The sequence below is a fragment of the Dryobates pubescens genome, chromosome 19 (genome assembly GCF_014839835.1).
Source record: "Dryobates pubescens isolate bDryPub1 chromosome 19, bDryPub1.pri, whole genome shotgun sequence".
NCBI lineage: Eukaryota > Metazoa > Chordata > Aves > Piciformes > Picidae > Dryobates > Dryobates pubescens.
In genome coordinates this window covers 10,079,867-11,082,785 of record NC_071630.1, presented here as the reverse complement: position 1 = coordinate 11,082,785, position 1,002,919 = coordinate 10,079,867, and the positions used below count along the sequence as shown (strand labels likewise).

The window sequence follows — 1,002,919 nt, the reverse complement described above, 5'->3', positions numbered from 1 at the left end:
ATTACATTAAACCAGCACACACTCATCCTCTTAAACTCAAACCAGGCAAGAAAGCAAAAAAAGTTTGGGTTTAGCATATGTTAGACCAAAATTTTAAGAGCAGACTGAGTAATGTGCTGGGAAAGAGTCCTGACAGAAATGGAAGGACAGATGAAAAGAAGGTATGGAACTTGTTATTGGCCCTCAGCTGCCTGCTCTGCTCCCCTGGTAAGTGCTGCCTCCCCAGAAAACCACCTCTGAAACTGCTTGCAGATCACTCAGTTTTCTTCTCAGCAGATTAACAGAAACAGAAAGTCGCTGAACAAGATAAACAGCAAGAACACACAAAGCCTTCACTTGACCTGGAGGCACAGAATGGAGCAGCAGCCAGTGCCTGTGGAGCCTGCTAGGGAGATATTGGTTACACTCTTGCTGTGGACACCATGAAGTAGGAGCCTTCAGTCAAGGAAGGAGAGCACAATGCTTTAAAATTGAAGTGAAGGCAGTGAAATGTATGCTCAAGTTTCTGCCTTTTCCATTTAGGCATTTAAACTGCTCCCTGCAAGTCAATCTCCTTGCAGAATGAATCTATTTACCACTCCCTTGTGCAGCCTCCTAGGAAGGGGGAGGAGGCTGCTCTCTAGTTATTTTGCACAATAAATCCTGCAAAAACATTAGATCAAATCTTAAATTAAGGTCAGAAGAGTCCTGTTAGGCCAAATAGCAATTAATTGCTGTCCTATTAATGCAACTGTCCCCAATATTAATGCAGAATCTACAGCTTTTCATTCTTGCATGAATATTTTTTGGGGCAAATTTAAAAATCCAGTTAGTGAGGAGAGCCTACATTCTGTGTTCACCAGCTTGCAAACACCCAGCACTGGCCAAAATTCTCCTGGGGTTTAGCTTTAGTGGAAATGTAAATGACAACAACAAAACAGCTTTCACTGTAAACTTCCTTTCCAAGCCTAACTGTTCCCAAGGTTGCTCCCTGGTGACACTTCTGTGCCACTCTGCAATTCCTCTCTTTTGTTTGGTTGCAAGTTGTAAAACTGATCTGCAAGTGTGATCCAGCACTTACAAGCAGCTTGTCAGAGTTACTACCCAGTTACAAGTTATCTCCTCAAACACACACAAATAATTCCTCTGAATTCACATTTTACTACATTATTTCTACCAACAGATGTTCAGACAAGAACATGCTTGAGTCCTTAGTGAAAACTGGTACTAATTTCTGTCAGGGAATGCATTTTCTTAATGAAAAACATGTAGAGGCAAGGATGTTTTCAAAGCAGCTGTTTCTGGCACATTACACTTTCAAACTACAGTTATGTTGCCCTTTTTATTTTCCCTCCCCTTCCCCCTCCCCCCCCCCCCCCCCCCCTTTTTTTTTTTTCCCCTAAAAGGATTCCATAAGATTCACAGATATTTGGGAAAACAAAAGATCTCCTTGTATGTGTGTGAAAATTGACCCATTGCTGGATGGAGAAACCCAAGCTACCAAACAACTCCACATGGCGATAGATCATCTGGGGACTTCCTTACAATGTAGGTTCTTGGACCATTCATAGCAGTGATTTTTGACATTCTTTGCTTTTGAAAGGTTCTTTGTGAGGGCCATGTGGTTTAGATTGAATCAGGGATATGGGAGCTGGAACAGGAACAGAGTCCACTTTCTCACTAGACTACTCACCATGTAACGAGCATGACAGAGCAATACAAATCACGGATAGGACTGAAATTCAGAGTCTGAATCCACAGCCAGATCTGAGCTTCCGCTCTGTTTCAAGGGAAGGGAGAAAGACACATCCACAGCTTATGTTTGAATCCACTTCAGAAATCATTGAACACTAAGCAGGGATCAGTGAGCTCCTGCTCCAGCAGCCTGGTGTCAGAGATGGATTGCTGCATGAGAGGGATGCTGGATAAACCTTCATGGAGTCCTGAAAAATTCCTGAGGGACCTGAAAGTACTCAGACTCTCCCAGGGACCTCCAGTATTTTTGTTCATTGGAATGAGCTGACCAGGGAGGTGGTGGAGGTGTTTAGGAAGAGATTGGATGGGGCGCTTGCTGCCATGGTTTAGTTGATTAGATGGTGTTGGGTGATAGGTTGGACTTGATGATCTCAAAGGTCTTTTCCAACCTGGTTAATTCTATTCTATTCTATTCTATTCTATTCTATTCTATTCTATTCTATTCTATTCTATTCTATTCTATTCTATTCCATTCCTTTCCATTCCACTCCATTCCATTCTATTCTATTCTATTCCATTCCATTCCGTTCCATTCCGTTCCATTCCATTCCATTCTCCAAGACAGAACAAGTGAACAGAATCTATCTCCTCACACACTTAGGCTTGGACACCCTGTAAGATGTTGCAGAGATTAACTAACATGCTTCCACTATTCCTTTGTGTAAGTCAGTTACAGCAATGTCTTCTGTCATCTGATACAAGCTCTACTGGTTGCCCCATAGTTGAAATTGTACCTCACTCTCCTCTGTTGTACAGAACAACGATCTTTTTCTCTTTACCAGGCTTTCCGGTCTAGATTAGGTTTCAAGAGCTGCAAACTTGGTGTGGTAAAAGCATCACCAAAGAAAACATCTTATAAATAGTAATAGGGTGCTGTGTTACCCTCTCACTCTGCCAGAGAGAAAGCTGATGCTGATTTCAGCAATGAAGTACAGAAGAAATTATAGAAACCTTTGGTTACAGGTCATCTCGCCCTTCTCTCTGCTCCTGTGGATCAAGTGGAAAGGACAAGGACAGGCTCAGAACTGATTTGTTCTTAATTGTGCATTCAAGTTTTTATGTTGGATCCAACTACATGAATTATTACTGAGCTACATCTGTCAGAGAACACTGTCCAGGTAAAAACAGCATCTTCTGGCTCCTGCTCAGCTGAAGTCAATAGGCTTTTTGCCATCAATTTTTACAGGACTAGGTACAGAGATATTGCTGGAATGTGCGAGGGTAAAAAATTTGGACAGGCAGACAGGTACCACGTGCCTGTGTAAACTGAGGCCAAAGCTTTTCAGCCTCAAGCAAGACTGAGTACAAAAACCAGAAGGATAATTCAATTCAGAAATAATATCATCTTCCCTCTACCTCCTCTCACACCATAAAGTACCTTTGGTTTTCCCCTAATAAATCGATGGCACAGAGAAACAAGCACACATCTGTGATGCTGCAGAGCTTCCCCACTCTGCTGGTTAAAACCAAGCTCTGATTCATCTAGAGCACAGGAGCAGGTGTCCTGAACTAGTTTTCAAGCAGAGAGTGCTACAGAAAAGATAGCTGGAGGTTGAGCACCATGCTGGGTATCTATTAAATTTAAATGGTGTTTCTCAGCAAGATCACCAAGCCAAGATGTTCTACTTGATGACTTCAGGAAGGAGCAATCACTAAGAAGAATGTATTAGACTGCCCTGACTTTGACAGCTTCATCGCTGCAGCGTGGTTGCATTTGCATGCCTTCCTTTCAGTGACAGCTTCACACTGACTTCAGGAGCAGCTTAATATTGACAATGGGTCATCTCCACTGGTGGGATCTCTCTAGTAGCTGTAATCACCTCTTTGATGTAGTTTCTTGAGAAGTGTCCTACTCAGCAGAGCAGTTTTTCAGGATAACTTAGGAATGTACAGATGTGCCTGGACATCACAGGTCATCACAGGACAAATGATGGCATAGACTGGATCACTTTCCTGTCTAGTTCTTACTTCCTGTAGCACAGATGGATCAGGGTCAGAGGTAGCTAAATTCAGAGGACATAATCAGAGCCTCTAAATTAGGATTTAGTTTTTGTCTCACTTCAGTGCTTGGGATAATCTGGACATTGACACAGCTAGGGTGTCAGGTAGAGATAGGACTAGGGGGAATGGATCCAAGCTAGAGGAGGGTTGCTTTAGTCTGGATGCCAGGAAGAAGTTCTTCACCATAAGGGTGCTGAGACACTGAAACAGATTGCCCAGGGAGGTGGTAGAAGCCTCATCCCTGGAGGTTTTTAAGGCCAGGCTGGATGTGGCTCTGAGCAACCTGATCTAGTGTGAGGTGTCCCTGCCTGTGGCAGGGGGGTTGGAACTAGATGATGCTTGAGGTCCCTTCCAACCCTAACAATTCTATGAATTTCCACAAACTGTTGGAAACACATGTGAAAACCAAAGCTCTCAACCCAGTCCATTGAAATGACACAATCATTCCCTTCAGAAGCAGTTTTATCAGAGGCTTGAATTATCTCCTGTCCCAAATTCCAGACTAACTTTGAGCAATTGGAAGGGATTGGTTAGTGGCAATTTACTCAGTGGTTCTATTCAGTTGTTCTCTCCCTTCATAACACAAGACCAGTGAGAAAACAATACAGTATCATCTGTACAGCCACAGGTCAAAACAGCAAACCAAACTCCTGGAAGCACACCCTCTTCGACATCAATACAGTAAACAAGCTTTGCCCTGAGACTCCAGCTGCCCAGTATATGCAGACATTTCTACCAGCTCACCTTGAATATCTTCCAAGTGCCAAGGCAGGAATTCAATCATTACTATGACACATATCTACAGCAGCACAGGTTTAAACTTCCATGCAGCACTGAAGGAAGCCTGTGGCTTCATAATCAGAAATTTGTCTCTAGGTGTTTGTATCTGACCTCTTATACTGTAAATCAGATTGTTAGGATTAGTCTGAGTGGAGTGGGCCTAGGGCTAGACTGCTAACTGGGGGTTAGATCACAAATTCCTTGCTGGAGGGACTGCTTCTTTACAGCCTCATTCATGAGTGGGCTTTGAGATGCTTCCCCAACTGATACATGTTTTCAGTGGAACACAAAGCAATGGTTACATGGGAGCCAGCCTGACAAAGGAGTGAAATGTGTTCAGAAAAAAAGAACTGACCCCAAAAGCATCACTAAAAATGATCAAGTAGAAGATAAAGGGAAGGTTGCTTTCAAAGAGAAAAATCTTCAGAAGGCTTTTGGAAACAGAGAAGAGTAGAGAAGACTTTTTGGAGTTGACTAGAATAGTTTTAGTGAGAAATTTAATTCAATAGCTACAATTCTCTCCGTGTCCAACACTCTAGGAAATTTCACATTAACATTTACGAGCAGGCATGCACTTTCCCCCCCATTAAAGCATTTTCCCTCTTCTATTTTCAGAGCACTCTGGAGTGCTCAGATAACCCAACTCTGTAACTCAATCCCAGCAGGAGACAATTTAATAAGAATCTTTAAAAGAATTTTTCTTTTTCTTTTTTTTTTTTTCCTACAAAGGTGGAAATAATGCAATACCCTACAGCCCTTTTCAAAAGAAACAGCATCAGAGAAGTTAAATGTGGAAAAACTCTTTTTGATCAGCCTAGTCCCTCTCCCATTACTGAGGGATACAGGACTCCAGACTATCTGCCCGGAACACAAGTGACAGAGGTGCAGCTGTGGTGTGTGATATATGATCATGGCAATCACTGAGACTCATCTGGAGGCCCCTGCATTTCATTATTCTGTTCCACATCATTGCCACTGACCCTGTAATGTCCTTGCACCCATTCACAACTCTCTGAGGGTGGTTTCAATGTATTTTGGTTGGTAAAGGGCCACAACAAGAGCTGGGGGCTGTGCTACAGCTATTATGTTTGCCTTCCTGCACCTCTTCATGGCAACAGCAAGGATAAGTAACAGAGGAACCTGCTTTGCTCCAGTTGAACAGGAAACCCTCTCCACTGGTGCATCCTTATGTGCTCAAATGTCTCTTGAGTGGGCCTGACTGTAATACAATTTGCCAGTCTGACACATGAGTTCAGTTTATTCCTGGTTCCTGAAAAGTCCCCAGGTTGAGGGCCGTGGCTTGCTCTTGCAGAATCAGATGTTTAATTTTGCTCAACTACAGACATACTAAAAAACCTGCTTTGGTTTTTATTCCCCTTACAAGTGGAATTGCACAAGGAATCCTGCAAGCTGTTGTTTGCCTTTTGTGATGTGCTTTGCTCTTCCCTTTCAACCAGTTGAAAAACAATTTGAGAGCTTGGTCCTCCCAGCTTTTGGTGTGTCAGGCAGTCACCTTTACTCATGCGCTCAGGAAATCATCTAATGTCTTTATCTTCAGACACTAGGCACTTCCTTGGCTGTTAAGAAGTTTCCAGTTCCACCCAGTGCTGAAAAATCAGGGCAAAGAATGTTACAGGTCTGCAGGAAATAAAAGCCTGGACGTTTTGCACTGTCCACTTAGCTAAAAATGATGCAGAGCCTTGTCAGAAGGGTAAGAAGGCTATTTTGGCTTAAAGTTTTCTGCAGGGGACAATGAGGCCAAGTGACATTTTTTGTGTCTCTAAAGTGATCTGCACTGATGAACTGCTGCTGAGAAAAGAGTGGCTCCCTGAAAGATGTCAATGATGAGGGAGGGCAAAGATAGTGAAGGAGTGCTGGGCAGGGAGAATGTGAGAGAGAAACTAAACCCCATGGATTTGGGAAGTGAGACGCTGCCAGTGCTGGGCTGTCCCTCACCCTGCTTTTTTCCATTTTTGGTGTGATCTGTATTAGCCAGTTTCTTTTTAAGATGATACTTCACAAAAAGAAGTCAAAACCCAAATCAACACAATTCGCTTCCTCGACACCACAACATCCTGCCTTCCCCAACCCTGCTGTTACGGTTGACTGACCTCTGTGCTTATCCTTTTCCAGCTCAACTTCCTGATGTGATGCTGTGCTGTGGTGTGAGAGAAGATGGTCACAAGCTAGGGGGCAAAAAAAAGGGAAATTGTGATCAAAACTAAGGGGAAAAAAAATGTTCATGAGGAGAATGGTGAAGCATTGGAACAGGGATGCAGAGAGGCTCTGAAACCGCAGCTTGTGCAGAAGGTCCTCCACAACCTGCTCCAACTCAGAAACCAGCTCCGCTTTGAGGATGAGCTTGGACCACAAGGCCTCCAGAGCTCCCTTCTAACTTCAGTTTTTCTATAGGGCTCAAATTTGAAATTTGTTTTGCTCCAACTGGAGAGGAGGAGAGGAGGAGAGGAGGAGGGGAGGAGGGGAGGAGGGGAAGTAGGAGGAGAGGAGGAGGGGAGGAGGGGAGGAGGGGAGGAGGGGAGGAGGGGAGGAGGGGAGGAGAGGGGAGGAGAGGGGAGGAGGAGGAGAGGAGGAGGAGAGGAAGAGGAGGGGAGGAGAGGAAGAGGAGGGGAGGAGGGGAGGAGAGGAGGAGAGGAAGAGAGGAGGAGCGGAAGAGAGGAGGAGAGGAGGAGGAGAGGAGGAGAGGAAGACAGGAGGAGAGGAGGAGGAGAGGAGCAGAGGAAGAGAGGAGGAGGGGAGGAGGAGAGGAGGAGAGGCAAAATATTGTGATGGTTCTATTAAAGCAAAAACTATTATTTTTTTTGACACAACCACAGGATTTTGTGTTGATTTTGATACATCTGTGTATGTGTAATGAGCCATAAAAGTTGTCTTAACAGTGACATTTCTTGTACTGCTATGGAATCAAAAAAGAATAAATAACTTTTTTATTTTAATAAACAATTCCATTTAGCCTCCTTTCCCCCCTCCCCCTTGGTGTTAAATTGAACTGACTCATTGCTGGGGAAGGTTTTATAGTTTTGCAAAACCAGCATGTTCCAAGGAATTTTTGTCCCATGGGAACATTTTTATCTACTTGCATCCGGTAATTGTTCTCTCTTCCCCCCCGACTTTGAAAAGGCCTCAGTTTGATCACTTCAGCTTTCCTATTCTGGTTTACATTTATTTCCAGCAGGAAGACATATCTGTCAACAACTGAGTATTCTCCTAGTAATTGGAAATGCAATCCAACATGCAATAGCTTTTTCTTTTTCCAGCACACTCCAAGGATGAAGAAAGGGCATTTGGGACAATCTGGAGGTGTTAATGTGAACGTGTTTCACACACAAGTCATTGCTGAATTGCCATGGCAATTATCTCCATGGAGATTTCCAAAATATTAATGCCTGGGTACAGGGGTAGATGTTTCCACTATTGATCAGAGATTCATCTGGAGACCCCCAAATTATTTGGTACTTGGTGCATCTTAGGGGTTCTGGGTTTCAAAGGAGGTAGGCTTGTCTCGGATGCAATTTTGACTCTAAATTCCTGAGCTATTGTAGGAGCTCTTCAAAGTTCACTTTATTTCACTTTCACAGTTTCCATACAGCATGAAAATGTCATTTATTCCATTTACCTTAGTCCAAAAAAGGTGACAAGAAATGGGGTGACCCAGAAATTCTGCAGCTGTCAGTTCTAGGTGTAAATATAAAAACCCAACAACACCACCCAACAGCAACAAACCCAATAAAAACTGAAGACCAAGAGTGTATAAACAGTCTTATAAAACACAGGCTTTCAAACTGTAATTTGCAGGCACCTGGGATTCTGAGAACTCCTTCCAAAGGATTTGTGAAACATTACTAAGGAAAACAATCTTATGTTCATTAGGCTTAAATGCACTATTCAGGGACAGGGTGGAGGTCATGAGGCTGGGGCTGGGCTCTTGTCAGTGGTGCCCAGTGAGAGAACAAGGGGCAATGGGTGCAAACTAGAACACAAGGGATTTCACTTCTCCTTAAGGGGAAAATTCTTTACTTTGAGGGCCCTGGAGCAGGCTGCCCAGAGAGGTTGTGGAGTCTCCTTCCCTGGAGACTTTCAAAACCCATCTGGACACATTCCTGTGCAACCTGCCTTAGGTATACCTGCATTTATCAAGGGGGGTTGGACTAGATGATTTCCAGAGGTCCCTTCCAACCTTTACCATTCTATGACCACACACCTGACAAAAAAACTACAGCTCAGCAAATAGCTGAAAACCTCTGCATGGAATAGGTTTGTAGCTGCACATGTGAGTAGTTTGTGTCTCATTTCTGTGAACGATGATTTATTGCACCACAATCAGTCAGGGAGGGAGTGAGATCCTGTCACATCAATGTGGGAAGAGGCAGGCTCTGATTCTATTTTTACTGCTGCCACCAAGCTATTGTCTGACTTGGGGCATGTTGCTTCCCCTCTCTGTGCCTGTGTGCCTCCCCAGCCTCTCAGAGTCTTGCCTCTCAGAATGTAGCATCTCCAGGCTAGGGGTTGCATCTCATTATGCATTTATATAAGGCTGAGCACAGCAGAGCCTCACTCCTGACTAGAATTTTAAGCACTTGAATGTTTCTGTAATCCTCCCTGTCATAACAATGTTATCCATTTGTCTCACTTAAAAACACCCAGATCTTGACTGTGAGTATTTTACACTCCCAGGTATCATTCTCCCTGTTCTTCTGCCTCACTGACTTTGCTGTAGTGCCTGTAATCTGTCCATTCTGCCAGTTTTATGGACTCCAAGAAACTGAACTAGCAGCCTTCCTTGCACATTCTGTTTACTTTTGGAGGTGTATTTTTTCTCATGAAGAAGGAGACATCAATAATAACGATCTGCCTGGAGACCTTGCCTCGCAGCGGAACAAAGCACCCTGCGTGGTTCAGAGCACTGGTGCCATGGCACAGGAAAGACTCATCTCTGGAGCTCTCCCTCGTGGGTTGCTGTAGTGGCTAAGGCCTTGGGGATGTGCTATCTTGTGTGCTCTGTACACAAACTATGTGAGAAAACAATGAGCATTGTCACTAATGAATTAATTACCATTTGTCCCTTTCATCACAGGTTGCATTTAACAGCTATAAAGAGAGAACAGCTGTGCTGAAGGATGAGTAGCACTATGGTTCGGGAAGGACTCTGTCCCTAAAAACATCAGCTAAAGCCTTCAGATGTGTAGACACTGCAAACATCCATGTTGTGACCGTTTGACACTGTGCCTTTGAGAACAAACACTGCTGGAACACACTGGCTAAATGTTTTCGGTACTAGGACCAAAACATTCTGATATTCTAAACGAATTTCATTGGTGGATAGACAAAAATGCAGCTTTAGATTGTGGAGCAGTTGGAATTTTTTTTTTCCTCAGTTCAGTTTGGTTGGGGAGTTGGGGGGAGTTTCAGCCTGTTCTCCCTGCCTGCTTCTCTGCGAACTGCTGGAGTTGGCCTTCAGATAAGCAAACACTAATCCTGCATGGGCTTTTGAAGCTTACTAACAATTCTTTTCCTTAGTAACTTGCCTTTCTCTCTCTCTAACCCCTTTTTGGGGAAAAAGGGAGGTAGGGGGGGAGAGAGGGGGTTCCAAGGAGGGGATGCCTCCCTCGGGGAGGGATTTCTGTTGTGTTATTTCTCTTTGCTGTGTATTTCTGTGTATATATTGTAAATACCTGTATATATTGTGTTATATATAACCTGCTTTCCATATATGCTTGTAAATATATAGCTTGCTCTTCGACTGGGCTAGTTGTGGTTTCTTACTCTGTGGAGAAGGGAGAGCTAAGCCCTCTCTCAACCTACCACACATGTTCACTCTCCAGGAGGAATGACCTGCAGGGATGCTACAGTACAAGACTTCAATTCTCTGAGGCTCACTGTGAGCTACACTTTCTGGGAAGCCTCTCCCTTGTTTACTGCAATTTCTTGTTTTTTTGGAAGAGACTACAGGATTGTTCTGGCTACTGTGAATGTGACCTCAGACATCTCAGCTATTGTTTCTGTCACCAGAAGGACTTAACAGCATGGTCAAGGACCACAAAGCAAGGTTCCCAGTCAGTGTGAAACGTTCACATGGCACCTGTGTGGCACAGTGAATTTAGTCCTTGAGCCAAAGTGCCCAAGTGGAAAGGGTTATCAAAACTTCATTGCACAATAACATGTCTCACAGAGAAAAGGTGTCTTGTTGAAATACTGAGAGAAAATTCACACATGGATCTGAGGCAGAAAAATTCAAGTACATTTTCAATCAGGGATCAGTTATTTGCTTGCTATATACTTGCTTTACATACTTGCTTTACATGAAAGCATAATTTATTTCCTGAAAATTAGATGCTATTAGCCAAAAGACTTTATTAAATGAATCACCTTGATTTGATAAGCTTCTTCTTGCTATAACAAAATACCTGGACTTCAGCCATTTACTACCACAAAAAAAAATCCTGAGCACTTCAGTCATTTACTACCAGAAAATGTTTGGCAGGGGCCAGCTTAAGAAATGTTCATGTGCTGGACTGGGGAAGAACAGCTCTCTGCTCCAGCCACAGCTGGAATATCTCACATCTTCTTTTGCATTTGGAAACATCTTAAGTCTCTGCAATGCTTAAGGAAGAATTCCTCGCAGTGGTTTGCCTGTGCAGCTTTGCCTACTTCCCTCACAAAAGGACCAGGAGAAACTGTTACCCTGATCTTCTCTGCCTCTGAAAAATCACTGATTATTTCATGTGTGTGTGTGTGTGTGTGTGTCTTCCCACACTTCTGGACTAAGGCCCTGGTTCTGTGATCATTAATACCAGACTTCTGCACTGCTGACCTGCCAGAAGTACACATCTGATGTGGATCCAACATCAGCTCATGATCTGTTTTCTGGTGACGTAGCTGGAGTGCAGAGCATCGTGTTTATGCTATTTTCCCCCTGCCTAGAAGGCAATGGACAATTTCTGACAGAGTAAAATTATTGGAGGAGTCACTGCAGAAGATGCCTGTAACAGAAGTTTGCAATATTTTTTTCATACAGGCAAGGCTGCTTGCTCTGGATCAGTGCTCTCCGTGCTGTGATTCTGTGTCACGACTTTTCTGATCCAACACAAGGAGCCCTTAAGCTGGATTTATTTGTATTGTTGAATCATGACCCCAGGGATTTGTAAGAGAAATGAGCTGCAGCCAAGTGCCAAAGATTTTAAGGCAATTGGCAAGTGGAATCTTGGCCATACTGAAGTCAACAGAAGAACTCTGTATTCTTTTGGGGGCCAAAACCATTTGGTTGCTGAAACATGAGCTTTCTGTAGGAACATATGGTCTAGGTTCAGTGTGGCTTGAATTTCTGGCCTGAGCCTCTGAGGACAGGAATAATTATTCTCTGAGTGACAGAAAGCCCATCCCACCCTTCATCTGGGAAGGGGCTGGAACAGACTCATACTGGGATGGATCCTGAGCATCCTAAACACTTTCCCACCCGCCTTCTTCCCTGACAAAGACATTTTGCAGTATTTCTGCCCCACCATTGCAATTTATAGCTCCCTGATTCAAGCATTAGCTAGGAAACACTAAAATGATCTTTGTGTTGGAGAAGGTGTTTCAGCCTCCTGTATCTCTCACAGGTGTACTTCCAGCCAATTACTAAGTTGCCTGAGCTGGATAAAACCCTTTTCTCTCATCTCTCCCTCAGATTCTTTTCCTAGACATTTCTGAAAGGCCCAAGAGCCATTCTACTACAGAATGGAAGTACTTTGGAAAAGGATATATATATAACTACAGGATGCAGAGAGCAACCCCATTCAGATCCCATCAAAGCTTTCATAAACATCCTTGGCAAATTTCCCATTGCCAGATTTTCAGAACCAGTAAACCAGATGAGGCAGTTTTTAATGTGACTTTGATTAAAACTTGAGTTTTCTTTCAACCAATAAATGCTCTAAGCTAGAAAATTATTTGCATTTCTGGAGTGTACTGGTTGACTCAAAGACAAGTTAATTACAGAATACAATGAGAATAAAACCTTTGCCTACTTGAAGGAGATTGCTACAAAAGGAATTTAAAAAAATAAATGTTCTCTCTTTTTAAACTAAATTGCCTGTTAGAGGGGATGGTACTTTGTTCAGCATGAATCAGAGCTCAGATGAAGTGAGGAAGGAAAAGAGAAAACAAGACTGAAAAGGCAGTGGGAGAATAGAAGAAAACAACGTACTAAAATTAAAAGGCTGGAGGAAAGGATGAGTGTTTTTTCTCCAAAGGTTCTGGGGAGGACTATTGTAACACTGAGAGATGCAAGAATGAAGAGGGCAGAATGGAATTGCTCTGGTTTAAGGGGATTTCTGCTATAGTCGCAGCGACTAAGTCAGAGCTGGGCTCCGATTTGTACCCAGAAAAGGAAGGTCTTAGCCATAACAATTTCTGTGCAGCTACCACAGACTCCCTTGTAATTGTGCTGGGGAGGAAGGCAAAACCAAGGCCCCAGCCTGCACAGACTAGGCTGAGTCTTGCTTTCAACTCAGAAAATTGCCATGCAGAACATATAATTTCAAAACCTAGCTTTAAACACTAGGCTGATATAGTTCTGCCCTGTGTTGATTCCTTCCAGATTATACATGGGGATATAAATTATGTAAATAAATTTATCATGGATGCAGTTAATTACATTAATTACACCTGGCCATGAATATAAACACATGTGCCATGCCATAGGCCAGAGAGAAGCCCTGCTGAAACTGAGAACAAGAGCTTCTGGTCCCATTTTAGTATGAGAGCAGCCTCTTTGATAAGATCTCTGGAGAAGACTTTCTCTGGAGTCAAGCTACTTCTTCCAGCATGGGACCATTCAGAATTGGAAAGTATCCTCAAGCTGGACCTTTCAAGTCCAAAAACCACCATGCCACTAAAGGAATTCACCCAGAGAAGATAAAAATTGCAAAATAACTTTTCCATAGCCTTGTGTGCGCTTCATGCTTGCAAAGAATCCAGTCGTTTTCAGGCTCATTCTCTGTAATTTCAGTGTACAATCCACCTCAAAATCACTATAGGAGCTGAGCAAATCTGTGCATGAATTCAGACCAATGTAATAACTACCAGGTTCTCCTCTGTTTCCTGACATTGCTTGTGCAGAAGAGAAAATGATAACATCAGAGTTATAAAAGCATTGGATATAGTGAGCTAGCTGGATACCTGCACTTCACTCTCTTACTGCTCTTCCCTCATTTAACTTTTCATTTACCCAATATCTGGAATTGGATATGAATATGAACCACACACCACTTCACATCTCTCATTCCTCCAAAGCTTTGTTTAGTTTGATTCATTTTAAACTACACCTTCAGCTCTAGGTCAGACAAACTGTGGTAGCGACAGCTTTTTAGAGTCATTTCAGCATCTCTCATGAAAAGGGGTTTAAGTCCCTGCTTCTCACAGTGCATCAATTTTATTGTTTGTGTGGCAGGTTTGGACATGTCTGAATTCTCTGCCTAGCAGCCAGCTCTGCTCTAAAACACTATTGGATCATAATTCAAAAAGGAAACCATTCCTGTAAATATCTGGAGATTTATGGAGGTCTAAGAGTGCAATGGACTTTTTCATTCACAGTGAATCAGTACCCAGTTTATGGTCTAACCACCACACAGGCAACACTTTTAAAGCCTTTCCAAGCTACAGGCATTTAAGACATTGGGATTGTCCTGTGTTTGGTAAGAGAACTACTGAACACTGATTTCCATGGCTGTAAAAGATTAATATATAATCCTATAAATAAAGTGATGGGCAACATCTGTAGATGCATTTGCCTATTTAAGCTTCACAAATCAGGAATGTCTTCATAATTAAATCTCTGAAAACAATAAAATGCTTCAATGGTGTCATTAAAGACATAATTTAATCCCATGAACCTTCATTACAACATAAAATCCAGCTTGCCTCAGAAATTACTGTCAATTTGCACCTGAGTCTAGACTTCCCTCATGTCTGTGCTGGTGAAGTAAGTGCAGGCTTGAGGCAAGCTGGAGGTTCCCTGGTGGGAAAGGGCAGGCCTGTGCTCTGCACTAATGCACATCCAAGGGGGCTTTTATTTGTCTCAGTTGCAATGGTACTGCAGGACATCAGGCTGTTTCTAAAAGGACCATGACATGTCCCACAAGGATAGGAGGAGCTTTTAGATACATAAATCTTGAGAAGCTGTAGAGCAAAATGTATTAATTATTATTATTGTTTTTAAGATCCAGCTTAGTCTAATGGAATTCTGAACAAGAGCAAAATACCCAGCATATATGGACTCTGACTGAAGGCAGGGAGGCTCCTCACCCAAACAGTGCTTAACATCTGAGAGCTGACTTACAAGAAAAGAATCCAAGAGCTGGTGACAGAATAGGGCTTTCAAACCAGACTGGTGCCTTGTTGGGATGTGCTGTGAGGCCAGACATAAAACAAACCATGCCTTAACTGGTGCCAGTGTTCACATCAGTGTGTAGGATATTAGGGTGGATATAACGCCTGCTATGTTTACTCACTGCCTTCACCTGTCACTGCCTAGCATTGTCTAATTAGCAGCTTTACAGAAGGCCTGTGGGGTATTCTTATATCTGAGCAGTGACACAGAAAAGCAGTGTTGGGTAGATCTCCTAAAGCATCAAAGCCAGAGTAGAAGGGAGGAAACAAAGCACTTTAACCCTAAACTGACACATGATTAAAATAAAAAGGGACAGGAAAAAAAGCATTCTTGGGAAAGGGGACAGCAATCAGTCTTTTTTGCCCCACAACCTGCCAACAGTAAATTAGCATTCAGTGTTCTCTGGAGCAGGAATGCTTTTCTTCTGCTGTACCACTTCAAAAATGGTTCTTCAGAAAGTTTTTCTAAGCATGCAGGGAAGAGTTGCAGATCTTGAAAGGACAGACCACATTCAAACCAGCACTTGGCTCTTGCAAAGACTTTAGCTTTCTATGACCCCAGCCCTTCTATTCTTCTATAACTACCATCCAAAAAGAAATATTTTTCTCCAACTGCCCTCCTCCATAACAAAACAAGCCACAATCTTTGTAAGAGGTAGTGTTAATCTGAAAACTGGGCACTTCTCTGTGATTCTGGAGCTCCTAGCTCTAATGTAGTGCTTCGTGTGACATTTATTCCCAGCATATTGATACTGGCAAGCCACAGAAGGGTTGTAACAAGCCTGGCTCTGGCCAGGGCAAAGCAGGCAGTTACCAAGGAGAGGCACGAACTCGCTGCCCTGGTATGAAGGACTCAAATGGACACTGCAAAGGGCTGGAGAGAGAGTGGTTTTCTCTGCACCAGCTATTGCCAGACACCACTGTCCTGCTGGCAATAAAGCCATGAGACTGCTCCCCACAGAGCTCAGCTTTTCATATAGTTCTGTCCTCTCTCTCTTCTGCCCTTTCACCAGACAAGGGCATCCACCCCTCGATCATATTCAGAGTGATGCAATACACTCCTAGAATCCTTGGACAGATCCAAGTTCCAACTCATTTCCATTGCTTTGATTTAGCTTGACATCAGGTCTTTAATTCACCTTAAACTGTGAGTTCTTTGACAAAATCACATCATTTACTTATCTGTTACTGGTCATTTTCTTACTTTCCTTCCTTAGGAGATTAAGTGAGATAGGATCTATAAGCACTTTGAAGATGTAAAAGTGCTTATTACTGCACTTGGAGAGTCAACAGAATCATAATGTTACAGCTTACAAGTACTTCTAAACACCTCAGACATCACCTCCTTCCTCACCAGCACTGCTGAATCCTTCTGACCCTGAATTATGTGTCACTGTTTATCACACCCCATAGGCAGCACCAGTTCTTCAGGTGGGGACAAGAAGTGGCAGCATCTAATTCAGGATCTCAGTTTATTCCTAAAGAGATCCCCTCTGAGATCCAAAACTTTATTTCCTCTGAAGCAGAAAGTGAATTTTACATCACCAGTTTCTGCCCTTGCATACATCAGTCAACAGCTCTGGTTTCATGACTTGAATACTGTGGCCTGCTAATTACAGCATGATTCAGGATGCTGCTTCATATGCCGTTCATCTGTCCCTTCTGTGAGACTATTAATTGCTGGGAAGTACACAGGGCAGACTGCTGGCACTTGGTACTTCAGTTTAATCTGTTAGTGCCTGAGAGTCAACACCCAGAGGGAATGGGAAGGAGGTGTGATGTGCAGTCTTTCCAAATTCAGGTCAGGAGGAGTCATAAGGACACAAGGCATCCAACAGATGGATTTCCCTGTTCTGTGGTGAGAGAAGAATTATTGGGCAATTAGTGACAAAATAATATAGAGCAGAAACTAGATTCAGGGTAGATATTAAAACTGGGGAGGGGATACTGAAGGTGGTGAAAAAGGTCTACAGTAAGAGTGCTTGATTTATGTCCTCCTGTCTCCTGGACATAATCAGTCTTGGGGGAAGAAATATTCTCTGGAACAGAGGACTTGTTTTCACTCAGCAGTTTCTTGAGGCAGGCCTTCGAGGGGGTCCTCAGTCACCTAAGCTGTAATGACCTCCTTGTGCATTTCTTACAGGTCTCCCTGTTGGCTTTTCCAGAGCATCTCTTTATCTTGAAAAGGTCTCAGTCAAACCAACCATAAAAAGAAAGAAGTCTGAGCAGAATTCTTTTTCATTGCTCATATGTGATGTGTCTTGCTGACCTTTGAGGGAATATGTTAACCCTGGTCATTTCAATTTCCTCAAACCACAAGGAGAAATTAACGACCAAAGGGCCTGAGCTGCAAAGCCTTCCAGTGCTGTGCAACAAGGCTGAGCTAGATTATGTATCTCTGTGAGCTACTGGAGTGCAAGGTCCATTCCCCTAATCCACATTTCAGCAGCATCCAGGATGGATCACTTCACCTCCAAACTCAGTAAGACAACATACATTTAAGTTGTAGAAGCTAACAAGTACCAGCTGCCTTTACTAAACCTCAGAGAAGTGCAGGGAATACAGCAAAGAAACAGTACCATCTGCAGAGCTTTGATACAGCTATCTTGCACCTTCTTTACAAAGCTTATAGAGCTTTTCTAGGGTATTAGCTGTCTCCAGAGTGTTTTGTGCTTCTCTGCCACAAACCCAAGTCTGTTCAGCTAATGCTTTTACACAGCACTTGAAATCAGGTTTTGAAAGTGATCTTGCAAATGAGCCATCTGAACTGATAAGAATGTGAAAAATTAACTCAAGTGCATTTCAGAGAAATACCCTGACAGTCAGTTGCTGATGTGGAAGAAACAACTGTGCAGAGCCTAGAACAGGAAGCACCAAGATCTCTTTAGCCTCCCCCCCACCCCAGCTTTTTTCAGTCTAAACAGGAAGTTGTGTGAGCATGGTTTAAGGAACAAAGTGGAGAGCTCTGAGACCTGAACTCTGTTCAACCCCAGAGATGGTGGCACTGAGTTTGCATTCTTGATATTCAGCAACTCTGAAGAGTACACATGAAACAGACTGATCACAGATCTTGAACACAAGGATGTGACCGGCAATTCAGCACCTTGTCCATATGCAACAGAAGCAAAAAGAATCAAACAAGCCTAGAAAAGGTGTCAATGTTAATTCTAGATCAATGACAAGGAATAAAGGAAACAAAGATTTGAATGTGCTGTCTCTATGGTGACTAACAAGGCACTCACTACGTGCTTGTGCTCACTGCTTTTTGCCTTGCACAGGAAACATGCCTACATCTTATGTATGAACTCCAACTCAATGTTGATCTTATTGTCTAATCACACAAAAGAGCTGCAAAAAATGGGACCAAATTATCTCATTTCTGACATCAGATTCAGAGCTAGACAGCACACTGCCCCCCCATAATTGTTTTAACTAAGCAGCTTTTTATTAGTGGGAAGGCAATGAGTGGGAGGGAAATATTCCTTCCAGGGAAAAAGTCTTGACCTTTGTGGGCAGAAGAAATCCTCTCTTTTTTTTTCAGTCTGTGCCTGAGTTGTGTCTGCTTTCTCTTTCTATGCCCACTGTGTCTCAGACATGGTTGTAAGTATGTGTAGATTTTTGTGTCTCTGAACAATAATTTAATCCTTACAACATACAAAAGCTTTTTGCTAGATCTGTCTGCAGCTTACTGGTAGGGTCAACTACATGGTATGAGTGCATGGTGTGCTAGGACCACATGACAAACTTTAAGGGAGCAGATGGGAGAGTCATCCTTTCAAGCCATCTCCTTTGAGAGACACAAACCATGAGGCAATTATTCACATTTGGGGATTCACTGGATCTTTTTGAAATTCATGGGACTCATCTGGACTACATAGTCTTTAAACCTGGCCCTAGGGGAAAGTTTTTAATCTGGAGATACATCAGCTTCTCAGCACTTCAGGTCTTTTTCCTGAGTGTGGTATTTCACATCACTTCAGAGTGACAAGGATGGAAGGAGAGGGTGAGAGTAAAACTATAGATAAAAGCAGTGATAGAGACAGGCATCTGTAAGGATGAAAGGAAGGAAATGGCTCAGGATGATGAGAAGCTCCTTGGCTGCGTCTAAATTCCGGTGACACAGTATATGGCCTGGGGTATCTCCAGAATGACCAGGAAGATCTGTTCAACCTAAAACCTTGGTATTTTCTTGTTCTGTAAATGTCAGGCAATTTGCTGTGGATTAAAGCACGCCCCAGCATGTACAAAGCCTCACCATATAAAAAGATCATTTTTTTCCTGTGAGGTAAGCTGAGGTAGACACTGAGAGACTCCAGTTCCATTAACTATTCTCCCTATAGTTATCTACTCCAGGGTAGTGCTATGCAGTTTAATAGTTAACATGTGTGTGATGTGCTTTGAGCACATCAGAGATACAAGGCTGGAGAAAGACAGTGTCATTGTGGTCATGGCTGTTATCATCAACCATGTAATGAACATGTAGTTCTGAAAATGATTCTGTGAATGTTTTCTTCTGTACCACACTCAGCAGTGGCAGTAACACAAATACATGGCTTTTGACCATGGTTGTTATATGCCACTTCCCATTAAAAATCTCTCTTCTTCCTCAGTTCCCCTCAGAAATTGTTGCCTATCTCAGGCTGCTTGTGTGCTTGTGTCATTTCAGGTCTGTGCTTACACAGAGAAAGGGGCTTGATGCAACATGTATCCTGGAAGACCAAATGTCTTCTCTCTCTAAAGCTTCCAAGACTAGAACATAATTGTAGCCCTAAACCAACAGTGAAAAAGAATGGAAAATTATGTTAAAACCCAGAGGTAGTTCAAGGCAGATTCATTTGCAAGGGGTTTCCCTACTTGTCTTTACAGTGAAGTACAAGGAAATAAAAGAACAGTGAATCTGCTTAACTTTCTCACATATACACCAGTAACAAAAACATTTTGGAAGCAAGGTGGAAGCAATTGTCTAATCTCTTCTTTGTTCCCATAACAACTCAGGAAAACATTCCAGTGGGCTCTGCTCTGGGTTCAGACACTTAGAATGGCTACAGCAACACAGGACACTAACTACCAAGTCCTCTCCAAAATCCCAGGAGTGTTTTGTCCAAGACACTAAGCTATAGACTGCAATCATTCCTGTGCTTATTGCAAGTGGGTTTAAGTATATGATGTCCTTATTTCAAGGAATCAGTAGCTTCAGCTGGCTCCAGCATTCATAACTCAGACTTCCAGATAAGTATATGTGCTTTTAAAAGATACTGGGTCAAGTTCATCCATGTTTAATGCATCAGGGAATGATCTGGCCCATTTTGTGCATCTCAGTTTGTCTGGCTGTTTAAACTAGGAGCTGTGCCTGTATCTGAGCAAAGAACAAGACTTACACAGTCAAACACATATAATTCATGGGTTTTACTGCACAAATGAGAAAGCAATGGCTTTGTGTTGGAAGAGCTTTGCTTTGTAGCTGTGACCTGACATAAACCAAAGTGTTTTTACTGTGAATGGCTGCAGCTCACTGTAGGTGTTACTTTGAAAGGAGTGAGAGTAGGAATGTCAGCATGGCTTGGCCCTGATCAGACCGGATTTTTGCTGCCTTCCTCTTGGCAGGGGCTTTGTGCTATTTCCTGTTTCTAGTCCCAGGTCCTGTTCTTTCTACTCATGGCTCTATCCTCAATGCATTCCTTTTACCCACTGACACTCCACCTTTCCACTTTCCGCCACACAGCTTTTTCATGCTCTACTGCTATGTCCTGTAACAGCTTTTCTCTTCCTCTTCAGCCACCTTCCTACTTCCTGTCCCATCCTTCTTCAAATCTGGGGATTTGACACCAGTTTCTTCTCTGAGACCTTCCTACATATATTTCTTGGTTTCCTGTACTTATCCCTGAACTGTTGGTCCCACTTTGCTGTTTTCCTGTACTTGCCTGACTGGTGAAGGGAGCTTGTTTAGATATGTGCCAGAAGCTCAGGGTATATGAGAGCTCTACCAAACCACAGCACGTGAATAAGTGCAGGTAAGGTCCAAACACTAGCTGAAGGATGAAGAGGTACAGTAAAATGACCTTGATAAAGGCACAAACCCCTAAAACTAACAGCACAACACTGACAGTGAGGGTGTACTTCACACTCAGAGCAGACTGGAATATAGACAGCAACGAAAGTCCAGTAAATGTTGGTTCAGCTGATATCCTCAGGGTGATCCACTAGATCTGCTTTATACTTTTGCATCTTAGAATTTCCATTAAAACAAACAAACCAACCAACCACCCCAAACAAATAAACCCCAAACACTCCCTCACAAAAAAACCAAACAAATAAACAAACAAACCCCAAAAAACCCAAACCCAAGCAGGGTTCACCTGTAAGTATGTTTTAGTCTGTGCTCTGTGTGTTGGTCTCTGCTGAGCCTAACTGAAGCACATGTAGTCCCAGGAGCCACTGGGTGTGTTGCAGGTACTGACTGACCAGCTGGAATTGGAAATCTGAATTTCCAGGACTGCCTATTAAAGTGCCTACAATGACCACGTCACAGAGCATGTATGTGATGGTACAGTACTGTTTGATCTGATATAGATCAACACAGACATTTTGAAGCAGATGCTACAAAATGTAAATGAAATTTACTAATTCCTCTCCTCCCCTTATCCCCGCAAAGAGATTTAGTCTCTAAATATGCCATAACATAGCCAAGACAGGCTGTACATCCAGCTAACACAGATGAAACACAGAAAGTCTTAGAGTACACACGGCAGCAACTGCTCACTTAAGAGTATCAGATCAAGAATAGTATTCATTTGAAACACCAAGAAGAATTTAGGTCAGGAGAACATAATTACTCAAGTTGGAGTTTGTCCAGGTTACCTGGATTACTACTGCTGAAAAAAGCAGAATGGGACCATCAGCGAGCGCCAGTGATTAGGATCTGTGTTCAGCAACAGCTTTTAAAGGTACTGATGTGAATTAAGTACAACCAAATCTGGGTACAAGTTATGCATTTTGTTAAAATCTTCCCTTTAGGGCACTCAGCTGCTGCTTTCTGGCTAGACACAGCAGCAAGTGAAATCGACTTTTCCCTAAAGTTCAAATGCAAAAAATGACTTAGCATTGAGATCTTCCACAGTATGTAAACTAAAAAAGGATTAAAAGATGAACAACTGATGGGTAGACTTTTATGTGGTTTGGTTTTGGGGCTCTGTGTGGTCTCAGTTCTGCAAGGAACCTCCAGACTGAAATGGAGGTTCCAGACTTTCCTTCCTGTGAGCCCTAAATTGGTATCTTCAGCTCTAAACCTGTTAGAAAGTCAATCAGTTCCCCCAAACCTACTGCAATATGCATCTGTAAAGCATGATATATTTCCAAATGTAGGTTAAGAGGGCAAACTGTAGAAGTCTTTGCACTAGGGGTGATTTGGTAGAACAGCTCCTCTCTGTGCTCATGCCAACTCTGAGAGGCTGACCTGCTTTATTGTAATCTGTCATAAACCAGTGCTTCTCTTTGCCTTCTGTGCACTAAGCTTTCAAAGAAATCAAACATAACCAACATCTCATTCCCAGAACAATAGCTACAGCTACGGGAAAGCGAGGTAGACCTGGACATGTTCAGGGGATGAAGATTTCCTGACAGTTTTCCTTTCTGTGCTGGCCTGTCCCTTGCAGACCTATTTGCTGATTTGCTGACTCACAAATCCTTCCATGTGGCAGATTTAAAAGACTCTATTATAAATACACTAATAATTTAAGCTGTCGCTGCTGCTAGCTGCTAAGCTGCTGCTCGGGGCACTGGTAGTAAGGAGTTCATGTATTCCTTGATTTTCCACGAGGGAGAGCTAAACTGAATGGATTTCTTATCAGGCATCTACCCTTAGGATTCTGCAGCTACTTATTCCTACTGCCACTTTCTGGGGGAGGGATGGATTGCCTTGGTTATTTTGCTTGCAGACAGAATAAAAGCAAGCAACTAATACTCTCTCCTTTGTCTGTGTGAATTGTGTTACTCAGCAAGAACTGTTGCAGTTATTCATTCTGGAAGGCTGTTGTACTTAACAAGAGGGCCCAGGGAACATATATCTGTGACCCTGCAGCTTGTCAAGAAGCAGAGCAGTCATTTCTCTGTGACTTTTACCATGAGCAAGGAGAACGGGACTGTACAAGCTGCCTTGTGTCTTGGAGAGAGATTATGGCTTCAGGAAAGAGGCTGTGACTGGAGCTGTGCCATGAACAGGAGAAAAGGAAGTCATGCTAAGCCTCCAGCTAGCAAAAGTTCATTACCAACTGTTATATCCACAAGGCTTCACTGCCCACCCTTCAGCCTTTCTCTGCTCTTTCCAGCTCCTCACCCTCGAGGCTGGCAGAGGAGAATAGCTCTCTCATTCATATTTTTATTCTGTGATGCTAATCAAGCAGGTTAATTGTGCATATGCCAGGGCTGACATTGGCAGGAATCATGAAATTAGAACCGCCTCCCACCCCCTCACACTTCTGTTCAGACCCTGAGTAGTATTAATCCCCTAACACCAATTCAGTGTAATGCTGTTCTTCTAGTCATGGCAAACACATGTGAAAATTAAGATTCTTACTCTTAATTTGCACATGCACCTAAGCTGTGAACATTAGGCCTCTAGAGATTCCTTTAGGAAAATGGGTCAAAATGCAGTGACAAAGTATTCTGCTGCTACAAAGGACTTCCTGCAAAACCTCTGCTTTTCTTTGAGAACATGTTGATTTTCATGTGCTGGCATGTCCAAAAGTCCCCAAATCATGAAATACTTCCATATGGTTAAATGACTTTTTTCTTTGGCTTTATGTCCAGGAAATATTTAGGGGTTTTGTACATGCAGTTCTTTTGTGCATTTTAATTCAGAAGCAATGGGATTGATACTACAATTATTGCCTGATTGCCATGCCTTGCAAACATTGTTGTGTTGTATGCTTGAGAGAGTGGGGGGGGTAATCACTCATGCTGCACCAGTCATTTCATGTGCACTGTAGCTTATTCATTGTCAGAAATATCACTTGAGAGACTAGTGGCATCAAAAAAAACCCCAGCAAACCGAGATCTTCCCACAGTAGGCACCATGGGCACTACTAAGCCAACCACACTATTTAACAAACATATGCATAAGCCACAACCATACAAGGTTGTATGATTAAATACTGTACATTCTGTTCTTTACAGCTCAGAGAGCACAAATATAACCTCTCACGTCGCCTGTAGTAAATTAGCAGTTCCTCAGATTGTTGCTATTCACTTTTGGCCATGCTGATCTGCTACTTTGGTTTTAAAATAGAGGAAGCAATAGGATGTCTCTCTTCTCCTTATGTCTGTTCCTATATCTTTAACTCAAGTAAGTAAGAAACAATCAAAGACAGATTTGCCTGGAAGCTCACAGAGGCAAGTTCTTTAGAGGACTGAAAAAGTCTTTTTGGCTGAGTTTTTCCTATTTCCTGTTTCATCTCCTATGATGCAGGAAATCCACCCCCCCTTACAGCTGGTTCCCCTTTCAGCCAAAGGATGCAAGCACAAATGTGCTGTTCTGTAAGTTGTGCACACCACAGCTGTTTGTGTAAAACCTGGGATGGATTCTTAGCAAATGGTCAGAATCCACTTTCTGTCACTTGCTAATCTTGTCATAAATTCTGGGCAGGCAGCAAAAGGGTGAGCTGCGTAACCACTGATAACATCCAACGTGACTCAGAGTAGATAAAGGAGAAGTTTTCCTCAGAAACAGAGAAAAGTATTACCTGTATAGGAATTACTCCTCCCCAGAAGGGACAAGGATCTGAAGGTCAGTGGGTTGAACGGAAATGCTTTTCACATTTCAGTTTGAGAAGGGAAGATGGTTCTGAAGTACATAGTACACACAGAGCATTAAGTATGACGAGAGATCTCCCTGAGCTATTCTGCTATGCTGTGGACAAGCAAAGGAATTGCCCCCACCCCCTGTTTATCTCAAAGCTCATCCTATGGACAGAGCTTTGTGTAAACCTACTATTTGCAGAATAGGAGGGATAAGGATAGAAAAATTATGCCATGGTAGACAGGTGTCCAAGATGGGACTAAGCAAGCAGCTAGATAGAGGAAAAATCACCACAATCCAAGAGGCAGCCAAATAAAGTCACATCCATGGAAGCCCACAGTACTCTTCTAAGCTGAAGCCAGAGGTGTGGATATAGTGTCAGTGAGAAGTTCTGCAATCAAGTTCATAACATTTCAGAGCAGGGTGTAATGAGTAAATGAGGCAATGATCTCTTACACCACTCCTACAAGGCCTGACAGAACTCACCTCCCAGGGACCAAAAGTTTTGGCACACAGAAAATGCACCAGTGCTTTTCTGGCTGTAGTAAGGGAGAGTCTTTCCAAACAGCAGTGCAAGACCAGCACTTATAAATCTCACCACACCAAGATATTCTGGGGCTGAAAAGAGCCACTGGACTGGGTGATCTCATTGCAAGGATCCTGCTGATCCAAGTAACTGGAAAACAAACACCTGATATTCCCATTGACTCCAAGAGCAGCTGCATTTGCTCAGCCTTGTAAAGCCAGGGAACAAAGGGCTCCTAGTACACAAAGAGTCCGTGATAAAGCTGCTACAGTCCCATCTGCTCAGAAGCAATTTCTGTGATGGGAGAAAATACGAAAGAGGAAGAGAGAAAAGCCCTTAAAGTGTGGGCCCTTCTGGGTTTGAGCATGACTCCTTCACAGTTTGTGACTGGAGTTGCCATAGCAATCCTAAGCCTTTCTAAACAAAGGTAGATCTAAAGCAACATACAAGTGGGCAGTGTTTGTGCCCACTCTGGTGTTTGCACACATTCAGGGCAGCCCTCCTATAGCCTGGGCACCTGCAGCTGCCAATCTCACCAAGCACATGCCTTTATCACAGACTTTGGGTAAGGATAAGTACAATTAATCATCATAACTGAAAAGTGCCCTTTAAACAGAAATTCTTATTTCAAAGCCTGTTCCCTAGGCATGATAAACCAACTTCAGAGAAGGACAGGGGTTTCTGGGCACAAACTCTCAAAGCTGGGTCTTTAGAGCAAGTTTTCAGGGTCTTACAGTGCATGGTCTGACTGGGGAGATTTAGGAGGCAGCAAAGATATGATATAGATCCCCTCCTTCCCTCAGTGAAATCAGTGAAAGTATGAACTTACCTTCAGACAGCAGGACTAAATCTTGGATGAGGGGAGCAACAAAGAAAGACCCTAAACTGCCCCCTTCTGCCCCACAACACACCAAGGTGCAGAACACAACCAGCACCCATTTAGTTGCTAGAGCACACCTGCAATCCCAAAAGGGTCTTTTAGCTCCCAGTACAGGTGGAGGGTAAGCACTTACTCCTGCAGGCAGTTTCTCTTGGGTCATATGCAAAACAAAGCCTGAACTGTTATAAACTAGAAAGAAATCCCACAGCAACTTTCATTCTGCATTCTTCAAACAAACTTCTACAGCAGGGAGGAGGAAGGCTCAGGAGGCGGGTGTAAAACCACAGCCATGACACATCTCTCTCCAGGGTATTTGTGTTTTGCTCTCATTTATTGGCTCCTGGTTTCATTGCTATTTGTGTGGGAGCTGAAGGCAACACTTCTGCAAGTCTTTCTGATCACTAGAGAAGGCACTGGCAGATACAGTTCCAGCTCAACAGCAAAGAGAAGTTAAAAATATAGGCCAGAAACAAAAAAAAGTCAAAGATCCAGCTCCACAGAGCTGTGAGGCCCCCTGGGATTAGGAGGAAATATTTGCAAGGGAGTTGCTGTAGACCCATTCTTCTCAGGCAGATTCTTTACTAGACAGAGACCTGGAATTTGTTAACACAGCTTTACATGTCCCAGGGGTTACCCACTCACTATGAAAAGGTGAGATGGGGATGAAGGAAGTAATCAGGTTATCCTGATGCCTTTGGAGAACTTTGCAATGCAGCTGGTTTTGGTGCCTAGGTTAATTTGTGTTAATGGGCTAGGGAGGCAAATGCATTGATTTGTTTCTTCTCTAACAGGGTTTTTTGCATTGAACTTAAACAGTCTGTTTTAAGTTGGGGCTCTCAACTCAGTGCTGTTTGGAGAGGTTTTCCAGAGAACACATTTCTGAAGATATTCTGAGGAACTCCTGGAATTTATTGACACTGCAATACCATTAAGATACCAGGTAACACATCTGTAAGAGACAACTGTGCATAATAGGGGCTGTTCAGTCTGGAGAAGGGAAGGCTCCGAGGTGACCTAATTGTGGCCTTCCAGTATCTGAAGGGGACCTACAAGAAGGCTGGGGAGGGACTTCTCAGGATATCAGGTAGTGATAGGACTAGGGGGAATGGAATGAAGCTGGAGGTGGGGAGACTCAGGCTGGATGTGAGGAGGAAGTTCTTCACCGTGAGAGTGGTGAAGCCCTGAAATGAGTTGTCCAGGGAGGTGGTTGGGGCGCCGTCCCTGGAGGTGTTTAAGACCAGGCTGGATGAGGCTCTGGCCAGCCTGATCTAGTGTGGGGTGTCCCTGCCCATGGCAGGGGGGGTTGGAACTAGATGATCCTTGTGGTTCCTTCCAACACTGACTGATACTATGATCTACAGCCATCTCTTCTGTTGTGCCAGAAGCAGCATATATCCAGCTGCTTGGATAAGTCAAATGAAGGAAAAGAGCAAGTGATATCACAGGGGTAAAGAACCAAACAAAACCAAACCACACAACCAAATTATTATTATTAAAAACCCAAACAAACAAACAAAAAACCCCCACAACTTTTCAGCCTCAGTAGTTCCACAGTTCAGGACACTGGATAGTCAGCCAGAGAGTTGCATAAGCTGGCATTGCCATTAAGACAAAAAAAACCAAACAAAAAACAAATCCAGATACCAAACTTCTTCTCTGGCCTTTGGCTAGTTATTAAACCCTTGACCCATCAGAAGTCATGACAGGCCTCATGAAGGATGAAATCCACAGCCTTTCTTCAGGCTTTGGTACTCAATTTGTGTAAGAGCAACAGGATCTGCTCTGGGACAGCAGTGTTACAAGAGGCAGATTCCGATTGCTGTGAAAACTCAGTGCAGCTGGGACTGGATTTTGTTTCTTTGTCCAGCAAAGACTTGGGAAGTCAGGTTCTCAGTGAACATGCCAGAACTTTTCATGATGCGAGGAAGGGGAAAGTGTTCACCTTCATTAGCCAAAGAAAACCCACAGTAATCTTGTGAAGAAGTCAGTACAGTGTGGCCATACAGGGGGGTGCAAAACAATGAAGCTGGGCTCTTGAACTTCTCCTAACACTTGAGACAATGTCAGTCAATTCTTTGAACTGAAGAATGATTCTTTCTATAGACACATGTATTTTTGTTCTGTTTACCCACTTCTGACTCAAAATCCAAGTAGCCTGTGTTGCTAGACCTGCGGCTACATCAAGCACAGCATTTTTAACAGAGCTTTTGTTTAATGTTAACTATGATATAGTTTCTTTTTCATAACCTCCTAGCTTCAGTGTTGCTGCATGCTCTGGAAGGGCAGTTATTGTGCACATTATAGTGGGTACTGCATTAAACATCTGCTGTGTGAAATCAGCAAACTCTCCAGCTGAGTAAATTGCTGGGTGTTGTTGGGATTGTGCTTAGTGCTGTGGTCATTTGCTTGACTGGAAAAAAAAAATCCACCTCTCATGCAAGCCTTAACAAGGGACTCCCGTGTGTGCCAGCTGTCAGGATGGGAAAAGCACTGTAATTGGAGTGATTAAAGCTCACAATGGCAGCAGACATGCTTCTCCATTTAAGGTGGAGGGAAATTGTCTTACAATAGTCACATAGCTGCTGTTGTAAAGCCTGCAAAACTGTCACTCATCTCTGAACCAGTGTTTTACATTCTGCAACACTCACCCCCAAAAATGACACCTACATAAACAACTGCAGTAAATAGTGGGGAACTGAACCATGAAGGGGTCTGGAGAACGCCAAGATGTACTATGAATCTTAATCCTAACCCAAAATCCTAACCCTAACCCCTACACCTAAGCCAAAACTGAATGCTAAATTTATGTGGTGCCTGCTACTAGGAAGACCCAGAGGTCCTGGGCCATGAAGATACTAGTTTTAGAGTGAACTCCTATGAAATTATCATGAATTTCAGATGCAGTGCACAAGAGGAGGCTATGAGGTCCAGGCTTAATCTGGCTTTTCTCATATGTAGTGGTTCATGACAGAATTTTTGTCTCATCAGTCATGTAGCAACCTCAAGAAAGAAAATAGCAAAACCAATTTGTTCTTTTTGATAGCAGCAAACTATTCTAAGTGGTTGTCTTTCTCCTTTGTGAAAATCTCACACACAGGAGCAATGTGTTTGGAAATAGACTAGACTAGACTAGACTAGACTAGACTAGACTAGAATAGACCAGGTTGGAAGAGATCTTCAAGATCATCATGTCCAACCCATCAACCAATCCAACACCACCTAATCAACTAACCCACGGCACCAAGCACCCCATCAAGTCTCCTCCTGAACACCTCCAATGATGATGACTCCACCACCTCCCCAGGCAGCCCGTTCCAATGGGCAATCACTCTCTCTATATAAAACTTCTTCCTAACATCCAACCTAAACCTCCCCTGGTGCAGCCTGAGACTGTGTCCTCTTGTTCTGGTACTGGCTGCCTGGGAGAAGAGACCAACATCCGCCTGGCTACAACCTCCCTTCAGATAGTTGTAGAGAGCAATAAGGTCACCCCTGAGTCTCCTCCTCTCCAGGCTAAGCAACCCCAGCTCCCTCAGTCTCTCCTCATAGGGCTTGTGTTCCAAATGCCTCACCGACTTCGTTGCCCTTCTCTGGACTCGTACCAGCAACATCCTTCCTAAACTGAGTGGCCCAGAACTGGACACAGTACTTGAGGTGCAGCCTAACCAGTGCAGTGTACAGGGGCAGAATGAAAATCAAACATCATCTTGTTTTGGAGACAAGTCAGGGTTACAGGCAAAGGTGTTTCAGTGAGAGCCCACCACAGAATGCTAGAGTCAAAATGAACTCTCTGTGCCGCTGCAGCCATCGCTGGTACCACACTCCTGCTTTCATGTGGATCTACAGAGTTATATCTAGTGGTACAACTTGATGGAGTAAAATGTTCCTAGTTGCACAAGACAAACACAAAATGTTGAGAAAAATCTATGCTGAAAACCCCCTACACGATTCCCTTCTGGTTGGCACAGGTATGCAGGAACAACTGTGGCAGCAAATGAAATACAATGGGAAGATGCCTCATTTCCTTAGACCCTAACAAACCTGTGACGATTTGACTTGATTTCAAAACCCACAGAATATTCTTTTTTTTTTTTTTTTTCTAATCCTCCAGGCAACAACTACTGCTCACTGAGTTGCTTCCCAGAAATATTTTACACTGCAGTAAAATATTAAAATGATTTTAAGCAAGAAAAGGTCATCACTTAACATTATGTTCAGCAGAGCACAGGAAAAGTTGATTAATTCAAATGAGAGGAAATCTATGTCTTTTTAAAGACTGCATGTCCCATTATGTAACTGGTTTAATGAATAGGAACTCTGGTCTAAAACCAAACCAGCCACAAAAAGTTCTTCATAAGTTAACAACAAAAAAAAAACCCCTGTGATTTATTTATATATGCAAAATCCTAACTATTTCATGCACCACTGTTCAAAGGTATCTTTCTGTGATCCAAGTCTTGTTTTAACAGAATAAGCCAGACTATTTACAGTTCCTCCTGCTCTAGAAGAGGATTTTAAAGCCTTGTGTCCCAACCAGCCACACTGTATTTTCCCACATTTAATTAGAAAATAGATGAGATCAGTTTATTTAACATGGTACTTGAAGTAAGCAATTAAGTTCTTCACCTAATAGGACTATGTGCTGTAAATCTGGTGTTTCATTACATGCACAGTCCCTAGCACAATAGGTTTCTAGCACCAGACAGAGGCTTGCAGGCACTGCTTTAATAAAAATATGCTATTTAAGAATATTATGATGTATTCCCACTGTCTCTGGGGGACTTGCACAAGTACAGCCTATTATCTGTCCTTATTACACAGAACTAAGTATACAATTAATTGGCAATCTGAAGTGGATTATGGAAGCATTCCAGATGGATGAGGGTTTATCACAGTCTTTTTCAGCAGCAGCTCCTGTAATTTCCTAAGTTTGGGACACTTATTTCACCAGAATTTATTTCTTTGTCAGGTTGGCCTTCCGAGTGAGAACTTCCATTTCCTTTTACATCAGAGGCAACAGCACAAGATGTAGCACAAAGCATCTGTGAGATAACACAATATTGCTACAGCAGATGTGTCTTTGTGATCAGACAGACAATGTGATGTGTGGGCTGAATGCTCTCTCAAGAAATGAAAATGCAATCAATTGACTTAGTTAATATTTTGCTCTGTGGGAAAAACTCCATCAGACAGTCTGGAGTTTCATTAATCCACAGCATTGCATGAGCTGCAGCAGCCTAAGAAAAAGAAAGCTGCCTCGTGTTTTATTGTCCCCAGTGCCAACCCTTCTTAGTAATTTTGGGGGCAGGAGGGAGTTGTTAACCTTTCTAGCCTTGCCCTCTAGTGCCACTGTGGTTAGCTAATGCAGAATAAAACTGGGATGATATATTTGGAGCTGTGTCTGTGTCACAGATGGCTCTGCTCTCACTGGGGCCTGCAGCCATCAGGAGGGAAAGCTCTCCTGGATCCTGAATCCAGACAACATCCAGAGGAGGCCATCAGAGCTTGGCAATACATCACAGACTAGGACAGGGGTTTTGAACACGCCACTCTCTCAGGAGCTGTTCTTTAAAACATTCAAATAAGACATAATCAGTGTGCACAAAGCTTGTCAATGTAGTCTTTTCCCTTCGGGAGATAGAAATGTACAGAGGGCTCCTTCTGCTCTTGATTTCTTTGGCCATTTTGAACCTACCAGAACACAGGCTCCTGTTCTGACGCATGGTGTCTATGCAGCAAACAGAGGGAGAGGCCATAGAAATAGCTCCTCCCACTGTATCACCTTTTGAAGCAAATTTGTGTTGTAGTATAGATGTTTTAAGCACTCAGAGCAATGCTTCCAGGATGAGATGTAAGCAGGCAAAGACGTTTATTACCTTATACAGCAAAGTTATATAGTCTATCAGAGGGCACATGTGTCACCTCTCAATTGGTCATTTTCTACTGGCATACATGTAATTAAGGCATACAATAGATAAAAATAACAAAACAATATTTTAACACATCCAACCAGATTCTACCTAGCTTCTCTCCTTCAGTTACAAGGTGTTTACATTACTCTCAAAGACAAAACATAGCTTTCTCTAACTTGAGCAAAGGCAAATCTTCCCTATAGCCTTCTAAAGTTATCCAAAACCAACCCTCTTCCCACAAATTCATACAGTTCCTACTAGGCAGTGGCAGTAAGCATCTTTGTTCATTATACTACCTAGGCTGGCGTAGATAAAAAGACACCTTCTTCAAGTAGCACTCATGTTGTTCTCTGGTCTCAAGACTTCCATTTTCTCCTCTCAGCATAAAGACACAAGCAAACTGCTAAGATGCATGGATGAGAGTTCTATCCTTGTTTGCCTAGGTATCCAGTTCCCTAGTACTGAACAGCTTTCTGCTTTCACTACACACTCAGCAAGTATCAGGATTCTTGTAAAGGTTTATAAATGTGTATTTGCATAGACCACAGTTCAGCCAAGTAACCTAACACTTGTGTGAACTACATGCCCTGCTTTAGGAATATTCACTTTAATGTAACTGAAGATATGCACCTAAGTGCAAAATAAAATCTTTTTCCAGCCAAGCCTAACTCTTTTGCTGATATCCCCTCCTCTTTGGTGCTTTCCACTCTCATTTATTTTCAGAGTGATAATTGCCCCCTTCACAATTCCATCAGCAGGCACCTCCCCCCCCCCCCCCCCCCCCAATCCAGTGAATCTCCAAATTGCTCTTGCCATGTGTTAGCATTAATAATTAATGAAAACAGCTGATTGCTCCAAGTGACCCACTATCATGTCAGGGCAGAGATGAACCAGAGAGAAGATAGGATTCATTTTTGAATCTCCCATTTCGGTATCAAAGTTCAAAATCAAAACACCATCAACCATATAAATCCATTTCTCTCAAGAGATCTGGGTGGGTTTTTTTTGTCCTTCCCTGAGAGGTAGCCTGAGAAGCAGATACTACCATGCTCAGGGCATTTTAAGCATAAACTATTGCATTCTCCTCCAGTATGTGACATTTCTCAGGGCTTTTTTGACATTTAAATATCAGCCAGGCATTTAATAATAATCAAGAAGAGAAAACGAATGGGAAAGGGAAACATACATTTGCATGAAAGATTAAGGGGAATGAATATGTATGGGACACAGAAAAGAACAAAATGCTGGTACACAATGGGATGCCACAGACCAGAGTGGGAGGGCTTCTGTTCATTAAGTGTTGATATAAGGGATTTAAATAAAATCAAATCAAAGCCAATTTAAATGCCAGAATAAAAAAGCTGGAACGACCAGCTAGGGAACAGAATGGGTTTCTGCCTCTCAGAGGTCAGGCCAATGGTTGACCGACAACAGCTGCAGATGGTCTGACAGCAGAAGCCTGCACAAATAAAAAATTACAGGGTTAGATCAAGTCTGCTGCTTCTTTTCAACCCCATTCTTTGCTCTCCTTCTAACAAAAGACTTATCCTCTGGCACAAAAAAAATGTCCCTGCCACCGATGCCTTTATCAGAGTTGGTATCTTATTAATTTTTGTCATTTCTCCAATTATGCTAGCTTCTCTGGGTGTAATCCTAAACCACTACTATTCAATTTTACAAGAGTAATTGATATTTCATCAACCAGACAGCAAATTCTCCCACTGAGAAAAAGCAAACAAATAAATAAATGACAGCTCATATATGTATTCCAAGTCATGAGAAAAGCCTTACTGGAGACAGCACTGCAGAGCTTATTATCAGCCTGCTGTTAATGTAGGGCTCCCTGCTTTAAGATTATTTAAGGATGACTAACTCATGTTACATTTATTTCCTCTAAACTTGCCCTGGGCTATGGGAAAAGGAGAAATCAGTTAACTGCAGAGAGTGCCACAAACAAGATTTAGAAATCCAACACAAAACTTCGTTGGTGTGCAATGTCACACGAGGTTGTACAAGATGAAGACAAACCCAAGCAGGTAAAAATCATGCCTTTCCCACTGCCCTGGGTTATAAAACCACAAAAGTGTTCTTAGTGTGATTACAGTTTAGAGCAGGAAAAGTTGATATCTGAAAAGTTAAAAGTGCAACATGCATCTGCATAGGATCCACTGTTTTCTGTTGTCTTCTTTCTATGTCCTTGCTTTAGTCAGAGCAAAACCTCCTCACTCACCACTCATCATCAGCCTCACAGAATGCAAGAGCTTTGTTTAGAGTCATCCTACTGCCACAGGATCAGTACATTTTCCAGCAGATGACTCACTTTTTGAAGCCCCTACATGTAGCAATAAGGCAGAGAGATCCTGTGTGTTTATATTGTTTCTGGCTGGCTGTGCAGCTAGGAATTGTACTGCTATGACTTCATTCCCACCAAGGGACTCGCTGTCACGGCAAGCTGATCATCATGTTTTAGTCATGACAAAACCTGTGCATGGGTACTTAAAGGAATCACTAAATCACTTTTGTGCTGTGTCTGATATTGATTTGCTCTTAACTGTGCTTAGCTTTCAGCAATGCTTGTGTACACTTAGCACTCTCCTGCTGTGAGATGCATGAGGTATTGCATGGTAGGGGCTGCATGTTCTTTGGTTAGCATTCAAAGATTTGCCCCTAAGCTAAATGGCAGATATGGTCTTTCTTTGCACAGGTTACAATTCCGTGGAGAAAACATGCCTAAATGAGATATTCCTGCAGTCTGTCTTAAAGGAGAATACCTAACCTACACTTGGATCTGCTACTCCAAAAGATGGGCTGGAAAATCCAGGATTAAATAGGGAGCAACCCTATGCTAGTTGAAAGAACAGGTAGATGATTTATCATGCTGTTCCCACCTGATATACAAATGGGAATATAGTGCCCTAATACAGTAATACCTTAGACATTATGGTTCCATGAATCTTTTTCTTGCATAAATTAAGAACGCTTTGGCAAGCAAAAGACAAATATTTCATCTGCAGCTTTAGTGGACTGTACATTTGAAGGTACTTATGACCCACAGAGATGTAGGCACATCAAGAAGATTCTTTGCAGGGTAAAGGAACCAAGACTTTCTCCAGGGATTTTCTGAGGAGTTTGCAAACTCCACCTCTTTATCACTTTAGAACAGCAGTTACTAAACCACTTTGACCATGGAGTACCAGCAGCTGTCTATCTTCATTTTTCCTGGAAATGTTAAAAGTGCCAAAACCCACTAGAAATATCCTTGCAAAGCAGCTGTGGATTATTTGCTGTGCCTTTACTACTCACAGTCTCAACTGCTCTGTTTCACACTGAAGGAATAAGGTTGACCTGTGAATGATCTATGGAAGAGACAGTCCTAGCAGTCCATTACTGAAAATGAGATCTATTGAGGCGGGGGGGAAAATAAATCGTGAGAGTCTGTTTTAAAGAATAAAGCTCATTCAGTACCAATTCATCTATAAAGTTACAATATGAACAAGCTGACTAAATCCTCTTTGATTATTGTCCTGTGTGCCAACACAATGTTATTCAGGATTCCTGGATCAGTTCAAGTACGTCACAGTGTGGGGTATGCCTACATTTTCTGGTGTTACACACACACTTAATGTTCTGTGCACTAAAAATCTGACTCAGGCTTGTGCTAGGTTTATGGTGCCATTCTCAAGCATTTCTCAGTCAAAGAACTGGTTGAAGTTCCTGGTTTCAGGCTTGCAGATTTTTCTTCAAGACAATCATTATGCTTGCCCATTGTACTGTTCCTGGACGAGGACAGCAACTGTTTCCCACCCAAGATGAAGCAAAGGGAAGAAATAGCCTCAAAAATCAGACCTGTTGTCATGGAAACCAGAAGAAGGATTTTCGAGGCCAAACGGGATGCATTTATAAAGCAGAGAGGAGGCAAATCCTACCCACTTATACCAACACATTAAGTGGAAAAGATATTTATTATAGGATGTTAGATATTTACTACCTCAACAAATGCTGCAATGTAAAGCTGCACACAAGTAACTATTTTCTGTAATACAAAACGATCTCACCAGGAGTGATGGTACATGTGCCTGAGAGAGAGGCAGTAGTAGTCATAGAAACAGCCTGCTCTTCCTGAGCAGCATAAGGTATTCTGTAACACATGGGTTTGGTGGTGGCCTCAGGCTCCTGCCAGCTGTGTGGCTGCTTTTCAGTGCAAGGGCGGGGGGGGGGGGAGGGGTTAGGGGTGGGGGGTGGTGTTGGTGCACCTCAAGCCACTGGAACAAGCATGTTTCATTCTGCACAACTCCACAGCTTGGCAGGCACTCCGGCTCTGAAAGATGGGACCTTAGGGAGGGGGCCTCCTTCTGCAGGATGAGAACAAAAGGTAGTTACAGGGGTACTTTTAACAGCAATGCTACTTTTAGCTTGTGTTGATAGAAAGCATATTGCTACTGCACACCAGTAAAATCAGAGCCATTATGCCCTGCAGTCTTTCAATACTTCTGCAGACAATCTTCGCCACAGCATGCCTGCAGCGTGATTCCGAGTACCAGCGAACAACTGACCTGCCTGAGGCCATAGAGCAAGACAAGGACAGACCTTGAAAACAAGTGGGTTTTCATTTGTCACTCAGTTTTTCCCACCTCTTAGCTCAGGAGCTTGTTTTCCTTCACCAGTGAATCATAACAATTCACACAGAGCATTTCACTGTTTCACTTCTTTCCCCATACCCTGAATCTCCTTTTCCCCATGTCAGCTGTCAGCAGAGGGCCCAGTCTAAAGACCTGGCAGAGCTGGTCTCTGATGTGTCACATCTCTCCTGTTTAATGCTAGAAATCACCACTTTAAACTGCAACTTGAGCTCTGCCTGGAGACACACGCTCTGAGTCACCTCTAGCAGCAGAGGATTTGCACAGCAGCCCTTCAAAGCTATCACAGCTCTGTGATGATCTTGATCTCACTGGTTCCTTACTTGGTATAAAAGCACGTTATCTTCTTGCTTGTGTAATGCATAATAGGGCCCAAGCTGCAAAAGGCCAGACTGACCCTCAAGACAGCTCATTATACTGTGGAGAATAGCTGGGTTTACAGTACAAGACTGTTTGTTGTTAATGATGGTTTCAAGCTAATGCAATAAAGTACAACTTGAAAACAGAAAATAAAGGGCATATAAATGGTATGTTGTGCTCTGGAAAGTATCTATGAGAGACATATCTACCATATTGTTTTGTGGAGGTACTGGCATAAACACAGAGATGGAAGCAATGTACTGCCTTACTTTCCTCCCAGACCTTGTGGCTCCAATAGGGAGAACAACTGGACCACACAGGAAGCTGCTCCAGAACCAGGCTTTTATAGCCCAAAGTTTTGCAAAAGAACAAACAACCTCAACAAAACCCAAACCTGTAACAGATTGGAGTAATCTAGGGATGCTTAATATGGCTGCCATACCACTGCTGCAGCCATGGAGGAGAAACCCCTGGGGAAGGCACGATGCAGGAACAGCTTCACCTCTCACACTTTAAACCTGTGTCTCACCCGCTGAGCAGTCAGCAACAACTGGGTGCTCCCATAATCTGTTCTGGTTAGACAAGTATTGCTTTGGGCAATAACCATCCCATCATGGGCACTTGTTTGCTGTGGGAAAGGTAGGCCAAGGACTTCAGACTCAGACACACTCTATCTAACCTGGACAGAAATAGGCAAGCAGACAGAAATATGGGAAGTAGACAAAAAAATGAGCTATGGTGAAAAGTAAACTGCACTGCACACACACACACACACACACATATTATTAAGAGGTAAAATCCAGCCCAGGTGGTAGGGAAGAAGGTATGATATGGCAAAAGAAACTGCAGGTAACAATTAAATTGTTGCAATGCTAGTTGCACAAACACCTTAAAATTGCAAGTAATGTATTCTTTTACTTAATGGCTCTTACAAATCACACAAGCTCTGCTCATCACTTCTTTCAACAACCATCACTTCTTTCCAAAACCATATGAGTTGACCATACAGCAGATGACAAAACACTGGTTTCTTGTTACATGGTGGGTGTAAATACTGTACAGTGCCAAGAAACACAGCTGTCCTGCTGAAAAAGACTTCCTTCAGCAGTAACTACAAATACAAGATATTTGTCAGAGCGTTTCTCCCACTGTCTGGAGAAAAAGAGAGCATCTGTATGCATCAAAGAGGTGAACAAGGGTGAAAATGAGTTCAGGAATGTTAGTGAGATTTTCCCATCTCCTACTCAAACACTTTTTTGTTACAATGCACTTAAAGTGTTTGATTTATTTTTTTTTTCCATGCTATTTCCACCTCATTGTCTTTGCTGGTGTTAACACTTCCAGGGTTTTGGATGGATAGACCAAACAGTCTGGCCACAAGAACACAACTGTGACAGCACACTGTGAGAATATCTATGTTCACATCCAACTCAGAAAATCTGGGCCACAGTGCTACTGGGAGTATCACAGTATCACAGTATCACTAAGGTTGGAAGAGACCTCGAGGATCATCGAGTCCAACCTGTCACCCAACACCATCTAATCAACTAAACCATGGCACCAAGCACCCCATCAAGTCTCTTTCTAAACACCTCCAGTGATGGTGACTCCACCACCTCCCCAGGCAGCACATTCCAATGGCCAATCACTCCCTCTATGAAAAATTTCTTCCTAACATCCAGCCTAAACCTCCCCTGGCACAGCTTGAGACTATGTCCTCTTTTTCTGGTGCTGGTTGCCTGGGAGAAGAGGCCAATCCCCACCTGGCTACAACCTCCCTTCAGGTAGTTGTAGACAGCAATAAGGTCTCCCCTCAGCCTCCTCTTCTCCAGGCTAAGCAACCCCAGCTCCCTCAGCCTCTCCTCACAGGGCTTGTGCTCTAGTTTATATGAAGACTATAGCAGACAGTTTCTGAAAGTAAAAGAACTCCTACTCCAACCAGGGCCATAATCCTTGTTAGGCAATAACTTATAGCTCTGTGCATTAAACTACCTTAAAAGCATGCTAAAATGGCCAACTTAAGCAGCCCAAAGTATCCCACAAGCATTTCAAAACTGGACAAACCCTGAGCTCAGGACACCTTGTCAGCTAGCCTTATCTAGATTCAGACTGGATGTGAGGAAGAAGTTCTTCACCATGAGAGTGGTGAAGCCCTGGAATGGGTTGTACAGGGAGGTGGTCGAGGCCCCATTCCTGGGGGTGTTTAAGACCAGGCTGGATGAGGCTCTGGCCAGCCTGATCTAGTGTGAGGTGTCCCTGCCCATGGCAGGGGGGTTGGAACTAGATGATCCTTGTGGTCCCTTCCAACCCTGACTGATTCTATGATTCCATGATCCCTGGATGAACCAGGAACTCTCCTTCTTAGTTTCAACAGGTACAGCTCCAGAGCAGCACAAGCCTGACACCTGGGGCACAAGATGGCTTTATATTTTCTGCACAGCGTGCAGAAGTGGAGACGATTTCAGATGTGTAGCCTGCCTAAATTCTCTCTACCAAATGAATATCCTTCAGTCTGAAGTAGATGGGTATTCTTCCAGTTTGATGCACAATCATATTTCTCAGTTGCATGAACAATCTCAATTGGCTTCACAGCAGGAGCAGCCACACAAACAGCCAGACTGCTTTCCCCCATATCTTGTGAGCATCTGACCCAAACTATATTCTCTCATATTTCAGCTGCCCTGCACTTCCTATATTAAATAATCTGAAAGCAAGCTGACTAGTTAAAGATATTTGCATCAGCTTTTTCTTTATGTAAACCTCTTCTAAGAACAAAGTCAGCCCTGCTTCAGCATTTTTGATTGTTAAACTATATCTGTATTTAGGATAACTGATAATTTGCAGTGATTTTGTAAAGAAAATGCAGACAACACAAGAGTCTTCCTCCAAATCCTCATTCCAGAGAGTTAATTTTTCATTTCAGTTAGTTCTGTGAAGTATAGAAATCAGCATGGTCAACATCTCCTATCTTCATTAGTGTTCTCTACATAAGACCTAGAATGCTACTGTGCATAAATCATCCCACATTTCAAGTAATCATCAAGTAAGACAGGATGGAAAGGATCTTTGGATCTAACCCCCACTCAAACTCCCTACTACAGTATTTCAAGGAAGATAAGGCCAGTGCAGCCTAGCAGAACTTCATATTATCCCATGACTATGGGTCATGCATTTCGAGTCCACAGCCCAGAGTAATCTTTATGGTCTATGCAGATGCAAGACATACTACAATTTAATTTAGTAAAGTTAGGCATTGTGGTTTTGCTGTAGACATAGAAGCTGCATCTTGGCAACAGCATTTCCTCTCAGTTAATGGGCTGTGACAGGAGGCTTTTATCCCACCTGTAAGTACATTTTCTCACATATCACAGATTGCCATCTTTACCCATAATCAGATTCACCTCTTCACTGCACCCTTTTATTCTCCTTTTATAGAAGGCAGTTGGTTAGGAGCAGGCAGAGATTTCTGTAAAGGGAAGTGCAAAGACTTGCAAAACCCAGCACTTCCTTTGTGACTACCTAAGGCAGCAGTTCTGCTTGCAGTCAGAGGCTTTTAGCCAAATATGGCAATTCCATGAGACCCAGAAGACAAATCAGGTAAGGCACTGAGAGGTTGTGGCTGTCACAGCAGCCAGTCAAATGCAGAGCTGAATAATACATATATAAAAGGGCATCGGTGTGTAGGTTTGGACTATCCCTTTTAAAGGCAAAAGAATTTTGTGCTGAGGTCACACTGTTGCAAGACAATCAGTGGGCTGAGCCTACTAATCTCATCAAACAACAACACTTCTGCGAGGAGTTCACTTACTCTGACTGTAGACGTAAAAATTCAAGGCTACATCAAAAGACGGAGCCTAGTGGCATTAAAAAGAAGTCAAATGACTTTCTCATCACTCAAACCCAAAACATGAACAGGGATCTCTTGTAATTTAACTCCACTGTTTTCGAGAAGTCAAGTTTGACCTCTTTTGCAAAGGCTCTGCAATATAAGGCAACAAAAATGCTGAGTAACAATTGCGAAGTTAAAAGTATCAAATGTGTTTCCTTCATGCGACTTAAAATGCTGCTTATCTAGACTACAGGAGGAGAGACTGGAAGCTCATTTTCGTGTTTGGAAGTACAGTCCCAATCTCCCTTTCCCAAAAGGGGAGGATACCCCAAAAACACCCTGCTGAAAGGTGCCACTGATGTGATACCCCCCATTCTCTGGAGATCTCAAAATTCTCTCTGGTGCCTGTGGTTTAGGAAGGCTGGTTTTCTGCTCGATGCATGTGTGAATGCAGCTCTTTGGAACGGAAACCATCTGCAGCTCTCTGTCTGCATAGTGAAGTCCCATCCTCAGCTGGCTTTTAATAAGAACACCATGGAAGGGATGTATCATAAAAACAAGCCTAACTCATTTTATGCAACTTAAAAGCATACAGTACTTTAAATAAAATATTTGGGGATTGGAGACTTTGTTTTTTGACTCTGCAAACAAAATTATGCACTGTTGTTTTCAGAAGCCTCTTGTGTCTTCTTCCTCTTTTTTTATATACCAGAGTGACTTGAGACACCTAACTAGCTCAGCTAGAGCATTGGAAAATACACATTAGGAAGTGACTAGTCATTTAAAGAATGTTGTAATCCTTTATGGACCAGGATTCTGGCTTGACTATAAACACTCTCAGTGAAAAAGGCTATGAAAGGGTGCTAGCCTGTGACTTGGAGCATAATCTGTGTGATTCAGTGTTAGCATCTTGTGGCTTTAAGAGTATGCCTACCCTCCAGGTTACAGCCTAAGTGGCAAAATGCCATTCAGTAGCATCAGGAAGCAATTTAGATTAACAAGCATGGCAAATAAACCCACAGTTCATAGTCACCCTCACTACAAATAGGCAAGACTTGAACAAAAGAAGGCAGAGCAGGAAAAAAACAAAACATCTTCTTTGCAAAAGCAGCTGCTTGGAGATAAGGAAGGCCATGTAGCTTTTGGCTGGTTCTGACCTCAACAGTTAGAGAAAAAGAGGTCATGAAGGCACAAGCTCTATGAGGAGAGGCTGAGGGAGCTGGGGTTGCTTAGCCTGGAGAAGGCTCAGAGGAGACCTTATTACTGTCTACAACTACCTGAAGGGAGGTTGTAGCCAGGTGGGGGTTGGTCTCTTCTCCCAGGCAACCAGCAACAGAACAAGAGGACACAGTCTCAAGCTGTGCCAGGGGAGGTTTAGGCTGGATGTTAGGAAGAAGTCCTTCACAGAAAGAGTGATTAGCCATTGGAATGGGCTGCCCGGGGAGGTGGTGGAGTCACCGTCACTGGAGGTTTTTAGGAAGAGACTTGATGGGGTGCTTGGTGCCATGGTTTAGTTGATTAGATGGTGTTGGATGATAGGTTGGACTTGATAATCTCGAAGATCTGTTCGAACCTGGTTAATTCTATTCTATTCTATTCTATTCTATTCTATTCTATTCTATTCTATTCTATTCTATTCTACTCTACTCTACTCTATTCTTTCCAACCTGGTTCATTCTGTATTCTGTATTCTATTCTATTCTAATGTTTGTGAAGATGATACTGGTCATTCAGTCTGCCAGTCAGTCTTAGTAGAAGGTCAGTTAGACCACAATCTCTAGTACTGTATTTCCAGAATGAAAAGGCCCCATAGAGAGAGCTAAAGTATGAAAACATGACCCTTAAGAATAAAAAAACCCAACAGTCATGCAACAAACCACACGAAAACCCCACCCTCATCTAATTGCATGTGGAACACTCCATCCACAGAAACACTAGCCTTTCAAAATAAAGACAAAAAGCTAAGTTGAACCCCAAAGCTTTGATTTTCTTATTCTGCATGTTTCATTTCTCTCCTTAGGCATCAACTGGAAATTCACTAATACTGATAACAAAGCAAACCATCATGGCAGACTTTTACCAGCACCTGCTTATGTAGCCCAGGGAGGGAGCTTCTCCAGGAACAGAGTTTTGTCTTTATGGTCCATATTAGGCTTGCAAAGTCAATGGGACAGAGATAAAAATAATTTCTTATAGAAGCTTTAACTTCAGTCTATAAAGGTGGGAATCTAACCACACCTCCAGCAGTGTTGAAGCACCCGGGGTGTAGGCTACTCAGCTGACTTTCTAAACACACCGTGCCACCGTGTGGACAAACGCATCTGAAGCAGTTTCCAGCTGAGCTTTGCCTAATTTGTGCTCACACTACAGGAGCTTGCCATTCATTTCCTTAAGTTTTACTTGCTGTGTGCTGCTCCTGCTGATACAAACTGGTTCGTTTCCGTGGCTCTAGTGATAGCCAGAACAAACCTGAATCAGTGCCCGTCTTGGAGTTCCGGTCAATGTGCTTCCAGCTCTGAGCTGGCAACAAGAACATTCTGCAGGCTTTCAGGAAGTTTTGCATACCATGAAGATTTTATTTCTTTAAAAGGGTAGTTTTGGGACTTTATCAGGATTTTTACTTCGTGAAAAAAATGAACCAAAAAATGGGAGCTCTGTCAAGGCTCCTACATATTTTCTTTCTTTTATAAGCATAAAGGATCATTGATGGTTTCTGTTGAAAACACATTGATCTAACTGTAAGTGCCGAAAAGGCTGCCCTGGCAGTTGGTTGCAGGAATGCAAACAACACCAGCTTTATGGAAATCTGCACATCATCCCCCTGGCTGGAAGGAGGGGGCTGAGCTCTGGCTGCAAACAAACCGCCCAGAGTCAGATAAGCCATGGACAAAGGAGGTGTCACCGCTATGAAGCTAAAGGCCTTGGTGTGTTTATTGCAGGAACCAAACCTTTGGGCTGAAAGTGCAAGAGAGGCACTGCTGAAGTAATGTAACTGAGATGGAAAAGTTATTGATCTGAAAAAAAAAAAAAAAGAAAAAAGAGAGTTCTGGGATGTTTTACAACCACTGAGGCTATTTTTTCCCGGTAAGTATTCTCATACTGTGAAGGCATGGCTGACCCCTAAGCACCGTGCCTATAACCTCAGCCCTTGCAAAGCCTTTTTACTTCTCAGCCTGCAGACTGGCTTGGTGTTGCCAGCTGCAGGACAGAAGTTCAGTCATTGAGAGGTTCTTGTGGAAATCTACCAGAGCCTGGCTGTATGCCTTGAAAATAACACGTCTTCTTCCTAACGAAAAGTCATACACGTATTTCCTCCACTACCACCCCCAAAAGCCACACAAATATTTTTCATCACCAAAAGCCAAGATTTTCCAGCACAGATGGGGGCCAGCAGCTTCTTCGAGTACAGACCCTCCTGGGACCCTCCCTGGCTCTTTTCATAACCGTTTCAGCCCGGACCCTCAGGCACTTCAGCTGACAGCGGCTGCCGGGGCTGGTGGGTTTGCCGTAGCTATAACTATGAAGTTTCACCTTCTTGTTGAACTACGTTTTAGGGGCAAGGGGCCTCAGGGAGACGTGACCCCTCAGGGACGAAGGTCCCCTCAGGAAGAAAAGCTGCCTCAGACAGCACGTATCGCCGCCACCTCTCCCATCTCTACCGCCCCAGCCCGCCACTCCTCCACCTTCCACAGCCCGCTCCAATACCTCCCGCCGGGCGTCACGGGGCCGGCAGCGACGGGGCCGGCAGCGACGGGGCCTCCCAGCCGGTGCCTCCCGATGGGCGGTCCCGTGCCCGCCCCTGCCGCACTCCGCCCCTGCAGGGCGGCCTGCGGCCGCCGGACGGCACCGGAGCCGGCTGCCGCTGTGTGTGTAAAAGTCCATGGGCCGATCCGGGGGGGCGGAGAGGGCTGGGGGTTCTTTGCCGGTAAGCGGGGGGGGGCGGGCAGCCGTGCCGCCCCGCACCTGAGGAGGGGGCCCTTACCTCACGCCCATTGCCGGGACTGGTGGGGACACCCCAGGGCTGTTGACAGCCGGGCAGGGAGGGATGGGCGGGCGATGCATACCGGGAAATAAACCGGCAAAATGGCAAACCGCGAAGCCTTTTGCCGGCCCTGTCCCGATCCAGCCTTGGCGGCGGTGCGGCGAGAGCGGGGTGCGAGGGCCGGGCCTCGGTGACAGCACCTCCGGGCGGCCCTGCCGGCCCTGCTCCCGCGGGAGCGTTCCGTGTGCTCCCCCGGGCTGCGGCAGAGCTTAAACTCCTTCCTCCAGCGGTTAAATTAATAATGCCTTGACGGTTTGTCTTCCAGGTTCCTTTGTTTACCTCATGACTGACATCGTCCGCACAGGCAAATGAGGTTTGTAGGCCTGTACAGTTCAGTGAAGCCACAGTCCAGCCTCCTGTGTACAGTTGTGGATCAAAGTCAGCATCAGTTAGCAACAGAAAGATTGGTTTAGGCTAAACAGAGTCCTGAGGGTGTTGCAAGGCTGTGATCAGATTGTCTGCAAAAAGACTTCTGTGGAAGGGGAATCCTGAATCAAAAGTCCAAGTGCCAGAAAGAATGTGAAGTCTGTGGAAACAAAACCACAAGATTGTTTTTACCTGCTCCTTGTCTCTTTTATATTGTCACCCCAGGAGTGTGTCTACCTCAGAGAGATGGGAAGGCCATTTACAGTGGTGACTATTGTGGTCATGGAGGAATTTGGGATTTCAGGCCCTCCTGCAGCACTGTTAGGTCTGTGCTGTGCTGCCCCAGGGAGGAAGCCAGAGTATATTGCTCAGACACACTAATTAGTCTCCGTAATGCAGATGTATCCTGGGACAATGAGAGAAGTCATAGCTGTACCATTACATGTGCCAAACAAAAACCAAACCCCAAACCAACCCAACTCACCCTGCCAACCTGAATTCTGTGGATACCAGCTCTCAGCAATTTATTGACTTTGCATGAAGCTGTGTTTCTTTTCTGAGTCCTAAGTAATCTTTCTAAATGCTTTTGCTGCAGTGTTTCTTGACATCTTTTTGAATTAATTTTGTATTGCATCCTTAGGAAAAAAATTCCTTATGTCACCTTCAGAGACTTTACAGTGATGGGTTTTAATGCCACATATTATTGGCAGACTTAGCATCAGTCCATTAATGCATCAGAAAGATGTAGCATAATCTGTCATAAATAATCCATAATAATGCTATTCCTTTCATGTTACTGATTTATTCCAGCTGACAAACTCATGGTCACTTTGTACAAGCTAATTTAATCACTAAATCATATTGGTTTTTCCATTTGATAAGACTTAAATGAGGTTTGAATTGATGGACAGGGTGGTCTTAGCAAAGAGCTGCCAGACTGTCATTTTTTAAAGCAGTGCTACTGTCCATGGATGTTCTCCAAGTTCATTAAGTCTCAGTGTCAACAGAATCTAAACAGTAAGAGTTTCTTAGAAGGCTGGTAATTTACTCCTCCTGTAAGACTTGCACTGGTATGTTCGTCTGTTTGGTGTGTGTTTCATGGCCATTGTGATGCTTTTCTGTGTTTATTGGGGTTTTTTTTGTTTGTTAGTTTGCTTGCTTGCTTTTTAGTTCCTTTTCCTTTGCTTCAGGTTGAAAAGATGGGAAATGCAGAAAGCAATGCCTACCGGAATCACCTTTCCAGATTTCTTCCTGAGGAGCAGTCTGACATTGATGGAGTATTTGATACTTTATCAGGATCAAGTGGCTCAGCTGGAGCAAAAAATGGCAAAGCCTCAAAGAAAACTGTGACTCTAGCAGCACTACAGGCAAGACAACCTATTTATTCCTGAGCTATCTGGGATGTTAGTGTGTTGAACATAATTCCAGAAAGAGGTACAGGTGTGGCAATAGTTACTTTTTAAGGATTGTTTGTGTTAATTTATTCTATTCTATGATGTTTTGGGACAGGATGGCTATTTAACTTTTTCTTACAGTTAACACAGGTGGTGACTTTCAGGTTTGTATTCATCTCATACATTGCACTATTGGGGCAGTTTGAGGCTTTCCTCATTCTGAAGCAAGATGTGATGCATGAAATTTTTTTTACAGAAACCTGGAAATTGGGAAGCATATGCTTCCCCCCTGGATCTGTAGTGTGTGGTTATTTACAGTTTGTCCTGAGAAGCTGTCACTGAGTCAGTTTGAATTTAGGTATCTTTTTCTCCCTCAGCTGCTTCACCATCTCTAATCTTTTCACTTAGATTAAAAGGAGAGAATTCAATTTCACTTCATTAAGATGTGGCTCCTGTTTTAACTAATTAACATACATTATACTTTCTGATTAACTTTGCATTCATTTTCTAATCAAGAGAGAAGAGGAAAATGATTTGTTGCAATAACTTGATCACTTCAGTTAGGCAGCAGCCAAGTGGCCAAATGAATGTAGTATTAAACGTGTGGTTTTATGTATGTTACACAGTTAATGGAATCAAATTAAAACTCAACGAAAGCAGGAGGCTATTTTAAGGTATTTAGCAATGCATCTGCATGGAGACCAGCTTTAGCTTCCCTCCAGCCTGGCTGTTCATGAGCTGTCACCAGTTTGGAAACCGTTGCTGCTGCTCAGCTATTAGCTTGTACTGGGTTTGTGTGGCAGGGGTTTGGTAGCAGGGGAACCAGAGGGATGGCTTCTATGAGAAGCTGCTAGATAGAGCCAATACCAGCTGACTTCGAGACAGCCCTGCTGCTAGCTAAGGCCAAGATCATCAGTGATGGTCATAGTGCCTCTGAGAGAACATTTACAAAGGAGGAAAATGTTACTGCACAAGTGCAATTGCAAATGGAAAGAGGAGTGAGAATATGTGAGAAAAACAACTCTACAGAGACCAAGATCAGTGAAGGAGGAGGTTGCTACATCAGATTCCCCTGCAGCCTGTGATGATGACCATGGTGATGCAGGCTGCCCACCTGCAGCCCTTGGAGGGTGACAGTGGAGCATCTGTTTAGTGCTCTACCTGTAAACTCTGGTGGAACAAATACTGACTTTGCAGCCTATGGAGGATCCCATGCTGGGGCAGGTGGACGCCCGAAGGAGGCTGTGACCCCATAGAGGGCCTGTGCTGGAGCAGGCTCCTGGTAGGACCTGTGAACCCGTGGAGAGAGAAGCTCACACCTTCTAGCTTTACCCCTGCCTGCATCAGTGTGATAGTTGATGAACATTTGCTTTTCCCTTCCTGCCTTTTTGTTTGCCAGCTTAAAATCTTTGGAAGACTGCCTGTAGGTGTCTCATTCCTTAGGACTGTTGCAATGGCAAACCTACCTTGTAGGTGTCTGTGCTCGTGCCTGGATTGATAACATGGCAGATTTGATCCAACAACAGTCTGATAACATTGACAGGTCTGGCTTCTGGATCAGAGCAGGCTGCACTGCATAGCTTGGAAAGCAGGTTGAGCAAGTATCTCTAGATACTGTCTTGAAGCCATTTAAGACAAGGGTTTTAAGCTGTTAAGAGGTGTGAGTTTGTTAGATGTTTGTTAAAGAGTCTCATTTTACAGTCCTTTTTCACTCCCCAGGTCTACTCACTGGAATAGCTATAAGCATAACAAAACAGTGCAACCAAGTTAGAGGTGGGTGGGAAAGGGTAGTGTGAAGTAAAAAGCCCTTGAGTATGGTTATGTTCTGTGCTGCTTGTCTTGCTCCAGGCTCATGCAGCCCTTTCAGAAAGCCTCTTAAAGGCAGCTGTACCCCCTGTGACTATCCCTGCTAATTCTGCTTCTCCTGTAATCAATAGGAATTTTATCACTGACGTCAACAAAAGCAGAGTACCACTTGGCATATTGGATCTCACCCTATATGCACATTAACATCAAAATGGAACAGCCATGGTGGCTTCAACGGCAGTGGTATTGAGCCAGCAATAGACTGGTAATAGCAGCTCCACTGAATGGTGCACTAGAGCTTTCACGCAGGTGGAGCTCCATTGACTTTGTCAGTACCCACTGGGCTCCACCCCTGCATGCAAGAGTCAAGTTGTGTTCCGTGTGTTGGCGCAGCGCTTTGTGCTGTGAAGGCACTGTGTGATCATGTCCTGGTGCCTGGGTCCATTTTAGATCATTTATTTTTAAACTATGTAATTATCTTGAACACCATGAAAAGTGCCTGGAATCCAGGGTCAGCTCCTGCCTGCCACATGGTGGTATGGTGTATGCCAGTTAGATTTCAGTTTGGAGGGCCAGTCAGTTCAGATGATTTAAGTTTTGATTTCAAATGTCTTTACATCAGGACTGCCTTATAAAAATGAAATTGTACTGGTTTTGGTTCATGCTTGAATGGGAAGTTGCTATTTAGAGGGAAGCTTCTCAGCCTTGTTTGTATGTGTGCATGTAGGGTTAAACATTCTGCCTGCATTGTCTTGAGGCCAAAACTGAGATACAGGGAAAAAAACCCTTTACTTTCTCTTTGTTTTCAATTATGATTTTAATTTCAGTTTTTTAAATTATGTGTTTTAATATCTGAGCTCCATTATCCAAAGCACAGTTAAACCACAGTTTTAAATGCTTGTTGGGCAGAGTTCTAAACCTTTGCAATAAAGCTATCATATAGAAATCCTTTGCTAATACTCTGGTAACACTTGACAGTGTGTTGTGGTGGGTTTTTTCTTAAGTCCATGGTACTTGTAGGAAAACAGTGCCAAATCACTAAATAGTATTGGAATGGAGATACTGTGAAAATAGAGATTATGTTTTATGTTTTCCTCTCAGAAAACCAGTCATTTAACAAGGGTTTGTTGCTGAGAAGAGATAGTTGGTAATGATATCCTTCATTCATAGTGGTATATCTCAGCATGGATTAGCTGGAGTCACTTACTCTTCATTTGTAAAATGAGTTCTTTGCTCTTTTTCCCATCACAGGCCTATACACAGGAGCCATTGCCAGGGCAAATGACTGTTCGGTTGTACAATGGAATGAAAAGTATTGACCTGACTGGGAAATCCTCGGGGCTGACTGAACAGATTGCTAAGGAGCAGTTTGTGATTTTTATGTCAAACCTCTTAAAAGGGAATGCAGATGAGAAGATTACCATAATAATGAGAATGATCTCCAAGGTGGAAGGGCCTGTGAAGGGCAAACAAATCCAAGAGGTAAGCAGGCAGTTAAATGTGTGTTGGGGGATAGTAAGAGAACAGAAAGGGGTAGGTAATTTGAAGGTGACCTTTAGAGCACAAGATTCAGAACAGAGATTCCTGACTTGCATTTTTATAACCTCTTTGTCACCAACTTGCTGAACTGGGGCAAACAATGCGGGCAAACCAGTTTATATGATGTCACTCCTTCAGCTGTGATCTTTTCCAATGCTGCCATGCCTACTCTGAGAGCCCAGATCTGGAGCTTGTGGAGCACACTGACTGTTTTATCTGATGGGCTCGCAGGCTTACTCTGAAGGGTGCAGAGACTGCCTCTATTTAAGAGCCAGCAAGTGTTGTGGTGTGGATGGTGCTTCTGGGAACTGAGCAAAATACTTTCTACAGCTATAATTGTAGGACAGAGTGTGAATCAAACGTGAAGCTTGCAAGGTGGAAGAGTGAGATGTCACAGAATTCCCTAAGAGTTCCTACTACTGCAGAATGTGGACTTCCCCTCTCACTTTCATGCTGTGTTTGATGGAGATGCTTTGGGAAGTACTTACAAAGTGTCATGGAAAAGGATACTTTTCAAGGCCTATGACACTGCAATAGCATTTCTGTAATTTCTTAACTCATCATGGGAAGAGCAGTTTCTGCCATTGGGATTAGAGCATCAGTACGACTTTTGTCATACTGAAGTCCTTTGAAGCTGTTGGCAATTTTATGTAAGAAATGCCAAAATGGTGATAGAATAGAATAGAATAGAATTAACCAGGTTGGAAAAGGCCTTTGAGATCGAGTCCAACCTATCACCCAATGCTATCTAATCAATAAACCATGGCACCAAGTGCCCCGTTAAGTCTCTTCCTAAACACCTCCAGTGATGGTGGCTCCACCACCTCACTGGGCAGCACATTCCAATGGCAAATCACTCTTTCTGTGAAGAACTTCTTCCTAACATCCAGTCTAAACTTCCCCTGGTGCAGCTTGAAACTGTGTCCTCTTATTCTGGTGCTGGTTGCCTGGGAGAAGAGACCAACCTCCATCTGGCTTTTAACCTTTTAAGTTCACAGAGGATCTGATCACTTCTGTAGTCCACGTACTGAGCTACAGGAATGAACTGAAAGGCTGGAATTTGGAGAACACTAGGGATTCTGCCAGTGGAGTAAAGGCTCTGGCATCTCAGCTGCTCTCAGAACTGAAGGTGGCAGGTAAGCAGCACTACTGTAGTATTCCCAGAAAGGCACACACCTTGTGTAGTCCCAGATCTCACAAGAATTTTTCTCTTCTGGCCACATCTCTGAATTGAAATGGTGGGAGCAGTATTTCAAGCCTAGTGCTTTGGGGATGTTATTTATTTTACCTTACCATCTTTGCTTGATTCAGAAGAGGTCTGGTTTGTAGTCCCAGTTTAAGTGGACATGCAAAACTATTTGTCATGAAACATGTCTGTGTTACAAGTGCTTGACTTGTAGATGATGGGCATTCAGATGCACTTGCATGGCAGTGTGTCCTTTTATCAAGCAGAGGTTTATTTTTGTGCTGTTGTAATCATAGATTTTGTTGTCTTGCAAAGAACATCCCCTAAGTTGTAACTAGGAGTCATATTTCTTAATCAGCCCAACCACTGGATGTCACAGGCAAATGTTTCTCAGCTTCTTGGATGCATCTGCTAAATGTAGTTGACACTTCACTGTCCCTGGCTCCTTTCATAGGTGGTTTCATGTCTGTTGAAGTAATTAAATACTGTGTTCACACTTAAAAATCAAATTTACTACTGTCCCTGTGTGTCTTATTATTTAGGTGGAACAAAACCTCTGGGTCCTCAGCTGATGGAGACAGATTTTGATCAAAGTGTCATTGAGGATTGGGTGTACCGAGTGCCACAGATCTCAATTTTCCTGAGTGCTGTTATTAGGCAAGGCCTCCATGTTCTGCATTCTCTCCCAGACCAAACCAAAGACATAGTCAACCTGGTTCCAAGCTGCAAAGGCATCAAAGGAAGAGGACTTGTCAGTCTTTTTGACATCCCATCCATCATATACATCAACTCCCACCTGCCTGCAGAGCTACAGCACAAGTGGCAGCTCTTATTTTCTTCTAGGCTTCATGGAGAAAGCTTTTCACAGCTCTGTGGGCATATAGTGAAGAAAGGTCCTTGTATAGTTATCTTAAAGGACTTAGATGGTTATATCTTTGGTGGGTTTGCATCTCACTCCTGGGAGGTGAAGCCACAGTTTCAAGGTAAAACTCTTCTTCTTCTGGGATCTCATGGCTCTGGTGAACATTGCCTACTTGGTATAGGTACAAGGATCTTGTCCACTTAATGAATTTCAGTCTCATGACACATTATATTTCTTACACTTCCAACTGTATTTTCCTGTGGCAAAAATAAGAGTAATTTTGGAAAAATACAAAATACATGTGAAGTTATTCTTGCTTTGTACCCAGTCAGGCACACTACTGATTCATGTTTATAGTTTGATAAGACTTTTAGAATTGCAGGGCTAATTGATCATGGACCCAATTTTCTATTCAGTGACATCTACCAAGCCCTGTACACAGGTTGAAAACGGAGGAAATGTAACTGCACAGGTTGAAAATGTAGAGGAGGACTTAGAAACCAAATAAGGTGTCCAGCAGATGGCAGTCTTCCATCTCTGATCAGCCTAGCCAAAAGCCAGGTTGAGCCTCCTGTTGCCATTTGTGCAGTATTTGTTTCCCTCTTAAAATCCAGCAGCGAAAAGGTCTTCTGGGCACACTAAACGTTTTGTTAGCTTGAAACGTCTGGGGAGAAGAGAGAAGTTTTTTGTTACTCTTCGGAAAGAACTTTTGCAGTGGCTTTCTGGAATAAAAAGAGGTGGACTCTGGGTAATCTGTCCTGCTGGGAATCCTCACTTTTGCTATGCTAAAAACTAAATTTCTGTACTTAATTAGTATTTGATAATTACCACTTCAGTCAATTAATATAAAGTTATGTTGCAATTTACACATCACCTCCCATTTTCATGCTAGAATAACACCTGTAACATACTAGGCAATCAAACCAGGGGTCCCTTCTGAATACCAGACTGGGCATAATGGAAATTGTGCTCTAAATCAGCTGATTTGTGTATCAGTATAGTCAGATCTAAGGATGTCTGCACTCAGTTTGTTTGGATCAAGTGGTTGGCCAGTTTCAGGCGATACAATGCAAACTTGTGACAGGTGTACCCTTACACAGTAATGTAACGTACCAGTCATGCCTCTGACTCTGCCCTTGGTCACAGCCATATAATCACATTGATTCCTGTGACCCTGCACAGAGTTAACTGAGACTAAACAATAGCTCTAAATCTTGATCAGAGACAGGCATTGGCTTTCTGAGATTGCAGCTACTGTCTTTGATTTATTGAGCTGCATTTCCTCAGTATTTTTCTCCTGCCCTGTTTGTAGGCAAGTTATTGCTTGTCCAGTTGTTTAACTTCAGATGCTTTTCTGTTTCCAGGTGACAACAGATGCTTTCTGTTTTCTGTTTTGCCCTCTCTTGCTGTGTACACATGCACAGGGTACAATGACCACTACATGTATTTGAACCATGGCCAACAAACAATGCCAAATGGACTTGTAAGTATTAAGAAATGACAGTTTGGAAATTGGTTTCATGGGTTTCGCTTCTGTTACTATGAGCAGATTTGTGTCACTTGTTATTTTCCAAGGAAGTTTTCATCCCTTCTCTGTGCTATTGGTGCCACACTTATAGTAGGAGGGTTGTTGGGTTTTAGGGTTTTTTTTGAGTTTTCTTGTGTTAAAGCATCAGTATAAAGTGTGAATTAGGATAATGATGGAGAGCTGCTTACACTGCTGATAGTCTGTACTTTGCTTTTACAGTTGATATGTGTAATGAAGTACTGAATCAGCTAAGAATTGATTTGTCTCTGGCCCAAGTATTGGACTTTAAGTGGGTTAGATTTATTTGGCTTCTGGGAAGAAATCTTTTTGCCAGGCTTGGTTGTGACTGAAGCCCTTCTAGCAGCCCTTTGTGTGGTCTGGAGGAAGCGACTGCTTGTATCCATATCACGGAAGCAGCACAAACTAGGGTCCTTCCATTGACTGTTCTCACTCTCTCACTAACTGCTTTTGAAATTATGGAAGTGTGAGAAAGCTGAGCAGAATTAGAGTGCAAGAGTTGCCTGTAGGCTGCTACTGTTGTGTAATTACTGTGGCAGAAGCTCCTTTTACTCAAGTTCAGGCGTGAGCTCTCCAGATGCAGCTGATTTTCTAACAGAGCTGCAAACATCACCTGCTTTGAAATATTTCTTGCAGTTTTGTGGCATTATGTGCCCATAACTTTGACAACTGCAGCAGCCTGGAGTAAATTTACTCTACAGGAAGCAAACAACATCAGATTAAATTTGCTTCTGTAGATACTTTTTGAGATGGAAAAGAGGCAGAAAAACTGAGGCCTTCTAAACTGTTTAAATGGGACTTCTTAGTCAATAAACAGTGAGCTAAACTTCTGGCACAAGACACAGCTGAAGTGCTTGCGGATACTGGCATTCTGTCAACCACAGAGGGAGGGCAGTGCCACTCAGGTAAGTCTGTGATTCAGGAACGCTGCTACAGAAGCCCAGGTTCACTCAGAATACCTTTTTTCAGCCATCCATAGAAGTGTGGCCTGAAGACTGAAACCAGCAATTTATACTCTGAGTTTCATAACTGAAACTTGTCTGGTTTTCACACGAGCAGTGTTTTTAATGTGCTGCTTTGGTTCACAGGGCATGGGTGGGCAACATGGCTACTTCGGACTCTGGCTGGACAGCGACTATGGGAAGGGACACAGTAAAGCAAAACCACGATGCACCACCTACAACAGTCCCCAGCTGTCAGCCAAAGAGGATTTTACGCTGGATGTCATGGAGGTTTGGGCAGTGGGAGACCTCCCTGAGAGCACAGGGGTAGGTGAACCTGTCAGATTGTGTCCCGATGGGAATGGGAGATGCGAGTGCAAAGCTTGCATACTCTCTCTCCATTGCAGTCTTTTCTTTAGCTGTCCCCACGGTGCCATGTATTCTGTAGCAAGCAAATGGCAGAACAGTAGTGGAATTATTGAGGGTGCTAAGAAGAAAGAACATCAGGACCCATGAGGTGATAGAGTCAGGACAGCTGTACTGTATTCTTTCAGAAGTCCTTTCTGATACTGGGGAGTGGTCTCCAGGAGGAACCTCCCTGAAGAGGTGCAATAAAACCTCATGTTTGTGGAACAGAAAGCAAGCACTGGAAGCTCACAAGTAAAGCCTTATCTACACAGCTCAGAAAGAGAGCCCAAGAGATTCTCTCAGTAATTATACATTTATTATTGTTTTACAACAAATTGTGAATAGGTTTATGTTAGTCTCTCTGCACTTGGTGTATTTCTGGGAATGAGTGGGAGCCGTCTCTTCTGTCCTTGTAATTTATTCTCTTTTGTAAACTATCTGAACACTTTGGTGGTGTTTTTTGTTACATTTTATTTTTCATACTAAATTCATGTGCCCTGCCTGTTGACTGGACACACAGCTCTAAATAGAAGCAGAACAAATTGTTTACAGGAACTGAATTGTGCTTGAATTGCTTTAGAAAAAAAAGTTCCCATCTGCACTTCAAACTGAGGTCACATTAGCCAGGATGTTCTGGCTGGCTTGTAACCTGTCTAAACTTGAAATAGTTCCCTGTCATCTTAGGAAAAGTTTGAGACTGTTTTATGTAACTGCAGCAATAAAAATCATTTGATGTGTCCCAGTGAATCTTCCAGGCTTTACTGGGAAGGTGCCTGTGCTTCATTGTGCCGAGCTTGCAAACCAGATTACTTGTGGACCTTTGAGCACGGCTCTTTCTTGCAGACTGATAGGGATTCATTTGCAGCAACATTTTAGACTGACTGTATTTTATTTTGCTTTGAAGGCTAAAGGTAAGAAGAGTATCCTGGATGTAGATCCTGAGGCTCAGGCATTTCTGGAAATGGCTGGGAGATCTCGTCAGAGCGAAGGGCTACGAGAACCCATTGAAGAGGATGATGATTATGATAATTAAAAGAATTACAGTAACATGAAAATCCTTTTTACTTATATTTTTTTTTTGCTCCTGAATGTTAATGTTCCTTGAACAGAATATTCTTTTTCCCCTCACATTTACCTAATCATCTGGGACAAAGCCTAAGCCTCGTACTTACACAATATTTAGGTCCAATCCAATGTACTGCCTGACAGGTTTGGTGTGGGGAGGGCAGCAAAATTCAGTAGGTGCTTAATCATTAGATATCTCTAAGTATGACAGCTCAGTTTGAATTTATTAGCATGCTTGATAGATCCTGTCTGCATACAGACTTAAAAACAAAGAAGTTATTGACAGTATTGCTTACTGACCTGGAGAGTTGATACCCATCTATATAAAGACTGGTCAAGACACTGATTAAGGCTATTATACTTCAGCTGCCCATACTTATTTGCATGCAATGAAATTAGTCAGTGAAGCTTGCAGATTGTAATGATATCTTACAGAGGTAAAGACAGAATAATCCATGTGGTTCCATATGAAGGATGCTATTAATTTGCAGTGCTCCAGTTAAAGCATTACATTTCATGCTCTCTGGGCTGCAGGGTGTACAGAAAGCTAAAATACAGCATCCAGTTTTGAAGTGCTGCATTAGACTTCAGTGCTTTTCACTTGTTTCTGCAGAAATTTCCCTGTTGCTTTTTAAACTTGGTAGAACAGAGCCACTGGGAGTCCTTCAGCCATGTTAGTCCTAAGAATGTGCCATACCTCCTGCAGAAATTCCACAAGGGAGCTACCTTCTTCCATTACCTCACTGGAGACTGGAGTAAAAGATCAGGTTGAAAAGGGATTAAGCAAGAAACATTCAAGAAGCATTCTCAGTTAATTGGAAATACTGTCTCAGGTACCTTGTTAAAAAACAATTGGGGTTCTGACTGTAACATATTGAAAGCTGTCTGCTGTACACATAAGGGTTGGAAGGAACCTCTAATGGTCATCTAATCCAAGCCCCTTGCAGTGAGCAGGGACATCTTCCACTAGATCAGGTTGTTCAGAGTCTTGTCGAGCCTAACCTTGGCCATCTCCAGGGATGGGACCTTACTACTTCTCTGGGTAACCTGTTCCAGTGTTCCACCATCCTCATGGTAAAGAACTTGTTCCTAACATCCCATCTAAAGCTACTCTAATTTCAAACCATTGCCCTTCATCCTATCACTGCAGGCCTTTGTAAACAGTTCTTCTGCAGCCTTCTTGTAGACACCTTTCAAGTACTGGAAGGCTGGTATCAGACCTTTCTGGAGCCTTCTCTTCTCCAGGCTGAACAACCCCAGCTCCCACAGGAGAGGTGTTCCAGCCCTCTGATCATTTTCATGGCCATCCCCTGGACCTGCCCTATGAGGTCCATGTCCTTCCCTGTGTTGATTCTTCTGAAAAAAAAAGCCCACAGTGTGAAATGTTACTGGGGGGGAGGGTTGCTCTGTTTTCTTGGCTGTTTATCAGTCAGCATCAGTTTTGTCAGGTTTCTGACACTCAGGGCTTTTTTACTTGAATCCATTCACAACTATTGGCAATTACTTGTTTGACCTAATCTTTGTGCAGTTGACCTAATTCTGTGTGCAATTAACTTGTCAAAGAAATGCTAATTCCTACCAGAGACTGCCATTTCCAGATTAGCAAATTGTTTGGTTATCAGTATATATGATTGTCAATCTTTCTCCTCCTTCCTAAGGAGAACTGTGTAAAGTCCCCTTTGTCCTAGCATGAGTTTGTCTTCTGTGCAGTTTAGAGCAACAAATGTGCTGGAGGAATCTATAAAGTTACTGCAATACTTGAATTCTTGTGTGTGGCCTTCCTTCACATTCCTTCCTTTGGTGTTTCCTTCTATGTGGTCTTTTTTTTTTCATTTTCTTTCCACCTGATGTTTTTCAGAAGGAGCCAGATTAGAATATTCTGAATAATCTGCACTTGTGCCTTAATGGAGATCCCATAAAAAAAAACCCAACAACAACCATTAAAGAATACAAAATTAGCCATGAAGAAATCACTCCTGCCAGATGCCTGACAACTCAGCTGTGCTACCTGAACTAATGCTTGGGGCATATGTGCTATTGTTCCAGTACAGGGTATGCTCTGAAAGGCCTGAGATAATGTTTTGGGGTTTTTTTATCTTGTATTTGCTGAAATAAACCAAATAGTCTCCCAAGTTGATAGACAATTGCTCTGATAGTGCTGTATAATTTTCTTCTCTGGTACAAAGTAGGGAGTGCTATACAGACAGCAAGTAAGTACAGCATGCTCTCTGTAAGAGTGGTGATGCTGGCTTTTGTTTCAATATTCTCAAGCTCCCACCACACCTCTCAGAGGTATTCTTCACTTAGACACAGGCATCAGTGCTGGGCCCCATCCCCTTTAATATCTTCATTGATGATCTGGATGAGGGGATTGAGTCAGTCATCAGCAAATTTGCAGATGACATCAAGTTAGGAGCAGATGTTGGTCAGTTAGAGAGTGAAAGGCTCTGCAGAGGGACCTCGACCGACTGGACAGAGGAGTGGAGTCCACCAGGATGGCATTCAACAAATCCAAGTGCCAGGTGCTGCACTTTGGCCACAACAACCCCATGCAGAGCTACAGGCTGGGGTCAGAGTGTCTGGAGAGCTGCCAGAGAGGGACCTGGGGGTGCTGATTGACAGCTGCCTAAACATGAGCCAGCAGTGTGCCCAGGTGGCCAGGAGGGCCAACAACATCCTGGCCTGCATTAGGAATAGTGTGGCCAGCAGGAGCAGGGAAGTCATTGTGCCCCTGTGCTCTGCACTGGTTAGGCCACACCTTGAGTCCTGTGTCCAGTTCTGGGCCCCTCAGTTTAAGAAGGACATTGAGACACTTGAACGTGTCCAGAGAAGGGCAACAAGGCTGGGGAGAGGCCTTGAGCACAAGCCCTATGAGGAGAGGGTGAGGCAGCTGGGGTTGTTTAGCCTGAAGAAGAAGAGGCTCAGGGGTGACCTCATTGCTCTCTACAACTACCTGCAAGGTGGTTGTAGTCAGGAAGGGGTTGGTCTCTTCTCCCAGGCAACCAGCATCAGAACAAGGGGACACAGTCCCAAGCTGCACCAGGGGAAGTTTAGGCTCGAGGTGAGGAGAAAGTTCTTCACTGAGAGAGTCATTCGTCATTGGAATGTGCTGCCCAGGCAGGTGGTGGAGTCACCGTCCCTGGAGGTGTTCAAGAGGGGATTGGACATGGCACTTGGTGCCATGGTTTAGTAGTCATGAGGTGTTGGGTGGCAGGTTGGACTCGATGATCTTTGAGGTCTCTTCCAACCTTAGTGATACTAAATATACTAAATACCAAAGTGGGGGGCATAGAGGAGTGAGACGGAGTTGGATTTCTGCAGTTGCACATAAAATGAACAACTAGACTTTCTTTTCCTTCCATTACAAGGCAGACATTTTGATCTGAGGACTAAACCCATTTGTAAGGATTTTAAACCAGCCTGCATCTGGGGAGGGTGAATTGCACAAAGCTGCTCTTCTCAAAAAGTATTTCTGTGGCAAGTTTTTCATTTAAAATAAGTATCAGCACAGCTGACTCTTTTCTAGGCTATGAATCCAAAATGTAATCCTGTTTAAACATCACCTTGTGAAGATCGACACAATTTTGACCTCTGAAACTGTGGGTTTGGACAAATTTGTGTCTGAGACTCTTCATCTTAACTTTGAAGTGAAAGCATTAAGCTGGGGCACTATGGCACTTCAGCAGATCTATCAGTGGAGTGTTATTTATTAGGACACTACTGATCCAACCAGCAGATGAGATTCTCCAAATCAGTTGCTTGAATGTAAAAGATTGACTCAACCTAATGACTGAGCAGTCTGTGCTTCATGTTCATGCATCTCAACATCTCCAGAAAGCATTTGTCAGCAGCAGACTTCACTATGATCTAAACATCTCTCAATCACTTTTATGCAGCTGTTAATCCAACTGCAAAGCTTAACATCCCTGCTTATGTGTGTGAGTCATCTTTAGTCTCATGGGCTAGTGAAAGTCAGTCCCCTCCCCATGAAATCCCTCCACTACTGTGCATCAGATCCCATCAGCCGCCTGCTTTGTTCCTATTAGTCACATAGGTAACAAAAACTTGCTGCAGTGTCTGGCAGAAGCTGACAGCTGAGGGCTGGCACTTCAGCTCTCTATTCTGGCAGCTCCCTACCCTTTCCTTGAGAGTCTTGCTGAATATCTGGGAATCTAGAAACACTGTAGACTGGTTATAGGAAAAGGAGACAGATCTTTCCCACTCCTGTAGTTCAATGTAAAAGGGCAGGTCTAAATCAAGAGTCTCATTCAGCTGCTTGTCAGAAACATTTTAAAACAGATTTTATTAATAAAAATCATTTATGATGTAAATAAATAAAATGGCATTCTATGCACAATAGCTTTGTCTGTACAAGTGTGACACTCATCTTGTCTGGGTCTCTCAGACCATACTTGAGATGTAGATCAACATTATAAAAATATACCTGCTCTTGGTTTAAAACAGGAGCCACTCTGGAGGTTGCTGTAGACAGCTCAAACAGCTTAGGTGGAGCAAGTAGAAGGAGCAGACTCTGGCACAGGGAGGGCTGCTGGTACAGGTTCACTGGAGTATCCTCAGAAACATGTGCAGCTTCAGAAAATGGAGCCTTTGAGCTATCCAGCATCACAGCTCCAAGCCAAGTACATCTTCAGAGGGAGTCTGCCTCAGGATGTCTGCCTCAGACATCCCTTTGTGTGCTTGGGTGGACAGCAGTGTTTTTCACAGAGTTTGACAAGCTCAGAAACAATGAAAACTGAGGAAGCCAGTCCGGTGAGAAACAGGAGGTCTGCAGAGAGGGGACAGGGCAGCAGTGAGGTGGGTGTGGTGCTGGGCAGGAGCCCCAGCCAAGGGCCTTCCTGCAGTGGATATCTGTGCTGGTGTAACTCTATAGATGGGTGGCCCAGCCATGCTTTGCTAGCTGTAGAATTAGAGAAGTCACTGTGGTACAGAAGGAATAGCTGGGGTAGGAGTCCAGTTAGTACTGGGTCCAGTTCTGGGCTCCCCAGTTCAAGAGAGACAGGGAACTACTGGAGAGTCCAGTGGAAGCTATGAAGACACTGAGGGGACTGGAGCATCTCCAAGGAGGAAAGGCTGAGAGACCTGAGAGTATTTAGCCTAGAGAAGACAGAGATCTTCTCAATGCTGATCAGTACCTAAAGGGTGGGGTGCAAGAGGATAGGGCCAGGTTCTTTTCAGTGGTACCCAGTGACAGAACCAGGGGCAACAGGTACAAATGGGACCTCAGGAGGTTCCACCTAAACATGAGGAGAAGCTTTGCTGTGAGGGTGCTGGAGCCCAGGAGCATGCTGCCCAGAGAGTTTGTGGAGTCTCCATCTCTGGAGAGATTGCAAACCCACCTGGACACTGTGATCCTGGGCAACATGATCTGAGGGGGTTTTGGACTAGATAATCTCCAGAGGTCCCTTCCAATCCCCACCATGCTGGAGTTCTACGTGAAACCTGTAGGTTAATCCTTTGTGATCACCGAACCCTGCTTCTAACACGCCTTGTGCACTATGTACTATGGCAGAGCTTGCTTAGGCTGATTCAAATAGTAAAATATACATTGCACTTCAGCTGGGAAACATTCACCCTGCCCTTCCAGAATGCAATGACTGCATAATGATCCTGGGTAGATTTATGTGGAGAAATACCATCATACAGAGCTCATGGAAAACCTTGGCATGCCTCCATTTACATGTGTTTATGTGCAGTAAATCAAAACTCCAAACCTAGGATGGGATGAGATCATTAAATGCTATCACTACTTGTGTATAGCTGTGTCTGGGTATAGGTGTAGGAGCTTTGATTGATTTCACCTCCCAGCAATCTGTTGGGAGCTGTCGCGTAACGGCTTGGCAATCACAAAAGCTACTTTTTTGAAGTAGCTTTAGTGTAGAAAAATAAAAAACCACCCCACATTATTCATCTTGCAACTTACCTAGTGCTCCTAAATTCTCTGTCTGGAAGATCTTCTGTAGTGGAGGGATGTATATAACAGCCAGCTGGCCCAAAAAGGACCCAAGCACAGAATACAAGAACATGCGGTTTCGGAAGAAGCCTATTTCAAATATCAACTTTGTCTAGAGAAGGAGGGGGGGAAAAAAAATAAAGAGATAAAAAAGAGAGAAAAGCAACATTTCCCAATCTCCTGCTGGTACTTGAATGTCACATTTTCTTTCCATGTAAACTTGATTGCTTTTTCAAGCGGCATGAATGCTGTCTTAGGCAGATGTACATCGCTGAAAGTGTGATTGCTGTTGAACTATGATGGATAATTCTACTTAGAAAGATGATTAAAAACTGTGCTGCTTTAAATGACATTAAAAACCTCCCAACCTTCCCACTTGAAACACCGGTGTTCTGGTTCTGTCAGCGGTTTGCTGACAGAGCGGTCTCACCTGAGAGCGGCAGGTCAGGGCGTTGAAGAGGTCAAAAAACACAAAACAGGTGAAAGTCATGGTGGTGGTTCGAGGAGTTATGCCACTGCTGGGATTCTGAAAGCACATGTGAGAATTCAGGGGTTAGTTAAGCCTTGCAAAATATGTCAGTTCAACAGATCAATTAAACAGAATCATAGAATCAATGAGGTTGGAAAAGACCTCAGAGATCATCAAGTCCAACCTGTCACCACAGACCTCATGACTACAAAACCATGGCTCCGAGTGCCATGTCCAATCCCTTTTTGAACACCTCCAGGGATGGGGACTCCACCACCTCCCTGGGCAGCACATTCCAATGGCAAATCACTCTCTCAGTGAAGAACTTTCTCCTCACCTCAAGCCTAAACTTCCCCTGGTGCAGCTTGAGACTGTGTCCTCTTGTTCCAGTGCTGGTTGCCTGGGAGAAGAGACCAACCCTCACCTGGCTACAACCTCCCTTCAGGTGGTTGTAGAGGGCAATGAGGTCTCCCCTGAGCCTCCTCTTCTCCAGGCTAAACAACCCCAGCTGCATCACCCTCTCCTCATAGGGCTTGTGCTCAAGGCCTCTCCCCAGCCTTGTTGCCCATCTCTGGACACGTTCAAGGGTCTCAATATCCTTCTTAAACTGAGGGGCCCAGAACTGGACACAGTACTCAAGGTATGGCCTAACCAGTGCTAAGTAGTCCCTAACCAGACTAAATAGTCCCTTTAACGACCCCAGTCAAATCAAAGCTTACTCAAATGAAGGAATAAATCTCATTCTAGCTATTATAGGCAGTATTAATTTCTCTCTGCTACCTGAGTTTAAGATTCTATCAACCGAGTTATAAATTCTTAAACTGATTTGAAGTTTAACTAAAGAATATTCTAAACTAAATTACTTCAACAGTTGTAGTAGAAGTCACTACTTACCAGCAGCAATCCATACTACTAAGGTACTTGGAATTTTCTACTTACATGGAATGCTAGAGGTGCAAAACACTGATTTCATATGAAATAACAGTTTTCCCATTCCAGATAGGAACCTCCACATTAGAAGCAACACAGGAAGGCAGAAGCAGAGCTAGGAGCTGACCCAGGTTCCTTAACCCCCACCCATACTAATCCTTCCCCACTGGATGTATTTCAAAATGTCCTTCAGAAACTGCCCTTTACTTTGCTCTCTACCCTGATGAAAACAAGATATGATGTCAGATTTTCCTCACCTCTTTCCAGAAGACAAAGAGAGTTCCACTGATGATGATAATAGCTGACATGAAGATTTTCAGGATCAGTGATTTGCTGAGGATAGTATCTGTGATACAGCGGGGTGGCTGCTTGATTGTATCTCTGTCAACAGGCTCAACTCCCAAGCTGCCTCAGAAAGAAGCAAAGGGATGTGTTAATGCAGACTGTTCCAACATAGCAGTGCTGATAAAACAAGATGGATCTGCAGGATGCTGTTCTTTGAAACACATCATGAGCATTCTGGCAGGGTTATGTCTGCAACACCAACACCATACTGAGCTGCTAAAATGACATATTAGACCAAGGCAGTGCATCACATCAGTGTCTCATCCCAGAGGGACAGCTAGCTGGGAGATTGTGGCCAACATCTCTTCCATGTTGTGGAAATGGTAATTAGCAGTAGCTGTAATTAGCAGTTAAATGAGGTTCCTAAATGGTGTGATTTTGGTAGATATAACCCTGTATGTACCCTTGCCAGCCAGATCTGCAGGGCTACTAGCAAGTCATGCACTCAGGACAACAGACCATTGTTAGTCAAAAGGTGGAATAGCTGCTAAGTGATTCCTCCACAGAACACAAAGGCACAGAGATGTAGTTGCTAAAGGACATCATCTTAGCACCAGAGTTAGATAATGTTTGGACTAGATGATCTTAAAGGTCTTCTGCAACCAAAACGATTCTATAAATCCTCAAGTAACCTGAAGCAAATACTTCTGGAGGGACCACTTACCTTATCTAACCACCAAATGATTGGCACACACATAAGAAATCACAGCAGCTTGTGTTCCCAAAGCCAAATTCAGGCATGTTAAACCAGGAATATTTTGCTCATTTGGCTTTTCCATACCTCTGGGCTGGAGGCCCATCCATGATGATGTTGATCCATAAGATCTGCATAGCATTGAGTGGATTTGGTAGGTTGAGCACTGTTGACAGAGTAATCAGACTCAAAGCTGAAATGCTCCTGCAGAGTAAAGAAGAACATTTTCCAGTGTGGCCTCAGCCAAAGGCAGCTTTCACTGGAGCTGAAGCAAAAAGGACTTACGTGCTCAGCTGGAAACGGACAAAATTTTTTATGTTGTAAAAGATTCCCTTTCCCTCTTCTATTGCATTCCTGGGAGAGAGAGGAGAGTATATTAATTAACCATTACTCACATTGTTTTACATTAAACTCCCCTTGACACTCAATTAAGTTGCTTTCTCTAGCACGTGTTTCAGGTCAAATTCAGTGTCTCAGCTAAAATGACTTTCTCGAGATCAGCAGATCTGAAAACCCTGATTCATGTGGTCAGGTCTTGGTGCATAAAGCAGGTGTGTGATCTGTTTATATCCTCTTTCTACTCTGCCTGCTCTCTCTGTGGTTCAGAAAGAGCAGAGCACTGCAAATGATGGTTTTCCTCTGATCTTTCTGGATGAAGCAGAGAGTACAAGTTGTGATCCACCCAGACTTCTAGGCAATTTCAAATCCCCAGTTAGCCACAGCAATGAGAGAGCAGGGCTTTCAAATGGGAGGTAGCTGTGTTACTACCACTTGAAACAAAAAAGCCATTGCTGTCAGTGCAACTGAAAATGAGCCAGACCCACGTGGATTATCTCCCTTTACTGTCCATTGGCTTACACGTCCTGTGTCTTGCATAATTTCCAGGGGTAGTCACACAACAGACTTGTTGCAATAGATAGGCAGAAAGTATCTGAAGGAAGAGTCTGAAAGTAAGAAAGTCACTAGACCTACATTACTTTTGAGAAGTCATCATCCACAAGAATCATGTTGGCAGCCTCCTTGCTGACATCTGTGCCAGCCTGTCCCATCGCAATCCCAATATCAGCAGACTTGAGGGCCACGGCGTCGTTAACACCATCTCCTGTCATTGCCACAATGGCACCAGCCCTCTGCAGAGCCTGTGAGAGTGGACAGATGAGAAGCTCTGGAGCCAGGAGAAGACAAGTAAGTCCTGTTGGCAGTCACAGGATTTGCAGGTAACATTGAAAGAGCAGAAGCACTACGTGACTCTGAGGGTAAAGCATGCTCAGCTGCCCACTGAGGGCAAAACTCAGACCAAGAATTAAGTGACTGGATTTTCAGGAGTATGGAGAATCTCACAACTCCAGCTGGAATAAACCAAACCTTCAAAACCATAGAATCATTAAGGCTAGAAAAGACCTCTAGGATCATCAAATTTAGCTATCAACCCAACACCACCATGGCCACAAAGCCATGTCCCAAAGTGCCACATCTACATGGTTTTTGAACACCTTCAGGAGTCCACCACCTCCGTGAACAGCTTGTTCCAATTCTCCTATAAGATCTCACTAGCACCATTCAAATGACCCAAGCCAGATCTGCAAGAGAAATGTTAATACATTCAGTGCAAACAGTGTCAATTCTCTAGCTTGGGCTTTATGGTCCTTTAGCTTGAGGTGCCCCTGCCTTGGTAGAACTGCGACTTCCCCACCTTACATCTTGGTTTTGTAAAGCAGACAAAGTATTTGAGAGGCTTTTAGTACCTTTATGATTTTTAGTTTGTGCTTTGGGGTTGTTCTGAAGAAAATGGAAACCTGGAAAACAAAAAAATGCAATCTTGTATTAGGTGGAGACAACTGGAAAGAGACCTTTGTTTTCCAGTCAAAACTCTTACATTTCTGATGGTGGAGGACAGCTCTGCCTCTGCCAATTGGTCCAGCTCTTCTCCAGACATGGCTTTCAGCTTCCCATTGCAAAGACCAATATTCTGTCCTGCAAAGGAAAGCCTAAAAGTGAGATCTGCCCATCAGCTCTGGAAAAGGCCAATTATTTCCTGACTCACAAAACGGAGGCAGCAACTAAAGAATTTACCAGGAAATATATCTGAACCTGGGGCATCTATAGGGCACACAGCTCTTTGACTCCAGGCTGGGCTTGTCACCCTGTCCTACTCAACTGGAGTTAATGGAAGCCATACAATACCCAGAACTGGAGCCAATACTAAATCTGTCACTGTCTTCTCTGCTGCTTGCTCTGTGTATTTTTAATGGGAAAATGGGAAACATAGGGATGTTCACACTCTGAACATTAGTGGAGTCCATGATCCCACCATTGCCATCTGTCTCATTTTAGGGTCTTAGACTAAATATTGGAGGTTACTGGAATTTGGCCCATAGTTCAAAGCTGCTCTAATTACTACATTAAATATGATTTGTTTCAATGGGAAAGAGAGAGCTCAGTGGCATTTAAAACTTCTGTTAGCACACACACACACACACACAAATAAAGCTGATTATTATGGAAAATGTGACTGATCTTATAGACATAATATAGACCCACAGGAAAGAAGGTAAGTTTGCTACCTATAGCCACAGCAGTCTCCAGGGCATCTCCAGTTATCATCTTTACTGATACACCAGACTCAAGAAGGACTTGAACAGCTTGTCTCACGCCAGCCCTTGGTGGATCGATTATTCCAACCAGACCTAAAAAGGTTAGTTTGCCAAGTTCTGGACCTGAAGCCAAAGCAAGTACTGGAAATAGAGGAGTGGGAAGGGGAAGAGACAAGACTGAGTTAGTAATAGTATGTTTCTATAAGTTAAAAAAACAACAAAACCAACCAAACCAAAACCAACCCCCCCCAAACATTTACAGGAGACATTAAATTGCCAGATTTCCAGCAGGAAAGGAAAAAAAAATCATTAAAAGCAAACATTTAGCCATTATATTCAGATCTTGTGCAAACATTTGGTCCACTCAAATAACACCAGTTTATCTGAATTAGAGCATTTCTGTTCCACAAGTTTCCCTGAGGATTTATTCCCTTCTGATTTAAAGCTGTCCACCAAGTCTTCCCTAAAACCAGATGGATTAAGCTGGGGTAGTGCAGTGTTAGACCAGACACCAGGAAACTAATATGCTAACATAGTGCTCCTGCAGAAATGTGAACTTTATCTTTAATCTAAAACTATGACATGCAAATTCAGTTAAACCAGTGAAACTTTCATCTTGTAAACATCAAGGCACTGATCATTTTGTTTCTGTTCTCAGCACCTAAGCATATAACTCAATCAGTCTTAAATCACTCAAGTATGTTTTGCCAGGGGTTCATGTCAGTGTTGCTTTGATGATGGAATCATAAGCTTGCAGCAGCTGCCTGAGCTAATCACTTTTCTTCAGTGCAGTAATTTGCCATTCACAACAGCAGATGATTCAGATATTGTAAAGCAAGCTCAGTACACGGGTTACTAACCACAAAACAGGGCTGGAGAATATGTACATTAACTACCCCATCTTCCAAACCCAGCTGCTGAGGCTTGTTCTCATCTGCTTTTGAGCTGGGAACATACACAGGAGATGGGGGCTTCATTATTGCATGAAAGCCTGAGACATTTCTGTAGGGATCTTTCTACAGATGAAGTCAATGACATGTGTATAAAAACTTCTGTGGGCTGTGCACTGACATGCAGTCAGGATCAAAAGGAGATCATTAGGTTTGATCCTAATCACAAATTAAATCAAACTTCAAGTGAAAAAATATCTTGGTGCCCAGATTCATGTTTTGAATCCTTTTCAAAGTTGCTTTTTGCTGCTCTTGGAACAGCTACTCCAAAAGCAAAACTTGGCAGAGGAGCACTTAAGATTGGGTTCAGCACAAAGCTTTTCAAAATCACGCTCAAACCACATTCCAGGCAATCACAACTCTCCACAGGAGAAAGATGTCCACCATTTCCAGTGCTTTTTCCTGCTCCTTTCAATCTCCAGAAATTTAGACCCAGAAAAAAAAAGATTTGTGAAAAGGAAGCAGCCAGCAGCCCCAAGGTGTGGGACTTGTCAAGCTGACAAATATTAGGAAGGCACTTGAACATGTCCAGAGAAGGGCAACGAGGCTGGGGAGAGGCCTTGAGCACAAGCCCTACGAGGAGAGGCTGAGGGAGCTGGGGTTGTTTAGCCTAGAGAAGAGGAGGCTCAGGGGAGACCTTATTGCTCTCTACAACTACCTGAAAGGAGGTTGTAGCCAGGAGCAGGTTGGTCTCTTCTCCCAGGCAACCAGCACCAGAACAAGAGGACACAGTCTCAAGCTGTGCCAGGGGAGGTTTAGGCTCAAGGTGAGGAGAAAGTTCTTCACTGAGAGAGTGATTTTCCATTGGAATGTGCTACCCAGGGAGGTGGTGGAGTCTCCATCCCTGGAGGTGTTCAAGAGGGAATTGGACATGGCACTCGGTGCCATGGTTTAGTCATGAGGTCTGTGGACAGGTTGGACTTGATGATCTTTGAGGTCTCTTCCAACCTTAGTAATTCTGTCATTCTGTGATCTAAGTTATGCCAAGGACTAAGCCTCTGTCCATCCTCACCAAGAGAGATCTGGACAGTGTTAGGGCATGAAAATCTGTAAGCTTAAGGGAATAGACATGAATGACTGACCCCGTAGACCTGAGGAGCCCATTCGTTTCTCTTCCTGCTGGTAGAAGGCTTTCTGCTGGGGTGTAATGGATAATGAGATGCCACTGCTGTTATACAGAGTGCAGTGCTGAATAACTTCTTCAAATGCTCCTTTCATGAAGTAAATATCCTCCTGATCCTTTAAAGTAAGGAGATATAATTGATCAGACAAAGAGAAAAGAGCATGTTTTTAAAACTGCAGATGCACAGGGCTTTACATGCTAGGTTAAAAACCAAAAAAAGACCTTTTGTTTGCTCTCTTACCTGTAAATGCCCAGATGCATATATTATTTATAAGGTGTGATATTTTTGCTCTGGCCATTTTTCATGTTCAGACAGAATGGTAATGAAAAGGTTGGTGAGTTTTAAAAGGGGAGCACAGCAGCAGTCAAAATGAGCTCTTTAACCCTCTAAGGGAAAACAGGCCAACATTCCCCTCCAAACATCATCTCTTTCTTCCCCTCTCAGTGATCTCTGCAAAGCTTTTGTTTTGCTGCTCAAACCACTGTATGAAAAGCATTATCTTCTCCCATTCAAACGCAGCTTTATGAACTACAATTACACCCAAGCTAGGAATTTTGAGGCTTGCTCCCTTTTCTCCTGACATGGTTAACTCCTGAAACCAGTATTTGCTAAAGAGATACCATTTCATGCCCATTGTTGAGGTGCACAATCAGAAACATGAAACCAGCCAACGCCACTGTTTGCTTTACCTGAGTTTTCAGCGTGCATTTCACAGCCATCCACTTCTGTTCAGAGCTGAATGGGATTTCCTTCTTTCTTACATAGATATCTTTTATGTCAGCTAAATCCATCTAAAGTAAAACAGAAAGAGCAATGCAGTGCTGAGCAATGCCAAAGCTGGTATGTTATTTTCCATATTGCATTCATTGACTGTTGTCCAGGTACTTCCAAGCAGTCCTATACCACAGAACACAAGAGAAAGCACGGGAAGAGTAAAATCCATACTTCAAACCCATCTTTTCCTTTTGGAGTAAGTTAAATTGGAGTTTGAGGCTTGTTAGTTTTATAAAAACTAGGCAGCTGCTGTCTTGCTGGGGGTTCAGGTCACAGGAGGCTCAGGTCCTTTCCCTAAACCTGCAGCAAAGTGATGGACAGAGGAGATTTCTCCCAGTCCAAGCTCAAGCTCCCCTCTCTACTTTGGTTTTGCTCCCAGCCACCTTTCTTGGGAGGAGAAAACAAAAAAAAGGAAGATTGCAAACAAAAGACTGGTCAGTTGTGGATGTGGTTTCAGATCATTTGATGGTGAATTAAACTCAAGAAGCAACTCTCCACAAGAAGAGCTTTCAGCTATAAAGTACAACAGCCCAAATGGATACATGCCTGCATTAGCAGCACATGCAGCTGCTCTGGGTGACGTGGTAGGGGTCAGAAGTAGCTTCCAGTCTCTCTGTCCCCAAGCTCCCACAAAACTAAGAAGTTAAAATAGAAGAGACAACCTCCCTTCTATTCTGCTGTTGCTCAGCTACAGGATGGTGGAGCAAAAGGAAGATTTCATTTAGCATGTAGGGAAACAGGATGTCATTGTTCTACAAAACCAAAGGTACAGGCTCAAAAAACTAGGAGGCCAGAACAGATGTTTGTAGCTGCATCATTTCATCAGGTACCTTCTGTGCTTTACAACACACCCGAGGTCTGTGAACCACAGGCTGCATAACACCAATTAGATGATACCTTGAGGCGTTTTACAGCCCCTTGCCTATGAGCATGGATGCAATATTCCTTTAAAGAAATCTTGCTTTACATGATCATGACTAGAAAAAAGTAAAAGCTAGAAGATGACCCCAATCGAGGGTGACCTTCTGCTCCTGCTCATTTTTCACTCTCTTCTGTTTGTCCTGAACTCTTAATTGGCATGTGCAGAAAATATAAGAAAGGCAGTCTGGTCTGAGCCATTATGCATCTTAATTGCACAGAGATTAACTAAGCAAAACAATTATTGCTCTTAGCACAGAAGCTCAGGGAATGTGTTTGCCCATGACAAGAGGCTTACATGGGAGAGGTGTACACTTATGACCTTGTGGAGAAGAGAAAAAGAAAGATTAGAATCATAGAATAATAGAATCAATAAGGTTGGAAAAGACCTCAGAAATCATCAAGTCCAGCCTGTCACCCAACACCTCATGACTACTAAACCATGGCTTCAAGTACCATATCCAATCCCTTTATGAACACCTCCAGGGACCGTGACTCCACCACCTCCCTGGGCAGCACATTCCAATGGCCAATCACTCTGTGAAGAACTTTCTCTTCACCTCAAGCCTAAACTTCCCCTGGTGCAGCTTGAGACTATGTCCTCTTGTTCTGGTGCTGGTTGCCTGGGAGTAGAGACTAACCCCCACCTGGCTACAACCTCCCTTCAGGTAGTTGTAGAGAGCAATAAGGTCTCCTCCGAGCTTCCTCTTCTCCACGCTAAACAATCCCAGCTCCTTCAGCCTCTCCTCATAGGGCTTGTGCTCGAGACCTCTCCCCAGCCTTGTTGCCCTTCTTTGGACACGTTCAAGAGTCTCAATGTCCTTCTTAAATTGAGGCGCCCAGAACTGGACACAGTACTCAAGGTACAGCCTAACCAGTGCTGAGTACAGGGGCACAATGACTTCCCTGCTCCTGCTGGCCACACTATTTCTGATGCAACCAGATTAAAACCAGTCTGGGGACTTTACAGAACTCTGATCACTGTTGTCAGCTCTAACAATTCTAGCTCTTACCACTCCTTTTTTATTTTTTTTTAATGTTTGGAAAATTTTGGGTCTTAACCATCTCACCTTCATTGCAAGAGCAACAAGAGCTCCTTCGGTGGGCTGTCCTATCACGCTGTTTTTCCTGATGATGGCATTATTGACCACACAGCCAGCCTGGAGAAAGGGACAGAATTACATGGTTTATTTTTTTTCCCCATAACTAAACTCAAACTCTTCTAATCTCTTTAAAGGAAATAATGAAAGGCTGGAGAATGAAAGCAGTCATATGCCAAAAGATGAACTATCCCCCACAGCAGCATCTCTTGAGAGTTCTTGCGCATCAAGTAAAACATCCTATATGATCTAAGGAGCCTGAGAAATCATGAGAATGAAAGCTTGGTCCCTCCTCCTACTTCTAACAAAGAATATAGCTAAAAGAAAATGTAATTCAGTTTGAGATTACAGCTTAGATAAACTCACTACCAAACACTTCAGTCTACAGCTAAGTGTACAAGGTGTTACTTAATGCTAACAACAAAACCCAGAGACCATGCCAGTACTTTTATAAATTGATCATGTAGATAAAGTCTAGAATCTGCCTACATGAAAAACCTAAAAAACGATAAAATTAATCAGTCTCTCTTCTGCCAGAATAGCATTTTTATCCCAAATGTCATTAACACTTGTGACTGATGACTCTGCTCTCTCCCTGCATGCCTTTTGATTGCTACTTTTCACCCATAAGTTTCAGGTACTGTATCACAGGTACTCAGAATTCCAACAAGACATTCAGGGTTTAGGGTTACAAAAGTGGCTTTTTTGGCCCCACCCATTACCCAAAGCAATCTGTGCACTGGAAAACTAATGTAAATATGACCAGTGGGTTCATAATTTATGCTTACCTCCACTAGTTTTCCAACTGAGATGTTAGAGAATTCTTTAAGAACCTCCTTTGATGGCAGAAGATAAACATTTCCATCTCCATTGTAGCCCACCCCACTGACCTGAGGAAGGGAGAGACAGACAGAAGAGTTTTCCCAGTGCCAGACAGGACTACACTATGAGCTGCACTTAAGCAAGTTTCTGATTTTTAAGGTGTGCTGGGATTAATCTTTCTCGCTCAAAGCAGCACTTACAGGAAAGGCTGGCAGAGAAAGCACAACATCAAAATAGCTGGATGTGAACAAAAAGAACCAGAACTTCTTCACCACAAGTTCAGAAGTCTCTTGCAGCTCAGCTGAGAGATTCAGCCCTTCATGAGCAGTGAGCTCACTGGTTTTACCCTACTGATTACTGGCCTGTCTCTTCACTGCCTGACATTCTGCATGCTCACATTTTTCATCCACTTTGCACACAGGTAAATGAACCAAGCAGGAGGAGCAGGTCACTCATATGATAAATATTTCTACAGAAGATGAGTCCTCAAGGGTCAGTGGCAGGTTTCAGTATTTTCAGTAATTGCAGAGAAAGGCAAATAGTGGCAATGAACACCTTTATGACATCTCAGCAGCTTTTGTACAGCCAGCCCCACCTCCACCAGTCACCAGCACTGCAAAAGCCCTTTTCTTGGACACAACCAGTGATATGCAAGAAATTGCTTGGTCTAGGACTGACTCCTTCACCTGGGCCAAACTGAACTGAAAGCAAATCAACCTATTTGAGCTTGAGCAGGAAGGTCCATATTACCACCTTGGCCATACCTCTGCCTGGAACCCATCTGAGGTCACCAGTCGAGTCACTGTCATCTCGTTGGCTGTCAGAGTGCCTGTCTTGTCTGAGCAGATGACGTTGCAGCAACCTGATGTGGGAAAGTTTGGGGTAAATAATAAATGAGATTCAGGGTTCCAGAAGTGAGAGAACATGTTTCTCTAACGGTCCTCAAACAAAACCAGTGAGAAAAGAGAAAACTCCAAGAAATGACAAATTTCCTAACAGGGTGTTGTATGGAAAGGATCTGAGGGCACATTATTTGGGTGTGAGCTGTGGTCAGAGACATCAAATTGTATCAGTGGAGGTTTAGGTTGGATAATTGGAAAAATTCCTTTACTGAAAGGGTGGTCAGGCATTGGAACAGGCTGCCCAAGAAGGTGGTGGAGTCACCATCCCTAGAGGTGTTTAAAAAACAACCACGTAGACACGGCACTCTGGGACATGGTTTAGTGGGACTGCTGGTGTTGGTATCATGATTGAACTTGATTATCCAAGAGGTATTTTCCAAGTGAAACAATTCTGTGATTCTGTGAGGAGGGCCACAGTGTCTGGAGGATCACATGGCAGGCAGTTAGAGAGGGCACTGATCTTCAGGAAGCTGATCAATGCTCCTGAGCTGTACTCTCACACAACAGAACAGCTGTTGTATTCCAAAAGGACATATCAAATTCCCACTCTGCCACATGCTTCCTCAGGTGGGCCATTTAACCCTTGCTATCCTAAATCAGGAATAAAAGCCTTTCCCAGCCCCTCCAAGGGACTATGAGGGTAAAGATGTGGTAAAGACTGTTACCAAAAAAAAAATTAAACAGACCCCAAACTTAATTCACAACTAATAACAGCAGCTGCCCAACATATGCTCTGCTCTGTGGCACTCCTACTGCACTGAAGCACATCTCTTCCAAGGCCCATTTACACCACAATGCAGCAAAGGAGTCAGTTAGCAGAGTCACCACATTCAGTGATTTCCACTCCCTAGGAGGGGAAAAAATACTTAAATGCAAAAAAAGATCAGATGCCAGCTCCCTTCCATCTTCCCTGGTGATAACCACACAGCTTGGGCACAGATTTGATGAGCACCAGGTAAAAGCCTGGAGCAAACAAATCTGATTGGAGTGTGACTACACGGATTACTTCTGAAGGAATGGCCATCACATTGACTGTTTTCAGTTACTGACAATTAAAGAACCAAATAAGAAAAGAAGGATTCTTTTCTTCCTTTGCAGAAGTTTAACAGACATGGCACAGTTAATGTGCAGGAAAGGGCAGGTTTTGCTGCGCTTAGGCTGTCTTGCAGAGCACCCAGGCATCTGGCAGTTACGCCTGTTTGGGCACAGCCCTACCAGAACAGAATTCTTCATGAGATAAAGCCGTTTCAGATGTCCTGGGTCAGGGCAGATATAATAAAATAAGGGTGATAAGATTACTTAGCTGCAGAACAAACAAGGGCAGCTCAAACAATAGCAGCATTACCAAAGAAGAGATTTCAGCTGAAGGATCCATCTGTGCAGCAGATATTTGCAGCTGCACAGGCCAGGTTTGGCATTTACTGTGCTTTTTAATGAGTGGGACTAAGTGCACAACACAGCTTCTCCTTCATACAGTGGCCAGACTGACCAAGGTCAGTGTTGCAAAGCCTGGAATACAGTAACCTAGGGATGAAGACCAATTTAAAGGCAGATGAAAGCAGAAGAATTATTTCCTAGCAGTTCATTCTGCCTTGCTGCTGTAAGGCTAGGCTGGACACCTTCTCGAGGTCCTCCTGTTTTCCATGAGTCTCTGGATATCTGGGAGATGGCCACACAGGCTACAGAAGGACAGATGGTTTTGTTTATGCCACCAGGCTTGACTTGAGGGGCTGCAACATTTTTTTAGGTAGACACTGAAGAAGTGGACTGGATGGACTTGCAGGATGACTCCACAGAACGAGGCAGAAGTAGAAACCAACCTTCAAGCTGAGCAGGGCACATATGACTACAGAGCAGGGGCTCTGTTTCCCATGACCCAATGCTATGGCTTGGGTTGCACCATTCCTAGTGGCTGCTTGTGTTAATATCACTAAAAAAAGGAAAAAGGGGTGAGAAATACAGGGTAAAAAGTATACTTATGTCTAAGGGGGTTGCTCTGGCCTAGTAAGCACCAAATTTATTCATTTTTTAACCAGAGACTTGGCCAGCCCATTGCCATTCAATTAACAGATTTTGAAGCCTGGGAGATGCCCAGGCTGTGTCACCCTTTTGCAGCCTTACCTAAGGTTTCTACTATGGGCAGCTTCTTCACAATCACCCTTTTCTTGGCCATCCGGAGAACGCCCAGCACCAGCGTTACGGTGACCACGATGGGAAGGCCCTCTGGGATGGCAGCCACCGCCAGGCTGGGGACAGCAGAGGCACAACAGCTTCAACACAGGGCTCAAACCACAAGTACCAACCAAAACATGCCAAAGGGACGTTTCCATGGGGTGAGTTTTCCTGCTTGTACATATCTGTGCATATTGTACATATCCGAATGGCAGGATGCAGTGCTCACTGCTGGGACTCTCGGCACACTCCAAACTAAAGTAGAGCATTTATCCAACCCTTCACCCCTTCTCTGGATGATTTTTGACAGAGCAATTGCTTCTCTTCTTTACATTGCCAAAGAGCATTAATTTCTGCCTAAGCAGGGATTTAGGGGGTTGGATTTCATTTCATTTATTTAACATGCTGAGGATGGAAGTTGAATATTCCTTGGGCACCACGGCTGTCACGTTAGCTACTGGCTCCTGGCCACACACAGCCCCTCATCTTCTCTCTTACATGTGGGTACAAGCTATGGTGGGACAGAAACATCTTCCCAGATGCCCCCATGCTTCACACACTGAATCAGAGCAACTTGAAAACCTGCAACACCTGACATGCCAGAAAAATCCAGACACAGTGTGTATCTGTTCTTCAGTTATTCCTTGGGTAAGTCTTCCAGGTACATGCAACAAGATATCAAGGAGGTTTTCCAAAACCAGAGGCTGCTCTCCAAGGCTCAGGTCAAACCACTTTCCTTTACCACCACATCCCCCCCCCCACACTCAGCAGATAGGAGGGTAGGTGCTGAGCCACTTTGGCTTCTCTGTGGTCTCCTCATCTCCTCCTTTTGGTCTTGTTTCCATAGAAATCTTTCTTCATTCTCCTGTTCTGCTTTTTTTTCCTTTTCCTTTTAAGGATTGACTTTAGAGCCATGACAACACCAAGCTTTTATGGGTACCAGTGAAAACACGTGGTTTATTATGTTTGGTTAGGAGGTTGACCATGCTTTTTTATGCTGCATAAAGTGTGCATTCCTATCTTGAGACGTACATGCAGTATGAAGAGCAAAGAGTACTATTTGCTGTTGCTACACTCCCTCTAATTTCACAGCGTAGATAGGAAAGGGCATTCACAACAGGACAGGGTAGAAATGACAGTAAAGATTTTCAGAAGACTCATTTCCAAGCCAAAATTAAATAAACCCTCAAAGCTGTTTTTCTTCTTTCCCCCCTGCTAATCTCTGTTGTAAAACTCACACTAACGTCACCAGTGCAGCAATAATGTGCATTTATGAAGGGTCTTGCTCAGCTTCTCTTTTGTGATATGACCATTGTTTGGAACAGGGAATTCCCTGGGATGTGTTTCATTAGAAATCAAAGAGAAAGATGCCCCCCAAGCCCCCAGCCTCACCTGACGCCAATTGTAAACATGCTGAGGAGATGCTTCCCTTGTAACCAGCCAATGAGCATGATTAAACCTGGAGGGGGAAACCATTTGATTAAATATCTCCAAGACATTCACAAGTCTTTAACCTGCTTTAGCTGTTGTTGGGGACTCAACCCTTCTATGAATTCCCCACATTTCTCTCTGAGATATCTCAAGCTGCGCCAGGGGAAGTTTAGGCTCAAGGTGAGGAGAAATTTTTTCACAGAGAGAGTTGTTGGCTGTTGGAATGTGCTGCCCATGAAGGTGGTGGAGTCAATGTCCCTGGAGGTGTTCAAGAGGGGACTGGACGTGGCACTTGAAACCATGGTTTAGTAGTCATAAGGTGTGGGGTGACAAGTTGGACTTGAAGTCTTTTCCAACCTTATTGATTCTATGATTCTATGCTTGAACCCTAAAAGTCCAAGTAACTCACCAGCTCCTTTTGCAAGAAGTGGCCCTGGAGCAGGGAGGGTGCTCACAGCTGACCATGCAAGCACAAGCATTGTGTTCAACTCACCGATTATGCCAAAGGAGAAAAGAGTGAGTTGTTTCCCCAGTCTGTCCATGCTTTTCTGGAGAGGTGTTTTGGGAGTCTGGAAACAGTAGAGAATGTCTGGGTTTCTTTACTTGATATTTGAGATGAGAAGATGTTGGTCAGCCCAGAATGACAGACCCACACTGCCCTAGTTATCATTACTGTGGTCCCTACAGCTGACTGATACATCTCAGTGTTTACCTACCCCAGACCCCCAGTGGCATCTGATAGGTGCAGACTGTCCCACAGGGAGGGTGTCTCTGCCTCAGTGCAGTTAAGACAGGATAAAAGTGGGAGAAAGAAGAATCCTATTCAGTTATAGCTTGGATGCCAAGGCAGAGGGAGGCTTAGGGCTAAGTTGAAAAACCTTAGCAATTGAATCCAGGAGTGGATAACATGTGTGCAAAGCTTCTGAGAGAGAGGTACAAAGTCTGGACCTCCATCCATGTCCTAGAGACTATGCACACATTACCCAGAAGCATCTATTTATGCTTTGCTGTCATTTCTTATATCAATGGATCAAGAGTTAATTGGTGCCCCCATCTGTCTTTGCTCTGGGCTCTGGCCCATGAAATTTTGGCTTGTATCGAAATAAAATTTTATATACATAATGCAAAGTGGGCAGAGGGGGAGAAGAAAACAGTGTTTGGGTGACTACCAAGTTAGACACAAGCCAAGCATCACAACTCTGGATTTAGAAGCTTAAATCCTGCTCAGAACTGAATCTTTTTTTCTGGATACAGCACTTCTGAACCTTTTTTCCTGGCTACAGCACTTTGGTGTCCCTCAATCACACAGATGTTTTGTAGCAGAAGCAGAAATGAACCCAGTGCACAAACTCTTGGAACTACTGCTTCTCACAAACTTTCAGCCAGAACATCCACCACTTCCAGAAAGACACAGAGACTTCTTTACCTCTTCAGCTTGCATCATTTTGAACACCTCTCCAAACTGTGAATTTTCACCTGTCCCAATCACTATGCCCTGAAAAGAAGAGGGGGGGGGGAGGGGGGGAAGTGATGAAAATGAAAATGAAAATGTAGACATTCTGTAATTAATGGTGAGGAGAAGACTGAAGCTGCCAGGACTCACTTTCCCCTTCCCATATCGCACCAGTGTCCCCATGAAAACAATATTGCTCAGCGTGGTTATGTCTCTGGCTTCCAGTAAGACACTGTCAGTCTTGTTGCAAGGCTCAGCTTCTCCAGTGAAACTGGATTCATCCACCAGCAGATCTGTAACCTAGTTAAAAAGTCATGTTTCTGGCACTGTTAAGACAAGACATTTCCAGAACAGGCTCCTGTACAGGCAGCTGTATTTACCTCTATCAGCCTGAGGTCTGCAGGAACTCTGTCGCCCACAGACAGGTATATGATATCTCCAGGCACAAGCTCTCGTGCTAGAAGGTGCTGCAGTTTTCCTTCCCTCAGGCTACATGAGACAAATGGAAAAAGAAGAAAGGAAAGCAGGCTGTGAGGTTTATATTTCTTCTGCAGCTTTGGGAATGTGGCTGGCAAGAAAGCAACACTTCCCTGTCCCAAACAGCTTCCAATGTAAATAAGAACACGATCATCTCTCCTCATCATTCTCAAGACTTTTATGGTCACTTTGGGCTCAGTTTTAACTCACAAAGAGATGGGTGGGTTACAGAAGACTTTCATTCCAGCAATAAGTGACTTCAACAGGGCTTAAACAGTAGATAAGAGTAACCAGGTATGCCTTCCTGTGGCTCATGCTTTCGATAACGAAATACAGATACTTTAACCTAAAACAAACAGAAATATTCTAATTTTTAAAGCCAGAATTACTGCTGGCATTTCACTATTGTATTAAAAGTACAGCCTGGGCTGTTTAGATGCTTATGGTGTTATACCATAAATAAATTAAGAGCAAACAGTGGTGTCTGTAAGATCCAAACCTGGGTGAACTTTGGACCAGATGAAAACCCCACGCTGCTTCTGCAGTGCAAAGTTTCTCTGAGCCTCACAGGTTATTTGTGTTGGCCACAACAAAAGTGATTTGCCAAGCCATAAATAGGAAAAGTGTTTCCTGTGCTCTAAAGTGCTGATAGGAACATCAAAGCAGCCAGGGAAGCGGGATCTGATACACCCCACAGCCGCTCCACAGGCGGTGCTGTGGCTGCGCTCACATGCAGCCAATCTGCATCAAAACCCCTGGCGGGCTCAAGCCCAGCACCCTCACAGCAACTGGTGTGTGGGGCTGAGGAGATCCTGCTCACTTGCACTCTGCTCACAAACCATTTGGTGTCAATGTCACAGGGGTAAAAACACCCTAAAGCCAAAAAAGGTTATGCAAGTCAAGTTTTTCGTGCAGTAGCTTCAGGGCTGCAACTCTTCCGTTGCAAGGAGAGATTAAGAGAGGCAGCGCTGTTCAGCCTGGAGAAAGCTCTGGGGAAACCTTCCTGTGGGTTTTTGGTACTTAAAGAGGCCGATAAGAAAGCTAGGGAGAGAAAATTTAGCAGGGCCTGCTGCAACAGGACAAGGAGTGATGGTTTAAAACCAAAAGAGACAGATTTAGACTAGATATAAGTGAGAATTTTTTTGCGAGCTGAGGGTGGTGAGACACTGGCCCAGGTTACCCAGAGAGGTGGTAGATGCCCTATGCATAGAACCGTGCCAGGAGAGGTTGGGTGGGGCTCTGAGCAACTTGCTCTAGTTGCAAATGTCCCTGCTGACTGCAGGGGGTTGCACTAGGTGACCTTTAAAGGTTTCTTCCAACCCAACCCAATCCATTCTATGAATGTATGACACACAAGAAGCTGCAGGAATCCTTATGTGGTGTGTGAAGCAGGATGTTCTGGGACCTTCCTGTTTCAGCATTTAATTCCTCATGGTGGGGGCTACTTTCAAAATCCAGTTATTTCATCCCCTTTCACTGTGCCTTACAGCTGCACCCACACACCATGCCACCCATGTAAATGTAAAGCAATTTTCTTCTCAGGTTGGTTCTGCCCCCACATCCTAAACCCTGCTAAAGCAAGCAGGCATGCCTCACCAGTTGCATTCAGGGGGCACCAGCTTGTTCAGCTCCTCCAGAGATTTCTCTGAGCGATATTCCTTTGAAATGAGAAAGGAGAGGAAAGCCAAGTTACATGTGAGGGGATTTGCTCCTGACAGCCCTGGCCATGGAGCTGAGCTCTGGGGGACATACCTGGATGAAGGCCACGGTGACCACGATGAGCACTGCCTGCAAACAGAGAGGCATCACAGGTGTGGGCACAACGGCTTCAGGGAGCGGGGAGGAGGTGGGTTGCTGGAGGGGTACCACCTACCATGGTGATGCTTGCAGCGTCCTCATACTCTTTTGTGATGACACTCACCAAGGCAGACGCCAGCAGCAGGAGGATGAGGGGATTTTTAAACTGAGAAAAGAAAACCAAATTGCAATAGGAAATTAAACATGGAGCTGTGGAAGCTGAGCTGGCCCCGGATCTCATCGGAAAGGACTGGCCAAGGGGTTTTGCTGCATGGACCCTCCTTGCTTGTGACAGCAGCATTCCACTGCCTGGACACAGGTGGTTCAGCACTTGTGGTCAGGCTGATACCAAATTCTGCACCTGTACAGGAGATGGACAGCATCAGGGACCAGCAGGACAAGGTCACACCAAGAGGTGTGGACTTTCTCTCTTTTCTCCTGCTTACACAGGCCCGGCACACCTTTGCAGGCATTCAGCACAGGGATGACTCTGAAAGCTCCTTGGAAGCACGAAAGGTACAAACAAAATATTGATTGTCTTCTTAGAATTTGAAGCCAGAATTTGAAACCAGAAAACCTTTCCTTTCTTCTTTTCCTTTATAAATCTGCTAAACTCTGCACTGGACCCTGTGCTGTGAGAGTCAGGGCCTCAATGTTTTCATTTTTAACCACAGAAGGATCTTTTTCTTACCTGAGCTAATTACAGTTCTGTTTAGTTGATGTGGGAATTGATGAAAGGGAATTAAGTAAAGACCAGACTGCCTAGGTTGGGTAGCAGGGGCATGGTGATGCACAGTAGGAAAACCAAAGTTTAAATTTGTTCCTAGCTAAAGGTGAAAGTCTCCTTTGTCTCTGGAGAGACTGGGCTGAAGGGGAGATGTTACAAAAAAATAGCAGCCTGAAGGATCCACATGAAGTGGCTGAGGCACAGTGCTCAAGTGCAGAGCTGTGGATGGTGTGGGACTGCAGGCAGCGACTCCAGAGACAGTGACAGGTTGCAGAAGAATCAGAGATGCACTGAAGAGTTTGGTGTCGCCATAGGAGCCACAGCTTGTTGAAGATGAGCAAAAAAAAAGAGCACCATCTCACTTTGTTATGAGTAAAAGAGTCTTTGTAATCATCACAAAGTGATTTGGGAGTGCTAAAAGACTATTGATCACCTAGGAAAAAAAGGGATGGCCCATGAAATCAAGTCTTTCAAAGCATGTAAAATCTTCATGATCCAGCTAAGCAAGAAGAAAATCAATCAAATTGCTAGTTGGAAAATAAAAATACTTCCCTTGTTTAATTCAAAGCCATAAAGATGGGTGAAAGATGCATTAAGTACTGATGAGGACCAGTCAACAAAAGCAAAGCTCAAGAAAAAACTCAGCTGGGGGGGGGGGGAGGGGGGGAAGATAGGAAACACCACCTTCTACCCAGCATTTTGGGGCAGCTGGCTTGAAACTGTAGCTCCTCATAGCACCTGTCAACATACATGGATCTGCCTGTTACTGACTGAGACACTAACACCCACCCCAGCTCTACAACTGCCTCTGCCTTTGCTGGAGGTTTGGGGTTTTCCTTCCCTGGGTTAACTGGAATCAGAGTGGCTTTCAGCTACTATTGGTTTTTGCTCGAGCCTTTCATGATTTTATCACTTGCTTTAGAGGGAATAAATATGCTGCAGAAATCAGGTCACTGATCTAGGCTTTTGATTTGTGGACTGTGTGGAGATAAAAGGGTTTATTTTTATTTTCAGATGTTATCTTCACAGGAATTGACCCCCACATCTCAATCTCACAATAGCTTTCCCCAGGGAATGGACATGTTGTGTCCAGGACACAGCCTGTTCCAAGGCTGAATCTGTGGATGTAGAAACTCTGAATATTTTGATGCATAGACACACTCAGGCCAACCCAGGCAGGGGGGGTTTCACCAGTAAATGAGAGTCTATGCAGAAGATCCTACCTGGTCAAGGTATTTCTTCCATATGGGTTCTGTATTCTCTACTGAAAATTCATTCCAGCCATGTTTTGACCTGCGCTGTAGCACAGAAAACTCAGCAAGTCCACTCTGCAAATCAACCTAGAGGGAAATGAAAAAATCCAGTGTTACATACTGTTGAATAGTTACACAAAGCTTCTGTTGAATAGCTACAGAAAGCTTCTGCAAGATATTCATAGTTTGGCCCTCCACTAGAATAGAATAGAATAGAATAGAATAGAATAGAATAGAATAGAATAGAATAGAATAGACCAGACCAGGTTGGAAGAGACCTTCAAGATTATCATGTCCAACCCATCAACCAATCCAACCCACCTAAACAACTAAACCATGGCACCAAGCACCCCATCCAGTCTCCTCTTAAACACCCCCAGCGATGGTGACTCCACCATCTCCCTGGGCAGCACATTCCAATGGGCAATCACTCTCTCTATGAAGAATTTTTTCCCAACATCCAGCCTAAACCTCCCCTGGCACAGCTTGAGACTGTGTCCTCTTGTTCTGGTGGTGGTTGCCTGGGAGAAGAGACCAGCCCTCACCTGGCTACAACCTCCCTTCAGGTAATTGTAGAGAGCAATAAGGTCTCCCCTGAGCCTCCTCTTCTCCAGGCTAAGCAACCCCAGCTCCCTCAGCCTCTCCTCACAGGGCTGTGTTCCAAACCCCTCACCAACTTTGTTGCCCTTCTCTGGACTCGTTCCAGCAAGTCAACCTCCTTCCTAAACTGAGGGGCCCAGAACTGGACGCGGGACTCAAAGTGTGGCCCAACCAGTGCAGTGTACAGGGGCAGAATGACCTCCCTGCTCCTGCTGGCCACACTGTTCCTGATACAGACCAGGATGCCATTGGCCTTCTTGGCTGCCTGGCCACACTGCAGGCTCATGTTCAGCCTACTGTGAACCAGTACCCCCAGGTCCCTCTCTGCCTGGCTGCTCTCCAGCCACACTCACCCCAGCCTGTAGCACCGCACGGGGTTGCTGTGGCCAATGTGCAGAACCCGGCACTTGGATCTTTTAAATCTGATACCGTTGGATTCTGCCCATCTGTCCAGCCTGTCGAGGTCCCTCTGCAGAGCCCTTCTACCCTCTAACATAATAAATCTACCTTCTGTTTTTCTGTTGAGGTATGTTAAACTGCAAAACTTTATCATCACAGAAATCCATAATGTAAGCACAAGTTAATAAAAAAACCCCAAAACCAAAACACAACACCCTAGAACATATTCCCACAAGTGAGAACCTGCATAATAGATGACAAATAAGAAATCTAAAGTAGTAAAGAATTGATTTCTGGTTTCACTGTGCAGTTAAAGAAAAGATAAGAATACCCTGACAACATTCAAAGAGAACAAATGGAGAAGGAATGAAATCTATTTTGCCTGGATTAAAAACCCCCAACAAGGTCAGATCTATTGCTGATTTATTAGTTAGCAAATAATAATCCTTAGCAAAATATCCTGGGGCTCCTCTGACAGCTTTGGCAGAGCACTGGAGAGCTTCTTTACCAGGCTGGACAATGGAATTCTTTCAGCTGCAGCTGAAAGATCCACCCACTCCAGTGAAATCCAGCCCCAGGACAAAATGAAACACAAATGCCCAATGCTGAGCCTCCAACACAGCCAACACAAGGATTCATCCCACACGAAGGCAGAGGAATTGGGCACTTTAGGAGTTTGCATGTGAAACCTAAGGCAATTTTGCTGCTTGGTCTCCCCACAGTCAGATGATAAAACCACATGCTGTGTTCACAAACACCTCTAAACCCCTTACCTTTAAAGCTTTTGCCAAGTCTTCTTTATGGCATTTACATGCCTCTTTGGGGGGCAGAACTGTCACCTCCTTCTCCTGCTCAATTATTTTCAGCTCACAATCCTCATGGGTCTGAGTAAATAAGATAAAGCAATTGTTAGGTGGGAGCACAGTTAATGAAAGCATTTAATCATCTCTTTGCTGCTTCCCTTAATCCCATTCCGGTCCCTCACCTTGCCAGGTGTGACCTCACTGTTAGCTCAAACACTCCCTAAATCACAGCCCTTCATGCCACTCACTAATTAATCCTCATTATAGCCTCAAAGACAGGTGCACATCCCTGCCTTGGAAGAAAGGTTGTTAGGAGCTGGGTTACCAAAAAGAGAAGCTAATTGCATGACTGTGGTCAGAACAGTGTGCCAGGTCTGCTGCTTGCTGATATCATGCCCAAGATGAGCATTCTTCTGTGCCAGTGTCTCACAGCCCACCCCATGCTCAAAGCTCAGAGTAAGTTAAAACCTTTGCCCTTGTTAAAAACATGATAAATGAACAGAAAATGTGAGATAGAAAGATTTTTGAGCCAGTGGGAGAAAGCAAAAGCCTCCTTTCTCATCTCCACATCTGTTTCCCTGCAAGACAGTTCTACAAACACTTCTGAGAGGAGCAAATGGTTTTTCTTTCTCCATCCAGGCAATTCAAGGCCTGAACCAAATGACTTAGCACCCCCACTTCTTTTCCCTGTGGAAATCCCTCATCTCCTTTTCCAAAGCATTCTTCCCAGAGCAGCAGCATCCTCTGAAATCTCAGTCAGGCACAGGACAGAGGCAGTGTGATCACTATTGCATGGAGAGGGAGAAACCTCACCCTTCCCAAGGGACAAACCTCACCTTTCCCAAGGGACAAGAAAATCCATTCCCATTCACCTTCATTCATGAAGCACAAGGGTGGGTGCTCATTATGAGAAGGATCCTGATAGAGCCTGGTGCTCAGCCCCATGGCCAGCTCTCACTCAGCAGAGGGGGAGGAATTTGGCACTGGTTCTCCCACACCAACACCTGGAGGTCAGATCTGGCTCATCAGCACCTGAGCAGGGGTTTGGAGGACTTTAGGGCTGCCAGAAGTGGTATATGAAAAATGAGCCCTTCTATTAGTATTCACAGAGGCTTCTGAGGAGCATCCAATGTTTTGCAATGCAAAGTTCAGGACGAATGCGGAGAATCCATGAATGATGATTCCAGAGAAACCACCAAAACACCAACAAACTTTGGCCACTTCCATGTGTTGCAGCCTCCTTTTTTATCACTGGTCCCTGTCCCACAGGATATCTTGCTAACACATGAGATACCGACCTGCTCCTGGAGTACACACAGGAGTTTGCTGTGATCCCTTGGTCTCTGCAGTGATCATTTCTTGGTCTCTGCAGTGATCATTTAGAAACCATTTTGCCCTAGGCACAACCTGACTTTTCCACACCCCCAGAAATTTGCCCAAGATGTTCAAGGCTTTTCCTGCTGCTCTGTTTCCCTTATGCTGGCAACCATATTTTGCCCAAAGAAGCTGCAGGATCTCTCTGCTGTTTCAAGGTGTACTACCAACAGACATGACCCTTATTTCAGTATTTCCTTATCAGACATCCCTACAAGGGACAGAAAAATTCTTCCACCTTTAAAAGTGGTTTGTTGCTGCTTGTGCAAATTCATGAGTCTCCTGCAACTTTGATGACAGCCAGATCCTAAAGCCACCCAGGCATCTAAGGAGATGGAAGGACTTGCTGGGGAAAAACACCATGACTGTTATAGACACATACCTTGAGTTCATTACTGTGCTGATTTAATTAACACAGTTTCTACAAGCTCTTATGTGCTGCTGGTGACACATGCAAGTATCAAGGAAGAAGTTCTGTACTGTGAGGGTGGTGGAACACTGGAACAGGTTGCCCAGGGAGGTGGTGGAGGCTTCATCCCTGGAGACATTCCAGGTCAGGTTGTATGGGCCACTGAACAACCTGCTCTAGTTGCACACGTCCCTGATAACTGCAGGGGGGGTTGGACTAGATGACCTTTAAAGATCTCTTCTAACACACCACATTCAATGACTCTAAGGTACAGCCTTGCCTCAAAAGAGTTTCAATTTTAGTTAAAGGAGCTGGAGGACAGAAGAAGATCCAGGCACAGAGGTGAACATGCCTCCAGTTGCCCAGAGCCGGCGAGGGAAGGCAGGACCCAGCTCTGTCACTAATATTTACCTTCAAAAAGGTGTGGAGGAAATGAACAAGAAAAGCACTTGGATGTGCTTGAGCTGTGCACAGCCAGATCGATGGAACTGCTGCCAGCTCCACGCTCCTTACAGCCAGGGGCTGCTGTGAAATGAACAACTTTATAGGGATGAATTAATTTGCCTTGATTAGCTTATACCTGTAAGTGGTTTCCCCTGGATGAATGCAGTGCAGCATTTCCTACCAGTGATGCACAAGCTGCAAATGTGCCAGTGAACCCCCATCTCCCTCCTCCTCTGTCATGTGCTGCTGGTGTGGAGACCCCTTAGCCCCCAGATGCATCCCACACCACATCTACTGGGCACCAGGCAGGGGCCTGAGCAAACCCCTTCACAAAACTTAAAATCATAGAATCATTTCAGTTGCAAAAGACCTCTGAGATCATGGAATCCAACCCTTATCTAACTCTACCAAATCTGGTGCCAAACCATGTCTCTCAGCACCACATCTCTGCATCTTTGAAGCACCTCAAGGGATGGTGATTCAACCATCTCTGCAGGCAGACTGTTCTGGTTCTCAATAACTCTTTCAGTGAAAGAGTTTCTTCTGATATCCAACCTGAGCCTCTACTGGTGCAACTTGAGGCCATGTCCTTTCATTTCATCTCTTGTTACCAGGGAGAAGAGACCAACTCCCCTCAGCCTCCTTTTCTGCAGGATGAACAACCCCAGTTCCCTCATACACTCCTAAGATTTGTTCTCCAGATCCTTCACCACCTTCATTGCCCTTCTGTGAACACACACCAGCACATTAGTGTCTGTCCTGTAGTGAGGGTCCCAAAATTAAGCCCAGTACTCAAGGTGTGGCCTCACCAGTGCCAAGCACAGAGGGACATTCATTTCCCTGGTCCTACCGGACACCTTAATCCTGCTAAAGGCCAGGATGCTGTTGACCTGGTTGGCCACCAGAGCACACTGCTGGCTCATCAGCCAGCTATTGACCAGCATCTTGAGATCTTTCAAGTCACTCTCCTCCAAGCCTGGAGTGTTCATGGGGTTGTTGTGACCCCACGCACAAGACCTGGCACTTGGCTTTGTTAAACCTCATGCAACTAACCTTGGCTGATCAATCCAGCCTGCCCAGGTCCCTCTGAAGAGCGTTTCCTACCCTCAATCAGATCAACATTCCCTCCCAACTTAGTGTCATCTGGGAAGTTACTCTTACCCACATCACTCATAAGGATATTAAACAAGACTGGTCCCAAACCTAAGCCCTGGGGAACACCACTTGTGACCATCTGACAACCGGATTTAACTCCACCACAACTCTTGCTGTGCATTAATTCCTTTTCTATTTCCACTGCAAGGCAAATGTGGGCTCTCAACACCATCCATTTACATTCTCAACCTTTTTCTTCTAGGCATGACTCACGCACAAGAGTGCACAGCTTCACACAGCTGAAAAGTAAATTAAAAAAGAATAAAAAATTATTATTTTTTAAAATAATAATAATAATAATAATCAAAAAAGTGTTTCTGTTCCATTGCAAGATTAGGAAATAGTGGAGGCTGAGCAGAGCAGCTGTCCCAGCACAGCTCAGAGCACGCCTGGCACTGCTGGTACCTGCACTGCTGCCTCCGCATCCCTCATCCCGAAACAATCCATCACTTGTTGTGCCAAGCAGCCCGTGTGGGAAGGAGGAAGGTGTGGAGCTTTCTGCAGAGTGCAAAGTCCTTTCTGTATACCCTGGCAAACAGCCCAAAAGATCAGTTCTCAGAATTCTCCCCACCTCTGCCTTTACTGAAGTTTTGCATATTCTTTTCCTCCTGTCTTGGATAACTTCGGACAAGCCAACCTATGTGAGCCAGCCAGAAGTGGGCTGGGCTACTTAGTCTTACCAGAAGCTCTTTAAGACTAAGGTTAGCAACAAAAAAATATTTTCTTGCATGTTCTTCATCCTTACTCAAAGAAATAAATGCCCCATTCCCTCAAAACCCCTTCACACTGCTCATCCTGGTGCACACAGCAGGCAGAGAGTGGTGTTTCAGGGCTGCAGCCAGCATGAAACCAGCCCGGAGCAAACCAGTGCTCTGCAAGCAAGGGGCTGCCTTGCTGGGCTTCCTTACCCAAGTCCTCAGCCATGTCCCACCAACTGCTGCTCCTCATGCACAGAGTTTCTTGCTCCATCCCACACCTATTGCAGAATTTCAGACTTTCTACTGGAAATAAATCTTCTGCTCTCCCAGCTTGCAGATGTAAGGCTCAAAATAGACATTTTGACTGTTCAAAAAGTCTTCCAGAAAACTGCTTTAAAATGATTCCCTGATTGTGAGTTGCTCTTGGGGATATGAGAGGGTAGACCCAGGCTGGGTGGGCAGTCCCCAAATCATGGGCTCATTGCCCCCCATCTACTCATCTCCCTCCCCCCACTCCTCTGCTCTCTTGCTCCTGATTAAACCTGATTGATTTTTCTTTTTAATTAAAAAAAAGAAATTAATCTCCCTTTATTCTGGAGCAAAGCCCCTTGAGCTGAAAGGTAGTATTGGCATTGCTGCAGGAAAGCCCAACCACTGCAGCTCCACAGCTCCCAGTTAAGGGGCTTCCTCTCTGTGTAAACCAGTCCCTCCCACGCCCAAGAGAAACCAAACTCCAAGGCTTTAAGGCTACTTCCTATATAAAGTCTCCTGGGAGGGAGGTGCTGCAGCCCTAAGCCCAGAAACCTGTGGGAGCTGGAAGGAGACAGTGAAGGAGTTAACTCCCTGCCTGCTGCCAGCTTTTCAGAACTGAGAAGTTGAGCTTGACACCTGTAAGGGGCTGAAAACACTCAAGTGTAATGAAGTAAATTCTGTGTTGTGGCTGTGCCAAAGCAATCCCATGGTCTCCCTTTCTTTCTCTGGGAGGAAAGCTGCTCTACTCAGTTTATGCTGAGGCCATATTGAAAGAAAAAGGTTGTAGTATCACAGTAGTAATAGTATCAGTCAGGGTTGGAAGGGACCACAAGGATCATGTAGTTCCAACCCCCCTGCCATGGGCAGGGACACCCCACACTAGATCAGGCTGGCCAGAGCCTCGTCCTGCATGATAATAAAACCATTCTGATAAGGATGCTTTGCATACCCAGAAGAATATGGCGTGTGTGAAATTCTCCAGCAGATGAATGTTCATTGGTGTGAAACCCAAAATGGAAACAAAAGCCTCAGCCCAAAATGGAATATGATTTAGCCCTGAGTATAGGACAGGGCTAGGAAATATCTGTACTCCACCTCATGGCTAGAGAGTCTTGAATGGATCAGGTGTTGGGGGGACTTGGTAAGGAGAAATGAAGTGACTGCAAAGGAAAATTCCTAGCAGCTCTGAAGAAACTCTGAAGATGCACTAAACTCTCTAACCTGGATGTGCCTGGGGTAGGAGCCAGGTCATTCTAAAGCTAACAGGAGAAAAAGCCCCTTCAGCAGCAGGTCCCCATGGGCTGGCAGTAGATCCCGATGAATTCTTCTCCCACCTGCGCAAATGGAAGCCACCCCATGAAGTGAAGACAGAAAGATTGCCCTGAATGGTGTTACAAAATCCACCCAACTCATCAGGGTAAAAACTATTTGGAGTGGAGGACTGCAGTCCCTCAGTATGTCTGCCCTGGACTGTATGAACTGGGGTCGCTGGGTGCTATGGGGATGGCCCTAGTGCACGGCTAAAGAGAAGAGGTTATGTGACTCATTCAGGGCATGGCTTTTTCTCCCAATTTCAAACACACATACACTCACAGGTATGTGTGCTCACACGTGTGCACACACACACATGCTTGGATGCTCAGAAGAAAAGTCTTTGGACTCTTACAGGAAAAACACAGTTCTTATAAAACACAAATCACACCACAAACACTCCCTGTGATTCTGAATGGGCCACTGCAGAAAAAGAGCTTCAATGTAGAAGTTTACTGTTCTGCCCTGTCCAGGTAACACCAGAGCCTGTGAGCTGGCCACCACTTCACAGCTACCAGTGCTGAGACTTTTCCTGGGAGAGTTTTGGGGTTTACCGTGACTTAAGTCCCATCAGGTCACCTGGATTCACATCTCTATGGCTCTTTGACCAAAATACTTAAGATCTATAAGACTGAGAGTACTCTGCAGCTATTTTCAAGAGGCAAAATATAATTCCTAGTGGCAATGCGAGTCATTTACCAGCCTAAGTCAGAACCTGAGAATATACCCTTGCTTCCTATGCTTGTGTCAGAATGCTGGTCAATCCCCTGTCCTGTTATAAATGTATCACATTCTGCACAGGCTGGAGCTAAAATACAGGAAGGTTTAAATCTGGAGGCGAGGATGTATCATTATTTATTTTGGCACAACAGGAATGGTACTGCCAAAAACCAAACCAGACTGATTGCTGGTGGCCTCCTGCCTACTTATGATCAGAGCTTTCTCAGCTTCCCATCAAAGCAAGATACAGACACTTTGTGTAACCTCATCCAGCTCTTCCTTCCCTGGGATTTTGGGCTACATTAAAACAGTGTAGAGCAGCGTTGCACCATGCAATGCATGGGGTAAGAGTTCAGTGTCTCATTTACTTTGCCTTGTAGCACTGACCAACCCCCATACTGGAAAGCTGAGACTCAGAGGAGAGCAGAGGATTAGCTGAAAGGACACCTGAGAACAGACCTCAGTCAGACAGCTGTGGAAAAGAACGTGAATATCTTGAAGTGTATGGATAGTGTTTGCTGGCTAACACAGCCTGCTGAAGGGATTAGAGAAATCAGGTTTACCTGGGAGGACACCCAGCTGATCTTCATGTGGGAGAAGAAAATGGGGCTTGAGCAATGGAAACCCCTGTGCTGAGCAGATGTGACAGTAGGATAATCTCAGACCTGAAGGGTTTGTGGTCAAAAAACAAGGAGAACAGCAAATGTGTCACCTAAACCACCACTGGCCACTCTTGAGAAGAGGCAGTGAAGGGAGGATGGAGAAAAAAACATCAATGTTCATACCCCAGCATTGTTCAAGAAAAGAAAGCCTTATTTCAGAGTGGATTCTGCAGGCTGAGTGAAAGCTCTCCTTGGCCATTTGCTGACAGTATGACTGCAACAGTCCGAGGGGCTCACAGCCTATGCACCAGCAGTGACACCATGGGACAGGGTTAGCATGGCTCTTCCTTTACCCTTCTGCTGAGGCAGCATTTGCATTTTGTGCAAGCACTGGAGAAAGCCTCAGGCCGGCAGCGCCTATGGCCCACGCGGCAGCTGCTCTCGCACGCATTTCGTTCATTCCCAATCTCCCCCCTGCAGAGAACAACGCTCCTGGCCAGGACTTTGGCCTGAGCTATAGGTCTGGGGAGCACTGCACAGAAACAAGTCTCCCCATCTCAGCCTGCTGCCTGGCAAACATCATTGATCTCGGCCCCTGCTGCACTGGGAAAGACTGGAGCAGAGAGAGGAGAGCGCAGAGCACCGTGGCGACAGTACCAAGTGGGACAGAGCAGGCAAAGCAGCCGAAATTAACCCAAATCGCACAAACTATTTCAGCAGGTCCAAGCAAGAGGCACAGGCAATCCTCACCTCCTCTTCCGGCTCACCGCTTCCAAGGGGCTGATATTTCTGTGCAAAGCGGAAAAACGACCTTTTCTGGAAGAGTTTGGCGAAACCTCCTTCTACCATCTTCGCTGCGCAGCGGTGGGAAGCGCCCCGGGGGCCACCTGGCCGGGGCCACCCGCAGCCGCTGCCGGCAGCGCTGAGTGGAACTGCCCTGCGAGCGCGGGGCCGCGGCGACAGGCGGGGACAGGCAGCGCTTACCTGTCGCCAAGTCACGCCTTCGGCCGCAGGTACTGGAGGGAGCTAAGGAGGGAGGTGGCGCAAGGTGCTTCGCCCACAAAACCCTGCCAGGAGAAGCTTGTCTGTGTTTAAGACTGTGGCTGATAGAAGGGTGAGGTGGCACCTACGTGTGTGCGTGGCTGGCACCTGAAGAGCAGGTTGAGGGCTTGCAGCTCTGGGTTGGCCCCCGCCCTCTGAAAGCCGGTTGCGGGAGGAGCATCGGCAGGTGCCACATCTCGGGCAGGCAGAGAGGGAGGTTGCCGAGACAAGACCGGTTACACACACGGCCCAGCCTCTCTGAACTTCCAGGCTGGGGAAATCCTCCTTGAGATACGCTCCATTCGGCATAAGGCTGAGATTTGGAAGTATTTCCGTCAGGGAGAGGACATAAATGGGTGATGTGTGAATTTGTGATGGTCATTTGTTAAAAAAAATAAAATAAACAACCAACACAGGCTTCCCTGTCCTTTCATGCTGGATCTCAACATATGGCTAACCTTCAGCTGGTACATCTGTTCTGAAGATTTATAGCCACCTGTCAGGGAGTAAGGTACTCTGCTTTGCTCCAGGACACCTACATTCTCCCTCAGGCATCATGGCTACATGGTTCACTTAGGCTTAAATCATCCCTAAGGTGTAAACGATGAGATTAACATCCTCCTTTGACAGTAAAAGCTGCTCCGAGGGAATAAGTGTCATTCCCAGTCAGGGAAAAACTCATGTGCAATTTCCTGCAGAATAGATCCCAGCTTCACAGCTCTGGAACATCAGAAGTGCTGACACCTGGACCATGATGGGGCCAAGACCCCAGACTCTCACCTGTGTGACAGCTTATGGTACTCAAAACCTGGCCAGCTTCAATCAAACTGGTGCTTACCCATGGAGCATTTCAGTGTTTCTTATTTGCATCCATCTCCCAGGTCCCACCAGCTCCAGCAAAAGATGATAAGCCCCATGGGAAGCCCCATCAACATGATTTAGCCAGCAGGTACAGCTAAGACATCGTGTCCCAGTGAAGTGGTGTGGAGGGAGGGCTGCTCTCAAGAGAGAAGACAAAACAAAGCCATTTGAAAACACCCTGCACATAGCTAGATGCTTGTAAAACACAGCTGGGCTTCTTAACTCCCTTGGCCCCTGACTGAGAAATGCTTTCTTAATGACCTGAACTGGCTGCATCAGACAGATGAATGAAGTTCCTGCATTGCTGCAACAGCCCTCCTTCCCATGGGAAAACATCCAGGGATAATGCTGGGCACTTGTGCACATTCAGGCCCTGCCCAAGGTTTATGTAAGGTGCTTAGCCAGGGCTTGAAGGCAGCCCAGGATCCCAGGGGTAGAGAGAGTTTCAGACCTTATGAAACATGGGAAACAGGTAGCAAAACGTCTTTGAGCTTGCGCACACTTTAAAGCTGGTTCCCTCCTTCTGTAGCCATTGTAAGGAGCTGGAGCACACCCAGCTGGCTCTGTCATGGTCCTGATATGGTAAAGCAGGCAGTACCTGGCAAGGAAACACATTCTTTTCTTCATCTGAGTGTGTTTGTAGTAGTCACAGCCTTGGGATCACATTGAGTTGTCTCTGACAGAAAAGTGGTGAAAAACTTCTCTAGGCAATTAGGAAAATAATTTCCTTGGCTTTGTTCTTGCTTCCAGAACCTCACCCATCATCTATGAGGTTGGCATACAGCAAGGGGAGCTGCTACCTGCAAGGACCCTGAGTATTCTTCTGGGGTTCTGCTGCATGCAACGTGTCCATGGACCATGGCTGTGCCATCCTGAGAGGGCTGTCGTTAGCTGAGCATTGATGACAACACTGATTGAGCAGCAGGCTCTTGCTGATGGTTTCCTCATGTAACTTCTTCCCCCTTGCAAAAACCTGCTGCTTGTGGAAACAAAAATCTTCTGGAGAAGAAGAGGCTGAGAGAAAACCTTATTGCTCTTTACAACTAGATGAAAGGAGGTGGTAATGAGGTGAGGGTCTGTCTCTTCTCTCTAGTACCAAATAATAGAACAAGAGGAAATGGCCTCAAGTTGTGCCAGGGTAGGTTTAGTTCAGCTATTAGGAACAATTTCTTTACTGAAAGAGTGGTCAGGCACTGGAACAGGCTGCCCAGGGAGGTGGTGGAGTCACCATCCCTGGAGGCATTCAAACAACATCTTAGACATAGCACTTCGGAGCATGGTTTGATGTCCGTGGTTGTAGGAGAAAGGTGTTTTCGGATAGCTTTGGAAGGCTATGGGGAAGATTTGCCTTTGCTGGTGTTAGGTCAATAGTTGGACTTGATCTTAGAGGTCTTTTCCAACCAAAATGATTCTGTGATCTGTGTAATGTGGATGTGGGCCAAGAGGCCACATCCTAGGCTGCCATGGAGGCAATCCTGGCAGAGTGAGAGGTACAACAAAAGCACCATGACAATCAGGACATAGAAAAGAAGAAACACCAGCTGATGAGCATAACAATCCACCATAATAATTGGTGTGTTGTGGTTTATTATCCAGCAGATCTGCAGCCTGTGAAGAACAGCATTGTCTGGGCTCAGGACCATGGCTCTTGCTGTCATCTTTATGTTCATTCAGTCCCCTAATGTGAAATCACATTTTAGTGGCAATGAAATGGAATAAATGCAGAAAGAAAATGTAGTTGTTGATGAGCATCTGTCATGCATCCTGCCCCACCGCTGAGTAGGCTGGAGTTTCATTTTCTTGCTGCTTTGGATTTCTGTCTGTTAGGAAATCTAGTGGAAAACCTCATGTATTTTGCCATCTTGTGGCTCAGAAAATGATGGAACAAACTGAATCAAGCCTATAATGTAAAGAGCACAACACTAATTCAAGCTGTGTTTCTTCATTCTGATAATATTTCCCCACTACAAAACCGTAACACACAGCCCAATTACAGTGCCTCTCCAGTATTTCCTATTTAATTGGATGATAAAGCTCAGGGCCAGTCTCCACTTCTAAAGAGGTTATTTGAGAAGCCTTTTATTAGAACATACCTATTATGAAGAGCCAAACACCTCAGCAGCTGTAATCATCTCTGATTACGTGAGCCTGAAAGGTTGCTGCTCTTTCACCTGCTTCCCTCACTGTAACCAAAGCTTGTCACTCTCTTGTTCCTATTGTGCCACCTTGAGGGGAAAAGCCTTCGCTGCATGAGAAGAATTTACAGTTTGAAATCCAAATACTCTGCTTTCAGCTTGGGTTTTACCCAGGCCCCTGGGTAGAACATCCACTGGTCTTGATTATAAAAGCTAAGAACAGTGTTTTGAGCCATGATTCCTTTCTGTCTTAGAATACTAGAAACATGCAATGGTAGGGGACCTCAGGAGATCATCATCTAGTATAACCCCCCTGCTAACACAGGTGTGTCTAGAGCAGGTTGCACGGGAACACCTCCAGGTGGGATTTGAAAATCTCCAGAGAAGGAGTCTCCACAACCTCTCTGGGCAGCCTGATGCAGTGCTCTGTCACCCTCAAAGTAAAGAAGTTTTTACTTAAATTCAAGTGAAACCTCTTATGTTCTGGTTTGTAACTCTTGCCCCTTGTCCTAGCACTGACCACCACTGAGTCAATGCTACCGATACAGGCCAGGGAAAATCCTTAGGGAAGTCACCATGAAGAAAGGGGGAATTATATTTCTTGCTTTGTTTGTACAGCTCCCACTGTTTGATTTAGCAGATTCATCTGGTGGGGCATCTCAGGCTGGGTGAAATGAGCCCCACCAGCCACACCTATGTCTTGAAAACAGTCAGAGGGTCTTTTTATTTTGCACAGCTTCTCCCATGGTTCTTGCTAGTTTGCCTACATAGAAATATATGGAGAAAATAATGGGAAGAGGACTTTCCTCTGTAGACTCACCATTAAAAGCTGTCTTTTTTTAACCTACTTCCAAAGGAAGCTAAATTATGCTGTAAATCCTTTTGCCAGAGAAAGGCAATCAATGCTCACCTGACAAGACCTCCAGACAAAAATCTAGCCTGTGTAGACAGTGTGAGGTGGGAGAAGTAAACCTCCTCTGTGAACATGCAGTGGGCAGAGAAACTCAGTCTCCAAAGAACCTTCTGTGGACTGTCTCAACCTCATAAGCTTCTTCAGTGCTCATGAAACAGCTTCCTGAAGGTAACCAAACACTTCTGCACCATGATGTTTACTGGAGCTCTGAACTAGGTATGTCCAGCACTTCTGGACATCTGCAATGTCCCTTCCTCAGTGATTCTTTCTGTGGAGAAGTGTGACTGGATTTCCAAGCCAGCTTGAACTCCCCCCGCCCCAATCTGCATTTACCACCATGAAACAGAACCACAATGCAGAAGATGCAGTCTTTTCCTGTCTGTTCTTTATGAACTTTGTCTTGTGATTCATAAGAAGCAATTCTCACTTTCCAACCTGCCCCTCTTCCTGAAGGCTTCCTCTTCAGAGTTGGTTGATAAGGGAATGCATTTTCCAGAGATGCTTTATTGCTTTTTTCCCCTCTTTTCAGAAGTAAGGTAGGAAAGGAAGCAATGAGGGAGAAGAAATGGTCTATAAATGAGGCACAAGAGCAGAGGTTTATTGAACGATGAGAGCAGACTCAAGGGGGCTCCAGGTAAAAACAGAGTCATTAGCATAACATCATCTGACTAAACAGCTCCTGCTCCACCACCACCAGTTTTGCACCCAGCCCAGAGCCAGGGGCAAGACCCTCACCAGCCAAGATGCCACACAGAGGAGCTCAGCCCCAGTAAGGAGACCCAGCCAGCACCCGTGGATGATACTGGAGGAAAAGTCAATGTTCTTCCTACCTAACCGGGGGGCCACCAGGCCCCCCGGCCTTTGTTGTCACCACCACCATCACCCAGTGTGCACCATGGACACTCACCAGTGATGAGAGGAGGATCCCTCAGCCCAGATGGGCTCAGCTAGGGGCTTCTGCCTCTCCTGGGGGAGATTAAAAAGGGGAGTGGGTGGGGATGGCCAAGTGGCCACACCTGGGGTGGGAGGAGACTCCAACAGAGCTCAGGTGTGCTGGGATTTGAGGGGAAAAGGGGGGAAAATGGGGCAGGTGAAGGACTTTTAGGGTGTCAGGTAATGATAAGACTAGGGGAAATGGGAAAAAAATGAAAATAGGTAGATTCAGATTGGATGTTAGGAAGAAATTCTTCACCATGAGGGCATTGAGACACTGGAATGGTTTGCCCAGGGAGGTGGTAGAAGCCTCATGCCTGGTGGTTTTTAAGGCCAGGCTGGATGTGTCCCTGCCCATGGCAGGGCACTTGGAACTGGATGATCCTTGAGGTCCCCTCCAACCCCAACAATTCTATGATTCTATGATTCTAAAACAATTTTGCAGTTTAGGCTGGATGTTAGGAAGAAGTTCTTCACAGAAAGAGAGATTGGCCATTGGAATGGGCTGCCCAGGGAGGTGGTGGAGTCACTGTCCCTGGAAGTGTTTAAAATGAGACTGGATGAGGCACTTTGTACCACGGTTTAGTTGATTAGATGGTGTTGGGTGATAGATTGGACTTGATGATCTTGAAGGTCTTTTCCAACCTGGTTAATTCTGTGATTCTGTAATTCTGTAACTCTGCAGATGATGCCTGAGGTGCCACATTTCTTTCAGAGACTGTTAGCCAGCTACATCAACAGAAAATATATTAGCCTGGATTAACATGGAAAGAAGTGGCAATAAAACCATAATTTTGTGGTGTTCACCAAACAGATTGTTCACTCGAAAGCCAAGGTATTCAGCCCACCTCACACTTCACAGTGGGAGTTATGTACACACATCCCATAATCTCCCATAAAAACAGGCCACATGGCCATTGCCATGAGAAGTTCCTAATCCCAAGCATAACTTCACTGCCAGATTAAAGAGCTACCCTGACACCTAGTGTGAGCCAAGGTCTTCTCAAACCCCACAGGAATCATTTCCAAAGCAATGAAACCCACTGCTAATCCCTCCTTGGCTAAACTACAGGCAGTTTCTCTTTCTGTGACTCCTCTGTTATAGTTTCAGGAGAGAAAGGAAGCAATGCTCACTTCTGCTCACCCCGATGAGCCAGTGGAGCAAGGCTGGCGTGGGTGAGCTGGTGGATGGTGCAGTCTTGCCTGCTCTGGGAAACACAATGCTCAGCAGCCCAGCCTCTCAGCAATAGGCTCCTCTTTCAGCTCTGGTATCCAGGCCACAACTGGCCTCTGTCTTGGTTTACTTTTCCACCCTTGGAGCAAGCCTTGGCCTCCTGCAGAGCTGTCTGAGCAGCTGCTTGTGCAGTGCAAACCACTGAGCTGGCAACTGAAATCCATCCACCGGCAAACCACAGCTCTGAATCAACAAGGAAAATGCCTGGTCAAATACAAGGGTCAGCTTCCATCACTATCACCTTTACAGTGCTGACGATCAGCTCCTCTTTGGGCAATAGAAATGAAGGTGCCAAGAACAGAGAGCATCTGACCCACAAGGGAGGCCCCTCTGAAAAGGGACACTGGTGGTAGATGTGTTTTGGAGGTCAGTCACCTCTCTTGCAGCAGACAAAATTACTTTTGTCTCTCTGCCTTTCTTCTGAGCTCTCCCAACAACTACAATTTAAAAGATTTGCCCTTTTGTTTGTATCTGAAGCCAAGTGTATGTCAGGAACACACAACTGAAACCAGGCAGAGTTGAAAAATATACTGGTCACTTTTTATTGAGCACCAAAGAGGCAGAACCTGCACATGTCTCAGCACCAGAGGCACCAGCCGGGGAGGCTCTGCCTGGGGCTGCTCTGCAGGGCAGAGCAGCTCCACTAGCAGCACCAGCAACACCCAAGGATCTGGAAGGCCACAAGCATTGCTAGCACACAGTGATGCATGTGAAATTTATTATAGCACCAAACATGCTCTGAAGTGTACAAGGAAACATTAAAAACAACCCGCGTTAGTGATTTCCTGCTGTGCTTCATGAGACTGTAAAACCATTTGTCTTTGGAGAGAAGACAAGCTTAGGACAACTCATTTGGTCTGTGTTTTCCTTTCAATTTTGATGGATGTCACCATTGAAAACTCAGCATGGAGACAAGTCTCTCCTGTGTTTTTTTGTTTCTGAGTTTGACAACTGATAACTTGAAAAGAATTAGCTTGGGGAAAAAAAAAACCCCAAACCAACCCCCAAGCACTCTAGCACCATGAGGAAGGGTAATGCCCTTGATAACACCCAGTAAACAGAAATGCATCAATGAATTAGTCATTTGTTAATTTTCTCTTTAAAAAAATTCCTCTTGCAAGTAGAAAAATATCTTCAGCAGCTCATCCAGCGAGCTGGTTAGGGGTGTCGCTCCAACAAAAGTGGCCACTGAAGTGAATGTGTCCACTCAGATGAAATATTTCTTTTCTTCTATGCTTTGCAAGACTAGATTGAGATCTGAGCTTTCAATCTTGCAAATCTGTAAGCTGTCAACACAAGTGTTCCAACCAGATCCTCACAGATTTTTAGGTGCTGAATTTTACATCCTGAAATGGAACAATTTGTCATTCGCTCTTTGGGGCTTAGTAGTAACCACGGGAGGGCTTTGCTCATTTCATCAGAATTTGACTTTTCTGCAAAGAGGATAATGCTGAAAAGAATCAGTCCATTGCACTGAGCAGCTCCTAGGAGCAAGGTTTCATTAAGACTTACATTAGGAGCTGTGTTGCCTTAAGTTGTCATGTAGTGTCAGTGGCAAAGCTGCAAGTGTCTGGCCTAGACTCAAACTGAAACAATAAAATATGGACTGGCAGGAGTTAAGGTATCATTGTACAAAGCCCTGTATGATAAAGTTCTAGAAACAGATCTGTCCAAATATGGTGTTGCATTTAACACCTACAGCTTGGGGAAAAAAAGGCACAAAGGGAATGGAGTTCAACAAATGAAGGTATTTAGGAAAGTGCAGAGCCCTTCATCTCTTCCTCTGCTCTTTAAAGCCTGGAGGAGCACGCCTGTTCATGATAGGAAACAGAAGAGCAGTTTGGCATCTTTCATCTTTCCAGCTGCAAATGTCACATGTGAAGTATCAAGTGTTTTACAGGCATCTTAGCTTTGGCTTAATCCATCTGGTGAGTGAAAAAAAAAACACAACACACAAAAATCCCATAGTTTGTGTCTGGAAGCAGGCACTTGGATTTGTGAACTGGGTATTTTTATACACTGCTGCTGCTCTGCACTTCAAAATGCTAATGGTATGCATACAGATGTACTAAACAAAGGAGCAAAGTTGGCTTCTTTTGCCTAGCAATTCTGGCAGATGTGTCAAACTGCAATGCAACTATCCCTTTAAGAATGCCACAGAAAAGGAAAACATTCAAAGAAAATGTGCTTTCCATCTCATAATGCTCAACAGCTAGAAGAAGCTGTAAGGCCCAAATACAAATGAGGATGTTAAGGATTTGTGGAAGTCAACATAAAGGTACAGGACTACTACAGAGCAGTTGCCCAGCTGCCAGACAAACCTTTTAAACACAAATATTTATCCTGGGTTTGCTTTTCTAATACATGCAAGAAATAATCCAGATTTCAGCCCTCTTGCTGTGGTTTTGCAGGTACAAAAATGTAAGTTGCACATGTGAATATTAACTGTGCTGGCTGAAAACAATTCCAAAAGACTGGCACACATGTGTCTGCTTAGATACTGTAGAGAGAAATCTGTTGTGTCATTAGGTCTTGGTCTGCAGCTCACCAGACTGAGAAGCTAAAGAAAAGTAACTTTAAAAACCCATAAAACCTGTTTTGCTCCTAGCTCAGAGTTCCTCAAATTCTTAAGATTTCAGGTTCAGGCTTGTTGACTGAGTGTTAAACCTGGTGAATCCTGGGTAGAAATAAAACCAGCAGAAACCTGCAGATTTCTTCATATCTTCAGCCTATGAAAAGTCTTACCTAAAGTAGCTGTTAGGATAGGCAGGCACCGGATTTGATCCAGAAAGCCCCTTCAGTTTTACAGTCTTGCCTATTTTAACCCAACTTAGATGTGATATTTAGGAACAATTCTGACATCACTTCACTTTTATAACACTGAGCTGTGTTCTGAGTCCTGACATCTGAACTGGTCACATAAGACGCACATAAAGGGCAGGCTCTGTTGCAGCAGCCTGATTATGGTGCTGTGGCTTACAGGAATCTGCTTGAAGGTGTTTGCCTTTCATCAGTAGAAGGGCAGCTCATAAACGGTGTGGTTTCTTTCAGGGGGATCACGTTTCTCCTGCCAGGCTTAAGATCTAGGCTCGCTCATCCTGTTCCTTGAATGGCAAAGTGTTTTAATCGCTGATGGGCAGGGGTCGGGGTAACGCTGGCGATGTGCTCGTGGAGGTTTGGGACCAGAGTTCTTCCAAAACAGAAAACTGTTGGGTAAAGCATTCCTTGAGAGCTGCTTAACAGAGTGGTCCAGCTGGGTGAAAATCAAACAACAAAAAAAGGAATTAAAATATTTATCCTTCCTGGGATGTTTGCACAGAACTTGTCCTTATGTAGCTGTGTAATCTTAACAGCCAGCCTGACGTAGGTACATAGAAGACACACTGAACTGCTTTGTTTTCTTAACTGCCAGTTAAGCTCAAGTTAGTTTTAAAGAGAAGCTGAAAGTGTTGAGAAAACTATCTTGGGACAGAACCTTCAGTATAATAAATATTTACATTCTTGCCTAATTCAAAGCCTGATAAAACAATTGGAGCTTTTTGAGTTGCCTTCTCTCTGGCTAAGTACATGTATGTTTACTCACACGAGTGGGTCACACTGCTCAAGTGTTCACACACATGAAGTTATCCCACAAAAATCACCCATATGCCCAAGGGCTTGCAAGACTGACCCTTATTGCAATCAGTCCAGCATAGAGAGCTTGTTAATTTGTCTGGCAGGAGCAGTTATACCTGTAGGAGAAGAAGCAGCTGAAGAGAAATTTAAACTCTTAAAGCATTTTGTTTTCATCCTGAGAATCACCTCATCCTCTAAACAGCCACAAAGCAAAAGTTCTTCAGAGAAATCAGGGGCATCTTGTGAAATTAGAATTAAAAGTGGGAGGGGGATAGTTGAAGTTGGGAACACACAATCCCCAATGCCTCAGGTTCTCAGGATGTTTTTACAGCGTTGAGTTTGTTGGTGTAAGTGTTTCATGGAGCCTGAGGTATGCAACTGTACCTAGTTTTAGGCTGCTCCCCTTACACTGGTGTTTTGAGGTAATTTCCCCCTCGAACAACAGTTTCTTTGAATAATTGCATACTGAGCACCAACTATTTTCACCCACCTTTCCCTTTATTCACAGGACACTTACCCAGGCACACCTTTGATTAGCCTAAATGCTTCTGCTGGTTTTTCACATAGCCGACCACATTGTTGGAATTGCTCCCTGTAAACCAAAGAGTGGCAAAGTTAGTTTTCAAGTTAGTCTGTGGCAAAAGCGTGCTCAAGATTCTTTAAACAGTATGGTTTTACTGGCCTCATTATATAGCAGTTCTCTGGGGGAGCTGCAATAGCTTGCTGGACAGAGGAAAGGGAATCCTTTCATAGTTTTGTCAGCTAAGCTGCCTAAATTTGGCTGTTCATAAATCTTATCCTATGAAAGGTATTGTCTAGTTATATCTGAATATCACTTCCAGTCTGATTGATCTGCCTGTCTCCCTCTAGATCCTCTGCTTAGCAGAAACCAGGAGCTTTGAAGCCATGAGAGAAGAGATCTTCTGGAAGGTCCTCCTGCTTTCTTCAAGACATGTATCAATCAATTTGTGCAAGGGCCTGACACCTCTTTTGGTTGCAGATAGCAACAAGGAACTGATTCATGGGGCTCCAGTCATCTCCCATCACATATCACAGTACGAACTTGGCAAAAGGCCCTCTTTTTGACAGAGCTCTATGTGCATCTGCAAGGAGTCCTTGTCCACCATGAGCAAAGCCCAAAAAAATATATTTCCAAATAACAAAAGGTTGTTAGATTCCTCACCTTTTGGATGGGAACCTCTGGCAGAAGGCTGCTCCATTTAAGATGCTGTGCCATGGCCTGAGACACTGATTCCCAAGAGTGCCCAGTCAGGCCATTGCAGATCTCAACATATTTTTTGACCAAAACACAGAGAGTTGAGGTTGAAAATTCTCCTTTTGCTGTGTGCAAACCCTCATTTCATAACCAGCAAATTCCTTGTAAGCACAACAGTAAGCATAGGCAGCAGCTTACCAAAATACTCCTTGTAATACTTGTGCCTCAGGTTGCGTCCGTCTGAAAGAGAAGGTAGGTAATGAGAACACATACAGCCAGCCTTCATTCCTTGTGTTAAACTCCAGCCTTCTGTGTACAGCACAGAGAAATTATAGCTCTGGAAATTATAACCTCACAAACAGGATAATAAAAGACCCCAGTAGCTGAAGTAGTATAGGCTGCTATAAACCTCTTGTTCAGGTTATTGAACCGTGTGGACACAACTCACTTTCCCTGAGAGTGGTTAACTGCTGGCCACTAGCTTATTATGTTCTTTTCAGTAGCACTGAGGCAAGGAATCACAGCCTTTCTCAAATGAGAGAAAATCTGGGTCAAATTTCAGACCATCTCATAGTGTTTTACACGACTGAAGCTCCAGCTAGGTTTTTCTGTTCACCATTTCTATAGTTACATAAGTTCATGTCTAAAAGCCATACAGCTATATGTTATACTAATTAGTATGGCTGTTATTGAAGTTACAGAAGAATAAAAGACGTGATCAAAAAGCTCTGGAAAACATCTTGGTCTTCCACAGAGGAAGTTCAGAGGTTTGGGTTGATGATTCCTCTGGCTTTTACAGTGACCAAATGGCAAAACTGCTGTCTCATGTTTCTCCACTGAGATGATTTGTAGGCCAGTGCTCACATACATATCCTGCTATTTAATGATGTTACACATATGTAGGCATGTTATGAGCAGCTCTCTTGGCAAATAGGTTGGCCTGTGTAAGTTCTTTCATTGGACAAATGTGTCAGCATAATAAAGGGAACAATGCTTTAGATGCAGAAAGCAAAGTCAGAAGTCAAAACTGGAATTTGAAGCTCATCCTCTTTGGTTAAATGTGTAGTAATACTCAATGTTACTTTTTGTGCTGTGTAATAGTGGCACATGCAGCTTACTACCTGCTCTGCTTACACAATCCCAGAGGATGCTGGCACACAGAGCCAAAAAGTATGTCCTCTGCTTTGAGGATTTCACAGAAATCAGCCAACATCAACAGCAACTGAGAATTGAGATTGCTGTAGGCTGGTGTCTGTGTCCCAGCCCAGCTGTCACACACTGCCTTGGGGCCTTGGGCTGCCCAGAAAACCCAGGAAGCCTGTGAGAACAGATGTATCTCCAGACTCCCTTCAAAGCCAATGAGAGAATGCACTGTCCCTTACTGGGTTTGCATGACAGAACAAGAAAGGATGGGAGATTTCCAGTCAACTGACCTGGATTTCCACGGAGCTTGATGCACTGGCCTCGGTTGGGGATTCCTTCAGCTGTGTTACCTGGGTTGATGATGTGGCATTCATAGCCTGTGGGGCAATGCAGAGGCTCATCTCCATCCTCAGTGGTACTGCAGGCTTCAGCTGCAAAATAAGCCCACAGGTCATAAATCACGACCGTAATATCCACAGGTAACCAAAATATGTCCTCCCAGATGAGCTCTCAGACCATTTTTCATGCAAGGGTACCAGGGGCTAACATCTCCAAAGAAGCCTGGCAGAGCAGGTGATCCAATTCACAGCTTACACAGAGCCTGATATGTCTATACATGACCAGGGAATCAGGGAAATCAGGGAAACATGAGCAGGAAACTGGCAGTTTGCTGATTTGTTCTTGGCTCCACACCCATTAACTCAGTGATGAATTTGAGTTTCAGATGTGACTCACTATGGAATGAGGCAGTACTGTGCTTGGTACAGGCAGGCTTTAACCACCTTGACCTGGGCTGTCCAGCAAGTGCAGAGCAGAGTAAGAAAGCAAAGCAGGATTCAGAGGCAGTGTTTGTGTCCATTAAAAGTACAGATTATGCAGGGACACTCCACCCTTTCATTTGCAAGGACTTTAATTTCAAGGAGCTCTGCTGTAATCCTCAAGCCGTGACTGATGGTTCTTATTTCACTAATTACTGCCTCAAGCTGAGATGAAGGTGTTAAGATAAGAACAAATAATATAAGCATGACAAGGATGGATGAGGAAGAACCTATTTTATCTTATTTCTGGCAGTGTAACTCCAATGAACTAGAGGCAGAATTCTCCCTTGAAGAACTAGCATTGTCCATAATAGATGAGAGTCAAAGTTTGGTGAGTTTGAGAACATCTGTGCAAGACCAAAGAGGATAATTCATTGACACTGCCTGTGCCTGACTGAAGCTGATCAAAAGCTGGAACAGCCTTTTCATGAAGAAATTAAGAACTTCAGGAATGCATACATCTGGGAATGTCTTGTAGGAGAAAACTTTGTTTCCCATTTTCCTCCTCTCTCCTTGTTTCAATTTGAGATATTGGCAATACTTAATTAAAAGGCCTTTTCCTATGGAATTAACTTGAGATGCATGATCTCATTAGCAGTCCCCAAGTTTAGATGCTCCCAGTCAGCTCCATGCCAGCTTGGCACAACTCTGCAGGAGTTTGCCAGGGCTTTTGTTCGAAGCAGCCTTCAGACTCAGCAGCCACATCCCCAGCCCAAGGCATCTCTGCAATGTAGCAATTTGGGATTAAAGGATCTCCTAATCCAAGTCTGCCTGCAGTCTATCAGGAAGCTGGCAGAAAACATGCATGCTGACAAGAACAAGATATATTTCTGCTTATTTCAAGACTGGATACAAATCCAGTTCCCTGGAATATTCCTAGTGCTCTGCTGGATAAGCCACATCCATAAAAAGCAACTGATTTACTGCACTAGAAACTAACCCCAAGCACCACAAAGCATTATTCCTGAGGAAACAAAGAGCAGCAGCCCCAGTATCCCAACACCTGTGGCAAGCCCTATTTATGATGAATGCTTTATTTAGTGCTTTTGTATAATTGCTGATATCAGAGAAGACAGTAAAACATACTGTACCTTGTAAGACTTCCTCTGGGCCATCCAAAAGCCACCCGTTTCCTCCCAGCCAGCGGGGTTTGGGCTGAACCAACCAGTCTAAAACTGTAAAAGACAGAAACAAGAACCCAGAGAGTCAAGGTGGAGAAGCCATAGGGCACATGGCTATGGAGATGTCACAGATTTCCTCTAACACCCAATGATGAGGCTGACAGACTTCTGAAGAAGAGTTTTGAGTTTTCAGCAAGGTAGTGCTAGTCATGCTCTTGTTATCCTAGTGGCAAGAGAGCTATGGATGCTATCTATGCCCACAAGAACCTGGTGCCATAAAGGCCAAAGCAGCTATGGTTTCCCATCCTCCACCCCCATGGCACGGATCAGATGAGATAGCTCCTTGCTTCTGTGAGCACTAATTCAGGTTGGGAATGCTTCTTTTTCTGAATGCATAACCCCAGGAAAAGAACTGGCCTCAAATGATTTGTACCATTTGTGCTGGTGGGAACTGCACCCCACCAGCTGGCCTTGGATCATTTTTCCATTCAGCAGTCACCCCAGAAGTCGGAAGCGTGCAACGGAAGCCTTGTCCTCAACTCATGCTCAAACCGTATGCCCCACCTGAGACCAAATCACTTGGTAGTGATGCCCATCGTTTCTGCATGCTTCTCTAGCAGTTTGACTGCTTGGGTCCACTCTACCTGGGGGTGGCTGCACGGACTCCAGGCAGGCATAGATGCAGCCGTTGTAGCAGCAGCGCTTGTGCCGCTCGCACTCAGAGTCCGAGCGGCAGCTGGGCACCTCGCAGGCTCGCTCGGGCAGAGTCTGGGGGGGCGGGGGGCAGCGGTCGTTCTTCTGGTAGTGGGAACTGTGAGAATGAAGAGGGTACTCATAATCCTTCCAAAGAAAAGAAAAGGAAACAAAGGTTTGGCATAAGGCGAGTACCAAACATCCCAGCACTTGAAACAGAAGAAGGATTTTCAAAGTGGTTTTTAAGTTTTGAAGTAGGAGAGAGGAGAATTCAGCTCCCCCAGCCCCATCCTCAGCACAATGAAGAGAGAGCTGCATGATGACCTTAGCACAGTGCTTTGGAAACACCAATCAAATCTATTGTGTGGAACCCATTTTATAATGAAGGTTATTGTAATGACACTGAGGAAGTAAAAAAAACATAAGCCCTTGAAGTCTTTTATACTGGGCTGGGAAAGAGACAGGCATCCTCATGACAGTCCCACCAAAACACTTTGATAGGAAAGCAGAAGAGATGACCACACTGTATTGTTTTGAGGTTATGTTTCCAAATAAGATCTGGAACTAATGTCCCAGGTAGTCCCTTTCTGCTCAGTAGACTCCTCCTACCTTCATCACCTTCTCCTGGACCTGAACTTATAAGGGAGTCTTTTATTCTTATCCATTGTGGGGTCCTGGGTTGTTTAAATTAGAAGCTGTTTCTCAAACCTGAGATGATGTGGGTGAGACCTGAGTGGGTAGTGTCAGTGTAACCCCACAGAAAATGAGGCTGTGTTTGACTACAGCAGAAAGGAGCCCAGCTGCTCATTGTACACCAAAAGGACAAGGGAGATTTAAAGTGGATTAACAGGCACAGGGGTTTACCAGAAACATTTATAAGAGGCAGCATTCAGATATTATTCATGCTGGTGGCATTTTAGCAAGAGGTCAGCTCCCTCCAACCGAGAGGCGAATCACCTAACCACTCCTTTCTCACCTGTGGCTAAACTACTCATCTTGGGGCTTGAGCTCAGCTCCCCAGAGCAGCATGAAGTGCTCAGAAAGGACAATCATTTCTCAGATGTATTAACAGGCATGAATAAGCTCTAATTAAATGATGGGGTTTGGATTTGCACTTTGAAAAGCCAGAGGGCTGAAGTGAGCACTGCCATGCACTTGCCAGCAGGCTGTTGAGTTCTGAAGTTCTATATATACTTGGACTGATCACTGCTGGGTTACGACATCAGAGACGAGCAACTGGGGCTGCTTTTCCAAGAAACAGCATGGTGCAACTGTCCCTGAGGGGGTCTCTAGGAAGTTTCACCATCAGGCTATGGAGAAATGTGAGGTGAGACTAACATCCTTCTTGATCTACATGCTGCTACATCCTCATTGTTGGAACCTGCCAAGGGCTTCTGTGAACCATGTGTGCTGTGCTTTTGCGAAACAGCGTGTCCTCATATGTACTGCCCAAAAAATGTCTTGGGACAGGCCCCAGGAGGTCCACTGCCCTGGGGACTGACTGCTGGCTCACGTGGCCTCTGCTGCTACATGTGACTGAGCAGCAATCAGTTACCATATGGTGAAACCAGCACAGTTTTCCCTACCTTGGAATAACTCCTAATGTAGAAAATTAAGGCAATCCCAAATGAAGGCAATCCCAAGAACTACCCAAAGAAATAATGATGCATGTTGCTTTGTGGTGCTGATGTGAGAAAGTTTACTTCCATGTTGCACATAGTGTAGAATGGTAAGGATAAGGTGGTGGTTTTTACACCAAAGCTGACCTCTGTTCATCGGGCCACAGCCAGAGAGAAACACAGAGGAGCCAAGTTTCTCTGCTGCCTGGTTGCACAGTGATTGAGTGTCAGCCAGTGCAGAAGTATAAAGAGAAGTCAGGATGATTAGAAGTTTTAATTTCTGTTATAAGGTGTATATTAGAGAAAATCCATATCCTGGTTATATCTAGAACTGGTTAAATAATATGTGTGTGAGAGAGACAGAGAATTCCTAATATTTCCACAAATGACAGCCTCCTGCCCTGTTCCCACTATCAATATACAATTTTCTTCTCTATTTTCCTTAGCTGTTTCCATTCAGTGAACAGGAAACTGCTCAAAACCTCTTCTGTAAGGTAGTTTTTCCATGAACTGATAGCCTGTTTGAACCACAAAACAGGTCTGAAACAAAATGTTTCCAAATGTTGATGATATTTTTGATGTTAAAGTGTAATCCAAGGTGTAAGGCATCACATCATCCGTTCCTTAACAGCTGGAAACACCTCAGCTTTGAAATAATGTGCTTGGGAACTGAAGATGTTGCAAGTACATTTTTTGGGTGGGGGCTGTTGCTGGATTTTAAACAGACAAAATGCTTGAAGCAAGGAGATTTTTTTTTACTCCTGGGATATAATAGAGCATTTAACAGTAAATCTAAGCAGTTCCAAACACTGAGCAGGTCTCCTTTTTGGAGGGAGCACTTATCCTGGAAGGTCAGAGTTTACTAATCCATTATTTGAAATGTCAGCTGCAGGCTGAAATGTGACCAAAATAACGCTGGAAAATAATGGATACGTGGAAAAGAACCCAACAACCCAAAGCCCTAACAATTACTGCAGTTGCTTCACAGATGATTCAGAAACCAAGCAGCCAAAATTGCAATGAGCAGTTGGTTCAAAGAATGAGATTTCCCTTTGAGAACAATATAACACTTTTAGCCAAATAACTTTGTGCCTCATGACCTCCCTGCCCATGGTGTCTGTTCACCTCCTGCTCTGAACTCCTTTCTTTCAAAACTTTGTGGTCAACAAAATTTTGTTTGCACATTTGATGTAATAAAACCATTGCCACTGGTTTGTGTAGGCATAAACCATCCCAGTAGGAAACAGGATTCCCTCATTCCCAAAATAGCCTGGTTAAGGTTGTCTCTAGGTACAGGTTACAAGGTCTTTTAAAAAGCTCTCCCAGGGTTCACATAGCTCAGATTTATTGTTTTTACAGATTGTGACAACAGTCAGAATTTCTTCCTTTCAGAATATTTTTTCAATGCAGGAGGCAAATTGCTTTTCCCCACGGAGACTTCTTAAATCATTGTAATGACAATATCTGCTTTAGAGATGTCCAGAAACAAAGTAAGGGGAAAAGTTCAGAGTTCAGCTGCGGAACTCTGGTCAGTAAAGATGGGAAAACCTGAATGAAATCACTCATTCTCACCCCGTATTTTCAGTTGTAACTGTGGGATGCAGTCTGCCTCCAAAAAATCCAAGATACGATCTATTATTTGTGCCTGAAACTGGACCCTGGGCTTGTACCAAGGCACAGTTCCCTGCTGATTCATATTCTGCATGGTCACCCCCAAGATAACATGTGAGATTTATTCCTATTCTCTGGTCACCAGTTCTGCCAGTAGCAGGTATTTCCAAACACTGGCCATTAAACACCTTTTCTCTGACACAACACACAGTCGGCAGGAGTTTAGAGCCCTCCAATATTTCTGTCAGAGACCTGGAAACCCACAGATCATCAGTGACCAAAATAGGCTGAAGGAGGGTTAGATGACCCTCCTTGTTATTTGGTCTTGTAAAAGACCAAAGCAATAGGATTAATGATCTTCTTCAATTGGCTCAGGATTTGGTGTCTGGTTTAGGGTGTTTGCAGTACTGGAATATTGTTACAAAATGATGATGGGCTCCAAGAAGATAGACAATAGTGATGAGAGGACTGGAAAGCACAGGATACAGATCAAGACTTGGGTGTTTGCAGGGAGGCTAAGAGCTCCTCTGCTCACAGCATACTCTGAAGGATATGCAGGAAGGAATCTCATGGGAGGTGTGCTAATGTGGAAGATGAAGAGGGTTTCTCAGTGCTGATTTATGACAGCTAGCAGGAGGGTAAATGAAGTGTTGGAAGAACATTACAGCAGCTGCAAGGAATTCTTTGTTTCTGGAAATCTTTAAAAGAAGGTTGGAATTTTTTCTAAAGCTCTTGATAGAGTTGACACTGGAATAAGACTAAGACTGCCCCAGGTTTTCCCAATAGACATGTCTTGATAATGAATTGAAGCCCACTCCCAGGTAGCTCCCACCCTTTGTCTTTAGGGAACAGTCCACAGACCGTGCAGGGGCTGCAGAACACCAGCTGCAAACCACTACACTTGACAAGTGTCCCTCTGGCTGTAAAACAACATGGATTTGCTAAAAGCTGGAAGACCAGCTCCTCTGTCCCACCATGGCTGCTAGTTTTTTCCTCTCCCTGCATTCTCTTTACTGTTTTTCCATTCTCTGTTCCCATTTGATCCCTCCTTGCCAACCACCATCCTCTCCCTGACACATTAATGAAAAACTCCTGGGCAGACCTCAAGCCAGCTCCTCATCCTAACACCTGCTCATTATTCTGTGGCCAGCAGTTGGGTGGATGCATTCCTTCTGCTGTAGACTCAGATAACATCTCAGTCAACTCCCTACCCCTCCTGACCTTGCCCATATACTTCTGAGGGTCCCACAGGGGTGTATATGGCCCATCTCCTGTATTTTCCTGTAAGAACCTCCATCTGTTATCCCTCTATCCATGTGACTCACAAATCAGCAGTTCCACCCACAACCTCTGATTTTTGAACTGTAGAGAACATACAGCACATAGTAGAAAAGAAAGGATCTCTGAGAAAGAAGAGGGGCTGCCAAAACAGTCCCTTTTGTGTATGAGAGGATGAAGAGTGCATGCTTTCCTCCTTGCATGGCTTTAAGGAGAAAGAAAAAGAGAAGCATTTTCTGTTTTCCCTAGATAAGCTGTTTCTGTCAGTATGAGCAATTCTTGCCAGATCAGTAGCACCTGGATTTGTGACTGCCAGAAAAAACAGTCCTTTGAAGAACTGTAGGCTGAGAGAAAAGGATATGTCTTCAGGGGAGCAGGCTCTGTGCCTTTAGAGAGCACATTATCTGAAGATCAACATGTAAATTCCTGTTCCACTCCTGTCCTATCTCTCTGGGTCACTTACTTCATAGCTCCTATTGAATTTGAGCTTCACATTGAAACACCACAGAACAGCGCACGAGGAAATACAATTTCCAGTGAGAGGCTGTTCAGGAAATACAGTTCCTCGCATCACCATTCTGCAACTGAAGTGCAAACCAGGTGATAACCTGTCCTGGGGGAGACTACAATGAAGAAAATATCTTATGGTAAAATACTGGGATGTCTTTCAAATATTAACACAAACTTCTCTGCAAAACTTCAAGGAGACAAGAGCACTATATTGCAGTTCATTCAGCGTGGACACAAGACCTGTGTCACACAACCCAAATGTACCTGTCCCCAAAAAGCCCTCTAGATGTCAGGGGCAAGCTCTATTCTTTTAAATGAAAAAGCTTTTATATGTGGATGCAGAAAATAGGTGGAGGAATCCCTATGCAACACCAAGGAGCTGTCTATGTACACACAGTGGCTGGAAGACGGAATCAGACCTGAGCATGAGTAGACTCACTGGCTAGGGCTTCCAGCTGAGTGATTGAGGGGCAGATACCCCAGGTCAGTCCTGGCTTCTGAGGGCACTTTGATGAAGAAAGTCAAAATGTTAAACTAATTTTTATTTCTTTCTAAACAGGAGGTCCTGAAAGTCACACTATCTTTTCCATTTTTTTCCCTCCAAAGTATTCCCCCCACCCCAGTTTCCTCCCTGACATTTCTAAGTCTTTTGGCCCAGAAATACCAGAACAAGACCCATCACCTCTGTTTTCTCTGCTCACAGTACCTTGTTGCTGCTTCAGTTTCAATTCCAGCACTACTGCTCTTATGTACCAGCACAGATTTGGAACAGGAGGATGAGCTCCATAGCCCATGCAAGTCTGCCCAAAGTGGGCAAATACCAGAACAAGACCCATCACCTCTGTTTTCTCTGCTCACAGTACCTTGTTGCTGCTTCAGTTTCAATTCCAGCACTTCTGCTCTTATGTACCAGCACAGATTTGGAACAGGAGGATGAGCTCCATAGCCCATGCAAGTCTGCCCAAAGTGGGCATGGACAGCTGGTACACAGATGCCAGGATGTGAGGGAAGCTTGTCGACAGGCCAGGCAAGGCTTCTGATCAGTTCCTTATACCCATTAAGGTCCTCAATACATTACTGACACTGGATCTAGAAGTCTCTGTGCTCCAGTGGTTTACAGAATCCTAGATAATGCCACCATCCTTCTAGCCCACATTAGCACTATGAGATGAAGGCATTTACCCAAAGATACCCCAAAAGGCAGTGGAGGAACTGGGTAGGGAACCATCCTCCCTGCTCTAAGCAGTAAATGAAGCAATAAATCACATCCTCTGCTATTCACTAAATCTATCCCGGTCATGCAGATCCTATATTCTCCTTCTCCCCATTCATACTTCCCTTGAAGTTCTAGGAGAACCATGAAGTTTCAGGAGAAGCAGTGATGGCTGCTGTACCAGTGTCTGCTCCCAGTTCCAGTCACACTTTGCTAGTTCCCCGTGGCAGCAGCTAGGTGGCAAAAGTTTCGTACAGCCTGGGAAACTTAATGTAACCCTTTTATAATGAGGCAGCCTGCAGATTCAAATGTTTCTTATTCTTATATGATACACACACCTAAAGAAAAGTCCCTTTCCCGGTGAGCACACCCAGCTCCCCCCAAAATCAGTTCACCCCACTTTACTCACGTCGTATTTCTCTGTCATTTTCAGATGTAGAGCACGCTTCCAGAGAGTCCTCGCACAGCCTGAATCCGGCAGCAGCACTAAGACACACAAGGCTGCGGTGAAGAGCTTTTTACAGAAATGTATCTCTGACAGCATCCTGGAATCCATTCTCCCAAGGAGAGATCTAATAAGGAGACTGGCTTCTGGGATCCAGACGATTCAGGTTTGGCGAGGAGGGATGGAGGGAGCCAGGGAGGGAGGGAGGGAGGGAAAGCGAGGGGCTGATGGCTGGTGAGAGCCGCTGCTCGCTGTTCCCCGCGCAGCTTCTGGGAAGGGAAAAGGGAGGGGAAAGAAAAAAAAAAAGAAAAGCCCACAAGCAGAAGCCAGGAGCTGCTGTTGAACTTCTTTCCTCAAAGTTAGATCAGGTTCTCAGCTCACATGTCCACACAAAGCACATGCTCTCTTTGAGTGATAGATGGGAAGATTATTTGGAAAGATTATTTTTAGACCTTTGTTCCCAACATCTGGCATCCTCAGAGAGCCCCATTCAAAGCCAGAGCGTGGGATCAGATGACAGCTGCCGCAGGGGGAAATAAAGGTCTTGGAGGGGTGGGCTCTGGCAGCTTCTAGCAAACAGCTCACCCAAACTTTCCAAATTACTCGGCTCACCCTTTGTGTGCTCCCCACTGTGCTCTGAGCTGTGCTTTTGGATCATGTTTTGACAAAGTGATAACTGCATGTGAAGATTGCTCGAAGGAAATGATTTAAGGTCATGATAAATGTGCAGGGACTTTAATTAAACCAAGTTGATGTTATCTTTCTGCAAATGATTTCAAAGAAGGGGAAGATATGGCCATTGAGGAAAAAGTGCCTGGGTGGGGAATAGGGAAGGAAGGCGGTTTAAAAATGACATCAACAAATGGAAAGTGAGGAAGGGGACATGAGTCAGCCTGTGCCTGACAATGGGAGTGACGGGGAGACTGGATGTGAGGTATTAGACACCTACATGGACATTCAGGAGCCCAAGTGCCTGAAGGACAAGAATAGACTATGAAATCAGGTTGAAAGCATCTCAGCATCCTGCCTGGGATGGGAACAGAAGCAGGTGTCAAAGTAAGAGATCAGGGCAGCTGTTACACAGACATGAGCAGAGATACGTGTACGTGCATATGCAAGTGCCTGAACCACTATCTCTGGAATCAGGTGCTTAGTGACATGGTTTAGAGGTGGACTTCATCACTACTTGATCCACAGGTTGCTCCTGCGTAACATGATGATTGCTCCCTAAGGCATGATCAGGGTTTTGGGAAGCTGTCAGGATTTGGAAGGGGGACAACACAATTGTTTCAGGCACAGATGGAGACAGGGAGTACACATTTGGGCTGGAGAGCCTCCCATGGCACAGAGGTTTCATCACCCTCCATTAGGTTGCTAAGACTTTCTCAGCAAAAAGCAGGGCTCCAGGTTCCTGACACTTGCTTTGCACCATCCTGCGAGTTCTCCTCTCTCCCAGAGCTGTAGTCACCCATTTAAAACAATATTTATCCCAGTTTTCCTCTAAAAAGGTTATTTCCCTCTTCTGCATTTAATGGCAACAGTGGACAACTCATCTCCACAGCTCAGTCTAGGGTTACACTAAGTGACTGAAGTCTTACCTTCAGATGAAGCAGAGTTCAGCACTGACAGGTCGCTGTCTTCTCCACCAAATGTCACCTGAAATTAGCTGGAGATAGCGAGAGGCACACTCAGACAGTTTCAGTAAATCCAGAGAGGAATATATCACTGCCATAAGAATTCAACTTGTGCTTTTATTTTTCATTACTCAGGGAAGTTTGTCTGACAGCACAGGATGCCTCTAATTTCTTTTAAAAACAAATCTCCCTCATTAGTTGCAATCTTAATATCTGCATCTTGATAAAGCACCTTTGGGGCCCAACCAGGAGTTCCCACAAATGTCCTGACTCCTGTGTTGTAAGGTGACAAATGACATGGCTGATTGCACAGAATAAACAAGATCTTTTCTTAGAGTATTGCTACCTAAATTATGTCTTTATGCTGATATTTTACTTGTCTGTACTTTTGCTGCAACCCAGAGCAGTGTGAAACAACAACTGTTCAGGATAAATCTCCCTACTTTAATTTCATTTTTATTGTTTGTTTCACATACTTCCAACCTGGACTTGGAGCAACTAATTCTAAGGATTAATAGCTACTTCAGACACCATTTACTGGCCTTTTATTTGGCAGATCTACAGCTTTGACATTTACCCAGGAGAAACTAGTGTCTGCACATTACAGTTCCTGGATTGTATACCAAAGAAGTGAGAATTCTCCTGCAAGACCAAACTTCCACAGCTGATCGTGGGCTTCACGTAAAAATGATCGTTGAAACTGCAACACTTTGGCCTCCTGCAAGCAGCCATTTCACCTTGACTTCCCAAAGTACTCCATGCAACACCTGAGCTTGATTATTCCTATGATCAGCTGGGGAAACTGAGGCATGGAGTGGGTGATTTCCTGAAATTAGACCTTCTTCCATCTGTGACCAAACTGCTAGAGTTATAACAGCTCAGCCCAGGCCAGGGCTCTGTGCTTCAGTGCTCTATACTCGTGTCCATTAGGGAATGCTTCATGCCACCTATTTCCAATCCTCACATGCTTCTACCTCCAGTGTGTCTTGGAAACCAGGCAAAAGGTTCTACTTTTTGTATGGAATTAAGAAAAACTTCTTTAGCTGGCAACACTGCAAAGAAAGTATTTCTCACCTTTTCCAGATAGTGTCCTTGATGCAGCTCTGTCATCACAGGATGACTGCGGGACATCTGCAGCCCATTTCACATCCACATTGCCCTCCTGTTTGGAACCCAATACACACCTAAACCAAGAGAGACTTTAGTGCACCTCACTTCCACTACCAAGCAATTTGTGTCTTATCAAGTTCACTTTAGAATGACTCACTCAGGAAAAAAAGTGAGAGGAAAAAAAGAAGCAGCCTTGACTTTCTGAAGAACATCTTGTTCAACAAAGAAGTTCTTGGCAAATTTGTGGCTCCAACTATTAGCATAAAGCATTCTTAGCAGCCTGTGAAATAATTACAGGAATCAGGCACAAATCTTTAGCAAACACAGCCACTGGTGATAATTAGAAATTTCTAATTTACTGCTAAGCAGATTTCTGAGTTGTGCTACTTTAGACCCCAGGTACTCAATGATGCATGATGTTTTAAAAACTATCATTGCAAGAAAGAAAGAAAATTAGCTGCTCTCTCTTAAACTACATCTCATCTACACACAAGAACTGGGCAACAGCCATTTGCTCTAAGTGGACCAGCTCCCTCTGGAGCTGGTTACATCCATACAAAGCTGCTGTCTGGCTGCCCTAATCAGAGGGGAATAAGCAATGCTGCTACAATACATCTTTGCATTGTTATAACGTTCTGGCTAGATTTGGCTTCTGCTTGCCTAAAATCTTGGGCATTCAGCAGCTAGACTGACAGCTGGAGAAAAGTGACAAGTATAGCACCATATATACTTGAGCAATCAGCCCAGGGAAAGCATTGAAGTGAAAAGCCAAAAGCCTAAGCAGCACATCTGGCCAGGTGCAAAGTGTGTGAACCAAGCAGAAAGCAAGTATTTTACTAGTGAAAGTTTACAGTGTGCTCAGTGTGCTTGGGTGTGCCATTGACAATAAAATGATTCCCCCCCCCCAGCTAATATGCTTGTTCAGGGAATCTGTAGAACACCACTAAGTCAAGATCTCTCTGCTTCAAGGTTTGCGGTGCAGTTCCTCACACAAAGTTCCTGCTATCAAGGCTGTTAAGAGGGATGACTCCATACATCATCACTAGGCAAAGAGTCATCTTCTGTGCTTGAACCTGTGTGAATTTCCATTTCACAAATGGTTTCAATAAGGCAAATTCTGCAGTAACATAAATTGCTGTCAGATAGTGGGGGAACATGGCTGAGACTTGAGCAGCTCCCCAGGACCTGTGAAAAGTCCAGCACCATTTGTTACAGCGGGGAAGATGTATCTGAATAGAAGGACAGGCATTTTATCAGGCTAGGAGAACAAAATGACTTTTGGAACCAGGATTCATGCTGCCTCATTAGAATGAGTAAAATAATGTGGGTTTTTTTCAAATGTTCTCAGGGAGGTCCTGAGTATAAGTCAGGGTGTGTTTGTGCAGCCAAGGAAAAATGTCTTTCTCCAGCCAAAAGCAAGTGAGGTGGATCAGCCTAAGCCAAGACTTCCCTTTTCCCAGAGGAAAGATCTGACTTTTAAGGAAAGATTATGTCAAAGAGAGAGTTTCCTCAGAGTGCACAACTCCAACAGCACGAGGTGACTCATTTTAGCTTGATACAATCACAGTACCTTCATGCCAGGAGCTGCTTTTTCCTCACTAACTCTGTAGAGCCTCTGCTGCCAATAGCAAAGGGCAATGGCTTTCTGGGAATTAGGCAGGTTGGAGACTGTTGATATTGCCTGATCTATTGGGAAGGCAAGCTTACAGCTGCTCTGCCTCCCCCACCTTCTGCACACCCAGCTGCTGGTGGCCAGCCTATGGAGTCCTGGCTGATAGGGTTTGTGACCTGGAGAAGACCTACAGGTGTGTGCTGGGATCAGCAAAGGATTGTAGAGCACTTTTTGGGGCTTCTTATGGGTCAGATAGATGAGGAGAACTGATCACAGTACAAAACCCCAAGGTAACACTTCTCCCTGGTTGCCCTGTGAAGGCTCAGCCCTGGCTCATCACACTTCTACTCAGCTTTAGGGAATGAGCAAAAACAAGTGAATTCAGAGTGCTTTTGTTGTGATTATGAGTACAGAAGCAGCTCAGCCCTGATCCAGCTTCCCTAAGTTAAACCTGCCATGGGAAATTCAGTGAAACCCACAGGAAGTGCTGGGCTCCTCAGCAACAATAGATCATAAAATCATTAAGGTTGGGAAGGACCTCTAAGATCATCAAGTCCAACCATCAGTCCACCACCACCAGGCCTACTAACCTGTGTCCAGAAGATAATTTTTATCTCTATGGTCACCCCTCCAGCCTGTGCTTTGTGTAAGATACCTTAAAGCAGCAATATTTTAATTGCTACCTTTTTTTAGGGGGGCAAATAAAATAAACTGCACCATCTCTTGAGGGGTGTCACAAAATGCAGATGATGCAGCCCCTCACCCAGGGTACTGTTTTATGGCCAGCTCTACAGGACACCAAATCTGGATTTCCAGTATGGATTCATTCCTTCTCTAAGCAGGAAAAAAACTGGCTATTGTGTCTGTGCCAGATGTTTACTACCAGTCATCTCCACTGGGAGTTTATAGGATGAAATAAAAGATCAAAAGTAATTCAAAGCACAGACAGGTGACTCTCTTTAAGCATCTGGCCTCAAGCCCTTGCAAAGCCTGGCAGAGGTCAATGTTAAGTGGCCCCTGACCATTTGGAGAGGCCAATAAACAAGAATATAAAATGTCTCTAGTTTAAACTAGCTTTATTGGATGTGAGATATAAATTAAGCAGATGAATGCTGTTAGCTAAGTGCTCTCATGAGTGCTGCATCCCACTAACAAAATGAGCAGGAAGTCTTCAAATACATGATCAAAACAGCTTATTAATTTTGAATGGAAAGGTAATTAGTCTTGGGGAGAGGCTTGCCTTTGGGGTGCAGTATATGGCCATGCCTCTGCTGTGATGCCAAGTGCCCTGGGGAGATCACTGTGTATCCCAAACAATTCCTCAGGGTGGGACCACCAGAGCTGTGGTTCTTGCCCACACTCTCCCTTGTGCCAGTTCCCTCTGGGGCATTCTTGTCTTTTGTCTCCTTTCTGCCTCACAGAGAGGCAGCAGAGGAGGCTGGGAGGGCTGGGTGGGAGCAGGGACCCTTTCCTTCTCAGGTCAATGGGGACTGCTGCATGTTTTGGGTGGGGGACATGCCCTGTAGCTCTCACATTGTGACTAGAAAGAGAAGCCGAATGACAGATTGGAAAACTCAGAGAACCTCCTTGGAGGACAGATTTCACCCTAAAATGAAGACATGGGCATTTAGATTGTCTGCAGATTCACATGGATTTTACAGCAAATCCTCAGCCTTTTACCATGCTCTGCTCAGCAGCCAGACTGAATTCCCTGAGGATAACAAGACTGCACATAGTGGGGCATGGCCCTAAAGCAGCAGAGCTGTGCTCTGGGGGCTCCAAAGAAGCATGAGGCACATCATACCCTGCTTGGACCACAATGAGGCACAAGTCAGAGCCAGGGACCACGCAGTCATGTCAGCATGGACACTAAAACCCATTTAAAAGGCACGTGCCATTGGCAAATCCACAATTTCACACATGACATTGAAACACCCTGCAGTGACCCACAAAGATTTGGCCAAGGCAAAGCAGTTTGGTTTGGGGGCTGCATCTCTCTGAGTGTGAAACTTGCCTTCCTGTAGCCCCAGGAAGCAAAAAAGCCCCATAGCAAAAAAGCCCCATAGCAAAAAAGTCCTGACTACATCCAAAAATAGCAACTTTATCTAATAGATAAAGTGCCTGTCAGTGGCACCTGCAAACACTGAACAAGGTGGATGAAAGGCCAGATATCTATCAGCATTGTGCTTGCATATGATTTCCTTTATGAAACCTTTAACCTCTGCATCCCACACATGTGAACTCCCTTGCTCTTTGCTGTGGCTGCTTCAAGGCAGAGTACTTTGGCAAGGACACTAAGTGATTTCCCAGGTCCAGCCACAAAGCAAGTGTCTTAAGAGCTCTGAAAAAACCCACAGCTCCTTGCATCAGCTCTGAGGATGTCAGTGCTCTCCATAACAGCAGCTGGTGTGCACCTTGAGCTGTACTTCCACTACAGCACATCTTCAGCACTCTGCAGGAACCAGCAGTTGTGTGGGGACATGGTGGGTAGGGAGTGTCATGGTTTAGTTTAGTATCATGGAGCATCTCTGCAGCTCATCAGCCACAGAGGGATATGATTAGAAGAGATATTAAAAGAGATCCAAGGATTTGGGAGTAGAAGAGTCAAATTCTCTGTATCATGCCCTTGCTCTTAAGGAGTTTGCTAGGAGAAGGCAGATAGTTTTTCTTGTTTTCTCTTATCTGAGGAGCAGGCTTAAACAAGCCGCAGAACATTCCACTTGCCTTTGACCTTTTGATAAAAGTCTTATCTAAAGCTTGTTGAAGATAGACAGCAGTGTTTTGAACTCTTGCAGACTGGGTTTATCTGGGAGTGTTCCTTTCTATGTCCTTCAGCAGAGTGTCTGGAAGTCAGTACATATGTTTCTATCATCCACCTGGTCTGAAGGGGACATGCAGGCTTTCTTCTATCTAGCAGCTCTTCGAAGTGGGCTGGATCTTATTCATCACTGACTACTGACACCCAGATAGAGCCCAGACTCTGGCTTCCATCCTTCATCCTCTCTAGGTATTGCTTTGCATCTTTCTTGGCTTAAGCATTAAATATAATTAGATGTAATTTCGAAACTAGAAATCAAGAGATGCAAAACTGGCATTGCACAGTGAAAACGTCCTTCAAGGAAGTTCCACAAGCTGCTTGTTGACATCCACACACGCCCCTGAACACCTGGGGTTGAGCTCTGTTCAAAAGCCCTCTGAGCACATAGCTTTTTCAAGCTTTGGTGTGCTGGAAAACACAAAAGACCTCAGCTACTGTCCTTTTTTGATGTATGTATCCTTAATTAAGAGGATGCATCTTCTAATTTGGCCAATTTAATTCCTCATCTCAGCAAGGGACTTTCTCAGCAGTCAGACACAGCTTAATTTTTCAAGGTGCTGGAAATAAAAGGATTTTCCTCCCCTTGTTTCTCCCTGTGAGGTCCTGAACAGCAAGGTTTAGTATTCCAGTTGAATTCCTTCTGAACCATTCACCAGGCTGGGGGAGACACATGGAGAGTTTCCACCTTTTATCTCAGCACAAAACTTTCCACTGAATAGTCTCTTTAATGGGAAAGATATTGTCCTCCAGTGAGTCACTTATTTTCAGGATGACATTAACTTGCATTTTACCACAGATGTTGCCTATTACCATGTTTCTCATTCCTTACATAAAGGGGAAACATGAAGGTGCTTTGGACGTGCTGTGTCTCAGCTGCAGTCAATCCTGCTTTGCATTTGCTGCCACATTCAGCTTGCTTCCACGCTCCACACTCGTGCAGCTGCAGTAAACCATTTGGACAAAGCAGAGAAGGCAGACCAGAGAAAGTTGTTTACATTATGGGAGAACAACAGCTTAAGAAATCATCTTGAACGTTGCATGGAGACCTCAGCAGTGGGCGTCCCTGCTTCTGCAGCAAACCAGACTGCATGTTGCTAGCTAAGTACAAGGCAAAAGCTCTCTAAGTACCCTGTTAGCACTAGGTAGAGATGAAAACCAGAGCTAAAATCCAGACTGTGTCACAGACCTGGGTTCTGTCACTACTTATTGCTGACTGAAGATGGTTGCATATTCAACTTCCATGAGAGTACACACTCAGCAATGCATGACACAGCTGCTTTTGCCATGAACTGTGTGCTGGAAAATGTTTGTTGCACTTTTGGTTCAATACTCTAGTTAAATAGCAAACATTATGTAAGTATATATGTTATAGAAAGATAAATTGCATATCTATCTATATAATACAAACTTTAATCTCCAGGACGTTTCTTGTTTGTTCATGCCCCCAAGCCTAGCTCCTCAAAAAATAATGGGGCAACACCACCAAATTTCTCTGTTTTGGTACATTACAGCTCTGCCTAATAGAGGCTACTTAGTACCTACTGAGTGGGTACAGGGCTTGAATTCAGATTTATTCTGAAGTTTTCTCTTACTTGGAAACCTTTTTACTACTTTAGAGTTCATTTGTCTGAGATTTCTAGTGCAATTCTGAACACCTTCCGGTGCAAATGATGTCTACAGAGCAATCTTGAAACATGCCAGCCTAAGTCCTCTGTGAATAGGTATTTAATTAGTAGGAGCAGGAAAACATTCTCAAAGTCTTGTAGAGACCACTGAGTACATTAGTCCCTTGGACAATTAGGCTCTAGTGGACATTATGCTGTGGTTTTTCTTTCAGTGGAATTATAAATATTTTACTGGTCTATATTACAGGGTCCAACATAGGCATCAAGAAGAAGGGCCTGCCCCCTGCATCAAGATATGAGACATGTCTATACATGGAGTCATATGCCAACTGGAAGTGTGCATTGCATAAATGTGCTTTGATCAAGTCCAAGAAATGCACTTTGTGTCAAGCCAACTGTCACCATCGTGAGGTGATTGCTGTGAGCGTCCCTGGCATGATAGAAGCTCTTTGGCATAAGGTCTTAACTTCACTCAGCAAGGACTCACTTCATTGGCACATCTTTAATGTCTCCTGTCTTAGTCTTAGACCCAAAGTGAAGCACTGAGCCTGGGACAATGTGAAGGTATTGAGTTTTCAGAAGGGGAGAGGTTCTTAGTGCTCAGTGATGGAACAGGTTGCCCAGGGAGCTAGTTCAGCCTCCATCCCTGGAGACATTCAAGGTGAGGCTGGACAGGACTCTGGGCAATCTGATTAGTGGAGGCCATGCCTACTGACTGCAGGAGGGTTGGGCTAGATGACCTTTGGAGGTCCCTTCCAAACTATTCTAGAAGTCAAAGTAACACTCAAACCTCACTGTTCATTCAGGGGTCAGACAGGCCAAAGACTCAGCTTCCTCCTTGTTTTCTGAAGATCCCACTGTTGTGCCTCAAAATGCAGAGCAAGAGAGAATGCTGTGTCCGAGGCAAAAGAGGGGCAAAAATTAAGACACTCCATATTATTATCAGGACACTCCAGAAGTGTCCAGGCCCAACTTAGAACATCTAGTTTGTTTGGATCATTCTTTTAGCACATTTTCACAGTGTATGACAAACATTTTCAGTTGATGTGGCACAAGTTGCAGATCCTCTTCCAAGTCTACCTGTCTTTCAAAGCCAGTAACCTGTTCTTGAGTGTATCCAGCCCTAATAAATCCTTTTGTTTTTTCTGCTTAGTCTTCCCAAAGTAGCTGCATTATTTCATCATTCATATTTTCTGCATTTTGAGAGTGTCAAGGGAACTGGAGAAAATGAACAGTTGAATATTCAAATACTTTCCCCCCAATATCTCTCCATCTTCTCTTTAAAGTCTTGAATCTGATTTTTCTCTCAACTTACATCCAGCAAGCTCTTTGGCAAGAGAAAGTTCAGATGAGGCTTTACTCCTTAATTACATTATTGGCAGACTGTGGCATTCCTTTGTTGCTTTCTTGATCTAATTCCCCCAAAGAGCTGCAAAAAGGAGAATAGTGGATTAATTTAATCATAGCTTCTTGTGTGGTTAAATACTAACTCCTTTGTTGTCCACATACATTTGGATGCTCTGAACTTCATCTCTTCCACCATACAGTTTTTACCTTCAGACTTTATGTCAAAGAAGTGATGCAGACTGAAGTCCATGTGTTCAGAGTATGTGGAGACTCAGTAGCTGAAGTAGAGGATTCAAAGCATTTCTTATCCCATCAAAGACTTCAGAGACAAAACGGCAAGTCTGACTCAGTTCATGGCTGAAGAATACCTCCCATGGCTCCCTGGACCAGCTGTATGCAGAGGAAGGGTCCTTGTAAGGAGGGTGCTTCACAGTGTAAAAAGTCAGCGTTGGTACAATGCATCTGCTTGAGGTTTGAGGGGCACAGAGGTTTGCAAGTCCCAAATTCATGTTTTGCTGAGCATGTACATGTATGTAGAGGGAAAATCCACCTCATGGCAAGGTAATGGAGACAAATGCTGTAAACTTTCTTTCACCCAGGGCTTCATTTCAGCAGAACCGTAGTTATTACAAACCTTCTGTCTCAATTAACTCAACACTTCTGCCAGAGAAATCTGGGACATGCAGTTTGTAACAGGGCAGATTTACTTTTCTGTGCAGACTTAAACAGCTGTTTCAGACTGTGACTGAAGAGGTACGGCATTTGCAGCTGAGCTTTTCCAGACTCCTCACTGAAATGTAATAGTGCAAATCTTAGTTGTGTCTCTTCATCTCTGGATGCATGTCCCTCAGGAAGGCCTTCTTTGTCTCAAGGGGTGGAATCACACTTCTCCCTCATCAGCTTTGTAGAAAACCCATTTAGCTCATCTAGGTTCTCATTCCTCTAGCTCCTTCTTTTGGGAGCTTTCTGCCAGCACTAAGTCCAAGACAGCCTTTGCAGATCAAAATATCATTTACTTTGAACATTAGGCTCTAAAAGCTGTGTAACAGTTATCACCCTCTATTTATTGGATGATTACTACCTGCTTCTAGAAACTGCAAGGCAGCTCTCCACTGCCTTCAAGCATCTTGCCAGCAACTGCTGCAGCAGAGGACCTTCATTCTCCATACTCAGCTTTGTGTTAATGCTGACAAAGCTTCAAAACTGGGCTAAAATAGATTCTTCCCAACTAATAGCTTACGATTCACTACTAGCCACTGCAAGCAGAGGTCTTGGAGCTGTAGTCTTGAGTTCCCACACAGGCAGTTTTCCACACTGCTATTGTTAACCTAAACTGGCATATTTAAACATCTCCATAATCAGCTTATTCACAATAATTGTGAGTTGCTACAAAGGAATTCCTCATCCTCAAATAAACGATCAAGGAAATCAGATTTAAAGGTTTGAATCAATAGCAGGAAGTTACTCAAATTAAAGGAGAATGAAGACTAATAAACCACTCCTGCAATCCATGCTATTGGAAGGCACAAAAATATCCATGAGAAAGCATTGGAATTTGGGTCAGAAATTCCATAACTTACACACAGGTCACACATGACCTGGCACAGCAGCCAGGCTCCTACAGTCTTTCTCTCTCTCTTAGGAAGAAAATGCACTGCTCTCCTTCATCTACACCAGCTTAGATTTACTATTACTTGTAAGAGGGTATCATCCTGTTTGCTTTGCAAGTAATTGTTTGCTAAGAGATTAGAGCAGATAATGACTGACAGTATAAGCAACTTCCTGCAAGTGGATGTTTGCAAGATCAGCCTGTTACTGAGAGCTGCAAATGGCTGCTGGGACAAAAGTGAAGTCTCAGGAATGCATAAGCATCAGACACAATACATCCACTGGAGCATTAAACAAAGCAGCTTCTGGAAACGTGGAAAAAACATGCTCAGCACAGGAATAACTAATGGCTTTTCCCCTCAAAAAGGGAGCAATTATTCTAAGTTGTCACAACTTCTAAAATGACCACTTAAATCTGTATGCTTTAGGTCATCAGACTCACTCTTGACAAATCTCTTTCTGCCAGTTATATCAGAAACCCAAATGTTGATATATTTCATCAGTTTCCAAATTTATGGGAAAAAAACAGCTATTCCTATGGGGTTCAACTCGGTTTGCCTGGACTGGGAAATTCAAATAGAAAGGCTGGAAGTGTGTGGACCAGTTTCATCAAGAGATGTTTCATTTTAGCTGGTTTCACCTTCTCCTCTTCATATACTAGCACAAAGTGGTTTAAATTTCCATACTCAGTGGAGAACAGATGTAGAGAATAAATTTTGGTTTCTCTGAAACATGAGCAGCATATTTTTGATTCAGGGCTTTGTAAAGTAGCTCCTTACAGATCAGAGGCTTGGGGCCACCATGCAAAGAGGGGCTCGCTGATCAGAGATTAGCAAATGCCCTCATGTCTTGCCCAGAAGACGAGGGGTTACTGGCATAGCCACTGAGATATGGAAAGGGCCCCATGGAGCCCCACTGAGCCTGCAGATCCACAAGAAATCTTGGCCTTAGCCCTGCATAACTTGGGACATGAGTAATGTCTGCACTTCTGCTGCTGCTCTGGTCTAACAAATGCCAGGCTAAATGGCTAGATCATTACCCTTCCCAGTATGGGACTGATCCAGCTCCCACTGGAGCCAGCTGGAGCCTTTCCATTCAGCAGAGTGGGGGTGGATCAGCCCCACTGCTGCTGCAGTTTGTCCTTGTACGGTGCACGCTGCCTCTCTTCCACCACGCCAGGAGGCAGTGGGAGACCAAGGTCAGGAGATGAGGGCAAATATTGGAATCCACAAATATTCCTCAGAGGGTATGGAACTCCTATTTAAGGAAAGGAGAAAAACTGAGAGAGGCTTTTACGACTAGGTTTGGAATGAAGCAAGGAAAAACATTCATGTGAACAGTTCAAATAAAAGCAGACAGTCTTTATGTTTCAGTCAGTGTGGACTTTGAGAAATAAGGGATGGCAGTGCCATGGTACACCCCAAAACGTGTCCCTTTCAAAAGGTTGTATCTGCTGGCATTACAAGTATGACCATAATACTGGGGAGGTCTCATCACAGAGGAGAGCTTGGGTTCCAGCTACTATACAAAATGACACTGCAATGAACTGCAATTGTCCTGGGTTCCCTCCTCTGCAAGCTTGGACTCTCACTGGGGTCACTGACCGGCAGAAAGGGACTAGTGAAAGGCCAGAAGAGAAGTGATGGTTGACAGCAGAGCAGTGTTGACAGCAGATGAGTGTTTCCAAGAGGCAGGGATGAGCAGGGGTTGTTGTTTATGGGCTTTGAGGCTTCTCAGGGTCAAGGCACTCTGCAATGTAATGTGATCCCACTCCACCCAGCACAGGGAGTATGGGTTTACAGTGGAGAATGGGTGAAATTCTAGTTTAGAGAAGTTGGCTTCTTAGCCTTCATCAGAGGGCTCCACATATATGCATCTGTGCTTGGCCTCCCTCTTTGTACATGGGGAATATTTTGGGATAGATTTTCATTTATGACTGCCTGTCCCTGCTGTTTGGGTTCATGCTGTAGAAAACAATAGAGAGAAGAAAACCTCATATCCTATAAAGTCAGAGTGTGGGGAGTATAAAGTCAGACAACTGACAGCAGGGACAGAAGAACCTGTAAATCTTTCTAATTCAGTTTTTCAAGTGGCATGGTTTCAAGTTGTGTCCCTCCTGCTTTAAATTTCCCACTTAGCAGCAGACCCTCAGGTGGAGTAAACTGCTCTGAGACCATTGTATTTTAGGACTAAATCCTGTTCCCATTGCAAGTGAAATTGCTATCAATTTTCATAGCACAGAGATTGCCGCATCAGTGCTGAAATCTGTGGGTTTCACACTCTGCAGGGGGGGCCAATACTAGCTTCAGATCCAGTTTTCATTGAGGATTTTATGCAAGGAAATGCTTCAGTTGTTCAAAGGCTGCATTAAACAAAGTGCTGACTCTGCAACATTTTTAATTTGGGGCCAAATTTAAGTTAATACTTACCTTTTCCCCATGTCAGAATCAGCAATATAGGGGGAAAAAAGGCAAAAAGATTTCTTACTAAAATCTGAGAAGTGAGGCCACAAGGTTAAGGAGCTCTGGAAAACAGAAATCCTTAAGATGCATGTCTGGTTGGTTTTGCATGAATGGGAAAGCTTCTTTGTTTGAGGCTTTTAAGTGACAGGGTTTGCAGAATGAAAGCAATGGCTGCTGATAGAAATGAAGAAAAGCCCCACTTCTGAAACAAAAATGGAACTGAGACTCCACCTCAGGGCAGCAGAGAGAGTGAGAGCCTTTTGTTTTGGAGGAGCTGACCCCTAGGGATTTGAAAGTCAGATGCTTGAACCCAAAGAACAAACATAAAGATGCTATTTTTTAAATTACTGCAAATAGAAGGACCACACATAAAGATGCAGAGTCACGTGGCCTTCTTGATGAGGAGACAGGGAAGGCTGCCTACTGATGCTCTGCAAAAACCTCTGATAGGTGGTTCATTGTCATGCCAACACATGCAGGGAACTGGAGTAAAAATGTTTCAAAATACAGAGGAGTAAGAGAAAATACCTTGCCTCTCTCTGCAGGGTGATGCAATTACCTCCAAGACTGTCTCCAGCACTGCGTCCTTTTCCCAACATTTTGCTTTATTCTTCTGCTTTTTTTGTCACTCTTTCTCTATTGCCCTGAAAAAAACCCACAACCAGCTTTCTATATCACAGAATCATAGATTCAAAGAATTGTTTTGGTTGGAAGAGACCTCTTAAAATCATCAAGGCCAACTGTGGACCTAACACCACCATGGCCAATAAACCATGTCCCTGAAGTGCCATGTCTGCATGTTTTCTGGACACCTCCAGGGATGGTGACTCCATCACCTCCCTGGGCAGCCTGCTCCAATGCCTGACCACCCTGCCAGTAAATAATTTTCTTTTCTAACATCCAATCTAAATCTCCCTTGGTACAGTTTGAAGCCACCTTCACAGCCGTGGGTGATTCAAATTGCTTGTGCATCAGGATGGATAAAGATGTGCCAGTTCTGAGAACTTTAAAGGAATTAGCCCCTGGGGTGCTGACTCTGCAAAGACTCCAGCAATGGTTCACCAGCTGTGATATGGAGCTGGTGCAACAAACTCTTACATAGACAGGGGACAAAAGTTTGCAGCTTTTTTCTTTTAAAGAATGGAATAGGATTAACCAGGTCCGAAAAGACCTTTGAGATTATTGAGTCCAACCTATCACCCTTCCTGGAGAAGAGGAGGCTCAGGGGAGACCTTATTGCTCTCTACAACTGCCTGAAGGGAGGTTGTAGCTAGGTGGGGGCTGGTCTCTTCTCCCAGGCAACCAGCACCAGAACAAGAGGACACAGTCTCAAGCTGTGCCAGGGGAGGTTTAGGCTGGATGTTAGGAAGAGTTCTTCATAGAAAGAGTGATTGGCCATTGGAATGTGCTGCCCAGGGAGTCACCATGACTAGAGTTGTTTAAGAAGAGACTGGATGGGGTGCTTGGTGCCATGGTTTAGTTGATTAGATAGGGTGAGATGATAGGTTGGACTCAGTGGTCTCAAAGGTCTCTTCCAACCTGGTCTATTCTATTCTATTCTATTCTATTCTATTCTATTCTATTCTATTCTATTCTATTCTATTCTATCACCTAACACCATGTAATCAACTAACCATGGCACGAAGCACCCCATCCAGTCTCTTCTTAAACACCTCCAGTGATGGTGACTCCACCACATCCCTGGGCAGCCCATTCCAATGGCCAATCACTCTTTCTGTGAAGAACTTCTTCCTAACATCCAGCCTAAACCTCCCCTGGTGCAGCTTGAGACTGTGTCCTCTTGTTCTGGGGCTGGTTGCCCAATGTGCATTCCTCTTGGACTGCAAATTAAAATATCTTTTGAGAAAAACAGGCATCACTTGTTCTTACTTTCCCTAGGATATGTTGTGTAGGAGTATAATAGGAGCAGAATTATGTTAAATCAAACATAGGCTATGAAGGAAACAGATGCTTATTTCTTTTAGAGATTAGACAACCTTGCAGGCTGCCCAGTAGGAAACAGAGTAGAAAGCAGGCAATATATCTCATAAGCCTCAAGCAAATTAGAACACTGCCCAGGAAGTAAGTAGATTTTATGGCTGATAGAAAAAAAAAAAGGCTATACTTTCTCAATGCAAGCTACAGCAAAATACCATTCATTTTCAAGCTGCCAGCTCTCTAGCAATTGTATTTATGTGTTTTTTTCATAGATTCATAGAATACCAGGTTGGAAGGGTCCTCAAGGATCATCTACTCCAACCTTTCAGGGGAAGAATATTGCTTAAATTAAGCTTGGCTTTGAAACTGTCTAATGTAGGGGCAGCTGTTTTGTCTAGCTACAACTTCTAGTTCTGCCTGGTGGTTTGAAATAGGAGAAAAATGTTTTGCTGATTGTTTGGGTTTGGTCTTTCTTCCCCTGAAACTACCCACAGCATCTCTACTACAACAATCAGCAGTCTTTCCTGAACTTGCCATTCAGGATTTCTGAGTTCAGGACTTTTCAAGAGCTGCTCATCATCACTTGCATTGACTTCAAAGCCTAAGTACCTGTAAGGACCTGGGCTGCTCCCCAGACTGGATCAGTCCTGAAAGTAGTGTTTTTGCTTTCAGAGCTGACTGTCTGTCATGAGACCAGCTTAGGAGAGGTGGGAAACTTGAAGCATCCTTCTGGCCTCTGCTTAGTGGAGATTTTCTGGTTCATTAAAGCCTTGATGCATTAATGACCTGTGCGTGATTTCAGAGACTGGTGTGCTGAACTCCTGCAGTTCATGCCTGGAGCTTGTTAGTGTAATTTTCTAAAGATTAGCAAGCATTGATTCCACTGGGAAGCCTTGGGGAAATGCTGTTAATCTCTTCTGACTGCTGTGCCGGTGTGTGTTTATGGAGGGTGCCTGCTGGGGCTCCCACTGCAGCCTGGGAGATGTGATTCTCAAGGAAAATGTTCCCTTTAGAAGACCTGCCCCAACTGCAATCGAGAACCATTAGCTAATGGTAGCTCCATTCACACAGGCTCTTCATTTTGCTTCTCTCAGGTTGGTTGAGCCCTGGAGGCCTTCCACAGAAGATAAGATACTGACTCAATTCTGGCTTCAGTTTCATGAGCATAACTCCTCTTACCCTCAACGAGCTCAGACAGGTATGAAATAGGTGGAATTTTACCTGCTGCAAGGACAGCACATATATTTTAACACAGAAGAGTTGGGTATTATTACACAGTGGAAAAGGAAAAGCAACCAGGATAATTCACTTTCCTAGCCAAAAGGTGGAAAGTACTAAAATTAAGCAGAGGAGGTAATTCAATTTTCTGGTTACAAAACAGAACACTCTTGGTAGAATTAATGAATGAATGCTGAGTCCCTGGCAATGTTTACACATCAAATCTCGCAGTACACAGGTGGGAGAGGACAATAAAAATGCTCATAATTCTAAATTAGGGCCACCAAAGGAGAAGATTGGAAGCTGGCTTATATTTTTAATAACTTATTACCAACTCTGTATGAGCCATGGAATTAGGGATGTGCACACTGCCCTTCAGTACCCTGTCTGGAATGCAGAATGATTTTCACTGATTTCTACTTCTTTATTTTTATTTTTTCTTTATACTGGTGTAAAGCTCTGCAGATCTTTACACCAGTGTAAAAAAAAAGCCCTGCAGAGCTTTACACCAGGAAAAGTATTAACAGCTCTACGTCAGCAGTGTCCGAAACAGGGAAACAGTGAAACCTAGAAAGAGAAAAGCAAAGTGCCTAAAGGAAGACAAATTGTTTGGATGGTCCAGACGTTGTGTTCTGATCTTTAGCTAAGCTGGGGAAGTAGATTAGTTGGTCCTGACAAAAAAAGCCCTTTGTACATTGTAGGAGAAGGAGACCCTGGGGGCTGGAGAACAATAGGCTTCCTCTGACACAGGGATTGATTACCTTCAGGAAGTACATGTGGATTGCTCAGAGTGATTGAATTCCAGTATTTCTTTTTCAGGGTCATCTAATTATATTACAGAGTCTATCATGGTCCTTTAAATGGCCACAATCTCTTTTACTACCGTAATGAAATAACCACTGCTTAAAATGATGATATTTTCTTAAAAATGGGCTTAGCAGCCATCACCAGAGCATTTTGCTCCTTGATAGCCAAGAGGGCTGCAGGGATGTGTTGCAACATCCCCACAGGCACTGTGGTGTGGATCTGTCCCTTCAGTTTCCGTGCTTCTGAGCTGGCTGAACATGTTTGCAGGAGTCAGTGGGAGTCAGAGAGCTCTGTGTTGTCCCTTGCTGCTCGCAGCCAGTGGTGCTGTGGTTGCTGACAGACATACAAGAATGAAGCAGTGCTGAGGACCAGTTGCACCAGCAGTTGTGTGGGCTTTGGGGACATTATGGTCATTCAGAGATGAAGGAGGCATAAGTAGCTTAAAACTTTTGGTAGTGAGGCCAGATACTAGTGGCACACAGGGAGCCCCATGCTCCCTCAGCTGGCCTGTGGTGCTTTACAGAGCAATGCAAACCTCTTGAAGGACAACAAAACATCACACTCACTTCTCATCCTCACAAGCCAGCTTCTTGTAGACTCCAGGATTCTTTCTCAACCAAGGTGGTTTAGGAAAGTTTCCCATTTCCCTTTTCCTCACAGTAATTATTTTTTTCAGGAGACACCTACTTGCCCTGTAGCTGTGGTGCTCATGGAAGACTTTGAACAGGGGCATGCTCTCTTGCTGGAGGGCTGCTACACAGCAGCTACCAGGCATGCTGCATGACCAGGCTCTTGTGAAGAACAAAGAGATTAATGGCCGTTTGCTTACAAACCTCTAAAAGCACAGCTTATTTATGGGAGATTTCCCTTTCCTGTCATCAGTGCTAGACTTGAAGGAAAGCTCTGAGCCTCTTTCTGCAGTTATAGAGGCTTATGTGTGCACAGCCCCTCAATGCTGAGCTACCATGGACATGTTTCCTGCACAGATGCTGGGTTGGTTTATTATTTTATTTTTTTTTTGCTGAAAGTGACGAATTCCAGGGATCACAGGAGCTACAAAACTGTCAGCAAAGAGCTTGTGTCTCAAGGAAATAAAAGGCAGCTGCTGGGAGCACCTCTCCCTGTGGGATTCTGCCATGACCTACACCTCAGGCTGGGGATCATTGAGGAAGGATGGTATTTTAGCCTAGGAGCTAGCTCCCACATGGACATCACTGAAAACAATGGTAGAGGTGTTTGGGGCTGAGGAGTGCTCCCCAAATTTTAAAGGTTTATGAATCAAGACTGCAGGAGTAGTTTACAAATGACGCTTTACTAAAAAGGACTCAAATGGCCAGAAATTCCTCCCTGCCATTGCCTCCTTGATATCATAGCAATATGCCACAATCTAATTAAGGCCATTTTTGTGTTCTGATTTGGTGCAAAAAAACAATGTGTGGTTTACAGCCTGAGGGGCTTGGCCAGCTCTCCTGTGAGAGCAGATGAGATCTGTGCGTAAATCACTCCGCCCTTCAAGCCGACCTTTTGCTAGGGTGGATTAAACTCTCCACTGTATTTACAAACATCAGCTTACTGAATAAGCTATTGAGGGCTGTAGCTGTTGATCGATATTAAGGCCATCTGAAACATCAAAGCAAAGGCTATTTATGAGGAAGGGTTGGAAAAACATGGCAGCCTGCCTCCCTTCCTTTCTAGCTATGTGCAGCAGCAATATCTCAATCAGGTCAGCTTCTGTGAGGGTATTTTGAAATTATGGGTTGCAACTTTTATGGGCTAAAGATTAAACACCAATGTAGTCTTGACAGCAGCAAGCACAAATCTCCCTATTCCTCAGAGCCACAGTGCCATTTACCTTTGTGCAGTGCAAAAATATGGCAGTGCGGGCACAGGAGACGATGAGGAGGTTTGAAGCATCAGGGTTGGATCGATGTTGAAGGCATTGTGTTAGCACAGCCCTCTGGGCTGTCTCGCTCCAACAATTAAACCCACTAGCACAAGAAGTCAAAATGGCTTCATCAATATCATCAAAATGATGTAAAATCCCTGCTCATTCCTAACTTTATGGTAGTGGAGAGATGCCTTGATCTGCTCAGCTTTAGGACCTAAATCAAAGATGTCCCCTTGAGATGGTCTTCCTCAGCTTTCCCAGGATGCAGTCAGGATTTTCCCCCCCATCAGTTTAGTTTTTCCTCAGTACCATTTGAATCAGAAATGAATCTGTTGCTTTTGATTTCCTCTTTCTTTTTCTTCTTTCTTTCTTTCTTCCTTCCTTCCTTTCTTCCTTCCTTCCTTCCTTCCTTCCTTCCTTCCTTTCTTTCTTTCTTTCTTTCTTTCTTTCTTTCTTTCTTTCTTTCTTTCTTTCTTTCTTTCCTTCTTTCTTTCTTTCTTTCTTTCTTTCTTTCTTTCTTTCTTTCTTTCTTTCTTTCTTTCTTTCTTTCTTTCTTTCTTTCTTTCTTTCTTTCTTTCTTTCTTTCTTTCTTTCTTTCTTTCTTTCTTTCTCTCTTTCTTTCTTTCTCTCTTTCTTTCCTTCTCTCTTTCTTTCTTTCTTTCTTTCTCTCTTTCTTTCTTCTTTGGTTTGTTTTTTTTTTTCCCCCCCTCGGCAGGTTGAGAGGATTAAAAGGAGCAATTCATTTTCAGCTAAGTATTTCACCAAACACCCCCTAGTCAAGAATTTGGACTTGTAATAGATTTTAGATTCACACAAGCAACTGCTTTCTATTTTTCTTGCAAAAAAAAATCAAATAAATATGCAAATCAAAGCTCTCAGTGGCTTAGATAATCATCAGAAACCACAAACAAGCATGCAGTTTATTCAGAGGAAATACATTTTGAATAAACTTTCAGCTTTCAAAAAGACTTCAAAACAGAGCAAAAGAAGAGGGGAACTAAGCAGTTTCCTCCTGCTCCAACTCCTTTCAGAGTATTTTACCTTGACATTTGTCATTTGCCAGATAAATCATTTGCACCACAATTGGAATATTTCCATTGATGAGAAAGGATGTGCACAGAGCAGAAGAATACTTCTGAGAGTGGTTCCTTACTGTGTTTGGCTGCTGACTTCACAAGACTATTTTCAACTGTGGATGACACTCAAATATAGCTTGCAGGATATGCTTGGTTAAATATAGCATCCCAAAGCAAAAAGGGCATTTTTATACAAAGGTACCAAGACATCACTTTCACCAGGCATTACTTGCATCAGCCTTGCAACTTTGCAATCAAGCAAAAGTCTAGACAAATGAGCTGCCAAACATATTCTTATGATGTTGACCACTGGATGGTAATGTTGCATGGTTTCTTCAGTTCTTTTCACTGCCATGTGGGCAAATAACTCAGATCTGGAAGAGAACACTGTATTTCTGTTCTTAATCATGGAAGAGAGCTGAGCATAGCAGACCTAGAGTGGGTTCAAAGCCTTTAACTTTGCCAAAAGTTGGGTTTGTGGTAAAGTTGCTTCCTAAAACCTGAAGATAGAATAGAGTAGAATAGAAAAGAAAAGAATAGAATAGAATAGAATAGAATAGAATAGAATAGAATAGAATAGAATAGACCAGGTTGGAAGAGACCTCCAAGATCATCACGTCCAACCCATCAACCAATCCAACCCTGAAATAGATATTCCTCAATTACTGTTGGGAAAAGCAGTCTGTTTTGCTTGCAACATCCAGTCCCATGTCACTTTAAACCTTGGTAATATCCTCCCTCAAGTCCTCACACTTTCCTGTACCTCAGGGCCCTCTCTTGGCTGCATATCTTCCATAGGCTGAGCCATGGAAAGAGAAAATGAACCTCACGGAGCCAGAGAGGAGACATTCTGCCACACACAATTTCTCACAACTTTCTTAAAACCTCTTAGCTATGTCCAGTTTGCCTTTTGAACTAATGTCCTACCTTAGGTCCTTGTATATCACACACAAATGTCTCCATGTGAATGCTGCAGGCACTTTTCACTTTTCTAATGCAGTCTCAATAAAAAGAAATCAAATCCAAGGCCAGAGCATTTCAGTAACCTTCAGGTGAAGGTCACTCCTAAGTGTATAAATCAGAATGTTGTTTGCATGAGGCTTTAATCTTAAATGAGTAAGACTCATGGAAGGAGGGCTCGCTTGCTTAAAATTAGAGATGGGCTTTAGGGTTTTGTTGGTTTTGGATCTTGGACCACAAAGCACACAAAAGAGATCTGCCAGGCCTCAGATGAACCACAAGGGCAAATTTAATCTCCTTAGAAATGCACAGCTGACTTGATACAGATTTTCTGGAGCACAGATCAAAGGAAGAGTTGTATGCTGGGCTAGTGTGTGTCTCCATGTCCTAAGTAGACAGAGAAAACAATGAATGGGGTTTCACTCCATGAAAGAGTCCTTACGTTTGGCAAAGAGAATCTGTTGGCTGGCAGTGAGGTTTGGGGAATGCAGGAATTTTGCTGCTGTCTTGTTACTAACCCCCACTTCCCCTCCCAAACTGCTACAGCTACTGGCCTGAGAAGTTTGCTACCAACTTATTTCACCTCCTTGGAGAAAAGGTTTTTTTTTTAGCCTCCTGGGAGAAACAGTTAGGCAGAAGTGATTCCAGATGGGAGATGATAGGATGAATTTTGTATTTACAAACAGCTGTACAGCATATATGGCACAGGACAGTCCAAAGGGCTTAGGTGACAAGTTGTATGGCTCTCTGAGGTTGCTGTTGAAATCAAAGAACAAAGGAAAAAGCTGGCTTTGAGGCTTCTGATCTGTTTGTAGTGTCTCTGCTGTAGGCAGATGACATGCTTTGCACAAAGGAGTCACAAATACACACTTCAGATGACACAGCACAACTAGCAAGATGTTTCCATCAGCCTCTCTTCTTGTCCCAGAGGAGGTGGGTATAACTTTGTGCCTACCTGGAGCACTTGCTCTGGGGAACAGAGTAACTGTTTGTGGGAGAATTTAAGTGGCAAAATCGAAATATGCTTGGAGCAAGAATGTGAAGGTTCGATGTCTCTGTGAGCTGTCATAAAGCAGGATTCTGTATCCTTACCCAGACAGGACCTTGACAGCAATCAATAACTAGAGAAATGAAGCCAATTGTTGGCAGCAGGATTTAATATATCTTCAATATGGTACTCTGTTTTTAGTTCTGTGTCTGGCTGTCATCTGCTGGGACAAGATCTGGGAGAATGAAACAAAATCCAATTTTTGATGCATCTTCTGCAGTAGGAGCAAGTCTGTTCTGCAGCAATAGATGAGATTGTAAACTCACATAATAACTGCTCTGTCCTCTCTTTGTCCCCCATCCCCAAATTCCTCTAAAAGGTTAAATATAGTTCTGCTCTGACCTGGAAAACAAGATATGTCTAACGGATTTTTAAGGATTAACTTTTCCAAGGTACATTATTTAACTCATTATTTCAGTGCTCAGCTGAACTGTCAGATTTGGCCTCTGTTGTGACACTTGGAATAATCTCCAATTAGACACAACAGATTGTGCTGGGAGACCGGACATGAATCAGGTAGTGCCGAGCCCCGGCGCTAAGTGGGCAGACTGAGCAAAACACACTCAAGGGTCTCCTGCCACTCTGCATGACTAGACATGATGAGATTTGCTGGGAGGTATGTGACGTGGGCCAGCAGTGAAGAGTAGGTGTCAAATTCTTGGCACACTTGCCTTGCAATTTGAGGAGACACCAAGCAAATTCTTCAGCTTTGTGCAAAGGCAGGGACTGTCTTAAGGACAGACACCAGTGGTGAGCGGCTTTCTGCTGCCTCCTTCTGCAGTCACAACAATCTCCTTGACTCAGTGAGATCCTGGCATTATCAGTACTAGATGGCAACAAGTGGCACATAAGCATCTGCTTGTTCAAAGCAGAACAAGATCTGAGAGTCAGCAGCTCCTCTGCACAGAAATGATACTGTGAATTATTCTGGCTGCAAAGAGCCTTCAAAGCAGAGCTTACTGCACGTAGGGAGGAGTGAGGCATCCAAAGTTGAGGCTGGTTTATGGAGCTGTGCAGGACCTTTCTGTTCTGAGTGTTTAATGGGAAAATCCCTGCTTAATCCCAGACTGCTGTGATTTTGAGGTCGTTTATTCTGAGACTTCCAGGGCTTCACACTACAGCATTTATTTATTTACTCCTGTAATTTTGTATCCAGCTATCACTGTAGGAATAAGTAATAGATTACTTGCCTTACAGCACTGGGCAATCCCAGATATCATCCCACTCAGTCCAGTAGTATGTTGAGGTCTCTTCTCACAGCACAAGTAAGCAGCAGAGTAAGTAAGCGCATGCTTGTCCAACATCTTGTGCTGGAGGTACAGGATTTATTCCTCTGACTAGCTTTAAATGTGAGTCCTCACCTTAAAATGAATATTATTTGCTATTCTCAAAGTAGTCCTGCTACTGCAGACACAAATACTAATCAGTGCCTCTGGTCCTCAGCAGAATCAGCAACAGCTTTAAGTAGAATTCAGAAAGGTGCTAAACAGATATTTTCATGTTTCATTTACAAACCCTCCCCTCAACAGGAAAATTTATGTTTGGTAAATACCTTTGATGACATGAAGCACTTTTTATTGTTTGAGTTAAATTAATGTCACAGAGTTAATCAGTTACACATTTCCCCAAGAGGAAATGGGAAGCCATTAAAACTACTGCATTAAAATATCCCTCAATTACTGCTTCTGTGTGCAGATGATTTCAATTTTGGTCATCTTCCTTTTCTTGTGCAGTGGTTTCAGCAGAGCTGTTTGAGGAGCAGCACAGTGCTGTTTGCAGCTCCTGCTGTACCACCATACATGCCCATGTGACAGCATTGAATCCTTCCCATCCTGGCCTTTCTGATATCACTCCTTCCTAAAGGGACTGTCACTCCATACTCTTTCCATCCCTTCTTGCTTATCAGTCTGGCACTTTCACTCTGTATCTCTGTTCCCCAGTCCTGTGCTCCCTAACTCACTCTGAAGAAATGGGGCAGAGTGGCTGGAAAGCTGCCTGGCAGAGAAGGACCTGGGAGTGTTGATCAACAACCAGCTAAAGATGAGCCAGTGTGGGACCAGTTGGCCAAGGCAGCCAACATTGGGGTGCTGCAGCCGATCCAAAGAACGGCATCCAAACCACTGAAAGGTCTGGAGAACAAGTCTTCTGAGGAGCAGCTTGGGGAACTGGGGTTGTTCAGTCTGGAGAAAAGGAGGCTGAGGTGAGACATTCTGGCTCTCTACACCTCCCAGAAAGAAGGTTGTAGTGAGGCAGGGATTGATTTCCCTAGTAAGAAGTGATGAGAGGAAATGATCTCCTGTTGCACCAGGGGAGGTTTAGGTTAAATATTAGAAGACACTTCTTCACTGAAAGGGTTCTCAAACACCGAAACAGGCAGCTTAGGGTGGTGGTTGAATCCCCATTCCTGGAGGTCTTTGAAAGATGAAGAGATGTGATGCTGAGAGGGATGGTTTAGCACCAGGCTTGGCAGTTAGCTAGCAGTTGGACTTGATGATCTTAAAGGTGTTTTCCAGCTGAAATTATTCTGTTTCTATGGTTCTGATCTGTACCATTCTTCTGTCTCCAGAAACCCATACCTATTTTCAAACCCCCTATCCACTGGAGAACTCATGGGCACACAGTCCTGTGATTCTGGTCTGCTGTGCTGGAGATTCCCTTTCACCCACAACTCAACAAGGTTAACATTCAGCCTTTCAACTGACAGCATTGTTTCCATAACAAGAAAAAGCAAAGAAATATAAAAGGCATGAAGATAGGGGATGAGCAGACAGAAAGCCTTTTAATTTACATGATTTCAAAGCAATGTGCTCAGAGGATAATGAGTATGATGTACTGCTCATTTCAGTTCAGGGCCACGTTGAAATAAGCTGAGCCATTTAACTAATGAATATACTTAAAACAAGGAATAGAGGGATAAAAATCACTGAGAGGTTCAATTAGTTCGACAGATGCTGCAAATAAGGTCCCTTAATTCCTTGTGGACGGGTTGTGATGAGCTAATTGCTAAGCAGTGATTCCACAAACAGGTTCTTTTGGGGGGATTCTTTTCCTTGATTATAAGAGCTAGAACTTGTCCTTCACTGGGACTTCATTCAAGGACCTCTGAGACCTCATCAAGAGCTGAAAAATGTTGTATTATACCATAAGATATAAAACAGGGCAAGAATTACTTGCCTCAGTTCGGATTAGTGAGCTCAGACAGGTTCTTAGCATCAGACTCTGTTTGCTTGAACTCCCAATTGTATTGCTGTTGGACACATGCAAGGCACATCTATACAGACACAAGTGTGGCCCACACCACCCCAGGGATCCCACGGTACCATGATGCAGCAAATGAACAAGGGGAAGGCCTTGTGTATCCTCATTAGTCCAAGGTGATAAATCAAAGTCTTTAACTGTGCCACTGCAGACTGAGAACAGCACATCTGGAGAACTGAATTCTTCCTCAAAACAATTATCTGTGATTTATGTCATCTCTAATTTTGAATCCTTTCCATAAGTCAAACCACCTATTCTCCTCTTTTTGTTTCCCCAGAGTACTCTAGATTGCCAGACAAAGTTCAGAATAAACCCTTATATTCCCTGGAATCCACTTCCTTGATAAATTTGCCATTTGAACATGAACTTAGAGGGAACTGTTCATTTTGAGTGAGGTCTGATTTTGTTTGCAAATTAAGTCTATTTCCACAAGCACTCTGCAGCTTAACAGCTCTGGTTAAATGCCTTGTAGCCCCACACAGCATTATCACACCTCTGTAAGTAAGGTACTGAAAGCTGCAAAGTCACATTTTCTAATGTCAGAAACTTGTTTACTTTCTCACTGAATAGCATCCTTTCTTTTCTGAGGCATCATTTCTCCCATTTCCAGTTACAATTGACTCTTCCATTACTTCAGGGCTATCAAATCACGCAAGAGATGAATTATGTGGAAATAGATATTTGGTACTTTGTTAATACTACTCAGCAATAACAATCCAGAAAGCATTTTAAAGACTCTAAAAGCCACTCAGGAAAGAGATTACATCCATTTAATTTATTTTAGTGATGCTGTTAGTGTCATCCTCGAATGTCACAGCATTTTCTCTTCTTTTAAAGGCAGTTGAGGATCTGACTGCAATTCTGTTGGCCATTTTGCTACAACTGTTGATTTAACTTGAAAGGATGAGTGTTTTTATTGTATAGAAAATGTCACAGTAGAAACAGCTGCTGCAAAATGCAAGGATCCTCCACCTTCTGAAATAATGACACTGCAAACTGGAACTAGCCTGGGGGCTCAGACCCACTTTAGAATTAGACTGGGAGATGTCTTTGCTGAGACATTTGACTGTCTCAATAGTTTACTTAGTCCCAAAGTAAAACATTTTTTGAAATGAAGATACTTTGATGTTTCAAATGGAAATCTTTCAATTTTTGATAGGTGAAAGAAGATGCACAGTCTTTGCTGATACAGTTGTCCACATAATGACTTGTGAAAACATCTGGACTTGCAAGCTGAGATTAAGGAGCTATCTGAGAACCCTTACTTCCAAATGATATTTGATACATAAAGACCCACGGCGTGGAGAGTGTCCCCTCAGCAATGTCTTCGCCACAGCTCAGTTCTACAGATTGGTTCCTGTTCTGATGCACCACTTCACAGTATCACAGAATCACCAAGGCTGGAAGAGACCTCAAAGATCATCGAGTCCAACCTGTCACCACAGACCTCAGGACTAGACCATGGCACCAAGTGTCATGTCCAGTCCCCTCTTGAACACCTTCAGGGATGGTGACTCCACCACCTCCCTGGACAGCACATTCCAATGATGAATGACTCTCTCAGTGAAGAACTTTCTCCTCACCTCGAGCCTAAACTTCCCCTGGCACAGCTTGAGACTGTGTCCTCTTGTTCTGGTGCTGGTTGCTAGAGAGAAGAGACCAACCCCTTCCTGGCTACAACCACCTTTCAGGTAGTTGTAGAGAGCAATGAGTCTCCCCTGAGCCTCCTCCTCTCCAGGCTAAACAATCCCAGCTCCCTCAGCCTCCCCTCATAGGGCTTGTGCTCAAGGCCTCTCCCCAGCCTTGTTGCCCTTCTCTGGACACGTTCAAGTGTCTCAATGTCCTTCTTAAACTGAGGAGCCCAGAACTGGACACAGTACTCAAGGTGTGGCCTAACCAATGCAGAGTACAGGGGCACACTTGCTAGTAAAGACACTGTGAGGTACCTGTGACATCTATTTTTCTACCTTTAACAGCAATGAATAATGTCAGCTAAGAGTTTTGCACTGACTTTCACATCCCATTGACAATCTCTGACTCAGATTTGTCTCTACAGACATATACTGCATCTTCTGCAGAAGAAAATGGGACAGATGAAAAGCAGTGGGATTTTTTGTTTGATTGCACACCTGCTCTTCTAAATGTATAGCCTGATATTGATGTACTGTCATCTTTACTACTGAATATCCATCTGAGAACAGCAGATGCTAGACAGAGATTAGGAGATCTCCTAACATCAGTTGGATATACAAACAGCTTAAGGCAAAGGACTTTCTCCCAGAAACTTGTATGGCCTCCCCTACATTAAAGGAAACATCTACCCATAGTTCAGTGATAACCTGAAGCAGTACACCCATGGCAGTTAACAGTTACTGCATTAACACTATATCTGCAAAAACAACTCTGAAAAAATTCTGTGGCAGCCATTACCCTTCCTCACAAAGCAGTCGCACTGCAGCTGAATTGAAAGGACCATTCTTGCAAAGATCATGCAGTGATTTTCCACAGTTGAGGGTTTCAGGAATCATCATGTTAGGCAATATTTCTCCACAGATATCTCATCAGCACCAATAAAAGGAAAGTCCTGAACAGGGTTTGTTATTAGCCAAACTAAACCTACAGGTTAAGAGCATGCAAAGCCCTTCTGCTGGTGGTTGAAACAAACAATTACATTTAAAGCATAATCAGAAAAAAAAATGTGATGCATGCTAAGTAAAGGAAAAACACTTCAGAAAGAGCTTGCATGAAACAAAATATTTACTAAGTCTCAGAGAAACCTACTGGTGGGACATGTCTGACTTCCACCACCAAGGAAATACCCTCTTACAAGCTCCTTGGAGCTGGCTGGGACTTTCCAAGAATATTTTTAAAGTCAGCCCTAGATCAACACACTTGCTTTTCAAACTCATGCTCCTCTGCTTTTCCCAGGTTCCCTCATCGCTCTACACAGCAAGGAGACTCTGTCCAAGACCTTCATGTCAGAGTACAACATGGGAGCAGCTGGTAGGGACACACTGAAGCCTGCATACAAAAACCCCAATAAAAGCAGCAAATACACTGCGGTGCCACGAAAGAGACCTGATTATAGCCTTTTTCATCTGTAATTAACCTTGCAGATGAAACAAGAAGGTATCTGATCTGAAAGTGCTGATGAAAGAGAAAAGCAAAACACAGCTAGAGAAATCTCTTTGGTTGCAGTGCATGAGCAAAGAAGAAAATCAAGAAACCAATTTTGATATGGTCTGCATCTGCCCTATTAGCTTGAGACATCATGAGAGTTGTCACTAATGGAAAATTCAGTTTATACCAACAGGCAGCATTAAAGCAAAGTTTTAGCAGTTTAGGAGAAAGAGAAATAAAAATAAGTGGGAAATATGTTGCTTTAGAAGCTGAGCATTTATAGTTTGTAACAAAGTGCAGAAATAAAAAACTTCTTGTAGATACTGCCCTCATGCTGCCTTTTAATTGAACTACATAGATCAAGGAGTGCTGCGGGGAAGACAAAAAGAAACCAATGAGGAATTTCAATGAGTTTTAGGAAGGAATTAGGAAAGTCACAATCAAACCAGGAGACAGCTGTGAATATTACAGATCTGAGCACAACAATATAATGGATTTCCACATATGCTGCTTGCAGCAGCTCTTTGAAGTGCTTGTGCAGATCAGCTCCTTCAAGGCAGACCTCACACACTTTACTCCTTTCTCCTCTGTGTTATGGATGTTATTACAGACCCTCCTTGCATGAGTCCCAGCTACTGTCACAACATCGCTGTGTGTGGACAACACCTAGACATGAGTCTCCAGCCAGGATTGCCCAGGATGTGTGGCATTCATATGAATCACCAAGACCTTCTCATATGGGAGTGATAATTCTTCTAGATTCCAACACACATTTTTGAAAGACTCTGTCTGCAAAGAGGTCTGGCTGCCCCAGGAAGAAATCATTTGGTCATAGGCAGGCACTTCTGAACATTTTGCCCACGGTGAAAGGAAAGGACTATGGTATGTTCTCTAGTAAACTATTCACTAACTTTGTTAGTGTCAGGGTCCGCTCCCCCTTGCCACCTTGCCTAGCTGTTTCAATCAGGAGCTTCTTCTGCTTGTCACAGTGAGTGTAATGATCCAAAAACCAAACAGCCTGTTTACTTACCCAGTGTTACAAGGCCTGAGCTTTAGCTGGAGATCCCAGATGCTGCAAGATAATAAATTATTGTCTTCAGAAAACAACCAAAACTCAAAAAAGCAAAATTTGTGTTCCAGTGAAGTCAACAGGAGTGTTGCCAGAAACTCCAATGCTGGCAGGATTTCATCCAACATTTCTTTCACATTAGATTTAATTAGTGGTCAGTAATGAGACACTCTTTAAATTCTCCACACCTGGGGAAAGAGAAACATGATTAGAGTGTACAGTTATAATTCACAAATTGGATTGTTAGAACTAGTTTTCCTCTGCTTTTTTTCCCCTTCCTTGCCAGGAATAACACAATTAAACTCAGCGTCTCCACACATAATTCAGTCAGGAATGACTCAAGTACAGCAGTGGAGAAGAAACCTGCTGCAGACTACGAAATGGAGGCCTGATTTAGGGTCCTCATTTCAGATTCAAGGAAAGTCAGATTAATTCACATACGGTGCTCTACAGAAGATTACAAATTAACCCCAAGTTACCCAAAAACATGCTTTCAGATGGAAAACAAATCAAGAGGAAATCAGTGGAAAAAGTAAACATCTCCTTTCTTCCATTTTCCTTGCCCACAGTGTCCCCAGCCGAATCAAATGAGATTTTGCCCCTAGGAAATGAGTGCCCTCAGAAAATCTCAGTTGTGAGTACAACATAAATGCATCTCCAGCCTTAAGACAGGACCTGCAGATGTCAAGGTGGTGACACACAATCTGTAATACTATGTCACACCACTGCCTGCTCAGTTCAAGTCACGGACTGGCTTAGCCCTAGTAGCGAGGCTAGTTGAGCCTCATGTTAATTTATGACAACATTGAATGACCATTTGATTTACTGAGCCTGCCAGAACTCTCCTCTGAGGACTTTTAGGCATTAGAAACTGAATAGAGGACAGCATCTCACCAATTTTCTGTCACTGAGCTGCAATAAAAGTGTATGAATACACACCAGTAGATGTTGCATTGGTTGTTCCAGGAATGGGGTTGTGGTGAGGATACACCTTGTGGCTTTGCAGCTCCATTTAAGGACATCCATGCACTGGAGAAGGAATAAGTAACAGCAGAGCAAGGTGGCATGGCTGGTACAAAAGATGTTCATGGGATAACCCCAAGAAGGAGGTTGCACAGATTTGAAGAAGAGGGAAAGTAGGATGGTAATCAGAGGAAGTTCAGAAATCTGGCACATCATTTTCATGTTTCTTGGGAAGAAAACACAAACAAACCAAGTTAATCTATATCTGAGGATTTCATCAGAAGCTGCTTCTTTGATTTCCTAAGCATGAATTTTCTTGGTCATGTCATACTCCTATAATATTCCTGAACAAAGACTGGAAGCTGATCTCAATATAATACAGTGACATAAAGACCAAGTCAGACACTAGCTGGAATAATGGCTGGAAATGTGGATTTTATTTCCATTTGCTTTCCTAAGTAAGTGCTCCCTGGTTTTCATTAACATTTGGAAGAAATCATGCTGACTCCAAACCGATTAGAAGGGGAAGCCAGTAAATGTAACATGGATTATGGGATCATTGTCTGGATTAAGCTGACCAGAGAAAGGCTACAACCTTCACTTTCACAAAATGCCATAGCTTCCATTTGTGAATGTAAATGGGTGAGCAGCATAGTCATAGCTATATTGTTTTATCCAGCACTAGTTTCTCTTTCACCTCCCAGAGGAATATAGAATAATAAGCAATGAAACCCCCCACAGTGCAGTAATCTGGATGGATTTACTCCAACCTGCTTTAAAACAGTGAACGTTCATGACCCCCTGGTTACAAATGACAGAGAGAATGGGTCATGGCCAGAAGTCTGCAGCACTCCATGCAAGGAGAGACACTCACAGACTTCCACACTCACAGGATGCAGAAGGATGACTGCATAAGGCAACAGGAACAAGAACACAGGAAGTTCCAAGAAAACATAAGGAAAAAATTCTTTCCTGTGAGGGTGTGCCAGAGCCCTGGACAAGGCTGGGGCAAGGTTGTGGAGTCTTCTTTGGAGAGATTCCAAACCTATCTAGACATGATCCCCGGGCAACCTGCTCTGGGTGACCCTGCTTTAGCTGGGAGGTCTCTTTCAACTCGCACCATGCTGGAATTAAATGATTTAGTGTGATTCCTCAGTGAAAATACATGTTTTAAGTTATTTCCCTGCCCTTCAAACATACTTTTGGTATCTGTGGGGAGAAGGAAAGGTGAGATTTGTTTCACTATACAGCCTGGAACTTGCTTTTGCTCAGTTCAAACCAAAATGAGCAATGACATTCAGCATAAGTGTGAGATCAAATGTCATAAATAGCCCAGTGCCTTAATTCTGCCCTGAAGGTATCATATTTTCATCCTCATCAAGGTATAATTGAACATATCTACCAATGTCACATCCATGGGGAAAAAAAGTCAGCTTTGCATTTTATACACCATCTGAGATGCTGTCAGCATGCTAAAGAAAACTTCTGTCACCGTGTAGGTTATTTAACACAATCAGGCTCCCATACAATTTACATGAGATTGCTACTGGCATCAGCTGAAAGCTCACTGAAACCACAGAACCTTGGTTGACCTTGCATGAGCCTTTTTTCTGCTTAGGAATTACTTATTAAGAGTAAGTTTGCAATGAAAAGACTCAGCTTACTTCTCCAAAATGCTCCTGGAAACATACAACCTTCAAAAAACAAGGTGATACTTTATGCTCTGAGACTGATGAGCAGTTAAGCAATATCACTCTAATATTTCATGTTGCTGCTCCAGGCACTCTGGCTTGCAGACTTCCTTGAGTTCTTGATAGCAATGGTAAATTTGAGGGACTCGATCCTCAGACACACCACAAATCACATCCTGCTGTTCAGGACAAACAGAAACATACTTCTGAGAAAGCTCCCCTCATATAACAATCTTCTCCCTGTATAAAACTGATACATACTGATAAAGCTTAATCCATGCACCAGGGGAATGTTGACTAAAGCCTCTATGTTTTACAGCCTTTCTATTTCCCAGAACCTAGAGCATCCCAAGAAGCTAATTTTACTGATTTGATAACATTATATTATAGAGCTGGACTGTGACACTGTCTGACCAGGCTGTATGATCCAGAGGGGACTTGCTGCAGGGCCTATTGGTTGTGCTTGGTTGGTCTCTTCTCCCAGGCAACTAGCACCAGAACAAGGGGACACAGTCTCAAGCTGTGCCAGGGGAAGTTTAGGCTCGAGGTGAGGAGAAAGTTCTTCACCGAGAGAGTATTGGTCATTGGAATGGGCTGCCCCTGGGTGGTGGAGTCACCATCCCTGGAGGTGTTCAAGAGGGGATTGGACGTGGCACTTGGTGCCATGGTCCAGTCATGAGGTCTGTGGCGACAGGTTGGACTTGATGATCGTTGAGGTCTCTCCCAACCTTAGTGATACTGTGATACTATTTCTGTTCCAAGCAGAGGAACAGAGCTGTTAAAAATTAGGTGCTGGGGGTATAACAGCCTTTCCTCAGAATCCAGGTCTGAGAACAAAGATGTTCCCCTCCAGCAGCAGGGAGCTGGAAACTTGAACAATTGCTTCTTTTTTTTTTCTGCAGGACTTTTTCACTCCAGTATAAAAGCAAGTCTCTCTTTCCAATTCTTTTTACCTCACCTCTTTTAACTGAAGGATGCCAAAACTCCTGGGAGCACAAGCATGGCCCCAAAGAATATAAATCCTTCTCCCACTTTCTCTCTTAAGCTCCACTAAATCCCCTTATATTACGCTGAATTAGATAACAGGGAGGACATTAATATTTCTGCAGATAAGAAATAAGCTGCCCTCAGTTAAACAGCCCCTATTATTTATATGCATGTGAGCAACAATTATGGTTCAGAAGATGCTGACTTCCCTGGCTTTTTGTCTTTTATTTGTTCTGTAAGGGTTTGTGGGGTGGTTTTTTTTTGGTGAACCATTTGCATATTTCAAATAAACTTGCAAAGCTGGGGACAGAAGTTATTAAAGTAATGGGAAAAGCCTGATGGAACAAAGCTAATCCAGAACATGGATTGAGGAATATTATATAACTATAAAATATTCCCCAAAAGCAAGTGAATAGTGCCCTGAATCTGCGGAGATGACATCACTGCCTCCTAAGAACTTAATTCCCACAGATCCATTGTATCTTATTATTATTTACAGGGAGAGCACTGAGTGAGATTGTCTCCAAATCGCACCCAGCATGCAGCCTTTAGGCTTAGGAAGGGCACCTGCCTTTTGTGGCTCCAGAACGTGGGTTTGCAGGCTTTTCTTCTGTTCCTGGTGCTGCTGAGATGTGGACCCCCTTCAAACCCACCTGCTTCTGCAGTGGGGGAATTGACTGTTGTTGATAGCTGAGGGGTTTTGAGCTGTTAGGAGGGGGCGAGTATCTGAAAGAAAATGCAAAAGGGTCTTTGAGTGTTTTGTCCAAACAATACAGGGGAGCATTAAAAAACAAATTAGAGAACTATGGTTTTTATTCTCACTCGAACTGAAAGGTTAGTCTGAACTGTAGGTATGGAAGACAACCCCAGGTAAAAAAAAAACAATCATGTGGCAATTCAGCAGGAACTGCTGATGAGACAATTACCAAACAAACTGCCTGAATCTGCATTTCTGAGGTACAAGTTTGATTGTCTAGAAGCTAAATTAATGGCCACTTGAAAGCTCAGTGCTCAAATGATTGAAGAGAATGCTCAATTGCCATCAGTAAACATACAACAGGAGTTAGATGAGAAATTCCTTGTACCTATTGACATTAGCAAGACTGGGCAAACTAGGTGTAACCATTTCCTGGAGGAGTGAAACTCTTCCTCCTTGGCAGAGAGCATGCCTTGTAATTTTGATGAATGTGCTTGTTATTTGAAATTGTTTGTTCTATCATTGTCTCAGCAAATGATGGGAAAGAGATTGTTAGGAAATAAATACTTGTGATTATTCAATCTGTATGTTTAGCCACAAAAAGTACACAATTTTCTGCTCCTGAACAGAGAATAGGAATCTATTCTTCCCCTGCAATATTTGCTAAGTGTTTTCTTGCAAAACAGAGCACTTCTGCAAATGATAAAGAAGAAACAGTAACAAGCAGAACAAGGGTTTCCCAGTCAGATTACGGCATACTTCTATTTCTGTTCAACTAGCCACTACACCAGGTAGTCCTGCTGAGATATTTCATTTCAAACTATAAATTACATCCACTACTCTCACATAATCAGATTCTTCTTCCCCTCAGTTATCCTCATGGCCAAAGAAATGAACCTGCAAACTCCTCATTACCCTGCAATTTCAATGCACTCATAATAAATCCAGCTGCAAAGATTTCACAGCATCAGGCAGGGAGATCGTGTTAATAATTTACATGTACAGTGTTTAAGCCATATAAATCTCTGCAGGACTGATTATGTGCTCAGCTCTTCTCAAACACTGCTAGGCAAGAGAGCAGAAAATCAAATGAGCAGAGGGAAGGTGTCTCTCCTCTCTTTCTCCCAAACACTGCCCTCTCAACTCCCTGGCAATACAATTGTGGTTTGTTTTTTTTTTTTTGTCTGAGCCCTGGAGAAGCTTTTCCTGTAGTCAAGTGAAGAAATAGCCTGACAGACTGCTCCCTGTGCCTAATCCTGCAAATCAGCACCAATAATCGTCTTAACTGTTCAGCAGATCTATTTTTAATGAGGACCACCCACTATCTGACTTTTGGCTCCTGATTCCAGATGTGAAGCTCTTGGCTGTTGGCTAATACTGGACTTGCACTGGGACCGTATAATCCATCAGGATTATTCAGTGAGATGCTTCCCTCCTTGCATAACCAAGGAGACCTTTCTTATTTATTACCGGAATGGAGCGTTTTCTAACTTCAGGCCAGAAAACCTGCTCTCTATCCTCTGTGCACTGATATTTATCCATTTAGAAATGCAATATTCTGAACTTGAATAATTGGCTACTAATTTGGGGGCTTTCAGCTTTTCAGCAATTGCTGGAATTAATTCTTAGATGATGACATATTTAAGTTCTTCCCTGAAGAAAAAAATACCCCAACACAACACACACCTCAAATTTTAATCATAGCCTAAACCTTATATAACTCCTCGGGCTGTGATTCACAGCACAGTTGCATCGGATGACAACTGCATTTTGAAAGATACACATAGACATTGATGTTGTCTGCCAGAATATCAATTTTATTGGAAACAGATAAACTCACACTGCCTTCCTTTGAGTGAAGGAAGAAATCTGTCAGTGTTTTTTAAAGTTCAGTCTGAAATACCGCCTTGGCGACAAGAACTGAGTGGGAAGATTTTTTTCCTGTTCCCTGAAGAAGTGTAAGATGTTGGGAATGCATCATGTTGTGCATCAGGACACTCCATCAACACTTTGAAAATCTTCAAGGAGCAGAAATCAGCTTTCCTGTCATTGGTTCTGTGCAGCTGAAAAGTTTCTTTCCTATAACTTGAAAACATTTTGTTTCCATTTGAAGCATTTGCCTTTTTTTTCCTGTTTTTTTTTTGAGATGGAACTACTACCTAAAGCACTGAGATGAAAAAATGTCTTCTACAAAAGCAGCAACTTTCTTGTTTTGAAAATTATTTTTAAATCACTACAAATGGAGCCAAGAAATGTCTTTGAATACTTATCATTTACCGAAGGAAAAATTCTGTTCTTTCCAGGAAATATCTTCTCAGGGTGATTATTTCTTCAGGAATCTATAGGTCTCTGGACACAGTTACCAGCATTATAATGTCTGAAATAGCCAACTTAAATAAGAGCAATTATTGTAGCTTGGCCTTGTGCTGCCCCTGCAAGATCCAGGGGAAGACAGGGAACAGTGAAGGCAGCTGCTGTGCTATCTGTTTAATGAAGCAGCCATATGTTTCTACCCAGGAATCTTGCAAACACTAAATATTCCTTTTATTTTAATTAAGGAAAACACTGTGACATGATTTTATTTTAAGGGAATTGGAAGTTTTCAGAGACAAAAGCTATCCCCATTTTGACTGTAAGGGTTTTGGCTTGTCCTGTTACTCTCTACAATCTCAATCTAAAAAGGTGGGATCTTTTCTTGCCAATCTCTCTAAAAGAAAATGCATTCTTTTTTAAACAGCCACTCAATAGATAGTCAGACGTGTAAGAACCAAGGGAATTAATGAAATTAGAATAGAACAGAACAGACTAGACTAGACTAGACTAGACTAGACTAGAATTAACCAGATTGGAAGAGACCTTTGAGATCATCGAGTCCAACCTATCACTCAACACCATCTAATCAACTAAACCGTGGCACCAAGCACCCCATCCAGCCTCATCCTAAACACCTCCAGTGATGGTGACTCTACCACCTCCCTGGGCAGCCCATTCCAATACATGTATCTGGGTTTCACTTTTGGGATTGAAACCAGAAAGAATTCCTATGATTTCTTGCCTTCACCTCTGCTCTCTTTCCTTCACACAACACTTCCTCTTCTGTCCTACCAAATACTTCTGCAGCGACCTGCACACTGCTGAAGCCAGCCACAGAACAGCCTACAGATGTTCAGCACATGCCCTGTTGCTGTGAAAGCTTTGTGCCCCACTTGGTGGGTTCACTCAGCCAGCCAGGGGACACAGGCAGACTGGTTGATTCCAGTTTTGTGTTACCTAGGAAACCAGAAAATCCTGGAAAGGCGATATCGCCTGATGAAAACAGTTCCTTCAGTGATTTAACTGCTTTCTCTGGATTTAATTTGGTCCCAATGACAAGTTTCTTTTTTTTTTTTTAATTTTGGCTAAGTAGAAAAAAAAAATCTCATTTTACTTGCATCCATGTTTTTAAATGGCCAGCTTATAGGAGTTGGGCAAAGATACAATGAAGACTGTTGGCAGGACTGAAGATCGACCTTTGGTCTCTTGACCTTCAAGATCAGTGCTTCAAGCTTTCTTTAGATGATTAATTGGTGTTGTGTTGAAGGTTCAGACTTGGAGGTTATCATTTGACTCCAAGGGATTTCAAACCTATAGCATGTAGGTACCAGCTACCACAGACTAGTCCCACAGCTAAATGCCATGGGATTGCTCTGTCCTTGACTGCCTCTACATTACAGAGCTGGAGATTTTTTCTCATGCATTTTTAAAAACATTAGATTAATTTTGAAAGGTCGAGTAAAACGTTTCCCCATGCCTTGCATTTGCTGCCATTTGAACAAAGGCTGGAACAAACAATTATGAGATGCAGCAAGAGATTGTGGGTGTGCAACCAGTGCCTGCATAGCAAGGCTGTCTTGGGAAGAGCTGACAGCAGACACTTGGACTCTTGTTGTTAGGGTGCTGTCTGAACAAGCTATCACATGCAATAACCTTTGTTACTTGAGGACAATCCATAATGGACTGAATTGCTACATCACTGTAATCTGATTTAAAATGAGAAACAGCCATAAACATCTGCTACATCACCATCTAGTTTGGCTTTACTAAACTAGATGTATTTATAATGAAGAAGCCACCAGCTATTGCCAGGGTCTTGCCCTTTCCATTTTCTGTGCCACTATTAACAACCTCCAAGAGCAAGAAAATCCATAGAAGGACTTGGAGGTGGGGCAGGACTCAGACAAGAGCTCAGTGGAAGATGTCATGTTGCATGGTAGGTCAAAACATCCATGTAGTCACTCACAGCAGCCCACGTACTCCCACACGAATAAATGAGTGTACTTGGAGAAACTCTGGCTGTGGAGTCATTCCACAAACATCTGTGCTAGTTGCTACACTTCCTCCTCCAAAGGATCATGGTGATATGGGTCGTATTTGTAGGAAGCTAACTGACTTTCCTGAGCTAAGAGGAGGATGAGAAAAGATTGAGAATACATACTATGGAATAGGAATAAAAGCAACCCCAGTAGCTGTATATAGAAGTATGTTCATGTCATCTTCTTCTATGAAAGAAAATGACCTAAAAGACATCCATCAGTAGCACTACTGACTGCCACCAGCTATGCTGTTTTAAAGTATCATGGCTTTGGAGAATGCATAACATTTCCTGACCTTCGCAGTCAGGTGCTAGCCCCAGTGAAATTTATAGGAGAGAGCAGTAAGTAGCAACACAGATCACCTTTGGGGTTATGGTTATGGAAGACCCTTTGCCCTGACTGGCCAAAGATTTTTCCCCAGTGCCGCAAACATTCATTCTGGATCCCAGTGTTTTAGTTTTCCAGCAACTTTTGCCAATGAGACTTCAAAAAGCAATCAGGGGCATTACAATCCAGAGAAACTCCATGGCAAATTGTCTTTTAAAAACCCCAATATCTATACATTGAATGAAAAGTACAACATATGCATGATAGAAAGAGAAAGGAACAACACATACGTCTTTGCTGTTTGGCCTCTTGTGTACTGGCTGTGTAGGTACATCAGTTAACCCCCCTAACAACATTTCACTCTCACAGACCTCAGAATTTCAGCAGGCAGTTCTCACACAGTTGTTTCAGTCTTAAACTCTCTCTGCTAAGTACATGTATGTAATCCAGTGACAGATTGGACTCTTACTGTGTAGACAGAAGAAATAATCAAGTACAGGACAGAAAATCCCAGACATCCATACAACTACTGCCACAGAAACCAGTCAGTTTCTTAAATTACATAGAAGATGTCAACAAATAACAATAATGAAGTGAACTATGGCATGGAATGGCTTGACCTCTATTCTAAAACAGGGCTTGGCTTGTCCAGCTTGGGTCTAATCTTTCATCTTTATGGTTAGTTTAAAAGGAAATGCAAAGTTGGCAGAAGTCTTGCAGTAAGATTTGGGGACAACAGAGATGTGTTCGACGTCTGTTTCATCTCTTTTGTATCTCTTTAGAAGTTATGTGAGATCAATTGTGGAGGGAAGACATTTTTCCCTCTAATCTTTCAGAGGCTGGTCCTTTTTAAAATAAGGAGTGCTTACTTGTGTTACAGCTCCCTGACCTGTGACACACAAGTTAGCACATCCACAGCACAGGCAAGGGCAGCAGCTCCATGCTAGGAAAGGCACCTCCTTCCCACTGAGGAAGTCATGGAGATGAGACTTGGCTCCCTGCTATATGCTTTCTCTTAATTAGAGTGAAACTCAGATCACATTTATGTTTCAAATGTCACCTTACAGAAATCCTCCCTATGTTAGCTAGCACAGGCTCCCCAAACCCCCCAAACCCTCTGGAAGACATCTGTCACGTGGAGATGAGGAAATACAGGAATGGTAATGTGCTATTCAACTCCCTTCTTCACAGAAGTCAAGGACCACCCTTGTAGAAGCTGCCTCTCTTCCCAACTGTGCATACAAAAAGTGAAGCTGATCTTAGCAGACCAGATCATGATCAGCATTTCAGCCCAAGACTCTGAAGTCTAAACTGCTGAGATAAGTAACAAAGCTCTCAGAACTTAAAGGAGCCAAGTCTCATCCCAGGTCACTGCTTTCTGAGTTCAGGGCTACTACATTTGCCATGCTTGCAAACAAGAGACAGCTTCCCACAGATAAAACACACAGGCACTAGAGCAAACAGGCTGGATGTACCTATCATAGAATCATGTACAAGAACACCTAGGTGAGCAGATACTTCTGCTGCTCGCATTTACGAACACACTGGCATTCCTTACCTTATCCTCCTTGCCTCGATAGTCACCGCTCTGAGGGAAGCACATTCATCAGTATAAAGCCTCCAGCAGTTTTGTATGGATGAGAAAAAAAACAACCAAAAGGCAACCAATCTTTGCCACAAGGCCTTGGGACGTGCTGATACAGCTGGAATACAATCATGGGCTCCAACTGTCCTGCAGGAAATAAGAGGGATGTCAGTGCTTGTGCAGCAGATGCTTGCCACCTGGATAACACTGTTTCCTAAAGAAATGAATGGAAAATGTTTTCTTCTGGTGACCACTGACTTGGTGCTAGCATCTAACTTCTTCCCCTGCCTGCTTTATGGATTTTATTTTGTATTGTTGCCTTGTTGTAGCTGGGTTATTTAGCATAATGTGACAGAATTAACTTTTCAGCTAAGAAATAGCAAATATTTTAACAGATTTTGTTTCTCTGCTCTTGTTTTTTATTCCCTGATCAGTAGCACCTTGCTTAGTGCCTCATGGAAAAGTTGTTGCAGAAAGGTAACTGCATCCTTCAGACACTTTCAATGCTCTTCCTCCTCCCTCATTTTTCTCTATCCCATGTGATCTCGGACCCCCCTCCCCCCCCCCTTCTTCTCATCTTACTGTTTCCATTGATTTTCTGTTTTCTTTATCTTTATCCTTTGTCTTGAGCTGCAGGTGCCCTGCAATACCCCCAATCCTTCCAGCTGCTCTTGTTTTTCAAATTCCTGCAGCTGTAGCTGGGAAAAAAAATGCAGGAGTGAGTCCTGTGGTCATGTCCTGGGAAGTGAGAAATCCAGCGGTGGGCAGTCTGACCAAGGACCGTGAGGGATAAGAGCCTTGAGAAACAAACACACTGTGAATATAACTTGAAGATGCAGCTAAAAAATTTTAACCAGAGAAACTGAGGGGGCTGAGGGTGAAAACTTCCATCTAATTTCAGTGCCTCCTGGATTCCTCAATCCCTTAAGATCTTTTCAATTCAAGTTAAATTTTGTGGTCCTCAGAGAGGCAGCTTTCCCACTGACCATAATTATCCCACTCATCCACCTCCTGAAGGGTGCACCAGGCCCTATTTCCACAATGGAAAAATTATTTATTCCAAAGTGACACACCAGATGGACATACAGAACCCCAAAGATGTTAATTCCAACACTGGTCCTCTCGTTTGTTTGAGGCAACCACAGTAATGAAAATAATTGCCCCAGGCCTGACAGAAAGCAGGCGTTTGATTATTAACAGCTAGTTCTTCAGCCAAAAGTGGTAGCAAATTAAACAGCCATCTGAGATGTTAAATAATAAACCCATGCATTCTGGCAGAAATTACCATCTGTGGCTTGCTCACTGAGGGCTTGGTCTTCAAAGGCACTGAACGCCTTAGCCCGGATCCAGCAGAGCATGAGAGTGAGTGCTTAGAAACATACAGTAGCAGCAAAGCCCAAGAAACAACTCACAGAATGAACATTAAGCCTGCATTCAACTACTTTTCTACAACAAAGGCAGAAAAGTCAATAGAACATTTAATTTCTATATTAACATTTAATATATATGTGAACAAGCACCTCCTTAAGTAAGGCAAGTGATGAGTCACTTGAAATTTGCACAATTAGGAATACTATCCCACAATAGATAAAGGCAACCTGGATTACTTTAGAACAGTTAATATTTTAACCTGAAGCAATAAAGTTATGGTAATGCAGAGAAAAGACTGGACATGAATTTCTAATGTGATTATTTTAGCAGGCCCCACAAGCAATGTTTCTTGTAAGGATTGAATTTGTGTTTCTGAGGTTCACAAGCTCCTGGGCACAGCAACGTAGTTGAAGAAATGTCACTTTTGAAATATAAAACCCCATTTCTTGAGGTCTCACAGGTTACTACCCAGGTGTTCAAGCTCTCTCCACAGAGGCAGCTTTGTATGGAAATGTTTCTCTAAAAGCCATTGCTGCTAAATGAGGGAAAATGCCAAAAATTGCCATTTCCACAAGTGTAAGCTGCCTGCCCAGGCTCCAAGTAACATTTCCATCACAGCATCATTGTACAGAATACATGCTTCAATGTTTCACAGCAGCAATGCACAAGATTAAGGCCATGTAGACAGCATCCAGAATTTTTATTTTCCACTCTTTGATGCTTTCCCTTCTAAGTTTTAGGTCCAGCAGGCTGGTGGTTCTGAGAATTTTAGCCCATAGGAAAAATAAAATAAAACAAATTCATTCAATGCTAGGACTTCATGGTTGCAACGAGAAGATTAAGAATATACCCTAAATATGCTTTTCAGAACCAAAGAGGAGGTACAAGTAAGAGAATATCTTCATTTTTCTAAAGCAGTAATAATTTAGGAAGCTTAATTTATGATCTAATGGGAGGCATTGACCATGCTACTGTTAAGCACCTGCTCCATCCATCCAAAACACTGTTGGCTCCTTTGACCTGATGACTTAAATTTAAGTACATAAACAGGTATGCTCCTAAACAAGAGATGCTGGCAGGAAGTATCCCAGCAAGACTGAACTTTAAGGTAATGATCTCCAAACTTCTCTAACTGCTCTACTTGCCTACATAGTCAAATGAAAACAAATTCTATACTAGAAAGAGAAGCAATTGTAGATGATTTTAATCATTGCCTCAAGCACTGAATTATAAACAACTTAAATGGTTTCAATAGTGAAAACCTTTGGTTGTTCTTTATATTGACAGTGTGGTCATTCCATATGTAAAATTAAGTGCTCTCTAGCTTGTGAGAGGGCAAACATGGTATTGCACAGACATGCAAGGGAGTAACAACTTTGTCCAGGAAGAGCCCATGGCAGATGCTCAGTTCCCCAGGAAACTGTGACATGAAGTGAGACAGGACAAAGGACTCTGTTGATCACTCACTGTGTGACCGTGTGCGCTCCTGCAACACACTGGGTCTACTGAAGCTGCAATTAATGAAGAATTATTAGTCATCTTGCTGCTGTACCCACTTCTGCCATCTGGACTTTGCACTTGCATTAAACAGCACCTTATTCTGAGACCTCCCTTTCTGCCACTTTTCCAAATGAAGCACAGACTCAATAATGCTTGAGGAATGTGTTTTGTGGTAAGTTTACACGTGTTGCCTGCTCCTTCATTCCTCACCGAAGATCTGCTCTAGAGTCCTTAAGCAGAGAGTTCCATATTTGCAGACCTCCATTTCTGATCCAGCTCAGGGACTGCTGATTCACAGTATCACAGTATCACAGTATAATTGAGGTTGGAAGAGACCCCAAGGATCATCAATTCCACCCAGGGACAGCTGATTCCAGGGGACCTAGGCAGAGGACTGGCAGCTGAACTATCAAGTCATGGACACATGAAATCTTGACTACTAGGAGAAGCCAAAGTCCCCTTAGCGCTCTGATAAATCCATATGAAATACAGAACTGTCTTATGCTTCGGAACATCTTTGGGGCTCCTTTGTACCAGTTAATACCAATTAATGATAAAATACATTTATAGTGCTTTCATTATAAAGATTTGGACAACCTGACCTGTTTGTATATAACATAAGTTTTACTTCAGTTAATTTAAGTCACTCAAGTTGCTTTCACTAACTTTCTCCACTCATCAGTCTCTTGCCTTATGCTACTTTATGGCATCATTACAAAAACTAGGAAAACCTGCCAACTTTGATGTCACCCCCTCTGGCTTTATATTTAGTTCCCCTAGAATTAAATATAATGTTTAATTTCTTCAAAATGTTGAGACTATGCCTCAAGGCAAGCAATGGGACAAAAATATTCTTTGTTAGAAAACAATACTACAGTGACTATGCTGCATGTTTATCATATCACCAGGCAGATAGATGATACCAGGAAATGCTGGTCCTGCTGTTTCTTGCAATTCCATGGTGAGGGCACTCAGCACAACTTTATTTTTTCAGTGTTGTTGCGTTAATTTTTTTTAATAGCTGGCCACCACTTCCAGATGTCTATAAAAATTGCACCATCTGAGTAATTCAGTACTCCCAAGTACTAGCATGGTGTAAGCAGAACAGATGGTCAGTCCTACAGCCTTGGATGTACATTCTCCTGACGTGTGAGATGGAAATTACAGTGCAGGAGAAGTGAGGTATTGGGCTTTTTATTAGTTTTATTGGGTGACTGACATTCTGCTGGAAGACAGTCAAGCTATTTCTGGTTGCCATGTGTGCTGCTGCTCATACCTAAAATGGAGAAGAAATTGTGGAAAGATGCGAGAACTGTCATGATGCAGCAAGCACCAGAAGGATGAAAGTCACTGGTCTAGATAGATTATGATAGAATCACATATTTTTGATTTCATATTGAAGGACATCACCATGAGTGGAAATATTCTACTATGACAAAATAACCAGTTGGCTGTATACAAAGAAGTGGTTTTATACAAGTAGAAACAAATGCTAGTGAATATTTACAGAGATGTTATGGACTTCTTGCATCTAAACGTCTAGATGAAAAGTCAAAGATAAGTATAAAGAAATAACATCTGGACAGGCAAACAGCTGTCTTGGTATATCTCATTAAGTACAGCCCTAGAGTAAAAGCTTCTCCTGTCACATTATTGAAATAAAAATGACAGAAAATTAAATTCAGCCCTGCCTTAGCTTTGTGATTTAGCATCTCTGATCAGTAACAGGTTTTTCCACAAAACCCTTCAAAAGCTCTGCAGGAAGGATACCTAAAATTGTGGCTGCACTGCTTTATTCCACAGAAGCCTGAACGAGTTGGATGTGCTCCTGCTCACTGTAGGGTGATTGAACAAGATGACCTTTGAGGTTCCCTTCCAACTCAATGCAATCTGTGAGTCTGTAAGTAGAAATGTTTCTATTTCCAACATAGCTTTATAACAAGAATAATCTGTTCTCTGATATATTTCTAGAAGCACACAAATCTGCATCATTTTCACATCCTAAGCTTTACAAGAATCAAATAAAAATTTGCCTACAGGATATTGGGATCTCTGTCCACATGGCAGGGTCAGCTGGGATCTCACAAAGACACTGAGCTGCACCAGTAAAAGCACCCATCCCGTGAGGTGGCTCAACTTCACACAGCAGGACTGTGCTCTCTGTTTTGATGCTCCCCATTGCTGCCTTTCACCTTGCACTTAACTCACATCCTTGCTTTCTCTGGGAAACCAGGTCACAGTCTACATGTGGCCTGGTCATACCATGTACTGCTCGAGGCAGTACAATGTTTAAATGTGGAAAAAGCAAACGTTTGGGGCTTTTCCTGCAAATGACAAAGGCATTATGATATTTATCTTATTCTTCAAAAATATGTTGCATTGATAATATAAAACTACTGCAGCAGAGCAACCCAGTAGTTCTGTATTAACATTCCTACCTGGCATCATGGTAGCACAGTTGCCTTTAATAATCTAACAGGACTAAAATGTGCATTGTCACCTTGAGGCAGAGTGACATCTGCACAAGTTATTTGCTCAAAACTCTGGTTTCTAATTTGTGAAATCTTCTGCTGGTTTTAACTCAAATTTGCCCTAAAAACTGTACACATCAAATGAAAAGCTCTAGAAATGAAATTCTTCTGCTACACAGCCAGAAAGGATGACTTTAAATCTTGCTCCAGTGCTTACATTAAAGTTGTGTTGACACATGAAACGAATGAATGATGCTTTATATTGTCTTTTATATACAATACTTGGCAACAATATGCAGATTAATGTCTTCAAGTCTGGGAGGTGAGAAGTAAGAGTACCCCTGAGAGTACTTCCAGATACAGTCATAACATAGATTCTCAATAGGATGAGGGTCAGTTAATTTTATAAAGATAATTTACAATCCAGGCATTTCCCTGCCAGCTATTCTGTGTTAAGAAATGATTACATCTATTCCTAACTGCAAGAACACATTATGCAAACTGGTCCCTGCTTTGAAGACTCAGCATATTACTGGGTTGCCTGAACTGTTGCAAACACTATGCAAAACAACCTCAAAAGTTGGATCCTTTCCCAAATGGGTAGCAAAATTTCCTTGATTCCCGAAATAGCAGGATAAAGCTTTGCCTTCTGTGGTTGTGGGCCCCCAGTCTAACTGCTAGGCAAGGTGCTGCCCAGTACCACGAGCTCCCTTTTTTACAGTCTGAGCTATTTTGGTATCTGCAGCTCAGGGGTGTAAAGAATATTACAGCATGTCTCTTGAAATAAGAGCAATAAAGCTGATGGGAGAGCTGGAAAACATCACCTTCAGGGAAAGAGTGGAACTGGGAATGTTTAGTCCAGACACTAAAAGAAGTTATAACAGCCTTAAAATGCATGAGATTATTTTGCTGACTGTGCTTCTCTTTGCAGTTTACACTGGTGATGGGCAAGAAAGAGCAGGTTTGAATGGCAGAATGGAGTCTAAAAGCTAGGGGAAAACACCCAAGTGTGTTTTTGCTGTTAGACAGAATTCAGCCCTGGCAGCACAGGAATGGATCAACATTAGATGTTCTCAATTTGTCATATTGGCAAGAGAGGGAGAAAGAACAGCAAAGGGGGTCAAATTAGGGAAGTTACAAGTTAGGGAAGTATCTGTTAGGAATGCAACAGAAACAGCTGAACTCTGCTTTAGAATCAGGTTTATGTGACCCCGAGAAATTTTCCCTCCCTGTTTCTTATTACTGTAAGTATAGCTGGAAGAGTTCTGCAGTCCCTCTGGACATATAGATGATTCTGTGACTGCTCAAAGGCAACAGTATTTGTCCCAAGGAGAGTCTCAGCCAGCAACAGGGGATAGTATAGGATCACAGAGGACTACAGGATGTTAGGAGCTGGAGGGCACCTCCAGACATCATTGTGTTCAACCTTCCCTGATTGAGCAGGACCATAGAATCTAGTGCAGGTCACACTGGAATGCATCCAGATGGGTCTTGAAAACCTCCAGAGAAGGAGACTCCACAACCTCTCTGGGGAGCCCATTCCAGTGCTATGTGATGCTCACAGTGAAGTAGCTCCTTCTCATGCTGAGGTGCGACCTCTTGTGCTGTAGTTGATATCCATTGCTGCACCAGGGCTGTGTTAAATATTCCTGTGTTCCTCAGGAAGTAATTCATGTAAAGTGCAGCATTAAGTACCTCCTCCCTCAGTTTCTTAACAAAAAAGGTTCTGGTAGAAGCCAACTGTTGTTAGGTACTCAGAGGACAGTCTAAAAATGAAATGCTTTACAAAACTACTTACTTCCTACTTGTTCCAATCCACAAATAATTTTCAGTCCCACCTGATGTTTACAAACCTCCACAGTCACGGTGTTCTCCATCCTAATGAAAACAACTATGGTACATGCACATTTTTTCCCCAGAATGCATATATTCAGCCCTGGAATGTATATATTAAGCCAGTAGCTTATGATCTGGGTACTTGCCAGTCTGCTGGTGTCTTAAAATTAATCATAGTCACCTTGTTCTGTCCCTTTGAGGCACTTGCTCTAGGCTGAAATTATAATCCAGGTATTCCATTTTGCTTCATGATGTCACTTGCTTTATGAAGACATCTAAAGGAGTTGGAAAAAAAAATCAACTACTAGGTTTTATTCGGAGCAGGTCACTGTAACAGACAATGCACTCTTGACCTATCTGTTTCTTCCTTTCTGTTTTACAATTTCATTATTCACTCTGGATTTAACATACTAATAAATACAACTAAATCCAGTGGGATGTGATAAAACTAACCACTGAGCAACCTGCAGTGGAAGGAATGAATACTTTGGGTGGCCACAAGCTTGTGGGACTGACACAGGACTGGTGAATTATATTTTATGACCCTGTTACAGAGATTGGAAGAGATGCTCTAGGTCCATTTGGTTATAACAAACTCAGGTATTGAAACCTTTTACATTTAAATCTTTTACATTTAATTATTGCAGAGAACTGTCAGAAGCGCACAACAGACACAGGGAAATGTAAGAATTATTTCTTTTTACTTAATGAGCACTCTGTTGCCAGTGTCAGGTATACAGAGAACAGGTCTAGAGATCAGCTCCACATATAAAACAGGTCAGCAGAAGTTAACAAGTAACCTGAAGACAGCTCCCTGCCCTGTAAAGACAGGCTGTAACTGAGCTGGCTTTGTACTTAACAGTGGTTATCTTGGTTGCTGCTTACATAGCTAGAATTTGATTGTACATCTGCTTTTCCTTTTTCTATTACAGATCTCCTTCCACATATTTTGGGAAGCAGGGTGAGAAATGGCAGGAACACAAACAAAGTGAGACCAGGCCCTGGTCAACAAAAGCCATCCAAGAAGCATGACAAAGTCACCTCCAGTTTCCCAGGGATTCTGAAGTCAGTAAAAGTTTTCTGTTGGCTTTACTTGGCCTTAAAAATTACCTGTATTTGTGACATATGTGACATTTACATTGTCACATCATCTTACGCACTAAGGCTTGCATGACTAAAACTCCTTTAACATCACTTGATAGTATAAGTTCTAAAAATGTGATTATTTTGTTAAGCAAGTCTGTAGCTGCTGGACCCAAGCTCATGACAATCTGAGAGATGGGCAGAAGTACTTGTTCCTTTTCATTCTTTTCAGACTCAAATATAATCCTGAAGATATTAAAATATTAATGATACTAAATATTTAAATCCTTCTACCCTGCTGGCCTGGATACTTCTACATTCCCCCCCAAAAAAAAGAGAGGGGGGAAAAAAAAGGAAAAAAGAAAATAGAGTTCTAACACATGCAAAAAGCATATAAAAAGCTAAGCAGAGAACAAAAATGTGTGTTCAGCAAACAGAGGAAAGTGCTTGGGAAATAACAGCTTTAGTAGAATGGTGATAAAGCATTCCTTGTGAAATACATATTAATATATTATAAAGGCACAACAATGAGAAATCTTTCTCCCTGTTTGGTGGCACACAGAGAACTAAAGGTGAAGGTCAGCTCGTTCTACAAACGTTAAGGGTTAGATTTGAAATTCAGACCCAGATTTGATTCTGGAGCTCTTCAAACTTCAGGGTCAGATAGCCACATGCCAGAGGCTTGCTGTATTTTATTAGCAACACGTACTTTGCTTTCTTGGAATACCCAAATGTGGAGATGGAAGGCATTAGTTGAACTGGCAATGTGGGCCAGCCATGTTTGGTATTGACTAGAGAGCAGACCGATTGAAGATCCAAAACTACAGACCCCAAGATGAGATTGTTTTCCCTTTTCTCTAACAGCTTACCAGCTTATTCTCAGAAAGTAGAGAGAGGCATTAAAACCAGAGACTACCAAAGAATCCAGATACAGAAAACCCTCCTAGGAGGGAATTTCAAGCCAGGCACTGGTTACTGCTATGTTCTTGCTCATGAAGGGAACTGCCCCTCTCTCAGCCAAATATATTCTCAAGTCTTGATGGGTGACCTTTGAACATGGAACATTCAATTTATCAAATTTGGTTTAAGAATTACTAGATTGAATCAAAAATTACCTCTTCATTTTTGACACTTATAAACTGAGACATCCAGATCCCTTCCCACACTTGCTTTTTACTGGTCAGCCTTTATGTTTTCCAGAAAGAGGTGAACCAGAAATCCACAAATCCATGAAAGATGTTGATGTCAGTGTGCTGACTATAGAAAACACACGAGCAAACATCTTCCAGGTATGTTATTAAAACTAAAGTAATAAAGTTTTTCTGACTCTGGCAACACAAAGACACAAAAAATTCCAGCAAATAAAATGCAAATGCAAACCCAAAGCATTCAAAACAAATGGAGCATTTCTTTCATTTCCAGCCATGTGGATTAATAGATAGGTCACATTTGAAAGGTTTTGCATCAGGTCTTTGAATACAATTTCTTCTGGTCCTCATTTCCTTCTCCCATTCTCTGTTCTATAATCCTGGGGTATATAAGGTACTTTAATCCTTTAGATCTTCCAAATTTTATTCACCTTGATACAAGTGCAATCACTCCATTACAATACCAAAAATCTGCACTATTCCTCATTACTCTGTGATTAACATCAAGAATTCAGAGCTCATAAAGAAGACTTAATTAAGAGCAAGTAGTTTGCTAGAATGGTTTAGAAGTATAATTAGAATTTGAACTCACTTGAGGGCAAATCGCCCTAAATTATGTGATTTCAGAGATCATCTTTCTCATTTATTTTATTTTATATGAACCCTTGGAATACTCTCTACAGACTTTTAAATCTAAACATTTAGGAATTAACAAACCCCACATATTTTTTGAAATGTGTAGAGTATGAAGTGTACACAACATTATAAACTATCTATACAGACACTTCAAATAACACGTTGGGTTTGTTTCTTTGCACAATCCTATGCTCCACATGCTTCACATTTACATCCATAAAGCTTCAGAGTATGTACCCAGTGTGAGCAAGGAGCTGTGATGAGGAAGGAGGCCTGACCTTTGCACTAGAGTGAACCTTGGTCAAGCCTTCATGACACGAAGCTTTTTGTTCTTTTGCTTAACTTGGTCTATTGGAACTGATTTTGCTCTGACCAGTAGGGCGTAGGCAGAAAATCAGCTTTGGCAAACAACAGACTGATCTTTGGAAAAACTGATGGGATAAGTAGTATCCTGAAAAGCAGCTCTCATTGTGGCAGGCAGCCACATGTTCAGCTCTGACCCTACTGAAACAGCAAGGCACGAACCTGAACCACTGGAAGTGGCTTTGTTTCTTAACACAGCCAGTTAGCACAAACAGCAACACAAAAAAGAAGTTATTCTCACCCTTTGCACAAAAAATATGATGCTCACCCTTACAGTTTGTGATGAGTTTGAACTGAATGGTTCATGTGCAGATTTTGCAATAAGAAATGCTCTGTAGAGAGGCATGTGGAAGGTGAATCTCATTTCTGGGTCCTTGTTGGAACTGGGCATAAGGTGGTGAAGCAGAAACAAAGCATGGGGCTCCTCAGAGGACTTAAGAGCACAAGTAGCTCCAAATGAGGTTGGAAACGGTGTGGGGCTTTAGCATTGCAATTCCATCATCTACCATCTGTCAGTCTCATTTTCAATATCAATATCATTCTCTCTTACCCTGGCTTTGCTGCTACCCATCAGGAGCACATCTATATTGCTTGATGCAGGTATTCCCTCTGGTTGCACTGCAGCAAGATCTGGCAGTGGGCACCACACCACTTGAGGAAGAAAACTTGCATGTGCAGTACACAGGATTTGTGGTCTGGATAGGGAAGGGATGAAGACTATGCAAATCACCACAGGTCACTCCAGTAGGCTAGGAAAAGTGCAGCCTCAGTACCTCAAAATGAAAAAAATGGGGATAAGAATTCCTAACCCCTTCTGAGATTGCAAAGGTACTTCATTAAAGCTGGCAAGATAGTCAGATCCTGCAGTAGCTGACACATACAAGCAACTCAGACTGGAAGAATGCCATTTCTAGACAGCAATCTCTCTTTATGTCCTGTTCCATCAAAGATAAACTTAAGCTTTTATACAGTCAGTTCATTCACAAGGATTTTCTACACAATTTTCTAAAACTGTACTCCAGAGACACTTAGCAGAACAAAGCAAAAGGGGCGAGGAGCCATGTTACACAACTCTCTTTGCTCACCTTAGGCAAAATGCTTAATATGAGCACAATCTGCCAGTGTCACCCACATGACAGCGCTCTGCATCTGTGTGGCCATCTGATTGCTTAATCTGCCTGTTTCATAAGATAATTACTGAATGAGACATTAATTTAGCCATAAGCCACAGCCTCACAATTGCAGTGGCTGGTGTTTTGCTAGCACATCAAGTTCAGACATAATTTTGCAAGGAACTTTGCACTCTTCATTTAGCATGTAAGTTGAAAGGGCAAAATTAGGACTGAGCCTGAAATCTACTATGTGTGAGCTGCAAGCTCAGTCAGTACAAATTTGTTAGCACCAGACAAGCTGGTGTGAATAATCCATCAGCCATTTAAATAACTTCCCCTTGATTTCTTTAGCTAACAAAAGAGCATTAACTCTCTCCAAATAATTGTATTGAAATAGAAAGTGTTCTGGAGTATATTAAATCTCTTTACAGGAAATTATAACACTGAAATGTTATGCAGAAAACTGTTTGTGTCTTTTGCTAATCAGTCCTACAGAACTCTTAAAGAGAAAACTCACTCCTGCCTAGTGAGAGCTCAAAGATTTCTTAAAGTAGCCAAAGCAGCACATTTGCCTGCTGCATTTCTCAGAATCAGGTCTGATATATCATTCATCATTTGTGACATGTCTCTATCCTACAGTGGGTAGCAAATATGTGTATTAATTTACCCAGAGAAATATGTTTGACTTGAATAATAATAATTAAGAAAATCAAGTCATGCAGAGTTACACAGTGGAGGCAAACAGCAATTCTTATAAAAGATGCATGAAAGTGATCCATACAAAAATGGCTGTGAGGAAATGTTCTTGGTACATCATCTTCTGCATACACACTGCATGAAAATAAAGAGCTTTTGAAATTACATAATTGTGAGTGTTTGTCATATTCCTCTCTAAGTAAATAACTGATCCTTGCCAATGCAGGAAAAACACTTCAATCCCTATCAAAATGCTACTTTACATGTTTTCTTCGGATATATCCTGTGACTGTTACCTAACCCCGGTACTGCAAGCCGAGCAGCTGTGATCTGACACCTTGAGATGCTCCTGCACTGACAGGGTGTGAAGGAAACCCCAGCCTCAGGTTTCAGCATTGTCAGGGGGCATAAAGGCAGGCAGCAGGTATGAAAGGGCAAGGCAGAAGACCAAGACCATCTGCTAGACAAATAACACCAAAAAGGCCGATTCCAAAACAAACATGATACCACTGAAGAGATGGGCTCATTGATGACAGGCTTCCTCTCCTGGAATGACTCTTACCATGACAGAGTGGCTAGTTTTAATGATGATCTCTCACTGCTTGTGACCCAAAAGGAGACCTGAGTCAAACCACTGCTGTGTGATTAAACCATTAATAAGACATTTGACAGCAGCAGGACTCTATATTAAAAAGGAAAGACAGCCTTGGGGAAGAGAGGAGTTTTCCTTCATTAAATGTCAGAGGAGAACAGTTCCAGAAACTGAGCAAAATCGAAATTTGCCAATGAAGGAAACTATTCCTGCCATGGTAGTTCTATTGATTCCAAATAAAAGTGACAAATTCACAGAACAGGATGTTTTAACAAGTGTCTGAGGTGACCTCAGATTTCTGACTATGCTTTGAGTTGTTTGCCAAAGAGAAGAGGGCTCTTGCCAGAGATGGTACCTCTCCACTGCTGCCATAACCCAGGTGTGGAGGGCTGGTGTGGCTCAGTGACTGATTAATTTCCCAGTTCTTTGGAAATAATCTCACTTGGTTCCTTCTGGATAACTCACTGGTTTAGGTCACTGTAGGAGCTCAATTTTCCTCCTCTGAAAGAGTGGAGTGTCTGTCATGGGTCAAAATGACCCATAATCAATTCTAATAATAGGCAAACAGTAAGACAGCAACAGTGGAACCAAACTGCAAAGGGATGAAGCAATGAATAATATTAAGATTGACAGCAGAATCCTCTTCAGATGCTAGCAATGAGAGCAGTGAAGGCAAAAATACAGACAATAAAGGTTTTGCAATAGCATTATTTTGCACAAGTGAACGGTTTTGAAAAGAACATTAAATACACAGTTTAATCAAAATGTGTCAATCCAACAAATACATTTCAACATCCCAGCCTGATTTTCTACTCACTTAAATCTCTCTTAGCTGGTGTGATCCCATAGAATATAACAACTTTGTTCTTAGGGGGATAAAAATCAGATGAAGAAATGCAGTTGCAACTGGAAATTACTATGAAAAGTCAGAACGTAGCTTGTTCTCCTGTGCAAGGCATCAGGCAAAGGCAGAAACTGGCAGAAATCATGTGTCTGTATTTCTGTTTAGGTAAGAAAACAAATGAATAGGCAAAAATTAAAGGTCATGTCAATCAGCATACAGAAATAGTCCCAGAGAGAAATGACCAAGAAGTTAATAAGTAAAATTCCGAAATACCCAACCAAATGGTTCACTGTCCTTCAGCGTGTGCTCTCATTGTAGTTCTGTGTGGGGCAGGCACTCCAGACTTCACAAACTTCAAAAGCAGGAGTGGGCTTACTCTTTACTCACATTCAGGCATTTATGGCCCTCAAAAACTAAATTCTGAATGCCAGGATGTCAAAGACACAGTGGGTTTATGCAGTGAAGCAGGCTGAGAAAAAACCCCAGAAAACATTACTATCCCTAGCATTTCCACATCCAGCATTATTACAACACAAAAACTGATCAGGAAGAACAATACCGAATGCAAGTTCAAGGAAGAGATACCAGGACCCCAGAAAAATCACTTTTTTGCATGATCTGTGAGCCTGGCTTTCGTAAAAGAATACTAACTGTCACTGTGCAGCTAGTTTGCAAGAGAACCCAGCCTCTGATCAGACTGCAGTTCATGCAAAGTGAACTCCTTCAAATAAGCATGCTACCCAGAGAAGGGGAAAATTCAGCAGTGAACACTAGTGTAAAACCCAAATACTGGTGTCACTAACGTAAACCCAGTATTTCCTGCTCCACTATGGGAGAAGATTGATGTGGGAGAAGGCGCAACTTACACAATAAAACAGTGTTGGACTGCAGGGTGAGTGGTTCTGGGCCAAAATGGATTATTCATTTTTCTATATATACCAAAAGACAACTTCCCTAATACCTCATTGCTTTAGGTTTGGATCAGAGTCACAGTATATTGCGTTAATTGGTTTACTGTACTGCTGTCTTGGACAAGTGCAGAGACACCAAGTCCCTCCTCATTTAATAAATATTACAGTTTCTAACAAAACTTACTTTCTTACTATTTATTTGTTGAGGAGTTCCTAGTTTCCTAGCAGAACTAGATCCTCACATACTAGGTCTTGTTCGGACATATTAAGTGATAGATCACCTCCCAAAGGCTTAAAATCTACAGAGAAAAGAAACATCATCACTCTGTAGATGGGAAACCAAACCACAAAGGTTCAGATGTTCCTTTAATTGTGTGCCTGGAGGATCAGAAGCCTCAGGAGGCAAAAATGAGGTTAAACCCAAACATGGTATTTGATATCCTCAGGTAACAACAGAAAACTATGCCACAGATCAAAAACTAAAGGATTAAAATCAGGCTTCCCTGAACCCATCCAAAAGCACAAATAAACAGCAGAGCAGTTAACTGCTTTAAGAAGATGAAACAATGTCACTTACTCTCAATGCTAATCTATCCACCAATAAATTAGCTTTTTTCCACCCCACCCCCCCCTTGTCTTTATTGGAAACGAATTATACAAGAAATAGCAATAAAATAATTTTCCCTGTCGATTATGCAATGGACTGTGAGACAACTAACTAAAGAGGTTATGGTTTCTGCACAAAAATAATCAAATACAATCACAACAAAAACTGCTTTGATTTTTTTTTTTTATGAGTAATGTCACAGAAATGTTAATAATAAGCCAACTGGCACTTCTGAGGCTTTCTCATGAATACAGCATTTCAAACAAGTTAGTCACGAGGCTGTTTTTGAAGAGCCCACACTCATACAATGATACAACTCTTAGTAAAATCAAAATGATAGATAGGTTCTATTTTTGTCTTTAAGTCAGTCTAAATAAACTCAAGCACAGCTGACTCTATCTGGAGGAAAGAAGGAAAAGATTTGCTGATATTGTGACATGTCCCCCACAGGTTTTTGCCTGTGAAGGGCGTGATGTAGGATGACCTTGAATTGAGGAACAGGAAGGGCAGTGGTTAAGATGGTCACAAGCACTGTGCTCTGCCAGCAATACTAATAAGAACCATCAGTAAACCAGCATTCTGTGTTCTGGACCTGCTTGGGATTAGTAAATAAAAATTTCTTTGTAAAAGCTTGAATTTAATGGAAATACAAAGATATGGGAATGCCTGTATCTTCATGTTGCATTTCCAACCAGCAGAGTCTCCCCTTAAAACAAATTCACTCCAGCTTCTGTATATTGGCACATAAAATCAAACCACGTATTGAACAAAGTCTGTGTTGCACATAACTTTTTATTAGGAGTTGTAAATGTAATGAAATTAAAATCTTTTTAAAACAAGGTATTTTGAAGTCTACTGAATCTTTTATTAAAGTGTATGGTTTCTGACTACATAATCTGCTCTTGCTCTAAAGATACCCTAGGAGAGAAACGTGGTGTGAATCTAACAGGACAAAGCTTCAGAAAAGCAAAGAATTATCACTGAAATTTATTATTAAAGGATGGAGTTCAAACATATAACCATTAGCCAATTAAGTCCACTGTAAATAGCTCCTGGAAAGGACTACAATTCAAAGGACTCATTAGCTTAAGAAGTGCTAATACCAGGCAAAGACTCCTTTACTGCCTGCAGCAAATTTGAAGTTGAAGATATGAATTATCTTCTCCTCTGCAGACTTTTCTGCAGATGATCTGCAGCTCACTGGAGTCTAAAACATTCAGCTTTGGCCTTGGCCTGAAAACATATGGTCCTCCTTTCTCTCAAGCAAGTGCTGACAGATTTTGTTTGTCATGTCCATATGAACATTTTCTACTTGCAATTAACAGGACAGCATCCAGTATGACTGAAATGAACAGAATAATCCTAGGACAGATGCAAACAGGATTTGGCCCTTAAATGATTTGTATCAGGCTCTTGGCCAGTTAATGACAGTTATGGGAATTCACTCCAGAGTCTTCCAGTGAAACCAGAGACCAAATTTTTGCCCTGAAAATGGTAAATGTTTTCTTACCACACTGAAGTCCAAATAAACCCACAGTGCCTGGCTTAATCTGTTACATCTATTTCAAGGGCAAGCTTCTCAAGACAACAGCCATCTGTTTGTCCTATGTTTATACCAAACAAGAGGGTGTTCAAGTCTATTCCTTGGATTCTTAAGCACTGCTGCAACACCACTAATGACCAAGCAATAGCAAACACAATCTTGTCTCAGATACCAGAGAGCCAGCATTGGTTTATAGACAATATTTGTAAGAGAATACAATAGGTTTTGATGGAAAACAGAGAGTCATAATATAGCAAAAAGATCACAGAAAATGCATGGCAAGGTTGATGTGCTACAGAGGTGGTTGTACTCTAGTACCCTGAAACACTTGTTCCTTTGAAATGGAATATAAATTATAAGATAGTATCAGTTTCTACAAAAAGAATAACTTCTGTAACAGCAAAATAATTATGAGCACAATCAGAATGTGACTCTGGAATCTACTAGTGCTTCCAAAGCCCTGCAGCAGGCCAAAATATGTTCAAATACAAAGCTTCACAAAGCTGTTTCTTAATTTAAGATCTCATCCTAAACCCAGGAAAAAAATTATGCCAGTTCTGGGTTTTTTTTCAACCAGCTTTAGATCTTTCCTTCCCATATCCTCAGTAATTAAGAACTTACAGTTCAACCTATGTGCTCTGTGCCCTCAGGTCCCTTTTAGCTGTCACTCATCCCTGAACTCTGCCTGAACTTAGTCACCAGTTCTGTTGACAATGCACAAAAAGGAAGATGATTTAGCTGCTGTTCTGCTAGCAGGATTGACTTCCCCAAAGCTGGAGGAGAACAGCATTGTCAGTACCAGCAGCAGTTCCACCTCTGAGTTCAAGAAGGGAATCAGAAGTGCAGAGTAAAGCAGTACAATTCTTTCTTTAGTCATTGTTCAGAGTAGACCATGCTTTCAACTGCAGCTGATGTCCTCTGATAATCTTCTGCTCAGATCGCATCACCTCAAGCACTCTCCCTGGTGATATCTGCTGATGCATTTACAGATGAACAAAGGAAGCATCTGCATTGATTTTACAAGTTTTTGCAGTAGCATGTGATCAGCAGGGCTCAGAGGAGAAGACAAGCAATAATACACTACACTCTCCTAATGAATTAAAAGATGCATTATATTGCCTGGTTCTATCAACATGGACTGACACACCAAGACTCCTGAGAGGACACAGGCGGGTAAAGTTCCTCTGAAAAGGACAGTTAGTGCAGTAGTAGTACAAAATGGCAGCACCAACAAACCAGAGCAGCAATCAGAAAAATCATTAGGCATATGATTAGGAATCAGGGATTTGGATGAGCCCATCAAAAATTATATGAGGGAAAGCTTTCTGGCACTTCTTCTGCCTTACTAACTTTATAAGCTTGTAACAGTTTGGGTTATTTCACTCTAATGAAAATATTTTCCTATTTCTAATCTCTTCAGCAGATTAAATATTGTTAGAAGGAAAATCGACACCACACACAAAGCCTGGACTTGTCCATTGAGGTATCTATTTGAGGTCACCCAGGTTGAAAGACAGTCTCTTTTGGCCAGCTATGTACTCAGAAGGACAAGCAACAGGACAAAGTCAGCCTTTCTAGATCTCTGTCATCCTCTAAGCAGTTTCTTGTTTTCTGCTATCCAGATAAATAGTCTACAATGAATACATTTCTAATTACTCTCCCTTGTTAAGTGAGATGGATCTATGCCAAGTGCTGGCATTTACTGAAGTCCTTCATGACACTGTTAAAAAAAGAAGTTCTAAACAGCAACAGAATTTGTTCTGGGCACAGACTGGAATAAAACCTATACAGTGATGTGATGTCTAAACCAAGGAATTTTTGCTGTAGGTAGAAACACTTCAACTACATATGATGGTAATTTCTTCTTACCTCAAGAAAAGGGGTGAATGGTGACATGTTTATTGTGCTTTTCCACATGAAATAGTTACAATGATCTACAAGAGTTCTGACTTCAATACACGGAGAAATATTACAGCCACAATGAGCCTTCAAATTCTCTTTTCTTTCTGGCTTGCTGTCATATATTTATATGTAACACAACTGCCTGGTTATTTCCCAAGCAAGCAATAAGAGACCAAGTGGTAATTAAGTTACCTCAGTCAAACGTCAGGTGTATTTTGAGCCACAGTAATATCTCAGCATCTCACATACCTTTCATGTCCTGCTGTTTAATTATCAAAGGAGCAATGAAAAGGAGCATGGGAATGAGGTGTAGATGAATATGAATTATTGAAAGAGACTAGGAAGAAAGTGCTGCAGAAGCAGGAGTATCTGTCATTTAAGCTCCACATAAGAGGTTTCAAAGCACAAATGAGAGCAGTGAACGTGAAAATGCTCTGACTGGTGTTTGTACTGCTTAACAGAGAGTAGGGGGGGTTGAGTTCCCACACAACTTATCTCTCAGCAGCATGGGGAGATCCAATACTGGGGGGGAACACCCAACAAATACTCTACATGTGCAGCCAACTCCACACAGTTGCCTTCTCTTGTCAGAGCTTCTGGAGGCACCTCAGTGAAGGACTGGGGAATACTGGCATTTTCCAATGTCTCCCCTCTGACTGGCCCTTCAAGACCATCACTTTTACAGTTTACTGAAGTGTATCTTGCCCTTACTTGACTCCAGGGTAAAACTCACACTCTCAAAAATTCTCCCTTGCTCACACCAAGGGCTTGCACTCATCCAGACCAGCTGTTGGCTGCTAACACTCAACAGGATGGAACTTCTGGGTAGAAGAGCAGCTTCACCAGTAAAGGTCCCCTCCCTTCAGAATACTAAGTGACCTTTTTATCTAAGACATTTTCAACTGTCTAGTATAAGCATCCAGACTGAATTTTTGTATCTTTACCTAAATCATTCACAGCAGTATTTCCTTTCACTTCATGTTAACACCTACTCAGCAGCTCTGGATAGTTGTCATGTCACTGATAATCTCTTAAAGCCTTGTCTTTTCTTTTTGGCCTTTTTTCAGTGTCTTTAAATGACTGCCAGCCCTTCTCCTTTCAAATTCTGCAAATCTTTTTTCAGACAATGAAGTCCAAAGCCACAGGAACTGAAGACTTAACGCTACTTCTATTTAATCCATGACTCACAGCACCATCTTTTTAATTATCTCTACAAGTATCTTCTAAGTTTAGTGGATGGACTACATGAAGGGAGTAATTTTGTATTTTGCTTTATGCTATCTCATCAGATTATAAAACCAAACTGCATTTCTTCTTTCCAGACACTTGCTTTTCATTGCATTCATCTCTCCTCCTACTTTATGGCTGTTTTGCTTCAGAATAGTCCCCCATAGTGAACATATTAGTCTGATTTTCCTCAGGTTCAGCCTAATTTTATCAATACCTACCATTTTCTCTGTTATTTTTCTAGCTCCACCTCTGTCTTTCTATCCTGCCACACATTTGCCTTGGTTTAATCATTAATAAATGCATCTTTGTGGTGTTTACAACAAAAGCTGTGTTACAAATGTGAAATACATAGCTAGTCATCACCCAGCCCCTCAGTCACACCTTTTCCAAAGCAGTGTGCTGATAATTTTAAGATTATAGTGAATGAAATACTTTCTGATTAGTTTTCCCCTCCAGTGTTTCAGCACTTGCAGCTGATAAGTCCTCCTGACATTGCAGGATAGGAGGAGGTAAGGAATACAGATTGTGAACAGAGTGATCAGTTTGCAAAAGGTAATGGCCCAGAACGTCAGCTTTGGGCAGAGAAGCTCACAAGAAGCATTTATACCTTCCTAATCCTTGTGCTGTTGCATGCCAAGCCAGATCTCTAGTGTACCTCAAAGCAATTCAAAAGTTCCTCTACATGAAGGGCTGATAAAGCAGCCAGAGATCAGAGGAAAATGGAAAAGACTTATCTGTTGACAGCAGGACAGGAACTTGAGAAGTCCTTTAGCTTTTGCAGTATTGCAGCTTTTCCCTGATGAAGCTTTGCAGCCCTGTGTGCTGAGAGGAGTCTGTCCCTCAGACAGACGCATTCCCTAATGTGAATTGCCAAACAAATGGGGAAAGAATTTTCAGGGAGGAAAGTGCAAACCAAGGGCTTACTTTTGAAAAAGTTTCTGCAGCTCTTAATTCAATTTTGAGACATGAACCTGCAAAGAGTAGGGGTTGTCAGATGGATTGGAAGATGGTCTGATGAGGGGGTTCGACGGAAGAGCTTGGTTTCTCACTGAATGATGAGCTTCTAAAAAATATTTGGTGTTGGCCTAATAAAGTTATTCTCAGAGCTGATAGTAGAACTCCCAGAACCAGCACAGGGAGGACAAATTCTCACCTTTCCCCTCAATGGGAAAAGTGAAACAGTTATTCAGAGCTCAGTGTAGGGGAATGCTCCCAAAGGGTTTACAGAGACTCTATTGCAAGCACATGGCCTCTTTCTGCTAGTTTCATACTTCTGTGATGAAAACATAAAATATCTTTGCATTTTAGACTGAATAAGACTTACCTTTCATTGATTACAATAGCTACAGGTCTCAATGAGGAGTTGGCTAAGTTATTAGGAAGAACATAAGGGTACAGGGTGGTACTATATGCACACCAGCAATGCTTTTTAACACAAGGGCTCATGTCTTGGGAATAAATATAATTGGAATGATTTAAATTTTTTCAATCATGCAATGAATCATAAATGGAGAACTGGATTTATATGGTAATCCATTTGAAGAGTATGGCATTAGAAAGAATAAGATGAAGTAATCAATCTCACCAGTAACAACTATAAAAAAAAAATATCTCCAGTCTTCCTTTGCTAGTTTTTCAAGAAACAAATCCTGACAAGTGAGGGGGGTGGAAAAAAATAATCAACCACATTCAGTATTCAAACCCACTTCACCTGCTTAGCAATTCTAATCTGGCAGTTTGTCACAGTAGCTAAGGTAATTTGGATACTGCTTTTCCTTTCTGTTTGAAAATTGGAAGCATTGCCGTACTTTATTCTTGAGCTACACAACTTTAGATAATCAGTCTTACTAGCAACTTAGTCACCTATTAAAAAATAGTCTTCAGTTAGTTGTAGATCAACTTTTTAATACCTCCCATCCTTCTCCCCGAATGGGAGCTTGCTGTCATACCTTAGCATTATAAACACAGTTCTTAGAAGACCACAGTACTCATATATATTTTTTTTTCTTTATAACTAGGAAAGCAAGGCACAGAGATACTAAATGATATGCCAGGGAAATATTTTTTACAATGGCATGAGAGAAATAAAGAATTTCTGGATTGTAACCATGGTTCTACTTTTTCTCTCTCAATACTGCATCACCCATGCATACATGTTAGTGTGCTCAGTAAGTCAGATGTGTATCTGTGCAGTAAGGAGGGAATTATTCTCCAGATCAGGTTAGGAAAGGTGTGAGATCGTCATTCTCTAAAGCATGACTCTGGGCATCTCTCACTTAATCAACCTCTTGCTATGCAGAGAGATGACAGCATTCAGCTCTAAACTATGGCATTCACCTCTCTGTTTCCTCTGCCCGTGCCACACACTTTAATCCTCTAAGCCTTTAAACTTCAGTGATTCAGTCCTTGAGCAAATTCACTGGGGTTGACATTGGAATTTTATCCATTTGAAATTAATTTCCTTGAGTACTGCCCATTAACTAATACAGTTTTCTAGAGGGTCCAGAGGAAATGAGCACAGAAATCTTGGAGAAACTGCACCTGAAGCTAACTCCTGGGTTCAGTCTTCATGCGTGGAGAAGAGTGAAAAGACACAGAAATGTGTGTGTTACATATCATAAACCTTACTTTACACTTATATAGCAAGGGAATGGCTCTAAATAATTCATTTGATTCAGCAGCGTTTCACCTGTTGAAAAAGTGGCCCTGTTTGGATTTCATCAAACTCGACAGAGAAAAAAGAAACAACCTTTACAGACACGGTTGGAGATAAATCACTGCCAACAACCTGACTCACTCGTCTAAGACACCTAGTGGCACAGCAGGAGAATGGATCAGGACGGGTTTCCAAGGGCTGGGATGGACTAGTAATACATTATAAAAGTACTTAACAAATCAGGAGTGCCCCTGGCTTGATTTACCACAGATTCCTGGGCAATTACAGCATTATTCTGCTGGAATCAATAGTGCCACAGCTCGGTAAGACTTGAATAATGAAGAGCTGAATCCAGCCCTTTACTGTCAATTTAATTATCCATACAAAGTAGGCATTTGGCAGGAAAGGGTATTTCTATTGCTCCACAGAGGCAAATTATGAGGAAATAAAGAGGAACATGAAGCTGAAGTTGTTGGACTGAATAAAATGTTAGCATAAATCCTGAAAGTTTACCTTGCAATATACAATGTCATAATTAAACCACGAAAGCTAAGCTACTCTTTATGCCCAATGAGTAACATAAGGATCTGAAAAGATGTTGAATTTCCATGCAAGAAGGCTGTCTAAATCCAATTACTTCCAGAAGTATTAACCACCTGTGAACACAATGGAAGTATTTAATCTAATTTTTTTCAAGTGTTAAAGTGCTCCTTTCAATCCTCTGTCAATTATTTTGCAAATAAATATAAAATGCTTTTATTTATCATAAGAGTTCACATTGCACAAACATAAAGACCCTGTGAGGGGTGAGGTACATTGGCAGACACTTAGAGAAAAATCATCCCTCACTAAGAGATTATGCTCAAAAGAAACAGCACCCAATAATTTTGTGATGAAATTGCATCAACTGAAAGCTTCAGCATTGGGCTAATTTCTATGCCGATGAATGCAGGTAGCCCAGGTTTTAAAACTTAATTTATTTCATTCTTATCTTTATTCTCCTTTTCTGTGCATTCATATTTCCTTAAATAATTATTTTGATTTAGACTTTTGTTTCCTCTCTGACTTTAAAAGCCTGAAATGCATTTTCTGTTATAGATGCCAGGCAAAGTAATTACCTTTGCATTATGTTTGAGCGTCACAAAAGGCCCAGTTGGGAAGGAAGATTGACAACAGTGTTTTTACTAAATTATATGCCTGCTCCCTGCAGAATGATTGGAAGGCCTGCAAGCACACACCATTTCAGAGTGTACCATCTACCCCTCTGTGAGATTGCCCATTATATATAGACAGCATTAGTCGTGAATATATATACATACACATACATATATAATGAGACTTTTGTCTTCAGCTCTTTTTTGCTGCTCTGACAGAGAAAACTGTCAAGTCAGTAGTGCACGATCAACCCATAAATGTAGAACCAACCTAGTAGTGCCTAGGCCACCCTCCTTGGATTTCTCAGCATAAGAATATCTCCATGGGGTCACACTAGGGTCTGTGCAGCCCCCATGTAAATCATGTATCAAAAATCTAGGTAAAACCAGAACAGGCAGCATATACATTGCGGTGTTTCCACTAAAGTATCTCCCTGCTGCCCAGCAGTATGTGGGTTACTGACTTTCTGTGCCAGATGTTGGATCTATGTGGTGGACATTCCTTGCATAAATCTGCTCAGTCCTTTTCTGATTACCTTAAGCTTTTTGGGCATCATGATATCACCTGTCAATAAATTGCACAGTTTTACTATGTGGTCAGTGCAAAAAAGTGCTTGCTGCTTCTGTGTATCTACATTCTGTATGTATCTGCTGCTTGATAAAGGACCTTGGCATAATTGCAGAGAACAAACACAGGAGATTGAATCATAAGTAAGCAAGCTATTAAAGCCAGCCACATTCACTGGTTTCTCCATTTTCCACACCATGTAACTATTCTCAATATCCAAATACTACCTCTGAAAATGATTTCATTATTGGACTATCTAAGGAAAAACATTCACCATAACGGATGTCTCTTACCAGATTCTCCGCTGCGTGTCACAGGGATCTGATAACTACACTGCCATACCTACGTGGTTTCCAGCCAGCCTAGTAGATGTCTGATGCATTTGCATTTGATTTCAGTAAGAGTTACACCATCAATTACCACACACCCTAGACTGAGGATATAATCTTGGTTGACATGGAGTTAGGCTTAGCTGAGAGAGTTTTCATCCATTTATAGAATAAACCAGGTTGGAAGAGACCTTCGAGATCATCATGTCCAACCTATCATCCAACACTACCCAATCAACTAAACCATGCAACCAAGCATCCTGTCAAGCCTCGCCCTGAACACCCCCAGCGACGGCGACCCCACCACCTCCCAACAGTGTGCAATTGCTCCAACCCTGGAGCCATCTGGGTAAGAACTACATCTTCTGCTCAGCTGTCTTCTCAGCGGTAGCTTCTTGTCCTACAAAGTGGATGCAAGAGGTAAGTCTAATCCAAATTACACAACAAAAGAGGGGAATCAACAGGGAGGAGACAGGAATGCCGTTTGTGTCAATAAATAAATGAAGCATATGGAAACTGCATTTAAAACATAAAGGGCATGTAAAAGAAGTTATGACCAGATGGCTAAGGAACAGAGAGAGTTCCAGAAACTCTAAGGGAAAGACAAAACAAGAAGAGAATAAAGATTGTGAACTATGTGCTGAATAGGGCAAATTCAAAGGGAATTTACCTGGAAGATTACAGCAGGAGCTAGGAAAAGCAAACAAACAAGCAAAAGTGGAAAAACCAAATCATCAGAACCTCCAGCTGAGGCAGGAAATATGCCTTCCCCACCTGGGGAGAGATTTCAATTTGTGGTATCAGCACTGATAGTTTTGGACACTTCACTACTAAGGAGGATCTCATACAGATCGGGTGGTAAGGTCCAGGCAGAGACTGGCCAGGTTGGAAGGACAGCTCTGGGAGTAAGTTGCATGTTTACAATATTCAGAGAGGGTCAGACACTGGCTTCTTCAGATCAAAATATTATTTGCCTTCATGGTCTGTTAGTAATACTAAGATAAAAAAATATTTCTATCCTTAGTCTCATTCATGAAGACATATGACTTTTATGGACTGCCTGACAGATACTTGTACAGTTCCAGCTGGCAATGAGGTTCTGATCTAGCTACAGGCTCTGCTGCAGAGCCCAGTAAAGCAAATATTAGGGAACCTAGTATTGAAAGTAAATTCTTTAACAATTGAATATATGTATTTATTGATAAATAAGTGTAACACTGAAATTTCTCAAGTATGTGCAATATCTACTCATTGCTTTGGATTCATTCACCTTCTCATCAGCCTGTTTCAGAAACATAACCTCTAACACCACCACACAAAGGCTTCACAAGGTAAGAAGGACTTGCTAATTGGTTTTATCCTTTTGTGGAACAATCCATCCAAAGTTAATTAGGAAAGGTTTGCTTTTTCTTTGCAAAAACAATCTGTAGGAAAGACTGATCGGCAGAATAAACTGCATTGTGCACAAAGCCGGTAGGATTTAAGTGGTTTTGAGCTGTGCTCCCAGAACTCAGTTGCCTTCAGGCATCTAGTTGGTCTTTCTCTGTGGACGGCATAATTAGGACTTCAGTGAAAACCCCAGTGGTGGAGCCTGATAAGAGGTTAATCTTCTGGGCTCTATGTGGGCCAAGAGAGGTGTACCAATTAGCAAAGGCTCCAGTCCTGGGTTATGCCATAGCTTTGCTCAGCACTGATAAATAGCTGCAGCATCCACTTCTGAGGTGCATCAGCTCCTCAGTGCCCAAGTCCCACAGATATCACATGGGAACATAGCAAAGGGCACCTTTTACCCCCCATGCAAATGGCAGAAGGGCAGAAAAGTCAAGCTCATAAACACTTCTCCACATGACACTCACACTGGGACATATAAATCCTACAGTTCTTGGTTGTTGGAAAAGCACAGCAGGTCTGGCAAAGTGAGTGCCCCAAACCTGTTCTTTTCTTTTACAGGGTGAAAATACTTCCCTCATAGCCAGGCCCAGTATCCAAGGACCTAACAAACTCTCATCTCCATCTGGAGACATTTAAGAGCAAGTCCCAGTTTCAGAAGGGATGCAGGGCATGGAAACTGCTCCTGAGGAATTTGACTGGTTTGTCCAGAGGAAGCAGCTGTGGTATGACTACAACAGAAGAAGTTAATAGGAAGGAGTTAATAGACATCAAAATTGTTTTATTAAGGAGGTTTGCCAGAATTTACTTCTTATTAAACCTCATTAGCCAGAGACTGTACTTGTACTCCCTGTTCTTACCCAGTTGCTGCTGCTGCTTGCTGAATAGACCAAGCGATGCTGGAGAGATTATTTCTAAGCCCTTCCCCCTTTCCCTCTCCCCTCCTCTTCTAGGACCACACTGACAGTCCCAAGGGAAACAAGAGAAGAGAGAGGGAGAGGGCAGGATCCACGAGCTCTCACTCAGCATACTCACCAGGAAGCCCCAGGAGTCCAGAAGAAGAGCTGCCACTTAGGACACTGTCTCCTCTGAAAAGGATCAATTAGTGCAACATACGTTACATGAACACATATGAGTATTTTCCTCTCCCAGGAAAGAAGAGATAAAGAGGAGAGAGACTGCGATCTCCAGAGTGCTACAGTGATTTTTTATGTAATCAATACCGCAAAGTACCCCCAGGTCTTTCTGCCGGATTGTACCTCCGAGGAGAGCTGATCCGTTTGCAGCATGTGCACCTCACCTGCGGAGACGCCAGGCACCTGGCAGCAGCCCGTGGCGCAGAGGTAAGGAACTTCGGGGAAGTTTCCTTGCAATTTTTGCAGCTCACTGACTTGTGGTAATAAATGTCTTTGAATGCTTAGCAATTATGAACAAACCCAGGGTTCTTTTCCTGAAAGGGGGAAGCGAGGCGGGGGAGTGTCTTTCAATTGCTTCCCACTCTGCCCCCTGCCCGGTGCTGATAAAATACTTCGCTTTCTGTCTGTCTAACAAAGTTTTCTCCTGGGTGGGCAAACGTTCCCGACATCCCCAGAGCATTTTGCAGCGACACGAGACCAGGTTGATAAGAATAATCATCACTGATACAGCACTTTGCCTCTTAAGGCATTTTACAAACACCTCCTAGCTAATCCTTGCATTACGCCTGACGGGCAGGCAGAACGGGCGGGCAGTGAAAGAGAGGAATGGCAATGAGCGCTCAACTTCAAGCAATTAGGAACTTTGCATGCAGCTGACAGCAGGTAATTGATCACTCTAATAACAGTTAAGCAGCTCAGTTGAGTGTGTGTTTAAGGGTTTATAGAAACTAAAGCGACCACCACCGGACAGCACAAAGATCTAGCGACGGCCGAGATCTGCTGAGAGATGAGAGCGATCTGTTCACATTTGGATTCGCAGGCACCCGACCCTTCGTGAGAATTATGAATGAGGCTGTAGCTCTCTGCTGTGTCTCTGTTGCCAGACAACCAATGAGGCTGCAAAGCAAAGCACGTTCACAGGCTGCAGAATTCAGGAAGCAGCATCGAGCAGACTTTTATTTACAAAAGAGGCACTTACTAATTTTGTGATTTAGGAAAGTAGCAGGAAACTTTTCTCTTGCAATAACCTCTGTTATGTTTTCTCCTCCTTCCTATATCTTTCGGCTGACAGATAACCCTGCTCTGATGCCATTTCGGATGTCCCAGTGAGAACTCTTAGAGATGCCTATTCTCTCCAGAGGCAGTGACCAAGACTATAGTAACATTAGCTACAATTCTTGTAATTCCTTGAGCCACTTCTTTCCTGTCTCCGTTGAAACTCCTCCTGTCAAAGGGGTCCATTACCAAAGAGCCAGGAGGATTTATCACCCTGATCAAGTCTCTGCAGTCGATGTAAAGACAGAGGTCATGATAAATGTTGGAGGCATCAAGTACCTGCTACCTTGGAGTACTTTAGATGAATTTCCCCTGACCAGACTGAGCAAACTAAAGTTTTGCAGCAGCTATGAAGAAATAATTCAGCTGTGTGACGACTATGATGAAGACACCCATGAGTTCTTCTTTGACAGGAACCCCAACGCTTTTGGGATGATTGTTAGCTTTCTAGCAGCAGGGAAGCTGATGCTCTTAAGAGACATGTGTGCCTTGTCTTTTCAGGAGGAGCTGAGATACTGGGGGATTGAGGAATCCAACCTGGAGAACTGCTGCTTTCGGAAACTATTTCAAAAACTGCAGGAGTTGGCTGAGATACGCAAAGAAGAGGACCTCCGGAGGAGCAAAGAAGCTGCATGTGTCTTGGATGAGAAAACCAAATTTGGACAGTTTATGAACAGACTCAGAGATATGGTAGAAAATCCCCAGTCAGGACTCCCAGGAAAAGTCTTTGCTTGTCTCTCCATCCTCTTTGTGGCCACCACAGCTGTAAGCCTTTGTGTTAGCACAATGCCAGACTTAAGAGCTGAAGAAGACAGGGTAAGTCAGTCCTTTTTAACTGGTCTAACTACAGGATTAAAAGAAATGTATCTGACTTGCTAGGCACACCTCATTTAAAAGACAACAGAGATACACAAAATACATAGCCATGAAGTTCAAAACTGTCACTGGTAATGAGACAGTCTATAAAAGGAAATGCATCAATGGCTTAAATTAGATCTAACATTTTCAAAGTGATATTCAATTAAGAATAATGTGGACATTGTTAGCTACAATACAGGAAGGTGCTTCTGGACAGAAAAGATGTTGCAGCTCTCTAAAACAGCATTGTGTTTCCTCCTCAAGAAGCAGTTGCTAGTCTAGTGTAAGTTAACTTGTTTGCACTGGGACTCTGTAGTGCTGAGACTGACACTGGAGTTTTCAGCATGCTTTACAGTCTAGTTAGAAGCAATTTCTCATTTGGGCATGTTGCCTAAAGAAAGGTTTTCCTCTGACATCTTTACTTTTAAAACAGCTGAGTATCTTCTTTTGTGAAAATACAGTCAGATCTTTCGGGAGGAAGAGATAGTCATTAATTTCTATAATGTTAAATTCCAATAGTTGTGTATAGATTAAAGGATGAGAGACAGATGAAGTATTTTTGCAGATACTGAGACTTCAAAGCTGAGCCTCCAAAAATGGTATTTCCATGCTAATAGAATTCTGTATTTGCCCACATATATATGTATATATTGTGGGAGTAATGCCAAATACTAGCTGAGCTGCTCTCTGTATTTAAACCCTTCTCAAGTAAGTCCCCCACACTAATTCAGGGCAAATAAATCAAGTCTCAATCATATACAAAGGATTTTCTCTCTAACACGGTTGCATTTCAGCTTTTAAAAGATTTGCTATTCTAACAATAAAACAGAGGAAAATAACAATCCAAAGTTACTTTGGACATAGTAATGTCCACATTCACCAAATAACCTTGACCAATCCTGCACTTCATTTGCAAACTGCCCTTCAAAAGTGTTGAGGAAATCCTGGTCAAATACACTCCCTGTCCCAACCACTGCTACAAGACAAGCCACTCCTCAGAGTATTGTGTATTCAGAATAAAGTCATTTTTACATTTACAGCTCAGCACGGTGTGCACAATATGAAAATCTGTACATATTTTACTGCCCAAGCACTAAATCAAAGCAGCACACCCATGGTGAAACTATGTCATGATACAACTGATGTCTCAATAAAACTAAGGACAGCAGAGAAGGCTGAAATTTAAGATCATTTCCTGTTCCATTTAACCCCTCAAATATTAACTCACATTTGCATAGGATGACTATTATCTGTCAGCAATAAGTCTGGTGCTCTTGCAGCCTTCCCCAGCTATTACTTTTGGCAGGAAAAACTGTAACACGGTTCCAATCCTTCTTCCAAGGAAGTGCTTTAAATATAGAACATCCTTCTTGCAGCTAGATGCAAAACCACTACAAACTGCTCTAGCAAGTGCTTCCCACTAACTTTGTTAATGGAAGTAGCCTGATGCATTTCATCTTAATTTCCCAACCACTGCAGAAGAAGCTTTTATATACACTTGTTGTGTAAAAGAAAAAGCACATAATGTTTCAGAGCTCAGATCGATGTAACATGTTATGTGTTTCAAAAATAATTAACCATATGTTAGCAAGGGAAGCAAGTTGAGGGTTATAAGTACATTGGTAGCTGCAATGTAAGCTGCTGTTCCTGGATTTCCTGTAAAACACCTATGACATTGCTACTTAGAGATTTGCACATAGATAACTACTTTAAAACAAGCTCAAAATATGGAATATTGAAAGTGAAGAGAAAGGGGTGAAGGATAAACTTAGGCAAAAGACCACATTTGTCCAAGTATTTGGAAACACTCCATTATTTGCACTAACAGCACCAGTCCAATGCACTCTGTAACTGCCCCAGAAGCAAAAAAACAGAGTATTGAAAATTCTATTTGAGCCATCTAAAAATATGTCAGAGAAAACACAGGGGAATACAAGAGACAAAATCCTCATGCTTTGTGGAAAAGTAGAGAATATGAACTACTAAATGGTAGTCAATTAAAAACCCCTCTAAATTTCCATCCCTAAATTCTTAGCTTGCAACACCTGAAAATGTCTCTCTAGGATCTCAAAAGAGCATATTAGCCAGAAGCAGACAGATAACTCAGAGAACATAACTGACTAAATGTACTGCTTCTTGGTTGCAGCTGAGTCATACCCACGCAAACTGCAACTCTGTGTTGATTTGTAACTCAAAACTGTTCACTGGCTGACCTCTGAAAGCGGTTCCAAAATTTGCCAGTAACCTGGGACAGGCATGCAGAATTAGAAATGTTGGCTTTTGGGGCTGAGCATAAAGATCTCACAATCTCTGTTTTCTCAGGGACACCAAACAGTCAAATTCCTCCAGTAAAGTCCCTGAACAACCTGTTAATTCCACACTTTAATTCGAAGATGCCCTATCCTGAGGTTTATTCATTTCCATGTCAAAGCCTGGCAAAACCTCTGTGGTAAATGTGCTTACAAGTACTGCAAGGATACGATCACCAATATCACAAACACTGGAAAGTGAGTTCATTCTGAAATACAAATAAAAAAGGCTTTACCTCTGCTGCATATGTACCACTCTAGGGTCCTTTTTCTCATCATCTCAGCCACATTGAGTGAGAACTGGCTGGCCTCCAGCTCAAGCAGAAGGATCAGAGTCAAAAAAAGAGAGAGAGAGAGATAAAGAATGCAAGGTGACTTCTATTTCACTCAGAAGCTTGGCTGGTCCCACCCCTCAGGCACACGCAATCACTTATCCTTGTAGCAGTTCCTAAACCAGGTCTGCTTAGGGAGAATAGCTGCCTGGACAGGCAGAAGAGCAAACATGAGTCCTCACCATCCGAGGGAAAGTGAAAACTCCAGTCCCCGGGAGACGGATGGCAAGCAGCCAAGGCAAGAGCATCTGCATCAGGGAAGCCCAGTCACCCTGGCAACCAGAGGGGAGGAAGGCAGCCATCTCCACAGGCTGCAGAAAAGGGAGGGGAGGGTTAGCTTAAAGACAGGAAAAGAGCTGAAAGTAAAATCAAGAATGGGCTAGTATAAACGATCCCATGCACAAAGTTTAGAATATGCCAAATGATACTTAGGAAACTCTGCACTAGATATATGAAAGAAAACCACAAATACACAGGCAAACAATTCTGTAGCTATGTTTCACATAAGCATCTGCCATGAATCCCAACTCAGAGTGAACAACCCCAGACAAAAGAGGCCAAAATCTCAGGAAAACTCTAGAGCAGTAAATGCATAGCTGTAGTGACCTCAAGTTGAAGTCTGACCATGAAATAGATATGTAAAGGGATTTATCATACATGGTGCTAAGGAAAGAGGACTCATTAGTAATAAATCATGTTATTTGGCCATAAACCACATTTTCCAGTGGCAAAACAGCCTTACCTAAGATATTTACATCTGTTCTTTAGACCAGTGCATCTTCAGTAAGGAAGCAAATGCAATATTATCAAAATGTAGAAATCAAGGCATATGTGTATGTGGAGACAATTTTAAAAACCCAAACATATTTGGAGGTCAGGAACTCTATTATTGATGGGAGCTGGTAGCTTGAGACAATTACAAATCTGAAACAGACACCATGCATATAGGATAAGATAGCTGAAGCAACACAATCTACCAGCTTTTCCCTCAAAGGAACTAAGATCATTTCACTAGAGACAAGGCAAAAGTCCCATTAAAGTCCCCCAGAAGACCCAGTCCCACATGAGAGTTACAATCAGCATGTAACTGGAATATACTACTCAGCACATCTAACCCTAAGGAAGAAACCTCATTACACCAGAGAACTACAGAATAGAACTACCACAGAAGAGCTTGGACAGGGGGACCGCTTTGAAGCACTCTTGGGATTTTTCCTAGGAAGAGAAATTTCTTATAATGAGTACTTAAAATTGGCATCCTCTAGAGAAATGACTCAGCAGAATGGATACAGCAAGGTCTTTTCTTCAGGCCAGCAAGCAAATTAAGGTCAGGAGGAGAAAAGGGAAAGAAAGAAACCCCATTTCCATTCCCAGTCCTTCAGCACCAGTAACAACCAAACCATTCTCCTCCAGCGTAGATGGCTCCCCACAAATCACACTTCCAAGATGTTGTACGTAAGTGTGCTTTAAGAGAGAAGAAAAGGACTGTTTTCTTCCTCTCTTCTCTGGTGATCAGTGAGTGGTCAGCCCTTGTTACTACTACTTTCTCTATTCACTCTTAACTGACCTTGAGTAGGTTGTAATTAGTTGATGAATTGCATATCTGACATAAGCTGCAAGCAGCATTGTCAGATCTGATGATTTTATCTTGAGAGTCAGAATATTTATTTTTAAAACCCTCTATTTATGAGGCCATTTAATTATGTGAAAATCTAATTCCTTTTATAAGAGTAACATTTTAGTCTTTGAGCACACTGAGAATCCAGACAAGAAGAAAAGACTAGCACCCAGTACCTAAAACATAGAACCATTATTCTGGGGCAATGGTTTTAAACTAGAGCTTGGTAGACTTAGGTTAGCTATTAGGAGGAAATTCTTCACAGTGAGGGCAGTGAAATACTCTAACAGGTTATCCAGAGATGTGGCGAAAGCCCCACACCTGGAGACATTCAAGGTCAAATTTGATGGGGCCCTGAGCAACCTGCTTTAGTTAGAGATGTCCCTGCTCATTGCAGGGGGCTTGGACAAGATGACCTACGAGGTTTCTTCCAACCTGACGCATTCCATGACACTATAATTCTGAATGCTCTGACATGTTTTTCAGTGTTTGATGTCCCTGTTATTTTCTGTATGATACTAAACCCAGTATATTTGGCTTGTACACTAGAGGAAACACATTTTCTTTAAAAGTGGAAGAATTTTACTTTATGGGGGAAAAACAATTTAATGGTCTTATTGTGAAGAGAAGGAAAATCAAACCAGATGTTTGTTTCATCAGGGTTAGCGCTGCCACAGCTATAATATTAATTATAAGAACACACATTGACTTGTAACTCAGTTCAGTATGTGAAGATCTGCATGCACAAGGTCTATCCTCAGTACTCAAGCCATTAAATCCATTACAAAAGCATTAGAATGTAAAGCTTCAACCCTGCCCACAACCTGCAGGTAAGATTAAATATCTCTAGTATGCTTATTAAAGGAAAACCTGGAGATCTTGGGAGGGACTGGAGGAGATAATAACCCACCTGAAGAGCGCCAGTGAGAAGAGTATAACTTAAGTTATGCTGCTCATGTAATCTGCAAAGATAAGTCTTTTCATCAAAGTAATTTGGAAAACTGCTAGAAGAAATCACCTTTGGTGGATTCAATATAACAGCCAGATTTTGGCTGACACTGCTGCCTACCACTGATAGAGCTTTTAAATAAGGGGGTATAAATATTGATCTAAAACTACTTTTCTAGCTGATTAGCCAGGGCAAAATGATTCCTGCTGAAAAAAATATCTTTTTTTCAATGACTAGGACAGAGTACTACTATTGAAGTGAGACACTGTTCAGAATATACCTTAAAAGCAGGACTATTTCACTGTAACTTGGTGCTCAAACTTGACCTGCTAACATAAGCAAACATCACAAAAAGCACAGCCCAGAATGAGTTCCTGTGTTGCAAAGACATTAATGAAATCTTGACTTTCAGAAACACTTCTAATGCTCATTTAAAAGTGTAAGACTACAAAGGGCTGTGTGTGGGGGGGGTGTGTGTGTTCATGCCTATCTATAAATACGGTGGCATATACATATGACTTGAAACTACTTGGAACAAAATTAAGCTGGATGTGCTTCAGTACATTTTCTGGGTTCTTCTTAGGACACTTAACAATGGACACTCATTCTCCTGAATGATCTGTTCATCTTGTGCAATGCTGATTTCTTCTAACCATGTTGACTAGTAATGAAAGTACTGCAGTATTTTAAAGTAGGAAAACACGCTTCACTGAAGCACCAAAATGCTCTCAGTCTACAAGGAGTACTGGGCACAGTAGAATCCAGCTAATTTCTTTGCTTCATGGACTGAATTAGTTAAATTAATAACAGTTTAAGAAATTTATTAAATAAGAAGCCACAGAGCAACAGAAATCAGAATATTCAAGCCTGGGACTTTGATATACATATATAAATTATTGCTTTATGGGATCTGCCTTTTTTGAGCTCTCCTGCTCAAAAATTTGCAGCTAGCTTTAAAGGCACAGCCTAAAACTGTCACCTTTGCACATCTGTTCAGAAACATCAAGAACTTTGACCTTGAGACAGCACCATTATGTTAAGACTCTGATTTCATAGTTCCATATTCTAAGTAACTTCTTCCCAAGGATCTGCAAGCGGAATTGAATATTTTAGCATTAAATCTAATATGTACAACATTGATGAAGTTCACATTACTTAAGCTGTGCTCTAGATAACTCAAAAGGGGCACCAGTGGCTGGTAAAAGCTGCTGAACATCTGTGTCTCAGCTTACCCTTGCTGTCAGAGAGAACTATTTTCTTTAGGAAGTCTGCACACTCAATGAGTAAACGGATTCTGCATGGTTTTCCAAAGCTGGCTCTGCCAGTACAAGGTCCAGTGTTTGGAAAGCACAATCAGACATTATTGGTTTGCCTTATGTTCATCCAATCTTGGCTGGATCCCAGCAGCACTAAGTCTCCAGGCTTCGCACGCTATCCTGGGGAGACACCCAGCTGTTCCAGCTGCTGTGTGATGGGCAGCTGATCCACTGCTGTCCGATGTGACAACACATGTGCTCCTCACTGGGAAATAGGCTTCCTTCTCCCCTTCGCTGCTTTCAAGTTCAGAATACCTACAATAAGGTAAAAATCCTGTTCACTGTCCTCACTTGATTAATCTCAAGGGACTCATCACAGACGATTACTTACTGAATGCCTTTTGTGATTTTTTGAAGGTGGGGATCTCCTCTGAGTGAGGCAATCTATCTTTGGAAAACACTATCCCAAATCAATGCATCCACCAAGTTCTTAGCAATAATGCAACAAGTAGTAAAAATAAATAACCACTTGAATTCCTATGTGTTTTAGAAATTCCTCTTTGCAGATGATGGAAATCCCTGAGGACTCTTCAGTTTACTGCTGCAGTCAAATTCACAATCAGGTCTTCTAATTCTGAGCAAATCCATTTGCTAGTTTCATTGCAGCATGTTCATGCAGCAAGTGTGGGGTTTGCCATAGTGTCAGTACCTCCTACTACTTGTATCAGATAAAGCCACATTTGGGACACTGCTGTACACCCTATGCTACACAGGTAAAATAACATGTAGTTCCTGCTCCAAAGAACTTACAGTGCAGTGAGGAAAAAAAGTGGAAAAGAAAGGGTAACAAAGCAAATGATTTGACCAGCAGAAAAACTGTAAATTGAAGGTCATCCTCCCATACCCTGTAGTTCTGACTATATTGTTCCTTACTGTTACAACATGAAATCTCTTAAACTTCTTACTAGAAAAACAAGACAATATTTCCACATCTTTCTCCTAACACAAACACTGGGGTCACAAATTCTATTAAATCAAACTTATATTCTTCTGGCTGATTCTCAAAGTGCTTGCAGAATAAGGATCCAAGCTTAAAAGTTAATTGAAATGTTTTATTTTAGTTACACTTTTGCCCCAGCTGAGATAATTATGTGTGGGTACAGAGATAATAATTTCCTTTATGTTCTTTCTAATGTCCACATTAATAAAATCCCAATATTAGTTTAGCTTCCTCAAATGCACTAGTTGCAGTAATTGTTTTCCTAAGGCCAGGCTCCTTTCCCATAAAGCAAAGTGAGAGGGAAATGGCTCTGTGTTCAGAGTATGCAGCACTTCTTTAACAAGCTCATCGTTCTGGAAATCAGGTTACAGCCTCTTTCTCAGCAGGCTGTAAACCTTTTGATTATATTGTACCAGCCTGTAACCATAAATCCCAGTACTGAAGTGATCCATAACAGAGGGTTTCCAAGTTCTCCCTAACCATCATTTGATTCAGCAGAGCATGGTTTAATTATTCAAATGACAGCAGCAATGCGGTCGCAGTGATTCAGCAGTACCTGCAGCACTGCAGCTGGATCCCACAGCTCCAGGTAGGCAGAGAGCACAGACTGGCACACTACTTCCTAACTGAGTCATCATTTTGCAACCAAAAGGGATTTCTTCCCTGCATCTGTTCACTTTCTGCTGTGGACTGGGATAAGAACAGCTGGCATCTGGTTAGGTATCTTGGTTCCCTACAATGAGGTCATGTTCTGCCTCTGCTCCTGCCTAATCACTCTCCAGACTTGCAACCTCACCCTGTAGATGCATCACCTTGGATGTGTGAACAGGCAAGAGCAAGAATCAAAGCTTGTTTCCCTACTATTACATTAGCTTGTAGGAAGAAGCTGTAGAATAGGATACACTGGCTGGTTATAAACTTGAGAAGTACAAAAGGCTGGAAAGCAGCACCCTGCCCAGGAAATGGCAGCCTTGGGCTTACAGAATCATAGAATGCATTGAGTTGGAAGGGACCTTTAAAGGACATCTAGTCCAAACCCCTCTGCAGGAAGCAGGGATATTTGCAACTAGATCAGGTTGCTCAGAACCCCATCAAGACAGAGAGGAGAAATCCTGTAAGTTTTGCTTCTAAGTCCTCCTGACAGAGGGATGAATGGTTTTACTCTGCATGGGCCAAAAGGCCAGACTGCAAGAAGAGCAATCTTGCTGAGATAAGCCTCTCTAAATGTTAGATACCACAAGCAGGCAGAAGGCAGGTTGATAGCCACAATACAGGCTGATCCCATCTGGACACTGGCCTTTGTCCACAAAATAGTGTGGAGCAGTCGGAAGGATCTGAACAGTAACTGGCTGCAGCTGAATGTGCCAAACAAAATCTGGACTTGCCAGGGAAGGTTTAGCAGATGTGACCTTCCATCAGCCACAAAGCCAGACATATTTCTGGCATGAAAGATGATGTTCTGGCAGTCTGTCCTTTGACTTCAGAATGTTAAGCAGGTCTGGGTCCTGTATTTAAGGAAACTCTACTTTAGGACTCTGGTAGGATTCTGAACCAAGAAGAGTCAAGCGTATTGCTTTGTCAGTTACTTCCTTACTACATTTTGAGACTATTTATTAAGGGTGACTGAACACCAAACCAGCCTTTATTTGGAAGAAATCACTGCTGCTTTTGGGGTGGATCTAGCTGGGAGGAGGTGTCAGATCCTTACTTCCACTCTAAAGCCTTGAAAATACTCTGTAGGGATGATGTGATTCTGAAATAATCCATACCCTGATCAAGCAGTACTCATTAGCAAGGTGTTCTACAAATAATGGTGAAAGTTTGGCCATTTAACTAGGAAACAGATTATTTGACACATGAAACACTTAAACCCATGAACATCATTAAGAACAGAATTAAGTGGTGAGCATAGAAAGGAGATGATGTGAAATGTGGCAGGTTTGCCTGTTTTACATCCTAGACTTCTACTCACAGATTTTGTGAAATCCCAAATTACACACCACAGAAAACATGTTCAGATGGCTGCCAAAGACACTTAGAGACTGTCACACCAAGGGCAGAAAGTTGGTACTTCTCCAATTCCTATTCCAATACAGCACTATACAACCAATGTAAAAGGAAGAGCAGATTTTCTTCATGTTAAGAGAAACTTATCAAGCCTCCTTTTGATATTTTCAGATAGTTCTGTTCCCCCTTTTTACACTCCAGAATTTGCTTACTGAGGATTTGTTTGGGTTTTGTCTTGTTTTCAAGAATCTGTTTCAGTTGATACTGGTGAGGGGACCAGAAGTAAAAGGTCTGTTTATTCAATAAGTGAGCAACACAGCCTTCAGCTGCTAACAGGCCAGGCAGACTCAGGTTCAAATGCAGAGAATCCTTGAACAGTTTTGTAAGAGGATGTCCTGGTTTCAGTTAAACCACAACAGAGAAACACACTGAAGTGCATGAGTTGCAGAATAACAGATGATCACTCTGCTTTGTGTTTGCTTCAGCATTTATGGAAAAACACTTCAAAATGAACCAAAGGGCAAATATCCACAGCAAAATGCACTAGGGTAAATCTTTGGCAGTAGGAAATTAACTGGCAGATCAGGTCATGAATCAGAACAACTTTCCAGACCTTAGCAACTAGGCAGGACACAAACGGTCAGCACTGAGCAGACCATGAAGGCATAAGAATATTTCCTTGGTTCTCATCCAGTTATGTATAAATAAACATTTTTAACTTGTCTAGAAAATGTAACTAGTGATGTGCATCTGACAGCCATGGTGGATAGACAAGATATGTATTCCACAGGGGAAATGATGATTCAGTCTCCCTGGACATTGCTACAATTATTGATGCATGTAAAGATATTATTTTGACTAGACGAGACTTATATTTCTTGTGAGATAGGTTAATGCAGCGTAACTCCGAGATCTGATTTTGTTTATTATCCTAGATGCCATTACACTTGGACTAATGCTTCATGGTAAACTAAGTGGGCACTTGACCAGGAAATTTATCTTGTAATTGGCACAAATCTCAAGTTCATTTAGCTTGAATTCGGAATTAGTGAATGAATTTCTTTTCTGTAAACTCCCCTCTGCAACTGAGGTCTGCTGCACATTACCCTGGCCAGTCCTGGACCTTGAAGGTGCAGAACTCCTGAACCTCAGATCCTTTGGAAAAACATACTCCAAGAAAGCTGCAGGAACACTTCCCAGAGTCACAAAATTTCTATTAGAAATATGGTATTCTAAGCATTGTCCCTACGTAGATCCAACTTGCTTAAGCGATTAAAAGCACAACAGAAAAAGCACAATTTATTGACTTCTTGATCATAAACGGGATATAAATTTGATTATATAACCTACAGCTCATCTACACTTTAAAACTGCAGTCTCAGTCCCTTCCATCTCAGTAAGAAAAACAGCCAGAGAAAGGCAACAAGGATGGAATAACTTCATGCAAGGACTAAGGCAGGTAGAATTCTGCAGGACGGGAACAAACTATGCTAGTGGCTGCAAAAGAGGCCTAGAAAATTGCAAATAACAGGGAATGAGTAAGTGTCAATCAAGTAGCCCTTCCAGTGACATAGTTAGGGGTTCCAGATGAAACTAACAGGGACTAGTTCAAAGTAAAAATCAGGTTAGTCTCCATGCAATAGGCAGAAAACAAAAGAAAGACCAAAATTCATAGAAGAGCAATTCAGGTTGCTTACACAAACACCACCTTCAGCTCAGGAAGCTTTTGGAGGAGAAAATGGAAGCTGGGAGACTTGTCTGGGGAGCCTCTTCTCTCATGCAGTGGGAATAGGACACTGGGCTAACTGGCCTCAGTACTGCCATTCTTATATTTTATTATGAACCTGTTTTTTTCATATCTAAAGAGAATTTAATAGAAGTATCCTAAAATGAGCAATTTTACTGTAACACCATAAACACTCTAAGAGAATCCAGAAAATGAGACATTGCCTTACATGGCAGAAAGCAATAAAGAAAAGGAAGCACGAATTGCTTATTATCTCTGGTTGTACAGAAGTTTGAAACAGCCACTTTGCTTCTTTGAGGTGCTTTATAAATTTTAGAAATCACTCAATATTTCAGGCATCAGGTTCAGTATATATCTTTTACATAAAAAATATTGTTTCCTTCATTGCCGAGCCAACTGTTCTTCTCCTATGTAAGATCAATACCAGACACTCATTTTCTTACTTTTATATCATACATTGTAGAATTTCAGCTAGAGACAAGTTTCATAAATCCTTATAAAGTCTTCCATTGTTCAGGAGTGAATCTGCAGGATGAATAAAGTATAAAGTTAGATACTCACTCACCACTGGCTTTGTGATAACTGTTCTCCTGTCATGGTCAATGATAGTTTGAGTACTGATTGATGCTATGATAGTGTAAAATGCATCAAAGTGTTGTGTTGATAAAGCTCAACCAAAATATGCTGTAGCCATAAATAAAGCCTCATCTTCTCATGCTCACAGTCATACCACACTATCTTGAAGCTTTTATATGTTCCAGAATACCATTGTACTTTGGGTGCAAAAAGGCAGACAGGGGGAGAAAGAAGCCAGTAAAAAAAATTGACTCAAAAGGTCTGAAAATAAAATCTCAGAATTCTGCTGCAGTTAAGGATGAGAAAGTTTGGTGTGTTCTGTGTTGGCAGCACTGATCACTAGATTTTTCCCAAATCTGTTTCTTTTGTTCAGAAAAAGGAAATATGTAGCAGTGGTTGTGGCACCGAAATTCCATTATTGACCACTTCTGCAAAAATATCTTTCATGCATCAGAGTATGTGGGCCATAATTTGTCAGTTTAATGAAATTAACAAACATCCATCAGGAATTGGGTGACAACAGCAAGTTTGAAATCTACCACTGACATAAAGGCATCTGTATTTTGGTAAGAACATAGTATTTGAAGTCAGTATGTTATTCTACCTGCTCTGTGGACAACAGTTCTAAGTGAGACATAATACACACTGAGGTAAAAAAATCATCAAAAGTAGTGGAAGAAACAGAAATTTGCTTTGGTGCTTAATATTTCCTTTAACCACCCTGCCTCTCCCCTTCATTCCATTATTCAGTGCTTTTGAAGAAGTTGTTCAAAAAGGATCAAGAATTCTCCAAGAGACTGACTGACATTATAGGGGATACCCTATATGAACAGTACCACATAAGATACACAAATATTCCTAACACATAAACTATTCACATACAAACTCACTGGATGAAATCTATTCCCCAATGTGAATTAAAATTAAATATTATAGAGCCACATTCTCTTTTCAGACACTGTCAACAGAGGAATGAAGACTGGCAAGGAAAGACGCTTGGGACTCTCTGGCAGATCTTGTATATAGACTGACTAAATCATGGCATGTCTACGCTAGGTAATGGAGTGAAATAGTCCTTCTGCCAGATGGTAACCCAGCTGCAGTATTTCTAGGCTTGAGTTAGTCACCTCCACACAGAACTACTGTGCTGCATGGATAAATCAGTTCCCTCTGACAGAAATGGGGCTGGCTTTGCTGCATGCCTTCATATAGTGCAGGTATGTCTGAAGCAAACACATCCTTTTTTTTTCTGTCTCCTGAAAAAAGGTGAAACAGAGAATTCTCTGCATTAGTCACAGTGTCAGAGACTGATATTGTCACTCTTGTGTTTGCTGCAGCAGAAAAAGGGGTTTGAATCATATGCAAACATTTCTGAAACATCTTTTGTAAAATACATAAAAAAAGACAAAGTGTGCAACAAGGGAGAACTCATCATCCCTTACATCCACAACTATGCATGAAGAGAAAGAAAACACACAATAACATTTCTGAAAAGTCTGATTTGAAGGATGGTCTTCTGCAAAATGAAATACACATTTTGGAAGCTGACTGCACAATTGCTTTTCCAAAATATACATGACTTTCCACAGAGAACAGTGAGACAACCGAGGATGGTGAGAAGAAAATCTCTCAGTCAGTCCTGACAATGCTATACCTTGCTATTTCACACTCAATTCAAGAGACACCATAGATCTTGATGGTTAAAACCTTCAGCAAACCAAGTATCTTTGCTTGTATTTTCCAAGGAAGGAATAGCGAAAACTACATGAAGATCTGGCAGCAATGCCACCTGTAAATGTATACAGGTAAATAAGTAATAGATGTACTGGAAATTTAGTCTAGTTAACAAAAAAATAAAATCAATCTGGATGGGAACAATGAATAATTCACAGGCCACATCACTAGAATGACCACAGGCAGGTCTGTGCAGGGTCCAGGCTGCACTGTACAAATAATTTACGACTCAGAAAAAGTGAACACTGCATAACACAAGTGCTGATTGCAAGCAATCTCATCAAGCCAAGTCAGCAGCTCTGCAAACATCAATACACTCTAGGCACTGCCATGGCAATTACTTCACATGGGGCTATAACCTGATCTTGTACTCATTAACTCCGCCAGGGCCAAGTCTCATCACTTTCTGTGGTGTTTATTTTAAGAGATAAATTTTGATCTCGACAGTCTACTGTGTAGTGAGAGGAAAAATCCCCAAACAGTGCTACAGAGCTACATTGTTCTGAGGGTTAGACAGAATAAAACCTACACATAAGGGATATGTTACTGATTTACATGGGGAACCTCGGACAACCAATGATCATTACATGTGATGACCACAGAGTGACTGGATATAAACACTGAACAAAACCACTTGTTACCCCTGAGAGCAGCAGTCATTTTATCACATGACACACTTAAAAGCCCCAACATCATAATGCAGTGCAGAGGAGAACTGAACATCAGTAGTAAGTTATGTGCTTCCCATGGGGTATTTAATCAATTTTGCTCATGAAATTTGGCTGGGAATGGATAATGTTGTGTCAGGAACTGCTTCTCTGAATTGTTTCACTTCAGAGACAGGCTACCATGAAAGATGCATACAGAAGGCCTGACTTCATTCTACAGAGGTTACAAAAAGCCTTTCATGAACCAAGGGTCTGAAGTGATTCCTGAATAACACATGGACACTCTGCTCTCCCAAAAGGACATTCTTTCTCTGTATTAAATCCCTCTTCATAGTCCCTAATTCTGCTTGACCTGCTGCACTTGTGAAAATTTCAGAGATGCAAGTCCCTGTTCAGCATGAATATAAGGAGAATGTAAAGACTCTTTAACCTTGCTAAGCCTACCAAAGTTGGACCTGGAAAAAGCTATTTGATAAATGGAATTACCTGCTTGGGTTTTCTGGAACATGGGGTCATATTCTGGACCCACATTCTGAGTCCAGTATGGACTTTGAAAGGGTTGTGACTCTAGGAAACCTCCTTCTCTGGTTCCCAGTTAGAGCTGACATTTCCCAACTTTACCAAAAATCCCAACCCCATACACTTCAGTGTTTTGATAATGTGCTCAGCAAAGAAAAGCACAAAAAGGTGCTTCAAAGTCAGCCAAAGTCCATGAAAGTCTCCAGTTCACTTGAAGTGAGTTTGGATTAGAACTGTAATCCAAATATTTGCACCAATGCAAGAGCTTAATGTAAATATCAGCTTGTCACTGGGAAAATGTCACACAAGTACCTGCTAGGTGGCATTCTTCAATAAACTTAATCACAATGCTTAAAACCCAAAACCCAGCAGTAGTCCAATCACATGACCAGGTTTCTTAAGAACATATTAATTCTCTGTACAGGAATGTTTTTATCTAAGGATGGATAGGGTGTGTAAGAAAGCAGTGACATCAGTATTCAATGCCAGTATGCTCTTTTCAGGGGCAGGTGTCCAGCTGCTAAGCAGTACATGCTGCTTTTGTTGCTATTTCTTATCTTGTATAGGGAAAAAAATGGTGGCAGGATCTGGTCTGATTTTTGATGGTTGGAATCAGTGAGCAGACACTGTACATATGAAAGAGGCACTGTGTGCACCACAGTCCCTGTAACTGATGTTCTCTTTGGATGGATGCTAACCTAGTGGATGCCCATCAGTAGAGGATAAGTCTCTTTCTTACCTAAATAATTACATGTTCACTTAACATTTGCCTCTTTGTTTCACCAGAACAGCCCAAATAAGGTTTCATATTTTTAAGCTCATCTCAGGAAAATACAAAATATGAATCTAGAATTTGGCAATTTCTTAGATAACACACCCGAGAAAATGCTGCTTGTATCATGTGGCCTCTGTACTGGGAGGGGATTCTTCCAGGCAAGTTTCACCTAGTGGGTGGATATTAACTTTCCTTTAGATTAAAACATTTACCTGTGCAGATAGAAACAAGATCTGTATATAGCATAACTGAGCTAAAGATTTAGATGACTTGATGAATATCTCTGAACTACTTTTAATTGCACTGAGTGCACAGCACTTATGGAAGCACCATGCATTGAACAGCACCAGAAGTTTACAGAGACACTCAAACATTAATCTTTCTTTGAAGAGAAACCAATTTCTGTGTAGGCTTATAAACCAGTCAAGTTTCAATTAATTTCTCTTCAAGAGCAGAAAGCGGGGACTTACAGGCTGCATGCCAAGATTTTATGCAGAGACAAGTTTCTTTCCTTTGTACTTGAAGGAGCAACACAATAAAAATAGGCAGGTAGATATATCTATTCATTAAGGTATTTCATATGCTCACAATAACTTATATACCACTGAAAGATGGCTGCCATATGACTACCTGCTAGCTGGGAGCTGATCATTTCTGATACCAATGACTCAAGCAGATACATATTGCTTCTTCCTTAGTGTTTTTTGGATATTGGTTCACAGGCTGTTCTTTTATTTCATTCTCTTTTTGTTTTGTGTCAGGGTGAGTGTTCCCAGAAGTGCTATTACATCTTCGTCATAGAGACCATCTGTGTGGCTTGGTTTTCCCTGGAGTTCTGCCTCCGATTCATTCAGGCAAGGAGCAAGTGTCAGTTCTTCAAAGGACCCCTAAATATCATTGACTTCTTGGCTATTTCACCCTATTATGTTTCGCTCATCTTCTCAGAGGATGACTCAAATGAGGAGGATGACAGACCAAGCAGCAACACATATTTGGAGAAGGTTGGTTTGGTGCTACGGGTTTTACGTGCCTTGAGGATCTTGTACGTAATGCGCCTTGCCCGACACTCCTTGGGCTTGCAGACTTTGGGCCTCACAGTTCGGAGATGCACACGGGAATTTGGCCTGCTTTTACTCTTCCTATGTGTGGCTGTCACTCTCTTTTCTCCTTTGGTCTATCTCGCTGAGAATGAGTCTGGGAAGGTGCTTGAATTCACAAGCATACCTGCTTCTTACTGGTGGGCTATCATTTCAATGACCACTGTAGGGTATGGAGATATGGTACCACGGAGTGTCCCAGGCCAGATGGTGGCTCTCAGCAGCATCCTCAGTGGCATTCTCATCATGTCTTTTCCTGCAACATCAATATTCCACACTTTCTCCCATTCCTATTCGGAGCTGAGAAAGGAACAGGAACGATTGCAGTCCCGGCTCAACAGAGTGAAAAATGCCAATCGCTCTGGTGAAAGTGACACCTTCAATGAGACAGACAGCTTGATCCTGGAGGATCAAGCATCACCCATCAAATACATTTACACAGGGAACTAAGCTTGGTTGCAAAACATTCCCAAGAAAGGAATAGAAAGATACACATATGTACATGACTACGATACACAAAGCAAAGCAACAACATAGGTTATGATGCCAGCATAGGTATAATAAGCAGTCAAACCAACTCAGCTTGCTCCGACTCCTCATTATAAAGCTGGAGGTTTTGAGAATGTCAAAAGTCAGAGTTTATTCAACAATAAATATTCATTCCTCTCTGTGATTAATAAGAATAAACTTTGATTCTGCCAGTCATGTATCGTGCTGTATACCTAATATTGAACTAGTAACAGAACAGCTTCTGCTGGCACAAGCACACTTGTTATTTTATTTGCCTTTGAGTTTCCAACTTTCTTGCAACATCTTGAGCCAAGCATTAGAATGGATTCTTTCAGGGCTACACACCAGTGTTTAAACAATGCTCATCTACCAGGCACAGAAGCGGCAGCCTCAATACAAATGTGAGTTCTGTATCTAAAGCCACTAATAAGCTTAAAATTAAAGCACTATATGTGAAAGCTTTCAAAGTTTGCCTGTAGCCAGATGATCAACCTATAAATAACAAATTGCACTGCTTTTGTATAAAATACATTGTGCTTGCAAGAGAATTTGCTTGAAAGGCAGTTGTTGTCTACAAACCATGAATGTTTCTTACTAGGCAGCAAAAGCTTTCAAACTTCTTTTTCATATACTGATTTAAAGTAATAATGAGGAATAAAAAAATCCCAAGCTTACTGACCATATCAAAAAGAGTTGGTGTTATCTTTTTCACTGAATGGTGATGGCTTTTCTGGAAGAAAGGTAAAAAACAAGAGTTATTGAAAAATAAGATGATGTCTCAGAAATATCCATAGGTAGAACAGTATAGTGAATGATTGCCAGAGAGGCAGTGGGGGCCCTGAGAATCTGGGAAGGCTGCAACCCTGGAATTATTCAAAGCTGTGCTGCATGTGGCCTTTAGCAACCTGGTCTAGTAGGAGGTGTCTCTGTGGTGGAACGAGATGATCTTTAAGGTCCCTTCCAACACAAACCCTTCTATGATTTCCTAATGCAAGCTAACTTCTGAACTACCCAGAAATCAGCAATGTTACTCCACAGGACATTGTAGGTGATCTTTTACAATTCATTCTTTCAGACACTGTGAGTGCAGCTGGTGAAACTGACACCAAGATGCAAAGACCAGGTCTGTGCAAACCCCTGTATGCAAGGGTGTGTCAACTCACAGGTCCTCAGTTTGTAGCAGTGCTGTTGATACCCACAGCGCTTTGACATGCTGAATGCTGGACATGTATTTAAGTGAGATGAATCAAGGCCTACATTATTTTTTAATCAGATTTTCAGCTTTCACTATTCCACATCTTGAATCCTCCCAAAGTTCCCATGATCTTGTGATGGAGCAAAGCTCAGCAAAATGACCATTCAGTTCCATTTTTCAGGCACCGATTGGAGCCTGGGGGTACTTCCAGGGGTTGTGATCTATCCCCCACATGGACATGCAAACACAGGCACTTGCAGACTTACACAATTTCATGCAGGCTGGGGGGGTGGGGGGTGGGGGTGCCAGTTTTCAGATGCTATCCCCATTGCACTGCACAGCTTAAGAACAGAAAAGCACAGCTGTCTGCACAGTTGGGATCACATGACTCAAATTAATCTCTTGGATTTATCTTGCTATTGACCTTATGATTTATACCAGGCAAACTGCAGCAGATTGTAGATGGGATGTTCCAACACAACTGGGACGAGTCAGCACTAGATGACAGGCATTTATATTTGCCACAAAAAGGGTGGAATTCCTGCTGGTTTATGCATAGGCCAATCTCACCTTTAACTTTTTTTGCAATTAGCATTTATTTTATTACTATCAATTCTCTACAGTAGATTTATTTAGATAGTGACCCAGAAAAAAATCAATCCCAATCTGGACCCAGACCTCTCCTGGGTCCCATGCATGGTGATGCCAGCCTGATTTCTCTGGGACAGTCTGTATTTCTTTACAAATTTTCCATTTTCTTAGGAAAAGCAATTGCACACTGTCACAATACCCAGCACAGTCCACTACTGCTGCTCTGGTCTGGCAGAGCCAAAGACAGTGCTTGCTCCCTGCTGACTGATGATGGCTAGGACACAGAAGTGGAATACCACTTCCAGACAGGTTGGACTTGATGATCTTTGAGGTCTCTTCCAACCTTGGTGATTCTGTGATTCTGTGACACATTTCCTGATACAAAAGACCCACATCTTGTGAAAGCTGTTTCTCTCCACTAACACAGCCAAGCATTTAAGCTTGTGTAAGTTGTCCCAAAACACAAGACAAGAACGTGCTGCAATATGGAGGTAAAAAACCCCAAACAAATCTCTAATGTTTAACAATAAAGTAAAAGCTTGTATTTTCAGACGAATCAGAGCCATAACATATATTTCTGTTTTTAATTCAACCTCCTACTATAGATGGCTCTGGGCTGCACCAGCTTTCAAAGAGAACGTCCTTCATGATTCATTGAGTTACTAGGGAGGGAAAAAATATGTTGAGAGGAACATTTAGTTCCAGTGTAACTCAACTGAGTAACAAATTCAGAACAAGCAGTTACAATTAGCAGATATTGTTGTTGCCAAGATCATATAATTTTATAACCAGACTTAATTAAAAGAGCAGTTTAGGTGCCCAGCATGCAGCTTCTCTTAGTTCAAAGCCTTTTCACAGAATCTAAATCCTGGAAGGAGCAGAGGAGAAGCACCCATTGGCCAGGGGAAACCACATTGCTCAGCCCTCATCAATGCATCATATATCTTGTTAAGCTTCCGATTGCCACTCTGACACAGAAACAATTCCTACTGTAAAATGAAGTGACCCACAAAACTCAACACCCTGCTGCTTTGACAGATATCCTGCTCTGCAAACCATCTAGAGACACCAGAAAGTGTGACTGAGTCACATGAAAATGTAGTACAGGACTCTTGCCATTATTGATCTGACTTGTAAGCTAAACATGGGGCATGGGGTTCAATCATGGCCTAAATGCAAATTTCCTATGACACTGAAATTGCACCGAGGAGATAAGACCTTTGCTTTGACCTAGCTCTCATTTCTTCAGGGATCATGCAGATTGTTTCAAATTCTCACTGCAGCCCTTGTACCTCCGGCCATTCTCCATCTGTTTCTCCTCTTTGACTTTCATTAGCTCCTCTGGTAGAGAAGCATTACATAAAATGGACATATCATTATTTAAATAATGAACTCCCATTAATTTCATAGGTTCAGTATTTTATTATTTCCACCTACTATGAGATCTCCTGAAACTTCCTTTTCATCTCACTCTGGCAATCTGAAGTTTGAATCCAATCATTAGTATTCATAATACAATTACTATCAGGTTTATTGTTTAAGTCACATATATTCATTGGAGGGAACAAGACATTATTTTAGGGGTAAATTGCAAAAGAATTCACTAAAGGTACTGCACATCCTATGCAGACATTATAGCAAAAGCTATTTAAAAATTGTGTTGGTCAACATTTTTGTTTCAAAGATATCCAACCAGTATTCTGCAGTTATTTTTAACAATTAAGCACCTCTTCTGATAGGCATTACACTCAGCATATCCCCTCTGATTTTATTCCTAAGGAAAGATTTTTCTTCCTGCTTCTTTTTCTTTTTTTTCCCTTTGTTCAGAAAATTATTTTAATACATCACAGTAATCTATAAATAATGAAGAAAACCAAGAAGGCCAAGGAAATGAAAAGTGCAGCACAGTCCCTGAAGGAGCATTAGAAAGTTTTCACTTCTATTAGCAATACATTATTAGCTACATGTTAAAGTTAAAACTGATAAAAGGCTGATACAAGACTCATGCTTTCTAAATGGAATCGGTTTTCTGCACAGTAAAAAGCTGCACATTTTACTGAAAGCATTAAAATCCTTCTTTTGAATGATTTTGCTTCTGCAGCAATGGCTTATCTGAGCTAAACAGGGCTCTCACCAAGCTGCTGAGTCCCAGTCATGGCGTAAGTCCTAAGACATGGAACAAGGTTGTGCATATATCCAGTTTAAAGCAGAGAGACCGAGCTGAGTCTTACTCTTTCCTTCCAAGACACCAGCATCCAGCTCAGCTGAGATCTGCAAAACCCTTGACTAGTTTGGGCAAACTGGCTGTGGTATATGGGGTGCAGATCTTGTAGGTAGCTTCAGTTTCTAATTTGAAGTCTTAGGATGACATCAAATACTCTATGTTACTCTTCTATTTATTTTTCCCCCTTCTGATGGTCCCAGATTACTAACATGAGACTCACAAGGAAAAGAAGATAAAGAACCCAGGTGTCTTCCTTCCCCATGTGCTCCTGTCTTTACCATTTTACTTCTGATAAAAGCTAGCTCTCAAAAACTAATTTTCCCCCCAAACTTAGTATTCCTGTAATTCCATCTTGCCAGTATCTGATTACCACAAAAAGCTCACACAGAGGTGAAAATAATCTGTCCCAAAGCTACTTCACCATTAAGAGAGGTCTGCATTCAGAATAGCACCAAGCAAACAACTCATATAAATTGTAGGCTTGGAGCATCAGCACCAAGTATTTAAGGAGCACCTCAGCAGAATATTACAGTAGATTCAGCAAAAGGGATAAAAGTCCAGCTTGGATTTCATTATTCCCACATTTGGTTCCTGATATAACTGTTCCAGTTGCAGAAATCAAGCACATGTGTAAAAGAGAATGGCTGTAGAAGACCCTCTGGGTGTTTTCTCTTCTGAAAGTTATAGTCTGTTATATCACCAGTAACAAGTCCCATAAGTAAGTAATAAAACCTAATCATCCTGAAACAACACTTCAAATTTTAAATCCTAAATGAAAAGGTCTACTGCTTCATACCTGACAATTTTGTTTCAAAACATCCTTTAAGACTTAATGAATTGATGTGGAACTCCACACATGCATATAATGAAGTCATCACATCTTCCTGCTTGCCAGTTCTAGCATTCAGCCAAATATTAATCAGTCAGACACTAACTACAAGCTTTTAGCTCATCTTCTTCAAAATAATTTATTTTCATCAGCTTCAAGAAACTATGACTATTCTCAGTAAGGACAAATGGAGTGATACAGAATGCTGCTTCTGCCTAAAGTTAAGCAGATGAGGGACCATTTATATTGACCTTGCAGGGCCATGGAGACATCACAAGACTCTATGAGAATCCAGTCATGTTTCACTTCATTTCAGACAAAACAGGATGATCATTCCACATGTGCTTTTAACTCTGCATCCAGGTCCACATCACTTCCCACACAAAAAGGATGCAGACCAAGTACCTTCCTGGTTTCATTGCTTCTTTTGTTTTTGCCTGCCCACTTTGGAACCTCACATCTTGCATTGTTCCTTTGCTATACAAAAATCCATCTCCTTAAAGAATTTCCTTATTAAAATTCATAACCTTAAAGGAACAGTGTGACAAATACTGAAGATAATTGCATTGTACTCATAAACAGAGAATACTAATATAACAAAGGAAATGCTTTTATGTCCTTCAGTCACCAGGTCTTGTGCTGTCCTTTAAATGTCTTACACGGTCTTTTAAGGAAACATATGCTAAATTTTTCTAATTAAAAATTCACTTGCTTATCACTGTTCTTCAAATATCTTCACCAGAACAACAAAGCAGTTATCAATCATAAAACTTTATGCCTTGAGGATCTGCTTCTCCAAATTATGTAAGGTTTAATTAGTCTGGTGTATTGCCATTACCTACCTATCCTGAAGCTTTCCAAATTGCCCAGTTCCATCCAAATTAGTCAGAGATGTTGTACCTCTGAGGGACTTTTATATGAGAGTTTGACAAAAATCACCTCAGCTCAAAGGCAACAAAGTCCAGGAAATTTCAAAGCTTCAGGTAGATGAAAGAGATATGAGCTGCTCATCACAGTATCACAGTATCACAGTGTCACCAAAGTTGGAAGAGACCTCAAAGATCATCAAGTCCAACCTATCACCCAACACCTCATGACTAGACCATGGCACCAAGTGCCACGTCCAATCCCCTCTTGAACACATCCAGGGATGGTGACTCCACCACCTCCCTGGACAGCACATTCCAATGGTGAATGACTCTCTTGGTGAAGAACTTTCTCCTCACCTTGAGCCTAAACTTCCCCTGGTGCAGCTTGAGACTGTGTCCTCTTGTTCTGGTGCTGGTTGGCTGGGAGAAGAGACCAACCCCCTCCTGGCTACAACCACCCTTCAGGTAGTTGTAGAGGGCAATGAGGTCTCCCCTGAGCCTCCTCTTCTCCTGGCTAAATAACCCCAACTCCCTCAGCCTCTCCTCGTAGGGCTTGTGCTCAAGGCCTCTCCCCAGCCTCATTGCCCTTCTCTGGACACGCTCAAGTGTCTTGATGTCCTTCTTAAACTGAGGGGCCCAGAACTGGCCACAGTTATGATTAAATTAAAAAAAATAATTTCACAGCTCAGGAAAGACACATGAGTAGCCTCATACAGCACAATTACAATGATTTTTCACTCTTAGGAAATAGGTTGAAAACAGCTCTATCTGTAATTCCGGAGGCATAGGTTCATGCCTTGAATGGTGCTTGCCAGACTTGGTACAGTCATTTCCAGAGTTCATAATGTTATCAGCTCATTAAGGCGTGAATATGTGTGCTTAATGAAGCTAATTTCATACTGATAGAAAGATACCTAAGGGAAACTGAAGGTCAAATTGATTTATGCCCTAAGTTATTCTGAGACTGTGGAACTGTTCTAACAGAAATACTGCATTTTGCCTACAGAATTTTGCATTTCTGAATAAAACTGTAGCCAAGGGTCCATTCCTCAGAGGACCATAAGAAACAATTTCTCCAAAAAGAAATGTATTTCAATAGAAGGAATATTGGAGGCAACACTACACAGAACAAGATAAATCCATTTTAAATTATCTCCCAAAAGAGCAAAGTATGTCCACAGCATAGGTTTGCTGGTCTTTAATCAGTGTTTGTTGAAATAACAGAAAATCTAAGTCCTGGTTGTTTGCAGGTTGTTGGGTAATTCCTGAGAGCTCTTAAGTGCTTCTGGCTTTGTGAATGTCTGGAGAGCTTGAATCACCCAGTATGCTGACAACTCTAAAAAGTGCAACTAAATATTACGAGGGGGTAGTTAAATTTTATACCTGACTACACTTTATTTCATTACAGTAATACAGGTTCTGACTGGCGTTAGAAAAGCCCTCTATGTTTCATACTGCCTGCTTCTGTACCTCAGTGTGGAAGAGAAAAAGCAAAGCAGCCCAGATGTGGTGTAAATCAGTATCGCTCTTAAAATCCATAGACTTAATCCAACTTACTGCAGTGGAGAACAAGGCTGTAAGCATATACACTGCTGCAATATGTTCACTGTCATTCTTTTCCTTCACCAAATGATTCTGAAATGTAAGAGAAGGCAGTCAGAAAGTTGAAGAAAAAGAGCAACCTTCCTTTTCCCACCGTGATTAACACTCCAGGCTTCACAAGTTTTGCTGCACTGTGATTCCTGCACCCTGTTGACAAGAGCTGCAAACCTAGACACAAACACAAGCTTCTGTACCTCAATTCTTATTTACCTGCCACTCTGCATGCTCTAGTTTTATATATACATTGATTTTCCTAAAGCCACTGACCATGCACTCTCTGAAACAGTTTACACTGAACACTCATCAAGAAATGCATTTCCAAAAGGGAGGGAGTTCCACAAGAACTTCAGAGATTTCCAGCGTGGTTGGTTCTGGGTGGGAAACCAGAAGAAAAGGGATGTCATTCTCTTTTCATCTCATTTCCAACAAAAAGGGGCCACCAAAGGGTCTCTAATATCAGGGAATATCCCAACCTGTAAACCACTATTAGAAAATGGTTTCATTCCTGGGCATGAGAGAGAACACAGTCCAGTTATGACTATTAGGAGGTCCTGAACCTGGTTCCCAAGGGCAAGCTCATTTGAGAGAAAAGTTGGCACAGTCAGAACTGCTTGCTCAACTCTGGCTAAAAAGTGGCATTGAGGACTGCCAATATTTATGTGATTCTCTCATTTTATTCAGAGAGCAAGAACAACCAGCCAAAAAGTCTTGGAGCACCCTGAATGTAACAAGAGAGCAATAGCACTCATCACTGCTGCTTTTCTGCCGGATATTCAAGCTTATATTAGTTTGGGAAGTTTCCCTTTTCCAAGATGTGGTGAGTAAGTCAAGTGGCTTCTGAGCTGAAGGCTGCACAGATCTTAACCCTGCTACTTAACTTGATACCGGTGGCTCATAAAGATGCCTCCAGCCTATGAAACCCCATAACAGACTATAAGCCACTGAATGTTGCTTTTTTCAAGCCAAATCATCAGTTCATTTATAATTAGCATCATCATATAGCATACTAAGACAATTACTTCATCATACAAAGCTTGCATCATACAAAGACAATTCAGCATTAACTAAGCCTCCACTCCCCAAATAAACGTTGTGATAGTTAAGATCCCACCTCAAAAAGGCTCTGCATTGAATCCTGGTCTCCCATGGATGCTCTCCCAGAGGTCCCCACACTTTCTGTATGACAGCCATCTAGTGGTACCTGCACTACGTAGCAAGGTAAAGGAGCAGCTAACTCACTGCTCAGACACCTCTCCTGTTAAAACCAGAAGCTCTTTGGGGAAGACAGAATTTATACTATGCACCCATGACACTTTATTTATTTGCCAGTATGCTAGAAAAATTACCACGTATTTCTATACATAAAACACATCACCACTATGCAGTTCGTGGCTGTCAGTTTTTTATGGCTGCTGACTGCATTCTCTGATGCATCCTGCCTCTGGGGTGAGACAAGATAACAGGGCTAGCACTGCCTCTTCCTTCATACAAATGTTGGTGGGAGAGCTCCCTCCCTTCTGCAGTCAGGACTCTCTTCCCCTTCAGGGGGAAGCTAAGCATGGGGTGCTCCTGCTTTTTTTCTGCACTGCTGCCCAATGAATGACTGCTCCAGGACACAGACAAGCTATACAAGTGTTTCAAGCACAGACACAGATACCGAAGGTACCACTCTAGCCTCTCTAAAAGTGTTGCTGAAAGGTTTTCATTATGAAACACATATGGCAGTGATTATTACAGCTGCCCTTAGATGCTGCATACCTCTCCTTGGTGCCCCTTTTATCCCTCCCCTGCTTTCAAGCATACATCTTGTGCAATTTAATTAAAAGTTGTCTGATTGAGACTAAGCTTCTTGCTGCAGTCATTCCCTGCTGACCCTAAGGACTTCCTGCCCACTGTAATAAATAAAACCTGAGCTTTTCTAATTTCTTCCTCAGCTACCAGTTTCATCCTTTTGTATCTCAAATGTTCAGATATACACCTGCCCAGAATCACCTAGAGAACTTTGTCTTGCTTTTGTCTTCATATAGCCCCTTCCACAATCTCGCTTTACCTGAGCCTTGGTCTGCATTGTCCCCATCTGAAGCAATAAGAACTGGAATAAGGTGACAAGATATTTTGCATGACAAAGTAACATAAGCCCCATATAGTGCTGAGCACATTTCTAAGCTCAGTAGACCATTGCACTCATTCCTAACCATAGACATCATTCACTAGTTTTGAGACTTTGCAGGTGCTGCATTGCCTTGAGGTTCTGAGAACTGTGAAATTAACAGTAAAATATCTTGGGTAGCTTAGCATGAAGGCAAGAAGATTGCAAATTAATGTTAAGCTTTAGTCAGGTTTAGCCAGAAGGCAGAAATGTATTGTAGTGTTAAGGGGAGAAAAAAAGAAAAAAGAAGATTTAAAAGAATCAGCAGCATGAGTGTTTAGAGCCAGGTGTGATTATTCCACATATTACAAGCAACACAAAGAAAATTAACTGCCTCCAGTGTTTGCCTTTAGCTGTATGTGTAAGGGTTAATTCACAGTAGGTGGATCGACACAGTTCAGAGGAACACCTCATTGTCAAAATCATTATTTGACCCCAGAATACTGTAGTGCATCAATCTACTATCTGAGTGGCATCAGGCAGATTACTCAGCCTAGGGATCCTGCTACAAATGTTGTAAACAGAATTTGAAGGAACGAGAGTTCTGGTCAGCTATGCAGCTAAAGATATTGGCAGATCTCAGCACACAGAACTTCAGGTTTGCTTTTCCTTTATCCTCGATATAGTCAAGCTCCAACTTAATAAAACCCCTCAGCTTATCTCAGTAGCGATAACTTGTACATAACTTGTATGCATTGCTTTCCTTCAGCACTCAGAAGGGATACACAAAACCTTACAAACAATGAATAATGAAAGAGAAACTACTTCTAACTTTAAATATTAACAGAGAAACCCCCCCTTATTTCCTCCAGCCTAAACTCTCTATAGAAAAGAGGATAGTCCTTCTGTCTGCCAGCATGCTCACTACTCAACCCCAGGTGTCCGAACTCCCCATGCTGCCTCTAGAAATTTGTACTGACCCCTGAGGCCATTACTCCCCAGCCCGATCCATTAACACCGGGATGTTTCTTCACTTCCTGTGGCTCTGCATCCCTTTGTCAAGTCCTGTAAGCAACCGAAAACAGAAAGGGAAAAGCGCTCATCTGAAAATTTGTCTTCACATGGAAGATAATTTCCGTAGGGACGAAAACTGATACAAGTTTCCCAGTTTCAGTGGTGCAGCAAAAGAATGCTGTGTTGTGCATTCTCTGCAAAATTTACTTTCAGCTTTTTTACCTCTGCAAAACAGGGAGCAGGTTTTGTCACAAACTTTAGACTAGTGCCTTTCACAGTCCAGAGGCATCAGTCACAGAGAGGTCTCAGGACTGGCACTCCTTCGCAACGAATCCCTACTGAAAGACATACATAGAAATGATTACTGATGTGTACCTTTCCAGAATGGAAGCTCCAACTAATAGCTCAAAAGCTACCTGGGAGCTCCTGGTGAAACAAATCACTTCTCTTTTTTTAATATTATCAGAGCAAGCAAATAACAGAAGTATTGAAACCAGGCTAGGCTTTTGTCATTTACACATCCAAATACAATGTGTGCAAGCATACAAAAAGGCAAGTAAATTACTCCCTATCCCTCTGAAACTTGAAGAAGTGGGTGGGTAGAAAACATAACAAATGAATTGATCTTTAGACCTTAACCTTTTCTCTGTAGATAAATCTCTGTTGGAATTAAACACAAGTAAATGAGATTAAAAAACAAATAAATCTAACCTCAAAACCAAAGTTAGTTCATGTTAGAGCAATAGAGAATATTGAAAATGAACTCACACCTTTATACTGGCAATAGATTAAATGTCATGTTTTAAAGATTTCATCTCCTTCATGTTCTGATAGGGCATTAAATTTAGTTAATTTGCAATTATCATATTTTTAGCAATGGCTTGTTTCTACAGTGAGTAGTCTGATATCCACTGTACTTCTACTTGAAGTAGAGCATAAAATCCTTAGAACAACTGTTCTTGAAGACAGTGGTTATTACTGTACTATATTACATTGACAAGCACCTACAAACGTCATCCCATTAAACTGAACCACAAAACCATTGCTTGATCATCCAATGTGGCCTACAGACTTTTCCCTTCACATTAAGCCATGGAAATGACTGAATCTGAGTCTGATTCATCATTAATTGTAGGCCCAGCAATATTGCATACTGGTTGTACTACCTGCAGAGAGAATTAAGGTATCTCCTCAAAAGACGATGCAAAAGTTAAAGGAGGGAGAGTGATTTATTATGAACATTTTCCATGTGCCTTAGTGGTTGTTCCACATTTTTATGCAGTGTTCTTATTTCCACCCATCTATTTTTAACTCATCTCAGAAGGATGTGCTAGTCAGTGAGTCAGTGGGAAGATCTGAAGGAGGCAGATTAAAAAGAGAAAAATGAAGCACAGTGGACAAGGTCAAGAAGGCTGGTCCTTACCCAGGAAACTAGGCTGAAACATGTACTTTGTAGGAGTGCTGTCTCACTGCCATAAAAGCACACTCTGAAATGTGGCTTAAATTGTGGTCACAAAGCTTGCCAGTCCCAGGTCTCACTGATCCTCACTGTCCTACTGGCTTTTCTGTGATGGACTATCAAGCCTGCATTTTGGGTGGCATGCACCCAACAACAAAAATGTCACCACTTCATGCACATGACAGCAGTAAATAGGCAGTAAGGTTAACAGCAGAAGCAGCATGGTCATTAGTATGACTTTACAAGTAGATTTTTCCCACTTCCAGAACAGTGCAAAATTTGTAATTATGTTATGAGAACATGTGAAGATTTGAAACCTGGAAGAGCAGCACACAAGATTTTCACAAATTCCAGCTGAAAATCAGAGCTGACACCTGGCCTAAAGCTACAAAGCTCAGTCCTGACCAAATTCTCTACTTCTGTGCCCCTTACACATTAACATACTGAAAAAGTCCCCCAGGTATCACACACTAAGCATGAAGCAGCACAGCAGGTCCCTGAGGAGTAGCTTGAAGTTTACATCTCAGCCTGTCCAGACATTTTGCTGTTGGAGTGATAGATATTAAACATATTTGAAGCTATCTTTTACACCAGCTTGTGTAATTGCTGCTGTGGAACCAAGAGCTTTAGGATGTTTTTTTAATGCAGAAAATAAGCAGAAAGTGGCAGATTAGGAATACATAATTTTTCAACTAACATAATGCTGCTGAAATGTCTTTAAGAGAAATTGTTGATATGACATTTTGGACTCAAATTCTGCTTTTTTATTTAATTCTCATATCAGAGGTTTTCCATTTACAGATTTTTTTGCTTTTACCAAACATCTGTTTTTCTCTCAAGACAGTTAAAATTGTTGATTTATACAAAGGCTGATCAGGTCTTTTGACATAAACACCACCTGCAATTCCTACTTGTTTACTGCTGAAGCAGAAGGGTGGACCTTTGGTTTGCTTTCAAAAGACTATAAAATGAAACCCAGTAAGAAGGGGCCATCTCTGATGAGGATGCCTGAAATAACATGAGAATACTGTGATCAGTTTACTGATTGAAAAAAACAAACCCATAGAGAAGAAACTAAACCCACATTTCATTTTTTTCCCCTGTATGTCAAGCAGAAAACTTGACATAAGCTATCAGCTGGCAGCAGCAAAACATGAATTGTTTCTGAGGCTGAACTATCGTTACATGTTTCATAAGGATTAACTAGTGTATTGTTATTAGAGTAGTCAGTGATTCAGTATGCCAGAAGATTGGAAGATTAAAGAAAAGCTAATCTCTAGAAAAGTAGGACAAAATCCTTTGTTTCTTTTTCAGGAAAAAGAATTCACAGCTTGCAGGTTCTCAAAAGCTGGCTTCCCACTCTGTCTCGGTAAGAGAAAGTTTTTCTCAACAGCAATACTTTCCTATCCATCTTACCCAGAACAATGCAGCTTCCAACAACTGTGTATTAGAGAACATTAGGTGTGTATTAAAGGACATTAGGAATCAGGAAGCACCACTGATATTATTTTTTTGACAGCTTAGCACTAATAACAATTTTTTCTCTAAATCAGGCAACTCTTTTGTTGCACTGGTCGATACAACCGGAAAAGGCAGCTGCTAAGTTCAAAGAGGCATTCAGCAAGCCACTGACAAATAAAATGTTGTGAGAAGTGTTTATGTGTATCCTAAAGAAAAGTGCTGTCAGATTCAACTTTTAACTTGAATGCAGAGTGTAAAGCATATTTTAAGTTCCTGTCACTGGCTTATCAGCAGTGGGATCCATCTTCTAAGAGAACAAGATCAGTTTGACATGTCATGTTTTACCAAAAGTCTCTTACTACAAAGGACATTGTCACTCACATAACCATGATGCCAACCTTCAACTATTTGGAATGAAAGATATCAATCTAAGTTTTGGGTGCAAAACATGAAATCAGATTATTCTGGGTTACAAGCAATGATTCTTTATTCTTTTCCTGTGTTTCTGTGATGGCCTGTAAATCTAGCCCAAACTAGATGCACGTTCAAGCCTTAGATTTTGGGGTTCTGTTTCAAAATGTAGGAACAAAGTACTACTGACACGTTGATGGAAAAGGATATAGCCAGGTTTACACTAGGCAGCAATGTCGTATTCCTTGAAAGAACAAGAAGACAGACAGTGTTTCATTTAGAATGATATTTAACTAATGCCAATGTTTTTATAGGAGAAAGATGGTGAATTCAGAGCCAACTTCCTAAAGCAATTCTGCATCAGGTTTTCCTTTTATATTTTTATATTTTTATATATATTACATTTTCAGCATCAACTCTCAGCAAGGTCTCTAATAGAAATATCAGTGCTATCCAGGACTCTGATAAAAGGTAAAAGACAGTAAGGATAGTTCTTGGTAAGACAAGACACAGAACAATTGATATGCCTTTAACACCTTTTCCATGGTGGCTTAGGTTCTGAACAGTTGAAAAAGATTTTTAGTATTTACAGGACCTTTGACAGATGTCAACAAAAAATCCAGAAGTTTAGCATTCAACTCATGCAGAAAATTATCAAAGTGGTGTAGAACAACTTTTGAAGTGTCTAAATACCTTCAGTAGCTCTGTAAAATATTTAGTAACATGCTGTATGACAGAGAAATGCTACATATTAAGTATATCACTTATTACTCCTATGAAATATTCTTCCCATCCAAGTGCAGGAGACTGGCCAGGCACATAAGTAACACAAATACTGCAGTACTTGGGAGGATTTATCCAGGGCAGAGTGAAGCTTTAAAACATTTGCAATTCATACCTGAGTGATCTCTTCCTTTCCTTCAGGCATCCTCTGTAGTGATGTTCTGCTTAGAGTCCCAATTAAACAGATGTAGCTGCTAAAATTAGTCAGCTTAACAGTGATGCATCGGTTCATGCCTCTCCTTGGAATCAAAGACACCTCACTGGGAGTGACACTGAGAGCTGGAGAGGTCACCTAGGAAGTGCCTGCTCGTCTGCTGTGGTGTCAGACCTTTCCTGTGGCAAGGTCTGGACCCAGCAATTAGTAGGGGGTGCTTTCTGCCTTCAAGGAAGTTCTGACATGGATGCAGTGATCTGCTAAGAAATTGGCAGCAGCAGGACTGGGATCTTCAGTCTGCATAGTACATTCCCTTCAGCTGGACTATATAGGAAGATGTAAGAACTAATTTTGACTTTATGAATTAATTAATTGTACTATTTCTTGTCAGTCTTGGTGCACACAACTGTCTATCCTTTGAGACTGAAGCTCAGCATAGACTGACAAGCCATAGACAGGGGTAATCCACAGGAGAAATGTATTAAGGCTATTGATCAGAAGTACATGAAATGCTCATCTCAACAGGATTAGGCAAATCACAGCAAGCTTAGAAGTCCTTGTTCCTTTAATCTCTATTTTGCTTTGCTCTCCTATGCATCCTGTTTATGGTGCCTGACTTAATGCGTCCTTGTACCTCTTCTCCACAAACACGAACCAAATCAATGCTCAGGAAGCATGTGGGAGCCCTCTTACTGACTTGCAGTTTCAGCAAGGTCCACATGTTAAGCCTCATTGCACAAACAAGTTTGAGTCTGAGTTAGCTTTAAAGCCAAGGTACTGAAGGCTAAGGGCTAGTATGGAATGTTTATTAATCAGATCACAGCTTGTTCTATTCCCCAAAGTGTCCATATCCAGTCCCTTAAAATCAGAGTAACCATTCCTCAGTAATGAATAAAGTTTCCAGAGTTTCAGATCTCCCAATAAAAAATTAACTGTGACCAGAGTTACAATATTTAGCATCTGCTGCAAGTCACTCATGGCTACTTATCAGCAATTCTGTGGCTCCCTACTGCTTTTCTTGGAAAGGGAGAGGCAAGGATGATCTACAGTCGAGCCACAGTGAGATGATTTAGCTCATGCTGGCTGGCAGATCTGGCAAATGTTTCTCTTGAGTGACATTTCTGATGGACATTGCTGTAGTGACACTTGCCAGAGCAGCATCTGTAAAAGAGTGTGGGATGAGCACATCTATCCCCATGTTCCATGCAGGCCAGCTGAAAAAAGCCGTAAGAAAGGACTTAGCAGGACGTTGCAGGATTCATAGCTCCTGTAGCCTGAATAAAATGGCAGAGTTGGTCTTTTTTCCCCTCTGGAAAATAACTTTTCTAACAGGCCCAAAATCCAATGGCTGGTCTCTTCAGTTTTATGTGCATCATTCTAATCTCAGTGAATGTTCCACTTTGAGATCAAAGGTACGAACAGCAGCATTTCCAGGGTAGTTTTGCGCAACTACACCTACATATATTTGATCGATAGAGTCTAGAGTCCCTGCACACACAACATACCTCAAAAGACACAGTCTCAAATTGTTATTCATTCACATGTGTGTACTCCCAAAATGCTGCATGTGCAGTGACTTGTGGAAAATACAAGGAAATAGCCATCATATCCTCAGCTGATCTAAAACACAGAATTTCATTGAAATAAAGCCTGGAGCTTCTACCAGGATCACCTAATGATTTCTGAAATAAATGATGTGAGGCTGCCTCCGTGCAGTTCATTTCTCTGGGACAAGAAAGATCATAGAAGCATGATTGGGTTGGAAAAGTTATTTAGCCCTACCCCCCTGCAGTACGCGGGGACATCTTTAACAAGATCAGGTGACACAACGAAGTCTCATTGTGTCACCTGATCTAGTTAAATGATGTCTCATTGTTAACAGGCTACAAAACAAGCCTAAAACACCTACTGAAATTATTAATCAGTGATGACTTCCCAGCAGCTGACCTTATTCTGTGATTCAGATATGGTTACCTGCCTACCTCACTACTTAAATTCTTATTGAATAATCATTTTGGTTGACATTGGTTTCATCATATTTTATTCTTCTAGGTTCACCATTCACTTGAATAAAGAAGCTGAAAATTTGACTATTAGTGTAAGGATATATGGAGTAATGTAACTAAGTGTTTTGTTACATAAATACACATCAAGTTGTGAATGATGGTGACAATTTTTAGTTTTCCTGAGACAGATGGAAATTAAAACAATGCAGAGCCTGAAAAATTGTGTGAGTGTTTTACTAAACACCAAATTAGGCATGAAAAGTCATTTTCTACATACTCATTTACAGTTACCTGAAAATTCAGACTTAAAAATGGGGACAGTTCTTTCAGAGACATGCTAATTGTTCTTTCTTAAATCAGCTTGTTTCCCCATGCATTAACAGTTACTTGGTGGGCAGTTGCTTACCCTGAAAACATTGCTGATTTGTAATCTTCTTTTGTATTTCCATACAGCTCAGTGCCACAAGAAAGTTTTTCTGTTTACATGCAAATTTGCAGTGACTGGTTGGGACCTTAATTCACACAGCAGGACAGCTGTCTGTCAGGAACACCTAGCATACCACGGCGAAGTGGGAAAAAGCCAGTAACACATCCCTTCCCCAAAATTAAACACACATCTTTCACAGCTGTAGCTTTTTAGAGTAGATTTGACCAGTGAGAGAAATCTCACCATTATGCCATATCCACATGGAAGGAAATGGTGAAACTGCAGGATGCCTTATCCAGCTAGGTCACTGGGGTCCAAAATTATCGTCAGTTTCATTGATATTTTATATCCTTGGTGTTAGAAAAGCTGAACTGTTGACTGTTTTGACAGGATGAGGTGCATTAATAAGGCTCAGAGTGAAAGGGCATTAGACATCTAGAAACCTGACTTTCACTCTTTGCATTTGTCAGAAGTCCTAACTACAGGGTTATTTTGTACGCAGTCTACTAAATGAACACAAAAACAATTACAGTTCCCTCGTTGTGAATGATTGATTACTCTCCTTGATTTTTAATTTGGCCTTAGTAAATATTTCAGGTTCTGGTACTGAGGTTCTAAAATAAATCATAACATAATTATGCTTTGCCAGTGTTTCAGAGGGGGAAAAAACAGGGCATGAATTTATTATTTCTGATAAGCAGTCTTCTAATAACAGAAGCCTGCGGTTTACCAGCAAGACAAACAAATCAACTTCTTCTATCTGTGCATTTCATTACAGATTAAAATGGCTAAATTTGGAATTTTAAAGCAACCTACTTCCTTCTGGAGTAAAAGCAGGGTAGTGCTTATAGACAAGGACCACACAGCAGAACAAGCACTTGTATGTTTGCAGGGCAGCCACTTTCAAGCTATAAAATGCATCAAGCCAAACAGTGTGCACTGAAACATTGCATCTACTGTCAATGGATGTAAATTGCTTTATTTTACCTAGTGAAAATGGAATTTGTGAAGCCAGAGTTTGGAACTCCAGACTGTAAATTAGTGTTGTAAACTAGCTGATTTTTGGCTGTCAGGCTAAAATCCTGTCTGGAGAGCATGGAAATCAAAGGCTGAGATTCACTCAAATTTCAGAGCAAGACTGCCATAGCAGATTGGATGCATGTGACTGAAGAGAACACTTAATGTAATTGAGAGTGTAATTTCCATGTAGCCTCACCACTGTCCAGCTCCAGAGATGCCTGCCTCTTCCTTTTTTTTTTTTCCTTTAGGCACATAGGTAATAACTCTCTTCTGGTGCATAAACAGGAGTTGGCCTCAGTCGGTGCACAGAAGCAGAAAAATGCAAATTGCAACGGGTGAATTAGCTCAAACACTTGATTTATCCAAGCAAGATCAGAAAAACGTGGTTCTGAATTTATCCTCAGATGCAAGAGGCTGACACTTCTCTTGGACACTTTCCTAACCAACCTGTTGCTAGAAAAAACAGGCCTTATTCAACAGCCGTGATGGATAATAATCCAGCTATCTGAGTTAATGCATACTCACTCAGCCAGAACAGGACTCTGCCTGGCAGTAATCATGACCCAGACCCGTAATAGCACTTAATGTCACCACTCATCTAAATTTACTGTGATAAATGGAATATTTCAGTGGATCTCTAATGATTTCTGTTATGAGAGTATAAAAGGCAGAGACCCAAAAAACCTAAATCACACATCTCATTGCTACTTGAATGATAATAACCCTGCTGTTTGCCTGGCAGGCAGGGTGAGCTGCAGAGAGCTCTCACTCCTTTCTTTTCTCTAGCCTGTTTTTATCAAGCAACACTTGATCTGGGAGACACCTGACATATAAAACAAAAGCAAAGGGAACTGCAGCTTGAAGAAGCTGGAGTCCATGCTTGCTCTGGACAGCAGGTAGTCTCTCAGTAGGGATTACTTCCAGCCTTTTAAACTTTTGTCCTTTTTTTTGAGAAGTTCTGAGTAATCCATCAATCCTTTTTATTTTTTTTTTTTTTCAGCAATGGAACCTCATTTTAACCACTGTGCTTCCTAATCTCATTGCAATTGTAGCATTCAAGAATGAAAGGGTCTCAAATTGCGCTCATCAGGAAACACTCTGGGGAATGCTATGTTCTAAACACCAGATAGCAACCAGAGCCATAAATTCAGAACCACAGCCTGTACTAACTAGATAAGGAAAGGACAGTTCATTTCAAATTACCTGATTTTAAAAAGACTTTTCCCATAATCACCAGACATTCTTCAAGGACTCAGCTCTGTTAAGGCATGTCATCTTCCTAGTGTCATCCCTGCTGTACTTTGTTTCTTGCTCATTACAAAGACACAGGATTGTTATAGCAGCTTTGTGAGCTTTTTATTACCTACCATAGATGCTTCAAGATATGCTAGAATGCTTCAAGGTATGCTAGAAACCAGGGGTATGGTGCCCACATGCTTCACAAACATAAGACTGCCTACTATCTCAATGCCAGGCAGGGGCACGTTGGCATGATGATTGTGGGCCAGAGGGTGAACTCTTGCTTTTGTGCTGCAGGGAGTCTAATTTCTAGCTGCACTTAGAACTTATCAGAAGACATCACCTGAAGCGAGCAAAATCAAGAAGATCATGCTGATCATGACCACAGATCTCGCTCTGCATTGGCATTAGCTCAACTGAAAAGTCTTGGAAGGAAGACAAACATTTAGGAAAAAGAAGACCTCCCCAAAATACAGGATACAAATATATTCAGAGCTCTAAAAATGAAGTCTAATGTCTGTTGCACAAGCATCTAAATTTGGATATAAAATAATGTGTTTGGCCAAATCCAGATATCTGGTGAAAACACTCCAGAGTTTTTTGTGTCTGAGGCTGCATCCAGTTTGAAAATGTAAATACTGAAAAACAAAAAGAAAAAAAAAATCCCCCAAAATACTAATTTTGGATGCAACACATTTCAAAGAAATTTCCCAGTCACATACTGGGAGACAGACTCACAGTGGTTTGAAAAGAGAACCTAGGAAGGACACTGATGAAGCAGAGCTTCATTACAAATCCTTGCTCAAGGCTGAATTTCTCTCTGAATGTCTAGTTCACTGTAGTGCACTCCAAAAAATTCCTACTCATCCAAGGCTTTTAAAACCCAAATGATCTCTGCAACTGGTGACTGGCCTCCACACTTAAATTATTCCCCAAATTGCAACTGAATTCTCTCCTGTTTGCTTCGAAACTTCCTGTTTTGACAGAGACTGCCAGTTCCACAGCACCAACCATGACGTAGTGATTGTCACAATCCATAAATAGAAGTACTCAGGTGGTGCTCAGACGGCTACAGTCATTCTGGATTAGAAGACTGATTGATTATGGGTATCTATTACATACATTAACGTTCTGTATCTACACAGATTTAAAGCTAAGTGGTGACTGATGTGTTAATGGGTTTAACCTGAGGTTAACATTAAATGAAAGCCAAAGGCAAATGACGTGGCATTTGAACGGACAGTAATGCCAAGAAATAAAAGTTTATTACACAGAGATGGAATTTTAGAACACAATTGTGTACTAAAAAGCTATCCAAGGACATTTTTAAAAAGCTTTCATATGAGCTACTGCTAGGTAATGTAATTTTGTAGAGAAACTACTGTAAAAGGAAAGAGTTCATATTGTGGTCAGTGGAAGATTGAAATAAGGAAATGTTGACGATCAAGATACTTTGAAGCATGTGACTGAGATCCCATTATTTGGTTCCTCATCTGATATTAGCGAGTAAAGTAGCTAAGAACATTTCAGAAGTGGATTAGTTGTTGTGAATACGGACCTCAATGGCTGTGAAAAAAGGCTGAGATGTGGAAATCCACTCCTAAGTCTTCAGCAAGTCAGAAGGCTGAAAACAACATAGTTGGAGAGACACTGAACTCTTACATGCATCGAAGGACGTGGAATAGATTAAGATCTCTGATGATTTCCTTAATGGTCTCCTCAGAATTTGACATCCCATAAAAGCACCAGAACCCATGAGGATGAGGATAACTCTTTATCAATAGCCATCCATAAAAGCATGTGGAATAAATAATAAATGTTAGATCCTCAAAGCAATCAGACATTCAGAAGCCTCATTCTCCCTTATGGGAATTATTAACATGACAAAAAAAATCACAGTGGCATTACACAAACAGCCTTTTGCAAACACACCTGCTACAGAGACCAGTCCTACTGACTGCAGAGGATTCCCAAGGCAATACAAAAATGTTCTTCTCCCCACATCAGTATTTGTGAACACTCTGGTGATCAAATACCTTCATAGTAGATGAATCTGAGCCTATGATACTCAGCATAAATTATGCTATTGAACAAAGGCTCCTTCTACAGAATATCCCATTGAAGAGAAAGATGTTGCCCCTAACTGATGACTTTATTGCCATGGAAAACATTATTTTAGTAACAAGAAAGAGATTTTATGACAACAGGTTCACAAGCCAGCCTGCTCAAGTGCTAGAGAAATGATCTCTCTGCTAATTCCTTCTGTACACTCAGTGTTTATGAGAAAGCTGAATCATGACTCAAATATTGAGAAAAGGGTACTTCGTGACCTATGCTGTCTTGAAAGAGGAACTTTGAGACATCATCTCATCCTTCTTGCTTTGTCATGTTCTTCTTGCTTTGCTAGTAAACACCAACGTAAACTCTACCATACTAGTCACTTTATTTAGCTTGGTATTTCAGATAAGACATACATAGAATACATAGAATACATAGAATAAACCAGGTTGGAAGAGACCTTCAAGATCATCGCGTCCAACCCATCAACCAATCCAACTCCGCCCAAGCAACTAACCCACAGCACCAAGTACCCCGTCAAGTCTTCTCCTAAAAACCTCCAGTGATGGTGACTCCACCACCTCCCCAGGCAGCCCATTCCATTTACTGACTTGGCATCTCATTTCCATACCTGTGGATAGCATTGACAAAATATCTTCCTTTTTAATGCACATGCTAAGTCTGCAGGGAGCAGTATTGATCATTCTACTATCACACTGTTAGGCTTAATTTCCTCTTCATCTTTCAAACTCCATCTCAGAGACATCAATAGTGGTGGCATCACCCTAATTGATGACCCTGGCCTTTGGCAGGCATGCCTGCTGCAGGTATATTTTAGCCTTTGTGTTACCCCAGAACAACTGAGCTCTCCCAAACTATTCAAAGAATCACAGTAGCAGGTTCTTTGTGATCTTTAAGCACTCTGATGTGATGTTGTAACAAGCAATTAATTGATGCAGCCAGACAGTTTGACAAAGCACTAGAAACCTCTGCTCAGGGTAGTGCTGCTGGGCTCAGGAAGCAGAAGGAATGGAGTGTGGAAAGCCAGAGACAGTCATGCCATATTCTCCATTCTGAATAAGTGATGGTAGAGCCAGACATTAAAGACAAATTAAGTATCTCACACATCCTTCTAGAGCAAAGGAGCTTTTGGAAAGGCACATCCTTCGAGTTCCTCCTTAGAGTAGAAGTTTATTTCCTGATTAAACCAATGTTTGCTATTGGTTTTGATTTAAAAGATGAAAGGGCTTTCCTCTTCCTTCTCCTTCCCTTCACCAAACCACCAGCACTTGCTTCATCCATTGCCAAAGTGTGCCATTGTGCCCTGGCCCCAGCAGTTAAATTACTGAACATAGGGGATATTGGGATTTTAAAAAATGCCAGTTGGGGAAAAAAAAAATCTGAGCAGTCCATCTTTTCTGATACCTAAAGATCCTTCAAACATTTGGCATTTCCAGATCAATTCAGGATGTTATCAGCAATTCATTTCCGTACTTTACCAACATAGTATCTTGCAAACAGTCCTACATGCCAGCAGTCCATAGATAAGCAACTCTGCAAGCAGAGCAGAAACTGAACAGTAGGTCAGAAACACAATCTGGTGACCCTTTCTCTTGTTGCTTCTTGAAGCTTTTGCCCCCTAACATCTATCTGTCTTGACAAAGGCCCAGAGCAGTAGTAGCTGGTTTCCCACAGGACAGGTATTACCCATAGATGCTGCTTTCAAAGCTCTGTTTAAATCTGCAAGTCCATCAACCAGCTCCAAAAAGAATATTCCACAAGATCCTTGCCACCACAGCAGAACCCTCAATTGCAGACTGTAATGAAGAAATAAGCTATTTTTAATTGTCATCAGTTTTTAACATTTTTAGAATGTTTTAACCCATTTTCTTAACACATTGGCACCTGGTAATTAGTCCCTGGAAAAATGCAAACTGCTAACAGGACTTCATCCATCATTCACCACCCTAAGTGCATCTCTTCAGTGCCTGCCTGTTCTTTATCTGACCTATCTCCATCCCATACACAGAAGTTACAGAAGCATTTGAGAAAATTAATTAACAAGGGAAGTTCTGCTCTATTTTTTCTCTGGCAAGGTCAATGTAGTAATTTGCAGTAATAATTACAGGTGCTCTGGGTCTACTACTGGGTGTGTTCCCCAGACACTAGTGGCCAAGATCTGAACAGAAATGATAATGAAAACAGCCAGCATCCCTTATTAACTCTAGTTAATGCACTAGTTTCATTTCAACAGCCACTGATTTAGGAAAGGGCAGTAAAATAACCACTAGCTTTAGGTGTTTTATTCATGGCTGGCTGAAAAACAAAACTGCAAGGTGCACAAGTAACATGCTCACAAGTATTGGTTCACAAGTATTTAGCACACTGTTTCTAGGATGGTTTTCCAGTTCCAATTTCAAATGTGCCACCGCTCAGGTTCCATCTTTCTCTTACTTACACGACTATGTGTTGCTGCCCCTGCTCAAGGTATGTATTTTTCACATCTTAAAGTAGGAAACTTAAGGGTATATATCTTTACCTCTACCCTGGCAGTCACACAGGCACACACAATTTTTAAAACAATGCCTTTAAGTTTTTCAGCCCATGTAACCTTACAGCAGGGAGATGAAAGATGATGACCTCTACAACAAAACAAGAGGACACAGTCTCAAGCTGTGCCAGGGGAGGTTTAGGCTGGATGTTAGGAAGAAGTTCTTCCCAGCAAGAGTGATTGGCCATTGGAATGGGCTGTCCAAGGAGGTGGTGGAGTCGCCATCACTGGAGGTGTTTAGGAAGAGACTGGATGAGGCACTTGGTGTCACGGTTTAGTTGATTAGATGGTGTTGGGTGATAGGTTGGACTCGATCTCAAAGGTCTTTTCCAACCTAGTTAATTCTATTCTATTCTAGTCCAGTCTAGTCCAGTCTAGTCTATTCTGTTCTGTTCTGTTCTATTCGTGTCCCTTTGGGGCTATGCTTCAAATGGATTTCTTCTATAGATTAACATACAGTAAAAGTGTTTCTAAGATAATGTTACCAGAATCACAACAGCTGAATTTTACTGCCATGCAATTAGGGTTGGTTCATCCAAATGGACTATGATTATGCAATCCTTTCAACACCATTCTGCTTGGCATTGGCTTCATATTTTTGCACATAGACAAAACTATGTGCATGCAACAGGAGATTATAGCTGCATACACTTCTATAGCTTGATATTGTTATGTATTTTACTGCATAAATAAACTCACTATTGACTGTCAAAAGAAATGTATGGAAATTTATTGCATCCACTAACTGAAAATCAAATAGTAGACTAAAACCAGGCAGTGTTTTGAGACCAAACAACGGGTATGTTCTCTCACATGCAGACAAGTGTAACTCTCATTTGCCACATGGCTCTGAACATCTTCATACAGTTTATACCAAAAAGAATGAAGTAATTTTTGGTATTAGCCACTCATATTGCCAATATAAGGGGAAAAGAGATGAAGATGGTCCTCATCATATCTGGCAAGGAAATAGCTCTGTAACATATTCCTGGCACTGTGTCCCATGTAACACCCCACAGAATCCAGCATGAAGAACACAGCTTCCCATAAGTAGACATTTTTTCACAGCCCTGCATTAACCACTTTCCCCTTGCTAAGTCTTATTTTCTTAGCAAGTCAAATGTTAGGACTGATTTGTTAACTTCACACGAGGATACCTTGCTGCATGGTGAATAGGAACAGCATTAATACAATCTGAGGTGTGGTAGCATAAAAGACTAATCCTTGAATGTATGTGTATGGGACTCAAAACTAGGAGTAAGGAAGTTATTCTAAGCACAGCTGAGCAGACTGGAGGACTGGTAGTCACTTTTGAAAAGTCACTGTTGCATGGCAACAAGAGGTGAACATTTTGGGTCCAACTTGTGTTCTCAAAGGAACAGACTTAAAGGAACATATATGACAACTCCAATCTTCCCTACAGACCTTCCTCTATCATCTGACCCAATATATGGATTGTCACAGTCTGGCTCAGGAAAACAGTGAAAAGTTTTCATACCTCCTGTACGTGAAGGGAAGTGACACAAAAAATTAGACAATCTAGGAATATTATGCTGATTGAGATATCATCTATAATTAAAGCAGGTTGCTTTCCCTTTGCAGCAGTTCATCTGACATGCTTGAAGAAGAGCTCATTTTTCACTAGTGGTAATTTCTAGTTTGTCTGTGATAATAATGTTCTGTATTTTTTCCACTAAAGATACTTGAAGCTTTCCCTGAAGGAAGAGAAGGGACTAAAACAAACTATGTTTTTTTCCCACAGTATCAGAAGAAATAAAACCAAGCAATCTCCTTTATGCTGTTGGGTTTTGCTATGTGGTAGAACAAATGATACATTTACAACTTGAGGAAATCTAAATCTCTAGGCTTAAATTTTTCAGTACCATTTTGCCGCTTTTACAAAACACACAATCTTCCCTTCCTGTGGCTAAGGCAAGAGGACACTTGTCTTTTGCACTCCACCCCTTAACCTCTGACTGTAGAGATGAAAAAAATAAATCAGTCTCTGACACTGAGGCAACTGATATGGTTACTGCCTAGCACCAGCAGCTTGATGACTCAAAAATCCACAGAACCTGTGTGATGGCCCCCAAACAAGACACATTTTACTAAACAAAAGTGATGCTCATATCCACAAATGCATTGTGTCTTTAATAGGATCCATGTGTACCCCAAATCCCATAAGTGTTATTGAAGAGACCCCTCACACTTCAGTGTTTTCTGGTGTGGATTCCTGTGAGCAAACTGCCTTTTCCTTTGCTGGTTCCTACTCATTCTCTCCCCAAGATAATCTGTGCATGCCTATGCATGCCAAGGGTGGAGAGTGCACTACCACTAAATGAGGAGGATCTTGCCATCACTTTAGTGATGTCTCCCTTGTCAGTGCTAAGGACAGACTGGGAGAAGATGATCACATTATCAAAAGATCTATTCCTTAAAGAGATAAGTCCTGTGAGTTTGTTTACATCAGATGTAGCAACTGAATTTCACTTGACATGTCACAAACATCCAGTCTGCTGGCTACAGAATAAAGTGAATAATTTAGCAGGAAACTGCTGCATGCCAAGCAAACAGGTTGTAAAACAGTTCTGCACAAAATCTGGGGAACCAGCTGTCTAGATCTGAGGCACAGAATAGTATTTATTGCCTATGCATCATGCTGAATTGCTAACAACATGGCTCAAAATCAGGAAAAGGATGATGAACATGGAGGAATTATATTTTGTTGTCCATCATCAAAAAATCTACTAGCAAATGGACAGCCAAAGGAGGTGCAGGCATTTCTTTTAAGGTTGCTAACATTAAAAGACGTGGAGTAAAGCATATATATTCATGCTGCAGACAGGGGAATAACAGAGTCTACCTGCAACAGATGAGACAAGTGCAGATTTTCATGTGATGAGAACACTGGTGCACATTTTGGGGAGGAAATGAAGAAATCATTCTAATGTGTACTTTGGGAAGCCTAATGTAGATCTGTGTTTGCCTGGATGGTGCAGTTAGAAAACCTTCCCTTTCCTATCTTGATAATGAACAAACAAATGCTGGTTTTATTCGTTGCTCAGTGGGTGGATTTTGCAAAAGAGCTCAGCATGGACCTAATTGCCGTGATGCTGGAATCAACAGGAATTTAATGCCAGATTCAGCAGTCAGAGCAGGAGTTGGCTACCACTGCCCCAAGATGTCCAGTGTTATAGATTTACACATTCTTCAAAGCCTGTATAATTACCCCATTATTCAGAGCATCCACACAACCATGTAATTGCTCCCTTTTTTGGTTTGGACTCCCTGCTGCCTTCCATGGTAGTCCATTTGTTTTCCGGGTGGCACTTCTGTCCATTTACAAACGCTGCTTTTCTCCTGGTTTTAGAGAGCTGCAATTGGAAGGAAACATTTCAAATTTCAATGAGAAAAAAATTATGATTCTTCTTAATTTCAGTGTAGGCTATGTGGCTGCAAATCATGATTGACTGATCGATTTGTCAAACTTCTTCTAACTCAGTAAAAGAGAGAAAAAGCATTTTAGTGGAGCAGACACTGAGAATAATTACCTGTTCTCTTCTACACATGAAGTATTTATAATTAAATACATACAGCTTTGTCTATTCAAAAGCAGCAGAAATACCAATGAATTCTTTAATCAATATTCAAGAAAATGTCACCTTTTAAACTTTCAGTTGAATCTGGGTAGATTGTTATCATTTAAAAGGTGAGACACATCCAAACTTAACTGTTCATCCAGAAGAAGGCAAGAAATAAAAGAATTATTATGCATAAAACCCTAAAACTGGGAAATCAATCATATTTGTGGAAAGAAATGAAGACTTCAGCAAGCAAGTTGTACATGGAGATACATTAAACAGAGACAACAGCTGTAATACAAAGAAAAATGTAAAATCATTAGAGCAGAGAAGCTCTTATAATAGAATGACAAATATAATGAATGGAGTTTAGCAGACACAAGAGCAACAGTATTGATGTCTCTCAGAAAACTCAAACCTTTAACAGTGACAACCATTTTTTCTCACAACAACAACAACAACAAAAGGTGAAATAATCTTATGTAGTTGTAGCCATTGTTTGGAGACAGTTTAGAGCACTCAGGCCTCAACAATCATTGGACGGAGACTCCTCCCTCACCCCACTGGAGTCTCTAACCTCCAGAGCACTTCTCTTCCCATACCCCACACAGGATTTTCACACAGCAGTAGTACAAAAAAATTTGTGTCCTCTCTTGATGTTGCTGTTATAGCTTTGTACTAAATTTGGGATTTACTCTTCAAACTTTTCAGCTGAGATTAAATATTATTTCTCCAAGAATCTCTGAGAGAACTTTTAGTATTTAAGCCAGAAATTGGCCAATGTTTGAACTGTCTCTGGCACACTTTATAACCTACAATGTCTTCCCCAAGGAAATAACTAGTTTTACAGGCTCTGGTTTTGCCATCTTGTGTGTGGCAATGATTTAGACCTTCAGAACAAACAAGGTTCAGTCCTGCAATGTCCTGAGATACCTGTGATTCCATGTGACAGCTGTAGATAATCAGTAATGTGCAGAATCAGACTCAGAAAATGTTCGTTCTTTTGACAAAGAAGTAGACAGGGCTATTAACAGGATGAAACTGTACAGGCAGAGCCTTATCTAAACCATAAAATAACTTTGTTGAAATATACCTTTGTGAACTTCCAAGTCATTCTCTTGCTTGATTGATTAGGCTTGAAATACAGAGACTGCAAAACCAGTTTAAAGCTGCCAGTCAACCAGCCTGCTGCCTAAGTGCAGTTCCAGTTCCTCTAGTTCAGAGAAACTATGGCAGCACTAAATGCATTATGCAGCACTTCGTGCTTAGTTTGGGAGCATGGACAGCAAGATTGCATGTGCAAAGTCGATTTCAGAATGGTTTGCCTACATCATGAAAATCAACAGTGTTTAATTGAAGGGTCGGATGTGAGTTTGACCTCCACCTTTGAGTGCTTGGCAGCAATACTAATATGAACCCAAGGTCTGCAGATAAAGCACTGAAATGTCTCTTGAGGCATGTGTGTTTCTTTGAGGTTAAAAGAGAGTTCTTCTCCCTGCAGTACAATCTATGAAACAGTTTGATCCATTTCTGCTCACCAGGAAATTCCAGACAAAGGAGTATCCCTTCCAAATGATCCTGGACCCAAGTTTCATATCTCACTGTGACTTTGCAACTCCTAGCTTAGAATCTGACAATGAATTCTGAGAGCAGCACATCAGTGACTTTAACAGAGGTAGTTATCTGTGCCAAAACCCACCAAGAACAACTACGTGCACAACCAGACTCAGCAAGGTACAAAACATTCCACTGCCATCCGTACCTGGACAAGAAATTGAATCTCCATTAAGAACTTCTCTCTTTCTGTATTGCAAATCTCCTTTTCCTGCAGAGTGTTTCAGCCAATGATGCTATTAATTACTTGATTGAAAAATCCAGTCACTTACATTTAATTAGCATGACAAAATTAATCCTTCTATCTGTGACATGCTTGCTTTTTTTCAGGAACTTTAATGAGATGCCCTCTGGAATGTTTATAATTGAAGGAGAAAATGGACTTTAAGTTTCTTAAAATGAAGGTCTTCAGGCACTGTAGGTCATAAACGTCAATGTAAGTGAAAAGATAATGTTTCATCTTGGGGTCCACACTGCACTGAGCTACAGTGAGAGATTCTTATCTCTGCATTAACATTTTACCTCTAAGTTGCTGGGCATCCACAGAGCTCATTCCACTGAAGTTGGACCCTGTGATTCATCACAGAAAATTCAGCTGGTATTTTGTGCTGAGAGCCAAAAAGTCAGGGATGGACCTGAAATGGGCAGTGAAAGAGAAAGGCATCAGGGAAAGGCATTATATCTTACCTTGCTAACCTTCCTCTCACCTGACCTCCTAAACTGAAATAGGTCAACTCCTAATGAATCTCTGCTTGTCTTTCTCTTCCCTCACATGGCTCAAAAGACCTGGAGCACCTAGGGAAGTATTCCTTGGTTAGTTCAGGCAACAGAAAGCTCATAAAAGTCTCAAAATACAAAAGTCAGGATAAATTACCAGAGCAGAATACCTACAGCAAAAATAATTTCATTCTGTAACAGGAGTTAACTTCAGGTGCAAACCACTCACACAAAAGCTATTTGTTTTAGCTGCTGAAGAACAGTCTGAAAAAGCACAATGAGTTGTTTCTGGTTTAATACAAATCACTTTCACATTTATTCTAGACCTCATTTTGCTGTTTCCATAACTTGTACTTTAGCTGGTTAAATATTCACATGAGTCATGATACTGAACATTTATTTTTCCCTCGACAGTGGCTCTCTAAGTACAGTTCTCTGCTTAATATGTCCTGACTTCATGTATATTTGACAGTCTTGAAGGAGCATTATTCCTCTGGAAATAATAAATGAATTCTATTTGTTATAATTTTATATTTTCCCTAGAATTTCTGCCATGAGCAACTCAGGCTGCAATTGAGATATTAAAATTTCATTCTCAAGATTTCTTTGTAAGTCTCTGGCTTGAATACCAGAACTCTGTCTGTGATTTTATCTGCAGAGTATCATAAACTCAGCACACTCAAATGAGGGAGCAGGCAAGAACAGTTCCAGTAGTTTGAGAACTATCACAGTTATCTGGAAGTCATCAGAAAGCCCACATGTGAGCCAACAGTCAAAGCAATTAAAGTATAGTTGCTGTTTATTGCCTCACAGAATACGCAGACATAATAATATAATCTTTTCCTAACAGTGTAGAAATGAGCTAATGCACTGGAATTCTACCAGATCCTCTGGAAGAGCTGCTGTTTAAAAACAATGTAAATGTAGGGTCACAACTCTGAGTCACTACAGAATCAACAACAGTGGGGTTGGTAAGAACAGGGTCTTCTTCAAAAGCAGCTGTCTTTGCAGAAATTGCCTTTGGGAAATGTTATTCTGCCTTTTTCAACTTTAAACTTATGGTTCATTATGTAACCTTGTGTTAGGGAAGGGGTTGGACTGGGTGATCTCCAGAGGTCCCTTCCAACCCCTGCCATTCTGTGATTCTGTGATTAGATGCCTCCCAGTCCTTGTGTTAGGGTTACTGGAAAGAAGGCCTAACAACAAATAGACAATTAATTCTGCAACTTTAATAATTTAAGGTGATTTTGGCATTAACTGACACAAAAACTAAGCTGCTGAATTAACTGCCTTTTTATTCAAGCTGAGCTCTAATCCTACACTACCAAAGGAAAGGAGGAACTGAACCAGACCTATAGACACCAGTATAAAAAATCTGTCATGTTTCCACAAATTTAAAGTTCACTTTGAGTTCTCTGAAAACTGAAAAGATGCCTGCTTTTGTGCAAAGCCTGATCATGACATGAGGAACAATCACTCTGCATCAGAACTACACATCCCTGCATTTTAAAGGAGTTGCATTAACTTTTCAATTTTATCTTTGCAAATTTCCCTTGATTTAAGGAAAACAACAGGCTCTTTGTAAATTTTAAAGGTCCTTTAAATTAAGACTTTGTCAGTAAAAGGCTAGCAAAAGACTTCAGCCTTCAACAGCTCCATTCATTTTAGTAATCTCTGAACATTATTGTTAAAGGATCATTAATCCTACCAACCCTCTTTGCATTGCATTTTCTTTCAGTCCAGTCTCAAAAAGGAGACAGAACCCCACAAATTTTAAGTCAGTCATTGTTTAACTACGTCACGCTAGGAAGCAAATGAATAACAAAAATGTTTTATTCTGACATGAAAAGAAATTCCTAAAGTTATGAGAACAGGCATGAAGCCATTTGACAATTACTAGAAAACTTAATTGATGAGGAATCATCTTCTTAGTCAGATCTGGCTCCCTGCATAACAAGGACTGTTATGCCAGCTTACCACTAAGCACATTTAAGTGACATGTCAAAACCATGTAGGCCTTTACCATACCCTAAAATGGAACATGGCATTGGGACATCTGTGCTAAAAGAGGCTGAACCTATAAAATACTTTATTTAAAGTTGCCACAGTTGGTAACAAGATGGTCACAAAGTGGTGAAGTCAATTCAGTAATGGCTCAGTCTCAAGGTCAAGCTGCACCAAAACCATCTACAAGTAAGCTGGACAATCAGGCCAGTCCATATTTTGTTCTTGTTAAATGATGAAGAACCAATAAAGGCATGTACATTGTCAGTTGCTGAAACCTGAAGCACTGCTACAGGGAGAGGGCTTTGGACTGTATGTCTTTCCCTGGCAAGCACCTAGCCTATGGGCTGTTGCCTTGATACTGTGGTCATGAGGCTAGAAGAGACAGAAATAGTCTCCAATAACCTGGCAGCATGCCAAGCAGTCTCCTGAGAACTTTCTCCTTTTCTACACTACTTAAGAATAGCAAATGCAAAGAAGGCGCTGAGACACAGCACTTTAGTTTTAGCAGATGAACACCTACCGTAACAGAGACCTCCCTCAGCCTGGAGTGACAAGGTACAAGCACACACATCAGACCTCTCCTGCTCTGTGCATGTCTCTCCCCACTGCATTTGCGGCTGCTAGACTCAGAAACCCACAACTGCCTGACAGAGTAACACATAGTGCGCAGGGCAGAGAGCCCACACGGTGAGCACTACGTTGTCTCCCCGTGCAGTGGTATGTTCAAAAGCATACCATGAAAGATGTGGTCCCCAGGCTGACCCTGCTATGCCATATACATGGGGTCTGGAGTGGTGAGCAGCAGCCAAGGCCGAGCCTGTAAGCACCAGTGTCTGCCATGAGACTCACGTCAGCATTTGGGGAACAGAGGGATCTGTGCTTGGATGTGCACCAAGAGACCAGATATGACAACCCTTTCAAAACAATAGGTTATCTGATTCAAACTGCAGTCATAAAAACACCTCCCTTTCATAAACACATCAAGCAAATAAACGTGAGTTCATTTCTTAGCACTTTTCGGAACTAGAAGCCATATTTACTTTTAAACAAACAACAAAATTTCCCCAAAGTGGCACTAAGTAGGTTTTTTTATTACCACTGCAGTGCACCAAAAGGCACATTGATAATGCAAACACCCCACATCTCACATTTGTTACTGGTTATAGAACGAAGCAGAGCACGTCAGCACGTTGGCTTGGCTTCCAGGTGAAATGAGACATTGGAGAATCATCTGCCACTAAAGGGACACATTCTTCATTCTCAAATTCATATTCAATGTTTCTATTGCTTTCATTTTAGCTCTTATCTCAGTATACATTAACCAGGCTGTGTAAACATCAACTCACTTCACAAATGAAATGTGAGCAGTGGGTAGTTTTGGTCTAAAAAAAGCTTATAGCTTTCACTTAGGAAATGCTTATCCTGATTTTATCCCCACCACAAAAATCCAGTCTATGAAGCTTCTCAGTATCTTAAAGACCATGTCACTAATCTGTGGCAGTCAAGAATTTAACCTCATGCCCGAAACATTATTTGTCCATTCTTTCATGAAGACAATATACCACAATATGTTCCCTCTAATCATTAATCCACTTACACAACATTCCTGCCTTGCAGCACTAATCTGTCATGCTGCTCTCCCCCCATTGAGCCCCTCTCTGAAGCCAGATTACCTGCAAATGTTCGCTGGTTTAACTGCTGATAGATAAAAAGGGGGAAAGCCTCCTCAGGCAGCACTGTTTCTTGGACTAGGAAAACATACTTGTAATCTCTTCAACTTGTAAAAGTATTTTTTAAGAGCATGGGCAAAACTATTAAATCTCCATGTAGGGAAAGCTTTTATTCTATGATTAAATGTCATCTTAATGCTCAGGGGTGGGGGTAGATGTTTTAACACCTTCTCCTCACATACTGCTGTGTGCTAGTACTGTTTATTAGACACTTTGCTGAGTAGCAGGCTGAGAGGGGCACTGTGGTGCCTCAATTTCACATCCCAGAGGAGACCAACAATGAAGGTGGGAACAGGCTGCCCACGGAGATGCTGAGTGACCATCCCAAAGCTGTTCAAAATCCACGCAGACATGGCGCCTCGGGCCGTGGTTTACTGGGCATGGTGGTGTTGGGTTGGTGTTGTTCCCAAATCTAACGATCCTATGATTCTACGAGTCTAAGGTGTCAGATGGTAAGGGGCCTGCGGGGAGGCTTCCTGCAGCCCAGGGACCACAGCACCAACCGGGGTGCGCAGCCTAGCAGCGTTTGAGCAGGGTCCCGCACCTTACCAAGGGGACACCCTCCCTGCCACATGGGCGGGTGTGGCGGGCAGCCGGTGCCGGGACTGCCACTGGAGAATCCCTGCCGACACCTAGAAGCTCCGCGCCAGGCCCCGTTCCCGCCAGGCCCCCTTCCCCTCAGGCCCCGGGGCACGCGGACTGCACTTCCCAGAGCGCCCCGCGGCCGCCGCTTCCCGCGTGAGCCGGCGGCGGAAGTGAGCGGGGCGCGGCTCGGAAGCGTCATTTCCGTGGAGCCGGGACCTGAGCAGAGACCATGGCCGAGACCGACCCGAAGACTGTGCAAGAGCTCACCGCCGTGGTGAGACCGCTGGGCCTCGGCCTGCCTCCTGGCCCGTAGCGCCGAGAGGGCGGCGTGTAGCCGCCCTGAGGAGAGGCCCCGGCAGAGCGGGTGGGAAGACGCCGGCCTCGCCCCGATCGCGGGCCCTGGCGTTACCTCCTGAGGCCCGGCGCGGCCGAGCTGGGGTGACCTGTGTCTGCTGCTGTGGAGGAGGCTGCTGGGTTTGAGATACTACCTGGGCCTTTTTTTTCCGGGTGTTTTATAGGCCGCTTCCACTGCAGAGCTGTTTGTGCCGCGTTCCCCTGGAACGGCGCAGGGCAGCTCTGATCCACCGCTGAAGCCGCTAGGGTGTTGTGCTGGTGCCGCTTCTCGGGCTGGCTGTGCTGCCGGCCGGGACAGCCGGGACCTCTTGGCATGAGGAGCCGTGTCTGGTAGGGATAGGGTTAGGAGCAGGGAGTTCGGCAGTGTGGAGAGAAAGGCTCTTATTCAGATACGGAAAACCTGTCATGTGATTCACATAGGACGATGGAAGCAGCTGTTGTGGGTTTAGTCCTGCTAGTGGAATGCAGGCATTTTCTACAATGTTCTTAAAGTGTACTGTAAGCCTTAGTTCTCCTGTGTGTCCATTCATATGTATATATACATATATATATTTAAAAAAAAAAAAGATAAATTATACAGCAAATTTGTGCATAGTTGAGCTCAGCAATGAAAGAAAACAATATAGTTACAATATTTGTGATTACATCTTATGTGAGATTAAACAGTGTAAAAGTCTTTTCAATGAAAACAAACTAGGTTTCTGTTTTTTTTCCTTTCTGTTAGGTGCAGACATTGCTTCAGCAGATGCAGGACAAATTTCAAACCATGTCTGACCAGATAATTGGAAGAAATATCCTTTATTTGAAGTCAGGTGGGATTTGTAAGATAAATTGGAAGTGGCCAGAAGAGCTTGAGCAAAGCTGGGAAAGAAAACACCAACCAAACTAAAAAAAACCAAACAACCTAACCAGTACTGGGTTGCAGTCATAGTCCTTAACTCCAGGAACTTGATGACATGAGCTGTCGCATAGATGACCTGGAGAAGAACATAGCAGACCTCATGACGCAGGCGGGAGTGGAAGAATTGGAAGGCGAGAACAAGACCCCTGCTACTAACAAGAGTTAAAAGTGAGTCAGTTGCTTGCTAGACTTGAAACAAATCCTTGGGGCAGTTGAAATGACTGACTTCAAAGTATATTGAGTTTTTCTTTTGATTTGTAAGGTAGTTAGGAATTCATGCAGAGCAGAATTATATAAAGGGAATTGTACTACACAGAGAGAGAGTCATATATTCAGTATAGAATACCAGAGGCCTTAAGCAGGCTTGTGCTAGCCTCTTCACAGGGAATGTTTTCCTACTCAAGACTGGGAGGAGAGTTTTGGGGTTTTGTGTCTAGTTAGTTTTGAGGAGGTGTTCGTTCTCTGAGTGAGATCTGAAATAATGACTCTTTGCAAGAGGGAAGGAGAAGAGATGAGAAAAATAAGTAACAAACTAAGCTGTTCTTTTTTGTTGTTGTTTTTTCTTAGCTTATGTAATTTCTTACTTGATAATATGCTCCTTGCATAACACTAAAACATTGGAGAAGTAGGTGCTTCATCTACTTGGAAGCAGCAGTTCCAAGTCTAGTACAAAAACATGTAAGTAAGTTCAGGTTGTCAGGTAGCAGTACAGACAGCATTGACCACTGCTAATAAAGGCATCTCAGAATTTAGGAGAGCCAAAGCTTTCAGCATTAAAAAAGATGTGTGTGTCGTTTAATACATGAGCACCAAGATTTCACTTCAGTTTATGTAGAGCTTGATTTTGTAATCCATGGAGAGCAACTGGTTGAAGTCCTGGATGTATCATAGTAGATTAGTATGTCTCAGCCTCTCTTAGACTTGAAATCGAGGTCACGTCTAGAATACTGTGCAGCCTGTGTGTAAAGCAGGTATGATGTCTTGCCTGTTAAGGTACCTATATTGTGTGATAATTTGGCAGAAATACAAATTGCTATGGGCTTTGTGGCCCTCAGTGACAGCTCCTTTAGGGTCAGCCCCACAAATGGAAAAATTCTGATGAGCATGATTCTTTTAATCCTTCTCAGTAATACATTTTTAATTATTGTTTTATCCCAACAGGCTGCCAGTAACTTAAGAGGAATCCTGGAAGACATCTTTGTCTTTTTCTACAAGTCCTTGGAATTACAGAAGAGCTTTTTGCAACTACCGTGTGCAAAAGCATTTTTATATTGTTACAGAGCTTGCATTCCTAATGTATATTGTATAGTCAGGGATAGGTTAGTTTATCTTTTGATTTGTGTACTGTAATTTCACTTTTGGAAATCTTGTTATGAGGATCAATTAGTTGTGTTATTAAAACACAGATCTTATGGATCTCAACTACTGGGTGATGTCACTTCTTTCACTTTCTTACACTTTTTCTAGATGTTTCATTTTTGATAGCTAAACATCTGGTGACTCCCATCACATGGAAATCTTAATGTGTCCTATGTAACTTTGTGGAGTGAAGCACAAGACTAAAACATAGCACTAATCTTAGCTCTGAGCATCAGTGACTCAACTAGTTGAGGACTATGTGTTGTTTTCTCATAGATATAATAAGGTGATTTTGGAAACAAGGCACTGAACATCACAGTCGTGTCTCGTGCTCCTGGTATTACCTTACCTGTGTGTCCCTAGAGCAGAAACCAGAAACAGAGGTGTAACATTAGAGGCATTTGTACACAGCTGAGCAACCACTGCCATACAAATCTGTTCTATTTAGACAGACAAGGAACTGTTAACTATGAAATCTCTCACTATGGGATTTAAGGTTTTTAACACTGAAACTCTTACTTTGAAACTCGCCATATGTCATTTGGCATCACCTTAGAACAGTAACTAGTGACACTGGACTGAACAGGGATGGGATTGCAGGAGTGTCTGTACGTAGTCTTTCAGTTTAAATCTGTGGGTGGTTGTACAAAAGAGTTTGCTGACAAAGCAAGGATATGCTGAGCAACAGAAAAGGAGAGAATTATGAAGCCTTGCTTCTCTGAGTAACAACTAACTGGAGCTGTTCAAAGTGCTTGGTGCAGGAAGGTGTTTGTTTTTATAATGATATCCACATTTATAGGCCTGGAGTTTAATGGATTACATTAGAGTATTTTGCCAATAAGAAGTCTGTACTATGTCACTTGTGAAGAAAAATGACCAATGTCTGACATACTGACAATCATTGCAGTGCTCCTCCAGCTCTAAATATAAATCTAAGGAAGCACTAGTGGCAGACAGCAGTTACATGTGCACTGCACTTCAGGCTGCTCTTTGAATGCCACCAAATCAGCACCTGTGTCTTGTGGAAGCAACATGACAGGTCATTTTTCAAAACTGAGGGGAAATTGTAATGAAAGTTAATAACAGGGGAATTTTGTGAATATAAGAAATGTATCAATATGCCTTGTAACAGCCTTGGGCTCTTTGTAATGTCATTTAAAAAAATCTAATAAACTATTATGTGGTAACAAAGAGTCAGGTCATATATATTAAAACAAAATTGAGCAAAAGTCTGTCATAACTTGTGAGGCTATCTTTAGTTATAGAAAGACTTTAGCAGAGCTGCTGTTCATAGCATATAGTCTAGAATACTGCTACTTACCCGGGTAGCACACGTTTGGATTTTATCAATGAAGCATTTGCTTCCTACAGTTTATTTTCACAAACAGGTGCAGATAAATGCACTCTACCAGAATTCTGGTATCCTTAAGAGGATTTTTCATTTAATCTCTGTCATAACAACAGTGTATTGTAAATAACATTGGACACAGTTCTTCAATGCCAACTGGTCCATGCACTAAATGAAGCTGGTTGTAGGTCAGAGAAACAGAAAAATATGACACTGTCTGCACCAGCTACATTTGGAATCCTTTCCATGAGTTGAACCCAGGGCTCACTGCTGGCTCCTTTGGGATGGAGCTCATAGGAAATTACTTGGTCCTCATCTTGTGGTTCTCCCAATCTTATTGCTGGCAGGGGGACAGTGAAGGAACATTTGTGCAAATCTATGTTATCTAACCTCATCTGGACTTAACATTCCCAAGAGAGGACCATTGGTTCCTTGCCTTAGATGAGTAAGTCATGGGGAATTGGTTGGTTTGAGATCAGTCAAGAGACCCGATCTGCCTGTCCTCCAAACCTTGGGGGAGTGCTGAAGTCAGTGGCTTATGAAGTTCATTCCCTCATACTGTAAATACATTTGGCACGTCAAAAATAAAATAATTTTGATTCCAGATGGTATTGCTGTAAAAAACCTGTAGCCGAGGCCAGAGACAGTGTCCATCCTCTCTAAAATCACACCCAATTGATTTTGCTGGAGGAGGTATTGACATGGAATTACTTAACGAAGCTCTTTGCTTTCCCTCCAGATAACTTCCTAGCAGATGGTGCCGTCTAGTGGGCACACTCCAGCTCACAGAAGGAACACTGCTCAGATTAATTACTTAGTTACCTTTAATGTACAAGTTCCAACGTTAGGACTTTAATGAGCCACATGCTGTTTTGAAATGTGGTTATTACCCAAGACACTGAGGCTTTGTTTACAATTAAGAAAATTAATAGGATACACAAATCCCTTCCTGAGATTGAAGCCTTACTGTGTTGAAAAGAGCTAGTGCTCACTGAGATTTTTTTTCTCCTGACTCCAATGTAAAGTTAATGAAATTAGGTCATTAGGAAAATAAAGCACGGGAAAAGAAACTTTACATCTTATAAATATGCTGAGATAAGAAAGGTTAAACAGGAATTGTCTCTGAAAAATGCACATGCATTAATAGAAAGTGTTCTTTTGTGTTGTGCTACAGACCTGACATTTTATTTATAAAGCCCTCTTAGATGCTGATGGGTAACTTTCCTCAGTTTACAAAGCCATGCAATGTACAATCCTGGCTCAAGAGATTTATTCCTGCTTGAAACAGCAACTGGAGAAGAGATGGAGTGAAGTGTTTCTCAAGTTTTAGATTGATAGGTGTTCATATACATACATAGAGTAAACCAGGTTGGAAGAGACTTTCAAGATCATCGCGTCCAACCCATCAACCAATCCAACACCACCTAAACAACTAGCCCACGGCACCAAGCACCCCATCAAGTCTTCTCCTGAAAACCTCCAATGATGGCGACTCCACCACCTCCCCAGGCAGCCCATTCCAATGGGCAATCACTCTCTCTGTATAGAACTTTTCCCTAACATCCAGCCTGAACCTCCCCTGGCGCAGCCTGAGACTGTGTCCTCTTGTTCTGGTACTGGCTGCCTGGGAGAAGCGACCAGCCCCCACCTGGCTACAACCTCCCTTCAGGTAGTTGTAGAGAGTAATAAGGTCACCCCTGAGTCTCCTCTTCTCCAGGCTAAGCAACCCCAGCTCCCTCAGCCTCTCCTCGTAGGGCTTGTACTCCAAACCCCTCACCAACTTTGTTGCTCTTCTCTGGACTCGTTCCAGCAAGTCAACCTCCTTCCTAAACTGAGGGGCCCAGAACTGGACACAGTACTCGAGGTGTGGCCTAACCAGTTCATGTGACAAGGGAAGACTTGTGACCCTTTTGTGCAAGCTCCCATCCAGATATGCAACATATAGCACAATAATCTCTCCTTTTAGGGGAAAAATGGGAGAAAGTAGGCAGAGGACTACCTGAAAACTGGAGGTAAAAGAAATTAGAAAATTTACTTAAGGTTTCACAGCAGATCAGTGTCTGAGACAGGCCTTACCTTTGAATCTTCCTTAAGCAACCTGCAAAAATCACGAGACAGACAAGGTAGCACTTGCCTGTCTGCCAAAACAGGTAGGCAAGCAAGTGTACTCACAAAATAAGGATCTGCTCCTGCACATCCACTGGAAGATGAGTTTAGATCCTCCTTCTCTAAGAATTTGAATTTTCTGACAGATACAAGTTTCTGATGCAGCTCACTTCTTTCTGTGACATGTTTTGTTTTGAAGACCAGATTCCTGTCTCTTTAAACCACATTAGGGAAGCTTTTTGCTATGCTATATACACTAACACAGAAATATCAGTTCCTTAGGAGCAACACAGAGAGGCTTCCAGGGAGTATTTTGTTTATTCCTTTATTTTTACATGCACTTTGAGAAGTCAGAAGGCCAAGGATATCTAGGACACACATTGTGGAGTTTGGGAAACTTAAAACAACTGGTTACACAGAGGAGAAAGAGACAAATTTTAGGATGTGAGTTGCTACTTTCTAGACATTTAAGACCCCATGTGTGAAGCCTTTGTGAAGTGTCCATCAAGGTCTGAGCTCTGACATACGACACATCCCAGTGGCAATATCAAAGGAGCATTCATTGGCTTCCCAAGAGGCTGTTCAAAAGTAGTATATCAATTAATTTAGTTTGCCATCTGCTCTAAAACAGGGGAAGTTTTATATCATACAACAGGTGCCCAATTCAGTTAGACTGTAAGAGGCTGAACCTCAGCCAAATGTACTCTTCAAACCATGTTCACTCTATAAAGAATTCTTTAAAGTGCAGCAATTAAAAAATCAAAAAGTGCTGCACTAGTTACATATCTAAGACCCAACAGTGCAAATGTTATTGATCTTTGCAAATAGATTGATTCTGCAAGGATTTTGTTAACTCTTGAAGTACCAGGAGGAAGATCCCTTAAGGCTCATCACCAGATCTTTTAGGAAAGTTCGTCAATTTGTTCCTGGCTCTACAGAGCAGTACATTTTTAATGCAAATGTCAGATCACCAAAGACAAAACAACCTGAGTGTTTAACTGACTAAATTCATGCTGAGAAACACAACTACAGGACCTCAGTCACAGTGTTATCTCTTTTAAAAGCACCTAGTTCTGCCAACTAGGCAAGAGTGATTGGTCAAGGAATGCTCATGCGATGTAAGTGTGTCAAAGACCAGCTCAAACCCCCACATAGCTTTTGGAGAAGCTCCTCCTGCTATTGTCTAAACATACTGTAAACCAAACCAAATCTTCAACAATTAATGGGACTGCAAATGTTAAAATTAATGACAAATGGAGTCGACATTTATTGGAAGGGACATCATTAGGATCTCAAACAAGTCAGGCAAAAAAATTTAATCAGGTTCTTATCAGAGGGTTACAAATAGATGTGTCATTCTAATAAATTTGACAAGTGTACCATGCAGCTGAGAACTGTGTGCTTCTTAAAAGACAATTAACCACAGATCTTGAACAGGATTCACTGCTCTGGAAATTCTTTGCAAGTCTTTTTTTCCAAATTATTAATATTAGCCTGTCATAGAGGAGGTAGAGAATTGCTTTCTTCTTCATGAGTAGCCCAAGTTTAAATGAACATATAACAAAATGTACAGAAACCATTAGCAGCACCTCTTTGAGTGTTGCAGGTGGCAGTGCAGGAGAATATGGGGGTGCCTTTGATAATCTGGTTTAAAATGTTCTTAATTTTACTTTTATGCAAGGTCTTCACACATTTGTTTTCTTTCAGGTGTTAGGACTTTACTACTGAGCAACCGTGGAAATGAGTATGACCATGAAGTTTTAATTTCTTCACAGAGATCCCAGACATGATCAAGCCCCTCCCTTCCTGCATCCCCACTGAAGATGCACTCTGGGATTCAAGGTGATTGATGAGTCAGATAATTAGTGCCACTCATCAGCAAGACATGCAGTAAATTGAAACTTTTGAAGGAAAGGTCTGTCACTTCTGCAATAAAACTCCTGTTTAAATTCACAATGTCCCACCATGGTGAGGGTTGGAAGGGACCTCTGGAGATCATCTAGTCCAACCCCTTTGCTAAAGGGTTGTCCTCAGCAGGTTGACCAGGATTGCAATGTCCAGGTGGGTTTGGAATCTCTCTAGAGAAGGAGAATCCACAATCTCTCTGGACAGTCTGCTGCAATGCTCTGCCACCCTAAAAGTAAAGAAGTTTGTCCTTATGCTTAAGCAGAAAATTCAATTTTGAGCACTTCTAAACCAACAGGCAACAGTAAACAATATTTGAGAGAACAACACCATCTGCTTTCTTTTTTTCTTTTCCTTTTATATTTTTTTAATCATCTTTCCAGTGTTGTAAGAAAGGATCTGGATACAAATACTGACAATTGGCACTATAAATTATGATTTTCTGCTTACTGAATAGTGAGGAGCAAAACCAAATAAAATGCTGATTTAATCTCAGTTCTCACACATTGAGCTTGTGAGATGTGTTTTCAGATTAACCTGCTCCTGCCTGATGTTGGTGGCAGGGGATATGGAGACTGCTGAAGCACATTTACTGACGTTTGTAAATAGTTCTGCACTTGCTTGCACCACCTGGAACTGGGGATAGGGTTCTGCTTTATGGAGATCATGACAAGATGAATGGCTGAAGGAGTGGAGCAAGACAAACCAGTCACCTTTGCATCTTTACTTGGAGGCCCTTTATGTCCCAGTCCTGTTCCTTCTAAAGCTTGGACTAGCAGAAGTGTTCTGTGGAGTCACCGTCTCCTGGAGGTGTTCAAGAGGGAATTGGACGTGGCACTTGGTGCCGTGGTTTAGTCATGAGGTCTGTGGTGACAGGTTGGACTTGATGATCTTTGAGGTCTCTTCCAACCTTGGTGATTCTGTGATTCTTCCAAATACTGTGAAATTTATAGGAGCTCTGTGTTCTTCCAGTGATACAAGACAACAAACAGAACAGAAATTTCTACTGTCTTTACACATTTGTAGGCCCATTGATCCAGAGTGTTTTAGGAAATCCCATTCCACCCCTCCGAAACAATCTCTGAACAAAATCACTGCTTCACACATCACACAAAATTAAAAGCAGATTTATTGAACCTGAGGCATATTTAAAAATCCAGAGGCTTTTCATGCCATAAATTATTTTAAAACATCTTTGAAACTACCCCATAGACAGAAGTTAAACAATGAAAATGCATAATCACATTTAAAAAGCAGCACCAAAACTGTAAGTCATTTTGTCACAGACACTGCTCCAGCATGGTTTGATTATTTAACGTCATGCTCTAAAACCAATTTATACCCTATACCCTTGATCTCTATTTCAATTTCAGGATGTTAATGCATGCACCATTGCTGTATTAGCTGATAGGGCAGAACAAATACTTCAGGAAAAGTCATGATTAGAATTTCAAATCTCTCTCAGCCATGTTTAATACCCAAATGTACTCACCTCACTGGCTCTTCCTGCTTGTTTTCCCTGCTGGAACCCCATGTTTTATACTGGGAAGAATGATTATGTAACATCAGTGACAGGTGAACACAGAGCTCTCCAGGGAGCATATAGGTGCAGTCATGCCTGCCACGAATTCTAAAATTATCAGGCATCAACTAAATCTTTTCAAATTGAACACATACAGACACAGACACACACAGAGAGTCTGTCCCTCTTGGCAGGGAGAGCAAGCAGTCACCATGTACCATGCTACAGAAATCTTAGAATCCAGACAGCTGAGTCTGAAGATGCCAGAGGCTATTTGCTCATTTATGGTTAGACTTTGTGATCTCAAAGGTCTTTTCTAACCTAAATGATTCCATGATTTTTACGGTTTTCTGCACCTCCACTTTCTGCAAACTTTCCTCTATTCTTGGTGTTGACTTTGTTTTACTCTGTACAACCTTGCAACCAGAAGATATTAGGGGTTTGGATCACTGAAGCACACAGCATGCTTTGAAGCCTCCAACATGACCTTGAGTTCTGTTCACTCCTTGCTAAAGGAAACAACATGCCAGATAAACAGCGAGACAGAAGCCCTGTTGCAGGATAAATGATGTTGTATTCTGAACACTGGCAAAGAAATGAGTGAAATTTGAGGAGCAGCTTAGCGACGGGAGTTTAGCCGGCAGGCAACGTTAACACAGGGGCTACCATTCCCTATATCATTAATGCCTTATTAGTTGCGTGCATACAGCCAGTAATGTGATTCATTACCTTTTCTTCTTCAAGACATATTGTGTTTAAATATAGCATGCTATTGGAATATGCATTCCCAAGCATCTCAGACTAACTGCCTGTCTAGCAAGATGTAACATGTACTTGCACTCTTGCAGAAGGCAGGTGGGGGCAACAGTTCACATCCTCCCTGAATTCCTCCAGGATTGCTTGAAAGGCATGGGGTGGTGGAGGCATGGGTATCCATGTCTCAGAAACCAGCTGGCACAGAAGGAAATCTTTGTCCCTTCAAATGAAGGGATAGATATGATTCAGGGCCAGCTACCCACAGGCCAGCTGTCATTTCAGGGAGAAGAGACCCTTGCACTGGAACTGGGATTTACAAGGCTGGTGCCTGCCTTGAAGAAGGCAGAAATGGAGTGTAGTGCTTCATAGTGGCACAGCAAAGACTGCAGCAACCTTTTATATGTCTGCAACAGTACTGTTCTCAAAAACCCTGCTAAATAAACCTGATTCCTATAAAAAGGAGCAGGCAATGTGAAGGAGGCAGCTTTGCCAAGAACTAAGTGAACAGTTATTTTCACTGCATACTCCAAATTTCACTCTTAAGGATCTGCCTGAGTTTTGTGCGATGAATCCTCATTCTTGAACAGAAAGGATTCATTTTTGAGATCAGTTAGTATTTTTCTTACCATTTTATAGCTTGTCTCAGAAAAGGATGGAAATTTCTCCCCATAGCAGCCTCTTCAAACCCACAGAAACAAGTGGATCTTTCCTGAAAGCAACACCCCTCTATTTTCCAAGGGTGGTTTACTGAGCAAAGGGACTGTTCCACTTTGCAAAAGTTCTGCAGTTTCTCTTGTACAAGACAGGAAGAGATGGTAAAAGTAGAGTTTTGTCCTTCAAGTGCCCTTGCCTAAACAAAATGAACAGCTTGAGTGCCTATCATTAGCAGGCAGAAAACCTCTGCAGGAGGCACACGGCTTGAAACCCAGAGAATTCTGCATGATTACAGCTAAGTAACTCCACAAAAAATCAAGCAGAAACTTTTCCGGAGGGAATTTATCTATGAAAAAATATGTTTACACTAAGGTTAGCATGTATTAATTGAGTCTGAGTAGAAAATTTGTTACTTGGAGATAAACAGGGAATTCCATCTCTCAGAGGAAGAAAGGGTCGAGGGCACATGCCCTCACTGCAAGGACGCAGATGATGTATGCTTCACCTCAGGGTACTGCCAACAGTATCTGCAGCTCCAAGGTGATGGGTGAACACATACTCACAGCACAGCATACATATACAATTACTGGAAACTTTCTTTAAAGGTGGGAAAAGTAACATGCCATGCAATGCAAGTCTGCTTGAAAACTGCTTCTGTGAAATGAGAAATTGGAACTTTGGACCACAATCAGGCCACATTAAAGTTTTCTTGATCTGTTTTCTAAGATTCTGTCTTTAAAATCATCCCAAGGTGGAAGACCAGAACCAGTGAGAACAGGTCAAGCAGGTCAAGTTTTTTATGACAAAGCTCTTATAGTTCTATAGGAGGAGATCCTACAGGTTAAACTTTATCACAAACTAAATACACAAAGTATAATTCCTCAGAATTATTGCACAAATGATACTAGATTTTTTTGTTTAACTCAGGAATTTGGATCCATGACTAAAAACCCTCTAATCTTCACCCAAATATCTATTGCTGTTTAAACATCAGCCCATCTTACTTGGTGCAATGACAGTTTGTTAAATCCTGGTCCTAATGCCAAGTTAACTGATTAGATTCCTGCTGTTCTCTAATGCATAGATCTGAATTGTCACCTGAGTGACAAAACCCTTGCTAGCAGAGGAAATAATTCTATAGATTCAGTGGTAGAAATATGTTTTCTGAGCAGACACCTGACTGGTGCTACATTTCTATTGCAGGAGATTATTACAGCTGGTTTTGCTTCAGTATGAAATTAGTCTGGGTTTTTGAGAGTCAGTATATGCTGGCTAGCATGGAAAATACAAAAATTATCTACCTTAGCCACTGCTTTGATTTTACAAATTACCACTTGTAGTAATTGGAAATTACTAGCTACTGAAGAGATTCCATCAGTGAGCAGACACATAGGCCAGACTCAACCTAGCCCCTGAATTTGGAAAGGCTCAGAGCCAAACTTCCTCATCTTTAGTGAGATAGTTCAACAACTCACAAATCTGCAGTTATTACACTGGAGTCAGAGCCTCATGATGACAGGAAGAGCAATCCCTTGATTTCTCTTGTTCCACAGAGCAGGAACAGATTTATTGCCTGAAGGGAAAGAGTGAAGCAGCACTAAAGCATTTACAACTGTCAAACCTAGAGCTTGTGGGGTAAGCAAACCTCCCAGGTTACATGAAAAGAGTAAATCACATCCATTTCCCCTTTAGGTGACAGGTATGTACAGCCTTTAAAGACAGCCAGGACAGGACTATTTAATTAATTAACTATAGAAAACCTCACTGTTTGAGTTAAGAATCAATCTCCATTTACTGTAGGATTCTGGCCCACCATATTCCCTTCCTCTTTTAGAACAGCCATGGTCTGTGTATATTTGTCAGTGTAACTGGGAAGCTGTTGAGTAAGTGACATACACAATAACTGTTCACAAACAGCTAAGAATTCAAGAGCTATCCAGCTGCAAAAGAGCCTAAAAGCTGATGGAGTTGCATGTGATTTGGAAAAAGATAAGACTTTTTCTATAAAACCTGTCACAGTCTTCAAAATGACACAAAACTATACAGAAAAGTGGTTGGAATAATGTGATTTCGAAATCATTCCGTTCTCCTGATGCTAAGTCACGGCCCATTATTTATCCTTAGAGTATTTATCTCTAGACGGAACACACAGGAGGACTCAGACTGAAGTGAAGGAGCAGAGAGTGCTGTCTTAAATGAACAGTCAGCAGAGAGCACGAGGATAAATCAATAAATGTACAAGATCATTTCACAGTTTGGAGGAAGGCACAAACCCATGTTGTGAGCTTGCTTCAGTAGATGGCACTGCACACTCTGTGTTGAAGCCATGCTTCTGCACAGCGCTGAGGGGAGAATCAGGCTCTGGAAGAGAAGTACAGCTGAGATCCTTACTCCTTGTAGTCATTAGATGCTCAGATACCATGGCAGTAAGTGCCACTGATAGGCCTTAACAGATGGCAAGATCCAGGGTGCTTTTCAACTCCAGGCTTGATAGCCCAGTGACCCAGTTGTAGATTGGGTATTGACAATCTGCCTCCCAAAATTCCTATGAAGTTTAAATTGGACATAATGGCATCATTCATTTCCTGTCCTAAACAGCTCGGTCATTTCAGTGCCACTTCCCAAACCAGCAGGGATTTTTATTACAGGCTGTGCTGGATGATTTCTGGATGTGTCAATATAGCACTTGGGGAATGAAGAAGCATCTTGAAAGATGCCAAGCTTAGGCTTAGAGGAGGCACTTTACAAGTTACATAATTAAGCAGATGAAGACATAGTCCTTCAGTTTTTCAAACCAGACTCCTTCATTGTGTGCTTCCCCTTTTTCAGACCTTTATTTTTTTGCCAAGGGAAGACATTTTCTGGCCTCAGTCTGAAAAAGAGATACATTTCAACAGTAACACCTTTGTGAATGTGACCTCTTGTTGCAATACAGGGTCAGACTACAACCAAATTCCCCATGGTGTTAAAACCAGACAGAATGGTATCACTCATGTCTTCAGTCACTGCTGACAGCAGTATTCCAACCCAGTACACAGACTGCATATCAGCTATGGATAAAAAGATACATGTGTAGCATTTAGGGGTATAATGGGGGTGGGAAGGTACTGCAGGACTGAACACAGGTAGTACAACAACCATAAATTTGCTGACTGAAAAAATAAATAGGTCAGAAACTTGGCAAAGAGATGTGTGTTAGTGACCAAATAGGAAGCAGCACTTTTGACCTACTTTGTCCTACAAAAACACAGATACACATCTCAAACTCCTTTCCAAGCAAAGAAACAATCTGCAGCACCTCTGCATTCCTCTGCAAGAATCCTATTGTCTTTTATTATCCCAACACAAATCAGAAACAATTCATTTCAATGAGGCAAATCAGAATGGTGTGAGGAAAGAAATCTTTTTGTTTGAGAGAGCTGTCAGCATGAATGAGGTGGGATGGATGGGTGCCTTACCGATGCCCTCCTCCTCCTCCCAACTTGGGTGACAATGTGGAATATTGAAGTCCCATACTCTAGGGATGGTGAGGCAGGGAATCCACAGATGAAAGCCACAGATCACACTGTTATTTCACTTTTGGAGGAAAATAACAACCTTCTGAGTCAAATTTATGTTGCACTTCTATGCCTGCACTGTGCCACTCTCATAAGAGAATACACAGTCAAGAGAGATGATGTTCCACCCGTCATGCTGCTCCCATCTCCCCAAGAAAAAAGAAGAGAAAATGGCAGATTCAGCATTCTTCTGCTAAGAATTTATCCCTAGCCCTCAGTGATTTGGGGGTTTCAGGACAGAAAATGAAAGAAAGAAAGAAACAAAAAAACAAAAACCAAACCACAGGCCTGCACTTTAGTTTTGAATAGTGATTTTCCAAACTGAACTCATTCTGCCATAGTTCTTCTCATGCTACTTTCCAGGTTTTTTCCACATCAGCAACTTTCTAATAGCAGCAGAGAAGGAAAGAAGAGCTCCATAAAATAGTATTAAACAAGGAAGCTCATTGGTAATTAAAGTGGGAATGGAGATAAAGAAACACTGGGTAAAGCCTGCTGGAATGCCTCTTTGGGATATTTCTAACAGCTTTTTGAAATAACATTTCTGTCTTCCTGGAGCTAATTATACATTTGCTGCACACTAAGCAGAAGGCTAAATTAATTGGAAGAACAAAGGTAATTTGTTGCGGGTTGGAATGAGGCCGTGGATGCTTGTTTCCCCTGTGGGAGAAGAACTGATGACCTATCTTAGGTCTGCCATCAACAAAAGATGGGATGCAGTACCAGAACGTGCATCCTACCAGCTCATCATGTAGCCGTATTCTCCAGCCTCCTCATCATCCCTAGCTGTGCCAGCTACTGTGACTACTGACTGGGGAGCAGCAGGTGGAAAGTCCCTCTGCCTTTCCTTCCAGCCTTTTCTTCATTCCTTCACCATCTGGCAGTAGACTACTTCAGTAAGAGCTGCCAAATTCAACATGTCAATATTAATAACCAAAGTCACAATGGAGTATTTGTGAGGCCCATACTCACGTTCTGCCTGTCAAATAGATCATCTCTTTTGCACTGGTTCTTCATAAACAGCTGGAGATTTTTAAACATCTTATTAAAATAGAATAGATCAGCAGCAGCTGGAGCATTTCAAAGATGAATGGGCTTTGTGCCAGTAAATATGGTACTTGCCAAAAAAACAGGTGGCAACTATAACTGCAAGGCTTTACAAGACTGCTGCCTTTTCTGCTGTACATATTGAAGTGGACAGGCTTTGCCATGTGGGACAGGTATTGAGCACCTACCTCCTTTTCCCCGGTTGTCAAGAGCTGCAAATACAAAACACGTATTATCAGACTTCCAGAATGTCCACTTCAATGTGAAGCAATTCAGTTGTTCATTTTTCCAGTGGAGAAAAAAAATAATAAATGAAAAATTAGAATTATCTTCCAAAAAAATCTGCTGAGCAGTTGCAGAAAATCAGTTTCCCTAGGGTACAAGAGAGCCTGTGTTGCCACACTTGGAAGCCGTGTAAAAATACACATTTCAGATGGAGGTGTTGGTGCTTTTATGGCAAAACATACACATGGAGTTAGTGTCTTTAAACTCAATTTTATTCCCCTGTGAGAAGGGTTTAATTGGCTGCTTCCAATGAGAAATCACAGTTTTACATAGTAGAATTTTTCTCTTGCTACCCGAGAACCCATGTCACATATTTAAATTACAAGTAAAATACCGACTAATGAGCTAATGTTTTGCAAACACTCTCAGAAATATTTGAACTGAACCATTTTCCTTTTAAATAGGACATGGTGTGAAGAGGGAAGGAGCTTTCTTGGGAAACTATGGTGCTGGTGAGAGAACAGGGCTGTTAAATAGAATTGTGGCCCTTCATTTCACTTCCAGCATTTCCCTCTAATCCACTGTGTAACGTCGAGAAAGACACTTAACCTCTACGCGCCTCAGTTCACCCGTCTGTAAAATAGTAGATAAGTCACCTAATTCATGGGGATGTTATGGAGATTAATTAACCAATGTCTGGAAAATGTCTCAAGATCCTTCTGTGAAAGGCATTATAAGGGCAAGGGATAGTGGTATAACCATATGCAAAAGGTTTTATCACTTGGCACAAGACAGTTTGGTTTTATCCTCTTTCCTTCTGCAACATCACTGAGTGTTTTTACAGGGATCATTGACTAAGAGCAGACTCGTAGAGCTTTGCAGAGTACCGTTACCTTAAGTCAAAGGACAAGTTCTTTCAACCTGAGTAAAATTGTATTTAGTCAGCTCCTGATACTGCTTCAAGATCCCCAATGAGATCAGAGCCCTGGCAGGCTAGATGCTGTACACACAGTCCTTGAAAATCAGTCCTTGAATATGTAAGAAATCTGCATCTACTTAACCCAAGAGATGTTTTTAAGCTAATTTAATTGAACTGACAAATGTGCTATGCAGGTTCTCTCTAGCAGTGGTGTATTTTCAGGGCAAGCTCTAGGCAGAGGCAAAGCAGGTGCTTACGCTGAGCAGCAGGATGCTGTAAGTAACAAAATGGCCATGGGCTTTCTGCCAACTTTGCCTGTTGCCATGAAAAGTCTGAGTGGCTATTGCTGCTTCCTGAAAAAAGAAAAGTTGGGATGTGGTGGGGTATTAGTTATTATGCCTTCCTACCTCCTAAATCAGTGGCAGCAGGCTCCCACACCTGCCCTTGCTTTTCATTTGCCTTTCTGAATACGCTGCTTCACCCAACTGAAAGAACAGATTGCAGCCCTCTGACTTGAGCTGGAGTTAATCAGTTGGTCTGAAGTCAGAACTTACATCAGTCCAGTTCTACAGTACTCACAGTCGTTGCTCTTCAGTGCTTGGCACATGAATAGGGGAAAAAGAGAAAGGAGGAGGGGTAAAAAAAAAAAAAGGTGAAGCAAAACAGAGCCAAAGTGGAGAAATTATATTTCTGACTTCAGCAGCAGTCAGAAATAATTCCCAGAGTCCCTCATGCCTAGTGTCCTAACTCCCTGATGTAGCTGGTTTCTAATAGATAGTAGTGACTTGTCTTGGTCTACCTGCTTTTTCATCAACACTTTCTTGTAGTCCCCAATAGAGCTTTTCCCCAGGAAACTGAATTCCACCATGTCATCTTCTCCACTGAGCTCCACATGCAGCTTGACATGCTCCACTCCCCTTCACTTATTACCTGCCCTAAGATCCAATTTTAAAATAGGAAAGTATCTGTCACAAGCATGTTGCTTTCAACTGAGGCACAGCATGGTGCAGTAAATTTTTGTATTAGGAAGAGAACTAGAAAACTTCATTTTCAAGTGGCTGTTTATCTTCTTGAGCTATTCAGTTTCCTCTTCGAACAGCAGATCCAGAAGGGCAAAGGAATGGGGAGAAAGAAAGGTTTGGTCCCAATTTAGAGTCATTTGTCCCTGTCAGAATTTATATGAGCTAAATCTCAAGCCTGGACAAGCCTTAATAACTATCATATTTAAAGTTCAGCATTACAGGGGAAGACTGTGTGGCCCAAGGGGATAAGTAATAGAATATAGAATAGTTCACCTTTCGTATGCCCATTCGTACCCAATCCAGCAAGAACGGCTGGTGCTGGCCTTTCAGAGGCATACATGACAAGAATTTAGCAGTCTCTAGCTAATCCCATTGGACTAAACTACTGCTAATTGGTGTCCTTGCTGGATAAAGTCACTCAGTCACACTGACAAAGTCAAAGTCCTGTGCTGGAGGGATGGGAGTCTCTACTTTCTTGTGATAAACTGACCCGCACAAAGAGTTTTTAATGTTTCTATAAATGCTTTATCTTTACAGTCACTCAAGGTTTGTTTTAAGACAGTGCACCCTACTGAGAGAGTAATCTAAAGATGAGGAAAAGCAATGTGAGCAGACAGGTTTTCTATGAAGTGAGGTGCACTGAGGATAGCATCAACAAGAAAGAGCCAAAGATTTCCTCCACTGAGGTGTCACAGGTCACAAATGCAGACATCCTCACAGAAAACTCAGGAATGGCTTTAGCATATTTTTAACCAGTGTAGACTTCTAAGAAGTGAGTGATGGCACAGCAAAGCAATAATCTGCTAATTATCTCTTCAGAAATTGGCCATAAACGGAGATGTGTCTGCTATTATTGGCCTCTTTCAAGTTCAGCACTTCCCTCCTCAAGTTTATAACATTATATGTTCTCATTCCAGAACAGAGGAAAACTAAAAGCCTTCACCAGAAATGTTCCTATTTTCCTAGCTTTCTGTGTGGATGGTCCCAGAGATGGTCCTTGCTGACCTCTTGTTGTAAGGCTTACAATCACAAGGAGTGAACACTAGTGCTAAAAAGTCTCCCTTGCTGAAATGACTTCTGGCCCTAAAGCAAGACTCAAAGCTAGTGTGTTCAGCTGTAATCTGCTTCTTTTTAGTTGTTCAGTCACACAGATATCCACAACAGCAGACAGCATTCCCCATGGAGCTTAATGCAAGAGGTAGCTGGTACAGACAGGTGTCTTTTCAAGAAGCGAATGAGGTAGAGTGGAAGAGAGAAAAGGAGGGGAAAAAATAGGAATAAGTTCACCTGAGCAACAGACATGGTGGGAATGTGGATGAATGCTAATATTCTGGTGTGAAGATCAGCCCAATAGCCTTTTGTAGTATCTCTCTGGAGCAAGACAACTCATTAAAGACTAGATCTGAGAGAAAGACCAATCTGGTGATAAACAAGAGCAAGAGGATTGTCCCAAAACAGCTGTAGCTAGAGAAGATATATTTCTCCAGCACTAGAACCTGACAGTTTTCTTCAGCACTAAATTTGTTTTGGCAAAAGAACACACACAAAGCAAAGGTCTGACATTCTGCATCGAGTCGTTAACCTCTCTCCCCTGTCTTCAGCTTTTGCAGGTCAGGAGGTACAGAAATAGATCACACAAATGCCGGTCTTGTAAATAGGTGAATCCTGACAGTAGCCTCTACACACAGGTTCACCTCTCCTCACCATACTTTGGACACAGCCAAGCGCCCAGAAGTGCAAAGGCTTGTTGTTTCTTATTGATGATCAGAGATGTCCCTGTTCATCAGTGCTGCCAACCATCTCTGTTGAGGGACAGCAGCCAAGTCTTGTGCCTGATGACCACTGGACCTTGTTATTCATTACAGTCATGAGGCAACCATGAGTTATCAGTCACACCAAAACTTGTCTCTTGTTTTACTCTACTGATTGGAATCCTTACCTCCCCATATAATACCCTCCAGGTTGAAGCTGAGATCCTGCGAGGAGCTTTGAATTATAATGTGCTTACTATTAGTGGGAGTCCACAGTGAAGAATGTGTGTGCATGGAAGATAATGTAGGGGGAAAGAGTATTTCCTTATTTTTTTTTAGATAAATATCTTCATTTGTTTCAAATTCTCTAAGCTGGAGCTAAGGCAAACTTACAATTGGTAACACCAGGTTTGCATGGAAGGGAAAGAAACAGCTCTAAAATTAGAAGACTAAATAAACTCGGTGCTTAAAAGCATCACAAATGCTGGTCTTGTAAACACTCTCATCAAGAGAAACACAAGTATGCTTGCCATGTAATTGCCTATTCAAAAATTATGGAGAGAACGTTTTGTAAAGAAATGCAAATTTAGCACTCAGGAAAGGTCCTGCCTGGACAGCCTACAGAATGCAGCTGCTCTGCTGACTCACCAAGGTGATAGTAAGGCAGCTCAGCCTCCCTTCAGTGCCGCTCATGATGGAACAAAATCAGCACCAACAGCCCCTCACTTCCACTTGCTGTTTGTGTAGCTCACCCTTCTTGCTCCTGAGGTTTCCAGTTTTTCTTTACACCATCACACAAAGCAGATCTGTAAGGATACAAGTTCACTGATGGTCCTTAGCCATTTTGCCTCAAGAGATAACATGTCAGTGAAAGACAGGAAACTGCCATAACTTAATCTCCATAGACCTCCAGGCTACGTAGCTATTCAGACAAAAATCTTTGTTATGCTTCTCTTCTACTGGTAACTCCATGTTTTTCCAAATGCTTTTCACGCTGAAGAAAGGTGAATAGGGATAGGGAAAGATATTTCAGGATGTAGAAACAAAAAGGGTTAAAGTAACCTCAAATTTCAAACACTTTAGGGGGTTGGTGTAGGCTAAATCTGTCTCCAGATATCTCTAAGGGCTTCTGGATCCAAATATGAATGCAAGTAACAGTCACTGCTGTCTCTTCAAACTGGAATACATTTCAATTATTATGCAACTGTGATCTAAATCTAGACAATCCTACTGGTGGGTGCTCAACCTTCAGATGCAAATGCTGCAGATTAGAATTATCTTCTCCCCCCCCCCCCCCCCCCCCCATTTCTATATAATGTTGAGTAGGGCATAGATATAAAGAACTGAACAGTGGCATAAGAGGAGGTTTCTCAGGAAACTATACCCTGCAGCTTCAATGTCTCAAAAGGGCATTTGCTAAAATAAACCAAACCATCACTATTTTAAACCTCTGCTTGTGCCTTTCACAGAGGTCTAAGATGGGCACAGAGCTAGCAGATGGTGGTATATGCAGTTGCTGAGCTGAAACTCAGGGACCAGACCAAATTGGCTTAGAAAGCAATGGAAGAAAAACCCTGTATTTGGTGTAAATAATGGATTTGCAGCTCCTGCAGCATATTCACAGAGAGATATGTTGTTCAAATAAAATCTAAATCTCTGCTGTAATCAAAGGATATTGAGCAGTACATTACACAGCTTAAAAATAGACCCAGAAAATGGTTGCAGCAGTTTCTGTAACTTTAATCTGCAAGAAACTTTTTTTTTACTGAGGCATAAGTAGTGCCTGTCAAGAGCACAATACAAATCCTATCTAGTAAACCTTAGCATTTACATCCCTTTTGAATATATGACCTCATTTACAGTGTGTAAAACCCAAAGCAAGTCCTGCTGAACAATGTTTTCCACGCTAAACTTAAGCAGTATTCTTCCAGACTCATTCCAGTGAAATACTGCAAAATCAAGGGAAACTCCAAAAAGGGCATGCATGACATTCCTATTGACTTTATTCAGGTACTTTGGTGGCTGCATTTTTAGTAAGAGAAAGGCGGAGGCAGGGTGGAAAGCAGTATGCTTTGGATATGCACTTTGAAAATACTTCAGTGGACACTTGGTAATGACATTCATGTCATAAGATCTCTTGTCACTGTCTCTCCAGATTGGTCAGAAGCAATGGGGAGTGATAATGGCAGCAGTGGGGATCTCCAAGGGTTTTCAAAAGGAATTCTTCATTTTACTGCTTCCCATGTGGTATTATGTGTTTGTTTTAATGCCCAAAGACTTCAAAAACAGCTGCCTTCAGGGTCTGCCATGCTAAATTCTCTAGATTTACCTAGGATGAGATGCACCCTGAAAAATTCATTCTTTCTTAGCCATGCTGGTACAACATAAGAGTATCTGTACTGGGAATGGTAACACAGGGTGAATGGGGATTTTACTGGCATGACTACGAGTTGACCATCTCTTTGAATGAAGCAGCAAGGTTATATGTAGCGGAGAGAGTCTAGCAGAATCTACCACAATTAATCAGGGAGTGAAGAAGGGGCATTTTCCTGCCTCTGGTAGAGGTTAACACCATCTAGTTATGACAGAGTGCATCCTGGCAAGTTCAGCCACCTCACCCTTAAGGCTCTCCCATTCAGATAAGTAAAACAAGCTTCCTGTTCTGCAGGACAGAGAATTGAAGCAAAATTTATGACTGATGTTTAGCCAGAGTGTTTCCTTTGCACTAACAACTAATGTGCTTACATCCTAGCTCAGACCTAATGTAGCACAGAGTATATGCACTCCCTCTGAGGATTAATCATCAAAATAGGGCTGGAACAGAACCTCAAAGGTCACTCAGTCTATCCTCCTGCCTAAGGGAGGTTCAGCTACACAAACTGTTCTTGACAGACGTTTCTCTAATCTGTTCTTGAAAGCCTCTAAGGAAAAGGACTTCACCACCCCCAAGGAAATCTCTTCCATACTTAAACACCCTTGCAATTCCAAAGTTTCTCCTAGTAAATAAAATCTCCCCTGGTTTAAGTGACTCAATAGCAAACAGTGAAAATGAGGTCAGAGAGACCTTCTTGTCTCCATCTTGCACATTACATTGAATGATTTTATTTTTTTTTCAAACCAGACCACCTTGCCACAACATATCTGATAGATTCCTGTGACTTATCTATCCAAGACACCAGCCAAGTGATAGGATTGTCATGGTGATCTTCTTGCTTGTTGTGGCTTTACCTTTCAAGTTGTAATCATAAAATTGTTAGGGTTGGGAGGGACCTCAAGGATCATCCAGTTCTAACCTCCCTGCCATGGTCAGGGACACCTCACACTAGATCAGGTTGCTCAGAGCCACATCCAGCCTGGCCTTAAAAACCTCCAGGGATGGGGCTTCTACCATCTCCCTGGGCAACCTGTTCCAGTGTCTCACTACCCTCATGGTGAGGAACTTCTTCCTAACATCCAATCTGAATCTCCCCATCTCTATTTTTTTTTCCACTCCCCCTAGTCCTATGACTCCCTGACACCCTAAAAAGTCCCTCACCAGGTTTCTTGTAGGCCCCCTTAAGATACTGGAAGGCTACAACTAGGTCTTCTTGAAGCCTTCTCTTCTCCAGACTGAACAGCCCCAACTCCCTCAGTCTGTCCTCACAGGAGAGGTGCTCCAGCCCTCTGATCATCCTTGTGGCCCTTCTCTGGAATAACAGAAAAAACCCAAGTTTAAAGTAGTGCCTGTAAAAAGAGTGTATCTATGAACTGAACATGAATTGGAACATTTTCTTAATCTATGTGTTAACTGGGCCCTTTTCACAGTTAAAGAATTCACTTTCTTTCCACATGTTTTTTTTCTGTTGACACAGACAGAAGAGAACATTGATTCAGAAGAGATTCTTTTGGCAACCATGCTTATATGCACTCCGTTTTTAAAGGTTTCCTTTTGACTAGAACCAGCATGAATTCCACCCACAAATTTCAAGTCAATGATATAATCTCATACTGGACCAAAATGAGATCCTTAAGACTATTTCTTCTGTGGATGTTCAGAGTCTTTCAGAGACACTTGACATTTGGTCATGATACACAGATGTTAATGGTCGGAGAGCAGCCCAGAGGAGTTAAATTAAGGTCACACCAATTAAGTTAGACCCTGGAAAAGATAATTCACTGCAACGATACAACAAGCAGCAGTATCATACAGAGAAGTACCCAAAGCCAGCCAAGAAATCCAAGGATTTGTGAAGATCCTCCCCAGCTCTGCCCCTAATGAACAGGTCAGAAGGCCACACCTGCAAAAGTGAGTGAACAATATCCAAAGAGAGTTTTCACATTTGCTAAATTGAAAATGACAGCAAGCCCACCCAGCAGGCACAGCTTTGCAAGCTCTCACTTCTCTGCAGCAAGCTTTCCCTTCCAGCAGAATTTCATTGCACCGCAGCTCTCCCAGAAACGGAGATCTGACATCCAGGAGATGGTGCTCTTGGGCAAAGCACAACTTCAGGACAAGCAGTTTCTTTACATTCCCCTGACTTCCATGTTATACATAGCAAGGATTCCTGCACATTTCGTTCTCAATTCACAGAGCAAGCCGCTGTAATAATCACCGGGCAGCAGAAAGGAAGGCACAAGAAAACAGTCAGATAATGGCAATAGCACTGTACCATTGAGAAATGCCCCTCACCCCTTGCAAGTGCATACACACAAACCAGAAAATGGCAAAACCAATTTTGCCAGCAGTTTGATCAAGATCTCTTCAGGATGAAGGAGCTACTTGGAATATTCCTCTAAAAGCTGCGCCAGGGGAGGTTTAGACTCGAGGTGAGGAGAAAGTTCTTCACTGAGAGAGTAATTTGTCATTGGAATGTGCTGCCCAGGGAGGTGGTGGAGTCACCATCCCTGGATGTGTTCAAGAGGAGATTGGACGTGGCACTTGGTGCCATGGTCTAGTCATGAGGTCTGTGGTGACAGGTTGGACTCGATGATCCTCGAGGTCTCTTCCAACCTTGCTGATACTGTGATACTGTGAAAACTCAGAGCGTCAAATATAGTAGAAATTGCGTGGTGAAGGTAAACAAGTAAAACATGAAGACCATGCCTAGTAATTCCCTCAGTCATCACATGGTTGTTCCTGGAATTCACCAGGGTGTGCAGAGAGCACCACCTCCAACTATTCCCCACAGAGGAGGAGGGATTACTCCTAAGAAATCAGAAAAGAAAGCAGAGGCAGCTGCATTATAAAGCCTCATGAATCAGTATTATTTAGCCAGTGGTTCATTTTTAAATGCATCTAATCAAATAAACATTTTCTCTCAAGGATCTCCAAGTATTTTACATAAGAAAATAAATATAATTATCTACATGCCAGAGATTGAATTGGGATTATTTTCACTGCCAAGGAAATCTGTTTTTCTTCCCTTTTAAAAGAGCAAAACAACTATTGTACTGTGGACATGATGCATTGGAGTAAGCTACACATGCTTTGTTCCTAGATTTCAATACAATACATGCAGGCTCCAGAAAGAAAAGACAATATATGTTTATGTAGATAAGATATCTGAAAGCTTGATTTGCAGGAGATGTAGCTGCACTTGCATCTGAGGCAGAGTGAAAACAAAAGCAGACAGAAGATGGATATTAAGGCGAGCTTCAAGGGTCTTTCAGGGCAGGAGACTGAACCTGCTACAGCACCAAGGGTAGGACATCTCTCACATTCAACTGAACCCCCACTGCCACCTTCTTTAAGCCCTTTGTTTCCAAAAAAGGCCACCACTTCAGCCAGCCTAATCACGGCATGCAATGAAGTCCAAGCTCCCTGTTTGCTAGAACTAGACTGCCCATGAGATGCTGAAAGCAGAGTTTCCCTTTCCATTAATTGAAAAAGGAGTTAATAACTCTCATCTTTTTTATTTCTTTCTTTGTCTATTTTGGTGGTGTTAGGTTTTGGAGGTTTTGAGTTTGCTTTTTTAAAAAGAATAACCTTGTACCTCAGTCCTGGAAATAAAAATGAAAATAATTTAAGACCAGACCAGCAGGCTCAGAAACCTCTATTCCCCAAACCAAGAGTCAATTAGTTATAATCAATTAAATAAAATTAAGGAAAGCAAAGTCACATGGGCCTGGGAAAGGAAAAATGATAAATGAACCACTATTGAATCATTGGGGGGGGGGGAGGGGGGGGAGGGGAAGGGGAAATGTCACTGTCAAGGAGAGGAAAAAAAATGGAAGCAATTAAAAAAGTTAAAGACTTTCTTTATTGCAGGGAGATGAGGGAATGTGCTGACCCCCCAAGGTTTTCATCAAGACTTTTCAATTCATTTAATTTTTGTCTCTGTGCTGACAGTTTCTGGTGGGCTGTGGGAAGTACTTAAGCCATGGGGCCCAGAGCCCTGCAGAGTGCCCTACTTTGCAACCCCAAGTGTAGCTGCCATTACTTGTGCTAACACAGGCCAGATGCTTGCAACCCATTTCAAACCAAATGTTTTGTCCCCAATACATTTTAAGAATGTATTGCATGGGCAAAGAATAGCCCTAGAGTCTAAATAACTGTCAGCTTGAGAAAATGGATATTGACAGCCAGAAAAATGACTAATTAGACTCTATAACTGCTCTATGAGCAGCATTTAACAGACTCCAGATAAGATCTGGAGAGAAAATAGTTCAGATAAGACATGCAGATTAGAGTAAAAACAAACTTGGGAGAGTCTGAGTGTCCCTGGACATAGGGCATCTTCTTGATGGCACCATTGAAGCTTGCACTGTCTGGATTTGAGTCCAGACAAATCTGACAAGTCTAGTATTAATACATCTCACCTTTAACATAGATGGAGCTTCCATGACACGCTGCCAACAAGAATGTCAATGAATAGCAGCCTTGGTGGTAGGTTTCAAAATCAATATAATCAGTGCAGTGTTCTATTCACAGCTTATAAATTGCTGTCACAGTGGCTAACTTCACAGTGCTATCAGTTCCAGAAGCCTTGTTAAAACTGCCTGTGAAGTTTGCTGGACACAGTTTTGTCAAAAGATATTCTGCCTGCAGCGTAACACAGCCACACTATTCAGTCTTGGCTCAGAAACTCCCCACCTGGTAATAGCAGAGAGGCCACAAAAGAGAAAGAAAACATGCTGACAAAGTTTCAAGAGATAAAGTAGAAAGTGAAGTAGCGTATTTAGAAACAAAAGTTGTTTTCCTCGCCCCCCCCCAAAGAGGCATTCTTAAAGACCATGGATTTGAGAAGCTACACACAGAAGCAAAACGTAGAAAAATAAAGCACATATCATGTAGTGTTTTCTAATTCAACCATTCACATTAACACCACAGACTTCCAGACATCTAAAGGCACAAGAAGGCTGAAACAGGCTATTTTTCACCACAGGACAATCCTACGCCACAAGGCATATATCCTTTCAACACGAATTCGCATCAGCAGCAGCCAACTAATTTAGTCTTTCACTTATCAGGTACTTAGGTGAAGATCTCAACATCCACTTCCAGTAAGCTCAAACAGTATTTTCAGGATTCCTGTGCTACGTGCCTTGGATCTGAATTTTTCTATATTTCCTAATCTTTCAAATTCAAGCAATTTGAATAAATATTATTTTTTTGGGTATAGATCCCTTGATTTCAGTTGAGTTACACCTTTCTGTTTCAAACTTGCCAATACATTCACTGTATCACAGAATCACCAAGGTTGGAAGAGACCTCAAAGATCGTCAAGTCCAACCTGTCACCACAGACCTCAGGACTAGACCAATGCACCAAGTGCCATGTCCAGTCCCCTCTTGAACACCTCCAGGGATGGTGACTCTACCACTTCCCTGGGCAGCACATTCCAATGACGAATAACTCTCTCAGTGAAGAACTTTCTCCTCACCTCAAGCCTAAACTTCCCCTGGCACAGCTTGAGACTGTGTCCCCTTGTTCTGGGGTTGGTTGCTTGGGAGAAGAGACGTACCCCTTCCTGGCTACGACCACCTTTCAGGTAGTTGCAGAGAGCAATGAGGTCTCCCCTGAGCCTCCTCTTCTCCAGGCTAAACAATCCCAGCTCCCTCAGCCTCTCCTCAGAGGGCTTGTGCTCAAGACCTCTCCCCAGCCTTGTCGCCCTTCTCTGGACACGTTCAAGTGTCTCGATGTCCTTCTTAAACTGAGGGGCCCAGAACTGGACACAGGACTCAAGATGTGGCCTAACCAATGCAGAGTACAGGAGCACAATGACTTCCCTGCTCCTGCTGGCCACGTTATTCCTGATGCAGGCCAGGATGCCGTTGGTCTTCTTGGACACCTGGGCACACTGCTGGCTCATGTTTAGGCAGCTGTCAATCAGCACCCCCAGGTCCCTCTCTGTTTGGCAGCTCTTCAGCCACTCTGACCCCAGCCTGTAGCTCTGCATGGGGTTGTTGTGGCCAAAGTGCAGCAACCGGCACTTGGATTTGTTGAATGCCATCCTGTTGGACTCTGCCCATCTGTCCAGTCGGTCGAACAAAGTGCAGCTCCTCCCTGAGCAAGTCTCTTAAGGCCATAAGGGTTCATCATGGCTCCTAGTGGTGAAGTGTCATTTATTAAAATATTTTTCCCTCTATTGTATGCTTTATCCTGCTACTGTTAAGATCTTCAGAAATCAAACCAGCACAGAAATAAGGTGGAAAAGTACCATTGCAAATCTACAGAGAGGGAAATAGACACAGCCGTTAAGTGATTTGCCTGAGACAGTTGAAGAAAACTGTATCAGGGCTGGGAAATGAAGTGATGCCCCTTGGCCCTTCATTCAGTACTTTATTCTTGGCATCATTCTTATCTTTCTCAGCTTCAGTAGCCTGGAAAGACAACATTTAAGTGCCTTGGGTGGTGTCATCATCTTTCCTACAGCAATGACAAGCTCAGAAAGCATGAGTCACTTTCACAGACAAAGTAAGTTTTGCTTTTTAACAAGAATACTTGCCTCAGTAATAAATTTTAGCTCCTTTCCTTCCAAATGATTTCAGGACTTTTAAACCACAGGGATTAATCCATTATTCTCTGGATTTTATCTTTTCTTCACAGTGTTTTTGAAAAACAGATTCAATCTGTTGCTGTCAAACTCACGATATAAAAACACCAAACCGCTACAGCTATGAACCCTGTTAGGTAACTTGGTGCTTCTGCTGGAAGAGATTGAGCATACAGGAAGTATTCAGTGTATATATATATTAAAAAAAATATTCAATCAAATATTTATAAAATATGGTATATATAAAAAACATCAATGTAGTTTAGATTCTTAGTATATCAATTTGAAAATGAGCTGCCTTTTCTCCATTTCTAGAGATAGAAATCCTCAGAGAAGTTGTATAGAAGTGCAAAGGCAGCTTGCAGGAAAAAAGGAATCACAGATCACTATCACCTGTCTGTCATCTTTCCTTCCCTAAAGGACTCTAAACATACACAGTACGTAGTGGTGATATTCTACTCTAAATGCAGGAACATGTCCTCACTTTCTTTTCCCCCTGCTGATTTGTTTATGGGCATCTCTCACCTGTAGGAGATGGACAAATACTACTCCTTTTGTACTTAACTAAGTGGAAAGATAGAAAGTATCTGCCATACAACCTGACTAGAAAGCTGAAAAACTTGCTTCCCATTTTCATCTCTTTCATCTCACTTCTGCACTATCTCTTATCTACTGTGATTTTCTTGTATGCATCTGCCTGAATTTTCTAAATTCTTTTCTGGAATATTTTGCTGCATTCAGAATGGGAGACACAAGGGTACACTTCACTCACACTTCTGTGTCTACTATCTATCTAGCCTGGAGAAGAGGAAGCTCAGGGGAGACCTTATTGCTGTCTACAACTACCTAAAGGGTGGTTGTAGTCAGGAGGGAGTTGGTCTCTTCTCTCAAGCAACCAGCACCAGAATAAGAGTACACAGTCTCAAGCTGTGCCAGGGGAAGTTTAGGCTCAAGGTGAGGAGAAAGTTCTTCACTGAGAAAATTGTTCACCATTGGAATGTGCTGCCCAGGGAGGTGGTGGAGTCACCATCCCTGGAGGTGTTCAAGAGGGGATTGGACATGGCACTTGGTGCCATGGTTTAGTCATGGGGTCTGTGGTGACAGGTTGGGCTTGATGATTGTTGAGGTCTCTTCCAACCTTGGTGATTCTATGATTCTGTGATTCTGTGATCTGATGTAACATCACAAACGTTAGTGATAGACTCAACACAAATGCTTTTAAACATCTTCTGTCACTGCCAATAATAGTAAATAGTATAAAAAATCAGATCTTGCTAGATTTTTAGCACTCCTTTTCTATACTATCTCCCCACCTTGTTCAGGTATCTATAGCAAAATCTCCACAATTCATGCTACAGTAACCCCTCCCTTCCCAAAGCCTACAAGTTCTCACTACTTCAGCTGCATTATTGCTCATTTTCAGTATGCTGGAAATATCTGCTGTTGAGGTCCTTCAAACAGGCTTGGTTTAATATGGGTGAAAAGATGTCTACATTTTAGCCTTACATCATCTCTGCACTCCCTGTACAGGTAGAGTTGAAGGCCTCTTTCACAGAAAGACCATATCGTTTCAACAACAATGTAGGACATTTTCCCCCTCTATTGTCAACCTTGCTGAGCTGCTCACACCATCTAGCTACAGATAATGAACTTTAAGTGTACCATATTGCATGTCTAAACTCAAAGCCCTGGCCTTCTGAAAAAAAGACTTCAGACTCCTGTGGGCAGTGATGGATGCTGCTTGCACAGCGTCAACAGGGATCAGACTTTGCAGTGAGGTGGAGCTGTCAGCTGCTGCTTTTCAGTCATGTGGGGTCCAGACTTGCTGACAATGAAAAGCTCTGCTTTCATCTAAGTCATCAACTTCCAGCATCCTTGTGAGCATGCATCCATATAGTCTTGCTCATTAAAAAGAGCTACTAAAGTATCTGCTTCTCCTACAGTGTACACCTCCAAGGAATCTTAGGAGCGTTCTCAGAAGGGATGACAGGTAGGCATGAGACTGAAATATTTGAAAGCTCAGTGGAATTCAATTCTACCTTAAATATTGGCTTGATTAACTTACTGGGATCCTGTTTTCACCATTGACTTCACAAAGAGTATGAACACCTTCAATATCTCCTTGGTGTGAGATTCAGCTTATCTACTCCACTCATTTGAGCTGGGTGTTGAGCCTAAGCTAGTCCTCTGCACAGCCTCACAGCAAGACATAGAGAGGCCTCCAAGGAGCAAGTAATAAACTATCTTAGTATAATCACCTGCTGGGCATGCCCACCTTCCCATTTGCCTATAGACAGTTCAAAGAAGCACCTATCTGAGGACACAAAGTTAGCTGAGCAACTCCATTCTGGACTTCACTTCCACAGAACATCCCATATATAGTTCACTGCAGAACTGAACACAGGATACTCTATCCTGACACAGTGTGAAGATCTGGTTATCCAGGGGAGTAACTGAGGTAAAACAAAAATCTGTGCTCATTGCCTGGCTTTTGCCACTGATTATGTATGTTACCCTGGGTATGTCACCATATTTCTCTTAGCCAAGTTATTTTGTCAAGTGTTTGATGTAAGTGAAAGTAATAAGAGTGCCTCTCAACAGCAGTGCCCAGTGTAAAATTAGTGTCTACAGAGAACATTCAGTCCTCCCATGAAAGAGGCAGGTTCAAGACAAGGCATCAGTTACATGGGCATTTTCAAAGATGCAAAGACTGTAATGTTTCTTATTCCATTTGACAGGAATCACAGATTCGGCTGAAGTTATTGAGGATTCCAGCAGAGAACTTTTCTGTGATTATGTAAATTACTCTGGTTACAACCTCTGGATATATTCACATAAATGACCCTTATTTTTCAGAAATGCCTCTTTATTTCAGGTGTAATTTTGAATGCACAATAAACTGTGGATTTTGGAGAATGACTTTAAGCATCTAAATATCAGACTGTGCCTACAAATTGTTTAGACAGAGATTTTAATACTGTAATTTGTCAGGGCAATTACTTAAGTAGGGAAGACTGTGTGCAAGGAGGCAGTAAATAATTAAGACCACCAAACTGCAGCCTAGGGCACTGTTTAAAACTCTTTTATCTAACGTCTAAATTCAGCAAGTGGAGAGAAAAGGTGCTTAAAGAGAACACACATAGACAACCGGCACATAAGCATCCCATTGCACCACACAATCTCGTTTCACTTATTGCTGAAGATTATTTTTGAATGCTCTGATTCTAAAGTTATCAAAATTGGCTATTGTAAGTAGTTGATGCTGCTTGGCTTTTCAAAGCCTCATCAAGTTTTTAAAAACACAGATGGCTGTTCCACAATAAAAAAGATTCTACCTGCAGTGATGCATTTTCACCAGAATAATCAGGCTGTAACAAGAGAAAGAATAAGCCATATATTCAATATGGAAAGCTACATCCATGAACTCGAGTGCTGTCAGTATAAACAGGTGTGATGCTGAAAAGGTAAAGCCTCATTAATGCACATTTAATAAAATGCCCCATTTTCTTACATTCCGGCTCTCTACATCTTCCATAAAGATTTGCTTTTCTAAGTTACTCATCTCAATCCAATGATGTGGTAGATCCTGAATCTCTCAGCAATGGTTGTGACTACAGCAGTTGACAACATAAAAGGCCATACAAAAGAAATACTAAAACCTTTATGTGTGTGATTAAGGCTACTCGGAACGCTCCATCTAGAGCCATGGAAATAAAAAACGCCTTGCTGCTTGAAAATGTTGCTCCAGCAACATTTTAACTCAACGATGTTGTAGCAAAAACAAGAGACAAAAAGCCTTCAACAATCCCCCTTGCAGAAAACCCATTAAACACAACAAATTTCACAATGTCAAATCAGGAGCTTGCAGCTTTTCCACAGGCTCAGTATTTGTAGTGAGGAAACTGTCCAAGCCAACAGAGCATGGTATGAAAGGGACAGAAAAACCTCACAGAATCAATGCAAGAGAAATCCTGGAGCCAAAGAAAATGAGAGGCAGTGGGGTGGAGATAAAACCACCGTTTGGAAAGTCATTTCTCTGCAGCCAGCAGAGAAATCTCTTTAGAGGCAGAAAGCTGAGAAAAAAAAGTCTTCTCCAGCCAGAGGAGATGGGCAGTGTGATCTCTGCCTGTTTATGGGCAGACTGTCAGCCTTTGGACAACAGGAGGAAAAAGAATCAAAACAAAAGGAGGGGTGAGGGAGAGTGGACACACTGCAGAAAGATAGAATGTGCTTGAGGGAGGAGGAATAATAAAACAACAACAACAACAAAAGCCCCAAACAAACAAACAAAACCAACCAAACACACCCCCAAAACCAACCAACAAACAAACAACCAACACTCTGGAAGAGCTTTAGAGGCTCTATAAGTATATGTGAGAAATTATCTTTTTGCTTTTGGTGTGGTTTTGTTGGTTTGGGGTGGGTTTTTTTGCTAGACAATCCACAAAGAGTTTGTATCTCTGTTCCACCGTGTAAGAATTGCTTCAGTCTTAAAGCACAAGAAATGCTTCACACCATTATCTCTGCAGGGACTTTCTGTCATGTCAGTACTGACTGAAAAGGGAAAGCGAAGCAAGTACGTGCTATGCAAAACCCATTACTCCAGATAAACCTGCAATTCTGCTTTAGTGTGAACCATTCATATTTTTCAAATAGAAGTCTCCTTAAAAATGAGGCTGTTAAAAACAGATAGCTGGCGTACATTTGGATTCAGAGTGTGACATTTCTTGGCAAACTTCAGCACAGAGATAATTTTTACCTTTTAGCTGAAGTATGTGGGGATGAGGGGTAGGCAATGAAGTGTCCTTAACACTGATAAATCTTTCAAGTAACAGGAACTTGAGCAGAGCTTCAGACAGGCTTCAGCACGACGACAAGAGGCACAACCAGAACCATTCTCGCTAAAGCACTGTCTTTGATAATGACTATTAAAAGCAAATAAAACAAAGACCACAAGGAAGGTTAATGGCCCCTTTGCTAGCATTTTCCTGAAGCTTATTCTTTTGTGCACAAATGCTCAAATCATGCTGAATGCTATTTTTACTTTAAATATAATCAGGCTGAATGAGAAATTAATATTCTCAAGCTGCAATTATGAAAGAAAGCATGTAACATTTTAGGTGCTCCATTTAAGGAACACTCCAGGTTAATGACGTGATTTTTCTAATGAAGATATTTCCATGAATACTGAGGATTGTTGCATTTGTCTTATTTGGTAATGAATAGATTGATACGCAGATGAGTTCTGCATTTCATTAAAACTGCTCTGAATAAATGCTGATATTCATTCAAGTGAATTGAGAATGCTAGTTCCAATTATGCTGCTTCCCAAGTTTAATTAATAAGTTGTATTGTTACAATTAATCATACTCAGATGGTTATGAAAAGTGAATTTTTATGACCCAAACGCTTTTTAAATGCACACTGTGATACAACTATATCATTCCAGTCCACATGCAGTAACTCAAGCAATAGTTACAATGGTATTTAAGTACCTAACAGACATGAGGCTGCTATGGAAACTCTGTGTGTTGATCTATAAACTAACCTGCTTTTTGGAGCAGCTTTAGCTAGATGCCCACATTAATGATGTCACTTACTATAATAGGAAGTTGTGTGTAAAACAAGCAGGACTTGGCCCCCAGGGTCATCTTCTGCCCAGAGCAGGATCACAGAAAACAAGAGTGCAACATTTGAAGGATCAGCAGTTAGAGCAACTGAATGGATTTTGTAGTGGGTTACAGAATCTGGCCATATCCACATGGGCAGTGAGGAGAGGAACAACAGAAGAGGACAACTTAAGTATCTTTCTTGAGCCTGCTCCTCTCTGGGCTATGAGAGGAGGGTGGTCAGGCCATGATCCACGTGAATCAGCAGTGGAGATTCTCACCAGTCACACGTAAAACAGTGTCAGTACATTTGTGTGGCCATGCCCTGCACCTCATCACAGCAAACACTCCTGTCTTTTGTTCAGCCCCATTTCCATTTATTTTCCTGGGCGAGGTGCTCTCAAACCTGTGCACGTATGGAAGCTTAAGTGGCAGCCCTTGAAGATGAGGCCATGGGTCATATAGGTCCATGTGCTTCAGGTACCAGCAACTGGAGAGACTAGACACTGTGTGGGTGTGCACATTGTGTTTGTATTTGCTAGTGAGCCTCAAGCTACATAAACCAGTAAGAAACTTGAAAGCCAAGTATTGGAGTGGCCATAGGTCTGGGTTGGATACAAGAGAAAACAGGTGACCTAAGAGTAACCAGTGACATGCATTTACATATTTTTGTGTGTTTCTACCTCTGCATGGGGCAACAGGGAAATCAGAGGGTCCAGGGAGTAGCTACTGGATAGACTAAGACCAGCTTCTGACACGATCAGTACCATACATTGATTTATATTTTCCACTAAAAGGCTTTCATCCTCATCAGCACTTGTGTTGCTCAAGGGTGGCCAGCAACACACATGTGCTTTGTTTGCATGCATGTCTAGTGGGAAAATAGGCTCAATGTCACTCCTAGCTGGACCTGGGGACACAGAGCCCCTATTAGGCCACTGCATTTGGCAACTCCTAACACCAATTATTTCAGCTGATGTTATTTTCAACTCAAAACAGATCTAACAGTGTCTAGGGGGTAATATGGATACTATTAGCTGAAGGAAACTAAGAACTCTTCCCTACAGGTTTCTTTTCTATTATTTTCTCCATGTGCATGAGGAAGCAGGGAATTTGCAATCTCCTCCCAGCATCTGCTACAAATCCTGCCTGGCTAACCAACCATGTACACAGCTTGGCCATTTCCAGGCACCTCCACAACTGCTGCTTCTAGCTTTTGCTCTTTCTTAAAACCATGTCTTCTCACTCTTTCTTACCCGTCTGATTTTCCACCTCCCTTTAATTTATGTCATTGTCATAAGAGTAAAGGAGCACTTCAGAAAACAGTTTACACTGACACCCATTACTTTCCTTGAACTGCAGTAGTAAAAGTCTTACTGTCACTCTCAGTTGAGGGCTTATTTCTAACTCTAAAATGAGAGACCTTCTTTTGACCTGCTAAGAAAGCATTTGGTTTTCTGCTTTACCTGGCCATTGTGCAGCTCTCTAACCTTTCATCTTTTATAGTATATTAAAAGGAAACCTCCTCTTGACACTGCATCCAAAAATGAGTTTCAAGAACTTTTTGCTGATAACAAAACAAGGACTTGATCTAAGGGCCAGAGATGTTAATAGAAAGACTTCCATTTGTCCATTTAGACCACAACTCTGGTTTACCAATAGGGGTTTTTAATTCTTTCTAGGTGTACTTCTGTCACAGTTCAGCATAACTGAGGGACTTGCACAGTGAAGAGAGAGCATCATCCAAATCAAAAGCAAACATTTGTCAACTTCCTTTTCTTAAGAGCTGAATTCTCAAGAGTCATACAATTGAAAGGGATTAAGACCAGGCTGGATGAGGCTCTGGCCAGCCTGATCTGGTGTGGGATGTCCCTGCCCATGGCAGGGGGGTTGGAACTAGATGATCCTTGTGGTCCCTTCCAACCCTGACTGATACTATAATACTACTATTTCAGATTATTTTCCTTTTAAAAAATTATTTATTTATTTTAAAATTTCCAATTACAATTATCCATTACTCACCATAAAGGTGGTGAGACACTGGAACAGGTTGCCCAGAAAACTTGTCTTCAACCCTGGAAGTGTTCAAAACCAGGTTGGATGGGGCCTTGAGCAACCTAGTCTAGTAGGAGGCATCCCTGTCCATGGCATGGCAGTTTGAACTAGATGATCCTTAAAGCCCCTTCCAACCCAAACCATTCTATGATTTACTAACAGGGAACCATGGGCTTTTCTAAGACAATCGAAGATAAATTGCTTTCATAGGATTCCGACTGGATGAATACAAAAGGTATGTTTACTCATACCTTTACCAGCAAATAACAGCAAGGTTTCATTTCTATCTCAGTGATACACAGTTTTCTAACAACGCTCCTTGAAATGATGCAGTTTGTTCATCATTTCAAAAATACCATAATTTTGGAGCTGCTGGTCCTGTAATTTCTTGAAGGATGATCTGTTAGCAAAGTATTGTCTTGACATGCTATTTATTTTGAAGCAGACATGGGAAAGCAAATAACTAATCCTAAATAACTATTTGATAATGATTTTTGCTTGAAGGTTTAAGTCAAATTAACTTACCCTGCTGTGATTTATTTCTGGATGCCATGGTTGCTCTATGGACATTTTTACAAACAATTATTTGTTGATTAAAAATATCTATTTTCCAGCAATCAGACTTCTCTTTAGCAACTTTTCATTCTGGTCAGAAGTGACCTGATAGATGTAATTTAAAGAGTATTAACTTGTGCCTCAAACCTAACTGTTGAAAAAAGAAACGGAGGCCATAGAAGTGTTGCTGTTTTCACAATTGTGAAAATAAAATAGTTACATTGGAAAAATACAGATTCTTTTATGCAAAAAATTTAAAGACGAGGAAGAGAAGGAAAAAAACCACAAGCTTTCCCCACCCTTTCCCCACGCTTGGTTGGATATAGGCATTTCATCTACCTTCTCGCTAACCTGCTCAAGTTGAGATTTTTGACCTATGTATCATGACTCCTGACGATGCTTTGAAAACCACCTTCTTAAGATCTCTGCTGAAATGCTGCCCAGCTAACTGGTGTGCAAAGCAAGATTTTTAGTCTTGCAGTCCTCACACTTCACTTTGATCTCTTCTGGAATCCTCACATCGGACAAGTTAAAAGTGACTTGGCTGAAGCAAGGCTTTGCTGCCTGATGCTACTCCAGTCCTGCATTACTTCTACAGTCCTTTAGAAGTAATTGCTTACTTTAAAGTTCTTAGCATATAATTTAAGTTCCCATTATCAGATTTGCTACTTGAACACCCCTAATAGGTATCTGCTTTTGCTATCTCATACACATGTATGCTGAAGGTCAAACCCAGAATATTTTAGAACAACTTCATTGTATTCCAAAGATCTGAGTGTACAAGAATTTCTTGCCTAAATTAATCCCTACCAGGATCTCTAGATTCAAATGCTCATCCACCAGAGATTCTAGATGCAGCACTACGTAAGGGTTGAGCTGTGATTCTATGATGGAACTTCAATAAGAGCTCAATTTAAACCACCATTCAATCATAAAAATACAAGGAAGGAACAATAAGGACTTTGCTTCTAGGAGGCATCTTTTAAGACAGTTGGGAAACAAGTGTTCTGCAGAATACACACCACGCTCAGTCTTGCCTAGGTGCATTTTTAGGTACATAAGGTATAGGTAGTCTGGCTACAACACAATCTTGCTTTAAATATTTTTCATCCACAGGAAGGGAGCTTGACAGTAGAAAGTTTGGTGGCATTGCCTCACTCAAGAAATATTGTTTCTTCTCCCTAATATGCAAGAGGAATACAGCAGCCCCATTGGCTAAGATGACTCTTCTTTAATGGCCACTTCTCTATGTTTTATACTAGGTATTGGTGACCTAAGATGCCCAGTCAAGTTCCAGAAACATTCAATCAAGTCTAGGAAACTAAGCACCTCGCTCACAGATAAAAGCTAAGAATTTACTTTCTCCAGGAGTTCCTGCAGGTCATTTCTGCTAAAACACATTCCAACCCATTAGTATGGTGAGAGGAGACCTACATTTCTGGGAAGCTCCATTATAAAAAATAATAATAAAAAGGGATAGTTTTTGTGATGGCTCTCCACATTAATTGGTTGATGTGGAAAAGGATGTGCAATCAAACCACATCACTGCACTATGGTTTTTTAATTAAACAATAAATTAACAGCGTGGAGATCAATACTCAATTCCATTTGAAAATGCCAGATGGGTCCAAACTTGGAAAAGGTCACACACGTTGTAGATTAGCTCTCCTGAAATAATTAGTAAAATAAGATGCAGTCTAGTCTCTTAATTTGGAGGGCATTTTGAAAAATGTGACTAATTACTTATTTTCAGGATTAGGAAATTAATACAAAGATTATTGAAAGGTTGGAAATTTTACAACAGCTTGAAAAATGCGAGCTGAGGGTTGTGAGATGGATGCCACAGTTAAAGGAAAAGTTTAAAGCTAGCTGAGCAGAAGTGGGAGAGGGCTGAGGTGCTTACGTTTTTGTTCTGATCTCCTTTGAAAGAGCTGTCCAGCACAGGCATGCAATTTCAAGCCCTGCAAGAACTTTTGAGTTTATGTTCAGAAATGAATACCCAAAAAGCAAGACTACCTATTTGAGCAAAAGAATAGGCAAATATAAAAATGGCAGAAAGGAAGCTAAATGAAATGGTAAACAAACACCACCCAAGGGACCTCACTCAAGCAATCTGGCTACCTTATTTTTATAAATATTGAGAATGCAATTCTTTCCAATGCTACAGTGTTTGCTACAGTATGTTTTACTGCATACATAATGGCTACAAGGAAAATCATACTACTAACATCAGTTTTCTCATCTACCTGTGTGATCAGCATTCTAACAAAGCTGAAATCCAAACTAAAGAGAATTTGATCCAGAGATGCCAAAAAGCACCAAGGGAAACTGTACCAGAGAAGAATTTACTTGGTTATCTTCTGGCCATCAAACCTGTGTGTGGCACTGTGCAGCTTGGACTGATTTTTGGTTGATTGTTGGCAGCTAAGCCTACTTCTTCCTGAAACAGGCCAAGCAATCCAAAGCCCTGCAGGAATGCTCTTTGGGAGGTTAGGATTGGCTGCAGCAGTAGGCAGATACAGCACTCAGGCAGCGCTACAGGGAAGAAACAGATGAGCATCCATCCCATGCCACTCCAACCTACATAGTGAGTTTCCCCTTGTTCAACAGCCAGTTCTTGTCTACAAAATCCTGAGCTAATCACTAGGTCACTCTTTTAAAGGGGGCAAAAGGGAAAGACCCAAACCATTTACCCCAAATACCCAGGTCTGGGTTCCAGTTCCCTGGAAGAGAGGTAGGCTCCTGTATTAGGCATTTCATAGCATGAGTAAACTTCAGAGTCCTGCTCTATTTATCATATTAGGAGATTAGTTTCTCTAAGCTCCTAATATATATTACTAAAATTAGGCAGTACTAATCTCTCTGCCTTTCCCCTTTCTCCTAACTTTCCCCTGCTAAGGTCTCATATTACTTAAGCCTCATGGATTACAGACAAGAAAGAGAGTCTCATCCTAGTGAAAAGTTCCCTGGCATAAATGACAGAAAAAGAGATGCCTAATTATTTGAAGCAGCTCTATTAATGGGACTACACTCCAGGATACAGGCAGGCTTCTGAAGCTCAAGCTAACCTGGGAGGACTTCAATTTACTAATATTAAGAACCTAGCTCAGAAGTGCTGAACATAGATTAGTTTTTGTTACTTGAGATCCCTTATGTTATTAATGAAGAAGGCACTATATTCTTCCATAGAGCTTAATAATGGTAATAAATGGAAATGGACATCCTGTAGAGAATTTCTTGTGTTTCAACAAGCTAGAAATATACCTTTGACCTCTCAAGTATGAAAATGAGTATGAGCCTGAATTTGTTATGAAACAGTCCCTGGAGGTAATTAGAGAAAGATCAAGCTGGAATCATTCCTTGAAACGGGAATAGCTAACTTAGCAATAACTCCATCATTAGTGCCCTGGTAGCCACAGGTCCTAATTACACCTAATATTTTGTAGTCTATTAACTCTCTGATGCAGTGTTGAAAGAAGAGTGCAAAGAAGGACACTTGAAGCCACTGAGCAAACAGACAGATGAAGCATGTCCCTTACGAGAGGTTTTTTTCCTTACTCTTTACAAAGCAAACTCTGTTCTACAACAGATTGGAAGATTGATTTCACGCAGCAGCTGATGCTTTTTTGTCTGTCTGACACCTTTGGCAGAATAAGTACTTTTGCTCTCTCTTGTACTCTTTAATGGCCTGAAAACTCCCCTCTCAGGTGGGAGAACTAGAAGGAAAAAGCATGGACTCACTTCAAAAGAACACAGACATCAGTCTGAAATAAAAAGTGCACTAAAATTCCAGTTCTTTAATTTGTACTGGTATAAGCAGGGCTTTAAAGAAAACACTTTTCTATGGGGCATCTTATCACAGCATATGAAGGAGCTGAAACTTTCTTGAATATAATTAGCATTTAGGAAAAAATAGCAGAAATCCTTGGATTCAAGTCTGAACAAACTCTCTAGACACTCCTCTGTCAACTACATAAAAGACAGGCTTTTCCCTCATCTCCATTATATTACTTCAATGGTATTTAATGGAAAAATCTATCTGTGGATATTGATGTACCTTCAGCAACAATAATAATCATTTTAAAAAAATTAAGCAGTTGAGCAAGCAGGAATGTCTGGGGAGAGGCAGAAGGAAGCTGGGTCTCACTCAGGCTAGTAACACCAACCAGGCCAAATAAGAACTGAAACAGGCTATGTCAGATGTTACATTTCAGCTCAAGCCCTTGAAAGGCCAGCTTTCTCTTACAATACTGTTTCTAGGTAACTAAACCCCTGTTGTGCACAGCTTTCTGTATTCTCACAGAGGACACTGACACAAGCAGCACGGAGAACACTGCTATCAATAGGTAATGCTGGATCTTTACATTTTTATATAATGTCACCAAAATGTAGCATTACATTGTCACCTGTGACTGGGGATGGAATGAAGCTGAGGCCAGGCTGCGTATGTTTGAATGCTTGTGTGTGAGCTGCAGCAAACCACCACATGCCTGAAAAGTACTTCACAGGGCTGGGAGGCAGCAACCTCAAGATCTGCAAAAGCATTCTCAGTTGAGGAGAATGGTGCTGTCACAAGGATTAGCTGGAAAGCTGTGAATACCTGGCAGACTTTGAGCTGTTGCCATCAGCAGAATGAATGGAATGATGAGTGTGGTGGTTTAGGCTGGGTGCTGGCCCAGATGCCACTGCGCAGGCCACACCTGGGAGGTCCCAAGGGGTGGGCCCAGCCCAGGGGGTGGTCACAAGGACCAGGTATTCCATTCCCATAATGCCCTGCACCCCTATAAAAAGGCCATGCGGGGTCTTCACTTCCTCTTTCATCCCCTGCTGCTACCTAGGTAACATGGCGTGAGCCGCCTCCCTTGGGCCTGCTCAGGCCCAAGGCTGGGTGGGGGGGGGGAAGAAAGAGCCCTGGGGGGGTTTGGGTGTACCCCCAGGTGGGGATGGGATGTTCTTGGGTATGTTCTGGGATCTCTCTCTCTTTGTCATGGTGCTTGTGGGTCTCTGTAAAACTTTCATTGTTGTTTGTTATTGTTCTCCTATTTAAACTTTCCATCACTTTTTTGCAATCCGTTTGCCTGAGTCGTTATTTCTGCCTGTGGTGGGGAGGGGACCTGCCCCAACCCATTACATTTTGGCGTCCCAACGTGGGGCCAACTGCGGCTCGGATTGCAAAAGATGGAGAGTTTAAATTTAGTTCTGGGCGTCGGTTTGGGTTTGGGAAGTTGGGGCTCAGGTTTTGTGCTACCGGGGCGACTGTGTGAACTCCTGTGAGCTGCAGAAGGATAGCTGGTGCGTGGTCGATGGCATGGAAGGCCCTGCTGTTGCTTGGGAACAGCGAGGGGTGGCTCTTTCTGTGACTTTCTGCCCAGGGTAGCTTAAGAGTGCTCGAGTAGCCTAAGAAGGCGAGACCTGCCTTCTCCTCGTTCCCTGCGGAGCGGCGGGGAGCGGAGGAGGGGCAGCGGCAAGCAGAGCGTGGACCTGCCCCAACCCATTACAATGAGAAAGCAGCTCTGAAGCTTGTCTTGTAGTAGGAGCTTTCTAGAAGGGATGACAGTTCTTCCAGACAGTTACCCAAAACCAGAGTAGCATAAGGACTAGCCCATAAACAGCAGATAAGGCAAGTCAAGAGGAGGAGAGCTAATCATGGGGCTTGGGGGGCTGGCTGATGCAATCCAATAGTGTGCAGAGAGCAGCATCACTTCAGTGATAACACAGCAGAGTTTGCTGCATCAAATATGAGGCTGCCCCTGCAGCAAAGGGCTATGACAAACTAGTGTGAAAGGCAAGCAAGCAGCTGGGATCCCTCCCAGCATGCTGATAGAGGAAGAAGAGAACATTGCCAAGAAATTCCTTGTGAGCAGCAGAAGCAGACACAAAGTGGAAGGGAATGAAGATGAGTAACACACTGATTGCAAGTGTGATGTTTGTGCAGCTCAAAGCAAGCCATTGGCAATATGATAGTCCTCCAGCTTCTGTGCTCATGCCACTGCCCACCCTCTCCCCTCAGGTGCCTTTAAAGATTAATTCCAAGCCCAGCAGAAATACTCATGTCAGATACAATACTATTTTAGAAAGGTTTTTCCTTGAGGCATCTTGTGTTCTCCATAGAGGCCTCAGGACCAACAGTATCAGCAGTTGATAAGCCTCATTTAAAAGCCCAAAATATTATTAAGAGTTGAAATCCCATTGTGGATAAAGGGAAGATGTACACAAACTATCTGCATTTTTAAGAGTTACAGCAAGCTACTTTCCTACTTTTACTAACATCTTTTAAGCCTAAAAGGAAAATAGCTGTCAGAAAGAACTGCATTTCAACCACGAGGGAGTGCCAGAAGGTATTCTATCATTTGATTGCTTTCATCTACGCAACCTCAACAAACTCTCTAAGTGTTCAACACAAGGCAGTTCCTCTCCTGCTCTCAAAGTAGTATCCCCTTTAATATTATTTTCTCAGAGAGAAGCATCAAGGCAGAAAGTAGTAAAATAATAAGCTCAAGATGAAAATATTCAGTCAGAGCCTGAACCAAATATTTAAGTCCTGCTTTCTGGCAAGTGACAGAAGACTAAAGGTAGTAAGTTCCATTAAACATCTGAAACATACAACCAGTGAATATTCCTAGCAAAGAAGTACATTTGGGAAGAATCACCAATGCTTATGCCCTTCTTACAAAATTATTCCTCATGTGTAGATCCTCACAAGCTCTTAACCTCAGTATCAAAGACTTCATTGCACTATATACAACCTGCAGATTTCATAAGCTTAAGGTAAATGTTTGCTGAAAAACTTCAATGCCTTAAAAAATGCATCAGAGCTGGGGCAAAAAAATTGCAATGATTTATTGATGAAAATTATGTCCATCTAATACCAATTACTTTGCACTCAAGTCTACATAAAATGCCCAGGAAGCCATGCCTGTTTTGCAAAATCAGGTGGCTAGATCTATTTTTAAACACAGACAATAAAAGGAAATTAATAGATCTTAAAGTTTTTGACATCAACTTTAAAGTTTTGAGGCTCCATCAGTAACAAAATCTTAGCTTCTCTCACCAGTGATGCCCTCTCTCTCCTATGAATTGCACCAAATGTTTGATTGTTAGCATACCAGATGATGGCTGAAAAACGCTGAGAAGTGGGGTGGCATTTCAGCCCAAGTGGAATAGACAGATTGGCTGGAATAATAAAACTGCCAAGCAAAATACAGGCTTTGAAGAAGTCCTCAGCTTTAGTCTAGTCCTGCTATCAGTGCTCACTGCTGTTGCATGTCCTAAGAGGTCTAGATGAAAGACAGCAGGGGATGAAAACATCTAACACAAAGGAAAGGAATTTGACAGGCAATGCGATGACTGATCACTGTATTATTCCGCTAGTAACCCTTAAAGGTATTAAGCTGCAAACAGGTTGTGTGGAGTGACAACAGCACAGCTATGACAAAATTCAGAGTCAAGACAGACTGTGAAACCTGCTGCCATTTTGGTTAAGCTCTGAGACAGCCAACTTTAAAATGCTTCTGTGCTGCAGACACCTCACTGCTCTCTGGGCCCTGTCACCAGTACGTGAACCCGTTCATTTGCAACCATTTTGTCCTGCAGTCTCCCATTCCTACTGGAGAACATTAACACTACAACAAGGTGACAAGTTTTTCAGCTTTTTTTTCTTGCTGCAAGTTATACAATTTAACAACTCAACGCCTTTTAAAGCTATTAGAAGAGTGAAAAGTGCCTTTAAAGTGCTCTTGTAGTGAGAGCCTGGATTAGGTTCTTGAATTTTCAGCTCAGACACAGCCTGTCAGCATGTTTCTATCTCTTCTAGTAAATGTTTTATTGCTGAAGTTTGTATTTGTCTGTTTTGCTCTTTTAACTACAGCAACCAATGTGATAATTAAATAAAGTTTCCAACAATAAACAACTACATTCTCAGTCCAGAGAGATTATTTATTGGAAAACAAAGGTGAATTCAAAATGGTATCAACTCCTCAAAGCCAATCCATACACTACTGTGAACATTAAATGCACAGAGTATAGGAGATTTATTGTTTGCAATTTGTGTTTTCCAGCTCCAGGGTTTAATGTGATGTTCTGTAGGTATCACTATAAATGAAATGACCATGTTTTCAGTCATGTAAACTCAAGGCATGGAAGCTGCTCTGGCAACCACAGAAGCCATTTCTCTGCTTCTGCTAACAAATACAACATCGAAAGCAAACCATTTCCCATGGGTTGCCCATGACCTCTCACTCCATATTAAACAGAGTTTTACACCGAAAAGATTCAAACCATACCTGTGTTTCTTTCACTCCTGAGCAGGATTTACACAGGTAAAACACAATTATGTATCATTGGTATATGTCATGTAAAAAAATTGGTGAGGAAAGGTGCAAGAGCAACATGTGAGGCTACTTATATAACAGCATGTCACATGCTTCATGTGTAGAAAGAGATTTTATGAAAGGACTTTCCTGCCATGGTGATGTCAGGTCTTCTATTTGAAAACTGGGTTCTAGATGGTATTAGCAGCACTTGACTGTTCTTAATCCTCAAACTCTGAAGCCGTAAAAAGTGTATATATTTTAAGCATCATGTTAAGTTGGGAAGTGTTTTCTGCTGAAACTATGGAATCATTCCACCAGCTTTCCTTATTCAGCTCTACAGTGACTGCTATTACACTCATGCCATTTTGTCAATTGCCCTTTCATCTGGTGTGAGTTGTTTTTTTTTTTCCTCTGTAACATGGACCCATTTTTAAACCTATCATCAGTTTTACGACACAGTACTTTAATGTGTCATTTATACTCTTTCCACTTGAGTTTCAGCCTTTGTACAAGACTCCAAAGCTACATGATAGGCTGTTCAATCCTAGAGCAAAGCAAATTAATCCTATTTCATTTACACAGGAGCAACCCATTTTACTTTGAAATGTAAATAATTCTAAGTGTTAGAGAAATGTGGAAAAAAAAAATCCCTACACAAATTTCCTATTTAATAGCCTACAAAAGAAAGTCCTGTCCTACTGCCACTGAACTCTAAACATTCTGACTGCAGTTTAGCAGTGTGGATAAAACACATTTAGCCTGGAGAAGAGAAGGCTCAGGGGTGACCTCATTGCCCTCTACAACTACCTGAAAGGTGGTTGTAGCCAGGAAGGGGTTGGTCTCTTCTCCCAGGCAACCAGCACCAGAACAAGGGGACACAGTCTCAAGCTGCACCAGGGGAGGTTTAGACTCCAGGTGAGGAGAAAGTTCTTCACCGAGAGAGTCATTCGGCATTGGAATGTGCTGCCCAGGGAGCTGGTGGAGTCACTATCCCTGGAGGTGTTCAAGAGGAGATTGGACGTGGCACTTGGTGCCATGGTCTAGTCATGAGGTCTGTGGTGACAGGTTGGACTCGATGATCCTTGAGGTCTCTTCCAAACTTTGTGATACTGTAAATCCTGCTGATGAATATGGGACTTGACGTGCTTTGTCAGATCAAGATCTATGCACATAAAGAGTTATTGGTACCTCTCTATGCCTCACATTAAAAATAAATCTGTAATTCCAGCCCATACACAAGCATACAAATAACTAGCACCCAGACAACTCTAGAGCACACACACTTGTACATGAAATCATTCCCATGAGCCAGTATTTGGTGGATTGGTGGGGCTTTGTGGTATGCTGTAGCAACAGCAGGGCAAAGTCATTCATTTCATCAAATAGCAACAAATGTGCTTACAGCTAGCTGTAATTATCCTTGGGGAGCTGCAGAAGCCCCAACTTATCTCAATGAAACGAGCATCAATTCAGAAGAACTCAAATGAATCCAGGCTGTAAGTGGAGATGGCATTTAGTCATTTTGATATGGGCAATGCATTAATAAAACTCACAACATTCTTCCTAAGTTCATACATTCATAACATTTCAGAACAGTTTTTGACAAAAGAAAAAGCTGGTTTATCACATATTTGTTCTAAAAACAGTTTCAGTTAGAGCTAGAAAAATTAACAGTTTAAGATGATTCCAACATGTTCTGAAAAGCCAGTCAAGTGTGATGGTATTAATAAAACAAATGTTAGTGTTATTCTGGAAACACCACAAAGTAGTTTGGAGAGCCTTTATTTTCCCACAACATATTTTTGCTTTTAGTCCCAATCACTATTTACTGTTGCTGGCACTCAGGTATGGAAACACAAGCCTAGCAGAGATTATTTTACAGAAAAATCAGAGCAGGCACCACATTATTTCTCCAGGCACCCAGTTCTGGGTTATGTACAGAATACATTCAGAAAATGTCTTCACTATAAAGTAAGTTGAATGCTCTTTAAAATCAAGTCAGATTATTGGCTAGAAAGGGTTTTATTCTTGCTCCTATGCAGGGAAATATTAGGACATTTTACTGCTTTTTCAACAGCTGAAGAAGGCCCTGCTCCCTCTGCACTTTCTGGTGCAGTATTTTTCAGATTTTATGAGGCGTTTCATTATATGAATTATGGGTGGTAGATCTGACCTTGTTGCAGTTTAAATTGACCAGTCATGGGTCAACATTTGCAAGAAATGCTGAGCATCTGAAGTCTATATAAATTTTTGAAGCAAGTTATAAAATAATAAAATTAGTCAGGAACAGCAGCATTTGTTAATTCAGGTTGAAAGAAAGATAAAGTGGAAAATATATCAAGATTGGTGCTGCTGAACCTAATAACATTTTAATTTCGTCTCTCCACATGCATCACATTTTGTTTAACTTTCAATCAGTTGCTAAGTTCATGCACAACTCCATGGATATGCAATTACACTACCTGATCTGAAAAAAAAAGCTCAAAGCTTATTGTATGTGGGACAAATCAGCAAACTGGAGACTGTTCTTTATAACAGTAGTATCACAGTATCACAGTATAACTAAGGTTGGAAGAGACCTCGAGGATCATTGAGTCCAACCTGTCTCCACAGACCTCATGACAACACACCCATAAACAATATATTTATATTTTACTTATCAAAAACCAACTAAAAATGCTCTGGTACATATTCAGAACTTAAAGCCCTGACATTTTAGATCAAACCTCATGCATTCATTTGTCCATCTGTACGAGGATGTATCTGCCACATCATTACAAACGGGGGCTACTCTAATGCAATATTCCACCTTCCCACCCCTGCTTACTTCCCTCCACACAAGCAAGCACCACTATTACACAGATCTAATCCAGAGCCAGCTAAGATAGTAGATATTTCAATTATTTTGATAGGCTTTAGATCAGAATTGTGTATGCACATTCATGCCAGTAAACACTTCTATTACAGGATTTATGAATAAACACTATTCTATTTGTAGAGAAAGGCATGAGAAATGAAAAGAAGGCAGTCAAAAGATGGTTTCAAGAACCTTTAAAATAAGATATTTTCCTACTCCTGATCTCTGTTCTTTTATTACTGATTACTCTATAGCTGAAAACAACTTGCTTAGCATTTTTTATTTTTTTTTTTTTAACACACTATCATTGTTTGATTCAGCAGCAGGATCTCTTAGAAAAGATCAATTTTATAAACTACTAAACTTGTTTCAGTGGATACTCTGATACCAAATAAAACCCCCTACTGAAACAGTTAGTGCTTACGAGCTCATTACACAAGACATTAAGGTCCACTGATCAATAAGGTTGTCAAGTGGGTGATTATCATCATAGAAAAGCTTCACATCTCCAGGCAGCCAGCCAGAGGCTGGGGCAAAAACAGACCCCAATTTTCCAGAAACTTCTCCGTGATACCAGTTTAATATTTCTTCTCCGCCAACCTATAATCTGTAGTAGTGAAGGTAAACTTTCTACAGACACCCACTGGGAGCTGTTCACATAGTAAGTACAACTCTAGAGGCTAAATAAAACAGGGATTTTTTTTTAGCCATCCCTTCCCTGGAAAGGATGTGATGTGTTCCTAACTCCTAGGAAGACAAATTATCAGAATAGAAAAAAAGGCAAAAGCCATCCCGGCTGTGTCTGAATATTCTTTTATTTACACCACAGATAAGAGGAATAAAAAAAAAGAAAAGTAGAGAACTTTGTCACATGAACCTATTACCCAGGATAACTTTAACAGTAAAGGAAATTATTTTTTTTATAATAATTATTTCTCCCAGACTTTATTATCATTGAAATGAAGCATAAAAGGTCATCACAGGTTTCATCTCTGCTGCTTAAATTCAAAACCAGCTAATCTCTACCCTAAAACAAGGGCAATCACTTCTGGCACACTTTACCATCATTGTCAAATTCAGCTCTAAAAGTCTTTTATGAAATATCAGGTCAAAACCTTGATAAGCTTTTCAATTCTAAAACCCCAAATATTAGTTCTCAGTAAAGTGAGCATTGAGAAAGTATCTTCATTTTACAGATGAGAGAACACTTCTTAGTCACCAAGATAACACAGAGAATGAAAGCTCCCAAATGCTGCTGAAGGTAATGTTTCAAGTATAGCAGGCTTATGCTCAGACCACCAAGCAGCATCTTTTCATGGAAAGTGAAAAATTCTGGAATGAATGTAATCTAATTCATTAATAACAACTCCTCTGTCATTTGGCACCAATGTGACTCTTGCAGTCGTTGCTCTTACCAGGCAAATGACGCAACACTACTTAGAGAAATGTTCCATGAGAAACATGCCCTGTAAAAAAGTATTGCACCTCCAGGTAACGCAGAAAATTAATGCTCAGAGCACTATGATGCCACCATCACTAAAGAAGTTTTCCTCTGACATTTATTTTAATGTGCATGGCAGAAGGTCAGCTGAAGAAAAATGCCTACTTAAATTATAAAGCACTTAGGACAAAAGAACAAATTTGTAGGTCATATCTTTGCAAAACAAAAGCGCTGCTGGTTTTTATTAAAGCTTTACTCTTGCATAAGTGAAAAATCTCTAAAAAAACCCTAAGGAGCTGAATAAAAGAACTGTTTTGGGTTTTTTTTTAAATAATTTTTTTTTCCACTATGGAATATTCTTAAACTTATTATTATGCTAAATCACAGTGGGTGGCTGAACATTTAACAACGTTGTGTCATTTGGATGCGAGTTTGTGAAATTACCTTTGAACTTTTCATAATCACACAAACAGGGAAGAAAAATACTCGAGACACAGGTCAGCCTATTAACATTGAATATTTTCCAGAGAAAATATTCATCTGGTTTTAGCACTACATTACAGCTATATTTCCTTCAGTCTGACTCTGCTACTGAGTCGGGGTCACATTGGGAATTCTGCCATTCTGCCTGAGCCATCTTGTCTGTGGGGTGTTGATATTCATCTAGAAATAGCTATGAGATTCAGCCATATGTACCGACCACATCTGAGTCTAACAATAACCTAACAGAATAATAACCGAATTACAAAATAGAGGGAACTGACTTTGAAAGTTGCAGTTTGTTTAAATTATCATCATCCATAAGCTAAGTTTGGCAAGTCCAACTATTTTTTTTTTAAAACTTCATAAAAGCCAACTAATTAACCATAGATTTATTTACATATGAAACATGATTGCTCCTTACCGTGAAGGTAGTGGAGCAGGTTGCATGGGGAGATAATTGAGGCCCCATCCCTGGAGATATTCAAGGAGAGGCTTGACAGGGCTCTGGGCAATCTGATCTAGTTGAGAATGCCCCTGCCAACTGCAGAGTAGGGTTGGACTAGATGGCCTTTGGAGGTTTCTTTCAACCCAGAACATTCTATGATTCTTTGAATGAGAAGAGAAGGCAGAACCAGGGAGGAAGTTTACAGCTACAGAGTGGGGTTTAATACCCTCATTTTCCCCCATATGCAGAGAAGAGTGCAATACACCGATGCAAAATGTACACAGAAAAGCAGATTTAAACTGGCAGAATAGTGCTATGCAGCCAAATGACAAATCTCATCATTACTACAATGTGAGGGTCTAAACATCTGTACAGTGCAATATGATGTTCCTTAGATTCAGACAGTAGGAATATGGCTACTTTAAGGCTTGGTAATCCACAGGACCCAAGTTGTTTGAAAGGTTTTCCCGTTCCTTAAGGCAGTAAGTGTAAAATGGTGCTTCAATACAGTTCAAAACTTATTGCTGGCATAAATAAGACACTGAGGAGAAGGCAGATGGAAAATTCCATCATGTTTGAGGGGAGGTGGGACAAAACATCTTCAAGCTGGGAAAACTTAACAGCAAGACAGGAAAAAAAACAAACCCCACATCTTAAATAAGAAAAATAGCTTATTTGCTCATTCAGAGCTCTTTTAGGCCAGCCCTCTTGCAAAGAGCTGCCTTTCTTCTATAGATGCATGGGGACATCACCACAGAATTAGGAGGCCTAGGTCAGTTCTGTCTCCTGTTGTTTCTTCCATCCTTCAAGGAAGTCTTACAGTCACTCTCCAGTTCTTAACTAAGCCTCCTCCCAAAAGACCCCAAAATTTGGAAGGGAGAAGGGAAAGAAAGTCTGTATAGGAAGGAAATGGCATTTCTGAAAGTGAGGAGAAAGCCAAAGTACCTTTAGTATCCAAAATGCCAAAACATTTGGGACCACACCTCAATTACAAGCTTTCATATCTCCAATCTCAATCACAGGAAAAGCTTTCATCAGAATGTAAGTGACATCAACATCTTGGGGGACATACTCCTCCAAAAAGGTCTCCAAACTGTAACTGGAGTTAGATCAAGGAGAGAAACTCTTTTCCTTAAAACTGGAGGAGTTACTTGTGGCAGAGGAGTCAAGGGTAAATATTAAACCAAGCTTCTTTCTTATCTGGGCAGTATAGCTTTTTTGCTATGTTCACTGCCAGGCCTGCAACCCCAAAATAGACAAGTTTAGGGGTAAATAAAAGTGAGTAAATGGCCACTTCCTAGCCTCACTGAGCCTGTAAGAATGATCTAGTATATCACATTTCAAAGTATCATCAAATAAATACTAAATGCTTAAGCACCATTTCCTGGCTATGCTGGAATTCAGAATAACCATTAATAATTGTACTTTTTAGCCATTGCCATAGGACTCAGGGAGTTTGCTGTAAGTAAACCTCTTAAAAACCCAATTATTATGAAGCTGATCCAGGAATAAAAACATCTTGTCTTCCCCATAACAATTCTGGGTGAAAGGTCAAAAAATTGCCAAGTGAAAGCTCCATCCATGTTGAGTTTCCAAGAAATTATTTCCCTTATGTCTATCAGATTCAATATCTATTCTTGTTTTAAAAACTGGGAAAACGAGACCCTGTACAACTCTGAAACAATAAATAAAGGATATCAATGAGGAAAACCTTTGGAGAGCACATGTTGCTCTTGCACCTTCTCTAACTGAAAAATTGGAAGAAATCCAAACCAAACAAATACAGATGGAATGTTATCTGCAGCATAACAATTTCAAGTAATTCATAAACCTAGAGATTAGCCCAGATATTAATTACAAATTGCACTGATCAGGAGAAGAAACATGATGAAACAGATGCAAATATGTGAGTAGCAAATGTGTGGTGAAGAGCAGCCTTCAAAATAGTTTATTGTGGCTCAGTGAAGCTGGAGGCTGATAGAAACAAGTCCTCATTTGGAAAATGGGCAACTTTTAGCTTTGAAACCCAAGATTCTCCACTGAGATAAGAAAATGGTTCTCTTATTCCCCTTACTGTGCACTGAATGATGCCTCTGAAGCGTTGTGCTCGGAGTTCAACAAGCTGTAGTTTATCTCCCCAAACACTGACACTGTGCAAATTTCTGTTTAAAACTCTCTCAAAAGTTGCTTTGGAAAAACAGAAAATACCAGCCACTTGTACTCTGAAATACATATTTTTATCCTTGAATGAGGACCAGTAGGTTAACAAACAAGACCTTATTTTCACTATGCACATTTCCTTGTTTTCTGTTTGTTTTCTGTTGTTTGCTTGTTTGTTTATATCTGTACCTCCAAAAGGACAAAATGTATGTCTGAAATACCAACTAGGCATATTACAGTTGAATCACAATTAGCTTTTCTCACATTCACCTTCTGCAGTGACTTTGGAGTTGAGACCAAAATATGCCCTGGTGCCATTTGATTGTTATAACACCTCTACCAGGATTTCTGAATTTAAGGTAAGTCCATAGAAAACAGGGGAAACTTACCATTACACTTTGGAGATACATAGAATACACAGAATACACAGAATAAACCAGGTTCAAAGAGACCTTCAAGATCATCACATCCAACGCATCTACCAATCCAATACACCTAATCAACTAAACCATGGCATCAAGTCTCCTCCTGAACACCTCCAATGATGGTGACTCCACCACCTCCCCACGCAGCCCATTCCAATGGGCAATCACTCTCTCTGTATAGAACTTCTTCCTAACATCCAACCTAAACCTCCCCTGGTGCAGCCTGAGACTGTGTCCTCTTGTTCTGGTACTGGCTGCCTGGGACAAGAGACCAACATCCACCTGTCTGCCTTCAGGTAGTTGTAGAGAGCAATAAGGTCATCCCTGAGTCTCCTCTTCTCCAGGCTAAGCAACCCCAGCTCCCTCAGTCTCTCCTCATAGGGCTTGTGTTCCAAACCCCTCACCAACTTTGTTGCCCTTCTCTGGACTCATTCCAGCAAGTCAACAAGCCAAAAGACATCAAACAACAAAAAAATGCCAAAGAGAACTTTTATGCTCAGGTGACAGAGTGGGGCACTTAGCTGTGTTCAGAAATAAACTGATAGTGGAGCATCACATTATTCAACTGCTAAATGATAATGCAAAAAGAAAGTGTTTACAAGTGAGTCCTCCAGTTTTAAATGAGTAGTACGATATGTACTAACCTGGCAATGAACTCTGGTATTTATGGGTAATTGCTCTGTGAAAAAAATCAAAGCATATTTGCATCGATCGTGGGTGCTGTATCGGGAAAACAATTAATTTCAAGAGATAACAGCAGTAAGTAGCTGGAAAGAAGAATTTCAGTCTGCTCCAGTGCGAAAAGAACAAATAACTACAAGTAGCAGAGTGATGCAGTAAACGATTTGCAAATGCCTTTATGATGAAGTACTGCAAATTAATTCTTTCTACACTTACATTGGTAATGTCTGTTTAAATATTTTCTAATAGATGCTGGTTTGTTTGAAAACATTTATGAACACTGAAGCTGCAAGAATGATACTCAATTTTAAATACATTTCAAAAATGAGCTTTTCAACTTCCAGATCTCTTTCAAAAAGGCACAGCAAGCCAAAATATAAAACAAAGATCTTTTGAACTCAGCAACAAATCACACAGAAGTGTGGCACCCAAAATGGACAGCTTGGCCAAAAGTCTGCAATTTATCTGCAAATGCTGTCAATTAATTAGAAATATTAATTATTACTTCCAGATTTCCCCTTCCTTATGAATGGGAATGTGGAAGACTTGCAAGATTAATGACTAAATTAAGAATGATTTTATTATGCAATATGATCTTTACTTGTCTTGCTCTAACACTAGTAAAATCCTTACAGAGGACACATCACTTTAACCCTCTCACTGGTTAAAGAGCAGCAGGAACAGAGACGAGGGGAAAATTTATAGAATGACAGCAGCTTGACCTGAAATGACTACGGACACATGGCTCCCACAAATTGGAAACAATTCTAATACCAGCTAGTAAGGCTCCCAAAGTTCATTTCCCTCCTGCATAAACCAGCATTAAAATCTGTCAAACACCTCACACAGCAGGGTTCAGACCACCAAACCTCAGAAGCCCAGCTAGCAAGAAAACTGGATGTTTGAGAGTCCTGAATAGAAAAAGTTTGCAAACCTTGACCCCATAACTCAAGTTTATATCCAAATCACTGGCTTAAAATCCAGCAGGATTTCAGCAGTGCACAGATCTCCCCGTGTTGGTAAAAAAAAATGTAATCGTTGACCTTGTGCTCACGCATTAAGGTTTTGCTGTGTGGTTTAAAACTGGCACATTCTCACTTGAGTAATCTTGGTTTGGCAATCTCAGCATCCTCCAAAGCTTTCATTAGCCTGAAGAGTCAGTTCAAACCCTGTGCACTAAAGACAGATTAATCTGTGTGGTGTTTTGGGGGCTGCACTAGATGACCTTTAAAGGTCCTCTTCCCATCCAAGCTATACTACAACACAGGTGTTTTCTTTTTAAAACAACTAGAGCAGCACATGCAAGTCTTGGAATGCCAGCCAAGAACAGGAAATTGAGTCCTTGGTAAAAAGTACTGTAGCAAGGGTCCTAGCATTCATGCTAAGTTAGCGTTAAAAACCATTCTTTTTGTCTTTTTTTTTGTTCCCCACCCCCCTATCTTGAAGCCTACTGAGGATGGTAACAGCAAAGTACTTCTTCAAGTCAGCTTTCTGCTGTCACAGCTGATGGGAGAGGTTTCATCGTTCTATTAACTAAAATATTTGTTCAGAGGCTTTAGCCATTTGCAGTCATTGACCCACTCACGAAGGCTACTGAGAGCAGGAACACTGACTCTCCAATTGCATACCAGTCAAGAAACAGCAGCATATCCTTTATTCCAATGCAATTACCATAAAAGTGGTGGTGTGTGTTTGTTTGTTTTCCCCTAACATTCTGAATAGTTTTGATTAAATGACATTTACTAACTAAGCACTTTCTCACTGGGTTGTGGCAGGTTTTCAGTGCTGCTACATCTGTGGAACGTTTTCAAGTTGTTCTCTTTAGTAAATATAAGACTATAAAATGTAAATATAAACATAACAGTTCTATAAGAGTAAAAGCATAATTTGAATAAAGAGGGAAGCTAATGAAACACCATTACATGTAGCAGACTATCATCTCTCTCTATGCACTATGCAGTGAACCTGCAACTGCAAATGTAGAAATAAAATAATTCATTTTGCTCAATCTTTTGATTTTTATGAGTCACAAAAAAATTTGTTCCTATACATTAGGCATTAAAGTTACCTTACAATTTTCTTATTGTTATTGCCTTCTCAGCCTTGAGTTACCGATTAAGAGCAAATATAGGAAGTGAACCATTTATCTGTAAACTAACAATCAGGAGAGTGGAAACAAGTAATCACTAATCCAAACTGCAAGATCAGTACAAAGGTAGCAAATTATTTTTCAAAGTTGAACAGTGACTCCATTCTTCACTATTGTCAAATATTATTGTGACTTATTATTGAATGTATGAAGGGAATCTACAGACAGGCTGGGGAGGGACTGTTTAGAAGGGCTTGTAGTAATAGGACAAGGGGCAATTGTTTGAAACTAGAATAGGGTAGACTTAGGACGGATATTGGGAGGAAATTCTTCACAATGAGGGGAGTGAAATACTGGAAGAGGTTGTCCAGAGATGTGGTGGAGGCCCCATTCCTGGAGACATTCAAGGTCAAACTTGATGGAGCCCTGAGAAGTCTGATCTAGTTAAAGATGTCCCTGCCCAGTGCAGGGGGGTTGGACAAGATGACCTTCGAGGGTTCCTTCCAACCCAATGCATTCTATGATTATCTATCATTGACAGAGCAGCTTTGCAAAAATGTAAAAGTAACAATGTCTGGCATAAAGAGTAAAGCCACATACATATCCTTATTTTTTTAATAAGCAATCATTTCAGTATCATTATGTGTCTGGATCTATACTGACACTGATTGGACAGCAACAGCTCCATTTGTGATAGATCCTTTAACACATAAAAAACATGAGCTTTAATTCTGAGCCAAAATTTCTTTTGAGCCTTCCTCTCTTAACAAAAAAAAAAAAATCAGCTTTGTCTACTATATATTTAAGCCTTTAGCTATAGTTGTCTAGTTACAAACAGAACTGAAAAGTGACATCTGCAAACCCATACAACATTACAAATTATATCTCTGATAATTCTCTTATTCTTCAGTCCTAAGATCAGTCTGGTCTAGGGTTTTGATACTTTGTGTTTTCCTAGATAGAAAACTCATTCACAGTGCAGTAAAAGTGCATTGGAATATTCTCTTTACAAGAAATAACAAAGACGTGAAAAGAGAGCATTAAGACATTTCACTTTAATACATTTTGTGTTACCATCTTTTGATTCTGCTTACAAAGTGGTGGAAATCTACTGTTAGGGGGGCACTGGGGAAAAACCAACCAACCAAGCAACCAAGCAACCAACCAACCAAAAACTAAAAACCAAAAAAACCCTAACTGAACAAAAAACATCAGCAGCAAACCCACCAAAACACACACAACAACCAACCACAAAACCCCCAACCCCCACAGCACCAATCAGAAACTGCAACTTTCAGTTTCATTAAGAAACTTAAATTGCAGTTAGATTAAGAAACTTAAATGTGTAGAAATAATTAGACATGAAGAACTAAATATAACTATTTCTGCTACAGTTTTGATAGCTTTTATCACAGTGATGAATTTGAAGAGAGGTAAGTGTAGTCAAATGTGATTTTTAAGTGTAACTGTGATTGTCAATTAAAGAAGAGATTATACTGTCAACAAAAGACAACTGAGTCTTTTAAATGGCAGTTTGCATATGTTTACCTAGAGTGCTGAAGAATCTGAGACTAGATTTTCCTCATTCGGGTACTTTACTGTTAAACCAGAATGTAAATTCTAATATGTACTTACCATTTCTTTCTCTTGCTTTAGTTTCAAGACAGAACCATTCTCCACTCACATCCTTTTTGCTTCCCTTTTTACTGTCTTAGATAATTCCACCCTCCCTTTAAGCACAGGCATACATACACACATAAGAAAACCTCAGGAAAGGAAAATGTATTGTGCTGCCTGAAGTCATCTATCACATAACTACTATAAAATGTATTGCTCTAAAAGGTAATAAATGTAGCTTTGCTTTACAAAGCAATAGTGAAGAAAAACCAGGAACTATAAAACAGTGGAATCTCTGCTACCTCATTCTCTTCTCAGCCTTGATACATTAAGACAAATTTAAAGATACTGCTTTATTACTGAATTCTCAAATGTGAAATGTTTGGTGTGTAAAACAGGGAAAGGGCCTTAACTTTCTGAAAAGGAGAAGAACAAATCAAACCTAAGAACGATCACCTTTACTCTGCACTGAGACATAAAAATGTTTCCAAAATAGGAGAGCCTGGGCCTGTGCTGTTGCAAAAGTTGAAATGCTCATATATGGTGCTGCACAGAAAATCTGAGTTCCACAACTCAGGATTTCAAGTTGCAGACCCAGAATCTGCAATTGTACTGAGGTTCTTACCCACCTACCAGCTACAATCCCATGGACTCTTATAGATACCCAACAACCATAAAATGGTCTACTGACATATTAGGAGCACCTTTTACCACTAACCTGAGAGTGGCTGCTCCAGTGAGGAGGGAAACTTGGAGGCAGCAACCTATTTGGTCATTGCAACTGCAATATGTCTGCTCTTAGGAACTGCTCCTGTAGGTCCTTAAGAGCCAGGTCAGAAGTAGGCTTTCAGACAGACTAAGGAAAACATACAAAACACTCATCAAGGAAAAAGTACAAATCACTCATCAACATGAGCACAAGTTCAAAACTGCTACTGTCCTCTTGCTGGCTATATTGTGAGGAAGAAAGGTTTGCCTTCCTCCACCTCAGTTAGAACAGGAAGGTTTCCATTCCATGGACTTCAATGCATGTGTGTTTTCCTACCAAGTAAAAGTATTCCTGCCTGCTCTGAGAACTCAGTAGAAGCTGCAAGTTACCTTCAAGTTAGTTAAGTAACCTTTCTCAAATCTATATTATGTCTAAAATGAAAAAGGATTCAGAGAAGTCAGTGCTAATGCACCATAGTACTTTGTGAAAATACAGCTTTCGTTGTGTGGATTTGTTTAGTAGTCCTACAGTTTCTCAGCAGAAATTTTATTAAACAATAGTGATAAACTGGCAGGATTTTTTTTTTATTGCCTTTCTGTGGATTAAATGAAGATGCCATGGGTTCCAAGAAACACAGTCATAAGAAATAGTAGAAACCTCTCCTATTTCTTCACAAACTTCTGATGATTGTTCATAGACACCACATCAATAGAGGGGATACTTGTGTTTGGTTTTGTCTTGTTTTTTCATCTGGAGCAGTTCAAGGTGTTTCCCAGGGTGGCACAGACAACAAACACAGACATATTTTTAGCCTGGAAGATCCATTCTATTAAGTCAAACTATTCAGACATGTTTGTGAAAACCAGAAGTGCCCATCCACAACTTAGTGGTGCCTTTTAGAGACAGCCGAAAGAAAAGATGGGTGTAAACTTCTTAACAACATTCACAGACTGACAGCAAAGAAGAAGAGTGGGACATTATGTATGGATTCCAAAAAAACATTGCTTTCAACTTTTGAGTGAAAGCACCAACTTTCTTTTTGAAGAGTCCTGAATACTTGTTCAGAGAACACAAACTGTAGCCAATGCACTTCCCACTGGCTGGGAAGCAAGGAAATCTGCAAGACTGGTAGCTATATTTTTCATATGAACACAATTGCTGTAACAGTTGTTTCTCCTCTTATGCTTAGGTGACAAAAGTGGATTATTTAGTGGTTGGGGTTTTTTTTTTGCTAGCTTAGTACCACTATTTCTACCCATTGTATCTTCTTTTGTTACAAGATTACTATCCTCTGCGGGGAGAAATTATAATTCTCTTAGCCCGGTACTAAAACACTTTATGTAAATTGAATACAAGACAGCTTTTGTAGTAGGTACAGCACTTTCTACAAAATTAGAGCAATCATGAGGCAAGCCTTTTATAACTCACTTGGCTTCACTTCCCTAGCCCTCTCAGGGATATTATTATTTTTATTTGTTTTTTAATCTCCTGAACATTATGATCATTTGCTCTCCAAAACTCTTAGAACCCAGCCCTTTTGGAGAAGGGTCTCTTGAACATTGCAAATGACTCTAAATCAAAGGGTAGCTTGTTCCCTTAAATTCCTAATCTCCATAAGAAACTTAACTGTATCTGCATTTATGCTGCTTGCTCCTTTTGAATTTTAAAGACTAATGGGATGTAAGTGTGCAGTGGAAACACGATTTTATGACTGAATCAGACCTGTCTTAAGAAAATTTCACTTTTCCCCAAAGAGGTCAGCTACACTTCAGCTGGAAAATGTTGTGATTTACTAAAATTAATTTTCCATGTTATTCCTCCACCACCCCTCCCCACCCCCTCCCCAGGTTAGAAGCAGTTCCTGACCTGAATTCTAGCAGAACAACCATCATTTACTGCCAGTTCATGATTCTTTGAGCCTAAGAATTGAAGAATAACCAGATCATGATAGTTCAAACAAACTGAAATTATAGTTCTGGATACATGACCATCATTTTACTAAAAAATTAAAATAATCAGTTAACTTTGATGTTGGCTATTTAAAAATAAAAGGAAAAAATATTGTTGTGGGGTTTTGTTTGTTTTTTTCCATTGGTGATGATTTTGTTTCAGGAGGTTCACTCAGCTCTGCTTTTCTTGAGAAAGTCTTGCTTGAACTGGAGATTGTTCTTTTTGTGCAGCCACATCCAAACTGAATCGATAGTCAATGAGAAAAATGTATACACCAGTTCATATTTCCCCATCATTTCCAATAGCAGAGTGTGCTTTTTCAGCCAGAAGCAATTCTACCTCAGTGTTATCTCATTTCAGTTGAACACTGAGGATGTACATATATAGAGAGAAATATAATTTTTTATCCAAACTTCACATTAGAAACTTAAAGAACTGGGAATTCACCTGATGAATACAGTAGCTCATGGTGCAGATTGGCAGTGTTTTCACCTGATCTTTCTTGTCCTTTTTTTATTATATGCAAAATAATTTGCTTTACAAAACAAAGGTGCACACAAAAGAAGGTATGTGAAACAAAAAGGATTTTTTTGCCAGCATTTTCTATGCTACGTTTATGCTACATTTAGGAGGAAGTTCTACACGGAGAGAGTGATTGCCCGTTGGAATGGGCTGCCCGGGGAGGTGGTGGAGTCACCATCATTGGAGGTGTTCAGGAGGAGACTCGATAGGGTGCTTGGCTGCATGGTTTAGTTGATTAGGTGGTGTGGGATGATAGATTGGACGTGATGATCTTCAAGGTCTCTTCCAATGTAGTTTATTCTATTCTATTCTATTCTGTTGGTAAAGCCTAATCTGAAGAAGATGTCTTGATGAAACAGCACCAATGCACATTCTTCTCTACAATCTGTAAGCAAACTCAGGTTTAAGGTAAACCTGAAAGCATTACAGCCATTTTGGTGCTTAACATAGTTGGCCACATAAGAGCTATTCCCTTGCTGGTGTGATTAGCACTGCATTAACGGCAAGAGTTACATCAAGTACAGAGAGAGAAGCTTTAGCAGTCATACGTGAAAAGGCCACAAGGGACTTCTGACTTCACCCAGCCTGGCTTTTTTTCATAATGCTTAATATCTCATTGTAGTATGCACTTAATTGACTTGAGATGTACTAAATGTTCACTGGCAACGATTGTCACAAATCTGGCAATCCATGCTTAAAGCTTTAACCTGATGACACAGCAAGATATGAGCTCATCTTTTTATTAGGTCAAGAAAAAGATATTTCACAGAGACTTTAAAAATCAAAAAGATATAGTTTAGTATTAGTTTTGTATTCAATGATTTTAAAATATTAAGCACTTAAGTACATGGTGTTAAACACCATGATAAAGTGTTCAGGCTTGGGCTTTAGAAGTGAGAAAGCCTTCAAAACAGAGACAGAAGACTAAAGACAGAATAAGCAATGCCTTTCTGACACTGATGTCAGATTTGCTAAGTGTTCTTTATCTCCCATCATTGGTTATTCCAGCCACCCTTTTCATCTTTTCACTCCAGCCTTACTTTAGTTGTCCTGCATGCCCTGTTTTATCCTTTCAACCTTAATCTGTGTAGCAATATGTCACTTGATCTTTTTCAGCTTTTACCTTTGCATACATCCAAGATGCGAAATTCACCCCAAAACAGCACTAACACCTGAGGAGACTGAATAAAACTGTAAGAAATTCTGCTCAAAAGCATCAAAAAATTCCATTGTGAAAGCAGTTTTCATCTCAGTTCTCCTCTAAATTTGCCACTTAGTTTCCTATAAAAATAACACCTTAGACACTTCAAGAAAAACATTTTATTTCAGTATTTATATTTTACAATATGTAATATAAAAATTAACACACTTGGAAAAATCCTGGAAGTTATCTTTCAGAAATGTTTTGACAATCATGGACATGACTCATTTTGTCGTTACTGAAATGACGCAGTTGTGACTTCTTTTTCCCAGCTTCATTTTACTGAAGTTTGTATGGATTTGTGGAAAGCTTCCATTTTGAAAAAGCTGTTTTCTTGTGAGAAAAATGTGCTGTTGAGAAGGTTTTGAGTAGTGACAATTGCACTCTACATGCCACTTTTCCCCCCTGCTCCTTGAGCTACCTATTTAGTTTCCCAGCTCTGAAGCAGCTATTGCTTGCTTTTGCAACTAAAGTGCCCCAAGCCTCATTGAGGATCCTAATGACTATGCTGGCAAACACATGTCCATTTAATAATCATGTAAGACTATGATGGTAGGAAAACAGGCATTGCACAAATCTAGAGCAATATCTTCTTTCCCCAATGTAACATCTGAACTAGAAGTGCATGAATACATACATCCATAATTTTGCTGACATAGTCTCCAGTTTCATCTTTGTGTTTCAAATACAAGGGATTAGAGCTGGAACTGCTCATTCAAGCTTAGCTATTTGAGTGTTTGAAGCATGTAAAGCTTCAGGAAGTACTTAACTAGAAGTATTAGTTTCAAAAACTGCTTAGCAAGTTCTGAGTTTCCATGTCTCTATAAGAACAGCTTATGAACAATATGTTGTCTTCATTATATGTTATTAATAGAGACCATATATGCAATTAGCAAGTGAGGTAGCCTTTTGCTTTAAAAGAATAGTATCATAGGATTAAAATGCAAAAACAAAGAGCAAGAAGAAATTACTTGTTTGCTTCTTTGCTTATTTTGAAAACACAGTATTTTTTCCCATTTTTAGATCAATAGTTATCTCTTAATCTAATAAAAAAACTTCTGTGGATAAGTGTGTTTATCCCATCATAAAAATAGCCGTCTGCAATGCACCACAGTATCTCTGAGCTCCCAAATGCCAACATGTAATAAAGAAGCAACATTTTTACAGGAACTAATGCCTACCACAGCAAGAAGGATTTTGCACTAGATTTACATTTTTCAGAAAGTTCCCTTCCTGCAACTCTGTTGAGAAGATTCTTACTTTATATTGTTATTAAGATGTATTAACTGGAGGAGTTACATCTTTCCTCAGCTATGATGCTAACAATCTCAAACTTCCTCTCTACAGACACCAGCTTAGTAAAGCTGCTGCATACTATCTTCTCCTGCTCTTCCAAAATCCTACAAAGAGCTAAAACGCCAAATCACAATGCAGCAGGAACACATTAGCCAACAGAAGAGTTACAGCAGATACTTTAACAACCATATTACTTCCTGGATACATTCAATGTCCTGAGGCCACTGTCTTGATTATCAAGGCCTCTGGCCTATGGTCAGTGTGTCAAGCCTATGGATGCTTGTGCTATTACAGCAGAGGGGATGTTGTTCTGTACCAGGGCTTCTTTAGGTCTTTGGCATCACTAATCACTGTGCACCACTTACAGAAGCAACAGAAAAAAACACTAGTAAATGAAGTCCAGAACCTCTGTTCAGTTTTGCTTCAAGTACTTTTTTCAGTGCCCCACAGTTATGCCATTTCTGCCTTGTATTTCCAGTTGTAACTCTAATACTATTCTAAAATGAGTTTTATAGAATCACATGTTTGTAGTTGTTCTTCACATCATTTGGCACAGATTCTATTTGTACATAATACATAACCTGGACATCATCTGGAAAGATGATGGAGATTTCAAATTAGCCTACACAGGCCTTTCATCTCTGAAATAGCCTTTGGCCTCTGCTCATCAATTTCTTTGGAAAGGGATGAAATCAGAATCTTCTGGATTTTGACTGGTTTTGAAGTGGAACAATTTTAAGTTTTGACAAGAAAGGGGGAAAAAAAATGTCCTTTAAAGTAATAATTCTGTACTTCATAAGGATTAAACTCTTAAGATTCCTGCCTGAAACAGGGAGGAACACCATAGGAAAGAATTGTGGTAATGAACATTTCTGTCACTCACCTTACAAACTCATTTTTCTTCTACATTTTATTAGATGCTGCCTTGCTTTCCTCCTTAAATACAAATGACAGATTATATTAGATGCATAAATTATATGGATTATATTTCTGTCACCAGTAAATTAGCTGTTAAATTTAGTTTTCGTGATGCTATTGACAGGTCCTCGATTTAAGAACTTTTTTCTTTTGAGTCCTGTTTTCCCACCTTTTCTTCTTTCTTCTTTTGTCAACATCTCCCTCACATGATGGAAGACATCAGTAAAATTTGCAAATACGTGTCAAAAACTTACAAGGACAGAAAGGTTATGTTTCTCTTAGGAAAAGATGGCTTATAAGTGAATATACAAATACAGTAAATATTCCATAATTATACTGGTGAATAAATGCAACTTTTAATGCAGGTAAGTATCACAGTATCACAGTATCACCAAGGTTGGAAGAGACCTCAAAGATCATCGAGTCCAACCTGACACCACAGACCTCATGACTAGACCATGGCACCAAGTGCCACGTCCAATCCCCTCTTGAACCCCTCCAGGGATGGTGACTCCACCACCTCCCTGGGCAGCCCATTCCAATGACGAACGACTCGCTCAGTGAAGAACTTTCTCCTCACCTCGAGCCTAAACTTCCCCTGGCGCAGCTTGAGACTGCGTCTCAGTAGATTTATTTTTCTTATTTTTTGTCCAAATTTTCATTGCCTAACACAGTTTTCTGCTCCAAGTAGGAATCAGACAACCTCTGATACATTTAAAGACTTGCTGAGATACACGCTTTATTGTTGGCTCTTCAATTTGATTTCATTTTCAGATCTCAGGAAACAATCCCTCTACTCTAAAACCATTTTGAGACATCATGGGCAGCTGAAAAGCTACAGCACAGCTCATTCAAGCTCTATAGATGCAAAATCCCGCTGTGTGAAATTCAAGCATGACACGTTAGCTTGAGCAAAATGACGTGTGGTCCAGAGTAATTTTTGCTGGCGCTTGAACTTTCAATTTCATCAAATAAGTACTCATTGTGACCCATAATGGTCACAAGTACAATAAATACTTTTTGAGAGACCTAGTGATTTGTGTACCACTTCTCAATTCATTGTGGTTCACAAAGAATTTTAAGAAGGACAGCCAGAATGTCCCACCCAAAATTACAGGAACACTGCTCTGTCATCATCCCTGCCCAATTGCACAGCATGGCTATGCCTCAAGTTGTCATTTTAATAACTCATTGAGAAGGAGACAAGTTCCCATCTGAAGTAATGATCAGTCTGCTCAAGTCCAGCAACTTCCAGTAACACATTGTTCAAAAATTTACAGATTCTGCTCACTCTGCAGTATTTTCATGCCAAATCCTCAAATCACCTCCCCTTTAATTATATTGCTGTTGTGGAATCCCCAGGAAGTTATTGGCATCATCAAGCTTTTCTGCTGCTATTGTATTAGTGAACTAATAGAGTTTCTATACACACAAAATTATAACAAAAAGATCAGTCTGAGGAGGAACAGTTTCTCCTGGGGTTTACTTTATGAAATTTTTTAAGCATTCAATCTCAGCAAATTGAATCAATTGACAAATAGACATTCCATACAGCCCTTCTTTACTTGTAGAGAAATATTCATTCTTTCAGGATGGGTTCCTGCATTATTACAATGCCTTAAGGCCACTGTGATCTACAAGTTGCATGAATAAATAGGTATTTTAATGCCTAAGTTGAACTCTGGCTCCAATGTGCAATAATAATCTTCAAGCTACTTCACAAGAGGGCTACTACTAAAAACAATCTCATATTGCCATGATGCTGGTGTTCTCAACAACAAGAGTGATCAACTACTCATTTATTTCTGAATGATATTTAGAACCACAGGTTGCCTTTGTTTATCTAAGAAGGGAGGTTTTGTGGCATGGCACGGCAAGAAAGCAACCAAAGAACTCCCTTAGTAATGCAATGTTACACGAACTGGAGCTTTACTTTCAGAATCATGATGAAGAATCTGCTCTAGGGCTCTTTTTGCAGGAAAGGTTAAAAATGCATTATGAAGCAGTTAACTAAAATAAACACTGGAGACTGAAAGGGAGTCTGTTTATAAAAGCTTTTAAATAGCCAAATCAAGGAATCTGTCCCAAAGATTTACTCAAGATGTATTGATTACAAAATGCTTTGCAATTGAAACCTTAAGTGTGTTTTTAGCAAAACAAAAATGTCCATAAGTGCAGTAAAAATTTAAAGCAAAATAGCCCAAGTACCATTGAGGACACAGTCTCAGGCTGTGCCAGGGGAGGTTCAGGCTGGATGTTAGGAAAAAGTTCTACACAGAGAGAGTGATTGCCCATTGGAATGGGCTGCCTGGGGAGGTGGTGGAGTTGCTGTCATTGGAGGTTTTCAGGAGAAGACTTGATGGGGTGCTTGGTGCCATGGGTTAGTTGTTTAGGTGGTGCTGGATTGGTTGATGGGTTGGACGCGATGATCTTGAAGGTCTCTTCCAACCTGGTTTATTCTATGTATTCTATGTATTGTTTTGTCCTTGCTTCCCCAGCTATAAGGATTCTAAAGATGATGTGATGCTTGGCATGCTCAACTTTGTAACAATCATCTCAACACTCTTTCAGCTTGTATATTTCCCTTTTTATATTGCCCCTGCACTTTTTTTAATCATCAGGAGTTCTGCTTGAACTCTGAACCAGCCAATAAATTGTTTTGTGCCTGAACAGAGAAACAGGGGTAAAGCAGAGATAATAAGTGCTAATTAAGATTCTCCCCTCATTTAGCTTCCTGCTCCTTTGACATGCTTTCAGTATAAGTAGAAACCACCATACTCTAGTAACCTCCCAAAGAATCACTAGCATTTAACCCCTGTAGAGCAACAACAACCATCCTACTAGTGATATGTACCCCCTTCAGAGCTGTGGATTTCTTTAGGGCTGCTTAGATTTTGTTTAGGAGCAGTTAACAAGCAGAAGCAAATAATATTTAACAGAGTCAATTACAATTCTCAAAACAGGCATATAGACAGAAATGTCTTAAACCTCCCAGATTTCCACACTGGCTTTAATCTTCTTACAGTAGAACTTTATATGAGGGTTAAAAATAAAATATACATAAATATGTCTTTTGATTCAGACTCGATTTTTTGCCTTCCTCATTCACACATAGATTCTATGGGGATCTACCTACTGGGGCATGAGAAAGGAAGCACTCAAGATTTCAGCCCTAACAGTTAATCTCAAGTACCATAAATTAAAGAGGAAAGCCAAAAGAGAAGAAAAACGATGTTTCTTTCTTCTATACCTACCTGGTTTACAATGGGCAGAAGCAAGCTCACAAGCAAGGGTTTCAATTTGCTAAAATCCATGAGACACTTCCCTCCTTTCAGGGCCTGTTACAAATTCTCATCTTTTAGGATTTAAAAAGTAAGTTTTAATCCTGGCTCTGCCAATAATCTTCTGGATGACCTTGAGCGAATCACTTAGCCTCTGTTCTTTCAGCCTAGCTGTAAAGCTGGATTAATTCTTACCCACTCATACTGGTGTAAAATAAATGATTGTCGTGAAGAATTCTGAAACACCACAACATGCAAGAGATAAGGAAGACACACACCAGGCTTTGCATGAACTTTCCAAAGATAAGCTTAGAAACAGCTGTTTGCAGGGAAACTATCAATATTCTTATGCAAAGAGCTTTTCATTTTACATTCCAAATCAATCCTACCATTTTTGTTGAAAGCATTTAAGACAATAAAATTTTTTTCCTCTTCCTTTCATGATACAAGGCTCTAGACATAACTAGAAGTATGCATGGCTTCAAACTTGTTCCAGTAGCATCCAAAAGTCCTAACAAATTGTCGAAATAGCTCAATTTTGCAAGAGTGGTCATGCAAAATCTAGCCACCTGTAGCATGGTAAGACACCAAATAGTGCAGGATGATGGTCCAAATGCCAACCAATTTCAGTCATTTTTCTGGCCAGTAACCAATTAATTTATATTTTGAATCATAGTCACACACTTGTTTTGCAAAATATTCCTCTTAAATGCAAAGCTATATTACCTAGTGTTCCCAATAAGAATTTTAATTAAACTGTCACCTATTTGAAGCCAGAGTTATCTAAAGCCTATTCTTCTTACTGGCCTCTTATTACAGATGGATTTTGTTTTCATTAGTTTCTTTCTTGTGGTGGCTTTATTCTCTGCTCTCATTACAGCAAAGATTCATAGATCAAAATGACACTTTTGCAGGAAACTCCCAATTCAGCCAACACCGTGTTTGCTCATAAAAGATACAAACCTGCTTATCAGGAACATATTTCCTCTGCATAAATGAATACACAAGAATCACAACGACCTACAGCAGTGAAATTGTTGTCAATCGTTTGCATGGGCAGAGAAAAATTGTTCCAAAGGATCATAGGGCCTTATCCTTCAAGTACTTATCCAGGGGAATAATGTCCATGCCCATAGAGATGATTGCAGGAACGCAGCTTTTCATGACTTTAAGGTAATTATCTTCTGGCTCAGCTATTTGTTTGCTTCTAATTAGAAAAACAATTTCAATGTATACCAACCCCAAATTTCCTACATGAAATTTCTCTTGGCAGACAGAAGTGCTCACATGCTAGAAATTCCAACTCCAATAATAAAGGAACTATCATTTGATTAGAAATGCTCCCTTAGCAAGCCTTCATTCTCATTGCTTAACTGCCTCTGACTATCTACTGTCTTAACATACTGATAGTATATTCATGGCAAACAAATGATTCCTTTAAATGTAAAGTTTTGTAGCACAGGGACTAGCTTGCCTGCAGCCCAGTGCTGGTTTCCTTATGTGTAGCAGAAAAGCTCAAGCTTGTAGCAATAATTATGCATTTATTCCCCAGTGAAGCCAAACACTACTGCACTTCAGTCAGTGACTAAGAGGAACAGCACTGAAAGATGTCAGAGTACATTCTATCAACCTGACAAGTTATCTAGTGCCTACACAGACAAAAAAAACACCCAACAAAACAAAAACCCCCAAAACACACAAACACACACAAACCCCACAACAACCATGGGAAAAATGCAAATTCTACCACAAACAAGAGAGGTCAAAATAAGTATAAGGACATCAGACCATAGTCTCATGGGATACCCACATGAAGTTAAGTATATACTTGTCAGAAACAGACCTACATTCAGAATTGCCAATTTTATTTCTGCCCTCTCACAACATCCTGTTATTAAAAACCAACTTAACTATGCTTATCACAACCTGATTATGACAAGGGTTTATATAGTTGATTGTATAAGCAGAAAAAGTTGTTTCTTGTCACACCAGTTGTTTCTGGTCACATGCACAGCATTAATTGTTTTTAAATAAAGGATTTTGGTGAAAAGGTGTTTTCAATGAAGATAACAATAGGAGATGAAATGCATAGTATGCAAAAGGGAAGTTTTAGTTGTTCATTTAACTTAAAGCTGCCAGAAATTCATCAGTTTTATTTATAAAACCCTTTTACACAACACCATTAAGAAGCATACAAAAGTTTGCTTAAACACTTGTCACTCTTTAACAGTATAGGCTGTCTTCAGAGAAACAGTTTTTCAGACTCTGAAGGAGTAAATTAATATGAAAAGTATATAATTTAAATGCAATTACAGTAACTCAAGCAATATCTGATAAAGTCAGCCTACACTAATACGAATGTTAGAGTTGTCACTCCATGTGTTCTCCACAATAGTTTTGCTTTATGAATTTAAACTGTACACAAGAAAATCAATTAAATGTCAAAGACAACATAAAGAAGGTTAGAAGTGCAATAGAATTTTAAAGTTATGGTATTAACAACTACAAAATAACAGAAGGGCAAATAGTTACACAATTGAGGGGCTAAATGTCAAAGTTTCGGGGCTGGGAGATATACCAGCTCTATATTTAGACATCACTTGGGCTGCAAAACAACAATTTCAGAGTCAGGAAATTCAGCTAGATATTTCACGTGGACATTCTTCAGAGGTGATAATTCGAACAATTAATCCTTGAAATGATGAAAGTCAGAGAGAGATTTAGTGTGCTTTTCATAACTATAAAGAAGAAGTAATTTTTTTTCCCCCACCTCTGTATTTGCCTTTATTCTGTAGAGTGCAATAAAAAAGAAGTCATTTTCAGTTCAAAAAGGTTACAAACGTATAAAGGAGTGACACTGGAGGCTTCATTATTGCAGAACACTGGAACAAGAAGGTGGTTTCTAAAGGCACCAAACGACAGGATGATAATAAAACTTTATTGATTTGCTTCTTCAGAAGGGAAGCTGAACTCTGTTTTAGTAAATTAAATGACTGTGGGCAGAAGAGGAAGTTCTGTATTAATTCTTGGCCCCAACTCAATGCTGGGCTCATGTGGGAAGATGAATCAGACAACAGTAAAATGTCAGACTGGGATTTAGGTCTGCACTGTTCTCAGCTATCTGTTTTCTGCTTAATTGTACTTTGAATTAACTGGCATTTCTAAAGCATTGTTTACTTAAGGTCAATGTCATGATAACTGTGAAAGTCACTAGAAATCTGAGTATACTATCAGTACATGTGGCCTCTCACAAGAACTATTAAAAAAACTATTAAAACTAAACACAAAACCCCAACCCTATTACTTTCCTGTTTAAAGGTTATCTGTAGTAAGCTGCCAAAGACAATGACAGATTTGTAATGATCATTAGTGTCTAGAAGTAATTTGACCTGAATTCAGTGCATTTTGAAATAAACATTTTAGGAAGGTGACCACTATCATTTCACTTGATGGCACAGACATGCATTAATCCCTAAGCAGTGTCCTAGAAGACCTCAAAAGTATGAAAAAATGGATTTCTGACATATTCTGTGTATAACTGTCTTTATGGTGCCCCTCCAGTGCAAGCATCATAAACCACTGAGTATCTAACAAATCATTTATAGCTAATAAAGGTAAGTGTTGACCCAAACTGTAGCTGAAATCTCCTTTGTATCCAAGTGCATGCTGAAAGAGTGCTAAAAGTGCTGAAAATAAATAAATAATTTTAATATGAGTGACTTCACAACTTTCATACAAGGAGATCTGGATTTTTTCAGGTGTATGAGCTCGCTCTGAAGAAAGAATGTATTTTACTTCTTTCTTTGTTGTTGCTCTTCAGGTGTGTCCTTAGGCTTGAGTGAAAAAAATAGTGTGTGTCAGCGAGTTACTTACAATACCATCATTTTTTTATATTAATGTGTTTAATGGTCCCTGGCAGAGTAAAAAGAATGAAAAAACAAGGTACACATTTGTGAATTGATCTTTCCTGTATGGCATCTAGACCATCTTAACACTTTTCAGCCTGGGCCACTTCATATCTCAAGCGCAGCTCTCCTTGAGGCCACTTTCCATAGTAACCATCGAAGTGTCAAGGAAAATTACATATCATCATCCCACACTCTCTAAGTGAAAGAAATACTTCTGTTGTTGTTACTGTGATCTGATATATGGCTAGAATGAACATCAACACTAATAAAATATTTAACAGCCTAGATTTAACTTGGCTTGCTATAGGGTGCAATGAAGCTTTTGACTTGATTAAATATTCCACTTCAGTGGGGAATGCAGGTTTAGCATTTTTTAATTCTTCCCCAGAGCACCATGCCAGATTTTCATATAATTAAGTGGGTACACTCCAGACTGCTCACAACTGGGATCCCTGATGAGACTACTGTCTGAAAACTTTATGTTCTTTCCAAAACTACATATAGGCTGTCAGGTTCCGTAATAATTTCCCTTGTAGTGGCTGTTTCAGAGATTTTTAAGCAATTTATTATGAAGGAAATCAAACAGAAGCTCTCCTCTCTCTCTCAATTTTTGTTATTATTTTCTTTTACTTTCTTATTTTATTCTCTGCTGTGGGGTTATGGGTCTTAATTACAGGAGTAATTGAGAAAAAGCTGAAACAACTAGCTTAATTTGAAGCATAGAAATGAGCCCATTTACAATATATTAATTTGTAGAATAATTAAAAAGCAAAAGAGAAAGAGTGACTGGCAAAGCTATAGAAGAGAATTATGTTTGATACATTAAAAATACACTAAATCTGAAGCACTCATCCAAATATCTGTGGCTGCAAGGAAACAATCTAATAGCATATGGAACTGTTCTCTCTTCCTCTTTTTTTTTTTTTTTTTTTATTTTATTTTATTTATTTTTTTCTACACATTTAATAAGATGGAACAGCCCCTTTATTTACAGGTCTTCATGCTTTATCAGTCTGCTACCCCCGTCACATCTTGTTAGGATGCAAGTGAAAAAATCAAACAGGAAAGGGGCTTCAAACAAATACTTCATTAAGGGAGGCACAACAGTAGCCAAGGTAGGAAGTTTGTATAAGGAGCAAGTCCTACAGTTAGGCAAAAAAGATAAATTATATTACTACCTGCATTGTCTTTGTTCTGTGACACAGATGACCCAACCAGCTAACATTAAGTGAATTTGTCTGTTCCTACACATCTCTTCCTTAGCATCCACAAGAAAAGACAGTAATCGTGGAATAAATTACATTTCAAGTTGCAGGCAATGGATTCACACTCAAAGAAAGGAAATTAGAAGAAGAATATAACAAACACTTCCAACAAGCAGCAACAAAACATCCATGAAAGAATCGCAACACTAAGCCTTCTTTCTTCTTTGGTTTCACACAAATAACTACACGCCCTGAATGTCACTTCCAAATATCTTCAGAAACTTCACACTGCTTCCTAACAAGGACTTCATATTTCTATGTGCTGATCCCAGTCAGAATATTATGTAGCTACCAGAATCAGCTCTTCTTCCTACAACCCCCCCATAGTGTAGACATTTGCTTATTATTTTTAAGATAAAAGCTAATTCTATTAATTATGAAATTATCATACAGTTAGTTGTTATTCTGCAACTTAATCTTTAGCTGTTTTCTTGTCCTGAATATTATATCAAGTATTATGGTTCATTTACATTTTTTTTAACTCCTATGCTAATCATTGTTAATCCATACAAATTCAACTTCAACTGGTGATAAAAGCTTCTAAAGAAAACATCAAACAGTACAGCAATTAGTATGCAAAATAAGACTATTTTCTAGCTTCTTTTATTACTCAGCACTCGTAACCAGAGCATATGAGCACATTGATGCATGTACATCAAAGGTTAGTGATTGCAGGTGGATCCTACATAATCAGAAGTGAAGATCACTCACTTCTCAATGTCAGTACCTAGTACACACTCAAATCCTTTGAACACACCATATTATCATGAATTCATTATGTATACACTCAGCACTACCATAGGATCAATTCTAGGCATGTGACTGGGCACATCTACATTTAAAATCCTGCACTGTAACTGCAGTCAGAAAATCCCTTAGCCCCAATCCCTGACATCGTGAAAGCCCAGAAACATTGTTCATCCTCAGTATTGCACTTCATCACAAGGGCAGAGACACAGGGGCACAGCAAGAGACACAAAAAAAAATCACAATTTCTTCCTAAGAGGTGCATTCCCCCCAAATCCTTTCAATTTCTAATTCTGTTATGCTGTAAATTGAGGTTGTGGCCTTGGCACCATCAGACAAGTCCACCTAAGAATCTTCTGCCTCTTGTATAACCATATTTACTGTCACGTTAAATGAAATACACCTCTGCACAGCAGAGGTGTTCATGTTCCAGTTTGTGGGTGATTTCTTTGGGGTCAGTAATCAATAAAAGTTTAAATGAAAATGATGAACTATACTGCAGCTGCATTTAGATCTCTAAGCAATGGCATAACAACACTTTCATACATGTTTGCATAGAATTCAGAAAATACTACCCCCCCTCCCTTTCTCCCCTTCTAAAACTGGACACAGACATTTATATTTCAATTCTGCTCACAAGCCTCATAAGTATACCTTAACTGCATCAGCTGCACGTAGCAAAGCTTAAAAATTCAAGCCTAGGAACAAGACTAGATCATAGCCAGAAGTGAATTCTGAAGGGGCTCCCTGCATTAAGTATGTATCACATTTGGGTACAAAAAGGGTAGTAAGGACAAGCCATTGACATCTGCTGTCCTGAACTACTGCAGTGAGCTTCTGTGATGGGAAAACATTGGCTCAAGCCTGAAGTTAAAAATTGTAACTCTTGGAAGTAAGCACACTAAAACACTTTTAATCTCCAGGATGGATTGTATTAGTACATAAACTAGAACAAGATCCATTTCTGGCAAGGAAAACAAAACTACTAAGAAAGATTTTAAAGGTTAGTAACAACTACTCCAGTGCCCTCTGGGCCCTGGCTGATGGGTCCAGTGCTGCCGAAGCTGAACATTCCCTGGCTTCCCCAGGCCCCACTGTCCATGAGGCCTGATGGTGGCCTATTCGTGATATTTAGGAATGTAATAGGACATCTATGCCCTGTGATCTGAAGGCATAAAGAGAATAAATGCTAGCTAGTTTGCTTGGGTAACATTGAGTACAGACACCAGGATCTCTTTACAATCAACAGAGACAGATGAACACATTTAGTTATCTTTGAAAAGGATCTCTCCTCCCATGACCTATAGGACTAAACCTAGTGAGAAAAGCAGCAGAACACATGCTAATCTGTGTGTATTTCCCACTCACCAGTAACAGCTCCCTTGTAACACTTTAAACAGATTAACTGGCTGACAAAGCATTCATATATTTTTTAATTCCACAGTTGGAGAAATGTCAGAAACTAAGTGAATAGTATGTAGTAAATGAACAGAATCAACAGCGATGCCTGAAATAAGCATCACTTTTTCCTCACTGGGGATTCATATGCAAGTAACTGGGAATAACATGGAGACACCTCAGTGGTAATTGAGCTTTTAGGAGGCCTTCAGAACTGGTGACAGATTAAGAGGTTGGTGTCATAAATTTTGACATTCCTGCAATTTTGTTATTGTTGGTTTCATACACAAACTGAACGCTTCAGAGTATCAGCTGCAGCATCACACATGCTATCAGACTGCTGGTAACTTTATGAAAAAAAGACCATTTGATATTTCCATGTCACAGAGCCAGGTCAGTGTGCAAAAGAGACCATATCCAAGCACCACAACTATTCCAACAGATAACGTTAGGAAAAAGCTCTTTACCATGAGGGTAATGGAACACTGGAACAGGTTGCCCATGAAGGTAGTTGAGGTCCCAACCCTGGAGATATTCAAGGTGAGGCTCAACAAAGCTCTGGGCAACCTGATCCAGTTGAAGATGCCCCTGCTTACTGCAGAGGAGGTTGGATTACATGACCTTTGGGGGTCCATTTCAACCCAAACCATTCTATAATTCTATGGTAAATTTAAAAATAATTTCTTCAAGGAAACTCCAGCAAAATTATCAGGTCTGAGGAAGAGACCTGATATGAAAACACTATTCTCACTGCCGCTAGAATAAAAGATTTTAAAATAATCTGTTTCCTGAATAATCACAGAAAGAGTGATTGGCCATTGGAATGGGCTGCCCAGGGAGGTGGTGGAGTCACCATCCCTGGATGTGTTTAAGAAGCGACTGGATGGGGTGCTTGGTGCCATGGTTTAGTTGATTAGATGGTGTTGGATGATAGGTTGGGCTTGATGATCTCCAAGGTCTTTTCCAACCTGGTTAATTCTATTCTATTCTATTCTATTCTATTCTATTCTATTCTATTCTATTCTATTCTATTCTATTCTATTCTATTCTATTCTTTTCTATTTTTTCCATGCTGTGCAAAGCAATTATCACATCTCTCAATTTCCCAATCCTTGCATTATTTTATTAAAACTAATGAATGTTTTTAGCATATGAGAGACAACATAAATTTGCACAGTGGTATAACAGCCAATCTACACTCATCCCTGTAGACTTAAATGCTAACTGTAAAAGAAGTAATATTCACACAGTAAACAAGAAGGCTGCATCCCAAACTCCTCATATGCTCTGGTAAATCCTTGAGCTCAGCAAATGCCTGAAGCTGAATTGGAGCAGGCTGGAAAAAATCCCTCTATAATTACAGAGAGAGAGAGGCTGGTCATCCAGGGCAGTGCCAAGGTCACCCATGGACAATATAACACTTCCCACATAATCCAGTTACAAGAGATCAGGACTCTGCTTCAATAAAAGACTTGGATTGTTAGTCCTTCAGGTCATTTATTCCCCTAAACACTGCACAGCTCTGACTCATTGGGCTATGAAACCCAGGAAGTTCATATAGTATTCCGTACTGTTCACAATGTAAGTTAGAGCACAGGTGAGCTCCACCCAACATCTCCAACCCTGTCATGACAGAGGAAGATTTGTGTGTTCTTCTCCAAAGAATCACAAATGCTGCATTAAATTTCTCTTTTTACTTCTGTGACTAAATGCATAAGTAAAATACAAACTACTTCTCATATTTCCACATTTGAATCATGCTACATCCTGACAAACACTGTTCCTCTTCCTTCTTGTTTAAGACTCTAATAATTTTTACTGCAAGCAGGAAAATGGGAAGACAGCTTCTTACCTTTCCATGCAGCCTCATTTCTGCAGGCTAGCAGGTAAGTTAATTAAGAATGTTCTGCTTTGACATACAAATTCACACAAATGTAAAAATGTGGATCAGCAACAAAGGAGAAGGTTACAAACATCTGCATAGAAATAACTATTATAAAGGCAGAATTTGCTACCATACCGTTTCATGTGTGGTATAAGCATGACAGTTTTGTGCAGAACGATGAACCTTGTATGCTGTCCTGTACGATTCTGTCCACCTTACATTAGAGCAGCCATAATTAAAAGTATCTGCTTAAATCTTTGGCCTCATTGATCTCTAATGTGCCATCTGAGTCTTAACAAGAATTAATATCAAGGAACTGAATGAATGGGGTAAATACTAATAGAAGTTTTATCTTGGAACTGATCCACCGACTAAGACTTCTTCAAGTGAGGAAAAGAGAAAACAAGCAACAAAGGAAAGGGCTATTTGTAAAGGTGGAGGACCACTTTTGCCTAACATTGACCTTCTATGTCTCATATTAAAACAGAAGGTAGAGTTTTGTAGCTGTCTCTCACAAGCCAAACAAATTGCTGGGGAAAGAGCAGCTTGAAGCCTGTATGCTGCCAAGATCCATGCCAAATATAAGGATTCTGTGGTAACAAGTATGAAGTACATTTAAATATAAACTCAAGTACTATATTTTACTTATTTACTGTCAAACTCTTTAAAAGAAAATTCAAGAATCAGACAGTAAAGAAAGGTAAATCAATGTTCAAAGAACACTAGCAACTTCCAACATTGCACTTTGGACACACAACTGAAAATAAAGTATCATTCATTTTGACTACACACTGAAATCTTGAAAACATGTAGTAAAATCTGGAAGAGCATTTATTTTCTTTTTTATAAAAGATAAAACATTTGAGTCTGAGAAACAGACTCAGTCCACTGTCCATTATGGATATTCTTAAAATTGGTAAAAGAAGTAACACACACAAACCAGAGTTTTATCATAAAAGCTTTGATTCTCCAGATACCTAAGTAAGAACCCTTAGCCTCATAACCATTATTTCAAATTTCTACTCAATACAGAAGATTAATCACTTGAGACAAATCTTACCATGACCTGATCTCAGAGACAGATGCCTATCCTGCACAGTACTTCTTTTTATTACCTTCAAACTCACTGCAGGCAAATTAAACAAGCAATTGGAAGATCTGAAGAATCAGGAAGGAAACACCGAATCTAGCTAGCCTTACAAGAGAACGCTAACAGAATTGTTCTGTTGAGTGCATAGAATTTATTCTATACCATCTGTGTACAAGCTTCATGTGCTTAAAGCCAGATAATTCTATAAAACAATACCATATTTATTTGAAATTAGGATTAAAAGCTAAACACTGGCTACAGCTCTAACAATCAAACACTCCTATCTAATTTTAAACAGACAGCTTTGGGAGTTGCAGCAAAACAAGCTTCAGAATTGCCACATAGAATTGCCTATCTGGAGGGTCTAAATAATTGAAGAGCTAGTGTGAAAGCTGAAAAGACCCTGTTTTTTATTAAGTAACTACAGCAGATTTTCTTTCTCTGATACCTTACGAGATTTATGAAACCTCCAAAATGGGATACTTGCTCATTTAAAGTCATTTTACAAACTCTTTTCCAAGCTATTACAAAACACATTTAGAACTTGCAATGCAGCTTACCACTGTGCTCTGACACTGTAAGCACTGCTAATTCACCAACCTTGAAAGAAAAACAGAAGAGGTCTTTCATCATCTCTCAGACTTTTTCCTAACAACAACCTGAAAAGGGCTGCTTTGCAATTAAACACAGAGGTCTTTGTAATATTTTAATAGATATTTTAAAATACCTCAGTATGAGAACTATACTTTGAAAAAAGAATATTTGTGTATACACTCCATGATTACACAGAAGAATAAAACCTTAGTCATTACTCTCCACCTTTGTGATAGGTGGGGAGTAATGCTCGGATGAACACTATGCAGGCACAAACACAGACTTTATTGGAAATACAAGGCTCCATCTTGTTCCCTTTGAATTTAATTGAAGTTCTGTTATTCTTTTTAATAGGTAGCACAGTCTGTTCCTCATTTAAGACTCTTGTCCTACATAGATTCATATGGCACTCTACACTGAAATCCAAATGCTAAAAAAAACCAACCCAAACCATAAAAAATTCCAAAACCCAAGCTGTAGGCCTACATTCATGTCAAACATAAATTAGTCTGTCTTCATTACAGTAAAAATTATTGGGCAGAGAATAATTCAGGACATGCAATCTATTTCTATTTAATGTTTGAACAGACTAAATAGGAAAAAAAAAAAAAAGATCACATTGACTTTTCATCTTTTATACACTTCTCTTCTTGCTTGGAGACAAAAGTTACAATGACTGAAGTGTAATTGGTCTCCTTCAATCTCCAGTTTTCTGACAAGAACATTCCGTTTTTAATGAAGCCCCCAAAAGTTTTCACGTTAGAAGAATATAATAAATCCATTTCTGAAGCTCAGGAAGGCCTGTTATTTCAAGGAAAGTTCTTGGACCAGAATGATTTGCTTATCTTAATTTAGATCTCATTTGCACAGGAAGTGACAGGGAGCAGAAAGAACTGGCTGCTCCCTTATGGGACAAGGAGATGAGGACAATAACATATCTAGGCAAGGTGAGAAGGGCACACCCATGTAGCAAACAGGTTCAACAAAGAATCCAGGTCAACAAGCAACTCAGTGGTGTAAGGTCAAGCCAGGAACATCAGCTAGGATCAGGCCCAATGACAGGCACAGTCGCAGCATTAAGGCAAATCCAAATCAGGCAAGGAAGCAAGTCTGGCAGTCTGGGATCAGAGACACCCACAGCCAAGCACAGCTGAACTGAAGACACTCCTGTAACATAGCCCAGCAAGGGAGTGAAAGCTCCCAGGCTGAGCTGAAATGGGGCTCCTGGGTGGATGTGAAGACCCTAGATGAATCTGGTGAGGTTGTTAACATCTGTTAGTGCCCTTGGGTCCTGATAGAAAGACATGTGTTTTCATTTTTCAAGCAGCAGCTGAAGCAGATAATACTTATCCCCTGGGGGGGGACAAAAAAAGAAGCAATAGAAGATTTCAAAAGAAACATCTTACTTTACAAGGCCTTGTAACTTAGAACCACAATGTTTTTGTTGCCGATGAGCAATGCAGGTAGGTAGTTTTTATGGCCTGTGGGTTATGCAAGTGAACTATGTTATTGGAAGAATTGTAACCAAGGCCAGTCTGAGAGGGCTTTCAAAATTAAAAGAATGTAGGATTTTTAAAAGAATTTGATCCTGAGAAATGCTGACCATTTCCCGGGAGGTCGTAAGCCTTCAAATTCCATCACCACTCTCCCTGTACTGGCATCTCAGCCTTGGGCTTCTTGCAATTTCCAGGAATCTCCAGATAATGCAGAAACTGAAAGGGTGCACAGGGGTTTCTACTAGTATTTCTATAAACGCCTTAATGATTTATTTCCTATGTACATGTGTGTGCATAATGATATCTATGTTTTCTGGCCCATGATTCAAAAGCAGCTGCTCTGTCCCAATGGTTTCAGGAGCTGACGTACTAACCAAAACTGCCAAAGATTAACTAGGCTCATGGAGACTTTTAGCACAATGTTTGGGCTTACATGAACCAAATCTGCACCTTGGGTTGTAAAGAAGTTTGACAAAAAAAGCAGATTCAAATTAATTAGTAAATATACAGAAGGAAGAGTTCAACTTCTAGCTACCTTTTATTGAAAAAAACTCAGCCTCCACCAGTCTGCCAACGTCTTGTTATGAGGCGCTGTTGAAAAATGTTCTGTGTTAAAGTAATTGGCTAATGGATGCCCACTGCGATGGGTTAGGAACTGGCTGGAGGGCCGAGCCCAGAGAGTGGTGGTGAATGGTGCCACATCCAGCTGGCAGCCAGTCACCAGTGGTGTGCCCCAGGGATCAGTACTGGGCCCCATGCTCTTTAACATCTTTATTGATGATCTGGACGAGGGCATCAAGTCTATCATCAGTAAATTTGCTGACGACACCAAGCTGGGGGCAGGAGTTGATCTGCTGGAGGGTAGAGAGGCTCTGCAGAGGGACCTCGACAGGCTGGGCAGATGGGCAGAGTCCAACGGCATGAGATTTAACACATCCAAGTGCCAGGTTCTGCACATTGGCCACAGCAACCCCATGCAGAGCTACAGGCTGGGGTCAGAGTGGCTGGAGAGCAGTCAGGCTGAGAGGGACCTGGGGGTGCTGGTCGACGGTAGACTCAACATGAGCCTGCAGTGTGCCCAGGCAGCTAAGAGGGCCAATGGCATCCTGGCCTGCATCAGGAACAGTGTGGCCAGCAGGAGCAGGGAGGTCATTCTGCCCCTGTACACTGCACTGGTTAGGCCACACCTCGAGTACTGTGTCCAGTTCTGGGCCCCTCAGTTTAGGAAGGATGTTGACTTGCTGGAACGAGTCCAGAGAAGAGCAACAAAGTTGGTGAGGGGTTTGGAACACAAGCCCTACGAGGAGAGGCTGAGGGAGCTGGAGTTGCTTAGCCTGGAGAAGAGGAGACTCAGGGGTGACCTTATTACTCTCTACAACTACCTGAAGGGAGGTTGTGGACAGATGGATGTTGGGTCTCTTCTCCCAGGCAAGCAGTACCAGAACAAGAGGACACAGTCTCAGGCTGCACCAGGGGAGGTTCAGGCTGGATGTTAGAAAAAAGTTCTATACAGAAAGAGTGATTGCCCATTGGAATGGGCTGCCTGGGGAGGTGGTGGAGTCGCCATCACTGGAGGTTTTTAGGAGAAGACTTGACGGGGTGCTTGGTGCCATGGGTTAGTTGTTTGGGCGGTGTTGGATTGGTTGATGGGTTGGACGCGATGATCTTGAAGGTCTCTTCCAACCTGATTTATTCTATGTATATGTATTCTATGTATATTTAAAGCTGCAGGACAGGTTGGACTTGATGATCTTTGAGGTCTTTTCCAACCTTATTGATTCTATGATTCTGTGATTCTATGATTGCTGCCTGTAAAGAGTGCACATACAAACATCATGATGTTAATTGGTGAAAGCTCTTATGCATTCTGTGTCTCCAAAAATATACTTGGGAATCTGACACAGCAGCTTTCTTTGACAGCCCATTTCCTGTAGAGGTGATGCAGACAGACTAACCAGCCAAATTTTGAGTGCTTTCAATTTTGCTGAAAATGAAGTCATAGCAGTTTTTTTTTCAGTGAATTTCTGAAACTTAATGCATTGCCTTCCCCTCAGTTGTAGCTGGGCTGAGAGAAGGGCAGGGAAATCGGGGAGTGACGGGTGAGAAAGATACACAGCACAATGGCTTGCTCAGTGACGGCTAGAGAAAGGTGCACTCAGGGAGAGAAAAACTGCGACGTAGAACCGCCGGTTATGCCTCGGGGCGCAGCAGCCACCACGGCCTGAGGCGGAGCTGAGGCGAGGCCGCCGTGAAGCAGCACAGCGACCGCTCTGTCTCCGCGCCACGCTCAAGATGGCGCCCGACACCACGCCAACCGTGCCACACTCTTCCCGCTCTCGATTGGCAAGGGGGGCTGGCAGTCTGTGTTGCCAACCAATCGTCCCGGCCGCTACGGCGCTGGAGGCGGTGCTGCGGCCTGGCCCTGCTAGAGGGCGAAGAACGATCGCGGAAGAGCTGAGGCGCGGCATGAGTCGCCTGGGCCAGCGTATGAGCCCGCGCCCCTTCCTTGGGTCCTGGGCAGTGTCGCGGCGGCTGCGTCGCGTCTCGGTGGCGGCTGGTCTGCGCCAGAGCCCGGTGGGCTCCGGCACCGCCTCTGTCGCAAACATAGAGGAGCTGCTGAGTCGCTCCGTCCCGCCGCTGCCGCCCTACGAGACCAGGGAGAAGGCTCCGCGGTCGGCGGAGCTGCGCAGCGCAGAGTTCATGCGGTACTACCGCGGCCTGGAGGCCGGTGCGCCCAGGGCCGAGCTGCTTACCCGCTTGGCCCGCGACTTCGGCGTGGACCATGGGCGGGTGGCGGAGTTCAGCACCAAGGTGCTGCAGGCCCGGGAGCAGCAGAGGGAGCTGGGGGCCCTGCTGCAGGCCGAGGACCGGCTCCGCTACTACCTCAGCCCCCAGTACCGGGGTCTCTTCCAGCACCTGGGCCGCCTGGAGGGCGGGCTGCGCTTCCTTGTAGAGCTGAGGGGCGACCTGGTGGAGGGGCTGGCAACCAAGGCGGTGGACGGGCCTCATGTCAAGGTGAGAGATTAGCTAGGGGTGGGTCGCTCTGAAAGAGAGTCGGGGGGAGGCCGGATGGGATGTGGAGCTTCCTGGTCGTAGTGCTACTCGTGAATCCTCCCAGTTGAGCTGGAAAGCGTCCCGTGAATATGCTTCACTGTTGGGGCCTTTATAGTGTGGCATAAGTGAAGTCCCCTTCCACATTCTGTGGCGCCTGGGGGAGCTGGCTTTGCTGACGGCTCAGGGGGTGGCGCACGGTGTGAAGCAATGGGCTTTCCAAGCTCAGGTGGCAGTGGTAGGCTGGGTTGTGGGCTGTGAAAGGACGACTTTTAAGGCAGTGGGGGAAGTGCCACTCTGACTCAACTTGACAAAATGGAGGTAGTGTTGGGGCTGTCAAGCTACATCAGGAACTTGCTGCAGAAGTGACATGTAGGAGTACAATAATAGGGCCCCAAGTGTCATAGCAGCCGTGTCATGTGCGTGGTAAAGTGTATCAACAAGAGAAAGGAGATGTCAAAACTTAGCTCAGTAGTGTCTACAAAATAGGTGAGGTGGAACTTACCCAGTGGTTACATGGTATGGTAAGGTGACATGGCAGTGGAGGAAGGACTAACGTAGCACATCGTAGTAGCAGGTGACAGAACTTCCTGGAAGGCAATGAAGACTGACAGCAGGTTGGTCTGATGCCCTGACTGCAACTTGTTTGTCAATATTCAGATCCAAATTAAGTTTGACATAAAAAGAATGGTTTTAATGTCGGTGCTGTCAATAAACTATGCTCATCACAACTGAATAGAACAGAATTAACCAGGTTGGAAGAGACCTTTGAGATCATTGAGTCCAGCCTATCATCCAACACTATCTAATCAACTAAACCATGGCACCAAGCACCCCATCCAGTCTCTTCCTAAACACTTCCAGTGATGGTGACTTCACCACCTCCCTGGGCAGCCCATTCCAGTGGCCAATCACTCTTTCGGTGAAGAACTTCTTCCTAATATCCAGCCTAAACTTCCCCTAATGCAGCTTGAGACTGTGTCCTCTTGTTCTGGTGCTGGCTGCTTGGGAGAAGAGACCAACATCCACCTGGCTACAAGGTCCCTTCAGGTAGTTGTAGAGAGCAATAAGGTCTCCCCTGAGCCTCCTCCAGGCTAAGCAACCCCAGCTCTCTCAGCCTCTCCTCACAGGGCTTGTACTCCAAACCCCTCCCCAGCTTTGTTGCCCTTCTCTGGACACATTCCAGCAAGTCAACATCTTTCCTAAACGGAGGGGCGCAGAACTGGACACAGTACTCAAGGTGTGGCCTAACCAGTGCTGAGTACAGGGGCAGAATGACCTTCCTGCCCCTGCTGGCCACACTGTTCCTCATACAGGCCAGGAGGTCATTGGCCTTCTCGGCCACCTAGGCGCACTGCTGGCTCATGTTCATCTTACTATCGACCATTAAGTAGCAACAGCATTGGTAATACTTCACATCCAGTTGTATCATCTTAAGTAAAAACAGACTAAAATTGCAAAACTGATAGGATAGAAATATTTAAACCAACTGAATATGCATGCATCAGATAATACAGTATGTTCAGAAACATACTAAACCCATTTGAAAGTAGGAAAATACTGTCTGCAAAACTAAAACTTCAATAAAAGGGCTGTCATAAGAATCCTGTTTTCTCAAAATATGTTTTTTTAATCTTTGGGCACATGTTATGAGTGAACCTATTTCTGCATACCTGTTCTTGTAGTCTTTTTTGTGAAAGAGTTGGTGCTAAATAGCACATTGGCCAGGAAGCATTAAGAGAGAACTCATCTGCATTTTTTTTTGTTTGCTTGTTTGTTTTGTTGTTTTTTGTTTCTGGCTGTATTTGCTGTAAGAATTTACACTGGATACTGTTTGTTTTCAATTTGGAATTTCACTCTGGTCATTCTCATCTGTTTTTCAAAGCATCCAAGACCTAGAACTATGTGCTATTCTGGTATTCTTGCAAGCATGTTTGGGAAAGGTGTTACATCCAGCTTCTGAAATAAGCATCTTGCTTGGCCTTTTAAGATATTTTTCCTTTGATTGCAACTAAGTGTCAGAACACCTACAAACACCCGAGGGAGAGCCCAACCCACAGGAAATCTTGATTGTGCAATGGAGGCAGTTACTAACTGGTGCAAGTGGTTTGTGATGAGTTGTATTTAATTTGGTGCCTTAAGACATAGATGTGAGATACTTTGTTACTTGTTCTGAGGCTAAATGTCAAGGGAGAACTGTATGGCAGAATATCCAGGCTATAGATTTGGGGCTCCACAGGTTGTTAAAATTCTTAGGATACCACATATATATTGGGATCTTTCAGTGGACTGTTTCAGTGTGATTCTTTGATGGTTTCCCTGACTGAAGGAAAGGGATGAAAAATGCTGTAGAAAAGCTGTGGCACTTGGCACGTACGTTAAGTGTCAGGATTCACTGTTATATGATGAATTCTTGTCCTAAGATGCTATTGTAAAACAAGCAGAAGCAAATTACCTGATGCTTGTTTCTTCATTGGTTTCACTGTTCCTGAATCATTATCACAATAGATGATGCACTTGCAAACTGTGGCAGTGTTGTCTTCAGTCATTCCCAAGTATACACACATCCTCATAATACCCTCAGTTATCTCTTATAAATCACCTCTCCAGTTGAACTGATGATTAAACTGAAAATAAAAAATGGGAATGCTTACCTTACTCTGTTTTTGTGTACTTCATGACATGTGCCTGGCTGCACTTCACTCCAGAATATGTCTCATTATTAGACTTGTGAAAGATTCTGAGCACTGAAGCCACTGAACTATTGTAGCCATGTCCAGTAAATCAGAAGTCACAGTGCCCTAGCTGTCAGGAACCAGTGTATGGCAAATTAAGTTGAAAAAGCTGACTTGGAAGAAATTGAAAGGAATGGTGACTACCTTACTGGAAGAATTCCATAGATCTTGAACACAGACTCTTAAAAATGCATTGGAAGTGCTTAAAAATGATGAATTGTGCAGAGAGAAGGAACATACTGCAAATAAGGTTTAGTTTGTATTGAAGTTAGTTATTAGAAGACAAGACAGAAAAATTGAAGGTATCCTCAGTGACAAGTTATTATGACACAGTAAATGTCATTCTGTGGATGTTTAAAAGATGCTGAGTGCTCTTGACACAAATTTAATGATAATCAAATGGCAAAATTTGGCAGTAAACTGTATTTATGAAGCTATACACCTTTTTTTTTCCCCAAAAAAGTCCACCAACAATATGTACAGGACATATGGTACTGAGAAAGTTTTATTCACAGGCTGTCCCAGAGGTGGATTTTCTTATCTGTTAAGTATATGAATCAATTATTGTTATTGTAAACCTTATGGATAATGTCAAAATGACCTTTAAAAACACCACTTCTGGCACAGAAGAAGTTGCTTGAACAATTAAACCACTGTAAAGCTGGGCCTGTTGAATGATGCTGTTTGAAATTTTTTTTCCCCTCTCTCATTTTCTTTTCCTGTGTTCTGTACCTTCCGTGGAAGGACACACGTTTTCCAGTGTCTTTGTAAACGAGTTGACGTTCTGATGAGCCCTTGCAAGGCACAGAGTGAAATTTGCTGAAAATCTGTTTTCTCAGTGTAGCTTTTGCTCTTACTGTCACCAGCAGTACTTTTTTTTCTGTGCCAGCATTTTCCGCTTGAGATTTTATTTTTCAATATTTTACGTGCTTCGTCAGTTTCAGCATTTGAAAGAGGGACTCTGGTGAAAAATGCAAACCAAATTCTTCATCTATTGCTTTAAAAATATTCTCCATCTTTCCCTGGTTTCCAAGTCAGTGAAGGTTCAAATTGCTGGCAAAAGATAATGAAAAACAACAGTTTTGTCAAATTGATTAATAAATAAACTTGCTTCCATAATTAAGCAGTTTTTGGAGTGTGTCTGTAATCTTGATGTTGTGTTAGTCACCTAGAAACAGCTCATAACAGCTGCTCCCAAATACAGCAAGGCCCTAAAGTTGGACTTTTCCTTGAATTATTTTATTTCTTAAAGCTTTTTCTCAGGTTTGAGCACTGCCTTTTGCATAATTAGGGAAATGGGTTTTAAATATTAGTAGAGGAATTTCAAATGGTAGAACAGGCTTTAAGGCAGAGTATTTTATGTTTAGGCTGTCCGTGGCTTTTTGGGCAGGGGAAATATTTGTGGTGGTGGATGTCTTTCCTATAGACATCCACAGAAGGATGTATTTATTTCATCAGGCTGTGCTGTCTTGAAAGACTGGTCTCATTGCTGAGGATTCATCAGTGGCTTGGAGTATCTGTTCATTCAGGTGGAACAGGGGCTTTGTGGAGAATCTGAATATTGAAACAGTTTACTTCAAAACATGTAAGAAGCCCTTCACTAATGAAACAAATAAAAGAGAGAAGTTTTTCTATTTTAAAAAGTGCTTGGTATTTGTCTATTGAAAGTCCTGTGTAGCCATTTCATTATTGTAGTTTTGATTTAAATTCTAACCATACATGAAGAGAAATGCACAAGAATTTTATAACTTCTGTGTGTTTATAACTGCACTGAGAAGGAAATGTGGAAATAAAATTAAATGGATCTTCACGATGCTGGAGGAAAACGACAGAGTATATTATATGGCCTACTGGGATTTTGGGTTTGCCCAAACTGTCTCAAATACTTCTTAAACAGTCCCTAGTTTTCACTCTGCATTTTGAAAGGCCTGTTAAAACAATGATTACCCACTGCTGGGATGTAAATACAAAATATTTTTCCATTTCTTCATAACATATCAACAGAGAAACAGCTTAGACTGTTACATATGGCATGATGAAGTATTTCTATTTAGTGTTTGTTAAATAGATTACAGTGAAATAACACACAAAAGTGATTATGTCACTTAAAAATGCTTGTGCAGACTTTACTCATTGTCTAAATGAGGAAACATGGGGGGGGAAAAGGGATGCAATTTTTTTGTTAAGACATCAATCAATATAAATTACAAGAGCCAGAGAAGTTTTCAGCACTGCAATAATTAGTATTAGCAATAAAAGAGCAGAAAACCAGTTCCCTTTTATTTGTGTGACACTATTGGATTCTGTTTTGCTGATACTTTTCAGGATTATTCTCTACTGTAAGGGGTATTTTACTTTTTAGCAGTTTGAGAGGGAAGTTGAAATATTTTCCTCATCAGAAAGGCAGTTTTTCCTAATGAAAAAATTGAAGTTTTTTCATAAGGCTTTTCCCAGTGATTGTGCAATAAATAGGGACCTGATGTAGAGATGAAAAGCCTGTAATTTGCTGTCATGTAGCAAGAACCCAGAATGAAATAAATAATTATCATCATTTATTATATTCTACTAATAGAAACTGAAGTATAGCTGATGATTTTAAGTAGTAATCTGAGTATGTCTTGTTGCTGAAATTAAAATTGGGATGCTGAATAATGAGTATGTGCATTTTTCCTTTTAATGAAATGTTGGATGTGTGATTCTATGGCTAAAAAGGCCTATGAAAGGAAAACAAGAATTTTCCTACCACTAAATTTAGAAAATAAGCAAACCTAATTTGAGGCTGTTGGAGTCAAGCCTTTCAGAAGCTTAGTATATACAGTGATATTAAACACAACTCAGAATTTTGCTGAGATGACTTGAATTAAGCACATTTTGGGCTAAAGTGTTCTGTGTCTTTCTGCAGTGAGAAGTTTTCAGCATAGACAGTTGTATTTGGACTAGAGGATTGTTGAAGGAGTCCCTTCCAGCTGGAACTATTCTTATCCTTTGGCCTGCATGCTGCCCTGTTGTGTTAGAAAGCATCATTATTTACAATTGGCAGATTATTTTAATTGACTTGCAATGCCACATAAACAATATTCCTTTCTTCCAAAGTCATCACTGAAGTCACAGCTTCACTTTCTTTGGTTACAATTGCATTGCTTTCAGCTCTATAATGTGTTCATGCTGAGTGGCCTTCAGTTCAGCTAGGCATTGTTATGTACTGTCCTATGGGCTGTGCTTGCTAAACCTGTGGGTGCTTCAAAGAAGCAAATGCATGATTCTTGTGTTTTCCACTTCTACCAGTTTCCATGTAGTATTGCTGGCTTTCTCCCAAGTCAGTCATTGCCTTTGTGCCTTGTTAGTGGCAGTAGATGCAGAGCAGTTTGTTCAAAATAATGACTAGTAGGAGTGCAGCCATCAGCAGTTTTCCTTCCTAGTTTCTGGACTGCAGCTTGAAATGGTGTTCCAAAAGCAGATGAATGGCAGGAGAGCTGTAGGAATCTGTTAGTTTGACCCCAGATCTGACAACTCTAGCTTATTTTTCTGACTTACATTGTGTCCTTACAAAAAGGATAAAACAAACAGTCCTGAAATACCTGGAGACTTCCACTATGGGAAGGGATATTTGACCAAAATGATTTATAGTTATTTTCCAAAAACTTACAGCTCTGCAGAAACAAGGATTCACAAGGGAAGTATCTATAGCCAGAATAAACTAAACGGTCAGAATATGCTTGTTTAGGACACTTATACCTCTACAGCTAAAGAGGGATGAAAAAAACCACAACCAAACAACAAAATGAAAACAAACCAAACCAAAACTGTGTGAGGAAGTACTTGGACTAAAATTCAGCCTTTCCCAATAAAACAGTTGCTGATGCAAGCCTTGCTGAGTTTGCAGGCCAGTGCCTGCTCAGTTGTACTGCCCAGGACCTGCAATCCCTTCCTGACTTAGCAGTGCCAGAAAGAGCGTTGTTTTTCTTAGAGGCTCTTGCACAGACAATTCTGTGGTCTGCTCAGTGCAGTTTCTTTTACCTGCTGCTTTCTCTTTAATCCACTAGCCTAGAAGCATCAGCAAAACCAGTTTTGCCAGTACAGATTACAGCTACTCAATAAGTGCAGTTGACTGATGTATTGTCAGAGCATTGTTTATGTGCCTTGAGCCAACAGCATTTATGCATTTTTCACAGTAATGTCATATTGTAGAAGTAATCTGCTCCTTCCAGGTAGCAAGGCAGCACAGCTTTAGAATACATGGCTGCTGAAGCCCCCTAAAATCATCAGACTTGCTACAAATGTGCAATAGATCCCTTTGTTAGGCTGGGGAAGGTATACTGCTTATATCCCTCTGAACTATTCTGGTTACAAAGCATTGACATAGCTAATCTGGTAGTTTTTAACGTCGTCTATTATGTTACTTCCTCTCCCTGCTACTGTAGGATAATGTTCCTGTGAGACGGAGAAGGCAGGAACTTTTTAAGCAAAGTGTCAGTGAAAAATGGTGAAGTGTCCATTCCTGTGGTGGATTTTGTTGAGTGTGACCCCTCACGTCTCTTAATTCTTCAGTACTTGCTGCAGAGAGTTGCATTTCTGTATTTTCTTGAGAGGTTTCTATTCATGCTGGTGCCATGTGTTACATGCCTTTCATTATTTTCCGGTGGAGATTGCTTACCCTGTAAGTGTAGGTAAGGTGAATTTTGTTTGTATTATTTCAGTGTCATACTAATCTAGCAACTTTCTATTTACTAGTGTATACAAGCTTTGTTCAGCTTTGGAGTACAAGTGCAGGTGGAAGTACAGTTTGGTAGAAGACTTTGAGCATGGTGTATTGTATAACTGAAAAAGAGCTCTAGAAAGGCTAACAGAAAACTGATGTACAAAGCTTGGTGAGTTGACCTCATGGATCCTCCCTGTGTTTGGAACAAGGCAACTGACATTTTTGCTGTTTGAAGCGTATGCCAATTTGTGCTTCAATAAGTAAGCATGTGACTGAAAAAAAATCTAAATCAATAGCATAACATATTCATGCATGTCCAAACTGTTCAATATAGATGAATGGCTATTTTCTTTGGTGGTTCATATAGCAGCCATTTCTGCCTACAGAGGGATGTATACCAAAGCCTCTGTGTTTCACTAACAGTTTTGTAAGCATAGAAATAGATAGGAAATAAGAAGGCTGAAGGAAAGCTTAACTCTACACTTCAGCTATGATAAAGAGCCAGGAAGCTCCATGACTGGTCATCATGGTCAACTTTACTCTGAATATTATGGGAGGACTTAAGTATGAGTTTGAGTAAGTTGGTGTAGGTTGAAATACCTGACCACAGTTAGCTGCAAGCATGGTCAGGGCTGGAAACATTTAATTTTTCTAGTATGTTAAGTTAAAGTATAAAACTTCCCCCCCTCCAATCTTGGAATACCTGTAGCAGTTACTTTGGCCAACAGGAAGTTTCTTTGATGTGTGGCTATTGACAAGGCTCTCTGGAACTTTAGGTTACAATAGGAAATCTTTTTTGTGGATGTCTTGAAACTACATCTTAGCTTTGGGAAGATGTTGTAAGTAGTAAGCATTTTCTGGAGAGATTTTTTATTTTCTCTTACTTAGCTTAAATGGAGCGATCGGAGGTACATTATAACTTTTATTTGATTTTATTTTGTTTACAGCAGTGACTAATATTCTGAATAGGAAGAGTTAAGTTAGTTTCAGGTAAGCCTGTATTTCTGATCAGGCTGTTTGGGAGTTGATGCTGGGATCATGCTGTGTCCTGTAAACAAAGGAAATGTAAGAAAGAAAAATAAGCTCTATAATCGCTTTAAGGGATATATCCATACTGTGCTGAGTTCAAGAATACTTTCTGAACTCAAAGAATTTTAGGTGGTAAAATCTTTAATAATACAGACAGCAGGAAATTAGTAGGAAATATAAAATTCATTATTCGTGACAATGAATGTTCCTGAAAGTATTTGGTATTACAGTTGGCTTTAATTCTGTATCACACTGTTCCAAATGTGCTGTGGGTTTTGTGTTCTGTAGTCTTATGCTGCTGCTTTATTTTTTCTTGCTCAAAATTGTTCATTTCTCTAAAGAAGAAAAATCTTGTAAAGCCTATTATTTTATCTGCATCCTGGTCAAGGATACTAATTTTGTAATTTCTTATCCTGAGTGGCCATGGGCAGCTCCTGTGCTGAGTTGTTCAATTCATGCTGAATTCCAAATTGAATGTGCATGTATGGGTTCCAGTCACCTCCAGCAGACCTGTATGTGCCTTGGGGATCTGTCAAAAGCAGAAAGTTCCATGTGTGGGACATGGTGGAGAATGTGCAAGACTAAATACCTGCTCTGGATCTTTCTTCTAGAGAGCAGTGTAAATTTTGTTAGTAGAGATGACTAATAGAAGAATATGGTAAGAACCTGGAAAATTACCATTTGGTGAGTTGCTTTCTTACATTCATAAGCCAGTACTAAGTCTTTCTAAGGCAGGAACTGCAGAATGCTCAAAAGGATTCAGATGTAGAAAAATGATAGTTAAATTCAGGTCCTTATTTTCATCAAATTTCCCATTATTTTTTCATGGTATTTAACTCTAAGTACCAGTGACCTTGAGTCAAGACTGCTTAAATACATCCGTTGTCTGCATGTCATCTACATTAGTTTCCTTTCTCTTCTATTTCTCTGTCCGCAGTTTGCTATAGACAGTGTCTTCAAACACTTTCATTGTTTTAGTCCTGTGGGAGGAAGCTTGAGCTATTATGTGATTGATCTTTGAGAACTTATGCAATAATTTCATTGAACTTCCCAGTGTTGTCGTTCTACCCATCTTACTTAGCCAATAAGGTCATCTTTCTTCTGTTTGCAGGAGATGAATGGAGTTCTCAAGAACATGCTTTCAGAGTGGTTCTCAACAGGATTCCTCAATCTGGAACGGGTGACTTGGCAATCACCTTGTGAAGTACTCCAGAAAATCAGTGAGTAAGTGCTAAAAGTTTTCATTACTGGGAAATGTACTGAGCTTCTGGGGTTGGCAACTGACCTCTATTCTTAAATTTAAAAAAAAAAATAAATCACATAATTTTGTTTTCTCTTTTCTCGTTGAGCTCTGAAGCTGTGCATCCTGTTCGAAACTGGCTTGATATGAAGCGTCGGGTTGGGCCATATAGAAGATGCTACTTTTTTTCTCACTGTGCAATCCCAGGAGAACCATTGATAGTCTTGCATGTTGCGCTAACCAGTGATATCTCCAGCAGCATCCAGGTACAGTTACTAGTGCATTTAGTTCACAGCAAAGTGCTTAAATTGCAATGTACTTCTCTTGAAATCTGTATTTCCTTATAATTTGGGAACATTTGGGTTTGTCTCATGTTTTAAGGGATGAGAGATTTAGCATTTAAAAATTACATGGCTGTTCTGTGTATCTGCTGTACTACCTAAGTTGAAATGTTTTGCTCAAGTGCAAGAAGAGTAAGAGAAATATGTAAGAGAAGATAGCAAATGAGATTAAAACTTCAAAGCTGTTGTGATACTTCTGAAAATTTTAAACCACATTACAGTCATTTGCCAGCAGATAAGCAGCTCTTCTTTCAACTTTTTTGATTAGTTTTCTGTTGTTTCTCACAGAGAGTAATGAATAAAACAGTGGGGAAAAGTGTTAACACATTTGAAAGTTAAAAAGTAAGCCTTCCTCCCCCATAATAGTGATGGTAGCTACTACAAGCTGTTTTGTTTTTTTTTTTAATCTTTATTTTCCCAGGACATAGTGAAAGAAGTGCCTTTAGAAACAGAAGAGGCAGATAAAATTACAACAGCAATTTTCTACTCCATCAGTTTGACTCAGCAGGGACTGCAAGGTGTAGAACTTGGGACTTACCTCATCAAGCGGGTTGTAAAAGAGCTGCAGGTAGGTGTGACAGGGTGCACTTGAGATGCTGCTCAGCCAGTGTGCTTCTCTTACACTGCTGCTCTAGTTCCCATTTTGTGTCGGTGTTCAAGGCAGGGAGCTGCTATGTCTTCACTGGCACTTGTACCAGATCAACCTTTGAAGATGTGTAAAGAGTTGGAAGAACATTTCTACTCTTGGTTAATGTCTGCCAGATGTAGATACTGTTACATATTTGATAGGTACTGTGGGAATTGCTTGGTTTTGCCTGATTTTGTGCACAGGTTGCCTGAAAGTTAAATTTTTACATATCTACTGAATGCAAGCTTTAATATGTCTGTGTTTTGAAATGTAGTGTGTTACATGGTGTTCTCTACTGTCTCTCAGTTGAGTGGGCAGGGCATTGTTAGTGTATGTTTGTGACATTTCTTTCCCAGAGTGTTTGTTTCTTGCAATATAGTAAAGAAAATGTCTTTAACATTTGAAAGTCACAGGAATGAATTACTTCATGCAAGTCAGTTCTATGATTTTGTGTAATATCATTGTATGCTATAGGATTACTGGTAATAGTTTTAGGACTTCTATAGAACCTTCTTCCAATTAAATTATGTGCAGAGTGGTGTGAAAGAGACAGTTACATTTCTGTCTTTAGTACATTGTTCTATTTCATAGTCTTCACTGCTAAAATCATGAACAAAGCTGCCTCTTAAAAGTAATGATCACTACTTGTGTTTATTTTCCTTGTTCCAACATTGGGATTAGTAATGATGTCTGGAAAACTGTCTATGATTAAAAACTTCATTTCTACTTAGAAAAAGAATTTCAAATTGGATGCATTACAGTTTTAATTCTATAAAATGATTGATTAATCAACTAATGAATAATTTCTGGCTGCCCTGAAATTTGTTGCTTTGTTTTTAATTGATTTTTTGGATGAGTTTTGTTGCTTGTTCCTTTTGGAAATGTAGTAGTCCAGGTGTAATTAGGCTAAGCCATCTGTCAGATCTTGACTGAGGGGAAATTGGAATAAATTTATGCAGTTACTTGCTTTCAAATCTGAAAAAATAATTTCTGGACAATTGAGTTGCTCTCATAAAACAACCCTTTTGCCAACATATTTGTCTGTCACTAATTGCTTACAACACTTGAAGATTTACCTGTGAGTCACAAGGGAAAATGGACGTACCATAGTTAGGTAACCTATGTGCAAGTTCTAACATTTGATGTGTCCAGCAGGAGAAGGTCTTTCTTACTTATAGTTATGACAAAGTGTCTACATGTCTTGTTGTAAAATCCAGCTCTTTATCAGTGTTCATGAAATAGGAAACCATTTGGCTGAGGTACCTTTAAATACTTTCTAATCCAAAAATTACCATCTCAAGCTTAAAAAACTTACTTAATAAGTGCTTTCCATACAATGCCAAAGGTGGAGGTCTTTCCCTCTACTAAAATTTCATGCACTGCTTTAAGATGCTATGAAAAACATACTGTTATTAGTAAGTTTTTATATGACAAATTTGACACATACTTAGCTGACTATGCAGTTGAATTGTTCATTTATATTTATTCTGTATCTGTTAAGGGTACAACAACTTCCATGTATTACCTTTGCACCATTCCTTTTGGATGGGTGTACTGTACTGTAGGGACAAAAGTATATGAAGGATAATCCAGGAGAGTTTATCTGTGGTGGATGTGGTTTCTTAATAGTTTTTCTTCCACTTTTCAGTGTTAATATTTTTTGCTTTGCTTTGCTTCCCACTTTCTTTCTACTCTTTCACATTTTCATCTTCTTTGTTCAGAAGTACTGCTCTTGAATTTGTTGCCTCGAATTCTGCAAGAACCATTACATACTTTAAACCTGTGAATCATCATACTGATGTTATCAGATTTACTGGATGGGTCTGTAATGCCTGCTCATTAAGCTTTTGGTTGTGACTCCTGTCTCAGCGAGCTTCGCCTTTCAGCTCAGAGAAGCTCTGGTCAGGTGCAAGGAAAGGACTTTACAAGGTTGTTTGTGTTCAAGCTGGACATAATTCTTGGAGCAGTATTATAGTCACTTTAAAAGGGACAAATGGTACAGCAGTAGTGCTGAGTGAGTTGACTTGGTGACAGCAGCTGAAACAATATAGCCTCAGCAAAAAAATCATGGGTCAAAAATTACATCTCATTAAGCAAGCAACCAGCAGCCGTTGTAAAAAACAGATATCTGGGATCTCTGATAGGAAGAGGATTTTTTCTATAACCTTTGCATGGCTTTGCAGTGAAGAAATCTTCATTTAAAGTGCTGCTAAATCACCAAGCGTTTCAGGTTGCAAAAGCTGAAACTCTCTTTAACTGATAATAAAATGCTTTGGGAAGAAGAGACCATTTGAAGGGGTTGAGGATTTTGTTTCTCATTGTATTTAAATTGCTGATTGCTTTTATAACTTGCTGCTTATTTGAGTTAACTTTTGTGGACATCTGTTTGATCCTCAGAATGTTATTCCATTCATATTTTCCTGAGGCACTGCAGACTCTTACAACATTTTTTTATCCTCTAGTAAAAATGCCTTATCTGACTTTGCCTTAACTTAACCTGCTCTGACACTTCTACTTCTAAGTTCCATTGCAACCTCAAAACTGTCATTCTTCATAAGGAAAACTCCAAATTCCTGTCATGACTGTCTGTTGTTAGATCAGAGAAGGATAGGCACTAATTTAGGAATATGCTTAATAGCCACTCATATTTTCCACCACCATTGAATTCTTTATTTGGCAAGATTTTACAAGAACTGTCCTGAAACAGTGATCTAGCAGGTATCTACAAGATAAAGTTATGCCTATAGAATAGACTAGACTAGACTAGACTAGAATAGACTAGAATAGAATAGAATAGACCAGGTTGGAAGAGACCTTCAAGATCATCGCGTCCAGCCCATCAACCAATACAACCCACGTAAACAACTAAACCATGGCACCAAGTACCCCATCAAGTCTCCTACTGAACACCTTCAATGATGGTGACTCTAATAAATTCAGCTGGTGCCAGAATCCTTGAAACCTCATCAACTGACCATGAAGATAGAGCTTATTGTTTTAGAAACTTCCCGAACTGCTCATTCACGCTGCGAAACATGAACATGTGTAGTGTAGCACTTCTCACCTTCAAACACTTCAATTCCCTCATGAAAGTGTTTCTTGCAAATGGGTTTTTATTAGGACTGTTAGGGAAAGTGCAGCAGCAGAGGCTCTGGCAAAGATTACAACCCTCGGTGTTAAGCACTGTTAGTTTGAGGCACTGTGTGGAAGTTAATGGCCCCTGCTTTGGAGTCAGTCACTAATTTAAGCAGATGGAGGACAGATGAGGTTGAGTCGTAGAAGTGGGTGCTCAGTTTCATCTTTTTATATGTGCCCAGTCAGCAGTTTTCCTTAGACCTTACCATTTGATATTTTTCACAGGTATAGTAACATAGTTGGGTGAAGGGAGGGGATATGATGGAGATCAGGACAGGACCTAGGGGTGTAACTTGTGCCACATATGTTGGGCAGACTAGAAGAAGATATGCTGCTCAGAATAGGGGATGTTTCTGGTTTTGGTAGTTGCTTGACAAAAGTTTGCTGCACAAATAATATGGAAGGGTTTTGTGAATGTGCTTCTATTGTTATCTGAGCATTATTATATTTGGATTATTTTGGGTAAGCAGTGGGATGAATTCATTAGACTACTGCTACTACTTTGGTCCCAGTTCTTCCTGTGCAAATCAGAAAATAGGCTACCTCTGTGTTCTGTCTAGTCCCTTGGTTATATTAATGTACATAAAGTAGGGAATGGGAAACAGAAATAATCTCTTCTATTTCTTAAATTTAAGCTTGTATTGTTCTCAGAGATGAATTGGATTTTGAAACAATTTCAGACAACTGGTAAGAAAACAAACCTCAAATTGGGTACTGGAGGACAAGCAGGCAAATGCATTTCTAGCAAGCTGATAGGTGCTGGTGGATGCATAGACAAAGAGAGATTTCTCATTAGGCAGACATTTAATTCAGAATGTGTTTATAGCCACTCTAAATGGTCTGTAGCTCCGCAGAAGGTACATCATAGCAATTCAGTCTGCAGATGACAGACATAGATAACTGTGGTGAAGCCTTTGAGGAAACTGCTTAGAATTTTATAGCCTGTGGCATTTGTGGGAGAAAACTGATAGCTACTGCGTGACTCAATAGAATACTTAACAATTGGTGGCAGATTTTAGCTTTCTGGTTGGGCTGTTGATAATTGCTACCTTAATTTGATGTAGGTGACCTGGGGAGATCATAATTTCCAAACCAGGCTTTGCTTTCATTGATGAAAAATGTGACCTTGGACTGCAGCTTTCAGAGTGCAAGGCAGTTTCAGATGAGATATGGATAATAGCAGAAATCTGCACTCTTCTGCAATAAAAAAACTCCAACAAAACTAAAAGACGACAAAAACTAGAAATCTACCCCAAAACAAAATAAGCAGCTGTTTCTTAATGGTGTGTGGGTTTCTGACAAGGAAATAAACATTAATGGATCTCCACCAATAGCCTTAGAAACTAGCACATCAATTTAGCAGCAACATAAATGTGCACACTTTGCCGCATCTATTTGTTTTTGTACAAGAAATGGCTGCCTCAGATAAGCTCCTAAATTCAAGCATTTATTATATACATAATAGTCTCTACTGTAGCTTCAAAATGGGGTCACTTTTCCTGTGTCTTCTCTGTCCTAAGAAGTGAAAAATATGCAGCATTTTCCATTTTGTTTTTATTAATAGAATCGGAGCTGCTAAATTTTGGATTAGTTTTGGTGAACAGGTCTCTCCTGAAAATTAATAATAAAGAGCAGTCAACATCATGAGGAAGAAAAATGTCAGTTACTTAATGAGGAACTTTGCATTGGTTGTTACTAATACACCAATATAGGAAGAAATGATTCGCTCTCAGTTTCATCGTTGTGGGTGGCATGTAGGTGCCCTCTTGCCTTTGCAAGCTGGGAGATGCAGTTGGATTTATTAGCCTCTGGAAGCAATGGGCACGGCTCAGCTCCTGGGTGAAAAGCCCTGTTTGTTAGCTCTTTTCAGTAGCAAACCAGCATTTTCAAACAGTGTGCTTTCATAGCAGAGATGGTGCAGAAGACTTCCAGACTTGATGATCAGCAGCTTTTTCTCTTCGTCTCATTTTATTTTCTTTTGCCTCAGAGAAGAATTTCTGCTTCTCAAATGGCAATGTTACTCTCCTTCTTTACCTTTCAGGTTTTAACCCCCAAATATCCATGAAGAATTTGTAAAAGAGACCCAAGCAATGTGTTCTCAAAGGCATTATCTTTTGTAGGATAAGTAGTATAGTTAGAAAAAAAAAAAGGGCAAAAAAGAAAACCTTTAAGGAACATAATGCCACCTTTGGGTGAAAAACAAAACAGATCCTGTGTTTCTTGAATCTGCTTAGGCTTTGACAACATTTTTCTCTATCTTCACTGCCCCCTCCCCTTCTTTTTCCCCCCACAGTACACTAGTAACATCTGTGCTCCCTCTAGCAGCACAGCTAGGATTTCTCATTGATAGATCATGGCAGAGATACAAAGATGATGAAGGGAATGGAACATCTCCTTTATGAGGAAAGGCTGAGGGAGCTGGGTTTCTTTAGTTTGGAGAAGAGGAGACTAAGAGGTGATCTCATTCATATTTATAAATAGGTGAAGAGCAAGTGTCAAGAGGATGGAGCCAGGCTTTTGTCAGTGATGTCCAGTGGTAGGACAAGGGGCAGTGGGTGCAAGCTGGAGCATAGGAGGTTCCACGTGAACGTAAGGAAAAACTTTTTCACTGTGAGGGTGACAGAGCACTGGCTGCCCAGAGAGGTTGCAGAGTCTCCTTCACTGGAGACACTCAAAACCTGCTTGGATGTGTTCCTGTGTAACCTACTGTAGGTGATGATGCTCTGGCAGGGTGGATTGGACTAGGTGACCTTTTGAGATCCCTGCCAACACCTAACATTCTGTGATTCTTTGAATTTGAAAAATTTCACCCTTTTATCCCCATCTCTTTGGTTGTCTGTATTATGGACTAAAAAGGAACTTTAAAGCATGATGAAGACATAAGAAGAATGAAACCCCATTTGGAAATCCAGTCTTTTTCAGGGGCATCTTGCTGCTGCTTAAGGGTGCTGACATGAAAAGGGTACTTCATTATAGATTACAGGTTTGTGTTCCTGTACCTAAAAGTTCACTACAACTACCTGAAGGGAGGTTGTAGCCAGGAAGGGGTTGGTCTCTTTTCCCAGGCAACCAGCTCCAGAACAAGAGGACACAGTCTCAAGCTGCACCAGGGGAGGTTTAGACTCGAGGTGAGGAGAAAGTTCTTCACTCAGAGGGTTGTTAGCCATTGGAATGGGCTGCCCAGGGAGGTGGTGTTCAAGAGGGGATTGGATGTGGCACTTGGTGCTGTGGTTTAGTAGTCATGAGGTTTTGGGTGACAGGTTGGACTTGATGATCTTTGAGGTCTTTTCCAAACTTACTGATTCTGTGATTCTATGATTTGCAGGTCTATCACATCCTAGATAGTTGCTGAGTTGTCATCCATCATTACTGCATGGACTAGCAGAAGGGTACTGTGTCACTGATCTTCAAAATGGAGTTGTGGCCCTCTCTTTTGGGCAGAAGTTCATCTAGCCGCAGTAAGGGCTGACATGCAAAAGGTCAAATGACAGCAGACTGTCTTGGCAGCTAAGCTACAGCCAGTGAGAGCACAGTCCGCAGTGGTCAGCTTTCAGCATGCTGGTGGAGGAATGAGTAGCAAGTGATGCTGTTATTTATTGTCTTAGCAAAACTGAAAGCGATCAGCTTTTCCTTCAGGAACAAACATGTTGAAGTTAGTTTTCCAGTAGCCTTTAAAAATTCACTTCTGTGTTATCTTTGTCCTTTCTTATTTTCCAGGAGATCTGTGGTTTTGTGCTAGTAGTGTTGTCTTTGGTGGGAGCTAGTGTTCAATCAAGGAAAGTATAGCTGACAAGGGGCCATCAGAACATAACTCTCCTCTACCATACTAGTTAAGATCCTGCTGCTTTAAAGAAAGTGGATTCCAGATGTGATTAGATACACAAGATACAGAAATGAGTGTTTCTATTAAATAATTTGCTTTTTCCTTTATTTGGCTCTCAAAGGAGATGAAGTGGGGTCTGTAACTTGGGTTGCCATTCTTGTTCCTGTCTGGTCCTAGAAGAATGCTTTGGCTTCTGTATCTGTAATAGTTAAAGAACTTCAGATAAGGGGAACAAGTGAGGTATTCCAGTTTATGTAGTTATCAGGCACAACACTGAAGAGGTGGTAGATTTGAGCTGGCTGGTTCATTGTAGTGCCAGTAGCCAGCAGAACAGCGGTGAGCTATTTGTGAAGGAAAAAGATGTAAATAACGACAGAACATTACTCCAGTCATGGAAGTTAGCAGAGGTGGTACTTGGCTGCAGCCTGCAAGGGAGGTATGCCAGGCCTGCGTTCCTTCTGCATACTCACAAAAGAGACTGCAGGTGGCAGCGCTGTGTGGAGCACGGTGGTGCCCAAGGAGGCAATAGCACAGGTGCAGTTCAGGCAACCTAGCAGCACGCCTTCCATTAGTGTTTGCTAGGATAAGGTGGCATCTGAGCAGTGATGACTTTTTAATGGTTATACTCAAGGTAGAAAAGTGCATTTTGTAGTCATTTAAAGACAATTTTCTGTTGACATTAAGATGCTTCTGTAATGTTGATAAATGTCTTGGTTCTCACCACTTCTTCCTATATGAACAGTAATTAACACAACACTGTGGTTGTTTCACTTCAGCTCTATCTTTCTTCTATTCCTTGCCCCCCTACTCCTTCAGCAATGTTTACTGATACAATTTTTGTGAATCCTAGGTGGCAGTGAGTTTTAACAGCCTTCTCTGTTTTTTGTGTTGGTGTCCCATGGAACTAACACACAGTTTTCCTCTTGGGTGGTTTGCTTACATGATTACATCGTTAACAGCTTTTGCTGCTAAACTGTAGATGTACAAAATAAGTTAAACAAGTATTGAATTGTGTGATCAATATTTTTATTATTTTAATTTTTTTCTGCTGCAAGGATGCATTTCTTACCTTGCTATTTTATCAAGATAATTCATAGTTTGGGAATAGCATGAAAAGCAGCTGGCCTGAAAAAAAGAATCTCTTTCAAAACCTTAAGAAATACTTCTTTCTATTAAAATCTAGAAGGCACACCTACCTTGATTTTACAAGAGACTGAAATTAAAAGCTGCCCTTGAGTGAAAAAAAACCAAACAGATACTTACATGTGAAAAATAAATTATATTTAAAGGTTTTGAAAACTTCTGTGTTTATTTTTAAAAAAAGATCCTCCTCACAATAATGTCTTGATTGCATGTGATTGTATTTGTTTAGTTCTGCCTATAAACTGATACACCACTTTGTAGTGCTGGTAACTACTACATAAGTGTTTTTATATAGATGGGGTGTGTGGACTGCAATTCAGTCAGTGTTTAAATTTTCTGGTGCTTTCTAGGCACTAACCTATTGCTGGCATGGTGATTTTTTTATTTTTATTTTTGTCTGTGCATATCAGTTAATTCTCAGAATCCTCAGTCTTCACTTGACATCAGGTAAAGGGTATCAGTTGTTCTTTTACTCAAACTCCTCATTGTCAATCATCACAAAACTCAATGAATTTCTTTTTATCTCCTTTTGTCTGCAGAAAGAACTCCCTCAGATAAAAGCTTTTTCTACTCTTTCACCTATCCCAGGATTCACAAAATGGCTTGTTGGTGCCCTCTCCTCACAAACAAAAGAACTGGAAAGAAATAAACTTTTCACAGAATCGGAATGGCAAGAAATCTCTGAGATCACAGGAGACTCTTCTACTGAAACACTAAAGAAACTCTTAAATAACAATGAGTGGGTGAGGTCAGAAAAATTAGTTAAAGTGCTCCATTCACCTTTTATGAGACTCTGTGCCTGGTACTTGTATGGGGAGAAACATCGTGGCTATGCTCTTAATCCAGTAGCAAATTTTCATCTGCAGAACGGCTCTGTGATGTGGAGGATAAACTGGATGGCGGACACAAGCCCTCGGGGCATTGGCGCTTCTTGTGGCATGATGGTAAACTACCGCTACTTCTTAGAGGACACTGCCAGTAACAGCGCAGCATACCTGGGGACTCAGCAAATCCAAGCCTCAGAGCAGGTTCTTTCCTTGGTGTCTCAGTTCCAGCAAAATAGCAAGCTTTAATTAAATATTATGAAAACTAAGGACAAGTGTTCCCCAGCTCTAAAGAGCTGTGATATTTTGCAGTGTCTGCATTAAAGAGAATGTTCCTTGTAAAACAGATTTACTCAGTTCAGTACAACACACAAATGCCTAGATTCTCTTGACTAGATTGCTGTGTATTCAAAACCTGATGGGCTGTGATTGAGTCACTGCAAATTCTGTTATGTACAAGTGGGTTAGAGATATATATTAAAGAGTGTTACAACTCAGTGGTAACATGAATGGAAAATACTGGAGCTATACCATTATTCAGTTGATAATAAACCTCTATAAACTCTGTCTCTGAAAGGATTCACCCTTCTTAGTCATGATACGATACCACCATAGATAGTTCAGTACCAAAGGGCCTGGAAAGAAATGCTGAACAAAGGTAGAAATATATATTAGCAAAACAGTAATCCACAAATTTATTTCAATAATTTTCACCCTCCAAGAAATCTGGCATTTTCTTTTTTCAAACCCATTAAAAATACCATCAGGTTCTTGCTTTGCTGGAGCATGCTAAGGCTTTGCATTAAAGTGAAGAATCAGGGTCTCTCAGTGCAGCAGATATGCACTGTTGTATTTGCAGTTTTGTCTGCTCACATGCAATGAGCAAGACAGAGGGGTTCCATAGCAGTGAACACTTCTGCTGTGATGGAAGGCTGGGGGAGTTGGGGTTGTTCAACCTGGAGAAGAGAAGGCTTCAGGAGACCTTATTGTGGCCTTTCAGTGGTTAAAGGGGGTCTGTAAGAAAGATGGAGACAGACTTTTTACCAGGGTCTGTTGTGATAGACCCTGGGATGAGGATTTTGAGCTAAAAGAGGGAGGTCAGACTTGAGGGAAGAAAAATGTTATACACTGAGGGTGGTGAGACCCTGGCCGGGTTGCCCAGAGAGGTGATATGTGCCCCATCCCTGGAAGCATTCCAGGTCAGGTTGTTTGGGGCTCTGACTAACCTGATCTAGTTGAAGATGTCCCTGCTCACTGCAGAGGGATTGGACCAGATGGCTTTTAAAGGTCCTTTCCAACCCAAATTATTCTATGATTCTGTAAAGGACAGCAGGCTAAGAGAGGCTGTTACTTAGGGATCAGTTGGGAAGGTTCCAGATATGCATATTATATTTTTTTCTGGTAATTTTTAAAGTTAATAAAGGGCTTTTTTGATAAAGAGGTGCATGTGACCTGTAAATCAATAAATAAACTATCTCAATAGCTTGTGTCTTGTGTATTTCAGCATGTACCTTCCTTCACCTAGTAGCCCTCCTTGGTAACAGTGTCACCACAGCAGGAGAGCCATCTTAACACAATTTCATACTGTTGTAATTTCTGATTTATTATGTGTCTGGTCAAATTTCTGTCCTGTTCTCAAGAAAAGAATTATATAGAGGAATTGACAGTGCTAGGGTTTCTGCTCGTCTATGATTTTGTTTTCTACCAGCGTTTATTTTCTCGGCTGCCTTGCTCAGTGCAATGGCTAGCAAACAAATACTCCTAAGTTACGGTGCTGTTAGTTCCTCAGAGAAACACTCCTGACTGCAGCTCCTGATAGAAACCCCTTCACGATGCAGTGATATGATTGCCCAGTTCAGAGCACAGGTTTTGTCAGTAGGCTTTGCCACCAACCCTGGCCCTTCAACCTCCATCTCTGACTTTGTCAGGACGCTTTCTGTTGCCGTGTGTCTGGACAGAAAAAGCGGTGGCTGGTTTCAGTGGCTGTCTTCCTCAGTAAGCAGTGGTAGCTGCTGTGCTGTTAGGTGCTGCATACAAAAGCATCGCAGTGTCACAGCTGCATCCTGCTTTTGAGAGCAAATCGATAGAAATTACGTTACTTTGTCACTTCTGCTTATTTTATGATCAATTTACACCATTTTTCTTGTCACAGCAGTAGGCCCTATCTTTGCACAAGTTGTATGGAGTTGAGTAAGACCTATGTTGTAACTTGTGCCCTGGATGAGTAATGAGAGGCCAAAGTGTCGCGTGAAGGGAGGATATTCCGTTTATTTGCAGGTGCTGAGCCATCACAAAGTCCCGTTGAAAGGAAGGAGTAAGTGCTTCTTGAATCAGACAAGCTTTCCACATATATCACTAGAGTTTATTTTAGTTATTGGCTGTCATAACCTACAAAACATGCCTCCTGTGGGCTTCTTGTGGAAACGAGTGCAAAGGTTTATTAAGCAGGAGGGTTAGATAATCTGATTCTTCAGCTGCTTGATAAGGAAACTCCCCTAGGAAGAGAGAGGTCAGGGCTATAGTCAGCATGCCAAGAGCAGTTCACATTTTTTTTAGCATTGTTTTCTTCAGAAAACAAGGAATAAACAATTACTTAGTGTCTGTTTGCTTCCAAAAGCATTTGAATTTTCAGCAGATTTGATAGAACAGCATATAGCTCAAAGACACTCATTTCCAAATACAACAAAGATCAAGTGGAAGAAAGAGACTGTGTTAATATCACTCATGAGGTGAAAGCTGCCAACGATTCTCAAACAAATGTGCTAACCACTGGCATGCTGTATAGATGTTTGTCACCATTTAATACATGACTTCGGTAGAGGACTCATAAATAGACCTAAAGGGAAGTCCTGTGTCATAAGCCTGTTCGGCTGTGTTCCTGTACTTATCCAGGTCTGGTGGTCTGTGTTCTTGCACAAGCAGCTGCCATAAATCTTCCATCAAGACATCAACTACATGGTGCACGGGAAACCAAGACATGCTGAATTGCCTGGATGTGTCACCTCCGAGCTAGATGCTTACCGTTAGGGAACTAAGCACAGTGTAAGTGGGTTAAATTCAAGGCACTTTGCAGTCAGGTAAGTTTTGTTTTTTATTGAGGATAGCTGAAACTGTACAGGAAAAGATCACTTGTTGCAGCACTTTATCTAAGAAATGCACATGTGCTCATTCTTAAAATCAATCTGTACCAGGACTAGTTAAGTGCTTGGAGAATGTTGAGATACAGCACTATGTAATCTGACATGCTGGATAAGTTATTAAACCTTATACTCAGGTTGTAGCGGAAAGCCTGAGGACAGCTTAACGTGTGTTCTGTCTTACAGTCACTGTTTTCAGCAGTGGTCTATTATGGCAATGCCTGGAAGCCATTACCTACCTGATAAGCCTTGCCTAGAGGTTTGTCCATGCAGCACTTGTCAAACTCTGCTGAAGCTGTCACAGTTCATGGGTTTTGGAGTCATTATCAGCCTACTCATTAGCTTCTACTGGAAAGACCTTGGGCCAGTTCCTGCCAGTTTTGTGGCATTTTTGCCAACTTCCCTTATCTTACTAACAAGCATTAAAGTCTGGTATTGGCTCCAGATGTCTTTGCAGACTACTTAACCTGAGATTCAGAGGTTCTCTCTTAGTTTGGTTTGCTAAACGCTGAAATCTGCTGATCTTGCTGAAGTGCTACCATTGCTGAAGTCAGTGGGAGATTTGTTTACTTAAAAAGCGTGGGATTTGGGTTGTATTGATTGTTTTGTCACAGTGACAAGTGCAAACTCCAGATCTCTCTGCTGCCAAGGCTAGAGTGAACATGTGCAAATACAGATTTTTATGGTTTTAACAGAGTTGCATTCATTTTCCACGTGGCTGTTTCTGGAGACGCTGTGACTCCTTGCAGGATGCGTTGGCTCACTGCATAAGCTCACCTACTGAGAAACAGCAGAAGGCTGTATTGCAATTTTGTATTCTGTGTCATATTTATCAATGCCTATCTTAATTGTGGGTATAATTAACAAGTGTAATGTCTTAAAGGCAGCACCTGCAACTAGTAGCTGGAAGAGGTAACCTAGGTAGGCGTTGGGTCGGTAGGATCCTGAGGAAATATAAGATACTCTGCTTCAGTTTTTAAGAAATGGCAATCAAAGCCCAATTTTTACTACAATTGTTTGAATTAACAGATCCTTTTTTTGAAGAACAGGAAGCACAAAAGAATTACTGGGGATTAGGCTGGAATAATTTGCTGAATTTGGGAGTGTTTGGGGGGAAGTGGTAGAGAAAGGGGAAGAATGAGAATTAAAATGACCTAGGTTCTTTCTGGTTAAAACAAAAGGAAGTTACGCCAGAATTTCAAACAGTGTAGAAATCATTAAGTTATTACAGTCTGCCTAAAATATACTTAGAGGGGCTTTGTGTTCCAGAACAACATTTAAAATGCAGTTAAAATATTTAAGGTATGTTTGCCTTAATTTTTTTTGTTTTTTAAATCAATGTTGGTGTGTGTGTTTGTTTTCCAAAGAATATTCTCCTGTCAAGATGGCTTTTAAAGTTCACATACTGCAAGTAAAGCTCTCGTAATGAGTTATCTTAAAGTTGAGAGGATGCCTTTAGGGAAAGGATAAAGTTTTAATTGGATTTTTGAATAATCATCTTTTGAATTCTAACCAAACCTCAGACAGTTCTGTGTTTGAAATACATATTCCACCGCAGATCTTTGATCTTGCACCCAAGCTCTGAAGCTCCATGCTTTATTTATGGCAGACTACTCAAGCCTTTGTTTCACCTGACAGTTGCAGGTTGTGCCATGAGATGCGTGTCACTGTGGTGCTTGATGGGGATGTTAGCCCTGCTGCAGCAGCAGTAGGATAACTGCTACAGAGCCACACCTGACAGAACTGCCCCACTAATTCTGAGAGCCCAGCGTGAGATGGCTGCTACTGATTGTAGCTGGTGCTTTTGTAGCACATTATCAGTGCAAAGTGGAGCTTTTGTTTGTTGACTGTAGTCTGCTCTGCTTGACAACTTTACCAATTGGGACTGAGCTTGACACTCAAAACCAGTGAAATAACCCTGAGCCTGCAAAAGGTGGGCTTAGTGCTAGTTCTTCAGAATTTTAGAGAAGATAAAAGAAGATGCCCCAGTAAAATTCAGCTCTGTGAGTGGAAATCAGATCTCTGCTTTTCAGTTGCCCATTGACCCCCTTACAGCCCCACTTTACTTTTTGCTTTGATTTCATTAGGCTCCCACCCCCACTTTTTTTCTTTTGGTGACCAGGAGCAGAACAGATATTGCAGGGGACAATTTGCTTTCATCCAGTTGAAGTGCCTAGTGCTGAACCCTGCTCTGGATGCCAGATGCACAGCTGTAGGGGGAATTCCTGCTCAGACCCTAGAGTTCCAAGTAATGGACCATGCTGGGAACAGCTAAATGCTACAGTTTAGCTGTCTGATTATTATTGCCCTGAGTCCACACAAGCAAAGATTTTCAGAGGCTTAGAATCAAGACACATTTCTCCATCTTCCTAAACAAGCTGATCTCCCAGTTTCATCACCAGAGTGCTGTGGGGAGAAGGTGTTAAAGTGTCTCTGTGAAGTAATGGTAACAGACATAAGCAAAATTGCACCTGTTGTTTGTACCTTTGTTCTGAAAGAAATATCTAAGACTTCTGCTGGAAGCTTTTATTATCCTGGACTATCCTAATTAAGGACATAGAATCATAGAATTATTAGGATTGGAAGGGTCCTCAAGGCTCATCTAGTTCCAGCACCCCTGCTGTGGTCAGGGACACCTCACACTAGATCAGGTTGCTCAGAGCCACATCCAGCCTGGCCTTAAAAACCTCCAGGGATGGGACTTCCACCACCTCCCTGGGCAACCTGTTCCAGTGTCTCATCACACTCATGGTGAAGAATTTCTTTTTAACATCCAATCTGAATCTACCTATTTCAATTTTTTTTCATGCCCCCTAGTGCTATCACTCCCTGACACCCTAAAAAGTCCCTCTGCAGTTTTCTGGTAGGCCTCCTTAAGATACTGGAAGGCCACAAGAAGGTCTCCTTGGAGCCTTCTTTCCTCCAGACTAGCCCCAACTCTTTCAGTCTATCCTCATAGGAGAGGTGCTCCAGCCCTCTGATCATCCTTATGGCCCTTCTTTCATTTCAACACATCCATATTTTTCTCATAATACAGGTTCCAGAACTGGATGCAGTGCTCCAGGTGGGGTCTCATCAGAGCAGAGTAGATGGGGAGAATCACCTCCCTCAACCTGCTGGCTGTGCCTTTCTTGATGCAGCCCAGGATGTGGCTTGCTTTCTGGGCTGCAAGTGCACACTGGTGGCTCATGTTGAGCTTCTCATCCACCAGCACCCCCAAGACATCAGTCTGTTGCTTACATCCTACCTTTTTCCAGTCAGCCTGTGGTCATGGATGCTTGACAGATCCATTGTGGCAAAACACAGGTTATACTTGATGATAAGAAATTATTCTGAGTTGGAGCCGTATAGGTACATTTCTCTGTTTTTCATTGTGCATCAGATTAAGACAAGATCAGTCAGAAAAGTCATAAACCCAAGAAGGGCTGATGTTGTAGACTCCAGTTGCACAGTGTGATCAGGAGCCTGTGAAATGCTAGTTGAGAGAGAGTATTAACAGAATGAATGATGTGAGAGTGAATGCTTTTAAATGCTGTTCTCACTTCTTCATAGATTTACCATTTCTTTTCGAGAAGGTAATGATTCTGAGAAGTTCAATATATTCAGGCTGAAACAAGTGGCTGAGAAAGGCAGTATTTAAAGAGCAGGGGTTTGATATAAAATATATTGAATTAAGATATCATGTGAACACTTTACACTTCTCTGAAGTGCACACTTCAGTGCTTAGGCTGTTATTGATGTAATGGGATTTATTAAGAGGAATTAATTTAATATGCTGACACTTCTCTTGGTGTTTCTTCTCCCTTCCTAACAGAATGTATATACTACCAGGATGTATTTGATAGGCTTTGAGGCATACATAACAGAAAGGTAGGAGGAAAGAAAACACTTTGTAGAAAAGTTGTTTATGAGAACATTCCAGTGTTTGAGCTGAATACATGTTTGGTTCTGTCCCTTGAAGTAATCTCACCATTGTCTTTCTTTATCCCCTGCTAAACTCTAGTGTGATTACAGGTTTATATGAGTAAATAAATATTAGGAAAGAGAGTGAACAAAGTCTTTACTACTAGCATGTTTCACTTCTTTTGTTGTTTGTTTTTGGGGTTTTCCTGAGTGAGCTTATTTATTGGCATTTCAGTGGGTATCATTTCCCATAACCAAGCTTATAAAAGTGAGAAAAGACCAATAATTAGATAATCTCTCTGATTTTTATGGGATTAAAACTTCCTGCTCACAGATAAACAGCTGAAATATCAGGTCTATTGAAATCAACATTGAAACTCCTAATGACTTTCATGGAGCCAATAGTGATTTGTCTGTCTGCTTGCTCATTTAGTCTATCTTGATTTATCTCAGGTTTGCTCTTCCTTTGTGTGCTTATCAGTCTTGATGCAGCCCATCAAGCCATGCAACCCTCTATGATAGCTCTGTGGAGATATCTTTAATTTGATTTGCTGCTATCCCCAGGAGTTTATTCTCTGTCACACAGATGCCTGTCGCAGTGAAACCTCAATATAGAAGAGCATAATGGTTTATGGATGGAGCATTTAACAGCCACCAGTGAATGGCATATGTCTGAAAAATATGTTCAAAAGATAGTCATGGCATATGTAAAGGCCATTGTTCTGAACCAGTTATGAGGATACATCTACAAATGCAGCACAGTAGAGAATTAGCTGACAAATGTATTCAGGAGTTTACAAACACCTCTGTTTGAATGCTTCTGTACTGTACATCTTAGTCCATTGCTTCTGATCAGGTTCACAATATAAGAATAAGGTAGCTTCAGTATTCATTCCTGTGCTTTGTTATTCTGCCATTCTTGATCTCTCTCCATCACTGTTTGATGCTCTCTCTTCCTTCTACCTCAAAAGATAAAAAAAAAAGATTAAATAAATGTCTGCTGAGGATGACTGAAAAATTCTGTTATCAGGGAGTTAACTGAGGTTTCTAAAGCAAAAAAGACCCAGAAAGGCACATCATTTGCATATATTGAAAGAAATAGGGAAGCTAAAAAAGAGAAAGTGCCTGTGTTCCATCACTGCCAGAGCAGTCATTTGTAGCTACCCTGGCACTGATTACTGCCACTGGCTTTATGCCAGAGTACATCCAGTAAGTGAAGTCCTGCCCTTTTGTCAAAGTGCTTTGATATTAATTTCACTAGGGCCTGGGTATTATGCATTTATTTTAACAGTGATTAATTTCTATTATTCCTATTCCTATGTTGTTTCTCATACTCACAAGATCATATAGATGACCAGTAAAAATGAAAAGAGAAATCCTAGAATGTCATGTTCAAATGATATTTACAACTGCACCTAAAATTATTACCTTAAACCTTAATGGAATGTGACATTCCCCAAGAATTTACATGCCAACTCCCTTTTCTTGAGGTGCTACCCACCCACATAACTTCTCATCACTTCATGCAGGTGCTTTCTCCTACGACCTTCCAGCTCAAGGGCTGACAGGAATATTCACAAACATATTTCAGGGCTCTGGAGACCTCACTAGCATTTAAACTATTTGATCCAATGTTCAGTGTGAGAAAAGCATCTCAGATGTCATATGAGAACGGGTCCCAATCTCCAGCAAGAGGATGCAGGATGCAGCATGCCAAGACAACCTCTTTAACCAGAACAGCTGGAGCAGTAATAGCTCTTATTATTGTCTTCAGAAAAACCTGTCCCTGTGGATCAAATCCTGACTTCATGTAGAGCAGAAGAGAGTCTCTGTCCACTAGGGCTTTTTTGAAGTTAAGCTGAGCATCATGTATGCATAATCAAAGTCAAGTTTGCCTTGCCTGATTGATTCCTTCTGGTGTAGCTGTTACTGATTGTCCCCAAGTGCTTGCTACTCCTCTCCAGTCAATTATCACCTGGATTTCTGAAGTCTGAGTGCATCCAGGTCCTAACACACTGAGGAGTTACCAGTACTTTGCTTAGGTACTCACACATCTGCAGGTCTGTCCACTTTTAGGAGTATCCAATCAAACACAAAGAAAGTCAGGCTTCATTTCTAGATCCCAGCGTCATCTCACAGATTGGGCAGCTGCTACATTAAGAAAGATCCAAAAGTCCTCAGGAGCCATTATCAAAGGCACATTTCTCACAACTGTGCTTCAGTGCCACATGAGAAAGGCCTGTGAAGTTCTGGGTGTTCACAGGAATGTATTTCCAAATTAGATTCTGTTAGTTTTTCTTGGAGGAGGAGTCAACATTTGTCTTCAAAATGTTTGATTTTGAGGACTAACTACCAGTGTCTGGCTTCATAAGCACAAATTTGTCATGAAAATTTCTTTGGGGTGAGGGAGGAAAAAAAAATCACCTTTCCTCATATGCTGCCAGTCAAGTGACTGACACCTGCACTACAATCTCAGGTGAGGTCTTCATGTGAAACTATGCAAATGTCCAGGGAACTGCCCTTTTAAAGGAGAAAAAAAGAAAACAAAAAATGATATTTACCTGTCTCTCTCTAGGGTATGTCTGTACACAGCAAGCACATTTCTTAAGCTTGTTTGGTGAGTGACAGACTTTCCTGAAGTGGCCACACATATTTTGTTAATAAAAGGTATCAAGGCATTTTGAGGGGAAAATCTGCAGAATAACTAATCCAGGTAAATCAGAAAAATAGCCATAATGACTGAGAGGGCTAAAGTCCAAATCCAGATTTTCATTCATAAATTCTGTAGGAAATACTCTTGCAACATTTTATCAGGCGTGCAGCAAATACCTGTGCCAGAATACAGGAGGAGAGGAATAATTAAGCATAGAAACAACAGCATTTTATGTATTTATTTTCAGTTTTTAAAAGAATACTTTAAATGTATGTGGAGGCACCAGCTGTCAAGTCCACCTTGTGTCTCCTGAGATACTCTTAGACTGGTCATCACATGCAGGTTTTGAGCATACCTTCTTTTAACCCTTTTGGAGACCCTGACGAGCTGCTTATCTGCGTGCCATGAGCACAGGCTGAGACCCGGTGTGTGCTCTTTGTTGTGCCTCCACATTCAGATATTCCCATTTGCTCTCCATTCACACCAACATTCATCTTTCCATTGCAGTTCTCTGTGGTTCTATCCCAAAGCTCACAAAGGCTGTCTTAACTGAAGCCCTCAAAAGATGTCTATAGACTGTTTTAATATGCAGTCCTTGTGATCACCTTTGCAGTTGTCTCATATGTGCAGGTTTTACTGTGCACTGTAACATTCTCCCAGGCAGCCAGCACCAGAACAAGAGGACACAGTCTCAGGCTGCATCAGGGGAGGTTTAGGCTGGGTGTTAGGAGGAAGTTCTATACAGAGAGAGTGATTGGCCATTGGAATGGGCTGCCCGGGGAGGTGGTGGAGTCACCATCATTGGAGGTGTTCAGGAGGAGACTTGATGGGGTGCTTGGTGCCATGGGTTAGTTGTTTAGGTGGGTTGGATTGGTTGATAGGTTGGACACGATGATCTTGAAGGTCTCTTCCAACCTGGTCTATTCTATTCTATTCTATTCCATTCTATTCTATTCTATTCTATTCTATTCTATTCTATTCTATTCTATTCTGCTGTACTACTATTACTCTTACACCTAGATTAGGTAACTCTCTTATTCAATGCTCAGACAGTAAATCTTTTCTGTGTAATAGTAATGGAGTGTCATCTTCTGGGAAATATTTTGCTGTATTTAATCAGGATGTATTTACCTTCCTGAATAATGAGACTGTGTTCTCAGTTTTGTTTGGTGCCTTATGCTTCAGGTGTCTTTTTGCTTCTTGGAGAGTAGAGAAACTTCTGGATGCAGCAAATTCCTAAATAAGAACAAAGTTATTGATGGAGCAGAGTAAGGAAAATATGATTTCAGGAGAAAACTTGATTAAGGTGAAACTTAGCAGAGGTCTCACTTCTGCTGGGTCAGTATCGGTCAGCCCTGGATCTTCTGATGTCCTTGAAGTTTTTCTTGAGGAATTGAAATATTGGTTTTGTCTGTGCTCAAACAAGAACTCTACTTATGTATTTTTAAACAAGGTGTTGTTTTGCCTGGATGTATTGTTCTCCTGGTAGACTGCTGCTGTGCATTTTGAATGGGCACACGATCCAATTAAAGAAGCATGAGAAGGTCTGATAAATATTGCTTGAAGTGGAAAATGACAAATGTCTGGAGCCACCACCAAAATATACCTTTTGAATGCCAGCATTTAATGCCTTGTGGTAAACCCATCCACATCTCCAAGATTCTGGAGAGGACATGAGTACATTTTCAGGTTTTGTATGTTTGTTACAGATTATTATAGGAGTGATCTGAGTTATATTTTGAAGCCTTTCTTACAAATAGATTAGTGTGGAAGGGTGTAATATGTTTAGTTTGTAAAAATCCCAGCTATAGAGTGAAAATTAGATGAACCTTTAGAGAAATTAGTGCTGTTTTTTTGATTCAGTAGGGCTTTTTCATCTTGCCCTCAATACAATATAACTCAATAAGTGTAAGAAACACATTATGACACATGAAGATATGAAATAGAGCAGCACAAAGATTGTTTTTTCAATCCTTCTTTAACTGGCTTGGGGTTACTGTTTTATAAGAGGAGAAATTTGTCTTGAAATTTGTCCAAAGGGATGGGGAGCAGCTAAGCATCAAAATCATTAGGAGGGAGCATGTAAAGCTTAAAATTCCAAAGCTTCATTTTTCTTCTTAACTTCCCCCTCATGAATCCAACTCAGTCTATATCTCCTCTTAGCTCTGTACCAAGACAGTACTTTGCTGTAGCTCTGTGTACTAAAATATGCACACTACCTGCTTGTAGGTTTTTCATCCAGTAGCATCTGTAATCCTTTCCAATCTATTTAAGGGATTTAACCAAAGTATTACCAGGAGCCAGAAGGCATAATGTTGTTATTCTGTCACAGAATAACGTGAATATCCTTTAATATGGCTAATGTCTATGCCTCACCTCCGCTTTTTCTATTGCTTCCTTTTCATTTTATTTTCACTCTGGAAGTATGCCAGTTCTCTCCATCTCTGTTTATTTGTATGATCAATAATTCAACACAAGGTATTTCCCAAACAAACCCCTGAAAGAGGTCTAGGTGAGACTAAACACACTGTCACAGAGTCTTTCAGAGTCTGTTTTATCAGCTCCAGTGCAAGAAGCTCTGCAAGTTTCTTAAGCCTGTGAGTGGTTCTATTTTTTGACTCAATTACTGATGTACCCTGATGAATTACGGCTACAGGTTGTTTCAGCATTCTGTCATACATCAGACAAACCCAGCCTCCATTGTCTGTGCCCCAGGCTGGGCAGATGTGAGCTAGCTCCACTTTGGAAACCATACAGGCGTGTTAATGAAGTGATTGGTTGAGGCTCAAAAGCTTTTGTGATGAGCTAACCAGGGTACAAGCCTGGACCCTTGTGTGCAGTTTCAGATCAGAGTGAGCTCACAGCCTACCATTATAACACAGGCAATGCATGTCTGCTTGTCTCTGTGAAGGGGAGATGATCAGATGAGACAAAGCCAGAGTCATTGTGTACTCAAGCAAGAGCTCATGTTTGTGTGTCACATCATTTGCATAACCTGGACATATGCTGACACTGGTCACCCCAAGTATAAGATTAGACTGCCAGCAAACTGGGAGGGTTCTAGACTGGTAGGTGCCAAGGCCTCTCATCCACCCCTTTTTAAAACACCTTCAGAAGGAGAAGGCAGAATTTTGCTCATTTTCAGTGCCTTTGTAAAAGATCTACTACTGTCCTTGTTTGCTGTGGACAAACATACCCAAAGAGACTAAGGTTTGGTTTGCCAATTTAGCTTACAAAATAACAAATATAATCCCTCCATCCTCCACTGAACAGCTGGTACAAACTTATTAAATGGCAACCTCATTTTGCACTGGCTTCTGTTGGGGTTTTAGCTCTTCCGCTCTCTGCATAGTGTCCTCACTCCACACGTTCTTTCTTTTCTTTATTTCCACTCCACATGTTCTTTTTTTTTTCTGTATTTCCACTGGACTTTCCTTTATTTGCTTATTATGTGCATTTCAGTACCTACTGTTGTGTATAATGCTTTACTTCATGTAATATTACCTTTAATCTCACACCTACTGTCAACCCAAATGCTGCCATCGTTCTTGGCTTCCCACTCTGTGATACTGCTGAACTACTTTTAAATTCAATTCTTTGTAATCTTTTCTAATTACATTCCCTCCCCTACCACTCTGTGTTTGAAAACTTCTCATATTCTAATTATGGCACACCTCTTCACTGCTGTCTGTCTTCCCATCTGCTTGCTTTTCTTGGAGACCTCAGCCTATTTCATACTTATATTACAGAAATAATAAGAGTTAATGTTACAGGTCCTCTGTGAACCAGCAGATGTTTAGAAAGCCTTGGTGTTCAGCTTCCCCCAGACAAGATACAAGCAACAGAGAATCTGGTTGCATGGATATTTTCCTTAAACTGTGCATGGGAACAATAAACTCCTGGGAAGAGAAAGGCATACACAGAGCATGTGCAATCACTCCAGGAATTAACCCTGTTGTGAACACCTGGCTCACAGATGGCAGAAGCTCAGACTCTGGAAAGAGATTACTGGATACTCTTCTTGTTGCTTGCTGCACTTTTAGCCATGACACTTACGTTAACTTACTACTCTTGACTAAAGAGTTCATTCATTCATATATTAGGACAAAATTTTGGACCATAAAAAAGTGCTGCTTAATGTTTTTTCTATGGCTGCATGAACCTGGGTGCAATTATCTCAGTAAATACATAAACACAGATAAAGCTTGCTCTTCTTCTGGGCAACTTTTGTTTGTTTGTTTGTTCCTTTGTAACTCATCCCTGGAGAATAGTTCCTGAGTGAAAAATCATTGATAACTTCATTTTTTGCTTTGACTGTGAATTTCTTTTCTGGAGCAATAATAAGAAATAATGGGTGTAATGTTTTCCTTCAGAATCCAGAGCATGCCACAAATAGTCTGTTCTTTTATTTATTGTTGCCATATTTAATGTAAGCGTATTAATCTGTCTCCTTGGCTTATTTATTTTAAGTTCAGAGGGACTCCCAGACCTCTTTGTGATATTATTTTAGGAACCAAATCAGATTCAGGTCTGAAGCCTCCCACTTCCATCCTGGCTTAACTTCAGTAACCAGTTGTAGATGTCCAGTTTAACAAACAGATTGGTAAGCAAAAGCAATGAGAGACTACAACTCAAACTGGCATAAGAAGAGAGGTGTTACAGTATCACACAGTATCACCAAGATTGGAAGAGACCTCAAGATCATCGAGTCCAACCTGTCACCACAAACTTCATGACTAGACCATGGCACCAAGTGCCACATCCAATCTCCTCTTGAACACCTCCAGGGATGGTGACTCCACCACCTCCCCGGGCAGCCCATTCCAATGACAACTGACTCTCTCAGTGAAGAACTTTCTCCTCACCTCGAGAGGGTTTTTGGGTATCCCTGAAAAGCAGACCAGCTGAGCCACAGAATTCAGCATCTTGTTAGTCTTAATCCCTGCATGTCTCAATGTACCTTTTTGTAAGATGGCTGTAATATTTAACTCCCAAAGAAGGAATGTTCAGTCTATTTAAAGCTTTTGAAGCATTGCACAGCTCAAAGTGGATTGCATTTGATGGATGCTAAGTTAAATGATGATATTATTTTCTGTCTTTCTGAGATGGTTCTACTTAAAACAGATTTGGAAAAAATGGCTGGATGGGCAGATTCTTTTGTCATATCTGAGCAAATTTAGCAAATCCAAGTACAAAAGCATGTCCTCAGCTATATCTTTGTGACCCTCTTTTCTTCATTAGTTCATGAGTTAGAAGGCAAGACATCTCTGAGTGTAAATGGTATGAAAATCTAGTGTTGGCTTTTTGGTCTGTAGGTCTAAATTTTTTTGTCAAGTGAGGAGTCTCATGAATTAAGGGCAGGAAAAAGGAGATTAGAGAATCTTAAATCTGCACTGTCAACATGCTAATTGCTGGAACCTTGTCTGTGCAGATAGTCTGTGTCCACCTGAACAGAAGGTTGGAGGGACAGAGTGACAATGCAGGCTACCCTGTCCTTCTTAGCCCTTGGGGAATGCCTCCAGGTGAGTAATGAAGTCACAGAACCACAATTCATCCTCATTCAAGGCTAAAGTGACACTCATCTGCAAGACTGATCTTTTGTGCTCTGTGTCAGTGGCACAGGTAACACCTCACTGAACTTTATCTGCTTCTAGGCACTCAAGCCATTCCACCCTGCTGCTGAGATCTAGGCTTCCCTGTTGCCCAATCTGGTAAACATCAAAACACAGTGGCCAATTTTTATGTATGTTAAAGAAAACAGGGTTTCAAGCAATATAAATTATCCTTTGAGAGCTCTCTCAAGGGTCTTAAAAGGAGATTAAAAAAGAACCACAACAAAATGGAAGTAACACATCAAAATGTTGGCTTAAGAAGTCTTTTTCAGTGTCTCTTTAGATCTGAAGAGATTAAATCTGTTGTCATTTTCTTTTCTGTTCCTTTGGGTCTTTGAAAACGTACAGCTGCTTGCTTGACAGTGGTAATGGATTTGAGGACAGGCACTCCTGATTATGCCACAAATAACTGAAGACCTTTCTTCCCATGATATTCTTAAAGGCTCAGTTCTACAGAATCACTATAAACACCGAACTGCTGCTTGGGCATTTCATCCAGCAAACAGGAGCTCCCATTTCATGGATATATTAAAGAGTGAAATGCAGTTTTAGGAGAACAAGCATGGGAATGATGACTACTGATTTCTTTGGCTTACAGGCACAGGTTGGTGTGGGGGTGTTTATTTCCTCAATTCTTTCTGGCTAATATTTGCTGAGTGATTTTTCAGAAATAATTTAATCTCTTTTGGCTGCTCTGCAAAATGGGCAGCATTCTGTTCTCGCTCACAGAAATGCTGTTTGATGGTACACTGCGATCTTGGGATGGAAGCTGCTACATAACTTCAAAACATTGTTGTTAAGCTAAAAGTGAAGCAGTATCATGAAGGGTGGATTAATCTACTAAAGCTGGAGACTGACAAAAGACAAAGGAGTTTTACTCTGCCATTCCAGGTGGAGGTGGTTTAGCCCTAGCAGATTGCTCTGAGCCTGACAATATTCCAGTGCCTCATCCAAGCAGAGTAACACTTTAAGCATGAGAATTTGAGGTCTTCATCTGCAGCACAGTGTTTAGTAGAGATAGTTATGTATTTATTTTCTTTTGGCTTCCATTCCAGATGGGGAAGTTTTGCCTAGCCAGCTCAGTTTGGCTTTCTAGGTAGCTCTCACATTACATTCTGCTGATGGTGGTGCAATTGTGGTTTACACTGTATGAGATTACTGTTACGTTTGCAGGCTTGTGAATTTCTTCTCATAGCTGCAAACAAACAAACAAACAAACTGTCTTGCTTTTCTTTGGGAAAATTAAGCATGCATTTTACTGTATTGTTATTAAATGCCACTTATGTTGTCCTACTTGTTCTAAGCAAAGAATAGACCCTTTTTAAAATATTCATAATAAAATCTTACTTAACCTTGTGTATGACCTATGGGTAATCTATCCTTTAAGTTACAAAGAAAATACTTGTAATCATCTTAAATTACACATGCTACCAGCATTCAGTTCCAAACCCAAGACAGACTTTTTTCCTCATCATCTATACATATTCAGTATACTCTGGGATGTATAAAACAGTATGTCTTAGGCCAACAAGCACACAGCTGCTCAAAGAAGATTTGAAATTATGTTCTTGGCCTCTAGCTAAGAGTATGTTTATAAAATGCAATGGGAACAGTAAATAAAATGCAAAGAAATAACCACAAAATATAATCAAGCAAGAAAAAAATAATCTCAAGGAGATTGCATTACATAGTCATGACTCCAAGTGCCATTAAGGTGTTGGGTCTCCATTATCAATAATACCTGAAAAACTTAATTTGCAGCTGCTCTGAGCAATCTTTAGCACACAAAAAGGCAGGGTTCATGCAAAAGTCATTTGAAAGCAGTCAAATGCCCCAATTTTCAACCTCTCTTTTTTTGTGTGAGGTATGATTGCTGTATTGTAGAATATATTTTTCACACAGTCACTTTCCCTATCTGCTTTGTTGTGTAACTTTAACCATGTCTGCCCTTTTTTTTTTTTTTTTTTTTTTTTTTTTTTTTTTTTTGGTTCTATAGCAAATTCAAGGCTGGTGAGCTGCTGTTAAGGAAAAGCCTGCAGTGTCATAAAGCCCCACTGTGAAGTCAGGAACTCAGTTCACAGTGTATTAATGAGAGGGGTAGGTATAAAATCAAGAGATTCAAATCAATGAAGCCATCTTATAGGATGAATATTGGCACTGTATTTTCCAAGGATGTGCTATCAAGCCCTTCATTTGCACAGCCATGAAGAGCAGCATGCTTCCTGAAGTGCTTCATTAAATTCCCACCAGTGGCATTGATACACATATATTCCTTGGCAAGACGCAGCTCTGAGCAGTAAAATGTTCTCTCTCGCAGGGACCTGGAATTGCTATTGTACTGTGATAGTGCAAGTTCTGCAAGCTTGAGGAAATTTAGAGTTAGGCACCTTTTGCAGAACTGGTGAGGAAGACATGTATGAGAAATAAATAACAAGATTTCATGCTGCAACATCGAGGCAGAGTTACATGATTTGGTGCAACAGCTGTGCTGGTTTGTCCTGAGGACCCACAGGCTAGCCCCTAGAGTGACATAATATGTCTTATTTCTGTTGATGTCACTTGAATTACAACAGCTTACTCAAGCTCAAGATCTGCTCCTGTACCTTAGTGGAGAGATTATTCCTCTTTGGTGACTTTGAGTCAAAACAGAATAGAACTATGACAGTGGGAAACTGAATTAGTCATAGGTGATAATTCAGGAGCACTGGCCTGAAGCTCTGCTTGGGACACAAGAGGGGATAAGGCCAGGTGCTCCCAGTTGAGGGCATGGATGTAAGTCTTGATGCAAGTTATGTTGCTGGGAAATAGAGCTCTGCTAGCAATGTTGTGTGCTTTTAACCTTCAGTACATTTATATGAGAAAGCAGGGGAATGAAAATGTGTGAATGTGTCTGTCAGAAACCTTGATCAGTCTGGGAGGTTTATAATATGCTTGTAAAAATGTACTATGGTCTATGGCTTTTATGTGGTAGTTCTTAGGACCAAATCACAATTTTTTAAATAACTGATACTTAAGTCATGGGAGAGCAAGTCATAAAGAAAATTGTACTGAGGTATTTTTCGCATGTTAAAAGCTTTTGTGACTTTAACAAATGAAATGTTTCAGCCTCCATCAGGCAGGCTCTTATTCTGTATGTATTTATTCATATGCTTAACCTTGGGCTCTGTGAATTGTCCCATTAACAGCCCCCCTGACACCCTACCTTAATATCAGTTAGTTAAGCTGGTAACAGCAAAGAACCCTGGAGAGAGATCAGGATGCTATTGCACTAAGTGTTGTATAGACACACGATAAAAAAAAGAGTATCTGCCCCCAAAGTCTTCCAAATAAAGCCAAGAGGAAACAGATTGATCCAGCAAAGTAGGCTCAGAGAGAGTATTTAAAGTGCCAAAATATTATGGTCACTCTGAAAGTCAGAAGTCTAGCCAGGCCTGTCATTTGGCAGGCTTAATGTTACTGAAGGCTTTAAAAGAAGACAAATAAGTTATTTTTGAGGTACTTGAAGAATATAGGCCTCCAGGTTGAGTCAGTGAGAGGACAAATTAAAGCTCCCCATGGTAAACTTAAACCAGTGAGAAAAAAATTATGCATATCCACAACTCTGGGCTGGTGCCTGTGTGTTCAGGGTGATTTTTCATGCTTCTTGTTATGTATGTGAATTGTATAGTCCAATCTTATATGCTTAGCTCTGTGGGGGAAAATAATTAAAGATTAATAAACAGAGTCAGCAGTAGTAAATTCTAATTATGAATAGGCTGAATTCTTCAGCTTGGAAAAATTTAAGGGCAGATATATAGGAGTTATGGATGAATAATTTCCCTAAGACTGATATTGCTTAAAGGCAAATATAACTTCCACTATTTATGACTCCTCTCTTGGATGGCTGCTTTGGGTTGGTTGTTTTCTTTTTTTCCCTCTCCTTCTTTTAAATGGTATTTCCTTATTTCTTTCCCTTCCTTCTCTATGCCAAGGTTGAGGAATTGCCACCATTAATATTTCATAACCTCTAGAGTATGTGCTAAAAACATGGAAATGTAGAAACAAATCATCTCTTGGTATTAATGCAATATTGCAGAGTGTAGTTCTCAAGGCTGTTCAAAGAAAGGATTAGACTTTACAGGGGGGAAAAAAGGTAGCAGTAAAAATGTGTCTAGCAAAACACATTGAGAGTTTTTAAACAATTTAAACAAATTTTATCACATCCTGTAGTGACTTATTAACAATGTCTTCAACCTTTATATATTCCAATAACAACCTGATGTCTTCATCTTATCTTATGGAGCTATAATTGGCTGAAGCCAGGTACTGGTGCCTGGAGGCCATACAGTCTTATAGACTCTAATGGCTCATTAGGTATTTATTCACTTTAACTTAAAGAGCTCAGCCTTTTGTGGAAAATGAGCCTTTAAAACAGAATTAAGGTGTGTGGGGTTTTTTTTACCTGAGTGTAGTGCCACTGAATTTAAATTTCTGAATCTGCCAGTTTAATTTGGACTTGCTGTCTTCCTTTTTCAAAATGGGTTACAGCTTTGTAATAACTTCCTATGCTGAAGAATTATGCTGGTGATACTTAAAACTGCTTGAATTAAACAGAATGGTTCCTTTAGTTAAAAAACAAACCAGCCCCCACTAAATGTGTGGTTAATGTATTTCCATAACTCATGCTGACAGGTGTCATCTCTACAGGCTAGCTCGAGCCTTTAATCATCAGAAAGAAGAGGATGAAGGGGTTCTAATTAATCTGAATTTTAGCCAGGGTGGTGGGTGGTTCTACTTCACTGTTCAAAATAGCACAAGCCTCAACACACAGTGCACCTTGGTTTGCATCCAAAAATATGAGCCTGAGAGAGAGGCTGTAAAAGATCACAGAGGATAGGGGAACATGATGATGAGTAGCCTTTAACAGCTCCAGCTTTGCATATTGAACAGTTGTCACACAACAGGCAAATCTAGTCTGTTTTTTGATTACTGATCTGGAAGGTCTGACACAGAGAGAAATGGGGTTTGTGTACGGGATTTCACAGCTCTGTGCAGGAGAACAGAGAGGACGTTGGGCTCACAGTGCTCTGTGCCTGATGAGCCACAGCCCTCTCTGAAGTGCTAATTGTGGTACAGCAGGTAGGACCCACTGGCTTGCTAAAACTGTGCCTTTCACTACCTAGAAGTGGTTTGGGTGAGCAACTCTGTGGTATATATACTCTCTTTTGTCTCTCTCTCATGCACAGAATCATAGATTGTTTTGGTTAAGGTCATTGAGTCCAACCATTAAGATTCCCTCTGCAGAGAGTAAATGTGATGGATAGTCAGCTCCTTTCACACTTTTGGGAGCTCTGGTTTTGGTTGTTTTGTTGTTTGGTGTTGGGTTTTTTTCCCTTTAAAAATATAGCTAGTTCAGAGAAAATGTGCCATAACCATAATGATGTTGAATGGTCTTGCTGCAAATTACTATGCAAGGACACATACTCTTGGGCTTAAAGGAAGTTCATTTCTGTAACGTGGTGAGCTTTATGTTGCGCCACTGATTGTCTCTCAGTGCGTGCGTGTTTTGCTAAAGTGTACTCTTGTCCTTCACTGCCCAGTGCTCTTATGGTAGGAGCAATGACACCTTGGGCATGTGGCATGTGGAAAACGGAGCATTATATGAAGGGTGCCATGGAATTTATTACTACATTAGGCTTTTTGGATCATCAGGTTCTCTGTGGGAAGTATGAGAAAAGTTAGGGAGAGTTCTTCCATTGAGATGCTGGCTCTGGGAGATTAGTGCTAATCACAGGTGAAAATTCTGTGCTAGAGCCAAGCTACACAATTTTCCATTCTAGTAGGTCTATTTCTTTCAGACACCTATATCATTAGGCTTTGGCTTCACAACCCAAGAGAAGTTTTACTTTATGAATGTGTAACATAATAATATCTGGAAATTGCTTTTAAGATGCCATTTTACATTTCTTTTGTTCCCTTCCATTATTTATGTGGTCTAAATATGCCCATTATTCTATTTTATTGAAAAAGACATTGTATATTTTTCTGGGGGAGGGTTTGGATTGGTTTTGTAGAGGGGAAAATGTAAAGCTTTTAAAATGCTTAGGAATCAAAATGATATATTTAATATGCTCGTATTGTGATGGAGTATGCATGCTTCAGACTCGTGCAGGCATGGATGTGGGGGCTAAAATACAGCATTGTTACAGCTGTGGTCTAACGAGTGAACAAGATGAAACTGGGGACAAGCAGGTTTTTGCTTGTTCCTCCATTTAAAATTAAAGGAGCTGTAAAATACTAAAGGATTCTGTCTCTTCCAAAGCAAACATTAAGGTTAGTTAGTTACTTTAATTCACTTAGAGTGGTGCTTAAGGACAATTTGTTCCTGATTCCCCCCTGCCAGCTGTAGAAAACGGTTTTGTTTCCTTTTCCTCACTTTTTACCTGAAGAAACCACAAAAGCATTGTGAAGAGGGAAGGGCTGGAGACAGAAGCTGTTTACTCATGCCATATCCCCTTTTCATTACCCCATGTCTAGTTTCTGCATGCTGAACAGTACCTACAACTTTTAATACCCTGTTTGAATTGATTTCAAATAAGTGGCACAGTGAACTGTTTCATGCCAGGGGAACGGAATCACAGAATATATCTGGTTGGAAGAGACTGCAAAGATCATCCAGTCCAACCCTCGACCCAGCATTGAAGGGTCAACACTAAACCATGTCCCTAAGTGCCAGGTCCACATGCTTCTTAAGCACCCCCAGGGATGGTGACTCCACCACTGCCCTGGGCAGACCATTCCAATGTTTGATAAACCTTTCTGTGAAGAAATATTTCATAACATCCAGCTTAAACCTCCCCTGGCACAGATGGTAACAATTTTCTCTAGTCCTGTTGCTTGTCATCAGGGAGAAGAGGCAAAGGCAGACGCTTGGTGACCATTTCTTTTAAGCTGGTACAGTCTCTGCTGCTCTGACACTACCTCCATTGATCAGGATCCTTGACAAATGAATCTATTAATATTGTCTCTTCAAAATGTTTCTGTGAACCATTTTTAAAAGAAGCAATATATCTACAAAATTAACTCCTGGCTAGCTTTGTAAGACTGTCTTTCTCCCCCAGTAACATGGTTGCACTTAGAAAAGGTGCCTTGATGTTTAATTACTGAAGATGATGATTATCTATGCCATAGAAAAGACAACACTGACAGCAGGAGGACTGAATGTAGCTACCATGCCCATAAATGGCTGCTGTATCTTCTACTGCATCAGAAAGACTGCACCTTGCATCACATAGTGAATAGAGGGGGCTACACTTCCTTAACCTCTTCTCTTCCTTCCCAGAAGTTCCATCCCAAGAACTATTATTGGGATAACAGTTCTTCTGGGGCAAGATCGTTCCTACTAAATCAACATTCCTTCTTAATGAAGCACGGTTTTCCGTGGAGCTTTTGAGCTGGGCCTAGCTCTGCTTAATTTAAAGTCGCTGTGTTGACATAATATATTTAGACTTCTGTAATGTGTTTGACTTGGTACTGCACAACATTCTGATTAAAAACAATTATCGCTATACAAAATCGGTGTTGTACATATTAAACGGCTCCCAAACTGTCTCGAAGATAGCTGGCAGATGGGAGCTCTGAATCAGGAATCAACCCTTGGGGGAAGTTCCTCTGGGGGCTCGCCATGGGTTTGGTGCAGAACATCCAACAGAGGTCTGCTGGCATAAATGGGGCAAAGGGTTGATTTCAGCAGGGAGTCAGGGTTTTGTGGTGGCTCTTAAGTTGCCCAACATCAATCTTCAACATTACAAGACCTAAGCTCCTAATTTAGGCTGCAGCTCTCCCATAAGTGCTGCATACCGGAAGTGAATTAATTGGGTGTGTGGAGGACATTGCATGTGCCCAGCTGCTCGGTGTAGCATGGTATTGGAGACAGCTCTTACGTGACAGCGTAGACAGGCAGGCTGAGGGGGATTGTACTGCTGTGCTAATGGCAGAGCTGCTGTGCTGGCAGAGCAGCACCTTACCAGTGTGTGGAAGCTATGCCTCTTTGCTTTGAAGTCCTGTCATGCCGGTGCTGTGTGGGGCTGCAGGGACTGTGTGAGGAGAGGAGGGCTGCCCCGTGCTGGATGCAGCTGGTTCTGGGCGGTTCTAGACTGTTCTGCACCTGCCGCACCACAGCGCACAGCTGAGCCCATCAGCGTCTCTGGTGGTGCTTCTGTGGAAGCACAGTGGAGAAAGGGGCAAAACACTGCTGGAGGTGAGGGGCAAAAGTGAGAGAGCACTGTGTGCCCAGAGGCTGAGGAGGAGGAAGAGGAGGAAGAAGGACTCCAAGATGCTGGAGCAGGGATTCCCAGCAGCCCCCAGAGGACTCCACACAGGAGCAGGTGAGTCTGTCCTGAAGGAAGCTGCGGCCTGGGGAGAGGACTCATTCTGGAGCAGGGGAGAAGTACGAGGAGGAAGGAGCTGTGGAGCACAAGCCCTATGAGGAGAGGCTGAGGGAGCTGGGATTGTTTAGCCTGGAGAAGAGGAGGCTCAGGGGTGACCTCATTGCCCTCTACAACTACCTGAAAGGTGGTTGTGGCCAGGAAGGGGTTGGTCTCTTCTCCCAGGCAACCAGCACCAGAACAAGGGGACACAGTCTCAAGCTGCGCCAGGGGAGGTTTAGACTCCAGGTGAGGAGAAAGTTCTTCACCGAGAGAGTCGTTCATCATTGGAATGTGCTGCCCAGGGAGGTGGTGGAGTCACCGTCCCTGGAGGTGTTCAAGAGGAGATTTGACATGGCACTTGGTCATGAAGTCTGTGGAGACAGGTTGGACTTGATGATCCGCTAGGTCTCTTCCAACCTTAGTTATACTATGATACTGTGAGAAGAGCAGCTAGGTACTGACCATAAGCTGTTTCTCATCCTACCTTGTGCTGCTTGGGAAGAGAAGGCATAGAAGCTGGCAGCAAACGAAAGAGGTGGACCCTGGGCAAAAGGGAAGGAGAGATGGAAGGTATGGGCTTAGTTTTGTCTTTTTCTCTCTGTCCAAAACTACTTTATTTTTTTTTTGGCAATAAATTAATTTTCCCCAAGTAATTTCTCTTTAGCTTGTGACTCTAACTGGTAAGTGATCTCCCTGTCTTTACTCTGACCAATGAGTTTTCTGTCTTATTTTCTCCCCCCCATCCTGCTGAGGCAGGGAGTGAGAATGTGGCTGGGTGGGCATTTGGATGCAGCCCCAGGCAAAGCCACAACTACTTCCTTTCTTGAGAGGGTTTAGAATACTCATACAGGAATCTGATGGGAAAAACTCAAGGTAATCAGGGTGTTAATCTGACTGAAATGAAGGTTTTGATGTCCTTTGATTAAAGTCTTTGTGAAGGAACATTTTGTGTGAGGCACATCAGATATTTCCTTACTTCAACCAGCACAGTCAGGATACAATCCAGTTAACTTTGCTTAAATTGTAGTGATTTATTTGAACTGCAGATCATGTCCTGTAGGTCAGCTGAAGAGTATCTGACCTGTGTTGACTTTGAGCCAAAATATAATTTAGCAACTGAAACCAGGATGAGACCAAGTGGCAGACAGCTGGAGCCAGCAGCAATTCAGGTCAGACTTCAGGTGCTAAAATTTCACACAGCAAGTAACCAAGCATTGGGATGATTTGCAGAGAGCTATAGAAGAGTTTTCATTATTTCATTTTATTATCTTTCTAAAAATCTGTCCTAACTCCTACCACAGAATACGATCAAGATATAGGAGTTACCAAGTGACATTTTTTGACCTGGGTTATACTGAAAGTCAAACAGATAAACGTAGTATTCCCTTCTGGTATAAAAATTCCATGAGGCTGAATGAGATCAGAGCCTGCAAAGATAGCATTCACTGTCTCCTAGCACCAGTGCAGAATCATAGAGCGGTGATTTCATGTCAGAGAACAATGCTTTATTGCTATTTGATTTGCTTAGTAATGTAAGTACATTGAATCAGGGCAGGGGAAAGTGCCTTAGAAATATTTTTTTTTTCATTAGCTCACTTATTTTTGTTTTCTTCTGACTTTCTGGTGCCCTTCATCCAGTGTAAGGGATCCTATGCAACAGGGGTGTGTTGGCATTCTTTAATTTATGGTTTACTCAAATATAGCACTAATGAAATAGCAATATGCCAAGGGGACAAAGGAGATTCAAGGGACTTGGCAACAAACTGATGACCTAAATATTAACATGGAATGGATCCTTTCTCTAATTTCCACAAAGATAATGATAGCTCCTCTTGATTAGTAGGTGGCCACTGTTGAGTTACAGTTATGTACTCCAGCAGGAATTTATATCATTTAATTTTCCCATGTATGAGGCAAATCTGGTCTAATTTAGGAATATAGGCTCTCTCTACAGTCTGATGGAAAGAAGTAAGCCTCTCTAAAGATGACCATCCTAAGATAAGTTTCTGAGATAGGCTGGCTAACATACTTCTAGAAATATCTGTATTACTACATATTATCAGAGGTGTTCTAAACAAGTACCTAACTTTTAGGCTCCAACAGAACAAAACATTGAGTATTGGCATGAACAAGCCCTATCTCTACCTGTGGTTTTTCATTCCATGCTGCCCACTTAGTAGCAACAGCTGTTTGTGGAGCTGTGACATGAATCACCGGGGAATTGCCCTAATCCCTGCTGCAAGGGCATGACAGGAGTATAGGGAGATGGTTGGGAATAATTAGAGCAAGAAGTCAAGTAGGCAGAGGTTACTGCCCAGGAAATCTTTAATGGTCCATTAAGGCTAATTCAGTATTTTACATGGGCACTTAAATTCACATAAAGAGACATTCTTTGCTATTGTGTGGTTTCTGTCAAATTAACCCCCAAGTACCCCACCCTCAGAGGTAACACTCTTGTATTCCATGCAGCAATATGACTTGCCACATCTTCAGGAAATGCACTGCCCTTGGGTACACCAGAGGTTAGTTAAGCAGTATTTCTGGGTGTTTGATTACCATGTTGAGTTAATTAATAGGCTGCATGCGATCTCTATTAATTAGACCCTGCTCAAGCCTTGATAAAGTGTGTGTCCTTATAGTACAGCATAATAGTTTCACAAATCCCCTACAAACTGTGGTTAATTACAAGCTCATCATGATTTCTAGATTTAAAGGAAGGGAAAAAAAGATAAAATACCGTTTTTAAATGCTTGCAAAATGGTTTTATGAAAAATCTTCCATGAAGCAAAAGTAAGGATGATTTTTTTTTTTTTTTTTTAAGATTAAATGATTTGGTTGAAAGAAAGACTTTTTCTTTTACAAAGTTTGACAGCTATTCTCTAACTACATCATCGGTGGGAAGAACAGGCTTAGGAAGGACAAAAAAGCAGGGGGGAAGCATTGCTTCGGGGGAGGGAAGACAGCAACCTATAGCTCCTATTTCTTTAAACTTGCTAGTCAGCCATACTCAGCGGTGTAAGCCCCCTCCCCCTTTCTAAATGCTGTGAGAGAGCACTTACCACTTCTCAAATGACAGGCTCCCATCACAGAGAACCTTGTTCCACTTCTGCAATTAAGACTTCAGCCTAGTTCTCTTGGTTTTCCACCCATTTGACTGCCACACTTTCATGGCTACTCAAAGACATATGAGCAAATATGATAGCAGGGCTGTCCTGCCTACAATCCTCAAGCAGAAGATAATACATAAAAGTTTGGTAAGACAGATAGTGCTTTGCCAACTCAAAAGGGTCAGATTCAAGAAGAAGTAAGCAAATTAAACAACTAATTGACTACCACCTTTCACAGGCAATTGGTAGCTGCCAGGAGATTTGTATGTACAGTTCCAATGTGATACACTGTTCTGAAGATGCATCTTCAAAGAAAGAACAGATTAACTTTTCACTGTGTGTTCCTTTGTTTTGATGTCATTTGAGCTGTAAACCAGGATTATCAGTTCAGTCTCTGGGCTTGTGCCAGTCTGGCTTTTGGACTTGTGCTCTCCCACAAAGTCCATATGGTCAGTGTGGAGTCCAACAACAGTTTCCTAGTGGACATAATTATTTATGTTTCATCTAGGGAAACTTCCACATTTTTTTCCCTGTTTGTGTTGATACAAACCTTCTAATATCCTTGATATGCCTACAGACAGTGCTGAGAATAAGATGCTACTTCATCTTTCCAGGGATGGAGGTGAGGCTGACCAGTCTATGGTTACCCAGGTCCTGCTTCTTGCCCTTTTTGAAGACTAGAGAGGCATTTGCTTTCCTCCAAATAGAAATGTAAATGTTTATATATATTAAAAATTATATACAATATTTTGAACATATATATAAAGGTAGATTAGAGAGTATTTGTTCAGTTAGTGTCTGCCTGAGTCATTTCGCAGGACATGAAAAGCAATCGCTTCCATTTTAGGCATGCAGTTCACTTAGCAAGCACCTTGATTAAGACAGAGACAAATGCAGCTCTCTGACTGTCTTTGAAATGGAGGCTGACCATAACTCTCTTATATTAAGACCTCATTTAAAATTACTACAGGAAATGTAATTGTTGCTGGGGACAAAGCATCCTGCGGTACCCAGACAAAGCCCTCGTCTGGATAGACAATTTTCAAAAAGAAAAGAGGAGAAACCCAGAAAAATAAAAAAAAGGGGGGGAAAAAAGGCAGAAAAAAGAAGCAGCAGAGATTAGTCAGTATTTCTTATAACAAAGCAGGAAGAATGATTCTCAGTGTTGTTGAATCAAACCATTGTGAAAAAAGTTTTAGTGCGTTGTAAAAGCAAGATAAACTTTCCCATTTCCCTGCAGAAACAAGTGACAGTTTTGCAACACAACAAATCCTGCTTTGACTTCCTTTTCTTAAATTTCACTGAAGTGTGGCCAGCGGCAGGACACGTACAGAAGGAACCACGAGCTCACAAACTACAAGGGACCTCATTCTTCTGGAAACACAGATGAAACACAGGGATTTCTTACTCTTTTCTGTACTAGACATGTGGCAGCTAAACCCAGAGGTGTATCATTGACCTATACCTTGCCATACAAGGAGGGACAGTGAATAAGAGATGGTCGTAAATGCTGCAGGGTTAAGTCTGAGGAGGCTGCAGGCAGGTGAGGGATGTGGAGAGGCGCGCCCAGCAGCGGTTTTCCAGTAGATGGCTCTGTTACACACCAGTCTGTCCTGCAGCCCCTGCGCCTCTCCCCGCTGAACGCGTCTCTCCCCTTTTAACACCAAACGGACGCACAGGTCTATTACCTTTTCGTTTGAGCACCAGTGTCAAGTGTAGGTGGGTAAGTTAGTAGTAGTAGTTTCCTTCTTGATCAGAACATGTAATTATGAAACTACCATGACAACAGAAACTTTCTCAGTTAAACCTCAGGAGACAGAATAAACCAGCACTTGATAAACTGATAGCCTGGGTGAGGTCTAATAGCTGATGTAGAGAGTTGTACTGAATTATTGGTTGCAGAGCTATTCAAATAAGATTTAACAAGGCCATTTAAAGCCTTTTGTTTAATGCAGGGTTGCTTCACAAATGGTTATTTCCAATTCCAGAATTTTTGTTGTTTTGGTGGGGTTTTTTTGCAAAGAACACAATATGGGACTGATGAGTCTTGTTATTTTGCCTATAAAGAGAGGCCTTAAATGCTTACAAATGCTTGCCAAGTGCAGCCATTCCGTTCTACACCACAGAACTAGACGAATTTTGCCCGAGTTATAAAATGCATTAATTTAAGATTATACCCCTCTATGCTGTGGAACATATGTAGGTACAGCACAAAGCTGACACTTTGTCAGGCCCTTCTCCAAGCCTGTTTTATGAAGAATGAGATCCCATTTGGATCAATTACAAGTGAATGGACATTATACATTTAAAACCATGTCTTTGTTGCTTAACAGTGCAAAATATTGTTGATATAATTATTTTTGTGCAGTCCTCTTGCCCTGTGGCATTGACCCAAATGTGATTCCAAATCTACCTGGCTGTAACCCAAGACCACTCCCCACGAGGCCCTCAGGATCCTAATTCACTTGCTCAACTAACTATGACCAGTGCCTGTGTGGTTTTGGTTCAACATAGCATGGTACGTGCAGGGAGATACAAACATTTTCCTAGTTGTCAGTGGCAATCCACAGAAATTGGTAGAAATCTCTTGTATTGTGCAAGTTCTTCAGGGGTTTATCCTATATGTCTGACATGATTTTCAGTTCTCTATTCCTGAATGTCTTTATGTGACACTATTTTTTTGTTTTGGCTCCTGATAATGTTGGAGCTATTATGGCATGGGTGAAGAAATCCAGGACAAAACTGCTCAGTTTAGAAGATGGATTTGGAATTTTGGAGAGAGGAGGAAGGAAGAAAAAAAGAAAGGGGTTTAGGAGAGCTTTTTTTTTCTACAAAAATGTGTTATCATTATAAACAATTCTTTTTATGTCAGTATAGCAATGGTGTTTATCTAAGATGCTTAATCTCATCTACCTATGTTGCACACAGGCTACTGATTGTGTCATAGCAAGACTCCATTCTTGCTTCTTGGAATCCTCAAACCCTTATCCATACTTCTATGTTTCTAAAAATCAAGTGGAAAACAAGTCTGAAGTCTTATGCTAGACCATACTACTGAGATTTCTCTATCAACTGAAGTGTGGTAATGGGTTTCTTCCATTCTTGCCCAGGCAAGATAAACTCTGGGTCTGCTCAGATTCTGAAGTTGGACAAATCAGTCTTTAAGTAAAGCTAAGACCTAAAGATTCCCGATTCAGGACCATGTCCTTGTACTTTGCTGCATGTAACAGATCCCACAGAGATTCTCTGATGCTTTCCAAAGAGCTGGAGAGAGGTGGAACTGGGCAATGTGGTGATAGGAAAACCAGAGCTTTGGAGCTTTATGCTTCAGTGTGCATCTTTAGAGGACACGAAGGAGGTACTTTTTACTTTTACCTGCAACCCACTGCAGTAACATGGAGCATACTTTATCAGAAATATCCAACCATCTAATTGAATCCAAGCTTTTCTGAGAAATAACTTGCAAGAAGCAGCTCTTCGTGCTACACAACGTAAACAATTGTTAAAATATGCAGATCAGAAAGCTAATGATGTGTATTACTATAATGTTTTAAATGTCTTAATTTAGTTTATAGACACTCCAAAAAAAAGCCTCGTAAGGAGCCAAGCATCAATAATGTGAGCCTGTGCTAGCTGAGTAATTACCTCTTGGTGCTGAATTCTTAAATATTAATTTGCTATATGCTATTCATCATGTGCAACGCTGTAATCTGTGAAGGCAAGGCAAAATCAGGGTTTCAAAGTGAAAGGAGAGAGTAGGAGAGTAGCTTTTCCAGCCAACGTTCAGAGCTAGAAATTCTTCAGACATGCGTCTCCCACACTTCTTGACAGACATGCAGATGACAGTTTCCAGTGCCTGTTTTCATAGCAAGTACAAATACTGAGGTGACTCTTTGAAGCACTGCTGTAGCTTGGTTGCAGAAACCAGTCGAAGTGATGGGTGGCAGGGAGAAGGTGTGAATGGCTGAGACTTTTACAAGTTTACCAGTTTGCTCCTGAGGTACTGCAGCATTATTTTTATTTTCTTGTGAGGTGGTCATGGAAGTATTCATAGGTTTATTTTTGCCTTCAGCAAAGAAGTGCAGTGCCAGGTGTTAGTGGGGTCAGTGAATATCTCTGCAGAGCACCTTCTATGTAATCTGATCAGGGTACATTTGCATTGCAAAGCATGGTGTAGTCAAAACACCTAAGCTAAGTTCAGAAGAATAAAGTCAGATACCAAAGGCACTTCAGCTGCAGTAGTGTACAACCCCAACTAACTTATTCTGTCTCTGACTGTAATGAAAATGTAATGAAAATGCCAAATATTGAACTTTTAATCCTGAAATGTCATATTTAAAATGGATCTGAAATCATATCTCATACTTTTCCACTAGGAAAAGCTCACTTCTTGGATGTCAGCTCTTCCTCTGAGAGGCAATCTGTACCTAAGACAAGTAAACAGAAAGGAGAACTGATCTAAACCATATGCCCTGAACATAAATAAAATTGATTTGGAGGATGTTCTCCTAGGCTGAGCTGTGTTGGTTGGGTAGGCAGTCTTCTAATGCAAGGCTACATTCTACTGCTATGGTTATGGTCAAGCTGTAGTCATGTTTTTTTGATAGTTATGCTGTTGTCACTATTGCTAGCTGTAGCAATCACTAGCCTAACAGATTTCTGACTTGAGAGAGAGGGAAGCTTCAGCCCTGATGGAATTTTCAAGTTCTGCTATTAAGAAGATTGTTACAAGTACACCAGCATGCCTAATAGACAATAAAAACTGGGGTGGAAAAAATCAACTATTCTGCTTTTACTGCTTCTTTGGTGTAGGATTCTTGGTAAGTGGTTTCAACCACTTGGGGCCTCAAGGGTCTAATTTAAGTGGCAATTTTCTGCAGAGCCTGTGCTGTTACAATACTTAGTGGCAGAAACAGGAATAAAAATATCTCCTGTCTCATTGTATTTCATGTTAAAATGTGTCCATTTGGCAGGAGAGTTCCATCAAGGTGGGTGTTTGCCTTCATGTGGAAAGTAGTGGATACCCAAAATCAGGCAGAGAGAATGCTTGTTCCTTATATCTCTTTCACAATGGTTTGTCTGGTAGTAAAATAAGGATAATTACACAAATTCTCACAGGAGTGCTGTGGAGTGCAGGAGTTTTACAAGGTCCTTCACATATTCCTGAAGAGTTTGACACTGGATCTATAATCCAAAATATAAATCCCTAGGTGGGTATTGGGTGCTGCAACATTCTGAAAGGCTATATCTCTTCCCCTCCTGGGTATTATCAAGTTGAGGATTTTTTTTAATCTCTAGGTAAACGCTAGGTAAAATTTACTGGGAAAAAAGTATATCTCTACATGGGCTCAGTTTTAGCATCTGCAGAGTTTCAGCTAAAAATCAGGATGTGTCTGTTCACCTTTGCTTGTGCATTCCATGTTGGCTCATGCTTCTTATCACAGTCTTCTTCATCCTGATCCAGGGAGAGCATCCTAAGAACATGTGTGTGCGTGTGCCACAAATGCACACTCTTATTAAGGCGCAGCTAGTGGAGAAATAATCGTGTTCTAATTAATTAGGTCCTCAAGAGCAGATTCTCTTGGGAATGAAGATTTGGAAATGAGACTCAGACCCAAGCTTCCACCAGCTGATTAGAGGCTGGCAGACGGTGTGCTGCTTGGGCTGATCCTTCAGGGAAGCATGTTTTCTAAGCTTGACTCATCCAGTTTGGAAGCTGCTTACCTTTTCTTAACACAAAATTTTTAAATGGTACTTAATCACACCAAAGAGCTTTCTTTTCCTCAGACAAATTATGTTTTTACATACAATTCTCTAATTGCTTACAAAATGATGCTTTCCAAATGTAACACCTGCTTGGGGATGCTGCTGATTTAGAAATAACAAGATAAACAGTAGAGTTCTGAATATTATAAGGCAGGAGAAAAGTAATTTAAAAAATAGAATTAATTAAGATTACATAATAATAGGGATCAAAATAATGATTTTGGTCAACAACATTCTAGAAATTTTGCTTCATTATATGGAAGATATGAAAAGTCATGCCTACTATTTAGAAAATAGGATATTTTAAATACATCCAGCTTTACAGTAAAAAGGAAAGCATAAAATTTGACATATGAAAATCAAGGAGGAAGAACTCTTATTCTGGGAAGTTTGCTGCAGTTCAGTGCAGGTGCATTACCTGTCTGTAAAGTGGAAGCTGCCCTCCAGAATTACACTTCAGAGTGAGATTTTTTTGTCCTGGATTTTTGCAAAGGCATTGTGTAAAGTTGTTGGTTTAGGGCTGGCAGGGTCTCTGCATCAGTGCTCCTTAGAAGCAAACATCTCTGTCTTTGTTGAGTGACAGTCTTGTGATGATTCCCTCAGCATAGGCCTGATTTCTGCATCTGACACTGTCACTTGGGGTCCTTGAGGCTTTCTTTATAGCTGCCACTATGCCCCTTAGAGCTAAGATGGAAAGCACTGAGTTTTGTCTGTGTCTGCTTTTCGCTGTCTTTTGGTATCCTGGGTCTTACTGCAGAGACCTTTCCAAACCTTTTTCCTTCCATTTGCAGCTGCCTGCACAGTACGGTGGGAAGTAAATGTTCTTTGACCATAGCAGCTTCAAAGTCAAGGTTAGGTAATTGTTCATGGGTAGAGCTGTGTCTGCCTTAGTGGAAGCCTTGCTGTTCATTGCTGCTTCCTTTATTGACAAAAATGGGTTTCTGTTACATTTAATCTGCTTGTCTTGTTTTTCTCTGAGAGTCATAAAATAAAAGGCCTATTTGGTTGTGGCTGCAGAAATGTTGGTTGAGATGAAGCATGAGGAAATGACCTGGACTGAGAAAAGCATTTTAATTTTCACTAACCGTGATTTTGAATATTGTCTGGGACCATTCAGTGAAAATCACTGTAGAGGGATGCTGTGACATTTTTTCATTCCTGCCACTTGGTTTAATGTGCTGCTTTTTCTTCCTTCCTAGAACATAGGATGTTGGGTTTAATTTTTTAATATTTTTTTTTCCTGAAGCTCTAAAAGTGCTTCACAAATTACTGTTCCCTCAGACTCATATGTACTTAAATGTAGTTTGTCTCTTCTTAAAAAAGAGAGTGATGATAGGCTGCCTCCTTTGTCCACTACACCCAAGCAGAAGTGTTCTTTCCTATTAGCCTGCATTGGGTTCATTCAATGAGTTTCTGAGATGCAGCAAACTCAGTTCCCTGTGCCTCCAGAAATATTTTTCCTTTTTCTCTGTGGTGTGATTATCTGCTCTTCACAGTCTTATCATGAGCCACGGGTTCTTGGCTATGCTGCAAATCTCCTACTCACCATCCTTGAAACCCTCAAAGCATTTTCAGCTTCCCATCAGAATCCAGCTATGTCTACTCCCTCCCACTCCTATTCTTCACCTCAATTTTAAAAAGAAATATAGCCAAACAAATCTATCACAAAAGGGGGGTTAACTGATCTTTGTGGAGTCACATATGAATCTGAACCAGAACTCAGATCCTGTCCATGCTTTTAGTATTTAATTAGTTATGGAGGATTCCTGCTTCTGCAATGATGGCTCTGTGACATTTGCTGCAGTGACTTCTATAACCGTGCTGTGACAGACTGCTGCCATGCCACACAATGCAGTGCCCTCTGGTTTCTGTGGCCTGAAAATATCTACAGAATTAGACAAAGTCACTTTTGACTTTCTTTTTTCCCCAAGGCACATATTAAATTTTATATGTGGGTTGTCTTAAATCCTAAATGAGCAGCTATGGAGGGGACAGGAGTGGGGCTGTGAAATAATGGAGCCTTTTCCTTTGGCCTTGTGGTCCATGCTGGCCTGTAAGCAAGCAAATAACTTTGTCACCTGCAGCCATTTGCAAGCCAAAATGAAATGAGATGCTGTTCTCTATCTTATTCCAAGCATACAGGTGTCCACTGTATGAAAAGTGTTACTGGCATTAGCATCATCATTAATAGTGTCAGCACAGAAACCAAATGGCTCTGTTTGAAAATTGTCTGTTATGCTGAACTGGGACATGCTGCCTGGCAGCATGCTTGAGCTTTGCAATAGGGCTGTACCTGCTTATCAAGGACACAGGATTTCAGTCTTGGATTTGATTATGGGTGGTTTTTTGTTGTTGTTTGGTGTGGGATTTTTTGTTTGTTTGTTTGGTGTTGGTTGGTTGGTTTGAAATCAGAATTTCAGAAGCCTTATTTTCATAACTCTTTTGTTATTAAATGTGGTGAAAAGTGACCACAATTTCAGCTGTCATGTCAAAGTATGGGATATTTTGGTTTTATTGTGGGGCAACACTGAAGAATAATGTAACATCAGCTGAGAATCTTCTCCACCTGAATTCTGGTCCTGTTCAGAGGTGAGCATGAGAGAACTGGAAAGTGAATTCTGTGCAGCAGCAAGAGAGTCAGCAAAATAAGAGAGGCTGACTGAAGCAAGAGCAGAAAAATAACAGTGATGCAAATCAAAGCAGATAGGCAGGTGGAAAACATACATTGAGGCAGTCGAGTTAATAGGGACTCAGAAAAATCATGTTATCATTTGGTTGGAAAACCCATCAAATGTACTTGGCAGAAGAAATATATTTAGATATAACTTCAGAAAATCCCATGAAGGATCCATTCTGACATGTGAATGCTTTGCATTATCTGCGAACACACAGGTGGCTTTTGGATGCCACATGCTGCATAACAGATGCCTTTGTGTGCATCTCAGGAGCCACTCTTTGTACATTCATTTTGAGCCAAAACACTCTGACAATGAAAAGATTTGGGAAAGGCAGCTTGGCTGATGCTTATGTTGTGAAATGAGCATTTAAAAGAGAAAATCTGGATTGTTTTCATTGGTCATTAGAGGGTAGTTGAACTAGCTCACTGCTTACTGCTTTTATGCCCATAAAACTACTTAAAATAATTGTGAAGACTGAACCATTGCAAAACAACCCTTGTTTATATGTATGTATATTGACATCACTGTCCAATTTGGTCTTTGGTACAAATTTCATTAACACAGAATGCAAAAGCACCAGCCTCAAGCAGCAATCAATACTTCACTAATATGCCATAAAGTGCTACATCATACATTTACATGAATGATTAAAACTTCTGCTTTGCTAAAGCATGCAGACTTGGTGCAGTGAAGGTAACAATGCTGCACACACACACCACTTACTAGCACTGCCTTCAGCATTATGGAAGTTCAGAGATAGGGCTCAAGAATGTGCAGTGATATGGAGCCATCAGGTAGGAACTCTTACCTAAAATGAGGGAGTTCTACTCAAAGTGCAGTGGTTTGTTGTTTTGTTTTGCCTTTTAGGAATGACAGTGACTGTACAAACAATTCAGCCCCCTTGTCATATGATCTCTTTCTTGGCTCTAAGACTGCTAGGGTTTTGTTATTGGCATGAATTTTTCTGGAGGAACAATTCTGTAGTTATTTCGATGATTTAAATGTGTCAAGGAAATGACTGTTGTGCTTCTGGCCCATAGAGATGTCTGTAACTTAAGCTTTCCCATATATGACATGGAAATATTGTAGGGCTTTTTGTGGCTTGTGGTCCTATAGTTTAGGTGACATGGATCACATGGAACACGATCAAATCCGTGTGCCCAGAACTGCAGTCCCTTTACTGTGTTTCAGCAGAATTTGGATTAGCTCCTCAAAAGAAAAGAAGTTTATCCACCTGTATGCAAAGTCCTCATCTCCCAAAATTCACAGCATCCCTCTGAAGTAAACACTTCCATATTTTCATTGCTATGCTACTGCTTGTCCATTATTTTCTTTTTTTTTTTTTTGCAGAAATGCATTCTTATTTCCCTTTTCTGGAGGGATGTTTGCTTATCTTTTTCAACTGTCTTGGCCTTCAGGAAATTGCAGCAGAAGGGCTAAGACCCCCTGCAAGAAATTTTGTTTCACAGTGCTATGGTACTCTTTATTGCTGAATGATGAATACCCATTTAATTATACTTGGGAGCCCTGGCTGTGTTTTCTTTTGCTAAGTCAAAAGTGTAGAAATTAGTTTCAGCTACTGTTCAAAAATTTTTACAATACTACTATAAAATACAACATTTCAACTGTATCTGGCTTGTTCTACACTCTTTCTAAATGGAATTCAATTAGGCTGCATGTCTCCTTTACAGTCAAAGAAACAAAGCTGTTACAGTCACAAGTGGGACGTGGTAATGCATTAAATCAGGAGATTTCACAATGTCTCTAAACCGTTTCCTAAGGTGCCCTTCGCTGAAGCTCCTTTTAAAGCAGAGCAAATGACTGCAGGGATAATTAATACATCTTCAGCTATATGTAAGATATTTATTATGGAATGGAACCATGGGTATATCATAAGATGAAGAAAAAACAGTATGATCACTCTAAAATTTCTTTTGTGATGTGGCTGAGGAACCTTCATACAGATACATTTTGCTTCCACCTGGTCTTTCTGCAGAAACATTAGAGATGACACGGTACATTTCCAGAGGATTTAGTGAAGCTTCATCACTTAACATTGGCAGAAAATTTGACCTTATTTTGGAGAAAGCAAAGCACAACATGCAAGAACTTGATGAAAAATTCCTTTATGTTCTCAGAAAGTCTCAATGGCCTCTTTGAGCTCTTCATGAAGCACTAGCATTATTTCTAATATCTGCTTTTGCATAATTTTGTCTTTGCTATTGCTGGTTCTTCCTCCCCACCCAAACTTTGCTAAACATTACTGGCATTGAAGTAAAATTCCTCAAGTACGTGCTCTAGCTGACAAAATGTCAGCATATTGCTAGCAAAGAAACATAAAAATCAAAAAGAAAGAAAAAGTGTTTCCTTTTTCCTGAGAAAGTGGTAAGAGATGAAAAGGTACCTTGTCAGACACCTATTGGAGTAGGCAGTAAAGAAGCAGCAGCATACTATTCACATTCAGAGCATAATTCAGTAAATACATCTTGCACAACTAGTAATTGCCAACAGAAGCAATCAACAGGTCTTTTCCAACAATTTTACAAACCTCTCTGAACTGTTAAGCAACCTCTAAGAGAAGTTAATTCTAAAGTACGCCCACACTGCACACTCTCTGCTCAAATGTGTGTGCTTCTAGCTCACCTCACCCTCCACCACCAAATAAATAAATACATACACACAGAAAGAAAGAGAAATGTATGAGTGGGAAGGATTTATATAAGGAGGGAATGAAAAATTCATCATGATTTTAATTATAGGGAAGTGCCCCCAAACGTCAACTTTTTAAACAGACCGGGCCTACGTTCTCAGTCCTTGTCACTTCTCTTTGTGATGTGCAAACTGCAGCACAGTGGTTGCCTTTAGGGGGAATGTAGTTACTCTGTGATGCAAAGGTGGCAAGCGAGAAGCAGTTCCTGTGGTTGAGCTGCTCTGTGGTCAAAATTCCCAGAGGCAGAAAATGATGAGGAAGAAGATACATGCAAAAGGAGATTTCCATCTTCTTCTTCTTGGGTGTAAAGAGGTCATCCAGAAATGTTGTACTTGCTTGATATCTGGGAGTGGCAATTCTTACTCAGGCCTAAATATTATTTTCATATATTCCAACAACTGTTGAAACACAGGTAACATTTGCAGTTCCTCCTGCAGTTTTCCTTCTACACCCTTCACAGCATCAAACAAGAAGTTTTGATTACAAGACGAGTTTTTCTGAGTGGTATAGCAGTTTATATCACAAGAGGCTTGATCCAGAACAAACAGAATGAACAGAAAATATTAATAAACCAGAAAATCTTAATAAAATCAGAGCACTACATTAACTGACTGTATCTTCTTCAGACAAAGGACATGATTCCAAAAAGAACAAGGAATTTTTCTCTCCTCTACAACTTCATTTGCTGCAGAACTGGTAAAAAGATGTAGCTTATAAAACAGAGGTCTGTGGAACACAAGTGGATATGGCACTAGTAGAGGCATCAGGACCTTCAGCACTGATTTATGGGAAAACAGACTTGGGGCCACACACAGTTAACAACTGGAGTATTGTTTACAAGCTTTAAATTAAGTCCTCAAACTGTTTCAGCTGAATACTGTAATCACCAGGCTGTGTTTTCTGGTGTTCCTGGTTTTGGTTTACTTTACTGAATCTGCAGTTCCTTTCTCACAAGAGCCAGTTGGAGGGTGGTAGCCATGTTGTGACAGCCTTTCCTCCTCTGAAATCTCCTCTTTCGGATCCTTTCCTAGTCCTTAGGATATAGGTACTCTGGGGAAACTCATAAACTTAATGTTTGAGAGAAATGGCGAGGGGATGTCACACCCATGCAATCAGAAGGGTCACTGGTGGATGTCTAAATTCTGCATCTAACCATGCTCAGTTGTAATTGGGAGCTGTTCCAAGGGCCGGAACTGGACATCTTTCACAGTAACACCTAAGACTGTGTTTTTTAATTTAATTTCCACCCCCCCAAGTTATAAGTAAGGATATGTGTTAGAAACTTACAGGGAGCTGGGATACAATGTATCTCAAAGGGCTAGTACCAATCAAGTGATGAGCAGTATCATCACCCTCTCTGCAAGGCAGAAGCTGTCTTGTTGCCAGGTTTCACTGAGCTACAAATTTTGCTGAATGCTGGGTTTGTAATCATGTGTGGAAGTTGTTCAGCCTGAACTAGGAGGAAGAAATCCAATCTTTTATTTTTTTTCTTTTAGAGATTCTGCACCACATGCTGTGAAATAGAATTTTTAGGTACTCTGGGAAATTCTGAGTAGAAGCTGTATTCTCTCTGTGAAGGATGGTCCTAAAGGACAGGAAGAAGGAGCATGAGTATACTTTGTACTTAGGTACATTCCGATCCAGCCTCAGTTTATAATCCTGAGTAACTGGATATAGCTTTTTTTCATGTCTTGAATGCTCATTTACCTTTGGAAAAAATGATGTGATCAATGGGTAGAATGTGTTTATTAAGCACAAAGTATCTCTTTGTGTAGTTGATGGTTGAGCTGAGGTCCTCCTACAGGTTTATAGCACAGCATAAACCAAGGCAAAGAGAAAGAAGCAATCTTTCAGCTGAATTACAAATAAAAAGAAGCATGGTTTTGCTGGTGATTTACTCTGGCTGTATGAAATACACATAATTTTCACTATCTCTGGTGACAGAGGAAGGACACTTGCTTTCTTCACATCTTTAAAATAGTGGTCTCACACCTGTAGTTTTCTTCACCCCAACTACCCCAAAGTGCTTTCTGTATTGAGTCTGTGTAAGGGATTCATTTTCCTGAGAGAAAACTCCCCATAGGACAGAAGGTGGCAATTGCTCACTGTGAGTGGGATGTTCTGGAGTGTCTGAGGCATTCTGAATCTCAGTTAACTGAGGGCAAAACCAGGCCCATTTTCAAAAAGGAATGGTTGAAGAGTTCTTCATTTTTCTTTAAAGAGACCTTTGCAGGTTCAATACTGATTTCTTTCTGGGTGATATTCACCAGACCAGCTAGAAAGATGAGAGAGCCTCCAGGGTGTTTGTGGTAATGGCACATGGTCTGACTTCAAAATAGGGCACTAAGGCATCTACATAGCAAGCAACTGATCCTACTGATTTGAATTGCTATGGGACAGGTCCCAGGGACTTTTTGTAAAACATATTTGTGAAATGAGCAGCAATCCTGTTCTCCTCACACTGGCTGTGTGGCCACTGAACCATCAGCCTTTGATTTGCAATTGCTCATCTTTTGGTCTGCACATTCGCCCAGCACACTGAAGTGTTCCTGTTTCCCTTTGTTTCCCTAAATGCAGCCAATCATAAACTCACAGATTCAGAGACACTCTTTTATGGAACCCCTACCTAAGCTGCTTCTGTATTCAACCAGGAACAAGGGTCAGTAGTTTTCCACACCACCATTTCTTTCTCATCTCTTGCTCTGCTTCTACAATCCTGGTCCAATTTTTCATTACGGAGAGCTCAGCAGTAGAAAGAACACATGGCAGCAAGAGCAGAGTGGCTTTTTCCATTTCCTACTGCCATACAATTTTTTATTTTGAACTCTAAGCACAACAGGTGGCATGCTGCTCTTCAACTCATTGAATTGGTAACTTGCTTCTCTGTTTGTTGTCACTAGCAATCATGAACTGGGGAAAGGCAATCTCTTCCAGTACTGTTCCTTCCTAGGCAAGGGTAATAGAATCCATACCTGCTAGATGAAAGATTATTCATACCTTTCTACTCAAGAGAGTTTCATATGGTGATTTTTTTTTTTACTATATTTTTATAAGAATAAAAAAAATTGAAATTTCACCATCAGGATCATATCTAAGCACTGCAGATTGTTCCTGCTTCTGTGTCAGAACTGTGTTAAAGTACTCGCCATAAAATCTCCTACTACCACTTTACTGGCTAATCCCTGAAATGTTCACGTATGTGAGTTAAATGAAAGGTAGAGCAGCAGGGATTAATTTGTCTTTGCAGACTTTTCTTTTTCCCTATGTGAGGATAGCAAATGCTGCATTCTCAACTGGGGGCATTTCTGTCAAGTGATCGAGTGCCTTATTTGCAATCAGAGGGACTGGAGTTTGAAGAGGCTCTACAGGTGTGGTCAGATGATCAGAAGCAGTAGCATTCACAAGCAATGCTGCCCATCTGCTGAGACTGGTAATTTTCAGCTAATGAGTGGTTATGTCTTAAGATCCACTAACTCAGGCTCTTGTGATCATCTGTCCACATTCTTACTTCTGTACAGTGTTGAAGGCTATGTTAAACCCTAGGCCTCTTAAATGCTAGGGAAGGAATTTTGCTTCCTTCTACTGCCTTTCTACTTCACAGACCACAGTGCTGTAGACAGAGAATGAGGTTCCCTCAGCATAGTAAATGGTAAATGGCCACATTTGGATTCTAGCATAAGTAGGAGACATGTCAAGAGGTGATCTGCAATGGAATAAAGCAGAGAATTTACAGTGCTGTGGAAATGCCAAGCTGTACCAGGCTAGGAGGCAGCCCACAAGCAGAGCCTGAAAACCTGAACACTAAGAACAGGGATTTCAAAGCACCTCTCATGCGCTTTGCTTAGACCTCCTAGAGAATCCCCTCCCAGAAGCAGATGCTGCCATGGGAACAAAAAGAAAGAGCTTTTTAATATTCTGTGCATTAAGTAGACTTGTTGTCAATATGCTTTTGGGATGGTAGCATTTCTGAGTGTAAAGATGCAAAAGTATGGTTTGATTCTATACTTCCCAATAAAAATTAGACCCTCCAGAGGTTATGGATAAATGACTAGATATCCCACAACGTAATTTGAGCAGGTTCCGGACCACTGATCAGAAGAAAATTCAACTACTGAACACAAAGACATGTTTGCAGCCATGAACCCTGTCTGGCAGGGTAACTAGATTATGTCAGATTTTGCTTGCAGGCAACTGAAAGTAAATAAACCTGAAAAATCACAGTATATGACTGTAGGTGGTGAAAACCACCACTCGTGAAGAATTATGGTCCAGGCCAGAGTTACCTTTGTGTCCCTAATCTACTCTCAAGGCTTCCTTTTTGTCTTTAAAATAATTTTTAAAAAAAGCTACAACCTTAATATTTCTTACATGTCAGCTCAGACCCCCTTGGGTTAATACATTCCACAGTCTCGTTGTTTACTTCTCATTAAGCTAAATGTTTTATGCAAATCATCTGACATAAAGCCAGGCGACCAATCTAGAAAGGCTGTAATTCCATCTGATGAGTTCATTCAACTGAAATCTGTACTTAATTTCCATAATTATACTACCCTATTCTCATAATGTGAACTGATTGCTGCAAAAACACAAAATAACTAAAATGCATTCAGATTTAAAATATGAAAATGATATGTCCCTTTGGGCACCAGAGTTATGTTTTACAAACACTTTCTCGATTTTTTTTCCCCCTCTCTCTCACAAAATACCTCCTTATTTAAGTCTGTGCCAGTCTAATTTAAAGGCTATTAAAACGATAAGAGCTATTTCTAGTGCTGTTTTGTCTTGATAGTGAAAGAAATGGAGAAGAAAGGAGGAGGGAAGAAGAAAATTGAGGGGGGGAAAAAAAAAGAAAGACCCCAGGGCAATAACGATTATATTAATGTATTATTTCAGAACCCTGATGATTGCTGTGTTCCTTGTTATGCAGCCTAAACTTAGGACAAACAGACTGTATTGTTGCTGACAAGTCTAAGTATCTTCTTAATTATAGAATCAGCCAAATTATGTTACTACTGCACCAATCAGGCTGTAAAAGAGTGTGGCTGCTTTTTGCATGGCTTGAAGGAGCTGACAAGGATCTGAGCTTTCTTTTGGGAAACTCATGCCTTTTAAAACTCAGGCCTGAACATCTTGTTTGGTTACCCAGCACCAGAAAGGAAAGCTGTGCTGCTAGCTTTGGATTAGATTTATTGAGTCTAGTCTAACAAACAGCATGCTCCATACAACAGATTCCTCAAGTATTCCAAAGTTTGAGCTCAGTAACTCCCTAAAAACTCTCACTGAGTAGCCAGAAGGCCAGGCTTTTTATGTTTTCTGTCTGGTTCTGTAGCCACAGTCATCTTATTGACAACAACAGTTACAGAAAGTTATACTTAAGAAAGTGGAGCAATGCACAGAAAACCTGGTTCAAGGGGCAGGATGCAGAGCCAGCATTTAAAGAGAATGGATGGCCCTAATCAGAAGGTGCTCCCATCCCCTGTGGATACACAGCTTTCACCATTAGCGATCCATGAATGGCCTGTAAAATGAAACTGGCTACCCATAGAGTAAGAACAAATCAATCACTCCATCTGCACATGCTACTGTAAAGGAAGATACTCTGATATTCAGAAACATATGCTGTTGTTCAACACAAAGCATCTTATTATCCTTCTGTATCCTGCAGAGAACAATTTTTTCTTTTACTTGGATTACTCAGAAAGGTCATGGATATTTTTTGTGAAAGTCACTGACTCCTTCTCTCAGTTTCTCCCAGTTACCCATGTACTGCATGTCTTCTCCACTGCCAACTGCGTGTCTTTGACTGTCATGATTTGTGACTGTCCATTTGTCTGTCATCTATAATTTGTGTTTCAAAGTCAATTTTTTGTATGTGGGTAGACACCCTTGGCTGGTAGTCTCTCATTAGGAAGCAATGCTACAGCAATTCAGCTTTGCTAATGATAATTGTAATACTGTGCTTTGCAACCCAGCCTCCTTCTCTGTGGGGGGAACAGTGAAAATTGCAGTAGTTTCATTTCTATTATATTTTTAATCACTCTTGTCTCAGATATTTCTTCTTCAGCTGAACTTCTTTTGTGTATGGCAGCTCGTTTTAGGGTTTACTTGAACTCTACATGCTCTTAATTTGCGAGGAGCTGAAAAATGTGGTTCAGGTTTTTGAAATCTTCCAGAGGCTTGAGTTTGAAGTAGACAGCTGTATATGATGGATGGTGAAACCAGTTAAATATGCCAAACCACTGTGAGTCTGTGCAATAATACTGCTTCAGGAGTTCTACAGAACACAGATAATTCTGCTGGTACAATGATGACCTTTCTGGGGGAAAAATAAATAAAGAGCGAGCAGAATTACATTATAGCTTTCTAATAAAAATAAGAAGTAATCCTGTTACATTCATGCTTATCCAGCTAAATCACTTTAGTTTTCTCACATCCCTGGTTTAAACATCCTCATCGGCTTTTCTTAAAATGAGGAACACTCACAGATAAACAGAATCAGCCATTGCTCTGTGAGGAGGTGGACGGCAACCCATCTGCCACCCTTGCTCAATAATGTTGAAATATGCAGACTTACATCCTTCTTTGGGCAGAGAGTAGTTCATGAGGCACATGTATTTGGGAACCAATTCATGAACTGGGGCTTACTCAGTACTTCTGTGAAGTTGCCTGAGCCTCCATGTCATGGTTTGTTCCAAGAAGATATGTGTAGTTCAACAGAGCTACTTGCCAGGACTCTTGCTGGTTATACTTCAGAAGAAAGAGTGTCAGTTACTTAATTGTCAGAATCACTTCCTGGAGCAACTGGTTATTCTGGAAGAATGAATTCTCACTTATTCAATTAGTTTAATGGACTGGAAGTGTCTAAACCCAAGTGCTCACTCCAGCTAACTGAAAAGCTTTCTGTACTGAATACAAAGGTTGTTTATAGCCTTACGGATTATTAAGTTTATACTTTTTAATCAGAACCCAGAAGAAAATATTGTTCCATAAACCAAGTCCTATGAATTTTACAGTTGAGAGAAGTCCCTTTAAGAAATTAAATTGCATTTGACTTGTGTGCAGGAAAGGCTAATGAAGCCAATTTGAAAAGGATGTCATTTGTTCTGAAAAGTGTCAGCCATTGTGGATTCCTTCATCTCTTGGAGGGAATGACCTAATTTTACACAAGATGAGCCTAGCTCTGGATCTAGCAGTTTGGATTTGCATTCACTGTATGAGTCTACTTTTACCAGGCTTATTTGCATGAAGCAATTTGGTCATAAAAAGACTCTTGCCTGTATTTCACTGGAGTTTTCTAAGTGGTAAAGCATAGTAATTACTTCATGAGGAGTATAAGAGTATTTTTTCAGTGTCTATGGCTCCCTGGAATTTGCCTTAAATTGATCTCATTATGTTACTGCAACAGTGTTCACCAAATACATCTTTTGTTTGTTTCTCTCCTCCCTTCCTATTCCTGACACTCAAAATTACCTTAAATCAAATGGATTTGGTTTATGTTACACACAATTTCCACGGGTTGCAGCACTGATTTGCATACCAGTTGAGCAGACTTAGCAATTAATAGTACTTTTATTGCCATTATAAGAACTGGTGCATTCATTTAATACACAAATATCACCACTTTTATTTTCATCTTGAATTCTCTTTTTCAGAAATGCCTCTGTGTGTCACAGAACTTTTTGGTTTGTGCATCTGAGGAATGGAGTGAACTAGCCTGCTGTGAGCACTCTATTTCCATTGCTATTCTCCTTCCAGTGCTTCTAGGTTGTTTACAGCTAGCTTCTCTGTCCACTGTTCTGCAGGCTGTAGTACAGGCAAACCCATGATTGTTTTGTCATGCAACTCCTCAGTATGATACAAAATGTAGCACATAAAGCACTGCAGTTGCAGATGGCCAGCACCAGAAATGCCTTTTCCTTGTTCAGCCAATTTACAGAGTGCCCAGTTAAAGAAATATCCAACAATTAATAATAGAAAATGTGGGTCTTAAGGCTTAGCTGCAGATCTAAGTATCAGACCTTAGGAGCAGAGGGAGTTGAATAGTCATCAAGAAAATTACTCAGAAAGGGATTTTCAGGGTGACTGTTCAGTGCCTTCAAGACAGCAGTGCCCTAAGTAGAATCTTCCCACTCAGGATGCCTTGAGCTATTCTCAACCCAGTGTAAACCTGCAACGATAAAAGATACAAACTCAGTTGGCTTATGGAGGCATGTGAGTGAGCTACTTCATTTTGTTGGCCTCAGTTCAGCATGTGCTTCTGCCTCATTAGAGGCCAATGGTGCTTTAAACCCATCCCTTAAAAAAGAGTTTTAATGTTGCTTGCACCAGGTGGAACGAAAATAGTTAGGATGAAATAAGCGACTAAGGAGAGACAGGGGATAGCAAGGGAACACTATGTATACAGAAAACATTTAGTACAAAAATAGGTATTTATGAACATGTGCAAATATTATTGCATTGCACATGTAGCACCTCTGGTAATTTAGTGTTTTTCCAGGCTAAAGGGAAATTCAATAGTAGAAACACCCCTTTGCTAGAAGATCTTTCTGTGAGAAGTGAATAAGGGTGCAGAAAAAGGGGAGCAATAGAGCTGACTCTAGGGAAAGAAAAATAATTAAACTGGGGGGTGGGAGTTGAAATCTGCTTTGCAACTCATGCCAGTTTCACAGATCCCCAAATTAATTGAAGCGATCAGGGAAGCTTAAACTATTGCAAGACATTACTTGGTCTTGGTCTAAAAGTTTGCATTGAAATTATATTCCCTGAAAACTATATGAGTAATTGGAATTCATTTACCAGCTTCTAATTGAATAGCTAATCAAAATCTACTACTGCAGCTCCTCCCAGCAAAAAAAGAAACCAAACCAAACCAATGACAACAACAAAAAAGCGTCCTGGAGTGTGATTCAACTCAAATTATCTACTGTGTCCATAGATTCAGCCCTCCTAATCTTCAGAAACAATTGTGCAGAGCAAATATTGACACGCTGTGTACATGTCAAGTTGCCATCTCCATTGCTCTGTTTTGCATTCCATTTAAGAAATAATTTTGATTTTAATTTTTCTCTAGACCTCGTATAGTAATCCGTGCAAGTTTACTTCACAAAGAAGCTGTCTGACTAATAGACTTCAAATTAAGATTAAGTATTAGGTCAACATTTCAAGCAATAGGAGTTCCCAGAATTGCCTGGGGCTCTGAGTGGCACTTGCATGAAGCACACAGGGCTTTAAAGTATTGACTTAAGTTCATGTGCTTTTTTGCCTAACATACTTGATGTCAAATCTTTCACTCCTTATAAGGTTAGCCTGAATAAGCATGATCAGTTTAAGATGCCTGAGATCCCTGGGGTGATTGAGACATCAAGATCATCACTGGGTGCTCAGCCTGGCTGTAAATTAACTGGCAAAACTAACCTCATGCAATTGATTTTGCAAGCTTACATAGGTGTAGTCAAACATCTGCCCACAAGTCACTGTAGCTAGCTCAAACAAACAAATAATAATAAGAAATTAGAATTAGTAATTTTTTTATACCTCTGGTACAGTGCATAGAGGATACCCTGAGTAGTACCTTTGCAGCAAAGCATAAGCATCAAGTCATTATATTATAGACTAGGTCTTTGAAAAGCACTGTTGGCACATCCTTGTGGTGCAATCCCCATTTTAATAGCTACTGTCTTCTCACTCTGCTTGAGCAAAATACCTTGCTAGTAATTTGTTAGTATCAGAACTTACTCAGTCTCCACTGCCTAGAGCTGTAGAATATGCTGCATGGAGCAGAGTGATGAAATAACCCCATTATCTACTTAGTCTCAGTGATGGCCATACATAGTGAGAGCTGAATTTTGTTGTAATCCTTCATAGGCAATTAATTTATCATTCAAGTATATGACCAGTTTCTCTTGGACCATGTAAATTTCTATCATCTCTTTGAAAAGACTTTCCCAGATCTGCTACCTGTAGTGGTAGGAATTGACTCCATTCTGTAGTTTTGAATATGCCTCCTGTTACTTCACTCAGTAACCCCACTCTTTCAGGAATAACATACTGGGGTAAAATAATAGAAGAATGGTAATGAAGATTCTAAACATACTTAACTGACTTGCAGCTAGGGTGTAGAAACCCATATATTATACCAGTGATCAGTCCTGTTGGTTGGCAAGTAGAATGTCTGTGTTTTGATACTATAGCCCTGTCTTAGAGGCACCCTATCAAACATCCTTGAGCTTCCTGCCCAACTGCGGAGAAGATCAAAGCATGGTGGTCACTACAATCTGTGTGAAATCAGAATGTAGGTGCAAGCAGCAGGTGTGGTGATCCTCTAGCAAGGACCAGGCTCCACAATGTCTGTTTCCTGTTTGTGTGCCTCTGCCCAGGTGCTGCTTCAGAGATCCTCCTCAGTTCAAGGTAATGAAAATAAACTTACTCTTTGCATTTCATCCATGGCTTTGTGGTTGTTCCTTTGTCCTGCCTTGTCCTGCCTGTTCACACAGACAGTGAACATTTACTAAAACGTTACTCCCTCTCTATCCCTTCAGAATTTTGAATGCTTCTGTCATATCCCACCAAATTATTCTTTTTCTAGGTTGAATAGTCACAATTTATTATTGCTTTTATGGAGAGTTCTTGCATAGCCTGGTTTCTACTTTCTGAAAATTTTCCACTTCTACTATATTCCTTTGGAGGTGAGAGAACCAGCCCTCTACACACTAGTCAAGATCTTTTTATATGCCTCTTTATATGGTGCCTATGATTGTATCCTCCCTTTTCACCAGGCCTGAGATGGTCAAGTTTCTACTTATCTGTTTTGATGGCTTTTAGACTAGATTTATAAGAGGTTGGCTTTATTAAGTAATTGCTTTTGTTTCCTCTTTTTTTTCTTTTTTTAACTTTTATAGGCAACTCAAGAGCTCCAGAAATACATCTATGTATCTTGAAACAATCTCTCAGTATGCTTTTTGTGTTGTCTACCCTTTAGCAAATAACCAGCTAAATAACAGGAACCAAAGAATTGCTTTTCCACCCTTCAGAGAAGCCAGCAATTCACTTCTCTGTAAATTGCTAAGGAACACAGTTACTTGGAGCCCAGCTGTGTCTCAGAGGCTTTTCTTTTTATTTTTATTCACTGCAGGGAAAAAGGAAAAAAAAAAATTGAAACACTTTTTTGTCAGCTGAAATCTTGGATCTTCTTCTCCTGCTATTGAATCCTTGTCATGGATGCAATCCAATGGCATCTAAGTTCCATCTCATCTAAATTTGCAAGCTCATCAATGACAGATGCATTTTGGGAAAATCCACCTTCATTTTAATTGGTAGTTTCTGGACATTTGTCTGCCAGTAGGGCCAACAGTTGTGCCCCAAAAGGTAAAACAAAAATGTATTAACTATGTTTCTGGAATATCCTACAAGTTACCTTTGTTGTGGTTCTCAGTGGTGCTTCATTTGTCATTTGTGAAAGAACATCCGCCTGTAAGACCGTAATGAACAGGTTATTAGAAGTCAGAAATACTCTGCTTTGGTCCTTTGGAGACAAGACAAGCTCCCTGCATAATCAGATTGGCTTGAGCAGTCAGCCTCAGCAGGAGATTAATTTTTAGTTCTAGTCCTTTTATAATCCATACAATATTTTACTGTACTTTCACTAAAGACATATGTTCACTTATATATATTTTATATGGGCTTTACATTATGGCTTCTTAGATGACAATCTTAACATGAGCTCATGCATACATTACCCACATACAAATAAATTATACATGGTCTATTAGTTCTCCTTTTTCTTCATTCCCCTATCATGTTTGAACTGAGATAGCAAAAAATATGTATGAAATGGATTGCAGTGCTGTGTAGGATCTTCTCACTTCTCTGATACTTACTTACTGCTATTTGTTGAACTAGAATGAAGATTAAAATTGGAAAAGATGTTCATAGGTTTTCTGCTGTCTTTGGGAAGAGAAATCAAACAGAATGAGATGATTACTGCATCAATGGATACATAGATTTTGTGTTAGCTTGCAGGAGAGAGATAGTGGTTGGAATGAGAAACTATTCTGGTTGGTAGATGGATTATAAAATACAATGGTTTACTATTTAATGCAGGGGGGAAGAACTATGGCATTCTTAAGGCTTTGATTCAGGGAAAGAATGAAACATTCACATAATTTTCAGCACAGAAGTGGATCATGTGATTCTAATAAAAGTCCTCACAGGTTGTAAGCCAGTCACCAGCCATAGCTGTAGGTAAGCCTGTGCAGTAGATAGCCTTAGATTCTGGGTCAGAGTTTCCTTCCAGAGAAATAATGTCATACCTGTAACTATAGCCATCTATGCAACATGCTGAGCACAGAACGTATGTGTCTTCCCAGTAAATGTATTTCAGGACACTAATTACAATTAATCAGTGAAGTACAGTTACACTGAGAAATATATATCCTCTCAGTGCATGATCTGAGGTTTGGATCAAGAACACTGGGGAAAGTGGCATGGCTTTGATGTCTGGCTATGCAGCATGCTCGACTGAAGGCCAGTGGAATACTTTTCATTTTCCACTCTCATCATCCCTCTTGAATACTTATTTAAGTTCTGAAACAACTTCCATCAAAATTGAGTTCAGTCCTTTTTCAGACTTCATTTCTTGTGAATCTTCTAACAAGAAATTTTAATCAAAATATCCAGCCTAAGTGTAATTTTAACAGAAGGCACATTTGTAACTGTCAGTGTACGTTCCAGAAACCTTGATCTAAACACTGCATTTTGGGACACACAGACATACAGCAAATTCTATGTATGCAGCTGAAACAATTTTATTCTTAGTACTGAATATTTGTAAATGAACACCCAGGCAATAACTACTTCCAACCCTGTTGATTCTATGATTCTACTCAGATAAATTTATTGGCATTGAAATAATGTCAGAAACTTATGAGCTGTTCATGTACAATTCAGCAGATAGAGAAAGATGGATTATCTCACAGTTGTAGTTCGAATTTTCTGTACCAAGACACTCTGGCTTGTTCTCTCTCCTTCCTTCTGTCTTGTTCTCCCACTCTATCTCTCCTTCTCCCTCTCCCTCTCTCCCCTCCTCTCTCTCTGTCTTCCCCCCTTACCACCAACCATTAGTAGCAAAAGAATTAATCCTTTCAGGAGAGATTTTCTCAATTCCAAGTGCTGAATATGTGTGAAAGTATGCTGAGACATTACTAATGAGATTCCAAGCTCACTTCTTAGATCTGATTCCTTAGTGTTGCAACCAATTTGGTTTGTGTGTCTGCTGTAAAATAGCTCATTTTCGCCTTCTCCCTCTAGAGGTGAATTAAGATTTCCTTTGGAAAGGAATCCAAATTCAGAAGGTTTCCTCTAGGGACATACTTCAGTGAATGTTTGGCACTTCACATTCTCCACACCAAGGTGGCTTAGAGAAATAAAACTGTGGTTTAGTGAAACAAAGTGTGGTCAAACCTCTCCTGCAGGTTGGTTTCCCAGATGGGCTCTAGGTAATGTGCAGCCAGTGTGGTGCTTGCAGACTTAAACCCAGCCAAAGTTTCATTTAGAGACTTATTGATCTACATTGATTGTCCTCAGCTCCCAAGGAAGTCCTTGAAATAAAAGTCCTCCTCATGCATTCGTTCTTAGCTGGCAGCACCCACACAATACCTAACAGGACTCATCTGTTGTTCATCCCTTTGTGGTATGGCACTGTGGATAAATACACTGCCACAGCTGGTTTTGGGAACAGTCTCATGCAATAGTTATGTAAATAGGAAAAGATGAATTTCTAAAATGGGTTAAAATGCTGAAGATACAAAATGCATTTCCTTCCTGCAATGCCATCCAATAAGAAAACAGCCTTTCACCATACTCTGTTGTACCAAATGCAGTGCAGTGCAGTCCTGTACACTGCACTGCTTGTGCACTTGCATCCTTTACCCTGACCTCATTATCTGGATGGCATCACTCCAGAATTAAATTTTCAGCCTTATAGAAATAGACTGTACTTCTTACAGTGATCATTCCTTTCCAGTAGAATTGTTGAACACCTTTTCTGTCTTTTTTTGTTCAGCAGTGGCTATGTCAGTCTATTCACATTTGTTCATCTAATTTTAAAAGGTCCAGCTCCTTGTCAGTAGATAACATTGCTCTCAGATGCTGAAGTCTTTTAAAAGAATAACTGCGTCAATAAGGATCATAAGATAAACTGTCATCAAGTGCAGTATGGAATTTAGTGGCTTTATTCCAGGCTGCAGCAGAAAGTCAGTTGCAGGTGAGTGAATTAGTAACAGCAAGGTGCAAGCAAACCTATGGAATTTCTTAAATTTCTGTAAAAAAGCATACATAAATAAATTTTAAAAATACCCTTATTTTTACCCAAAAGGGTGAAAATGATGTCACTCAGTCCTAATCTCATTTTCAGATGTTCTACTTCTCCAATTTGTCAGCACAAATAGAAAAGCAGGTCAGCGGTGAGTAGAGAAAAGCTATTGTGTTGTCTCCCTTTTGAAGGCAGCAAGCAAGCTGGTAGAAAGAAATGAATGGGACCTCCAATAGCCTGGTCTTGAAACATTCAGCACAGCAGAAGGAGTGGAAGTTGGCTTATTACAGAAGATAAGAAAATATTTGATAGGAAAACAAGACTTTTCTGAGAGGAGATGGCTGCAAAAGACCTTGTTATAGGGACTAAAGGAGAGGAAAAAGACACATCATTTGATTTTTCTGTCATAATAGGTGGTCTCTATGGTAAAAAAGTTTATTATTGGAACAATATGGCACAATGGCACTAAAGCATCTCACCAGCTACATATTTCATTTCCAAATAAAGATCTGGCAGGTATTTTGAAAGTACATGGAAGGTGACATAACCATGGGCACTGGCATCCCACAAAAAGTCATGAGGAAACAAAAATTTTCCTGGTTTTGACTCATTTGCAGAGGATGTAGTGTAGTCCCAGTGCCGGGAGACTGCCTTTTCTCCTCTGTTTAACTGAACTATGGAAGCAGAAGAGACATCCAAAATACTCAGGTATGAACTAAGAGGTTTTATCTGCTTAGAGCAATGTCCACCACCCAGAAGAACCTATGTTTACAATCTTTGGAAAAAAGGTGGCAGGCTTGAGAGTTGTACCCCTCTCATAGATTAGATCTGACTTATGGCTGCACCTGGCTCACACTGGCCAGTTTTCCATCTCTAGTAGGGAAGGTTATGGATTTCTGCAATGCTGCTTTTGCTGAGGAGAGTTTTGCTACTACACCTACTGCAAAGACACATCCAGATTGAACTGAAAAAAATACTCACATTTTTTTTGAGACTCTATTCCATTCTTTTATCTTTTTGTTTTATATCCACCAGATTAAAAACCTACAGGACATGGCATTTTTATCCTCTCCTTCATCCTCAATACACCTTTTTTTCCCCTTTTATTTATTTAGTTTTATTAGATAAGATAAATGGAGTGGGCTTTTGAGCACCTCGTTGTAAGGCATCTATTTGAATGCAAGAATTTCTCTGTCAGACTCTTGAGTGTTCAGTGGGGAGATAACAATCACATTTCTGTTTCTACTCACATTGCCTCTGTTTGTATAAAGATTTCATTAGTCCTTTTTGGTACAGAATCATCCTGAAAACATCCATTCAGCTCTGCATCCACTCTGAGCAGCACATCTTTTTGGAGTAGTTTCTTTCCAGGCTATAAATCCTTTGTGTGATAGTTATGGCCAGAATTCCTTGTGTTTAGCCATGTCCAGTAGCATTGGGCTGTGTAGAAGTGTCCTTTGATTGAATTCCCTCAATTTACCAGGAGTTCTGTTCAGTATTCTCACCAATTTTTCTCTCAATCACTAGCCACAGCAGCCACCAATTTTCCCTATTTTCCCTATATTCTGGATCACTGATGAAAAGATTGAATTCCGGTAGGCAGTGATGCACTGAAATTCCATTCTTCCATGACAACCTCCCTTGAAAATAGGCTTTTCCTTGTAAAATCTGGCCTATGGCTGGTTATTAATCCACTTAAGAAGGTACAATACCAAATTTAAACAGAATATTGTGAATTACCATACTCTAGCATTAGCTTCATAGGAATTTAAGTGTGTTACCTTCATAATCTGTGCTTGTAGCTTTACCAGGATATGATATTAGGTTAGTGTAGCAAAAGTTTCTTCCATGAACCATGGTGACTCCTGGGTCTTTTTAATTCTTTATCATATAAGTTCCTTTTCAAACTTTTGATGATAAGACAATAAGCCTTTGTTGGGCCATTTCACTTGATCTTCCTGAATATCATCACAACATTTGTACTCTTACATGTGTCTGAAATTTTTCAGTCGTTTACTTAAGTAGTTTTGGTATCTCTTAACCCTGTTCTCATTAAACTCCTGAAAGATATCCATTCTGATAGAATCTATTGAATAGGCTCTTGGAAAGTGTTTAGTAGTCTTTATTACTAGAAAGCACTTCAATGTTTCATTCATTACAGTATAAAAAACTTATTAAAATAGAATTTAGGTAGAAAGCCAGTCACTTGCTGTTGAACTCTCTTTGCAATTATAAGTTTTGTCTTCTTTCTTTTTCCTGACCAACTAAAATGAGAGATCCTTTCCTGCTTACAGATTTAAAAAGACTTTCTGGGTATGCTAATGTCAGTAAACTCAGTATTATGTACTGTTGGATCTGAAGTCATCTGGACACTGGGAATTTAAAACAGAAGCCACAGGGACAAAACTGAAAAAGAATTCTCCTTTGAAAAGCAGAGAGTTATTTTCCTGGTTTTCCATGGATACATTTAATAAGAAGAAAAAGACTCTTGCAGTGACACTTAGTTGCTTTTGTTCCTGTATATTCTCTCTGCAAAACATTAAAAGCTGCAGGTCTTCTTCTGGATTTGAAGACAATCTTGAATCACATTTCACTGGCAGAAAGACAAAAGATCAGACTTCCCTTTATGAAAACAAAAATATTCATATATTTTCTGTGTTTGCTGGCACAGTATTTGTATTCCTGGAAATACTCTCATTTCATACATCATGTTACATCCATCACCTGTAAGACTTGCACCACTGGTTCAAAAAATGTCCTATATTGGATGTTCACCCTTCAGGTGACAAGATGTGGCAGAAGCCATACTTGCCAGGTGCAGTAGTCATCTCATTTGAGCAAATTGATAAGCAAACAGAGTTCCCCTGATAACAAGGTGTGCTTCTCCCTAAAGTTGAATATGATCTTGTTATTAAAGTCTTCTTTACACCTCAGTCAACATGATGATTTTTTTCAAGCTTTAATATTGGTCTAGAATTGAAAGGAAAACAGTGTTTACTTTCTAATTGTCCTACTTATTTTCAGTTTGATCTCATTTATTTAGCATTAAAATAAAATCTTTCCAAAGCAACTGCTCCATAAACCAGTGACAGCACTTTTTCTGTCACTCAAATAGACAGGCATCTATAAACACATATAAGCAACTTCATTCTTCCATCAGAAACCTTGCTGTTCCCTAGTTGAAACTGAAACTCAGCTAGAATATAATTGTTTTGTGAACTTGTTCCACAGTTTCTGTGCTGCCATACTGGCCTAATTTCACTGGGGAAGAATTGAAGTTTTATGGAGCTGGGAAAACCAGTGTTCCAAAATTACTTATAATTTATATGTGCCAAATGGTACTTCTGGCACCTTAATTATTCCTTGTTTCATTATCTCTGGATTTGTGATAGCAGACTGATTCATAGCTTTCACTTTTTCTCACTCTAGGATAATACAGGGAGAGACAAAGCAGCTGCTGTTTGCAGCAATATCTGTCATAGGGGAGACTCCTGAGTAGTGCCTAGGGGAGTCCTTTGAAGAAGGTCTATATGATGTGCTGGTTTCTTTGAGGAGATGTGGAATACTTTGAAAGTTAGTTTAATGATGCTTCACTATTTTGTGGGTATGAATCACCTGAAATTCAGCAGCAGTAATACTTATATTCATAACTATGTCATTCTGCAATACTCCTCAGAAAATGGAGTGCAGGCAAAAGGCAATGCATACAGGAACGTTCTGCCAGAGCCAAGCAAACAGAACACACAGAGCATCACTTTTACCAGCCATTTCTTTTCTGTTTTTTCTTTCTCTTGTAGTGAGTATATATCATCAGTGCAGACTCAGAATTCATTGCTAGTCTGTAAGCACATTCTACTTACAACTCTATGGTTTAGATATTTGGGAGGAGAGGAACACAGCCACTGCAACTACAAATTCATTAGCCTGATGAGATCTTTATCCCATTTTCTGACATATCAGTGCTTTATGAGTCAAGAAGTACAATTTGGATTTAAAAGCCAGAGCCTATGGTAGACACAACCACCATCTGCAGAGCAGGAATAGTAGTAAGACAAGACCCCAGCATGTGGACCCCTCACCATGGCAAGTTACTTGCATCAAATCTTCCACTTACATTGGTCTGGAAACTCTGAAGATAATTCATGAGGCTGAAATTGTGCTTGAGAAAAAAAAATATTAAAATGTTCATGTTGAAATTAAAAATCTGCCTGGGTATGTTCCTATGTGACATATGCTAGGTGATCCTCCTTTAGCAGGGAGGTTGGACTAGATATCTTCAGAGGTTCCTGCCAACCTCTACCATGCCATGATTCTTTGATTCTGTGAAATCCAGTATCAGTGAATAACTTTGTCCACCAGGTTCTGTTATGGTTCAATAAGATGTGTTAAGAACCATGGAGTATGGTTCCTCCCAGTACCTGAATAGAAGGTTGAAGAGGGCCTCTTTCCAAAGGTCTGTAGTGATAGGATGAGGGGCAATGGTTTGAAGTGAGAGAAGAGTAGATTTGGATTGGATGTTTACCATGAGGGTGCTGGAACACTGGAACAGGGAGATAGTTGAGGCCCTATCCTTGGTGATATTCAAGGTCAGGCTCAACAAGGCTCTGAGCAAGCTGATCTAGTGGAGGACGTCCCTGCTCTCTAAAGGAGGGTGGGACCTTTGGAGAGCCATTCCAACCTAAACCGTTTCCTATGATTCCTTATATGATCACGGCCTTGACCAGACTCTGCACGTATCAGTCTACTGTGTGGCTTTGGAGGTAGATGAGTGAGAGTTTTCTGAAGGCTGATTATATTTCTGTGGTACTATATAAAAAAATTCACTCATGGCTGTCATAACTCAGCTCAATTTAAACTGAATAACTCCTCACTATAGAGAGAGTGACATACTGTACTTAACCAGATCTGGCATTGCATGATGGCATTTGTAATGAATGCCTCTTTTCCTTCATCACTCACTCCTAAATCCTTTCCTTTTCTAAACATTCTTTTTATTTGCAAAATTGAGTTGAAATGTCAATGCTTCATGCTGACATGCTTCAGTTTCTGATGGATTCATTTCTTCTGTGCTTCTATGCATTTATTTTCTTTTTTTTTTTTCTATGTAAGAAAAAGGTAATAACGAAATTAGATTTCCAGGGTTAACTTCTTATGTGTATTTATACTTTGAAGGAACTTATGTACTGCTAAACAGGAATGACTGTTTTGGCTGTTTGAAAAATTTCTCCCATATAATAGTTTCCTTTGGTTGTTGTTGGGATTTTTTGGCAATTATTTATTTATTTTTTAAAAATTTTAAATAAACATGTTAGCAAAATACACAAATTTCCTGAATACTTTCACTTTCCTGCTAATAAAACACATTACTTCTTTTTTAAAACAAGAGTCCCCCAAACTAGGTGGACTAATGAAAACCAAGAAAAAGTATTGTTATTTTTTTTTTAATAAAGAAATTCTTAACTGCCTTACATCAGAGGCATAGCTCTGCAGTCTCTTTTCAATAATGGTCCTTGAAACGTTCAGTGAAAGTTGCTCTAAGAGGGCATATTATAAAGAAGCTGCAATTTGCAAGGCCATATTGATATCAAGTATTAATTCGCTGCATGAGGAGCTGAGACCCCAGTAAAGTGAGATGAAAGGCAGTCCTTCTAAGTTTCTTTGTGCTTTTTTAGTTATGTCCATATTCTAGCAATTATTTTTCAATAGCATCTTATGCATGCCATTGAATGTGTTGCCAAAACCATTCTTTTGCTATCAGAAATTATCCCAGTTTTCTCTTATCCACAGTTTGGTTTCATGTTGCAGTAGGAGGCATTGAACCTATGTGATTTACGTAGGAGGTGGGGTGTTTTCTGTTTGTTTGTTTGTTTGTTTTTTTCCCAGCCTGTACTCAAAATTCTCCCATTGTTAATCAATAAGTAACAGCAAGGACAAAGCAAACTAGGTATTTCTCAAGTTCTTTTAGTAATTGGAAGTGTTTCTGTCCTCCACTTTCATTAATTCATTTAAATACTATCAATTTTAGGCATAATGGTTAAAAGAGAATGTTCTTCTCATTCTCTCTGGGCCTTTCACATACAAGTGATTTATTTGTAATTGGACAGTTCCATTTCCAACAGGGTAAAAATATTGATCACATTACGCATTTCCCTTTTAAGCAGGACGATCTAGATTACAGAAACCCCCCTGATTGTGTATTATGGATGTGTGACCTGGTGAAAAGGTAAAATATGAAGCAGAACCTTCCTGGAATGTGAAATGAATCTGGAAGAACAGGTTTAAAACTGCTCAGAGATCTTGCAAGTATTCACTCCCTTACAATCCTCTCTTTCCTCTTTCTGTGAAGGGCAAAGGACCTATTTTTTTGAGCTGCTTATCACTCACAACCTTCTCTGTATTCTCTAGGTTTTGAAGCTGAAAGGTGAAATTCACTTATACACTGAAAGCAAGCACTTTTTTTTCCATCCTATTTAATGGCTCTCCTATGTTGAGGCAGAAAAAAAAAAGTAGTAAGAAAGAAAGTGTCATATCAACTTTTTGGGAGTCTGTATCAGAAATACCTCAAGAAAATCTGCTTCTTGTTATTAAGGTAAAAAGCTACAATTTAAAAATATTTTTATGAACATTCTAGCCAAGCCAAGTATCCCCAAGATGTCTGCCTAGTTTATACACAGTCTAGAATTTTATAAACAGTAATTATAAAGATTTCATTTATGTCATACCACATAGTCCCATGTTACTTTGCAAGAAAGAAGTCAAGGCCCTCCATACTGATAAACTTACTGCCCAGATAAGCAGCTAACAAGGCTGAATGCAGCTTGTTGAGCAGAGGTAGCAGCAGTTTCCACCACTGCTTGACATCTTGCATGCACCTTTTTATGGCTATGCAGGTGGCAGGAATTACACCTCCCTCAATCTCCTGGATAGATTCAGCTCTGAATAACTCATAATATGTAGATGCTCCTGCAAACTGAATCCTACCTTTCCATGAAATTCATCCTTCATTAGGCTGCACATACTGAACTGAGCAACCAAGTAAACTGACACATAGACAACTCCTCACATTTTTTTTTTTTGTATTATGATGACTCTCTTTAGAATAGAATAGAATAGAATAGAATAGAATAGAATAGAATAGAATAGAATAGAATAGAATAGAATAGAATTAACCGGGCTGGAAAAGACCTTTGAGATCATCAAGTCCAACCTACCATCCAACACCATCTAATCAACTAAACCATGGCACTAAGTGCCCCTAGCAGTCTCTTCCTAAACAGTTCCAGTGATGGTGACTTCACCACCTCCCTGGGCAGCACATTCCAATGGCAAATCAATCTTGTGAAGAATTTCTTCCTAACACCCAGCCTGAACCTCCCCTGGTGCAGCTTGGGACTGTGTCCTCTTGTTGCTGGGCGAAGAGACCAACCCACACCTAGCTACAACTTCCCTTCAGGTAGTTGTAGACAGCAATAAGGTCTCTCCTGAGCCTCCTCTTTTGACTTGTCTGAGCCCTGAAATCCTTATTCATAGTCTTCCTACAGTGTCAGGCATTTCAGTGGCCTCAGAAAAATGCTGGAGAATTTGACTTGTGTCTGATAAAAACTGGCACTCTCAGTATTCTTTCCTATGCAAACAGAAGACAAAGATGTGTCCTTTCCACTTGCTGCTTAAATTACTTAAAATTTCATTTAGCCAATTTAAAAAGGTGCAAAAATGTAATCAAGAGCTGCCAACCCATACTAAATTATTCAGATTCTCAATTGGAAGGGGGTGTGTGAAAAAATAAGATTTGTTAATGTTTCTAGTTTGTGTTGTCTTGCTGTGGCAATTATACTTTCAAATATGATGTGTCTGGATATGCAAGGACTGTGTGCATAACTGATTGATTAGAGAAGCTGTGAACGAGCTACCTGTGCTGTGCTAATTTGAGACAGAGAGAAGGTTCCAGAATGGCCCCATCTGGGGTTCACATGGCACATACTCAGGGCTGGAGAGACTGCTATTTGCCTTCTGGGCAAGTAAGATCTGACAGACTTGAATATATTTTTGTTAGTTTATATTAAGGAGCTTGTGACAGGAGGGAAGTTCTTTTTAGTAGTTAATCAGTTGTACATCTTGAGACAGTTTGTTTTATTTTGTGGCTTCTCATGAGGAGATGGACTCTGTGTCTTTGCTTCTTGTCCTTCAAGCAACACCAGAAGGGCTTTACAAATTCTAGAGCTAGGTCTGGTTAGAAGGGATCTAAGAAGAGTGGGCTTTGACAAATGGAGAAAATGTCCAAGTGAGACAGATTAGCAACATAAACACTTTATTCCCCTTGTAGCAGCTAACCTTCTTATCAGGTTTGCTCTCAGTCCAGCAACCACAAGTATCTTCTTGAACAATATCCAAACACTTTTCTTTCTTACCTTGAGAACTTTTTCCTTTCCCCCAAGTCTCAAGCTTGTTTTGAGTGCTGTCTCTCCTTTTCTCAGACATCTCCTCCTGAGTATATTGCAGAATCCCTGTGAGCTATCTCTTTTATTTCCTGCCCACATTATCCCACTTTGCTCTATGTAATATCTCTGAGCAGTATGGTTTCCTCTCAAAGAAGATGTAGTGGTCTCCTCATGGTGTATGCAGTAGCCATCACAAAGTAAACATGGAGACCTTCTTTTCTGTCATCCTACCACAAACCCTCTAAAAGAAAACTGCACACATTATAAGCAGTTGCTGTGAGCACATCATTGCACAGTCTAGTGCAAGCAATGTTCAATGTCAAGCCAAGAGTGCATGTTGCACAATCAAAATGTGGGGTTTAGAGGACTTCTAGCACAGTAACTGAAATTCAGCTGAGTGGTCACCACTATTTTGAGATTAAGTTTACCAGGAAGAGAAGGAAAAGAATGAAGAGATGGAACACAAATAAGAGGAGAGAAAGAAAGGAAGAATCTGTTTTTCTAGTAACTCCAGTAAGTGTGACACAGTAAGACAGCTAAAGAAGTTACCTTGCTTAGAAGTAGCTGAAAGAAAGGTACTGTGTGGGAATGGTCTCTGTCTATCCCTCCACCTATTTTGAGGCCTGGCCTCTCCCTCACTGATGGGGAGCTTTCCTTTTCTCCACAACGCAATCACTGCACACATTTCTTTCCTTGCAGGTGCAGTTTCAGTGTCAGGCCTACTTTGTATTTTGTTTTAACAAATATGTCTAAATCCTGGCTAAATATCACAGGATGCCTCTCTCTCTCAAGCTTGCTGAGACTGTGAAACTGGAACACACCTTCTCACATGAAAGGGTATCTTCTTTTGCATATATTCCAGGATGCATTGCAAGGAGCAGACGTGTACTTCTGTCCAAACTAACTGACACATAGGAAAGGGGTTCCTTGGGCGCTGAGGGGAGCTAAAAATCCATCTCCTACACAGCAACTTACCTGTGTAAGACCACTGGAACATCTCAGGCTGTGTCTGTTCAGTCTTTTCATGACTATTCCTTATAATGTTTCCCTAAAGAAGTGTCTCCTGTGGCTTGAATGGGGTGGGGGGGTAACACCTGATTAATTGGCTTTTTATTTGTGAAAGGCAAAATTCAGCTGGTTTGCAAGTGGTCACAGTTCTGGAGGTGTTGCTACACTTCCATTCACCATCACAAAATGGCAGTTTAGCCCATCACCTTTTTACTTAGAATGAAATCACATCCTGGCTTTTGTTCCTCCTTGATGGTTTTATTTCTTTTCCTGACAAGTGTTCCTGCAGGTAAGAAGCAGGACTAGGTTATAATGAATACAAATGTATTTGCATATTGAGGCTGCTGGACATAGGTAGACTCTGCTTTCCCCCCTGGCTTTTCAAGCTGCCAAAGGGACTGCATGTGCTGGTTCTGGTTTGTGTCACCACTTTGAACATCCATCCTGGAGGCAACAGTCATTGTAGAGGTGATGCCACACTTTCAGCTGCCTTGGTTCTGCCAGAGAGAGATCTGTGGCTTGTCCCTTATCATTATTGTTAATGTTCATTTGGGAAGATTTAGCATGTGATTTTACACTGTAGTTTTTTTCTTTCCCTCAAGCTGTCATCAGTTCTCTTAATAGAAATGGAAAATTAATTTCCACCTCAGAAGTTGCCTTGAAATAGACAATATATGCAATTTGATGTTTGGAGTGGCATCTTTCCTATGTGCTGAATTCCTGGCTCTGCAGTGATTTTGGTTCTATAGAAAACAATGGATAGTGTAGTTTATCCATCTTCCTCTCCCCCTCCCAAATCTTTTTAAAACTTAGAATATAGCCTAAGGAGTCCATTCTTCATGCCCACCATTTAGAATCATTATCATCAAATCATTTACAGGCTGGACATTATCTTGTCTTAGCACCACTTACCAAGATATAAACCACTGGGGGGTTAATAGTGTAGAGGAATGTCTTGCCTACCAGAGCTTACGGACAGACTAGTTAAATGACTCACTTATATTCTCCATAAAAAGAGATTTTCATGCATTACTCCCAGCACACTGATACAAGAATGTGTCTTCCTGTCTACATCTTCAGGTGTCCTTGAGGAAGTTTTGTATGACAGGAATGACTTGTTCTCTGACCTTCAAAAATTCACATCTGGGAGAAATAGAAAGAAACAATTTCCATAACAGATGCATACTTGGTACTTGCAGTAGATGCAGCAAATATATTTTTCACTATTTTGAAGTAGACAAAGCTGAGAACTCAGAAATGGAGAGCTGCCCTTCCAGATGTTACTCCTGTCTTTGTCTGTAGTACATCAATGCCTAGATGCAGCTTCTGTGCTGGATGGCACCAACAGTATTTTAAACAGTATTTACAGTTGGGTCCTTCATAAGGATCCTTGAGAGTGTTTAATGATAGGCACATAAGGAGTGTCTTCTCAAACTGCAGCTGGTTCTAACTCATTTAAAAGACTCACATCCACTGTGATAGTTCCTGGAACTTCTACTTCCTCACATCATAGGTGAGGATTTTTAAGGTAGCTGTTTATGCAGAGGAGAGACAGGATTGATAGGGAAAGCAATAGGAACACAACCAGTCCAAGAGTTCAAATGACGTAAAATCATTGTGTTTTGGGAGAGCAGTAGAAAAGGGTGTCAAGAAACCAGACCTGACTTTTAGGCATGCAGAAATGAGGCTCTATTGTAGTGTGCATATGCAAAGTGAGACAAATAAAAGAGCAAATCAAATACTTGGCTTAATCATGGGGGAAATTCTGTAGTGTGCATGACTCTCATTGCAGGAGTGGGCAGCCTTTAATCAAAGCAGTCAATTCCAGTCAATGCATTGGAAAGACTATTATGCCACTTGAAAAAAAAGGAGGAACATGAGACTAAAGCATTGACATTGTTGCCTTCAGCTTTAAAAGAATGAGTTATGAGAACTAGTTTAAAATCTTAACCTCAGAAAAGAAGTTGAATAAGGGAATCTAATTAGAGAGCTCAAACTCTATAATGGAAGAGCTAATGTCAGCATTATTCATAACTCAATGCAGAAAATTTGACAAAAGAGCACAAATGGAATTTAAATTGAAATAAGACACAAGGGAGCATCTTTTCTGTCTGAAAGTAATAAATGTTTGGAGAGAACTACCTGGCAAGGTTTAGGAGGTGATGACACCGAGGGCATTTTCAAGAAGCACCTAAATTTTGCTCTGTGGAAGCAAGGTATTAATATGGATGAGCTCAGATAAGCCAAATAACCAATTCTTATTCTCATATGTTTGCTGCCAGCACCAGCAGCTGCTTGATCTCTAATGAGCAGGAGTCTGGCGATGGCAAATGGCATCCTCTTTCAGACTGATGGTGTGAGCAAGACCCTGTAACATCCTTAAAGATGTTGGATTCATGTTTGATGTCTTCTTTACTATCATCTTTATAAAGATGCTCTCCTCCCTGGGAATGTACTGTTTTTCTGCCTATATATATGCCTCTGAAATATTTTGCAGTCAGGGGGAAAAAAAAAGGTTAATTTCTTTCACTTGCCATAGAGCTAAAACAAGCCACTTGTTTGCTCATAAACTGTAGTAAAAATGAAGATGGAAAGAGGAGGATAATGGAGGCAGCTTTACTGAAAGATATTTTAAAGATCAGTTTTTACTGTTCCTGGCCCTTACTAGCACCTTTTCTCACACTTCAGAGTTCACCATTGATCCCAGGTGAAATGCTGCCCATCCTGTCATTTGGGCTGGTTCTTGCCATGTGTGCCTCTTTCCTGGGTCAGTATTTCCTCTCTCTCTCTGGCCTGATGAATCCTCTTCTGGTTCTGATTTTTTCATAATTTTTTTTCCCCCTCCTAACACAGGTCACTGATAAAGTTTTAGGAGTCTTACAGAGTAGTTTCATTCCATGTAACAACATGATAGGAATTGTTTCGACAGCTCTTAGAAGACTCAGTATAAACACAGGTTTTCTGAAGGAATCACACAGTTTATTTTTCATTCATAAATGCAGAGGAAATTAAAGATCTTTAATCAACCATAACTTATCAGGGTGAGTCTCCAAGAGAAAAGGAGTGCATGGACCATTAGCAGATCTTCCTTGTGGTTTAAGCTTTCAATTGCTTCTTCTAGTCATACCATAAGAAGATATTTCTGATGACTCTGACCTCTCTCTTTATGCAAATTTCAATAGAAATGCTCCCCAAAGGTCAACTATTGTTGAAATGGACCAAGGCTATCTACTGATTAGCACAACGGAACATGAGACAAGTTTTGGGGGTTGTGTTTTTCATTTTGTCCCCTAACTTTTTGTAACTCTGGATTACTTGTGGATTTAGAGACAAATGCCAAAGCCTGGTAAAGTCAGATGATACCTTTCAATCTATTTCAGTAGGCTCTGAGAATGGGACAAGTTTCCATTTTTACACAGATCCAGATTAATCAAAATCTTTCCATGAACTTATTGTGCATTTCATACAAAAGCAAGAACCCAGTATTTTGAATTGCTAATTTGTTTTAAGCACCCTTGAATGATTCATTAAATATTTAACCACCAAAATGCTTATTTTGGGGGGAATTTAGGTATTTACAAAAGCATTTTTTTCTGGTAAAAAGTAATATGCATAATAATAATACACATATGATTGTTTTCTCAGCTGCTGTAAAAATCATCATTACATGCATATGTGGTGTATCTACATTGGCTTGTTCAAATAGGCTAAATCTGAACTGTTTTCAAGTCCAGACTCATCTGGCATCCATGTTTGCATGAAGCACATGGACTAGCATAGGACATGCACTTCATTACAAAGCTGCAGCCAAAAAGCTGCCACAAAGCCAAATTGCTCCAGGCCAGTTTCCTGAATTTAAAATTCTCCATGAGCCCATTCTTAATCCTCTAGGATAGAAATAGCCATGAATCTGCAGATCCAAAATATATGATCTCCCACAATCCTGTAAGAAGAAGCAGATTTTAATTGAGTCCTTGAGAAGCTTTATATAATTGCATGTCATGTCAGTATCAGCTAAATTGCATTTGTTACGGTGCTTCCAGTTATGTTCTACACCTCTGCTCTTTTGGGAGAAATTCCCTATAGCCCCAAACACCAAGCTAGATTGTGTTTGTGTCATCCAGGTCCTTAGAGGTTGTATGCAATTTCACTACTTCTGTAAGCGTGGTCCTTTATGAAACCTTTCAGATTGCTCAGCAGAGTGGGAGACAAGAATGTCTGTGCAACAGCTATTTAAAAACATAAATAATACTGTTCTTACAAAATAATGAATTCCCTGCAAGCTGTATTTGTAGGGCAGGCAGAGGGTGCAGGAGTCTAGCTTCCAAAGCAAACAAATTAAGGTCCCACAGAACAACAAAATGTTGCTAAAGGAAGCTGCAGACACAATAGAACAACTTCCTTTGACTGGTTTCTTCTTTTAGCAGATTTCTACTCTCAGTTTGCAAGCGTGGAACTGCCAATTCAACTAGTGCAATACTTTGAATTCAATCACCTTAATTTATTCACAGTGACCAGAAACAGAAGTACATGGTTTGTTAATTATAGTCCCACAGAATAGAGGGAAAGAAGTTAAATCCATGAGGGATTATTATTCCACATTTACTTCTTCCACTAAGGACTTTCAAATGCTCAGGAGTCACTTATGGTCCTTTCCTATTAATGAAATGATTAATAGAACATCCTAATTACTCTTTGACAAGGCAAGACATACTTCCCTTGGAGACAAGGGCAAGAGCAAAACAACGATTACTCTAAAAAAAATTGGTCAAGTGATAGAGAGGTAAAGAGAGGAAGATAAAATGAAACAAACCAAACCCAAATTGCATTAAACTCGGATACCAGATCCTTTAAATTCTTGCTTCACTATCCCTCATGAAGCCTATAGTTTCATGCAACCACTTGTATTTCTGCAGGATGATTTGAATTATACTGAGGAATGAAGTTTTAGCATTTATGGGAAACTGTGAAATCTTCCTGCTCTTTCACTTCCATTTTATTTGTTCATTCTCTTAATAAAGTCAGACTATATGAGTACTTAAACCTAGGAATAAGCAGTGAATTTGGGCTGGAAAATGGTGTTCTGACAAATTTTGAGAGCATTTACCTATCTTATTGAGTCAAACATTTGACCTTTGGAAGTTGTAAGGAGGCCTTTGCTTGCTCTTCCTTGGTCTGAGCTTACCAGAAGTTGTTACTGTACTAATGTAGCACTGACTCCAACCTAATAAACCTGACAGCTATTAAACATGCCTTTATTCATGTCAAAGAGTTCCATACTCTGTAATACTTTCACTAGAGCAAATAGACCTAAATTCTCCAGTTGTATATCATCTTCGGAGCAGTCACTGGTACACTGGCAATTTATATCAGCTGAGGCTTTGATTCATATCAGGAAATCACAGCCTTAACAGGAGAGGGACTGTGTAAAGTACCCTTTGCTGCTTGAAGCCTGCATGGTGCTATTCATGGGTAATGAAACTCCTGCCATATCATCAGCCTCTGCAGAGTTTGTAGTGTAGTATCCCCCGGTGCTGGTGAGCTTGCCATGCTAGCTATGATAGGCTGTGCTGGACCAATGATTGAAGCTTTATACCAAGATTTTGAAAAGCACCTAGCTCTCCTGAGCACCTCAGGGACTGAGAGCAGAGTGTTATGTGACATACAAGGTAGAACTGCTCAGAGTTGTCAGTCCAAGAATATTACAGAAGCTGTGATGTGCTAGGCTGAGTGTAGATATTAAGAAAGTTAAGGAATCAGCCAAATTCTCTTGCTGACTTGCTCTGTAATTTTGGGGCAAGTCACTTAACCCCTTGTGACTGCTTTTGTCATCCATTTGCTGGTAGATAATGACATTAAATTAGAAAGTCTGGTAGAAAGAGTATTATTTAAAATAACAGAAAAGAGCAACTTATCTCACACCTTTCATGTATTTTATTCCTGGGTGGTGCCCTACAAAAATATCAAGTCTAACAGGCAGCCTGTCTCCAGGACAGTTAGAATGGATTATAAATCTCAAGTAAAGCCTAGTCAATTCTACAAGTGATATATTTCTTTTATTGCTGACCCTTTATTGCTTCTCTCTCACACATACATCTGTCTTTTTTTCTTGAGCAGAGGGGGTGTCAAGCTGCATTAATATTCTTCTCAGAAGCTTTTCTAGCCAGCCCTATTTTCTTTCCTTCTTGCATCAGAAAGTGTGAATCTCTTTTTTTGTTTGTTTGTTGGTGGGCTTTTGTTTGTTGTGTGTTGTTTTGGTTTTTTTCTTCTTCTTGTTCCACTAGTGGTTGCTTGGCTATGTAACAAAACAGAGTGATAGGAGAGGTATTTAAAAAGGCAAACTGGGACATTCTGACATTTAAAACCCTCATTTAAATTTTTTTCCCCCCCCAGAACACAGGGCTTCATTTACTATCACTGTACTCAGCACTGGTTAGGCCACACCTTGAGTACTGTGTCCAGTTCTGGGCCCCTCAGTTTAGGAAAGATGTTGACTTGCTGGAACATGTCTAGAGAAGGGCAACAAAGCTGGGGAGGGGTTTGGAGCGTAAGCCCTATGAGGAGAGGCTGAGGGAGCTGGGGTTGCTTAGCTTGAAGAAGAGGAGGCTCAGGGGAGACCTTATTGCTGTCTACAACTACCTGAAGGGAGGTTGTAGCAACGTGGGGGCTGGTCTCTTCTCCCAGGCAATCAGCACCAGAACAACAGGACACAGTCTCAAGCTGCACCAGGGGAGGTTTAGGCTGGATGTTAGGAAGAAGTTCTTCACAGAAAGAGTGATTGGCCATTGGAATGTGCTGCCCAGGGAGGTGGTGGAGTCACCATCCCTGGAGGTGTTTAGGAAGAGACTGGATGGGGTGCTTGGTGCCATGGTTTAGTTGATTACATAGTGTTGGACGACAGGCTGGACTCGATGATCTCAAAGGTCTCTTCCTACCTGGTTAATTCTATTCCGTTCTGTTCTATTCTATTTTAAGGGGGGAGTGGGGAGGTGGGGATCCATTTCAGTTTAATTTTGCACCACAAAGACAACCCTTTAAATTAGAGAACACTAATTTAGTTTATCTGGATTGAAATTACAAGAAGTAAATAATTTGCTGTTTCTAAATAAGTGTTCCTTGAAACATTTAATTCTCTGAAAAGGTTTTCTTTTCCAGTCTTTGTCTTGACTCACCTTAGGGAAAAAGAGTTGCATCATCTGTAGGTCTTGCAGTGTTCAAAGTCTATTAGCTATTCATAATCTTTGAAGGAGTGAATTTCAAGGGATGTTGGGGGGTTTGGTATGAGTCCAAATCTAAACACTGAAGATCTGGGATGTGATGGCCTCTCTGGTAACTCTGGTCATGAACAATAAGCTCTGAGTCAGCTATGCATGGTTGTCTAACAGCCAGGTTGGACACTAGACCCAAGCAATCAGAAAACTGCTACATTAAATCCGCTTAGGCACTGGAAATGTGTGTGGAGACCAATCTGTACCACACAGCACCAAACAGGGTAGATAAAACCCCGCATGCCAGGTGCAGGATGTTGAGGAACAATACAGACTCTTCATACTGCATGAGGAAATCTTGACCTGCTGCCACTGGCAACAGACAAGAAAGTTCTGCAAATCTCTAAGTCCACACTGTTTTGATGCCTGAATGTAAAAATCTCTTGAAACAAATATACGAAACATGCTATGCTGGAGAGAGACAAATCTCTCTTCCACCCTCAGGGACTGAATGCAACTTACAACTGCTGAGTGAATAATTAGTGGTAATTAGCACTAGAAATTGATGCCTTTGGAGATAGTCTGCCAAGTTTTTAAGCACTTTAATACTAATGGATTTTTCTTTTTTTTCTCTGGGATAAATCTTTATAGAGGAAGCAAGTGCAAATTGATTTTTAAAGAGCCTGTCCAATGTTGAATTTATCTTATGAAAACATTTGGTTTAAAAACAATTACATTTACCTTCACTGTATTTTAATGCTTTTTCTAGTGGGCTCATTTCTCCTTAAGTATTTTTCCTGTCACTTTTTGTTGAGTTTCTCGGAAAATGAGTACATGGAGTAGATTTGCATCTTTAGGAGTTGTTAGGGTAAAGTATGGCACTATGACAAGTTATTTAGTTCTTCAGATATGGAAAAGTATTCTGCTTTAGTAATAGTGGCAAAATAATGACACTGGTAAGAGCAAAGTTCACTCAGTAGAGTAGAGGCAAAGACCTGCATGTTAAGAAAATTGTGCATGCAATTTCATGCCTTCTCTGACCAAACAGTTGTTGAATGAACTCAGAATCCTTATTTAGATTTCTTTTCAGATTCTTTCAGGTAAAATCAAGTAGTAAAGCCATAGGAGTTGGAAACTGCTCCTCTAACTCATGCAGCATATGGTACTTGGCTATTTCCATGGGGAAATGAACATTAGACATATAGCCAGGGCTTTAGAGTTGGCACACTAAGAGGTCAAGGAATGGCAGATTGTGCTTTTATTGCACTGCTTGGCTTTCTGCATGGATAGGGATGCACTTAGGTACAGAGTCTGGTTCCAGTTGTTTATCTAATGAAGATCTAATGAAGACTAAGAAGATAAATACAATATATTCATTTCCTGAAGTTTTAGGCACTGTGACTTCTCGCTGGAGTTACTGAGAAAGACATATATTCAAGACCTCAAAACTCTGATGGGAGAAGTCTTAAAGATATTTACAGGGAGTTGATATGAAGAACTCTAAAGCAACACACTATGAAATCTTATTATATTATATGGTAGTCAAGAGTCAGAGCACTACATCAGTAAAGTAGTTGCTTTGTTATTGTTACCAGCAGTCCACTGAGGAATTTGCAGAGAAGTCAGAGCTGAAAGGAAAGTTTGAAACACATATATGTAATATATTAAGTACATTAATTACTGCAAAAGTATGTGACTTTTATAGCAGGTGGTATATGGATGCCAGGCTCAGTGAAGCAGTTCTATTGTGGTGTTTTTAGCACTGTTCAGATTGTGCAGACAACATACAAATCAAATTAATTTCCTGCAGCAAGAAAGAAGGATCAGTTGTTATTTACAGGGGAAAATGGTTCTTTCTCGCTGCCAGCTTGAGATGTCAGGGTATTTGTTCATGGCCTTATAGATATGAGAATTGCAAAAAGAACAAAGGCAGACAACAGCTTCTCTGCTTCTGCCTCACTTCCACTTTTAGAATAGACATATTTTCTTATAGGTCATGATCCAAAGCTGGCTGAAATCCATGAAATACCAGCAGTGATTTCCACAGTCTTTGCATGAGGTTCTCTTTGAAAATGATGTTAACTCCACAAGAGGACATAATTCTCTGACCGCACAGGGGACCTATGTGGACAGGTTACATTTGCATTTGCCTTAATGACAAATTGAATTTTTGTTCATGAAGTGAATAAAAGGGAGACAAACCACAGAATTTTCTTCCCTATAGCCTTCCAAAGCTATCCGAAACCAACCTCTTCCCACATGCTATACCAATGTCAAATTAAAGCCTGTCACCAAAAGTTCAGAGACCATGCTTTACAACTGAGTTTCTGACCAGACTGCATTTATAAATTGGATGGTGTTTGGACAAACATGTGCTTTTGTGGTGTTGTTTTTTATATGAATACAGTACGCACCACAGGCTGGGTTTACATGCATAGACATGTGGACCATAACATGCCTGTGACAGAAGAGGGAGTTGGGGCAAGTATGTGAGGCATGGAAACACCAATGGTGTGTAGCTGGCCTAGCCTGTGTGTCATCACTAGGCAAAGGCTAGCATTGGAAAATTCCATGCAGAGCCTTCTGTGCACGTTTTCACCAAGATACACACACAAGCTTTCTGAGATACACTGAGATTCTGTCTATTTTTAACACTGTAATCCTTTGGGAGCGTGCATGTAATTTTGAGTTGTGTGTGTGCTTCAGAATAGTATTTGGACAACTTAGGCAAATAATGCCTTCCCTTCCTATTTTATTTATTTTCCCTCTTAAAACCTGCATGCAGCCAGAAGTGACTTGATTCTACTGTGAATAAAAATTGATGTAATGATATTTTACCCAAATAATCTCTACTTCAAACTGTATGCAGACAGTAACAATATGAAGCCTCTGCATCAGAACTTCATTCGTCTCCTTTGCTTATTATCAGGAGATATTTCAGACACACAGTTGTGAAGATGTGCCTTTACACTTGTTTGGACTCAGGTTCTGCTCACTGATTGTGAACAAAACACCAAAGGAGACAAACAGCGAATATTGAATTAGTTTTGTTTATGTCACATGGGGGTCACAAGTATATTGTATGCCTGTACCAGGAAATTCACTACTTCATCCAAATTTCTGGTTGGCAATCTTTTTGAGAGTGTCCATTTTCCTTGTTTGCTAGTGAAAAATTGCACCGAGATCCAGCACTCTTTGCTCATGCCTTTCCCTCTGCTGCAGCCCTCCTCCTTCCCCATTCAATAATACCCTTTGCTCTCCAGGTATATTAAGTACAGCATGATTACTCTAGAGAATATTGTCTCCTTTTTTATTGCTTTTGACTCTTTATTACTGCTCGTTAGAATGTTATTAACTTGGCCTCAGTTATGACAATATTCAACATCTGCCTGATATAACAAGCCCATTTCCTTTCCCTTCCCTAGCACAGCACACCTGGGCCTTGAATTATTCCCTTTGGCTGAGTTGAAAGGAGTGTGAAAGAGTAGGTCCTTGTTTTTTCTGAGGTAAGAGGCTTTTGTGACTCGACATGGATCCTGTTATTATTGATTCTGCAGTATGCTTTTCATCCTCACTGTACATAGTGACTGACACTGGCAGTTGTTTTGGAAGCCTAATGACGTGAGTGATATTTCAGTAGGAAAAAAAACAGAAGCAGGATTTAGCCTGCTTTTAACTGAACTGTATTGTCTGCTGAAAAATCTCAGTGGTGAGAACATAGACATATAGAGACCTGGATGTGGCTTGACTGGAGAGCACAATGTGCCAAAGGCCAGCAGTCCTCTGGAGCTCTAGATGCGTTTTCTTTCCAACACCGTTATCGGCAGGTTGGAAACAGAGGGTCACTACTTTATTTCACTTGGTGAAGGCTGTGCAAAATCCAAGATTTTTCCCCTTATATTTCTGATCCTGATGCTATTTAATGCTAGTGAAGCAGAGACATATAAGAGAAAAGAAAAAGCACAGAAGAAACGGAAAGCATCAGCTGAGATTATCCTGTTAAAACGTGTTATCTGAAAACTGAGAAAGGGTGCATTGTTTGCAGAGAAATGCTTCCCCATCCCTCTGCTGATGGCCATGGCTTGCAGATAAAGACCACAGGCACTTTCTCTTGAGGGTTTATGCTTTTCCTTTTATTTAGCCTAGGTTTTTTTAGTTTTCAGAAATGGAACAAAATCACAGCAATATCCCACAGAGAGGATAGGGAGGGCAAGGGAACAGGGACCGTATCCACACAATTTAGATTTGTTTTTCACTAAATTGTGAAGTACCAGAGCTTCTGCACCTCATGCACTGATAATCCTGAACCATTGCTATGGGAATAGGCAGCATTTGTAAGGAAATAATCTATTGAAATTCTGTTTTTGCCAGTGTGAGACACAAGGCAATTGGAGAGTGAAGCTGTGAGAAAGAAGACATTTCATAGCCTCTTTTATCCACTAAAATTAGCCATTCAGTTCTGAATTCCAGTGCATATGAAACCTGTATGTTCTTATGTGCTTGTAGAGTTAAATAACAGTTGGGCTTGATGATCTTAAAGTGTCTTTTTGAACCAAAATGATTCTATGTGCTAAAATTTCAGCCCCAGCTTTCTTTCATTTTTATTTTCAAGAAAAAAATGGAATCAAATTCAAAGATGCAAATAATGAATTTCTAAATGTATGCTTTGATACATGCATGCAAATGTAGAAAAATAAATTAATCTGGGTGTCTTCTAAAGGGGCCTTGTTGACGAAAGGAATTTGACAGTTCCTTGGTAAACTGGAAAACTATCATTTGAAGTAACTGTAGTTTATCTGTTGTGAATTAGATTACCTTTAAGTAGTTCTACAACTCTTAACTAATTGACATTTCAAATTGAAAAATCACTTTGAGGTGAAAAATGAAGCATGTTTTCTGGGAAATGTATTCACTAAATGCACAATTTTTAGCATTCAGAGTTGAATTGTTGAGGATGCCCTTTTGCCAGTTTAGAATACATAGAATAGAATACATAGAATAAACCAGGTTGGAAGAGACCTTCATGATCATCGCGTCCAACCCATCAACCAATCCAACCCACCTGAACAACTAACCCATGGCACCAAGCACCCCATCAAGTCTCCTCTTGGAGACTTATACCCAACTACAGCATTTCTCTTGATATTAAAAGCATATGAAATGCAGTTTGTTTCTAAAATTGAGATGGGGAAAAGTCCAGAGATTCCAAAATGAAGTGCCACTGTGGAATCATTGAGGCAATCTGACTTCACTTGCACCAGGAATTCTCTGAACTTGACATCCTCTCTTCTTCTAAGGTCTTTTCAAGCAGTCAACAACAACAACAAAAACATGTCTTGATATCTTCACAAAGACCTTAACTAAAGTTCATGCATCCTTGTGGTTATAAGTGTTTTGAAATCAGGGGGATGCTCCTTTAGTTTGTCCCATTCTCTGAAGAGTTGAGTTTTAAGAAGTCAGCTGAAGCTTCTGCTGATTAGGAAACTCTGAAAGTCAGCACCCTAGAAAAATTGCTATAAGGAGGACCACCTCATCTTCTTTTGTTGATACATGGTTGTCTGGAAGGGGAGTTGATGCTTGTCTGCTGATGTCAGAGGAATACACAGTGACCTCTTTGTGTATACGTGCATGTGAGCAGAGGCTCTGTTGGGAAGCTGTGAACATGTACGCATGGCATGCAGCAGACATAATCCAAATGTTATAGAGAGTTACTAGGCAGCATTTAAACATTCCACTTTTTGTGGATACATTCATTTTGTAGTCACAACTTGATGATGAAGAGATCCAGATTTTTCTTTATATCCTCAACTCTTTGACCCACTCTGGCTGTATATCTTGATGCCTGGAAGTGTGAAAAGATTCAAGGCAGAATATTTTCATCCTAGGTCAATTTTTTCCAATACCTACTGCATACAAAGGCAGCCTTCAGGAGATTTTGTACACACTGGAGAGTGATATTGAAAAGTATTTGCTTATGGCAGCTCTAAATGTAACATTTGTCACTAAGAATCCTTCCCAGCTGTATACTATTTTCTGCTGCATTTCAAAGGTTAAGAAGGAGAGGAAATTCTCAAATAACCCACTCAAGATGGCACTAATGGTTTCCTCTCCCCTGGGCTTCATGGAGCAACTGCTGTTGGAGTTACCCATGTAACTCTGTGAGCCAAAATTATTAATCAATATTTGTTCACCTGAACTAAAAAAAAAAGGGTTAATAGTGGGCTTTAAAACAGAAATCTATCTCCCATTAGATATTTTAATTGCATTGTATTGTATTTTATTTTTGTCATCCACTGATAGTGATGGTTATTTAAGTACACAGTTTTCTTTACATTTCTCACCAGCCATCTTTTGCCCCTATTCATTCATAATAATGTGATTATTAATCACAATAATATAGCTGGAGTAACTGATTGTACTGCTGGAATTGAGGCTATAGCAATTTTTCTGCAATGAGCTGCCTTTTTTTTCAGACAGAATTAGCTAAGAGTGAAGCAGCAGAAGGTCATAATTTGGGAAAGCTGTTTATTTTTAAAGAAATGTTGATATAATGAAATGGATTGTTGTGAAGTCAAAACGAGGCAACAGGCACATTTTCTATTTATTTAGTTAATCTGGATGAATTTTGTGTCTCAACCTAATAATGGCTTTGTCTTTTTTCCTCAGAAAGAGTGCCCTTGTCAGCCTGATATGCTGTAATGTAAATTGCTGCAACAATAAAATGGATGTCTGTGGAAGTACATTTTTTTGTTGTTTTGAGGAAGGATGAATGGAATGTTCATGTGGTATTATTAAAAAGTAAATTTGGAAGCAGGAAAGATATCTATATTTAAACACAGGCACCAATTTGGCAGGGCAAAGCTCTGAAACCCAGGAAGCCTTAGGACTCTGTTTCAGCTTAGTGTTTCAGTACCTTTAGAAACTTCTGGTTCCTTTGCTCTCCCTTTAGGGCAGAAAAGCAAAGTTTACTCGTTTAGATTTTCATAGAGCAGCCTCAGGTATACAATGCTGGGTTGGTTTCATGCTTTCATTATGCAAGGGAAAAGACACAGATTTCTAAACGCTGGTCTTGGGTAATAGGGCTGCTGTGTGTGAGGTAAGTTACTGGTGGCATCTACAGCCTCATCTGGTGCTCTGTGGCATTCCACCTTCACTATTTCTAAAAAGTCTTCTTTAAATGCAAATTTTGTAATGTTTTAGTGAATCCTATAGCTGCAAAAGTTACTAGCTAGGCACCACTAAAACACATAAATAGAACTTCTCAGCTGGTGGAAGTTGTCGTGGTTTCAGTGGCTTCTCTGAAGCTACAGCCTGTTGCACCAGCTATGCATTCATGGGCAAGCAGAGGAATTGCAGGGACAGAGCAAGCATGTTGTCATAGAATCATAGAATCACAGAATCAATAAGGCTGGAAAAGACCTCAAAGATCATCAAGTCCAACCTGTTATGGGCTGGTCAGTTCTCCACAACACATGCTGAGAGGTTTACAAAGGGAATGGCCAGGATAATTGTGTGTCCCAGCATGGCTGAGTCCTGCTGAGATGCCCAGTAAAAGAGGACTGATTGATTTCTCCCTCACTTGAGCATGAACAAAATTCTTGAGGCAGCAAAACCATCACCTTTCAATTTGGAGTCTTGCTTTTCTCCATAACTAAACTGTCCAACAACATGATGATAATTAGATGAAGAGTAAGTTGCACTTTAAAATTGCTTGATTTACCTTTAGCAAAAGAACCTGTCATGGACACATTGCCAATACACAGGATGTAATCTGATAAATACAGTCTATTTCAGTCACAGGAAGAAGACAGCAGTTAGACAATAAACCTTGTGCCCACACTGTGAAATTTACTTGTTTGGGACATGAAAGCCTGAATGTAACTAAACATCTATTGAGGAAAAAAAAGAAAGAACCTTAGATTTGTGTTTTCTAATTCTCGCCATCCAGGCTGAATAATACAGAGCTGTCATTCTAAACTGTTTGTAATACACTGAAGGTGCTACATTGTGTCTATTCAGTTAAAATTGTATTAGCACTTTTAACTGTGTGCCTGGATCACATATTGACAGATAGATTTGTTCCTGATTTTCATGCAGGCATTTCCTGTACCTTGTGTCACACTGAAGGACAAAAGGACATTGAGCAGACTGCTGGGGGTGTTAATCTATTTTTACCAGTTGCAGAAGCCACTGTTTGTTTTGATTTGGTTTTCTTTGGGGATTTTTTTTCATATTTTTTGTGGTTTTTTGTTTTATGGAGTATCTGAGAAAGTTCTTTGTATTGTTTTTGATTGATTTCTGTTATTAGATTATATAATAAAATCATCCTATTGTTCTTTACTGTTTAGAAGGCCCAACTGAGATGTTTGAGGTAATGAGGATTTTGGTTGTAGATTGAAATACCTAGAGGTTTCTAGTTTTCCTTAAGAAAGACTTAGTACATTTTGAGGTCAGCTGGTTCATTGGCTGGTACACTGATGCCAAAATATAAAAGCAAATAACACTTGTGTCTGTCTGAAATTTAAGATGCATTTTTGGTTTCTCACCTGTATTGGTTACTTTTTTTTTTTCCCAAACACAAAGAGATCTCCTTAACTACTGCTTCTGTGTCTACATGTGTCTGAATCTCCTTGTTCTTCCCTTGAAAATACTTCTTTTCCAAATTCATTATTACATTAGAGAAGGTTCATGCAGAAAGCCCTAAGGATCTCTTTTGGGGGCAGACTTTAGTCATTCACACAGTGTACTGTCCATCCTGTCCTCTGCTCCAGGGCTATTCCAGACCTTAGAAATTGCTCCAGATTTCTGAGTGTCAACATGCAGCTGATCCAGTTTTCCATTCAGAAAAAGCAGTCTCTTGTCTGTCCAGTTTCCCTTCTTTTCCCCCTTTCTTTCTTTTTTTCTTTTCCCCCTTCATAATTTGGTAGGAAACAATTGTTTCCCTGCATAAAATACCTGCATATTTCTAAACCAAGCAAAAAATGCTTTGCGGACCAGAAAGCTTTGCTAATTGGTGTGTAATGTACAATATAACAGCAATTGCCAGCATTTTTGCTTATGGAAAATCTGAAGGCTGACAGGACTGTGCCATAACTATAGGGCCTGAGCAGTTTTGTTTATTCTCTCTCTCTCTTTTTTTTAAACATATTTCATGAAGTTTCACATTATGCAGACATGCAGAACAAACCAGGGAAAATGGCTGGAAGCCCAAATCACCAATGAAAAGAAATATTTGATCTCTTTATTCTGTAAACAAACAGATGAAGAAGGAGCACCTTAAAGACTGCATTTTGTTAATGTCTTATTTTTCTTACTGTTCCTTTGTTTCCCTTCTGATTCCATGGAGAAATCTGTTAATTGATATTATTTTAGGGTTTTTTTTTGTTTGTTTGCTTGTTTTGTCCTCCCCCCCCCCCTTTTTTTTTTAAAACCTGAAGTATGTGTCTGTACACAGCTCCAGGTACTGTGTTCCCACAGACAAATCCCAGCCCTCCTCCCAGCTAAGATTTCTATACCTTAACTGCATAGTTCACGAAATTAACTTTTGCTGTGATATGTATACTTTCTAATGTTATTTGCTGCAGTGATGGTAGTACAATCATGATCTCCCAATAGAAATGTTTATGGCAAACACTATTATTGGTACAGAAACAATCACTCTGGTTTGATTTGTATGAAGAACTGACACAGTTCCTGGAGACTTTATTTTCCTTTCCCTCAGATATCATGAAAGTCAAATCAAATCAAATCAAATCACCCCCAATTTATTACTACATTTAACACCAACAGAGCAGCAACACCCACTACTCACTTGTTTGAAACTGCTTTCTAAAAGACATTTAAGTCTCTTCCACCCCTCCTCCTTTGAATAAAGCAGTAATCATGAAAGAAAAAAAGAATTCTAGTACAGGAGGATAGTTTGAACAGCTTCTTACTCTACTGCCTCAGAATTGGCTCCCCAGCCTATTAAAAGGAATTGAAGTCTTCCCAATGTCATTGTGTACTCTGGGTCAGACCTGAATTTTCTCAAATATGCCATCTCTGCTGAGGAGGCAGGCTGGATTTGCATGGGAGAGTTTCATTTATTATGCCTTAACCATATTGTTTGTCAAGCTTAATATTTTTCCTCCATTTTGATATGTCTGAAGCATTTGTCAGACAAACTTACAAATCAAATTTTATCAGTCTTTCAAATGCCAAGACTCTTTGTGTTTTCTCTACACATGTATACAGAATAAAATTATTGCAGCAAGCAGTGATGGGAGATGAGCCAGGATATAGCTTTGATTAATACTTTGAACCTGCTCCTAGATTAAAAATATATGTATATGAAAACATCTAATAATATTTTCCCTGGCTGAGATGATGTGCTTAGTGGATGATGTGCTTAGTGTTTAATTCCCACCTGTTTGGGGACTACTGGTTTGATTTCTGAGATAAGGTTTTGAATGCTGCATTTCTCAAGCCACACCGATATGGACATTATTTTAGTTGATGAGCTATAGGGAAATGCATTTGCAGCTGTGCTAGAATGGTTATAGCAGCAGCACAGGTTATTATTCATGTGGTCAGGGGATGATGTGGGAAACACAACTATAAGTTACTGTACAGTAATCCTTTTTGTCAATGCAGTTAGCTTGGAGACATTAAAGATTCCCTACAAAAATAATCTATAGCATTTTACAGCAACTAATCTAACTTGCATGACTGGTATCAGCACTGCAGCTCATCTTAGTTTGCTTTCTAGCTGAACTCTTAGTTGTAGTATCACTTTATACTAAGGCAATCAAGAGAGGAGAACTTGTGGCCTACATGTACCATATCGACAGTATGTTGCTAGTTGAGGGAACTCACTGGCACAGGAAATCACCTGTCATTGGATGGATTTAAAGAGAAGATTAGGTTATTTTATGAGAATGTCATTCTAGCAGAAATTATAACATTTCTTGTAGCATAGTTTAAGCAGGGAATCTGCAAGTAGAGTGGATTATGGAGGTGAGCAAGTGTCGTAACGCAGGGGCAAGGTGGAAGGAATTTCTACCTTTGAATCATGAATCAGAGGCCATTTTTGGAGCTGGAATATTCGATGTGACAAGCTGTTATCAGAATGACAGGGCAGAAAGGCCGTCACTTGGAATATACTCTTGAACAACAGTTTCCTTATTAGATGTTCTGGCCAAGCAATGTTATTCTTTAATAAAGCTTGCTGGCTAATGTCACTGTGTAGGAATGTTCACACATAACTGTACATCCAGCTGTAACCCCGGTGACTTGGACATGCCAAGTGCTGGCAGCACACAAACTTTACAACTTTTCTGCAACTTTTGAAATGTTAAAATGTTAGACAAATCCAACTAACACAAGGAGCTCACAGATTTAATATGAATCCTGAAACACTTGCAAGAAAGAAATGTTAACAATGTTATTTCACAACTGATAAGATCCTCAAATCCCCTGCAGTTGAAAAATTACAGAGGATTTAAAAGACTTCATGCTCCAGGTTATAAATTGACAGTGAGCCAGTCACAGTGAGAAGTTCTGTCTTACAGGAACACTACACTACTATTACTTCAAGCTTTCCAATTCTCTGAAACCTAAGTCTTGACAGATAACTGGAAAGAGAAGTCAGGAATGTCACTTGTTCCACCCACTATCATGGTTTAGTTATTTACTTAAATGCTTCCTACAGCATCCTCCCAGAGAGATGGAAGAATAATGAAAATGGAAAGGAAATCTGTCTTGAAACTACAGTGAACTCCTCCTGAGAATCTGCTTCACTGAAGCACAAGGCTGATTCCTGAGCAAGAAAAAGCATCTAGTTGCTACATTGATGGGGAAACCACAGAAAAGAGAATGCCCTGCCTGCTGGGCTGCAGAAGGACAGACTTCAGGACAGACAAGCAGAGTACAGTTAGAATAGAATAGGATAGAATAGGATAGGATAGAATAGAATAAGATAGGATAGGATAGGATAGGATAGGATAGAATAGAATAGAATAGAATAGAATAGAATAGAATAGAATAGAATAGAATAGAATAGAATAGAATAGAATAGAGCAGGTTGGAAGAGACCTTCAAGATCGTCGCCTCCAACCTATCAACTAATCCAACCCACCTAATCAACTAAACCACGGCACCAAGCACCCCATCAAGTCTCCTCCTGAACACCTCCAATGATGGTGACTCCACCACCTCCCCGGGCAGCCCATTCCAATGGCCAATTACTCTCACTGTGTAGAACTTCCTAACATCCAGCCTAAACCTCCACTGGCAGAGCTTGAGACTGTGTCCTCTTGTTCTGGTGCTGGCTGCCTGGGAGATGAGACCAACATCCGCCTGTCTAATTAATGTTGTATGACAAAGCCAGTCTAAAACTCAGCTGTCCCTAAAGGACACAGTCCTATTAAGAGGTCCTGGTGTGCCTCTTCTACCCATTAAGTAGCACATGTTTACACCTAATTGAAAGCCAACTCTGATCTGTTGTGGTGGTGATAGTTTTGTGAGTGCTAGTGGCAGGAGGGAGGAAATGAGCATGCAGCCAGCAGCAGAGAAAGGAACACTTCTGTTGGGGGCTGCACAGAAGGAAGTGAGTGCAAGTGTACTGGTAGAATTGCCTTAGAGAAGGTATTTTCTCCCAGTTGCTTAAGCTGTGAATTCTGAGTTGGACCAGATCTGTAGCAAAAGCAAAGACATTTTCTGGGAATAAATATTTACTGCATGTTTGCTTCCACGCTAGTCTCAGTAGGTTTAATGACAGAACACATTTCTTAAAAGAATTTTTGTAGATATGTAGACTTTTAAAATTCTTTTCAGGCATTTATTTACTGAAATAATCATCCCCCAACCTGATTAAGTAGGTCCATCAGCTGCACACCCTAGCAAGAGCTCAGGTGGAGGTAAGATGTAGTCATTACACTGAAATGAAGGCAGCTGGGCAAAATTGCACCAGCTGAGAATCTAGTGAGGTGAGCAGAAATGGTTTCTTTAATTTAAGAAGTATCTGGGATAGAAAAAAAGCACTTTACTGGAGAGAGTCTAGAAGCATCATTTCTCCCCACAAGTGCAGGAAGCTTTCTACTTTGTCTCTCAGCTGCAGTCCCTAAAGCACAGCAAGATCTCCAGGCAAGGTCTCCAGTGTTTTGAGTCAACACAACAGAACTCATGGGTATGTTCAAGAAGCATAATGTAATGATGCAAAGATGCTAAGTTCTGCATTTATGGAAAAGGGAATGCTAATTTAATGAGTGTATGTGTCTCATAGAACTAGTTTCTTTCTCTCCTTATTTTTTTTTCCCCCCAGTTCATAGTAGTTACATTCTAACTGCCTTCTTAAGCTCATTCTTATTCTAAGTCCATCAGGATGATTTTATTCACAAATGTTAGGCATTTGGTTATTTCATATGTGCATAGAAAACAAATTCATTCCTGCCCTGAGGAAAAAAGAATTATTTTATCTAAAATATTCTTTTTCCACATGGATTACAACCCATGTGTAACAGATCAGCTGGCTCATGGTTTCAACACATTCATAACAGTTTTCAGCATAGCCTATATGGGTAATCTCTTTCCAGACATTAATCAAGGCCTCTTCAGGTGTGTTTTACCCTGATGAAAAAGAGGCAACACATGGATCTACCAGCTGAAATCTATTATTCTCTGGAGAGGAAAGCTTCTGGTGTAGTTTATAGGCTGCTCAGAAGATACCAGGTTTGGTGTTGTATCAGAAGTGCTACAAACCTAGAGTGAAATGTTTGGCTAGAAAGTCTTATCTTACAGACTTGCCTTCAAGAAGAAGTGTTTGTGCTTTCTGGACTTAACACTCCTGTTTCCTGCTGCTGGAGGTCTTGGATGAAAAAGAAGGTACTTGGGATTTCTCCTCATTAGAGCTAAGTGAGACATTAACTCATAAACTTTGCAACTTGCTAGGCCTGCAGCTGATCACCAAAATCTGAAAACTGAAGTTGCCAACAAAGGGTAAAATAGAGATTAGACCATTGACTGCTTGCTTTCTGCCTGCCCCCCACCCCATCCCTGCCCTTTCCTTCTTTCTTTCTTTCTTTCTCCTTTGGAAGATAAAGTGGCTTATGGATAATTCATGAACTGAAGACTGAATAATTGGATTAAAGGTTTAAGATTTTTCTAAACAATTTAATGAAATGAGCAAATAATATATAGGTATTTTTCTTCCACATGTCAATCACTCTTAAACTATGTTATCATCTTAATTTTTTTTTACATGTTAATGACACCTCATTATTCCATTAATGGCCTGCAGCAGGATTATCTGTATTTATTTTGCATTAGTGCTTATGCATCTTGGTATGCTTGAACAAGTATTAGGAAGTTAAGCTTTGTCTTGCCTTGGAAACATTGGAGAACTGAAGCTTCTTACAGACACTTTCTCAGTATGGATATTTAAATGTGAAGCTCTAATGTATGTTTGTTATATATTTCTGTAAACTTTGTTCTTTATTCCAATCACTGAGTGGTTGAGAAGTAGGTGGGAATATGAACTGCCCTGCTATCAACCAGCAATCTTCAGGATTAAAGATAACTTTTTGTATTACACAAATTAAAGCCTGTGCAATGATTTAAGCTTCTCTTAAGCAACTGGAGACTTAATCCAGAGAAAACTCCCCCCCCACCCTTGGAGCTCTTTTTTTTGTGTTTGGAGGAGGACACTGTATTCATATCATAAAGAAATCCTCTGCTTGAGGCAGGAACTGAAGCCATCACTGAATGTGTTAGCTAGTCCAAAGCAGGGCATTTCAGTAGCATCTTCATCTTTACTGATGACAAATTGTTAGATTAAATTGAAATTGCTGCTTTTGAACTATAAAGTCCTATGTGGGTTGGGACTGTAGTACTAGAAATTTATGAAAATAGAATAGGAATTAACCAGGTTGGAAAAGACATTCAAGATCATCGAGTCCAACCTATAACCCAGCACTACTTAATCAACTAAACCATGGCACCAAGCACCCCATCCAGTTCCTAACTTATTTCTCAGTGAGATATTTAAAATTAATCTCTAATGTAAGAAACAGCTATTGGCTTCATTAAGCTCTCTTCTTGTCATGTTCTATATTGCAAGCATTGCAATAGGTAGACAAACTTGCTTTGGTTCTCTGCTAGTTTTGCCCAAAGCAGAGGGAAGGTGGTAAAAAGCTTCAGCTGTTAAATAGACTTTCAATCTAGATTTGCAAAAGATTAAGCCTGGTGATGTCCTCATTTGTACTGAGTCCTGTGGGATAAGTCTTTGAAAGAAAACTAATATATGTGATGAGGATGAGCTATATGAATTAGAGTGTTCACTTTGAGCACGAACAGAAACTTTCAGGTGAGAACTTCTTCAGCAAATTGTTCACACATGACTGCTTTAGGCATTTATACAAATAGGCTCATGACTGGTAAGGATTCAGTGCTACTATTATAGGAAATCAGTAGAACACAACACTTAAAAAAAAATCTTTCAGATTCTTCCCCCACCCCTAATTCTTCTAAAATATATCTCAGGTTGACCTTCTTTCTTCTGTGTCAAGACATTTCACTTTCTGCAAGCTGATTAGGTACTGTTTACTTCAGCCCAGTTGATCTGTGGTGTTTCTAACCTGTTTGTTAACAGCTGTGTGCTAGCCATCACATCCTGTGATGTCTTAGAAAAGCATGCACCTTGTTTAATCTCTATGTTTATCAAATGAAGCCTGACATGAAGTCATTCACAAAAGATTTACAGTGGTTTCAGATGGCTTTGTGTTAGCCTCATGATACTCTCTGAGAATGCGTTGAGCAGAATGGATACATTTCTGTTTATTTTATTACTGTTTTTTGTCATTAAGGCCTTTTGTTCCATCAGTTTTGTATTTTCTGGTGTCTGTCATATTTCTGGTAATGTTTAGAAACAATCTGTGGCTAATTTACCTCTAGGAAAGAGAATAGTTCCTTCCCTGCAGCATTTTTTTTTCAGATCAACAAATACCTTAGGGCTTGCATTTTCATGCAACCTTGGCTTGTCCTGTAGCTGTGTCCAGTATCTGAGTAGAGGGATAGCTAATTTGGTTTGGTGATGACTACCTTTTTAGAGCTGCATTTCCACCACGAGAAGTAGGTGATGTTTTAGCAGGACTCAGTGGAAATTTTGATAGCATGTAAACAAATATTTCTGTGGGAGGTGACTGCTATGCCAAAAATTACAATGCAAATCTAATGGTTTAACTAGTGAACTCTTTTGTATACCCAGTGTTTTCCCAGTTTTGCTTCCTTCATCTGCCTACTTATCTGTAGGTGTTTTGCTGCAGCATCAGGAACATGTCAAAAATGTGAAATTGCATCAAAACAAAACATTCTGCCATGAGAAGTTTGGGTTTGGTTTTTACTGAGTTGGATTATGAAGTTGTCTTCTGAATGCTGATTTCTTTACTTTTGAGATGACAGAAGTGCAGGATATACCCTACAAGTTAGAATCTTCTGTATCTAAGAATGGTTTCGAAGAGAGATGGCAAAATACAAATGCATGATGGAGCTAGCAAAGGAGGTCCTTTGACTGTGATGGAGTAACATAATAGAAATAAATAGGAATGCTTTCCTGAAAAAGCGTTGGCACTGTGTCAGTGTATCTCACATACAGCAGCTGAGGCCTTGATTCAAAAAAACATCTCAAGGATCTAATGTTAGATTTGCCCCTCTTACAGCTGAATTCATAAAGCAGACAGAATTCCTCACAATCCTCCTGTTAGAAAGCACATAAGAAAATACCTGTAACTCTTTTCCTTTAGTGCAGCATTTGAATAACTCTTTTTGACTGCAGTGGGGTGGGAGGGGTGGGGAGGGAATCATATTTATTGTGCATTTCAAAACCACTCAGCACCTAGATTTGCAGCATTCATGTTTTTCCAGTGTCAGTCATCAGCTGTGCCACAAATCTATCTGACCATTTTACCTTTCTCTTTCTTTCTCTGTCAGTAAATGCAATGTGGTAAATGATTTTTACCCATCAGTTTGCAGAAGGTCCCATAGGAGTTGTAAATAAAGAGTAAGCTTTTGGCCATTGTGGCATAATTCTACCTTTACCTCCCAAGGAAGGAAGCCAACCTAATTAATGACTTCTCTCCAACTGGAGAGGTGCAGAACAGTAATTTAGATACTGGCAAATCAGGGATTTATTGTCAGCTCAGAAGACTGTGAAGTGCCAAGTCTGCAGTTCTCCACATCTCAACTTAACAGCTGAAATCAATAAGCACTTGCAGCTTCCACTTGTATATTTTATTTATGGAGTACATATTTTGAAACTTTTTTTCCCCCCGTGTTGTTTTTAAAGAATTACTGCCACTGCCTACTTGGATTTAGGCTAGTGAGGACTTATTTTACTTTCTCTTGAACTTGAGACAACAACCCGTAATGATAAAGGGATGTGTGTTTAGCTGTATGTGCACCTTTCCTTGTGTGTAGTTAGAGGTAACAGTACATGTAAATCTGTCAATTTTGTTTTCATTTAACTTAATTTCTCCTTCAGCTTCCTCTTGAAGTGCTATTGTCTTGAACATGTATTGTGGCAAATAGAATAAAGTCTCTGGTATGTGGGAGAATATATCTCAAACTCTATTGAGGTTTCTGTGGGCAACTGCCATTGGTGATTTATAGAGTTACATCAGCACCAAGGTCACACAGATCTGGATATCCCTTTCCTCTGGAGCTGAGGTCAGAGCTCCAGCTCTGTCTGTGACTCTTGTGAGTTATGCTAGATGTTATATTTACTGAGGAATATTTCAAATGACCACTAAAATAGGAAGCACTGCTTCCAAATTCGCCATGTGCACCTCTGTGTCGACTTTGGGCAGACATGGGAGGTGTCCGGGTCCATAGTGCTCTTTTTGAGTTGCAGATACAATAACAAACTAAAAACATACTGTAGCTGTCCTAATGGGCAACAAGATGAGGTCATGCAGTAGGTTTTTCTCGATGTCTTGCAAAAAAATTCCTAGTTAACAATGTATAGGCAATAGGAAACCAAGGAATTTTTAATGTGGAAGCCAAATTAAGTAAACTTTGCAGTCAAATAGCAGAATAAACCTTTATTTCCCCTCATTTATTCATTCTCACTTGTCACCTAGCTGTACTTTCTCAATGGTGTCACAGATGCTGAAGCATATAAGTAGGGATCAAGCTGGAAATATCTAACAGTTTGTCTTTATGGTAAATCTTCCTGTTTTGTGGGTAGAGGGTCCTTCTTAATAGCCATCACACACCAAGCAATAAGCTCTAGCATTCTGTCTGCTCAACTGTCTTGTCTGCTGGTTTACCAATGTAAGATAAAAATTCAAGTGTGTGTTGTGTACAGAAAGATTAGATCACTAATTATTTGCCATAACAACTTCTCAGGACAGATAAAACTTGGCTGTAATCTTCCAGTAAATCAGAGGAACCTATTTGCTCAGGAACAGGAGTCCCAACTTCCAAACTCATTTCATGTTTACTGCTGAACAGATACAAACAAAGCACCGTGGGCTAGATTTCAAGCAGTAAGACAGAAATGAACCTTTAACCAGTCCATTATTAGTCCCCTTTATTCTCACATTGTAATGATTTGAAGAACTTAAAGTTATTTAACAGAATCTGTTTTTCCACTTCTGAACCATAGTTTTGTCTTTTGGGAACAGAAAAAAAGCAATAACTCCTGAACAAAATGGAAATCAGACTTTTTATCCTGTGCAGGTAATGCATTCACACTCTCTGGATTTTGTGCTCTATTTGTGATGATAATGTTGTTCAAGTTAGTCACAATATCCATGGATCTTCGGGCTTCAAGAAAAAAAAAAAACAGCTAGAAAATGTTAATTAAATCCTACTTTTTACCACCGGATGATCATCTGACCCTTCTCATCCCTGCCCCTAAAGGGTACTCTTAGTTTTTCTGTTTTATAAACCACACCATATCAGCTTGGCTCTTGCCTAAAAGACATTGTGATGGAAGCCTGGCTATAGATTTGATATATTGCAGGAAGGCTGCATTCATGAATTGTGAATAAGAGCAACAATTTTCCAGATATATATTGTCAGAGTCGATTTCTCTCCAATAACATTGCACATAAAATGTTACAAGTGTAATGGCTATTTTACTTGCAGTTAAAAAGTGCATACAATTGTAATATATCAGCTGTTGTTAAAACGACAGCTGGGAATACATGAAGGGTTTTTATTCTTATCCTGTTTCAGACTCCTTTATTATTGGTATTTACTGTTAAAGGTATTAGTATTTAAGTGTTGTATTCTCTCTAGTAACTCCTCAATATGTGAGTGTGTTGATATCCATGCACACACGCCCTTCTACACACACATTACATATATTGGTCCTTAGCAGTTCTCAGGCTGCGAATTTAAGTCTGTTACTGTCTATGGAATGACACAGTAATGTCTTTGCAGTTCAAGCAGACCTCCACTTGCATCTGTCAAGTGCCTAGAGGCCACTGTTGCCCTATGGCCAATCTGAATAGCTGTTTATTTCCAGATCTCTTTGACTTACATGGTTGATACTCATCATTTCTCCAAAGATCACAGAACTGTAGGAATTACCTTGATTCAACTCATCCAGTAAAGTCAGCTGCGGTAAAATTAATTCTTCAGCTGCACTTCAAAGGTATTCTAATACAGGTTGTGGAAAGCTCTCAAGGTCTGACAAAGAAATGCAAAGTGACTTATAAAGAAGGATTTCTCCATTATAAGCAGACTGCAATCCATGATCAGTTGAGGACAGATGCAAAACTTCTCTTTTGCCAAGGCCAGGATTTTATCTACAGCGTGGGATATTTTTAATGTCCTTGTCATAGATGTTTGAAGTTTTTAACAGGAATACCAATGTTGAAAATCTCTTTTGATATGCTATGCATATGGCGCACATAGCACACCGTGTTCCTACTGCCCATCCTTGAATAAGTCATTGCTTAAACCTAATTCCTTATTTCTACAGTTTCTTCTTGATCCTGCACAGGAATCTGTGCTTTCAGAATACAGGCCAGAGTCTCTGAAAGCATCTGTGTTAGCTACTTCCACTTTAGATTTGGAAAGCAAATCTTTGAGAGATGGAAACTGCATTTATTCATTTAGAAACTTGTAAAGCTCCTTGGCTTTAGGACCAGTGTCTGACACTGAGAAATGTGGTTTGAGACTACTGGATTATCTTGAAAATGTTTCTCCAAACTTTACCTGCTTGACCAACAGTCTCAGACTAGCAAGCAGAGTTTCCTGCATAAAATAATTTCAACTCCCTTGTATGGCCTGTGAAGGAAATGCAACTGACCTTATTTCAAACTCTAGAAATAAGCAAACTAAAGGAAAGAGTCCATTATGAAAGTGAACATAGTTGAATATTCCTGTTTAGTCTGAAGTGGCTTGCCCTTCTGCCTGCACTTCTGGAGTGTGTTGATGCTGCAGCATGCACTTTATCATGCACTATTCTGAACTCTCATAAGATTTAATGTTTGATTAGTGAGTCATTAAATACTATATAAGACAGAATGCAAATTGTATTCATTTCTCCTTTTGGTTCCAGTAATGTGATAAATGTTTGGGGTACTCGTGATATACCTTTGTCATGGGCATGACAGAGGGAGTTTCTAAACATCAGTTCTAACCAAGTACTTTACAACACATCATCTAGTATTTGTGAACTGAAATTGCTAATTTAGGGGCATTTATTAAATTTCTAGTATGATATTTGGCAAGTTTGAAGTGGACCTTTATACTTTCTCTCCAGCAAGTGCCTTTTCTGGTTGTGTTGAACTGAAGCTGCTGACTTTCATAGGGCTCAGTCCTCCTAAGAGAGAAGCAGCAGAATTTGATATTGAAACAGGGATATGCCACAAGACAGTTTATTACCAACAGCCTTCTTTAGGTTTAATTGTTCTTCTCTGCCTTCATTCTTCTTCACCACCCCCTTCATGAACTGCTTTTCCTCAAAGTAGTTTAGAACCAGCTATTCTTAACATAATTATGCTGAGATTGTGGAATAATCCAGTGAAGCTATGTTCAAAGGCCTGTGAGGTATTTTTTAAGAAAGATTATTTATATATTTTCTCTTAAGCAGACTGTAGGCTGCTTTTGGTAGTAAAATTGCATGTGCTTCTGTCAAAAGGGAAGACACTACTGTTTTGTGTGGTGTCATTTTAATGGTGCCACTTAAAAGCATTAAGCTCTGTCTCTGTGGTGCTAGCTGAGAGTAGCATTTGTGGTGCTCCAGCATGCCGACCAGAGACGCACCTCTAGGGAAGTGATCAGTGGTTAACCTTGAACAGTATGCTTGGTTAAACTGTAGATGGCAAGCTCAAGAAAAACGATCCACTAAATCCAAATGTAATAAACCCAAATGTGTGCTGATGCCAACTAATGTGTGTGGGGACATGTACCTGTATATGTATATTGGTGATGGGTAAATGTTCCTCTGCCCCTGCTTCCTGTGGTGAAGGAAAAGCTAGGAGCCTCTGACAGGATCAAAGGGACTGTGCGCCTGATTTTCATCATACTGAGCGGCAGTGGTGCCTTGTGCTGCTCTTTCACTAGCAGGGCAGCTCTTTTGCACAGGGGAGAGATGAAACAACAAATGGCACTAAGGTGTGAGAAAAGAGTATGTGCTGCCCCATTATTTAAATGCTATTTCTTCTGCCTAACCAGCCAGAGGTTTTTTTATGGACCACTTACAGTTGCTTCACTGTCCACATGGTTGTTTTTCTGTCACTGTGTTGCAGTTAGTGCCTGTTCAGTCCTGTGTATGTTTCAGTTGGAGCTCTGGACCAGGCTGCGCAGAGAGGTTGTGGAATCTCCTTCTCTGGAGACTTTCAAAACCCACCTGGATGCATTCCTGTGAGGACTACCCTATGTGATCCTGCTTTGGCAGGGGGGTTGGACCTGATGATCTCTGGAGGTCCCTTCCAACCTCTAATATAATGTGATACTGTGTTTCCCCACAAGTAGTCCAACCAAAATTGTTTGTGCCTAACCATTTGTTTTTCTTACTTCAGGGGTAATAGGAGCAGCAAAATCTGGAAGTTAGTGAGTTGGGTAGTGAATCTCGCTATAGCATTAATAAAGCATGTGCAAAGTGCTAGCTCAGGTCACAGAAGCCTCTGGCAAGGAAAAAGTATATTGCCTTGCTGTAGGGGTAGATGCTGGCATAGAGAGAAAAATCCATACAATAATAAGCACTCTGAAAAATTGTCACTGTGTTGCATGAAAATGAAGGCTTTGAACTATTTTTGTTTGTCATTGTATTGAGTAAGAACTCAAAACCAAAAACCAAACAACGATAGAAGACACTTGTTCCTGGGCCACTGAGAGACAATAGATAATTTGTGGAGGGAAAAGAGGAGTTGAAAATATGCAGGAGGGAAACATGAGGAGGAACATGCCTCAAATTCAGAAACAGCAGAGGATCTGAAGAAAGGGGCTATAGCTGGACAGGGCAGGATGTCCATTTGCTTTGTAATTCTGCACACTGCGTAGTCTCCTTGTCTGAGCACTCTGTATGTGTTCTCCATTTACACACAGGAATATGTTGTTGTTCATAGGATCAGTGCTCTCCAGAATTTAGTAATGAAGTAAAAAGATATATTTGTGTGTCCTAGAGTGACTGAAGATAAATGTCAACAGTTCCTATCAAAAGCTCAGTCAGAGTAGTGGCAATGAGAGCTTTGGCAAGTGTCACACCAGGCTGTTAGAGGGCAAACCTCAATAACTGTGGCTTTATAGTATCCTGAAATGAGGAATGAGTTGTGAGGGAAGGAGGGAAAGAACCTTTGTTTAAAGGGAATTTGTCCTAAACCAGTATTTGGCCACTGGTTTGGTGTCACTTGGGAAAAAACACATTGATGTCTCTTGAGAGTTCTTAGAGTTCTGGTTTGTTGCTAAAAATAACAACAGATCCATTGGTGTGGCAGTTGTGAGGAAAACTTTGGAAAACAATATGGCCAAAACTGAGGGGTCTCTGAAAGTCTAATGGCCATGAATGGCTCCATTTGTTTTGGTGAATTTATCGAGTAATAGTCAACTTTCCCCTGGTTTTAACTCTTCTAGTCTTCACAGAAAACCATACACACTGAGTCATCTTTGTAGGTACTTGAAATTCATAAAATTTAAGAAAACATGAGAAATTGCAGAACTTCGCAGTTTTACTGTGAGCACAGCCCTGTTTTGATAGATGTTTGTTTTCTTTAGTCTACTGTTTCTCCAAAGACTTTCAAAGCCATTGTCCAGTCTCTCTTGCCTGACAAAGAAATTCAGGTGTTGGAGTCTTATCATGCTCTATCTGTGGTTGAATATCTGAGAACTTAGTGCAGTTGTGCTTTCATATTGATGCCTTGCACAGCCTCAGGTCTCAGCTTAAAGGCCAGATGTCTTCCCTTGCTTTAGTCCTTTCTTCCACTTCAAGCTGTGACTACACGCTCATCTTTTTCTCATGAAAGTTGTTGTTTATTTATTCCAGATGACTAAAAAGATAAAAGCTACAAATAATAAAAAAAAAGGAAAGCTTCAGTATCCTTTTTACAGTTGTGCTCAGTCCAGGCAGCAGGGGAGGGATGGTGAAACTGGTGGTAATTTAATCCTCTGTTTTAGTGTAATTAAAAAGTGTTTCTCTTACAAGAACAGGCTTCATATAAAGGAGTAAAAAATTTGAGTAGTCAAGGAACATAAAATTACCTATCACCAGAGATGGGTGGCAGATTTCCATGGAGAATCCTTTCAGCACTACCAAACAGTGCCAGGAAAAATAGCCTCAACAAATTAAAAAGTAGGTTCTGGTCAAGAAGGAGTCAACACATACTTATGATTGAATGCACATCCCCAGGCAGGATGTAGTTGAGGAATAATATGAATTGCAGATAAATACCAGAAGAGGATGTAAAGAATGTGGAGAAAATGTGCTGCTGAGCCAATAGAAAAAAAGATATTACTACATATAACCAGGTACAAGTATGGTGCTGATGTTCTTACGCTACATATTTCATAGACATCACATGTAGTGGGATAACTGCCAGATACTTGATGATCTTGTGTTGCTTCTAACTTGCACACGCAAAATCCCATTACAGTCTGCATAAAGACAGAAAGAGTTGCAGGAGACAGACTGTAATTATGCACCTGACCCATAAATATCTGCTTCCTTAGAGCAAAAGAAGAGAGTCATAAACTCAAACTGTTCTTCCTTTGTTATTTGCTTTGGTGAGGCCTGAACTGGAAAATGTCAATAAATCCCAATGACTTCAGTTTAATATGCAGAGGTGAAAGAGAAGATCCACCAATACTCCTGTCTTCTGCTCTTCCTCTCCTGTCTCTAACTTGCTTTAGGTGATAACTTTTTGTGTTTGGAACAATTGCTACTGCATAAGGTGTGCTATTTTTGACACGTTGAGATGATGAATAAGACAAATTCATCTTGGTGAGGCCAGAGAAGCTTTTAAAGTCCACTGCATTAGCCCTTTGGGCTTGGCAGGAAAGATGCTCTATAGCTGCCTCTGTGTTTCTGCCCCTTGTTGAATTCTTTGCTCTGCCAAGAACATAACTGGTTCAATCCCTCAGCAGTGGGGGTCTTAATGGCTGCATGTGATGTCCATCAAAGACATGGATACTTAACTGTTCTCTTTCATCTCCTGTGTTCAGTCAAGGGGCTGCAGTACCTGGGGTTGGTAAGAAACTTTCTGAGTCAGCTCCATTATGGGCAGTAAAGTTGAAGCAGTAAGAGCAGGGAGGGTGGACAACTGCCTTTCTCTGTGGGAAGAGAAGGCATGGTGAAGATAAAAGAGTAGCCTGAGATTCTTGTAGCTGAGCAGGAGGCCCTGTAACAGATGAAGAGTCCAAGGGCTGTACAGCAGAGAGTAAAGTTGGCCCATGCAGGTTTTCTAGGGGGAGAAATTCCTTATTCTGAGGAATTTCATGGAAGGATGCTGATTAATCGAAAGGAGGTTTCCTCAGCAGTTGACTAAAGGAGTTGACAGTGTTGCTTATCTACTAGGGGTTGCTTTTTATTCTCTCTCTAGATTTTTTTTGGTTTGTTTTCTGCTAGACTGCTGCAAGTTTCCTGAGCATGAAAGCATTAGTTTGGTCGTAGATGTGATATTGTGCCTGAACTGGAGAGCAACATTCTGACAGAAGCAGCAGAATTCTGGCTCCCTAGCTCAGGCTGCGGTACAGAGTAGATGAAGTCAACATTAATGTCATAAAAATATTATAAGTGCATCTTTGCTGAAACCATACAGTTGTCCTCACAGGAACTTTTTTCTTTGCCCTAGTTGCAGCAGCAGTCCCATTCATTTTGGGATCATCTTTCTTTTTTTTTTTTAACATCAAGATTTTTTTTTTTTGTCCTAGCACATGCTTGGCTTCCAGATGACTACCTTAATCCTTTCCTTTCTCATTCTTGAGTGCTAAGGATAGACAAAAAGCCACTCTGTTGAGACTTGGCCACAAAACGCTAGATGAATAGTCATATTGGTTGGAAGTTCTACTGCACTCTGGAGGCTGAGTATCTCTCATGGTCTTTTTGGCACTGTGGCAAACATAAGCTAAAGCAGAAGCTGTCTAATAATTTGAATGCATTTTGAGTTTCTCTGTTTATTTGCATGGTTCCAGCATTGGTAACTACAGTGGATTCCTGTGTAGTCAGTAATGCAGAATGATGCAGGTATATTCTGGTCCTGAAAAGTACTTAAGTCAAACATCATGCAAAACCCCCATATTTCTTTTAAAACTCAGAACTTCAATACTAACTGGCAGGGCCCTGTGGAAACATGTCTGCAGCAGATTATAGAGCAAGTACAGTTAAAAGTGGGATTTAGGCCTGGTTGCTTGTTTTCAGGACTCTGCAAACTCTGCTGTAGAGATGTTTGCTTAAGGTCACCTGTGGGCTGGGGAGGAGAGGGAACAATATTTCTAATCTCTGTCTCATTGCAGGGGGCATTGATAAGAATGCTGAGTGTGAATTTGATAATTTTGATAGACTTATGAACAGGAGATAACACTCCTTGAGGGATGACTGAGGACTACATTGTATAAGACTGTACTTACTGGAAATGCACAAAAGATAAGGAAAGACAGAACTTGTGTTCTCCAGGGTGTTTTGGAGAAAAAACAACTTCAGTTAAACTATATTTAAAATATTAACTTGAATTGGTCCTAGCTTTGGCGAGAAATACAGGCTCCAGCTATAGGATGTCTGAACCACTGATTGCTAAAAGTTTGGATGTTACAGGAAGAAAGAGGATTCAACTTCTTTTCTATTTCACTTTTCCCAAAGCATCTACAATTTGCTGCAAATGCAAATAATCTCCTGTGTTTTCTGAATCTTCAAAGGAGATACAGGAGAAGATCTTTCTCATAGAATTTGGAACAAATGATTTTTGCCACTTTTTCCCCCTTTTTTAATTTTTTTTTACTTTTATTTTGGTGTTCATGTTGTGTGTTCATTTCCTCCTCTTTCCCCCTTTTCCATTTTGATGCATGGCAGGAGAAATAAAGGGCAAAGAAAATAACACACATCTTGAAAAGCTTTTGAAGCATTTTGTTTTTCATGGAAAATTTTTCATCTTGCTGTGAGTAGGGGACTGACCTGCTATGACATTGGTTTGCTCAGAATCCCTGTCATGGGATCAGGAACTAATGACTCTTCTTTACCTATTGAGATAGTGGCATATTCTATTTACTGTTGTCCCTTGTACAGCTAGGGCAAAGGGGATGAGAGAGGATGGGATAATCTCTTAGAAGGCAGCATTTAACACCTGTCTGGTAGGAGATAATTGCTGCATTCCTGGGGGATTAGGACAGTGGAACTTTATTATAGCGTAGTGAAACTGTGCCCAGTTATCTCTCACCAGAAGGATGTCAGAATATTTTGTCACAGAAGACAGTACACAGAATGAAAGATGCATGAATAAAGCATGTCTGTACTTCTGAAATGTAGTTTGTGCCTTCATGTGCTTCAAAACTAGAGAGAGATTTTTCTCAGTGCTGTCCTACTTCAGAACTGTTTGGGGACTACATGTCTTTATTGCAGTCATGGGAGTAATTGTACAGGAGGCACAACTGTCTGTCATCTAGCCTGCTGGGCAAAAAAACCCCAGTGTTTCATAGCAGTGTGGCTTTTGGATAGGTAACCCAAAAACCCAAACTCAGTGAAGTCTGGGTTGTCACACCTGTGTTGCTTTGCACTGAGCAAGCAATGTTAAAGATAGCTTGGGGAACATTTGCTGCTCTGACTGACTCCTGCTGACATCCCTGGGGACTTGTTGATACAGTGAGCTGCAGGCCAATGTGCCTGAGCCATTTAGAAAAAATAACTTTTTATCATCTGTACCCAAAGTAGTGTCCTGAGTGTGTCTCTTCTGCTATATAGACACATAGTTTGGCATTTTTCCACATACTGTCCTACTTTTCAGTGGTACCCTTTAAAGAGTATTACTGTCACTTTAAAATTCAGGCCCTAAGCCAGTTCCTCAGCTTTGCATTTCAAAAACAAGGTTTTGTTTCCCCTGAGCTCACTACCTGTTTTGGAATATCCGGGAAGATTCTCACAAGCTGTAGAATAAGGCTGTCCATTGCATGTGCTATTTTCAAGCTTTACCTTCAGTTGGTGTGTAAGCTAAACATAGATAAGAACGGGAGTTATGGTTTTAAGTGTGAGAGGCACCCTAGACCATCTGCATGGGTGCTAGTGTCCAACCACTTTGAATCATAGTCCATGAACATATAATAGGTAGGAGGAATAATTGTATTAGGTAGGTGTGACTTTGTGGAAGCTCCTGTATAAATAACTGCAACAATTTGTCCTCACAGCCTTCAGAAATGATCCTGCCCGAGGGTGCCCATTTAGTGCTAAATAACTGGAAACGCTGCTTCTCACCTAAGAGGTTTTTCTATTCCAGCATCATTACTAATTTACAAATAAAAATAACTGTTTTCAAATGCATCTCAAGAAAATAGAGCTTTCCTGCAAGAATGAAAGCCCCTTGATGCTGTTAGACAGAGGGTCTTTGTGCATTTTCAATAATTGTAGTTTGCCTATAGTTGGTTGCTCAGATAATATCCTTAGATGATACACTAAGAAACACATAAAAGACACAAAAACAGAGGGGAAAAGAAGAAGAAAATTGAGCAAAGGGGAACTCAGGAATTGTCATATACTCCATAACCTACAGATATGTTTTGCTAGTTGGTCTGAAAGCCGGTTTTTTGCATCAGCAGGAAGAACAAGTTGGTAGCTTCCTCATTTTGCTGTTCATTTGCTGTTCCCTGAGTCTTTTCTGCACATGGCTTATAAAATACTGCATTGCTTTTTCTGTAAGAATTTCTGTGGAATTGACTCATTTGTTGCACAGCACATAGGGCTTAAGTCCTCCAGGGAATACTGAACCCTTAGTCCAATTACTTAATCATATTGTGATATAAAGAAAAATATTTTTGTAATCTTACTGTCTGCCCTATAATATCTTTGCACTTTAAAATTAGGTGCTCAAAAAGAGAAACTACTTGAAACCTTGCCTTGTAGTTCACGTGTGCTAGAATGATGCATATGTGTTATTTTTGACACTTAACTTGCTGTATAGAACCGTTGGGCCTGATTTCATCTACTTAATGTCCTTCCCTCTACATAATAGTCTGAAAATTGGAAGTTCCTGAGAGGTTTGTAAAAGCAGCAGGATTCCAGGGGAGAGGAAAAAATTGTTTACTATTTTTGTGAAGACTAGACTCAGAGTACAGACTGATGTACAGTATTTTAATTTAGCAGTGAAATAAAACTCCAGTAAGGTTTACAATGGTCATTGTGGCTGCATGAGCACCGTCAACACAGAGCACTAACAGTACTGTGCAAGATTAGTGCTCCTTACATGAGGAAAAATACCCAAAAACATGGAGATTAAATTTCCACATTAATTTGCCTTGCAAGAAGCAGGGAGGTGGACTGGATGATCTTTATGGGTCCTTCCCAACCTCAGACATTCTACAATTCTGTAGTGTTAACTGGCTGATTGCAATGGAAGAAGACAGTCTAGTTCTGTGGACTTTATCTTGAACTTGATATGCCATTTATTTTCCATTATGTATCATTTAACAGTGAACCTTGTTGAATAAAGTTATGACCTCTGAAATGTAACTGAAAATCAGAACTGAATTCTCTGGGATATATTTGGTGTTTTAAATATATATAACAAATGAAATATATATCACAAATGAAATTACACATGATTGTTGAAAATGTCTCAGGAATAGTAATCCTAAATAATTCTAATTTATCTTTGTCCTGAGATCCTTTGTACCTTGCTTTCCTTCTTGTTGTTGTTTTGGGAATTGCTCTTTTAACAGGCATGATAAGTCATGACCCAACATACCCTCATGGCCTGAAAACACCTGATGCTAGAATACAGATTTAACCACAGTGGGAAAGGGAAAATGAACTGTTTATGTTACAGTTACTTTCCTGTCACAGAGTGTGAATGGTGTTAATAGTGAGGGGACCATAACTTTCAAAGGTGTTTTCAGCTAATGTGTCCTACTTTGCATTTGTAATAGGCAAGAAATATGCAATGGAAGTTGCTTATTGCATGCCTAAATATAGTTGTGTGGTATGTGTGGGGTTTTGGTTTTTTGTTGTTTTTGTTTTGGTGGGTTTTTAAAGTGCATCAGCAGAGTTTCTCACCAATGGAGCCTTGTGTATTTATATGCTTTGAATATGTTGGCTTTTTTTTATCACACCTTCTATCATGTTGGAAACTTTCAGCACCAACACTAATTTCCTGTGAAGCCAAATGATCAGAAAATAGTGAATGATCTAGTAATCAGAATCAGCAAGTGGAGTTTAATTCATTTGCCTGTGGAGTGCTTGCCAACACTGTCATGTAGAGCTTGCTGCTGTTCCAAGAGCCACTTGTGCTTATGATAATTAGAGTTCCAATGATCTGGAACTGCTTGATTCAGCTAAAGTTTTGGCAGGTGGCTGACACGCTGAAGCATATTTAAACACTGTGCTAGCCTTGAAAAGTCATTTGAAATTATTTGTGTGCCTGTAATATTGTTACAGTCATCAGGAGAAAAAAAAAAAAAAGCTATGGATGTGTAGTTATTTTCTATCACATAAAACAAATGTATTACAGATTTGAGGAAACAAATGGATTGGGAAACCTAAAGTGGTTGGTTACATTTAAGGCCTTCACTATTATGAATTCTATTATACCTCTCTTTATTTTGATATATCTCATGATCACTTAGCACTATCACTACACCTTCATAACTGAAATTGTGCCTGGTGAGCAGGTCTAGATGTGGAATTACCAATTTTCCTATGAAATCTCATAATAATCCTTCATTTCACTTTTGAGCTTCAGATTTAGAAAGCCTTGTTTATCAGGAAATGTCAAGTTTACCACCAGATGTCAGTTAAGACCTGAGCTGCTACTTTTTTCTTAAACCAAACGGTATTATTGAGATAATGTAGCCTTTAGCAGTTCCAAACAACTGCCAATAGACTTTTCAGAACTATTTTTTTATCCAAAGATTAGAATAGCTTTTAGATGAATATGGGATAACACATTTATTCATACAGGCAGTAACCATTCAGTTGACTGATTTTGTCACTGTGTTGGTGTAAGGTTGTCTCACAAGGGGCTTGGGGATGTGCTTGATCTTCTGCTTTTTTTGTGTGTCTAGTTTTGGGAAAGCATGGATGCAGAGCTATTGTCCTTAATGTGCAACTCGGAACCCACTGAAGTTTTGCGTGGGGAAGTTAGGCCTTGACTATCATGAGGGCAAGAGGAAATGGCCTCATGTTGAGCCAGGGCAGCTTTGAAACGGGTATTAGGAAAACATTCTTTACTGAAAAGGTGGTCAGGCTACCCAGGGAAGTGGGGGAGTTGTCATCCCTGGAGGTGTTCAAAAAACATGTAGACACAGCACTCCAGCACATGGTTTAGTGCTCATGGTGGTGTTGGCTTGATGGTTGGACTTGATGATCTAAGAGGTCTTTTCTAGCCGTTTTAATGACTCTAATTTCACATATAGTCTGAGTTTAACAGATCTGACGTCACTCTCTGCTCCTGGAAATCTGTATGACTTGATGTTTGGGCTGTGTGTTCAAATTCCATGTTCCAAAGTTAATGAAATTCAGGTGACACAGGAAAACAGCGTGATGAATGTAACACTGCAGAACAACAGTGTATTGCTTTAGGACAGAAAGTTCCCTGCCAATTATGGAGAGGGAGTTGGTGTAAGACACACCAACTGAGATGGCTGATGGCTTTTTACTGATCTCTCACTGGCTTTTTTTTTTTTAACGTGATCATAAACTTTCTTGTGGTGCACGGGGTACCTGCATTAAAATGGCTGCTAACAACCTATTGACTTAAGAATGGAGGTTTTCAGCCTTAAAGGATCTCTCTCTTTTTGTAAAATTTTGTACATTGTTCTCTGTGATTAATTCTACAATGTGAAATCACAATAGTATTTCATTTGCTGTCAACAGCCATTTGTGATATGTTGTTTACTTGTCAAGAGTTCTCTGTGGAGAGAGAACTCCAAGTGCTTTGCATTTCTCATCCAACTCGCTTGTTAGTGGCACTAGATGCTTATTTAGGGGAACAACAGGCATTAAATAAGCTTGTGGGGTTTGTTTGTTTGGTGTTGGTGGGTTTTTTTTATGGTTGTTTTTTTGTTGTTTTAAAATCCAAAAATATACTAAGACAAAGCAACAGCAACATTTTGACCAAGAAAGAAACAAAACCAAGCAATTTTTCATAATGCTGAACTGCTGAAAGCCAAAAGAACCCAGTACAAGTAAGAACTTGCTATGCAAAGGGACCCATTTTGTGGCTTTTTGATGCCTAGTTTGTGAAATGGTACTGTACATACACATTTAAGTTCCAGCAGGAATATTTCTTGTGTTCATTAGCAATACAACTGTGGTAAAAACTGTCCTCATCTACTAATCATAACCTGTCACCTTGTAGGAGTCACCACAGAAAACATCATACTGCATTGTGCAATATTCATTAGCATGTAGGTGTGTTCTGGACTTGTGAGAAGGCTGCAGCCCATTTTGCTGCAGTGCAAAGCTTTGCAGAACAACATGTTTCGCTCCCATCAATAACTAGCACATGGTTAAATAGTTGAAGAGCAGACATAGAGCTACTGCAGTTTTGGAACTGCAAATTTAGAACAATTAAAATTTCAGGAAAGAACTCTTGTGAATGACTTGAACTTGGGGACACTAGTCCTGATAGTCAGCTTTTCATTTATGAAGAGATGTATGGGGAAGAGACATCTGACAGCAGACAGTTTGCTAACCTTTGGAAAAGGTATAATGAGATTCAGTGACTGAGGCTGAAAGTAGATAAAATCTAGCCTATGGAACCCTTTCTAAAGGGTGTGTTAAAGCTCCAGTAGCTGTGAAGTACATGATGCAGAAGTTGTCTGAAAATGCTTGAGCCGTGTGTATGCAGAGGCCTGGAAGAGTATTTCCCATGATCTTAAGATCAATGAAGAAAGTCTGAAGCAAATCAATCCAGTATTTTAAGGAGAAATAGCTGTGCTCCTGCAATGGAGAAGTCCAAGGCTCCATGCTCCTAGATTCAGTTCCTATTTCACTACAGACCACCTGCTCTGTAAGCTGAGCATAGCATTGTTTCTTGGATGCCAGACAATGGACTAGCCACAGATGATGCAGAAATGTCAGTGCAGTCTCCTATGTACAGGCTGTTATTTGCTCTATAAGCTTAGATGCCCAAGTTAGTAGTGATGTGGGAACCACATTATGCCAGGCTCAGAAGTGATGCCAATCTTTTATCTTCTCCCTTTTCCTCACTATGTCCTCCCTTCATGTCTTTCTACTTCAATTTTTACATCGTTGGTGTTTTCTTTGTCTAACCTTTTGTCCTAACCCTTGCCTCCCTCACTGGCCTGGGTAGCAGAAAGCTGACAGTTGTGAATTTAACTACAGTAAAGGTTGTGAAGTGCTTGCACAGCTTCTATTGTGGTAGTGTGTAAGTACTTGAGAGTGATAGCAAGATACACACAGGCACAAGACCTCATGACACACATACTTATTCTTGGTATCAGTAACATCTAAGCTTCATTCTTTACAAAGCCTGGCTGTATAACACAGTAGTTTCCTTACTCTTTTATCCTTTCTGACTCTAGTACTCTCTGAAAAAAAGAAGTCACTTATTCTCTGTCAGTGTCATACCCCCAAAGGAAGAAAATGTAAATCATCTTTCACTCTTTCTGGTAATGACATAAAAGTTGGCTACTAAGAGCCTGAAATGAAGTTTGAAAATGGATCCTCTGTAGAAGTACATGGTGGCTGTTGTGCACATGAATGTCAGGCTTCACATTACATGAACTGATTTGTAATTTTGCAATTGAAGGACCAATGGACTTTCCAGCACTCAGAAAGAGGGATGAAATCTTGTGCTCTGAGGTAATTCATCTCAACCTTAACACTCAAACATGAATGCACTCAGTGCAACACAATAGGAAGTGAAATGTGCATGTGCAAAGTTGAACATGCACAAATGGTCTGAAACAGATCTTTTTGAATATTCCACTCTTAATGTGTAGCATTTAATCACTAAATACTGAGATTAGATAGTGCTCTTTCGATGATGATGAAATGATTACTAAAGTGGTCTGCAATGTAGTTCCCAGTCTCTTTCTGGGGAGTGTTGTTTTAGCAGTTTTGGCAAGATGGCCTCCTACAGCAACAGAATTAGAAATGCCAGTTGTAGTTCAAGTCTTTTCATACATTTCTTGCTTTATCTCAAGGTAACAAGCATTTGTTTTGTTTGTTTTTTTTCCTTTGAGTTTTTGTAGTGCCAAAAATCTGTATAGGCATCCCGTGAGCCTTTGGCTTTCTGAAAATAACAACAGATGAATACAAAGACAAAAATTAGTCCCTTCCAGAAATAACTATAGTGTTTTGCAAGCCTTTTCAAAGTTCTGTCAGACCTTGTCAAGCATGCTAGAAGTTTATTTAAATGCAATCTTCAAATTTCACTTCATGTTAAAGGAAGACTTGAAAGTGTAGAATGGTGCAGCTGAAAAGAATATGTGCATGGGCTTTTCAACCCTCACTGCAGGAACCATGTCTTAAATCATGAAGGGAAGAGAGAGAGTTCCTAGCAAAACAACTTTACTTCTTGTAAGAGGTTAACACCACCATTATCCTTGTCAACACAAATTACCACAAAAGGGCTGCTGGAAGGATGGGTGATGTTACCATCCTGGCGTGTATCAGGAATAGTGTGGCCAGCAAGACTAGGGAAGTAATTCTGCCCTTGTATTCTGCACTGGTGATGCCACACTGGCCCCCTCAAATCAAGAAAGATGTTGAATTTCTCAAATATGTCCAGAGAAGGGCAACAAAGCTGGAGGGGGTCTGGAACACAAGCCCTATGAGGAGTGGCTGAGGGAGCTGGGGTTTTTTTTTAGCCTGGAGAAGAGGAGGCTCAGGGGAGACCTTATTGCCATCTACAACTACCTGATGGGCTGCCTGGGGAGGTGGTGGGGTCAACAGCCCTAGAGGTATTTAAGAGGAGACTGGATGAGGCACTTAGTGACATGGTCTAGTTGATTAGATAGGCTTTGATGATTGGTTGGACTTGTTGATCTTGGAGGTCTCTTCCAACCTGGCTGATTCTGTGATACCAGGACAAAGCAGAAGAATGAAGAAAGCTCCTACAGTACATGAGGAAAACATTGCAGCATGCTTTGCTACACTTCTGCAACATGCAGTTTAATTACTTTAGTTACACATGAGTGTTCTTTGGAGCAGTGGTTTTCACTCATATAGTCATTTTTTTAATGTCCTAATGATTTTAAAAAGGTTAGTAGTAAAAAATCAGAACAAGCTGATGGATGTCAGTAATGCTTACATGTGGACCTGCTTAATAGATTGCAGCAAGGACCATAGTAGCCTTTGCACTGGTCTGATATTAAATTTTTGCAAGTTGTATTCTATTGTTTCCTTTGTGTAGAACTGAAGAAGAAAGCAGAAATAAGACTTTGTTCTGACCTTGCTTTCCCCTGTTTTCTTTTGCTGCATGTGAGCTGCAACAGAACCTCTCTACTTCTGAGACATCTGTCATATCTTGTGTTCAGCAGCAGATTCACTGGTGTTCATAAGCAGTTGCTGTTCTCTTTCAGATCTGCTGCTGGTCATACTGTTTCTGGAGTCTAATATGATTCAGTACTGGCATTACAAAGTACAGGTCACAATGTCTGTATCTTACCACTGCCATGATTAGCCTTTCAGATGGGTTTAGTTCTGCTTCTCCTACTGAAATAGAGCAAGCAAGACTGAGGCTTTGGCCTGAAGACCTACTGTTTGACAATGTTTAATTTTTTTTCCCATTTTTTTCCCCCATTTTAATTTTTTAGACACAATTAGTTAGGATGCTAGGTGATAGACTGTTGGTACATAAAGGTAGTGTAAGCCTTCCTGAAGGACTCCTGCTAACTTCTGTATTTGACCTGGCCACGGTTTTCAAACTGAAGGCATGAATGGTTTCCTTAAGGAAATGCAATGAAAAGCATCACTTCTGTTATTGTTTTGTTTGTGATAAAGCTGAAGGCAATATTTCTGATATGTAGCAGGGTCAGATTCCTCCTTTATTTGTATTTCTGGCTCAGATATGTTGCAGCAGAAATCTCCTTGAGGCTGCATTGTCAAAAGATCTCATCTCCTGTTTGAGAATCCAAGTTACCCAATGTTCAAAATAAATCAACACAGCAAGGATGCTTTGAACATGGAGGATCTATGAGAACTTTTGACATTTCTAAAATCTTATTCATTTTTTAGGTATGTAAATTGTAGCTTAGCTTTTTAGAACATCTTATTGTGGCAACAGGTTCAAACATGGACTTCAATAACGTCAGCACATCATAAACATTAAGCTCTGTTAACTTTAGCTTAAAGAAGCCAATAGCTGTTTCTTACAGTAGAGATTAATTTTAAATATCTCACTGAGGAATAAGTTAGGAATTGGAACTGGAGGGGGTGCTTGGAGCCATGGTTTAGTTGATTAGATAGTGCTGGGTGATAGGTTGGACTTGATCTTGAAGGTCTTTTCCAACCTGGTTAATTCCTATTCTAGTCCAGAATTTTCCTAATGCAATGTCTTTCCTGTTAAAATTTTTATTTCAAATTTACAGCTTCTTTATAGGAAAATGTCTTAGAGGTTTAGATAATTTTGTTTTAGACATAGCAAAACTATTCATGTTTTACATCACAAGCTGAAGAAGTTTGACTCTGCTTTCAAAAGCATATCCTTATTTTTTATTTTAAAACTCATTTAAACTCTACCATATCTGAAAACAGTTGTGGAAAATCATTTATTGTTCCTGTAAGTATGAATTTGTATAAGCAGTGTTTTAGCAGATGACATCAAGGATATGTTTTTTTCTGGCAATAAAAATCTTTCTTTCCCTTTTTGAGCAGAATTCTAGCTTTTTCTTTATTCATGTATGCATCAGTTTGTGCTTTGGTTTTGGCTTCATTGAGATGCCAACTGCAGCAGAGGCCCCGGAGTGCTTTGTCTGTGTTTTATTGGTGCTTGTTCTACAAAAATTGTCTCTTGCACAATGAAGGTGGTTTGAGTTAAGGCTACGGAATGTCTGTCCCTGGAGTGGTGGTCATTGGAGAAAGTCTGTCTTTATTCTAAGCATATGTGTTTGCTGTACACGGCTTCATGTGGATGAACCGCATTATAGACTTTAACACTTCCCCTGAAAAACCCTCTTTGCATTCTCACCAGGGAAATAATTAGTGACTGCAGAGGGACACAGTAGTACCTGAAGTACTACATACAGCAGTTATCTGTAGGTTTCTGCTTTCTTGTCCTTTTTGTATTCTGCCAAAGTGTAATGCAGCACTGCACGATCAGGATAATCCCTGACATGCCTTGCTGCTACTGCCACTGTTTCATTTTCAGCTGTGAAAGGGAGTGTGGGGTGGCTGGAAAGCTAAACCCCATGGAGCACACCATGTTGTTGTTATGCTCTCAGTGGCCAGGTGCCCAGCATGTGACTTGGCTGAGTTGTCTGATTTCTGTTAATTGCATCTTCTTCTTTCTCTCTGGTATTTCTGTGTGTGTGGAAACATTGCTTACTGCCTCTTCAACATCTAATAAGGAAGCACTTTCAAATAGGAATTTCCTTTGGAGATAAATAAAAACATAGCTACCAGGTTTTATCCTTGATGATGTAGTAAAGAAATATTCATCAGACAGCAAAAGCTTTTATTTGCTGATTTTTCTCCTTTTCTGAGTCTGTCGTGCCCTGCTTGTGCTCTACACATGACTAATATTCAAACTGAAAGGAAAACCCAACCTTATTTAAGAAATTTTCTTCATGTGAGCGCAATATCCCAAGGCAACAGTTACAGATTCAGATTTATCTATGTCTTAATGGAAAAGGGAAAGAAAGAGGCTGTAGGTTTTAAGAGAAACTTACAGTGCTGGTGCAAAAATGAATGTTCTATAGCTCTTTTCATATTTTTCCTGAAGTATTATATTCACACTTAGCGTGAACACTCATATCCTTTGTCTATAATGTCCTTGGAATACACAGGCTTCTATAACCATCCTTGATGCTAACATCCTCAAGGAAGTTTGTACTTAAGGTGCAGCACAGTCCCTTTCTTTTCTCTTGGTGTTTGTGCTTGAATCCATTATTTTGAAAAGATCTTTTTTCCTTATCTGCCCCTTGGACCATTTCACTGCTCTCTATAAATTCCTTCTCTGCCTTTTTCTTTATCATTTTAAAAAAATCAAATCTCTCAGGTTCACATTTAAAGCTATTTGCAGCCTCTCTTTGATTTAACCCTTATCTCAAGGCCAGTATCAAAAGTCAGCTTCAGATGCCAGTCCCTATGTCCTGGCTGTTGAATATTATGAGCAAACAACTCTCTGCTTCTCCCTCATTCTTGGGAAAATATTCCTTAGCAGCTGCTGCTGCTGAGACAGACCATGGGCATGTGATGTGCAATTAGTACTGTCTTGTTGTTTATTTCTGTTCCTTTACTTGTTTCAATTCATCCATTTCCTCCTGTGTTATATTCTCGGCATGGGCAATCTTTTTCTTTTGTGTCTCTGTAGACTCTAACTGGTCCTAAGCTACACAGACATTCAAATAATATATGTATATAATGCAACCAGAAAGGGTTATCTTCTTCATGCTACCCCTAAAATTGTGTTCCTTAAATATGTGTAACTTCAGAAGGTAAGGTTGTTCTTTGCAGCATGAAATTTCTCATGTCTCATAGAGAGATGCTGAATTTCACTGTTCTAAGTACTTCATTCCTTCTAACTCCATTTGAAAACACCAATGTAAAGCAATTTACTCACACCATGTTGGGAAGTTAAATTTTAGCAGCTTTTCTTGGTTTTGCTTTGAGTATTTTCAGGTGTTTTGAGTCAGAAATTGTTAGATGAGTGCAGGGATGACAGAAGCTGCCTCCTTGCTTGTGCCGTTGCTGGCCATGTGGTTGCACACAAATAGTGGAAATGATCTAACTGAAAACTAACTAAAAATGGCAATTAAAATGAGCAATGTCCATGTAAACTCTCTGCTGTGTCTTGCCAGGAGGTTGTGTGACACTGGTGCAGGCACAGGGATGGGGTGAAAGCAGAGCACCTGCCAGAAGGCAGGGGCTGGCTATCTTGTAACACCAGCCAGCGCTTGGATTGCAGCCTCAAACCAGAATGCTGAAAACTAGATAAAACTGAAACCGCAGAGGAACGAAAAATAAAGAGTGGGCGTATGAACTAGATGATATATCCACCACCACAGTGCTCCCACAAGGAAAATGAGCTGGAATTATCCATCTTAGCATTTGATTGTCACTTTGGCAGAGCAAGATTACTTCAGAAAGAACTTTTTTTTCTCTGTTTAAATCTACAATTTTGCCATAGACATAGGTAGAAAGGTTCCCTTTCCAGCTTTTAGGTATTTAAATATCACTATTAGTTTCCTCTTCTCCTATTTGTTCTTTCAGGCTTCAGTGACTTTTATTCACTGAGCAGAGATGGGATGTATTTTTTGAGACATCTGAGGCTCATTGGAGCTTAGATGATTGTTGTGGTATTCATTCATCTTCCAAGCTTGTATAAGACTTTACTCTTGTCTACGGTGAAAACAGGTACATGCTAAAAATAACATGCAGCTTCACAAAAAAATATTTTCTGTCTTTACTAAAGTCTAAAGCTTTAATGAGGAATAAAATATGTTTAAAATTTTTCCATATACAAAGTCAAAGACTTTTTCAAGGCCTACAATAGTAGATGGAAAAGGATTTCTTTGAGAAGAGTTTTTGCAGCAGAGGGACAAATGTGTGATTGAATATTTAGTTAGGAATTCAATCACTGTATAGATTCTCAGTAGGCCTTAATTATGCTCTTCCATGCATGATCCTGCAAGCCTTATGCAAGCAAACTTTCATTCAAGTTGAAGAGAAATTTTGATTGCTGGAGAAATAACACATTTTAGTCTGTTGGCATGCATTGATCTGCTTTTTTTAGTGTGGTTTAGGTGTATTTCCAATACTTAGCTCTTTTTTTCTCTTTTCTTCTTTCTTTTAAAGCTGTCCCAAACACCCAGTTCTACTCAATTTCCATGAGGCAAATAAGGAGAAAACTCTGCTTTTCAGAGCAATGAGGGAGAAAGAATTAATACCCAGGTATTGCTGCTGATCATTAGACTTCATGTCTTCAGAAAAAAAAAAATGCTTAAAAGTATATGTCTTCCTAGGTTTGCAAGAACATTCCTCTGACAGGAGGCAGTTAAAGTAGATGCAGAAAAATAGCGGGTAAGATTCTGCATTGTGTACAAAGACAACAAAATCTTCATAGGAAGATTATTGAATCAGCTTGCAGAACTGGAACAGGATGTTGTACATTGGAATGTTTTGTTGGTTTTTTTTTTTTTGATGGTCTTCACGAAGGAATTGTAAAGCAGTGGCAAACCTTGCTAAATATTCAGCCTCACAGGAACTGCAAGCCAGGTGCAAAATGTCTACATGAAGCTAGCTGACAAGCTTTCCTTTGCATTCTTACACAAGGGTGAGGAAAAGTAGTTAGAGCATATATTGCTAAAACTAGAATGCAAAAAAATCCAGAAATTTCTATATTTTAGCATAGAGTTTTCTTCTCCACTATAGAGGTGTACTTATTTTCCAAAAATGCTGAGTAAAACATGATAAAATTTCACTACCTCCACCTTCCACAATGGTGGAGTGGGACATTTTGGATAATCTGTATGCAAATGGGAGAGAGATTTTGCTTATATGAGAGACATCTTTTTTGGACTGAGTTTTCAAACTGTCCCTCTCAGTGAATTGGTTGTAGGATGGCAGGGTGAGCCTTCAGGACTAGAGACAGTGTTGAGTATCACAGAATACATCTGGATGGAAGAGATTTCAAAGACCATCCAGTCCAACCTTTGACCCAATATTGAAAGGTCAACACTAAACCAGATGCCTAATGAGATAATTCCATTTCTCACTTGGATATTGCATTTGACGGAAGAGCAGAAGCAGTAAGAAATGATATTGATGTTGTGGCAGTCTGTTTAAAGTTCACTGCCTCTGCTATGGAATGAGTTACATATCCTGTAGCATTTGCAATTGAAATAATTTGGAAATTATTCACATAAGTAATATCCAAATAATTGTGTATAATTGAATGTATTCAGTAAAGTCGTGATTAGAATTGGGTAATTTGCAGAGGATGAGGAACAGGAAGGATAAGGATTTGTCTGTGAGATGCATGATCCTCTTACAGCATTCACTTCAGTAAAATGAACCCAAGGATGTGGCAGGGGAGGAAAATCATGTCGTGTGGTCAGGCAAAGCACACACCTGGCTGCCCATGAGGAGCAAGTGTTGGTCAAATGACTCTATGGCTCTGGCTCCTGGATTCTGCTCTACTAAGAAATATGATCCTGCTTCTGCGCCAGCACGTGGGGCTTGTGAGGAAAACATATTCCTGCAAATCTGTGAGGTGTCCTATCACTTGCCTTGTCTGAAATATTGTCCACTCCAAGGAAATATGTTTGTTTACGGAGTATTGAATTAGAAACTGGAATGGTTTTCCTGGGACTGGGACTTGAAAGAGGGCAAGTTAATTGCTGTTGTGCCCCACAGAAGGAGAAACACTTCCTGTCAGTCTCTGGTTCATTAAATCAAGCTTCCAGGGACTGTATGATTAGGAGGCATACATGTGGGCCTATGCTGTTAAGTTTACTGTCTCCTGTATTCTGGTTTTGCCTTGGTTATTAACTTCTGTTCATGGCATTGTTTTTCCTTTACTGAAACAGCTGTTTACACAGGCACACACACACAAAAATCTTAAAAATGAAATCCACCAACTATATATAGAGAAGGGACTGCTCGTTTGCTCACCTGTCCTGAGTTTGCAGCTCTTACTCATAGTTTACAGCCTCACTCTACTCTGGGAAAAAATATTCTGTGAAGGGAAAAGAAAACAAAAAGATAACTACTGTTTGTTTTTAATCGATTGTAGGGTTAGATCTTCAAGGACAACAGAACAAATGTTCCTTATATACCAGTAAGGAGAAGCTTGCTTATTTTATTTTTACCATTTAGTCAAACTTTAATGGGGAGGCCAAAAATTTTATATTTCCTTGTAGTTTCTTCGCCTGTTGTTTCCTATGTTACCTTTCTAATCTTTGATAAGCCTTTTGTGGTGCCAACAGCTAACTCTATTACAGAATAAAACAACATTTCCTAGACTCTCATGAGAGATTTAAACCATGGTACAGGGCTTCAGGCACAAATGTGTGTGCAAAAAGGTACATTGAAGAACCTGACTTCTTTAAAATGTCTTCAGTGTTGCTTAGGACAGAACTGTTTTGTGCAGCACATAACAAAAATCACAGCTGCTTAACCTATACTTTAATATTTTATACATTTTCATTTGAAATAAGTCAGAGCCTGTTTATACATTCTCAAATACTTTGGACAGCAAAAGACTTAACAGGGTATAAGTTTCTTGCAAGGTTCTCTTGTATTCAGTCATTGTAAGGTGCACATGCCTGTGCAATGGGAAAAAGGATGTTCAGTCGCCAGTTGTGTTGAAGTAGAAAGGGAGCAGCAGCTGAGGGAGGAGATAAGGAGGGGAATCCTGTGATGTTCAGGGTAGTGTATTTCCTCATGCCCAAAGGTGAATGATGTGCATCCTACACATTGTAGTAGAGTCTGCACATACAGTAATTAACCTAGGAAGTGCAGCCTCGCAGGTGGATGCTTACTGACATGGTTTTGGTTCAGTGCATCACCAGCTCGGTCTTTTCAGTACCTTTCTGTCTGGCTTGAAAGGCACTGGAAACAGCTGACTTTTCTTACTGGCCTTTCTTGAGAGTTGTTTATTAATCCAGCTCTTATTCTCAAGCATCAGGAGGCACATTGCACTGAATCCTTGTAGTATATTTGCTCATTCCTCAGAAAGGGTCCTGATCCACTGAAAGATCAGGCTTCCTCTGACAGATCTGTTTTATTTATGGTTATAGTCATTGACAATTATTCTAGTAACTGTAACTACAGACTAATTAGGAAGAAGCACTATTAAAGCACTAAATAGCTAAGGGAACTAGAATTCTTTTAGCTTGTCAAATTGGTCTATTAAATCTGTGTGTGTTGTACCTGTAATTGTAATGCTCCAATTACCATACACTTAGTAAAAGGAGTGATAAGGTTTTCCAGAGTGGAAAGTGATAAGAGATAAAAGTGAAAAGTTTCCTAATAATAACTTTTGTTAAAAGCTATCAACAGCAAATGTATACTTCTGATAAGAACCAGAAGCCAAGAACTTTAAATCCCCATATCTCAAAGCAAACAAAATAAGGGAAAGTAGAAATTGGAAGGAAATGTCATCACCTCATTCATACAGGTGTTTTAAAACATTTAAGACCCTCTTCATGGCCTACACATATTGCTCCTCTTACGTGCTGTATTTGTGTCCATGTAGCACTGGTGTAGAGACGTTTAGTACTTAATATTACCTAGAATAGAGTCATCTTCCATAAAACCACTAGAGAATGACAGATTCAAACTAATGTGACACTCTTATTTTTCTCCAGGGATTGTTTTTGATTGTAATCATCCCTGGGAGATGGCAGCTCATAGACAAGGTTATGAAAACAGTGCTACCTTACAGGTTCTCTTGAAAGTCTTCTGGTAAGATGGACAGGAGTGACAAATATACAGATATGAATTCAGGCACTGATGAAGACTGAAGTTTATGTAGAGGTGAAGGGAATCAGAGGTACTTCTATTTTCACCACAATTCACAATGGTAGAAAGTTTAATATATCTATATCCTGTTTCAGTACCTTTTCTCTGGTCTGAATTTTTGAAGTGGGAGCTGGAGAGTTTTCAGAAAGCCTGGGATCAGCTTGTGAAGTGGTATATAAAGGTGAAAGATTGTGTAAGGGACCAGTAATTTTGAGAAATCTGTAAAAGGAGGAGAAGGGTGGGCTTAAGAGGAGGCAAGATAGAAAGGATTGTTATTGTTAAGCAGAGCTTGCTTCAGAGAAAAACAATAGTGAGCTGACTGACTGCTGTTGGTGGGAAGAGGGAAAGAAAAAGGATCATTCTGTTCTGGGAACCCAAGAGGGTTTTTCCATTTTAAAAGCAATTCTGCGCAAAATGAAGGCAAGCAAGCATATATATATATTCTAAATGGCTCTTCAACCTCCTCCAAAAAGAGTCACCAGTGTTAAAATAGGCGTCAGTACTCTGTGGTGTTGCTTTATTTCTTTCTTATTCTATTGAGGAATTGAAAATGGCAAGCCTTACTTCTAATTGAGTTTAGAGTGGGCAAAGAGAAGAAAGCCGATTTTTTTTTCCCTGCTTGTACCCAAAAAAGGGGGAAAAAATGATAAATTGTATAGAAAACAAACAAACAAGAAAAGGGTGATCATTGCTGCACTTTCCTTCAAATGAAGGAATGTTTTATTTTAAATGGCTGAGATAAAACAATAAAAAGATTTTGACTCTGATAAACCAAAATGTTTGTTCCACGTCAAGGAAGGCTAACAGTCAAAATATTTACAACTTTGCTTCTAATTGTCTTCTTAAGCTGAATTGTCTCCACTCTAACCAATGGCAGTCACACAGGTTAGTGTGGCTTTGTAGGCAGCTGGGAAGGAGAAAGGGAGTTGGGGAGAAGAGAGACATGTAGTCAGGTACTTGGGTTTTTTATATATATATGTGTGTGTATGTGTGAGTAAAATTAACAGCAAAACAAAACACAACCCAAAGTTTCTACTAGGTGTTGTAAAATAAGGCAGCTTCTTATTCCTTTCCTCTATGTGGGCCTCAATGTCTCAATCCTTTGAGTAACTGCAGCTGTGGCTCAAGACGGGGTCATAGGCTCTGACGGCTCATCCACCTCTCTTTCATCTGCAGGAAACAATTTGTTTATGTGTTTGGAGATTCTGTGGGATAAAGTACAAAAAACCTTCATGATAAAAATAATACCTGAGTGGCCACAGGTATCACTGGGGACTCCTGTTAGCTAATGTCTATCATGAATTAAAAATGAAGCAGTGCAACAACAAAGGTCTGCAGTGACGCTTACAACAAACACTTCTATAGGATAAAATAACCTGTCTTGGCCAATTTGAAAATTAAACAAGCATACACTTGGATCTAGGCACTTTGCACTTGTTTGATAATTTTATTATTGTTTTTTTTCTTTTGCTTGGGAAGTGAAGGTTGACTTTAGATCATGTAAAAATGTTTCTTTAGGGAAATCAAACACTCTTGGAGGACTAAAGAAAAATCCCTTCTCTGAACTGCAGCTGCAAAAAGAGAGCTTTAGACTACTGTGTCACGTTAAATGCTCACAGCAGGAAGAGAGCCAGGTGCTTGAACTGACAAGATGGATTCCCCCTTCACCTGCTGCCTCTATCTCATTAAAGTGCTATGATTAAAGAGTTATCAAAATTTAATACTTCAAAATGACTGCACAAAGCAACTTCTCCTTATGAGAAGCTGTCTTTATAAGCTGTCACCCATGTACGCAGAATTTCTCCAACAAATCTCTTCCTCTGTGTACCCCTTCCCCCTCCACACATCCAGTCCTTAAATTTATGAGGAAGTGGTGAAACTTCTAGCCAGCAAGACCCACTTTTGAGAACAAATATGGGCTCTAAATTATTTGAGCCCATCGGGCATACTGGTTATTAAACCTCTTCTGGTGCAAGAGGGCAGATGGATGTGCCGTGTCATTGCCAGCTATATTAATTGCATGCTAAAGATTTTCAATTTTTTAGGTAGAAATATAGATTGGAATTATACTAGGATTATTCAGGTGATTCTGACAAGCTGTGTCTTGAGAGATGTATTGGAAAAAAGCCTAGGAGCAGCTTAGCTTGATCAGACAGTGAATGCTGTCACCTTGCCACTCTCTTCTTTCTCCCTTCTGTGCAGTCCATGTACAGGTGAGATTAGCCCAATAGAATACAAACATTAGAATTTGTTGCTAAACCAGATCATTCTTAGCATTTTTCCATCATCATATCTCAGTGAAGTAGATCTGTCTCCAGCCTCATTACTCAAGAGGAAATATTAAGAAGCCAAGCGACCTCCCTAAAGCCACTTGGAGAGACAGAGATGGCAGTGTGGCATATAGAGTCTGTTTCTTGAACCCCAGCACACTGCAATGCTTACTAACCTGTGCTGTATTTCTATTTACAACTTCCTGACCTGAAAAGTACCTCAGGAAAATGGTACCTGGCCTGAGGATCAGTGCAGACTGTGCCAGCTAGTGGTGTGGCCCTTAGACAATACTGTTTGCTCATGCTGATGAGGGCAGCTTGGAGCTTTCTCTGCATTAAGCTGCAGAAAAAAGGTAATGAAAAAGTATATATGGGTTAAAAAAACACACATTAGGGTCTCCAATTCATCAAGTCTGCCTGCAGCTGACATAATGTGATTTTTTTTTTTTCCTGGATAGCAATAGATCGCATGAATTATGATACAGAGCCTGACAAAATGCAGCTATACAACATGGGTACTGATAAAGCTGGCAGCCAGTGTAGGATGGGGGTCCATCAGTGCTGCTCCTTTTACTGTTTTGAAGTTGGATGCCCTCTGTGTTTAGGTATTAAACATTTTCATTAACAAAGTTCCTGGTGGCAAATGATAAAAGAACAACCTTTATTGAAGAAGAGGAAAAACTTCCTGCAGAAGTCCTAAAGTAAACAAAAGTAAACAAAAAAACTACAAAAGAGTACTGCTTTTGTAGGCAGCAAAATTCACAATATTAGTAAGGGATCTAAAATATTTAGGGGATGTATTTTAAGATGTAATATAACAAGGGGTTACTCTAAAGGATTTCCATGTCTAAATGCAGCTTTTATAATTACTGCTCTTCATGCTCCCAGCCCCACAATATACTTGTTTTGTGAGAAACCTCATTCATGCAATGGCTGGGGTGCTTGGGGATTTGCACAAGAATCTCTCTGGCCTCAACACCATTTAGCCTGCACATGGGAGAAGAAACAACACATGGCACATGGTGGGGGAAAGGAGACAAGGCATCAGTGTAGGTTAATCTGGTGGATGGTGGTGTCAGTATGTGGCTGCTCACCTACTCTCAGGTGTTACAAGAATGAAACTCCAGAATAGTAATGCTACCCTCTTGTTTTCATCAGGGTTGATGTGGCTTGCAGAGGTGATGTCAAGTACAGAAACATTTGAACCATAAATCGGCTTCAAGTTGTGTTAATGGCTGTTTTAGCTCCCTGTTATAGTTCTGGTACTCCAGTGTAACAGATCCAAATTTACATGTATATTCTTATCTCCACTGAGGACATACTCTCACAGATTACTTATAAGGAAAAGGAAACAATTGCCTAATACATAGTTTATTTGGTTTAGGGAAAAAGAAAGTTATTTAATAGAAATTACTCACTGTACCTTTTGTCCTCTGTCACAGACTTTGTTTAGCAGCTCGCTCTTTGTCAGACAGGAGGGATCTGCTTTTACATGGATTATTTGTGTACTAAAAGGTTATGTTTAGTTCTTAATTTTCTTTCCAGTTTATTAGCTTGACCTCTTGGCTGCCTTTTTGGTTCCTATGTCAAAATACAGCCAAAGGAAATAAAGGTTAATCTAGGAGGCATAATAACTGTTGCAGCCCTAAGCCTGCTGATCAAAAGTTCCTAATATAATTTTCAGAGCATGTAAGTGTGAGAGCATGTATGTTTAAGACGAGTAGTTTGATTATTTTTATATACAGACATCTCTAACACTACTCTGGAAGTACAGAGGAGCCTTGAACATGAGTATGTATGTCTTTGTGTAATGCACTATGCCAATACAGAAACTCTTTTACCCTTGGAGAAATGTAGCTAGTGGCAGCTTGCGCAGCTTCTAAAGGCTGATGTTTTCTACTGTAGTGTGAGTGAAAGATGATTGCAAATAACAGCCAGGATTGTATCAAGAGGTTTGTGTAGCTGCTGGAATTGCTAAGTATGTTGCTTGCTTGTGTTGTAATTTGACCAAAACTGAGGATGTGGCTATTAACTGAATATCCCAATGATCTCATTGCTGTTGACTAGATAGGAGAGTTGTAGCTCTTCTGTGCAATAAGGAGAAGCAGAGAAGCAGGAGTGATAATGATAACATGAATATGCAAGTAGATCTCAATGCCAGCATCATCATCACAGATGTTCCCATGCATCTGGGGTCCATGCACAATTCATTCACTTTGCACATGTTCCTACTCAACCAGCTACTCTGAATATTTTCACTCAATGGGAGATGGCTTATTGTTCAACCTTTATCATATTTTCCTCAAGTTTAGTAACATCTGTGTTACAGTCATTACAGACCTGGCACTTGTTCTGAGTAGGAGCTGATTTTCTCTTCTGGTGACAGGCAATGCTCTCTTTTTCTATCCCACTGAACATGTAGAATGAAGCAAACATTGCCAGCAGATACTGTCAGTCTATGTTCATTCCACTGGAGTCTTGAAATGTAGGTTGTCTTACCGCTTCTGTGTTAAGCTGTGGAGTACTTGAAAAGCTGGTGATAGTGCTTATCCTACCAGGAGACTTAGACTGTGCTTTGGCTGGTGTTGCCCTCAAACTTGGTTGGCCAGCTGGACATAATGCTATGGAGTCAAAGCATCTTCTTACCTTTGATCACCAATAGATTTTCCACTACTTGCTCCATTTCTAGCAAATAAAAGGAAAGGTTAAACCAGCTAATTGGCCAAATGGTTACAGAACTCTTCTGGGCTGCAGGTCTGGTGGAGTCAATCCTGCTTTGGGTAAGGAAGACCTAGAACCCTGTTTCCTTTTTTTGAGAGTTGGAGTGATTCACCTGGTAAGGTAGTTGTCCAGAAATGACCTGCTGTTTCTACCACACTATGAGGAGAAGTGAATGCAATAGCTGCCAGCCCAGCATGACCTTATCCTGTTCATATTTGAGTTTTGAAGCAGCTCCAATTGTGATAAAGGAGCCTCTGAAATCTGGCAGTTGAGAAGTTAGGTGCTGAACAAACAGTGATGTTTGTGAGCTCTGACAATGGCTATAAACCCAAGATTTGCAGCATTCATTTTGATGTGTACTAAAGTACCTTTCTTCCTCTTAGGAAGCAAAGAAATAGTTTAAATGAAGGAGCTGAACAGTTCTGAGGATCCCCTGTTCCTAGGAGTAGGATTGAGTATACAGTGCAGGACAGTTATCAAAATATGTTTGCAGTAGTTGGGCTGTTTAAAAAGGAGATGGTTCTTGGCTTGCTTGTTAGTGGTATGTGCATTCCATGAGCAGTAATTGAGAATAAATATTCTCTGGGGAAGTCAGTAGTTTATTTTGTAGTGAACTGGTATCTGTTGATATTTTAACATTGCTTACATTATTTATGTGTAGATTTGCATCTGTGAACTGGAAAATATAATATTTTTATCACAAGAAAAGTAATTTAATGTTAAAGTAATAAAATATTAATTACATATGAAAAGGTTTATGTAGCTCAGAACACATAGTATGTATTATTACAAATTGTTCATGCTGAATACATTGCTTTGCAAAGTAAATGAGAGTGTGTTAGCACAAAATAACAGTGATGGAAGTTGGCTGCTCTATTTGCTAGACTGGCAGGTATAGTTAAGCAAGTTGCACATGTGGATTCTCCTGGACAGCAAATCAGGAGTGATATTGGTGTTTCACAGTTATCTACCCTTCTTTCTGAAAAGAATCTGCTGGCTAAAAGCTTCCTGACTGCAATATGCTGCATTGCTGCTACATCTTTAGTTTAGGTCTTTTGTGCATCTGTCCTGTTGGAGTGTTTGAGAACTTGCAGTCGAGAAATGCTGGGTTTTCCAGTTCATCAGAACTTGAATGCTTCAAGCAGCAGTGTAATTGTTGGATTAACACTGTGGCAATTAATTTAAGACTTTAATTCTTGTCAGGCAAACAACAGTCTTGGCTGGCATTGGGGAGAATGGTTAAATGGCATTGGGAAGTGCATTTTAATTTGTTAGCCGTATCAATATTTTCTATGAGCAACAGACTTCTCTGCAAGCCATGAGCACGTGATTATCCCTGGGTTGTGCATTAATGTCTGTGCTGAGTCTCAGCCTCACTTAACATTTTATGTGCTTAACCAAATGACATCTGAAACCAGGAACTGCTTGCTTAGATGGATAATCTCCTGGTAGTAAATGCAATACATCTGAAAGTCGTTCGAATAATGTGCATGCTCTCTCAAGCAGAAAAGCCTTCCTTACTTTCATATGGTTGAGAAAATTCATGCTTTTAACTTTGCTTTTGGTCAAGATGGTTTATTCTGAAGAAGTATTATAACCTCTTGCACTCTAACCCTTGGTAAGATTGTTCCATTACATGTTCAGAGCCTCTGCTACAGGAATGGTGCTTCACCTTCTGATGTACTTCATGACAAGGTCACATTGTAAAATTTGAGGCAAAGATGAAAGTTCTTTCCAAGCTTCTTTCCTGAGAGCTAAATCCACCATAAAACCAGGGCTTTCAAGACTTTTCTAAGCTGAGAAATGTTGAGCGCTTGGATAAAGATCACACTTTTTTTGATTGCAGCAACTGCAAAGAGGCATATACATTTAATTCACAGGTACTCTGAATGCATTTGGGACTGTCCCTCAGCTCCCATTGCTATCCTACAACCACTGTAAGACTGAGCTAATTTGAGTAGCTGTTGTCATTCTTATGTAAGCTGCATGTTTCTGTGGGCTGGTGGTTGAGTGATTAATAATTAATATTGTGTACACTTCCTCTGAATATCTCAAAGCTGATGATTTTTGCAATATTCCTGAGTGCTTTAGATTTATCAACTGTCAGTTAAAGTTTGTGCACACAAAGCAATTGTAAAATTTATGAAGTGAATGCTTGGGCTGTAGCTAACTATGCTTTAATAATATCCTCCACCAAGTGATAAAATAACTTGCATATTCTGTATGTGTAGCTGTCATTGCATGTCCATTCCTTAGGTCTTATTTATCTTCCTGAGGGCCTTTATATCAAACACCCTCTTGGATGCATGCAGTGATGCATACATTTAAATTCACCTTAGTGCAATGATTTTCCTAGTATTTCCTTGTGTATTTGATTGTAAAATTCAAGTACACTACTTAGTTACGATTCAGAATGATTTCTGCTTGGTTATCTCTCAAAATTATCAATATATTTCACCCATAGTTTCTCCTTGTCTCTAAGCATCCAAGCATAGTGATTAATTCCACTCTTGCAAACTTGCTGTCATCTGGCAACACAAAAACTAATAGTAACCTCATAGAACATGATGAGTTTGAGGGAAGTGCTGTTACATGTCAGTAGCTGCCCACAAGCTATGTTTGGGGCAGGTGTGACAGGAACAGTGTATGTGCTCTTAGAGCTGAAATTTGGCTTCTGTATGGCCACAACAGCAGTGAGTCACGGCAGATGGAAATAGAAATTCCTTCATTCTACTGTGTGTTCTCGTGAACCTGTTAAGTTAATGCATACCTCTGAATCAAGATTTTAGGATATTTCCTCATAGGAATGCTATTGGGATTCTGTGTGCCTGTCATAACATTGATCCAAGCAGTCTGCTCCAATAGATTTGTTAAACAGGTTTTTACATCAGCACATAAAATCAAGAATTTATGGCTTGCCATAAGGCATACAAAGTGAGATTTCAACTCCCTGTGGTGCACAGCACATTGCACATCAGGAATGTCACTATTCCTTGTAGCATCTATTACTCCAACCTGTTACTAAAATGCAATTCTAAATTGTGCTTCATGTATTTCAGGAACAAGGATAAGACCGAGAGATGGATAAATTGCTGTGGGGTGATGGCACAGAGGTCATAAAGCTTATAATTCTCCAAAACACTCTGTAATTTTATTTCTGAGCATGAGCCTTTCTAAACCCACTTTTGATAACCTTAACTGGGCAGATGCCCACAAACAGAACAAATTAAGAAGTGAAAAGTCAATGAACACTTAACACACTACAAATAAATTATCATCAATCTGAAATGAGCTTTTCTTTCGTGGCAACACACTCGTCTGCAAGCTCCATTTCTATAGAGCACCTGAAATTAATGGCTGCTAGGAGTGCTGCTTAGGCTGTCTTTAGGTGTCTCTCCATGTGCCCTCTACAGCCAGCAGCATTTACCTCACTAGCTAGCTAGGCTTCTGCCTGAACTGTACAATTTCCTTTCATCTACTCTCAGTCTCCAATCCTAGTGCTCTTAGGGACAATAGCAAGTGTCACCAGAGATACTGAGTATGGGTGTACTTTTGTTATATAAAAACATCCAAACTTAATACCTTTAAGTGTGTCATAGCAGTTCATGTTACACATGCTTTCAATGCAACAGCTACTGCTCCACTTACATCACAGTCAAAGTGAGCTTTTTGCTCCCTTCGAAGAGGTGAAGAATCTAGTGATGATGATGCTTTGAGTGTTGACATGCTAAACTCATTGTGCAGAATTTAATTACAAATGATCAGTGTTTCTCTGTGAGTCAAGGCAGCAAATACATCTTCACATGTGTCTAATCAGCCCTTGAATCCTGTTTTGCTGGATCAGCCTTGTTTCATTTTCATTTCATGCACCAGTGTACAAATTTCCCATCAGCTTCTTGCCAGAGTACTGCATGTGCCATGCTGGAGCACTGGATGTCAGGGTACTGGAGAAGGAAAATTGTTTTTCATTGCCTAGGCTTTGGGAATGGGTAGGGACCTGAAAAGCCTGTTGCATCCTGACCTCAGTTTCATGCACTTCTCATGTAGATAATGTCCACTGTGTGCTGGCTGCCTGATGTCTGGTACGAGGAAGAACAGCAGATGACAGGTCTTGTACCTTTTTACAGCTGTGGTCATCACTGTCTTTGTAACCACCTATCAGCAGAAGGTGTCGGGAATGCCAGTATACATACAGCATACACTTGTACAATCAGTCTTCTCTAGCAAGCTGCTACTTAGTCCTTCTTCCATCACATCCCATCTCAAGCTTTCAGTCTTCAATTCTTTGATGCAATCCAATATAACTCCAGCACGAGGTGGGTAGCAATAGAAGTACTGGTTGGGTGCTCTCCGAGCTTCATCTAGCCTTCCCTTTCTCAGCCTTCTGTGCTCTTACAACAACAGGAATCCACTTTCAAGATACACATCCTCCCTTTTATGTTCACAACCCATCTTTCAATTAGAGGAGGACAGACCTTGAAGGCAGTGACTGATTTTCTTGAGTGAGGGTCAGTGACTGTAATAGTTGCCTTCCTTTAACCAGTCAGGGCTTCTATCCAAGTGTCAGCAGCCATCCTGCTGAGCAGAGAGCAGGATACGGCCATGCTCCAGACTGGGAATACATTTCCTCTGCTGTAGTTATTCTTTCACTCACATTTGCTAAAGAGACACAAGCAATTGTAGTTTTGCTTTTTGAACTTCAGCTCCAGCCTTCCATCTTAATGGAGAATATGGATTTAAAAAAAATTTACATATTTTCATTCACCATTATGTAATTTCTCTCTCCCTCTCATTTATTTTGGCATTGATAAAAACTGAGGAGAGGTTGTTCTATGACTGCGTTATTATTTGGCTCAGTTTCAAGAGAAACCGAGCTGATTGAGGTTTCTGTGCTAAAGGCAGCTGGTCTGCCTTGCTCAGAGGGATTTCAAATTAGCCTGCCAGCCTTTGCATGGGTCCATGCTCTGCTTCTCACACTCCAAGGCCATGTTCCAATTACTCCTTCAGAAGGGCTGATTTAACAATGAGGATAAACATGCCAAAAAGGCAGTTTTGGTAAAAAGCAAAGCAGCATGTTTTAGTTTGCTAGCTAAAATCAGCAGTTATGCTGCTGCTCTGCTGCTTTCTGGCTATGTGTCACAGAGCAGCTTGCTCCAAGAAATACCAAGTATTTCCTTAGCGTGACTGTTTTGTAAAAGGCAGGGAATAAAGAGTTCTGGGTTCAAAGGACTTGGTTCAGGGAGGAATACAGGAGAGAAGTCTGCCAGGTTGCCAGTTAAGCTGAATCCTACTAGCCTTCCCCATCCCTACAGTGTAAGCTGCAACATAGAGCCAGAATGCCCAAGGTCCAGGGCTATGAGTCACAATTAATGCTATGTGCTACTGGCTATTGTGAGCTGCTGCCCACTGCATACTACTCTCTTTCACAGTGCAACTCATCTTTTTTCGTTGTTCTTGTTGCTGCTGAACTGATGCCTGTATAACTTTTTCAATATTTATAGCTTGAGCAAATGTATAGCTCTAGGACAGAACTGACATAATGAAAGATCAATCAGACCTTCACTGGGCAGCATCTAAGTGTCTAAGAGAGCTTATGAAGCACTGGTGACTTTCATTGTGTCTAGTGACATAGCGTAAAATCACATCTTTGTCTGCAATATCATCCATTTGAGGAATGAGGATACATCTACTTCTCAACTTGTTGAAGCAGTCACTTTAACACAAATTTCAGGAAATGAACAGGAAGAGAAAAAGAAACCCTGGGAAGTGATGCACTGGCAGAGGCTGACTGCCAACATTCCACCCTCTATTACTCAAATTGCTGTTTGCAAAAGTTTGGTCCAACAACTATAAAAGGTCACCCTGTGGGTAGAGGAGTTAATGAAGCCTACTTTTCTGTGTATGTGGGTCTATGCTTCACTGATCCAAATGATCTTTTTTTTACTTTCTGTCTGGCCACATCTCTGATCAGACACTTTGGGCAAATTCTTGGGTTGCTTTAAATGGTACTGTTGAGGTTTCTCTCTCATTGGAGTTGAGAGAATCCTTAAAAGTGGCTGACCTAGTGTCCAATAAAGGTCTGCCTCACAGTACAGCCTTTTTCTCAGTAGATAACCTATATAACCTCTCTTCTCTGTATGCTTTCTCTTTTCATAAAGCTTGCAGGAACTTTTTATCTTTGAGACATTTCCCTCATCAACTTTAATTGAAGCTTGATGGACAGGCTGAAAAGCTTTTTGGTGGAGACAAGGTAAAGTGGTACACAGTCATATCTTAGTCCCTGATAAGATACTAGGCTAAAATCTATGAACCATAAAGAAATCACCCTAAATTTTGCAAGTCAGGCTCTGCCTAACAAGGGAGAAGAAGGGATAAATGCATTTGTTTATTCTCTGGATAATGTTTCAGGCATCATTATTCCTGGAACCCTGTAGTTTGCCACATCAAGTGAAGCATCAGTTTCTAGACACCCTGCTGACCACACAAGAAAGAATGCCAAGTCCATCCCAAACCCAGAACCTTCACGCAATGAACAGATGTGCTGCCTGTAGTGCTGAGCCACTGAGTATAAAGGTTGGATCAGTTTCTAGGAAATTAACATTATTTAGCCTTTAGCAAAGAAATCCCATCCCTGGTACACTTTTAATAATTTTTCTAGTAGCCTCTGTTTCATTTGAATGTATTCCCCATTGTCACATCTAATTTTGGTATCTGTATGGAATCCGTTGCAGAGGATCAAACAGCAGAGGCTGAAAAAGCAACCATGTGAGCATGGGTGATATGGCACAGAAGTGCAGTCGCCTTACTCTGTTGGCTACTGCTCTGAGCACCACAAAGAAAATCACTTTCGAAGTACAATGCAATGACTGTCTGAAGCCTGTTCAATGCAGGACAAACCTCAGAAGGGCCTGAGGTTCTGTTTGGCTCAGATAAGCTTCAGAAAGCATCCAACTGTTTGATGATTATCAGAAACTCTTGCATCTGCCAGACTGGGTTGGGAAACTTCTAAGAAGCTCCCAGGTTTCTAAATGAGATTTAATTTTATTTTTTTTTTTTTCACTTTGCTGCTACTTGCTTTGGGCCAGATGTGCCTCTGGAAAGTCCTGAGTAGTAAATATGAGTGACACACTAGAAATGACTAAAATGGACAGAAGTGTTTGGTCTCCAAGGAATGAGGCCCTGCATTTTTGGATTCTGGCTGGGAATGGATATTAGAAATGTATGAATAAAGGAGGAACAGACATTACCTTTTGGGTGTCAGTTACAGCAATAAAACGTCCACTGTTCCTTCTATTTACAAGACTTTTCATCTTTTTGTGGCCAGTTCTGTATCTCCTGCAGCCTGGGCCAGTATGTGATCTCTTCCTGGCCATCTAATTTCATGTAGAATAAAGGACAGACTTTGTCTAGCATTCTTTCAAAATATTGTCATATAAATATGTGGCATTAATTTAATTGCTCCCTGTTTCTTCCTTGATTCTGGTCATTTTTGTGAGATTCCTAGTCCCATGCAGCTGACTGATTTTGTGTTTGCCCTGCCTTTTTCCTCATTGCCACCTACTTTTTCTCTGGTAGCACATAAAGGAATCGTCATGGTAGCAGAAGTCTAAAAAAGAACATGCTTTTAAGAACATACAGGAAAATATCCTTATCTCACATCCTGGAGGTTCTGAACCTCATGCAGTATTTGTCTGTGGGAGTTGGACACACACACATTCTCAAGACAGCAGGAGAGAGCAAGTATTCTCCAAAGAAACTGCAAACACTTGAAAATATCATTTATCTTTCCAGGCTTTTCTGGTCACTGAGTTCCAAAATGGTTCTTTCATTAGTTAGGTTTGTTATTGGGCTCCCCAGCTTAGTGAAGTTAGAGACTGAAGAAACAAAGAAAAAAGCCAGTTTTCCCCTACTGTCTTTCACACTGCATCTCTGTGCTGTATGAAGCTGTTCAGACAAGATAAAGGTTGTCAGTAGTACATCGGGTGTATGATGATGTATTTTATAGCTGTAAGGCTACCACAGTAAGTTCTAGCCTTCTGCTACACTGCTTGAGTGTAAGACCTATACAAATGCTTCATGCTGCTCTCTCTGAAACTGAAAACCAAGTTGCCCTGGAAATGTTGATCCACTCACTGTGCAGCTGAAAGATTCACGCATCTTTGGCCCATTCTACATACTAACAGACCTCCTCTTCTGAAAGATCTATAAGATCTAAGTTGCAGGTCTGCAGGTGGTGGTCTTTTAAAACAAAGTAATTTAAATGTGGAGTTTGGGATGCTGACATCCAAACAACCTTTAGAGAAGTTTTCTTTCTTGAATGGTTTGACAAAAAAATAACCCAGAATTCATTGGCATTAAAATCTTCATGCTAAAGCTCAAACATTTTGCTTAAAAAAAAAAAGTAATTAATTGTAGTTAACAGATTATATTACATTTGGTGAAGCTTCAGACAAGCCCAGATCTGAGAAAAGCTAATTATGTGTGCGTATGACATAGAGATGGTTTTGCCTTTGCAAGTTTCTCTGGCCTTGCTTGTCAGAGGCTGGTTTCAGAGGCAGCCTTCTCACTGTAGGCTGAAAAACATATTTTGAGACTCAAATCCCTAAATCATAATGGAAGTCAGGTCACAAAACCAGGATAGGAGCTATTGAGTGAATTCTGAAGGAAGTACTCAATGGTTAAACTCTTAGTTTTCATCAGCATAACCGTGCATTGTTCTTACTTTCAACATTGTATTGCTCCTTTGTCCAGAAAGAAACTGTGTGTTCGTGTCTGGGTTTGACTGCAGTGAAGGCAAGGCTTCTCTTTCTTTGAGCTGTAGAAGTCAGGCTCCAGTTCCTTATGCCCTGCTCCTCTAATGGCAGCTTAACTGCAGCAAGGGGTGTAAGTCTGCAAGCTCTCCTTGGTTTTAAGTGGTTTAAATTGTTCAGTTTCCTTCTCTAAAGAGAAGGTTGTGAGATTGTTAAGCATCTTTATCTTTAGAATTATTAAATCTTTTTCTTCTGTGTAGGGCTTTTGGCCACAGCATTATCCTTTGTTTCCCAAAAGACCCACCCATTAAGTTAGTGGGAAAAGTCAGGGTTCAAAGACAAACTGCCATTTCTAGGTTAAAAATAATAACTCAGGTAGGAAGATTCCATATCAATGTTTTTCTATCACTATTTGAATGTATTCTTGGTTCACGGATTTCAATATATCATTTTCTTTGGTGATCTGCAATAATACATTGCACTTCAAAAAAAAAAAAAGGGCAAAAAAATGCTTCCTCATTATTTATTTTTTATTAAAGAAATCATGTGCTTACTTCAGAAATGTGACTGAATAAATTCCTGGTATTATCAAGTTGAGGCATCATCTTTATTGGAATGGCAAGGGAAGACCACAGGGTTACTCTCTTTATATATAAAAAAAAAAGATCTCTAGCAATAACATCCACCAGTGTTATCCATGTTATCTGTGTTGGTTTAAGTAACTCTTCTGCAAAAGGATATATTGCTGCAGCTATTTGTGCACAGCACACACCCCTGATGGAATGTTTTTCATTGCTCCCTCTGTCTGCATTGCATTACTGGAAGGTGACAAACTCATCTGGCCTTCACACCTTTATATTCTGGACAAGTAAATGATAAAGTGACTTGGAGTCTTTGCAGTGTAAAAGTGATAGGAAGAGGTAGATTAATGAAGAGAGAGGCTGAGGTGAAGAATGGTAACATGAATAGACACATATAAGCAATAATAGCATTTCTAGCAGTGTTAATGCTAAATTTTCCTTTGTTTTGTTGGGGTTTGTTTGTGGTTTTTTTCAGCAGTTTTTTCCATAGCAGTTACAGCAATGCCATCCTCAAAAGTTCGGGTAGGGTTTTTCTGGCGGCTCACTCATGAGGACTGTTTATTTAATTTTTTTCATTGTTACTTTACAACACATCCTCTATCAACACACACTAAAATTAACTGTCCGAAATAAAAATTGTAATTCAGATTCTTAATCACCTTCCCTCAGGTATGCTCAGGGATCATCAGAGGTGAAGGAAAGCCTGCAATGATTATGTAATAATTTTGGACTGGCATTATATTAAACAAACACATTCAGCCACAGAGATTTACTGGGACAGCTCCCAAACCTAGCTCAGACATCTGTGGCCTCAAAGGAACTTGAGCTGTTGGAGATCTATGTACAGCAACATTTATGTACCTATATAAGAATTTAGTCAAGGGAGACTCTAGTTGTGATACTTAAATGAAGAAGTGCTTTGTAAGTTTTATTCTTGTAGTGCAGGCAGGATGCTTCTCTTCACATCTTCCATTCTATCACCCTGCTAACTAGTGCCCATTCATAGCTCTGCTGATAGGTAGATAAAATTCTACACTGCTGTCCCTCAAGGGAAAGATGTTTAATTAGCCTGTCATTTGGAAGACAAATCCCACTAATGTTGCCTGTGCTGATAGCCTCCTTATCTCTAATGGAAAAATTTCTGTTGATAGTAATCTGGAAGAGGTTTTTTTTCTGTTGTTTCACCAGGAGAATGATAGCAACAGATCTTCAGATTTTATTCCATTTAGGTAACTAGAATAGTCAGTACGTCCCAGTTTCACTTTCGTCTCATTGGCAAACTTCTGGTCTGCTCTATTTAATTTGCAGTAATTAATTTTCAGCAATCCAGAAAAACTGTTGAATCAAGGGGATCTCAAATCTATTACTGGAAGCTAGCTGGTAATGCCAGTCACCTGGCAGTGAGAACAAATAGTGTGAGAGAAAGTCTGCACCAGTGGCAGGTGCAGAAGGGTCCTTTCTCAGTTTAATGAATTCTCCTTTTCTTTTTGTTAAGAATCAGAAAGATTTGGTGCACGGTGTTGGATGAAGGGTTTATGTCTATTTCATGTGCTGGGTTGGTTGGTTTTTGTTTTTCTTTTTTCAGATTTGGCAGGATACTTAAATGAGATGCTAATTTTTTGTTTCCTTTACCAAAACAAGAAATCTTTTTTTATTAGTATTTTTTTTCTTTCCTTTTAGTATTTTTTTCCTTAGAGTGGACTCATTAGCCACTATATCTCAGAAACATTAAATGAAGCTCCAATGAGTTGGGTTACTGTATTTCCTTGTACCTCACATCCTCTGAAGGTGCTGGGTTATATGGATAATCAGGGAAGAAGATATTCCTGTTTCATAATTACTATATGGCACTTCATGAAACTGTAATAGGCTGCACAGGAATTTTGCACTGATTTACTGAAGCACCTCTTAAAATAAGACAGCTGATTAAAGCATGTCAGCTTAAGTGAGAGTGCATAATGAGGGTCCAAGGTTTAGGATCTAGTACTAGATGGTTATTAAACATAATCCAGCCTTATAGCCCAACCAGGATCGAGGCAGTGCTGAGGAAATAATGCTTATAAGAACAGATTTCTCCTGGTCTCTACAGGAAGTTGATGTCTGGTGTGCCAAGGTGACTGGCTGCCACACTGAACAGAACTCTCTGCTTTTGCTCTGACTTGCAATATGACTATACAATGCCTGTCTGAATTGTTTGTTTGGATGAGCTAAGTTTGGCATGGAAGTGGATCAGAGTGAGGTAGCATGTTGTGATGACTATGCACACCTCTGATCTCTTTGTTCAGCTATTGTCTTTGTAAAAACTCTGTAGGACAATTCGGTCTACTGAGGAGCTGTTTGTGATGAGGCTTCCTGACCTTGCTGCAATACAGTAATTGTATAAAATAATATTTTACTTGCAAATGCTTCTCCATTGAATCACTTGGCTAAGTTCAAATTAAATCACTGTTCAGTGTGAATGAGGATGACAGAATTTAACCATCAGAGAATAAAATTCTACCGCAATTTACATTGTACTCCCTACCACTTTCCCACTTTCTACAGGAAAATGAGTTTCCCCTGTTGCCAAGAATAGCATGTTCTCATATTCCAGCTGAAGCATGTAATGGATGAGTCAGCCTGAGTTTGCCTTTGAAACAAAAGGTTCATTAAGATCTACAAAGTGGTGCTGGGTTTCAAACAAAACCCAAATCAAGACAAAACTCTTCGATTTTGATGAGTTCTAGTTTGAATTTTGGGTGCATTCACAGAGCATTTGCTTCAGGAAACCAGACAAGGACAAATCCATTCTTTAATAAATTTTCCCTAGATACATGATATTAAAGAAACATCACTGAATCTAGCAATTTATCTGAAGGCCATTGGAATTGATTTGGAGTTTTTACCACTGACTTCAGCAAGCTGAAGTGTCCAAGTGTCATAGTGTAGTGTAAAAATACAGTGCATTTAACAAAGCCATATTTGCTGATACATGCCAAGTAGCTTTTTACCTTGTTAACATAATGAAATATTCAATTTGAACAATAGTTTAGTTTAATTGAGCAGTTATCTGATAATCTGCACATGTTTAATGGGGTAAATGTGTGAGGCAGGTGCAAAAAAGCCCCTTCAGTATATTAAACTAATACAGCATTCAATGAACTAATGAGGTGCTGTGGGAGTTGCATTTCAATTAAAAATCTATGAAGACATAAGCCACAAGCCACTTATGAAAGTTGTTTGTTAGTTCTGCCTGCTTTCAATGGAAAGGAGAATCAGTCAAAGGCTCCTTAAACACATGAATGAGTTGGAAATGAAAGTTGAAAATATGGTTTAATGAAGATACAACAGTGTTTTTTCCAACTGCATTTGGCAGTCCTGTTGCTTAACAACCTGCCTGCCCTGATTTAGGTTCCATGTAGAGTGACTTGGATTTTCTCATAATGCTTTATGAAAGGGCCAACTGCAGAGATGACCAACATATTTATTCTATGTATGTGTATTCTATGTATGTATATGTCACAATTCCTACAGGCACAGCAGAGACTACCTGTGTGTCTGGAAAAACCATTAGGTTTATAGATTTCAAGAATGAATAACTCTTGATATGTTTGCACTAAGCTAAGGGGATTGGTCTTCAGTGGTGCTCCAGATATACTGAGAGTTATTCAGCAATTTGAAGCTCCAGAGGCTGCAAATAAAGTGGCCAGGAACAGATTTGATTGTCAGCCTTGCAGAAACCCAATAAGGATATAGAGCACTTGTGTGAGTAGTGTGTTACAAATGAGCTATTTGAAGACAAGCAAAGCAATAGGGAGATGTACCAAAAAGAGTGCAATGGTAAGACTTCTGTGAGCCTGAACCAATTTTTCCTTATAAGTTTTTGAGACTGCTCTCAAACAATATTAAAGCAAAAGTCATTCTTCCTTTCATGATGGTCTAACAATGCTTTAATGAGTTATAACTGCACCACTCAAATTTGTGACCAATGTCTGTCTCTTCCTGCATCTATTACAGGAACAGCCAAGATGAGGCAGAATTCTTTTTGGAGTGGTGTTCTTGTTTTGTAAAATGGGGAAAAATTCTGCCATTTTGTTAAAATTTGTGACCTGTTAAGACCACAGGGGTCCTGATCAGCCCATAGATCTAACAAAGAGTAAATGGAATTAACAAAGTCAGCCACAATACACCCACTTCACATACTGAAGGCCTTGCTGAGTGGGATGGTCTAGTACTATCTTAGAACTCAGATTACTCCATTTGATTGCTCAGGTGTTTTCCTAGGGAACAGATCCCCAAGTAGTACTAAAATGATATTCCTCTCTGGGCTCATCATCTTGATGTGCCTCCGGAGAACAAACCTATCAGTTGTGATCACAAGTTCACTCCCAAAATCCAGTGGAATTAATCTTTTTATAGGGAATCTAATGAGGATCTTTCCAGGAAAAAAAGGTTACACAGAGTTTTCTAAACCCGCAGAATGATAGCAACATCACTCTCTACTAGAGTAATTACCAGTGACAAGATTAATGAATTTAGAATTTGCTGTTACTTTAATAACTTGAATGCTTATGTACACCAATTGACATAGGATTATTCTTGACAGGTGGATCTGTAATTCAGCACATTATCTTTTTTCTTTTTTTAAAAATAATGTTATATTAGGAGGAAATGATTTTTCATACTCAATGTGTCAAAATATTTGGAAAGCTGCCCAAAGCATGAGTTACCCAAACACAATACAACATTAGTTTTAATGTAAATTACATTAGTTGCTGTATAAATTACCCAGTGATTGTAGTTTCCATATCTCTACTGGTTTATCCCAAGGAATGTGTCAGCATAAAGATGGTTTGATGGTGCAGTAGGCAGGCTATACAGAAACAGGCAAAAGCTGTGCTTTTGAAGAGGATCGGACCTTGGGCTGCAGATGTTCGCCATCCAATATTCTGCATAAACCTATCTCCAAACCCACTGAAATGAAAGGGAAAACTGACTTTAGAGGCCATTAAATCTGTATAGCTTTCTGAAAATAGCTCAAACCAAATTCCCAGAGTCTGCATTATGACTCTTGTTTTAGATTCCGGTTTTGTAGGTCTCTTTGGTTTGCATATAGACACAAATTCATGAATGAAAAGTTCATGTAGCCATCAGCAGCTCACAGCGTGTGCTGTTGTGTTTAAAAATTCACTCTTGCATCACCTCGTAGGTTTCTGTTACTCTTACCACTACTTACTGCAGCACTCTCTCTCAGCAATTATTTTAATGTCAGGTGGGCTCTTGTGTTGTTGTGCTTAGAATCAACACTTAGTCTTTCTCTGTGACAAAAACGGAGTATAAAATATCGATCGGTTTAGGTGTTCTCAGTGTGGCAAAGTATTTTAGAGATGCCTGCAAGTAATCTGTGAAAACAGGTATTTCAGAAGCATAATTCTCTTTGATGAAGTGCTTATTTTAAAGCAGAGACGTTATCTGTAGTGCAGCCTTGTATGCGTTGGAGTTTTGCATAATTTCTAGCAATCGCAGCATCTGAACTCTTCTCCATTATGTATTCTGCTGCTTAATTTATGAAGTGTGAGGAATAAAGCTGGTTAAAAATAAATTTACTTTGGTGATACTTAATCTTCCCCCCCCACACACACACCCCAATATGTGCTATAATTAACATATTAATCTGTAACAAATGCTGAAAGCCTCTTCCTAATCGCTTCGCCATACATCTCGTTTGACATTTCAGTTATATTTCACTGGCTTTGACCTGTGAGCATAAAACGATTCAAGAAAAAATAAATTCAATGAAAGTGGACATATTCACACTAAGAATCTGGTTTTTCGGTAAGATTAATTTGATGTTTTGTGAAAAGACCCTGTAGTTGGGAAGAATGTGACTTACATGAGCAAAAGTCACCATTTGCTAGATGCCAAGAAGAGGGAATAGAATAAGAACTTGGAAATGATTATGTGACGGTTTAGATACACTCCGAGCTCTCTCAGTGTAAGTTAAGTGCAAAGCATTACAGAGGCACATTAAGTTGCATCTTTATGGGGAATAAAAAGCTTACAAATCACAAAACCTTCTACAGTCTGGAAATGAACATATAAATACGCTGGCATCATACCATGCTGTGGGTCAAATTCCCCTTTCAGCACAGCAGCCCTACTTTGGGACCAGTTTGGGGAGCTTTAATAAGATTGATTGAGTGATTTGTTTTGTTACAACAGCAGCAATATTTGGGACTTTAGTTTCTCCTTTCAGTGTTGGGAATTAAATACAGCAGTTCTGAGCTTAATCTGTAAGAGTTATAGAAGCAAGGTGATTACAAAAGTGCCTCATTTACTTTTATCAGGGTTGTGTTGTATCAGCTCTTCTCTCTAATGGCTGAGAGCATTTTGGTAGGCAAATTATTGGTTATTTTTTATTGTTTGTATAGCAATAGCAACTTAATGTGCTAGTTGTGGACAGTGTTCCATAGTGACAGACAGAGAACGTAAGACAATGAGTTGAAATGTGCCCCAGGTAGTTTATAATCTACTATAAAACAACACAGGGAGACTTCATAACAGAGTATTGAGTTATCTACATTCAACATGGCATGACTTCATAACAGAGTATTGAGATGTTATCTACATTCAACATGGCATGCCCAGCTCAGCAAATAAATAGATCTATTTATTAATTTTTAATCCATTCCCCCAAAGCCTCTATAACAGATGTTTCAATTATCCTAGAAAGGAAAACCTACTGTCCTTGAATTCTGACTGGGTGGTAAGGTATCAAATTCCCTGTTACTGATCCTGCAGGAAAGAAAGTCCAAAACTCCAGATTCTCAACATTATTGTTGATCTGTGGTGGCAGCCTGCAATTACTTTTCATTAGTAAATGATCAACAAGTAAAAGTTGTGATCCTGGGCTAGAGGACTAGGAAAAGGGTATGGTTACACATCCTGTCAGAGCATTGACCTTATAAGGGAAAATTACAGCAGAAATTATTTTGTTTGTGGCTTCCTCCTATCATCCTTTACTGAACTTCTCCTGCTTACTCAGCTTTTGTTGGGCTTTTTGTGGTTTGTTGTTGTTTCATTATTTTTTTAAATGAAGCCTTTTGCTTTTGTATTTTTAAAATACATGATAAACATTGGAATATTTCTCCATTTCATTAGCTCCCTGATATCCTTTTTCTCTGGAGTGCTTGTTAGTTACCTGTCTACATCATTTTTACAGTTTATGCCCATACAACCCTCTATGGCTTACTTAACACGACTGCCCTTGGAGCTGGTTTGTTCAGCTCATGTTCCACCTTCCTTATAATAACTGAATGCTGCATAGGAAAATGCATGTGGGCTGTCCGTGGCCCACCAGAAGAGTTCAGTACTTTATGCCCTCTGCTCAAGCACTCTTCCCTGTGAAGTTCCACTTGCAGGCACCTGTTGAAGGTGGCGCCTGCATGCCAGACACATCCAGGTGCACACTGAGCACTATCTGCAGCACAAACCCTTCAGCAACAGCTTCAAGAATCTATGCTGCTGTGTTGGAATTACTGGTCAGAAGCCTTACTAAATTTGCAACATATAACATCTATAGTGCTCTACCCATTAGGCAAGTTGCCAAGGCAGAGATGGGAACCAGACAAGTCTGCCATGAGAGTGTCTTGAAAGACATCAGTCATTGCTTGTCACTTATTTATTCCCCAGGCACTGATACATTATTTCTCTAATAATTTGTACTAGTATTTTTCTGGGCACTGAAGGAAAACAAGCTCATCTCCAGTTTTCTGTATCTTTCTTCTGACCTCCTAGTGAACTTGTATGTGATAGTTGTCATCCTTATTCTTCTGGGGCTGCTTCTCTTTGAAAGCAAGCCTGCTTATGGGAATTGAGTTAATCATCCCATTTTGGCTTGGAGTTACTGCTGTGGCATGACTGGCATTTGTTTCAGCACTTCTCTGACATTATTAGCATTTGAGAGCACACAGAAGAAACTGCTTGTTCTCTTTACTAGTTAGTATTCAAAGAATGACTGGAGTGGAATAGACAGGGATGTCTAGGCTTAGCAGGATTATAATTAAAAGAGAACAAAGAAACTGAAAACAAAGGTGAAAAATAAGAAGGAGGAGTGAGAAAGGGGAAAAAACCTGGAAGACCTAAAATATCAAAGAGTAACAAGAAGTGGATCTATTGATTTAAATCACTGATAGATTTTTTTTTAGGTCATTTTTAGCTTAAGGCATTACTGTCTTGCCCCCCTTTTTGTCTTAAATAGAAAAGGAAAGTTTTAGTGCATGAAGCTGCCAAAAAATAGAAACATTTTCTTATTCTAGAGCAGCAAGATATGTTGCATATACCTGTAGAGTGTATTTTATATACAGAAGTGTATTTTATAACTGAATAAATATGTATATATAGACACATGGCAAGAGTTGCTTAGGATAACGCTAAGCCTCCAACCTATTAGAAACAGGTTTTACTGGTGAGACTGACTATAGCTCATGGCAGTGACTGCACGTGAAATCCCAGCGTTCCTGAGTTGTAGTTTAGCTGCTGAAAGAAAAATTCATTACGGCTTAGCACCGGGCAGCTGGTACATCCCTTCCTTGGCAGCATGGTGTTACAAATCTCCTCTAATACTCGGCTTGGAAGATGGCTGTCAATGAGCTCGGCATCAGACCAGAGACCAGAAAAAGCGAGGGGTTTAAGTCCTCATCTCTTATGTAATATAACACTCTGTGATAAGTGATTTGGCTTTCTGTGCTTCGGAGAAAGAAAATTATTCTGTAACGGCTGTGTTTGTAGCCCAAATGCATTCTAGTGAATTTGACACTGAAATTCTGCTTTCCCCCTATGCTAAGAGCACAGAACTGCTGGTTTGGATGGGTTTTATTTTGACTTTTCTTATTTATGTTTAATGACTTGTTTTCTAGACAAGGTGAAGTAAATAGCTGCTTTCCATTTTCCAATTCCTTTTCCATGGAGGCACAGTAGACAGACTCATTCTTCTAAGACAGTTGAGTTTTAGGGATTTGTTTACTTGCTTTGGGTTTTTTTTAATAGTTTGCTAAGAATTTTAAGACCTTTGCTATTCTTTTTTCCTCAGTCACTGTACAGTGCATTTTTCAGTTGAAGGGCACTTGCTCACTATACTTTGGAGGGAATATATTGCATATCTTCAAAAATCCCTCTTCAAAAAGGGGTAACCTTCAAAAGGATTTGAGGAAAGTAATGTATGAAAATTATCCACTTGTTCTCTCATCTACAGTCTCCTATTGATTTCTGTTTGAATGCAGAAGAGGTTAATTGAGTTATGCTAAGCCTTTCTGTTCTTCTACTTAATGACATCATATATGGCTTTACTGTAAGCAGTGCAGAGAACTATCTAAGAGTATCCTCCCAGATTTACTTTTGGAATATGCATAATACATCTTCTAACAAGAGATTCTCAAACAGCTTTGAAGACCTGCACTTCCTGAACTCTGCTCTTGCATTTGCGTGCTGCTTCTGGTTTATTTGCAGTGACATTTTTAGCATGCTAATAGTATGCCCTTTTGTGGTTGGCAGGGATGAACCTCACTGAAAGATCAGGAGTGGTTGTGGTGAGTTTTGAGGAAAGGTGGCTAGTGTGAGATGAGCACAGGAAGGAAAGATGTCATGCCAAAAGTCTCTGTGTTTCGGAACAAGTTGTCTGGTGGATGGAGAAGGGCATTAGGAAGAGATGAATGCAGGTCACAGAAATGAAGCCTCAAGCAGCAGCCTCTCACAGGGGATTAGTGGTAGTTTGTGCAAGAAGGGGTGCTCTTTTATCAAGTAGAGCATGGCTCAAAAGTATAAAATCAAAGATAGAAGCATGTCACCTGGTCAGCTAGAAAGGAGATGCTGGAGCTGCTGCTGGGCAGAATTGGATGAGAATGATGTGGTGGGGGCCACCTGTTCAGGGCAGGATGACATCTGTAGCCTGAGCAGCATGTTTCCTTGAGTTCCCACTGCTTCTTGGTGTCCCAGAAAGAGCAGCTGTTTTCCCTTCAACTTTTCTGAACCATCTGTATTTCCGTGTGCTCCTGTCACATGCCCAGCTGAAGAGTCCTGCCTTGTCTAACCACTGTCAGTCCAAAAGATGATCTATGCCTCTGTTCTGGGTGCCCTTCTTTGTACATGTCTAGTTCTGCTAAATCCCTGTGGTGAAAAACAAGGCAGTGAACCACCCTGCACATCAAAAAGGAGAGGATAAAGGATTGATGACAGAATGTCACACTATGGGTGCAGATATGAATTATGAGATTAAAGACAAAAATACCTGGAGGAACAAGGTCTAGTTGTTGAATAATGGGGTAGTGCCAAACATTTTCATGTAGCTGGAGCAACTTGTACGCTTGAGGGGGAAGTATTTCAGTGCCTCTTGGGTGGAGGTAGAAAATGGGTAACGTTTCTAATGCAATCTGGTTCTCAAAAGTAAAGATGAAAGTTGTACATTACAGGGTAACACAGTGAAAGCTGAGTGTCATGGAAGGTACAGAGAGAAGGAATAGCATTAGGTAACTCCTGAGAGGGGAAAAAACAAACCCCCATTGTCTTATTGGATGTGTTCAACAGCCTCTAAATATATACATAGCAGGTGATCAGAGATGACTATACCTTAGGAATGCATGTGCTCTCAGGGGATGGCTATAGACTGGGGCATTTATTTAGGCTGATCTATTATCAACAAAAAGATGATGTGTAAAAAAGTCTAGAGAACAGTGGAGAAGCTTTTAAGGAAATTAGGTGCAAATTTATCAACATATCTCTGTAATGAGTTTGGAATGAGAGGAGAATAAAATAAACTGAAGTCTGGAGCAGGGGCAGGATTTGCAAACACCAAGATATGGTTCTGCCCTTTTACATGGCTACATTGCACTGTACCAGTGTCACTAAGCAACATTATCAAGGGGCTTTGGGCAAGTTAATTCCCATCATCCTCTTAACTCTCATCTCAAAGACATTGCAGAAAGCCTTCAGGCTGTTTGTGAGAACATTCTTACTTTATTAGGAAATGGAAGTAGTAGGAGTCTCTAAAGCAGTGAATCCACAGGGATTGCCGAAAGGCAACTCTGACTTGGAATCAACACTTTCAAAACCCCACCCATGTATCTGACTATATACCAAGCTGAAGGATGTTGGAGAAGCGAAAATGAGAGTTCAGCAAGCAGAGGAAGGTGAAATAAATGGAATTTTGCAGGTGATTGAGTGCTCATACACGGTCTTTGAAGGATGTTTTTTAATGCTGAGTAATATAACCATGGTTCTAGGTTATCTCTTTGCATCTGGAAAGCATACATGTGGAACTCCACAATGTTAAGTGTATTTTCATAGTGAAGTAGGCTATTTAGAGGTTACTTGATGGAACAGAGGAAAGTGAAAATGTAGCAAATGCAGAACTTTATTACAGAAAATTACATCAACAAAGAATATAGTCACTAGTAGAAAATAGGAAGCGTGGCATTTATAGGTGAAGGCAGGAAAGTATCCAAGGTGATTTGAAAGAATACTGTCGTGGGAATTGTAGTATCTAATATATTTTTCTTAGAAAAAAAGCTCTTAAATGTGGAACAGATGATGTCTTTGGGGTGAATTCTTATCTAACATATTATTATACCTCCAATATTTCAGGACTATGACATCTTGTAGCAACTAAAGAATCTGTGTAAAAATGTACTGAAAGCAGCATCTGAAAAGAAAATAAGGCATCCTGATATTCAAAAACACCCAACTCAAAGACATTTTATGATCAAGTATCTAGAAATGTAAACTTGCTGCCCAAGTGTAGCTCGTTAAAATAGTGATTAAAAAACCAGTTTCATAGACTCAGTTGTGGGATGTGAAATTGATCTGATTTCTTAATTTTGCACAAAGTTTTGTTTTATCATTTTAAGTAAACACTTTTTAATGAGATTTCATTACAAATGCAAAAACAACAACAAAAAAAAGCCCAACTCCACACCTTAATTACCTTCCCCCCCACCCCCCAAAATGGAATTATAATCAGTATCATCACTGAAAAATCCATCTGTACTTCTGCACAGGCCTCAGTGTCACTGTGCTGCAATCTGCAACATCAGAAACCCAGAGAAGCTTCTGGCAGCATTGCAGAACTGTCAGTGTGTCCATTTTCTCAAAGCATTCAGTATCCAAGGAAAAGCTGTTTATCATAGAAAACACATTGTATAACAAGGTTACAATCTCTAGTTAATACAGGAGGTTTTCCCTCTGCATTGAATCCCAAATTTGGAATTATCAGGGAGGAAGGTTATTAAGGATAAAGCTGCTGGAGATAAGTAACTCTTCAGCCATCTTCTGGGTGACATATGAAAGAGTCTAAACACTACTGTGAGCAATTAATCTTCTATAATTCACACAATATGCAGATCAAGAACAGATCTAATGCTGAGCTGCACACGCATGCTGAAGTTTTGAGTCTGTGCATATAGGCAGCATCACATTTCAAGTTTTGCTTTGGTGGGCCTTCTGTAAAAGGGCAGTTCTGGAGACAGGAAGAATAATCTATGCTGTTGAATTGTTTATTAGCATGAGAACTTCACACAGTGGAAGAAATGATTGTTTATTGAAACAAGACCTTCAAGGGACTCTTTAATTATAAACCAGCTTGATATTTTAAAGAAAAAATGACACAGACAACAGAAAGAACAATTTGCTGTGGGTAGCAGGTTGAGTATAGCTTGGGGCCTATTAATCAGTCATGCATAACAAGTATCCTATAAAGAAGTTAGAATAAACATACAGAAAATACTGCTTCTGCAAGAGGTTTCAAAGAAACATCGCTAGGTTTTAAATTGTACTGATCAGTTGCACCATAGCACATCAGGAGGAGAAAACACAGTATCCATCTCACAATAGATGAATACAATGAAGGCATTTCTCCAGCTTTGGGACACTCAGATGCAAAATAATTGCAAATTCTGAAGAATCATGTTAGCTACACACTGTCAGCAGCTGCAGGCGTTGGTACTGAAGCACCAAGGGAGGCTTTGAAGCAGCTGAGGTTTTTGCTGGGCATCTCCAGTTTCAAAGCCAGAGAGATGGAAACAGAATTGTCTGGAAGTTTTCTAGAGAGTGAACACAGACCATAGCTGTTAACTTTTTAAAACCAGCTCAATAATGGAAAGAGATGTCTTCTCATCAAACCTGTGCACAGTGGTATAATGAAAAACACAAATGTGGAGAGGGGACAGTTCAAGTGGTCTTCTTGGTCCCTTCAGAAACACAGCTAGTATGGTGGTGCTTTTGGGTTTTTTTTGTTTTGTTCTCAAGGTGTTATAGGATCTTGGAGGTAGAGACCAGGCTGCTTACAGTGATACTTGCCGGCTTCACTAAGGCTAGAATTTTAGCCACTCTTGTTTGCAGCACCTTCTAATTAGATGCATTGAACCTCATTAATCACTGCTAGGAAGTAGCACATTTTACTCACCCTGAACCCAGAATCTGATCCCCATCATTAACTGCCATCTGCTACATTGCAATAAAGTTATCCTCAGACTTCTCCTATCTGGCTCAGGTAAGGATGCCAAAATGGCATTATTAAAACTCAAAAGAACGTGTTGGCATTAGTATGCCTGGATTGAGAGCCTGTAAAATAGGTGATTTAGGCTGGTTTTGTTAGTCAGAGGCTGCAGTGACAAACACCCCTGACTTTCAGTCTTTTGCAGATCTGTTGCTGAGGCCAAATCTGTGCACAGGATTTCCAGAGGGTGATGCTAGGCCTTATAGTCTGAGATCTAGATGGATAAAATGAACCAAAGAAGCTGGTAGCACTGTGCTACGTGTCTTTGTAGCCTTTTATATTTGTTACCATTGGTAGTGACAGTTCATATGCCCCATTGTTTCATTTTAGCCCAAGGAATATTCTTGATTCCTCTTGCTTGCCTTAGCTGCAGAGCAGCTGGCAGCTAGAGTAGCAGCAAATTTAAAAGATTATGTGGTTATTAATGATGGATTTTAATGATTTTATTTTTTAATACCAACTATCATCCTTGTAGTTTTTTTGACTTGTTTCACTGAGTTTTGTGATCTAATATCTGCCTGCAGCATATCTGGTAATGTTGAGTGATACACACCTGGCATAAGCTTAGAAAAGAGCTGGGCATAACATGAAATTGTTGATCATCAGGAAGAAAAAATGCTGACAATAAATCAATTGCCATAAACCAACCCCAAAGCAGCACCATCGACACTGATATCCTGGCAGGAGAGTGGGGTGCTAACATCACACCTCAAGCCCAAACTCTTCCCTGAGGGTGAAATGCCTGGAAATATGACACAAATATTAGGGAGTATGAGATATATAGATATATATATATATAGGCTGGATGTTAGGAAGGAGTTCCTCATAGAAAGAGAGATTGACCATTGGAATGGGCTGCCCAGGGAGGTGGTAGAGTCACCATCACTGGAGGTGTTTAGAAAGAGACTGGACGGGATGCTTGGTGCCATGGTTTAGTTGATTAGATGGTGTGGGATGATAGGTTGGACTCAATGACCTTGAACGTCATTTCCAACCTGGTTTATTCTATTCTATTGCAGCTACAATTGTGGTTTTAATTGTTATTATTTTTTTTTTTCTATTCTCCTTTAATCAGAGAAATGTTGTGCAGATGACTATTTAACTGGGCTGGTATTTTGCTTAGGTGTAATTGAAGTATCAATAAAACCTCACGTACTTGTGTTCATCTATGAGGTGGGTTTCCTTTTTTCGCTTATGTAGTTTTTGAACATAACAGCTAGAAGGGCCTTCCTGAGTCCTCCTTCAGTGTTCTCTGCTGCTTCAAACATGTACCATCTTTTGTTAATGAGCTTGCACCTAGAAGTTTTTAGGGTTTATGAGGCATTTCTGGTAGGAGTGGGGCAGAGCTTTTTTCCTGAGAGGGCCATGCAGATGTACTGAGCATCTGAGGTCTCTCCTCAGTTGTCTGAATTGAGACACCTATGTATGTAGCAGAACCAGGACCTTAGGCAAGATAGGTGAACATGTGCAGTGAGTCTACCCTGTCCTTTGAGGGTTTAGCATCAATGCTCTCCTGCAGCTATACCTCCTGAGCATTAATGAAGATTAAATTCCATCTAGATATATAGTTCCAATGCACTGAAATTTTCTTCAATTTCAGGATAGACTTCAGTGAGGAATTACAGGGTAGGTCTCCAGCCATTAAAAAATGAATAATTGTTACCAGTGTAACTCAGCAGCAGAGCACCCTGCAAGCAACAGCCTGAGCTAATTCCCCCAAAGATTAGTCTCTGTGCTTGAAAGATAAGTGCTGTAGCCTTGTTTCCCTAGGTTGGATTTTTAAGCAGTACCTTGTGTAGCACTGCACCATTTTCATTTGCATGTACTGTGAGGGGCTGTATCAACAATATCAGAGAAGGTGTTACATCACACCTCGTCTGGAAAGCCGCATTGAGGGTTGTCCCTGCCTGAAGCAAAGATACTGTTAGGCTAAATATAAAGCTGTCACAGTAATTTCTAATGAATTATGTATTCAGCAATTTTACTTCCCCTCCCTCTGTGCATGAGTTGTTTGAGAGTTTGGGTATTTTTTAATGAAAGGGGAACTATTTAATAAGGAAACTAGAATAATGTTAAATACAGATGTTAGGTAACAGATCTGGAGACAGAATTCAATCTGGTTAGATATTTTTTTAGATACTCAAACTATTAGCTACTGTCCTTTGCTGGTGAGTTTTGATTTGCAGATCACTTGAGAGTGAGCTGCTGCAGGCACCTGCCAGTGCTGTTTCAAGCTGTTTTGACTGGATGCTCAATCTCCTGTTGTTATTTTTCCTCCAAAAATGGATAAAAGTGATTCTGTATAGAATCATGTTTTGTACCCTGTATTTCTCAGCTTGAAGATGAAATTTAGTTTCAGTTGAAGTTCCCATCGCTCTGGTTAGTCATTCCCTTTGGATTATTAGTACTTTTTGAAGGCAACAGAAATCAAACACAGAAAGGACAGGATGCACAATTTACTTGAACATTTGTTCTTAACTCAGGGACATCTGACTCCTGTACTGTACTCCTGTACTCCTACTGTATTTGGCAAAAAGTCCCCTTGATTTCCAAGATGAAAACAGTTGAATGTATCCAGAAGTAAATGGTTTAGGTGGCAGTGGAAAATGATCAAGAAACATGTGGACATGACACTTAAGGATGTGGTTTCATGGCCACAGTTCTGTTAGGTCAGTGGTTGGACTCTATGGTCTTGGAGGTCTTTTCCAACCAAAACAATTGGTAAAATTGTGAGTCATCACTCTGGATTCCCTCTGGAATTCAGCAAAACCCCCAGTTTAGTTCTGCCATCTTCATTGTTTCTTCAGGTTTAGGGCAAGTTTAGAGACAGCAGGCAAAAGAGGTCCTGAAGTGATTTTGGAGGACTGAAGAGAAATGAATGTGATAAGTGGTGTAAAAAATGACTGACAAAAAATTCTTATACCATGTAGAAATAATTTAGTGGGGAAGAAACACAGTGGGTACAAAAACCTAACTGCTAGCTAAAACCAGATAAATCAGGAGTAAATTTTACTGAAATGCTGACATTTTTGGCATATTCCTGAACTGAAACGGGGCCTGTGTTCTCTTTGCTTTCTTGAGATGGTTCCTGTTACAGAAAGCAGCTTCTTAAACTTCAGTTGACCTATGAGTATCCTCAGTGAGATTTGAGAAATGCCAGAATCATTTGCCACCACCTAACTATAGTTTTATCTCAGATTGCTAGTCTTGGCTGACCCCCCAATAGCTATTAAATATTCTTATTCTCCTAATTAGTGTTTGGAATTCTAAATTCTGCTCACTCTCTTTTCCTTTCAGCATATTTGGCATTTTTGCCCAGCACTGGTTCATAGCCTTAGAAGGGTTTATTCCTATGCAGGGAACATCCTTATCACCTACTTTTGTCCCCTGATGGGGAGAGAATTACCTCCAAACTAAGATACTAATTGCATCATTGAACTGGTGACTGACTTCACTTACTCCTGCTAATAACTACCACTAACTAATGACTTGGCTGCTATTAGGCTCTGTCTGGCATTAAGTGGCAAACTCAGTGAAACAGCTTCACATGCCCACAGCTATCTAAACCCCTGTAACCTTAAAACTAGATTGTACTTTTATCTTCAGAAAGAGGTTTCATGTAATGACGTTTACTTTTCTTGTAGGTGTCAGTGAAAGGGCTGAAGGATTTCATCCCAGCTGCATTGTGATTTCATTTGCTCCTTAGGAAAAAATAGACCTTGGGGATTGAAGCTTTTTCCAGAAGCACTAAGCTTGCTTCTATATAAATTCAGAGATGGAAAATTCTGGTTCAGTGTTTGCTGGCTCTCTTTTCTGTTTTGTTTCCCCATTTTATTTTATTTTTTGACATTTTTAAATTTCATTTGGGGTTCTGTGCTTGTGCTGTATCAGCTAATTAGTTCTTAGGTGAATTAATCTTCAAGTGACACTAGGAGGTGGGAAGTTAATTTTCTTCATTCCTTATGTCTTTATAACTGTCTAATTATTCATGAATCTTGCAGGGGTTATGTTCTAGAAAGGCAACTCAGCATGGGCTTGAGCAGTGCCTGCACAGAGGAAGAGGGTAAAAAATTTCCATATTTGACAACCCTACAGTTGCTTTGATTTTGGTCATTCTCCAGTTCTCATTTCTGTCCTGTTGGTACTGTAAATTAGTAACCAAACAATGATTACCTGTATAATCCTCTGAATTTCTAAAGAGCTTCATTAATATGATCTAAGACATCTGCCATGTGCTCAAGCAAAGTTGGTTAAAACCCAAATTGGATAAAATAAAGAAGAAAAGAAGTTAAATAAAAGGCTTGGGAAGAGCAAGGAGCTATAAAGATAGTCGTGGAAGGAATAAAGTAAATGAGGCAAAAAATTAGTAAAGTCTCACAAGAGTATAATTGAATTTTGGAGATATCTAATACAGGAAGTAAACATTTGTGGAGGATAAGTGATGGCATCAGATCATGAGCAAAGGAAAATGGGCTCAGCTGCTGTTATCTGGAGGCTTTCTGAAAAGAAGGAAGATGATGCCAGACAGGTAGTATCAGGAAAAGTCTGCATTCTCTTTAATTTATGGTTGCTACAGGAGTAATTGATCTGCAAGGAATGGAGTTGGTCAAATGTGTTCAGTGAGTAGCCCCTAACAACACAGTCAGGGATGTATTTACTTTTAAACTCTGCAGAATTTTTTTGACTTGACTAAACACGAAAGGTATTGGTTTAATTTTGTTCCACTTCAGCCTTGGAGTACTTCAAGACTGAAACACCAAACAAAAACAAATCAATTAAAATTATTTGCCTCCTCTTCCTCCCTTTTGACATTTTGGGAGGAGAAACCAAAACTGTGGCCAGTGTTAAGACTCAAAGAGATGAGATGTATGAGGAAAAGACAGCAAGGTTAGCAAAAGGGACCTGAAACTCAAAAGCCAGCTTTTATCTCAAAGCAAATCAGAACAGAGCAACATCTGAAATGGAGAAAACTCAGCAAGACAGATTAAAGCAACAGACTTCTCACCATTTTCATGCAAGACCCCTCGGGTCTTTCTCACTCTGACAAATTTCACTGTGCTTTCTCTCTGCAGTAAATTCTACCTTAAGTTCCTCTGGGACATGGTGTTTTCTTCTTTTCATCACATCTAAAATTTGACTCAGCATCTGCTCCCTATCTAGACCAACAGACTTGTGTTGCCACCTTCTTGTTCTCTACCTGTTTTTTCTCACCTTGTATTCCAGATCTGCTTTTCCTCATTGATTTTTGGTCTTTCAGGTGCATTACAAGACTTGACAAGTCCTGTTTGTGCTAGAGGATCTCACCTTGCCCTGGGCCACATAGATTAAAGACAAAGCTTTCCTCCCATCTACCCCAGTGCAGCATTTTTAGCAAAACATAAACCGAACAGATGCCATCCATCTTAGAAATGTTTTCTTTTCCAATAGCTGCTCCATATCACTCTCAATGTTTACTTCACCATGAAGCAAAAATGTGGAGTATTTTGTTCTGTTGGTTTTGTTTTGTGGTGGTTTTTTTGTGTTGTGGGTTGGTTGGTTTGGTTTTTTTTTTGTTTTGTTTTGTGTCTTCTTGTTGTTGTTGCTGTTTTTTGTTTGTTTGTTTTATTAAAGGAAAAACAATTAACAACACTTTTCATTGTTGCTTGGTCAAAAATCCATATATAGCCATGTACCAATCACTCTGAAGAGCAGATGAGTTGCCCATCTCAGTGTCAGATAAACAAATGATGCAAGCATTAGTAACATAACAACACCATTGACTGATGGTTCAGAGACTAGAGAAGACAATTGGATTTTCAGTGATGACAGAAGAAAAGCTGAGGATCCAGGTACAGCAAGTAGTAATAATTAAAATAGGTGTGGAGGTAATTAGCCCTCGAATTTGTCAGTACTCCTAAGCACTATAGGTAAGACTACAGAAAGAAAACAACGTACTGGCTTTCTCTTTCAGTTAATCATGATCTATCCCAGGCAGAACTTATTTTTCAATTGAATCCAGCCAATTCCACTGCATCCTCTCCTCTAGTTAAAATCAAAGCAATATGGCTTTCTATAGCTACAGAAAATAAGAAGCAAGGTATCTTGATAATTTCTCATGAGATCTCTTCTCACAGTTACACAGGTATGTTAGAAAGGAAATTGATGTATCTTCCTTTTTTCTTTACGTGTTCTTGGTACCACAAGCTGTGCACAGCATGCTTTCAATTAATTCAAACTAACTTTCCATCTGCTCCAACAAATGTAGGATTTGAGTGAAAGACGGTATGATGGAGTGACGTGAAATACGCTAATAGCAGCCACTAATGTGGAAGCCAGTCTTCTGTGGAAAATCTAATACCCACAGTGCACTCTTTCTACACCATAATAAAGGCTCACTTTAGTGAAAAATGATTATTGTTTTCAATATTTGCTTAATCGAGATGGGAAACTAAAGCTTTAGTGATGGAGATAGAAATTTACATTTTACAGAGCATGGAAATGTGAAGAACAGGATGTATCAGATCGATTTCTTTTTAATTGCCACTTTCATCAAGCTTTATGTTATAGAATTATTTCATTACGTTTCTACACTTAAAAGAACACAAATGCTGAATGCGATTAGAAGTTGGAAAGCTTTGGCTTTATCAGTGTGATCGGAGTGCTGTGTGCTTTGCAAATATTCTACTTTTCCCCAACAAATTAAAGTTCCAGCAAAGGTATTTAAATTAGAAAAGCCAAGGCCACAGCAAAACAGCTATAATGGCAACATTCAAGTAATGACAGAGACTAAATTATAGTAACTGTGTACAACGAAAGCCTTTTGCTACAGTAATGTCTGTAAAGTACAGACATTAAGTAGTCTTTTGGGTGTGTGGTGGTGGTGTTTCTTGGTTTTGTGGGTTGTTGTTTTGTTGCTTTTTGAAAAACACATAAAATGGAAGCCTAACTGTGTTTCTGACACCAACCCTTCAAGAAGTAACTATTTAAAGCCATGTAGTAATTAAATTCTCCCTACAGCCCAACCTTGTTCCCAATCGCACCCCTGAGAACAGGGCTATGGCCTTTTCCCCCAATTTAAATTAACACATGGATTTGCAAAGTGGAATTTATTTTGGACCCTGGTTCCTCCTTCCTATATTTCTTACATTAAGTGCTGTACTTTTAACCCTGCTTTGAGCACTTCAACTGATCGAATAAATGCAAATCAAACTTCTAAGCTTGATGACATGCACAGGGAGGTATGGTGGCAGCATTACTGGGAACAAGAGCAAGTAAAAGATAATAAGCTTATTCTTGATAATTTGTATTTCAAACTCAAGAGCACTTGCACTTAAAAGCAGAATTTGATAGAGGATAATTCTCCATAATTTTGTACAGATCCATGGAAAGTGATGTCATATTTTCATGGCAAATACATCTCCAAGTCCAAACTTGCTGCAAAGACAGATGCTTCTTAGCTGCTGCAGTCTGCAGCTGACACCTCTTCCTAGGTTAAACTCCTCAATCACTCACTGACAGTGTTTTGTTGATTGTAGTCTTTTTTAGATGCACCTGGAAGGCTGAGCAGAAGCTGAATTACAAGTGTCCTCATAGCCTGCTTATAGATCATCCAGTATAAAAGACAGCCAGTGGATGTAGGAGAGGGGCCTTCAAAGTGAGAAAACCAATGCTGTATTTCATTCTTTCCATAGGACTATATAAGCATTCAGACCTCCTGTCCAGCACTTCACAAAAGTGTGCCCTCATCATCAATTTCTGGCAGTTTTTGGGGAGACTGTTTGCCAGATCTCTTCCATTCTGCAGAGAACAAGTAAAGATTTACCAGGGCAAGGAGCTAGGTGAGTAGAAGCTGTTTATTCAGTTCTTTTTTAGTTTGCCACCAACCAAACCAACAAGAACTGTGTTCATCTGACACTTACTTTTCTTCACTGGATGTGCTTTAGGTGCAACAATGGTTTCAAACATTGAAGTATATATGACAGGCAAGTTTTGTAATAGCCTTATAGGACCAGTTGAGGCATAAATTAGAATTAAAAAGCAGGCATTCTTTAGGACATAGAATAAAATCCTTCTCCACTGCTATCTAGCAAAGTTCCTAAGCTTAACCATTTTCCTAGCTATGCCTTATGATCTAATAAAAAGTTATTATCTTACCCTACAGACCTTTCCTTCCTGCTATCCTACAGGACGCTTACACACCCACAGTAGATAACATCCTCAAGAATTTATATGCTCAACCTGAAATCCTTACTAGAGAATTAATCAGGCTTAATTAGAGCTGGCATGACAAAATATATCCAAATATAAACCTGTACAATTCTGGCCAGAAAGGCATTTTCAGAGGGCTCTCACTGCCATGTTAGTCATGCTCATTTTTCAGGTGGAATATACAACAGCATAATAGTTAACCACCATTAAATGTTTTTCCAGTCAGGACTGTTTCACGCATAACTCAACCATTTAATCAATCTATCTCATTCATTGTTAGATTACAACTAGTGTGACTGCAAAGAAGTGAGGAGAAAGGAGAAAATGAGATGCTCCATTAGAAAACACTGTCCAGAAGTGACAGATTAAGCTATTTAAAATGAAGGCAATTGTGAATGATTTGGGGGATATTTTACGCATAAATTGGATCATTGGCTAAAAAATAATCACTTGGTCCATCAAAGACACAACCCAGAAATGAGGTGGAAATAGAAGTTAACAGAGGATGAGTAATAGAGGCAAGAGATCAGGCATGCAGCAAGGCAGGGATGATAATACAAGTTATTCGACACAGGAACCAGTGGCAACTAATGGTAATTAGCAGTAAAGCGAATACATTTTCACCTCATAAATCTGGTGCTGGTGTCAGTGTGACTTGCCTGAATACAGATTCAGGACAGAACATGGATCTGAAATGCTAACAAGAAAGCATGAAAGAATTATCAGAGCATCACTTGTCAGGGGGAGAGAAGAGAAAGCCCAAGATTAGGGGAAGAAAAATCAGAAGAATGTATCAGGAAGAAATGTGCAGGTATAAGTGTCTCCAGATCTGTCATGTGCCCAGCAGAATAAAAGTCCTTCATGAACCTAACTGTAGAGATCAAGCTATATAGTTTTAGTCTGCTGTTTCCAAACTGCACATTAATAGTCCCTGTTGAAAGAAAGATGGTTTTGTCATGGGACTGTGTTGCCATGTCCTTAAAACTGTTCCTGATTTTCTTTACATCATCCAAAATTTCTTATCATGTTGTACAGAATGTGTTATGTGCAAACCTTCAGTGTCATGTGTTGGTAAGTGGAAGCCGACAAAGATGAAGCAGTAATAGCTCAGATGTGTAATTGTAAATACTTAGGCACATTAAATTATATATATATATATATATCTGTAAGACAAATTACCTGGATCCATTGTCTTGCTTTTCTGCTTGTTTCTTAGAAGCTTAATTTGAAACAAACCATACATGTATAGTGTACACACATCTTTGTATGGTGTGTGTGTGTGCATACCTCTTCATTGTTTCTTGAGCTATCTATAAATGGGAAATGTTTTCAGGCACAGATTATTGTGTAGCATACACATTGAGATAATAATTCAGTTAGCAAGTATTCAATATTGTTTAATCAGTCATGTGAGAGAAAATTATTCCTCTCACCTCCCCATCATTATGTGAGATGTTGTTTTGGTCCCCATCCTGGAGGATATGAAGGATAGAATTTAAGACGAAGAACAGCTGTTTGTGACTGGAATGACGTGTCAGTCTTGACCCTTCTAGATTCAACTCAGAGGTTAAATTTGTCTAGTATCATAAAGTGGGAATACACCATCCTACTGCTAAAATAGTGAACAATTCAGGAGTAAGGCCATGGTTAATGGGATATTAATTATTAACCATCATTTGGAGACAGTTTGGATAAGGCTGGAGGAATTATAAAAAGGTTTAAATGAGCTCTGCAAAAGCCATCTGAGTTTGGGTGACAGAACTATCACAGTGGACAGGAAGGAAAAACAAATTTGATAATGAGAAATAACTAAGCTAGACAAGATTTGCACAAGTGACAGACCTGTGAACTGTAATGAGTGAGTAACCCTCTGGGTGATTGATTTACTCTGATGTTAATGACAGTTTGCTGCATAGACTTGTCCACAGTTGCAGGCTCCTGGACGTCTTTTGTTGACAGGCTTTGGTCTGTCCTTATGTCAGCAGACTGGAGAGGCCACTGTGTTTCAGCAGAACTCCTTCAACTGTTTAAGAGCCCCTTCCTGAGCAGCTTCTCACAAGGATACTATGCTGCCTTGTGGGGTGATTGAAGGGCTCATAGATGCTGTGAGGGTAGCCATAAAAGTGGTCAAATCGCAGACCTTGCATCAGCTCCTGATGCATGCGTGAAACTTCTCCAGAGGGGCAAAGAGTTGTTCTGTATTAATGCAATCCATAAAGTATGTTCCTCCAGACCTCCATGTGGGATACATGAGTAAGAGCTGGATAGTTTTTAGGTCTGTACATCATTCCTGGGGCACTAAATGAATATAGATATATTTTAATTTTATAGTAGGCTCTTGATAATACAAATTTATTTATAATGCAGGTAATGGTTTAAATAATGCAATACCTTTAAAATACTTTCAAACATCACTGTTACAAGAAAGGTTTTCTGGAGCACTACTTGTCATTTGCTTTGTTCAGCTTAATATCTTTTTTTATTGTAAAAAAGGCAAATACATCTTCCATGACTCTAACGTCTTAGAAGGAATCATTAAGATTAAGCACCTGGCCTATATAAATTGGCATCTCAAGTCCCATTCAAGTAAACAAGAACTGCTACAAACAGCAGAGTTTTTTCCAGATGCAAAGTTGTCTGTATGCTCCAGCTCTTCATAGTCTCATTTTTGTCTTGGTATGTGAAGACTGGTTTTAAATTAGTAAACAGGCTTTTAGGGCTCCTGGTGGGTCTTAGATAAGGTGCAAAAATGATGCTAAAATATGCAGTGATAATTGAGTGTCAATTTAAGAACATGTTCCCCATTGAACAGGTGCCTGTTGTTTCCTGTGAACTTGAGGGTATTGTTAATACGCTGTTAACAGGTTCCCAGGAGTTTCCATGCAGTTCATTTCACACTTGGACGTTGCAATATTTGCAACAATTCAGAGTTCAGAAACGTCTGTGGGACTTTGGCAGGGACAGCCAAGCAGAATGCTAATAAGGACAGCAGAACAGAAGCTGAGCCAGGATTTGACCGTTGCCAGACTCCATCAGTACTGCACAATGTAGACATGAAGAGTTTTTTCATCTCTTACAGCCATAAACAATGAGGATTTTATTTATTAACATATAAATAACAGAATTAAATACAAGGGAAGGCTTGAAAGTAGCTGTAGTGGGTTTAGCTCAAATGGTAGCAAGAAACAGAGAAATCCTCAACCCCTCTTCCCCCATCCCCAAGAGACTGGAGGTAAATCTACCAAAAAATAATCTGGAGTCAGTTTGGAAGTAGGAGAAGTAAATTTTTTAACAACAACAACAACAAAAATATATATAGTAGTAACAGGGAGAGTTTACAAGAGTAAGGAATAAGGATGAATAGGAAAATATACAAAACCAAATTTGGATGGCCTTGTATCTCCCTCGATGTATGTGGATTGCAGTCCTCTAGAGAAGCGTGGATGCGGCAGGGAGAAGATTGGGCCTGAACACGTGGCAGAACCAGGAGGCTGGCAGCAGCTGTGGGTCCTTTCCAACAGGCAAGGCAGGAGCAAAGAGAAAGATAGCTGCCACACCCTCCCCTTTATAGTCTTGCTGGACAGGGAGGGGGACTGGAACAGGAGGAGGCAGGAGAGGTTCAGCTAACTGGACATTCTGAAGCTTAGGTCAGTCAAACATCAGAAGCCAGGAATGTCTCAGACCTACACTTTAGTTCTGGTTGTAACTGTAAATGGTAAAGTTGTGTATTGTAATGAAAGCCTGACTTCCAAAGGGCAGAATTTGGAGTGGACTGGTTTCTGAAGTTCACACCAACATAAAACAAGACCCATAAGCACCAACAGCAACATCAGACGTGAGTTTAGCTTTTATTCTGAAGCCCATCCCAGGTTTTGATGTAAAGAAGTAGTGTTAGCAGATTTCTGCACCAGGGCCCTTTGCTGCTTAACTACTTGTGGGATGCCAGTGCTATCAAAAATGAGTGGCAAGTTTTCAGTCGTGACTCATGTGACATCCTACTTCTAAGCAGGCTAACTTTTGGGCTGAGTGCAAAAGGTCAACAAGCTGCTTCAATGGTGTTTCCTTAGAGGTTTGGCATCCTTCTTCCATCTCAATTATAAGAAAGGCAGCACAATACTTTCATGAACAGTCTGGTTTATAACTGGCAAATGTCTACTGACTCACAAGAAATTGGACAGCTTGTAAGAACGCTTCTTGACACAGCAGCCTTTGGTAAGAACAAACTAACAAGGGTGTCCCTTTGGGAGAAGATGCTACATGACTGAGGAGCTAAGAAGGCTGAGAATTTTCTATTATTAAGTCTTAGGGTATTTCAAATTTATTTGTGTAAAGGGAAGGCAGAGAGGCCAAGAGTATGTCTCTATAGAAACAAACTGAGCATTGATAGTGTTATGGATAGGGGTAAGCAATATATGAATCCACTTCTTTCTTTCTTTATTTTTTATTAAGGAGTGCTTCATGAGTCTTTGAGGCCTACATCAGAGAACATTCTGCCCCCCAGATTTCCTTTGAAATGAAATCTGAAATACAGAACTCTCAGTCAGAACCAGAAATAGCAGAAAATCCATCTGCTAGGCTGATGAAGATGACTGGGACAAGTCTGTGCTACCTACTGTCCCCACTTCCATTCTTCTGTCTCTTGAAAGGTATTTGAATTGTCCCAATTCCCATATTAATTAGTCTGCAGTACAGTTTAATTGCATCATCCTATTTTTTTCCAGTGAACTGAGCTGTTGAGTATTCATTCTTTAATAACCAATTAAAGAAATAGCCTGTTATTGTGTGTTGGATAATGAAACTCATTGCCTTAGATGCTTACATTTATATATATATGCACACATATTTTAATACTTTCTTTTGAACAATTAATCCCTTATAACTCATAACAAAGAAAGATACATGGATTTGACTTCACTAAATAATGACATTTAAATGCATATACTGATTCCTTCTCTTATTTAGCCCAAGCAGGACAAGAGATGAAGAGGAGCTGCAGTACCAGAAGGACTTTTGTTTAAAACTGAAGAACAAACTGAAGCAAGCCAGCCTTGGATTCAAGTGCAGAAGAGAGGGCTGTGTACAGCACACATTTTCATTAGCTTTAGGTACTGAGTGTTCATTTGCTGAAGAGCAAAGTACACAGTGCCAAGGAACAGAAATTAAGAGTGTGAGAAAGTACTGCAGACCACGTGTTGGGTAAATGGTGACAGACAATGATGATTAAAAGTAGCTTTATCACAGAACTGATACAAGAGTAAGCCCTGATGGCCTTTTAACAAGGTGCCAAGCCAGAGCATCAGTGCAAGAGTGATGACTGGATGTCACTGGCACAAAAACCAGATGATGAGAACTGTCTTAACCAAGCGAGAAAGGTGGAGGGGAAAACCCAGCCAAACAAAAAGGCTCCTTCTGCTTATATGCTGCTCTTCCACATGCTGGTGGGGGAGAGTGTACTAGCCTTGCACAAACAATGGCAGCCCAGCAATGCATGAGGGTAAGTCTCCAGGTGGCTCTGCTGCCAGGATGGGTTTGAACTATGCCTGTTGACTGTTTCTGTATTTCTATCTTTGTCTTGCAGTTCTGTCCCTGTCACTGAAGCAGAGTGAGAAAAGGGCACTTTGTGCTCTGGCAGGACTAAAGACACAAGAGAACACAACTTGATGGGTACACATGGGTCAAAATCCTGCAGCTGTCTGTCCCAGTGTGATGATGAGCAGCTGCACTAAGGCCTTGACAAGGCTGAGGATACAGGGGATTTTTGCCCAGCTCAAAAGATTTCTCTCTAGAGCCATTGTTATTTTGGCTTCTCTGTGCAGTATCCAAGAGCAAGAGATTCTTTTATGGATTAATACAGTTTTTGTCCCTAGTAGCAACAGCAAAACTTGCCAGGCACCATGAATGGGCTTTCCAGCACTGGTCTAGCTCTTCCATGATGCAGCCAATAGACACAGCTTATGTAAGTGAATTATATTGCACCAAAAGACTAAATCTTTGCTTTAGACTCACTGTCTTTTAATGAGGGTTATTCTAATCATTGCAATATATTGTTTATGCTTTGCTTTATCTGTGGATTCTGCCACAGACTCTATGATCCCCATATGAATTAACTATCCTCAATCTTTTTCTTGTCAACAATGCAGTATATGAAAGGTTGAGTAGCTGTTAATTGGGGCACATTCTCTAGAGGGTTTGCTGGTTTTGCTCAATATGAAAGATGATGACAGCTAAGTTACCTTGGAGATACAGGTGTATTAGCTTATGATGCCTTTAAATTTAAGACACAGTTTATAATTAGATAATTTTATCTATTTGGGGTGGGGTGTGGAATTTCAGCAATTAGGCTTCTAGCTTTTTAGTGATGTGAGTGGGGATTAGGTGTTCAAATCCCAGCAAAAGCTAACTCCCTTGGTACTAGCCATGTCAATAATACATACTGTAACCCCAAGGCAGGTTATAATCCCTGTTTTACGGCTACTTGGAAGGTGTCTCATAGCACTGTTGCTTTGCTGCAGCTGACCTAGTAACGCAAAGAATGAGAAGCAGCTGATGTGATTGTTTGTTTATCTGCATACAAATAAGCACTGTTTGATTTGCTGTCATTCCCAAGTGCAGGCTGGGCTTGTTACCTTGCCACTGCCCCAGCAGATCAGTTACAGCAAGGTTGAAGCTGGCAAGATAACTGGAATGGCAAAATTAGTGCAGAATAGAATTTGTTCCTAAATGGCTGCTGGCATGAAGCAAGGCAACAGGTGTAAACGACAATGAACACATTTATAAAGCTAAGATTTTTCAAGCCTGGTAGTGACATGAAGATTTAATCCAGTCCCTAAGCACTGTCTACATTTTTTTTTTTTTCATTATCATTGTGATAAAAACTTGTGGAATCAGTTTGAAAAGACAACACCGTGTGTGTTTTGGTTTAGGTCTGGTTTTGTTTTTACAATGTACCACAAAATGCTGCCTTTCAACTTCCCCTTTCCCAAATCAACCACTCCATTATTGTAACTGTATTGCAGAACACTGTTCACGAGCCACTCATTAGCTGTGGTCTACATTCTGATTTTTTCAGCATGCCTTGCAGTACAAAGTACTGTAAACACTTTTGCTGTTCTTGTTTTGGACAGTTAGTCAGAACAAGTACATCCAGCCACAGAAATGACAGCGAGTGGCCCACTTACTGTTGGAACCACAGGAGCGACGAAGGTCATCAGGCGCTGGGAGGTGGATGAGTAGAGTCCAGCCAGAGGTGTGGTGGCTGAGGAAGAGCATCCAAATAGCTTTACAGCAGGAGCGATCACCCTTGCTTCGTTTCTGCAGGTAAGAAGGTTTTACTGAAGCCGAAAGGGATTGCTCTGATTTACTATTGCTGGAGAAAAAAGTGTAACTGGATTGAACTATGCAGTCATCAAGTAACAGTAGACTGCAACCCAGGACTTGTGGTGTTAGATGAGACAGAGGAAGGTTGAAAGGGCAACAGAAAATTTCCATCTGGCTAAAAATTATTCAGCATTTTCTAATTCTGTTAACATTTCCTTGCTTATGGTTTACCTTTGTACTCTTTTGAACACCTCACTTGAGGTACAAGGCACAGCATTAATTTAAGGCAGTGGTCTCAACTGAGATCAAAGATGATGACATGTTTTTGCCATGTCTTTCAGGTTCCGACCTCAATGACACCACAAGTTTCATGTATGGTCATTCTTTTTCCACTTACTACAGACCACATTAAAAACACCCTCTAAATTCAAAGTCTGACAAATCATCAGCAACAGGCAAAAGCTAGAGGTGGGTCTTGGTGAAAACAAGCTGCTGTGCTACCCTCCCTGCTGCAGCTTCCTCTATGCTCAGATGTAGTAAAAGACTATTTTCAGGAGTTGTTCTATCTATATGTCTCTCTGTCACTTTAGATAGCTTCCCAGAAAATCTAAAACAATAGCTTGCAGGAATTTTGGAAAGCCAACAGGCTCCAGCTTTGTGCTGAAGAAAAGAAATTCCTGGTAAAGAGGCAATAATGACTTTATGCAATTTTCCCACAGGATTTTCATTCTACCTAGCCTGCTGGTTGTGTTGGTGTTTGGTTTTGGTTTTTTCCTGGTTTGGATTCCCAGAATTGTTGTTTGTTTATTTTATCTGCTATCTGGGAGCAGCTTTTCAGCACAGGAAAGCACACCCCCACTTCCTTTCCCTTCATAACTGTGGATTATGACAGCTCAATGAAAAAGAAAATGGTATCTCACAAACCTTAAGTCCTCCTACTGGCAGCACAGCATGCTGAAAGGATAAGCCTTGTCAGTGAAGTCTCTGGTTCCTGGTACAGGAGGACATTAAAGCAGTGCTGTTTTTTGGGGGCAGTCTGGCCTGGAGCAGTTTAGGCTTGAAGGCAACACAAGGGCTCTAAATTTTTGTAATAAGGTTTCCTGAATCAGGATAAAAAGCAGAGCACATCAATGTAGCAATACTTCCACAGGAGCTAAGGACAGGGAGGGAACACATCAGACATGACCACAGATTATGGCAGTACCAACTGTAACTAGCCATGACAGCAGTGACATTAATCTGGTCCTGTAGCAACCCACAGTGAATCTTGCTGGCTACTGTTTGTCCAGCCTGTTTGGTTCTGTGCCATCTGCAACATTTAGTTTTTGTGCCTGACTCTTCTACAGAAGCTGTACTGATGGTGGTAGGTGGGGAAGGTGACCAGCTGAAGCCGAAAGGACATATAACAAAAATCCATTAAAACTCCTGCACACAACCCAGCCTAGGGACATCTGACCCAGCTTTGGCTCAGTGCAACTCCTTGTAACAAAAGGAGGGCAAATTGTTGCTGTCACTTGAAAGGATGCTGAACGGTCTGCTAGCGCTTTCTTGCGCGGTCAAACCTTATTTACCTCTCTAACCTCCAGACTCACATTCCATAGCCGTGGCATGCTGGGGATGAAGGCTGCAATTTATCTCTTTTTGCTTAGAGCAGTGTGGGAGTTTGTTGTAGGGTATTCCAGCCTTTTGGCAGTCTCAAGGTCATTTTGTAGTCCCCCTCCTTCGCTCCTGCTGTATTGCATCAGGAAGGTCTACGGCCAGACAAGGTAAAAGCCCATACATCCTTTATTTGAGCATTTCACAAATAAATTACAAGTTTCTTTGCAACCACGTCATAAACCAAAATGTTTATTTACACCTCAGAAACAGCAAGCAATTCAGCAACTAGGGTCCAAAGGAACAATTAACTGGAAAAGTATCTGAATTAAGGATCTTTAAAAAAGAAAAAGAAAAGTAAACTTCCTCCTTGCTTGAACTTTAGAAAGAAAATAATAATTAAAAAACCCTCGGTGGTAACTTAGAGACAGCATTTGTTATGGGGCAAATATGATTTCACAGGAGGATTCTGTTTGAAATGGCAGTAACAACACAGCTGGTTCATGCTGAATTCACGCCCCCCAGTCCACCAGACAAGCCCTCGCTCTGCAGCCCCAGGCAGGGTGTGTACGCAGGGACATACACTCTGTCGTTATCGTTTTCACTGCAAAGCCATCAAACACAGTCATTTGCTGATGCAGAGGAGGTGTGTGATGTTCCAAGGGTGGACGAAACTTTCCCCAGTAGCTGTCCCACTGAAAGCACAGTAATGCAGGATTTTGTTATAAACCCTTCCCTTTCCACTACTGGTGACCTGGTGATACATGAACAAGTGAAAATGAGTCAGTAGACAATTACGCATATCTTCAAGTGATATAATTGTGTTCAGAGGGGACAGCTAAAGGTAGCATAAATGCAACGTGAGAGTTGGGATAAGTCTGGTGTTTTGTGTTTGGGGTTTTTTGCCTTGCTTTCTTTAAATCAGACTGATTTGGCAGATGTTTGGCCATGCTGTCCCTTAACTCATGTACTCATCCATAATTCATGGAATTAAACTGCTTATTCCCAGTCCTTGTGTTGTATTAGTCTCCCTCCATCTGCATATATTTTATATATATATATATTTATATGTGTATGTGTGTATCTCTATATATCTACATATATACACACACATAGCAATTGTGCAACTAGTAACTTTCCACTGAGAGTATATGAGTGAATCCCTTTCATTTGGATGAATAAATCCACCAGCTTACCTTGATGTGAGGCAAGAGAATCATGGAGTCAACAGGTTGTGTGTTTTACATAGCAAACTGGCTTTAAATAGGGTAGTTGCAATGATAATTACTAATGTACTTTTCATATTAATACTAAAGATTATCAATCACAGAATTAATTGTGAAAGAAAACACCTTCCATTTGGCTATTTATATTGTGTTAGCATTGGATGGTGTATCTCAGACAACAGAGTTTCTAGGGAAGACGAGATCAGAGTTTGATGTTCTCTAGCTGATGTGACTCTAATATAATTTATCTTGTGGTGGTTGTTTGTTTGTTTGTTTTAATTAAATAACATACTATCAAACCCATCACCCCCAAAAAGCAGCCTTTAGACAAACAGTGATGTAAAGATATTTGTGTACAAAATTCTGCTGTTGCAAGGGGCTGAGTGTATAAATAGTAACGGAGAAGAAAATTGGCAGCTTTCTTGGTACTTCAGATGGGAGGTCTTTGCAAGAAAAAGACCAGCCATGTAGAAGCTGTTAATATAACATATATCTGTCTTTTTGTAGTGATAAAACATTTAAGCTAGGGCCCTGCAAACTGATTTGTAAGTCCTTAATTTAATAAATGAGGTTTGTACTGTAGTAATCCCTAACTTAAATGACTACGCAGGAGATCAGGATGAATTGTTTGACCACAGGCCCCAGACATTTTGGGCTAAACCAAATTATGTTGGGTGCCTTAGAGACCCATTAACATGGTCAGTGAAGGGAGGGAGTCATCTCTGGGAGGCATCAAAGCTGTAGGTTTCTCTGTGTGTCATAAAAAGACAGACTTTTGATAATATATAAGCACTGAACAATCCCATGGCAAATATTGCCACTTTGCTGTTTGCAGAAGACCAATAAAAGCAATATGTGGAGAGGTTTGGATGTTTAACTGAATCTCAAACAGTTCTAGTAATGGAGTTGCTCTTCAATTTACACCAGTGTAAACGTGATGAGAACAGGACTCATAAAGTGTATAAGCCAGTGTTCCACTCTTACCTCATTTTCCTTAGTACCCAGTAGGAAATTCAGCTCATGTCCCTTTGTTTTATCCAGACCTACAGTTACTGATCAAAATGTACACTGACAGCTGCACATAGGCATATTGTGAAAGCACAGGTATGAGGTGTGTAGAAAGGGGTTCAATTAGCAAGTACACCATAAATGAGACCTCTGTCTTGCTAATAAACTCCTCACACTGATTGTTATACCAAATTTGTGTTTTAACAGCAGATACTCTTTTCAAGTGCAAAGACTCTTCACAAGAAGTTTTGTGTATGTTATAAAATGACAATAAGTTCCCTGCCTTTTTGACTCTAGGTAGCATTGTGTGTCAACAAATATAGACTGAGATAAATGTTGTAGTGACTAAAATAGACAGGCAGAAATAAGTGCTATGCTATAACATCAGTAAGCTTGCTTTATGTTGAACATAAGCAACTGTTAAAAAAAAATGAGAGTTTTGTGACTTCTCTACTCTTTTTCACGATATTGTAGAACAAGTTATAAATTATTGTTGTTCCTCTGTTTCAGGAAATGGGGAGCATTTTTGGAGCCAGGGATGACAAGCTTATTCAGGTAGGAAAACTCAGACTCTAATGTGGTTCCTCACCTGTATAATGCTACAGAAAGTGCCACAATCTCTTGTTAAATGGGGTTTGTTCTGAAGCACAGAGAGAAACAATAACATGGCAGCTTCAACTTCTCTTTGCGTGCTTAAGTACTCCAGTGATTAGACCTAGAGGCACACAGTCAAGGCTGAGAGGCTTTAATCTAGGTGCAGAAATATAGTGATAGTGGTGAATGAAGACTTTGACGTGTCTTATTGAGAGTTTCAGCCATGATACTGACCCTCTACACACCAAAAGGTTGCAGTGTTATCCAAGAAGAAAGCTCTCTTGTCTTTGGGTACAAAGTGGTAGAAAGAATCTTCCCATTGTTAGGGTGGTTCCAGGCGGGAGAGATTTTCCTTTGTTCCTCATTTTGAATGCCTTTGGAATGATCCTTCAAATTCTTCATGAGCCTTGTTTTAAATAAGAAAAGGGTAGCTTCTTCTGGTACTTGGTAGAAATGACACTGGTATCAATGGGTGTCTTTCCAGAGGTGGGTTTGGCTGGATAGAGAGAGGAAGTAAGCAAGTAGAAAAAGAGTATTTGTGGAGGAGGGTGTTGTAACTTCTTTTATTCAAGATAGAGGTTTTGTAGATCAAAGCATAGGGCGCAGTTTATCTTTGGGTGCATGTGGACACGCTCATTAAGTATACATGTTGAAAATACAGGGTGTTAGGCATTTGGTGAATATTTTTCTTTTTGAAAAACTTACCTGAAAATTATATATATATATATTTTTGTCTTTAAATAAACGATTGTTGATGATAAAGCAGCAGTGTATGATTATAACAAGGCATGGGCAAAGAAAGAGAACTAGAAGCATGCCTATGTTAATGTTTGAGATCAGGCACTTTCCTGCTGAAACACCTGCAGCTGCCTAACAGCCCACTCCTGCAGCCCTTGCTGGACAGAAACTCCCACCAGCCCCAAGGTACTGCCTTGGTAATTGGAACCTAGAGCGTGCCGCAAGACAAACAAGAGCAGGGGGAGACTCTGCTTGGTCAGGACTGCAGGAGTTAAGTTGGAATAGAAAAATAGGTTTGTGTCTGAAGGCAGCTTGTATCTTATCAAGAAATCTACAATGTTAGGGAAGTTCACAACACAAAATAATTTTTCCTCTGTTGCTGTTGTTATTACTCCTGTTGATTGAAACAACCAGGAAAAAAAAAGAAAAAAAGGACCTGTTTTATATTGGGTACAATACAGGAATTCAGAGAAAAGCTATTGTACAGCAATTTTAAACCACCAACACACATTTAATATCTAGTGTAGCATTATGGCAAAGTAAAAGTATGTTTGGACTTTTTAATGCTTCCAAAAAGCTTTACTACTGAAACGTATGCGTGGTGTGGAAGATATGCTCATAATCTCACTGCAGGAAAGACAACATACAGTATGACTCATAGGTACTGTAAAAATGCTAACTAAAGAATGCAACTGCAAAGTTCTATTGCATAAGGAAGCTTTCTTGTTTAAACTTTAAAGAAGCAAGTTTGTTAAAATATTCTAAGACACTTACCTTACCCTAGTTACCGGCAAGCTCTAATAAAAGCCACAGTCTGTCACTAGTATACTCTTTGTGTTAATTTTATAAAAATTTGGTGTGAGCTTTGATGGATCATTTACAATTTATTCACAAGAAGATCAGCTTGATACAGTTAGAAGGTTTGGGTTTTTTTCGTTTCTGACCTTACATGCTCACAGAATAAAAAAGGATTCATAACCATATACAACGAACACCCTTTTTTTTTCCATGTCTGCAAACAAGTGTGGTAAGTTTACACACACAAAGAAATGCTCGTGTTACTCTTGACTGGAAACTGTGTGTACATGGGTGTGTGTGTACGTATGTGTGTGTGTGTGTATATATATATATTCATGTGTGTGATTGTATTTATAGAACAGGGCTTCTGTTTTCCTCCTTGCACTGAGGTCTGTACTGTCAGCTGCACAAGGGCTGAGAGAGAGACCAGTGCTTCTGAGAAGGGCTTTGCCTTTGCTGTTCCCACCAGCTCCCCATCCACCCACTGAACTGTGTCTGCAGGGCTGACAGAAGGCTTCAATTTTGTAAACTGCCCCGCCAGTAATTACCTGCAGGAACATAGAGGAAGCTGACTTTAGTCCTTTTACAGTCAGGCCCAGCACTCCCATGGCTGTGAATAGTGACCCATAGGGTGTAGGTCGCAGCTGGCTGCTTCCTACTTCCTTACGAATCACCTTCCAGCACCTCCCACAGGAATGGGAGCCAAGCACTCTTGCTCCCGCTGGATTGTGAATCTCCTTGGGGCACAGGGAGAGCAGTTCATCTCAGCAAAAAGCCAGGGGGACCTGCATTTCTTGTTTACTGAACCTGAGGTACAAGACAGTGCAGAGCCTGGGACCTGCTTTGTCTGTATCCACAAAGTGGCTGTCAGAGCAGTATGACTGCTGGTGGCTCTCTTCTCCTGGCCACACTACCAACAGCAAAGACAGTAGGTTTAGCCATGGCAGAGTAGTTGCATTTCATCTGTGGCTGTATTGCTCTGCCTTGTCCTTTACACGCTCCAGATGAGTATGTTATAAAAGCTAAACCTCTGTATAACTCTTCTCTTTCTATAAATATAAATATATATATATACATACACTCATACATATACAAATACTAACCCACAGACAAAATATTTTCTGAACAGTTGAATAGCAACAAGTCAACAGATAGAAAAAGAATGGAGTCAATCTGTTTTCTGCTCCCCCAAGGTCCAGTTTAGATGTCATGGTCTTTTAACATTCAGAGAAAATGCGCATTAACCTTGCGTCTTGCAAGAGGAATCCGCTCGCGGACGGGCGTTAGGGCAGAGGCTGTCAAACACCAATGGAGAGTTGGACAGAGTAAGTGAGGTTGCAAATTAAACTGAATCTGGAGCAACTGAGGCCTAGTAGTGAAGAACAGTAACTGTAAACTGCAATCTTCAGAGCTGACGGTTTCTTTTCTCTCGTTGCCATGGCAACTCGGTAGGACAGCTTCAAATGTCAGGAGTTCTTACAGACCTAAATGATGGGAAATGTGTGTGATTATTGCTATGCAGATCACAATTGGGTGTCAGTTGTTAAATATAAATTATCCTAGCTCAGTAGCAATTATTTGTGAAAACAGACATTTACAAGAGGAAAACCCAAAATGTCACCTGGGCCATTCAGAGACCTTTGTAGTGCAATTCAGGTAGGTGTAGTGCAGAGGTCTGAGCGTAAACCTCAAGCCAGGTCCTTATTCTCCCCATTAGACACCTTGAACATTTATGCTAGTGCAGGAGTGCCAGCAAAAATGCCAGTGAGTCACTCCCTTGCGTGCACACACGCTGACAAGCCAAGACCAAACAAACAATATCTTCTTAAAAACAACATGTTGTAGTGCCTTATAGTTTGTGAATGTGCCAGGGAATAACAGAGCTTGCATGTCATAGTCATGTTGCTGCAGAAACATAAATCTCAGGTGGACTGTCTAGCATTTCGTTTTAATAAAGTGAAGGTAGCACAGCCTGAATGATTTTATTTGTTTAAGGAGGGCACTCTGATAATAGAAAGATAGTAAAGAAAATCAGGGAAATGGAGATTAGGAGTAAACGTATCGTTACGTGTTAGTCAATGGGTCGCTTTACTCCAGTAGGGCTTGGACACAGTTCAGCTGTAGCTATGAATTGGCTTTTTCCTATGTTAATTTTTGTCTGCTGAAGGTTAGCTTCTTCCTCTCATGACAAAAGTTTGCTTTGTTACCCCACCTGCCTCTTCAGGCACCGCCTCAGCTCTTCTCTCTTTCATCTCATACCTCCACAGTCCTTGCCTAGCCTCTTTCTACTGACATGTTTTCTTAGCTTCATATTTTCTGACCTTTCTGCTGCATTTGACCCATTTAATCAGAGGCCTGGAAATCTGGCGCTTCCCTTGGCTCCTGTGATGACTCCTGTCATTTTATTGTGATTTCTCTAATCACTTTTCTGGCATGTCCTTCTCTCTCATTTCCTCAATCCTAGGTTTCTGGGGAAACCCTTTTTGTTCCCACTTCACTTTCTTCCCCTTCTCTGTGACACCACACATGTTCAGCAATCACTTCAGTGCTGACAGTTCAGAGATCTTGCTCTCTTTACCTGCTTTTCCATTTAGACTGAAATGTCAACCTGTACCTCTGATACCTTTTCAGTGTTTAGCTGACAGCTCTGCAGAGCTGAAACTGAGCTCTTAAATCTTTACCCTAAAGCACTCCTAGTTCTTCCTTTGATTGTTCAGGACAGCACTATCCTTTTGCCCCTTATTCAACCAGAAACAAACTGAAGGATTTTGCCATGGAATCTCCTCTCTAGGTCTATGCATTTAGGCTATGTCTTAATCTAGAATTATTTCTTTTTCACACATCATCCCGAAGGGCTTTCTCTAGCTATTCAAACAGCTAAATCTTCCTACCCAGGCTCCCCTCAGTTAGCTGCTTTGCAACATTTTTATTACAGCCTTTGACAAATTTAAGCTGCTGCTCTCACATCCTGCCAGCCTTTTGCTGCAGAGAGCTTTTTCCTAGCCTGCCACTTACACAGTCTCTGCTGCTCCAACTCCTTCATGGGCTTTTCCCTACTGCACATATTTTCCTGGATTATCCTTACAGGACCTGTTTTCCACCTCATTCATAGCCCACGAAGGCAGCTGTCCATGACATATTCTCAAAGAAATGTCTGGGCTTTTTCCCAACTTTTCACGTGCAGTAGGAGGAGCTCCCTGCAAGCATCTCCTTAACATCTGCCTCTGCTGACACATCTACAGCAATCTTTGCAAAGGGTGCCAAGACCACCATGGGTTCAGTTCAGCCCTTTCACCAGCCTTGACTGAAGCTGTGTTAAGAGAATTATCTTACTCCAAATGTTGTTTGAAAGGACAGAATACATCCCTCTGCTCCCTAGTGATGACTTCACCCTCTGATAAAGGTGTATTGATAAAGACTTAGTTTGGGGCTTAAAAGAAACCAATTAAAATTCAACATTTAAAATTGTTTTTGGTAGTTTCCAGTAAGAAGATTTGTGATCAAATCTGTCCTTATCCTTGCTCATGAAGCTGACACACGATTGCTTATGTCCAGTAGAAATGTAGTCTTTTAGTTTTTGTGGTTAATAGCAAAGTTTATCTGGTACAAACTTACTGTCTAAAAATATTCTGATGCAGCCAGATGAGGTATTAGTGGGCAAGCATTCTGGCCAGGAATCCCCTTAATACAAAATCTGCAGCAATTAAACTCAGCCAAATTATTGTGCAGAAACCTCAATGATGAATGTAAGCAGATCTGCTGCAATCAACAGCATAACAGTAACAGAACTCCTCTTTTATAAATTCTCTGGGGATATGATAAGCATCTGGTCCATATTTAAAACCTCTTTTCCCAGCTGGATTTCCAATGTTCCTTATAGCTTTCTGTAAAGGAATTGTAGCTTTCTTGTTTGGTTGTGGTGTTGGGTTTTGTTTTTTCTTTCCCCACTCCCTGCCCTTTACTCTCCCCATGAAAAAGAATCAAATGAAACTTCCAGAAACACACATGTGCTGATAAATAATTATTAGAGTTTACTTCTTATTTCAATCTCATCTCTAAACAGCAGACCTAAAGATTGCTGACTCCTAGGGTTGTGTTCTACTGCCTCCAATGAGGTTGTGTTGATTTATTTTTTAAATTTTATTATTATTTTTACCCATTCCTTATGTATTTTTATATCACACATGATTTAAAGGTTGCATCTGGCAACAGCATGTAAAAGATACTAGTGTTTAAGGAATGCTGGGAGTATAAAATGTGTAAATAATGTGTGCACGGAGCAAGTTTGCTGATCCACGCTAACTCTCTCTCTTAGAGGAACTTAATGTCCTGCTAAGCCTCTGCCTGGCAGGTTTAGAGATCTGTACATTAATGAGCATTATGCCTACTAAATATTTAATTTCTTTGTGTTGGCCATTAAGAACAACCTAGTCTCTACAACTGGTCCAGCACTCAACAGTTGTGATACCCCCTGTGTTGTTTTAAATATGATTTCTGTCTTCCTAATTTGCTGCACACAGCTTCAGGCATGAAAGCCACAAGGGTGATGTGTGCATTGCTGCTCCTACGTGGTCACCCTCCACCTTTCCCTAGAGGTACCTAGGGAATGCAGAAGCAGCACAAAGCTGGCACAGCTATATATCACTTCTTTGTGCAGAAATGAGGCTCACTGAAGTCTCTAATGCTATCTTCACCATTTTTTTTCTCACAGGTCTCCTCTGTTCCACCTCTTCAACATTAGAGAGAGACAATCAGCCACATGCCTTGTAATAAGACAGTCAAATAGGTAAGGGTATTTTTATGTGCTCCCTGGCTATATTATTGCTATTATGGTTAGTGGGTCCTGTGTAAGAAAGAGCAGCTTGTTATCATAAACAGATGGTGTTTGTTGGCACTGGTACTTTGGCATTAGAAGATGATGTTTGCCTTTGTTGGTCAAGAAAACTGACAATCATTGTATGTGTTTAGCTGGAGCTAATGCACCGATAGAGTGGATTGCAATAATGTCACAGAAATACAGGTCCAGGTGTGCAGTTTAAGGTAGGGAGAGTCATGGTGTAGAAACTTAAATAGAACAAAGCCCCCTTTCTATTCCCACTAGTGATGGTTTCATAGAGTAGAATCATATAATGTTGATTGGTTTTGGAAGGTCAAAAGAGTTGTTGAAGTCAGTGGCAACCTCCCCAGAACAGGTATGAATTGTCATCTAATCATGGAAGTTTGGGTGCTCAGTTGGCACAGAAAAGGAGCAAGCCACTTAGTAGATTAGGTGCCTATAATGTTGACTTATGACTATCACTACCTGCCTATTTCACAGTACTGGTTTATGTGATACATGCCTTCCTTCTGGATTTTCCTCTGACTCTTCAAAATGAAGTTTGTAATGACCCATCCTAGAAAAAAAGACAGCTGGTAGCATATAACCTCATTCACTATGGTTCAAGTTGCCAAGAACTCACATTCCAGCAGCCAATAAACAACCTTATTTGCAAAATAACTCCTCCTGATCTCAGAAAATGCTTTGGCACTTTCCAGGCATCCAGCTTTCTCTGTTGCTGCCTTAGCTTTCTCTGAGCATATTTACATATTAGCAACCCAATTCCCCGCTTATTTTAAAGAAAACCATCTGATTTGAGTAATGCAAAGCCTTTGAAAGATGTTCCTTATGAGACCAAACTAACCTCTCATTACATAGACTGTGCCTCCTACATTGCATTTAAAAACTCATAAAAATTAAAGGCATCTAGGTTTCATGGTGACCCTCTGTGTGGGAATGAACTTTACCCAAGATGCATTCATCCTTTAAGTCCCATTTAGCATAGAGAAGAGTGTTAGCACAGCTGGAGTTTGAAGTTCAACTCAGGCATGCTCCATTTCTTTCAGATTTCTTTCAATTACCCTCTCATCAGAATTATTACATTAATCTTGGCATAATTGAAAGCCTACATTACATCATGGACTTTATGAAAACCTCAGTAATGTTAAAGAGGCAATGTGAAAATGGCAGAAGGAATCAGAACCATGTTTCTGATTAGGCAGCTAATCAACAGCCAGGTACTTATTTCCTGGATTTATCATCTACAAAAGGACATTAATTAGATACATAGTTATTAATTTAACCTTCACATAGAACTTAGGAAAACAAAAATGATTTTCATCTGCATCACTGGATGGTTTATCACAGGTGGTTTTCAATACCCAAAGTGTCTCAGTGTTTGCACCATGTGCCTAGAAACTGTAATATTTGGTGCTTTTGTGTGAAATAATAATTGACCTCTTTAGTGGTCAAAAGTGCCGCCTAAGCTTTGCTGCAAGTGCCAAAATCTAGTGGCCACTGTTTTTTAACTACTCAGGTATTGTTTTCTCCACAGAGGGGATCTTTTCACCCCAAATCTTTAAAAGACTAAAAGAGTTATCCCCTGAAAGCTATTGTGTCTGTCTGCCTGTGATTAAGAAATTCAGGTCTGGGATCAGGAGTAGCAGTAGGTATGCTTGTGACTGGAGCAAATTAGTGATTGCACTGACCATAAATGCATCATGGAAAAGTTTATAAGGAAGAGAGAAGTAAATGGTTTTATTCCAAAACTTTGCAGCTTCTAACCTCATATAGGATTTGTTGCCCATTTATGTGAGGAATTGAGTTGAAAGTTCTTAACGACAGGAAAACCACAGTATGCATTAGCTCTGGGTTTGTGAAATGAGAGTCTCATCATTCTTCTCAGAGCTCCAGTAGGCTCTCATATACCACTGTCAATATTTAACTTCAGGGGCTGAAATGCCAGTGTGTGCTCTGCAACTGGCCCCAACTGGCAAGACAGTGGAGAAAGATGCCAATCCAAACTAATCAGCTTGTGCAGGGGAATAAGTTGCTCAGGCTGAAGTAATTTTCGAAGGGGATCTGGTTGACACCAGCAGATATTTCCAAGAGTGCCTCTCACACAGCTAATTTCTTTAACTGGCAGGTATGAAACAATGCTGGTTTATACCAAAGTGCTTCTTACTCTTCTGAGCTGTTGAATCCTTCTTTCTGCTTCACCTCTTCCTTGCCACTAATCCACCCACACTCACTGTGTAATGGGCTCTCCTGATGAAGTGCTCTGAAATTTTGTGTTGGCTTAGAAATTCTGAACTGTGTGCCATTTAGTCCAGTGCAGAGCTATGTTTATCTCATAAAACCCCTTCTAATAAAATCCCTCTTCACTAGCACTATGAATTATCTCACTGGGGGTGGTTCCTAGAGTAAAGCAGGTAAAATATCCCAGCTTATTGTTGTTTTTTTAAATTGATATGAATTGTAGCTGGGTACTTCTGCAAAGCAACATCACCTTCATTTGATCAATAGGACATAAATGTCTTCTTTCTTTTCCAGTTCTTTGTTTTCAAAGCAATTGCAGAGCTTCCTACCTGCTCTGATGCTCTAATCTGATTATTTTAGCTGAACAGGTGAAACAATTTAGGAAGTGAAATAAATAAGTACAGATTTGAAATAGCATCATTGAATAAGACTTCTAATTTTTCATATTTTTGCTGGAAATGAATGCATCAAACGTAATAACAGGCCAAGCTTCTAAGCACTGTATAACAGCTTAGGCAGTCAGGTCTCATCTTCCACAGCAGTACAGCTTCGTTTACAATCAGTTTTTAATAAGCAGAACATGAACATAAGTAGTCCAGGCACATTTGGAGCTGCAGGCATATACCAATCCCATCTTGGAATACTAAAAGAATCATCTAAAAGAAAAATATTAAGTAAGAATGAAGATGAAAGGAAAGTAGTGTGCATGGAAGCCTTGGAAAAGGGAAAAAATAAACAATTAGGAAATTGTCAGGTTTGGTTATGTTAATGTCAACCAAACTACTACAACATTTTTCAAGCAGCACTGGTGAGCACGACAGCTTACAGCACCACCCAGTGCCATAGACACATCAAGTGTGTGGGTAACATAAAGCTTTAAGATATAGTCTGGAATATTCCAAACATCAGGGGCATTTTAAAGGGCTGTGTAAGTGCCAGCTGTCTAGTAGAGAAGCAAAAGCAGCATCACCTAACTAAGCACAGCAAATTTCCCCTATTCAACTTTAACATCCGAACACCTCAGAATGTGCTCTCCCTGCAGCTTGTTCTTCAGCTGCAAATGCAAAATGTTGTATTAGAGTGGGGAGATCTGAGGACAGGGAGGGTCAAAAGAAGCAAAAAACCCATACTGTACGATGGCCATTTGTGGCAGGAAAAAATAATATTTGAACTGGTAATATTTTCAGTTCTAGTTTTTAGTCACAGCCCACTCCAGCACAATTCAGATGATAACTATCTGAAATTATATATTTATATGGCTTTAAGAGGTTGTTCAGAAAAGAAATAGAAAGTATTATATATCACCCGTTACTGTTGAGAAAATGAAAGCATAAAATGTTCATTTGAATTCACAACACTGAATGGTCTATCAAACCAATCTCTTTAACTGTTCATTTCATGTCTACAGAATGACCATCAGGAACAATATTACAGCTCTTAGGCAAGGAGCCGTATCTGCTAGTAACATTTTTCTCTTCTGCATTCCAGAAGTGTCTTCTAAATGGTTGTATTTTTTCATGTCCACACTTCTGGAACATGTTTGGGTGGTTTAAAACGTGCATAAAATGCCATTTCCCACTTAATTGACTCAATAAAATGTAATGTCATTAAGTACACTTCAAATATGCTGATGTACAATTTGAGGGTATTTCGATTTGTCATGTCTATATGACTAGGTATATAAAGAACCTGTCTCCAATTATGTACATACACATGGACTTCTGTGCCATTTCGAGCCCCATTAACTTTAGGTGTGCTCCCAAAGCCAACTGCACAACAAACTGAAGGACTCAGCTGTAGAGCAACTGGAAGACTGGACATAGAGGTCTGTGTTAAGAGTGAGACTCAATCTCAATGCAATTTCTTAACCCCCAGATCATTCTTTCCTCTCTAGAGTCTAATCAACCAAAAACTTTAAGGAGAAAAATAGTCTCGGGTTGCACCAGGGGAGGTTTAGGTTGGATGTTAGGAAGAAGTTCTATACAGAGAGAGTGATTGCCCATTGGAATGGGCTGCCTGGGGAGGTGGTGGAGTCGCCGTTATTGGAGGTGTTCAGGAGGAGACTTGATGGGGTGCTTGGTGCCATGGGTTAGTTGTTTAGGTGGGTTGGATTGGTTGAGGGGTTGGCTGCGATGATCTTGGAGGTCTCTTCCAACCCAGTCTATTCTATTCTATTCTATCTCTCATACGGGCAAATCTGGGAGAGCATCTATGTTCACTGGTAACTTAGCACTAATAATAAGATGAACAAACCCATTTGTAACACAGGTAATAAGCATTAAAGTAATAGTGGATATTGGTGCTGTTACTTGGCTTAAGAAGTGGAACTCACTAACCATCAGTAATTTCCAGTTACTTGGACAGCACTATTTAGCTGCCACTTTAAGCACCCACGTGGCACTTGCTCTAATGCAAGACCATAACTTAACTATGAATAGTGGATACCCATCCCCCACCAACCACCTTCCACAGAAAAACTCTCCCCCTTTCAGTACTTTCTGAAATTCTAGCCAATATTTTACCTCTCAGAAATGGGAAATTTTATCTTGCAAATTTTCAGAGTCTAGCTAATTAAACTGATTATTTTTTTTAATTAAATGCCACTGGTCTGAAAAGTAGAAAATTGCTGTAGGAGATTAACATATGCTGAGACAACCTAAAAGATTAGAAATCCCAAACAAAGAAGAGTAGTGTTTTCAGCAAATTTACATATTTGGAATGGTTCCTCTGCAGCTTCCTCTTTGGAACTATGTGGAACAGGGACAAACGTTTCTTGAGGGGAAAAAAAACCAACTATAATCAAAACTCCTACTGTAAAATCTAGACTATAGTTGAGCCCTGAAAAAAAAAAAATGCACTGATTGTCTAAAACTAAGCCAAGTAATTCACAATAAAGGCTGCAAACCGTGAATCTGCAGGAAACAAAACGGCACTTGTAATGGAAAGAGCAGTGACCTTAAAGGGCTTTTCCATTTGAAACCTGCCATGATTTGTCTTAGTCTTATACAATTCAAGAACACTTTGCTTCAGTCTTCAGACATTTGATGTTCCTGCACAAATAACATGGAACATACGAGAGATGCAGCTGCTTCTGTTGCTTTGAAAAATGAGATAGGTAAAACATAACATTGTAGTTTAACGCCGGCTGTCTATGTTCAGGTAAGTTCAAAGCTAGCGGTTTAATATACTTTGAATTTTTGTAACAGTGTAATACCATGTGAGTAATTTTCAAGGGAGGGGAAAACAAAATAAATGTGTTTTGTCTCTTGACCCTACAGCTGCATTTGTCAAAGCAGGAAAGTATTACAGTGGGGAACAGCAGGCATTAAGCCAGAAAATTAACAGGGAGCTAAACTGAAGGGTATCTCTGAGGCTTCTTTGCAATCACAGTGCAAACATCTGTTCCAGCCTCTGTTTTTCAACATACCTGAGGCCTTTCACCCTCAGTTTAAGAAATTAATTTCAATGTAGAGATCTCCAGTTTATGTAAATTCTTCATAGCAGTATTCTGCCTCCTCACCCTCCCCACCCCCCCAGTCTCTCTCACTTTAGTTTTGTTCCTAATAATGGAATACTTATTTAAGCTCAAGTCAACTTACAATTTTGGCTGGCCAGGTGAGCAAAAAAAGTTTCTTGTCTTAGATGACTGACAAACAGATTTAATTTTTTTTCCTCTCCTGTAACATCAGTTACTCCAAGTTCAGTCTTTTCATAGCGAGGAAATATAAGTAAAACATTATTGCTAGTATAACTGAGCTGAAAAAAAAATCTCTCTCTGAATTCTGCTTGTTCAGGACATGACTATTGTGCCTTTGGTTCTTCCTTTAGTCCTTTGATTCACTACAATTTAATCTGACTGGGTCTTTTATGTTGCATATAAAAGGCAATATGAAATGCAATTATCATTCTATAATTACACAATTAAGTTAAATAATTATTGTCAAATCTGAAGTCCAGAATTCAAATACTCCTTTAAATAATAATAATAATAACTTTTAATGAATGTAAAGCCTCCTTTTTCCAGATGGAGCAATTCTTTTCAGTCTCCCCTAGGGCCTAGGGCAGTTTCTGTTGTTGAATTCCTTATGACAATATACACACATTCAGGTTTTTATCTTTTTCACACTCACCTGCATGCGACTTACTTGCTGAAAGTTATTTGCTATATGGGTTTGGGTTGTTCTGAGTTTCTTACAGAAAACTTACGCTGCCATGCCACTGCCAGTGGACAAAAAGAACAGCTTTATTGACTTCAATAAATCTTGAGAAGACACTGCCGTTAAATGTTTGTTAAACGGCTATTTACAATGACCTGTCAAGAAATCTATGGTACTTAAAGGGAACATACCTGGAAAATTTTGCTTCAGGAATCAGTTCTCCCTTTAGGGGAGAACAACCACTACCTAAATACAGTATCAGCTACCAATTTGTAGGTTGCAATAAGGGCACATTTTTCTCCCCCTTTATCTGTGCCTTGTCCCTAGAAAAAGTGTTCTTGAGCTTTCCCGAGAGAACTTGATTACGATTCTAGTGTTGCTGAACACATCACTTTGGTTACATTAATTCTGAACAGCTATTTTGACTGTGAAACTGAAAACAGCACTAAGGGCCTACATGGACAATCTCAGCCCCAGCATCAGACATGCATAACATGCTTTCAGTTCCTTGAGAAAGAGATTTCTTCAGTCTTTCTCCCTGACTAGGAAACCCCGCTCTCCTTAATTGTTCTGTTCTTTTCCTCAATCTGAATAACTAAGCTCTAAATGATTCCTGGACATTTTGGTCCTATTTCGTCCCTAGTAGGGGCTAGAAGAAGCTGACAGAGGACAAGATGCCACTGCCCTAGGTCTCATTTTAAAAACATGGTGCATTAATGACAAGACTTAATAGTCTTTCCAATATCTGTTGCTATTTACCATTATAACTGGAAAGTCCTCTGCCTGCCCACCATACATCTTTCCAGCTTGACTTCACAGATTCCCAGTAGTAACAAGTTAGGTTAAGTACAAAATATGCAAACGTGGTATTTTTTTTTCAATCAATTCTCTATTCACCATCTTTTAATTCCACCAAACACCTTACTGTGTGTTGCAGAAACCCAACAATCTGCTCCCATACGTTGGCATTTTATATTTTCTATTTCTGGCTGACAAGAACTATATTTTTTTTGTTCCAAGTCTATCTGCCTTTCCAGGGGCTTCTGGGCAATGCTGCAGTCTGTATCCCATTATCCTTCAGTATACTGAGCACAGTAGGGCAGCTACAGAATAGGTAGAACTGCTGCTCTTTGCATGCATTACAGTTTTAATCAGGCCCTTCAGTTCTGTGATCAGATACTTCAGAAATCTACCACATATGACTTCTGCCATGATTTACAAAGGAGTCACAAATTCTAAGTATAGATAAGAATTGCACCATTTAAATGGTAATACCAAGACATTTTGTAGGGGGAAGATTCATGCAGGGCGCTTTTACCATGAGCAGCTCTTGCATAGGGCAATCTATCCTCCCACCAGATGTCAGATACAAAAAGAAACACTTTGGCATGAATAGCAAAGTTCATTTGACTGAAGGATTTACCTCCTAGGAACAAGAGCCTCATAAAACATAAACATTGGGAGGGAAGTGAGCCACGTAAGGGCTTTTGCAAAAATTAAACCCATAACTTGCCCCTAGAAATGGGATGTTTCATCTGTTCGATAAGCACTAAAGTTCTCTGGTTTTATGGCGTCGTAATCTTTGATTACTCTGATAAATATTTGGACTATACAAAACATTGCAAGGGAACTAATCACAGTTATAAAAAAACCTAAACCTATATGTGAAAATGAGCTGGGAAGGCAGTGATACCAGCACATTTTAGAGAAGTTCAAATACAGAACCACATTATTTTAACTGGCTCCTTCCTTACTCTTTTATACCTCCGTGTAGTCATTTACACCTGAGGACTGTGGTTATGGATGTTGTTATGCTTGCTGGCTTTGCATAAGCGTAACTGGAATACCTGCCTCACTCCATGTGGCTGGGTGAATCCAAACCACACAACTGAATAGCAGCAAATTCTAGCAAAACAACCAACCAACCCACCCAAACACCACCCCCCCCCACCCCCCCAACAATGCAGTCCTGTGTTGACGATTAGGTCTTTCTTTGCCGAAGTCTCTTTGTGGAATTCAAGCTCTCTCTCACAGCTGTGTATAAAACAGCTGCTGCCCAAGGGGACATCTTTCCTTCCCCCCTCCCTGTTTTTTCCCCCCCAACTCACCCACTTTTTCCTCTTTGTTTTGGTTTTATTGCTTAGACAACAGAGCAGAACATCATACTGCTGGCAGATTAGTTGTGTAACCTTACTCCTCTTCATTTAAAATGACAACTCTGAACTCATTACAGTACTCTGAAGGAAGGTAAGGCTGCAGAAAGGCTCTAGGCACATCTGCATTTTCTCACGGTGTAAAGACTTTTCAGTCTTCTTTATGCTTTCACAATAGGAGAGGGAATCCCTCTGTCATTCAGAGAAGCAGGGGCCTGTATTCTACCCACAGTTGATCTGGATAAGGTCAACAACAATCAAGAAGAGCAACTCAAGAAGAGCTTTTCAGTACCTAGAACTGCTTTTCTAGAATTCAATAAAAGGAAAATGATCAGACTTCTTTGGCTCTAGAAATAGGCAAGATGATTACTTGAAAAGGAAAGAAAAAAGGTTTTCTCTACCTCATGGTATTCTGAGTAGATACACTCCTGTAAATAAAGTGCAAATTATGGCAGATAAGGAAGTAATTCCAGTGGTGAAAGTCATGTCTAGTATAGCACCAGCAGCATTTATGAAGTAGTAACAAGAATATAGCTGAATCAACAGTGCTGCATATTTACATCACTGGTGTGATAGTGTCACATACTGTCAAATATTTTTAACATATCACTTCTACCAGCTCAAGTCTGCATTTGGTTCCAGCAGGCTAAACACAGAATAACTGAACCAAAGCCAGTGGAGGTACTTCAGATGTCACTGACTGGAACAAAGGATGTGAATTTGCGCTTAGCATTTATATAGTCCCTTTAATCTTCAAAGAACATCACAAACATTAGCTGGTTCTAATTTTCTCACAACGACCTTCATGCTGACCTTTTGGGATAAAAATAATATACTACAAGAAAAAAGCCAACAAGATATGTAATCCAGCACACACCAAGTTTCAGATGTGTAAATTATGTCTGCCTTGACCCCTCTCTCTGCTTCATGGTAGATTTTATCCCATCAAGTATATAAGGCCTTTTACCATGGCTCAGGTATTAATTCACCATATAATGCATTTTGCTAACATAAGATGATGATAATAATCATTGAATAGCAGATTTATTATTGTAGCTATAGGATACAGCTATTCTTCTTTGAATAGATAAGAAACTCAAAATAATACTGTATCAAAAAACTTGCTGGAAGCTGCCACAGGACAAGCCAGGGACACCGGTAGGTTAGGTGTTGGGTTTCAGGCCTTTGAAGTCCAACTCTTCAGTCATTCTGGGATTTCTTTTTTCACTTCTTGCAACCCAAATTAGGAATTTTCTAAGTCTCTTTTAGAGAGCTTTCTCAGAAGCAGTAGAAGCTTTCATTACCTATCAGTTTTCTCCACCCCCCAACCCAGACTTTCAATCTGATTATCAATTCTGGGTGGCTTTAAGCCCAGAATCTCGAATGAGTTCCTCATGTTCCAGTTGCTTGCCCACTTTATACAGAGGAATAGATTGAAGCAGACAGTTCTCATTTTCATGGTGACCCAGAACAGCTATTGTTACAAGAACACCTTTAATCTCCTGTTTCTGTTTTTGAATTGAATTCAAGTGCAGGGAGATGAAAGAAAGCGTCTCACAAATCTGCTACTACAGCTGGTACTTCTTAGTTTATCATATGCTAGCTCTAATTCTCTTTGATTCTTCTTTAAATTATTGCTTCTGTGTCTTAATTTGACAACCAGGCATTCATTGCTATTTTTTGACTATGAAAACTCCTTCCTTCCCTCTTTTTTACAGCTACTTCCTCAGGAAAAAGCACCAAACTTACAGCGTTATGGTTTCAGTGTATGAATTTAACTTCTCCCTCCGTAGGCTTTCTTATACAGCATACAAATGAATACCTAAATAATGCTTCATTACTTACAGTACAGGAAAAGACTTACAAAATAAACTGAAGAGTGAGAGAAGGATGAGGGTCATGCTGATATGAAGGGCATCACTGGCACTGCAGTCCATTTTGGATTTCTTGCAGGAACACACTTGCAATTTCAGTTCTGTGACGTTAGTCAGAGGCGGTTTTCCAGAATCTGTCACCGAGATGGGGATGTTGTAATTGGCCTTTTTCAGGTTTTGAAGCAGGATGACCTGGGCATGAGTATCTGCAAAGGATGAGGTGACAATTAGCCAATTAGTGGTTGTTTGGAAGGAAAGAGGAATCTGCATACAGTGTCAGATATGCCACAGTTACTAAGGAAAAGATTAAAGACTTGAACTAGAAAAAGCAGTACAAAAATTCTTTCATAGGTGAGAGTTAATTGCAAACTTACTGCAAACCTCACCAAAAGACAGATTTTTAGGAGCCCCCTTGGTTGAAATACATTGTTTGGTCTGCAAACTATTGGCAGAATTTTCCTTTGGAAACTAATATACTAATGAAATGGTGAGGCATGTCATTGCCCAAGCAACACTCAGGGGAAGAATATATCTGTTTGCCAAAGGAAAACAACCCAACCCTTGCAAGGAAGTATAGGCCAAGCTGCTTAACTGCTTCCCCAGCTGCACTGAGAAGAGAAGTAAAGCCCTCTCAGATCCACAGCTCTGCTCCACTTGAGTGGGTCACAACAGCTATCAGTATTGCAGCGAGTGTGCTGACTCTTGTAGGGGGATTAACAGGGGTTGTTTGAGTGTCTGGAGAACAGTAAAGAAAATGACTCCTCCACTTTGTCCTGCAGGCAAGTACAGACATCACATCCACCTTTAGACTTTTTTTCTGAGAAGAATACAAAATGAACTGCTAAAAGCAACAGAGATAAATAAAACAGTCTAGAAAACAAAAAGAAATAATCTGTGTTAAGAAGAAATGTAGAACTTCATGCCCAAGATTTGCCATGTTTTCTGCAATTGCATAGCGTGTGCCTTGATCCTCTTACCAATAGTGCACAGTCCCAATGCATTTAGGTACTTGTGAAGACTCCAAATACTTAAAGTCAGGAAGTTTTTCAAGTACATTGCTAAACCCCACGCAGAAGTTTCATGCAGACCTACAGAAAGCCTTGTGTATCTCACACAAGTTCTATACTGTGAAATGTGTCAGTCCTTGCAAATTCTTAAGTCATTGTTAGCCCTTCTTTAATGCAAAGCTAAAGGAGAAATGTTTGGTAAACGTAGTGAGAAGAGGAAAAAAGTTGAGATTTCAGAGATAAGCCAGACTCTTAGTATGTCCCAGCAGGCAGCTGATCTGAGCAAGACCAGAGCATAAAGCAGCAGCAGTGGGTCCGGCCGACAAGATCTTTGTGCACAGCGGCTCTTGAATTCACCCAGTTGGTGGCCTCAGGGTGAGTGTACTGGGACATAGAGGTGGAAGGACTAAATACTTAAGAAAACCTAAGTAGACTTACTGTTAAGCTTGGTGATTCTCCATGGTTTTTCTGGACCAGATTGCTTACTCAGTTCAAATTTGAATGGGTCTGTGTTGGGATGAAGGTCTTTGTCTGATGCTCCTAGTACAACTACCTTGAGATCTTTTGCATCATCACAAACTTTTGCCAGTGTTGGATAAAGGGATGGGACATTGTCATTGACATCCTCCAAGGTGATGTGTAAAGTTCCTGTACCTGTAGCAGGAGGGTTACCTATACAAAAACACAAACATGTTTATTGAATCATACTTTCATAACACTTGCTCTCATTTGTATCTGCATGCTTGCAAAGGGAAATTATTTTCAGAGTTCTTACCTTTATTATATGAAAAGTATAGCTTGAAAAATCTGATGAGTTCCTATTGTAAATTTGTTGCTGTACTTTTCAGAATGCAGCCTGATTCCCTACAGTATGGATAATTATTCTAAGGAAACCTCTGGGAGAGGAATATTTTGAAGTTACAATGAGATTAGGACATAAATAGATATCTGGAAAAGAATCTGTTCATAAACACATACTGAGAGAAACATAGTAGAAACCATCCCCTAGATAAACAGCACACAATCAAGAACAAGAGGAAGAATGACAGCAGAGAAGGATCAATTCATATAGTAGGTGTCCAAAAACAGAACAGGACAAGTTCATTCCCCACCAGCCCTAAGCAGAAGAGAAATCTGTCAACACACAACTCTGGAAAATGAGATCTTTCATTTACCCAGAGCCACCCTGTTTTAGCAGTGAAGTTTCAGCCTTTCACAGATTATTTTCCAGCCTACCTTGACCTGAAAGAACCAGTTTCAGAGGTGAGAAGGTTGATTATTCACCATGGTACTGCTACAAGCCTTTGTACCAAGGCTGTGACAGACAAAGCAGCCATGGCACTGGAAGTGTTTTGCAATGGAGATGTCTGCCCACTAGGAGCCAGGCTGAGACGAGTACCTCATTTCACAGAGGTCAGAGAGGAGCTGACAAGTAGTAAAACTTTCAGTTACTACAGATGTGTGCCATGGTTGAGCCAGTAACCTCCTGCTTTCAGTCTAAAGCTTGAGATCTTCTCACAGATCCCTTTACCATCCTATTTTAGCAGATCACAAAGTTTTCTAAATGCACATTACCTCATGGTGTACCATACTTAGGAACTTCTCTTTTGAAATGCTGCACTTTCAGGCTGCTAGTGTTACTTGTTTTTCTGGTTGAGTACACAAGATCTACGATCTCTGCACTTCCCTTAGCTATAAACGAGCTAGAAAGGATTCAAGGGGTTGCACTTAACCTGTAAAGCACTGGTGCAATGTGTCATGGTAGTTTTAAGTTCAGCACAGAAAGAGGTACACTTTAACATAATTACCCTGCCTATAGCAGCCCAATAAACTATGGAATTATTACTGCACTGTGAGTGCATCTTAAGGGAGAAGTAAATACCCTGTGGCCTAGATCTGATAAACTACTTACAGCAGCAGAATGCAATTAGTCCTTTCAATAACAAATGCAACTAATGTGACACTTCATCTGTTTCATGCACACATAAATGCATAACAAAGGCAGAATTTTCACAGTCCTTTAGCTTTCCTCCCCTCTTCATCTTGCACTTTGTCATCAGAAGGGCTAGGGCTGAGGTCTTTCTAATGAAAAAGAAATTATTTTTCACTTTTTATTGGACTAATTGAATTTGCAGAAAGACTCCAATACAGTTTTTGTTCTTGATATATTATTAAGTAAAGTCATACTGCAGAATGGATGAAAAGACATTTGAGTATTTGAAATATGATCATAAAAGCCAGCCTTTCATGCACTTAATTAAACTGCTGTCTTTAATTTTGAATGCATTATTTCCACACTGGACTGATAATGTCTTATGCACTGCCCTTATCTTTCTCTGAAGTCAGTAATATTAAAATCTGCCTTTTGAAATTAAGAAGCCAACAGCATTATGAATGTGGTGTTATTTTGTCAAACGCAGATATGGCTACATTTTCCCTGCCGTGGAAGTGTTTGACTCCCTTTGGATGGCTTATGAGCCAGTCAACTATTACTCACAAACAGAGAAAAAGGAAATTGCTCCTGTCCATTTCAATGACTTCTTCTCTGCATAGTCTCCTTACAATGATTTAAACAAAACCTTCTAGTGATTTATGAAAACCTCCAAAAGGAAAATAAGCAAATGTCAAGGTCATAAACTGAAGCTTGTTAACATGCATATCATAAAAACACCAACAAAAAATGAATCAAGGAAAAATGGTGGCGACATGTCCATGGGGGATACGTGACTTTCATAGGTTTGACAGTATTATGTGCTTGAAATAATTCAGAATTCCCACAATCTCCAGACAGCTTTGGTTTTGAAATGAAAGATTTCTATAGCATATTTTAATTCTGAAATAAGACTTCTCTTAATTTGTATTGTAAAACCTTGCAGCTGCAAGCTGAATTAATGCACAAACCAAGACATAGAGGGCTATGTCCAACAGCCCTTGGGACAGCTTTTCAAAAGAGCTCCACTCTAATTTTTGTCACTGAACTGAACTGGCCATTCCTCCTGAGGCTCAGCACTTCAAACCTTTAGAGACATTTGGGGTATGGCTAATTTCAATTCCTAACACTCTCACAAGTGGCACAGCTGTGAACATGCTATGACAAACACATGGATGAAAGAGCATTACTCACGTGTGCAAAAGCTAGTAAAACAGACTGATGGATGGCTGATTCCATATTGAAAGACAGTGAAAACTTGACAGCATTGAATCCTGAGTTTAATAATCTAGGCTAAGACTGAGAACCTTTACAAACAATCTTCAAGGAGACCAAAATGCAAGTAAGGTCTTTCAAGTTAGTTAATGTCTATGGGATTAGAAGTTTGATCAGCAACTCTAAAAAAAACCCCAAAACACCCCACAAACAGATTCATCTTAGAACTTGCTGCAATTGGAAAGGTATAACAGACTTATCTGAATGGCATCAGGACTGGTAATGGCTTTGTACCTTGGCATACAAGCCATTAGGCTGCATACAAAGCTTCTAATGGCAGCCTTCAGTTAGGCTACAGCTACTGCTGTAGTAAGCTGCAACAAGTGAAAAGCAGACTAACAAAAGTGGTTATCTTTTATGAGTTAGGGAGTGCCATAGAATATGATGGGGTCTATTGTCTGTGAACTAGAGTCTGTAATGCATGGGAGTATTACCAGAAGATGATGTAGGTGTTAAATTGGATTTCAGTGCTATCAGCATAAATGACCATATTGCTTTCCTTAGTTAAAAGAAATGGTTTCAAAGAAACATTATAGAAACAGGTAATTTGTATACTTCTGTACACTTGAATTTTAAAGAAAAGCTGTGCAGATTCATATTAGAATTATGAAAATCTTAAATTATAAGCCCTCTGTAGGAATACACAGCCAAGCAATCTGAAAACTGGCATTCAGAGTTGGTCTGAAAAGTTCCCGTAGAAGCATTGATGGCATTCAGACATCTAACTACTCAAAGGAGACTACCCAGCAGATAGCTTCTTGAAAGATACCAATTATGCACAATGATGGCCGTGGACTAAGATGACATTTCTCTTAAGTATCAAGACTTACACAAAATGGCATGTCTAACAAGTAATCATATGGTTGAATGGCTGATGATGCATTTAATCTGAGCATAACATTAGTGTGGACATGAAGAGCCATTTCATGTTCCACTTTCTAGTTTTTCCCTACAAAAATGTGATGCTGCTATGTACAAATTTCTAATAGGGTTGAGCTGTGCTCCATGAAATTAAAGACATTATCTGGACTCCTTTGAAAATGAATTAAGACATTCCTAACAGTCCACAGTGAAATACCAACAGCTTTCCTTCATTTGAAGTAACAGCAAAGCCAGAGTTAGGAATTGTCACACAGCAGGTGAGATTTTCTGATGTGTCTCACACAATAAGAAACCTAACACCCCTAAAAAGGCAGTGAAAACCGAGAAATTAATTTTTACGAGTATCCAAAGACAAACTGATAGTATGACTGAGCGTTGTCTACATAGCACCCTACTTCTTCACACAATGCAAACACACCTGCACTTCTATCTTGTCTTCCTATCTTAGCATCATGAAAGATAGAAGGATCCAAATTGCAGCCTTGTCTTAATGTCTCATCTTATCTTCTGCAGGCATATCTACAGGAGCTTTCAAACTGTCAATGCAGATGCTAATAGCTATGTAGCCTCAGGTTGTCAGTATGGACGTTGGTTTTATATGCTTTAACTCAAGGTGTGATTTTCATGGAACGTTTTGTTCATATATAACACTAAAGGAGCCATGGGGAACACAGCACTGGCTACACTGGTGTCTGGGCCATGTCAGCCTTCTGTTTTCACATTCAGTAGTGTTTTTCTCCACTAACTGAGCTCCATCAACAACAGCAACAGTGGAAGAAACAATTTAGGTGCTTCATTGTTGGACTCACAATAGTTATGTTTAGAGACTCTATTCTGTTCTAGGAGTACCACTGAGCATAAGGGTAGTAAAGAGGTACCATCCATCTACGCTAAATTGTCAGTGCATACTTCCAGGAGCTGGTCAGAAACATTGTTCTAAACTGGTAGGACATTTTCAAGATGAAAGAGTTGTTTAAACACCTCTCAGAGAGAAATAATGAAGATTTAAACCTTTTCTTCCAGCTTTCACTTTCCCATTTGCAGCAAATCTCAAGATTAGCCTAAATGACCCTGATTACATTTTCCTGGCATTCAGAAAACATATTCAGAAGTTAGAAAATTAAGAGACTTGGACATTTAAGATTACAGTACACTTAGATCTTCAAAATGATGATGAATCTTCCTTAAAGCAGTGGAAAGGTTCTTAAAAAACCCCCACCATAATCAAGTAAAGCAACTGCTTGAACATTGCTTCTTAAAACATAAAATCATATTCTTTGGTCAACAGAGCACCCAGAATCTGAGTTAAACTGATGCTGTCTATCCTGCCTCATGTTTTCTGAGTGATGGCATTCTAAAATCATTCTTTAGGTGTGGTGGGTGTTTTGTTTTGTTTTACTATAATAACAATATTTGTTCAGGTAAATAAATTTCTGAAAGCCCACAAGGAAATCTTCAATAAATATTTTCCCTTATAGCTTATTTTTTATTCCCACCCCCCCTGCAAAGTTTGACAGCAAACTTCACTTGATCTAAAATAGAACAAATTGTACAAGGGAGAACATGGCTTATCAAACACAAGAAAATAGATTTCTACATGCTATGTGAAAATGGGCTTTGAATAAATCAGATGAAAAAAATCAGTTTACTTGTAAATAATAGAATTTGTTCAGTGGCACAGTTAAGGAGCAACACATCAATAATCAACTAACAAGAAAAATACCAAGCACAAATCAAAAAGCATTATGACTGGGGGACAATAAGAGGGCATGATTTCACTTCTATCTAGAATGTTCACTTAATGGCATCAAAAGCTGAACACAGGAAATCTTCTCTATTTAGAGCTCTAATGGTTTGTGTCTTGGTCATTACAGTGAAGGAGTATTTATGCAAATGCCTCCACATAAAATCTAATTAGAAACAAACATGACAAAAAGGAATTTGAACTGTTATACATTTTGGGTTCTTTTAAAGAACATCAGAGGCCTTGGATTCTGGCAGTAGTTATCAAATTCCCAGAAAAGAAAAATGAACCATTCTAAAGAACCCATCTGCCACACAGTTCTAAGCCACAGTACTGCCGGAAGCCAGAACAAGTTTGGGAAGAACAGAGCATGAATTGTCCCTTTCCACACACTCAATATCTATGGCAAAAAGACTTCCGTACTCATTTCTTATTAAATTAAGCTCCCAGCACCATCAAATGAATACATATTATCTATGCCATGATGCAGAAACTACAAGGCCATTTAATTCCAAGAGCAAGCAATAGGGTATCCATTGCTGCATAGAGTTCCTCTCAAGCTGACAGAGTGGAAATCCATTTATTCTACATTTCACCAGAATATTTATACATTACAAGTTAGCAGCAGTTTTTAATTCACTTGCACTATCACTTACATAACCCAGAAAGCTCAATTGCAACTTTTTTCACCCCCATTTCTACACTTTTAGCTGGCTAACAAAGTTAGACTGGTACAAAATGGGTGACCAATTGGAGTAAGAACAATTTTTCTTCATACCTGTGCCTTTGTGAATGTGGGTTTGCTAGTTTCTGACTAAATTACTGTTCCCCTGAACCACCATGGATAAGATATATATAACCTACATTTGAATCATAGCTGTATGGAGGTCAGTTTGGAATTGCAATGGTGCCTACATACTTTCCCTCATTTTATTCCCATGTAACTGATGATGCAATAGAGAGCTGTCTAGGATCTATCCTTGAATATGGATTTTTCACCAATTTCTCCATTTTCAGCTTCATATTTGCCTGAAGGTGAATATGCAAGAAAGGCAAAGAGTAAAGAAAGAGAAGCATTCTAGAAGTTCCCAAATTGTTTGGAGGGAGCTAAACTGTGCAGTACATGGTTAGGCTAAGTAACATGTTCTCTTTTTAAATCACTAGACTTCAAAAACAGACCGAGAGAAGTAATGTTTCATTCTCTCTAATGATACTGCTATGAAAATCTAAACCACACATTTCTGTTTCCTCCTTCATGGATTTCCCACCCCCTCCCCCCCATATGCTGTTTTTCTAATCAGAAAATGTGTGCGCACTAGGTGATTTGGCAGCAGGTACCCTGCCTACAGGCACAAATCCCATTCAGACAGGCACAGTCCATTACGTGTTGTGTTCAAGCTGGAGTCTACTAATGGTTCAACCAAAGCAGAAGCAGTAGAGTGGGGAGATACCAAGATTTGGGTGTGCTGCTCAGAATCAGACAGGTTTGAAAACCGGTCTCATAGATGCCAGATGCTGACATTTTGTCTAAAAGAGGCCCCAGATTTCCCAGGAGTGGAGATTTCCTGCGCAGTTGGCATGCAGATAGTTTTGAAAATTTATGAAATAAATAGTCAGTCTCCAAAAGTTACAATCCCTCATTCATTCACTCAGATAATATATGCAGATCCTATTTTTGAGTAATTACATTTCAAAAGAGCACAGCTCTTTCAGCATATCAAATTGCTGCTGACATATGCCATCCGTCTTAAATACTGTTTTCAGCATTCTAATTTCTTTTTCTAATCATGAGTCTGTGATGACAAATTAAAACAATATTTTGTGTGCAATTCATATTTTAGCAAAATTTAAAATGGCAAAAAAAAAAGGGATGAGTATCCAATTTATTTTCTCTTCTCCATTAATACAGCAATTAAGATAAGGGATATAAAACTGGATTAATTGGGTTGCCATGGCAACTAATTGCCTGGTTTCTTAAAAAATGGCATGTTTTAGGGGGAATCAATCTGTGGTAATTTAATTATGTACATCATGAAGCAGGAAGACAGGTTAGATACATGTAAGGAAAAGTTCCAGTTGCAAACTGTTACACACCTCTTTGTTACTCCAGTTCTTGTAAATGTTTGTTACTGTTCATTGAGGATACCATAGAAGGATGATTTTCCTTTCTAATGATCAGAAGTATCAAGACTCCTACAATAAATGAGATTCAGATTTGCCTGGGTGTAGTTCAGATGGTCCTTGGAAACAAGGGAAAAAGCGAAAACTAGACCCTGACTCGCTCCTGCCTCATTTTGCTTTGCATGTGTCCCAGAGAAATTGAAATGGTGCCACTCACCTAACTAGGCAGAGAAGCAACATCCATGTTTGGTTGGGGTTTTGGTTTTTTCCCTTCTTCTTCCCCTGTGTGGCAGTTTGGCCAAGGCAGTAACTGAAGGCAAACACTTAAATCACTCCAGTCTAAAATCACCCTTTTTGTAGTCCTCCATATCTCTTAACCTTTACCTTGCTCAAATACATGTACTCCATTAAATAGAGGTCACTGCTCCTGAAGCTCATTTCCTGCTGCTCAGCCTTCCTGGTGGACATCCTGCCTCTGATTGTGGAGATATGCCATAAAATGCTTATATTGTCAAATGCTGGGGATGGTGATGTCATGAAGGAAGCAAATTCCTTTCAGAAAAGACAGCAATTGTTTTCCCTCCCTCAGTACTACTGTAAGAAACAGTGCTTACTGTGATTTAGTGCATTTAAAGTCATGCCAGTTAAAATCTTGAACCCTTAACTCCATCTCTGAGTATCTTTAACATCTGGAAGAGATGCTACTCCTCTGTTTAATGCAGTAGAAGTACTTATATTCCCAATTTTTGTCTCAGTAGTTCCCTGGTGCCAAGAATAGCAGGGTAGGAAGGTAGCTCACCCATGCTAGACAAGAGTACCTGCTCAGCGAGAGAATGGTGCTAGCTGGCTTTGTGTGGGTGCTTCTCCACCAGGGTGGCATGAGAAAAGGGAAGCTGATAACTGCATTTAACCAAATCAGCAAGACTGGCTATTAGTGTTTCATCACTTGTCACCAGTAGCTGACACACTAGAACAGCATAGCTGATTTTTCCATGTATCAGGCAAAGAAAGCTAACTAATTTTTATTTTTTTTTTCAAAGACAGCAAAAGCTACACACTGAGGACATGAACTAGGGTATCATGCCCCTCCACAACGGCATGAGACTCAGGGGTGACCTTATTGCTCTCTACAACTACCTGAAGGGAAGTTGTAGACAGGTGGAGGTTGGTCTCTTCTCCCAGGCAGCCAGCACAAGAACAAGAAGACACAGTCTCAGGCTGCACCAGGGGAGGTTTAGGCTGGATGTTAGGAAGAAGTTCTACACAGAGAGTGACTGGCCATTGGAATGGGCTACCTGGAGAGGTGGTGGAGTCACTGTCATTGGAGGTGTTCAGGAGGAGACTTGATAGGGTGCTTGGTTTAGTTGATTAGATGGGTTGGATTAGTTGATAGGTTGGACGCGATGATCTTGAAGATCTCTTCCAACCTGGTTTATTCTATTCTATAACTAATGCAATACTGGATGTACTTCATTGTTCATGGGAAGGGAGAAACCAGTTTTAGCTTTCACACATTTTTGAGGCACAGTGTTAGCTTCACCTCCAAAATGTTACTGTGTTTTCTTTCGTCCTTACTATTTCTAAATTGTGACTCAAACTCTTCAAATACAGAGGAGAAAAGACCTCTCCTAGAGGGTTTTTAGCATGACTGACCTTACAAAAATCTCACACAGGTATTCTGCTTTCTGATAGTCAACCCAAATGCTCCAGTGTATAACAGAATCTGGAGGAAGACACTACAGCAGGGTCATGCGGATTTGGAAGGTCTGTTCCAAGCAGATTGCTCAAACTCAGATGGTTCCTTGTCTGTATTTAACATGTGTGCTTTACAGATATGCTACAAATAATGGCACCGTATGCTTGAAATGCTACATTTGAAGATTAGAATTCTAAATTCAGAAATAAAATGGTCACTATTATTGGCACTTCTATGAATTGATGTTTTTCCAAGTTTGCATAAACCTGTCTCATTATGAGCTCATTCTGAGATTAAACACAGTTCATGACACTTTAATGTGTTAACTCTGCTTCATGATAGTTCCTACTAGTGTTTAATTTCTTCCTTAATAGACCAGACTATGTCCACACAAGTCTTCAATAAAAAGTTTTCTAATTCTGAAGACATTACCTTGACCTTTACTGAAATCAGAAGTGCAGAGATTAGAATATTCCTTCGCAAAAGTCCTTTTTAAAAGTGAAATTTCTCCCAATAAAAGGTCAGCATTTCATATCTATAAAATGAATAGCGTCCATCACATTTGTTCTTACACATTGCTTCAATTATGTTTGGGAAGACACAGGATCTGTTTAGATCAGAAATAACTACCTTTCTCTGCACTTAATTTGGTAGTGCTGAAAAATAATGTCATGAAGTTCAAAACCAATCTTATCAACAGCTAAAATATTTCCTGCGGTGGTGTGACTCCATTTTTCTCTGGCCCATTCATGGTTACTGTCCTAATGGTAAAGAAGAGTTGTGTGATTTACTAAAAAAATATGAGCTGTATTGATATAAAGAAGTACTAAGCATGAAGCTCCTGGGTTTATAGAAATCCACAATGTTTTGCAAATAAAAATACCTGGCACTCCTTGCCTGCACTGAATAATACTAACAAGACACCAGTGTCTTGAAACCAGTGAGAAATTCTCTGTTGGAATCAAAGGTATCACTGTGAGTTTTGTTTCCAGCTCTCTCCACTCTTCCAAGGATAGCACATGAATGTAAGGTCATTTTAAAAAAGTGATCATGGAATAAGATGGGACAACATCATCTTTTCTGTAATGACATTAACTCTATGTGCTAAGAAATCTATTAGAAAATAATCTGCTTATTTGCTGGTTTAGTGTGTGTCTAAGGTCCTGTAACAAGGTCTAAGGTCCAAGGTTTTATGAGACTTTAGAACCTTGCCTTATTACAAATACTGTTAACAACTGGCACACAGCTCCCAGACACCCTTCCACATTAAGCTTCATGTTTGCAATCCCTTATACTGACAGTTAACAATGTTAATGCTGCTCGAGCTCCTGCTAGTGTTGTCAGAACTTGGGAGAAGATAGATTAGGCGTTGCTGTGGCCACACAAATGTGCAGACCTGTGACAGAGCTGACTTGTCCAGGAGAGCCTTGCAAACACCAGTGTGGTGCTGGGCCTGGACTGAGGTTCTCTGTGTTCTTGGAGCTGTGTTGGGTACCAATTCACACTGCTGTACTGGGCTGTGGGCTGTACCTGAGCTCTTCTATATTCTCCAGTTAAGTCAAGTCTATGGCACCTCAGACAGCCTCAGTGCATGTGCCAACACATCTCAGCTGTGACTTAGATATGAAGCGACAGGCCAAAGGAAATAAAAACCCACAGTGAATGCATTTGAAAGGAGTCTCTCTGATTAAGTATGGCTTTTTTCCCTCTCCTCCCTTTTTGCCCCAAGTCTGTTAGCCCAAGCAAATGACTTACTCTATTGGAAAAGCTTTTGAATTTTCAATTTACCACCCTATCTCATCTGGCAATTCTTAATCCTGCCTTTGGCTGCCCTTTCACATAAAATCCTACCCCATATTCAGTTATATTAGATAGGCTACACTTAGTAACCTGAAAAAAGTGATTTGCAGTTTGTGGACAATGCTGTTTTAAAGAGAATGCCTATACACTTCTGTTCAATCTGATTTTTTCCCCCCTTTTAAAGTTAACATAACCTTCTTTTAAAGTCCTGAAAGAATTCTGCATTCATTTCCTGTTATTCTACAACAATTTGGCTTGTCATCTACTGTAATATCCCCTTTCAAGATGGACATTAGCTGTGATAGCTAGAAAAATGAAGTAGGTTTCACAGCTTTGCCAGTTGGTATTATCAGTGGCCTGGCAATAAGATGGGGAACACCTTCCATGGATATTATTGTCCCCTGCAGTGATGGTTGGGATCAAGGCAGACCCTCAAACCTGCTCACTAAAATCAATTCTAAAACTTCCTTGACTGCCTTAGCCATAGAGTCTAGACTGAGACCAGCTTGGCAGCAGCTATGTACAGACAGCATTGCTCCCTCTGCAAACAGAGGCAGCCACAATGCAAGTAATCTGTGTGTGAACTGAAGATTACCTATCACAGGCCTGCCAAAGTAAAGCCATGCTCACCAGCAGGCCCCAGCACTAGCCAGGTGTGACCAGAGGCAAGCATCTGCCCTTGGTTGAGCTTCAAAAAAAAAAAGAAAAGTATAGATGTGGCACTCCGTGACATGGTTTGATGGCCATGGTGGCATTGGGTCAATGGTTGGTTGATCGCTTCCAGCTGAAACCACTTTGTGATTCTGTGAGTTTCCTGCTCCTCTCAACTCCCACAAATTCTATTCTTCCATATTTGCACAGACCAGCAGATAATTTTCCATTACCAACCTGCCTCTGATGTGTTTTAGAAGCTGTTTGGTAGTGAATCCAGCATCAATAGAGACCACAAGGTTAATACCAACTATGTAAGTTCTGCTACTTATTGCCACTTCCATGTGTGGCTTGAGCTGTGTACACAGTGAAGTAGAATAATGCTCCTGAATGTTCATTAACAGCACCTTGGCATGACAGTATTAAATGCACACACATGGTTTCTAATGCCTTCATTCAAGTCAGTCAATAATGGTGCAGCAGATAAGGTCCTGTGCTAAGTGCTGCAGAATTACAAATAAACACTCTAACAGCTGCTTCAATCAGATGCAGATTCACTACCTCGACCAAACAGGACTCCTTTTCTAATGCACATTGCTATCTTCTCTGGCTCTGATGTCCAGTGCACAGACACCTTTCCCTTCTCTCGTGTTTCCACAAGAGAAAAAGTTCTGGCAGTTAGGAAGGGTCACTTAGCATTGAAGATCTCAGCTAGAATGAATGAGTAATGAGTAATGCGTCTTACTGCCCTAGGCATGACATGAAAGTATACCCAAAAATCTACTTTCCTCCAGACTGGTTCCCACACCTAGAAATATTTATCTATTCTCTTTGAGGATATTTGTCTCCATCTTTAAAACTTATTCAACTTTGTCCTTTTGATAATCTCACAATCATATTGTCCTGAATTTCTGCTTTTCATTGTGAGAGAAGAAATGACCCAACATACCAGATTTTAAGATGCATTTCAAAACTCCAATATCAAGTAAAAGAGAAATAAGTCAGTGCTACATTTGCACATGGAAATGTCCTAATTAAAGTATGTCTGTGAAGATAGAAGCAAATCAGCATCTCAGCAGATAATTTTTTTGTGTGCTTATGGTGATATTTTATTTTTCCTGTCAGTCCCTGCAAATATTCCCTGAGTCATGTGGTTACAAAAGTGTACAATTAACTCTCCTAAAAAGGACACTTTAATATTAATCACTAAGGCTAAACCAGCTGCAGCTGTTAAAAAAAAGCTTTAGCCTATTAGCTGCTACATTACAGACAAATCTTATATTTATTTTGTGCTTTTAGCTGTGAAGATTTGGAACGTTCAGGAGTTTCGCTTTTTCTGCTCCGAAGTCACTCACTGAATTTTCACTAGATGGTTTAACTGTGCTTATATTTGACAGAAGGAACTTTAATCCACACAATATATAAAAACTATTGCATTTTAATGAGAGTTTTTCCTTATGTTTTTATTGGCACTGTCATTGTATTGACTAGAATAGAATTCAGCATACCAGGGATGAGTTGTTATTGGTATTTAGGTGCCTTAGGCTTGCTAACTGCTCAAGTATTATGAAGAAATTAGCTCTGATAAAGATGATTTATTACTTCCCAAGAACGTGCATAGATTACTTGCATCCTGCATTAAGATGTCAGCATAGTAATAAATGTATGAGACATAATCTTAAATCAAAGCAGTTCCAAGTCTGAAGTTTTAAGTAAATTCCTTCACTTTCCTTTTGCTACAACAGTCTAACATCTTTAAGTGGCCATCTAGCAAAGCACTGAAGTGTATGTTTCAATTCACATGTGCACCTCTCTGAACAAAAAACAAACAAAATCAATGAGGAAATAATCATATACTTCAAGGAATATGATCCACAATAGTTACTCACCGCTGTCTATTGCCAGGAAGAGAGCAGTGTATACGTTATTCTGAACATGAGGGGATTCCCGATCCAGGATTGCAGTGGTGCTAATGGTACCATTGGCAGGGTTAATTTCTAGCCAACTTGCTGGATCCTTGTAAACTGAATACCTGAACAAAAATAACAAGTGGTTAATAAATCACCTATCTAGACAAACTAATTCATTACTACAATAAAAGAAAAAAAGTCTTTTCTCTCACTGGTTTCATGGGATGGATTTCTTAATACTTAAAAACCCCCAACCCAACAGTTCAAACCTTGTGCCTTCCTTTTGAGATAGTTCAATATTGTTAGGCTTATCTGAGATGCAGAGAGGTCTGAGACCATTTCTTTTGATACATATGTCCCAAAGTTGAGTACAGAAATCAGTATGTAAAGCAGTATGTAGGATGTTTCTTACTGCTGTATTACACTGCCAGAGTACCCAAACATTTCCAATGGACCTCTGCATTAATATTGATATTTACAGACTTGAGGAATCATCTCATAGACCTCCCTTTTCCAGACTCAAAATTCAATTCAGCCTAGGAGCTATATTTTTGAACTTATTTTTTTGAGGGTTTTAAATTTTTTTCCTTTACAATTAGCTGTTTTGGGAAACTTAATCAATTCTGGGGCTTGATAGCAACAAGAGTTAGCTATGGATTCATTAGGTCTAACGGGAGCTAATCATGTGCAGACCTGGTGTGCACACATTTGTTCTGCAGTCTGTGATCTCTAGTTTCCTGCTTCTGATGATTTCAAATGGATGCTCAGAATCTTGGAACAATTCAACCACACACATATTGTCTAAATCAGGATTTGAAAATGCTGTCAAGATCCTTCAATACAGAAGTCACTGTTGTGCTTTCTTTGCATTAATTGGCACAAATATTTAGACCCTGACACTAGAAATATTTAGACAGATTGTGGAGTTTATGCCCTAAGAACTTCTCTACTTGGCTGAAGCAATAGAAATAAGCATGTTCATGAATTAGGGCCTATATCTATACTCAGTTAAATATATTAAGCAATAGAACTACAGAGCTGAATTTACTGGCACCAATTCTCTCTCCAGTGAAAAGTGTTAATATTTTCAACCAAAGCCCCAATCATATAATCAATACATAGTATAATAACCTGTAATAGTTAATTGTTGTAGGTCATAAACAGCCATACAATCTGCTATAGACATTTTAAATTATAAGTGTTAATGTGAAACCTGTTATTGTTTAATGACTAGTCAGTATCTCACAGTGGCATTCACCTGAAGAGTGTCCTATGTGATAACACTGCCAACAATAATTTATCAGTGCAACTGTTTCCTGAGGGAATAATCCAAAACTACAGGTTGGCAGTGGGGTGGAAAAGTAAGTAAAATGAAATCAAATGGCAGCTGCAAGAAGAGGAAAGAATAGATTGCAGCTCAGCAAAGAAAGAGTCTCATTGAACCTGTGTTTTGGGAGGCTTACTTTGGTCTCTTGTGCCCTCTGGAAAGTGGAGAAATGAATTGTGATTAGTTGCTCAATCCTTCTAGCAGACTGTTAAGAGCAGTCCATTATCATCACTGACAATGAGTGGACACACACAGCTGTCCTCTCCAGCTGCCTCTGACCCCAGTCCTCCTTTCAGACCTCCTGGTCCCATGTAACTTGTGCTTTTTCACTCTCCTGTTATTTTGATGAGGCAGAGTTTGAGAACTTTGGATTTCTGCTGGGATCTTTGAAAAGCTGAAGCAGGGCCTCAGCTCCAAGCTGTCAGAGGTTGGAGACAGCCATAAGCATCATTCATAATTCATGCAGCAAATTTTGCTGTGTTTGAGCAGTAGGTCTGATCATTGGATGAACACAAGCCAAAAGACTTAGCGTATGGCCCAAGCTCAAATTCTGCCATCAGATGGCACTGTGAAAGGCTGAAGAATGAACTGAAGAATGGATTTCTTCTGTCTCTCATCCCAGGAACTTCCCCTCCAGCTTTCGGAATAATGGCATGGGAATGTGTCATTAACCAAAGGCTTTTTTTTTGTCCCATATAAGTTAGAAAATATTAAAGAATTCGAACTTATAACAGCCTTTGAATAATAAATGTTGGCCACAGCCATCAATCTGTTCAGCTGGAAGAAAACTCAGTTGTTAAAAAAGGAAATATTGGTTTCCACATGCATAAGTGAGGTCGTGCACACACAGGGACTCAGGCCAGAGAACTACAGGCCAGAAACACTTCTTTTGCCAGCCTGCAGATCAGGTGACCATTATAACTGAATTAGCTGGAGGCAGAGCATGGCTTGAATTTATGCCTTAGAAAACACAGGGCTCCAGAATCTTTATGAATATACCACGTGGCCCAGAGGTCCATTTAAAGAAACTGTAGTATAGATTGACATTATACTTCAGAGATCCATAGAGTACTCTTATTTCGAAGGAATGACAGCCCAAGAAAAAAATACTGATTTTTGTCTTTGAAAAGCAAAATTGCTTTTAGCAAAAAGTGTTCTCTTAATTCATCAGAGAAATACCTCTCACCAAAAAAAAATCATCATCATCAGTTGCCTCAGTGTTTCTCTGGTGTACCTGGAGAGGAAGTGCTATTATCCTGCAGAAGATGAGCATGGCTGGTTTCAGAGGTGCTGACAGACAATGCTGTCCACACGACTGCTGTTCTTTACCAAGACTGCTTCAGACTTGAAAAACCACAGCCTCCTTGGGGCTGCTGACCCAGAGTGAGTTTTCCATGGAAACTAGGAACATACTGGTGTTCAGGCAGCCAGTTTCAGGATCAAAACTTCAATGTATACAGCCACAAAAATGTCCTCATTTTTATGAGCTATTATTAAGTTAAGATAAAGGAGCAACTTGGAACTAGAGCCTTTTGGAATTTGTGAGAAAGAGACGAGCATTGAAAAGATTTGGCTTATTCATAGCCCCACAAAAGTCACTCTGAGTTTCATCACTGGCTTCTCCAGGATCAGAAATTATCCTTTTGGGAATATGTGAGAAAGAATCAAAGACAAATGCTTGTGCGTAGTGAGATATTCCATCAACCCAACATCTTCCATTTAATAACCATTTAAACATTAATCAATACCTGAGCTTTATCTCCCATAAAAATGAGTTACTGTAATAGTAACAATGCAGATCATTATTTTATTTCACTTCTTTGTTTCTTTTTTTATTGTTGTTTTTATAGCTTTGCAACAAAGGTATGCATGAAAATATGAAACAAGGGCAGCCTAAACAATTCCCTGTCTATTGTGAAACTGCAAATTCTCAATTAACCCTGAAACAATTTAAGAAGATTCAACATTGTAAAGTAATGAGAATTTAAAATAGATTGTATTATCTTCCCTGATTGCTCTACAAAGCACTGTTGGCTGTGCAAATAAAAAAAACCCTGAATTGTATAACCTGTGATTTGGCACAGGATATCATAAAAGTAGTGCTTTGTCTTTCCCACCACATTTTTTGCTTATTGTAAGAGTATATTGCAGTACAGTTAAAATGATTGTTCATATTTTTTTGCGGGCTCTGCTAGCAAACACTTTAGAATAGACTCATTAAGAAAAGTACTATAAAAAAACAGAAACATAGAATACAAAGTATAGCTCTCTGCTTTTGACTTTAGAGGGAAGTACTGATTGCACAGCAGTTTTGAAAACAGACCCTTTTTTCAGGTGGTTCAGCACCAACTTGCGTGCCTGAATGTACCAGCTCAGTTTTGAGAAGGTTGACACACCTGTATGGATAGACACAGACCTTCCTTCTCTGGTGCACCAGGTACTGCTTATTTTGGATTTATTCCACATTGCAGTAGTGAGATGTAGTGCTGCTTTTTGGTGTTTATTTCACAGAATTTTTAGATTTTAAACCATGCCAAGAGCTTACAGTGCCCAAAGGTTTATTTGGCAGCAAAACACGGGCAAGTACATGTAACCGATTCCGATTGTGATCTTCTTGCACTATTGACAAGATAGTTATTGCAAAGGAAGATGGGAAAACAATACCCTCAGACTGGAAATTGTCTACTGCAAAGTTGAAATATACATCTTAAATACCTACATAGGCAGAACCAGAGAACACAAACTAAAATATGCACTTGGTCTATTTGGTGCAAAAATAAAGTAGGAAATACATGGAAATAGTTTAAAATTTATAAAGGGTATCTCTTTCTAACACCAGGAAACAACTTGGACAACACCTCCAAGGACTGCCAGCAAACATGGATGGTGCTGGTAGCTGGAAGCTTGAGTAGCACAGAAGAGTGGTGATAACATTGAGATAGCAATCTAATCAGAGTCACAGCCTTGTAGTAGCCACACACTAAAAAACAAATTAATTCACAGCCTACAGTGCAATAGCCCAGGGTGTCACAGGAGAGCAGCCAGGCACCTAGGCATAGTCAGATAGCACTCTTGGCAAGGACTTTCAAAGGTTGGTAGCTGCCAGACTTTTCCCATGTGGAGCCAAGGGGCCCTGGCTCTTATGCTTTAAGAGAAGGCAGGCAAAAGGAAGCAGTGCCAAGCCTGTGCTGCATGACGCATCTGCAGCAGTTTGATGTGCAGCGTTGACAGGAGTTAAGGTGAGCACTTTAGGTAGGCTTGTCAGGGTGGCAGTTTTCAGCCTTGTGCACCTGGAGACTGTTTCAATCTGACTGACATGAGTCAGTATCAGAAATCTTCCAAAGCTTATTCATACATTTGATTTCCACATACTTACTGCTTTTAGACATCCTAGTCCCATGGACTTAAATGAAAAAAAAAGTGTCAGTTGAATGGGCCAAATATTTCACCTAAAGTAGTATTTGTATTTTGAATGAAGCACATTAACATTATCCACATTTCTGAATCCATATCAGCTCACCTATAATACTTCAACATATTGGAGTTACCATAGCTGTCTTCCTCCTTCTGAGGCTCTAACATAGAACTGCAGTCCCCCAAATATTTCTAAGCTCTTAATGGTCTCTTCAAGTAAAATGATCAGGAAGGTAACTTTGTATTGTTTGTGCTTAGGAGTTCAGCATGAGCATGCCTCTGTGTGAAAACTCACTAAATGCAGACTTTATGTAGACTTTAAACCAAGCCAATACAAATGTCTTCTCATTATATCAAGTCCACCTGAAAAATCAAGAGCCGCCACTTCTGCAAAATGAGTCATGGGTATCTGGGAAAGCTATGAAGCAATTACAGCATAAATATACATGCCTGTGTAAACAATGGTGGTTCAAAAGCAAAAACACCTCCCAAAATGTTAAGTGTAACATCAAAAATCTGGATTAAAACTGCATTGTGCTTCAAATGCTTTATGTATGTATAACATAGAGCTTTAGAGACTAACCTGCTTCCCATCACACTCCATCTTTTCCACTGCGCTATCATTACCTTTTGCCTGCACTAATTATAGCAGCATATGGCACCAGAAAGAGTAGGAAGGAAACCTCATTGCCACACAGCAATATTCCAGCTGAAATCTATTCCAGACTCATTAATGACAACACACTACCATTTTTCTGCTCTGTGACTCTATGACAACAAAAGTATTCCTGCTCCTGTACTGGTTTAGGTTGTAAGCTTTGGGAGAGCAACTTATATTTCCTGTATGTAAATTCAAAGCCTCGCGCAGCAGCGTCTCTAATTGCTAGCCCATGCTGGATGAAGACAGTGATAGCAATTCTCTAATGTGCGTTACATCTAACATTCTCAAACTACACTGACTCTAATTTTGGAAAGGTACTTTTAATGCAACTTCCAGCCTTGTGTTTGGTTGCTTTTCTTTTTTTTTAATTTTAAAATGTTTGTGTCATTGAAGCCACTGAAAGAATGTCTTTGGGGCACTTGTGGCTTTTCAGTTCTTTCTGCATGTTGATGAATGAAATGGATTAATCTCAAGGTACAAGTGAGTAGACAAGTTTGCTTCCCATTTAATACCCAAAACCTTCTGCTGCAGCCCCTAAACACTGTACCGTACAGGTCACAAACACATGACCAATGGTCCTTGTGCTCAGTGTGACAAAGCATGTCCTAACATCAGTAAGGGATTAGGCATTATCAAGGATAATGGCATTCACCATATTAACCAAAAATTCTGGCAATCAAATACTGCTAGTGAGACTCTTTACATCAGCTTCAGCAGTATGCAGCTGTGTGGAAGATCTTAGGCAGTTTTGGAGAATGGGGAGCATTAAATATTCAGAAGAGAACTAATGAAGATCCCTGATGAATAATGATAATAGGTTTGTAATCCAGTGTTTAGGACATCCATGAGATACAACAACACACGTAGGCCTACCAAGCCAACCAGCTGAACAAGTTCTTTAGCTGTAGCATTTTTCTTTTCACCTCTGTGTTACAAAGCAAAAGGAAAATAGTCCTGCATTAAGCTCAGTGTTGTCAATAACACCCTGTGACCAGTACCAGCTCATTTAAAGCTAGCTTAGATATCTATCCATCATGCTGTGGTCACAACCTAAAACAACATTTTCATTGCAGGGAAGGACTAAAAAGCAATCAGAGGATTTCATGTCACAGGGAAAACAGAATGCTACTAAAACAAAATGTAAGCATTTATGCATCACAAAAGCTGCAGGTTGTAAGAGAAATTATACAGAAAAGCTTTTCTAGATCTTGTTGGTTGCTGACTCTCAGGACTTCAGAAACTGTACATCCAACTTTATGCTCACTGAATGTTTAAAAACCTGTTTCAAATCTTAAACATTATGGTGTTTGGCCAAAACCTTGATGTACACTTGTTCCTTGTAAACATGTTCTGGTAACATAGAGTTAAGAAGCCCCCAGCAAATCTTCAAAAGATGCTACTCAAAAGTCAGAAAGAAAAAGCAAGCTGAAGTGTCAGTTCTTTGTTCTTCCCACTTCCCGTGTTTGACTCATATACCGCAGCTGGCAAACTGAGCATAGTTAAGCAACTTCTTCCATTAAATATACAGTCATACAAAATGCATGGCTTGAAGTTGGATTGAAATGCTGCTACTAAAACTGTAGCTATAAGCTAAATACGTGGTAGGGTATAAAATAACTCTTTCAGTGCCCTCCTGCAGACATTTGGACATGCTAAAGTCACTTTGGTCAGTTTATCTGAAATAACAATGAAAAAGAAATAACACAAAGGAAATTTAACGGAAATATGCTACTACTAACCAGAATAAACATATCATTAACAAAATCTGAACCCTGAAATAAATCACATTTTCTAGCGATATCACTGGAAAAGGTTTCAGGTGAGATGTACTTTTAAACTTACTGAAGATAGAGGATTTATTCAGCCACCACTTTTCAGCTTCACGGAACAGATTTATGGGCTTGCAGACTCTGTGTTTGCACAGGCTGGAAATGTCAGCTTAGAGTGCAATTTAAAAAAACAAATTAAAATCCCCATCACTGTTCTGCCACAAGCCACTCTCTGCATTTTTGGTCACTGAAAATTCATGTTTCTCTTTGATAAACTGGACATATTCCAGGGTGAATTCATTAGCTACGCACCATCATGTAGCTTAGCTCTGCAGGTCGGGCATGGCAATCTGGGTAGTAACTCCTGCAGCAGTTTCTTCCTCAAGTGTCTCTCCAGTTTCTAGAGTTTTTGTACAAACACGCACATAATTTATCTTAACCCTATCTGAATTAGCATTGAAACCAGAGAAGTAGGATGCCTATCTGGTGCATGAAATAACATAACCCTCTCCCAGGTGCATGCACATCTGTTAGTGTGCACAGCAGGCAGGACGTATACACTACTAAAGTCGGTGGAGCTGCAAAAACACTGGCATAGGATGCTTTTTAAGGTTTAAGCTTCATATACATTTAAGTTTTGGTAAAATGTGTGGTTAATATCACTTTTCCACTGATCCAGTCTCAATAAAAGCTCATTTTAGCTTGGTATAAAGAAATGTGTAGCTTGCAGAGAACCACGGCTGGGATGCTGTGGTACACCAGGGCTAAGTGTACCTGTCTACATTCAGCCCATATCTGGTCTAACTCTACCACCTGGTGACCCCTCTCCAGCAGAGAAGAGGGATCAGAGAAAGGAGAGGAGACCCATGGCTTTAAATGAAAACAAGTTTTATGATACAGCCAAAATTATATAAAAGCCAATATAAATTATGCAAAGTTATACTCACAAATGTACAGTGGCCACAACTCCCTAGGAAAATGGTCCTCAAGATGGAAGAGGGGCAGAGTCAGGAGCAGCCCAAGCAGGAAGCCTACTATCCCCAGTAACCTGCCTCTTTCCTTCTGGGTGTGATATTCATGGTCTGAGACACACCTATAGTTAACTCAGGTCAGCTGTCCTGGATGACTCTAAACTGCTAACAACCTGTGTCTGCCCTGGGATTCTGTCCCAGCAAAACCAGGACAGTACTACTGAAGCAGCTCAGCATTTTTCACTAAAACGCTTCATATTCTGTAGAACAAGCTTCTATTTGAGCCTTCTTTGTTTTCAGTCACCCTTGCAGTTTATGAATAACATATAGGCATTTGTGGGAAAAGAAGTCTGCCCACTGCTTTGGAGTCTGTTACAGCCTTTCCTCTAGTATCTGTCTTATGTCGGTGAGTCCCAGGAAAGTCTGCTGAAAGTGTAATCGAGATTCCTCAGAAATACTTCAGCTCCTTTTTGGGGGTGCATATTCAGAAAGGTAGAAAAGATAATAACATGGAAACTCTAGCTACTACTTGGTCTGTACAAATATGGCATGAGACTGTAACATTCCATTTCCAGTTTAGAAAAGTAAATTTCCAATATAAAATTATACTAATATATATATATTAAAAAAAAATCCAGAGATAATAACAATGAAACCCTCCTCCCCATAAGTGTATTTTCTACAGGCAACAAATCTTGGCAGGAATTATTTTGATTAAAAACCAAGCCAAACAAAAATAAGAAAAGCTTACTTCAATGTCCTTTGCAGTTAACTGAATTGCAAGATAAATATTGTTTTGTATGGGTGGGAGGAGATTCTAGGCTGCAGTATCTATCTCTATTTGTGGAATTTTCTCTTGGCTTCACTCAGTCAAATGCAGACCCAGCAGAGAAAATTAAGTAGTGTACCTTTCATAGAATTTATTTTTTTTTGTCTCATGGAAGTAAAAATGAAGTATTGACAATGCAGGCAAATTGGAGCATACGGGACAGCACAAAAAAGGTCAAATGAGAGCTTCAGGCATTCATCTTTGATGCTAATGACCAATCAATATATACCCAATGTTACCCCTGGCTGCTCCCTGCATCAGAGGGAGGACAGCACAAATCAGAGTGGATGCTACAAACTCAAATGTTGGTGCTATTCTGCATCAGACTCAGAAGACACTGAACTCTTTCTCAGACACTAGTGACCAAGCATTTTACAGGCCGAGTGCCTAATGGTGTAGATTTTATCACTGGAAGTGGCCCCTGTGCCCTGAGGAAACAGTTTGCAGGGCTGCAGCCACATTACAGGCACTATTTGCTTCTGCTTCCATCTGCAAGCCATTTCTAAAATTATGCACCCCATCACCTGAACAAAAAGATTCAGCATTTCAGCTTTATTCTGCCTGCTGTATCAGTGATTTAGGAGGTTAGCTTTCATGGCAATTGTCTATCTACAAAGATTAAATGGCCTTCTGTTTCTAGTCCCCCACCACTGAGAAATATCAGATGAGAAGATGGTTGACTAATTGCTTGTGTGGACAAAAATAGGAGTAAATATCCATGGTAAACAGAAAGTAACAGGAAAGTCATTGCAACTAGAATAAGACAAAAACACCCAGCAACAACAAACCCACAGCAAAACTGACCCAAACCCCACAGCAAGTAATCAAATGAAAAGAGTAAAATGATGCTAATGAGGCTGTTAAATAATGAATTCTGAAAAGGAAAATACTTTCTGTTAGTATTGTACAGTCTTTCAAACTTTTCTCTGCACAAAGTGCTATTTTCATTTTCTTTTCCTTTGGGGCAAAGAAAATCCTAGAAGCTGAGGTATAACAAAATAACATCCACAAACTCATTTATGTATTTTTTAATCAGAAGTGATTAGGCCTATGGTTAAATGAACCCAGAGGCTATAACTGTCTGAATTATTCCTGAAGCCAGGGAATAATACACCATATCTGGGACTAACACACTAGTATAATCAGGTTGTTACTGTTAGAATAATTGTCGACACATGCAAATCAGTAAAAGTTTGTTCATTGTAGCAATTGTGCCTCAAAAGCTAATCAACCTGAGATGAGCTGGAGGTTCTTTTATAAACCACCAAAGAGAAGGTTCTGGCAGTAAAACTCCATCAAGTTTCTGTACATGCCAGTTCTTTGCAACTGTGCTTCCAGCAAAAGCAGCTTCTCCCGCTGCAAATCCATTTGCTGCTTTCTCTTTCAAGCAGGGGTCCTGATGGCTCTCAAAAAAAATAGGAAATTTTTAATAAAAGCCCAGCAGATTCACTACTAAAATGTCACTATCGAACAAAGCCAGGAAATAGCACATTTCTACAGACTCAGTGGAAGTTATTTTTTTCAGGGATGGGCAGAAAAGAAGTGAGAAGTGGCTCACTACTGTGAAGCATTAGTCTATCTGGATCAATACAACTCCCCTTGGACTGTGGATCCTACTGCCAGGAACTGGCTGGTACCAGCAAGGGTTTACTTCTGCCAGCTGCCATAAAACCTCAGTTGTTCCCTGGCTAATACTAAAGTCAGAAAGAAAACACCCTTGCTTGGAAGAACTCCCAAAAAAGGCAGGGCAGAGGAGCTGGGAGGCTTGGCTCCAGTGCATGTTCGCAACCTGAGTATGGGTGATACAAACACATTTACAAGATCCATTCCCAGCCCCTATTAACATCTATGAACCTGGGGACTCATACCATAAGGAAGGGAATTATTGTTTCTGCAAATTAATTTTTAAAAGGAAAGTGTAACAAATTGGTGAATATGCTGAATAATCATTTTAGCACAGTTTATGTCCTGTGCCAGTCTAAGGCCTTCACAATACTGATGCTTTCCAAAGCAGCTGTGAGTGCAGCAGCTGTCCCCTGTGTACTACTTCATCATCATCTTTCACACTCACTTGCCTCTTTTATTGCTTTTCTCTTATCAAAACTTTCCAAAGACTTGCATTCAGTATAAATCGAGAAGACAATGGGCTCAGGTTATCCCAGAGATGGGGAACAGCTCCTTATCACTCTAGAAACATTTTTGAAATTAAATATAGAACTACCACAGGCCTTTCTCCCTATTGCCAAATGAGCAAGAAATACCAAGAGGCATTTGATGAATTGGTCCTCACAGCTGCGGTAGAATGCCTTCCTTTGATGCTAAACATGCACACCTTTTCCCATTAATTACAGGTATTCTCTGGGAAGTGAAATGACAGAAATGGAAAGAGTGTCTAAACTTGAACATGTGTGGTATCTCTGGGACTACATCTTCTGCCTATCCCCAAGGTGTTCAGAATTATTAATAGCATGACTTTCCTCTATATTTTCCCTTAATACATGTAATAATTTTTACCTCTTCAGTGCTGGAGAAAATGCTAAGAAAGACTGCTGAAATTATGAATTTCATTTGAATTAAAGCTGGAATACTATCTTGATTTATGTGGGGAATCTGCACAGGAATTTGAAAGAGGGAAAAAATATGAGGTATTTTTGTCATGCTCACCAGTAAAGAAAAAAATTATAGCCAGCAGAAGATTAAATTATCATCCTCAAGGTGAAAATGATGCTTTTGTCAGTGTTTTTCTTTTTTTAAAGACTGCAACTTTTTCTAGGGAAAGGTGTGGCCAGGTGAGGTAGATGAACTGCAACAGAAGTGAGGAAGTATGTACTGGCCAAAACCAGTGCAATTCCAATCAAAGGAATCTTCTGAGTTGTTAAAGTAATTGAAAAAGACTGTAAACATTGCTGAATGGACAGATACTTAATGAGACCCTGAAAACTTAGTGGCCCAGTGAAATGTGTTTTATCACAGAAATCTGAATCATAGCCACAAAAAGGAAAAAATATTAACAAGGGAGGCATTCTTTTAGGAACTAAATTCCAGACTCACAAAGCTCAACCTTGAAATGACCCAATAACAGTAGTTAAAGCTATAAAAGAGATCCCACAAAGAAAATGTCTGCTCAGTCTGTCAAGTCAAAGCCAAAAAAGGTACAGTGAAAGGTTCCAAGCAATGCGTAGCAAGAGGATGAGTCTCTGTCTGCACAAAGTGGGAAACGTTCATCCCTTTAAGAGGGATGTCAAGTATTAGCCATGAATAACATGTAATTACAGTAAAGGACAGACCCAGTGACTCAGAAAAGATATCACATTGATTATGTGGCAGTTTTCTTATTCATAAGTAACCCTGTGAAACAAAAGTGTCATTATAAAGGCCAAATATTTCAATGTTACTTGAGACTTTTTACTAATTCCATGAGACTTTTCTTCAAGAAAATAAATGCTTTAAGACTTCTCTGGTTGTATCAGGTATTTCAGCCAAAAAATTTCCATAGAAGAATGATTAGTGTGATGAACCAGCATAAATATCTTCACTACCTTTTTCTTAGCTTAGCAACAAAAGACAAAGAAAAAAAGGGAGTAGCATAAGGACAAAATTTAACACAGAATAAATTGACTGTGCAATAAGTAGCAATTCGGAAAGAAAATCTGTGAAGAAGCTGATGCTGCCAGAAAAGTAATCGAAGTAGTTTCCTGTGCTGACAGAGCTGGGGCATTCCTGAGTTGGCTGATGTTGCACAGAACTTATTTGTAAGATTCAGCTATTTCCAAGGCGAGTGCCATAACACAGGAGATGATAGGAGAGCAATAATGTTCTGCTGACTTACAAAACCCCCTGATTTCTTGGCAGGCTGCAGTAAGGGTCTTGGCAGGAAAACCAGACCCATTCCTGCTCATTTCTCCTGCTTTCCTCATCACAACACTGTCCCCCCAGCTCTGTTTAAACTGCATGTATATGTGATTGTGTAAAATACACAGCTGGTGTAGGGTTCCTTCTTCACAAACTTAATTTGGTGAGATATTGGTTGCTAATGTTATAAGAGTGTGTTTTCCTGTATTTGACAGACAATCCTGAGTGGCAAAGATCCTTGTTGGAATCCAGACTTCACTGAAGTTAAACACTGATCCTGGGACTTGAGCTGAACCCAATCTTGGCAAAAAAAAAAAAAATGGTTTGGATCTTGGTTTTGTGTGTTTTTTTTTTTTTTTTTCTCCCCCTCTCCTTAGAGCAATGAGCCATTATTTGTGGTCTTTGCTGAATGTGGAGCTGATCCCCAGAAGTATATTTCCCATTACCAGTTCACAATAACAACTGAATTAAGAACTGACATCTCTTAGGATTTGATGAGCAGCAAGAGCTGTGCACACTCACAGCAATCTGCAGCATCATCCCTCAGCCCCTCATGCCATCACTCAGCTGTCAGGCTCCCACCAGCCCTGCCTTGTTACACAGACCTGGGCATACAAGTCATACATTTCCCATTACCTTAGTGTTTCTGTACCTCTGGAATGGGTGCTTGTGAGTAGAGCTTTATCAGCAAGGCTGGATGGTTTCACTAACCCATCTCTTCTACACACCATGACATTGATGAAAGCTTTAAACCAACAAACTGCCTCGGCCCACCTCCAGGTCTCTGAACCAGGGAGCTTGGCAGTAACAGCAGCGGTGTGCTGGAAATTGAAGTTTCTGCTGGTACATGGCACTGGGAGGAGGAGATGGAGGATGAAAGGCTCTCAAGCCCTCCATGTGAACTTCTAAATGCTACTTCTAGGGTGGAGATATGTGGAGTTAACAAACCCATTCAAAATATTTTACAATGAAACAGACTCAGATCAGAATGATTTTGGTCACAGTTGGGTGCCAGTTGATGAACTGGTTAATTCTTTGCTTCCTGTCTAATCTACTAAGCTGCTCTTATGAAGGCTGAAGAGTAGGGAATAAGTATGTGACTTTTAAAAGTAGCCCACATTTTCCTTTACTTCCTCTAAATTCCTAGTGTTTCTTCATGAAAAATACTGTACCCACACAGCAGCACATGCAAATAAATTTGCCCAAAGAGGATTACTGATGCAGATATGGGTGAACCCCTCTGTGCAGACATTAGAGACACATCTGTAACGACTTGTACCAAATTGCTGTCTGAGTAAAAAGCATATCTTTACAACTGCTCAGAATCAGTAACTGTTTTCAGTTGCATATTACAATGAACATGATAATGTTAATTTCATGTTAATGACTATGTGAAAAATACGTGCAAGGCTGTCTAATTTTGATTAATGGTCTGACTTTATCTGGAGGAACTGGAAATTCTTATAGCATTTTATACATCAGTGAAAAGCCAACAAATTAATAACTTTGTCTCCTTAGAAATAGAACTCAACTAATTCCATGAAATATGTCACTTTGGTATTATTATCACAGCAATTAAGATGTTTTTCTTTCAGTTCTTTAGTTCAGCTTTGTTTAAAAATAACTGCATTCATAGTAGGAAAATAGACCCTCTTAATGCTTTTGTATAGTTATGGAGACCAGAGGAATTAATACCTACTATGTAAAAGTACTTTTCAACCTTGTAGGATTCAATAACAAAGAAGGAAAGGGTAGGTGAGAAATTCAGTATAGTGTGTGAGTATAATGTAAGTATGTAATATTGAAGAAAAATTCACCCTACAATCCAGTCTGGAAAAAAAAAAAAAAAAAGAAGAAGAAAAAGGCACATTCATTTCAGGAGAGTAATAACACAAATTAAGTTTTTTGTTTTCTTTTCCAGGTGATTTTGAATACACCGGTGCACTTCATGTGTTCGGCTCTTACTGAAGAAACTTAATTAATTCTCTTTCTTTTTGTAACAACAGGCAATCTCCTATCTGAGGTTTACCTGACTGAGTACACTGAGCTATATGAAAAACATGCAGCTGCTTTCTGTCCTAAATGTTGAAGCAATGTGTGGTATCATGTCACATCTTTTCCTTTATTTTAGGCCAGTTTCTTTTGTTTGCCTAACTCAGTACCTTTAATGACTGCTGGCTTCTGCCTGACCTCGGCTGCATTGTTTTGGCTAAGTATAACGTCTCTCTGCTCCTTTCTCTTCTCCCTTTTGTACAGGAGGGTAAGGGGGAGCAGGGAGGGAGAAGTTATTAGCTTCCCCTGGTTTTTGGCCAGGGGGATCCTTGTGCAGTTTATCAGTTGCAAATACTTGTAAATATTGTGAATATTGTATATTTTGCATATATTCATTGCATTTCATTGCAGATTGTAGTTTTGCTTGTAAATACAGCTCCCATTTGCTTCCAGCTGAGCTGGTCCGGCAAAGTTAATGTTGGGGAGAAATTTTCCAGCCACCACAGGCCCTTCTGTATCTATTTTGATATATAATGTATGGCATATGAACAAAGTAGAAATTTGGAAAATGAAAGGATATTCTTTACAGGGAAAATGATCCTTTCTTTGCTAAAAGGTGAGTTTATGCTGGAAACTTCTCAGTAATATTCCTTTGGTGGTTGAAAGCATCTTTTTTTTTTGTAAGGGTAAGTAACCTGTGTGCATCTGAGTGCTTGCTCTGATATACTACCTACAACAAATCTATTCTATACAGCACAATTTTTATTTCACATTCATCATCATAATAACCAGGCCCCTTTCAGATGTACATTAAGCAACATGACAAATGTGTGTCATTTAAGAAATCTGCTAGCCAGTGATGGAAAATGGGAAGAACTCAGAGGAAAAAAGCTCCTCATAAGTACTAATTTAATCCACAAAAAGATCTTTCATTACATATTATGGGATCAAGTACTGAAAAACTGGAAAAGGAAGGATTACAGTTGTTTGTTTAACCCTAATTTGCCATACTGACAGCTGCTGGACCGACCGCAGTGTGATACCAATGCAGCAAGTACTTTTCCCACAGTCTTCCACTATTTGGTTAGATATAGCTTTATTTTCTATTTGATATCTATTGAATTCACTGCACTCAATATATAGTGCTCTGTAAATTGAGGATACTTACTCCTCTCCCAATTTTCTTATAAACTATTATGTCTACTGTTACGCTATGCTATTAAATTCCACATTGACTGCTCAGGAGTTACTCTCACAGACTTTTCTCTTAGCGTTAGAGATCCAAATATTTTGCCAGCCTCCTTCAATGCACATCCATAGCATCATTGTGGGATGAAATTTAATATTTCAGTTTGACAGGGGAAAAAAAAAATAAATTGTGAAAGCCTCGAGACCTTTACAATGAAAAGTATCTGCTTTTTTTTCCTTTTTTTTTTTTCTTTTTCTGAAATGACAGAAGCTGAAATGAAAAAAAACTCACTTGACTGCATAAATGAGGACTCATTCAACAGGATACAGTTAGGCAGTGATTATAGCTATTATGGGCTTTTTCTTCTTTTTTACCTTGTGCTGAAAAACCTAAGTTCTCTCAGAGTTTCCATGAGTCAAATTAACAACACAATTGATATGGAGATACACAAAGCTAAGACACTTGTTTTCCTTCTCTTCTAAAATGTGTTTTAAACACTAGCTGATAACTTAGAAGCTTCTAGGGCCAGAAGCAAATTTTGAGCGCTCCATTTTGAAGCTGCAAACCCTGTGTCCTACTAGGATAAAAGTTGCTTAGCTTAGCCATGAAGCATTATTAGATAAACTCTGTGGCTGCATTTAGTTTATCTGTATAAAATACTACCAATGGCCCAGGGCTGAATCTCCAGAGAAGCTGGGCCTTAGGCAGGTAGAAATCTATTGGAAATTTCTCATTTGAAGGGAAAAAGAAAAAACATTACTCTGACAGGCCCATTAAAATAGGTAAATGTGTAAAAGTTCTCCAGGGTTTGGACTATTCAATGAAATCTGGGTGAGATGGGTTAGTATCTCCCAGGCAATGCACTACCCAGTGGAGCTGCCCCAAGGGATCACATGGATAATAATTATCTAGCTATACATGGAGCAGGCATGCATGTCTGTGTAAGCATATTTACCTAGAGCATAATGGTTGTAAAATTAGGAAGAAGTCAGTCCCTAGCAATTCACATTTGAACCAAAAATGAATCTGCAGGCTTTCAGCTGTTTAACAAAGTGCATAATTTCACTCTTACTCAGAAACTATTTTACAGAAATTGGCATCCTTATTACTAAGTTAATAGAAAAATTCCAATTGAACTCTACAAGACTTTTTTCCTGTTACAGTAACATTGCAGAGCTCCATTTAGTAAAAATGAGTGCTTAAACCTTCTGACAATTTCTTCACTGAACTTAAATTCTGCTCTGAGAATAACCTTCTGTGAATCTGAAAGAAGATGGGGTTCTTTATGACTTCAAATCTACAAACTAGGAATGTCTTGCAGTAGAGCAGCGGCTGTAAACATGCAACAGTTCTGATTCTTTGGGAACTCTTCTGCTCTGAGACATATTGTGCCACTGAACTGTCTGTGCCCATGGTTATTCTGTCCTTATTCCAAAGGCAGCAAATTGGTGAAACAAAACCATAGCACCTCTTATACTGAAAGCAGGGTAAAAAGCTATGTCAGAATTACAGTTTCCCTGTTCAAAACAGGATGCGAATGCCAGACAACACCTGCTTTAAAGACAGAAATGCTAAACTCCACAAGAAGAACCAGGATGGCTTAATTATATTCCACTTGATGACAGGATTCTGGCCTACCAGCCTTCCTGGAATTTTCTTTTTAGTGCTTGATTTTGCAGCTTTTGCCTTCATGTAAAATAACACTGGTCACTGAAGTATTACGTATTTGTATGTATTTTTAGTCCAATGAATTTCTGTCAAAGCACCACTGAAAGATGAAACTACACACAGACATGCACACACAATCAAACTTGGCTGAGTGGGACTCGATAATCAAGTCTTTAAAATATTAACTGAAATTCATCCCACCCCCTTCCGTCAGTTTGCATCCTCACCGAGCATCCCCAAACTTGATAGCTAACTTATTATAATCAAGATCTTCTTTACTTCTTCCAGAGGCAAAATCCTGCCTTTTCTGAAACTAGAAGAGAACAGTGATGACAAAGTGTGTTATTGTCAAGATCTGACTTCCAGTGAAAGCATAACTTGTGACTGATATGTCCTATTGTTATATTTCTCAAGAAGATCTGCAATATTGTTTAGTCAGTGACATGAAAAATGTGCCCTATAATTTCACAGCTCACAGGCATTCATTTTGGGTGCTGACATGGTTGAAATCGTAATGTGGCATAATATTGTTATGCAGGATAAAGACAGAAGGTATAATTAAACTCCCCTTAAACGTTATATTCATCCTTATTAATTAAGAATTTGGGATTCTTAAGGTAATATGAAGGAAAGTTAAAATTGGTTTCTGTGGTTTATTTGATTACATGGAGACACAGATTCTCCATTCTATCTTCTATAGTTTTAATATCAACATATTAAGTATGATTTATGCCAACAGACTTGGAGGAGATGGAAAATTTTAGGAATATGATCTTCTGACAAGTATTGTCAGGAGTGATAAAGTGTGTCTGCAGGTTGCTGGGCTCCCTGCAAAATTATGAATCACTAAATTGAGAATTCCTGGGACTTCTGCTTTAGGTAGTCTTTAATAATTTAATTCAGACAGTTTTGCTATTTCAGGGACTAATCAGAGAGAGAAAGGCATTAATCTCTCTCTTTATTTTTTTTCTTAGGAAAGGAACGCTTCATTCAGTCTGGCTGAAAATTTGCTCTCTGCTCTGAGAAGAGGGTAAAGGAAAAATAGGTACTATAGCAACCTGTTTATGTACATTAATCTTTCTCCCAACTACTGGGAAGAACCAAGCAGTAAGATAAGATATTACCACAGATAAGATAAAGAAAGAATGGGAGTTGTCCCACCTCCCTGCAAGGCAAAAGTTTAGCACCAACTGGTGGGACGGGATTGTCCTTGTGCACTAAACATCAAGATATACAAAAGCAGTCAAGGAGACAAGAAGTTCAACATCTGCCTCAACACAGAGACAGAGAGTATCAGTAAGAAGAGGACAAAAAGAAACAAGGAGGGAGACTTAGAGGTGTTCACCCCAAGGAGAAACATGAGAAGGAAGTGAGAAATCAAGGACTCCCAGGGACTCTCCAAGGTACTAAAAGGGTGGTGGTGACAGGTTGGTTGTAAATCCAGCAAGTCAGGGAATGCCTCTGTGTAATGAAAGGATTGAATAACAGACTTGGGGAAGAGAACTGTCAACATCTGTTCACTACTCTTAGGAGTAATAGCGTAGCTCTGATATTGAAGCCGACAGCGTTGAAAGTGGCTTTCCTGAATGGTCAAAGTTAGATGCTGTCCACAGCTTTTATAGGACCTGGCTTCCAGATTTGGCAGATGGTTTAATTCTCTCAGCACTGGTATGTTACTCTAGTCATTTATTTTCTTCAGTCTCATCTCAGTAGTTGCCACCAGAGACCATTTTTTTTTTAGCAGCTGTTTCCTCCACATTAATTCAGACTCAGTGATACATCCATGCAGTGCTGGCCAGCTACAAATCATCTTCTGAACAGGAAAAATGGGGCCAGATTTTACACTTAGCCATTACCATCCTTACATCAGTGTGGTCATAGGCATAAGAGGAGAATAAAGGAGGAACAGTACCACTCATCTTGCTGTAAGCCTAGAAAGTTTGCTGTCTGGGGAAAGAGGAGTGTGTTTACTTTGTTCAGTAAATAAAAAGTGGAAATCACTTTGGTCAATGACCAGAACGAATTCCCAACAGACAATGTACTTTTTCATTAGTTTTTTCCCTTCAGATATTAGTACTTTGGTAGTAACATGTGTATCTCTCAGTAATTACCTACACAGATAATATTACCACATTCAAGAATTTGTTCCAGTAAGTAGACTGTTGTATAGAATACTGTAGAGCTAACAGGTGACTGTCTGCAATTACCAGTGACATGAGGGAACTGGCCAAGTTCTTCCTTTCAGAAGTGATTAAACCTTTCCAGCACTCCTTGATGGTTACCTCAGTACATGCAGCTCTCTAGAGTTAGTATTTCCATGGTTTGAAATTTTATGGGAAAGACAGAAGAGGAAAAACATTTTGCTTTGAGCAGATTGCCTCTCTACCTGTCTTTCATTCTAACTTAAAAGAGAGAAAGGAAAAGAAAAACAAAGTGCACTGTCCAGTATACAGGAACTTCAGATCTAGAGTTGCACTACAAATTCCCAGTGGCTGGATTCAGGCAGGCCATAAATAAAATTGCAGAGCCGACTTGGGATGCTCTTGGGTGTAACTTTGAGTGAAATACTCTAGTGCTGCATGCTGAGAGCATGGCTCAGCCATTCATTTATAACAATAGCACTATTCTTCTGTCTGCACAGGGAAAACAAATCTCCTGTTGTTAGGAATCAAAGACAAGTCCTTCAGTCTCTAGGAGACACATTTAACAAGGACTAAATGTGTTACTTCATAAGCATTCACTCTTTATGGCTTTCTATCCTTCTCTCATTATATAGTACTTCAGTGAGTGACTGTAGCATATTCCAGAAAGACAGATGATTGACCTCCACCTGCAACAAAAGTGCTTTAAAAAGGCTTAGTGTTCAACAGCAACAACAACAACAAAGTATGCACAATTGATCCCCTAAGTGTTTATTAAGAATGTGATTTGAAGCCACATCCTTGTTCAGAGGGGGTTCAGGACCTCCAAAATATTCCTGGCAAAAGAAAAGAAAAAGGCTTTTTGAATTGTTGTAATGCATGGGTTCCATACTGACTAGATGTAAGGGTGGTGATTGGCAGAAAAGTTACAGAAGTGAACTTGCATTTCAATTTTTAAAATGTTTTTTTCCCAGTGAGTTCTCTTTTGTTTTCTTAAGTATTTAAGATTTGGAGGAAAAAAACTGACCTGTAAATCTCACCTCAGTATTGTTTCACCAAGTTCTTTACCATGAGGGTAGTGGAACACTAGAACAGGTTGCCCAGGGAGGTGATTGGGGTGCCATCCCTGGAGATATTCAAGGTGAGGCTTGACAGGGCTCAGGGCAACCTGATCTGGTTAAGGATGCCCCTGCTTACTGTGGAGGAGGTTGGACTAGATGACCTTTGGAGGTCCCTTCCAACCCAGACCATTCTATGGTTCTATGATCACTATTTTACAGAATTTTTGGCAGTCATGTTTTTAACAGAGTATGCAGATCATGGTTGCCAGTAATAAGGGTTTGGAACATTTCCACTGAATTCCAGCAACTCCTGGCTGGAATCACAGGCTATTCTAGTCTGAAATGTCTAATCTCAAACCAATTTACTGGTTTCATATTTGTGTAATTCCCCTAAATTAATGATATGGTGATATAAGGACACCAGACTAAAATAAAAGGATGTCAACTTCCAAGCAAAACTTCTTGGCTTTTAGATTTTGACAGCTGAGACTCCCCCACTAAAAAATTTACTTATACTTCCAGAAGCCACTTATACTGCGTGGGGTCAGCTGGATTCAGGTGCAGACAAACCAAAACACAACACAGACACACGCATCTCTCTGATTTACATATAACACTTACTGCAGTTTGGGTTCCATTTCTAAGTCCTACAGATTCAAATACTTCATTTTAATTCTACTTAACAAATTAGATATGCTTTAGAGCTATAAAAACTTTTCTTGTGAGGATCTCTCTAAAACACTGAGTCACACTGCTTACAGAAAATAAATACTGCAGTAGTATATTTACATAAATAATTTAAAATCCAAGAGCACAGTAGGTAATAAAAATATATTGCCATGATAAACCATGAAACAATGCTGCTTTAATTAAAAATCACAAACACACTGCAGCAAACAACTTATTTACACGTAGTTAAAAGTCTAACTACTGAATATCCTGGACGTGTTGAATCCAAAAAAGGGAAAAATACTGAACCAATCCCTTCATGCAGACAAATATTGAGGACTGTAACTATGTTTAATTAAGATCTACTCTTAATAATGGATTTCAGAGAGTGAGATTCTTCCTTTAATTTCCCAAGGTAGAAAAAGTTATTAAATTTGGCCTTTAACTTCTCATTGACATGTACACTTGAAACTTCTGATTAAAATTTCAGAGGTTGGAAGGAAGCACCCAAAATTAAACTCTTAAATCTGGCACAAAAATAACAATGATCCCTGATTAAGAAATCAAATTTCAGAAACTTCATTACTGTTCTATTAATAAATTGTTGAGATATAATTACAATGGGGCCTGCTGGATTTCCTTCAATTTTTATAATTCTAAGAAAGCTGGTAACTGTGGAGGCAATTAAACACTTAAAATAGGTTAATGACTCTAAGAAATGTCATCCAACTGGAACAGGTTCCTTTTCTTTATGAGTGACCACAGTGGAACAAATATTGTTTTCTACCCAAAGGTTAAAGTGTTCAGGCAAAACTGTTTCCATACTCCTTTCTACGACAAAGCTCACTATACTCATTGCAGACTTGTCAAATGAAATCGTAGATCTGGGTGTAGTTAAGAAAGTCAGTGGTAACCTAGTTTTAAGCAGGTATAATTTAGAATAAGGTTAAACTTAATGCCTACATTACTTAGCTGGTCAATATGAGCATGCAGTTCTTGTTTCCAGGATGATTTCTACCTTCCCCTTGAGTCTTTTTGAAACGTTAATGTCAGTGGATCAGAGAAGAGCTGACACCATGAAAGTTCACTGCTAATCGTGCACAGACAAATAGCTAGAGCTCAAGGTACATGTTTCTGAGTGGCACAAATAGTTGGAGTGATATTTTTTTTCAGTGTAATACATTTTTACCAGCTTGTTTGAGCTTTTAAATGAAATTCTTTTCTCTGTCTGCAAAAACACTCCAAGCTGAAGAACAAGAAAGGAAATTGCTTCAAAATACACAGCTGTCTTTAGGAATTTCTACAAAGTAAGCCACATTTTTCAAAGACATAAGTGATTTGAATCTAACTCAGATACGCAATGCTCAAAGAATAAATTCAGTGTAGATGTGGACAATGGCACAAATGGTTTCTATACACTATTCATAGTACTTGAAATGCATTTATGATGTTATATCTACTAGAATGACTAAATGTCCTGATTATGAATTTCATATAATTTCAACCCCCTCTACAAGTTTTGTACAGAAAACTCCCTAAACTCCCTAAAGATATCCCTTCAGTTAGGCATGTTTCAGTTGCTATATGCTGGGGCAGGGGCGCGGGGGGGGGGGGGGGGGAAGTAACAATACCAATTCCTTGATCCTTTGTATCCTTTTGCTCATTGTAACCTGATATATATACTTTGTTGGGGGCGACTTAGTGTTGTTCACACAGCACACACAATACGAATCTGCTATTCTTTGCTTCTTCAGACAGAAACTGCTGCTTGGTCTTGGTCATCGATATTTAGTGTAATATCACATTTAATAGCCCTGTATTGTGCCTGCTTGGCTTTTCTTTTACCAGTATATTCATAGTAAGCATTCTGATAATATAATTTATGTCAGCCTAGCCTGAGAAACACATAGTTTGGTCTAGATTCTCTGTAAAGTTCCTGGACCTAAACACACACCTGCCTGAAGGATCTTATGAGAAAATATTTTGGGCAGACCCAAAGTAGTGAGGAACTCTGGCCTTATACATGCAGTTTTACCCTGTCCTTAATTGCAAATGCACTTCTCAGTTCTATTTCACTTGTATTTCTTCTTCACTTTCAATTAGAGCTCCATCCATACACTGCAGTCTTCCTTTCACACTGCTAGAAACTGCGCGTTTCAGTAACAACTGTTAGTGTTAAAAGGGTCTTTCAAAAACACTTTTATGCTTTCCTGTTATTTTAGCAAAAGGATGGAGAAGTAGTCAAAGCAGCCTTTCCTGAATCATTCCACCATTTCCCAGATTTACATTATATTTGCATTATTTTCTTCTCATTTATGCAGTCACCTTGTCATCATTTGAATCCAAGGTTGTCAGGGCTGTCCTTTGCAATGGCATGCTAACCAACACTTGTTACTGACAGAGAACATCTTCATGATCAGTAGCTTTCTTTTTTTGATGTAACATAAATCAAACCTTGTTTAAGAAGTTCCCAATCACTGCTAAACAACCATGTGATAGAGAAATCTACATCTGTTGACAGTGCACATTGTTCAGGCAAAGCTTTGAAGCCATTCTCAGAGAGATGTTAATGCCCTTTTATATACAGGAGAAATATCTAGGGGAAATTAGACTCCTAAGTAAGAAAAAAATACACAGATGTAGATTTTAGTTGTAGTGCCTAACCTGCAATTCTCAAATGCTGAGAAATACTACCTGGAAAGCCAATTTAATAGTAGAGAGAAAGTGGCTGATCTTTAATTTGTCAATGCATCTTAAAACAGGAGGAGACAAGGTATATCCAAATATGAGATAATGGCCCCATTTAATGCCTAGTTTTGCTCATTGTGACATGGCACGTGTGTGATTATATTATCATAGCACAGAAATAACAAGTTACTTTCATTCTCAGGACAAGGCCAAGCCTTAGCTTACTGCAGTTAGAGTGTTTCACTGGGAAACATTTCTTCAGCTCTTGCACATAGATAAATGGTTATTATTTCACTGAGAGACATTATAAATGACCTTAAACTGACTTAAACTTTGTGTAAACCAGATAAATTATTTATATACACATTGCCAATTTTTACATGCTTTCTCTGGCTCTTGTGAAGGAAAATGAATAAACAGGCAGGTTAAAAATCATTTTGAAACACTATGCAAAACTGTCTTATTGCTCATGGCACTCAATTGTTTTACTACAGTAATCTCATAGTCTGGAAAACTACCACCCCCTGTCTGATGCAGTTCTTTATTTTTGTCATACTGAATCTCTTCATTGCAGGAAAAAAAAAACCAAAACTGTCCCTTATTATGTAGAGCCCAGACAACTTGAGTTTAATCCTATACTAGCAAGCAAATTCTCAGGCACAAAAGACATGCTCACTTCCTGATGAGCAAAAGTGAGAAGGTACTGCACTCACCTGATCGTCTGGTGTTGCAAAGTATCTGGATCAGTGGCGTTTACTGTTAACACAACACTGCCAATAGGGATGTTTTCTTGTTTTGTCACCGTCATTGGGTTTGGATGGAAAACTGGGCCTTCATTCACATCCTCAACAGTGATCTGAACAGTTGCTGTGGAACTGGGGCCATAGGCTATGTCTGGAATCAGTGGGTCTTCATTTTCCACTTTGATCAGCAGCGTGTGAAATGCTGAAATCTCATAATCTAAAGGCTGTAAAACATATCACACAATCAAAGGGCAAGGTGCAAAGACAGTATTTCACATTTTTCCCTTGTACCCCGTGGCAGACTTGCAGAAGATGGAATTGGCCAGAAAGGGACACCAGAATCCACTGCATCAAATACTTGGTCAGAGTTTAACATCAGACACAGTGGTCATTACAAAGTGCATTGAAAAGAATGATGTAATGGACATAATGAGAGATGGAGATCTCCCTCTGTGCCAAAGTATATATTTCCTTGCCATAGCTCATGCCTATAATTTAATTCTTATATATACATGCTCTTTTGTGATGTAATATGCATTTAGCAAACAAAGCAGTCATACTTAGTAGATATGATAAGTAACATACAGCACTTTTCTCAACTCCTACCTTGAAATCAAAATCACCAAAATGGAAATAAATGCCATTTGTCTTTAAAATTGAAAATGTCTTTTCTGAAGTCAAGCAGAGAAAATTATGGTGCAGACTGCAACCAGGGCTAATGTTTTGTGTTGTTTCTTGTGGTGTTTTGTTTTGTTGTTTTGTTGGGTTTTTTAAAGATGTGAGATACAGGATCATTAAGAAATGTAGGACCAAAGACAGCCCTCCAGTTCAGCCCCTTACTTCCTGGGTATCTGCAGCTGTGTTCTCTGAGAACAAGATGTGGCCCTTGAATTCTAATCCTACCCTCAGTCATGGAAAAAAAAAAGTTGTTGTAAAGTATCACTATTAATTAGGGGACTAGAACACCTCTCTTATGAAGAAAAGCTGAGGGACTTGGGGCTTTTTAGCCTAAAGAAGTCTGAGAGGGAACTTATCAGTGATTATAAATATTTAAAGGGTGGGTGTCAGGAGGATGGGGCCAGTCTTTTTTCACTGGTGCACCATGACAGGACAAGAGGTAATGGGCACAGTCCTGAAAATAGGAAGTTCCATCTAAAATTCAGGGGGAATTTCTTTACTTTGAGGGTGGTGGAGCACTGGAACAGGGTGTTCAGCAAAGTTGTGGAGTGCCCATATCTGGAGCAATTCTAAACTCACCTGGGCACTGTCCTGTGCAACCTCCTCTAGGTGAACCTGCTCTGGCAGGGAGACTGGACTAGATGATGCCCAGAGGTCCCTTCCAGCTCCTATCATTCTATGGCTCTGTAATTGTGATGCTTACTGCAAAACTAGCTGTTAATTAAGTACAATGGCAACATAGTTAGCAACAGACAGGTCCTTATGAAGGAAGAAAGGTTACCATGAAGAGGAAAATGTTATACATAGCATTTGGACAGGGGTTGGATGCAAACTATGTATTTTAGAATAATTTATGTTTGCTATGCCTTCTCTTATGCAGTAAATCCAGTGGGTGGGCCTTACAGTGATAGTACAGTACAACAGCAACTTGTTCTTACTTTGACAACAGACAGCATTCCCTCGTTAGTCTGGGGATTGGTATGGATTTCAAAACTCTGCCCTGGATTTCCATTAATAATGGTGTAGACAGCTCTCCATGCTCCAGTTGCTGGGTCATCTCGGTCACCAACAGTTAAGTTTACTATTACACCTGTGACTCCCTCCTTTACTGTGGCTTGAAACTAGGAGAAAAACACAAGGGAAATGGTTACTATTTTCAATTAATGACCACACACACATGAAACTTCCAATCCAGCATTAATTATTTACCACAACAGGAGAAAGATGTAATCCCTGACTGAAACGATGTTATAGACTCTAAATAATACATTCTGACTCATGAAATATAAGGTAGCACATTACAGCTGCTCTCCACTTAATAGATGGCAGATAAGTAGCAATGTGATAGAAATCAAGCTTTGGAAGATTTTGATCACAAGAAGGCAGTTCATCTCATATTGCTGGAAAGTGAATCCTGGTAATACATACAGTGATACATAAGTGCATATATTATCAGAGAAGGAACTATGCCCCCAGCTGTGCAGAAAAGGAAGCTAACTAACGCAGCCCATTCTTGCCCTTGAATGTTAATATTATTTACAAACAATCCAGTCTTGTATTTCAGACTAGTGTTTTCAGAATCCATATTAAGTTTTCACTACACTTTTATCAACGCATAAAACATTTGTCACAAAGTGTTCCCATATCTGTTTTTTAGAGAGTTTACTCTAAAAGACTCAAAAAATAATTGGCCCTGTGCTATCACTTTGTCTACATGACTACAAGTCAATGTTACTTTATTCTTTCAGTAGAAGAATTTTTATGCCCTTGTGAAATTGTTGCACCACTGTGCTATTAAGGTAGCCAAGCCCTATGAGAACATTCTAATTTACTATCCAGACAAATAGCATAAAACATCATTCTTATTTATGTAGGAAAAACATTAGGCAAGCCATTTGAAAAGCTTGTAAGGGTCAGACTTAATAATACTCTTCACCTTTCAAATACTTGAGGCTGACATACTAAAAGCACTGTATATAAGAGTGGTAAGATAATACCTGCTTTATAGGTGGATAAACCAGAATGATAACATGCCTAATCCTGAGAAGTGCTGAACATCAGCAGTACTATTATAGATCATTAGGAAATCTTATCATTTCTATGGATTAAGCCTTCAAAAGTCCAAAATTACAAACTTTAATGACACAAATGGGCTTTGCTGTATGTGCACTGCTTAAAAGCGACATCATCAGTGACAATATATCACTCAAGCGGCTTCACGGCCAGAGCAGAGTAAATGGCTTTTAGACCATATGAAGTTATAACACTACAGAATATTTTGTAAGAATATTGAACTCAGAAAAAGGCATTTTATTAATATATAAATTTCACAATCTGGACAAATAGTAGGTAAAATGAATTTCCTCATAGTAAAATACAGAGGAGACCACTGGGTCCCTGTCCTCTGTTATCTTTTATTTCTTCAAATAGATTTTAGTTTCCAACCCCTTTTTCCATTTAGCTTTACGATATGTGTGTATGCATTCAGTTCAAGCTTTCCAGCCTCAAACTTGATTTTATAGGATGACATTAATGATTGGCTATTTCTAGCTTACCCAGTATAATTAGAGGTTCTTTTGATTTTGATGGTTAATATGTAACAGGTTGTGATTGAGCTTTGTTTCAGACAGATCATTAAGCTCATTTGCAGTTTAATTAACTCGAAATTAATGATATAAGATTATTTTCACTTACTTTTAAACAAATCAAAAGAAAAGCTCTATTAAGAATCTTGAAAATAATAGAGGAACGATTACCAAGATTGTAGTGCTTTCTACTCAGCAAAGTGCTGTCACTGGAAAGCACACTTGGACACCTCTTACTCTAACTGAAAATAAGTTATTAGATGGGTTGATATTTTCCTATTATTTCTTATTGTCTCAGTTCCACCATGTATAAAATGAGACATCAGAACCATAAGGGCCAGAAATTTTCCACATGTATTCAGAACCAAACAATTTCTATTTAGCTGTATGAGGGTGACTAGAGTTCCAAGGATCCTAAGCTTAAAGAAACTAACCCTTAAATATGACTGGGCATCTGCTCCTAATTCGTATTGATCCTTCTGAAAAAATCTTTTCCTTAATCCACTAGTGTGATTCAATTAAGTGTTCAATACGCCTTAGATCACCCTGAGAACAGTAAGACCTGTTAGGGCAAAATATAGAAAGATCTGGCAGCTATTTTATTCAGACCCATAGTCATGAAGCCAGTGAGATAAATGTCTTGTGCTGTTTCTCCCTTCACTCCCTAACCTGACCTTTATTTCCTGTAACCCTGCTCAAGTGACAGTTGTAATGGATGTCCATCATCATGTAGGTTCAGAGGAGACAGATTAAGACACAATGGCCAAGGGCTAATTTGAGCAATACACCCACCAAACCACAGTGCTGATCCAACCATCCTGGACCCCTTGGTTCTTAAGGGCTGCTACCCAGGGAACTTTCCGAATAAGTTGCTGGAACAACTTGAAGTTTGCCCTCCAGAAGTCCAAAGTGAGGGTTCTGTTAGTGCTCCTCCCTATCTCCCTGCATAGAAAGGCCATACAGACTTGCTGGGGCCATAAATCTGCAGATCAAGGAAATGACATCTACCTGTGAAGGCTGTGCCAAGACAAATACTTTGAAATGCAGGGGTATGCTCAGCCCCAGCTTTTTTTACATTCCAAAAATGACCATATGAATACAATGGGTATTTTGAAGCTGTCTGGAACATTAGACTAAAATCTGTTCAAGATGAATGAAAAAGCAGAATGATCAAATCACAGAAGTTGTCACACGTATCTACTCTGAATTTATAACACGAAAAGTGTAATATATCACAGATTTGTGACTGCAAAGGATAAATACAGTCTATAATATCTATAAAGTGAACTCTCTAGCCTGCCCAGACAGCTTTTCATAAAGAATAGGCTTCCCAATACTTAGAAAACTCTGTTACATTTACACTGGATCACTTTCAGACACAAATGTAAACAAGGGAATTTAAAAACTATGAAAAGACAAAAACAGGAATTAGATTTTGAAATAGAGGAAAAATAACTACAGGTTCATTGTCTTTCAAAATGAAAAGTTTACATTCTCAAAGCATGGTGCTTAACTGGGAGAATCTGATCCAGTGCACTAAAGTAAAACCCCATAGTGGCTAACACATATAATTGGATCACAAGTTAATTGATTTTACTCTTTTTAAATAGCTGCACATCCCCTAAGCACCACTATAAATTAAGAATAAAATAGATGAGTTCAGTACTTTATTTAAACAGCTATCATCTGGACTCATATTAAAAATAGTAACTTAGAAGGCAAATACCCTGGGCCAGAGCTGCGTTTGGCTGTGTTCAGCTACCCCTACTGAGCATTTGAATATGCAAGGTTAACTTACTCTGTGGAGTGATAAACAATATTGTCATCTACTGTATGCTTATCATGCATACAGCCTAGATATTTTAGTAATTCTGTCATATTTAGAGTTTTATAAACACAGGGGGGAAAAGTCTGATTCCCCTATTTCTGCATCCAGAAGTTTAGGAAAAAATACACAGACAAGAGACTGATAGCATCTTACTTTAGTAAGTAGTCTATGCTCAGTCATCAGGTTTTTGTAGACAAATTAGACTTTTAACAGGGAACTGAAAGACATCAGGGAAATACAGCGATGGAGGTAGAGCAAGAGTTCCAGGGTAGCTTGTGAGGAAGTACAGTCTTGAAAGTGTAATGAGTGAGCAACACTTGCTGTCATAATAGACTGAAAGGAAGTAGATTTTAACCACTGGATATTCTTGTGGGAGATCAAAAATAGAGCTTCACTATGCACAGAGGTTTCTGAGAGTGCAAGCAAGCAGCTTTTGTGTCTTGCAACAAAGGAGTCAGTAAAAGGATGGCTTGGAGACGAGCACCGTTCAAAACAACTGTGTGAAAACACAGTCTAGGTAATGGCACCCAGAATAGCTCTGAGCAGAAGAATGTCAGTTCAGCAGTCAACTCTCCCCCTCCCCTCCCTGAATCTTGCAAGCCTGCTCCAAACTATATGCAAAGCTTGAGAAGATAAAATGAAAAATTAAGGTTCCAAACTGGCAGGAATTATCTCTTACTGAGCTCAGGAAAGTCAAGATGGCAGGTACCTACTAAGAATAATTAGGCCTGCATCAAAGGCTAGCTAAAGGGAGAAGTAGGGGAACAAATGGAATCACAGCTTAATTTTAGTAGCTGTTTCCTAGAGGAGCCAGAGTGTAATAGAACTTCAGGTCCTTCTCCACACTGGGCTTTATGGTGAACTGGTGGGACAGTGCAATGACAACACTCACAACAGCAAAATGGCTCTGTCTTGTCTCAAGAAAAAACAGTCTTGTCAGATTTCTGCCACAGGGCAGATACATGGAAAGATCACCTTGTAAAGTATTAGCATCCAAGAATACAGACACTAACCCCATCTTATCCTCAAGAAAAATGGAAATGGTATCTGACCATGCAGTAGTTTTCACAGAATCACCAAGGTTGGAAGAGACCTCAAAGATCACAGCATCACAGTATAACCAAGGTTGGAAGAGACCCCAAGAATCATCAAGTCCAACCTGTCTCGACAGACCCCACGACTAGACCAAGGCACCAAGTGCCACGTCCAATCTCCTCTTGAACACCTCCAGGGACGGTGACTCCACCACCTCCCTGGGCAGCACATTCCAATGACTAATGACTCACTCAGTGAAGAACTTTCTCCTCACTTCGAGTCTAAACCTCCCCTGGCGCAGCTTAAGACTGTGATCATCAAGTCCAACCCGTCACCACAGACCTCGTGACTAAACCATGGCACCAAGTGCCACGTCCAATCCCCTCTTGAACACCTAAGGCTATGTCTTTAAAATTTAGCTGTGGATTTCAAGGAGAAAAGTAGAAAACTATAAATAAATCACCGTTGGGTGTAAAAAGGAAAACAAAAGATTATTCTAAACAAATTCATTGTATAAATATCTGGGATAAGAGAAGCTGTATCATAACAATTCTTCACATTTCACTTCCATTCGCATTCCTTTTCTCTTCTCTTCTGATCTTGGCTGTTATTGCTTCGCTGGGGAGAAGATAACACATTTCTGGCTGGCCTTGAGATAAGCCTAACACTACTTTTCTCTCAACTCCTCTCTCTCTCTTGGTGTAGAGGGGTTTGGGAGGGTTGGGGGGGGCTGGGAGTGGGGACCAGTGGAGCAGCTTCCCTGGTCTTTCTGACCAGGGGGGTTTCCATGTTGTTTGCTAATTGTAAATATTTGTATAATATTGTAAATCCTGTATATTTTGTACATATTCATTGCATTCCATTGTAGAGTGTAGTTTTTGCTTGTAAATACAGCTTCATTTGCTTCTAACTGAGTTAGTCCGGCTTAAAAGTTAATGCTCAGGGCAAACTCCAACCCACCACAAACCACTATAAAAACTGGGTTCTTATCTGACAGCCTTATTTAACACTTCTGTAGCAAGGCAGAATTTATTACTGGCTTCTCAGAGCAGAGGAACAAATGAAGTTAACTGCATAAGAATCATCTGAATGTCTACTGTCCAGCAACAGTATGAACATACAATAATAACCTTGATACCTTTAGGAAGCCACTGAGAAACTGGCTCCAAGAGGGGTACCGATATCCCCAAACTAAAGAGCTGCCACAAGCGGCAAATGCAATGCAAGATAAACGTGTCTGGGGTTGGTGATCACTACCCTGTAGCTCATTAAGATTCTGCATGCTGTGATTCCCAGTCAAGAACAAACAAATTAAAACTGCATGTCAGTTTGCATTTATCAGGGCATATTCTAGCTGAAGGTATTCTGTGCTATTATTATGTGTTTGCTCCCTCATCTATATATCATAAAAGATAAAAAATAATGGGATCTATTAATTTGTGTCTCTAATAGTGATTCCCTGGGGAAATTTTATTATTGTATTTGTTCTCCACTGAAGTCCACTGCTTTTGCAGCCACATTTTGTCTATTTATGTTCTTGAAAATATGAAAACAGGATTATACAATCTCTTGCAGTCTTCTTGTGCATTGTCAGTGTCTTTGACTTTGACACTGTCATTCAGTATATGTGCACCTGAGTGACCAGTATTTGCTAAGGAAGCAATGTATTTTCCATAGCTCTGTGTCTGCAACATCTACAAGGACAAACACATTTTCAGAGCGATCACAAAAGTTTACATTCTCAATCAATCAGGAATGAGGATGTCACAAATGTCAGTCATGAACATTTCTTGTGGAATTCCCTGGGACACAAAGCCCAGTTTGCCAGCTGACACCAAACCACATGATCTGGCACTACAAGCTCATCAGAATTCACAAACTAGGCAGGTGAATTACTGGATGGAAACAGTATAACATATGTTCATTAAACAAAGTGATACTGATGATTCTTCAGTCACCTTTCATCTCAGCACAATGACCAAATGTGCTGGCCTGCTATTGGTGGCCCCTGGTGGGCTGATGAACAGAGGACCTGACCAACTGCAGTGTGTACTGAACTCTTCACATACACATTTTAATTGCTAGTCTTGTGGTCAGGGCAAATGGTAACTTAGTTCTACATTCTCTCTAATCTCTTCTACAAATTTTCCTCTTAAAACCATGCACAGCCTTTGCTGTCATTGTTTTACTGCCATAATGCTTCATTATATTATTTTTTTTACTTAAAGTGTTTCTTTCAGTTTATTCTATATTTTTCCTACATACATAATATTCTTCAGTGTCCCTAGTGAAATCACAGAAATAATTCAACTGTAGCTTAACAAAAGTCTTTCCTGATATACAAAATTGACCATAATAATTTTGGATGCATTTTCACTTGTTACTTCTGCAAGATTTTTGCAGGCTATGTATTGTAAATGCCTTGTGATCTTCCAAAGGCACACAGCAGTTACACCCAGAAAATAAAAATGCTGCTCAATAATGAAGGACTGAATGAATATTTTTGTCCAGTCTATGATGCAGCCTGCAACAACGGCAAAAAATCCAAAAGTAATATTAATTAGGTAAATAGAAGGTCAAAGATTAACTCTAACTCTGCAACATGGTTACAGTTTCTGCATTTCTATAAATATTTCATGTTTTAGTGAAAAACAGCAAGATGCTTAATATCACTGATATTAATCATTAATGATCCAAAAAATGCAAGTTTCAACATGACTTTATCTTGTTTTGCTGATCAATCTGCTTGGAAAAGTGCTGCTAAGGAATACTACTAATGCACCAAAGAAAGAAACAAGAAACTATTAATCAGACTTTTTCTTCATGCCCTAGCACAAGTCCCTCTGTCAGCAGTTTCCTGTAGTGATGAAGCCAAGCTGTTCCTGGGACTCAGTGTCACAGTATCACTAAGGCTGGAAGAGACCTCAAGGATCATCAAGTCCAACCTGTCACCACAGACCTCATGACTAGACCGTGGCACCAAGTGCCACGTCCAATCCCCTCTTGAACACCTCCAGGGATGGTGACTCCACCACCTCCGCAGGCAGCCCATTCCAATGGTGAATGACTCTCTCAGTGAAGAACTTTCTCCTCACCTCGAGCCTAAACTTCCCCTGGTGCAGCTTGAGACTGTGTCCTCTTGTTCTGGTGCTGGTTGCCTGGGAGAAGAGACCAACCCCCTCCTGGCTACAACCTCCCTTCAGGTAGTTGTAGAGAGCAGTGGGGACACTTCAAGTGCTCCTTAAGTATTAGGGATCATGACTGAGTAGAGCAGGGCCACAATGCAAAAATAACAGGGTAAAATGGATAGGTGAATGCATGGATAACCGACTGGGTGCTGGGTTGCCTGTAAAATTGTCAGAGTGGAAATGCAAAGAGTTCTTCTCTCCCTCTTGCAGACATCATAAATATTAGAAAAAAATCTGGAGAATAAGATCCTCAAAGGATTCACAAGGGAATCTAAAGAACTTTTCTATCTGCTTGCTTCCCATAGCAGTGCTGAAACTCCACCCAGAGCTGTTGCTGCACTTTTAGACTCTCCTTTATGTGCTTACAGAAGACCAAAATGCCATTCACAGACTGCAAATAAGTGATGGTGAAGGATGCTTGAAAATAGCCACTTTTTGGAAGTTGTTTTAAAGACTTTTGTTTACACTAGATTCAGCCCAGCCCAGCTCATGGCCTCAAGTGAAGGCAAAAAGATAATTCTGACATGTATTAATCATATGTTGAATGCCTGCTTCGAAGTCTGTTACCTCCAGGGTATACATCAAATATAGTACATTTCTCTGAAGATTCAGAAGGAAGCCAAACCTGCTTTCTTTATTTCTAGAATATATGAATAATTTTAAATGAATCATTTGTTAGTTTTGTGGTTTTGTTTGGGGTTGTTTTTGTTCCCCCCCCCCCCCCCCCCCCCCCAATTCTTCAACCTATAAATGCAAGGTGCAATCAATTATTTCTAAAATAAAAATCAAGTACCCACAAATAAAGGGACACTTCTTGAATGATGGTCATAACCTGGGGAAAAAAAACAAGTACTTTCTCCAGGTGGAGAGAGGACAATGAAAGGTCACTATAATATTTACTCCACTAAAGGTACTTTTGACAAAATCTCTGTAATGGGTTGGGGCAGATCCCCTCCCCACCACAGGCAGAAATAACGACTCAGGCAAACGGATTGCAAAAGTGATGAAAGTTTAAATAGAAAGCAGTGAATGTTACAGAAAACCCAAAGCGCAGTGACAAAGAAAGATCCCATCCCCACCTGAGGGTGCATGCAAAACCCCCAGGGCTCCTTCTTCCCCCTCCCTCTGCTGGGCTAGTCTCAGCTGGCCAGGCCTGAGACTGCCCATCCCCCTGTGGCCTTGGGCCCAATCAGGCCCATGGCCGGGAGATCTCTCCCCCAGTTACCAAGTCTCGGAGAGGGAAGGAAAGAGGAAGTGCCAGACTCCGCACTGGATCTTATAGTGGTGCAAAGAATTATGGTAGGAAATACACAATTTCCTGTGTCCATCCCTCTGGGCTGGACTTCTGGACACAGGAAGTGAATGCACCAGGGGGGCACCCAACTCAAACTACAACAATCTCAAAGAAATAATGATGTTATTTCTTATCTATCACAATTCTTTCCCCCAGAGAGAACAAACTTCATGTTTAAAACAGCAGCATCAGAGAAAATGATCTGACCAAGCCTGAAAGAGCAGACTACACCTATTCACCTGTTACAGCATCAGTGTTGCCTAGGGACTAGGGAGCTATCTGCTTTTCACATTTATGAGACCACTTGAGCTGTATTCAGCCAACCCAGCTACATATTATTTCTTCCTCAGTGCACTTCTCATCAAGAGCAGTGTTAAGCCTATCTTCTTTCTAAGATGCTGGATGTCTTCTTTAAATAGAATGAACTTTAAATAGGATAGACTTAGTTGGATTTTTCTTTCATTTTTCATCCACTACATTTCAGGAGCACAAAGGTTTTACAGACTTTTCCTCCCATCAATCCACACAGTTCCTCTTTCATTTTTAGCACAGGCTTTTTCATACCCAAATCAACTTTTCTGATGATTAACATCTGAGCATATATGGCAGACCTTACAGATACTTCCCTACTAACAGAAAAAACTGTGAAAACCACCTACTCATATTACAAGGAATTTATGCAAATTCCCTGGTGCCACTAAGATGGCTTCACATGCCAGTCTCAGTTACAAGTGGGATGCATTTGGGTCACAGGTCAGAACAATAAACAACAAATTCCTTCCACTGGTCCCCATATTGTGACATTTTTTGGTGGTTGTCTGGAATGGATTCAGAAGAGAGGTCCTCTTTAATTGTTGAAGTTGCTACCCATGCCATTTGGGTGTCCTAACAGCAGGGCAGATGAATTCACTCCTCTCTGAACACTGAAGTGGTAGATAAAATAAGAATTTAATCACAAAAGAAAGACTGTTTTGATAGAGCCCAATTAATTTGCTAGAAAGCTTGGGAGATTTAGAGGAATGAAGGAGAAGCTACTGCAATGGCTTTAATCTCTGCCCAGGTATGAATGAATGCATTGTAACCTCAGTGATGATGGGGAGGGAGCTAGGCACTGCCAAAAGCCTCAGTAAATGAGAGCTACTGATGTCTTTTAAGTTATTGTCATGCTTACACTCAGGAGGTGAAGAAGCAATTTTGAGACTTAGGAAGGTAACTTCCAGGATATCTTTTCATATGTGCATGAAGCAGTATTTTAGTGCTACAAAAACAAAACTAGTGGAGCAGTTAAAAACCAAAATAAAATGGAAAAAAAGAAGAATGGCTCATTCTAAACAGGTTGAAGAACAAACATTTCCTAGAGGGAACTAGAGGGATCTTGTTCATCTGGTAAGTTCTACTACAGTAGACTCTGCTTCCAGAGAAGAGTTATTCACTGTGCCAGTTTAGGGCTGATCATAACCCGTGCTTCCGACAACAGACATTTTGGCAGTGGTTAAGCTTCTTCACACGGTCTTTGGTGAGCAGTGCCTAGCAGCACCATTTGAAGCAACTTGTATCTCTAGAATATTTTAGCAATGAATTTCATCAATTACCCAAACTTCTGGCATTTGAGGTTGTGCCAGCTGATGAGGATGAGATGCCCTAGATTTACAAGCTCTTCCAGCTGAGAGGTGTCTGAAGTCAGCCTAGTTTGAAAACTCTGTTTTGGAAGCAGATCAGAACTCTGTAAGGTTTCACACTGGTCCAGTGGAGGCAGGAGGTACAGATGGAAGCTTACATGCAGTATTTTCTGCAGTGATATAGAATTTGTCTGAATTTTAAAAATGAAATCTCTAGCCAGCATCTTGTTTTCTGTGAAAAACTGAACAAGGAAAGGAGAATTTGGGCTGAAGGCTCCATACTGCAATCCATCTGAACACAGAAAGTATTCCAAGTCTGCCAATGTGGTAGTTTTAGGCTATGCCTTTAAAATTTTTTCACAGATCTTGAACAGAAAGTTGGAAAACGTAAATAAATCTCTACTGGGTATAAAAAGGAAAATAATGATAGTTCTAAACAATCCCATTGGAGAGATAAGGGACTTAAACTATTTGTACAAAAACACTCTCTTCTCGCTTCCTCGGGTTGGGAGAGACTTTGTGCTTCTGATGGCTTCTGCTTGACCTTGGCTGCATTGTTTTGGCTAAGTTCTAACTTCTCTGCTTTGTTTCTTGTCCTTTTTATATACAGGGGTGCAAGGCAGGGCAGGAAGGGACAAGCTATTATCTTCCCCTGGTCTTTGGCAGGGGGTCCTTGTGCTGTTTATTAAGTGTAAATACCTGTAAATATTCTAAATGTTGTATATTTTGTACATATTCATTGTATTCTATTGTAGATTGTAGTTTTGCTTGTAAATACAGCTTTCATTTGCTTCCAAATGAGCTGGTTAGTGTGTGTGTGTGGAATTTTCAACCCACCACAGCCAACAAAATGATGAGCTAAGTCTACTGCACATAGTTTCTTCTGCTATATATATATGATTTTTTGTCCCAAATTACCTAGCCTACATCCTGTTTGCACAACATTCATTGAGCATAAATATCACTGCTATGTCAAAAAGATGTGGTACAAGGAGAATCATTTAGAGATCATAGGTACAGGTGAACTTCCACAATTCATAGTCTCTTTCTGTTTTCCTTCTGCTGCAGAAAAGTCTTTATCATATCTTGGACATCCAGGTAAGCACACAGCTGTCATTATCCTGACAGGGAACACCTCCATTCTTCTAACACAGAAAAATTATTTTCCCAAGATGTCTCTTCCAACCTGGTCTGGTCTATTCTATTCTATTCTATTCTATTCTATTCTATTCTATTCTATTCTATTCTATTCCTATGTATCCTATCCTAGCCTATTCTATGATCAAGAAGAAAAAAAAATAATAGAAATAAATGCAACCTATTTGACTGATGACTGTAGAGTGATCAGAGCCTCCCATATGGCACTTTGATGGGGGGTGGTTTCAAACAGCAGTTTAGAGGAGTTCACTTGCAGCTGGGGTGACCTGCGTTGAGACCTTGTGAGATTTAAGGGTATACGGAGACACACAGTGCTGAACAGTACTGAAGCACAGAGCAACAGATGTGTGGTTTGACATTACAAAGGTGTGGAAAAGGTGAGGAAACAAGAAAAGGTATGCTAAATGGATTTATTGCTTTCTGCTTTGAGGATACCCATAGTCTCCATCTCACTCCCTCCCATAGTCTCTCATCTTTTCTTGAAAGAGTAATATTTGTAATAAAGGAAAATTAAACATTCCTTTCATAAGTGCCCACTGTGTGCTTGTTTCAAGTCTAAAATGTCATGAAAGGGACATTAAGGGGCCTTTCATTTTCTCACCTGAATTTATGTTGTCACTGCACACTTAGCCTTCTTGGACACAAACACTGCTGCAGCCTCACATGGATTAGTTTTGCTGTAAACTCAGAAGTATCCATTTGGATATCCAAGGAAGATGAAGAATGAGCTAAGGATTTTTATTTATCCTGATACAGAATTCCCTTTAAGTTATTTGGAGAATGTGAGTGACTACAAATTTGTTGGCAGTGTTCAGGTTATGTGTCTGAGGACCAAGAATTAGGAGAGAGGTTAAGACAGGCCAAGGAACTTTACTTGTGCTTTGGATAGAAAGATGTGCATGCACACCAGGAGGTCTATGTAGAGTGAATCAAGCCTGTCAGACCTATCTTGTGTGGGCTGCAGAGACTACCTGAACAGGAACAGCAAATGTGACCTGTCCCAGTGACACTCCATGGTTACCGTGCCTGTGAAGACCATCATTGTAGTAAGTTGATGGAAGGTGAGTTTCATCAGGTATAGCACAAATGTACTCCATGACCAGCCCAGGTAGAAGCACAAAGTCCAGTGTACCTATGCGGCAAGTAGTCATTACAGGTGATGTGCAGAATTCATACAGTTTCTTCATCCTGATCACAGCTAATGCTTGGAAATCTTTGAGCAGCAGCTCAAGTCCTACAGTTTGAAAGCAGACCAACTTTCTAATACAAATAAAGGTAAATCCCAGGAAATACAGGTGACACCAGCAAGATAAATAAGCATTTGGTATTCTCAGTGGTTTATACCACAAAAGCTTTGCTACACAGTCAAGTGCTTATTAGATCAGGATATGTAAGAAGAAAGTTAGTTTGAGCAACTGTGCTATTCCTCTCTCTTAAGACTGCTTCCCCTTCCTCTGTAGCAAATCTCTCCAAAATATGCTAACACATCTGCATCAAAATTGCCACATAGAACTCTTCCCAAGGAGAGCAAGCAAGTACCCTAACAATTAATTGGATCCTAGCACACATTTCTAGATACAGATTTTTCAACTGAGCTTGCTAGTTCCAGGGGAAATCATTTTAAGGGACAATAAATATCACTTTATTTCTTTACACAGCAGTATGATATACTGTAAGTAGCCACTCTTTCTTCCCTTGGAAGGCAGAAAAAATGCTGTGCTGGCAGGTAGCTTGAAACATATAATATGTCTTGCTTCTGAGAAAGCTCATAATTAGAGCAGAAACATGAAGAACAATTTCAATGGAGCTGTAAACTCCAAGAGGAGGGAAAACATCTACCTAAGGTTAGAACCAAATCTTTTTTAATCTTGCTAATGTTACTTTTGTGCTGATGTTGATCATTATATTTATTACTAAACTCTGGGACATTCCAAAGTATTGACACCTGACTTTGCTTACCAAAAAAGCAATCATCTTGGTGATGAATATGTAGATACCTAATTTTTAGTGAATTAAGCCATGTTGTATCAATTTGGTGGTCTTTAGGATTTATAATCAAATGCTGATGACATCTGATTAATGCCAGCATAGGCTCCCTGAACCTTACAATATTCTTGTTCCTTTGGAGCTCAGATCTCAGCAGGCTGATTACCCTCCTGATTATCCTGAGTAACTGGGGTCAGGGGTTAGCTAGAACACATTTAATTCAATCAATTCAGTTAGTGAAGCAGTTGGGGAAAAAATTATTCCAATTGCTGCAACACTGCATTTGAAAATTTGCCCAGGATTCCTCTGCTCTAAGTGATGAGCATTTTTGCTTAATTTCTAATTTAGTATTCTACTGGGGTTTGCAACTTCAATTACTTATGATATTTTCACTCGTAAAGTCAGGAGTGCTGAGCTTGGAGGGTGAAAGGAAAACCAGAGGAAGAGGAACCACTAGTGTTAATCTGTATAATAACCTTTTCTCACTGACATACTTGCATAGAACTTTCATAGCTCTCCTGTGGTTTTTCTGGTTGCACACTAGTGGTGGCTCAGAAATGTCCTCTTAGTTCTCCCCATTTTCCCCCTTTTGCCACTGCTAGATTTTAGCTTTCTTTTACTTTTGGTAGATTTTTAATATTGTTTATCTGAGTACCACTTCATCTGTCTTATAAGCAAAGAGACTTTGATGACTTGAGATACACCATACCTTCACAGACAGCTTAGCACCCCTCTGTGCGCTCAGATGGAGTTTGGGGGAGCTCATTAAAGATAACTGCACTGTACTTCAGTCACATGAAGCAAGTACTGTCTCTGAGACGAAATACAAAAAAGGACCTCTTGCTACTCCCTGAGAGCTTCAAGTCACTTCTCACATGAATACAAATGCCCAGCAACTCAGTTTGACTCCTGCTGGTTAGTTTTGCATCCTGTATAACAATCCCAAGTCTGCTGACATGCAGATACACTATCACAAGTCCTGAGGCTACTGCCACAGTCACTGACTGCCTTCTGACCCAGGGAAGGGCTGGTTATCACAGTTTCAGTGGACTAATGGTGGAGAACTTTCATTACACCTCAAAATGAGTCTGTGCACACCACTCAGACACTCCCACATCAGTCAAGATATCCGACTATATTTGCACAAAGTCTGCATCAGCCACAATACTTAAATATCTTTCTGCCTACATGCGGAATCCAAGTGCTGTCCCAGTCTTCAACTGCTAACTGCAGCCTAGAAAGCAGAGTGATGCAGTAAATGTGCATTCTTTAATAGGGAATTGCCATTGTTAGTGACAGGCCATGGTTTGAGATTACTCAAACCTCAGGTTGGAGGTTTGTCAGGCTTGCTCTGCCTGAGCTTTCCTTGACCTGTCTGCAGCTTTACTTGATTTCTCTGTAACAGAATTTGAATAACTTATTTTTGCACATTGATCTGTGTACAGTACCACCAAAGTTTCCAGTACAGAGAAATAGAGGCCTTGTATGATTTAAAATAGTGCTCTGAGACGTGGTGACTAAGGATGCGCACAGAGACGTGCAGTATGGGAAAAGAAGACATGAAGCCCAGACTTGACGACACTGGAGAAACCGTAGCTATAAACAACTCACCAGTGTTCAGTTAAAGAAATGCAGACCTGGAGCTGGCCAAAATTGATTTTAGGAGCAACCAAGAAAAAAATACCTAATAAACGTAAAGGAAATCATATATAGTAAATTTGGATGTAACATGGATCTTCACACAAATGAAGAAAGAGCAATAAGAAAAGCACGTGAGCAAGTACAAAAAAATTACCCCAAAAAGGGGGAAGAAACGATCAATGTGAACATCATGTTTGCCCCATCAAAGGATACCATCTGCTGACAACTTGCACTCCTACAACAAACTCTGGAATAAACCCACCAACTTTATGAGTCAGAGAACCCAGAAACAGCGAGAATAACAACAGGAAAAGGGGGAGGAGCTAAGAAGGGCAGTTACAACTATTTTGCCGCTTCCATGTTATCATAACCAAACCTCTTTCTGAACAGATGTTTTCCTGCCATAATTCAATCTAGGTTAATGATGATTCTTGGATTAGGATGGACTTGGTTTATTTTCAGCTTTACTGACAATAAATTCTTGGCTTTATTTATAAAATGGGCTTCCCCTTTGCCTGTCAATGAGATTTTGAGTGTAACAATACGCCACCATGGTTAGCCATTATTTGCAATGCTTCTTTAGAAATTAAAGAAACTTTCCTGAGTAGGATACTTTAATAAGGGAAATGAAGTCTTACGCCTCCCTTTTCCCTGCAAGCAGCAGAAAACTGCAATTTAATCTTCTGCTTGCCCACGGAGAGGATCCGTTTTCTGTATGTTCCTTTGGGGTTCTTCGGAATGAAAAATACTATGTGGTTATAAAACATTCTCTTAATGAAACTTGCTCTGAACTAACTCTGAAACTGATGAACCTCCTCCTAAGCCCCCGTGTACATTTGCCCATGGCACAAAGTCTGACACAGCTGTCAGACTCCCTTACCTTAAGAGAAACTCAAAATAGGAATTGCAGCATAATTTCAGGTCAGAAGTCAGGTGTATTAGCAGAAAGATGTGGTGAAGATCACAGTCTGCCTAAATGGGACATAGAACTCCATCTCCTAGGCTTATAGACTCTCAATTGTGTATGAAATCTCCTCAGCCTGTTCTATAACAAAAGCCAAAACAAACACCCAGATGATATAACCAAGTTTTCCATATTAAACACAAACCCATGTGTAGAAAAAGACAACAGAAAACAAACCAGTACCAAAACCCCATCTCACTGAAATGTTCAAAATATACACACTCTTCTGTTGTGAGGATGAAAGGAGAAGAAATCACATACAGCAGATGTTAGCTTTGTCACTTGCTCTGTTACTGGAAAAGAATCATAGACAATTAAGGCAATTTAATGTTGCAAAACTAGCAAAACTGTTGAGATGAGTAAGAAGTAGAACCATGTGCAAGACAAAGGCAGGAATTCTTCCATCTGCTTAGCTCTGGGGAGCCCCAGCTGCATTGCAGCACCTGATTCCTGCCCACAGCGTGGAAAGCAAAGAGCAATTGGAGAGGCAGATGTCTACAGCTGATGGTCTTGAACAAATCTTCACGGCAAATGCACACAGGGCTGTTGTAGATAAAAGAATTGTCTGCGCAACACCTTCACAGTAGACAAGACCAAAAAGCGATAGGCTTCAGTGGAGGCAAGGAAAATTCTCACCAGGCATTATGACAAATTTGCAGGGGAGCTGAAATAGTGTGGCAGATTGCTGGGAGATCACACAGCCTGTATCTTCAAAGCTCTTGAAGGGAAAAAAAGAAAAGAAAGGCAAATACTGGAAATCACACAAAAAACTGGGAGGGACTTGAGGATATCTTGAGAACCCTTCCACTGCAAATTTCATGGTAAGCCCACATCCAAGAATCTGTAGTGAACAGAAAGAGGAACTAAAGACTTTTGTGTAAACGTTAAGGTCCGTGGTGCTCATAAACTTCCATGAAGCTTGATGGATTGGAAAGAAAAAAAAAATACAGTACCCAAAACCAAATTATAGGAGGGAGATCCCTGACATATTCTGGTCTCAGTCTCAAACTCCCCATCATAAAAGACTCATTATACTGAATTTGGTGCTGACAGCTAGAGACACAGGGTGTAACTACAAAATCACATTTGCCTTCCCTACTGCTGATAAAAAACTGAAAATTATGCCTCTGGCATTTGCTTTCCTAGCTGGTCATATTCTTTTTTTGGCAAGAAAAAGTAAGGAAAGGAGAGAGAAAAGTAATTATGATCCCAGCTTGGGGAAGGATTAAAAGGGAACAAGAACAGTAGAACCAGATACTCAAATTTAATTGTTTTGAGACTATCTGAAATGTGGCCACTATTAAAAAAAAAAAAAAAGAAAAAGAAAAGAAGCCTGCTCCAGTTACAACTTTTCCATTCTTACTAGTGAATTACAACACTTTCATAGCAGTTCCACAGGGGCAGGCTGCTCCTGTGACTGCAAAGAAAGTTTCTGAAGAAAATCATACTTTTTTTTTTTTTTTTTTAAACAAATCTCAACCATTACTTCATCATTTTCCTGAATTGTCTGGCAAAGAGGTATTTAAAGGCCTACATTTAAATTCCAGAGCAGCTATGAAATGAAGAAAGCAGATTGATTCACATTCTGTTCCACTACTCTCTTTGCCAAAATGATTTTTATCAGAGACAAAAAAAGAAAGAAACCACAACCCCCCCTGAAAACACACACTCTGAGCCTGAGAATTCTGTTGTCCACTTCAAACCTTCGAGTGTTTTTACTGCTTGCCTACAATAAAAACCCTTGGAAAGAGGATTTACAGAAGAAATGTTGCTAGAAACCCTAGGGCATATTATCCACTCGTTCCTTGCACAGAATTAGTGCAAAATATCATCCTCACATTGCCCACAAACCGTGCCAGCAAATAAGAACAGTGATAGGCTGAGAGCACACTGTCTGGGAATTTTACACTCATTTTTTCCCATGGCAACATGCCTGTTTCTTGCTCTTTGAAGCCTTGGTAATTTTATTCCATCTAATCTCTGCATTGTCTTGTTCTGTTTGTTTATCGCTTCCAGGGAGCACCTGCCATGCTCCTAAGCTGCCACAAGACAAATAAAACCCATCCTCATGAGTGCTTGGGGCCAGCTGATATGTTCCTTAGCTGCAAATTTCACTATTTTTACCCCCAACCTTCTCACCTCTCCCCCTTACCACTCACTATTGGTGGTCCCTGCTTTGGTTTCCCAACTTGTTGCTGAGAAATTGCATGGTCCCTGCTAGCATCATAAATGCCAGCCAAAAGAAGATTTGTGCCGCCTCATTCTGTCAGAGAGAACAGATAGTGTCCTCAGAGTCTACCTGCCAGTCTTCAGCTTAGACGGCAAGGGAGTTTTCCAATTGGATCCTGGGTGTTCCAGTGCCTAGGTTTTGCTGAATAGCCTTGAAAAGATGGGATTTAAATTGCATTGAGGGTATTACTCTAAATTGAATGAAGTGGAGAGTATACTTCTCGTTGATATCCCCAGAGTGATAAATGTGAGAGTGTAATTTTTTATTATTTTTTTCTTTCTAAGGCAAGGAAAATGGGAAACCAACATGGATTTCAGACACATGAGAAATAGCTTATGAATTTAGATGATAGTTCAGCAGAAATAAATTGTACATCTGTTCATTCATTTTAATAAAGCAGGGAAATGACACACTGCTGGAGCCCTTTGAGAACACTGGTATTTTTAAATTATGATCCCCTAATAGTAGCATTAACATTTGTAATGCTGCCCATATTTTACAAATTTGAGAAAAATAAATTTCTGGAATATGAGAGAGTCAACCTATAGTCTGGACTCTGGGCACTTAAAAGCGAATGCGGTCTTCCCTGAACACTTATAAATAAATCCAGGACAGACATTAGAATAGCTTTACTATGTAACACAACCCTATGTGTTAAGTGTTGACAAACTGTGCTTATGATTGTTTCTGAATAAATAATTTAGATGTGCAATGTCGAGCCGAATGCATTTATTTCTGCTGACTAGTACTTGGTGTTTGCATTTATAGGCAGCTACATTCTAGTACATCCCTTTGAAAGCAGTCTTTTAAAGAAACAATATGGGTGCTTTTCCTGGTTGTTCTTGTACATAGAAACACATACCACCTTCTGCTGAATTTGGGCAGGAATATATCCTCCTTCTTGCATCTCCCGTAACACAAAATGCCAAATGAAAAAAGTTATGAGCTGAATACAACCGTGCCATTGTTTCTATTTTACCATTATGTACAAAGATGAAATACAAATTTCAGATATAAGCAAGAGGCTGCAGGGGATGTCACATTTTAAAAACTTATATTTTGACTTTCCAAATTGATCAGCATAGGAAATAATAAATTAAAGAGCTCAATAATTGCTGTCGTGTTTCCTTTAAAATCACAATTAGTAAGACCATTAAAATTCCCTTTTAATCGATTGCACTAAGGCAATTGCTACCAGAGCAAAAAGAATCTAAATCTGCTTAGTTGCTCACACAGTGTATCATTGATCAACTGAGATAATCTTTATTCATGAAAAGGAAAAACAGGCAACCCTGACATCCTTGAAAGCTGAAGTTCAGCTGAAATCAGCTGTCCAAATCTGAGACCTCTTTTGGTAATCCTACACTGTTTTCCACTAACATGTCAAATGAGTCAAGAGTTCTTGCTTAAATATTTAATCTTCCTCAAGTAAAGATTTCACAGAGGCTATGATGGAACCCAATATTGTTAAAAGAGGCACCTCACTGCTAACATCTATCGCTGTATCTACCAGTATGCGAGCATGCTCTGTATTGCTCACTACACTTCCAGCAGGCAGTCCAAAAACAATCTCCACAGGCAGTCTAGGTAAACAAGGCTTATTGTAATTTGGTTCTCTCATGAATACGGAAGAACTGAAGAAAACAAATACCTCTGGGACACAGAAGACCCCCAGGCGAACACTTAACCATTGACAGAAGCGGTAGAGATTTATTGATTGGAACTGCATTTTAATCATATGGCTGGAGGAAAGAAAAGAGTTCCTAGAGACTGCCAGTCAGCCCCAGCATGGGGTATGATAAAACTGTTGCTGCTGTTAATATCAGGCATTGGCCATGTTAGAGTAAAAGGACAGAAAAGAGTTCAACATCTGCAGGCAAAGTTGAATTTATTTACTCATGGTTTCAATTATTATTTAAGATGGAAAACTTGAAAAGGTCAGAGCTGCTAACTTAGAAAGCATGCCCTTCATTTGTCTTCAAACATACACTTTTTCCTGAACTTAGTTCAACACTGAATCAATTAATCAAGTACAGTGTTCTCTGCTTTCAAATGATAGTTTTGCTGTTTTTCAATCATAGAAGAAAAAACAAACCTAATTTCATTTTAAGCTGTACTAGAAAATGTGGGTTTAGGACAATAAAACATCATTTTAGGTAGGCAAATATCTCTAAGCCTGTGTTTCTATACATATAGATATGCATATGTATAAATCTAGCTTTACATTGTAGTCTAATCCTGCATTCATGTCTCCATGGAGTACTCTGGATGGGAGTCATAGCTTACAGGCAGCTAAGAATATCAATACTATAGATGAACTTTTTTCCTTGATATTATTTCAGTAAAAGTCAAAAGATGGTTTAGATTTAAGTTTATGTAGCAGGATGATTTTTCTTATATTTCTTTTGAAAGTTTCTCACACAACTACTTACATGTTTCAAACTTTTTCCCCACTAAAACATTGCTTTCAACCCCTTAAACTTGTTGAGGACAGCCACTCTCTCCTTACCATCAGTCTTCTAAATGAAGAAAAATCTTTGATCTAAGAACATCTGACAGTACTGCATAACGTATAGGCACTGCTGGCCTCAGTGACTGAAGGCAGTCAAAACAAATGAGCTGAAGAGAAGGAAATAAAGCATATAAGAAAAAAATGAGATGAAGTGTGGAAGCAGACAGTGATGGCACTCAATTTATAGAAGCCAGGCAGAGAGTGTACACTGACTTTTGCAAGTCATAAGCAACCAATTGGTTTAATTCATGAAAACAGAAAGGTGGTTCCGAAGGGAGGCAGGCAGTGAGGGGAGGAAGAGTTTGCTTAGGGACAAACATCAAGGAATGGAAAAGAAAAAAAAAAAAAAAGATGATCTGAAAATGACACTAAAGGAGCAAAACTATGGGGACAGAAAGGGGGTAGTGAGATGACAAAGATAAGAAACAGAAGAGTTTTCTTTATAAAAAGACGGTGGAAAAGTGATAAAAATAAAACCAGAGAGAAAGGAGACATGACACAGGGAAAAGGAGTAAGTGGAGACATCACTGAAATGAGTCTTGGTAGATCTGCAGCAGGAACTGGAGACAGGAGCAGAAAGGCACTGAAAGGATGGTAGCCTAGATGCTCGGGCTCTCACAAATGACAGATTCAAGGAGTTTGGAAAGGAAGGAAAAATGTCTTGCTATAATAAAATTCAGAGAAGGGTCCTTCCAGGCTACTGACTAAATAGGAGGCTTGAAAGGGAGAAACAAATAAAATATTAGAGATTCCTGTTTGGTTTATTGTTGCAGACAAGTTGTTTTGCTTTTCAAAAAGAGAAGATGAAGTAAGCAAAAGAGATTTTTGAAGGATGATACAAAAAGACAATGATAAATCTCAGCACTGGACAAATAGAATATCAAGACTAAACAAGTAAGTAGCTGGAAGAAATCTTCCTCAATACACAGAGAAGCAAACAAAAAGGTCTTTATGAAAGCTGCATCAAACTGAGCAGTAGAAGAGAGCAGGAGTTAGAACACAAGCTCAAAAAGATTGTCCATAGAGCAATAATGTTGGAGGAAAACACAGGCAGAAGTAACCAACTGGGATTTATTGGGTCAAAGTCTAGAATGGGAAAGGGGGATAATATCAATACTCTGTGGTGCTGAGATTGTACTTTTTTATTGTGACATATGGACTGGGAACACAGGGGAAAACATTTGTAAAAACAAATAAATATTAAGTGACTGTTAGGCAGTCGGATAGAGAAAGGGCTACCCTTTAAGCAAACAAGCATCTGGGACTCTAAGGCAAACAAGTCCTGGAAATAAGCCAAAGTAGAAGCACAAGGATATGAATAAATTACACTCCTGAAGTATTTTTCCCAACAGTGACTATAACTGCAAGGAGTTCTCTATGAATCCCCTAATTTGTTTATTTTTCTCAACCGTATCAACAATGTTTTTGCTGTTTTCATCCCCCAAAGTTCAAGAGACTATCAGCCCTATAGCATTCCATTGTTTTCCACAGGAGTGTTTGTTACAGGTACTTACTAACAATTTTGCTTGAACAAATGCACAGCTCCCTTTAGCATGCTGTTTTTTATTGGTTCACTATTTTAATGTCTCAGAGCAGAAGGAAAAAAAAAAATATTTTGTCTAAATAATCCTGACATTTTGATTCGTATGCACAGATGGTTAGCAAATTCTGTAGTAGCCAAATCAGTTTTAGTGTTGCTGACAAAAATCTTGAAATCTCATTTGTCAGTGAAGAAATTAATAAACTGATCACAAAACTCATTCCACTCTAGTGGAATGACCTAAGCAGTCATATAACTATTATGTTTGTATGAATGTACTTCAGCCTTATAAATCCCTTCTGCTCATATCAACTGCAGCTATGATACCAGCTCACACATATTGTGTAATTGCTATTAAATAGGGTTTTGTCTGGAGCAAATTGAATATGTTAAGATCTATAGTGTGTTATCTTGTTTAATCCGACTTCTAAAATAGAACTCCTACAGATGCTAGAGGCATATTAACAGCGTGGGTTTCTTAACTCATGGGATTAGAGTGGTATTTTGTTACACATCTAACAGTTCTTCTATTTATTACTCCTCAAATCAGCTGTGCTATGTCAGACAAGGAGATTTAGACTCCTTGGTATTTCTGTTAAGATTCCACATGGTAAGAACCCTTTCACAAACATAAAATTGAAGTCCCCTTAAAACACAGAAAATGTTTGCTGCCACCACCACAACTGTATCTGCTCATCTATTCCTCACTACTTGTACACCAGTTTACATCCTGTATAGGCTGAATGAGATAATGGTGATTTAGGAGCCATTCTGCAGTGAGTGTCATACATGGAAATCACAGTGCTTCCACACAGAATTTAGGACATTTCAGTCAAATGGGTGATACATAGCCAAATGAGGTCTCCCAAATACAGAACTCAAAAGTTAAGTTGAGTTAATTCCAGCTGGAGAGAAAATCACATAGCCATTGCCAGCAATGACTGCTAATAACTATGTTTGTGCAGCTTCCCCATGTAAGTGGTCCAAGACTAGGTCTGGAGACATTACAATATCTTTGTTTAGCTTGTGCTTTTCTCAAGAGCCTTGTCTGAACCTTTCTTCCTCTTTAATTTCTGCTATCCAGCTACTAACCCAAACATACTTGTGCTAAATATAGTCAAAATACTTACTGTTACTGTTTGCTTTGTAATCCAGACCTTAATATCTGTGGTAAAGTTCACACTTCACAGACCACATTGAGGAAGCAGTCTAACCTTCACTTCTTGTAGAAGAGAGCAATAAATTGTGGGTTTATGGCTTTTTAGTTGCTCACAGTGTTTGGCTATTTGCTGTCAACAGAAGCAGATGGAAGAAGTCTTCAGAGGATAGTCAGCACTGGAATGGTTTTGTGGTGAGAATTTACCAGCTGTAGCGAGAATTGCTGTTATTACCACTGAGCTGCTGATGACCTTCCAAGCATAACCAAAGGGTTACAAAAGGCAAGGACTTCACACAGAAGTTTGTGTCGGGACTGCTCAGATCATCTGATCATAACAAACCAAGGAAACTAAACAAAGAGCAGGAAAGGAACACAGCAAATGAGGAAAGAGAAAAGGACTGGTAAAAATACAAGTTTACTATGTGAGCTGACTTGGAGAGCAAGAATGCTGGAAAAAATATCAGATCTGGTGAAGCAATGAAGTGCTCCTCTCCAATTTCACATTGTTTGAATGATTATTTCTATTCATAGAATCTTTCCTGTACTTATACAAGTGTTCCTCAGCTCCTTTCAGATTACAAAGCAGGCACTTTGTTGTTTTATGTACCACTGTAATGTGTTTATCTGGAGATTAAGTAGACAGCTTCATGTATTTCATGACCTTGGTGGAGAGAAACAAAGCAATGAACTCACCCCTCACAAGCAAAGATAAATGTAGAAGTCTGCAGCCTACTGCTATGCAGTGCATCCAGCTCTAATTATGTGATAAGTGGATGGACTCAGTGTTAAACATATTTTGCAAAAGTTCTTGAACAAAGTGCTTACACTGGTTATGCAGATAGCTTGCTGAAAGCCAAATGAATACAAATTATTATGCACACAGTATGAATCTGTATGAGTACAGGAAACCTTGGTCTTCCAAACCACGCTGTTTAGCTGCAGTCCTCTATTCCAGTCAATTCACAGAACAAGTGCATTTGTTTTTCTTTCTCTCTAGAATTATTGTATTGTTACGTGTAATGGTACAGCGGAGTGTTTGTTTTTAATGTCACTGGTAATTCAATCCTGAGTTGTGCTGAGCATTTGTTATCACATGAGCAACCTCGAAGCAGCTAATTCTGATAAGAATTGACACAATATTGACAAAACCCCCTCAAAACAAACAAAACCCAACAAACCCGAAACAAAAATACAAAACAAACAAAACAAACCACCAAAAGAAAAGGTAATTTCATTATACAGATAGCCAGATTGTTTAAATAATTCTTCCAGATGTTCTTGGTATGGTCCCACCAAAACACAAGTCAGACATACTAACAAACATTCACTTTGATCACAGTTTAACAAGCATTCTTGTTGATCACAGTCATTTTACCAAGTTGTTTGAAAGTGGTTAGATTTAAAAGCCATTTGTGATCCTAACTGCACTGAAAGTCACAGCAATCTAGGCTCCTAGAACCAGCATTTTAAACTCCAATGGGAATTAAACATCTTTACAACTATTTTGTAAGTCAAATAAGCTCTACTTTTTACATTTGATGTTCAAAATTATTTCAATAGGGGAAAAAAAATGTCTAAATTCCTATGTTATACAGATACCTAAATTTTAAGTTCTAGCAAAGGAAATTCAAATCAGGCTATGCAGAAATTTTCATTGTTAATATTTATAGAGGAGCCTCTTGATTTTCAATCTCTGAATGTTTTGAGAACAGGTGAAACAGCTGTTTTATAAAGATGACACAGGAATTGCAATCCTGCCTTAATCCAATTTTCTCTTATTTTCTATGCCCCAGGGAAATTATCTTTTAATTCTTTCACATGTGAATAATACACCAGGTGATGTCCACCATTTGTTTTCAAGGCAGATTTTGGGCACCTGGAGCTTCATATATGCCAAACGTGTTGGGGACATTCTACAATAGCATGAAGTGGAAGTAAAGTTGAGTGAAAAGGTCAGTACACCTATCTAGTGTAGGAGGTTTCTGAAGGGTAAGACATGCTTCAGGAGAGTTACTAGATGTATTTACAGCTCTAGAAAACAAGAATGGCCAAAGGGCTCATCTCTGATGACCCCTAACCATCATGAAACTGTTCTTTATTGCCAAAGTTTGCTAACAGCTGTAGAGGATTTGTCTTGCTCTGTTGAATTTCTGTATGAGTTCTGCATTCTCTGCATGTGAATTTGTCTCACAGCCCAAAAAAACATGAGCCAAATGGAAATTCCAATATGCATTTTGTTATTGTGATTTTGTTAAAATGGTTTTATCCATTCCACAAAACTATTTCTCAGGACAATGCAGTACTGGAGACAGTTTGCCCCAATGTGAAAAGGCTGGTAGAATTTTAGACTGGTTCCCATAACATTTAGGCCACAATACAGTTCTGTTTCTTTAATATGAGCCTGGCAATGGTTTCTCATCTGTTCAGACCTGCTTATTGCCACTCAAGTACCTAATCAGTCATCTGGCCTTTCAGCACCCAACATGAGAGAATGGCATGTGAAATGGGAAAAATCCAATTCAGTTTGATCTCACTGCCTTGCTGAGCCATACTGACACCTCCTCTTGGTCTTTTGCCTCTGTTCAGTTTGGTTTGCATGTTGACTTCCCTCCTACCAGGAAAGTGAATGAGGATAGTTGCCTGGCTGTGCTCCTGATCTGCGTGCTAGTCAAAGGACAGCATTGTTTTGCTCAGCTTTGCATACACCTGTGGGCCTTACTAGTGTTTTTTCCAAATCACATATAGGAGTCTAGAGAAGGGAGTTGCAGGGGAATCTACCATTGACAGAATTGTTCATGTCCAAGGCTAGGGTCCAGCTCAGTAAGATGCACAGAAAAGATTAACTGGAAGTCCTTAAGGGCAAAAGGGTAAAATAAGATTAAGAAGGACCAGGGTTAACTTTCAGATCACAGAAGGTGGTAAGATAGGATTTGGTTTTGTTTTCCTATATGCAATCTGAATGGGCAGATCTGGCCTGTGTCTGCAAGCTCTGTGTAGCATGGCAAATAACAATATTATGTCTCAGAATTTAAAAAAAAAATATGGAAAAAGTGAGCCAGGAAGATCCTAAAAAAGCAATTTTAGCTCAGTATCTGGTCCTTAATATGATTTAGCCAATACCAAGAAACAAGACAGGGACCATCAAAGCTATGAGCATGTTTCTCAACAGCCTAAGCTGAAAAATAAATCTCTCCAGATGGTCCTCTGAAAGTCTCACATCCTCTTTGAACCATGAGCAGACGGAGATACATATTGTACTCCAGAGACCATTTTACCCCAGTGGGTAGCACAACTGAATCAGAAGACAGTGCTGGAAGTCATCATAAATCATGGTGACAAGTAACCTATTCACTTACAAGTCTCTATAGGAATTGATGAATCATTTATTAAAGCACACATTAGTCATTTATTACTCTTTTATAAACCATTTATCAGTAGATATTCAAAATGTGAGCAAATACTATTTTTCATCCAAGACTCACAACGCTAGTACAGCTCAGACTTCACTGTGCTGATGGTTTGTCAAATTACACAAATTTTATTCTCTTCACAGGAAACAATCTTCTTTATTTAACTGGGAAAAAAGATTTCTAAGAACATGCATTAAAAAAAAGATAAACCAAGAAAAATATTTCCCCAAATATTACTCTTCCTGATGTGGCAGAATTCTGATGATTTTACATTTCTGTGTCCCAGAAATGGATGAAGTTGAGGGTAAGGATGGAAGCAGCAGAATGAATAGAATAGAATAGAATAGACCAGACCAGACCAGACCAGACCAGGTTGGAAGAGACCTCCAAGATCGTGTCCAACCTATCAACCAATTCAACCCACCTAAACAACTAAACCATGGCACCAAGCACCCCATCAAGTCTCCTCCTGAACACCTCAAATAATGGTGACTCCACCACCTCCCCAGGCAGCCCATTCCAATGGGCAATCACTCTCTCTGTATAGAACTTCTTCCTAACATCCAGCCTAAACCTCCCCTGGCACAGCCTGAGACTGTGTCCTCTTGTTCTGGTGCTGGCTGCCTGGGAGAAGAGACCAACATCCGCCTGTCTACAACCTCCCTTCAGGTAGTTGTAGAGAGCAATAAGGTCATCCCTGAGTCTCTTCTTCTCCAGGCTGAGCAGCCCCGGCTCCCTCAGTCTCTCCTCATAGGGCTTGTGTTCCAAACCCCTCACCAACTTTGTTGCCCTTCTCTAGACATGCTCCAGCAAGTCAACACAAGTCAACCTCCTTCCTAAACTGAGGGGCTGAGAACTGGACATAGTACTCAAGATGTGTCCTAACCAGTGCAGCGTACAGGGGCAGAATGACCTCCCTGCTCCTGCTGGCCACACTGTTCCTGATGCAGTCCAGGATGCCCTTGGCCCTCTTGGCTGCCTGGGCACACTGCAGGCTCATGTTCAGCCTGCCATAGACCAGCACCCCCAGGTCCCTCTCTGCCTGGCTGCTCTCCAGCCACTCTGACCCCAGCCTGTAGCACTGCATGGGGTTGCTGTGGCCAATGTGCAGAATCCGGCACTTGGAGCCACTGATCACTGTTTTCTGGACAAATGAAGTCTCTCTTTTTTATGTGCAAGTGAGGACACTGACAAATCCCACTACTTTTTAATGTATGGCTATGTATGTGGTGCTGTTTCAAATCTGTGGTGATGGACAGATATGAGAAGTAGGCAGACTGCACAAAATTTTACCCTTAAGCCACATCACTGCATTCTTTTCTGAAGTGCCTCATAGCATTTACCAAGGAAAGACAATAGATCCAATATTAAGGAAAAAATAATACATTGCTAAAGAGCACCACTGGAATCTTCTCCCTTGGGAACGCACACTTCAAAGAAAATAGGACAGAAACAGAAGAGGGAGATAAATACTGCACAGTGAAAAGCCATTTTTGAGCATATATTTTTCATTCAGGAATGGTATGATACCAAAAGTAGGATTTGTTTGACTGTTTTCCTTTAAGGAGGAAGAATAGATAGGAGGAGGTTAAATCTTTATTGTTGACATGTCGAAAAATATTTTTTCCTCCACTTGGCCTTAGGAAAGGTCTGGACAGAACCATGTCTACAGGAACAGATTCAAGAGAAGCATTTGCCAGCTTGTGGCTTCCAGCAGATGCTACATTGCTGTTTTCATCAACTATAGAATAAAATCCCTGTTTTGCAGACATACAACACTTCAGTGGTCTGCTACCAATTGTTAAAGCGACACAAGAAAATAATTCTCCTATCCTTAATGTGCTAGGTAGAGAAAAAATACTCAGCACCGTGAGCATCCATTCAGTCTTATTCCTGCACAGTTTGAATATCCTGCAGTACACAAAGCAGATTTTCCAGAATGATCAATTCCTGCTCCTTGCTTTGGTTCATTTCTTATTTTCACATAACTAAGCCCTTTCTGCTGAACAAAAATTAATCCTAAGGCCTTAGCTTGCGGGAAAGGAAATGCCAAACATACAAAATATGTGCTGTATCCACTAATAAGTCACAAAGTAAATTTTAAAACTTTTCATAATATAGAATAAACTTTATAGATTTTAAAACTTCCTGAAAAATAGGCCACTAACTTTTCAAGTATTTTTTTTCCCCCTGTTCACTATAAATTTAAATCTGGCACAGTATCCCAGCCATTGTGACCTTTTAAAAGGTAGACCTCATTACCTCACCTGGGATTTTTGGAGGAGCTCTTAAAACATTGCTCTTTTTGGGCATTAAAGATTAAATTATTTAAACCCCTGGAGGGAACAGGGTACTGTTTGCACATCTGAATGGACTTTTGTGCTGTGCAGAACCTATTCTGAACAGTTAGGGTAAGTATATATGAGAACACGACTGGTATTTCAGAGGCATGTGGAGTGATGGGGCAGTAACAAAATAATTAACGAGGCTGAATCCCACAAAGCAGTGTCTCATACATGAACTCACTGAAGTACCTGACACATGTTTACAACCTCAAGGTCTTAAACCGTCCCTCTGAAGTTAATGGGAGTGCTGTGTTGAATCACATCCAGGTTCCTCAGCTTCTCCTGTGATTATGCCCTGACACACAATCAATGAATTTTTCCCTAAGCTGAAGGCCCTGACTGCAGCAGAATGACATGGGTGTGATATGCAGGGTGAAAAACAGCAGCGAGAAGAACAGATTCATCAGACAAGTCCTCACTCTTCCAGCAAGATCCACATAAACACAGCAGAGCAGAAAGAGAGAAGCATTTAGAGCTTCCTGAAGCTTCAAATAAAGGCCATTCATGGGCATTCTGAGTAGGTGGATAAGACCCTGGCTTCCAAGGAATAAATACAGTGAATGGGAGTACACACAAGTGTATCATGCTTTAGGGGTGGAACTAGAAATCTGTTTCTGGGTTAAAAGAAGAGTTAAAAATTGGTCCAATGTCAAAAGACAAAGCTCATTTTCAATGGGCAGAGACATACTCATGCATTGCTGAGTTTACCTGGCACTGAGAAATAAAGAAGTATGCTAACACATATAGGGCTTCTTTGAAATAGAAATATACAGAAATATAGCACTTTGGAGAAAGCTATGAAAAAAATCATTACATTTTTGTCTTGGCATTAATATTACTCAAATCACATGTATCTTTGTTAAGATGTATAACAATGCATTCTACATTCTTCAAAGCACCACTTAGTTGATTTTGGGATACCTAGTGCTGTATTTATACAGAACAAGCCCAGTTCTCATAACTTCATTGTTTTCACTGTGTCAGATCAAGAACAAATTTGGTCCTTGTGCTTACAGATGAAGAGAATGCATTGAAAACTTGGCCTAACTGAGCTATACCAACAGCATAGGACCAATACGGGCAGAGCTATTTTAGGTATGATTTATACTGTCTGAAGAAAATATAGGCCAGTAAAAAAGGCATATGTTTTATACAAGGGAAGAACACACTGAGAAAATGTATATTTAAAGAGAAAGAAGATAGCTGAGAAAATATGTCAAATCCATAAGAAGACAATCCTAAAGCAACCAGTCTTGAAGCAAATAAAAGAAGATGCACTATGAAACTAAAACTTCAGACCTACTGAATTGAAGCTACTTCAAAAGTTATCTTATAGGATATGCCTGTTTCAAAGATTTTCAAACTCTTCAAATCAATAGTATTGCATCATGGAATATGTGACTGGTATTTAAATACAATAACTAAGTAGTTCAAGCAGTAAGCCAAAGTGGCATTAACTCTATTAATAGAGACTGTCCCTCCTTTTACACTACTTATGTCAAATAGAGCACATGTTTCTGAAAGGGCCTGACACCACATGTCTAAAGGATGATTTTTCCTGCTTTATTCGGGAATAAGAGTATCACTTAGCAAGGCAGAGGGAAGATTTCTGAGGGCATTAACATCTCTAAATACTGAAAGGTTCAAAACCATGTCACGAACTATTGGAAAAAAGAGATGTCTCTATGGGAAATTAAATGTCACATGAAGTGCAAGAAAACTGTGTAAGACTGGACTTTTCAGACAGATACAAGATGCTGTCTCTTCACAGCTGTTATTTCATTTCTATACTGAAATCAGCAGACTTGCAAAGGGTACAGAGTACCTTTTACTGTCACTGCTTGAGCTGACATTGTAAACATTTCTGAATATCCACAGAAAGAGACACGGTCTGCTGGCACATTTGGGGCTTAGCTAGCACCCAACTAATTTAACATCTTAAGTCAAACAGGATATAGAATTATAGAAAGATTTCTTCAAAATAATTCTGTTGAAAAATACATGGAAGGATTTCTTCAACAAAAGAAACCTCAAAATTTGGAAATTCAGGTAGGTGGAAGTCTGAATGACATTAATTGTTATCAATATTGATTAATACAATTGCTGCCTCTTTCTAAAAACACTGAGTTGTCATTTCACATTTTTATGCTCTAGAAAGCTAAAAAAATCACAGTGTTTTAAATATATTTTAACTCTTGATTGTCAAGTAACACCTTTCAGAGAATTAAAAGCCTGATGGTGAGGGTAATTCTAAGGGAATGAATAGTTTGATCAATGCCACTTAGCTACAGCTTTATTACTTGAAAGGTTAGGATCAGGTTCTCCATGGTAGTTTGCAGATGACTGAAATGCCTCCGTCAAAGGATTTTACTTTGGTAATTAACAGTTGTTGCTACTGATTGCTTACAAAAAATAATGAAATTGACATTGTCTAATTCTCTCCAAACACCAGAGGCAAAAAACAAGGGGCAAACACCAAAAAAATACCACCCAAAACAAAATAGCAGACTAATAATAAAGGTAGGAGGGGGAAGAGAGCACTATGAGCAGGGCAGGAAGTTGGGTAGATGCTTTGCCTGAAACCAGAACCTTTGTAATAGCACTATTATACTCTCCTGCAGGCAGTGAATACCTTTTGTTTTGCTTTGGGTTTTTTCCCTGACTTTTCAGCATTCTTTAGTGGAATTCAGCTTGCAGGGGAAAAAGCCTTTCCTTGCATATTTGACCCAAAGGTCAAATTTAAAGCTTTTCAGACTAGAGCTTTCATTACAGACCTATCAACACTAGCTGTCCCACAGGTGAAGTACTGAAGCCAGGACAAAACATGTCGCTTTCATTCATGCTCATGACCATCAAAAGCCCTAAGCCAGAAGCAGGCAAGAGGGAATTCTACATTTCCCCCATAGGAGTAAAAGAAGAAAGTTCTAGCAAACATATTTGACAGGTTTTCATCTTGTTAGCCAGCCTCTGAGCACAGTGTCTTGACATGAATTTTTACCTTGTGGCTGCATATTGTTTTGGAAATCATGCACACCAATTTATCAGCGTGAAAGAAGAAAAGAGCAGCTCTGTCCCATTTTGCTGAACTATGACTTCAAGTATTTTCATCCATTAAGGAACACTTTTTCCACTTAAAAACCTGCTAATTACAATTATGTGCACGTTTTGTAGAACACAGATGACAAATTCTTACCTCCTTCTTAGTAAACTCGGGGGGATGGTCATTTTTGTCATCAATAAGAATAGTGGCAGTTGCTGTGCCAGTCAGTCCCACGTCAAGACCACCCATATCCTTAGCTTCTATAACGAGCTCATATTTTGGGGTTTCCATAGTCTGAAAAAAATAACAGAAGAGCAAAGGTTAAAAAATGCCCCACAACATGTTCCATATTCTCTTTAATTCACACTGAAATAAGAAAAAAGTAAATCTAAAGTTTAACTGGGTCTGGTAAATAGCATAGAAAAAGATCTGTTCTCACAGTGTTTGACCCAAACAAAGCACAGCTTTCTATGAGCTTCAGCTGCTATGGTGGAAACCTGATTTGGAATACATTATGACAAGATACAGGTGAATATTGGTAAACAGTGAATAATCTATCCTGTTATTTAAGGAGACTGGGAAAGGGGAGAGGAATTAAAATATACCTGCTCTTTAAGAGTAAGGTCTCACTTCAGTGCACCAATATTTAGCAGCTTGCCTCATCTTATGATGGGTAGGTACATAATTAAATACTAATGTCATAATCTACATATAAATACACTTTATTTTATTAAATCACTTTCACACTGTGCATTAGCATTTAGAATGGTAATTTAAGTTTGCTTCACTGTAAGAAACAAGAAGACAGTTTCAAAAATGGACAACTGCCAGCGACTGCATGAAGGAAATGTGTATAGTAACACTGAATATATACATCTATAATATCCAGTTCATATATTATGGTTGTTTATCTGCCTGTATATATATGGTAGAACTGGACAGTACAGGTCCATAGCAAAAGCCATCCCTATTCCTTGCCTCAAATACAGTCATACCTTGGGGAGGGGGAGGGAGTAGTAGGGGGAGAGGGGGGAATAATAAAATATAGCCACTTCTGCAATGTAAATGTGCCAGCATTTCTAATTCACCTCTCTCATCAGGCATGAAAACACATCTGTTTCCAAGCTGGACAACAGGGTAGTTATACATCCCATCAAAGAAAGCTGTTATCAGCATCAGAACCTGCTCCCATGGAAGTCATAGAGAATTTTGACATAGATTTTTCTGGACACAAGACTGGGCACCTAATTAAAATGAATATTTTCCCCATTTGTATGGCTGCCTTATATGGAACCATCTGCCCCAAAACCATATGTGATGCATCATCAATGGAGAACACAGATGGGAAATTGCTAGAGTCACCTTTAAAATTATATGGTAAGAATATCATGTGTGCTCAGGAATGTTTTTTCAAGCTTTCCTTGAAACCTAAGTCTGGATGTCAGGGGCAGAGCAACATAATGATGCTCAGCACCACTGCTAGATTTTGTATCCTCAGACCAGCTCTGTCAGCTAACTGTGTTTACAAGAACCAAGGCTACATATCTTTGACATCAGTCATGTCCTTTATCTAACACTTTTACAGATGATTACCATGCAGGGAGAAGACTGGCATGAAACTCCATATAGCAACGCAGTCATCTCTGTCTACCACCCAACATGCTGCTTTATGAGGCAGAATCAAGGCAGCTGAAATAGGGCTCATCCCTATTATCTCACCCAGTAAAAATTTTAAGAGACTTATCCCCCATCTCTATCTTAGCAAAGCAACCACTGAGGTCACACGATCTTCTCTGTGTCTAAAATACCTGGAAGCATTTAGTACATAGTGCATTATGCATTTTCCTGAGTACTTTGTAATGCCTTTCTTGAAGCCTGCATTAACAGTTCCCAATTAATTCATATTTAAATCCTGAAGTGTTTTTAGGCCATGAGAGAAGCAACCATATCAGTTGCTCATCAGATCAGCTATTACAAAGCAATATATCTTCATGTAAAATCAATGAGGCAAACCAGAAGATATATTTAGTTGTAAAAACGTATGGACTGCTGAAAAATCAGATGCCACTGCCACACTGGGCATCCTAAGAATTGTATTTCCTTAAATCTTACAACATTATTCCATGAAATTCATCTCAGAAGGCAGCAAACCCAGACAGGATTTTGATTTATAGCAGCATATAAATATATGCAAAGAAATATTACTGACATGTCTCTAATACAAATTCAGATTCCTGAGTGGAATAAAATTTACAGTTTTCATATATTTATTTTCTAAACCATGTTCAGTGTATTAAAGCCAGAATGGAGCTTCTCTCCCCTCCCCAAGATGCAACTTTTTCATTATTTTGATTAGGATGTTGTTATTATTGTATGGAAAACTTGCAAAGTCATTTATCACTTCAAGTTTATAAGCCTCTTTGCCCATTTTTACTCACAAATTGGTCTTTTCCCCTCCTCCCCCTTTGAAAACTGTTCCATTTTCTATTGCAAGCAAGTCCATTTATGCTAGAAATTGTGTCTAGTGCAGCAGAAATTCCTATGACAGGAGTCCAATGTTTAAGCTCACAACAGAATGTGAAACACGCTTTCCTGCTATGCAGCACTTTCTACATCAAGTTCTGTCACCAAATATTTGCTTTGTTAGAGAAAGCAAGTCCTAACTGATCCAAACCCAGCAGCAGAGGCATGTTCCCATTAGATGTTCTCTTTACACTAGGAGATTGCATGTAAAGGACTTTTTAGCATATCTCATTGCCCAGGTAATTCAGGCACTAGTAACAATTACTTGGATATGTGTGACTGATCACACTCTTGGTAAATCCTGGGACACAGGAAAAGGGATCTGTGGACAGAAGTTGGGTCCCTATGCACTTACTAACCCAGGTAACTCAGCTGATGAAGGACTTTGAAGGACCAGGGTCTGTGCTGGAGGCACTCATCCAGGTAGGGGCTACCATGGAAACCTCTCATCTTTTTGTTTTTCACAGGACTCAGGCCTTTTACCCCAGAGCACTTGCTCCCATCTTGTGAGAGATGAGTGCTCCTGGAGGGGGCAGTGAAGGTGTAAAGCAGCCTCACTTCACCTTCTCTATCTCTGCTACATGATACAAATTAGGGGCAAGTGCAGCACCTATACTGGGAGTATTTTGAGATCCTATGGTCCCTCAGATTACTGTCCCACCATGGCATTGCCTGTCATTAAACCCCGGCTTTGTGCTCCTCAAAGCAGTGACCTAGCCTCTGAAGTACAGTCTTTCAAAACCAACCAAACTAATACCATTTGGATAGTGAAATGTTAGCAATACAAACATGCAACAACTTTCAACAAAGTGAATCTATAGCTCAAAAGGATAATAGATGATTTTAATAAATGAACATTAAGTCACTGTTTGTGCAGCTTAGTATTTATCAACAGTGACTTTGTGGAGTATAACACTGTGGAGAGAGTTTGTATAATTACAGCAGGAGAACCATTCCTTTCCCCGTAAATTTTCACTCTAGTCATTTAGCCACGGCAGGGGTGACACTGGCAAATTGTTTGGTTTGCCAAGGAGGTGAGCTGTGAGTGGTTTTCTCTGAAGGTCCACCCACTGCCATTCTCAACAGCGTTAACATTCCTATCAGATTTCACTCCCCTGCTGCCTTGACATAACTGGTTCACCACTAGTAAGCAAAGAGAGGCCAGAAAGGTATTTTTTCAGATTTCTGATTCCTTACAAAGCCAGCAGGATCTAATCACAGCAAAGGGGAATAAACAGTTCAGTGCAGACATATATAGATGGAACAAACCACCTGATTACTTTTGGGTAGCGCTGAAAGAAACCAGGTATGGATGGTTTTCTGCTGAGTTTTAATCTTTTAATATTTCCTACAGATACAGCAAAAAACTGCCAGTGACTCAAGAGAAGCAAGCCATGGCTAGTACTTCACACTGCCAGCAGTGGCAGTCCAGGGCTTCCACTTGCATGCTGTAAGACACTCATGTGCCATTTAAATTCAGCTGGAATTTACAGCATCCTCCATATAAAAAGACTCAAAATGTACAATGGAAACAAGTGGAACTACTTGAATGATTACAAGGAAGTATTAGGACCCTTAGGTGGCCACTGAAATTTTCAAACTCGTCCAAGTCTTGAATTTCCAGTTATGTACACAGACTCTCAGAGTTTTGGTAAAAAACCCTCTCTGCAAGTCCAAAGCTTTTAGAAGTGTGACCATTGTCTCTCTTGTTTATTTATCTTTTATGGTAGAGCAATCACTCAGTAAGTTGATGTTTGCTCTGTTTTTTCCCCATCTATCATTAGACATTCAAATGAAGTGCCTACTTTTTGGAGTATCGCTGCCACAGAGTCAAAGGAGAGAAGACATTTCTGCATTTGTCTGCACCAATGATCTCAGGAGATCAGTGCTCACTAGTGCACAAGCATTAAGGCATGACTAAAGCTGGCTGAAGATTTCAATGACTTGATAAAGGTCACAAAAAATAGCATCAAAGTGAGGAACAGAAATCACATTCTGGCATTGTGTTAAAGAAGCATATTCAAGCATTAAATGATTAGTTGTTTATGTACATTGAACCAGGCTGGTAACTTTGTCTTTGGTTGTGAGAAAAGATTGGGGGGGGGTGGGGGGTGGGTGGGTGGAATCTAGTTTTGCTTAACTTCTGTAGTTCAAAACTTTCAGTCAAGCCTTTTTATTTGAATATAAAGAAAAATGGAATAAGTCAAGCAGATTCACAAGAAAGAAGAGCATGGGAAAACTCTTGTAACAAAGATCCTTTTTACCACTGGCACCTGAAGCAGTTGTGAGTAAACCTACGAAGCTGGCATGTAGATGGCATATATATAAAAACACCTCATTCTGGCTGAAAATGGAAATCCTGGGCACAGAGTCTGTCAGATACAACGCACATTGGGAAGCCTATTTACTGGTTTTCCAGTATAAACACCTAGTTGTTTTCAGGAGATAATATATTTCTTGAAGGACACACAGTGAGATGTTTAGAAATCCATTTGTGACACTAAGTTGGAACTAAGAAGAATTTGGATCAAGGCTTAATCTTCTTTAACATATGAAGATGGACTGATTTGAGAATTTTGGACCACTTTAGTCTTTTTTAAATCTGTAATTTAAAGATGCTTAAACAGGAGTTCAATATATTTCCTTGTAGATCTTCACAACACCGTTTTATTACCAGTGTTTAAATTATGTTCTGTAGTTTCTCTTTTAGTGAATGTTAGGATCCTGCTGGGGGTTTCAGGCTGCGAATCTCTGCCTCACATCAGCAGCCAGGTAAAAACTGAAGATAGGCACCAAGCAACACAATTCCAGAAAGCACCTCTTCAGTGTATCCTCCTGGCTGTGTTTCATTCTCCCCATTAAGTGTCTTTACCTAGGTCTTCATCCAGAACTCTCCAGTCATTTTAAGACACCTACAAACTGCATGTCCAGAAAAGGGCACACTTAGACCACAACATCCAAGACTGACATTGGTGCTTCAGTATTTAATCTAAAAAAAACCTGGGGAGAATAGACATTCCCAAAATTCAGAAAGTACTCAGTTAAGACCAAGCTGAACACTGCTGGGAAGGAAACACTGTACACAATGTCCAAAACTCTGTAACAGCTTTAAGTATCTTTTCAGGCCATCTGAACACTTATTGGCAATAGAGGAGGTTTTTTGTTTGTTTGTTTTCTAGTTGGTGAATATTTCTATTTTTTGTAACAATGCAACAGTGCCTCAACATTTCTGTTGATAATTCTGTACATAAACTATGTATTCATGCATAATACTATCTCAATAATGTGCTACCATGTCACAGTTGTTACTAATACCTTTATAATATAATGCTAACCTGAAGGGAAACAATCACAGCATTTAAATGTTTTCAGTTCATGCTAGAAAAAATGCTTACATTCATTCAGGATGATCATTGCATATAGCATGCACTGAATATGTCCTAGTAAGACACAATCAATGTTCCTGTTGAGTAACAATATCAACACTGAATCTCACATTGTTCCAGAGTATGCTGTCAGGGTTTTGACAAACATAGAACAAAAAAATGAAGCGATGTGGCTGTTAACTGCTTTAAGAGACATAATGCTTTTATAATTATAACATCAGCATTTATTTTAAGTGCCAATTGCTGCTGTGTAAAAAGGGCAATATACACAGAGGCTTTTCATTCAGACCTTGAATTACAGTTTGATAGATATAAACCCCCAAACAATTTTGTAATGTAAATCCTCTTTAGCTCACCAATTTCCAATTTTTTATATCATAAAGGAATGTCTACAGTTTAATCATTGTAATAATGTACTTCTGTTATGAAAAAAATCAATATCTATTTACTACCCATGGGAGACATATACTGGTTCATAGGTATATTTGGAAGTAAAAGAAAAACTAAATTTTCTCCTTGAGCAGTTGCAGTTAAAAAATGAAAGAAATTGCTCTGAAGGGCTTGATACAAATCGGTTTGTTGTCCAGAAAGATTTGCTTCCCTTCAAAAGGAAATTGGTAACTGCCTAATATATAGGATGTATAGGATCAAGACTTCACAACGCTAACATAAATATAAAGCTTATATACACAGCTATGTTCATTATACTTTGTGTGGAAATACAGGTACTGTTTGTGCATGTTTCAAATATTTGGTGTACAAGTTATCAGTTTTGACTGATATGTATTAGGATTTAGGGTTGTCATTGAATTTGTATCGTTTTGGAGAAGGCTGCCAACCATGAAGTGGCAACAAGCTTTGCTTTGAGAACTAGAAATCTGCAGGGGGAAAAAAGATTGAAAAATATGTGAGATATATATATTTGTTTACTGCTTACTCACTGTACAAATATGTACATCAGCTCATACATCCAAGTACTACACTAGCCATGCAGACATTCAGTCAAGAAAACATCTTTACACTGCAAATCTTATTAATACAGAATTTGTCCTATGGTAAAGATCACCACTTTCTAGGACAGAACAGTGACTGAAACTCCACTTAGTCTGAGATAATTCCATTGAAATTATTATTGTTAGTAAGGCTATTACCAAAAATAAGCTCTAGGAGGAGAACAGATATTCATTACTTTAAGCAGGATCCCTAAATTATCACTTTAAAGATACAACATCACTGAAGTTAGTACCTTTACACTTATTTTTACCAGCCAAAGATAATTCCCTGAGTATAATCTGTTTGGAACAGAGTGACACGTTGATCTGCAACAGCTAGTCACTACATGCTCATGGATTGGGAAAATATTTTCCACATCTACCGTGTTAGAAGTATTTAGTGCTATAATAGCTTTGAATAGGAGTGTAGAGTAAGAACCACAATGTGCCAAGGAAAATATTTGCTGTCAAATGTCATGGGTTTGTGGTGGGTTTTTTTTAATGCAAGCTATGTTGCAGACTCCTTTATGGAGCACTGTATTTAATTTCACCTTTTTCTTTTCTTTTCTTTTTTTTCTTTTTTTTTTTTTTTTTTCCCCTCCAGGAAAAAAAGAAAGAAAAAAAACAACCTAGTTGCTCTTCATAATTAAATGGTACTGCAGAAACCTTTCTTTCCAAAGTGAAAGCATCAATTAATACATAACTTTTCTTACTGATTTGAGACCATTTAATCACTGTGTTTTTATGACATACTCAAAGGTGTCAGGAATACAACTACCACATTCATCTCTGCTAAACCTTCTGTCAACATCAAACAACAGGTAAAGTGAGTGTCTGCTCCCTAGTATTAGGTCTGAATAAAGAAAAGAGAACTTCATTACAGTCTATATGAAACTATAGGTCCCGATATATGCAAACATTCTCTTTGTGTTTACATGTCACTAAGACTGTCATTATGGTTATGCCGTTACAAAGACTGGAAGTTTAAAGAGTGTGTCCAGTAACACATGCTAGATTTGGATTCCTTCAAACCGTCTGTTATATGGTAGCTGAACTTGCTACCCTCAAGGCTTGCTGGAGTTTTCATATCCTTTCTGCAGGCACAAGCATACTGTTTAGGAAATGGCATGTGGAATTCAGAGAAAGGTGAGTTTGGAGCTACAGCAGTTGTAAGCTTCTTTTGGAATTGTTACACACAAATGTAATTTGGCCAGGAAGCTTGCTGAGGTGCAAGCAGCCTTTCCATGATCCATAACTCTCCAAGACTTTGACTTTTCACAAAGTGACATGCTGCCCTAACACATCTACCAATGTGCCATATATTTCTAATGTTAGCATTCCCACTTCCACAGTGCTTTCACCAAAAGAACCTTCAGCCCTTCCTGTACATGAAGCACCTAGTCTTCTGCTAGCCTGGTCCTTTAATACAGCACCAAAACCTTGCTGAAAACATGATGTTACATCTGTTCCTTACTGACTAGATACCCACCAGTGTTTATATTCTGATTTTGATGCTGGAAAGAAATTAACATGAATAACATTCAGTGCTTAAGTGCAACCATCTCAAAACTGTTGATGGACTAGGTGACAAGTAGTTTCCCTGATGTTTAACACATTACAAGACTTAACATATTGAACACTGTAACAATGCCAGAACACATGATCAGCTCAGTCTGATGGCTGTATGATCCACCATTCTTTGCAGTCCTGATAAAAACACTTGTAAAGGAATATTGGCACTGCTGTACATTCTGCCAATTTATCTTTAAATATTTTTACAAAGGTAACAGTTTGAACAGAGAATATCAAAAGAGCTTTGCCTCAGAATGTCCGCATCAGCACACCTGATGAAGAGTCAGTCCTGTCTGAGAACCTGGTTCTCTTGATAGTTCCAGAAAGTACTAATCCTTGAGCTAGCTGTCAGGAGCACACAAGTCAAGAATTCCCTTCCACATTATAGATATTTATTTCAACAAAACATTGTTTGTTGTTTGTTTGGTTTGGGTTTTTTTTTTTTTGGTTTATTTTTTTTAATCACTCTTTCTGTAACAAATGCTCATTTTGAAAATCAATATATTTCCATAAAAGCTGTTCCCCTCTACTACCCAATCAGTTCTATTTGCAGTGTTAATTGTATATTTCATTTTCACAGTCACAATTTGCAATTCAAATAATCTGTAGACCAAGAGATATTTGCTGAAAAAAATGTTCAAATAATTTTCAGCCATTAACGTATCAGAGTTGTACAATTTGTTTGCAGACAATTTGTGAAAAGAAAAGGGCAAAGTTGTTTTAATAAATTATTGAATCAGTCCTAGCCATAGAGTCTAAATGAGTCTATCTAAATCCAAAAACCTAAAAGGAAAGACAAGTTTCTCCAACACAGCAACCTACCAGGGTTATCAGTAGAGACAGGTTTTCAAACATCTCTATATTAAAATACCTCTGCAAAGAGAATTCTGTAAGCATATGAATGATATAAATGTCATGTAATAAGGCTCAGTATGCTAAGACACCTGAAGGCGTTTTACTGCGACTTGAAGAGAGAAATAAATCATGAGGAGCACCCAAAATATTCAAGCTTGAGAAGATCCTCAGCCTAGCACGAAACACCACAGCTCTGCTGGCTTTGAATGGGCTACCCAACTTTATTTACATATTTATTGAGCTATAACTTGCCATGTTCACAAATGAACATGCATACATGCTTTCATGTGACAATATAAGATGCTTGTGCCTTGTAAAACCATCAGATTCCCATAGATTTGCACATAAGACAAAATAGAACAAAGTGCAAGAAGCTGACTTTCATGAGAGCCAAAGGTCTCAGGATACTCACTTTGAAAAAAAAGGTCCCCAAATTCTTCAGAGTGAAGGTATTATTCCTTGCCTCGCAACAGGTATAATCACATTAGCATCAGGGAAATCTTGCTCACAAGAAATTGCAAGAGAGTGTCTGTGCCTGTGTTTGCACAACACAGACTCTGGCAACTAATGAGTTCTAGACATTTAACCCATTGGGGAGAGGGATCAATCCATGCTATAAATATTTCATACAAAAGCAGTGCAGCTGGCCAGAACTCCCCTCTGTTTACTGGAAACAAATTGCTTTCCTAAATTGTGTGGACAGCAGCCAATGTCAGTTACCAGTGATCTCATTGATAAACACAGGTTATACCTGCAGCCCTGAAACACAGGAATCCGTCATTGAACAAAGAACAACAGGCTCGCTCAAGCATGCATATCAGTGCTCGAATTTGCCACATCTTGAGTCTGAATTAGGTTCAAGAAACCCTGATGTGTCTCCTGGAGGCTGTGGAAGAGAATACTGAACAATTCCAAAAGGTAATTTGTACATTTCACCTTTCATGGAAATGTCCCAGAAAAGGCACCTCCATAGCAGGTGGAAAAAAAAATTACCTGGAATTTTATCTTCTTGAGCTGCCAACAACGGTGCCTGAATAAGGCAAAGTAAAACTAGCAGTGGTTCAACCTAACTTTATTCCCAGAACCTCTCTTTTCTCCCCAAATCAGCTCTGAATCAAGCAAGCCAATAACACAGCTAAATTTCTGGAGGCTACTGGACTCTATGTTCAGAGTGCACTTAACTAGCACACATTTGAGGGAATGAATCACAGCAAACTAAGTGAAACCTAATGCAGATTGTTTTATTATCTGCCAGCATCAAGCAATCTATCATCTTAGCAGAGCTGAATTTAGATTAATGAAGTTTGTAGCACTGAGATCTGCCTGAATATCAGTGCAATATTTGTACTAGTCTACCTCATAATTCCCAGACATCACAGACCTATACAGTGCATTTCTTCACCTTCTCATCAAATATTATATCCTAGATGGGTGTTCAGCCATGTTCATGTAAATACATCCAGGTGAAGCCAAACCCAAGAAAGCTACTTGACCACATGGCTCTGCAGGGTTAGTGTTACTTTTGTGTTACTTTTGCACTGATCATGAAAAGTGTTTTGCAATGAACTTTCCTATTGTTTACACTTAGTGTGCTTCAGTTTGCATCATTCAGTGTGGCAACTGGGTTTCCTTCAAATTCAACTGGAGAATGTGCCCTAGGCATCACCTAATTATTCACAGCCATGAGTGTGATTCAGTTTGGGGGACCAGAGTAGAGCTGCCTGAAGTGGCATCTGCAGTGTACAGCACAGATGTTAGGTCCTCAGCATGACATATTTTGCTTTACAGTTTTGCTTCTACTGGTCTACTCTATCTGCTAATGTAGAAGTGGCCATAAAATCCACAATTAACTAGACAGCTAAATTTCTTATCCTAGACTGGGCAAGGTGACAATAGCAGAGGCAAGTGATAGATCTGAAGTTCCAAAGACTGTGAAACAAGTGTGACCACTGCAAGACAAAGATGAATCATCTCAAAAGCCATCTGACAATATCTGATGCAGAGGGTTCTCAAGTAGGTGTCTCATCCTTCTTCCCAAACATCTCTAGATCTACAAAAGCTTAGCATTATTCCTGTGCCCAGCTCATAGTGAACCATTTCTTTACTAAGGTCTGAGACTGATCACTAGGACACATATTTCTTGAGGAATTTTGCACAGCAGCTGAAAATGAAAGTTTTCCTTGAGTTTCAATTTATAATCCTCTCAACCAATAATCTCTGCCTAGGTAATAAAAGATAATAAGTTTTATGATACCTCGCTAATGCCAAGTCTTTACCTAATCTGTTGTCAAATGAATCAGAATGAAGCTTACTGGGTTAACGTCAGAAATCACATTCTCACAAATTAGGTACACTTAGATTATATTTCCCTCCATAAACATTCCAATTCCCACAACAGAAAGCAATGCTCTAAAGGTCAGGATAGAAATTGTGTTTCTGCTGTGTAATCGGCTTCGCAAATTTGTACCAGTGGTCAAAATGCCCAGAAAACTCAATTACTATCTTACTATGACAACTATACATCAGCAGGCCCAGGCAGACAGAGGTTATTTCTAAAATTAGTACCCTAATGCAAAAAGCATATTGTACAATTCCAGATGTACAACCTTTGCCTGATGTTTGTATTGTTAAATATTAATGGAAGTACTGTCTATTATTTCAGGCATATAATCAGGAACACAATATTCTAGTTAAATAGGGGCATTTTAAATTGCAGCTGGAGAGGAAAAAAACCTCTCCATGTCCATTTTCACCATTTACCATTTAAACATGGTGTTCTAATCAAAATAGTTATTAAACGTTACTTTTAATCACCTTCACCATTTTGCCTTTATTTTAATTTTTATTTTTTTTAATGCAAATCTTATTTTAGAGCTTAGTGTTCTATTGCCAGTGAGAATTCCAGGTAGCTTTTGAAATAAAGGACCCTGCTGAGAATGTAATGAATCAGTAAATGACACTAGCTTTGCTCATGGACAAAAACAATTCTAGTGGCTGCATTTATACTCTCATTGGGTTATACCCGCAGAATATAAATTGATCTAATTCTAAATCATCCAAAGGAAAATGATGTAAAATGGATTTCAATTACACTATTGCTGTTTTACAAAAAGCTTATCACACTATGGGGTGAAAAAAACCCAACTCTGCCATTGGATTTACTTTCTGATGAAAATCGTAACAATGGAATTTTCCATTTAAAAATGTCTCCAGTCAATTTCATTCTTTTCTTATTTAATCTGACATATCTTTTTATCAGCTGCCTTTCATGATAAAAGAAATAAAAATAATTAAATGCCTTATTTGGAATTCGTATACTTTCTACTTTGTTTAATAAGTTCAATTTCTGCTAAACTTTCATGAACCTACTTACATTTTCAAAGGGCATCCACCAACAAAACAGCTGTGCCCCACTCCCCTAAAGTCAGGCCTCATTTTGTTGCAGTCAAGTCAAGATTTATAGCTTGTTCTTACTTTCAGACTTAATCTGTCATTGTCTTTGCTCAGATTTTTTTATTACAAAATGTTCCTTCTATGTGTTTATGCCTATGCACTAGAACTGTACACAGCTTCTTCCTGTAAACCAATCTTCAAAAGCTTTTCACATTCACTAATAATTCAGTTTTTAAATATCAATATTGAGATATAATCTACTGATAGTAAGGATTTAATATGGTGACACAGAGGAAATTTGATAGAACACAAACATTGAAAGGTATAGGAAGATCACACATGCAGAATAAGAAGAGTCCATAAAGAGTTATTTAAACTTGAAGTCTCATTTCTAGGCAGTTCTTGTAAACTAAAAGCAACAAAACATTATACAGGAGGCACTGCTAGCAGGAAAAGAAATGGGAGGAAAGAGTACCTGACTCCCTTAAAGAACGACGAAGAGACATCCCTAACATTATTAAAAGAACTTTACAAAGCTAGAAAGTGCAACGTAGCTGTGTCTGTGGATCTGAGAAGCACATGGGAAGAACTTTGTGACAGGAAGAGTTTTCAGAATTGCCATCCTGCCCTGCTCCGCTTGGTTTTTTTGCTATGAAGGTGAAGGATTAGTAGTTTATTAGTTATTCAGAAGCATATTGTGCCCCATGTATCAATGGCACGCTCTTCAGCTGCATCTTTCTGTTGTCTCACCTCTGCCAGATGCACACCCATGTCTTCTGAAGAGGTATGTGTGCAGTTCCTCCTTACTCCTGTAGGCCTAGAGGTCTAATCCAAGGAGCATGCATTTCTGAGTGGATCCATACATCCTTGTGTTTCCCAGCATGACATTTTAGCACAGCTCGTATAGCACAAGACAGATACAGAACTATAACACAGAGAAATTCTGTCTCTAGTCCAAATGTTTTGATAAGCAAGTCTGCCCACAAGCAAGGCAAGAGCTTTTAATAGCGTGCAACAATGCAGGTCAAAATCCCCTCAGTGCAGTGCATCTTGGACACATGCAGAGAAATGTAAGTTTGAGTTACTGTCTGATATGTCATAAAGATTTGTGATTATGCCAAATAAATAACTGAGGCACCTTTTCAAGTCTGTATAGATTAGCATTTCCCGTGGCTAGAACATATTCCAGAGGAATGTATGAAACCCACAATTCATATTTCAAGGTGTTCTTCAACATCTGTTGGTCCAGCAGTACATTTGATACTGACCTCAAACAGATCAAGGTCTAATTCCTGACATTTAGGTCAGAGGTTAGTGCCATTTTGGCATGCCCTGCAACCTGTACTGAATCTGAGAAACTCTTATCCGCACAATTAATTTATATGTACACATTGCTTAGTGAAAGCAACCAATGAGTCAGAGTTGCAAGATCAGACTCAGGCCCTGAAACGACTTCAAAATAGTTTTGTGAAAAGGAAATCTAAATGGGCACAGTAACTATAAAATCTAATGGGATTTAAATATAATTAATATTGAATACCAAAAATTAGGATGTATAATCATAATGACAATTCAATTTTAACAAGAGTAGCCCAGTAATAAAAGTATTTAAAACAATACTCTCTCTCTCAGCCAAAGTTTTTGAAACTATGATTTATACAAATCCATTATTTGAACTGAGAGTAACAAATATTAAGCTCATTATAAATTTCAGTATTATTTCCATACACTTCATTGAGAGAGGAAGAAAATAAAAAGACATTTCAACTTTACCCAAAAAAATTGCTGCCTTAAAAGCCTATTTAGGTCACTTTAAGTTAAACAAAATTCAAGAGGCAGAAAATGCTGAGTTAACATTACAATAAACAGAACTGATTGGAAGGGAGGCTACAAGTAAAACAATTAGCTTAATAAACAGATGGAGGACACACTTTGAAAATTACTGCCTTTGTCAAATGTTCAGCATCATAAGCCTGGCAAGATCCTGTTCATGGGAGCGGGAACGCAATTACTGCTGAAAATGTAAAATCAACTGTATATTAGATATGAGTTAACTTATTAAAGCAGAGCTATGGTACGCAAATGAAAGCAAAGCAGAATAAAAGAATCAGCATCTATGTTTCTCTCTCTGAGATTTTCAAGGCTGGCAGCAGATTACCAAGGCAGAATTCAGTTATTTTCCAGCATTCCCTCTCTCCCTGTGCTTTGCCTTCTCTGCATCCATCCCTCTTTCAAAAATATTTCAAAGGCGCTGAACGAGCAGCTCACACATTCAGCTGTGATTCCTGTCAGGAGAGGTATCACAATGGGAGACAAAAATTGAGCAAGGTCATCTCTCCATGGGAGTGAATCTGTCTGCAGTTCTCCAGGCTTGATGGGGAATTGCTGAATAAAATGCACAATTCCCAACTAATAATGATATATGCAGCATGCTAAAAATTGTCTGTAAGGTCTGAATATGCCCTGGAGCATAGTGTGTCCCTGGATGGATGTGTCATACTTCCCTGGGACTTAGAAATGCAATGAACTCAGCTATTAAGATCAAGAAAATCTTTTCTTAATAAACAGTTAAGTTGGCAGTTTGCACAATCCCAGTGCCTCAGGATGAGGACCATGAGAACAGTGCCATAGGAACTCACTTATTCTGCTGCCTGGTGTTGAATCTAGTCTGGAGGCATACTAAAACATATACAGATACAGTGGATCTGGAACAAATTACTTGTTGGGTTTTGTGTGTGAGTGTTTGAAAGAGGAACCTGCAAGAAGATGTCAGAGGATAATGAATCTGGACTCCACCGATCTCCCTGGAACTAGGGTTTACTTGTTTTAGGACAGGGTAGGTAAAATGGATTTATAATAGCTATGGAGTTTATCAGCCATGCTCCTTTCCCCCTGTATTCAGATTCCAGATGGTGAAGAGCAATGCCATGCCATTTTAGCAGGCATTCAGAACATTTATGACTTTGCGTAGACCACAGAGATAACTAACACCTTGTTATTTAGTCCATATTGCAAAATTCAGTATGGAAATTTTCCCTTATGCTTTAGCAGAGGAGCAATATAAAGGAAAATACTACAGCATATAGAATGAAAAATATATAGTTTTAAAGGTGCTTTCCAAATAATAGCAAAGTATATTTTTATCAGTCCTGGATAAATTAAGTGTTGTGTTGAGTTTAATTGATATTTTTAGACATGCTTCCACAAAATCTAAGTGCTTTAACCAGAATTTTGTACAGCTGAGACATTCCTCCATCAATATCAACCTAGGCAGTTGATTTTATCTTTTAGATGGCATACAACTTCTCCATAACAGCCTTACATTAAGATGACATTGAATTCTGTCCTTAAAGTTTATTTACAAACACCCTGATTACCAGAGGTCAATTTATGTGGTCCTGACTGTGAGCAAAATAGCACAAGACAATTCTTAGGAAGAAAAAAAATATACATGTCTTCCCCTTCAAGGATCAAAAGAAATACTGCAGTACCTTTGACTTTAAATTAAAGTAGTAACACTTTTGCTAGTAATCTCTTAAAAAATGGCTACAAATCAAGGCACCTCCAAATATAATGCACTCTTCACTGGAAACTATTGCAACATGCAGTGAGGGCTCACCAGGATGGCTTCAAATCCACTTGGGGAGCTAAATCCTTCAAGTGCCTACTTCTGCCCTCTGACATACACAGTGTTGGCAGGAACTGCATGTGGGGTGGTAGTGTGAGGCATCCAGCACCTTCTAAATTCACATGCTGCTGTTCCATTCACTCATTTCACCACCTTGACAAGTTACCAGGAAATGCAATTTGCTCACAAATACAAAATGAGACATCTTGATTGCAGGCTAAAAACGAACAGGAAAAGGCCTATGAAGAAACCCACACTTACAGTGAGCTGAACACCCATGCAGGCAGATGTATGGGTTCATGTAAATCAACAGATTTATGAAATAATCAGTATAGGCTAAGCAATTTTAAAAATAGCAAGCTCTTCATCCTTACACATGCCCTTTTTAACAAGCCTTCTAGGATTCATCTATTAAACAACACAGTTTTAAAATCTATGTCAAAGCAATATGCTATTCCTACCATGCATAGCCATCTATTTAGCATGCAGCCTAATATCCAGAAGTAATGGAATGTGTCTTTACATGACGATCCTGATGTCCACCACAAACATCCATTAACTGCATACAGCAACACCCTACAGACAGGTTAATTGAAACAATGATAAATGACATGACTGAGGTCGTGCTGAGAATCACTCATAGACTTAGAAGTAGATTGAGAGAGTTCCAGTTCCTAGTCCATAACTAACCACTTCCTCTCTCTTAGTTATAAATGAAAAAGATTGACTCCTTTCCTATATTTATTATGACTTGCACAATTTCCTTACTTCAGCTGGCTGATCCTTCATGTTACTCTCTTGCTTTAATTATTGATCAGCTCACCTGTCAGGCTGAAAACCTGTAGTCTGGATGTTTGTGCTCCACACAAATATAACGTTATGGGAAAACAGAATGTGTCCTCCTAATTTTGGCTGGTTCTGGTTTCTGTGATTCAACAGTATTCCTTTTTTACTCTCATAACCTTTACTGAGTGTTTCACCAAAATAGCAATATTCATTGCTTTAGGGGGCAGCAGGGATGGCAGGGTGTCAGATCAGGTCACTTGCTGACTGCTTGTTACTGAGCAACTCTAATGGGAATATTCACCTCAGATTTTTAAAAGCAATAAGCTTTGGGGATATTTACATGGCTAGTTTGATTTGAGTATAGATTTGCTTGTTAGATCTTCTAAGGAATCAACATCAAATGTTTGTTTTCCCAAGACTAGGAATCTTCTAAGCCTCTAGGAAACAGTTTGTTTCTTTTACTTGATGTGAAAGGCTCTCTGATGATCATATCAGTTTGATATGTAAGTGTTCAGAAGGATGGAGCATTTTTTTGGATCTGTGTTTTTTTACCTGAATGATAATGCCTGAATTTCACTAAAAAGAGAGGGAAAAAAGAAAGAAAAACAAAATTTCAATTCTTAAGCCTAAATTCTTGCCCTAAATTTTACCATTGGCCAAGTGACACCTGGCAGGCTTCTGAAAATGTAATAAAAATAGTCTAATATTAAGGAGTTCATCACATACACTTGAAAAATATTGTATGTCGACCTTTGAAAATCTAAGGGAAGATCTCTGCTATTCATGCTCTTGTAAGCTCTGCACACCTTCCCATTCTTCATACAGAGAGCTCGATGACCATGGATTATTTGCCTCATTGGTTATGGTTCTAGGAAATAAAACGATGGGAAATATTCATTATGATGCTCTCCTGCATTGAACTTCCACTTGGTTAAAGTATTAAAAGAAGCTGCAAGGAAAATTAAACCTCAGAAGGAAATGGCAGGGGCAGGGACTGGAAAACAAAAAGACTGAAAAAGAGTCATTGTCATAGTATTTCAAGAAGAATGATACTGAGTTGCATATCGGGTTTTTTGTTGGTTTGTGTTTGTGGTGGGTTTTTTCCATATGTAATTGGAACATAAAGGCAAAATTAAATGGCAAGACACTTGAAACAATGTCCCTGCTGGCTTTTTTCCTGTGCTATCCACAAGATCTGCAGAAAGCAGACAGACTAGATTGTCTCGGGGCAGGGAGAGCACCTGTTGCATTTCAAGTCTATATATGCCAATATTATATGGGAACCACATTTCAAACACAAAAGTGTGGTGCACTTCACTCCTTGAAACCTGTCACCTGCACTGTTGCTACCAAAAATGCTTTAAAGCCTCAAAGTGATACACAGAATAATTTTTATTCACAGCTGCAGTTGTCTAGCCACTGCCTTTATCTTGTTCCAATAAAAATCAATGTGAATGTTCACCAATTACTTTTTTTCACATCCTAATGGCTCATGCTTTCTTCTGTCCATAAGATATGGCTGTAATTCAGAAATATTGCCATGGGTCAGCAAGGAACTGACTCCACCTCACTCTGTAAAACTGATAAATAACTCTATTGAATATATAATATCTTAAGCACTGGTGAGTACATTTGATGACTGCCTCATTAGTAATACAGCAAAAAATGCTTCAGGGTCTTATGGTGACAGGAACTGATGATTACATCCTGTCTTAGATTTAAGGGTGGCAAGAAAGTGCCATCACAGATCTAGGGAGAGCAATAGGGATTTAGCCTTGCTTGCTTCTTCCTGAAGATAAGGTTGCTTCTTCCCCAGCACTGCTACATTTTATCTTTAAAATAAATTAATATCTTTAAAGGCCAAAAGTGAGGTCTCATTTTTCACTTTGACAGCTCCTGAAATGCAGATAGATTTTGTATCATATAGAATATTTCCCCTGGTTTCATTTAGTCGTCTTTTGTTCTAGTGCCAGACAACAAGCTACTGACTTTACAATGACCCTGTGAAAAACACAAGAACAGAAAACAAAGCTGTTCCAGCTGGACAGGATCATCACCTTCTCATTGTGAGGAACCCAATTTTTTAATCTTTTTCTTCTTGGAGCTCCATTTTAATCAGTTCTAGCAAGAGGTCTAACAATCCAGCATTGTTGTTTGCTTGTTGTTTTTTTCCCCCAAAAAAATCCTAGTTTTCTAGAACTGCAATTCCCAAAAGATGAAACATTTATTCATAAGAAACTTGTCTACATGGTGCATAACAAAGCGTCACAGAGGTGACAGCAAGGCTTATCACATACATAGATCAACAAAAAAGTTCTGACTTTGCTGAGCATAGAATTTCTTGGTCTAGAAACTCGTTCTAAGTACTACAATTTTGATTTTAAATTAGTTATTAAATAATAATGTGTGGTTTACTAAACAGTAATTAAAATTGAATTTTTATTAATGCTGTGAATATTAATCTATTCTAGTTAGTTTGGTTTATATAATTCTTACAAAACATGCTTTCCCAATCTTCAAAAATTGCTGTAACTTATCCTGCAAGAGAGACTGGAAAAGGCCCCTGTATGTATCCAGCAGCTCTCAGTGTGATTTATTTTTGAGAAACTAACAGCATATGGGCTCTAACAGCATAGGCTCTAATGGTATTGGGCACTGGCTTGTTTTTCTGTGGTGTTTTGTAGACACTGAAGACATGAGGTGAATGTAAAACCTGACTGTAAGATATCAAAGTGATGGAGTATTAGCCAGTAAAAGAGAAAACTTCTCAAACTGATGATTGACTAGGGATGTGTTTTCCTACAGACATTTTACATGGTATAATGAAACCATAATATGAGTATACATTATTCTTTGTCTTCATTAGAAATTTAAACAAGCTGTAACAATGCAAAGTATAGACCACAGTGTGCAAAGCAGAGCTCAGTGGGTGATTTATTATCGTCTTAAATGGAGGCAGAATTAGACTTCGCATTGCAAACTTTGATTCACCTGCATTGACAACTGTATGCCACTAATTCTGACATTAAGCAACACTCAGAATAAAAAGTAGTGGAACAATATTTTCCAGCTGTTTCAATTTATTCTAAAGCAACAGGCATGTCATGACAAGATAGAAATTAATTAAAAATAAAAATAAAAAAAATCAGACCATTATCTTTTGTATCAATTGCAAAGTCATTCAGTCACATTATGTAGCTAGAAGGCTGGGATTTTATATTGCCAGATTAAACAGAACACACAAATCAATTGGTGCAAGATGCAACACTGAAAAATTTATGTAGCAGCAGGAGAAAAATGAAGCACAAAGTGTTTAAATGTTTCCCCAGGTCACAGCGCAAATTTGTGTCATCAGATGATTCGAGTATTCTCGCTCCCAAGACAAAGCTGTAATTGCAAATCTATGAACATTGCAATAGCTTCTGATTCCTAATACAAACCAGCTACTTGTTTAGCAAAGGTGTTCAGTCCTTTAGCCTACCCTATACAGACATTAAAATGAGGTATGGATACTGGCAGCCTAGGTTTATATCTGGGAAGAGAAGGAGCAGGAAAAGAGCATTTGAAGGTGTTGTCATATATTTACTCCAGTGACTACAGCTCAGATACTAACTTGAAACCACAAGCAAAAAGAAGGACAATTTTTTTTCAGTGGTGGACAAATTTTCAAATGCTGTTGAATGTTGTGCTTGGGAACACAGAATTGCACAGGATAAAGAGCAGGTAACACAGGATTCAGCAGAGGAGACTGGCATGATGCACAGAGGTCAAGGCTTAAAATCTCTTGAATCATAGAACTGTTTAGGTTGGGATAGACCTCTAAGATTGACTTCAGCCATTGACCCAACACCACGATGGCCATTTAACCATGTTTTGGAATGTCATGTCTACATATTTTTCAAACACCTTGCAGATGGTGACTCCACCATTTCCCTGGACAGCTTGTTCCAATGGCTGACAATTCTTTCAGTATTTTTTTTGTCCCCTAATAACCAATCTAAACCTCCTCTTGTGCAATCAGAGGCCATTTCCTCTTGTTCTATCACTTAATACCAGGCAGAAGAGACCAACCCCCACCTCACTACAGCCTCCTTTTGGGTAGTTGTAGAGAGCAACCCCAGTTCCTTCAGCCATTCCTGTTAAGAGCCATTTTCCAGACCTTTCACCAGCTTTGTTGGCCTTCTCCACTCTTCTCTTTACATTTTTAAAACAGGAAAGTAAGTAAATCAAACAGGATTTTCTCTCTCATGGATTGCTTGTGCAGCTAACCTGCACGTATGTGGGCAGACCTGTCCATTGCAGTTTTTTTAGGGATTTCCTTTTTATTCCTCCTTTAGGAACAATTCTGTAACATGGGGCTATTCAGCTTAGACTAACAACAGTCATTTTGACAAGTGATCTCATGCCTTGGCACTGGAAATAAGTGAATGGGCAATTTCGGAAATATTAACAATTCTGAAACTGGAAGTGGCTGGAAAAAAATCTGTCTACCCTGACTTCTATGACCCATCAGAAGATGCTCCTCAGTTCATGCAAAGCTGAGGTCTTAGGATTGTGCTTGGTTTTAAAGTTCTTTGACTCTGTGAACCATCATTACATATCACAGTATCACTAAGGCTGGAAGAGACCTCAAAGATAGTCAAGTCCAACCTGTCACCACAGACCTCATGACTAGACCATGGCACCAAGTGCCACATCCAATCCCCTCTTGAACACCTCTAGGGATGGTGACTCCACCACCTCCCTGGGCAGCACATTCCAATGACGAGTGACTCTCTCTGTGAAGAACTTTCTCCTCACCTCGAGCCTAAACTTCCCCTGGTGCAGCTTGAGACTGTGTCCCCTTGTTATGGTGCTGGTGGCTAGAGAGAAGAGACCAACCCCTTCCAGGCTACAACCACCTTTCAGGTAGTTGTAGAGAGCAATGAGGTCACCCCTGAGCCTCTTCTTCTCCAGGCTAAACAATCCCAGCTCCCTTAGCCTCTCCTCATAGGGCTTGTGCTCAAAGCTTCTCACCAGCCTGGTCGCCCTTCTCTGGACAGGTTCAAGTGTCTCGATGTCCTTCCTAAACTGAGGGGCCCAGAACTGGACACAGTACTCAAGGTGTGGCCTAACCAATGCAGAGTACAGGGGCACAATGACTCCCCTGCTCCTGCTGGCCACACTATTCTTGATGCCGGCCAGGATGCCATTGGCCTTCTTGGCCACCTGGGCACACTGCTGGCTCATGTTCAGGCAGCTGTCAATCAGCAAATACATAATGTGTCTTCCTGGAAGAAAAAAAATAAATCCCACATTTGCATGCAATTCAGTCTTCAAGAGTTAAAAAGATTCACAAACCAGACTGAACTCTGAAAATATCAAACATAAGTCACATATGCTTGAAAAGCAGCATTCCCTTTCACATTTGTTCATCTGAATTTTGAAACGTTACCACCTTATTCCACCAGACTCCTTCCTCTATTTTCTTGCCTTCTACCTGAACTCAGAAATAACTGTCCCTGTCTCCTCTGATAACAAATTCCTCTGATTTACTTTTTAAAAAGGCACAATAATAACAATGGTCAGCTGCAGACCAAATCTGAGGATAATGAAAATTCAGTCCCCAGCAGCTCAAACTGCAGTCTATCACTGACTTAATGAAGAAAGACTGTTTAAATATGATAAACCTTATGTTAGGAGTTGAAGTTAAGATTACATAAATACAAATTCTGCCTCATTTAGGTCACTTAATCTGTCACTTAGTTTAAGTTATGTGAAAAATAAGTTAAACATTTCATAATCTATGCTGTCAGGAATTCCTTATTTTATATATATTATATATAACCATGCACTCCACACTCAGCAGACACAAGCCTTGAGCCTGTGCTTATCAGATCAGTCCATATTTATCATGAATTTTAAGGGGAAGAGGGACAGGTTCAGCAATAGCCACTGTTGGTTGACTGAACAGCAGGGCCAGTGCCTTCCACAGAAGCACCTTTTGCACCATTCCAAAATGATGATTTTTTTACATACCACCTCAGTTATGAACACTATGCAGGAGAACTGGAAAACAAAACCCACTAAGCTGTGTTTGCTTTTATAGTCTTCAAGGCAGAACATGTCACTCAGAACAGATCCTGGTCTGAATATTCCTGCCTCTGCTGGAATGTTTGCTAGTTTGGAAAGAACTGAGTTAGTCCTCTAAGACCTACCAATCACACTGATTCACCAAAACACCCTGAGACACATCTAACAACAGAGCCCAGCACAAAAAGGTGATCCCAGGATGTGCTATTATGTGGCAAAGGGCAGTAAGGGAGAATGTTGGTTGGTGTCCGATAAGGACTAGGGATGCTGCTATTACCCTCCATTGGACCTAATCAGCCCTGCCTGCCAGCAGAGCTAGTTAGTAGTAGGTCACAAACATGTTGATGTATCTATACCGTTTGCAGTCCTAGCATTAATTTGCTCATTGCTAGCTCAAAGCTGCACGATGTGTCAGCTGAATCTCCACTACTGTTGTGTCTCTTCTAATTTGACTATTCGACTAGAATTTAATTGCCAACTCATGGAAATTCAACTGGTTTTATTTTCTCTCTTCCTCTTCTAAATATTTTGGCCCAGAGAGTCTTTACAAAAGGTGATTTAAATGGACAAAAATGAACTCACGAAAAAGAAAAGCAGCAGTGTTAATAGCTTCTCAAAACTACGTACAACCACGGGCTAGAAGTTCATCTCCTGAGGCTACTGTGCAATGCCATCTTATTTCCAGCTGTCCTGACTTACTGAACTTCCCAGCAGAAGTCAGCTTTGGGTTACCACTTCCAATCATTTCTCCAACACAACTCCCACTCTGCCACTGCTCCTGCTTCCTGTCTATGACTCAATTAAGAAGGACAGCTCAACCATGTCCGGTGTCTTAGTGGCTCTCCCAGTTGGCTGCAGCTGCACTGGGCAGTATCTAATGTCAGCAACTGGCAGTCACTACCTTATTCCTTCACAGATTCAGAATTTCTTGTTGGTAAAAGTAATCATAAATATACTTCAAACAAATGAAAATATGATTGAAATAAGAAACAGGAAAAAAAGAGGTGGAAAAATTAAATTGGTATTTTCCACTCTATCAGCAGATACCAATCTACCATGGTTAGGGTAGCTTCCATTCTTGACTGTTACTTAAGTAGCACTTTGCTACTTAAGCAGAGGGGGAGGAAAAAATCCCTTTTATATAAAGTATGGATGGAAAAATTGACTGCTACAAGTATAATAGTACTGACTGATGTGAATGCCTATATATATAGAGGGCATCTAGAACTTGTGATAAATTATATCTCTAGGAAGAAAGCCTGGTTAAAGAACAAGACTTCAGACTAAATGCAGGGAGCCACAGGGCTCTCAAAAATGTGTAATAAAGACACACAAAAAATTAAAAAAGAAATCATAAAGCAGTTATTATAGAGGAGTTCAAGTGCCTGTGCAAACACACACAAGAATTCTCACTATTACCAGAAGTAGAAGACTGATCCTGCACATTCTTCCACAACACTTAGCTGCTAGAAGCCTGTGCTCATAAGCAGCCATTCCGCAGATCATCACTGACATCTCTCTAAAAGCAAATGCTAAGCTCTCCCTTAGTGCTAAAAGGTACTGGCATCCTAACAAAGAAAATGCTGTAAGACAGGAAAGCAATTGCCCATAAATTATCTTAGTGGAACACCAGCCAGATCTGAAGTTTGACATGCAGCAAAGAGTGTGTGGGAGACCACAGTAGGGACAGAGACTTAAAACTAGTGCATTAACTTACTGAACTTTCCATAACTTAGTCTTGTGTCCCTCTTTATTGAAATGATTTTCTATTGAATTGCTCAGCAGTGCCTCCCCATTAAGACCTGAATATGTATAGACACAGCAGGTGGTTTAAAAATAGCTCAAGTGTCTAAAAAAAAAAAAAAAAGAAGTAGAATGTATGAGGTTGTTTAGGGAGAATTTTAATGACACCTTCAGCAATTTACACTTGACAAATTTTTATGTTTCTGTGGTGCAGAAATACCCAAAATGAATTATCTTGTTTATCACTGGGAAAAGGACAGTAATGAAACATGCTAATTCAGAAAGCAAAATTTAATTCCAGTCAAGGCAATATTCAAACAGGTGCCATTAGAATTACATTTGTTACACCTTGGAATAACATTCTCCAATGTTAAGGGCAGGAAGGTATCACAGGCTCGCCCAAGGCTAGTGCTGCAAAACCTGCATGCATGCTTTAGACTGCCTGCATTGCTCCTCAGAACAATTTACCTGTTACACAGTTCAAGAGTTTTCTCCATGGAATCAAAAATCCATCCTCTACTCTAAAAGTGATTATTTATATTCTCACAGTAGTATTGATCTTGTTTTGGAACGTTCCTGCATGCAGTTATGATGCTACCATTTGCTAGCAGTAAATTATAGATACTCTACTATTTTACTTATAAGATCTTTAATTAGGAACTCAGAGATTTAATTGCAAGGAATGGTAGTATTAAACCATCTTATGAGAAGGTGATGTGTCACTTTGTTGAGACACATTTATTGCTTTGAATCTGCAGTCCCTCCTGTGGTTACCCATCATCATTTCTAATTATCACTTCAAATCATACAAAGTGTATCCCCTGCTATGCACAGAAGGCAGGTGGGTGAGTGGAAGTCTATTATAAAAACAGGCCTCCAGGGAATGAAAATTAAACTATGCTATTTTATTTAGATTTCAAAAAGTAATGCATTTAGTTACAGCCCCAATGCTGGAAAATTTTAAACATTATAGTGACATCCCTAGGATGTGACTAACAGCCTACAAGCAGGAGGTGGTGGTTGTACCACCAAAAGAAGCACGTGTTTCAAAGTAGCAAAAAAGTAGGAGAGTACCAACTACTACAGAATAGCATGCATGACAAAATGCCTCCAGGACAACACAGCTGTATATGTATAAAATAATCCTGAAAACACACTGAAAGTATAACAGCTTCCATAGCACCTTCAGAATCCAGATTGGGGCTCTCAGTATCCAAAGGACAGACCAGAATTCACTGTTTGACAAAAGACTGAGTATATTTGATAAAGCTAAACTAGGAAATTATGAAACACAAGATAACTCTAGTTAAGAGAAAAGCAAAAGATTCTTCAGTATTGGCTATGATATTGTCTATTATAACCCAATTTATTAATTCTCATTTAGCACTGAGAGCAGGCTTTCATGCTGCCTACTATGCTGCCCTCTTAAATCCGTTCTTCCAAAATGCTGCAGCTATTTCCTTCCATGATTAAAAAAAATCCAGGGTTTCACATGCATTTGTATTTCCCATTGACTTTGCTTTTCCTGTATGTTTATCATCATTTTAGAGGAAGTAGTTTTTGTATCATACACATACAGTTATGTGATATGCTGAGGTCCCAGTCCAGGGCTGAGATTCCTATACGCTGGTAGTAACAACAGTAAAACAGTCCCAAAGGTGGAAGAATGACCCATGACAAGGTCCAGGTAAGACATGGCACTAAGTACAATAAAAGTACCATCTAGATAGTACCATAGAGATATTCCTCTCAGCCATGATGAAGTCTTAGACTTGACAACATGATTTGCCTTTGCCAATCATCGCTTGACAGAGTGCCTTCTGAAGGTGTCACCTATTACTCAGCTGGGTATTTAATGACTAATGAATCTGATTCCGGTTTTGAGCCCTTTGGGAACACACATCTGAACACAGCATAGTAGCCTAGGATAAGCTCCCTGCAGAAGTATTTAGGAAGATTTCTTAGTTTAATAATGGTGAATAGTTCACAGAACTGAGATTAATTTAATTTTAAGTTGCTCTGAATTTATTTTTTATACAAAACATCACCACAAAAACCCTGGAATGTGTTTTGCCTGAATTTCTACAGTACTGCAATACAAGAAAAGCTGCACAGATCTTTTCAGTAATCAAAGCTATTTCCCCACATACACCAAAAAGGGCAGTAACCCATTTCTGAGTAAAGACACAGAGGACTTATAAAGAGCTGTCTCACTTGCAGATACAGCAACAGCCATACCACAGGTCAATAGTATACTATATTTTCAATAAACTGTAACAGAACCAGTTTTCTAATCTACAAGTTTTATACTAAAGAGAAGAAGGAGGCAGATGGTGACCATGGAAAAATGAATGAGTAAAGCACTCTGCTTTTTATAGGTCAGGGATGGAACAGGATAAGAAAATAAGGCTATTTCAAGGTTGCTTTGAAAATCCTAGCCCCAGTTCCTCCCCCCTATTTTAAGGTTAGAATTAAAATACCAAGACCTCCTGGGTCAAAAGAGGAAAAACATGTAACTTGAGAGAGAATGTCTAAAGGGGATCCTAAAGGGGAAAATCACCAAAAGAAATCTAGGAATCTAACCTGGAAAGCAAAACGAATCCATCAAACTGAATTTGGATAGGGGATGGACATAGTTCAGAGAAGCAGGCGCTCTTTGCAGACTGGAGGATGTGACAGGCTCCCAAGTCAGCTAGGCATTGAGGTGGAGAGAAAAATCACCAGCCTCTGAACTGTGCCGTATTGGAATACTAAATGTAACAGCTAGAGTAATGTGTGGGATATGTGTGGGGAGTCAGAGGCTTTCCATTTTAAATGAGACAATTCAGCTTTGTCAGGTGAAACGTACTTTTAAAAAAGTTTTAAAAAATAAAAAGTTGTCTCCCTGAGCATTGTGCATTCTTGGTAGGGATCAATTTTACTCTCCCTCCACCAGCTTTCACTGCCTTCTCAGTCTGTAACAAAGTCACACAGACTTCCTACAAATTCTCTTTTCTCCATAATCACTGAGGCTTGGCTGGAGATCCGCTCCTTGAACTTTTTGGGTATTTCCTGTTGTTTCCTGTGTGAGAGGCTCTCAGCTTGCTGTCTTTCTATTATGCCTGCACTCCTGATGCCTCTGTTGCCAAATAAACACACTTTGTTGCTCTCCACTGAGAAAGAGAAAACCTCATGCCACTGCTCTGCTCGTGTGGCCACATTTCTCCACATTGCCTGGATTGCAATGTGCAGCAAACAAGACAAGGCAACCACACAGCACCCCTTTCAGCTGCCAACATACTGCATTAAAAAACCATCCTGTTCCCATTCAAGAATAAGCAAGTCCAACAGAAATACATCCTGTCCCAAGGGGTTGCTATGAAGAACCTTAAAAATGATGGACAGGGAACTAAGAATAAGAGAAAAAACGTCAATGCCAGGGTGAAAAGCAAAGGGTATGATGCTGAGCAGCAGTTGTGAAAACAGCAGCAATCTTTCTGAATTGTTCTCAAGTACAGCTTAATGTTGTGATCACATTTACTTTGAACATGTAAGAGCAAGAAATAAGTGCTGCATTCAAGAAACTTATTTCCATTTTTTTACTGTAGGAAATTACCAGGGCCTCCAAAGTACAAGATACAATCTTTGCTCTCATTGTAACCAGTTTGTAAGTTTATCATTAAACAGGCACTTAATCAGAAAATGCAGCTCTTTCAAGAACATAATTTTTAATTGCAAGCCCCAATTTCAGTGAAATATGCATCAAACAAATTTTCAGCACCAGTATGGTCTCATTAAAAATAGACTGGGGTTCAAGTCCTTCTATAGAAGGCTCAAAGAGATTTCCAGGTGAGTGTTTTAGCCATGTCAGAGTTGGCTTTCATTTTTTAACAATCTCTTCTTCATCCGCATGCAGACTGAGACAATCACTAAAAACTAAACAGGACAGGAAGGGTGGGATCTGCCCCAGTATAACTAAACCTTTGTTTTATTCTAAAATATCTTTGGTTTTTCCTAATCAAACTCTGTCTTTAAAGGTCAAAGTAAGGTTCAAAAGCTGAAAAGCTATTGTAGGAACCTCTGCATTCTGATGAGGTTCACCAAATCTCAGACCCTGTAACACATGAGTTCAACATGAATCACACATTAAGTCACTACACTGCCAGATGGAACCCATTTGTATAGTGCTTGGAAGACAAGGACCTTCATTTCATTTGAGTGTTGCTTCTTATTAGCTACAGGTCATTCAGTCACAAGATGTTTCTAACACCTAACACAAACCAATTATGACAGCACATTCTGTGCAAGGATGAAAGTGTTACAGTCTTGCTGAGTGGCAAGCATTGCTAAAGGGGTTCTGATTAATATGCAATTCAGCCTGATTTGATTTGTGCATGGCAGAGAAGTTCTTGTTTCAGCATGCTGAAAGAAGGATTCAGAATCTCCTGAGCAGTTCTTGTTTTGAAAGAGACAGAAGTGTACAGAGCTCCTGAAAGGGAGAACACAGACGGGCTCTATTCTGTTTGATGTGCTGTCTTATGTCTGTTTTTACTGCATTTAAAAATTCCATTTCATTATGTTCATAAAAGCTGAATCTATCATGCTGCTGAGTCTAACAGCTGTGTTGCATATAGATATTGATACCCAGAGGCAAAACTCTTTTATGGGGCATCTCATGGGATCAGATAGAGAAGCTCCAAATGTTTCAACTAAGCAGTAGTTGGGATGACAAATAAATATTTGAGACATGCAGACATGTACTCAGACTTTTCACTTTTGATTTCTAAACAAAGTCTATAAAATGTGTAGCTGTGCCTAGAATCAAATGTCTTGTACCACACACCCCCAAACTTATTACCTGCCTTTTACAGCAGCATCATCTATTTAAGCAGACAACTAAATCTATGTCTATATCAGTGATACACAAGATTAGGTTTAAAAATTATTACTCCTCCAAACCTGTATCTGAGGTGACCACAACTTTGTGTGTTTTTTCTGACCCAGCTGAAGTAGAAGCTATCTAAAATTGTACAAAAAGCTTATCACTGATCAAGCCCAATTTTCTAGTTAAGGCAACTCAATTTCAACATGGTGACCTAACTTGTGCAGGTGCCATTTTTACTGTCAGACAAATAGAAAATGTATGCCACAGTATTGAGCTCTTCATTGCAGTTGAATAATTGCAGGTATAAACCTGAATTGTGAAAGTATAAAACAATGCAGGAAGTCCCTAAATTCTTTCCATACTAATCACAACATTAAAAATCTATGAGGCACTTATAAAGATAAAATGAATTCTCACAGGGTCTAATTTGGAAAACTATGTAAGCATAGTTAGGTTCAGTTTTACTTGCATATTTTTATAGTTAAAATAAATTTTATTAATTCAATTTTCCTGGCTGATTTTGGCCTAGATCTTCAATATTTCCATGATTTAACCTTCATCTTACCCCCCTATGAAACCAGTGGAATGATAATTGCTTCTCATCTCAGAGGCACTGAAAGGTGTTTGCAATATGGGGAAAGCACCTGGGAAATCATGAATGAGAGGAACCACAAATAGCAGAAGGATTTGGAAGCAGACAATCATCAATGCTGAGACATAACTGTGCCTTCAGCTTAGCTGCTATTTTGTCCTTTTCTGTTCATTCTTAGTGGTTATTTATTTCCTAATGGATTGCTGCAGCAAAGGACTGGAAATGAGTAATAAGAGTAATTCGCTGTTTTCATTGCAAGACATCACAAGTTATCTTTTCAGTGTTTAACAGAGAGAATTGCAGGAAAAGAACACACAGAGTTGTGGCCATGAGCAAAAACGAGGGAAGGTTAAAGGAAAATGCCAAGCCTGCAAGTAGCTCACTCATTCAACAAAGAGACAGGCAGCAAAGTTCAAAACCTTATGAGGGTGAGGGCAGGGGAAAGAGTGACTCCAGGCTATGCAAGTAGAGGATGAGGGCACTGAGGAGGTCACGGCTGGAGCAGAAGAGAAGATGACTGTATGTATTTGTGCTAACAGAGTGATCTGTCTTAACCTTTGTTGAAAAAAGGAGCAACCAACACAGGAAATCTGGAACAAGGCTAACAAGGCCGAGTAAGACCCAAAGAGGATCTAAACATTGGATACTATTTTGAATTAAGTGCCACTGCAGAGCCCTCAAAGTTGATGAAAGTGTCATCATCGTGCCTCCTTCACTGCAATCAAAACCTCAGATTTCCTTTCTCAATTAGTCCAAATCTGGTTTCAACACACATTCCTAACATGTGCAAACTCAGGTTGCATTTCAGCTGCCACATCTCTCTCAGTTCAAATATTTTGTTTCAGGCCCAGGCATCAGCTTAAAATAAATTAGCAGTGTGTAGTGTTATGTGCTTCTTAACAGCTAATGACAGACTCTGCCCTTCAATTGCAATGCCTCTATAATGTAGAGTCAGCACAGAGAATGGTCATGCAAGAAAGGTGAGGAGCATCTTATTGATACCATTCCCGGTTCTAGGTCACAAAAATGGTTTCAAAGACTTTAAAAAGTATTTCTAGACTACTGTATGATGGAGTCAAAATATCCTTTTGAAAGTTCTGTATTCAACATAAAATCTTTAATTTACTTTCATGCACTAAGAAACATTTCATATTTCATCCTTGTACTACAAAATGTATGAAACTGGATTAATTTAACGACAGATGAAAGATGTGGTCCATAAACAGCTCTATATGAGCCAAACATACATTCTGTAATTATTTTGCTAAGCAGATTAAATGAAGGTTATGTTGAAGTGATACAGGAAGTCAATCCCTCAAGATATAAACTGGTTTTATGTATTTACTAAATCCCAGTAGGTAGAACAAGAACCAGTGAATAAAACAAGCGCTATGATCATATTGTTGCATGTATAAAGTAGTTTTTTGCTGTTCACAAGCTAGATTTTGATTCTGTTGCAGCAAATTCAATTTAAATGGTGTTAGAAGACTTAAAAGGCTTCAAGCATATGTTAAAATATGAACTATGTAAAGTATCCCCTAGATGGAGTAAGTTAGCAACAGCCATGCATATGCAGCCATGGGCATCCAACTGTGCTGCCACACTCAGCTTCAAAACGATTACTTCCCAAACAATTCTTAACGAAGGACAATCATTTTGCAGTCCTTAAGCACATGACTGATCATTGGGCATCTACAAAAATCCTCAGTATATTTCTGTGCCAAAAAAGGGAAACATTCTTACACAATCATCTACAATCTCTGCCTAAAATGGGCTCCACAACAATATGTTAGCACTGTAGAGCCTAATACAGCTACAACAGCGTGATGTTAACTTTACAAATGCCTTTTTAATACATTAAAGGTCCAAGATGGATGGAATTTCAAAGAGAAGCCCAGGTATTTCTTTCAGTTATAATATTTCAATTTCTGAGGACACAATATAATTTTCAACATCTACAGTGCTCCGTTCTAGGGAAAAAAAGAAAAGGAAAAAAAAAAAAATCATGACTCTAAGGCAAGCTATTAGATTTATTTGTCAATTATAAAAATAGGTTTAGGAGACACCAGGGAATATCAATTCTTAATGCCTCATGAAGCTCTGCTAATAACTATAGATACCCATGATTTTGACCTTTCTATTATTTAGACTTATTTTTCCTTCTGTTTATATGGCCTGATAAAATTAATGATGCTTCACGCTTTAACTAAACTTCTCATGCTTAAAATGACATCTAAAAATGATTTTGTCTCCTGTGTTTTGTTTGTTGTACAGACCAAACTTAACAAGAAATCAAATGGCCCAGTTAAAATCAGGTCAGGTAGAAAAGTTTTCAGAAGGTAAGAAGTATCTGGGACAGATCTAGAATTCTCTCTTTCAATGCAGTTAAATCCCTTCATAAGCAAACCCATCTAACATTCTTGAAGAAGGAGAAGGTTTGTATGAAAAGCCTCATGAGAATTTACAAGCTTGTAAAGCATTTCTTCTCAATTTGCCTTTGCTTTGTTTTGTTTTTTTCCCCCTAGAAAGTACTATAAATACGACATGCAATCTCCAATAGCAAAAGGAAGGGATTAAAAATAGTGGGTGAATATTTTCATGAGAAGGGTTCTGTCTTCCAACACTTCAGTTCACAGAATGAGCATTTCTGAAACCCAAATTAACAGAAGAAAATAAGAAAAGCATCAGTTTCTCTGAGACAGAATACTTCTTTCTGAAATGGAAGATAGAGCAATCTGCACATAAGTACAGTAGCATGTATGAATCAGCAGAACCCTGGTTATGAGAAAGTCATTATATGTGTGAATCTGCCTACACATACTCTGGTTGTTAATGCTAAGAGCCATGGACAAACACCTAATACCTGCTTCTGCTTTCCTCTGCCCAAGACCCATTAAGCTCAGCAACCACACTCATGGAAATCCTATTTCCTGCACTTGTGCACATCATGCTACCTGCACCAGAGGCTCTGAGTCAGCAAAGGGACCAAGTGATTACAAGACTGCTATAAAAATAAGGCAAATCATCTTTATTCCTCTGGATTCTTGTAACCTATGCCTTATCCTCACTAGAAAGGAAAGATGTATATTTTTTGTAACTTATTTTAATTATTTAGTATAAATGGGCCAAAGTTTCCTCACTAAAAGCATTTTGAGGTTTTTTTTTGTTTGTTTTTCTGTTGAGGTTTTTTCTTCCTACCTAGGTCAGGGGTGTAAGAACAGGCTCTGCCACCATCAGTAACGAGGCATGACTAAAGCTTGACCTTCTGCAAAAGTTAAAGCTCTTTTTTTCTTATTAAACTATTCTCCTGTATTACCTACATAAGGATAACAACACACTAGTATTCTCTCCACTAATGTCCTGGAAAACTACAAGTCCTCTTAATAGAAAATTTTTTGTTCAGTGTAAGAATTATTCAGACTACTATGACCAATATTTACACATTTCACATTTCAGCCTTGTTTCACAAATCTGGAATATGGCTAAAATTTGAGGTGCATGCATGCGTGTTTTCTAGAGCAATAACACTAATCTTATGCATTTGTTTACATAACTACCATCATCTTGAGTCAGAGTTTGTACAGCCCTATGTAGTCATTTATACACAGGTGGAGTTGAGATTTCACTGTAACTGGCTTAAGGGTTAGTTGCCCTAAATACATTTTCTGATTTTATATGAAGCCACTGTGATGTGTTTTACATATTAGTTACTTTTCAAGTAACATTCTGATATAACTACTGCCTAAGCACACATGATTGCTAGGCCCAAGCCTTTATATGAAATCATATACAAAGAAACAGTAACAAAAAAGAAGGTTCTGAGTTATGGTGGCCTAGATCCATTTGATTTAAAACTATGAGCTGTTTAACAAATTTCCATTTTGTTGATAAGGCAAAGGTTCAAAATACTTCAGCTGGCAGCGAAAGAAACACATTTCATTGATGAAAGTTGTCTCTAAACCTGTGATCTAAGGTTCAGCACATTTTTTTTTCTAGGTAAATATTTTCCAGATCTTTTCTATTATTTCCTTATCTACTCAGATGTGTGTAGAAGGAACAGTTCAAGTGAATGACAGGTTGGGGAGTGGGGCATCTTCAGATGAAACATCAATTTGAACTTGTGAGAACCTATCATTCTGCATATCAATAGCTGATTAGCTGAAAATGGATTTTTTTCCTTGATTAAAGGGGATGTAACAAAATGTATTTCTGTCTTCTTCCTACTAGCTCATTTGATATCCTTCATATCCTTTGTATTTGTAACGCTTGTCTTTGAGGAACATTTCCATGTAAATTATATTTTAAAATATGACTTCCCCTCTGTTGCTACCTGGAATATTGATAAGATCACTCTGTTGCAATTTCCTTTTCATGAGATAACTGAGATTAAGCCGGTGCAATTGAGTCTGACATCCAGGTTGGCTAAAATTTGCTTCTTGCATCTTTCTTTGACCAACTGTGTGGAAAGCAATTTAATTTCAAAGATGCCAAGCAATCCTACCACTTGGCAAAGTCAGTGCCTTGAATCTCTGACCCCATTTATTTGATTAAATATGGAGGAAAACATTTCATTGTACCCATTTGGATTGGAAATTTTGCCTCCAGTCTCTAAAATTCTTCCTCTTATTGCCACATGATCTCACCCACATGAGGTATATGTTCACCATATCCATCAAGCTTCACTTTGATTGGGTTAACTTCATCTTTGCTAGGGTGGGAAATCTTTGGCCAGAAATTTTGTGTAGCTTCTGGAGAAATGTGTCTTTACCTCACTGTCAGGCTTGAACATGCTTGCTGTAGCGAATCAAGCTACCAGTCCACTCTTATAACAACAATAACCAAAGGAATATTCAATAATATTAAATAAAGAAAACTACAACATTAACACAAAACATGAACAACTTTGGGGGTTTTTGTTTGTTTTTTTCCTCCAGTAAACCATCAGAGTCTTCCACCAGGGCTATGTTCTCTTGAAGTTAAACTGAATGTCAATGCAAGTCTTTGTACAGTTCCTTGGAACTAGAACCTCTGTAAGTATCTAGAAATCACTCTCAACATTCAGCAGTATTCTCTCCACCAATGAATGGGGTCAGCATGCAGCAAAGCACTTGCCAAAAGATTTCTGTTTCTACTTAATCCCTCCTTACCTCCCATACGTTTTTAGAATCTTCAAATATCATTTATCTGCTGGTTTTCTTTATGTGACTCAGGCAAATACTGATTTCACTAGCCTTTCTAGAAATATCACCATCGCCTTTTTTTCACCATTATAATGGACCTGGTTTGTTGGTAACAAAAGGAGGTGTGAGAAGAATTCCTTAATACAAGCTTCAGAAATATTTATAACAAAAATTATCTTTAGATTTCAGAAAACCTTGCACCTCAATGAAGTTCAATGTCTAGGACTGAAACCAAAGCGTTTGTTAGCGTCCATTTAGAGTGAGCAGATGTGAACAAGCAATGTAAGACTGAACAAATCTGATTTCTGAGCTAACTGCCTGGAGCAATTTCTGAAGCAATTCTCTACAGTGGAGAAGAAGCTTGGATGACTCACGAAATCTAAAACAATGTGGATAAAATAGCATTTTAAACCCTTTCTCATTTCTATTCTTTTGCCACACTTGTGTGTTGATTGCATTTTTTTCTGAAGTACTCAATTTATATCTTTTAAAAGACTTAACAAGTCTGATGCTATCTAGAGACACAGAGGGAAGTTTGTGCTGACTTTAAATAGCACCTTATTGTACGAACATCTGGATATTCAGAATGAATGGGTCTTCACACAAGTCATCAGAATTTCTCCAGGAATAGCACCGAAGCTTTTCACCTGTTATTCTTCCATTACATCCATCTATGTTCCCCACACATCTGAGGACCATTGATATCTACTTATTTATTTACAGGTGAACATTACTTAAAGAATTTATTTTCACAGTTCCTTTAAACTATGCATTCTGGTTTTAATTACTTGCTCTGCATTTTTGAAACCTTAAACAGTTATGTGTAAAGATTCAAAACTGGGTACTTTTAATCCCTCACTCTAAGAATTGTCCATTTACTTCAAAACACATCTTTCCTATGAGTAGGAAATGAAAGATTCTGAACACTGAAAATTATTTTTTCTGAGTAGGACATTGTGAAAGCCTTTATTTTTTATTTTTTTTTATTAAGCACACACGTGGAAGTTATTGGTTCTTTTTCTGTTCTACTTCAAAGAATACCAATGCACATTTATTTAGAAGGTGATTTGATAGTTTTGTCTTCAATAGAAAATGTTTCTGGGTATGTTCTTTATCCAGTTTCACTCCATTACTCATAAATACAATACACACAAGTGAACGAGCCAAAATTCTAACTCGGAGGATAACATTTTGTGCTTCATTATCTTCTACAAATTTCCCTATGCTTGTTTTTGTTCTGACTGTTTTTCCTATAGTTTTGCTCTGATATATTCCAGAGTGGGAAGTTGACCTATGTTTTATTATTGCAGAAGTACCTCTCTAAATCCTTTTACTTCCTTTATATTTTTGATGTTGTATCGATGACGGAGATTGGAGTCAATACAGCTGACCAATATGATCGAGTATTGTTCCTTTATTGTTCCAATATTGTAGGACTATAGTGCGAGCATAGTGAGTACAGCACACTAAAGCAAAGAAGAAGATGGGAAAGGAAAGGAAAGTGCATAGCAAGGGAACTTCTACAACTTGGAGAACCTCGGAGAGCCTCGTTGGCATGGCTTCATTGGTTCCCCATGAGTGACCACACATCGCACTATTATAGATTATTGGTCCAACTACTAATGACACACAAGGTTGTTGATGCAGGTGCATGTCCTGTTGTCCCAAGATAACTTTCTGTGTTTATAGCTACCAGTGTCCTGCTTTAGTTACATGCTGCAGGCACAGTACTGGTTTGCTACGCTGCTAGCTGGCTCTGCACTTATGCTAAGCATGGCCTACCATCATGTCAGGCTCTAGGCCTCCACTGCCAGATTGCTCACGCTGCTCGTCGCTGGCATTGCCACAGTGTTGAAGGGTTTTTTAAAAATATATAATCTTCTTAAATACATGTTGTTCATTGAGAAATTCATCAGAAAGTGAGAAACACTGAGAAGCTATTATTTGTCAGGCTAGAACTTTAGAAGAAAAAGGAAAATAAATGGAAGTAGATGAGAAATTAGCTTTAAGATAAATAGCTCAAAACCAATCTTCTTTTTTTATTCTGCCATCATCCATCCAGTTGTTATTTCAAGACATACATTTCCAAGGTACCAGTTACCACAATATTCTCTTGCCAAACACACAAGTATTAGCAAAGGAATAAATTTGCATGCCACCAGCACAGGAGTCTCTGGTTCTCCCAGGAAGACAATTATACATATGAAAGGTTGTTTCCAGAGGTGGGTAACCCAGGAAAAGGTAGATGTGTAGACACGCTGTTAGAGGGTTTCCCTTCTACAGGAAAGGACTGAACAAAGAGATAAATCTTAGTTGTGCTTTTCCTGGTCAGTACCTACCAACATCAGCATGTTACATACTGCACAATTGAAATGGATGGTTCTGCATCAGCTAGGTCCCAGACCAGCAACTCTGGAAGAGTATTCAACAATGACCAAAAAAGAAAAAATAAAAAAAGAGGAATAGCAACAGCAACGAGATGTGCTCCTCTAAATTCATGTTAAGAATCAGATGGATGCAGACAGTAGCAGAAGTGTTCATGAATCTTTTACACATATATAAAAAGCAAAGATATGAATTATGTGACTGGTTGAGGCTCTTTGGAGATGAAGCATTGTCTTTAATTTAGTAGGGATGTTGTTATTCTTTCTGCTCTGACATAGGTTGTTGTTAGGTAATATAATCCACGTATCACAGAAATAAAATCTTTGTGCTCTTCAGAGCTTCAGATACTCTCAGCTAAAAGCCAAGAGGAAGAAGAAAATCCTTGAATTATTTTCAGCTGAGTTCATGTGACTGAGATTTTTGAATACCCGTAATTGTACCTCTCCAGATGTTTGCATAATAGTAAAAAAAGCCACACAGCAGCATTTCAGAGAGGAAGTGATCATGCAAACAGAATTTGTCCTGCAGTCTTACTCCCTAATTTTTCCCCGTGATTTGTTGTTGTTTTGTTTTTTTTCAGTGGTTGATGAGACCATCCAGTTTCCCTTCATATCTGCAAGGAGAAGGCTCATTCTATCCAACTAAAGCACGACCTGGCTCACCAAGTGTCATTTCAGAGAAGCAGCCATTTGTAACGGACTGTGCAATACCTCTAAGATCCAAACCACCCTTTCATCTCTTGGTATATTGAGAGTACATCCTTGACCAAAAGCCTAAATTAGCTACTGTGAATCCCTTCACAAATTCCTGAACAACTTACATTTACTACCCATCATCTTCTCCACTCATTACTTTTTCCTAGAATTCTTACAAGAGCAGCTATTCATTTCTTAGCCTCTACCTTCTATTTACAACATATTCTTTTTTTGCCTACACATCTGAAATCAGCTGTCATATTTTTGTGTGGCTACCACTGTGCCCTTATATGAAGAGGAAATATATTTATATGCAAAAAATTACAACAAACATACCCAGCTTCCTCCAACACTTATAACTGAGTGAAAAATATGTTCAAAATTATAAAGTATTCCAGTATGATTTCAGAGTGTACTGCATGATTTGTTTTAAAGATACTGTCTATTATTTTCTAAGATGGGCTGTACAGAAAATAGGAAAGTATTTAGAAAGCTACCTTTCTCACTATTTATTAAAACCTAGAATATTCTGTTTGATCCATTACACTTATCAGTAACAGTCTGAATTACACTGTATAATTTATCTTCCCTGCATAGGATTGGAAAATACAGGCTTTGCTCCAACTAAAGCACAAGGCGTCTCCTGCTTATCCATTTCTTCAAAATGTCATCTAAATTCTTAATTTATATTCCAAAAATCATGTCAGTTTTCTGCCTTCCATCTTCATGAAACAAAAATTACATACTTCTTTCTATCATTTAGGGATGAAAAAGGAAAAACGTGTCTTGCTTTAGCTATAGGAAATGAATATCCTCAGTTTAATTTAAATCCCATCTCTTCAAGTAGGAGAAACTTACCAAGTCACTAAGATCACATAATTAAACCTTTTTGCCTCCCCAAAATAATATTGGCATGTCAGATCATGTAATCAAATCGGGTTTGCCTCATATGGAGACTGATAAACTAAATATGATATACAAACTATAGGGAAGAATGACAAGCTGATGGATTGATGTTAGTGGAAAGTGCCTAAAAGGACAGGAGTTTCTATGAAAATATCTGAACCCAGGTATTTGTATTCTGCTCCTTTTGCCTGGAAGGAGACAAGATCAGCTTTACAGCTGAAAAGAAATTTTGCTTATATGCACAGCCTTAAATCTTGATTTTACATATTTATAAATCTATAGGTAAGTCAACAGTTGACAATTACTAGTTCAAGGATCCCTGTTAGCCAGTAAGTTTTGAGTCCTCCCTACTTCCAGTGTACCCAGAGAACTGAAGTTTAAAGAATGCCTCTTACCTGAAGACAGATCCTAGGAAAAACTCATCCACTCCTTAACAAATTAGGCAAGATAGAAAATCCACTGCAGGCTCAAGGCTGCTATGTAAGAAATTCCTTCTCTTATTCTCTGGGGAAGAGGGCCCATATTATGGGTGGTGACAAAGTGCTGAGGACATGTTTTTACAAGGTGGAATGTGCCTTCAGCTGTGTCATTTATTGCTGGGGAGGAAATCCATGCACTTTACAGAGCCAGAGACATGTACAGCAAATTCAGACTGCCGGTATAATCTGAGATACATTACAGCTGCTACCCAGTGAGGGACAAGTTTTGCCAGCCTTATCTGCTCTTCTGCTGCTGCATGAAATGGAGAGTAATTCTTGATTCTTTGTTTAGATTTTTTTTGTTTGCTGGGGGTTTGGGTGAGAGGTGCTGGAAATTCTGGTGCAGCACTGTTAAATGGTGTCTCTATACTGGGTTTCTAAATAAGATCCTAGGACTTCCACATGCTTGAAAGAAGGAACAATTTGATCAATAGAATTATGTGCATAAGTGACAGCAAGTTGTGGACCTAGGTGGGAGGACTACCCAAAGCAACTGAGCTACAGAATTGCTCACCACTGCTGAAAAAGAAAGGCTTTACTTCTTGTCCCCCTACTCCATCACATGGTTCCAATCCCAGCGACAGTTCTGGAAGACAACAGGAATTTCTGTGAATAGATTTAACTCAGCAACCCTGCAAATGTCTCTTGCTAGGCCAGACACATGGACTAGACAGATGTATGGAAAGAACTAGCATGGAAGATGGGGACAGGAATGCATTCCTCTTGAAGCATAAGAAAAGTAAGGGGGGTGGGGAGGGTGTGGGTGTGTGAGGACAGGACTCATATTACCCTGGTGTAAAAGGAACCCTGCCTTACCACAAGCTCTTTCTGCAAGCACAGCCAAAACAAATGGACTTGTAGGAGTTTCAAACCCTTTCTGATTGGACTTGAGCGCAGTAAAACAGGCTTGACAAAACAATCAGGTTTGAAGTGCTGGAATCTTCTAACTGAACTACGCCACTTGCTTCTCTGAACTTCTTAAAACGATCTCTTTAGCCACATTACTAAAAGTAATGCTTTTACCTATGGTTATCTGAAAGTGCTACATTTAACAGTGGAGCAATGACAGTGCACAGAATCTGGCGATTATTTTTTCCTTTAAGGCAGGAACACGATACCTTAATGTAATAATTAGGATATAGCAAGAAGTCAAGAGTTCAGTGAAAAGCCCTGCTATCTCTAATTCCCTTGCTCAGTTGCACAGCTGCCTTGGACCTGCTGCAAAGTCTGCTGTGAGAATCAATAGAGACAACTTTCATTACTTCATGAAAGCCTAAATCAGACCTTTATTACCATCAGCACAGACTTTACTGTCCTTCTCTTGTATTCTCCAACATTGAATCACATTAGTGGAAGTCTCTGGACTTCCAGATATTTAGAGGTATAGTTTGACCAATTTCCCTTAAAAATTCTCTCACTCTTTTCAGCACTTTCCATCTGTCACTCATGGTTCTTTTAAAAGGGGGGGGGGAAAAATCCCCTAGGGAAATGGTGATCTCCCTTCAATTTGTCTTTTCTCTAAATTTTGTATTTTATCAAGGATACTGTAATGAAAGTATACAGAGGCAATTCAGAAATTTCTAAGATAAGAGAAATAAGGATAATGAAAGATAACATAGACAACAGAATTTCTATTGTTTCTTATGGCTGAAATGACATTGCATGAAAATATATCTCGGAGCAACATTTTTCCTGAAGTCACTCTTCCTGCCAAAGATTCTCATGCATAAAGTGCCAATGCTAAGGTAAATGTCAAAATAGCAACCACAGAATTTAATCTTGTAATTTTTTCTAATAAACCCACGCATTATTTTTATTACTGTGCAGACCTTTCTTTTCTCTAATGTGCAGCTTCCACAGAACTGTTGCCTGGATAACTGTTTAGGGCTGCATTCCTGTACCCACTGGTGCTTCACTGTCTGGTGAATCAGGTATTTTGCCAAAACAGAAGTAATGCAGGAATGAGAACAAGCACATATATTTGATCCCCTCTAGGGCGAGGCGCTCTGTTTCAACACAAAGTTACCTTCTGTGCTGGCCATGACATCACTGCTCCTGTCCCCTGTGATACTTAGATTAAGATATTAACAGGAGAAACTCCTATTATAGGAGGTCTGAAAGCTGAAAATGAAAGTATATTGGAAGAAAATTTAATTAGGAACATTTAGCTCATCTGAGGAGTGTGGAATGAGTGTGAATCAACTTACAGAGCTATAAAGGCTTGTATCTCCCGTAAGTTATGGAGCCATACTCTTTTCTTCAACAATTTTAAAGCAAATTCAGCTGTAAAGAAATTGTGATAAACCTAAATTGAACTGAAGCAGCATATCTAATTTTTACAGTCTAGTTACTGCTAATATCAAATATTCATTTTCCCAACAAGCAGGTAACTATAGCAACAAACACCACATGGCTATATGCAAAGCTATTGAGGAACACAAAAATAACATTAAAAAAAAAAAAGGCTTTACATTTATCTCCTTTTTTTCCTTCTCATTTTTAAACTTCTTCAGAATCACCAGTGCAGCTGTCAACTATTGAAAATATCTGCAAGTGATTAATTTAGTAAAATATTATGGAGACATTGAAGAACAACTGTATACACACAATAGGAAGAATCCCATTCCTCTCTGAAAACTGCAATCAAAAATAATTTCCAATTAAAATACTTTCTGACAAGAAGAAGATTAATTTAAATTTTAGCTCTAGGACGAAAGCAGAGTGAGGAATGTCATGTTTCATTTTCTTCAGCCTGTCACTTCAATTTTCTTTTGAGGATGACTTACTTTCAGATGATATAATTACAATCCTGAAACGGCAGTTTTAAATACACATGACAGATGTTTATTAAGTTGAAATACATTTGAGATAAAATTTACTTCCCCTCTTTTCACTGGAGAAGCAAAGGCCAGATTGTAAGGCCCCTTTCCTATTACAGTCCCTTAAGGCTGAAAGATTTTCATGATTGTCAATGGAATTATTCCCCATTTCCAAGGCTTTACCTCTTCTCCCCTACCAACACTACCATGCATTTCAAATGTAGCTTGTATGTTGCCTGGCTTGTCTACGTGTCCCTTCAAACTTTATGCAAGACAGCATCCTAGTGTAACTACTTTAAAGAAAAAATAATGTGGCAAGGATATCCTTTTTCCTTTTTTGCATTGAAAATAACATCAGATCCAGTGCAAGTTGTGGTCCTGTATTCTAGAAATGATTAAATGACCAGTGTCAGCAAACAGAGTCTTCAGTCATCATATGTTTCATATCAAAATCAAAAAGTACATATTCATAAACACTGCTCCATGGTACCATCAACTCAGAAGACAAAATTAATATTTTAGATTAAGGTATCTATTTAAAGATGGTAGTATAATATGGCACAAACTGAAAGTGCTTAGAAATCACTTCTCCAAGTGGGAAATATCTTCTCTTAGGAGTGATTTGTACTGTGTCCAGGTCTGGGCCCCTCAGTTTAGGAAGGATGTTGACTTGCTGGAACGAGTCCAGAGAAGAGCAACAAAGTTGGTGAGGGGTTTGGAACACAAGCCCTACAAGGAGAGGCTGAGGGAGCTGGGGTTGCTTAGCCTGGAGAAGAGGAGACTCGGGGGTGACCTTATTGCTCTCTACAACTATCTGAAGGGAGGTTGTAGCCAGGAGGGGGTTGATCTCTTCTCCCAGGCAGCCAGCACCAGAACAAGAAGACACAGTCTCAGGCTGCAACAGAGGAGGTTTAGGCTCAAGGTGAGGAGAAAGTTCATCACCGAGAGAGTGATTGCCCATTGGAATGTGCTGCCCAGGGAGGTGGTGGAGTCACTGTCCCTGGAGGTGTTCAGGAGGAGACTTGGTGGGGTGCTTGGTGCCATGGTTTAGTTGATTAGGTGGGTTGGATTAATCAATAGGTTGGACACGATGATCTTGAAGGTCTCTTCCAACCTGGTCTATTCTATTCTATTCTATTCATAGATAGTTTTGAAGAAGTCAACTTACCCACATGACTCAATGACAGCATCTATGCTTTAGATTTTGAGCTTGTGAAATATTTATATACACACACCATATGGATGTCACATCCAATGTTTGCAGCTTAAAGCAGATTCAAAGGCTGTCACTGGTCTTTTTGGGATGTTCCAGCTATATGTTAATTAAAGTTTCAATTTTCACACTTTGTTTAATATAAAAAAAATTAAAAACAAATAGGCAAAAATTTAAATGAGTGAATTACAAGTGAAATGCCAGTGGATTGTCTAAGCCAAAAGAGAAGCAGAGGAAAATTTGATTCCTATGACTGTATATTCTGTTATGTGATATTTATGTGTGTTGAATTCAACAATTTCTACATCTAAAGGCTTTTTTTCAAACAGATGTTTCTTCAGGATATTTCTGCCTATTTACCTGTGTTTATCTGTTCCAAGAACTAAAAAAATATATCTTAGCCAAATATCAGAACATTAATCACATTGTCATCTCAGATTACTTTTAATTAGAATAGAATAGACCAGACCAGACCAAGTTGGAAGAGACCTCCAAGATCATCGCATCCAACCCATCAACCAATCCAACCCACCTAATCAACTAAACCATGGCACCAAGCACCCCATCAAGTCTCCTCCTGAACACCTCCAATGATGGTGACTCCACCACCTCCCTGGGCAGCCCATTCCAATGGGCAATCACTCTCTCTGTATAGAACTTCTTCCTAACATCCAGCCTAAACCTCCCCTGGCACAGCCTGAGACTGTGTCCTCTTGTTCTGGTGCTGGCTGCCTGGGAGAAGAGACCAACCTCTGCCTGTCTACAACCTCCCTTCAGGTAGTTGTAGAGAGCAATAAGGTCACTCCCAAGTCTCCTCCTCTCCAGGCTAAGCAACCCCAACTCCCTCAGCCTCTTGACTTGCTGAGTATGTAAACAGAAAAATTAAAACTCATGTTATTCATGTAGTCCAAGAGATGTCTGGTTTTTTGAAGCTTTGAACAGTGTTTTGGATCATTCAGTCATGCAGGCTGAGGGCTATGGGATGTTGACACAGCTAAATAGAGAGGTGTTACCTACTGCTTCACAGAAGTCAAAAGAAACTATTTCAGTGAAAGTTAAAGCTAACCTCCCCACACATTTTAGTTCATGGCAGGGCAATTAGATACTGCAGTGTAATGGATAAGTACAATTTGGCAGAACTTGGTACTTTTTTTTTTTTTTTTTTTTTTTTTAATTTCTGGTATTAAGACAAAATTTACAAACTACCATATTTTAAATAATTTTCACTACAGGTTCCTAACATGTTGTGTTCATCCCTCATGTACCTTTGTAGAAAAGATAATCTAGTCCCCACTTACTGTCAGATAATTTTCTGTCTTTTCCCTCTCAAACAAAACCTATATTGAGTTAAGTGAAAGTGGAAACAGATAATAACAATGTAATGAAAGATTTGCACAAAATCTGCCACTACAGCTTTATGCAGATCAGACTTTTTTGTTTGAAAAGAACTTTTCTTTTTTTTCTAATGTTCTGGCAGGGGGAGCCTTCACTATTCCTAGCCCAAATTCATATTTTGACATATCATTTTTACTTTTACTCACCTCTTTTGCACAGTCTCTTACAAGATTTAGGAATGGGTTAATGAGCTTTCTCATTAAAAACATAAGTGAAACTAAGAACTACTGGCACATCTAGTAAAACATGATTTTTTGAATCCAAGTGCTGGAAAGTTCATCATAAACATAACTTTAAATATGAATATATATTTCACAAACATTTTCCATCTCTCTGTCCATTTGTTCATAGGCTAGGCATTATAACTGGTAGCTTTCTTTTCCTTCCCTTCTACTTTTCTAATATTTGAGATATAGTGGACTATGGAATAACCTCTTGGAAGCGATCTAAGACCTACTGCTGCTTCTCTGACTCACTGCTCATGTTTGCAGGCATCAGAAACCACAGTACAAGAAATGCATTAATCAAGGGGAAAAGACAAACACCTTGTTTATCTTGCATTACAAGCAGAAAAGAAACTTGAGTTATTACCATATCTGCCACTAAAAAAACCCAAACCATAGAAATTGAGGTGCAGCAATGGAATTTACAATATTGCAAACAACGTTATAGGTGTGCAAGTGGGAATTCTGTCAGAGAAGACATGACAAAATGGTACAATTACTCCAACTCAGAGCTGATACGCTTCAAGGTATATGTTTTCCCACAATCACTGTAAATATGAATATTTTAGAGGTTAATATGAGGATCAAATGTGGAATACATTTGCTGAAAAGATTAATATCTTTTCATTAAAATTGAGAGTGCACTGTTGGTTCAGCATTTGCATTTAGATCGAGTAAGTAATAAGTATATTGACTGCTTAAGACACATATCTCCAAAATGGAAAATATTGATAAAGAGGGTAGTGTCCCATATGCAGAAGTGGACAAGCTTTTTCTATTTCCTCCTGCTAACCCTTCAGAGAACTTAAGCCCTATCAACAAGAAGGCTGTGATTTACTTATCACAGCAGAACTGGTTGTGCACTGTAAAGAACATTTATGCAGCATTCGTTCCTTCATGAGAGCAGAGAACATGTATTGGCAGGCTGCTGTTGACTTGAAAAATTGCTAGCTACTATACTGTCATGCATGACTATGTGAACAGGAATGGACATTTACTAGTTGTTAAAGACTGCTTTTTCTTGCAGTTGTTGTTTAAAGCTTAGAGTTATCTGATTAAGTTGAAGGCTTAGACAGCTATTATGTTATTACAAGTGGTCCACATAAACACAGGCAGGGTGGGCTAATGAAACTGCAGGTTTCTCATCTTTTATGGCATAAGGCTTGCATCACTATGTTTCCAAGTAATAAAGAGATCCATATACAATTCAAATAATGGTAGACTGATGCACCAAGACTGGTCTAAAATATAGCACTCACTTATTGAAACGGTGGCGTGCCTTGCACAGACACCCTGAACAACAGTCTCACTGGAGAGCATACATTTCATTTAACTGAAGCTAGCCAAGGGTTTAGCAGAATCACAGAATGATTTAATCAGTTTTCTTGATGTGCTTAAAAACATGTGGCAGCATATAGTCCAGCATGTAGAACGCATGTCAAACTTTTTGTTAACCTTAATTCAAATTAAGCACAGCAGTTCCTAGCAAAAGTAAAAGCATATTACTCCTCAAGCTGTGAGAAGTAAATATTTCACTCAGCATCTGTGGTGGCAGCTTTCTTAAAGCACTTTGGTCATATAAAAGTTATACAAATCATATAGCTACTTTCCTGCAAAGCAGAGGGGTCTGTAACACTGGTGAAACAGCACTGACTGCCAGCAGAAAAACTGATTACTGATCCATAAAGGAAATTTAAGAGTTGAGTCTACAAGAGCACAAGTGTTTTCTCCAGTATGCATAAAGAACATTTTTTTACTTATACTGTGGGGAAGTGTCACTTTGAAGTGGACTCTCCATCCCTGAAATACAAAATTCAGGACATTTCCTCAAAGTTTTTTGGTGGTGTGTGTTGGTTGTTTTTTTGTTCCCCTCTTTCATTATTCACCCCTCCTATTATTATTTATTTCCTCCCCCCACCTTCTTCTTTCTCTTGTTTTTGTTTTCCTGTTCTCTCTTTTTTTGGGGGGGTCATTTAAACCATACACTTTGATGAAGGGCATCCTTCTCTCTGAATTTATGAATCAAAATGTATTCTCCAATGGATATCTGGAGGTATAGTTTGCCCCTTAACACTCTTCAATCTTTATTGCTGACACATTCAAGGATGTCTAACTCCCCCTAGGAAAAGAAACACATTAATCTTCAAAAATATGTCCTTACCTGCCTTCTGAAAATGAAAATGGATGTTCTTTGATAAATTATCTGTGGTCTGCTGGAAACCCTGAGGATCATGCACTTTTGGAAACAATTTTGAATCTAAAAAAAAATTATAAATAAAAATATTCTGGTATATAAATAAACGTCCTGCATGGTGGTAAGTCTTTCTTTGGAGGCATGAAGCAGCACTGGGACTCCCTCTGCAGATGTCAGTCTAGAAATCAAAAGCACTCAGCAGTTTGCTTAATGTAATCTGCAGGATTCCCACGTACACATTTTATGTGTAATGGAGACAGTGATGTTTTTGTAGATGATACTACACTATGGCAATAGCTCCAAAACACACCTTCACCCATCCATGCTAAACCTAACACCCACTCAATTACTACCAAAGCAGTAACTGGGGATCTGGAAATGGACAGGCAACTCAAAGAAAAGACCCCAAACCACTTCAGAGTGCAAGAAACAAAACAACCCTAAAGACAGAGTGGTGCCTTTCAGTTACAAACTCCTGATGCTGCCTTAGGCACAGAAGAGCTTTGGAATAGCCTTTGAAGGAGAGGTCACTTAACATGCCAGGGAACATTCCCATCTCCATACTCTCAATTTAGCAAGAGACTCAGGAAAAGCATCTCAGGAAAAGAGATTTTGAGGGCTAATAGGAATTTAATAAATTTGTCTTCATTTTGAACTGATCCTGTGTAGCTAAAACAACAAATATGCACAGTTGAGATTCACCAGGAAAAATATTTTCCCTTCTTAAAAATACAACAAAATGTAAAATAAAGGAAGATTGCCTACTTAGAGTGTACTTTCACTTCTGAGGAAATACCAGGAAAAACAAAATTATTTGATTTTCATCTCTTTAAAATTATTAACTCGGGTATTTACTTATACCCACTAAACTCCCACGTACATTCAATTGGATACAGAATCTGAGCTTTCTAGATGGCCAAAGCATATTTTACTTTAGGAAAAATATCTGTATTTTGATTCTTTACACTGAAACAAGAATTTCTGAGTCTATACCATAGGAACTTCTCTGCAAATGTTGAAGCATGGAAAAATAACATGGACTATACTGTAAGTGCAAAACCAGCCAGATGTTTGTGTCTCCACATCTCAGCATCTCACACTGGGCAATGCCCCAGTCTCCTGGGCACAGTTCCCCAGTTCCATCTGATGCACAAACACGAAGTAAATGATCCTGAAAATTAAAACAAACAAACCAAACCTCCAAACAACTTATGTGCTGATAATTTGTCCTAGGTGAAATGGAAAGTTTCCTAAAATCATCAAGATACAAGCAGTGCGGAATGGAAAATATAAGTACTTTTAATCACTATTTTAACATGCTTTAAGAGAGTTCATATCCACCTCAGGTATGCATACACAGGATTAATGAGAAATAGAGTTCTTTGTGTCCATCAGAGATATATTTTTTTTTTTTTAATTCAGTTTCTTAACTCATGTCTAAGGCTAATATAGCTTTTAACAGTACACCTACAAGGAACATCTAAGAATAATCCACTTTTACTCACTTTCAAGATTCAAATAAAGGTTCAAAGATCCAAATAAAAAACCAAATAGAGTCACCAAAAGATAGAAAAATCACAGGCATATCCAGTTTAAAGTTTAAGACAAATCTAGGAGGAGTTTCTGGTTTGAATTGGCATTCATGAATAATCAGTCACCAGGACCAATTTTTCCAAATGGAAATAGAAAACAATCCTTTTCCCCATTTTTTTTTTTACCTGACTAGACAATATTAAACTGGACTTTGACTGCTTTTACTGCTAGTATTTTACACAGCCCTGCATTTTGGCTCATAAAATACACAGCATTTGCAGCAGCAACAAAAATGACTTTCCAGTTTCAACAAGTCTGCAGCTTGCCATATCACCTTCAAAAGAAAGGTATTGAATTGACTATTATTAAATACCATGAGGAATTCAGGTATTGTTTTCAGGATATACTACCGGGCCATAACACCCGTTCAACTGAGGACAGACTTCTTGTATGGAGACAGCATCATTATTTCATGAATCACCAGTGACCTTTGGAAGATACCAGGAAAAGCAGGCATGTTCATTCCCTTCCATTGATTTTCTAATTTTGAGTAAATTAGTTTAATCTGGGGAATGGTTACTTGTTAGGAATAAAAATAGCTAAACTGACTTCAGAAAAAAATTATAAAGCCTTTGAACTGAAACAATTATTTTAGAAGGGAAACTTTAGCTAAAAAGACAGTGATTATATAAATCTTGGACCTGATGCTACAGCCAGCCACACACAAGCAGGAAAGAACTAGAATCTCTCTAAACTTGAAAGGTAAATCTACAGTCTCAGACCATAGCTTTACTGTAGTATGTGTCTGGAATATGTGTTTGGTTTACCTACTAAATATCTGCTGTTGGAAAAGCCTGCATTAAAGCTACTTGCCTAAAACACAAAGTGGTCTGGGGCTCATTTTCACCTGGTTAAAATGAGAAATAACATGCTGAATGTTGAGAACTTTAGACAGTCCTGAATCTAATCAATTTATAAGTCAAGTTCAGTAAATCAACACATAATTGAAACAGCCAAGAAAACAACTTGGTCTTCCAGAACCTAAGAGCACACAGCACTACCTAATCAAAGGAAATGGTGATTTACAGAGAGACTCTTTAGGTCATCATTGAATTTGTGCCCAGATCTCATATATTCTGATAACTAAAGCTCTATCTTAAAAGATTTTCTCTGCTTTACTATTTTCTGTACACAAAATGACCATACGTAAGCTTTCTTTGCTATCAATTTATGCTTCCATGATACTAATGGTCTGCAATAAATACAGATTTTGGCACTATGGTAATTCATCTTAAAATCACATGGTGATTATCTGTCTGTCCCCTTAGTAGATCACAACATATAGCTTCTTGCACCCAAAAATAAATAAACAAAACTCTTACAAGACTCCTCAAAGTTGAGCATCTGAGTCCCCACTTCTGCAAGACTCTAAACCTTTTTTCACATATCAAAGGAAGATCACAGGCACAAACACTGAAATGTTAGACTAGCAATAAGAAAAATCTTGAATTACCTCACGATCCAAGAGCACAGGTGACACGACTGTAACAATATCTCCCTTTTCCGGATCAATGTAGAACATGTTAGGCGAGGGTTTAGTAGGGGTCTGTTTGAGGATGTTGTATCGCAGAAGAGCATTGTCTGTGCTAGAGTCGTCAGCGTCAAATGCTGTCATACGCATCACAGTCGTTCCTAATGGGACAGGTGGAGAGACAACAGAATGCAATTAGTAAGAAAGATTGCCTTCACTTGTGAGAACCAGGTGGATACAATACATAATCGTCTCCCCAAGACTACTAAGTAGCTTCACCTGATCTGCCCTTGTGTTTGCGGTGGTGCTAGTAACGTTTTGTGGCGAGAGAACCACGAGTAATTAAAACCTTCTGGTACAGACATGGCAGAAGATTTTTACTTTGGAAATGTCTGCAGAGCAGAAATATATCTCATTCATATATAATGATAACCAGGGAGTTTATATTCTTTGTGAATGTCTTCAAGAATAGAACACTTAAAGTCAAATAAAAATGAAGTATTGTGGCAAAAGTAAACCAAAACAAAACAAATCCTGCCTGGTTCACTGTTAAACAAACACAACTGCCTTGTTTAGATGTGTTTCTTCTTTACTTTTGCTGTATTTCCCAGAGCACAAAGTCTTGCTTCTTTGTTGTAGTGACCTTGAATATAAGCTCTCAAAGGTTTTGCTTCATCACTACTTCAGGCAAAGTTCCCCCTTGAGAAAAATAACAGAGATCTGAGAGCGTGTTGGTTTTATTCACTAGTGATTAAAGGTCAGACAGCTCAGAGAGGAGCTTACCTCTGGATACCATGCCATGTTTTCCAATATTACAAGACGATCCTAGCCCTGATATTTTCACCTACTTTATTTGAGACTTCTTCAGAAGGAGAAAAATCTTTCTGTTTTAAAGAGTGAAGATTCACCCATTCCACAAGGGCTCTTTTCTAGCTATTTATCATATGTCAAGTATATATTTTTTTACAGTCATAGAAGATAATGTGTTTCATTAGTATTTCCTAAGTCACAAGAGTTCAGTGAGATAAGTAAGAATTCAGGCATATCACCAAGAGATCTTAAATAGTGCCCAACTGAATGTGAAATTCAGTGGGTTTTGGTATGCAACTCTTTTCTGAAAAACACAATTAAAGAAGATGCCATGCCAAAGCACATTAGACTATACTTAAATGCATTTACAGTTGCTACTATTATTAATCTATCAGAAGAGTTGATACTCAGCAGAGATTTAGAAACTGATTAAAATATATACTCAAGTAGAAATCCAGCAATCCAGTCGTTCTAGACAGTTCTACTGAAATATTTCTGGTGACAAGCATGTGGAAGGCACTTGCAGATTTTAAGATCTCATTTAAACCCACAAATCTCTTGTAACTCTGGCATAAAACTGGCTTAATACAATTGCTGAATATGAATCTGATTCTGATTTGCCAGCTGCAGTTCTTCAACCTTTCAAGTCACTGGACATTATCTTGTTCTGTGTAATCATTCCTCTGTTGCATATAGATAAGAAATTCCAGTAACTCAAAAGAGCAGAATTTTACATTCACTTTGCATAGAGATGCTAGCTCCAGGAGAAAAGCTGTAGAGAATTAGAACCATTTGTTTCTGTGTTGCTTCTGTCAAAGGTTTGGAGAAATTGGTTTCTAGCTACCATCAAAGTGGCATTTACATTTAAGCAAAAGTTACTTTGTTCTCATAAGTTCATATAACAGATGTAAAAGTGCACAGAAAAATTGAGGATGTCTTTAGATGTTACGCATTAGTGGAATATGAGTAAGGTCGTACCTGTTTTCTGTTCATGATATGGAAAACTATACCTCTTTAAACATTACCCATAAACTCACATTGCTACAACAACCAGAGAATTAAAAAAAGAAGCCCTGGCACTGAGCTGAAGACTAGTGCTAGGCCTCTGCAGCTGTGCTGAAAATGCTTGTCCTCAGAAACATATCCTTTACACTTTTGTGTTCACAAGCAGGTTTGCAAACTGACCGGAGTTCAGTCCTATCCTCTCATGTCAAAGTACGGCACTGACAACTCTGTATTCCATTCCAATAAAACAAAACAAACAAAAACCTCCACATATGTAAAAAGCTGGAATGGGTTAGTATTTGTGGTTGATGCCTTGAAAATTACAACAGCTTTAAACCAGCAGCTAAAATATACCCCAAGAACTGTTTGGTAGCTATATTTCCAGGGAAGAATTTTCCTATCCTAGTTGAGGTGTTCACAGAGGGAACATACATGATCATGTGTTGGGATTGGACCAACACCACAAAATGCAATGCTTATAGCCATCTTTCCTAAAAATACAGTGACACACATTTTTATTTTAAAAGTCTCTGCAGCATACATCCAGTCCAAAAGAGTTTAATTCAAGATGCAAACTTCCTCAGTGTTACTCCTTCATCATAAAGTTTTATTCTTCATAAAAGATTCATTTCCCCAGACCCATAAACTGACTACTTCTGATTCAGTGTCATTTTATAAATACTTCCATTCCTGGCATCAATCAAATGCAGCTGGCTTTCAAACCACAAAACAACAGCTTGCTACATTATCATGTTAAACAATATATATTAACTTATCAAGCAGGGGAAGAAATGTCTGCAAAATCAGCATCTTTATAGTTCTGTCAATGATGTGCAGATACACACTGAGATAGTCTCAATAAAGGTGCAGCTATGCTGTGGTATATTTCAGTATTCATGGTTTATTTGTCACACTTTCTGGGCAGTTTCACTATTACCATAATGACCCAAAACCTCTACTTGCACCTCCCAGAGTTCCTCATTGATCAGACATATTTCCCACTAGCCAAGTCATCGCTCCAGAGGCTGCAGCTATCAATCTGTTGATTGCTCATTTAGACTATACCTTGGCTTGGAAAGAGTGCCAAAAAAAACAATCACCCTTCTGTGATGCATTAAGAAGTAAAACACAATGCTACACAATTCTGTAGTGAATGGAGAAGATGGTTTATTGGGGAAAGATCTGTAATTTATTTATTCATCTGCCAGGTTTACAAAATGCACTGGAATGTACTAGAAATGAGGCCTTTTTCTAATTTAGTGAAACATGAATAATAATTCTTAAGCCTACAGCCTTAAAACAAGACTGGATTTGACTTCTAACATTAAAACATGATCTGGTTTAAGGACTGATCAATTCTACCTTTACAAGAGCTACAGTGCTAAAAAACTTCAGATGGAGTTTTCTCATGTTATTTTCACTCCTTTTGTGAGTCTCTGCTATATGTTCACTACATTAAATCTTTTCTAGATGTTTTACAGAAAGGGAAGGGTCTACTTTCCTAAGTAACGTGACTGGATTGCCAAGTTTTGTCTCCACCTTCTTCACAAGCTCAGGTGTACCTGCCCTATGCTGATCAGCTGCACAATGGCATAATTTCAAAAAGCAAAAGTATTTTAACCTAAGAAGGAGAACAAAATAAAAAATGGGGTGAAAAAAAAGAAGAAATCCAGAGGGCTGCTCTCTAGAGTACATTACATTTATTACTACAGAAAAAAAAATAAGACACCAACTTTCAGAAAATGGAGTAAAGGACAATACCCTCCCAACTACTACACTCATCATAACTAATTACATGTTTGATTGTCATTTTGTACAACAAGCCACAGGGAAGCAAAACAAACATAAGAAGAAATCCTATTATGGCTCCAATCAAGTGCATTTGAATTGCAACTGCAGTTATTATCCTATGTTTGTTATTAAAAACTTGAAGGCATTGCTTAGTAGAGAAGACATTTAGGAAGAATTAAATAGTTCAGGCTGTTAACATATCTTATATCTTGTATCATTTTCTGCACTGCAGGACCTTTCCATATTGTCTAATTTGATGCCTGGCAAATACAGGGTATGTATATACTATTTAAACTAGAGTTTAGATGGCATCACAGATCTGCGCACTGGGAATACCAACACGTTGCAGTCAGGAGGAGTGGAGGTGAGTGCTGTTGAGTTGTGGAATGAATAACAAATTTTGGTTTGTTTTGATACATACAATTAACTTCAGTAATGCTAAGAGAAGATGAACTGTTAAAAAGTCCTACTATCTACAGAGAGCTAATGCAGTCAGAAGGCATAAAAACAGAAGGCATACAAACTGAATAAGGAATGATGGGGCATTCCTAGTTGAACATCGTTACCAAGTAGTAAAGATGTATGGACAGGTTAACTTTCAGCAATACTAATATTTAACCTTTTTTCTCATGAGTAACACGGGTTCTTTTGGCAGAAAAAAAAATATTAATTCCTGCAATGTTTTGAGTTAAGTTAGTTACGTACAGTACTGTCCCCAGCCATACTGTAGGGAGGGGCATGACATTCCTGAAAATGGTGTTAAGAGCTTTCAGGTTATCTGCTGCTCCAGGCAAGACATTGACTCATGAAATGTTGGTAAGTAAATTTGCATAGTTATGTGACATGGATCCTGCTTTGATGTACTGTGGTTAGTCTCCAGTGCTATTAATCTTTCTTTCTTTCAGGTGAAATTGTTGGGTGAAAACACTGAAAATTGCTAGCCCACAAAGGATTGCCAAATCATGCCTATATCATCAGAACATACCAGTTTATGAGATTTGTGGTACCATATGCATACTGAAACATACTTAGTGCAGATCAGGGAAATTATGAAACAAATGTAAAGAGTGTTATTTATCCTTTCATAATACAAAGATTACCATAACAGATCTTGAGTGTTCAAAGCATGAAAACTGTGGTCCCTGATTTGGATAACTGACATTTTACACACTGTGAATCCTCCCTCACATTTAGTCTTTGCATTCTTCTGACTACAGATAGCATGAAATAGGCAGTTCCATGAGGAGTAAGACTCCTCTATTTCAGAATACATGCCAAACTCTTCAACTTTTTAACATATTACATTTTTCCATTAAAAAAACAACATTAAAATATTTTCTATTTTAACACACAGGGCTCCTGAGAAAAAGTGCTATGATGTGTTCCTGAATCAAGCTTATCCTTTCTTAAATGTGATTCTAAACCTTTCAGTTATATGAATAAGGGAAGTAGGAGAGGAGAAAAATAATGACTGATCTGCTGCTGTTTGAAGCTCCTCTCCTAAAACTACATTTACCCCTAAATAGCCCTACCCCCGCCCCCCCCAAGTTCAACTCAACCTATTTTTACCCCTTCAGGAAAGAAGTCTTCCTTCCTCACATGTGGGGAAATCACCTTTGTTCACTTCCAGCCTCTTCAGATGGACTAGGAATTACAGATTTAGTAAAAGAGGACTTGGAACAATAGAACCATTGCAGATAGGAACAGGCTACAGATTTAAGCAAACAAACAGATTATTTATTTATTTTTTTTCTTACTACCTAGGATTCTGCTTAAATTCTGGATCCATAGCAAAAATGTTTCAATCTTGTGCCTGCTTCCCTTTTGACCATTGAAGACTATTTTAAAAAGGCATGAATTACCTCTTGGATCACAACCATAAGCTGTAAAAAAGCTGTAAAAAGTTCCACTGTTCTAATATTCTAACTGCCAATTCATAACATAATCTTATATGGCAGGTAACATAATTCATAAAGCAATATATAACACATTTAATGTAAATGATGATATGCATTGAACATCTTACAGCAGGCGAATATGACAGAACAGTGATTTATGTGTGGAAGAATAGCTATTCAACATACATAGAGTAAGATTCAGCCCTAGGCACACTCAGAAAACACAGAGAACCCACATTCTCTCTGGAGCTGGGCTAGCACTAGAAGTAAATCAGAAAAATCCCAGGAAATGAAGACTAGATGAGACACTGGTGGGTTGAAAAGCAAATGAAAGCTGCATTTACAAGCAAAACTACAATCCACAATAAGATGCAATGAATATGTACAAAATATAGAGTATTTACAATATCTAGAGGTATTTACAATTAATGAACAGCAGAAGAACCTCCCGGACCAAAGACCATGGGAACTAACAGTCTCTCCTTCCCTGCTTGCCCAACCCAGACATAAAAGAGACAAGAGACAGAGCAGAGAATTTAGAACTTAGCCAAAAGAATGCAGCCAAGGTCAAGCAGAAGCAAGTTAGTATCTCCCAGCCCAAGGAAGTGAGAGAGAAATTGTTCACATTACTAGCTTAAGTCTGTTATCTTTCCAATGGGATTGTTTAGAACTATCATTATTTTCCTTTTTACACTTATTAGTGATTTATTTACATTTTACTACTTTTTGTTCAAGATCCGTGAAGAATTTTAAAGACATAGCCTCAAACTACCACAGACACAAAACCATCACTAAATCCATCTCTCTAAAAACAGTGCAGGACTGTTCTTGAAAAGATACAGAAGAATACTACCATCTTTTCTGAAAACTTCCAAGAGAGAAACTGCCACAATCCCTGTGTATTTCAGCACCATGACAAGTGAGTTTGGCAGACACATGCCAGAAACCTAGCTCAGATCCTGGAGGAGATAGGCCAATGCCTAAAATTGCGATCTAAACTCCAAACCACCACTGCACCATTAGGGACAGGGGCTGCTAAGCTCTTTCCTTTATAAAACTGCCAGAAGTAAAAAAGTCTGAGGTGCAACACCTCTTGCCTAGATAGTCTTGCTCATTCAGTCAGTCCTTTGATCTGAACTGTTTGACAGCTGAAACATTTTGTGAGAGATGCTTACAACTCCCATGATTCACCATGCTGTCTTCCCAGTTCCCATGTAAAATTGGAATTGCCTGCAATCATTCAAATTTGATTTCAGATGTATACAAGCTGTTTAAATGCAGATGCAAACTTTATAGTCAATAACAGCCAAGCAAAGAGCTTACTAAAAATATATATTCTGCATTTATCTCTGGTTTATAATCCAAATGTTTTCTTTTGGCTTTTCTCTACCTTTCCTTAATAGTTTCCCTTTCTTCTACTCTTCCCTGTTTACTAGGTGGTATAGTTCTGGCCAAAGCAATGCAAATCGCTAGTAGACAGAAATTTTCAAAGTCATATAAAGATATGAAGCCTGATGTAAATTTCATATCCAGAAATACCCATGAGAAATTACCTTTTGAATGTTATAGGAAGCTTCCCCTAAATCTCAAGACAGGAAATAAACCAGACAAAATTACATTATTCATTTAACTTTCTCCAAAAAAAGAAGTTGATATCCAGTTACTTCCAGCCTCCAAGTAGGGAGGCATTCTTAATCAAGACAAATGAAGAAGAGAAAAGAGAAGTTTAAAGGACTTTACTTAAGTTAGTAAAAAAAGGATTGTTAATTATTTGCATTCTGAACTTCAGAGAGAACTGAAAGTCTTTCACTTCAAAGCCTCTTTCACCATTCAGTCCTGTCAAGAAGTGTTAATATGCTAGATATTTACACAAACAGCAACAAGAACAGGCATAGACTCTCCCCTTGGCTCTTATTAAACAAAATACACCTAATCACTAGGAACCAAGTTCAATTCAGATATTCATCAAGCCATGAAAGCCTCTGAATTTGTAAACCTGGCAGTACTTAGCACCTCTTGGAGCCAGGTAAGTATCCTAGCCATGTTCTGACGCACAGCCCTTTAACAGCACTAGTGTCCTTTGAAAAGGAAAAAAGGGTGCACTGGTAGAGAAGAAACAGCAGTGTGCTTTAATAGGTCCACCAATATGGACTGATGTAGACCACAGACTCTGAGGGCAAATCTTAGCTGAGAAAGTTTCCAGTTAGTGCTTCAGGCTTCTGTTTTTGTGGTGGTTTTTTTTTGTAAGGGAGACTTCTATACAGATAACAGCTCCAATATAGAGATGGTTTTTAGTCACAGTTTCTTTTTAAGCTGAGACTGCTTCTAAGGCAGGAGTGAAACTAGTTAAATAAAGCTCAGGGAGTTCGGTGCCAAATGTAAGTCTTAAATCAGTAGTACATTAAAATCTAATAACAGTTTGAGAATGAAATGAGAAGAATATTTTTCCCTTCATTCCAACAACAAATTATTTCAAAATGAAAAAAAGAAAGAAACCTAAAAGGGCAATGCAATATATTGGCAGTAAGTGTCTATTTTTTTAAAAGCCATAAAAATACAGCCTGTGTGGAATGGGTAATAAAAAACCAAAATACTCTGTGTACATCCTCTGTATTAGGACTTGTTGAAGAACAATAACAAAATGGAGAGATTTTTCCATGGTGATAATGTTTTCGTAGGTTTCAACAGTCTTTTGGCCAGGGCCACACTTCATAAATGGAAGATCTCATTCTTTAAATTAACTACGTTTGTACAGGAATTGACTGACTTTGTGAAAATATGAGACAGCCAGCAATTGTACTTCCCTGTCGCAGTGGACTTTAATCAAAACCACGTCATTACTTTACAGAAATCACTTCTACATCCAAGTAAGGTACACTGGCATCCTTCCTGATTAAAAGGTAATAATATTACATTTTAATAAGATCTCTGAGTGCAAGATCAATCCTCCCCAATTGGAAATGCTTTCTGAGACAGTGGGCCAGAATTTGTGTTGATCTAATCCACTCCAGCACCACTAAAGCAAAGATTTATATTAGATGATGCTATGGAATACAAGAATGACCTTGAAGGTCTATATTTCATATATGGCATTACATTGCTTTATTCCCTTTTTGCCTTCCTAATTTCTCACTTCAGTATAGGCAAAATGAAAGAGAAAAGCAGATAGATGATCTTTGTGCCTTTTCTATATTAGATTCTTTTTCATCTTGCTACCAGCAACTTTTTCACACAGATGTAGGATACAACAATACACCAGCATACACTTAATCAGTAACTGCACGTTAGAAGTCCTTGTCTTTATTCTATGCTGCTTTAACTATATGACCTGGTCGTGCATTAATCTCATGTTACAAAGCAGAGATATAACTAAAACACCCATCTCTGTTATCCATGACTCTGTCACTGTGATTCAAATCATCTACATCAATCCAGAATTAATCTGCCTAAACCAAGGGTTCTTCAATATTATAAAAGTAGTGCTAATGAAAGAAGAATCAGACCTCATCACAAGAAGCAAATCTTCTTACATAGTTTCTAGTTTCATCTTCAGGAATGCTTATTCTAATGCATCATTTCATCTTTGTATTGATTTCATAGTAAGGTCCCAGCTATTTAACCTGTTAAATATCTGAAAGTTTTTATCTGAGGGATAAGTGTTTCTGTCTTAATACAGGATCTTTCCAGGTGAGTTTTTTGTTGTTTGTTGGGGTTTTTTGGTTCCCCCCGCCCCCTTCTGCAGATGAACCACTGGATAAATTATTTGGTTGGTATCCCTGTGTCTGCTCTTGTGAAGTCATTAAAATTCATCCTCTCCAGACAATGTTTCATACTGAACTTCTTCAATGTTAGACCAAATAAATGGATTGGGCATCCAGAGAATTACATGAATTCTGTTACATTTTTTCAATAAATCAGATCAAAGATGAAGCAATTCCTGTTAAACCTACAAACAGATGTGGAATATTTGATTGTAAGGTCTCAAACTTAGCATTAAACAAATAGCTACAGAAGATCATAACTTATGGCTTGGACAGATACCCTTTCCCTTACAAAGCATTCCTTCTTTCCCCATACATTCTTCTGAACTGGGTTCAATAGCTTTCTACAGTAAAGGAACTCACAGTGAGGAAGGATAAAAACAATCAATTATTCTTGAAACCCATACTTTGAATTGGTCAACCTAAAATCAAGTCCATAGCTCATTCCTTAATAGCATCCTAGAATAATAGAAAAGGGAATGCTTCTCAGCCATTTCCCCTATCTTGAGATTGAAATATCTGCATAGAGTCTTTGCAACCCTGCTCAAAATGCTCTTTTAGGTTAAATTATATTTTAAAGCCACTGATAGCTGAATTTAATAAATAATTCACATGCTGAAAGAGTATGCTGTATGATTTTAAAACAGGTCTTTGAAACTATCTTATAAATCACAGGTTTCAAAGCTCTCTCCATATCTGTGACAAGAATAAAAATTGGGCGGTGTGGTCCATGTTTTCAGAAGGGGTCTTGACATCCCTTCCCAAATTAATTCAGTAATTCCCTAATTCCAACAACTTTTGGGTTAGACAGTGTGATTAATTTCACTCAGTCACAATTATTTTAGGCTCAGATATCTAGTATTTTAAAGTTCTTAATAGTCATTGGAGAGGAAGTGTCAATCTCAGATGCAGTTCATCCCATTCTAAGCTAAGTATTTAAGAAAAATAAGATGAAGCATCTTTAGAAGTGATCAATTCTAAGGAAATCTACCTCAAAAAAAAGATATAAAAATCTCAGGCAGTTTAAGCAGTTGATACCACTCCTATTAATTCTGCTCGCTATTAAAGATGTGGAAAACAGGGCTAGAATAAGTGATTCTCCTGTACTTTTCTTCTACTTTCAGGCACTCCAAAAGACTTTCTCTTTCCCACTTCATGTCTACTTACAGCTGAAGGAAAAGGATGCTGGTAGGAAGTTTATTAGAGGCCTGGTCTGGCTCTGTGCTGGACAGTTTTACAGTCTGCACAGTCTGTACTGACACCTGACCTTTGAAAATTGGAGGTCTGCAAGGATTAACAGCAGGCCACGATATCACTGTTCTTACCCTCTTAGAATTGATACATCATACTAGGGAAGGGCCTTAAGCAGTAAATCAAGTTATTTTAACATTGTGTGCAATTGATTTAGTATTGAAAGGGCTACATTATGTCCCTGTAGAGAAAATATAGGTATGGGAAAGGTTCTGTATGTCATAAAACATCTAAATATTGACTGTGGAACTCCTTAATGTACAATTAATAATTAAACACAGAACAGCTCATGATATATCACTGTCAGAAACTGGACACTTAAGAGATCAAAGAGATTTGCAGAACTGTGTGCAAATACAGTGCCATTAAGTCGCAGGCTTGTACAAGTATATTTACATATATGCCTGTATTCCTTCTTCAGCACAAAGAAAAGAAGCATCAGTCAATATATTGCTTCAGGATGGAAGAGCCAAAGCCATTTTAAATAACACACCTCTTCAACACACACTTTTACACTGCCCTCAACTTGAACATACCTAACATTCAAGTGGGTCACATGGCTTTCAGAGAACTGATGTCAACCACAAAAATCATCTAATTCACTGAACCTGTTCCCTTGATGTCTCATGCCTTTCTTAGCTGAGGACAGAAGTGGGCTTGTTCCTTCACTCTCAAAGCTGGCTGGCAGGAATCTGGAAGGTTTGAACCATAACCATAACTGAAGAGTGCTCATAATCTCTCCTTCTGCCATGTCCTTGCTCCTTGGTTTTGAAGCTGATCTTCTCACCTTACAGAGAACCTCATGTGAACTTGGCAACATGATCTGCAGCATGGAGATGGCTCAGGCATGGGCCATCTTGGAGTGTAAATGGATGAAGCTGTATGTGTCTTTGGCTATCTATTCTGACTAATTTTTTCCCATTTTCCATACTGTGGTGTTATACATACTAGTCTGAGACCTAAACTCCAGGAAGGCAGAATTATAAACTGCTCTCTGGTCTGAAGGCCACCAGAAATGGGCATAGTGTTATACTACAGTGTTGTACTGCAAACTAGTTCAGCCATCTCTGTACCTGTTCTTGTACAAAGTGGATAATTATCTGTCCCAAAACAAACATCTGGTTTCAGTTAGGGCATTGTTTTAGGCAAGCACATTGAATACATACTAGGAGTCCAGTCCTATTGTATTCAATGACATGTATCAGCCATATAACAAATAACAACTGAGATTTAATTTCCATTTTACTTTTCAAATTCAACATTCAGTGAAGTATTATCTCCCAGGGAGAAGGTGTGTCTTGTTTGTGTAAAAGATGCACTCAATGAAGCCATAAAAGGTGAATGCCCACCCCACCAATCTTCTTTCCCTATTAAAAGTAAACAGGACTCAGGAACAGAAGTGGCCCTGCCTGGTTTCCTGGTAACTTCAGAATTTCCAGTGTTGAAATTGTCAATAGCAATATACCAGCAAGTTTAAAGGCAATCTGCAAACATGCATAAAGACTTATTCTCACCCCAGCTCTTTCACAGTTTGGAGTGGAGCCTTAGCACAAGGAAGATAGAAGAATGAAAATTTCAAAATATATTAGCCTTCAAGGTACAACCTCTAAGAGTCTGAGTGATTTTCTTCCATGCAGAACTTCAGTTTGAAAAAATCAAGAAATATTTTACTTTAAACCCTTTGCAATTCTGTGATTTATTAATTTGTTTTTCCACTAACTTATATGAAATCCTACTTTCTGTGGTAGTGAGCTGTAAATCTCTCTGCTAGTCAACAAAGTCAAGGTCAGCACTGAGTCATAGTTTGTGCCTCTGAGATGCCTGCTAATATATTTCCCTGACTCTAACATATGCTTCACAACTGGATGAGATCAGTGTACTTATATAAACTAAAGGGAAGAGGACAACAACATCCCTATTACAGCTATACTGTAAATTCCTTGACTTTTAGCAAGACCAGTAACTTTTGAAAACCCTCTAAACTTAACATCTGCTAAAGAAAAAAAAAATCACGTAAACAAACAAACAAAAAACCTAATGCAAAACTTATCTTTCGATCATCACTATTTCATGTCTGTTTATCTACAGCAAAATGCTTATGACAGTTATAAGGGAATTACAATGATTTGTATCTATGGATTATATGTCACGTTTGAAAAACTGTAGCTTAAATCATACAGTCATGACAGATCTTGAAAGTCCAAGAGGACTCTAGGTATTCTAATGAAGTGGACCAATGTCAAATGAAGTTTTGATGTATTTCTGTTACATTACCAGAAACATGCATTAGATAGCTACGAGACCTTTTATTCAGGGAATTCACTTTGCTTTTTATCCAGATGCACTACTTTAAAGAGAGAACAGTCTGCAATTTCATTCACTTTCTTGCCACTTATAAAACTGATGCTAATCCCAGCAGCATTCTGTTAATCTTGTTGTATTTTCTATGCATCTAACAGCCAGATCTGATAACGATCTTCTTTGCAGTGAATATATCTGTTGACAAAGTACAACTAAGAATTAAACCAAATGGATAATTTGCTAAAGCAAATAAAAAGTGGCACATTTTGCATCTTTCTCAGTTACACTGTGATGACACAGAATACCAATAAAGTTTCAAAAATAAAGAGAACTGTCGTGTGCTCGTGCAAGCATTGGCCTTTGAAATTTTGCAACTTGTGACAAACTGGTTGTGTTGTCAGAAGCACAGAAATGTAGGTGCTGACACTTCAGGTTTTTGAATGGTGCCAAGAGTGTAATGTTCACAAAGGAATTAAGCTCTAAAGATATCAGGCATGTGCTTTCTTTTGTATATATTTTCTGAATTCTTCAGACTTTCTCAGGTTAGTAAAATTTCATCTATATTAAAATATACATAAAAACTTGCCCCAAATAGAACATATTAAATAATACATATCAAGACGTTAATAATATATATGAAGGCTTTGTAGAGAAACACTTATTTTTCTACACTGAATACCAGGGATGCTTTTTGTCCTTGAAGCAATCATTGTTTGAGACTAAGTTTAACTTAAAACTTCTAGATGCATTCAGATCTCTTGTTATAAAAAAAAAGTCCCAGAAAGAAAAAAAATCTCCTCTAATGTTCCATACAGTTTTTTCATTTAACAAACAAACAATTTGTGCATTATTTTCCTGCCTTCAGAGCATGCCATTCTCTCGGTTTCATGTACCATGAAATATTGTAGCCTACTAGTAAGTATTTTATTTGCTGGAATCAAGCACTAGAACAAACAATAAGAGGAGTTTATAAATCTCCTTCAGTGAAAGTGGAGGCTACCAAAAAGAGATCCTACACAAACCATGCTATAGGCTGACTTCTCTCCATTTAGTTTCAACTTTCTCATTAATTATCTTTCAGACTCTCAGCTGATGAGGAAAGTTGCTTTTGTTCATGAAAAATGACAACTACAAATGGTTATTTTGATGGTAATTGATAATACTAGAGCACTTCTATCACGTGGCACTTGGTGCCATGGTCTAATCATGAGGTCTGTGGTGACAGGTTGGACTCGATGATCCTTGAGGTCTCTTCCAACCTTAGTTATACTGTGATACTGTGATTTTGCATACAAAGATCACATAAAGCAGTTGCTGGATGAATAACATCTGCCTGTGTCTGACTGGAAGAGGTTCACCCTGGTGCCTGAAACAGAGTTCAAGCGAAAACTACATCTCCCTGTCCTAGCTGGGTGTCTGTTGCTGGTGATGGAGCAGGAAATAATAAGCAGAATTCACACCTGGGTTCTGTACTAGGTAACCTAAAATGTGATGCTGTTCTTTTCCCAGACTCAGTCCATAAATCAGTTATTTCTTTTGCAAAGTTAGTAAGTACTAGAAGATGCAGGAAAGTACCAATGAGGTTTTTATTCCAATTTAGCAGTAGTTCATAATGCAATTCAGGTGTATGCCACTTGCAAAATGACCTAGTTACACTAATTTCAGAGGGGGTTTGTCACATTTACCTGTAGAAAATTAATTGATAAATGTTGTGTTGGCACCCACTGTGTATGCTACTTGAGCTTCGCATACAGACACTTCCTGCTTCTTCAAAACAACATTCCCGTGTACATGAAGAAAGTTTTAACATGAATAATTCAATGCAATGGAATGTATTCTTACAATCTGTTTTAAAAAAATCTTTTTAAACTAATGCTTTGTTCACCAATATGCTGAGGTCTAAGCACTGGATAAAAACACCTCTGAGCTGTTCTGTGTAGGACATCAAAAAGGCAATTCTCCATTGGGCCTTGAATGGAAAGTTACAAAGTGGCACCCATGTGGCATCCATGTATGGCAGTTGGAAAGCAATTAGCAAAAAGTATTTAAGAATATATTTCATTCTCTCTGTGTTTGTTTCTAAAGCAGTGTGATCTATGTACGTATCCCCAGATTAGAGTACAAGTTAGGCGTGCTAGAGAAGTTTATAAAACATAATTAAAATCAACCCAGTGACCCTCAGCTAAACATTCATGAAAGATTTATTCAAAATTGGCCAGCCATTTATAAGACATTTATAGAGAAACAGAGTATAAATGACTACCAAATATTCAGCCAAACTTTAAACAGTGCTGTCATTTTATCTCCTGTCCTAGTTACTGCATGTGGAGACCCTGTGATACTGGCTCTGCACTAATTTCTTCTAAGTTTTGACTTCAGAGTTTTGGAATGACACCAGGAATAACAGTGCAGGAGCATTACAGGCTCAGAACAGCAAATGAAAGGTTTAAGGTCCGACAGGATATAAATCAATAAACCTGCAATCTATTTAAATGTACTACTCTGAAGCAAAGAGATCTATTTCAATATATGTATAACTGCTTGTGCTTTTCTTTGACAACATTTCATTTGGAATAGTGCTGTATAAACATGTAACAGTGAATTTTATGTATTATATACATATATACACTTGATGTAACGCACACAAAGAGCTGTGTGGATTTAGGAATAAATAATAGATTTTTCAGACTCAGGTTCTTTTCATGGATGTTTTCATCTGCTGAATTATCCATATTGATCTGTCTTGATTCAAATACCAGAATAACCTCTGATGAAATAAGCTGATGAAATTGGCTGCTGTAGCCAATGTCCTTCCCTTATGTTCTGCTTCCTGTACATCTCTAAGATGCTCAGCAGCCAACTGATCATACAACCCTACAGAAGAGTGTACTTACCCTAGTGCTCACCTGCTACAGAGTGCAACATGTTTGCTTTTCCACTGGTCATATTTCAGATATTTATTTAGTACTCTTTCATCAATATCAGAAAAAAAAAAAAACTGTCTAGTGAAGGACAAAGCAGTTCCAGAATTAGAAGGTAACACTGCAAGCACCCCTTTCATGCTCTTTTACTGCATTCCAGTAGTACTCTGGAGAGGTTGGAGTAATGATATCACTCATGGCATGCAAAATGCTCAGCTACACTACTGACTATCAGTTCCAAATTGCTGTTTGGGTTTTTTTTTTCACTTCTTCTGATGCAGACTTTGGGAACAAGACAGGTACTTTGAATTAACCTCACATAGGTTACCAGTAAGACACCAAAGCTTTTCACTATTGACACATTAGCCTATTAATGTGTTTTTGTTCTAGTGACCTAAAAGAGTCCATCAAATTTATGAGAAATTCAAGTCTTTATGATTTTGTTTTCTGAAGCAGAAATACTATCTTCATCTGAAGGCAGTGGTCAAGACCTGAACTCTTGATCTGCCAAATATGGAGATTAAAAATACATATCAGTGGAGATACAGACTTTGTATTCAAGTTGTGTTGCTTGCATCAAAAACAATTAGTATTAATGAGAAATTATATATGTGAGAAACACACCATAATTATGACATAGAAGGAGTGATATACTATTTCTACTCCTACTCTGAAAATACATTCATAAAAATTACTGGAAACTGAATGTGACATTGCAATAAGTATCTCTATTATTATAAAAGGTTGTATTTTCTCAGCCCTGCTGTAAGAAACTGGCTATCAGAATCAGAGAATCACTATTCTATTCTAGTCCAATCCCCCCAACAGGTAAGTCTAGATTAGGTTATATTCATTCCTCACAAGGTTTATCCAATTAGAATATTTGAAAAATGTACAAACATCCATAAAGTAATTAAAAAAGTAAGATGCTGACTTTTATGTTCAGAAGCACCACAGAAAGCCTCACAAGTAAAATTTCCATTTAATTTTTGAATTCTTGTACATAGTAAAATGCAAGTAATTACAGAATACTAACCAGTGCTAGAATTTAGAGAGAGATAAAGATGTTCTGATTTCTCCGAATTGTTTCATGTAGGCAAGCATACAAAACATAAACAAAAGAAGATGTGAAGATCCTTCTGCCTCTGTATGAAAACAGCTTCATTTGCATATGCTCCTACACATCTAATTTTCCTTTACAATATTTTGGAATGTTTTCCTGATCAGTGAATTCCCTCCAGCAATATAAAAAGTTCTGTATTCAGTAAGAAAACACTTTTTCAAACCACAAAAGGAGGACTTGTGGTACTAGTATCCCTGGCATCCTGCTGTAAGATAAAACTATTTAATTCCTTCCTTTAAACAGAATCCATACAATCATTAATAAAATGTATGCTTTTGCAACAGAGCAGGTGAGAGTTTTCATGAGAGGGATATACTTGTACTTACAACTAACCACCTTAACACACTGTTTAGAGCTGCTTAAAATGTGGAAGAGACTCACCAGCAATCTCTTCCTATCTTAATGGAAGAGAATAAAAGTCTTGGAATAGAAATCAGAGAAAAGGCTATTGTCATCCCAAGTGTATGTGAAGCATGACCCTAGTAACTATGTCACTAACTTGTGCTGCTAACAAAAACTATAACCCGTGCAGAATGTTGTGACATTCAGGCTTGGGTGATTCATAAGCAGGCACAGCATCATATCTGTTGCTAGAACATAACATAAGATTTGCCCTCATCCATATTCGATGATATTTACTCCCTGACAATGGAGAGATTTATGTGGAAAAGAGTTATATACAGGGTCCTAGAGTTGTGGTAGAAGTGAGTGACCTCTGAGTCATTCAAGAATCCTTGTGATGGCAGTATCACAAGAGGAGATGCTGACAGAGATGTCATTCAGACTCAGTATGTGAACAGCTGCAGCATTGCCTTTAAAGAAAGGCTGCGAGTAAAGCAAGTACGGTTAGTGCTAAGCTAGCAACAAGAAAATATCTTGTTTTTATCCCCAAGATATCCTATGCTTGAAACAGATTAAATTAAAGGGAAAAGTGAGCAGGAAAATTTAAGGTGGCAATCTAAAAATCTATTACTATTGATACTGAAATCCCAAATTATTTATCCTTGCATAACTTTCTGAGGCTGTTTCACCACATAGAAAAGGAGTGAAAGAAGAGCTGTTGATGATGATCTGTTCACAAGATCGTATCGCTTTATGAATCCCTGTATTTCAGTATATTGCACAACATGGTAGTGGTTCAGGGTCTCTTACTGTACTGATAGAGAATTGCATAAACCCAAGCATATTTTCTTATGCACAATCTGTGCTGAGAGGATAGGCCAGAGATTTTAAAAGAGAGGAAATACAGACCTCTTGAAATATATCAGCACAACATCAACATAAAATAAGACTGTCATCAACTTTCTTGCCCTTGGATATGCTGAAGGAGTATTGCTTTGGCAGGTTTCAACCTCCTTCAAAGATTAAGTAACCACAGAATCTGAAGGTCCTAAATTTAAATCCACATTAGAAAGTAAGCTTGTTCCCAAGATTGACCAGATAAATATTTCCGGATACAACACTTGTCCTACTATGTGTAAGTCTCTGAATGGAGGATGACTTAGAAGAGGTGCTGATAAAGGATCAAGTTCTTTGGATGATGAACTATATTATACAGAGTAATGCAGATGACTTGCTAAATAAATATTACTGCTGCTGACAGCAGTAATATTAACACGATGAGAAGATCATTATTTATTTAGTTTCCACATTTACAATTTGTTCTATTTATTTCACAACTACACAAGCTTGAAAAGACTTCTTGAAATGAATCCTAGAAATGAGAGCACTGGAAAACCAATTAGATCATGAAGTTCAAGTCTACACCATTAGGCTGTTACTTTCTTGTTCTCTCCAGGTTACAGAGGTGGGAACATTAACATTTCCTTTTACAAGCATTTCCAAGAACCTTTTTTTCCTGACATTGAATCCAGATTTTTCTTTCCATCCTCCTGCAGCAGTGATCAGGAAATAGTGCATTTATATCCTTAGACTCCCTAGATATCCAGCAGCCCCACAGCACAGCATAGACTGCTTTATTCTAATCTACTTGAAACCATAAGCACTGTTTCTTTTTCTCTGTACTGTTCTTTTTCAGATCAATGATTTTCAGCTGCATTTTAATTACAAAATCGTAAAACAATCTATTCTCCTTATGTATACATAATGCAAACTGCTCCAAGAAATGCATATAAGAAATGAGGCTCGTTTTGAACGTATCAGCTGAAAAGGCTGATTCAGCTTTTCTCCCAAATGCAGAAAAAAATGGACTTGATTTTCAGCTATATAAAACTAATACTAAAGATCTTTCAGGACAGGGAGAGAAGATGAAGGTGCAATATTTCTTTGTACTTCCCCAGTCAAAGGAGTAAGCAAAAGTTAGCAAAAGCAACTTCCAATCAGCCTAGTGCCCCACCATTTGCACTTGTGATGTTCTACAACCTCTGTATTGCATGCTTATATCAGTAAAACATTTCCTGTACTGAGTGGAGCTATTCCAGAAAGGCATGTTCAGATATTAAATTCACTGGACAACTCTGAACCCCAGACCAGGTAATTCTTCTTAAGAGATTCCCTATACTATGTGTAAGAATTGAAATTCCCATTGAATCCCAAAGCAAACAAACTATCTCTCTTTAAAAAAACAAATAAACCAACAAACCAACCAGTGTTGCTTTCAGATGACTGAATAACAGAACTTGAAAAATCAGAAAAGCTTTTTGGCACATTTCTCATTTGAAGGGCTGGGTACCCCAAAGATAGATTTCTGTTTCCAATTCTGTCGGAGAAATAAAAAAGAATATTTTCTCATATGAACATATCTTAGAATGATAGAATGGTTTTGGTTGAAAGAGATCTTAAAGATCATCTATTTTCAACCTCCCTACCATAGTCAGGGACAGCTTCCTCTACACCAGGTTTCTCAAAACGCCCTTCAGCCAATAGTCTATCTTAGACCATCACTACCAAAGACTACTGCTGTAGAAAAGAATTCTCTGCTGAAATCTTTATCCAAACATGTTCCATCCTTCCACTGTAAGCCAGCCAAAATACATCACTGTTAATTCAGTCCTGTACTGGAATCTCAGTAGTGAGGTAATTTCTGAGTGGTACCACTTGTGCCACAGAGAAGATGAGACTGGCAGCCCAAACGCAGGCAGAGGAATGAGTGACTGCCATGTTCCAGGCAGTTCTCTCTGAGCATGAATCCCACAGTCATGCAGTGTCACGAAGCGAACAGCTAATGCTCTGAAAACCATCATGCCAAATTGTTGATCATTTCACCATGCAGTGAAGATTTTGGTATGCACATGAGCATCAAACTGCACACAACGCTATGGAGTTTCTGTGGATAAACTACCAAAGTTAAATTTTGCTGTAGATATGTAACACAAACTGAGAGAAATATTTGACTGGCTACTGCTCCTTTGTGCTCATCCTGGTTAGCTCTTTTATCAAGATTCTTTTGATGGGGGCATTCACCCTGTATCTATAGAAGAAAGACAGGACAGAAATAAATGTTTTACTAATGTCAGGCTTTTTGTTTGTAAACTTGAACAAGACAACTAGTATTGCATGTTTCACAGAGGAAATCTACATAATGATGGTTGTGATAAATTCCTGAAGATGAAAATTGACTAATGTTTTTTTGCTAGATTTCTACTTTGTCCTTGGAAAAATGTGACAGCATAATAAAACATATATTTATTATTTTTTTCTGAGTCTGATTAACTAGCTTGTTTCCAGTAAAATTACTTTCCCTTGAGAGGAACATTAAGATTTCTTTAATGCAATCTTCATCCATTACCATTGATTATGGCTTCATTAAATATGAAAATGAGGATTTACTCTTTACAACAGATATCACTTTCTGCATAAGCGAGTAAAGATTTTCCTCTGCATGCTTCGTTCAGAGAGAAGCGTGAACAAATATTTTATTTATGTGCTGTTTTGAAGGAAGAAATTGCCTGTGGCAAAAATCCAAGCACAAATCACTGGCAAAATACTCTTTCTGTCAAGGATGGAGCAACAATATTAAAGTTTCAAGCAGAAACCACTCCCATCGTAGGCACCCTCTGTGGCACCAAGAGGTTAAAGGCAATAAATACTCATCAGCGAGGTGAGCTGATGAACAACACAAACCCTTACTTGTGAATCAATCTAAGAATTTATGAAAAGGCTGGCTGAAGACAAAAAGCTATTTCAGTCAGTGTGAAGCTGGCTTGTCCAGTCAGCTTGGTAATCAGAATGTTTCTCTAACAGGTGTGATGGTTTCATCTAAAACATGAAGAAAAGAGCCACCATTTAAAGGAAAGCATCAGAGAAACTCCATATTAATGTGCTGCTGGAACTTGAGTAGCAAAAAAGATTTTTTTAATAATTCTTTTAATTATCTTTCTTGCTAAATATTTTTTTAAATGTCTAATTTAATTATGTTTTAAGAAAAACAACAAAAAAAGGATTTTAAGAATCTCCTCATACTGAGGAAACATCTAGCATTTCTTTAATTAATAAACTGCTGTACAATTAATATTCAGCACACGATGCTTTGGAAATGTTAAATTCCAGGTATAAAGGCAATGCTTTTCCTTGCTATTTGAGCTGCCCAGCATCAGGTGAGCAGGTCTTGTACTGACTTCTTTAAACCAGTTCACTCCCATAGTGTAATGAGATATTTCAAAGATCACGTTCAAATCCTAGTGCCAAAAACTCTGCAAACATAGTAAGCAGACAAATTCACAAGTGTTTGCTGTGAAGTCTATTCCCAGTGTCCGCATTTATCAAGGAGACTTTTTAAGGAGCTGATCTATAACCTCAGGGATCAATTTGGACAAAAGCACATCAGATCAATAAAGTAAGGAAGAAAAAGCAAAGAGAGAGAGGAAAGAGAAAGAAATAGAAAGGTATTACTTTTAAGGTATTACTTCCCCTTAAGAAAAACAGTGTTATTCTCATGAGTAGACAGTTTTGCTTCTGGCTTCCCTCTAAACCAGAAAAAAGCACATTTTTAATATTCATGCCACTTGTTATCTTCACATCACAGTGCCAGACATAGTTTCTCTCTTAGGGCCAAACATATTTCTATTGGTACATATTCAACTGGTCTCAGCAGCTTATTACAAGGAAACACAATATAATAGATTAGAAAATGTGCTTACCTCTTACAAGAATAATCTTTTACATGTTACAACACTGATATAAATACCAACACTTGAGCAAAGACTCTGTCACACCATTGTAAAGACTTCAGCTTTCCCCATTAGGAAGGATATTTCCTTCAAGCTTTGATCCAACCCTAACTAAACCCCACAGGAATATTTCCACTGAGACCAGTGAGATCTAGTAGGACCTACAGGAAGCAGTGATACCAGAGTATTGTCTTTTGTGTCATACATTCATAATTAATAACCACAAATTCTGGGTGAGGGAAATATATTCACCTGTGACATCTCTCTGATGCAGGTAGTCCAGCAATTACTCAAAGGTGACTCAGTGGGATTGTAGATTGTAAATAGAAGTTTGCTCTCAAGTACCTTGTCCTAGGTTCTCTTTAGGCCTCCCTAGGACAACCAGAGGGCATTTCAGTTCACCTTTCATGTAAAACGTTAGTATTTTGTCCTCAGTATTTTATAGGATTAAAAAAATATGCAAATTTGAAAGAAAGAAGTTAATTTCTAAAAACTGAGTGCTATAATTTCAATGCCATGTAATAAACTCTGCTTGAAAGAAAGTGAAGTCATTCTGTCAAAAAAGAATACAAATTTCAATCAAAGGCATTTCTTTGAAAACAGACTGTAATAGTCATAGCCAAAAAAAGTGTTTCACCAAGAGGACTGTTTGTGATTTAAAATGTTACAAAGTTATTAAAAGAGTTAATTATTATTTTTTTTTTAATTGCTGGAAATTCAGACAAGAAGGATCCTAGAGAACCCTGAATATCAACATCAGCAGTCAGTGCAGACACTCTCAAAGCCTTGAACACTCCCAACTCCATTGCTTTCAACGGAAAGAGTGAAGACAAACTGTAGGAATGAAACTCCAGAGCACTACATGCAAAGATTTCAGTAGTAATAATCTATAATTTTGCATGAGAAAGATTATTCTCTGTTAGCCATTTAACATCTAGAACAGGTGGTTTGACATCTAGAGCACACTTGTTGTTTAAAAGTTTTCCATTTCTTTTTCCAGTAAAAGGGTGAAAACCAAATACCAAAAAATAACCAGTGATTTTTTTCTTGTGGTAATCTCACAGTATCTCAGAGTAGTCTGTGTTTTCCATGTAACTTCTAATCAGTACAAAATAAGGGTTAAATATTCCGGTGCTATAATCAACCCTTTATGTAAGCATTGATACTAAAGTCAGAGCAGGGCATCCCCACATTTACTTACACAAGGAACATAACCTTAGTGAAAGATATAGAACTTCAAAGTGTGTTGAGTAAACCACAATAAAAACCAAAGGAATGTCATTACAAAAATGAAATGTCAAGTAAGTTATCAATCAGTTCTGCTTTTGATCCAAGACAGAGATGAGACAAATACAGAGCGAGGGACGGACCTACTGAGTTCATCTAAGATTATCTCTCTATATTTGTCATGAGGATTCACAAAAGCTAGTTTCCTGGAACAGAGTGGGAACTCAGCAAAACATATAAGCCATTCTTAATTTATAATAGCTTCATTGGAGCATCAAAAAACCAGATGCTTAAGTATTTATTTGTTTATGATGCTTTTTAATACTTTTTGTTTGTTATCATCAGGGATATCCTTTTACAACTTGCTCAGATCTACCATGAAACAACAACAATTAGCATTAAAAGCGATACAATATTTATCACACCAATGTGTTGACTCCCTAAGGAAAGAAGCTAAAGAAAACAAGGATTTCAATCTTAAAATACAAATAGCACAAGATTTAAATATATTTGGACAAATATGTTTCTCCAGAAAGGTACACTTCTATGAAGTTTTCTTCCTAATATGATCAGAGCAGCTCTTATCTCACAAATAAAGACCGAATAAAAGTAAGGAGGATAGCATTGAGCTAAATATAGCACTGAAATAGGAATGAGGGGATCTTTGGAACTCTGCTAAACAGCTAATGTGACCTTACAAAAAACCCTTATCATTTTTTCATTATGATTATAGTTCCTCACTTGAAAAATAGAGGCATCACATATGAGGACAATCCAGACAGTGGGCTGTAAACCAACGTGGAGATTTAACTAAGTGATTTCTTGAAAATATTTTACAAAAATACTCAAAAAGCAAATAAACTGAAAATTACTACAGAAATACACTTCGAATAATATAGGAAAAAATGTACATAGCTGCCTAGTGTCCTGTATAATTGGTTGTATTATTTATTCCAAAGATTTGTTTTGATTAAATAGCAGGAAATCTGAAAGAAAAGGTTGTTATACCTTGACATGAAAATTGGCCCATCTGAAATAATTTCAAAGAGCTGGATTTTCATATACCATGCTGAAATCTTTCAATATAAAACCAAACTCTCTAAAGCACCTTGCATTGGGTCTCCCAACTTTGCTGTTTTTCTAAATATGCCTGGTTCTAAAGGTTACACATTTTCACTGAAATTAAATGATGTTCGCAGTAGGGGGTGTTAATATGAAACCTATTAAAGATGAAAATAGTTGGGGATGTTTTCCTTTAATGTCACATTTTATTTTGAGGTTATTCTGATTATTCAAAGGTTGTATTCTTCACTAACCACAATAATTCTACAAGCCTTCCCTTAAAACTTTAAAAATATCGCTTAGAAATTCTTCCAATATTGTTATATAACAAACCCAACCAAACCCAACCAAAACAAACAAAAACCCAACCCTAAAGACCTAATGTGAGGGAGATCCTGTATTAGATGTCAGAAAACAAGTCTTGATTTTTAAATACAACTACAGTAGGTCTAAATGTTCCTCATAATAAACACACTGAAAGTGTAATAGTTTTTACATAACACTTACTTTACCAAAATGACCCCCAAGGAAGACAAAATAAATGCACACATATTGTAAAGATCATAGTCTGATAGTATCTCTTATCTCCACTTCTTCAGCTAAAGTGAGAGACATAAGAGCAATGAGCAAGTGCACATTAAGGGTATCATAAATTATTATCAAACTAAAAGAAAGCCACAGAGGTTTTGAAAGACATACTGATCAGCTGGAGACTTGAGAGATCAAGGTAATGATGAATTTTCAGTGAAAACAACATAGTTGGATTTGAGCTTGATTTTTCTCATTTGCACTTCAATAAAAACAATTTTCTTGACAATGCTTTTTTCTTAACAAAGAAAAAGAGCACCAAAGGTATGTCCAGTTACATACTCCCACTAGACATTGCACTCTTAATATATTGAGACATTCAGGGCTACATCTTAGATGCTAGCAACTTGAAATAGCACTAACTATAAGGAGAAACAAAAAGGACTAACAATGAAAAGGAGCATTTAATCATGCAGTCACCATTAATGTGCCCCTGACACATCACCTTTTCAAAATCAGAACTCTCCACATGTGGGCAAACCCCTCTTTTGGCAGTCTTAGTTTGACAGAAGAGTAGCCAGATGACGGGATGGAAGTTGAGGGCCATGCTCTCCAAAGCTTCTACACCCAAAAGTAAAATTCAAGTGTTACAGAGTTATGTCCTGAAGGGTCAAGCCCCCAAACACACCCTAGCTCAGACAATGGGCTAAGCACCTGCAAATATGCTAACTATCTGCAAATGTGCTAACCTGGATAGTTCCTGGGGTCCACATGACCAAGGCAAATGCATAGCACATGTGATTAACATTGCAAACACCTGTGAATGTGCAAACCTGGACACTTCCTGGGGTCCAGATAAATGTGTACTGCATGTAATTAACTCTGTAGCACAGCTGTGAAATATGTGTGCTGCTGGCTATGTTTGGATATGCCCCATCCTATAGGTCCAGTTATCAGGGTTCTGTGTTACCAAAGGGCATTAATTTCTCTTGGGACAGTATTTAAACCAGCCAAGAAGTCAGGCAACTTGCCTTGTTCTCACCCAGTCAACAACATGAGCCAAATGCTGCCTGAGTAGCAGCTGAAGAACTTGCTCTTGCACGTTCTGAATAGAATAGAATAGAATAGAATAGAATAGAATAGAATAGAATAGAATAGAATAGAATAGACCAGGTTGGAAGAAACCTTCAAGATCATCGTGTCCAACCTATCAACCAATCCAACCCACCTAAACAACTAAACCATGGCACCAAACACCCCATCAAGTCTCATCTTAAACACAAGATGAGTGTTCCTCCTGAACACTGCTTCACACAGGCTTTGCACCTGGACCAAGGCAGTAAGGGCAAAAGTTCCAAGGGAACTGAATCCCAGAAGAGTTAACAGGCCAGGGACTGGCACAACAAAAGAGGCCCCCTAGCCCTCTCTGTGCCAAGGACTACTCAAATTATAGCCACAGCATCTGGGAAGATGCCAGATAGAGGAGCAAGTCGTGAGTACCCAGGCAACCTGCCACAGAATCCCATTTATGGGAAAACCACAGACCACAGCACCTGTATTTCCAATTCGCATTGCTGTATTGGAAATGTTAGATCTGTCCTTATATGTGGAGTGTAAAATCCACAACAAATAATGGAACCTGTAAATACATTTTGTTAATAAGTTATGGTGGTGTTTGCAGATACCTCCACCAGGAAATATTAATTATAAAATATATAAAAGCATACATTTTTGTTGCAGGCTATCAGACACTTTTTCATAAGTGATTTTAGCCAATGTGCTGTAGAATCTATCTCTCCAATCAGAAAAGCCACAAACAATTGCCACAATTGTAATAAAGCACATAACCAAGGTCTCAAAATTTCTCTTTAAAACATTCTGTGCCTATTTACCCCTTGTGCTTTGTGTCTCTCACCTGACTGAAAAACAGCTAACTGAACACAACACTGATAGAAAATCTATATACTGTCTCAGCTTTAATTAGAGTCCACTACTGAAAAACTGTCACTCGTGTTGATCTTTAAACCTCCATGGTGAATGCTTTGCCTCTGGTGCTCTCCTTCTGGGTGCAAATCCCCCAGGATTATCCCCCACTATCAGGAAAGGAGCCCACAGAAAGGAAAATAATTTTTGTATTAAGGCATCTTGAGAGACCAATAGCGAAAAATGAGAAAGAGTTATTGGAATGACTAATAGCACAGCAGGTGTTATATTAAAAAAACCCACCACCCCATAATGTAAAATGAGATAATAAAAAACAGGTTAGGAGAAATTCATCCCCAGTGAATCACATTTCAAAAATATTTGCAGAAACAAATGGAGTTACAATATAAAATCCCAATTATTTAGAATTGAGGTATCTTCCTGCCTCACATATTTACCAAGGAACAACAGAGATGCTGAAAAAGCTTTTAAAAATATGAAGTAATGAGAAAAAGAATTTTCTCATAATAAAATCCTTGACAAACAAGTTATAACTGCATCACAAAAAATCCACCTATTAAAACTTCCCGATTGCCAAAACTTCATGCAAATGCACTGAAAGTCAACCTTGTTAGAGTTGTAGAATATCTGACTGCTGCTAGGAGATTCCAGTTAGAAGTTTGTGTAGAAAAACTAGTGATGAGAAAGGCTAACTAACATACTGACTACAATTGAGCAATTTGTTTCATGTTTCTTTTGTTTTCATGGACGTAAACGTTTTGTGGCAGACTTTTCAGTATTTCAAGTGACTGCAAGTTTATTCAGTGTTTTGCTGAACTTTGAAAGGATTGCAGAACTCACACTGCAAGACGCAATCTGCATTTGGGAATGAAAGGTTTTAATTCTTTTGATGTATTGGTTGTTGCAGCAGATCAGCAGGTTGTTGCAGCAGGTTGTTGCAGCATAGGGAAGGGATGTTTCATTTGTCCTAGTATACTAAGAAATGGAGAAACTCCCTTTTACTTCCTGGAATGTGCCTCCTGTACTTTACTCTCAAGGGCTGCAGTATTTGTTGTGAAATGTACCCTAGAGTCCAAGGCTGCTGAATAAGAGATGAGTGGTTACATAGCTCATTCAGTAATAGTTTTCATGGCCCTTCACTTTACTACAACAGGCTTTCCTGTGTCCTCTTTAAGACAATTATCAACTGGTCAACACATTGTCAAATCTACCAATTTGCTGCCATGATGCAGGGCCTCTTGCCATCAGTGATCAGCAAGATGATGGCTCCCCACTACTCTCTAATCCATGTGATTGTCAGCTGGCTCAATGTGATGGAGAATATATTCTTGAATGCATTGCATGCATGTAATCATTTATTTTCTTGGCATATCAACTGGCTATATGTCATTAAAAAAGAAATTTACTAAATGCTAAATGGCAGGTGTGAATGGCTGCAATTTATTCATTCTTTCTGCAATTCAGCTGTCAAAATAGCAACCTAAAATTATGTTGTTAAAAATAATAAAAAAAATAGATATTCAATAAGAAATAATTACTTCCCCCCCCCAAGGAATAGAGGCAGAAGCCACATTTAGCCTTAAACAGTTTATCCAGTTTCAAAATTGTTGTTGAAGAGATAGCAAGAAAGCCTTAGGAAAATATAAAGGGAAATATCTGTGTCAAGACATCAATTTTATTCCATGGACTCCATATAATATTCCTGATTCTGTATTGCACTAGATAGGGGCAAATCAGAGAAGGACCTAAAGAATATATTATCAGTTCCCAGATATATATTCACAAAGTTTGCTCTTGGAGAGCTGTAGAATGAGTTCTCTTAACTTGTTTGATAAAAACAGGAAAAAAAAAAAATAAAGATCACAGGAAATTGTCAAGAAAGGATGTTTCTTGGCAAAGCATATAACCTAAACTTAACATAATACTTACAGTCATCTTGAAATGCCAGAGGAAGATATGGATATGAACTCTTTGTTTCATATCCATTTCTCCAGTTTTGCACAGTGACTATATCTCAGCTTGGTAATGATTGAATTACCCTAATCAAATTGCAGTCATGGAAAAGTTAAAAACACAAAATAGCATTGTAGCCCATATATATGTTAAAGTCAGGGAGAGCAAGAGTAATGTAGTTCAACCCCTTTGAGGTTGAAAGAAGTGGTTCCCAAGAGCAGAGAGTAATTAGATTTTTATTCATCTGGAAATCAGAAACACTAGTGTTGTGATAATTCTGAGTTATGTTTCCACTATCCACATGCTAGTCAAGCCTGACCTCCACACCATATGCCTTCACCTAGTTTGATCCCTATTTCTAGACCTACCATCCTGATTCTCTCTAATCATTTGCTAGATCACTTCTATTTCTCTCTCACATAACTATGAATTCAATTTGTGAGGTGCAAAGCAACCTCAAGAAAAAGTCCTGCTCCTTTCCTTCCATGGAGTAAAATGGATGCACTTCAGCATCTTGAAGGATCTGAGAAAATGATAAGTTGCAGGAAAATAAATTGTTGGGATTTGAGAATATAAGGCCTCCTCAGTAGCAAAAGCCACAAAAAGATGTTACTCAACAGCAGAACAAGGCTTTGCAGATAATTTAGACATCAGTGAACTTTGTCTGTTTACAAATCCTGAAATAAATGGACATAAATTCTATTAGCCATCCGGCAGCTTGAGGTTTAGTTTCAATTCAGGAAAAAATGAAAAAAACCCCAACCAAACAACAACAAAAGCAACAACAACAAAACCACCCAACCAACCCAAAGTGGAACAATGACAACAAAAAAGGACATCCTTCCAAAAAAGCTAAGGATAACCCCCTTGAAACTGTGAGCAAAATTTGTACTCAGAAATCAGGTGTAATCCATAGAAAGATCTTCTAAACAGAATAAGAAGATCTTTGCTTGCCCCTGCAGCATCCTTCAGCTGTGTCTTACACTTTTGATATAGCACAATTACTTAGAAATGTAACAGAGGCTGTGCCAAAACCTAAAATAATATCTGTATAGTAAGTCACGAACGTGATGTGCCGAAAGCCACATGAGCTTCCAGTCCATGTAGAAAATAAACACAGCAGGAGACACATTACAAAACCCTTTAAAAAAAAAGAGTCAGTTCTACAGGAAGACTGAAGACAGGTGACCAACCATACTGTCTCTATACAAATAATGGTGAGATTAAATTTGTTTGGTAAGTTATATCCTAGGTGAAAAGCAGCATCCTGATACAAGGGAGATAAAAAGGCAATTACTCTTTATATGACCAGTTATTCTGCACTTAAAATTTCTCTTTGCATGCATCATATAAAGTTACAACTGCTTCTTCAACTCTAAAGACTTGATCTTTTCATAATTATCCATTTTGATAGCTGGAAGTTTTTCACTCCCATTCGTAATAACTGGAGAAAAGCAGTGCTAATAACTGGTATCTGCAACTACTCTTTGTATCACGAGTTGTTCTTGAACGTGGAGAAATATGGAGTTGTTCTTGAAAGTTCTGCTTCAGCAGGTGAGTTGTACCTCTACTGGAAGCATGTTACATGAAGGATTTGCACTAATCTCACATAGTAAAATAGCTCCTATTTTATGTAAGGCATTCATATCCCTGCCTATTAACAAAAACAAGATAAATGCATAAGATTCCCTAAAATCAGTAGGAGGTTTATACCAGAAAGAACTACAGATATTTATATATTGTCTATAATTTATTACTAATCTTAGTTTGTTAGCTTGTTATAACATTATTAGCATCAAGTTTAAATATTATAGTTAAAAATGGTTTGCAGTGACATCTGTCCCTGAAGAGGAAATCTGAAAGCAATTCATAACCAGAGAGCCAGAATCCATAAGCAGGCTTAATGAAGCCTAGAAAGCTCCAACACTATAGCTGCTACAAACATATCAGCAAAGTTTTAACTAGTTTGCAGGCAGCAAGCTGTCGTGAGCTTGATTAAACTACAAGTGCAAGTTTGACATCTCTTGTGTGTTTAAACAAGGTTGCTGCTTCACGACACTAATATTATCCAGAGTTTACTAAGTCAGTCACAGATATCTCATGATCAACAGGTTATGAAATCTAGAACAAAACACAGCTTAGCCTACACAAAGGATGACTGAAATCCACAGACACAGGATTTAACCTGCTGACCTCAAATGAAAGCTGAAACATCAGTGTTACAGCAGATGTGGGGTTTTTTTCTTACTAAATAACACAGAATGCAAACAGATAAAGATCTATTAAAATAGTTTTTTTATCATTTGACCACACTAATTTAAGGTACATTAAATGTATGATTTGGGAAGAATGCTGCTGCAGTAAAACTGAAATATTTCAGCAGTAATTTCAGCATCTCAAATCATGCATCCTAAGCAGACCGTGGAAAATTATCATTGTACTATTAAAAACAAAACATGTTCCAAAACAATTTGAGCACTATGGATGAAACACAGCTTTCACAATAAATATATGTCTTGAAACAATATCCTTAAATCTGAAAAGCTGTAAGTAGTAAGTAGTAGTTATAAAGGTGTGGGGGTTTTTAAGTCTAGATGATTTTGTGATTTATATTTATTTTCCTACTGTAATCCCGACTTCAACCTACAATTTCACACAAAAAATGTTAATCAGTTAAGAAAAGACTACACCAAACTGCTTCAGAATTTCTGTCCTTTGGTTAACTGCTAATTTAGCACCAAAATGGCACATTAGAGCACTGGACCTAGTGGCTGTGCTTCTATCTTGATTTACTAAGTTTTGGAAGAAAAGTAGAGTATGACGCTGTGTTAGAGACTTGCATGATGATTCACCGCTGACACTGAACAAAACATAAGTGAAAATAAGTGAAATAAGTGAAAAATGTTTCAGGATCTGTGTTTCCTTCAAACAGCATCTATGTACTCTCCCTGTCCTAAATGGTAGCTCACAGTGTAACTTGGCACTGAGGGTATTACAGCTGTAGTCTGCAGAAAAAGACATAGATTGTCCCAATGCTGGAGCTTTACAAGTGGAAAGTACTTCACTGTTGGTCTGATGATGGTGCTGAGGGAAAGAGGGATTAGATACTAGCTGCTCTGTGAGAGTATTTCAAATACAGAATGTAGTGAAGTTCTATTTCTTGTTCCTATCAAAAATGGCAAGGTAATGGATCCAGCCTGTTGTTGGAAATAAGGTGGATTTAAAGTGTGGATCTGGAGCACGCTCTTAGCTCTAATGAATGTAAGGTGATGATGTGGTTTGCTGGCTACCTGGGATGTTGTAGCCATAGTGTGAGTGATAATGCTTCAGAAAAAACCCCCACCTTCTTATGACCATACATTTTCTGCAAGTCTACTGTAGCATTTGGCAATTACCTAATTGTTCAAATTACTCCCCAAGTCATGTGTTTGTAGGGAACTATCAGCCAAAATTTTCTATCATTTCAATAGTTTGTCGACTGAGTCTTTTTCCATTTTTTCCCCATGATCTCCAACATAGAGCTGTCTTTGTCATATGTTTAACTTGATATGTAATATTTTAATTTTTATTCAATTGTTTTTTTGACTCTCAGTTGCCACAGTGCCCTTTTTAATGCAGTAACAGAAAGCAAGGAATGACAGAAAAGCCATGAATTTTCAAGGGTTACTGCATTTTTACTGCATTTTTTTCTCTTGCAAGTCTATTCCTTGTGATAAAAGAAGCAGTATACATCTGTTCTGCAATAGAGAACTCATCACCATTTGAGGCTTCTATTAGCTACAAGCTGTGCAACATATATATGTATATATTTTAAATGATGGTCATTGGCAAGCAAACTAAGAGTTCTGTTGTATACATTTAGCAAGATATTTCCTTTGTCATTTAGACAGTTGGAATGTAGGCCAAAAAAAGCTGAGATATTACAGAAATAAAAAAAATAAATATTGAATTTCTTAGGCTTGTTGACTAAGATGAAAATGTTGCCAGAATACTGGAAAAAAGACTAGAATTTCCTTTTAAATGCATACTTTGCTTTCCAAGGTGCGGAGAGGGGGAGACAGCAAAACAAACTAGCAAATCTGGGTCAGTTCCTATGAGCACAGAGCATATGTACCATCACAGGAAATTTCCCAAACTCCACTGACAATGTATGGTACTGTGTCAACAGTGCAGAAGGTAAAGCTATTTCTTCCAGTTTGTGAGGCACCTCAGTAACTCAATGTCTATATTAGATTAATAAATGCATTTGGCATCCAAGATCCTCTGCAGAAAATAGAAACAGTGGATGTACTGGATTTAAATACATAATTAAACAAACCCAGCTAAAAAAGCTGAAAGAAAGCTTTAGTTGGCTGAAATTCCCTAGCTACCAACACACACACACACACACACACACAAAAGGTTAATGAGACAGAAATCAAGTTTGTATAGGTGAATCCTATAACCATAAATATACAGACATCTCTCTTTTTAGGTATTCTTTTTAATTTCTCACAGTTTAAGGGAAGCATTAAAAACATTGAAAGTTTTAGCAGAAGGCATTTTTCAATATGTTTAACATACTGGAATGATGTCACCTTCAGTAGTTCTTGAATATCATTAGTAGGTGTCTCCCAGCCTCTCTAGAGGTCTACTTCACAAGATGGTTTAATTATTCCTAAAGTATTCTTAACAGAAATTAGCACATCAAAGCAATGAGAAACCAATGAGAAAATATTCCCTTTGTAAAAGTCCTCAAGTTCATGCATTGAGCCTGTGTGATTATAAAAGGTACCACTTCTGTAAAAGTGCTGTAAAAAGAGGACACAGAATGATAAAGTTTGTGATTTGGTTTGTTGTTTTTTTCCTAGCTCCTAAAAATGGAGTTAAGTTAAATATTTCTTCATGGCTCAATGTTTTACAGATTGGCTGCTTCAATCCACTGTTTCAAAGTACATACTTTTCCAAAACCAGCATAAAGCCGGTGTGTTAGCTTTATCCAACTTCTGTTAAAGTAAAAAGTTAACCTACAAAAAAATTAACATTTTCACATAAGAAGTCCTACTGAGTTTGGTTTTCTCATTACTCAGATCTCTTATTGACATTAATGTGCCAAATAAATCTTTGCTGATATTTAGTGACATCAGGTTTTAATTCACTTTTTAACAGGAGCTTTGCCCATGTCACAGTGAAAGGACTTGGACCTCTGATACTCTGATTTCAAAAAGAGTTCCATGATGAGTTAGCATATTAAAACCAAGTAATGAGAAATAGCCTATCATCAAAAATTTGATAATTTCACTCCATAAAGACAGCTTCCAATGATTCCTTTAATTCAGTGCCACAGCTGAAAGTGTTGTTAACAGAGATGTCAAAGAAAAGGAGCTCCAGATCATTGGGCATTTTATGTCACTTTAATGTTTAGGGAGGCAGCTGGGGAAATATATCAGGTTATGCTTATGTTCCAGTATTCATAACAGAGTTTATGGGTGCTTTTTTGTTTGTGTTTGTTTTGTTTTGTTTCAGTAGATGCCTGCAATATTATTTCTGTGGAAAAAAAATTATAATTAAATTCAAATATTCATTTTATTATGGATTTTAACTTTAGTTTGAATGAACTAGAGAGATACATTTCCTTTGTTTTGCCAAGCAGGGAAGATTAACATGAGCAACAAGCTGTGAAAGAGATTCATGCAGGGACTTGTGGATTTTTAGATTAGATTGGCCATTTCTTTTTATGCAAAATGTAAACATATTTGCAATAATTTCTGAGAAATTGAAGTGTTCATAAGCCAGGATTAATATGGCATACTACTGTATGATGACATATAGTTGCATTTTGCCTTTTATTTGACACTCAAATTGTCTGCTCTAAGAACTGACACTAATCATGTCAGCTGAACAAACTGAGATAGCAAGACTGGCAAATGACTGCATCATACTTTGTTGAAACCAAAAGCAGCAACTGATAAACTGTTATGTTTCTTTGCTTTTATGAGAAGAAACATAAGTTTGATGCCTGGCTATTTAGCAATTATTATTCCTATCAAGTTTGATGTACATATTAGTGAAATAAATATGTGTGCTTAGATTTACTTTTTACTCCATGGCTCTTGATTTTGACTGATAGAAAAAAAAATTAAAAATCATAATAAAATAGACTTTAATATGGCTGGCTGTTAAATTCACTGACTCAAAGTTGAGCAATCTCACCGAAGGAGATTATATAAAGTTCCACCTTCCCAGCTGGTATGAAGTGTTTTAGCTGATGTGTGCCACAAAATTGGGAAGACACCCTGCTGCTTCCTGGGCAGGACAGACAGCAGTTGTGACAACACTTGGGACAACACATAACATAACAACAACTCTTACAAGTGCACTATCTCTTGAATTGTGAGAGCAAAATGGAAACCAGATAGTCCTGGACCTACGAATTACACTGAGAGTTAAAAAACTGTTTGATAGCATTGCTCTCAATATTTTACTGGCTTACAGTGAAAAAGAAAAAGAAAGAAAGAAAGAAAGAAACAAACAAACAAAAAACCAAACCAAACAAGAACCAAAAAACCAAACCCTATCAGTTAGCCTTGTTGTCAATAGAACTCCCCAATAACCAAGCATATGAGGAGAAGCCTGCTACTCAATATGAATTAGTTACATTATCAACTTGGTTCTTATTGAGTGGTTTTATTGTGCCACTTCAAAAGAACTGTTATTTATAAAAGGTATTGCAGATACAGATGATCACTTGAATACGTACTTAAGCTTCATTTTCAGTCTGCTATTAACTCACCTGTAGAATATAACACAGGAAAAAAAAAAAGTTGTTAAAAGCAAGACCTAGGTGCTTAACTTAAAGTAAATGACTAACGCATGCCAGTGGCTTCTGTAGGGCTATAGCCATCAATGCTTAACAGTAAAATTAACTAATGTTAAGCAGTAAAATAATAGTTCTCATTGTCTTTTTTTTTTCCCTTTTGCTTTAAATTTGCTCCTTCTCTGGTTCATTCACTATATTCCCTCTGTCCCTTCACATCATCTGCCTTTTGCAATAAATGAGATGCATCCTACAAGACACAATTCACAACAAGGTAAATAGGAAAGGAGATGCGATAATGTGTGCATGCAATGAAGACAGACAAGGCTAACAACCAACCTTCATTGTGACATTTCCTAGCTTTTCTTTTGAACTATGGTACTTCAGTATCTAATTCTAATTCTAGATACTTCAGTACCTAATTCAGCAAAACTTTGTGAGATTAACATATGCAAAAGAAACTGAACATACTCCAACCTTTCTAATTGCACAGTGTATAAACCAGAAATACTACAGATGATTATCATCTGCAAAGAAACTCAAGGCCTCTTCTCCAACAATGTTGATAATTCTGCAGCATTTCCGCTAGAAAAGAAACTCAAGGCCTCTTCTCCAACAATGTTGGTAATTCTGCAGTATTTCTGCTAGAGACATACGTATTGAAAGTTGCAACACACAGATCAGGAAAACACAAGCCACGTGCTCATCTGGAAAACAGGTCTCTAAGTTGTGCTATTCGTTCTGCTTATTTTAGAAATATTTACCATTTCTTTTCACCTTCCCTTGTCCTGTGAAACAGGTAGCTAGAATGTCCAAAAGTGCATCAAAAAATGGAACAAACTCACTAATGTAGTTGTACTTCTTTTGATATATTGGGATACTTATATAAAGTATTTATATAGAAGATAAAACTTCATTTTGACTTTCAGCTTTTCATTGCAGAATTGGGTGATTTTTTAATTGATTTTTTTTTAATGGTAGGAACATTCATGCCTTTTACCATAGTTGTTTATTTTAAAAAGGTAAAATGCAACCCAAATCTAATCTGCTGAAAGTCAGAGCTGCAGGCAACTGCAGGATGTGTTGTCATTGGTGAAAAAAAAAGTTGTATTCAAAACTAATGAAATAAAAGAATTAAGATATATTCATAGGTGAACGGAAACCAACACTGACTATTTTCCCCTCTCGAGTTTAAAAATATATACTTTATAAATCTAATGTTCTAAACCCAGACCTGTCATTCAAAATAGGAAGAATACTTGTTTCTCTATTTTCCCTCCTGTTTTAAGTTAAAATTAGCCCTCAACTTCGATTAAAAAAGTGCAAAGTTTAATTGTGCCAAAACTGGAAATTTGAGATCCTGCCTGCTGTGCACACAGTGTATCATGACTGATCACAGCTTCCAGTAACAACAGTAAAACAAGCAAATAAATGAGCAAACCAAAGATGAACCAAGAGCAAAGAGAACTTCATCTTGTCCATTCTTTTGTTTCACTTTTCTGTAGCACAACATGATCATTACTAGAATTAGGTATCTGTGCTCACCTTTACTGAATGCATGTCACAGACATCTAGACAGTGAAAGCTAATCTGAGGAAAAATCATGATCTGACTTGAGGAGTTGCCTCTTTTACCCTGATGACACCCAGTTTAATGACATTTAGATATCTAGGGTGACATTTGGTTTATTGATGACTAGACATAGTTTTCATGGCTCACACTAGTTCACTGGAGGATTAACCACCCTTTGGAGACATCTATTTCTTCCCTCTAGAGAGCAGTAGAGGACCAAGCTATAACACTCATTAAATCTTCCTGCTTCACAGCTACATGGATTCCCCTGCCTTACTCTGAAGCTGGTTGCAGAGGTACATTGATGTGTGATACAGGATCTTCCATATTTAAAATTCTTGCTTTGTTGTTGCTGTTATTATTATTATTACCGTTGTTACTGTTATTATTACTGTTTGATCATTTTTAATATTACCTGTACTTGGAAGTTTGATGCAATTTTTGAAAGATTTTTTAAATGGAACTTCAGAGTATTGAGTTTGCAGCAGAATTCCCCATGGATTGAAAGAAATGGTAAAAGAAAAATTAACCCCAAGCTTTTCTGAGCAGCCTTTATACCTCACTAGTGCTTCTGTTAGAACAATAAGGTGTGCCAACACAATCACTGAGAGTTTACGAACTGTTTAAAAAAAGCAAAAAGCATTATTAACTTGCATAATATCACATATATAAATATTCCATCTTCCTCTAATAATTAAAAGGAATTATTAATTTTCTGTATATTTTAGCAGAATTCTGCATGGTCTCTGTATTAAAAGCTATAAATACTGGTTTCAGCATTATTCAGCATTTACCAAACAGTTTACATAATGTAAATATTGATGTAGCCTTTAGGTAGGTCTGAGGAATTCTGATCACTACATATTTCATTACTTTTAACATTGCAGCTATTGCATGACTCTAGGAAGGTTCTCAGAAGGGTTGATATGTACTAATATAACAAAATATATGATGAACTTTTAAAAATTCAGAATACTCTCCTAGAACTACTTAACTATCCTTCTATGATCCCTCTTCTATAGACCTTTGCTTTCATTGCTAAAGATTTGGAACTAATCTTCACTGGAGCTCTCCCAAATGCATTTTGGTTTACAAATCTTAGTGGCTTATGGTTTCCATCCATAGGGTAACATGATTGATAGCAGAGAAACAATGAAACTTTTTTCCCCCCTATATTGAGGAATGCTTTTTTAGACACAGATAGGAATGGTAAAGTATGAGTTGAATATTAAATATTCTCTTGAAGACTGCAGCATTAAATATTTCTTTTCCACCACTGGGTTCATAAAGTTACTCCTAACAGAAAACTGTATTTGAAACCAATATAATGCACTGACTTCTTTCAGCTTTAAAATATACTTTCTGCCCACATCCCTTCCCCTGTATAGGCGTATAGGAGTCAAGAACACACAAACAAACAAACAAAACCCAAACAAAACAAAACAAAACAAGAAAGAAAGGTTTCATTGTCAATCTCATTAGCTTCCATCATTCTACTGACAACTTCCATTCCTAGCATGGACCTGAGGCAGCTTTTCTGTCCCTGTGTGAACCCTTGTTTCAAACACAGCTGACCATCCTGCCAAGCAGTTGCACATGGTATGTGAACTCCTAGGCACCAAGAGAAACTGCAGCATGTGAAAGGCTTCACACTGGTTTGCTTGCATTCCTTAATGAACATAAAGTATATACCCAAGACATTTAACAACGGGGCCTTACACACTCTTAAATTTATGGCTTGCCTAGTATGTGAAATCATCAGGCAGTGTTATTTATCACATTTAGCTTTGTATATCTAGAGTTTGACCTCAAAAATCAGGACACTAAAATGATCTAATAAACAAGAGTATTAAAATCAATTTATTTCTTTAGTGTCCTGTCAAATTCAGGTAGTATTTGAAATATATTTCCTGCAACTTAGAAGTGTGGGAAGTGTTTTTTTTCTGATGTATTCTCTTGTTTGTAGAACTACATTTATAAGAAAAGTATGGATTAACTTGCAGGTCTCTATTGGCAATATTCATGTTTCCTCACAGTGCACTGAATTTCCAAGATGACTAAACAGGAATTAATGAATAACATCTGATTAACAGTCATTTTGGACCATAAGGGAGGAGGTTACAGTGTCTTCATCTCACCACAGAGCAGAAACTCCATAGCTCATTTAATCTTTTAAAGGAAAACTTCTCCAGGAGTTTAAATACTGCACAGGCTCTTTGCTGACCTGTGGCAGAAGGACAGATTTTGTCAATGAAATGCACCTGCCTCCCAGCTCCATTAACGGTAGGAAACTGTTAACACTAACTTTTATGAGCAAAGGAGCTCATGAACATGGTCAAATCAAACATTCTTTCAAAATCTGACTAAGAATAGTGAAGATCCTTGTGGTTCTTTGGTGACCTTTATTCTGTCTAAATAAGCTGCATGATGGAAAAAATAAAATTAAAAAGGTGTGCTTTTCTGAGACTATTTGGAGAATCTGGTGTAAACTGTTTCTATGTCCTCATAGTTTTCCATTACAGTCTTTACAATAATCTAACTACAAATTGGGTCCTGCTGTGAGAGAGGGGCTGGAGTAAACTAGTTCCAGAGGCCCTTTGTCCTTCATTGCTCTGTGATTCTACATGGACTAAATCATCCTTTACAGTTACTCATTCCAAATGACATGTCACAGCTTGACCTCACTTAAAAACTAAAAACTCCTCCCTAAGTGTTTTGCCACTTGTGTTTGTTGTCAAATGTATGGCAATTTACACATGCATTATATAGTGAGGTAGTCAATATTTCCTCAGTAACAGAAAATACACTCCAAACCCTAGAGGGGGCAAATTTGACTACCTGTTTTCTATTACACCTGCACACAGCTGATGCTTTTAGTTGACCTCTTCTGTTAATATCCCTAAATGAATGTGTGTGACCTGCAATGGGTCACTTTCATGCTTCATAATAAACTAAAAAACTGACACAGATAATGCAGAATTGTCTGGGTCTGAAAGGAATCTTCATAATTTAGAACAAGAGACATTTTATTTATCTATAATAAATACTAAATCTCAACCACACAGTAGGAATTTATAAATGAAGATGTAAATATATATACACTCACCAGGTACATGATGAGTACATCTAAACATCATCATTCACCTTTTAAAGCCTACAGAAAAAATCTCCATAGCAACTTGCAGTTACCAACAGTGGCTGTCATTTCCAACCGTGCAAAGAAAAATTAATTAGAAAGTGAGAACTTAGATTCTTGAAAATTAGCTCAGAAAGTCATAACTAGGAGTAACAACTTCTGTATCCCATACCAGTGGTCTCCCAGACTGCTCTGAAATGCTCAAGTGATATTCTTAAAAGCAAAAATATAAAGCTAGAGGTGCTCAGTGTACTTCATAAAAATTGGTAACCGCTATCTCATCCCAGCTTCCGTGGGATCCACTCCCAAAGGTGTTTCATAACTAAAGGAACAGCATACGTGTATCTGTGAGCAAGCACGCATGTCAAAAAGTGCCATCTACCAACACATGGAAGTGTGCACTTCTTGGCAGCCTGTGGGCTCTAGAATTCTTACTATGTCATAGATATTACTGACAAGGCTACAATTTACATCAAAGCTGAGAGTTTCAAAGTCATTGAATATATCCACTTTTCAAAATTTGTCACACATCTTTAGCAAGCACAGAATTTTGTACTCTTTAAAGAATAAATTAGACAAAACTCAAGCTAAAAAGTGCATCTTTTGGGGTTTGCACTTTAGTACATGAGAAAACACATGGCATATGAGATGCAAAAGAGATCAACAATGCTGTAAGTAAATAATTTTAATTCCTGACTCGTACATACTTATGCCTGAGCCTTTTTATCTCAGAAGCACTTTGTGATTATTCCTCAACAAGCTCCACAAGAGAAGGAACACAGAGTCAGAAAGATGAGACAAGGTGCTATAATGTAAGGTGTAAGCATCCTAGACTGAGTCAGCCAAGGGAAAACAAAAAAATACTATAAAGAGATCAGAAGGAAGTCACAAAACTTCTCTCAGAACAGTACAAACATAGTGGTCAGAAGAGGCCCTCCATTAAATCCTCCTCACAGCTCTCAGTCATTACAAGCACTTAAGTAATAGTCCCTCCACACCGTGGTGGGTGGACAGTAGAGGGGAGTGAGTTTTTGCTGCTTACTGCTATTAGGAAAAGAAAATATAAAAAATAACATATATTGCCATCTTCTTTCCTTAAGAAGTTATTTTAAACTGGAACAAGCTTTTCATTGCAATTTTTGATCAGAACTTTTGTTTCCTATATCTCCACTTTTGCAGTGTAAAGCAATCACATCCTTGAGAAAGATGCATTTTAGCTAATGCATAAGAGCAAATACCAAGCAAATGGCACAAGTTGTACCACGTCTGCAGGGGATCTGTAAATGCATCTATAAATGAATCCTAAATGGACCCACAGACTAAATCTTGCCATTTGCCCTTCAGTCGTTTAGGAGTAAACCAACTGATTCTAATTCTCTGAGAAATTTGACACATTTTAGAATTCTGGGGATACAGCAGCAGAGCTGGTCAGCAAGTACACTTCTCAGCTGGCCCATTACCTTCAACTCACAGTTGGTTTTGGTCCAGAATCATAAAGAACAAAACACAAAAGCTGGTAATTAATTTACACACTTTAAAATCAAATGTGAGCAGAAATGAGGATCACCCACCCCTGCAAAGCTTTGTACCCCTTTATTCCACACACTAATCGAAATGAAAATGACCGTATCAACTGCACAGTCATGTATTCCACCAGGGAAACTCTCAAGGAGAGGAAACTTTAATGACACCCCATGGCAATCACAACTCTGTCAAGCAGCCATTTCCCACTATCTCTTGTACTCTGAGGACCTGTCAGATAGGGCTGGAGAAAAAGTGTACTTTAGTACAGACTTAATAAAACAAAATAAATTAAGCAAATATTGGAGAACAAAGCTGCAAAAAAAAGATTTATTAGGGCACAAGTCCTTGTTTCTTAGCACCAAGACATTAAAATTCCTGGCAGAAGCACACACCCCTGGCTTGCCAATGGCCCACTTTCCTGCAGCCTGTTTTTGTTTAGAAAAAACTTCAGAAAATCCTGAATATTAAACCTTTCTTCAAGCTATAATGATCATGGAGATTAGCTCTGATCTGCAGTTTTAGGCCATATGTAAATTTGGTATCCCTAGGCAGAGTAGCAAACCATGAAATACCCTTCTCTTTTCCCTTTGGCTAGCAATAATGAGACTGCTCTACAGACCCCCATTAATATTGGTTCACACCACCTACTTAGCATTCAACAAGTTGTAATTCCTGGACCTTAGTCTACAGCTTAGGTATACCAGGATTTGCAAAAGAAAAGAATTTAAACGTTGAAATCAGCTACAATGATAATGAAACCTTTACTTCATTCAGTTTCTCTTAATTAATTCCACATTTTTGGCTGCTGAAAATTTAGTAGTATTTAAGCATCTTCACCACTACCTCTCCTCACACAGATGCTTATGAAAATTCTAAAATAGGTATGTTAAGGAAGAAATCTTTCCTCTACTCTAGCACATATTGTTTAAAACCCTCAGGACAGGCTAAAGTAATACAAGGATGTGCCAGTCACAAGAAAATATAAGTATTTATGCAACGGTATATTTAATATAGAATCATGATGGGAATGGAGAAACTCCCTGATACAGCCAGTGCTGTACAGCATCTCTCCCTGGATGAGGTGTGAGAAAAAAATCCCCTTGCCTTTATCAGACAAGTTTATTTCATTTAATTTAGTAAAGAGATGTCTACAATCAGCAACAAACCACACAGAACAAAGATTCCTTGACAAATGGTTCCCAAACATGACAGGAGGTGGTAAAAACAGCAATTCTGAATGTCTCTGTGAGGAACTTCTCTGAGCACAGAACGAATTTACCCGTTCACACTGGTCTGTAGTGTATGCTAATAATACTAGGACTGCTGTTTTATTCTGTATGGTGTCTGAGGAAAACATTTTGGATTTTTATGTCCTTCCTCTATGCAAAACAACTGACAGACTGTAATCTGGAAACCAGGAACAAGGGAAAACTAAAAGCTTTGCTTGCTTGCTTTCAAAAGGATTCTTCAGTTTGAAGGGGAAAAAAAAAAAGAAAGATAAAAGAGAGAAATGAGCTAAAACTTTATTCAATAGTGATGAAGCCTGAAGCTGATCATTTCAACCTTCTTGGCTACAGCTGTAGCAATAAGAAAATAAGAGCCCAAAGGATGGATAAACTATATTATCTTAACTAGCAAAGGCAAGCCTTCAAAATATGAAATTGGAAAGGAAAACCCATACTATTAACTTTTTTTCTCTGGCTAAGAAAATATGATCAAATTTTTAATTCTTTAGTTCTTATTTAGTAAGCCTGCAGCATAGACCAAGCCTGCAGAAAGTGTAACCTCCCAAAATTAAACTGCCAAATAAGCAAGATTACAACAAGCCCAAGAGGCATGTCTATCTTTTTGTCTTATAATTGAGTGCTGTAGTTTTTTGTTACCAGAATCTCTGACAGAGTACAGCTTAAAATCCAGAAGGAAAACTGTTTAAATTTAAAAAGAAGTTTAAAAAACAATGCTTGCAAGTGTGTCCAAACAGTAATGTATGCAATTTCATGATCCATTACACTGTCAGTTAAAAAATGCTGATGTGACTTTTGCTTTGTTTTTGTTTCCCAGAGCTATGGTCTCCCTCTGCTACAGATGGGAACTGTGTTCCTATGACAAGTTCTAGCCAACCAGATTGGGGGCCTATTATCCCATCTGCACAAAAAGTTGACATAAGAGTACTGCCCTTCACATCTTTGTTAAATTTATCATAAACTTTGATGGCTATACTAATGTTTGTTTTACTAACATTACATAGGTTGCTCATGCAGATCAGTGATCACTAGGCAGTGACTACCCCATAGACATTTCAGTATTTCAGAACATCTCCTTTAACTTAAGAATATCCTTTTAGTATTAGTTATATGTTGTGGTTTATACAACTACTCATTCAATATCTGTCAGTTCTTTAACTATCAGAATTTCTCACAGTGGTTTTAGCATGTGAGCCCTTCCTCCAATAGCACTTGTCTGAGTAGTCCTTGATGTTATTCATATAACTATTGCAGAATTTAACAGATGAAAACCTTAAACTACTTTTATTTGGTTGTTGCTGGTATTTATGTTACTATATCCGAGTGTAATGTAGATCAAGGATACCAAGTACCTCAATACCATTTTTCTGGCTTGAAACAATAAACTATTGTCTCTTAGTGGAAGAATCCAAAGTTCATTGGAAATATCAGCAGGATGCTTCCCCATCTTACATTCACCCTGGCTTCATTCCAGGGCTTGCTCAAAACCAGTGCAATCCTGCAAACGTTTACAATTCTTCTGACTGCAGTACTTCAATAGCCTGTGGGAGTAAGAACCTATTCTTGCATATAGAAAAAACCCTGCACCTCTGTATTGTTTAATAGTTTGATTTGCTATTACATGCTACTGCATAAGTTTTATTTTAATGTCATGCAACTGCTGTGATTGCATTTTTATAATTGGTGCTCTACCCCAGAGGATAACTTTTTGAAGAGCTACCTGGGTGCTGATTCAGAGAATTTACTGAAGGCGCTTTGGGTAGAAGTACTTAGTTCTGAAGATTCCTAGCGAAGGTGCTGCAGGTGCTGAAGAATTCAAACTACAAAAATCAATGCCATTAATTAATGGTTCATGCAGCATAATATAAAAGAAAGTTCAGATAGTGAATTAAAATGTTTAAGTCTTCGATAATATTCAGCTGAGATGCAGATACCCTTCTGAAATTTGTGTTTATTCTGTCCAGAGGTCCAGAACTGTATTATCTTGATTTAAAAAACAAAACAAAACAAAACAAAACCCCCACACCAAACCAAACCAAAAAACACAAAAAACCCAAACCAAACAAAAAAAAAAACCCAACCACAGCACAAAATCTTTTTTCTTACTTGTTTGAAAACATGTTAGTTTTGCTCACTAACAGGACTTGACATTTAAAACTAAATGCAGTTCCCCATATATTTTTTTGGTGGACAGCCATGGAAAGCTGCTACACAGAAACATGCTTGCACTTTGTGCAGCTATGAGTACAAACAAATATCTGCTTGCAATGGCAGGCATTTTCTGTACTTAAAAGACAATCTGAATTATTAAATTCAGGGGTTACATTTTTTGGAAGTTTTGTTCAACCTGTGTAAGCCAAGTGAACTATTGTAAATATTTCTAGTAAGAAAAAAAACCCCACAACACTTATCATATTATAAAAGAATAATTTACCTATCATTAATTCTTCTGTTTCCTTTTATACTGTTCAATCATTCTCACTAAGATTTCCTATCCTGTCACAAAAGTTTTCAGTCTTCCAAATGTAACATACAGCAATCCTTACCATTTGTCGGACCACCGACTGCAATTTAAATCCCAAACACTGTATTTAATGGTGTGAAAAGAAAGACTGAGGGCAGGAAATAAAAGGAGAAATGGTAGACAAATATAAAAAAACAACAACAAACAAAACAAAACAACAAACAAACAACAAACAAACAAAAAAACCCCAACCAAAACAAAACAAACACACAAAACCAAACAGCTATGTAGCTCTTTCACAATAAATGCAGAATGGATCTGCCTATTGACTGATCCTGGCATTCCGTACTAAGGCTAACAAATCCTGCCTGCATGGACAATTTATAGGCTTTTTTCCATTTAGCACTTGGAGCAGTGGCCACACCAGAGTGATACTGTCAAAGGAAATGATGTCTTACTGTTACAATATCTGGTAACACTACCCCAGGATTTACGTCCAGTTGAGTAAGAGGACAAGGAAGGGGGAGCAGGATTTCAACTACTGTATCTACTGCCATCAGTCTCCAAATCATGTAATAAATTTATGGTGCATGATTGCAAGCTGTAAGGATTTATCACCCTTTTCATGCACTTTAAAAGGCTTGAATGAAATATAGTGGTGTGGATGCTGACAGTCCACTGACTTAAAGCACAACTCCATGTAGAGCCTGCAGGTCTTCTGGCCTGCAAAGAGGTGATGGGAGCCCAGTCTCCAGAAATGGTAATTTAGAAGTATATCAACACAAACCAAGATTCTATACCACTAATAAAGCTTATCAGGAGGGATACAGTACCCTCCTCTGTAGTATGCCACACAGCAATGCATTTCTTCAGATAATATTTCCCTGGCAATATCCAATATCTTTCAATTATTGATTATATGGATGAGATGGTCTCATGTGTCCAATCTGCCTGAACCTGTAAAGCTCATCTTTCTCTTTTCTGAGAGGACAGAATCAGATGCAACAACAGGTGCAAAAGCCACCGGTCAATTTGTTAATGCATACATTTTGTTTTGCAAAGAATTACTTACTGAACTGCACAAAATCACTTGAGACCTTGTTTTTCAGTACCCATCAAGGACTCCAGCATTAAAAAAAAAGAATCATTTGTTCAGTAATTAAGAAATATGCTGATTTTAATTTAATGAACCTGGGCATTAATGTAAAAAGATTAGAAAGAACTATCCTTGCTTTCACTGACCTGTTCATGGAAGCATGAATATTTTACTACATGAAATGTCCAGGACAAAGACCATAATGCTTTTATAACCTTTAACATTAAGCATTAAGGCTGATCTGGTCATAAGACTAGTTTTGGTATTTAACTTTGTGTCCCTACAGAACAGGAGGCGAAAACTCATTTTAGCAGGAGGGACAGTGAGCAATCACAGCAGCTGTGCAATAAAAAGAACAAAGTCAAAAGGAATTTTCAGACTGGGGTTGAATTACAGGGTGGCTCATCATTTCTCATCCTCACAAAGAGGCCAGCAATTCTGACCTGTGCACCTAAGCTGATCTGGAGCCTATTCTGAGACTAACCTATTTCTACTGAAACACCAAGAGTAATTGAATCCTGGAGTGAACTGCAGACTCCTGATTTCAGACACTCATATCACATACTCCTTTTGAGTGAACTGCTAATTGCTACACATGAGATTATTTTAATTTGCTCAAAATGTACTGGTTTAACCATGCTTGCATAGCTGGACCCCTGCTAATTACTGAATAATATTTTAATAACTTATTCCTCTCAACTTCTTGAAAAAGACATAGGCAGATTAGACTAGACATCTTTGTCTGCCAAAATAAAATACTTCATTAATGAATTTATATCTTTTCTTTACATCATGTACATACACAGTTAGTAGAACTGTTAAGATCCCTAAGCCCAACTAAAGGATTAGATAAGAATTTGTATGCCTGTATATGTTCATCTCTCTGTAATATATTCATATCATGTATATATAAATAAATAAAATACACAGATTCATATACAGCTATATTTCATCCCACGCTGTTTTGAGCATAACTTCCTACTGTGTTCTACAAAGCAGCTGTGCATCATCAGCCAACTGGTTCTGTTTGGAAATTAATATAGACATTACAGAGGTTTCTAAGTAGTTCACAGCCCTTACATATGCAGACTAGATCACAAAAAAAAATAATAATCAAGAGTGAATACATTTTGTCAGATGCAGATGATTAGTTTTAAGAAGAGATTACTGAAAGGTTGCCATCAACAGCTTTTAAAGTATGCACAAAACTAGGAACGTTTGTACACAGAAGAACTGATATGCTGAGTTATACCCAAGCCCAGTATCTCATCTCCAGCAGTGAAGAACTAGGAAGAGTATGTGAAAATGGTTTGCTTTTCCCAAGACAGGTTTTTCTGTGTTTGCTTGCTTCCTTTAACTTGGAGGCTTCCTAGGCCACAGTCTCTGTAAGTACTATTATGCTGAAAAGAACAAGTTGCTGATGATTTTTTCTCCCTGGATTTATCACAATCCTTGAACCAATTTATACTCCTGTTTTCCACAACAGCTGATAGCAATAAGTTTCATAGTGAAATGTGTAACATTTGACATTTCAACCCTCCTCTAAAATCAAAGTATTGCCACAACAGGCATTGCTCTGAATCAAAAAACATTCAAAGGTATACAATCGAGATTGTCTTGAGACATTTCAGCTTCGCAGTTCTGTTTTCTGATGATGATTAAAAGAAAAAAGAAAAAAGAACATTTTCCTATGAAATAATGAGCTCACTCCTTGCAAACCTTTAGCAGCCAAGAGGTAGAAACTGAAAATAAATTGAGAGGTCTTAACAAATGCTAAAGTGCTATCCATAAGAGAGGTTGTCGTGAGTACTTGAATTTTCAACAATTCTCTTAGTTAGAGCTCTGTTTTACACATAGGATATAAATCTAACCCATAGCTTTACAAGTTTTATTTGTTTGTTTAAACAAAAAGAACAAATAAAATCAGGATGGAACCACAAGAGAAAAAACAAAGTGATTTGGATCATACCAGCATGATAAATAAAAGATGGGTGAAATATGTTCCTCAAGGTTAGCAGATCATGCCCACTCAATCGGGACTGAGTCAGGGTCTATCAGGCAGGCGCTTAAGGATTTAATTTATGAGGCAGTAAGATGGCTATAATTAAAATTCACAGACTGCAGTAGTTAACTTTCTGGTACTAGAATGCATCAATATTACCATATTATTCTCATACAAGGTGTTTATAAAATTTACAAAATTTCTTATTTTCCTAGGTAAACCCAGTGGTAATATTATTATTTTTTTTTAAGACAAATACCCCAAAGAGTTCAGCATACTTCTCTTACTAAAAGAAATGTCAAAAACCATTCATAAGTATTTGTTTTCCTCATACATCGTAAGCAGAAAACCATTTCCACTACTGTCTTGAACTCAGGTTTTTCATTGTTTTGGGGCATCATTAGTGTCAGCAGTGTTTCCAGCATGTGTCTTTACTGAAAAACTACACTTTAGCACCCACCAAAATGTACCAGTTTGCTGCAATTACGTTTTTCTGCAATCCTTATTCCAACATTCCATATTTTATTCTCATTATGGTCATGAACTCTATCTACACTCAAACTGCTTTTCAAGTATTCATCCCAGACTACTTTCCTTAGGCAGCATTTTGCTTAGTGAAATAGTTTCATACGACAGGTGTATGCCGCTAAACCAGTTGTGGATTTTTAGCGTGGAACTCCTGAAAGCTTTCTACATCTCCCCATCATAACCTGAGTAAAATGCAGCACAGTGCAAACCATCAGCACAATAAATATATGCAGCCCATGTCTTCCTTCAGACCTAGGCCATCAAATGATGATTAGTGCTTGCTCTAAAGGGGTATTGATGTTGACACAATTTTGGTTTTCAGGAAGCATATTCTTATTTTAGAAATATGTGCAATGACCAAAACAACCCCACATGAACCAATGCATGTGTGTGAAGAACACAGTAACTTTCATGACAAAAAAAAAGAGAAATATCAACTTAACATTGATGCAGGCAAAATCAGAGTCCAGATCCTCCCTTTACCTAGATAAAAAGAAACTATGTCCTTTATTATTCTCTTCAAACAAATCTTTGTGAAATGTTTTATATATATATATATATATGTGTGTGTGTGTGTGTGTGTATATATGCATATATATATATATTTTAATATTAATTTTTTTGTTAAAGGAAAACTCTTAAAAACACCTTTGTATTTTCCTCCATGTTATTGGATTTATAAGTCAAAATGAAGTACTGGCTTGAAGGATTCACCAAATTCAGTATCAGTTTACACCCTTGGATTCTTATTCCAGAAACCTTCAGGGATTACAAGGAACAAAACATAAAGTCCAGAAAAATATTGCCATAATATTTGAAATATACCAAAGATGACAACACATCCATATCAGACAAAGGTGCCTTATACATCTGCATTACCTTTGTAGGTGAGCCTGCTTGTAGTTCACCTTTACTGGTAGCTTTTGATTCTCATTGATCATATCCAGGCTCATTTACCTTCATTTGTGCACTAATCCTCTTGTTATTGTTAAGTTAAGTATTAAAAAACTCCATCCTCTCAGGTTGTTTTTGATAAGAATGCACCATCTTTTGAGACATTTTTCACTTATCTGAATCACAGGCACACACTATCATACCAAGCACAGATATCAATAATACTCAGTTCTTCGGACTCTTCCTCAAGCTTTATCCATTCTTATAAATTATTTTATGATACTGAACAAACCTCTAGGCTACTCTTCTTAATTCCTTCTGTTCCTTCTCCAAATGTCATCAAATGTCCCTGCATTTCTAACAACTATTTATAGACACCTATCAGTTCTGCTTTGGGCTCCATGGCTGGAATGCAATGTATTCAGGCTATTTGCATCATGGAAAACAAGTTAATTTAAAAAATATAATTCTAGAGCAATTTTCCCAACCACTGCAGTTAAGATTTTACCCCACTGGGCTTGAAGCATATTGTACAGTCACATAGTGTAAAATGTGTTTAAAATCATTTCTGTTAAATGCCTCTAGCAAATGAAATGAGATAGCTGCCAAGTTCATTTAACCACCCTTCACTTTAAAACCTTTAAATGGTGAGACATCCAAATGGTTCTGGCTGCCTATGTAATCCATAAGATTGCAGTCACTCTCATAACACTGAAGTAAGTTTGCAGCAGGACATAGATCCTAAACCTCAGAGTTGGTAGCTGGATAGATCAGAGATGCATAGAAAATAATCTGTGACATAGCTTAGAAAACACAAATGTGAGAAATCAGCAGCACAGTTAGCACCAACCCCGTTACAGGAAGTAGAAAAACTGCTGTAAGTGACATTGGATCAGGCTCTATTACTTACCTGGTATATAGGCACTGACTTTAGTCTCATACAGAAATTAGAGACTTTATAAGTAAATATTTTTTGTAAAGTCACAAGCTATTTTTCTACTGGTCTTGAAAAAAAATAATCCTCCAAGTTTGCAGTTTGTCCAGGAAAAGACTTTCTAATAGAAGTCTGAAAACTTCCACAGTCACTTTAAGCATCACATTTTAGTGCACTTTTGTTAGAATTTGTCTCTAGGCTATTTCCAGGCAGATAACAATTTTCCTTGTAAACAGCTAATTAACTGTAGCTAACTATATCACCAAATTGCTCCAGGAAAGATTTATCAGAAAAGAAATACATTACTATATCACCTATTGTTCACATATTTTTATCATTAATTATGAGCTCTGGCAAGTCCTAGTTTGAAATCCAAATGAATATTTATTCAGGTAATGCATATGCAAGTAATTATGTCCAGTTATTTGCCTCTTTAGTAAAGCATTAGCACACAAATTGTAGATGTCCAAGTAATCAGTGATGTTTAGTGTGAGTTCAAAAATCACCACTTAAAAGAAGTGAATGGCCTATGTAAGACAGAAAACATATTAAAAGCACTAAAACACATCCTGATGGGACTATGCACAAAGGAGTCTTTAATTATTCATAGGCAGATTAAATAAACTCAAAAATTACACAATCTCTCCATGTTCTGTTTTGTTTCCTTCTGTTTGTACCTATCTGAAATGGTACATAGAGGGTCCGTAAAAGGTGCTTGACACATTTCACTGTAACTTCTGACTTTCTCTAATTAAAGAACTGGGGGAAAAGTCATTTTGGATAACAACAAATAGCTGGAACAAGTCTTACAGCAATCTAAAGGAAGTACAATATAAACATTAACCAAGATTCATCAGTAAAACTCTGATCTTTCTGATGAACGATAGACAATGTGTAAGTGCAATTTTAGAGTCAGTAAGTGGAAAGTCACTGGAAAATTCCATTGCAGTTTTGTCTACTAAAATTTTAGCCCCACAGGAAAATACATAGGAATGCAGCAATGAATAATTTAAAGTAGGATAACAATATCAACTGAATCCCTTATCAAGGCCTCAAGGCAAGTTTCACAGTCTAGTATATCTATATTTTTCCCTACATAATTATAGTTTTCCCTACATAATTGTATACCTCTCCTCATTGAGTTGTTGGAATCCATGGACCTTTACCCTTTGGCCCAGCAATGGTGAAGCTAAAGCCAAAATACAGTATGAGCATTATTTACTTTTCAGCAAAGGACTGTTTGAGTGAATGGGTTTGATTCAGAACTTGAAGGAAAGTGTCTGTGATAAGAATGTTTTGCATATAATGCAAAGCTTTGCTTTTGGAACTTGAAAAAAACCCCAAACCAATACAATTGCAATACAAAAAGAAGGAATCGGGAATCATACATGCAAACACAGGCACACTGAGATTTCTATCAGGCTGCACAATGCAACTATTGATTTGGATCAGCAAAACAGTACAACTTGATGAATAATTTTAAGATATATGCGACAAAATTTGAAGAACTATGGAAAACAAATTCAAACACCATGAAATCCTGGTTGACTGGATGCCATCTGCATAGAGACTTATGACAGATTCTAGCTAACACTGATTCTACAGGTTCACGTTGCACAAAATAATTTTGCAAGTATTGGTGTTCTTGACACCAGGAAAATGAGGTTATGAAGCTTAATAGGATGAATACCTAGGGGGAAGGAGGGAGAGGATAAGAAAAAGATAAAGCTGAGAAAAATTATTCAAACTTTGGACTAACAGGGAAGACAATCAAAATGCCAAATGCTACAAGCATAAACAGCACAGCTCAGCAACACAAAATTGATGAAAACAATTACAGGATAATTCACTGCAAATTGGATTGAGAAACATGTCCACTGAATCAGAAGCATAATCTTCAATACAAGGAATGAAAAGGGAAAAAAAAAAAAAAAAAAAGGAAAAGCAAACAGTTTATAGCTGAACAAAACTGCCAATAAAAAATAAAATAAAATTTTAAAAAGAGAAAAGAAACTGGATATAGTTTGAATAAAGATCATATAGCAGATAACAGATAAGTATTGTCTTATAATGTGGAATTAACAAGGATAGACATGAGACTAAATGTTGCTGATGAAGGGCACACGGTACATAAGAGGTTAAATTTCTGCTTTAGTGGAAAGAGATGAGGTGACTGAAAAACCTGCAGGAACTCTCAGCTCATATCCAAAGCTCATATATTACCAGTAGGATTAAAGCTTAAACAGTGTTGAGTTTGTGCTGTTTGGCACAGCTTCCTTTTACTGAAACATAGGATTTAGGGGCTGTGAATGTACTACATCATCCTACTGTGTGGTCTAGGGATGTGTGTCTAGATGGGCATAATCTGAAGATGCTGTAGTTGAAAATGTAGTAAAGTTGGTCCCTTGATCCAATTAGATAGTCACACTCTGCTACATACTATTGACTGAGCAAAGGAATCTCTGACATTTGTTAGCAATATATTCTCAGTTACAGCGCAGTGGGAATGAGAAGTGGAGCAGTCTAAGGAAGTTTCTTTTGAATTCAGAATAAGCAATCTATATCTGAAATAAGTTCAGAATATACTACAAAAAAGAGCTGCTATTTGCCTTGCAGCCATACTCACAAGTATGAAAGACATTTCTTGTTTGAATGAAAAGACCATCAACTGTTTCACAACATGCTTGTCACAAGTAAGGTAAATGAACATTTACCTGAAAACTCCTCCTAATATGACAAAGAGGCCACTCATAATGCATTTCACCCCTATGGTTTTTCAATGGCAAACAATGGCAGCTATATGTGAACATGCAAAACTAACTAAAACTGTTACAGGATTTCTAAAACCAACATAAATAATAAAATAAGGACAAGGAATAACTTCTAGTCCTATCAGTATGTAATACAAGGAAATGAAAGGTAATGTCTTTCCTTGATGAGAGTAAACAAAGCACATGCCACCACATTAAGCTTCAATTAATATTAAATATTCATCAAAATATCATATACTTGATTCCATATTAATTTAAAAATATTTCAGCATGCCTATGCAGCCAGAACCTTCTCTCTATACTCACAGCTTCAAGTGTATGAGGACAAGGCCTTGTGTTCAATGAGGCATAGAAAGACATCACCCACAACTCTGATCTCAGAAAAATCAGTGTCACTCTGCTGATATTAACTGGAGTTTCTACTGGTTTAGATTTCTTTCACCAGAATCAGAGTTAACTCATAGATAATCTGATCATACAAGTGCTACTTATGAGTGCCATATAGATACCTCTGTAGCAGAATGCAACAGCTGTTTAATAATTCAAAATGGAACCGCACAACAGCTGAGGATGACAGTTGAAGAAAATGAAGGCTGAGTGCCTTCATCTCCAAGAAGAGTTTGTCTAGGATAGTTGTACCCAAATATTCCAAACTATGTTATTTCTCTCTGCCCCGCACCACCCCCCCCCTCCCCCCCCCCCCCTTTTCATCCTTTAGAAACATGGCTGCTTTTCAAAAATCATTGCCTGCTGTCTTGAAGGGCTGCTCACACCTCTTTATTAGGGGGAATGTTTGATGAGCTGTAAAATCAGTTGTGCAATATTATAATCATGCATTTAGTAGTAAAGAATTTGTTCAGGCATTGTTTATAGAAATATAATCAGCATGGACTTACCTGTAGGGGATCCCTCCATGACATGACCAACGTAGGGTCCTTCTTTGAACATCGGCCTGTTGTCATTTTGATCAATAACAGAAATATCCAGGCGGACTGGTCCATCAATGGTTTTTCCACTTATATCTGTGACCTCAACTTCAAGCTGTATGAACAGAGAGGAGTAAACTCATTAGTTCACTATCACAATAAGCAAAGAGCAAGAAAAAATAGTTCGGATCAGTGCTGCTGTAAGCAGACCCTGGCAGTGACACCACTTGCAGTCCATTTTTTTATACTAGGCTTAGAGTGGTGTTTCAATCTAATCAAAGGATACAAAACTCAAGATAGCCCTTGGCACCTTGAAAATGCCATATCCCCTGAAGAATGCAATGACCAGAGTATAAGAAAAAAGACCCCCTGTAAATTTGATACAAATCATGTAAAGATTTGGTTAGAATTTGTCTCTTTTTCCAAGTGTGTTTCGATTGGGTACATGCAGAAAATCACAGCATACTGCAGGCTCTAATGCCAACACATGCAGCTGAAGCTTTGTTTGGACTTCCCTTACTTGCAAAAATATGAAGAAAAAGATTGTAATGCATATCTAAACCCTCCAGTCCACTTGCAATGGAAAGTCACAATGAGTTACCAAAACTTAATCAGTCACTAGGGCAAACCCTATCAAAAGTTCCAAGATAATAGAAAACGTCAGTTTAGCTTGCAGCCTTATGCTGTACCTGCAGTTCCTTCCCCTCACCAAGACATCAGTGAAAAACAGCAAGAGACATATCAGCAACACAGTTTTTATTTTCACCTACCCTATCCATCCCTGGACTCAGTTTTTTAATAGAGTTAAGCCAGCCAGAAAATGAACCTGAGCACTGATGTTAATATCACTCACTTCCAGTCTTTCCCTGAGAAAGTGGTAGCAGTAGTGGCTGGAAGTCTCTGAGCATTTTGTTTATTCTGTTAATATATTATTCACTGCTATGTCTTATACCTTTAAGTTATTTATAAGGTAATAAAAAGTCCTACTAGGAAAGAATTAGGTCAGAATTCTAATTCCTTATTAAGATGTATGGCTGATTATCCCATCTTTCTGTATTTTGTTACGCTTATAAAAATATGCCACTTTTGTTTCCCTTCAGTGTACTGTGTGTGAGTAGGAGTGTTTGTTATGACTAAACTATCTACTCACTATTTACTTACTGTAAATACTGTAAATAGTGTCATAGGCCAATTTTCAGTTCTCTGGCAATTGTTCTTGCAAGCCTTTCCCAAACCTCTTTGTTTTGCCAGATATGCAGAGCTTAAAACCAAGCTAATACTCTGATGTGGCACATTGGTTCATGGAGGAACATACCCTTTCTGATTTCCAGGGCTTGTTTAACTCTACTCCAAAGCAAACAAAATAGTTTTAGAATTGTATATAATGTAATGGGCACTAGAAAGGAAAATTGCAGTCTTATTACTGAACTACATTAAAGTTAGATACAGTTTTGGATATGGTTGGAAACTGCTGACAAAAGGAATCATAGAATAATGTGGGTCGGAAGGGACCTTTAAAGGTCACCTAGTCCAACTGGCCTGTAGTGTGTAAGGACATCCTCAATGGACCAAGTTGCTCAGAGCCTCATTCAACCTGACCTGGAATGTTTCCAGGGATGAGGTGTCTAGAACCTCTCCAGGCAACCTATGCTGATGTTAAAACACCCTCAGCTTAAACAGTTTCTTCCTTTCCTCTGGCCTAAATCATCCCTCTTTTAGTTCAAAACCACCATCCCTTGTCCTATGGCAGCAGGCTCTATTAAAATGTTTGTCCTCATCTTTCTTCTTGTCCCCTTTGTACAGAAAGGTTGCAATAAATTCTCCCTGGAGCCTTTTCTCCTCCATGCCGAACAACCCCAGCTCTCTCAGCCTGTTCTCACAACAGAGGGGTTCCAGCCCTCAGATCATTTTTGTGGCCTTCTCTGGAATTGTTCCAACAGATCTATCATGTCTTTCCTGTGCTGAGAACTCCAGAGTTGGGTATTTTATCTTAGTAAATGTTGACTCATCAAAACTATGTTAATTGCTTTGGGAAATGGAAGAACAGCAATATTTCTCTGTGAAATTCCAGCAAATTCATTTTCAAATTCAAGATAATTTGTTCTTAATCTATCTTTCAATATTAAGTGAATATTCTGCTCACTGGAAAGAACAAAGGCTTTGCTAAATTTAAAAAAGTACTTCAGCTGCTTTATCAAAATTATAAGTCATCTAAAGAAAAGGCTGATTTAACACTAGTGTGGGGTTTTTTTTTTCCAGACTTGCATAGATTAAAGAAGAGAAGAGAAGATTCTTTTTAATGACTGAAATAGATTTACTTTATCATTGCCAAGTCCACTTTGTCTGAGATCAAGTGGTCAAAAAAGTTGGCATGATAGGTCTGCAGGAACAGTTACATGATTGCTGCTTCATGTTATTAGGATGACAGAGTACTTGTTTTTTTTTAATTTTTGTACAATAGGCTTCTTTTAATCGTTATGGGTTAACTCACTAGCTCCCTTGAAACCTGTCGACGATGGAGACTGGAGTCAATACAGACGACCAATATGATCGAGTATTGTTCCTTTATTGTTCCAGTATTGTAGGACTATAGTGCGAGCATAGTGAGTATAGCACAGTAAAGTAAAGAAGGTAAAGTAAAGTAAAGAAGAAGTGCCTATTAAGGGAACTTCTACAACTTATATAAACTCAGAGAGCATCGTTGGCATAGCTTCATTGGTTCCCTGTGAGTGACCACACATCGCACTATTATAGATTATTGGTCCAACTGCTAATGACACGCGAGGTTGTGGATGCAGATGCATGTCCTGTTGTTCCAAGATAACTTTCTGTGTTTATAGCTACCAGTGTCCTGCTTTAGTTACATGCTTCAGGCACAGTACTGTTTTGGTACACTGCTAGCCACTCCTGCACTTATGCTGAGCACGGCTTACCACCATGTCAGGCTCTAGGCCTACACTGCCTGATTGCTCACACTGCTCATCGCTGGCATTGCCACAGAAACACACTCTTGCACATTGTTTTCAAAACAAAACCCTGCACCACTGAAAATATGACCATCTATCTTTCCATGACTATTCTGTGAAAGAAGCTGCCTTATATCCATAAAGACTAACTGCCCTCAAAAAAACCCAAGCAAACCAACAGCCAACAACAACAAATCAAAGAAGGAATAAATCAGCAACAAAAATGTGCTGTTACTTTAAACACCCCAAACATACAAGAGAAAGAAACATTCAAGTAAAAGACAGTATTGGCACACACATTAAACAAACAAACAAACAAAATAATAAAAAACTAAAAGACTTTGAACAGGCTGTAAATAAAGACAGAAAATTAGGTTGTGCTTAACCATCAGAAGAGTGAGATTTCAGTCTCTCAATAAAGGCAATAGGCAGGGAAGCCTATCTGGTTTTAATGTAAAACTTGACTGATGTCTGAAAGATACCACATACATTCCTGTGATAAAAAGAGATTGTAATTGAACACTCAGAAACTATCTAAGTTCCTACCTGGTTATGACAGTATAACTCTAAGGAAAAGTGGTAAGCATAAAGACAGATTTGGACAAGTTGACAAAAAAATTTTAAAAAATAGAATAGAACAGAATTAACCAGGTTGGAAGAGACCTTCAAGATCATCAAGTCCAACCTCTCATCCAACACTATCTAATCAACTAAACCATGGCACCAAGGACCCCATCAAGGCTCCTCCTAAACACCTCCAGGGATGGTGACTCTGCCACCTCCCCAGGCAGCACATTCCAACAGGCAATCACTCTTTCTATGAAGAATTTCTTCCTAACATCCAGCCTAAACTTCCCCTGATGCAGCTTGAGACTGTGTCCTCCTGTTCTGGTGCTGGTTGCCTGGGAGAAGCGACCAGCCCCCACCTGTCTGCAACCTCCCTTCAGGTAGTTGTAGAGAGCAATAAGGTCTCCCCTGAGCCTCCTCTTCTCCAGGCTAAGCAACCCCAGCTCCCTCAGCCTCTCCTCACAGGGCTTGTGCTCCAAACCCCTCAGAACTCTGTTGCTATTTGAGATATGAAATCCTGATATGATTGACTATGTTTTGGAATTGTACTCATGCTATGGAATTGCTTTCCTAATGATAAATTATGTTCATCACAATCTAAGCAATCATCTTTTCAGAAATGAGTTTAAATCCCACTTTCATTTTTGAAAATAGTGCATATGCAAACTATAAAGAATAATCAAGGGTTTGTGAGCAGGGCTGCACCTCACAACACAAGTCTCCATGAAAGGATACAAAGCAGACTTTAGCTATTGCTTCTAATATAGCTTGGAAACACTGATAAAATTAAGAGCACCAACAAAAGAGGGGAAGGCAATAAACAACCTGAGTACTGCAGGCAGCTATAGATTTAAACTTGTCTAGACAAATTCTTACTCAATACTCTCCCATCTCAAAAGGGACAACTTCACTTTCCACCCAGCAACCCTCACCATATCTAAAGCAAATATCTTCTTTTCAGCCCAAGTAAGATATTACCAGAAGCTTAGCAAACATATTCAAAGCTACACAAACTCTGCTTTATTTTGTATAGTCTTGATTCCCTTCCACTCTGCACTAGCAACAGCATTTACAGGCAAAGATAACCGGCCTCATTCTTGGCATTACTTAATGTAAAAGGTTTCTCTTCACAGAACGGTTGTTTTCATTCAATTTATTGCTTTCTGTGAACAATTCTGGCTAGCCACCTTCCTTCTCTGCATATCAATGTTTGGCTTTAGTTCCAGCCAGCCAGACAACAGCCCTACAGAACTGCATCATCAGTTTAAAGTTTTACTTTAGCAACTCTGGGCTTTTAGTACTTGTGGTGGTTTGAGCCTTAACTGGGAGTTAAGAGCTCAGATGGGGGGCAAGGCTGAGAATCTCTCCCCTGCTCCCCCCTGCTCCCTCCCAACAAAGAGGAAAAAAAAAGGAAAGGGAAGGAGCAAATCCACCAAGCAATAATTTGGAGTCAACCTGGAAGTAGAGAGGTAAAGCGTTTTCTTTAAACAATATATATGTAACAATAACAGGTAAGGTTCACAAGGGCAAGGAACAAGGATGGATGGGAGGGGGACAAAGAAGAGGAATACAAAACCAGTCTCTCTCTGAAGAGGCAGGGAGGCAGCAGGGAGAAGGATCAGGCCCGACCATGTAGCAGAGGAGCAGGAAAGCAGCCTCAGTAGCTCTCATCCAGGAGAGGCAGGAGCCAAAAGGAGCTAATAGCTTCCATGCCCTGCTTTTATATCCTAGCTGGGCAGGGAGGGGGGAATGGAACAGACTCAGTTTCCCAGGGGGAAAATGCCCTACAGGGAGGGCAAAGCACTCACAAGCCCTCCCCCCTGTTTTGTTTCTTTTCAGAATGGGTGTTAACCCACCACAGTACTCAATTAATGTCCAAGTCTGATACAGGTACATCAGTCATGAGCTGCCTACCAGTTGCCATTCGTTTGTCTCTGAGAGGAATGGCTCTCACCAAATCCTTCCAGCTGTTTCCACAGGTTCTTTTCTCCATGCTCCTCATAGCCAGCTTCTCCCAGCACAAGAAGTGAACCCGAACCAGTTGTTGTTGTGTATGAGGAAGCAGCTTCCAGCAGCAGAAGGCCCCTGGGCTCTGAAGACTGGTGTGGGCAGTGAGCGCTGCAGATGCCATTGTGAGGCGAGGTCAGGGCTCCCCTGTGCCGGTTTGTGCCAGTTCCAGCCAGTTCCGGCAGTTCCGGCCTGCTCGCAGAGCAGGGCTGAGCCCCTCAGCGCCTCTGGTGGCACCTCCAGAAACCCCATGTAAGAGAGGGCAGAATGCTGCTGGCTGCTTCGTCCTCATCTCGGCCCCATGAGCTCTGCATGCCATCTCTCATCCCTGCAAAGCCAACCCAGCCTGCCAGCAAAAGCAGGCAAGTAAAATCTGACCAAGGCAGAGAAAAGGGGCATCACCCCGGCTCACCCACAGCTCTGAACGCAGCACCGCGCCACTACAGCACAGCCTACGGCACTACTGCCACGGCACTACTGCCACAGGCTCAGTCATTTCAGGCTATCAGTAATTTGGAGGTATCATTTTGAGGCCCTATCCCTGAAGACTTTCAAGTTCAGGTTTGATGGGGCTCTGAGCAGTCTAATATAGTTGAAGATCATAGAATCATAGAATGAATAAGGTTGGAAACGACCTCAGAGATCATTGCCTCCAACCTATACCTAAAACCTCATGACTGACTAAACCATGGCTTCGAGTGCCACATCCAATCCTTTTTGGAACACCTCCAGGGATGGTGACTCCACCACTCCCTGGATAGCACATTCCAACAGCCAATTACTCTTTCTGTGAAGAACTTCCACCAGATGAAGATGATAATTCACCTGGTCACACCTCACACAGATGTTGTCTCCATCACCCTCCATTTCAAGTGCCAGGCTCCAGCACTCTACAGCTAGCAGCCTGGACACCTGCATGTTTGTGTGCAGGCTCTGTCTGGGTACCTACTGTTTTCCTGGCTTACCGAAGGGGATTTGGACTAGAAGACTTAAAGGTCCCTTCCAACCCAGTGCATTCTGCCATTCTATGACCTATAGGTACAGACCACTGCTGACTTTATTAATTCCTATCTTGATTAGAATTACTATTGAGAATAATTGTTTATCATCAGTTTCTGAGTGTGGAGTGATGGTAAAGAAAGGCGGTGGAATTGTGGACCTTTCATATAGGCAATTTCCTGGTAAGAAAAAAAAAAATGCTGGCCATCTCTGGAGCATAAAAAGTAGTAAAGAAATTCTCTTTATAGTGAAAGATTTTAGTAAAAATTTGACTTAATTATTTAAAACAACTTTGAAAAGGCAAACAGATACAGGGAAATTAATCACAATTAAATGTTTCGGTTTTAAGAACATGAATGAAACATTATCTAGCTTTCATATTGCACAAGAAGAAATGGAGATTATATAACCCCCAAATACACCATTTTTAATGGGTATGCATAATTCTTTCTTGAACTATGTAATGACACAATACCTGCAATGGGAGAATTTAGTTTCACATTCAGAGTTAGAGCCTGGGTGGGGAGGGATCAATTAACCATTCTAATGTAGTGGGCTAAAGTAAGCAGACAGATTCATACTATTATTATAGTACAAAGAGCTAACCCTATCATGAATGTATATGTGCCTGCTTTACCACAATAAAATGCTGAAGCTGGTATCACAGAAAATACAGATTTCATTTCAAAACATTAATCTCTATAAAGCCTGTAGAGAATTTCAGGACTCTATAGCTTTCACCAAGAGAACTAATTAAAACAACAACTGAACCTTCTGTGAATGCTTAAATTTTTCTCTGTAAACCATAGTAAGTGGATAATATATAGACTGTGACTGCAAATGGTCTACAAATTGTAGAAATTAACAGTAGGCAAAGATTCCAAGCCAATCACTCAAATAATTTCATTATTTTTACCAGGTTTTTAGCTTCTATTAAGTTCTTTCAGAGCAAGTGTAGGGTTCTTTCTGCATATACAAGATAAGATGGAAAGACTGCTCACTTTAGTGAATTCTCCAAATTAAGCATTAGGTTATACAGTATCAGATGATTTCTGCAGTTGCATTGTTATCCAGTTCTACTCAGGAAGTCTGAATCACTGATATGCAAATTAAGAAGGGGAAGCTCAATTAAAAAATAAAGCCCATATGAGTAGGAAATTCCCTAAGCTACTTTTAAGTAGTATTCTCCTAGATAGCTGTATAGCCTTTGCAATGACCCATCAAAATACCACCCTTCTGCACCTCCCAATTAGGTGGAAGAGTGATGAGCTTTAGCAAAGACCTCACTTATTTTGCAGTCCCAGAATTACCCTGCAGTTATTTCATAATTCCTATTTTCATAGCATGACTACCTCTTAACTGTATGCATTCATTAAATAAAAATGAAAAGAACCCCAAGACTTCCATCTCCCAAAAGAATGACAAAAGATGAATTCTTCATTAGGTAAGAGTAGCTTCATGTTCTTTGATCACATCAGATGTAAGCCTTTGTAGACACATTTGTCAAAGTTTTCTGAAAAGGCAGATGAATTTGATATTACAATCAAGGATGCTCTTCTCTTGCTAGTTTTAAAGGCAATAATCATAATATTTTTAATCATTAGTCTCATAAGTAGACTTGAGAGGTCAATATCAATGTCGTTCTGATTTTTTAAGTGTAACATAACAAGGGTTTTGAGTAAGTATTAAGGAATAAATGTTTAACTGGTACACTTTATAGGATTTAACATTTTAATTTCCTGGAATGTAAGCCTAATTAAGCAAAAACCCCAGTGATAGTATGAATGTATAGTTACTTGCCCTACTAGACTTGGAAGAAAGTGAGATTTAATTTATGCACTCACACTATTACAGAACACTTCATTGGGGAAGTAAGAGTGAAACAAACTGAAGTGACTCATCTGACTCTTGATAACAAGAACACACATCACTAGAAGAGCAAAATATGACATGTTTAATGAAATTAATTGTACTCAAATTTATGTTTGAAGCAAAACTGGGGTTTGGTGGGGAGTGGGAGGAGGTCAAGAAGTGGAGTAATAAACCTTAAGAGTGAAGCAATAGCAAAAGGTAATATTGAAGAAAGAGGAAGTGATGATGAATACTGTTAACCTTTCCTTGAAGGCCTTGTCTAAGATGAGTAAAACTCCAGAATACTCTACAAAACTAAGCTGATTGCTGTCCCATGGTCTAACCAGAGGCTGTCTTATAGAACATTGGTGGCAGTAGCTGTCTTGTGCCCGCCTAATGCAATTCTTACTAGTGCCTGCAACCACATCCTTCTTGACTGTAGCTGCCGTAAGATGATTCTTAAATATGTCTGTCAAGCCTAGCAACACTTTTCTTTCTGGGAGAAAGAAAGGACAAAAGATGAGAAACAAAAATGAAAACTCATAGTTTATAAACTTTTTACTAATGTTAAACTTTATCTTTTCAAAGCTGAAGTTGCATGTAAGCTTCTCAAGATAAATATTTATCTATATGTTACCATAAGTCATTTCCATATTGTTTCATTTATGTTTTTTTTTCTTTCTCTCTCTTGTGAGTACCTACTGTTCATCCTTCCCTTGAAGTGGGAAACACAACGTTGGCCTTTTTCAGTTTACACTCAGTAAAGACCAGCCTCCTGAAGCACATTGCCTCTGCACCTCCTATTGGCTTAAGAGGACATCGGAAATTCTCTCACTCCGAAAAAGCTGGCTCTGGCTACCCAGAAAAACCACTAGGTCCTGTGGGAAGAATCTCCCTCAGAGTGAGTATGGAAATAAATATTGGATGATTCAACAAGTGCTGACAGTGCTTGGAAATTTCCAGGTTCTTTATCCTGCAAGCCATGGCAGTATCACAGTCTGTCTTGCAGCATCAGCAGGCTACTTGATTTGCAGTTCACTTTATGCCTCAAAGATGTCATCAGTGAAATATGCTCATTGCTGCAAAATGAGGCTAAAATACTATATATTTAATATTTTTATTTTAATATCATAAATTCCTCCACAGCACTAAGCTAAGCAATTATGAATTCACTATTTTATTGAATGTATATGCTGTAATGCTATTGATGTCACAGCAAATATATTTTCTTCCACAGCTGTGTGTCTCTGGATCAGAATATTTCTAAAAAGGCTGTTTTCTTGTAGAATTTAAATCCTGATTTTTTTTCCCTGTGTTATGGGCACCTAAATGGTGCCTTTCCTGTGAACAAGATCACAAAGCAGGAAAGCAAAAAACCCCACATAAATACAGAGACTGATGTAATAAGCCTCAGAGAAAGAAAGTACATTAAAAACATGCTCACTGAAAGCTTATATCAAGATGAACTTGGCCTTTGCTGCAGGACAACACTAAACCCAATTTAAAAAAAAAGTTGTTTTTGATGTTTTTAGCTCATTAAAAAATAAATTGGGAGCTTGTAGAATCTTTCTTGAGTGTCAACAGAAACAATAACCCCACAGAATGCATCACTTCTCTTCAGACTTTTCACCACTTGTTCTTGAGGATGTTTTTTAAACATTAAAGTCAAAGTTGGTCATCAAGAAGTAAATGGCATTTTCAGCTGTCAGTTTGGAGCAGACAAGACCTACTCTTGTGAATTCTTGTCACTAATATTTAAAAATTTAATTCCTTTTTCACATTTAAATATTTGTAAGAAGTAATTCTTAGCACGTGCCAGATTTCTTTCCATACTCACAGAAGATGTTTGTTTGTATATAAGATCAAATGCTAGCAACTAGCGGTTGTTCAAAGCCTAAGTCCCTTTTATGCCCTAAATTCACCCCAATAAAATCTGATAAATGTCACTGTCTAGGGGCATTATACTCTGAACGGTCAGGCTGCACAGCAGAAAACTAGGTTTACGTGGTTGGTCATGCACAAGTCACAGTGAACAAAGGAACTGGGAGCAGAAAATAGAAGACGCTGGCATTACAACTCCCACTTTATTTATGTAGGAAGCCTACCCCACACTGCATGTAGCAGGGCATGTCAGACTGGGTAGCTGGTAACTGCTTCAAGGTCCTGCCATCCCGACAGAGCTTCTCTAGGGGCTCTGGGTGCATATGCAAGCCCTTCTGCATCTGTGAGCTACTGAATCACCGTCCCTATTTTAGTGGTGGACATAAGATTTGAGGAACTCATACTGATTGTAACATCCTGATTAATTATGATAGAACTGATGGAGCTGACTGACGCAATACAGCAGAGTGTTTCAAAAGAAACTCAATTACCTAAATAAGATGGGCAAAAGATGGAAGAAGGAAAAGAGATGAAATGACTTCACTAAAGCTGTACACCAGACAAAATTTAAATCAATCTTGAATCTAGGTTTTTTGATCTCCAAATACAAGACTGAGCTAAATTCTATGTCTTGCTGAGCAAGTGATGTAAAATTAGATTTACAAAGGCTATTAAGCTACCAACATGCTCACAGTGTGATTTTTCAAAGTGCCTTACAAGACTGGATAATATATCCTATTAAATCAAAACACCTTTGAAAGAGCTTTGAAAACCTGATTGTCCTCTCAGTGTCTCATTTTTCTCCCCATTAACCACCATTCTGCAGATGTATAGACACAAAACCACAAATATAAATATTTTTTGTATCCTCAAAACAGAAGCCTGCATATTTCTAAGGGTCTCTGTTATAGCTAAAAAAAGTGGAATTAAAATTACTTCTGAAACTTATTTCTTGTTAAATGTTATCTATCAGTTTTGAAATTAGAATGCCTACTCCAAAAATAACCTCAGAGAACAAATGAGAAGTAAAGGACATCCCTGAAATCTGTGAAGCAATACAGCTCTTCAAATGAAGCCATGTGTACTTCACACAGACCAGAAGTATTATGGATGATCATACAAATACTAATTAAAATCTTCCCATATCACAAAAGAACACATGCTGAGCCCCTCAAAAAGTTGGGGGGGAGGGCGGGGGGAGGGGAGGTGGAGAGGGAAGATATCAGGATTCACCAAAGCAATCAAGTCTAATCACCACAAAAATATTAAATTAAAGAAAATAAAAAAGAGAGGAAGTAGGGCTGAAATAAAGGATTAAGACATAAGCTGTGCCAGAATTTTTAGGCTCTATACTGCACCACAAAAACAACAAAGACTCTTACAAAAGGAAAAGAAAATGAAATATGTCTTTGGGCTTTTAAATAGCTCCTAACAGTATTCAGGCACTGCTCACTGCTCTTACTGCTTGAAAACAACTCTAAACAGTGTGTAGAAACTGGGAAGAGTTTAACAAATTTCATCTCACAAGGCTTCTAGAAGCAACAGGGTCAGAGAAAGCCCATAACTAATCAGACCAACAACAAAAATCCAAGATCTAAAATGCATCGGTGACAGGAAAACTGAGTTATTTAGGCATAAGAAATAAAGGTGATTGTAAATGTCAGTCATATATCACATGCACATATCTGTTTCTTTGTTATTATTGCTTAACATATCTGCTCCTACAAATGAGTAGGAAGAGGTCTTAGAAGTCAAGGATCACTCAAGCTTCTATCAGCCTAGTACAGATGTAACCAACCAGGTTACTCTATTTTAATGCAACAAACCAAGACACTACGAAGGCACTTGTAAAGAGCACTTTACAAGCTGGAATGAATGGCATGCAGCATACTGCTGCATTACTGCCCAAGTTTCTGATTCTGTCACCTTTCCTGGCATCACATCTGATCCTCCTTATAGTGTCAGTTTTCCAGTGAATAGATACAGCCAGGAGTCCTTCAAAGCCCCATCCAAGAAGGAACTAAGGGTGCTTGGGAAAGAAGTGTCACTGAAGAGAAAAAGAAATAAAAAAATTCTTTCTCTTCATAAGAGAATTCATTTTGCAAATAAATTGCTCTCCTCTTCAAAATTTGAAACCCTATCAGTATATTTTATATACTGTTTGCCACAGCCTCATAAGATGTAAGATTTTTGTCTTTTATCTTACATTTTAAATGTTTGGCTGTGGAAGTCAGGTAAAGAGAACTAGATGAGATGTATTTGTATCTACTTTATAGAGGAAATCTAAATCTGCTAAATTCTGCTGCTAAATCTAACTTCTTTCTCAATCTCTGACACCTTCTTGTATATTCAATGCACCTGCATTACCAACTGGAAGCTAACTGTTAGACCACAGACCTTCCACAGATAGAGCACACCTATCCTTCCCCAACAGGTTCTTCTCTGGTAAACATTTTAAATTTTCTAGACTCTGTGTTGAAGATAACATAACTCTCTGCTGAAGATAACATATTTTAATGCTGATGATAGAAGGTCTGGGCGCTGGAAATGCCACCTACACGATTTGCTACCTACAGTATGTTTAGTTATAGATGTCAGTAAAGGTGAGTTTATCAATCTTCCTCAAAGTCATCATAAGAGGTTGTAAAGTGTTAGACTTGAACAGCTGAATTCTGATATCTGATTAGGTAAATGTGTCACAGAAGTACTCACAGTTAGCACTTTGCTTTCATTTCTTCCTGTAATTCTTTGGCTGGCCTTAGCAGTTACAATGATACATGAGCATTGAAGGTAAGAAAGCACTGTTTGTCTTTCCCTATTATTCTGACTAAATGAGTTTTTGCTGATTTTGTCTGCAGCCAGATCTATTGAAATTCACAATATGTCTAGTTGTTTTTTCCTGTCAATGGCAGACACTTTCATAATTCAGACAGCTGATCTTCCTGGCAATAGCAACTAAATGGATTGGTACACGCCAGATCACAAACATGTAACAGTTCCTCTGTTTTAGTGTAACGGTGTAGTTGTTTATAATATTTGACCCAAAATGGCAGGGTATCTATTCTGCATAGACAAAAGAACAGAAAAAAATTAAAAAAAAAAAAAAAAAGAATGAACTATCCAATGGGTTTTTTGTTCTTGTAGAAAAATAATTTCCTGAAATATATAGTGGAAAGATATGCCAAGGGCAGACTGATTTGAAATGAAAAGTTGTTTCTAACTACCTGTTTTCTCTCTCAAACTGATCTTTGTAACTCCTAACATGTTGGGCCAAGTCTCTACATTAATAGTCAATAAAGAAATATTTAGTCAATTAGCCTCAAATTAGCAAAATTAACATACTAATAGTCTCTTCCTGTAGCTCCCAAAGGATTAACAAGGATCTGCTGCATGGTGACACACTAGAAGACAACATTTATTTCATGTTAATTTATTTTTACTGCTTACATTTAGTCCAGGAACTTTCTGAAATGTTTCACTTTTCTTCACCTATGGTGTTCTAGCATTACATGTTAGAACAATTCATCTTAAGGTATAATTAGAAGGCCTAGTGTTTCTCACTAGAGATTTTTAGTCAACTAGAGATCTTAGTCAACTTTAAATTACTGCACCAAGCATGTTAGTAAAGCCATCTCCTTGGTACAATATATGCTCCATCACCATGTCATTGCTGTGCCACATTTTTGTAAAGTTAGATCTCAAGCCAAATCTACAGACTTACTGATTTTTCACTCTCTTTCAGGACTTTATCCATGCTACATTTTGACACCTATTTTACTTCTGGAGATAAAGTAGACCTCTCTTTTTCTCTCCCTCATGCTGCTTCTAAATGCAAATTATGAAAACTCCATATAAGTAATTTTGTGAATTGCAAGACTCACAATGTAACCATCAACTTTTATCTTTTGTGATACATTTCAAACTTTTTGATAATTTAGAAATCTTAAAAGAAGTTATTTTTAATCAAAAAAATACAACTAAAACATTTTTTACAAGGAAAATTACAATGGTGCAGCTCTCAAGTTTTGCATTGCTTGCATCAAATTGCATCAGTTGTTTCAGCTGGGGAAAGAATGCATAGGAAAGGAAAACTGCATATTTAGCAACAAAGGGAGAACTGGAAAGTCAAAGTTATTGCAACAAAAATAAAGTCTGGATATAGTTGGTGGCAAAAGTCATTAAATGGCATTTGCACCAAAAATTGTAAATGATAAAGACCACTTTGAATTACAACAATCAGCAAGATTCTTCTTCATGCACCTGCAAGATAAATGATCATAAAATGAATAACTTCCAGAACTCATCACCACAAGGTGTTGAACTAAAATTTGCTTTTCCTAATGTACAGCTGTAACTGAAAAACATCAAGAGAAGTGTCTTTGTAGCAACAGAGATAAAAACTAATGGAATACCAGGAATGAATTAGTCATATAAAAGTACGGCCTGTTGCAAATAGCAATTAAATAAAAGCAACTGTAATTTCAAAAGGTTTGCTACGATAAAACTGGCAAATTAAACATACAGTAGAAACAAATGTGCAAAGCAGGAGAAATGTTGCATCATTCTGAGCTGTTAAAGTTGACAGAGGCATAGAATCATAGAATTGTCAGGGTTGGAAAAGACCTCAAAGATCATCTAGTTCCAATCCCCCTGCCATGGGCAGGAACACTTCACACTACATCAGGTTGCCCAGAGCCACATCCAACCTGGCTTTAAAAACCTCCAGGGATGAGTCTTCTACCACCTCCCCGGGCAACCTGTTCCAGTGCCTCACCACCCTTATGGTGAAGAACGTCTTCCTAATATCTAATCTGAATCTACCCATTTCTTTTTTTTTTCCATTCCCCCCAGTCCTATCACTACCTGACACCCTAAGAAGTCCCTCCCGCCCCCACCTTTCTTGTAGGCATCTGTAACTAATTCTTTTCCAAATTTTCAATGACCTAGAACAAGAAGTCCTTGAAGAGGCCCTCTGAAGTTTATTCTCAGGAGCACTGGTGACTTCTTGCATAGACCAGGCTGTTCAATCTTCATATATTTAGCCCCAGAGTGGCATTGCACTTGCAAAGTAATGGAAATCCCTCCCGTGGTATTTTACTCCATTGTACTCTCCTTGAGCCTAACTACGTCAATTAAGGGACTTAACATCACAGCACAGATTTTTTTCTACAAATAATAAGCCAGGATATATTAAAATCTGAACCTAAAAAAAGAAAAGAAAAAAAGGAGGCATTTTAACAGTACAGTATGATTTTCATTAAATCTACTTGATTATACTTTCAGATGTCACCATTTTTTACCAACATAATTGCTAGTAACCCCAGTGAGTACAAGCAGTATCTTATTGCACAAGTTTCTGTCTAAAAAGAGAGAAAAAAAAAGATTGTACCCTAGTATTTTTCCTTCACCCAGTTCCAGTGTCACACATAACTAGGTTCTAGTCCTATCTCCTAAAGTTGGTACACACAGCATGCATAATGATTGGACTTCACTGTTCAATAAAATACTAATCAGTTGTAAATTGCATAGAAGTTCATCTTCACTCAGTTCTGACACATCACCAAAAAGCATTCTCCTTCAACATGGCAAGGTCACTTTGCATCAATATATTGCTGGTTGAAATACAAGATAATTTCTTCAGTTTGGAGTAACTTGTTTACAAATCCATCACTATTAACTAAATCACTAGTTCAATGCAAAACACATACAGAAACTCAGTCCAATCAATACCAGGAGTTTGATTTTAGGGCTCATATCAGTGGCAATCCATCAACTGTACAGAGTCTATCAAAAAGAGTAAAAGGATTCTGTTTGTAACTGAAGATTTGTTATTATGACACCAAGTAAATTCCATGGCATCTGAATAACAAAAAGCACCTAAAGCTATGTAAACAACCATATTTATTATATACAGTACCTAAAGAAATATGGAAGTTGCAAGCAATAAATCACTATAATATGATCACTTGCCATACAAAAATTGTTCAGTGAACACAGCTAGTGAAGACACAAATGGGAAAAAAATGTTGCATGAACTGATCTCATAGAGCTAAGTTTATTGTTTGGGAGAAACTCCTTCATAGGGAATGCAGAATCAGCTGCAAAACAAAACAAAACAAAACAAAACAAAACAAAACAAAACAAAACAAAACAAAACACAACCATAAGATTAGTAGACCTGCCTATGAAGACAGAAAGCTCTTCAAATATTTTCTCAGACACAAAGTAGGCCATGAATCATCATTTAAGAGGCTCTGCAATTGCTTCATTTTATGTCAAAGAAAGAAATGACAACTAAAGGAAACATGCTAAAATCTGCAGTAGGCTGCTAATTTTTCTGTATGTTAAATATTTTACAAACGTGGTTGTGTGTCACCTTTCAAAACCAGGGCTGCACGATCACCTAACTTTTCAATAGATGGTAGTCTGTATTCTTCTACAAATACCTATACACATCATTAAATGGAAACAGCCCAGAGAGAGAGAGATGAGTGGACTGAGCTTATTCACCTGCCCTAATTTTACCGATGTTATTTATAAAAGGATATTTCTTTATCAGGGGATAAATGCCTGCAGAAGAGGAGACTCAGGGGAGATCTTATTGCTGTCTACAACTACCTGAAGGGAGGTTGTAGCCAGGAGGGGGCTGGTCTCTTCTCCCAGGCAACCAGCACCAGAATGAGAGGACACAGTCTCAAGCTGTGCCAGGTGACTCAAGGTGAGGAGAAAGTTCTTCACAGAGAGAGTTGCTAGCCATTGGAATGTGCTGCCCAGGGAGGTGGTGGAGTCACTGTCCCTGGAGGTGTTCAAGAGGGGATTTGATGCGGCACTTAGTGCCATGATCTAGTAGTCATGAGATCTTGGGTGACAGGTTGGACTTGATGATCTTTGAGGTCTTTTCCAACCTTATTGGTTCTGTGAATCTATGAATGAGTTTCATACTAATCAATTAAAAAAAAAAAAAAAAAGAAAAAAAAAGAAGTGGAAGTTTTAATCACAGAAAGTGCACCTAACAAAAACTTATTTTAAGTGATCAAACTTTCATCTTTCTCACTAAAAGGTCAAATAAAGAAAAACGTCTGTGGTTTGCCTCTTCAGCAAGGAACCAAAACTTTACAAATGCAACATTTTCCTGCAGGGAAAAAAAAAATGGCAGGGGAGGTGGATTCAGAGAGGGAAGCACTGCCTGCTTAGTAGAATGTTGGGAAAAAATCTTATAAAAATGCATATGACTAAACACAATATTCATAGCTCATCAAATCCTGACATGTTCTGGAATATGGTAGTAACAGGCTACACCACTTCAACTGGGTTTGACAGCAGGTAAATTATATCGTGTAAGATTTCAACTCAAATGAAGTTGCTCACCAAAAATATCTTGATCTAGATAGGATTTTCAATGTTAGAAAAATGTTCTAAGGAAAAAAAGCAGATAAAAAAGAGACATTAAGGGCCTCCCCCCGCCCCCTGCTTTATGTTCTGTTTTACCCAGCAGAAATGACAGAGAACAGAAGTGAATAAACGTATGGAAACTTCTCTTCCTTAACCTTCTTTTTGAACACGTTCTTTTCCAGAACCACATTTGTCTTTTAAAATGATCCATCAAAGGCTGTAATTGAAGACATTTCAGCCTTTGGATTTTGAGTGCAGTGTCAAATAGCCATGCTGACTAATCACTTCAGTCATACACCCAGTTTAAGACTTTATATAGTGTTTCATATTTGCATAATAATGTTTAATAAGTAATTTATTAAGGAATAGATGTAGTTATGTTATTAACAGAGGCCACCAGTAACCTAGAAATGGGCTCACATTTAAATCTATTGGATAAAAAGCTATTTGCAATTTGCAGCAGCTGTAAAGACCCAGTTTTTATCCCCAAAATGGTTTTATCAGTGATTTTTTTTTTTTTGCTGTAAGTGTCTTAAATCTTCAGTATTTTCTGCAATAATGCCAAGTACTTTACTATGATCTTGGTTTTGTAAACACTGTAGTTTTGTAACCTTATCACAAGCAATAGGATTTGTGAACAATGTGACACTTGCTCAGCCTGAAGGTATTCTTCAAAGTCCTTCTCACAGAGAGAAATCTTACATGTGTTCATTTTTGTCCTGTCACACAGCAGACATGGCTGTTGTCTTTCTTGTCTTAATGAAGCCTTTATTTGTCTAAGCAAGTTAAAATCTGAATGCCAAGAAGCAAATTTTAAAATATATATCATAAAATTCAAGGAACAAAACAGGAGAAATCTGCATTTCCCAATGTGATAATTGGTAAAATAGCCTAAGAAATATGTCTCTAATTGTCATTCACCCTTCACATCACGTATTCTGTGACTTCCAAGAAATTTCACGTTACTCTTACAGAGTCAGGTTTCTGTGAATGCATGTTCCATCAGGTAAATCTTACTCCAAATCTGTGTAGAATTGTCAGGAACATTTCTTGGACTTATTTCTTGTTCCTTCTACCAACAATCACAAAAGCTCATTTACCTTATGCAGAATGTAATTAGTAGGTAACATATTTATTTGACAGCTTTCTCATTTTCTCAATTCTATGTAATTTGACAGGGACCATTGCAGATCCATAACTAGTCTTTCAGAATGACTTTCACAAGGTTAGTTCACTTATTAATTGACCCTTGGTAATGGTAATTTAAGAAGCATATTAATCTCATCTGTCAGTTCTAACATACTAGATGTAGAAAATAATTTGTCTTTTGCAAGGAGCCTTGAAAACAGAAATGAAGTGTCTAAATTTTTAATTAATATGCATTTTCTTTCAACAAATGAGACTGGAGTGAAAGGAGTCCTCTTTTCAGTGGTTTTCTTTATTCTTTCCTTAAAGCTCCTGGATTTTCTTATTTTGAAGATAAACACCATTTTACCAGTCAATAATGCCTATGATCAAAATAATTTTCTACAAAGGACATCCTAGGATTCTCAATACAGATCCTTGAAACTACAAAAATACATGAAGAAATCATTCAGCAATTCAGCAGCAGGGTCTTATTATTATATATACAGATTAAAGTTTTCTGAAATTCAAGGAGATCTGATTCACTAGGAATACTAAAAGAAAGAGTACTACTTAGAAATTAAGAATCTTCAACCCATCAGATGCTTGGAGTTATAATCTTTTAAAATCTCTTTTTCTAATGTGTCATAGGTTGAGCAGAGCCTGCAGTTTGTGCCTAAGTAGCAAGTACACCAAATTCTTAATCCGAAGTAAGGGCCATGTGTAAGTTCTCCTCCTATATTTCATTTATTAACTAAAGAATGGGACCAGTTAACAGCAAGGAGAAGAGAGAGAAGAACAATGTAAAGAACCAGTTGTGTCCTTAGTATGTGAGCATCTGCACTTCACAACGTGAGCAAAACACTGCTCCTCACATAAACACTCTCAAAAGGCATAAGCATTTGCTGATGAACATGAACAGGCCACACTAAGGTTTGAACACAGGTTTGAAGTAGGACAGAAGTCTTATGGTCTGTATTTAGAAGCAGGTAAAGGCTGAGGTCCTCCTCCACTGCCCTTCTACTTTTCAGACACACAATCACACAGAATCACCAAGGTTGGAAGAGACCTCAAAGATCACCAAGTCCAACCCATCACCACAGACCTCATGACTAAACCATGACACCAAGTGCCACATCCAATCCCCTCCAGGGATGGTGACTCCACCACCTCCCTGGGCAGCCCATTCCAATGGCTAACAACTCTCTCAGTGAATGCATTCGAAGAATTAAGAGGCCTGAAAGCTAGTTTTACAGAGACGAGACTTACACTGCAACCCCAGGGAAGCTTTACTAGGAAAACAGGTCAAGATAATATTTCTGCATTTCTCTACAACCTGTTACAGACTCGGCTATCTTTTACTTCATGCTATCAGTAGACTGCTACTGTTAAAATAAAGTAGGAGCAATGCCAAATCCTACCAGCTCTACAGATTATTTTACTATATAGACATCTTGCCAAATTATATCATGCAGAGCAGATAATTATTACAATCAATTTGCTCTAAACACACTCACAGAGAGCCTTCAGGAATAAGAAATTGTCCGGAATCTGCTGAGGATGGGTAATGGCCCCAGGTGACTACAGTCAGTCCTCTGCATGGGTGTGGGGGACCAAATACTACAGGAATCCATCTCACAGTGCTTGCATTTTCTATCATAGTAAGGTACTGTGGATCATAAACAGGAAGCAAATGTAGAGGACACGATACTAATTCCATATAGGGATTTATTCACCACTAATGATGACTATTTGTTATCCAGATTAATCCAATTCCAAAGTGGAATAACAGATACAAGACCAAAATGTTGCCAACAATATTGACTAATTCTGCCTTGCTTAAACTCCCACAAGCTCCACATGCATTCAGATCAGGCCAACAGCATGTTGAGAAGTAACTACTCATGGAACAAAACAATATAGAAGATATAGATCATAATACCGTGATTCCCTGTTTACTGAAACTTATCCCACTGGAATATTCAAGATACTAATAACTTTCATTATTAAAAACTAGAGACAGCTATACCAAAGCTAAAGCCTTGTCTTCACAGGTGCACAAATATCAATTTCCTCACAGTCATCATGCTGGAGCCTGCTGACACATATTTCAGATACTTAACAAGATGGTAATAATTTCATTTATTGGCTGTGTCATCACATTCTCTCCCACCTTCTATATAGTGTGTAAATAGATATTCAAGCAATATAAAACCCAGACAAACAAATCAACAAATTACCCACTTGACAGAATATAGAGTCTCCTTGTTCTGGATTGTTTAGAATCATCATTATCAATCACAAGTACAAGTTTTAAGGCTGTGGAAATGAATGCTTCTCAAACAATTGATCATCATATGGAATCACTTCAAGCTTAAAACAGCCCTTGAACAAACACAGTAGAGTAGGAACTTACTATAAAAAACAATTCCTGCTTCTTCACTCACAATTAATAAAAGTGATTCAATTTCTTCACTTTTAACCTTCTACCTTTTGAAAAGCTATGGGTTTTGTTGAAGATCACAGATGTTAGTGTACAAAAGCAATGATCACTCAAGAAAGGATATGGACTCTATCCAGAGGTTAGAAGTCAGGAAAATCACACCAGACTGGAAAACTGGTAATAAATTATCTTGCCTTACTGCTTGTGGTTCAACCTGCATTGATTTTTGCCAGGTAAACACTTGCATTTCATTTGGGAATCTGAATCTAAAATGTTTCTGAAGACTTGCTAGTGCCAGAAAACTCTGCACAGGGAGAACAAGCTTTCTGCTTTGTTTCAGTGTATGATCCTCCCTGTTTATAATACAGCAGCAAAGATCAGAGATGGCCTGGACCATGTATTACATTTTGCATCTGTTATTACAAGACTGGCAACCTACACCGCAATCAGCAACACTTCTGCTGCTTGAAACAGTTACTGGGAGCTGGAGAAATCAGACTGTTTTTCACTGTTTTTCACTGTTTTCCACAACATGAGAGAAACTAACCGCATTGTCAAATCAAATAAATTCTTAAAGCTTTACTTTATGACTTCTCAGTCCTTAACTTTCATCCCGTGTCCTCACCTAAGTTATTCTAGATCAATGTCCGTAGCAATGAAATAAAAAGCCTGAGAAGCAGAAGGAAAAGAACATTCTTGGACTTTCAGTGAAATCACTTTCACACATTGTAAGGTCTCCAACTAACAAAACTCCATATTTTGCTGTTTGTTCCCCTTTAAACTCTGTGGTGGCCTATTACTTGGTGATCACTAGTCTTGTATATTTAACAGGAAACTCATATGTCCAAACAACTTCCTTTCCATCCTGTTAGGAACAATAGCAAAAGTACTCACATACACACACATAGAAAGAACCTAAACAGCAATACCTTAAGCATTTCATTTCTGAGTTGGATAAAGTGTGAAGCTTTTTATATCACAAGCAAATTCTCCCTTTTAAAAATAGGTTGCATCTGAAACTCCAAAGAGTTAAAGACCCTATTTAATAGTTTTAAAAAAATAAAGCTTAATTACTGCATAAGTAGTCAGCATTTTCACACATTGGTTTGCAGACATCCATGATTGCAAAGTGGTATGGGGCTTTAATAAAAGACCAAATAATTGCAGTGATGCTATACACGGTATTAGTACCTAAGCAATAGGAGAACAGAGACCTGGATGGGCCAAAAGTAGATGCATGGAGCCAAAATCAGTGATGAGGACCTAACACTTGCACTCCACACTGCTTGCACCAGCTTCTCCCCGATGATGAGCTTAAACATGAAAGGTGTGCTCTCAAACATAACTTTCAGTTTGCTTTCATTCAAAAGGAGCCCATATTGTGATCGCAAAGTCTAATACATGATTTGAAGCAAAACACAGTAAAAGGGGAGAACTGCAGACTCATTTAAAAAACTCCCTTCTGAGCTAAACTAAAAGCTAGTTGCATAGTTTCATGCAACTTGTCACCAGATACATCTTCAAAATCAATTCAGTTCTAGATGATTCCTGTAGCTGATTTGGCTTGTTCATATTAAAAGACAAGCTATCGGAACAGCAGGTATGCAGGAAACCTCATACATAAAGTTGTTTGTCCTTCATGGAAATGAAACTCCAATTGAAAATAGGCTGTTATGTAGGGGGGCTTAATTTATGCCTCCCTATATGAGCTGAAATGAAAGCAGCCCAGAGAAGAATCTAAATATTGAGCTTTATATGTGTGCAAGTTTGAATTCAATCTTTTTATGTTCACTTTACTTTCCTGCTTTTCAAATTGTCCAGGAGGGGAAAAAAAATACCATTGAACACTTTTTCATATAAAATGTGCATTTGATTATCCATTAACTGACAAAAGAAGGAAAAAAAAAAAAAGAGAGAGAGTGGAAAAGGAGATAAAAACCCCAGGTAGATCTCTGATGTGAATGGAAGCTTCAGGAAATATAAAAGTCAGCATGGAATATACCTAGATTAAATGAACTTTTCAATTATTCTCTTTGAAATTGAAGTGGGCATAAATTTGATCTGTCTCCAGTGACAATCCTGTAGGTTGCTTAGTTATGGACATTGACAAATAAGTCTAAAAATCTGTGAAATCACTTCCACAGGTTGCAGGGAAAGGTTATTTCAAGCTACCTACGTAATGAAGTTTAAGAACAGTTTTGTCTTTTACTGCAGGATGGGAATGCTATGCGCATGTGCAGAGATTAAATGTGAATAGGGCAGAGGAAGGGATAAGCAAAAAAGAAGGAACAGATTTATAAAAACCCAACCATGGCTCTCTAATGAGCCAAGCCAATTTTGTAGACTCAGCTTTAAAATGTAAATTGCCCTCATTCCTTCAGTAAACTGTCAGCACAGAATTTAAATGTGAAAGACAACATTTCTAAAGACTGATGACTAAAAATCTATACTCTCTATTTTCACATTATTTCACCTTATTACTGCTTATTATTTCTATTATGGTAGTAGTGGGAATGAATCAGGATCCTTACTGGGCAAGCAGCATAAAAGCAAAACTCTATGGTTAGAGACAGGCACTGATCCAATAAGCTCAAATTAGAAATTTAAAGATATCCTTGTGATTGCAAGGAAAACATCACATTACTGTTAGATCAAATTAAAATTTGATCTCTGTGTTTAATTTTGAAGTAATCTATCAAAACCAATTATTGCCTGGACACTGTGCCATCACCTAAATTGGGAAAAACAAATGTTAAGCTATTAATACTACCAACAAGTGCTTTGTAAAATTCATGGATAGGTTTTTCTAGACCTGGAAAGATCTTTACTTAGATGGTTCATCATCCACACAGGAAATGCTGCAATCAAGTTGGCCAAAAATGAACTATCCACATAATAAGAGAAGCACTCATATAGGTAATAGGTTATTGAAAGAGAAGAAAAGAGCTTGGAAGTAGTATCACTCTGCCATGGCTTCAGAAAGTGAAAGCTAGCACAATGCTCAAAACCTAATGATTACTTTACCTAGAAAAACATCCATGAGATTAGCTGTAAATCCACCAGTGGACAGACATCAGGAAAACAAAACAGTAATTAAAGGCATTGGATGATCACAGCCAAAGAACAGATAATGAAACATAATATACATTTAGATGGACATACAGGAGAAATTTCCAATCAGAGCAATGAGAGTATGGATGAGGTTTTCACTGGGAATTTGAATTATGATCATTCTGGTGATGTTCTCACTCCTTCTGTACTTTCCCTTCCCTTTGGCACAGAGGTGTTAAAACACAGAAGAAGGAAAGGAAGAAAGACAGGAAAGAAAGGAAAGACAGGAAAGACAGGAAAGACAGGAAAGACAGGAAAGACAGGAAAGACAGGAAAGAAAGGAAGAAAGGAAGAAAGGAAGAAAGGAAGAAAGGAAGAAAGGAAGAGAAAGAAAGAAAGACAGACCCCACAAACAAACAAAACATCAAGAAAACAACTCACCTTCCTTTTAAATAATAAAAGGATGGGATGGTTTTTAACTCTTCCATTTGAAGACAACACACACATACACTATTCTAGCCACTGTGGCCAGTGAGTATATCTCCTTCTGCAGTCTTTGCTCTAGATACACTTGCCCTTTTTGCTGCAATCAACATTGGTGGATTTCTGCTCTACTGCTGTGAACTACTGGATTTTGCAAATGTAGAGTAGTTGTTAAAAGTGATAATGGTATCTAAAATGGAAAGATCTATTCAAAATTACAGAAAATTAATACCTACAACAACAAACCAACTATCGTACTGACCGAGAGAAGAAATCTGATGTGGACTGCAGTAAAGCTAGGATCACCTTGTGTATGTAATCTAAAAACACTGTTTGCCATATTTTGCTTGCACCATATGGAATGTAAATATAAAAACTTCATTCCCACTCCAGAGCAATCAGCCTTGACTACAGCCACACCTAATGTCTTTGCACAAACAGATGGCAAGTCTCTTAATATTTCATGGCACTGCCCCTCGTAATTGCAGGTTTTGCACAAATAAACAAAACACTCATTACACAGCAGTTTGCATCTTGCATTGAAATGAGCCAGTGGTAACATTCAACATAACATCAGTGGATAGAACAGAAGAGCAGCAAATAAGGATTAATATTCTTTTTAAAAGAATATACAACAGACATATACTGCTTGCATAAATTCTCTGACTTTTCAATAAAGAATGCCTCTGGTGAATATGTTTTTAACATTATAAATGTCAATGAGAATTACTACTGTAATGACTATAATGTCATAATGTTATCACTTGGTAGTTGAGTCTTCTGATTGTTTAGTGCCCTCGCTTCACTAGGGTTTTTCAATTACAAATGGGTTTTGTTACGTTGCATTAACCACCACGCCAAGTATTATTATCACATTAGCAAAGATTGTTGACAAAAAAATATTACAATATTTACAATGAACAAGACAAATATTGAAGTTCAGCAAACTAAGCTTAGGCAAAGCTAAAGGTCTGCCCAAACAGTCACAAATAATTGGTCAATAAAGTAGTAAATTACTTACTGATTCTGCCTTTCAGCTGATTTGAAGACATTAAAAAATTTTCCGATCACAAGATTTCCACCCCCCGTATGTTTTTAAGATTTTGGCATGCATTGAGCAAATGAAACTCAAGATGAAGAACCACATTCATATTTCCTGATTATCTATGGATTCATCTCTCTCAGAGTTTCACATTTAGACTATAATCCAAAGACCATAAAAACCAAGAGAATTCTCCCTTATTCCTTTTGCATTATTTTGTTACTCTGTTAATCTAAATTCCATTGGAAACACAGGAATATGCCAGGCTGAATTCGTTCTTGCTATAGGAGTAAGACAGGTCTTTTGAGGTCTCAAGCTGCACCAGGGGAAGTTTAGGCTCGAGGTGAGGAGAAAGTTCTTCACTGAGAGTTGTTAGGCATTGGAATGGGCTGCCCAGGAAGGTGGTGGAGTCACCATCCCTGGAGATGTTCAAGAGGGGATTGGATGTGGTACTTGGTGCCATGGTTTAGTCATGAGGTCTGTGGTGACAGGTTGGACTTGATGATCTTTGTGGTCTCTTCCAACCTTGGTGATTCTGTGATTCTGTAATGACTGTAGATTTTTATCATCTCTGCTGTTACTATTTGGACCTGCATACATTGATCAATCTAAACATCCATTTCACATCATTTCATATATCTCTTTAGAAAACTCATGTGGAAGGACACTTTATATGACTTACATTTAATTTAATTTCCTCAGGCTCTCTGCATAAACTTGTGATGTCTACCTCTGATCTGTGATGAATGTCACTGATTGCAAAAGTGTATGTCCAATCAGTAAGGAACACTTCAGAAGTAGCAGAAGCAGTGAAGTCTGGATCTAATGTGAGAATTTTTGCACAGGAGGAGCTACATGACCAGACTGGTTTACCTTTTTTTTTTTTTTTTAATGTTTCTTTCCCACACTCTGTTTTTCTTACTAGCCACAGAATAAAAATAAGAGTCCACAAAATAGCATTTTCTGTCAAGTGGCAAGTTATCTTTAAAGTTCTTTAGCAGCACTCAAAGCTATTGTTACAATATAACACATGGCCACATTTTCTTTTCAGAGCGAAAGAATGTGTCTCTAAAACAAGCTGTGAGTAATTACTTCTTGAGGTTCTATTCATAAAAAACATCTGGTTTATAGTCAGGTCACATTTATTCCATGTATGGGTTTGGGGCAATTCAAATTGATTTATTCTGGTCACTATGAAAGAAAATGGTAATTTTTTCCTAGCAAAGACCAGAATTTAGCTGGGGTTAGGTGAGTGCTCCTTTACTCTAAGTGAAACTAACAAAAATTACTGAGAGAAATTTGGTATTGGAATACCTTTGTTTCCTCTCTGAGCTACCTGATAATCAGCGCACTACACAAGCACATGTCCGTGTTTCACCCTTATTCAATGGCTCATCTAGGGATCACCAGCTACTGAGCTCTGGTTGCTAAGAAACAGTACTCAGTTATATTTGAAATATATATTATGAAAAGGTGCTGCTTTTCTTTGTGAAATAAATATGTTACCAGATTGACAGCCAGGGAAACAGGCTGAGCGGCGTGTATCGTTTCTTTCAGTGTTTTACTGTAGAGCCAACCCTGCTACCTGATTACACCACTGAGAAATGGGAAATGTCTGTTTAGCTGCTGTCAGCATGCTCAGACAGCTAAAAGGTATGCTATGCCAGCTAGAGTCAGCCTTTGTTCTAAAAGATATTTATTCACCTTAAGCTAGAACTTGAAACTTGGAATCTTCATTGTCTGAGAAAACATGGAATTGATACATACAGATGATACACGTGTGTGTGTGTGTAACTCATGTCTGTGTGCATATACACACAGAGCTATATGTGATAGCAATAGGATGCACCACTACTGTTCTGGAGCAGACCTATTGCTGTGATGCTGCTCTCACTGAAGAAAATTATTTCAACGGGACCATGCTGTTGCTCCTGAAGTCAAAGAATTTAAATGCTGCATTCACACCTTTTCTCTCTACTCAAGCACACCTCTGTAACTTTTACCAGTAAAGGTATAAATCCAGATGAGTATTACAGAAAAAGTTTAAGTATGGTTTGTTAAAGGATAAGCAATTATTTTCTCCTAGGTATACATAAGCAAATAAATGAATACATAAATAATGTAATAATTCGTTATATCTTAAAGTGTTTCTTTTGACCCTAAGATTAAATACTATTTTGCATTTCCTGCTCAAAGAATATTATTTTTCACCAGCACATTAATACTAGTCATAAAATATATATTGGGAAGGGTTAACTGATCTGGAAAACACACATAAGTTGAATCTTTTCTTAACAATGCATTAAATTACCACTCATTGAAATACAAGTGGAAAAGACAACCTATTGAGTTCCATTGAATCCCTCTAAAAGATTTTTTTTTTACAAGAGTATTCATCTTCTTGCAGACTGCCTCTTGTGCCTTAGATATAACAAAAGTTAGGAGTTCATCATAATTTACAATACCGTGGTTGCTTCTAAGGTATTAGAATTGATAAGAAGCCTTTTCCAATGGAAAGCTGTTCAGCATGTTACCTGTAATTAATTCAGGCTGAATTGCCACCCTCCTGAGCTAGTGATGACTTTGGTAATTCAGAAGATCCTATTATGCTTTGTGTTATGGCACTTAACTCAATTTCCAGTTCGTAGGAAGGTTACTCCATATTACACAGTAATGCTGTAATAAGGACTGTTGAAGTGTTGCATACATTTAGTTGTTTAAACCAGGAGCATTCGTTGCCACTCTATAACGTAACATATTCTGTGATCCTCTTACTTCAAATAATGGGAGTTAGAACAAATTAATGCTCTGAAGAACAGAGCTGTCTGAGCTTTCCCCTCAACCACTAGACAAGATAAAAATTGGCATTTCTAGGGAAGAAATGTTATTAATGTTATTAATACTGTCAACATTCTTGAACATGACATACATGCTCTCTCAGGTAGCTTCCACTAGAGTGGGGTCACTAACATTGTGACAGAATCAACTTCAAATGATTGCATCTAGAACAACAAAAATAAATCATACAATAAAAATCAGTGAAATGGATTGCAAATAATTTGGGGCTGTTTATACAAGGAGTATCTGATTCAAGGTTAAACATGTATTTTAAATATTGAAGTTAATCAAACATTGACTGCAGAAATAGTTGAGTTGGAATCTTTCACCATCTGTTGGGCTAACTCTCTTTTAATGTCCTCTTCATATACACAAACTACTATAGGCTTTTTCATCAAATTCTTTTGTTTCACTCATAAATAATGTGGTTACAGCTATTACTTTCTTCACCATGCAAAGTGTGTATATAATTCCAGCCATTTACTCCTCAGTACAGTATGAAATAATGTGAAAAGATTACCAAAGTCATCTAAATTCTAACACCACTGGAATTGATTTCCTACAGTGCTAACAGGTCATTCAAACTGTTCTACCCTCCAAATCATTCCCAGCTTAGAGGTGTGATACTAGAGACAGAACTAGGAACATAAAATGCATAGCATTATAGTTTATCATTTGCACAAAATAAATTTTCATCCTTCTTCAGCCCATTATACATAAAAATATATGAATGGTGAAATACACATTTTAAACTGTGGTCATTAAGAAGGTTACAGTCTCAGAGGAATATAACAAATTACTTGTTTCAGCTTTGTGTTGCTATCCAGTTTATCAGGATAGACATTTTTCTAATGACTTAACACATAGGGTAAGCTTTGATTCCCTTTTCCTAAGGTACAACTACCTTTCTTAAAATAGGTGAAAGTTTCTTTAATCACTCTCTATTTACCTTTAAACCAAATTCTCTTCCAAGGAAACATATCCAGTGTGCAGCTTTAACAGAGGCTCAGTGTGTTAATGAGGTTACTTAATGAGCTTACAACCGTTAGCTTTGGTACAAAGGATAAGACTAGCTGAGATGTATCTTAGCATACATACCAAATAAGTGGTTTCATATCACAGTATGCTTTGTTTTCAAGATGAAAAAAATATTATACATTAAGACAGATAGAGCTCACCAGGATTTCCAAAACAAGAACACAAAACCAAAAAATCCCCAGGATGAAAGAATAAGCTGATTACTGTCAAAGTGTATATTCTTACACCCTGCAATGTTATAATCAGAGATTTCAAAAGGGGTTGAAACCTTGGGGCTTCAGTGCCTAGCCAGCTTACAGGCTGCAGGCAAAACAAACATGCTGCCTTAGTATAAGACTTGCCATATATAGAGACTTGCCACTATAAAGATGAAACCTAAATATTCAGCTGCAGTAGATGCAGGTGATGTAAACAAAGAAAGCAAGCAAACATACAAACAAAACCCCACAAAAAACCCAAAGCAAAGCACAATAAACAGTGCAGAGATACTAGTTCTCTTCTGTGAAGATTTAGGATTTTGGTTTTAGTTTTAAATAATTTTTTCCTGGAAATGAAAACCAAAACTGAAATTCCATTACCTAAAATTACTTAGTTTGCTTTAAGACACTCAAAAAAGTTGGGGGTTTTAAGTTTGGAAGAAGGAGATCAATTAGACATTTGAAGCTTTTTGACCCTTGGCTCCGATAGATCAATAAGGATGAACTTCTGAAATCCACAACTGAAAACAGTTCTGCAAACAATCACAGAAAATATTTCCTATTTTCAAGAGGTAAACACACTTCAATCTATCAAGGAACATTGTGATTTAGTTGCCCAAAGGTGAAAAACTAGGCCCTAGGAAAAGCTGTAGGATTTTCTTGGAGGCTTTTTAGTGGGCAGGGTAGGGGGTTGGTGTTAGACTTCGTAAATATTTAACGAACAAGAGAAAAGTCTGCTCAGGTCAATTACTACCTATTTCTACTTCAAGACTCCCTGAGGACCATTTTTTCTTAGCCTATCTGGACCAAAGCTAAAGGTCTTTGATCCCAGAAAATATTAATTTTTTCCAATAAATTCAAACACATAGAAGCAGAAGACAACAATATTTTAAACTTGTCAGCATTAAGAAATAGTGTTCCTTAATCAATTGATCAGCATAGTGAGACACTGCTGCAAAGACTTTTTGCTAGTGGCAGAAGTGCCTAAGAATCAAGGAGTAACATTTTCTGTGGACAGTTATAAAAACAAGGAAAAAGCCTGTCCCCCAGCTACAACACAAAAAATGCAAACCCACTTTTTGTACAAGTCATTCTATCCTAAAAAGAGCTTGTGATCAGAAGGTGTATCTTAAAGTGCATTTCACCAGATCCATAAATTACACCATTATTCTGTGTGGATATGATAACCATTACCCAGTTTGACATGACTATGGAAACCAACATAGTGTATACTCTAATAAGTTCTTTCATCTCTCCTTTGTTGCTTCTACTTTCAGGCCATGGGCAAATAAAGCATCTAAATTCAGTTCAGGTATTAATATTGGCATTGCTAAATATTTTATAAAGGACTTGGAATGGATTGGACAGAAAAAAAAAAAAAAAAAAGAACAATCCAAATCAATTTCAAAATGACAATTTTGTTTTCATGCTGCTATATATTTCTTCTGAGTGAATAATAATACACAAGATTGTAAGGAGAGGTTTGCTGTGGCTGAGCCTACAACTAAATGAGAATTCAAAAAGCAGACAAATAAGAGAAAAAAAAGACTATTTCCCAAGCCACAGGATCCTGATGGTTGGTTGTCACAGCAGGAGCCACTCTGTGTTACTAAGACTATTAGTCTCTCTTACAATCTGAGACATAAATGATCCATAGAGAATTCATTGTCTTTCTACCCAATTGAAAAAGAAGTTACTACAACAGAGAAACAAAACCAAACCAAAGGCCAAATTAAACATGTCAAAGTTTTTCTGTTAAAGTTTCAGAGAAAGGATTGTAGGGCTAGGGCAGCTGAAAAGCATCAGGATTTGATGGAGTTCCAAGGTGAAAGGGAAACTTTCACTGCTTAGCAGAAGTAGATGGCAAAACATGGGAACTTCTTAGCACCTGCTTCTTACACCATACATCTTCATTGGATGTGAGCCAAGAAACAGCCTCATTCTCTGGAAGATCAATGAAGATCTTCTCATACAGTATTTACTAGCAGCTCAGATATTACTTCAGTCTTCTTGTAAACCTGCTGGTTTAGTCTTAACATTGAGAGCTGGAGATTTCCTTTATGAAAGTTTTCGGAGCTCACAGCAGCTTAGTATATTCCATATCTCATCTGCTTTCATGTTTGTTTCCCCCTCACAAGAAACTCTTGTAACAATCACACTAGGGCACAAGTTGAAGTGCAATGCATTTACATTCTGGAAAATACAGAAGTGAAGATGCTCTCATCTATTTCATAGTAAAAGCAATTTTTCTTAATTTTCCTACAAAAATAAAGAATTGGTTTACAACCACAAAAATTGAAAAACACTGATCAAGTAGTTCTGAGGGTGAGGAAAGAAAGAGCAATGCAAGCAGTTTGCAATAGCAGGATTCCACTTCAAGCATCATCTAGTATTTCCACTGTTCTGTTATTAAAAGCAGAATGGTGTATTTCATGGTGTTTGGTGGGAGTTTTTTGGGGTTTTTTGGTTAGTCCATCATGCCTTCTTTTTGCATCTGCTTCCATTTACACTGTTGTACAGAGTCATCTTAATATTCTACAACATTGCAATGAATGAAAAAGTAACACTTCACTTTAAGAATAGATCTTCTCATTTCAAGAGCACTTGAAACCTCTGGACATGCTCTTCTTCCCAGACAGATTCTTCACCATGTTTCTGGAAACAGCATTTCCTATAATGATTTTTTTTTTTTTTTTTTTAACTGAAAGCTGAATTAAATTTGAAAGCAGAGGAAGAAATCCTAGAACATGCACTATACTGTAACTGTCCTACTTTGCCCTAAAATTGGACCAACCTTTTGTGCCTTTAGTATCGGAAATATTTTTTCCCCCTTATGTATAGAAATAAAATTATTAATAATTAATCCCTGTCCACAAGACTGGATGTTAAGTTGCACAGTATAATCAATCTTGGTATCATTTCAAATCCACAGACATTAAAGCATCACTGCAATTCCTCTATTATCATTTTCCTTAGGTCTCCCACGGGCTTCATTATGTGATCACAATATTTTCATTTCAGCAGCCTCTCCTGGGTTTCACCACCTCGGCTCTTAACACAAGATATCTGCAGCATTTATTTTACTGCCACTAACAGAAATTTTATTTTCTTGGGTATTTTTTTTTCCCCCATAGGTTTGACTACAGATCACCCTAATTTCCTAAAGGACAATCCCTCAACTCCCACAACAATGATAAAGAATTTCATCTTCAATTGTTTATTTGCTAAAATTAAAAGTCATCACACACATCATATCCATATGTTCAAAGAAATCAGAAGTGGACTTGTTATTACTGATATTTTTCTGATACTATTCACTGCATGTCTACTCAAATGAGATTACAATCCAGCCAGCATTATTTTCAAGAGAAGGTTTGCATGGTGGACCCTATGGAAGTTATTCTCCACACACCCAACACACAATTTTAAATACATGGATAGTCACAGAGTATGGATTAGACTGAGCTTTAAACAAAGCCCAATGCAGAAGGAATGAAGGCTTTTAAAAATGTATCTTTAGCATGCATTCACCAACTCACTCTACTGAGGTCAGCTGTTTCATTATCCCACATGTTGGATTCAGCATCATCCAGAGATTTGTGGTAAAGCTGCCCTACTTTTTCTTCAAATTGAACGTACATTAAATACTTGGAAGGTGACAAGGACAAAAGCTTTCTTTCATTGGATGAACCTATGACCCAGTAAAATGTCTCTAAGTATAAACAAACAAACACAAACCAACCCAGATCTGCCGGTTGTGATTAAACAAAAAGATCTCAATAGGAATCTACTCACCACCTGCTGTGTCTAGTTTTAGTAGCCAGAGGAGGAGAGCCTCACTGCACTTTTTGAAAGAAGACAGCTTTTCCACCTTGGTCTTCATTGACTTATTTGTGTGAAAGAACTTCTCAGATTCAGGAAAATCTGCAAATATATTTACTATCGGGGGGGTGGGGGGGTGGGGGTTGTTCTGTTGCTGTGTTTAGATTATTGCCCTGCTGATTGATAGTGCTTTTTAAAAAAAAACAGTGGTATAGCTCACTGGTGTTTTCTGAAAATTAAAATTCCTGATGCCATGCCAACATAATTTCCACAAGGAAAAGAGTTTGCTTTAGTAAAAGGAGTAATGAAAATATTTCAGAAGACAAAATTCTGTTAGGCAGCTGGAATGCCAATTCTCTTCATTGGAATTGTTTTAAGTGACTACACTGTTACTAAAAACATTCTGTCTTTTTCAGACTATGTAGCTGTTGTGGGCTGGCAGCCCACAATACATAAAGATAATGCAAGAGAGTTTCATCTAGTTGAAACTAATGAAAAACAGTGCTTTTACTGAATTACTTTCTCAGCATAAGAAACCTTTTCAAATACAGTATTATTTGTTCACCAAGGTACTTAGAATGGCATTTACCTGTCTGGAATAAACCTGATCACATAAAAATTCTGGATTTTTAGATGGAATCATAGTTCTTAGAAACAAGCATTTCATATCCTCGTATTTGTACTATTCTATACAAGCCATGTGAAGGAAAAAGCACATGAATCAAAAAAGAATCCCCAACCAGTCCATTTATACTGTCTGCAACCACTTTACTATGTTGTAGAAAAGAGCCATCTGTAAAAGTTCTGGGACAAGGAAAAACAGGGCATTTTTTATTATCTTTAAAGCAAAGTTTCTTATACTTCTTAAGGTGAAAGAGCAGATTTTTTATAATGCTTGAGCAATATAATTCTGACCTTCCTTCTATCTTGTGAGCTGTAAATTCTTTTAGTCACTTGCCACTTTATTGGTTGAAAAACTCCTTGCTTTCCCACTGAATGCAAAGACAAGAGTTTTTAATCACAAATATGTGTTCATGAATCCAGATATTTAGCACAATGTGGATGCTAAATTTCAAACTACTCTTTAATAAGGTTTCAAAGTGTTCTGGATCAAAGGGTAAACTAAGGGACTTTGGAAATTCTGTAACAGACTGAAGGGATAAAGAGAAGCTTTGAATGATTTCTAAACATAATCATGTGAAATGTTTCATTTTGAGAAGGTACTAGATCACATATATAAACCTTCTGATGTTTCATCAGCCAAAATAACTCATGAGCAACTGACTATCATGAGAGTCAGTTGGAGCTTCCTGTAATGTCCCATGACGATGCTAGAATAATAAATTCAAGGGGCATGTCCTTGAAAGAATCCTGTAATAATCTTTGTTATTGAATAGGATCAAATGCTTGCATTGATCCAATATAGAAGCTGGGAAAAACCTCCAAATTTATATTATCTTTTCTCCAAATAGCAAATTTACACCTGATGTCTCTGGAAACCATTTGCTGGGCTTCCTGAAGAAACACATTGATAATTTCTAACATCTCATAAAAGGATTTAAAAAGCAATATGACACAAACATGTATGAAGTCATTCTATATAAGTGTTCCTCTGAACAAAAACCTACACATCTCATGTCAGAGTTCATCTTAATAAATATTGAAAAACGCATTAGAAGAGGGGGCTTAGACCAGTGGACTCCAGCGTATATATTTATCTTCTGCATGCATCAAAGAAACAGCAATGGCCTTTACATCTTGTGCCACTTGCACAGAACACAATGCTAGTGTAAACAATGACATAAGGAACAGGTCTGCTGAGTTTCTAAAAGAAATGCTCCAGAAAGAAGCAAAGGTGAGTGATTTCTAAGCTTCTCATAAGAGGTGAAGATAAGTATTGACAAAGGGGAGAGCAATAGCTGGGGAATACCAACTTGTCTAAAGTTTCAGTACAGGAATAGCTTGAATTTATTTCAATGGGAAGAACTACAGTGAGTAAAACCATGGTAGCATGGTGCAAATACCTGGTAGTGGTAGCAGCTTCATTGCAGTGAACTGGAAGTAGAAGGTATTTGTGCTGCAGAAAAACTAGAAGGACCGAGTAGAAAAAGATGGCAATATTGGGTTGATTAGTAAGAGGAGGTTTGCATTGCCTATACTGACAGAAAAGGGGAAGTAATTATTATTTCTAAATTGGCAGCAAGAAATCCAGGAGGACGTAAAACTTCATCAAGAGTGAGATCAAGATAGAGATGGAGCTGTCAGTGTATACATAATGGGAAGCTACAGGGGATGCAGAGAGGAAAGAGGGTGAATACAACCCTGGATAAACCACAGTAAGGAGATTCATCAGAAGAGATGCAGACACAACAGCCAGACGTAAGATGCAATTAAGGAAAGATGGATTCATGAAAGATGAGGAAACTGAGATTTCCTTATCCAAGTATGATGAACAATGTAAAAAGTAATATTTTTCTCTGAAGATGAACTCAAATTTTCTATTTTAGTAGCACTCTTGTGAAGGTGACTCTCTCCCTTACAAGGTGGTTGGAAACGTTGCCACGTGTGACATTTACATTGTGATATAATGAAACCAATTTAAACTTTGTCAAGCTTTTAAAAAATAAAAACAATCCTACAAGCCTACTAAGAATAAAAACTTTAAGTGATGTGAAAACAATCACAGTGCATTTCCAAAGTGCCAGTATGAGGCACAGTAATTGAAAACACCATTTAAATAACAATAATATGGATATGAAACACGTAGCTGCAGTTTATAACAACACGATGTGCTCTATACCATTAACTTTTAATTAACTCCAATTTTGCCACAATTAAACTCAATTAAAACAGAATGTCTGACACTGCAATTAACTGTATATAAACACTCCAGTTGATGTCACATTGAATTAATGTCTCCTGATGGTGGACTCTCTTTCCACGGATAATGGATTTACCACCATCAGACTATTAACTGGACCTGGCACCTTGTGTTGAGGGACAGCACCAGAACTTAGTTTCCTGAACTGTGCTTCTCAGAGATACACAGACTTCAAATGCAACTAGCCAAATGCTTTACTGCTCTGTGTATTCTGTAATCATCCCCATATAGAAAACACCTTAAAAACTTGGAAAGCTCATTTTTTTATGTTCAAAATTTTACATTCACTTCTGTTGCTCTCTTGCTCATTGCCATGGGTTTATAACAACAGTGAAAGTTATTATACAACAAAAAATGCCATAATATATGTTGAAAAAGAAATCATATCTACTAGCAGGCAGCACATTTAATGCAATAAATCATCTTGCTAAAAGAGTTTATTTTAAATAATCTACTTCTTCAGCTATTTTTCATATTAGAAGCTCACTCCTATCTCATGAACAGGCCTACTGAAGTGATTGTATTCTGGCTTAATATATTACAGTCTGAATAGGAAGCAGTTAGATGACAATTAGTTGAGTATCAGATTGTTGATGCAATTATGCTACCTCAAAGACAGATATTACAATGACAACATATCTGCTTCATTGCCAATCTCACCATGGCTGAGCAATGCACAGATGACTTAAATCAGACTAAGTCAGACTAAGCCAGCATTTACTACTAGTAAATGTACTAGTGTCCAGCTTTAAGCAGCAAATCTGTGAGATTAAGGTGACATCATGGGTCCAAAAAAAATAATGTATCTAATACCTTTAAGAAAATATTTATTTGAATCTTTTGAGTTCCCTAACAACTGTTGGAAAGAAGTCAGAACTCAAACTAACACTACAGACAGTCATAAAATACAGAAACTTGGAAGATAATCTATTGCTCAGTTTAAAGAGATAAGTCTTGTTTTGAGATTCTTAGTATTTAAAAATCTGGCAGTAAGTGAAAGGAATGGGCAGTAGAGTTGCTTAAATGCTAAATGCTTTGAGAGTTTTTTTATTTAGAAAATGATAAATTTTTAGGCACCAATTTTAAAGAACCCCTGGCTTCCTTTCCTACCCTCCTAATTCCTTGATTTCATTCCTGTTTAGGATAGGGCAAACAGCTTGCACAGAAGCTGTTAAATTCTTCACGTTACTCACACAGGACAAGTTTTGTGTTATTAAAAGGAAAGTATTTTCATTAACAAGAAATTTTGATAGGTCTAACCTAAATGATGCTCATAAGCTTCACATGTATGTCCTAGTTTCTTTGAAAAGGTAAAATAAAATTGACGTGATGGATATGACCCTCCATAATTATATCTTCTCAAAAGTTTTAGGATTCAGAGTACAATGCATAATTGTTTCAAATCATACCTTTTACATCTGTCACAAAATACCACAATTTATGGTGCTGAATAGCAAAAATTAAAATTGAGTAGTTAATATCGGCACATTAGCTCCTCATATATTCTGAGTAACAATATTAGCAGGAGAAAAGTCTCCTTCAACACAGGTGCAGCTTTGAGTCACTACTGATGTTATATGAGCAGTAGCATCTCTTAAATCACTAGAACTAGTTCTTTAGGGATTAAAACGTGCTGATGGTGTCTGTAGGACAAGGTGATTAAAATGTGCATATTTTGCAAAAACTGCTGAGATCAAAAGTTCAGGTTCTGTGGTCATTTCCAATAGCACTGGACAAGCAATGTACAGACAGAAAAGGGTAAATGATGGAGATAGAGTAAGTGATGAAAATGCATTCAGAAAGACAGTCATGAGCGTTCTAACAAAGCCCAGAGCAGGAAGGAAGGAAGAGGCAATCTCATAAAGAGTAACAAAATACTGTCAGCAATAAGAATAAATATGCTTATAAAATTCTTGGCATTTTATCTGTCATCAGGGAAGGTTCTGGTTAAGCCTCAAGTGCAAAAAGCATGCGCCTGAAGTATGGCCTGAGACTGCCACACCGAAGTTCATACTCATTACTAATTGCAATTGGATATAAATGCCCATATTATCATTTTAAATACTTTGAGCAGAACCTACTGGGAAAAAAAAATCATTAAAAGCTACTGATGGCATTTATTTGTAATTATTTTCATTGAATTACATCTTCAGTATGTTAAAAAATCAATGGAGTTGAAAAACTGCAAAAAAATAAATCACAGCTTTTTTTTTTGCTTATTAATTGCTGCTATTCTGAGAGTCTGATTCACAAACAGAGAAAAAAATATCTTGAAAACTTCTTTATACACAATACAAACCTTTGTCTAATGCCTATGATCAAACTGCTTTACTTTGGGGAAATGACTTGAAGACTTTCTAAGAGATAGAATTTTGTCTTTAATTGCAAATTTAATTTAGAATTCAACTAATCAATGCACTAATCCCACTCACTAAAATTTAGGAAACAACTTGCTTTTCATGTTCCAGTCTGGGTAGATGAGACAATAATTGGTATAGGAAATTATTTGTACACCTGCATCTTCAAGTTCGAAGCATGTGGTAGAGGCACTAAGCACACTAATAGACTGAACTAACTGCCAATAAAGAAATGGAGTAAAATTAAATGCATGTCCTCAAATACTTCAATTCCTTTAAAGCATTTTCTTTAATAAATGCATTACAAATACCAATTGTAAATAGGTTTAACAGGAACTGAACACTGGTACCATTAGATCACTTCGTATCTGAAGATTAATAGCAAATGTTAATTTTGCAGTTTCAAACTTGACAGAACGCTGTGTGTTTTCAAACTGATACACTGTCATTATTTTAAAGGTTACACACACAGTTACAGACTTCTGCTTGTGTACTGCCACACCTATGTTCAGCAAAGCTGACTGACAAGCACATTACGTTTCGAGTATGAGTTTGGTGGCTCTTAATGTTCGCAAACATAGCAGATTGTGCTTTAATTTGTTAGTTGCATGTATTGCAGATCTACGATTCATCAAGGTCTGTGTCACCAGATATACCCTGCAGAGAATAGAATAGAATAGAATAGAATAGAATAGACCAGACCAGGTTGGAAGAGACCTTCAAGATCATCACATCCAACCCATCATCTAACACCATCTAATCAACTAAACCATGGCACCAAGCACCCCATCAAGTTTCCTCCTAAACACCCCCAATGATGGTGACTCCACTACCTCCCCAGGCAGCCCATTCCAATGGGCAATCACTCTCTCTATGAAGAATTTCTTCCTAACATCCAGCCTAAACCTCCCCTGGCACAGCTTGAGACTGTGTCCTCTTGTTCTGGTGCTGGTGCATTTAGGGAGTAGATCTTATTTTTAGAACAGCTCTTTTACTCCATTTTCCTTTCCTCCACCTAATTTCCCCAGCAACAAGGGAAAAGTGGAATTTTTTTACAAAATGTTTTAGATCACAAGAAAAATTGGTAGTTTAGAACTGCTATGATTTTCCTCCCTCATAGTAATTTCTTAGTAAATCATAATCCTATTATTTATTAAATCTTCTAAAACAGAAATACAGCAGCAGTATGCTGCTTTATTTGTTCCCATCCACAAATAAAATCTGTAACCTGTATTCATATCACCTGTGTGTTACATATACATAATACACTTGAGAAATACATATAATAACAGAGCCTTAAATAGGTAACAGGTATTTTCATTGCATTGCATTCAAATATCTGAATTACCATTATATACAATAACAATGAAGAATAACATTAGAGAAGACGTTGGGAAGAATTCCACAAAGATGAGCTATCTCTGCTTTACAAATGTTAACTGCCAAGACAGCTGCATAGCAGGGTACACTATCTATAACATGTGCTAATAACAAAAACTGGAAGACATTATAATCACTATTTCTCCAAGCCTTTCATGCATATACCTGCTTCAGTTTTCTGTCTCCATACCACCTTCTCCAATATTTTACTGTAGTGAATGATGCTTATAGTCAGGATTGTGCCCCAAACATTTCTAGGACATACTTCTCTGTGTGTTAACCCTCCTTTGTTCCCCCTCCTTTCTGGAGGTGGCATGGGGGGATCCTGGCACCACTGAGTCCAGGTAAACAGCCTACCTGGGCATGGTCTCACCTCTGTGGTAGGGCCAGGCTATATGTTTGTTTCCCTGGTTATAGCATATGCTTATGCCATATTTGGTAGGTGTCAGTTAATTGGTTAATCTTTGTGTTAGCAACAGATGCTCACTGGACCAGTATTCACTGGGGCAAAAGGTAAGTAGGGATTGTTTGGTAAATGAGCCCCCCCACATTCGTGTTTGAGCCTGTATCTGTGTGCGTGCCAGTGCTGTTGTGGTCCACCTTGCCCGGGACTCAAACCAGTGCTCCAAGAGGCCTCGCAGTCCTATGCCACCATCACCCAGCTGCATGCAGTGGCGTGGACAGTACCCCGTGGGATCAACCACTGCATGATCCATCGCTGCAGGAGAAAACCTGGCAGCCCGTGTGAAGCAGCGTTGCTGAACTGCCACAGCCCCACCCCAAGTGGGGAACCTTTGTGTCCTGGGAGACGCAGCGGCCACGCAGTCGGCGCCATTTCCTATTTCCTTATTACGGCACATCCGTGCCACGTTCTGTGGTCTATAAACATTATTAAGGGAAGACTTCACAAAGTTCTCTGCTTGTGAGTAAGCCAAGCATTTCTTTAGAGAGTTTCAGTTAGAGTAGCATTCAAATCGCCCCGGGTGGAGGATTGCCGGTCACTGACCAACCCCTCCCCCGCCGCTCTCCGAATCAGTTTCGATTCTAAGTTCTGTGAATCATTTGATTCAAGTGCCCATACATAAACATTCTGTAAAGATAGTTCCACTAACCGAATATCGATACCTGTGAAGGGTGACTGTAAATACCCCGTTGCAGAGTTTGTATATATATATATATAGAAAAAAACTTAACATACATTTTCATTGATATACCTGCCGCTCGTTTCTGAGGGCATATTCACAACATTTACCCGTGTGCTTTCCCACTCAGAAGTCTTCAGTCCCAACTGGACTGTTTTATTATCCTTTATATTTTAGCATTAGACTTCAGGAGACATCAAAGCGAAACATTTATCAGGCCATGCTCCTGCTGCCAGCAGCCTAAAATATTTAGACAAAATGTTTTGAATCTGATAGGAAAATGTCCTGATGGCATCCCTTCTAAAGGATTAGGATTACAGTTAATGTGTATCTATCCTCACAGCAGACTTTTAGTCTCCATGTGCACAGTTTTACCAGTAGCTACTGAGACCTGTTATATCCTCTAAAGAAAAATCATAAGCAAAGCCTTTCCAAAAAAAAAAAAAAAGAGCAAAAAACCCCCAAAAACAATTAAAAAAAAGAAGGACTGTGAGATCAAACATATGGTGTTTTACATGAACTGATGTAAACAAATTATCTGTTAGGAAATCTTAAACTGAAGTCACATCTCTTGTTAATGAGCCACTTGAAAATAAAAAGATAAACCAAGATGTTCACGTAAATATAGCTTCTTATTGAGGAATATGTCTAATGAAGGAATAATTAGTAATGACCTGAGTAAACCAGGACAAACACAGCAAGATTTTTATCTCTTACATGCTAGCAAAATGCTGCCAAGAAAAATTTCCATAATATTAGGAGTCTCTTCACATAATACTCTCCAAATGTTGCAACTGTAGGCCCCCACACTTCTCTCACTGACTTGCTGCTACATACTGAAACTAGTTTAAAGAAGGAAAAAAGTGAATACAGAAGATTCACTTGTTTTCATTAGTATTTTCACCACAGAAGACTAATAAAAGTAAAAATGGAGAGTCTCCCCACTCTTCTTGCAACTCTTGCATTTTTAGGACTTTCATTACAGGTAGCAGTTCCATCTCTCGAGTCCTGTCATATTTTTATTTTAAAGAAATAAATATGTAGCTGCCAAAAAGATCTTGGAAGTTCAGATGCTGTAGATTAAAAAAAAAGGCCAGAAGCCAGATGAAAAAGAACTCAATGCATCACTCAAACTCTCAGGCAAGTTTTGAGGCTCTGACATATTTTAAGTTCTTGGGACAGGTAACATTTCAGATGGTGAGAGCAAGATGCCTAAGGCTCAGCACAACTGAAGTCTCCACAAATAACCGAGAAAGACTGTAATTAAGAAATAATGACAGTGCACTGGTGTCTCGGTCCGGAGAGGGAAGGAGACTAGTTCTTTTGAATATTCCCGTGCTGTGAAATTAATCGGCACAAACGAGGCCAAAATATCAACAGCTAGACTATTTATTACATACATAAAATGGAAAATGGAAATAAGAAGGGGAGAGGGAGAAGATAGAGAGGGAGAGAGAGAAGAGAGAGAGAGAAGAGGAAAGGAATCATATTACCACACCCCTCACCCACCCCAAGACAGTTTGAGTCTGCGGAGGAAAGGTGCTGCATGAGGTGCTAGGTTTGTGCTGAGGCTTTGGCTGGAGATGCGATGTGGTCCCTCTGGGCAGCCTGGGTCTGTAGAGAAAGGGTGCTGAGGCTTTGGCTGGAGAACAGATGAGGTCCCTCTGGGCAGCATGGGTCAGCTCCATGAGTAGAGGACATGGAGAGAGGGTTCAGTCTGCTTCCTTCCTTCTCAGCGGCATGGTCCTCCTTCAGCGTTTTTCTCTCTGCGTTTTTCTTCCCTCCATTGCGGTTTTCTTCCTCTGCGGTTTTCTTCCCCTGAGCCAGTAGTGGTCAAGTCTTTTATACAGTTTTTAGTCCTTAGGTATGTGTCCAAGCATTGTCCCTCAGGAATTCAGGAGCCAGGAAATCATAAGTATCCAGATATCGTTCCCCAGGAAGTCTTTCTGTGTAATCCTGTGTGTTTAGGCAGGGGTCTAGATGGAGGGGGGGGGAGGGCCTCCGCCTTCCCTTCTCCATCTAACCTGTCCACACACCCATTACACATCAGGAAACAGGTGGAGAGTCCATTGACTCATCACCCTCCCTTCCTGGGGGTATCTGATAGCTGTCTTGAAGGCGTGATGGCTGGGTCCTTGGGTCATTGTTATAGGCCAGCTGCAGTCCAGTGTTATCACGATGCAATCACAAGGTGATTTGCATCCAGGATTGGTACTGTCTGGGCAAGCAGCAAGTGATTTTATCTTTGTTGAGTCACACCAGGAGTAGACTCTTACACCACCCCGTCAATCAAAGATAAAAGCAAGAAAGAAAGAAAGAAAAGAAAGGAAAGGAAAGAAGTTTTAAACAATTTTTTTCAATAGACATAAGTTTTGGTTGGCTAATGGCACAAATCTGTTGTACACCATCATTAGACACAAATTGCATATTGGACACTACACAAGGTGAAAGATTAACAATACTAGCAAAATAGAACAAAATTTAAACAGGTAATTACACAAGGTGAAAGCATCCTTGTTCCTCCTGGAAGCCAAGAGAACAAACCCGTACCCCCCCACCCCGTCAGTCCTTCAGTTTGGAATTGAAGTGAGAGCTTCCATCCAGATCTGAATGTCTGCGGGGCTATGGAAAGTACAGTCCTTGAAGAGATGTCTTCTGCGATGCAAAACTTGAGAGGTCTTCTATATTGTAACAAGACAAGTCCTTCTGACAATACATCAAGTAGAATTCAGCATTATAACTTAAACAACAGGTAATTTTAGCATTAGACTTAAATAAGAAACTCAACCTTAAAACATACAAAACTGGTATTTCCAGGTTCCCATACAGTCACCCTCTCAGGTGATGTCCCTTGAAAGAGTTTGCTTAATTACTTTGAATGGGCCTGGAAGTATCGTTGATTGTTTCAGGTTCTCTCAAAGCCAAGTTAAACACAAACAAAAACACAAACAAAAGCTTTGTCCCGAGCCACGTACAATTTTCATTTGGTGATCTTCTGACTCATGCTTCACCCCCGACTCACCACTGAGAAGTGAAGCCCTTAGTTGCCCTGGGGGGCATACCCCTCCCCTCACCAAATGGTTTCACAAAGAGAGGAGCAGTGGCCTCAGCCCTCTTTTTAGGCTCAGGCCAGCATTTCACAATGATTTCTAATTGCCTCGTGGGTACCCCATCAACCACTTCTTTTGGGATACCTTTCTTCTGACCCACCCCCCACCAATATTGCCGGGTATTCAAGTGTTCCCTGCCCCTAGCCAGGTGCCTACTAGGAATACGGCGCGACTGGCCCTGGGGGCTTGGTGGGTGAATCATTTTCACATGTCTCAAGCCTCTAGTTTGAGGTTTTTTACTTTCCTCAGGAATATCATACTGCCTGGCATAATCTAATAACTCCCTTCCCAAATCTTCCCATGTCCTGGAAGAAAGTGGGGTATTAGCTATTTCTTTTTGGAGCTCGATACCTCTTATTTTAAGCGAGTCAGGGAGACCCCTGATCAAAGGAGTCATTCTGTTTGCATCCACCAGAAGAGAAAGGGGGGATTCAAAATGATGTTTTAGTTCTCTTTCATAGATCATTTGCAGGCATGCAGCCTTTTGCACATTCTCCATTATCTGATTCATCCCTCCCTGCAGAACTACAGGTTCTCCTCTCTCCTTTGGATCAAACCCCCCTGCCCAATAGGCAGCTCGCTGGGTAAGGCTCCAGGGTCCACTCCTGTTTTTCGTGGTTAGAAAAACATTATCACCCCAATAGCCCATGGCTTCAGCTTCTGTTAACATAATCTGATCACCTCCAGTTTGTGAAACTCGCCACACATATTCCACCTCAGACTCCCCAGCAGAGCGTGCAAATTCTTTACGAATTTTGGCCAGCACAGTGTAGGAGAAAGGTGCATCTTTAGTTGTGACAGTGGGGGTAGTTTCCCCATCCTCATATAAAACTTCAGTTTTAATGAGAGGTCTCACATGCACAGCAGCTTCCTTAGCTGTTGCCAATTCTGCCCGAGGGTACACAGGGGCAGACTCCAGGTAATTCACACCCTGTTTTGAGTCCAAATACGAATTTTGCCTCCTCTCCTTTTCCAATCGAATTTTAAGGTCTGCCACTACGTCTTTCAAAGTGGCAACATGGCTTTGTAGTGACGAAACCAAGTCCTGCAAAGAGGAAATAGTTGTATTGTCCCGCTCATGCCATTCCTCTTTCTCCTTCATTGAAGCAGCTAAACAGGCGCCTAAAACCGCACAAATAAAACCTTTGCCTTTTCCGGCTTTTGCTCTTGCATCTTTCTGCAGGGCCACAATTCTATCAGCCACACTCTGGAAATTATGCCAATTTTCACGGGCCCAGTCAAGTACCGGTACAGATGGGCGGGCACCGTGAGCTTCTAAAAGGTTAAAAAGCCTCTCACTCCGGGCCATCTCTTTTGTTTCACAAGGCATTTCTTAATAGGGCACTAAGTTTCACAGGGAGTCGGATCAAAACACTGTTTGTACCAACAAAATCTTCCCTGGAAAACGTACACTTTTAAAAAGCTTACTCCAAACTAATCTTCTCCAGGAAAAATGCACAATAGATTTTTCAGGAGAGGTCACACACAAGAAAAAACAACCAATCTGGGCTTCTCAAGGAGGTAACACGATTTCCCTGAGAGAACCCACACTTGCAAAAGCTTCTCGGCTTTTGTACCTCAAATTTTCTGTTACACCGGGACAAGAAACCCTATGTTTCTCAGGGAAGAGTCACTCTGTTTCCCTGAGAGAACACACACTTTACAAATATCACAAAAAACTGGGTTTACCAAAACAGGGTACTGAGAATCCTCGGGGAGGCCACACTATAAAATCAACGTTTGTACCCCAGTTAATCTTCCCCGGGAAAGCACACACATTTAAAGCAGGGTACAGAGGATTCTCAAGGAGGTCACACTATAAATTCAAAATTTGTACCCCAGATAATCTTCCTTGAGAAAGCACACACATAGAAAGCTTTTGAGAACTCCCACACAGTCTCTCTGAAAATTTCGCTTCGTCCTTCTCCGGCCACTTCCCTCGCGGGAGAGTGAAAACGCGAATCTGGACTCCGCACTCACTTCGTACTCAGAGTACGTCTCAGACACACACACACATTTCGGGGTTCTCAGAAATACAATAGTTTTGCTGTGATACTTTCACTGCACGGGAATCCTGCCGACTACGCCAATTAAATGTCTCGGTCCGGAGAGGGAAGGAGACTAGTTCTTTTGAATATTCCCGTGCTGTGAAATTAATCGGCACAAACGAGGCCAAAATATCAACAGCTAGACTATTTATTACATACATAAAATGGAAAATGGAAATAAGAAGGGGAGAGGGAGAAGATAGAGAGGGAGAGAGAGAAGAGAGAGAGAGAAGAGGAAAGGAATCATATTACCACACCCCTCACCCACCCCAAGACAGTTTGAGTCTGCGGAGGAAAGGTGCTGCATGAGGTGCTAGGTTTGTGCTGAGGCTTTGGCTGGAGATGCGATGTGGTCCCTCTGGGCAGCCTGGGTCTGTAGAGAAAGGGTGCTGAGGCTTTGGCTGGAGAACAGATGAGGTCCCTCTGGGCAGCATGGGTCAGCTCCATGAGTAGAGGACATGGAGAGAGGGTTCAGTCTGCTTCCTTCCTTCTCAGCGGCATGGTCCTCCTTCAGCGTTTTTCTCTCTGCGTTTTTCTTCCCTCCATTGCGGTTTTCTTCCTCTGCGGTTTTCTTCCCCTGAGCCAGTAGTGGTCAAGTCTTTTATACAGTTTTTAGTCCTTAGGTATGTGTCCAAGCATTGTCCCTCAGGAATTCAGGAGCCAGGAAATCATAAGTATCCAGATATCGTTCCCCAGGAAGTCTTTCTGTGTAATCCTGTGTGTTTAGGCAGGGGTCTAGATGGAGGGGGGGGGAGGGCCTCCGCCTTCCCTTCTCCATCTAACCTGTCCACACACCCATTACACATCAGGAAACAGGTGGAGAGTCCATTGACTCATCACCCTCCCTTCCTGGGGGTATCTGATAGCTGTCTTGAAGGCGTGATGGCTGGGTCCTTGGGTCATTGTTATAGGCCAGCTGCAGTCCAGTGTTATCACGATGCAATCACAAGGTGATTTGCATCCAGGATTGGTACTGTCTGGGCAAGCAGCAAGTGATTTTATCTTTGTTGAGTCACACCAGGAGTAGACTCTTACAACTGGCGATTTCATGCTGCTAAGCATGGAAACAGGATTTCCAGGACTGCAACAGAAGTGAGATTTGAGTGGAATAGAAAAGGTAGTTGTGTATAAATCTGTCAGGATACACTAAGTTTTATGACATGGCACACTTTTACTTATGCACTGGGCCATAATTTTAGGTGTGTATGTAAGGTATTTAATCAAGGTATCGGAGAAAAGCAACCTGCACACAAACACATATGCAACAGTCTGAAGTGCAGCTGTATTATTTTAAGGTGGATTTGTATATCAATTAGCCTTGTATTGTTTGATGGGCAAATGTTATGTCAGAACTCTATTCACAAAACATGCCTTTTCTTACATTTGATTTCGTGTAAACACCAGGATTCATCTGTGGTACAAGAGGAAAACAAATTCAATTTATGCTCACACAGCATCGATTTGTTAACTTAGGTCTAGCTACAGGGCCATATGATGCTGCTCACAGTACCCACAGCACACAACTCAGTAACAGTCAATTGCCATCAAAGTGGTAAGAGAGAGACAGCTGATATATTTTAGGGTGGGGGAAGATGACCCATAAACTGTTCTAATTTCATTTTACAGATCAAAATATAAAATTTTACTATCACCCACCCACAAATGGTCATTTGTCTCATCTGTGGGCCTGAGAAACAGATGAATCCCACAGGGGACTAAAAATAGTGCAGCCAAACAGCTTTGAAGATGACACAGGCAAATGGATCCTAGACTTCAATCACTGCAATAATTTATATTTCTTTTCTTAAATGTTATACTGCAGACAGGATTTTTTGTATCTTTTCAGCAATAGACACAGCATGACCTATTCTGTCATTTTTTCCTCAGTCTCTCACAGACATGAAAAAAAATACATAACAATTAACATGTGATAGTAGCAGCCATGTGAAACAATGATGTCATATTAGGGCTCCTAAAAATTGCTGCAAGAAACAGGAGGTGCAAAAAGTTTAGATTTTGAAGACACCTTGACTGCACGTTCAGGTGGACCATGCTATTTAATAAGGGGATTTAGTTGTAGTGTAATTCCCTTCAATGATTTTAGAGAAACATGCACAATGGAACAGACTCCACAAACCAAATCATTGAGGTGTGCTTATTGCTTAATTTCTGACAAATTATTTTCATGCATTTTGCTACAATACTGCACCGCTCCACTTTAATTAACACATCTGCAGGAAACTTACAAATCTCTCCAGTGTTTTTGTCACAAACACATGCAGCTTTAAAATTATGGCCCACTATTCTACAATCATTTTAGAGACCAAAAATTAAAATTGCAGTTCTGAAATCACAGAACTAATTATTGTATCAGAGGTTCTATTATACACCTCCCTTTTTGAGACTGACCACTTTTGAGCAGAGCACAGTTCCAGAGGTGGCTGAATTAAGATCAGAATTGGTTTTAATAAACCAAATGCCAGGAATTTCTAGCCAACAATGTACTTCTTAAATTGATATGCATAATTTGATGGAAAAGATGTACAGTCTAAAAAGCATTGAAATGGAAACAAAGCTTATTTTTCCACCAAAATTTCTTAGCATGACATATTAAGTACCCAGACTGTTTCATCAAGATCAAAGAAAAGGCAGGGTCATGTAGTAAGTAATCCAAAGTCAAGAATTTCCTGAACCTAGGTTTCAAAAGGAATTTAGTCACAAGCACAGCCGATTAGAAGGGATAAAGCAGCACAGTTTTTACACAGACTGCAGAATGGTTCTCTACAATCACAACACAAATTTATGCTTAGATGATGGTTATGCATACCTATAGCAACACTGCTTATAGAGAGCATAAAACAGGTCAGTACATCTGAATAAAGAAATGCAGGGAGTGTAGGAACGCTGTAAGTGAATGATACGAAACATCAAGAAAGACAGGGGGGGATTAGAAAGGCTACAGAACAAAGCTAAAAGTGCAGGAAAGACAGACATGCAGGAAAGTGGAAAATGAATAGAAGATTGCAGGATAGGATAAAATAGGTAATATGATTTTACTCAGATACATAAAGAACAAAAGAGAACAACAGAAAAAAGAGATAGTTGTAACAGACCATACCTCAGCTTTCATTAAAAAGCAGAAGCTATAGATTGTTATGGACCCCCATTTCTGAGGTTAAGAAAAATGCATAGCTATTTTCCAACAAGTAGCACATTAAGATTCTGAGTTTTGATCACATATCTAAAGAAGGCAGACTTCTTTATTGGAATGAGAGATATGGAGATCTGAGTAACCAAAATTAAAAAATGTCTGTATTGTATTCTGAATGTTACTCTTGGTGGGGAAAAGCTTAAAGTAGTGTGCAAAACAACAAGAACAGACCTTCAAGACTTGAGCCACAGTGCAACATTTCTTCATGTTCAGCAAAGAATCAAGAATCTCAGAACCTGCGCACTTTATCCAGAAAACAAACAAATACCCACCTAATGAGAGATGAAAGAGGACCCTCCTCAACATTCATAAAGATTAAGAATTCCTACTTAATCTAGGATTAGCTGGCAGAATGTCAATGTATCAAATTGGGTTCAAAAGGAGTTTTTGAGCAGAAAAAAAAAGAATTTCTAGCCAAGTTGCTTGACTTGTACCAACCCAAAACAGAGATGTCCGCAACACTCCTCTTAACTTCTAAACTACTCATTTGCTGCAGGAGCATAACCAGGCATATCTGAGTACACAGCATAAAATGTGACAGATTGCACAGAATTAGAATGCATCAAGTAAAGGGTAGTACAGCCCTAAGCTGGAGGAGCTCACCTAGTCTTTCCCTCTCTTTCATTCAGACCTGACATGCATGCTCTGACATGAGAGAGGTGCAACTTCATCAGTCTCTGTGAAACTTTTCTCATGTCCTAATACTGGGATCAATGACCAAAGTCTGCAAGGGAAGAGTTCCTCCTTTCACTATAGGAAAACTTAAGGTCTGGGGAAAGGGTAAAGTGTCTTCCTAGGTATTTGTGTTTCACCTACAACAGTGAGTCTTCAGCTGTAAGACAAATAGACAAGGAAAAGAAACAAACTGATCATGCTGAAGAGAGGAGGAGTAACATGATAACTCTTAAATGCCTTGAAATGCAATTAATATGTAACAGCAAAAGTATTTTCACAGACTATTAACATTATAGGGCAAAAATTTCATTAGTATCCTCATTTTATTGAACACATCATTATTCTTTCCAGGAGTGGTAGTCTATTAGGAAAAGAAAAAAAAAAAAAAAAATTAAAAACCCAAATCAAACCAACCAAACAAAAAAACCACAAAACCCCCTAGCAAAACAAAAACAAACAAACAAAAACCCAAAGAAAAATCATTAAACCAAAATTAGTCATCTGTTACTCTCTCTGTAAATTCCAATTTTCCTTTATTTCTTACTGCTGTGCAATCTTACTTCTTTCGCTTCAATAAGAAAATAATAATTATGCCTGATGTTTAGAGGCTGGCTTATTTTTAACATGGAAATCCAAGCCCAATTCCTTGTCTTGACAGTTATAGGTTATAAACAAACCTTTGTTGATTTTTGCCTTTAATAAAACTTCTCTGCGTTCCTCCTACAAATGACACGACAGTGCTACTGAACAGCAGGGATGTCAAAGCCATGCAAGCAGTTAGATCTAAGAACAAAGTATTTGCCCTCCAACAAAACTAACTGCTGGCTTTTGTGTGCTTTTCACAGGAATGATATGAGGATGCTAGTGGCCTCTAAAATGAATCACAGTACCCTGCTGATATCTCATAACATTAAGATCTACAGCATATATTGAATAGGCTATTTACAGTAAAAATGAACAAGATACGGTAAATTACAGAGTTTTTATAAAACAGATATCTTTCCCCCCTAAGACAAAATGGGAGAATACATATAAAAATAACATGAATTGTAACTTCATTTCCTGGCAGATTTTCTTTTTATCCCATAAACCAACCTTGGGAGAAAGAGATATTTCCAGTAGCTGGAAATCCCATTTATATCCCAGCTTGCAAGCAATTATTAAAATCTTTCTTTTAAGAAATGTGATTCTATGTAAAATTTATATGGTCAAATATTTGATTCATTCACTCAGTGATCACCTTAGTTTTGACCTTGGTAAAAAATCAATGCCAACAATTCCCCATGAAATGGGGGTGGAGTTGGAACTAGATGATCCTTGTGGTCCCTTCCAACCCTGACTGATACTATGATACTATGAATTCTGGAGTGTATCCAAATAGATCTCACTGAAAGATCTAAGATTTGTACTTCTGCAGAGTTTGTTTCTGATGTTGCATTTCTGCTTACAGGTTTAAGGAAATCTCTGTTAATACTTAATCTTGACATTTCATAATCTCAGTGTAAAAAAAAGAATACTAATTATCTTTTAACACCAAATATCTCTTTCTCTCCAATTTATGGCATCCTAGAAAATACCTTCTATGTCCAAAAATCTATTTGTTACAGAAAAATGGGAAGAAACAATTTTTATTATATTTTTTTGCTAATCCATCACTCTTAGTTTTCAGGTGAAAACTGGGTGCTTTTTTTCAGGTTGACAGATTAATTTACTTTGCCCTTTCCCCACACAAGTAAAAGCAGTGCTGCGTCGTGAACGATTATGTCAGAAACAAAGTTCAGTACCAGGCCAGTGTTGTCACAAGATGGAACAAGTTGCCCTAAGATTCATAGAGGCTTCTGCAGCATAATGCTGTTATGGACAGAAAGCTTTGTTGGAGACTACAGACACCAAGTGTGGCTTGTTGATGAGAGACAAACAGACATACAGAGCTTTAGACCAAGAACCTTAATTTCATTCAAGGTATCTCAGCCAGGCTATGCTGAGATTCAGGATCAGGGTGTGATAAATCATCCTGAAAAGAATATGGCTGCACTGAAGTGGACTTACAGAGAAGACAAATTCATTTTTCTGTACAGGATAAATTACAGCAGTTCAGGTCCAGGTTTTTGTTACAGTAATACTTTCAGAACCTGCAAAAATGCATTCAAGTACTTAGAATTTTTTCTCACAAAACACTCCTTGGCACCTGATGAAGCCACTTTTCCTCATCATTGTGAAGCATTAAACACAGAAACAGACCATTAGAACTGCAGCATCACCCTAAATGTTGGAATCAGTCACTGAAACAACAATCCCACATAAACTAAACCAAAGCACAAGACATTTATTGCTGCTGATTGGTCTGAATTCTTTAGTCTGTTCTCAGCCTACTTCCAACGTACAGAAACAGAGCAAAGTCTTTTAAACATATTTTCTGAATCTCTCAGTCTGCCACTACCAGTTGCAAGGCATCCTTTCACAGAAGTGTGATCTGTCATTATGAAAAAAAAAAACACCACCTGAAAGCTGATTTCACACCTCTGCTTGTTAAGCATTTTCTAAAACAAATAAAGCTCTTCACTTAAAAAATAATTAAAACTAACTCTTCATTAACAGTTCAAATTGCCCAGGTAAATTTGGTCACAGCTCTAATTTGCACACTGTTGTTGAATAGTTTTATCAAGCTTCCTCATTTCACGCTTGCAAAGGATCACTTTCTGATTATTTCTCTTCCACACATATAGACTTGGCAAGCAGCTATGAAAAAAACCAACATCAGCAATGGCATCATCCTTTAAAATCTTGATACTCAGTTGAAAGCCCCCAGCTGACTGATTGGCACTTTGCCACTGATGCTTAAAAGATTACAGAAGTGGATTTTATTTCTGCAGGGATCACATGCAGTGATAAGTAATGGGATACAAGTTTATACAACTTCAGGCTTTGTCCTGTACCCAAGGGATGACTAATCAAAATCTCATGTGTTTACTGTAAAAAGCTAATGGAATATTGTTCCCATTTCTTCTGAGCCTACCTAACTTTGGGTAAAGAACAAAACATATTTCTTTAGCTCAGCAATTTTTGTTGTCTCAGTCATGGCAATCAACATATGCAACTCTCCCTCCTTTTACATGCAAGAAATAATTCTGCCTACAAATACATTATCTATATAAAAGTAAGATTTTAAAAATGAGCTCTGTGGTTTTAATTAAGAGAGAACCCCATAACCACTATTTCTCAGCTAGTGTTCATTTGCCTTGTATCTGAAGCTTTGTTTCCTATCTCACTAGTCTTTTATCAACACTTAGTACAACTTGGCTTCATTGGCATCCTTTACTTTTATCACAGCTCTTTTTAGAAGCACTTTGTTTAAGATGCAACTGAAAAGTCACAAATATTCCTTGCTGCTGGAATCAGAAAAGACTATGGTTCTGAAGTGAACTCGGAACTGCACAGATTATCAGCAATTTTTAGGTGGTGTGTATCTCACTTATTTGGACTAGAAAATCCATATTAAGTCTCCCCATCAAGTTCTTTCATCAGTTTTTACACAACTATACCAGGACTCCAAGGTCCTTCTCCATGGAGCTGCTTTCCAGCAAGTCAACTCCTAATATGTATTGGTGCATGGTGCTTTTAATTCACAGGTGCAGGACTCTACACTTGTTGAAACTCACACAGGGCCCCTTTGCCCAGCTCTCCAGTCTCTCCAGATCTCACTGAATGGTGGCACAGACTTTTAATTTATCAGCCAACCCTTCCAGTTTTGTATCATCACCAAACATGTTGAGTACACTCTACCCCTCATCCAGGTCATTGATGAAGATGTTGAATAAGACTGGACCCAGTACTCACCCCTGAGAAACACCACTAGCTACAAGTCTCCAGTTGGACACTGTACCATTGATCATAACCCTCTGAGCTTTGTTGTTCACAATCCCTCTCCCCATCCACTCTTATATGCCCATTTGCAAACCATCATCTAGTAGTTTCATCAACAGGTTGTATCAAGCCCCCAAATAAATCCAATGGTTCAATCTGATCCAGAGAACTCCTATCAGGATGCTCTTTATCAAACCTTTTTATATGAAAACAGGAATTAGTACACACTTTTCTAAACCCACCTGCCTCTGATGGGCATAATAATACCCCTACATCCTTTTGCAGTTCCTCATAAACAACATTCATTCAAAACTGAAGCTGATTTACTTTCTTTGACCATTACAGAGGCACAAGCCCAGAGAATCTGTTTTCCCAAGAGAGTAGCCAACAGTAGAATCTCAAGCACTCAATTATATTTTTCAATTGATGAACCTTTCTTAGCAAATTTAAAACATTTTGAAGTACATAGATGGTAAAATCTGCTAGGTTCTATGAAATATCATGATCATTAAAGCTCTATTTTGTGCCTTATTAACATTTTCTTCATCCTTATCCCTTGAGTGTATGTGTACCAAACATAGGAATTAAATTGATGCTCAGCACAAAGCAGCCCTCTCTGTAGCTGGAAGGATTTAATCTCTTTATCCTTGTCCCACCACTGACAATATATATGGGAGTATGATGGCTTGCAAAGAACATTTTTATCCACACACACCCCTGCTCCCCCAAGTGACCTATTCTTTCTTTCTTTGCCCTTCACTATGACATTTTCTTTCAGGACATCAATACTGGGCAAGGGCAAGCTCAAATGAAAACAAAATCCAAAAACACTTTTGAGAGAAATTTAAGGGTCTTCAAGTAATTCATCTTTTGGTGCACTGAGGAAATTAGGGAGAAAATCCTGCTGCCTTGCTGACACCTTGATATATCTTTATTGGAAAGCAATGGACTGGATTCAAAGACAAAGTAATCAAGTTAAGGGTTCTCCTGCAGAACTTTAAGCTATGTTTTGCACAACAGGATGCCAGTGAACACACTGAGCGGGGTGCTCTATAACAGGTTAGAAAGCACTACAGCCTATTAGGATATACATTCACACTTCTCTGGATAGCCTATTACATTGCAGTATTTGTATACAACTTGTATTGCTTCAAAAATGATGCTCTAGGGAAATGGTTTGGGTTTAATTTAAGTGTATACTATGCTAGATCAGATAGGAGGGCAATTTGTGCTTTGATGCATTAGGTTGAAAAGACTACTATGATTTTCTAGTAAAAAATATTCAAGGTTCATATTGAACACTTAAAGGTGGAAAGCCAGTGATAAAGTAAGAAACAGCTGGTAAATGAAGACAAGGAACAGTGTTAAAAAGAGAAATGGCAATGCTTTTCTTTTAAGAAGGACATCAGTAACTACCATAAATCCTATGTGTGAGTGGTTAACATACATTTCACTGTAGGCTCGAATGAGAAATAGATGTTTAAGTGTTGAAAACCAACATATGGTAAATTTTATCAGTGCTGTTTCAGCAAGTAGGACTAGTCATCTAACTGGCAAACTCCTTCAGACGAGAGGAGCAGCATTGAAAGCAGAAGTATTGATCACTGCACAGCCTGTCCCCACCATGGCCTGGAGTAGTGCATGGTCACTGCTACATGAGGATAGAGTCCCCTTTGCTGCTGCACAAGTGGCAACATGCAAATACGCTAACCATCTGTCATTTGGAGTTTTGCTGCTCATCTCTGTTGAAGTGGCCAGACACAATTTATCTGGCTACACATTTCAAGTCCTAGAGAGAAAACATTAACTGACAGATCATCTATTTGTACTACACATTTCAGGACACTGTGGCACAGTTGCCTTGCAGATTTTAGAGCTCATTTATTAGAATTTCAGTGGGGATAAATATAACATTTATTGAACAGGAAAGGATTCTTTAGTGAAGTCTTTGTAGGAGACCTACATCTCAGACATATATATCTGGTAATATTTTCATATTAACAGAATCCCCTTTATCTCTATTAAAAGATATCCAGAATTGGAGCTGGATTGTACGTTCCATTGACAGCTTGACAATAAGAGAGAAAAAGGATAACCACGTAGTACCTTAGTGACAACTTTCTGAAAAGATCTCCTTTTGTCCAAACACAGTTTTGTATTCACAAACCAACTGCATACACAATATTCAGACAGTATTTCTACTGAAGATAAATGACAGAAATTACATGCAGAAAGCAGAGTGGAGTTTCAAATGCATGTAAAAATAAACACATTTACCATTTCCAAAGGACAAGTGCTGCTTCTGAAAATTTTATAGGACAGTAGCTGCAATTTAGTCTTCAGTAACTGCAGCCCTTTCAAAAGGAAATGCATGCTCAAAAAGTATATAGTATCAACAGAAAGGCAGAGATCCTTTGCTGTGAGTACTCACCTCATAATTGGCAATTGCTTCCCTGTCAAGGGTTCGGGTCACAGAGACATCCCCAGTGATCTCATTGATTCTAAAGATTCCCTTTGGGTCTTGATCTACTCCCTTACCAGAGAGCCGAAATTTTGTTCCCTCTGCCCCCTCACTGCTGATGACCTGCATGGCAGAAAACAAGAAGTTATAAGCTGTTAGGAAATCTTTCAAAATCATTCTGAAAATACATAAGCCATTTTGATCTTTTACTTCATGTCAAGGTGCACTACCTGCCAATAACATATAACTATAAAACATGTTGCATGGTAATATACAATTATGAATATAGTTTCAATCATTCAGAAAACACTGTGCAATTCTGGTGTTAAACCCTGGAATAGCTACTCAGGTCCTTAGTCTGTCCCTATCTTACCTCTACCATATTTTATTTCATTACTTGGAGTTTCAATTATTCCATTGCTTCTGTGTTCAATGTCTAAACTGTGACATTTTATTTAATTCTGTTTCTCCTGTTATATTGATAAAACAGCTACAAACCAAGGGGGGTGGGGTGGAATAAAAAGGAGAGAAAGAGAAAAGACATATTCCACGTGGGACATAAAGCATTTATTTCACAACCAACCAACCAGGAAGCCATCACACCTTTTTTCCCAATTAGTCAGTCCTTTTTATTAGTCATCATAAAGTCATTACAAAGAAGACTACTTTCAGGTTGTTTGTTTTGTTCCCCCTTTCCCTTCCACATTCCTCCTTTCCCAGGATTTTATACCACGGGAAAATACTCCACATGAAAACATCTGGGTGTCCTGCCCAGAACTCTGCTTAGTCACACAGTTGGAATTCCTCCACTTTCCAAACTCACATGAATTTATATATAGACAAATACAGAAACTCCTTGTTACTATCACTACTTTATTTCCACATAAGGAAAAAAAAAAAAAATCCCTAAAAATCCCATTTTAAGGTTGCTTCACATTAGTGACAGCAGCATATGTAAACTTGCAGAGCTACACAGTGTTTGTTATAAGCTACAAGCTTTGCAAATTTGCTTTTGTACAGCAGAATCTAGAAGGATTATAAATTAATCTTGCCCTTTAAGGCTGACAATCTTGCCAAGCCATTCCTTCCCTCTGCCGTTAATGTTCTTTTGTTTCCAGCAGTTTTATATTGTTAATATTTCTACATAAACATCAAGTCAAATATTTATATGCTGGTCTGAATTACAGCTCAGGAAGAGGAAGGGGAAAAGTGGCCTTCGAAATCTGGACCTGCTCCCATTTTGAGATAATAAATATGCAGGGTGTTTAATAATGTCCCTGAGGAAGAACATGTTTATTGCCCTATTGCTGTGTGTTCAGCAATGCTAGTTTGCAGATTACTGGCAGTGAGATTTTGACTAAACTCCATAATCATTATTCCTTTATTTTAATTAGGGGGAAAAAAGTTATGAAATAGGAAATCAGCATTTTCAGAGATAAAGTTTCGATTCCCAAACCCTTTGGGGAAGGGATAGATTTTACTGTTTGGTTTTACTTTTTTGTTTCCTTCCAAGTCAGAAATAGTAATGGTTAAATTTTTTTTCTCCTGTATTTTTGAATTCCATGCCAAAACAGAGGCAGACAACACTGCAGGTGACAAAAGGGCAAAATAACTTTGTGACTTCAGGTTTTCTGATGAAACTCAACATTAATGGTAGCCATTTAAAAGCTATGTGCTGTTCAATTCATTTTTTTTTTACCAATCTTGAGTAGTTTTTACATGAAGCCTGAAAATGTGTTTTTCTTAACACAAAGCTATGCTTAAAAGTTGTTAGTGTCATGACCATTGCTCCCTTTTGCAGGGAAAAGATGAATTGATCATCTTCTGCTCTGATTTCTGAGACTTACTACAATACAAGTGCATCATCCCATCCAATACAACAACATTTATTTAAAAGGCCTGAAGTCAGCCACAGGCCAACACAAAACTCTGATTCAGAGATGTCTACAGAGCAGTCATTTCCACCACAGCCATCACAGAATAATAGAATGGCAGGGGTTGGAAGGGGCCTCTGGATTGTGTGCTAACACACGATCACCTAGATCAGGTTGCACAGAAATGTGTCCAGGCGGGTTCTTAATGATGCCAGAGAAGGAGACCCCACAACCTCTCTGGGCAGCCTGTTCCAGTACTCCATTGCTATCAAAATAAAGAAATTTCTCCTTAAGTTCAAGTAAAACCTCCTGTGTTCTAGTTAGTACCCACAGCCCCTTGTCCTATCACTGGCCTCCACTGAAATAGCCCTACTTAACAGTTTATGACAAATTTTAGATGTTTTAAAGGACCAATAGCCCAGTTGTAACAAGCTACAGAAAGAGCTTTCTCCGCACTAGACAGAAAGGCAGGAGTGTAATAATAACAATAGTAATAATGGTCCCTGCAAACTTGACTGGTGGGAAAATTTCCTCTCAACTACAAATCTTACAAGTTTGATAGGAAGACTTCCCAACGTGGGGCCTGAAAGATTTGTGCTCCTTGGATCTATGACACATAGGTGCCATATCTCATCCACACTGCAGCTGCAAACCATTCTTCAGCAGAGTTACCAGTGTAAATGACTAGATGTGTTCATTCAACTTTTTTAAAGCTTCTGGAAGTCAAGGCATTCAGGGTGTAAGCATGTGCAGAGCCTTCTCTCCTATTTGTCTATCAAAGAATCCAATGGAGAGCCACAAGGATGATTAGGGAACTTGAGCATCTCCCCTATGAAGAGAGACTGAGATGTCTGGGGCTATTTAGTCTTCAGAAGAGAAGACTGAGAGGAGATCTCATCAATGTGTATACATATCTGAGTAGAGGGAGCTGAGCTCTTTTCAGTAGTGCACAGCAATAAGACAAGAAACAATGGGTTCAAGCTTAAACATAGACTATTTCACCTCAACATGAGGAGAAACTTTACAGTGAGAGTGATGGAGCACTGGAACAGGCTGCTCAGGGAGACTGTGGATTCTCCTTCTCTGGAGAAAACCCACCTGGATGCATTCCTGTGCAGAGTACCCTAAGTGATCTCACTTTGGCAGGGGGGTTGGACCCAACAATCGATCTCTTGAGGTCTCTTCCAACCTCTCATGTACTGTGATACTGTGATCTGTGCATCCAGCTATTGCACAGTGACTTGTGCTTGATATAGGAGTAAGCAGCCCCTGCTAGAGATGCTCTGTGTACCTCTGCATTATTTGTTCAAGAGCAACGGTGGCTGCACAAAAAATTGTCAGAATGTGATTCTTCAAAATGTTTCATCGGCCACAAGAGGGAGCTGCATACTCCCAGGAAGATAAGGAAGAACGTTCCCATCTCCTAATTAAGCTGCTTGTATAATGACTGCATAGTTCAAAGAAAGTGCATTTCCCAGTTCACACTAAGCTCGGTACAATGAAAAGTTTAATAAAAATCAGGCTTAATTTGCCATATGGTTTGGTGCTTCAACAAGAGCAAGGAAGAAGGAACTGGAGGGTTGTCTGACATCTCTTCGGGCAAGACTGCTATTCTCAATGCTGTCATAAACTCAGCACTCTTCATATGAAACTTTCCTAGCTTACAAAGTATTTACACAATGATACACAATGGCTAGGAAAAGAAACCATGGCCAGGGTATTTCTGCTGGAATGTTTACTTGGGGATGTCGCTTTTACATTTCTAAAGTATGTAAATTACTTTCCCACAGTTATTATTACATGAAGTCCAGGTAGAAACACTTATTTCTGCCCAGTTAAGGTAGCACAGACTCAAGCACCACCTACTGAGCATGTGGATAAGCCAGGCAAACTTTAGCTGACCTCCCACTTTCTACCTATTGCATTTTCCCTTGTTCAGAGCTCACACTTCACAAGAGCCTTGACATTGCCTGGACAGACAGCATGGACAGAACAGATGCCAGCTGAGCATTCCACAGTATCATAGACTCTTAAAGGTTATTTCCTCACCCAGGCTCCAAAGGACAATATTAGATGTAGAGTTGCACATTATTCACTTCCCTGCACCTGATAACACTTTACTGTGTCAAGGGTACACTGGAGAATAACTGCACTGAAAACCGAAGTGAGCCATGCCAGCCTTGCAGGACCACATCTCTAGCACCCCAGACGAGCCAGGATTTAAAAAATTACCTCTATTTTTTCAAAAGGCAGAGTCTGTGCTATTCTGCTCAACTGAAAGACACTTTCAAGAAAACAGAATGTGACTTAGCTGACAGGATCTGCTTTTTGCTGAACCATGGCCAAAACATATTTACCAAATGCTATTTTTCATCTGACATTATGTATCCCTTCCAGCTAAACTCATTTCAGCAATGTGATTCCCCTGTTGTTACGGGTTTATCACTAAAGTAAATCAGAGTGTTCTCAAGAGATGAAGAAAAATAGAAATACAAAAAGCCACGCTATGCCCAGAGAGAGACGTCACTGTTCTGCAGCCCCAGCAAATGTGTCTTTAACAGCACCGTTGTTAACCAGTTTCAGGCTTTGCCTCAACTACTTCCATCCTTCCTAGCTCTTGACAACAACTGAATTAGAGATTGCCTTCATTTATTGATTAGGAAACAAATCCCACCCTCAGACAAGAATATTTGGCTTGTACCCCAATACTTTTCATCTCAGAGCACTACAGTGTCTCAGTTAGATTCTAAATCTAAATCATGTTTGTTTATTTTTTGGGATGTCTTTTGGCTTTGACATTTCCCCTCTCCCCTAGCCCCCTGGGAAAAAAATTTATCCATGGTGTATTTAGAGGTGAGCTGCTTTTTTCTCTAATCACCATGCTCTACAAGAGCAAAACAATGGTTTAGGCCCATTGTTTAGATAACACACAAATATTTAAACAGACACTTCCTGTTCTGCCATACTGAAAATTATTCTTTGCAGTCTGAGGCTCCATCTGCTCTGTGCTCAATAATCTTTTGACCAAAACAAACGTAAAATATTCCCGTCGTTATTCAAAACCACTAACCCACACAACCTGCTTCATGGCTGCAAGCTAAATATACAAAAACTCTGGTTAGAAAGCAAGTTATGTAATTGTCTGAGTTTTAAGAATTTATGAAGTCCCTTGGTTCTGATACCTCTCTCTTAATCAAGAGAGGTATAAACCAGTTAAGGATGGGAACCAAATTCTGCACTTTGACAAAGGGAGCCGTGTTGGTCAAAACTGGCCTTCGTTTTCTTTCTGACTTGGGGATTCTTCAGTATTCATTCAATATATAGGTGATAGCCAAGGATATTCAGGTAATTTATTCACAAAAGAAATGGAAACAGAACTTTTAAAGCTTCTCCGAGTGACTATGTCCTTTGTTCATGACAATTAGGGTTAAACTGGGGGTGCTCAAGCAGCATGCAGACCTGGTGCTTAGGGACATGGTTTAGTGTTGACCTTTCAGTGCTAAATCAAGGGTTGAACTGGATGATCTTCAAGGTCTCTTCCAAACAGATATATTCTGTGATTCAGTGAAAACCTACACACTATATATGACAGTATATACGTTTGATAACACCTTTTTCTTGTTCACAAACAAGAAACAGCCTTGTTATTAGCTTCATTGCATTACCAACCAAAACACCTCTGGACAACTGCCCATTCGTTATCTTATCCAAAGCAAGCATGAATAATATTCACAAAATTCAAGTAAACAGCAAAACAAAATTTAATCAACTCAAGATGCTTATGCAATACAATAATGCAGGCAATATCACAGTCCTAACTCCAAAGCATTTCTGGATCAGTTTTCAATCTCCACTCTATGCATGAGGCAAGATTTTCAAAGCTGTATAAATCTCCCTGCCCATGTGCTTTCACTGCAAAGCTTAAACGAGCCAGTCAATCAATCACACAAAGTCTATTTGTGCTTGCACTGGAACAGCACTCCAGAAACCACAAGCACTGGGTGAAAAGGGAAATGTGACCAGCAATAGGAACTAACAACACTGACCCCACCTCCTATGACAGCCAAGGTAAAAGAACACAAAGACAAGTTGAAGTGTTTGGTTTCTTGGGGAACCAAAGCTGGCAACAACTACAGCTAGCCCAGCAGGCATTGCTTCTGTGCAAGTATTTTGCTAGATGCTGTTGACACTCCCAGTAAGAGTACACATATATATATTTCCCAGAGAAAGGAAAATATTTATAGACAACACATTTTATTTAATCTAGCGAAGAAAGCCATAATTAGGTTGTTTTAAACTTTAAAAATCTATTTTCTATGTCAGATTCTCAGAAGCCAATTTGAACATGGCTGGAAAGTGTCTGAATTTTACAGTTTAGTGTACACATTATAAACAAGGTGGCCACTGGGCAAAACTACTGTTAGAAGATCAACCATTGGTACTTATTTGTATTCTTTTGCATTAGTTCTCTTAAGACTCTTATGAATTACAGAAAAAAAATCTGAAATTAGAAAACACATGCATAATTACAATTGTGCATCTGTAAACCGAAGTCTTTTTAAGAGCTGTATAAAATTTCTGAAGCATGGAGTACTGGCTGTACCTTGAACATGGAAACTCTTGTGCCAAGTATCAGAGATACAGTATGGGAATAAAAAAATAGAATCAGGAGTTGAAATTAAATGAATTATGAAAATGAAAAGCCACACACCAATATTTTGAATGGGTGGGTTTTTAGCATCTTTACTATGAGTTTGTCAAGGGAAACATTTCAGTGTGAGAATTGGAAACAATATTGTGAGAATTAAGGCACATGTTTTTAGTGTATTTTTGATGCATGTTTGCAAGACAGACTGGGGGCTGCAAGTGGTACAAATGATCCTTGCCTGAAGCAATCCAAATGAAAATGCATGAATACTCTTATCAGGTCCCATATTCAGACCTTTATGTACATGCAGGAAATAGAATCCATTATTGCTTGAAATGCAGGTGCTATGGTTAAGTATTTTGTTGCACTGGGGATCTGCTTCCTGTAGAAGTCACTGTATCAGCTACTATTTTGTTACACCACTGCAAATGCAATGTTTTAGTAGCTATAATAAAAACAACTCTAAATCCAAAATTTGCCAAGGTTAATAAATTCCATAGTTAAATATTAAAAAAGGAAAAAAACCTTAATGTGATGAAAATGACACAATATATTAAAAACAAGTGAAGTTTCACCACCAGTGCTCCTTATTTGAGGTTTTTTAAGAATAATCAACACAGATAGGATATTTGATATTCAGCTTGAGAATCTTCTCAACATAATGGCTTTTTTATTGTAATTGTCTATAAACTATTCCAAAATTCAGATCAGCTTTGTAGCACAGGTGTCCAAATAAAACAAAATGAACTTATTCATGGGGCAGTACTGCAGACCGGTGGATCCTCTTAGTCTGGAATTCGTTACCATAGCTGGACACATGCAACAATTTCCCTTGAAGAATCAGTTGCAGCACTGGGCCATGCAGAGTTCATCCACAATTGCACCAAACTCGAGGGATTAACCAACAGAAATGTCTAGCAGTGAGCAGTTGCTCATAGATTGAAGTAAAGTAATTCAACGAACACATCAAGGTGTGCGTTACCCTTCATAGCAGATAATGCTTTAGCTTCCCTTTACTCTTAATGTACAAGGAGCAAGAAGATTATTTATTCCTTATTTATTAATTATAAATAATTTTCACATCCCTCTTTTCTAAGAAAGAGCTGATTTCACACGTCTGACTGTAAATTGGGGATTCAGTGCAGAGCAGTTCCCTCCTAGTGAGGACACAGACTTTATAAACCCAGTTTTTTTGCAACCTCAAATGAAAATGACCTAGAAGAGCAGCTTGCTGTTGAAGGTGTGGCTATTTGCTGGTTGATTTGGCCTTTCAGTACCCATTTAATCACCATATTTCAGTTGCTGCTTAAGTTACTAATTTGCAATAAATCCTGTCAATTGAAGGAATTTGAGGACCACTGTCATCTGACAGCCAGATGGAGTAGCTCAAACATTATGGTTAGTTGTTAGGGAAATAATCTGACTGTGATTAAATGGAGACAACCTCAAGATATGCCCTTAAAAAAAAAAAAAAGGAAAGTAAGAGGATTAGTTGGATTTATAGAGGTGACTTATTGCAAACTTATGACTGATCTAAAACTGCAGAAAAGCACAAACATACTTGCAATATTTAATAGTTTCTAATTTTGAAATTCAGTACACAAGACAGAATACATGATGTGTAATCACCACACATGTAGATACATCTGCAAGAGGTGAGAAGAAACAGGAGAACAGAGCCAATTTACAGTACCTTTCTACAGATATTTCCAAGTACTACCTACTCCAAATAAGATCAAAGTATGAATTTATTTCTCAAGGCCACTTTGGCAGCATCCAAGGAAGCATAACATCATTCTGATCTAGTCACAGAATGGAAGAAATAGCAGCAACCCAGCTGCATTGTTCTCAGGCCAAAATAATCTGCTGCTAAGGTCTAGAGAAGTTTACCCTGGGTTGTCTGGATAATATAAACAATATATTTGCTTCCTCTCCCTGCAGCTAAAATTGCTGATGTAGGACTTAGCTACAAATGTTATCTTTAGATCCATGCAAGCAGCAAAGAAAGAAATCAAGATCTGGATTAAGTGAAAACTTCCATCCGGGTAAAGTAATTGGAGCTGCAGAATAAGACAGTGAAGTTGCAGAACCAACCCAAGGAACTGAAGGGGGTATTAAAGTAAGAAAAATGGAGCTGGGGAGAATGATTCACCTAAAACCACTCTCAAAAATTAAGATTCAGTTTAATTTGAAGAAATACATTGGAAGATTGTGTCTAATTTTATTTTTGCTTTAGCTAGCAACCTGCTGTGTCTTGACTTTTGAAAATGTTTTGCAGTTAACGTGAACCTAAAGCCATAATTACTTTATCAAAAGTATTTAAAAAAATTAATTGAAGATATTAAAAGAGAAATATCATGATGAAGGGCATTTTAAAAATTTTGATTCCATTACATGAAGTCAATTTAATTCTTCTGGATACTTTAAGAACCTGCTTAGCACCCAATTCCCACTTGTAGCAAACAACCCACAGATCTAATTATAGATTTTCCTCAGTCACTAGTTCCCTAGGAAACAAATCCATGGCTCATGTCTTGTACATGGAAGGTCATAGTAGGAAGATAAATATTTTTCTGTGTATAGAAACTTATCTAGAGGTCACAGGTCTGCATCTCAGCAGATGTTGGCACTTTTGTCAAGGACAGATGGCAGCTGTATTTGACAGCTATCTCAGACATTTAAAACTTCAGACATTTTGATCTGATGAAGTGCTTAATACTTCTATTAGTAACAATACTCTATGATAATTTATGCTGTTAAAAAGGGATTTCCATTTTCATTCCCTAAACTGATCTCAGTTTTTAGCAATGTGTTCACCTTGGTTTTTATCTAAAATGATTAACCGTCAGAGGTCAATTCGAGAGAGTTGTAAGTCGTTACAACGTATTAGAAAAGATAGTCAGAATTTTAACTTAAATTCATAGTGGTAAATATAAATTTGTTTTCTGATACTAGTCTTTAAAGCTAATGTCATTACAAACCAAATTAATTGAAATGAATTCAAGGTGCCAAAGGTAAGACTTATCAGACTTGTCCTCATTTGTAAGAAAAAACACTGTTCATGTCTATCGTGACCCATCTGCAATGACAGCTTAAATGGTATGCAATTAAACATTTCCCCTCACACTTATTACAATATTGGGCCTGACTTAAGATCAAATAAAGGTTTTAAACCAAGTCAGAGTGTCTTGAATCTGTGAGAAGCTAGAAAGAAGGCTACATTTTCAGCACATTTCAAGGAACATTCAGTAACTCATGGTGAACACCCCTGCAAGTCCTACCCCAAGTCTTGACTCCAAGTCTTGTTCTACTTGTTTGTGTGGAAAGGCAACCATCCAAATCCAAGCCCACAACTACTACCACAAACCTGGGCTCCTTTCCTCCCTAAGTCATTGGATGGGTACCTCAACAGATACTTGATTCTGAGAAATGTTATTTTGTTCCCTTTCTTTTCTCCTGTTAAATTTATATTGTTTCCCCACACCTTTAAAAAAATTATATTACATTCACTTTTTCTGTCTTTTTTTTTTTTCACCTTTGCAAACACTGCCAGTTGTGCTACATTGCTTTTGCCTCTGCAGCTCTAAAGGATTGAACTCTCATTAACTAGAGGTGAAAAAACCCCACGTGATTGGTGAAACTGCTACCACTAGAGAGTATTTCAAATCTCTTAATGCCTCCTAGTCTCAGAAAGGTATTTCTTTGCTGAGTGAACTGTAGTTTGGTTTATTGCACAGAGTGCTGCTGACATGGCTACCTAGCCAGGGAACCCTTGTGGAAATATAGGATCTCCACATACATCATGTTCACCCAAAAACCCCAGGAAACACAAGTGCTCATTACAGCACCAAGGCTCAGGCAGCATTTTTTCTGCGTTCCTGGGAACTTCACCTCTTTATGATCCCTTCTATCACCACAGAATATACTATCTTTCTTTAGTTGTTAATTTCCAAATGGGGCTGATAATCTTTTCTAACACCATTCTAGGATTAGCCTATTTGTAAGAGTAAACCATTGATTGGAAGTGTTTCTGTTAGCACTTCCATAAGCTTTGTCTCTCTCAATAAAGCTTCAGATTCCAAGTTCACCCAGGCATGGAGTTGTGAAATAATTTGATTTTGTTAATGATAGAGTCACCAACAGAGCACGGTGAATCATGCCTTCAGTATTCTGTTTTGAACATTTTAAAGCTTGCTCTTTTCCTTTTCTTCCTTCTTTCCCCCCATCTTCCCCAAAGATAAAGGTTTAAAATCCAAAGTACATTTCACTGATATTACCACTTTACAGTTAAAAAGTTGTTACCAACTTGGATACACTTTCCCATTATGAAAGGTTAGTTTTTAACCTTAATGAAGGCTTGACTCTTGCTAGAATTAGAAATGTAATGCATCAAAGTACAGGTTCCAATGTGCAAATATCTTGATAAAGATGTAATTAGTGACAGTTACATTTGTCACTTAAGAAGCTTTCAGATGACTAAATAATTGCAATACAGTCTTATATGCATATCACTTCATGGAATCATGCTGGAAAATTATGGACTCAATCAAGAAGAAATTAACTGAAAAGAACACACAATTTCCAAACCAGTCATTGTCAAAATGCAGAATCTGAAACTTGGATTTAAACTTCTAAAAGCTGGGAGATCTCGTGAATGATGAAACAATTAAGTTTCAATAGTCCATATGGTACACTGCTGTCCAGCATGTCCTCCAGGTATATCATTACTCTCTTCATGAAGTCAGAATTTAAGGCTATCTAAATTTAATATTCTTTCACTGTGCTGTAGAGTTGTGGACTTACATGTTCAGTTAATAACAACACCTGAAACAGCCTTCCAAAACAACACCTGTATTTGACAAACCTGGACTAAGAACAACTCTTAAATTTAATAAAATTGGAAGTACAAGACTCTGTAATAACTTAAACAATAAAAATAAAAAAACCCAAACAACTCTACACTGTGAAAAGCTTCCTAACAGGAAGCCAAACAATCAACCCTACCTACTCTAGCTAAGTAACATGTCTCAGCACCACAGGTCAACACAAAAGACTTCCCCAAATATTTCAAATGATTGAAACAGAAATACTAATGAGATTGAATGAGACTGAAAAAAAATTACAACTCAGCAAAATAGGCATTGTCTTTAGGCCTGCTCTCTTTTGTGGTTGAATCCAATATCCCATTCAAATTCCTCAGTGCTGAACTCTCTGCTGCCTAGGTGAGAATTTAGAGGTATACTAGGACATGAAACTATTAGTACACACCACTCAGTTTTATCAAAAAACCCTTAAGTAATTTTGCCAATGGTTATAAAAGATATGTTTTAACAGTCAGACATAACAGGAGCTATTTTTGTTGCATTTACAGCCATAAAAGATAACAGTAAGTCTAAACCTGAGAAAGGACATGGGAAATTCAAAGCACAAATACCTGTGAACAATCTTTGAGGTTATTTTCCCACCTCTCTCTTTTCCTTTATCTACTTCCCACTACAGCAGTACATCTTGAAATTAATTTCAGCAAGCAGTTTCAGTTTGGCATTGCAGGACACATTGTGACCATCTCCAACTCCAAGTTTACTAATCAAGAGAAAAATCTCTTTTAGCTTCTGTTTGTTCAGGCCCTCATTGCTCAGGATGTGTTTGGAGATCTAACACAACATGGATGTAGCTAGTGATAATGTTATATACTCAAAAAAAAAATGTTGTAACTACACCTTGATAAATCTACCTGCTTCTAGTTTGAAACAGAAGCAGTCTATCAGGACTAAAAGGTAGAATTAATGACCTTTTTTAAAAAAAATAAATAAATAGGTAGTTTTAAAACTATTACTAATATCAATATTGGTAAAACACCTACACAAACTAACTTTGAAAATAGCTATACGTATTTTAACATGACACCTAGAGCATCTACCAGAGTGAGCTTTGGTTGATGTTTGTAAAGACAGTAATCAGTACATGAAGCAGAATCATTACTCAAGTAGATGGAAAAACTGCAGAGTAAAACTCAGGTCCTAACATTTTCTCTGGATGTTTTGCCATTTATTCCAGAGTAATTAATTTCAACTTAACAGTTCTAAATAAAACTATGCTGTACTTTCAGATACAACATACTAAACAATAATTGAAGGTGTTTGTAGAGTCCCAGAAAATTGACTGTCTGTTCTTTCCAAGGTACTTGACAGAAATTTGGAAGGTCTTTAGAGTGTACTTTTAAAACCTGCTGCTAAATTTCTAAGAACTCACAAGTGGATCAAGTGTAATCCCAAAATTTTGGTATCTGTTATGGTACTTATGGTTCTTTTACTGGTACCCACCATGAACTTATTTTGTCTCCATGCATATATTGTATAAAGACCCATTTGCAGGTTGCATAAGGACTCTCTCCAGCAAAATCATAGACATTAATAGTTTATTGTCTATTTGTATCAAGATTTCTAAGTATACTTAATTCTCAACTTGCATGTTGAAACCATATCAATTACCCAAACTTAATTGAAGCAGAAATTAATCAGTGAAGGGTAGTGTGAGAATTCATTCCATTTTTTCCTCAAAAAAACAGTCATTGAATTGTTAGGATTGGAAGAGACCGCAAGGATCATCTAGTTCCAACCCCCCTGCCATGTGCAGGGACACCTCACACTAAATCACTCTGCTCAGAGCCACATTAAAAACCTCCAGGTATGGGGCTTCTACCACCTGCTGGGGCAAGCTCTTTGAGTGCCTCACCATCCTCATGGTGAAAAACTTCTTCCTACATCCAATCTAAATCTACCCATTTCTAGTGTTTTTCTATTCTGCCTCTTCCTATCACTACCTGACACCCTAAAAAGTCCCTCACCAGCTTTCTTGTAAGCCCCCTTAAGATACTGAAAGGCCACAATTAGGTCTCCTCGGAGCCTTCTCTTCTCCAGACTGAATAGCTGCAACTCTTTCAGTCTGTCCTCATAGTGGTGCTCCAGCCCTCTGATCATCCTTGTGGCCCTTCTCTGGACATGTTCCAGCATATCCATATCTTTCTTGTAGTAGCAACTCCAGAACTGGATGCAGTACTCCAGGTGGGGTCTCACCAGAAAGGAGTAGAGGGGGAGAATCACCTTCCTCAACCTGCTGGCTATGCTTCTCTTGAAGCCCAGGATGCAATTGGCTTTCTGGGCTGCAAGTGCACACTGGTGCCTCATGTTGAGCTTCCCATCTACCAGCACCCTCAAGTCCTTTTCCTCAGGCCTGCTCTCAAGCTAGTCACTACCCAGCTTATATCAGTGCTTGGGATTGCACAATCCAGATGCAGGACCTTATATTTGGTCTTGTTGAATCTCATGAGGTCGGCTTGGGCCCTCTGGGTGGATCCCTTCCCCCCAGCATATCTGCTGCACCACACAGCTTGGTGTCATCAGCAAACTCACTGAGGGTGCACTCAATGCCACTGTCCATGTCACCAAGGAAGATGTTAAACAAGATTGGTCCCAGTACTGATCCCTGAGGGACTCCACTTGTCACTGGCCTCCACTTGGACATGGACCCATTGATAGCCACTTTTTGGGTGTGGCCATCAAGCCAGTTTTTTAATCCACTGAATGGTCCATCCATCAAACCCATACTGCACCAGCTTGGAGACAGGATTCCGTGCAGGACAGTGTCAAAGGCTTTACTCAGGTCCAGGTAACTAGAAGCTGAGCCATAAAATTTAACTATGCATAACATCTACATTTTCTGACTCAGCAAGCCAAAAAATGTCTCTGTTCCAAGCAAACACATCTTTGTTTTAGTCTTTCCTCTTATTGACAGAGATATTTATATACACAAACGCATGTGTGTTCAAAAATTGGCTTCTATACACTAGGATGCAGTCTAATGTATGTGCATCCAAACATTAATGTCCTTTCAGGAGTTTCACTTCAGTCTGTGCTAGTCAGGAAGAGAAATAACAGACCTAGAGGCTTGCAGGTATCAAGTCAAATACATGCTCAGAATTCACAGTTACTGATATGAATCCTTAATTCAGTTCACTGTGCTAAACCAAACCTCATATCAAAGCTTGCACTACTGCAAAGTACAAGTGCTCCACTGAGCAAGTAAAGCACAAAGAAGTAATAAAGTTCACCTCAGCTTAGCAGAGCTTCTGTGCTGTGGAAAAAGGCCCAATTTGTAAGGGAATATACGAGTGCTATTGTCTTTTTAATACACTACGATACAGACTTTAACCCTATAAATGTTCACAGACAGTTTGGAATGGGTCTTGAGTAACCTGCTCTAGTAGGAGATGTCTCTGTACTTGACAGGGGATTGGAACTGGATGATCCTTAAGGTCCCTTCCAATCTAAACTATTCTATGAGACTATTACAATGACAGCGCTAATCATGTATTATCCTAAGTATCCTAATTGCTATTAGTATATAGGGATTGATAGTTGATAAATTCCCAGGTTGATACTAACTAGTAAGTTTAAAACATGTCTTTTTAAATGAAAGATTCAATTTATTTCTGTTGCCTACAATTATTTTATTGTTAAACAAATAACAACTAAAACATCACTTTTTTTGTCTCCCAAAAAGGAAGAAACAGAACCTTTCTAAACTTCCTCATCCACTTGTGACTAAATACAGGAGTATATTTACCTTACCTGTAGCAGCATTATCTTTTCTAACTGAAAGACAAGATGATTTCCAGTCACATACAAATGCTTACCACAACACTGCTCAGTGCCAAAAATCACTATTTAAAGCTAATAGTAAGATTTTGTGAAAGTTTAAGCCATTAAATTATTAAACTGATATACATAGAAGTTTGGTGGATAATGGCTATGCATTCTGCATCTTGCAGAAAGTAAATGTAGCTAGTAGTGTAGAAAAGAAATGAGTTTAACACTTCTGTTGAGATGGAAAAAACCAAGAATAGAAAAAGACATTCAAGAAAAAAGTCATCACACAGAACTAACCAGAGCCAAAAGAAAACAGCAAGCAACCAAACAAAGAAAAAAAAACAACAACAAAACCCCCCACAAACCAAAATCAAAACCATGGAACGTCTGCCTTATTCAAGAGAAAAAAAAAAGAAAAGTCTGGATTTATCATATGAAAATAGAATCAAAATATTTGGAGATTCTCTGAACTAATGTGCTAACACTTACAGTGATGAAGGCACAAGAGTGCACTCATCTTCATAAAGAATTCAGCAATGGACTTAAAAATACGTCTTTTTCTCTTCTATTTTACTGATCTAAATCAAATACTTGGGATAATGAAGCAAGTTAATTTCCACAGGATCAGACTTTGTTATTTAATTTTTACTGAAAATTAAGGCTTCAGGCATAGGTTCACCATGCTCAAATGAAAATAAGAAAATATATGATGGTATTAGCAAGTATTTACTTTTTGGAAATTAGTCAACACCACGTCATGGAGTTAGAAAAATAGTTCAATTTTGTCTGCTAATTTCATTAATAATAAAAATCACCGTAATATGTGTGTCTCCATGGCTACGCTTTATGTGTCTAGAATACAGAAAGATCTTAAAACAGACCCAGGATTACCAGCTAATAAGAAAAGCAGACTTGATTTTGAAACTGATATTTAGAAAGAACAGTAAGTCTTTTCAATTACAAATCCTTCAGTTCAATTTCAGACAAAGAAAGCAGTAGGCAAGAAAACAGATCTCTCCTCAGTTAGGACTACTCCTCCAGATCAAGCCCTTTGGAGTACCTTAGAAATGTTTGGTTGATAACAGTAGATCAGCCTTTAACCAAATTTAGAGAGCAGTGTAATTTAAATGCAACATTATGTTCAGAAATGTAAACCCTTCACTTTACGGGATTAAGACTAAGGATATATTCCCATTACAGCCATAAGTTTGAGTAGTGCGCTGTCATTTGCCTGCACTGTTGTCTTTTACAAACCAAACCAAAGGAACTGAATCATATTCCATCAGAACATGCCTGTCTACCATACACTTACACAGAGTTGCTGGTGTGCTGTGGTATTTCATGGATGTCAGGCATATTCTCTGTGATTAAATTCTGTTACCTATCACAGCACCATGTTATACTGAAATCTAGGTATTAGTTTTCTCACTCATATCACATAGCATCTTTGCCTTTTATTTCCTTGAGAAACAGGAAATATATATAACTAGAAAATGAATTAGAAAATTCAGTTCCCAAATTTAACCCTTCTCTAGTGCCTTGTAGAGTAAGAAGTAGAACTGAAGCCTTAAATCTCTCAGTTAAAAAGCTGAGCTTCAAGAGACTCAGGGACTTCTGCAGAGTTAACAGTTTTACCTGAAAGCAGGCTATATGTCAGCCCAGTATCACGCATGTGAATAGCAAATAGGAAACAAATGAAATTGCAGAGAGCCCTTTACTCCTAAGGACTTATCTCCAAGGCACAGTAAAGACAAGGGACTACTTTCTGAGCCTTCTAAGAACTAGACAGTATCTAGTACCACACAGAACTTCTCCAGAGGCTTTTGCGGGGCCTACACAGAAAGGTGTACTCTGGAAGACAGAGAGGTCCCTCTTGACCACTCCATTTTTCTACCTATTTCAATAATCAGGCATTATAACATTTCTTCTTGTATTATAGGAGAGCTGGAGGTGGCTAAATGCTCATAAATGTCAGAAGAAATAACATTTAACTCCACTTTCTGACTGGTGTGCACACTGTCGTGCTGAAGGTAATGAGGCACCTACATTCCCCTGAAAATGTGGCCTTAGAAACTCAAATCTCACTGCTTTCAGAAGGGGGCTTTTTGTTTTTATTTTTTTTATTTTTATTTCTAGCATTGCCTACAAGCTTTTGAAATGCAGAATGACTCTATAAATAATAAAGCAATATTTGACTACAAATAATGAGTCAGACATTCCTCACCCTTTCTCTTTACTTTCCAGATACATTTGCATGATATATATTGTATTTAGGAGAATGAAAGCTTAAACTTGAGATGGTTTGTGGGAATAGAGAACTGCAAGGGAAATGTTTGTGCAGTCACCCTGAGATCTTTTTGCAGTTTGTTCTCTTTGCCAAGAACAGTAAAAATGTTTTGCAATTCAGAAATGAGCCAGGCACTGATGGTTGTGGGACACTCCTAGGATACATCTGCCCCCATATTCTGCCTTTTAATGATGACTCATACTGTCCTGTACCAGCACCAGAGCCCAAACCACCAGAATCATACCCTTTAGTTTGCCCCCCAGATCTCTGGACAATATCTAGAGTAGAAATAAATATTTTTTTCAATTAAAAAAAATAAAATAAAAAATCAGGTGTTTCCTGAAATTCCAGTGGAAGTAGAATTCTTGACGTTAACTGTCGCTGTAGGGTTCAGCACAGCACCCACAGCGACAAGGGTGGAATTCAAGCAGGGGGGTAGGGAGCGCCCAGGTCAAGAGCCCCTGCCCACGGCAGCAAGCCCACAAGACTCACGACTGCCTTCACGCAGCTTGCATTCGTAGCTCTCCTCTGAATGTAGTTGCAAGGCGTTGGTTAACCACCTCCTTCTTCTTACTGGCTGACAATACTTATTAAGGTAGTGCAGGTGACTCTTATCTCATCTACGGGAGTTGCTTATTAAGCCACTGCAGGTGGTTCCCATTTCAACTCTCCTTGCAGTTTCTCATCTTTTATCATCCAGTCTGGGGGACAGAGTCCCCCACAGTTAACTGCTTTTCAGCTATTTGCTTATCACACGGATTTATGAAACCCTAAATCCCCTGACAGTAAATAACTGAAACTAATGCCAGATCTTGTTATTAAATTATTTGCAATAAGATAATTTCCTTAGCTCATCAACACAATAAGCTCTTACTTTGAAAGCTGCTGCATAAGTGTCCGCATGGTTTGTTACAAAAGTAGCAGAGATTCCTTCCTTGAGATATTAGACAACAAATGGCCGCCTAGCTGTATTTTGCCTCTAGTCTTGGATTTAAAAAGCTGATGGGAGAATTTCAGTCTCCTTTCTGAAAATATAACTAATTCTGACAGTCCAATAAGAATTTCAGATTCTTTTTTTTTTTTTAAGAATGTGGGGAAAAAAAGTAACTATTTTTGCTCTTACCTCTATTGTAAGTAAATACTGCACTAGAGTACATTGTACCTGTCTTCATCTTGCTATAAATTACATGCATATATGTGTACGGGTAAATAATGATGAGAGAACATATTCTTAACTTGTTCCCAGAATTCAAAGGCCACTCAGGATGGGCAAAATTTCAGCATAATAAAATGTGGTCAAAACTTATTATCTTGTTCACAAGAAAAAGACCTGGAGGATAAATGGAGATGCTATCATGTTCAGAGCAGCTGGCAGTGAACTACATCTGCATCATTTTCCATCTGAGGAGTTTGAAATCACCAGGTTTTGTGGAATCTTGGGGAAATATAAATGCAATCAATTTTCTACTACTTGCAAAGAGGGTCCTTCATCAGTCATTCCCTAAAGGACACAATATGCCTGTTTTTTAAGACTTCTCATTAACAGATAATTGCACTTCTTTTCAAAAGCATTATTGACTGTATCATGATTATGTTAATTTTTATTTTTTTATGAGATAATATATTAAATAGTAAATACTCAAAGATTCTCACAAGAAAATAATTAATAAAATTCAGTAATGGTGCTATATGTCTTTCCATATATGATAGATTCTATTAATTCAAATTAATTGCCATGATCCACTGACCCTTAGCAAATTCAGATTAGAAAACCCAACAGCACAGTAATAATGGATGAAGTTGATTTATTATGTTTTCCTATTTACACAATTTCAGCATGCTCAGTATTGTTCATTAATTTTTATTGGTGATAAAATTCATATAGATCCTTATAGTTTTTCCTTCACATAATTAGCAAGCTCCCCATTGCAGACCTTGCTCTTTAAATATCCCTGAATTAACCATTATTCTAACCTTACAAGGAACAACAGCTTCTTCGGTGACATTTAGAGGCTTGTTTGTCATGTAAAAAAAGAATCTGTTGAGGCAAAGCTATAAGTTAAACACCTGTTTCTTTAGTTTGGTCTCCTAAAAAGAAAAAAAAACCAACAGCCAAACAACCAAACTAACAAAAAACCACTTAAGTGATTCTGCTTGTCTGAGCAATTTCAAGTCTATTGGGTAGTTCCAATCAACTTATAAAAAAGATAAAATAAAATAATCCAGGATACAAATTTCCTATAAGTTCCACGGAAATAAGAGCAATGTAAAGTGAAAAGAGCTATTCACACCTGCAGAGACTGAAAGGTAGAGTGACACAAGTATATTCATTGCCCAGTCAGGCTAGCTGTAGCTCCAGGATGTGCACTCTTTTATCCCATTTTGAAATGCCAGAAAGGAGAAAATAACATCAGTAGTGCTGAGGGCACTGTGGGATGATATAGGGTCATTGTACTTGAAGTATTACACAGATAAGAAGATCTGGGTTTGTTGCAGGAAACTAGTATTTGTAAGGAGCCATTCTCTTGTCACTTCACTTGCTCATGAAAATACCTGTAATATATTGTAAATCAAGTTTGAACATGAATTTCTGTTACATTGGTATAGCCCCTGAATTCAAGTTCCAGCCACACTCAGCTGCATCCAAAACTTTTCCTTTTTTTTTTTTTCTTTTTGCAATTCTAGTAAGTACAATACATATAAGACACAGGTTATTGGATTATAGGGATCACTACTGCTTTCATTTTCTGGACTTCATTTTTGTACAGGTTGCTATTATCAAAACCCATTCAGCAAGTTCAATTGGAAATGCAAGCTTAATAGCTCCATTCATGCCTTGAATAAAGGAAAAGTAAAACTTATGAAGTCACGAAAAAATACTTGTGATATTGAAAAAAGAGATGAAGTTGAACCTTAATGAAAATCCTGTTTTCCAAATGTGCTTTAATAACTTTCCCTATAAACATAGTGAAATAAATTATAACTTGATATGCACATTATCAGCTTAGTTCATGCTTGCTTCAAGTGTCCCTTTTCCCCCTGCCATGTCCCAAGATGGCTGACCTGATCAAAAGTCCTTTCTCACTTTGATGGGGGAATTTCTGTTTGCTTCAACATGCTTAAGTTCAGACATCATTGGACCAGGATACAGTAAATTACTTTAGTATTTTCTTACCAGACTGTCACTCCATGGCAGTGCTGAGTGGTGAGGACAGGCTTACAAACACTGTAATATGTCAGCTTAAACAGAAGCTCCAGCTAAATAAAACTGCTAAAACCATGTGCTGGCAGAAATATGCAAATACTTTAACAATCATTTCAGTTCTTAGATAAAAGTGATATAAATATTTCTTTCATGTTATTCACCTATATATATGTGACTGTAGGTACTTGCACTAATGTTATTCACTGCTGTATATTCACTTACTCTTCAGAAATGTAAGACAGAAAGTAAGGTGGCAGGAAATTCAGATATGGAAGAACAGCAATGCGACTGATGCTTGTTGACACAAGAGCAGATGAAATGGGGAGGCTTTTCAATAGAAGCAATATGTACTCACAGCAGCATCTTATAGATTAAAATGTGAGGAAAAGCACATATCAAGTCAATAGCATCGACCAAGAGAGTACATGAAAGTCTGGCTATGTGTGTACAAGCCTGTTCTCATTGGGGTTGGAACTAGATGATCCTTGTGGTCCATTCCAACCCTGACTGATACTATGCTACTACTATGATCATTACGCATCTCTGAGCATGCATGTGTATATAAACAGGGCAGAGTTCCTGGATTTAAATTCCAGAAAAATAAATTCCAATAATCAGCATGACTTCATAAAGAGCCTCACAAAATGTAAACTATATAATGGCCAAACAATGGTCAATGCTCTTGCTACTTTAATTACAGAACACTGGAATGCATTTTACTAGCAAGACCGTCTTTCAGGAATCTCAGTGACCAGAAGGAAACAATCTAAAGCTAGGAAGCTGTAACTGAGTGGAAGAGATCAGGTTGGGGTATGCTTAAGCAAAACTGGACATACAAAAGTCCATGGCCCCTCACGGGATGCATTCACATGTGCCAAGGGACCTGACAGATGTCTTTGCAAGGCCACATTTGATAATATGGTGGATCATAGCAAATGGGAGAAGTGTCCAAATAGTGGAAGGAAGCAAATGTCACCCTGTCTTCAAAAAGGGGAATGCAGAGGACCTAGCAAACTGCAGGACAATCAGGGTCAACTCGAACCCCTGGAAGTTTGTAGAGCTGGTGGCACAAAATCTAGTAGCAGGTGTGCCCTGGTGTCAACATTGGGTCTATTCCTGTTTAACATCATTGTAATGATCTGAATGTTGAGGCAGATTGTATCCTCAAGAAGTTTACTGATGACACAATTCTGGGAGTTGTGGCTGGTGCAGACTGTTTTCAGTGGTGCTTGCTAATGGAATAAGAAGCATTGAATGCAAACTGAAACAGAAGGTTCTATCTGAATATCAGGAAATCTGTTTACAGTGTGAGAGGGACTGAGCACTTTCGGTTGCCCAGAGAGGTTGTGAAGACTTCCACCTTGGATGCAGTTGAAAGCCATTTAGACACAGTTCTGTACAACTGGCTTTAAACAGCCCTGCTTGAACAGTGAGGGTGGACAAGACAACCTCCAGAAATCCCTTCCAACCTCAACTATTCTGTGACTCTGCTATAGACTACAGACGACCTAGTTCACCTCTGAATTTCATGAACAGGGTTGCAAATTAAGTGGTATAGGGTATTAACCAGGAAGGCTAAAAAGTTTTCTCCTTAAGACAAGAGCAAAAGATGTTTCAGAAAGGTGAAGGAAGAATATCTATTGAGTTAAATCACAGCTGCCATTATAGATATTACAGTCATATTCCTTCACTTAGCCTAGTGATCTGTTACTATACATCACTCAACATTGCAAGAGAAAAAAAATTCAAAAGAATCCACCATGTATGACGAAAACCACGATCCAAACATAGAAAGTTTAAAATTAGTTAGTAATCACTAAAAAGATTCGGGAGTTAATCAGAAGAAAGAAAATCGCTATCATTCCCTGAGTGACATCTCTTTACTCCACCTTACAGAGGAGCCATATATAATACACATCATTTTTCCTTCTGGAAATGCTCTGCCAAACCATCTTTTCTTAATACCACTTTAACAAGCCACAGTGAATAGTATCAGTTTTTTTTGCCAGTCCAGTCTGCAAAATGCCTTTATTAAAGTCTGTCATTAACGGAAGTACCGAAGTTGACAGTATGACAGTATTCAGTTTGTAAATTGACAGGGATAAGTTATTTTTCTTCCTAAAATATCATTAATTTGGGTATTGCTTTATATTACACTATACACTTGCTAACAACTGATTTTGCATAATAACAAACCAAAGGAATGATTTGGAATGAAACAGAAAAATGATTGTGTAGAGAAGGTACAATACTCAGACAACAGATCACATCTGAATCAATTCATAGCTACCAAATAAATATCTTCATTGATTTAAAGGAAGCTTTGTGGTCATGTTCTCTCTGTTGACTTCTGCATTTCAGAGATCTCCTCTTCTTGATAGTAATATATTAACACAGGAGACTGCTACTGTAAGTCTGCTGCATCTGTCATATAGCTTCAAAGAAGGAGTTACTGCAAGTAAATTTGTAGGAGGAAATTCTACCAGTGAAGGGTATCAAGCAAACAGAAACCCTGGATCAAAGCATCCTGTTTTGCCAATCTGAGACTACAGAATTAGACCCTATATTGTGTTGGTATTTGGCCCTACTAACAATGCAGAAATCAATATTTTCCTAAAAGTATACATTCAGTAAGAAGATATGTTTTTCAAGCTGGACAGAACAAGTGATTATTTCCAAGAACAGAATTAAACCAAGGCAGAAATGTCCAGGTGGATAACAAAAACATTTCCATTAGTCAACTCAAGATGCCTTAGAAGTTTGCAAAGATGAAAGTAACCCCCAAAAAATCAATAGAGTTTGCTAAAAATGACAGAGATCTGAGTTGGAGAATGGCAAGTTAATAACTTATTCTGCATCCCTACAAGGGGCTTTCTGTTTGCTGCTGCCAACGCAGCTTTCCATTCATAGTACACTCAGTAAGACCAGGTACAGAATCACACTCTACAAGTAATTCTTAAACACTAGCCTGGGTTCATTTGGGTTGGAGAAATTGAACACGCCCAGAGTTTTGGGGAGATTCTTTGGGTTCATTTTACAAAGATAACTACAATTAACCATGTGAAAAAAGAAAAAGAAAAAAAGAAAAGACATTACATATGGAAAGGTGTCTGACATTGGGCATCATTAGATGAAATAGCCACTGCATCTAAAAAATAATCCAAATACTTCCCTAAACTTAAGTCTAAAATTCAGTTAGTGCATCAATGGAAAATGAGTTGCCAGGGGTTTATTTCATCTTATTTCCTTTGCATATGTAGTTTACTGGCAGGGGCAGACTTCACCTCTACCTTCATCTGCAATACAGTTTAAGATACCAACTTCTGAGATCAGTTAACACAAACAATGTGATGGTTAAACTCTAGCACACTTTGCTGAACAGCTTTGGCACATAAAATCTCTTCTGCTCCATGCTTTCCTTAAGGTCATTAGCATGATTTGTTATGAAGCAGGAAATTAGGTACAGGATATTTCAGTATTGGGCAGAAAATTTAATTCTGTTATTACCATAGAGCTGCTTTATCTCCATCAAACTTGTATCCATAGTAACTAGATTAGAAAGTAATCCTCAAATGTTTAAAAATTCTTTTATTCTTACTAACAACACCAAACAATTAAAAATAATGGCAATTTCTTATTATTCTCCAGTTTTCCAAGGCATCTGCTGCTGAAGTGCGATTCTTCTGAAAGATCTTAAATAAATAGGAGTGTTTTAACAAGGCTGTCCATTAAAAATCTGCTAGTTTAAAGATAACAGATGTGTTCTGCTGGAATTGTTTGTGTGACTATCAGTATTTTTCTGTAAAAAAATAAATCTTGAAGAGAGACCTTTCAGAAAAAAAGAGATAAATTTGAAGTGCTTTTTTCACTTCATGATTTGTTAGAACATCAAATACATATCCTTTAATGAAAATTAATATGCTGTAGCTTAATAATTCATGTACTTGCATTGAAAACCCTTTCATTTAATGGAGTGCTCTTCATTTCATTACATTCATTGCTGATGTAGGTTGGTATTTTTCCGTGAAGGTCAGAAGTGTGCCATTCCTTCATGCCAGCCACAAATCAGAGCAGTTGTTAAACTCTGACATCTCCAACAGTCCATTCAGGTCCAGCTCAGCGGGGTATTACACATTTTCAAGAACAACAGAATAGCAGGAAGCCTCTAGGTGTCTATGCTTTCAGGATCAGAAGCAGTTTTATTATGCAACTGTGACTGTATATTTATCAAACTTTGTATTCCCTCCTCAGTAATACTCTTGAAAATTAATTCCTTTTCTCTGGGGAACAGAAACTTTTCTTCTAATCTCATGCCAAAATTTATAGCCATTAGTCATTAAGCCAGTCTATTCCTTTTGCTTAAATCACTGCGCTCACTTTACATCTACAGAAAACACTTTACCGCGCTAGGCTGAACAAATTGAGCTCATATATATTTCTGCCAAATTTTACTGTAGCAGTATCAAAACTTGATTTTTCTCTAATCCAAATCTTGTTTCTTGATGGATTAGGAAGAGCTTTATTTATGAAGACTGTCATTATTGCATAAATGATATTAATCAATAATTATTTTCCCTTTTCTTTACATCATTCTACCACTCTTTCTTTGCTGCTTGTGTTTCTATATCCTCAGCTGGGGATGTGCGTTTTCCTGTGTAGAATAATAGACACATTTTAGTTCTCCTTTAATGCTCTCAGATTTTGATGCAAGAAACCAGAATTCTTTGTACCCGAGTAATTCCATCTACTCTGCACCCTGAATGCTTCCTAGGAGCCAATCATTCCAACATCTCCCTGGTGGTACCACTTTCTCAGCTGTCGTTGAAATACTCTTGCCTTTCGGATAAGTCAGTCTAGACTCTTGCTGATGACCATCTCCTCTTTTCTGAGCACTCTTTAGAGCAGCCTGATCATTAGATTTGGTGTAGTGATGATTTGGAAACAACCAAATGGATATTAAAGAATTTTGTTGTTTTTTCAAATCCAGGGGGTATTTCTTGTAGACCTCAGGACCTACTTCTAGTTCCACAGTAAGAAACACAATCTCTTGATTCCAAATCATTTTTAGTCACTGATAGGAAGATTCAGACCAAGAATTTGGCTTCAGACCAACTGAAAAGTCAGTAAGGACTTCCACAGATCTTCCGGGGTTGGAAAGGGTTTTAGATATGTCTCCTCTGTTGTGTACATCATTCTGTTCTCAGTTAGGATGCACCGTTATCGTCCAGACTTGGATGCTCACCTTAGCTAGGTCCTTCTCTTCCACCACTTCTTTAATCTGCTCTTTAGACTTTCTCTCACTCTTCAGATTTTGTGCTAGAACAAATTCACTTCTTAATTAGCTTTTAGTTCACTTTCTTGTTCATTTGTTGTCTCTGACATGTTCTTCTCCAGTCTACAATCCTTCCATCTAGATGCTTTTCATGGGCCAGTAGATCATGATCATTTATCTTGACAATTATATCACCACCTTCTCAAACTTTTGACTGAAATTTGGCATTTTTCCAGCTGCATGTTTAGTACTAACCACTTCTCTTTTGTGAAGCATATATGATATATAAATAGCTTTAATCAGACAGCCACTCAAAAATAATAAGCTTCCAGCAGCTTTTCCATCCAGTGATCTTCAGTTCTTCAGTTTCCTCCCCTCTTCTTTTTTTTTTTTCTGTATTGTTGCATTAACAAACAAGCTGTGTTTTCTCTTTTGCTTAAATTCACAACTCAGAAGAAAAAAAAAAAAACAAACAACAAACAAACAACAAAAACCTCCACAAAGATCTCTAACCTGTTTCCTAGCCTAAATTGCTTTTACTCTTGAGCTTCTGTTTAGGTCAATCTTGCCATCTAATTGTCATTTAGCAGCTGTCCATCAGCCAACACCAAAAATGGGATCATATACAATATCTGATGTAAAATATCGAAATAAATGTCCTCTCCTTGCAAAAGAATAAAAGAGAGAAGAATCATAACAAATAAAACAACAAGACACACAGCCCACACAGCCTTTCTTACTGGCCAAAACGGTTCATTCAGGAGTTTCCTACAAAGTCTCCTGGGTAATATTTTCTGTCTTCTGGCCTTCACTGAGCATAAAAAGTTTCAGCAATTTTCACCCGGTCACTTACTGTTTCCAGATATTTTTTGACAACAACTCAAATATTCAGTGTTATGAAGGACAGTTCCTTAAAATCAAAGAGTAACATCATGGATTCATCATATGTCCATCAGTAGAATCTATAGGAAATCCTTTCAACCTGTGTTAAAACATACACTTTGTAGACACACTTCTCTCCTTTTGTCTGGAAGAAGCGATGGAACTTCTTGTCCCTCCCTGTAATTACTTTCCTGCACTTTGAGCTCTGCATTAGTGCAAGGATCAAACTGGAAAAAGTACCATCATGCAGTTTACCACAGTTTACCACAGTTAAAGTGTGTCTGGATAGTTTACCAGTTTACCACAGTTAAAGTGTGTTTGGATAGTGTCATCAAACAGCTGCATAGAACCACCACTTTTACGTTAGTCTTAGAAAATTTTTCCCTTGCATAGTGGTGCATAACCTATCACCACAGTTACAAAATAACCCTGCATCCCACTGTTTTGTACCTAATTTAACTTGATATGGACAAGTAAACCAGAAAAATAAAACATATGGAGAGAGACTAAAAATTGAATATCACATCCCTGTGCTATATCAGCAAGAGCTAAACAAAACACATTGATGATAGTCAACAGTTGTAGCCTGGGCCATCTGGTCACAAAGGCCCACATTACCGAGACTGCATTAAAATATTTTAACCTCACTATTTTCCCTCAGGAATGAAGGCTAAAATGCAAAGTCTTAAATTCTGCTAAAAAGTGAGATTCCTCTACCAGCAAGCACAGCATGCCTATGGTAATTATTTAATTAAGAGATGGCCTAATGAAGGGTGTGCAAATGGACAGGCAACAGTCTAATTCCTAAGTGGGTAGTCTGGAAAGCCAGTAACAGCACTAAGAACAGCTTCTACACATGTATTTCCTTGTTAAGCTAAATGCTAATTTGAATTTTTGTAATTAATTAAATCTGTTTTTTTTTTTTCACTTGTCCACTGTTATGCCTCCTTCCTGATTTATATTACCAACCCTAACTAATGAAGTATCCTAAAATCCCCATTTTTTAAAGTGCTATTTTATCCTAATTGAGGTCTAAAGAGTAGTTAATTGTTCTCCCCCTGCTCTCCTAGTTTTGCAGATCTGTCCTGCTCCCAGCTAAATGCTAATAAGCAGTTCAGCTGTGCTGCAGTCACTTCCAACCAACTTTGTGCATTTCCAGGCAACAAAGCATAGGTTGGAAACCAAGAGGCAGTCGACACAGAGGAATAAACTACACTGGAAGTTTGCTAAAGCGGGTGAAAGAGAAAATAGCACAATCAAGGTGCAACTGAAACCCCAACTTTTACATGGACATTCAAAGCAGACTGCACAATGGTATCAAACACAACTAGTCATATCTGGAATAACCACTATGTCGTTTTTCATTCAGCCAAAACTTCACATTCTTGATGAGCAGAAAAGGTAACATTACAATAACAAAGATGAAAGCAAAATGAATGTTGGGATTACTTTTCACACAGGAAAACAGATAGTTATGCCACACCACCACACACATTATTGTATTGGGGTTCATTGTTCCTACATTATTTCATTGCTATGGTTATCGCCATATCTACATAACATACGAACTGCCCCACAGCTCAGTCTCAGAGAGGCTTGAGTGGGAATGTCCATCAAAGAGAATTTCAGCAGGACACTGCTCACAGGGGTGTGCAGATTGAGTCTTTGAAAACCGCTCTGGCATGACACGAATTCTTCTGTACCCATCACAGCACACCTAAACGAGACCTCAGCCCTGGCTGCTGGCAGTGACATGACCAAATCTGCTTTCCTTTCCTTCTCATTTTAAAAACTCTATTATAACATGTAAATTGTCCATTGTCTGTATCCTTTCTTTCTTCTGAAAAACAATATAGAAAAACCACAACTACCAAATACATCTGCAATGTCCCTTCACAGTGATTACAAGAGAGCAGAGAAAGCAAAGCTTAATTTCAAAAGAAATCCACACACATCAGAGGCTGCAATTCATCAGTCTGTGTAGTGTCCTACTGAGGCTTCTGAAGATAAGCACAAACATACTGTGAAAGAGGAATTAAATGTGTCCCTTGTGCCTCACAGAAGTGGGCAAATACATGAATTTTTACAAATTCATGAAGCTAAGTACAAGTTCACAATAAGCACCTAAAGTTAAATGAGAAAGACGATCAATCTTTTCTACAGCTGAAACAAGTGCATGAATTGGGTGTCTAAGGCTTTCTAGATTAGTACAGGGTATTTTATATGAACACGTCATGGCCTTTCTTAAGAAGTTCTGGGACACAGTCCCAAACTATGCCAGGGGAAGTTTAGGCTTGAGGTGAGGAGAAAGTTCTTCACAGAGAGAGTTGTTAGCCGTTGGAATGGGCTGCCCAGGGAGGTGATGGAGTCACCATCCCTGGAGGTGTTCGAGAGGGGAGTGGACGTGGCACTTGGTGTCATGGTTTAGTAGTCATGAAGTGGTGGACAACAGGTTGGACTTGATGATATTTGAGGTATCTTCCAACCTTATTGATTCTGTGATTCTAGGAATTCTATGATATTTTTAGTTAGAGAAGAATAGTCTTTCTTTTCTACCATCAGTATGTCTGAGGCTTCAAACCTTTTTATTTGTGTTTCGTTAATCATTCAGTTGCAAATTACTGCAGCTGAACTAGAATATTTCATTCCATTATTTTAAATATCTCTAAATTTTCTCTCACTTGGCACATATACACTGTGTTACTATTTACAACAGACTATGGCCAAAATAGTCATGCCTGGATTCCTAAATTAGAACTATATTGAAAACAAATTATATTTAAAGACTTTAAAATTGATGACAGTTTAAAGTATTTCAAGGTATTACTCATTTGTAGTCATAATTAAAGTATTAGTTGAAGACAGGTATCTCAAAGCCTTTGAAAAGCAGTCTGCAAGATGCTTTTATGCTGTTTGTACATCACCAAATGATGATCTTGTGATCCCTGACTAGCATCTCAGGAACAAAACAAATCAAGATCACAAGATGCCAGGAAAACATTTAAACACAAATAGGACCTGATTCATCTCATTTTGCTGAAAGAGCCTTGTTACCAGGACTTGTATCCTAAACACCCAATATAAAATACTTAATGAAGGGAATTGCAGAAGACAAGTCAGACTACTTCAGATCCAAAAATTCACTGTTCATGAGCAGGAGAGGAAGTGGGTAGCAAGAAATAAATCAACAACAACAAAAACCCAAATGCTACAGATCTGTGTATAAGTAGCCTTTTCAATTATCTCTCTGCTTTAAAATTGTACAGCAGAGGTATTAAAAATTAACTACTTATCATTAACGTATTCACCAACAATTTTTACTGATCATTAATTCTCAAAACCTGAAATGTGAAGCGACAAGCTCAGAAATGGCTTCAGAAACTTGAGGGCACATTAAAGAATACCTCAGAAATACAGAGAAAACTTACAAAAGTTTTTGAAATCAGTATAAATTGCTGAGGAAGAGAGGAGAGAAAATTAAATCTTCACAGATTAACCTTTCTTTTTTTACTAATAGGAAAATAAACTTTCTTAATTATTAAAGTAAATGATTAGCTGCTGGCTGGCCAGCACCAGTAATTACACCCTGATCCTACAGTAAAATTCTGCCCTCAAGCCGTACATTGAGCTCCAGAAATCATATTGGTGGGAATTAGGGATGGAATCCACAGCTGGATAGGCCATGATGTCAATAACACACCTATCAACGTCAGAGTGATGCATAGGAGATGCAAACTATATTCATGTAAGTACAACTTCTGATGTATTTGAACAGTTATTGCTAGTTTAGAATTAATGATTTTGTATGCATAGCTGTATATCTGCAGATCTGGGAAAGTGACTGTTAGAATTGTCTGTCTGTGGATGATAGAGAAACTTTCCATTTTTATGTCAAACATTGGGGGAAAAAAAGAAAAACTGAAGTTTGCAAAGACTTGCTGTCTTTGAAGACTAGCAATTAACTAAGGAATGAACAAAAGACCTCTTTAAATATACTACTTTGCAGATTCCTTCTAGGTCTTGATCACAGAAACAACATAATCCAGACTATGCTGTAGGAAACTCTTCATAATAGGCCCAACCTAGATTTCGGCCCCAGTCTAACCCACAGCCAGGCAGCTACCTCTACTGTGTGGAGTAGCTGCATGAAAACACACATCTCTGATAATGCTTTATACCCACATGTATGCTGTTAAAGTCTGCCATGAATGCAAAGTCATTTTCATCTGTCTACACAATATAGACAGAACCAATCTTCTCTGTTCAGTTCTAGTTTGTATTCGGTTCACATAATATCAAAATTTGGTCCAGCTCTTGTTGACTTACCTTGCCAACAGATCTGGGGAATGGTGGTCTTTGATTTTCAGGAATTAATATTGGAGTTGCCAAAATAGCCCTTTTTTGTCTTGGAATTCCAAGGTTGCCTTCTGTCTTAAAGATTTCCTAAAAAAGAAAAAGATCAATTACAGCAACTTTGAATAATGCTCAGTTGTTATTTCCATTCCCTGCATCCTTGCAACATCAACATGAACTACCAGATTCTAAGTTTCATGTTTTCCATCAAAGAATGATAACGTATCAAACTATTTATTTAAATCTGTCAGGTTACTGCATGTCTTATAGTGAGAGTAGACAGACCATATTCATCTTGTGTTCCTATAGACTGATTTTAAACCTAAGCAAGTGAGTCTATTGTTCGAAGACAATGACTATTTAAATCACAAACCTTAGACAAGGTCTGGCTTACCTTAGTTATTTATATAAGACCTGTAAAAGGCCATACTTTAAATGTCCTACATAATTTTCACATCTCAAGTTTCATCTAGACCTGGTCACTTCTCACTCTAGGCTTTTAATCAAACTGAACTTGAAGTTGAATTTTCTGAGACTGTTCCCATGAATGAACTCTCAATAAACACCAAAAGCATGTAACTTAAAAATAAAAGTAGACACCAAAGCCCAGGTGTAACTTGGATTTCTCTTTTTTCTTAAAGAAAACTGCATGCTACTATATCTGAAAGGGAAAATGCAGTAGCAGATTGTACGCAAGCTTTTCTTTTTCCTTCTACATTTTCTGGAGTATTTAGTTCTAGCTGAGCTTCAGGCAATTCAGTATTGATGAGGTACAGAGAACTCTTCACAGTGGCCTCTGGCTCCTAGAAAACTCTGTCCATCACAGCTTAGCCTTCCCTCTCCTTTTGTTCTCTGATCCTCTCAGTGATGTCTCTGAATGAATTCAGTTTTCCATTGATTTCTCTTGCATTCTCTAAGACTCTCCTCTCCTAGCACAGTTACTCCCAAGGCCAAAACCAGCTTTTCCCCGTCTCCCAAAACGCTCCCTTTGACTTGGATCTCTTCTAGGGGGAAAAAAAAATAATTAAAAAAATCCCCAAATAAACACACAAATTTGTACTCTGTTGGGATGTGTGAAACCAAAGAAGGTTAGATTTCTACTATCTGTCCAGGATATCATGATAGCTTTACAGGAGACATCATAGGTTGAATTAGATGTCTAATTCCAGTAAGGCAGTTGCATCCTACAATTTGCTCTGCTCTCTCGTTCTAGAAACTCCAAAATCCTAAGTTTCTGGCATCCATGCTGTTGTTCTAATAGATGGCACTTAATTATGTAACAAGAGCTGCATTTTTATAAAACTGCAAAGCTGAATGAATTTTCTTAATGGCACAGTCTGGATATCCATCACTCAAGAACTCCACAGGCTGATCCTGATGGCTTCATTAGACAGGAAGCACCTATAATGATGGCAGCATCACCAAAAATGTTACCCTACCTCTACTAGCTTTGGCATCACTTTTCAAATTTGACAAAAGACAGAAGCAATGGAAACTTCAACAGTTAGTCATGATAAAGTCCAAGAGTAGTGGAAACCATGCAGAAAATATCTCCCCATAATTTTGCCAATTTTCATAACTTTCTGAGGTTCACCCTGTTAGCAAGTTCCCATCTCTCCCAAAGGCTTTGGCATTTCTCTCTATCTTTCATTCTGCAGGCTACTTGAGTCCCTATTTTTGTCTTTCAATTCCTCTCCCAAAAGAATTTTCCTTAACAAGAATTCATGAGAAAGTTCAAGATAAAAACATTTGACACATCAAATATAAAGGGAAGAGCTGAATTCTGTCCAAAGGCAAATGCACAGAGCAGTAAGCTTTCAAAATCACTTGCACTGTAACCACAGCAGACAGTTTAGCTGGCATGTGTCTGTGAGATTTCTAAGGAGAGTAAAAGTGACTACCAGTATGTCTTGAAGGAAATACCAGTTCTGTATCTCAGCAGCAGCAGTACTCAGCTGATGACAATTTAAATTCTGCTAACTCCTACATTCACAGTTGCCCTTAAGCTAATGGAAATGTAAGGAAGAATTCCCAGATGCATGCTCCTGGGAAACGAGCAAGACATTTATTCAGATTTACATCTCTTTGTATCATAGAATGGTTTGGGTTGGAAGGGACTTTTAAAGGTCATCTAGTCCAATCTCAACTAGATCAGGTTGCTCAGAGCCCTGTCCAACCTGTTCTTGAATAATTAATGCTACTTTCTATGCTAGTTTGAGAAGCAAAAGGAACTTCAAGGCATTCAATATCCAGATGTCCCAATTTTGGTAGCCATGGACCCATTCATTACTTTGTCGTGGCAGGATATCCTTTACATTTTGCCAGAAGGTCTACAAATGGAAGAAAAAGATGAATTATATTCCATGAGTTGTCACTGCATTCACTAACACAAAGAAATTCTAAAGGAAAATAACAGGGTGCTAAGACTTAAGGCTTCCAAGTCTAGATCTCTGAGCAGGACTTTGGAATAAAAACATTTTTTAAAAATAATTAAAAAAAAAAAAAAAGGAAAACAGTATTATTTGTTTATTTTTTTTTAAGCACAATTTGTCTGTTGCATGGAGAAGAAAGCTTCTGCAGATTGGGCATTGAAATGCAAGCACTTCCCTAAGTATGCTGGGTTTTAAATCATGATTTCTTCAAGATTATTTCTCTCTTTCCCATCATCCCCTGCTGTCCAACAGCAAGATGGTTGATTAAATGAGCAGACAAAACCATCACAGTGGAATACAGGTAAACAGAAAAAAAAAGGTACTTCACCAACACATTTCCTAATTCACTGCTGATTTCCCTGATTTTAAAGGATGGAGGGAGAGTAAGAATATTTTTCTTAATGGCAGGCAACTGCAGCTGTTGGTTTGATCATTGACCAGAATAGAATAGAGAATAGAATACAGAGTCTAAAATTGTATGTGCACTTAGCACCTGATTCAACAATTAAAACACCAACTCCAGTTCTGGGCCCCTCAGTTTAAGAAGGACATCGAGACACTTGAACGTGTCTAGAGAAGGGCAGCAAGGCTGGGGAGAGGCCTTGAGCACAAGCCCTATGAGGAGAGGCTGAGGGAACTGGGGTTGTTTAGCCTGGAGAAGAGGAGACTCAGGGGTGACCTCATTGCCCTATACAACTACCTGAAAGGTGGTTGGAGCCAGGAAGGGGTTGGTCTCTTCTCCCAGGCAACCAGCACCAGAACAAGAGGACACAGTCTCAAGCTGTGCCAGGGGAGGTTTAGACTCGAGGTGAGGAGAAAGTTCTTCACGGAGAGAGTCATTCATCATTGGAATGCGCTGCCCAGGGAGGTGGTGGAGTCACCATCCCTGGAAGTGTTCAAGAGGAGATTGGACATGGCACTTGGTGTCATGGTCTAGTCATGAGGTCTGTGGTGACAGGTTGGACTTGATGATCTTTGAGGTCTCTTCCAACCTTAGTGATACTGTGATACTGTAAAAAGATTCTCATTCATGGATGGAACAATTACATATACAATACATTTTACTGAATCTACCAATTTCATTTATTGAAGGAGCAGCTCTTGAGGAATGTGAAATTGCTCCAGTTAGAGCTGGTAATTTTGCTTCAAATTTTCTTACAATATCAGGCTAGCATTACAACATGAAACCCACAAAAGAGCTTTCCATCATCTTTGCTGGAAACAGCAGATCAAAGACTGTAACACCTACCACATCCTTGCAGCAGACATAACCCCAGATAACCATTTGTGTGACAGGAATCAGCAGTTTGTAGTGTGGACAACAAACAGAAACCTAAGGTGTGTGTCCAGAAATATCCATTCACAACAAAATATAGTATTTATAGATATTACAATAAATATAGACTTTCTTTAAGAAAAAAAGTGTAAAAAAATAAAAATGCTGCTTTTTTGAATTTCATTTTACTTTAAACAAAAATGATAAGAGAGAAATCCTTCTAGGTTCTTTGCTACTTAGCTGCAGTATCATTTTCCCAGCATTTTCATTAGGCTTGTATTGAAAGATTCCAGTCTGCCCAAACTTTGATGCTATACAAGCTGCAATTTTCCTAGATATTTTAAGAAGTCTCCACTCTGTTCTGGTTTTCTTTCTTTTTACCAGGGCTTCTTAGGATCACTGCAGTACTTGAAAATTTGAATGAACAGCCTGGTCTCTGTCTGGCAGCAGGAACTGTTACTCTTGGCAAAGACAATTTCATTAGACTTGGTCATGGGAATAAGGTGTTTGAATACTGATATCAATTTGTCAAAATAATTGTAAGAAACACCACTGGAATGGCAATCTCTAATCCACTATGGTGACCAGAAAAGTGGATGTGTTTCTTGTCATTTAGTTGCTTTCATACACTAAGCTTGACAGTGTAAAATGAGGTCAGTTTCTCACACACACACACAAAACCCAAACAGTAACATTAATCAGATCTTTGTTGCAACAAATGAGATGTCCTATTCAGGGGTATATCAGCCTTCCTACAAAGTAACATCACTCCTTAAGACTTGACAATTAAAACTGCTTGTGGATCAACTTAAGAAGAGCTATTTTTTATATATTTCTCAGCTGAAATTTCACAGTTGTGCTGGAATACTTAGTTACTATATGCATGTCATTTCCGACATTGGAATATTGTTGTTATTAGCAACATTAGTAATTAATGGTCTCTAAAACATGCCAAACCACAGAAAATATTTTCTCATGTTGTTAATAACACAAAAATCTAAGACACATACTGGAATTTTATTTGTAAATTAAAGAGCAACTGCTTACATAATTAACTGAATGATTAAAGTTAAAAATTGTAAAGGTCAGTGGCATATGCACAAACATCTGCTCATCAGTCATCTGTATTTGGTGCCTGTAAATGGCATCCTACAAATCATAGTGAGTACTTGACATCATCAAATCCAGCTAAAACCTAGCGTGCTAAGGGGAATCAGGTATTTCAGAGCATGTAAGCTTCCACACTTGTGAATCACAGTCAGATATAACATCTGGGTAATGGAAATTGCTGGTGGAACTTGATTTAATTACCCTGGGTATTTCTAGTTACAATTGTCATCTAAATAGAGTGGAAGAACCCTATATTGCCTAACTGATATACCCATTAACTTCACAGACTCTTGGACTACAGCTCCAGTCGCATGACACTCAAGGAACTATGCTATATGTATTTTTTCTATGATGGAGCTCCCTTTCATCTTTTGAGACATCAAGAATATAATAGGAAAAATGTTATACTTGTTTGAATCATTCAATCATGTGTAAATTGTTACTATTTTAATGCTAATTTATTCTAAAGTAGTTTTGTAATGCATGTGTGACAAAATGTCAGCCATCATGGAGACAAATCTTAACTTTGGTTTGTGAAATGATACATTCCATGATTGCCCTGAACCTCTGCAGTATCTTTTATGGTGGAAAAGTCCTGTTTCTATTCAAGTACAAGTGTCATTTATCTTTATATCTACTTTATTCCATGTCTTTTTCTAAGACAACAATGGACTACATTCCATTAAATTCCCTTTTGGACACCTTAACAATGAAAGTTACCTGTTCTGAGAGTAACACAGAATGACAACCAAGTTTTTATCTTTGAATTATCATTTCAAAATTTTCTTGTCATCATCTAATGAGTATTATTTTGATTTTGAGCCATGTGTGAATCACCCCCTCTTTTAGGAAATCTTGTATTGTTCCACACTGCTCATCAAATATAATGAGGTATCCTTTGCACAACCAACCAAATATGATGACTGCATCTGTCACACAGTATTGCAAACACAGGCTTAAGGAAAAAGACAGTGGCTGACCTTATAGCTCCGTCTTCACCAGGACACACTAACAACATATCACTCATTATCATTAAAAATACCTTTCCCCCATCTCTACTGTGACTACACTGGTTGCAAAGCAAACAAAACCAGATTGCTCTTATAAATTCAAAACTGGTGAAGATGTTCAAAGCCCTTCAGCACTTTGAGTAAATGTAGTATAAATAAGGAAAGCACTCACTGATCCAGCTGTTGAAGCATACAAGCATTAAGAAAAGGGTCCTCTATTAAAAATTTACCTTGAAAACAAGGGTCTTACCATCTTTTCCTTGTTTGTTTGTTTGTTCTTTTAATAAAAGCATCTACCATTGAGTAAGATACCAAACTGCTATTCAAAAGAGTATAAGGCACATTACAGAGTTCCAAAGCAAATTAAACTTTTCACAAACCTAACCCTTTTCAGACTTAACAAAAGCCACATGGAAAATTTATTGTACAGAATGAACACAAAGCTTAACTTCTTACTCTTAATATTCCTATGGAGTCCACTGAGGGGACTCCTTTCTTCACTTATATTGGAGGAACTCAAATATGAGAGCTTCCATTTAACCCCAGACTTCATACATGTTGAAAACACCCCGATTTCCAGAATGAGGAGAAGAAAGAACACATATAACACATATCTTAATTCTGTGATATGGCAAACAAATCAAAGATCTCTTTTTGGTGGGGCGTTAGCCTGTATAAAGCCATGAATTCTGTGGATCAGTAGTAGACAATTGACAACTCCAAATCTGGAGCAGCCATGAGCAAGCTGTTCCACATTTCACTTACTGGATAGAAGAATAATTTCTAAAAAAAAAATAAATAAAATTTCTTTCTTACATAAAATAAATCCTATTCGTAGCAGAAATTATCCTACCTTGGAAAAACCACTTTCTGTGTCTTGCTGCAGGGCAGCCAGCTGTAAGTATACAGAGGAAAATGAACACATTTTATGCCCAAGTTCTGGATTGCTCAAGTGCTATGGAATTCATTGCATTACAACACTGCTGCACAAAAGCAATTTCATGAAACCCTAAAGCAATAATACTATATGTTAAAGTCATGTATACTGTTTAATAGATCTAGTGGCTACTATCCCAGTCCCATGTCTGAAAGGATGCATAAACTACAGTTCTTCCTACTCCCTGCAAGGCTCCAAGCTGTGATTACAATTCAAAACTTCTCAGTTCTGCTCCCGAAGAGTTTTTAAAGCTCTATTGCCATGTATTTCTTCTTATGCCTCAATTTCTACAGCATCTCCACTCCCTCCATGTAACAACCACTCCTCTAATTCCAACCAATATTTGCTTTGTTATTCTTTTCTAAACTCTGCACGATCCTTCTTTTCCTCCTATGTAGTTCCTACCTTCCCAAATAATGCCACACTCTTTCTTGCTCCAAGCCTCAGTGTAATTCTACAAGTCTGGTTTTGCTTTGGAACACATTCATTCCTTAACATTGACTTTGAGGTTTTTTCTCATGAGCACTGATGATAAAACTCTACTCAAACTGAAGTCATCTCATATATGCATTTTTGTTTCCAGAAATACCTCTTGTTTCATGCTCTTATACCTTCTTTTGATAAATTCATGTCTTGGCATCGCTACTCCTAACCCCTCCCCCCTCCCCCCCCCCCATTTCACTTATTTTTATCAGCTAACCAATTCCATTCTCCCTCCAAAAGAACAGCCAGTACCAACATTTCTGAAATCTTGGCATATTTGGGAACACTGCTGGTAGAGGACCTTCAGCTCATCCAAGGCAAGAAAAGTTAACAGCAGTCCCTCCTAACACCATATCTTTACCCCTACTTTATCCTTGGAAGAATTGCAGTAAATACATTTGTATAAGCCATAGATCGATCTAGAGCTCGTGAAATCCCACCACCCAGGACTCTTTTCTCCTCCCCTGCATTTCCCCAATGCACAGCTACACAAGCCATTCAGAGCATGTATAAATGCTGTCAAGTCACAACAGTTGCATATAAACCTCAGTGTGCATAGTGTAAAGCAGCAATGCAAGGAGCAGGACATCAAAAAGAGAAGCCCCTTGTTAAACTATTAGCTGAACCATGGGTTCCAAAGTTTCTGGATCCCTGTTTCACACTAAATAAAAGCAGGTCTTTATTAAAAATGAGAATTAATTCATGTCATGATAGATATTTATACAGATTAAAAATTCTCTCTTCTTTCTCTCACAAGAGATCATTGATCCTGACAATCTAGAAAAAGTCTTATTTTCCCATGCATAAAATTTGCAGGGGGAGGGGCTGGGAGGGCGAAGGGTGGAGTTGAAGGACAAAGAATTCAGCCTTTGGCCTGTGGTTTCACAAAATCCAATAAAGAAACCACAATGCAAACTGACTGTATCTCCTACAACCCTGCCCCGCACATTTTGACAAACTGAGTCATACATGTGCAGTTGGTTGGGCACACCCAGATGAATCAATCTGTAATACACAGGTCACATCTAGGAGACATACAAAAAAATTACCAGTTGCCTCATGATGAAAAATAAGACCTGTTTTCTATGAGTCTGAGGAGGCTGTTTCTTGTTGCAGCAATCAAAGACAGTTTGGCTGGGAAAGAGTATCAATGCTTTTCTTTCTGTTAGGGCTGATGCACCCTTGCCTGTGTCTAACATTGCAGTCATTCACCCTCATGATCACTTCTTTCCATTAGACCAGAGCTGTATTGTCTACAAGCAAAAATAATATGTTCCTAAGACTGCAAAGCAGGAACTGATCACGTTTGGGTCACATATCTATACAACAAAATATCTGGATATGTTCTATTAGAGTTGACTGCCTGCACGGTGTTCTACTCATGTGCTCTCCTATACAGGAGGTGCCGACAGACAAATGAAGTGGTAGTCTGTGATGAAGACAAAATGCCCACTTAGCTTTAGGCTACTGCAAAACTCCTAATTCACTTGGCTAGATCTGAAATTTGGTTGAAAGAGCTGAAATGCTCTTACATTAATCCAATTCACTATTTGGTCTGGCTACTCAGAACAAATTAATTAACAGGTGTCAACAGACTCCAAAGAGCTGAAACCATGGTGTATTAATCCACTTCACCACTTGGGCTGTATTTTTACTCTTCAGTATAAAACAAATTAACAGACAGTAGCTGTCTGATACCAAAAGCTTAATTCTATTCTGTGATAAAAATAAAGAGACACTGTTGCTGTGTCCTCTGGACAGCTTCTTATTAAGACTCAAGTGGTACTGAGTTGAAAATATAAGACCTGGGCAGGCCATGAGTTATTTGACCCCACTGTAGTGGGAGATTCTATTAAATTTGCATGACAATGTCCCTTAGTTCTAAACTTTTCATTATTTTGGACAGTCTCAAAGACCCACATAGTATTACTGAAAAGAAAGTAAGCAGGTGAACTTCTGACTTAAGTGAGAGGTATCTAAAATTTTTCATGCAATAAAAAAGAACCTTTTTTAAAGTATGACTATCAAGACACTTAAAACCCCAGTCATTCTCTCTGTTTTTATTCCAAATTCAACTTCTACAGAACTTGTAAAATAAGCTAGTTAGAAATAGCAACATTGCTTGGTTTTGCTGTATCTATTTTGGGGTGGGAAATCAAGATCTTTTGTAGAGCATTTACAAAACTCAAGTGAAAAGTGCAAGATGGAGACTCAAGACATGGGACAGAGATCTCAGTGGATTCTCACATTCCTTCATAATCGCATGCTGGCAATTAAATCTAATTCAGGAGATTCAAAGAGGATACCTGTCAGGAAGCAGGAGCAAATTAATTGCTATACTGGAACAGATCAATGATTCATGAGCTGTAACATCAAACTGATAATAATGTTCATTGTCACATAATTCAGGAAAAAGAGCCTACAATGGCAAGTGTTATAGTTTACAATGGTTTGAAGTTTTGTTTTTCCTGGATCATAACTGCTGAAACTGAAGTTGAGTACAGATTCACAATACATTAAATGTGACATTGATAGTTCCGTATTGTCTATCAAAGTTACTTTGTTTGTATCTGAGTTTTTCGCCCTCACAACCTGCAGCCATAGTAGCACAGAAATATTTATATTCCCTACTTCACACCTGTTGACTTTTAACTGAATGTCGCCATGGGATGACAACAGTTGCCACCTACACAAACACCAAGTAAACAGGCTTTATTCAAGTTTCCTGGCCAAGAGAAGACATGTCCAACATTACTCCCAGTTTGCATGCCATCTGTTTGGCAAATCCACAGCTAGTCCTACTGTCTTGTTTTTGTAGTACTGGCCATGAGGTACCTACCCTGGGTTTATGGTCAGTGGGAAGCAGCATACAAGATTATTGAAAAGAAATAATACTCTCAAAACTGTCAGGGCAGGGTTGGAACACTCCGTAACTCCTTATTGACTCCTATGGAGGGACTGAATAGGAGCAGGTAGTCCAGCAGTCAAAGCCCTCACAGGGGTCAGAGAAGACATAGATTCAGTATTGTTGTAGTAATTGCTTCCAGACTCTTCCCAGTGAGCTACATTATTTTAGCACTTACACCCTACAGATCTAAAAACTCTACTCAAGCCTCTTGATTTCTGATCCAGTGGCTTTCTGAGAAATGATGCAAACACCTGAGCTCAGACCAAAACAGAATATTATCCACCCCTTAATTCACACTTCACTTTTTTGTTCATATTTCATATTTGCTCAGTTCAAATAGGTAAGTTTTATTTTTATCTATATGCATTGTCTTGCTCCCAAAGTCACCGATGTCACTAAAGTCAGACCTCTGATGTCTGCTTCCTTTACTGACACACTGGAATTTAAACAGAATAATTCTAGAAGTAAAAACCTGAGCTCTCACAGCTTGAGCTAAATCAGCAAAATCACTCTGCTCCTCGTAATTATCCATCATGTAGCTAGCCCCAGCAGACTCTCGACTGGACTCTATTTAAATGGCATTATGAACTCACAAGACGAAGTCTTCAGTTCTCATTGCACATTCCAAGTACAAATGTTCTGCTTCAAAATATGACCAAAGACCCATTGTGTATATCAGATTATGCACAGCATGTTGCTTCTATGAAGTGCAGAATTTCCAAGGAATGTAAGAAAATTAATTCTACTTTGTGTTATTCAACTTTCTTTGCACCAATCTCTCCGGTATCTGAATGCAGCACTGCAACAAAACCAAACTATCTGTTTAGTGATTAAGGTTCCGGATGCTATTCCCTGACCATTTTGGAATGAAGCACAGTATCAGTTTCTTAGCTTAAAACAGCTTTATTTTGCTGAACCTATCTCATAGATACAGGTTAATAAATTGCAACATTCATAATTGGATACACTTTTAGCCCTGTTTCAGTTTACAAACTATCCATTAACAGAGCTTGAAATCTGTGAACAAATACATTATCTACCATTATACGCAAGTTTCTCACATGAGTAATTTTTGATCTTCAGATTGCTCAGGCAGTTGCTTAGAAACATTTGTCTGTATTAGTTACACCAGTCATGTGGTATTATTTTTCTTTTCAGATTGGATGGCTTCTGTGAATAAGCAACAGAGCATGAAATGTAAATTTCATGATGTAAAATTCAAAACTTGCTTTCGGCAAGGATTTGATTTATTACATTTACAGCACAAGATGAAAACAAAAAGGTTATCTCTGTGATCTGAATAACTTGACAGGGGAAGTAATGCCTGTGTCTCTTGGAGAACTAGTGGCATAAATTGCAATAACAAACAAACAAAGGCATCAAAAGGGGAAAAAAAAAGGATTGGATAGAATCAGTGGAAAGTGTGGCCTAAGAAGCTTATTTGATCGTTCATAGGAACAAGAAGATAATAAAGAATAGGATCAAAATTTGGAATAGTTGTGCTGTAGAATGAAATGGAACCTGTGCAATAATTCACTGTATTAGTTACCTACATAGCAATCATAGGTTTCTCTTCTACTGATTAGTACTTTTCAGGGATTAGCACTTTCCTAGATTAAAGGATAAGTAGTTAAATGGGGGGAAAAAATGCACAGAGATTCAAGTAAATTGTTATTTGCCTTTTCAGAGCTTGGAGCAAGCAAAGAAAGTGAAGCAAGTAGTCTTGTTTGCACTGATAGTAACAGCCAGGTCTCATTCAATGTGATTGAAAAAGTATTCACTAGTATTTCATTGTCAATTGCACAGAAATACAGAGGCTACTGTATGCTATCAGTATGAGAATCTTTGAAACCCACACCTTTTTGCTTATTCAAACTTCATAAAAGAACCACTTGTATTTGCCTGTTTCTTCATGGACAGTAATGATTTTACTTCTACACTGGATGAAGTGGTTTATAGCAGCAAAATCAGTGGTTCAAAACTAAATATAGAATTTTACTAACAGAGGCTGCTTTCAGTTGAAAAGAACCAAATATGGTAAAGCTATGTTTCCGAGCACATTGAAACTGTGACCCAGTGCACTTCTATAAAGTTTACATTCAAAATTTAACTGAAGTTAGGAAAACCAAACCAAACAAAACCCCGAATGAGAAAATGTTGCTAAAACAATGGAGAGAAACCTATAAACCAACAGTTTTGCTTTCCAGTAAATATTTAGATCCAATCTGCAAGGACTGAAGGACAATAAAACCATTTGAAAGAAGAAATTCTACCAGTTTTTGATGAATTGCAATGCTGCATTGAAATCCAGAAGCATTTGGTCCAAATATATCTGAGGTTTTGCTGAATTGTAATGCCACATTGGACTATTAAGGCATCAGGCCTGATTTTTAGTGATACATGTGATAGCCAGAAGACATGTACTTCATCCCACAGTTAATTAGGTAAAGTCTCTGACTAACTTTCCTGGTACTCCCTTTCAAGCCAGCAGCTCTGCTGGAAATTAATTCCAGTGAGTGCTAAATGACAGCAGGAGTGCCTAGCAGCTGAAGCCTGACATCAGTGCAAAATATTTGTGCTACCATTGATTTAAACCAGGCTTAGTTCTGGGTGCACTATGACTATCCACGATTAAGATCAAATCCTTCTGCTAGTAGAAATAACACTGAGCAAATGTGAAATATGTAGGCACTGTCATTGCTTGCTGTTTAACAGCTTACCTCATAAATCCTGGTAAAGGCATTCCACAAAACCAGCCAAAAGCAGTGTTACACCCCAAACACTTCCCTCAATATTCACTCAAATGACAAAGTGTTATTAATGAATTATTGAAACACTGAAATGAATTTGAATAGAAGGTATACATTTTGCTTTTAGCAAAACCAAAGTCCTCAATAAATCCAGGTTTCTCCACTGCATACTTTCAATATTTGCACAAAACCTTGCACATTTCTTAAATACCACAGAACCACTTTTTTTTCTCCCTCCTTTCCCTAACATGTATCTCAGCCAGATCATGCTCATCCTTTTTCCATAGCATATTGCTCTCTGCATAGCAGCATACAGTAAGTTGTTTTAAGGAACATGAGCCTAGGAATTGCCATCCTTTGCTCTCTTTTAAATAAGGCAGGAAAAGAAATAGAAAGAACCAACATCCTGAGCTAAGATTAAAAGCTGCATTCATATTAAAGAATGGTGTCTTTTTACCATTGAAACTGAAGCTGTATATTATTCTGTGCTGATGAAGTACTACAGTGGGAAAAGAACTTTCTCATAATGAACATTGCTGTAAAATAGTTTATCTACAAGAAAGCAAACAAGTTTATATAATCCATTTATGGTTGATTCAGCTTTAGAGGAATTTGTTATATAAATATATCTTGCCCCAGGGAATTGTCTTGCCAAAATAACTGATGAAAGCATTTGAGCATCTTAACACTGAAAATTAATAGGATTTTTCAGTATCACAATGGACAATGGCATCTTCCCATGTACATGAACCACACATCAATGAAGAGTCAAAAACTTGTAGACTCCAAGAGCCAAACATATCAGAAAGTGGAAAATTAATTGTCACTTTTAAAAATACGAAATCAGCAACGTGTTTTAATGAGCATCAAAAAGTCTTTTCTTTCTTAAAAGACAAACAAACAAACAAAAAACCCCAACAAAACCCATTCCAGAGCTCAGTAATTATCACTTTAATAATCTTAATTAATAGTTCAGTTGCTCATCTGACATTTCTGATATTCTGCTACTGTGCTGGAATGTTTGACTAAACACAATCAAGTACCATTATGTTGTTAAACACTTAGATAGCAATCACAAGTTATGTTTTAAGTTTAGGTGTCAACTCATCAAGAAGGATTACCACAGGTTACTCTTTCCCAATCTCATGAATAATACCTTGCCAACTACAGTTCTGCACAGACTTAACAATTTACAGTGAACCTTGCCTACTTTTGTGTCCCCATAATTATTTTTATTATGCTTTGTGGAAATGTTGGCTGCCAAAAAAAGGTTGTCCTAAAATCCCAGTGTGACAAAAATCAATTTTCAGATGCAAATGAGGATGCCATAGGTGACATTTTTCATGCCCAATAAATTGCCTGTCTGTGGGTTTGAACTAATGGAGACATAAACAAGAGAGATTGGTGCCAAGGTATTGCATTATAATCTTAGCGAAGTTTTATGAGGCTTGTGCTCTAAACTGCATAGAGACCCTAAGAGGGAGAGAGCATGAACAATTTGAGGAAACCTGTAAGAATTGATACAGATTTCACCCCCCTGCCATGAGCTCCAATTTGCCATCTACCTATGTTTCCTACTTTTCTAAAACTTCAGTGCCATTCAGGATCTGTTCTGTGTGCCACAGCTTTTACCTCATTATTATTCTTCAGCTACCTTGTTTATTACACAGATAAAAGGGTTACAACAAGATCACTCTCTCTCTCTCCCTCATCTCCCTTTATTTTTCCTTTTCTCTGAATCACAAGCACTTCGATTTTTGTATTAATGCATGAAGAGATACAGGTTAGTACTGACACCACAACTTTCCAAGGAGCTAGAAGAAATACACTGAATCTAGCATTACCTTTAAAACCAGCGGGGACTTTCAGTGACCCCCCTGAACACATCAGATAGGGCTGCATTTCAAAAACATGAGGAGGGCTGCATTTGCACAAAACAAATAGCAGGGGGTTTATAGGCTTGTCTGAAGCTTATCTTGAATAATCACAAACTTCTTGAGCCTATAAACTTAGATTTGAAGTCCTGACACATATTTACTCTTGCAATACAAATCAAAATTTTTAGGCTACATTGATAATATTGTTTCCAACTATAGCTGAAACAAAAGATATGATTACATACCAGCTTTTCAAAAGATGTAAGTAAAGTTCAAATCTTAAGCTTTTGAAACTTTGATCTTGAAATAAAGATCAATCTTTTTGTTCTGTCACCTTTTTCTAATGTTCAGAAAATATGAACAGTGCTAAAGTGACAAAGAACTGAATCCTGCATGGGACTTATCCCCATGCGTATCCAGGGGCAAGACTGGGATAATAATTTGTGGGGAAAAAAAATTAACCCTCCCCTTTTCAACCTATTATTGTGACATCCTCAACAAATAGTAGTATTGTTGCTCATGGTTCTCAGTTGTGTTTTGAGATCTGTTTGTTATGGGGTATGAAGCAGAAAAAGATAATTTCTTCTGCTGCACACCTGGCTTCCTTTGCTTGAAAAACTTAGAGCTCCCTTTCAAGTCCATAGAGCAGTGTGCCCCTTGACTTTGCCTGCCAGCATCATCAACATTACAGGCATAACTCTGGAAACAGAGTTTTAAACTTTTGTTTATGCCACTTTGTCTGGCTGGCCGAATACCATTAGCATACTCCTCAGAGGCAACAGTTTATTCCCATTACCCGAGCAACGCCTGGCAAAGCGTGCATATGGAATTCAGGGCAGCAAGCCACAACCATCTCCACCCTGTCCCTTCTGCAAAGAGAAATAATGATGGAAAGTACAAAACATACTGTTCCCTGCCTTTTAAGGTCACCACAGAAATTTACTTCATAAGCTTGCTAATATATACACTGCTTCTCTATCTTCCATCACTCCATTTCTTCATGGTCTTGTAACTCATGCAAACATTTGGAAAGAAAAAATTTAATTCCAAAAGTCCACAAGTGACTTTGGTGGCCAAATTCCCTAATCAGATTAACTGTCTGTATCACTGCTGGTAATGCAGCAAGTGCCTAGCAGAAAATTCCCAGGTGGTAGAGATTTACCCCCTGGTAAAACTACATTGCAGAAGAGTACCATCATCTTCTACAAGCACAGCAAGAACTTCAGCGTTGTGCATGTTGTAGATCAGAAGCACATATTGTATATTAGTGCTCTGGTTTACCCCATTTTGCAGTTCTTCCTTTCTGGAAGCAGCTTCATAATGTATGGGCACAAATCCTACCCATAAGACTAAGAAATAGACCCACAGATTTTCCACTTTTTCTAACATTGGACCCAGTTTTGACTAGATCACAAGTCCAAGCAGAAGACACCAGCCAAAAGATCAGCTGCACAAGATCCATGAATTTATCTCTGTTCAACAACAGCAAAAGGGAAATTGGAAAAATAAATATATTATTAAAAAACAAAACCAAAAAACCACCAAAACAAACAAACAAACAAACAAAAAACCCAACCCAAACTTCAGATAGACAAAGGAAAACTTTCTTAGATAGGAGGCACATCAGGGGCAAAAAATTTACAAACAAACGTAGTGGAAGAGCTATTGACGTGCACAGGAATTTGATTGCAAAATAGAAGATATACTGCAGCATAGTTTTATGAGTGCTTACTAAACTTAGAGACCCAGTGTACCTTAGATTCAGTGTACTTTAAGTAATTGTACTCCACATGTAAATATTAAAGAGTTAAATATACTAGCATAAAATTAATTTAGACATGGTAAAAATTTCTATGAGGAACCTCCTATTATGTCACTCCTGTAGACAGTCTGCTTTGTTGACAGTTAACTCTAAGAACATGGCATTCCAGTTTCCCAGTGGTGAACATGAAACAGTCACCTGAGGAAAATCTTTCATAATTAGAACAAGGCAGGTGCTAAACCTATCCCTTGGCTTATCTATGTCTTTGTAGCTGGAGTTCATTAACTTGTCAGCACTGATTCCTTTTGAATAGGGAAGTGAAATGAATACAATGATGTGCAAGTCAATATCAACTGTTCTCATTTAGCACAGTGTCAGATATAAAATATTGAGAATTAAAAAGGAACTTCCTGGTGGAAGAACATGCTTAGTATGCCATGTTTTTATAAGAGAGTTACTCCATTGATTTAAACTAGTTGTCATCCCACAATCAAAGTTACAGCATGTTAAAAGTTACAGAAAATAATCGAAATCCCACTTTTCTTTTCAGGTATTTTTAAAATATCATTAAGTTTAATAAATGGGAGAGCATTTAAGAATATATAATTCATTTTCATTAGTTGTCACAAACTGTGTAGCACATCCATGCATATATTGAGGTACAGAGAGGTCCACTGAAAGGATTTCCACATAACTCAGCATTATACCACAAGTTCTTAGACATGTTTTTGGAAAATGCATTTCACACATGTAAATAACACTTATTATCAGAACAGAATACAAATTAATCTTCATGGACATGTGAAATAAGAGTAATGGGGTGTCAAAGGCCAGAGGAAATCTGCTGGAGATGAACATAGGGTAATAGCAACGATCTATCCATATATCCTGAAATATGCTGAATTGCTCCTTACCCTTCTAGAAGGAATGGATAAAAGCCAGTAAGCTCTACCTGGTGAACTGCAGGCCACATCAAGACCTCCAAGATGCCACTGCTTCTGCTCCCTGAAACTGAGCTTAGATGGAACCCATCAAGTAGATGGCTTGGGAAAGACTTCAATCAACCAACCAAGTGTAACAGCCTTAATTTCAAAATTACTAGGTCTCTTCCAGCAAAAGGCAAAAGTCCCAACTGTCCTGTATCTAAATATCTTGCCTTTAATATACTTAGTGAGTATCTTCATTTTATACAGAGAAATGCAGAGAGTGAAGACTGTCAGTATTGCTACACTTCTTCCTTTTGTCATTCTGTTTGTCTGAAAACTCTTTGGACAGATTCTTTTACTGCATGTATGAACAAGGTTTCAAAAGCCACAATTTTTCTCAGTCCTTCTATATCAGTACAGTAAAATGAAGGAGAAACAATGCAAATGATGAATGGTTTTGCTCACTCCCTTGATTCTCTCAAACACATACCCTTACACTGACAACGAGTCTTATCTTCCTTTTGTCTAGAGCCAAGATTAATTTCCCTCACTTATTTTCTCATTTTATACTTTTAAAGACCAAGTCAATCAAGTCATTTATTTAATTCACAACTTTTCTGAAACATATTTTCAATTAATAAAATGAGCCTAAATACGACCCAATGCACACAGCACCAACTAAAAGAAAAGACACAATAATTATCAGCACTGACAAGGAACTGGGAAAGCCATTAAATAAAACCAAAATAATGTATCCCCTTCAAACCTCTGTTTCATATATTTGTACCACTAAGAGACACAGGAATTATGTCAACCAGCTGCTTTTCCTTTGAGCAGACTAATATTAAGGGAAATCCTTCCCTTTTATACTTCTAATACATTTCCCATATTTTTCTTTTCATTGATTTAAATATGACCTATTAAAGCAGGAAACATTTCCATTTGGGATACAGATGACTACACTTTTCTGGCAGATGTCAAATTTATTAAGCATCATAGGACTGAACAGAATCTGCCTTATGCAAAATTACAAATGTGAGATAATTTTAAAGTAGTGGTAGTCAATATGCAAAATGTGAGATTAAAAGCTACTGAATAACGGTGAAACTTTTGAGGTCCTTTAAAGAGCTACTTGATCAGAAAAGCATTGATTTTGCAGGGATTCAGCTGAAGGCACAAACAGCTTGAAAATTAACTGAATACTTTTTTTTCTTTCTTGTTTCATAGACACAAAACATAACTGGCATACTGTGACTGCCCACTAACATTATGCACAATTAATATTATGTATATCAACTTGATACTAATAGTGTCCAATAGAAAAAGCTAGATCATATGAGAGTTCTATTAATGCTTTCGGTTTTCCTGGCAATTAGACAACATGGGAAGCACTAACAATTAACATCAAGGTCACCCTCAAATAGATTTTGATTTGGACACTACTCAGAGCAGATTTATGAGTAGATTCAAAGCTCATTAAAGTCAGTGGAACGACTCCTGTTCACTTAATGGAGATTGCACTTGGTATACTCTTTCTATGTTTTCCTATGACAGCTTAATTACACGGTTTTGTGAATAATCATGCCTAAAATCAACTCTGCAATATAAAGCTTGAAGCTGTACCTCATATATGCATGTAACTTTGTCAGCAATCAGTTTGAGTGTTATGTATTTGAGCCAAATTCAAACTAGGTCTTCCCCAACTTTGACTTCAAAAGGATTATTGTTGGGAGTGGGGTCGAAGGAGCAAACCATATAAGGACAACACAATACAATGGCATGGAGAAAACAAAGTTGTCTCTTGATAAGGCCAGAAAGTGACTTACCCTGCCCTGCACAGCTATGCAATTGATAAGAACACATGGTTAGAACTATCCACAGTTCCTTTAACAAAAGTTGGAGAAATCTTCCCCCTTCAGTAGTGCATATGACAACAAAATAACCATAAAGGAGAGGAAATGGGTACAACTTTGCATCACAGAAAGCTGATTTTATAGAAGAGTTGGCAATTTTCCGCTTGACTGGCTGCTAAAACAATTCACCTCTGTTGAAAACCCAAAGGGGGGCAAATAAATAAAAGTTGCTCAGTATCAAATTGAAGGTGTTAACTGAAAGAATGAGGACAGAATAATCAATGGTATCAATTTTAAGATTACTTTAGTTAGGTAGCAGGAACACAAATTTGTTGGAAAATGACCACAAATTGTTAGAATAGAATAGAATAGAATAGAATAGAATAGAATAGAATAGAATAGAATAGAATAGAATAGAATAGAATAGAATAGAATAGAATAGACGAGACCAGGTTGGAAGAGACCTTCAAGATCATGGCATCCAGCCTATCATCCAACACCATCTAATCAACTAAACCACGCAACCAAGCACCCCATCCAGTCTCCTCCTAAACATCTCCAATGATGGCGACTCCACCACCTCCCCGGGCAGCCCATTCCAATGGGCAATCTCTCTCTGTGTAGAATTTCTTCCTAACCGCCAGCCTAAACCTCCCCTGGTGCAGCTTGACACTGTGTCCTCTTGTTCTGGTGGTGGTTGCCTAGGAGAAGAGACCAGCCCCCACCTGGCTACAACCTCCCTTCAGGTAGTTGTAGACAGCAAGAAGGTCTCCCCAAGAGCCTCCTCTTCTCCAGGCTAAGCAACCCCAGCTCCCTCAGCCTCTCCTCATAGGGCTTATGCTCCAAACCCCTCACCAACTTTGCTGCCCTTCTCTGGACACGGTCCAGCAAGTCAACATCCTTCCTAAACTGGGGGGCCCAGAACTGGACACAGTACTCAAGGTGTGGCCTAACCAGTGCAGTGTATAGGGGCAGAATGACCTCCCTGCTCCTGCTGGCCACAATGTTCCTGATACAGGCCAGGATGTCCGAGCTATCTGTATTCCTGTATTATGTTTCTCAGCACAAAACTAGAATGTACTCATTGAAAAGGACATTTTTTAAAGTCTGTCTTGTAAGATATCTACACTAATATAGTAGTAATGTTTCCACAGTCATAGCTGGAAATTAAATACATGTGAACAGTTCCAATTAATCTCTCAGTATGGAGGTTCCGTTTCTTATATAATTAATGACAGAGAATCAGTGAGTCTATAACTGATCACTGTTGACTGAACCAGCACCAAAAAACCCAACGAACAACCAAACAAACAAAACAGAAAGCAAACACTGAAATCCACATTTCCTAACTCAGGTATTCAGTCTAATTGGTGAATTCGTATCAGCAATTCTGCTGTAAAGGGATGGTAGGATGCAAAATCAAATACAGAATCCTAGTGTCACAATTGCCTTAACCTAAGACAGAAGTTTATAATTTGCAGCAAGAACAGCAATAAGAACAGAAGATCTGGTCTGAACAGTCTTGTTGCCAAGATGCTGCCACACTGGAGCATGAGAGAATACACCTGGTCCCACCAGGGGTTTTGTCTACCAACAGCGTCTTTCAGCAGTCATGAATAGAATAGACTAGACTAGACTAGACTAGAATAGAATAGAATAGAATAGAATAGACCAGGTTGGAAGAGACCTTCAAGATCATCGTGTCCAACCTATCATCGAACACCACCTAATCAACTAAACCATGCAACCAAGCATCCTGTCAAGCCTCGCCCTGAACACCCCCAGTGATGGCAACCCCACCACCTCCTCAGGCAGCCCATTCCAATGGGCAATCACTCTCTCTGTGTAAAACTTCCTCCTAACCTCCAGCCTAAACTTCCCCTGGTGCAGCCTGAGACTGTGTCCTCTTGTTCTCGTACTGGTTGCCTGGGAGAAGAGACTAACCCCTGCCTGACTACAACCCCCCTTCAGGTAGTTGTAGAGAGCAATAAGGTCACCCCTGAGTCTCCTCTTCTCCAGGCTAGGCATGAATTTCCTCTCAAACAGATTGGCTGACATTTTGTTTCATCTTCAGGAAAAAGAAAGTCAAAGGTGTGTCAACCAGCAATTTTGAATTTACTGGAATTTTTGTTAGTAAGTTCAACAAATATCCAAAACAACATGATAAGCCTCACAAGAGCTCTCAAGAGCCCTGTTCCACGGGGGCTGACATCTGACCTGTTCTTGAAGGAATCTCTCTGCACTTTAATATAGACTTTTAAAATATTAGCTGTGCAAATGTGAACAGATTTCTTACTAGCTTTCCTGGATTTTGGGGAGGTCAAAACCACCAGGTGATACTACGGTGTACTAATCTCAGCGCAGGTGTAAAATCTTCAGCATCTCCTAGGACAGTCTAGCACTTCACAGGATAATAACTTTGAAATCTCTACACACATACAAATGAAATAATAATCTGTGTTGTTATCTGAGAATGAAAGTTTGCTGTAGTCTTTCAGATTTTCAAAACCTTGTCCTGTTACTATTTTTCCAGCTGAACAGAGGTTAAATCTTCCTGCAGCACAACAGTGCTCAATAATGTTAAAAAAAAAGCCATCAAAGAGCAAAAGAAAAAAAAACCCACAAAAATTTACTATGTTAACATACAGCATCAAATAGAATCTACTAATTGGATTTCTATCTTTCTTTCTTTTTTTTTTTCTTTACTAGCTCACAGATTATCACTAAGTCATCAAAGAGTATAAATCCTCCTCTGCTGTATATATTTTTCGTGTGTGCTCTAGCAACCCTGAGAAGACGTTGGTCATCAGGCAGATATGAAAACGCTTAACTCTATGTTGTTTCTTACTAGCAAAGACCTTAAAGCTCCAGAAAATCTTGTCATTTATACATTTATACTCAACCATAATAGGGGTAATCTGAAGAGTTTACACACATAACAAAGAAGGGCTCCAGATTTCCCTTTGTGACTACATAGTTCATGTCACTTTGACAGAAATCGTTTTCCAAAAGTACCCTCCAAAACAGTTCACCTATTCTGCCTTGATATGAGCTATAGAACAGAGTATTTGACCACAAAAAACATCCAGTAGTCCTCCAGTGTGATTAGTACCATTGTACAGATAAATGCACTTTAAATAAAGTTAACCTTTAAACCATTTATGATTTATGATGTAAAAAAAATAGGACTACCTTGAGCAGTAGAAGCTGCAATATTAGACTAAGGCCAGTACACCAGTGCTCATTGTAAGGATTATAGTCTATTCCTTATCTTAAATAGCTGTATATACTAGATCCACAATTCATTTATCTCAAAACCACAAAGTAATTCTAGAGATAGAAAAGAAACTACAGATAAAATGATCTCAAGATAATTTCCTGCTGAGTTCAAGTATATGCCAAATTTTTCAGCAAGTATAGAAGACCAACACCAATGACGTTAGCTTACTTGAAGGTAAATTAAAATGTATTTGTTCACAGTAGTTTGAACAGTTGCTGGCTAAATGATTTTGTGTTGTTAGAACTTGAATCAAACCAGTTACCAGAACAATTACTAAAAGTATTTTAACAAACCTGCTCCTGTTCACCAGGAATCTTCTTGTATACACCAAACTATAGTCATAGCGAGAGAGTAAAGAAACTAGAGGCCAAACTCAGTCTTCTCATTTTCTACTGCTACATCTGCTTGATGTTTACTTTAGTGAAGAATCATCTTTATTTTTATTTTTTTTCATAGTAATGAAGGACACTGAAGAATTTTAGTGGTAATAAAAATGTTAGCAGCACTACTGGCCATTTCAACTTAACCTGTTGTCCATCCACTCTCTTCCTGTGCAATCACTATCCCTATGTGCCCTCTCAGTAAGAGGGGGAAATATATAAGCAACTAATAAACCAAGTTTTTCTAAGATGGATCACCTGCTTATCACAAAGGTTATTCAGTTTCATTTGGTGGCAAAATAAGAAGTGAGGATCTGGGCAATTAATAACTCCAAGATGGAGTTTCCAACTGGAAACATTACCAGAGTTGTTTAAGGAGGTGCCAAACTATATTACATTTTAACATTTTCATTCTTATGCTGACTATTTCTTCAGCTTGCCAAGTTATTTGCAGTATCTGAGAAAAGTAGCTGCAAAATAAGATGCAAAGGAAGACTCTTTAAAGTAATAGAACTGTGATGATCAACAAATAAAGACTTTTAGCTCCAGAAGGAGCCATCTGTCCTTGCAGTGCCAGAATCAATTCTTGAGGGAGGACAAATGTAGATTTTTATCCTGTGATGCACCATTAAATGCCTAAGATGTGGGTTGAGATAGGTGTTACTCTAATAACCATAATAAATGTTCCTCTGGGTTTGTGAAAACCAGCATGGAACTATTGGGGCAATCATTAGGGATGATTATTGATGTCTCTGATGGAGAGAAATGACTAAACTTGTACTCAGGAAATCATTTTTTCATGTGAATAATTTCTCCTATTATGGCTCTCTCTCAAATGCATCCTGTTTCTGGAAGCTGATGGAAAAGCTTATAGCAGTAAAATACCCGCAATATTTTGGTTTTCTGATGAAAGAAAGAATCTTGAGTTTAGTTTTGAACACAGCTTAGTTTTATCTCCTTTTGTAATTGTTTCTGTTCCTTAATAAATCTGAGGTATCACAGATGAAGCAGGGGTAGGTGTCATAGAGTGACTGCATCATTGCTACATGCCAGGTGAAAGACCAGCTGTGGAAGAAATGGACAATTTTTCTTCTGCACCAGAAGTCTGAGACATTCTTCTGTTTTCTGCAACACCTCTTGTTCATTATGGATGGGAGGACTTTAAGGATGTCATGGCAATTTGAATCTGTAGAGAAATCACCATGCCCTTTTCCCAAACCCCTTATTTAAAAATGACTCTGTTCCTATACTAATGTGAGAAAGTACTGTGAAATAAGTGTCAATAATGAAGATGTCTATGCAAATATATCTTTTTACATGTGTATGTATATGGACACATAAACATACATATTCTTGCTCTGTGTACTTAATAGTTTAAGGATCTTACAGGATGAAAGCAGCGTTATAAATGAAAGATATTACACATCCTGAGAGACATCTACTTATCCTTTATGATCTTGCTTAATGTTCTACTAAATCATGCTTAGCCTGTTGCTTTCCAACTTATATCCTCATTTGCTACAATGAATTTTAAATTTAAACCTTTTCCAAATGGTTCCCTTAAATGTTCCCCACAGCTCTGGCACAAATTTCCACACAACTCCGTCAATCTCTGGAGATTAATGCAGAGGGTTGGCATAGCTTCCTCTGCCCCTGAATACTTTCAGCCTGGACTCAGAACAATAACAATTTGGGAGGAGGGGAAGGGCAAGTCAATGCATGATGATTTATCTTTCATCCACCAAATTTAGTGGATTTTTTTTAATGTATAAAGGACAGTTAGCATCCTAGATCATAAAAACAATCTAATTCAATTGAAAATGTCTTCACACAGCTCATCTACCAGTCAAACTCCCACAAAAATGTTTTAGGGGCAAAAGGTAAATATGTATTTTCTGGACACTCTTTGCCAGGTTGAAATTTAGTTCAGATTAAAAACTTCAGCAATCTTTGAATGATGTCTGTGTAGATTTATGGAAGCTTTGCCATTAAGTCTGATGAATGAAGGTAAAGACCTGAACATGTTTTAAAAGAAAACAGTATAAAATTGGTTGATTCCAGAACTGCTTCTGGTTCTAAGTTTCCACAAAAACCTTACGTTTAGTCCAGAAGCACCCCGAGCAAGAGTGAAAATGTCCTGTGGATGACACCTGGTTTCTGCAGAGAGAACTAACAATGAAGTCTAAATGCAGTTCAGGGCTGAAAGGGATTATGATTTTAGATATTTTTAATACAATGCATTCATTTAGAATATTTTTGCCCACCATCTTTCATTGGACTATTAATAAGTCAGAGTAATTGACAATTGTATGTTTTTTTTCCCAGAATCACAGAATCACCAAGGTTGGAACAGACCTCAAAGATCATCAAGTCTAAGCTGTCACCCAACACCTCATGACTAAACCATGGCAGCAAGTGCCACGTGCAATCCCCTCTTGAATGCCTCCAGGGATGGTGACTCCACCACCTCCCTGGGCAGCACATTCCAAGGGCTAACAGCTCTCTATGGGAAGAACTTTCTCCTCACCTCGAGCCTAAACTTCCTCTGGTGCAGCTTGAGACTCCTCTTGTTCTGGTTCTGGTTGCTTGAGAGAAGAGACCAACCCCCTCCTGGCTACAACCTCCCTTCAGGTAGTTGTAGACAGCAATAAGGTCTCCCCTGAGCCTCCTCCTCTCCAGGCTAAACAATCGCAGCTCCCTTAGCATCTCCTCGTGGAGCTTGTGCTCAAGGCCTCTCACCAGCCTCATTGCCCTTCTCTGGACATGTTCAAGTGTCTCACTGTCCTTCTTAAACTGAGGGGCCCAGAACTGGACACAGTTCAAAATCATCTACTTTCACCTTTGAATCACTGTTAAACATATTTTATACATGTCTTAACTCTGCTTGCTGCTGAAGAGCACAAAGTCCTTTTTCCTGGATAAATATATCCCTAACTTCACATAAAGTCTGAATGTAGATTACTTGTAAAGAACTGAACATCCGCAGAAGCTAACACCTTCTTGTTTCACAGTCAGTTATTCATGTTTCCAGTCTATAAGACCATTTTTCTCTCCTTAAATAACCAAGTACTTCTCATTTACATGCTGAAGTTGCACACCGAGGGAAATAGAAGGAAAGCTAGCCCACACATTTGATCTAAGCATTTATACATACAGTGAATAAACTTACTCAACACTCTGCCCCAAAAAAGGAACATTAAGTTAATGAAAACCACCAGTGGCTCATGTTCTTTATAGTATTTTCTCTAGTATTCAACTCAATATGTAATTGTTGCTATGGCAACTGCCACATCTCTTGGCACCATAATAATTCTCAGATAAATGGATCTTTGTCAGAGCAAACTCCAAAGCCAGTGTATATGAAACCTGAATTTCTTTGGTGGTGGGCATCTGTGCAGCAAAGCTGGGAGTATAAATTCAGTCCAGGCCTGAGGGAAAGCACGAGCTTTTCACTGAGGTGAGGCTCTGCTGCAGAGCTGAGTTAAAGGGGGAGCATGGCAATATATGAAAAATCATAATGTCTGTGCACAGCCATGGGACTTGGAGGGTCACTCAGAAATGGTCCAGCAATGAGGTACAGCACACTGGTATGGCACTGTCAGACAAAACTTGTGCTTCAAGGGTTTGATCTGAAGTCTGCTGGAATCTGATTATTTCAGCAGATTCTGGATCATGCTGAAGGGCAAAAAGAGGAAGTAGGTGACTAGAATTTCTATGGAAAATAGCTTGTGCCAGTGGTTAAGAAGATTTCTTATGTAAAGGGAGCTCTTTGGTGTTTCCTGGACAGCAAGTGGTCTGCACAGAGGATTTGCATTAAAATATAGCCAAAAGGGCAGCTAAGTGTTACTACAGAACAGCCCATCAATGAGAACAAACTCTTGCTTTCATTGACATTAATTAAGATGTAGTCTGTGAAACCTGCAATGCAGCACTGCAGACTGAAAAAAAATAATGAAAAAAAAAAATAATTACATCCTTTCATTGGTGGGAGCAGCCAGTTACCAAAGTACCAACAACACACAGGTAATAAATTCTAAAATCACTTACACCTCAGCTTTTTCACTGTGAATTCCAAGTCAATAGGTATTTGTGGTATGGTAACAAACAAAAGAAGAAGCAGCAAGAAGTTAAACATTTGATGGCTAGTAGGAGAATGCCACTGTATCAAGCTTTCTGCCAAACTGAACACAATTCATCTTCTCAAGATGAATTTTCTTCTGTTTGCTCTTTAAGAAAACCCATCTTTTTATGCCTGAAGGCTACCTTCACATTCAGAGGCAAAGCATCTCCACAGCTTTTCTGAAAGCGGTATCCTATATGCTGTTTCCATCAGCATAATTATTCATAAGTGTATTGTAGATATTGATGCACCCTTGTGACTTACTCTATTTTGTGCCTTAAATGGAATGCAAAACATGATATTTTATTTATAAAGTGAATTACTTTTTTTTTTTTTCCCCAGCAAGTGTTATATGCAAAATCTAATAGCATGAAACTCTTTCAATCTATTTGTCAATATCTCATTGGAGAGTCCATTTCCATACTTTTGCACAGGCATTTTCAGCCTATTAGCAACTCTGGTCTAAACTGAAAAAATGCTAATATACATTAATGGGAATGATTGCTTGTGGTGGGGGAAAGGCCTGATTTTTGATCTTATTTTCCAAATAAATTATTGAACCAGCAGATGACTGAAAGCAACTATTTACTTCCTTGCATGAATATTTTTTTTCTGTGAAAGAATCCTGCATTCATAATAAGATTATTGATTCTTTATCATCTGTTCTGAGGCAGAAAGCCATACACAAAGGATTTAAGGCTCTAGGCACTTTTTATCTCATATCAATAAAATGTGCAATCTCCATCCCGCAGGGATAAAGCAAAGAGTAAGACACAAACAAGAAACGATAACGTTTAAATCCAAGGAGCTTAGTTTCATTGTTTCTGTTTGATACTTCAGGAAACAAAGGCACGGGTATAAAACAACTGGCACAAACATGTATATTCAGGCAGTGACTTGGTTGGAAGTAGAATTCAGGTCTACAAAACAGAAGTTTTTGGCCAGGTTGCCTTTCCTGCCCCCACTACAATGAATAGAGCAGAGTGCCGACATTCGGAACAGTGATGGTCAGATCAAGGAGGAAGTAGAAGAGGCATATCTGACTATCCCCTCGCTGTTAAGGAGTGGACTGGACAGAATAGCAGGACTAGAGCAACTTCATTTCCTCCAGAGTGAGGTACTGCTGGAGATGATTTTAAACTCTGTCTTAACATGCTGTCTCAGGGTGTGATCCTCCCTCTTATCTCTTCTTTTCTTTCTCCTGTTCCTTTTCCATCTAGTGCCTGGAAAGTGTCCTGAGGGTTTGACAGTTTTTATTTAATCATTTCAATTCTTCTATGTGGAAGACTGCTGAGCACCATACAGTGAAGTTACTACCAGACTGGAATTTCTGAATATCTGCCTGCCCTCTTATCTGCTTTAGTGCTGGACTCTTGATATCTCTTTTCTCCCTCCACCCCCCTGTGTCTGTGATTCTACAACAAATAAAAGTCCTTAAAAACTCCCTTTGCTGTGACAGAAAAAGGACTATATTTTGCCAACACACATGAAAAAAAAGGCAGAGAAATATTGCTTCCCAAGGTCTTCTTCTAGCTCACAGTGTACTAAGGGTATATTCATTAAAACCAGTATTCGATTAAAGAGGGAGAAGGTCTAGCAGACAACTGCTTTATTTAGCCTCGGAGGACACAGTTCAATTCCCAGTCTCCTGCCTTTTGCAATTCACAATCTGCTATGAGACTCTACAAAAGACTGGTTGCATTTTCCATCTTCCACAAAACCAGACTCTTTAAATAAATAAAAAAAATCTACCAATGGATGGGCAAATGCTCACATGTGATGAAATGTCCAACTTGTGGTTGTCCTACTATCTTCCTAAAAGAAACTAGGGCCTGGGTAAGATATAAGGTAAAATAATAAATAGTAATAATTTTCACTCATCCCCTCAGTCAGTTTGTTCCAACTAGGGTTTGCAATTTTTATTTTTTTTCCCCCATTAGGGACCTGAACCTTAGAAATTCTTTGAAGTATTCTGAAGGAACCCAAATTTCACTTGTAGAATCCTGGGTGAATCAAAACACTACCATCTCTCTTTTTAATATCACCAAGCATTCAAGTCTTGATGCTGTAAAAGGGTATTGAGCAAACACTGGGCAAAGTAGAGCAGCAGCACAGATGTGCATGCCTCACTAGCACTACCCCATGGTGAATACAAGTGAAATGAGTTTCTTTCACTGCGCACCTTGATGGCCTGAAGGTACAAGTGTGTACAGACAGGTAATTATTAAAAAGGTGCCACAATATAATGTTGCACCTTCCACAGGCCCATGGCAATGCTTCTGTGTACTTGTATTTCACACATCTCTCAAAAATGACAGGAGCTTTTTTGTGAATGCTCCTCTCTGTCAACACAGAAAACAAATCCTGCCAAAACCATGAAAGGAGGGAGGCATTAACAGCAGGTTGTAAAATGACATCTAACTACAATCTGATGTTCAGATTTTTGCTCTAATTTACATATGTACATATCTGTAGGCACACACATTAATGGTTTTGAAGGTATTTTGCAGGAACATCTAGACATATGGAAAAGCAGCAGTGCTGTATCTGTTCTTCTGTCACTAGACCCTGCAAAAGATTGTGTAATCGGAGAGCAACAGCCAAGTTGCCTGATGATGTTGAGGAATCATCTATCTTCTCCTGTTGTAGTCATGGCCTCTCTTTGATAGAAAGCTACAGGCTCTTCAGACCTAATCTGCTTCTGGCAGAAGAGTAAGAAAATATGTCCTTTGGATTCAAAAAGCAGAGTTAAATACCTAAGTGGCATTCCAATAGCCATATTCCAGACTATGCTATGGCCGTGAAGTTAGTTTAAGTGATCACATAGGACTGATCAGTGAGACCAGCTGCATCTCCAGCACAAAAGTCACACCCCTCCACTACTAGAATTCCAAATGTTTTTCTGCAACACTCCAGACTGCACCTAAAAATATTTTCAGTGCTACTCTGAAGTATGGTTGGTAGCAATCTGTAAATTTTAGAAATTATTCTCTTTCTTCCTGGGCTCAGACTGCCAGTTGGCACATTAGAGATCATTGTCAGACATTTCCAAACATATTGGGGATCTGCAATTGGAAACTTAACAATGGGATTTCACAGATGCAGGTTACATGCTTTCAGAAAAGAAATGGCAGTTGCTGGCAGTGGGGAAATACTTAAGTACTACTTATCTCTTAATTAAACAAGGTACTGTACTCTAAGTAGTGAATGCTAAGCAGCGCTCTAGCATGTGCTCATCTTAACCCTACAGAATTACAGTGAATTGCTAAGATTCCATCTGAGCATTTCTTAGCCAAGACTCCTTGCATAAACAGATGGAGCAGTTCTGCTGTTTCTATGCTGACATATTTAGACTGTGAAAGTGCAGGATTAAGTTCAAATTTATCATAAAATCACTTTAGATAGGACACTGTGATTTTTATATCTTTCTCAAATATGACAAACAGAATGACAACTGTCTGTGTTGTGTTCAAAACAGGCAAACAATAGCTGAAAGGGTTGGTAAAAATACTGATTTAACAGCTACGGAGTGCTGCATGAGGCCAGAGTAGGACAGCCAGACTCAAAGATCTTTATACTCCCTTGAAGGAGGGGATGATCCTCACTACATGGATTTCCTAGGCCAGATTAATGCACCATGTAACTCCAAATGGCTCTGCAGACACCAGGGATCACCATACTAAAAGGGCAGCAATCTAGTTATGAGCCAAATATCAAAGTCCATAAAGAAGTGATGAGTGCAGGTAGACAACTATGAGGGAAGACCAGCAAGTGGCAGAATGTGCCAGATATAGACTGATTTCCTCTCTGTGAAGCAACACAAAGTGGTTGGAACAGAATCCAGGACTGCAGCCAAATTAGACTTGACTTTTGAATGTAATATGGTAATAGATTTCAACACTAGGCAATAATTAATATTGTTGAAGCATTTTGAAGAGAGACTACTCAAAACCCAAATATGACATAAAGAGAAAAGGTCACTGACAAAGCTATGTCAGTCTGTGTAAATACACATCTGCTAATTCCTACTGATGAGACAAGATTTCCCCTAGACTGTAACTTCCATAGAATATCTTCCCTCAAAGACATTGAAGGGCTGATCTTCAAAGAAAATAATAACTTCAGAATATAATCCTCAGAGTCACATCTTCACACATAAACTAATCCCCTGAAGTTTAATTCCAGGCCTCCTCTCAGAGATGTCTCCTCTGTGGTTTCAGCAACTTCTAACTGAAGAATGAGAACATGCCATTTTGAAAATGCTCCTAGGATTTAAAAAACTTGAGTGAAAACAAAATCATCCGATCCTTCTCGTGAATGCACCAGCAAGAGCCTCTCTTGCTGGTTTTGCGACATTGGACAGCCAAGTGATGAGCTCGCTCCTGCAAGTGGAGCTTTCCTACTCTGGCAGTGCGTGGTCCTAAATGCACAGCTCTGCTATGTAAGAGATTCTCTCCAGTATGACCTTGTTAAAATTTAGTTTTGTGAAGAAAGAACATATTTGAATAATATTAAATTTCCTGTAAGTGTTTTGATCAGATCTCTGCAGTTACACATTCTGGTACTTTCTCTCACGCTGGCAATCTATAGTAACATCATATGCTGCTTAAAGTGTAGATCAAAACGTTTCTTCAGCCTTGACTTACATGTTTGCACAATCTTTCCTCTAAATTTGTGGGTTTTGTTGTGGGTTTTCTTGGTTGTTACTAGTTTGCTTTTGTTTCATTTTGTTGGTGGTGGTTTTATTTTTTACAGCAATATTTAAATTACACTAAGCCATTTTAGAAATGCAATAATAATGCTGGCAGTTGAAAGTCTAAATGCCAAGATAAGATAATAGATCAATCATTTTTTCATACTTACTTGAAACTACCGGTCTGTAAAGGTACCAGGCTTAATTGCCTAGCAAGTCACTAACATGTCTGCCTCCCTCCTAAATGCCATGACACAGAAATGAAGGCTGTCTCACATTTCCTTTTGTTACTTTCGTGGTTGTGAAGTAAACAATTCAATCACAACAATTCAATCAATCTGTGAAGCACTTTTCCTCTGTAGCATGGGGATAGTATTACACTTAAACTCAGAAGTGGAAACGAACTGACATTCAGTGGACAGGGTGGAACAAATATCACTAATGCATATACAGAGTGTAAATATGTGTTGCCATGTGTTTGCAGATGTTTATATAGATTAACATACAACAATATCAAATAAGCAGATACATATGGAAATTTAAATTCCAAAGCATGGGATTCAGGTGTAATTATCTGGGAATGAAGTGAATGTGAAGGTTCTGTAAATTCTAAATGACAGATTTAGACTATGATTTTCTAGGTTTACTTATGGCCAGACTGTGGTTCTCTGGCACAGCATACATCAGAAGAACCAGCCAATTTTAGTACTTGGGCTCTTTCATCCAAAACAATTATTTACATATGTTTGACATTTACACCTGAAGATGAAATGCACCTTTCAAAATGTGGAAAAATTGTATTTCAAATTAAACTAAATGCTAAAACATTACAGCAATATATGGACTGGAGAAGATTTTTGATCTCAGCTTACAGATTGAAACTTCTTACAGTCCTAGATGGCATGTGTAAATATCCAGCAGTATCTCCTTGGCACTGTGTTCTAGTGTTCTGCATTTATCTTACCTTTAATGCACCATGTCTTTCATTTGCTCCAACAATCAGAATTTCTGCCATATCCTCAGCATGCTCAGACCGTGCATGTACAAACAAGGCTCTGCCAGCTTCTGATATGTTCTTTAGCGCAACTAAAGACCCGTCGCGTTCCACCTTAAAGTCTGGGTTAGAAACTTCAAAGTTCAATTTGTTATTCCCCTTGCAGTCGTCAAATTCCACTGGGGGAAGAAAAAGAAAGAAAGAAAGAAAGAAAAAAAGAAAACAGGCAATTATAAGTATGCACTTTGAGAGACTTCAGTCTAGCTTGTCTACAGATCTGGGGAAGAAACATCTCCCAGTCTAAGGGGGAAAACTTTGAAAGAAGCTTTAAATTTGTGTGAGTAATTCATAGACAAATGTTACAAATATGTACTTTCAGAAGGAAGAGGAGATTTTGTCCATGCCTACTGGGAAGAAGTAGGAAAGAAATAAAACTCTTATCATTTTGTGATGTCTCAAATCAAATGAACAAAATGCTCACCTAGGTCTACAAATTGAGCAGTAGCAGTTATCCTCCTCATCAAAACCCTGGATCTCTACAGGGTGTTCTGCTGAAATTGGTTTACAGAATATTCAACATCATAGTCTGCATGACAGAGAAACCAAAGTGTAACATTTCCCACTAACTAGTAGGACAGTGATATAGAGCATGAGCTGCACTATCAGTATAGCTAAGGATAATGAGAATTTGAAATTAAACTGTAGCTGTCAATAACCCTTTTCCACCTTACATGGAAGACTTACATTATTTAGGAAAGATAGAATAAATAGAAACAGGTCTCTAAAGTACAGAAGTTTGAGACGTGGCTTCATGTTCCTTCTCTGAGTGTCCTTTTTACAAAATACTGGAAAAACACATCAGTGATCTAGCTACCAGATATATAATTAAGAGGTCTGCAACACAAACCTTTACTTGCCAAGTAAAAGTTTCAGGCTTTTACATTTCTGAACAATATAATTGCATGTGAAGCAGCTTTCTTGCAGATAGTCTCTTCTGTATTCTCTACCTGCTCCTTGAGTTACTCCATCTGTAGACTGTTCATTTATCTGCATGCTCTTGCTATTTTATTTCATATTTAATTTCTATTGGATCTTTAAAAACTGCATTATACTTTTAGAAACAAATGCAGACAGCGGTACAGACTACAGAAGATCAAAGACAATGGAATTTTAGTAAAAATACAAATCTTTTCATGATTGTTTAAATTCACTGATAGTAGAGGGCCATGCAACACTCCTGGGAAGTTACACACAAAGCCTCTTCATCAAATTTTTCATCTATTTGCAGGCATACCAACTTGAAGACACAGCTTCTAAAGGACCTCATAGAGATCTGAATTTCAGAATAAGGGCACAGAATATGAGGTGTGGGACATGACTTGTCAAATTTGCAGTGGGGGGTTGACCTTGGGCTACACCCTGATGCCCGCCCAGCCACTCACTCACTCCTGGCCTTTGACAGGGTGGGAGGAGAAAACAAGATGAAAAAGCTTGTTGGTAAAGATAGTGAGGCAATTTAACAATTACAAACTAAAGAGAAGTGACCTGGGGAAAATTAATTTAATTAATAAAATAGACTTGTATGTTGAGAAAAAAAAGATAAAATCATAGTATCATAGTATCAGTCAGGGTTGGAAGGGACCACGAGGATCATCTAGTTCCAACCCCCCAGCCATGGGCAGGGACACTACACACTAGATCAGGCTGGCCAGAGCCTCATCCAGCCTGCTCTTAAACACCTCCAGGGACAGCGCCCCAACCACCTCCCTGGACAACCCATTCCAGGGCTTCACCACTCTCATAGTGAAGAACTTCCTCCTCACATCCAGCCTGAATCTCCCCACCTTCAGCTTCATTCCATTCCCCCTAGTCCTGTCACTACCTGTGAAATGAAACCCAGTCCTTCCATCTCTCCCTTCCTTTTTTCCCAGGCTCCATTCCACTCCTTCACTCCCAGGTCCTTTGCCATCTCTTCCTGAGCAGTATGGAGGAATAAAGGACAGGGGTTGTGGTTGGTATCTCATGGCTCCTCTGCCCAGCTACTCACTCCTTACACTTCTTCCCTGCTCCAGCATGATCTCCCCCTACAGCATGGAGCTTCCTTCAGACCTACCAGTGCGGGGTCCTCCCAGGGCAGCAGGAAATCCCTGCTATATCACCTGGAGCCCTTCGTCCTCCTAGGTCCCTGAGCCCACACTACTCTCTTACACTTTTTCCCCACATTTCCAAGCAAAGTTTTGCCCCTGCCTCAAATGACACCACCTGTGTCTTGGAGGGCTCAGCTGCAGGCCCACCTGGAACCAGCTGTAACCACCCAGAAGTGGCTGGTACTTGCCTGGCACCTGCTGTGTCCAGCACAGGCCAGGCTGGCTTCTCCCCACAGAGGCCCTTGAAGCCCCAACATACCAACAGCATCCAGCCGTGGGGTTTTAAAAGAGCAAAGTTGAGCTCCTTTGAATTTGTGCCTGGCTATGCACTTGCTGAGATGAGTCCGGATGCTCCAGTCACCACAGCCTCATGCACAGCAATTTTCCCAGCACCTGAAGGATCAGCTTCTGCACAAGTTTAGGCTTACTTACATATTTTAAACTAAAAACTGCTCCCATTTCCTACACTTTACTTGAGGGCAAGAGAACTATCCTTGGATTCACAGTGGGATAAGAAACCAGAATTTCATCAGCCCATTTTCTATTTTATTGAATTTTGCTGAAAGCAAGAGAGATTATAAATATAAAAGAAACAAAAGGCTCTTTCCCCTTGGATACTCCAATGCCTCCAGACAAGCCTATCTTGGTCTGTCATGCCGCAGCCCCCTGCTTGCAAAGTCTTACACCTCAGTAAAAGCAGGGGAGGAACACACAGAGCTTGGGAGCAAAGGCAGCAGTTTAAAACAATTTCACAGCGCCCAGACTGTGCTGGTGTCCATGTTGCTCTCGAGGCCTGAGAGCTGCTCATAAGGGTCTTTGCTCACAGCAGGATTTTGATGGAAGGCTCTTTGTTAGCAAGGCCTTCCTGGTGTAAAACCAGCCGATGCAATTTATGTTGGTGATGTGACAGGTGGTTAAACAGATTCACTGCAATCTCCTAAAGCTATCAACACACAAAAAAAGATGAAATTTTCCTGTCACCATAAGTGGGGGAAGTTGAAATTCTCTATACTAATCATTGTATAGATTTCAGCCGTGATGAATTCTGAGTAGATTCAAGTCTAATTTATTTTCTTCCTTGCTTTAAAAACAAACAAAAAAAAAAGGCAAAACAATGAAACAAGGTCTTAGGAAGGTAACTTGTTATATCAAATATATATGCACTTGTCACTCCAAAACTGCTGGATCTACTGTCTGTTAATAGCTTACAGCTGGGAAAATTTGGCATCACTCTGAGAAATTAATTATGTCAGGAGTAAAAAGTTTATTACAAAAAAAAAAAAAAGGCCTAACAAAAGCTATGTTAAAGTCACCATTTAAAAACAATTTAATAGATCAGAGCTATAGCATCACACAGCCAAACACCACAGTCACATTAAGAGGAGGCCTTGCTGTGCTGTGCTTCTAAAGGGAGGTGAAGCTGGCTGGGACTGCACTTCTCCCACCTTGCTGCTTAGCTCTCACAAACTTTGAGATTCCAGCATTGCTGCCATCTGTGTGCACTGCCGAAATACAAAGCCACATGCAGATTCAACACATGGAATCAGAAGTACGTGGCTCTATATTCTGTACTCCCTTAGAGTATGAATTTGACACTTTAAGACCTTTTATATTTTGTTCATCTATTGACCTTGTTTTATGAAACCCTGCAACTTTTCCCAACAAGAACAGAAGCAGAGTTTTCTGAGACTGGGAAACAGCCTTCTTACCGTATCTCATCCAAAAATATTAATGCTTTCAATTCTCAGTTCTGACACAGAAGCAAGAGTATTTGGCAAGGTTAATAACAAGGAGAGGGAAAGAAAATGAAAAGGCTCTGAGAAGTACTGATACATAGGAGAAAGATTGGAAGTGGGTGATCATAAGGATAGAAAATACTGAAGATAGTTTGGACTGGGGGCCAACAGAAATGAAACTGAAGCCAATTGTTAAGGAAGTTGAGAACCGTAGCTTTAGATAAAATTCCTAGTCCAAAGTTAGGGGCAAATTTCCCAGAATGAGGTTGCTTTCTGTATAGGGACACAGGGAACTTCACATAAGATTTCATTGCACTTCTAGTCCTTCTCACTGGGAGTGTTTGCTTTCTTAAACTTGTGTGGGTTCTGGGGAAAAGCCAATGCAGATATCCTGAGTTTACAGTATTTGAGTTGCCTGTACCAGGCTCCAGTAGCAGCTACATAGCCTAAGGAGCTCGCCCTGACTCTGCCCATGCTTTTCTGCCCAGTAGGATATAAAACCTACACATTGCTGATGTTCTAAAGACCATAGCCTGTTGAATATAGAGCATGAAGGATTTTTAGGTTCTGTTCTCCAGTGAAGAAAACTTGCTTTGTACACAAAGCCTGTCTACAAATCACTGTGTAAAAACTGTAGAGAGTAATTAAATAATTCATTCATTCCCATGTCTTCTGGTAAGAAACTAGGCAGAGTTTTGTGTGTACCAGTTGTAGGCAGGTTCAGATGGATATTGAAGAAAGCTTTCCAGATAACCTTTAAAAGAGGGTGCTGAGAGCATACCTGCCATTTTCAATTTCTAACATAAGGCTAATCAAATACCAGTTTAATCCCAAATCAGTAAGACCGATGTCAGTCAGTACCTGATCGTGCTTCAAATAAAGAGGATGGACTAGGTGGCAAATAAAAAGTCTTTTCCACACATAAACATTGTAGATACAATTAATTTCCCTGATCTTTTAGGTCTACATTAGGCCAATATATGTGAGGTTCAATCAAGAAGACAAAAACTATCAAATACAATGAGGTAACCACTGCATCTTCCTTCATTTCTTAATCACATAGCTGAGTCCTGGACACCAAACATTTTTCCAATACTGAAGGAAATTTGGGCATAGCAGTAAGAACAAAATGAACAAGAACACACAAGAAAACAGCTCAAGGTGTTCTAAGGAGAAATTAAATTGTGAAGAAGGTGGTATGGATCTCTGTTTTCAGAAGTAAAACCTCCTATTGCAAAGAGCTCTAATAAGCTCTTTTCAGGCTAGCATTTAAATGATCCTCAGACACCAAACAAATAAAAGTAGAAACCAAAATCTATGCCAGCTGGATGGACAGTTCATGCTGTAAGGAGTCTGCCAGGGTTCATGGGTCCAAACTGTCTGGCCATCTGCCTACAATGAAGAGGTGGTATCCCAAGACACAACTCTTGTGTGGCAGCCATGATGATGCATGGTCCTTACAACTACATATGATGATGTTTGTGATGTTCATGCATTTGTCACAGAGGCAAAGTGTGAGGAAAGCCATGAAATGGATGCTGCTGCTCATACCACCCAGCTGCATTGTAACAGATTGGACAAATGTCAGCCTGAGGAGAGGCCACACACACTACAACCTCCAACATGTTCCTGCACACTCACTGTGTGTTGGAGCTTAAGGACTTAAGATTACAAGCACCTGGGTGCAAAGATCATTTGTTCACTCTGTGTCTGTGCAGGTCTTGCAACAAAATGATTCATGTTTGGTACTCAAGGTGCTACAGAAGTGTAGGGGAAAACCAAACCAAATCAAAACAAACCAAACCAAACCCCAAACAAACAAAAAACCCATAAGTAACTGTTTAGCTATAGCCCTGAATTGTTCATAATTCTACACCAGACATGACTAGTGATTGTCCCTCACAGTCAAAAAGCAAATAGGCAATTAAAACAATGATCTAATATTTCTTTACATAAAGACAGAATTCATTGTTTACTGATGACTCTGTTGATGTTCCTTGTCATGCTCCAACTTCCAAATGAACATCTTTATTGTGTTTAATATGCCACATGGTATGAAACTGGCTCCAAAACACCTATTCAAGAAAAATGAATACACTGCCAAGCATCTCCCAATGAAATACAACATGCATGTCACTCATCACGCTCTCTTAATTTCTCAGCCTCTTATATTAGACTTTTATTCCTTTTAATAAAGAAAGTTCATTCACATGTGAATTGTACAGAGTATTTCTGTCCACCAAGCAATAATCATTATTTGTAACACTTGCATGCATCCCAAGGCTTTAATCCCTGACTTTCAGTTAATCATCATCAAAGGGTCTGTTTGAAAAGGGATTCTTTTGCAAGATCCCAGGTACATTACTGTAACGATAGGCAGTTGGAGTTGTGGTTGGAAATACTACCCTTTATAGAGCTCAGCATGAAATCTCAAGTTTCTGGGATTCATCATTTCAGTGAATCCCATTCTCTCTGTTATGATATGCCACATATGTGAGGTTTCCACACAATTGTGATATTTATGATAATGAACCACAGATGTTTCAAATACCATTTTAAAACACTGAAAGGTTAGCAGTTGGATTTCTTGTAAGCTATAAAAAAGAAAACAAGCTGAAATAGATTTTTTTTATATATCCAAAAGCATATATTAAGCTGATATATTCCACTTCCAGAGGAAGATTCTGATTTTAATTCTCAGAAGTTTAATTGGTTTTGAACAGAAATACAGAATCCATAATTTTCTCTCTGATAACATCTCTACAGAAGTATTTGGAATAGTTAAATATATGTATTTGTCTATAAGGACACAAAAACTTACTCTGCATGTCTCTATGTACAGATACTTATACTCTCATGTTAGCTGATGATAGCTAGCAACAAAATGGCTTCTAGGTGAGGAAATTTCACACTGAAAATGCACATCAAACACACACAGAGACTTAATTACTCTATCAATGATGATTAAGAGGTTTTTCTGTAACTACAACCTAGCCTTGCTCAAATTGGTGGGAATTACAGAATCAAGCAAATATCCTCTGTATTTTTTCTTATCTTTAGCAAATAACTTTAGCTTATATTGAAGCCACATCTGTGAGAGGTCTAGAGATGCAACAAATGTACATGACACCTGCGCACAGGCAACTCAGCTTTCCAGCTCATCAGGGATCCCTCAACTCTGCAAAAAGTATTCCCAGCTCAATGGTATTAACGGAAGAGTGAAGTTAGGCAGAAACTGGAAAAGCCGAGCTTCATTATCTACAGAAAGAAAAATGATGGTTGAAGCAAAGAGACATGCTTCAGAGTGCTTTTGTTTTGTATTGAAATTCAGAAAGTACCATGACCTAGCAAAGCTCTTGTTAGCAATAAACATTTACACTGAGTGAAAGCAGCAGGCACGTAGCTAAGGAGATGGTGACCGGCCACTTTGACACTGTTTCTCATACCACCAAATGCCTGACTCAGGTACAGGGAGTCACTCAGCAGCCCAACACAAGCTAATAGAAATGCAAAGTGTTATCAAGAGATAAATTATTCTTTCAGTGCACAGAGGATGAAATACATCTGGAACCAACACAACTGGACAACCTAAACCTTTTGAGTTTACAAACTTTTCAACTAATGACAAAGGCAGCTAAAAGCAAATGAGTGCTAGCTTTTCAAACCAGCAATATTGTCAATCAGGAGAAACAGCTTCCTTCCCTTCCTTTGAGATGCCTTCAAAATAATCTCTGGAACAGGGGTTTTGGCAGAGAGCCCACAGCATGGGTTGTTTTCTGCAATATCTGAATTGCTGGAGGAAAAAGAATAGAAAGAAACAATAATGCTGCCCCGTGGCACTTTTGAGGGCAGACTTAAAGATAAGGTCAGTGGCTAAGTCAGTCAAGTTTTTCCTTAAGATATGAGGTTATAATTATTTCATATCTAAAAACGCTCTGGAATGGGCTGCCCAGGGGGTTGTGGAGTCTCCCTCTTTGGAGATATTCAAGACCTGCCTGTATGCATTCCTGTGTGACCTGGTGTAGGTGATCCTGCTCTGTCAGGGGGGTAGGCTGGATGATTTTTCAAGGTCTCTTCCAACCCCTAAAATTCTGTGATTCTGTAACTAATAGATTCGTAGCTTAGAAAAGCTAAAACAGTACCCAAATATTTCTTTGCACAATAAAACCTTACCAAATGTTAAAGAAAATGAACAAAATTAATTCTATTAAAAACCTTTTTGCAAGGTTTTTCAACAATTTAATGTTAAAATCTACCTCTGCAGCAGAATTGCTACAGAATTATTAAATAAATAAATCCAACAAGCTCTAGTAGGTTATTATCTACCACTGCCTGTTTATCATTCTCTTCCATCTATATAATTTCTTCATGTCCCTGGAGTAAATTAAAATTATGACCTATTTAGCATCCAGATAGACAGAAACTGAGGAAATATGAGCAACAGTGCAATGTTTATCAAAATACAACAAGAATTGCTTAATATAAATACATGTCCCTGTTCAACTTCTCTGGAAGAGCAAGTACTAAACAACAGATTTTATCCTTGCACACATTTATAATGTCTAGAAAAACAAACTGATTACCTAAGCTGTCACACAACCCCACATAAATTACGTATGATGACCAAATTTGTGCACAGCCCTGTTACAGTGCAAAAATTAGGCTAACAGTTCATCCAGCGGGCACTAGGATGTGTGTATCTGCCCCTCAGGGAATACCTTTTCTGCAGTATAAATGGTACCTATTAATAGACACAGGTTTTCTTCTGTGCTATCAAAATGCTTTGTGAGAATATACACAGATGGGAGATAAGCATCCCATAGATCAAGTCAAGAGATTCCACCCAGAAATCATCTGCAGCCATTGAAAGATGTGACATTTTCACTGGTAGAATCACACCTGTCTATGTTCTGCATTACCTGGCTACCAGCAATAGTTCTAGCAGAGCTGGAAATGTTGCTAACAGTCTGAGATTCTGTAAAGCAGGTCACCTGAGCCATGAGTGATAGCAGACTAAAGGTTCTCTCTGCCGTTGTGTAATGTGTATGTTATGTGATTCCAGAACAAGTGACATGCTCCCTGCTGCAGAACCACTTTAGCAATGCTCTGCTCTCTCTCCTCACCTTTTGCTAAACTCAGCTCTGCACTCTGACATCTTTTCATGTCTCAACAAGCTCTGCCTCTCTTCCCCTGGCAGATCACAACACCCTGGGACTAAATACAAGTGTCATGTCAGGTACTCTGAGCTAGAGTTGAACAGCCCTGCCCTAAACCCGGAAGCATGACAACAGGCTTCAGCCCAACACTGAAGCAAAATGTATTATTAGTCCTGCAGCACTGAGGCTGCTGTTCGGGATTCCAGTATTTTCACAGAGAATAGAGTGCTATATGAGGAAAGTGGCTCCATCAGCACCAAACTCAAGGGTTCCTGCCTTTTTCAGCACAGACACGTTGCTGCTGCTTCTTGTCTTTCTCCACTATTTCCCCTCTTTCCTTTGTCCTGCAGAGGACAATCCCTCAATGGCATCTCATGTTCTTTGGCAGATTTGTTCTACCAACAGGGTTCCATCAGCAGTCTCTGGCTTCTTGAAATGCTACAATCAAAACTGAAGGCATACCCTCCTTCCCTCGGCAGACTTCAGCTCCTGTTACATGATACCTTCACATATCGTTTTGCTGCTTATTCTCTCATTTAGGACAAAAATCTAATCAAGTGGAAGGACTTGTAATGAGTTGCTCTCAGCTGGAAGTTATCTTGACTTATTTATTACAATGTAGACATATTATTGACTGATCTCTTGGGTCAGTGGCTGCATTATAAGGCATGATAATACTATAGCTTCTGCTCTAAGCCCTAGATAAAAAATTACTGTTTCAACAAAATTGTGATGTCAGTGAGTGTGTCTGAAGAAAAATATAAAAATCAAAATTTTAAATGTTATATCACATCATAAGTCATTGATCTCCTGAGCACAATAGATAGTCCAGTTTAAATAAAGCTGTTGTCTCTCTGCAAATGCAAAGAACATTTCAACTGATACTACATTTGTGGAGCTAGGCTGTCAAACTGTCACTTCTGTGGTGGAATATGATGTTACTTTATTAACACTGTGTTGATTCTGAACAGTGTAGATGACCACAAATCCAGAAGCAAGATGTAGAAAATACTCTTTTTAACTTTGTTAGTTTCAGTGGAGGAGTTTCCCATTGCAATGCAGATAGATTATCAATATTATTCCATTTTAGGAGATTTACTTAACATTTTGGTAAAGAACCCCAGGAGAATATAACACAAAAATAACTTCAAGATTCTTACAGAATCTTCACTTCCTGAGTCTGAGACACAAGCAGAAAGAATCAACGGCATTCAAACATATTTAATATGTTTTGGCTTTGCAAATTGCTGTGAAAACTTTGCCAATATTAAATTAACTGTATCCTATAGTAGAGGAAGATGGGACAGAAGTCTGAGTTTGTACAAGAATTCCCTGTGGGATATACTGGACAAATTCCTTCAAAATCTGACTGAATAAGCACACTACTGACCATGAATTTTCTTGGCTTCTGCACAAGCACTCATCTGATCTCTGAGCAGTTACCCTAAGTGCTACCAAACCCAAATTTCTTGATATATGTTATTTTTTGAAACCTAATCAGTTGAGGTTGTATTCAGGAGGAGAAACAGAAGCCCAGGAGACTTAACTATGTAAATAAATTACTGCCAGCAGATGTTAAAAGATAACAACAAGCAATCACTCACAGAAAATAACTACAGTTCAGCCAGCACAGAAAGCACCTTATGTATGTGTTTAAAATGTCTCCAAAGCCACAAATTTATTTAGCACGGGTTTCAGTGAACTATACAATTAGCCACAGGTCATGGGGATTTTATCCCTCAAGTTCACAATTAAAACTGTTTGCCTTCAAGGTTGGTTTGTCATAATTGGAGTGATCTGTCATTTCTTAATGTGATTTGTCATCACTTCTTGTTTCCTTTTTTTTTTTTTTTCCTTTTCCTTAATGGAACAAACCTCTGTCAATGATCAGCTAAGATCATTTTTTATCATGAAGCTTAAGTTAATTTCCATTAAATTAAGATACATTATTAGATGAACAGAAGATTCACTAAGTTTTTCACCTATTTAGTTTACCTGAAGTTTGGGCCCTTAGTAAGAAAGCTTACTAATGGACAGAAATTAAATACTGGGCCTCAGTGAAGAAACAGATGTTTTGTCTGCTTCTTTGAGAGGGAACTACAAATAATCCAGTGATCTAAGAATAAAGTTACCTTCATTCTATAGCAAAAAAGTTACTTTTGTTCTATACCAAATCCATGGCAGCCACTCTCACCCTTATGCATTCTCCTTTTCAGAGACAGCAGAGAAAATATTGCTTGGCATATCTCTCTTGCTTTAGCAGTACATTGAGACAAGAAGTCAAAGTGCAGGAGCTTTTCATTAAATAAACTATCAATATAAAGTGCTTTTTACACATTACCCACAGACACTGTGCAGAGGCAATATTGCATCTATCGTCTCAATCTCGTGTCTTGGTTTTACCTTCTCTGTGAAATTACAGCTAATCTGTACTGCAACTGTGGGTTGCACAGACTGCTTCCTTACCTCAACACTGATAAGAAGCAAAACTTCTGGTCAGCACACGCTAGGAAATGCTTAAAAAACCCTAAATATGTGGATATCTACATACAGCTGCCCTTCTGGAATCATATCAGTTATAAAAGTCTTTCCTGATGTACGAGAATGTTTTTGTCAAAGGCATCCCCAGGAATAAAGCTTTCAGCTTGTGCCATGTGCCACTAATTTCCAAATAGCACATAATGGTAGGAGTTTGTTTCAGAAATAGAGAATGACACCTCATTTACAATACATAAAAGGAAATGAGAGTGAGTAATAAATCCACTGTGTAATGCTTTCTTTTCAAAATGGATACTGTAGGTTGTTGGCTTATTTTCCCAGTTGCTAAATGAGTAATTCAGTGTCTAAAAATCTGCTCAAACCATTTTATACAGCAGATTATTCAACTTTCCCAGTGAAAAGCTGAAACAAAGTTCCTCCTGTTTACCTTATCTTCTCCTCCAATGAACCTGACAGAGAAATAACAATTTCTCTTGGTACTTTTTACTAAGTTGTCTCAAATGAGATCCTTCAACCTTTTTTTTTGTTTGTTTGTTTTTAAGAGTCACCAGTAGCAAGCTGATATTTCCAGTTGCATCCAATAAATGTTCAAATAACAGGCCTACACGTCTTTTCAATCCTCAGTCTGAAAGTTTAGCTATTAAAATACAGCCCTTGGACCCAGTTTATGAGAAGCCTTCCAGAAAGACTTCAAAAAATCTAAATTGTATTTAAATTTGCAAAATTATTTGGTAGTAAAGCTTTTGTTTCACTCAAGTATCAAGCCAATTCCAACATGCAGCTCATTCTATGAATCATGGAAAATCAACTGCTTAATTGCATCCTGCTAAAGTACAAAACTTGATATTAGCAAGGAAAGCTACCTTTCAAAACACTGCTGGATTTTAAACTTGCTCAACTTACTGTCATCTCTTGCAGACGGTAGCAGCGCTTGACTAACAGTTACAGAGCCAAATAACCTTGGTTTGAATTTTGACTCTCACACTAAGATCAGACAAGTAGCACTGCTGAGAACAATGTAATTAAAATTGCACCATGTAATCTTGCTCTGCACAGCCATTCCCAGAGCAGCTCCCATTCACATCAAACACAGGCTTTTATACTGTAAAGAAAGACAGGCTTTGGCATCTTCCACAAAAGAACTGACCTGAGGGAAAGTATATTATGTCAGTCAGGATCTTCTATAAGCACCCTGAAATTTGTTTACATAGATAAAGTAACGAAAGAACATCATGCTGCTGAAGTCTCTTCCTCTTTATAACAACTAAGATACAATGAAAAACCCCAAACAGATAACACGTACAATCGCAATTATTTGATGAGCCAGGTGACACTGCTATTAACTTTTGCTACTTTAACAGGTGGCATTGCTAAACCTGCTCACATTTGAACAAGTAGCATTGCATTTGAAGCAAATGATAAATAAAAGTGTCAATTCCTCAACACAATTTACATTTCAAATATGCACTGTGGTTGGTAGTGCTGTTTGGCCTCTTGCTGCTTTACAAAGCAGAATATCTCCCTTTTCACGTAGGACTCTGTACATAACACTTCCAGACTAAAGTTTGCGCCAATGCAGTCACAAGGTAAGGTTGTGATCAATGTAGTCTTTGATTCCAAGCCTTTCTGTCAGTTTCAGGAATATAGATCAGGTTGATAACTGACAGTTTCTGCAGAAAGCTGTGAATAATAAATAGCTCTTTTGTTTTTTCCCTTACATTAAACAAATAGTCAACAGGATACAATTAAAAACTATCTGAGCCAGCATCTCAGATATGAACACCATCATTGGGAGATGTTTGTAGGAAAAAAGCATAAACCTGTGAAATAAAAACAGCCCATCACTAGTGTGGAGATTAAGGAAATCAGAATACCCTTAGTGAATAACATTTCTCTATAGATACCTAGCTTCGTATTTCTTATAAATATCTTTCTCCTTTTTTTCATACGATGATGATCTCACTGGAGAGATGCTGTCTTAGGACATGGTAATTACAGTACTAACCTGGTAATCAATATGCAACTATTACTTTATTACTGAGTATTCTCTTTAAATTTATTAAAATTACAGTTATCCTAAAACTAGCTGAATTCCACCCACCATAACAGTTGCCAGTGTAACAACATTTGCCAGTCATTCAGTGGCCAATCTACATCTAGTCCATTTGTATTTAACTTCTAGTGTTTATTTTCATTTTTCCAAGTCAAATGGATGAATAAAGCACCATTTCTCATTTTCCCTTCACTTTCCTTGGAGTTGGTATAGGTGCCATTAATTGCCAGTGCTCTGATGACCCTAGAGAGGATTAGGGATACAGGTTTTCCACCCCATCGCCTGTTTTTGCAGCATTATAATGCAGAAACCTTAGCACATCTATTTGAATAACTGTCTCTTCTCTTTCACATTAGAATAACCATAAAGATTATAATGCTCATGAAGTTTAAAGAGGTAAGATAATAATCACTCAATCTTTACTTTGCTTCTGGTTATAAGCTCATTAGAGAAAAAAAAAAAAAAGGCCAAAACCCAACAGAAAACAAAACACTAAAATCTGTGCATTTTTCCAGCTCATGTCCCCTTCTAAATTATTAGTCTCTTGTGACAAATAAAGCACCCTCCTTCTGTACACTGATATACCTCATTTGTGTGACTCTTTGCTAATGGCTGCAGTCATGACAAACAGAATTAATTTGACAACTGCGATTTACCAAACGTTTTCACGTGGCACAATGTTATGTATTTATACACATGGCTGCCTAACAACTTTGTAGTAGTTCTATCTGGGAACTGAGGCACAATTAAAGAATTATGCTACATCACAGAGTGCAGATGAGACATATATAGGTATAGGAACAGAAAGGTTATCAGGATTCATCACCTAGCAACAGCTATTGTATCATCTGCTCCATTGTCTAGCAAGTATCTACCATGAATTATACTCTAGACTCCATTGACTAGTGAGTTAACTTGGTGGTTTGAAGTTTAAACGAACTCTACAGCTAATTAAACTCAGCTCAGTGTTTCTGTAGGCTGTGTGTTTGCATTTTAGAACATGCTTTATTCTGGAATAAACAGTTGCCATTCACTCATCAACAGATGGGTTACATTCAAGAGCTGACAGATTTGGAGGAAATGAGAATACTGAAATGCCATACACTTTCTTAGAGTTCCTAGGAAAACAAGAATGCTTACATAATGCATGTAAATACAATGCACAGAAGCAAATCTGAGAACATACTGAGAGTCCTGCAGACTCCAAGAATATGATCAAACTGTAGCATCAACAGGGTTTCCACAAGGCAACGTTGGTGATGATTTCAGTACAAAAGATTGGTTTTACAGCTCCACACTTGTCTTAAACGCTTCAACATGATGGATGTAATTATTCACTAGAATCATTTGACAATAGACTAGAACTTGCATCAATTAATATTAACTAAAAATAAAACTAGTTTTCATGTACCCAAGGCTTTGCGTATTCAGCCTGCTAGACAACTTTCATTCCCCCCTCCCCTTCTCTCTTCTTTCACTGTTTTGCATAAGTACTCTGTTATTATAAACTTCTGCTGTCTTGAAACTGATGATACATATTATTGTACAGGCAATGCCTGTTATTGAATTTCAATGTAGAGTGATATAGGTGCAAGTGCTGCCACCATACTTGAATTGCTCATCTCACATTATTTCAGGGAAAACAAATTCTTAATCATCACCTCCAAGACCTTTGTTTTGCAAAATTCCTTATTAAAATTTCCTTGGAAAGCTGAAGGCTAAACAAAACCAGATTTCATTACAACCCTGATAGATGGCCATTAATATTTTGAAGTTCTTCCAGAGACAAGTCTAGATTTAGTACATTCTCCACCACAGAAGCTTTCACAGAAGATTAAATTGCAAACTGGCATAAACATCACAGGCCTACTAGCCATTTCCTACACAGAAATAGTTATCTTAGATGTATCCCAATTCCAATATATGAAAACATTCCAGATTCATAGAATGGTTTATGTTAGAAAGGACCTTGAATACCATCTAGTTCCATCACACCTGCAATAAGCAGGGATACCTTCCACTAGCCCAGGTTGCTCGAGGCCTCATCCAGCCTGGCCCTGAAAACCTTCAGGGAGGGGATATCCACAACCTTCCCCTGGGCAACCTATTCCAGTGTCTCACCACTCTCACTGTAAAGAATGTCTTCCAAATATCTAGTTTAAATCTGCCCTGTTGAACCTTAAATTCATTCCCTCTCATCCTATCACTACAATCCATTGCAAAAAGTTTCTTCTTGGCTTTCCATAGGCTCCCTTCAGGTACTGGAAGGCTGCCATAAGGTTTCCCCAGAGCTTTCTCTTCATCAAGATGAAACGCCCCGACTCTCTCAACCTGTCCTCATAGGGAAGGTGCTCCAGCCCTCTGATAATCTTTGTGGTCGTCCTCTGGACCCTGCTCCAGTAGCTTCCTGTCCCTCTTACACCAAAAGCACCAGAACTGGACATAGTACTCCAAATGGGGTCTCACAAGAGCAGAATAGAGGGGGAGAATCACCTCCCTCATCCTGCTAGTCACAATTCTTATGATACATCCCAGGATTTCCTTGCAGAAGGAATTGCAGTCTCACAGCCCAGGCTTAGTGAAATTTGTTTACCTGGTCAATCACAACAAGCACTCAAGAAATGAAATATAAACTCTCTGCATTCACCCATATCTGTCCTTGCAAACCAAGCTTTTGTACTGTTTGCATACTCAGTCTCTAGGCTGCTCTGCATGACTCACATCTTGAGAGCACGACTGAACAAGCAGCAAGGATGAATGTACTCAGTTCTTCAAGTATTTCTCTTACAGTAATTTACAATTTACATGCCTGCTTTCCATCAGCTCTTCTCCTGACACTGTCTTTCCACAGAAAGCTCCCACACAGTAACCAACAATAAATTATACTGCTTAACTTAGTTACCTTTCCAGAGATGTTTCCCAGTTCTGTATTCCTCCTCTAGCTTTACAGACCACCATAGGAGCAAACAATATTTTACTATTGCATTCACTTGCTGTTTGAGGATACTCTGTATTACTGTCTATTTTTCTATTAAGGAATCTAGAATACCTTCCTTTATAGTTGTGGAAAATAAATCAACTTTTATCCTGAGTTAACACTGATCATGTGAGATCACACAACCAGTCAGCTCCAGAGCCAGTGCAAGAACTCAGGCTGTCTCTCTCCAATAGAGGAACCTGCCAACTGGACATAAGTCTGAAGAGTACTGTTCACATGTAATCAGAACACTGTGAACTTGCACCCACTCCAGAACAGCAGGCATTTAGATACAAGCATCAGTGCTTATCACAGAGTCATAGAATTTGTTGGGTTGGAAGGGACCTTTAAAGGTCATCTAGTCCAACATAAGCAAGGAAGTTCCCAACTAGATCAGGTTTCTCAGAGCCCCATGAAGTCTGACCTTGAATGCCTCCAGGGATGAGGCCTCCAGCACCTCTCTGGGCAATTGTTCCAGTGTTCCACCACCCCCATAATAAAGAACATCTTCCTAATATCCAAATTAAATCTAGTCTTCTATATTTTAAAACCATTGCCTCTCCCCCTATTGCTACATGCCTTTATAAACCCCCTCCCCAGCTTCCTCACACGCCCCTTGCAGTGCTAGCTTTGGAACAAATCCAGAACTGCACTGATAGCTGATCAGCACTTACAAAATAGACTCAGAAAGTTAACTACCACCTGAAAGCATTGTTTGACAATAGACAATATTACAATGACTGTCACTCTTAGAAACCACAAAGCTTTTTGAAGCAGAGGCATGTTAAATTTATTTCATTGTCTCCTTGTACAGAAGCTGTCAGTTTTTAATTTGCACTTAAATGGGGTTTGGCTACAAGTATTGAAAATTCCTTTGTTCACCATGCCTACTATGACCTACAGAAATCAGGCAAAGCCACAGAAACTCCCTCAGAAATTTAATCTCAAGGGCCATTACATAGAATGCTCAAGGATAAAATAAGTATATCTAAAATTGGGTACTGCAACTTGAACATCCAAATGTTGAATATGGACAATAATTCGACACTAATATTTGGAAACTTAACCTATTACATTTAATTGTTATTAGTAGTTGACTAAAATGCACCAAAGAAACTTCACAGAATCATAGAAATATTTTGGTTGGAAGAGCCCTCTGAGATTATCAGGTCCAACTGTTAAATGTCTGTCAAATAGCTATCAAATATCATATCTATTCCCACTCCTAGGAAGCCATTGTTTAGATAACATAGCTCAGCCCCTTAGCAGGCAGATGCCAGTTCTCCTCCAGTTAGTATGCATGATAAAACTTGAAATAGCAGCAGCAGGAAAAATGAAGAACATGTAATCAGATTCCATAATGTGATACAGTGTTATGGTTAAGAGATAAATGGAAAACAAATTCATAAAAATTCAAAAGGAAAATATTCCTGGTCACTTGAATGAATTCTTTAGTTCCTAGGCCACAGGACTGAATGAGATTTCATAAATAGTGAGTGTTTGATTCCACATGACAGAAAAGCTGCACCCAAATCAAATGTTCCTATTGCCCCTAAAACCAGACAACAGTAGGCCTACACTTTTGGTTAAATTCTACCTTCACCAGTTGTTCCAAACACAATTTTCATTCTAGCTCAAACAAAACAGTTTCTTAATTATTAAGAAGATTGATCTCACTGGTCTGTAAGGTGCAAGATGCAGTGTCACCCAAAGAAGCTAATGTGTAGTACTGCTTAAGAGTTACAGCAGAAACAGGAGTTCAGTATTTTAACATTAGGGTGTTTTGGTAAGTCTATTAAATCTCAATAAACCATCAGTGCCCCCTTAAATAAACACCACTTTTCAAACAGTAAAACTATAAAGTGTTCTCTATCTTGTTTGAAGTACCAAGGCAAACTGGATAAATTACTTTTGTAAATACATTTTTTTTACAGGGACCCAATATCCATTCTATGTGGAAACAAATGCTGGTGCTGTGTAAATTAATTTCTTGCTTATTAAAATAATATCACATTCCCAAAGGCACAGAAGGGAATTAGGGATTTCTCTTTTCAGATGTTACCTCCTCCATAAATCTTAAAACTTTATACATAATTAATTAAAAACTGATGCAGTGTATAGCTCATCATTACATATATCAGCTAACTTTTCTCATTAAGGCTACAGATATTTCAACTGCAGCTGCTACATAGCAAAAGAAGTCTTCATAAAGCTACCTATGTTACAGATTCATGTTGCTGTGTTTGTGGAGTGTTGATTTACCCCCCCCACACACACATCCCCCCACCCAGAAGATATGTACATTTCTGCATTCCTGCTACTCCTTTAAGACAACATTTACCTGTGAAGCAGGAGTTCAGATCCAGCATTTTAAGAAAACCCCTAAAAAGACACTTCTTAGCAAACATCAGAGCAGAGCAAATAATTCAGAATAATTATTTATTTATTGCATTTGCCATTTATTTTCCTATTCACCACCAATTGCTAAATTCTTACATGTAAATTATTCATGAATTTCTGCCAATGCTTCTTCCATTTAAATGACTATGAAAATGTAGTTGCAATTATTCAGATTTCAACATTGGCTCTGTCAGGTTTTTGGAGCACTGGTTCTGCTCCATGATTGGTTGCAACTTGTCAATTTGGAATATGTTTCAAGCATTACACTTGAGTACACACTTCAAAATTCACTTTGTCAGTTCTATACTTGCAATTTGTGCTTTGAATATAATGTTTTCTGACATTTCCATACTGACAAAAGCTCTAGTGTAGACACAGTTATATCCTGCTTCAATGGACTTTTCAGTGGCATTATTTCAGTTATTTTCAGTGCCAAAGCCATTACCAAAATACACAAGACAGATAGAATAGTTCTTTGACATTAACTGCCTCTGTGTTTTCTGCTATTTATAAAGGTGCTGCCTGTGCCTGTGTCAGTAGGGCTCTTGATAACAATCTTGAGTGGTTGCTGCTCAAACTGTAGTTAAACTGTATACACAACACTTCAAAGGTGACAGAATGGGTCACATTCCAAGAGTCCAAAAGAGAGGTAAGGGGATGGCAAGTAACAGTCTTTCTAAGCAGTAAGTTCAGATCTTGTCTAGTCAGTTGACTCTCTCTGTTCAGGAGTGCATACTCTGACACACAGAGCTGTTCATCACTTTAGAAAAAAGCATCTTGGCATATTATGAGGTCAGTTGTGGCCAGAAGCACCTGGAGCTCAAGCAACTACAGAGCAGGAAGCCGCTACTGCCCCTACAAATATCTGCCAAAAAAGACGTGGTGAAATTTAAGGACACAGAGATGATTCACTACCAAATCAAAACCAAAAATCCCCTAATATAAAGGAAGTCCTTTGGGTTCTTGCTCTTCAGTTCCCTTAACTTGTTTTGCTTCTGTTGGTTTTTTTTTTCTAAGTATGTTACTACACCCGCCTCAAATGCAAGTGGAAGGGTGAATGTAAAAAGACTTTCACCTCAGTATATTAACATTACTGAAGATCATCGCATTTTCATCTAAAAGTCTTTAAAGCTGCCTGTGTCTCTACATTTGCACCTTTATAATTAAAACTTGGTTTATAACCAATGTCTCTTGTGTACATTGACAGTCAAATGACTTGATTATCATGCTGTTGAAGGCCGGTCAGAAGGGAGACAGAAAATATTTCAAGTTGTGAAATGGTAAATCACCAATCTTTCAAACTTTCAACAGTTTACTTTTCCCCATTGCTTTTTCAGAAGATATGTCTCGGAAGAGAAAGATGATAATTGAATCTCCCAGTGCTAGTAGTAATGCATTTTACATTAGGGAGCCTGATCTTGCTTCACAAGATTGAACAATGTTTTCAAGCCAGTAAAGCCACACCGCTTACTGTAATACATTCCTCTCTCCTCAAAACAGTAAGCTCCAGGAGTGATGGAGAAGGCACTCAGTTGAAAAGATCCAAATAAGAAAGTATCACCATGTGAAATAAGGATAGATTATGTACTATGTTCAGACTGGAGTTTACATAAGAAATGCATCTTTATAATGGTACAGACAAATCCCAGGGACAGAAACAGTAATATAATCTAAAATGAAATCTAATGTAATCTCAAAAGTCAAGCTGAAATTACATTAGTAATATTAACTGGGATTTATAAACAAAGCATTTTTTAAGAGGATGTGTTTTGTATAAGTTTTTCTTTGAAGTCCCTGGGCAGCACATCAAAGAAGGAATATAGCATGTTTATTCTCTGGGGATGATTCTTAAAAACTCATCCTGACACAGAACCATGAAAACTGTATTGGGGACACATTTTGTCACTTATCTCAGCAGAACAAATGCACGTAGGCAGGTTCTGTCTATTCCCTTCAGTGAAGATTTGATCAACTCACAGCTGTTTGATAACTACCTTTTGGTACACAGAACAGCATACATGCTAGTGAGGTGGGGCTTAGTCATCTCTCTTCAAAAACACACAGAGGAACATGTTATGCTGCTCAGAGAATTACCCAGTGAGCTATCTCACTGGGTCTGTCTGAAGCCAGTGGAGATTCTCAAATCACTGCATCCTGCTTTATAGTGGAAATCAGGCTCAAGCCACAAAGCACAAAGGTAAAAAGGGATGAAGAAATGTGTGTTGCATGCAGCTTCTTTCAGTAGCATCAAGCTTTTATTTTTTTTCTCTTCAAACAAGTGTTTCAACAGTACTTGTAGGATCAACCAGAATGATTTGTAGCCCAGCTGCTAGATAGAGGAGCAGAAGTAAATCAGTTAAACTAAAAAGAAAAAGAAAAAAAAAATCTCGATTGTGCACTGCAAAATTTTGTGCAAGGCACTGATGCTGCAGAAAATTGATTTTCCCACAGGTTCTGCAGCTTTGCACTGCCTTTTGAAGTACAGAAACTAGATATATTTTGCTACACATATTTCTCTGAGCTGGAGCCCATACCAGTTTTATATTTTGCTGAACATTTTCCAGCTGATTAATGCTGTGTTTACCAAACTATAAATACAGGGTGATGCCTCCTTGAAGAAGCAAATTAACTTTTCTCCTCTATATTTCTAAACTGTTTTTGCTGTGCATTTTAAAATAAATGGTGTAAACATAAAACTGAAAGAGATCCTTACATTACATTTTACATACAGATTTTCAGTTTAACAATGAGCAGTATCAAAACAGCTGTAACCATTCTGTGCGGAAACATGACTTGGATATTAACCATACACATGATGAGTTTAATACAACATTAACTAGTTAATCAACAAAGCCAAAAGACAATATCATGACATTATAAGAGGCTTTTCAAGCAGAATCTGAAGTTTAGGGGCTTCACCATGTGCTGTCTAAGAAACCTCATCTTTCTTGTTGCAAACATAGCCTGACTAGTTTGGTTACTTGTTTGCTTCAGAAAGGAGATTCAGGACATACGGTTCTTTGACTGGCCTTATCTGTACACCTGAATATTTCTGCTTTTCCTTCCTCACATAAAGAGGATACTAATTCCTGCATCTGAGCTCTTTTGTATCCACTAACAGACTTGATTAATAAGACTGAGCTCAGATCTGTAATGTCAAAGGGGGTTGTGCATTGGTCTCAGAAGGTTTTAATCAGGTTGTAATTAGAAAATGTTCTGCTGAATTGATACGAAACTGTACCAACATGCCTGTCTTCACAAAGCTATTTTTCCTTCTCTTCTTTCTTTATTTTCAGAATTATATATTGGTAGTGCCCAGAGATGCCAGAGAAAGTGGAGAGCTTTCCAGTACCAGGTGCAAGGACACACATATAGCAGATGACATTTCCTGCTTGACCACAATGTCACATGGATTCTTCATCACTTTTTGAGGCACTGCAAATGCCATTTTTCAAGCTTAGACTACATCAACCTGATGTCAAGAAAAGTCTTTGGTAATAATTTTCCTGATTCAAACCAGGGCTTCTTTCCAAAACTCATCACATAACAACTAATTTCTCACATCTCATTCTGACGTTTTTTACATGGCTTAGTACTTTTCCCCTGTGCTAAGCACTCTGTATTTTGTGTAGTGTACAGCTTATAAACAATGCTAAAATTAATTTGTATCTCATGCATTCAGCTTCACCCCGAGTTAATCATTCTGCTGTGTGTTTACTTAGATAAATGCCTGACAATGTTATTGACACTACAGAGAAAATAAGCTATTTTCTTTATGCATGTACAGCAGTGCTGCTCACATTCACCAAAATAAATAAATAAATAAATAAATAGGGAAAAAGCAGAGAAGGATAAGATCAAAAATAATCCTGTCTTAATCCAAATTCTGTTTCCCCAAATTTGCAAGCATTGTAGTACAAATATTTCACTAAATTATACTATCCTGTCCTCCAAACAGCAAGGAGCCATGAACAACACACTGATTAGTCAGGCCCTGTTCTGAATGGCATTAAATGATTTGTTTTTCTCACACCTCTCAACAATCTCTCACTTGAGAGTGTTGTTCATTTTAGTCCTAGAAGAAGCTCCATTCCAAACACCCTGACGACTCCTAACATTTATTAGGGAAACCAAATTATTTTCATCAGAAATAAAGCATCTAACAAAATAGTAGGAAATAATATCTCTTTTTCTTTTTTTCCACTTAATTAACTTATTTTCTTGCATCAACATGCTCAAATCTTACATTTGGACTTCAGAGGGTAAAGGAAATATTCATGTTTCTCTAAAACTAATAAAGCAATGCTTACTTACTTGCCTTACCTAAAGCCCCACCAGATAATGGGGTTGGGGGGGGGGGGTGGGGGGGGTGTGAAGCCTCTGTAATTTAAAATCCAAGAATTTTGTTTTCTTTCATATCAAACTACAAATGTTTCATAGAAGCATGTCAGCTTTGTTTGGAAAATATGGAATAAAACAGTGTGTTTGGTTTCCCTCTTTTTTTATTGCACAAGTTCATTTCAATCTCTTGTTCACTGCAATTCAAGAAGCTCTTTGGAGTCCTAGATACAGCTTTCATAAACTCATCCAGCACTGATGTTATTCAGGATCTGGTAAATAGATAAACAAAGTGTTTTATTATTGGAACTATTACAGGTTTTGCTGTGTTTAATGTTATGTTCCTACTTAGAGATTTTTCCATTATTATTACATGAGATTTAGATTGTCCAAATGTAAAAATTAGTTTGTGGTTGTTTTGAATTTGATTTGGCTTTGGGTGGGGTTGCTTTGTTTGCATGAATTTCTGTTGGACAAAGATTTTTCTAAGAGCAGACTCACTTTGTCTTACGGCTATTTAGAGCACTGCACGGTGAAATATGAAGAATAAGCACTGCTGTGTGCAGAGAAATAAGAAAAAAATTAATATTACCCAACAAAGCAGTTTCTTAGCTTTTAAATGTGATATCTGTAATAGTCCTGAGAACATTATAAAAGCTAACTTTGTAATACACTTCAGGCTGAAATCTTAGGTAAAGAAAACAAATGGTTCTTTTCCTAACGTGGGTGTACAGACATATATTCTGCTGGCCATTAACAAATTTAGTCACTAAACAGTCCTTTTAAAAAGGATGAGAAATACTGCAGCTATGTCTCTCTGAGTGATGCTGAAGGAACTAGCAACTGGGGGAACCCAAAATCAGAGTTCATTATATTTAGTTTTTCACTTTCACACATTTGGCTTAACAGGACCTAATGTAATGTTTCTAAGTTGTACATTACACTCTCTGCAATGTTCCAGGAATAATGTTTGAGTTGGTAAAAGCAAGATACCAGGTTCAAACTTTTTGTGCAGAGACTACAGCAGAGCTCTAATTCCAGATTTTCAATACCACTTGCCAATTCTGGGGACCCAGTTTACAGCAACATACATTAATTTCTCTCAGATTGGCCCAGTGAATTAGAGAAACTGGGATTTCTCCCTTATTATCACAGCTTGCTCATTCTAAACAAGCTGCTGCTGTTGCAGCACTATTTCCAGCAGGCATTTTTTCCACATTAACAGGTGCTTGCAATTATCTTCACATGAAGGAACTCCATTTCACTTGGTGTTTGCTTGATGTTTTGTGTTTTAAAGATGAAGGATTGGTACAAACAGAGTTGTCAGCAGCCATCCTAACTCGACAATATATCCCACCCACCTTGTGCTTTTGATTGCAGCAGGGCTTTGCATAACATCAGGATCTGTATCTATGGAGAACGCTCAAGGAATATTGATATTAACGTGTGTTTCTCAGGTCCAGTTCTGCACACTTTGTTTAGGTGGGTGGTTGTTTCAAAGACCTCATTAATATTAGGATGACCTGGAACCATGCTTATAAAAGTTTGCTGGGAATTGAAGGTACAACTCCCACTTCTAACATGCAGCACCCTTAACTAACTAAAAATATCAACAGCCACAAGAACTTTCTGAAGTATTTTTCCACTTTGATGTGTTTCAATCCCTTTGAAATTGCTTCTGCACGAACATTTGGATGTACTATTCTCAAAGCTAGCTTACACTAGTTATCCTGTGTTCTGCCTCTAAATAGGTGATCTGATCCAATTTTGCAGAAAAAATATTTAATAGATAACATGTCAAATATGGAATGTTTCTACAAATACCTCCTTTGCAAGAAATATTAACAACATAGGCTTCACTTGAAACATTTCCCCATGCTTATTAAATATTTAATCAATTTTGAGTGAAGAGTTTGCCATGTTCACATGAATCTGAGAATCACAGCTGGCAGTCACATCTGACTTGTTTAGTTTCTTCATGACTCTAACCCAGTTACCACTGTCTGAATGAATAAATACAAGTCACGTTACATACTCTGATTATCAATTCCAAAAGCCAGAGCTTATCTTTCCCTGGTCTGAACCCTTTCACAGAATACAGGTGCTTGAGCCAACTGATAGGATCTTGTGTAAAATTCTAGCATATTGAAGTTAATTCTGAGGCAGCTCTGCATGCCATCCCCTCACTTACAGGTACAGATGTGTATTTGTGTACCCAATACACCATCTGGGTATTTACTCACCACGATTACTTGTGTGCTTTTGAGAATTGCATACACTTACGAATGCAGGAAGTTCTGAAAATCTGTGCCTTTTTGTTTTTAATAAACCAGACATTTTTCTCTTCCCTAGCTTAATGGTGGTGTTACATACAAGCAGCTAGGATTTGAGATAAGGTTGAAAGGTATTTACCTTTCAAGAATGCTGTTCTAAATGTTAATTTGTGGAGTTAAAACCACGTCAGCTTTTCTTTGTCATCTGAGATAACCATCAGCTTTCTGCATTTATGTAACACTTTCAACTACTGATCAGGTGTCATTAAAACCTAGGAAACAGACCCAATTCAGGCATTAAAGGCCAGGTGAAAAGAGTCATACAAATCCACCTAAGGAGACAAATGTCTTGTATTTATCTCAGATGACAAAAGAAAAAGTGAACACTGCAAACTTTTATCATGATTCTGCAAAACTAAAGAAAACAAAAAAAAGATATCTATCAATTGTCATTGTGTAATTCCATCACAAGCTTTTAACTCATGCATGGAGAAAGTGCAAATACAAACACATTTTCTAGAAACTTGACAGATGCTTTCAATATTGTTAACTTAAACTTACATTTAATAGTGTCTTCTTTCCATATTAGTGTAAAGAGCACATTATAGTCCATCTTTGTTTAGCAGCTTTCTTTCCTTGCTGGCTGTTCTTAACTGATAGTTTAGGTTGTATCAGCTAACACTTCCTGATATCCAGAAGCTGACCAAGAAATCACAGTTGGTGACTGTAGAAAATGCTTCCTAAAAGCAATATGATTTTGTTCTCAGCAGCAGAAGTGTGCATTATTAGAACAGAATTCAAAACCAGCTTGACACTCATGATACAGACCTAAGCGTCCCAATAACTGCTGAAAAGTGAAGAGCTTTATTTGTCATGGAGTATTCAACTCCATGACTTCCACAGCATTGTTCTTCCAGAAAGAGGCAATCATTGTACAGAAGGAGGGAAAAGGAAAGCTTTCATCAAAATACCTCAAATGGGACTGAGACAGCAGCACTTCAATGCACACAAAAATGGATCAGTGTGCTCAGCAAGTTTTTTTTGCTGACCATCCTTCAAGTCATAGTTGAAAATGAACTCACAGGCTCTTCTACTCCTCCAGCCCTCTAAGATATGAAAGGAGGGCTACCAAAGGCTATCCACCATGCTTGCTTTTATTCAGGTGGAAAATTTTGTGTAAAGGGGAGGAATGTTTTGGCAAATACCAGTGAATAGTAAACAAAGGAAATTTTTCAGGTCTAATTCTTTTCCAGTGAAGCACAGAGCTTACAAGATTTTATACAGTACTGCATAACATATCCTGAGCTTATCACAAAGCAAGAAAAGTTCAAGTTCAGAACCAGTACAGGTTCAGAAACAAGACTTTTTAGGTGTTAAGAACACATTATATGTATGTTATAGCATCATTTCACTGGTTCTTCTGCTATCAAGGTCACATGTATGTGAAATCCCTGAGTAACACCAAGGCTACTCTTCCCTTGAAGTATTATCACAGCTGAGCAATAAATTATTTTGAAAACTACATTGAAATATCTAAAAAAAAAAAAAAAAGTAATAATAAAAAAGAGACATTATAACTTCCCTTCTACTCCTTAAACACTTGAATAACATTTTAAAGACACTAGAGAACAGAATATAGGAGTCAATTTAGAAACAAAAAAACAGAATCATGAGAAAATTTAAGGATTTATGAAAACACAAACTATGCCAAAGGAATAAGACTAGAAGCTCATAATGAATCATAGTATCAGGCTTCAGCACTCACCAACCCTCTTTAGTACCAAAAGCCAGCTATGTGTCCTAAACATTTTTGGCATGGTCTCTCAAGATTTAATCCCCTTAAGTCTCAAAGCTCATTCAGACTTCGCACTCCTGTTTCTACACTTTCAACTTTAATTCCAAACAGCTCACTTATTGGGGCTGTTAACTTCTCCCTCAGGTTTGGACAGCTCCAGGAAGGAGCAGAAATCATTCAAGATTTATGGATAGCACTGGACCGTTTACACATAAGGAGAGGAGCTGTCCAGAGATGAAAACCAGAGGGGACCTCTCACAACCTTCTGTGTCATCCCATTGTTTTATTGACTCAGCCATTTCATAAATGTAGTGAAACAAAGTTTTAAACCCTGCTTTATAAATTGTGGCAATGGTTTTGAGGTTTTCTACACATATTGAGGAGTTGCCTCTGGCTCTTATCTGCATGTATTTGGGTGAATCACTACCATTCTGTGGGAACAGAGGGGTTTGAGAGCTTCTGTTTCCCTGCTTGCTTCAATGTACGCAGTTTGCAGAAAAGAGGCCTTTTTTGCCTTTTCATTTGATATAGACTACAAAATAGCAAAATGGTTTTGAAGTAATAGCAGCTATTAAGAGAAAGAATAGGAAATACAATAAACTTTTGCCCCTCAAGGTCAAATTCTCCTATCCTTTGTAAGGCAAATATTTCTCTTAACATCAAGGACACAAGGGTTAGGATTTTCAGCTCCTTTCTTCTTCTAACCTACAAAATGATACAACTAGGAAAATAAACCACCCCATCTGACTTTTATACTCTTATAGAGGAAGAACAATTCTGTCTTTTAGGAATTCATGATGAGAAAGAATGCAAGGTCATGCATTATAAAGTAGAGCAAGAAAACAAAATCAAATATTTGAACAGTTAATTTCATTTTGCCCCAAGCAATTATTCCATAAAATACATTACTATAGAAGATGGTAAAATGTGAATCCTCTGAAAAAAAGTAGTACAAGGGGTCTACAAATAAGCATGTAACTGCTAACAGTCCCTTTATTAGTGTTGTAATTTTTGCTCTAGATATCCAAGTTTAAAGTGTAGTGACTAGAAGATGCTGCCAAATGAATTGAGGAGATAGTGAGGAAGATCATAAATGCACTAGTTTGTGCATTTTTAAGTAGGGAAAAGCTTCTTTTTAGTTTTAGAAAAGGAGTTGCCTTGGTGACTCTCCTTTGAAAGAGAACTACGAACATAATGGCCTGTCTGTGCCATCTCGTCAACTGGATTCTTCCCATCGGCTTTGTTATCAGGCTCCACACTAGCCTCCCTAACAGAAGCATACCCCCTTAGCACAGTAATCAGCATATGTGTGCAGAAGAGATCAAAATTGTAATCAGCTGCAGCACTACACAATTCAAATTATTTCATCTGCCAATTCCTTCTGTATGGACTGCTGTACAACTACTCAGTTGTACCTGCACCTGACCAGAATTGTCACTGTTCAGGGCTTTCATCTGCTAGATACACCTGAACAAACACATTTTTGATCAGACCTGCCTTTCACTAATATAGCAACAGATATCTTGTACTTTGGCAAACCCCCCAAAATTTAGCAGGAGTCAATATTTCCCTAAACCTGAACCAGAAAAAGTGAGAATCTTAAGTTGTGCACCTTGAAGGTATTATAACACAAGGTTAAAAGAAGTCATGACTTTCTCTCTGAAAATTCAGGCACCAGCTTTGACCAAGTTAGTCACTGTTGCACATAGTTTAAGACATACATCCATGCAATAGGCAAAAAGACACCTAGGAGGTTCCTTGCCCCTGTCATTTATATTAGTATGTAATTCTACAGCCTTCTACCAAAGCCTCCCTCATTCACAGTAAATGCACAAAGTCACCTGAAACAGAGGAAATTGCCGCAACATATTTGAGCCATCTTAACAGAAGGACTGAAAGGAAGCTTATAGTGGGTGTTGTTGATTCGGCTTGGAGAGAGTGATGCAACAGCAAGAGAACAGCTAGAGGAGCTGTATTCCCCACTCCCTTCACACACCCCCCCCCACCCCCCACCCCCCCCTTCTTGCCTAGCATTTTCAATTAACTTGAGGTCTTTATGCCTACATGAGAAGAGAAAGAAAACACAAAAAAAAATCTCAAGGCCAAGCAAAACAAAAATAACTAAACCAAACCAAATACCCTTATGACTGTCATCATTGTTTCTCTCTATGAATGTTGTTTTTATTAAGCAAATTGGACTCTATCAATCCAGACTTCCTTTTTCTAAGCCTAAATATTGATTTACATCCCTCTATCTCTCTCCATACACACACACACACACACACACACACACATATACATACATTAGAAAAAATAATAGTAATTTCTCAGTGCAAGTAACTCCAATAAAAAGGCTGATCTGCTGGTATGATCAACTACAAGGCTCACAGTAACAGGAAATCATATTTCTGTAGCTCAGCCTGAAGAACTGATACAAGGGTAGGTCTGTTAATGAAGTTCTATCTTCTTAATGCTACGTTTTACTTAAGAAATAATTAAATTAATGAAAACAATTGCACTTAATTCCAAGATAAATTCATTTTCAAAGTACTTTGGCTTTTGCTTCTGGTTGGTTGCTTTTTTATTTCATTCCAATTACAAGTTCACTATAAATAAATCAGAAAGCAGATTTCTACACATATGAACAGCCATAAGGGGGGAAAGCAACATTTATGGTAAATTTTGTCTTTAAAGAGCAAAACAATTAGTGTTTTAAGGAGTTGAATGTAGTACTGTGATAGTTTTTTACTCTTGATTGTTAGATAGCGTCAAGGACAAAGTATTGAGGTGCTTCTCAGACTTGAACCATATTTCATTTTTGATTCCAGAACAGGAAAAGAAAAGAAAAGAAAAGAAAAGAAAAGAAAAGAAAAGAAAAGAAAAGAAAAGAAAAGAAAAGAAAAGAAAAGAAAAGAAAAGAAAAGAAAAGAAAAGAAAAGAAAAGAAAAGAAAAGAAAAGAAAAGAAAAGAAAAGAAAAGAAAAGAAAAGAAAAGAAAAGAAAAGAAAATCATTAAGTCCCCTTAGATTTTGGCACAGAAATCCTAAGCACATGCCATTCATCTCTAGAGTAGAACCAAATTAAAATAACACAACTCAAGTAATTCAGAAGAAAAAGACTGGTTTAACTCTCCCTCTTTCATAAAGTCCAACAGCTTCATCTGGAGTTAGACATAACCACAGTATCTGTAGGGCTTCTGAAGAAAGACCTCCAGCAACCAGGATTTAGAAACTCAGGACTAGACTGCATAAGAATAGTTTACATATGCAGAGCACAGTTACATTGAGGAACTGCATCAGCTCTGCAACCTAGTCAACAAATCAGGAGAAAATCTACAAAAACTAATACATACATGACTTGAAATTATTGAGAACCGCAATCAAATCCCATGCTGTAGCTCAAAATAAGATACTGCTGGAATTGCTCTGGTAGTACTTGAATGCAGCTATTGCACCATTCAATATTTTACTAAGTACAGTTCCCAGGGCTATGATCCTAAAACAGACAGTGCTAAGCAAAAAAAGAGAATTGGAGGTATTCTATTAAAATGAAATTGCTCCAGTGGCCAGTCTTTAAAGCCTCCCACCTTTGTATTAGACAGAATAAGGGTACCTCCATGCTTTAGAGATATTTAAATTTAAACCAGGATATGACTGAGCTACACTTACTGAGGGAAAGTATATTCTCTAAAAGACAGAAAGGGTAGTTAACAATCAATGAAATCCTGGTAACTGCTTATATGTTTGACAGATGTGTGAGGATTTCTTAAAGGTGAAGGTAAAATAAAGGCACAAGAAATTCTGTACAGATCCATCCTCCAAGAAGGTAACAAAATGATTCAGAAAGATCCATTAAGTATGTTCTGTGCCCTGCTCACTCTGTAAGGTCCTAGATAATGAACATAGTACAAATCAGTCTAGATGAATAGGGCATTTTTTAGAGAAAAAGTTATTTTAGGAAACAAATGACTAAATGTGTATATGGGGAAGCATCTTTAGCTTTGCTTTGAGCTTGACTGACACCTGATCTACATAGTGATTCAAATGTTGCAGTTAGTGATTTCCTTAAAAAGATCCTACTAGCATGGACTCATTGGTGCCTGACATTACACTTTTCCCATACATTTTACATAGCAGCTGTACCATTTAGCCATACAGGTCTGAAACTTTCCCCAATCTGCATAAATAAACACCTGGCTTTACAAAATACACATAGAAGTGGTTACAACATCAAAAGATAGACAAGAGGAACACATTTCTGCAAACAAATCAAGAACACATTAGAAAAAGTTGTATTTTCAGCATCCACAACCTATGTCTAACGTAACCTCAGTAGCTGGGAGCCCATCACAACTTCCAGACTTTCCTCCAATCCCGAAGGAAGGCCCAGACACAAGAGCAACCTCCTCACAGTAAGCTGAAACAGCATTAATGAGGAACTATGGTTAGCGCAGCTGTTCAGCAGTTGGCCCTTTTATCACCAGCCAGGGAACACTAAAAGCACCACAGCTGAGACCAGAGTATGAAGATATAACACAAACAACATGCCCTGGTAGGCATTAATCAGACTATACAAGTATAAAGAACTGATTAAACTAACAATTCCTCTCTAAGGCTCCATGATTAAAGCAGAATGAAAATACATATAAAGTGAAAGACACACAAGAGGACACTGAATACAGTGTAGGTGTCAGCACTGTTAAGACCATATTTTGTGGCAGTCACAATAGCCAGTTACTGAGCTGCCTTTTAACATCGGGCAGTTGTGTGACACAGGCATAAGGCTTTGAAGCCCCCCAGTTATTTCATGTGAGGCCTAACGGAAACTGTATAGACTTTGTATGTGATCAGTGAGGACAGATACAAACTAATTTCCTGCCAACACACCTAAGAAGAGTCTGTATGAGGTAAATGCCATCTTCTGAAAGTAAAGCAATAGCTTCTGTTCACCTCTACTCCTCAGAGCTTCAACCAGCACTCATTGTTCTTTCATCCAGTTGCACCAGCTGTATCGTCTGAGAGAGCTCCCTCGCTCAGGAACTGTTAATTTGTGATTCTGAGAATTAATAAGTAGCAAAACAAATATCAACTCACAAGGTGCTTTCAGTCACTGTCTCCTGTTTGGCAGATGTTAAAGTGCATCTCAAATACTGAAAAATGCCAGAAAAATGCTGATTTGTGTAGCTCTGGTTTGGGGTTTCTAGCTTTCTTCTGTATCTCCCATAACTATTAACAAAGGCACAACGATGGAACATCCTGTAGGCAGGGAAAATATCACCTTGGTATTACTTAGAACAATATATTGTTCTGATTTATCTTGCACTGGGGGGAGAGAGGGGGATAAAGGAGAGAAATCACACCACAGTCTGTCATTTCTTCTGGTTGTTCCCATTTTCTAGTTGGTTCTTGAGCTCCAGCAAAGACTGTCCATATGACAGAACAGCCAGAAGGTGTCCAAACCGCAGGAGTCTTTAAGTTCCATAAGTATCCTTGTATATAATGTGATGACATCCTTTTCTCATCAAATTCAGGATTCATGCAGATTTTTCTTGTGCCTCTATGTATTATAATGGATATAAATTCTCATCCCATGGAATCAGCCTTTGTTCTTCCATAGCTTTCTCCTAACAGCCTCCTGTTATATCTCTCTGACCTTTTCCAAAAATGTTTGTTCCGAAGCCTCATTTCCCCGCAGTAGGAATTACTCTCATCCTGTACCACATTTCCTCTCTCTTGCATGAGACACTTTCCCCCAACCCAAAAAATCATATTTTTTTTAAATTTTCTTTTTCTCAGCTCCTTTTAAAGCTTTCTCTCCTGCTGTTACTAGATAAATGACTGACTTTTGAAATTCATTCACCGCTGAATATCTTTAAATTACAAGAGCTGTAATTTCTATTGTGATGCACTTCCCTTGTGCCACCTCAGTCCAGAATGTGCTCTGGGACATAGACGATGCATCAGGCAATCTGGGAACTGGGAACAGCACATGGCAAGTATGAAGTTTGGAACTCTGTGTTTGCATTGAATCATGCGAGATATAGGTAATGGATATTACAGTACTGTCTTCTTCAACTAATACACTACTAGCAAAAAGAGAAGTATCTTAATGTGTATTTTATTAACTACATGAGCCAATGAAATATTATCACTGTATAAAAGTCATTTTAGGTATTTTAGAAACTGGTATAATTTCACAAAACATGCCATTTTCTCCTGATTTTGTTATGCTCCTGGAGAGCCACCACTTCACAGAGAGTGAAAATTAAATTAGCCTTTATGTCATGTACAAGTTGTGACTATTTAAAGTGTTTTCTCTCGCTGGCTTGTACTGTACAATCTTAGCAAAAATGAATGTTTCTTTTAAATGACTGTTTTAAGCTATAAACTATTCTAGGGCTTATTTTTAATTGGAGAAAAGGCAGGTTTATAGACTGAATTATGTGTTTAAAAGTTTCCTAAGTGGCCTACAATTTATGACAAGCCTTGGCTCTCTTTCTGCTCTTAAGCGTAATCTCCTCTAAATTAAAAAAAGAGTGAATTATCAGAATGCAAGAGAACCAATGACATCAACATGTAATACATTACAACTTTCATATCTGTGTAACCTGGCTGAAACCAAAAATGAAATTGGCAGGTTTTGTGTGCAGCTCTGCTCTGCAGTCTTAAGACAGGGAACATATAATTTGTCAAAATCTAAGCAGGAGCTCAAAGAATCAGAATCAAAATCACCTGGGATTTACAGATTATTTGCCTTTCTAGAGAAAGGCACATTTTCAAAAACCAAATAAAATGGTTCATATTTCTGTTGTTCCCCTATAGCTGAATATATTTATTCAGAAGTCCTCAGAACGTTGATGGGAGCCTCAAGTACATTCGAGTGGTACAGTCTTACTAGGTCTTAGTTAACTGATCCAATACTGAGGATCAAAGCCTTCTTTCTATTTAAATACTGAAGCCTGTGTGTTTCTGCATGGTGCTAAGCACAAGAAACTGTCAAAGAGAAATCTGGAAGATTCTTTAGAATAAGTGGCTTGAGTAAACCAGTGTAAATTTAATTAATTCACCTTATTAAACCTATGAAAAAGCTTCCATGGGATTTAAGAGCTGTTCTCCCAAAATGAAATCCTGTTTTCTCCTAACAAATGTCATATTAGTTGATACTGTTTACTTTAGATTAACCTAATCACACCAAACCATGTGAAACAAAACTATCACTAGGTTGCTTTATTTCATCTGGGTCATAAATTCAGTACCTGGAGCTGGTTCTCAGCTGTAAATTCAGTGGGCTCAGAGCAGTTTCACATGGAAAGAATTATGTCAATAGATATTTTCTAAAATGTTTCCTTAAATAGGATCAGGTGACCCGCCTGGTGGAATGTGGGGAGGCCTGTGGATGTAGTCTACCTGGACCTCAGCAAGGCCTTTGACACTGTCCCCCACAGCAAATTCCTGGCCAAGCTGTCAGCCCATGGCTTGGACAGGAGCACACTGCTTTGGGTTAGGAACTGGCTGGAGGGCCAAGTCCAGAGAATAGTGGTGAATGGTGCCACATCCAGCTGGCGGCCAGTCACCAGTGGTGTGCCCCAGGGATCAGTGCTGGGCCCCATGCTCTTTAATATCTTTATTGATGATCTGGATGAGGGCATTGAGTCCATCATCAGTAAATTCGTGGATGACACCAAGCTGGGGGCAGGAGTTGATCTGCTGGAGGGTAGAGAGGCTTTGCAGAGGGATCTCAACAGGCTGGACAGATGGGCAGAATCCAAGGGCATGAGATTTAACACATCCAAGTGCTGGGTTCTGCACATTGGCCACAGCAACCCCAAGCAGTGATAGGCTGGGGACAGAGTGGCTGGAGAGCAGCCAGGCAGAGAGGGACCTGGGGGTACTGGTGAATGGTAGGCTGAACATGAGCCTGCAGTGTGCCCAGGCAGCTAATAGAGCCAATGGCATCCTGGCCTGCATCAGGAACAGTATGGCCAGCAGGAGCAGGGAGGTTATTCTCCCCCTGTACGCTGCACTGGTTAAGCCACACCTTGAGTACTGTGTCCAGTTCTGGGCCCCTCAGGTTAGGAAGGATGTTGACTTGCTGGAACATGTCCAGAGAAGGGCAACGAAGTTGGTGAGGGGTTTGGAACACAAGCCCTACGAGGAGAGGCTGAGGGAGCTGGGGTTGCTTAGCCTGGAGAAGAGGAGACTCAGGGGTGATCTTATTGCTCTCTACAACTACCTTAAGGGAGGTTGTAGACAGGTGGATGTTGGTCTCTTCTCCCAGGCAGCCAGCACCAGAACAAGAGGACACAGTCTCAGGCTGTACCAGGGGAGGTTTAGGCTGGATGTTAGGAAGAAGTTCTACACAGAGAGAGTGACTGCCCATTGGAATGGTCTGCCCGGGGAGGTGGTGGAGTCACCATCGTTGGAGGTGTTCAGAAGGAGACTTGCTAGGGTGCTTGGTGCCATGGTTTAGTTGATTAGGCAGGTTGAATTAGTTGATAGGTTGGACATGATGATCTTGAAGGTCTCTTCAAACTTGGTCTATTCTATTCTATTCTATTCTATTCTATTCTATTCTATTCTATTCTATACAATGATCATCTCTAAAAGGTCATGATTTTATCAGTGGTCCATTGAATGTCATAGTTAAAGCTAATTAGAAGAAAATATTTTTTCTTAATACATATTTTTATTTTAAATAAAACAATTCTGCAAAGGCTAAATTGTCTTCTGTGCTATACAGGCTACACCACACCTAGATGCATTTTGAGTTTTCAAACAAGTGCAATCTATGTAGATCCAAAACTATTCTACTATTTGCTAAGTCTAAACTTGTATTGGAACATGTGCAATACATTCAACACATCTGAAAAACCTTTAATGACTGTCATGACTGTACTTTTGTCATCATCTACCAAGCAACCAAGGCAACAAAAATATGCTACAAAACTTTGGATAACTCTTACAAATGGAGCTTGGAGCTGCACTCCAACACATTTATGTAAATACAGCACCGCTAATGCTATGAGTAAGTGGGAAAAAATGCAAAGGAAATCTATTCTGGTATATAGATTTAGACCTAAGAATCATTTGTGTTTTAAAATAATGTTAGTGAGGTCTACTGTGCCGTTGATTTTTTTTCAGCAGAAGTGTCCATTTAATTCAACAGGGGAGCTCTCCTTGAAAATAAACCCTATAGCATGCCTGCTATTTTTAGGACCAACTGATGTAAATCAGAGCAGTGATTATAATAGATATATCCTGATTTCATTTAGCTGAACATTTAGCCTTTAAAAGCTGATGGAAATCCTTTGTATGGGTTACAGAGGAATAATCTAGAACAGAAACAAATTCTGAGATTGCATTATTCAAATGTCAGCAGGTAAGCCAGTGATGTAGAAGACAATTTGCTTCTAAGCCAAGTCAACAACGACCGCAGGTTGCTTTTTGAAACAGCTACCTCAAGCTGTTACTGTGGTGGCTTGCTTACATGTTGATTTTATCTGATGTGATTTTACAAGTCCGTTTGTAACAGAGGAACATATGTTCAGTTTCTTATTTTCCAACCTTATCTGATGTTAATACAGTGGTGAAAAAAATTATGACTCAAGTAACTTTAACAAAAGTTGGCAGAAACAAAATTAATTAGGTTTAATTTATAGATCCTTTAATAAGAGAAAATATTTATCATCAGAATATGTTACTCAAGTGTCTTGTTTGGTCTCAATGCAAAAGAGTACATACACTGAATGAGACAGATGGAAATGACAAGTAGCAATGAATGTGGCTATGGATGTGTCACACATCATAGTGAAATTCTGCAATGAATCTTTTCCCATTATGTTCAGTTCATCCTGAAGAGATTCTGTCCCAGAGAATCCACTTCAACTTTATGCTTCTATGACCATTTTAACTTCCAGGAAGATATTGATGAGGTAGTCACTGAGGAGCAAAAGAATGACTCAAGAATTGCAAGGCATGCTTTACAGTGACAGGCTTTGGAGCTGCAATCGGTTTAGCTTGTAGAGTTTGCCAAGGAAATGTTTGCAAGTTAACCTGACCACAGGCTGTTAGCAAGCGATATAAGGAGTGCAAAGGACATTCCAAGTTGCTTTAGAAGACAGACTAAAATAAGGTACTATGTGTGAAGGCTGAAATGGAATTGTTTTCCAGTTCTCCAAAACAGGTAATTTTTCATTTATTTTGTTCTTTTTTTTTTTTTTTTCCAGACAAACATGATCAGGGTGAGATAAGAACCAGTTCAGGGAAATCACCTGATCCATGAATATTTGGGGTAAAAGTAAGTGTTCAGAGGGGTCTTTTATGGATATGTGAGCTTCCTCTGAAGGAGAATGAATAAGATGTTAATTAGTGAAAGCAGAAACTTCTGTTGGTGTCACAATGTAATTTCTAGCTCCAAATGAAAAGGCAAATCTCATTAACACATGAGAAGTCAGCAGAATCCAATGAACCAATCTCCCCCGATTTAACACTTACTTTAAATAAAAGCAAAGCTGATATTATCAACAGGCATCTTATTTTAAAACACAACAGAGAAGAAAACATGATATTTATAATTAACCCAGACCTGACATTTCCACTTTACAATAACTTTATCTTGTATTCCAAGGAGCATGTTGATGTATTGAGAGAGTGTGCCCCCACAGGGCAAACTGCAAAATAGAAATTAAATGGTTCAAGAACAGTAAGAGTAATGTTGCTCCATGTGATATGAATTTGGTAAGAAACGTCACGTGAAAAGGCATTTCAAGAACCTTCATCAAGATTTCCTAACATCATACTCCACATCTCACTGCAATCTTTCCACCACCCTTCCAACAACACTGCACTGAATTTTTGCCGCACTCATAATAACCACATACTACTTCTCTGCTCAATGTGTAAACTCTATAGATCCCCACCACTTCAGTCCAACAAGAACGGACATTCTGTCTCAACAGGGCTTGATAAAAGTGTACTGTGGTCTTGGCAAATGAGTGGTTTCTGCTTTGAAGAGACTGATAGATCAATCAAGACAAAACCTTTAATCTCCAATCAAGAATCTAATTCCTCGCATTACTGTAATAGTCAAGCTCACCCGTTTTACTGACCTTCAGCAGTAGCTGTCTTTTTGTACATTGCAGGAGTACAATAGACATCTTCAGTAGCTTACAGAAATTCAGGGCATCTCAAGACAGAAGGTGAAGCGCAAGGCCACTTGCAAGTTTACTGATAGTGAGGATGCAAAACTGGAATTAGACATCTGGTACTACACTACCTCATCAGTGTCAATTCATAGTTTAATGGAATGTGTGGATCAGCTGTAAGAGAGGGTTCAGGGTAAGCTTCCTGCCAAGAGCTCATGCTTGTTTCAATGAAGGCTGTGACTGAAAAAACAACAACAATCAGGGTAAAAAAATTATGATGGCATTTTCAAAACCATGCCAAGATTCTGTATATTAAAGCTAAGACACAGAGAAAATAGAAATAGAAAATTAATTATATTGGGATGGATTTGCTACTTCTTCAGGAAACCCCCCAAGTGCCCCAGTCATATTTTAAGACATTTTAAAAATGCATTTTGTGATATTGCATGTCACAGTTTGAAAGAGACAGCTGAGTCTTTTCTAGTCTAAACAGTTTTACAGTACATTATACAATGATTAGAGCTGATTGGCACTTAATTAAGGAGTGTTACTGATTGATTATTGATTCACCATTGGGAGATTTCATATCACTGTTTCTTATTTTAATGTTAAATTTCACCCTTGAAGAAGGTTATCAGCACTACATAATCTCACATGTCAGATACAAAAATAGATTTTAATTAAAAATAACCAATCAATATAATGCTATAATGGAATTATTCAACAGCAGCACATCCCTGCTTCATTTACATTCTGATTCAAAGCGATGATTCAGATATCTGTTGTGATAACACAATTTCTGTACTTCTGAATCACAGACTGATAAAAATCAAAAGGAAAAAAGCAATTAATGGGATTCATGATTTTGCTATTTTATTTGATTTTGTCAGTCTATTGCCATGACTTTGCTGTACACAGCATCTGTATTGCTCTAACAGGATATTTACCCACATGCATAATTTAAGACGTATTGACAGCAATTGGTGAGTAGGGACTTGGACTTTAAATTAATCTGGGAAGGGATCAAATCTGCTTCTACTTTTGTGTGGAGCATAAATGAAGTGTGGTCTTTGTTTTGGTATCTCTACATTCTTGCTATGAATATAATAAGTATTGATTGTCTGAACAGAGGCCCCAGAAGCACAAATGCACACACAGTTAAGTGAAGATAATTCTGTTGTTCTTGAACCCATCCACTAAAACTGTGATCCCTTGCCATTCATCTAGCTAAATAAGGGATAACACAATTTAAGATAATTATCCCTTGTGCTTTCATGGTATATTTGATGCACAATATGCCTTAGTCACTCTAAAATTACTTTATTTATCGAGAGCAACAATTATAGCACCAAAACAAATTATACCCAGGAAGTGTTCTGTCCACTAAGGTGATGGCCAAATGATGCTGGTAGCTAGAAGCTCCCTCTCATTCTTTCTATGCTATATATAACAAACCCCAATTTCCAGAGCTGAGCAAAAGGATGAAAAGCAGTCTGTTTTGGAGGAGTTGCTGATAAGGAGACATGGGAAAGCCACAGATGATAATACCCTTCTCTTAGGAAAAGGTTATGTCATTTTAAACCTATCAGCAAATTTGCATCGTAAAACAAACACAACACCAAACAAAAAACCCCAAACAAACAAAACCAGAAACCATCTCACCCTAATGCAAAAATTTATATCCTGTACAAGAGTGTTGTCACTTCTTAATAGCTGATTTGTTCCTGCAACTAAAAACTGAATTATTGTACCTTACCTCTATGCATGCAACAAATGTAATCATAAAGTATTCATTTTTAAAACTTAGAAAACAAAAAGCTTTCTTTTTCATTGGAAAACTCATAAGTACACCTAGGAAAAGTGAAAACTTAGCATTTCAACCAACTTGTCCTCCAGCATAAAGTGAACAAGCTTCATTTGTACAACTGAACACTTGTCAGGATATAAAGCTGCCCAGAAAGCCAGGAGGCATATGTCTTAGCCTCATTGAAGTATAGTGTGCTACTTGCAAAAATGGCATTTACCAAGTAAAGTCCTGGCTTTGGAGCTGATCCTCTCAGGGACTATCAAGCATTATTTGCCAATTTAATAGAATGCTGAAATCCATGTATTATATAAGTACACTAATAATCCTGCTGAAGTCAAAGGATCTATCTATGCATTGAATATTTAACATCAAGTGAGGCACTCAAGCATGTATTTAATATTAAATGAATGGGCCCCCACAGGATGTAAGAAGGACTACTCACTAGCTCATTTCTTTGGGTAAATTGAATGATGGATTAAGCACTCCTGCCGAGCCAAGAATCCAGCCTTCCAATTTTATTGTCCTAATTTTTTTTACAGACAATAATTTATGAAAGCAGTGGTAAATTTATGCTTAGTTCAACTTATGCATACTGTAATTGTTAGTTGTCTTTCCAGACAACAGTAGGTTTTCTGTTGTATTTCTGGCACAGGATGATTCCATGTTGAAGATATTACTGAATTTTACTTATTCATTGCAAACCCTGCTTAGCCTGCAATTTTCTGTTGGATTCCATCATCTACTCACAATAAGAAACAATACTAACTAGGTCATGATTATATACTGCTTTAATTAAAGTCCAGTAATCTCTAGGATCACTACAGTCAGTTAACAAATTGTTTCAAGAAAGGCTTTGGCAAAATGAGCGGATGCTATATCAAATGAACATTTGACACAAGTCATGACAAAGCCAATCAGATCCTGGGCTGCATCAAGAGAAGTGTGGCCAGCAGGTCAAGGGAGGTGATGCTCCCCCTCTACTCAGCTCTGGTGAGACCCCACCTGGAGTACTGAGTCCAGTTCTGGAGCCCCTATTACAAAAGGGATATGGAGGTGCTGGCAGGTGTCCAGAGAAGGGCCATGAGAATGATCAGAGGGCTGGAGCACCTCTCATATGAAGACGGATTGAAGGAGTTGGGGCTGTTCAGTCTGGAGAAGAGAAGGCTCTGAGGTGACCTAATTGTGGTCTTCCAGCATCTGAAGGGGGCCTACAAGAAGGCTGGGGAGGGACTTCTCAGGATATCAGGTAGTGATAGGACTAGGGGGAATGGAATGAAGCTGGAGGTGGGGAGATTCAGGCTGGAGATGAAGAGGAAGTTCTTCACCATGGGAGTGGTGAAGCCCTGGAATGGGTTGTCCAGGGAGGTGGTTGGGGCACTGTCCCTGGAGGTGTTTAAGCCCAGGCTGGATGAGGCTCTGGCCAGCCTGATCTAGTGTGGGGTGTCCCTGCCCATGGCAGGGGGGTTGGAACTAGATGATCCTTGTGGTCTCTTCCAACCCTGACTGATACTATGACACTATGAATCCTATGTATGGAGGCCACTAACAAACTTTCTCTTAATGATGTAGCCTAAAATTATCTTTTAGAAATTCTTTTTTTCTCTCTCCTTTCTTTCAAAATAAAACCTACATCTTGATAAAAATAATATTGCTTTCACTCTTCCTCAAAGTTTTCTATGCCTTTGATCTTTGAAGAGTCCTGAAATAATGATTTGTTTTCTCTAGAAGTACTTCTTCCCTAAGGATGAAGAGTAATTTTCTTTTTTCTGACTATATTATATCCAATAACAGTCAAATAAAAGTCAAAAATAGATGCAACTTCTGTACATGTTGTTTTAAAAAGTTTAACATGTGAGATCCAAAATACACATCTTAATCCAAGATGAAAGAGCAATTGCTACCAAAAGGCAACAATTGACAAAACCATTTCTTGACAATAGTATCTGAAATCTTACATTAAGGGCCTGACTGAAAAACCTCTGAAGTCAAAGAGAATTTCTTCTCTTTTTTCCAAGTAGAACTCAGAGTAGGTCTTTGTTTTGTCTTCCAAAGAATCCTGCTTAGGCATCACTTGTAACGATCAACAACAGATACAAATAAAGCACTCTCACAGTACAGCTGCTCAGTGTGTTTGGGGGGCTGCAGAGAACAGTGCCCTGAATTCAGAGAGCCAAGGGCCAAGCCACTCATCAGCAGAGGGAGAGGTGGAAGGTGTTCAGGTGGCAGTTCCAGCAGGCTGGCAGCCCTGACACAGGAAGGCAGAAATCACCTTTTTACAGTTCTGAAGGGCTGGCATCTGGAATATTGCATTCCACTGCACAAAAATATTGACAAGTCACTGAATTGAAACACAAATAATCAAGGGGCTAGAAATATTGATCCAAAGTAATGATAGAGAGAGTCAAACATATCAAGCTCGGTTGAGAGAAACAAAAGGTGGGATCTGATAACTCTGTACAAACAAATGAAAAGGGCAGCTTTCAGAAAGAAAAAAGAATCAGCTAAGGTCTTTCACAAAAGAATCAGCAGCAGTAATGGGAAAAAGGAAGGGTGTCACCCTCATCTCCTTCCTTTCAAAACCAAATCTTCTCTTCCATTTGCATAAGTTTGTGCACAGAGAATGCAGAGGAAACTAGGAGGTATGTAAGAAATAACTGACTGGGAACTGACCAGGCCATGCAGAAAGCTGCCCGATGGTTTCCTCCTTGTTTTGCAGAAACCACTTGACTTGGTAATTAGGCTGAAAACTCTTCTAGGCAAGGCACAGCACAGTGGGGTCTTTATTTGAACTGATGTTCTGGTTATGAATAATGCACTAAGCTAGTTAACAGACTTCCTAGAAATCTTTAGGCTGGCAGCATGTCGCTGCCGTGGAGCTTTTCCTGTATGTAAATGTAAACTTCACCACAGCAGAGCTCTCAAATTAGGGATCTAGTGTGGAGAAAATCTAATTTGGAGACTTTTTGAAATCTATATGAACATCTGCTTTATTACTGTACTAGCAATCTGTAAACCCTTTGGTTGGGCAAAATCCCTTGCAGCAAGAACATTAGTGAAAGACAAGCAGCAACAGAAAGAGTTCACCAAATAGCCCTCTTCAAGAAAACCGACATGTTTCTTTGTATTTATGAACTATGAATGCAATTTAAGTTATTAAATCATGGCAATAGTAAATAGCATGAAATAAATTTGCCAGTGTTCATTCATATCACTTGATAACAACAGTTAAGGTATTTTAAGTTGCTACAAAAGAAAAAAGTTACATGAGCTGAATCTGAGCACACTAATATGATAAATAACAGCAGGGTTATAACACAGAAAACTGATTACACTCCAAAACATTATGCTGCTGTGAATATCCACTTATTTCTAAGCTTTTTTTTAGCTATATAGGGTCAAAGGTGGGATTTAGAACTAAGTTCTGTGGTTTATGCAAGGGAAAGAACTGTTTAGTTTGCAAATTCTACGTGGACAAGAAAACATCCATTTAGACTACCCATCATCCAAAGAGGTGATTTTTCAAGTAGATAAAAACTTGAACTGGGAGTTTTCATCTCAATGGAGTTTGAGTGACTGAGAAGTTCCAGATTTGGGTGAGACAAGGACCATTCCCATTTGAGATTCATCTTCTTGCTTAATCTGATGATGCAGAACAATTTACACCAAAAATAATAAATAAATCAGACCAAAGCAGAAACTTAGTGAATACACAGATTTTGCCTTTGAGGTGACTAATCCTGATTTAAAACAATACAATCAATAATCCCATATCTCCTTCACGCACTACCCAAATCCTTGCCGACCTGCTTGAATACATGACTGTACCAAAAGCCTTGCAGCCATATATGATATTTATTTGTGTCCTTAATAAGGAAAAGAGAAAAATGGAAAGGAATAAGAACTGCAAGTCCTCCTTATCCCCTCAAAATCACCGCTTTTTTTCCACAGGGCCCAAGCAAAGAGCTTGAGTACACCGGCATAACACATCTCACTACCCTTTATTTACATCATGGAATATAGGTCCTGTTGTTTTAAGTGTGATGATTAAATACAGAAGGGGAGAAACACCCTTCCAGCCCAGCCAGTCACTATGCTTTCTACAGCCTGCACATGGTTTTCAGCCAAAGCAAAGAACAAAGGGCCCAAATGAACAGAAATTGTGTCCAACCATGTGTGTGTTTCATATTACTAGCACAATACATCACCTGAGATATGTAAACCCTATGTTCTTCATCTTGAAAGCTTATTTTCTTGAAATATGAGGTTTAGTACTAAAAAAAGACTGTGTTTAATTGTACAACAATGGAAGGATTTGAGGCAAAGCTCTGAATAATGGAACTTTATCCTCCTGCAAACAAGAGAGCTGACACAATGTATTCAATATTATAAATCCTGCTGTGCTGCCAAAGTTATAATAAGGCATTCTTAGAGGAGAGCCTAATGATGGAAGAAAACACAACTTTTTTTTTTTGTCTTTACATGAATAAATATTTTTTTTCTCAGAGTCATATCTAACCAGTAAAGTGCTACCTGCAGGAAAATAAATTAACATAAAGCTGTTAAATTGGGTTTGATTTTTTTTTTCCTAATCTGTTGTAGATTATGCCTTCTTCTTGAATATTGCATTGTGTAGGTATTAGAGCTTTTAAGGCAAGCAGTCTGAAACATATGGAAAACAGCTTTGGTGAGTGAGATTTGCTTTAGACTCCTGTCTGTTGGATTTGTTTAAATACCTCAAATAAGTTCAGTTTTGTTAACTGTGACGTTTACAAGTAGATAATGTGACTTCTGTTGTACGGGTTTGAGGGTTACAATGTATCTGCTAAGAATAACCCAAGAGCACTAAGAAAACATCTCTTTCTAAGTGTGAGAAGTTTGGGTTCTTTTGACTGAGGAAGGGTAGGATAGGATTGTATAAAGGTATTTAGACACTATCTGGTGGAACAAATTATCAAGAAGCAAGTACTCCAGAGCAAAGGAAAATGAAGTTTTTCCCCTACTATTTTTACCTTGTGGTACACACAAGGTACTTTTCTTTTCCTTTTTATTTTTTTTCCTCCCCTTTCTCATTTTGTCATCCAGTAGGAAAGAAATAGAAGGATTTGCAAGATATTCACAAATATTCCTGTATTTAGGGATTACTAAGTCACTCAACTTAACTTTTCAGTTTAATTACCCACAAAAGATGTTTGTTGACTAATATCCTTCTCTGTTATGAGCAATTAATGTGACTATTCCAGCTAGGTCTCAGCATGCACAAGAATATAACCATGCATTGGGATGCAAAGAAAATAAGTATTTCAGATAGCTCCATGTGTAAGTTGGCATTATCTTATATAATTATTGTTAGGCCATAGAATTGAATAACCAACACTTTGTTTCCAGAGGCAATAAAATTCATGAGAGCATGAAGCTTTCAAAACTGTGTGTTAAAAAACCCACTGGTCTGCATATTGTAAAGCAAATCTCCATTTATCACTGGAAGCCACACAGAAAGGTATCTTAAGGCACCAGCAGGAGTTAGATACTCTATACCAAGATAAACAGTAATACTTTAACAGGCTCACCACTCTTACTGAAGTGGAAAAAAAGAAAAAAGGTAAGGACTGTCATTGCTTCTGTAAGACCTAGTAAACATATTAACTTCTACTGTAGATAGTAATGAATTAAATCATGGATAGATGGTTAATTGCTTCCTTCTAGGTCTAACGAATAAAATATACTTGATCATAAAGACGCCAGGGCAACAGATATTTACATCCAAGTTTTCCAGGGGCAGAAGCCTGAATCCTGCAGAACCACACATAGCTGGAGTACTTGTTCCATGTATGCAGTTTGCTTTTTGTTCATGTCTTCATTTAAAAACACCTACTGCATCCCATAATAGAGATTTTAGCAGTTAAGTCTGACTTAGAAAGAGCTAAACCTCTCACACTCAACCAAAGCTAAGAATAGATGCCTCAGAAGCTGGGTTTAGTGGAAGTTAATTCTGAATTTGGTGTGTATTGAAATACTCTCTCCAAAAGATCAGCTGTTTGCTCTGGCTTCACAGGGGCTGCTCAACCTCCAAGTCATGTGGGATGTGGCCCACGGTCAGCGAGGTCAGACTTGCTGCCAAATTACAGGAACAAACTTTTAACAAAGTCCAACAGTGACAGGCACAAAAAACCCCCAACCTTTTAATTTACTGATCCTTCAAATACATTTTGGGACAGATCATATTTGAAGTAACAGCTATGAAAGCAAGAAGTTGCCCTTCTACAGTGTATCTTTTCAGAGGTGGCTGTGGGCAAGGCATCACATTAGGAGAATCATGACACAAAGACCCAGCAGATTCTTATTACTCAATTTTGAGCTATAACCTCATTCTTGACTTTGGAGAATTTAACTGGACTTTTGTCATTGCTTGGAAGGGAAAAGGATTAGAGTCCTAGAAACAAAATGACTCACGAAAGCTGGTGTAGGAATTATCCAGGACCTCTAAAATGAGAGGACAAGCAGCCTGGTAGTTATAAATCAGTGGAAAAATACCACTTCCAGTCGTATTTCACCAGTTTATAAGAGGTGGAAAAGTCCTTTTCAAAGCACATGATTTGGTGGTTTCAGGGGTGGGGGATGTTTGGTATCAAATAAATGAATTTATTACTCTAAAACAAAAACAATAATTAAAGCAATGACTAATTATGTCCTGAACCTTTGTATGGGCAGGAATAAAAATATCGAAATATTATAGCCTTAAAACATTATTTCTGCAGCAATGACAAAAAATGTGCTCAATAATTCTCAGTAAAATCATGATTCTGAATAATTTGCTAGGACATAATGTAAGATCTTAACATCATAAATACTGGCACAGTTTGTATCCCTGAGCGATGTATTTTGCTTGCACCATCTCAACAAGGTCAGGGTTTGTTGTTTTTTTTTCCCCCTACCAACTGAAGCATACAGCTTCTCTATGAGAAAGGATTTGAGTAGTATAGCAAAAATGTGTTGCACATTTGTGGCATTTTACAATGGTCACATCAGCAATGGATTAGTTCCGTGACACACTGGACTATTAACACAATTCTATAATTACATGGTTTAAAGTGTATGGTTAAACAAAAGCCATTATCATGAAACAAATATATGCCACGTTATTGTTCTGAAACAACCAGTCTAACACACATTTGACCTGTGAATAGAAAAAATAATAATTATTATCAGCTATATTAGATATTAAAAGTAAGGAGCAGCATCAGGAGTATCAAAGGATTTAATGAAACCATAAACAGATTGATAATGTGTTTGGTTTGCTACTACAAAGAATTTGTGTCTGAGAAGTTTCACTTTGACATTTCAGATAAACACAAAGATTAAAAAATGAGGCCTCATTTTGGATAAAAATACCTTTTACCTAATCTCACTTCACGAGCTGATAGAAGAGACAAAACCCCACCAGTCTATCATGTGTTTCTTTGGAACAACTTTTAATTTAGAGATCTGGAATTGAATGTCTTTGGATAGACACTAGTGAAGTGCCAGAGTGAAAGATAAGGAAATAGGGTATACTTTACAAAAGAGTTTGTGAGCAGCTGTCAGGGGAACTTCAGAAGCACTGGTGTGATAAAGGTGGAAGCCCCAGTGGAGTACACCTCAAAGACCTGTTCCGTGTGCTAATCTCATTAAAAAGAATTGCTCTAATTAAAAAAAAAAAAAAGAAAACAAAACACACACACAAAAAAACCCCACTACAACAACAAACAAAAAACCCTGAAAAACCCCAGTGTTCTAAAGTTCAAAACATCCTTGCTTGTGGTTAGATAAAGTCCAGTGAGAAATGCTGAATGCTTCTGTAACACATTCAAGGAGAAAGCCCCCAATAATTAAACAATGCTGTGAAGATGCCTTTTAACAGCATCCAACCCAGAGATCAATCCCACAAGATCTAGTGCTTTATGGACCTGAAGTAGAAAAATCTTCTGGCATCAAAAGCTTTTCTTCCTGCAGCTTTCCAGGTTTAACTTGGCTTTCTCATTTCCAGTGGACAAGAGAAGTTGATAGATTGTAGGGAGCAGTATAAGAAAAACAAGGTGTTACCTAGAAATTGTAAACAGTTGAATCAGGACCTGCCTTTATATTGCCACCAGCACACAGCAGCTTTCACCTATTTCTGTGCATAACCACAGACCACAGTAAATGATAATCTAGGTCAGTAGGGTGCAATGAATACAGATGGTACAGGAGATGGACTAACTTTTTGATTAGTCACCTCTTTACAGAAATAACGGCGCTAAACTGAAGTGAAAACAACTAGTGCAAGATCTGCTTGAGCAGGAATCTTGCTCTCTCTGCTTCTGAGCTGAAGATTAGCTTGTGAAACCAGAAGCTTTTGTGCTTCTGTCAATTATTATAATATGCTTCCACCTCAATGTTTCATTCTAATATTCCAAGAGCATCATAACTATCAAATAATATTTGTCATAAAACTTCTGCAGATACATAGACAATATGACTTAATTGAAGCAGGACTTAAATTAAATTAGAACACTTGTACGTAAAAGCAACTATTTGTGTAAGATCTGTCTTAAATACCCACATAACCTTTCAGAACTATTTTGAACTGAGAACAAAGGCACAGCTTTTGTGAAGACTAAGTGGTCAAAAGTGCTCAGTGGTTTGAGAGTACTCCCCACTGATGGAGATAACCATGCCAGCCAGGTTTGTTTGCATGGATTAATAAAATATTTCACATTTACCTGCCTTGGTAGCATAACATTGTGCCTCGTTACACAAAAGCTCACTTTGTCCCAGCATCTGTCATTAGAATTCTGGACAGTGAGTCTTAACACTGATGCCTCATCAGAAATAAAATCAAGCCCCACCAAATCTGGCTTCTTTCACATTAGCCACTTCCAAAAGAATACTGAAAGCATTAAAAAATGCCCACATTTTAAAATTCTGCTCTTCCCTCACAGTAGTTTTGAAACATTCATAAACTCATCCTCTGTGTGTTCTAATCCCAGTGGCTGGTGTAACAACGGCCTGAGGATCCTAGGCTGTCAGGAACAACAAATTACCAACAAGAAACACATCCTGTAAAACACTGCCTGGGTAGTTTATTCAAATTTGAATCTGTATCTCTGTTGTTGGCACATAATATTAGTCACGACTTAAACCATTAGTAACAGAATACTCTCCCCACCTAACACACAATGCAGTAACAAATGCAACTACCATATCAGCAGGGACCAGGCTTTTTATCAGTTCATTTTAATATGCCAGTTATTTGTAAAAATAAAATTAAATTAAATTAAAACCCCTAAATCGAGTGTGCAGCAATTTTCAACTGGTTATCTAGCTCAGAGAATGACTAGAGGAATCAGAGCATTAAAGGTGGTGGTGTTGCTGTTGCACTGATTTTCATGCCAGCAGACTTGGCATGGTGTAGGAGCATCAGCACATGATAAACTACAATGTCTTTCATAATAGGATGGTTTGCATTAAAAAGGGAAAACAACAGAGGTTTGCTGGGTGTAGGCCATGGCATGCAATTTTTACCATCTTGGGGCCAATATGATTTACAGCACACTGGTTTATATCTAACTGTACCAGCTTTGTTTAATAACCTTAACTGTCCCTTTTGCAGAGACAAAAGCACCCACAAGTCAGCTGTGCAGTCAGCAGGGGTTTGCAGTCCAGCCTCAAACACTGGGAGAATCAATTCTCCTAATGAGGCTCAAATAAATAACCAAAGAAAATGCACAGAAATCTAGATTTATTTCCCCCCCCCCCACTAAATTCAGACTTACAAAACACCTCTAGCACGGGCTGAGTGCACTTGAGGTCACTGCCTCAGTGGATGGGTGGGTCACCTTCAGAGATAATGACTACACAATCTTACACCAGTTAGAGCCCTTCTCTGATGGTACCTTTTCTCTCTCCATTGAAAAAACAATGACTTAAGGTCCTGGTACACCTCATTTTAGTATCACAAATAATTGCTGTAGAAAGCTGGGGTGTATTTATGCATCTCTACATTATTTATTTGCTCTCTGTTTGTGCAGTGCCAATGACTCAAGTCTAGCTGTGCCTTCAGGTCCAGAAATTAAGCAGAGATAAAACTAGCAGCACCTGGGAACCTTACATTTCAACTACAAGACATTTAGCAGCCTTCCAAAAAAAACCAACAAACCAAACACCTAAACTCATGTTTTATCACAATTGTGATGTCAATCCTTACAAAAAGATAAAATACAGACAGTCCCTGGCAAGGCAAACTACCACAAACAATGGGGCTCATCACAGAAGAGCATGAATATGGAACTATGACAAGTTGTGACATGAAGGAGCTGGATTTAAATGACAAAAACACAAACACACATATTTAATGGCAAACCACAACTTTCAGTTTCATCAGGCACTGAACATTTTTAGCACCTTTAGCTCTTTTAAAGCAAATACTCCTGGGTTTGGTACTTGGGCAGTAACACATGACCAACTTGTTTGAGGGGTCACAACAATTCTCTGTTCAGAAATCCATGACAGCCTGTTTGTGGATGTCACAGAAATAAATTCCTCAACGCAAACTTATTACAGCGCCATCTAAAGACAAAGTTAAAACTGACAGAAGTTTGAGCTTGTATTTTCCCTCCTTTCACATGGTCTTTTCCTGCATGTGGAATGCATTTCTTCTAATCCAATTACCTCCACCTGTGATTTACAGAATGGCTAACCAGAGCATACATGCTTCTTTGACATGGTAACCTTGCATGCTTGTCAGGATTTTTACCATCCCTAAGCAAAACTACTTAGCTCACACAAACTCCCACTCCCTTTCTCTCCCTCAGGGTCCAGTTGTGGTTTAATGCTTTCTTTTGACCCAGGCCTTAGCCTCATAAAAAGCAAACCACTTGTAGCCAGAGTGCACCTTTGAAGGCTCTAGCACAATCAGTAGTTCCTCTGTTTTTTTCTCAAGGATTCTGGCTGTCATGCTTTTGTTTCCTCTGCTTGCATCTTTGAATAAACACCTTATTTAGCAAAACACATTCTGAAAAGATAATAACAGAGCAGAAAAACAAAGAGGCAAAATTCCATACTCATCAGGGCAGAATTTTGACCAGTCAAACAAGCAGTTTGGTTATTGCACAGAGATTCACTAACTTTTACCTGTGCTCAGATGTTTACAAGTGTCCTGGCTTGATCTAGAACAGAACTAATTCTGGTCAGTGATTTCACATTTCAGCTCAGTCTCTCCTCAGTGACAGCACTTTCTGCAGTTCAGGGTATATCTTAGCAGTCTGCTTCTAGAACTGATAATGCTCAATTTTTCTAGTTGCCACAAAGGACTGGGGTATAGAAGGACTCTTGCTTATACTTGCCCATGTGGGCCAAGGTCTCTACTAAATCGTGTGTCCCACACTGGGGTGCAGAAATTAAGTGGTGACACCTGTGGGGAGAAGCAGACAGGAAGGGGACTGTAATCTGACCAACAAGGGATTAAGTGACATATATGTCATATTCAGTATAAAGCTGAGGGATTTCCAGGGTCAAGCCTTTCTTCAATGGCTGGTGTCCAAGGAGGAATCTATCTTTGATCCCAGTCCTTGAGTTCTTGAATTCAGTTCCAGAATCCAGCTCTTGATTCCAGTTCCCATCTGTTGCTGAGTCCAGTCTGGAACTTCTCCAGTGGTTGTCCCCAGCATCAGTGGTGAAGGCAACACAATTGCCATCAAGTAGTTGGGTTCCATATTGGTTTGTATCTACTTAATTTTATGGTTCATGTTTTCATAAAGCTGTCTCAATTTTCTTTTCAAAGCCATAAATTTCTCTCCCTTTTTCTCTTTTTCTTCCCTTTGTGAAGAGAAAGGGGTGAATAGAGAGCTTCTGTCATTCCTCCAGTGGCTGGCCCAGTCCTGACCCTTGATGACAAGCAAAACAAATTAAAATAGAATGACAGTGGAGATACCAAACCTTTGATTACTTGGGATTGAGAAAAACAAAACAAAACAAAACAACCCACCTATTTGAAGCTTAAAGCATTTTTGAAATGAAATTCAGTGTTGATAACAAATAACAATTTTATCCTAAAGTGCAACAGTCTGTTGAAAGATAACAAGTAAAGGTGAGTTAGTAAACAAATAGTAAATTTGATCACAACAGACCTGTTAATGTGGAATGGACTCAAATAAATAGACAAATTTATTTGCAGGCAGAATTTTCTTTTGTGTCCTGAAACTTTTATTAATCACTCTGCAGGCAGTAAGTATATCCCCCAAGGTTTTCCGTGTACTTCCTACTATGTTTATTAGAAAATAATTACCAGCTGCCTGCTACTGGCTTACATTTGTGGCTTTGAAGAAACTTAGCTTTCATACAGTATCAAAATGAAAACTGCAGCTGTGTTCTTCCAACAGCAGTTGTTGTAATTGCTTCAGAAACCTTGATCAATTTAAAATATGTAGCTCTGCTTTGAACTATTAAGAGTCAGTCTAAGGAGAAATATTAAAAGTGTGGTTCAGATATACAGTAAAGGTGACAGGCAGAGGAACTAGGAAAAGCTGCAAAAAAAAAAGAGAGAAAATCTCCATGAAAATGAGATTAAAGAAAGAATCTCAAAGTAAACATAAGAGAAAAGATAGTAAGCATCTAATCCAACACAGGTGAGCTGAAAAACATGTTGTACTATATTCACGATCATCTGTTTTGATAAAAATGGGCTGTGGTGACTGTTCAATATGCACAGTATATATTCAAACCCCTTTTGCAAATTAAAAAATAAATCTGTGAATATAATTGCCTAAAGTAGAACCTGGAAACGGCAATAAAGGATGAATAAAGGATAAAAAATAACTCAAAATCCAACAACAAGGTAGGAATTGCTGTTAAAAGACAAATATACCAATCTGAAACTTGGGATCTTAGTTCTCAGCTTTACAATTTCTACATATTAGTTGTGTGTCCCCCACCCCAACCGTTTTATGAATACCTATCTCACAAAGGTCTGTATGCATCACACTGCTTAATGAACCTTCATAGTCTTCATGCATCACTGCAGGCTGAACTCCATCCTCTGGAAAGCTGACTACTTCCCTCTATTACTCTGAAATATAGGACATTTCCCATTTAAGTCTCAGAAGTTTTCCAACTTTACTTTCCCTGGAGAATCACTTGGTTTTTTTAATAACCATACTTTATCTATGCACTGGTCTTGGAATGATTTTGTCAGGCATTCCTAGGAGGTCATGTTTCTGAAGCCTAATAATTTTGCGCACAAGTGCTCTCTGTAATCGCATCCCCAAGACTAGCTGGCAGCAGGTCAGTATTTGAACTAGTGGCCTGGCTGAAGATAGGACAGCTGAAAGTTTGGCATCCTGTTGTGATACATGGTAGTGTGAATGTCTGGGATATGACAAACTTTTATCAACATCCTCATCCTCTTCCCCTAGAAGCCTCTTTCAATTATTGTGTGTTGCAGCTGCTTTTCTTGCTGTCACATATGGCAAAATAAGATTCTGATCCTTGACCAGTTAACACAAGAACTGAGCATTTCAATTTCTTTTGTGTCATGATTGCTGGATTCTCATGTCTGTCATATTTGTTACTTTAGCTCAGTCCTATGGAGTTCCTCTATAATCATTAGCCATCACTGTTCCCCAAACTGCTGAGACAGTACCCTAGAAACTGTTAGCTGTTCTAATGATTTGAGGCATTCCAGTCAATACTATTTCTGTGGCTTCTCCTTTCCCTTTAGAGACAAAGGAAAACGAAAGAGCATGCTCTTCCTATTGCCTCCATTTTCAGGTGCACAATATAGAAATAGTTCTACTTCTTTTGCTTTTTGTCAGTAGTCTATTAACCTCTAAGATGCCAAAGCCAGCACAGTACTTGTTCCATTTAATTTTACATGTTACTTTATTTGTATGTTCAAACCCTACCCAACACCCACCCCTTCTTGGCAGTGGGTTGTGCAGGACTGCTTTCTGCCACCATGTTAGTCATGCTGCATGGGCAGAAGGCTCCCCATTTCTCATGAAGAATGATCTGTCAAGAAAATTAGCCCCAAAGGAACCACATTTCAGCCTGATTTCTTGGTGCTTGCATACTCTGCATTGTCTGCTCTCTTTCTGAACTCCCGTGCAGGTTGCTCCACTGGTTTGAGCACACCTTCTTTCTCAATAACCCACATGAAAGTCTAAAGCACTCATCACAACACATTTTAGCATGCACTGGAAAAGCTGCAAATAGAGAAATTATGTGCCAGGTATGCTAACTGTATGAGAGCACTAGATGTCTCACTGGTCCAGTCAGCATCAAACCATTCAGCATTTGTTTCAAAACAATTTCATAGATACATTATATCTCTCAATTAGTACATAATTGCAATGTTTCCTTTTATTATCTTCCACTCCCCAGGTAAATCAGTAGTAGGAGGGACAGTCAGTCTCTCTAGACAAACTACAATTCAAGTATGACTTGGAATAAGAAGACAAAATGATGTTATTCACCCTCCAACTATTCCATTGCAAAAGATGCCTTTCAGTAGACTGTGCAATGTCAAATGCCTCACTTGAATTGCAGAGGAGAAATTACACATGACCTTTATCCCTATGCTCTGTCTTCTCTATCCTGAAGCTTTTTAATACAATTTAGCACAATTATTTAGAATGATTTCACAGCAATATGAAGCAAACTTTTTTTTCTCCAACCTTCTAAAAGGCATCTAAGATATAAATTAATTTCATGGACACTAATTTCACTGAGCTCTCAAAAGAAAAGCCTAACTAAGAAAGTTCCACTGACAAATAAGATGTAGCTATGCAATTACAGAATATTTTTACAGGTGGGGGGTAGGGGAAAGCTGAGCTTGTAAAGTTACATTTGGCATTTTGTACCTTTATTGCAAGAATTTATTCTTTATTTAATAGACAGAGTTTTCTCACATTTTGGAATCATACTTTGTTGAGAGAGAAGAATTTAACACCTCAAAATTTGAGGCACACATGACATGAAGTCACAAAGAAAAGAGATTAGTTATACCTGAGCCAGGATCTTTTAAAGTATTGATACTTCTATAAGGCTGTATCCATGATGCCCAATAAAACAAAGCACAAACACATGCTTTATAGTACTTTATTTGAACAAAGTCATCTACTCCTTCTAAATCAAAACTAGGTTTTACCCAAATAAATGTATTTCTTAACAGTGAGTAATACTGCATTACTGAATTTCAGCTGTCCTCCTACACTAGATAACCTGTACAGCACAGGACTTTTAAGAGAAAGAAAATGGGCATTTTTACTTCTGCTGCATATAAAAATATGTTTTCCTTACTGATTTGAAGTGTGTCTTGCTCTTTTTAGTTTGAGGTTTGCTTTTCAAGATAAAATAAAATGCAATCTCAAAAATACAGACACCAACCAAGGAAAAATGTCTCAGATGTAAGAAGTTAAGAAAACTAATAAGTTTCAAATTCTTAGTCAACCTTAACTACACCTGCACTTATTTTCCCCCCTATACTAAGTCCACAAAGCTACATTAACTGTAATAATTACAGGAAATAATGATAAATTGTTTAGGAATACTTTACAGTATTGTTTGCCAGCAACACTCTACCTGTTGGTGTTTGTGTTTGGTTATTTGGGAGGAGGCTGTTTGCTTGTTGTGCTGTGGTTTGGGTTTTTTTCTAAACCAATACTAATCAGAAAATCCAAGGAGTGGCATGGGGCATGTATAGTGATCTGAAATTTAGAAATGTACAATTCAGGATTCTTGTAAGTGTAACTAACACCCTGGTACAGAAGCTAGACAAAGGAAATTCATTTACTTCTCTAGTGAGTAAAGTAATTCCTGAAAGGTTGGAGGTATACACAGAAGTAAAATTTCCTAACATACCTTCTATAACCTGATATAACTTCTAATATAACTTGTGTAACCAACTGATTAGTTTGAATGAGGGTAAATGATTAAGAAATTAAGCAGGCACACAAGAGAGACAGTGATGATAGAAACCAAACCAAAACACAACAAACCAAAATAAGCCCTCCGGCCTGAAAGCACATCTATGAGCTTCAGCTTAGTGCAATTTTTCTCCCTCAGAATGGCCAGCACTCTCAACATTAGGTTGTAGGAGAGGACCCCATTTTCACCTGACAGAAAACAATGACTCTTTCTTCAAAATAAGAGAAAAATAGCTAAGAACATGCTTGAAGACTTTGAAATTGTATAATGTGTTCCATGACTTCCAACAACATCAGCAGTTCTTCCCCAAGTATTTTGAAACAAAGTGCCAATTTAGACAGCAAGCTTCACAAAATCTCCATTCTCAGTTTTGCTGACATTGAGCCTGCATCTTCACACTCGCAGATGCTCACCATTACCACAAACAGCAAACATCTAGGAGAAGACAAACAACCATTTTGGAACTCAATTTAGTTCTTCTAAACTTCAAATGGCAACTGAAGAAAAAGCAATGAACACTTCACTAGTCAACTTTCAAATGTGTACCAAATGAGCTTTTCTGACAAAAAGTCAAAAGAGCAACAGCAACTTATCTTGTATTTAGATTTCTAAAAGTTATCAGAGGACAGTTGTACATCCTGAATTAAGAAACAATGCAGTCATCTACAGATGATGACTTTCCTTTCTGAGCATTACATATTAAATACTATCTAAGGGAATGACACTGCTGAATGTGTACAATGCATGAAAAAATAATTGGCTTTTGAGACCAGCAGAGCAAAGCCACAAAAAGAGGAAAGGACACTTAAATTTTGTCCATTTGGAATGATCAACAAAGCAGGTTTTGTCAGCATATTCAGCTTATTGACAGATCAAGAATTACAGTGTTTTGTTCATTACACTGATTGTGTACAGCAGCTAATTCAAACTGAGTAGCTTTAAACTTGCAAATACAGAGCAGTGGTTAAAAAATGGCTACGAGCATTTTTACTTATTCATCACACAGCTAAGGACCTTCTGTGCATGCACTGTAGTCCAAGCACACTATGTTAACCAGTTCTTCAGCAAGGCTACTCATGGCCAAAATACTTCTGCCAGGCAGAGTTCCACCACCTTGCACGTCTGCAGTAGCTCGCTCTGTTGTGAACACGAATATTGTTGATCCTCTTATTAGAAACCTGAAGGACATGCCTGGCATGTGCTAGCATCGCCATACATATTCACATCAGCTGCCAGGCACACAAACAAGACCTTTGACATAAACAAGCACTACTTGCTAATAAAACTGGTAAATTTAGTCTCACTGCTAGCTTGGAGTTCATGTAACTACCAGAAAAATTAGATCAGTCAATGCCGAGATGTTTCATCTGTAGTTTTAAATTAAGAGTTCACTCGGAATCTTGGGAGGCTTAAGGACTGTAAATTGGAAAGGGGCTCTGGAGAACAGAGTCCTTTCAAATTAGGTCTCCTCCAGGTAGAGCAAAGAGAGACTGAGAGCCTTCTTAAGGGAGTGGTCCAACAAAGTGGCCCCATCTCCAAGGAGCCAATTCAACAAATCCTACTGACTGCGGTGGTAAAGCACTGCTGTTAATTGGTGTGTGTCAGGAGGGGGGAACAAATAATATTCTAAGCATGACTTTGGTTGAAGTCTTCAAACACAGAATGAGTTATATTCAACAATATATTTCACACAACATTGGCCATTACTTAGAAATTAATGTTATCCTCTGCAGAGTCTGGTGGGTTTTGTTAATAGCCAGCCAACAAGAATGGCAATTAAAGTCAAACGAAATATGCAGTGACGAGTACAAGTTACAAACAAAATGCTCCCTTTGATCCACTAGGTTGAAAGACCTTCTGAAATGCCTTTATCTTGCAAGGAGATAAACACCATGTTTTAGAGCCTTTTGTCTAATCTGATATCTGCCTTGAAAATTTTTTCAGTCAGTTTTTAATGATTCTCTATGTAATTAGCAGCACCTAAGTAGAAGCTGATTGACAAGCTACCAGCAAGTTGTTTATACGGTGGGGAAAGCAGGAAAATTATAACAGCATGAGATGTTTATTTAACTTCCTATGCAAACACAACACAATCTTGTATTACTTACACTGTAAACTGTGTAACAATGAAAGAGGTGCTGCTAAAAGTTATCAAGGCCTCCTGCTTGCTGGCTCTGCACAGAGCATTCACCAGACACACTCCAAGCCAGCAGAAATTACTGCCAGCCTCCACAAGTGCAAAAGCAAGTGCACATGCTCTTTATTGCAATCACCACACAATCTCATCTGGCACCCCAAAATTAATGTTTGAAGAAGCAGTCATATCAGACACCAAAAGTCTCCCCACCATGCCTAATATAAGTACATTAAAATAGTTCATAGTTGTGTTGTCACCATGTCACCAGCATAGCCTTCTTCTCTTATATATGGATTCTTAAAGCTTACAGGTGTTTTAGACTAGATCTGCTTCTCTGTGCCCAATCTAATGGGAGACAGATAGCCAAATAGAGCAAGGTCCTTCTTTTGTTCTGCAGAGATTAAAAAAAAAAATAATAAAATATTTTCCAAATGTATAAACTGGTAAAAATGACATCAGAATGATGGCCCTAGGAATTCATTCCTACTTCTCCAGCAAATGTCTGCAACATGACTGGAATCTGCTCGGCATCTGTAGGTATTTAATATCCTTCTTTAGCCTTCCCATCGTAACATCCAAATAACTTGCAAACGTGTAGATCAATCACATAACACAGAAAGATTTCAAATCATATGTTTATGTAGTGGACAGAGAGCTGAATACCAGGGCACAGATTATCAGAAGTACTTTAACAACTTTTGAAAGTCTTGTCTCAAATGACCTACCCACATGACATCTGTGGCATCTGGGGAATAAAGAAGTCTCCTCAATTCTGTGCAAGCATGTGGTCTCTAGGGTGATAGTTGTTCATCATTTTCTAATACTCCAAGCATCAGGAGTTTGGATAAGGACTTGTTTATCTTCCCCTGCAGCTCAGCCCATTTTTGCTATTGAACAATAGCTTTTGATCATTGGGATTTTGATCCAACTCGTCAAAATAGTAGGATTCGACATTCTAAAATGTTACCTTACATTTGATCTGTCTCTGTGTTTTATGATTTCAAGAAGAGCATGACTCAATATGGAGAAAAAGGAGAAGAATGTATCTATCAGAACAGTAATATCAGACAAAAGCAAACCACATTATTTTCACTCCATTTCTATCACTGTTTAGTAGCTTGACTTTTGTACACAAGCATTCCACAGCTCTAACACAAAGAGAGCTACAGTATTATGTGTTTTCTTTTAAAAGGTCATCATTATATTAGCAGTATTTGATGCATCACAACCACAGCACATACTTTTTTAGAGATAAGAGTGTATCTAACATTTTTCTATGATTTATTGGCATCAAGAAAGTCTAATTTTTCCTTTCAGAAGAACATCTGCAAATGATTGACGTAACTCAAGCAACCTTTGCAGCTGCAACTTTCTCTAGAGCAAAAAGCCATGTTTGTCAATATGCCTGAGTAGGATTAGAACTGAAAAGAAATAACTTAGAAAAAAAAATCCCAAACTACAAAACAGTTAATTATTGAAAGTAAATGTTTCATGATCTGTGTGTGGCACCCAGAGTTGAATAGATCGTTAGCTAAACTTCCAGTCAGCATTCCACATAAGCATATGTTTGCTTCATAAGTGCTTACACAAGTTTGCCAGCAATCTCGGTGACTTAACTGGAAGTATTTATGCACATTGTGCAATAAACAGGGCCAAGGAAAAGCAGTGATTTTTCTAGAGTCTTAACTTCCTAATCATATGCATTTCCAACGGTCCTATGCAATTTTTAGAGTTCTTACTGCTCTTAAAATTTTCCTCCATATCAAACCCTCAACAGAAAACCACTACAACTGTCACACACTGTTAAGAGCCACTCATAATGCCATTTAGTACAGCTCCTTCAGTTTTCTCTTTGTGCTTCCCTGTTACAGCCTAAGTGCATATGTTCTCAGACCTAGTTTGAGAGCATCCATAGATCAAGGATCACACACAGCAGTTTGCATGCAGTCACCATGGTTTTGAGAGTAAGAGAACTTAAAGGTGTGGATATGGGCAGTGCAGTGCCAGCTGGCCCTAGTGCCACTGAACAGACCCAGGCGTGTCCAATTTACTACTATAGCTGTAGTGCATTAATGAACAACATGGACCAGAGTGAATTCCTGTCTTCTGTCTTCACAACACACACACTGTGCTGCATGAATGGTGCCCGTAAATTAGCTGACAGCTGAAGATCGATATGGAGAGAAACCAGCTAAATAAAAGCAAGTCCTGGTAGAAAACATTGTAAAGATCTTGAGGGAGCTCATAAAAAACTAAGAAAACAGGTGCTGACAGTGACTTCATGCAGTTCAGATCTGACTTATAACTATTCAGGCTAATTTTAGTACAATGGGCTCAAAGTGTTCATCTGGGTATAGAAGTCCCTTCAGCACTGGGTTTCCCAGCATTGCAGCAATGATCTGTGCATGGGACAGTGCCCTCCAAAACCCTGAGAAACATCCCTGTTCAAAACTCCCAAGCTTTGTGTGCCCTGTTCATGTTCATCTTTCAAGAATATATTCAATTATAGTAATATTTTCAACATTTTATAGAGTACTGTAAAGCCAGAAAAACATACTAACCTCTATTTATTTCCAGCAGTGATCTAAGATTCTCCCTAACTGAAAACAGATGTAGGAAGACATTCCCTGCCTCAGAGGTCTTATTACTCCTAGCAGTTAGAATTATTTACCAGCTACAGGATGCTTCTGTATGTGGTGTAAATAGGATGCAACTTCAATAATCGACTTCTCCTCTCTATTCCTCCCCAAATAGGTTGTTTGGAGATAGGTTCTGCATCTCATTTAATTTTAGAACAAGAGGGACATGCTGTTTGCAGAATCCTTCTGGTCAGATCTGCTTGCTTATTTCTGGTCTGTGGGTGGGATGGTGCTCCGAGCATTTCAGCTCAAGGAAGCAGGTGGATGCCAGGGACCTCACTTTCCCTGCTGTACTAATTTCCAAAGACTGAAATAAACATAAAAGAAAGAAACACAGCTCACAAAAGGTGTTCAAGCACATGAAATGAGTTCAAAAGCCTCCTGGAGGGAGAGTCTTCCTGAACAAAGAAGTTACAGTACTAAAGGAGCGATATTAATTAAAAAAACCCTTAACAGTAACTGCTGGAGGACACTTAACAGGAACCTATCTTCCTGGAATTCTCAAAATATGGCCATGGGTGGAGACTGGGTAAGGAGTGACAAATGCTGGGAGTTCTTCCATAGGAAATATTTTTTAAAGATAATAATTTTTGTGGATATAGCACTGAGTTTGTTGCAGCAGGAGTTGCACACCTGCCATAAGACATGATTTCTCTAGAGTAGATTCAAGAGAGCTGAACCAAGCTACTGAATTTCCTCCTAGGAAGCCCAGTGTCTTCCTCATTTTTTGTTAGCATCATTACAGTACTAATTATCGGTAATGATGAGACATAGTATTGATTGTGATCTGAGCCCACTTTCCATTGCACTGTAGCCCCTGTGTGACTTCTGCATCCTATCACAAAAACCTAACACCAACTAGAGATTTTGGTATTTTGATTACTAGGGCCCCCAGTTCAAAGTCTCCTCAGGTATACTTGGTATTCAGGCAGGCAGAGGTTGGTCTCTTCTCCCAGGCAACCAGTACCAGAACAAGAGGATACAGTCTCAGGCTGCACCAGGGGAGGTTTAGGCTGGAGGTTAGGAGGAAGTTTTACACAGAGTGATTGTCCATTGGAATGGGCTGCCCGGGGAGGTGGTGGAGTCACCATCACTGGAGGTGTTCAGGAGGAGACTTGATAGGGTGCTAGGTTGCATGGTTTAGTTGGTTGGTTGGTGTTGGATGATAGGTTGGACATGATGATCTTGAAGGTCTCTTCCAACCTGGTCTGGTCTATTCTGTGCTATGCTATGCTATGCTATTCCAAATGCTACATAACCCTCTTCACCCTAAGCTAAACAAAATTTTGCATCTGCCTAAGAAACCAAACTACTCCAAAACTGACATAATCAAGCTCATGTCACTGAAAAATAGTCTTAAAAAATAGGCCCCCTGCTCCAGGCCAGCAGATGTGCATGTGTACTCAACCTGCATCCAGGCTGTTGTCTGATCACAACTGCACCAGGCAGAGAGATGCAGCTATTTGTGTTGTGGAACGCAGCAATATGCTTTCAAATCCCAGAGCAGGGTTAAAGGAACTAAATACATCGTATGTGAAATGAGTAAATAAATCTCAAGAAATGGAAGTAAGATGAGTAATAATTGGAAAGATTTTGGGCACACACATACATGGACCAGTTCATAGGAATATTGTTAATTGCCTTTCAAAGGCCACTTTATTCTATTAAGAGCATCCTCAGGAGACTCAAGACTTTGGGGCCAGTGGGGAAGACTGCAAAACCTAGCCACATTTATCACATTTAGAAACAAATAGAAATTGATTTTTATTTATCTTGTGAACCAAAACCTCTGTTATCTTTCTCTCCCAGTATTTAATCCTTTTATTTTTTTTTCCCTAGCAGTATAAATAATGAGACATACCAATTAAGCTGAGGGTAACCTTCTAAGAAATGAGAGATAAATACCATGACACCAACTTAAGTATGCAGTACATGTAATTTCTCTTGTGTGCAAGCATTAATGAAGATTACATGACAGTTTTAGACTTATTGCTGTGACCAGGCAAGGTATAAATTATGATAGGTCCACGTGGATTACAGATGATTTGAAGCAAATCATAGGCATTAACTTTAATAAGGTGCTTTGTCTCTTTTAAATGCCACTCTTACTTTCTGTTACAGCAGCCACTAAAAATCAATGATCAGAGACTTCTGCATGCAAGAGAGCTAACCTCTGGATCTTCAGCCAAAGGAGCCCATGCAACCAGAGCCACAAGTCCATCTCCCAGACTACCCTTCTGTAACACACAGCATCTGCAGTAGTTCCATCAACAATCTACAATTAACCACACACACACACACAATTTATTTTTGCTTTTAAACTCAACTCTGCAAGAGTCTCTCTGAAAGCTACAGTCAGGGTTTGCAGCATCCTGCATACTGCTGGATCTAGCAGGGCCACATGAACAGCAAAGCTAAAAATATAAGGCCAGAAAAGAGATTGGAAACTGAATCAAAATACTTATTATACTTTCAATAACATGGCAATAGTTCAACCCAAGCCTCAGCCAGCAATCAGTAAAGTCAATGAGAGCTGTTTCACTGAAATTAAACAATATGTGATTAGGTCCTCACAGAATTACATGTAACAGTATATTCAAAATTGCAAAGACTTTCAGGTTGATATCTAAACGCCTATTTTCCTTCTGGAATTCTACAATAAAGGTACTGTAAAACAAAAAGAATCAATACATAATTCAGTACAGTGGAAATATTACTGTAAAAAGTTATTAAATATAACTCAAAGATTGTGGATAAAAAGAATTAAATCCCCCATTGCTTCAATCATGCTGTACTGACTTGTACCAAACACACTGATTTAGACTACAACAACAACAACAACAAAGAATTCCAGATTTCAGAATGGAATCTCTAACAGAGTAAAATCAATAACAGCATTATTTTGTAAAGGGGGTGAGGAAAGCTCCTAAATCTCCAAACAAATTTGGGGCTTGTGGTCTCATATTAACTTGAAATTTACTTTTTCATGCAGCATGCCAGGACAAGCCAAGAAAGTGCTTCTTAAATTAGTTTGCCAGTTGTGCTTTCAGGCTAGCACTGTTACTGATGATAGCTATTGCAATTCTTTGTCTTCCCAACAGGTTGGCAGAAAAATCTAAGTGCTGACTCACACACCTTAACACCTCTCTGTCAAAAGTTCATCTGGAACTGATTTTACCTTTTAAAGGTAAAACAGAACTGCATTAAATCAGCTACAAATAGCATTCACAGATCAGTGTTCATCACTATCTATAATTCCTGTAATGAATATATGGGTTTTCTACCAAACATCTGGAAGCTACAGATCATGATAGTAAATGATATTTCTATCTTACTTAGGGGGAAATCATGAATGTGCATTTTCTATCAATTTTGTTTCAGTTCCTGTAATCCTTCTAATTAGATTTTTTAGTGCAATATTGGGAGGGAAGTACACAGAACAGTATTTGCATTCATTACAGGGCCTAAGATTTTGGATAGTTCAGTTTTGACAGCAGAATTACTGGAAATGCCATTGCCAGTTTCAGCATGGCAGAAAAGGAACTTTAAGATCAGGTTCATTTATCGTAAGCAAATGAGATCACAGTATCCCTAAGGTTGGAAGAGACCTCGAGAATCATCGAGTCCAACCTGTCTCCACAGACCTCATGACTAGACCATGGCACCAAGTGCCACATCCAATCTCCTCTTGAACACCTCCAGGGATGGGGACTCCACCACCTCCCTGGGCAGCACATTCCAATGACAAACAACTCGCTCGGTGAAGAACTTTCTCCTCACCTCGAGTCTAAACCTTCCCTGGCACAGCTTGAGACTGTGTCCCCTTGTTTGGGCGCTGGTCACCTGGGAGAAGAGACCAACCCCTTCCTGGCTACCACCACCTTTCAGGTAGTTGTAGAGGGCAATAAGGTCTCCCCTGAGCTTCCTCTTCTCCAGGCTAAACAATCCCAGCTCCCTCAGCCTCTCTTCATAGGGCTTGTGCTCAAGGCCTCTCCCCAGCCTTGCTGCCCTTCTCTGGACACGTTCAAGTGTCTCAATGTCCTTCCTAAACTGAGGGGCCCAGATACTTCTAATACAGAAATTTTTAAAAGATAATTTGGTTTACTCCCTTCTTTCAAGGAAAGATTTTTGTCATTGTTTTCCTATCTGAAGTCTCTGAAACAAATACAGCTGAGGAAGTTTATGCTTGGTATATCCACTGATTTCAGGGAAATCAATCATTATCACTTCAAGTAGAGATCTTAAACTTTGTTCTGAAAAAAAATAAAATTAAAAGAAAAATCAAGTGAAATGCCAACCACACTTGTCTCCTGCTGGCATGCAAGACAGCAGGTCCAGGTAACACTGCTGCATAATCTCCTTCTCTTTTGCTAACACTGCTCTTAACAGAGGAAGCCAGATAGCAAATAAATCAGAGCATGGCTTGCCTATAATCTATTCATGAACAAGGGGCAGATGATGTGCAAAGGAAGAGATGTTCAGGATCCTTCAAGGGCATCCATGTTGCTTTTCTCATTTTAGAGCAACGTCGAAGTCATTAATTTCACTGCAAAATTTCTACTGTCATTTATCATTAATAATGATCACTTTAGGGCATTCCAGAGAGGATACGCAGTCTTGTGTTCTACGGAAATCAATTTACTGACACCATTAGAACTATGCAAATAATTTATTTTTGGTTCAGCTGTCAAGCAGAAAGTGTTGAGGAAAAGGGTTCCACCAGAATCAAATTCAAAAGAAAAATCCATTTCTTGCCAAAATGAAATAACTCAAACATAAAAAGTTGTTCGATGCACCAGAAAGCCTTCCTTTTGACAAAGGTTGGATTTCTAACAAATGAAGGAAAAATATGTAAGGTTCCAGAATTACAAAGCTCTAAGGTGGAGGAGGAGGAGGAAGAGCTGTGATGTTCATGTACCCTGTAGCTCCAGTATTTCACCATGAGCTGGAAGCTGCTTGCTCAAAGCTGTTGGAGCCTATACTACCCCCTCTTCTTTTTAGAAAGATCTCCTAGCCAGCGAGCTATGTCAGACCCTTTTGTTGGAGCCATTTCAGTTGCATCCAATTAATCATTGCAGGGGAAAGAAAAAAGAAAAAAAAAAGGCAAATCACAGGAGTGATACTTTAGCATGGGGCTTGAAAAATCCACAGAACAAAGTCGCTCTCCTCTGCTTCCTGCTGAAACAAATGTTGAATGTTTCTACATACTTTGAAATCATTACATTCAAGTATTCTCCTGCACACAAGCCAGCTCCTTGATTACTTATTAAAATACCTGTACTTATGTTATAAATTACTAGTGCTTTTCATTTTTTTACTTCATTTCTTTTTTTCCCCAGCCATTAAGAAAATATAAGCACTGGACTGAAACAACCACCTTCACTCACGTGGAGATGGGCAAACTACCAGGGTATGGAGTAACTCATATAATCCACACAAAATTATTCCCTTTAAAGTATAATAGTTGTAACAGAATGACGAGGTAAGAGAAGGGTAAGGTGGGGGCATATCTGCATAGTTAAAAGGTTTTGCTCCCCTAGGTATATGGCACGTGAATTCTTGTGTGAAGCTGGCTCTCACTGGCTCTCTCCCACCACTAAACTGGCAATGCTCTGTTAAACTCATGCAGATACCTTCAACAGAGGACAAGCTGAAAGTAGAGGCTGCTAGTGGGTTTTCTAAACCTCCACCATCAGCAGGGATATTGAGTTATAGACCTGGAACTAGAGAGCAGTATAAATAGTAAAGCTAGACAGAGGAAAAATTTACGACTTTTACCTGTAATCTATCAATTCCAGTCTTCTCACATTAAGACCAGCTTTTAATCTTAGATAACAAAGGTTTGTATCTTTATTAAACTTTTAAATCTGTCAGTTCTCATGGGGGTAGTGCCAGTTGTTCTAGAAAGGGCTACCCCTCCAACCCACCCTTCCTCTACAGGAGCCCTGCCAGCAATTTGACTTCCTCAGGCCCTTGCCTATATACCACATACAACAGGACATGGTACAAGCCTTGTCTACCTATTTTCAGTGCTCATTCCCATGCAGAACCTCCTTATATTTCAGAGGCCAGTAAGAGAACATGAAAAAGACCTGTCTGAATTTGTTTGTTCATCTGCTTACAATCCAGTAGCATTTGCAGCTAGAAAGAATGAGCATTTTAGCCCAGAGTTACCCAGAAAACCAAACTTCAGCAGAAACAGCACTCATCTGTGGAAGCTGACCTTGGTATATTTGCAGATTTGAGCATAATCACTCCATATCATCTGTTTCGGCACAAAAAACTTGTGTTAAGGGAACATGCATGCTTTTTCTTTGTGTGGTTGCCTTGGAAAGAGTCACCTTAGAGTTCTGCCATTGCCAAACATTTTCCAAAGGAGAAACATTATGGTGAAGCTGATAGAATTTAGGCCAATGGCACACCAAAGAAAAATTTCCAATTAGAATGTAGAGGGAACTAAAATGAAAGTGCTGCTTAAACACCTTGCTAAACCAGTATCTAAAGCATAGCTATGATGTCAGAAAGAGTTAGTCAAATGTGCCCAGCACTCAATCATCATACAAGTAATTTAATTTCAATTAATTATCAGCACTAACTGTAGTTAGTTCTGGGAAATGATGCTGACTTCTAAGAGCAGTACTTCACTGTAGAGAATGCCTGATATTTCCAGAAGTATTATTTGATTATTTGTTATTATTCCATAAGATTTAGTATCTGTTAAAGCTTCTGTATTTCAGTTTATTCCAACTCTATTGGGGAAGCTATTAAAGACAGTGTCTCAAAGAAAAGAAGTAATAACATATTTTTTAATAAAGTTTCTGATTTTGATTCGCTCGACAGAAGCTGCTGTTCTATTACGCCAAAAGTCTTCTGCCTACCTGCAGAAGAGCTGACATTTCTCAGAAGAAACAACAGTTCTTGCAGAACACTGGGAGCATTTTACTTTATTAATCAGGAGAGTGATCAGCTCCATTATTAAAGATAAATTTTAGACTATTTCCTGTGTCACAGACCTAACTTTTAAAAATTTAAATGCAATGAGTTCCTTGGTTGTAAATTGCCTTGTGCAATTTCCACAATGCTGCTCTCATTTTTCTAGACAAATATTGTAAAATCACTACATCCTATTTTCTGCTGTCACCTCTGAGTTGTTTCTTCACAATTACAAGCCAGGCTGAATACCACTTTCACCTGGAAGAGCCAAGATTAAAACCAAGGGGAAAAAAACCAACAACCCACAACCAAAGCAACCAGCCCAATAACTAACTAAATAAAAATCCCCAAAGCAACAATAACTACACAACCAAATATGGATTTGTAGGCAATTGAGCTCATGGTCTTTTTATTCAGCCACAATTAATCTCTAGGAAGCTCTTGGACCACAATACTTCACACTACTTAATTCCTTCCTACATGCCATGCCACTTTTTGGTATCCAGCATCATGTTTGACACAAACTCACACAGTGGAATTAAAGAAGCTCCCTTATGCTTCTGCCAGGCCTGCAAAGTCTTCAAGCCTAAGTAAACCTTTGGCCAACAGGTATGTGACTGAGAATTGCACTCCCAAAGAGATGAGCCATTCTGCTACAAATATCTTACCTCTTCCCCCAAGCACTAAGACAGCAGAAGATGCTTCTTCTTCAATGTAAATACACCAATTATTGGAATTGTGCTGTACCCCAAAGCAATACAGATTACTTTTACCCTTAAACGTGCCTCTGAACCATTAGGTTGTTCAAATTTTGAATCCTGGAATGTTCCATTCTCAGAAACCATTATTCACTCTTTTCCTTTTTTTCCCTCAGCAGGTCTGACATATAGTCCCATCTTACTAACAGCAGATATATGGAATGTGTTATGAAACATAAGATCAGGAGTACAATTAAAGAACAGTAGATTTGAGCAGGCAATGCTTCACCTCTCAAACTAAGATCAAAGAAAGGTGACATAAGCAATGAAAAAAATGGGTTTGGTCACATAAAAGGAACTTATAACTTTGGCACTCAAATATCCTCAAATTTGTTTTTTTTAGTACAGGGTATAAATATAATTCATTTTAAGTATCCATATGTCTACATCTTCAATTCAGCTTTGTAAGAAGAGAGTAACATTAAGTTGTGCTTTGAATTATATTAAAGACAACAGAAGACATGGAGCACACTTTTAATCACCTTTCCATGATTATAGAACTGCAAAATACTGTGAGCTGGCACACCATTACTGAGGGTCTATTTCAACCAAAATTCATCTGTATTTGTGACCATTTATCATGCTGCACACGGCTGAGACCCAATACTGTTCCCTATTTCATGCTCCAACAGCACCTCTGCACTGACATTCCTATGCAACTCAGTCATAGACTGTCCTACTCCATTCCTCTTAAGCCCCATGTTGTTCTTTTGTGACTCTTGGCAGGAGAAAGGAGCACTTGGCCCAGGATGCATGGTTGCCTGAATATTTACACCTGCTGGGAAAACAGAGTGGGAGAGGAGATAGAATACTGACAAAAAGAGAATCAGAGGGAAAACTGGACACCTGAAATTTCCTGAACAGACTCTACTGGGGAAATAGGCTCTGGTTTTAGACATCAACATTTGTCTTATGGTTTGTATAGTACTCTTTATTCAAAGCCTCGCAGCAGGACTGCTTTGACCAAGGCATGATAAAACCATGAAAAGATTCTTCTGCAAATTGTACAGCATTTTTGCATGAGGAGCAGAAGATGAATACAGAAAATTTAACACACCAGTGTCACTTTGGTGTCCACACTGCTCTATTTTTTTCCCCAAAAGTATGCACACTATTTTTATAATTCCTTGAATTTAGCCTCCTGTTATATTTATTCTTTAAAGTTGAAGTTACATTTTTGTATAGGTTGGTGTTAAAGTTTTATAAAGGTCAAATTATAGTGGTCTCCCTACTGCTTTATTGTAGGAATTTGGAGCTGGCTCTGTAATTAAAATTTCTGCTAAATGAAGTCTGTAGGAGTCCTACTTTTAACCAGGCAATTTGGTTTTCTAGCAAATCAGAGCACATTTCCTGTTGCCACATATTCACTGCCACACAAAAGAAGGTAAACAAAACCCACGGGCCTGAATGCATTTACCCAAACAATGTTTCTTAGCAGCACAGTTAGTAGAGAAAATAAATATATTCCATTTATAGAATATGATGTGAATAGAAATAAAATTCACCTATTTTTTACAATCTGCCTTCCAGTATTTTGTCAAAAATTGCAGGATGGGACAACTCAGTTCATACATAAACCTATGTCCAGCCAAAGTGTTGAAACTGCTGTTGATAAGGGACAGAGATTAGATTGGAAATTTGTCCTTCAGAAACAGAAAACTCAGTCCCTGGCTGCAGGTCCTGAACATCAATATGGTTATCATTTACTCCAGTCTAACCTGTTTTTAAGTTCTGGTGCTTGCTTCTAAGCTGCCCATAGCTTCAGCAATGAATTTCTCTTTTCTGTTGGCTACCTGTAAGCTACTACAGAACTGCTTGTTTTCCTGCTACATTAAAGACTCCTCAGTTCTGCTTCAGTTGTCTCCAGAGTCAAGACAGAGAGATTAAATTAATCTTCTTGGGTTTTTTAAAGAAAAGAAAGAAATCAAAGCTTTTATTTAATGTGGAGCTCCTGTCTAAAAACAAACCTCCCAGATCGCTACACAAGTCATCTTTAAGGCTTTCTTGGGGTTACAAAGGTTATTGCCACCTTGTTTGAGAAGATGGCCCCTTACAAGCAGAGTTTTCTTAGACAATTTCTTATTTCAGCAAATCCTACCATTCACAATGGTTGATTTTTTTTTTGAGGGATTAAAAAACCACAACCAAACCTTTTAGTTAATATTCACATCACAGAACATGACATGCACTTGCTTCACTATCTGTAGCTTCACTTGTCTGCCCAAGCAGCAGCAGTAGGTACAAGGCATACAGATATGCACAGTCATTCCAAAATGATCAGGGGTTTCAGAATCAATCTACAAAAAAAAAGTTCGTTCTTTCCCTTCTCTAGAGGCAAGAGGTCAGGTGGATAAGCTGAACAGAATCAGAAGACAAAAATCAAGAACACCAGCCTCCAGCTAGAGAAAAACCCCAAAGCATTCTGATAAATTTCAGAAAGATTTAATGAGTTTACTGTTTGTGTCACTTATTCTCAAAGCCAGTCTGGGAGACCATATGCCACAAGAAAGCTATGCAAAAATGAGATGTGTCCATTAAAGCAGATGCATACAGACTGCTCTGTCCAAAAAGACTGCTTTAAAGAAGAAAAAGGAAAAGAAAAATTCTAAGCTGAAGCATGAGCATAATTATATTAGAAAAGTTATAATTTGATTTGGATTAGCAGCTAAAAGCTAAGAATTAATTGTGACCTGCATCTACAATTATGTTCAAGAATACTTGCATGCTTTAAAATATCATTAACTTAAATGAAATTCTGTGTTTAAAGAAAGATTTAACCTCCCATACTCCCATTAATTTTTGCTAAATGTCCATGCTGCACTTTGAAATGTGATGGAAAAGGTTAGCTAGTCATGATTCTTTTGAACAGGCCTTTCCTAAGATACTCAAATTAAAAGTTCTGTCAGAAATGCAGCCTGTGAAAACATAAAGTTATATACTACAGAAATGTATTAGCATCTCAGCATGTAGTAATTTGTGTTGTATCAGTTTGTCAGATATGCACAAACCTCCTGATGAAGCTGGGCTGATGCTGAGGCCTCTTCATCACAAACCTGAGGTCATTTGCCCCTACCCCTGATTTCCTCAGGAACATGAACTTGTTAGATTGCATTGGCTAAAAGCAATTAGTGTCAGACTTTGCTTTCTGAGTTTGTCCAAAGATAAGAGACCTACTTTTCTCCTAAAAAAAACCCCAGATTTTGGCCTTCTAACACTTTTATACATCTACAGAGAACAAGGATGCCTCTCATGTCATGCACTGTTAATCAGTTGGGGAATAACAGTTTATGAAATCTGATTATTTTTTGGTTTAGAATTGCTAACTGGAAACAAACAGACGTCTTCCACTGCAGCACCTGGGGACATTATTAATATGAGGTTTGCACTGCACTGAGCAAGAAACCCATCCTGCTAATATTGAGCAGTTGGTCATTGATTCAGACTATTAGAAGAACAGCTGGTATGCTTCAGCCAACCAAAGCCTACACATATTTCAAAGAAAGTATTATCTGCAAAACATTATGGCTCCTGGAAAGTCTCCAAAAACAAATCAAATCTCAGACCAATTCGTCTTCTACTTTTGTCTTCCTACATCCAGACCAACCCATTAAGAGAGCATTCACTGTCACTAAAAAGATCCCCACCCAATTTTATTTATGTATTTTTTTTTAACACTAGAGTTTCAAGAGTTTTCCTCAACAAAATAGATAAGATACTTTATGAGTTTAAAACTTTATTTCCTCCAACGTGGAAGTGCAATATCAAGAGGAGCTTTCACCAATACATATAGTTTCCCCTTCTTTACAGAAGCTGAGTACATCCCTGAAAGATTGAGATATTTTTCAGTCTAAATAATTCACATTGTTCAATCTAATGTCCTACCTTTCAAAAACTAGTTTAATAACATGTATATGCATAAAAATCAAGCACTCTGTTTTAAAGTCATTTCCCTTCAGGTCCTGTTAATAAGCTGACATGTGCTGTTTGAAAGGCAACTGTCTGGCCACCTGGCACTCAACCACCATTTTTTCCTGTTGTGTTTTGCTTTAATCATGTGTGAAAGCAGTTTAACAGATGATATGATACCCTGTTATGTTGCAACATCAATCCACATCTATTCAGAGACACATCTGAAATGTTCTTTCTGTATTACTTAGTCACAATATGTAATTGCAATACACATGCAGATAACTTTCTTCCTCTGTGAGGATTTGGTATCAAACCTCAATTAAAAAGCAAGGCCTTAGGTAACTAAGTGCACAAGAATCTTCACTTAGAAGATCCACCTCACTCTGCCTCTATGAACATGATATAAAGTTCCCAATCTCACACTTCAGAAATTATTTCCACAATTTCTCACCCATTTTGCTGGATATTTCCTGGAATTTTAGTAACACAAGTTTGGCTTCCTACAGCCATTTGAATGGGAATCATGTGATTAAGAAATATCCCCAATGTCTGGCTTCAAATCCTAACTAGTGTTTCTGTCTGCACGGCTTACCAGAACAACAGGTGCTTGGTGGCCTTAATCATATATCCAACTGGCAGAACTGAATCCTAGTATTCGAGTTCTATACATGGGTATGTGCAGGTTAGGATATACTTTAGTGTATAAATAAATGCTTTGCTACCAGGGTAGAAAATTTCAACGCATTTCTGTAGAGCTGATACCACATGTCAAACACTGGAACCAAGTCATTTTTCAACATTTTCTAGAATACATTGTTTAACATAGTGAGTGATTTATGTGAAATGAAAGTAATTTTAAGATGTTTGTAGAATGTCTTTATTTTCAAAAGCCACAACTGTGTTTCAAGAAGTATGTACTACAAATATGTACACCTGAAGAGGTGAAAGATCCACAGTTTTTTTGCTATTTCCCAAAAGTCTAGCTGCTTTTCCCTGCACAAAATTAAGACCAAAATTTTGCCTCACTTGAACATGTTCATTTGCAAGCTACAATTACCAGTTACTTATAGTTCCAATTATCTAAAACCTGTAATATTCAGCATGAAGTGTTAACACCAACACATAAATCTTGTGTTAAAACACTCTAGAGGTTTTGGCCTATTATAGTACATTGAATTAGGCTGCCACATTGGCTCTATGTGAGCTGGAGAAAAAGTGAAGCAAGAGGAGATGAATCGAGCCCATATGACAATACTCACTGTGCATCAGAATAAACAACAGAGTAACAGCAGTAATATTGACAGCGTGAAACAGCTAGAGAAAGAGGCCATCTGTACAGTCAAATGGCATGGTAATCAGTGGAAAGGGTGGATGTGATAAATCACAAATCTCACAGGGCATCATCTGAAAATCAATAGGAAATGTTTGATGTGTGAATCACTGGCACTGTGATCCATGTACACACATGGTATTGTAATAGTAGGAATGGTCTTCTCTGATCTTTCCACAGGCATTATCCAACAAAGGAGGTTACACCTTTGCTAGACAACAGAAGAACTGCCTTCAAGCATTAACAAGCAGCATCTTGTATTTTATTATTTATGGGTAAACAAGGATTTTCAATATGACTGATAGAAAAGTCTTTGTTAAAGTCTATGGAATAACAAAGTGCCCAAATGCAAAGACAAAGCCCTGATCTTGAGCAGCCCAAGCTCTGAAACATGTAATCTATCACGTAAGAGACGGAAGAGGTTAGCCATTAATTAACATCCAAATTAAAGCTTTTCAAGTAAGGGTCAAAACTTCCTTTGTTTTGACATTTAAATCACCATCAATGTACTCCACAGTTTAGTATTCACAGCACATCACCTAATGTTTTATGTTAATTGCCTCAATTTTTCAAGTGCACTATTTGATTCACTGTCAATTAAAAATACCCCCAAAAGCCAAGACTCGTGTATGTTAAGTATAAACATGATTAATGTAACACAATTACATTTCCACATCTAAAGAGTCTGATTAGGAACTTTCTATCAGCTTGGCATGACAGAGCATTGTGACTTCCAGCAACCTATCAGCCTTGCCAAAGACAAGCTTTCCAATGGGGAAGTATTTCACGGCCACAAGTGTTTCAGAAAGGTGTAAAACCTGTAGCTAATTGCTATCAATTATCATTTTATCAAGAACATAGCAGTCTTTGTGATAGTCTTTATTTGCTTGCAGAAAATGATCCAAGGTCTAAACAAAACAAAACAAAAAAGGTAATGAAAAAAAACAACCAACCAACCAGTAACACTATTGCTTGGTTAATTAATAATTATGTGGTCAGTTCCTCTAGTATTTCCAGATAGTGACTCTTCCACAACATTAAGGGAGCATTTGGTTTAAGAAAACTATGCTTTGGAGAAAGAATTGGGCAGACCAAATTTAGGATACCAATGCCTGCTTTTGTTTATGGTCATAAACCCCACAAGTTATGCAAAGATAAAGGCATCTGATGAGGAAAAGGCTCAAAATTAGGAAAAATACACAACAAAATCAGCAAGATAAAATTGTCTAAGTCTGGAAGGCTCTGTTACTTGAGATGCAATAGTACCCTCCAACCCAAATAAAAAGCAGTTCATCCTGAAATAAATGAGATAAAAAACTAAGAAATGGTTCCAGTGAAACCGACAGGAAGGAGGATATGCCTAAATAACCCCCACTGATGTAATTGCACATGCTCAACTTACAAATTGGCTTTGACAAGGTCTTGTACAAACCAGGATAAGGAAAAAAATGATAAAAATTCTCTACCCTCAGTTTGGGCTTTTCTCCCTTCTTCCCATCAGTGACTGTAACACATAATTAACATAATTGTATGTAGAATTAATAAATGCATAAGAACCAGCCATAACCTATATTTAATTACAAGGGAGATACTAGCAATTAAGTGTATAGTAGGTCCTTGTTTAAATTGAAAGAGGAAGGAGGGGTGGGGAGAGATGGGGGGAGAAAAGTAAAAAAAAAAAGACCGCTTTATTACACTTCAGAAAAGAATTAAGGAGCTCCTAGGCTTATCAAGGCCTACAAAAACAATCACTCTTATAGGCCTGCTTTGCATATTCATTCTATTAATTTACACAGCCCTGGTAAGCCTCACATTGCAAACCAACTGCTAAATTACACCACTCTTGGGTAATAGGTATAAAAAGATGCAAGAGAATGTAAAGTGTATTCAAACAGACAATTAAAAATACCAACTCTGTGGATAGCTAAAATGATGAAACTGTGCAGAGCTTTACTGCTGCAGCATGAAGGACATGCTGTTTACAAGTGATTGAATTAACTAGAATCAGGCATTGACAGTCTGCCTTTGTCGAACATTACATATTAGGCCAATTTAGTGTCTGCTTATTAAAATAATTTAATTCCAAAGATTGTTTCCAGGCATTTCTAAATCTCCTCCTGCACTTTCCTCCTCTTCACATTAATGATGGTGTCTTAATTATTGTGCTAGTTTCACACTAGTGCGATTTGCAGGGTCACCGCAGAGCAACCCAGTCAACTTTGACTTAACCAACTCATCATTTAAGTGTTTGAGAAGACAAGCACAAATAAGCTGGACATCCAGACAGACATGTTGCAGCCTCAAAGTTCCAAAGCAGATGAAGAATACAACAAATGTTGTTTTTATCAACTTACCACTAACTCATTAATACAGTTTTTATTTACATCAGTTTGCAATTTCACAGGCTTATTAAATCTATTATAATTCTTATCATCTAAGAATGTCTACTTTTAACCATGTAGGAATGGTGTGCCTGCCAACTCTTTAAAATAATAACTCCAAATGAACAAAAACTGCTTAAAGAAAGTTGAAGTTTGAAATCTCTCTTCTAAACAGAATGACAATCTCACATATCTGTGAACAGCATTCCTACTTACAACTTAAATTTCCTCTGAAAACGTAAGTTGCACTAAGTAAGATCAAAATGATTAGTCTGCAAATGTTATCCTAAAAGATATCAAAGGCTGAATTACTTAAGAGTAGTTTCAATAGATCCTGGCACCTGATTCTGACAATCCATTTTGAAAAGTGAGTGTTGTTTTAAAATCCAAACATGTACCAGTGAAAATACATCAATATATAGTAGTAGTATCTGGAGAGAACTCAGATGGGAAATATGTGCATTTAATGAGTAGTATTGGCTTTGCATTACTTAGTTTCACCATACTATCACTAAGCATAACATTGTGGGAACTAGGTATAGTACGTAGGCACCAAGCACTACTGTCTCATGCTGCATAACTCAAAGAATTCCTGTATAAACAGTAAGCAACCAAACACAACAAAGAAACTCTTAGTAATATGTATCACATGTAAAAACTTTGGTGTGCCTGGAATGGCAGCACTAAGTGTGTTCAGAATCATTGACAGTTGGATAAGGTACTACATTAGTATGACAGTCCTGAAGTTCCAAAGCTACAGAACTGAGTGAACATACAGTACCACTGGCTCAATAAAATATTTTGATGAACTAACACCAGGAGAGTTACAACTCCTTCAGTTTAATGCTTTGAGTATTTGGTGCCAGACTGGATTCTATAATGTGACATCTGGTCATTGGAAGTATTACTGAACATGTCAGTTGCACAAGACACACAGTAACAATTTGGTACTACTGATGATCAAACTTCATCCAGCCTCCTCTGAATTTCATGTAAATACTTGGACTTGCACCATCTTTGAGTTAAACTACTAAGATACAATTTATTAAATCTGAGTTGCAGAGATGAGTTAATGGTCCTGACTTCCAAGTGTATAGGAAAGGCACCAAAGGAAAAAAAAATCAGAGTAAATTTGCTTTTTAAAAACTCACTTTCAAGTCTTCATGATACTTCTATTACCCTAAATATTTATATATAGTATTTTGTCATCTCTAATAAAAGGAACAGAGTAAATTCTGCAGGATTAATACAAGAGAACCCAGACAGAATGGTAGCAATACTTGAAATGCTATGTACAAAAAAAAAAATAAAATCTTCTGATAAATGGCAGTAGTGACAAGAGGACATAAATAATTCTGAATTTTACACAGTAGTAATATAGGAAAACAACATACGGTTCAGAACTGCTTGGTCCTCTGTGAATTCAAATGGCTCCTCAATATAAAAAACCTTTCGCTGGAATCCAGGGACACATTCTAAATCTTCTGCACATGCAAGCAGGAGAACCTGAGGAAAAAAGGAAATTGACTGTTAACATGCTCTTATGCATTCATCATGCTGGCTTCTGGAAATGATATTTGGTTTAGGTTCAGCACTCATAAACCAAAACATTGCATCAATGCTCATAAAACAAAATCATAGAATCAATAAGTTTGGAAAAGACCTCAAAGATCATCAAGTCCAACCTGTCATCACAGACCTCATGACTACTAAACCATGGCATCAAGTGCCACATCCAATCCCTTTTTGAACACCTTCAGGGATGGTGACTCCACCACCCCCCTGGGCAGCACATTCCAATGGCTAACAACTCTCTCAGTGAAGAACTTTCTCCTACCTCGAGCCTAAATTTCCCTGGTGCAGCTTGAGACTGTGTCCTCTTGTTCTGGTGCTGGTTGCCTGGGAGAAGAGACCAACCCCCACCTAACTACAACCTCCCTTCAGGTAGTTGTAGACAGCAATAAGATCTCCCCTGAGCCTCCTTTTCTCCAGGCTAAACAATCCCAGCTCCCTCAGCCTCTCCTCATAGGGCTTGTGCTCGAGGCCTCTCCCCAGCCTCGTTGCCCTTCTCTGGACAGGTTAAAATATCACATCACACTTCTTCAAACCTTGCTAAACAACTTTTTATGTAAGATTTTTGATTTTACATATGTGAGCTAGAATAGAAATTACAGAATAGAAGCTTTCAAGTCTAAATTCAGTTCAGATTATCAGTAAAGGCAATAAGTGGTCTTTGGGAAAGCATAGAATGCAGTGTTGCTTTCAGAAGTCACTAGTGAATACAGATGGGCTTAAAGGTATGCTTAAATTAAGCACTTCTAGGTCGCTTTCAATAATTGAAAAAATAGGACCTGAGACCTTATTTTCAGTAAGTTGATCACCAAGTAACAAAAGGAATTCTTTATTCAAGTGTCAATTTTCACATGACTGAAGTCTCCCCTATACAAGAGCTTCTTTGCTAATGCAAACTTTAGCTTTTTTCCTTTTTTTTGAGGATAATTGCTTGTCTGCACCACACAGACGAATGCTGAAGACTCCTTTCTCCTTCACGAGCTCATCTAACAAACTCCACTCTCAATTGACTCAACCCAGCAGCAGTGCCTCACACGTTCCTCAGTTCTACCTCCACCACATTTATCATCAAGATATGCTGATCTTGATTCTAGAGAGATGTCCTGGACAATTTTAACATCTGCATGTTTTTCTCTTAGCCACCACTTTTAGTCCATTTGTTAAATAAGAGCAATCCAGTATCTGCTCTCTCCCTTCATGCACTTCACAGTCACAGTACATTTTATGTGATCCCATTTATAAAAACCAAAGGCAGCAGTACCCCACCTGGTCTGTGTTAGCTCTTATTGAAGCCAACTGTTAAATCATTTGTTTCATGTCATTGACATTTGCTATAAAAGCTTGGCTAGAAGTGCTAGCAGACTGTGAGAAACGGCCAGAATATTTCATGACAACTAAGCTGATAGTAGTCAAATGCAGCAGATGGGTTTCTTCCATGCTGACCTTCTCTATGTTTGTCCCTTTGAAGGATTAACCAAGACAGACAATACTTGCAGTAACACACCAAGCAAGGTGCAATGCACTCAACTACTTTTTGCTTCAATACATCCACATAACAAAGGCTTAACGCAGTGGTTAATTCCCTATTCAATTATTGACATTGATATATTGATTTTATTGGAGATCCTGGGCTCCACAGAGGTTGAGAAGTGGACATGCCTCCTTCAGTCTTCCAAGGCATCTGCAAACAAACTGATGTATTCAGAGGCTGCCCTGAAAACTGTGCATAAAACCTAACTACTGAATATATAAACCAGTAGCCTTATATGCATTTAAAAGGTCACATGTGCAGCTATAGAGACATTTATTTTCTGCACATATTGTCTGTATGCACAGGTGCATTTTTAAAGCACCTATCTTTCTGAGTCCTAGTGTAAATGAATGAATATGTATAAAAATGCAATCACAGCGGTAGGAAATCACTTTCTGTCTCAAGATGCAAACCACAACTAAAGCAGACTTAAGAGTCCACACCAGAAAAATAACCCAAGCAATATTCACCGAAATTTAACTACAAACAACACTTTCCCTATAGGAAAGAGACAAATCCTGTTCTGATTTCCCACTTGCTGGCATCTTACAGTTGAAAATCTTGTCTTATGAAGCTAGAAGTGAAAAGCTTGCTCTGGATACCAACTATGCCTCTACTCTGAGAAGGGACTATGCCTATTTTATTGGATTTGTGACAGTATAAGTTGACTTTGAAATCTAGGCAATCTAAATAGGTCATGAGTTAACTTCTGTAAGCCTGCTAGAGAACCCTCACATAATACAGATGTAGCAAATAGAAAATGACCTTTACTCCCTTTCAAATAATTACAAGACTCAGGCTTCGCCTTGCTGTGAAATGGAACATTTTATTCCAGTTGTGCAATTCCAGGCACTTTCTTCTTCTGAATGTGTCAGATGAGATGTTAAATTTGTCACCACACTTAGAGGTTTTAATTAATTATCTTTCAAAAGCACAATTATTCTTTTAATTTATTTTTCTCATGAAGAAGCCTCTTCTATTGAACTAAATGTGTATCTCATTAAAATAATTTCTGTTGAGTCTCTTCACTTTGGGGAAAAATGTCTTTAAAAATATCTGACAAAAAATAAGCCAAGCAGATACATGTTGAAGGCAAAGAGAATATCGTTGAAAGCAGAATGCATTCTGAATTTAAGCACCATGTGGATTCAGTAATTTTTGATGTAATAAAAGGGCTTATGGGATGAGAGTTTCTTTAAAAAAATACTTCTGTTAAATACATTGAAGGCAATGTTAAATTTCATGTATGTAGAATCATAGGATCACAGGATGATCATAGGATGTTAGGGGTTGTAAGGGACCTTCAAAGATCCAACCCCCCTGCCAGAGCAAGGCCATAGAATCTAGCACAGGTTGCACAGGAACACATCCAGATGGGTCTTGAAAGTCTACAGAGAAGGAGACTCCACAACCTCCCTGGGCAGCCTGTTCCAGTACTCTGTGACCCTCACAGTGAAGAGCCCGTGATATAGTTTATATCCATTGCCAGTGAGAATATACAAATACTGTTCATACATCTAGTCAGGGAAATTAGTACAAAAGGATCCTTCACCCACTGCTAAGAAAACTGTCATATTCTTGAAAGAATATGACAATTATGCAGCAAAAATCATTTGCTCATGAAAATAAAAAGGGGTAGAAGTCTGAAAAGCAAATCAGGAAGTCATGACTACTCAGACCTACAGATCCTATATTCACTGACAAATCAAAATTTTTCATAACCTACTGCTTTTCCAAAGTGCACAATTTGAAGACTCATTTTCAATATCCTGAGAATTGGTCGTCCTGAACTGATTACCAGTCACTATAAGGAAACGCCACTAGTTCAGGTAACTCCTGAGCAAGTTTGGTCACGGGGCTAGAACTACACTTCTTATGAGGTATCAAGCCTTTGAAACACCTCTTATTTAGTTAATAGAACTGCATGCACATACTACTGACATTGACTGACCTCAACATTTGCACTGAAAGATGCTCACATAGAACATGGATTAGAAAACAAAAGAAGATGGCAATTTTCTACCATACTGAAGAGGAAATTCATAAATGTCCTGATGTTAAAGTATCTTTGGGTGTTACACCATTTCAAAACCTAGGGGTTTTCTTCCTCCTCTACTGATGACTGAAAGTTAGTCTGAAATGACTTCCCAAAGCATTTCAAAATCCTTATGTCATTTTTGACTCACCCATTCAGATCTGACTAGCAACATCCTCACTCTAGAAATGAATTTTCTCACTTTTCACTGTAAACACTCATATTTTCATCATCCCTGCCTGTATGAGATGAACTATAACAAAAAGGCAAACTTCAAAATATTAATTGCATTTCATAGAAATCCTTGTGGTACGAAATTCATTGATTATTTAATTAGAGACGCAAAATCACCAATGAAAATCATCTGCCCAGGCATGAATTGTACACATAATAAATACAAACAAATCTCATTTCCTAGAGCAATATTCTGAAGGACTGCAATCTACCTTTGACTTAAGGATAATAACTTCAAATGCAAACAAACCAACACAAAACCACACCAAAGAAGAGCTAAACCAGAAATCACTCATTTTTAATAATAGGAATAATCCCCAAAGTTCCAAAATTATGTTCTATTTCATGAGAAATCAGAAGTTTGTTGTGGTCTTTGCATTTGTTTGGAGGTTTTTTTGGTGGGATTCCCATGGAAGTATGGGGGTTGGGGGTCCTTTTTATTTTTTTTTTTTTGACTCATTTAATTCAGTGAGTACTGAAGATTTATGCTTCCAAGCACTTCTCTGAAAACATGAGAACCAGAAACTTCATTTTGAATATGAAAACTTCATATTTTCATATAAAATATAGTGATCCTAAAAGCTAAGAAGTGAAAGTAATCAGAATAAAGAAAACTACTAATGCTGAATAAAATCCCATATGACAAAATATTTTTATCATGTAGATCAAGATCTTTGAATTTTAAAACCCTTTCTATCTTCAGGTTCTGCAATAAGCAGCACACTGTCACAATTTGCAGAGATACGACGGAATCTTGCCTTCACTGAAGTCAGTAAGAATCAGTTCATTGATTCCAGGTTTTCACTCAGGATTTAAAAGAAGTAGCTATTTAAATGAAATTAACAGAGGGATACTTAAACAAAACCTAGAAAGAAATGCTTTAAGTAAGGCTCTGATTCTGCATTATGCAGACTCCAATGAGAGTGTCAGCAGGTCCTAAGGCAATTGTTTCATCAAATCACATACAGACCGGACACGAAGTTCTCCTTGTCTTCTGCTGTGTTTTTTTTTAACAGAATTTGAACAGAAAAAAAAAAAAACCCAAACACATCAAAAGTCTGAATATCCAATTCTCTGATTGGCATAATTAACAAAGGTATTAATATAACATAAAAGTATGTTGAATTATGTACCTCTGAAAGTGATTTCATTAAATATAACACACACTTCTTTTACAACAATTTGCTATCTAGAACACTATGCTTTGGGGAACTGTTTACTTAATATTTATTTTGGAGGGAAAGCCTTCACTGGGTTCGGTTTTAACCTCTTCTTTTTATCAGGAAAGAGATTCAGAAGAAGAGTGTTCTCAACCTCCACAGCTCTACCTCTACATCTGATAGTGAATTTTAGTCATTTTGGTAAGAAATGCTATTAAGATTTGGCATTAGGATTCTTCAAGGATAAAAAAATTTCTTACAAGAGGCCTACAGACCCATTTACTACATAGCTCTGTCCTAAAAGTGAAAGTTACACTTGGGCTACTGAAGAGTGGGCTATGAAAATGCAAATTAGAATGACTTTATGTCACAGTGTGACTGTGGTAGGTATCCATTAACTGGAAACAAAAGATGACAAACTCTTTGTGAGACTATCTGGCAGAGGAGCTTTCTTTTTATGAGCACTTCCCTTATGAATGTATGTTTATTGTTGGAGTTTTATTACATATTCAGTAAAAAACATGCATCTTCCATGACACTGAAAATGCATTAAGTTATTCAAGAAGCAACTTCTTAGCACTAGTGTCTGAACAGACAGCAACTTTCCTTCTGAAATTGAAGATCTCTGGAAGAGGCACTATCAGTTTTAGGATATGAACCCAGTCTGTTCAGAACCCAAAGCAATTCCATAGCCTCCGCTGCTTAGGGTGAAAGATAATATGAGAATCTTACTAAAAGTTATGGAAGCACTTCCGTGGCACACATATTTGAAGCAAGAGTTGTGATGATTCTTCTGTCCCCAGGCACTGACCTGCCTGGAAACCAGAGGGTTTTTTCTGTTCTTCACCCAGTCATATCTGCTGCCTGAATCCAAGTCACTAGGTCACTCTGCAAAAGTGCCCACAGAACAGCATAGCCAGAAAAACATGTCTGGGTGTGAGACTGCACCACAGTCTGATTAAGCTGCCATAAATCTGCACCCTAAAACTGAGTGTACAACCCTTACTAGCATCTTCCATATATCAGAACTTCAGATAGCTTAGAGTTCCCTTGACCTGGGAACCCAGAAAAGCCATATATAGGCCTAGAAAGAACCACCTCTGGTGTCACAAGCAGGCACAACATACAGTCTTCACTGAATCACTTGATCCTGATCATAAATCTTTCTGCATTCCACAGTCATGGACGCTTATTCTGCTAGTCATTTCATAGCTTCCAGAATAAATCTGTTTGTGGTCAATTTATAGCCCTTTATTCTTGTACAAGCTTTGACTCAAAACTTAACCTTTCTTCTCTTTAAGTGCTCTGTTTATTAGACTAGACAAACCAAGCTCTTTCAATCTCTCCCTATAGGGATATACCCCCTTGATCATCTCAGTAACCTTTTATTGTGCCTGTATGAGTTTGTATGTATGCAAAATACACAAAGAATCCCAGATAAGCATTCTGCAGGGTCTGCTAAGTGATAAATATTTCCTTAAGCTTGAAATATGTTCCCTAATGATTCCTGAAATGTAACTTTTCCTTTCAACATTTATTGACATTCTGATGGATCACACTCATTTTAAAATTAACTGACACAAAAAGCTGAAAAATTTGACACTGATGGAGATACTGCCAACATTTAGCTATGATAATGTTAAGCAGCTTTTGCAAACAGTCAGGATTCATCTTTATCAAATACAAACACAGATGTGAGCCTTCATGCATTGCTAACTCCATGCCGTTTCTGACCAGAGGGGAACCAACTCTGCTTACAAGTGGCAGGCATTGTACAGCACAGAGCCCAAGCTTAACCTTTCCTCTCAATAGAGCTTGTTAGCTGAGACTCAGGATTTGCCAACAGGTGATGGCTTCCAGGCTCAAGATGGCCCATGCCAGTATGGCTCAGAGTGCAGGATCCATTTACTGTTTCATCTATATAGACATAACTGAGTATTGTTCAGATTTTTATAATCCAGGCAATAACTATCATCCTAGTCCATGAATCATAGAACAAGTTGGTTTAGAAGAGATATTAAAAAAAAAAAATCTCTTTGTAACACCCCTGCCATGGGCAGGGACACCTTCCAATAGACCAGGTTACCAAAAGCTCCATCCAGTCTGGCCTTGAACCCTTGAAGGGATGAGGCATCCACAAGTTCTCTTGGAAACTCTGTCTCACCAGTCTCACAGTAAAAAACTTCTTCCTTACATCTAATCTAAATCTAATCTTTAATTTTTCATCTTTAAAACACCACCCCTTAACCCATCACTAGATGCTTTTGTAAAAAGTCCCCCTCTGGCTATTCTGGAAGTCCTCTTTAGGAAAGTCTTCCTGGAGCCTTCTGTTCTCCAGGCTGAACAGTCCCAACTCTTTCAGCCTGTCTTCATAGGAGAAGTGTTTCCACCCCTTTGATCAGTCACCATCCCTGGGGGTGGTCAAAAAAGGTTTGGATGTGGCACTGGAAGTCATGGTTTAGTAGTCATGAGGTCTTGGGTGACAGGTTGGACTTATGATCTTTGAGGTCTTTTCCAACCCTATTGAATCTATGATCTTCACAGGACTTCACATGTTGCAGGCCCCAGAGCTGAATGTATTACCCAAGGTGGGGTCTCACCAGAGAGAATGGGAGAGTCCCTTTCCTCAACCTGCTGGTCACAGCATTATTTTAAGATTAATAAGAGAGCAAAATATGTTACCTGTGCTCAAAGTAAGTAATATTTTAAATTACTCAACTGTTTAACAATACCTACCCATGGTGATTAATAACACCATTTAATAAATAAGACTCTAAAGACAAAAGGACGGGTTGGGCTCCAAGGTTATTTTTTGTTTGTTTATTTTAAGGCATTATGAAAAAAAAAGTAATCATGTTTTGCTGAAACCCATACACCACTGGAATGAGATTACAACTGGTTAGCCTATTTAGAGAAGCTGCATAATAAATTCATTTTACAGGGCACAGAATAATGCAAATGAGCCATTCAATAGCACTTCTGTACCAGCAAAAGAGGCATAAAGAAGAAACATTAAAGTCAGAGTTCTGATCAGGTTATACTGCTAAGGTATAGAATTACTGTAACCTAAAAAACACCACAATAACTAGAGCAAAAATCTGCTTATACCAAACATTTTAGTTATTTATCACCTAATGAAATAAACAGGTTGATCCTATTTTCCAGAAGTAATAACTTTATGAAACACTTAAGATGAATGAAAATATGGATCTTTTGGTGGGGTTCTTTTATGGCTTTCTTTAAAGGCAATAAATTAAGAACTGCTTAAACCTTCACATGCACTTGCATGGGGCAAAGTATTTAATTCCACACAGCAAAACACTGATGTGGTAAAAACCAACAGAGAAAAAAATATAATCATATTTCTTACCAGTGGGATTTGGATAGCATAGCTGGAAACTATAAGGAGTAAACTTATAAGGAGTATGATACATGTTTAATTTTCAAAAAGTGTGATCATAATAAAAAAAAAAAGTGCAACCTTCCACCTATCATTTTCTTTATATTCCACAAAGTTATAGCACAGAGCAATTATTACTGCACCACAGAACTGAACTTTGTGTAACACTGAACATCTGTCTTCTGTGCTGCTAAGCTAAAATCAAAAATGAGCTTTCTGAAAACAGTCTTTCAAATAGCATGGGCATGAGTGTTAAACACATACACAGTGCTGCTTTCATGAAACCTCCATAAACTTTGCCCTTACATCTCAGCCTACCAGCTATAACTGGAACTGCCCAGTGGTGTCAAGGGTTATAAGATGGGATCATGAATAATATATTAAGCAATAAGAGAATAAGGCTTACACAATCTCAGAAAACTAGACCAAAACCCATGGAAGTGATGAACAGTTAGCAGTTGGTAAAGTTTAGGGACATAAATAATGTCAGGGTGTACAATTAAGTCTAAGAAATCTTTTCAGCTAACAGAACAAAGTATTGTTACCTCATGTACATAATATATGTGTATAGAAGAGGGACCAAGACTTTGAAATCAGCAAGGTATGAAAAAAACACAAACCAGAAACTGCTCAACTATGCACTAGCTTTTCCCCACATGATAAAAGAAAACCTGAAAACCAAGTGTAGTGAGTGGGTGGATAGTCCACCAAAAAAAACCCCAATAAAATAAAAAAATTAACCTTTATTAGATGTACAGACTGAGGTCATTGGGATTGCAGTCAGTTATCCTACACAGTAGCACCACATTTAGGCATATTAGCTATGTTAGCTTTATCTGACAACCATAGAACAGAAATTTCAGGAAGGAAAATGGAGGCAAGATTAGCTGTTACCTGCCTGGGTAAACCTTTTAAGTGACATGTTTCTACAGATCATGAAAGATCAGCCTGTTAAGCTGAGCTATACAATTAGACTGCACTAAATTCATTGAAGCCCTTTTGTGCTCACCCCTGCCATATTTGGCTGTCACAATAAATTACCACTACCCTGTCAAGCTTTGCTAGAACAGCAGCAGGGGAAGAAAGATATTTGAATGAAATGGAGGAAAATCTACGCAACCCAGATATATTCCTATATTGCACACATTTAAATATACACATAACATGCCTTTAAATTATTTTAAGAGGGATTGTTTGATAGATGCAGAGAATTTATAGGATAGTTTAACATTATTTCAGATTAGAATTCAATTCTAAAGCTCACAAAAATGATTTAGAGCATTTTGTATTTTCTTGTTCAATACTGGTTTCCAGGTGATTTTACTTTCTTTTACTGAAGAACATTAACTGTATCTTATTAATAGTGGGCCTGTTACCATGCAAATTTTTTAATTCATTTAACAGATATGATCCAACTTATTGTATCACTGCTTATTTTATGAGTCTTGGGTTGGAGCATTTGTTTACAATAGGCAGCAATTTTCAGCCTCCTAGAGCAATCCAGAAATAAACAGAAAAGGATAAAAAAAGACTCAGGTCTTTTTGGCAGAGGCAGCTGCTACTTGGGGAGTATTTTAAATTAATTGCAAGAACACAGGCTAAAATTTAAAAGAACTTGTAGTAACTCTTCTGAGTTTAGAGAGAGCATACCCCAGGAGAAAGGCAGTAAGTAGTTATACATTTTTGAGCACACCACAATAAAGCAAAATCTTTAAAGCTTACAAACTCCCTTGTGTTAACAGTGACATTACATCAAGAATGACCTTTCCAAAGAAATAAAGCCCATTAAAGCTTGAAACATGATAACTATTAAAGATCAACACTTAGTAGCCAGAGCAGAAGGAAAAAGGAAAAAAAAAAAAAAAAAAAAAAGAAAGAAAGGAAAACCACATCAGTCTGGTAAATTAATTAGAACATAAATAATATAAAACCAAGACCTTAGTCTATAATCCTCTCTCCTATAATTGCTTGCCATTTAAAATCTGAAGGAAATCTTTTATGTGAAAGATACAGCTATTGACCTTGCATCTATTAGGAAGTCAAAGAATATGTTGAGAATGAGATGAGTACTGGAAAATGCCTTAGTAACATCCTATTGAATATCTACGGAATAATCCAAGGAATGGTGCTGCTGGGAAAGCTAACTGCTAAATATTCTGGGGCTGATTTTTTCTTTTTTCACTTGGTTGTAGAAACCATAACCAAAAGCTATGTATCAACAACATAATAATAATTACTTTTTTATGTGGAGGGACAATTATTACTCTTGAGGCATAAGGACATACATGTGGCTGTAGCCCAGACATTCCGTGAAACATCTACAATAACATTTGCTTTTGAAATCCAGTTTAAATGGAGATAGGTTTCTGTGTTGGTTAGGAAGCAGCATCTTAGATGCAGGTAGTACAGTTAGGTCTATAGTCTCCACACAAGATACAAAACATTAAAAACTGGGTCTTACTTTTGCAACTTAAATCTACATCTAAACATAAATATCATTGTCACTAGAGTACTTGAGAGAGGTCAGAATCACATGTTTAAAATTCCTGGTCAGAAAGCATGTAAAGACATGATTTTACACCTGTTTACACTGTCCAGGTAAAAGAGGTCCAAAATAAATTACAAGGAGCTACATGGAAAAGGCACAGGGTAACAGGTACAAGTTATTGCTGGAGACACTCCAACTGTACACAAGAGGAAAGCTTTTCACAACAAGGATAATCAGCCACTGGAATAATCTCACCAGGGGAGTAATGAATTCCCCAATACTGGGCACCCTTAAGATTCAGCTGGACAGGGTGCTGGGCCATCTATTTTAAACCATAGTATGGCCAAGAAGGGTTGGACCAGACGATCACTGACGTTTCTTCCAACCTAGTATCCTAATCATATTTGAGGGATCTCAAGAGGTCTATTTTCCAAGCTGAGAGAAAGGCTAAAGAAGGATCCTGATTTTTTTTTTCACATTCATTTTGCTTGAGCTACAGAGACTAATGAAATAACATGATAATTCCTACACCAGAATATATGGTTCTGATCATGAAATATCCTACCATTACTATTCACAACAAGGCTTAATTTAGTTTCTTGGAGGTTTATATGGTCAGATTTTTGGGTTCCTTTTGACAAAATAAAACTGTTGAGTTGTACATGAAAGTAAGAAATCCTAAAGAAAGAAAAAAAAATAAATAAAATCAAGGATCCAATAATTTAAAGGGCCTTTTCCTTCTACATAGCAATTTAAATTTACTGAAGCACTTCAATCTTTTTTTGGTAAGTGCTTCAGCCTGGAAGTGATTGGGGTTCTGTGCTTGCACAGTATAAAGCAATTTAAAATTATTCAACTGCTTCAATTTTTATAGGTACTTTTATTTGAAAATGATTGGGGTCCTGATCATGCTCAGCACTGAACAATTTTAAATTATTTAAATGCCTTTTTTTTTAATCAGTGCTTCCTGTTTAGGGCTGAATTCTGGAAGGCTACAGTACATTATTAGGCAGTTTAAATTATACAAGAATTTTATACTTTTCACAATCTTTCATCTCCTAAATAAGAATCACTTTCCAAGGGTGAAAGCATAAAGCATTGCACTTCAAAATAAATCAGCATTATGCAAAACCAGAAACTTTTTATTTTTTTGAAGTATTGTAAGAGAGCCTTTTGCCAAACTCAAATGCCCATGTCTTACTTACTTAATGTGTCTTACATATTATGGAGCATGAACATTTCAGAAGCTACATACTTCACTAAACTGAAATAGTTTCAAAAGGAGATCAGAGTCTAAAGATGGAGTCCATGAAAACTAAAACCAATGTATTCCCACAGCACCTGACTTACTAAGCTTGTCAAGCAAGCTTTCAAGTCCTCTGTAGCATGGATACAGTGTGCTCAACAGCTTCCGGTCAAAGTTGATTGCAAATATTTAGTGTTTCGAATAGAAAATCCAGGTTGGACTTGAGGGACATTGTTCCTGAATTATCAGGACTGATACACAAACCCCTGGGGATTTAGGGTGTTGTTTATTTTTTCCTCCCCTTTTTTTTTTCCCCCCAATTGATTGAGTTATTGCTCTCATTAGTCATGAACATGCTCTGCTTTTAAAGATTTCCATATGAAAGGAGAGAAAATTAAGGTATAACATTTGAAAACAGCACTAGAAATGTACAAATGGAGAATGGAGAAAAGCAGCTGACAGCTACCATTTGTCAGTGAATCCTACACTTTGTTTTTAGTATCCTTCATTAATACTCTGCCAATACTCTTACACTTACTACCAAACAAAACTCTACTGCAGGTATTTTTGTACTCTCTACCAAGATATTCAAATATGAATGTTATCTCACTTTTGCTTTAACATGTGACATCCTGGTGATTAATTTCTTCAATGGGCTTGTCTTTGTATTTCACTTTTTAACACAAACTACATAAAAGAAATAGGGTAATTTCTCATCAAGAAAAACAACCTAGTGTTCATCTGCACATTCATTTGAAAAGATAGTACCTAGGCCTTAAAGATAGGGGCATGCTCTACTAGTTAAAGGCTTTTAATTCTGTCTCTCCAATTTCAATTAGTAAGTAAACACTGACATCCTCAATTGCACTACATGGAGCTCCCCTTTATCCAGTTAATCGTGTTCACTGCAGCTATTCCCTAGGCTGAGATCTCCGAGTTCCTAGCTTCTGTAAATCCTCAGTATTACATCTTTTTATTCAGAAACAAAAATACTAACATATCTTATCATTCTGAAACATGTGTCCTCAGCTCAGGAAGGACCGTGTTTTCCTCTCTCCCAATAGTCAGCTCCTGTGATCCATATACAGAATTAACTTGCGAAGGACTGCTAAACTCATCTGAAATGTTTTGCTTAAGTTAAACCTCATGTTTTAGTAATTAAAGAAACTGTGAGAAACCATAATTAGACTAAGAGTCCAACAAATATTAATCACTAAAGTAATATTCTATTATTAATAAGTAGCTATGCACAGTAGGAGCTTCTCTTGTGAGAAACAAGATTAGGAACCATGCCAAAAGCTAAAGCAGAAGGCAGAGCATATTGGGCTATTTGGTGCCTCATTTCCATTTATGAATGCTTTCACCTGTAGATTAGTTATTTTGTATTCCTATTTTAGTGGAGAAGGCACAAGCAGGCTTCAGGCTGTGATCCTAGATCTGTTGGTTTGTCCGAATGCTCCTAGTCACTGTGGTAAGAATTTCCCTTCCTTGATTCAATTCCAGGCCAAGAGATAAACTCAGAATAAACACCATGGAAAAACCACTTAACCTCCCTATGTTCCCCCATCTGTAAGTGAAAACAATATAATTAACATACATAGCAGGGAGGTTCTGTGATTTTCTTAAGTGTTTTTAAGAGATCTGAAATCCTAAGTACAGCATAAATGCTGACAAATATTATCTGTCTGAAGCATCATTAGTAACCACTTTGAGCATATAAGCACCAGAATCATCAAAATATCAGTTTCTAAAATGCTAAGCTGGCTTTAACTTTCTGTGTCTTGTTACTCCCTCTAGTTGTATGTTAGTTAAAAACTAATAATAGCACTTTCATAACAGGTTTCCTTTGAGGAGATCAGTTTTAGATCTTTTGCCCTTTAAGTCTCAGGAAGACTCAGGCTTTTCATGAAAGATACTGCCTTTTTTGGGGGGGAACAAAATATTCCTAAGTTACTCTATTAAATACAGATACACAACAATAAAGTGCAAGACCACAAATTTATTTGGTGGAGAAATCTCTTATGCAATGACTTATAAGAAAACAAGTATCAATCAAATATTAATTACATTTCTGAGCTATTTTGCATACATTCTGATGATGCAAGTAGTTGAGTGTTCCACTGAAGAAGAGTTATATTTTTTTAATGCATGTTAAATCACAGAATGTTACCTGAGCTGCTACAAAATAGATATAGCTTAGATGGATTCTCAATTTTTAAATCAATTTGCTAGGCCTATATACACACCAGTAACTTCCTTGTGTATGGCTCTCACATGTCCTCATCAGCACTAAAGAGATTTGCTTTCTTCAAGGGACAGAAGAAAGAAATATCTATGAAATGCAATATATAAAAGGTAAAAATTCCATTGTATTTTGCCTATTAATTAGGCTTAATATGTGTATTTTTATAAAGAGATTTTGAAGCCAAACATCCAGGCATTGGGATCTTTCCAGCATCACTGAAAATTGTTACCAAGCCCTACTTTTAGGTCTGTCATTTCCAGCACAGACTAAGTTATTTTTGGGGGTCCTGTTTCCAGAAGAATTACCTTTTATACCTGATGAAATGCAACTCATCGATTAGAAGAGTCATTTCAATAAATTCATGTATACTACAATGTTACCATTTCCCTTTTGGACTTGTTAGTGATTTTACAACAGCAAAAGCTTCCTTAGTAACATAAAATCAATGTTAATATACAAAATTGAAGAATATAACCCTTACAACAGGTTCATGCTCAATGTGATACTAGGTTTCATATTCATAAAGGACATAAACTAAATATTCTCATTCAGAGAAGTGACCTGCACTGTAAGAAAGAAAAGAAACACTGAAAAATGAATACATAATGCAAAGGAGGAAGTTCTATTAGCTTCTGCCAACAATAAAATTGCAATCCCTTATTGTGTCCATTGGCCGCAAATGAAAGCCAAGTAGCAACAGGAACAAATATCATATGGAGCAGATGGAGGATGAGAAAGTGTTTGTTCAGATGTCAGGGAAACCACTCATTTGATTGCTTTTATTTTAAAAAAATAACTTCAACCCCCAAAAGCCAGCACAGTAGATTTGGTAATATCTACTAGCAGAAAAGTTCCCAAAAAGCAAGAGGCTGCTGCTCTAATTTATTCCCATGTAGTGAGATAAGAGGCACTTGCAGGGCTTGAGGGCTTTTTTTAATCAACTGGCAAAGAACTAAAGGAAGAACTCAGTGAAAATCAATTAGCCCAAGGGGGAAGCACACTGCAACAGAAAGGACTTGAAGGAGAAATGGAAGTGGAGGAGGACAAAAAAAATAAAAATAAATCTCATGCTCATTCTGAGAGCTTATAGAAGATGCTACACAACAGTGATTTGTGTGTGATGGTTCTGTATTCAGTACCATAGCTCATAGATAACATCTTACACCATATGCTTTCATATCCATTACAACCATCAGTGTTCTCTGGCATGTAATTTATTTCAATAACATAGTTCATATTGTTTCCATGCTCAACAAATCTGTTAAAATGGGTAAGGAAGAAGAAATAACTGCTCTTTTTTTCATAGCTTGCTCTAATCAGCTTAGAGGATAGAGAATTCTCCTGCCAACCTACAAGGGCAAAATCCTAACCCCTCGTGAAAGTCTCATCTGTGGCACAGCCAGAACCCCAGCTGACTTGTTTTTGTTTAAACTCTATGCCTTTTCACTTGGCAATTTACTTTGTGTTACTAGCTAGCTTCTACATCCTAGATTTGGTTTCTGTCTTTTTTTTGGCTTTAGTTTCTCCTCCCTTATCCTACATCCCAGAGGCTGCCAGGATTATTGGACAGTTGAAAGGGGCACATATGCATGAATTCCCTTCACAGCTATGACAAAGACGAAAGCATCCATTTCACTCTAAGCAGTGTTCAGTTGCCAGCTATAAAAACGCAGGTGGTCTGTGTGCTTATAGTAAGTAGCTTGAGAGAGGCTCTCATACAAATACATCCACAACCACATTTAACTCAGGTTTCCACTGGAAATTGCCCTACATCTGACAGACTACAAGATGACTAATATTCTTGATAACCTTTACCTCCACAACAATATTAGTTCATGCTAAAGTTTATTGCAGTAACACATTAAGGCTTGAAGAGCTAGAAATTATTAGCTTAGCTAGCTCATTAGCAGATACTTATTTCTAACTTAGTTGAAGGATAAATGAAGCAAGAAATCAGTATGTTAAAAGGTCTGTCATAAGTTAAGACAGAGAAGAAAAATTGTCAGGGAGTAGAAAACTGAATAACTGATACCCATCTTTCTGCCTGTGGAGAGCCTAACGAACAAACAATAAACTCACATTATCACAGTATCACTAAGGTTGGAAGAGACCTCAAGGATCATCAAGTCCAACCTGTCAACACAGACCTCAGGACTAGACCATGGCAGCAAGTGCCACGTCCAATCTCCTCTTGAACATCTCCAGGGATGGCAACTCCACCACCTCCCTGGGCAGCACATTCCAATGACAAATGACTCTCTCCATGAAGAACTTTCTCCTCACCTCGAGCCTAAACTTCCCCTGGTGCAGCTTGAGACTGTGTCCCCTTTTTCTGGTACTGGTTGCCTGGGAGAAGAGACCAACCTCTTCCTGGCTACAACCACCTTTCAGGTAGTTGTAGAGGGCAATGAGGTCACCCCTGAGCCTCCTCTTCTCCAGGCTAAACAATCCCAGTTCCCTCAGCCTCTCCTCATAGGGCTTGTGCTCAAGGCCTCTCCCCAGCCTTGTTGCCCCTCTCTGGACACGTTCAAGTGTCAACATCTTTCAGGTAGGTCACTATTAAAAAACTGTGACAAGAGAGTAGAAGACTAGCAAATACTAAATTAGGGCCAGAAATTAAACTGTTTTTTCCCCAAGATCCAAGCACAGAGATGAATAAGACTTCACAAAGCAAAGCAAAACAAAACAAAAAACGATCCATTCTGTTACTACTAATGACATTTGTTGTCATTTGTTATGCATAACTTAGATGTATATAAATAATTGAAATGTGGTTTCCTCCACCCTCCACCCCCCTATCTCCACTGGGAAATACTGGTTAAGAGGGTTACACTGAACAGTGAAAAACCAAAAAACATTTTTCTTAATTTGGAATTGCATGGGGGAAAGAGCATTCTGAATGTATTGAATCGTTTTGGTTTACCATTTCTGAACAAAACAAGCATTTAAAAGATTCCTAAATCAAATAACTCCATTTTTAAGAAGCCATATTTTATGATTTTGTTCACAGTAACTCAACATTGTGCTTCAGTTGCTGCTTCATGGTCCAGAAGCCAATAATTCTGCCTCTGTGTGATAGGGTCTCCATGTGAATGACAACTCTGAACTTGTTTCTCCCATCCAGCCATACAGGAGAATCAGGTCCATAAATGAGACACCTGAGCTGTAGGGAGCACAAGCCACAAAAGAAACTTCTTGTTTACTGATCTTTCTAAACTGAAGTGTATCAACTAGAGATGGCACAAGTTAAAATATATTCCAATTTCTTATTTCCAAATGGAGGAGCTAAAAAAAAAGAGAATCTTTGGAAGATAGCAGAAAAGCTACAGGTGAAATATTTTGAATTGGATATATGGCTAGTCTTCAACAACGCAGCAAACCACGAGTTCTTAGTTACTTCTGTCATTGTTTAAAGTCATCTATTATGCCATCCCCCAAGCAGCAGCACATTAGTGAGGCATCCCAACACAGGCTGAATAACTCTATTAGGAGGGATGATAAAACTACAACCCATGAGGGAAAATGTGCAAATACAATGGATTTGCTTCTAGAGACCAAACTACATCTTTCTAAGTAAGGTAGGCAAAGCCAAGAACTGACTAGCTGAGGAGATACTCTTCCAAACTCCTGAATGTTGTGGGATTCTTAGTAGTTTTTCTTACAACATCACTAAACCAAAGTAATTAATGCTGGGAGAGGAAATGGTAATGTTAAGGAGTAAAGACAGGCGCTTTCAAAGCACATTTTGAAGTAGTCCATCCACATTCCGAAGTAGTCCAAGTATCAACCAAGATGCCTACATAAAATTTTCCAAAAGCATCAAAAACCAAATGTCACCTTGTTTCATGTACTGAATCACATGATAGTGTCACAGTTGCTACTAATGAAACCTAAACTTTTAATTATTTTTTTAATTTAAACTTCAGATCTACAGATGAAGAGTGTAGCAAAACTACAATGGCGTCTCCAATTTACCTGACCTAGTTTCCTACAAAGCTATATTGTAAACTATGCTTTCTTTATGCTTAAGTGAATGCCCACCAAAGCAAGCAGGAATAATGCATGAATTCTGAAGGTGTTGCAGGATGCCTTCTTTCTCTATTATCCACCTTAGTTTGTATTCCCCATTATATTTAGGGTCCCCTGTTGTGCCATAAAGAATGGCGAATCTATCTTGAGCATAAATTAATGTGAAGCTATTGCAGCAGTCTCTTCTTCCCCTATGAATTTTCTACAACACACCTCTTTTAAACATGCAGTAATTATTTTGCCGTTACCTGCTACTAGAAGAAGGGAAGCTTGACAGCAATGAATTGAACTTGCCCTTTGTCCCCTTTCTTGTATCTACCTACAGCAGACGGCACCAAAACGCAACTCAATTAAACACAGCCCTCTTGTCATAAAATAAACAGAAGTTCTCACAGCACGAGCAGGAAAGTTTTGCCATTACACTCCTTGTTGCATTTGACAAGTTTATTCAAAAGCAAGTATTTCAGTGGGGAGGTCTGTCATTCTAATCCTGCTCTTTATGCCAGAGCAGCTAATGCAATTTCAGCTACCTGAATAGAAGGGCTCTTGCTTCCAGATGTTCCATTGTGCCTTGCAGACAACAGCTGCTATAGAACTGACACCAAAAGACAGGCATTATGAGTCTATTTTCATCATTACCTTCTTCTTGGCATGAGGTTTACCGTTTCCTTGTTGATTCCTGTAATTCTGATAGGCACAGCAGAAACCACTGTAATGTTATCCTTCTATAGGTCTGTCATAACAGTGACAGAAGAGGGCAATTGTACTGAACAAGATGGTAAACTTAAGTTATCCCTGAGCTATTGAAAGACTGTTTAGAAGGCAAAAGAGGGATTGATTAAATGAATCAAGGCCTGAAGAAAATTGTAAACTTTGTACTTCCAGGACACAAACCTCAAATCACAGTGTCACGGACCGGTTACACTCACAGTGATTGCAGACACAGCAAACCTGCAGGAACACCCTGTCAGAGGATGTCAGGGCCCTGAGAAGGACAAGGAGCTAGAATGGCCAAGCCAGTGTGATCATTACAGCCAGCTAAGAAAGAGACCTGCAAAGAGGCTCTGCTAACTTTCAGCAGCAGCCTAAGAAGGTATACAGTCACATCTGTTGCCTGCTGGGTTGCAGTAAGGGTAAGTGAAAGAAAATATTCAAAAACCTCTAGTAACAAACCAGGCATTAGTTTTTCTTGTTGCTTCTATTAACATGGGCTAACCAATAAGCTGGGTTTATTTCATTAATAAAGCATTAGTTGTTATAATCAGCATAATGTGCCTTTTCCCCCTCCACAGGTTTCTACAAGTATTAAAGAAATAAGCCTTTTCATGGAACTCTTGAAGGCTTTCTAATTCCATTGGAGAACAGCAAAAAAAAAAAAATGCAAATAGAGCCATGGAGGAGGAGGAATAGCAAAACAGGGAGATTGTTTAAGTCTATGTGTAGAAATACCTTTAATAGATTCAGATTTGTATTTGGTTTTGCTTCTTAATATTGATTTATGTTATTTGGCATCCTATTTATTGTCCAACAGCAACATTTTCTTCCCCCTGCCTGCAATTTGTGATGTATAAGCAGTACTTATCTAAATATTCAGGGTTTTTTCTTAACCATGAGCTTCTGCTAGGAAATAAAGAGCTTTCCTTGTAATGTAACTAATAGACTTCTCCACAGGACTGCTGAGCATTTGAAGTTCTCTCTAAAGTCAGTGGAGGGAATAGGTACCCACTTGTTTTCTATATCTAAAACTCAAATAGGTTCACACATATGAAGGAGAATAAGCATTGCCCCAGAATAAGTGTACTCATTCTAAACACATCATGCTTTGCCCAGATATAATTACTCTGGCATAAGCAATCTCTATGCATCAATCTCACATATTTTTGTTTTCTAGTTACCAAAATCATGTGTAAAGCATTCTATTCTACTGATTTCCTCCTTTAGAAAGAGGATACATTATAAAGACCAAAATCAGATCCAACCTAATCAGGAGTCAATGACATTTGAGACATGGCATCACCACAGCTCATTCAATTCAGCAGCAGCAATCTATTTTCTAAGCACAGAGATGAATTCATACACAATTAATGGTTCACAGAGTGAGATGGAAAGAAGTTGTAGTGTCTCAGATCACTTAGAGAATGATTACCATTCTCTAGGCCACCGGGGAAAAAAAAAATCTCCTTATTTTGAAGTACTGTAAGTGATCCCTTTTTCTCCAAAAGGTAATTGTTTCTGATTTGCCTGTTCTCAAAGCATGATGATGCATCCTTCTCTTCTATACCAATTCAGGTAATAGACATACATAGCTATCCAGATATGCCATTTGTCATCCTTATGTTATTTTCTTAGCCTAGTGTTTTGGAAAAAAGGACTACAGCAGAACGGATAGTGAATAAAAGTGCAAAGCAGAGCAGTGATGCTAATCACCAATAGAGATGTTCTTGCAGAGAATTGACTCCAGACTGCACCCTCCCTTGTTAAACATACTAACTGATGTGAGCAAATTAACCACCTGGTCTGTACTTAAATTCTTTTTCAAACATCAATTCTCTTGCAATTCCTTCTCCTGTTAATCTAGTGTTGAAGGTAGAGGGAAAAATATGTGTACACCCTTAGAATATAAATTGTTATTAGGTGGCAATGTGGTGCTCCATCTGTGTGAGAGATACGGTTTTACTAAGCGCAAAAGCATAGGAGGACTGGCTTGTAATTAGGGCACTGTACTCCAGTTTAGAGAAGTGGGTCATGTCTCCAGCATTTGTTATCAAATGTCTTTCAGAGTGGCTGGCAGATTTCTGACTGACATCCATGAGGTTTGTCTGGGGTCCTTCAAAACTTTGAGGAAATGTGGATAACAGCTGCCTTCTCCACCTGCCTGATCCCCATCTCCCTTATTTAGTCAGTAATTTGGGGGGACAGATTATCAGTAACATCTCTTGGCAGCACATAGCCTCATGCTTCCCAATCTCAGTCAAGCAAGACACAAGAAATCCTTGAGGCTGCATCTAGATTTTCTCCCTTTTCTGCAGCACAGCACACAGCTCCTGTTATAATAAATCATTCTCTGAAATGGTAACTGACAGAGTAAAACCACTTTGAATAGTAGCATATTTACACCAGATGTGAACATAGGTCACCAGAAAGATGTTAACATTAAAACAGATGGAGAATCAATGAGGCAGAGAGCTATAGGAAAGAACTTCTGGATAGTAAAAGCAGGAAAAAAGGCTGAGAGTTAACTCTGGAAAGGGAAAGACACTCTGAGGGACTATGGGTACAAAGCTGCTATGGTCTCTATGATCTTCCTTTTTCCACACTGGCATGAGCTGCTTTTGAACTGCAAGATCCTAAGAACTATTCCAAAACTTAGAGAAAGCAATTGAATTCTGTCCAGAGAATATAATGGGGTTCTGATCAGGCAAACAAGGAAATATTTTATCATCACTGAAAAAAAAAAAAACCAAAAACAAAAACAAACAAAAAAACCACCCTACTTTTACAAAATTTCTAAAATCATGAAGTAAGAATAATAAGCATTCTGGCATCTGTCATGCTGCTTGCCATGAGAGATAATAGTACATATATTGCACAGACTATTCGATTTTGCACTAATGCACAACTGAAGTGAAAGTTTTCATTTCTGTGTAGCAAGAAAATGGAGAGTAACAGGTTAAATATTGCAGGACCTGACAATAGAAAAGTAATATAAAGAGAAAGATTGTCTTAAAATGAGTACTATGTGATATGCTGAAATTTTTATGTAATAAAGTAATTTTTTTTTATACTTAGAACTTACAGAAAAAATATACCCAAAAAATAATGTACCAACCAACCAAAACAAACACACAGAAACCAAACACCACAAACATGAAAAAACAAAACATACCAAACAGTATCATCATGTTCTGTCTGAGACTTTGTACACTTCGTTCAATAAGTTATATTACTTTGTGCCCTTCCTCTTTGCTGTTGTACTTACCTGCTCCCTGAACCCACAGCAGATGTTTCAAAATGCCTATTACATCACGGAACAGTTTTTAACACCGGAAGGAAGGGTGCAAAGTATGAGAAGTAGGTAACCTAATTGATTTCTAGATTTAGCATCCAGATACACACTGGTGATGCTTAAGTAAACTGATGATCCAGACCTTATTAGTTTTTGAAATAACCTTTTTTAGATTACTTATGCTAAAACAACATTAAGCATATCTGATTGTTCTAAAGTCTAGTAACACTAGCACAAGTCTTTCCTTGGATCACATCACTAGTTTCCAGGGCATGGGTAGGAACCCTGCAAATTCTTCCCACTGCCAACAAATTCACATCAAAAATTTTCTTTCTTGGGAGTCCCTTAAGACCTCTTTTGTTCTAGTCCTCTTTCTTTTCATAGCTTTAAAAACATGATTTGAGAGAAAGTCTCTACTTATTTCCATGTGCTAGCAGCATGATGGCAATCTACACAAAAAGAAAACATAGCATTTAAGGAAAAAAGCAGTGATGTCAAAGATGTGTTTGCTGCTGTATTCAGTGCTAAAAGGGGGAAAAAAGGAGGAAAAAAAACACAATAGACTCCCAAAAACACATTTCCTGGGTTTTTGACTTTTAAATGACACAGCTTAGGAAACGTCCCCCAAGTGTGAGGACAGGCTGACAGAACGGAGAATAATCATTTGCAAGAGCAGTTGCTGAAACAAGGTGCTGTACTCAATTGGATAATGAAACACCAGTAGCTCCACAGGCAATATTCATATTCAAAGGAGTTTAAAAAAAAAAAAAAAAAAAAAAAAAGAAAACTTTTTAAAAGGAAAAAAATATAGATGCTTTCTTTGCTTAGGCTCTAAATGTTTTCTTCTTATCCACAAAACCTTTCTGCTAACTCCTTTCAACACTCCCCATTATGAAAATGTTTTGTATCATCATAATTTGATGACATCTTCCTGCATTGCCCCAATGCCTTAAAAACATTTACTAGACACAGCAGTTAGGAAGATTAGGAGGATATCTATTTGCCCAAAGCTTTCTTTTTCTTTTGGAGCATACCATTAAGCAGCAACCATCAAACAGGTCTCTCCTTTTCATGTTACTAGACTTGTAACCAGAATACTTTAGCCAGGCTTGTTCACTAATCTGTGACTTCTCCTGTAGCCCACTTGCTATACAGTAAGGGAGTTTCCTTTTCCTAGATCATTTTAATAAGCCCATTTCAATATAAAGTCTACCTATGTGGCAAACAAAAGCCCCCTGTCAAAGGGAAGGGCTGACTTTGCCAGCAGAAGTTTCAGTCCCACATATTGAGCACCGCAGTGTTCCACTAGCACCACCCTTGTCTTTGGTAAAAGGAGCTGGGAAATGGGGATGGAAAAAAGACTGGTAACTTCATTCCTAAGGCAGCTTCCCCAGTCTTTGAAAAGAGAATTCCCTCCAGCAGTGCTTCCTCTGTACTTTGGGTTCATGATCATAGTAAGGGGATGTAATAGCTAGGTGGGAATTGGATAGTGCTAGAGGAACCCCTTGAAGAGCTGTGATAAATGAGAAAGATGTAGCAAAAGAAGGTGTGGTCAGACATCTTGTTGCTTTTGGGAACTCTGTAGCAAATCACCCAAGTATTACAGCTGAAAACCCAGGTTTTGGACTGTGTTTTTAATTTCCATCCCCTGAAATTCTTACACATAGAGCTCTTCAACAGACTGAAGTCCTACATGACACATAAGTCTTGTGGCTTCTGAGACTTCTCTGGATCCTTTTTAGTATTACAGTGATACCATCACTGTGAATCTTTCAAAAGAAGAAAATTTAAATCTCCTTAGAATTCTACAGTTCTTCAGACAACATAGATTTTAATCATCCAGGTTTTAAGATGACATCCATTCTTAGGATGACAATGATCATTCAGGTCCAACCTGCTACATAACAAAAGCCAAATATTTTTCTTCACTTTCTAGCTCAAGGATTTTAGCTGTTTGCTAGGGATGAGATGATGTTTTTTCTCACTGAAAAAGCCTACTTTAGGGACTTCATTTCAGCAAGAGGTATGAAAGTATTAGATCAGAGGCCTTATGTGATGGAGACTAAACATGGAGCAGAGCCAGTGTCAAAGAGCTGTGAAACTCCCAGTAGCTGCTAAAATATTAATACCTTCTTCCTACTCACTGGAAGATGTGACTTACCCACCTCAGCCCTGAGGAGCTTCCCATGATGGCATGAGGTTTTCAGGTAAGTGCCACAATAACTCAGAAGTAGTCCATGTGATAATTTCATCATGTAATGTATTTTAACAATAAGCCTACTACACTAAGTTACTAATATATCAGCAGAGGATGTAACAAGCAGAACCCAGAGAGGATGTTGTTTATTATTGTTTCCTCTTGCACAGCATGTATGAACACACACATGCCAAAAACTAACTGCTATCCACCCTGCAGTTCAGAAGATAGAATTTCAGGGTCTGGCAGAAGGATCTGATTGGAAGAGGGTCAGCAATGCACAAATGAGAAAACCTTTGACAAAACACAGAGCTGACCAAAAGCATAGTAACTTTTTATGAGAAAAGGATTTTTACCAAAACATTTCAAGGGCTTGCAGCCCAGGAGGCCTACAGGAGGGATGGGGTGAGACTGTTTGCAAGGGCTTGCAGTGACTGGACAAGGGTCAATGGCTTCAAACTAAAGAAGGGCAGATTTAGGTTGGAGAACAGGAAGAAGTTCTTCACTACAAGGGTTGTGGAACACTGGAACAGGTTGCCCAGGCAGGTGGTTGAGACCCTTCCCTGGAGATATTCAAGGTAAGACTCAATGAAGCCCTTGGCAGCCTGGCCTAGTTGGGAATGTCCCTGCTGACTGCAGGGAGGTTGGACTAGATGACCTTTTGAGGTCTCTTCTGTTCTGGACTGTTCTATGATTCTGTTTCTGTTTAAAACCAATTTCAAGTAACACCAAGAGAAATTAACACTGTATTGACTTGCATAATATTGAGTTATATAATGCCAAAACATTTAATATTTAAAATCAAAATACAGTGTTTCAGTAATGAGAAAATATAGCATTTAAACAATTTCTGAGGATTTTTGTTTGCTTGTTTTGACATTTAAGTCCCATAGCAATTTTTACTGGGAAAAATTCAGAACACGTTTTTCTTGAAGTGTTTTCCTTTCCCCCAGAACATCAGTTCTGCTTCCCAGCCAGTATTAATCCAATCCATTTAATTGAAACTGTTTTACTTGATCTCAGAAATTCCAACCCAGATACTCTAAACCTGACTCTCTCCTTGGAGTGGCATCTCCCAGTTGTAACCCTAAGAATCACAGAATCAACCAGGTTGGAAAAGACCTCCAAGACCAGTAAGTCCCAACCCCACCCTATCTAAAAAACTAGACCATGGCACTAAGAAGAAACATCCATTGCCTCTGTTAACTCAATAAGCATTGGAAGGTTCCTCAGCATCATGGCCAGCAAAACAAACCTTGGTTATAAGCCTCACAGATAGTTTTCAAATGCATGCACCTGTGTTTGAATTGCTTTTCATGTTTACTGCACAATTCTCAGGCATATTTACTTCTGATTTTCAAAAGCAGCCGCTCTATTCCCCTAAAGACACTTGGAGTTTTAAAATCAACTGTAAATGAGGCATGTTGATAAATCCTCCCACCATTTAAACACATCTATACAACTATATCTTATTCTCCAAAATCAGTTAATTTTGACTACATTGTTTTTATTCAGTGATCTAGATGTAGATCATCCTGCTTTTGCATGGGTATAGCTTAATCCTGCAGGGCTGTATCTGCCCCAGGAGAGAAGTGTTCTGCCAATACAGCTGAACTGACACAACTGTTGTTGTACTGGCAAAGCATTAAATGAAAGCAGAATTAGGCCAAGAGTGAACTTTTCTGAAATAGTCCACTTATCACTCTTTAAGGTGGGAGCCCAAACAATAGCACTTTGAAAGCTAATACAAGGCAACAATAGAAAGTGGCAGCACACATCAGCCAGCCTCTGCTGTGGTACACAGGGAAGCATATAATCAAATGAAAAGCAGCACAAGGCACCTGCAATCACACACATCTTCCACTGCAGTTGTGAAAATTGTAGGCTCACCTCCTTACTACAAGAGTTCACCTGAACTCTTAATAGAAATACACAGCACATCAGAAGTGATGCCTGTGAGTACCTTCTTTGACACCATTTCACTAATTTGCTACAAACGATGACACCCGGGTGCCACATCTGAAAATCGGCATGATTTCCCTCAACCCTTAATTGTCATGCAGCATATAATACACCTTACTCTGATATTCCTGGCAGGAGACAACAATATTAGCTATGAAATCTGTAGGCTTCTGCCAAATTCACAAATACTGGCAGCAAAACCTGTGGAAGGGGCAGACAGGGCTGGGAAAATGAGAAGTAATTTAATGCAAATGTTCTGTAGCGCTCCCCAGGCTCCATGATTAGGGATGTCAAAAAATTTAAGTGCTCCTTCTGGTTAATATTATGGAGAGCTGATTATTACTCACTGTATATAAGGTTTTCTAAAATGTTTTTTATTATAAGTCTCTCATTATTTTTTTTTCACTAAAGTGTATTTTGCATTATGCTCAATAATTTCCCTCCCCCCCTCAAAGTGAAAGCTAATTGTTAAGTTCTGATTCTTAACCATATTTCCTTTTACTTAACTTATTTTTACTCCCTGGTGTAGCAGATAATGGAATATGGGTATTTTTTAAAAACATAAAGAAAGGGGGGGAAAATACATTTGCTAATGCAGGTAGGCATAACTTATGCTGAGGGCTAGATTGTTTCAAACACATACCATCTAATTTTCTCAGAGAAACATTCAAAAAGCCCATTTAGAGATTGCTTTTGAACATGAAAGTACCCATGTGCACAAGGTGAGTGGAAGCTCTGTTTATACATTTGCCCGTACTTCCAAAAGCTGAAGTAGAAGATTGTACAGGTCACCAATTCCTTGATCTAGATACACCTCACAGCCACATTCATGTAACAGAAATAATCCTGATTAACTACTGAAACACTTCAGGATCAACAGCTGCACTCTCATTCACAGATGAATAGTTCATTAGAGAATTTAACCTAACTGCAATATGGCTAAAGAAGAACAAAATATACTGAGAAAAAACCTTAGTGAGATAAGCATAGTCGGCAGTCACCTGTTAAAACAAATTCAGCAGACACTTACTTCCAATTTTTGTGTTTGTTTGTTTTCTTCAAGGACAGGTTGAAGGGAGAGTCTGTTTCTTGAATCAATATCATAGTAGCATAGTATCAGTCAGGGTTGGAAGGGACCACAAGGATCATCTAGTTCCAACCCCCCTGCCATAGGCAAGGATACCCCACTGTAGATCAGGCTGGCCAGAGCCTCATCCAGCCTAGAAACAAACTGCCAGTGAAAATTCCTCCTCTCTTTGATTTGTAAGCATCCTATTCCTAATGAATGAAGTCTTCAGTGATGGCATGCAGAAGTTAACTTTCCACAGAAATAACAGTCTGCTATCTTCAAAATCAAAGATTTTACTGGAAATATAGCCTACACTTCTTCAGGAAGGTCCTTGGTTTGGTGTAATTTGGATATTCTGACTGAAATGAAGATCACTCTCATACAGTACTAAAGGGATGTAACTCTGCAAGTAAACATTGTGGTAGAAATCTGAAGACAGCCAGTATGAAATAGTGTGGATACAACCTGTAAAGTCCTGTAAAGTACCACTGTTTTCCAGTACTTGATCTTTATATGCTGAATCTCAGTATGGAGTTACCATCAATCATAAGTTTTACATTCCATTACTCTTCAGTTGTCCACAAGTTCATATCTAAGAATGTGATTCAGCCATTGTTAGTCTTCTAATCCACAAAATGAAATGTTTAAAATTACTATCCAGGCTTATTTTGGAGCTGTAGAATGGGTAAAGATGTACACTCCAAAAAACACCTAGTCTTTGCTACTAAAATAACCGGGAGAACTAGGTCAGATAGACACACAAAGCCTAAAATAAGAGGAGATGTATGTAATGGAGCACACAAAGAAGGGTCATTTATGAGAACTTGGTTATCTTACTATGTACACAAATATCCTTAGACTGATCCAACTATCCTGTAATTAAAGCCACTTCTTTTGTTGAAGGGAAATCTGACCCACCAATTCCTATTACAGCCGTGAAACTAGCTTCAGCTGTTTTATACAGCTATTTTATTTATCTTTCCTTATTTACTAAAAACAGTCCTGGTGAAACTGAACCAGTACCTTAAATACTTCATTTCTATCAACAACACAGTCTAGATAAAGTCACTGCTGGAAACCTGACGGGATGAAAGCATTCATTAATCACTAGTGCATAAGTGCATGGGAGATGTAAGGCTATATTTTGGCTGCAAAAAAAAGGTAATTTACAGTTGCCCACATTCCTCAGATTGATCCAAATTTTGTAAGAGATGCATAGCAAATCAGTCCACAATCAAATGTTCTCTAATAAGATTAAAACTCTTTTTTTTCAGTCAATTCACAGGCAAGGGGAGGTTTGCTTATTGCCCAAAGTCTAGTACTGAATGTGAAATCAAGGATAAGTTATTCACCAGACAAACAGAGTGTCTGTTATTGGAATTCGAAGTTCAATTAATTAAGCACTTCTTGGAGTGATTTATCCTACCCCTCTCTCCACCGGTGCTGTGAATGCCTGCTGTGGACATCAGGTGTATTACTCTGTTTTGCATATTAATCTGATTCTACAGGTGTGCATTAAACACTGTTTTCAAGATTAAATACATTTTTTCCAGAATTTCATGGCTCCTAAGATTTCCAGACAGAGAAGTTAATACCTACAGATATATTCAAACTCAAGACTGTTGCTATACACCACAGAAATATATAGAACCAGAGGATAAATAGAATCACCTAGCACCAAAGTTCTGCTCCTTTGTTTTCACATGTCATGTTCACCAGGATTTGGTTTGGTTTGGTTGGGGTTTTTTGTTGTTGGTTGGTTGGTTTTGGTGGTCATGATGTTTTGTTTGTTTGGCTGGGTTTTTTAATATACATAGTCACAGGTGCAGGTTTGTCACACAGGCATTTCCTTGATGCATTTTGCTGAATGAGGTATGGGGTAAGAATACTTTGGCCAACAGCTTCAACTCAAGTGGTACCAAGAAGATTCACAGAGCCACCTGCTTTCTGCTGTCCTCTTAGCAACGTGCCAGCAGCTCTTGTCTATGCCTCCAGAAGTTTTAAAAAGATGAATCCCAAATCTCAGATCAGGGGGAAGGGGGTTGGAAGGTTTTATTTGTTTTCCATACAGCACCTTATTGGAATACACAGCGGTGATTTATCTGCACAAATGAATATTGGTGAACTAAATATATCTTTGCCAGAATCTCCTGAGATCACATGAAGGCACACAACTAGATTGAGGGGACCCCACCAGATTAGAATGGTCACAGATTATGTTTCTTGCACACCCTACCCAGCTGCTTAAGGTTAGGTTGGTCTAACCAACCCAGGTGGAAAGGGTCATTGATTTTCTATCTTCAAACCACCATTTAATCCAATTTTATGTCTCTCTTCTATGTCAACAATAATCCGTAGCCTCTGTTTGAATGCTCATCTGTTGTCATTCATCTGGTCAATAAAGGGGAGAAAAAAAGAAAGGGTAATGTGGAATTTTGACAAACATCTGGCAGCTAAAGGGTGCTAAGCTGTAATGCAGAAGAAACAACTGAAAAGATTAAACAAAGATTAATAAAAATAGCAAATAGTATAAATACAACCTAGTCTTTTTCTGTGACATCAGCTGTAGAATAAACACACACCAAAAAGTTCTAAACATTCAAATCAACTTTGTAGACCCAGAACACCTAACACCTCATTCTGCTGGATTTACAAACATGTATCATTCTGACTCACAACTCTGGAGAACTAAAAACTTTTTTGCTTAGTGTTATGAATATACTGGTGATTCTGTGATTTGTGTTAAAGGTAGAGAATTCAGAACAGACAAATTCGGAGTGCACTGGGGATGGGCTTGCAAGAGCCTGCTTTGAGGACAAGGGGAGAGCTGCATATTTTACAGGCTTCAATTAGCCAAACACACCGTCTCTGTTTGAGACACCAAGGCTGAGGAGAAGCTGTATTGAGATAAACACTCAGTTCTATTCAGAACTGGGGATTTGTTTTCTTTAGATAAGAAGCCTGGAAAACTGAGCATGTGTGAAAGTGGACAACTTTGAGGATGACTCATTTACTTCATCTTTCAACCCTCTGGAGGACCCTTACCACGCAGAGTGCACATGAGCAGGGATCTGAGAACTCATTATCATATACCTGCCTTCTATTTAGCATAAGTTTGTTTATGCAGATGATGGAACTATATAAGATGAAGAAAGCTATTGTAAAGCTGCTGTGGAGGTGAACTTTGGTACCTTCACATGCCCAACCGGTTGCTTTGCTTGCTTTTATTGCTTTTTATTGCCTTTTTATGGTCTTTTATTGCCAATAAAATTGTGACCAGAAACTTTTACCTGGAGTCATCTATAACACTTAGTAGTACAGATGTTCAGAAGATTGGTTTTGACTGCTGTCAGGATAAGCCCGTCCAAGAGAAGACTATTCAGTTACAACAGCATAAACATCTCCAAGACTAACAAATCCCTGACAGTTTTGCAGTGTGTCTGAACAGATCTATTCTCCTATATGAAAAAATAATCTCAGATTTGGTCGGGTTCCATATTTGGACTATATAAAGTAGTAAGGTTGCTTTGCATCTTTTGCACTAGTTCAGACAGTTAGAAAGCAGTCAGATCTTTACAGGAACCAATCAAAAGAAAACATTGATTTGTGAACCAAACCACAAAGCACACTCTCTCTGCTCAGTTGCCACAACTTAAACATCCCAATTTGTGTCCAAATAGAACCCATCATAATGTAATCATTAATCAGTCTGATTTAGAATAAACGTTTTATGACAACTGATTACTGCTGTGCATAACCATTTATCCTTTCAAATCTGAAAATGTTTCCCCTAGTGTTCCAAACAATGCAACTGATTCTGCCAGTATGCTGGGGCTGAGCAGAAATGCCAGTGGCTCATCTTGAAAGGATGGAGTTTTGTCTCAAACAAATAGCTCATACTTTCAGTATATTCAAAGGCTAAAAGCCACCATTCCTCTCAACACATGATAGGCATCAGTACCCAGCTACACTGTGACCTGTGACTTTAAACATCTTTTCTCCTGAAACAGGTGCTGTGGCATTACAGAGTTTTGTCGCTCCAATAACCAGATCAAATTTCCATATGCTGGAGTTTGAGACAAGAGAAACAACTTCATGCCACACAACAGCAGGAACTATGGAAATAGCTGTCATGCATGCAGAAGAAAATTATAACTGTGCTTGGTGAGTGTCATCTGAAATGAGAATCGGTAAGAGTTTGATCCAAGAGAGATTTGTTTATTCTTTCAGGATGTATACAAAAGAACTTTTGCTGTTCAGGTTCAGACTTCACTGAGAGGTTTCCACTTGAAGGTGTTCCATTTAACCACTGGGAAAAACAGCCCTGATGAATCCAAAAGAGAACATATGAAATGGGAGGAGAAGGGAAAGCAGCAGAGTAGGTGGGAAGGACTGAAGGGGTTTTTGTTTGGTTGGTTGGTTGGTGTTTTGTTTTGGTTTGTTGTTTGTTTTTTTTTTGTGGTTGGGTTTTTTTGTTTTGGTTTTTTTTTTAAACTGTGAGAGTGCCTACTTCAGTTACAGGTGGAACTAGGGCAGGTGTAGGCAACAGCTTAGCATGCATAGCAGGGCACCAGAACTCACACAATGGCAAATGACATGCTCTTAGTCCCTGTGTCTTTGGGCATTTATCTCATTACTGTCACATAAGCAGGCATCAGTCACCAGCAGCCAAGGCTAATGTCCCTCACAGTTTGTTCCCACTAGGTTGAGAAGAGGCCAATGTATGTCAGGGTGCTGAAGAGGCAGAAGGCAAAACAAAAGCAGGGCAAGAAGTATAATCGCAGGGGCAAGAGGATAGTTATTTACAGCTGCCCATTAGCTACAACTTTTTTTGTTGTGGGCAAAGGAAGGATATCAGAAGAGATAAAAATAAACCATATTTGGGAAGAAGAGCTTCTACCCAACTAATCTTATATAAGGAGCTGGAGACATTTATTTTGCACTGCTGACTGCTAAACAGTTCATTAAAACCAAAAACAAAAAACCACCAACAAAACAACACAAAAGTCCCCAGTTTCAAGTAATTTTGTAACTGGTCATAATTCCACTTAATTGAAAGTTGAACATTTCACTGTTAGTGTCATTGAAGGACTGAGCCAAACTACTTTCATGTAAACAATTGTTTTAATTTGCCTTAACCTACAGCTTGGTATGTAAGTGGCAGCACAGAAGCAATGAGAGAAGGCATCTTAACACAGTGCCTACAGAGCACTGCTCAGCATCCACAGCATGCCTATATTTTTCTGGAATTAGATGTGCTTTTCTTCAGATTTGTCTAACCACTTGATTTGTGTTTTGGCACTCAGAAAGAGAAAGAGTAAATTAAAACCTTTACCCCACCAAATTTACACAATGCTGAAGTTGCAGTAGGAGACAATGAAGCCAATGTTCCACATTAATAATGGAATCCATTCCTTATTTCTGCAGGCTGGCTTCAAAGGACAAGAGAATAATTTCATCAAGACATTCTCATTATTTTGTCTAAGTGCTACATCTTCCATAGGGACCCTAGAGTTACTTATGCTTTTGCATAAAATATCCAGTTACTTCTACTTTTGCATTCACTCCAACTTGACTCTAAAATAAAGCCATGTGAGAGGGTCTCTGCCCCAGGGAGCTTGTAGCATAACTCTGTCTTTTTGGGAACAGACAAAAGTTTTAGTTGAGATTGAAGTTGTTCATTCTTATTAGGAAAATAACATTAAATATGAGGGATCATGTAGTGTTTCCTTTCAGAGAAATTCTAAAAGAGGCTTTTAGTATATTAACAGTGGACCCCATCTGCAAAATACCTGTATCCTTACCAAGTAATAAAGTCAGTGGACATTGCTATCATCAGTCTCTGCAAGGACCCCATGAGAAAACTACCAATACTGCTGGCTATGAGCAATTAACTTGGAAAACCCTCTAAGGAGGTGTTCTGATTGCTCCCCATCACATTTAGCATGATGGGATCTCAAGGAATGATTAAGACACGTCAACAATGTAATTAAATAATTATTTTAAAAGCTCAAGAGTCTTCATTCTTCTTCCTTCAGAAAAAGACCAACTTCTACCAAACTACAGAAAGAGAAACAAAAGACACTCAAAGATGTCACACAGAGCTAATAAGAAAATGTAGGAAAACAGAATGTTCTTGAAGATCTTCATGTAGAATCATAGGCCTCTAAGATCCTTGAGTTCAACTGTCAGACTAACACCATCATGGCCATTAAATCATGTACTAAAGAAAGAACTGAGATGCACAAAAATCTCTTCACTGAGTAAGTGTCTACTGTATGGATAGCATAGCACACTGGAGATGTGCTCATGAGCTGTGTACATAAACCTGAGACCTGATGAAAGGTTACTTATTGGCTTGTCCCATGCTGCTGCATGACTTTCTTAAATTCCTGATGACAGATTCTTTAACAAAAACCTTAAAAGCCATTAATATTCTTCCTGTTGCTACTGTCTGATTCAATCGATTACCTAGTTACAAGCAGGAATGCTACATGGCTGAGAAAAGATAAAAGAAGAGCTGGATCTGGGAATGGAAGACAACACAATTTTCAAACCATGGCAGGCACCACGAATTTCAGGACTGAACTGCAAGATTTGCCCGACTCTTCCCCAAATAAAACAATACAGGGGCACATAACCTGAGTAATTGAACCTGTGTATGCAGTCATATAGTCGCTCTTCAACTAGCAACACTGTTCTTACATATCATTTTCCATGACATTTTCCATGCCTTTTTCCCACTTACCTGGCTCATCTATGAAAAAAAAAAAACAACCAAAAAAAATCAACCAACCAACCACAAACTTTGAAAGTGACAAGGATTATTTTTTTTAATAACGATTTTAGAGACTTCTTTGCAAATTAGCATTCTTCTGTTTCCAGGAAAATACTAAATTAAAACTTTTCTTTAGATTCTGAATTAACACTAAATAGATCTCTCTACAGATAAAAGTATTGGTTTGATAAGACTTGAAGGCATAGATTTACTAGTAATGAAACTTCGTCAGTTTCTGTGATGAAAAAGTTAACGCCTAACCAAAGGAGAAGTGAGGGTGCATGCAATATGCAGGCATGCATGGTCACCAGAGATTAACTTTGATGAAAAATTACATATTAGCAGCTGTGCTGCAAAAGTGACGAAAGTCAAAGCAATACAAACATACATAAATACAAGAGGATCCCGATATTTAGTATGAAATATGCACACATTGCATTTCAATAATTATCAGTAATAAAAATGAGAGCTAGCTCTATAAATGTCTAATTGCATTCTTAATCAAATTATGAGATAGTTAAAAAAAGGTTGCTGAAATATTCTTTGAAGTTATAGAAGAAACAAGAAGTAGCATAAGCCCTTCGGTGGCATTCTCGTTCATATAAAAGTACATAAAAGTAATACTTGCGTTTAGTCAAGAAAGAACCTTCTTTTAAGGCCACAACAACATCAAGCAAAAATATGTCCTGGTATTCCTTTTATGCAGATCACAGAATCATAGAATGGTTTGGGTTAGAAGAGACCTCTAGTCCAACCCCTACAGCAGGGAGGTACATCCCGCACTAGGTCAGGCTGCCCAGAGCCCTGTCGAGCCTCACCTTGAATTTCTGCAAGCATGAGGCCTCAACCACCTCCCTAGGCAACCTGTTCCAATGTTCCACTACCCTCATGGTAAGGAACTTCCTCCTAACATGCAACCTAAATCTATGCCTCTCTCATTACAAACCTTTGCTCCTCGTGCTATCACTACAGGCCTTTGTAAACAGTCCCTCTGCAGCCTTCTTATAGGCCCCTCCCTTTCCAGCCATTTTGTAGGCCCCCTTCAAGTACTGGTGGGCAGCTATTAGGTCTCTCCAGAGCCTTCTCTTCTCCAGGCTGAACAACCCCAGTTCCCTCAGCCTGCCCTCACAGAAGAGGTGTTCTGGCCCCCTGATGATTTTTGTGGCCCTCCTCTGGACCCAGTCTGTCACGTCCATGTCCTGAGGGCACCAGACCTGGACGCAGTACTTCAGGTGTGGTCTTACCAGAGTGAAGTGGCAGAATCCCCTCACTTGATCTGCTGGCCATGCTTCTTTCAATGCAATCGGCCTTCTGGGCTGCAAGTGCACACTGTTGGCTCATACGCAGCTCTTCATCCACCAGAACTCCCAAAGCCTTTTCCACAGGACTGCTTTCTATCACCTCATCCCCCAGCCTATATAATAATGGCGATTGTTCCAGCCCAGGTGCAGGACCCTGCACTTGGTCTCGTTGATCATCATGAGGTTCACCTGAGTCCACCTCTCCAGCTTGTTCAGGTCCATCTTAATGATATTCTGTCCCTCCAGCATGACAGCACCACTCAGCTTTTGTCATCTGCAAACTTGCTGACGGTGCACTCGATCCCACTGTCTATAACATGGATAAAACTAGTAAACGGTACAGATCCCTGTATGAATTTCCAAGGGACACCACTGTCACCGATCTCCATCTGGACTTTGAGCCATTGACCACTGCCCTCTGGATGTGACTATCCAGCCAATTCCTTATCCACTGAATAATCCAGCCATCAAATCCATATCTCTTCAACTTGGCAAGTAGGATGTTGTTTGGAACCATGTCAAAGGCCTTGCTGAAGTCCAGAGAGATCATCATGAAGGGTTAAATTCTGCCCCAAAACTTTTGCCTAGTAGCTGGTGTGGGTGCAAAGGTGAAATTAGATGCAGAATTTGCTCCTGCAGTGCAGTTATTTGCTCAGTTACCAGCTCAGCAGTAACATCTCTCTGCCACCAATAGACATCAGTGCTCCTTTGTTTTAAGCAGAACAAACACCCAAGGAGACAAGATCCTTGCTCTCAGGAGTTTAAATTCCTGAGAAACAAGAGACAAAAGAATGACAGCATCACAACTAAGAGATGTCCTCCACACATCTTCATTGAAAGTCTATAACAGATCAGGAGGCTTAAGCAATCTTGTATTGAGGAAAAAAGTAAACTGCAATTTGAATGAGCTCATAATAAAAGCAGGACACAGCTACATTGCACCTGCAACTTCTTCACGGATCCATAGTGGTCATTAACTCTGTCAATGTTCAAACATCTGTGACAGCTCAGACATTGCCCGAGTTATTTTCAGAGCTGCTGCAGTCTAAAGAGCATTTTAAATCATTCTTTCACAGCACATTTCCTGACTCAGTGACACAGGTAAAAAGAAACCATCTGTCTGTGTCCTTTTTTCCCAACAACCTCATTTGCATGCCATTAATAAGATTAATATTATATAGGCTTTTATATCAAAATATTTCCAATTCTTTTAGCTAGAAGCACTCCAATTTGGAGACTGCAAGGGTATTTCAAACGTAAGTTTATCTGAGATTACTTCAGAAGCCAACTAAACTGGGGGGAGAAAAGCCCAAACAGCCCAAACCCACACAAACACACATTTGTTGTGATGGGACAGGTCACTTGATTATATCAACAGCTAAGGTTATATCAACAGCCAGTCTTTCTTTTTTTTTTTCTTTTTTTCTGAATACATCAATCAAATTCAAGTGAACATTATAACCCTAATAAAAAACCCACAAAACTATTATTACTTATGTTTTGGTTTTTATTATACATTTATATATACTACTGAGAACCATGAGTCTGCTTTTGGTTAGATTATTCGTTGAGAGGCAATTAAAGCACCTATGATGTTGTTAGGATTTTTGCTTTTGCAATGCCACACTTTGTTTCAGATGCAAATCCAGTAAGATATCTAAAATTATCTTTGAAATTGTGTTCCTAACAGTTACTTAGAACTACAGAGACACAATACTTTCACTGAAATAGTTTTCATTTTTTGACATCTAGGAGAAACATTTTATTTTCAACACTTGCACAAGGAGATTAGTGTTATACTCTGATTAATTCAGAGTATCAGGTTCTCATTCATGCTTGTTAAATATATGCTTCATACACTAGAAAGCAGCGCCCCATAAATCTAGGCAATCCCTTTTCCCAAGATAGTTACGTTGATTCAGCAACAAATATGGAACCAGTTTATTGCCTGAGCCATATATACCTGCAATACACAGTAGGAATGCATTGTGCTATGTCCTACAATCCTGGTCTCCTCAGTGTCTTTCCCAGCTCACACAGCAGCTCCCACCCAGCTCATGTGTCAAAATTTCCTCAAGCAGAAATCCCAAACACACAGGGAAGCATGTGGCAGGATGAAGCCAGGCTCCTAATGGGTACACACCTTCAGGACAGCCTGAGGTGACTGTACAGAATCACAGAATCACCAAGGCTGGAAGAGACCTCAAAGATCATCAAGTCCAACCTGTCACCACAGACCTCATGACTAAACCATGGCACCAAGTGCCATGTCCAATCCCCTCTTGAACACCTCCAGGGATGGTGACTCCACCACCTCCCTGGGTAGCACATTCCAATGGCTAACGACCCTCTCAGTGAAGAACCTTCTCCTCACCTCAAGTCTAAACTTCCCCTGGTGCAGTTTGAGACTGTGTCCTCTTGTTCTGGTGCTGGTTGCCTGGGAGAAGAGACCAACCCCCTCCTGGCTACAACCTCCCTTCAGGTAGTTGTAGACAGCAATAAGGTCTCCCCTGAGCCTCCTCTTCTCCAGGCTGAACAATCCCAGCTCCCTCAGCCTCTCATAGGGCTTGTGCCCGAGGCCTCTCCCCAGCCTCATTGCCCTTCTCTGGACATGTTCAAGTACATGCCATAGTTTGTTGTATGTTTCAGATATTTGTACTTGCAGACTGCAGTTAATGGGTAGTCACTTCCTTCAAGTATTAAATGAGTCAGTCACAGATTAGCTTTCAAATGTCAATGTATTTAGTCCAACAAGGCTAAAACCAAGACTCACCATTCACCTTCCTTAACCTCTCTCTTTATAAATCTCCTCAACGTCACTGCAATGCTTAATAAAAACCCCGCAACACCAAAAAATACCACCAGAAACAGAAATCATTACTGCCCATTCTAATAAATCAATATAATTCCTTTCTATTTTCCACCTCTGCATTCCTTATCATATGGTTGCACTGAAAGCTGCTTTGAGAAAGGATCAACTCATTCCACTTGAATTACTTCCATAGATTAAATATTCCTTTACTTAATACAATTATAATCACTTTGTGAAGGGCTTCAGGGGTTTGATGATCATCCATTATAATTGGTAACATAAAAATATTAACCAGAGATGAGTAAGAGGGAAACAGCTAACATTCTGCTGTCATAATTTGCACCCAGACAACTCACAGGAGCACCAACTACTGCACAGAACTGGAGGCATGTCAGAGCATGGGCAAGTTCACAGCTACATAAGTAACTGCTAACATTTATTGTGGAAAGGTGACAAAATGATGTGCATGAAATGCTGTTAGTACCAGCCAATGGCAAGTGTGTGGACAGAAAGGTGAGAATTTTGTCCTTGAAGTGGCTTTTTAAAAATTACTGTTCTGAGAGAATTGCTCAGTTCAGTGACATTACCTAAAAGTTCTAGTTTAAGAAATAAAGTCATGTTATCTTTTTAGGTCACATTTAAATTGCTGTAAAGTGAATAACCTACTAAGGAAACAACACTATGCTGGTCTTAGAAGAACTTCTTGTCAGTTTAAACACCAGCTGTGCTACAGTGATAAAACATTAGAGGGAAAAAAAGAAAACAACACAACAAAACCCCAACAACAAAACATCTTTGCTTGCTGTTTAACCTGGCAAATTAATTGAGAGGGCCTTCAGTGGACTCAACAACACGTACGAGGCAGACTTGTTTCTCTATCAACAATGCTACATCCCTCTGCATTATCAGCTGCTTCCAATCGTAGAAGGGATAGGGCCAGGTGAAATCTTTGGCTAGGATCCAGGCCACTGCCTGCCCTACCATCATTTCAATAAACCTAGAAAAGATTGACCGGATGGATGAAATGAGCACATGCAGGTTCTGTGACTTTCAGAGACAGCAGAGTCTCTGGAGAGGCTTACAAATCAGGGTATGGTATCACTGCCGGAGATCCAGGAGTAAGAGATGCACATTCACAGCCACAAGCCACTAAGCTGGAATCAGTTTGGGGTCATTACAAAGTATAATTTGAAGTCTATTAAAGAACCTTTAATAAGCACATTTACCACTGATATGCATTTTTAGCCTTCATAGTTTGCCCAACTACTTAAAATTGGCATGCATTAAGGACTCATATTTTAGGCCAGAAAAGAAAGAGCTATTTTCTTTGTATGAAGAGTAGATAATATTTAGAGGCAATCAATTTAACTCTGAGCCCTTGAAATGTTACTTGAATTGTGCTAGGAAGTGTCCTTCTGCACATCAGGCTGATAAATTCAAATCAACTTTCTGATAACTAATCTGTTTAGATATTGAAAGTTTCATTGATGTTCATTCCACCTTTTTCCCCACTGTTTGGACTTAAAGGTAATCATAGTTCATCTTCTTGACTTTCTTATGAGGACTTTTTCCCCAAAAGTTATTTGTTGTCTTGCATTTCCCACCATACACACCCACACACACCTATGACCCTGGCTTTGTCCAAAATAGTTTAAAAAGTCAGAAATAGTATATCAAGAATTCTTTGGGTAGCTAAGAACTGACTGCTTGGAAAGGAAAGATAATGTGTACAGCTGGAGTGATGGAGAAAGAAATTTGAAAGGAGGAAGACCTGATGATCAGAGTCTCTATAGACTAGGCTAGACTAGACTAGACTAGACTAGAATAGACTAGACTAGAATAGAATAGAATTAACCAGCTTGGAAAAGACCTCTGAGATCACCGAGTCCAACCTATCATCCAACACTATCTAATCAACTAAACCATGGCACCAAGCACCCCATCCAGTCTCTTCCTAAACACCTCCACCTCCACCTCCACCGCCTCCCTGGGCAGCCCATTCCAATGGCCAATCACTCTTTCTATGAAGAACTTCTTCCTAACATCCAACGTAAATCTCCCCTGGTACAGCTTGAGACTGTGTCCTCTTGTTCTGGTGCTGCTCACCTGGGAGAAGAGACCAACCCCCACTATAGCTCCTTACATAGCCTAAGGCCAAGATATCCCATCTTCCCAGCTCTCGGTCTCCCTCACAGGAAGATTTTTAGTCATTTATTTTAAACATAAATCTACTGAAGTCAGTCAAGACTATCTGGATTACAAATGCTTTGAAGTAGCAGCTCTGTGCTAGACAATGTCCAGGCCCAGAAGAATAAGAGTGACATCTGAGGCAGAGCAGAAGGAAAATTTCTCTAAATGCGAATCACTTATAACTACAAGAAGAAATAAGTCTTTAGTTGGCTTGAATTCCTTTCTCTGAATGTTGGAATGACCTATATATAAATGTGTCCAGCAAAGTAGGTACTGTATCCTTGAGAGACATTTTGCCTCTGCCCCAGATCTTTGAGATTACATTTAGCACTCCAGAAGAGCTCACAAAGGCATGCACTACTGACTGCAAACCGCAAGGCATTCTCTATTCATTAGCAATGTGATCTTCTCCACTTTAGTCAGAAGGGACTATGTTAGTGCACACAGCAATGATCATTTCAGCTAATTAATTTTTAGTTGAGATGCTCAAGCTGACAATTTCTGAAGTTGTTCATCTGTGAGTTGGGATGTGCTTCCCCAGCAGTGATTAATTTATTTCAAGAAGGCTTGTCCCAAAGTGTAAATCTCCATTAGTTTGCTCCCTCCCCCACCTCCAGAAGCATTGATAAGAATCTTAGAGCGTTAAGGTACCATGTCACCCATACTTACCTACAGTTATCTTATGGTTAGTCCTTTCAATGCAGCTACTCCTATCTCCTTATCAAAGTTATTGAGAGTGTGCTGCAGCCATTCTACATTAACAAGGATATTTATTTTATTTTTTTTTTCCAGGTCAAGATCAGGCTGTTTAGATAGGATAACACAAAAATGCATTCATTATTTTGTGTTTTAATTATCCATGTGAAACCTTTCAATTAGCAAATCAAGTTTGGATGGTAGAGAAAGAGTTGGGTCTTATTCAGGCAGAGCTGTATATATTACTGCTCTATGTATTTTTCCATTGTTTCTGTGAGGGAACAAGGGAAGGCAAGAAATGATTGGTAACACTATAGTTGAATATAAATTTCATATCTACACAACTAAAAATTGCTGAACTGTGACCAGTTCACTACCAGAAAGAAATATACCTTCCAATAATACAAAGCTCAACTCAATTATCCTTTGTTAAAAGAGCAAGCTAAGCAACTGCTTTTAGCACAACATTTTCTGACAGTGTGGTTTAGCTATCTTACACTTCTTACTATGAACACTAGTTCTGTAAGACTTCCTCTGGCCACCTCTTTGCCTGGGATAATCTCTGTCTTTCCCACAATTTCTTTGCATTTCTTTAATTACTGACTTGAAATGGTAGTCAAAATGATTACAAGATCTGTCTTGTCTCTGAGATATCAAAAAGGCATCAAAGATTTTTTTTTTTACCTTTTTTTTTTTTTTAAAAAATATTGGGACTATTGTAAAAGCCTTGTTCCAGAGCTTTGTTCAGCTCCAGTCCTCAGCTCAAGCTTAATGTATCTAATCAAATATTTGAGGTAGCAATTCAAAAAGACAAAAGATGCTCACACCTAAGAGTATGGCCTTTCCCAAATCTGTAGCAGAAGGGAAATCAAATGATGTGTATAACTATTCAGAATTAGTAGGGAATAGATTAAAGACTTACTGAATCAATCATTTATTTCTTTAACACATAGACCCACCTTCACTATGAATATTTAAGTAAAATGGATTTGTTCATGCAAGGATAACATATAAAATACACTGCCCTGTAAAAGGGAAGTTCTCAGCCTGTTCAATATGCCACAAGACAAAACCAGTAACTTACAATTTTAAGTGACATCCTCAATATCAAGTAACTTCCTGACCATGACAAAAGATCCTCAGGTTTGTTACAGCTTTATCCAAAAGTCATTCCATCATGCAAAACAGGGACAATTTTCACACTGCTGAGGTGCATTTATATGCCTTATTTGTGCATGGAATAAGTGTGATTGTGTTTGTAATTTGGGTAATTGTGCATGCACAACTGGCCAGCTGCATGCAGAATCACCCAATTTGCACATGTTGCCTTAATTGCCTCTTGAATTATGACATTTTTGAGTTGTGTGCATGCAAATATGAGCAGAAAAAAACTCATTTGATAAACAAAGTGCTTTGCATTGTATTTCTGTCTTTCCTAATCATTTAGAGTACTTGAGGACATTTCTGCTGACAATTTAAACAGTAGATGTATCCTGAAACCTTAAAGCAATAATCAGGGACCATCCACAAACCATTCAAGATTAACGGTTGGGTTTGGAGGTTCTCCCAAGAATTCTCCTGTTTATCAAGTTACCCAGGACTTACTCATATATGAAGTTGAAAATAGAGTATACAAGTATGACTTTTGGCATGTCACACATGAGAATTAGGCAGATTTGCTAGGTTAAGGAAACCTATTGATGCCTAAACTCAGATCTGAGGTAGTAACCACATGCCATAGGAATCTTCAGTCTCTTTTTCTTACGTGTAGTAATATATTGTTGTATCTAATTATGAATGAATTCCACTGTGAATTGCACAAACAGCCGAGTAGACACGTTTTGGTATTGGAAAGACTTCTGTGTAAGAGATTCATTTTGTTATTTGATAGGGCTTATTTAAAAGAACTGTCAATCATCTCAACACCTTTGCAAACCTGCCCCAAATTCTTATTCTCCACAGTTCATCTTGCATTCATCTATACTGTGTGATGAGGTTGGCAAGATCTGTTACCTCAAATACAGATGGATGACTGGACAAAAGTTTTTTTCCAATAGACAGGATTGAATTTATTTAGGAAAATACATTTCAAGTATCCATACAGGTACGACAAGAAACACGCTGGAAACAAGAAACACATTCCAAGGTTAATTCCAACCAGAGCACCTGTCTCTGTAACATGTTGTAAATAATGTCTGAATTATGAGAGGCCTTGAGCACAAGCCCTATGAGGAGAGGCTGAGGGAGCTGGGATTGTTTAGCCTGGAGAAGAGGAGGCTCAGGGGAGACCTCATTGCTCTCTACAGCTACCTGAAGGGAGGTTGTAGCCAGGAAGGGGTTGGTCTCTCTAGCAACTGGCACCAGAACAAGAGGACACAGTCTCAAGCTGCACCAGGGGAAGTTTAGGCTCAAGGTGAGGAGAAAGTTCTTCACAGAGAGAGTCATTCGTCATTGGAATGTGCTGCCCAGGGAGGTGGTGGAGTCACCATCCCTGGAGGTATTCAGGGGCAGATTGGATGTGGCACTTGGTGCCATGGTCTAGTCCTGAGGTCTGTGGTGACAGGTTGGACTCGATGATCTTTGAGGTCTCTTCCAGCCTTGGTGATACTGTGATACTGTGATGAACAATTAAGTTTTTATTTAGATCTTTTTCTTTCCACATAGGGTAAATCTGCAGAATCTGGATGTATTCTCAGTTTCTGAATGTATTAAAGTAATACTTCATTGCCTCTGGGCACTACATTTGACACATTGCTCAGAAGAAAAGGAAAAAAGAAAACAGAAATAAAGATCTTCCTGGCCTGTTCAGATGGACAGGGAAGTCCATAGCAGATGTGTTGTATTTGTTTTCTGTCACAAGAAATAGTCTGAATAAACTCAGACTGTCAACTCAACAACCTCAAAGGAGACTATTCCCTAACAAAAAGATCTTCTGCCTGTATCTTCACAGAACTAGTCTTAGCTCTCACTTGGTTGCCTCTCCCCTAAATCACTCAATGCTGCTTGCCACCATAATTATAACAGTCAACCTGCACTCCCTTCTGTATATGCTTTCCGGGAGAAAAGAGAGAGGCAGATAATAGATGTTAATTGATAAGCTGGTGAGGTCAGATATACAAAGGCTGCAATTGCTAATTCACAGCTAGTAATTTAAATTGTCAACACCTTAAGGAAAGAAGGATGAAACTGTTTTCTTCAATGCCACTGGACACAAAACTATATTTTCCTTTTCTTTTCTACACTCTATACACAATTAATAGACACTGATAGATTTACACAAGTATAAAGACATTACAAAGTATATGAACTTTAAAATAATCATTTTATAGAGCTATATAGGCCAATTCTCATCTGAGACATAAATCTTTTTCCCTTATCTATTATACACAGGTATTTGAAGAACAAAGTTCCAGGCTCTGACAGTCATCTGCCAAAATAATACAGAGTACTCAGCCAGAGACACATATTGAATTTTAAACATGGAAAAAATATTTCATTAAAAAGAACTCCTACTCAAAAACTTCCCACAGGAAAAGAAAATCAGCCAAGATTCCATACACTTGAAATAATATCATCTAAACTTTGGTTTCTTCCCATCTCTTTTGTTTCTCAGGGTTTGTTTAACCTTGTTTTAAATGCTTTAAAACGTCTTTTCTCACTGAGTCATGGCACATTGGTGAATTTTATTAGTATTACAAATAACCATCTGAATAAATAACCTCCTTCACTATTTGGTATAGTTAAGGGCCAGTAGGGATACAGCAAGTGTCAATCCATGGTAGGGCTGGCTGCATGTCTCTGAAGCTAAATCCTCTTAAAAACAAAACAAAACAAAACAAAACAAAACAAAACAAGACAAGACAAGACAAGACAAGACAAGACAAGACAAGACAAGACAAGACAAAACAAAACAAAACAAAACAAAACAAAACAAAAAAACCTGGCAGTTCCAGAAACTTAAACTCTTTGTGGAATGGGTAAAAATGCAGGTAAAACTCTCTTCCATCACCTTCTGACTTTCAAGAACATGTGGTTTGCATATATACAACTCATGCCCCTGGAGTTTTATTTTGAAGCCACAAACTCTGAGGGACAGTAGGTTTCATGTCCAGTCTTTGCAGAGACTGGAAATTATTTTTTTTAAAATAATACATAAATAAATAAAATGTTACACCTCAGTGAAATATACAGCCTGCATCCAAAATATCATTGGCAGGCATAGGTGAAATATTTCTCCTTAAATTTTTCCATGGACCACAGTTGGTCAGGAGATTAAATTTAAAAGTAAATAAACTTAAAGGCTTAATTTTTTATCCTATATCATCGAGTTCTGCTGCATTTCACATTGTTTTTATGAATGCTCTTTGTTAATGGCAGCACAAGAGGAGGAACCACCACATTATTTTTACCTTTCCCTCTCTCCCAGTATTTCTCATAATCCTATTTCTTATTTTCATGGATGTCAGTTTCTCCAAACATGCCTTGCTCACATATCCTATAGTAGCAGTGATAATCATAGGCCTTGTAGTGTTGTGCCCTCCACCAACCTTGCCACTGCCTATTCAGCAATTTCATGCTGACAAGACAACATCCTAGCTTAGCAACTGCAGAAGCTGATCACCACAACCCTCCCAAAAACACCCCAAACCGAACAAACCCAAATCACAAAATATGAAACCATTTATTCACCTAGAAGGCTCTAGAAGCCAAATAATGAAGGGAACACAGGAAAAAAAAAAAGATTTCTTCATCATTATCACAGTTTTCATAACTGCTTCTCCAGTTTCTTCCAAGTATTTGCATGGACTCCTGTAGAAATAGGCTGAATTAAAACTACGTTTCTTGAGCAGTATCAAGAAGGCAACCCTATTATATTAAAAATATCTCAAGCAGTGTAACAGAATAGGAAATGTCTTACAGAAAAGCAGCAGAACTCAAAGTAACTGGAATTAGAAGCCCTATGCTGATGGGAGCCAACTGAGAGTTTGGCTCAAGATAGTTTCTTTTTAAAAACACAAGTCCTAGTTCAAAATTATAGGCTAAATTCTAATTATCCATGCAGACAAGGAGCAAGGAAGCAAGGATTCTTAGGAAAAGAGTCAGAATGAGCTCAATGAAAACACCACAATCTACCACTGTGGGGGTGAGGCACAAAAATTCCACATTTTTACTGTCAAGCACATCTATAGATAAAGGAAGGACAGCAAGCTACCATTTATGAATAAGATGTAGAATCAGTCAGTAATAAATAGAATTCTACATCAGTCACAGGGAATGAAAAATAGGTGAAAAAAGTAATAATCTAACCAAAACACAAAGCATCTCAATAACATCACAGAACTAAAGCTCCTGCAAGTTCCAAGAGGCCACTACTCATCTCCCGGGTGATCCCTCCCGTAAGGCATAGAGACCTCTGCAAATTTTTAACGATTCCAAAGAAATGTAGTAGGAAACAAAAGGCCTTCAGTCGGGAAACATTTACACATGGACAGATCTTTCAGATCCTTGAGTTTCAATGCTTCTGCAATGAGATATCCCCAAGAGTGCCCACTGCAGGTCTTCAAAACACAGACCTCCTCTGGTGGTATGCATCTGTCAGCAGTTAAAGTCAGCAGGATGCCAGCCTTCCTGCGTGATCTCACAAGCTTACATTAAAATTTTTTTCTACCCTTGAGCAGGTCTTCCTATAAAGCCATAAAATATACAAATATCTTTGAATTATCTATGAATTTAAAAAGATTTATTAAGTGCACTTTCTGATGCCTATTTTTAGAAAACCACTCCAAAGGCTAGGTACATGTAAGTAGCCTACTACCACTTTACACACTTTGGCTTCCACCGTTAAAACTTACTGTGCTCCTATAAATCTGACAGCCACTGGAATAAAAACCTAAATTAAACATTAGGCATTTTTACCAACATGATTTATAAATGCACTAACCATTTCCTAAAAGGAAGGTTTTATCCCATACAGAAGAGGAGACTCTTTTGATTATTCTGTACAGTTGGTGTCCAGTAAGTTTGAAATGATTAGATCTACACATGGTGGGCAGGGGACATATATGTAACTGTCACTAACAATTCATTACATTGTCCTGAAATTAAGTTGAACAATTTATTTTTAATGGACTCCTAAAAGAATTTTTAAGTACATTGCTTAGACTTACTGCAGTTCCCCACCACTTTCTTTCAACATATGATGGATAGCTTCCATTTTAAAATATGACATTTGTTGTAATATAGTTTAAATTACTTTTCTTCCAGGAGCATGTGTTATTCAGAGTTACCATTATGCAGTAGGAAATTGTACATTATGTTGCTGCTTTATCTCCTTTTATGGCTCATGTTACAGTTTCATCCATTCAGGTACAATTACATTGGGGGAAAATGATTTAACATTTGTATTAAGAACAGTCCTGTTCAGCCAATTTATTTTAGCTTTTGGTTAATTACTAAAGACTAGTGAGAGTAACCCCAAAACAACTACAGTATGCAGACATTTTAATTAAGTAAATAAAACATATTTCCCTGAATACATGTACTCACAGTAAAACAGATTTATGGCACTGTATTTATAGCCAAAATTCTAATAACCTTTGTGTATTACATAAATGAACTGTAACATAGGTTAAGGAAATTTTTCCCTAAAGGCTTTGCTTTTAGTAAAAGTTTGCTTTATGTCTGAATTATCTCATGTTTCACTGAGGAGAGTTTCACAAGCTGAATTTCATTGGGAAAACACCATCCTGACTCATTCATGTAGGTCATATGAACTAAGGGCACCCAGTCTCTCAGATTGTAGGCACTGTCATGTTGTACAGGACTCCAGCTAGCTGAATATCTATTCAGAATTAAACCTTTTCTCTCTTCTGCTTCTAATGTAAATGTAAAGCATCTCCCCCCTCCATTGTTATATCTATGGGTACAAACAATAAAAAGTTATTCTGTAAATTAAAATCTGGTTTGTTCCCATTGTCAGTAAGACAGTAAAACAATATTTTTATATATACAGAGTGTAACCTGTTGGACAAGTACAAAGACATTTTAATCGGGATGTAATAGGTATTCTTATTCTGTTCATTAAGATAAAGAAATGTTTGGCAGGCAAATGTTTCATTAGGTTGTAATTTGCTTTGATATGCAAATTAAGATGTAATTAATTTTGAATTTCTGAAGAGGTAGAGGCTATGTGCTAGACATATTTTTATGTGTTGAACAATGATAGTTCAAGTAGCTACCTTGCCTCCCCCCCACTGGTAAACCTCCAAAATCCTCGTGTGGGCATTCTTAGAACCAAGTCTTCTACACCTGTCTCTCAGATGTTTAATGTTCTTAATAATTTACTTAAAAGCAGCTACTTAGGAGGACACCCCTTAAACAGGCATTTTTTTTCCTGTCTCAATTCTATTCTGCAATATTAGAATTTGTGAGATAGAAGACAAAGCTGCTGTAAATAAACACAGCAGCAGTATGACAACTCTACCTGTTTATATCAGCTCTGAACCTGACATATATACTGTAAAAAGAGCTTGAGGTTAAGTAGGGATGCATATCTGAAATGAAAGAATTAAGCTTATGACAGAGAGGTATCTAGGGTTATTAACAGGCAGCTAAGGAAAGCACAATTAATTTTATTCTTGCCTTATTAAAATATGACTTAAAGCATACAGACAGAGTTTGAAATAACCTCTCTGGCTCAGCTCACAACAATAGATCAGCAGAAGTTAGTTACTAAAGTAAACTGTGAAACAAGTTGTAACAGCACAGGTTTGGGGTAGCTTCTGCACATCCCAGATTATCACAACATTGAGTAATGGGCTCAGTTCATGGAAACTTCAGAAACTACACCAGAGCTTGGTCCAATGATAATACCACCCAACAACAGCAGTACCATGGAACACACACATACACCCATACACCTTACAGAAGATAAGCTAAGAGAAATGGGTCTCTTTGGCACTTGGGTGAGTCAGGAGAGCCACAGTCCAATCCCTGGCCATGTTTCTCATGGCAAACAGGCCTAAGGACTGAAAGTTATGCTGGAGTCTGCCAGGCTGCACACACTCCATGCCATAGCTGCTTATCCCTCTAACAGATCAGAAATTATGAGCAGCTGCTCATATGCCATTAGATGTTGGCACAGGTAATTGGTATTCCATCTTTTAAAGATGTTTTTTTAGTTTATTCTAACTTTTCCTCTTCATTTAGGCAGAAGCTTAAAAATGTGGCAGATATAAAAGGTTACAGTATTTGAGTACAAAGTCTTTTATATCTTTTATTGTGAGTCAGACAGTGATTGAACTCACACCAATTTAATCAGTATTGTCAAGGTCTTCCTGATTTTAAGAAAACCCATATATTTTGTCAGTGTTTTAAGGAAGACCCACTAAGAAAATGTGCTCCCAAAATGAATGAGCTTTATAAGAAAGGAGCAGAGAGGGAACAGTCTTTTATTTTATTTTTTAAATGAGTGTCTCAATCATTTCACTGTCTCAGTGCATTTATTTTCCACAATGAACAGAAAAAAACCCTGAAAATTAGCTGTAATACCAATAGAAGCATTCTACAATACCTCCAAATTTTATATAAGCAGTTTAAGATACATTTTAATTGACACTTATTTTCATTTCAAGCCTAGCTGAAAGTAATCTAAAATACTTCACACAGTCAAACCAAGATTTTAACCAGCTCCATTGGTATTATTTTGGATGAAACAAGACTGCTTTTCTTCTCAGAGGGGTTTACAGAACTGAATAGCACTGGGGAATGAATGTATAAACATGTACTTTCATTCAAATACCCCTAGCCAGTGTGAAGGCTGCTGGCACTGTCCTGCTAAGATACCAAAGTACCACTCTCACAAAGCAATAATTTTTCATCAGTGTGAGATGTCTCCACAGGAATTTTGGGCATTTACAGGGAATAACGCACTTGATATTTCTATGGGACTAAATCCAAATGTGAAGGTCAGCCACCGTAATAAAAAATTGAACCTGTAGATCAGATTAGGTGTGTCAGAATCCAGATGACAGACATGCATTTGTGATTTACTCTGAGGTCACTACCATGAATAGAATGCAATTTTCAAGTATTAAAACAACATAGTTTGCCACGTAATTATCAGTGGTATGGGTATGTATTCAGTCAGCTCTAAGCACTGTTTCTAGCTTTGAGCGCTGTTTCTGCTTCATGATTTGTTAAAACAGGGAACTTCAGAGATTACAAAAATAGCTCAGACTGGTTGGAAAGCATCCAGAAATCTAGAGAAAGTGAGGAGGGACAGACTTCTGCTCATGTCTTGCTACTAGGCTAGATCTAGTGTAGATATTTCAAGAGACAGGGAAGGAGTAGAAAATTACTTAGTAGTGAAACAGCAGGCCTGAATTTGAAAGATGTGAACAGGCACGATAAAAGAGGGTATAGCCCACAAGCATTGAGCAGTGCCTCTTTATTCTAGGCAACAGTTTTGGCTTACCAGCCTGAGAATAATTGCAAATGTGCAAAGTTAGGACTTCATTCCAAGAAGTTTGAGCTGTGTATGTGCTTAAGCCATCATAACAGCAGTTTGCTTCTTAGCGGATGCATTTACAGCGAGATGTTTCTTGCATTCACTTCCACATCAGAAGCAGGACCTGCCATAAGACTGCCTGCTATACTGTATACTCTCACATGAGTGCTTCAATAACAGATGTCACTGGAGAATAGCCAAAAATATTTTTGGATATAATCCATGGCCTTCAGATTCATTAGTGGCACTTACAGATAATCTAAAGCTTTTGGTCTTTCAGATATAAAGGTGCATATATTCTGGAGAATAATTTGTCACACAAATATAAATTGTTGAGATCTACCACACTGAGATTTTGCTATACTTGCAAACAAATGTACAACATTCAAAAAGATTTTACATAGATCTTTCATCCTGACACTAAATACTGTGTAGCACAATGTTCAGTTCTCTGTCTTTATTTTCACTATCTGAAAGAGGAAGATAACATGGATTTAATGAATTTACATAGGTTTTGTCAAGAAACAACTCAAGAGGAGAGCATTGAAATTGAAAAACATCAAGTTTTCACAATGGAAATAATGAGGAGACATTCACAATAGGTAAGGAATGATTGATACTAATCTACAAAGATTTACAAGTGTGATTTGTCATCTTCTGAACAGGGCTGATTTTATGCCTGTCAAGCTCAATAGAAATACTCTGCTGAACTCCACTAGGCTTAGGTGCAAGCCCTTAATCTGTAATCTTAAAATCTACCAGATAGAATTTCAACCTAAAAGATCCTGAGTGGAAATGGGATCACAATTCAAGTGAGCTGCTCCCCAGCTTTACAAGATACATAGTGTCTAGACCACCAGTGTAGTCTTCAGAAAGACACTGAGTATTGATTTATAGACAAGATTTATTTTAGGCAAGATTTGAGAGAGAAATTTGCATTCAGATCTATAGACATACCACAGATATCCCCAACTAAAACAGTTCATTCTACTCTGAAAACTCCTTGAGGCCATCACTAAATTTAAAAAGTTGACTGAATATCTTGAGTGCTTGCAGCAGGAAAAAAAATCATTAAAAAAAAATCAGTGTGGTTGTGGGTTTGGTATTGTCACTGATCCTACAAGGGAGCACAGATGAATCTTATTTGCAAGGGAAAGAGGTACATGAAGCCAGTGGGCAGGTACTAGTAGCATGCAAGCAGGATGACATCTGAAGTGTTGTGCTTAAAACAGACAGCACCAAAGATCCATCACAGTGATATCCTTGAAGCTATGCCAACGGCCTAGAAGGAAAATAAAGTTGTTTCTTCTGTGGCACTTTCCCTTTGATAATCTTCAAGTGCATTGCAAACATGAATTAATCAGTTCTTGAATCACTCAGAGCTCAAAAAGATGGCTTTGACTGACTTACAGACAGGGGAAACAAGATAAAAGGGTTATGACTGCTTGTGCTGTGGAAGTCGTAAGTAGCTAATGTAACACTACATTATCCCATGTTTGAATGGAAGAGCTTTGTGATAGTCTACAAGAAATTAAGGAACACCATATTAAAGGATGCCATTTAAGTGGTCATTCTGCATTAGCCTACATCATGCATTTATTATCACCCTAATTCTGCTACAACAGAAACAGTTAGGAGCTCTATTATAAGCTTACACAGTTGCAGAGAAGAGCCAGTAATGCATGCTTTCTACAATGTCACCCTCAGCCTTTTGCTGCAGTTCAACCTAAAATGCTGTATGGAAATTCTCATTCTCTGGTCATTAATTTTATTATCATTTCAAAATACCCATAAAAACAGTGTAGCTTTAAACTAATTTCAGTAGAGCAAGTGACCTACCTAACTGTGTGATGAATTCTTAGTTTCACCACTCTAATGTGTGCAGCAATGTATTTTTTGCTGTGTTACCTTAGCAAACAAGTTTTTGTCAAGCCAAGAACTGTTCATACACAGAATCATTTTAGTATGTATTTGCAAAAGAGTATGTCAGACATTTAGTTGATAAAGATTTAGCTTTCCTTTCAAGAGTTTTTGTAAGAGAAGCAGTGGTGCAGACAGTTGTGGTCATGGTCTTGAAGTGTAACTCAAAAAACAAGGAAAGTACATGTTTTAGCTTACAGAGGAGAGCCACTTAGCCTGCTTTCAATAACCCCATAGATTTTATTCTTCTTGTATTCTTATTACTAAACTACTTTTGAATATCTGGACTAAGGCATGAATTCATACCTTTTGTGAAAGGTCAGGTTTTCTCATTTCTACTGAAAATGTGTCTTCATTATTTTTGTTGTTGGTAACAGACAAAAGAAGGCATAAAGCTTCACTTTATATAATAAGCAGAAAAGGCACATTAGGGAAGGAGAGAAACATACAAAATTGATAGCATGCTCTAATCTACTTCAAGCTTGCAGCATAACAAAAGGAAAAGAGATCCCAACAAGTTTTCAGGCACCTTCAGTCAACTGATGATCATGGGCAGATGTGATAAGTTCTACTTCATCCCCTGAGGCTTTTACATGGAAATTCAAAGTCTTTACAAAAGGAATCTAGACATGACAGTAACTTGACACTAAGATGACAATGCAAAACTCCAAGTGTCATATAATTTCATAACTTTGTCTCCTTGCAACTCTTATCAGAAACTCCTTTACATACATATCTGTAACACCTCGCTATCCATCTCTTGCAAGTATACATGAGAAAGTTTTTTCAGCAGGTTGATTGGACAACAGAAAGATGCAAAAAGCCCCCCTTTATTCCTTTCTAGACTCTGTGAAAAGAGAGGTTTCTAAATATCATCATTGACTGGAAAATCTTAATGATGTGAAAAGAGATGAGATGAAATTGTAACAGTTGCCATCTTAAAAAAGTGGGAAAATAGGTAACAGTCACATGATTCCAGTAGCTACTGTATTTTCTGCTCACACGGAAAGAATATATAATTAAAAGAATATTATATTGTATTGATCATCAGACCACAGCTAAGTGCTGTAGTGCATGAAGCATGCCAGAGATGTTTCATTCTTTTGCTCAGTAATTTTTTTTTTCCTTTTGGTTACATTATGCTAACCTCTGCAAAATGTTTTTTATTACTTTATACGTTGTTGGGCTTTTCACCTTGAAATTGTTGACAGGAGAATAAAATGCTCTGTGTTGTATTTTTAATCTCTATTCAAATATACATCTTGCTGGTTTTCACCCTGTCAAGTTAATCCCTTGGAAGCTTCATAAAACAGCATCAATAGCAGTGAGGTATAAAAGTGTAGAACTGCTCAGTATGGGGCAGAGCTCAAATGTGCCAAGCATCTGCATGGAAGGTTTGTCTCTCCCTCAGAATGGGGAATGAATTCCTTTGGTCTTTTTGTTTGTCATCTTAAAATGAAAGCTGTCTCAATGATAAGGTGACTTGAAATAGAAAGCTTTACAAATGAAGCAGCCTGCCTTTGCACTTTCTAGGATCAAGTGGAGGGTTTTTTGTTTGCTTGCTTTGATTGTATGTTTCTTTACTCACTTCACAGCTATTGCTCTCTGCGATTTTAATTATAAACTCTGTAGAGTCTAATATTACTTTTTTCCCCCCTTTTACTACCTCTCACTCATGTTCTGAAATGTTCATAACCATCTTATTGCAAGAGATATGACAAAAAAGCCTTTGAAAGAGCTGGCACATAGAACAGATTATATCACAGGGCAGCAATCAGCTGTTCTATTCCCACAAGCATATGTTCAGGAGATCAAAAGAAGAATTGAGATTATGATCCCTCCATGGATCCACAGAAAGGAGTAGATGAAGGTCACTCTTTCATGAGGCATATACAGGACACTATCACTCTAATTCATTCAAACCACAGACACAATTCACCATCAGGATTTCCTCACTGCAAAGCAAGGAGATTCTTCTGAGATTTGTGAGGGGCATTGTGCCTTTTGATATACCAGGTTTGAAGGGCAACTAAAGTAACTCCTACAGATGAAAACTAATTGCTTAGGTTTCCACAGCCACTCTTGCTTAGAGCATTTGCTTAGGTGTTACAAAGAGATACTAATCAAAGTTTCATGAAGTACAAATCAGGAAACAGAGAAAGATACTTTAGTTTCTTGTTTAAGATTGTTCACCACTGATGCTATATTATTTATTTATTTTTCCTCATGAGATTTTCAGTTAGATACAATCTATGCCAAAAAATAAAACCTGTAACTTCAAAACAATATGCATGGAAAGGGAGTCTTGAAATTTGAATGAATGTGCCCTTGCTCTTCTGGACACTTCCAGTGAGGTTCATGAGAAGAAGATACAAATTTCTCTCCCACAGAACTGCCATGGCCAGATTAAACAGACATATGTCAAAAAATAGTCCCTGCCTAGAACATAACTAACATGAAATCTTCAGCAAAACCAGTTTCAACACAACACTAATTTCAATACCTTTTGAATTGGGACCCAGATATTGTAATGGTTGAATGAATCCTGGACCTATTGTCTCTGCTTGAAGCTGATGTTCACAAAAGGCAGAAGCTGAACTAATCAAATAGATTCTCTACTTGACTTTCACTACAGGCAGTCACTCTGTTCCTCTCTTCAAGGAAGAATACTAAGATAAAATTGAAATTGAATTAATAGCAGGTATTATGTGCTAATGCTATCACAATGATATTAACTGGACAATGAGCATAAGAATGCATTTTATGTTAGGTTTTAATCCATTGCCATGAGACATTTTCATGCTTCATTCTGTCATTTACCAACATAATATTTGCGTGTGTTCACATTCAGTAAAATACTGAAATCTGTAGACAATCTGACAGTCTAAGAGTTAAAATACATAACTGAGGTACCAGAATTAAGCTTCTATTTCTTGCATTTAAACCTCTCTACAGGACATAATATGTGAAGTTTCTGGGATAAAAGTCTATTAGTGTTTCTACTGATGCTTAATGACTGGCTCCCAACTTGAAAAATGGACTGTTTGGCTCATGCATGTTTGCTCTGAATCCTCTGTCAACCAAGCAATATTAACATTTTTCTATAGCATTGAAAATCAGGGAAGAAATGGTTTCAGAGTATATGTTTTGAGTGAACCTACAGGCAAGGTCATGGGGATACTCCATCTACATTACACTCATCTGAGCAGCCATTCACATCTATCATGTGACATGCAATTAGAATTGCTGGAAGGTTTTCATTTCCCTTTGAATGATTCACAGCTGTTAAGCCCCAACCTTTCTGTGGGAAAATGCCAATCTGATTAAGGTTTTGTCAGAAAAACATTCTTAAGCTGTACATTGTGGGTAGGTACAGATAGACATGCTCCCAGGCAGCCAACAAATCAATAGCTAGAGCAGATCAGTTAAAGCTCTGCTAGCTTTTTTTTTTCCTGCTGGCTATTCAAGAGTGCTTATATTGATTGTTTAAGAAACCAACGCAAAAAGCTTTAGAAGAACTTGGGGTCATAACAGTATGCCAAAGGAAAACCATTAAAAATCTCAAACATTTTTGTGAGAAAATTGTTTCCCATGAAAACTTATGTTAAAAGTACTTTGACCTGAGCTTTGCAATTCATGATCAAGTGCTCTGCTGAATCTTGTGAGAAGTTCACTTCCCACTGTTAGCCGTTATGAGATCTTAACATGTGCTTGTTTTATTTAAACCTTGAGGTAAAATATATACCATGAACACAGAAATTGGAGATAACTCCATTTAAACCTGCCATCACTTCTGTTTAGCAAATAAAATATTTCACTGTTGTCTTAGTTATAACTCTGTTCCCATTCTGTTTTGACGTTCCCATACAGATAAAAATATTTATGGGTTTGCAAAATATGTTGTACTGTCAGCTCTGTGTAATGTTGTATCAATCATGGATGATGCATTAAGATCATATAGGATGGACACCTACAGAAATTAAATGACAAATTCAGGCAACACAAGTTCAGGCAAGTCAAGATGCATTCTGAATGCCACTTAGAACACTCAAGTTCCTGTCTACCTCTTGCGGACAGTAGCTATGAGAGCCACTAGCTTCAGAAAACAGATTGTGCTCCCCAGGGACCTCAGAAACCCTGTTCCCATTTATGTCAGTTCAAGCAAAGAAAGAGCAAAGCCAGTCATCCCTTTGCACAATCTTTTCGTTACTAGCAGACATCCAGCGTTACAGGCAATTGGCTACTTGGTCTTGAGGGTAGCTCTAATTCTAGTCCTAAGGGTGGAGTAATGTTTTATGAAGGAGAAACTATCCAAACCGGAGACAGAGTGCTGGGGAAAGATATCTTTGTCCCTCCTTTTCATTAAAGGTGTTTCTCCCTCTTCAGAATTATTTTGTACTCAGTGATGCATTGTATAACTTAAAACAGCAGTTGTCATCACCTTTTGCAGCTCTAGAAAACAGAATTTGTCAGTCTCCCACAGGTTGGTTTATACAACAGTGTATGAAAAGCTCTTTGGACTGAACAGAGTTACCTGGATTGTAAAAGGCAAAGGAGTGAGCCTTCAGTTGGCATTCAGACTGCAGAAAGTTCTGCCAGAATGAGAATACACAAAACAGCCACTATGCTAAGGACAGACCACACATAGAATATTATGCAAGAATTTTTTTTTAATACCGTTGACTGTGTGTAACTGCAAAGAATTGATAATTTCTAACAGAAATGAATGAAGCTGATAAAAAGGATTCTGGAATTGTAGGAAAAGTGTGCATTCCCTTTATTTATGGTTTTTAGTCCATACAGAACTAGCATACTTTATTCCAGTCCTTTGCCCAAAAGTTTATAGTACTTTTATGTATATACTATGTATGATCAAGACTCATATTGCTACCTTCAAGTAAGTTTTAAAAAGCCAGTTTTTCATTGTCAGAATGTCCTCATCCAGTCATAGTAAACTCAAGATTCTTTCTTCACTGCTTAGGAAGTACAAACAATAGAGAAATAGCAATACACCTTGAATAAGGCTATTAGGAAATCAAACTAAAGGGGAGCCACAGTGCATAGGGGTCTGAAAAGTGTAATGATGCACAGGAAATTAGTCCGAACTTCCATTAGCACTGATTGAATTTATACATTCTAACTCCAATTAGCATTAGTACAGCTCATCCCTTGATTCTGGAAGGCAAGTAGACTCTTATGAAGTGGAGAGCAGAACTAAAACTTAAAGAAAAGACAACAGTGAAAAAACTCTGAGAAAAGACTGCCCCAGTTTCAAATACATCTACTGAATGAAAGCAGATAATGAGGACAAAGTGGGGTGCAAACAATTTTCATGTCAGCATGTAACTTCCTACTCAACTGGTTGACAAGCTTTGAAATAGACTGGGTAATTAAAACATGAGAATCAATGAATATGCAACCTAAGAAAATACACCAATATCTTATCTTTTTCAAGAGGCATCTAAACACTTTCAGTCTATTCATACTCCAAGACGAAATGGCTGTGGAGGTATGTTTTGATTCTCAAAACCATCACAGTAACATATGCATATCACATTTTAAATTACTGAGTGCCACAAGCATGTAAAACTCCCCATTGCTCTAAACAGAGAGCAGACACAGGCAGGTTAAAGCTATTAATACTCTGAAGTTCACCTTTCCTATTTTTAATAAGGCTAAGACCCAAGAGCTGCTTTTGCTCTTCTTTCCCTTCCCACCCAAGAAATATTAGCACCTTCAACAACAGTGACCAGAACAACTAAAACTCAGCTAAATTAGAATTAGATTAAGTCAGCAAATGTGACTGTGTGTCTGTAAAACTCCCATGTCTGATTACTCAGCAGATCTGTGCTTTCACTGCAGAGCCTTGGGATTTTGCAAGTTAGTCCATACTGAGGCTTTGGAGAAACAGTTTCGCATTATCCGTTACAAAGAGGGATGAGGAGAAGGGGAGACGCAGGACGTGATAACAACAATGCTGGCAGTAGTTGTTTATAATAGCTGTAAACTACTTGGGGGAAAGATTGCCCTTCTACATCAGGAAAAGGCAATTTTCAAGCAAGATAATGCAGATGTCATCATAACTCACAAGGTGCTATTCCCATATCTATTAATCATTCCATGTCCTGCTTTGCCTGTTGTAACAGCAGGGATAACCTTCTGAGGATAACTATACCTCTGTTTGTAAGAGATTCAGTAGAGTGCCAGTGACAAATACTTTTCTCTACTTTCTTGTGTGATGACTACTGAATATACATTTTAATAGCATGCCCAAAGTAGAGCATAGATGGTAACAACAGCCAGGTCAAAAACAATTCCTAGCTTGTTGAAAATATGAAAGCAATTTTGGCATTCAGCCTTTAGGAATGGTAATCAGGATGTCTTATCACCTGCCAGAAAGGAGTCAATCCTATCTAGATATTTGAAGATATGGCTGTTGCAATTTCTACTGGACTCCAATATTTCAGTTCAAGAGAGATACACACACTCTAAAGAGTGATCCACTCAAAGTTCATTTCCCAGAATGAAAACCTTTACATACACTGGCTATACTCTAACCATAACAGAAATTGCTTTAGGTTTAATATTTTGGGCATTTTCCTACTAGCTTGACATCTTTATGCAGGATCCTAGTGGAATAAAGAAGACTTTAGCTGCTAAAGGTCATTATTCTGCATGCACAAAATGATTCCTACAGGAGCACAGCTGCCTAGGCCCAATGAAACACCTTGCTTTCTGTGTTGGGCAAATCTGCCCAGTGCAGCAGTGCAGTGAAGATATCAAGTTAACCTGTCATCCTCTTCACTAGTTCTTTCCTCCTTGACCCCAGGAGAACAAAAGGCTTGTTTGAGAACCAAGGATACTTCTCTATTTCTCAAGTCTGTTTCAGTTGCAACACCTTCAGTTTATATTTAAACAAAGCATCTATTGCCTCACAAGAGAGGGTATCTGCTGTGAGGTACTCAGAGTCTGTCAAAGGCACAAGCAACTATGCATCACCAGCATTTCCTAAAGCATGCTCTGAATTGTATACCCAAGAGGTAAAAATACAGATTTGATGCATAAACAAGCAGGTGCCCCTTCTATGAAACCCACTAAATTATATCTATCAGAGAAGTTATCTGTCCTGTTAAAGTTTTGTGCTTTCATCATCAGGATTCAGTACAAGGCAGTAGTACCACAAATGTTTGTACACAAGAAACATCAGAAACCATTTGGGCCATATTTCAGTAATGGCTGTTTAAACAGAACAGTTCTGTCTCAAGCTGAATCCAAGTTGCCTTTCCTTCAGGTCTATATAATAAAGATTATTAGAAATTGTAGTAAAAATGCATTTAATGGGGGATTGGCAGAGAAATCTTTATGATAAAGAACCACATATAACCAGGTAACTAAGTTAATATAATAAAAATTCGTATTGAGGAGAAAAAATTGACAGACATCATCTCTCAGGTGAGTGCCCTGTTATGAAGCCAAAACGATTCTTTTAACCTTACCATAGCAGTCTAATCCTCATCAGAAATGCACAGATCATGTTTCCTGGTTTTTAAGCAAAGCCCAAATTAGCATAGCATCAGTATGTGGTCCAGGTATGGTAAAATAAGTGCATTGAGGGAACTAAGCTACAGTCTGAGAGCAAGTGCTTATCTCTATTTTTAAAAGTAATTTGCTAATACTACAGTGAATTCCACAGCTAGGTACTGATAATTTGGATATAACCTCCCTCAGGCAATAGGAATGCTGAGAAGTGACCTCCTCTATCCCAGTCAGCCCCAATTAGGTACTGTGTGAATATGCCTTTTCATCTACTGAAATAAGACTACACAGATTTTTTTCAGTGTCTGCTGTAAAACCAGAGGGAAGGCTGAAATCATGTCCTGATGACAAGGGACTGTTCAAAACAGTGCTCAAGCCAGAAAAATGAAAAGACGCAAATATAAATAATTTTATTAAATGTTCAGTGAGTAACTTGAGAAGGATAAGAAAGAAAAAGCTCATTTGTTTCTGCATTAGATAAAGGGGGGGGGGGGGGGGGGGGGGGGGGAGGAGGTGGGGAACCATAATCCTTTGTCCTCAGATTTAACTGTCAGGCAAAGGAACAGTACTTGCATGGACTAAAGCACAGCAGTTGTTCCACAGAAAAGATCCACTTACCTAATTCATTTTTTGCTTCTCAAAGAGACAGCCAACAAGGCACTGTCGAGGTATTTTGGCACAATGATTGATATATCCTGACAGCAGCTGCTCAACCTGGAAGATCTGGGTTCCTAGAGTGCAAGGATTTAGCTTTCCTACCAGCTGCTACACGCTTGATTCTCATACGCTAGAGCTTTGAATTAGCGTAAATAAGCAAATCTGTTGTTAAATTGACAGAGTCAAGTGCATCATTTTTACTTTAAGTTTCACAGGAGATATTGGCACGTTGGAAGCTATGAGGACATTCTTGATGTCCTACAGAGGGTCAAAGTCATGGCTGGTCAGGATTGAGGACACTGCAAACAAAGAGCATGTCTTTGATCAAGCTGTGGGTTACCTATCTTTCTTCCACACAACATGCCTGCTCACCATGTCAGTATCAACCCTGTGCAATAAATATTAAAAATTTAGATACATGAATACTGACCAAATCCCAAATGCCTCATTCCAGCAAAATCCCATTGACATTTTGGTCAGCATTTAACAGAACACTAGAAGCAAGACACTTATGGGCTTTTTCAGATGAACGCACAGCCAGGCTGGAATGAATCGTGTATGAACATTTCATTAACTAATTTTCTTTCAGTTCATAAATATGCATAAATATTTGGGGCTCATTCTTTGCTATTTAAAGCCTGATCTAAAGTCCTTTAAAGTCAATACAGAGATTTCCATCAACTTCTCTGGAACCTGCACCTGCCACCTAAGCTGAAAGGATAATGAAAATGAAAATAAATATATGCATTGAATATTTTTAAGATATGTTAACACATCAGGGGGGAAAAAATGTTGTTCTGTCAGCTCTAATCTGTAGTCTCATCTAAGTACATTGCAATCTATTGGGATTTTTTGGTATTTTTTAAATTTTTTTAAATTCAAATCCACTGGTTTCCATTACATATTACAAGATCTCAAAGGAAACAGGGTGGCTGTTTGCTGCAGGGTCCTGTACATTTTGTTGATATCCTTTTCTTCCTATGTCAATCAAGAAGTTGCCACTAAATAAATTCAGTCCTGTTAGCAAAAAAAATAAACCACCAAACACTTTTAAGTACACTTAAAGGCTAAAGGTAGTAAAATAAACAGGCTGTTAATCCTCCAAATGCAAATAAAGGCTCAACATCCAAAACAGGCTATATCTTCAGGCAATTATATGGAAAATGCATGCACAGGCCTTTGAAGTGGCAACAGTTATGACATTTTGTTTGCATAATAAATCTCTCAATAAACTTTTCTCAGCATAGACTACATCAAAGCATGACACATGGCTGTATGATTGGTACTCCAGTGGTCAGATAATCCTGCACTTTTACTCATATTGTAGCCTGCTCAACATTCATTTATTCCAACTCTGCTTCATTTTCCTGGAGCTTCAGACCGGTGTGCATAAGACTTACCCTTAGCTGTTCCTAACTTGAGCATTGTGAAGTCTGTCACTTTTTACAAGCAGTCAGACAAAACATTTCAACTGCAATCATCCAATACAGCAGTCAAGGAACCAGTCAATTAATGCAGTGGTAAGCAAGTACTAATCCTGGTAACGTTTATTTATACGCATACAAATGTAGTACCCAAACTATTAAAAGATACCAATCATGCCACTTCAAAAGCTGTAAGCTGTATTACCCAGAAGTTATACTTGGCTAAATCAAGCCTGCTTTAATAAAGTCTTCATCTATGAGGAAGGTGGGCTTTAATTAAGTGAGCATAAAAGCTTTTCCAAATCTCTAGCACTTTCAGTTATTACAAAGTTGCTGCACAACAAGTTTTCCTTTTGAAACTTTCTTTCAAAACAACAAGAATAGATGTTCATTTACCACAGATGATGATTTATGGCACTGTAGCTAAAATAAAAAGTTCACAGTTGGTTTGGTCTGGTGTAGCTTCAAATCTTTCAAACCTACCCAGTGCAAATTATAATGACTATGCACACCACACTGAAGACACCAGAAAGAGTGCAAGTGATCCAGTTAGTCTTTTTAGGAACTCTATACCAAATTGACTCACACTGTGTATCCTGAGTGACTCCAGTGCTTTAGTCAGAAACTGTCACAGAACAAGGTTTGATATGGTCTGTCACTCCCTGCTGTGGAAGAACTGGAATGTTTCCCTGCTGATTCTGAAAAACTTCATTTTGTAGCATTGCTGAACTTTTCAAAGATGGTACAGTATCACAGTATCACTAAGGTTGGAAGAGACCTCAAAGATCATCGAGTCCAACCTGTCACCACAGACCTCAGGACTAGACCATGGCACCAAGTGCCACATCCAATCTCCTCTTGAAGACCTCCAGGGATGGTGACTCCACCACCTCCCTGGGCAGCACATTCCAATGACGAATGACTGTCTTGGTGAAGAACTTTCTCCTCACCTCCAGCCTAAACTTTCCCTGGCACAGCTTGAGACTGTGTCCCCTTGTTCTGGTGCTGGTTGCTAGAGAGAAGAGACCAACCCTTTCCTTGCTACGATCACCTTTCAGGTAGCAGTAGAGAGCAATGAGGTCACCCCTGAGCCTCCTCTTCTCCAGGCTAAACATTCCCAGCTCCCTCAGCCTCTCCTCATAGGGCTTGTGCTCAAGGCATCTCCCCAGCCTTGTTGCCCTTCTCTGGACACATTCAAGTGTCTCAATGTCCTTCCTAAACTGAGGGGCCCAGAACTGAACACAGTACTCAAGGTGTGGCCTAACCTATGCAGACTACAGGGGCACAATGACTTCCCTGCTCCTGCTGGCCACACTATTCCTAATGCAGGTCAGGATGCCGTTAAAACATCTTATTTTGAAATTACTACATGACTGTCTCATCATGCCTCAGTTCTATGTGAAATAGAAAAGCACTGCAGAGCCAATGCCAACTTCTTTTGTGAAGTAAGGAGGAAATTATTTTTTTAATTAATTCAATAGTCTGAGTAAATTGCAGCTGTGGAATTTGCTATCATTTCTTACCAGTGGGGCTTTTTTCACTTCAGTTGCATTGGTATTGAGGGCAGAAGTAGGAACAATATCTGCATTTCATAGTAGCAAAGCTGAAATTTCATTGTCATGCCAAAGAAGGGGGAAGGGTTTTTTCAGTATACAATCAGGTGACCTGCATACAGCAGAGCAGGACAGAAATAATGTCAAGAAAGTAGGCAAGGAAAAGAAAAAAAAGGGCAAAGCAAGATTTACCCTCTCTGAAAAGAGACAATTAGAATAGAAAAAGAAGTGAAAGCAGCCAAGAGACAGCTTTCAACTTCTGATTGTTCTTCAGTAAGAGTGCATTATAGGTTCTTCAGTTCTCATCCTGAATTTATTTTTTGAGGGAGGGAAGGAAAGGAAGGAAAGGAAGAAAAGGAAAGAAGAAAACGAAGGAAGGAAGGAAGGAAGGAAAGGAAGGAAAGGAAGGGAGGGAGGAAGGGAGGGACGGGCAAAACCAAAACACTTATCAGGTTCAACTGCTTTGAGCCTACTCTTCATGCTAAAACTGGACAGCCTTAATCAAAAGGTTTCCAAACACTATTAAACTATCCATTTTACCTCATCTTACACCAAAAAAAGCAAGGCCACCAGCATCCATGGGACTAGTCACCAAAGAATGTGGTCCCTAAAGGACCTTTGCAAAGGTAGAAAGGCTCAGCATCTCTTGCTGTTCCCTATTCTCAACAGGCTTCAAATATTACATTTCCAGGTTTAACTTGGCACATTAATAAATTTCTGGAAATAGGTTCAAAAGTTAAGACTACAGATGATTACAGAAAGAAGAAATATAGCAGTGTCTTCAAGTGAATTGCACACATGTAAGACTACAAATTGGCAAAACCTGACAGATATCTTTCCAAGTTGTCAAAAAGTTTGGCAATACATATATAAAGTTTTAAGAAGAAACAAATTACACTTTCAATAAAACACAAGGTTATTAAAGGAGTAGTATAAGATAATGGGATGGACTACAAACTGCTTGAATCCATGAACAGACAAGTCAGACTAACATGCTCGCACTGAGGAAAACTTCTAAGATAACTAGATCAAAGAATGCTTCTGTCAATGCTTTTGGCAGTCATGTTATTTTGAGAATAACTACTGATCTTCCTCTACCCTTCAGACTCCCTTTCTCTCATTAAAAGAATTCACAGATACTAAAAAGCATTTTTCAGAGGGCAAAACTGCAAAAAAAAAGGTGTAGCAAGTGATCAGTGTCCTGCACAGAGACAATGAAGAAACACAAAGTGAGCTGGTTACAATGATAGATTTTACGAAATTGAAGTATAAAAATAAAGACTAATCTTGCACTATGTGGATTTCAGCTGGTTGCATCTGTTAGAACCTTTATCAAAATCAATCACTCACATGTAGCACTGCATGTAAAGCCCAGGAAAGAACAGATATTCAGATTCATCTGGAAATAAGTCTGATGTGGATATATCTAAAGAGGAAGCATTTTGGAATCATGTGGAAAGCTGGAAGCATTTCCACTTTTCTATCAGATCCAAGCCCTGAAGCTAATGGATGTGTAGTTTTCTTCTTTAAAATTGCTGCAGATGGATATTTCCAGGTAGCTCCATTTGTAGAAACCTTGTAGTATAAACCACCGTAAATAGTTAACTAATTTGAGGACAAGCCTGTCACCCAGCCTAGTAACAGTAATATCCCAGATGTTTTGTTTTTGCAGTTAAGGTTATAAAACAGTAATAGCTAGCTTTTATACAGAGTTTCAATAGCACATTTCTAGAGTTTAATGCAATTTACAAGAGATTATAGTATCATTTTCCACATCTTTATATGTGGAATATGAGGTTACAGAGCCTGCAAGCAAACACCAGAGGCAGTCACCCGTAACTCTCAGAGCAAACCCTATGCTGGGTCATATCAACTTCTAAAGACAATTTCTTGAAACTGCTAATTAAAAGCAAGTGCAAAAATGCCATCTCCCTTTAAAACTTCTAAAAAAATCATCTCAAAACTCTAAAAACAAGGAACACTGGCTGCATTATTTTTTATTCAGACTTCATGTTTTAAACCAACCGATGCTTATATCAGCAATATCTTGGCTCCATCTCAGTCAAGCAAGCAAAACAGAAAACAGCAAGCTATTCTCCCTAGCTGCCATGCCACTTACTTTTCCATCCATGACAAGCAAAATTATACCAGCCTGACTGCCACAGGCTCACTGTAGCGTACACTGACATTCACACCTGGTACCCAGCATTCAATTAGTCATTCATAGATGCTGAATTTGTGGCAGCAAGGTCAAAAGCCAAGTTTGAACAGGTATTTGTTTATTTGGCATGTGAACAAATACTCAGCAAAGATGCCAAGGAACCATTGAGATAAATTGTCAAATGAGCAGTTAGACAGGGGAAAAAAGCCTATTAAAGTTCTTGCTGGTGAGAGCACAGCAGAGCCAAGTATTCCTAGTGTGAGCATCAGAAGCAAGCCTGTAAAAGGATTTACAAAGCGTGTGGTTTGTCAGCATTTGTTAATAGATGCCGTACTGTTATCACTAGAGCTAGGCAAGCCACAACAGAGGCAAACACTTGCAGCTGTGATGTGATGAGGTTACACCCTGCACTCAATACAAGAATTCACCTGTACCTCAGATGTCCAGAGCTTGTCCTGAGGGACAGCAGGAATCACTTCTGCTGGGCTAAGTGGATAATGCAAGATCAGGGAGAGTTCTTTTCCCTATCTGCAGAATGCCAGCAAATCAAATGGATATGGAAGAGCTCAACTGCATGGTATTAATCTCTGTATTCAGAAAGCATTGCAAGAAAACCTTGACTCAGGTGCTTCTGAATCTGTATTCATTCTAGCATTAGCCCTTTTCTGCTTTATAGTTGGGTTATTCTTTCACAAATATCAATGATTTTTATTGCATACATGTTCTTCTAGTCCTTTTCTTTTCTATGAGGTCTGTCTAGTTTGTTTCTGCAGGTCATGTACGCATGACACAGGTTTTCTGATTTATGAACATGAAGTGAATGGAACAAGCATAGAACGGTTTGGGTTGGAAGGACCTGAAAGATCATCTAGTTCTGGTTATCCAAGGCCTCTAGCCTTGTGACTTGGGATGACTGGATCCACCTTTTCTACTTGGCAGTTTTAGTGTTTGGTCAGCTACAGGTGCTGTTTGTGGTCATGTCTCACCATTATTGTGTGCATGCCTGGACACATCCTTGTTACCAGCTTCTATAAAACCAAGCTGTGTTGCAGCCTACACTGAATGCCTAGCTACTGCATTAAACAGGCAAAAAGATGTTGCATTTGCTGTGTACCAAAACAGTTGCATAGCAAACTTTTGTCATTGGGGGGAAATAAACAAATAAATGCAGTTACCAGACAGAAAACATGGAGTAGATCACATGCCAAACCATGCTAAGTGGCTGCATTCACTCACGTATGTTGAATCAACTTAGGACCCTCTTAGTGCTCTTGGAAGAGCAATGCAGAACCTGTCACATCCAGCTGGGTATGATGATGCATTACACTGTTCCCCAAATGCTTTGTTCTCCCCTCCATTTGCATACACAATTTGACACTGGTATGTGTCTGATTTCAAAGCTTCCTACAGCATCTGCTAACACTCATTCCAAGAGCCCTGTGCCTTTGACCTAACTTATCACTTCCCAGATGCTAGCAGTAGTTTTCTTCCTGCTGTATAACAGCAGCCTCACTAGAGGAATACAACAAATAAAGATGGAAAAGGCTTTTTGTACTTATAGTAAAATCTTGCACTTTGTATTGTGAGAAACACATTATTGAACATCAAAATTTAATTATCCTAAATTATGATTATTCTAAGGTAGCAGGACCCTGGCATAAGCTGGGTTCTATAGCATATTGACACCCCATTCTTTCCTTGAGTAAAGGATGTATGTTCTATGATTCTATGTAGGATGTAAAACTGCACTAAGGATACTGCTGATCATGTTTTACTGCTGAGCTTTCTTCAAAAATACAGCAACTCACTTAAAAAGTAGAACTACCAGATCATGGTGCTGGTTACAAGCATTTAAGCTCATGGCCCAAGTCAAACAGAATTTGTGGCAGTAGCCTTGTTGCTATAGACTTCTATAAGCTCACCCATAGTGTGCATTTCATTTGCATATTTTGGCACTTCTTTCCTAGCAAGAACCATCTGAATACTGAAAGGCTTCACAGGAGTTCCCATAGAAGTTGTGCTTACAAAGGCACAAGCTTTTGTTTTGTAAGAAAATTTCTCTAGCAAAGAATAAACAGTAGTCTCTACTTCCCCTGTTTGCAAAGCATATTGTTGCTTCTGAATAACAAATCTGGGTCTAGTTGTTAATAAATAACTGCAGCTTGTATCAGACAGCTATGGAATTCTATGTCATTTTCCCACTGGAGAGAGATATTTATGATGTCTCCACTTGGCCTATATTCATTTAAGTTACAAGCTAATGGAGGCTGACAGCAGTAAAGCAATCTGGCATCAAGTGTAGCAGGCAGAGGTGCATTCCATGTCACACTACAAAATAAAGAGCCATGCAATTATGTACCCCAGCATAACATGCAAATGACAAAAACCCCCACACTTCATATTTTTACACTAGATTTCAGATGTTATATCAAAAGCTGGTTTAGCTGAGCTGTAAGGGATGGTGCAAGGTCCAACAAGAAAACACTGGGGAAGTCTACACAGTGAAATCATGGAAGTACATAGGACATTTTTTTTAAGGATTACCACAACGAGAAGAAAGTTTAAGCATACTTTCCTGATCTCTTCTCAGACAGTTCAGATATCTGCAAAACACTAAACTAATTAGCTAGACTTTTTTTTTTTTTTTTAATACTCATTATCTGTATTATTGAAGTTAGGTATTTTCCTAGTTCTCACAAAAAGCACAGTATAGAGAGCTACCAGCAGCTTTCTCATTCAGCATAACCAGTCTCTTGGGTCTTGCCCTAAAGACCCTAGTGAAGGAGTTCAAAGGTCTGTCACCACAGCTCAGTCTCCCCTTTTCATGCTCATAGGACCCAGAAAAATAAATGAGACTGTAACTTAGATTATTCATGCTACAGAACTTATCAAAATTATGCACACAGATTTATGACACTGAGAAAAAAGAAGCAGGCTCCTAATTTAGATGCTTTCATTTGCCTTCTAAAGGCTCAATTACCATCACAAGACCTAGGTGTCTAGCTTAGGCTCTTAAATCTGGGTGGTATGAATACATCTCCCTCTCCTATCTTGCTCTCAAAGCAGCCTTTTATTCACTAATTGGCAAGTGCCAGGAGGAAGCAAAACAGGAAACACCATCAGTAAACCTGCTTCTGAATTAATACAGTTGTTGCAAGTATGTTCAAGAGATTCAGGTGTAAATCCAATGAGTGCTTCATACCAAACTTGCTCAGCTTTACCTTCAGCCTCAGCAAGATCTCTGGGACTTGCATTAATATTTGTTGTTTATACATAGTGATAGGGTTTCCTGGGTCAGGGCCTGTCCACATACAAATTCAGAAGCAAGAATCACAGGCCCCAGAAATTCAGCCTAGAAGAAAACAAATGGTTCATAAAGGGGTGTAAGATGGCACTGGTAAGCATTACTTGCCAGCAATAGCACAGAGCAGTTACTGATTCATTACCACAGAGGATAATTTTAAAGAACAGATGAATGAGGACAATAAAATGGTCTTGCAAATGTTTGCAGATAGCTCCTTCAAGGTCAGAATAGCAGCATGGGAGAAAGTATTTGCATCATTCTTTGCATCACTGGTAGAAAAGATAGCTGACATTTCAGTAAATAGGAGCAGAGACTGTAAAGGGCCATAAATGTGCCCATATTCAGTGAAGATTGATGCTGCCCTTCCTAAAAATATCTGAAAATAAAAGACACAAAGTCACCATGTTATTCAATCAAGACCTCTTCAAAACTCACTTTTGCTTACAACAGGCATATTAAGGGCTGCTAAGAAGCTGAAAGGGCTGTATTACAGTCATAGCAGTACTTAAATTGTGCTCTCCCCAATAACATCTTGCCTTTTCTCCCCAAAAAGAAATATAAGATCTGTTTTAACAAAGATAAACAATATACTGGATCTCTGGTACCAAATCTCTAGATTGTGCTACAATGAAAACAAACAAACAAACAAACACCAACCCCCAACAACAACAATAAAAAATAAAATCCACCAACAAAAAAAACCAAACGTAACCAAATGGTAGAATTCTAGAGATCTCTATATCTGACTTAGAGATATTTAAACCTTCATTTAACAAAGACATGGAACCTCTTCAGAACACAGACAGGCACAACTTGAGTCCCACTTGCTACAGCCAACTTCAAGATCATCAGAATCCTGGTGAAGGATCTGGAGAACAAGTCTTATGAGTAGCAGCTGAAGTAACTGGGGTTCTTTAGTCTGGAGAAAAGGAGAATGAGGAGAGACCTTACTTTTCTCTACAACTACCGGAAAGAAGGTTGTAGTGAGGTGAGGCTCATTTTTCCCTCCATAATACTAAGTGATAGAACAGGGAAATGTTCTCAATTTACACCAGGGGAAGTGTTTATTCCAACCAAAACAATTCTATGATTCTACGAAATACCAGTACAGTATGTTGTCCACCACAATACTAACCCACCTACTGGAGCACAGAAGCAACAAAACAGAAGGTCTGTATTAGCTTGTTAGGAACAGAAAGTCAAATTCAAAGCTTATCTGCTCCAAGTTGATACACACTGTCGTCAAAAAGCCATAATGAGTTATAGGGAATGAAAGACATGAGGAGAATTGCTGACAGTATTAGAAGTCTTTCCCCCTGTTTATCAGATTTCAACTTGTGGTCATAGCAGGAAGTCATTTCCTTTGGAAAACACAGGTTTTGTTCTTTCCATTTTTAAAAGGCACAATAAGCCCACAAGTCAATTTAAGTTTCTAATATAAATAGATCCATGTGGAGAGACATCATTTTGCAGGAACAGTATCAAAAATAATCACCATGGAGTCACAGGATACTCAATGATTGAAGAGGCCTCTGGAGGTCAGCTAGTCCAAACTCCTGCCCAAAGCTTTGACTTCAGATCACACTACTAAGGGACTCCTCCAGTTGAGTTTTGAAGTCTCCACAGAGAAGTATCATAACACCTGCACCAAAGCTCTCCCAAACAAAGTGTGAGTTTTACTTGCTTTGGTAAAGAGGTTAGAAAAGCAGCCATATGTTCCTGGCATGATGATACTTGGCAATGCACTACACAAAATGAAATTTTGCCATCTTAATGAGCTTCTCTGGAAGGTTTTGAGTTAAATGACCTATGCTGAAGTAACTGATGCCTTTTATGGGCTTATTGGCTACAAGGAACTACAAAAATCAGAGTTCCATTCGCAACCCAAGAACTCAGGAGGCCTAAAGTTGTCTGTGGTCTGTATTCCCTCCACAGAGCATTAGACACAACCTCAGTCCAAAAGATCCAGCACAAAGGAAAGGGAAAAAAAAGCCTGTACAATGTGAAAATTTTTAGGATCAGTTGGTCCACACCAGCTAGCTATCATTAACAACACCTTAACAGTACCCTGGCACATTGAGGAATTAACACAGGGCAGAAGACATTGCTAATAGGAATTCCACATGCAGAGTAAGACAGTTTAATAGTCAGCAACACCAAGATAGTTGGCTAGTGATGCATTAGTCCTAAGTACATTTGAAAACAGCTAATGTCACCTCAAGATCTGTAGGATGCAGCTCCTTCTATCTGAGATACTGAAGACAATTTTGTCCTTTCATCGTGACCTCCTTCTCCTGATTCTGGGAATCAATCTTTTCAAGTGACAGAGGAAGATGGTAAGGTAATGGTTTTATATTCTCTTCAGTTTCTTGTTGAATGTCAAGAGTATAAACTCACACTCCATTTCATCCTCCATCCAAAAGATGACTCAAATCTCCACTTTCCTCTCTCCCGGGAGATGAACCCAATTTGTAACTACAGACAAAAACAGTCCTTTTCAAGCTTCAGTAGCTGTAACCTGGTGATGATTTGTTGCATTTGCTGTTTGAAAGAGCATCATACTCCAGAGAGCAACAGCTAAGGTTTAGTTGTGGGGCAACACACTGTACACACCACCAAGCCAAGACCATGTAAGCCCTTAGAAATGAATATAAGTACCCTATGTGTGCTCATACAAGTACTTGTGTATTTCAACAATGAGTTAAAAGTGCAGGATTTAGGTCACAGCTTGTTGTGTACTTCCAAGCCTTTAGAATAAGGCTACATGCAAAATTATGCAATTAGTTAAATTAAGACAAAGTAGATTAAGAACGAGTTGAAATGTCATCATTTCATTTTTTAGGTAACACTTATGGTGAAATCCTGATATTACTGAGGCCAAGAGAGTTTTATGATCAGCCCACTGGGAGCCACAATGTCATGCATAGTGAATAATGCAAAATTACTGATATTTAGCATCCTCCAGCATGAGGCTATGATTATAAATTATTTACACTTGAACATCCATACTGCATAATGTTGTTAAAATCAACTTCTAGTTAAAGCACCTGAATCATCCATTAAAAACTGTCACTTCATTGTAACAGAAAACAAGGAATTTTTCTGGTTAGGTGTGCCTGGAATTAATCAAAAATTGTTCCTACATAGCTACAGATCTACTTGTTCAGCAACACATAAAGTCCTACTCAGGCTAGGCACAGATCAAGATGCTGGATGGGTGGCTTTTAATAGCTGTTGGAAATAAACAAACATCAAAAGAAAACCAACTCCCCAGAGAGAAACAAACTTCATTGTGCTCATGTTCTTAAAGAGTCCTCTTCTGTCCTTACTAGGAAGAGAAAAGGAAAACCAGTCAGACAGTATCATAGGAACTGTTTGCCCCCATCAGGGATCCTTATCATAAATACAGAGTGAGAAAATCCGTTCATGTGTCAAATATCAACATTATTCTATCCTTGAAGTGACATTATTCTGTACAAGCAGCTTGAACATGACTGGATAACTGGATTGTTAGAATATTGTTGTCCTTACTAGAAATCATACCCTGAAAGAATCAGGAAAGGGACAGCTAAAGACAAGAAAACTATGCTACCGCCACATGTACTTTTTTGATGCTGTGTAGTATTCTGCGATCCTAATCTGCTTCTATATAAATCCCACCATTGAGTCCAGAATACAAATAACACTAAAGTCAGATTATTTGGCTAACATCTTTGCTTTTTACAATGCCAAAATTCAACAGGAATAGTTTATAGAGACATGCCACATGAACAGCAATTTGATTGTGCACAATACAAGTGCAACATACACAGTACAAGTTCTACCATATACCACGTTCCTGTTGCTAGAGGCATCTGAAATACACTGGATAAACAATAATCATGTCAAAACAAAAACAGTTAAAATCCCCATGTCAAGGAGAACCTCAGCAGGTGCAACTGATGCCACATCATATTGTCACCCTCATGAGTGAGTATATCTGATGCTCTGGGACAGGAAGAGAAAGCCAAACACATGAAACTTCAGAAGGGCATCTGGGTGGTATTACAGGTTACAACAGAAACTGCAGCAGCCCAAAAGCACGTCTTCTCTGTCTGCTTACTAGTCCATGTGACAATGCAGACTGCGCATTTCCTTTGAATCCCAAGTTAGAATAAGACAGTAAAAGCAGCAAGTGAACTGCAGAAGGAAAAATAGGTTTGTTTGTGGGGTATTTGTTTTTCCTTCTAGTGCTCAAGAGACAGTGATTCAATTATATGGTGTATTAACACAGCCAAAGCACTGGATAATTTTTTCCCCTATAGGAGTAAGGGTTGAAAAAAATAGTATGAAAAGTTTGTGATCTGTTAAAATTATATTAATAGGATGCACTTCAGCACCAAAGCACAGTGTATTTAAGGACTAGAACTCATTTCAAGATTTCTTTGAAAGCTGCTTCCTTTATTTTAGTAGGAAAAAAAAATCTTTAGAAACACATCACTGTTCCTAGATCAGATTTTGTGCAATTCTCTCTTTTATTGCCTGAAATTTTGAGCCATATCTTTCCTACCCATTCTTTATTTTGTCCAGATCTATCTCCTAGTACATCCACTTCAAAACTAGTATTTCCAGGAAAATTAATTGTGACAACTATGGATAAAATCATGTTTTGTTTATATTTCAGGTACTAAACAGCTGCTACTAGCTATTGCTACCAGATGTTCTAGAATTATATGCAACATTATGCTCAATTTTAACTTTTACAAAATTACAAGCTAATAAAAGATGACACCACTATAGTCAAATGATTTATTAAAGGAAAAGCCATTAAGTTCCTTTTAAGCTTCACACCCTACTACACCAAATAACTTGTCATTATATACATCAGTGAACAGATGCAAATGTCTATACCATTCTGAGATTTCAGTGCTATCCCCTACACCAATTATATATCCAGCTGCCTTTTGCTTTAACAGCTTCATGCACATCTGTCCATCTTAACCTGAATGTATGATAACTGTTCATTTCATTGTTAAACTACCTGCAAGATGACACAAGCCTGGTTTTCACACAGTTCACACAAGGATCATCTTTTTCTGCCATGCAGATGAGCTTGTGCTCAGCTAAGGCAACAGTTTGCACACTGAAAACTCAAAATGTAAGCCATAGGATTACCAAGTAACAGAACATGAAATTCATCTGGACATCTCAATTTCCAAATTTAAAGAGTTGGAACATTTGCTGTGTGATTTTGAGGTGGGAGTGGAATGGATGTGTTTAAACTAAGTCTTATATCCTGATGATAACCAAAGTACAGGCTTTATTTTATACAAGCTTCTCAATTAGAGCCACAGAGCAGCATGCAATAGTCAATGTAGCTAACAGCCTTTCCCACCCACAATTACAGTAAACATAAGTAGCATCAAACAGGAGTGACAGCCAGTAATTATAGAACTGAAAACTGTTGTAGATTCACAATTCTTTAATGAAACTGGGCACAAATACAGTAAATCTAAATAGCTTCTTTCAATATCTTAACACAGAAGTAGACATATTAACTGGCCCACAGAGTACTTTAGAAGTTAGTATAAATCTGTGCCTAGGCAAGCAAATAAAATACTCCACCTAATTCTACTCTCACATGTAGCAGCAGAAGGTCCTCAACAAGTAAAGGAAATTACCACAACTTAAAGCTTTCAACAGAGCCCATTAGAGTCAAAAGTACTCTAGAAACATCCTCAAACTGTGTTCTAAATCAGGAGCAAGTTCACTTAAGTCAATGAAATCAAGTGCAGAGTGGCTCCAGCTTAATTTCAGCAGTTAAACAGCTTATAGTGGAGACAAGAATATATGTGTATTACTTCATAAACTTGTCATTAAGAGAAAAATGAGCAAGAAGCAGAAAGGAAAGGAAAAGGAGAAATAGTGAGGCAGATCAGTCACAGATAATTGTTTAGAACTTGAGATATCAAAGTCTCAGCTTGTGTACACTAGTCTAGCTCCACTGAGGTCGCATAGCCACACAATTTACACTGCTGAGCATCTGGCTCTAAATATTTAACTGCTCAAAATGGTAGTGTGCATCCTTGCGTAACAGAGCTTCTGACTAATCATGCTGTAGGTAACCACATCTTAACTGTGCAGTTCTAAATTGAGTAATATTGCTGTTAATAACAGTACCTAATTAAGACATCAATAATGTTTTTAATGAGAAAAATTGAAAGTCCTGCTGGAATTTTTCCAGTCACATTAATTCTGAGGACTTTGGACGTCGTTACAAGTAATGTTACAGGAATGAAAATTAGATCTAAATTAGGACGTGTCACTGTGTTTAAAAGTGGGAAAGAGAAAAAGCATTCCATTTCCTCCTCTGTACACAATTTTCTACTAGAACATCCCACCACAGGGGAAAACAAAAACCGAACCAAAACAAATACATTCTGTAGTCTCGCCTAAGTTGCTCTGCATGCCGTTATACCTGACACATCTCTGCACAGAGTTTGGCACTTTTGCTTTTACACTTCCTTTTGTCAGGCTTTCTCTTGCAAACAATTATTTCCAGAATCTTGAAGTGAAAAGTCCTATGATTCATACAGGCCAAATCTTTTTGGATTCCAAAGTTCACATAGGTTATGCTTGTCCAAATAAGAAATCCCTCTGTGATGATGCATTTTTAGCCAGGGAGCGACTGTGGCTAAAAAAATTATCAGACCTGTACAGGAAGGGAAGAATCCACATGGTCCCAAATGATGCTCTTTAGGATAAGATCCAGACATTTGAAAGACTACCCAACCTGGTGAGCCTTTATTTGTACTTCTAATGTACATTTCTTCCCACAGTGTCTGGTTTTTTTATTACTTCTTTTACTGTAAGAATTTATCAAGCATAATCCCACAGTGTCTACTATGCAGCTGGACCAGCTTTACTTTGACGATACAGAGACACTCGATCCTCACTCTTCAAAGTAGCTTCTTTGAGCACCTGCTTTCATACCAGTAATGCAAGTTTAAGTGTGTTCAAAAATAAACACAGGTTCAAATATAAGAGCAAGAGTCATGACTGTGTTCTGAACAGATTTTCTATGACTATCTGAGAATCAATGTAAAGGAACTTGAAGTGAAGTACAAACTGAGCCTGGTGGTTTTTTTTTTTTTGGTTGTTTTTTTTTTTTTTAAATCTCAGGAGTTTCAAACTTAGAGCATGAATGTAAATGAAGAGAATAACAAGTTACAAACTGAGTATTATCCTTGGGAGTAAAAAAAAAAGCTATTCCAGCATGACAAAACCTGCAAAGCTTACATTTGTGTTTGCCTCACCTACATAGTGTGTTTTATACTGCATGCATTCATATATGGCTTCACCTTTGTGTATGTATACGTACATCCATGTAACCTGTATATTCATGTACATTCTCCTGTTTGTGGTACTTAATGTTTTCACACTTCATCCCCACTCTATACCATAAAGTGCTTCTCTGGAAATTGTTCGCATTCGAGCAAACAAACAAAACATATCAAATTTTTATTCTGCAATTTGTTCTGTATTAGTGGAGGAACACAGCAGTATGTGTTTCAGGCAGGTCAGCTAATTAGGTGGTTTGTCCTTGAGAGAAGAGATCACACAAAAAACTTCTCTAATGCATTGTATTAACACCGAGGATGCTGTCAGTGCTTAGATCACATTTTCAATGCGTTTACAGCCTACAATTAGAGATATGAGAATAGCAAGGACATTCAGAAATATGCATGTTTCCTAAAAGCTCAGGGCTGTTTATACTCTTTGGAATCATAGTTTACAAAATTCTAGTTTAATTGAATTGTAAGGGCAAGAGCAAGCAAATCAGATTTTTATCTTCTGTTAATACCATAAATATTAAAAGCAGGAAATAAACAAAATGCTTAACTGTTACTGATTCTTAACAGGTATGTACCCTGGATTTTCAGAAGCAATATCACAGTCACTACCAAAATGATGACAAAATTTGAAATCCAAGCATTTGTTTTCAAGATCTATGTTTTAGGTGGCATGCAGCATCTGAATTGCAAAAAGTATAAAATAAGTGTGCCAGTAGTGAAGTAAGATACACGTAGAGCTACCATAAACACAAATTCACATTTGAATTGTATCACTCACATTGGCCAGTATCAGTTTCTTACCAAGTGTTTCACATTCAGGAGTCTGATGAAATATTATTTAAATAACCAATTCTTAGCTATTAGGTTTAACTTTGTTTGAATCGTGCTATAGATCTGCTGCAAATTATTTAAGACTTCTAGCAAATATAATAATCTTTAGAGTCCTAAGTGAAATATTGTATTTCTGGGCTGCACAGCATACTACACATAAAAAGGAGACCACCAGCTTGGTCATGGGGGAAAGTTTGGGCAGACAACACTTCTTACCATTTCCTCCCTGAGACCACCTCAAAGTAAAACTGCCAACAATGGGAAAGAGTGACTTCTGAGGCAGTCTGAGCCATCTGAGAATTCAGTGTCTACACCAACAGTTCACTAAGAGTCATTGACTGAGCTCAGAAGTAAGTAGATGAACACATTATTCTGATGAAGGAGAAAACTGTAGAAATATGTTCCTTAGTGCAGAAGGAGAGAAGCATTCCTAGTAGACCACCTCCACTCTTCTTTGATCACAGCTAACTGCAGACAACATATGGAATGAATATGAACCTAAATCTTATAACAAATTTAAAGCATGACAGAAACATGGGTACAGCAATTGTCACATGTGCTGCTGTGTTGTTTGACATTGCATCTCTAAGAGTGCCTACAATTTTATTTCACAGTTCCCCAAATACCTTTGCACATTAACACATATCAGGATGATGAAGGGGGATGAACTTGAAACGAAGGACAGCCTGATGACTTCTGTGACTCTTTTCAAGATGGGGTTTATCCAGCAGTGGTGAATCTGACAGAGTTCACATGGATCCTCATAAAAACTGATGTTCAGTGTCTGATTCTTATGATTTAAAGGGCACAGAAGATGAGGTATAGTATAGCAAATATAGGAGGAATAAGAACTTATTGCAAGAAATATCTTTTCTGCTTTTATTCTCAGATTTGTAAGCACATATCTAGTTTTAAATGATCACACACGAGACTTAAGTTGCCAAACAAAGAAAATGATACTGTATTAACTCCCGAAGGAAGAAAAACAAAGCAAAGCAAAGCAAAGCAAAGCAAAACACCCTACAAAAACTCAGATGGGAAAAAAAAGGAAAAATATTCTTAAAAGCCCATTGATCCTAATCTTATTTTACTTTTAGTAAAGCATTGATGTCAACAATCTATTTCAGATTATTGAACAAGAATAAAATGACAACAGTCAAGCTTCCCCTGCGGGTGAAGTCATTCTGTTAACCACAATTCCCCAAGCACGCTAAAAATACATCTTCATTGTCACAGGAAGACTGCTATGTATCTTTAATACAAGGATTAAATGCTGGCATTTAGATACACTGCAGAAATAGAGGGATGGATCTCTCATTAATATACATAATAGTTACCGCAATTAAAGTTTTAGTTCTCATAAATAGAAAGAGTACAAGACTCTTTCCAAGGCTGCCCCCCAACAAGTCATGTTGCTCTGGGTTTTCAGTACCAGAGACAATTTGTCTTGACAGGCCATTTGCAGCTCCTGAGCTTTGACTGCATCCTACTTGTTAAAGACTTCCTATAGAATCATAGAATCATAGAATCCATAAGCTTGGAAGGGAGCTCAAGGATCATCAAGTCCAACCTTTGCACAAGCTACTTCCTTGCTTTTAAGTGATATTATCATCTAACTCTTCACAGAAGCCAGAAAAATTTTAAAATATAGACATACAACATAGAGAAAATTAATTCCCTTCAGTGTGTTGTGTTATTCATAGCCCCAGTGATGCAATCCTGCCTTGAAAGATACACCCACAAGGTATTCTTAACTATAGTAAATAGCTGTAAAAGGCAATTAAGAGAAGGCACTCTGAATATAGGTCTTCTGTCTTTCCCCTGTGTTTTCATTACTCCACAACTAAGGGCTTAGCTTTGTGCAATTCCCATGCAGCTTTGTATTCACAAGAGGAAGTGTCCAACTTCACTCATATCACAAGAAGGGGCAAGTGTCCAGCACCTCTTGAAACTCAGCTCATCTGCCTCCAAGCTGTGCTAATAATATACTCAAAAGGGCAGAAAGGCTCTCGGATTAACTTCTCACTCTTCAAAATGCTTGCATCTTTTGACTAAGAACTTGTAGGTTTTTTATTTATCAGTTTCTGACACTCTGGGGCAAACTTATCAGAATCCTGTACTGATTGGCCTCCAGCAGTCTGTAAAAGTCTTACAGTAAATCCTGTAGCTGGAGATACACAGCTGGTACCTTGGTGGATGCACTAGACAGCAAAAAGAAATAAATGGCTAGTGCAAGAAAGAACATTAACTTAGTTCCACAAACTATTTGAAGATTTATTTTTTTTTTTACTTTTGTTTTCACTTGGTTCATGGAGAAATTGAAAACTTTTGAAGTTGTCTGCAAAGCACACTTTTTGCTGCCAGCCAGAACAACCAGCTCTAGAGCATCTGATCCTGGAGAAATCCTGGAGACCTGACTTCAGGACAGTAGGACAGTAAGGTCTTCTCAAAGAAAACAGATTTGTTTCTTTATGTTGGCATACTTTTATTTTGGTTCTTTTTTAATATGAGACCAGAGACTGTTCATTATTAGGTTTTACTTTTGAAGATGGGAAAAGTGAGGCAGCAGAGGTATGTTCATTTGAACTTACTAATCTCTGGGTAGGAGAAAGTCATCTTTCTAGTCATCGCACACACACAACGCACAGTCATGGGTCCCCAGACTGATGCTGCAACTCTTAAGATCTCTCCCTAGTCAATTCACAGTCAGATATATTGACTCCTGATTTCCAATGTACTTTATATATTACAAACGTAATTCAACATTGAACATCAGGGACTACTCTTGGTGGCAAACAAAAGGTTAATGCTTTCCAAAGTGCAGTTACTCACAAGACCATTCTGACATTTCAAAAGTCAAGAGAAACTATTATTAGTTGTGTCTAATAATATTGCAAGTTCCCACCCATGGAATCTGTGTGCAATCCTCCATTGAACTGGCAGCCTTTGGCAGTATCACTGCCACATGATTTGAACCAGGCAAGCCTAAAAACACTGCCACAGCACTCTGTAGCCAGCTTGAAAATATCTTCACTGCTCTAGGGAGATGAGTGATCCCTTTGGAATTGGGTTTTGGAACTGTAAACTAATGACTCACTAACAGCTTTAAAGTAGACAAAATGTATTGCAACACAGCATGTAGTGCTGCAGAACCAAAGGAAATCTGTTTGCAGTGCTTCAACAGACACTTGAAATCAAGATGCTCGAGAAGGATGAAGTTGTTAAGAGAGAAGCAAATCTCCAAGGGCTGCAAGTGCAGTTGTCCCTGACAGGGACAGCAGCTGTTCCTGGGTGCTGGGAGTGGATTCTGTCCCCCAGGCATGCTAGCCAAGCACAGCAAGGCAAGTCACAGCTCAAGGGAGACTGTCCACAAGGAAGCAGGGCAAGGGACAGAACAAGCAACAACCCTCTCCTCCTGGGCTTGTTGGTGCATGTGTTTCAGTGCTAAGCACAGAGATCAGAGATTACTTCTGTCATTTAGATATGTTCACTTCCTACACCCTCCCAGCCACAGCTGCCAGGAAAACTTGTCAGTAAGATACATGCTATATTTGGTAATGGGACAAGACTGACACCAAGCTTTGTACTTAAGCCAAAGGTCAGCCTTATGCATGTGGATGGTGAGAAAAGGCACTGCTTTACAGATCAGATTCTTAATGAAGCAGCAGTGTCTGAAGAGGTTAAAAATATCTTTAAAAAATATCGACATCCACAAAGATTGCTGGATGAGGGGAAGGCCAAAGCTCAAAACCCTCCTCAACCTAAGGACACTCAAAGCTACAGTTACTGCTTAAGAAAGCTCTCTGCCCTACTTTTGTCCAGCCAAGGCTAGGCTGTTACACAAATAAGGTGTCATGGGCCAAAAGGAGACCAAGCAAAAAGGAGCATAACTTTGAAGGGAATAGTTAAAAGCCTGTCTGGGGAAAATGACAAAATTGGTGTATTAGTGTTGCTTTCCAGGGAACATTACATATTTCACAGTAAAGAGTTACTAAATAAGACAGAATAGTAAGGAATCCCTTCCTTAAAAGATTACCTATTAAACTGTATTCACACATTTCCCCCTCTTTTTAGACTCCACACGTACTCCACACTTTTCAGTTCACCACTCCTGGTTTAGCAGGAAGCCTTCATAATAGCACTGAACAGAAACAGGGATTTGTTTACAAGAGCTAAGGTAGCTAGCTAGCTGATCAGATAGCTCACCATTTCACAAAGGTACGGAAGAGGTGCAAATTAAGACATGCTGATTGTTATTTAAGCAGATTGCTCAAGATTTGCTATTAATGAAATTCAGGTAACCACAGCCACAGGAAGCAACAACACAATGAACTAGGAAAGAAGAAAGTGAGATGAGAAGAGAAAAAAATGTTTCTCCCTGCTGCACTGAACTTGCCCAGCATGCAACAGGTATCAGAGTAGCAAAAATAAACCAAGGAGGGGTTATCACCTACAGTTAAGCCATTTCAGAACAAACAAAAACAAAAAAAAAACCCCAAAACAAAACACCACACCAAACCAACCAACCAACCAGAAAAAATATCCAAATTCTGGTGCAACAACTTCCAAGTGGTTTTAGAAAAGCCAAAAATAGTTGTAGCAATACCAGATCAGAGCCCTACCCCAGGTGCTGCGTAGCCTTTCCTGCTTTCCCTAATGCAGCTTAAGAGAAACTTTAACCCTGATCATTTCATTCAAAACCTATCTCTATGCCCAGAGCTTGGCACAAAATTCTGCACACTGTGTACATCTCTAGTTTGTAGGCAGGGAGAGATGTACTGTGTGTACTTCCTCTGCTTTTAACGAAAAGGAATGGTCTCATAAGTCAACAGTTTTGAGGAAAAGGAGGGAGGATCTTCAGTTCCCATCATCTTTGAAAGCCTATTCAGAGCTATACATTTTCCCTAGGAGCAGTCCTGTCATGGGGAGTGGGAGTGTAACAGGACTGGCATGCCCCTGACTCATCCACACAGCTATTTAAAAAGCCCAGCCTTTCTAAGAGGGGTGAACTCCAGGCAAGGCTGAACCCTGCAGCAGCCCACTGCAGCTTAATTCAACAGGGGGATTTATGCCATAGAGAACCCGTGGAAGTACTTGCTTTTTAAAGTTGCTTACAGGAGTTTTAAGAGATGGCTGCACCCAAGCTAACTGAGGTTGTACCTTGCTGAGGATTTTGGCAGAAACTTTCCACAGGTACCTGAGCCTTACTTCCGTATTGGTACTACTGGCATAAAGTGACAGCTGCAGTGATACTTTACACTTGAAATAGTTTCCTGCCCATCAGGAGAACGAACCAAGACCAGTGTACCAATTATACAAGTACAACTTATTAAACAGTAAGGATTTGGGGATGCAGCAGATCTCAACTACAGGCCAATCACTGAACTGGAGAAATCAAAGCTGACTTGTACCTCTACCTCTACACCAGTGTCAGACCAACTCACATACACTCTGCTGGGAACAGCAGACATGGAATGGTGGATCTCAAGCCTAGAAGCTTTTGTGCTACCCAGGCTTCAAAATAAGAATGCTTGTGTGTTTGGAGTCATTGCACATGTGCAAGAAAAAACTGCAAAGAAACTATTTTTCTATTTTTGTTTTCTTTTCAATGTTTTGAAAGGTCACATGTATTTGCACTCTGCTATGTTCTCTTTATCAGTGCTTAAACTCAGGCACTGCCAGATGAATCACGAGCAGTGCAAACACCCCAGAAATAGTGTCAGAAGTCGATCCATTGTACATGAATTGTATGCTCAGCCCTCAGGGGAGGGTTGTTCCTCTTTTAAGCACAGAAGAACCTGCAGAAAACTAACAGTTAGTTTACAAATGTGCCTAAAATCAGGTCATACCCCCTTTGAACTTTGCTTTTCAGCTGGCCTTTAAGAGATGTCACAAAACAAGAGAAAGGGATAAGTGTGTAAAATTATATATTAGCAAAAGTGGTAAGGGGAGGGAAACTGCATACATTGGATCACTTGTCTCTCATGACAGCTTCCCCACACACACTCATTTCAGCAAGACATTGCCCAGTTTGTATTAGTATCTGGCTGACTGTTATGAAGCCATAACAGAACTGTTCTTCCTCACCGAGGTTCTCTGGGTTTCACTCGTTTCCACCAGCATGCAGTTAAAATGCATGCTTGTGTTACATAGAGGACATGTGGGAAGCAACCCTTCTGATATACATAAAATTGTTTCAGACAGTTCAAAGAGTTTCAATATAAGTTGAAACGTGGTCTCCACCAATGAAGGTTGATTTGGTCTCACCTTAAACATAGTTTGTCCCTTATTCTTTCCTTTTCCATTCCCTCCCCAGACAGCTAGTCTGTTGAAGAAGGTATCACCTAGGTTTTGTTTGATATGTGGTAGCAAGCTTCTCAGAGCATCAGTAGAAGGGATTTAATGATCACAAACACAACAGTGTCAAAGCAGTAGACAGACATAAACATTGTCCATTAAGACACAGCAAATGATAATAAAGCAGTCCCTCCAAAACATAAAATCCAGCATGCTGATGTACACAAATGTGCACGAGACAAAGTATTGCTGTTTCTTGATGCCAGCAATTTCAGATGCAGATACAAGCAAGAGCTCTGGATATGGGTTTCAGCCTAAATATCAGGTAAGATTGTATGTAAATGAAGATCAGGCAGAATCAGACTAGATTCTGTGCTCCATTCCTGTATACACCTGTTAACTGTACCACAAATATAAAAGGCTACTTTCCAGATCCTAACAGCTCAAAAAGTTACTGGACATTGAATAACACCTTGCTTTTTTTCCATTGATTTTATTTTCCCTCCTGTTTTTGTGTACTAAACTTTGATCTTCTTTCTTGTATTCTTCAGTCATCCAAGGCAAGGCACAAGAAATTCTCAGCTTTGTCAGTGTGGTTATTAGTAAATAACTATCCAAGCACTTCTGGCTTCCAGCAATCACCGACTATTAATGGGGCAGATAAAGTTGAGTTATTTTCCACATGTGCAGATAGAACTAGACTGCCTTAAGGGACTGAGGGAGAAAGAAGTAGGATAATACAAACATAGCAGAAATGCACAAGATTTGGGCCCCATACACAAGTACTAACAGTATAATGTTTATAGTAGCCTATCATGTTAGCTACAGGTTACAATTTAGCACTGCGCTAACTCTAGGCAATCTGCAGGTTACCCAGTGAAAGTAACCAGGACCTATGTAAAATGCTGAAGGAAAGTGACTCCTTAGATGTCTGGTTTTCCTCATGCTAGAGGGAAATTGCCACCATATTCTCATCTACCACCAAAACAAAACCATCTATAAGCATGAAGAACAGGGATAAACTTTCCAAAAGGAACTGCTGAAGCCCACTTAAGAGAAGCTAAACCACAGCAGTAAAATGTATTAATCCTTTCCCACAGCACTAGAAGTTTTGGAAGAAATGCTGAGTAGAGAAACCAAAAGAACTCAGACTATTTGAATATTTTTGAGCAGATGAAGTGGAACAGAGGAAAAAAGGCATTTTGAACAAGGAAATAACAGGAATGGTGATCCTTCCAGTCAGCCTGGTGGTAAGGCAGGAAGAACAACTCATGCTGTGCATGATTGCTTTTTCTTCCTTCATATCCCAGCTAGACTCCACAAGTACAGAGCATGCAGAAATTAGAAGTCAAGAAATAGTTGGAAAACATATTTTGTTCAGGTTCAGCATGAGTTATGGCAGACAATCAAATCAATTTCTATTTTAGTCAAACTCCTTCAGCCACCCATGATCAATGTTTAGCTCCCACACACAGCAAGAAACAGGTTCTGTGCTTGTGTGCCTTTGATTCAGGAAAGAACAAAAGCTTTGAAACAGGAATTCTTGACAAGCAAGTGTAAGAATATTGAATCTTCATTTCAGAGGGACATAACCACACAGGAAGAGGCATCTGTTCTACAAAGTCAGAGATTAGGATTCAATAATCCATACAAGTCTAGAGATTCTCATGTTTTGGCCTTGTAACAAATGGTCCATCCATATGTCATCATCAGGAATTCAAAAATTTAGGTAGACCTCACTAACAATGAACTTTAGGATAGTAACCATATTTCCAGAAGTTGCACATAGATGTGTAACAGCCATGACCAGGCAGGTCACCATCTACCAGAGAAGTCCTGGCTTTTAGTAGCTCTACCTCCTCCAAACAGAGAAAAGAAAGCAAGTTGGGAACACTGAGCAGGGGGTGGAAATATTCTGCCATCAAGACCGTGTCTCAAATTTCAGTGGAAATATCCAGCATCTCTTCCTTTCCCACGCACTGAAATCGTAGCTCATTGTGTATTATCTTCTCCATCTTCTACCTTTAACTGTTTTGGTCTCAAATGCTCCCAGTATACATAGCATTGACAGCCTCATCCTCCTCCTGTGCTCCAAAATATCATTATGCCAGCAGCCATCACGTAAACAGCAGTTGTAAGGAAGCACACTCCATTTTCCTAATGCCTGAAAGAACTCTCTAACAGTTATGAGTAACTAAACATTTTCACTTTTTAGTTCCCTCTACACACAAAATGCTAACTGTACAGAAAAGGCAGTTTCTTTGGCATATCATAACTAACTATACTCCTGAAAACTGAGCAGCATTATTAAACTAGCCCTACACACACCAGCTTCTGATTGGCCCAAAGACTGGATTTATTCTGGGCTCCCTCCAATCAGAATTAATCTTTCTCCAGCACAATGAACTGTCACTACTGAATCAACACCAGCAGCCAAGTGACAGCCGCCTCCATCATTACTCAACTAAGATAATAGAAGTAAAGTCATTGAAACAGGCAGATCTTGAAGGCTGTCTCCCATTTCAGAATAATGTCCCTGTCTTAACTCAGCATTTATTTTAGAGAAGCAAGGATAAATTCATTACCGTTTGCGGGTGTTCAGCTATAATAGTAATAGAAGCCATGTAAGCCTCCCAGTACATACAGAGTGGAAATGCATATGGCATTGATACTAATCATCCTTCACCTAGATAATGCAAAGCAGGGTAATGCAATCAATCCATATCTGCTTCCACATTAGTGTGAGCAACAGTGTTTTGCTATTGCAAACTCAGAAAACCGAAGCTGAGATGTGCAGGACCTCAGGTCATTTCTACAAGACATAAAAGTGTCATGAACTATTCCCAGCATCCTTAACTTATTTCCAGGTAACATATTGTATCCAAAATTATCATCTAAACAGGCACTCTCTTATCAGATTGAAATAATCAATACACTGGCTGCATAGCAAGCCACCCTTCTGCGTTGATCACTAAACTGCATAGATCCAAGTCATGGAAAACTCTGATATTTAAAACTGGAGATTGTTTTCGTCTCATTTTAAAATGAGATCTTGTAATTAAAAACATTGAAAGAATATAAGGATTCCAAAACTAGAAATAAATACCACAGCCTCATCAATTTCTGAACTGCTAAACTTTGATTACCATCTTTACATTTTTGTCTCACCGAATAATATCTCCTGAAATTATATTGCCATGTAATAAGGAAAGATGATCGAAACTAGAGCTACTTTAGTGTTCAGGTCAGAGCTGTATATCAGTAAATTGATAGGATTATTGATATTCATAAATCAAGATTTATAGAGTTCAGAGTCCTGTTAGTTCAATCAGATCATGAATTATAAAAATAAGGCATTTTGGAAGAGAATAAAAACACTAACCTGGCAAACAGTACAACCTTCAGGTAGCAGGTTAATACAAATACACAGAACCCCAAACTTATTATCATGTTGGTTTTGTTTGTTTGTATGTTTAGTTTTGGTGTGGTGTTTTGGGGCTTTTTTTGGGCTTGTTTTGTTATGTCTATTTTAATTTCATTCTTATTTCTCTTCACTACAGGTTTTTCATTTTGCACTTCACCTGAATAAGGTTGGTAGATAATATCCATGACTACCCAGCACTTGCAAGAGTAGTTTTCTTATCTTGGCAGAAGGTCAAACTGAACACCTTTTAACTTGGCCAGTTATCTAACTGTACTGAACAGCTCAGTCCTGCAGCTGAGATATCCATTCCTGCTGTGTAACGCAGTTGGTGCTGCTCAGCTTCCTCTGACAGAGCTCTGAAACAATGGGTTTAACAGGGAAGGAAATGTCCATCCAATTCCAATAGCTAATTCCATCTCCTTTCACTTAGATTAGAGAGCAAAGTACCAGATGCTCTGGATTTCCTGCTTTGTCAGCTATAGAGCAGTGCTATGTTCAGCTCTCACATTTTGACGTAGCGGTTTGTTGTCTGATAAAGCATAGTTCCTCGGGGAAAACAGAGGGCTGTCTCCAGAGAAATGTATAAATACACCTTATTTGGCAGTAGGGGAACTCAAAGCCAACAAGTTTGTCTATGTGAAAATACATGATCTTGAGAAGGCTGTTCCCAGGGCTTTTTCTTTTCCCAAGTGGGCTCAAAGTTAAAATATACTAGACACACTTCAAAGGCCGTCTTACATCAAGAGAACTGTAACAGGGTGGGGAAGGGACAACTTTACATGATTCTCCCCTACCTCCATCCTTGTATGTTGTCTGTACAAACTATGGATTGTACCCCTAATTCACACACACTGGGATTGCTCCCTAGTGAACACACACTGGGAGCTCCCAGATGAATTTACAGCAGCTTGGAATTTCTGCCTTTATACAATGAATCCATGGACAGCTGCAGGCTTTCCGTTTGCTCTTATGGGTTCAAAATTCCCTACATTTGACTCAGAGACTTTTGCACAAGAATCTTTTCTTGCAATTCCAAGCTGTGCCAAGAAAATGAAAAGAAACAGATAAAGTGTATATAAAGTAGATGAGCCAATTATTAGCATAAGTACGTTGTAACATGATTTTTGCACCATAGCAATTGAAGGAAACTCAATGTGCTAACAGTTTATGGATTGATTTGAAGCAATATGTGAAGTTATTAATTCTTTTTACCTCTGCCACAGATGTGTTACTGTCCATGTGGCAGACAGCCAATGTATAGAATCATCACTCCCCCAGCTGTGTTTCCAGCCCAGCTTGCCAACTTTGCCCTGGAGCAGACAAGAAGCATTCACAATTAAGCTTGCTTTGGGAGGAAAAGGGGATAACCACGACTAGTAGTCTTCAGCACACAAGTAGCAATACATGAGAAATATACTTGCAAGTGAGCATCTATTAAATTGAACTTGCATGTATATTTCTTTACATACAGCCTGTTAACAGTGCTGTGACAGCTTAAGGGCCTAGAACCAGAGGGCTTCAGTATTTTGAGTCTTTGTTATGCAAAATTACCACAAGGTTCATCTGCCATGATTACTCATTTACTAAAGACTTCTTCAAACTTCTAGAAATTCACTTCCTGTCTGTTCTCCTGTTAACACAGCCTTCATATACACAGAATTATTTACTCTTCATTACATGCCAGGCTGAGAAAGTCCTTGGGAATTAAATATTAGCTTTTAGAAATATATACATTGTCATTACCATTAAGAAATTAAGCACTAGTTGTCCACAGCAAGAGAACCAAAGAGTTTCGACTGAAATAGATAGCTGTTACTAGGGTTTGGTGCTTTTTTGTTTAGTTGGTTGGTTTGGGTTGGGTTTGGTTTCTGTTTGTTTGCTTGCTTGCTTGTTTTGTTATTGTTTTGGTTGGTTGGTTTGTACTGTTTTTCAATAAAATTATAGTTTGAGGAATACAACTCCCAGACTAGTCTGAGTAATATGAAGAATCTTAGGCAGTCAAAACTTACTAATTTCAGAGAGTAGAATACTGGAGCTCAGTTTAGGGACACTTCTAGAACTTGAAGATGGGTGTTCAGCTCCCTAAAAACAACTCTCATAAAAATACTGAATTAAACATCCATACATGGATAGCCATAGATATCAGAAGTTATTTAAACACTTTAATCAGCTTTTCCAAGTGGTTAGAGACACTGATAACCACTCTGTGCTGAAAAGATTTGCCCCACTGTTAATAGCTCATATTTATTTTAGTCTGTGCTTAGAATTGTTTTAACCAGCTCTATCAAACCAAAGGTTAAATTCCTCCTTTTTTTTCCTCTAATCAAGAAAACTTTTTCCTTCAGCCAAAACAGTAGAACACTGGGTAAGCTCATAGTGGAATGAGTTCCCTTCCTACAAAACCAGTAAGGCTTTCAAAGAATGACACAGAATACAGTCCACATCACAACACTAAAAAAACACATAAACACAAATAAACAAGTGGGCAAATTTCAAAGACCTTGGAATACTGAGGCAATGGTTAATGAAGCAAGATTTTTGCTTCACTTCTCTTTGTCATTTGATATCCTACTGATCTATATACACTAACAATCTACTAGCTGCAGGACACATGAAGCAACAGAAAAACAGTCTCTCATCTGGGCTGTCCACTTGGTGATTAGGACAGGGAACGGTGATGCCATATGGCCATAATCAAGAACACGCTAATATCACTCAGAGTTAGCTCAGAAGAACTATAGCCCACTTAGTCTCCTAAGCATGATAAATCCCTCTCATTCTGTCTCTCCTCCCCAGTGGACATGGTAGGTCTGTGTTTTGCCCGCACAGATGAGGTTTTGCCAGTTAGAATAGTAGTGGTATACAAAACGTCAATTTGGTGCTTGTACCTATCAAAGACAGAATAAAGACATTATAGCCATGAAACAATTTAAAAACTCCCTAACTTTACATTTCTGTCTCAAGTTCCTAAAGAAGCCCCACTCCCTTATGCTGGCCTGAAATCTTATGCCAAGATCCTGACACACAGCATATTAATCGGCAGCTGATAGGTTGTACCAGACCTGTGACTCCAGCAATGATGCGGGAAGAGTGTAACAGTCACAGCTCTATTATCTACCTTGCCTGTAGGTATTAAGAGAATGGGGAAAGCCTAGTTACCTGACAACTAACAGGAAGAAAAAGAAACTCAAAACTCTACCACAAAGGGTGCACAACAAACTGGGTTTAACTAATGCCAAAACTCTAGGAACTTTTTTTGGACCACTTTCCACCCACCCATTGTAACAAATCTCTCCTGCTTAACAGTAAGGAGTCTCATCAGGTCCTCTGTAAGAATATTGTTAAAAGGTTAGACCTATTGCCTAAAGTCAGACTAATTCACCAAAGGCCAACTTTATCAAGCATTGCACTGGAGGGAAAAGGCATAGCATGAGTGCTGAAGTGGCTCTGTGTTTTGGGAGATATCATGTTTTGAATGAGATATGCAAGGGGAAAATCCTTTTGACTACATAACCAAAAATGATGGCCTGAAACTGTCAGGAATAAGCATCAGCCTGCTCACAAGATGCTCGTCAGCACAAATAATTGGCAAGTGAGTCTCTCTAACAGTTTTTAAGCATTTTTAGAAATCCACTATAGCACAAGAGGTATGGCATTTTCTTTCTAAAACTCTCTAAATAATAAACAGTCTTAAACAAGACCTACAGCAACACAATACAACAGGGAAATGCTTGGTCAGAATTTGAGTATAATGTTCTGTTAACAGACTCTGTGAGACACATTTTTCTTCTTTCCTGAAGCTGATCAATTTATTTTGCTTTGAATACATGGGTGCCGACTTTCAAGCTGTGCATGGAGCCCTCTTCTGGAGAAATTTGAAAAAGTGAAAACTTAAGAAAGCAGCAGTGTGAGCTATTCATTTGGGAAAAGTTTTAGGAGAAATTTTCTCTATTCAATAATGATGAGCTTGTAAAATCCATATATTTTTTCAGCTGGCTTAGTTGCAACTCAATGGAACATGACAGTTATTGTTGAAAATCAAAAAAAGGATTTTTCTCCTCTTGTATGCTTAATTTACAAATTTTATGTTGATTCATCTGCATGAAGTACGTAACATACAAAAGCAAGCTTGTGAACAGCTACTGCCTGAAACAAATATTTTGCATATAGGCCTTAGAAAATGTCCTCTGGGGAAAATGTAAAACCCACTCTGATCTGAAAGATTTAAAAATCTGTATGTATTTACTGCTTACTGTACACTGTATAGTGAGCTGCACCAGAGTACACTTAGTTTTTAGTGTCAGCTTCAGATCAATAAAGCTGTATATTATAGATATGCTTTGTGGTTTTAAAGGTGATTCTGAATTAAAGAATTGCTTGAAACACATTCCTCAGCTGCATCAGCTAATTTTAATTTTTCTCTTGGTGAAAAGAGGACAAAGAGTTGATAGTAGTGTAGATCACATCTTTGCAAAGGAAAAATTATCACCCACCTGCTTACTCCAGCTTTCACAAACATACTTAATAGGCTGCTTTGTTGAGGTGAAAAAGTTATTCCCCAGCCCTTCATCCTTTTAACAACTCAAAAGGTATTTTTTTTAATATACTAAAAAGTATGTGGATTAGATGCAACCAAGAAAATGCAAAAACAACTTAATTTTGGACTTTATCTTTTAATAAAAGATAAGCTTTTTTGAGTTTGTGTTGTTTATTAATCATTTCATCAAAACTGAGCTTTGCTGGTTCCACCAGCATTGTATTATGTGAAGCTCTCCTGCCAAGAGGGGTGGGGGGGGAAGAAAAAGAAAAAGAAAAAAAAAGAAAACTTGTGAAAAAAAAAAAAAAATCCCAAAATGTGTTACAACCACTACACAGCCAGATGGCTGCATTTGTTTAATATGTTGTTTCTCACATTCTTCTGTTTACTTTTCCTGTCACATGAAAGTTGTTCATGTAGTGCGTCAAAGAGAAAAGCCAAACAGCATTTCAGTAATTCCCTTTTCGTTCCCTATCATGCTTTCTTCTTCAGCTCATTCTTTAACCTGACAATAACCAACAACCTTATACCTGAATCAGAATCACCATGTACACTTACTTATTTTGGTCTAATCCATTCTCTGATTCCAGATCATGTCTAAGAATTAATGAAAGTAAACTTGTAGATGTGTTCTATCTCAAGGCAGAGGCATTGCCAGATAAACTTAGATACACTAATAAAGTAGGTAGGGTGCAGTTTAAGTACTTAAATGCAAAGCAATGCTTAGCCCTGCAGTGCACTAGAACTGATCTTAGCACAGCAAGAGGATAAACTGGAGTATTACTGAAAGTTATCAACAAAGTGCACAGTTGTTTTCAGAATCAGGTGTTCTGCGTTGTATCAGGTTTTAAGCAGATACTGATGCTACAAAAAATAAACAACCCTGCTATGTGGTTTAATATGCCTTAGAAGTCTGCCCTTCTCTATGAAAAACATACTGCTAATGTCCTACAAAGGACTGCTACAGAAAATCCAGATTCAAGCTGATTCAGAAAAGCAAGCAAACTTCAGCCCAGATAGCAGATCTGAAGTCCAAGGTGGGGGGGGCACCAGCTCAGTATATCCACGGGATACCTTTATACTGTCTGTGCCCTCTCCCTCTGCTCCCTGAGCATTGCCTCCCACTGGCAGCTTTGCCAGCTCAGCTGCCTGCCCAGGCTGGATCTCAGCCCACTTTGACAACTTCTCCTCCCTGGAGCCCTTTGGGCATCCCCAGCTCACCACCAGAAAGCCATCCAGTCCTTGCCCTGAGCAGCAGTCAGTCTCAGCAGAACTGGAGAGCTACCCACTGGACAGTCCTCCTACACAGTCTAGAAAACCTCAGCCCTACTAGGGAGGCCCTGTAAGAAATTGTGTGTATATTGCTAGCACATGCTGCTCTGGCTCCTCAAACTCATCTTTCACCAGTGCATTCAGGCACCACACCTATGACCCAAGGCTGCTGCTTTCATTTGTTACACTCCCTGAAGCAGGATTGTTAGCCTAAACCCACCCAAATGCCAATGTTCTTGCTCACAAGTCCCCAGTCACGAGTCTCCGGCTGTCCTATAACTTCAGCCACCCACACTCATGCTTTTATTCATTATGAGGTTAAGCCAGGACCTAAATATCCCAGCCTTGATCCACAGCATATATGCATGCAGTTCACCCTACTCTTCCTACTCACATGGTCTTGGTGTATCTCCTTTCAGCTGTAAAGCCTTCCCAGCAATGATCCCTCACCATTTTTCTCCTTATCATACTATTTTAAAAAAACAGACTAAATTCCTACTGGAGACTGCAGTTACAAACACGAGTGCACAGACTCCACGTCCCAAGCACTAGTTTGACACTCTAAATTAATCTACCAACCCCCTAAGGGTTAACAAAAGCACTCAATTGTAAGTCAAAAAAGGAATTAACTTTTATCTCTACTTGGTGCAGAGGATACCAGTGCCACTGTGACTAAACACAAGAGTTTACAGAGCTCCTGAGACAAAAGAAGGATATATTTAAGCTGGACAACAGCAAAGGATTTTCAAACACACAAACACCCCCCTGGAGCTTCCAAAAAGTGAGCCCTTTAGCAGCAGCAAGAAGAAAAGAGAGCAACTAGAAGCTATCCCAGCGAGTCCCTCTGCTTTGACAGACAGCAGCAGCAGGGCTTTAGCAGCTCCGTGTTTTTAAAGCTGGGTGTTTTTTCCTCTGCTTTCTGGCAGAGGGGGATCTATTACATTTAATAAGAGCAAGGCTACATAGCAAGTCAACTAACAGAGTATTACACATCTATCAAGTGAGTACGGGCAACGGAACCTTTTGCAAGGTCTGATTTTGTTTTCCCTCCATATTCCCCCCCTCGTCTTCCTTTTTTTTTTTTATAATAAAAAGCAATAAATAATGTGAGCTGCCTATAACAGCCTATAAGACTACTACTCGGCAAAAGCCACAGAGGGAAGAGGCAAATCAAAGTTGCAGCATTTGATATGTCAGAAAATACTGCTGCTGCAGCTGCAACCGAGACACTTGAAAGATTCCCCCCACTACCCTTCCTGAAGGGAAACAACAAAAAAATGCTATATATCACACAGCAAATTTGCTGTAATTGTAAATCAAGCAACTATGAGATTCTACATTCCTAGCAACTGGCTTGTAGCAGAGATCTTGCATCTTTCAATAGTAATTCAAGCAATGTATAATTACTCAGAAATCAGACCTGAATTACAAATACTTTCAAATCCAAATGCATAAGAGAAGGAAAATGAAAGAAAGCAAGGAAAAAAACCCACATATTTCTTACCTGGGACAGCAGAAAGGACAGAGCAAGTTGAGTTTTGTGCTGCATTTTGCCAGACTAGAAGGTACCAGAGGCTTTTTCATTCATGCACTCGACTGCACTGAGCATATTTTCACTGTGAAACAGCCTTTGAGAAGAGACTCTGCCTTGAGAGCCAGCCAACTTCCCAAATAGATCAGCAGCATCATCACTAAAGCATTGGATAGAGTCTGATGACCAGAACCAATGGCTTTACAAGGATGATTTCTTCACAAAGCATCCTCATTTTGCATCACACATATTGGGCAAGTACCTCTCACAAACACAGCACCTTTAGAAAGCATTTTGCTTTGGTGCATTTGTATGTTTAGTTTCATTCTAACAAATCATGCCTTACAGATCTCAGTAGTATTTTCCCTTTTAGAGAATGGAATTGCACAGAGAGAAATAGGAGCAACTCTGAGCACTGCTGCAAAGAGATTCTCTTTATTAAAATGTTAATAAGGTATGCTTTATTTTCAATAAATCAAAAAAATGACCACTGCAGTTTTAGTTACTTCCAAGCCTTAGAAGACCACAGTGAAATCTTTCAGTGCAGCAGAAATACAGATTATATTTTGTGTTTTCTCCTCAATCTCACAAATCACAATGAAGACAGATCAATTCTAGCCTGCAGAAAAAAATCTATCATAAGGCAATAGATTTTATTAACTGCTCAGGTAATGGCAGAAGTGGCTTTTAATTCAATGGTCTTGAATTTAGAACCAAGTTTCAAAGGTGCATGCCCTTCAATTACAGAAACTTTTCCTGTTTGGAAGAGGGAATCTGATGTTTCAAGAGCCTGCTTTCTCTGGATTGGTTATGTTGCAACCCAGCAAGCAACATCAGACAGACAGACCAAAGATTAAAAATTATTTCTTCTATCTGCGTTTCCAGCTCCACCTCTTTTGCCACTCCCCATTATCACAGTAGTCCAGGGCTTTATTGGTTTGTCTTCTTGCAGTCACCAGTGTACTTAGCAGCACACTTCCCCCATTTTCAGTAGGGTCAAAACTCTCATTAGCTCTCATGACTGATGTTTTTCCCTTGCTGTCTCATCTAAGAGAGCTAGATGCCACTACCTTCTGCTGTGTCCCCCCGCAGGTGGCTGTTGCACAGGTGGAGATGAGCAGTAACATGGGTTGAGGAAGACAGGTAGGCTATGCATTCAAAGGAACTGTCAACCACTTTGAGTTCCTCAGCATCAGCAGGTGCTTCCTGCTGTGAAGAGAGTTGTTTGATAGCTTCCCCAACCACTGCTAGTCTACTTCTCACATCTTCTTTTATTTACACTGTGACCAAAACTGAGGGAAAACGTTTGTTTTTTTTCCCCAAAATCTGAACCATCATATGCAACAACTCTGCTCCAGCACCAGTATAAATTAATACTCAAGATGGATCTGACTTCAAGCCCAGCAGGAACTACCAGTAGCATTATCATACTCTATACAACTGCAAAAAGTTCACCATTTATACATTAAAAACAAACAAAACAAAACAAAACAAAACAGGTAGGTTGATCTCTTTTTCAACCTTTTTTTTTTTTTTTTAGCCAGAAAGCCAGCTCTCTATGACTAAAAATAAGCAAGCAACCACGTCCTGTTGCTCCTTCAGGGTCCCAGCTTTCCATCAAATGTAAGCCCTGGCCTCAAGAGAAGCACTTGAGAAGCTTAAAAACAAGGCTGTGGGGTTTCTATAGGACATAGCCTGCAGACAATGGCACCAGCTGTACCACAGCATGCATAACCTGTGTATGGGAGCACTGGGATTTGGACAGTCTTTTAAACCCCATAAACAGGGGCCAAAAACCTGAGTAAGTTACCAGACCAACCAGAAGTAGGTGGTGGCTGGAAGAAACAAAGGCATATCTGCATCCTGTTTTACAGGAAAGGAATTAGTTTAAAAAAAAAAAAAAAAGCCATGGGTTAGATGAATCACTCCAAGGTAATGTTTGCAGTAACATGATATTTGAGACAGCATGAGCAATTAGTTCCTGCACAAGACACAGCCTGGCTCACCACTATGAAGACAGTTACATTGCTTCCCAGTGCTCATCCACGCAGGTCTGGCCGCCTTTGGGAAAGGGCCCTTTTGTCGTGGCTCAGGAGAGGTGAAAGCCAGAGTGCTATAACAGCCCTGCATGCTGAGGTAAAACCCTGCACACAGCAGCCCTGCACGCTGAGGTAAAACCCAGCCCTCACCAGCCCTGGATTCTGTGGGGGGTTTAACTGGGGCCTGCAGCAGTGGGAGGTGGGAAGCTGCTGCAGATCAGGCCCAGAGGCCTAGGACAAACACTTGGCCCCTCACAGGTGGGCTCCCTGTGGGGCTGGTATCTTCTGGCATCAAGAGCAGAATCTGCTCTGCTAATTAGATTATTAATGAAAAGCTAGGAGGTTATTAATTAGAAATTAAAAGTTGGCTTCTCCATCCTTCTCAGCCTAGGGTGACAGGAGGAGGTTCAAACTCTGTAATATGTCTCTGAGGAGCAGGCTGGGAGGCAAGACTCCAGGTGATGGAGCATGGTTGCTCTCTAATCCTCCCCTTGAAGCAATTTTGCTGCACAAATGTAACACAACATTGTGGGGCCATAGAGTGACAGTGATAGAAAGTATAGCCTCAGGATTAGGGCATGGTCAGAGGAGATGCTCTGGGATAAGGCCTTCACTTCTAGGGCAAGCTATGCTACTCTTATCTGCCTTCTGCTTATGTAAACTGGAGAGTAAGTTTAGGCAATGATTGAGAGGGGTCTTGGTTTGAGAGCAAAGCAAGTGCCTGTTGAGACCTTTTCTAGATCCAAGCCTACATTAACTGATGGGTGTAACATTCTTTGCAGTCTTTAGGTGCAAGGTACCATCATTTTCACATATAAAATCCTGAGTAACCTGACATCTCAGCTCACTCTCTCTCCATGACATATTCCAGCAGCAGAGGCCAATACTGAGCTGTGGCTAACATGAAAAATATTAATTGCCTGCAACACATAAGCTGTTGTCAGACATAGACCCATTAGCAGACGAGGGAGTGACTGTATGCTGCCAGAAATGCCTTTTGACCTTCAAAAGATTTGCCCTGACTATTTTATAAAAACTGAGCATTAGCTGCTATGAATCTGTCAGAACAAGGGAAGTTTAATTTCACATTAAATGTAAACCTCTTCCAACAATTAAAGTGAGTCACATAAGAAACCTGGATGCAAAAGAGGGACTATTTTCCCTTGCCATTGCTGGCAATCTGTATACTCCTGGCTGCTACACCACACTGCAGTTTCTGACTCCTTCAAGCTCAGAAAAAGGCTTTAGCACTGGGCAGCAACTGGGAGGGTGTAAGCTTGAATAGTGTGTCTCTAGGACAGAAGGGAGAAAAAGGGCACACCTCCAATGTGGGAGAGTAAGAAAATTAAAGACTATTCAAGTCTCATCAGGATCAACTCAATCTAGATCAACATCTGCCCCTAAAGGGCAGGTACAGTTGAATTTCTTCTCGGGCAGAAGTTCCAAGTAGGTAGTGGAAGAGGAATTAAAAATTCAGTCAAACAAACTGATCCAAAGGGTAAGTTTAGCTGCAGCATTTTGGGCATTGTTCTTATTATTAGGAAAACACATGTTGGTTAGGGCTTTCTGAAATCTTACTGAGTTCACTCCAAGAATGCCAAGAGAACACAAAAAAAGTGAGCCTGACCTGCTGTGTTCATCAGACATGGCATATCCCCTTCCTTCTATACCTGCAGGGCCATCACCATTCCCTGTAGATAAGAAATTGTAGAAAATGTTCCTGGATAGAGCCTGAATCCATAGCAGGAGCAAAATCCCCTCTCTTTGCCTGAGGTTCTCCAGCAGCAAGAAATGAAGCAATGGGCTGCAATACTGTTTTATTCTGAAGGATGGAGATTTGGAAGACTACAATAGAGTTGATTTAGTGAAGAGTTAAGGAATGTGTTTTTCTACTTGGCAGTTCTGCCAAAATAGGTTAAGGCAGGGATTCTCTGTCTTAATGCAACTGAAGTTTCTTCAAGAAAGATTCACAAAAACACCAAAAGAAGAGTTTTGCAGTTTGAAAGTGAGCCCACAGCTTTTCGTTTATGTACCCAACTCTGCTGCCATAATACCTCAAACTCCTACCAGCATTTCTTGCTCTAGCGACTTACTGGCAACAGACACTTTGGCATTAGTGCAGCTTTCTCTAAAACCTGTGAGACTGCTGAATGCTTTGTCGACTGTTTCCCTACATCCTAGCCCAAGCTTTAGGATAGTAAATGGGGTTTGTTCTCTTTCTTACTAACAGGCAAGTCGCAGGCAGCTAGAACAAACTGATAGTTCAGTGAAAAGAAAGAGCGTGTGTTTCATTGTCAGAAGAGGACTACACTTGGTGAGTCAAACAGAAATCTTACATTTTAGTCTTAAGACTATCACACCCTTTCATCTCCAAATAATAATCCTTATTTATCAGGACCACAGGAACCATTTATCTTAAAGTGAAAGACACTATTACTTCTTGGTTTCCATCCCTGAGACCTTAAAGCATTTAAAAAAACCCTTGTGTTCTACTTCTAAAATTGAGCTAATGTAAAGCATTCTAGAGTGACAATTTGCAATGATGTACATCTAATGTTCTAATCCTTACTTGGACCAGAAGCAAGCTGTTCCTTAACTCATCCTTCATCTGAACTAAGCTGGGGAAATGGTGAGAAATGCCTTAGGTATGTGAGGGGTGGAGTACTTCATGGAAACCAGTTTACTTTTATCCCCTTTTCCCAGTGGGTGACTGCATGGAACGAGCTCCTGCTCCTCATCTGACCTCAACCATCTAATTCTGTTTCCTAGAGTGGTGGTAGGCATTTTCCCATATCTGTTATGGACCTGTGCCTTTCAGATGAATCATAGCAATTGAGCTTGCCTAAACTATAAAGTTTCTAGATGGTTTGGTTAAGCAGTAGTCTGCAGTAATTTGATTGTTTGCAATCCTACAGTCATACCTATGGGCGAGTAGTTGAATGCTGGCTCTCTACTTGCCTACTTTTCAGTAATACAAAATTATTTCACATTCATTAGCATATTTATCCTTCCCAAAGCACAAGCATACTGCAAAGTATTCCTGCATTGTTTCAAAAGAGGAAAAAATAAGGCATAGGACATAAAGAGACCTGATTAAGATCATAAAGGTGGTCAAACACAGAGCTAAAAATTTGACTGCTTGCTAAGTGCCTTAGGAACCAGCCTTTCCATCTATTGAAAGAAACTGTTGGCCTTCCTGGGGGACCTGGGAGCTTCCTCTGTTATTCTGTGAAATCAAGCTGAAACACAGTTCCATTTAATAAGTCTTCATTGGCTGAGCTGTTTCCATTCCCTGCATGTGCCTCTCCCTGCTCATTTTAACACCAGTCCTCCTTTGCCCTTCCTCTATTCCCCTGAATGTATCTGGCCTAAATACAGGTGTTCTGGAAGCAATTACAGTTCCATTGGAGGAGAATATGATGCATGGTAGCTCATTAGTGGTTTGCCCATGTTAAGGGAATGACTCCTTGTTTCCCTTCTGACCTCACCTATTGTCTAAGAAATGAATGGATCTAGGAGTGAGAAAATTTATTTTGGCAATGGGATCTGTATTTTCCGAGGCTCTGTTACACTGAATTCTGCCCAGAAATACAAATCAGAGTAATTAACCAAATAAACCCACAAAAGAGCTTATCATTTTCTATCTTGGTAGTAACTATACCCAGTCAAAGTAATTACTGGAAAAATCACCATGCAAGTTTATTAGAAAAGTTACTCTTTTATACATTAAAAACATGACATTTGCACAGAAAATGGGAGAAAAGGCAAGTTATCACTGTCAGAAGTTCTTCTAAGACATATCTAAACTCAAGATATTCATCATGAGTTATGGGAAAGTTAATATTGGAGGAATAAATTAACCACAGAATTTTAATGGCTTTATTGTGTCACAGTTTCTAAAGCCCAACCAAATATCAGCTAGGAAATTCATATGTAAGAGATATGCACTTAATGCCCACAGTTATGGATTTTTTTTAAAATCCCTTCTTATGATATAAGGGTCATTTAAAATATTCTGCCATGAATACACAGCTTACTTATGGGTAGCACACTTCACCATTCTTACCCAGCCAGAAGCCAGCTTAATCTTTCTTCTTTTTCCAGAGGAACAGTAGATGCATAAGTATATTTTAGGAGGAATAAAATAGTTGAGAGGGAGAGAAAGAGAATATGTCAGTCTGACTATCTGTGCACAGGACTTCATCTAGCAGGCCCAGAGCTGTTAAACCTCCTGACTGGGCACAGCCACTTGCTCTGTATGTGTTAACAGAGTGGTGCACTGCTCTGTTTCATGTTATTTTCAGCTACTGTGTTTGCCCGGGCCACTGCAGCTCTGTAATTCACTTATCATTATCGTAAAGACATGGTTGAAAAGCCCCTCCATCAGAATCACAACTGTATCTGCCCTTAGCATAGCAGTAACCAAGCTGTCTTGGGTTAAAAATGGGGTCAGATACTAGGGGGTTGTGTCCTAGCAGCTGCTTCAGCAGAAAGACATGGTTGTAGAAATAGAAACCTAAGCAAAACCTCCCTTATAAAATGAAAAAGCACATTTATGACCTGACCTGGAAAGATGGGCTGGGCAGCCTGAGCTCTGTAATGGGGCCAAGCCTAGGGTGAGCCGGGGGATATATCCTCGTCCTACTGAACTCAAAATGCCTTACATTTAAGCAGCATCAAGATTTCACCCTCCATCCTTAAATTCTTATTTCCCTGTTTATATTCACTACCTTTTCTCAATGCAACAGTCATGGCTTTTGGCCAGATAAATATCTTACATGCTTCTCAAGGGTGTCATAAGCTATTTAGCATTTTTCCCCGGGTATCAGCACCTGTTAAGCAAGGAAATGAAGTGATTAGTCTTACATGTTTGGTTTCAAAAATTGATTTTAGTATACATTTCCTTATCATTGGTAGATTTGTCAATTTGAAATAATGATATACTCTTCAATTATAAGTTTCTCTGAAAAGTAGGAATTACACTAGGAAATTTTTCTGGATTTCCTTTTCTCATGGAATTTTCTGTACCTATCAAACCACAAAGTTATCTGATGTCATGTAGCTTTAGAGGAAATCCATCTCTGCAGATCTAGACATGACAAGAAAAAAGTCCTGATGCAGGGAGGGGAGGGGAATAATGTTTGACTGTTGAATGTTGTTTAAATAACCAGAAAGCTGTTTGCTTGGGGGGGGTTAAGTCTGAAAATCATCTGGTACTTTCATTGACCTAAATAGGTCTTGATGTTCAAGTTGGATAAAAAAGTAGCACTATACTACTGTGAAATTGCTTTAGGCCTAAGATAGTGGCATCTCAAAGAGCAACTAAAACCAGATAGGTTCAGTTTTAATAAGTCATTGATTACCTTTAAATTAGCTGAGTATTCCATTGTAACAATGCATGTAAATATTTCTAGAGATAATTATTGGTAAGCATATTGAAAGGATCTTCAAGAATGTACATCCATACAGAGATCTTCCTAAACCATGGGATCCTTTCTGCTCTCCTGTGTCCAGAATGTGTTTTGTGTCTGTTGTATTTTCCACTTCTGTCTCCTTAAGGAGGAATACTTCTTGCACTACACTCTGTACACCAAGAACATCTGATTCTTACATTGCTTCTTTACATGCCTTTGAAATATCGTATATTATGCATGAATTCTTGGTTCATCATGTATCTTGAGATCTCTTTGTATTTCGTTGTTTATCTTCAATTTTGTATCTTTCTTATGTAAAATTCATCAAGCCTTTGTAAATAAGAGGAAAAAACCTGTCCTTTTGCTTTCTCTCTTGGAATTCTAGAAGGTTACACTGCCTCATGCTCAGTTGTAATATCCCTCTTGGGCTTAGTTTTTAACTGGCATGGTACTCCAAGAAAGAGGCAGTCTACAGTGTTTTACTAGACTCAGCCTTGATGTGAAACAAACAATTTCTTTTGAACTCATGGAACTGGATCCTTTAGCACCTGAACAAAATATTCCCATACTACCTTGCCTTGGTCAGGTTGTGACTGTTAAATTACCTGATTTTTGCTGACTGGGCCTCTCAGAGGAGGCAAAACCAGATTGCAGTGGGTCATTCTGGGACTCTGAGGCATCACATAGCTCTTGTACTAAGGTTCTTTGTCCACCGTTCATGTGATAGACCATGGATTGAAAATTTGCTTTCGTTGATGCAGGAAGAAAGCACTTAACTTTGGAGGAGCGGAATGCTGTGAGAATGACCTACATCCGGGTATTTAATTCCCTATTTTTCCCTATGGTTTAGATCAAAATAAGACTTTGGTAAATCTAAAAAAAAAAAACAAATGTGCTGGCCATGCTTGATAAAAACCAGTGCTGCATATTCTTGTGCATGCTGTACAGCCAGTATCAGCAGGTCGTCAGACTCCTGGGAGCTGCAATCAACTGGCATATATTAGAGAAGCTTTGGGCATGTTCTGCTTTAAACTGAACCCAGCACAGACAAGCCAGTAGATCAAAGAAGCCACAGTCAGCTTCACAATATCTTTTTTCCTTATGCTGCGGTTAACAACATCAGATCAGGAAATCCCCTGAGCTGCAAATAGTTGGAAGCTGGAAGAGCACTCAGGGGAAAAAAATCATATGAGAGTGGATTGTTCCTGTTCTTTCTTAGGCATCTGTTTATGGGCACTGTTGCTGTTGGTCTCCTTTGAGACACAAGTGTAAATGCATTCCTGAAAAACTTTAAAAGAGTGCCTAAGAAGCTAAGGGAGCAGAGCAGAAGGAAGTGAGCCTGGTGGGGTTGTTAATGTAATGGTACCTCTATAGCAGCAATGATGGTTGCAGAGCTTGTCAGCTCAGACAAGAAGGCAGGAGCAGCTCTTGCAGGTAGCAGCCCCTCTCCAGGGAAGGGCAGGAGGTGGGTAAGCTTACCTTTCATACTCTGCTGGTGGTCACAATTGTGCTCTGTAACCTTTTTTTTTAATTCCAATCAGAGGAAAGGATCCTTTTGTCTCCTCCCATCATTGCAGCTACCACAGCAGCTTGCTGCACAGTGGCGAAATGAAAGGGTCTGTCCAGCTGCAGGGCACACACTGTGCCTTGCCAGTGGAAATCCATGTTCTTGTCAGGATAGCATTAGTCCAAGTCATGCATGTGAGATGGATGGAGCCAGGACAGCTTTTCTCATGTTAGGTACTGAACAGATATCAGTAAGGGGGAAAAAAAAGAAAAAAAAGCACAAGAAATGAGGACTATTCTTCAGTAGTGTAAGTAGTCTATAGAAATAGAGATATTTCCTAAGAAGCTATTTTTTTTCATCATTTAGAGAATAAAAGGAACTTTTTTTCCTGACAGCAGTTTAAATCTGGTGAAATCAAAACTATTTACTGAACAATTTTTATGAGTGATTTATGCCTGATTCCAAGAAGTGGCCAACTTGAACTCCTAAAGCCCATGTGTTGCATTCTATGCAGCAAGACAGTACAGCTTCAGCCCTGGGGAAAGTGCCTTCGTTAGGCTGGGGATGCAGAAAAGGTACTAAGATATTGAATGGAGTCAGTTTTCCTCTTTTCAACAGGTCTCAAAAACATTCAGTAGCATCAGGGGAATAACCACTCTTTTTAGAAAGATCAAGTGAAAATCTTGAGAAGACTTCTGGAATGGTGGTGTGGGTAGCACAGCATGGGGACGGTCCCTGGGTCTCTAACTGATGTTTAAAACTGTCTTGGAGAAAAGAGAGTGAGTTGTTTGTCAAACCTGTCTCACTTTTCCTGGGAGCCCAGCACATGCAGGGTGCTGCAACAGGGACATTTCTCTATAAAACATAGCTTAAGGTATTGATTCCATGGGTGAAACCCAACCTACTCATGAGAGATGCTAAGATTTTGTGCCATGACAAAGAAGGAATTCTTTCCTCAAGCTTTTTGCATCTTTTTATATCCTATTTGTATTTCTTCCTTTTAAGTAAAGAGGGATTAAAATAAAATACAGGCCAGAATGTACAATCTAAAATACTGCTTTATTTTTGGAAGAGAGATTGTGGGAAAGCTGACTCAGCTGTTAGAATCAGCAGTTCCCATTTTCCTGGCTTCGAGACCAGAATTTAAGTAGTTAAGTGAGATACACTGAAATGAAGGGGCACAGAGTAATTTGCAAGACAAGTGGGGAGGAAGTGCACCTGAAATAGGAAAAATGTTCAATGGAAGCAATGATGGTAATTAACTCTTTCAGTCTGTTGACCCTTGAAAGCCAAAGATACAAAGCAATAGCAATCAAATGTCATTAAACATGGCAAGTATCTCAATAGATAATCATATACAATCAAGCTCCAATAAGAAAAAATAATTAGATCCAAGTCCAAACAGATGTAAAAGGAACTAGTCAACCCAACAGGAAAAAAAAAAACTTCAGGATATCTACTTATTTCAAGATGAAATGGAGTTTGCTAAATAAATAAATTGACTAAAAAGTGATAAAAGCTGGTCTCTGAAGTAAGCAATCAGATCATGTGCTCTTTGGGGAATGTTATTATATATCTGTGTAACACCATTTCAAAGCCTGTAGTTAAAATGTTGCCAGGGTGCCGTCAACCTTAAAGCAGAAAACAATAGTTGTTGAAGAACTTCCCGAGAAACAGCTTTTAAGCCTATAAAGCTGAGAAGAGAGGTTTAATCACAGATCAAGTTAAGAAGGAAGAAAATAATGAAACAGAATTGCAGTGTAGACAGAATGCTGTTTCAAGATTTTAAAACAGTCACAAAGAATAGCTGCAGACAACATTTCAGCTTTATATTTTATTCAAAAGATGTCAGCACATAAATTAGGAGCCCTATTCTACTGTGACAGGTTATTGGGTCACTAATATAGAGAAAGAAACCCCTAGCAATATTTTCTGTTTAGCAAACAGCAGTGAATAGAGGGACATTTCTTTATCGGTAACTTTACAGCAACTTGAGATAGGTGCTGTCTTTGTGCAGGCATGCAGCCAGCTAATGCAGGAGTTGATCCAAGCTTTTTGAGATGAAGTGGAAGAGAGAAAGTATGTACTGGCCAAGGCAGAAGTGAAAGTAGGACTGAACCTCAGTACCTTAGAACTTGTTTTTCTAGCTGGTTAAAAAGAAGAAAAAAAAAATCCAGTGTAATTTTCCCCTACAAATTCTGCATCATTGTGAACTCTTCTGCACAGTATCACTACTTGAGCAATGATGCTGACCTAATATTGTTGGTGTATTGTTGGTGTATTGGAGAGATTTGAAATACCGGGGCCTGGGGAATCAGTTTGTCAATGGAGTATCGGTGGAGCAAGCTGCCACTCTGTGTGAGCTTATGAGACAGTGTCCAGAACCACTGCCTCCTTCAGCCATCCCTCCCAGCATAATCCAAACCCAAAGCAGAAAGCAGGCTGGCATCTGCCTGCCTGCTGCTGCTTTTATGCAAAACACTTGCAGAACATAAACCTCATAACAAGAATAGACAAAACTGACTTGTACACCGGGGAAAAAGCCCTAGAGGTCTAACTGCGCCTGCTGGTGACACTTGCCCTAACTGGAAACTGTGTTTCTATTGATTAACCACAAAGGAGTAAGGAGGCAGAGTGCTAATACATCCTGAGGGCATTGATTAAAGAAATCAATGCTGTCACATATTTATGCCAGATTTTGTTTCTTGGCATACCTCTTATTTTACGGTTCTGTGGTTACACAAAAGCCTGGTGAGACATTGCTGCTTCAAATACCCGCTGCTGAACACGAATTTTGCCTGAGTTCATGTGGCTTCAACAGGCTTTAGCAGCATGAAGTTCAGTCAAGCTTAGCTCCTGCTCTTCCACTTTGCAGGGAATTTATCCCAAACCATTTCTTCCACACCAAGAAATACATTAACCTTAGCCAGCAAGTAAGATGCTGTCAGAGACGACAGGCTGTTTCTTTCCTTACTCTTTGCTATGAAATGAGCAGCATGAAAACACATTTAGGCTGATACATTTTTCAGGCCTCTTACAATACGTACGCAGCTGCTTCACTTGACAGAACTATCCAAGTATTATAAAGCATCTAAACATTGCATCTTTATCTCCATCCTGGACTAGCAGGCAAAAATATTTTTATTCCCCAGCAAAGAACTTCAGCAGGTGTTATTTGTCTACAGTTAAGTCTTCTACAGAAGTTCAGTCTCACTTTTTGAATTTGCTTTAGGCAATTTGTAATTCTGACGTGAATTTGTAGCGTTGACCATTACTCATGGGAGTAATGTGACCATTACTCATGTGACCTGGTTTCACAAAATATTTTATTTCTTTCTATTCAGAAACCCAAAGGGCCCATGGTTTTCATGTCTACAAACAGAGTTCTTCATCAGGGAAGTTCAGGCAAGATACAAGCTTTAGTAATGACTTTGGTAGGAACAGCACTGCAGCTGATACCTTGTATTTCATGAGAAGATTCCCTTGGTATCCAAATGAACAGAACCAGACAGACAATGTACAATAGCACCATCTGGTGACTCTCAATAATCATAGTGTTGCCCCCAATTCCCAAAGACAGGATCCACTACAAAAAGAGAAGCATAAGAGTATGCATATTCTATGAGAAGGTGCAGGATTCACTACGAGGTTATTTTAAGTTAAAGAAGCAATCACCTCCATAGATGTGCAATCTTCATACTGCATGAGGTGGTAACAGCAAAAGAGATGGTTCAGAAAGACTTCCTCGTGTCTATTTTTAGTTAAATACTATGTGATCTTTTGTAAATATGCGAAACATATGCGTTCACTTTCTGCTGTGAATGGAGGTTGCATGAAGCCTTGTGATCAGAGCCAACGTCTAGGCAATATGCTGATGCTTGGGTAGCAATCTATCTGCTGAGACAGGAAAGACTGAAAGGTTTCCTGTAGAGCACAGGGGAAGCATGAAAAAGCCAAGGAGTTTCTTTGCAGTTATATGGTTGGATATGATTTGAAAGAGTTACAGGAGAAACACAGAGGAAAAAATTCCATGCTGCTAGTACTGCATCTGTGTTTATCTTTTTCTGAAAAAATCTGGGATAGTTGAACACAGTAAAAATTTCTGCAGAGAAAAGCCAAAGGAGAAGGCTTGCGAATTTAAGTAGCAGTCCTGGAGCTGATAAGAAGTCACTGGAGAGTGAAGCCAGTAATTACAGGGTCATTGTATGTCTTATGGGTCTGAATGATACCCTTAATGCATTTGCTGCTGCACATGGATCCCAAAAGATTTCCATTTCTCAATTCAAGTCAGCCTGGATGTGAGTTTGGTTCTGTGCTCTGAATTCTTCACTGACAGCACTGTGTGATTTTACATTGGCTAGAAACAGTCTCTTCAGGTGCTTCTCTCTATATTCAGTCTTGCTGAAGGCTGCATATGAAGGGACAGTCATGCTGCAGATTTTTCATTTCAGTATGTCTCAAAACTGTAAAGAAACCATTTTGAGCTGTCTCGTGTGCTTAAGAATAAATTATTGTCCTTTTGATTTATTATATATGAACCTAGTATTGCAATGACCTGCAGCTTGCAGGAGTTGAGACTTTTACTATAACAGAACATGCTCCACTTCTGTTTGTTTATGTAAACAATCTGCTCTCCTACTACATGTGTATATATATATTTATGTGAGGATATAAATTGGAAATGTTCAGAGAATGCAATAGGAAACCATTGACTGAATGTCATACATCTTTCCAAATCAAAATAAAGAACTAATAATCCTTGTTGTGCTTGTCAGCTGTAGCCAAGTTAACGACATGATGGTAAAAATAAACAAGCTGTTTCACAAATTTGCTGTAGCACACTATGGAACTTATAATGCTTGACTTGTGATTGGCCTTTCCTGCTGATTTTCCCATTTCTTGGGCAGCAGAGCTTCTTCCATGTTGTTTGCATCTGAAATAGACATTTCAGAGACTGACTGTGGCTCTGTACTGCTGGTAGATGTGTATGTAGGTGAAAGAAGCTTTGCACATTGTTGCATCCTCTGAGGATGTGAGCCATAAAAGTCCTTTGGGCTGTGCCAGTTCCTTCTTTTGCAGAGAAAGACAGATAGAAAATGTTTGTACAGACGTAGAAGATTTCTTCAAGGAGTCAGAACTTTATTTTTGTTCTGTAATGTCATCCTCTGGTGAGCTCTTGACTTGTTGCCTGGGATCCATGAAACATCATTTTGAATACAGAGAGCCATTTCAGGATGATGTATTGCATCAAAACAATTGGCACAAGCAGAGGAATATATTCTGGTTACCACTTTTTTCTGGTCCCAGGTGTGCTCCTATCCCTCATGTTCCTTTGTTAAATACACAGGGGAATAAGTATGTAGGTGTAAATATGTATTATTTATTTGTTAAGCTGAGAGCAAGGCCTGACACATAGATGATTTGCAGCATTTCCAACATCTTACTGTAGGGAATACATTCAATGAGAAAATAAGCATTTACTTCTCTTTAACAAATGGTAAGATTTTAGAAGGAAGTACAGGTAGTGCTTGTAAATACAAAGCACCAGCCAGCAGCCCCTCATATTGCTTACCTCCCCCAAGACACATTCAGGAAGTTAGCACCCAGAGCACTGGGATGTTGGAACAGAGATTTACAGATGGCAAATTATTGCTCCTCATACAGAGTACAAGACAGGCCTGGCAGTGCTACAGTGGTTATTTCTGCTGCCATTTTTCTCTCTTATCTGTTAAACGTGTTTTGGAAATCCCCTCCCGAATCAGCTTGCAACTTTACATACTCAAATATTGAAAGGGACACAGAATACTGTTCCCAGAAGAGTTTTGTTCCCTCCACTTGTGAACCTAACATTGCATTTTCTGTCATTTTTAAGTAGCATAGGAGCGTCCTCCAAAATCCTAATTACGCTTATGACTGAAAGGAGGAGCAACCTCACAGGTATTGCTGCTTTGAACATCAGGACAGAGAGCTGTGCCTGGCAAGATGCTCATCTAGAACTCTAATAAGCTCCTGCACAGCCATGTATCTGCTCTGCTGCACGGGCTGTGCAGTGCACTGGAATGTGCACAGGCGTGGCAATGCCTTGTTCCCATGATTGATGGAAGGTGTTAACAGCTACTGCATCTTGCAGGGAGTGCTAATGTCACCCCTTATATTTCTATAATCGCTTAACTCCAGAGCAGTTCTTAATGCTTCAATATAATTCTTCTCATCAATTCAGACCTGTTTTTCAGATGGCTTTTTTTTCTGCTCCACTTTCTGAAGCTAGTAACTAGGCTGGAAATGAAGGAAATCACTGTTTATGTGGGGAGAGGACTAGTTAGGAATTCAGCCTGTCACAATTACAAGTAGGACCTTCAATTAATATATGTTCCAGATCATTTTAGTTTTGCAGCCCTCTAATAGGAAGTAATTTTTGTGAGATGGTTTTTATATACCAGAAT

At 39.6% G+C, this 1,002,919-nt stretch overlaps 7 protein-coding genes across 10 annotated transcripts; 4 read left to right on the top strand and 3 right to left on the bottom strand.

The window, feature by feature from the left end:
* The first annotated feature begins 45,151 nt into the window (after positions 1-45,151).
* Positions 45,152-56,002, top strand: MEAK7 (MTOR associated protein, eak-7 homolog). 2 transcript variants are annotated; one of them, XM_009904480.2, is made up of 8 exons: positions 45,152-45,193; positions 46,437-46,613; positions 49,698-49,928; positions 50,977-51,121; positions 51,714-52,154; positions 53,398-53,516; positions 54,668-54,847; positions 55,833-56,002. In XM_009904480.2, exons 2-8 carry the CDS (start codon positions 46,446-46,448, stop codon positions 55,959-55,961), a joined length of 1,413 nt encoding a protein of 470 aa, XP_009902782.1. In that variant the 5' UTR covers positions 45,152-45,193; positions 46,437-46,445; the 3' UTR covers positions 55,962-56,002. The 2 variants fall into 2 exon arrangements, with proteins under 2 accessions (XP_009902782.1, XP_054025878.1); XM_054169903.1 differs by lacking the exon at positions 45,152-45,193 and adding an exon at positions 46,187-46,316.
* A 4,614-nt stretch (positions 56,003-60,616) lies between these two features.
* ATP2C2 (ATPase secretory pathway Ca2+ transporting 2) lies at positions 60,617-92,729 on the bottom strand. Its single transcript, XM_054170304.1, has 27 exons — positions 92,414-92,729; positions 84,669-84,779; positions 82,867-82,983; positions 80,993-81,082; positions 80,872-80,907; positions 80,716-80,777; positions 79,023-79,131; positions 78,793-78,942; positions 78,616-78,684; positions 77,683-77,758; positions 77,151-77,217; positions 75,708-75,832; positions 73,449-73,546; positions 72,651-72,752; positions 71,833-71,922; positions 69,760-69,861; positions 69,029-69,185; positions 66,967-67,137; positions 66,279-66,376; positions 66,148-66,198; positions 65,375-65,541; positions 64,688-64,756; positions 64,490-64,606; positions 63,621-63,768; positions 62,395-62,490; positions 61,935-62,076; positions 60,617-60,690 (listed from the first exon to the last, which is right to left on the bottom strand). Exons 1-27 carry the CDS (start codon positions 92,510-92,512, stop codon positions 60,617-60,619), a joined length of 2,793 nt encoding a protein of 930 aa, XP_054026279.1. The 5' UTR covers positions 92,513-92,729.
* Positions 92,730-102,707: 9,978 nt separating this feature from the next.
* On the bottom strand, positions 102,708-114,223 carry WFDC1 (WAP four-disulfide core domain 1). Its single transcript, XM_009904482.2, has 6 exons — positions 114,027-114,223; positions 107,338-107,533; positions 106,664-106,747; positions 105,045-105,185; positions 103,810-103,851; positions 102,708-102,987 (listed from the first exon to the last, which is right to left on the bottom strand). Exons 1-6 carry the CDS (start codon positions 114,171-114,173, stop codon positions 102,929-102,931), a joined length of 669 nt encoding a protein of 222 aa, XP_009902784.1. The 5' UTR covers positions 114,174-114,223; the 3' UTR covers positions 102,708-102,928.
* A 67,975-nt stretch (positions 114,224-182,198) lies between these two features.
* On the top strand, positions 182,199-202,004 carry KCNG4 (potassium voltage-gated channel modifier subfamily G member 4). Of its 2 annotated transcripts, none has more exons than XM_009904484.2 (3): positions 182,199-182,546; positions 183,412-184,211; positions 200,505-202,004. In XM_009904484.2, exons 2-3 carry the CDS (start codon positions 183,462-183,464, stop codon positions 201,288-201,290), a joined length of 1,536 nt encoding a protein of 511 aa, XP_009902786.1. In that variant the 5' UTR covers positions 182,199-182,546; positions 183,412-183,461; the 3' UTR covers positions 201,291-202,004. The 2 variants fall into 2 exon arrangements, with proteins under 2 accessions (XP_009902786.1, XP_054026169.1); XM_054170194.1 differs by lacking the exon at positions 182,199-182,546 and adding an exon at positions 182,727-183,002.
* Positions 202,005-235,730: 33,726 nt separating this feature from the next.
* HSBP1 (heat shock factor binding protein 1) lies at positions 235,731-239,393 on the top strand. The gene is made up of 4 exons (XM_054170204.1): positions 235,731-235,840; positions 236,645-236,711; positions 236,869-236,989; positions 237,983-239,393. The coding sequence occupies exons 1-3, from the start codon at positions 235,796-235,798 to the stop codon at positions 236,985-236,987; spliced, it is 231 nt and encodes a 76-aa protein (XP_054026179.1). The 5' UTR covers positions 235,731-235,795; the 3' UTR covers positions 236,988-236,989; positions 237,983-239,393.
* Positions 239,394-317,399: 78,006 nt separating this feature from the next.
* MLYCD (malonyl-CoA decarboxylase) lies at positions 317,400-338,326 on the top strand. The gene is made up of 5 exons (XM_009904485.2): positions 317,400-317,971; positions 327,582-327,694; positions 327,820-327,976; positions 328,473-328,619; positions 337,320-338,326. The coding sequence occupies exons 1-5, from the start codon at positions 317,423-317,425 to the stop codon at positions 337,851-337,853; spliced, it is 1,500 nt and encodes a 499-aa protein (XP_009902787.2). The 5' UTR covers positions 317,400-317,422; the 3' UTR covers positions 337,854-338,326.
* Positions 338,327-498,315: 159,989 nt separating this feature from the next.
* On the bottom strand, positions 498,316-987,638 carry CDH13 (cadherin 13). Of its 2 annotated transcripts, XM_054169942.1 has the most exons (14): positions 987,490-987,638; positions 892,671-892,782; positions 814,898-815,106; positions 782,110-782,226; positions 750,938-751,090; positions 694,107-694,251; positions 639,528-639,706; positions 588,739-588,879; positions 555,990-556,172; positions 554,344-554,597; positions 529,379-529,521; positions 515,829-516,062; positions 514,374-514,589; positions 498,316-500,608 (listed from the first exon to the last, which is right to left on the bottom strand). In XM_054169942.1, exons 1-14 carry the CDS (start codon positions 987,532-987,534, stop codon positions 500,601-500,603), a joined length of 2,139 nt encoding a protein of 712 aa, XP_054025917.1. In that variant the 5' UTR covers positions 987,535-987,638; the 3' UTR covers positions 498,316-500,600. The 2 variants fall into 2 exon arrangements, with proteins under 2 accessions (XP_054025917.1, XP_054025916.1); XM_054169941.1 differs by lacking the exon at positions 498,316-500,608 and having other exon boundaries at positions 514,351-514,589.
* Positions 987,639-1,002,919: the final 15,281 nt, after the last annotated feature.

Bases quoted from the DNA above. Each gene is read 5' to 3' on its own strand.
- KCNG4 (XM_009904484.2), top strand. From the start codon at position 183,462: ATGCCTATTCTCTCCAGAGGCAGTGACCAAGACTATAGTAACATTAGC. The intron at 184,212-200,504 runs GTAAGTCAGTCC...GTTTTGTGTCAG, and splicing joins TAAGAGCTGAAGAAGACAGG to GGTGAGTGTTCCCAGAAGTG.
- MLYCD (XM_009904485.2), top strand. From the start codon at position 317,423: ATGAGTCGCCTGGGCCAGCGTATGAGCCCGCGCCCCTTCCTTGGGTCC. The intron at 327,695-327,819 runs GTAAGTGCTAAA...TTTCTCGTTGAG, and splicing joins GTACTCCAGAAAATCAGTGA to CTCTGAAGCTGTGCATCCTG. The intron at 327,977-328,472 runs GTACAGTTACTA...TTATTTTCCCAG, and splicing joins ATATCTCCAGCAGCATCCAG to GACATAGTGAAAGAAGTGCC.
- WFDC1 (XM_009904482.2), bottom strand. From the start codon at position 114,173: ATGGATTCCAGGATGCTGTCAGAGATACATTTCTGTAAAAAGCTCTTC. The intron at 107,534-114,026 runs GTGAGTAAAGTG...TTTCTTTGGAAG, and splicing joins AAATGACAGAGAAATACGAC to GATTATGAGTACCCTCTTCA. The intron at 103,852-105,044 runs GTCAGTTGACTG...CTTCTCTTTCAG, and splicing joins CAAGCTCCGTGGAAATCCAG to ACGGACGCAACCTGAGGCAC.
- CDH13 (XM_054169941.1), bottom strand. From the start codon at position 987,534: ATGCAGCACAAAACTCAACTTGCTCTGTCCTTTCTGCTGTCCCAG. The intron at 751,091-782,109 runs GTAAGTCAACAA...TCTGCCATGCAG, and splicing joins TCCCCAGATCTGTTGGCAAG to GTCATCAGCAGTGAGGGGGC. The intron at 639,707-694,106 runs GTAAGTCCATGC...CTGTCCCATTAG, and splicing joins CATGGAGGGATCCCCTACAG to GAACGACTGTGATGCGTATG.
- HSBP1 (XM_054170204.1), top strand. From the start codon at position 235,796: ATGGCCGAGACCGACCCGAAGACTGTGCAAGAGCTCACCGCCGTG. The intron at 235,841-236,644 runs GTGAGACCGCTG...CCTTTCTGTTAG, and splicing joins TGCAAGAGCTCACCGCCGTG to GTGCAGACATTGCTTCAGCA. The intron at 236,712-236,868 runs ATATCCTTTATT...AACTCCAGGAAC, and splicing joins TGACCAGATAATTGGAAGAA to TTGATGACATGAGCTGTCGC.
- ATP2C2 (XM_054170304.1), bottom strand. From the start codon at position 92,512: ATGGTAGAAGGAGGTTTCGCCAAACTCTTCCAGAAAAGGTCGTTTTTC. The intron at 69,862-71,832 runs GTGAGATGGTTA...GTTTTACTTTAG, and splicing joins TTGTTGCTCTTGCAATGAAG to ATGGATTTAGCTGACATAAA. The intron at 67,138-69,028 runs GTCAGTCATTCA...CTCTATTTCCAG, and splicing joins GGGCTCCTCAGGTCTACGGG to TACTTGCTTTGGCTTCAGGT.
- MEAK7 (XM_009904480.2), top strand. From the start codon at position 46,446: ATGGGAAATGCAGAAAGCAATGCCTACCGGAATCACCTTTCCAGATTT. The intron at 52,155-53,397 runs GTAAAACTCTTC...TTCTGTTTCCAG, and splicing joins GGTGAAGCCACAGTTTCAAG to GTGACAACAGATGCTTTCTG. The intron at 54,848-55,832 runs GTAGGTGAACCT...TTTGCTTTGAAG, and splicing joins ACCTCCCTGAGAGCACAGGG to GCTAAAGGTAAGAAGAGTAT.